Raw genomic sequence first — 1,101,449 nt, forward strand, 5'->3', positions numbered from 1 at the left:
GACTGTCATTTCTAGGATGGGGAAAAAACGTGCCTTTTCTGGAGCATGCTGGAGCTGTCCGTGGTCCTTAAAGTAAGGCATGGAACCTCCTTTTCCCTGTGATAAGCCCCATCCTTCGGTTATCTTTGGAAGATTGCTGGCACGTTGGCCAACAAACAGACCGATGACCCTTACAGTCTACCCTGCCCTGTGTGTCACCACTGTGTACCTCAGGGGTGTCTGCTTGCCTATGGCCATAGGTGTATACTTTTCTTTAGTGAATGATCCTCAGTAAAGTTTCTGGGTACCTCACACTCCTGATATTGAGAAAGATGACTACACAATCCTGCTTGCGATCAACTAACAAAACCTACAAATCAAGTTCACTTTTGTGTTCAATAGACTTCTTTGGGCCATTCCAGGACTTAATGAATGGTTAATAATAAATATCTGCTTCTCTGTTTTGACTTATTTTTTTCCTGTAAAGCTTAAGATTTTCTTTTCTATTGTTAAGACTTTATATAGGTAAATATCTAAATCTAGACCCTTATTCTCAAGATGGAATGTTGCTGTGCATTAATTTTTAAATATCATTCCTTTTAAAAAATCAACAGTTTTGTTTTTTTAACAGAAAATGTGACCTCAGAACCAGAAAAGTTGATATTAAGATAGGTTAAGAGACAAACATAGCTCCCTAATCATTTTCTGGGAAAGTCTATTCACAACTACTTTGTATTCTGTGCCTCACTGATGAGCAATGGAATTATCAGGAAAACTAGATCTTGTATTATCATGTCTTCCCCTCCACATTCATGTTTCAGTCTGTTTCTCCTATCTGCGTGTAGCTCTCTTAGAGAAATACCCTGCTGGGGATCATGGCTATAGAAAGTAAACAACGACAATAATGCATTTGAGTAAAGCCAACAACATAGCAAGAATTATCCTCCTTTCTACTATTTTATGTGTTCTAAAACTTGCAAAACCACATTATAATTATTATTATTATCCAACCGTGTACCACCTCAGATCTTGCTTTCAACAGTCTCCGAGGTTCTTGGCCTTATTTTTCATCCCAGTTCCTGCCTCAGCACACATTACCACAAGAGCTCTGATGAGCTATACATAGGAGCAAGCCCACAGCCTCACCTCATGTCCACATTGCTTGTCTCTCACCTCCCACCTTCAGGCTTCTCGGTTGACAGTGAGGTCCAAGATGCCACAAGACCTGCTCAGTACCCACATATGTACAATTTGATATTGAGGGAGAGTTAGCCATCCACAGGTGGACCTTTGGCAAATGGAAGATGAGAGCCAGTAGATAAATGATACCTCCTTTATTGCCCCCCTACGGTTCTGAGATGCACTAGATGATCCTATCTGTTCCCTTTCATTTCATGCCTCAATCCCCTTTTCCTTCACTCCTGTTTTCACTGGTATTACACACCACAGTAAAACGGTAGTATTTAAATTTTACCTCAGGATATTTTTTCTGGGCAACTCAAGCTAAGTCATCAATCCGTTGGCAAATCATTAAAAGTGTCACCTAAAATGCAGTCTTTTTACATATGAAGGCTAAATCAAAGAGAACCATCATGGTAAGTATGCACAGGTGTAATCAAGAGACATGGAGCTATAAGGCTCATCAGAGTCACTGCCTAACTTGCACCTACCAGAGCAACAAAGGCTGGATATGCCGCCCCTCATCCAGCCTCCTGCCTCAGTTCCCTCACACACAGACAGGCATCTCAGAGAGTTGGATGAACACTGAACCCCAAGCACCCCATCCTTTCAACTCTCTGGCCAGGACTCTGAAACCAAAGATATTTCCATACCTTTACTACATGATGCTAAAGTATTAGCCATATCAACAGGAAATTATCGATTCAGTTCTTACTTGCACTTATTTTCTACTGAAAGAGAAAAAGGCTCTAGGAGTCCCACAATGGCTAAATTTTCATGTCAGAGGAAAAAGGAGACAAATTTCATTTTGTTCATAGTAGAGTGGTCTTAAACAGGCTAGGATTATGTTTGAAGGTCATTAAGATAGGAAGAAGGAGAGGAAGGAGATAGGCGAAGAACATCACATGATCACTTTACACAGCCCATGTTTGCGCGATTTGGCAGACCCAAATGCCTTTCATGGGGCTGTGCTTTGTTCAGTCATAGTTACCTCTTACTTATAGAGAACCAACTTGTCTTTTTAAATAGTATCAAATTTTCTGAGAAAAATGCCATCCCACAGATGGGCATTTGCACAGTGAGAATATGATGTGGGCATCCGTGTGCTAAGGTGACCTGTCATGGAAACTCAGAGCCCAAGAAGAATGAGGAGGACATCCACATGCTGGGATGGCCCAAAATGAGAACTCAGAACCTGAATAGGAAGAGGAGAATGTATACAGGGAATAGAAGTGGTGGCAGCAACAGGAGATTGGTTACATAGTAAGGCATTGGTCAAATGAGTATATGAAGGGTAATGGAAGTCAGGTTTCTCTCCATTGGAAATGAAAGTTACAAATATGAAAAAGGGAGAAACATTTCCTGTAGTGTGAGATTAGAATTGAGTGTATTAATGTGAACTAACAATTTTTAAAATATATAAATTCAAATATGTACACACATATATGTATATTTATTTACCATATATATACAAATATGTACATGTATTCTTTAGTTCTACCCAGCAAGAAGGCCTGGAAACAGTGACAAACCAATAGCAATCAGCATCCTCTGTACCCTGGCTTCTATGTATCATTTTCTGCTAAAAGGAGTGACAGCTTCTTGGAATAATAGGTGATTCACCAGATCGGCTAGGAAACTATACGGTGAGGCTGGAACATCTTGTGTCAGAGAACAAGGAAGTGTTCAAAGAATGAAGGAGACATGTCAAAGAGATATAAAATCCAGCTTGAATATGTTTGCATTGCCAAACTCTGGGAAAATTTGAGCATAAAAATGTGTAGTTACAATAATGACCTACAACTTATAGAAGAAAATAGGAAAACTTGAGATCATGCACATTAATCAATTAATCAAGTAATTAAATCTTTGACCACAAATGGTATATTTACATAGCTGTTAGGTACATTCCCCACAAAATACTAATTATAAACAGGAAACTTTACAGTATAGCTGGCAGACACCACCTTAATCAAGTGATCAATATGAATAAATTAAAGAATAGAATAAACCAGAATAATGTGTCTCATGATAGAATGCAATGAGAAGAATATTGTATCGGCTCTATGACATTCCTAACAAAGATGTATAACCTGAATGTAACCATGAGGAAAGATCAGACAAATCCAAATTGAGAGACTTCAATTACAACATAATGGTTCTTCAATATGCAAAATTGCCAAAGTCATCAAAGTCCAGGAAAGACTCTGCCCCAAACTGAAGGAAAGTAAAGAGCCAAGGAATCTTAATACACATGTTATTCTGAACTGGATCATTTTGCTATAAAAGATAGGGATGGGGCAATTGATGGATCTTGAATAGGATCTGAAGATGGCATGGTTGTAATTTAATGTTTATTTCCTGATTTTGATGATTGTATTGTAATAACATAGAAGAGTCTCCTTTTATGAATGAAAAACACTCAGATATTTGAGTATTACAGTCATCAGCTTGGTTTCTTATGCACAAATGATTCAAAAGATCAAATGACACCTGTTGGTAGCCCTCCTCTATTTTGCATTTCAGATGCCACCCACAGCATTGCTTGGTGAGCAGTGTGGTAGGCCTATGCCCAGAATCCAAACCTGCAAACCCTAGGCCAATGAAATGGAGCATGCAAACCCAACCACTAATCCACTGGGCCAGCCTCTCAATTTTTTGGTGTGTGTGTGAGGAAGATTTGTTCTGAGCTAACATCTGTGTCAGTCTTCCTCTGTTTTGTGTGTGGGTCGCCACCACACATGGCTTGATAAGTGGAGTAGGTCCACACCTGGGATCCGAATCCACGAACCCAGACCACCAAAGCAGAGTGCATCAGACCTAACCACTATGCCACATGACTGATCATCCCTCAAATTTTTTTACATAGCTAAAGAAAAAAATTTTTCTGTAGGTACCAGTAATCAGATTAAGAAAATTGTATTCCATTCCAAGTTTGAGGAAAGTTTTATCAAGAATGGAGTGAAATTTTTTTCGGATGTGTTTGTTGTAGTATCCATGGAGATAATCATATGGATTTTCTCCTTTATTGTTTTAATCTGTTAAATGACATTGATTTTCAAATGTTAAGCAATCTTTGTTTTCCCAGGATAAACATCACTTGGTCATGTTGCTTGTGTTTTTAATATATCAATGGATTTGACTTCTAATATTTTTGTTAAGGATTTCTCTATGTTCATGAGTGTTTTGGTGTATAACTGCCTTTTCTTGTCTGTTTTTTGTTTCAGCGAAAAATGAGGCTACAGCATGCTTCCTCTTCTAAGTTTTGAAAGATTTTTTGTAGGATTGTTATCATTTCGTTCTTAAACATTTTCTAGAATTCATCAATGAAGCCGCCTGCACTTGAAGTTTTCATTAATTTTTCATGATAAATATAATTTTTTTAACAGGCATAAGCCTATTTACATTTCTACTTCTTCTGGTGACAGTTTTGCTAATTTATGTATTTTAAGATGTTTGTCCATCCGACCTAAGCTGTCAAATTCATTAGCAAAAAATTTGTACAATATTCCCTTATGATTTTAAAGTTTGGTGTATATGTAGTTATGCTGCCTTTTTCTTTCTTTTCTGATATTGTTAGTTTGTGTCTTCTTGTTTTTCCTTGTCAAGTCATGCTAGAGGTTTATTGTTTTTCTTAATCTTTTCAAATAATCTGCTTTAGGTTTTACTGATTTTTCTTTATCGTTTATCTGTTTTGTATTTTGTTGATTTCTGCTCTTACCCTAATTATTCACTTCCTTTAATTACTTTGAGTTTACTTCACTCATCCTTTTCTAGCTTCTTAAGATGGAAAGTTAGATTATTGATTTTAGATCTTCTTTTCCCATATGAGCATTTAAAGCTATAAAATTTTCAGCTTTAGTGGTATTCCAAAAGTTTTAATATGTTGTATTTTCATTTTTATTTAGTGCATAGCATTTTCTCAATTTTAATTTGATTTCTTATTTAACCATGTGCTATTTAGAAGTATGTTATTTAATTTCCAAATATTTTGGAATTTTCCAGATATCATTCTGTTATTTATTTCTAATTCTCTTATAATCAGAAAACATACTTTCTATGGTTTCACAACATTCAGGATTGTTGGGTCTTTTTCATGAATTTCCTCTTATAATATTTGAAATGTCCTTATTTATTACTGGTAGCATTCCTTGACTGAAGTCTGCTTTCTCTTATTTTAAAATAACTACTCCAGGGGCTAGCCCAATGGCAGAGCATTTAAGTTCACATGTTCTGTTTCAGTGGCCCAGGGTTTGCTGATTCAGATCCTAAGAGCTAAGAGCATACCTACTTATCACTTGTCAAGCCATGCTGTGTCAGGCATCCCACACATAAAGTAGAGGAAGATGGGCACGGATGTTAGCTGAGGGCCAGTCTTCCATAGCAAAAAAAGAGGAAGATTGGTGGCAGATGTTAGCTCAGGGCTAATTTTCCTAAAAAATAAATAAATAAATAAATAAATAATAAAATACCCCAGCTTTTTAATAATTTTTCCTTTTACTTCAACCTATCTGTGTGCTTATAGTTAAAATGTGACTCTTAGGAACTTCATTTAGTCAAGTCATGCTCCTTAATTAAGTCTAATGATCTCTCCCTTTTAATTGGAGCATCTGTATCAGAGTTGTCCAGTAGAAATATAATGTAAGCCACTCAAAAAAGTTTTAAATTTCTAGGAGCCATATTAAAAACTAAAAGGAAACACTTGAAATTAATTTTAGTAATATTTTTATTTAACCCAATAAATAAAATATTATATTTCAACCTGTAATCAAGATAAAAATATGAATAAGTTATTCTTAAATACAAAGTACTTGAAATCTGGTACATTTTTAATGATTGGAATACATTTTGATTTGGCTTAATCACACTTCGGGTGCTCTATAGCCACAAGTGGCTGGTGGCTACCGTTTTGCACAGTGAAAGTCTGGACTATTTATATTTAATGCAATTATTGAAATGATTGAGTTTAAACTTAACACCATTTTGTTTGTTTTTGATTTGTACAATATGTTCATTGATGTTACGTACCTTTTCCTGCCTTTTTAAAAATCAATTGATCATTTTTTAGCATTCAGTTCTCCCTTTACTGTAGGCTTATTTGTTATACCTTTTTGTTTTATTGTTTAGGGCTTACAGCATTCCTGTTTATATATCCAAGCTGTAATCAGATGCTACAATACCACTTAATGTTTAATGCAAGAATCTTACAACAGTGCAATTCCACCACAACCAGTGTGCTGTTTTCCTATATTTTACTTATACATACGTTATAAATACAACACATTGTTATTGCTATAAATACTCTTTTAAGAAATATTTTTAAAAGAAAATAATTATTTTATATTTGCCTGCATATTTTCTGTTTCTAGCACTCTTTATTCCTTTGTGCATATTGAATTTCTATCTGATGTCATTTTCTTTTCACATAAAGAGCTTACTAAAACATTCTAGTGCATATCTGCTAGCTGGAAATTCTCTTAGCTTTTGTTTGTCTGAAAATCTTTAGTTTGGCTACATATTCACAGACTACTTTGTTATTTATAAACTTCTAAGTTGACAGTGTTCTTTTTGTAGTCATTTAAAAACAGTATTCCACTATTGTTTTGGCTTACTTATTTCTGACAAGAAATTAATAACATTTCTTATTTCTGTTTTCACATATGTAATATCTTTATATACACCATTTGGTTGCTTTTAAGATTTTTCTCTTCTATCAATGCTCATCAGCAATTTTAGTATGATGTTCTTATGTATGCTTTTCATTTTGTTTATTCTTGTTGGGGATTCACTGAGCTTCTTGCATCTATGTATTTATAGCTTTCATGTAATTTGGACAATGTTTGGCTAATATTTTAAAAACCTATTTCTCCTGTTCCCTCTGGAACACCAATTACACATATGCTTAACACTTTGGTATAATCCCATAGGTCACTGAATCACTTGTTTCTCAGCCTATTTGCCCACTATTCTTTAGTTTGGATAAGTTATTTTTCTATGTCTTCAAGTTCTCTTATCTTTTCTTCTGCAGTGTCAAATCTGCCTTTAGTCATGTCCAGTGACATGATTGTTTCAGAAATTTCATTTCAGCTCTAAGAGTTTCATTTGGCTCTTTTTTATATATTCCATTATTGCCACATTATGTTCACTTTTCCTTTGAATCCTTGAACTACTTATTAATAAGCTGTTAATTTCTTATTTGCTTATTCAAACATCTCTCTCATTTCTGAGACTATTTTTAATGAATTGCTTTTTTCTAGTTATGTGTCATATTTTCCTGATTCTTAGTAGGCTAATAACTCTTGTTTGGACTCAACATATTGTAAATTTTATGTTGCTCTGTGTGGTATTTTGTTATCTTCTTTTAATGACTGTTGGGCTTTCTTCTGGCAGTTATTTGCTGATCAGTTTGATCTTCTCAAGGATAATTTAAAAACGTTATTTAGGTCAGATCTAAGGTAGTCTTTACTCTAAGGCTATGGGGCTGGCCCGGTGGTGTGTAGTGGTGAAGTTGGTATGCTCCACTTTGGCAGCCCAGGGCTCACGGGTTTGGATCCCTGGCATGGATCTACACACCACTCATCAAACCACGCTGTAGTGGCATCCCATATACAAAATAGAGGGAGCTTGGCACAGACGTTAGCCCAGTGACAATCTTCCTCAAGCAAAAAGAGGAAGAATGGTAATGGATGTTACCTTAGGGCCAATCTCCCTCACCAAAAAAAAAATGTGTTAATCTAAGGCTATTTTGAACATACTACTAAAGCATTATCTTTCTGGGACCTAGTGAATGTTCCAGGTGTTCAACAATGACCTTTCACTCTGACTAGTTAAAATTCGAATATCTCCCAGTCCTGTATAACCTCTGAAAATCATACATCTTGTAAATCCTTGCTAATCCTTTGCTTACATTTGTGGTTTATGCATCCTATGAGTGTACAGCTTAGTACTCATCAACAGATGAAAGATGACCCAAATGTCTGGAGCTCTTTCTTTGCACAGCATCTTTCTTTCCCATTCTGTATTCAGAAGATATAAGTTGCTGCAGTCTCTCACAACTCAAAACTGTCTTCTTAACCCAGCGATCTTGCCATGTTCTGCTTGAGTTTCCTCTCACTATACTCTGTTCCATAAAGGTCTCCAGGCAAAAAGCCAGGTCAGATGTAGGGCTCTTGTTTCTCTTCCCTAAAGGATCAAAGTATGCACTGCCTGTTGTTCAATATCTAAATACAGTTGCTTCACATATTCTGTTCAGCTTTGCTAGTTGTTTATGGTGGCAGCCCAGTCACATTTACTTCATTCTTGACAGAATAAGTCTTCAGCTGATTTTAATTTTAGGAAAATGACAATTGAAAATTAAATCATGATTACTCTCAAGACAGGTCCAGTGATCTGAAAGCAGCAAATGTTCTTATCTCAGTGAGAAGAACACTTGTCCACGTAATATCCATTATGTATTTAGTCCACTAAATAAGCTTACTAGCAAAATACGTTTATATATTTTAGCAAGTACATTTACACCTATGGTAAAATCCCAATCAGAAATACTACTATAAAAATCCTGTACTAGCAGTGGTAGTTCCTGAAATGCCACTGGGAAGAGGGGGAAAAAATGTGACAAGAAGCACAAAGGTAAACTTTCACGGTTTTTAATTAACTGAAGAAATAGAAGACAAGAAATTGTGCTGGAAAAAATGCTCATCAGTGATAATGCAAAATATTTTTTACACAATAAATAGTACATTTTTTTACCCAATACATTATTTTACCCAATAAATAATACAATAAATGATTAGTTTTGTACTCATATTCCTGAAGCCTTTGACTACCTAAGAGTACCAGAGGTAATCTATTTACACCAGAAATGCCAAATGGAAAGATCTTCAATTACTGAGGATATCATGTACATTTCTGAGATTTTACTTCAGAATATAACATAATCAATAACAATGGTCCTAAAAGTCTACCAATCAATTGTCTTTCTCAAAAGCACCTTTGATTTCTTCATGTGAGTCAACTTTCTAACCTTGATTGTGTACCAATGCAGCCTGAACATATGGAAGAGACGGCCAAATATTCACTAGTATAAATTAGGTGCAATGAGAGACAGGTAAATTAAGCATTGTTTTAATGTTTTAAGACCACAAAAATAGGAAATTGATATAGTTTTAATGTTCAACCTCAAAGTATGGCTGCATCTCAATGAAAAGTACAAATTAAAACAACAGGTAAAAAATATAGAAAAAAATCCCACATGATTTCAATACATTTGAACTTTTGGGTAGCCCCTTTAGTTTGAAATGAATATCTTCTAGCATTTATTAACATATATATTAATAATATGTACTATCTGTTATATGTTATATTAAATATAAATACCTATGTTATATATAAATTATAAACACTGGATTTTGACATTCTATATTATTAGATAAAATATCGATAAATTGTGAAACTTAACATAGACTAAGTTCTTAATATACAGATATATACAATATAACATATAATATATACTAAGAGCATAAATTATACTGTTTCATAATTTGCTAGTCTTTTAATATATAATAGTGTAGAGTGTTGAAAACTACAGAATGTCTATGATTTAAAAAATTTATTTATATTATCTGAAGTTCTTAATTAAGGGCAAGACTGAGGATGTTTTGTTTCAGATTTCTCTCTTTTAATTTTAATCATCAATTTAAGTTAAGCAATTAATTTTTGAGGACTACCTTATTGTAGACATTCTGCTACCAAATGTATCAGAGAAAAGTATGAGTGAAACACAGTTCTTGCTCTCTAGTAATGTGTAATATGTAAGCATAACAAAGACTGTATTAGACCTTGAAGAGAGTATTTCCTTCCTTGATAAAGAACAAGAGAAAGAGATGAAGGCAGCATAGGGCTGAATTGAGAAAGAACTGGGAGCCCCTTCAGGGAAGCACTGACTTTAGGACCCTACCAAGGAACACACAGGGAAGATTTATCTGATGGCCCACATAAGTAGAACTTGAGAACTCCCATACCTGTTAATGAAGACAGTCACTTACTTGCCAGGAAAAGTCATGAAGCAGTGATGGAGGAAGGAAATATAAGCTTTATTCAGCCAGATAAGGTGAACTTAACTTGCAGAGAATCAGGATAGCAAACATTACATCTATCCCACACTTCTTCATTTGTGTTCCTGACTATCAATTAGAGGAGTTCATAAAACCACAAAAAATACCCTTGCTATATAGTAGCCTCAGTTTATCAGCTGAAGATCCAAGTACAATGTGCTAGTTAAATGACTAGTAACATCAAGAAGAGAGAGGTAAGCGGAAGAGGGAAGAACGTCCTCTCCTTGTACAAATGTCTTCCACTCGACATTGTAGGGTATATGGGGATGAGTCCCAAATAACTGAATGGTTGTACATGTTGTTAAACGTCATATTCTGTGTAACTTGCTTTTATCCCTTAAGATTATGATTTTTACATTTATCACTACTGATAAAGGTAGCTCCAGTGAATTTACACAAGCACACACATATACTGCATCATGTCAAAGAGCATGTGCATCTTCACATTTACTAAATAGTGACAAATTCCTTTCCAAATTGACTCTATCAATTTATAATCACAATAACAGGGATCAAAGGTTCTCTTTGATCTATATATTCACCAATTCTCTGCAATATGAGACTTACATTTTTGCCATCCACTATAAAATGGATATTAGTGTGATAATAATTTGAAATTTTCTGTTTACTCACAACATTAAGCATCCTTTCATATTTATTGGTCATTTATATCTGTTTGTACCCTCAAACAAGTAAAAACATTTTCTTTTTCTCACTGAAATATAAAAGGTTATAAAAGGTCATGTGCTAATTAATTTTTTGTAAGAATGCTTTATATGCTAAGAATATAAAGCTAAGAATGCTTTATATCTCTACCTCTCACTTTTCCTATGTTACTCTGCATTCATTCTCTTTTAATTTTGCTTATTCCCAGGTTTTCACAACCAACAGTACAATCTTTTATTTTATTTTTGGAGAAGATTAGCCCTGACCTAACATCTGGCCCTTTTTTTTTTTTTAATGAGGAAGATAGGCCCTGAGGTAACATCTGTGCTGATCCTCCTCTATTTTATATGTGGGATGCCTGCCATAGAGTGGCTTGATAAGAGGTGCATAGATCCGTGCCCAGGCTCCAAACCTGCCAACCTCAGGCCGCCGAAGTGGAGCTCATGAACTTAACTGCTATGCTACCAGGCAGACCCCACCAGGAGTGCTCCACCACAATCTTTTTAAAACATTTTCATCCATCTAAAAGAAACCCTGTACCCATTAGCAGTCAATCCCATCCCCATTAACCACTGGCTCTGCACATCCCTTCCCAGCTGTAAGCTCAACCAGTATGTTTATTTTGAGGGGGGAAGAAGATTCACCCTGAGCTAACATCTGTTGCCAACCTTCCTCTTTTTTCCCTTGAGGAAGATTGTCCCTCAGCTAACATTTTTACCAATCTTCCTCTTTTTTGTATGTGAGATGCCTCCACAGCATGGCTGATGTCCAGTCCCAGGATCCAAACCTGCAAACTCAGGCTCCCAAAGCAGAGTGCATGAAAATTTAACCACTCAACCATTAGGCTGGCCACTCACCTGGTATATATTTTAAATGACCATTGGAAGTGTACAGGAAAGCTATTTGCTATGTATTAACTTTGAAACCCAGAACTTACTGCATTTTTTCTTTTAGCTTTAAATATTTTTAAAATTTATTCATTTTCAGATTTTGGGAGAATATTTATAACATCTGAAATAAGACAAATGTGCACTTTTTTCAATTGTTGTATGTCATGTTCATTTAGTTCTTCTCATGGAACTGCCTCAAATATTCAGAACAATGTTAAACATAAGAGATAATTGTACACACTCTTGTCAGCTCTCTTCAGTGGTTACTTGATAACTCGCTCATTATCAAATACAACACAAAAAAGATAATTCCTCATATTAAGATCATATTATTATAATAAATAAAAGAATAGATATTTAACATATTAGGCAATTATTATTCAATTCAAACTTCACTATGGGTTTTCTTTTTTTAAAATCTGTGATGAATCTTGAATTTTATTTTTGATTTTGGCAGTATGATTATCTTCACTGCCTTGTAACTTTTTTTTCTTTTGAGGAAGTTTAGTCCTGAGATAACGTCTGCCACCAATCCTCCTCTTTTTGCTGAGGAAGACTGGCCCTGAACTAACATCTGTGCCCATCTTCCTCTACTTTATATGTGGGACGCCTGCCACAGCATGGCTTGATAAGTGGCACCATGTCCGCACCGGGGATCGGAACTGGTGAACCCCAGCTGCCGAAGCAGAACATGCAAACTTAACCATTGTGCCACCAGGCTGGCCCTTTCTCTCTGCCTTCTAATTTTATGGAGAGGGAATGACATCACCATCGTGGAGGAGTGAGTTGTTCCCTTGTTCTCTCCCCGTTAGGTTACAGCCACTAGGACATCCATTGACCAAAAAAGGAGTCTCAAAGGACTCTCTGCACAGCACACCAGAAGGCCAGAGAGATTCATACATCTGTACATCCCGTGGTGGGTGGACTGGACCTCATGGAGGTGGTATAACAGGGGAGCAGCAGCAACAGCTCCAAAGACCAGAGGCTCCAGGAATTGAAGTAACTCCTGCAAACAGAGGCCCTAGGAACTGAGGCAGCCCAAGCTACTAGAGGCTCCAGGAATGGCAATGGTGCCCATGACCTAGTGCCCTCCCTCTCCTCCAGTGGTGGCCTTTCCAACCACCATCCTCCCAGCAGTAAGGACTGCATCCAAGACCCCAATAACCCAGGAAGCAGTGGCAGTACCTGTGACCTGAGGTTCCAGGAATCACAGTGGTGCCTGAGACCAGAGGATCCAGGATTTGCAGTGGCACTTGTGACTCAGCCTCTCTCCTCTCCCAGCAGCAGTGGCGGGTAGTGACCATGACCTGCGGCTCCAGGAACCTCAGCAGTGCTCAAAATCCAGGTACTGTTGGGGCTGGCCCCGTGGCCGAGTGGTTAAGTTCGCGCGCTCCGCTGCAGGCGGCCCAGTGTTTCGTTGGTTCGAATCCTGGGCGTGGACATGGCACTGCTCGTCAGATCACGCTGAGGCAGCGTCCCACATGCCACAACTAGAAGAACCCACAACGAAGAATACACAACTATGTACCGGGGGGCTTTGGGGAGAAAAAGGAAAAAATAAAATCTTTAAAAAAAAAATCCAGGTACTGCCCCGCATGGTGGTGGAGGTCTTGCTCACAACCTCAGACCAGCTGGCAGAAGTAGTGACACTCACAAAAGCAATGCCCCTGGCAGTAGCAGTACCAGCACCCCCCAAAAACAAGGAGCAGCAACACAAGTGGTGCATGTGACAGTATCACCCTAACCTGTGGAGAGCTCATGGAGAGCCAGGTAACAGCAATAGGAAATCTCACAACCCTGCACCCCTCTAGCTTAAGTGACTCCTGCAACTTCAGTCCACCCACCCATTACAATAGGGCCTGAAGACCCAACAAACCTGGACATGGCAGAGATGTCCATGACCCCAGCTCCTGCCCCACTCTTTCCCTCCACTCGTTGTAGTGTGGAATCCCATGAGCCAAGTGACCCTGGAAACAGTAGAGGTGATGCCAGCCTGGTGACCCCTGTGTGATGTCCATGATTGCAGTGGCAACATAACCAACAAAGTACCAGCAATCTTGGAGTCACAAACAGCACAAAGAGGGCATTGATGACACCTCTGACAGAGGCAGTGGAGGGTGGAAAGTGCAAGCTCTCAGACACAGCCAAAAGCAGCTCAGAATCAAAGTGAACAAAGACTTAGCCAAATAAGAAAGATGTTTGCTGCCACAAATGCACAAGCAGAGGAACAGCTCATTGAACACCACAAAGAACTATAGTAACATAGTACCACAGAAAGAAAATGACAACTCTCCAGAAACCAAATGAATCACAGAAGATTGCAATCTAATTGACAGAGAATTCAAAATTTCTGTCATGAAGAAACTCAACAAGTTACAAGAAAGAAAGGCAGTTCAGTGAGGTCAGAAAAAAATTAACAAACAGAAGGAGTACTTCACCAAAAAGATTTAAACTCCAAAAGAGAAGGAAACAGAAATTGTGGAGTTGAAAAACTCAATAAATGAGACAAATAACGTAGAAAGAATTGGAAATAAAACAAACCATATGGATGAGAGAACTACTGAAGATAGAAATCTAGAAATAATTCTCGTAGAAGAGTGAGAACTAATTTTTTTTTAGTTTTTTATTGAGATTATGGTAGTTTACAACCTTGTGAAATTTCAGTTGTACATTATTGTTTGTCAGTTATGTTGTAGGTGCACCACTTCACCCTTTGTGCCCACCCCCCACCATCCCTTTCCCCTGGTATCTACTCTGTTCTCTTTGTCTACATGTTTAAGTTCCACATATGAATGGAGTCATACAGTGATCATCTTTCTTTATCTGGCTTATTTCACTTAGCGTAATACCCTCAAGGTTCATCCTCGTTGTTGTGAATGGGATGATTTTATCCTTTTCATGGCTGAGTAGTAGTCCATTGTATGTATATACACCAGATTTTCTTTATCCAATCATCAGTTGATGGGCACTTAGGTTGCTTCCATGTCTTGGCTATTGTAAATAGTGCTGCAATGAACATAGGGGTGCATGGGACTTTTGGAATTGCTGATTTCAAGTTCTTTGGATAGATACTCAGTAGTGTGATAGTTGGGTCATATGGTACTTCTACTTTTAATTTTTTGAGAAATATCCACACTGTTTTCCATAGTGGCTGCACCAGTTTGCATTCCCACCAGCAGTGTATGAGGGTTCCTTTTACTCCACAACCTCTCCAACATTTATTACTTTTTGTTTTGGTTATTTTTGCCATTCTAACAGAAGTAAGGTGATATCCTAGTGTAGTTTTAATTTGCATTTCCCTGATGATCAGTGATGATGCGTGTCTTTTCATGTGTCTATTGGACATCCATATCACTTCTTTGGAGAAATGTCTGTTCACGTCCCCTGCCCATTTTTTGATCGAGTTGTTTGATTTTTTGTTGTTGAGTTCTGTGAGTTCTTTATATAGTGTGGATATTAAGCCTTTGTCAGATACATGACTTGCAAATATTTTTTCCCAATGGGTGCATTGTTTTTTTGTTTCAATCCTGTTTTCCCTTGCCTTGAAGGAGCTCTTTAGTCTGATGAAGTCCCATTTATTCATTCTTTCTATTGTTTCCCTTGTCTGAGAAGACATGGTGTCCAAAAAAATCCTTTTGATATTGATGTCACAGAGTGTACTGCCTATATTTTCTTCTAGAAGCCTTATGGTCTCAGGTCTTACCTTTAGGTCTTTGATCTATTTTGAGTTTATTCTTGTGAATGGTGAAAAAGATTAGTCAATTTTCATTCTTTTAATTATGGCTGTCCAGTTTTCCAAACACCATTTGTTGAAGAGACTTTCCTTTCTCCATGTATGTCCTCAGCTCCTTTGTCAAAGATTAGCTATCCATAGATACGTGGGGTTTTGTTCTGGGCTTTCAATTCTGTTCCATTGATCTGTGCACCTGTTTTTGTACCAATGCCATGCTGTTTTGATTACTGTAGCTTTGCAGTATGTTTTGAAGTCAGGGATTGTTATGCCTCCATCTGTTTTCTTTTTTCTCAGGATTGCTTTAGCAATTCGGGGTCTTTTGTTTCCCCATATGAATCTTAGGATTCTTTGTTCTATTTCTGTAAAGAATGTCATTGAGATTCTGATTGGGATTGCATTGAATCTGTAGATTGCTTTAGGTAGTATGGACATTTTAACTATGTTTATTCTTCCAATCCACGTGCATGGAATGTCTTTCCATCTCTTTATGTCATCATCAATTTCTTTCAGGAAAGTCTTGGAGTTTTCATTGTATAGGTCTTTCACGTCCTTGGTTAAATTTACCCCAAGGTATTTTGGTATGTTGTTGCAATTGTGAATGGTATTGTGTTCTTGACTTATTTTTCTGTTAGTTTGTTATTAGAATATAGAAATGCTACTGATTTATGTAAGTTGGTTTTGCACCCTGCAACTTTGCTATAGCTGTTGATTATTTCTAGTAGTTTTCCAATGGATCCTTTGGGGTTTTCTATATATAAGACCATGTCATCTGCAAACAGCAAGAGTTTCACATCTTCATTGCCTATTTGGATTCCTTTTATTTATTGTTCCTGCCTAATTGCTCTGGCCAAAACTTCCAGTACTATCTCGAATAAGAGTGGTGAGAGTGGACACCCTGGTCTTGTTCTGCTTCTCAGAGGGATGTCTTTCAGATTTTGCCCATTGAGTATGATGTTGGCTGTGGGTTTGTCATATATGGCCTTTATTATGTTGAGGCGCTTTCCTTCTATACCCATTTTATTGAGAGTTTTTATCATAAATGGATGTTGGATTAGGTCAAATGCTTTCTCTATGTCTATTGAGAGGATCATGTGGTTTTTGTTTCTCATTTTGTTAATGTGGTGTATCACATTGATTGACTTGTGGATGTTGAACCATCCCTGTGTCCCTGGTATAAATCACACTTGATCATGGTGTATGATCTTTTTAATGTATTGCTGTATCCAGTTTGCCAATATTTTGCTGAGGGTTTTTGCATCTATCTTCATCAGTGATATTGGCCTATAGTTTCCCTCTTTGTGTTGTCCTTGTCTAGTTTTGGGATCAGGATGATGTTCACTTCATAGAATGTGTTAGGAAGTGCTCTATCTTCCTCAATTTTCTGGAATAGTTTGAGAAGGATAGTTATTAAATCTTCTTTGAATGTTTGGTAGAATTCTCCAGGGACGCCATCTGGCCCTGGACTTTTATTTTTGAGGACGTTTTTGATTATTGTTTCAATCTCTTTACTTGTGATTGGTCTATTCAGAGTCTCTATTTCTTCCTGATTCAGTTTTGGGAGGTTTTAACAGTCTAAGAATTTATCCGTTTCTTCTGGGTTGTCCAATTTGTTGGCATATAATTTTTCATATTATTCTCTTATAATCTTTTGTATTTCTGTGGTATCTGTTGTGATTTCTCCTCTTTCATTTCTAAGTTTATTTATTTGAGTCTTCTCTCTTTTTTTCTTAGTGAGCCTGGCTAAAGGTTTGTCAACTTTGTTTATTTTCTCAAAGAACAAACTCTTTGTTCCATTGAACCTCTCTATTGTCTTTTTTGTTTCAATTTCATTTATTTCTTCTCTAATTTTTATTATTCCCCTCCTTCTACTGACTTGTGCTTTGTTTGTTCTTCTTTTTCTAATTCTGTTAGGTATAGTTTGAGATTGCTTACCTGAGATTTTTCTTGTTTATTGAGGTGCCCTGTATTGCAATTAATTTCCCTCTTAGGACCGCTTTTGCTGCATCCCAAATGAGTTGGTACAGCATGTTTTCATTTTCATTTGTCTCCAGATGACATTTGATTTCTTCTTTCATTTCTTCAGTGATCGATTGTTTGTTCAGTAGCATATTGTTTAATCTCCGCATTTTTTCCCCTTTCCCAGCGTTATTCTTGTAGTTGATTTATAGTTTCATTGCATTATGGTTGGAAAAGATACTTGATATTATTTCAACCCTCTTGAGTTTGTTGAGGCTTGCTTTGTTTCCCTACATATGGTCTATCCTTGAAAATGATCCATGTGTACTTGAGAAGAATGTGTAATCTGGTTTTGGATGGAGTGTTGTATATCTATTAAGTCCATCTGGTCTAGTTTTCATTTAATTCTACAATTTCCTTGTTGGCTTGCTGGATGATCTACCCATTGCTGTTAGTGGGGTGTTGAGGTACCCTACTATTATTGTATTGTTGTTGATATCTCCTTTTTGTTTTGTTAATAGTTACTTTATGTAATTTGGTGCTCCTGTGTTGGGTGCATATATATTTATAAGTATTATGTCTTCTTGGTGGAGTGTCCATTTTATCATTATAAGCTGCCCCAACTTCTCTTTACCTGTTTTGCTTTGAAGTCTACTTTGTCTGATATAAGTATGGTGACATCTGCTTTCTTATGTTCATTATTAGCTTGGAGTATCGTCTTCTATCCCTTCACTGTGAGTCTGTGTTTGTCTTTGGTGCTGAAGTGTATTTCCTGGAGGCAGCATATTGTTGGGTCTTGTTCTTTAATCCACCCTGCCATTCAGTGTATTTTGATTGGAGAGTTAAATCTATTTACAGTTACAGTGATTATTGAAATGTGGGGGCCTAATTCTGCCATTTTATCACTTATTTTCCAGTTCTCCTGCATTTCCTTTGTTTCTCATCCCATGATTTTTGGACTACCAATTCAGGTAGGTAGTTTTCTATATTGGCTTTCTTCTAATTTGTAATTTGTGTCTCTATTCTTGTTATTTGTTTAGTGGTTACCATGTGGTTTGTAGAAAACATCTCATAGATGAGATGGTCCATTTTCTGACAGCCTCTTATTTCCTTAGATTAAGCCGTTCCATCCTTTCCCTCTTCCCCTTCTAGGTTGTTATTGTCATATCCTTTTTTTCTTCCTTCTCTGTTGTGAGTTTGTGGTTTAAATGAGAAGATTATGTTTATTCTTGGTGTTTCCCTTCCTTTTCTTCTTTAATGCTATACTTAGCATTTGCTAACCTGTTCTGATGGAGAGCTGCAATTTTCTGATTTTGTCTTTCCACTTATCTCCTTTGCTCTGGGTTTTGTAACCCCTTTCCTTTTTTTTTTTCAGGTATGAGGGTCTTCCTGAGCATTTCTTGTGGGGGGGTTCTTGTGGCAATGAACTCCCTTAACTCTTGTTTATCTGGAAAGTTTTTGTTTCTTCATCATATTCGAAGGATATTTTTGCTGGATAGAGTATGTTTGGCTGCAAGTTTTTGTCCTTCAGAGTTTTGAATATATCATTCCGCTCTCTCCTAGGATGTAAGGTGTCTGCTGACAGCCCGATGGAGGTTCCTTTGTAGGATATTTTCTTCTGCCTTGCTGCCCTTAGTATTTTCTCTTTGTCATTGACTTTTGCAATCTTCACTACTATATGGCTTGGGGTTGGTCTTTTTACATTGATAAAGTTTGGAGATCTATTAGCTTCTGTCACATGGAGTTCCATCTCTATCCCCAGGTTTAGGAAGTTCTCAGCCATTATTTGTTTGAACAGGCTTTCTGCCCCCTTCTTCTCTTCTCCTTCTGGGATATCTTTAGACCTTATGTTGCATTTCCTAATTGAGTTGGATATTTCTTGGAGAGTTTCTTCATTTCTTTTTAGTCTTAGTTCTCTCTCCTCCTCTATCTGAAGCATTTCTATATTCCTATCCTCCAAATTGCTAATTCTGTCTGCCATATTATCAACCCTACTGTTCACAGAGTGCAGAATTTCTTAATCTCCTCCATTGAATTCTTCATCTCCAACATTTCTGATTGGTTCTTCTTTATAGTATCAAGCTCTTTTGTGATATTGCTCCTGAACTCATTGAGTTGTCTACCTGTATTCTCTTTTACTCATTGAGTTTTTCTAATGATAGCTATTTTGAATTCGTTGTCATTTAGGTTATAGATTTCAGTGTCTTCGGGATTGTTTTCTGGGTAGTTGTCATTTTCCTTCTGTTCTGGAGATTTAATATATTTTTTCACACTGCTTGATGTCATGGATTTGTGCCTCTGCTTAGAGACAGAGTCTGGTTACTGCTTCCACTTGCTTCTGTTGATGGGGGAGGGGGCAGCAGCTCTGTGATCTGCACTGACCAGGATCCCTGTCAGCTGTTCCTGACCAAGCCTGGGCTCCTCCTCATGATCACAGTGGGCCTGTGGGGTCTTTTCTCAGCTGTGGGAACAATAGCAAGTGGCCTCGGGTTTCTTGTGCCTGCTCTCACAGACTGCCTATGCATGGTCCCTCCTTAGGGTCTGCAGCAGTGTTTTGGGTTTTCAGAGCAGCCAGGAACAGGTACACCTAGATTTTCAGCTCTGCCACCATCAGGTCTCTCAGGATCTCACTTGTCTTCTATGGGCTGTAGCAGAGCTATGGCTATCTAATGCAGCCTGTGGTTACCTCACCCAGCCATGCCACTTCTGCCCCAGGGCTTCCCAGCCTTTGTTTTTGCTGGGTAGGGCCTCTCCACTAAGGCTAAGTAGAGTAGAGGCTTTCCCTGTGGCTGCTGTAGGACTGTGGATATTTCCCATGGCCTGGGGAGAAGTCATGCTGGGGCTTCAGATTGTCACTGCCCACTCATGCAGTCCTGCTGGGTCTCTCTATGGGACTGTGGATTTTCCCCCTGGACCAAGGAGCAGTCACACTAGGGCTCCAAATTGTCACCACCTGCTCACGTGGCCCTGCTGGGTCTCCCTTGCCCCCTCAGTGCCACAGCAGCACTGTGTGTGTTAAATGAGGCTGGCAGGCTTCTCATCCAGCTGAGCCCCTTTTGCCTCAGGGCCTCCCAGCCTTGTGATTGCTGGGTGGGGCCTCTCCACTAAGGCTGAGTAGAGGCTTTCCCTGTGGCAGCTGAGGGACTGTGGGTTTTCCCCCTAGACTGAGGAGCAGTCACACTGGAACTCCAAATTGTCACCACCAACTCCTGCGGTCCTGCTGGGTCTCCCTTGTCCCCTCAGGGCTGAAGCAGGTCTGTGTGTGCTAAATGCAGCTGGCAGCTTGCTCAGCCTGCTGAGCCCCTTTTGTCCAAGGGCCTCCCAGCCTTGTCATTGCCAGGTGGGGCCTCTCCACTAAGTCCGAGTAGCGGCTTGCCCTGCAGTATCCATGGGACCATGGATTTTCCCACTGAGCTAAGGAACAATCATGGGGGGCTTAGGGCTGTAGTCACCTGTTTCCACAGTTGCACCACTGATGCGTGCACAGGCCCTGCCTCAGTGCTGTGGCAATGCTATGAGCATGTCTGCCAGGAGAGAGTCGCTTGCAGGTACTAGGCTGTCTGGGGGTCAGAGAGTTTTCACCTATCTCCACCTCCTCCCTGGGGGACGTCTGTCCACCTTCTGATGTATAGCAATGCAGGTCTCTCAGGCATCCTGTGGTGCTACGTGGATATCCTTTGATGAACAATGAATGTCCAATTAGTTGTAGTTCGAAGGGGGAGAGACAAAGAAAACTGCTCACTCTGCCGTGTTGCTGATGTCACTCCAAGAACTAATATTTTTAAAACATGGAGAAATTCTATGAGAAACATCTGATTTAATTAGGAAAAGAAACATAAGGATAATGGATATACCAGAATGAGAAGAGAGAGAGAAGGGAGCAGGGAGTTTATTTAAAGAAATAATAGCTGCGAACTTCTGAAACCTGGGGGAGGAACTGGATATACAAGCACATGTAACTAATAGAACACTTAATGATCTCAGTGCAAAAAGACCTACTCCAAGGCACATTATATTAAAACATTCAAAAGTCAATGACAAAGAAAAAGTACTAAATGTGACAAAGAGAAGAAAATTACTTACAAAGGAACCCCCATCAGGCTATTAGTAGATTTGTCAGCAGAAACTCTACAGGTTATGAAGGAGTGGAATGATATATTCACAATACTGAAAGGCAAAACCTATCAGCCAGGAATACTCTGTCTCGCAAGTTATACTTCAGATATGAAGTAGAAATAAAGGCTTTCCCAGAGAAACAAAAGCTGAAGGAGTTCACTAGACCTGCTTTGTGAGAAACGTTGAAAAGAGTCCTCTCACCTGAAACGAAAAGGCAAAGGTTTACAAAGCTTTGAGCAAAGTGATGAATAGACAGACAGAATCAAAAGATTGCAACTCTATATTAGAATAGGTTAGTAAACAATTATAACATAAAGGCTAAAGGGAAAGAAAGCATCAAAAAGAACTATAACTACTTTAATTTGGTAACAAACTCACAACACAAAAAAGGATAATTTGTGACTGCAAAAACATAGAACAGGAAGAGGAGAAGTACGGAAACTGTATAGGTTAATAGAGATAAGATGCTATCAGCAGAAAAGGACTACCTCATCTACGAGATCTTTATACAAACCTCATACTAGCCAAAAATCAAAAAATCAGAGCAGAGTCATAAATCATAAGTAAAGCAGAAACTGAGAAAAACATCACAGGGGCTGGCCCGGTGGCAGAGCCGTTAAGTTCACACGTTTCGCTTCTTGGTGGCCTGGGGTTCACCAGTTCGGATCCTAGGTGGGGACATGGCACCACTTGGCAAAAAGCCATGCTGTGGTAAGCATCCCACATATAAAGTAGAGGAGGATGGGCACAGATGTTAGCTCAGGGCCAGTCTTTCTCAGCAAAAAGAGGAGGATTGGCAGTAGTTAGCTCAGGGTTAATCTTCCTCAAAAAAAAAAAAAGAAAAAGAAAAACATCATAGAGGAGTTGGTCTAGTGGCATAGTGGTTGAGTTCAGCACACTCTGCTTTGGTGGCCCAGAGGTCACAGGTTTAGATCCTGGGCACACACCTAACCACTCATCAAGCCATGAACATACAAAATAGAGAAAGATTGCCATAGATGTTAGCTCAGGGACAATCTTCCTCAAGCAAAAAGAAGAAGGTTGGCAATAGATGTTAACTTGGGGTTTATCTTCTTCACCAAAGAAAAAAAGTCACAGAAAACCTCCAAGCTGAAATGGCAGACAGAAATAAAAGGAAAAAGAAACAATGGAAATGTAGAACGACTGGAAAACAAAAGATAAAATGGCAATAAGAGACTTCATAAATCAATAATCACTCAAAAATGCAAATTGATTGAATTCACTAGTTAAAAGACAGAGAATGGGGGCCAGCCTGGTGGTTTAGTGGTTAAGTTTGTCCACTCCACTTCAGTGGCCCAGGGTTAACCAGTTTGGATCCTGCAACCAGGAAAATCTCAAGAAAACAATGTAATACTACACCTAAAAGAACAAGGAAAAGAAGAGCAAATGAAGCCCAAAGTCAGTAGAAGGAAGGAAACAGTAAAAACCACAATGGAAATAAATGAAATAAAGACTAAAAAGACAATAGAAAATATCAATGAAACTAAGAGCTAGTTCTGTGAAAAGACAAACAAATTGACAAACCTAGACTTACTAACAAAAAGGAGAGGAGGATCAAATAAATAAAATCAGAAATGAAAGAGGAGAAATTACAATGGTTACCACAGAAATACAAAGGAATATAAGAGAATACTCTGAAAAGCTATAAGCCAACAAAATGGATAACCTAGAAGAAATCGATAAATTCTTAGAATCATACAACCTCCCAAAACTGAATCAAGAAGAAATAGAGAATCTGAATAGACCAGTCACTAATAAAGAAATGGAAACTAATCAAAAACTTCCCACTGTAAAAAGGTCCCAGACCAAATGGCTTCTCTGGTGAATTCTACCAAGCATTCAAAGAATAGTTAATGCCTATCTTTCTCACACCCTTCCAAAAACTTGAAGAGGAGGGGAAGCCTCCTAAGTCCTTCTACAAGGCTAACATTAGCTTGATACCTAAACCAGACAAGGACAACACAAAGAAGGAAAATTATAGACCAATATCAGTGATGAACACATGTGCAAAAATCCTCAACAAAATATTATCACATCAAATACATCAATACATTAAAAGGATCACACACCATGATCAAGTAGGATTTATACCAGGGATGCATGGATGGTTGAACATCTGCAAATCAATCAATGTGATCCACCACATAAACAAAATGAAGGAAAAAAAATCACATGATCACCTTCATAGATGCAGAGAAAGCAGTTGACAAGATTCAGTATCCATTTATGATAAAAACTCTCAATATAATGGGAATTGAAGGAAAGTACCTCAAGACAATAAAGGCCATATATGACAAACCCACAGCCAATGTCATACTCAATGGTGAAAAACTTAAAACTTAAATCTATCCTCGTAAGAACAGGAACAAGACAAAGACTCTTGCCACTCTTATTCAACATAGTATTGGAAGTCCTAGACAGAGCAATTAGTCAAGAAAAGAAAATAAAAGGCGTCAAAATTGAAAAGGAAGAAGTAAAACTGTCACTATTTGCAGATGACTTGATTTTACATAGAAACCCTAAAGAATCCACTAAAATACTATTCAAAATAATAAATAAGTACAATAAAGTTGCAGGTTATAAAATAAACATACAAAGATCAGTTGCATTTCTATAAACTAAGAACAAACTAGCATAAAGTGAAATCAAGAATATAGTCCCATTTACAATAACAACAAAAAGAATAAAATGCCTAGGAATACATTTATTTAATGAAGAGGTGAAAGTCTTGTGCACTGCAAACTATAAGACATTGTTGAAAGAACTGAAGACACAAAGAAATGGAAAGATATTCTATGCTCATGAATTGGAAAAAGTTACATAGTTAAAATGTCCATATTACCTAAAGCAATCTACAGATTTGATGCAATCCCCACAAGAATCTCAATGACATGTTTCATGGAAATATAGAAAAAAATCATAAAATTTATATAGAACAACAAAAGACCCCAAATAGCCAAAGCAATCCTCTAAAAAGCAACAAAGCTAGAAGTATCTCACTCCCTGATTTCAAAATATACAAAGCTATAGTAAGCAAAACAGCATGGCTTTGGCACAAAAACAGATGCACTGATCAATGGAACAGAACTGAGAGGCCGGAAATAACCCCACACATCTTTGAACAACTAATTTTCAACAAAGGTGCAAGAACACACAACAGAGAAAGGAAAGTCTCTTCAATAAGTGTTGTTGGGAAAACTGGACAGCCAAGTGCAAAAGAATGAAGGTAGACCATTATCTTACACCATACACAAAAAATAACTCAAAATGGATTAAAGACTTGAATGTAAAACCTGAATATATAAAACTCCTGGAAGAAAACATAAGCAGTACACTTTTTGACATCAGTCTTAGCAGTATCTTTTTGAAGATGTATCCATAGGCAAGGAAAAGAAAAGAAAAGATAAAATATACTAATGGGACTATAGCAAATTCAAAAATACTTCTGCATGAAAGAAAAGACAACTTTTCAACTGAGAGAATATATTTGCAAATCATATATCCAATAAAGGGTTATTATCCAAAATATATAAAGAACTCATACAACCAAACAACAAGAAAACAAACAACCCAGTCAAAACATGGGCAGAGGATCTCAGCAGACATTTTTCCAAAGAAGATATACAGATGGCCAGCAGTCATATGAAAAGATGTTCACTATCACTAATTATTAGGGAAATGCAAATGAAAACTACAATGAAATATCACCTCACTCCCTGGCAAAATGGCTATAATTAAAAAGACAATAAATAGCAAGAATTGGACAGGACGTAGAGAAAAGGGAACTCTCATACACTGCTGGGGGGAATGCAAACTGGTGTAGCCAGCATGGAAAACAGTACGGAGATTCCTCAAAAAATAAAAAATAGGAATACCATATGATCCAGCTATTCCACTGCTGGGTATTTAATTGAAGAAAATGAAAACACTAACTAAGAAAGATATCTGCACCCCCGTGTTCATTGCAGCCTTATGCACAATAGCCAAGACTTGGAAGGAACATAAGTGCTCATCAAGGAGTGAATGGATAGAGAAGATGTAGTATATACACACACACAATGGAATACCTCTCAGCCATAAAAAAGATAAATTTGTGACATTTGATACAACATGAATGGATCTTGAGGGTATTATGTTAAGTAAATAAGTCAGATGGAAAAAGACATTTGCCATATGACTTCACTCATATGTGGGAGATAAAAAACAGATACAGAGAACAGATTGGTGGTTATCAGAGGGGAAGGGAGTGGGGGGAGGGTGAAAGGGATTAAAGGGCACATGTGTACAGTGATGGATGGCAGCTAGACTTCTGGTGGTGAACACAATGCAGTCTATACAGAATACGAAATTTAATGATGTGCACCTGAAATGTATATAATGTTATAAACAATTTTACCTCAATAAAAGAATAAAATAAAATCACAAAATGAGTAAATAAATTCACATATTAAACCACAATGGCAGTGTTTTTATATGCAATTTCATGTATCCATGTGTTTCCTTTAAAAGAAATTATTGTTTTTATTTTTTACATTATTTCCAAAAAAAAGATACTGGATTTATATTGTCATATCTATTCTTGTTTTCTTTCAAAATTAGTAATGCATATTTTAATTTTTATTCATTCCTGCCTCATTTGTGTGTATTTCTTATTATACTTTCACTTCCTGACAATTTGAAAATCATTAAATTTTCTGTTTCTTATTTTTGCATGTAGGGCTATGACTTTTCTTCTGAATCAGCTTGACTGTATTAACAGCTTTCAGTATGCAATGATACTCTATGATTGTCAATTTTATTTTGTCTTTGACCAAAAATACTTTTAAAATTTCCATGTCATAAGGATTTTACCTTGATTTTGTTTTAATTTTCAAAGCACATTATGATGTTATTATTATTATAAACCAGATTTTCTTCAGTGTAATCAGAAAATGTGGTCAATATTTTCAGTTTATTGGTGTGTTGCAATATATCAACAGCTGTAAATGCCTTATAAGAATTTAGAGAAGAATTTTGTAATGTTTCTAGATCATCAAAGTTGATACATTTAGGCAAAATCCAATAATTTTACAAGTCAGAAGTCTACCTTAAACATTTATTTTTGTTTATTTCTTTTGCAAAGTTCTGAGAAAGATTTGTTAAACTTTCTTGTTGCCATTATATTACCGTCCATTTTTTCCCTTTCATCTTGAAGATTTTTAATGCTGTATCTTTTTCTGTTAAGTATATGCCACATAATGATGATACAACGATCTTTCATTGCTCGTTGACATCTTTTATCAGCAAAAATGAGTTGTTCCCCTTATTGCTGGTTGCATCAATTTTTTTTGTAATTTTAACACTGATATCCTCTTTCATTTAAATTTACCTCTTATCTTGCCATTGTTTTCTACTTTAATCTTGCAGAATTATCACTATTAGATATTTCTTATGGATAGTGTAGGTAGAATCAGTTTTCCGTCCTTACTGAGAATTTTTGTTTACTTTGATAGAATTTAATCAATTTATATTTTCATAACAAAAATCTGACTTTATTTTTATGTACTTTTTTATATGTATCATTGATTTTCATGAATTTTTCTCTTGTACTATTTTATCGATTGTATTTCCTTTCATTCTCTAAACATGCTTGAATATATATTTCTCAAGTACACAACATCCATAATGAAATGATATTTATTCATTTATTATATAAGATGAAAAAATCAGGGCATTTTCACTTCTTCCACATTCTCATCATTTACTACTATCATAATTATACAAATTTATAACCCCATTAACCATTTATAGAGCCTCTATTCTTGTATTGAAGTAGTTTCATTGATTACCCATGTTACTTTTTTATGAAAAAAAATTCCACTCTAAGTTTTTACTTACTCACTTATTTGTTTTTATTTTTTCATTTACTAGAGCATAGTTTGGGGTTTTTACTTTTTTAAATAATGATTGAACAGACAGTATGTTATCAATTTTTGACCATATGAGAATGTATTTCTGTTGCAATCACAAATTAAAAATAATGTTACTGTATAAAGAATTTCTGGGCAACAGTTCAGACATTTTTCCATTGTTTTATGATATTTAAGACTCTTGCTAGCAAACTTCTGTCCTACTTAATAGCACCAATGATTTAATACAATAATAAGAAATATGGAACCAAAGCAAATGGAAGATCAAATTAACTTCCACCACCATTGTGGCCATCTCCAGTGTTTTGCATGGTAAGAGAAAAGTAGACCAGAATCAGTTGCCTACCCTGAGAATGCTCAAGGACATGTAATGGATGTAGAATGGACGATCACACAATGGATGCTGACTGGGCCTTGGCTTGTGGTGGAGGGTAAAGAAGTGCAATGGACATGTACTCAAAAGTATGTTTTTTCCGGTGGGATTTTCTTATTTTTTAATATTTAGTACAATTTTTGTCTTTTATCCTATTTTGGTTTTTTATTATTGAGGTCACAATAGTTTATAACATTGTGAAATTTCAGTTGTACATTATTATTTGTCAGTCACCACATAAATGTGCCCCTTCACTTCTTGTGTGCACCTCCCAACCCCCTAACCCTGGTAACCACTAAACTGTTCTCTTTGTCCATGTGGTTCTTTATCTTCCACATATGAGTGAAATCAGATGGTGTTTCTCTTTGTCTAGTATATTTTGCTTAACATAATACACTCAAGGTTCATCCATGTTGCTGTGAATGGGATGATTTTTTTTATTATGGCTGAGTAGAATTCCATTGTGTATATATACCGCATTTTCATTATCTAATCATCAGTTGATGGGCACGTGATTTGCTTCCATGTCTTGACTATTGTGGATAATGCTGCAATGAACATAGGGGTACTTAAGTCTCTTTGAATTGTTGATTTCACGTTCTTTGGATGAATACTCAGTAGTGGGAAAGCTGGGTCATATGGAATTTCTATTTTTAATTTTTTGACAAATCTCCATTCTGTTTTCCACAGTGGCTGCAGCTGCTTCCAGTTCTCCCAATACCATTTATTGAAGAGACTTTCCTTTCTCCATTGTATGTTCTTAGCTTCTTTGTTGAAAATTAGCTGTTCAAAGATGTGTGGTTTTATTTCTGGGCTTTGAATTCTGTTCCATTGATCTGTGTGCCTGTTTTTTGTTTTTTGGTTTTTTTTTTTACCAGTACCATGCTGCTTTAATTACCATAGTATTGGGGCAGCCGGTGGCACAGCGGTTAAGTGCGCACCTTCTGCTTAGGCGGCCCGGGGTTTGGCGGTTCGGATCCCAGGTGCGGACATGGCACTGCTTGACAAGCCATGCTGTGGTAGGCGTCCCACATATAAAGTAGAGGAAGATGGGCATGGATGTTAGCTCAGGACCAGTCTTCCTCAGCAAAAAGAGGAGGATTGGCAGCAGATGTTAGCACAGGGCTAATCTTCCTCAAAAAAAAAGAAATTTCCATGGTATTGTAGTATCCTTTGACATCAGGAATTGTGATGCCTCCAGGTTTGTTCTTTTTTCTCATGATTGCTTTAGTTATTTGGGGGTCTTTTGTTGCCCCACATGAATTTTAGAATTCTTTGTTCTATTTCCATGAATAATGTCATTGGGATTCTGATTGAGATTGCATTGACTCTGTAGGTTGCTTTAGGTAGTAGGGACATTGAAACTGTTTATTCTTTCAATCCATGTGCTTGGAACATCTTTCCATTTCTTTTGTCATTATGGATTTCTTTCAGTAATGTCTTATAATTTTCATTATATAGGTCTTTCACCTCCTTGGTTAAACTTATTCCTAGATATTTTACTCTTTTTGTTGCAATTGTAAATAGGATTGTTTTCTTGAGTTCTCTTTCTGTTAGTTTGTTATTAAAATATAGAAATTCAACTGATTTTTCTAAGTTGATTTTTGTACCCTGAAACTTTGCTGTAGTTGATTATTTCTAACAGTTTTCCAATGGATTATTTAGAGTTTTCTATATATAAAATCATGTCATCAGCAAAGAGTGAGAGTTTCACTTCTTCAGTCATATTTGGATTCCTTTTCTTTCTTTTTCTTGCCTAATAGCTCTGGCCAAAACTTCCAGTACTATGTTAAATAAGAGTGTCAAGAGTGGGCATCCTTGTCTTGTTCTTGTTCTCAGAGGGGTGGCTTTCAGTTTTTCCCTGTTGAGTATGTTGTCTGCTGAGGGTTTGTCATATATGGCCTTTATCATGTTGAGGTTTCCTTCCAACCCTGTTTTGTTAAGTCTTTATTATAAATGGATGTTGGATCATGTCAAATGCTTTCTCTGCATCTAGTGAGATGATCATGTATTTATTCCTCATTTTGCAAATTTGGTGTATCACACTGATTGATTTGCAGATGTTGAACCATCCCTGTGTCCCTGGTATAAATCACACTTGATCATGGTGTGTGATCTTAACACATTACTGTATTCGGGTTGGCAATATTTTGTTAAGGATTTTTGCATCTATGTTCATCAGTAATCTTGGCTTGTAATTTACCTTCTTCGTGTTGTCCTTGTCTGGCTTTGGTATCAGGGTGATTTTGGCCTCATATAATGTGTTACAAAGTGTTCTGTCTTCCCTAAATTTTTCGAGTAGTTTGAAAAGGATAGGTATTAAGTCTTCTTTGAATGTTTGGTAGAATTCCCCAGGGAACCCATCTGGTCCAGGACTTTTATTTTGGGGGAGGTTTTTGATTACTGTTTCAATCTCTTTACTTGTGATTGGTCTTTTCAGATTCTTTATTTATTCTTGATTCAGTTTTGGGAGGTTGTAAGAGTCCAAGAATTTACTCATTTCTTCTAGATTGTCCAATTTTTTGGCATTTAGTTTTTCTTTCTATTATCTTATAATCCTTTGTATTTCTGTGGTATCCATTGTAATTTTTCCTCTTTCATTTCTAATTTTATTTGAGCTTTCTCTCTTTTTTTTCTTAGTTTCCCAATTTTGTTTACGTTCTTAAAGAACCAGCTCTTAGTTTCATTGATCCTTTCTACTGATTTTTTTTTGTTTCAATTACATTTATTTCTGCTCTAATTTTAATATTTCCCTCCTTCTGCTGACTTTGGGCTTTATTTGTTCTTCTTTTTCTAATTCTGTTAGGTGTAGTTTAAGGTTGCCTATTTGATATTTTTCTTGTTTATTAAGGTGGGCCTGTATTGCTATGAATTTCCCTTTTAGGATCAATTTTTCTGCATTCCATATGAGTTGGTATGGTGTATTTTCAGTTTCACTTGTCTCCAGATAATTTTTGATTTCTCCTTAAATTTCTTCAATGATCCATTGATTGTTCAGTAGTATGTTTAGTGCCCACTTCTTTGTCCCTTTTTCAGCTTTATTCTTGTAGTTGATTTCTAGTTGCATACCATTATGGTCACAAAAGATGCTAGATATGATTTCACCCTTCTTGAATTTATTGAAGCTTGCCTTGTTTCCCAATATATGGTGTATTTTTGGAAATGTTCCCTGTGCACTTGAGAAGAAAGTGTATTGTGCTGGTTTTGGATGGAGTGTTCTATATATATATCTAAAGTCCATCTGGTCTAGGTTTTTGTTTAAATCCACTATTTCCTTGTTGACTTTCTGCCTGGATTGATGTAAGTAGGGTATTAAAGTCCCTTACCATTATTGTGTTTTTGTTAATATTTCCTTTTGTGTTTTTTAATAGTTGCTTTATGTACTTCAGTGCTCCTTTGTTGGGTGCATAGATATTTATAAGTGTTATGTCTTCTTGGTGAAGTGTCCCTTTTTATCATTCTATACTGCCTTCTTTGTCTCTCATTACCTGTTTTATCTTGAAGTCTACTTTGTCTGGCATAAGTCTAGCATCGTCTACTTTCTTTTGTTTGCCATTAGCTTGGAGTATCATCTTTCATCCCTCACTCTGAGCCTGTGTTTGTCATTGGAGCTGAGATGTATTTCCTGGAGGCAGCATATTGTTGGGTCTTGATTTTTAATCCATCCTGCCACTTTGTGTCTTTTCTTATTGGAGAATTCAATCCATTTACATTTAGAGTGATTGTTGATATATGAGGGCTTAATGCTGCCATTTTATCATTCATTTTCCAGTTCTTCTGCATTTCCTTTCTTTCTCATCCTGTGTATTTCAGACTACCAATTCAGTTAGATAGTTTTCTATGATGGTTTTCTCAATTTTCTCCTTATTTTTCATTTGTGTCTCTCTTCTGATTATTTGTTTAGTAGTTACCATGAGGTTTGTTTAAAAAATCTCATAGATGAGATAGTCTATTTTTCAATAGCCTCTTATTTCCTTAGACTAAGCCAATTCCATCCCTATCCTCTTCTCCTTCTAAGGTGTTATTGTCACAACATATTTCATCTTGTTTTGTGAGTTTGTGGTTAAAATAATGAGATTATATTTATTTTTGATGTTTTTCTTCCCTTTATCTTTTATGTTATAATTAAGTGTTATGCATTATCTACCCAATTTTTTTCCTTTTTGTTGCTGGGTAGTATTCCATGGTATGGACGTAGTACAGTTTAATCCTTCTTGTGTTGAGGGACATTTTGGTTGCTCCCGGGTTTTTGCTACTACAAATAAAGCTGCTATGAACATTCCTGTACAGGTTTTGTGTAGAGATAAGTTTTTCTTTCTTAGGCATCAATGCCTAGGTGTGAAATTGCTGGATTATAAAGTGTATGTTTAGCTTTAGAAGAAGTGCCACATTTCTTTCCAAAGTGGCTGTCCCATTTAACAATGTGTGAAAGAGCCCGTTGTTCCACATCCTCTCTAGCATTTAGTATTGTCACTATTTTTCATTTTAGCTGTTCTCACAGGTAAGTAGTGATATCTCATTGTGTTCTTAATTTGCATTTTTTAAATGGATAGTGATGTTGAATATCTTTTAAGGTATTTTCCATCCATTTGGTGAAATGTCTCTTCATGTCTTCTGTGTATTTTCTGATTGAATTAGTTTTTTCTTAATGTTGAATTTTCAAAATTCTTTATATATTATAAATAATGGCCCTTGGTCAAACATATGATTTGCAAATATATTTTCCAAGTATGTAGCTAGTCTTTCATTTACAGAAATTATTTCACAAAAGAAATTTTAAATATTTCTATGAAATTGAATTTATCAATTTTTTAATGGATTATGCTTTTGTTATCATGTTTAAGAACTCACCAATCCCTACTTTCTGAAGATTTTCTCCTATGCTATCTCCTATAAGTTTTATGGTTTTACATATTACATTTAAGTCTCTGACTAACTTTGAGTTAATTTTTGTATAAGATATGAGACTTAGGTCAAGGCTCATATTTTTGACAACAGATGTCCAATTGCTCCAGCACCATTTGTTTAAAATATTATTCTTTCTCCATTGCATAGCTTATGCATTTTTATCAAAAATAAGTTGATCACCTTGGTATGTCTGTTTCTGAATTCTCTAATCTGTGGCATTGATCTATGCCTTGATTATTGTAACTACAAAATAAGCCTTAAAATTGAGCAAAATGAATTTTCCCATTATGCTTCCTTTTCTGAATTCTTTTAGGTTTTCTCATTCCTTTAACTGTCATATAAATTTTAGAATAATCTTGTCTATATCTACAAAAAGTCTTGCACGGATTTTGATTGGAATTGCATTAAATATTTACATCAACTTGAGGAAATTGATATTTCTAATATGCTGAGTTTGCTAGTATATACAAGGAATATATTTCCATTAATTTAGATCTTTTTTATTTTGTTCATCAATGTTTTGTGATTTTCAGCATATAAGTGCTGAATATATTGTGTTAGACTATACCTAAGTATTACATTTTGAGGAGCAATTCTAAATGGTGGTATATTTTACATTTTGGCTTCAATGTGTTTATTGTTATTATATAAAAATGAAATTCAGTTTTGTGGGTTGATCTTATTTTGTGAGACTGGCATTCTGAGGCCAATTAGTTTTGTTTTTTTTTGTTGTTGATTCCTGGGATTATTTATGATTATATCATCTGAAAACATGGACAATTTTATTTCTTCTGTTTTGATGTGTATTCCTTTTATTTCCATTTCTTGCTTATTGCCCTGGCTAGAACTGCTAGCACAATGCTGAATAGATGTAGTGAATGTTGCTATACCTGCTGTGTTCCTGATCATGGGGGAAAACATTCCACGTTTCACTATTATGTATGACGTTCGCTTTAGATTTTTTGTAAGTGTTCTTTATCAAGTTGAAGATGTTTCCCTTTATTCATAGTTTTCAAAGAGATTTTATCATGAAGTAGCTTTGATTATTTTTCAAATGATTTTCTGCATCAATGCATATGATAATATAAATTTCTTCCTTAATTTGTTAATATCATGGATCATGTTGATTAATTTTCAAATACTGAGCCAGCCTTCCATCTCTGAAATAACCCATACTCGGTCATGGTGTATAATTGTTGAACTCCATTTGCTAATAATTTGTTAATTTTTGCATTTATATTTATGAAGGATATTAAAGTCTAGTTGTTTTGTTTTGTTTGTCTGTTGTGCTGTCTTTGTTTGGATTAAATATCAGTGTACCATTGACCTCATGAATTGAGGTGGAAACTGTTCTCTCCTCTTCTATATTTCTGGAGGAGATTGTATAGAATTGCTGTTAATTCTTTCTTTAAATGTTTGATAGAATTCTCCAGTGAAACCATGTGGATCTGGATATTTCTTTTTAGAGAATTTTAAAATTACAAATTCAATTCTCTTTATACTTATAAGGCTGCTCAATTATCTGTTTCAGTGAATTGTGGTATTTTGTGTTTTTCAAGGAATTGGCCCATTTCATCTAAGGTCTCAAATTGTATGAAGAGTTTTTCATAGCATTCTATTTTAATCCTTTTGCTGTATGCAGAATCTGTAATGATATCATCTGATCCAGTCTGCATATTATTAATTTCTGTCTGGTCTCTTTATTTTTGTCATTATAGCTACAGGTTCGTCATTTTATTTATCATTCCAAAGAATCAGCTTTTTATTTCATTGACTTTTTTCTATTGTTTTGTGTTTTTAATTTCATTGATTTCTGCTATCATCTGTATTATTTTCTTCCTTCTGCTTGCTTTGGGTTTATTTTGCTCTTGCTCTAATTTCTAGAGGTGACAGCTTAGATTATTGCTTTGAGATTTTTTCTCTTCTATCATGTAAGCATCTGGCGGTATAAAATTTGTCATTTTGTAAAGTCTCTCTCTGTCCCTGGAAATTTTCTTTTTTTCTGAAATCTACCTTAATAATACTTTGTTAAACAAATTATTTTATTGAGGTCATATTGGTTTATAACATTGTGTAATTTCAGGTGTGCATTATTACATATCAGTTTCTGTATAGACTGCATTGTGCTCACCACCAGTAGTCTAGTTTTTATCCATCACCATATATTTGTGAACTTTTAACCCTTTTCCCTTATCCCCACTCCCCTCTAGCCACTAATCTGTTCTCTTTATCTGTGTGTTTGTTTGTCTTCCACATACGAATGAAATAATATGGTGTTTGTCTTTCTGAGGCTGGTTTATTAAGCTTAGCATAATACCCTCAAGGTCCATCCATGTTGTCGCACATGGGACAATTTTGTCTTTTTTTATGTCCGACTAGTATTCCATTGTATACATGTAACACATCATCTTTATCCATTCATTAGCCAATGGGCACTTGAGTTGCTGCCACCTCTTGGCTATTGTGAATAATGCTGCAATGATCATAAAGGTGCACAGATCACTTTGTATTGTTGATTTCATGTTCCTTGGATAAATACCCAGTAGTGGAATAGCTAGATTGTACAGTATTTCTATTTTTAATCCTTTGAGAACTCTCCATACTTTTTCCATAGTGGCTGAACCAAATTGTATTCCCACCAGCAGTGTATGAGTGTTGCCTTTTCTCCACATCCTCTCCAATATTTATTTCTTGTCTTTTTAATAACAGCCATTTTGCCAGGCTACAACAATATCTCACTGTAGTTTTGATTTGCATTTCCCTAATGATTAGTGATGCCAAACATCTTTTCACGTGCCTATTGGCCATCTGTAGATCTTTTTTGGAAAAATGTCTGTTCATACTCTCTGCCTGTTTTTTGATCAGATTGTTTGTTTTTCGCATGCTGAGTTGTATGAATTCTTTATATATTTTGGAAATTAACCCTTTGTGAGATGTATGATTTGCAACGATTTTACCACAGTTGGTGGGGTGTCTTTTCATTTTGTCCGTTGTTTCCTTTGCCTTGCAGAAGCTATTTAGTCTGATGTAATCCCCATTTATTTGTTTTTTCTTTGGTTTCCCTTGCCTGAATAGACATGGTAAAAGAAAAGATGTTGCTAAGACCAATGTCAAAGAGTGTACTGTCTATGTTTTCTTCTAGGAGTTTTATGGTTTTAGGTCTTACATTCAAATCTTTAACATTTTAAGTTAATGTTTGTGTATGGTGAAGAGAGTGGTCTACTTTCATTCTTTTGCATTTGACTGTCCAGTTTTCCCAACAACATTTATTGAAAAGACTTTCCTTTCTCCATTCTATGTTCTAGGCTCCTTTGTCAAAGATTAGATGTCCATAGATGTGCAGTGTTATTTTTGGGCTTTCAATTCTGTTCCATTGATCTGTGTGTATGTTTTTGTGCCACTACCATGATGTTCTGTTTACTGTAGCTTTGGATCATATTTTGAAGTCAGGCATTGTGATGCCTCCAGCTTTGTTCTTTTTCTTAGGATTGCTTTGGCTATTTGGGGTCTTTTTTTCTTCCATATAAATTTTAGGATTGTTTGTTCTATTTCCATGAAAAATATCATGTGGATTCTGATGGAGATTGCATCGAGTCTGTAGATTGTTTTAGGTAGTAAGGACATTTTAACCATGTTTATCCTACCAATCCATGAGCACAGAATATCTTTCCATTTCTCTATATCTTCTTCAATTTCTTTCAATGTCGTATACTTTTCAATGTAGAAATCTTTCATCTCCTTGGTTAAGTTCATTGCTAGATATTTTGTTCTATTAATTGTGATTATAAATAGGATTCTAATCTTGACTTCTCTTTCTATTAGTCTGTTCTTAGTTTATAGAAATATCACTGATTTTTGTAGGTTGATTTTGTACCCTGCAACTTTGTTGTAGTTTTTGATTATCTCTAACAGTTTTCTTGTGGATTCTTTAGGGTTTTCTATATATAGAATCATATCATTCGCAAACAGTGACAGTTTCACTTCTTTCTTTCTGATTTGGATGCCATTTATTTCTTTCTCTTGCCTAATTGCTCTGGCCAAAACTTCCAGTACTATGTTGAACAGGAGTGGTGAGAGTGGGCACACTTATTTTGTTCCTGTTCTCAGAGGGATGGCTTTTTGTTTTTCCCCAGTTAATATGATGTTGGCTGTGGGTTTGTCATATTTGGATTTTATTATGTTGAGGTACTTTCCTTCTATCTCCATTTTATTGAGAGTTTTTATCATAAATGGATGTTGGATCTTGTCAAATATTTTCTCTGCGTCTATTGCGATTGTCATGTGGTTTTTATTTTGTAGTTTGGTAGTGTGGTGTGTCACATTGTTTGATTTGCGGATGTTGAACCATCCCTGGTTCCTTGGTATAAATCCCAGTTGGTCATGGTGTATGATCTTTTTATTGTGTTGCTGTATTTGATTTGCCAATACTTTGTGGAGGACTTTTGCATCTATGCTCATCAGCATTATTGACCTGCAATTTTCTTTCTTTGTGTTGTCCTTGTCTGATTTTTGGTGTGAGGGTGATGTTGGCCTCATAGAATGAGTTAGGAAACATCTCATCATCTTCAATTTTTCAAAATAGTTTGAAAAGCATAGGTTTTAAATCTTGAGTGTTTGGTAAACTTCTCCAGAGAAGACATCTGGTCCTGAACTTTAGTTTTTTGGGAGGTCTTTGATTATTGCTTCAATCTTTTTACTTGTGATTAGTCTATTCAAATTCTGCATTTCTTCTTGACTCAGTTGTGGGAGATTGTATGAGTCTAAGAATTATTCCATTTCTTATAGCTTACCCAATTTGTTGGCATATAGTTTTTGTAGTAGTCTCTTGTAATCCTTTGTATTTCTGTGGTATCCATTGTAATTTCTCCTCTTTCACTTTTAATTTTGTGTAGTTGAGCCTTCTCTTTTTTTCTTAGTGAGTCTGGCTAAGGGTTTGTCCATTTTGCTTATCTTCTCAAAGAACTAGCTCTTATTTTCATTGATCCTTTCTATCGATTTTTTAGTTTATATTTCATTTATTTCTGCTCTAATTTTTATTTCCCTCCTTCTGCTGACTTTGGGCTTTGTTTGTTCTTTTTCTAGTTTTGTTATGGGTAGTTTAAAATACTTATTTGAGATTTTTATTGTTTGTTCAGGGGGTCTGTATTCCTTCTCAGTACCATCCCATAAGATTTGGTACATTTTGTTTTTATTTCCAGTTGTCTCAAGATATTTTTTGATTTCTCCTTTGGTCGCATCATTGATCCAATGATTGCTCAATAGCATGTTGTTTAGTCCTCACATATTTGTCAGTCTTTTTCTTGTGGTTGATTTCTAGTTTCATAGTATTGTGGTCCAAAAAGATGCTTGATATGATTTCAATCTTCTTAAATTTCTTGTACTTGCCTTGTTTCCAAGCCTATGGTATATCTTTGAGAATGTTCCATGTGCACTTGAGAAGAATGTGTATTCTGCCATTTGGGGATAGAATGTTCTATATACATCTACTAAGTCAATCTGGTCTAGCATGTCATTTAAGACCAGTGTTTCCTTGTAGACTTTCTTCTGGATGACCTATCCATTGATGTAAGTGGGGTATTTGAGTATCCTACTATTGTGTTGTTGTCAATTTCTCCATTTATATGTGTTGATAGTTGCTTTATATACCTTGGTGCTCCTGTGTTAGGTGCATATATATTCATAACTGTTATGTCCTCTTGGTAGAATGTCCATTTTATCATTACATAATGCCCTTCTTTGTCTCTCATTGTCTTTTTTTGTCTTGAAGTCTGCTTTATCTGATATAATTATGGCAGCAGCTGCTTTCTGTTGATTGTGATTTGCTTGGAGTATCATCTTCTTCTTTATCCCATTACTTGTTCTTCATATCCAGAATTTCTGTTTGGTTTTCTTTTTAGACCTTCAAGCTCTGTGTTGAAGTATTCCTTCTGCTCATTTATTTTATTAATGAGCTCTTTTAACTGTCTTCCTGAGTTTTCTTGTAACTCATTGAGTTTCTTTATGACAACTATTTTGAATTCTCTGTCATTTAGGTTGTAAATTTCTCTGAATTCATGATTGGTTTCTGGAGGCTTGTTATTTTCCTTCTGCTTTGAAGGGTTACTGTAGTTCTTCATGGTATTTGATGAATTGATCCTTTACTGGTGCGTGGCATATAAGGCCACAGATTCCACCTACCACTGCTGTGGGAGGGAGGGGGGCTGGAGCTGTGTTTTCTGATCCTGCCCCATCTACTGGAAGTTGTACCAGAAGGGTTGCTCTACATTTGCCCACTGGCTGCAGCCAGTTGGTGGGCCACACATGCAGACAAGGCCTCTGTGCTCCACTGGTGAATCACTCTCATGCAGGCAGGACTGCTGTACTTGGCAGGGGACTGGCCAAGCTGGTGCTATAGGTGGTAGGGGAGGGTCACTTTCTTTCAAACATGGGCCAGTTCTGTGTACACAGGTAGTTTGGGTGAGCTGCTCTGCTCAGGGAGGGAGGGATCCCTTGCTGGTGGAGGTGGGATTCAGGCTCCCTAGTAGTCGTCCACTGGTTATACCTGGAGGGAGAGGGAGGATTGTCTCGTCACTGCTCCTCTTGTGGTTTCCACAGACACTGCAAGTGGTGGACTCATCACATCTGAGTTGTTGGGAAAGACCTTATTCTCACTAAGCCTCTCAGGGCACCACACCAGTGGGGAATGGAGGGTGTCTAATTATTCCTTTGTAGTAGGAAGTCTAAGCTCCCTACATGGTCTCCAATGACACCATAGGGTCTAGGGAGCTTTTGTTACCATCTGGTAGGAATGAAAGTCCTGACTTCCCACTCACTTTCTTTGACACCACCCATGTAGGGGCACTGGGTTCCTTCCAATGCCTGGCAGAGATATTATTCTAGACAGCTGTTCATTCTTTGAAGGCAGGAGTGGGCAAAGCCATGGTTTTATCAGTGGTGTTTGGCTGGCATGAAGATCTAATTGACTAAATATTTTCTGTCTTTCTCTGCTACCCTTTCTTGGTCATTTGGCTAGAAAGGGCAGTTCTCTTGAGGTTCCTTCTTTTCTTTTGTCTGTATTTGCTGGGATTTCCAGATTGCTGGCTTCTACAGAAGCAGTCTGAGATTTTTGAGACAAAAAGAAAACCTAGGTAACTCCCTGCTGTGTCACTCCTGAGCTTCCTAGGCCATCTGCATTTTCCTCTCTACCTTTTAATGTCTTCCTATGTTTGCTTTTTTAAAACATAATATCCAATATTTTTAGCTATACTTAGCAGGAGGAATACGAAATACCACCTTGCTCCATCGTAAAGAGTACATTTACTCCCTTCCCTTATTATTTTTGTACAACATTTTAAACTTTTTCTATCATTTCAGTTAGTAAAAGTAGACACTAAGTAGGAAAGATAAATGACTATATTTAATCAGCCATGTTTGACTCTGAGTACCACTAGTAAATTCCCCAGTGTTATATCATTCTTGCATTTCTGAGATAAAACTGTAATTGCTCATAGTATATTACTTTATTTCAATTTGTGCCTCATATATCAAGATAATTTTCATTATTATTAATTTTAAAGGCAATATTTGTCAGAAGTACTGTCATGTTTACCTGTTTCTTTCTATTTCTTCATTCTCACTCTTTTCTTCTCACTTAACTTCTCTCTTCTTGATTTCTTACCTTTCCATGAGACCCTGTAAGTGGTAAGCTCATTCATTTGTGTTTATTTGAAACATTTATTTTGTCCTTATTTTGGACTGCTATTTAGAATTATAGAATTCTAGGGTGCTAGGGTATCAAAATGGCAACAAAGGTTTAGAACCCAAGATGTCAGAAGTGAAACATACTTATAATATTGAATATTAAACATGACATGACTTGTCTAATGTCTTGACAGCTAACATTTTCTATTAGTAGTTTGATGATAGTGGCTTATTGCTTTCAGGCCTCCGTTTTGTTTTTTTTGAAAACTGATATCAATTACATTGTTGTTTCTCTTTGTGTTTTTCCATGGATTTCTTTGAGCTTATCCTATTTGGAATCTACTCAGATTCATGGAAAGTGTGATGCTCTGCATATTTACCATGGAGAGCCTGGGTATGGATTTCCTTTTCTTCTTCTTACTTTTGTGAATATTCAATCTGAGAAGCCACGCATGTAATAAGTTCTAGAAAACATATCACTTATATTTCCTTTCCTGCTCTCCCTGACCCTCTCCTCTCTAATATCTCCTTTTTGAATTCTTAGGTTGGACATCAAGGTTCACCTTATTCATGTCCTACAGTTAACACTGACTGTGAAATCCAAAATAGTCCATGTCATTTTCTCTCTGTGCTGCATTAGGAGTAATTTTCTTGATCTAATCTCTAGTTCATCAATAATTTGAATGTAAAATAGTATGTTTTACCATTTGACCTAGTATTCATTCAATAAATAGTCATTAACTAAATCCATGAGTTAATAAATTCTCCTAATTATCCATATATAAGCATCTCCCACTTCAGGTCAGTAACCTGTTCCTGAATTTTATATGTTTGGCTAAAACATCATAACCAGGAGCCTCTTTCCGATTATTTTTAAATGGTAGAGATTATACTATAGTACATATCCACCTGAAACCCCCAATTAATTATATGTAACTGTATGTAACTCTCAAATGAGGATGTAAAATACTTAGGACATCACTTCTAGTGCACCAAACAGTATAGTTTTTAACTAGCAGCTGCTTTGCACTCAGGAACATGACGTCTCTCTGATACCCACCCCCCTTTTGATTCTTGACACTCTTTTCAAAACATCTCTATGTGATTCCAGTGTTGTGTCCACTGTGACTGGAATGTCACTCAATTTTACCACACATCATTTTGTTAAAAAATGTACTATGCTTGGAAAGATAAATATATTTTCCCATGCAAAGAGCACCAGAAAAGCATTCTTTTAAGAGATAAGTATGCTGAGGTCTCCAGCTCCAGGCCAAAATCCCATGTGTGGAATTTCAGGCTGACCACAGGCAATCACAAAGCTCTACCTGGCAGGTCTCACAGGAGCTTCCTTCCTCACACCAGGCTTGGTGACAGCCAAGGCACTGCAGTCTCTTGAGGGAGCTGCAGTCCAGGACTCAGGCCCCTGCCCAGCCTGCCCTTATGTATACCTGCCTTCCTAGCCCAGGCACCTCCTTTTGGAGGTCTCTTTATTGCGCCCCTCAGCCAAGGTCTTCCCCTGGTGCTTCCCCTTCTTATCAGGGGTGAGGGAGGTTGAGGCCACTTTTCTCCACTCTGACTCGGGGCTCAGTATTTTTCCACTCCTGGTCTTCCCACTCTCTGTTGTCCTGCCTCTGGGTATAGAAAAATGTCAGGAACCTTTGGTTTGGGGCTCTTTTGGCAGAAAGATGATTGCACATCTGAGCTGATACATCTGGCCCTCACCTGGCACTGCTTTGGGTAAAACAAGAGAGAGGGCACTTCCTTTTGTTCTTCCTCTTGCTTCTGTGATCAATTGCAGTTTGCGGTTCAAGGCTTGATGGTTACTTTCACTTTGACGTGTCTTAATCATCCGCTCTAAAAACTAGAAACTCAGCTCTTTCCAGCTCTGTTCAGCTCTTGACAAATATCCTATAAAGATAGGATATTAAAAACCAAGTGGCCTTCTACTAAGAAAACGCTAGCTGTTGAGACGTTATATAAGACACGTCATATTTAATAATATAAGTAAGTCTCATTTCTGACATCTTGGGTCCAAATTTTTGTTTCCATTTTGACACTTTCCTTCTGAAACATTTCAAGAAATGGAATTACTTACTCAAATGGTATGGATAATATTTAAAAAGCTCTGTAAATGTTGCTAATTATTTTTCCAAAGGTTGTACAATTTGTGTCAGGTAAGCAGAGTATGACAGTGACCAATTCATAACACCCACATAGATGTTAGTTTCATTGTCTAATCTGTGAGCATTTGGTGAGTGAAAAACAGTAACAGATTTTTGGTGGTGTGGATTTTTTGGGTTTTTTTTGTTTTTGTTTTGTGCTGAGGAAGATTTGCCCTGAGCTAACATGCATGCTAATCTTCCCCTAGTTTTCAGTATGTGGGTTGCCAGCACAACATGGCCACTAACAAAGCAATGTAGGTCTGCACCCAGGAACCAAACCCAGGCCACTTAAGCAGAGGGTGCTGAATTTAACCACTAGTCCACTGGGGCTGGCCCCAGGTTTTCTTTTTAATGCAACATTTTTATTAACGTAAAATGACAGGAAACATTTCTAATTTTTCTTAAATTATCTAGTCATGTGCTTCCCCTAAGGGATACATCCACATACAATATTTATTTTAAAAAGTTTTAGATTCACAGAAAGATTGTGTATAGGATACAGAAAGTTCCCATGTAAACCACACCGTTTCACCTATTAACATATTACATACTAGGTGTATTTGTCACAATTAGTGAACCAATATTAATATGGTATATAAATCAAATCCATCTTTTACTCAGATTTTCTTAGTGTTATCAAATGTCTTTTTTCTGTCTCAGAAACCCATTCAGAAGACCACGTCATAGTTAGTCGTCATGTCTCTGTAGACTATTCTTGGCTTTAATGGCAGGGATTGTTATATCTTGGAAAAATCATCCCTTTGTTATCATTTAATCCCTCTCTTTATCTCTGATAATTTTCCTTCTTCAGAAGTCTACTTTGTCTGAAATTACTACAGCTGCTCCCACTTTATTCTGAAGATTGTTAGCACAGGTGTCAGTTTCCTAGGGCTGCTGCAACAAATTACCACAAACTGGTGGTTTAAAATTTATTCTCTCACACTTCTGGAGACTAGAAATCTGAAATCAAGATGTAGGCATGGCTGTGCTCAATCTGACGGCTCAAGGGAAGAACTTTTCCTAGCCTCTTCCTGGCTCCTGGTGATTGCCAGCAATCCTTCACTTTCAGCTGCATCAGTTCAATCTCTGCCTCCATCTTCACATGGCCTTCTTCCTGTGTATTTGTGTGTCCTGTGTCTTCACATGTCCTTCTTATAAGGACACCAGTCTTGGAGTTAGGGTTTAATCTGCCCTAATACAATGCATCCTCATCTTAACTAATACATCTGCATAGAGCCTATTTCCAATCAAGGCCACATTCTGAGGTTCTATGTGGACGTGAATTTCAGGAGGACACTATTAGACTCAGCACAGCATGGTATATCTTTCCTCATCTTTTAACTTGTGATTCTATTTTTATAGTGGGTTTCTTGTAGACAACACATGGTTGGGTACTGTTTTTTTTAATCCAATCTGGATTTTTCTGTATTGGTATATTGGTATATAGTATAGTATTGATATATTTATACTAGTCTCATTTATAGCTATTATTTATATGGTTGGATTAATATCTATGATCTTTGTAACCATTTTCTGTTCAATGCATTTATTTTTTATCCCTATGTTTTCAGCATTTTATATGATTCCATCTAACTCCTTTCCTAACATAGCAATTATATTTATTTTAAAAATCTTTTTATGGGTTTCCTTAGAGTTTAGAACATATATTTTAACTAATCTAAATTCATCTTCAAACAACAATATACTACCTTGCAAATAATGCAGGTATCTTATAACTGAATATTCACAATTTCCTTATGACATTTCTGTCATTCCTGTCACTTATCCAAATGCTATAATCACTTAATACACTATTACCATCACTACTTTAAAGAAATAATTATCTTTTAGATCAATTAAGGATAATAAAAATAAAATATTTTATTTTATCTTCATTTATAACTCTTCTGATGCTCTTCCTTTCTTCTTGTCATTCTGAATTTCTGATCTAGATAATTTTCCTTCTCCCTGAAGAACTTAGCTTCTAACGTTTCTGGCATGGCAGGTCTGCTGGTGATGAATTCTCTCAGTTTTTGTTTGCCTCAAAAATATTTACTTCTCCTTCATATTTGAAGGGCAATTTCACTGGATATAGAATTCTGGGCTGATTTTTTTCTTTCAGCATGTTAAATATTTTATTCCACTCTCTTGCTTGCATGATTTCTGACTAGAACTACACTGTAATTCTTAATCTTTCTCCTCTATAGCTAAGGTTTTTCCCCTTCTCTGGTTTCTTTCAAGATTTTCCTTTCGATTACGGTAGTTTGACTGTGATATGCCCAGGTGGAGTTTATCTTCTGGTTTTTTGGCATTTATCTGTTTTGGTGTTCTCTAAGCTTCTAGAATCTGTTGTTTGGTGTGTCTGTCACTAATTTTGGAATCTTCTCAGACATCTTCACTTCAAACATTTCTTCTGCTCTTTATTATCATTCTCTTTGCTTCTCAGTTTGAGAAGTTTCCATTGTCCTCCCTTCAAACTCATTGACTCTTTCTTTGGCCATGCCCAGGATACTAGTAAATCCATCAAAAGCATTCTGCAATTTTGTTCCTATGTTTTAGATTTCTAGTATTTCTTTTAGATTTTTTCTTAGAATTTCCATCTTTCTGCTTATAGTGTCCATCTGCTCTCACATATTTCTACTATTTACATTAGAATTCTTGACATATTAATCATATTTTGTGTCCTTTCTGGTAAGTCCAACATCTGTCTCCTATCTGGGCCTGGTTCTGTTGCTTTTATTCTTACTTTTTGGCATTCCTTGTACTTTTTTATTGAAAGCTGGGCTTGTTTCAGGTAATAGGAACAGAAGTAACTAGGCGCAGGGGTGAGAATTTATGTTGATCTGGACAGAAGTTGGCTTGTATTTAATATGTGCTCTCACTGTAGGTAGGTGCCAGGCTTTCAAACCTCTCTAGTGTCTCTGTTTTTGTCTCCCCTTGTGATTTTGGGTTTCCTGTTTGCTCTTCCTTAGACAGAGTTTGTGTTTTTCAGATTTTTCCCCTGAAGTTCACTGTTCTTCTGTTGCAGCCCTGTTAACATGATGGCCAGGTGTAAGGGAAGGAAAGCATTCTATAATATCATGATTAATCTCAGTGTTTTACCAGGCTGTGCCTCTGGGCTTTGACCTTCACAATGAGGTTTTTTTTTCCCAGTGACAAAGCCTTTTATTTATTTTCCCACTGTTTGTGACACAAGAGAGCTAGAGGGGTCTGGTGGGATGCGTACCTTTCACCACCTGGGATAAGGCTTAGATAAAATCTTTTCCTTGGACAGTAGGCCTTCCTTTGTTAGAGAGGAGGCCGTGGGAGTAATTCATCACCGTTAATTCTCCCCTTGCCACCAGGGAATCTTCCTCAGACCTTCACTATGAGAACCGGGTGTTGTTTCTGGAGGTAAAACCCACAAAACTATAGGTCACCCCAAGACTGTGGTCCCCCAAGCAATCCCTCACTCTCAAGTATTCCATAAGTATTCCAGCAATCTGAAAGTCCCAACCAGTGTATGATTCCAGTGGCTTCTGCTCCTGTAAGCAGATCTCAGCTGTTTCTCCCTGTACTCTCCTTTATCTCCAGTTTTAGTGATGGTGGCTTGTCCTGCGACTTCAGTTCTATGATGGATCCAAAAGAAGCTGTTAACTTTCACTGTGTTCAGATTTTTCTTGTTATAAGGATGGCAGTGACTACTTCCAAGCTCCTTATATTTCGGGGCTAAAATTGAAAGTCTGAAATATATTTCTTAATTAAAAGCAATCTAAAAATTTGCTTATACTTGTCTAAAGATATCCTTCTGATATTTTTATATCTTAGTATAATCCCAAGTGAGCTCCTTAAATTATATATTTTTAATATAAGGCATTGATTCACTGACATTGATTGTTATGTCTTGGGGAATGGTAACCAAAATATTCTGTAACAATATGACTATTTTTAATGTTACCGTAGTAGTCATTATGCACCTTATGCCAGTGACCTAAGCATGGTCAAACTTTAAAATATGTCTCATTTTATTGGTAATTGAATGACAAGAAATGAAATGCAAAATGTTATATGTTAAAACCAATAATTAACCATGTAATAGATCCCCTCTTTTTTTATATAATCATTTCCTTTTTGCATAATCTTTTCCTTTAGTCTTTTTTTAATTATGCAAATTATAAATATCACTGTACGAAAATAATAAAGAACATAAAATCTCCCTTATTCCCAATGAACAGTAATACTGTTATCATTTTCACCATCAATAATCACCAGAAGGTGATAGACTAGCCCAAAAGGACTGGGCAGGGTTCTGCTCTGCTGTACACAGAGTCAGTAGGAGTCTGAATTGACTTGATGGCACTAACAACAATTGATAGATATAGAATTCATTTCCAATTTTTCTCTATAACAACATCATGATGTAGTTACTTCTAAAACATCACTTTCTTCTTGTCCACATGTCTCCTTGAAATGAAGTTTTAAAAATGGAATTACCAGTTCAAATGGCATACCTCTTGCTGAGGTTTCCAGAAAGTACTGACTCTTTTTCTCAGAGAATAGCTGACATATTTCTCTCTTTCAGACAGGAGGGAATGTGTCTTTTGCTCACCTCTGAACCAAAGAGATTACATTTTTTGTCAGTGTATATTCCATATATTATTTTAGGCAATATATGGACTTTAACTATAGTTTGAGAGTGTTTTTTTATTACTACTTTTATTGTTTATTTATTCACTTGTTATTACATGTTTATTATTTACACATTTATCCACGTGCTTATACTCTATTGTTCTTCATTTGTGAATTACTATTTGTTCATTTTTCTATTGATGTTTTTATTTTTTGATTGGTCTGTAGGAACCTTTTAAGACAATGAGATCTCTGTCATATATGCTTTACATAGTTTGTGGGATTGATGATTAACAGTTATTAAGTGCTTCCTGTGTGTCCAGCCCTGAGACAACTGCTCTTCCTGCAGTCTTCACCTCACTTAGACTATCCAGTAATGTGTAAAGGGGGCTGCATTTATAACACCCACGCTACCTATGAGCAACCTGAGGTTTGAAGAAGTGCATGCTGCTGGGCCACCATTGGGAACCCTGATGTTCCTCCTAATCACTGGATCACATCTTCTCAGACAACCAATATCTTAACTACTTATACGCATATTCTCATCAGGCTCTTTGTCTGAAGAAAAGTAAATTTTTAACATTTATGAAAGGTAAAAATATGTCATGAATTTTTGCTAACCCAATATATATAATATACATACATCTCTCTCTTTAGTTGTGACCTCTCTCCTTCTTAGTCTATTTACTACCTTTACTATTTTTTAATTTGGATAATTGTATGCCTTATTTCCAAGTTCACTAATTATTTGTCTAAAAAAATAAGCAACACGTAGATATCTTGGAAATAAGTAATCTGCAACACATTTTTGTAAAATAGGTCTACTTCTTCTTTTATTTCTCTAATGATGTTAATATAGTGTGTGCATAAAGTAAATAATAAAGATAAATATTGATGCAAGGAGAACTTGACAAATCCACAAAATTAGAGGGATATAATAATACTGTTCACTCAGAATAAGTATGAATATAGGAGATTTGAATAATAAATTTAAGTATCTTGGAGAAAATACAACATAATACGATTATATGTGTAAATATAACCAACACAATCTTTTCAAACACATACAGACCAGTCACAGAAATTGAGTATGTGTTATATAAAAGAAAAATGTCAAGAAATTTTTAAAAGTAGAAATTAATGTGCAGTAATTTAAACAATGTAATAAAATTCCAAATTAACAGCTAACGGATAGCCAAAATATCTCTTCACTTAAATATTAAGTCCCTAGGAGAAACTAAAACTAAAATAACCATGTATTTAGAAACAAGAGAATATCATAAAATTATGCCCCCCTCAGCTTCCACTTATATAGAAGTTGTTGCCTTAAATCAATTTATCAGAAAATAAGAAAGAATTAAACTTGAGAAGTAAATATTCAAGTCAATAAATTTTTTAAAAGAGAAACAAAATTAAACTAAATGAAGTAGAAGAAAGGACAAAAGGAAGGAAGGAAGGAAGAAAGAAAGGCGGGAAGGACGGAACGAGGGAAAGTAGTTGAAAGTCAATATAAAAAAAAATATTTCCTAAACACTGCTAGAAAATGTAATGGAAAACAATGTCACTAATAATAACTATGAAAACTATAAAATTCCTTGGAATAAACTTACAGTGTTCTAACTTATATAAGGGAAAAGCTAAAGGGAATGATATAAAATAACATATACTATTCCTGACTAGGAAGATTCAGTAATATAAATATGTTAATTTCCCCCCATAGTTTATCCATGTCCTTACAGAAGAAAGGCTAGTTTTAAAAAACTTTTCACTATTACACACTGCTGAAACAAGCAACCTGTACACAAATCTTAGTGGATGAAAATTTCTCTAGAAATGGAATCACTGATTATGTGTATCTCCAAATTTACTAGTATCGGTGGCAAATTGCTTTCCAAAATGGTTGTAATCATTTGTACTCTCACTAGCTCTATCTAAGACTCCTCATTTCCCCACATCATTATCACTCTTGGCAAGTTATGTCAGAGTTATTAATTTCTATAAATATAATATCTATGAACTTGTAACACATTACTGTTCAATTTGCACTTTATTAGTAAAATTTAATAATTTTTATATGCTTATTGGCTATTAGGATTTTTTTTTAATTTGTGGACTCATCCTTTATATCCATTGCCTGTTTTAACACAAAAGGAGTTTTAAAAATATATATATCCTGGACACTATTATTTATGTCTTACTAAAGGTTGTACATATCTTCTTCCAATTTAGGGCTTCTCGTTTACATTTTTTATAATATTTTCATAGAAAAGTTAAAATTTTTACTATTAAATTTAAATTAATAGTAAATACTAATTAAATTAAATTAATTAAATATTAAATTCTAATTGATCTGTCTTTTCTTCTATAGTTTGTGCTTTTGTGTGTGTGTCTAGTTTAAGAAACTCATATATCTTCTACCACTATCCTCAAGATATTCCCCTACGTTTCCTTCTACTTAAGACTTAGATAGAACTTTCTTTCCTCATTTTTATGTCCTTAGTCCATCTAGTTTTGTGTAAGGTGTGAGATAAAGATCCAGCTTTATTATTTTCCAGATGTGTAGCCAGTTGGCCTAGCATCATGTGTTAATCAGTCCAAACTTTCCTCTCTGATTTATAATTCCACCTCTCTCATGTTCCATATGTGTGTATTCTTGTCACTTCATTTTTAGGATTTCTGTTCTGGGCCATTGGCTAGTTTGACTTCCCTGTACCACATTTTTGTTTACCATAGCTTTGTTCTAACACCCAATATGGTTAGGATGGATCCTTACTTACTATACCTCTTCTTCATTTGTCTTATCTTTTTTTGATTCTGAACTTCGCAATATAAATTTTATTACCAGGTCAAGTTTCACAAAGAGCCCTGCTGAGTATCTAGAATTTCATTGAAATTTATAGATGATGTTGAAAAGAAAAGCCACTTTTATGATATTGCCATCTATGAACATAACATATCTCCCCATTTATTTAGGTCTTCCCTTTATTCCTTTCAATAAAATTTTAATCTTTCCCCCCAAGTTCTTCATATTTGCTTACTACAAATATATTCCTCATTACCTTTGTAAAAAGGTGCTCCTCAGCACAAGATATGATGGGGGTTTTTGTTACTATAAATTGTAACTTTTCTTAAAAATTGTATTTCTTAATAAATTCTTGCTGAAGAATTCGAATACTCTGGAACTAGACTCTCTGATTTGAATCCATGCTTTGCTATTACTCATGTGTGACGTTATATGTACACAATGATTATATGTGAAAAATGAGAGTTTTAATTCATGTTTTATGTCCTTTGATCCTTAATTTTTTTCTATTATTTTATTGTGTTAGTTAGAAACTCTACCATTCTATGAAATACAAAAGCTGATAGCAGGTATTAATTGCTTAATGGGAATGTGTCTAGTGCTTCAGTATTAACTATGATGTTAGTAGAGATATGTGATCCATTCCTGTTTAGGAATCTATCTCCTGTTACTAGATTGCTAAATATTCTTTTTTTAATGAGCTAGTATTAAATTTTACAAAATATTTTAAAGATACTTTACTTTTTTCTTTAAAGCTAATTTTTACTGAGGTATAATTTACACACAGTAACACACCACAGCGTGAATTTTAAATTTTTGAGTTCTAGCTTTGTTATATTCCAATAAAGATCAGTGTACTTTGTTCTGGCTGGCTTCAGTGGATATATTTGATGCTTTCAGGACTTGCTTTTAAGCCTGTTTAATGATGGATCTAGGGTACAAATTCTTCTGGGTCTAGTTCAGCCCCATTACTAAGACATTATCTTTCTGGAGTCTACTGAGTATCTCATGTATTCAAGGAGTTTTCTCCACACTGGATATTGGAAATTCAAATGATTCTTGGCTGTGTGTGATCTCTGAGGATTGTTGGAATAACCTCAGAGATTGTTGGAGTAATTAATCTTTCCTGCAAATTTTTCTTTGCCTGGCCATGTAGAATTTTACCCTGTGCATGTGTGGAATGACATTCAACCAGACTCAAATGTACCCCTATCCACACATCTCTGAAGCTCTTTCTCTGTGTACCTGCCACTGCTCTGAGACTCTTGTCCCCAAATGATGGTAAGCTTAGACTATCAGAATTCAACTTCCTGCTCCTCAACTCAGCAAGGCTGCCAGACTCTCTTTGAATTACCCTTTCCTGCATCAAGTTCTGGAAATCATCTCCAGGTAGAAATTTGGGTGATCATAGAAGTCACCTTGTTTGCTTCTCCTCTCTCAGGGATCTCAGCTCTGAGCCCGTAAAGCCCCTAGGTGGAATACACAGACAAATTGCTGCTCAGCACAGCCCTGGCTGCTGCTGTATGGGAAATGCTTTGTCCATTCTTCCCGTACATCCCTGAGATGATACAGACCCAGTAATATAGGGAGACTCTAATTGTGGGATCACAAAACACCTTACTTTTTTTTTCTTGCTTTTTTACTCCCAAGATCCCCCCAGTATATAGTTGTATATTTTAGTTGTTGGTCTTTCTAGTTGTGGCATGTGGGACGCCGCCTCACCGTGGTCTTATGAGCAGTGCCATGTCCACGCCCAGGGTCCGAACCGGTGAAACCCTGGGCAGCCCAAGCAGAGCTTGTGAACTTAACCACACAGCCATGGGGCCGGCCCCAACACCTTACATTTTTGTGACTAGTTTCCTAATGCTCTTAAATATATGACCCTAAGCACAACTCCTATTTTCAAACTTTTTGGTGCAAAGTTTACAGTTGGACAGGCAGTGGGAAAAAGTCAGGTAGGAAAATTAGGATAATCACAAATTTTTTGCTTAATCTCAACAACATACACATACAAACTTTCAAGTTAGGAGTGAGCAAACACTCCAAGGATAAAATGCATGCCTCTAAGTTGAGACTAGACATTCACCCAGATCTTGTCATGGTTTGTTAGACACACACAAGCTGTGAATGGAGCAGAGGCTACTTTCCCGATGCCCCAGTGCCCTCGTTTGAGAATAACTGTTGGTGTTCTCATTCTATGATCTTGGCGATGTCAAACTGTCCCAAGTATGGTATTAAAAAAAATATAAATGAGTCAGGAGCTACCTCATAATCATTTAATAAGAAAAGATCAGGGGACAAAGGGCATCACTGTGCTTTCCATTTTAACAGATATTTATAAGAAGCCTTGATAAATACAGGAGATCCTGCATTGGAGTCTGCCTGTGGTCAAATGGAGCACAAATATTGGTGGCACCTTTGCAGTATTAGTCATGTTGGTATAATTGCTGCTGAGCATGGAAGATGAAAGGAGCACTGGACAGGAAAAACTTAAAAACAAACTTCCCTTGGAAATCTGAGTATTTATAGCTACCATCCATAGCTTTATTTTTCTCTCAATGTAACTAACTGTAAAAGCCAATATCAGATTTTGGCTCATTCAATCCAAACAATGTAATATAAAGTCATGTTATATTTCATTTCTGCTCTAAGCAAAATTAGATTGAATTGCAGCACAACAGATAAAAAAATTCACCCTTATGTTGTTCCATGTTGTACAACAGATACAAATATATCTGCAGAGCCAAAGATATATCACATAGAATGTGAGGTTTTGAAGGCAAAAAAAACTCTCAGTATCATCTCAGGATTTATTTAGATTTGCTCGCTAGGAGCTCTGATTCTTTCAATATCCCACTTCAGTTCGAAGCTGCTCATTAACCATTCTGCTTACAGGGCTTAGTTAAACTCCTCTGACATTGGATTCTGTCCTAGGAGAATCTAGTTCGGTGATCACATCCTATGGAACTTGGCATGCACTGATCCCTCTGCCTGCTGTTGCTTGTATCCCAAGGACTGACCTTGGACTGCTCTGGCAATGGCACTCTTCCAGTGGCAGTGCTTTTGTGCGTCCTGGTCACTGGCTCTCTTCTTGTCTATATCAATGGTTTCCACAGGAAGTCAGCAAGATGCTCTACTGCAGGGCGGAAATTAGAGGGCTTTTTTTGACATTTAAAAATCTCATCTGCATTAATGTATTTTATAAAGAATATAATGCATATAATGGTTGTATTGAATTGTTTTTACTGTTAGTATGTGTGATCAAAAATGCTTGGTGACAACTGTTCTACCAAATTCTTTCCTTAATCCACATTCCCTGAACTTGCCGTGACAAGTGCTTGTCTGCTGCACAGTGGCCCTTGACAGTCTACAGAAACTGTTTTGAGTCCGTGATCTGCATCCTATTGCTGGGCATGCTCCGTGCCACATGGTGAGTAGCCCTTTTGGGGAACAAGCAAGTAGCTGAATGCCAAATTTCAGGGACCACAAGACGTGTATTGACACGTCACTCACTGGCAAACTCAGCCTCGACAAGGCAATAATTCAGGGAACATGAGAATTGACAATAACAGCAGTACCAGAAAAGGAAACTGAGCTCTCAGCTAGTTAGAGGTCAGGATCCTTCAACAACAGGGCACTACTGCCACCTGGAATAAGTCCAGAGCATTAAAATTCTGCAAGCATAAACAACACAGATCAGGGAGACACCTTCCACTTAGCATTTTCCATTTTATTTTTAAAGTAATTCCATCAGGGAATTTTGTGGAAGGATGATATTGAAGAAAAATTTTACTCTGTCTCTTTAATCTTTCATACATAATAACATATGAAAAAATAACAAGCAAATGTAGAACCCAGACCATTTTAACTGGAAAGAGCATACATCCATATGTCACTCAGATAAGGAAACAAGTTATGACTGGGTCCGTGTTTGTTAAAAATTGCTCAATGGTTTTTAAAATTACTTCAATTTAACTGGTACAAATTGGATGACAATTATCCACCTTCCAAATCAATAAAAAGATATTTAGTATCCAGGCCCATACATCACTCAGTAAAATACTTCTTAGTGTCCAAAATATAGTGACCAGCTTTGCACTGTCAGGTATGACTGACTAACTTTCAGGAGACCAATTTTCCTACTTACAACAAGCAGAAAAAAAATGGATAAAAATAGAAAACAATCTATACAAAGGTACCAGAGAGCTTTTAAGGTAGCCAGGACTTGAGAAGCGAAAATCATGGAAAGGAAACAAGTGCATTGAGGTGAACATGACCTTCTATATCATGTTTGTTCTTCTCCATCCTTTTACTGTGGTCCAACAGACTTCCCATTGCCAGCATGTGCATCTCCAAGCCTGATGACCCGTTTTTTTCCTGGAACCTCAGAATGTTGCTCTAAATAGTGGCAGGCTATACATGGGCAGGGGAGGAGAGTGTGTTACTGACACTAACTCCCTCCTAAAACAGCCCTTGAGAGTTGGTACAAAAACACTCCAGATCCCTAAACTACTGGGTACAATAAATCTGAGATATGTGTTTTGCACAATTTTACAAACTTTTCCTGAAGAATTCAGCCAAAGTTGTCCACTACAGTAACTGGCTTAATGACTTAACTTTTATTAGCTGATTTCCCTTCTCTGTATCATTTCCCCATGCCACTACCAGTGTTCCCTGTATCCCCCAAATAAATTACTTTTACTTTAATACTTAACTTAGGGTTTGAGGCAGCCCAATTGATGATTCATAAGCTGTGTGGGGACAGAGGCCATGAAGCTGAAGAGAAACCAGCTGTTAAGAGGCAGAGAAGCTGAAAAGAACTTTCAGATGTCTTACAGGACTAATGAGATAAAAATTGAGGTTCACAGCTACAAAACAGTCAGTACCTGAGAGATCAAGATCCTGGAAAAAGGAGAAGCACAGAAAAGTGATTCCAAGAATTTGACCTGTTATTGCCCTAAGACATGTATCAATTCATAAGCAGCACAGGAGAAGCAAGAGGCAGAGAAGCTGAGCAAATAATAGATAATAACAGGCTGGAAGGCTAAGAAGAGCTACCAGCACTCTCCCTGTTCTGAGGAGACAAAAATTGGAGTTCAGAGCCAGCTCAGGTGGGGAGGCCCAAGTAAATACATTAGCCTTTCATTTGTGACCCTTGAGAATAACAAACTAAGAGAAAGGGTGACCCAGAAATAGAGTAAGGATAATGAAACTCAGTCACATGCCTGACTGAATTAAAATGATCTCCTCCTACCCTAGCTACTTGTAAGGAGCTAAAGAATATCCTTTCTGGTGGAAGAAATATCAAACAGAGTACTTGTGACATTTAATACACAATGTCAGGTAATAAACTTTATCCAGAGCTGTTCTGTCCAATATTTTAGCCACAAGTCACATGTGGTGATTTACATTTAAGTTTATTAAAAGTAAATAAAATTTAAAAATTACTTCCTCAGTCACACTACTCATAGTTTAAGTCCTCAAAACTACATACGGCTCATAGCTATCATGTCAGACAGTATACATATAAAATATTTCCATCTTCACAGAGAGTTATATTGTATAGTGATGATGCAGAGCTTTTACATTTTAAAACATGTCTGGAATTTAATCAAATTTAAAATGCATATCAAGATCTAGAACCAATAAAAAAATGAATACTAAAATATAACCTTATTGATCCATATATTGGAGTTATCAGTTGAAGACTTTAACAAAACTTTGATTAATATGCTTAAGAAATAGATGACAAGATGGAGAAATACCTCAGAGAATCAAAATCTTTATAAGAAAATTAAATGGAAATTCTAGAACTGAAAAATATAATAACATGCTAAGAGTTCATCAAAGAGCAGATGAGATACAGCTGAAGAGAGGAATCATTAACTGGAAGAAATGTTATTTGGAAATAGCCAGACCAAAACATGGAGAGAAAAAAAATGTATGGGAAAAGCAGAAAAGAGAATAAAAGACATAAGACAACAGTAAAAGGGTATACATAATTGTAATTAAACTCATAGAATGGGACAACAGATATAATGGTGTGAAAACAATATTTGTAGAGATGGCTGAGACATTTCTAATTGATAAGAAGAGACTAAGCCACATATTCACAAAAACTATGAAACCAAAGTGAGATAAACAAAAAGAAAACAGCACTTGAACACATCATAATACAACTTTTAGAAATAAGAATCAAAGAAAAATACTTTAAACCCATGTTCAAAATGTAAAAATTAACTCCAAAGAGCAACAATAAGACTGACAGTAGACTTCTCAACAGAAAAAAGAAAACAAAGAAGATAATGAAATAACAACTTTAGAGTGATGAAAGAAAAATAGTTGACAACAAAGAATTCTCTACTCATTGAAAACATTCTTCACTTTTGAAGGTAAGATAAAGATATGTCAGACAGAAAACTTAGAGAAGTTGTTGCCAGAACACTTGCATTAAGAGATATACTAAACGAAATCCTTCCAGTAGACAGAATATAATTGTTGAGAGCAGCATGGTAATGTAGGATGGAATGAAGAGCTACATTAATGGTAAATATATAAGTAAATTTGAATTAATATTGAATGTATAAAACATACTACTTGCAATAACAGTAATGTAACAATAATAACTTGGGAGGTTAATAATGTGTGTAGAAATTAAATAAATGAGAATAATAATTGTATGGAAACTGGAAAATAATAATCCACATTAGACGCTAATAAGTAATGCCTATTGCAACTTCTATGGTAATCAATAAAAGAATAGTATAGCTAAAAATCTATTAGATTGGTAGCATCAAAAATTGAGATACTTGGGGCCAGCGTGGTGGTGCAGCAGTTCAGTTTGTGTATTCTGCTTCAGTGGCCCGGGGTTCACCAGTTTGGATCCCAGGCATGGACCCATGCACAGCTTATCAAGTATGCTGTGGCAAGCATCCCACATATAAAGTAGAGAAAGATGGGCATGGATGTTAGCTCAGGGCCAATCTTCCTCAACAAAAAGAGGAGGATTGCTGGTGGATATTAGCTCAGGGCTAGTCTTCCTCAAAAATAAATTGAGATACTTAAGGACAAATCTAACCAGATACGAACAAGGTCTGTATGAGGAAAACTACAACTCTGATGAAAAAAATCAAAAAAGATATAAGTAAAAGGAGGGATAGTCTATGTACACAAATAGGAAAACTCAATATTGTCAAGATGTCAGTTCTTCCCAACTTCATCTATAGATTCAATGAAATCCCAACAAAATTTCAGAAAATTATTTTGTTGGTATTGAAAAACTGATTCTGAATTTTTTTTGCTATTGAGTTGTATGAGTTCTTCATACATTTTGGATATTAATCCCTTATCAGATATATGATTTGCATATATTTTCTTTAATTCAGTAGGTTGCCTTTTAATTTTGTTGATGATTTCCTGTGCTGTGCAGAAGCTTTTTAGTTTGATGTAGTTCTACTTGTTTATTTTTGCTTTTGTTGCCTTTTCTTTTAGAGTCAGATCCAAAAGATCATTGCCAAGATCGATCTTAAAGGAGCTTACTGCCCATGTTTTCTTCTAGAAATTTTATGGCTTAGGTCTCACATTCAAGTCTTTAATCAATTTTGAGTTAATTTGCATGTGTGGTATAAGATAGTGGTCCAGTTTCATTCTTTTATATACTGTCCAGTTTTCCCAGCACCATTTATTGTGGAGACTGTCCTTTCTCCATTGTATATTCTTAGCTCATTTGTTATAAATTAACTGACCATATATACTTGGGTTTATTTTTGGGCTCTCTAATCTGTTTCATAGATCTATGTATGCATTTTCATGCCAACACCATACTGTCTTGATTACCACAGCTTTGAAATCAGGGAATATGATGCCTCCAGCTTTGTTCTTCTTCCTAAAGATTGCTTTGTCTATTTGGAATGTTTTGTAGTTCCATACAAATTTTAGCATTGTTTGTTCTATTTCTATGAAAAATGTCATTGGAATTTTGATAGATATTGCCCTGAATCTGTGGATTGCTTTGGGTATTATGGCCATTTTAACAATATCAAATCTTCCAATCCATGAGCACAGAATATCTTGCCATTTGTTTGTATTTTCTTCAACTTCTCTCAAGTAATGTTTTCAGTATACAGATCTTTCACCTTCTGGTTAAATTTATTCCTAGGTATTTTATTCTTTTTGATGAAATTGTAAATGAGATTGTTTCCTTAATTTCTCTTTCTGATAGTTTGTTATTAGTGTGTAGATGCAACAGATTTTTGTGTACTGATTTTGTATTCTGCAACATTACTGAATTTATTTATTAGTTCTAAGAGTTTTCTGATGGAGTCTTTAGGATTTTTTATAGGTAATACTATGTCATCTGCAAATAGTGACAGTTTTACTTCCTTCTTTCCAATTTGGATGCTTTTTATTTCTTTTTATAGCCTAATTACTGTGGCTAGGACTTCCAATACTATGTTGAAGGAAAGTGGCAAGAACGGGCATCCACGTCTTGTTACTGATATTAGAGGAAAAGCTTTCAGCTTTTCAATTTAGAGCATTTCTTGATAATTACATGCTAAGTTTCAGTTGTCAAATGACATGGACATGAAAAATGGTCTGAAAGTGTCATGAAAATAATGTGCTCAGTGATGAGAGGGTCTTGGTCATCCCACCAGGCATGCTATCTGGCCCAGAAGACATGGTAGCTGAGGCTGCCCAGAATGGTAGTGTGGGGCATGGATGAGATGCTTATCAATCATGGCCTTTGGAAGAACTGCAGCAGTGTGGACTATGCCAGAAACCTCTTCTGGTAAGCTTCCTAAGAAATTATGACCAATAAAAATCCTTGAAAAACTGTGTCTAGCTAGCATGAACTTAATGTGAGAAGAAAATGGATCTTCATGGTGCAAAGCATGGATTACAGCATATGCTATTGATACTAGACTTCTTTTGTTATTTCCCAGATGCAATGTTGTCTATTAATCACTCAAACCTGCACCATTTTTCAGAACATTGCCCAGGTGCTGCCTCACCTGGAAATGCGTGGGAAATCATGCCTGTCCCCCAAGGACAGTCCTTTGCTAAAGTCCTTTGATGCAGGTGTATAACCACTAGCTTCTAGATGGACAGCCTCTGTTCTATAATTGATGTTACAGTACCCATGGGATCAGGTAGAGGCTAGAGATCTCAACAACAGTTTTTGTATCTTCTTTACCTCCTACATCTTACTTATTAATCACTCACACATGTTTTTCTTTCCTGATGGCACTCCTTCAATAAATCACTGGCAAAAGAATGTCTTCTTGAGAAGCATCTTTCTTCTAGAGAACCCAACCAGAGACAGATGTTGATAAAGGTCATGACATTGGTGACCTTTGCTGAGGAGAAGAGAGTGACTGGGGCAGGATGTTCTCTAATGTTCTATTTCCCAATCTGATGGGTGATTACAAGGTTGTGTTCACTTGTGAATATTTATGCTTTATACTTATGACTTATGCGAACTTCTGTACAAATTACATAGAAATTAAAAAGTGTTTAAATGAAGTACTCTTTCACCATACAATTCTGCTTTTAAGAATTTGTCCTGAGGAAATATTTGATTGTGTAAATAAAATTATATGTACCCAATATATAATAAACTAAAATAATATTTAATAATAAATCTTTACTTTAACCAAAAATATAGAACAACTACTCTAGTTCAAATTACAGTACTTAGAATCTGGATATATGGAAAGAAGGAAAAAAGGAATGAAGGAACAAATTATGAGCCCTTTACATAGAAAAGCTTTAAACGCAAAGAAACAGTGGGCCCAGACGAAGACGGACTTCTTCTGGGATGCTGATTGAGTTTGAAGGTTGGAGGTGGTTGGGATCTAGAGAAGTTTTAACACTTAAGTTATGTTGTAGCTGAATTGTTGAAGATAAACAAGAACTGTTCAGAGATTAGTTTCCATTATATATGTGTCTTGAAAAGATCTACTGCAAAATTTTGCTGTTGGGCCCTTTTTTTTCTAAGAGAACATCATCTGGAGAACATGCTTTTATACACACAAAATTGCTAGATAGGGATTTTTTCGCCAGGAAGTGGGGAGCAATCTAAAAGCATGATGATGAAATTAATATGTTTTATTTTCTAAATTCTGCATCTGAATAGCTGTGTGATCTTAGACAAGCCTAACCTTTCCAGGCTGCCTTTCCAAACATGTAAAATGATGATGTCTGAAATTCCTTCCAGTGCTAAAATGCTCTGTTTTTAACTTGGAAGCACATAGTCCTAGAATTAGATGCTCGATTAGTATTAAATAAAAATTTTATTTAAAATTATAGCAAAATTACATGAGATAAATTAATGTGATACTATTTCACTATTATTATTTAGTTTCTCTATATGCTTTACAATAATTTTGGTAGATATTTCGAACACAAAATACAATCAAATAAGTTATAAGCTCATATTAGAAAGACTATTAATACTTGTATCATTAGCAAAAGGTGGAAGCCTTAACAGATCAATTGAAGATATCATGGACTCACCGAGTTTCATAAATGGTGTAAAGTTTTCTGTGTTCTTTGACTGCATTCCTGAAAAAAAAATAAAAGAAGGATAAAATATAAGCTTCAAATATATTGCTATGATCTGAAATTCCTTCGATAAGCATGTTTTCAAATTGCAACTATTTGTTGAAATACGTCCATTAGCTTTTTGTGAAATTCAAGAAATACTATTTAAAGAAATATGCATACATTTAGAAAAGTAATACACATCACATTAGATAAGCTTAGGCTTTGGTTGCTGCTCTGATAGTAGCTGGAACTACTGAAGCACAGCTTAAATTTTAGTGAAGAAGACAGAAAAAAACAGTTAAAAAATAGGATAATTTCAAACAGTGGTATGTGCAGTGATAAATAAAACAAGGTAACATAAGAGAAAATGACTTGAGAGAAGCTGTATTAAATAGGATGGCAAGAAAAGCTTATTCTAGGAAACGAATTTTTAATTAAAATCTAAATCATGGAAGAAGTTAACCATGAGAATTGCAGGTAATAGAAGCAATATAAAGTTCAAAGTTTCTAAGATGAAAATGAGCCTGATGTGTTTGAGAAAAGTCATCATCTTCTTTGTCATCATCATCATCATCACCATCATCACCATCCAATGGTGAGAAAAATAATAGGTATATGTTGATTACTGTGTACAAGGCACTGTATTTCACATATGAAAGAGATATTTAAAAGAAAAATAATTGAAGTAAACCAATGGAGGTGAAATCCATAATTCAATGAAAACTGACAATGAAAAACAATGTAACAGTGATGTGGGAGGAGCAGAAAACCTAAGGCCTGGTCTTTAACCTTCCTCTGATCCGTCACCAGCCTAGTGAGCTGCCACCTCAGCAGAACATGAGCTCACAGACAAAATCACTGGACATCTGAGAAGTACATTCAGAATCAAGAAGAAAAAGCTACACAACATTTTCCATGTGCTATGGAATTATTGAAAAAGATGGAGCAAGAAAATAAAATAAACAAAATAAATATCTCAAAAAGGCAAGAGAACAATAGCAGCACGGAAAAGGAAAAAGATATAAAAAAGAATCTGGTAGGCTCTTAGCTAACAAATATATAACAGTTTTCAGAAAGAATATGTTTACAAGGATATAAAGGGGCTGGCCCATTGGTGTAATGGTTAAGTTCACGTGCCATGCTCCAGTGGCCCAGGGTTCGCAGGTTCGGATCCTGAGCATGGACATATGCAATGCTCATCAAGTCATGCTGTGGCAGTGTCTCACATATAAAATAGAGGAAGATTGGCACAGATTTTTAGCCCAGAAACAATCTTCCTCACCAATAAATAAATAAATAAATAAAGGGATAAATAAAATTTACATGACTGAAGAAAAAAATTAGTGAGTTGGAAGGTCATATTGAAGAACTGTCAAAGGCAGGATTAAAGGATAAGGGAATAATAGGGAAAGGAGTAGCAAACAGAAATGGAATATGTAAGTACAGGTGCCAAACTCTGGATAATAGCAGGTACCAGAGGTGGAGGGAAATAAATCAGGAAATAAATTATTTGATAAAATGAGAACAAATTTCCTAGAATTAAATAGGAAATATTTTAGACTAAATAGGAGAAATCCCACTGGGTTTTTAGAATTACCAGAAAGCCATCATATTCTAATCTAGACAGTATGGTATTAGTGAAGGGGTAGACACATAGATCAACTGAACAGAATAGAAACTCCCGAAATATACAGAAAAAAAACAAAATCTGGTCAAACGATTGTTGACCAAGGACAAGCTTTTCGGCAAATGGTGTTGGAACAACTGGATATTCATATGCAAAATTAAATTTCCACCTAAACCTCATATCTTATACCAAAAAAAAAAAACTATATCAACATTAATCATATATCTAAGATTTTTTATTTTAGAAACTTTTAGGAAAAAACATAGGAAAAAATCTTCACAACCTAACATTAGGCAAAGACTTCTTAAACATGGCACCAAAAGCACAATCCATTATACAATGGACAACTGTGCTTAACAAAAATTTAAAACAGTAGTTCAACAAATGAAATGTTTAAGAAAGTGAAATGACAAACTACTCATTGGCAGAAAATATTTTCAAATCACATGTATGACAAAGAACTTCAATCCAGAATATATAAAGAACTCTCAAATTTTAGCAGTAATAAATCAAAAAACTCTATTAATATTGAGGAAAAGACATGAACAGACACTTCAGCAAGTAGTGTCCACAGATGACACACAAAAAGATGTGCAACAAAATTAGTCATTGGAGAAATGCAAATTAAAATTATATTGTGATGTCACTATCCAACAATCAGAAACTCTAAGATAAAAAAGAAACTACTGATGATGAAGAGCAACTGGGTCTATCATACATTACAGTGACTATGCAAAATGCTATAGCTACGGTGCAAAAAAGTTGGGCAGTTTCTTATGAAGTTAAAGATACACTTACTATATAATCAGCAATCCCACTTTTGGGTATTTACTCTACAGAAATAAGTGTATTTTTACACAGAACACATTGATAGTAGCTCTATTCATAATCAACAAAATCTGGCATCAACTCATTTTTTCAACAAGTGAATGAACAAACTAGGCTACATTCATTCCATGGTATACTACTCAGCAATAACAAAAGGAGAAAGCTATTGATACACAAAACAACTTTGATGAATCTGAAAATCACTCTGCTGAGTAAAAGATGCAAGCCTAATTTTTTTTTTTTTTTTGGTGAGGAAGATTGGCCCTGAGATATCATTTGGCCAATCTTCCTCTATTTTATACATGGGATGTTGCCACAGCATGGCTTGATGATCCAAACCCATGAACCCTGGGCCACTAAAGAAGAGCAAGCAAACTTAACCACTACACCACCGGGCTGGCCCAAATTTTATACAATACATGACTTCATTTCCACAACATCCTCAAAAACAGAAAACTATAGTAATTGAGATCAAATCAGTAGTTCCTGGGAATCAGAGATGGAGAATAGCACAGGAATTTTGGGTAGTGTATTAGTCTGCTCAGGCTGCCATAACAAAATACCACAGACTATGTGGCATAAACAACATAAATTTATGTTCTCACAGTTTTCAGGGCTAGAAGTACTAAGCCAAGGTCCAGTAGGCTCAGTTTCTGGTGAGGGATCTCTTCTTGGCTTGCCAACAGTCACTTCTCACCATGTCCTCACATAGCCTTTCCTCAGTGGTATTTCTTCTTACAAGAACGATAATCCTATCAGATCAAGGTCCCACCTTTAGGAACACGTTTAACCTTAATTGCTTCCTTAGAGGTCACATCTTCAAATACAGATGCACTGGGGGGTGAGGTCTCCACATATGAACTTTGGGGACACACAGATATTTAGTTGATAACATTCTACCCCTGGCACCTCCAAATTCATTTACTTCTGTCATCCAAAACACATTCATTCCATCCAACTGCCTCCAAAGCCTTAACTCATCCTAGCATCAACTCCAAAGTCCAGCCTCATCCAAATTAGAGATGAGTGAAACTTGAGATACAGTTCATCCCAAGGTAAAATTCCTCTTCAGCTGTGAATCTGTGAAACCTGAGAAATTACGTGCTTCCAAAATGTAATGGTGGAATAGGCACAGATAGACATTGTCATTCAAAAAGGAAGAAAACAGAAGGCAGGAGGGGTGATGGGTCATAAGTAAGTCCAAAATCCAGCAAGACAAATTCCATTAGGACTTTTTTTCCCAGATTATTTCTTAAGTTTAGGCATTTTCTTTCCAATAAGCTTACATAACAATCTATATTTTAAGCTATTCATTAACACTTTTAGAAATTAATTATTTTTTAAATTTTTTTTAATTGCAGTAATATTGGATTATAACATTATATAGCTTTCGGATGTACATCATAATATATTTCAAATTCTGTGTAGATTACATCATGTTCACCACCCAAAAAATAATTATAGACCATCCCCTCACATGTGAGGCTAATCACCCCTTTTGGCATCCCCCTACTTCCCTTGTGGTAGCCACCAATCCAATCTCCATTGCTATGTGTTTGTTTGTCGTTTTTATCTTCTACTTATGAGTGAGATCATATGGTATTTGACTTTCTCCCTCTGACTAATTTCACTCAGCATAATACCCTCAAGGACCGTCCATGTTGTCACAAATGGCCATATTTCATCATTTCTTATGGCTGAGTAGTATTCCATTGTGTATAAATACCACATCTTCTTTATCCATTCGTCCCTTGATGGACACCTAGGTTGCTTCCAAGTCTTGGCTATTGTGAATAAGGCTGCAATGAACATAGGGGTGCAGGTATCTTTATGCATTTGTTTTCAAGTTCTTTGGATAAATACTCAACAGTATGGATAGCTGGATCATATGGTAGATCAATTCTTAATTTTCTGAGGATATTCCATACTGCTTTCCATAGTGGCTGCACCAGTTTGCACTCCCACCAGCAGTGTACAAGGGTTCCCTTCCCTCCACATCCTCTCCAACATTTGTTGTTTCCTGCCTTGTTAATTATAGCCATTCTGACCGGAGTGAGGTGATGTCTCATTGTAGTTTTGATTTGAATTTCCCTGATAGCTAATAATATTGAGCATCTTTTCATAAGCCTGTTGGCAATCCATATATCTTCTTTGGAGAAATCTCTGTTCAGATCTTTTTCCCGTTGTTTAATTGGATTGTTGGGGTTTTGGTGGTTGAGCTGTGTGAGTTCTTTGTCTATTTTGGATATTAACCCCTTATCTGATATATAGTTTGCAAATATCTTCTCCCAATTGTTAGGTTGCCTTTTCGTTTTGTTGATGGTTTCCTTTGCTGTGCAGAAGCTTTTTAGTTTGATGTATTCCCATTTGTTCATTTTTTCTTTTGTTTCCCTTGCCCTGTGAGACATGGTACTTGAAAATATCATGCTAAGACTGATGTCAAGGAGCATACTGCCTATGTTTTCTTCTAGAAGTTTCATCATTTTGGGTCTTACATTCAAGTCATTAATACATTTTGAGTTGATTTTTTATTTTTGAGGAAGATTAGCCCTGAGCTAACTGCTGCCAATCCTTTTCTTTTTGCTGAGGAAGACTGACCCTGAGGTTACATTCATGCCCACCTTCCTCTACTTTATATGTGGCACACCTACCACAGCATGGCTTGACAAGCAGTGCTATGTCTGCACCCGGGATCTGAACCAGTGAACCCCAGGCCGTCAAAGCAGAACTTGCACACTTAACTGCTGTGTCACCCGGCCGACACCTTGAGTTGATTTCTGTGCACAGTGTAAGGTAATGGTCTACTTTCATTCTTTTGCATGTGACTGTCCAGTTTTACCAACACCATTTATTGAAGAGACTTTCCTTTCTCCATTGTATGCTCTTGGCTCCCTTGTCGAATATTAGCTGTCCATAAATGTGTGGGTTTACTTCTGGGCTCTCGATTCTGTTCCATTGATCTGTGTGTCTGTTTTTATGACACTACCATGCTGTTTTGCTTACTATGGCTTTGTAGTGTATTTTGATCTCCAGGAGTGTGATACCTCCAGCTCTGTTCTTTTTTCTCAGGAATCCTTTGGCTATTCGGACTCTTTTGTTGTTCCATATAAATTTTAGGATTCTTTGTTCTATTTCTGTGAAAATGTTGGAACTTTGATAGGGATTGCATTGAATCTATAGATTGCTTTAGGAAGTATGGACATTTTAACAATGTTAATTCTTCCAATCCAAGAACATGGAATATCTTTCCATTTCTTTGTATCTTCTTCGATTTCTTTCAACAATGTTTTATAGTTTTCAGTGTACAGATCTTTCACCTCTTTGGTTAAGTTTATTCCTGGGTGTTTTATTCTTTTTGTTGCAATTGTAAAAGGGATTGTATTCTTAATTTCTCTTTTTGCTACTTCGTTGTTAGTGTATAGAAATGCAATCAATATTTGTACGTTGATTTTGTATCCCAAGACTTGACTGTATTCCTTTATTGTTTCTAAAAGTTTTTTAGTGGATTCTTTAGGATTTTCTAGATATAAGATCATGTCATCTGCAATGAGTGACAGTTTCATTTCTTCTTTTCCACTGTGGATCCCTTTTATTTCTTTTTCTTGCCTGATTGTTCTGGCTAGGACTTCCAATACTATTTTAAATAAAAGCGCTGACAGTGGGCATCCTTGTGAGGTTCCTGTTCTTAGAGGGATAGCTTTTGGTTTTTCTATGTTGAGAATGATATTTGCTGTGGGTTTGTCATGTATGGCATTTATTATTTTGAGGTATTTTCCTTCTATACCCATTTTATTTAGAGTTTTTATCATAAATAGATGCTGTATCTTGTCAAATGCTTTCTCTGCATCTATTGAGATGATCATGTGATTTTTATTCTTCATTTTGTTAATGTGATGTATCACGTTGATAGATTTGCAGAAGTTGAACCATCCCTGTATCCCTGGAATGAATCCCACTTGATCATGATGTGTGGTCTTTTTAATGTATTGTTGTATTCAATTTGCTAGTATTTTGTTGAGGATTTCTGCATCAATGTTCATCAGTGATATTGGCCTGTAATTTTCTTTTTTTGTGTTGTCCTTGTCTGGTTTTAGTATCAAGATAATGTTGGCTTCATAGAATGAGTTAGGAAGACTTGCCTCCTCTTTGGTTTTTTGGAAGAGTTTGAGAAGGATAAGTATTAAGTCTTCTTTGAATGTTTGGTAGAATTCACCAAGGAAGCCATCTGGTCCTGGACTTGTATTTTTTGGGAGGTTTTTGATTGCTGTTTCAATCTCCTTACTGGTGATTGATCTATTGATCTACTTCTTCTTGGTCCAGTTTTGGAAGGTTGTATCTCTAAGAATTTATCCATTTCTTCTAGGTTATCCAATTTGTTGGCATATAGCTTTTCATAGTATTGTCTTATTATCTTTCGTATTTATGAGGTGTCCATTGTAATTTCTCCTCTTCCATTTCTGATTTTATTTATTTGAGCCTTCTCTCAATTTTTCCGGGTCAGTGTAGCTAAGGGTTTGTCAGTTTTGTTTGTCTTTTCAAAGAACCAGCTCTTGGTTTCATTAATTCTTTCTGTTGTTATTTTTAGTCTCTATTTTGTTTATTTCTACTCTGATTTTTATTATTTCCCTCCTAATGCTGATTTTGGGCTTTGTTTGTTGTTCTTTTTCCAGTACCTTTAGATGCACTTTTTGATTGTCTATTTAGGATTTTTCTTCTTTTTTGAGGTAGGCCTGAATTGCTATAAACTTCCCTCTTAGAACTGCTTTTGCTGTATCCCACAGATGTTGGCATGTAGTATTGTCATTTTTCATTTTCTCCATGAATTTTTTTATTTCTCCTTTGATTTCCTCATTGGCCCAATTATTGTTCAGTAGCATTTTGTTTAATCTCCATATTTTTGTGGCTTTTCTGGTTTTCTTCCTGTAGTTGATTTCTAGTTTCATATCTTTTTGGTCAAAAAAGATGCATGGTATTATTTCGATCATCTTAAACTTATTGAGACTTGTTTTGTGCCCTAATATGTGATCAATCCTGGAGAATGTTCTATGTGCATTTGAAAAGAATGTGTATTCTGTGGTTTTTGGCTGGAATGTTCTATATATATCTACTAAGTCCATCTGGTCTAATGTGTCCTTTAAGGCCAGTGTTTCCTTATTGATCTTCTGTTTGGATGATCTATCCATTGGTGTAAGTGGAGTGTTAAATTCCCCTACAATTATTTTGTTACTGTCTATTTATCCTTTTCTGTCTGTTAATAATTCTTTTACATATTTAGGTGATCCTATGTTGGTCGCATAGATATTTACAAGTGTTATATTTTCTTGTTGGATTGTTCCCTTTATCATTATGTAGTACCTGTCTTTGTCTCTTGTTACAGTTTTTACTTTAAAATCTAATTTTGTTTGATATAAGTATTGCTACCTCCGCTTTCTTTTCTTTGCCATTTGCATAGAATATCTTTTACCAGTCTTTCACTTTCAGTTTGTGAGTGTCTTTAGGTCTGAAGTGTGTCTCTTGTATGCAGACTATACGTGGGTCCAGTTTTTTATCCAATTGGCCACTCTATGGCATTTGATTGGAGCAGTTAGTCCATTGATGTTTAAAGTAGCATTTAGTCCATTGATGTTTAAATAAGTAAATATGTATTTATTGCCATTTTGTTACTTTTTCCCTGCGTGTTTTAGTACTTCTTCTCTGTTTCTTTCTTTTTCTCTTGCTCTCTTCCCTTGTCGTTTGATGGCTATCTTTAGCAATATGTTTGATTCTTTTTTCTTACTTTTTTCTTACTTATTGTAAGTTTCTAGTTTGTGATTACCATGAGGATCCTATGTAACATTCTATGTATATAACAGTCTGTATCTAGTTGGTAGACTCTTTAGCTTGAACTCTTTCTAAAAGCTCTACTTTTTCACTCCCCTCCTCCACATTTTATGTTTTTCAAATCATATATAGTCTCTCGTTTAGTGTGTGTCTATCCGTTACCCTCTTATCATTGAAATAGGTGACTTTAGTACATTTGTCTTTTAACCTTCATATTATCTTCACAGATAGTTGATCTGCTACCTTTACTATATTTTTATCTTTACAAGTGATTTTATTCCCTGGGTTTTTTAAAAAATTTTTTTCTCTCTATTCGTGTTCATCACTTTCCCTCTGAAATAAGTCCCTTCAGCATTTCTTGCAGAACTGGTTTCTTGCTGATAAACTCCTTTAATTTTTGCTTGTTTAGGAAGTTCTTTATCTCTCCTTCCATTCTGAATGACAGCCTTGATGGATAGAGTATTATTGGCTGTAGGTTTTTTCCTTTTAGCACTTTGCATATGTCATGCCAGGCTCTTCTCGCCTGTAGGGTCTCGGCTGAGAAGTCTGCTAATAGACTTATGGGCTTCTCTTTATATGTCACTTGTGGCCTTTCTCTTGCTGCTTTTAGGATTCTCTATTTATCTTTAGTTTTGGACCTTTTAATTATAATGTGTCTTGGTGTGGGCCTCTTTGGGCTTATCCTGTTTTGAGCTCTCTCTGCTTCCTGTACTTGGATGTCGGTTTCCTTCCTTGAGTTAGGAAAATTTTCAGCTATTATTTCTTCAAATAAATTTTCTGCCCCTTTGTCTTTCTCTTATTCTTCTGGAACACCTATAATCTGAATGTTAGCGTGCTTGATATTGTCCCAGAGTTCCCTTAGACTGTTCTCATTCAGTCTAATTCTTTTTTTGTTTTTCTCTTCAGCTTGGGTGATTTCCTCTAGTCTTTCATCTAGCTCACCGATCCTTTCTTCTGCATCCTCTACTCTGCTATTGAGTCCCTCTAGTGAATTTTTCATTTCCGGTATTGTACTCTTCATTTCTGATTGGCTCTTTTTTATATCTTCCAGTTCTTTGCTGTGTTCATCCAGTCTTCTCCCAATATCTGTGAGCATCTTTATGATATTTTGTTTGAACTCTTTGTTGAGTAGGTTGCTTGTTTCTGTTTCATTTAGTCCTTTTCCTGGAGTTTTGTCCTGTTCCCTTGCTTGGAATGTATTCCTTTGTCTCCTCCTTATGCCTCTTTCTCTGTGCTTATTTCTATGTATTAGGTGAGTTGGCTATGTCTCCTGATCTTGGAGAAGTGGCCTTATGTAAGAGATGCCTTTTGAGGCCCAGTAGTGTGCTTCCCTCTTGTCATCAGTCAAAGTGATCCAGGAGTGACCACTTTGTGGGCTGCTTGTGTCTTTCTGCTGTGGCAGGGTTGCACTTACTGCAGGTACCCAGGGAGTCTAGTCTTTCCTTCCCTGGCCAGCAGTTTCTAAATCCAGTTTGAGGAGCCTCAGCACCATTGGCTACAAAGTCTAACAGCACACTGCTATTGCAGTTTTCCTCTTAATTGGATTGGTACCCAGTATAGCTGGTTGCTAGGCTCAAGGGCTTACTGTTGCAATAGGCCTCAGGCCTACATGGCTGTTGTCAATTCTCTTAGGAGTGCAACTGAGTGGGGCTGGCCCTAGGCATGAGAGCACTCAATTGTTTCAGACACTGGAAGGTGGGGCTGATCCTTTTAATGGCTATTTGTAAAGCACAAGTCTACTGCGCTGATAGGCCTCACCCTCCACAGGACCACACACACTGTCAACACAGTCCTGGTCCCTGCACACTTCCCAACTCCCTGGAGCATACCCTGATGCCACACTGCAGAGGTCCCTACCTATCCACCAATGCTCCCCACAGTTCACCTGGTCTTCACACAGGCCCTGCCCCACAGAGCCAGACACACTTGCCTGCCTGTAGAGGATCAAAGCACCTAGTCAATGCAGGCCAAAAAGTGGCCTGAGGGCTTGCTCTTGGGTGTGGCCGGCCTGTCCCTAGGATTAAATCTGTGCTCTAGTGGGTGTGGCAGACCCCTGGACTAACAGGCCTAGGGAGGAACCTCAATGGTGCCCACTGGGGTCTGTGTCAGCATGTTGGACCAAGTCAGAACAATGGCCCCCACCAATGTCTCAGTCTCAGGAGAGGTCCCTCCTCTCACCAAGATGCTCCCAGAGCCCCCCAGGTGAGTCTTGTTTCACCACAGGACTGACAGCCTTCTCTCTGCTGATTTTAGGTTGCTGCAATGAATGAGTTTGTGCATGGGCTGTTTAAGACCTGGGTCTTTTCAGCTTTTGGCCAACAGCTTTTCTAGGGGTATCTTCACTGCAGTTAATAGCCAGTGAAGCCAAACAGTAAGACCCTAGTCTCGGTTGGGCTGAGTCTGAAGGATGCTTATAGCAGTATCAGCCCCCTCTCTGGACCTCACTCCTCCAGGGAGGGTTGTGTACCTTAGGATGGCTCCCAACTGGCCAGTTGAGAAGCTCCGCTGCTCCCAAAGGTGGCTTTTTTCCTCTCCAGCAGGAATTTCTGCCTCTTCTGCGTTAGTCAGGACTGTCCCTTGTTGTGGGTGTTCTTTTTATCCAGTATTCAGTTTTCTATCCAGGGTATTTTTTCCAAAAATAGTTCTAACTTGGTTTTGTTCATGGGAGGAGATGAGTTCAGAGTCTGCTTATGCTACCATCTTGATGAGATCTCCTCCATTAGGTCTTAATGTTTGAGAATAATCCTCTTTGGATTGATGCTTTGCCTTCCAGAACCACTGGGGCAGCAGCATCACCTCTACTGCCCTTTGGGGTAGCCTTCACCTTTTGACTCTATGTGAGGGCCACATTCCCATGGCATTCTGTGAAAGCCCTATCCATGTGGTTCTCTGAGGTGGCTTCTTGGCTCACTGAAACTGAGGAAAGTGCCTTACCCTCTGAAACTGAGGAAGAGTCAGCCTTGTCCCTGGGCCTTGGTAAGAATTGGCAGCTCTGATGATCTATGAATTGCCTTCAGGGTTATTCTACCCTTTTCTTTAAGGGTAACACATGTTCTCAGCTTTCCTTCATTCCACGCTTTTTTCTCTGTTTCCTTTAGTCCCAGCTGACAGTGTCTCTGCTGGTATAATCCCATGTCTATTCCTGACTTCTGCTGACTTCTTATCAGATCCATAGTTAATATCCATACTAATCTCCTTACTAAATCCTTGTTCAGCCACATCCTTAGTGGTCTCTTCAAAACATGCTTCCTCATTTTTTGCAATATAGATAGACAGTAAATTTCCCAAATCTTCAAATTCTGGTTGTTCTTGCTTAAAATTCCTTCTTTAATTCATCTCTCTCCTCTCACGTTTTACTATAAGCAGTCAGCAGAACCCAGCACCTTCAACATTTTCCATAGAAATCTCATCAGCTCCACATCCTCTCCAACACATGTTGTTTCCTGTCTTGTTAATTATAATTATAGTCTTGTTAATTATAATTCTGACTGGAGTGAGGTTATATCTCATTGTAGCTTTTATTTGCATTTCCCTGATAGCTAATGATGTTGAACATATTTTCATATGCCTGTTGGCCATCCATATATCTTCTTTAGAGAAATCTCTGTTCTGGTGCAGCCACTATGGAAAGCAGTGTGGAGTATCCTAAGAAAATTAAGAATAGATCTACCATATGATACAGCTATCCCACTTCTGGGTATTTATCCAAAGAACTTGAAAACACAAGTGCATAAAGATACATGCACCCCATGTTCATTGCAGCATTATTCACAATAACCAAGACTTGGAAGCAACCTAGGTGCCCATCAAGGGGTGAATGGATAAAGATGTGGTATATATACACAATGGAATACTACTCAGCCATAAGAAATGATGAAATCTGGCCATTTGTGACAACATAGATGGACCTTGAGAATATTATGCTAAGTTAAATAAGTCAGAGGGAGAAAATCAAATACCATATGATCTCACTCATAAGTAAAAGATAAAAATGATGAAAAATTAACACATAGCAACAGAGATTGCATTGACAGTTACCATAGGGGAAGGTGGGGAGGGGGAGGGCAAATGGGGTGATTAGGCTCACATGCGTGGTGACTGACTATAATTAGTTTTTGAGTGGTGAACATGATGTAATCTACACAGAATTCGAAATATATTACCATGTACATCTGAAAGCTATATAATGTTATAATCCAATGTTACTGCAATAAAAAAAAAGAAATCTCATCAGCTAAAAGTCCTATTTCATTATCAACAAGTTTTATCTTCTACAAAGCACTACATCACAATTTAGCCAAGTTCTTTGCCATGTTATAGTAACAACGATTGCCTTTCTTCCAATTTCCAATAACCTGTTCCTCATTTCTATCTGGAATCTCACCAGAATGATCTTTAATGTCTGTATTTCTACCAACATTCTGTTCATGATCATTTATGTGTTCTCTAAGAAGATGGAGGCTGTCTCTCTAGCTCTCCTTTTTTCTTTATGAGCTCTCACCAGATTTGTCTTTAATGTCCATATTTCTACCAACAGTCCTTCATGACAATCCAGGCTTTTTCTAGCATGAACCTCTAAACTCCCTTAGCATCTACCTATTACCCAGTTCCAAAGCAACTTCCACATATTTAGATGTTTGTTATAGCAGCACCCCACTTCTCAGTACCAAAATCTGTACTAGTCTGCTCCAGATGTCATAAAAAAATACCATAGACTATGCGGCCTAAACAAAAGAATTTTATTTTCCCACAGTTTTGGAGGCTATAAGTCAATGATCAAAGTCTGGCAGGGTCAGCTTTCTGGTGAGACCTCTCTTCTTGGCTTGCTGTTGGCCACTTTCTTTTTTTACTTATTTACTTATTTATTCTTATGGTGGTCATAATAGTTTATAACATTTTGCAATTTCAGTTGTATGTTAATATTTGTCAGACACAATATATGTGTGCCCCTTCACCTCTTGTGCCCATCCTCCACCCTTCTTCCCCCTGGTAACCACTAAATTGTTTTCTTTGTACATAAGTTTGTTTATATTCAACATATGAGTGAAATCATATAGTGTTTGTCTGTCTCTGTCTGGCTTATTTTGCTTAACAAAAATGTCCTCAAAGTGCATCCATGTGGTTGTGAATGGGATGAATGTGCTTTTATTATGGCTGAGCAGTATTCCATTGTATATATATATACCACATCTTCTTTATCCAATCATCAGTCGATGGGCACTTGGGTTGCTTTTACGTCTTGGCTATTGTGAATAATGCTGCAATGAACATAGGGGTACATAAGTTTCTTTGTATGGTTGATTTCAAGTTCTTTGGATAAATACCCAGTAGTGGGATAGCTGGGTCAGGTAGTATTTCTATTTTTATTTTTTTGACAAATTTCTATAATTTTTTCCACAGTGGCTGCACCAGTTTGCATTCCCATCAGCAGTAAATGAGGGTTCCCTTTTCTCCACAACCTCTCCAATATTTCTTGGTTTTTGTCTTGGTGATTACAGCCATTCTAACAGGCGTAAGATGATATCTCATTGTAGGTTTGATTTGCGTTTCCCTGGTGATTACTGATATTTATCTTTTCATGTGCCTATTGGCTATCTGTATATCTTCTCTGGAAAAATGCCTGTTCATATCCTCTGCCCACTTTTTGATAAGATTGTTTGTTTTTTTATAATTCATTTGTGTGAGTTCTTTAAATATTGTGGAGATTAACCCCTTATCAGACATGATTTGAAATATATTCTCCTATTGGGTGGGTTGTTTTTTCATTTTGTTCCAAGTTTCCTTTGCCTTGCAGAAGCTCTTTAGTCTAATGAAGTTCCACTTGTTTATTTTTTCTTTTGTTTCCCTTGTCTGAGTAGATATGGTATTTGAAAAGATCCTTTTAAATCTGATGTCAAAGAGTGTACTGCCTATATTTTCTTCCAGAAGTTTTATGGTTTCATGTCTTACCTTCAAGTCTTTGGTCTATTTTTAGTCTATTTTTGTGTATGGAGAATGAGAATGGTCTACTTTCATTCTTTTGCATGTGGCTGTCCAGTTTTCCCAGCACCATTTATTGAAGAGGCTTTCCTTTCTCAATTGTCGGTTCTTGGCCCCTTGTCGAAGATTAGCTGTCTGTAGATGTGTTGTTTTATTTCTGTTTTTTCAATTCTGTTCCATTGATCTGTGTGTCTGTTTTTGTACCAGTACCAAGCTGTTTTGATTACTATAGCTTTGTAATATATTTTTACATTAGGGATTGTGACACTACCAGCTTTATTATTGTTTCTCAGGATTGTTCTGGCTATTGTGGGTCTTTGGTGTCCCATATGAATTTTAAGATCCTTTGTTCTATTTCTGTTATGAATGTCATTGAGATTCTGATTGGGATCTCATTGAATCTGTAGATTGCTTTAGGTGGTATTTTACCTATCTTTATTATTCCAATCCATGTGCATGAAATATCTTTCCATTTCTTTATGTCATTATCAATTTCTTTCAGTAACATCTTACAGTTTTCCTTGTATAGGTCTTTCATTCCCTTGGTTAAATTTATTCCCAGATATCTTATTCTTTTTGTTGCAATTGTAAATGGGATTATATTCTTAAACTCTTGTTCTATAAGTTATTCTATTGGATTCCTTTTATTTCTGTTCCTTGCCTAATTGCTCTGGCCAAAACCTCTAGACCTATGTTAAATAAGAGCGGTGAGAGTGGGAAAACTTGTCTTATTCCTGTTCTCAGAGGGATGGCTTTCAGTTTTTCCCCATTGAGTATGATATTGGCTGTGGGTTTGTCATATATGGCCTTTATTATGTTTAAGTTTCCTTCTAACCCTGTTTTGTTAAGAATTTTTATTGTAAATGCACTTTGGACCATGGCAAATGCTTTCTCTGCATCTATTGAGATGATCATGTGGTATTTATTCCTCAATTTGTTAATGTGGTGTACCACACTGATTTGTGGATGTTGAACCATCCCTGTGTCCTTGGTATAAATCCCACTTGATCATGATATATGATTTTTTTAATGTATTGCTGTATTTGGGTTGCCAATATTTTGTTAAGGACTTTTGCATCTATGTTAATCGGTGACCTTGGCTTGTAATTTACCTTCTTTGCGTTGTCCTTGTCTGGCTGTAGTATCAGGATGATGTTGGCCTCATAGAATGTGTTAGGAATATTTCTGTCTTCCTCAACTTTTTGGAATAGTTTGAGAAGGAAAGGTAATAAATCTTGTTTTAATGTTTGATAGAATTCTCCAGAGAAGCCATCCGGTCCTGGGCTTTTATTTTGGGTGATGTTTTTATTACTGTTTCAATCTCTTTACTTGTGATTGGTCTTCTCAGATTCTCTATTTCTTCTTGATTCAGTTTTGGGAGGTTGTAAGAGTCTAAGAATTTACCCATTTCTTCTAAATTGTCCAGTTTGTTGACATATAGTTTTTCATAATATTCTCTTATAAACTTTTGTATTTCTGTGGTATCCATTGTAATTTCTCCTCTTTAATTTCTAACTTTACTTCTTTGAGCCTTGTCTCTTTTTTCTTGGTGAGTTTGGCTAAAGGTTTGTCAAGTTTGTTTATCTTCTCAAAGAACCAGCTCCTTGTTTCATCGATCATTTCTACAGTCTTTTTTGTTTCAATTTCATTTATTTCTCTAATGACCACCTTTTTACTTGTGTCCTCACATGGTCTTTCCTTGGTGTATGCCCAAAGATGGAAAAGGAGTGCGAGCTCTCTGGTGTCTCTTCTTATAAGAACACTGACCCTACCACATCATGGATCCCCCTTATGACCTCATCTAACCTCAATTACTTCCTTAGAGGACCCATCTCCAAATATATCACATATCAAGTTAGGGTTAATTTTGGGGGGGACAGAAACTTTCAATCCATACCAGGCAATGATGGAATTATACTGTATTCTAATTGTGGTGATGGTTACCTGAATCTATAAATGTATGAAATTTCATAGAATTTATATCAATAAGTCATTTTTATTTAGTGATAATTTTAAAAAATATTAAGATATCTAAATGGATGAAAACTAAAAATTCAGGGACAGAACAATTTCAGATTCAATTTACTTATTTATTTATCTTTTTGCTGAGGAAGATTTGCCCTGAACTAATATCCATGCTCATCTTCTTCTATTTTATATGTGGGATGCCTGCTACAGCATGGCTTGATAAGCAGTGCATAGGTCCACACCCGGGATTTGAACGAGCGAATCCCAGGCCACCAAAATGGAATATGAGAATTTAACAACTGCACCACCAGGCTGGCCTCAAAATTTCCTATATTTTTGAAAAATAAATAGTCCATGTGTTAAATAAAATCTTAGAGAGATTATAAAATACTTAGAATTGGATGACAATTAATAGACTGCACCCCCAAATTTGATTTAACCAAGAACTACATGGATAATTAAACATTTGAAAATATGTCAGTATAATTTACCAAATTGGTAGACAGAAAAAAAATTTGACGCTTATCTCAATAGATTCAGAGAGAGCTTCATAAAAATTCAACATCTATTTATTTATGATAGCAAACGGTAACTGTTAGAAAATTATATATAGAAGGAATTTTCCTTAGCTTGATGAATGTTACATTCCAAAAATCTACAGCATACATTATACTTAACAGAGAATATTTAGATGTCTTCTAAGATCAGAATGACATGAAAATGCCCACAAGTATCATAATTTTTTGATGTAGTGTTGGAAATTCTAGAAAATACTCTGAGGAAAGAACCAAAATTCTCAAGTGTCAGGATTAGAAGGGAAGAGTTCAAACTTTTATTATGTGTAGATCACATGATAATTTAAATAGAAAGTCCAAGAGAATTAAGACAGAAACTATTAAAATAATAGAGTTTGGAAAAAAATCAGCTATACAGCCAATTTTCAAAGAAAGCTATTTCTCTACAATGCAAAACTGCTAGAAAACATAATAATTTACAAAATACAACACTGTAATCAAAATAAAAGACCATTAAGAGCAATGTTACTTCACCCTGCAGAAAGAAGATGGACAAGCTCCCCACCCAAAATTTGGTCCAGACTTCGTACACTCATACACTAAGAAGGTATGAAAAAGTTGATGACTCACATAATGAGGCTTTCAGGGATAGCAGGGCAGGCTTACCAAGCTGGTCTGAAAATGGCTTGAGAGAGTGGAGAAAGAAGATTGGATTGGATTACTGTGATTAGGGAGTGGGGTCTGGGTAAATATTCCTGCACATGGACAGAGGTTGGAATGGTTTAAAACTTCAAGTAGTGCCAAAGGAGTGAGCACTAGAGTTTCTCATCAGCTTGCCCAGATGCGGGGCACAAGGGTAAGAGGAAGGGATGAAGCATTAAAGTTGTCAGGTAGTCAAACATCAAAAAAATGGAATCAAAGTCTTTACTACAAACAGCAAAAAAAAAAGTAATACAAAATCCCTATTGAAAATAATTAGCTTTTTAAAGTGACATTAAGAGGTTTTCAAACATGAAAGACATACCACACATATAATTAGGATATTTTAATAATATAAACATGTTAATTATTCCTAAGTTAATCTATTATATCTATGCAATCCCAATCAATTTCCTGCTGGAATTTCAGAATTTTTTAGAAACTCAGTCATTTATTTAAAAATTTATGAAAAGAAAGAATGTCTTTTGATAGCTAAGATATTTTTCCAAAAGAAATAGCAAAAGGAATCATTAAACATATTATATACTGATATTACAAAATTTCAATAATAAGATCAGTATGATGCTGGCATAAAAAGAAACAAAAAGATTAATGCAATGGAGTGGAGATCTCAATGAGAGACGCAAGTATATATGGTCACATATACTTGGAAAATCTAATAAAGTTGGCACTAAAATTCAATGGCCAAAGAACATTTTAGCATAAAGTTTTGGAAAAACTGGGTCACTACATGAAGAAAATATAATTATGTCTCTTTCAATAACTCTATATAGCAGTTGGCTTTAGATAGATTAAAAACCTAAATGTTAAACAAAAAGATTGTCTATTTCTTAAATTAGTCTTACTTGTTTTTGTCTTTATAGAAATTTCTTAATTTCACCTCAATTAGCTAAGTTATAGTTGTTTCTAGAATTTCCTTACAATCATTTTTCTTTCTTTTAGGTTAGTACTTAGTAATAATGCTCTTTCTTCCATTCCTGATTTTTGTATTTGAATCTTCTTTTTTTCTTCTGGTCACTCTAGGCAAAGGTTTATGCATGCCATTGATCTTTTCAGAAAACTATATGCTGGTTTCTTTGTTTTTCTCCATAGTTTTTCTCTCATCTATTTATTTATTTCTGCTCTAACATTTATTATTTCTTTCCATCTGCTTGCCCTGGCTTTAGTTTATTCTCTTTCCAGTTTTTACAGGCTGTAGGTCAGGTTATTGATTAAAATCTTTCTTTTTTAAAAGAAACATTTATAGCTTTAAATTTCCCTCTAAGTACTGGTTAAAGCTATCCCATAGTTTTAGACTGTTGTGTTTCCATTTACATTTATTTAAAGTATTTTCTAATTTCTCTTGCAATTTCTTCTTTGACCCATTGGTTATTTAGAAGTATGTTGTTTAATTTTCACAAATTTCCTTCTGTTTTTGATTTCTAATATTATTCCACTTGGGTTGGAGAATCTACTTTGTATGATTTAAGTGTTTTTAAATCTGTTGACTTGACTTGGAGCCTAACATTATGGTATATCAGTAGAATGTTCCATGTGCAAAAATCTTCAGCAGACTGAGTCCAACAATCTATAAAAAGAATTATACACCATGACCAAGTGTGATTTATCCCAGGTATGCAAGAGTGGTTCAATATTTGAAAGTTAATTAATATAATCCAATGCATCAGCAGACTGAAACAGAAACATCACATGACGATATCAATAAATGCATAAAACATTTTAGAAAATCAACAGCCGTTCATGATAAAAACTCTCAGCAGGAATAGAGGGGAACTCCCTCAACTAGATAAAGAAAATCTGCAAAAAACATCTATCTAACATCAAACAATGGTAAGAAACATCTTCCCCAATGAGATCCTAAGAAGGCAAGGATTTCACCTCTCACTACTCCTTTTCAACATCATACTGGAAGTACTAGCTAATGCAAAAAGATAAGAAAAGGAAATACAAATATATAAATTGGGAAGGAAAAGTAAAAATGTCTTTGTTCTCAGATGATAACACTGTCTATATGGAAAAATCCAAAAGAATTGACAAAAAAACTTCTTGAACTAATGAATGATTATAACAAGGTTGTAGGACATAAGGTTAATATACAAAAGTTGATGGTTTTCATATATACTAGTAATTAACACATGGAATTTGAAATTAAAAATATATTACCATTTATGTTGGCAGCCAAAGCCAAAATATTTAGGTATAAGTATAACAAAATATGTATGAGATCTATATAAGGAAAACTATAAACTCTGATGAATGCAATCAAAGAGCTAAATAAATGAAAAGATATTCTATGCTCATGAATAGGAAGACTGAATATTGTCAAGATATCAGTTCTTCTCAGCTTGATCTATAGATTCAACACATCCCAATAAAAATCCCAGTAAGTTGTTTTTTGGGCACTGAGAAATTGATTCTAAAGTTTATATGCAGAAACTAAAGACTCAGAATAGCCAACACAATATTGAAGGAGAAGAACAAACTTGGAAGATTGACACTACCCAATTTCAAGACTTACAATAAATCTACAGTAATCAAGACAGCGTAGCATTGGTGAAAGAAAAAAAAAATCAATGAAATGGAATAGAGAGCCCAGAAATAGATATAGATCAACTAATCTTTGACAAAGGAACAAAGGCAATACAGTGGACAAAAGATAGTATTTTTAACAAATGGTTCTGGAACAACTGGACATCCATACACAAAAAATAAATCTGGGCAAAGAACTTGCACATTTCACAAAAATTAACTCACAAAGGAACAAAGATCTAAATGTAAAGCACAAAACTATCAAAACCCCTAGAAGACAACATAGGAGAAAATCTAGATGACCTTGGGTTTGGCAGTGACTTTTTAGATACGACATGAAAGGCATGATCTATGAAAGAAACAATTGATAAACTGTGATTTATTAAAATTAAAAATTTATATTTGAGAGACACTGTCAAGAGAATGAAAGACAAGGCACAGACTGGCAGAAAATACTTGCAAAAAACATATCTGATAAAGGAGTGTTATCCACAGTATACAAAGAACTCTTAAAAATCAACAAGAAAATGAATAACCCAATTAAAGAATGGGCCAAAGGCCTCAACAGACTTCTCTCCAAAGAAAATACAAAGATAACAGATAAGCATATGAAAAGATGTTCAATGTCATATGTCACTAGGGAAATGCAAATTAAAACAATAATGAGATACCAATACACACCTATTAAAATGGCCCAAATCCAAAACACCCACAACATCAAATGCTGGTAAGGATGTAAAAGGAACTCTCATTCATTGCTCGTGGGAATGCAACATGGTACAGACACTTTGGCAAACATTTTGGTAGCTTTCTACAAAACTGAAAAAACTCTTAGCATATGACTCAGCAGTTGCAGTTCTTCATAATTACCATAGAGGCAGTGAAAAGATCAGTGGTTGCAAGGGATTAGATAGGAGGCAAGTATGAACAGGCAGAGCACAGAGGAGTTTTAAGGAAGTGAAACTATTCTGTTAGTTACTGTAACGGTCGATATATGTCATTGTATGTTTGTCCAAACCCTTAGAATGTACAACACCAAGAGTGAACTCTAATGTAAAATATAGACTTAGAGTAATAGTGATGGGTTAATTTAGGTTCATCAGTTGTAACAAATGTACCACTTTGTGGGGATGTTGATCATGAAGGAAGCTATGCGTGTGTGGAATCAAGGAGTATATGGGGGATCTCCGCACCTTCTTCTCAATTTTTCTGCGAACCTTAAATGGCTCTAAAAAATAAAGTCTGTTAAAAAATTAAATAAGGGTGGATCATTGACTTAGGTTTAAAACATATGGTTATAAAACATTTTGGAAGAAAACTTAGAAAAGAATCTTTGGAATCTAGTGCACATCAAAGAGTTCTTTGACATGATAACAAAAGCACAATCCATATCATGGAAGGTTGATAAATTGGACTATGTGAAAATTGAATTTTTTTGTCCTTTGAGGGCTCTAGTTGGAGGGTTGAAGGACAGGCTATGGAGTGGGGAAAAGTGTTTGGAAAACAAATATCCAGTGGGACACTGGTATCTATTTTTTTTTTTTAAGATTTTATTTTTTCCTTTTTCTCCCCAAAGCCCCCCGGTACATAGTTGTATATTCTTCGTTGTGGGTCCTTCTAGTTGTGGCATGTGAGACGCTGCCTCAGCATGGTCTGATGAGCAGTGCCATGTCCGCGCCCAGAATTCGAACTAACGAAACACTGGGCCGCCTGCAGCGGAGCGCACGAACTTAACCACTCGGCCACGGGGCCAGCCCCGACACTGGTATCTATTTTGTATGCATAACTATCAAAACTCAACAGTAAAAAAATCCAATAACCCAATTAGAACATGGACAGAAGCCATGAAGAGACATCTCACTAAACAAGATGTATACACCATGAGTGAGCACATAAAAACATGTCATTAACTATTGGTTAGGTGCAAATTGAAACTAAAATGAGATATCACTGCACGTCTATCACAAGGGCTAAAATTAAAAATCTAGAGGGAGGGAGGTTCAAGGCAGTGATGTAGGAAGATCCTGAACTCACCTCCTCTCATGGATACAACAAATATACAACTACGTATGGAACAAATCCCTCGGAAAAGAACCTGAGAACTAGCTGAGCACCTGCTCCACAACAAAGGATAAAAGAGCTACATCAAGGTGGGTAGGAGAGATGTAGGCACTCTCACCAAAAGCTCCATGCCTGGTGCAGTGACCCACAATTAGGAGTGATCTCAAAAATAAACAAACAACAAAATCTTCTACCTGAAGAGCAAGCGGCTTTTACCACACATCAGGCACCCCAACTCTTGGGTCCTGCATCAGAGAGACAAGTCTACCAAATGTCTGGTTTTGAAAACCAACAGGGCTTACATTCAGGAGAAACATAGCACTGGAGGGAATGAAGATTCCATTCTTAAAGGGCTTGTGTGCACACCCACTTGCCTTGGGATCTAGCACAAAAAGCAGCAGTTTGGAAAGAGCCTAGATCACATGTGAAAGAGATTAACTTGTTAATCTTAAAATGTCTGCCAGAGAAGCAGAAGTCTGCTAGGACTCTCTCTGGGGATGGAACACTGGTATATGCCATTTTTATAGGCTCTCTCTACCTTGCTGGTGCCACAGCTGGTGGGTACCATTTATTCACCCTCATTCAAATCTGGTAACAGCACCAAGTGAGCCTATTATCAAAAAGACAAGAAATAACAAGCATTGGAGAGGATGTGGAGAAAAGGAAACTCTCATACACTGTTGGTGGAAATTTAAATTGTTGTAGCCACTATAGAAAACAGTTTGAGGATTACTCAAAAAATTAAGAATACAACTACAGCACTGTCCAGTCTTTCTGCCTCTGGGTACTTATCCAAAGAATACAAAAACACTAATTTGAAAAGATATATGCACCTCTATTTTCATTGCAGCATTATTTACAATAGCCAAAATATGGAAACAACCTGAATGTCCATCGATGGATGATTGTATAAAGATGATGTGGTGTATATATACAATGGAATACTACTTAGCCACAAAAAGAATGAAATCTTGCCATTTGCAACAACATGGATGGACCCTGAGGGTATTAGGCTAAGCAAAATAAGTCAGACAAAGAAAGGCAAATACCATATGATTTCACTTATATGTGGAATCTAAAAAAATAAGACAAATGAACAAACAAAACAAAAACAACTTCACAGATACAGAGAACAGATTGGTGGTTACCTGAGGGGAAGGATGTTGGAGTAGGAGCAAAATGGGTGAAGGGAGTCAATTGCATGCTGATGGATGGTAACTAGAGTTTTGGTCGTGATGACTTTGTAGTGTATACAGATGTCGAATTATAATGTTGTACACCTGACACTTCTATCATGTTATATAGCAATTTCATCTCAACTGAAAAGAATCTAACAACATCAAATGCTGTCGAGGATGCAGAGAAACTTGGTTATTGACACATTGCTGATGAAAATATGATAAAACACAGCCACTCTAGAAAATAATTCGGCAGTTTCTAAAAAACCTAAGCATAAAATACTGTACAACCTGCCAATTGTATTCCTGGCATTTATTCCAGAGAAATTAAGACTTATGTTTACACAGGGATCTGTGCACAGCTGTTTGTAGCAGTTTTGTTCCTGGGAGCCAAAATGGAATGGCCCAGATGTTCTTCAGTAAACAAACATTTGAACAGACTTTAATTAAGCTATGCAATGGAATACTTCTCAGCCATGAAAAAGGTACATGCCATCTGATGAAACTCTGGGGAAAATGCTCACTGAAAAGAGCTAATCCAAAAAGATTACTTACTGGATTATTCCATTTACATAACATTGCTGAAAATGACAAAATTATAGAAATGGAGAACAGATTAGAGGTTGCCAGAGTTTAAAGAGACTTGAGATGGGGAGATTGGCTATGAGACACCAGGGTTCAAGGAGGCAACATGAGGGACCCTTGTGGTGATGTAAATGCTGTATCTTGACCATGTCAATGTCACTATCCTGATTGTGATACTGTAGTGTAATGTTCAAGATATTACCTTTGAGGCCAATGGGTAAAGGACACATAGGATCTCTCTGTATTACTTATTACAGCCACATGTGAATCAAAATTACATCAAATAATAAGTTTTCTTTGAAAAATTAAGCCCATAAACAACATTTTAGAAGAAAATTTAACTATTGAATTTTGAAGTGGAAAAAGATCTTCTGAGGAAAAAAACTGATTGAAATGACAAAAATAAATGAGTAATAAACATTTTATAAAGTTTTAAAAGCTGCATGTGCCAAAAATGTTAGCATTTTTTTGCTAATTTTGATGCAAATATGAATTAAAATAATGAGATAACGTTTTTATGAACCAATTTGAAAAAAATTTACTTAATATTGCCAAGCAACACAAGCATTCTAATGCATTCTGGTGATAAATACTATTAATTTCCACATATCTACTTGAACCTCAAGAAATTTCATGCACTTTGAACCAGTAAGTACAAATGTGGGAATCTGTCCTTAGGAAATAATCTGAGCTAATTTCTGATTACAAAAAAGGCTAGTTGCCAATGGTATTGATCTAAATACTTTCATTAGTAAAATATTAGAAACAATCTATGTCCAACAGTATACAGAAATTGTTAAAAAAATATAATTCAGGCACAATATCTATTTGAATAACCTTTAATGACATAAGAAAATACTCATGATATAATAGTAAATGACATCATGATAAAAAACCTTGCATATGTATGGCTTAGTAATATATCAATCTTAGAAAATGTACAACCCTGAGCATTGGAATAATGCGCTGATTTTTCAGTTCTCTGCAGTTTCCAAATGCATAAATAATTTCATAATAATAGAGTGACTATAAATTATAGATAAACTGGACAAAACTGAATTTATTACAAGAATAAATTCTTCCAGAAATTTTTTAAAATCCTGGCTTTTTAGCAAAATGTAAATTCAGAAAAATTTAAACATTCAGGAAGATATATGTTGTATAATAATTGTATGAAAAAAAGGAGTGTAGCCTAAAACATGTATGTTAGCAGTCACGCTGCTATTTCTTTTCCTCAGGACCTGTGGAGTCTTTAGCAGTGTCAGACAATCAACAGTGATTAGGAAAAGATAAAGTCTCAGCAACTGGTACAGAACTGCTCTTCAGTGTAGTTTCTGATTCTTTGTCCAGCCTCACCTTACATTTTCTCCTCAGGCCCTGAAGCTTTCTTAATCTTCTCAGTGATGAGAAACCTGTGTTTTCCCCTAAGAAAAATATTTTTGGAGTAAATGGCTAGCCAATTGAATTTCTCTGCATAGCAAAGCCCTTTTAATGCAATCAATTCCAATGTAAGTGGAAGCTGCCATCAAAAGTCTGGCTCAGTGAGTAATCCTCACACCAAAAAAGAAAGCTACAAAATCAATCCTGGTATGGAAATATTTGTTGTAAAATCAAACTAGAGCTTATTGCCATGGAAATTTCTACAGCTGATCAAATGCGTGTAACCCTTCTCACAACACATTTTATGGAAGTACATGATTGCTTTCCATTTTCATATGTGAAAAGCAATTTTCTCTCTCCATTTCTATCACCAGCTCTACTTCTTTCTGCATCCCCTCTGCCACCCTCTTTTAATAGTCTTTATTGTTTTTCTTATTATAAAATTAATTTACACCCATAACAGAAGTAGTATATATGAATTTTACAGTAACAGAAAATTCTGGTGTGCAAACATGAAGCTTTATTTATGCAATTCAAATTAATTTCCCACCCTAAACCCCAGTCTGTCAAATGCAGACAATTCATAGTCTCCATTTAATACCCTCAGTGACTCCCAGTTTTCAATCAGAATGTAAACACAATTTGTTTTGAGTGGGCTCTTTCCTTTCTCCTTTCTGGTTCCTGGGGTGGCCTGAGACGTGGGGGTTGTACTGTCCTGGTATTGTGGGAGGATGAGACTCTGGGCCCAAGGTAACAGTCTCCTTTCTCACAGGTTGGCAAAACGCTGCAGCAGAAGTGTTGACTGATGGCAAAACAGCACTTCCTTCACTTACTTTTCTGATGGTAGAAGCTAGATGTTTTAGGGTGTTCAAAAGAGGTAGGCTTCTCTTTAGGAATTGGATCCCTTTGACTGTAGCTGGTTTAGATAAAGGCAAATGACCCAGATTTTGTCAATGTGACCTCATGGGAAGGTTTTTAGGCATCTTCTGCAAAACATTTGGCTCCCAATGAATATAATCTTTTCCTTATTCTGCATTTTTTGTTTTTGCCGTTCTGAAACCCTGAGATATAACATCTAACATATATATATATATATATATATATATATATAAACATCCTACCTTGTCCAGATAGCTCCCTCTTACTCCATTCTGGACTGGTTGTTTTTCATGCCTACTGGGAAGCTGGGATCACAGAACTTCCTGTCATTGCATTTTTGAGTTAGATACAGTTACCCAAATCTCAGGTTTCTTTTTTCTTGATTTACTCACTAATTTTACAGAAGAACAAGCTTGAGTAAATTCCTCAAAATGACATATGAAAGGTGTACCTGATAGGATGGTTTAGATTACTAGTAACAAACTTTGTTTGACGAAAAAAGGAGAATTTAATAATTATTTACCTAAAGAGTGTATGAGGGGGTAGGTGGGAGACACATTTGATTGGAACCTGGCACAGTCCCTCTGAGATGCTCTCTATTCCACCCCAATCAAATGTTTCTATTTTCAGGCTAACTGTCCTTACGGGAGTAGACTGAGTGAAACACTCCAGGCTTCATATATCTACATCTCCCCATCATGAAGGAGACTAAGAAAGTCTCATCCTTTCTGAAGGCCCTCATGCCTGAGTCAATCAATGCAGCCAGATGAGGGAACGTGCTCCTTTCTTCCCCACCCCTTTCAATGTGATCATGTTATTTGTTTGTAATAGATTTAGATTCATTTGTCACAGTCTGCTTTCACTCTTGGCTTCCATCAACATCCTGGTTGATTTTTAAAATTTCAAGTAAAATAAAAATTCACTCTTTGTGGTGTATAGTTCTATGGGGTTTTTTGCAGATGCATAGGGTTATATATCCACCAGCAAAGTACCATATAGAACAGACAAATCACTCCCCCAAATTTCTTTGTTTACAACCTCTCCCCCATCTCCAACCCCAGCCAACAACTGATCTGTTCTCTGATGCTATAGTTTTGCCTCTTCCAAAGTGTCATTTAAGTTGAAACAAACAATATGTAGTCTTTTGGGGTTGGTTTCTTTCACTTAGCAAAATTCACTAAAGATTCATTTATGTTGTATGAATCAATACATCATCCCTTTTTATGACTGAATAGTGTTCCATTTTATGGATGTATCACAGGTTGTTTATCCATTCATCTATTGAAGGATATCTGGGTTGTTTCCATCTTTGGCAAGCATGAATAAAGCTTCTATAAACATTCACGTACAGGACTTTGTATGAATATAAGTTTTTGTTCCACTTGCATAAATACCTAGAAATGAGACTCCTAGGTTATATTGTAAATATATATTTAATTTTATAAGACTCTGCCAAACTACCTTCCAAATTGGCTATATAATTTGCCTTCTAACTGTAATGTATGAAAGATGTAGTTTCTCTGCATCCTCACTAGGACTTGTTATTTTCAGTGTTTTTTTTTTAATTTTAGTCAATTTGATAGACATGCAGTTGTATCACAGTGTGACTTATTGTGTATTTTTCTAAAGACCAATGATGTCGAGCATCTTTTTATATGCTATTGGCCGTTCATATATCTTATTTGGTAAAATTTCTAGTCAGATAATTTTCCCACTTTAAAAAATCGAGTTGTTTGCTTTCTTATTGTTAAGTTTTGAGAGTTCTTTATATACTCTGTATCTGATAAAGTATTTTATCAAATTTGTGATTTAAAAATATTTTCTTCCAACTTATCAGCTGTGGCTTGTCTTTTTGTTATTTTTAACAGTGTCTTTCTAGGAGTATAAATTTTTATTCTTCCTGAAGGCCAGTTTATCAAATTTTCCTTTTATAAATTATGCCTTTAATGTCATGTCTAAAATTTATTTTTCCAAAACTGAACATACAGCATTCTCCTTACTTCTTCTAGAAGTTTTCTTATTTTGTTTTACATTTCGATCAATGATCCATTCTGAATTAATTTTGTATAAGATGTGAAATGTGTGTCAAGGTTCATTTTTTTTGCATATAGATGTCCTAGTGTTCAAGCACCATTTACTTGAAATACTGTTCTCAATTGAATTGCTTTTTCACTTTTGTCAAAAGTTAGTTGACCTGACTTGTGTTGGTATATTTTTAGACTCTCTATTCTGTTTCACTGATCTATGTGTCTAAATTTTCATCAATTCAACACTCTTATGTATTGTAGCTTTATTATAAATCTTGAAATCGGGTAGAGTGAATACTCCAAATTTGTTCTTTTGCAAAAGCATCTTGGCTATTCTGTTTCCTTTGATTTTCCAAATATTTTAGATTAAGCTTGTCAGTATCTACCACAAACCTTGCTCAGATTTTGATTGGAGTTACACTGCATCTACTGGTCAAATTGAGGAGAATTGACATTTCAGTAATATCAAGTCTTCTAATCCATGAACATGATATATCTCCATTTATTTAAGTATTCTTTTATTTCTTCCATCAGTGTTTTATAAGCATACATAGATTCTGCATATATTTTGTTAGTTATTTACCTAGGTCATTTTTTGCTGTATTGAAAATGATTTTTTTAATTTAAAAATATAATTGTTAATTGCTATTCTATAGAAATAATATTGACTTTTGTATATTGCCCTTAATTCTTGAGATGTTGATAAACTCATTCCCAAAGATTTTGGAGATTCCTCCAAGTTTTCTGGACAACGATATCACATGATTTATTTTTTCATTTATAATATGTGGGCCTGTTCTTGACTTATTACACTGATTAGGAGTACCAGGACAGTGTTGATTAGGCCTAGGGTAAATGTATCTTCTTGCCATCTTTCAGCTCTAAGGGTGGAAGCATGAATTTTGTCATGATTAAGGTTGATGTCAGCCATGGGTCTTTTGCAGATGTCCTTGATCAGGTTAAGGAGATGCCCTTCTATTCCTAGGTTTCTAATGGTTTTATATCTGTTTTCTGTTTTTTTATACACATAATATTCATGCAACATAAAATTTATCATTTTAACTATTTTAAACTATGCAGTAGTTTTTAGTGTTTTCACAATGTTGTATAACCATCACTATTATCTAATCCAGAATACTTCCACATCCACAAAATAAACCCAAACTTATCAATTTCTCCCTGTCACGCCCCCTGGAAACCATTAATCTATTTCCTATTTCTATGGATTTGCCTATCCTGAACATTTCATATAAGTGGAATCATACAACATGTGTCTTTTTGTATCCAGCCTCTTTCACTTAACATAATCTTGCCACAATTCATCTTATTGTAGTATGTATTAGTACTTCATTGCTTTTTGTGGCTGAATAATATTTCATTGTATGAATATACCACATTTCATTTACCTATTCATCAGTTGGCAGCCATTTAGGTTGTTTCTACTCTTTGGCTATTATGAATAATTCTGCTATGAATAGTCATATACATGTTTTTGTATGGACATAAGTTTTCAATTCTTTTGGATGTATACCTATGAGTGGAGTTGCTGGGTCATATGCTAACTCTATTTTTAATTTTTTGAAGAAGTGTCAAACTGTTTTCCACAGTGGCTACACAAATTTACATTTCTGCTGGTAATGTATAAGAGTTCCAATTTCTGTTTGTTCTAACCAGAACTTGTTATTTGTCTTTTTTATGTTATTACAGATATCTCAATGGGTGTGAGGTGGTATATCATTGCAGTTTGATTTCATCTCCTTAATGACTAATAATATTGAGCATCTTTTTATGTGCTTCTTGTTCATTTGTACAAATTCTTTGGAGAAATGTCTATTTAATTCCTTAACCCACTATAAAAATTGGGTTATTCATCTTTTTATTGTTGAGCTGCAAAGGTTCTTTATATATTCTGGATGCTAGACCCTTACCAAATATATGATTTGCTGATATTTACTCCTATTCAATGGATTGTCCTTTCACTTTCTTAATAGTGTACTTTGATGCACAAAAGTTTCTCATTTTGATGAAGTCCAATTTATTCTTCTTTCCTTTCATTGCTTGTGCTTTCAGTTTTACGTTCAAGAAACTTTTGCCTAATTCAAGGTAATGAATATTTAGAGCTATGTTTCCTTCTAGTTTTATAGTTTTATCTCCTAGATTTAGGTTTAATACATTTTGACTTAGTTTAGTATCTAGTGTGGTCCAAATTCAGTCTTTTAAATATGGCATTCATTTTTTCCAGCACCATTTTTTGAAAAGACTATTCTTTCCTCACTGAATTCTCTTGGCACCAGTGTCAAACATCAATTAACCAAATCCAAAATGGCAGCATAGGAGACCCCTTCATCCTCACACAAAGATCAACAATTAGACAACTATTCACAAACAAAAATAGCTCTGGAAGAGCTCTGGAGTCCACTTAAGAAACTTCAGCAACACAGTGGAACAACAAATCTAAGAATAACTGCACAAGAAGAGAAGGAAGACAGCTTCATTCTTGCTTGCTTCATCCCATCCCCCAGGCCAGCACTCCTCAATGCCAAGAGAGAATTTCCTGGCTAGAAAAAGTTTCCTTCACCAGAAAAAGAAAAGTTGAGTAAGAAACCAGCTTTCTCAGACTTTTGGGGCACCACATAAGGGACCCACTTCAGTTTCACCCCACCCAGAGACTGGAAAAGCTGAGATGTATAGAGATGGCCAGGAACAAGGAAGAAGGGCAGGGATTACTAGTAGCAGCTGCACAGCAGGAATAAGAACAGTTCATAGTGACCTGCTGTACCGATGACCCCGCAGCTTTCACCACTGGAGAAACCAATGGCCAGAACAGCTACCATGGACCCCCTGAAGATATCATAATTTTTTGCCTCAGAGTTATTCGTGCTCACAAACAGCAACTACCCAGCTTCCTTCTGGCTTCCTCTCCTTACCCCTGCAAGAGCTGGGACCCACACTAGCAGCCAACCCAGGCATCTGCAGCAGTGTGAGTGCAAGACACCAGCCTAGACCCCAGCAGCTATCCCCTACCAATGAGTGTGCATTGAAGGCTAGCCCCTCCAGCTATGTACCTACACACCTCTGGCCTCCACTGCTGTGTGCCCATGGAGAGACCATGCAGCCATAAGATACATGCCACAGCGAGAATCACCACAGCTGCTTGTGGCTCAGATCTAGCCTTGTCTCCTGTCACTGGCCAGCATGATGGGTCTCACTTGCAACTTGTATCTCCACCTGGGCACCTACATGCCTCTGGCCTGACTCTAGATGTTGGCCTCCTTTGCTATGCACCTGTGATATGACCCAGCAACCACAGTTGCCACACAGCTAGACCCTCACAGCTGGCAGCGTGCCTGCAGTTGGCCCAGCCCTTGCTGTTTGTCCTGACCCACACTATTACATATGTGTCTGCAACTAGCCCCTGCCATTACATAGAAACCTACTGCTGGCCCTTTCAGCAAGTGTGTGCACACCATTGGTTCTAGCCACCACCGATGCCTTCTCTGGTCCCTAAGCACTAGGCCTGGAGACTGAGGAGGACTCCAATAGTCCTTGCCATCACTGTGGATTCCTTATTGTGCTAGGGACAGATCATACACTTGTCAATGCTGTGGACTTGAGAGGCCTGAGCCAAGGTGACATCATGCTCTCCTGGACCTAGAGCTGCCATATCCCCCTGCACTTGGCACTGTGCACCATTAGGCCCAGGGTCACAGCATACTCCAGTAAGCCCTCACCTGTAGTTGAAGGTCTTTCCTTATCAAAGTAAGTACATAAAACCTAGAAGAGACAACTTCTTCAAATGTACAGACACCTATACAAGTCCATAGGGACCATGTAGAATCAGAGAAACATGATATCACCAAAGGAACACAATAAACCTCCAGTAACTGATCCCAATGAAGTGGAGATATATTAATTGCCTAATAGTGAATTCAAAATAATTGTTCTAAAGATGCTCAGAGAGCTGTCATGTGCCCAAGAGAACACAGATAATAACTTAATGTTATCAAGGAAAAAATGCAAGAACAAAATGAGAAGTTCAACAAAGAGATATAAAATATAAAAAAGAACCAAATAAATTTTTGAGCTGAAGAATTCAATAGAGAGCTTCGACAACAAACTTGACCAAGCAGAGGAAAGAATCAGTGAACTCAAAGACATATCAATTGAAATTATCCAATCAGAGGAACAAAAAGAATGAAAAGGAATTAAGAAAGCCTACAGCACTTATTGGACACTATTAAGACAACAATGTGTGTATCATTAGAGTCCCAGAAGGAGAACAAAGGGAAAAAGAAATGGAAAGCTTATTTAAAGAGATAATTACTGAGAACTTCCCAAACCTGGTGAGAGATTTGGACATGCAAGCTCATGAAGCTAATATGTCACCCTAAAATTTTAATCGAAAAAGATCTTCTTCAAATCGTACTATAGCAAAACTAACTAAAATCAAAGAGAAATAGGGGCCAGGCCAATGGCCAAGTGGTTAAGTTCGCATGCTCTGCTTCAGTAGCCCAGGGTTCTGCCAGTTCAGATTGGATCCTGGGTGCAAACATGGCATCACTCATTAGGCCCTGCTGAGGTGGCATCCCACATGCCACAATTAGAAGGACCCACAACTAAAATACAGAACTATGTAATGGGGGATTTGGGGAGAAAAAGCAGAAAAAAAAAAAAAAGATTGGCAAGAGTTGTTAGCTCAGGTGCCAATCTTCAAAAAAAAAAAGAGAAAATTTTAAAGCAGCAAGAGAAAAAAATTTCTCTCATATAAGGAAACCCCTATAAGTCCATCATTGGATTTCTTAGCAGAGACCTTTCAGGTCAGAAAGAATGGGATTATTCAAAGTGCTGAGAGAAACTTCCAGCCAAGAATACATTACCCAGCAAAGTTGTCCTTCAGAAATGAAGGCAAGATAAAAAATTTGTCAAACAAACACAACCTGAGAGAGTTCATTGTCATAAGACTTGCCTTATAAGAAATGCTGAAAAGACTTCTTCAAGCTGAAATGATGGTACACTAATAACATAAAAACATACAATACACTGGTAAAGATAAGTATACAGTCATATTCAGAATACTCTAATACTGTAATATCATGGGGTGTTAAAACTCAATACTAGTATAAAGGTTAATGGACAAAAGTATTTAAAACAGCTATAGATGCAATAATTTGTTAATGGATAGACAATAAAAAAGAGGTAAATTATGACGTCAAAACATAAAATGGGGGGAGTAAAAGGGTAGAGTGTTTTTTTCTCTCTCTTTGTTTTGTTTTGTTTTGTTTTATGATGAAGATTGACCCTGAGCTAACATCTATGGCCAATCTTCCTCTTTTTGCTTGAGGAAGAGTGTCCCTGAGGCAACATCTGTTCCAATCTTCCTCTATTTCATGTGTGGGATGCTACCACAGCATGGCTTGATGAATGGTGTGTAGGTCCATGCCTGGGATCTGAACCCACAAACCCCGAGCAGCCAAAGCTAAGCACATGAAATTAACCACTATACCATGGGGCTAAAAGGGTAGAGCATTTGTATATAATCAAAGTTAAGTTGTTATCAGCTTAAAGTAGACTTTTATATCTATAAGATGCTTATAGGAAGCTTCAGGGTAACCAGAAAATAAAAACCTATAGTAGATACATACAAGATGAAAAGTGTGAAATCAAATTATACCCTATGGAAAATCATCAATTAACAAAAGAAGAAAGTAGGAGAAGAAGAAAGGAAAAAAGAAACTACAAAATAGCCAGAAAAAAATTAGCAAGATGGCAATTACCTATCAATAGTTACTTGAAGTAAATGTAAATGGATTAAGTTCTTCAATCAAAAGGAAGAGAATGGCTGGATGGATAAAAAAATGAGACTCAATTATACACTATCTACAAAAGACTCGCTTCAGCTTTGAGAACACATACAGGCTCAGAAGGAAAGGACAGAGAAAAATGTTCCATGCAAATGGACACAAAAAGAGAGCAGGGGTAACCACACTTATCACATACAAAATAGACTTTAAGCGAAAAATGGTAACAAGAGACAAAGAAGGTCATTATATAATGATGAAGATGTCAATTCATCAAGAAGACATAACAATCATAAGTGTATATGCACCCAACCTCAGAGCACCTAAATATATTAAATAAGTACTAACAGATCTGAAGGGAGAACTAGACAACAATATAATAATAGGAGGAGACTTCAATAATACACTTTCAACAATGCATAGATCATCCAGACAGAAAATCAATAAGGAAACATTGGACTTGAACTATACTATAGACCAAATAGACCTAACAAAGATAACAGAACATTCCACCCAACAGTAGCAGAATACACATTTTTCTCAAGCACAAGCAGAACATTCTCCAGGATAGATTATATGATAAGTCACAAAACTAATCTGGGAAAATTTAAAAAGGTTGAAATCATACCAAGTATCTTTTCTGACCACAACTGTATTAAACTAGAAATCAATAACAGAAGAAAACTGGAAAATTCACAAATATGTGGAAACTAAACAACACACTCCTGAACATACAATTGGTCAAAGATGAAGTCAAAAGGGAAATTTAAAAATATCTTGAAACAAATTAAAACATATGGGATGCAGCCATAGCAGGCTAAGAGGCGAGTTTATAGTGATGAATGTCTACATTAAGAAAAAAAAAAAGATCTCAAGTAAACACTCTAAACTTACATCTCAAGGATCTAGAAAAACAAGACCAAACTAAGCCCAAAGTTAGGATAAGGAAGGGGATAACAAGGACCATAGCAGAAGTTAATGAAATAGAGAATAGGAAAACAATAGAAAAGATGAATAAACTAAAAGTTGGTGTTTTGAAAAGGTAAAGTTAGCAAACCTTAGGTAGTTTTCCAAGAAAAAAAAGAGAGAGGACTCAAAGTAAATAAAAGAGAAGAGATTACAAGTGAAACCACAGAAGTTCAAAGACTTATAAGAGACTACTATGAACAATTATATGCCAATAAATTGGACAACCTAGAAGAAATGGATAAATTCCTAGAAACATACAACCTATCAAATTTCAATCAGGAAGAAACACAAATCTGAACAAACCAAAAATGAGCAAGGAGATTGAATTAGCAATCAAAAACCTCATAACAAAGAAAACTCCAGGACCAGATGGCTTCATGGGTGAGTTCTACCAAACATTTAAAGAAGAACTAATGCCAATTCTTCTCAAACTCTTCCAAATTGAAAATGAGGGAACACTCTCAAATTCATTTTATAAGGCCAAGATTAGCTTGATATCAAAGCCAGATAAGGATACTACAAGAAAAGAAAACTATAGGTCAATGTCCCTGATGAGTATACATGCAAATGTTCTATAAAAAAAAAAAATACTAGCAAACTGAACTCAATAGCACATTAAAAATATACACTATGTTCAAGGAGGATTTATCCCTGGGATGCAAGGATGGTTCAATATACAGAAAATCAATATATGTGATACACCATATTAATGGAATGAAAGAAAAATTATACCATCATTCCAACAGATGCAGAAAAAGCATTTGACAAAATTCAACATTCTTTCATGATAAAAACTCTCAACAAATTGGCTGTGGAGGAACTTACCTTAACATAATAAAAGCCATATATGACAAACCCACAGCTAACATCAAACTCAATGATGAATAGTTGACAATTTTCCTTCTAAGATCAGAAATAAGACAAGGATGCCCACTCTCACCACTCATTTTCAACATATTACTGGAAGTCTTAGAGCGATGAAGCAAGACAAAGAAATGAAAATCATTCATAACAGAACAGAATAAGTAAACTTTCTCCATTGGCTGAAGATGTGGTCTTATATACAGAAAATCTTAAGGATTCTACCAAAAATACCTGTTAGAACTAATAAATGAATTCAGTAAATTTACAGGACACAAACTCAGCATACAAAAATCAGTTGCATTTCTATATACCAATAATGAAGTATCTGAAAAAGAAATAAACAATCTCATTTACAACAGCACCAAAACCAGTAAAATACCTAAGAATAAAATTAACCAAAGAAGTGAAAACTATAAGACATTGATAAAAGAAGTTAAAGAATACACAAAAGAATGGAAAGATATCCTATAGTCATGGATCAGAAGAGTTAATATTGTTAAAATGTTCATGCTACTGAAAGCAATCTACAGAGTCAATGCAATCTGTATAAAAATTCCAAAGATGTATTTCATAGAAATAGAAAAAACAATTTTAAAATTTATACGAAACCACAAAGGAACTTGAATAGTCAATGTAATCTTGAGAAAAAACAAATCTGGGAGCATCACATTTCCTGATTCAAACATATTACAAAAGCTATAGTAATCAAAGCAGTACAGCACTGGCTTAAAAACTGACATAGAGAAAAATGGAACACAATTGAGAGCCCAGAAATAAACCCACACATACATAGTCAACTAATATTTAACAAGGGACCCAAGAATACTCAATGGAGAAAATATAGTCTCTTTAATAAATGGCACTGGGAAAACTGGATAGCCACATGTAAAAGAATGAAATTGAACCCCTATCTTACACCACTCACAAAAATTAACTCAAAATAGAATTAGGGAGAGTGATGTCAGAATCATGGCAGAGTGAGTTTTCCTCATAAATTCTCTCCTCAAAGATACAACAAAAAGGACATTCATATTGCAACAGAGGAGATACATGCAACACAAAAGATGCCTGATAGACCCAAGCATCCATATGCCAGGGGGTGCAGGTGTTGGAGCCCCCAGCCCAAGGAAGTAGAATGAGGTAAGAGAGAGCTTCTCTTTCTCCCTGAAGGGCAGCAATCCAGGGACAGATCATAGCTCTGAGAGGAAAGGGGGTGGGTGGCAGCCCTCCATAGGAATAATATCAATCTCTGAGGTCCCTCACAGTAAAGGTGATAGCCCCACATAGAGAGGACTAGCTATTGCAGGGGTGTTTCAATCAAGGTAACATTCCAGGAAAGCAGATAGTGATGGGAGAGAAAGAAATCCCAGAGATCACACAAAATAAAGAAAGTGCCACTCTCCCCTGCCCAGTGCCCCAGTTCAGCACCTGGGAGCTGTGCTGTGAATTGCAGCAGGCTCAGAATAGGCAGCTCTTGAACACCACCCAGTGACAGCAGGTGAAAGCAATGATCAAATACTACCACAATGCAGAAGCACACAGGTACAACATCTAGTACTATGAAAAAATACATTAAATCTCCAGACAAGAGGGAAAATTGCAAATACCCAGAAATCAGTCGTGAAGGCACAGAAATCTATAATCTAAATGACAGAGAATTCAAAAAAGCTATCATAAATTAACTTAATGAGTAACAAGAGAATGCAGATAGACAGTTCAATGAATTCAGGACCTACTTCACAAAAGAGATTGAAACTATAAAGAAGAACCCATCAGAAATATTGGAGATGCAAAACACAATGGATGAGATAAAGAAGAATATGGATTCCCTGAACAATAGAGCTGGTGTTATGGGGGAAAAAAACAGAAATTTTTAGGACAGAAATATAGAAATGCTTCAGATGGAGGAGAGAGAACTAATACTAAAAAGAAATGAAGAAATTCTCTGAGAAATACCTGACTCAATTAGAAAACGCAACATAAGGATTTTAGGTATTCCAGAGGGAGAAGAGAAAGAGAAAGAGTCAGAAAGCTTGTTCAAAGAATTAATAGTGGAGAACTTCCCAGACCTAGGAGTGAGATGGAAATGAAAGTGAAAGAGCCCAGCAGATCTCCTAACTATATCAATGTAAAAAGACCTACTGAAAGGCATATAGCCGTGAAGCTGGCAAAAGAAAAAATACTAAGGGCAACAAGGCAGAAGAAAATAACTTAGAAAGGAACCACTATCAGGTTTTCAGCAGATTTCTCAGAAGGAACCTTACAGGTTAGATGAGAGTGGAATGAAATATTCAAATCTTTGAAAGACAAAAACTTTCAACCAAGAATACTCTATCCAGTTAAAATATCCCTCAGATATGATGGATAAACAAAAACTTTCCTAGAAAACTAAATCTAAGGGAGTTCATCGCCACAAGACTCCCCCTATAAGAAATCCTCAAGATCACAACCCTGAGTAAGGAGATAAATATGTAGCTATAATCAGAAAATTGTATGTATCCATCAGAATAGGTTAGCAAACACTCAAGTATAACATTAAAGATAAAAGGAAGGAAAACACCAAAAACAAATATAATCTTGTCATTTTTTTATTGAGTTCATAATACTTTACATCATGTGAGATTTCAGTTGTATATTACTTCTTGACTGCCACCACATAAGTGCTCCCCTTCCCTCCCTTCCCCCCACCACCTTGGTAACCACTGAACTGTATTCTTTGTCCCAGTACTTGTATATATTCCAGATATGAGTGAAATCACTTGGTGTTTGTCTTTCTCAGACTGGCTTATTTCACTTAGCATAATTCCATCTAGGTCCTTCCATGTTATTACTAATGGGATGAATTCATCTTTTTTCCTGGCTGAGTAGTATTCCATTGTATATATATAACACATCTTCTTTATCCAATCATCAGTCAATGGGCAATTAGGTTGCTTCCATGTCTTGGCTATTGTGAATAGTGCTTCAATGGACATAGGGATGCATATGTTACTTTGGATTTTTCATTTCAAATTGTTTGGGTAGATATCCAGTAGTGGGATAGCTGGGTCACATGGTAGTTCTATTTTTACATTTTAGAGGAATTTCCATACTGTTTTCCACAGTTGTTGCACCAGTTTGCCTTCCCACCAGCACAGCATGAGGGTTCTCTTCTCTCCACACCCTCTCCAGAATTTGTTATTTTTAGTCTTATTGATTATAGCCATTTTAACAGGCATAAGGTAGCATCTTAGCGTAATTTCAATTTGCATTTCCCTAATGATTAGTGATGTTGAACACATTTTCATGTGTTTTTTAGCCATCTCTCTATCTATCTTCTTTGGAAAAAATGTCTGTTCCTCTCCTTGGCCCACTTTTTGGTCAGGTTGTTTGCTTTTTTATTGTTCAGCTGTGTCAGTTCCTTATATATTATGGAGATTAACCCCTTGTCAGATATATGATTTGCAAATATTTTCTCCCAATTGGTGGATTGTCTCTTTGTTTTGATCCTAGTTTCTTTTGCATTGCAGAAGCACTTTAGTCTGATGAATTCCCACTTGTTTATTTTTTCTTTGGTTTACCTTGTCTGAGAGGACATGGTATTTGAAAAGATCCTTTTTAGTTTGATGTCAAAGAGTGTACTACTAATACTATCTTCCAGGAGTTTCATAGTTTCAGGACGTATCTTCAAGTCTTTGATCCACTTTGAGTTTATTTTTGTGTATGGTGTGAGATAGTGGTCTACCTTCATTCTTTTGCATGTGGCTGTCCAGTTTTCCCAACACCATTTATTGAAAAGGCTATCTTTTCTCCATTGTATGTTCTTGGCAATTTTGTCAAAGATTAGCTGTCCGTAGATGTGTGGTTTTATTTCTGGGCTTTCAGCTCTGTTCCATTGATCTGTGTGCCATTGATCTTTGTACCACTACCAAGCCATTTTGGTCACCATGGCTTTGTAGTACATTTTGAAGTCAGGGATTGTGATACCTCCAGCTTTGTTCTTTTTTTCCTCAGGATTAGCAATTCCAGGTCTTCGGTTGCCCTATATGAATTTTAGTATTCTTTGCTCTATTTCCGTGAAGAATATCATTGGGATTCTGATAGGGATTGCACTGAATCTGTAGATTGCTTTTTGTAGTATGGACATTTTAACTATGTTTATTTCTTCCAATCCATGAGCAAGGAATCTCTTTCCATCTCTTTAAGTCATTATCATATTTTCTTAGTAATGTCTTATAGTTTTCATTGTTAAGTCCTTCACCTTCTTGGTTAAATTTATTCCTAGGTACTTTTTTTTTTAGTTGGAATTGCAAATGGAATTATATTCCTGAGTTTTCTTTCTGTAAGTTTGTTATTGCAGTATAGAAAAGAAACTGATTTTTGTAAGTTGATTCTGTACCCTGAAACTTTACTGTAGTTGTTATTATTTCCACTAGTTTGCCAATGGATTTTTTTGGGTTTTCTGTATATAAGGTCATGTCATCTGGAAACAGCAAGAGTTTCACATCTTCACTCCCTATTTGGATTCCTTTTATTCCTTTCTCTTGCCTAATTGCTCTGGCCAAAACCTCCAGTACTATGTTGAATAAGAGTGGTGATAGTGGGCATCCTTGTCTTGTTCCTATTCTCAGAGGGATAGTGCTCATTTTTTGCCCATTGAGTATGATGTTGGCTATGGGTTTGTCATATATGGACTTTATTTTGTTGAGGTACTTTCCTTCTATCGCCATTTTGTTAAGATATTTTATCATAAATGGTTTTTGGATCTTGTCAAATGATTTCTCTGCATCTATTAAGATGATCATGTGGTTTTTATTCCTCAATTTGTTGATGTGGTGTATCACGTTGATTGATTTGTGGATATTGAACCATCCCTATGTCCCTGATATGAACACCACTTGATCATGACATATCATCCTTTTGATGTATTGTTGAATTCTTGTTGCCAAAATTTTGTGGAGAATTTTTGTATCTCTGTTCATTAGCAATGTTGGCCTGTAATTCTTTTTTGTGCTGTCCCTGTCAGGCTTTGATATCAGAGTGATGTAGGCCTCGTAGAATGTGTTAGGAAGTGTTCCATCCTCCCTAAGTTTTTGGAATACCTTGAAAAGGATTGGTATTAAATCCTCTCTAAAAGTTTGCTGGAATTCCCCAGGAAAGCCATCTGGTCCTGGGGTTTTATTCTTTGGGATGTTTTTGATTGCTGTTTCAATCTCTTTCCTTGTGATTTGTCTATTCGGATTGTTGGGAGATTGTATGAGTCTAAATATTGATCCATTTCCTCTAGATTATCCATTTTGTTCACATATAGTTTTTCATAGTATTCTCTTATAATCCATTGTATTTCTGTGGAGTCTGTTGTAATCTCTCATCACTCATTTCTGATTTTGTTTATTTGAGTTTTCTCTCTTTTGTTCTTTGTAAGTCTGGCTAGGGGTTTGTCAATTTTATGTATCTTCTCAATGAACCATCTCTTTCTTTCATTGATCCTTCCTACTGCCTTTTTGTTTCAGTAGCATTTATTTATTCTCTGATATTTATTATTTATCTCCTTCTGCTGACTTAGGACTTTGTTTTTTTTTTCCAATTCAGTTAGATGTAATTTGAGAATGCTTATTTGGGATTTTTCTTGTTTGTTAAGGTGTGCCTGCATTGCAATGAATTTCCCTCTTAATACGGCTTTTGGTGCATCCCATATGAGTTGGTAAGGCATGTTGTCATTTTCATTTGTCTCGAGATATTTTTTTATTTCTTCTTTAATTTCTTCACTGATCCGTTGCATGTTCAATAGCATATTGTTTACTCTCCACATCTTTGTCCCTTTCTCAGATTTTTTCTTGTAATTAATTTCTAGTTTTACAGCATTGTGATTGGAGAAGATGCTTGTTATTATTTCTATTTTGTTAAAAGTTATAGAGTCTTGCCTTTTTCCCCAACATATGGTCTATCCATGAGAATGTTCCATGCACACTTGAGAAGAATGTGTAGTCTGCCTTTTTTGGATGGAGTGTTCTATATATGTCTACATCCAACTGGTTTAGCTTTTCATTTACTTCCACTGTTTCCTCATTGATTTTCTGTCTGGGTGTTCTTGCCAATGATGTGAGTGGGGTGGTGAGGTCCCCTACCATTATTGTGTTATTTTTAATATCTTCTTTTAGGGTTGTTAATAGTTGCTTTATGAACATTTGTTCCCCTGTGTTCGTTGCGTGGATATTTATAAGCGTTATTTCTTCTTGATGGAGTGTCCCTTTGATCATTATAGATTACCCTTCTTTGTCTCTCTTTACCTTCCTTGTCTTGAAGTCTACTTTGTCTGATATAAGTATTGTGACACCTGCTTTCTTTTGTTTGCTGTTAACTTGGAGTATCGACTTCCATCCCTTCACTCTGAGCCTGTGTTTGTCATTGGAGCTGATTGTGTTTCCTGGAGGCAACAAATTGTTGGATCTTGTTCCTTAATCCATTTTGCCACTCTGTGTCTTTTTATTGGAGAGTTCAATCCATTTACATTGAGGGTGATTATTGATGTATGAGGGCTTAATGCTGTCATTGGATCACTCATTTCCTGGTTTCCTGCATTTCCTTTGTTTCTCATCCTGTGTGCTTTCATCTCCCCATTGAATTATGCAATATTTTATTATGTGTTTCTTTGGGTTGTTTTTCTTTTTTTTCTCTCTGTGCTTGAGTTAATGTCTTTATTTTTATTTTCATTATTTTTAATTTTTATTTTTTTCGGATGTACATCATATTTCAAATTCTGGATACATCGCATCATGTTCACCACCCGAACACTAATTATAGTGCATCCCCTCACATGTGACCCTAATCACTCCTTTTGCCCTCCCCCCATGGTAACACCCGTCCAATCTCCAATGCTATGTGGGGTTTTTTTTTTTTGTCATTTTTATCTTCTACTTATGAGTGAAATCATATGGTATTTGACTTTCTCCCTCTGACTTATTTCACTCAGCATAATACCCTCAAGGTCCATCCATGTTGTCACAAATGGCTGGATTTCACATTTCTTATGGCTGAGTCCATCGTGTATAAATACCACATCTTCTTTATCCATCCGTCCCTTGATGGGCACCTAGGGTGCTTCCAAGTCTTGGCTATTGTGTATAATGCTGCAATGAACATAGAGGTGCAAGTATCTTTATGCCTTTGTGTTTTCAAGTTCTTTGGATAAATACCCAGCAGTGGAATAGCTGGATCATATGGTAGATCTATCCTTAATTTTCTGAGGATACTCCAAACTGCTTTCCATAGTGGCTGCACCAGTTTGCACTCCCACCAGCAGTGAACAAGGGTTCCCTTCTCTCCACACACTCTCCAACACTTGTTGTTTCCTGTCTTGTTAATTATAGCCATTCTGACCGGAGTGAGGCGATACCTCATTGTAGTTCTGATTTGCATTTCCCTGATAGTGAATGATGTTGAGCATCTTTTCATATGCCTGTTGGCCATCTGTATTTCTTCTTTGGAGAAATTTCTGTTCAGATCTTTTGCCCATTTTCTAATTGGAATGTTGGTTTTTTTGTTGTTGAGCTGTATGAGTTCTTTGTATATTTTGGATATTAACCCCTTATCTGATATATGGTTTGCAAATATCTTCTCCCAATTGTTAGGTTGTCTTTTCGTTTTGTTGATGGTTTCCTTTGCTGTGCAGAAACTTTTTAGTTTGATGTAGTCCCATTTGTTCATTTTTTCTTTTGTTTCCCTTGCCCAGTCAGACACGGGACTTGAAAATATGCTGCTCAGACCAATGTCGTAGAGCGTACTGCCAATGTTTTCTTCTAGAAGTCTCACGGTTTCGGGTCTTACATTCAAGTCTTTAATCCATTTTGAGTTGATTTTTGTGCATGGTGTAAGGGAATGGTCTCCTTTCATTCTTTTGCACGTGGCTGTCCAGTTTTCCCAGCACCATTTATTGAAGAGACTCTCCTTTCTCCATCGTATGCTCTTGGTTCCCTTGTCGAATATTAGCCGTCCATAAACGTGTGGGTTTACTTCTGGGCTCTCAATTTTGTTCCATTGACTGTGTGTCTGTTTTTTTGCCAGTACCATGCTGTTTTGGTTACTATGGCTTTGTAGTATAATTTGAAATTGGGGAGTGTGATACCTCCAGCTTTGTTCTTTTTTCTCAGGAGTCCTTTGGCTATTCGGGGTCTTTTGTTGTTCCATATAAATTTTAGGATTCTTTGTTCTATTTCTGTAAAAATGTGTTGGAACTTTGATAGGGATTGCATTGAATCTATAGATTGCTTTAGGAAGTATGGACATTTTAACAATGTTAATTCTTCCAATCCAAGAGCACGGCATATCTTTCCATTTCTTTCCAAGTCTTCTTTGACTTCTTTCAATAATGTTTTATAGTTTTCAGTGTACAGATCTTTCACCTCTTTGGTTAATTTTATTCCTAGGTATTTTATTCTTTTTGTTGCAATTTTAAGTGGGTTTGTATTCTTAATTTCTCTTTCTGCTACTTTGTTGTTAGTGTATAGAAATGCAACGGATTTTTGTACATTGATTTTGTATCCCACAACTTGACTGTATTCCTTTATTGTTTCTAAAAGTTTTTTAGTGGACTCTTTAGGGTTTTCTAGATATAAAATCATGTCATCTGCAAAGAGTGACAGTTTCACTTCTTCTTTTCCATGTGGATACCTTTTATTTCTTTTTCTTGCCTGATTACTCTGGCTAGGACTTCCAATAGTATGTTAAATAAGAGTGGTGACAGTGGGCATCTTTGTCTGGTTCCTGTTCTTAGAGGGATAGCTTTCAGTTTTTCTCCATTGAGAATGATATTTGCTGTGGGTTTGTCATATATGGCCTTTATTATGTTGATGTATTTTCCTTCTATACCCAATTTATTTAGAGTTTTTATCATAAATGGATGCTGTACCTTGTCAAATGCTTTCTCTGCATCTATTGAGATGATCATGTGATTTTTATTCTTCATTTTGTTAATGTGGTGTATCACGTTGATAGATTTGTGCATGTTGAACCCTCCCTGTATCCCCAGAATGAAATCCACTCGATCATGATGTATGATCTTTTTAATGTATTGTTGTATTTGATTTGCTAGTATTTTGTTGAAGATTTTTTGCATCGATGTTCATCAGTGATATTGGCCTGTAATTTTCTTTTTTTGTGTTGTCCTTGTCTGGTTTTGGTATCAGGATAATGTTTGCTTCGTAGAAGGAGTTAGGAAGCCTCCCCTCCTCTTCAATTTTTTGGAAGAGTTTGAGAAGGATGGGTACTAAGTCTTCTTTGAATGTTTGGTAGAATTCACCAGGGAAGCCATCTGGCCCTGGACTTTTATTTTTTGGGAGGTTTTTAACTGCTGTTTCGATCTCCTTACTGCTGATTGGTCTATTCAAATTTTCTACATCTTCTTGGTGCAGTTTTGTAAGGTTGTATGTTTCTAAGAATTTATCCATTTCTTCTAGATTATCTAATTTGTTGGCATATAGCTTTTCATAGTATTCTCTTATTGTCTTTTGTATTTATGAGGTGTCCGTTGTACTCTCTCCTCTTTCATTTCTGATTTTATTTATTTGAGCCTTCTCTCTTTTTCTTGGTGAGTCTAGCTAAGGATATGTCAATTTTGTTTATCTTTTCGAAGAACCAGCTCTTGGTTTCATTAATTTTTCTATTGTTTTTTTTTAGTCTCTATTTCGTTTAATTCTGCTCTGATTTTTATTATTTCCTTCCTTCTGCTGATTTTGGACTTTGTTTTGTGTTCTTTTTCCAGTACCTTTAGGTGCACTTTTAGATTGTCTATTTGGGATTTTTCTTCTTTGTTGAGGTAGGCCTGAATTGCTATAAACTTCCCTCATAGAACCGCTTTTGCTGTATCCCACAGATTTTGGCATGTCGTGTTTTCATTTTCATTTGTCTCCAGGAATTTTTTTTATTTCTTCTTTGATTTCTTCATTGACCCAATCATTGTTCAGTAGCATTTTGTTCAATCTCCACATTTTTGTGGCTTTTCTGGTTTTCTTTCTGTAGTTGATTTCCAGTTTCATACCCTTGTGGTCAGAAAAGATGCATGGCATTATTTCGATATTCTTAAATTTATTGAGACTTGTTTTATGGCCTAATATGTGATCAATCCTGGAGAATGTTCCATGGGCATTTGAAAAGAATGTGTATTCTGTGGTTTTTGGATGGAATGTTCTGTATATATGTACTAAGTCCATCTGGTCTAATGTGTCCTTTAAGGCCATTGTTTCCTTATTGATCTTCTGTTTGGATGATCTATCCATTGGTGTAAGTGGAGTGTTAAAGTCGCCTATGCTTATTGTGTCATTGTCAATTTTTCCTTTTATGTCTGTTAATAATTGCTTTATATATTTAGGTTCTCCTATGTTGGGTGCATTGAGATTTACTAGTGTTATTTCTAGTTGTTGGATTGTTCCCTTTATCCTTACGTAGTGCCCTTCTTTGTCTGTTGTTATAGCTTTTGTTTTAAAGTCTATTTTGTCTGATATAAGTACTGTTATCCCCTCTTTATTTTCTTTGCAATTTGCTTGGGATATCTTTTTCCATCCTTTCACTTTCAGTTTGTGATTGTCTTTAGGTCTGAAGTGTGTCTCTTATATGCAGCATATATATGGGTCCTGTTTTTTATCCAATTAGCCACCCTATACCTTTGATTGGAGCATTTAGTCCATTGACATTTAAAGTAGCTATTGATACTTTTTGAAAAAAGTAGCATTTTGTTGCTTTTTTCTGTGTGTTTTAGTAGTTCTTCTCTGTTCCTTTCTTTTTCTCTTGCTCTCTTCCCTTGCAGTTTGATGTCTTTCTCTAGTAATATGTTTGATTTCTTTTGTCTTACTTATTTGCTCACTTATTATAAGTTTCTGATTTGTGATTACCATGAGGATCTTATTGTAATATTCTATGTATATAACAGTCTATATCTAGTTGATAGACTCTTTAGCTTGAACTCTTTTAAAAGCTCTACTTTTTCACTCCCCTCCTCCCACGTTTTATGTTTTTGGAAATCATATCTGATCTCTTGTTTTGTGTGTGTCTATCCATTACCCTCTTATCATTGAAATAGGTAATTTTAGTACTTTTGTCTTTTAACCTCCATATTATCTTCACAGGTGGTTGATCTGCTACCTTTACTATATTTTTAACTTTACCAGTGATTTTATTGCCTGGTTTTTTTGAGGGGGGAGGTTGATAATTTTTTTATCCCTGTTTGTGGTCATCATCTTCCCACTTAAGTAAGTCCCTTCAGCATTTCTTGTAGAACTGGTTTCTTGGTGATAAACTCCTTTAATTTTTGTTTGTCTAGGAAGCTCTTTATCTCTCCTTCCATTCTGAATGACAACATTGATGGATAGAGTATTCTTGGCTTTAGTTTCTTTCCTTTCAGCACTTTAAATACATAGTACCATTCTCTTCTCGCCTGTAGGGTCTCAGCTGAGAAGTCCGCTGATAGCTTTATGGCTTTCCTTTGTATGTCACTAATTGCCTTTCTCTTGCTGCTTTTAGAATTCTCTCTTTATCTTTAAATTTGGATATTTTAATTATAATGTGTCTTGGTGTGGGCCTCTTTGGTCTTATCTTGTTTGGAGCTCTCTGTGCTTACTGTATTTGAATGTCTGTTTCCTTCCTTAGGTTAGGAAAATTTTCAGTTATTTCTTCAAATAAATTTTCTGCCCGTTTGTCTCTCTTTTCTCCTTCTCAGACAGCTATAATGAGAATGTTAGTGAGCTTGATATTGTCCCAGAGTTCCCTTAGACTGTTCTCATTCTGTCTAATTCTTTTTCTTTTTCTCTTCAACTTGGGTAATTTCCTCTACTCCTTTGTCCTGCTCACTGATCTATTCTTCTGCATCCTGTACTCTGCTATCGAGTCCCTGTGGTTAATTTTTCATTTCCAGTATTGTATTCTTCATTTCTGATTGGTTCACTTTTATGTTTTTCAGTTCTTTGTTGATGAGCTCACTGTGTTCATCCAGTCTTCTCCCAATATCTGTGAGCATCCTTATTAGTTTTTATTTGATCTCTTTGTCAGATAGGTTGCTTATTCCTATTTCATTTAGTCCTTTTTCTGGGGTTTTGTCCTGTTCCCTTGCTTGTAATGTATTCCTTTGTCTCCTCATTATGCCACTTTCTCTGTGTTATTCCTATGTATTAGGTGAGTTGGCTATGTCTCCTGATCTTGGAGAAGTGGCCTTATGTAAGAGATGCCTTTTGAGGCCCAGCAGTGTGCTTCCCTCTCATCACCAGTCAAAGTGATCCAGGAGTGACTTTGTGGGCTGCTTGTGTCTTCCTGCTGTGGCAGGGTTGCTCTTACTGCAGGTACTGAGGGAGTCTAGTCTTTCCTTCCCTGGCCAGCTGTTTGTAAATCGGTTTGGGGAGCCTCAGCACCATTCGTTACAAGGTATAACAGCACACTGCTGTTGCAGCAACCCAGTGTAGCTGGCTGCTAGGCTCAGGGGCTTACAGTTGCTATTGGCCTCAGGCTTACAAGGCTGTTGTCAGTTCTTTTAAGAGTGCAGATGTGTGGGGCTGGCCCCAGACATGGGACCACTCAATTGTTTCAGGCTTTGGAAAGTGGGGCTGATCCTTTTTATGGTTATTTGTGAAGCACAGGTCTACTGCCGTTGATAAGCCTCACCACCCACACTGTCAGCATTGCCCTGGTCTGTGCACACTTCCCAACCCCTGGATCATACTTTGATGCCCCAATGAAGAGGCCCACATGTCTCCACCAATGTCCCCCACAGTTCACCTGGTCCTCACACAGGCCCTGCCCCACAGAGGAAGACACACTTGCCTGCCTTTAAAGGATAAAGGCACTCAGTCAATGCAGGCTGACAAGTAGCTTGAGGCTTACTGTTGGGTTGGGCTTGTCCCTAGGGCAGGCTGCCTGCCCTGGCTGAATTGGAATAACTCTGTGCTCTAGTGGGTGTGGCAGACCCCTGCATTAACAGACCAGGGGAAAAACCTCAATGGCATCCACTGGGGTCAGTGTCAATACACCTGGACCAAGTCAAAACAATGGCCCCCACCAATGTCTCAGTCTCTGGAGAGGTCTCTCCTCTCACTGAGATACCACCAGAGGGCAGCAGGTGAGTGTCTTCACCAAAGGACTGTCAACCTTCTCTCTGGTGATTTTAGGTTCCCACGATGGATGAGTTTGTGCATGGGCCCTTTAGACACAGGTCTTTTTGGCTTTCCTCCAATAGCTTCTATTGGGGTACCCCAACTGCAGTTAGTAGCTAGCGAAACCAGATAGTAAGACTCTTGTCTCAGTTGTGCTGAGTCTGAAGGATAGTTATAGAAGTATTGGTCCCCACTCCAGACCTCACTCCTCTAGGGAGGGCTGCATACCTTAGGGTGGCTACTCCCTGGCTGGCTGAGAAACTCTGCTGTCCCTGAAGGTATTTTTTTTTCTCTCCAGCAGAAATTTTTCCCTCTTCCACCTTTGACTGTTTTCTTATTATTGAATTTTGAAAGGTCTTTATATTCTTGCTATAAGTCCTTTATAAGATATAAGCTTTGAAAATATTTTGTTCAATTCTGTGGCTTGTCTTTTAATTTTCCCAAAAGTGTCTTTCAAAAAGAAGCTTTTGATTTTGATAAAATCCAATTTATCAATTTCTTCCTATTAGAAATCATGCTTTTAATGTCATATCTAAGATATTTTTGCCAAAACCACGGTCACAACAGAAGTTTTCTCCCATAAGTTTTATAGTTTTAGGTTTCACATTTAGATCTATGATTCATTCTGAGTTAACTTTCATATATAGCATGAAGTATGGGTGCAAGTTTATTTGTTTTTGCACTTGGATGCCTAATTGGTTTACATCAATTTTGAAAAGATAATCCTTTCTCTACTCATATGGCTTTGTGCTTTCACTGAGATTCATTTGTCCATATATGTATGTCTCTATTTGTGGGCTTTCTATTCCATTCCTTTGGTGCATTTTTCTATCATTACACTAATTTCACCTTGTCTTCATCATTAAAGTTTTATAATAAGGCTTGAAATCAAGTAATATTAGTCCTCCCACTTTAATCTTCTGTTTCAGAATTATTGGCTGTGCATTTCATAGGAAATTTTGTATTACTTTGTCAATTTCTATAAAGACCATGAGGAAATTCTCCCTGGGATTGCAGTCATTCTATGAATCAATTTTAGGAGACTTATGCCTCCTTTATTTAGTTCTTTTAAGATTTTTCTCAACAATATTTGTAGTTTTCAGTGTACATCTCTTTCCCGTCTTTTGTCAGATTTAACACTATTTCATAGTTTTTGATAGTATTTTTAAATTGGGTTTCATTTTATTAATATCAGTCTTTAATTTGTCATTATTATTAGATAGAAATACAATTGATTTTTGTACATCGATAAAGTATCTTTCAACCTCCCTAAATTCACTTAACATGTCTAGTAGCTTTTGTAGATCACACTGAGTTTTCTACATAAATAATCCTTTTGTCTGTGTAATGATGGTTTTACTTCTTCCTTTCTAATTTTGTTGCCTTACCTTTCATTTTTTAACCTTATTGTAACTGACTAGACCCTTCACTAAATTATTGAACAGAAATGGTTACAGTGGATAGCCTTGAATTTATCATAATATTAGGTGACAAACGTTCAGTCTCTCACCATTAAGTATGATGTGAGCTGTAGGTTTTTGGTAGATGCCTGTTTTTAAAAGGAGGAAATTCCCTTCAATTCTTTTTTTGTTTTGTTGAAATTTTCAGCAGGAGTGGGTGTTGAATTTATTCAAATGTTTTTCCTCCTTCCATTGAGATGATCATGTTGTTGTCTATTTTCATTTCTTAATATGATGATTTAAATTGATTGATTTAGAACAGTGGTCAGTCAACTATAGCCCAAGATCCATGTTTTTGTGAATAAAGTTTTTTCAGGGACACAGCCATGTCCACCAATTTGTGTATTGTCTATGGCTGCTTTCATGCTACTATGGAAAAGTTGAGTAGTTGTGACAAACACTATATGGCCATAACCTAAAATATTTATTAGCTGGCCTTTTTAAAACATAATTTGCTGATCCCTTATTTCGAATATTAAATCAACCTTGCATTTCTAGAATAAGCTCTACTTGGTAATGATATATTATTCTCTTTATATATTGCCAAATATAATCTGCTAAAATTTAGTTTAGGACATTTGCCTTTGTATTAATGAGCAATATTGGTGTATAGTTTTCTTATGTTTTAATGGTTTTCCCCAGTTTTCTTATCCTGGCAAGGCTGACCTTTTAGAATAATTTGAGAAACATTCCCTGCTCCCCAATTTCTGAAAGATTTTGTGTAGAATTTGTATTATTTATTTTTTAAATTGTTGATAAAATTCACCAGTGATATTATCTGGACAAGGAGTCTTCCTTTTTGGAAAGTTTTTAACTACTAACCCTTTTTCTTTAAATAGGGAAAAGACTATTCATGTAATCCATTTTATCTTGAGTTAGCCTTGTAAATGTATGTCTTTCAAAGAATTTAAAATACCAAATTTATCAGGACGAAATTGTTGCAATACGTTCTTATTGTCCTTTAGCATCCGTAGAATCCATATTGCTAGTTCCTCTGCTTTGGTCTCTCCAGATACTCATCTCCATCTCCTCAGCTCAGTCTTCCAGGTTCTGCCTGGGCTCCTTCACTCTGTGCCACAGCATGGAAACTCTGTCCAGGTATGACCTGGGGCAATCACAGAGATCACTGTTTTGTTCCTTCTCTCAGGAATCACTGTCCTTCATTATCTTCTTCCAATGTCTTAACAGCCGATTGAGGTCTTAAAAGCAGACTTATGACTGATTTTTCTTTGTTTTAGGTAGGAGGTTAAATCCAGTCTCTGAAACTCTATCTTGACTTAAAGCAGAAGTTCCCTGATTAGATTACTGATCTTTAACCTTCCTTGTTTTTAAAGTTATGCATTTCAAATGATAGATTTCTTTATCAGTGTGGCTTTAGCTGCATATCTCAAATTTGATACTCCATTTGTATTATTATTTGGTTCATGGTATTTCTGAAAATTCCATTGTTATTTTTTTATTTCCCTCATATATTATTTAAAAGCATTGTCTTATTTCCCAAATATGTAACTATTTTCTAGTCATTTGTGGATTGTGGGGAGGTAGGGAGAGGAGTGTTGATATCTAATTTAATTCCACTGTGGTAAAAAAAAAAAAATACCAGAGATGTGGTTTCAATTATTTTAAATGTGATAATACTTTCCTTATCTCTCATGATATGGTCAATTTTAGTAAATGTTTTATGTGTACCAGAAAAGAATATATATTATGAAATTACCACATGCAGTGTTCTATATATGTCAATCTTGTCATTCTTCTTGAAATATGATATATTCTTCCTGACTTTTTTAGCTGTTTCTATCAGTTACTGTGCTTTATGGTGCAGCAAGTGATCAATTTTAGGACATGCTTATCCATCCTTTCTATAAATGTTTACTAGGTGTCTATTTGTACCTTTTCATTTATTTTCCTCAGAAAAAGATCCTCCTAGTTTTTGCCTTTTTGAAAATAAAGGCTGGCTGTTGATTAATTGAGCACGAGCTATGGGAGAAAAGACGGTAATATTCACTTTTTTGTATACATAACTCAACAAATCTCCCAATTTCTGCCTCCGTTCTCACTCCTGCCTTTTGTTGTTTCTGCTTCCTGAGTGTGGAATCTCACTTGGTATTCACCAGTCAGCTCCCACATTCTTGCAACCTCTCAGTATCCAGCCTAGACGGTTGCTTCTTCTACTGTTTCATCACTCAAAAGTCTACACATATTTTATTTTATTCAAATTTTTCTATTTGATATGTTTTATGATACCCAACTGTCTCAGTTAAGCTCTTTTGGCGTATAGAGTAGGAGTTTCTATTTCACATAACAAGAAGATTGGAGCAAAGTGGTTCCAGGGTTGGTTCATTGAAAGTTCTTGCATCTTTCCATCTGGTAACAGCAGGGTCCAAGCCATCTTCAGGCTAGTTCTCCTCAGGGTCACAAGATGGATCCCAGATTTCACCATTACCTTATGGAAGGCCCAGGACATCTCTCCTGTGCCTCCTTTACTAGCACTGAGTCTCTTGATTATGGGACACTGTTGGTTGAGATGAAAAAGGATAACTATTGTAGAAAGAGAGGACGAAACTGGCTAGTTCATATACAGCATTTGGGGGTCTCACATATAGTTTTCATTTTATTCTAACTGTGAAGGGAAGACATTGAGCTAGGGAATGATGATATTTCTTTTTCTTTTTTTATTTATTTATTTATTTCTAGAGTTGGAAACCTTTTTTTTATGCTTTTTGGTGAGGAAGGTTGACCCTGAGCTAATATCTGTTACCAATCTTCCTTTTTTTTTTTCTCCTCAAAGCCCCAGTGGCTACAGAGTTGTACATCCTAGTTTTAAGTCATTCTATGTGGGATGCTGCCGCAGCATGGCTTGATGAGTGGTGCATAGGTCCATACCTAGGATCGAACCAGTGAACCCCGAGCCACCAAAGAGGAATACATGAACTTAGCAACTCAGCCACAGGGCCACCCTCGATTATGCTTTGTTTTTAAAAGATCACACTGGATTCTCCAGGGAGAAGAGATTGTTTGCATGGTGAAGTATAAGAGGTAATAAAGCAGTATATAAGAGGGCTAGAACTAGGATTAAATAGTATATTCAAATCCTCTGAATGTAAGTTAATTAAAACCAGCAGAAGGTGAAACTTTGCAACTTCAATTCATTCTCCAATAAAAACAATATTTCTGTATGCCTACGAGTATTTTCTCCTTTCCTTCCTTTTTATGTTTTGTTATAATAAATGTCAAAAACCATGGCAAAGTACAAACATACACATATATGAAAGCTCCAATGTTAATGCTTCAGTAAGTGTTTGCAGTTCACAAAATTAAAGGCAGAACTTTCTCCCTTTTGAATTAATGTACTGTCTAATATATGCTATAACTTATTGCAGAGTGTGTCACATACCTTGTAGATGAAAGCAGAAAGTGTTGTAAGGTGCCACAATTTAGTGCTTGCTCATCTTTTTGGACATAGTAAAATAAGACCTATGAAAACTGATATATTTGCAACGTGTTTTTTCTATTCAGATATATATATTTTCTCTCCTTTTATTCAAGTCTTGTCTTTTACATCATTTAATGACATTTGTGTTTATATTCATTAAGATCCTACAGAGTACTTATGTTTACTCCAAGGTGTTTTATTAATTGTATGCCTACTAAGAAGGAGATTATTCTGTTTGTATTTTTACATGCTTCTTGATGATTTAAAAGGCTTCCATTAGAACACATATTAAGTAGGTAGCTAGCCATCTTTGCAAATTTTATTTTTAGTAATCTTTTTGGATTAGATTGGTTTATAGCATTGTGTAATTTCGGGTGTACATTATGGTTTATGAATTCCTGAATACACTTCATCGTGCTCACCCTCAGTAGTCTAATTTTTATCCATCACCATACATACGTGCCCCTTTGTCCCTTTCACCCACGCTCCAACCCTATTCCCCTCTGGTAACCACTAATCTGTTCTTACATTTTTTTACAATCTTGAACCTTTTTACTCACAAAAATGGCAATTTCAAATGTGATCCATTTCTATAAAAGGTTAGAAATAAAAAATAAAGATATATCTGAAATAACCCAAAAGGAAATTATGTAGCTATATTTTAATCTAATCAAATAAACTAAACTCTAATAGACTCTAAGGTAATATCTTTACTTGGGATCAAATAGATACTTTAGAATAAAAAGTAGTCCAATTCACTAAAAAACCCTTTGAAATATGTAGTCATATAATAATGTATTCTAAAAAGATATAAAGCAAACACATACAGATTATGAGGGAAAACAGACTAACCTACAATAACAGTGGGAGAATTTTAAAACATGTCTCTTATTTATCAAAAAGCACAAACAAACAGACACAATAATCAGTGAGGCTATAGAAAACTTGAGCACAACAAAATTGACCTATGGACATTAGTAGAACACTTCACCCAATAAATACAGAAGACATGTTCTTTGCAAAGTCATGCAGAATATTTATAAATGTAATTCTGTCTTAAAGCCTATCTCAACAAATTTCAAAGGAATAAAATAGTATAAAATGTTCTTAAGAATAATGCAATTAATTAGAGATCAATGGCATAGAGAAATACAAAATTACTATTTTCTTGGAAATTAACCTATGGATCAGAGAAGAAATCATAAGGATTTTTAAAAAATTTTGAAATAAACTATAAAAAAATCTATATATTAGACTTGTGGGATACAGGTAAAAATTGTGAGGAGAAAATTTATAGCCATAGATGGTTACATTTGAAAAGGAAAAATGGCTAAAAATTGATGAACTAAATTAATATTCCATGAAGGTAGACAAAGAAAAGTGATCAAAAAATTAAAGTACAAGAACAATGAATAAATATTATAGGATAGATTAAAGAAATAGAAAACAAACATATAATAAAGATAATTAACAAGGACAAAAGTTGACTCTTTCAAAAGACAAATAGAAAAGAATGACATCCTGGTGAAGTTCCAATAACAATAAAAAGATACCAGACATAATCAATGTTAGAAATAAAACATGAGGCATGACTACAAATACTGCAGAAATTTAAAAGAAATAAGAAGAAGATGTTATGAAAATCTTTGTTTTAATTCTCTGAAAATTTAGATGAAATTAATACTTTCTTAAAAAAATTGATCTTACCAAAACAGACCCAAAAAGAAATAGAGAACTTCTGGCAGCAAGAATATAGTAACATCATATGCTTTTTGTTTATTTGTTTGAGCTTTAGATGTCTCCAAATATATTCATGAAAATCAAAGAAAGCAGTTAGAATAACAAAGGTGAGGGATGGGAGAGTGGAAAATGCGCAATATTTTCAACCCAACTAGGGGACAAGGAATCCTTATGAATCCCAGAATGGGGGAAGGCATGGCCAAACACAAAAGGGCCACAGGCCCCACACGGGACCAGGGGCTTCTCAGTAGAGGAAACGAAAATTGAAGTATGGAATTACCCTAGGAGTCATGGAATGCAAAACGACAAATACTTATCCCCACCATAAGAAAACTGCAAACTAAGCAATAACTTGATGAGCAAATCTGAGAAAAACTAGTATTGCTCACAGGCTTCTGAGTAAGTATGATTTATGAGAAAACATTAAATGAGAAGCCCTACTGAAGCAGCTCAAACCACTTAGCATCTGAGAAGGAGCAAACAAAGATTTCCTTTCCAAAAGACAAATGTCTACTCTGAAGAGAAGGTAATGGTTGGGGGCTGGGCAAAGTGAGTGAAGGGGGTCAACTGTATGGTGATCAATAGTAACTAGACTTTTGATGGTGATCACTTTGTAGTGTATACAGATGTCGAACTATAATGTTGTACACCTGAAATTTATATGATGTTTATATACCAATTTTATAACAATTTAAAAAAAACCACTAATGGTAACAAAGCCTAAATTGAGCATTGTGGGATCACAGGAAAAAGAAGGTTCAGAAGTTGGGAAGAGGGGCCAGCCCCATGGCCGAGTGGTTAAGTTTGCCCGCTGGACTTTGGTGGCCCAAGTTTCACCGGTTCTGATCCTGGGCACAGATGTGGCACTACTCATCAGGCCATGTTGAGGTGGTGTCCCACATAGCACAACCAGAAGGACCTGTAACTATAACGCACAGCTATGTACTGGGCTTTTGGGAGAAGAAAAGGAAAGGAGGGAGGGAGGGAGGAAGAAAGAAGGGAAGAAAGGAAGGAAGGAAGGAAGAAAGAAAGAAATAGAGAGAAAGAAAGAAAGAGAAAGAAAGAAAGAGAGAGAGAAAGAAAAAAAAATTGGCAACAGATGTTAGCTCAGGTGCCAGTCTAAAAAAAAAAAGTTGGAAGATGTGGGGATTAGAAGGGGACAGCATAAGCAGATCTTAACCAGTACTGTAAAAGGAAAATGCAGTGATTTAGAACTCTGACCCACACAGAGACAAAGATTAGATGCCTTCTTGAATCAGACAATATTCTGAGGAACAGAGAAGTGGATACACAAAGAGCATTTTTGATACTTTTAAGATACTGTTCTTTTTAAGAGTGCAGCCGTGAGCCATGAAGGTCAGAGAGCTACCCTGGACCATTGCTGCTCCCACACAGAGTTCTCCTAATAAAACAAAAGGGGTTAAAATCAAAGTAAGGACTTGGGAAAATGTTTATATTAACTGAACAATACTCCAACAAATAATGAAACTTACTATAAAAAAGTGACAAAAAGAAATATAAAGATGAAAACTGTGACACTGTGCATGTCCCTTCCCCTCCATGTTTGATGCCTGCCTGCCCCACTTTCAGCATCTCCACATCTTTGCCAAGGGCATTTTCTGGCTGCTAGAGCCCTGCTGTCCTACTTCCAGAGCCAATGGAAGCCTTAGAATGAAAGCCTTCCTGGAGCAACCCTCAACCAATGATGGCAGTTGATAAATCCCTACCTCACCCTTTGGGTGGATCATTCTGGAAAGCATCTTTGCTTTAGCTTCCAGAGTTCCTCAGGGAGAATATGCTCCGGTTATGCAGAAAGGCAACTTTCTTGATAATGCACTCTTAATTATCTAGCTGCCCTTTCTTGCCTCACTTACTTCCATCATCCCTACCTGTGTTTCCTCCACCTTTCAAATAAACTACTTTACCTGAATCCTCTTCTCATGGTTTTCTTCTGGGAAAACTCAAGCTAAAGAAAAAAATTCTAACATAGTATTTAAAATGAAAAACCCCTACGATTGATAAATAACATGGTAAATACCATAAGAGAAATACAAAGAGGATAGAAGACTGAAATTATCAAGCATAAATACAGAAAAGATAGCTAGGGCATGAGAGAAAGTTATACATGTAGGAGACAGGTAAGAGAGATCAGTATATGCAACACTAATGCAATATGTTAATAATAGGAGCAACTGTTGAGAGGGAGAAGGGGTACATGAGGATGTTCCGTACTTTCTGCTCAATTTATACGTTAACCTGAAACTGCTATAAAAAATAAAGTCTATCAATTTAAAAAATGTAGGAATTATGATCTTGATTTCAAGAAAGATACATAATATAATAAAAAATACTAAATGAGAAAAACAAGGACATTTTATATAAAGGTTACATTTGCTTAAGTATTTATAAAAATTATTATCTATGCACCAAATGAAAAGAAACAGCTCTTTAAACAGCAGAAAATTAAAGAAATGCTAGGAGAAATAGAAGCTAATAATAAGACACAATAACACACCTCAGTCAGACAAAGCCAGATTACATAGTTGAAACATTAGGATTTAAAAGATTTAAAATCAATTAATAAAAATACTCTAAGATGTAAATATTCACCTCAAAACTCTGTCATTAGAGAATACATCTTCTTTTTATGTGCACATAAAAATTTGTAAAAATTAGTAATATATTAGTCCACAAAGAAAAATCTCTGTAAATCACAAAGAAAGAATGTATCATGCAATAAAACTAGAAAAGAATTAGATAACCAAAAAGCAACAAAGAAGTATCTACCTGTACCTGAATAGTCTCTCTATTAAAAAAGTCTTGGTTTAAAGAGAAAATACAAAACATTTAGAAAATTACAGTGGTGAAAAAATGACATATGAGAATCAAAGGGATACAACATGTGGAATATAGAGTAACTACCAGAAGAAAATTCATAGAATTAAGTTTGCATTAGCTAAAAAAGAAAATAAATGCCTTAAAAATCTAATTCCAAAGGCTTAGAGGTTGATGTGAATTTCCACATCACGTGTGAACAGCGAGGTAGAAAAAAATAAAGGCCAACTCCCCTTATGGTTTGGTGACTTCAAGAAAGACCTACCACCTAAAAATAAGTCTATGCCCTTAGTTAGACATCACAAATACATTAAATTCTACCATTATAAAGTATTTCTTTTGGCTTTCTTTCCATGTTGCACAACATCATGGGGAATTGCAACACATTAATGGATAAATATTCCCTTGGAAAGAACAATCTGGGTAAGAGGAATAAGGAGAAATAAATAATGGAAAGAAGATCAAAAACAGAGGGTAAAAGACCCCAATTAAAACCCACAGTAATCAATAAATGTGAGCTACTGCTAACAGTATTCTTGTCACATTATGCTGGTATTTCCACTGAAAAATATTCTAATCCAATACTATCCAAAGTGTGAAATATTGTCTGAGTCTCTTCTAACATGCACATCAAATGGCTGCACCCCCTTTGGCATGGGTCACAATACCTAGCCCAGGGCAATGGCACATCCATCCCTCTCCAAAGCTTACTCCCCCAGTGAGGATCAAAGTTAGCAGTGGACTTATTTTACAGAGTAGATTCTCACTAACACATACAAATCTCTGCTCTTCTGCTTGCTAGCCGTGAGACCATGCTTTCAGGTTGGTTAAGTACTCTCCTTGCCTTTTCTTGTACGTAAAATGGAATAATTATAGCACCCACCTTGGAAGGGGTTTGTGGATGACTAATGAGAACAATGACTGCTGCATAGCATTCCTTGTGTAGTAGGCACTTGTATAATTGCTTCAGATGCTTTAAGTCATAGAGTCTTCATTGCACCCTAAGCATTATGCCCTGGTATTACCTCCATGTAAAAAGAGAATGGAAGCTTACGCACACAGCTGACCCCTGCTCAGGCTCTGAGGCCTGCTCCTAACCACCATTCACACCCCACATGTGAGACCCTCAGCACCTTGCCTGGTCCAGGACATGTAGTCAGTATGATCTAACTATTGCTAATAGGATTATGACCATATTAACCTAGTGTTTCTGTTGGGAATACAGCAAAAACACCCCTAATGACATGTTTCTACAGGTGTTGTTTGGACCATCTGGCCTGTGAAATGACCCTTGAAAAGGAAATTTCAGTGCTAAGTTACTTTGGGAATCACGCTACGTTTTATCTCTATTTTAGATTTTCATAATACTCAGCATATTAAAAGCTCTGAGAAGTCTCAAAATAATGCGTCTTTTTAAACTAGCATTTGAAAAATCCATTGATTTTACTTTGTATGCTGGTTTTGTCCTAAATAAAACTTTTACTAATGTGTCAGTAGAAGGGATGACACGCTGAACTAATTGCATCATGATACCTTTCACCTATATCACATTTAAAGATTTCCGAACAAATTACTATGCACTTGCTCATCTTTACAGAACAGACATTTTCCTTCCACTGGAAGAAGCTAAGGCACAGAGAGCTTCGGTAACTTTGCAAGCTCACTCAGGTGCGGACCTCCTTTAGGAACCTGTTTCTCGTCACCTTATATTGATTTCACTGTAGCTAATCATAGACGGGGGGATTCTTCAACTGATGACTGGCATGATGAAGAAACACTGAGTCTATCAAAGTTACATCTGTCTTATATACTGGAAATATGTTGGAAGGAAGGGCCCTCCAGAGAGGAGGTACCAACTCTTCAGGACCATGAGTGCCCAAGTAGAATACAGACCCAAATGGCGTATTAAATAAATGATGAGAATGATAGAGATAATCCAGTTTAATGTTATCTTTTCATAAATGGGGAAAATGAGACCCAGTGACCTTAAATGATCTGTGAATTTGCAAATAGAAAATTGGCTGGTCTGAGTCTAGAACAAATCAGCAGCTCCTCCAGCTACCTCTCCACCCTAAACAGCTATTCCACCTTCCTCTCTCTGACCCTTATAGTCTCCTCTGCTAGTCTTCTTTTCTCCTCTTCTTTTGATTGTTGGAATGCCCAGGCTCAATTCTTTCTTCTATTTATATGCTGTCTACCCAATTCTATGGTTTCTAATGTTCTCAGTTTGCCTTTCCATATTCCATCTCCACCCTTCCCCAACTTTCTCCATGCCTGGAGGGCTGACTTCCATGGACTGTACCCACGAGCTCCTTTGCCTCTGGATTCTGGGAATGGTCCAGTGAATGGGAAGCACCTGCAGGAAGTTAGAGAACAGGTGGAGAGAAACTCTGGGAAAATTAATGGCCCGGCTCCTGTACTGGCAGGTTGTAGTCTGTCACTGATATTGTCCCTTTACCTAAGGCAAACTCTCCTTTTGGGTGATGCTGCTTCTGTGGTTACAGCCCTTCCTGGATTCCTACAACAGCTTACTCTGTTTTTATTCTGTGAGTGCTGATAGTGATCCCTGTTGGTGCCCTTAATGGAATTTTCTTCAATTACCCCTTTGCTTGTGTCACCTTTTCTTACCAGGACTTCCACATCTACAGACAATATTTGTTGGGTGGAAGATGTGCATCTCCCAAATGTGCATCTCCACCTCAGATATTTCTCAATAACTCAATGCTCATTTTAATAGGCATTTCAAAGCGAAAATGCCTAAAACCAAGCTCCTGATATTTCTTTACCTTCTCAAAAATAGATCTTCCCACAGTTCTACGCATTTTAGGTAACTAGCAATCCTTTCACTTGTTCAGGACTTCTCTGTCTCTCTCACACCCCATAGCTGAACTCCAGCATAGTCTGTGACTCTACCTTCAACCATTTCCAACACCTCAACTGCTACCACTTTGGCTCACACTATCACCATCTCTTGTCTAAATTACTGCAGCTGGACTCCATGCTTCTGTTCTTGCTCCATGCATTCCCTTCTCAGCACAGGTCTTGCTGTAAGAAAGTCAAATCACGCTACTACTCTGCCCAAAACCTTCCAGTAGCTTCACTTCTCACAGAGAATAAATAACCAAAGGTCTTGCTATGACCTACAAGTTCACACAACCAGCCCTGAGAGTTCTCTATCTCATTGCCTCACACCTCCAACATCCGCCTCTCCAGCCACATTTGCCTCCTTCCTGACCCCTGAATATACTTGGTGCACTACTGCCTGGAGCTTTGTGCTTGCAGTGCCCTTCACCTCAGTGATCTTCCCAGATTTCTGCAGGACTCATTCCTTCACTTTCTTCAAGTCCTGACTCGAATGTTATTTTCCCTGGACATCGTATCTAAAATTTCAAACTGCTTCACCCCCAACACTTCCTATCTACCTTCTTTGCTTTCTTTTTTTCCTTAGCCTTTATCACTAACTAAAATACTATATATGCAACTGTTTTTTCTTTTTTTTTAAATATCTCGACCCTAGATTGCAATCTCCATAAGGTAAGCATTGTTTTCCATTTTACAAATGAAGAAGCTGAGACATACGGAGATAAAATGATTTGAACTACATTCCAGGGCTAGTGAGTGAAATCACCTGGGTCCAAATGATGAGCTTTCTGGGATTTCCACGAACAGGAGATGCTTTAAGTATGAGATGGAAAACTGAATGGAACATTCTTAGATCTGGAAACATGGGAAATGAGAGGCAGTTTTTAGGGGACATTACAAAAATGCTGCTTTGTAACAGTAATTCCAGCACTTTTTGGCAGAAGGGAGGGCTGTTTCTTTTAGTTGTTTGCCTGAATCTCTCCCCCTTTGTGTTCAAGTGTATCCCTGTTGCATAGGCCTGTGACCTAGATGAACATGGAATGAGAAGCAAGCAAGAGAGTGGTCTCAGAAGAGCAGATAGTTACAGAGAACTTGTGCTGTGTGGGCCCACTGTTTTCACATACATTATCTCATTTCCTCCTAAACTCCTTTCCTATGAGGCAACTGTCATGGCCCCATTTAGAGATGATGGATCAAAGCACCCAAATTACTTGTGCAGGGTCAACCACCTAGGAAGCTGCAATGTCAGCACTTGGACCCAAACTTGTCTGGCCCCAACACCTGCACTCCTAACTACTACTCTCAGTTTGACTCTATTCTGGTTTATGTAGAACAGTCCAGGGAATCTCAATTTTCAGGGTCACTTCATTGTAGTTATGTTTCAAGGGCTCCACAGAGATTGTGTGTGTCGAAAGGCTTCCTTGTTGACTTTTTAACTGTGCAGCACTTTGATGTTAATTTCTTCCAAGCACTTAAGAAGTATTTTAATTTATGCTGGCATTTGAATTAGCATGGTATTATTTCAAAAGATGATAGTAATTCAGAATTTTGAAGTGTGGAAATCATCCAATCAAAACAAAATCAGAAACTAACAGAGGTAACATGGGGGTAGGCAGTACCTTTCCTTTGAGAAAGGTGAAATATCCTGCACATATGCACCAATCCATAGATACCTCTGTCACAATGACAAAGTGGGAATTTTAGCCACATTTAGATATCGTGAAGTATATGGAGCCTGTGAATGTGAAATATTTAAATGAAATCGAGAGAGTTTAGTGTGAAACCACATTCCCTTGGCATTTTATACTTCTTTTGTAGCGTTCATCATGTTCAGATTTATCAGGATTTTTTTTCCATCTTTTCCACCTGAAGATACTGTAGGTTCCTTAAGAACATGTATCAAAAGAAAATCACAGGTCAATATCCCTGATGATGTGGATGCATAGGTAGAATAGATATCACCAAAACGAGAAGAAATAACAAGTGTTGGCCAGTATGTGGAGAAGAGGAAACCCTGTGCACTGTTAGTGGCAATGTAAATTAGTACGGCCACTATGTAAAACAGTATGGAAGTTCCTCAAAAATTAAAAATAGAACTACCATATGATCTTGCAGTCCCACTTCTGGGTATTTACCCAAGGGAAATGAAACAAGATCTCAAAGAGAGATCTACACCCCCATGCTCATCGTAACATTATCCACAATAGCCAAGATATAGAAACAACCCAAGTGTCTCTCAATAGGTGAATGGATAAAGAAAATGTGATGTATGTATGTACAGTGGAATACTATTCAGCCATGAGAAAGGAGGACATCCTGCCTTGCAACAACATGGATGAGGTTTGAGGGTGTTATGCTAAGTTAAATAATTCAAAGACAAGTTCTGTATGAGCTCACTTATATGTGGAACCTAACAAAGCCAAACAGAGTAGAATAGTGGTTACCAGACATTGGGGTCTGGGAGGAAATGGGGTGATGCTGGTCAAAGAGCACAAACTTCCAGTTATGAAATGAATAATTTCTGAGGATCTAATGTACAGCATGGTGATTATAGTTAACATTGTATTATACACTTGAAAGTTGCTAAGAGAGTAGAGTTTAAATGTTCTCACCACAGAAAAGAAATGGTAATTATGTGACATAATGCAGGTGTTAGCTAATGCTAAGGTGGTAGTCATTTTGCAATATATGAGTGTATCAAATCAACACTTCAGACACCTTAAACCTACACAATATTTTTTGTTTGTTTTTGGGGGTTTTTTTGAGGAAGATTAGCCCTGAGCTAACATCTGCCAATCCTCCTCTTTTTTTTCCTCAGGAAGACTGGCCCTGAGCTAACATCCGTGCCAATCTTTGTCTTCTTTATATTTGGGATGCCTGCCACAGCATGGCTTGACAAGCAGTGCCACGTCCACACCTGGGATCCGAACCGACGAACCCCGGGCCACTGAAGGGGAACATGCTCACTTAACCCCTGCGCCACCAGGCCGGCCCCTACCCAACGTTTTATGTCAATTATATCTCCATAAAGTTGGGGGGAAAAATGTGTGTCAGGTCTTTCTTTGATCAGTAAAATAATTTTATTGTGTTTAATGAAAATATTGCAAATACGTCTTAGGTATCATCCCACATCTTGTTTCTACAGCTGAACAACCCCTGTATATTATTCATCAGTTTGCTTTCTCACAGAAATAGATACCATTCCAAATTTTCTGTTATTCTTTTTTTTTTTTTTCACTTTCATGGTTTCATGAATCAATGCCACTGAATTTGGTATAAGCTCAATGTCATTTCTTTCAGAAATTAACTCATTTTTCTGGGCTTGAAATATTAAGCAAGCAACACCCGACCTCATTCAAACTCTGCAGATATATTTTCACCCAAGAAACTGCGGATGTCAGTGAAACATGTACTCTCCTGAATAATAACCTTGTTGGGAAAGTGAGGGGGGCAGAACTCACCCTGTAATGGAGGCCCCAGGAAAACTCTTGATCCCTTTCTGTACATCACAATAGATAGTGCAAACAGTAGCTAATTTCTTTGTTTTTCCCTACCATTTGTCAGCCTAGAGTTGCTTGTTTTTCTGGTCAATGAAGCTGAGTTTCACAATGATGTGATTGAAGTTCCTCTGCAGGATTGCTCTGGGGTCCTTCATTAAATCTGGGTGTTTTTTCAGAGTTATGTTGATTCTTTGTGAGATATCAACTGTGTGGTTGTTGAGAATGGTTATCCTTCATACAGCAGATGCTTCTAAGAGAGGACCACAATTTTTTATTTCCATACCTTCCTTGGTTACTTGTTCTGAGCCCTACCTTTGCTGTGTGCTCAAGGTAGGTTGAATTTTTACATTGGACATGTCTCTGTCCTCCCCAGCCCCTTTACCCACTTACCTATTACCTTATGTACAATAAACTATTTCGGATATGTGTGTGTGTGTGTGTGTTTAAGCTGCCACAGATATCTCCTTTCCTTATTGCCAAAAGATCTGGTCATCTCTAGATGGATTTGCATTCCTGTTTTTTAATACAGGCTGAGATGACTATCAAGGGGGTACAACAAGTGTGTCTGGAAGCAGCAAACAGAGTGTGAAGCACTATATCCTGCAAGAAAACCACCTTCTACTTGACTTTTGAGAGGCAAGTACATCTATATGCTGACTTGTGTAAGTTTCCAGGTCTCTTTCTACATGTACTGCCAACAAATACGAAGAAGTATGTAATCACATATACCTTTAAAAATAGCATCATAGAATAAGCATTGTCATGCAACTTGCTTTTTTTTAGTTGAGAATATACACAATGAAAACAAATGGAATTATTAATTAATAAAAGGGTATCATATCTTGGATTTGCTTAAAGGAATTCTGGGAGAAGCAGGGAATAAGTGAGTGAGGGTAGAGATGGAACAAGAATGGCCATAAGCTGACAGCAGTTGAAGCTGGGCGATATTTTGTGCTATTACCAAGACTATCAGGTACATCTTCATATAGATATCTTTGTGCATATGTATGATCATACATACAGAAGAATGCACAAAACAACTATTTAGTTCAACAATTTATCATAAAGCAAACATCTGTCAAGAAAAAGTGGTAACATATTCTTGCTATCTCTTGCAACTATGGCTTTAGCAACTGATACTGATCTTTTCTCAGAAACAACTTTTGATTTAATTGTTCTACTTTACTGTTTTTCTATTTCATTAATTCTTCCCTTACGCTTATTATTGTCTTTCTGCTTCCTTCACAGATACTATGATTTGTTTTGTTTTGTTCTAGCCAGTTTCTTCAGGTGACATCTTGGGACATCAAATTTCAATACTTTTTCTTACCTAATAGAAGTGTTAAAAGTTATAAATTTTCCTCTAAGCACAGCTTTATCTTCACCCTGCAATTTTTGATATATTGTATTTTCTTTATCATTCAGTTTAAAATATTTTCTAATTTTCCTTGTGATTTCTTTTTTTGACCTGTGGATAATATAAAAATGTGTCATTAAACTCCAGATACTTGAGGAATTTTCAGAAAGCTTTGGTCATTAATTTCTAATTTAATTTTATGTGCTTGGAGAACATACTCTGTCTGATTCAATTCTTTTAAATTATTGAGACTTGTTTAAGGGTCCAGCATGTGCTCTATTTTTGTGAAAGTACCATATACTCCTGCTCCTTTAATTTTATCCATTCAGATAATTTAGGTCCTTTTGTTGGAGTGTTTATACCATTAAAATTAAAGATAGTTACTAATGGAGTTGGGTCAAGGTCTGCCATTTTACTATATGTCCCTCTTTTGGTGCTGGTGTTCACTTTACTTCTTCATTCTTCCTTTCCCGCCTCTTTTTGATTAATCAAATATATTTTAGAATTCCACTTCTGTGTATCTGTTGGCTTTTCAGGAAAACTTCTCTGCAGTTTTTTTAGTGGGCACTTGGACCATTAAAGCACTATTAATTTTTCATAATCCTCTTAGATTTATATTGTATGACTTCACATAAAATGTAGAATCCTCACAAATGCCTCTGTCCATTTGTCACACCCCCTTGTTTTTTGCTATAGTAATCATATTTAGCACATTTATAGATGTCATATGGCTCGAAAAATATTGTAATGTTGCATTTCAAAAAACCAAGAAATAAACAATAATATTTTGTATTTATCTATATATTTCCATTTGTGTTACTCTTTTCCTGAATATCTAACTTCTTATCTAGAATTATTTCTCTTTAGCCAAAGAACTTCTTTTAGTACTTCACATAGTGCAGATTTAATTGATGCCAAATTCCATTTTTTAAAATCTGAAAATAACTGTATTTTACTAAATTCATGAAATATACTTTTATTGACTATAAGATTCTGGATTCACAGGGGGTTTTTTTCCTTTCAACTCTTTAAAGGTTGTTTTTCTTCTTTCAACTCTTTAAAGAAGTCCCACTATGTTCTGGCTTCCATTACTTCTGTTGAGAGGTCAACGGTAATTTGAATCATTATTCTCCTATATGCTATATGTCATTTCTCTGGCTGCTTTTAAAATTTTCTCTTCACATTTGGTTTTCAATAGTTAGACTATCATGTGTCTAGGTTTGATGTTCTTTGTAATCTCACTGAGATTTTCTGAGATTCTTGAATATGTAAATTTCTCTTTTCTACTAAATTGGGAAAATTTTGGCCATTATTTCTCAATTTTTTTCAAACCCACTCTTTTATTGACTGTGGTACTTCAATTACACATATGTCAATGTTTCGATATTTCCCCCCATATCCTGAGGGCTTATTTACTTCCTCTCGATTTTTTCCTGTTCTTCAGTTTAGATAATTTCTACTGATCTGCCTTCAATTGGCTGACGCCTCCTTGTCCATCTTACAGCTGTATTCTGCACTTCACTGAATTTTAATTTTAAAAATTTTGATACTATGTTTTTCAATTTTTCAATTTTCATTTTATTCTTTTTTCAAATAATCTATTTCTCTAATGATATTTTCCTAACTTTTCACTCATTGTGAGTATATTTTCCTTCATGCCCTTGAACTTAGTTGTTATAGCTGCTTTACAATCCTTGTTTTTCTAATTTCAACATCTGAGTCATTTTGTCATCTGTCACCATTTATCATCTCTCTTAAGAATGGGGCACACTTTTCTGTTTCTTTGTTTGTTGAGTAATCATGAATTGTGTCCTGGACTTTGTGAATGATATAATGTTAGAGACTCTGGTTTCTTTTATATTCCTCCAAAGAATGCTGCTTTTTGTCTGTTTATTTGAGTCTGCAATTAACCTTAGGAGATGCAAACTACAGATTCAGTTTTTCCTGTGGTGAATGGCAATTTAAATTGGAGTTAAGTTCTTTTATTTTTAGAAGAGAAGCTTGAAATCTACCCATGCATGTTTGGTTCAGGGATCAGCAAGAAATTTGTGCAAGGATTACATACAGAATTTGGGCCTCATTCTCTCTGACTCTCTCATTTCTGGGATACGCCCCTCAATTTCCAGCGGCTGTGATTATCCTGAACTCTTTCTTTGGTTCTTCAAGCCAGTAAGACACTAGTTTTCTTTTGGAGTTTTAGCTGCTCTACATGATGTAGACTGAGCCTGTCATCAGATTAAAAGATCCAGTGCTCTTCTCTTATTTTAAGCATTGATGCCTCTCTAGTATTTACCTTCTTTTGGTTTACTCTAAAATGCCAGCATGTTCTTTAGATTTTGTCAAGAGTTTATAGTTATTTCCTGTGGGAGGTTTGGTATGATAGGAGCTACTTGGCTATTGAAAGAATTAGAATTTTTGCCCAAAAGCAGTTCATTGCCAATCCCTCTTCTGTAATCCCGCTACCGTTCCCCAGTCATCACCTTTATCCTTCTCATCCCAACATAACATACACTCTGCCTTCTATGGAAATAATTTTCCAGGTTTTACATCTCTAAATATTACATTTTTACCTATTTTTTATCTTTAATTAAATGATACCTTACAGTATATATTATTTAGTGTCTGCTTACTCTCATTTAAAATTATTTTTATAATTGCCCACATTTTTGCTTATAGCTGTAGTTTGTTCATTCTCACTGGTGTATACTAGTCAAATTTACAAATATACCACAACTTTATGTGTGCCTTTCCAGCAAATGAACATTTTTTCAGGTTTTAACTATTTCAAATAACATTGCTATGAAGATCATTATACATTTTCCATGCATATATATACTTATTTCACCGGGATATATGCCCAGAACAAGAGTTTCTGTGTTACAGAGTATGCATAGGTTCAACTTTAGTTGATGACAATAACCATTTTTCCAAAGTAGTCATACCAATATTCACTCTTACCAAAAATGCATGGAAGGATCCATAGCCTTGTCAACACTTGGTATTATCAGTATTTTTAATTTTAGCCATTCAGGTAAATATGTATTGTTATTTTATCGTGGTTTCACATTTCATTTCCCTAACTATTAATGAGGTTGAGCATCTTCTCAAATGTTTGTTGTCCTTTGGATATCTTCTCTTGTGAAGTGTCTCTTTAAATATATTTTTATTATTTTCTCTTAGGTTGTCTTTTTCTTATTGAAGATCAAAATAAAAAGGAATTATTTATATATTTGGGATACAAGCCTTTTGTTGGTTATGTTTAAAAATATTTTCCACTGCTCTATGGCATGCCTTTCCCTCTCTTAATGATGTCTTTTGATAAATACCCATAGTTAAAAATTTATAAATCAAATTTCCAATCTTTTTGTTTTGATTTGAGAATTCTTTCTCTACCTGAAGTCCTGAAGATATTCTCCTCTGTTATCTTCTAGAACAGTGGTTCTCAGCAAGAATGAATTTGCCAACCAGGGATTTGGCAGCATCTGGAGATACAGTTGATAGTCACAACTGGGGCTTCCTACTGGTATCTAGTGAGTAGAGACCAGGGATGCTGCTGAACATCCTACAATGTATAGCGTAATTCCCATAATAAATAATTCTCCAATTCAAAATATCAAAAGTGCTGAGGTTGAGATATCGTGTTCTAGAGCTTTTTCGCTCGGCTTTTCATATTTAGATCTCCAATTCACCTGGAATTGACTTTTGCATTGTATGATTCAATTTCATTTTTATATGAATATCCTGTTATCCCAGCACAATTTATTTAAAAATACTATTGTTTCTACTACTTTTTGTTATAAATTGAGAGGGCATATCTAAATGAGTTGCTTTCTGGGATGTTAATTCTATTCTGTATTCCTTGGATGAGTACCACGCCATCTTAACTTCAGAGCTTTATAATAAAGTTTACTGTCTGATAGCTTGAGTCCTCCTACTGGAAACTTTTTCTTTTCACTGTTGCCATTTTGGTTTATTTATTTCAAGCCATTTTTCTATGTAATCTTTACATTTATCAGATTATGGATATATACAATTTGTTTTATTTTTCCCACTTAATATTTTGAAGAGTATATTCCAGCATATGGTTGTACCCTAATGTATTTAATCATTTTCATGTAGTTCAACATTTAGGTTGCTTCTAAGTTTTTCTATTATGAATAATGTTGCAATGAGCATGTTTTCTTTTTTTCTTCCCGCATTCTTCCTATATTTTTAAATGAGAAACTTTAATTTATCTAATTTTTTTCCAAATTTTTTATTATGGTAAAACACATATAATGAAAAATTTACTATCTTGGCCATTTTTAAATGTACAGTACAGTGGTATTAACTATATTCAAATTGTTGTGCAATCATCACCACCATTCATCTCCAGAACTCTCTTCATCTTGCAAAATTAAAATTCTATACCAGTGAAAAAATAACTCCAGATTCGTCTCACCATCCATCATCTGGCAACCACCCTTCTTTCTTCTGTGTCTATTATTTTGACTACTGTAAGAACCTCATATAAGTGTAATCAACAGGGCTTGTCCTTTGTGCCTGGCTTATTTTACTTAGCATACTGTCCTCAAGATTCATCCATGTTGTAGTATATGTTGGGATTTCCTTCTTTCCAAGGCTGAATAATATTCCATTGTCTGTATAAATCACATTTTGCTTACCCATTCAGCTGTCAATGGACAGTCACATTGCTTCCAAGTTTTAACTATTGTGAATACTGCTATGGACATGGCCATACAAATATCTCTTTGATACCCTGCTTTCAATTTTTTTGAGTATATATCCAGACCATATAGTAATTTGATCTTTAATTTTTTAAGATACCAAAACACTGTGTTCCACAGTGGCTGTTCCATTTCATATTCCCACCAATAGTACAAAAGTGTTGCAATTTTCGACACCCTCACAAAGACCTGTTATTTTCTGGGGGATTTTTTATAGCCACCATCTTACTGAGTATGAAGTTGTATCTCATTGTAGTTTTGATTTGCATTTCCCTAATGATTGGTGATGTTGGACACTTTTCATGTGCTTATGGACAATTTGTATATCTTCTTTGGAGAAATATCTATTCACATACTTTGCCTATTTTTGAATGAGGTGGTTTTTTTTATTGTTGAGTTTTAAGTGTTCACTTCATATTCTGTATATTAATCACTTATCAGATATATGATTTGAAATATTTTCTCCCATTCTATAAGTTGCCTGTTGACAAATTTTTTTATTTTTATGAAGTCAAATTTGCCTATTTTTTCTTTGTTGCTTATGCCTTTGGTGTCATATCTAAGAAATCATTGAAAAGAATCAATATTGTGAAGATTTTACCCTATTTTTTAAAGAGTCTTACAGATTTACGTCATGGATGCATTTTGAGTCAATTTTTGTATATAGCGTTAGATAAGGGTTAAACTTCATTCTTTTGTGTGTGGGTATTCAGTTTTCTCAGCAACATGTGTTGAAAAAACTGTCCTTGTGTAAAGAAGATAAGTATTTCATTATCTTCTGTCTAGTTCTTCTATCCATTATTGAAAGTGGGATATTGAAATCTCCAACTATTATTATAGGACTATTTCTCCCATTTCAATGCAGTCAATTTTTTCTTCATTCAGACCTGCTGAGGGTCTGTTATTAGATTCATAAATTTTTATAATTATTATATCTTCTTATTGTATGTAACTTTTCATTAATATCTAATATCCTTCTTTGGCTCTTGTAACATTTTTTGATTTAAAATCTATGCTCTCTGATATTAGTAGAGCGATTCCCGTTCTCTTCTGATTAATATTCGCATGGAATATCTTTTTCCATCCTTTTACTTTCAACTTATTTGTATCTTTGTATCTAAAGTTTGTCTCTTATAGCATATAGTTATATCATATTTTAAAAATCTATTCTGCCAATTTACGTCTTTGAGTGGAGAGTTTATTTACATTTAAAGTAATTCCTGTTAAGGAGGGATTTACTTCTGTCATATTGCTGTTTGTTTCTCATATGCCTTATAGCTTTTTTTGTTCTTCATTTTCTGCATTACTCTCCTCTTTTTTATTTAATTGATTTTTTTAAATGAAGCACTTAAAATCCTGTCTGCTTTCCTTTTTTGTATATTCTTCAGCTATTTTCTTTGTGGTTACCAAGGGGATTACATCCTAAATTTATAACATTCTAATTTGAATTTATACCAACTTAACTTCAATAACATACAAAAACTCCACTAATTTAATAAATCCATCCCATATCTTTCAGTTATTGATGTCATAGAATAACATCCTTATAGATTGTGTGTTAAAAAACATAAACTAATGTATTTTTAATACATTAGTCTCTTAAATTATATAGAAAACAAAAAGTAGAGTTGCTCTCCATTGTTACAATAATACTATCTTTTATAATGGTACATGTATTTACCTTAACAGAGATATTCAATTTTTTTATATCTTTATTTCTTCATACAGCTTCTAGTGTCATTTCATTTCAGCCTAAAGAACTCACTTTAGCATTTCTTGCAGGGCAAGTCTTGTGATAACAAATTACCTCAGCTTTTGTTTATATGGGTATCTCTTAATTTCTCTCTCACTTTTGAAGGGTAATTTTGTGGGATATAGGATTTTTGATTGACAGGTTTTTTTCTTTTAACGCTTTGAATATATCAGCCTCCAAAGTTTAGGATGAGAAATCTGCTGGTAATCTTATTGAGGATTCTTTGTATACAATGATTTGCTTCTCTATTGCTGCTTTCAAAATTATCTCCATCTTTGGCTTTTTATAGTGTGATTATAATGTGTTGCTGTGGGTCTCTAGAAAGTAATCTTACTTGGGGATTATTGAGCTTCTTGGATGCTTATAGTTATGTCTTTTGCCAATTTTGGGAAGTTTTCTGTCATTATTTCTTCAAATAGTCTCTTTACCCCCTTCTATGGCTCTTCTTCTGGGACTCCTAAAATGCATATGTTGCTCTGCTTGATGGTATCCCATAGGTCCTGCAAAATGTTCATTTTTCTTAAATCTTTGTTTTCTGTTCCATAGACTTGATAATTTCCATTGTCTTACTTCAAGTTCACTAATTCTTTTTTCTGTCAGCTCAAATCTACCTTATTAATCCCTCTATTAATTTTTTTTATTTCAGTTATAGTACTTTTCAGCTTCAGAATTTATTTTGGTTTCTTTTCAGCTTTTCTATCTCTTTATTAATAATTCCTTTCCATTCATACATGTTTTCTTGACTTTCTCTACATTTTCCTTTAGCTTTTTGAGCATTTTTAAGACAGCTGTTTTGAAGACTTTGTCTAGTAAATCCATTATTAGTTCTTTTTTAGGGACAATTTCTGCCCATTTCTTTCTTTCCTTTTATCAGACCATCTTTCCTCTTTCTTTGTATGGCTTGCAATTTTTTCTTGCAAACTGCACATTTGAATATGATAATGTAGTAACTCTGGAAAATAAGATCCTTCTCCTTCCCCAAGGTTTGCTTTTTTCCTTGTTTTGTTTTAATTTTGTTTTGTCTCTTATTATTTTACGATATTTCTGTGCCAAGGCTCAGCCTGAGGTGTAAACTTAAGACCTATTCTGGTCTTTTCTGAGCTGGTGCCTTTCCTTAGGCGTGTGTAGTCACTTTCTAATGTCCCCTGTATGTGCAGTTGCTTTTGAAGTTCGTAGGCTTCAATGCTTGGCTCCCAAAAGGGGAAAAAGGGGAAAAACGGAAAAATGAAGGTGGGGAAAGGGCCCTGACCCTTCAAATTCAGCCAGAGGAGGAGGGGCTTGCAACAATGGGGGCAGTGCAACAACAATGGCCTCTACCTCTTTGTCTGCACCTCTGTGATCAGAAGCAACAAACAATAATTAGAGTACAGATCCTCAATATTTGGAGGACAGAGTATTTTCTGCCCACTCAGGCCCCCACAATCTGTGTTCAAGCTGCTCCAGGACCAGGGAAACTTCTGCCTGCCATGGGGTTAAGGAGTGGGTGATGGGTAGCTGCTACCATGCTAAGAGTTGAATTGACCCAAACTAACCAATTTACCATCCAAGACTTTCCCTAACATTGTAAGCCTTCAATAGACTCCAGAGTTCCAAAATGGTTACATCAGACATATTCTGGCTGTTGAATTGTTGTCTAGGTGGGAAGACAGATTTCCAGTGCTTCCTATTCTGCCATCTTCCCAGAATCCTCTTCCATTACCTGAATCTTTTAGAATCAATTCTAAAGTCACATACAAATACACAACCCTGTTGGGATTTTGATTGAGATTGCCTAGAACTCTAGAGTACTTTGGGTAGAATTACTCTTTTACAATGTTGAATCTTCCAATCCATGAACATGGTTTGTTCCTCCACTTATTTAGGTATCTGAAATTTATATGAGTAATATTTTATAGTTTCCCCATGAAGGATTTGTACATCTTTTGCTAAGCTGATTGTTGGGTATTTGGCATTTTGACTGTGTTCTAAGAAAGTTTCCTTTTAAATTTGGTGTTTTAAATTGTGTGTTGCTACTATATGGAAATGAAAGCTGGTTTATCTTGTATTCAGCAAATTTCTAAACATGTGTTAATTCTAATAATTTATCTGTAGATAGTTTGGATTTTCTATGGACATAATATAATATAATTATTACAGATTTATTTCTTATTTTCTAATATATTGACTTCATATTCTTGGTTATTGTACAATGCTAAATAGAAGTGAGGATAGCGAGAATCCCTTTTTTTTTGCCCCTTATCTTACAGGAAATATTTCATCTAAACATAAAGTTTGCTACAGGTTTTTTAAGAGTTCTTTTCACATTAAGTAAATTTCTTTTTATGTTTCCTCTGTTCATTGAGACAATCATATATTTCTTCATTTTCTCTACTATTAAGTGAACTATATTGATTGATTTTTAAATGTTATGCCTAGCTTGAGTCCTTTAAATAAATTTTAGCCATTATGCATTATCCTGAGTTATCAAAGTCTAGTAATAATTGGTATATTTACTCTTTTCCAGGCTGAGCTCCATGGGCCTCTCTCCTTCCCTGGATTGACCTTGTTATTCTTCAGTATCTTGTTAGTCTCTGATACTTTTAGGCAGATTTTCAAACATCTATTATCTCTACAGCTTTTCCAGTTCTATTCAGTGAAAGAGTTGGTTAAGATTATCTAAGTTGCTATTACTAGAAGTGGATATCTCTCCAGTCACTCTTTACTCTCTTTCTTATTCCATTTAGGCTTTCAGTTCCTTGACCCCAAGTTTATTCAAATCTATTAATACATTGCAGAGGATTCTTGGGTGAGTTTATTTTTCAACTGAACAATCAGAGTGAAAGACAAAATACTGACCTTTACCAAAGTTCTGAGAGGCAATATTTAATTAATTTGCAATGACATTTATTCTAGAATATTTACATGAAAATAATTTCCATTACCAATATTTGTTTTAAAATTACTCAAAATCCTACCAACACATTAAAACAGTTGATGCTTTTATTGTATTCTTTTTCCTAAATTTTCAATAAAGATGATGTCTTTTAAAGTTATGAAGCGTGAAGTATCATGTAAAACTTAACTAGGGAAATATGCATTTTCATGGACTAACATGACTTCTGCACCCACTGAGATTATTAACAGCATATTACCCTCCTCAGGCAAAGACACTCTTCTTCCTCATAATTGCCCTGCAAGCTTAGTCACGGGGACCAATTCTTTGTAATGATTGTTTCTATATCAATCTTAACGAAAGAAACTTACAATGTCCACATGAAGCCTAGGTCACCACTGAGGTATCATGCCTCAATTCTTCTTTTCTTTACCTGCTTTAGTTTTGCTGCACTATTACTGCACTATTAAGTAACTTATTGCATGCTATTTTATCCTGTGGTTGTCTATCTAGCTCCTTAAAGTAATTCTATTATGCACAAGGGGCTCTTATTTAGGCATGTGCATGTGTGTGTGTGTGTGTGCATGTGCATGCATGTGTATGAACAAGGCTCATCTTTTTAATAATGAAAATAGCGATTTTAATGATAGGTGCCAGTTGTTGAATGTTTTCTATGGTGTGTCACACTTCTCAGAACCTTCCAAATACATTATCTTTTTTACCTTAATTTGATAATTGAAATAACAATTTATTTTATGCTCCCATACTACTTTTGCATAAGATGGTTTAGGAAGCTGACAATTTATCTTCTTAATTGAGAAAGAAAATATGCTTTGAAACTGTGAAACAGTTTGTTTGCTTTTTGAAACCTTTGAGAAATTTTTTATTTTAATGAAGGAGAACTACTCTGTACAACCTTTAAGCAAAACAATTTTAAGCAGAAAAATAAGGTGAATCAGAATAAAATAATTTTCTTCCAAAATAGAACTAAATTAAAAATAGGGCATAGAACTATTCTCAGGAAGCAAAGATCTGAACTTTCTGTAAAAGAGGCAACATCAGTCTTGGATGGCTGAGCAACACCAGGAGAGTGCTCTGTCACATCAAAGTTTTTCTGATGAAATGAGATGGGGAAATGGCTTCTGCCCTCGACTGCCTCTTCCTACATGACTTTGTTGCTGCTGCTCCTCCCTTGCCCCTGAAACCAGAAGATCTGAGAAGGTAGATGATATTAGAGCTGTAAAGACTCTTAGCTGAGAGATGAAACTTATTCACCATGCTAGCTCTACAACCTGAGAACACGCAAGGACTCTTTCAAGAGTATACCACTTCTACCTGGCCAGTACTCAATAATAAGTCAATAATAATTTTCAAAGAAGTATAATTCTTGGAAGGGCATAAAAGAACCATTTCAGCATGTAGCTTTTCTACATAATGAGGCGCAACTAATTTTCTTACTATATATTTTGTTCAGAAATAACAAGGTCTTTTGTCTTTTAGGTTTTTGTTTTCAATTTACTTCTCACTGTGCATTTACAATTTTGTTGAAATTACTATAATTTTTAGCAGAGAATTGCGTGGCTTCTACATGATTATAGTTATATATAATTATTTCCAATAATAAGTGAACAAATGGCTGGTTTTTTTGAAGGAATATCAAAGAATAGACTCTTCAAACGAGAAGGAGCTCTGAATTAGAACAAGGAGATAACTACTCTTTGTCACATGAATCTTGTCCTCTTGTGCCTGACAAGTAACTAACCTCTGCCCAGGTATGTGTAGTGCTTGAAAAATTAAGGGTTTACAAATATTCCAAATACTGTTATTTTTTAAACACAGCTTCACATCAATGGGCTTATATAGAATTTAGGCAGGAATGAAAGCTATTTATTATACCACTGTCAGTAGACATTGAGATACAGCAGCAGCCTACTTCCATAAAGAGGCATGATGAAATAGGGTGATCTATGACGATTTTTCCTTAGAGACTGCTGCCCTGTTCTGAACACTTAAACCCCTTTCCAGCCAGAACTACACAAAGTTCACTGGAGCTTGATTTCACTGTTAGCTTTATACCCTTGTCACACTTATCTGTTTGTTTACCTTTAGACTTTCTCTGTCCCAGCAAATATTTTGAGCCAGGCTCAAATTCTCATAGAAATTCTCATTGAATCTTGGTCATCTTTACGTCATAAGTAAGATTTCATCTATGATACTCTATAATACCTTTATCATGCTTAATGGATCTTATTCTGTGTTTTTCCAATTCCAACAAATAAGTATTTGAAAGTCAACAATGCTTCTCCTTTAAATAGGTGAGTAACATAAACAGATCAGTACAGGCATCTTTTATTCAGATTTCAAAAGATGCACACTTCAGGGAAAGGTGACCAAATACACACTAAAGACACACGGGGAAACCAGGCTGACACATTGACTCCCATCACAACTTCCCCAAGTCTTCCAGTTTCTTCTATTTTGGGTATTTTCTGAGTACCTCTGAGGTCATTGGGAACTTGCAGATTCCCTTAGCAGCCACTTGACATATTTTTAAAATTTTATTCAAATATTTATCGAAGTAACAGGAAGTCACAAAATTTGCAGAACTAGTCATTAAATAAAATATGTATTTTCACTTACAAGGTAAACATTTTATAATCCATTTAGTTATTTTTGTGGCATTTATATTGAAAGGGTTCAGAACTGTAGCTACACTATATACAGATGGAGAGTGACCTCCAGTCAGATTCAAAATATTACTACTAATTCCTGGGTAATTCGTTGTTAGAACTGGCATTCTACATCTGAGAATGACCCCAAATAAAATGTTGGTTTCTGTGCAAAACAGAAACATAGTTTGGGGTTTTTTTCATCTTCTTTGTTTCTGTTTTAAATTAGCGTATGTTGTAGGCCAACAAGCAGCAAACTGAATCTGTGTGCTCTCTGCTAATTGTCAGGCCGTGGACAGTGACAGAATTGTTAGGTATTTGGGCACAGAATGGATGACACACGAGAGCAAAAGAACCCAGGTGATCAGTGCTCTTCACAGAAGGTCCACGCTGGGGCCGCTCTTTGCTTGTCAAGTGTGACTGTGACTTTTGGCGATCAGACAACACTCAAACTACAACAAAATAATAAATGAACAGAGTACATTCTTGATGACCAGTAGCCTAAATTCACAGTTATGTTTCATCATTTTGAATACTAAATCAAGTTCCTAGGTATGAAAATCCCTAAATAATCCAAGATAAAATGGTCTTTGAATGTGAATGGGTGCTCTGAGTTTCATCGTAATGTCTTCATATTTATGTTTTGCTTTAGATCCGTCAAATAGCGTTCATAGGTAACATTGCATTTGATCCTCTACCAACCTGTGTGGAACAGGTATACCTTTCATTTTTACAGAGGAGGTAGTGGAAATATAGGAAAACTAAGCAATGTGTTCAAGTTTCTGAGGTTAATTACAGGGGAAAAGTCTGCATTAAAACCCAGGTTTTTCTTTGTAAATCAAGTCCTCTCTCTGGTGCCTCATTTTAAATGACTTCTTCAGACTAGATATAATGGAAATGCTACCTTAATTAATTTAGTATACAACATTCTGAATTCACAAAATACGCGTTTTATTTGCAGACCCCTTAAAGAAGCCAAGAAAAATAAATATTGAATATTTTATGTAATTAGATGAGGATCATCAAAGATTTGGTATTTCTCCCAGAATATCTGGGTAATATCAGAGATGAATCCAATACAGCACGGAACAAATATTTATAAATTTTTATCTACTGATCAGTTCAAAGTCAAGCTCACCCCCACCCCATGGGCATGCAGGTAGAATTTTGTTTTAATTCTATGGTTTATTCTTTTGATTAGCCAGTTTGACTGGGGGATAAAACAACAAGACTTAAATGTTCACCAGCTGTATTCTCACTAAATAGAGTAGAAAAGAAAGTTTCCCTTTTCTAGTTTTCTATGGCATAGTGTTCATAAATGTAGTCTCTGGACTTAAAATTGTATTCCAGAGGTTTGCAGATGCAGACTGCCCTGGTCCTTTTGAGGCAATTGTGAAATTTTCTTTTTTTTTCCTTTCCCACACATAGCACATTATGTGAAATTCTCAAATTTGGCATTCCACAAAAAGCTGTCCTCCTTAACAGTTCAAACTTAAACTTCAAGTATTAAAAGAAAAACCTAGAATTTATCTGGTGTTTGTACTGGACATGAATGCATTTAATCCTTCCAAGCACCTGATGGTGGAATGCAATTAATCCAATTTAACAAAGTGACTCAAGAATTTGAAGGGGTAAGACTACCTGCCCCAAGGCACATACCTGTCGCTGGCTTGGGAGTCCTTCCCTCCTGGCTCACGCTCCTGTGGGGACAGACTCACAGTCCCTGTGGCAGATCCAGACTCTGAAATCTAAGTGTGCCGGGCTTTGATGCAAATTGGAGGCACTGGGAAAGTGATGGAGTCTGAGAAAGAAACAGCACCCCTACAGACCCCTTGGGGAGGATGTCAACCACGAATCAGGCCAGAGCACATGCACCAGATTCACCACTGCCCTGGATACTGATCCTCCCAAACAGACTTTCTGAGCCAAAGTTTTGGCAAGTCTATCACTCACCACTTTTTCTTTTTATACTTTCATATTTATCTGCATTTTAAAATGTATTTGCAAAATCCACTGGAGAATTCAGCAGCAAAGCTGACTACTAGTCATAACCCCTGAATGTAACGGGCACGTACTGGAGAAAATTCAACGAGAGTTGGCCTTTATGAACGTGCAAGAATACCCTTCGAAAGCTCAAATGTCACAGTCTAACATCTTTAAACGTTTATATAGATGTATAATCACAAGAGAGAAAAGTGTGCAAATCTTAAGCGTACAGGGTGATGACATCACAAAATAAAAAATACCATGTAACCAGACAGATTATTAAAAGCCTGCAAAAAGTCCTCATGTGCCTTTCCCAATCACTAATCCTTCCTTCTCCCCAAAGGAAATCATCATAGTGACTTTTAAAATTGTGTACTATGTTTGCCTGTTTTTGAACTTTATGTAAATGGCATCACACAATAAATATTGTTTTGGTATTTGTTTAGGACATTTTGCATGTTGTTACACGGAGGAGACATTCTTTGCTTTTCATTTCTGTATGCTATTTGATTGTATCAGTATACCATAATTTATTTATTCAACCTATTATAGATGGATATTTGTTTCCAGATTTTGTCTATTCTGAATAATGCTATCAGGAATATTTTGTACCTGTCCTTTGGAGAACAACTGCACCCATTTATTCTATGTTCCTAGTATTGAAAATATTGGGTGTTAGAATACACGATTGTTCAATTTTAGTAGAGAGTGTCAAGCAGTTTTCCAAAGTAGTTTTATTAATTTATATTCCTGTTAGTATACAATAGTTCCATTTAATCCACATCCTTGTCAATGCTCGGGGTTGTCAGTCTTTTCAGTTCACGTCATTCTCAGGCTAAAGAGTGGGCCCTCTCTGTGGTTTCATGTGTATTTCCCTGGTGACTAGTGGCACAGAGCATCTTATCAGCTCTTTACTTCACATTTGGATTCCAGTTTTGGTGAAATATCTGTTTAAAACTGTCGCTGATTTTTTCATATTGATTGTTAAGAATCCTTTATATACTTTCAACATAAGGCCTTTTATGGCTAAACTTGTTGCAAATACTTTTCCCACACTTTGCCTTTTGATGAACAAATGTTCTAAATGTTAATATCGTTCAATTTATCAGTCTTTTCCGTTGTGCCTTTTGATTTATGATTCACCTGGAATTGATTTTTGTGAGTGATGTGAAGCTGGAGCAAGCTTCTTTCAATATGAATGTCAAATTGAACCAGCACCACTTATTGATAAAGAACATCTTTTCTCCACTGCACCGCGGTGCCCCTTTGCTTTATACCAGGTGATTGCGTATTTCTGTTCCCATTTTTCTGTCCTTGTGTCAATATCTCATTATTAAATTACCATACCTTTATCATAAGTGTTAGTATTTAGAAGAGTAAGTGCTTCTTTAAGATTATGTCGGCTATTTTTGACCTTTTACATTTATATATAAGTTTTAGAACCAGCTTGGAAGATTTCACTTTTAGAAAACCTGCTAAGATTTTCATGGAGATTGCAAAGATTTTTATTTGATCAGGTTGGTGGAGAACTAACATTGTGTGTCTTTCAATCAATGGTCATCATACAGCCCTTCATTTATGTAGGTATTTATTAATTTCACTCAATAAAGTTTCATAGTTTCCTGTGAGGTGGTTTTGAATATTTGTATGTGGTTGTGTAAATTTAATAAATTTTAAAAGTGAATTATTTAAATCCTTTGTATATTTACCGATTCTTTTCAGTTGCTTTTTCTATCAGTTACTGAGATGAGTGAGTGAAAATCTCCCACAATAACTGGAGATTTTTCTGTTTCACTCTTTAGTTCTGGCAATTCTGACAACTTAAATACATTTGAGTCTAATTTTTTAAGGTACTAAAAATTTGTGATTGTTATATCTTCCTAGTAAATTAACCTGTCTTTGTCTCTAGATTTTTGCCTTAAAATCTACTTTATCTGATATTAATATGACTATGTGTACTGGTTCTTTTGGTTCATGTTTATATAGTCTATCTTTTTCCATCCTTTAATTTCAAACTTTCTATATGCTTGTTTTTAATGTGTTTTTCTTTTAGTAGCACATATGGCAGTTATCTTTAGTGTCTTTGAGTTTATATCCTGCCATATCAAAATCTAAGATAAATTACTACTTCCTAGACAAATGTTGATAAACTTGTAGTTTGTCTTACTTTTCCCAAAAGAATTAGCTCTGACCCTAATATGTAACCCTAGTTCACATTCCTCCCTTCCAGTTTGTAGGAGTGTAACTTTTTTATGTAATTGACAACTACCTTTGCATTTAGAGAGTGATCGTGACTTAGCTTCTACTAAGCTTTCTTTTGAGCTAAATGAGCTTCCTATGTTTCTTTCTTTCTTTTTTTGATTTTGAGGAAGATTAGCCCTGAGCTAACATCTGCTGCCAATCCTCCTCTTTTTGCTGAGGAAGACTGGCCCTGAACTAACATCCATGCCCATCTTCCTCTACTTTATATGTAGGACACCTACCACAGCATGGCTTGCCAAGCAATGCCATGTCTGCACCTGGGATCCAAATTGGCGTACCCCGGGCTGCCAAAGCGGAATGTGCGAACTTAACTGCTCCATGACCAGGCCGGCCCCCATATGTTTCTTATTCATAGCTAAAACACGAATTTTCACCAGCTTTACACAGTATTGACCAATTGGAGCTCACAAAACAGAGTTGTTTTTTGTGCAAACTCCTGATTTACCATTAAAATATTGATGCACTTATTAAATGTCCATTTTTAACATTTTACTTTTTATTGAGGTATAATTGACATACAACAATAGTTTCAGGTGTACAACATAATGATTTGATATTTGTATATATTGCAAAATGATCACCACACTAAGTCTAGTTAATATTTGACACCACACATAGAAACAGAATTTTTCTTATGATGAGAACTTTTAAAATCTACTCTCAGCAACTTTCAAAGATGTGATACAGTATTATTAATTATAGTCACCATGCTGTACATTACATCCCTATGACTGGTTTATTTTATAACTTTTAACCACCTTTTAATCACCTGTTATACCGACCTCTACCCCCTGTCTCTGGAAACTATCAATCTGTTCTCTGTATCTATGAGCTTAGGATTTTTGTTTCATTTTTTTTTCGAGACTCCACATAGGAGTGAAGTCATACAGTATTTGTCTTTCTCTGTCTGACTTATTTCACTTAGCACAATGCCCCTGAGGTCCATCCATGTTGTTGCAAATGGCAAGATTTCCCTCATTTTTATGGCTGTATAATAAACCATTGTATATATATACCACATTTTCTTCATCCATGGATTCATTAATGGACACTGTTTCCATATCTTGGATATTGTAAATAATACTTCAGTGAATATGGGGGTGCAGTTACCTTGTTTTTAGTTTGTTCATTTTCTTCTGATAAATACCCAGAAGTGGAATTGCTGAATCATATGGTACTTCTATTTATAATTTTTTGGGGAGCCTCCATAATGTTTTCTGTAGTGGCTGCAGCAATTTACATTCCTACCAACAGTGCACAAGAGTTTCCTTTTCTCCAAATCCTGGGCAGCATTTGTTATCTCTTGTCTTTTTGATAATAGCCATTCTAACAGGTGTGAGGTGATATCTCATTGTGGTTTTGATTTGCATTTCCCTGATGATTACTAACGTTGAGCATCTTTTCACATACCTGTTGGCCATCTGTATGTTTTCTTTGGAAAACTGTTTATTCAGATTCTCTGTGTTTTTACTCAGATTGTTTTTTGCTATTGAGTTGTATGAGTTCTTTGTATATTTTGGATATTAACCCCTTATCAGCTATATGATTTGCAAATATTTTCTCCCATTCAGCAGATTACCTTTTCCCATTTTGTTGATGGTTTCCTTTGCTGTGCAGAAGCTTTTCAGTTTGATGTAGTCCCATTTGTTTATTTTTGATTTTGTTGCCTTTGCTTTCGGTGTCAGATCCAAAAAATCATTGATAAGTCTGATATCTAGGAGTTTATGCTTTCAGGTTTTGTATTCAAGTCTTTAATCCATTTTGAGTTAATTTTTAAAGATTTTATTTTTTTCCTTTTTCTCCCCGAAGCCCCCTGGTACATAGTTGTATATTCTTTGTTGTGGGTCCATCTAGTTGTGGCATGCAGGATGCTGCCTCAGAGTGGTTCAATGACTAGTGCCATGTCTGCGCCCAGGACCCAAACCAATGAAACACTGGGCCACCTGCAGCGGAGCGCACAAACTTAACCACTCGGCCACGGGGCCAGCTCCCATTTTGAGTTAACTTTTGTATATGGTGTAAGATAGTGGTTCAGTTTCACTCTTTTGCATGTGGCTGTCCGGTTTTCCCAAGATCATTTATTGAAGAGATGTCCCTTACACATTGTATATTCTTGGCTGCTTTGTTGTAAATTAATTGACTATATATGCATGGGTTTATTTCTGGACTCTCTATGCTGTTCCATTGATCTGTGTGTCTGTTTTCATGCCAGTATCATACTGTTTTGATTACTCTAGCTTTGTAATATAGTTTGAAGTTAGCAAGTGTGATGCTTCTGGCTTTGTTCTTCTTTCTCAAGATTGCTTTGGCTTAAACATTCATTCTTTGCCTTTGATAATCTTCCATCCAGACAAAGATAAAAATTAAAGTATTTCTAAATGTAAGCTATGTTAACAGAGGGATAAAACTAGAATACAGACTTCTACTTCCAGGACTATAGCTGAATTCTTTCACTGTCTACCTGCACAAGATAAATCAAGAATAAATTATAACAACCTGTTCTAATGTATTGATGTGCTTATTAAAAAGTAAGAGAAATACCCAAGGGAAAAAAACTGAAGAAAACAGTAAGCTAAAAGACCTTATTAGCTACCTTGGAGAAATGAAATGTTAAATGGTAAACTCCTACAAACTTAGTGAAGGAGAGGGCCAGATAAAAAGTTGCTTTCCAGCAGAAGCAATGTTTTAGGAAAACAGTTTCTTCTTTGGCTTCTGAAGATTATAAGAAGAAGGAGGAGGAGGACGGGGAGAAGAAGAAGAAGAAGAGCGAGAACAAGAAGGAGGAGGAGAGAGGGGAAGAAGAAGAAGATTCTATCATGGAAATATGAGGCCATAGTACTGCCTTGGGGTTTGGAAATCAACTTTGTGCTACCCGTTTGGTCAGGAAAAGTCCAAAACGACAAAAACAAAAGTTAGAATAACATAAACCCAGATTGGTAAACCCAACACAAGTGGAAAAAAGGAAAGTTCTTACCAGAGAAGAGCATTCCCAATTACAACAGCAGGATTTACATTGATAAATACAGCCAATTACCAAACACCAAGTAAACAAGACACAATGAGAGAGAGGAAGATTCATTGGGAAAAAAATTAGACCCACAAGGATCTCAGATAGTAGAATTTTCATACATCTCTATAAAATAAACATACAGTCATTACTATCCTTTCTAAATACAATAATTATGTAGGAATATGTATAAATAATAGAATAAAAAGGTTAGCAAGGAACAAGAAACTATCAAAATGAGAGATTCAACAGCATTCAAGGCAGATTTAACAAATAAACCAAATACAACTTTTAGAAAATAAATATGTCTTCATTAAGATTAAATTCTTACACATGACAAATAAATGAGACATCAGGAGGGGAAAATATCAAAGCAACAAATAAAAATAAATGTGGCACAGGAAAGCAAGCACTTGAAAACATGCAACATTAAGACAGAAAGATGACTGAGTGAGAAGTCTAATAACAGTTCATTAAAATTCCAGAATGAGAAAATAAGTAGAACAAGGGACAGGAAAATATTTTTATTAATTTATGAAAAATAGGAAATCTTATGAAATATGCAAAAGACACAAAAAGCACACAACACATTCCACATTGGAAAAAATCTTTAAATATACACCTAGACACATTGAGTAGACTTGAGCAACACTAAGCGAGAGAGAGAAACAGATGGACAGAGATAGATAGAGACAGAAACATACGTAGAAAGGAGATCTCAAAAGACATCAGAGCAAAAGGTACTTAAAAAGAAGGGAAGCAATGTTTTCAAATTGCAGCAATGCAAGAGACAAGTCTATGGTAAATTATCTTCAAAGTGCAGAGAGACAATAACTGCCAGTATGGAATTATACCCTTAGAAAAATTAACTTTGAAGAGTAAAACATCAAGACATTTTTCAGATTGGAAAACACACACACACACACACACAGACTGAGGGAGTTAGCTCAGCACAGATATACTAAACAAAATTCACAGGAGGAAAGGAAAAAACAGGACTCTAGGAGAAAGATCTGAAAGGCAAAAGTAAATAATGAGGAAAAAATGGTAAAAGTTCACATAAACCTAAACAAATATCTTCTGTATAAAATATTACAGTGATAATAAATTCTAATCTATCGTGTTATTAATAAGAGAGATTTAAAATAATGAATAGAAAAGACATGTACATCCAATAGGAGACAATAGATAGCTATCAAATTTTATAGAGCACTTGAGTTTACAGACAGAGGATTGAATCTTTTAATTAATTTTAGACTCTCAAAGACAAGAAAGGAAGAAAGAAGTATAACAGGAAAGAGGAATAAAACTTAAAAATAAGATAAGAGAAAGTGTAAAAATGAATCTAAAAATGTAATTATTCATCATCATTCTAACTGGTCGAAACCAAAGTCAGCAAAATTTTTCTTTAAAGGGCCAGGAAATAAATAGTTTTAGTTTTGTGAGCCAAATTACTCATAGTACTGTCACAATTTCTCAATTTTGTTGTAGTGGGAAGAAAGCATCCATGGAGAACACGTAAGTGAATGACTGTTTTCCAATAAAATTTTTTATAAAAATGAGTGGTAGGCTGGGTTTGGACCATGGGCCATGGTTTACTGACTCATAGTCTAACCTTACCAATTAAAAAGACAGAGGTTAAAGTTGAGAACAAAGCAAGAATGTTCTCTCTTACCACTTCTACTTAAGATCCTACTAAAAGTCCTAGCTAGTGCAATAAGACAAGGAAGAAAAAAGTATATAAATTGGCAAGGAAAAAAATAAAGCTGTCTTTGAGGGTGACATGATAGTTAAGGAAGAAAATCACAAAGAACTGACCAAAAAAACCCCTTCTGGAACTAATAAACAAGTGTAGCAAGTCATAAGATACAAGGATGCTTTCCTGTATATCAGTAATGAATAACTGGAGTTTTGGAATTTTAAAAAATGCTATTTACAATAGCACCAAAAATATTGAAATACTTAGACATAAATCCAACAAATATGTACAGCATCTACATTCAAAAAACTGGAAAATTCTATTGGAAGAAATCAAATATCTAAATAAATGGAGAGATATTATATATTCAAGGATTGGAACTATCAATATTGTCAAGATGTCAGTTCTCCCCAATTTGATCTATAAATTCAAATGCAATCCAAGCAAGGCTATTTTTTAGATATTGACAAACTGATTCTAGAATTTATATGGAATAGCAAAGGACCGAGAATAGGCAGCACCAACACAACACTGAAGAAGAAGAACAAAGTTGGAGGAATGACATTACCCAGTGTCAAGACTTATTACAAGGCTACAATAATCAAAACAGCACGGTTTTGGCAAAAGAATAGAAATATAGATCAATGTAACAGACAACGAGCTCAGAAAAAGACGCACACGAATGTAGTCAACTGGTTTTTGAAAAAGGAGCAAAATCAATTCAATGAAGGAAGGGCTAGTTTGTAACTAACGATGCTGGAAAAACTGGACAGTCACATGCCAAAAAAAAAAAGAAGTCTTTGCACACATCTTACGTTTTTCCTCAAAATTAACACGAAATGATCATAGATCTAAATGTAAAATACAGAACTATAAAACTTTTAGAAGATAACAAGAGAAAATTTATGTAACTTTAGGTTTAGAAATGAGTTTTAGATACAAAACCAAGAGCAAGATACAGGAAAGAAAAAAATGATAAGTTGAATTTGATTAAAATTAAAAACATCTGCTCAGTGAAAGACACTGTTAAGAGAACTAAAAGACAAGGTACAGACTGGGAGAAAATATTTCCAAAATGCCTACCTTATAAAGACTTGTATCCAAATTATACAAAGAACTCATAAAAGCTCAAAAATAAGAAATAAACAATGCAACTTAAAAAATAAGTTAAAGAACTGAACAGATATTTCACCAAACAGATAACAAATAGCAAAGTGTATATGAAAAGATACTCAGTATCATTTGTCATTGAGGACTTGAGAGGCCAATATACACCCAGTACACTGGCTAAAATTCTGAAAACTGACTAGATCAAGATTAGTTGCTGGCAAAAATATGGACCACAAGAACTCTCATATCCGGTGAGAATGCAAAATGGTACAGCTAGTTTGGAAGGCAATCTGGAAATTTCTTACAAAGTTAAACATAGTCTTACCATAAGTTCCAGCCATCAGGTTCCTAGGTATTTACCCAAATAAGTTGAAACTTATGTCTACATAAAACCATGCATGTGAATGTTTACACAGCTCTATTCATAATCGCAAAAAAATGGAATCAACTAAGATGTACCTCAATAAGGGGAATGGACAAACAATATATGTTACAAATATACAATGGATGTAATGAAAAGGAATCCACTACCAAGCAACAAAAAGTTTAAGAAGTTTAAGAAGCCAGTCTATTATTCCAATTATATGACATTCTGAAAAAGGCAAAACTACAGAGATGATAAAAAGCTCCATAGTTGCTAGGAGTTCAGAGGGAGAGGGGAGGTTTGGATAGATAAAACAAGGGGATTTTTTAGAGCAGTCAATTTATTCCATATGACATTTTAATGGTGAATATGTGACGCTATGTACTTGTCAAAACCTATAGAATTTTACACTACAAGAAATAAACTTTAATGTATGCAAAAATTTTAAGAACCATTTAGGCAGTTGGGGAATCCCAAGATGAAGTGCTCAATGTAACACAAAAAAATCTAATTGTATTACAAGTGCGTGAAAAACAACCTCACAAACAAGGTAAAGGCACCAGTGCTGACTTCAGTAACTTTGGAAATAAGTAGAGTGTGTAAGACTAAAGGCAAAAGAAGTTACACATAAGTATTGTACTCTACTTAATAAAGTTTTATACCACAGGGGCATAGGTTAACAATTCTGATACTGTTACACATTTATACTGAAAGTGAACAATTAATCAAACTGGAGCAAGATGGTGGGAGCTAGTTTTCTCACTGTTGGAGTGTGAGTTTACAGATAGGCAATGGGGAAGAGGCTACCATGTGGTAATGATTTAAAGCTGATGTGTATCAGTCTGCTAAAGCTACCATAACAAAATACCATAGACTGGGTGGTTTAAACAAGAGAAATTTATTTTCTCATATTTCTGGAAGCTACAAGTCCAAGATTAAGGTTCCAGCTGGTTTGGTTTCTGGTGAGGATTCTTCTTGGCTTGTAGATAGCTGCCTTCTTACCCTATCCTCACAAGGCCTTTCCTCAGTGTGTACTCATGATAGCAAGTGAGCTCTCTGCTGTCTCTTTTTATGAGGACATTGATCCCATCAGACCAGGGTCACATCTGTATGACCTCATTCAACCTTAATTACTACCTTAGAGGCCCCATTTCCAAATATAGCCACATTAACAGTTAGAGATTCAACATGTGAATTTTGGGGGTACATAAACATTGAGTCTATAACAATTGGAAACCTTAGCATGAACTCATATTTAGCTTAATATAGATAGAGTTGGTCACATATAGAAATATTTATAGATATGTGTATATACACAAGTTAGTATACACACATATATTTCCTTAATCTATCATCTGAGAGGGTCTAGAAGCATGAAATCCTGTAGCAATGAGCACTCTTAATGCCCAGATCTAGGTTTCTAATATCATAGTTCAATAAAAGGGGCCAGAGCTCCTTGAAGAAATGGCTGATATTAAGAATGGGACAGGAAAGGGGCCAGCCCGGTGCCACAGCAGTTAAGTTCTACGTTCCGCTTTGGCTGTCCAGGGTTTGCCAGTTCAGATGCCAGGTACGGACATGGCACCTCCTGGCACGCCATGTTGTGGCAGGTGTCCCCCATATAAAGTAGAGGAAGATGGGCACACATGTTAGCTCATGGCCAGACTTCCTCAGCAAAAAGAGGAGGATTGTCAGCAGATGTCAGCTCAGGGGTAATCTTCCTCAAAAAAAATAATAATAATAATGGGACAGGAAATACATAAGATATTCAGGGCATCTTGTATTGCCAGAAAATAAAGATGTACTCAAAAGAAACACACATACACCTCACAGGGATGGGGATTTATCAAAGGGACACAGAAGCCCACTGAAAGAGCTTCCAACATCCAAAGGCAGAATAATTTTAGAAAATAAATAGAGTAGTATTGGATTATAACCCAAAGTATAAAATAAATATCTTTAAGTATACAGTGGTATAAAAAATGATTGAACAAATAAAGGGAGAAAAAAGAGAAAATCTCTATGAAGAATTCCAAATAATTTGTTTAGCTACTCTGCCCTGAAGGAGGTGGAACAAAGCTCCCTGCCTCTTCCGTGTGGGCTGCACATAGCGATTTCCTTCCAAAGAATGCAGCTGGAAAGGGGAGCGAGAGGGGTAACTTCACAGTGGAGAAAACTATAAGGAATGTGATAACAAAAGTAAGATCAAAAATGAATGCAATAGAAAACAGTATCAACAAACCCAAAGGTTGATTCTTTGTAAAGACTAATAATTTCATCCCAAAATAATCTCCACAAAGAAAAAAGAGAGGAAAAAGAAGGACAGAGAAGTGACAAATACAACAATATTAGGAATGAAAGAAGGATGTTACTACAAATAAGGAGAAACCAGGAACAACTTTATGCTAAATAAATTTGAAATTTTAGATGAAATGGTGAAATATAATGAAATATAAATCAGTAAATTGATTTAGGAAGAAACAGAAAACTTGACAAGTACCATACACAAAAGATGAAGCTAGATCAGTGCCACTCTCCAATCCTTCAGGAAAAAGAAAAACGACAAAGTGAAAAAAACAAAACAAATAGATAAACAAACAAACTACACAGGTCCAGACAGTTTTGCACATAAACTCTATCAAAATTTGGAAGAAAAGGAGTTTGCAATTATGTGAAAATTCTTTCAGAGAATATAAAAATAAGGGAAATCTCTTAAATCGTTTAATGAGGCTAGTATAATCTTGATACCAAAACCAAATAAAAACATTATGTTACATGTATTTTACCAGAATTAAAAATTTTAAAGGTAAAAAAACAAATGAAGATGATAAAGGAATGAAAACTACAGACCACTTTTATTCATAAACTTAGATGCAAAAATCCTAAACAGATTTTAAGCAAAAAAATCCAACAATATTTAAATGATGCAATCTTCATGACTGAATTGAGTATATCCAAGGAATGTGTTCACCATTTGTTTCTAAAAGAGAGGAAAATTACTGTAATTATCTAATACATATAGAAGAAAAACTTAACCCCATTAGTAAGACTATTAATATATTTAAGTAATTAGGATAAGGATAAGATAGCCAAAAAGACAAATAGACAAAATATATGAACAGCCACTTCCCACAAAAGAAAACATAAATGGTGAACAAATGTGTGAAATATGTCCAACCTCATTAGTAATTAGGGACATGTAAAGTAAAACATTATGCAATACCATTTTGAGCTCATCATTTTTGCAAAATTAAATTGCCTGACAAAATCAAGTATTGATAAGGATGTAGGCAACAAGTTTTAGACAATGTTGTTGGCAACGGGAATGTTTACAATCAGTCTAGAAAACAATTGTACATTTGAACGTGATTATGAAATGCAATTCCACCAATGTACTCCTAGTACGTGTGTTAGATCAAAGTGGTGTTTGTGGACCCCTGGGTCTCCCTGAGACATTTTCAAGGGATCCAAGTTAAGCTATTATCATAATAGTACTAAGGCATTAGTCACCTTTTTCACTATGTTGACATTTGCACTAATGATGCAAAAGCAATGGTGCATAAAATTGCTGGTGCCTTAGCACAAATCAAGTGGCAGCATCAAACTGTACTTGTAGTCATTGTATTGTTCATCACCCCACCTTCTCACAGTTTCACTTATGCATGTCCTTAATAAAGCAATAAATATTATTAGTTGTATTAAATCTTGACCCATGTGTGTAGGACTTTTAAAATCCTATGTAACAAAATGAGAAGTGTACATAAAGCACTCCTGCTGCATACTGATATACGATACAATTGCCTCAAAAGAAGAAAGCACTTGTGGAATTATTTGATTTGTAATCTGAAGCAGCCACTTTGTTCATGGAATACCATTTTTATTTGAAAAAATGATTGACAAACAGTAGTTATTCAGAGCTGTGTATTTAGCAGACATTTTCTTGAAAATTAATAAAGGGAGTCTATGATTTCAAGGAAAAAAAACTGAGAGTATTTGCTGTCAATGATAAAATTCAAGCTTCTAAGCAAATATTAAAATTTTGGAAAACATGTAGCTATGTCTGTGAGATTGACAGCTTCCAATAGTTAAAAGATCTTTCTAATGATATTGGTGGGGATAACAGTGAGTGTGATTTTTGCTATAGTATAAAGAACTGTGTTAACAAGGAATACATGTATAAAGCAATGAACTAATAATTTTTTTCTAAAGATTGGCCCTGAACTAATATCTGTTGCCAATCTTCCTCTTTTTTTTTCTTCTCCCCAAAGCCCCCCCCCCCCCCCCCACCAGGACATAGTTATATATTCTAGTTTTAGGTCCTTCTGGTTGAGTTATGTAGGGCACCACCTTAGCATGGCTTGATGAGCAGTGCTAGGTCCATGCCCAGGGATCAGAACTAGTGGAACCCTGGGCTGCCAAAGCAGAGTGCATGAACTTAACTACTCAGCCACAGGCCCAGCTCCTGAACTAATAGTTTTCAAATGACCAATATTACAAATCACGCATGGTTGAAAAATCCATTCAAAAAGCAATATAGACTCATAGATGTTTTTTAAAAAATTTAATTTTAAAGGAATTATGGATTCACAGGAAGTTGTAAATGTACTACAGAGAAGTCCTATGTAGCCTTCACTCAACTTCTCCCAAAGGTAATGTCTAGTATAACTATAGCAAAAATCAAAACCAGGAAATCTTCAGACCTTGTTCAGATTTCACCAGTTTTTACATTCACTTATTTGTGTGTGTGCGTATGTAGTTCAATGCAATTTTATCACATCTATGTATTTGTGTAATCACACACTCATCAAGATGCAGAACTATTCTATCACTTTGAAAAAACTCCCTATGCTACCACTTTATAGTTGTGTTGTCTTAACCCCCTGCCCCATACTCCCCTGACAACAATCTGTTCTCCATTTCTATGACTGTGTCCTTTTGAGAATTTTCTACAGATAAAAATTCTGAAACCCAGTGATAAAGAAAAAATCTTAAAATCAGCCAAAAGTAGAGAGACACATTATGTACAGAGGAATAAAGAGAAAACTGACAACAGACTTCTTGTTAGAAACAATGCAAGCCATAAGACAGTGAAACAAGATTAAAAGTACGTACAAATATATGTTAGTCCATAATTGTATACCAAGCAAAAATACCTTTCAAAAGTGTAGATGAAATAAAATCTTTTTCAAATAAACAAATCTGTATAGAATTTATCACAGTTGACCCAAGCTACAAAAAATGTTAAAGGAATTTCTTCAAGCAGAATGATAATGATACCCAATGGAACTTTTTCCTCATTTGAAAATGTATTTAAAAGGTAATCGAGGAAATATGGCAGAGTAGAAAGCAACAAGAATCTGTCTCTTCACCAGGACAACAATTTTACTGGCAGAATCTGTCTAACTATTTTGGAACTATGGAGTCTATTTGAAAATCTGTAATTTCCAGGGTAAACTTGGCTGGTAAGAGGTGGTTAACTCTGGTTTCACCTCTTAGTGCACTAATGACTACACATGCTCCCATGACAGGCAGCCAAGCTTGCATTCCTGCAGTGACTTGCAGAAGTCGGAGTGAACAATGAGAATGTTGTCCTCCAAGTGTCAGGGATCTGTGTTATGATCAATAATTGTGGATTCTGATCACAGAAGTACAGATACAGAGGTGGGCCACCATTGTTGCAAATCGCACTGGCTCAAGCAGTTTCCAGGAAATTTAAAGAGAGAGGGCCTTTTTCTAACTTTCCCTCCTTTTGGACCCAGACATTTAAGAATTAGGGTGTTCGGAGGCAGTGAGGATGAAGGTGTCTCTGGCTTTGGGCATGGGAGGGGGTGGGAAAAAGAAGTACAGAGGGACTCCCAGGCACTGGCTCTGAAATCTGGGGCAACTCTTGCTTTGTGTTTCTGTTAACCCCAGGTGTTCATGGTAAGGTATGTCCCTGGTGTCAAAGGCAGGAACACCTGAGCCCCTGCACAAATCCTTGAAGGTGAGAGCCTAGGAGTGAGTGTTTTACTTTTCCTGTGCCTGGAGAGCCCCTGAAGCTATATCCTTTGATCTTTGACGTATGTGCAGCTTCTGCTTATCCAGGGGTAAAAAACAGCCTAATTTCAGCGATGTTGGCATCATGGTGGTGTGAGCTCTTCCCTTAGTCTCCCCCCACTAAGATACAATGAAAAGGACATTCATAACCCAACAGAGGACAATCACACATAACACAGTAGACCTCTGAGAGATCCACATAGCCATGCATTTGAAAGTGGGGGTGCTGAACACCCCCAGCAGGCAGTGGAAGGAGTTAAGGGGATCTCCTTTCCCTCCTGGAGGGCAGGAACCTAGGGCATGGGACCTTATGTAGTGGCTGGTGTGTGACTGTGAGAGGAGAAGGGGGAAAAGGCAGTCCTCCACAAGAATTTTGGCTCTCTCAGTGTTGCCTCCCAGCCCGTGGGAACACTCCACACCAAAGTGGCTAAGCAATTGCAGTGGCATTCACACCAAGCCAAGCAGCCCAGGTGGGCAGAGAGTGAGTGCAGAGTGGAGGCACATGGGGTTGCACATGTGGAAGAAAGCACCCACCCGCCTCTCCCACTTGGAGCACTCGCTTGGCCAGTCAGACAGAGCAGGAGATCACCACAGAGTCTCTGCACATATATGTACAAAGCAGAGTGGCCAGGAGGCAAACACAGTTGGGCTCTGATGGCACAGCTTTGAACAGACAGGCACATATCCCAGGGGTTGCAGAGGGTTCACAAAAAAACAACGCCTGCCCCCCAAGTGGCAGCAGGTGGAATCTGCGATCAGGCACTACCACTACATGATGGCAGAAGTCCATGTCATCAAATAGCATGAAGAGGTATATTAACACTACAGACCGGAAAGAAAATGACAAGTACCCAGAAATTAATCCTGAAGTCACAGAAATTTATGTCTAAGTGACAGAGAATTCAAAATAGCTATCATAAAGAAACTCAATGAGTTACAAGAAAACTCAGAGAGACAGTTTAATGATCTCAAGAATAAAATTAATGAACAGAGGGAATTCTTCACAAAAGAGATTGAAACTATAAAAACAAATCATAAATGTTGGAGATGAAAAAAACAATGAATGAGATAAAGAAAAACCTGGAGTCCTTAAAAAACAGAGGTGATATTATGGAGGACAGAATCAGTAATTTAGAGGACAGAAATACAGAAATGCTGCAGATGGAGGAGAGAGAACTAAGACTAAAAAGAAATGAAGATATTCTGTGAGAAATATCTTACTTAACTAGGAAATGCAAGATAAGGATTATAGGTGTTCAAGAGGGAAAAGAGAGAGAGAAAGGAGAAGAAGGCTTGTTCAAAGAAATAATAGCTGAGAGCTTACCAAACCTGGAGAAGGAGCTGGAATTACATGTAAATGAAGCTAATAGAACTCCTAATTACATAAATGTAAAAAGACCTTCTCCAAAGCATATATTAGTAAAACTGGCAAAAGTGAATGAGAGAAAAAATATTAAGGGCAACAAGACAGCAGAAAATAACCTACAAAGGAACCCCTATCAAGCTGTCAGTGGATTTCTCATCAGAAATCTTACAGACTAAGAGAGAGTGGAATGATATATTCAAAATTATGAAAGACAAAAGCTTTCAGCCAAGAAGACTATATCCAGCAAAAATATCCTTCAGATACAATGGAGAAATAAAAACTTTCACAGATAAACAAAAGCTAAGGGAGTTCAGTGCTACAGGAAAACACTACAAGAAATCATTGGCCCTCATACCTGAAGAAAAAACAGAAAGGTTTTACAAAGCCTTGATCAAGGAGACAAATAGACAGACAAAATCAGAAAATTGCAGCTCTCTATCAGAACAGGTTAGCAGACACAATTATAACATTAATGATAAAGGGAAGGAAAACATCAAAAATAACTATAATCACTTCATTTTAATCACAAACTCACAACACAAAATGGAATAAGTTGTGAAAGCAAAACATAGATGGGGAAGAGGAAAGGGATGGAAATCTCGTAGACTAAGGAAATAAGAGGCTATCAGAAAATGGCCTACCTCATCCTTGAGATCTTTTATAAAAACCTCACAGTAAACACTGAACAAAAAATCAGAACAAAGACACAAGTGATAAATAAAGAGAAAACCATCATAGAGAAACACCAAACTGAACTGGCAGTCAGAAATTCATAGGACAAGAAACAAGGGAAATACAGAACAACTAGAAAACAAGTGATAAAATGGCATCATCAAGCCCTTACAAGTCAATAATCACCCTAAATCTAAATAAATTGAATTCTCCAGTGAAAAAACACGGAGTGGCTAGATGGAGTCAAAACAAAGATCCAACAATATGCTGCCTCGAAGAAACACATCTCAGGTCTAAAGAGAAACACAGGCTCAGAGTGAAGGGATGGAAGACGATACTGCAAGCTAATGGCAAAGCGAAAAAGAAGATGTTGCCATACTTATATCAGACAGAGTAGACTTCAAGATAAAAAGGGCAATGGGAGTCAAAGAGGGGCAGGATATAGTGATAAAAGGGATACTCCACCAAGAGGACATAACACTTATAAATATAAATCCACCTAACACAGGAACACCAAAGTACATAAAGCAACTAGGAATAAACCTAAAAGGAGAAATTAAAAGCAACAAAATAATAGTAGGGTACCTCAACACCCCTCTTACATCAATGGATAGATCATCCAGACAAAGTACCCTCTTACATCAATGGATAGATCATCCAGACAAAGTACCCTCTTACATCAATGGATAGATCATCCAGACAAAGTAAACAAGGACATAGTGGAATTAAATGAAAAACTAGACCAGATGGACTTCATATATATATATATATATATATATATAAAGAACACTCCATGCAAAATCAGCAGAATACACATTCTCCTCAGTTGTACATGGAACATTCTCAAAGATAGACCATATGTTTGAACAAAGGCTAGCCTCAATGAATTTAAGGAGATTGAAATCATACCAAGCATCTTTTCTGATCATAATGCTGTGAAACTAGAAATCAGCTACAAGAAAAAAGCTGGGAAAAGGACAAAGATGTGGAGACTATAAACAATGTGCTACTGAATAACCAACAGATCATTGAAGAAATTAAATGAGAAATTTAAAAATATCTGAAGAAAAACGAAAATGAATATACACAATACCAATTCATATGTGATGCAGCAAAAGTGGTCCTAAGAGGGAAATTCAGGCCCATCTTAACAAACAAGAAAAATATCAAATAAGCAACATTAACCACACCTAACAGAACTCAGAAAAGAAAAACAGCAAAGTCCAAAGTCAGCAGAAAGAGGGAAATAATAAAAATTAGAGCAGAAATAAATAAAATAGAAAGCAAAAAAAAAAAAAGTAGAAAGGATCAATGAAACTAACAACTTGTTCTTTGAGAAGACAAAAAAAAATATTGATAAACCCTTAGCCAGACTCACCAAGGAAAAAGAAAGAAAGCTCAAATAAATAAAATTAGAAATGAAGGAGGAGAAATTACAATGGATACCACAGAAATATAAAGGATTATAAGAGAATTCTATAAAAAACTATATGCCAACAAATTGGACAAGCAGAAGAAGTGGATAATTCTTAGACTCATAAAATCTGCCAAAACTGATTCAAGAAGAAATAGAGAATCTGAATAGACCAATCACAAGTAAAGGGATTCAAACAGTAATCAAAAACCTCCCAAAAAATAAAAGCCCAGGACCAGATGGCTTCTCTAGAGAATTCTACCAAACATTCGAAGAAGATTTAATACCTCTTCTCAAACTATTCCAAAAAATTGAAGAAGACGGAACACTTGCTAACTCATTCAACAAGGCCAATAGTATCATGATCCCAAAGCCAGACAAGGACAACACAAAGAAGGTAAATTACAAGCCAATATTGCTGATGAACATACATGCAAAAATCCTCAACAAAATATTGGTAAACCAAACACAGCAATACATTAAAGGGATCATACACCATGATCAAGTGGGATTTATGCCAGAGATTTAGGGATGATTCAACATCCACATCAATCAATGTGATACATCGCATTAATGAAATGAGGAAAAAACCCCACATAGTTATCTTAACAAATGCAGAGAAAGCACTTGACAAGATTCAACATCCATTTATGATAAAAATGCTCAATAAAATGGTTATAGAAGGAAAGTATCTCAACATAATAAAGGCCAATATGACAAACCCACAGTCAACATCATACTCAACAGGGGAAAACTGAAAGCCATCCCTCTGAGAATAGGAACAAGACAAGGGTGCCCACTCTTATTCAACATGGTACTGGAGGTTTTGGCCAGAGCAATTAGGCAAGAAAGAGAAATAAAAGGTATCCAAACTTCATTTTAATCACAAACTCACAACACAAAATGGAATAAGTTGTGAAAGCAAAATATAGATGGGGAAGAGGAAAGGGATGGAAATCTCGTAGACTAAGGAAATAAGAGGCTATCAGAAAATGGCCTACCTCAACCATGAGCTCTTTTATAAAAACCTCAGTAAAGAAGTGAAACTCTCACTGTTTGCAGACGGTATGTTTTTCTATATAGAAAACCCTAAATAATCTATCGAAAAACTTGTAGAAATAATCAACTACTATAGAAAAGTTGCAGGGTACAAAATCACCATACAAAAATCAGTTGCATTTCTATACTCTAATAAACAAATTGAGGATGACATAAAGAAATGGAATGATATTCCATGCACATGGAATGGAAAAATAAACATAGTTAAAGTATCCATACTACCTAAAGCAACCTACAGATTCCATGCAATATCAATCAGAATCCCAATGACATTCTTCAGAAAGAAAACAAAGAGTCCTAAAATTCATATGTGACAACAAAAAACTTCGAATAGCTAAAGGAATCCTGAGAAAAAAGAACAAAGCTGGGAGTATCACAATCCTTGACTTCAAAATATACTACAAAGCTATAGTAATCAAAATAGCATGGGATTAGTACAAAAACAGACACACAGATCAATGGAGCAGAGTTGAAAGTGCAGAGGTAAAACCATGCATCTACGGACTGCTAACCTTGAACAAAGGAGCAAAGAACATACAATGGAGAAAGGGAAGTCTCTTCAATAAATGGAGTTGGGAAAACTGGACAGCCACATGCCAAAGTAGACCATTATCTTTCACCATACACAAAAATTAACACAAAATGCATTAAAGACTTGAAGGTAAGATCTGAAACCATAAAACTCCTGGGAGAAAATATAGGCAGTACACTCTTTGACATCAGTCATAGAGGCATCTTTTTAAATACCATCTCTACTTGGGTAAGAGAAACAAAAGAAAAAATAAACAAATGGGACTTCATCAGACTAAAGAGCTTCTGCAAGGCAAAGGAAACCAGGAGCAAAATGAAAAGACAACCCACCAAATGGCAGAAAATATTTGCAAATGATATATCTGACAAGGTGCTTATTCCCAAAATATATAAAATCTCACACAACTCAACAAGAAAAAAACAAAACAATCAAAAAATGGGCAAAGGATTTGAACAGACATTTTTCCAAAGAAGATATACAGATGGCCAATAGGCATATGAAAAGATGCTCAACATCCCTAATCATTAGGGAAATGCAAATCAAAACTACAACAAGATATCACCTTACATCTGTTAGAATGGCTATAATCACCAAGACAAAAATAACAAATGTTGGAGAGGATGTGGAGAAAAGGGAACCCTAATACACTGCTGGTGGGAATGCAAACTGGTGCAACCACTACGGAAAACAGTATGGAGATTTCTTTTTTTTCTTTTCTTTTTTTTATAAAGATTGGCACCTGAGCTAACATCTGTTGCCAGTCTTCTTTTGTTTTCTTCCTCTTCTTACCAAAGCCTGTCCAACACATAGTTGTATATTCTAGTTGTATGTCATGCTCGTTGTACTATGTGGGATGCCACCTCACCATGGCTTGACAAGTGGTGCCAAGTCCCCACCCAGGATCCAAGACAGTGAAACCATGGGCTGCCAAAGCAGAGCACGCAGACTTAACCACTTAGCCATGGGGCCGGTCCCTGGAGATTTCTCAAAAAATTAAAAATAGAAATATCATACAACCCAGCTATCCCACTTCTGAGTATTTATTCAAAGAATTTGAAGTCAACAATTCAAACAGACTTATGCACCCCCATGTTCATCACAGCATTATTCATAATAGCCAAGACATGCAGCAATCCAAGTACCTATTGACCGATGAATGGATAAAGAAGATTCAGTTTACATATATATAATGGAATACCACTCAGGCATAAAAAATACAAAATTGTCCCATTTGCAACATGGATGGACCTTGAGGGTATTAGGTTAAGCAAAATAAGCCAACAGAGAAAGACAAACACTGCTTGATTTCACTCATATGTGGAAGATAGACAAACACATGAACAAAGAGAACAGATTAATGGTTACCAGAGGGGAAGGAGGTTGGGGTGGGTATAAGGGTTAAAGGGGCACATATATATGGTGACTGACAAATAATATTGTATAACTGAAGTTTCACCCTGTTATAAACTATTATGACCTGAATAAAATATAATTTAAAAAAAGAATTAGGGAATTCAAAGCAACCACATACCCAGGGGAAATTAGAAAGTTACCATGCATTCCAGAGAGAGACACAGGCTTAGATAAAACTGAGAAGACCTTAAGTTTGGTCTCTAGCTGGTCTGGTCTCTAGCACAGAGATTCTCTACATTATTGAAAAACAAAAACCAAAAACAGGCAAACCAAGGGAAAAGGGAGAATCTGATTTCAGAGTTATCATATTATAAGATCCAAACGTCTGATTTAAAAAAAAAAAAAATCACAAAGCATACAAAGAAATAGGAAAGTAAAAGCTATTCAAAGAAAAAATAAATTGACAGAAAACATTCCTGAAGAACACCACATGGGAGAATTTCTAGAGAAACACTTTAAAACAACTGTTTTAAAGTTGCTCAAAGAGCTAAAGGAAGACATGGACAAAGTCAAGATAACAATATATGAACAAAATGAAAATATCAGTACTAAGATAGAAAACATGAAAATGAGTCAAAATGAAGTTCTGAAGCTGAAAAGTACAATACTTGAAACAAAACAAAGAGATTAAAAGAAAGATCTAAGTAGGAGGAAGAAAGAATCAGCAAACTCAAAGATAGGACAATTGAAATTATTGAGTCTAAGGAACAGAAGGAAAAAAATCTGAAGAAAAGTAAACAAAACCTCAGAGAACTGTGAGATACCATGAGGCCGACTGACATAGGTATTGTGGGAGTCCCACAGGAGAAGAGAGAAAGAAAGGGGTAGAGATATTATTTCAGGAAATAATGGGGGTAAACTTTCCAAAGTCAATACAACATATGAATCTGAAAACCCAAGAAGCTCAATAAACTCAAAGAATAAACTTAAAGAGATTCACACCAAGAAAAAGTATAATCAGCTTTCAAAAACCAAAGACAAAGTGAAGTTTTTGAAAACAGTAAGAGAAAAGCTACTCATCAATTCAAAGGATCTTCAATAATATTATCAGGAGATTTCTCCTCAGACACCCTCAAGGACAGAAGTCAGTAGGTTTATATATTCAAATTACTGAAAGAAAATAACTGTAAAGCAATAATTCTATGTCAGCAAAGCTGTCTTTAAAAAATGAGGGGAAATTAAGACATTCCCAATAAGCTAAAACTTAGGAAGTTTGACACTACCAGCCCCACTCTGTAGGAAATTCTAAAAGGAACCCATCAGGCTGAAATAAAAGGACATTGGACATTAACCCAAAGCCACGTGAGGAAATAAATATCTCAAGTAAAGGCGAACATGTCAGCAATTATAAAATCTAGTATTATTGTAATTTTAGTTTGTAAACTTTTTATTTTCTACATGACTTAAAACAAAAATTCATAATAAGAGATTTTGGGCACATAATATATAAATATGTAATTTGTGACATTGATATCTGAAAACAGGTGGGAACTGAGCTGTACTGGAGCAGAGGTTTTATATGCTATTAAAGTTAAGCTGGAATAAACTCAAATTAGTCTGTTACAATTTTAGGATTTTAAGTGTAATCACCATGGTTATCACAAAGGAAATAGCTATCAAATATAGACTAAAGGAAAAGAGAAGGGAATTAAAACATTTCACTGCAAAAAAAAATCAAACTCAAAAAAAGACAGTAATGCAGCAAACAAGGGACAAAGAAAACCAGAGAGCATATAGAATGCAAATATCAATAGAAATAATGTTTCCTCTGTCAATGATTATTTTCTCTATGTAAATAAATTCTCCAATCAAAAGACAGAAATTGGCAGAATGGATTAAAAAACATGATCCAACTATATCCTGTCTACAATGGACACACTTTAGATTAACTGAATAGGTTAAAAGTGAAAGGATGGATAAAGATATTTCCTGTAAATAGTAACCAAAGGAGAGTAGAAGTGGCTATACTGATATCAGACAACATAGATTTTAAGTCAAAAATATGTAAGAGACTAAGAAGGACATTATATTTTAATAAAAGGTTAAATACAACAAAAAGACTTAACAATTATAAACATTTGTGGACCTATTAACAGATCCTCAAAGGATCTGAAGAAAAATTGATAGTACCAAAGGGAGAAAAAGACAGTTGTGCAACAATACTTAGACATTTTAATACTCCATTCTAATAACAGATAGAACAAGTAGGACATGGAATATTCTCCAGGATAGACCATATGTTGGGCAAAAAATCAATTCTAAATAGATTCTAAAAAGATAGATGTCATAAAAAATATCTTCTCTGACCACAATTAAATGAAATTTGAAGTCAGTTACAGAAGGAAAATTGGAAAAGTCAGAAATTTATGGAAATTAAGCAACACACCCTTAAACAACAAAGAAATAAAAAAAGAAATCACAAAGGAAGTTATAAAATAGAAGTGAATGAAATTGAAAACACAAGATCCCAAAAATGTATTGGATGCAGTGAAGGCAGCGTTAAGAGGGAAATTTATAACTGTACATGCTTACTTTAAAAAAGGAGAAAGATCTCAAATCAACTTAAATCTATAGCTTAAAGAACTAGAAAAAGAAGAACAAACTAAACCCAAAGGTAGCAGAAGGAAGGAAATAATAAACATTAGAGCAGAGACAGAGAATAGAAAAACAATAGAGAAAATCAACACAACAAAAACTTGGTTCTTTGAAAAGATCAACAAATTTGACAAACTATGGCTATATGGACTAAAAAAAATGGGAGTGAAAAGACTCAAATTTCTAAAATCAGAAAGAAATGAGGACATTACTACTGGTTCTACAGAAATAAAAAGAATTATAAGACAGTACTATGTGCTAATGTACACCAACAAGTGGATAACTTAAATGAAATGGAGAAATTCCTAGAAACAAAACCTACCAAGACTGAATCACAAAGAATTAGAAAATCTGAATAGGTCTATAACTAGTGAGGAGATTGGATCAGTAATAAAAAATTCAAAACAAAAGCTCAGCATCAGATGGCGACTCTGGTGAATTGTAACAAACTTAAAGAAGAATTAACAATAATCCTTTTAAAAATGTTCCAAAAAATTGGAGATGAAGGAACACTTCCTAACTCATTTTATATAGTGAGCTTTACCAAAGTCAGATAAAGTCTCTAAAAGAAAATAAACTGCAGATCAATAAGCTTTATGAACATTGAAGTAAAAATCTTCAACACAATACTAGCAAACCAAAATCAGCTGCCAATTAAAAGAATTATACACCATGACCAAGTGGGATTTATTCCTGGAAGGCAAGGATGATTCAACATATGAAAATCAATCAATGTGATATACCAAATTATGAGAATGAGAAAAAAGAAACCCACATGATCATCTCAATTGCTGAGAAAAAGCATTTGACAAAATTCAACACATTTTTGAGATAAAAACACTCAACAAACTAGGAATAGAAGGAAGCTATCTCAACATAATAATAGCCATATATGAAAACCCACAGTTACCATCACACTCAGTGATGAAAGACTAAAAGCTTTTCCTCTAAGATTAGAAACAAGATACCAATGCTCACTTTTGCCACTTCTATTCAACACAGTAGTATTGGAAGATATAGACAGAGAAATTAGGAAATAAAAGAAATAGAAGGCATTCAAATGAAAAAGAAGTAAAATTATCTCTGTTCACAGATGATATGATCTTACATATAGAAACCCTAAAGATTCCACAAAAACTCTGATAAACTAACAAATAAATTCAGCAAGTTTCCCGATATAAAATTCAACACTCAAACATCACCTGCATTTCTAAACAAGAACAATGAACAACCTGGAAAGGAAAGTAACAAACAATTCCATTTACAATAGCATCAAAAAGATTAAATACTTAGGAATGAACTTAACCAAGAAGGTGAAAGACTTGTACAATGAAAACTTGAAAACTGCTGAAATAAATGAAAGAAGATGTAAATAAATGGAAAAACACTCCATGTTCAATGATTGGAAGACTTAATATTGTTAAGACATCAGTTCTACCCAGAGGAATTTACAGATAAATGCAATCCTTATCAAAATACCAATGATTTTTTTCTTTTTCAGAAATAGAAAAACCCTTTCTCAAATTCACGTGAATCTCAAGAAAATCTGAACAGCTAAACAATTTTCAGAAATAAGAAAAAAGTTAGAGACTCATACTTACTGATTTGTGAACTTACTACAAAGCTATAGTAATCTAAACAGTGTGGTACTGGCATAAAAGGCAGACTAAAGAGTCCAGAAATAAATCCTGGCACATATGGTCAAATAACTTACAAAAGGGTACCAAGACTACTCACTGATTGAAAGAATAATCTTTTCAATAAATGGTGGTGGGAAAACTGGACATTCATATGCAAAAGAATAAAGTTGAACCCTTACCTAATACCATATGCACAAATGAACTCAGGATGGATCCAAGACATAAACACAAGAGCCAAAACTATAAAACTCTTAGAGGAAAACATAAGGGAAAGCTTCACGACTTTGAATTTGGCAATGATTACTGAATATGACAACAAAAGCACAGTCAACAAAAGAAAAATAGACAGATTTGACTGCATCAAAATTAAAAATTTTGTGCATCAAAGGACGCTATCAACTGAATAGAAGGAAAACCCACAGTACGGGAGGAAATATTTTCAAATCGTATACCTGAAAAGGTGCTAATATCCAGAACATATGAAAACTCCTATTATATTGTTGTTGACAACAATAAAACCAAATAACCCATTTCAAAAACAGGCAAAGCACCTAAATAAAGATTTGTTGAAAAAAGATATACAAATAGGCAATAAGCACATAATTTGATGCTCCACATCACTATCACTGGGGAAATGCAAATCAAAACAATGAGATAGGGGGCTGACCTGGTGGCATAGTGGTTAAGTTCTCATGCTCTGCCTCTGCAGCCCAGAAGTTTGCAGGTTTGGATCCCCAGCACAGACCAAGCACCGCTTGTCAAGCCATGCTGTGGAAGCATCCCATACAAAATAGAGGAAGATTGGCACAGATGTTAGTTCAGCAACAATCTTCCTCAAGCAAAAGGAGGAAGATTGGCAAAATCTTAGCTCAGGGACAATCTTCCTCACAAAACACAACCAAACAAACAAACCAAAAAACAATGAGATACCTCTGTAAACCCATTAGGGTGGCTATTATAAAAAGCAAAACAGACTACAAATAAAAAGTGAGCGTTGGCAAAGATGTGAGGAAATTAGAATCCTTGTTCTTGGGAATGTAAAGTGATGCAGCCACTGTGGAAAACAGTATGACAGTTCCACAAAAAGTTACACATAGAATTACCAAGTGATCCAGCAATTCCTCTTCTGGGTATACATAGAAAAGAACTGAAAGCAGGGACTCGAACAAATATTTGTACACCAGTGTTCATAGCTGCATTATTCCCAATAGCCAAAAGGTGGAAACAACCCAAATGTCCATACGTACTTGAATGGATAAATTGTGGCATATACATACAACAGAATGTTATTCTGCCTTAAAAAGGAATGAAGTACTACTACATGCCACAGCATGTATGAACCTTGAAAACATTATGCTAAGTAAAATAAGCCACACACAAAGGGAAAATTATTATATGATTTCATTTATATGATGTACCGAGAACAGTCAAATTCTTAGTGACAGAAAGTATAGCAGCGGTTACCAGAAGCTGAGGAAGAGTCGGGGGAGAATGGTGAGTTATTATTTAATAGTTACAGAGTTTCAGTCGGGGATAGTGAAACAATTCTGGAGATGGATAGTGGTGATGCTTGCACAACAATGTGAGTGTTCTTAATGTTATTGAACTGTACACTTGAACAGGGAAATTATAAGTAAAATTTATGTTATGTATATTTTACTACAACTTTTTAGAAAAAGTAATTGACTGTTAAAGTAAAAGATAATTGACTAACTAACCTATGTAGAAGTAACATGTGTGACAACAACAACAAATAGGACAGGAAAAAATAGAATATATTGTTGTTAGATTCATATACTATGCATGAAATGGCATAATGTTACTTAAAGGTATACATAGTAATTTAAAGACCTCTATTTTAAACCCAAGAGCAACTAGTAAACACAAAATAAAATAATATAATTAACAAACCAACATGGAGACAAATGGAATCAGACAACAAAACTTAAATCTCTTTAAAAACCTCGGTTGCTTCTATTTGCCAGGTAACACAAGTGAGGGGCAGGAGGTTAATCATAAAAAGAATAGGGTGTGCTGCTGTTAGGAGACCAGGCCCAGTATAAGTGGGCAGGGATGGGTAATAGGGTGGGAATGTAAGCCCATTGTTGCTAAATCTGCTTTTTCTTTTTTAAGAAAAGCCGTAAATCTAGAGTATTAATTTACTCAATCATTCACTTACTTACTCATTTATTTATGTGAAATCTTCTGGATTTTAATGTTGTCTCCTATTTATTTTAAAATCATGCCAGCTAATTAAAACATGTCTGTAATCTATATGTACCCTTCAGATGAGTAACATGAGAGCTCTAATTTAAATAAGATGAAAAATAAAAGAAATAAATTAAAAATTAAAAATACACAGAGTATACTCTCTGTGAATTGAGCATTTTTTACTCAGTGCACCCTGTCGCTTCCTATCTTGGTCTCTGCTCTTTGTTTTCCCTTTTCTGATATTTTCTGTCCAACTTCTTTTTTGGAGTCCAAATCAACTGTTATCTTTTCCCAGGAATTTTCATTTTTCTTCCAGTCAGACTTGGCATCTCTGTTTCCTTAACCACTAAGACCCTCTGGTTTCTGTTTGGCCAAAGTACTCCTAACCCTGCTTTCAATCCATATGAATCAATGAGTTTACTATTCCATTAATGAAATAACTCCAGCATTTATTAAATTCCCTCCATGGGCTGGCCCTGTGATGTTCTTACTTGCTTTTAGCCAGGATTTGCCTCCTCCCAACATTTTTTCTGCATACAGTTGTTAGGAAGAATCTTTTCCGGCATCAGATCCTTACCCCGACCAACAAAACTATTCAATAACTCCTTCCTGCTTGCAGAAGGAACTTAACTCCTTGGGTCCACATTGCCTGTCTTCTTGCACCTGGCCTCTGCATATTGGTCTCACCTCAGCTCTCGCTATCTTCACCCTGTACTTAATTCTTCATAAACACAAAATAACACAGAGTTCCATAAAAATGCCTTACTTTACACAAGTGGGCCCTCAGCTTAGAACACCCTTCATTCAACTTCTTGCCCAGCTCTGCTTCCTCATTGCTTTTCATGCTTTAGCCATCTTACTCCACCCACCCACACAAACACAGCCTCCCTTCTCTGCCTCTGCTCTGGATGAGGTAGAGAGTGGGTGTTCTCAGGACAAGTGTTTCGCCCATTGCCCAGCTTCCCCAAGTTCAGTTATTTTAGGTTTTCATGCTGGAAACTAAATTCTAATTGAGACAGGTCCAACACTGAGGTTATGTGGAACTGGGGTGCCCTCTACTGCTTTCCAGAACTATAACTACTTTGTTTTACCTCATTCAGTAAAGGGGAAAAGAGAGATAGCAGCAGCTGCCACTGGTATCTCTAAACCTAGAATTCTAACACCTAACAGGTGAAAAATTATATTAAGTTGATTCTGATTGTTTTTAATTTAATGATTTTGACTCTCAGTGAACTTGTCTTTGTGATAGGTCTTTTGAGAAATTAGAAAAGGGAGAAATGCATGTGTTCTGTCTATCCATCTTAGAATCAGAAAAGCCTTTCAAAGGAGCATCTCATCTAATTTATATTTGATGTCGAACTACTAGACTCAGTTATTTAATACTGTGACTAAATGTATATTCAGAGTAACACTTCCTATATATTTGCAACATTTAAATGTTTTTATGCCCTTTTCCTGAAATATATTTACAATTTCCCAATTTTGGAAATCTCAGAATTTTTGGAATGTGGAAAAGTACCAGCTGAGATTTGGAATACATGGTATTAGACAAAACTGAATAGAGCAACTTCATACACTGAAAGATGAAAAATCCTTTCTGGAGGAGAGTTAGAAATTTGCCTTTTCTCACAATTATTTTGTTAAATGTGACTATAAAGAATGCTGTGTCAGGGGCCCGCCAGTGGTGTAGCGGTTAAGTTCCCGCGTTCTGCTTCAGCGGCTGGGGGTTCACCTTTCGGATCCCGGTGCCGACATGGCTCCGCTTGGCAAAGCCATGCTGTGGTAGGCGTTCCACGTATAAAGTAGAGGAAGACGGGCACGGATGTGAGCTCAGGGCCAGTCTTCCTCAGCAAAAAGAGGAGGATTGGCAGTAGTTAGCTCAGGGCTAATCGTTCTCAAAAAAAAAAAAATGCAGTGTCACAAAAGATGAGAAATAATAGTATTGATCTCATCACGTTCTTAGCGGTTTTACTTTAAATCTTGAACATTTTCCCCTGGGTGTTCTCGTAGTCAAGAGGCATCCACCTCTGAGGAAACAAGATGCCTGCAATCTTAAAATTAAGGAATACGCTTGGTTTTACCTGCATCTTGTTTACGCTGCTTGAAGAGGACCCTATTTCTGCGCAGCTGTCATTAGTGCTACCCTCACTACTCAGGATCTCACCACTGACACAAAGACAGATATAATCCCAATAATGGAACCTGCCCCCCCATGTGCGCGGGTCCTGAAGGCAGTACAGTGCACTAATGTCTAGGCCAGAGAAGCGCTCCTGGGGAAGCTCCTGCCACTCAACTCAGGACTCGCACTTACGTCTGCAGACCCCGGGGCCCCTTGCTATTGACATCGCGGCTTCTTGTCAAGAAATAGAACTTTAGAAAACCACCAAATGTATACTGCAATTAGGTAAGGGTTTAATGTTAATCAAATCCGATTTTACTCTGGTTTGCCCTCCCTAGCAATGAATTACAGATAAAAAGAAATCTCACAGACTGGTTCCTTTCTAAAGAGAATAGGAGATGTGAACACTGAGGCGGGTGTTGAGGACTGAGGAAGGATGGACTGAGGCTGGCTTAGGAAAGTGCTCCGGTTGGCTCTAGAAGAGAACTCTCAGAGCAATGGTCTCCTGCTTGCTGCCTAGTGACACTCCGTTTCCATTTCTGCTCTAAAAAGAGGGACCAGTGGTTAGGACAGGAGACACGGGATATGATGCTCCTGAAGACCTTCAAGAAACTTCAGCAGAAATATGGCCTATCCCAAACCAGGCCACGCCGCGGGCCCTAAGCCCTCCCCCCCTCGCTGAGCCTGCCCGAGGGCGCATTAAGTGAGAGTCTGGCGGCCTCTATCGGAGCGCCTCTGCAGAGGAACGTTCCTCAAACCCAGAGACGACATGTGGCGCTCAGGAGAGGTGAGAGCGAGCGCGCGAGTGCGCTGGGGGCGCGGGGGGATCTGCAGCGGGGCGGCGCGGCTCGGGGTGCCGCGCAGAGCGGAGCCACAGGGCGGCGGCGGGAGCGCGGGGCGCCCAATCCGCTCGGCCCGGGAGGACTGGGGAAGTTCGCGCTGGCAGCATGGGGTGGTGACGCCGCACCGGCCTTCCGCGCCTGCTACCCGGGCGAGAACGGCGGCAGCGGCAGCAGCAGCAGCGGAGGAGGATGCACCCTCGCCGACGGCTCGCCTCCCGGGCCCGGCGCGCGGGGTAAGCCCGGGCGCGCCGGGCCGGGGCAGTGGGGTAAGAAGACACGGGCAAGGGTGAGAGGACGGGCGGCCCCCGCTCAGCCGGCACCCCTCTTCTCGGGGCGCCCGAGCTGCAGGCTGCATGGTCCAGGAGGGGAGGTGGAGAGCAGGCGGGGCGCCGATGGCGGCAGGGAGCGCAAACTTTCCCCCGGCGCCTGCGGGTGCAAAGCCGCGCGGGAGGACCGGGGTGTCCTGGGCAGCGCAGCCCTGCCACACACGGCACCAGGGCGCAGCGCCCACCGGCCTGCTGGTGGAAACTGGGGCGTGCGGGCACCGGCTGCCGCCGTCACTGAAATCGGAAGGGCGCAATCGCCCACCTGGAGGACCCCGCCGGCCGGGCGGCTGTGAAGCGCGCGGCGTGCCGGCGCCGCTGGCGGGGTGGGCGCGGGCTCCGCGGGAGTGTCGCGGGGGGATCGCCCGGGCTGCTCGAGGCCTCAGGACCGCCGCGGCACCGCGCGCTCCTCGCCAAGGAGGAAGGCGCCACCCTGCGGGGCTCTTGGCTAGGATCTGGGCAGCAGCGGGGGGAGGTCTGCGAAGGCCAGAAAAGAACCGAGGGGGCCGGCGAGCGGGAGGCGCTCGGCGTGCCGCTGCGGACCGCGCGGGAGGCCGATCCTGCCGGGCCGCGGGCGCGCAGGCGGCCGAGGCTGCAGCTCCGCAGTGCCGCCCCCGTGCCCACCTGCGCCCGCAAGCCCCCCTGGCGGTCCGGGGACTGTGGGAGTGCAGCCTCTCTTTTCGAGGGTTCTGGCCCGGGCTGAGGGCAGCAGGAGGCGCCTCCGGGCTTTCCCGCATGCCTTGCCGCGTGCTCTATTCCGGCCCTGTCAGGAGATAAACCCCAGGACGCGCCCAGGCGACCACCGCGTGGCACCCTGCCCTTCTTGACAGAGGGCCTTCGCATCTGAGGTGGAAGTACCTGTTGTGTGTTTCCCAGTTCCTGAGTTTGCTTGGGGTCTCCTTGGGAGAATAGTCCTTTTGAACACGAGGTTTTCCTATATCATGTGCACCTATTTGTGTTATGCGCATATCGAGAAATGTGTCTCTTCGCTAAGGTTAGTTGCAGAGCCCAGGGACTGAATTTCAAATGCATTGATGAGAGCCCAGCACAAGCTGAGAAATTTCCCCAAATGCAGTGATTATTACGTTATTTGGTCATGGGGACAGAATGCTGAGAAAGTGGCAACCCTCTCATATACATTTCTTGTATTATCGTGCTCCTGTAAAGACCAGTTTCTTAAATGTGCCTTTTTTCCCCCTTTTTCCACATACTTTCTCTCAGCACCTTGCAGAACAAGGAGTAGCTTGCTGGCTTTGAACTCGTGGCAAATATTTCAGAAAGGTAAAATTATTACACTTGTGGATTTGACAGATGCAAAATACAGTTACTCAGATAACTTCAAGCATTTATTCTAATGATAGGACTAATGAGTCATTTGATAACATGCTAAAAAGTAAAACAAAGTATTTTAAACATGGAAAAAATAAATTAGGAGAATGATTCTGCACTCTGAGTAAAAGTGAAAATTAAGCCGTGTTGTAACTTCTTTTTATGCCCCAACTTACTGCCCAGTGGACATAGATAACACCTCATGTGGAGCTGTGCCGGAGAAGGACAGCCAGGTTCCTTTTCTGTAAATTGCGTGTTAGCAGTATGATTTGATTCCAGGAACTGTGACGTGAAAACATTTATGTTTGTATGCTTTTCCTCTTTGTGTACCTTTTAGCTTCAAGATCAAGTTGGAGAAAGGAACAGTTATTCGCCCAAATTCGTCTGCTTCAACTGTTATTCTTATTGGGAATGGACAATGGAATGTTCTCTAGCCTTATCATGATCAAAAACCTCCTTCTCTTTTGTATTTCCATGAATTTAGCCAGTCACTTTGGGTAAGTTATTATCTATGCTTGTATTTTACAATTTTCGGGGCACAAATGCCTTCCAGGACCTTTGCTCAGCAGTACAGCAGCAACTCTGCGCTTGCCACCTTCGATTTTTTGTAAATAAATAAAAGAGTCTTTGTCCTAACCCACGATTTCTTCCTGAGCAAGGCTACTCCAAGAGTGGGGTCTCTGAAGTGAGTTAGAGAAAAGAGGCAGATTACGTTTTCAGAAATAGAAGCAGAAGATGGTTTCAGAGTTAGCCATGTTTCCTCCTACTCAGGTTAAGATAAGATTCATAAGTTCACATACATAAAGGACATCTGCTGTTTGTTAGAGAAGACAGTGTTTAACATTTTGATTGTCTTCCTTGGTTCCATTGTGCAAAGGAATTTGTCTTTAAAGCCAAGCCCACACTATGTGGCATTGACCAGCACTCACAGTGGTCCTGGCCTGAGCGAAAGGCTTTGACCTGTGGCCATCTCGATGCAGGCGCAGATATCTGAAATTACATGTGTCTGAAGATCTGCAAGACACCCCTGGAGGTCCAGCATCATTAATTGCTTTAAGCTCTTTCATCCTGGCCTTTAGCATCGGTGTACTGAGTCTAATCTTTTTTCATCAAACTAGTGATAACGAACAATCCAGATAAATGTTCATATGAGGTGCAGATGTTCTTCCTCTTCACCGTCCTCTCCAAAATTCTTCTAGGTAATCAAAAGGATTCTAACTTGAAGTTGATAGAGTATAATTAAGAAAGCTAAGTTTCAGGACAAAAGTTGCCAAACACTTGTTCTGTAAAAACTGGCTTCAGAGGTTACACAGTACTCTGCACTTATGTGAATCCTGGAGGGGTCTTGAGAACACTGGCTCTGCCACAGCCTGGACAGTAGTGAGAACCCTCCTAGGTCCACCATATTCTCTGTTTGTCTTCTGGGCGTTTTCTGCCCTTCTGACCTTTCCAAGTCTGTACAGAGGAGGAAACTGAGAAAGAGAGAGGCTTGTGACTGTCCCGAGGTGCCATCACTGGTAAGTGATGGCACTGGAACTGTGGTCCAGGTCAGCCTCTCAGCACCATAGGGGGGCAGTTGCAGACATGTGAACCATATATGGCACATGCCTATGTTGCAGCCCTTGCAGCTATTCAGAGTATCCCTTTGGGACAGAGCATTCTCAGAGTTATTCACATCTCCCCTCCCAGGCCTTTGGTGTCCTTATCTGTTCAATGAAATGTTTCCTTTGCAAGGTCTCTCCCAGTTGTTAAATCCTATAAACCATGATATTCCCAGTGTTCCTCTGAATGAAAAGTGTATATGTAAGTGAAATCATACACAATATTGAAATTTCCAAGTTAATATATCAGATAGGTAGTTGATTTGCTGCTATACTTCATAGTCTTAGCAATATTTCAGAGGTGTGGAATATGCTACTGTTGGAAACATATATTTTCTTTTTAAGATTTTGGTCAAATATAGTCTTGTGAATTTTCATTCTATATGCATGAAGTCATTACACTCCCTGGTGGTTCCAAGTCTGAAATATGAAGTAATGTGCATATGGAGTTCAGCCATTAGAAGCTACTGTTCTTTATTTCTTACTTAATTTGGTGTCTTTCTGAGGTCATCTTCAAAATGGAGAGATACCTGTTAGTTTCTAGAAACTAGCACTGAACAAGTGGCAGAATAGTTCTTAATCTCCCTAGAGAATTAGCTGTTGGAAAAGTTTTGAATCTTTTAGATGTAAGATCAATAGTCCATCCTAAAATAATACCTACTAACTGCAGAAAATATGTGAGAGACGGAATAGTGTATGAAAGGGGAAAATATCCTTAATTCCACTACACAGAAACAATCATCCTTCATATTTTGGTGTATTTCCTTCCTCTTCCTTCTATGCATATTTTCATACAGTTGGGATCATACTGTGTCTTCAATTTTGTACTGTGCCTTTTTCATGCCTAATACTTTGTTATTACAAACTCTTTAAAATGTATGACTTAAAAATGGGTGAATATTATTACAGTGCATAAATGCTTCACCATCAGCTACTTCCTAACTTGGGATGCTTACATTGTTTCTGATTGTGCTGTTATAAATTTTACTACGATGAACATATTTGGCTTACAATCATTTTAAGTACTTGAGATCATTTCTAGTAGATATTTCTGTAAGTGGCATTTTATATCAGGTTCTCTGTGCTTTCAACTCTTGACCCTCTGTGCCCAGTTGCTTTCGATGAAGCAGAGTGTCTAGTAGGGTGAGAAGCTGGATCTCACATGCCCTGGCCAGCAGGGTGTGGTTTCCAATAGCCACAAAAAACATCTTGACATCTGCCAGCACAAGTCCTTATTTATTTCCCTTCTGATAAAAGGCTCCTGTCACTTGCTTATTACTTGAAGCGTACCTAAGAATGATTTTGTTAAATTGCAAAGAAAGTTTCATAACACTTATTTGACTTAAAATATTGACAAAATAATAGCTATTGCAATATGGAGCCCCTATTGTTATGTTACCTGTTTTAGGTAAATCCTAAGAGGAACCTTATGAGCTAAGTATCATTAGTTCTGACTTAATAGTTGGGGGGGGTGAGAGTGATGGATAGCTAACTGGGGAAGTTCACCAAGCCCAGCACTGCTGGGATTCCTTACTCAGTACTCCTCATAGCAGTTCTGCCCGGCTAGTCCTTGGGCTCCCAACTGGACTACACATAGTTTGCAGGGCGGGTCTAAGTGAGACCAATCTATAGAGGAAGGGGTCGTAATTCTGAAAGGTGTTCTCTGCATCAGGGTAGAGAGAGTTTTCTGTTCTGAGATTAGGGGGACAAAAGAGTTTGTGTAAGCTCTGTTTTTTTTATCCCAGAGAAAGAGTTTATGTGATTGGGTTCCAAAGGAAGGTGAAGGGGGAAGCATGAAAGCCCTAATTTGAACATTCTTGGACAAGAGAAATGCTGATGCCTGTAAACACATTTAAAAAGCAAGACAACCAGTGGAGGGTAAGGAGGGTTACAGAAAACCAGCCAGGGAGCAGACGGAAACAGGCAAGGGTAAGCTTGTGTGCACGGACAAAGCTACAGGCAGTGTTTGTGAAAGCATGTGGATTTGGCAATCAGAAAATGTGTAAGTATGATAAGAAAAATACATTTGGTGATTAGATAAGATAATTAATGTGAAATTGCTTTGAAAATATATGAGTATTGTTTCTTCTCTTTCTCCCATTCATATTCTAAATTTGATTAGTCACCTGCAGCTCATTTTCAGTAGCCTTTGTAATTCTTCTATTAGTTTTAAATTATATAACAGAGCATGAGTCAAGTGTATAACAGAATAGAGGCCTTATGTGACAGTCAGCCTTATGCAATGTCATGTTTGAAGACATGTATTATTTGAGGCATTATAATTATTTTAACAAGGCCAGTAATCAAAAGTACATAGTGTAGAAAAACTAGCACAGAAACAATAGTTGAATCAATGTAATGTAAAACATGTAATAACAAATTTAAACGAGAATTAATTTATCATCATTTGAAAAATAATAGACCTGTGATAACTGTAAAATAAATTTGAAGATTATCAACTCAATTATAAGGTAAAATCTGATTCCATTCATTTAATTGTATTAAACATATTTTAGAGGTTTGTCTATTGGAAAAGAAAATATGAGTTAGAATTTTAGTACGTGGGAGCTGCAATTCAAATAGACTTTGGAAAAGAATATTTTATAATTGGCAATTAAAAGCAGATTCTTGTAGAAATAACTTATGAACATGACCACATAAGGTTCTTCTTTATCTGTCTACACGAGTGTGCTAACCTGGACCTCTGGTTTCATGAAGAGGGCTTTATCATGCACATTCTCAAGGACTATTCTTTTCTTTTAACTAGAGCAGAAAGTACATTCTCTCTGAATCATTCCAGTGCTCACAATGTCTTTTTAAATGGCAAGTTCCCTCTTGTGAATCCCCATATGGTAAGTTCTTCCTGCACTGTAGCTGCAGGTTCGTGAGGACTGGGACAAACGGTCATTGTAACAGTTATAAAAACACACGGAAGCGCCGCCAAAGCAGGGCACACATGGCAAGGGGATATCTAAGTGGAGGCTGCAGGGATGGCCAGAGATCTGAAAGAGAGTTCTCACATATTGCAAAAATTTTAGGTGTCTAAGACTCCACTGCAGAGTAATGCCCAGCATTTTTTGAAAGGAACCAAAAGAAAATATTTCCAAATTACTCGCTTTATAAAGGAAACTTTTAGCATGTTCGTCATGCCAACAGGCAGTGAGCTAAACAAAGCTCAGAAGGACAGTCAGCCAGTGCCGCCCCAGCCGATCTCCTCTGGCTGTCAGCTCCAAGATGAGTCACTGGCTCAATTCAAGGGGAGAAGGAGAATGTGGACTTTTGTATTTTTACAAAGGTGCAATTGCATAACATGCATATTTTAATTGATGTGAAATTTCAGTGGAAAATATTAAATCAAAAGTAAAAGAAGCCTTATCACAGATTTCTTTTGGTAACAATAATTATCAGTGTTTATGTGGGTGTATCTTCTTTATTTCCAGAATGCATTTTCAAAAAAATGTAGCATTTAATTTTCACAAAACCCTCTCTTTTAGGTGAAAAGATTTGAGGCTTTAGAACTTAAAGAAGTGTCTCAAGTTTCATCATCAGAAAGTGGCAGAATCAGAGTCCCTTTCAGGGCCCAGGGCCTGGGTAGGGTTCTCCACTGCAGGACCTTCTCCAGAATGTCCTAATATTTATGGTGCAGTGAAAAAGGGAAAGAATAGAGGAAGTCTCCATATTCAAACAAAGGAATATCCTAATCTAGAACTCAAATAATACCTCTCTAAAGATAGTGGGTCTACCGCAGCCTGAATAAAATCAAACACACTATATGTACTATGAAATATAATGTTATAGGGAAGGGCTCATATGATAAGAAAAGTAAGATATGCTTTGAAATAGGCTTTAGGAGTTCATTGAAAACTCTATTTTATTTTATTTTATTTAACAATTTATTTCAAAATTGAAATGCAAAACCAAAAACAAATGAAACCCAGGATGAGTTCATTTTCAGTTAAATAAAAAAAATATTGAACCATCACTCAACAGTCCCTTTGGTTCCTGTATCAGGACCCCTGGAGAGTTGAGGGAGAGCGTTAAGTCTCATTTTGACAGAGGGTGGTCAAGCTGCTCTGATCTCTGTTGCTCACACTCCTTCTGTGGCATTGGAAGAATCACTAAACCTGCCTAACTCAGTTTCCTAATCTCAAAGTGGAGTTAATAATGGATCCCACGTCACAGAGCTGATGTGAAGGATAAAGTGCTGAATGCATGCTAAATGCTGAGACAAGGCCAGGGAGAGAGAGGGGTATAAGTGCAGACTAGCTGTCCTTCAGGGTGTTGTGACCAGGAGATACTGAGGTTTGCTGGAGCTAGCGGGTGAGCACAGCCCTGGGCCTCGCCTGAGCACCCGAAGTCCATAATCTTAATCCCATCTGCAGAGTCTCCCTCCTCTGCTGTGTAAGCTTGCACATTCATGGTCACAGGCTCTGGGGATCAGGATATGGGCATTCTGGGGGACACTGCCCTGCTGCACTGTGTTTATTGAGTTCTCACTATGTGCCAGGCACTGTTCTAGGTGCTGAGATCCAAGACAGGCAGAGTAGAGCCTGCCTTCAAGGAGGGCACATTTTGGTGTGCAATAAACAAATGTGTATCAATTGGGTCACAGCAACTGCTATGAAGAATGATTCAGAGTAGGAGATAGTGAGTGTGCTGGAGACAGATGCTAGAGCAGATGTCTGAGAAAAGTGAGGACTCGAGCAGTGCTGTTTGTGGAGAAGAGTGAACGGGTGAGAGGAGCAGCCAATGCAGGGGCATGCTTGGTGTATTAGGACAGCCTGGAGGCCAGGGTGAGGAAGGAGGAGATTGGCAGGAGGCATAATCAAAGAGGAAGTGCAGAGGGGAGAGGGGCCGGATCCCGAAGGACCATGTAGGCCATGCTAGGTAGGTGGTATCAGGAATAACAGTTGACTATTATTTTGTAGGTCAGGGAGGCCCATTGAGTGGTTTTGAGTAGAAGTAAGATATGATCCAGTTGAGATGTGACAGTAATGTGATAAACTTTAAAGCTCATGCTGGCTGCTGAGTGGAGAATACAGTAGAATCTGGTAGTAAAGAAGGGAGGAGTAAGGGTGGTGAGGAGGAGAATGCACTGACCCGGGGGAGGGGCTATTTCAGCCAGCAGGATTTGTTGATGGGTGGTTGTGGGCGTGAAAGAGGAGTCAAGGATGACCCCCCTCCCCAGTATTTGACCTGAAAACCTGATAGATTCAGTTGCCTGTTACTGAGCTCGAGAAGAGGTTGTAGAGAAAACCATGAGTGCAGATAAGGACATGTTAAGCCCTGTGAGATGTGTGTTAGATATCCAAGAAGAGAGGTCAGGCAGGCCATTTGATGTTTAGGTTCAGAGGTCAGAGAAAGATTGGGACTGGAGACATGAACCTGAGAGTCTTCCATGTATGGGAGAGATTTAAAGCCATTGATTGGATGAGATCAATTAGAGATTGAATATAGACTGAAAAGAGATCCCTGGACTGTGCCCTGGAACATTCCAGTGTTTAAGATCAGGAAGGTAACAGAGGGACAAGCAAGTCTGGGATAAAGAGGCCACTGAGGAGAAGAACAGAGAGAGTGACTTTCTGAGGCCAAGTGGAGACAGTGCTATAAGGAGACGCAGTCAGATGAGGACTGAGACTCGATTGGTGGGTTTGGTGATGTGGAGTGCCTTCCTGGCCCCCAGAAGAGAGGCTTCACTTAGCATGTGGGTAGTAAAAGCCCGACTGGAGTGGGAGCAAGAGAAGGGAGGAGATACAGCGGGGATTTCTAGTGTAGACAACTCCTCAGTGAGTTTGATGAGAAGAGAGGCAAAGAATGGAACAATAACTGGAAGAGAATATAGGGTGAATGAAAGACATTTTAAAGACCTGATATGTTACACAGATGTAACTGCTGATGTGAATAGTTAGGGAGGGAAGACTGTGTGTGATGAACACCAGCATGCTTCATGCACTGCATCATCACATGTACGGGGCTCCCAGTGTGGTTGGGGAGAGAGAAGGGGGCCTCAACATTGGAAGTGAGTCGGGTTAGATGAAGGGGGTGTGGCCTTTCAGATGGAGGACCTGGGTTTTCCCTTGTAGGTAGTAGGATTCTAAGCCCGCTACAGTGGTGAGACACGAGTGAAGAGTCTATGTGAAGGGTGGCGAGCAGGGGTAGGCTTGAGCGCTATTTGAGGGAGCTGACCTGCAGGCCTGGGAGCACCTTTGATATGAGGCCCAAGGGAGTGGCAGCAATCCAAGAGTTCTGGCATAATGTTTCATGGCCATGACTTTATCCACAGGAAATACATGTTACAAGTCTGTGGGGTTGGCTTTCACTGTCTAACTTCTGCCCACACTCTTTTTTTTTTTTTTTTTTTACATGGTTACCTAAAGTGGTATGCAACGAAAATTTGAGGAAAACATCAAAAATGGTGCCATTTAGAAGTGCTTATTTAATGAGCCTAAAGTAACAAGCAGACAAACTGAAGATACATTTCTCAGAAGTAATTAAGTACTGGGGAAAGATTGCAAAAAGAAATGCAATTTAAGAAGGCAGATAAACTGCCACTTAAAAGCAATCCAGTTCAATTCCCAAAGTAAGTTCACATTAAAACGGGTCTGCACTTGCCATTATCAATCTAATTTTATGTAAATAAAAAATGGCTGTCAACAGAAGTAGAGATAACTTAAGCAGAGATAAATGGGTCACACATTGCCTTAAATAGCACCATTTGTGGTACAATACTCAAACTATTTCTCTTCCCTAGAAACTATGACATAGCTGTTGAACTTGTACCCTTTAAAACATTAAAAATAGGAGATATCATCAGGCATCACTCAGTAAAAGAATCACCTTTAAAGATGGAATCTATAGCGTATTGTTATTATTATTAGAGATTATAATACTGATAGATAAATGGATAAAGTTATGTTGGAGGAAACTCCTTTACTGTTCCTCAAAAAGAAAGATACTCTTAGATTGGACTAATAATACAACCCCTTGCTCGCTCCCTTTCAGACGAATGCGTGGTTCTACTGCAGGGTTAACCCTGTGTTGGTAACTGGCTGATTTTGGAGATGGTGTCTTTGGGATTCCCTGTCCTGCTGTATTCAGACTCCCCCCACCCCCACCATCATCATAAACCCTGCTGATGGCCCCATCCATCCCGCCTGTCTCTCCACTGCCATTGCCTTAGCAACTAGCCTCTATGTCTCCAGTCTTGCTTCTGCCAAGTCCATCATCCACAAGATGCCCAAGGGCTGCAACGATGGAAAGTGTCACTGCTTAAATGATCTGGGGCTCCTGCCACCTTCCAGACAGAGCCTAGGAGTGTAGCAAAGTCCTTTATGGCTTGATGTGTGCCATCTCGCCTCCAGTATACGTCACTCTTCTTACTAGAGTTCTTGTATGCCCTCTGCAATCTTTGTTTCCTTTTTTGGGGTCACTTCTCATAACACCCTTCAACACCCCCTTTTTTGGCTTGAGACCCAATCTTCATGCTTGAAAGCTCAGGTTGGTTTTCCTCTCCTCTGGCTCTAGATGAAGCTCCGTCTCTCTCCTTTGGGTTCCTAGAATGTCTTGCATGTTGCATGGATTCCTATACCTACCATGCTCTATTGAAATCCTCTGCAAACACAACCAATTCTTTAGAACACAGTTGTGTGCTCTAGGCTGGGGAGGCCATCTTTGTAATCTTCTTATCTCCAGTACTCACCACAACATGCATACATGGTAGACTTGCAAGGTACATTTATCAAGCTATTGGAATAATCCTGAGCCCCGTTACGTGGCCTCTCTGAAGTTTTAATGGAGGAGAGAAGCTCTGGGTTTGTTTGGAGTCATTCTGGCAGTTGGCTCACAGAGTAGGCCTTCCATTTCCAACCTAGACAGGCCTAGAGCAGTCACTCCACCATGGCTGCACATGAGGATCACTTGAGGACCTTAAAAAAATTATTAGTGCCTGTTCTCTTGGATCAATTAGAACCAAGTCTGTAGGACTGAGAAATCAGAAAAAGACTAATGCGGGAGTCCCAGAATCAAAAGCCTTGAAGAGTCCAGTTGTAAAATGACAGGGAGAGGTGGGAAATGTGCACAATTGCAGGTGTTTACCCTTTCTAAAGACAGTCATGTTTATTCTTCCTAAACACTATGCTGGTGAAATAAACCCATTAGTGGATCAAATTTCAAGGGCTGCTCATTCCCTACTCCACCTCATTAGAAATCTCTGAATGACCTAGTACTTCAAGTCTGGCAGCATGCCATCGAGTAGCATTGCTGCTGTCCTGCCTTGCCCTACCCCCATCCCTGCCCATTTCACAACCACCACCTTCCTTCTTTAAGCTGGAATATGGGGCTCAGTGACCTCGTTTCCTTATTTTTCAAACTAAAATCTTTGGAAAAGAGTTCAAGTTTAGGGATCAGGTCCTTGCATCTTTTGTATAGACCAATACTGAGACAAGGAAATATGAAAAATGATGTTTTAACAAGGATAGTTTTCCATTTCCTTTATGATGCCTTTTCTGGAACATCAATAATCTGAAAATGTTGGAACCATTCCCATGGACTAAATGTGGCAAGTTTTTGTAGAAAATATGCACTAAATATGAGGAAACAGTTCATATTTTAAGAGAACGTAGTTAATTAAACATGACTAATACTGAAGAGTAAGTCACCAAAATTTTCAAGTATTTCTAATACATCTAAGGCTCCTGTCAGTAATAATGGATCTAATCTCAGCTCACAAAAATCTGTTCCCCAAAAGAACTGAGCCTTCAGCTTGTCCTCGAAGCAGTTGTATACTCACAATTGACATGAGGATCAGCAGAGCTCCTTGGTTATGCCCAAAGCAGTTAAGAAAAGCTGAATTGGAATGTTGGCAAGGTCAGGGCTGCCTTCAGAACCTACATGGAGTAAGTGTACAAAGGGATGAGGGCGTCTTGTGTTTCCACCTGGAGCCCTCATAGATGTAACTCTGTGCATTATTGCTCTCTGAAGGCATAGCCCAATGTTTTTGTATAATTTTGTTTTTAAAGTAGCGTCAACTGACCAAAATGGAACAAAGCAAGCTAAAGTTATTCTTTCCCTTCGAGGCAATCCTTAAAGATTATGCACCTTGAGAAAGGCACTAGCGAGTTCACTAAACACTTGTGAGGTTCTCCTGTATGCAGGCACAGCATTTGCTTTCTGTGATAAGGGAAGGGCCTTCATCTCCATGGTTGTGAAAAGGGTGCATTTCATAACCATGAGCTGAAGATGAATCATTTTTGAGGTTGATCTATGAACTGAGGAAGATTTCCCAGTTGTCCATGAGAGAAGCCTCTACTCCTGCCCTGATAGGCATTTTCAGGGACTTTTTTAGAATCTGTTTCCTACCTCCTAGGTCCTATCTTCAGTAAATACAGAGAAGAAATCACTGCAAACCCCAAGCCATGGCCTCTATCATAAAAAGATCCACAGATAAATACAAGACGCAGTTATGGCAGAAGAGGGAAGATATTGAAATTCCTCCAAGAAAAGTATAATTATCTGTAAACCGGTGTGGGTATGTTTAAACTCCTTTTTTTTTGTTTTGTTTTAAATTTTCACCAAGAAGTAGAAGGTGAGCTTTGGAATTCTCAAGTATTACTTCCTATCCCATTGCTGTCAGCAATGAATTGGGCATATGTGAAACGGGATTCAGAGACAAGTGGGATGGTGTTTCTCTGAAACTGTGGTGGAGCAGTGCACCAGAGGGCCAAGGGAGTCAGTGCTCATGGAGACAGACAGTATGACTGCACGGTGTTCAGAACATCTCAAATGGTCAATGATATAATCAAGTTTTTGTCTCCTAACAGCCAGGGCTATTCGGATCTAATGTAATTTAAGAACACTTTCATAACAGATAATGAAATAGCTTAGAAAAATGTATTTGAAACATGAGATATGCTTTTTTATTCTTTTCAGATTCATAGTATTGTTTTAAAAAATTTTTTATTATTTTTTATTGAGATATAATTGATATATAACATTGTATAAGTTTAAGGTATGTAATGTGTTGATTTGATACATTGATATATTGCAATACGATTAGCACCCGTAATGTTAGGTAACACCTCTATCACGTCACATACTTATCATTTCTTTTTTGTGGTGAGAACATTTAAGATCTAATCTCTTAGCAACTTTGAGGTTTATAATACAATATGGTGGACTGTAATCACTATGCTGTGCATTACATTCCCAGAACTTATTCATCTTCTAGTTGCAAATTTGTACCCTTTGACCAACATCTCCCCAGTTCCCCCAACCCTGCCCTGGTAACCACCACTCTACTCTGTTTTCACAAGTTCAGCTTTTTGCGATTCCACATACAAGTGTTATGTTTTTGATGCTAGTGTGTATACTTTCACCTCTATTCTGAGTTAAAGACCCAGTGAGGACCTTCCAACATTTTGACACTTGGGCACAGCCTAGAACTGAATGAATAGACTGATAAGAGTTACAAAAACCATGAGAATGGACAGTGAGGTCAGACTTAGTTTGACTAATAGTTACTCAACTGGGAAAGTACAAAATATCACTGTTTCTTTCTTTCACAAATCCAGGGGACCAATGTTAAGGCCTTTCATCCTGGTTCGAAGTCTGTGAGGCTGAGTGCTACGTCTTTCTAAAATGTAAAACTACAATGGATGTTGGAGAAAAGAAGAGAATTTCATATTTTTAAATACTAAGAATAAAAATTGTGTCTGTGGGCTCCATATTAGCAGGACTGAATTTTAGCTTGTTAGAGCTTACACTCCATGCATTTTAGTGGTGATGTGAAAATTAGATCAAGAGAACTTTAGACTGTCTCATTCAGAAGAGAGTAGCTTTAGGCCAGGAAGGAATTTATCTGTTTAGATGCAATCATTCAAAATGACCAACGTTCAAGGACCGAGTGGGGAAGGTGCACATTGATTCTGTCCTCAGCATCCATCCACTGATGGTCTCAGCTCTCATTTCAGCTGATTCATGGAAGAGAAAGTGCTGTAAGCAGCACTGGGGCTCCATAGCCAGGCACTTCAGGGAAGTTCCAGGATTCGCCTGTTCTTCTCCGAAGTACCAAGGATGCTGATGTCTTGGAACCCACATCTGGCTTTCAGCTGTGTAAGTTCCCCTTGAAGCAAGCCAGATGTGTAGGCCAAATTCTTAATAATTCCAAACATCTTGCTATTTGCACATCTGAAAGCACCTATGGAAACCTGCGTGAGATCCATGCTCTTCAGTTGTGTTCCCATCTTCTAGACTTGTGACTTTCTTTCCTCCCACATGACTTACCCGTTTGTCTAAATCTGCTCAGGGCAGTTTCTCATTTCCATCTGCTCCTTCTACATAAATTTTGGGGGCCTGGATAACTTTAGTGAATTGGACAAACCAAGACTGCTCTTGTTTCTTCCTGGAAGGTTCAGCGTGCTCTTGTTGGGGCTTTACTGTAAGTCTGACAAGTTGGGTCAACAGAACACTGTGTTTCCAAGTCTCTGATCAGAGGTGGCGTTGAGTAAACCTTGTAAGGGTTTTCAGACTGGACTTGACAATCCATGCCCCCCAGGTCATGTGCTTTGGCTTGAGCTGAATATGCCAGCAACTAAGCGGTGCTGATGGATGCAGAAGCCCAGACAGATTTCACAAACTCGATCATTTCTTTCACCACATGCTCTGATTCTGGCATAATGCTCACAGCACAAATGTTCCCAATTAAGGATGCAGTGAAATTTGGGCACACTAATCTTATCTTTCAACATGGATTAAGTTTTTAAACATCCCCTCCACACCCCATCACCCATTGCAGGTGACTCACTAACAAAATGAAAAGTCAGTTTTTCTGTGTTTAAGCCAATCTCCTGAAATCCCCTGTGAATGGATTAGATTCTGCTAGTCCTATGCAGTGGCTAATTTGATTTTAAAATGGCTACAATATTGACATAAACAGCTCCTCAGAATCAGGAAGGGATGGATTTTGAGCATTGTCTTAGGTTGATGCACGACCAGCCCAAAGCCAGCACTCTCCTGATATTCAAGTATTAAGACTTATATACGCAAAACCATAAGCTAAATAGTATTGGAGATGGTTTTCAGATGCCCTCCCTCAAAGACAAGTCACCATATTATTCCCTGGTTTTTATACCTTGAGAAAACTTTGTTAGAACTAATTAACACAAGTTTGACCTCTTTCTTTTGTTTTTCTCTTAAAGCTTTTCACAAATGCCAACTAGTTCAGTGAAAGATGAGACCAATGACAACATCACCATATTTACCAGGATCTTGGACGGGCTCTTGGACGGCTATGACAACAGACTGCGGCCGGGGCTGGGAGGTGAGTGTGTTTTCCTTGGCTGAGGCCTGTGAGGCCCCAGGAAAATTTTTGCTTAAACCTAGTCTCAAGCTTATGTTTGCTGTGATTCAAACAATTCCTCAAAGAGCTTTTCTGCTGGGAGTTTGAAGTGATGGTTGTTGCCAAGGCTCCTGCATGCTTTATTATCATTTTCCCGATGCAGGAAGCTGGGGTAAGTGGTCTCCCTGCAAACTCCCCTTTCCCCAGATAATCCTAACATCCACTCTGGTTCACTTAAGGAAGAACCAGTTTCAAGGTGTTACTAAATTTGAGATTACCCTATGTTAAGAAATAATTTGTCATCAACTTCATACTCTAGTATCTATGAAAGTCCTTTTCAGAAATCCACTGTTAATGCAATTGTTCTTTACATCTTTACATATTATATATTTAATTTCTCTCTAGGGCCGTAATATAGCATTTACTTTGACCCTACAGAAGTTGATAAAAATAAATGGATAGCAAAACGTGCTTTCAGGGAACACCCGGCACAGCACAAAATTAATTATGTGCTGAGAATCGTGTGCCTTTTCCACGCCTGTGGGATGCCTTTGTCTCTAGCCAATTCAGATGTGGTCCCTTTGAACTTGCTCCATTAGGTAAGGTGGAAACTCTCCAGCAAATACTGAAAAGTCAGTATTCTCAGAGGGAAAAGCTTAGTTCTTCTCTCGTATTTACATTTTTCATAGGGAGATTCACTTAAAACATGAATTGCCATTCTCTACTTTTTGGGCAAGAAAAGCACATAGAGGTTCCTTGACACCATCTTCCTCCACCCTCTGAGTTATGTCCTGGGGCCTCTACGTCTAGCAGCCCCCGTCCCTGTCCCTTTGAACACACCAAAGGTCAATGCATCTAGTGATCCAGTGAGCTGCTGTCAGTAGCCGGGACTGAGTCCCATCGCCAGGACTCAGCCCCTCTCTTCAGACTACTCCCCAGGACCAGAAGTACAGTGAGAGCCAAGCCCCTTTTTCCTATGAGGGGTGTTTTATTCGTGTTATAGTTTGGAGCAGCTTGGTTTCATTTGGTGTTTGTCAAGTCCTCCAAAACAACCAAACACATTATAGAAGCCTCTGATTGCCAATAGTGAAACTGGTTACAGGACTAAGGACGTTAGTATGCTGTGGTGGGTGGTTCATGGTAAGCTCCAGCCCAGGCAAGGAACCTGTGTCTGTGTTTCAGAGCGAATCACTCAGGTGAGGACGGACATCTATGTCACCAGCTTCGGCCCAGTGTCCGACACGGAAATGGTACGTCCCAGGGGCTCAATTTTTGGTGCCATTAATTTCATTACTACAATTATTAACATAAAATCACCATCCATACGGCCCCACCAGATCATTCTAAATAACACTGAAAGAACTCCGCTAAGAGCCTCCCCTACGAGACCTCACCTGGTTGCCTTCCTTTGTATTAGGAATATACCATAGATGTATTTTTCCGACAAAGCTGGAAAGATGAAAGGCTTCGGTTTAAAGGGCCCATGCAGCGCCTCCCTCTCAACAACCTTCTTGCCAGCAAAATCTGGACCCCAGACACGTTCTTCCACAACGGGAAGAAGTCCATCGCCCACAACATGACTACGCCCAACAAGCTACTGCGGCTGGAAGACGATGGCACGCTGCTCTACACCATGCGGTGAGCAGAGCGCACGCCTGCCACGTGCGCCCAGGGCGTGCGGGCACGGAGGGGAGGTGAAGGGGCGGTGCGGGGCATCACGGGAGAGGGGAGGAGGTGAAGTGAGGAGCATCACGGGCGGCGGCGGGCAGCGCAGGGCGGGGGCGCAGCCCAGGACAGGGCTGGCAAAGGGAGGCATCGGGTGGGGCAGGTGGTGCAGCGCAGGGCAGACATAGCCGTCCGTCCAGCGCCAAGGACCCTGCCTCCTAATGGATTTGAGGATTGCCTCGTGTGTGTGTGTGTGTGTGTGTGTGTGTGTGTGTGTGTGTGCCTGTGTTTCTATTGTGGATAGTTTTTACCTTCTGACTTGCTATAGATCCATAGTATTTGTTAGTTATACTTATTTATTTGGTTCAAGATCAAGAGCATCTTTGGAACAGTGACCCAGATAATGTAAGTTAGGGAAAATTTGTTTCATAAAAATTTTATTTAAAAAAATCTAAACAGAACTCTTTTTGTTGCAGTGTGCAACCCTTTTGAACCTTTAAAAGCCCATTTCTCCTGTGCTGTCAACATTCCAATGCTGAGGTTCAGTTTTAGTGTTTCTAATTTTAAAAACACTAAAATTCTGTAGTGTGAGTAGACTTTGAAAAAGATTTTTTAAGATCATTTTTTTTAAAGCACTAAAGCCAAGTTTTTACAAAAGCACATGCATTTGTATAGGTGTTATGGAATTTCTCTCTCTCTACGTTACTTAAATTCTTCACAATAAACTTTGTATTTAAAAGAAGTAATCATAGTGGAAAATAGCATTAATACTGTTATCTTCAGAGGCTGCATGTTGTAACATGTTCTGAGGAATCCTTTGACACACTGTATTCCAAACCTATTTAAGAGCAGGATTCAGTTTTTCTAGTAACAACTGAATAAGGAATTCTGATCCATGAGCGTATAACACACCCCTTGGCATTTTGCTTTCCTCCTCACTCTTACCTTTTCCTTGCATTGATCTTGAACTTGTTTCACCCATAGATGGAGACATGAGTTGTGAACATCACGTCAGTGCCCGGGGCAGTGCCTTCTCTATGTAGAGACGTATGTTGAAAAGCTAAGAAATATCACAAGGGTTGATAATTAGTCCTTGGTTATCATTCTATGAGAAAGGAAGGCTGTGCAGTGAAACCAAGTGCCCTTTGTTCAGCGCTGTGAGCAGAGAGCAGGTGTGGAGATGAGTCCCAGGTCTTGGAGGATGCTGGAGGCTCCTTGCAGGGTTAGGATGAATGACTGGATGCTGCTATTGTGGGGCATTCTGTGGGTCTGCTGGGCACCTGCATTCTGTTCATAGAATAAAAGTGCCCCCGGTCCCCACAGATTCTTTTCCTTGATTCACACCAGGTTCCTATCACTGAGAGACTGTAGTTAGGTCCATGGCCTAAGACGTTGGGAAGGTTCCATCTGGTTTATGATTGCTTGGACAGGGTGGCGAGGTAGGCCCTTTGTTTAGAAGGGAAAGAGGCAGCAGAGGAGACTCTCACTGAGTGTCTGTGTACCAGCTATCTTCACAAACATGGAATCCTTCAGTCCTCAGACAGCCTGACCAGCTAGGTGACACCATTTCCATTAGCCAACAAAGAAAGTGAAGCCCAGAGATGTTCAGTAATCAGCCCAAGGTCACACAGCTAGTGTGAGGGACAGCAGGAATTTGAACTCGGGTCTAAGCAATTTCCTTGTTTAATCCACCACATTTGAAAATTGGAGTCATGCAGGATTAGTAGACATATAATGGCCTCCTTCTTACCCTTGTCAAAGTGTCATGCCCAGAAGGAAGATGGTAGAACCAGAGCAATTTGCCTCCAATAATCTTTTTTTTAAAGTACCCTTCTTTGGTGAGGAAGATTGGCCCTGAGCTAAATATCTGTTGCCAATCTTACTCTTTTTTTTTTTTTTTTCTCCTCTAAGCCCAAGTAAATAGTTGTGTATCCCAGTTCTAGGTCATTCTAGTTCTTCTGTGTGGGACGCTGCTACACCATGGCCTGATGAGCAGTGTGTAGGTCTGTGCCCAGGATATCAACTGGTAAACCCTGGGCCGCCGAAGCAGAGCACAGGAACTTAACCACTCGGCCATGGGGCTGGCCCCCTGTCAGCAATAATTTGTCCTTGTTTATGCAGAGGAAGTCTGCGAATGAGTTGGAAAGTTGATAATGAGTGTTCATTTTTCAGTCATATACAACATTTAGAAAGTGAAACTAGTTCCGCTTGAAAGTTATGAATTTCAATGTGATAGAGCTATAGCTATAATTTGATAGCATTTTTACCTATTGATTTAGCAAAGATGGTAAAATGGCAATATGACTTCCTGGTGATGAGACTCATCACACAGCCGGCGGCGTCCGGCGCCCACACCCATCACTGAGCGTTCTGGTGGCATGGCCTTTCTGTTAGCACTTGGTTCACTCCTGTCAAGCCTTGTGAAATCAGTGCTTTGATCCAGTGATTCCCATGTAATGTCCATCTTAAGGAAGTAATTAGGAATAAGGGCTAGCTTTATGCACAAAGGTTTATATTATGTTACTTTTGATAGCAAACACTGGAAGGAATATAACAATTCGGTATGTTTTTCAATTAAAACTGTATTTAAACATTTTTATTCAGACTTTGGGCCTAATTAAAAAGATAAAACACGAAAATGTAGAACAAATTAGGGTTCACATCATGAGCTTTTAACCTGAGACAAATGTCTAGAAATATCTAGAAAAAGCACTGTTACCAGCTTCTAAGAAGTACCTCCATAGAGATTATTGTACGTGGATACGATTTATTTATGTAAAATCCCACCATGCTCCAGGGATCATTTGAAGTAGTATTCACAGATACACACAGTTCAGAAGGATGGAATTGTTTAAATAGGCGATTCCAAAGAAGCCGAGGGAACGTAAGCCATTGATGCCATTTGCTTCCAAAGTGTCTGCCAAAAAGCTTTAGGTGCTTTTGTGGTAGTAATCTATGATTTCGATTTCGGAAGAACTTTTTACCACCAGTGAGTCATCTGTTTACAGGACCTAATGCTAAAAATCACTAGCTGCTCAGGATAAGCCCAAGAAGAGCAACAAACATTTCCTGTTGGATCCTCAAGGAGAAGACACTTAGAGAGGACTGAACAATTTCTTTGAGGACAGTCTTTCAGCAAACAGAGGGATATGTTTCACAGAACCGTCCCCAGGGTTGTGCTTCAGACATTAGACAGGCGCCTGGGGAACCTCAGAGGGAACCTCAACACAGCAGTCTTCCCCAGGCCTTCTTTTGTAGGGCTGGGGAGGAAGAGGTGCAGAACCCAGAGCTTGATGGCAGTCCACCTAGGAGCTGAAGGACTGTCCCTCTGGCCAGCCTCACTAATTGTTTTTTCCTGGGTAGAACTTGTGGTCATCATCACAGCAGATCCCGATTCCATTCCCTGACAAACCCACACAGTACAGAGTGACCACATCTCTCAGGGGACGTGCCAAATCTGTTGTTACATTTTCCTTTATGAACAAATGAGCTGGGAGACAATGGCGACTTCACACCTCCCTGTCTCTCACACCCTCTAAAAGTGCCAACTCCTGTGAGAATGCACGGTGAGGACCACCTGTGGCACATTCCCCTGGTCTTTGGACCCCTGGGAGAAGAACAAGTCTCGCTTGGTCTTTTGTGTAGGAAATCACAACAGGCAAGAAAGAACCTAAGGGAAGGCAGGCTCTGCTAGTCCCACACCATTCTGCCTGTCTCAGGAACCTGGCTGCTGTTCCACCCAAGATGACTGTGCCCATCCTGTGTGATAGAGAGACCCGGGCAGGCATTTTAGAGTGCTGACGTTGGTGCCATTGTGGGTGGTAGAGTGCACCTGCACTGGGGGAAGGAGCGCTGGACAGTGCAGGGTGCTGTATGCCACTCTGCACTGTCCCTTTGGCACAGTGTGTTTTCCCTGTACTATTTTTATTTTGATAAAGGCATATTTTTATGATTGTTTACACTCCATTTAGATTTTCATCATTAATGGAAAACACTGCTTTGAGTTGTTAGAATATGATGTGAAAAGAGCATGGACTTTGGAGTTAGGCTGACAAGTTCAAGTACAGATGCTATCTTTAGTAGTCATGAGACATTGGTCATTTTACTTTAATCTCTTAGAGCCACCTTTTGTTTGTTTTCTTTTCATTTCTTTTCTTTCAATGCAGTATAGCTGCAGGGTCTGAGAATGTTTCTTTTTGAAAACTGATAGTGTATGCACATATTCCTTGAATGGCCACTTGGCGGCAGCATAGTCACATTTTTGCATAGTGATTGGCTGGCAGCATTGTTATTAGTATCCTGTATATAGTACTGTATAATTATATAGTATAATAAATAACTTACTTGAAGGAAATCATATATGTGTTATACATGTTTGATTTGTGGGTAATATATTTGAAAGAAAGTGTATGTATACAACTAGAAGCTTTTAACTAGGCACTCGTATGTGTATGTGTGTCTGTATACAAATACAAGCGTCTATATCTATACAAACACACATACATGTCTAATTGAAAACGACACCAATGGATATATTGGCTAAATCTTGCCATTTTTCAGATATCATTTATTTTAATCACAAGATTCAAAATATGATTAAAAAATTTGTAAAACATAGAATATCACTGAGTATGCAGTACAGTTTATGATAATGCCCAGACCAAAGGGAATCACTGTTAATAGTTTGATGTGTATCACGTACATGTGTCCCTGTGTGTAGGCACATGTGTATACATGTGTATATCAGTGTGTATCCGCAGTACTCTCCTATAGTTTTTGAGTGGTCTCATTTTCTGAAAACTGGTTTGTAAGTAGCTTTATAATTTAAAATATATTGAAAGCCTTTTCCCTTATCGTTAAGCATTGTTCTGAAACTTCATGATCCATCACATGTGGATATCCTGTCATTACACAGTCTCTAACAAAAATTTATGTCATTTCCATTTTTTTCTCTGTGATAAACAACATTGTCATGCAAGCATATAATTATATTCTTTGGATAAATTCCAGAAATTGGCCAAAAGTAAGGCTTTGATACATATTTCCAAGTTGTTCTCTAGAAAAACTAGCAATTTCCCTCCCACTAACAGTGGGAATAGAGATAGTCTCTATTACTTCCTTCCTGACATTTCGTATGTGAAAATGAAAATGAAATATTCACCCATTTTGCTACATGAGATGTGATTAGCCACCAATCTATTAGAAAAATTCATGTGTAACAGTTTCTCATCCCGAGATTTCAGTAACATCAGCTTTCTTCTTTCCCTTTGGGAAATGAGTCTCACAAAACATCTTGTGCACTGACTCGACTGAGAATGACCTTTGTTCCTAAATTTGGGGGCATGGAACCCAGCTTGCACACCACTGCTCTCATCTCTGTCTCCCTGTCAGGCATGCATCCATACCCTCTCAGTTTCCTCAATCCCTGAAAACTCAGACTTCTCCAAGACCTCTTCCTGAAGTCTCCTGCTCTTTGTAGGCCTTCTGTCACCCTGACCCAGCTCTGGGTCCTCTGTGCTTTGCAGCACCCTGAGTAATCTTGGTCAGAGCATTGGCTGTGCTGCATTTGATTTCTAAATTGAACTTCTGAGTGTCTTTGGGAAGGGACTGAGTCTTGATCATGCATGATCCTGTGTAATTCTTTCCAGGTGTAGTCCTAGCGCCTGGCTCCTGGGCTGGCCCTCGAGGAATTTACTGCATGTTTGTGAAGGAATAAATGATAATGGAATGAGTGAGACCACCTTTTCTTAATCTAGGCCATCTCACTACTCAGACCTCAATTTGAGGGATTTAGAAGGGAAACGTAGAAAATGTATTATTCACAAACACACTCATGGCTTAGGTTACTGCCAGTTTTGTAAAGATTCATGTTTACATTTGGCTAACAAATTGTCCTTGTGGTATACAAATGAGGACACTTTAATACAGATTTTTTGCATATTTGGTTCAAAAACATGACTGGTCAATTCAATCTAGTCAGTCCACACTTTTGGAATGTTAGACACATATTTCACAAAAGACCACCTCATCCTTTGCAAATGGGCATCGACAGTACATTTTTGTCATCTTATGCCCTGACCCCACAAAGGCTGTCACACACTCTTGGTCCTGGTGAGAGAGGATCCAGGCTTCTGGTGCAGTTCTTGGCCAGGTTGAAGTCTTGGGCTTCCCTCTCCAGGCAGGGACCATCTTGGAAAGGAGCCACCTGGAAGCTAAGGGCCACATCTCCTACAAGTTTTCCAGGAATCTTTAGTGATCTCTCCCTGGCGATGCCGGATGTGAGGTGCTGGGTGGAAAGCTTCAGGCAGCTGCTGGCTGGGGTCTCAGCCCCAGGCCCCAAGTCCCAGCCTCACAAAGGTAAGGTCCAGGTCCTCAGTAATGTCAAGTGGAAAGAACCACTTGAGCTGGTCTGTTAGTTACTTTTCAAAAACTTATGTGGCCTTTATTATATGCCAGATGCTTTAGAAATAGACTCATCTAATCTTCATAATACCCTAAGAATTTGGTACCGTCATTATCCCTATTTGTATATGAGGCAAATGAAGCAGGTGAAAATGGATACACAGGAATTAGTCAATAAAGCCCAAAAGCCCAACACACACCTGCTTATACATGTTTTAATATAAGAAGCAGGAAAACAGCAGGAAGCTACGCACTCTATTTGGCCAACACAGGTGAAAATAGTCTCCACCAGGTGGCGCCGTGCCCAATTACATTTAGGGGAAATAGGCTCGAGCTCATGCTACTGCATCAGGCCCAGGAAAGCACTGGTTTCACTGAAACGCTTTCAGGGAAAGTAAAGTGTTGCATGCCTGGAGAGTGTACCCAGGAGATGCACTTGACATGTCGGCAACCAACCTGAGGTTTCCCAGAGTCAGGAAATCTGTCAGCCCCACACTTTCCCCAGCTTGCAACCAGCCTGCACCTGCCACCAAGCCACTGGGACACCAGGGTGCTGACTCAGTGTCAAAGGGTTGCCGAAGAAGTCCTCCCCTCACTTCCCCTGGAGAAAGTGAACGGTCCTTTTAGTATGCTGAAATTGGTCATCTCATCTCATGCATACTCTATCCATGCTTGGAGTGTGAGATGATCCATAAATACCAGCCAAGTGCCTTGGGTAGTGTAAAATTCAGAGGGGTCATTGCCCTTTGTAATGTGGCTAATGCAGTGAGGATTTCTGTATTTACCCTGAATATAATTATGCATGTGTCTGATGCTTATGAAGAAGGAAGTGGCAGAGCCCTCCACGCTCAAAATATTTCTCATATGGCCTGGAATCATGAGTTTTTTGGTTTTGTTATTCCTGTAATCTCTGCTGTCCAATACAGTAGCCACTCAGCATATATGGCACATTAAAACAATGTTAAAATTAAAAATTCAGTTTCTCAGTCGTACTAGCCACATTTCAAGTGGTCAATAGCTAGATGTGAAGACTGAGTTCAGTATTGGACAGCACAGATGTAGGACATTCATGTCATCACAGAAAGTTCTATTGGAAATCCAGCCTAATCCAAGAGAAGCAGAAATGTTTCTTGGAGGTCATATTTTTCTATTGGCCCTGATCATAGTTGCACACACAATGTGTAGACCAGCCATAGCCAGCTGCTTTCTACTGTGACTCATATGAAGAAGGATGACAGTCAGAGGACACCAGAAATCCTCGGACTTGCAATAAAATTTTAAAATAGTTTAATGAAAGTTAAAGCATTTATGTTATTATGTTTTTTATATATTTATTTTCCAGCTTTATTGAGATGTAATTGACATATAACATTGTGTAAGTTTAAGGTGTATAATTTGTTGATTTGATACACTTACATATTGTGAAGTGATTACCACCATAGCTTTAGCCAGCACCTCCTTCACATTACCTAATTACCATTCCTTTTTTGTGTTGAGAACATTTAAGATTTACTCTCTTAGCAACTTTCAGGTATATAGTACAATATTGTTAACTATAGACACCCTGCTGCACTTTAGATACCCCAAACTTATTCATCTTTTAACTGGAAGTTTGTACATTTTGACCAACATCTCCCCATTTCCCCCTCCCCCTAGCCTCTGGTAAGCACCAGTCTACTCTCTGTTTCTATGAATTCAGCATTTTTAGATTCCACGTTTAAGTGGTGTGGTTTAGAATTTGTCTTTCTCTGTTGACTTATTTCATTTAGCATAATGCCTTCAAGATTCGTCCATGTTGTTGCAAATGGCAGGATTTTCTTCTTTCTCATGGCTGAATAATATTCCATTGTAAATAATATTTATATATATATATATTTACAATGGAATATATATACAATACATTGTGCATATATATAGAATATATATACAAAATATACAATGCATATACAACATATATGATATATTTATAGTTCATCTTCTTTCTTCATTCATCCACAGAAGGACACTTAGGTTGTTTCCATGTCTTGGCTGTTGTGAATAATGCTGCAGTGAACACGGGGTGCAGATATCTCTTCAAGTTAACGTTTCATTTCCTTTGGATGTATACCCAGAAATGGGATTTCTGGGTTGTATGGTAGTTCTATTTTTAATTTTTTGAGGAACTTCCAGACTGTTTTCCATAGTGGCTGTGGCAATTTACATTCCCACCAAGAGTGCACAAGGGTTTCCTTTTCTCCACATCCTTGCCAACACATTATTTCATGTCTTTTTGATGATAGCCATTTTAACACATGTGAGGTGATATCTCATTGTGGTTTTGATTTGCATTTCCCTGATGATTAGTGATCTTGACCATCTTTTCATGTACATGTTGGCTATTTGTATCTTTGGAGAAGTGTCTTTTCAGTTCTTCTGCCCATTCTTTAAAAATGTATCATTTGGTTTTTGCTATTGAGTTGTATGAGTTCTTTATATATTTTGGAAAATAATCTCTTATCAGATATAAGATTTGCAAATATTTTTCCCATTCCATAAATTGCTCTTTCATTTTGGTGATTGGTTCTTTTGATAGACAGAAGCTTTTTAGTTTGATGTAGTCCCACTTGTTAATTTTTGCTTTTCTTGCTTGTGCTTTTGTTGTTGTAGTATCCAAAAAATTGTTGCCAAGACCACTGTCAGGGAGGTTTTCCTATGTTTTCTTCTGAAAGTTTTATGGTATCAGGTCTTATGTTGAAGTCATTGATCCATTTTGAGTTAATTTTTGTGAGTTGAGTAGTGTAAGGTATGCATCCAATTTATTTCTCCTGCATGTGGTTATCCAGTTTCCCCAACACCATTTTTAGACTATCCTTTTCCCAGTGAGTATTCTTGGCTCCTTTGTCAGATGTTAATTGACTGTACGTGTGAGGGTTTCTTTCTGGGCTCTGAATTCTGTTCCATTTGTCTATGCGTCTATTTTTAAGTTAGTATCATACTGCTTTGCTCGCTATAGCATCATAGTCTAGTTGAAATCTGTAAGTGTGATACTTCGAGCTTTGTTCTTTCTCCGGATTGCTTTGGCTATTTGGGGTGTTTTGTGATTCCATAGAAATTTTAGGATTGGTTTTTATTTTTCTGTGGAAAATGTCTTTGGAATTCTGATAGGGATTGTATTGAACCTATAGACGGCTTTGGGTAATATGGACATTTTAACAATATTGATTCTTCTGATCTGTGAACATGGGGTAGCTTTGCATTTGTTTGTCTTCAGTTTCTTTCATCAAAGTCATGTAGTTTTCAGTGTATAGTTCTTTCACCTCTTTTATTGTTTTTGGTGCTATTATGAATAGGATTGTTTTATTTATTTCTTTTTTAAGATGTTTTCTCGTTAATGTAAAGAAATGCAACTGGTTTCTGTATGTTGTTTTGTATTTACTGTATTTATTGATTAGTTCTAACGGGTTTTTGGTGGAGTCTAGGATTTTCTTCCTATAAAATCATATCACCTGCAAACAAAGACAGTTTTACTTCTTTCATTCTAATGTGGAAGCTTTTTATTTATTTTTTCTTGTCTAATTGCTCTAGCTGGGACATCCAGTACAATGTTGAATAGGAGTGGTGAGAGTGGGTGTCTTCATCTTATTCCTAATCTTTGAGGAAGAGCTTTCAACCTTTCACTGTTGAGTATTACGTTAGCTGTGGTCTTGTCATATAGGGCCTTTCTCATGTTGGGGCATGTTCCTTTTGGTATCCAATTTGTTGAATGTTTTTTATCATGAAAAGATGTTGTTTTTCTCATGAAAGGATGAATACGTTTTCTGCATCTATTGAGAGAGTAGTATGATTTTTATCTTTCATTCTATTCATGTGGTGTATCATTTTTATTGATTTGTGGAGGTTGAAACATCCTTGCATCCCTGGAATACATCCCACCTGATTATGGTATATGATCTTTTTAATATGCTCTTGAATTCAGTTTGCTAATATTTTGTTATGAATTTTTGCATTTAAATTGATCATGGATATTGGTCTGTAGTTTTCTTATAGTGCCCTTATCTGGCTTTGGTATCAAGGTAATGCTGGCCTTGTAAAATGCGTTTGGGAATGTTCCCTACAGTTTTTTGGAAGAGTTTGAGAAAGATTGGTGTTAATTCTTGTTTTAATGTTTGGTAGATTTCACCAGTGAAAGCATCTGGTCCCAGGCATTTCTTTGCTGGGAGGCTTTTGATAATTGGTTCAGTCTCCTTACTCATTATTCATCTGTTCATATTTTCTGTTTCTTCCTGATTCAGTCTTGGTAGGTTGTATGTTTCTAGGAATTTATCCATTTATTCTAAGGTGTCTAATTTGTTGGCATATAGTTGTTCCGAGTAGTCTCTTATGATCCTTTGTATTTTTGTGATATCAGTTGTCATGTCTCCTCTTTTGTTTCTGATTTTATTTGAGACTGCTCTCTTTTTTCTTAGTCTAGCCAAAAGTTTGTAAATTTTGTTTATCTTTTCAAAAAAAAAAACAGCTCTTAGTTTTGTAAATGTTTTATATTGTTTTTCTGCTCTCTCTTGTTAAAATTTCTTCTCTGATCTCTGTTATTTCATTCTCTTGCTAACTTTGGGTTTAGTTTGTTTTTCTTTTTCTACTTCCTTGAGGTGAAAAGTTAGAGTGTTTATTTGAGATCTTTCTTTTTTCTTAGTATAATATTTATCTCAAACTTCCCTCTTATAATTGCTTTTGCTGCATCACATAAGTTTTTGTATATTGTATTTCTATTTTCATTTGTCTCAAGATATTTTTTTTTATCTCTGTTTTGATTTCTTCCTTGTCCTATTGGTTATTCAGGAGTATGTTGTTTAGTTTCCCAATAATTATGAATTTTCCAGTTTTTTTCAGGTAATTGATTTATAGTTTCATATCACTGTGGTCAGAAGAGATACTTGGTATGATGTCAATCTTCTTGAATTTGTTAAGAGTTGTTTTGTGATCCATCATATGATCTATCCTGGAGGATGTTCTGTGTATGCTTGAGAAGAATAATGTATATTCTGCTGCTTTTGGATGGAATGTTCTGTATATGTCTGTTTGGTCTATTCTGTCTAAAGGAGGGTTCAAGTTCAACACTTCATGTTGATTTTCTGTCTGGATGATCTCTCCATTGTTGAAAGCAGGGTATCAAAGTGCCCTGCTATTATTGTATTATTGTCTATTTCTCCCTTCAGATATGTTAGTATTTGCTTAATGTATTTAGGTGCTTTGATGCTGGATGCATAAATATTTAGAATTGTTATGTCTTCTTGATTTATTGACTCACTTATCCTTATCATGGCCTTCTTTGTCTCTTGTTACAGTTTTGGGCTTAAAATCCATTTTGTCTGATATAAGTACAGCTACCCCTGCTCTCTTTTGGTTTCCGTTTGCATGGAATATCTTTTCCCATCCCTTCACTTTGAGCAAGTTGTGTCCTTAAAGTTAACATGAGTCTCTTCTAGGCTTTATATAAATGGGCCTTGTTTTTTAATCCAAAAAGTGAGTCAGTGGCTGACTCCTTGCTCTAAGTGCCTCTGTCCTGTTATTCATTCTGAACATAGAAGCCAAGGCAATTTAAAATACTGTCTGAATTTCCCTTGTTATGGGATGAATTTTGTACCCCCAAATTTGTATGTTGAAGTCCTAACCTCCATAACTTCAGAATGTGACTGTATTTGGAGATAAGTCTTTTAAAGAGGTGATTATGTTAAAATGAGGTCATTGGGGTGGGCCCTAATCCACTATGACTAGTGTCCTTATAAGAAGAGAAGATTTGGACACAGTCAGACCCAGAGGGAAGACCCTGTGGAGACACAGGGAGAAGGTGGCTATCTGTAAGCCAAAGAGAGAGGCCTCAGGAGAAATCAATTCTGCTGGCACCCTGATCTTGAACTCCTGGCCTCCAGATCTGTGAGAAAATTTATTTCTGTTGTCTAAGTCTCCTCGTCTGTGTTACTGTGTTTTGGCAGCTGTAGCAGACTAACACAGATATTAACAAAAAGCTACAATGCTGTACAAACAGTCCTAACCCCCTATGGATAACTCCATCAGCTTCACATTCAAGGTATCTGTCCGTTTCTTTACAAACTTGACAGAAATACAGTGGGCACATAGATAAAATTTAAAGTTTCATAATTCAGATGTCTCTTAATTATAAGGAGAGTGGAACCCAATTCCTCTTGTCACTTTCTCTGTTTTATGCTCAATTCCTCCTCTACAAGTATCTGATTCTTTTCTGTACTAATTTGCATGGTGCAGACAAGTCAACTCTCTTACAGGGTGTCCATTGTGAACTGGGAACACGGCTGACCCTTGGAGGGGTTTTCTAGTGCATGTTTTATCACACTGTCTTCTAAAACTAATGCACCTTTTCTAAGTTGATGACCCTTGGGGACTGGTAGCCTTGAAATCACTAATTTAAATAATGAGAAGAATGTGAAACCTTTCCTGATTTACAGAAACTCCAGATAGTTCCCGAATATTTGTCTTGTCACTTAGTGGGAATGATTGACTACCACAAAATGAGTTGCCATAGTAGAAAATAGAGCATTTTGAAATGTCAAGTGAAAAGGAGAGATTAGGAGTCTGACCACAATGATGGAAATTGAGAGAAATGATACTGATTGGAAGTTCTAGGTAGAAAATCACTGTCAAGTCTCTGAGTGTGAAAAAGAAATCTCCTCTTTCCAGTGAGTAAAGGCCAACAGAAGACAGCCCAAGGCCTTGTATCACAGAGGATGCAGGCTGCTGCTCTGGTGAAGCTGTCCTCAGGCTCAGTCTTCTCAGCATCACCCAATATATCTGTCTACTCACCCAAGTGCTTCAACACCACCCTTTCCATTAGCTCCACAAAAGAAGGATGTTCTGTCATCATTTGAAAGACTCTGGGTTGTTAAAACAAAACATGTTAGGGGCCAGCCCTGTGGACTAGTGGTTAGGTTTGGCGTGCTCTGCTTTGGTGGCCTGGGTGTGAATCTCAGGTGTGGACCTACATCACTCGTTGGTGGCCATGCTGTGGTGGTGACCCACATACAAAATAGAGGAAGATTGGCACAGATGTTAGTTCAGGGTGAATCTTCCTCAGCCAAAAAACCAAAAACAAAATAAAACACGTTAACATAAAACCTGCTCAGATTGTCAATTCAGTATCTATAGCATTCAGAATTTTGGAAGAAAGGATTCAGGAATTGAAATCCAGCATCTATAGTGTGAAGGACTGGCATTGGGATCAGGGACCCTGTGGACTTTCCTGTCACTAGTCAGCATGCCTTATGCCCTGTGATCTATCTGTAAGCCCAGTGGGCTATTGTTTTTCTATTATCTATTTCATTTATTGAGTCTTTATTATTTCCTTCCTTCAATTAGCTTTGAGTTTAGTTTGCTCTTCTTTTTCAAGTTCCTTAATATGTGAAGTTAGGTTATTGATTTGAGATCTTTATTCATTTTTAATGTAGGTATTTACAACTCTAAACTCTGAGGGCTGCTTTTGCTGCATCCCATAAGTTTTGATATGCTGTGTTTTCATTTTTTGTTCATCTCAGTTATTTTCTGATTTCTTTTGTGATTTATACTTTGACACATTTGTTATTTAAGAGTGTGTTGCTGAAATTCCACAGATTTGTGAAATTTTCAGCTTTCCTAAGTTATTGATTTCTAGTTTCATTCCATTGCAGCCAGAGGAGATGTTTTGTACAATTTCAATATTTTAAAATTTATTGTGACTTATTTTGTGGCCCAACACATGGCCTATCCTAGACAATGCTCCACGTGTCCTTGAAAAGAATGTGTATTCTGCTGTTGTGGGATAGAGTGTTCTGTCTGTCTGTTTGATCTAGTTGGTTGGTGGTATAGTTTAAGTCTTCTATTTTCTTGGTAATATTCTGTCTAGTTTTCCTAATCATTTTTGAAAGTGAGGTATTGAAGTCCCCAACTATTATTGTAGAACTATCTATTTTTCTCTGAAATCTGTCTGTTTCTGGCTCATATATTTTTGGAGTTCTGTTGTTACATTCTTATATGTTTATAATTTCTACATATTCTTGATGATTTGAGCTTTTTATCATTATATAGTATACTTCTTTGTCTCTTGTAACAGATTTTGTCTTAAAGCTCGCTTTTGGTTATGGTTTGAATGGAATGCCTTTTTCTGTCCTTTCACTTTCAACTTATTTGTGTTTTTGAAACTAAAGTGAGTCTCTCGTAGTAAGTTTGTATTTCTTTATCAATTCTGCCAGTCTCTCCCTTTTAATTGAAGTGACTATTCCATTTATATTTAATATAATTACTGACAAGGAAGAACTTTGCTTTTTTTCTGTTTGCTTTCTAAATGTTTTATTGCGTTTTTGTTCATTGATTCTTTCATAGTTCCTTCTTTTGTGTGTAATTGACTTTTTTATAATGTACCATTTCAATTCCATCTTGTATCTTTTACTATATATTTTTTAGTTATTTTCTTAGTGGTTACTCTGGAGATTTAAATTAACAACTAAATTTGTAACAATCTAGTTTGAATTAATACTAACTTAGTTTCAATAGTATATAAAAACTTTGTTTCTATAGCTCTGTTTCCCTCTTATGTTGTTGTCACATATTACATCTTTATACATGGGGTGCCCTGTAACATAGATTTATAATTATCTTTTTATGCATCTGTCTTTTAAATCATATTGGATAAAAGAGGGGTTACAAACTAAAAATACAGTAACACTGGCTTTTCTATTTACCTGTGTTGTTAAAATCTGGAATGAAACCCAAAAAAGGAAAACTAAGAGAGTCTTTGCAGATAGGCTCTGTGTGTGTTAGGGTGCTCCTTCAATGCTTAGCCAGGCAGTTTAAATTTTGCCATTGCTTTTACTTACTGCTTGTGCAGTGCCTATAGGTCAGCTGGAGATGAGAACTTAGGATCTTCTTGGGTCTTTTCTGAGCATGCATCTGGTCCTGGGTATGCACATGTCCTCCTAGATTCTCTGGAATATGTGGGAGCTTTTCAGTCCTTATTTCCCCAAGTAACTCTTTACCCAGCCTTTCCTTCCTAGGCTTTTTGTTTTGTCTGTTGTTTGCCCCAACTGTATGCATTGCTCTGTGGCTGTGGTGAATATATTTGCATTTAAATGTTTTCAACAAATGCTCCCTAGGAGGACACCTAAGTCCTAGAAACCTCTGAGTCAGTTGAAACATAGGCAAACCCTTGAACTGATCCTTTAGGAACCCATAAGACAGATCAAAACAAGCAACTAACTTTCTTTGAGAGTAGGTCCCTGTTGCTCATGTTACCAGCAACCTGCATTGGGAATGTGGGCTGCCATTTTCAAGGCCATTGCAGAGCTGGAGAGTGGAGGCTAGTAACAGTGTAAGTTAAAATACCACAGAACTTGCTTACTGATTTTCAGGTATATTTTTCTTCATTAAGCATTCTCTTGGTTGTTGTAAGTTTTTTATTAGATTCCAGAGTTCCAGAAAAAGTCGATGCTGACAGTCTTTGCAGCTTAGCTACTGCTTTTGTGGATGTTCTCTAATCCGCCACTTTTGCTGATGTCACCTTTACTTTTTCCCTAGAATTTTTAAAGCATTTACTATGTGTCAGGAATTGTACTACATATTTATATTTGGATGTCAGGACTTAACACTATCAGATAGGCTTTATAATCCCCTTTAAAGCGAAATCTTGGCTCAGAAATGTTAACACAGCAAATACATGAATACTGAGCTGAGAGTTGGAGCTGGTCTGTTTGATTCCACTGTCTCTTCTGTCTGCTTTCATCCTCATTATACTATTGATTGCTAATGATTTATGATTAAAGACATACTTGAATTTCATTTTGAGAAAGGAACTTCTTTGCATATTTATGAAATTCCTTTTTTTGCAGCATTGTTTATTGTTCAGGCTTGTGTTTATTTTCGTACATTTGCTCTATTAAGAAGGTTTACTGCTGGACATGTGGATACACATAAAAAATTAAACAAAATATTTCCACTCTCACATCAATCATTACAATGCCTTCCTGAGAAACACAAATATTAGGAAAAAACCCAGCCATGTTAATCAAAATAGAACAATAAAGTTTATATCCATTTTTGATAAGAAATATGCTACCTTTGCAAAATTATCGTATGTATGCTAGTTTTCACAGCATAAATAAGAATTGCTGACATCTTCTTTCCAACAGCTGAAGAGGAATGAGAATCCTAATAAATACTGCAAAGTTCAGAGAGAACTTTTAACCCAGTGTAATTCTGATGGTTGGTCTCCTGTACATCCCTATTACATTGAAGTGTACAAAATGAATCAGTTAGCCTTAGACTGATTTATGATATCTGTAACTCAGGCCTGAAGTTACAGAATTTGGCTCCATTGCTAAAAAGAAGACATTCATACTGTTATCTCAATAACAGACTTTTTTAAAACATGGAACTCTGCAATTGTATAAACCAAAATGTGCATCAATTTAGTGTAGTCTTATTTGAACTTTCAGATAATGTCCTAAATTCTGCTTTTTGCAAGGTTGCCCTTCACTGAATTTAAATTTTATTACATTTTAAACAGGTCATTGCACACTTTATTCTTCTAGCTCTCCACTGACTAATCCTCATTTCCATACCTCAGCAACCCCTGCTGAACTTGGTATCTCATCTCTTCTTTATCACAGGCAAAACCCCTGCTTTAGATTTGGGTAGGGCCAGGGTTAGTGTTAAGGTCTAATCCTTTAGGTTAATCCCTTAGGAGGTTGACTAACCAGGACAAGCACAGTGGCCAGGCCCTGAGAGAAACTAGGCTTGTAGTTCTGTTTTGGATCAAACACAATTGCAGTAGATCTGTAGAACTGTCACAGAAGGGACCAGGACACACATGTCACAGTTAGTGAAAAGATAGGGGGATGGCTGAGCCTGGCAATGGACTTTGGGTTCCAACACACACTGTTACCAACTTATCAATGTTTAAATTCAAAAAGTTCAGTTTTTCATGTATGTGACTGAGCTTTAGAATGCATTTTTCCCTGGAATTATTATTATAAATTGTAGTTAGGTTCCCAAGAAAACCAGCAACGCCCAACTGACAAATAATATGCATGCTACATCATGTTGTGATTGTTTATATGAAGACAAATGCATTCATTCATTCTTTTATTTAATGAACTAGTTTGCAGTTCTTTCTGAGCTCAAGTGTACAAGAGAGAAAATTCCATTAGGGCAGGGTTTTGACCTCAGGCAGGGCTCGTGAGAAAGTTTCTGAAGGAGGAGCAGGGCTATTCGTATTCCTGATACCAGTACCTTATTAAATATAAAAGTGTGGACATTTCAATAGACACGTATATTTATATTGATAAAATGGCCAATTCTCAGTAATTGAATATATGACTGAACCTCCCTTTGCCAATCTAGAGATGAGTCAAATATAGGAAAAACAGGCATATAATCCTCAGAGCTGGACTTCCTTCAGAGACCCCCCCCCTCCAAACTCCCCACAGCACAAAAGGGACTCCTCATGCACTGTGTGAATCTGCAGTTCCAGCATCTCTAATAATGTGACTCAGGCGTAAAGCAAGGAGAATTCTCCAACAGCATCCTTGCTGGAGTGCTGAAAAAGCCCTGCACAGCCCCAAATCAGTGAGAATAAGCCCGGGATAGCCCAGTGAGGCTACAGCATGGTAAAGATGTTGCCTACAGCAACAGCAGGTGAACAGTGCCAGCCTTAATCCTCCAGACCCTGCAGCCTGTCAGTTGGGCTCAACTGTGGGAAATAGAAAGTTATCTACATTAAGCATTCATCTGTTCTTTACAAGGACTCATAGGACTAGAAAAGTCTCACAACCAAATTAAACCTTGTTTATTTCCCATAACATAAAATCATTAGATCTGTGTTGATATTGAATTTCAAGAGTCCCCAAATAAATTTCATGTATTACCTGAGAGTCACTGTACCATCTTTACAAAGAGGTCATGTTTCCACTGAGTGAAGCTAGCTGAAGCTTGGTGTGCAGCTCAATAACTGACCAAGCCAGGACACCTTGCATGAGATGTCTGTTTGATTATCAAGGTCTGAATTTTTGTTGCAGTGAACACTTTGTAAGATATTTATAAATGAGCTAATATTGCCGAATTACTTTGTTAACTTTGTGAAAATGATTTCAAAATATACATGAGGCTGCTGTTCAGACACTAACAACTGGTCATTTGATGAGTAATATTACTACTTTTTATTTTAAGGAAACTACTGTATTAATTTCATCTGGCTACTGTAAAACATTACACAAATTTAGTGGCTTAAAACAACACAGATTTATTATCTCACTACTCTGGAGATCAGAAGTCTGAAACAGGTCTTTCACAGCTAAAATCAAGCTGTTGGCAGGATTGTGTCTCTTCTGGATTCTCTAGAGGAGAATCTATTTCTTTGCCTTTTCCAGCTTCTGGAGGATGCCTGCATTCGTTGGCTCATGACCCTGCATCACTCCTTCCATCATCACTGCTTCCATCATCAAATCTCTTTCTCTAACTCTTAACATTCCTGCCTCTTCCTTATAAGCAGCCTTGTGATTACATTGGGCCCACCCAGATAATCTGGTATAATCTCCCCATCTCAATAGCCTTAACTTAATCCCTTCTGAAAAATGCCTTTTCCCTGGTAGGTAACATCTTCATTGGTGGGAAGGATTATGACAGAACATCTTTGGAAGATGATTATTTTGCCTACCACAAACTGTGTAGTGGCCTCCCCAAATTCAACTTTGTCCCATATGCAAAATATATTAACCCCATTCCAACATCTCCAAAAGTCTCAACTCATTATAGCATCAAATTAAAGTTCATAATCTCAGCTAAATCTCATCAGCTCACAAGTTCCAAATCTCATCCTCTGAATCATCTAAATCAGCTGTACATGAGGATCTGAGTATGAGCTACCCTGAGACACAATTTGTCTCATCTGCGAATTTGTGGAACTCAAGAAAGAAATTATGTGCTCCCACAATACAGTGGTGGGAAAGGCATATCATAACAGTTATAGATATTCCCACTTGAAGGGAGAGAAAATAATAGGCAAAAAGGGAGTAGTCTTCCCTTTCTCTGTCCCTTTCAGTCCAAATGGGCAGTGTTTCTGTTGGTATAAAATTCTTAAACATCTTGTAGGTCTTCTATGTGTGTCTCAAGAATTCACACCATGAGACAAGAGATCCTCCATAAATCTTCCACAGATAATCCACTCTCTATGCCTGACTTTTGGTTACATGGCCGAGGCGACTCGTGATTCACACACCTAATCTCCTCAAAGAGTCCTCTGTGTGACTGAATACTCTGACCTTTTGTTACTTTTGAGGCACTAAACAAAAGGTTGTGCAGCCACATCCTTGACTTTCTCTTAAGAGCATGCTTTCCTGACAGTGACTCTCTTAATTTTAGCATCTTTTGCAACCTGGATAAACTGAGAATTTCCTAAATCATCAAGTCCTAGTCCCTTCTTTGTTGGCAGTTCTTCCCTCAATCTATCTCTTCTCGCATTTTACAATAAGCAGCAGGAAGAAAACAGGCCACAACTTCAATATTTTGCTTGGAAATCTCCTCATCTAAATATCCAATTCCATCGTTGTAGTAGTTTCCTATGGCTGCTATAACAAATTACCACAAACTCTGTGGCTTAAAATAATATGCATTTATTCTCTTACACTTTTGGAGGCCATGAGTCTGAAACTGGGGCAGAATCGAGGTGTTGGCAGGGCCATACTCCCTCTAGAGTCTCCAGGGAAGAATCAGTTTGAATACAGTTTCTAGTTTCTAGAGCTGCAAGCCTTACATTCCTTGGCTCGGGGCACCTTCCTACATCTTCAAAGCCAGCAGGATAGCATCTTCAAATATCGCTTTGCTTTCATCACATTACCTTCATTCTTCTATCTATGTGTTGTCTCGTTTTGCCTCTCTCTTATAAGGATCCTTGTGACTGCATTTAGTGCCCGCCTGTATAATCTCCCCATCTCAAGACTCTTCACTTAATCACATCTGCAAAGACCCTTTTTCCATATAAGGTAATGTTTATAACTTCCAGGGATTAGGACCTGATCTATTTGGGGGCCATCATTTAGCCCACTGCAATCAATTGCAAGTTCTACTTTCCACATTATTGCAGACATAATTCAGCTAAGCTTTCTGTCACTATATAGCAAGGCTCTCCTTTACTCCAATTTCGAATAAGGTGTTCCTTCTTTCCTTCTGAGCCCTCATCAGCAAGGCCTTTGATGTCCATATTTCTACCAACAGAATGTTTATGACCATATAATGTATATTTTCTCCACCCTGCTCCTCACTTCTTGAAGGCTTCACTACAGAATCATTAACATCTGCATTTCAATTAACAGTCTGAGTCTAGGCTTTTTCTATTATGTATCTCAAAATTCTTCTAGCCTCTGCCCACTGCCCGATTCCAAAGTCATTTCCACATTTTTATGTATTTGATACAGTAGCATCCCACTTCCAAGTACCAAAGTTTGCATTATTTTCCTATTGATGCTGTTACAAATTATCACCAATTTATTGGCTAAAACACAACCAATTGTCTTCCAGTTCTGGAGGCCAGATATCCAAAAAAGAGTCTTACAAGGCTAAAATCAAGCTGTAGGTAGGATTGTGTTCCTTATAGATTCTCTAGGAGAGAAACTGTTCCTTGCCTCTTCCAGCTTCTAGAGGCTGCCTGCAGTCCTGGGCTCATGGCCACATTACTGTGACCTCTGCTTCTGTCATCACATTTCCTTTTCTGACTGACACTCTGGCTTCCCTCTCATAAACACCCTCGTGATTATACTGGGCCCATCTGGATAATCCAGGATAATCTCTCTTATGCCAAAAACCTTGATTTAATCATATGTGCAAATCCCTTTTGCTATTTAAAGTACGTATTCACAGGTTTGGGGGCTTTGGGGATTAGGACATGGACATCTTAGGAGGACCATTATTCTGCCTACCACCACCACATCTTCTATGCATTGATGCAATGTTTTCATGTAAATGAAGAAGGCTGAAATCTGAAGAGAATATTGGGTAGCAATCGTGAGACTAACCCTCTTTTCACACTTATCAACTATTTTTTTTGGAGAATAAATGTAACTGTTATCATCTCTCTTTTTCAAATGGGAAGACTAGACCAGAGAGGTTAGGCAATTTTACAAAGGTCACACAGTTGGAATTTGGCTGTGTTAACCATCTTAAAGTGCTCTCTACTGTGAGCTGCCCCAGGTCAAGCAGACAGCTTTCTAATAAGTGTAGGATGCCAAACTCTCAATTAGGATGATATAAATCTAAGTCAAAGTAAATAGCTTAACTCACAAAATGCCCTTTTACTGAGCCTAAAATTAAGATGTTGTTCAAAAATGAGGCATTTTGTTCCAATAAGTTAATGCCTGAATGTCTTAACAGAAATTGGAAGTGAAACAGAAATTTGACCTTTGGAAAAAGTGCTGGATTCTTGGATCTACCGGTAATTCAGTGAAGTTTTTTCATAGGCATGTTCCTTAACCTTTTGGGCTCCATTTACTTTATCTGAAAAGTGAGAGTTTCTAGTAAGTGGCTTGGCTGGCTCCTTTGAGCTATGATAATCCACCATTCCAGAGTCTTTTAATCTCAATTCTGTGTAAAGGAAGTTGGTTATATATCAAGGCACTCTACATTTCAAGGACCCCATGAATGGAAGTCTCCCTCTTATCCAGAGATATTTTTTGAGAATTATAAAAGCATAGGCCATTTTTGAAATGTTTAAAGGGATCAAAAATTTAAATGTTTCTCTTTTACTGAGGCTGAAATATTTACTATTTGGTTATTTATCACAATAATACATTACGTGAGATGCTATCTTTAATAAGAGCTGAGACCACCATGGCAGAAAGGAAGACTTCTCATTCCTCTTATGAACACATGGTGTTGGCTAAGAAAGGAGGACATGAGGAAAAGGAGAAAAGGCCAGGAGTGGGAACAGGGCTCAAGGTGGGAGGTCAAGTCTCCTTGAGGAGGTCTTCTCTGACAAATAGGGGAAACAACAGACATGCCAGGTGGCAGTACCTCCAGTGGCCCTGGGGATTGAAACAGAGACCCAGCACAGAGCAAGGGGAAAGAGGAATTAACCATGATACATCATGTTTTTAAGAATGCAGCCAACAGATCTGGATTCAAGGTAGCCTCTAGACTCAGTGGGCAATAGAGTGTTTTCTGGCAGGGCAGAAGCCCAGTTATGTGAGCTGGCAGACATGGCAGTGTCTAGAGAGAGAAGATTCTGCCATAGAGGGACCACCTCCACATCACCATGATGGTGGGAGTGGGGCCCATGAAGTTGTTAACATTGTTGGGGGCAACTTGAAGCCTGCAGAGTTGGGTTTGCTGATTGAAGTCTGAAGTACCTGTGGCAGGGCTAAGACAGGCAGGATCACCTGAAGCTTTCACTCCCACACCCCACCTCACACTGTTCCCACTGACTGAGCTTAGGGTCTTCCTTACACCTACGTCCATAAACTGTTAGAACAGAGGCCATAACCAACACCAAGATGAACTTCCCAAATCAGAAGTGTTCTCCTCTACTCTCCTACAGCACTGCTTTTTCATGAGTTTATTTTCACATTTATTGTTTTGTACCTGGCATTATAGCTTTATATATTTCCTATTTCCCTACTAAAAATTTACTTCTTAAGGAAATTCTAGACTTTCTGAGCTCACTTTATCCTCTAGGACATACTTGACTCATTCAGGTTCTCCGTCCTTCTGTTGCTACCAGATAAAGCAACATTATCTTCCTTTGTGTTGGCTGAGAGTCCTCCTCACAAGCTGTGTTTTTTATTTAATTTTATTTATTTTAGGAAGATTAGCCCTGAGCTAATTGCTGCCAATCCTCCTCTTTTTGCTGAGGAAGGCTGGCCCTGAGCTAACATCCATGCCCATCTTCCTCTACTTTATACATGGGACGCCAACCACAGCATGGCATTTGCCAAGCGGTGCCATGTCTGCACTCGGGATCTGAACCAGCGAACTCCTGTCTGCCAAGAAGCCGAACGTGCACACTTAACGGCTGTGCCACTGGGCTGATCCCCAGGCTGTGTTTTTTAAATCCTAATTTTCTTAATTCTGATAAGTAAGTCTTCATTTACCTTATTTCATAGTCTCTAACAACTGTCCTTTTACATAGTTTATGCTTGAGGAGATCCACTGCAGATTATTTATCATGTAAAATAATCTAAAAGTCTAAGAATAGCTAATTGGTTTAATACATACACACACACACCCCCACACACACATACATATACATATATACATAAACATAAGAGGAAGATGGGCATGGATGTTAGCGCAGGGCCAGTCTTCCTCACCAAAAGGAGGAGGATTGGCAGTAGCTAGCTCAGGGCTAATCTTCCTCAAAAAAAAAGTTTAAAAAATGCATACACACACACGCCTGCATGCTAGTAAATATTTCACCTTTCAAAGTCATGGTTATGTAGAGACTTTAGTGTGGGAAATCCTCCTGCTCTAATGTTTGGTATACAAAAGGCTGAATTTTATATATCAAGAACAAAAACAAAATATATGTACAGGTAGAAAAAATCTGGAAAAAATGTACCAGGTCAAATTATATGTGAGATAATATATGTTTGTTATTTTCTCCTTTACAGATTTTCTGTATTTTCCCATATCCTCCTATGTACATATGTGGCATAGCATTTTAAATACCATCTGCCTGCATGGATGTGAGACTTCTGTGGTATCTTCTCGGCCATGTGTATTCACACTTTCTTGAAATCACTCCATCCTTTGGGCAATGGTCCCTCGAAGCAGAGGCATCAAGATTCCCTCTCTTTGATAGGCTCAGAACTCCCTTGCACTGACATGTACTTTAGTTTCATTCAGAGAATATATATATTGATTATTCCATCTGCAATGGTCAAGTGTGAATTATATGCCAAATTTAATAGCAAAAGGTAATCTGTTTTAACAAAAGGAAGTAGTACAGGCAAAAATGAATGTTTTTACATTTTGATTCTTACCTCAGGTACATAAGCAAGACCCAGACTCAATATAACAGGGAAGGAACAATAATGCTAATATAATGCTGAATTATTATTTGTCTAAAAAATAGAATTATGACATCTGTTTAAAGGTGAAACTTTTATATTTTGATTTCATTTTATGTAATTTCATTTCATGTTAAATATTAGAATAAGAAACTAAGAAACAGAAGATTAACTCATTAATGGAATTTAGATTCACTACCTAATTAGTAAAGTCTGTAGAGAAATAACAGCATCACAGTGTGGCAACTTTGGAAGTGGACAGAACCCAGGACCATGCAGCGTGTGGTGGACGTGCCATTAGGGAGCCACTGCAGTGAGAGGGGCTGGCAGCCTGGGCTCAGTCATGGCTCCAGACTTAATAGCTCTGCATTCTTGTCCTGATCCCTTAATCCTACCTTAAACTTGGATCCCATAAACTGGGATGTTAATAGCAACAAACCTCATCAAGCTATTCTGATTAGATATGTTAATGCAGGTAAAGCCTTTATCACAGTGCCTGGCATAGACATGGTAGCTATTATGACCGTGGCTGTTTCAGTCATTGGTGACAGCGGAAGTAGATGGTGGTATTATTATTTGGAAGACCAGGCTTGGATTAAAAACAATAATTTAGGTTGTACTAGAAGATTGCTATCATAGCACAATTTCACCTACTCTACATTTTCATGACATCAGTCCAGTACCCAATGTTTAACAGCCAGCTTCTGGTCAAAATTTGCACTGTGTATTTATTCCATATTTATGTTTTCTGAGCTTATAAATTATTTGAGAAAATACATATATTTTCAGCATTGTCAAGGGAAGTTTTTTGATTACTCTGAGTAAGGGATGGGAAACAAAGCATAAATTATTTTTAAAGGCATCTCAAATTGCTTTACAAGTGGTAATATGTGTACAGACACACACATCCAGCCAGAGAACTCCCGAACACATTTGATTTAAGCTTTATTTCTAAATGATATTCATCTACAATGCAAACCTGTGTAATTTGGTGGAACAGTTTAGACAATTTCATTAAAAATAGCAATTAAAATAATGAGTGAAGTACTTAATATCGATTTCTGGAACATAGTGGTTGCTCAGTAAATAGCCAGAGTTATGAGTAATTTAAAGATCTGCATCTCTTATTTTTCAGCTTGACTATCTCTGCCGAGTGCCCAATGCAACTTGAGGACTTCCCGATGGATGCCCATGCTTGCCCTCTGAAATTTGGCAGCTGTAAGTTATTTTCACAAGTAAGAAGCATGGATATACTTTTGGGGTTATTTCCACATTCATTCAGAAGAATTTAGGTTCTGTATGTCAATAAGCATGATATGAGCTGCAGTCTGCTTGAGAAGTCTGGAGGATGCTCCAGGGTACACACACCTGTGTCCTCACAGACCAGTTTTCTTGTTTGTAACTGAGAGAATGCGAGTGGAGGCACGTACCATCTAGAATATGCTCCTGGAGACATGTTTCACTCCAGACCTTCACCTAGCAGTTCTTTCTGGTTTTCACTTCTCAGATTGCAGGTCACTTCCTCCAAGGGGCCAACCTTCAAGACCCAATTTCCACCACCCAGCCAGTAATTTTTTTATTGCATTGTAGTCATTGCTATGTTAACTCACTTCTAGAATGTTCCATAAGAGCAATGACATTGTCATGTTCACTGTCACTGCTTACCCTGCACGCATATTAGGAAATATGTGTTGCTTCAACAAAGGAATTATTTATTAGGGGCACACGTCTGATTCTAGTCCAAATTCCTGGATTCCAGTCATTCCAGACAGAGAGTGGTAACATTGGCCCCAAAAGAATGCCTGCAGCCTCGTCCTCACTTCAGAGATATTGGGAGGCAGGGTTGGAACTGATAGACTATTTCCTTCTTTCTTTACACTATCCATTTGTGCTCATGCTATGTGAAGTTTTCATTTTTGAAAGCAGAAGGATGGTCTCTTTGAGACTGAGCAGCAGGCTGCCTGGGTCTGAATCCTGACAATCCCACTCCTTTGCTGAGTAACTGTGGTCCAATTAGTAACCTCTCTAAGGTTTTTTCCCTCACTTGTGAAATTGCTGTGAGATAAAGTTTTAAAGTGGCAGAATAACACCAATTAAAGCGTTCAAGAGGGGCCAGCCCAGTGGCGCAGGGGTTAAGTGCGCATGTTCCACTTCAGCGGCCTGGGGTTCCTGGGGATCCGCCGGTTCAGATCCTGGGTGCGGACATGGCACTGCTTGGCAAGCCATGCTGTGGCAGGCGTCCCACATATAAAAGTAGAGGAAGATGGGCATGGATGTTAGCTCAGGGCCAGCCTTCCTCAGCAAAAAGAGGAGGATTGGCAGCAGATGTTAGCTCAGGGCTAATCGTCCTCAAAAAAAAAAAAAAGTGCTCAAGAAATGTCCGTCATAATCATCATCGTCGTGATCTGTTCATATGCTTTTTTACCATCTGCATATCTTCTTTGGTGAAGTTGCTGTTCAGGGCTTTTGCCCATTTTCAATCAGGTTGTTCATTTTCTTAGTGTTTAAAGAATTCTTTGTCTATTTTCTATACCAATTTTTTATTAACTATGTGATTTGCAAAGATTTTGTCCAAATCTACAGCTTGTCTTCTCATTCTTTTCACAATGTTTTTCACGTAGCGGAAGTTTTTAATTTTAATGAAGTCTAGCTTCTCAATTATTTCTCTCATGGATCGTGTCTCTGGTTTTGTGTCTAAAAAGTCACTGCCAAACTCAAGGTTATCTGGGTTTTCTCCTATGTTATCTTCTAGGAGTTTTTTAGTTTTGCATTTTACTTTTATGTCTATGATCCATTTTGAGTTAATTTTTGTGAAGAGTGGAAGACCTGTGTCTAGATTCATTGTTTTTGTTTATGTGGATGTCTAGTTGTTCCAGCACCGTTTGTTTAAAAAACTATCTTATCCATTGTATGGCCTTTTGCCTTTGTTAAAGATCACTCAACTCTGTTTGTGTGGATATATTTTTGGGCTCTCTATTCTCTTCCATTGATCTATTTGTCTATTCTTCTGCCAATACCACACTGTCTTAAGTACTGTAGCTTTATAGTAAGTCGAGATTGGGTAATGTCAGTTCTTTGACTTTCTACTTCTTCAATATTGTGCTGGCTACTTTTGGTCATTTTTCTCTCCGCATAAATTTAGAATTGGTTTGTCAATATCCACAAAATAACTTGCTGAAATTTCTACTGGAATTGCTTTGAATTTATAAACCAAGTTGGGAAAAACTGATATCTTAACAACATTTAGTCTCATAAACATTAGTTCATGAACTTGAAATAGCTCTCCATTTGTTCAGTTTTTCTTTCATCGGAGTTTTGTACTTTTCCTTATCTAGATCTTGTAATATTTTATTAGATTTGTACCTAAGTATTTCATTTTTGGGGTGCTAATGTAAATGAAACTGTGTTTTTAATTTCAAATTCCAAATGTTCATTGCTGGTATATAAGAAAATGATTGACGTTTGTATATTAACTTTGATCTTGCAACCTTGCTATAACTACAAATTATTTCCAGGAGGTTTTCTGTTAATTCTTTCATATTTTCTACATAGACAATCATGTCATCTGTGAACAAAGCCAGTTTTATTTCTTCCTTCTCAATCTTTGTACCTTTTACTTCTTTTTCTTGTCTTATTGCATTAGCTAGGGCTTCCAGTACAATGTTGAAAAGGCGTGGTGAGAGACAGCATCCTTGCCTTGCTGCTTATCTTAGTGGAAAAACATCTAGATCAAAGTTCTTTTTTTTTTCTGTGATTTCCAATTCCTTTTGCACCTTCTGTTGAAAAAATTATTTTTCTTCCATGGAATTCCTTTTGCATTTTTGTCAAAAATTAGTTAGGCATATTTTTATGTATGTATATTTAGCTTCCCTAATCTGTAGCATTGATTGTTTATCCCTCCTTCAGTACCTCTTCATCTTGCTTGCTGTAGCTATACAATAAATATTAAAATTGGGTAGACTGATTTCTCCCAATTTATTCTTTGTCAGAATATTTTTAGCTTTTCTAGTTTATTTTCTTTCCATATAAATTTTAGAATAATATTTTCTATATATATATAATATGTTGCTGGAATTTTCATAGGAAATAGGCTAAACCTGTATTACAACTTGAGGGGAATCTTACATCTTTACTATGATGAATTTCCAACCATAAAGACAGTTTGTCTCTCTGTTTATTATGATCTATGATTTCCATTATGAGCATATTATAGAAGTCTTGTGCATACTTGTTTGATTTATACCCAAGCATTTATATATTTTTAAGGGAATGAAAATGATATTGTAGTTTTAATTTTAGGGTCCACATGTTCATTGCTATTATATAGGAAAAAGTTTCTTTCGTATGTTTATTGTATATCCTGTTTCCTTGCTGAACTTACTTATTAGTTCTAGGAGGGCCTTTTTTTTTTTTTTTTTTTGCATTATCTTGGATTTTCTACATAGACAATAATGCCATCTAAAAATAGGGGGAATTTTCTGTCTTTCTTTCCTTCTTTCTTTCTTTTTCTTTTTCCTTTTCTTTGTTTTGTGAGGAAGACTGGCCCTGAGCTAACACCTGTTGCCAATCTTCCTCTTTTTGCTTGAGGAAGATTGTCACTGAGCTAACATCTGTACCAATCTTCATATATTTTGTATGTGGGTTGCCACCACAGCATGGCTTGATGAGCAGAGTGTAGGTCTGTGCCTGGGATCCAAACCTGCAAACACTGGGCTGCTGAAGTGGATTGTGCGAACTTAATCACTATGCCACTGGCTGGCCCTCTTTCTTTCTTTCTTTGTCTTTGCACTTTTCTTCTCTTCCCTTATTGCACAGGCTGGAATTCCCAGCACTAAGTTCAATAAAAGTGGCAAAAGCAGACATCCTTGCATTATTCCTACTCTTGGGAAAGCACTCAGTCTTTCACCATTAAGTGTAATGTTAGTTATAGATTTTTGTTTTCTGTGGAAGTGCTTTATCAAATTGAGGAAGTTCTCATCTATTACTAGTTTTCTAAGAATTATCATGAATAGATGTTAATATTATCAAATACTTTTCCAGTAGCAATTGATATTATCACGTGAGTTTTCTTTAGCATGTTAACTTTGTGGATTACATCTGTGCCTTGCATCCCTGGGATAAACTACTTGGTCACTGTGTGTAATTCATTTTATGTGTTGTTGAATCCAGTGTACTAATATTTTGTTAAGGATATTTTATGTCTCTATTCACAAAGGATATTGGTCTGAACTTTTGTGCTTTTTGGCAATATCTTTGATTTTGGTGCCAGATAATCCTGGCCTTATAAAATGAATTGGGAAGTATTCTTTTCTGTTTTCTGGAAAATACTGTGTAGACTTGGTATTCATTCTTTTACATAGTTGTTATAATTCTCCATTAAAGCTATCTGGGCCTGAAAATTTCTGTTTCAGGAGATTTTTAGTTATGATTTAAACTTCCTTAAGAATTACAGGGCTATTCAAATTATCTATTTCATAATGGATGAGGTTGGTTAATTTTTATTTTTTGAGAAATTGATTCCTTTCACCTAAGTTGTCAAATTTATATTTATAGGATTGTTCATAGTATTCTTTATTATCTGTTTGAAGTCTTCAGAGTCTGTAGTAATAGCCCTTGCTTCATCCCTGATGTTGGTAATTTGTATCTTCTCTCTTTTTGTGTTTGTCACGCTAGAAGTTTATCAATTTTTTTGATCTTTCCATTAACCAGCTTTTTGTTTCAATGATTTTCTCTATTTTTTTTCTATTTTGCTTATTTCTCTTTTCATCTTTCTAATTTTCTTCCTCATGATTACTTTGGATTTAGTTTGCTTTTCTTTTTCTAGATTCTTGAGATAGAAACTTAGATTATTGATTTGGGGCTTTTCCTCTATTTTAATGTATGTATTTGGAGCCTTAAATTTCCCTCTTGCCCTGCTCTGGCTATATTGTCCAATACATATATATGATAGGATATAAATATATCCTATTAATTCTGTTTCTCTGGAGAACCCTGACTAATACAGATTTTGGTTTTGAGAAGTGGGGTGCTGCTGTAACAAATACCTAAAAATTTGGATATGACTTTAGAACTGGGTAATGGGTAAAGGCTGGAAAGTTTTGTGGTGCATACTAGAAAAAGCCAAGATTGCTGTGAAAAGACTGTTGGTGATACTGGTGAGGGCTCAGAAAGAAAAAAAAGAGAGCTAGAGAGAAAACCTCCATCTTCTTGGAAAATACATAAATAATCATGAACAGAATGTTGGTAGAAATATGGATTTAAAGGTCTTCAGGTGAGATTTCAGGCAGAGATGAGGGACAGGTTATTGGAAACTGGAGGAAGAGTGATCCTTTTATAAATTGGCAAATCACTTGGCTAAATTGTGTTGTAGTGTTTTCTGGAAGGTAGAACTTGTAAGCCATAAAATTGGATATTTAGTTGAGGAGATTTCTGAACAAAGTGATGAGGGAGTGCCTTGGTTCCTCCTAACTGCTTATAGTAAAATGCGAGAAGCAAGACATGAATTAAAGAAAGAATTGTTAAGCAAAAAGGAACCAGAACTTAAAGCTTTGGAAAAAATTAGCCTATCTATATTGTGAAAAATGAGGAAGCTTGTTCTGGAGAGAATAGAAGGGTGTGACTGGACAATTACTCCATAAAAAGGTTACCCATGATGTTGATCAGCCATCTCAACAGAAGCTGGGAAGAATGACTCCGAAGGCAATTCAGACATCATCAGGGCTACTCTACCACTCTATGAGGTGGCTGCCTCCACCTCAATTTTGAAGGGCAGGATTGCCACCCAGCAGAGCTGTGTGGGCAGGGTCCTTGCAGAGATCCTTGGCAGCAGCAAGCCTTACAGCAATTGGGGTGACACTGCTGCCCCAGGGGCCCTGGAGGGCAGAGCATCGAATCAAAGAGGATTATTTTTGAGCCTTAAGATCTTATGGAATTTGCCTTGCTAGGTAGTGGACTTGCTTACCCACCCCTTTCTTTCTTCTGACCTCTCTTTTGGAATGGGAATGTCTATCCTACGTCTGTCCCACCACTGTATATTGGAAGCATATAACTTTTTTGGTTTCACAGGTTCACAACTGGAGAGGAATTTTGCCTCAGGATGAATCACATCTCAACCACATCTAATATTTACATGATGTTAAGATGAGACTTTCGATTTTAGAAGTTAGAGTTGATGCTGGAATGAGATAGGCCTTTTGGTGCTATTGGGATGGAATGAATGTATTTTGCACGCAAGAAGGACATGAATTTTGGGAGGCCAGTGGCAGGATGCTATGAACTGAATTACGTCCTCCCAGATTCTTATGTTGAAATCTTAATCACCTATGTTACTGTATTTGGAGATGGGGCCTTTGTAATTAAGGTGAAATGAAGTCATAAAGATGGAACCCTGCTCTGATAGGATTGGTGCCCTTATAAGAAGAGAAAGAGAGAGATTTCAAACACATGCAGTAAGGAAAGGCCATGTGAGCACACAGAAAGAAGGCTGCGAGCCAGCAAGAGAAGCAGAAACTAATTCTGCTGGCACTGGATCTTGGACTTCTCAGCCTCCAGATCTGTGAAAAAAAAAATCTTGGTCATTTAAGCCAACCAGTATTTTGTCACAGTAGCCTGAATGGACCAACATAAGTTCTAAAACTTCTGTTTGATTTTCTTTATCTCTTCAGTTTCTTTGCTGAGATTTCCTGATTTTTCATTTGTTTCAAGCATGTTTTAAGTGCTCACTGCAGCATTTTGTGATGGCTGCTTCAAAGATTCTTTGTCAGGTAATTCTAATATCTCTGTCATATCTGTTTTGGCATCTATGGATTTTTTTGATTCAGTTTGATCTTCCTGGGTCTCGGTATGACAAACAATTTTCTACTGGAACCTGGACATTTTGTGTATTGTGTGATGAGACTCTAGATCTTATTTACTTCTGTTTTTGCTGGGGTATTTTTTACACTGCTCTGGCAGGAAAAGATGCAGCACAGCCTGCGTACATATTGGGGTAGAAGTCCGGGTTCTCCACTCAGCATCTATCTATACAAGGGTGCCTGGGGCTCCTTGTTCCTGCTGGGTGGGTGCTGGCTTCCACCTCCATACTAGGCCTCCACTGACACCACTGGGGTAGGATGGCCTTGTTATCACTTCACAGTGGCAAAAGTCTAAATTTCCACTAATCTTCCTGTGACACAACACCAGCAAGGAGCAGGATGGACTTGTTACTCCTGGATTAAGGTGGAACTCCGGGCTCCCCATGTGGCCTCCAGCACACTATGGGGAATAAGCATCTTTACTGCCTAGCAGGGATGAAGGTCCTGGCTCTCTCTGTACCTGATCTTCTCTGATGCCACTCCATTGGTGGGTTGGGGCACCTGCTAAGGGTGAAAGTCTAGCCTCTCCACTCTCTCTGCTGGGAGGGATGGGGGGCATGATTTTTCTGTGGTATTTGACTGGAGTAGAGCAGTTATGGTCTAAAAGTTATCTGCCTTGATAGGCTGATCCTTTCCTGGTCCTTTGGATAGAGAGCACACAGGCTTCTCTTAGTGTTACTGTTTTTTTCTGTGCCCATTGGCATTTCTTGGTTGCCAGTCTTTGGTTCCAAGTCTGAAATGTAAAAGGCAAGAAGAAAACCAGAGAACTCACCACTGGGTCATCCCTTGGGTCCCTGGTCCCAAAGTCTGTCTGCCTTATTCTCTCTCTCTTTCAGATTCTTCCTATATTTATTTCATATGTAATATGCAGTGTTTCTAGTTATATGTACTGGGATAAATAGGGGGAAATACATTTCCATTTCCTGGAGCCAGATGTTCTCCTGGATGTACTTTTTATTATTTTGTGTACTTCCTGGTGTTTGCTGAGCCTCTATAATCTCTAAATTTGTCTTTCACCAAATTTATGGCATTTTGACCATTATTCTGTCTAATATTTTTCTGTGCAATCCTCTCTATTCCATCTGGAGTTCTAATTATATGTATTGTAACTTTTGATATAATGTCTCAGATCCCTAGGAGTCTCTTGCTTTTTTAAAAAATTATTTTCCTTCTTGTTCTTTATATTAGATAATTTCCATTGCTCTGTCTTCAAGTTCATTGACTTCTGTCACTTCCAATTTGCTGTTAAACTTATACAGTAAGCTTTTTATTTAGTATATTATATGTGTCAGTTTTAGAATTTGTATTTGGTTCTTTTACATAGTTTCAATGTCTCTGCTAAGATTTACTCCTAGTTTCTTCATTACAAAACATTACATTATTTTTGTTTATACCCTTAAGCATAGCCATAATAGCTACTTTAAAATCCTTGTATGCTAAATCCAGCATCTAATCCTCTGGGGGTCCTTCTGCATTGATTGTATTTCTCTTGAGTATGTATCTTTTTTTTCCATTTTTTTTTTCTTTTACATTTAATACTTTTGAATTTTTTCCTGGATGTTTCTGTGTTATACTGCAGAGACTCTGGATTATGCTAAATTTAGAGGGTTAAATTTTTTTTAATCTGGTTAATTTGACTGAGCTCAAACTCCACACTCCATCTTTTCTGTGGTGGCAACAGCTGAAATGTCAGGCGGTTCTTTTACTTTGGTTTACTTAGTAAGTTAGATATCTGGGTAGAGTTTACATACATGTGTTTATGTCATATTTGGGTCTCCCTCTCTGTGGCACTTTCCTTTTAGGACTTTACACCTCACTTTCCAGCTGCTGCTTTGACAGCTTCCAGACTCTTTCTTTTGGTTCTTCAAACCAGGAAGACTGAGGGATCTAGCTGAACCCTGGCCATCTCGTTGCTCTGACTCACAGCTTTTAAGTGAAAAGGTATTTCCTTTATCCGAGTGCCAATTCCCTTCCAGTCTCCTCCTGTATTGTTCATTCTCCAGTGCCTTCAGGGAGTTGTTTTTATATGGTGTCCAGTGTTCGTAGTTGTTACCTAAGAACAGTGCCATTACCGGCAGAGGAACGTCTTTGGTTCCAAGGGCTTCCTTTATATTACTTCTGTCATTCCAAAGGGATTAGGAGAGGTAAGCTTGTGGGATGAGCCAAACGTTAGGTTGGATGAAAATAATTCATTTTTTTTCAAACTATGATCTTCAAATGCCATGGAGAGATAAACTATACATTTATTTCAGGGAAGCAGTGTATTAGAAAGGGACTCTCACCAGGATTTATTTAAATCACTTGCTGTCATGGGGTGGCTGTGCACTTCGGTACTTGGGACAAAACCTTCAAAAGATCCCTAAGGCATCTTATTTGGGAATCACTGAATCATGTTCCTGAAGGAAAATGAATTGTTCATGTTCCCAAGAGGAAAACGAGTTGTGTAACTTAAAATTATGCTGCTCTTTGTACATGAAAATTATTCTCTTGATTTGATCAAAGATAAAACAGTAAACATCACAGGTCGTTATTTTTTCTATCGTTAGTTAAATAAGTTCAAGTCAATGTGATATATGGATTTGATGGTGATAATGGTGTGCAGGGCAGGCAACACAAAAGCAGTTCTGGTAAAGGAAAATATGTGACCTTCTAATCCTTCTTAACTAAATTATCTCATAGTCAACAACCCATCAACTGCAGTTAAATCATTTATCATATTCAAAGCTAAAATACGCATCTGATAGGATCTCTTCACTTCTACATTCAATCAAGCCAAATAAGATCAATTAGTGTATATACATATTTCTTGAGATTTTTGACCTTTCATGCCAAATTTCTTTTCATCTGACTGATATTGTGAAGATGGATTTGATTTAGATGTTGATTGTTTCTTTATATTTGCTGTTAATGTCATTACTATGACATAAAAAGCAATTAGAAGGATTTTATTCATATATCATGTTTGTATATAATTGACCAAGAGCTAGAAAACTGCAAACTTCATCTTTGCTCGCCTTCTGTAGTTTCAGCTGAGAACATCATAATTTTCAGAGAAGAAATGATGTCCAATTAAGTGTTTTTCTTACTTCTCTTTCATCTTTTGGATTCACTAAAAATAGCTGCTTGGCCAAGTAGTTCACTTGTACTGTGGCCATCTGAGTGTGCAGAGGCTAAATGTGATAGTATAATGGGTTTCAATGACCCAGTCCAGCAGTCCTCTGCTATTAGGAGACAAAGGAATGCAAATAGGTGTCATTATTGTAATGAGCCACATGCTCTGGCTTCTCTAATGGAGAGCTGAATCAAGAGACATTTCTGTTATTGCTATCTCTACTCTCAAGAATTCAAACAAATGTGGAAATTGGCCTCAGCTTATAGAGGGATTTTTCCTGGTCTGTAAGGAATTTCCTTAAATATAATGGCATGGCTCATATTTGGAAGCAGGTGCTTAAACAAATCAAGACTATTTAGAAAAGAAAAAAAACTTTAATGTTTTTTGTTCATTTTATTTGTGGAGTGATGCGTTAAATATTAGATTAAGTCATGAGACAACATCTGGATTCATAAAAATATATACTAAATTAGACATGGGCACCTCTTTGATAGACATCCAGTGGAAAGAATTTCAGAAACTCGGGGTAAATCTCACTGTGGTAAGCTATGGGTACATTTGAACTGTGGAATTATGTCTCTCTGACTGCATTTGTCATGCCCAGCAGGTAGCCACTCAGCCTGAGTGTGGATGATCTAGAACACAGGTGTTAGAGGGCCTGATGTGCAAATGTTGCAGTCTGTGAGGTCTTAGAAACACACTGAAGCTTTGTCTCTGTTGTTTCTGAGTTGAGATACATTAGTTAACCTTGATTACTATTTAATAGATACGTTGGGTGTGTTCTGCATTCTGCTAGGTGCAGTGAGAAACACAAAAGCATGAATGGTGCTCTACTCCTAAGGACTTGATGATGGACACATTAGGTAATCAGGTTACATACACTTGTGCAGCTGAAAGCCACTTGGAATTCACAGACAGGGAAGCTCATCATGGGGATGATATTTTGAACTAAACCTGGAAGGATATGAATAGAAAGCATACTGGAAATGAGGGCAAAGCACAAATGGTAAGGATCAATTAGTGGAGGTGGGAAAGTGACAGGATGACATTACAACCCAAACAGGAAGACCCTTAAATATGAAAGTATAAAGTAGTAGGTAGAACGGTGTTATTTGCAGAGCAAGGGGAGGGTATGCTGAAATCCCTATTATGGGGGTGAAACCAAGGGCTGAGGATTGCTGTGAAGACAAGAAGTGATGAGCGCTGAGAGCAGAGTGGTGGCCAGATGTGACAGGTAGATATATAGGATCAAAGAAGGACATGAGTCAAAGAGGGCATCATGATTTTAAGACCAGGTGACTTGGGAAATACTATTTTCCATGAGGAAATTGGAAGTAATTGGGAAGAAGTGCTGGTTTGGAGTTAAGAAAACTAATCAGTTTATGAGAGGATGGGAAATTACATGGAGGGACGTCCTTCTAACACATCTAGCCTTTTGCTCTGCTTCTCGCTCCTCTCCACAGGAGGAGTACTTTTTCTGCTGGGAGGGTGACAGTCCTTTGTCTTTCTTTCCTGATTTGGTCTCAGTTAAGTCCATAGATGCAGAGGGCCTGATCTCTGACTCACTTTCACTCAGACCAGTGAGGCAGTGACCTAACATAATTTTACAAGGGCTTAACTGCGGGTAGTGATGGGCCATTTGACTAGCAAACGTCAGTCTTCCAGTGTAGCTTCATTGGTAACAGGGCAGAAATGTTATCTGTTCATCTCCATTTGCTGAGAGCTGCATTTAACCTCTCAGTTGATTCTGGGCAAGGAAAATGGTGTGACAAAGCCCCATCAATCTAATTTTTACCTGCTGAATTTAGAGCAGGGATATTCGGTGTCCAATAGGCCTTTAGAGATAATATATCTACATACATTCATCTTTCACAAAGTTTCTAATCTAGATTATGCAATCGATGTGTCGGGTGTTGGCTTGGTTTTCAGCTCAGGGGACTGAGGCTCAGGGAGGTTCAGGGACCTGCAGAAGGTCCCACGGGCAATGGGTGGTGAGGCCTTCTGAGGCTCTGCTGGCCCTCGGTTTTAGAAGAGAGGAAGGCTAAAGACACGGGTGTCAGAGAACTCAAATCCTTTACGTTTTCAAATCACCAAAATTCCAGTTATCCATTGCATCCTCATCTGCATTTCTTCTAACACCATAGGTAATGTGAACACACAGAGAACAACGGATTTCCTAACTGGTTATTGACAGTTCCTGGGTGTCCATGCAGCCTGTCAGAGAAGGCTGACCAATGGTCCTTACACACTGGGTTTGCTTTTGAACAACAATTAGAAAGTGAATTCAAGTAGAAAGATCTTTTCCTAAGACTGGATTTGGCATCAAGCAGAAATCCTTCCTAACATATGGTTATATTTCTTGTAGCTACTATTTATTAAGCACTTACTGCATGTCAGACACATGCTAAATACTAGCCATTCATGAATACACTTTGCCCTCACAGCACCGCTAGGAGACTGGTGTTGTTTCCCCCAACCTAGAGATGGGGAAATAGAGGCTTAGAGCAAAAGATGTTATTGAAGGTCAGCGTCATGCCATCATAGTTCTCTCATAGTTAGGCAAAAACTCATCACTTCTGAAAGGCCTTGTAAATAAGAGGTTAATAGTGCCACTGACGCCTCCTATTCAGGATTTGCAATATTAGAAGAGGACAGACAGCAAGTGTCAGCTGACGGGAAGGAACCCTTTGGAAATTGGTGATGAATTCCCGAGTTGCTTGTAAGTGAAAATGTTTCAAACCTTCTTGCCAGGCTCCACTGATGTACAGTCTGAGGAGGGTGAGCATTATGTTTCCGGAGCTCTAAATCATGACAAATGGTAGCACGGCAAACCTGATTGCCTCGTTTATTGTTGTCCTAGCTAAGAGATTGAATGCCATGCCACTGATACAAAGAGAAGAATTTAGTGCTGCTAAATGCCCACGCTGAAATGCATGAGCGGTCATTTATTCCCACCCTTAATTGGATGACAGCAGAACTCAGCAATATTGAACTGACACGCTGGAGGCCTCAGTATCTCTTGTTGCAATTATTAATGCTACCAATGTTAATGATATAAATAAGTCGTTTCATACTCACTAACAGTTTGAAAATCAAGATCATATGAATTTTTATTACACATTGCAGGTGACATTCATACATGGCTTTGTGATTTCAAGTAACTTTTATCTAGTTACAATTATTATTTGATTGGGTCCTTACTGTAAGATAAGTATTGTTATTCACTCTACCCCTAACAATGGAGAAAGAGGATTGGAGTACTTGTGCCCAGGGATCCCACAGGTAACAGAGCCAGCCTCCTCCACAGCCAGCAATCCCTGCAGCATCTGCATGCTTCCCTGGTCAACTTGCCACTTAGCCTCAGGGCCCAAGGAGAGCCATCTCTAACTGTGTGCCATCTCCAATGCCACTGTGGAAAGTGATGCCCAGCCCTGAAGTCTGGAGAGCAGATGAAGTGGGTGTCCATGCCCTAAACAGGGCTGTCCTAACCTCCACACCCACCTCTGTGCCTCCACCACCCCACGACTTCCATCTGCATTCTCACGTCTGCACTCGGCCTCCCTCCAGAACTCCAGAGAAGGCACGTACAGCCCCAGACCTCTGCCACTCTCCAGAACACCGCAGGTGTCCTGATGTCCTCCCTCTCCTCCATCTCACCCGCTCTTCGCCGCTTTGCTTTTCTTCCGTGAGCAGACCTGGCACTAAGTAAACAGCTCTATGAGGGAAGTTTGTTTCCTGTGCTCTGTACTCCCTTTACACATATGTGCATGTTTCCAGATGTTTCCTGACTCTCAGAACTGACCGTGGCCACTAAGACCTATTGCCCCGAGGTTTGAGCTCCTTTCTGAGCTTCAAGATTTACGTTTTCCAACCTACTTGCATCTTCCAAGGGTCGTGGGGATCCCCTTACTTCATTTGGCCAGGGTCAGACTCACAGCTCCCTATGGATTGGGAAATGGAATAGGGGGTGTTAACAGGATGTCTGCAGCCCTCCTCACTGCAAGCATGGTCATTGAGGGAGGCTAGTCTCACAGCACAGCAGCTCTCCTTGGGACAAGGCAGATGAGCTGGGAGAAGATGCAGACAGGTGCACTTGGAAGCTGCCTGAGCCAGTCTGGGGACAGCAAGAAGAAGCCAGGGGACACTGCCTCATTACCATCTACCACTTACTCCATGCTCGCCCTGGCCAGAATCCAGCGGGCTGCTCTGCTCACATCTGTGTGTGAGTGCCATGGCTGTTCCATATTCAGGGTCTTGTAGCATTTACATAATAGGAAGAAGATAGAAATCCCACTGTCATTTATGTGGAACTCAAGGAGTCATCAGAGTCTCAGCATATGCCCAGCAGTGCCTGTGACCAGACATTTACAAAGCAGCTTTCCAAGGTGGAGAGCAACCTCAGCCCCTCTGCCTTCATCACATGGGCTGCATGTCTCCCCAGTAAAGAAGAGAAATTACAACAGAATGCACTTGTGTCAGGAGAGCTCCATGCTATACTTGTGAAAAACACACTTCTGCATTACCTAAAACTTGAAGACAGAAGGTCCTATTAATTTTTAAAAAACGACAAGGTTACCACTCAACATTCCCCTGCAATATGAATATAGCATCCATGGTATCTCATCCATTGCTGTCACAGGGTCTACTCTACTTACCTCTATTTCATACCTTACTAATGTGTAGATAACTATGAGAATTATATCACTAATTCTCATGGTTTTGACCCCACCTTCACCAAGCAGCCTTTTGATAAGTTGGCCTCCCATATGGCCTTTTGCTCAGGGATGGGTTGCACTGGGTATTGGAAAAGAGTGTTGAGTATCATACATCTAGGGGAAGAACATCTAGCAAAAGATAGAAGATGATACAGCTTTATTTTAATATAGAAGACTGTTTTGTGTCCGTCTCAGCCTATTGAAAATGATACCTGAGACACTCATCTGGAGCCATACTACTCGCCATGAGCCCCCACAGACATTTCCCCTAGGAGAGCAAGTGTTGTGGCTGGACCAACTCTTAGGGTTCTTATTATGATTGTAGGATGCACCTAAGCAACAACCATCAGGGAACTTTGAAAAAACAAGGTTTATTACTCACAAGTCTCAGAGAGTACAGGGCACACCCGGGACCACACAGTGAGGCTGCAGGTAGAGGGTAGAGAGAGAGAAGAGAAAGTGCAGACCTGGGTTCTGCCTTTATTAGAGTTGAGGGTGGGGTGCCTAGGGTTGCACAGATTCAGTCTTTATTGGCAAATTTAAAACATAATAGAGGAAATTAGTGCACAAGAAGAGAAAAGCAGGGTCACTCACGTGGTCAGTAGTCTAGGTCTCCATGGGTTTTCTAAAAGGGGAACTTCAGGGGTGGGGCACCCTGGCTCTTTATCTAGTTGTGTAGCTGGCAATGTGTTTATTTAAGATGGATATCTTTGAAATGAATGTGTCTGTAATCAAGAGCTTAAGGTCTGGCACTTACACTTCAAAGACCTACATACATGGGGAGACATGTCATATCCATGATTACAAAGAGTCAGTGCCATAAGATATCATGTCTCGCCAATCTATAACCTGTAGATCCAATTTGATTCCAATATAAAGTCTCATCAGAGTATTTTTAAGGAAGCCTGATAAGCTGATTCTAGCATGTATATGGATGAGCAGAGGGCCAAGAACAGCAGGGCCCCCTGAAGAACAAAAGGGGGACCTCACCTTTCCAGCTGTTGTTGTCTTTTAAAATCTGTTCAATTAAGACAGGGTGGACTGAAACTTGGATGGAAAAATGGAGTGGAGCAGAGAACCCAGCAAAGAGAAAATCTGTGCCTGATGGAAACCTTATTTGGCAGAGCAGGCCCTGCAAGTGAGTGGGTGGGAAGGATGGCTTAATGATTTCCATGGCAACACAGAAAACCACGTGGAGAAAATGTGATTGGATGCTTCTGTGGGAAAATGTATACAGAAGTCTACTCCTGGTGATTAAGGCCCTGACAGAGAAAGATGATGCATTCCAACTTATAATGCATGTGTGATGTATCTTGACCTTGGAACAGGGAAGCCCTTTGAAATAAGACACAGAAAGATTAAAAGTTTTATAAATTTGGCTAATTAAAATTAATGTTTATCAAAAAAGAAAAAAACCCAAACCAAGTGGAATAGCCATGAACTTGAACAAGATATTTGCAACAAATAGAACAAGAAGAATGTGTTCTAGAATATATAAAGAAACATGATTCAAATGGGTAAAAAACATGAGCACATTTCACAAAGAAGACATAGGCAAAGCCAAAAAGGACTTTGTTTAGTGACTCTTTTCCAGAAGGTAAGACTACAAAGCAAACAATGCAACGATTATTATAAATTTCCGAATATCAGCTTGTGGGGAGAAGGAGAGCTTTCGATGAGTCATGCATGGAGGGCCTTGAAGGTTCTGGTGTCTTCCTCTGTATTAACCTTAGTGTTTGCTGCATACATGCCAGTTTTATTATTTTTTCAACTGTTATGAATACTCTTTTGCACTTAAAGCAAGAATAAGGATAGTGATGTGCATTAGCAAAGAAACTTCCACACTTTAGTAGCATTCTTGATCATTCAAGAGACCATTCTTCTGGCTTCTACCCATGGAAACCTCCAATCCGAGCACAGTTTTGCTTGTAAGACCTAACAGAATGGCTGTTCCAGGGGCTCATTCACAGTGCAGGGGGCCAGCCCCACCTGCTGGAGAGTCTCATGCTGTGTGCTTACAGATGCCTTCCCTGCCAGCACTGGCTGCAGATCTCGGCAGCTCATCCCTGTGTCCTGAGACGTCTGCAGATTTCTCACCTGGGAGGGTGCCCAGTTCTATTCAGTCTGGAGTTGGGGTTGTGATCTGCCTAGGTAGCTGGGAGGGAAGCATACCGACTTGTTTGGAAGGTGTCCAAGTGCTAGATGTGGTGTCCGTGTAGATTCCCAGGCTGGACTCTGAGCCGGTGTGCTGGTTTACCTTCAGGAGCCTCAACACAACTCCAGCAGATGAGTCTGCCGGTTCCTTAAAGCAAACTGAGTTTTGGCCTCACCACTCTACAGAACCCGCTTGCCTTGGTGGCAGATCCTGCTTGGTCCCATGGCCTCTCCTCAGCCATCATCTGAAACTTGTGGCACAGTCCTCCGGGATAGCACATTCTCTATGCCCTCCCACCACAGTGGCCGCTGCTCGGGTGGCTCTACTGTTCCCTCCCCACCTTCTCCAACTTTGGACCCTGCAGCACTTAGGAAATCAGCCTCCACTCTCTTCTTTCCTCCACCAACACCCACTCCCCAGATGATGTCACCAACTGTGCTTCAGCTGACATCTGTATGCTGGTGACTCAAGAAGTCACATCCTCTTCCGGGACTATTCCTGTGCACTACTGACTTATATAGCCAACTGTCTGTTCAGCATCCCCAAGTAGACCCTTGGGAGGCCTCTCTACTCCGACACATCAGCACCTGAACTGCTGCTCTTTCACCAGAAGCCAGGTCCTTCCAGAATTTTTGCCATCCTAGTAAGTGCAAATGACCTGTCCAGATGTCAGCCTGGCCGTCTTCTTCCTCTCACAGCTCACACCCAATTCAATAGCCAATTGGATGAGCTTTTCCTTTAAAATGTATCCCTAATTTTTCCTCTTTTCTCCACTTCCAACCACTATCTTCTTTCACCTGGATTATTTTAATATTGCCCTAAGTAGTCTCTTGTTTTGTTTTCCCTTTCCCACCTACGTTCTATTCTCTCATCTTAGCCAGAGGGATCCTTCTAAAGCATAAATTAGAATATGTCACTTATTTGCTTAAACTCCCAGTGTCTTCTTGGCTAGCTCAGAGTAAAAATCAAAGGCCTTAAAATGGCCTTGAGGCCCTGTTTTATCTGTTTTTTCCCTCTGCCCTCTGCCTTCTTCTCCGTCCAGCCACACTGCCCACCTGGCTTCTCCTAGGGCATTGCAGGCACGGGCCTGCCTCACGACCCTTGCACATGCAGCACCCTTTGCTGGGATGTTCTTCCTCCTAAGAGCCACATGGCCAGCTCCTGCACATCCCTTGCATCTCCTAAGTCAGGCCTTCTCAGACTACTCCATTTGCTTCATCCTCTTGCTTCATAGCTTGTATTTCTCTATTGCATTTACCACCACCTCACATATTTCATATTTTACATATGATATTTATCTCCCTCCTCCAGGAGAGACACTTCTGTCTGTTTGTTCTCCATCTACCTGTTCTAGTTTTCTATTGCTGCCATGACAAATTAGCATAAACTTAGCAGTTTAAAACAAATTTATTAACTAATCTTATTGTGGTAGTCCTTTCACTGTATGTACATATATCAAATCATTACATTATACACCTTAAATTTACACAATGTTACATGTCAATTATATGTCAATAAAGCTGGAAAAAATTTAAAAATAAAAAGACGCCTTTATTATCTTATAGTTCTCTAGGTCACAACACAGGGGGTTTGCCTGATGTCTCTGCTCTGGGTCTCACAAGACCAGAATCATGGTGTTGGCAGAATTGTGTTCCTTTCTGGAGGCTCTAGGGGTGAGTCCACTTCTAGGCTCATTTAGGTTGCTGGCAGGACTCAGTTCCATGTGACTGAAGGGTTGAGGTCCCTGTTTCCTTGCTAGCTGTCACCTGGACGCCATTCTCCCCTCTCTCCTTGGCTCGTGGCCCCCTTCCTCCATCTGCAAAGCCAGCAATGGCAAGTCAAGTCCTTTATTTGTGCTTCAGATATCTCTGAGCTGGGTGTCTCTACCTCCCACTGGAGAAAGTTCTCTTTTTTTAATGGCTCAAGTGATTGTACTGGGCCCACTGGGATAATCCAGGATAATCTTCTGATTTTAAGGCCCATAGCTTTAATTTCATCTGCACTGTGCCTTTTGTCATGTAATGTAACATTCATAGGCATAACATTCGCAAGTGTGACACCAGAGGGCAAAGATCCTGCCTAGGACATCCTCCCACCAGGACAGCATGGGACAGCAGGACAAGTGGCTGTTGCAAAGTGGAACCTTTATAGGAATCAACGCAGCAAGGTGCTGCTCTAAGCGCTGTACACATCATGTCATCATGGAGGTCACGTCATGATAGCAGGAGCCCTAAGAAGTAGGTGCTGTTACTACCCCATTCTACAGATGGAAGAACTGAAGCACAGAGCATAAGGGACTTGCCCAAGGCCAAAGAGCTGGGAAGCCCCAGTATTGTGGTCTCAGAGCCTGTGCGATAATGCACCCTGAAGAGAAAATACATATCAGGAAGTGCTGGGAACTGGTTTCTGAGCATTCAGACCTTTGAAATGGGCAGGACCTGAACTGCAGTGGCCTCTGCCCTGGTCTGACAATCCTGTACACTCTTTAGGTTGTTTAAATTTGACTTTCTGATCATCTCTCTTGCTTCTTTTATAAACATCCTTGGTTGTATCAGGCTGTAAATGATTCCATGTTTATACCGCTTTCTGCCCCCCATTCAGATGCGTACCCTAATTCTGAAGTCGTCTATGTTTGGACCAATGGTACCACCAAGTCAGTGGTGGTGGCAGAAGACGGCTCCAGGCTGAACCAGTATCACCTGATAGGGCAGACAGTGGGCACCGAGAACATCAGTACCAGCACAGGTGAGACCCGGCGCACACAGGATGCCACACTCTGGGAGATGCCACACTGGAGGACCACCCTAGCACACCTCACCCTGTCCAACTGCACTCTCCTTTCCATCTGGGGCACAGCTGTTGTGCAGTGCTGGCATCAAGGAACCCTCCACGTTAGGCTCCCCTCCCTGCAGCTGCACTGGGAGGCACCAGCTGCTGGGGCCTGCAGCATTAAGGGCCATGCCGGGCATTAATCTGCGGTGCATTTGCCCCCATGTGAGCCAGCCCTGGTGACCAAAGGCCCTGCCCAGAGGCCGCATGAACCTGGTTATGTAACACAGCCCTGCTGGAGCACTGAGCACACAGACATCAGTCTCTGCAGGGAAGGTAGATGGCTTCCTGCAGATACTCCCATTTACCTGCCCCTCTACCTCATGCTTTGAACATCTCAGAGAAGATTTCCCTGGGGTTAAATTTTGGAAAGCACAACCTAGCAGCATAGAAATAGCTGAGCCCTTACCAAGAAGAAAGCAAGTGCTCTCACTTCCATATGCATGGAGCTGGCCTGAGCCCCACAGGGGCAGTACCAGCCTGGCTTCACCTGGTGCAAAATGGGCAGCATGTCCAAAGAAACAAAATCCATTCCCCTTCCTCAGCCTGCAAAGTGTGTCCTCAGACGCCTCCAGCCACGGGAGGTCCAGCTCTAGTGGTCACTGTCACGAGTCATGGCTGTGAGCAGGAGAGGGGACTTCATGGCTCGAGAGAGTCTCCACATGGCAGGGGAGAAAAGCATAACAGGGATGGAGTGAGCCCTGATTGCAGCATGAGTTCGAATCCCCAGAAGATACCCTCAGGGGAGCCCCTGATCAGCATCCCTCTTTGTCTGTTTTGTCAGCCCTTGGAGCTGGCAGGAAGCACGAGGACTTTCAGTACATGTCTCCCCTGCACAGGTGCTCAGTGCCTGCCAGCAGGCAGCGTACTGGACTTCCTGGGGAGAGGAGAGAGAGCCTGGCAGGACTGGGAGGATGGCGGCTTCACCTGCGGTCGCCAAGTTAAAGGGAAAAGAAGAGGAAATAGACCCTATTTTATGGGAACAAGTTAAAAGATGGCAATGCGGAAATTTTGGTTAAAGAATTGTGATGTTAATGAAGGGTGCTACTGTTTGGAGTTGTTTCATATAGTTCTTTAAAATTTTATAAATGAGCTTTCTTCCTCTATTTGCATTCTAGAAAGATGGTCTTTATTTTTTTTTCTTTAACATTGTCTGATATTGCTACCCTCAACTCAAAAATAAAACAAAAACAAAAGAACAGCAACAACAAAAAAGAATTAAAAGTAGGAGAGTAATTTGAAACCCTACTGCAAAGAAACAGAAAGGCAATTCTCTTCAGGTGTTAGGAAAGGCAAAAGTAGATCGTTACAAAGAGCCAGTCTTTGCTACTAAATCTCTCTTACTCCCATGCTCTCTGTCCCTGTTTCTTTCTGCTGTGGTAAAGCCTGCTGGGCCCTCTCACCAGGTCTCACTTGCCTGGGGCTATGGGGAAGGTGTGTCTGCATCTACTGCTGAGAAAGTTGGTCTCCTTTGACCACATGTGATATTAGTGGTTCGTTCCATGTCTGAGAAACAGTGTGCCATGAGAAAAGTCACAGAGGGACACATCCACAGCTTGCCCTACTGCGCTCTGGGGTTCAAATCCAACAGCAAGCATCTGAGCCCTGTTATCAGTTGCAAAGGTCCCAACACTTTGCCTAAGCAGCTGGCAGACCACACCTGTATTAATAGTTGGCCCCACCTGGGGTATGTTTTAGTGGAGGCCCCAAGCCTCTGTTCACAGTTCCCTGGCCACACCATCTACTCTTTGCAATTCAGCCAAAGAACTCTTGTGCTCAGATCACCTGAACTCTGCCTCTGCTCCTCAAGGCATCCTTCTCATCTCCCCAGGGAGATGCAAATTCAGGTAGCAATGGTGACTCTCAGTTTCACACCCCTTCCCACACCCTCCCATGGCAGCCTGCCCCAGCTCCTTACCAGTTCACCATCAGGGCAGCATCGTTCTCAGCAAATAATGGGAGGTCCCCGCTCACCTCCCACACAGCCAGGCAGATCCAGAGAAGGCACTGGGGCATTGCCAAGGAAATGCCACCTATGTCCTTGGAGGGTGGCGGAAAAGATGAGTTGCCAGGACCTGTGGCTCCTGAAGCTGCTATTCCTCACTCTCCTCTTAGGCCTGGCAAGTGAGCAGGGAGCCTGTGGAGGAGTGGTTGCCCCCAGCTCCTTTGAGCCAACCCTGGTTGGGAAATAGGGAGAAAACCCTCCATGCACAACAGGGCTCTGTGATGTTGAGTTATATCTAGAGAGGCTAAATCCTGAAATCCTGATGGCAGTAGCAGCAAGGGGGAGGGTGGAGAGTAGCACAGATTGTGAGCAGGGATTAGGAAACACACAAATCTGATTTGACCGAGGAAAGGCATCTGCCAGCAAAGACTCTTCAGAGGCTGGGGGTCAAAAGACTTACTATAAAATGACTGTTAAGAAATCCATGCATCCTCCGTCCTCTCTGTCGCCCAAACAATACAAATAAATACTTGTCCAACAGGAAGGTGGAGAGAAGTGAGGCTCCCTGACCACCTCTGACCAAGGGGCAGGAGCCACAGGGCAGGAGTGAAGGACTTTAGGTGGCTGACTGCATTGATTTCCTATGTGCAGGTGAATATACAATCATGACGGCTCATTTCCATCTAAAGAGGAAGATTGGGTACTTCGTCATCCAGACCTACCTTCCCTGCATCATGACTGTGATCTTGTCTCAGGTGTCCTTTTGGCTGAACCGAGAATCCGTCCCAGCCAGGACAGTGTTTGGTGAGTGTCCCCAAGCCAGGCCAGGACTGGTGTTTTGTGACTGCTTCCAGCCATCCCCAAACAAAAGCCCCTGAACTCCTGGCACTGCCTTTATTCTGTGACCCACAAAAGCAAGGGACCAATTAGTTACGAATTCAGTGTTAATGATTAGGATTTAGGATTGCTCTATGAACAAGGGCTGGGGAATAATGCATGGTCTACTTGATCATTGTTTCTGTTTTGAAAAGCCTTTCGCTGGTAGCCTTTTTTTGAAGTTTGAAATTGTCTGTCTTGTGATTTTGCTACAGTATTTTCACAGTTCTCTTAAAGAACTACTTTGTACTTTATCAGGCAGTTTCCTTTGAAATGTGCATGCAGCTTTAAAATTAAGCCCCAAGTGGTAATCGATAGGTCATATGTGATATGATAGTAATAAACTGTATATATGATATCATATATATGTATATATACACATATATAAGATACATATGGATATATGATATCAAACATATATGAAAAGAATCTAGAACTACATAATTTGACTTCCCTGAGACATAAATTAAGTTTAGCTTTATTTAGGAGATACCCTGGCACAGCGCACATAGTCAGTGTTGATTCCTACGTTGAAGCTCATTTTGTCAAATTCGAGTAGCGATACTAAAGATAGTTTTGCAAGTCAGTTGTGATGATGGATGATTCTAAACTGTAAAGTGCAATTCTCTCCTCAGCTCTTACTATTACACTTTCCCTTCCAAAGAAGGAAACTGTGGCCTGCATTTTATGTTAATGTTCCTGTAGTGTGGCGGATGCCAGAGAGCCAGAGGGTGGGGAGTTTCCAGGGAGTGGCCCAGGATTGTTCCTGTGGGACGATCTCTCTAGCTCTAACTACATCCTCAGCTTTGCTTGCCTCACTAGATTTAGCTTCAGGAATGTTTTCAGGAGGTGTGAATGTTGGCTTGTGGCCAGGCAGTCTCTCAGCTCTTTCGGGGAATATTAGTAGGCAGGCAGAGAAAAAAATTTAGTTTGGAAAATGCTGCATATTACTATCTGTTTCCTCTTGAAGATTCCCAGTGCATGTCCAGGATGTTAAAGGACCCAAGAAGACACAAGAAGCCTGTTCATGGTCATGCACAGAACACTTTCCCCCAGCACAATGATTAACTGGATTTCTAAGAAAAATCAAAGATACCTAGTGATTTCTCATTAAGCATTAATCTCATGCATGGTACCATGTTCAATGAATATTTATAAATACCTTTGAAAAATGACTTTGGATGAAAACTAAGCTGCTATGACCACTAGCTACATTACAGTCTTTTGGTGCTGTATGGGTTTCCTAGGGTGGGCACAACAGAGCTCAGGGGGGCCTAAACAACAGCATTAATTATCTCACAGTTCTGGAGGCTACAAGTCTAAAATCAAGGTGTCAGCAGAGCTGGTTCCTTCTGAGGGCTGTGAGGGAAGAATCTGTTCCAGGTCTCTCTCCTAGCTTCTGGTGGTTCCTTGGCTTGTGGCAGCATAAATCTAATCTTCATGTGGGGTTCTCCCTGTGTGGGTCTGAGACACTAGTCATATTGGATTAGGGCCCACCCTAAGGCCCTCATTTTAGCTTGATTTCTTCTGTAAAGGCTGTATTTTCAAGTAAGGTCACATTCAGAGGTTCTGAGGTTAGGACTTCAGCATATGAATTTGAAGGGTCACAATTCAACCCATACAGGTGCACTGCACTCACACCCCACGCACACAGGTGCAGCCCCGTGCAGACAAAACATGGTAAGAAAGAAGGCGCAGAGTATGTGGAAGCCATGTGGGCTATAGGGTCCAGAAGACTTGGGCCGGATATGGGTTCTCACTTGCCAGCTGGTGAATTTGGGTACATTGCTAACTATATTTAAGTCTTTAAGCTCCTCACCTGTAAAATGGGGATAATGACACCATCCAGAATGTAGCTTAGATCAGAATCTGTACTTAGCCAGTGTCCTGTATGTCATCATAATCTGCCAGTCCTAGAGAAGGTCCCCTTTAAGGGATCCAGCCTTGCTGGATAGTCTCTGCAAAGTTTCCCAAAAGGCAAGGTAGATGGCCACAGGCACCTTACATAGCAGCCTCATGGGGACATTGATTCCTCTTGGAGGGAGTGAAGTGCCAAGACCCAGATTCAGACCTGCTGCTTCTATTGCACCCCGGCTCCTATAAGTCTGCAGGTTGAGAAAGTCTGTGTCACTGATTTGCTTCGAGCCCACTGCTTTGAAGGTGCACAGAAATCTTTGTGAAGCTCTTCACTAAATGCTGCCTGAATGTCATTGCCCTTTCTCAATTGGATATTGCCTCTCAACCACAAAGAAATACCATTCACTTGACACATCTGTGTTGAGCGCCGGGTGTTTGCTGGGCTTGTTCAGGGCAGTGGGGACATAGTTAGGGGATGCGTATAAATTAGACCCACATCCCTGTGCTCTTGAGTTTATATTCTAGAAGAAGGAGACAATCAACAAGATAAATAAAATAAGCATATTTTAAATGCTATGAACATGTTAAGTGTTATGAAAAGTGTAGAGAGAGGGGTCCACCGGGCTGGGAATAAAAGTGACCAGTTCCTTCTCTGTCTTTGTCTGTCATGTTCAGGGGTGTCATACTGGGGTCTGGGTGCTGGTACTGACCCCTGTTTCCATTCCCCTCTCACCCCCATCACTGACAACCCAGGGGTGACCACAGTGCTGACCATGACGACCCTCAGCATCAGTGCCCGGAACTCTCTGCCCAAAGTGGCTTATGCGACAGCCATGGACTGGTTCATAGCCGTGTGCTACGCTTTTGTGTTCTCTGCGCTGATCGAGTTTGCCACAGTCAACTATTTCACAAAGAGAGGTTGGGCCTGGGATGGCAAAAAAGCCTCGGAAGCAGCTAAGGTCAAGGTACTGACTTCATTTTCTCTCCTTATTTCATTCTTCCAGATTCTCATTTCTGAGAAAATGTGCCTGATTCTATGTCCAAATATAAGGCAGGGTGTTTCTCCTCTCTCCCCCCAAAATGATCCCTTCCCTTATGTTCAAGGTCCTTACAAAGTCTTACTCATAACCACTTTATTTTGAATCACCAGCTTCATTCAAGTGAAAGGTCTGATGTCACGTGAATGTGCTTGTTTATATTCAGGCCTATTATTTTTGCTAAAGTACCTCCTGTCTGTTCAGGGACTACTTGTCCAGTTTTGAATTGTACAGCCCATTCTTCTGCTTGCTCTTTTGCCACTTCATCATGTAGTGTCCCTTTTGCAAGGTGGCTTTAAGGTCAGGAAGAGAGGAAGTGACTTATTGGAAGCAGCACATGAACAAAACAGACCCAGTTCCATTGGCAAGATGAGCTGGCTTGTTTAAATAACTCACATGAGTTATTCTGGAAGCATTACTCTGTTCCAAGCAATTAAATTAGTGAGTATTTAGAGGGTGATTAGTGACTAAATCTAAGAAATATTTGAAGAAAAAAGGTTGCAAAACATTCCAAGATGAACTATGTCCTTGAGGAGATGAGAATAACATACGTGGAATAGAAAATAAAACATCACGTGATAAACTGCTCATTATACCATGCATGAAACAAATAAACAAATCCTTTGCTCTGAGAGAAGAGCAGGCCAGAGTTATCAGTTTAGACTTGAAGGTAAAACTTAATTTGTCCTTTGAAAAATCAGCATGAAGGGAGTGCTATAAGGCATTACGGAAGTCTGGAGTTATATGTCCTGACCTAAGCAGGGCCACAGACCAGTAACGGCAACCCAAGACACTCCATTTCCGTTGAGGGCTCTCAGCTCTGTCTCATCCATGGCCTCATGCTTGCTTTTTGCATTTAATACTGCTGTTTCCTTTCTTATGAAAAGTCAGAGGTTCTGACTTGATCTGGCCCACCTGATTCTTGCCACCTCCAAGCACCGTGACTCTGCTTCCATGCCCAAGTTCAGTCATGGAAGACCCACTTCCAAGTCCAGCTTACTCACTTGGAGAAAGGTCTAGCAGAACCCATTCTGGGCCCTCTTGAGGAGAAGGGGAGGGAGGAGAGGGTCTTGACAAGTAGAAACCTCAAGAGTGGGTGTGTTTTGAGGGGTCGGGGTGGTTGAACAGGAGTGAGCTGACTGCAGTGGACCATTGGTGGGGAGCTGGGAAAACATCTGTAGAGGCAGGGTATCCTCAGACTATAGGAGTTCTTGACAGAAGCGCCTGGGCTTGATTATGCCAACAGATGGGGCCATGAAGGATGTTTGTGGGGGGGAGGAGCAAGAATAGAGTCTGAGGAGAGGGGGCTTCCCAACACCCAGCAGTTGTGTTGTTGAGAGGTTAATCTTTGCTAAGGGACTAGGTCTTGGATGGCCATGTGATGGTAGACTGATGATAGCCAGGTCTGTAGTGGGAGAGCAGATGGGTCTCTGTTGCAGAAATTGAGGCCATCAGGCCCATGACTGTGAGTCCAGGAGGAGGGTGAAACCCTGGGCTCAATAGAGAGCCCTAAAATGTCAGATGGGCTCGTCATCATGGTCAGCTATCATGTTCACACTCAGCCCCACTGTTATTACTACTTCCCATAGATATGATATATATATATATATATGTATATATATATACATATGTGTGTGTATATATATGTACATATATATAAACTGTAGTCACCATGCTGTACATTACATCCTCAGGACTTTCTTATCTTAGAACTGGAAGTTTGTACCTTTTGACCACCTTCATCCATTTCTCTCATACCCCACCCCCCACTTCTGGCAACCACCATTCTCTTTTCTGTATCTGTGAGTTTTGGTATTGCTTTTATTTTCAGATTCCACATATAAATGAGATCACACAGTATTTGTTTTTCTCTGTCTGACTTATTTCATTTAGCGTAATGCCTTAAGGGTCCATTCGTGTTGTCACAAATGGCAGGATTTCCTTCTTTTTATGGTTGTATAATATTCCATTATGTATGTACAAACCCTATTTTCTTTACCCATTTATTTGCTGATGGACACTTAGGTTATTTCCCTGTCTTGGCTGTTGTGAATAATGCTGCAGTGAATATGGGGGTGCAGATACCTTTTTTTGATACAGTGATATATTTTCTTTCTTTACTCTCTTCTGTTTTCCATATTTTATTTAATGATACTATATTTTACTTTGGTAATGGAATAGAGTTTTTTTCAACATTTTATTACACAAATTTTCAAACACATAGCAATGTTTAAAGAATTTTACAATGAAAATCTGTCTATAATTAACATTTGTTATGCTTGTGTCATCTCTATCTATGCATCTATCCATCCATCCACCCACACTCAATCCATCTGTAAATCCATCTTATTTTTTGATGCATTCAGAGTAAATTTCAGATGACAGTACATTTTCCACTAAATATTTGAGCCTGCATATAATTAACTAGAGTTCACTTTTTGTTTACTGTTTGATTCTTACAAAGCAAAATTTACATAGCACGAAATGCACAGATACTAAGGGTACATTTACTGTGTCTAATGAACATGTTCACCTGTGTAACCCAAATCCTTATCAAGATAGAGAACATCGCCAGCACTCCAGGTAGTTCACCATTGCCACTTCCCAGTCAGTTCCCATCCCTGCTTCAACAAAGTTAACAACTATTCCAAGTTTTTCCACCATAAATTACTTTGTCTGTTGGGGAGTTTTATATCTAAAACTGGCCATGTGAGGTTATAGGCTTAGAAGTCTGTGGAGGACTGCCCTTGGCCAGAGCTAAGCTGATGTTTCTCTGTCTCTCTTTTGAGAACACACCTTTAGAACCTTTAGAAGTGAGCTAAAATTACCTGCAAATGGCATGCCCTTACATTCTTATTATGTTTTGCAGAAAAAGGAGCGAGAACTCATACTAAATAAGTCAACAAATGCTTATACTACTGGGAAGATGACCCACGCCCCCAACATCCCAAAAGAACAGACCCCGGCAGGGACTTTGAATGCATCTTCAGTCTCAGTAAAACCTTCTGAAGAGAAGACTTCTGAAAACAAAAAGACTTACAACAGCATCAGCAAGATCGACAAAATGTCCCGAATTGTATTCCCAGTCTTGTTTGGCACCTTCAACTTAGTTTACTGGGCAACATATTTGAATAGGGAGCCAGTAATTAAAGGGGCTGCCTCTCCAAAATAGCCCACCACACTCCCACATTCCAAGAGAGCCATACTCCCAGTGGAATGGTACCGAGGAGAGGTGGAGCGTAGAGGAACTTTCCATATTTGGGCTATCTTTCAGGAAATTTTTGCATGTTTAATAATATGTACAAATAATATTGCCTTGATGTTTCTATATATAACGTTAGATGTTTCAAAGATGTGACATTGGTAAACAAAGCAAACAACTTTCTAGAAAAACAGGAGACAATGGCTCTGACACTCAGATGCTCAGTATCTTACATTGATAGTTTACAAACAAGTATATTTTTAACTGTTCCAAGTGTTACCTAACAATGTTTTTTATATTTCAAGTGTCATTTCATACAAATTTTCCCAGCAAATAAATATTTTAGGAAATGCTCCATGATTATTACTTGACCAACTCTCTCAAGAAACAAAGATCACAAAGAGCATATTTTTCATTAAGAAGGAAACTGCGCATTTATGTACAAAATTAATTGCCTTTGATAATTCTTACTGTTCTGAAATTAGAAAGTACTGCATGATCTTACATTATAAAATAGAATAGGCAAACATCTATGTGGACAGATTTAATAACAGGAATATATAATATGTTAGATTAACAGACAAAATATTTGCCCAAGGAAAAATTCAACTGCTTAAAATAAACTTCTTTCCCCCCGCCCAACTCCCCCCACTAACTGAACAATGACCAAGAAAGAAAAGGAGATGTTAAAACAGAAAGTGGTGTGATGACAGTCTTGGCATTTGGCCTTTGTGTTCACTGTCTGAAACATTGACCAGCTCTCACTGCAGCCAGTATGTTGTGCTTGAGTGGCGAGAAACTGTGAGTTATTTTCCTTTTTATTTCCTTGTATGTATTTCATGATTGACTTATTGCTCTGTTAGTTTTTGTATATGAACCTTTGTTGTTCACTGAAAAATAAAAAAATGAACTGATCTTGTGGATAAAAGTCATTTTTGAAAAAAATTTCATATATTGGTGGACTCATTTCCAAAAGGCGACATAAAGGAAATTCATCATGAAATTGCTTGGAGAAAAACCTTTTACTTGGCAGTTCACTTCTGTTCCAATCTAATTCCCTGGAGTAGGATGTAGAGATAAGGCTGATTTCAACCACAGTAAAGGTAAATAGGTAAAACCAGAAGTTCTTTCTCATCACATACATCTTCACAGTACAGTGGGTCTCTACTTGATAGAACCCTACCTGGGGGTGTTCCCAAGGTGAGTGCTTGCTATGCACAAGGTGACTGCTCAGTTCTTGCTCCATGCCTTCCTTTTGCAGTTTGTGAACAGTGATGAAAAGTACTGCATTTGGACCATCTACTTACTGAAAGGAACACTTTCTACCTCCTCTGTGATTCACTTGAAATTATAAAAGGCGAATATGACTCTTAGCAAATGGTATCAAAGTCAGGGCTGCCTAATTTATTAGTTAATGGTACACAGTTATTTAAAACCCATCCACTTCGTGTTTGGTAGACATAGACATAGCTATGGCCATGGACACATGCATAGGCAGATATTCGGCAGTGTCTTTCACATTGAAAAACCTTGCAAATGCCCACAGCATCCATTCAGTGAAAACTCCAAGTATTTATCCTGAGAAACCTTTTCATAGGATTCAAGGTAAGTTATCATATATTATCAGAGTAGTGGGAGAGAGCCATAGAACTACTATGTTCTTCAAAAAGGCAGGTGCCCAATTTTTGGCATCCCCAGTTCATTAAATATGCAGAGATTCCATTGCCCCTTCTACGCCTGGTTCCAGGGTCTCACAAATAGGAGGGTAAAGGTCAACAAAAAGGATGCTCTTACATCTTCACACAAGAAGAATTTCTCTATTACAAATGATGCTATATTTGTAGAATAATGTGTGTGCTTTCCATTATATCACAGCATAAAATCTGCCAAAAGAAAAGTCAAACCCAAGGCTCAATAAAAAGCTTCTGTTTTAATTTACTGTTTAGTTACATTTACCCTATATCATACTTACAGTTTAACTTTGCGTTGTAGTTTGGATAAAAATATACTATAAATGAGGTCTAAATGGCTACACATACACTCACTCACTTTAAACATCTCAATCCTAATGGAGAATGATGTCTTCCATATCAGGTGAAATAGTTTTCCTGACAAGTTCCAGCCTTTGTTACAGAAAACCCTAGGAGCTCTGCTGGGTAAATTCCAGTTTAAAGTAAGCCTACTGCATTCGCATGCTGCTCAGTCTTAAATCTGATGAATATGCAGTGAAAAAGATCTCATTAGTTTTCTGCTCTCTGAATTTGTATTGTAGATATTTCAGTGTTTGTTATTTTTAACAAGGACATAATAAAGAATCACCTTGGGAAAAACGATAACAAGCCAAGAAATAAATTTTTTTGAAAATAATTATAAATTACAGTGCCCTATTTTTAGAACCAGAGTATTTAAATGTATCTCATTTGATATCACCATAAATAGAAATACAGAATATTCTAATAAGACAGCAATCAGTATTACTTCTGTATTTCTCAGGAATCTATGTGTCTATGTAGGGCAGGCTTTGGCTAAAGTTGGCCTAAACACTTGTGTACAATAATTGGGTTCAAATGCTTCTAGAGTAACTGTCAAAGTTAAAATGGTACAGTAAACCCTCTCTACTGAAGATTGACAGGGAGGTTGTAAGTCTTCTAACCTATTTTTGAGGTTAATGCCTTAGAAATAGTGCTCTGTGTCTCTTATGGAGCAAGTTATGGGAAATAGGTACAGTAAATGAAAATCTCTATGTTATAAACAGGGATACTGAAACCCAAAGAGGTTAATCCATTGGCTCAAATCATATCATGCGTTAGGAGAAAATGCAGGCCTAGATTTCAGTTCTCATAGTTTCTAACTCTGGGTTCACAACAACATGCAACTACTTCCAGGTGGAAGTTGATTTAGAACGAAAATGTAACCTAAAATGGAAAATCTTGCTTCAAGCCCTGGTTGAATGATATCTATTAAGAATGCCCTAGAGAATGTTTTTGCACTGAAAACACGACCTTTAAGTCTGTTCCTTCTTATATAAAAATTCTGTGCTTCTGTGATTTTAGAAACTCCTCTTGATACAATGGACCTGTCAGGTAGCACCCTCCATCACCCATCCCCATCTGAAAGAGAGAGAGGGAGGGAAGAAGAGAGGGAGAATGCAGGGAGGTAAAATGTAGGGAGGGGAGAGAGAGAAGCACTGATTGACTAGAGCCAAGTGTCTTGATGTGATTGCTCCTTCCAAAGCACCAATGTAAATGATGACGGTTACTGTGTTGGGTGGGGCCTACCTCAAGGGGAAAGCAGAACTACAGTGATGACATCCAATCTTCAATCAACATTAGCCTCGATTGTGAGAACTAGCTTCACATCAAAAAGAACTATTTCTTTTTGAAAATTGGAAATGCCATAGTTCTCTCACTGAAAACAGTATTTTAAATATTTAAGAATTAGTCTTAATGTCTTTTTTACAATTCTAGCACATCTGGAACAATCAATGTCATGAGCAAACATGGTGAGTATTTGAATATGAATTGCTCTGATCATTTCAATTACTTGCCAGGTTTGCAGTGATATAAGGTAGTGCTTTTCAAGTGTACTAAAAGGTTCATTTCATCAACGATTTGCATGATTATCTGTTTCTCACTGTCATTTTCAATAGACAATCTCAACCCCAAACTCATGTGTTCTGTAGCCTATTTTGAAATGAGCATGGGTTCTTCAGAAACTTGTGATTCAAAAATATTTACTGCTTAGAATTTCCCTAATAAGATAGTCTGAAGAAATGGGCTTCCTTAGCTTTTCTAAGTTCAAATTGAAAGACAAATAAAACCAAAGATTAGATACTATATTTTGTAATGAACAACCTTAGAAAGGAAAATTTGAAATGAGCTCTAATTGACTTAACATACTAATTTATGTCCAATTTATTCTACATTCTTCGTGTTGCTACCACTGTCTCCCTAGCAGCCTGCACTATGCAGGCCAGTGACAGGTGCTCAGTGAATGTGAACTGATGGAGGAAATGGACAGTAGAAAGTGGGTGGACTGAATGTGATGAAATCTCTTTGGGTAGGGGTGGTTGTATCCCACTCAAAGAAAATATTTCATTAAGAGTTTATGAAATAAGGAAAATACTTTGAAATATACAGAAATATGTATGTAACATATAGAAACGGCAATCGCTCTGGTATATTGATTGTGTTGGTCTATTAAGAATTCTATAAATTATCATGTTATAATAAAAAAGAGTTTATGAAATAAAAATTTCAGAGTTTTTACAAACCTATCCATATGTGACATAACACTGGGAACCCATCCCCACGTGGTGACAAGTGGCTTGGCCTGAGTAACAGGCTGACCCTTTAAGTAGAGTGACCATATAATTTATTATTCAGAGGTGTGACATCCAGATGGTGGAGTGAGTACCTTAGTAAATTGTATCCCCCCAAAAAGTAATGACAACACTGGCAAGATTATCAAAAGCAACCATTTCACAACTCTGGAAATTTAACCAAAGGTACACAAGTTAACTTATTGAAGAAAAACTGGTGAACCTCAGTTAGAACTGAGGTCATTTTAACTTAGGGATACTCCAAGCTCTCTGGCATAGTACCAGGAGGACCAGCAGCCTTGATGACACCAGAAGGGGCTGACTTGATTTGCAACGCCACAGAAAGCTCCAACCTCAGGGCTTTGCCACTATTTGACTTGGCTTGGAGCTCAATGGAAAAGCTTTATTCCCACAGCATTGTTGATGACAACAGAATTCACTAGCAGTCAGTGAAGGTAAACATTACAGCTTCTTAAGTCCTGTGATATCACTGGGGCAAGAAAGAACCCAGCCCCAAAATTTAAAATGGAAGATTTAGGGAATAGCATGTCCATAGTGGGCTGTGAAAACCTCTGACATATTCTTAGGGATCTGGAAGGCTGTGTGCATGGTCAGGGCTGTGTGGACAGTCATGAAAGAGCAGAAAGAGCTATGCTGATTCAGGAATGACCTTAGGAACCCAGGACTAAAAATTAAATAAGAATTAAAATGAACAGAGACTTCACACTACAGGGAATACAAGCACTACAGAGCTGGTCCAGGAAAGTCACTAAACAAAAACCAAATCTAACCTCCAACAACAAAAAAAAGCACAACAACAACAAACAGGAGAAAGGGGGAGGGATAATGGGGTTTCAAAGTTACTAAAATATATGTCTAATATGTTCAGTTTTCCACAAATACTAGGAGATATGCAAAGAAACAGGGAAGAATAGCCCATATTCAGGAGACAAAACAATCAAAAGAAACCAACCCTGAGGGTGCCCAGATGTTATTTTGGACTTAGTAGGTAGACTTTAAATCAGCTTTTTTCTTTATTTGGGGGCGAAGATTAGCCCTGAGCTAACATCTGCTGCCAATCCTCCTCTTTTTGCTGAGGAAGACTGGCCCTGAGCTAACATCCATGCCCATCTTTGTCTACTTTATATGTGGGACGCCTGCCACATTATGGCTTGCCAAGCGATGCCATGTCCACACCCAGTATCTGAACCAGCAAATCCTGGGCCACCAAAGAAAAACGTGCGAACTTAACCACTGCACCACTGGGCAGGCCCCTAAATCAGCTTTTTAAATATATTCAAAGAACTAAAGAAAACCACGTTTAAAGAATTAAAGAAAAGTAGGACAGCAGTGTCTCACCAAAGAGATAACAGCAACAAAGAGATAGCAATCATTTTTTGAAAGAGTCAAATTGAAATTCTGTAGTGAAAAAGTATGAAAACTGAAATAAAAAATTCACTAGAGGTCCTTGACATCAGATTTGAGCAGGCAGAAGAAAGATCTAGCAAACTTAAAGATAGGTCAATATAGATTATTCAGTCTGAGGAACAGAAAGAAAAAAGAATGAAGAAAATGAATAGAGTTAAGAGACTGTGAAACACCATCAAGTGGCCCAACATATGCATAACAGGAGTCCCAGAATGTGAAACACAATCAAGTGCACCAATGTATGCATAATAGGAGTACCAGAAGGGGAGAAGAGAGATAAAGGAAAAGAAAAATATTTGAGGAAATAATGGTCAAAACTTCCCAGAATTGATTAAAAACACTAATCTACACACTGAAGAGGCTCAACTAACTCTAAGTACAGTAAACCTGAAGAGATCCACAACTGGACACATTATAATTAAGCTACTGAAAACCAAAGACACAAAGAGAGTTTTGAAAGCAACAAGAGAAAAGAGACACATCATGTACAAGGGATCCTCAACAAGATCAACAGCTGACTTCTAATCAGAAACCACAGAGGCTAAAAGGCAGTGGGATGACATATTCAAAATGCTGAAAGAAAGGAGAAAAAACATTCTGTCAACCAAAACTATTGAGCAAAGTCATCCTCCAAAAAGGCAAGTGAAATAAATATATTCCAAGGTAAATAAAAACAGAGAGAATTAATCTACAGCAGACCTACTCTATGAGAAATATCAAAGGAAGTATTTCAAGCTGAAAAGAAATGGCATTAGACTCAGGTAACTGAAACCACACAAAGAAAGGAAGAACACCAGTAAAGGAAATTACACAGGTAAATATAATAGAAAATATAAATATATTTTATACTCTTTTCTTCTCTTAATTGACTTAAAAGACAATTGCATAAAAATAATTAGAGCACTATTGTTGAGTTTATAAGCAGTAATTTGTACGACAATAATATTACCATGGGGGACAGGGCACTATATTGGAGCAAAATTTCTATATACTGTTGAAACTAGGACAGTAATTATCTAAACTATATTGCTTTAAGGTAATACGCATATTTAATCCCCAGAGTAAGGGGATTATTTTCTGGGATCATTTCTATAGTTTGTAATCCCCAGAGCAACCACTAAAAAAATAAATAAAAGCAAACATAGTAAGCAATCTAACAAAAGAATTAAAGTGATATACTGGAAAATATCTAACACAAAAGAAAGAAGAAAAGGAATAACATAGGGACAAAGAGGATATAGAAAACAAATTGCAAAATGGCAGGTGTAAATCCACCATAGTAATAATTACATTAAAGGAAATGAATTAAGTACTCCAATCAAAAGGCAGAGATTGTTGACTGGGTTTAAAAAAAAGATTCAATTATATGTTGTCAATAAGAGGCATGTTTTAGATTGAAATATAGAAATAGATTTCAAGTAAGCAGATGGAAAAGTCTTTGGGTGATGTTCACTCTCATCCTTTAATACCTTGTAATTAACTTAAATAATGAGACATAAAATTAACTATTAACACATTTTATATTAGATAAAGAGATAATAGAGGGAAGAAAAAAAATTTGTATATACACATATTGATAACAAAATAAAGAAATAACTATTAGAGTCCAAATTTCTGAAACTGGCCACATGGTTATAGCTGGTATTTATAAGTACCTCCTTATATTAATCATTACATATTCCATTTGCCTTCAGAAAGCATTTCGACTGGTCATGGTGCTTTGTCTGCTGGAGTAACCTAAAAATCCATTCCTGATAAGTGTCGGCTATTAGCAGTCCTGCCTGAATTAGATTATTGAAGTTTTTCATTGGATTTAATCACAGAAGATGGCAGTTCTAAGAAACTCCCTAAGGTATCACTTATATTCCAGACATAGTCTTCTTTACCTCCATTGTGGGGTAGCAGTCCAATTTCCCCTTGGTAATCAGTATTAACCACCCTTGGTGGAAGCGTTCTTTCCTTTGGAACTGAGACCTCTAGAACAGCAGAGTCTAAGATCAAGGAGATGAGAAGTAAAATTTTACCAGATATTGCCTCCTAATCGGTGTCATAGCTGAGTCTTTAAAAGGGTATTTGTGTTGGTCAGTTCTGACTTCTACAACAAATTACCATAGGGTGGGTGGCGGAAACAACAAACATTTATTTCTCACAGTTCTGGAGGACGGGAGTCCAAAATCAAAGTGCTGGCAGATCTGGTGTCTTGTGTGAGCCCACTTCCTAGTTTGCAAATGGCTGTCTTCTTGTATCCTCACATAGTGGAGAGCAGAGAGAAACAGAGCAAGCAAGCTCTTACAAGTCTTTTGTTATAAGGGTACTAATCCCACTGATGAAGTCTCCACCCTCACGATCTAATCACTTCCCAAAGGCCCCACCTCCTAATACCATCACACTAAGGGTTAGTATTTCAATATATGAATTTTGGGGGAACACGAACAAGTCAGTATATGTTGCTATTCCACCGTTTTATCAAGCCAGCTGCTTTAAAATAATGGGGAACATAATAAGACTAGTGAATTCCATGAGTGTGGGCCCATTGTCACACTTTATTTGTTGTAATGTGAGTTCTGTGATCAGAAACAATGCTGTGTGGAATACCATTCTGCTGGATAAAGCATTCTCTAAGTCTACAGAACGTGGTTTAGGCCGAAGCCTTATGGAGAGGGAGGGCAACTTCATATCCAGACCAAGTGTCTATTCCAATAAGAACAAAATACTGCCCCTTCCATACTGGAAGAAGGCTAATCACCTAGGAAAATGGTGCCATATCAGGGACTCAGTGTTGGTCTCTGCTGCTGGCAGATTGGTCTCTCAGCAGTGGTTATAGCCAGTTCAGCCTTTTCGAGTGGAAGTCCATGTTGCTGAGCCTATGTACACAGCCTCCATCTCTGCCACTATGGCCACTTTGTTCATACTCCATTAGGCAATGACAGGGCTAGCTGAGGAAAGAGGCTGACTAGTATCCCAAGAGTAGGTCACACTGTCCACCTAATTATTAAAATCACCAATTCTGAGGTCATATGTTGGCGAGCATTCACATGGGACATAGACATTTTCCTTCTGTGCATATGCAGAAAGTTCTATCCACATACCTCTTTCCCAGACCACCCTGTCACCAATATTTCAACTGTGTTCCCTCCTAGTCTCTGACCATCCAGGCACACCATTGGCCACAGCTCATGAAATAGAATAGAGTCATACCTCTGGACATCTTTCATTCAAGGCAAAATGGGCAGCAGGGTACATTTGTTAAAGTTCTGCTCACTGAAAGGATTTCCCTTCCTCCTCGTCCCTCAGGGGTATCTCAGAGCAAGGTTATAGAGCTGCTGCTATCCACTTTCAGGTGGTGCCTGCATATTGTAAAGAACCACCTGTAAACCAGGCTGGAGTTTTTTCTTCTTTGATCAACTGGTGCTAGGGAACTCTCTAGGTGGACATAACTGTGTGCTGAGAGAATGAATATAATGTAGCAAGAGCAGGGCCATGGGCATTTGAATCACTCCCTCTTTTGGAAGGGAAAGGCAATTGAGGTTTCTATGGACTAAATTATGACATAAGGCTAAAGAGTTGGTATGCCGGGGGTTCAGGAGAGGGTGGATGTGGTAGCGAGTGGGTGTGACTATAAAAGGGCAATATGAGGGATCTTAGTGGTGATGGAAATCTTGATTGTATCAATGTCAATATCTTAGCTGTGGTATTATGCCATAGTTTTGTGAGTTGTTATCTTTGGAAGAAACTTCGTAAAGGGTACATGGGATTTCTCTGTATTATTTTTTACAAATACTTGTGAATCTACAATTATACAAAAATACAAAAGTTTTATTAACAAAAATTATGATGATTTCTATTTTTTTTTTTAATGCAGAGAACAACAGACCAAATGAAAGTTAAATAGATACTTCTTTTCTCCACAGCAGAAGAGAAACCAGAGGATAGTGACAGTTAAGAGAAAAAAAAACTTTCAAATTGAAATTCTATACCCAGGACAATACATTTTAAGAAAGAGAATATAATGGAGGCATCTTTAGGTTAATAAAACTTGAGATTTTTAATGCCAAATGATCCACACTAAAGGAAAGTCTAGGAAATAAAAAAGATCCTATAAGGAAGTTTTGATATCAAAGAAAGAAATGTGAGGAAAAATGTTGCAAATGTTGACAAATCTAAACTCCCACTGAACACACAAAACAATTAAAAAAATTGCCTAATGTGTGGGAAGAAGATAAAAGATAAAAATGAAGTCCTGGACAATTATAGCATGCGATACAGCAGGAAGAGACTCTCTGGTGTTAAAATATTCTATGTACTTATATCATTATTACTATTATTATTATTATTACTATTATTATTATTGTTAGTGAGGAAGATTTGTCCTGAGCTAAGATCTGTTGCCAAACTTCCTCTTTTTTGTTTTTGCCTGAAGAAGATTAGACCTGAGCTAACATCCGTGCCAATCTTCCTCTACTTTGTATGGGGGATGCCTCCACAGCATGGCTGATGAATGGAGCAGGTCTGTGCCTGGGATCTGAACCTATGAACCCAGGCTGCCGAAGTGGAAAGTGTGGAACTTGAACCACTCCACTCTGTACTTAGATTATTTTTGATCAAGTAAGGATTCTTTTTAGTTTTAATCCTGTCAAGCCTCTGGGAACCTTCATTAGAAGAACTGATAGTGAGCATTTAATATATTTAATTGTGGATCTAAATTGAGGGCAGAAGTGTAGTGCACAAATATTAAATATGGTGACAAAGCAGAAAGAATAAAGCTAAAAATTAAGAGGAAGAAGGAGACGGAAAGGGGAAAAAAGAACCAGCTCATTGATTGTTATAGCGGTAATAGGTAGTAGTCAGATTAGGGCATTCAAAACAGCCAAAACAGAGAGTAAAAGATAAACAAGAAAAAGGAAGATTACAAGAACTAGAATAAAAATATGAAATACCTTGTATTAAAAAATGAATTCCAAAAACAGCAAAGAAGACACCCTACATAAAGAAAGTTGAGACCTGGTACCAAAGTGAATCTTATCACAAAACTGAGCGGTTTACCGCTTCTATCAAAAGGAAAATATTTTAAAATAGGCTTATAAAGCAGAACCCAATTCTATGCTATGTGGAAGAAATATGCAAAACCCAGTGGTCCAAAAAGGCTAAATATGGAGGTATCAGCAAAGACATGTCAGCAAACAAAAATTATAAGAAAGCAGGGTTTGAAATCCTGATATCAGGCAAGGTAGCATTCAGGCATGAAACGACTAAACATGATAAGCCACAACTAAAAGAAAAGTTCTAGGGGCCAGCCCGGTGGCGCAGCGGTTAAATTTGCACGTTCTGCTTCTCAGCGGCCCGGAGTTCACCGGTTCGGATCCCAGTTGCGGACATGGCACCCCTTGGCACGCCATGCTGTGGTAGGCGTCCCACATATAACGTAGAGAAAGATGGGCACAGATGTTAGCTCAGGGCCAGGCTTCCTCACCAAAAAGAGGAGGACTGGCCGTAGTTAGCTCAGGGCTAATCTTCCTCAAAAAAAAAAAAAAAAAATCCAAAAGGATATAAGAAAATAGCAATGCAGCTATTTATTTTTGTAAAAAAGAAAAAATAAAGCATAAATTCTTGGATTGGATTATTTCTAGGAGGGGTATGTGTGGTGGGGGTAAATGGAAAGAATGAAGGGAGTGACACTATTCTGGGTATTTCTTATTCTTTTTGTAAGTTTTGACTTTTGGAATCATGTTAATATTTTACACATTAAAAAATAAATTTAAATCTACCATGAAGAGGAAAAACTCTAAAGTTGAGTACAAATAGAAACAAATGAACTCAGCTCCAGTTTAAATTAATAGCGTAACCACATTGCAGAAAAAAACCCTAAACCAAATAACTTTTGAACACAGTATTTTGATTATCTTCTTGTATTCTTAGCTTAGAGAGGAGAAGACTAAGATTTGGAATGAAATCCTAAATTCAGTCTATAAATCTGCTTTACATTGTGGTTTGGTTACAGTAATTCTGAAACTACATTGCCTGCATTGTAGGGTTGAACAAACTAATAAATATATTAATTTTGTTGAGAATTGGGATTCTCACTGTGGAAGAAAAGTTACAAATAGGGAAAGTGCAAAGACAAGGGAAAATCCTAAGGGAAATATTATATACTCAGTAATTCTAGTACATAATATGATATGATAGATGTATGTAATATGATATACGATATAATATGATATACTATAATAGTATAGTATAATTTAGTGTAGTATATATGTATAGGCCACATATATCCTAGTTCAGTCCTCTAGAAAGCCTCAGAGCAATGACATTTCAGAACACTACGATCTTCTTTTCTAAATATAATTCCTGATTAAAAGGAACCAAGGAGAATTTGTGGCTTCAAGGACTGGAAAAAGGAAATTATGAGTGAGCCTAGAAAATCTCCTTGCCCCAGAAAGTAAGGAAGTGCCCAAAAGTATATTGGGGACAGGCTAAAAGGAGTCAGGAGTCAGCTTGAGGCTCTTACTGTCTAAACCTTGGATAATTTGTGAATAACAATAAATAATGAAAATAATGGATTAAAATGCACTGAATAAAACAAGAAACCACAGCCCACACTGAAAGCAATAATAGAGGAAGAGGCAAAGTGCTTCCTTAAAGTATAATACCAACTCATAAACGTCAAAGAAACCACAAAATTAGAAAATTACTATTTTACAACCTGCAGGCAAGAATCACCAATGCAAGCTAAAACTAAAATAATTTAATATTCTCAAAGAATTTTCCCCAAAGAATAGTCAATAATTTAAAAAGAAAAAAGTAATTTCACAGAGGAGAAACCTAGCAGATACCAACTTAACCAAGTGATCAGTGTGACTCGTCATAAAACAAACCATCCTTGTGTGCCTCTGATGCAAAGCTCTGAAAAAAGCAGGGTTACTTATGCTGGATTTCTGCCAAAAATACATAACCTGAACCTGCTCATGAGGAAACAGCAGATAGATAAAAACTGAGCTGCATTCTACAAAATCACTTGTCTCTACTGAAATTATTGATGTTATGAAAGACTACGAAAGGTGACGGAACTTTTGTAGATTGAAAACATACTAAAGGGACACAAGGGATGTATTGTGTGGCTCTGAATAGGGTCTGGGACCATTGGGGGAAAACGATATTGCAGATGTTATTGGAACAATTAACAAAATTAGACTCGGGACTGTAGAATGTGCTATATTATACGGAAATGTTTGCATTATTCTTATAATGTTTTTAAGCTTGTGACTATTTCACAGTAAAGAGTTAAAAAAGTTTAGGAAAATTTATAAACTAACATATAGAAATGCAAATGGCTTAGAACAGTCAAAAGAATAAATTCAGAGTACTAAAAATAATGTTAAGAACAATTTTAAAGCTATAGTAATAAAAAAAGGTGTGCTATTGATACAAATATAGACAAATAGATCAAGACAACAGAGCCCAGAAAAAGATGCATTCATATATGGTCACCTGATTTATGCATATTCAATGGGTAAAAAGATGGTGCTTTAAATAAATCATGCTAGATCAATTAGCTATCTGTTTGAATAAAAAACCTGACATAAATAAAATCATATACTGAAATTAATTACAAATGAAACCTAGACCTAAAAGAGGAGCTTTCTTCTAAAGCTTTTAGAAGAAAACAGTAGACTATCTTTATTACCTCTGGGTAAGTCATGATTTCTTAAACAGGACACCAAGCAATAACATTCATAAAACATTATTTGGAGAATGTAAAGGCAAGTCATTGAACTGAAAGAAGATATTCATCTCACACACATTAAAGGACTCATATCAAAAGTACATAAGAAGCTCCTACAAACAAAAAGAAGACAAACAGGCTAGTTTAAAAATGAGCAAAAGGCTTGAATGACACCTCATATAAAAAGATACTCCAATGGCTGAGAAGTTGAAAGGAGCTCTGTGAAATTAAAACCTGAATGAAATATCAGAATGGCTATAACCGAAAAGAATGATGGCCTGCATTTCATGATGAGCTACGTATGGAATTCATACATAGCCAAAGCTGGTAAATTGACAGAACTACTTTGGAAATCTCTTTAGTAATACTCACTACCAGTAAACATATGCCTTCTCTGTGGTCTAAAAATTCCACTTTTAGTGGGACAAGTAAGAGAAATGAGCGCATTTGTCCACCAAACATATAGAAATATGTTCACGTCACTTGAATAATGTATGGTATACTGAATTCTACAATGAAGTACCATGTGCAGCAATAAAAACTAATAAAGAGCTGCCACATGCACCGACAGGGATATATCTCGCAGGCAATATATTGGGTGAGAGGAATCAGATATGAAATAGAAGATACTACACGATTCTATGCGAGATTCAAGAGCAGGCAAAATCAGTCTATCGTGACAGAAGACAGAACAGTGGTTACCTAGGGTTGGTATTGACAGCGAAGATGGCCCAGCGACTGGGAAGAGGCACCGGAAAAATGTTTTATATCTTAGCCTGGATGATATACACCTGCTATCCTTATACAGATGATACATACATGTGTAAAAATTCATTGTGCCATACTTTTAAGATGAGTGCATTTTGTTGTATGTGTATTATCCCTTGATCATAAATTTTTAAAAAACTTAAAGAGGGAAAGTTTTGTGTTTTTCTTTAACTTCATAATTCAATTCAGAGGTATCATTTTGAGAGTGTGAGAGATTTTATTCAAACAAGAAACCCAGAAACAATAAAGAATAAGATCCACGGATGCAGCGGCCAGGTTACATTCAGCAGCATGGCTCGCTCTGCTCCTCCGCGCCTGTAGGAGGAAAAGCGAGGCCATGAAAGGATTCCTGGGAGGTGTTTCTCCGAGACGCTGCAAGAGGATCCCTAGCCAAGGCAGCCAGTCTCGCCACCCCCTAGGTTTCCTTCCCGCCTCCTGCCGAGACGCCGCTCAACCCACACGCTGCGTGGACCAGCCCGGGTTTTCCTCGGAAACCTTGAGTCTGGACCTGATGCCAACACTCGAAACAAACCACACGCATCGCTAGAGGATGGTCGATATTCACAGAAGTGCTTGTGCTTCAGTTGGGTGGATCGATCCCCAACGCTTACCTCTTATGTCACTTTTTATTTCCCTTTCTTTTCTTGCGAACTTGGGGAATGGAATGCATATCCCGCATGCCCCAGTGGAACTCTCAGCTTTTCTGGGGCTGAAGACGTAGAAAGCTGAGGCAAAAAGACAACAAAACAAAACAAAACAACAATAACAAACCTATGGAGAGTGTGCACTGCGCATGCTCCGTAAAGCACCTCCCCTCCTTCTCCCCGTCTTTCTCTCCTACCCCCATCCCCGCAGGTCAAGCTGGGCAAAGGAGGAAAATCAAAGCCTGAAAGCTTGTCCTTTGAAGATTCTAGACTGTTGGCCTTGCATTTTGCTTTTGCACTTACGCCCAGAAAGCTTGCTTTGGATTTTCCCTTCCCTTCAACTCATTTAGCTTTAAAAAGAAGAAAAAAAAAAAATCTTGTTCTGGACTGCAACATGGGCAGAGGGGCTTTCCAAGGTAAAATGTTCAAATCTACCAAGCTGACCCATTAAGTCCAATAAGTAGAGCAAAGCATTCCAAATGCCAGAAGATACCATGTTGCATTCATTCATAATAATAACACATTGAATATATGAAAGAAAATAAAAGAATAAACCACACAGGGATGTAAAAAGAGCATCACATTTTCTTTTTCATTGGTTAAATTGCAAAAACTTCACAGGACACTTCTCATTATACTGATATTTTACAAAAACACTCAAGTATTGGTCTGTTTTTATTATAAACAACTTGTAAGCATTTGTATTCATGCTCAAATAATAAAGAATACAGCATGGAGTCTAAGATTTCGCTAAGTCAAAGAAGAAAACAAATGTTTACTGAGCTCCTACTCACCTAAGAGGCGGTGTGGCACACTCATTAAGACTGAGCCATTAAAGCTGACTGTCTGGGTTTTAACCCCCAGTCCTCAACCTCCTAGCTGTGTGATCTTGGGGAAATGAGTTAACTTCTCTGTGCTTTTTCTCCATCTTTGAAATGGGAATGATGTGCGAGAGTTAAAATGAGTTAATCTATGTAAAGCCTTCACATCAACCCTGTGCCCCTATTACAATATCAGCATAGCTTAGAATAAATCCACTAAGGTGAAAGACTAGCTTTCTGAGTGATTATTACAAATGAAAACAAACGCAATTTTCAACAGTTTTTGGAGTATGAAAATACCTTGAATGAAGCGCTCTTCATGGTTCAATCCAACAGAAGGTCTTTCGCTTTTTGACTTAGGGTCTGTCTCCTACATTTAACATTCATTTTCACCACTACTGTTTATTGGTATGTTAGTCTCTTTTTTTCCGTGGGAAAGGTACACATCGGGGGTGCTTTTTCCAAATACTCCCCAGGAAGCCACTTCTCCAAGCACGTAATCTTGGTAGTGCATAGGAGGAGTTCAGTAGACTTAGCAAGACGTGTGCGATGGAAGGGCTGCTTTCAGCAAACCATCTCACTCCTTCGCTATGGCGTACCTAGTTGAAGACGCGCCGGAGGGGCCGGCAACAGGTCAGAGAGCCCTGGAGAACCACTATGTCGTGTTGAAATGACAGGAGGAACCATCCCGTCGGACTCGGGGGCTCTCGACGACGAGGCGCCGCTCCCTGTGACCCTACTTCAGGCTCCCTGAGGGATCCCCAAGCCTCCCCGCCCCTGCGGAGCCCTGCCCCCTTCCCGGCCTCAAGCTCTGAGTCCATTCAAACCTGGCTTTCTTCGCCTCGCGCGTTGCCGAGCGTGTAATTGGGGAAACTCCTCCCCGCCGGGACCGCATCGGAGGCGCTGCCAGAGGAGCGGCCCCTTAGCTGCCCCAACCTCCGAGCGCGCGGGGGCCGCCCACCACGCAGACCCCATCGCACGGCACCGGCGCGCGGCTGGCGGCTGGCGGCAGGGTGGGCTGCGCTGCGCCCGGCCGCGGGGCTGCGTGGCCCGGGACCGCCGCGCCCACCGGTTCCCGCCGCCCCGCCGCGCGGACCCAGCGCCGGTGCGCGGGCGGGGGCGGCGCGCCACGGTGGCAGAGCATCCCGCGTGCACCCCGCGGAGCCGCGCGCAGACCCCTCGGCCGTCGGGGGCGCGGCCGGCCGCCTGAGCCCACACCTGTCTGGCCGCGGCGGCCCGGAGCCCGTGTCGCGCCGCAGTCAGCGGCATCGGAGGCAGCGAGGGCGAAGGCAGCCGCCGGAGGCGAGGCCCGCCCTCCGGAGGAAGCTGCGCCTGGCCGGAGGCCTCGGACCCCGCGGCCCGAGCTCCACCGCATCATGGCCCGGAAGCTGCTGCTCCTCCTTTGCCTGTTCTCCGGCTTGCACGCGCGGTAAGTGGCGCCGGGGCTCCGCATCCCCGGAGGCTCCGAGCCAGGCGGGAGGGCGGCTGGGGGCGCTGTCCGCCGGCCGGGAGTCCCGGCGCACCCTGCCGTCGGCTGTGCTGCGGTACAGCCCGCCAGGCCGGCGAGCAGGAGCCTCGGGGAAGTCGGCCTGCATCTCACCTGTCCCATCTCCCCCTGGACGCGACCATCTGCGTCTCGCAGCTGTGCGGCTGCAGCCTTATCTGCAGCCAGGAATATGGGGGCTGTGAGGTGAATGGGCTCTTCTCCTGAATTTTTTAGGGTCTGGTGGTTTTTCGGGGTTTTGAAAATCAATATTATAGGGGAGCGTTGGTGTCTACTTCCGTGTCTACCCCATATCCCTCCCGTCAAAGTGTTTCAGGGGCTCACACACACACACATTGAGCAGACAATTATGTATCGTTTCTATCACTCTGAAATTTCCCAGGACCCGGGAGTCACGGTTTCCTAGCTGTCCACTTTAGTCCGGTCTGTAGAGCAACCGGGCTGAAGGCAAGTGGAGGAGAACTGGGACAAGGTGGGCGGCTGGGGCCCTGGTTCTCAGCAAGGATTTCCCTTCCTAGGTCCTGCAAATACACACACACACACACACACACACACGCACACATGCATCCCTTCTAGATGAGCCACTTTTCACACTCAAGAACATACAACACCTACCCCCATGAAACAAGCGTGTTGAAATTAACAAGGCTTCTGCCTACTAACTGTAAGAAATTATCTCACCATAAATACCCTAACCTTCCTCCCAGAACACCAACCATCTAATGGGAGCTTAGAAAGACTCCAGGAAGAGAAGAAGAGGGCTCATGAGGATTGAAGGGTAGTGGGACCAGACGGGTTAAACCCTGTTGCTGTAAATACAACTGGAGATTCTGGGTTTGGTTTCTTTAATTTTGTCTCCCAGACTAGATCTCTGGCCCAGGGCCTGCAGATTGTCCTGTGCTTTCGAAATTAGAGTAGCTCCCTTCCTCTCCCCCCATCGCCACCCCAAGAGTCTCAGGGCACCCCAACCCCCAGAACACTCTTGTTTTGACACTTCTTCATTTCCTGGATCTGGGAGCTAGAGAACGAGAGAGCGTCCCTGTGGGCCATCAGCCCTGCAGGTGTCAGCAAGAAATGCTAAGAAGTCTTGCATTTTCATTCATATTTGTGAAGTACCAAGGAACTAGGAAGGCACATTTACAAATTTCAATTCTCACTCTCCACCTTTGACAGGGGTATTTGGCCCTGAGGAATAAAGCTCTGACCCTCCCCTCCATACCACTTGTCTTCACTATGAGTTGAGAGTGTGAAAGGCAGGCGGTGTGTGCCAGGGATGGCAGACTCGAGGGTGACTCACAGGCACCTCTCTCAACTAGGCAGAGCACTCCTTGGGCCTTTCAACTTAAATTTCTTCCTGTCTAAGGAGAGAACTAGGAAGGGCAATGGAAGTGTACTTTCTGAGGCTGATTCTGTCTGGATGTATCTCTGTTTAGAGACAGACAGCACCAGGCATAACATGGAGGTCTGAAGTCGTATCTAGATCTGAAGTCGTGTCTGCATGACCTTTCTATTGCCACTGACTGGAGGAAGTGACCTGCGGTTAAGGGTTGGATAATCACCTGTTTAGATCTATAGATACTTAACATGCTAGGAGGAAAACTACCTATTGTCCTCACTACTTTATGTGCTTAGTAGGAAGATATCGTAGTATCTAACTTGAAACAGTTTTCTAGAGATTCCCAAAAACACACCCAGTCTCTTGGGATTCTTCATCTTTCCATTTTGCCAAGGCAGATATAATGATTTTAATATATCCTATGTCTGGGTTGGTTCCCTGGCCTTCAAAACAGAGGTTGCATATTAGTTGAAAAAAATCCAAATTTTAAACTAATTTTATTGCTGTATGCCTCTCCTTTGAAAGTGTCTTTGTTCTTTGAATGAGTTTTTACACACATGTGAAATAATCTGATGTCTAGTGTCATCTTCCAAAACTGTTGTTAATTCTCAGAGGATTTTCATTTGCACTTCAGAATGTCTTCCTCGTGTTGAAGTGCCCTGGAAAAGGTTCTGAGAGTTGTACTCTATGGTGATGGCTTGGCAACTCCCTGGAGGGAAAAGTGCCCCATTCTGATACCATGGATGAGCTTATTGTACATTAAATGCGCTAAGTCACACCTGGACCTTGGTAATACTTGGAAGATGCTTAACTGCTTTCTAAAGTTTAGGAGCTCCTCTTATTGTTTAAAAATACTTCAGACTTTGTTTCTGGCCTTCTAGTTGAAGAGAAAGTGTAAGACATGAAAATAACAGTTGAGGGTTGAGAAGTTTTTTTTTTATTTTTAAAGATTGGCGCCTGAGCTAACATCTGTTGCCAATCTTATTTTCTTTTTCTTCTTCTTCTTCCCAAAGCCCCCAGTACATAGTTGTATATTCTAGTTGTAGGTCCTTCTGGTTGTGCTGTGTGGGATGCTGCTTCTATTTCCTTCTCTGAAGTCCTGCAGCAAACTGACATGGGATCAGGATTGGGAGAGCCCAGTGTTGGCCACTGAGGGGCCAAGAGCATCTCTGCCCACTGTCCACCCCAACCCAGCCAGGGTCCCGTTTTCCCTCCTAAAGGGATGGAAGAGAGCACTGCTTCTTTTCCTTTCTGTTCTACCTCACTCTCACCTACCCTGGCCTCTAAGGAAAAAGCTTTTGAAATTTCAGGAAAACGCTCTCATCACCACTAGAGGGAGAATTAGGCTCAGTGTAATACCTGTTACTTAAGTAGCTCAAAGCAGTTTTCAGAAGCTAAGGCTGTGTATACAGAGAACTGATGAAGAGTTAGGTTGCTCAGTCTGTGTCCATATGACCACTAGGGCAATAGAAAATAACAGCATGGAGAACATGCTGGTCTGTGCTGGTGAGCTGTCTTTGGGCATGGAGGAGGGGAGGAAAAAAGAGGTTAAGGGAGAAGGGGAGAGTAGGGGAGGGCAGGAGAAGAGAGGACAGGGAAAGAGACAGACAGCAGAGGGAGAGAGGAAAGCACAGTGGCTGAATTGGAACATGTCCTAAGAATGGTGTATGTGATTCCTTGGGGGCAGACTGGCCCTATGTCCACAATCCCCCAAATGCTTTTGCTCTAGAATGAATTGCCAGGTCCTGTGTGCAGTGATTGGCTCCAGCTATCCATGTCCTACAGAACCTGCTTCAACCTACTTTTTTTTGCAAGATGATAAAATTAATATTCCTGACAAAATAAAATATTCTACAGTGACATTTTAAATTCTGTAGTGTTATTTTTGTAAAAGTCCAGTTTGACAAATAATGAAATAAATATCTGTCCCAAATTTTTTACGTTCCTGTTGATGGCAAATAAAAGTCCACGGCCTTTTTTATAGTTTCTATGGATGGCATTCTGCCCAATAGGTATTTAAGAAATAGAATAACAGTGTAAGATCAGCCTAGGAAAACCTTAAGGCAATCTGTAAGGTATATGCCATGTACTCATTATCAGAATCTTATAAACATGTGTGTATTCATCCAGAACTAGACTGACACTGCTCTAGTCTATGTTAAGCCTAGTTGACACTCATAAAAAGATTCATGTATATAATATATGATATAAACATATGATTATATATAATATATGTTATATAACTATTATTGTAACAATATAATATTTATGATTCTGAAGTTTTAAACAAAGTAGAGATAATAACTTTAAAAAGTTTATTCTTTTCATTTATTTCATGCTCATTATAGATAATTTAGAAAATTCCAGAAATTAACTTCAGTAAATTTCGATCCAGAGCACAACTGCCCTGAGATGGTATTAACATTTTGGCTCCTGTCTCGGAAGCCAAACAGAAATGAGCTCATATCCAATCAGGACAAATAAAACTCAATGAAATTTTCTGTTGCATATTGTACTCTTTTTACCTGAGGAAAAACCATTAAGGCACGCACACTGACATACTATAAAGGAGAAAGTTTGTTGGTTTGTTTTACGAGCTTTCTTGCCCTGGTAAATGGCAGTCTACCTGGAAATGCTGCTTTAAGGCAAAAGAGGACTCTCCTCTTTTCAAACCCGAATGGCTGTGTTGTTGAGACGGCCTCACTCGCTAAGAAAACTAGCTTGTCATTTCAAGGCATCTCCATTCAAGTACTCCTGTCAGTGTGTATCTCCCAGGAGAGGCTGCTGTTATGCTCAGCCCTGCACGAGACAAGCTCAGAGATGCTCAAGAGTTCGTTTAGATCTGTTTATTAAGGGGCCAAATGATCAAGACATATTAGAAATATTTTAATTTTTAATGTCTGTATTGGCCTGCTCTGTAAGAGGTGAATCACTTTGTGTAGTAGGAGGCATGTAAGATAGCCAGAAGGTGTTTGCCAGCCAACATCTCTGTTCCTTGTTACCCACATGAGTGCTGCCCAGGAGGACCATTTCATAATATCTCCATATCTGCCTAGACCAGAGGTTCCAATCTCCATGAGAAGCACAGAAGTCAGACTCAACTCTTCTTAGTGAGCACATTCTGCAAAAGCTCTTCTCACCCTCAAGTAATTGAGGTCTTGGCAGTGGGGGGGCGGGCGGGGGGCGGTGACATGATGAAGACACCATTTTGCAAACATCTGGAAGGTTTGTGCCTTGACTTTCAGAGGTTCTCAAGGTGGATCCAAGGAAGGCTGATTGCCTGCTGCTTAATCTTCTCACATTGATTTACTTATCACAGTGTCTGTAGTTTAACTTGGACATGGAACATTTTGTGACATTTAATGAAAATATTATGTCATATTAATGGCAGTAGGATCCTTCCTGTTGAATCCTTTCTAATTTGTGTTTCATTTTATTTTTTAATTTTAGAGGTAATCCATTGATTGGGCTGAGGGTATGGGGGACTTTCTGCATATTTCCTTGGTGCCCTGGAGCCAATCCTCCAACTTATGTGTCACACTTTGTGCCATAATTACAGATCCAGAAAGATGGAAGAGGATGAATATGAAGATTCATCGTCAAACCAAAAGTGGGTCTTGGCTCCAAAATCCCAAGATACTGATGTAACACTTATTCTCAACAAGTTGCTAAGAGAATATGATAAAAAACTGAGGCCGGACATTGGAAGTGAGTGTTGATGTTTGTTATTCCTATAGAAAATACACTGTTTCCTTTTATTTCCTCTATTATGATGTATTTTTTGTTTTTATCTTTAAATAATTATAAATTCACCGGACGTTGCAAAGATAGTGCATCATCACACGGTTCATGCCTATCACGTGATATCAAAACCAGGAAGTTGACTTTGGTAAAATGTGTGTACATGGTTCTGTCATCTTATCATGTGTAGATTTGTGTAGCAATCACTGCAGTCGTGATACAGAACTGTTTCATCGCCATGCTGATCCCCCTTCTGCTACTCCTTTATAGTCTGACCCACTTCCCTCCTCCAAAATTCCTAATTCCTGTCAGCCACTAATTTGTTTTCCACTTCTCTATTTTCGTCATTTTGAGAATATTACATACATGCAGTCGGTCGTTTGAGACTAGCTTTTCTTTACTCAGCAAAATGATTTTGGGATTCATTCAAGTTATTGTGCGTATGAATAGTTTATTCTTTCTCATTGCTGAGTAATCTTCCGTGGTACAAATGTACCACAGTTTGTTTATCCATTTACCTATTGAGGAACATTTTGGTTGTTTCTAGTTTTTGTCTGTGACAAATAAAATGACTGTGTGCATTTGTATACAGGTTCTTATGTGGATGAGATTTTTGTTCTCTGGGATAAATGCCTAGGAATCTAATTCCAGGTCAGATGATTAATGTTTGTTTAGTTTTTAAAGAAACTGTCAAACTCTTTTCTAAAGTGGCTGTACCATTTTCTACTCCCACCAGCAATGTATGAGAGATCGAGTTTCTCTGTATCCTTACCAGCTAATGGTGTTGTTCCTATTTTTTTATTTTAGTTACTCTAATAAGTGTTATGTCTAATGGGCTGATATCTCATTGTGGTCTTAATTTGCATTTCCCTAATGGTGAGTGATATGGAACTGTTTTTATGTGCTTATTTGCCAAAAGTATACCCTCTTCATTGAAATATCTCTTCATATTAGTTGACCCTGTAAAAATTGGATTATTTTGTTTTATTTTTTCTATTCATATTGAGTTCTTCATATATTCTGGATATGATTCCTTTGTCAAAGGTAGTTTGCAGATCTTTTTCTCTCAGTGTGTAGCTTGTCTTTTCATTCTCTCAACGAGATCTTTCACCGACTAAGTTTTTAATATTGATGGACTCTAATTTATTGAGTTTTAATCTTTTATGGAACATGCTTTTGGAGTAATGTCTAAGAACTCTTCATGAAACTCTGGTTCCTGATGATTTCCTCCTCTATTTTCTTCTAAAAGTTTTATAATTTTATGTTTTACATTTAATTCAGTATCTATTTTAAGTTAACTTTCATATAAAATCAAAGTGAAGATTTAGAGCTAAGTTCCTTTTTTTTTTTTTTGGTTTATGGATATCCAGTTACTCTATCACCATTTGTTGAAAAGACTGTCCTTCCTTCATCTGTCAAATTGCATTTGCACATATGTCAGAAATCAGTTTTGATTACTATAGCTATATAATAAGCCTTGAAATTGCATAGAGTAATTCAACCTCTTTATTCCCCTGTTTCAAAATTATTTTAACTTTTATAATCCATTTATTGTATATATGAATTTTAGGATTATCTTGTCTATATCTACAAAAAATCTTGTGTTAAATTTTTGTATCAATTTGGGAAGACATCTTTACTATGTTGAGTATTCCAATCCATAAATATGACGTTTTTCCATTTATTTAGGTCTTTAATTTCTTACATCCAGTGTTTTACAGTTTTTAGTGTACAGGTTTTGAACATATTTTGTTAGATCTGCGCCTAAGTATTTAATGTTTTTGGAGTGATTGTAGGTGGTACTATATTTTAAAATCCCTTTTTACCTGTATTCATTGGCAGTATACAGAAATCCAATTGATTTTTGTAAGTTGCTGTTGTGTCCTCTGACTTGCTGAATTCACTTACTAATTTTAGAATGTTTTGATAGGTTCCTTAGAATTTTCTGTGGACGCCATCATGTCATTTGTAAATGACAGTTTTATGTCTTGCTTTCCAATCTGTATACTGTTTATTTCCTTTTCTTGCCTTATTGCATCAGCTAGAACTTCCAACACCACATTGAATAACAGTAGTGTCAGTGGACATCTTGCCTTGTTCCAGATCTTAGAGGAAAAGTAATCAGTCTTTCACCATTAAGTGTGATGTTGACTAGAGGTATTTTGTATATATTCTTTATCAAGTTGAGAAAGTTCCTTCTAGTCCTAGTTTTCTGAGAGAATTTTTTTTTTATCTTGAAAGGGTGTTGAATTTTGCTAAATGCTTTTTCTGGGTCAGTTGATATGATCATGCAGTTGTTTTTTGGCCAGTTAATAGAATGGACTAGATTGATTGATTTTAAAATGTTGAAGCAGCCTTCCATCCTAGAATAAACCTCACTTAGTTGTCATGTTTAATGATACTATTTTTTGTATGTGTGTGAGGAAGATTGGCCCTGAGCTAACATGTTGCCAATCTTCCCGCTTTTGCTTGAGGAAGATTGTCACTGAGCTAACATCTGTGCCAGTAATCCTCTGTTTTATGTGGGATACCGCCACAGCATGGCTTGACAAGCAGTGTTAGGCCTGTGGCAGGATCCAAACATGTGAACCCTTGGCTACTGAAGCAGAGTGTGCAAACTTAACCATTATGCCACCAGGTCAATCCATAAAGATGCTATTTTTTTAAAACTCTTTTTACGTATTGCTGAATTTCTTTTACTAGTATTTTTTTAAGGATGTTTGTATCTCCATTCATGAGGGATGCTGGTCTGTAGTTTTCTTTTTCCTTTTTTTTTTTTGCTTTTTAGCAATCTTTGGTTTTGGTGTCAGGTAATACTAGCTTCATAAAATGAGTTGGGAAGGCTTCCTTATCTTTGTTTTCCAGAAGAGGTTGTGTAAGAGTTTGTGCTAACTCTTCTTTAAATATTTCATAGAATTCTCCAATGATACTTCTGGGTCAGGAGATTTATTTTCTGGGATTTTCTTCATTACAAATTCATTTCCTTAGTAGTTGTAAGTCTTTTCAAATTGTCAGTTGCATATTAGGTGAGTTGTGATAGTTTTGCTTTTCAAGGAATTGGCCCATTTCTTTTGAAATGTTAAATTTTTGTGTGTGGAAGTGTTCATGATAGGAATATTGTAATATTAGGATGGTTTTAGTACTGTAGGTCCTATAATAATATCCTCTGCCTCATTTCTGCTATTGGTACTTTGTGTCGTCTTTCTTTTTTCTTTGTCATCTTGCTAGAAGTTTGTTTCATTGACCTTTTCAAAGAATCAACCCTTTGTTTCATTGTTTTTCTCTTTTCAATTTAATTAAATTTTGCCTTTATTTTTATTATTTTCTTTCTTCTGCTTGCTTTGGGTTTATTTTGTTCTTCTTTGAGGTAGCAGTTAGAGTCTTGACTTCAGACTATTCTTCTTTTCTAATGCAAGCATTTAGTGCTCTAAATTGCCCTCTCTGCACTGCTTTAGCTGCATCTCACAGATTTTGATATGTTGCATTTTCATTTTTCTTTCAGTTCAATGCTTTTTTTATATCCCTTTAGATTTTTGTCCTTAGCTCATGGATTATTTGGAAATGTCTTTTTAGTTTCCAAGTGTTTGGAAGTTTTCCTGTTATCTGTTACTGATTTCTAGTTTGCTTCCATTGTGATTTGAGAACATACTTTGTATGAGTTCAGTTCTTTTAAATTTGTTAGTGTTTGATTTGTGTCCCAGGATGTTGTCTGTTATGGTGAATGCTCTATGGGCACTTGAAAAGAATGTATATTCTGCTGTTGATAGATGGTTTGGATCCTCCTGTTTGATAATATTGTTGAGTTCTTTTATATCTTTGCTAACTTTTCTGTCTAGTTTTTCTATGAGTTGTTATGATAGATTAAAAATCAGTGGGTTAAAAAGCTGATCCAAGATTGAGACAAGCGTGTGTTTGGCCAAGAGAGAAATATATACAATTGCTGGCACAGGCCTGCATTGTATTCATGGTTGTGGTCAGAGAACATGGAGATTGCAGGAGACATGTTTTTCATACGATGCACCCAGGCTATGATTTATTTCCTCTTTTCTGTGGAGCTCAATTTCTTGTAGAGCCCAATGGCTTGCCGTCTCTCACTCTACCCCAGCCACCCTGTTCATCTCTTTTCCCAAGTTTGAGGCTCAGGTCTCCAATTTATCTGTAGCATGACGTAGAATTATACTGGTTCCAGTAGGTCTAGAATTTCAAAATCCTTGTGGTGTAGTATGCAAGAAGGTTTGGAGATGCAGGACCAGTGCAATATTTGAGCAGTCATATTATTTTTCTATGTCTCAGTTGCCTCTTCCATACAATCAAGGAGGGTGACCAAATTACTCTTAAACTTCCTTCCAGCTTTAAGATATTTATTCAGTGAGTATACATTTAAATTATCATTGCACAAGCTAAATTCACTTGTCACCAAAGTCTTCCTGTCATAATTAGATAAAAGGTCCCTCCAGGGTGAAGAGTGGCAACAATTCTGCATTTATATGGAAAGAGAAAATTGAGAAAGTATTGCTGATTTTCTCATTAATTGTTAGACACTGTGCTTGACCTTAGAGCAAAGATAAGTAAGACTTCCTACTTGCCCTTCTTGGAATTTGGTCCAATTGGTCCTTTCCTTATCCTGTACTAGAACACAGCAAAGCACCTTTTATCCATGGTATTATTTGGTACCACACTCGTCCTCTGAGATTGAAAATTGAACATGGGTAGAAAGTGGGTAAGCTCGGCTTCCAACCCAGATCTCTCTGACTATAGCTAGATTACTTAGCCACTGCACTGTTTATAGAAAATACAAGACAAGCTTATTCCAAAACAGGACACTCGTCTTTCACCCACACATAACCTGGAAGGGGATATAGTAAGGCTTTGTTACATGCGACAGGCGAGTAGAATTCACAATTCTAAGGATTTTACTTTTCCATCATGTACATAAGGAATTGTGAATTCTCTAAATGAAACAGAGTAGTACACACTAAGAATGAAGGCTTCTTTTTTAGAAGGCAGCTACTCTAACGTCTCATGTCATTTGCTCCTCAGAAATCATTATCATATATCAGAAGAGCTCTGTGGTTTTTGAGTAAAGGAGATTTAAGAAAACAATGAAATATAAAACCATAAAGCAGGATACTCCTTTTGGGTGTGATGACTTTAGAATTCCACCATGCACATTGTCATGGTCCTTGGGACAGCAGAGTGAACTGATAAAAGTCCCCAGGTTTACTGGGGCATCATAGGATTCCTCTTCCTGTCTCATTTAAGTGCTAAAAAATGCCTCATTGGTAGAATCCAGCAACTCACTCACATTCAATCAGAATAACTGCCCAAGAACAGCTCTCCTGGTAGAAGATACTGAGTTAGACACCATTTTCTTCATAGTTTAGAACGTCTCTGATTTAAAGGATAATTTTCTGTAAAAATATGAATTCCTTTTCTTTTCTCACTAGTTTTTTCACATGTAGCCTGTTTTAGTTGTTATAACCATCAGGCCTCCTCATCACGGCACAATCGACTTATATGTACATAACGTAGTGCTGCACATGGATTTATCAGTTTATTGCAATTACCAGTGTATTCGCTCACCTCCCTTATCACTGTCTCCCTCTCTCAGCCAGTCAGCGCATGTTTACTGACCATTCACTCTGTTCCAAGCCCTGGGCCATGGACATGCGGCCAGCAACATAGATACTATCCACATTTGTGTTCTTCTGATGGGGAGGGAGAGGAGAAGGGATCTTCAAAGAGCAATTAGGGGTGGATATTGATAGTCCCACTTTGGAGTAAAGCGAGCCTGTTCAAGACACTCCCTGACTTAAATTTCTTGAAAACTCCACTTTCTTCTAGGATAAAGTCCAAGCCCCTTAAAATGACATAAAGAGGTAAGCCACTCTCTGGCCCTTGCCTCCACCTCTACTTTCTTTTCCTGATACTCTGCCCCTCACATGTTATACCCTTCGGGGATACCAAACCTTCTGTTTCCCCATCTGGGCCCTTGCTTTTGCTGTTTTCTCATTCTAGCTTAGGATTCTCTTAACTCCTTTCTTCCACTTCTGCACTAAGATCACCCTACGTTTCTTCGAGCCTTGATGTCATGTCCTATGAGGAGCCTTCTTCCATGACTTGCACCCCCCTTGCCTACCTGCTGTGGTGGATCAAGTGTTTCCCCTGAGTTTCTTCCAGCATCAATTTTTCATCTTTAAAATGGGGATAATAGATTTTGAAGGGCTGTCTTGAGGATGACGTGATGTGGTGTGACCATGAAACAGTTTCTGCACCATTTTTGTGTACTTTCCACAATTCTACAGCTGAGAATTGATCTTTGTTTTCCCTGGGACACAGTTTTCAATTCCTAACTATAGATGCATCAGTTCCCATTGGCATCTCCCAACATACGTATTTCAGTTGCATCCACAAAGATCCAACATCAGGAAATAAATTAAATGGCTCATCACTGTTATTGTCAACAATAAAGAGATGGAATCGAACAGACTCATTTATGTTGCATAGAAGTAACATATCCAAATAGAATCGTCTAATTAGTTTTCGTAATACAAATTGTGATCATTATGTTTTAAAAATACTCACTGCTTTCCTAGCTATTAACTCTCCTAAACTAACTTCTAAATTATGGATATATCTGTTTTAGTTCCTTGTCTTTAACTATCCATCATTCTAAGTAATACTTCAGCTATGTCCTTTACTACTTCTGGGTTAGGCAGGGTGTAATTTATCACAGGAACAGATATTGTCATATGAGCTTGAAAAGGCTGGAGGAGGATAAACCTTTTAGTAAGAGCATTGTGAAAAAGAAGGGAAATCACCTGACTGAATTTCTCTCCCTTCAGGGTTTCAGGAAATTTGAACCATTCTCCTGAAAATAGATTATTACAGAATACAAATTCCCTCTCCATAATATGGACAATCTGTGCCAAATATGATTTTTCTTGGGAACAGTAAAGGCTACATGTTGGCTCTTAAAGATGAATGGACACTGTGAAAACATGTGCACTGCATAGAAATGACCGGTTCATTTAATTCAGGCAGAGCACCTGAATAATCTCCCCTTGACTGTTTTCATGGATAAAGGGATTGATTTTCTGTTCCTCTTCTTCAGGTGTTTGCATTTCTGGACTTCTTTTGCAGGCTTTTCTAAAGTTTATTTTCCCAGTTTAGTTAAAACTTCTTCTAAATGTGGAATGACAAACATCCAGTACAAGAGGAAGCTGATTGCAGGGGTGAGGAGGTGAGCTGTGCTACTGCTGTAATTCTGTGGCAAAAGGCGGAAACTCTGGTCTCCTCAAGGGGGCACGCCCCCACGCCCTACCTGAGGGGGAGCACTGGATAAGATGCCACCTAGAGCTTCTTTCCTTCAGGCTTGCCAGAGCTGCACATGGCACTGGGCACTGACTCAGGGGGACTGAAGTAACCCAAACAATTCTCTGCTGGGTGCCACAGGAGAAGCGCCTGCTCGTTCTAGGGTCTTGTTCCGGGTGAGGATAAGGAAAGAGAAAATGACTAAATAGTAGGAATATGACCCAAATAAGTCTGCAGTTAGTTTTGTTGCAGATAATATATTTTTAAACAATGATAAGAAATAACAAGTGGGCCTTATAGTATAATTTTTAAAGCAAGCCTTATTATGCTGCTTCTTAATATCTTTCAGTGAAAACTTATGAGCATAATTGAGTCACCATAAAGCTATAAAATGAGTGCTTAAAGACTGTTGCTCATAGATGTGATATCTCTGAGAGAGGCCTGGATTAGCCAGTAGAAATTCAGAGAGCTCCACCTGTTTCTGAGCTGGTTCCTGGTGTGTGTAAACGCGACCACTCCTGCTACACCCTGTTACAGGTTTTGAGAGTTCAAATTGGATCGCTGAATTTGAGAGAAATTTGAAATGTGTGAAGGGCTGTAGAAAGAATCAAATTATTGATTAATATATTATGATATTATTATTAAGGTATTATTAAGATATTATGATTTATAATGGGTGTGTACAGTTGTCTCTTATCCTGATGGTCTTCATAATTTAAGAAAAATAAAATATATGTTTTAAAACAAAGGGATGAAGTACAGATAATGAAGTGTACGTGCTTGTATGTCAGAGGAAGAGGGAGTTGGAGGTATTGTGTGGGATATTTTGGGGTCCTTCAAAGCATAGTGCACTGATGGAATGCAGCATGGGTAGTGATTTTTGGACAACCCCTCACTAACTCGAGTCAGACTATCTTTCCATTTCCTTTTTTTTTTTTTTGCTGAGGAAGATTTGCCCTGAGTTAACATCTGTTGCCAGTCTTCCTTTTTTGTGTGTGTGATCTGCTGCCACAGCATGGCCACTGAGGAGTGGTGTAGGTCCACGTCCAGGAACCGAACCTGGGCTGCCAAAGCAGAGAGCACTGAACTTTACCATTAGGCCACTGGAGCTGGCCCTCTTTTCATTTCTTAATGCAGATCAGATGACCTCAGATAACTGTCTCAACTGTACGTTTAGGTTAGTTTGGCTAGTCCTTACCTAAAACCCACAACCTACTCTACAGACAGGTGAGTTATCATTTTCTGGCTATTACCATATATCCAGAAAATAATTCAAATGTATTCACTCCACTCTTGGAACAGAAGTAGGAGGAGAGGAAACAGACATTCTTAATTGCTGTTCTTGAAGTAAAAGCTATTACTGTAGACTTAGTTAACTGATTCTCTCACAAAGTTAATTCAAATGCATAAGGGAGGTTGAGAACAAGCTTTGTGGAGAAATTATACCTGTTGTCTCTATGAGAGACTAATTAGGCATCCAGAGGACATTGGGTTAAGACCCATTACTTCAGCTCAACGTATATCGGTCTGTGCCCCTTCCCCATGTATTCCCCACCATTTGGGGCAATGATCCATTTTGCACGCATACCTTAGCACTTAGGCTTTCACCATGGTGCTCTTTTACCTGAGGCAGAATTCTGTGTAAGGCAAGGCTGCATTAGAGTCTTTGCATGTCGTTCACTTAATTAAAAAGATTTTTACTGGGCTATATTTTTTCTTGTAAGGAACGTATAATGAGGTTTCAATGCATAAATATTTGATTTTTTCCTGTAGGTAATTTAGTAAATAACTTGGGTCATATGTCCCTAGGAGTAATCTAATGACTGGACTTGATCTGAATATTCAGTTCCATTCAAAGAATAACAAATGATGTTACTTATGTTTATTCATTAATGTTCCAGGAACTGAGCAAAATAGCTTCGTGTGTATTAGAGTTTGTGAGTGAGAAAAGATCTGGATGTAAATAATGGGTTCTTCTACCAGTTACCAACAGATTCACGGAGAGAAAGAAAGAACCTCACTGACCTGTAGGTTTCCATCTCTAAATCGAATAATTAAAACTACATCTGAGTCCTGTTATAGGAATTACAGATTATAACACCCACCCCGTAGCGAGCAGACTGAAAATGTCAGGTGCTTCCATCCACTGTGTTCCCAGACCCACGCTCTGTCTTGCATGCTGTTTCGGTTTGGTTTATAAGTAGTGGAACAGAGCCCTGCAGACAGCTCCGTTGCCTGAGCTCCCTCAGACACCTGGAATAAGCTCCCCACTATGAGGAAAGCTTTGGTGGAGAAAGGAACACCAGTCCTCTAGACCATGCCTACCTGAAACAGGACATCTGAGAAGTGAAGCTGGGGAGTGAGGAACACTGGTGATCTCCCCTTCCCAGGGTACCATCATAATCCTTGACTCAGAGCCTGGAGGAGTGGGAGCCTCTGCTGTCTTGGCCAAGCCCACCAGCATAGAGGGCCAGAGTAGAGGTTTTGTGGAATGGATCTGGGGATGGGGCAGAGAGAGCATTTGGTGGCTAAAACCCCACAGACTCTCACTGTTCTCACTGATATTGAGCAGAATTTCTTGAATAAATGTTTTTCCATTTGCTGTATGACCTTAGGACAATTTCTAGGAAATTTCAATACCTTTTTCAGTTTATTGAAATATAATTGTTAAATAAAATAATAAGATGTTTAAAGTGTACTTCATGATGATTTGTTATGCATATAGGTTTTGATGTGATTCCTCCCATCTAGTTAATTAATACATCCATAATTTACATATTTTGATGAGAACATTCAAATTCTGCCTCTTAGCAAATTTCACTTATACAATACATTGTTATCAGCTATAGTCACCATGTTATACATTAGATCCAAAGAATTTTCTCCAGTTAAATGGCTATTTCATTTGGGAGAGGGCTTACTGAGCTCCTCATTTTGCCATTCTGGGAGTCCTGTCTCTTGCTTTCATTTTTGATAGAGGATTCTGGGTTAAAAGTCATTTTTTTTGCTTGTTTTTCCTTTCAGTAGTTGAAAGACATTGCTCTACTGTCTTCTCACTTTCATTGTTTCTGATGAGAAACATACTGTCATACTTATCTTTGTTCCTTTATATTTTGTATGCTTTCCCCCTTATGGATTACTCTGATTTTCTCTTTATTACAAGATCTAAGCAATTTGATTATTATTTGCTGTGTTGCATCTCCCTCATGCTTGAGTCTTCTTGAGCTTCTTGGATTTGTGGGTTCATACTTTTTATTAAATTTTAAAAATTTCGGCCATTATTTCTTCAAGAATGTAGGTTTTTTTTCTGATTCCCCCACCTCTCTCCTCTCCAGGGACTTTAATTACACATATTAAGGCTGCTTGAAGTTGTTCCACAGCTCACTGATGTACTTTCCATTAAAAATTTTTCTTTTTTTAAGTTTTATTTCATTTTATTATAAACTTATTTTCTGTGTCTATTGCTATATCTTCAAGTTCGCTAGTCTTTTCTACTGCCATGTCTAATCTACCATTAATCTTTTCCTATGTATTTTTCATCTTAGATATCATAGTCTTCACTTATAGAAGTTTGATTTGTATCATTTATATCTTTGATGTCTCTACTTAATTTTTTGAATATGCTTGTTTTTTTGAATATATAGAATACAGTTAATAACTAGTATAGTATCCTTGCCTCTAATTCTAACATTTGTATGAGTCTGGGTTAATTTCTGTTGATTGATTATTCTCATGATGTATTGTGTTTCCAGCTTCTTCACATGCCTGTTAATCTTTGTTGGCATTTCAGACATTGTGAATTTTACCTTATTGATTGCTCAATATTTTTGTATTCCTATAAATATTGTTGAGTGTCATTCTGGGGTACAGTTAAGTTACCTGGAAACAATATGATCCTTTAAATCTTGCTTTTCTGATTTGTTAGGAAGATCTGGAAAAGTGCAGGTTCTAGGGCTAAGTATTCTTTACTATTGAGTCAAGACTTTGCTGCATACTCTACTAAAGGCCCCATGAATTTTGAAATTTTCCACTCTTGCTCTTGAGAACAGGCACTGTTCCCAGTCATATGGGAGCACAGGAAACCATTCTTTAATCCTTATGGATGGTTCTTAGCCTGGTTTCAGATGGTTTTCCTCACACACAGGCACTAAGTGCTCAGCTGGACACCAAAAGGGGCCCTCTCTAGATCTCCAGAATTCTCACACAGCTCTTCCCTCTTCTGGGTGTGTTCTGTGAACTCTAATTGCTTTGGTTTCCTTAGACTCTCAGCTTCATCTCAGCTCAGGGAACTCACTGAGCTCTGCCTAGGTGACTTGCCATGAGCCACAGCTTGGAATCTTTCGAGATAGTAGGCTGGGAGAATTGTAGGGCTAATCTTGCTTGTTTCCAGTCTCAATGGCCACTGTCCTTCATTACTTGAAGGCCAGTGTCATGAAAACAATTGTTTCATATATTTTGTCTGATTTATAATTTCAGGTGAGAGAGTAAATCCAATTCCTGTTGCTCCATCTTGGGTGGAAACAGAAGTGTCCATCTTCCTGGCTGAGTTTAATGTTACAAGCCTATTACTTCTCTGTAGGTTAATATTTGTGGACCTCAGATTTCTTCTAGCCACCTGATTAGGGCAGCTACTACTTAAATTGGGGGTAGCAGAGGTTTGTGTGCTTTTTAGCCACTTTCTTACTGGAGTATTCCTTATTATGTCATATTTGCCACAAGGCAGGGATGGGCAGTAGTTAGGAGTGTAGTTATACTCATACTGGTTTTATATACACCACACTGTCTTCCCAAACTGGTTTCTAGGAGGTTGTGGGAAGAATAGGAAAAGTGAGGAAATATGTCCATTCCCCAGTGATTTTTTCCTTTTTCTCTGAAACGGTCCCTGAATCTGGATGAATCAATTGATCGTTGCCTGGCTTAGGAGCAGTAGAAGAAGGAGATTTCTCCCGAAGGGAGGTGCCCATAATCAGCCTTTTAGGATCTGGTCCAGGCAAAGTGGATTCTTTAGGAAGTGTTTGGATATTAGCTGGTGGCAAATATCGTGTGATAACTATTGGGTATGAGAGTTATGTATCTTTTTACAATGATTACATAGGAAACCACTTATTTTTATCCATGTCAACCATAACAATGAAAAAGCTTCAGCTTTTAAAATATTTCCACCAGTAAACTCAATTTTCTTCCAACAACACACATTTCAAAAATAATCAATATTTTACTCAAATATTCAAAATCTTCCTGCCATTATATCACTCAAGCCATAACTGTAATAAAGTTTGTTGAAGGCTAGTGTGTTGGTCTTTGGAGTCTTCTCACTTTTGCTCTCAGTTTTGCCCAGATTGTCCCTTCCCAAGCTGTTTATATATATATTGGAAAATTCTAATCCTACGAAGGCATTTGTATTTTGTCAGATGACAAATGAAGATTGAAAAAACTGTGAGATTTCATTATGGGCATGCATATATACATATCTACATAAGTAGATAGATAAAAAAGAAAACCAAGAAAAGCTCTAGCCAGGTAAGAAAGAAATCCGAGGAAGACAGGGAATGTTGCCAGTGTTCTTCAACTTCTGATATGCGTTCACTTGCCTAAGACTTTACCTAGTGAGCTTTCTGCCCAAACCATGATCGTGTTATAAATGCTCAGGAAATGCTGACTAGCATTGTCTTACGGTTAAGACAGTCCTCATCCTCAAGGCAGAGCCTTTTGAGGTGCAATGTTCCAAACATGGACTCATCCATCCAAAGTTGGGGCTAGATTGGAATGGGCAGCCAAGAAGAGTCAGACCTGCTCCAGTGATCACATGCATGTTCCAGCACAGAACTGACCCTTTCTCCAAAGATGTAAAGCATTCCGAGAGTGGGAGTCCTGTATTCTCCAGCCAGCATCTCTTAACCTTGAAAGGCTAACAGTGCCTGATATGTTGCATACCTAGGCTGATATGTTGCATATCAAATACTGGATAAATACTGGATACCTAGACTAGGATGTTGGAAATTTAGGGTGAAACATTGGATATGTAGGCTGAAATGTTGGAAACCAAGGCTGATATGTTCCATACCTAGTGTTGGATAGCTAGGACCATCACTACCCCTATGCTTATACACATACAAAGATCTAACCAGGAACATTGTCCTCCCTCTGTTAATTCATTGCCCTGGAAGATTCTTCATCATGGAATGCCCAGGCTACAAGGATAGAGAGGGTCCTACCTTCAGCACCAAGAGTAAGAAGCTGATTAAATATTCTAGACATATGTTACCTTTCTAGGTCCTTTTACCTACAAAAACTGAGGCAGTTTCACTGTGGTCAAAATAATATCCCCAGACATTCTGAAATTAAAAGGAGCTCTATGGTAACATCAGTTTAGATTTCGGGAAATAACGTAGTTAGATTAAATTAGGTTTGGCAAGCTCCATGCTCTTGAATCATTTCCACACCATGTTCTACCTTCTCTCTCTCAGTGACTTCCCTCCCTTCATATTCACTCTGATCCATTTTATCCTCTTCTTTTTTCTCATCTCTGTTGCCCTCTTTTTAACAATACACCAATGTCCCAAACGCCTTGTTGTGGTCGATCCAGGACCTATTCACTTTTAAAGATCTTAATCTCCATTCTGTTTCCCATTCCACTATCCCAAGATTTGGTCCTTGACATAACTCAAAACTGCTTAAACACTGAAATTCTTACTCTTATTTTAAATTCTGACTGCAGCATCTACTCTTTTCAATTCTCTGACTCTCTTAGCCCTTTCAAAAATATTCTTTCTCTTCACTGGCTTTCTGTAGAACCTTTACATGTACTTCATAGCAACCTATCTCTTTGTTTGCTTCAGTGAAATACCTTGCCCTCTCTTGATGTCCCCTGTCTGGCATCTCTTCCTCCTCCCACCCCTAGATTCCTGGCCCTTCAGTATGTTATCTTTTACTCTCTTCTTTGTACACAGTCATCTTTAATTTGATAGTAATATCGACATTTGTGGCTTCAGCTGCCATCCCCATGTATTAATATGTATTTTCCAAAATCTATTACTTTGGCTTAGAACACTTTACTACTTAGATCTACATTTGTAATTTACTTCTGGATACTTGCGATGCATGGCTGTTATGTCAGACTCTTTAACTTCACATATGTGAAACTTTTTTTTTTTGAGGAAGATTAGCCCTGAGCTAACATCTGCTGCCAATCTTCCTCTTTTTGCTGAGGAAGACTGGCCCTGAACTAACATCCGTGCCCGTCTTCCTCTACTTTATATACATGTGGCAGGGACGCCTGCCACAGCATGGCTTGACAAGCGGTGCATAGGTCCGCACCTGGGATCCAAACTGGTGAACCCCAGGCTGCCAAAGTGGGACATGCAAACTTAACTGGGCCACCGGGCCAGCCCCTGAAACATTTTAAAATAGGTCCCAACTGGACTGGCACTTATCCGTATCATCCTTAGAGCTTTCCACTGTTGGCAGAACCATTTGGATAAAGTCAGTTGTGATGCAAAGCCTTTCCTTGTTAAAATTCTTTAACATTAAAGTCAAACTTCTTATTCTGTCAATAAACTTTTATAATAATTTTTACAATAACCAATCTTTCTTCCAGACATATTTTCCCTTCCTTCATGCATGCTCAAAACCAGTTAAAGATAAAGGAGCTACCTAAAGATCTTGTATGTGTTTAGTGATTTCCACATTCTACACAGCTGCTCCTACTGTTCTGACCCGCTGGCTTACCTGTTTCTATCAGTGTAGCCTCACTCCAAAAGGTCTCTTTCTCCACTGAGTTTTCTCTGCAATGCACAGTAAACTCTATAGTACATGCGTAATATTACTTTCAACTTTGTTTTCTACTCAGTCATGTACATCTTATTTTCTTTACTTCACTCTGGGAAACTCCAATGCAGTCTAATTTGTCCTTATTTTCCCCTTGGTCTAAAGGTTTTTCATGGTAGGGCCGTAACAAATTTTGATTGAATTAAATCAAATATTGTCTATAACTGTGTAGCCATCCTTTTCTGGTGCTCGTCATTCCTTCTTGCAGATTTAGATTTCTATATGTTGTAATTTATTAATTGTGTGAGGAATTTCTTTTAATTATTCTTATAGTGTTGATCTGCTGCAGATGAATTCTCTCAAACTTTGTCTGGCTGAAGCTCTGTTTATTTCCCTTTGATTTTCAAAGGATATGTTTCTGGGTGTAGAATTATATAGGTTATTATTTTATTTTTTCTTTCATTACTTAAAAAATCTTGCGTCATTATTTTCTGGCCTGTATTATTTCTTGTTCTATATCAGCCATCATTTTCCTTATTTATATATTGTACCTTTATTTGGCTACTTTTAAGATTTTTTTCTTTACTGATTTTTAGCAGCTTAATAATGATGCATCTAAGTATAGTTTTCTTTATATTGATCATTCTTGGAGTTTGATGAATTGCTTAGATCTGTGATTTGATGCCTTCTATCAGTTTTGGGAGATTCTTGACTATAGTCTCTTAATCTCTTCAAAAAAATGTTTTTTATCCTACTGTCTTTTTTTCTGGGACACCAATTATATATATATAATATATATTCTCTTCAAAGCTCATTAGATGTAATCGGACTATATGTTTACTCAAAATCAATTGCACTCAAGCCTATATCAACTGTATAGAGTATAATGGCTGTAGGGCGGTAAGCTACTGTGTTCAAATTAGGCTCTCATCCCCCCACCATAGTCACTCTTTATCTCAGTACTTAGGTTTATTCCATCATTAGTATTCATCACTATCAAAACATCTGGTGCATTGATTAGTTTACTTGTTTCATATCTATTTAACCCACTATGATTTAACTCTATGAAAGTAGGAGCTTTATGTTTTGATTATGGTCTATCCTCAGCTTCTAGAACTCTGTCTAGCTCTGTAATCACCCACTGATTATTTGTTGAATGAGTGAAGAATGATGAGTAGGAAGGCAAGGATAAGGTTTAACCCTGTATTCCTAGAAAGGAGGCTACTAACAGTATTAATAAAACCATTAATTTGTAATACTGGAAAATTGAATTGTAAAAGTAGATTGAAAAGTGAAATAAATTTGAATTAATTCAGTGAAAAGTATTTTGTACTATTTAGGCCTAACCAGCCATAATAGAATCATAAGATTTCTCAGCTGGCTTTTTGACTACTTTAGATACTTCATAAAAAGATACTTCATATAAGTGAAATAATACAGGATTTGTCCTGTTGTGATTGGCTTATTTCACTTAACATAATGTCATGAAGATTCATTCTTTGTAGCATATGAAGAATTTCCTTCATTTCTAAGGCTGAGTAGTATTCCACTGTGTGTATATACCACACTTTGTTTATTCACTCATACGTTGCTGGACATTTAGGTTCCTTCCACCTCTTGGCTATTGTGATATGCAGAGGTTTTTAAGTTTGATGTAGTCCCATTTATCTATCTTTGCCTTTGTTACCTGGGCTTTTGATATTGTATCCAAAAAATCATTGCCAAATCCAGTGTCATGAAGCTTTTCCCAACAGTTTTAGGGGTTTTCTAGGATTCTTAAAGTTTTAGGTCTTACATTACAATCGTTGATACATTTTGAATTAATTTCTGTATATATGGTAAGGTAAGGATCTAGCTTCATTCTTTTGCATATAGATATCCAGTTTTTCTAACATTGTTTGTTGAAGAGACTGTCCTTTTCCCATTATGTAGTCCTGTCACTCTTGTCAAACAGCATTTGGCCTTGTACACAAAGGTGTATTTCTAGGTTCTCTGTTTTGCTCCATTGGTTTGTATATCTGTCTTTATGCTGCTACCACACTGTCTTGGTTACTGTTGCTTTGTGGTGTGTTTTGAAATCAGGAAGTGTAAGACTGCTAACTTCACTCTTTTTTATTTTAAGATTAATTTGATCTTCAACGTCCTTTGAGATTCTGCATGTGAACTTTAGGATAGGTTTTTCTATTTCTGCCAAAAATGCCATTGGTATTTTGATAGGGATCGCATTGAATCTGCAGATCACTTTGGGTAGTATGAGCATCTTAAAAATATTGACTTCCAGTCCATGAACGTAGCATGTCTTTCCATTTATCGGTATCTTCCTTAATTTCTATCAGCCATGTTTTGTAGTTTTCAGTGTACCAGTTCTTTGCTGCCTTGTTTGAATTTATTCCTAAGTATTTTATTCTTTTTGATGCTATTGTAAGTTGAACTATTTTCTTAATATCTTTTTCAAATTTTTCATTGTTGGTATGGAAGCGTAACTGATTTTTGTTTGTTTTATATCCTGCAGCTTTGATGAGTCTGTTTATTAGTGATAACAATGTGTGTGTGTATAATCTCTATAATTTTCTACTTATAAACTAACATTTATGTAAACGGAGATAATATTTTTCTTTTTTTTACAATTTGGATTCCTTTTAATTCTTTTTCTTGTAAGCTGTGGGCTTTTCAAGTATGGCCTTTATTATGTTGAAGTACTTTCCCTCTGTTGCTAGTTCATTGGATTTTTTTTATCATGAAAGGGGGTTAAATTTTGTCAAATGCTTTCTATCAATCGAGATTATCATGTGTTTTTTTCCTTCATTCTGTTAACATTATGTATTATATTAACTGCTTTTCATATGTTGAACCACCCTGCATTCCAGAAGTAAATTTCACTAGGTCGTGGTATATGATACTTTTAATTTGCTGCTGAATTCTGTTTGCTAGTATTCTGTTGAGGATTTTTCATAGAATTCATCAAAGATGTGGTCTTTACTTTTCTTTTCTTGTAATGCCTTTTCTAGCTTTAGTATCAGAGTGATAGTGCTGGCATCATAGAATCAATTTGGAAGTGTTTCCTCTACAATTTTTTGGGAAAATTTGAGGAGGATTGTGTTTACTTATTCTTTAAAAATTTGGTGGAAATTGCCAGTGAAGCCATCTGGTCCTGGGCTCTTTTGTGTTAGAAGGTTTTTATTACTGACTCAATCTCCTTACTAGTTACTAGTCTGTTCAGATTTTTTACTTTTTTATTATTCAGCCTTCGAGGTTTCTGCTGAGAAATGCAGTGATGGCCTAATAGGAGCTCCCTTTTACGTGATGAGTCACTCTACTAATTCTGTTTTCAAGATTCTCTCTTGATGATTTTTGACAGTTTGATTATGATGTGTGTCTGTGTAGATCACTTTAAATTTATTCTACTTGGAGGTTTTTAGGCTTCTTGAATTTCTATGTCCATTTCTCTCCTCCAAATTGGGAAAATTTTGGCCATTATTTCAAATAGGCTGTCTGCCCTTTCTCTCTTTCTTCTCCTTCTGGAACTCCCATGTCCATATGTTATTTTGCTTAATGGTATCCTACAAGTCCCTTAGCCTTTCTTCACTTTTCTTCATTTTTTTTTTTCTTTTTGGTCCTCTATCTTGGTAATTTTGAATGTTCTGTCTTTGAGTTCACTAATTCTTTCTTCCACTTGGTTAAGCCTCTCTAGTGACTTTTTCAATTCAGTTATTGTATTCTTCAGCTCCAGAATTTCCATTTGGATTCTCTTCATAATTTCTCTCTTTTTTAATATTCTCAGTTTGTTCATGTATTGTTTTCCTGATTTCATTTAGTTGTTTATCTGTGCTCTCTCTTAATTCATTAAGCATCCTTGTGATGATTATTTTGAATTCTTTGTTTGATGATTCTTATATTTCTGTTTCTTTAGGGTCAGTTTCTGGAGATTTAATTTGTTCTTTGATTGGACCATGTTTCTCTGGCTTGTATGCCTTGCTATCTTCTGTGGGACTTTGGCATTTGAAAAATTAGCCACTTCTCTCGCTCTTTATGATCTGGTTTTGTACATGGAGGACTTTCACCAATCTTCCTGGCTAGAGGTTCTGGAGACTTCAAACCTTTTCTAGGGGGGATGCATCCTCTCTTGACTCCTATGTGTAAATTTTATTGAAGAGGTTTGCTGGTTTCTACCCAGCAGCTCCCTCTGGTGTCTATGGTGCTGAGGACTCTCTCAGTACCTGTAGCAAGTCATGGTACTGGAGCTCTCCCTAATGTCTCTTTGTGGTACTGCAGACTCTGCTGATAGACCAAAACATATTGATGGCTTTTATTCTTAGTAATCCCCAACCTGGTGCCCTCTTCCTGTCAGTAGTTAAATTCAGGTGAGACAGAAATTAGTTTCTTGGGCAGTCTCCCCAAAAGTCAGAATGTCTGGTGTATGTTCCAGTCTTCTCTTTCCTTTTTCAGGAGGAAATCAGGAGCTGGGAGTTTTCTGTCTATGATAGGCCATGCTATGCTGGGAGGGGCCCTGGCAAGTGTGTGCTATGAATTTGCCTACTGGGTTTTCACATGGTTGGTTTCAAGCTAGCCAACCTCTTTTTTTTTTTTTTAAAGATTTTTATTTTTTTCCTTTTTCTCCCCAAAGCTCCCTGGTACATAGTTGTATATTCTTCGTTGTGGGTCCTTCCAGTTGTGGCATGTGGGATGCTGCCCCAGCATGGTTTGATGAGCAGTGCCATGTCCACGCCCAGGATTCGAACGAACGAAACACTGGGCTGCCTGCAGCGGAGCGTGTGAACTTAACCACTCGGCCACGGGGCCAGCCCCGAAGCTAGCCAACCTCTTAACTGCTGCACAAACTGGAGTGCATGAACCTCTTAACTGGCTTCTGATTTCTCACAAAGGCACTTGGTCCATGTATTGTTGTTAAGTTGGTGTCTCTGTGGGGAAGAAGGATCTGGGGCTTCCTATTCTACCATCTTGCTGATGTCACTCTGTTATCGCATTGTAAATTACAATGAGATCTGTCAAATACAAGCCCTCTCATACCATTTGCAATCTTTTCATTGTTTAATGATATAATGTAAGGGGCCAGCCCTGGTGGCCTAGTGCTTAAGTTTGGTGTGCCCTGCTTTGGTGGTCCAGGTTTGGTTCCTGGGTGTAGACCTACACCACTCGTGTGTCACTGGCCATACTTTGATGGCAACCCGCATACAAAATAAAGGAAGATTGGCAACAGATGTTAGCTTGGGGTGAATCTTCCTCAGGAAAAAGAAATGCAGTTACTGAAAATTCTGTTGGTGAATGCAGTTTGATATTCCCTGTCAGGTAGTAGAAAGGAGAAGGCAGTTGTTAAAAGTTATCTTTCCTGTGATAAGTAATAGAGTTCATGGTTGGAAGGAAAACGTACTTCAAACATTCAGTTTACAGGTGGAGAAAATGAGTCCCAGGAAATTTAAGTTAGTTTCATGTCATATGTCAGAGTCAAATTTGTAAGATTATAGTACTTCATACCCACAGATGGTTTTCTCTGTTGTTTTATATTCTTACCACCAAACTCTTTCAAGAGGTAGAAATTTAAGTATGAGCTTTTAAGCACCTACCCATTGGACTTCTGAAGGATTTGTGGTTCTGAACTTTAACACCATTGCTCTTTTCATTCTTTGGAGAATATGCATTCTTAAGCTTTCTGCTTTAGTAATAAACTTTTATATGAGTGTATACAAATGCAGAATCTCACTCTTTCCCTTCTTCCATATTGCGTGTTAAGTCTTAGTCAGGTTTGAAGTGATGACAACTTTATCTTGATCTTTTTAAACTCTTGTTGGCTCACTTGAGATCACATACTGAAAGGATGATTGGGAAAGAAGTGAGGACTTTAGAGTTTACATCCATAGTTCTAGGATTAATGGAGATGGGGTTAGCTGTAAACCCTATAATCAAATGTGAGAACCAAGTTAACTGGCCAAATAGAACCCTAACGGAGCTGAAAGGGGACCCATAATAGTGGCTTCATCATCTCAATGCTGCAGTACTAAGTTATGTCAAACATTTTTGCATGGACTTAGGTTCTTGGCACAACTATATTAACTAAATTTGCTGATTCCATGTACCTCTAACCCAAATCCCTTCGTTTATCCCCCAAAACTTAGTATTCTCCAAGCTAGAGAAAAGCATTTTAAAACAAATCTCTGTTGATAAGCCTCAAAGACAAAGTATTTACATTTTAAGAAGATCCTGGAAAGATTTTATTTTGAGGAAGATTAGCCCTGAGCTAAAATGTGATGCCAATCCTCCTCTTTTTGCTGAGGAAGACTGGCCCTGAGCTAACGTCCATGCCCATCTCCTTCTACTTTACATGTGGGGCACCTGCCACAGCATGGCTTGATAGCGGTGCACCCAGGATCAGAACTGGTGAACCCCAGGCCACCAAAGCGGAATGTGCAAACTTAACTTCTGTGCCACCAGGCTGGCCCCTAGATTTTCTTTCTGGAAGATTCGCCTGAACTAACATCTGTTGACAATCTTCCTTTTTTTGTATGTGAGCCTCTGCCACAGCATGGCCACTGACAAACGATTTGTGTAGGTCTGCACCTGGGAACTGAACCTGGGCCACTGAAGTGGAGTGCACTGAACTTAACCACTAGGCCACTGGGGCTGGCCCCTGGAAAGATTTTTTTTTTTTTGCAGTGATGATGATGATGATAAACTTCCACTAAACTCATTGTTCCCCAGAATTGTTTTAAGCCTCATTACCAAAGTTAAATCTCTGGGAGATTGAGGGCAGAACCCTGGGATTTGGCTCTGGTGAGGCTGCAGAATCCTGGATAAGTCACCTCCTCAATCATGTTTTGACTTCCTGTCTGTAAAATGGGAATGGAAATGGTATTACATACTGATTAAATTCTTATTACAGTGCTATTTAATAAATGTCAGCAATACTTTTGTTTGTGGGCAGTACTTAAAGGGCAGTTGGCAATGAAGTGGGGAGCAGTCTACCTAGTGTATCATCTTGCCCAGCGGGACTCTTAGTTCAGGTAAAGGAAGGGGCAATGAGCCGGAGGGGCTAATAGCAGACGAGCCCCCACTCCCTTTCCCCAAAGGCAGGGAAGATTGGAAGGGAGGTGCCCAGCTATTGAAAGAGCCCTTCTGTTTAACCCTCAAGAGCATGAGAGTTGATATTATTTATTCCTCTTTTTTCTATTCATTTGCTGATATTTAATGTTTCTATCAATATAATTAAACTTTTCGTGAAAAAGCAGAAATTCAAGTGACCAGGGTGACTTTTGGATCTAAATATTGTTTAAAAAGGCAGCAAATGCACGACTTTGGCATTCTTTTCTGTGTCTTAACTCCAGGGACCCCAGCAGCTATAGCAAAAAATGTACTGAGCACCTGCTACTTACTTCACAGCAGTGTCACCACCTCCTTCCCAGCTCCCATCGTGAATTAGTTTCATTTATCAGCTCATCTTATACTCAGGCGACTGAGGCACAGAGATTTTAAACAGATTACAGAACTGGTGAGCGGCAGAGTCACTCTGCAGCCAGACAGCATGCTCCACCTCATGTCACCTCACTTGGCACATCTGCTCAATGTTCTTTGGGGTCTCCATTCCTCATCGCTATTGCTACCAGTATGGGGGAAGCTCATTAAGGATTGCCTTCTGTGGATAGCTATAAACACCTGGACCTTTCTCCCACTCCACAGTTTCTGTCCCTGTCAACACTCACCAGTCCCATATCTCATCTATTCTAACCTGCATTTCTGTCATTGTCTATTTCTCTCTGGCTTGTGAATGACTATAAATGGTTTCATTTGCTCTCCCAGTGCCAGTCTCAGCTTTTTGCTCTCCCAGGGATTTAATATGATTTCTGTTGTAACAGATGCCTATTTTCGGGAGTAGTCTTGTCTTGGATGATCTTTTATCAGCTCTTTGCCCACTGGACTACTTGGGTCAGCTCATAGTCATCATCAGCTTCTGGGGAACATTTAAAAATTCTTCTTCTTCATGTTTCAGTTTGTTATCTCATGTGAACAGTTAACATGTAAAATCCAAGTAAATATAATAACTTAAAACCACCATTTTCAGGAACCATAGTTGTGGAACATTCTGTGAGTGCCTTCTGTGTGGCAGGAACTGTGGCAGATGCTGTGGGGAGGGACATAGACCTCATGTAGACCCTCCTTTCCAAGGGCCAGTCCTGATCATCGGGGATGTTAAGGGGTGCTCATGACCTAACAATGGAAAGTGATCTAATAATATGGAGCTTCAGAGAAAGGCTGTACATCTTTTCTTCTCAGTTGCTACATGTAAAATACATTTTCCTAAAAGACTCCAGACACTTATCTAAAATTTGTGTGAGACTATCTTTTGTAAGAGATATTAATCAAATGACTCAAGAACAACCAAAAGACTATTAGTACTAGTCCTGTGGCCTTTGAGGCCTGGGTGTTTTTGTTAATCTGTAGCCTCATTCCTTCACGGGTGGACTCCTGCCCTCTGCCTTCCCTAGAGGATTAATGCAGCCCTAGGGCCCCGTGAATCCACAGTGCACCAAGCATAACTCTTCTGTTTTCTACTGTCTTTTTACTTATCTTCCCTAATTTTTGTAAAGTAAAATATACCATCATAATTCTGTGATTTTAGAGAGAAACTTTTGGGAGTTTTGAGAAGCCAGCTGGGTACAACTTTCCATTCCACCTTGGGAAAGTTAGGAGAAGATCTGGAGTCGGGTCAGCTAGGCTGATTGTTAGGAGAGAAGCTCAGAGTCAACTTTGTTTTGGGGGGCATGCCTTAGTTGATTCACTGAGCGACGTTGGTGCCCACCTCTGGGGGCCAGGGACAAAAAGTAACCACCAAACTTGGTCAGGCAAGAAAATGAAAAATACTTGTTGAGGTTTAAATACCACCAAATTGGGAAACAGTAAACTGGTGGCAGGTAACACAGAAATGTTTTTATTGCCTGTTTTATTCAGGGTTCGCATTTTAGGCATGTGCCAGGAAGTAAACATTTATGACACTTAAGTGAGGCCCCTTAACAGATAACTTCTTGGGCATTTTAGAAATAAAAATTGATTTATTTTATTTTCACAAGAGAGGCTGAAGTTTGTTTAACAGGAACCTTGAACTATATATTAAATGTGGTTTTGGATGTCAAGGTCCAAAGAGATTGACATCAGGAACTTTCTTTCATTAAAATATAATTTATTTACTTTTTCTCATGACAGTATTCTTTTTGTGTCTAGAATAAACCAGACAAAGAATCTGTTCACCTCCAGGCTTTAAATAGCATTTTGGAGTTCAAAGTTCAGCCATGTGCCTCTAGATCCATCAGTGAACAGACCCACCCTGGCCCTACATCCTTACCCCAACAAGGCCACTCTGAAGGGTGCCATCACTTGTCTGTATGTCTGGGTCAATTCCCCAGCTTATGACTCATAGTTCAAATAGTCCTCGGATCTTGTTCTAGGATGAGGAAGCCCATGGCAGGCTGGAGAAAAATAACCAAACAGGTATTTGCATTGGTTTTGTGACAGAGGCAAGTAGAAAGTGCTGTTTATATAACTCCCCTTAGAGCCACCTCAGTCTTTCAAGGGAACAATTGTGGTTGATGCTTATCAAGGCTTACCTAGTGCGTCTTTGCAGTGTTCATTTATGCTGCACAATTTATGAGTTTATGACTCTTCTCAAATATACTGATTGTGAATTTTTAGGAAATAATGAGATCCAAACAGATAAGGTAGAATTCAAAGGAAAATTGAAATGTGAATCCATTTTTGAACTAAGCATATGGGAGTCAATTCCATCAGCTCTATTTTACATTCTTTTTCGATAGAATCTGCCCCCTTTCACTCAGTAAATTACCATCCCCTCTCTCCCTATTCCTGGCTTTTCCATCTCTGTGTAACTCCTCGTCCTTCTCCCAACTACCCAAAGCTTAATGGTTTCTTTTTTTTATTGTGGTGAATATGCATGACATAAAATTCACTATTTTAGCCATTTTTTTTTTTAAGATTTAAAAAATTTTTTTTCCCCGGGTACATAGTTGTATATTCTTCGTTGAGGATCGTTCTAGTTGTGGCATGTGGGACACTGCCCCAGCGTGGCTTGATGAGCAGTGCCGCGTCTGCTCCCAGGACTCGAACCAACGAAACACTCGGCCGCCTGCAGCAGAGTGTGCGAACTTACCCATGTGTCCACAGGGCCAACCCCTATTTTAGCCATTTTTAAGTGTACAGTTCAGTGGTACATTCACGTTCTTGTGCAACCATGAGCACATCCATCTCTAGAACTCTTTTCATCTTGCAGAGTTGCAACTCTGTACCCATTAAACAACTTCCCTTTCTCCCCTCTTCCCAGCCCCTGGCACCCACCATTCTTTCTGTCCCTATGAATTTGACAACTCTAGGTACCTCATAGAAATGGGATCATACAGTATCTGTCTTTTTGTGACTGGCTTATTTCACTTAGCCTGATGTCCTCAAGGTTCATCCATGTTGTAATATGAGTCAGTTATTGTATATACAAATACATACATATATGTATCTTTTAAATTTTTTATATATTATGATGTTTTTTATATTTTAAAAATTCTTTCTGGCTGGAGAGAGACTGCCCTTCCCAGAGCTAGCCAATTCTTAGAGATAGCAAAGGGTCCATCCAGGAGAATGCCTTTGACATGCAAACCAACCAATCCAAAACCATACCTCCTCTATCTGCCCCATGCACCCCAGAAGGCAGTATTCTTATGCCTTAATCATCACAGGGCCAGGTACCAGGCCACTAGAGACCAACCCAATAGCCCAAAGCCCATGGAACTATTCAAACTAGCCAGTCCTAGCTGTTTACCCTGCCCTGCTGTGCCTTTCCCTCGGAAACCCCAATTAAGATCATGGCCTAAGCACTGCCCAGCCCCCTTGCCCTGTCTTCTGACTCCTGACCACCCTGGTGTCTTGCCCATGTGGCCCTTCAAGGCAGCCAAACCTCTTGTCTCTGGGACCTGTGAGTATAATAAACTTTGTTTTCCTGAGCCTCTCGTCTTGTGGCTGTACCTGACTGACCATCATGTAAAAGAATATGAATCACTCAGAATTTACTTCCTTTGTAGGTCTGAATAATATACCATGTGTAATACTACATTAGTTTATCCACTTATTTTTCCGTGAGCACTTGGGTTTCTTCCACCTTTCAGCTGTTATGAAAAATGCTGCTATGAATATGGGTGTACAAGTATATGTTTGGATCCCTGCTTTTAATTCTTTTGGGTATATCCCCGTAAGTAGAATTGCTGGATCATATGGTAATTCTATGTTTAATTTTTGGAGGAATCGCCATATTGTTTTCCATAGTGGCTGCCTCATTTTATGTTCCCACCAACAATGCCCAAATGTTCCAGTTTCTTCACATCTTGGCCAACACGTGTTATTTTTTAAATAGTAGCCATCATAATGCGTGTGAAGTGGTATTTCATTGTGCTTTTGATTTGCGTTTCCCTAAAGGCTAATGATGTTGAGCATCTTTTCATGTGCTTATTGGTCATATGTATATCTTCTTGGGAGAAATGTCTCAGTCCTTTGCCCATTTTTAAATCAGGTTGTTTGCTTATTTGTTTTGTTTTTTGAGGGAAATTAACCTTGAGCTAACATCTGCCGCCAATCCTCCTCTTTTTGCTGAGGAAGCTTGGCCCTGAGCTAACATCTGTGCCCATCTTCCTCTACTTTATATGTGGGACGCTTGCCACAGCATGGCTTAATAAGCAGTGTGTAGGTCAGTGCCGAGGATCAGAACCAGTGAACCCTGGGCCACCAAAGTGGAGTGCATGAACTTAACCACTACTCCACCTGGCTGGCCCTTTGTTTTCTTATTTGTTGTTGAGTTGTAGAAGTTTTTTTTTTATATTCTGGATGCTAACCACTTATCAGATATATGATTTGCAAATGTTTTCTCTCATTCTGTGGATTGCCTTTCGACTTTGATGCACAGAAGTTATAATTTTGATGTAGTCCAATTTATTTAATTTTTTCTTTTGTCCCCTGTGCTTTTGATGCCATATCCAAGAAATTATTGCCAAATCCAATGTCATGAAGCTTTCCCCCTACGTGTTTTTCTCAGAGTTTTATATTTTTAGTTTTTATGTTTAGATTTGATCCATTTTGAGTGAATTTTATATATGATATAAGGTAATGGTCCAACTTCATTCTCTTGCATGTGAATATCCAGTTTTCCCAGCACCATTTGTTGAAAAGACCATCCTTTTCCCCATCGAGTGGTCTTGGCACCCTTGTCAAAGATTATCTGTCAGGGCTTAATCTCGAGTCTTTGAGTTATAAAACTTGAGCCACTTGTGCCGCTCTTAGAGGCGCTTTCCTAAATATGCCTTTACTTTAGCATGAGGCTGCTGAAAAGAGGGTTTGCTTAAAACGGTTGATTTCCCCCAGGTTTTGTGCACGTGTGTGTGCATATGTATGTGCATGTTTATTCCAAACTCTTTTCTCCTAAAACCTTTATTGCACTGTTGCACTTAATACTCATTTGCACTTCCCACTTGAAGTTGTTAAGCCTTTATGTCTGTATGTCCTTATATTTAATGAGATTAAAAGCTCTGGAAGCTTAATAAATACCATAAAACAACCAGAAAAGTCTCTTGCAAAAAGTAGGTCCTCAATTGACTGACTTAAGACAGGTTATGCAGTGTTTGGAGACAGAAGACCTGCTGAATTCAGTTAGGTTGAAGAAAGATGCTACTTACTATTCATAATAGTTAGCAAATCTCAGTCTAAAATGAAGAACAGTCCATTTATGAAATTTTAGCACTATATACATAGTATACAAAATTCGGTTGGCGTGTTTTCCAAAATGCCCACAGCTCTTGGAAGCTAACATGACTTGGTTGTACTGACAGATGTTACAGTTGTTGGTTCAAATTCATAATCATTGTTTTTATTTTATGGAGGTCTGGAAATCATGGCTCAGGCTAAAGACTGCTGGATGTACAGTCTAACAAGGGACTGTGAGCTCAGAAGTGCCACTTGTAGTTCCAAAAGTAGAGTGCAGAAGTCCATCTTTGAATGATTAGTTATTTAGTGAAATTGAAGGAAGCTTATTGAAATAATTGCAGATACAAACACTCTTGTTTCCGTGGAAACAATCCATTTCATGTGCAAAGGTTCAGGAGTGTTGTTCATGTTCCCCCGGGCAGAAATATTATGAAATTGGTGCTGTCCTCCCTTTCATCAGTTGTTGAGTGCTGAGGAAAGGAAACCTTTTCTGCTCATAGGACATGGGCCCCTGACTCAGAGGTTGGTCATTTCAACATCCTCGTTACTGGTCTCTCAAATTCTATTGCTGCCGAGGAAAGAGAAATTAGTTTTCTTTAAGGTGAAATGAGCCAGTTTTACCTCTGATGCACAATGTTAGATATTTCAATTTCTAATTATATAAATTTTATGCCATAATAGTTGAAACTGTAATTCCTTGACATACTAAAGTGTTACTCTTTTTTGGATTACTTGATTTTAAGTCTGTGATAAATGTGTGTTATGTGTCTTTAAGTCTTAATAATAACAATATACAATGTTTTTCATTCCCCTTTGGTGTTTGTACTACTCTCTAGATCTTTACTTTGAGTTGCTCTGCTTTGGGATGGTAGCTAGGCAGCCGTGTGATGGATAGATAATCTGAGGGCATCCCTGATATTGCCGATAACTTGGGTTTGGCTTCACAGCAAAACTGTAACATTAAATTACTTATGCAGTGTCTTATATTTTATCTTTTTGTATTTTTTTTGCCGTGTAATCAGCATAATTCATATTACAGAATATCTTTATAGTCGTCTATCACTGGCAACTTGCAGCATAGAAATATCTTGTTTTCCTGGAACTTATTAAATACAAATAGAAATCTCTCATCCCTTGACAATTTTAAGAAGAGAGAGACAGGCAGGGTCTGAATTGTAACTACAAGGCAAGTCCCAAAGAAAAATCCACCCCTTTCCAACATACTCTTGAGGTGTTAGTGCCTGAGTCAAAGGCAGTTGAATAGTGCTCTCCTTGGTGTCTCTGGCACAAAGTATTGACACACATGTGTTTTTCTCCACAGTAAAACCAACCGTAATTGATGTTGACATCTATGTTAACAGCATTGGTCCTGTGTCCTCAATAAACATGGTAAGAAGCTATTTTCTTTTCTGATCCGATGGACTTTGTATCAGTTCTTTCTTACATTCTCATTGTAGATTTCTGTTTGAGATTTATCATACAGATTTAAAACTCACAATTGACTTCTTAAATCTGTGGCATTTACTGGTAGTTTAAATATTGAAAACGGTAAAAGTCAAGAGGGTGAACCTGTGACGCTAGCATTGAGGCATTGCTCTCATGATTAAGAATCATCTCACCACCCATCGCCACACACATGTAGATTTTCAGATGGTATTATTTGTAATTATGCATTATTGGTTACATCTGACCTCATTAATCCTTGGGAAGAATGTAAATGACAGCTTTTTGACTTTTAGTTCATTTTTTCAAGATCCAAGGGACCTGACTTTTAGTGTTTCTCAGGAAAGGATCTGAGATTACCTAGTTTATACTTTGGTCTTCAATTTGAACTCTGAGGATAAATAAACTGCCTTTTTTGTTGTCCACAGGAGAAAGTATGGGGCCAAATATGTGATTTCCCCAGTAGGGTATTTCCACAGACTTATAAGCAAAATGAGCTCCTAAAGTAACTGTTTCCATGTAGAAGGAGGCCTTTGCTGGTTTTTAGTTTGAGCCATTAGGAAAGTGCTGGAGTGTTGGAGGACATTAGTGTAGATGTGTCCATGGGCCATGGTGGGCCTCCAAGAGGGCAGTGTACAGGGTTCCAGGAGCAGCACGTGCCTTTGCAGACCCAGTGGTATCAGGAAGTCCTGTGGCTGGGGCCTTCTCTGTGCTCATGGCTGCATGTTTGCTCCTGGATTTGGGGGCCATGTGATGCTGAGGGTGGGGAATTGCCAAAATGCTGACTTAGATGCCTTTCTTTCATTGCAGTGTTCTGTGGATGGAAATAATCCCTCCAAAATTAGTAGCAAAATCATTTCTTTTCATTGCCAGATTTTAAAATTGTTCATCTTTTCTTTGATGATATAAAGTGTTCATCTTTTCTCTGATGATATAAAGTTTCCATGAGGGGTAAAATTATATTTATGGGTGACTCAAAAAAATCGCTCAGGTCCTCCATGAACTGAATGAAGATGGGGCACTAACAAAGAGGTGAAATGGATCAAAGAGAATTCCCTTCATATGACCTATGGGCTGCAGGTAGTAAAATGTAAATTGTAAATACAGAGTTCCCTTTCCCTGATAAATAGTGATTCAGCTGACCACATAGAGACAGTCATCACTTCTTAATTTATTTGTTTCTTATTCTGGAGTTTTATTTTCTTACATTTGTTCCACAACACGTTATTCAGCACCTTTATGTCTAACGCTAATTTAAGTCTAACACTAAAAAAAAGAACTGCCTGCATAGATATATAGTTACAAAATTATTTTAGGAGCAGATGCTTACATTCGTGTATCTGGGGATTTTCATGAATTCCTATAACTTTGAGATCTACTTTGTGCCCAGTACTAAGCTTTGCTATTGGAACTAATGGAAATTTCTGGTGGAAATCATAGACTGCAGAGAAGGAGACTAAGTAAGTGACAGTCATCCACAGGTGATAGGTACTGCTGATGGCAGGCACTCTCCACAGGCAAGTTGGCAGCAATTGGAATAGACTTCTCTGATGAGGTCATCTCAATCTGAAACTTGACTTATAGGAAGGAGTTTGCCAGGTGGAACAATGTAGGAAGATCCTCTATAAAAGGCAGGATGACAGGGTATGTGGCTTGACTAGGGGGTGAGGACTGAGGTGATGTTCAAATGCCAAGGGGGTGAGTGCAGCTGGGCAGCACCCTGGACCTGCCAGGGACTGAGAACTTGAAGCCTCGCTGAATAGTCAGACGTCATCCTTAGATTTAGCTGATCCCAGCACTTGGGAAGTGTGCAGACCCATCTCCATCTGAGATATGTGCAGGTCGAATTTCTTGAGATTAGTTCAAGTTCAGCAAGATCTCCAGTCAGATCCCCTTTTTCCCTTATGACACAGAGCTGATGTTGTGATTTAAAATCGTTAGTTCTGACCCCTCCATTAACAGGTAAGGAATGATTGTAATCAAAATGGTCTGAGGCATTGTAAGACCTCCATCACCTGAGAAACATGCGTGAGCATCGGTGTTGTGTATGTCCTCAGGAAGTTTCAACAAGTTATCAAGTGTTAGATTTTTAGTAACTGGGACTGAGGAGAATAATTGCCTTGAATATCTTGAAAATTCATTTGATTCAAATTTTTTTCTTCTTAAGAGATATCTCTGTTGTAGTGAGAGGGTGGACCAATAAATGTTGGTTGCCTTTTATTTTGTGAAACTGAAGCCAGTATGCAGGCAACAGTGGGCAAGCTGAATGAGAGGAGATGCTTTACTCTGGAAATAGTGACATATTGATAGTCAGGTCTCAGCAGAGCTTCAGTTGTCTAGGCTGTTCCCGTGTCTAATTCCATGAGGAAGAGAAAATGTGCTGCTAACTTACCTGAGCTAAGCGAAGCATAGGGGCAGGCAAGGGTTTGTTTAAAAAAATTTGTCTAGGGGCCGGCTCCGTGGCCCAGTGGTTAAGTTCACGTGCTCCACTGCGGCGGCCCAGGGTTCGGATCCTGGGCACGGACATGGCACTGCTCGTCAGGCCACGCTGAGGTGGCGTCCCACATCCCACAACTAGAAGGGCCTGCAATTAAGATATACAACTATGTACTGGGGGGTTTGGGGAGATAAAGCAGAAAAAAAAAAAGATTGGCAACAGTTGTTAGCTCATGTGCCAATCTTAAAAAAAAAAAATGCGTCTAGATCTAGATGCACACACACACATATCTAAATGTTTAGCTGCTGTGTATGTTCTATGAGGGGTGGATTTCTCTATTTCTGTCTCTGTTCGTTCAGTAAACATTTGTCATATGACCATTGTATGTCATGCCCTGTGCTGGATGTGGGTAAGACAAAGATGAATCAAGTCTCACTTCTTGTTCTAGGAGAGCAACTCCAAACTCATAAACAAATCATTGTGGTACACAGGAGGCAGAGCAGAGATGGATCCCTTGCCAGGGAACCCAGAGGAGGGAATAGCCAACAGCCCTGAGGGAGGTTTTGAAGGCATCACGAGGCAGACACTTCCAAGCTGTTGCTTTTTTTTTTTAATTTAAATTTTTATTTTTTAAAGACTATTTTTTCAGAGCAGTTTTAGACTCACGGCAAAACTGAGAGGAAGGTAGAGAGATTTCCCATATACCCTCTGTTCCCATGCATGTATAATCCCCCCATGATGAACTTCTCCCACCTGAGTGGTAGGTTTGTTACAACTGATGAAGCTACATTGACACATTGTCACCCCAAATCCATGGTTTACAGTAGGGTTCACGCTGGTATTGTACATGTATGGGTTTGAACAAATATGTAATGACATATGTACACCATCATAGTATCATACAAAGCAGTTTCATTGCCCTAAAAGTTTTCTGTGCAGAGCTGCTTCTTGAGGGATGAGTATTTCTAACCTTTGTGCTCTGAACACTTTTCTTGGAAGTCAAAATGATAAAGGATTTATTCTGCCGTTGCTGAATCCATCACACATACCCAGTATATCTATGAAACCAAACTACACAGTTTCAAAAGAATTTAACGTGCTTCAGAGTGAACCTCATGAGAAATAAAAGCAATTTCAAAGTAGAGAAAAGACTATGTGAGCGGATATTGGGAGTTGAGTTGGCAATAATAATAAAAAGAGATGAATATGAAAGAGACTAAAATAATCAAATTAAAGAATCTATTATGGAGAAAAGGCACAATTTAGAGAGATGTACAGGATTTAAGGTTATAAATTGTTATTGAGATTTTGATTATAAAGCTAAAGCCTGATCAAATTATCACTTTTTCCCAAATATTCATTTAAGGATCACTGAAAGAGAGAAAACAACAATTTCTTCTTTATCCTCCTCTCCTCCTCTCCATTTCTCTGCTTCTTTTATTGATATTATTAATATTGAAGATTCAGTTTCAGACATTTTCCCTGTTAAATAAAAATGAAGTTGCATTTCAATCTATTGTTTCATAGATTGATTTTCATTGTCTTGTTTATACTGGGGTTGTTTATGCTTTTTCTAGTTATTGAGGAGATTAGAATTGGTTTAGCTGGGTCTAAGAGAACGTTCTTCTACGAAGATTTTACCACCTTCTCTGTCTTTGTCATTACAGCATATCTAAACATGAACAGGTTCTTCACAGAAATTGCTCATGGTTTGTTCCAGGACCATGGAAGCTCTGTACAGGGGAGCTTGTAAGTTTACTTCTGAGACTATTCGCTTTAAACAACCATTTAGGAAATGAACAAAGAGAACTAGTGCTTTTCTACCTATTCTGTGCTACTGATCTCATCTCATTTGATCTTCACAAGATCCCAGTGGAGAATATATTGCCCCTTTCCACTTATTTCTGATGAGTAAGCTGAAGCTCATGAAGATGGAGACCCCAGAGCAATGATTCTTGCTATGACTCCCTGTGTTTCTGCAATGAGTAAGGAAAGGCAGCAGCAGCACCTAGAGAGTGACAGCTTTAACATGGAACTTGAGAAGAGAAGAGCTCAGGGGGAGTCTAGTGTTAGGGTTGCTTTCCTTTTAAAAAAATAAATTAGTAGACTTTATTTTTTAGAGCAATTAAAATGTTTTTCCAGTTTTATTAAGATATAATTGACATACAACCTGTAGGTTTAAGGTGTACAGTGTGATGATTAGATATACATGTATATTGTGAAATGATTACCACAATAACGTTAGTTAACATGTCCATCACCTCACATAGTTACCTTTTTGTGTGTGTGGTGAAAACTTTTAAAGTTTACTCTCTTAGCAACTTTACAGGATTGTTAACCATAGTCTTCATGCTGTATGTTACACCCTCAAAACTCATTCATCTCATAACTGGAAATTTGTACCTTTTGACCACCTTCACCCATCCCCTTCCCACCCCACCCCTGGCAACTACCAATCCACTCTGTTTCTGTGATTTCAGTTCTTTTAGATTCCACTTATAAATGAAATCATACAGTATTATTTGTCTTTCTCTCTCTGACTTATTTCAAGTAGCATAATTTTAAGTTATAGAAAAATTGGGGAGAAATAACAGATGGTTCCCATATACCTCTACACACACACACACACACACACCCATTTCTCCTATTAACATCTTGCGTTGTGGTACGTATGTTACATTTGATGAATGAGTATTGATATATTATTATTAACTGAAGACCATAATTTACATTAGGGTTCATTTTTGGTGCTGTACATTTTGTGGGTTTTGACAAATGTATAATGATATGTATCCGTCATTTTAGTATCATACTGAATGTTTTCACTGCCCTGAAAATCCTCTGTGTTCCACCCATTCATCCCTCCTCTCTAAGCCCTCGCTATCACTGATCTTTTTACTATCTCCAGAGTTTTGCCTTTTCCAGAAAGTCATACATTTGGAACTCTATATTATGTAGGCTTCTCAGACTGGCTTCTTTCTTTTCCTTTGATTTTACGAAAAGTGGTACTAAGTCATCTGAGGAAATCCAAAACATGTAGTGATTGAGGCAACATGATGTTACTGCAATAGCTGGCTGATACTCTGTGTTACCCAGAAATTAAGGGGCAGCTGTGTAGGTCATGGGGACAGGTTAAACATTATCAGAATGGTCCATTGAATGATACGTAACCTAAGAATATAAAGCTTGTGGGATGATCTGCAGCTAGAAGTGGCATTGGGGAAGCTTTTGGTGACACCTGTGAACCTCATCCCTGCTCCTCTCACTTTTGGCTGCAGTTTTAAGAGGTAAAGTCAGGCAACCCTGTCAAATCACAGAAGGCCAGGGGAAGGAAAGTAAATTCCATTCCAAAAAGGTCTATTATTACTAGAAGATGTCCATTGCTTTGTAAAACTTTTCTGAAGGCATCTAAGCTCAGGCAAGTCAGAAAGAAGAGAAGGCTGCACGCCATGGTGCTAGCTTGTTTTGGTTTTCTTTACATTTGTCCTGCTAAAGGGTCATAGCAGCTTTCACATCTGTAGTTCGATACCATTCATCAGCTTTTGAAAAATGTTGGCCATTATTTCTTAAAGTATTGCTTTTGCACCATTCTCTCTCTTTTTACTTTCTAGGACTCCAATCACACGAATGTTAAACATTTCTCCCATGTCCCATTTGTCTCTACTGCTTGGGGTCTTCTTTCCATCCCTTTGCTGTCCGTGCTTCACTCAGTGCAAAACCTTCCAACCTACCTTTTAGCAAACTAAGTCACTCCTCGTCTGTGTCCAGTTACACGTTAGAGCCATCTGTTGAGTTCTTAATTTCAATTACTGTATTTTTCATTTCTAAAATTTTAGTCTGATTGTTTCTAATAGCTGTCAGTTCTCTGGTGAATTCTCCATCTTGCAATCTATTTTTCTTGAACACATCAATCATTAAATTCACGGCTGATAGCTGCAGTATCTGGGCCATCTGTGGTACCATTTCTATTGTCTGCTTTATTGCTTGGCCCCATTTTTGGATATGCCTGGTAATTTTGATTGTCTGTAAAAACTGATAGAAGCTTCAGTGGATGTTCCCTTTTGTGTCTGGAGGTCAGAGCAGGGGTGGGGCTGGTCTCCAGTTTTGCTGAGGCTCATTTGGGCTCTGGGCCCCCCTCTTCTTGGGGACGGCTCCCCAGGAATCTCAACGGAGGGCCTGGAATGCTTCCACTCCAAGAGTCCTGAACTCTAATTTTTGTATTTCTGGCACCATGAAATGGCTGAAAATTCTGCTCTTTTTAAACTGTTTCTTTAACTGCTTTTAACCTCTTCTCTATGCAGTTTAGTCAGTAAAGGCATTGAGGGAAAACCGCTGTTGTTTGGCTCACTTCCCCATCATTTGTATTCTCTGAAGCCTTGGCCTCTCCTATTTAATAGAACTCCTTGGCTGCCCCAAACTCCAGTTTTAGCCTCAAGATGCCCTCCCACCAGCTTCTCCATATCCTGTACCTACCCCACCAGCAGATAAGTTCTGGGGAGAAAGCTGTATGTGGGAAATGTGGGCTACCATGGGGACCCTGCCTTGTAAGTATTCAGACTCTTCAAATAGATATTTTAAATGTATATTTTATCTAGCTTTTCTATTTGTTCTTAGTGGGAGTGTTGGTCTACGATAAGCTATCTCATCATAGCCATGTACCTTTGGTTTGAAATGTTACATTTAGATGGAATAAGGTTTGATTACCAATAGTCAGCAAGGAGTTATTTGGGGCCAAGAGTAAAGCCCTATGAAACTTTACTGAATTTCTTTCTTGCTTCAGTAACCTTCCCAAATGCCTTGGATTAGCAAAGAGGAGAGAATTTTCTAGAGTCCAGTGTGTCCAGTTTTTCCCTATAAATAATAGTTCTTTGAGGCAACCTAAAGGAAGTAATTATGTATTTATTCCAGCAAGATTAGCTTTAGAGGAACAGAGCACTTGTCCGTTATCAGTTGTTTAAAAGGATGATCTTGTATGTAGTTTTAATATTCCTTTAAGAAATGGAAAATAATACTTTTACACATAAAGCTTTTGTGTTCAAGATTTAATTCACCACTAGACAGAAAACTTGCTCCAAGATAACAGCAGTGGAAATAATAATAATAACATCTAAAATATGCATATTGAAGAAATCAATAGAATACACACCGGAAGAGCCACATAGTGTAAATGGGAATGCTTTCTGGAACTTAAAAAAAAAATCTCCAAGGATGAGAAAGAAGACATTTAAAGGCTTTTAATGTCTTTAAACCTGAGATCCAGAGGACGTCAGTCTGTAGCAGATGCCCGTTTGACTAGGAGTCCTTGAGGCCAACAGCCACATCTCTTACTGATACCCCTAGGATTCAGTCCAGAGGCCCTGATAAATGTTTGTCGAGTGAATGAATAAAAACCATCTTCACCCTCTGCCTCTCCTCATTCATATCCATTAGTGTATCTTTGTGTATGAACACACACAGTTCCTGCATACCCTACACTTTGCTATGTCTTCAGGACCCAATTTCATTAGTTAGTAGATTCACTTCTCCTGCTCTAATAATATTAACACTCACTCACTCAGTGCTTCCACTCTTTCAAAAATTTAATTCTGACAGTAAACTTATGAGGTTGTTGATATCACCACCCAAGCTTATGGCTAATGGAGCCAAGGCTTCAGGCCCTCATGTTGTCTGGAAGGTGGCAGAACACCATTCACGCTCTAAAGTGAAAGGAAATTAGTGGGAGCTGTGCTAACAGACACATCTTAAATGTAAAAACAATACATTTTAAACTTACACTGGATGTCATCTTTTCTTTTCGCCTAGTGTCTTGGAACTTTTTGCCTTTTACATAAAATGTCATTAGAGATGCTGCCTGCTAGGCTGGGGCATTAATGCCCATTGTGGGAATGGATATGAACTTTTCAGCTGTTTAAGAACACTGAGATATCTGAAATAATAATAAAACATCTGTCCTTTGTGAGCAGTGGTCTTTTCTTGCACACTAACTCCTTCAAATGTATGCATAGCTCCTTGGTTTTCTTTTTATCTTGAACTTTTCCATTTCTGAGGGATATTTCACCATTGATATCCCTTATTCTTCACAATATGGGCTACATTATGTACCTCTGAAAAGAGCACCTTCTTTATATTGTATGTTTTTTCTGAACTGGAGGGCCATTGGATTGGGATTTCCTATTAGAGGGTCGAAGAAGCTCTCCCATTTCACCTTGATGAGGTTCTCACAAGGCTTCACATAGGTCCAGCTTGCGTAGAGACAGGAAACCACATGTAGTTTGCTACAGCTGGGGTGTGCATCTCTGGATTAGAGCATGGAAGGACAGGTATGCCATGCTGAGGTGTTGCCACAGGTGGTGGGGTAGCATTATAGGATCCTAAGGTGGTTGGTCACACATATCTTTCAGAGAAATCCCTCTTGTAGCATTGTGTGGGAAGACGGTAGGGGCTGGCAAGACTGAGTTAGGGAGGTGCGTTAGGATTGTCATGGAAATTTAGTGTGAGAAATGGTGAATCATGAACCTGAGTAGTGGCAGTGGACTGTAGAAGAGGGTGTGGATTTGAGAAATGTAACTTCCAAGACATGATGATTGACTGCATGTAGGCATTAAGGAATGGGAGAAGTCAAGGGTGACCCACAGAGTTTGTTAATCCAATAAATACGACTGAGCACCTGCTGTGTGCTAGATGCTGAGGCAGGTAATGGGAACACAGTGGTGAATAAAATGGATAAGCCCACAGTGTGTATGTGGCTTCACTTCTTGTGGCATAAAAGATTGAACAAACACAAACACCATTGTTTCAATTTGTGGACAGATCCATGAAGAAATTAAACACATAGATGAGACCACACAGTCAAGCTTTCCCTGTGCGAGAGTGGAAGGAGCTTAGATACGAGAGCTCATAGATATCAGATCATAACAGGGCCTTGTAGAACAAGGCGAGGTGTTTGGATTTTATTCTAGGTTCGAGAGGAAACCTACAAAAGGTACTAAACAGGTAAATTATGTAATGTCATTTATCTTTCAAAAATAATTCTCTATCTTGATTATGCAAAGGATTGAAAGGCCAGCCTTATCCCACCCAGCTCCCTGGAGGCAGCAGACAGCATCTACAAGTCCTGTTGTGTGGCCTGTCATGGGTTGAATTGTGTCCCACCCATTCCCTCCAAATCACATGTTGAAATCCTTTCCCTAGTACATTAGAATGAAACCCTATTTGGAAACAGAGTCATTGCAGGTGTAATTAGTTAAGATGAGGTCCTACTGGAGTGGGGTGGGCCCTAATCCATAAGACTGGTGTCCTTATAAAAAGGGGAAGTTTGAAGACAGAAATGCATACAAGGAGAACACCATGCGAAGATGAAGGTGGAGATCTACAAGCCAAGGGATGTCAAAGATGGCCAGCGGCTAAGAGAGAGGCCAGGAACAGATGCTCCCTCACAGCCCCTAGATAAAAACAACCCTGCTGACACCTTGATCTCAGACTTCTAGCCTCCAGAACTGTGAGACAATACGTTTCTGTTATTTGAGCCACCCAGTTTGTGGTACTTCATTATGGCAGCCCTAGCAAACTAATACAGGGCCCATCCCCTAGTTTTCAGGTTCTGTTCATTTATAAGAGATTGTCACTTTCCCTATGACACTGTCTTCCTACTGGCCAAAGAGGCTGCAGTTCACCCAGCAACCCTTACCCCTCTCTCAGCATCACAGCAGGTTCTGATTGACAGGTCGATGGGATCAGCTCCCTTTTTGTACAGCTGCTCACGTAGTTAGATTCTGATTCATATTGTATCACTAATCTCTCTACAGCCCTCTGGGTGAGGGATCACCATTCCACTTAAAACTCAAGAACATGAGACTCTCCCACAGAGAGTAAACAGAAGCAGGACTTGAATCCCAGGCTGGTCCTAGGGGTGTGAGTCATCTTTCCTGAATACCCCATCCTGAGAAGCCAACCTGTTCACTGAAGGAGCCATAGCTGGAGCCTGTGACCAGGCAGGCAGCCATTCTCAGCTCACAAGCAGTGAGGCTCCCTAGGAAGGTAAGGAAGTGCTGGGGTTGGACACTGGACATGACTCCAGGCTGCGAAGGGCTTCTGGAGAAGGGAGAATAGCAGTACCTCCCAGGAAGACACCCACTGGTGTCAGCCTCTCCTGGCCACTGCAGTCCATTTCATACCTAAGTGAGGTCTGCAGGGGCTCTGAGTCCCATGTCAAGATGGGCCCCATGAATTATGGCCCCTCCTCTATAACCTCTGTATACATCTCCACATGAGTAATAACCACTTGTTTTCAAATCTGTGTCTCCCATGAGACTCTGAAGTCCCTCAGGGCACAGATTTGTGCTTCTCTTCCATCCTTCAATCCAGCACAGATATGTGACTCAGCAGACTTCCAGTCAATGAATGGGGAAGCAAGGAAGGGATGAAGCAATTTAACAGAATTGGGGGCGGGTAATATTTAAGGATGTGAGTTCTGGAGGGCAGAACCTTTAGCATCTTGTTCACTAATACATCCTAGTTGTCTGCACAGTGCTGGGCCCAGAACACCAAATACCTGCGTTGACTGTCCTGACATGTACAGAAACCGCCTGGGGTGATATCAGCTGCTCAGCACTGTGATCAACCAGGGTGCTCTGTAATCAGGTCTTTTTGCTCTCCAACCCTAGATGTCCCTTGGTGGTGAAGGAGTACGATGAATAATGGCATGGCCACTATTACGGGGTCCTCCTCCTAGGTGGTCCTGTTCTCACTACAGATGTGCCTCTGCCAGGGGGCCATGGTGCTACATCACTGCCTTCCCACTTTCATTGAACTGACCACTCTGGACACTGCTGGCTTCACCTAGTCCCTGTGGTAGGGTTGACAGTATGGCCTGGACAGCAGCAGCTGTATGAAACCTGTCAATAACTCTCCCACTATCAGAACGACTACTGTGCTTCCCCCAGTATCGGGGGGTGTGAGGTATACGATAGGGTGCAGAGCCTCACCCTTGAGAGGACAGAGCACAGATGCAGAAGGAGAAGGAAGTTTCAGAGCAACATCAGGAAGGCTCAAGGCTGAGATGGGAATGTAGGCAAAGAACAAGTAAGGAAAACAATAACCATGACCGTTCAAGAGGAAGAGTGAAAGATATTTTTTCTTCTTTTGATATGAGGAATGAGCAAGGGAGGCCGGCCTTTGGGGAAGATGTCAAGCTTTCCCTCTGTGCTGTAGGGACTGTGGGTGGTAAGGGAGAAGGCTTTGTTCTCTTGGGGGCTGCTGGGGGCTGTCGGCGATTCACACTCCCTGACCATCCGGCTCCGGCAGCCTTTGTCAGGCCTCTCTTGCCCTGGTCCATCACCTTCCCCCTAGCCTTGCCCTGCGGAGGGTCCTCATGGGCTCCCTCAACCACCTCCTGTCCTCTCTCCAACACTGGTGGCTCTGCCTTCTGCTCTCTTGGAACTTTGCTTCAGGAGCTGTTTTCTTTGTTTCTATCTTTAATTTTTTCTGCTGCCTCTTTAGGCTTGCATCATGTTTAGCCTGGGCTACTTCAGTTTCCTAATTGGCTTTCCTGTGTGAATTATTCTTTCCCTCCCATAGTGCCTTCACACAGGTGCCGCAGTGTCTTTCTGGAGGTGGTCTGAGTTCATTGCTCCTCTGCTTGAAAACCTGTGTGAGTCCTGGGTGCCTGTAGCATAAAGGCTCCTTGGCCAGCACTGTCGGTCTGGGTTTGCCTCCAGCCTGTCTTTCAGCCTCACCACCTACCACGTCCTCAGAAACGTGATGCTGTGGGTGTGATGAGCTGACAGCATTGCCCCAATTCCCTTTCCTCTTCCATGCCTCTGCTCATCCTGTTCCTCTCCTGGAATGACTGTGCAGTTTTACTTTCTATAAAGATTATGTTCACTCTTTAAGGCTCACATTGATGTCTTCCCTCACTCCAGAAGACACCCACTCCTTCCCTTCAAATGACTCCTTTTCTCAGCTCCTGTTGTAATAAAAAACAAACCCCTCGATAGTGGCAGTCAAGTCACACTTCCCCATGTCCTTATTAGCTGAATGTGTGTCTGATCCCTAATATTTTAAACTGTCCTTTTTTGTCTCTTCTTGTGATTTCCTGGGGTTTCTGCACACAGATTAATAAATGCATACAGGTTTGTGAAGTTCAGTTGTAAGAAAATAATCTTCAAACTGGAAAATATGTAATAAGTATTAAGAATTAATTCAACTCTGAAATTGAGAAGTTTTTTTTTAATTTTTAAGTACTGGTGTCCTACTTCAGACCAATCCTGACTCTAGGAGCCTGAAAAGGTTTATCAATGTGAGCACAAAGCTAGTATCCATGATATTTGATAAATTATAGAAAATAAGGCAGATTCTGGATGAGTATGGGTAAATATTGCCTTGAGTTTCAAAAAGGAGAGAAAGGTCAGTAAGAAAAATCAAAATTTGGTGATTCTTTTTTTTATCATTTAAAAAATTTTATTGCTTATGCTTGTGATGTTATAGCTAAGAAATCATTACCTAACCCAAGGTCATGAAGATTTGCTCCTTTATTTTCTTCTAAGAGCCTTATAGTTTTACCTCTCATGTCTGTGATCATTCTGAGTTAATTTTTGTGTAGGTTAATTCTTAAGGTAAGGGTCCAAATTCATCCTTTTGCATGTAGATATCCAATTGTCCCACCACCATCTGTTGAGAAGAATCTCCTTCCCCTTTTGAATTTTCTTGCCACCTTTGTCAAAAATCAATTAACCATAAATATAAGAGTTTATTTCTGGACTGTCACTTCTCTTCCATTGGTATGTCTATCCTTACGTCAGTACCACACTGTCTTGATTTCTGCAGCTTTATAATCAGGAGCAAGGTTGGAAATTGTGAATTGTAAGTCCTCCAATTTTGTTCTACTTTTGCAAGACTGTTTGGCTATTCTAAATCCTTTGCATTTCCACGTGAATTTTAGGACCAGCTTGCCAATTTATGCAAAAATTAAGCCAGCTGGGGTTTTTATAGAGATTGAATCAAATCTTTAGATCAATTTGGAGAGTATCGTCATCTTAATAACACTGAGTTTTCCGATCTATGAACATGGGATATCACTCCATTTGTTTAGATCTTTAAATTCTTTCAGGAGTGATTCATAGTTTTCATTGTACAGTCTTGTAATTTATTACTTATTTTGTTTACTTTATTCTTTTTAATCCTATTGTGAATTGAATAATTTTCTTAATTTCATTTCTGGATTGTTCATTGCTAGTGTATAGAAATACAGATTGAGTTTTGTATACTGATCTTGCATTCTGCAGTATTGCTGGACTCATTAATCCTAGTAGTTATTTGTGGATTCCTTAGAATTTTCTTTGAGGTCGATTGCTAGAAAATTATTGTATTCTTTTGGTGGTGTTACGTGTCCTTCGTTTTTGTGTTTCTTGTAACCTTGCATTGATATCTGCACATTTGAGAGAGCAGTCATTTCTTCCAGACTTTATAAGCTATCTTCAGTAGGGAAAGACTTTGACCTATGGGTGGATGCTGGGGCACCGACTGGGTTGGGTGCAGCAGTCGGTTCTGGCTCTGGGGAGGCACAGTGGCCTAGTCTCTGTGCAGCTCCATCAGTTGAGGTCACCGTTGGTGAAGACGGTGGGGTCCTTGGTAGCCAATGTGTGTATCTGCAGCAGCTTAAGGGCTGTTGGAGTCCTCAGCAATGATGGTTGCTGGGGTCCTCCTATTCTTTTTTCCCCACAGAGAGACTTAAAATTTTCTACATACAAATATAAGTCAAATGTGACTTAAGACAGTTTTTCCCTCTTCTTTTCCCATCTGGATGTGTTTTAGTTCTTTTTATTGACTAATTGCACTAGCTAGGACCTCTAGTACAATGTTGAATAGAGGTGGTGAGAGTGGACATTCTTGTCTTGTTCCCTGTCTTGGTCCAAAGCATTCTGTCTTTCACCATTAAGTATGATGTTAGACATGCAGTTTTTTGTGCAGGCCCTTTAACAGGTTGAGGAAGTTCCCTCCTATTCCTTGTTTGTTCTTATCATGAATGAGTGTTGAGTTTTGTCAAATGCTTCTTCTACATCCGTTGAGATGATTGTGTGATTTTAAAATTTATTCTTTTAGTATCATGTTACATTAATTGATTTTCAGATGTTAAACCAATGCAGTGTTTCAGCTGTTGCATTTCTGGGATAAATCCCACTAGGTCATGGTGTATAATCCTTTTTATATATTGCTGTATTTGGTTGCTAATATTTTTTATAATGTTTTTTATTTGAACTCATAATAGTTTACATCATTGTAAAATTTCAGTTGTACATTATTTCTTGTCTGTCACCACATAAGTGCTCCCCTTCACTCCCTGTGCCCACCCCCAAGCCCCCTTCCCTTGGTAACCACTGAACTGTTTTCTTTGTCCATGTGTTTGTTTATATTCCACATATGAGTGAAATCATCTGGTGTTTGTCTTTCTCAGTCTGGCTTATTTTGCTTAGCATAATTCCCTCCAGGTCCTTCCGTGTTGTTGCAAATGGGATGATTTTGACATTTTTATGGCTGAGTAGTATTCCATTGTATATATATAGCACATCTTCTTTATCCAGTTATCAGTCGATGGGCACTTGGGTTGCTTCCATGTCTTTGCTGTTGTGAATAGTGCTGTAATGAACGTAGAGGTACATATGTTACTTTGGATTGTTGATTTCAAGTTGTTTGGGTAGATACCCAGTAGTGGGATAGCTGGGTCATATGGTATTTCTATTTTTAGTTTTTTGATGAATCTGCATACTGTTTTCCACAGTGGCTGCACCAGTTTGCATTCCCACCAGCAGTGTATGAGGCTTCCCTTTTCTCCACACCCTCTCCAACATTTTTCATTTTTAGTCTTAGTGATTATAGCCATTTTAACAAGCATAAGGTGGTATCTTAGTGTAGTTTTGATTTGCATTTCCCTGATGATTAATGATGTTGCACATCTTTTCATGTGTTTACTGGCCATCTGTATATCTTCTTTGGAAAAATGTTTGTTCATATCCTCTGCCCAATTTTTGATTGGGCTGTTTGTCTTCTTGTTGTTCAGTTATATGAGTTCCTTATATATTATGGAGATTAACCTCTTTGCTCTCACTATCTGCTCTTCTCGGGTGTTGGCTTGATCAGGTCAGCCCCTGCGTAAGCTTTTGCCTAGGTAGAGGCCTTCCCTCTAGGCTGCAAGGGCCCTCGGGGATCCTTGATGTTCCTGCGAACAAACGTCCCCTCTCCCCTTCCTTCCCTCTCAGAGGCTGCCCATGGTCCTGGATCAGTCTTTAGGGGAGGGAGCAAAATTTTCTCTTACCCAGTGCCCCTTCCTCTGAGGGGGACTCCAGCCTCTCCACCCTCCATCCTATGGCTGCACGGGTCTCTCCAACGTTTTTGTGTGTTGTGTTTGGATGTCCTCTGTTGGAGTATGAATGTTCTTTTTCATTGTATCATGGAGTGGAGAGATTATTGGGAAAGCTCACTCCACCGTGATGCTGATGTCATTCTCCTCCAAAGTTTAGTGATTCTTGATGATGCTTCTTATATAATTCAGTAGCTTTTTTTGTGATTGGAAAGTGGTGGTTTCCTGAAGCCAGCCTGGTGTCCGCAACCCTCTTCTTTTTGGAGAGACAACACTAAGGACAGGAGCTGGACCACAGGGCATACCTGTTACAGAAATTGGAATTCTTGTCTTGAATGAGACAGGAAGGTACAGGAGGGGAGGTGACCCTCATGTAGAGATGTACCTGACAGCCCAGCTACTTCCTTGCTGGCCAGCACCATGAAAGGGCCTCAGGTCCTCTTGCTGCTCAGTAGTTGTATATAAGGAACTACTGCACCAGACAGGGGGCCTAATCCAGCAACCTCCAGCTCCATGAACATGAAGATGTTATGAAGATGTCAAAAGGAGCCCTTCACCACATTAGCTTTGACTCCTCAACCTCCAAATCAATTTTCTAACTCAATTCTAAGCAAGGCCCACTGTTTAATAATAATGCATTGCATCTCTCAGGAAAAGTATAGATTTTTCTTTTGTCAGCTATTTATAGTCTTTTAGGAGGCAGAACCATATTCCTGAGGCCTTTTTAAAAATATATATCAGACGTCATAGGCATGAAGGAGTGCTGACTTTCACACACATCTCCTAGGGGGCTGCCATTGATGCATTGATGGTTCAATGGTTCAATGCTGCTGCTGCTGAGGCTTAAACCCACCCCTAAAATCCCACTATGGTGTTCCCTTAGACTTACTGAGCTTCTCACCTGAGAGCATCTGCTTCTTGTTTTATCTTCCCAGAAGTTCATCCTTGTTTAGACACTTTCCTTCCCTTTTCTGCTCCTGCCGTCCTCACTTTGTTTGGCCTGATTATCTTTTCTTTGCCTCTGCCAAGGCTTTGCTCTGGTTGGTGCAGCTACCCCACTGCCCATGTCTCTGTGCTTGGTGTTGCCCTGCAGCTCTTGACAGCATAGCAGGGCTGGACCTGTTAGGATGAGGCGTGCGTCCTGGGCAGATGGGAGTCTTGCTGATCCACTACCATTTGCTGAGTTCACTGCTCTCAGGCTACCAGGAACCAGGGGCTGCAAGGATCCTGAGATACATTCCAGTCTCATAAACCACACTTCCCTCTATTTCTTTGTCCATCCAAGAGCACTTGAAATTCTGTGAGATGACAGAACTGGAACAAAACTAATGGCTGGGCCTTGGAGGAGGCAGGTTGCACCTTTGCTCCCATAGGGCAGAGCCAACTGCTCCCAGATAACAGGGGGTGCCTGGTGGAAACCGTGGTGCTGAAGAAACTTTTAAAAATTTCCTACCAACAATTAATTTTGCTAGTGATTTGCAATCACTTACCTTTTGTTTTTAGACTCCATAATCTTCCCCATCCTTCTCTGTCATAATAGTGAAGTCTAAAGATAGGCTTGTCCTTGGAGCTATGCAAGGAAATGAAAATGAATTGGAGTTATCAAAGAAAGCAGTAAAATACTGTTTTCCTTTTTTTTTTGGCTTCAAAGTTAAAAGAGATGTTGAGAAAGACATTTGAATGAGGAAAGCAATTAAGGTTTAAGCATTTGGAAGGAATTTACATGAGATAAAAAGTGACCCTCTGAATTCGGTCCCCTTTTTTTTCTCCGTCTGACGTTGTCCAGCTTTCTCTGGCAAAATCTGTCCTGATGAAATTGACCAGCAAGACCCTGTCTCTGTGAGGAGCTGGCCTTTCTATGAGGTGCCCTGGTGGGTGAAAATGCGTCCAGTATCCAATTTTCAAGAGGCATTTGTAAACTATATTTACTGAAAATCTCTCTCTCTATCTAACAGTGTTGGATGGACTATAAGCCACTGAGGATAGAGAACTTTAGATGCTAAATGCACCATACACGATGCTTCTTATTTAAAAAATTCTATAATTTGAGCATCTTTTGAGTTTTTTTAACTTGAGCTGCAGACATGATTCTGACTTCTTCCTAGATTTCATGTGGCTATCCAGTAACTACTCCTCACTCAACAAGCTCTAAACTGAACATCCCACCTTGTCCATCCAAACTTCCCCTTCTTGGTTTCAATATTATTAGAAACACATTCATTTACAAAATTGGCCAATCAAAACAAACTGGCAAAGTCAGAATTATCTTTGATCTTCTGTCTTTTACTGTCTGCATATGTCTTGTCACCAAGTGTGCTGGCCAGGTGATGCTACCAGCATGAAGTTCGAGCTCCAAACTTGTCTTTGCACCTACAGGAAAACATAGCACAAGGAGAGTTGCCATCAGTTCCAAGACTTAGGTCACTGTAGTCCCTCTCTGGTAAAGCCATCCTGTACTTGACGTGGTGCAAGAACTTTTCTGACAGGTCCTCATATGGATGAAGGAAGGATGGCCTCCTTCAAAATATCCCTGTTCTACATGCAAGGCAGGTCTCCTGTTTTGAGTCTTCTTTTGTGATGTTTGATTTCTTTAGAGGAAACTAAGGCAGAGCCAAAGCTGACCTCAGTGAATGAGGTTCTCAAACACCAGGTCTGTGTGTGAAGACATGGTACCCTGGTGGCCTAGCTTAATTCAAAGGACTACCCTTGTGGGTTCCTTCTACATCCCCACTCTCACCTGCTGATGGAAGACCTCATTCCCCATTGATTTTTACCTAGACCAGAGAATTTCAGTAGAGTAGTTCTACCACCCTGCCAGCTTTTTCATAAATTCTTACACTGAACCCAGGTATATGAAACTGATGAAAGTTGGAGCTTCTCTGATGCAAGTAGGAGGAGGGAGCTGAAGCTGTGCCACCTCTCGCCTCCCTCCACCTCAGGGAGCCCCCTCCAGGGGCCCATGGAACCTAGTCTGAAAACTCCCGACTTTGAACGCTGAAGGCCCCTCCTGCTGCTCCTGACTTCAGCCACTTCCTCTTCCCTCCCTCCTTGACATGGCTGCCATGTCACCTTCCAGAATGGGCAAAGTGAGCCTGGCAGCCCTCTGCTAAAAAACTTTTCAGGAAGCCCCATTGCTCCTTTCATGTGGTTGTGTGATTGCAGCTGGCTCACCTTCACTGGGCAACATCCCCGCTCCTCCCCTTCTCGTCCACCTGCCCAACTCATCACCAAGTCTTGCTGGCATGGTACTGTAGGAGCTCCCTGACCTGGGAGCTCCCCGCCAATCCTCATGGCCGCCTGTTCACATCCTCTGAATAGTGTCCACTACTTCCGGGCTCAACTCCAAACTCCTTGCCATGGATGTCAGGCTTCCTCTAAGGTCCTTGAGACTTTGCCCCTTAGCTGGTGCCATTGCCTTCGCCGGCAATATAACTCTTACTGTCCTTCCACTCACGAGTCTTCAGCCATCATTCCAGGCTGAGCAGGGCCTCTTCCCTGTGTGAGCACAGAGCCCTGTCCTCACATGTGTTAGACACATATCAGATGTCGTTGCCACCTTTCTCTCTGTAGATTTGCGTATTACACTCGGTCACAAGTCGTCTAGGGTTGGGGTCTGGCATTTGTGTCACCAGTCACCCACTCAGTGACTGGCCCTTAGCAGATGCCCAGTAACTGTCTTTTGTTCCAGCTGAATCTGACCATCTTGTGTGTGCTCCTTCTGCTGCCTTCAGGCTCTTCCCCGCCTAGGGTAATTATTTCCATCTTTCTAGCCGAACTCTACTATCTACCACCTCTTTAGTAAAAGCTTTCTTTAGCAAAGCCCAGGCAAAATTGTTGATGAAATTGAATTTTGTGGGACACTTCATTTCTCTACAACTCAGAAAAGTACCACTTTTTTTCCCTCTTGCTTAGATGTAAATGTGTATTTCTCCATCAGTATGCATTTCTCCCCCAGAACATATTTCTCCATCAGGTTAGGAGTGTACAATTAAGTATGGATTAGTTATCTGATGCTGCGTAATGTATTATCCCAAGACTCAGTGGCTTAAAATGACGCATTTCTTATTTCCTGGTTTATGTGGTCAGAAATCTGAGCAAGGGTTCGCTGACATCTCTACTCCGAGGTCTCTCACAGGCTGCAAATGAGGATGGGGCTGTGGGCATCTCATGGCTTGACTAGAGGTGAATCTGCTGCTTCTAAGACCACTCAGGCAGCTGTTGCCAGGAATCAGTTCTTCATCAGCTGTTGGACTGATAGTCTCAGTTCCTTCCTGGCCTTTGCCTGGAGCCTCCCTCAGTTCCTGCCATGTGGGCCTCTCCACAGGGCAGCTGGTTTTATCAGAGGCCTGAGAGAGAAGGAGAGAGAGACAGATAGACAGACAGACTGACAGGAAGAAGGAGGAGAGGAGAGGAGGAGGAAGAGCCAAGTTTTTATCATCTACTCTGGGAATGATACCCTCATCACTTCTGCCATATTCTCCTTGTCAGGAGCATGTCACTAGGTCCAACCCCCACAGGAAAGGGGAGGATATTCTCAAGGGCTGGAATGTCAGGAGAAAGAGATATTTGGGAGTCGTTTAGAAGCTGATGACCACACATGTGTTGTGTGCAGTCACTATGCTAGGAGCAAATTTAGACACAGTCTCTGAAACCCAAGTGATAAAGCTTAGAAGACACGGTAGTCATTAATTCACATAACCACTGAAGTAGATAATTATACAAGTTTAGATGAGTTGTTTGAAGAAATGGAGTGAGCAGCTTTGAAGCGAGGATGACAGAGCTTGACCTAGATCGGAGATCATGGAGGATTCCTTCAGGAACTTGTGAGAGCTGAAGGGATGAATTGAAGTTAACTAGGCACAGGGGTGGTGGGAGGCTTGCCGGTGGCATCGGGGCATCCTGGACAGGAGGGAACAGCAGATGCAAAGACCTCGTGCTGAGTGCTGCACAGCACATCCCAGACACTAAGAGAAGGGCAGTGTATCCCACCAGCTCTGACCGGGGGAACAAACTTTAGAAAGTCAGTCCCTTATGTTCCATCCTTATTGATTTGCACACAGTGTCTCTTCATCCATGTCCTCTTTCAGGAAAACACCTAACATCTACTGCAAGATAAACTATCCAGAATGAATGAAATGGTATACATTTTCGCAACAATCAATTTAAGCAGCTTTTGGCTAGATCATGAAACCATAAATCTGCTGAAATTGCTGGGTATCAAGGGACGTGAGCAGTCACACTACTTGGCTTTATCAAAAGCAAATGTCTATTCAGTGAAGGAGAAAGAGAAAGGAACTAGCATCTGCTGAGTTCCCAACACACGCCAAAGAATTTACCCATGTTATCTCTGTTAGTCCTCACAGAATCCCACGAAGTCGGTATTTCCAGCATCTTTTCAAGGACAGAGAACTAAGTGCAGGTTGACACTGGCCCAAGGCCCATGCCCAGGTCTGTCCGCTGTAGAGCAGTGTGCGCTCTGTAGCGAGGCTTGTCTTCACCTTACAGACACACCAAATTCCCACCAGACGGACCAATTAATTCTAAAGGCACAGAGAAACCCTGGCTAACTTCCATTCAGAGTTTCCATCTCTTCATCTGTAAATGATGGTGTTAATTTTGTTTGTTGTGTCAAAGCTGGTGGTGGATGTTAGCTTGACTTGAGAAGTGTAGAGACTTCAGAGTTTGGAGTGGTGACGGGGAGCAGGCAAGCACGCCTGAGATCTTATACACCTCTTAGGATTACTCTTCTTCCTCAGTATCTCCCTAGCTCATTCCTGTATTCTCTAGCAATGTGAAAACAGCCATGGAACATCCTTTGCTGTGTCTCACATCCCTGTGCACTCTGTGTTGTCCATCTCTTCATCTTTATGCATGCCATATTTCCTTTTCAGTCTTTGGTTGGCAGCTCTGTGTTACCGGAGAAAGCTTATCCTTCAGCCTTCTTTTGCTTTTAATATATTGATAGGAAATTCTTTGAACTCCAATTTCAAAGTCACTGCATCTTGGTGTTTCATTGCTCTTGGATATAGGAGGAATGTTTTTTAGAGGTCTGAAAATAGGCACATGTTTTAAAAATATTATTCCAATCTGAGAGTGGAAAAGAATATTCATTACACTTTTGTCTTCTAGGCTTCTCCTGGTGGAGGTAGAATATGACCAGGCACATCTGTAGTCACAGATGCTTAGAATGATTTGATGTCGTCAGGAAAAATTGTATCCAAATGCAGCTATTATCATGGTCATACCTATGTGTCTTTCTTGTTTTACACGTTTTATTATTTATTTAAAATCTTTTCTTAGTGAGTCTTCTCTTTGACACTCTGAGACGGCGAAAGACAACATAGATAATGTCTGTAGTGGGACCATATGGTATCAGTTGCTTACTTAGCTTGTTGTTGCATAATTTTTCATGCTCACTTCCTTTCCAGAGATAAACCATCACGCATCCATTTAAAATCCAACATGCTGGCTGTCATTAGACAACTCTGCTCTGAGGGAACATTCTGGTCAAGTCTTCTTATCCTCACTCAGACTTTTCAGTCTTGTGGTTAGTCCAGGGGTGCGTGTGATGCAAAGGATACAAATCACTCTCACAGGTCGTCATCATCTGTAGACTCACTGAAGAAGCAGGCCCAGCCCCTCCAGCGCTGTAATGCTGATGCACTGACTCGCATTTTGATGAACAAAGATGTGCCCATGGACTGGCTTAGAGGACACCCCAAGGTCATATCATAATTAATTATACAAATCAGATATGTGTTCATGATTCTCCTATATTCTGATATGTCTGTTGCATGTGAAAAAGTTCAGCTAAAAGACAAGGGCAGTTCTGTTTGTATCAATGTTCCATTTATTGAATAAGGAAAAGAGAATTTTCAGTACTTGAGACATATTTGCCAATGCACAGTTTTAAGTTTTTCAAATGTAAACTTTGCAAGCATCCTTAAAAAACAGTTTTTAGGTACTGAGAATCATGGTCAGGCTCTGTCAGGCTCTATTGTGCTGCTGCTGACATCGCTGACCTGGGAGAAGCATTGTGAATCTGTTTCCGCACTAAAAATGAAGTCAAGATGGATTATGTCAGTTGGGGAGACAACTTTTAATCGTATACTTTATCTTTATTTGGATCCATTAGGTTTTAATCAGAGGTCCTTTGGCTAAATGTTTTGAACCTGGATAAGAATTTAATTTGTGAAACAACTGAAGTACAGAAAATGAGAGGATCAGATGGATAGGGGACCAAGGAAATGAATTGGGAATAGCTATATTTTGTAAAGCGATAACACAGTTGGTGAGAGAGGGGTGAGAGGACTCCCTGGGAGGACTCCTGTGACTCAGGGAGGGTATGGACAGAGGAGGCTCCATCTGAAGGAATAGGGGTCCTGTTCCAGCCTTGGGGGAGGCTCTGGCAAGGAGCCCTGCAGGGATGGGGCAGAGGGTCCCAGTGTCCCATCCAACGGCTGCGTCCCCACTGCCCCTGGAAGTAGGCTTTCCAGCATGGCTTTATGCCTCCCATGTGCTTATTACTCTTCTGAGGGTCTAGAGGCCCAGTCTCTCTCTCTCTTCCTGAGAAGGGCCATTGACACAGCTTCTGGGCCAGGCCACCCTCGGATCCAGAGCCTTTGGAATTGGACCAGGTAGACTTCAGAATCTCCAGGGAAACACTTATAAACTCCAGGTGCCAGGCCCACAGCGGACCTCATGAGCAGATGCCTAGACAGAGATGTGTTTAGAAAGGCCGCAGGGAGTTAATGTGGCCCCCCGCCCTGGAGCCCTGGAGCCCTCTGGGACTGTGCCCTGGAGAACACGGGAGCCCACAGACCCTGGGGACTGAGCGAGCATGGCTCCTCTGTGGAGGTTGCCAGCGGGGCAGCCAGGGTCCTGCTTTTGTCTGCTCCTCCACACAATTTCCTGTGGTAGTAAACATGAAGATTTTAGCTGACTGAGAAAAACGTTCAGGTTTCAGTGTTCTGAGACTGCTGTTTATGCCATTTATAGCATAAAAACATAACTTCAGTCAGCTCCCTAAGAGCCATCATTGTGATTCAACTTTAAAAAGAAAGATGTGCTCCTCTTAAATGACATTCTAGAAGTTACCTTAAATTTAAATCTCCCCCCAGAGATGTGGGGGGTTATATATTGTCACCATGATGTGACTTGTGTTCTCAGCCAGGTCATGGCACTCCTGGGCTCAGAATCCTCCAGCCATGCCAAGCTCAAGGTCTGAGAATGGCCCAGGGCACCCGGTTCTGTCCCCTCAACACCTACCTTCTCTAATTTTACCCCCCTGCCCCTCTGCTCTGCCATGCCCAGGCACACCCCCCTCAGGACTTGGTCCTTCTGACCCTCTGCCTGAATTAGCCTCCCATATATGTACACAGTTTGTATTGTCACCTCCCGAAAATCCTTTCTGAAATGGCCCCTTTATGGGAGGTCTTCCCTGAACCCCCATCTCCCTCCTCCTCTGTTTTACTTCATGACACTTGGGATTCTTCTGGTAGAGCCAGTCCCTGACTTTCCTCCATGAGCCTTGGGGCCCCTTGCACCCACTGTTCACCACAGCCCAGAGTCTGTTTGCCTCCCTGGGTTGCACAACCTCTTGGAGGAAGTCTGCACTAGACACTAGAGAAAGGATGCAGCTTTGAGAGGTCAGACTGATGAGAAATGCCCAGCTACCGTCAGCATGGCAGCTGCATGGGTGAGTGTCCTGTGCAGGCACACGGGGCCCCCATGGGTTCAATGCTCTGGTGTCTCTCTCTTCTGGTTCTTAATAATTTTTGACCAAGGAGCCCCACATTTTTATTTTGCATTGGGCCCCACAAACTATGTAGGCAGTCCAGTTTCTAATGGATCTGTACATTCAAGTAGTGCTTTGTTTCACTTGACTTGGTTACTCAGCCTGTAATCACACAAATTGGAGCATCATTTAGGCAAACTCTTATGCAGTCATACAATTTCAAAGACTTCTAGGAGGACCCACTCGTATCTGCTATTCACACCATTTGTATCAGTGTCCTCCAATTTGTAATATTACAGCTACTAACCTAGCAGCTCATTTCCTTCCCAGGAGCCTTCCTAATCACTCACCCAAATTGGGGACCAACTAATAATTTAGAGGCACACAGTGGTCAGTCAGGATACCTGCACAGTGTGCTGCAGAGACACTGAGATGAGAGCAAGCATTGGTCATGGGATGAGACGAATCTGGGCTCAAATTCTAACTCCGAATTGTGGAATATCACACTTCTCATTTCCCATGTTTGAAAAGTGGGTACAATAAAACATCTATCAAATAAACTTAGAATTACATCAGATATATGTAATATGTACATAAATATGTATAGTTACTCCCTCAAAGAAGAGTAAGTAAAAAGGATGAGTGAAATTTGCAATTTGCTAGAACAAACAAGAGTGGGGTGCATGAGAGTTTTAGTTGGGAGGATGGGGGAGCATTGGGAGGAGATGAAAGGCGAGGAGTCCAGGAGTGACCATGTCTACCCTGTGACACACCAGGACGCTTGTGTGCCCTCCTTGAGCCTCCATTTTATATTTGTTAAACCCTATTATAAAAGGGTGGATCGTGGGTTAATGTGATAATTACACCAAGAGGTTGTGATGCTCTCTGACAAATGTTGAATAAGACCTATTACAAGTGAGTTCCTTTCGCCTGTTCTGAGATGGGCCTTTCCAAAAGCAGAGACAAAGCAAGAGTCTTTCTGCAGAAGAAGATTTAAAGGTAATTTTTAGTACATTCGTTCATTTCAATACCTGTGCATATGAATATATGCAGATTCTTAAGTGAGATTTAGTCTCTATAATGGACGCGGACTCAAATGGCATCCACTTGTGTTTGGATGACATACAAGGAGATTAACTTTAGGAAAAAAACCACACGATTTTATTTCCTGCGTGAAAGAATGCATTTGCATTGGACTGTTTTCTTCTCCTTGTGCTCTTGCATCTGAAAGTCCGTCTCTCAGCCCCTTGGATCAGTGGTGTTGGCTTCACATGGCGCTTCACTCCTGTCCTCTAGGGAGGGGGCAGGCTGGGCTACAACGTAAGCCCCCAGGGCTCCAGCCAGGGCTGGCAGGCTGCCTCCCCATGGGCTCTGAAAGTGCACTGCTGCCTCTGCCTGGCTCCTTAGAGGGTACACATCCTTCTGTCCTCCTGCTGTTCTTGGAATAAAGCACCATCCTCAGGTGGATCTTAGGAGGATGTATGGATTTTACTAACAGCAAAACTGTTGCTAGCCAAGGAGAGCAAGATTTCCTCAGATCAGTAAACAAAGTAATTTAGATTCTGCTGAGTTAAAACTCTAAGATTCACACTTCCTGGAGTTGGTTATTTTCATACTTGTGTGTTTTTTTTTTCCAAATTGATGACAATATATCATTTTATAAGATTTTTCTATTTAATCATAATATTTTATTAACTATTCATTTTAACAAATTATAAACTAGTAATTTATAATTATAATGAAATTGTAATCTACTATGGTACTAAAATATTACTGTTAATGAATTATGTATTTAATATTACTAATGGCTGTACATAAGTAGTTTCCTTACAATATAATGTTTAATATAGTGATCCCACTCTTCTAAATTTGGTAGTTTCTTAATTCATATGAGAAAGAAGGAGATTTGTTTACTTTGTAGGGTGAAATAAAAATGACTCAAATATTTTTAAATTTCTGTGTTCAGCCTTTGATCAGCCCTAGCATGGAAGTGCTGCACGAAGTCTAGGTGTATCCAGAGGCGTTTAGGCAGGAGGATGAAATCTACACATTTTGTATCCTTATTATAGGTCTATAGTGCACTTTTTTTTTTTACTACCTGTCCCCTTCGTTCTATGGGCTTGCATTCCAAAGCCAAGAAATCTAGAAACAAGCTACAATTGTTGATCCTCTCGACTTCAATCATTTTAGGTAGTGATTAGACCTGTGGCCTCCGTTCCTAAATTTACTTGTCATTTTAGAACTTCAGAGGAAATCTGTTTATATTAGTCAGGGTTCTCCAGAAAAACAAAACCAATAGGATATACATAGCCATATAGGAAGAGATTTACTGTGAGGGATTGGCTCACACGATTATGGAGGCTGAGAAGTCCCACAATCTGCTGTCTGCGAGCTGGAGGCCCAGGAGAGCTGATGGTGTGGTTCCAGTCCAAACCCGAGAACCAGGAGTGCATACGTCTGAGGGCAGGAGGTGGATGTCCCAGCTCAAGCAGGGAACACATTTGCCTCCCTCCACCTGTTTGTTCTGTTCAGGTCCTCAGTGAGTTGGAGGGTGTCACCCACCTTGAGGAGGGTGATCTTCTCTAGTCAGTCTGCTGACTCCAGTGCTACTTTCTTCTGGAAACACTCTCACAGTCCTACCCAGAAATAATGTTTTACTAGATGCCTGGGCATCTGTGAGCCCAGTCAAATTGACCCATAAATTACCCAACACAGTGTTTTATTGATTTTATTTTTTATTGAGGCAGTGTCATCCAAAAGTACATATATCTGTCCAAAATGCAAACCACAGTGAATTGGCCATTATTTGTTTATAATGAATTAATGCTGTTTTCTTGAATAATATCTGTCACATTGCCTTATTTCCTTTGCTGATAGGAGCGAAGGGCATGAAAACGTCATGTCTGGTAGGAATGAGATCCCCCAATTTTTCTCTTGTCCCACTCTCATGAAACTCCTGACTTGGACCAGTCTTGCTCTTTGTCTCTGGGGGCAGGAGTTACCTTGATCGTGACACCTCTGGCTGTCTTCAAGGGAGGTTTCTCACTTCCTTGCCTCATGTGGAGACCAGGCCATGAGGAAGGACTCAGACAGGCCCTGGGACCTCGGGGAGTGGTACCAAGGGAGGGGGAGAAACTCTGAGTTCTGTGGTCCAATTGTGGAGTATAAAGCCTGGTGGATCACATTATTCTTCCAATAACTCCTTAATGCCCCAAAGTCTCCATGATAGTAGACTGCTTCCTTTTCACTGCTTTCAGAAGACAAGAAATCTAATATCAACAACAAAAATAAGTGTGCAAAAAATATTTAGCAAACAGATTAGCCGATAGTAAGAAAATAGTACTTGCTGTGCAGCTTTGCTAATAGTTTTTAAAATCTAGATGAAGCAGATAATTTGTCCAGTAAAACCTGGACCAAAGAGGGAAAGAAGTAACATTGGGAAAAATTGTGAAAGTTATTCAAGAATTTCCTCTAAACAATGTCAGCGCCAAATTCATGTTTTTCGGATTTTTCTCAGAATCACTACTCCCAAAACTATAAAACAGGACTGGGCATTACAAAGAGAGGGGAAATGTCCTTGTAGTGCACCGTTTATTTGTGGTGCTACTGTGATCCTAATTCAGAAAGCCCAAGAACAATAGGGTATTGCAGATCAGTCAAATATAATGAATATAGATGAATCTCAATGCAAATAGCAATGCTTGCAAAGAAAACTCCATATTACATTGAAAGAACCTTCCGAGGATCCTGGGGATAGGTTGTAAGGTGGTTCTGCATTGAAGGAGGAGGAGCAGCAGCTGTGCAGACATCGCAGCTGTGAGACCAAAAAGGAAACACTTGTCATCATTCAGCCTAATTACAAAAACTCAAGTGATAAACACTGTCCCCTTTCCATGTGGACCCTGAGATGAACCCCTGGTGGGATGAGTGTTGGCCTTAAAGCAAGAGCATCAAATCTAGGCACAAAACTGGTCAAGGTTCGGGAAATTACAACCCCTGGGCCAGGTGGGGGCCAAGGCTTGTTTTTGTTGCCTTTTTTTTTTGGAGGAAGATTAGCCCTGAGCTAACTACTGCCAGTCCTCCTCTTTTTGCTGAAGAAGCCTGGCCCTGAGCTAACATCCGTGCCCATGATCCTCTACTTTATATGTGGGACGCCTACCACAGCATGGTGTGCCAAGCGGTGCCACGTCTGCACCCGGGATCCCAACCGGCGAACCCTGGACCGCCAAAAAGCGGAATGTGTGCCCTTAACCACTGTGCCACAGGGCTGGCCCCTGTTGCCTTTTTTAAATGGCCCGTCAGCTAAGAAAAATCTTTACATTTTTAAAAGATTGTAAAACAGCAGCAACAACAACCCCCCACACACACCAAAAAGAAAAATGTGTGACATAGAACGTTGTCAAAGAATTTCCTTCAAACAATGTCAGATGGCTCTGACATTGTCTGATGTCAATGTCAGATTGACATTCAGGTTTTTCTGAAAAACATGTCCCACAAAGCCTGAAATTTTTGTTCTCTGGGCCTTTATAGAAAATGTTTGCTGACGCCTGCTCTAGGGGCATCCCTATCTCTCTATCTTTATAATATAACACTTTTTTGGATGTTAAGATCAATCAGTACAAAGAGTAACATGAACTAGAGGAGACATAACTTGGGGAAATTTTTTCTAAAATTATTTGCTAAAGATATGATTATATATTTAGGAAACTGAAAAAAGACATTGAAAACATTGGATAATGATAGAAATTATTAAAAGTTTGAGAACAAAGATAAAAGAATTCTCAAAAGTCAATAAGGGGCCAGCCCCATGGCCAAGTGGTTAAGTGCACGTGCTCCACTTCGGCCACCCAGGGTTTCGTCAGTTCAGATCCTAGGTGTGGACATGGCAGCTCTCATTAGGCCATGCTGAGGGGCGTCCAACATAGCACAACCAGAATGTACAACTATGTACTGGGGGGCTTTGGGGAGAAGAAGAAGAAAGAGAGAAAAAAAAAGATTGGCAACAGATGTTTTAACAAGTACATTTTGAGTGCCTTCTCTGGGTCAGGCATTGTGTTAGTTGCTGAAATAAAAATTAACACCAAAAATTCACGGAGGGAATTGGCAAAGATATTCTCAAAGGTGGTATTGCAGTCCTGGAATGGGTTCTGGGGAGAGGTGAGATGTGTCACCTAGTGTTGATGGGAGAATACTGCTGGGACTTGTGGAGCACGGTTTTAAGAAGCTCTACCTGGAAGTATGTTGATGCGGGCTCGGTGAGTCGAGGAGTCGAAAGAAAGATTTCGTGGACTATCAAGGTCTGGCAGTAGTGCTCTTTTATTCAGAGAATGGTATGGAATAGCATGGGGACAGGACCCATGGGCAGTAAAGAGTTGCAAACATGGGTTGAGGGTAGGGCTAAATTTAAGGCATAGGTATGTGAGTTATCTCTTTACAAGACAAAGGAAAGAATATGTTAAAAAAAAGTCATTAGAATGGTATCAATGCAGGTGAGTTCTGGTTATTGGGTGGTCCTATAAATTTAGATAAGAATCAGATTGGATTAAGTCAGGATGTCCTATGCTTCCTGGAGGATGTTGGTGGGGGTGGGGGGGCGGAGTCACCTACCTGAGGTTACCAGACAAGCACAATAAGAAGAGAGAGATCACTATGCAGATTTAGGTTCTTGCCGTCCCCACTAAGAGTTTCTAGAGATAAGGTCATCCCCTCTTCCTCCTGGTGCAGAGAGGGAGACACCCCTACAGATGGAGATCTCCCTTACAAATGTAAATGTCTCCCAACAAAGGGCAAGCAAATTCCACTCCTCAGAGCCTCCTTGCTGTCTGCAGTTTTTAAAAGTAACCAGCCCAAAATAATCCTCATCATATGTCATGTCATGTCTGCTAGCATGTCTCTCAGGCTCAGCCCCACCACAGCAACACCCACTGTGAACAGAAAAGCAATAGATAGGCAACATGGCAGAGGTGGGCCAATGAGGTTTCTTTTTGTTATATTTGTCATATTTATTCTGCAATAAATGAAATTCATTTGTACAGTGGATTTTTAAGGATGGGTCTAGCACATTTTTTCTGGATTCCTTCACTGATTCCTCCTAAGACCCAAGACTTTGATCAAGAAAAAGCAACAGCAGGTCACCCGTTTCCTATGTATACAACAAATGCTCGAAACTTCTTCAAAGAAACACGTCATAAAATGTCCATTTTCTCCCTTCTTCCATACTCTGTACTCTTCCCTGTGCATTTCAAAGGGTTAAATAGAGTTTAGAGTAGACAGTACTGTTCTCTATCCATTGTCCAGATGGAAAAATAAAACCCTCCAGCAAGGGGCCAGAAGCCCGGAACCCTCCTGTCTTGAAGCATTCAGTTGTTGATTCCATTTTTTTGATCATGAGGTTTTCAGCTGGTATTCTTTCCAAGCGCAGTTCTTCCTTCCTACTTGGGAGCACATGGATCCCAGCTGAACCAGGAGAAACCCTGCAGCTTTCTGATCCCCCCAGCCACTGAGAACTTCAATAAAGACGTTTTCTAATTGGGTCTTTTTCACAAGCTGGATCAGAACAAGTCTTCAGGCACACGGTTTTCATGGGGTTAAACCATTTCTGCTCTTGCAGTTCCAGTAGAGAGTGTTTTTTGAATCCAATTAACTAGAAGGCTTCAATGACTATGGTTATTTATGCTTTGCTTTTTAGGAGAAAATGGCAAATGACAAATAAATAGAATGTCTGAGATTTATTAAAACAAAAGAATTCCAGAGGCTGTGTCATGGAGTCATTTGAGGCTTGCTCAATTGTCTGTGCCTTGCACATCTACAGGGCTGCACAGTTCTGCAAGATGCATCTGTGCTGCCTAGAAAGACTGGGGAAGGTGGAAGGCACTGGTGATGGAGAAAGTGGGTCTTGGTCACCGGGTTAATCCTCAGAGCTCCCTTTGTGCATGCCCTTCATGAATTTCATATGTAGAATGTGGTGTTGTTTTAGAGGATTCTTAATCATGTGCTTGTTCTTTGGAAACTTACAGTACTGGTAGGTGTAAGACAATGTAGTTCAGGACATTTGCCATTTAATCTAAACATGGAAAAGCCAGATTTACTTCCCTAAAAGAAATCCTGGGGACAAAGAATCTCAGGGATATTTCCCAAAGCTGAAGAGGTTTGCAGATTTTTGCAAACAATTGGATGGTGAGTCTGTGGACTTGTATTGAAGAGTGTGCTAATCTCCTCCATCTGCAAATACAGCCTTTGTTTGCATTTCAAGTTCTATCTTATTTAATTCCCACAACGACTCACAATGCTAAGACATCAAACCACACAGATCTTCAATATGCCAGAATAAAAGGAGAGAAATACTAATTTCTCCCAGGAATTCCACGTATTCAGGGTTACCCCGCCTCTGAGAATGAAGCAGATGGTGACACGAGTGCACAGCCAGCTCTCTCGGCAGAGCTGTCCTCAGCTCCATGGAGTTACAGATGGCAGAATCTTACTGACTATGGATGAGGGTAAAGACTTTTGGGTATGCTTTTCATTTTAAGTTTCAGATGCACTCCTTAGGGTCAGAAATTTAGCAGAGCTCTGAGTCATCTAATATCTCAATTTGACTAAGTTCTAAGAAACTATTGAACAGGAAGTGAGCTATGTTATGAATTTACAACCATATGCATAGCATTCAGCTCCCCTGTGGATGATTCCCTGTTTGTGTACTAAGATGCAGTTAGATTATTGAACCACCAGGTGGCGCCACAGAGAGTGTAAATATCTGCACCAATCATCAGGGCGAGGGTTCGCTCTTTGCTTAAGTCTCTGTGTTTCACAGCAGCAAAATTTGGTCATTCCTAGTACTTCTGTGCAGTCAAAGCTTATTGGAGAAAGAACAGTGTTCCTCCTTCTAGTTTTTTCCCTAAAATATATGTGAACAAATATTGTAATATTAATTAAAATTGGTCAATATTATAATATAAAGTTAAATGCTAGAATATTGACAATGCATTGTGGTTATAAACCAAGAGATGAAGAATAGTAGAAAGTACATGTTTTTTAAGTGTGTACTTCAATTTACCAGGCGTTAAGGAGAATTTAAAATCCAGGCGGTTTTTCTAATTTCCAGTGTGGCCATGAACTTTCATGAGAGGAGAACCTGACCAGCTGAACTTTCTTCAAACATAAACCCTCCAGGAGGGGTGGGGTGTTACCTATCTGAAGGCACCCATGGCCTTTCGGTGTGCTTGCTCATTGGCTGATGGGACCCTGGGCAGGGCTGCAGCTCCACTTTGCTGGTTCTTCAAAGTCATGGCGTGCTGCTTTAGAAAACTGCTCTTCGGCAAACAGCTGGCAGCCCCGCAGGCCTTAGAGCTAATAGAGTGAGTCCTTGCCACATGTTGCAAAACAGTCCCTGCCCACAAAGGTTCAATTCATCTTCGGAAGATCCCTGAGATTTCCGGAATGCCAACAGATCCGTGCATTAACAAGCAATGCAATTTATTGAGCTCTGTGGAATTACTCTGTGTTCAGCATTAAGCGGGGTGAGGATGATGCCAAGACCATTCCTGGTGAGTGCCTGCCCAAAAGGAGTACGGAGCGATGAGGCAGCAGCAGCTCTTGCTAATGAGAATTGTGTGTACTGGGCTGTGAGGTTGTGAGAAAGGAGGAAGTTTCTTCCTTTGCGGGCTCCACTCTGCCAATCTCATGGATTACTCAGCACTTGAAAATAGACTGACCTGAAAGCCCCAAAGCTTCCTCCCTCTGTAGAGGGCCTTGTTTTCGTATTTCTCTCCTCAGCTCTTCTGTCTTCTATCAGTTCTGACTAGAGTTCCATTATTTCTCCTGTGTGGTCCTAATAGGACTTTGAGTTTCTGGGGAAGCCACTAAATGCTGTTAAATACTCTGTAATTTACTTAATAAGGCAATGGATAATGCCTCAACACAATTCAAGAAAGTTAAGCTGTAAATAAGACATTTCAAGTTTAATAGATGAGAAAGTCATGATACAAGTAGGAATATATTAGGAATGAGTGTTGGTATTGCAACTTGGTATTGCTCTCCTGTGTTGAATATGTTATTCTCCCAATAAAGGTCAATAATATATGGACAAATTTGTCTGTTGGCAAGAAATGAAAGGCCACTTTGTGGAGAATGATAATGGGAGGTTTCACCAAACATATGTTCTTATTTTATTTTTTTGTGAGGAAGATTCGCCCTGAGCTAACAACTGTTGTGGATCTTCCTTTTTTTTTTTTGCTTGAGGAAGATTACCCCTGAGCTAACATCTGTGCCATTCTTCCTCTACTTTGTATGTGGGATGCCTCCACAGCATGGCTGGTGAGTGGAGTAGGTCTGCTCCAGGATCCGAACCTGTGAATCCTGGGCCACTGAAGCAGAGCACACGGAGCTTTACTCACTCGGCCTCTGGGCCAGCCCCATCGTATGATCTTCTATTGCTGGTGCAATGAACTCTTTAGTTTCCTGGGTCCCTCAAGGAAGCCTGGAATGGTTAATTGCAGCAAAATGCCACATCATTTGACCTCATACTGGGCTGAGGGATTCTGAACTCTGGCCATCTAATAAGACTATGATGTCAAAACAATGTTGCATTGAGGTAACTACTCTCTTGTTGTTGTGGTTAAACATCAGATTTTACCATTTAGCTAGAAAATAAACTGTTAGGCTGCATAAAAACTTTCAGCTGCATAAAACCTCTTATGACCATAGCTCTCCCAAATTTAATCCAGGTGCTTATGAGTCTGTTCCTACAGGCCAGTCAGGTGCAGCTAAAGATTTATGGTCAGCACTGGTTTCAGAGGAAACGCTCAGATTGATTAATGGAAGCAGTCTCCCTATCTTCTATCTTGCTGCCTCCCCCTCCCACCTAAAAGAAAAAAAGGTTTCTCCTGCTGACTGAAACTCCAGCGCTGACCACAGCTTAGTCCATAACCTCGAGTAAATTGCTTGCCGGCAGCAAGCCTGTTTTTATAGGGTAGCTGGGACCTGGTGGAGCCTCAGAATCAATGCCCCTCCCTGGGAAGAAAGTCTTCCTGAGAGGGATCACCTACCCTCTGCTCTAACATGTTGAGAAGGAGGCGCTTCCATTTTTGAACAATTCTAATTCCTAAAAAATTCCTCTCATGAAGCTAAAATGTGCTTCCTTTTTACTTCTGTCCACTGTCCCTTCATTTTGCCTTCTAGGGTCACAGAATAAATCTAACCCATCACCCATAGGCTGCATCTCAACCCCTTGAAGGCAGTAGTCCTGTTCCCTGAGTCTCCCTGCCCCACCTACAAGTCCTCAGCTTCCTCCCCCGCTGTCAGCTGAGGGAGTTTCCCACCCTGCTGTCATCTCCGGACAGGCATGAGTTTGTCTCTTCCCACAGATCCAGTCAAGTAGCATGGAGTCACTGGGGAAGAAAAATGCCTGTGTAAATGCTCGTGTGTGATTGTGTGGGTGCCTGTGATTGAACTTGGCCACTTTTAAAAACCTAGGAATATTTCAGTCTTTGTCTTGAGAGTAAGAATAGATATTTTTGACTAGACTTGTATAAATGGTTTAGTCAGATATTTTATACTCATTTGTAGGGACCATGAGGACCAGTTATGTTCAGTTACTATTTACTAGTTAATGCTGATTAATATTTATTGAACTGAGGAGGATTTTTTTAAAGAAAAAGTAAACCCTAAAAGAGAAACTTAAGAAATTAAACTCTTTGAGATTATTTTACTTTTAAAGTAGATTCAGCTGAAATGTATCTGAGATCCCTTTTGGCTCTAATATTCGCTGATGACTTACATTTAAAAGGAATTCATATATTATAGTTCAGTCTCATGAGAAGTCATATTTTGCACTGCAAAATATAAACAGCAGGTGGCACATTACTCTTTTGTCCCCCCCTAATGAGGGGCAAACTCAAAGGGTGAAATATATACTTTTAATTAGTCACTTGCCTAAGCCTGGCTCAAGTGTTGCAAGGCAGAGGCAAAGTTGCAAAGCATGGCAAAATGGAAACTTAAAAAAATAAAAGTTTTGTATTTAAATGTCAAATGTCTATGCAATAGCAGCAAAGACAACATGTTGTTGTCTTAAAGTATACTTTTTCAGATGGGAAACCCAAATATTCAGGGGCCTTTGGGAAACCTTGTGCAGTGCTTCAGAAATCAGCGAGCACAGCCTCGGCGGTGCTGCTGAGCGGCTCAGCGTCATTGCTTTCCTTTTAATGAGCACAGAGGCGACCCTGATGGACAGCCCTCCATATCTGACCTCATGAAATTTCAGCTGATCTGGAAGGTGGGGAGATGTGCGGGTGTGGACTGGCCACCCTGCCCGCTCGTCTCCCTCTCTGCACCCCTTCTTCTTTATGTCCTTTTTCCCACTGAGGGGTATAATTTCAGGTTGATGTGAAACCCACAGATTCTATCCTTGACTGCTCTCTTGGAACAAAATACCGTTTCGACAGATAAGAGAACTTGTCTGTCCCTGGTCAGAGAGGTGACCAACCAAGGTATCGTTTGGAGAAACAATAAATCAGTTTAATATGTTTACTTCAAGATGCAAATGATGCCTTGGGTTTCAGGAGAGAAAAATGGAAAGGATCAGATGCATGGAGTGTGTGTGTGTCGGGGAGTGGAGGGTGGAAGCATAGAGGAGGCAAATGGTCTCTAAAATGGAAGGCAAAGGTGATGAAAAAAATATTTCCTCACTTGCAGTTTTGACTAGGGTGAGTTTTGCAAAAAGAAGGTGGCCATTAATCAAGTTTCACTATTTATAAAAATGAAATTTGTACAGATGAATTAGGTTTTGACTTGACCATCAAGTTTGAGTGGTCCAGTCATGCAAGTCACATTCTCTGGAGGCTTTGTCTAAAACTGGTAGGTCAACACAGCTTTTCTTATCCTTCTCCTTAACCTATGAATGCCCCCATTCTCAGGAGCCCCAGCTCACTGCTTCTGGGAGAAAGGGAGCACTCGTCTTTGGCTTTTGCCTGACTTGGTGGACTGTCTTGGTGACCAGCTGCCACATGGCCTGTTGGGATGAGCTAGGACTCAGGTCAGCAGTGTCCTTTCACCCTAGTGTTTTGGAAAGTGTGCCAAATAACGGAGGGCATTGCTTCCTGGTTATTTTGATTATCCCCGATTCACTTCTCTCTTCGTTTCAGCTAGAGATTCAAAGCATTCACCTCACTTCTTTAAAAACAGAAAGTGGAGCATGTGGCTAACAGGGGCCTTCATTTTGGCCCTTCTCATCAGAACATGATGTTCAAAGGCAATTCCAGGAATAATCACCTCTGTACACCATTTTGGTATGGTTGCAATATTATATGATTTTCTAACCGTAAGAAACTATTTTTATTTTTTGGTGAAGAAGACTGGCCCTGAGTGAACATCTGTGCTAATCTTCCTCCATTTTGTATGTGGGAAGCCACCACAGCATGGCTTGATGAGCAGTGTGTGGGTCCATGCCCAGAATCTGAACCCATGAACCACAGGCTGCCAAAGTGAAGCATGTGAACTTAACCACTATGCCACTGGGCCTGCCGCATTACAAATCAGTCCTCATTCCCACCTTCTCTTTATGTTGATCATAAAAGTTTATCAAACAATATTTCTATTTTTAATCAATGTAAAATTGAGACACTAATTTTAATCAGTTTAACCAGTAAACTTGATTCCTTGAAAAGAGTCACCAATAACAGAAGCTTGCATTGTCATCTCTTCTGAGAAGGCCTACGTACCGTGTTGTTTAGGGTAGGTTCCTGCATGGCTTCTCTGAGGCTTCCTATTGTTTCTTCTGTCGTTTACAATCATTGGTGCCTGTGTTTCCTAGTGCCTACCACTCCACCTGCCAATGCTCGGTGAGGAAAGGTTCATTTAGCTGTTTACCTTGCACTTAGCACACTGAATGGAGCAACAAATGAACAAATCAGTGCGACTCAATGAATAAATGGATACATGGATTTGATTCTTTATTTTATTTTACAAGAGAATTCTTAAGTGAGTCTTTGCTATTGTCTCTGGCCTGGGGCTTTCAGTTAACTGAGTGGGGATTAGATTCATCAGAAACCTGCTCCTAGACATAGATCTATATTTCTGAAAACATACCTATATTTATTTTTCTGAAAACTTGATATGCAGTTGTTTCATTACAATAGGAAAAATTAGAGGTGGAATTCCAGGAATGTGTGAGTTTTCCTCTGGTTGGTCAGTGATGTTTTTTACTGGTAAGGACACAGGCGGCCAACTTCGCTCTTTTCTGTAGATCCCCTGGCAGCTTTTCTGTAGAACAGAGAGGTGTCTATTCCTCCCATCTGTGACATCCATGGGTTTAGACCAGTGGTTTTACATGGAAATTGAGAGTCATCTCAAATTATCTTTACCTGCTTTTTGTTGTTTCGATATGTAGGATGAGATTTTTTTTTTCTGGGGAAGTAATGAGAAAAGAGAAGACAAAACAGAACTGAGCTATCTGCTGAGTAAGAGCTGGGAAGTCGCTGGGGCCAGAATACAACCTGAAAGATCACAGCACTTCACATACTCCTTTTTGAGAAACAATAGAAAAATAACCCAAACTTACTTTCAGCTTTTATCTCCACTGGAATCCTCTGTGGGGAATTTAACTAGACAGCTATAGCATCGTGTGGACTTCTTTTCTCATGTAGACAAAATCCTGGTCAATTTAGAAATGTCAAGTTGGATTTATACTTTTAAAGGGAAAAGCCTTCTCTGCGGGAAGATGGCATTTACCTCCTGTGTGCCTTCTGAGAAAATGATGAAGTTTGCGTGATTGTACTTCTATTATGTTGCTCAATGATAGCAGAAATAGATGAACTAAAGTGGCACTGGCTGTTTGCAAAGATTAAAAATTAGGTTTCTGGAAAAATCCTTTGGTCATTTATAGTCATGATATTTCAGACTTCCCTGAGATTTCCCTTTTTTTTCTAACCCCTGACAGAGCTAGCAAGTCTTGGGGCGATATATAGATGTTCACACAAACCTTGCCTAATACTAACTATATATCTTTTAATCACCAAAGTTACCATCAGTTTTATTTATTTCATTATTTTCTGCATACTCTTGACGTCCTAGTGGCCTTTTTTCTGTGTTTATGGCTTTTAGAGGTATAGTGTTGCTTAAACTTTGCCACCATGTTGTCTGGACCAGTGGGCTCAAACTTTAGATGAGATAAAGCACCTCACTGACATTCTGGAACAATTGAGAATGTTTTTGATGAGATGATAATACATGTTTTATTCTGTGATGCGGTGTTCCTGGGAGAAGGAGGACAGGTGCCATCAAAATGGAAGCATTCAGAAGTAGACTCCAGGCCATCTGAAAGACTTGCAGAAAAGTTTAGTGTTGTCCACGCTTGCCTGGAAAGGCTTCAGTTTCTTGGCAATTTTACCATAGTTTTCGGTCTGAAACCCACTCAACTTGAAGCACTTAAGTCCTCCTTAAATGCCTTTTCTTGGATGGCTATACTGTGTGTTTTCCCCAAGCAATTAAAAAAAAAATTATAATTTACTGTCAATTGAAAAGGTGTCTCTTTCCTTTCTGCTAGTCTTTTTTTCCTTACCAAATTCACTAATCTTGAATGTTTGTGAAATTTAGCTTCAATACAGAATACTCTACTCATTTAAAGCTAAATTTTTTTACTGATTCAATTATAGATTGTCTTTGTTATGACATTTTTTCATCAAAAAAAACTTCTATCTGTGTGGAAAACATAATGAAGAAAATCCTTATCAAAAAAACAGGAAAGACGTCTTAACCTCAGAGTAGGTATTAGAGCTGTCACAGACAGAGGAGCAGCTGTGACAGCTGGGAGAGGCAAGAGACGGCACCTGGTCCACTTTTCCTGGATTCCCTCCCCACTTCATTTGGGAAAATAGCATCATTTTCATGTGCATGTTTCCAGAATAATCCCTGTCCTGATTTTATCCTGTTAATTCTACATTCCAAGTTAGGAGTGAAGAAATTGATAATGTTTCTTTAAAATGTTTCGTAGCTAAACTTCTACTTTGTGCTGAAACGTTAGGTAACAGCATATCAAGGGTCAGTGAAACAAACAAAATAAAAAACAAGCAATGAACCAACACAGAGACATCTTCAATAAGTTCTCGACTTTAGGGGAAATGGGGGACTAATTTGACTATCTTCTCTCATGAAAAATGAAAGCATTGATATATATGTACATGAAATATTCCTAGGTTTCTAAATCCCAAAAACACATCAGAACATATTATAAGCCTGCTACTATCCTCCCAACAGCTACCCTTTCCAAATCAAGGGAGCATGTTGTAGTATGCTATTCTCTGGTCCTGCAAAACAAGGGGATCTGATTAGTGAAGATATGATGTGTTTTGGAGTTGGATGGACCTGGATTCATCTGGATGAAAGCAGGAAAGAAGGCTAGGAAGCGTTTCAGCTCTTTGCATTCTCCTGACATCTCATGTTTCCCTTCAGGGCTGGCTGTTGGCAGGGTTGTGAATTAGGTAAAGTTTGCCCAAGTACCCATTCACATGTCCGTCCCTGTCCAATTGAGGCTCCTATTTCTTTCCTTACTTCTCTGATGATGTCACATGGAGGAAGCTGCTGTTGTGTTGCTGACTGATGGCTCACAGCTGCCCTTTCCAGAGAGCATTCCTTGGCTGAGGAGAGCCACACTCCCTGGGAGGTTTTGTACTACCCTCCCCAGGACAGGCAGTGACTGACACTGGTACAAGAGGCTGGCTTCTTTGCCACAGGTGGAGTAATTCTGTAATAAGGTCCATGCTCCAGAGTACTCCCTTGGGGCCAACTTGCTTCCAACTTAGACCTCTTTTCTTGTTTTTTTCTTCCTGCCTTACCCTGCTTCCCTTACTCTCCTGCTCCTGAGGGCACTTTCTCAGTATATCATCTGCCAAACAGCCTCATTTCAGCTCTTCTTTTAGGGAGACTGACCTAAGTCAGGGACTTCCCACCAGCGTTAGCACGTAGAACCCTAGATACCCTGAGTATCCCCTCCTTCACAAGACTGGCCTCTAGGCCTCCCATTCATTCTGTAAACTGCCAAATATCCTCCACGAATCTCTTTTCTGTTCTTATTTGGGTAGAGTTGTTGTATAGTGTTTACAGCTGCAGAGCTCCAGCAGCTTGATGCCTGTATCTGTCAGGGTCAGGTCAGCAAAGAGAAGCTACATAGTGGTTTCAACAAGGAAAGCTTAATATAAAGACTTACTAACCCTAACAGAGGATTGGAGTAAAGAGGGATTGGTTAGTAAGAAGTAAAGAGAACACTGAAAAATACAATAGCAGATAAAAGGAGACAGACATGCAAAGAAGAGGCCCCTGGGATGAGATATGGAATTGTAGGAGGAGCGTGGCTGTGACTTGCTAGATGACAGAGGAGTCACTGTGGTCCTGCACTAGTGAACCTTGCCAGAAATCCACCCTCCAAGTTGCTAGGAAAATCTATTTACTGAGAGGTGGCCAACTAGGCAGTCACTCCACTACAAAACCACCCCAGGTGGGTGCTGGGGAGGCTGCTGGCACTGGGTGCCATTGACTCTACTGGGGACAGTGAGGAGCCAGGAGCTGGAGAAGCCACCCACACTGCAGGAGCTGGGCACTGGGGAAACTGTATCTGCTGCATGGGGCTGGAGCTGGAAGAGTCATGCATGCTTCGAGAGCTGGGCCCTGGAGATGCCACCATGTTGCAGGAGCTATATGCTGGAGAAGCAGCACACACTGCAGGAGCCTGATCAGAAAACTCCAGAACAAAGAAGCAAACTCTTTGCATTGTTTGCTCAGCATGCCCTGCTGACGAAACTTTCTGGCAGTTGGCCAAGGAAACATACTTATAGGGTGCATATCCATTTCAATGAATCAGGCGATGGAGGACAAATTCAAAACTGAGAGGCAATAAATTGATAACAACTGGAACAGCGTCCTATTTCCTCACATGCCAGACTGACTGGCAGGAACTCTTTTCCTAGTCATGGGTTGGCTAGGGAGTGTGTGGTGAATATGCAGTGGAATTGTGAAAGGGTAAGACACTGAAGAGGATGAATTATAAGCCTTTCAAAGTGGAAAGTGAAAAGCATTTACCTCCGAACTATAGTACGAGCATTTTATTTAATTGGAGCTGCCTAATCTCTCACTCTGCTAGGCTCTCTGAATCTTCTGAGATAGATGATACCAAGGGGTCTGAGTGCCACATTTCACTGTTTTCCGGCAAGCACATAGTTCAGGCATTATTGCAGAAACTCCTCACTTTAAATAGGACATTGTTTTCCCCTCTGGCAAATGGGACTCCAAATCCCAAGGTAAAGAGATGACCGAGAAGAAGCCTGCACAGTCTGTGGATCAAATCATTTTGCTTCTGTTCCTGTGCTCACAAACTTGCGGTCTGTGCCTCGAATGTCACAGAAACAGCTAAAGGGATGCAGTGTGCCGCTGAGCCGTAGGTCTGCTCAAAGAACCCTTAAGCAGCTCGATGCTTTTTAACAGTGTGTAATATTTCTGGATTTTTGTGCTTGTGATTTCACTGGGTGAGACACTTGTCCTGGATTTTCATGGCATAGTGGAGAGATTGCTGCACTCAGAGGCAGGCTGTCTCCCTCCATACGTAGCTGGGTCACTGTGAACAGCCACTCAGGGTCTCCTGTCTCAGTTGCTGCATCCATAAAATGAGTGAGTTGCATTTAAAGGCTCTAACATATCATGTGCTTCTACAGTTCTACTGTGTATCAAAGAGTTATATTCTCTTAGACTGGTGCAGGAATCAAAACTGTGCACTCCCAACTGTCTCTTCCCTTTCACTCCTCTCCATGTATGTACATGTGTCTGAGTGTGTTCATATGTGAATATATGAAGAAAAGACTGGTAGGGTATAGACTACAATGGTAACTGTTGTTAATCCGAGAGGTAGGATTACAGATGCTTTAAATTTCCTTCTTCCTACTTTACCAAGTCTTCCAAATGTTACACGATCTCAATGCATCACAGTTGTAATCAGGAAAAGTAGCTCTTATCTAGAAGTGATATTCACCTCGTCGTTTTGTAGAAGACATATGCCAGTGTTACACGTGTGCAAAAATGAAACGCCTCTGTAATCCGCACTCACTGGAGGGTTAGAACAGTGAGCTTGTGACAGTGCCTATGCATTTGTGCTTCTCTCTCCAAATGCTCTTCTGTCTGCTGGACAGAAGCCCGTTTTCGAACATCCTCAACTGTTTCTGATCACACTGGTAATTCCATTGTTTGAAGATGATCCAAGCTGCACTTCCCAGAAGAAGCAGAAAGAGAATCGAGTTAGAAAAGAGGAAGAGTTTTGTAAGCGTGTTGGAGAAACAAGAAAGCAAGGAGGCAGAGGGTGGATGTCCAGACTCCCTGGAGGGAGATCGTCTCCCAGTTGAGGAAAGGGGGAGGTCTCCAGTTTCCTCTTATACCATCTTCTCTGTAAAACAAAATGTTATTTCAACATCCTAAATGCAGTTCAAACCTTGCTTTGCATCTTTAGTGCCAGTGTGAAAAGAGAGAATTGCTTTGGGGTATTGCTTCCCACTGATAAGATATCACTACATTTGATGTGGCACAGGGGCTGTTCTTGAACAGCTTCAAGTAGTTATGCCCATCTGTCAAATTGTGAGTATCTGTTTTTCATCCTGAGGGTGACTGTGGACACATATGACCTGTCACTGTGTCCTACTTTCTTCCTCTGTACAATCAGACTGCATCCGCAAGCATGAGCGAAACATGTTTCAAAGAAAAGTCTTGTAAATGTAAATTTCAGATTAACAAAATATCTTCTGTTGCATCTTTAAGAATGGAATTATGCTTGGTACCAACAGTCTGAAGAGTTGTTTGTCAGTTCATATCCTTGTCCTTGTCTTAGAGATTGAAGTAGTGAATTTGATGAGATTTCTAAGGCTCATAATAATTGGTATAAATGGGGAACCTGGAACCTGTTTCAGGTTGGCCCTGAGCAAGCTTGTGACAGTAGAGGCATCCTGGGAAGTCAGAAATGGAGTGAACTGGTAGGATGTGTTTATTTATTAAAAGGAATCTTTGAAGTAAGGCATTGAAGTACATGTCTCAATGATAAATGGCCACATTTTATTCTGAGTTTAGAAAAAGAGAACTACGCAATTTAGATTATTGGTGTTCAAACATAGTCACTCAGAATCTCCCACTGGTGGGTGAAAACCAGATCCGCTTTGCAAATGCAAAGGCACTGCAAGGCCCTCTCCCACTTAACGACCTCCGGTGGCACTGGGAGAATTGAGAATCAGCTTGGCTGCTGTGTTCTAATTTTTCTTCCATCTGACTAGTTTGAAAGATGTCTGATCTTGCATTCAGTGTCTGTGTTGTTTTTCAAAATCTGGGCTCCCTTGTATCCTAGGCAACCATTTGGAGCAGAGATAATCCAAAGTGAGAGGCTTGCTGTGTGTTTCTGTCACAACCCCTAGTCCCAACTAATAGTCACCATCTTGTTAGTGTCATTTTGACCCTTTGGGGTCAAAGCTGCCAGTAGCCAGCAGCATTTGGAGGTACTGGATTGGGCTTAGAGGCCAAGGAAGGAACACTTCTGTCCTTTTACCACCTCCACCCTCTCCTCCCCTCTTTTTCTCTTAGTCTGGTCTGCTTGGACAGAATTGCTAATAGGGGAGAAAGAAGGAGGTGCTGTGCTAATTACACAGTTACTAACATACTGCCCAATCTCTGCTTTTTGTCTTTGCTGGTGAATACACTGAGGATACTGCAAACCTGAGTATTCTTAATTAGGGAAGCCTATTTACCAGACCTGATTTGGTGCTGTAGCTTGATAAATCTCTGACTTTCAGTACTATCTCCAAAAACATGATTGCTGTTCATTAATTGGGCAATCTGCAAACTTGGGAATACCAGGACAAACACATTAAACCTTGCTAGCGTCTCTCTCCTCTGGGTTTAGTATGGTGAGAGTGGGGTTTTCCTCTCTCAGTGATGATGCAGAACTCACTCTAAATATGCTGAGGACCTATTTTCCAGAGATGCCAAAATTGTCATGTTTGCAGTCAGATAGGGGTATTTACTCTGAATTTTGGTTGTTAAGATCTTACCTTCTTAGAGTGTATCTTAGAGCCTGAACATTTTGTTCAGGAGTTCTAGGACAAATTTTCTGGGGAATACTAATTACTTTCCTCTTTCACAGTTGTGAGAATAAGAAGAAATAGTCTTGACACCTCCTCTCAGGCTGTACTTATTCATGCAAATGAAACCTCACAGAATCTTCTCTGCCAGTTGGCCAGCCTCAGGGAAGGGACAAGATATCTGAGTCGAGTCTAATAAATAAGGACGATATTTAAGCCACCTGCAAAGCTGGACCTCAGTTCATATAGCCCTGCTTTTCTCATCCTATCCTTAGAAATGAGAACCTGTTACAACGCCCCACCTCCTATCGTGCTGTTTGCGGCAACAGCTCCCTATCCATCCTTCTGGGTCCTGAAAGGCTGGACACTCTCCATGTAAGCCTTCTCATGATCTGAAGACTCTTACCTGCAAGGAAAGATATGATTTATTTTTCATTTATAAATGGAATTCCTCTCTGTGGCCCCAGTCCGTTTTCTAATATTGTCAAGTGGATAAAGTTTGTGTTTAGTGTCTTATCACCTTCCCTTTGAAGCATTCTTCTTATTCTTGGAAACTCATTCACAACCACCCAGGTATTCATCTTATTATAAGGTTCTACAAGGCACTCAAAACAGCCCAAAAATCACATCTCTCAGATGACAGGCTTGATTCCCAGAAAGAGTTTTACCCTGCAGAGTGGAAAACATGGGCTTCTGGTGGGTGGTCAGCCTTCCCTGCAGCAGCCTGCCCCTCTGGCCACCCAATATTCAGGCTCACCCTATTTTTTAAATGTAGAACAATCACATTCATCACTGTCCTCAGCAGATAGCTGCATTCCTGTCCAGGACTGTGTCCAGTTAAATGACCAACATGTGTGGGTCAGTCTGTCCACTCTGGTGTGATTCCTCTGTCCAGTGATTTTGAACTGCAAGATGTCTGGTTCCCTGTACACCTATTCAATACATGGTGTGGAAGCACAGAAAGAATTATGTCATAAAAACTTCCTTCTGAGGAAGAGAGGAAAAGGGTGCTTGCAACCTTCAGTAATCCAACCTCATGAAGTCTCACCTGGCAGATGTTGAGCAGAATCTCTGCCCTGGCAGAGCAGGAAGACCCTGGCACTGGCTCTGCCTTCTGGACGTTCTCTCTTGTCCACAATCCTCTGTGGCCTCAAGTGAGGTGGGCATCAGCAGGGTGCCTTCCTTGGAGGCGGCACAGCATGTGCAGTTTGCTTCCGCTTTGTGGTGGCCACACTGACGCCATATGCAACAAGCTTGGTTTAAAGACAGCATTACCTGATGGTTATGAAGTGTGCAGTCACCAGGATTGACTGAGAATTCTTAATGGGCTTTTGCTGCTCAACATATTGTATAATTTTACTTCATGTCATTGACTCTAGAAGCAATTTCACCATCCCTAAAGGCCCCAAATTTCTAGATTCTCTTTCTCTTCTACCATTTATTTCTGGTTTTGCACAAGCCAATATTTGATTGAGCTCATACCACGTCAACTAGTTAGCTATTGCTGTGTAATTATATTACCACAAATTCAGTGACTTAGAACAACATATACTTGTTATTTCACATATTCTGAGGCAGAAAAGTCTAGCCATGGCTTGCAGATCAAGGTGTCGGCCAGAGCTGTGTTCTCACCCCAAGCTCATGTGGTTATTGTTCTCATGGGCGAATGAACTGAGGGCTCCAGTTTGTTACTGACTGTGGCCAGAGGCTACCCTCAATCTCTGCCACATGGGTCCACCCAACATGGCTGTTTACTTCATCAGAGCCAGCCAGAGAGAGATCGCCCTAGCAAGCATGGATATTGCAATCACAATCATAGAAGTGTCATCTGGTCACTGCATGCGATTGGTTAGAAGCAAGTCACAGATTCTGCCCACACTCAGGGCCAAGGAATTGCACAAGGGCTTGAGGACTAGGAAGTGGGTATAATTTCAGGCCATCTTAGAATCTTTACTGAAAATCTATTTGTAAGTATATACTATAGCATTTACTTTTTACAACAAAAATTGAGGCAATTATCATTGTCCTTATCTCACATATAAGACAATTGAAGTTCAGATCAATTAGTAACCTGAGAGTAGTGTATCAAGGGTTCAATTTTTAGTATTTAGTGCAAAACATTTGGGAGTGTGTGCATGTGTGTGTGTGAATGTGCATACAGCATGTGCATTTGTGTATGGAATAAATGGAAGTGACAGGTAGAAAGTGAGTGGAAGGAAGTGAAGCTGAGAAGATAGGTTGGGGTTTGTTTGTAAAGAGCTTGAATGTCATACTGACGCTTTATCCTGAAGTTCTAGGAGGAACCATTGTGTTTGAAGGATTGAGAGTATGTAGACCATTCAATTAGTTTTAAGAAATAGTCATAGTCATACCTAACAGCTTATGTTCAAAGTTGATGGTGGAAAAAGATAATTCTTACTGATACCCATATGTGAATCTTAAATAATCAACTTCAAGGTAAGTATAAACATGATTTTTAAAACGATTTTTTAAAAGTTTGGTTGGCTATTTTGGTTACTGTTTCTTCTCATTTGTTTGGAGTACTATCACTGACTATTACTAGTATTTGAGGTTATGTGAAAAGTATTGAACAGAAAGACTCCCCTCTTTTATTGAGAAAATATCTCAAAGTAGTTAGTGGGATAGTTTTATGTTAACTTTAAGACATATTAGAAGTTTGAAAACATACATTTTACTTGCAAATGGTTAAGTGTGCAGGCTCTATCTTGATTGAACTACACTATGGATTCTTGAGGAAAGAAACTGAATCTTGTTTATTTTGGCAACCCAGCACCAAGGAGAGTTGCCACAACATAGCAGGTGCCCAATGCCAGTTTGTAGAAAAATGAGGTATATAATTCATCCTCAAACTAGTGCAAAAATGAAGGCAGCTCCCAGGAGCTGACAGCTATGGGCAGCCAGCAAAGAACTCTTCTGATGGTGTTTGTATAAGAAATCCATTCTGCCCTCTGAGTAATTTATTGAACCTGAAAGAGTGAAACAATTTGAAATACAGAAGGCAAGCTAGAAACGATGTTCAAAGTTATATAACTTAGAACATTTTTTTAAGTCACATGATAGGGAAATATGATCGTTGCCATTCAAAGAATTTACAAATCATTTTGTTGAGGAAGAGCTTAATGTTCCTTGGGAGAGCGAGGTTGGCTTCCTAGTGGAGATGATATTTGTGCTGAAAGGATAAGTCTCTTGTCTGTCAGACAATGAGAGGTATGAGGGATTCTAGTCCAGAGGAACCACAGCATGAAGGTCCTGATGCAGGGAACTGCCACCCCGATGTTATGTATGTCTGATCTGCCATCTGCTTATCCCTTCAAGAATGAAATGAGACTCAGAGAGAGTAAGTGCTCTTACTATTTATTTAGCGTGTAGAGTTTCTGCATTGAATGTTGAAGACTCGTTTCTACTTTCAGGGCTTCTTCACACTCCTGAGCGTGCTAGACTTTAACCCTTGGATACCCTTCTTGCAGACTCTGAATGCCGTTTCATCTGTCTTGGTTTCACAAGAGTGCTGGGACCATATCACTTTGTTTTCATTGCTTCACAGAGTGTCAAAATTGCATGGGTCTTACAGATTATCTCACCCAGCCTTTCTCCGAGAGGCTGAATAATGGCTCTGCAAAAGATATCCACATCAAATCCCTGAGACCTGTGAATGTGGTCTTATTTGTGAAAAGGGCCTTTGCTGATGAGATTAATTCACAATCTTGAGATGAGTTCATCTCATTATCTGCGAGGGTCCTAAATCCAATGAGAAGTGTCCTTATAAGAGAAAGGCAGAGGGAGATTTGAGACAGACAGAAGGAAGAAGACACAGACAAAAGAGGAGAAGGGGGTGTGAAGACAGAGGCAGATTGCAGTGATGTGGCCACAAGCCAAAGAATGTGGCACCCACCAGAAGCTGGAAGAGGCAAGGAAGGATTTTCCTCTAGGGCCTCTGGAGAGAGTGAGGCCCTGCCAACACCTGGATTTCAGACTTCTGACCTCTGGGAGTGTGAGAGAAAAATTCCGGTTGCTCTAAGCCAACAAGTGTGTGGTCTTTTGTTATGGCAGCCCCAGGAAGCTTCCTTATTGACAGATGAAACAACTGATTTTGGAGACTTCAGGTGATCTGCTCTGACCCCAGGCCTGCCCTTGGTGAATCCATACACAGCTCTTTGAGTTTGGATTCTGTGATTCTGCCATGATTTCTAACCTGTCATGTATGTCTTCCTCTGCCATTTTCCAGAACAGACCATACCATGAGGGTGAACAGTGGGCATCGGTAGCAGGATTGTGACTGGATGTTAGTGGAGCAGTATCACCGGAGAGAGACAGTTTCTCGAAAGCACTCTGATTTCCACCATGCTGGGCAGTCACTGTGTGTGTTGTATGTTCCATCAGCTGTGCAGTTTCGAATGTGCTCTCATCTCTCTGTTCCATAAGGGCTTTCTTCTAATGATGCTTAGGACTGAAAGCCCCACATGCACCTGTGGGCCCATGTAGCCACACACTGGCTTGTTAGATTCATTCCAGCCCTGCTGCATTTTCCAGAGCAGCTGGATTCTCATTCTCTCATTATTATTTTTTTCTATTCTGTTCTATTCTGGGTGGCATTAATTTTAGAAATACCAGGACAAATGGGGACTAATTTGCAAATGCCCCTTATGGCTTAATTGATTGTTCCTGCACTGACCTTTGTGGGAAAGTGGCAGCCAGCAGGAAAATGAACATCTCCTCACATCCTCCACAAGCCTCCTTCCCTGTTGTCCTGTCAATTTCTGAAATACTTTGAGGAAATTGAGTATAGATGAGAGAAACCATTTCCTGAGATGGCCAGTGATTTTCTAGGCTTTGTAATGATCAGCTGATCTCTCCTCTTATTCAGCTGCAGATCACTCTGGAAATCAAAGGAAGGGCCTTTTCTCTTTTGTCCTAACCAGTGTTTAAGGCTGAGCACTGCGAGGACCAGAGAGAAAGAGAAGGCTAAGAATGGATCACTCTGGAGGCCAGTTTTGAGTATTACAATAGCCCAGCAAACACTCGTACAGTAAACCTAGCAGCACTGGCTATACCTTGGTCCCTGCAGCTGGCTAAGGCCTCCTCAGCCCAATTTTCAGGTCAGGTCACATCAGATACTTTAAACATGTGTCATGCTCATATTTCCCTGGGGCTCTCAGGGATGCTGAACACATAGAATGTCACTTTTCCTTGTGTGATGATTAATTTTATGTGTCAACTTGAGTGAGCCATGGGATGCCCAGATATTTGGTCAAACATTATTCTAGGTGTGTCTGTGAGGGAATTTTTGGATGAAGTTAACATTTGAATTGGTAGACTGAGTAAAACAGATTGCCCTTCCTAATGTGGGTGGGCCTCGTCCAATCAGTTGAAGACCTGAATAGAACACAAAGGCTGACCCTCCCCTGAGTAAGAGAGAATTCTTCCTGCCTGGTGGCCCTCAAACTGTAATATCAATTTTTTTCCTGCCTTTGGATTCAAACTGAAACATTGAGTCGTGATGCCTTGAGCCTGCCAGCCTTCAGATGAGAACTACTCATTGTTTCTACTGGTTCTCAGGTTTTTGGACTAAGACTGGCTCTCCTGGTCTCCATCTTGCTGACTCACTCTGCAGATCTTGGGACTTGTCACCCTTCATAATCCCATGAGCCAGTTCCTTATAATAAATCTCACTATTTATATGTCCTATTGGTTCTGTTTCTCTGGAGAACCCTGATACACCTGTTTTATCTTATCATTTGGGACTTTGATCATTTATTCATTCTTCTCACAATATTTATAACTTTGGAAAACCAAGTTCTTAGCTATTCTCTGTGCTTTGCTAAGACCCATATTTATGGAAGGAAAAATATACTTTAACCATAACACGTTATAGAAATCATAACACATTAAGAAATCTTATGAGACTACAGTAGAAAAACTGGAACACAATCCATACACAGAATACTGAAGTTGCAAAAGGGAAAATACTGCTTCTGGAGGATGTAACACCAGCATCACTGGGTCATTGCCCAGGGTCTTCTCATCTGTAAGGTGGGAATTATCATAGTCTCTTCCTGAAACCATTATTTTCAGGATAAAAGGAAACCATGTTGAAATGTCTTTTGCATGGTAACCTTATTACAGGTTCAATAAACATCAGTTGTTCAAATAAATAGGCCTGTAATAGGTTGGATTGTGTCCCTCCCCCAATTCATGTCTTTCTTGGAACCTCAGAATATGACCTTATTTGGAAATAGGGTTCTTGCAGATGTAATTAGTTAAGATAAGGTCATACTGTAATCGTAGAGGGGGCCCTTAATCCAATGTAACTGGTGTCCATATAAAAAGAGGAGAGACACACAGGGAAAATGCCATGTGATGATGGAGGCAGAGATTGGAGTGATGTGTCTACAAGCCAAGGAATGCCAAGGATTGCTGGCAACACCAGAAGCTGAAAAATGATTCTCCTCTAGAGCATTCAAAGAGTGCATGGCTCAGCTGACACCTTGATTTCAGACTGTAGGCAGGACCAGGTGTGCTCATGGCTGTGGCGCCTCGGGAGATAGGCCTGGTGAACGGTAAAGATGTTCCTTAATATCCCTAAGCAAAGATCTGGTAGTTACTACAAGAAAATGCCAAGGCAAAGGATAGAGAGGCAATAAGAAATTACCAAGAAAGGCACAAAAAACCTGTTCTACAAAATTGAAGAACTGTTTTGAGTTAGAATGATACTTTTAAAAATGAAATGCAATTTAAAATAAAATGGGAGCAGGGAAGCATAGGTGTTTGGAAAAACAAGTCCTCATTAGAATATGAGAACCAAACCTGTAAATAGAGTAAATTCAGAAGATGCTGCATAGGGTGGTGTATTGTGAGTGTGTGAGATTTCACTGGAAGCTGGATTTAAATCTTGGCAAGGGCCAACAATCAGTCAAGTGGCTGGGATAAAAGGAAACAAGACGGCAGCTCAGCAGTTTCATGAAGAGGCCTTGTGGGAGTTTGGCAGCAACTTGGCTTTCTTAGCCAGTGGGACCAGGCCCAGGGCTCACTATTAATAAATGTTATTAAAAAATAACTAACACTTCCGTCACCTTGCTGGAGAGCAAGGTAAGTTGAACATACCTCCTCCAACACAGTCCCAAAACAGCTCCAAGAACTGGCTTGTGCCACACTCAGACACAGTGTCATCAAGACTTTAGTGGCAAAGGATGGGTTGTTGGAGAATTAAACAAAAGTCAATTCTCATCTTCTAAGGTTTATTCTTCTCTTGATCATATTCTTGGCAGAAAGTTATCCTCCCAAAATAATTCCTGGTACACTCTCTGCATGCAGAGGTTGATTTTTTGAGAGACTGCCTTTTAGCTAAGGTTAATCTCTAGGATCAGGTGAAAAGTGAGGTGATATATCAGCATTTCAAAGGAATCAAGTCTATTTGGAAGAAAGTAATCTCTATAGAAAAGATGCATCCACTTTAGAGTCATCCCACCCCCAAAGCCATAGGAAAGCCCACTGGGGAGTGCACGAAAAATGACAGCATTTTAAAGCTCAATAGACACCTTGAATGACTGCTTATAAGCACTGGGAATATTTATGCCCCACTCTGCGTCCGTCTCCCTCTGTAGTGTGACTTTTCAAAGTCTGCAATCAGAGAGGGAGTCTCTTTCTCCATCCTTTGCATCAGGCCTGGTCTTGGGACTTACTTTGAGCCATAGAAGGTGGTAGAAGTTACCCCTCAGTTCCAAGCCTGGGAGGCAAGAGGCCTTGTGGTTTCCACTTACTTACTTGGAAGCCTTCCCAGCCATCATGAAAACCAGGCATACTAGCGTTTGCTGGAGGGTGAGAGAAGATGTGGAGTGGAGATGGGCCATCCCAGCTGAGGCCATTTTAGGTGAGACAGCCCCTTCTAGGGACCAGTGGAACCCACGTGAGTAGGCTCAGCCAAAATTAGCTAAGCCTGGCCCACATCAGCAGGACCACCCAGTGGACTAATAGGAAATAATAAATAGTTGTTGTTTTAAGCCATTAAGTGTTGGTTATAGCAAAAACTAACAGATATACATGCTAATCCTGACAAACAGTTTGCAGATTAGGAAACGGAGGCCCAGAAGAATGCTAGATGCACAGTGATAGAACCAGGGCCTACTTAATCTGATGTTTCGTTGAGGGCTTCTCTTACTTCATCAGGCAGCTTTGGGTTGGGAAACTGATGAATTATAACACACATTCTGGTAGAGTTGGTGGTTTCTTTAACTACTGTACCTTTATAAAAAATTCATTTTAAATTCATTAAATATTCACTCATTTGTTGATTCTAAAATTAAAATAGTAGTGTAATCATTTATCAAGAAATACATTCACTAGCATTCTTTGCCCCCACAGTTGTGCTTTAAATGGACCTTCAGAGTATGCGTGGACCAGAGGGGGCTGGTCCCCAAATGGATGTCGGGATACATGGTGGAATTTTTAGTTGTGAGGCAAGGCAAACAGTTATACCACATTGCAAATAAAATATCTAGCTATCCTCAAGAAAAGCTCTGTCTTTCTCTCTGATTATGAGGATTTCCTGTGTCCACTTCTGGTTGAGGTGTATCCAGATAGGATACTTACACCTGCTGCAATGTTCTCCCCCGGGATGATAAAAGCAATCCTGTCTTCTTCCTCACCATGGCGGATGGTATCAGGCAGGAAAAGACTTCTGGAAAGTAAGTCACAGGGCATTTGGCTTCTGATCCAGCAACCTGCACAATTCTCAAATGAAGTCGATGCCTCTATCCTGCTTTCAGTCAAAGGAAGTGAAGGTGCAGGTATAATTATAACCAGAGAAGAAAGAATCCAGCCTTGAATGTATAACCTTTCATCTATCTGGGGGAATACATGAGCTTGTATGACATTCATCAGGACTGTTAACGAAAACAAAACAAAAACTTCTATTGGCAAGGTTCCAGATCAGAAATGTTGTTTTAAGAGGAATCACGATGAATGGGTGCACTGCCTTAAATGGAACCTGATTCAAAATTACTAATGCAATGGCTGGGCCTGCCTCTGATCCCCACAAGTGAATAAGGATGTCACAGAGAATTTAGATCAAGGGAAACCATAGTGTCATTAAGTATTTGGCAGAAAATGTGATTTATGTGGAAAAGACGCAGAAAGGGAGCTTATTTAGCTTACAAACAGAAGGATGAGAAATAACTTTTTATTTATTCGCCTTTTAAAGTCCTCTGCAATAAAAGCCACTGGCGACCCCTGGCTTAGTGAATAAAGACCAGCTAGGACAGCATTAGGAATGGTGGTGAGCTTGGTGGAGCTCCACTCCCTGCAGCACCTGCTCCACCCACTCTGTTCCTTGCGCCTCATCTACCAGAGTCCTGCTGCGCTCCCCGGATCTCTGCACCTCCTGCGTTTTCTCCATTAACCATTTTCTATGCTTGAAAAAGCCTTTGTGTGTATGTGTAGTGTAATTTAGGTTTTATCATCATGACCTTATAATATGAGGAAAAGATCAAACCAGCCTAACCTATGTAAAATATATTTGTCATGGTTTTAATGGTAACTTACAATCTGGGCTTGTTAGCATTACATAAACAAGGCAGGGAAAAATAAAAGACAGTTTTCATTACTAAAATAGCACTTGCAGGCAAGCAAGCTAATCCCCTTTAACAAAGGCTAATATCATTTTTCCTGACTTTTATTCACAAAGAAAGCTACATAACTACGTGAAAATTTTAGGCATCTGAACTGACTGATGGCAGAATTTGAATTACTGAAAAAAAGAACCATTGAGTGTTTTTCAAGAAAGTTTCATCACTTTCCACTGCATACAGTTAAATGCCAACAAACAGGGCTTCAGTAAGGGGGAGTCTCTCCCCAGCACACAGTAAAGTCCACATATGGGTTCTTTCCAAATGGCGCTCCAGGCTGCAGGCCCTGTCTGCAGTATCGTTTCACCATGTATGTGGAGTGTGGGTGCTTTCTGAGTTTTAAATGTTTGTTTTCTAGACTTTGCATTGTATATATGCAACAAGCCTCATGTTTTTCAACGTGGTATGAAGGTAAACTGCTAACCTTTTCTGTCTGCACCATCACAAATCCATTTACTAATAACTTGTGTATTACATAGTCCACAGCAGAGGGTGTGGAGGGAGCCTGATTTGGTTTCTGGATGCAGTGGAGAAAGTCACTTTCTGCCCCGACCCCCACCCCAAGGACCCTGGATCCCAGTAGGGCCATGTTTTATCTGTGTAATTCACCCCTGTCTGACCTCAGCCGCTGTATTGATACTTCCCCCTCTCACTGAAAACCTGTCCAAATAAACCAATCTCCCTGAAACGGCTCATTCAGTTCAAATTCAAATGCTGTCTTGTCCTTGAGCCTTTCTGAACTACCCCAGATGTCTCTGAATTCCTGCAGTTCTTTGTGCCTGCCTTAGATATTTTGTTGCACCCCCTTTCTTTTTTTCAGTTTCCCATGCACGTTTCTCATTCTCTGGATAGGACGAAATTCAGGGAAGGATCCTGAATGTCCATGTCACCACCGCACCTGGCAGGATGCCTTCTACAGACCCTTCAGAACGGAAACTGTGTCTGTTCTGTCCTGGCTGTGTGCTAGGACATTCGCATATAATAGAACTTAGCTTGGTCTTTAACCCAAGGAGCTTTTGTATTGAGAAGAATGAGGAGACACTTAGAAGGCAGGGCCATCCCGTAACAATGAAGATGAACGCAGTCCTCTTTAGGTTAGCCTAAGGCTGGCGGTGACAGTCCGGGAAGCCTCTGGAAAATTTAAGGTAAACCTGATAAATGCTCATCAAGAATTGTGTGTTTTAGATCATGGAAACCAAAGAATTAGTTAACAAATTTGGATAGAACATGGGCAAAAAATTCTCAGTTTTATGAAGCAGACACTAAACTCATTACAACTGGACTCAATAAGCAACCATGCATCACCGGTGAAATCTCGAAGGCTGAGCGTCTCCAAGGAGAGGGTCACCCTCTCTGAAGAGCTCCTTCCTTTGCTTCCTGAGCATATAGGATTACCAAAAAATGTGCTTTCTGTTTTGACTTTGGTGTTTTCTAAACATCTCTTTGACTGTTCAGCACTTGGAGCCTCTTTCACAGGAAAGAGGTTCTCTAATCACAGCCAAGTGACGTAAGTGGTTTGTGTTAGAATCTGTCGAGATTTTCAAGGTTGTTGCGTGGTTGGCAGGAGCATTTTTGAACGCGAGCAGGGTGTGCCGTGTAAGAGGGAAAATAGAGACTGCATTTTGAGGCTGATTTAGGTGGTCAGTATCACATGATCCTGAGAACCCTGAAGAGAAAGTTGGAGAGGAGTGGGGTCTGACCCCTTGGGGTGCTGCATCTTGAGGCTGTAATTTTGTTTGCTGTAGATGTTTTCATCAAATAATGTTTAAGGCTCATTTCATTCTAAAACAACAGATTACCTTTTACATAAAGGTACGTATGGTACATATGTACATAGGTACATAACTACATAAATTTAACAGGTTGTCCACGTTCTATTTCATTGGTGCAAAGTATCCTATAGTATGGATACATGGTCTGGTCTGTTAACTAATATGCTATTGACAGTGTGCCTAGTTTTTCTCTAAACAAATCAGTTGGAAATAAGTATGTTTATACATTTACTCATACATACATGTGGGGTATTTCTGTAGGATACATACCTAGAAATGCAGTTGCTGTTTTCAAGATCTCTGCACTTAAATTGGTATAGTTATTGCCAAATTTTACTAGAAAAAATTTTAAGATGTCCCAAATTATTACCACCATTAGTGTACAAAGTTGCTTTTTTCCCTCTCAGAAGCACTGAGTCTTAACCATTTTAACTTAAAAATTGCTAATCTAATGATTAGTAATGATTTTTTAAAATGATGTCTGCCAAGGAGAGATTAAGTGAGGTAGCATATATGTGTACATTAGGGGTGGCTGGCAGCAAGCCTCAGTTAATTTTAAAATATTGAAATGGTAATTTAAAAATCTTAAAGTTCTTTAGCTAGTTTTTATACCGGGCATATTAACAGTGTAAGACCTTCCTATGAGGTGTAAACTTTATGATTTTACTCTCTTCTCCTAAATCTAAAATAAAAATTTATACTATTTGAACATACGGTGCTTTTTAGATGGAGGATAGTGACTCATGTACTTTATAGTAACCAACAATAAACATTTTATTAAAGAACTTAAAACTGACTCCAAATGAATATTATAAATGGCAGAACTCACACTAACAGCTTACTGTTCTCCCAGTTTCTTCATCTTCCTTCATTCCCCTTTTAAATTTTTATTTTATGGTGGTAAGAACACTTCATGAGATCTACCCTCTTACAGAATTTTAAGTGTGCAATACAATATTGCTGAGATTAAACATTACATATAATTTTCAAAAAGTGAACTTTTTGGAATTTTGACAATTCCCTTTCTTCCATAAAGCACGTGGGGGTGGGGAATCAGATTAGTGAATGTTTGTGGATCTCTACATGTGTCACCACTCCAAGCAATGCTTTATTAAATGTTCCCTAGGAGAGGGAGCCAGCTGTGGAAGGAGGACCCCTTCCTGTAAGCTGCCTCTCCAGTTTGGGGAGGGGCCTGGGGTGAGCTGTCACTGAGCTGGTCGGAAGGCGGCGTGGGCATGGAGCACTGGACTGAGGGCTGGAAGACATATCTCATGGAAACTACTGAGCTTAAGTCCCAGCTTCTTCCTCTGAAGAGGAGGGCAATAATTACCCGGCCTGCCTTACTGGGATTTACTGAAAATGCAAGGAATAATATGAGTAAAAGCGTGTTTCAGATTGGAAAATCCTATGCAGCAGAAGGGTGTTAAAACTGTAATACGTTTTAACTTTGAAAGGTAACTTGAAAACTGTACTATTATATGACAACTTTTAACATAAACAGATTTGTTGGACAAATACCTTTTCAATAGACAATTGATTTAAATTGCTACTTCCTAAGTAAAGCATGAAAAAAATATTTCAGTTTGGTTTGGATTTGCTGATTTATGTTTGACATATTTAAAATGTAATCTTTGTGCCGATCTCCCATTTGCAGTGTTAGAGCTCTTGACACTGGGTCTGGGAAGTCTGTGCTGGGTTCTCAGAGCCCTGCTAGGTGGCATTCTTGTCCCCATGCCATCTCTGCAGACCTCTGTCCATACCCAGGTATCCAGGACAAATGGAGGCCCTGGGAACATTCCACCCTTTCAGGAAGCAAGGACTTCCATTCCCAGAAAGGTTCCACAGGCAATAGAAAACCAGCTGGTGCCTAAAATATGCTGTGGGCATGACTTGACAGAGCAATGAGTCCTCTAGTAGCATGTTGCGCTCTGGCTCCTTGCTGCCCTTCGTGGATTGTTTCGACTGCAGGCAGACATGGCTAAGGTGACCTCAGCGGTTCCTCCCAACCTGAGTGATACAGTTTGAGCTGATCACGTCTAGATTTGACCTCAGGTGAAGTTGCAATGTGGTAGAGTAGAACAAACACTTCTCAGTAAAGTCCGGGCAGGAAAACCTTGCTGAAGTGAGAGGTGGGCTCTGTAGGGTGAGGTCAAGGTGGGCTACAGAGGGATGCCTGAGTCAAATCCCAACCTCCGCACTCCAGACCAGGTCCAGGATGCTTTTATTTCCTGAGCTGCTTTATTCAGTAAATGTTTACTGGGAACCTAGTTGTGCCATGCATTTCTCAGGGTGCTGGACATGAAGCAATTGACAATATCTTTGCACTCACAGAGCTCATTGCACTCACAGAGACATTCTAAGGTAGGTGGTGAGGCAGTTTAAAAGTAGCAAATATATGATATGCCAAGTGGTGATAAATGCTATGGGGAAAAGTAAAGCAGGGAAAGGGAATAAGGAAGGCCTGGGGCGGGTGTGTGTGTATGTATGTGAGCATATGTTTGTATGTGTCTGTGTGTGTGTTTGTATGTGGGTGTTTGTGAGTGTGTATCTTTGTATGTTTGTGTGTTTGTAAGTGTATTTGTGTGTGTGTGTGTGTGTGTGTGTAGAGAGACCTGACGTGGCTGAGGGACAGCTGTGTGACTCTGGAGAAACGACATTCCAGGTGAGAACAAGTTTCTGAGGCAGGAACCCTGGAGTGTTCCAGAACAGCAAGGGGACGTGTGTGAGTGGAGGAAAGGGGCAAAGGAGCAGGATGGCTGTGGTTAGAGGAGTGGTCTTCATCTTGGGGGCCTCCAGGGCTCTGGTGAAGACCTGCGAGGAGAGACACTGTGCACCATCTACGAGGAAAAACTCTCTGTGGGCAGGTGGGTAGGGGTTCTGCAGACTGAGGGTTTCCCTCTGACCGCTCGGGTGCAGTGTGCAAGGCAGGCGAAGGCTGGGAACTTCCGATTAAGCAGTGTTGCATTCTGTAGCCGAGGACAAAGAAGAGAGAGAGGGGCAGGTGATTAAGGGGGATGTGAAGGGAGGGACCCTGACCTCCACTAGGGAGGGAGGGAAAGACCATGGAGGGGTCCGAGGCAGTGGAGGCTGATGAGCAGACTGGAGGGCTTGTGTGGGGGGCCAGTCTCAGGCTGGTTGACTACCCTTTTCCTCATTTAATGGTCTTGGCGCCTTTGTCAAAAATCATTTGACAATATATGTGTGGGTTTACTCTATTCTACTGTCTCTACTCTATTTCATTGGTCTATGTGTCTGTTGTGTGTATGTCTATTCCACTGATCTCTTTGCCAATACAACACTATTTTTGATTACTGTAGCTTCATAGCAAGTTTTGAAATCAGGATGTGCGAAACCTCCAACTTTGTTCTTCTTTTCAAGATTTTGGCTATTCAGGGTCCCTTGAGATTCTATATGAATTTTAGGATGGGTTTTTTTTATTTCTGCAAAAATAGCCAATTGAGATTTTGACAGGGATAGCACTGGGTCTGTAGACCACTTTGAGTAGCATGGACATTTTAACAATATTAAGTCTTTCAGTCCATAAGCATGCAATGTCTTTCCATTTATTTGTGTGTTCTTTAATTTCTTTCAGTACTGTTTTGTAGTAGTGTCAGTGTATAAGTCTTTCACCTCCTTGGTTAAGTAATTACTAAGTATTTTATTCCTTTTGATGCTACTGCAAATAGAATTGTTTGCTAAATTTCCTTTTCAGATGGCTCATTTTTAGTATGTAGAATTGGAACTGATTTTTGTCTGTTGATTTAGTATCTTGCTACTTTGATAATTCTAACAGGTTTTTTTGTGGAATCTGATTTTCTACACGTAAGATCGTATCATTTGCAAACAGAAACAATTTTACTTCTTCCCTTCCAGTTTGGATGCCTTTTCTTTCTTTTTCTTGCCTGAGTGCTCTAGCTAGAACTTCAAGTACGATGTTAAAAGAAGGAGTGAAAGTGGGCATCTTTGCCTTGTTCCTGATCACAGAGGAAAAGCTTTCTGTCTTTCACCAAAGAGTATGATGTTTGCTGTGGGTTTTTTATATATGACTTTTATTATATTGAGATACTTTCCTTTTGTTCCTAGTTTTTTGAGTATTTTTTGTCATGAAAGGGTGTTGAATTTTGTCAAATGCTTTTTATGCATCAATTGAGATGATCATGTGTCTTTTTTTCTTTATTCTCTTAACACAGTGTTTTACATGGACCAAGTTCTCATGTTGAATCATCCTTATTTTCCAGGAATGAATTCCCCCTGGTCACAACATGTAATCCTTTTGCCATGCCACTGTATTTGGTTTGCTAATACTTTGTTGATGAGTTTTGTATCAATGTTCATAAGGGATATTGGTTTGTAATTTTCTTTTCTTGTAATGTCTTCTTTGGTACCAGGATAATGCTGGCCTCATAGAGTAAATTAGGAAATGTTCACTCATTTTGCATGTTTTGGAAAAATTTGAGCGGGATTGGGGTTAATTCTTCTTTAAATGTTTTATAGAATTTACCAGTGAAGCCATCAGGTCCAAGCTTTTCTTTGTCAGATTTTTTTGACTACTGATTAAATCTCCTTGCTAGTCGTAGGTTATTTGGATTTTCTAATTCTTCGTGTTTAGTCTTTATAGGCTTTGTGTTTCTAGGAGTTTGTCCATCTTATCTAGGTTGTCCAGTTTGTCCCTGTACAATTATTCATAGTACTCTCTTATAATCTTTTTGATTTCTATAGAATCAGTAACAAGGTCCCAACTTTCATTTCTGATTTTAATAATTTGAGTCTTTTTTTTTCTTTGTTCATCTAGCTAAATATTTTTAAAAATCTTTTCAAGGGACCAAATTTTGACTTCATTGACTTCCTCCATTGTTTTTCTGTTCTCTCTTTCATTTATCTCTGCTATAATCTTATTACCTTCCTTATGTTAGCTTTGGTTTTAATTTGTTCTTCTTTTTCTAGCTCTTTAAGTTGTAAAGTTAGGTTGTTGATTTGAGATCTTTATTATTTTTTAATGTAAGTGTTTATAGCTATACTTTCCCCCTCAGCACTGCTTTTACTGTGTCCCATAAGTTTTGGTGTGTTGTGTTTTTGTTTTTATTTGTCTCTAAGTATTTTCTAATTTCCCTCATGATTTTCCTTTGATCCATTGGTTGTTTAAAAGTATGTTGTTTAATTTCCACAATTTTGTAAATTTTCCAGTTTTCCTTCTGTTATTGACTTTTAACTTCATCCCATTGTGGTTGGAGATGATACTTTGTGTGATATCTAACTTTTAAAATCTATTGAGACTTAATTTGTGGCCTAACATAAGGTTTATCCTGGGACATGTCCTATGTGTGCTCGAGAAGGATGTGTCTGCTGCTGTCGTGTAGAGTGTTCTGTATGTGTCTGTTTGATGTAGCTGGTTTATTGTGTTGTTGAAGTCCTCTGTTTCCTTACTTATCTTCTGTCAAATTGTTCTTTTCATTCGTGTGAGTGGGGCTGAGTCTCAAATTGCTATTATAGAACTCTCTCTCTTTAATTGTCAGTTTTTTTCATATATTTTGATAATTATTCAGTTACATAAATGGTTATAATTTTTATATCATCTTGCTCTATTGAACTTTTTATTAATATATAATGTCCTTTGTCTTTTGTAATCTATTTTGACATAAAGTCTCTTTGGTCTGGTAATAGTATAACAACTTCTACTCTTTTTTGTTTACTATTTGCCTGGAATATCTTTTTCCATCTTTCCATTTTCAATCTATTAATATCTTTGTATCTAAAGTGAGTCTCATATAGACAGCAAGAGTTACATCATGTGTTTTTATCCATTCTGACAGTCTCTGTCTTTTTATTGGAGAATTTAATTATTTGCATTTAAAGTCATTACTGATAAGGAGGGACTCCTGTCATTTTGCTCTTTGCTTTCTTTATGCTTTATAGCTCTTTTCACCCTCGTTTCCTTCATTAGTCTTCTTTTGTGTTTAGTTGATTTTTTGTAGTAAAATGTTTAAATTCCTTTCTTATTTCCTTTTGTGTATGTTCTAAGACTATTTTCTGTGTAGTTAACATGGTGATTACATTTAACATCCTAAAGTTATAAAAACTCTAATTTGAATTTATATTAACTTGACGTCAATAACATAAAAACTCTACTCCTTTGCAGCTCTGTTCCCACACCTTTTGGTTGTTGATGTCGCAAAACTGCCTCTTCATATGTTGTGTGTCCCAAAACATAAACTATTAATTCTTTTAAATTCATTAGTCTCTTAAATTATGTAGGAAACAAGATTTGGAGTTACCAATCAAGGGTACAGTGAGACTAGCCTTTAGATTAATAATTGTTTTTTCTTTTCTTTAAATGTGTTAATCTCTTAAATCATGTGGAAAACAAAAGTGCAGTTACAGACCATTGTTACAATAATACTAGCTTCTATAATTGCCCGTATATTTACCTTTATTGAGAACTTTATTTCTCCATACAGCTTCGAGTTGCTGTATAGTGTCATTTCATTTCACCTTGCAGGATGGTCTTGAGTATTTCTTGCAGGTAAGTCTAGTGGTAAGGACCTCCCTCAGATTTGGTTTATGTGAAAATGTTTAAATTTCTCCCTCACTTTTCTTTCTCAGTTTTATTGAGATGTAACTCACATATAATATTGTATTAGTTTTAGGTGTATGCTCCCTCATTTTTGAAGGACAGTTTTGCTGGATATAGAATTCTTGGTTGACTTTTTTTTTTTTCTTTTAGCACTTTGAATATCTTGGCACACAGCCTTCTGGCCTCCAAAGTTTCTGATGAGATATCTGCTGTTAATCTCATTGAACGTCTCTTATATGTGAGGATTCACTTCTCTCCTGCTGCTTTCAATATTCTTTCTTTGTCTTTGTATTTTGGAAGTTCAATTATAATGTGTCACAGTTTGGGTCTCTTTGTGTTGATCTTACTTGGAGTTCATTGAGCTTCTTTGATATTTAGATTTCTGTCTTTCACCAAATTTGGAAAGTTTTCAGCCATTATTTCCTCATATAATCTCTCTCTCTTTTCCTTCTGGGATGCCCAAAATGTGTATAATGCCCCACTTGATGGTGTCCCAGAGGTCTCTTAGGCTCTGTTTCCTTTCCTCCAATATCTTTCCGTTCCTCAGACAATAGTTTCTGTTGTCCTGTCTTCAACTCTGATATTTCTTTCTCTGCTTGCTCAAATCTGCCTTTGAATTTCTCTACTACTGTTTTATTTCAATTAATGTACTTTTTGGCTCCAGTGTACATTTTGTAACTCTTTTTGGGTTTTCTATCTCTTTATTTATATTTCCATTTTGCCCACATATTGTTTTCTTGACTTTCTTCACAATTTCCTTTAGTTCTTTGAGCATCTTTATGATAGTTTTAAAGGTTTTGTCTGGCATATCTGCCAGAGGTTTTTCAGGGACAGTCTCTGTTGATTTATTTTTTCCTTTGAATGGACTATACTTTTCTGTTTCTTTGTATTCCTGTGACTTCTTGGTTGAAAACTGGATATTTCAATATGATAATGTAGTTACTCTGGAAACCAGATTCTTCCCCTTCCCCAGGGTTTGCTGCTTTTTGTCATTGTTTTGTTTACTGTCCTTGTTTTTTCTATTGTTCTAGGTTGTCTCTATGGTGAAGATCAGCCTAATGTGTAAACTTCAGGTCTTCTCAGGTCTCTTCTGATCCTTTCCCTGTACATACACAATCACTTTCAAATTTTCCTTGTATATGCAGTTGTTTTTGAATGTCCTAATCTTTAATATCTGGCTCTCCAAAAAGGGAAAATGAGAACATGAAGGTGGGGAAAAAAGAGTGCTGGCCTTTTAAATCCCCTTGAAGTCATTTCAGCCAGAGAGGGAAGGGCTTGCAACAATGAGGAGAGTTGCAACAGATCCATGTTGCGTCTGAGCACATACTCATGAAGGCGAGTAAGCTTTTATCTTCTCCTGTTTTAGATAACCAGTATTTTAACAGCCTGTTCCAATTTTCATTCAAACTAGTAGTCTGAGGAGGATATCTCTCTACCCAACAATGCCTGCCTACCTCTTTCTTTGAACTTCTGTGATCAGGAACAGCAATTGGTGATCTCTAATGTTTGCACAGATCTCTAATATTTGGAAGACAGAGCCTTTTTTTCCATCCTGGTTCCCATAAGCTATGAGTAGGCTGCTCCAGAAGCATATGCACAGGTGAGGCTGGGGTGAGGGATGGGTAGCTGCTACCCATCTGAAATTGACTGAAATTAACCAAATTTGCCATCCAACTCTTCCTTTAGAAGTTGCAAGCCATCAATATATCCTAGAGTTCCAAAATAGTCACATCAGATTCTGACAGTGAGGTTGTTGTCTATGTGAGGAGACAGATTCTTGGTGCTTCCTACTATTCCATCTTCCCAGAATCTCCTCTCTTACTGTGTTTTCGACTTGTATTTTCTTAATGACTGATGATATTGAGCATCTTTTCATGTGCTTGTTGGCTATCTGTATATCTTTTTTGGAGAAATATCTATTCAAATCCTTCAATCATTTTTTAAATTGGGTTGTCTTTTTAATGTTGAGTTGTAAGAATTTTTTAAAAAATATATTCTGGATACTAGACCCTTATCAAAATCATGATTTGAAAATATTTTCTCCCATTCTGTGTCGTGTGTTTTCACTCTCTTGATAACATCCTTTGCTGCACAAGTTTTTTGTTTTGATAAAACTAGATTTATATGATATTTTTTATTTTGTTGTTTGTGCTTTTGATGTTACATTTAAGAAATTATTGCCAAATCCAGGGTCATGAAGGTTTACTTCTGTCTTTTCTTCTAAAGGTTTGATAGTTATAGCTCTTAAATTTTGTATCTGATCCATTTTAAGTTAATTTTTGTATAAGATATGAGTTAAGGGTCCAACTTTGTTCCTGCACATGTGTCTATTCAGTTGTCCCAGGACCATTTGTTGAAGACTATTCATTCCCCATTGAGTGGTCTTGGTATGCTTGTTGAAAGTCAATTGATGATAGATATATGGGTTTACTCTTGGACTCTAGATTCTATTCTGTTAACCTATATATCTGTCCTTATGCAAGCCAGTACTACACCCTTGATTATTGTACTTTGTAGTAAGTTTTGAAATCAGGAAGCCTGAGAACTCCAAATTTGTTCTTCTTTTACATGAATGTTTTGGCTATTTGGAGTCCCTTGAAATTCCATATGCATTTGGGGATCAGATTTTCTGTTTTTGCAAAAAAGGCCGCTTGGGATTTCGTTAAGGATTGCATGGAATCTGTAGGTTGTTTTGCATAGTATTGCCATCTTAACAATATTAAGTGTTCCAATAAGTGAACATGGGATGCCTTTCCATTTTTTCTGGGTCTTCTGTAAGTTATTTCAGCAATGTTTTATAGTTTTCAGTGTACAAGACTTGGATCTCCTTGATTAAATTTATTCCTTGGTTAAATCTATTCTTAAATATTTTATTCTTTTTGATGCTATTGTAAACAGAATTATTTTCTTAATTTCCTCTTCATATTGTTCACTGCTATTGTACAGAAATACAACTAATTTTTGATGAGTTGATCTTGCAGCCTGCACCATTGCTGAAATTGTTTATTGGCTCTAACATTATGTGTGTGTGTGTGTGTGTGTGTGTGTATGTGTATTCTTTAGGATTTTCTACATATAAGGTCATATCACCTGCAAATAGAGATAGTTTTACTTCTTTGTTTCCAATTTGGACGGCTTTTTATGTATTTTTCTTGCTTAATTACTCTAGCTAGAACTTCCATTACAGTGTTGATTGACGTGGCAAAAGTGGGCATCCTTGATCCTTGTTGCTTCTTGATCTTAAGGAGAAAGCTTTCAGTCTTTTGTCGTTGAGTTCGATGTTAGCTGTGAGTTTTTAATATATGCCTTTTATACCTTTGAGGAAGTTCTCTTCTATTTCTAGTTTATTGAGTGTTTTATCAATTGCTTTTGCTACATCATTTGAGATGATTGTGTAGGTTTCTTCTTCATTCTATTAATGTGGTGTATTACATTAATTTTTGTATGTTGACCTCTGTTGCATTTCTGTGATAAATCCAAGTTGGTCATGAGATATAATCCCTTTAATATGCTGCTGCATTTGGTTTGCTAGTATTTTGTTAAGGAGTTTTGAATTATATTCATAAGGGATATTGTTCTTTGGTTTTTTATGATGTCTTTGTCTGGCTTTGTAATGATGACCTTATAGGACGAGTTAGGAAGTATTCCCTCCTCTTTTATTTTTGGAAAAGTTCGAAAAAGAGTTAGTGTTAATTCTTCTCTAAAGATTTAGCAGAATTCACCAGTGAAGTCATCTAATCCTGGGCTTTTCTTTGCTGGGAGGTTTTGATTGCTTATTCAACCTCTTTACTTGTTATGGGTCTATTCAGATTTTCTATTTTCTTGGTGAATCAGTCCCTTCATCAGTCCTTTAGGGAAGCCTCTGTCAGGTCAAAATCAACGAACACAGTTTCCTGGGAAGAAGGTCTGCTCTGCTGTCTCCGGGAACCAGATACTTACATGAGGAATGTGGGCTACTATCTTCAAGATGCTGCATTGCGTAGGAGGGTCAGCCTAGATAAGTTAAAATGTCACAGAGCTCTCCTACCCTGTTTCAATGGACTTTCTCCTGGCTCAGAGTTTACTTGGTTACTATAAACCTTTCACTAGCTGTATGAGTTCTGATAAGGTTGATTCTGACAATTTTTGCCAAATTTTTCTGTTTTTTGGGATGGACATTGCACAGGTCTGTACTCTGCCATTTTTGCTGATGTTGATACTATCAAATAAACTTTTGATACATAGTCACTGTTTTCTCAAACATCAGTTTTTTTAATCTGGAAATTTTTTTTCTTTTGTGAGGAAGATTGGCCCTGGGCTAAGATCTACTGCAATCTTCCTCTTTTTGCTTGGGGAATATTGTCACTGAGCTAACATCTGTGCCAATCTTCCTCTATTTTATGTGGGATGCCACCACAGTGTGGCTTGACAAGCAGTACTAGATCTTCACCCCAGATCTCAACCCATGAACCCCATGCCACCGAAGTGGAGAGTGTGAACCCAACCCCTACGCCATCGGGCCAGCCCCTAATCTGGAATTTTCAACATTCTCATCATTTTGCTATCTTATATAAGCCCTCTGCTGGAAGCACTCTATTACATCCATTAACCCATGGCTTTTGTGTCTGGGTCACATTACATCAGCTAACAAACCAGCTATTTTATCTTTGTGAGACTTGGTTTATTAGCTTTTCATTTCTTTTCTGACAGAAATTGGGAATCTTTAGGGGACATGGTCCCTCAGATTTGAGTCTTATAAAGAATATTTTTTGTGTATGCAAATTCTCTGTGTACAAGTGCAACATGGAATGTCTTTCTCATTTGGTTTCTGTTATCATATTTTTACAGATCCTGGAACATACGTGTACATCTCTCTGCTTTCCCCTTCCGTTTTCTGAGTTTTCATTCTGTCTTGCCACTCCTGCCTTTGACAGCTGTTACTAGCCTATAGCTGCTGTGTAAGCATCCATAGCACTCTCACTTCATGGTTTTTCTTGTTTTCACCAGCAACCATATGATGTTCTGGAGGTTCAGCATAGTGCTTCCTGGTCCATGTGGGCTTGTTGTACTCAGTCTCTGAAGATTCACTGCTGGTGAAAACAACAGATAGGCTGCCATTGAAAAAGAGATGTATTCATTAAATATTTGTTTCCTTTGTATGCAGGTTGAATTACAGATTTTTCAAAAGAGAAAGGGACCTTTGAAATCATCTGTTCAGTGTCTTCACTTTACAAACTAGGGAATGGAATCCACAAAAGTCCATCAGCAAGCAGATCCCTCCACCCAGGAGAGCATACCCCCTGCTGTGCTGCACAATTGCTGGTGTCTTCATCTAGATGGTCCGTCTCCATAGGTTTTCATTGAGTCTGGTCTAGTAGCTGGAATTTCAGATCCTGTGTGGTGCAATAAAAAGGAATTGCATAGGTGCCTCTTCTCCTAATATGTTTTCCTCTCATCTTTCCCTAGTCCTTGAAATCCAACCACTGTTCATTCCTCTAGACCTGTAGTGGTTGGTATGAATGAGGGCGTCTTCTCAGAAGGAGTGACTAATTCAGTTAGTTCAGTGCATCAGTGCTTGAGGAATAGACCCTGGCACCTGGCGCTTGAAGCAGGCAAGGAAAGCACTTTGCAAGTGAAAAGGGGATCAAACCAAAGGCAATTGTGGTCAGATAGGTGAGCCAGAAGAGCAGTGGGAAAGTGAGAGGGGCTCAGCCAGGCTGGCTCAGGTCAAATCCTGCCTCCCCACTTATTACTGTGTGACTTTGAGCAGACCACTTACATGCTCTGCATCTCAGTTTCCCCAACCATACAATGGGGATAATAATAATAGAAGGGATTAATAAGAAAAATGTACCAAGTGCTTATAACAGTACACTAAGTAGTTTCTGAGTGTTAGCTGTTATTGCCTCATAATTACTGTTCATAAACTTGTGTTAAGCACCGTGGTTCCCTGGCGGATAGAGGGAATCTGCATTTCACTATGCACAAGGCCCTGTCCTGTGTGCTTTCTCTTCATCTCTACTCTTGGCTTTTCTATTGGATGCAGAGAAAGATTACATATGCTGATACCAGTTTTTGTGAAAAGAAAGCCCTTTAGAACATCTTTTTTTAATTTTAGAAAGATACCAGGCTGCACAATTTTGACAACAATGCTTGGACATGGAAAATAAAAACAAATTTTCCATATTACAGAGGCTCAAAAAGTCAGAGAATGGCCTAAAGGGCCATAGAGAAGGAGCTCCAGATGGTATCAACACTATTGCACCTTTGAAATATGAGTTCCCTTCAGTGTGTTAATGTGTTCATGATGTCTTCCTTCATGGAGGGAGGCGGCAGAACATAGTGGCTCAAAGTTTGGTCAGATTACTAGGTTCCAAGGCCGATTCTGTGGGATCATGAGCAAGTGTATAACTTCATGAACACCAGGCCTCCTCATTAAAAATTGAGGATCATAATAGTAATAAATTCCTCCTAACCATGTTCTGACAACAGAATTGGTTTTATGCATGTAATTCATGTAGCGCAAAGTGCTTGGCACATAGTAAACATATATAATTAGCATTAGTGATTGCAAACATTTACTCAATACACTCAGGAGACCTTTATTAAACTGGCTGCCTCCATGTGCCCCATCCTGGACTCTGAGCCAAGGACTCAGGCACTTACCCTTCCCGTTTCAATTGAGTGATCAAGTATTCAGAGACTGCAAGGGTTACTGTTATTTCCCTGTTATTTCTTTGGAAACCAGAGCTCAGAGACTCTGAGAGCATTGCCCAAGAAATGTGGGAGGACATAGGATTCCAAATAAGGACTGTCTAAAACTTTTCACAGCACCGGACTACCTTCTTGAAAAGTTGTCTGCCGTCATATTTGTAACTTGCTTAGTCCAGAAGGCAGTGTCTCCCAATCTCAACCAAGGAAAATAGATGATTGGGTTGTGACCATACAGATAGGATTGTGCTTTCTGGGTTCTAGGGAAAGCCTCTGGCCCTGGGAAGAGGAAGCCCAGATTCTAGGGACCCAGAGCACATAGGCAGATGGTAGTACTTCTGCAGTGAGCAAGGCGAGTCAGAAGCCTGCTTATCTTGATGCAGTAAGGCCTAAGAGCATTTTTATCCCCTGGTGTTTATTCTACATACAAGTGGTCATTTAAAAAAATGTACCATGAAGATTTTTTCTTTTACACAAAAGTAATAGATGTTCACTGTTGAAATTTGAAAATATAGAGAAGCATACAGAAGAAAAAATTCCTAAATATCACCATTTACATTTTAGTATATAGTTTTACAAATATATACATTATGACAACATACACACACACATACATACACACAGTTTATACTGAAAGTATCATTTTACAGCCTGGCTTTTTACACAAAGCACATCATAAGTAGCTGTGCAGTTAACTTCTTCCACACCAGGGTTCATTACAGCCATGAGTGAAAACTTTGACCTCTATGTGTGACCTTAATATACTCTCCACCCTGAGAGGCAGAATCTCTACAAATGAACAATGCAGTACAGGCATATCTTGGAGATTCTATGAGTTCAGTTCCAGACCATCACAGTAGAACAAATCTTGCAATAAAATGAGTCACACAAATTTTTTGGTTTCCCAGTGCGTATGAAAGTTATGTTTACACTATACTGTAGTCAAGTGTACAATAGCATTAGGTTTGAAAAAATAATGTACACATCTTAATTAAAAAATACTTCTATGGGCTGGCCCAGTGCGCAGAGGTTAAGTTCTCACGTTCCACTTCAGTGGCCTGGGGTTTGCCTGTTTGGATCCTGGGTGTGGACATGGCACTGCTCAGCAAGCCATGCTGTGGCAGGCGTCCCACATATAAAGTAAAGGAAGACGGGCACAGATGTTAGCTCAGGCCAGTCTTCCTCAGCCAAAAGAGGAGGATTGGCAGCAGATGTTAGCTCAGGGCTAAACTTCCTCAAAAAAAAAAACCAAAAAAGAAAAAAACTTGTTACTAAAAAATGCTAAGCATCATCTGAGGCTTCGGTGATTCGTAATCTTTTTGTTGGTGGAGGGTCTTGCCTTGTTGATGACTGCTGACTGATCAGGGTGATGGTTGCTGAATTTTGGAGTGGCTGTGGCAATTTCTTAAAATAAGACAACAATGAAGTTTCCTGCATCAATTGACTCTTCCTTTCACAGATAATTTCCCTGTAGCATGCAATGGTGTTTGATAGCATTTTACTCACAGTAGAACTTCTTTCAAAATTGGAGCCAATCCTCTCAAACCCTGCTGCTGCTCTATCAACTAAGTTCATGTCATATTCTAAATCCTCTGTTGTCCTTTCAACAATCTTCACAGCATCTTCACTAGGAGTAGATTTTATCTCAAGAAACCACTTTCCTTCCTCATCCATAAGAAGTAACTCTTTATCCATTAAAGTTTAATCATGAGATTGAGGCAATTATATCTTTAGGCTCCACATCTAATTCTAATTCTCTTGCTATTTCCACCACAATGCAGTTACTTCCTCCACTGAAGTCTTGAACCCCTCAAAGTCATCCATGATTGTTGGAATCAACTTTTTCCAAACTCCTATTAATGTTGATATTTTTATCCCTTTTCATGAATCAAGAATGTCCCTAGTGGCATCTAGAATGACGAATCCTTTCTAGAAGGTTTTTAATTTACTTTGCCCAGACCTATCAGAAGAGTTACTAGTCTTATCAAATGTTTTTCTTAAATAATAAGACTTGAAAGTTGAAATCAGCCCTTCATCTATGGACTGCAGAAAGGATGTTGTGTTAGTAGGCATGAAAACAACATTAATCTTGTACATCTCTATCAGAGATCTTGGGTGACCAGATGCATTGTCAATAAGCAGCAATGTTTTGAAAGGTATCTTTTTTCTGAAAAGTCGGTCTTGACAGTGGGCTTAAAATATTCAGCAAACCATGTTGTAAACAGATGTGCTGTCATCCAGGCTTTGTTGTTTCATGTATAGAGCACAAGCAGAGTAGATTTAGCAAAATTCTTAATGGCCCTAGGATTTTCAGAATAGTAAATGCACATTGGCTTCAACTTAAAGTCACCAGCTACATTAGCCCCTAGCAAGAGAGTTAGCTTGTCCTTTGAAGCTTTGAAGCCAGGCATTGACTTCTCCTCTCTAGCTATGAAGGTCCTAGATGGCATCTTCTTCCAATGTAAGGCTGTTTTGTCTACATCGAAAGTCTGTTGTTTAGTGTGGCCCCCTTCATTAATATCTTAGCTAGATCCTCTGGAGAACTTGCTGCAGCTTACACCAGCACTTGCTGCTTCACCTTGCACTTTTATGTTATATTATGGCTTCTTTCCTTAAACCTCATGAACCAACCTCTGCTAGTTTCCAACTGTTCTTCTGCAGCTTCCTCACCTCTCAGCCTCCACAGAATTGAAGAGAGTTAGGGCCTTGCTCTAGATTAGACATTGTGGCCTCTATCCAGACCACTAAAACTTTCTCCATATCAACAATAAAATCATTTGGCTTCCTTATGATTTCTTTGTTCACTGGAGTGACACTTTCAATTTCCTGCAAGAACTTTTCCTTTGCATTCATAATATGGCTAATTGTCTGGTGCAAGAGGCCTAGCTTTTCTGTTTATCTTGGCTTTCAACATTCCTTCCTCACAAGGTTTAATCATTTTTAGCTTTTGATTTAAAGTGAGAGACATGCGACTCTTCCTTTGACTTGAATACTTAGAGGCCATTGTGAGGTTATTAACTGGACTAATTTCAATACTGCTGTATCTCAGAGAATAGGGAAGCCCAAGGAAAGGGAGAGAGATGGGGGAACAGTGGTTGATGGAGCAGTCAGAACACACACAATAGTTCTTAAGAACACCATCTTATATGGGCATGGTTTGTGGTGCCCTAAAACAATTACGTTAGTAACATCAAAGATAACTGATCACAGATCATAACAAATATAATAATAATGAAAAAGTTTGAAATATTGCAAGAAATACCAAAATATGATACAGACACTAAGTGAGCAAATGCTGTTTGGAAAATGGCACCTATAGACTTGCTTGACACAAGGTTGCTACAAACTTTCAATTTGTAAAAAATGTAATATCTGCAAAGCACAATAAAGTGAAGTGCAATAAAACAGGGTATACCTGTGCTGGGTTGTCTGCCACATTGATCTCTCCCATTGTCAATTATTGAAAAAATGAAATGTCATTTAACAAATTCTGCAAGGACTGGAAAGTAGCCTTTCTTGTTGCCATGATATCAGCAGTCTCTGGCTCAGGCCTCTGTGTAGCTGGCTGTCAGTGATTCTGTTGAATGAGGGCATTAATGTGGTTTTGGCTAATGCGTATGGATTTTATAAGATTGTAAGAATGGATTATGTATATGTATATGTGTATGGATGTGTGTGTGTATATACTTCTTCCTTCTGCACTACCTCAACTGGAAGCTAAAAAGGACATGTACTCCTCTGGATCTCTCTGCTCTCCTGCCTTACTCTTCATACCACCCCAGTCCTTGGACACAGATGCCTGATTGATATCTTTCCTGCATTTTGAGACTGAATTCCTCCTGGTTGCAGAGTTTCCCCAGAGGCCCACTTCCCTTCCTCTGTGCCCACAACAGCTCTTCATTTTCCAGCAATTCAGCTTGACCTGGATTATCACATCTGATAATCAGCCACCATATGGTCAGTCTGGCAGGCTGTGGATTCTTGCATTCAGAAATTCTCCAATTCATCATGTATAGTTCCCAGCAAAATGTAGACTATCAGCTCATACTAAATTATGACAAACTGCTCCTTCACTGATTCACAGTAGATGCCATCACACAAAGCAGGGTTCTGGTTTCCATGTGTTTTTTTCCTCATGTTTAGTATTCAGTCTAACAAATATTTATTGGGCACAACCGTGTAGAGGCCTTGGGCTCAGCATTGTTGAGGGTACCGAAGTTGGTCAGATAAAGTCTCTTCCCTTCATGAGTATCTAGTCTAGTGAGTGGCTAAAATGTGCATGCAAACATCTGGTAAACCAATGAGGTATGCCTCTGTTGTATTTTGGAGATCAGGAAAAATTGGATCTTTCAGCAGAGAGATGATGGATTAATGACTCATCTCTTGCATGCTCAGTGTTCTTGGGTCTTTGGACTTTGAAGGAAGAGCTGCAGGGCTGCAAGCTTATCTGTGTTAAGACAAGAATAGTCAACTCTAGACAAAGCATGAAGTTATAACCAGCATTTACCTTCCATTTGTTAGAAGGTCTGTGCACACATTTCATTCATATGTTTTCTGAGAAGGACAAATAATCATGAGTTATTATTAATTTCTCTTTGTAAATTTATTTTTCAAATCTGGAACCACTTTCCAGATAATCCATAAATTTGAGCTGGATCAGAAAAAGAACATGGTGTCCACCTCCTTTTTGGGTTTGTTTTTGTTTTTCTATTGCTGTATTGTGTCCATCTCTATTTTAATACATTTGTGAACCATTTGCTGATGTATCTGCATCAGTTCCTTCTCCTAGAGTCTGAGCTCTGGTGGCCAGATACTTGGAGGCTCTGGCCTGCAGCCTGGCACATAAGAAATATGAATGATGGGGAAAGCTGCACAGAGAAAGCCTTGGATGAGTGGGACAAAGTGGTCTCAGGCAAGAGGTGTGGGCTAGTGGGAGCCTTGGGTACATGGGGCTTAGTAAGAAGGACTTATTTACCTGGGGCATAGCCACATGGGTGGAAAGTGTTAGGAGGAAAGAGCATCTTCCCTGTAGACAAATCTTGCCTCATTCATAAGTTTTCCCAGGACATAGAAAAAAATTTCCAGTTATTTTGAGCCCTTTTTCTCTCCCCTTTGTCCCTCCCTCTCTCCCTCCATTCCTTTTCCCTCTCCCAAATCTGTCTTTCTTTCAGGGCTCTGGCTTTAACTTTAACATTCTCTAAATTGTCTGTTCACTCTACAACAGTGATGCTCAACCAAACGATTTTACCTCCTCCCCGCTCCCCCAGTCCCAGGACATTTGGCAATGTTTGGAGACTTTTTTTGGTACAGTGTGTAGGGGTTGTGCTACTGGCATTGAGTGAGCAGAGGCCAGGCATGCTGCTAGATATCCTACAATGCACAAGAAAGCCCCCACCCCACCCTAAATAAAAAATTATCTGGCCCAAATGTCGATAGTGCCAAGATTTTGAGAAATCTTGTCCTGGAGAATAAGGATATCGTGAATAAAGGACATCACGATTATATTCCAAACATATTGTCATTATTAGCTAAAAATTCTTTCTTTCTTAACTCTATTTTTATTTGTTGTCAGAGTTGTTACAAGAAGAGATACTGGAATTAAAAAACAAAACAGTAAGGATGAAGTCCTGGATAACACACAGGTAGTGTTAGGCCTGAATAATTTGGAGTTGTCACCATTTTACCATGTTGAATTTTTATAAATATGCTCTAAGAACAAAACAGCAGAAGATTGAGTCTTTAAAAAAAAACTGAATGTTAATATCACAGGGACTAATTTAGAAAATACCCTCCCATTTTTTTTTGGCCACCTGAATCAGACATCAGGAAGAGAAAGTACATTGTTAGATTTTAAGTAAGAGATTTGATATAATTATCATGTATATTATTCTTTAAATAATTTGAGCATTTCCCAAGCCTGTTTCTAAGATTTAGGACTGAAACTCTCCCAAGTCTGATAGGACAAGCAGAGTCTCTACTCATTAAATTAGAAATTCTTATGAAATTCAGATATGGCAAATTTCCATATGGAAAATGGCAAAAATAAATGACCAAAAAGTAGAAACTCTCAATGTACTAGGCAAAATGTTTAAACATAATCAGAGAGACTTCTGTTCCAGTCAAGATGGAGTATCTCTATCACTCTCAGGTCCTTCTTCTTTAGGACTAAAAGTCCCTGGATATAACACACACAAAACACACACGTAGGAAGACTGAAAAATGGAAAGAAGGCGGCAAATAGCCTTGAGACTTGAAGACTTAATGAACAAGACAGCAGTGAGTTAGCCCCAGTGCCATAATATGACGTCAAGAATGTCCTGGATACAATCAAAACTCACTCATCATACAGTGAAACAGGAAAATCGCCACTTGAATGAGAAGAGAAAATGAACAGATGTCAACACCGAGATAAATAAGATATTGTAATTATCAGCAAAGTGTGTAGTACGTAGAGGAAATACTTAGACACTTATTTTTTAAAAGTGGGAAACATAAAAGGACCTAAATGGAATAAGATCTCTATGCTTCTCTCAAAGCGATAACATGTCAATACCAATGGACTGTAGACTGTGGTAAGTTCCTGCATTAGCCTGCTGGAGCTGCCACAACAAAGTGCCACAGACTGGGGGACTTAAACAACAGAAATTTATTTTCTCACAGTTCTGGAGAGTAGAAGTCCAAGATAGAATGTCTGCAGGTTTGGTTCTCCTGAGGTCTCTCTCCTTGGCTTGGAGACGTCAGTCTTCTTCATGTGTATTCATGTGGCCTTCTCGCTGTGCACGTACGTCTGTGTCCTGTTCTCCTCTTCTTATAAGGGCATCGGTCATATTGGATTAGGGCCCACCCTAATGACCTCATTTTTACTCGATCACCTCTTTAAAGGCTCTGTCTTCAATCACAGTCACATTCTGAAGTACTGGGGGTTAGGACATGAATATATAAATTTTAGGTGGGACATAATTTAGCCCATTCTAGTTGTGTATGCATATCATAATAATTAGAACAACCACAGAGAAAACTATACAGGTGATATACTAAAAAAAAAAAAAAACCAAGAACTAAATAAGCAGGCATCCTTGAAAATGTTCAAGAACCCCTAGAAAGATAAGAAAAGAGACACAAGAATGAGAAACAGAGGAAAAATAAAACGAGAAAAAAACCCACAAATCACCAATATTAGGAATGAAGCAAACTATATCACTATAGATCCTATAGTCATTAAAGGGATAAAAAGGTAATACTGTAATCAACCTTAAAGTCATAAATTTGATATTATTCTAAAATTAGAATAAATGGACCATTTAAAAAATACCTACCCACCAAAAACACAACCAAGATGAAATAGAACACTTGAATATTCTTATAACCATTATGTAATTGAATTAGTAATTAACAGTGCCCAAAAAAGAAAGCGTGAGTCCATATCATTATACTGGAGAATTTTGCCAAACAGTTAAAGAAGAATTAACACCAGTTTTACACAAACTCTTTCAGAAAATAGAAAAGGAGGGAACATTCCTTAACTCTTTTTATGAAGCTAGTGTTTTCTGACAGCAAAACCAAATGAAGACAGTACAAAAAAGGAAAACTACACACTAGTTTCTTTTATGAACTTAGATGTAAAAATCTTCCACAAATATTAGCAAGTAGAATCCAACGAAATATAAAGAATTATACACCATGATCAGGTGGGATTTATACCTGGTATGAGAGGCTGGTTCAACTTTCAGAACTGATGCAATTCAGTAAATCAGTAGACGAAAGGAAAAAAATCGTATGATCTTATCATTTGATGCAGAAAATGTATGTGACAAAACCCAACACCTATTCATGGTGAAAACTCTTAGCAAACCAGGAATAAAGGGAAACTTCCTCAACTTGATACAGAACATCTACAAAATTCAAACCAACCAACGAACCTGCAGCTAACATCATACTTGAAGGTGAAAGATTGAAGATCAGGAACAAGGCAAGGGTGTATGCTTCTACTAGTTTTATTCACCATAATGCTGGAAGTCCTAGCCACTGCAGTCTGGCAAGAATAAGAAATAAAAGGCATACAGATTGGAAAGAGTATAATAAAAATGTACCAGTTTATAGGCAACCTGATTGTCTATGGAAAAATCACAAGGAATCTACAAAATACTCCTAGAACTAATGAGGTCGGCAAGGACTTAGGACAACAGATCATCACACAAATTTAGACACATTTGACTGTAATAACAAAGAACATGTGGAGACCAAAATTAAAAAAACAATAGCAGGGGCCAGCCCTGTGGCCGAGTGGCTAAGTTCGCACGCTCCTCTTGGGCAGCCCAGGGTTTCACCAGTTTTGATCCTGGGCACGGACATGGCACCACTCATCAGGCCATGTTGAGGCAGCATCCCACATGCCACAACTAGAAGGACCCACCACTAAAAAGTATACAATTATCTACTGGGGGGATTTGGGGAGAAAAAGCGAAAACAAACAAACAAAAACCAATAACATTTACAGTTGCTGCAAAAAAAAAATGAAATAATTATATATAAATCTAACAAAACATGTACAGATTCTATATGCTGAAAATTACAAAATGCTGGTGAAATAAGTCGGAGAAATCCTAATAGAGAGATATTTTGTTCCTGAATTGGAAGACTCAAAATAATAAAGATATCAATTTTCTCCTACTTGATCTATAGTTTCAATGTAATTCCTGTCAAAATACCAGCAGGGTTTTTGGATGTTACAGACAAGCTTATTTAAAAATTTTTATGGAATGATACAGACCCTAGAATAGCTGAAACAATTTTGAAAAAGAGGAATAAAGTTTGAGGAATTAATCTACCTGACTTCCTGACTTTTTATATAGCTACAGTAGTTAAGACAGCGTGGGAACAGACAGAGAGGTCAACAGAAGAGAGCAGAGAATCCAGATATAGACCCATACAATTATGCTCAACTGATTTTTGACAAAGTTGGTCATCTGTAGGCAAACAGACAAATAAGCAGACAAAACAAAATCTCAACATTAAATCAACACTTTATATAAAAATTAACTCAAAATAAAATATAAAACTATAAGGTCTTATTTTTAAAATGGAGAAATTCTTAGGACCTAGAGCTAGTCAAAATGATTATGAGACTTGACCCACATTCATAAAAGGAAAAATTGGTAAACTGACCCCGTTAACATTAAGATCCTACCAAAGACCTTTTAAAGAAGGTGAAATGACAAGTTACAGACTGAGAGAAAATATTTGCAAACCACATACCCAACAGAAGACTAGTATCTAGGACATATAAAAGAATCTCAAAACCTAATTAAAAAAACAACCAAACAAACAATCCAACTGGGATATGAGCAAGACATGAAGAGACATTTCACCAAAGAAGATATACAGATGGCAAAAAGAAGATTTTTTAAATTTTTTTTTATTGCAGTAACATTGGTTTATAACACTGTATAACTTTCAGGTGCACATCATCATATATTTTGAATTCTGTGTAGATTACCTCATGTTCACCACCCAAAGACTAATTACAATCCATCCCACAAACGTGTGCCTAATCACCCCTTTCCCCCTCTTCCCTCCCTACTTCCCCTCTGGTAACCACCAATCCAATCTCTGTTGCTACTTGTTTGTAGTTGTTTTTATCTTCTACTTATGAATGAGATGATATTGTATTTGACTTTCTCCCTCTGACTTATTTCACTCAGCATAATACCCTCAAGGTCCATCCATGGTTGTCACAAATGGCCAGATTTCATCATTTTTTATGGCTGAGTAGTAGTCCATTGTGTATACATACCACATCTGCTTTTTTTTTAAAGACTTTATTCTTTTTTATTTTTATTTTTATTTATTTAATTTTTTTTGAGGAAGATTAGCCCTGAGCTAACTACTGCCAATCCTCTTTTTGCTGAGGAAAACGGCCCTGAACTGACATCCATCCCCATCTTTCTCTACTTTATACGACATATCACATCTTCTTTACCTTTCGTCCCTTGATAGGCACCTAGGTAGGTTGCTTCCAAGTCTTGCCTATTGTGAATAATGCTGCAATGAACATAGGGGTGCGTGTATCTTTATGCATTTGTGTTTTCAAGTTCTTTTGATAAATACCCAGCAGTGGAATAGCTGGATCATATGTTAGATCTATTCTTAATTTTCTGAGGTAACTCCATACTGCTTTCCATAGTGACTGCACCAGTTTGAACTCCTGTCAGCAGTGTACCAGTGTTCCCTTCTCTCCACATCCTCTCCAACACTTATTGTTACCAGTCTTGTTAATTTTTAGCTATTCTGATGGGAGTGAAGTGATACCTCATTGTAGTTTTGATTTACATTTCCCTGATAGCTAATGATGTTGATCATCTTTTCATATGCCTGTTGGCCATCCATATATCACCTTTGGGAGAAATCCTGTTCCACTCTTTTGCCCATTTTTTAATTTGGTTGTTAGTTTTTTGTTGTTGAGATGTATTAGTTCTTTGTATATTTTGGATATTAATGCCTTATCTGATACATGGTTTGCAAATATCTTCTCCCAGTTGTTAAGTTGTCTTTTCATTTTGTTAATAGTTTCCTTTACTGTGCAGAAGCTTTTTAATTTGATGTAGTCCCATTTGTTTATTTTTTCTCTTGTTTCCCTTGCCTGTGGAACTGTGCCACTCAGTATGTGGAAGTTACCAAGTTGAGGTGGTTTCGCTGCAGCTTTCCTGCTTATAGAGGTCTCAGAATGCAGTGTCCGTTGCCTTATGGTATTTGGGGAAGGAAAAAATCTACTCCTAATGAAACATGAAGTCACATGAAAAATAACCCTTGTTAGCGCCTGTTTGTGGAGTGTTCAGCTGTTTGTTCTACCTCAGAACAAGGATTTCAGTAATTTTCTTTCTATATGATATCTTATTTTCTAACTTCTTTCCCATGGCACTTGACTCAATCAAATGTGTGAGCAAGGATAAACTAATTCAATCTGGCCAGGTGCTGTTGCCTTCCAGCGGCTTTTCTAGGGTCCCAAACATGATCTAATAATGGCCAAGATGAGTATGAATTTGGATGCTGCTCACGCAGTCTCAGGAGTATGTGAATTTTAAGAGTTTTTAAATTTGTGGGTTTGTCATAGTTTTGTTTATGGTTCTATTGGATCTTTTTTCTCATTTACTCACTTATTCCCTCACAGAGGAAATATTGAGAGCTGACCATATGCCTGGTGCTGTATTATACATTCATTATATAGACACCAATTTGGCACAGCTTATGTTTCCTGTGAGATGTTAAACTAGCCTCAGCAGGGGCCTCACCCATAACATTCCACTGCCTCAAAATGCTTTGAGCCAGTCTGTCAAGGTAGGAGCAAGCATCCAGGTGCTCTCCATCTCCTCAGTGGAATGGCAGATGGAAAATGCAATATGCTGAAATACAGCTAACTGGAACCACATGGTAAAGAGAAAGTCATTGTAACAAACCAGAGAGTTTCCTTCCAATGTTATCAAGGTATATATATATAAATATTTAAAATTTTAAAATAGAATTAGAAGAATCAGAAGAAATAAATAGAAAATTTAATATAAAATGGCAGGCTTATGCCCTAATATATCAATAATGAACTTAAATGTAAATGGTCAAAATATACCGATCAAAAGACAGATATAGCAGAGTGGATTTTTTTTTTTTTAATTTAAACAATCCAACTAAATGCAACTTACAAGAATCATATACAAGACGGCTGAAAGTAAAAGAATGGAAAAAGTTATACCACACAAATATTAAATTAAAATATAAAAAGCAGGAGAGATATGTTAATATCAGATGAAGTAGAATTCAGAACAAGAAAACTACGACAGATAAAGAGAGACGTTACATAATGATAAAAGAATTAATCCACCAGGAAGATGGAATGATCCTAGTGATGTGTGCCTCAAGCAGTAGCACCACAAAATACGTGAAGCAAATTGATCAAGTTGAAAGAAAAAATGTAAATCCACAGTTATACTTGGGAAGAAGATAGTAGCCTATACTTCAGAAGTATGTATAGTACTTCAGGAAGTATATAGTGGATCTGATCAACACAATCAGCTAACAGAATCTGGTTGATATTGTTGAACACTCCACCCAACAACAGAATACACATTTTTTTCAAGTTCTTATGGAACCTTTACCAAGATAACTATGTACTGGGTCATAAAGCAAACCTCCAAAAATTTAAGAGAATTGAAATTATACGGAGTTTGTTCTGTGACTATAATGCAATCAGACTACATACCAACAACAGAAAGACAATAAGAAAATCTCTTAAGCAAATGATAACACACTTCTAAATAATCCTTCTGTCAAAAACGTTTCAAAGAAAAAAATACATAAAACTGAATGAATATGAAAAAACATCTCAAAATATGTGGGATGAAGCTACAGCAATGCTGAGTGGGAAATTCATACAAGAAATACTTACACTAGAAATGAGGAAAGATTTCAAATCAGTATTCTAAATTTCTACTACAAGAAATCAGAAAAAGAAAAGCAAAATAAACCCAAAGCAAGCAGAAAGTAGACAATACTAACCATAAGAGCAGAAATCAATGATATTGAAAGTAGGGAAATAGAGGAAATCAATGAAATAAGGAGCTGATTCTTAAAAAAAAATCAATAAAATTGATAAGCAAGACCTACAAAAAGAAAAAGATAAATGATTCAAATCACTTTTATAAGGAATGAAATGAGAGATAGCACTACAGATCCTGCAGCTAAAGGGATAATAAGGAAATACTGTGAACAACTTTATGCTCATAAGTTCGACGACTTTAAGAAATGGACCAATACCTGGAAAACTACAAACTATCAAAACTCAAGTAGAATTAAATAGACAATCTGAATTTCCCTACAGCCATTAAAGGAATTTAATTTGTAATTACAGAGCTCCCCAAAATAAATCTCCTGGTGCAGGTGATTTCACTAAGCAATTCCATACAATCTCTTCAATTTTACACAATTTCTTTTAGAAAATAGAATTAGGGACATATTATCTCCAATTTTTATGCCTTGTTAAAAAATAAGTTTTAATTTTAGATCAGTTTTAGATTTACACAAATGTCATGGAGATAGTACAGTGAGTTCCCACATATCCCACACCTGGTTTCCACTGTTGTTAGTGTCTTACATCGATATGGCACATTTGTCACAAGTAATGAGCAAGTATTGATATATTATTATTAACTGAAGTCTGTAATTTATATTTCTTTATAAAATATATAGAACAGTGAGTTGTATGTCATTTTTCTGTTCCAGGATTCCATTCAGGATACCACATAATATTTAGTTGTTATGTCTCTATTCAGGATTTGTTTGTTTGTTTGTGCTTTGTGGCACTACAAGGTGCTCTAGTCTCATCTTGTTTATTCCGTGCCCTAGCCCTAGAATCAGCGAATTCTCTGAGTCTGTGTCTTCTAGTTATTTCAGCTGTAACCTGCTGTTATCACACTGGAGCATCCTTGGTGTGGTGGTTGTATATGGGGTAGAGGAGTGTTCTATGCTTTTCTGATGAAGGCTGTCTTTTAATGGGCATGTATCTCAGGGCTCTGGGCTTCACAGGTGTTTCTTTCCCTACTCCAGTGATATAGTTTATCCTCTCTATCCCTATTACCCCAGGTGAGATAAGGTTTCAGAATTCTATTCTTGCAAAGTTATTTCCCCTGGAGAGTAGGCCTTTGTTGTGGAGAAGAGCCTAGGAATATTTCATAACAGTTACTCTCTCCTTTACCCTATTAGAACCTTGAGGGGATCTATTTTGGATTCTCACCGTGAAAATCTAAGGATTCTGATCACCAATTCCAATGTATGTGTGTGTGGGGGGGGGTGAGAGCAGGGGGGTGGTTCTGTACCAATAAGCAATTCCCTGACACCAGTTGAATGTCTTACAATTCAACTCTATTCTGACACTATCTACCTGGAGATAGCATCAGATCCCACAAGTAAGGATTTGGTCCCACAAGACTGCCCCCTACTTCAGATGCCAATCACAAGTCCAGTTTGTCACCTGGCTATAAATCAGGGGTTCCAAAGAACCTCTCCTCAGGATCAATTAATTTGCTAGAGCAGCTCAGAGAACTCAGAGAAGTATTTTGCTTACTAGATCACTGGTTTATTATAAAAGGGTGTAACTCAGGAACAGCCAAATGGAAGAGATGCATAGAGCCAGGGTATGGGAAAAGGGGACAAAGCTTTCATCCCTCTCTAAGTGCCACTGTCCTCACATCTCCATGTGTTCATCAACCTGGAAGCACTCCAAATCCCTCTGTCCTTTGGGGTTTTTATGGAGGCTTCATTACGTAGATGTGATTGATTAAATCATTGGCCCTTGGTGATTGATTCAACTTCCAGCCCTTCCCCAAAGGTCAGGCAGGTGGGACTGAAAGTTTTAACCCTCCAATCACATGGTTGGTTCTCTTGGCAACCAGCCCCCATCCATAGGTGGGTCAAATAGTCACCTCATTAACATAACAAAAGACACCTTAGTTGCTCTTAGCACTCAGGAAATTCCAAGAGTTTTAGGAGCTCTGTGTCAAAGACAGGGACTAAGACCAAATGTGTATCTTACTATAAATCACAATATCAGAGAATCCAGTGGAGTTCCTGAAGAAAAGTTTGGGAAAGTGTGGGCTGGCCCTTAGATGGAGTCCAGGATTTTCTCACTGTTATGCTTGTCTCAGGCAGCCTCCAGTGGGTCACCATTTCATCGTTCCTAGCATTTTATCGTTCTGGTAGCTTCTGCCCCAAGCAAGAAGATCTCCATTGCTTATCTCTCAGAATGTGCCCATCTCTCCAGATTTTGGAGTGGCACTTCTCTGATGCATCCAAGAAAGGTCCTTGATTTTCAGTTTGTCCAGCTTTTTCATGCCCTAAAGCAGGAGTGACAACTTCTAAGCCCTCTGTATATGTAGGAAATAATCTGGATGTCCTATTTTGAAAAAATTCTTCTCATTTCACTCTGTATCTTGAGCATTTTCTTGTGTCATTATTTTTTTTTTATTTTTTGAGGAAGATTAGCCCTCAGATAACAACATCTGCTGCCAATCCTCATCTTTTTGCGGAGGAAGACTGGCCCTGAGCTAACATCCATGCCCATCTTCCTCTACGTTATATGTGGGACGCCTACCACAGCATGGCTTGACAAGCGGTGCCATGTCTGCACCCAGGATCTGAACCGGCAAAGCCTGAGCTACCTAAGCAGAATGTGCAAAATTAACTGCTGTGCCATGGGGCCGGCCCCTTACATCATTAATTTTTTTTTTTGGAAACACAATGCTGTTATGTGTTGATTTTCCATTGTATGAACACGTGAGTAATTAATCAACTAATCCCTTATGAGTAACTAGCTAACTAGTTTGCTACTTCACAGCAATGTGATTTATTTGGGGACCTTTTCATCCATTCTATTTTATATATAGTCAGTAATCCTTTCCAATGTGGAAACTCTATCCTTCAGGTCTAGGAATAAAGTCTTGAAATATTTCTTTGATAACTTCCTCTAATATATTTCCTCCTTACCTTTTAGAATTCCTACAATTTAGATAACTTCTGGAGTGATCCTCTATTTTGCATATATTTTTTCTGCTCTTTTCATCTCTTTGTTTTTCTAATATTTGGTCATAGATTGCCTCAACTGTATCTCCCATTCCTTCTCTGTGTACCTGCCTATCTTTTTTTCCAAGAGCTCTTTTTTGTTTTCTAAATCGTTCTTTTTTTTTTTTTGTAAAGAAGAGTGTCCCTGAGCTAACACCTGTCTCCAATCTTCCTCTTTTTGTTTGACGAAGAGTGGCCTTGAGCTAACATCCTATGCCCATCCTCCTCCATTTTATATGTGGGTTGCCGCCACAGCATGGCTTGATGAGTGGCATAGGTCCACACTGAGGATCTGAACCCACAAACCCAGGCTGCTGAAGTGGAGCACACCAAACTCAACCACTGTGCCACCGGGCCTACACCTCTAAGTGTTTCTTTTTGTCTCCTGGATGCAAGAATTCTTTCTGAGATTAATGTCAATTTATTGTGTGTTATTTGTCTGTGCGTTGTTTCTGCTTCCTCCAAATTCCTTTTTCTTCTTGTTTGTTTTGATTTCTGTATTTTTGTGTTAGCTTTTTAAAAAAATCTCTAGTGACCCTTCCTTGTCGGCTCATAGACCAGATTAGCATGTGACAAATGGATCCAAACCATTTTGTTGCATAGAATATGAGGCAGGGAGTGATTGGGAGATTTATTGCATAAGCACAGGCCAGTGTGTGTACCTAACCGGCCCAAGGTGGAGGGGGAGGATGGGGGATATTCTGGCTGTAATCTGGCGGGGTGGGCGGTGGGGTTGATGCATTTGGAGGAGATATTTCTTGAGTTTCTAGATCTGGGCAGAGAATTCAGACATGGGTGGGTTAGACAATCAAAGTCGTAGTGCATTTCCACAGAAGTGTGTGCCCCTAGCTTCTTAGTTGATCAGTCCTTTGAGCCTTAAACCTAGAGATTTCTCCTTTCTTCCTTGAGAAGTGGATCTGTTTAGTATGACTTCCAGGAAAGACTAGTTTCATCAAAATTAGAAATATGATTTAGAATATAACCTTCTACACGAATGAAATATGTGTAACAGCAGCAGGGAATATGATATTCTATGAAAATAAACTTCTTCCTATCAACTATTTGATTGCCTGGATGCCCCGAGGTGCAGTTTGTGCAGAAAAAGACAGATAAGTGCTTCATTTTTTTCGCCTTTACTTATTGTTTTGAAAGATGCTATGGAACCAGCTCATTATTCTGCAAAAATGAACACTAAATTTTAAAAATATCTCTCTAAAGACAAGATAAACATATCTGATATATTTCAATCCATGGTAATTATTCTTAGTGAAACTCAAACAGTCTTTTCTTTAGCCAGTGGGAAGATATTGGAATTTCCTCTTAACTCCTTTGAATATACTTTCAATAGTCTTTAGCAGATTATTTGTATTCTGTTATAACAAGATATTCTAGCCTTATACATTTTCTGCCTCAAATCTAAAATGACCATTTCTTCATGGAGCCCTGGTTCTTTTTATTACTAAATAGTATTTATAGACTACTATCCAGATTCTAAGGGTACTTATTGCTACTGGATTGGACATTGTAGGCTTTTTCAGTGGAGCAATCTAGAAAATATGTATTTTTTAAGCTAAAATACACCATGGGTTTACACTGATACATTTAATTCAAAGTTAGGACTACATGACTTTACTTAACTTCATCAATCATATAACTTATAAAGTTATAATCTTATATTCTCTCTCCAAAGGTTGAAAATCTCAGTTCCTTGACTTAATTTTTCATTTGCTTTATTTTGCAACACATACATAACAGTCCCAGCACAACAATACCAACAATGAGAATTAGTGCATTTTTAAGGGCTCCTTGTTCTACTCTTCTCAAAAAATGTTTTGATTTAAAAAATATGGTTATGAAAGTAGCTGAGTGAGCATGAATAAACATTATTCTACAAGTTTCCAGGATAGTTTTAGTTGATGAATGAAGATAATGATTTAAAAATGAAAGTAGAAGATAATGTTAATTGACTAGATAATATAAGGTACAGATTTGTTGAGGGAATAAGGGAATATTTACCCAAAAGGATTATTCTGTTTGCCCATGGAAATGTACTCTCACACTGAACTCACAGGTGTAATCAGCATTTACAGGCTTCATTGCAAAGAAATTTGTTATCGTTATTACATGTGATAAGTCTCTAGAAAGATGTTGATCTTTTGAATTCTAGGAATATTAATTTTTAGATAACTGTATATAACTTCCCTAATTTAAAATTGGTCTTTAGTTTGCTTTCATATTATCAGAGCCAGGACATACTTAAAAAATTAAAAGGAGGGGCTGGCCCCGTGGCCGAGTGGTTAAGTTCGTGCGCTCCGCTGCAGGCGGCCCAGTGTTTCGTTGGTTCGAATCCTGGGCGTGGACATGGCACTGCTCATCAAATCACGCTGAGGCAGTGTCCCACATGCCACAACTACAAGGACCCACAATGAAGAATATACAACTATGTACCGGGGGGCTTTGGGGAGAAAAAGAAAAAAATAAAATCTTTTAAAAAAAATTAAAAGGAAATAAATAGAAGCAGTGAGCTACCTCTGTACAATTTCTTTTTTTTTGTAAGTGTGATACACTTTTTCACTAACAGTGACAGACAGGGCTCGATTGCTAAGAAGGTTCACAGGACCCAAAATGGCCATGCCTACAAAGCTATTGTTTATTGTAGGAAAAGGGTTCAGTGTAGCTGCAGCATGAAAGAAAGGATGTACGTGCCAGTCAAAGGCCCCTTGAAGATCCAGAGAGGTCAGGCGCCATATGGAAACACTCATTGTCTCAGACCAGGAATTGCTGACACATGCACAGAACACCTTGGGTCTAGATGCTCAAAATTGAATCTTGGTCAGGATATTTTATATTCTGCTGGTTCAGTAGACATATTCCTGTTACCGAAACCAAAGTAGGTTCCCTCCTTGTGAGTTAAATCAGACTCTATGCCAGAAGTAGTTGTCTCACAAAGTAAAGTATATTTGCAGCAAATAGGAAACCATGAGGAATCATTTCCAAAGTCATGGTGCCCCCGAACAAAGGGAAGCAGGGATATTTATTTCAAATGGGGGATGAATATTCAAAAGAGAGAGGTGGATATTTGCTTGCACAGGCTCAGTTGGAAAACATGCTTCCACATACACTGCAGGTTACAGTAATAAGGCCTAAGCTCCTCGTGAAGAGATCTTAGTATTAAAAATAAGGCAAACATGACCCTGCTGTCAGGGAAAAGGAACTTATCTTCAGGAGTATTGATACAGGTGTTATACTGGCGTTGTAAAGAGGAAGTATGCATTCTTATCTTCAAACGGTGCATTCTTTTGCTTAGAGATAATGTTTAATACATTCTTTACTTTAATGGTTGAAGCATATGTACAATGTATGTTTGATAGGCCATAAGTCAGGCTTTAGTTCAGGTCAGAATAGTTACCCATGTACCTCAATATGTGAAAATTTCTTGTTGGTGACATGGAGGATTCGTAAGGAAATGAAGACCTAAAGAAATCATTAAACCTGAGTGTTTTTGTGCCAGATTTGATGAAGGGTGGAGTGGCATGGAAAGATATGATAGGACAGAAGGCTGTGAGCTAAGGGTAGTGAGAGCTGGGGGAAGCTCAGCAAGGCCTGTTCATTCGGATTCCACTCTCTGTCCCTCTGTCTTCAGAGGCAAGGATGCTCCTTTCCTCCTGGTATAGGGAGGGGACCTCTCACATGAGGGTTTTATGACCTGCTTTCAGAGGAAGATCACAAAGTCCTTCCTGCACATGCCATGTCTCAAATTCCTTCAGCTTGAAATACTAAATATGCCAAGGTAACATATTTTGGGGTAGTGTGTCCTGAACCTCCTACAAACTGAAATTACAAACTGAAACCCCTACTATACCTTCTCCTACTAGTTTGAACACTTCATTTTTCCAAACTGTTTCTCATGGCTTTAGTTTACAGATTATTCATTCACTTAATCCATAATGTAGTTTTTGAGTAAACATTTATTGGGTGTCAGCCATATACTAGGCACCTGCTGCCATGCTTGGTTGACTGTTCTAAATGGGCTCTAGTTGGTGATACTTGTCAAAATTGAACATGATTCTCCAAGACCTGGAATTGAGCTGGAATGAATTGCCTATAGCTTGTGTGTGTGCGCATGCTGTCTTGCACCGCATGATGACTTTTCGGTCAACAACGGGCTGCATATACAATGGTGGTCCCGTAAGATTAGTACCATAGAGCCTAGGTGTGAGTAGGCTATACCATCTAGGTTTGTGTAAGTTCACTCTGTGATGTCTGCACAATGATTAGTCTAACGACGTATTTCTTAGAAGCTATCCCTGTCGTTAAGGGATGTATGACTGTATTATACAATAAATGCAGTAACAGTGATGGCATTAACTAATAGCGCATTTCTTTCAATTAACAAAGAATAGAAATGCAGCCCAAGATATAAGCCCTTTCCATTTTTGCCACCATATATACCCCATTTAATCTGTGTGTAGTTTGTGGTTTTCAACCTAAACTAAGAGTTTTAAATTTAATCCTAAAATTGTGTCTATTATTAGAGTTGGTGCATTATTCTGACCTTTCAGTTCCTAGAGGCTACCTGCAGTTCCTTGGCACATGGGCTTTTCCTACTTGGCTGCTCACTTCATCCATCAACAAGGAGAGTCTCTAGAGTGAGTCTACTCACAAAGCAGAGTCTTGTACATCGTGACAGAATCATGAGGGTGACACCCCATCACCTTGCCCTGTTTTCTTGGTGAGACAGAAGTCATCGGCTCTGCTTACACTCAAGAAGAGGAGATTAAACAAAGGTGTGAACACTAGGAGGTGGGAACACCTCGAGTCTGACTATGACACATAATTTTAAATGACTAAATTCATTGCTACCATTTAAATGTTAAGAAATTATATATTAAAAATCAGGTGTTTCCAGATTTTAAGGAGCCTAATACTTGGTGTGTTTTTACATGGCAAGTGTCAGTGTGAGCTGAGAAATAGCTACTTTCTTTGAACAGATGGATAGCTCCTCCTTTCCTCGCAGTCCCCCCTTCTCCTTATTGTATATTGCTGTTTCTCATCATGCTTGTGTAGTTGTTTTTCTTATATCTAGGCACTTCAATTATTTGTGTTACCTGGCTGGACTCTGTTGGCATTTGAGTTTTTATAACTCTTGGTCTAAATAAGTGATGTTACTTCTTTCATTCCTTAGGGATGCATGCACTCTTTGACTGCTCTCACCACTTGTGGAATTCTGGCCATCATTTCGTGCCAAAGATTATAGGAATCATGATATTCTAGTTTTGACCACTGAAAAGCAATTTCTAAACATTGATAGGCTTTGTGCTTATCAATTCCCAGTGTCCAGACTGCTGGTTGTCATTGCCAACTAAACTCCTTTGCTGAGGTCAAATCCTGAAGCCACATCTTGCTGTTATCAGAATGTTGACTTGCAGGAAACCTCTTAAAATCTCTAACTTCTTTGAGTGTGTCTCACATAGTATATCTATTCACTTTGGTCAAAGGTAACTTAGGTTATAGCTTCATTGACATAAAAATGTCAGTTTAACCTCCCCAGTTGTCAATATATTAATACTCGTGGGAAGCTCTACTCATTTTTTTAATTGGTTTTCCCTCAAGCTTATGCCAAACTGATCACTCAGATGGCCATAAAAAACAAATTAAATAGTCTGAGGTCATCCATAGCCTAGAATTCGGAGAATATACTGCCTTGTGGAAGGATGGTTTTTCAGTTTTGTATTACATTTTCACCTCATTTATCATCTCTAAGTAGCACAATTCTTAGAGGCAACAGGAGGATGATGCTCTTACAGAGTATCTTACATTTCTGGTGCACTGCAAGCATCAGACCCATGGTGGCAACTACATAAGGAACCAAATGTCTACTTATTCTGGAAGCTGGTTAACTTTCTCTCCAGTAAAATGGAGCTTGCGTTTTGGTTCAGTGTTTGGAGCTGAACTGAGATATTCATGATTGCTTTAAAGAAGATGCTCATAGACTACAGATGTCGTTGCCTGTGGAGAGTACTCAGATTTGTATCTCACAGCTTCAAGAAGTCAGAATCTTAAACACTGGCTCAGCTTCCCTTTGGTGATACCCATCCTGGTTCCATCATCTCTAATTTCCCTTTGCGCAGCTGGTACCTAAGTTATTCAATCAACACTATATGTATAAGTACTGAATGATTTCAGAGTTGTGCAGCTAATGTGACTGAAAGAGACTATTGTAGAAGCTGCAGCATGGAGCTGCTGAGCCAACCATTACCGCAGTAATACTGGGTACTGTGGTAAATTCCGTGCCACCTACTGTTCTAAGCACTTTACATATTTAGGAAGGTTATGTAATTTGCCCAAGGTCACAAAGCTAGAAAATAGTTGAGCCAAAGTATGAATTCAGGCAGTCTGATTCCACTGTTATATTATATATAATCCTAAAGTGCATAGTATATAAGATCTGCTTTGGATAAATAATATAGATACAAACATTTATGTGCCGGATACTGCATTAGGTGCTTCATATATAGTACTCCATATGCTTATCAGAACAACAGTGTGAAATAAGATATATTATTATCATCATATTTCCTAGATGAAAAATGGCACCCCATAAGCCTTCCAACCCTAAATCCTAAACCCTAACCCTAACCCTAATCCCTAACCCTGGCCCTAGCCCTGGCCCTTTTTGATACTATTGTAAATGAAATTGTTTTCTTAATTTCCATTTCAGATAGTATATTGCTAGTGTATAGAAACATAACTGATTTGGGGGTGTTGATTTTGTATCCTGTAGCTTTGCTAAATTTATTTATAGGTCTAACAGTTTTTTGTGGAATCTTTAGGGTTTTCTACATATAAGATCATGTCGGTGAACAGGGATAATTTTACTTCTTTCCTTTCCAGTTTGGCTGCCTTTAAATTTCTTTTTCTTTTCCAATTGCTCTGGTTAGGACTGTTAGTACTGCAGTAAATAGATGTGGTAAAGTGGGCATCCTTGTCTTGTTCTTGATCTTAGAAGAAAAGATTTTAGTCATTCATTACTGAGAATGATGTTGTCTGTGATCTTTACATATACAGCCTTTATTATGTTGAGGTAGTTCCCTTCTATTCCTAGTCTATTGAGTGTTTTTTTCATAAAAGGATGTTGAATTTTGTCAAATGTTTTTTCCGCATCAGTTTAGATGATCATGTGTTTTCTTTTTCCTTCATTCTGTTAATACAGTGCATTACATTGATTTTCATGTGTTGAACCATCCTTGTTTTCCCAGAATAAATCCCACTTGGTCATGGTCTATAATCCTCTCTCTCTCTCTCTTTTTTTTTTTTTTTTGTGAGGAAGATTGGCCCTGAGCTAACGCCTGTTGTCAATCTTCCTCTTTTTGCTTGAGGAGAGCGGCCCTGAGCTAATATCTGTGCAGATCTTGCTCTATTTTGTATGTGGGATGCCTCCACAGTACGGCTTGGTAAGCAGTGTGCAGGTCCACACCCAGGATCCAAAGCAGTGAAGCCCAGGCTGCCAAAGCAGAGCATGTGAACTTAACCACTATGGCACTGAGCTGGCCCCTATAGTCCTTTTAATGTGCTGTTGAATCGTGTTTGATACTATATCATTGAGGATTTTTGTATCAATATTCATAAGGGGTATTGGCCTGTAGTTTTCTTTTCTTGTAGTGTGTTTATCTGGTTTTGGTATCAGGACAGTGCTGGTCTCATAGAATGAGTTTGGAAGTGTTCCCGCCTCTTCAATTTTTTGGAAGAGCCTGGGGAGAATTGGTGTTGATTCTTCATTAAATGTTTGGTAGAATACTCCAGTGAAGCCATGTGGTCCTGGGCTTTTCTTTGTTGGGAATTTTAGATTACTGATTTAATCTCCTTAATAGTTATAGATCTGTTCAGAGTTTCTATTTCTTCAATATTTAGTCCTCATAGGTTGTGTTTCTAGGAATTTTTTTCATTTCATCTTGGTTATCCAATTTGTTGGTATACAATTTTTCATAGTACTTTCATGTAATCCTTTTTATTTCAGTAAAATAGGTCCCCTTTTTTTTTCTTTTCTTGTTTTTTTTAGTTATTTGTGTTTTCTTTACTTTTTTCTTAGTCAGTCTAGCTAAAGGTTTTCCAATTTTGTTGATCTTTTCAAAGAATTGACTACTGGTTTTATTGATTTTCCTTATTGTTTTTCTATTCTCTATTCTATTTATCTCTGCTCTAATCTTTATTTCCTTCCTTATGCTAGCATTGGGCTTAGTTTGTTTTTGTTTATCTAGTTCGTTAAAGTGTAAAGTTAAGTTGCTGATTTGAAATCTTTTTTTTAAGATAGGCATTTATAGCTCTAAATTGCCCCCACAGCCCTGCTTTGGCTGCATTCTGTAGGTTTTTGTATGTGATATTAGCATTTTCATTAGTTTCAAGATATTTTAAGATTTCCCTTTGATTTCTTCTTTGACTTATGGGTTGTTAAGAGTGTATTATTTAACTTATATGTATTTGTCAATGTTCCAAGGTTCCTTCTACTGATTTCTAGTTTCATTCCAATTGTTGAGGTGCCTTCCCCTAAGCTGTGAAAAGTAGAAGAGTAACTATGGCCATGCTTTAATCTTAACATAAAACTGGCTTTCTGTTAGGAAATGCTACCCTTTCTGCATGACTGTTGAGCAATTAAGATGTTTTAAAATAATGAATTCATTATTTTTTAGTGTGTATCCTGAATTAATGCCTACAAATTCCAAGGTTCTCCATGCTAAACTCCTTTTTTGTTGACCATTGATTATTTCTGCAAACTCCTGCCCCTGGCGGGTGTTGTGCCCCCAGTTTCAGAGTCATAGGGTCACTTCTTGTAGTCATCGCACAAGGGGCTCCTGGGACAGCCTATAGATTGCTTATGTCACAATTCCAAGTTAGGAATTTTTCCCCTCCTCTCAATGCCTTCTCCCCTTGGAACAGACTCCTAATGAAATGCTTTCATGTCGACAAAGGCTAATTTCTCTGATTCCAAGTATTTAATTTGCTTTCAGAAATACAAAAATAAACCTCTTTGGGAGAGCTTTCTATTAATTCTTAGGAGAATGGAGTCTTTCTCAAGCAATTTGTGATGAATTATTTGAATCTGTCACCTGCAAAGTTGGTTAGCCGGTTGTTAAAAGCTGCAAATGCAATTGGGCTGTTAACTTGAACATGATTAATGATTTTTGTTAATGTAAATATCCAGGTTCATCTTATAGCACACATTTGCCAGATTTCACTTTCAGCAAGGCCCATCTACCTCAGCAGCTTAAAAGTTCTCACAAAATACCAAACATTTGAAATTCTTTAAGCTACTTGCATTTTAAGCATTTATTTGCAGAAAGTCAATATTTATTTACTCAGGAACCAAAGGAATTATTATATAGCACTGTTTGTTTCTGATTCTTAAGGCCTCCCTATAACTAAATACTTTGCTTTTTACCTCCCACAACCTAAGGAAAAGCCAATTTCACATCTCTGAGCTTGTCCAGACGTGGTGTGTGTGTGTGTGCGCGCGCGCACGCGAGCGTGTTCCTACTTAAATAAACAATGAAATTACAACTGATCTTAATTAGGGAAAGCATTAAATAACTTTGACAGCAACAGAATGTGTGGCCAGCTAGAGCTTCTTTGAATGTTTGGATAAGGGCTGTTTTCCTAAGTGGCTGTTCTTACGTACTTGAAGACAGTCTGTTCTCGTAAGCAATGAGGGAAATTCCGTGCACTGTCTTAATTTGTTTAGCAGCTCCTTCCCTGTAGCTCCAGCTGTCCATACTTGGTCTAGACATTCAAGGAAGATCATTTTGATGGAGCAGGAAAACCATGTCTCACACATGCTAATTGTGTGATCCAGGGCAAGTAATGTCAAACATTCCAGCACTGACTTTAGGTTTCTCATGGGAGCTAAAGGAGATAAAGAAGAGAAAGTGCAGTGTTGAGCCCTGAGTTGATGCTCAGTAAGCCTCAGTTCCTTCCTTTCTTCCCTCTAACTCGGAGTCATGTAGAGCTGACCGCACCACTGGGGCAGGGCAGGGGGTGGGGCAGTGCGAGGTGGCATGCACAGCCATATAATGTCTGAAGCAAAAGAAATGGCAGGCTCCATCTTTTTAGTTCTAGCCATGCCATGTATGTGAAAAGGATGCTATGATCATGAATTCAATATGAATATAATGATTAAACATTTTATACTTTGAAAGGCTCTGCGAAGTTATATTTGACAAAATGAATTCTGCGTAAGGGAATCATTTAGATTAGTCTTGAAAGAGTGAAAATCTGGAATTGAATTTTATAATGGCAGATATGGAATGTGAAATTGACGTATATAAGTTTTGATAGAATGATTTTCAGGAGAAAATTTTTTAACTATATGTTCTAATGCTCCTGAATTATATTTGAGTAGAATTGAAAACAGTTTCAGATAAAGTGTAGCTTTTAACTTTAGGGCTTGGACTGTGGCTGTGCTAATCCATGTTTTTCCTGTGTTTTGTCAGCTTCTGGTTAAAATTTTGAGAATTGATGTTAAAGGGATGGGATCAGTCATACATAATAGAGATCATTTCTCAGTCAAATGATCTCTTACAATGTGATTATAGGTTAGCTGCCTCATGCTCTTATTATGTGGAAATTGGTTTAAATTCTCTTTTATTTCTTTTGGTCAAGATTGGCACCTGAGCTAACAACTGTTGCCAATCTTCTTTTTTTTTCTGCTTTTTCTCCCCAAACCCCCCCCTCCCCCAGTATATAGTTGTAAATTTTAGTTGTGGGTCCTTCTAGTTATGATACGTGGGACACCACCTCAACGTGGCCTGATGAACAGTCCCATGTCCGTGCCCAGGATCCGAACCAGCAAAACCCCAGGCCACCATAGCGGAGTTTGCAAACTTAACCACTTGGCCACAGGGCCAGCCCCATAAATTCTTTTAAAAAATTAAAAAATGGCATTTTCCATATATGTTCTCTTGGATATAATGTTCTAAGTTTATTTCCAAGTCTAGAAAATGTGAATTAATCCTAGGTTCATCCAACTCAGTCACTGGGTCACAAGGTCTCCCAATTGGCATCACCTGAATTCTCTCAAGTGCAGACCACCCTCCCCATTCCACCTTTCCTCTCCTCAGTTCTGGCGCTTGCCGTTTCTCTCTGGGATGACTGTCGATGGGGCTGACTCTAGACTCTGTTTCCTCTGTATCACTCCTCTGATTAAAGTACTGCAACGACTCCCACTTGCCTCTTTAAGAGAAAGGCCCAGTGACCTCCTGGGATGTACAAGATGCCCCATTCCCTGAATCGAGCCTCAGGTCTTACTATTCTCCCTGCAACATCTCTCATTGCAGGTAAACACAAAACTGTCTATAAAAGGTTCTCTGTTATCTTAACATTCTTGGCCTCTGTCTGGGCAGCCTTTCTGCCTACAGTCCCCCAGATTCAGTAATTGACACCCAGGAATCCTATTCTGAGCTCTGGGCCCACAACCCAAGATTAGTCTTTTAAAAATCTTTCATAGCATTTATTATACTGGTTTATAATAGTTGCCTTTGCCAACTCCTGCAGTGGACAATAAACTAGATTCATTCCTATGGCTATTTCCAATCAAGGGCACATTGCTTAGCCCACTGTGTGCTAAATAAAGGTTTGTAGGTAAATGAATGATCCTTTCCCTGTTATGATGGAAATTTTGAGGAAACTCATGAGAGGATTGTGATGAAGCAAAGCAATTGATGGAAAGTCTCCAAATAAATGCCAAGACAAAAACGTTCAAATGAATTCAGGGGGAAGGAATGTGGAGTGAAGTAGCATGGGAAGATGAGGAGCCAGGTCCCTGCAGCAGAGGTGAGAGGAAAGCCCCAGGCTCTGTCCTGAAAATATTCCCCTTCCTAAACGAAAATATACCTGGGAGCACATATTTTGGAATATTAAAGCAAAGTTTCACTCAGTTCAGTAACTCCAAATGGAATTCTGGACGGTCTAAGGGGAGATAAATACAAGGCTGAAAGCTAAGTAGAAAACAACAATCAGCACCACGTTGTTATTATTTTTTTTTAAAGATTTGCACCTGAGCTAACATCTATTGCCTATATTTTTTTTCTTTTCTTTTCTTTTCTTCTTCTTCTCCCAAAGCCCCCCAGTACATAGTTGTATATTCTAGTTGTAGATCCTTCTGGTTGTGTTATGTGGGATGCCACCTCAGCATGGCTTGATGAGTGGTGCTATGTTAGGGCCCAGGATCCAAACCAGCAAAACCCTGGGCCACCAAAGCAGAGCGAGCGAACTTAATCACTTGGCCACTTGGCTGGCCCCAGTACCACATTGTTGCTCTGTTGTTTTTGCTTACGATTCCCCGTGCTGAAAGAGGAGATGTTGCTGAAGAAACATGTTATGCTGTTGTGATTACCGAAAGCTTCACTGGCATAAGAGCAAAGTTATGTGATTTTTCTGTTGACTTAATAATTACATCAATGTGCATTTAATATTAGATATTCTAAAGGCTCTTTTCGCATAGTCTCTGGGCCTAATGTATACTATACTGGGGCAAATACAGCTGAAGAGTCCTGTGACTAATTGTTTTGTAATACAAACTCCCCAGTTTTTCTCTTTTTTCAGAGTTCACAGGAGTTGATCTCTTTTTGGAGGACTTTGTGACTGCATCTAGCACACATGTGGTTTACCCTTTTATAAAGCCATAGGTATTCTGTGACAAGTGAGCTGTGCTTAGGTTACTTTTTCATCTTGTCTTTCTCTCCTTTTTATGGTAGTGGGAGGTAGAGAAGGTTGCTTTTGTTTTTGTTTAAGACAAATGCATCTTTTGCTTTCTATTTGTTGATCTGCAGATCCAGGGTCTGTGACAAAGTCTTTCATTAGAATTTGACGCAACAGCTTCTGCCCCTGTACAAGGAGACAGTGCAAAAGCACTTTTGAAGATGTCTTTACTTTTCTAAATTTCAGTTTGTGCTCATTTAATTGAATTGTTATTCCTAGCCTTATATTGTTTGTAAATACTTTAAAACATAACAAAAAATCTTGTCTCCCTTCTTGATCCTATCTTCCAGAGGCAACCACTTTAAAATTTTTCAGCTGTTTTTTTCTGATATTTATCTCTGTAGTTCACAGTAATCTGCATATTCTCCTTCTTCAATTCAATTTTAGACAAAGGCTGTTGACTTCCTGTAATGGCTGCTGAGGATTGTGGGTAACTCATAACCCTCTCCACAACCTCTGCCCTCCCTGTGTAACTGCAGCTCAACTGGGCAAACACACGAAAAGAGTTTTCATTCTTTTGACCACGTATGTTCTGTACACTCTTGGGCTACTGCAATTATATGTGCTTTGTCATCAAACTCTTTGTTTTTCCTTGGAATCAAAAAATGACTTTTTTTCCTACTGTAGGCTCAATTTTCTTGGAACATATCACTAAATCTTCCTGTACTCACCAACAATTTGTAAAATACCTCTCAGAAGAGTTTTCCACGCAGTCAGTTCTGTCTGATGATTTACATGTTCCCCGCCTCTTAGAGCCCCAGCCTTGCCCTTCATGTAGACTTGGGAGTGCTGTAACCCTGACGGACACCTTTTATTCTAGGATCTTTCTTAAATATCATTTGAAGGACTTCACCTTCCTTTGGCATTGAATACCCTTTTCAAGGAGCCCAGGCCTTTCTCTTCCTTGGTTAGGGTCTACTGTGGGGTTGAAAATCATGATCTCTTAGGATTCTGAAGGCATTGTTCTGCTGTCTTTCAGTTTTGCTTGGTAAGGAGTTCTATATCATTCTGATTAATTATGCTTTGTAATGGAGTTTTCCTCTTTGGAGGCTTTGGGAAATTCCTTTCACTCCTGGTGTTCTGAAATTTTACTGTTATGACTAGAAATGGATCTTTTTTCATTTCCTATCTTAAGAATTTGGGAGGACCTTTTCAGTCTTGGGTATTTTTCTTTCCATTCTGAAATTTCTTGTTTTGTGGTATTTAGTTGACAAATTTATTGCCACTGTTTCTTCGGCCTCCTCTTCTGGAACTGATATTAACTGGGCATTAGGCCAATCATCTAATATTCTTTTCATTACTCCTTTACCTTTATCTTTTTGTTTTTCCCTTCTTGGAAATTTCCCTAATTTTAATTTACAAATTTCCATTGAATTTTTATAAATTATCTTATCATATATTTTCTAAGATTTATTGTGCTTGTTCTCTGAATGTTTCTTTATAAAAGCATCTTATTTTTGTTTTATGGATGCAGTAACTTTTTATCTCTCTGAGGATATTAATTATAGTTACTTCAATATTTTCTTCAGCATTATTTATTTGTTTAATTTGTTGTTTGTGTCATAGTTTTAGTTCCCTGATTTTTGTTTTTTTTAATTAATGTTATGATAGATTACAACCTTGTGAGATTTCAGTTGTACATTTTTGTTAGTCATGTTGTAGGTACACCACTTCCCCCTCTGTGCCCTCCCCCCACCCCCCCTTTTCCCTGGTAACCACCGATCAGATCTCCTTATCAATATACTAACTTCCACCTATGAGTGGAGTCATATAGAGTTCGTCTTTCTCTGCCTGGCTTATTTCGCTTAACGTAATACCCTCGAGGTCCGTCCACTTTGTTGTGAATGGGCCAATTTTGTCTTTTTTTATGGCTGAGTACTATTCCATTGTGTATATATACCACATCTTCTTTATCCAATCATCAGTTTCTGGGCATGTAGGCTGGTTCCACGTCTTGGCTATTGTAAATAATGCTGCGATGAACATAGGGGTGCAACGGACTCTTGAGATTTCTGATATCAGGTTCTTAGGATAGATACCCAGTAATGGGATGGCTGGGTCATAGGGTATTTCTATTTTTAACTTTTTGAGAAATCTCCATACTGTTTTCCATAGTGGCTGTACCAGTTTGCATTCCCACCAACAGTGTATGAGGGTTCCTTTTTCTCCACATCCTCTCCAACATTTGTCACTCTTGGTTTTGGATGTTTTTGCCAATCTAACAGGTGTAAGGTGATATCTTAGTGTAGTTTTGATTTGCATTTCCCTGATGATTAGCGATGATGAACATCTTTTCATGTGTCTATTGGCCATATTCATATCTTCTTTTGAGAAATGTCTGTTCATGTCCTCTGCCCATTTTTTGATTGGGTTGTTTGTTTTTTTTGTTGCTAATCAGTGTGAGTTCTTTGTATATTGTGGAGATTAACCCTGTGTCAGATAAGTGGCTTGTAAATATTTTTTCCCAATGAGTGAGCTGTTTTTTTGTTTCAATCCTGTTTTCCCTTGCCTTGAAGAAGCTCTTTAGTCTGATGAAGTCCCATTTGTTTATTCTTTCTATTGTTTCCCTCAACTGAGGAGTTACAGTGTCCAAAAAGATTCTTTTGAAACTGATGTCAAAGAGTGTACTGCCTATATTCTCTTCCAAAAGACTTATTGTCTCAGGCCTAATCTTTAGGTCTTTGATCCATTTTGAGTTTATTTTGTTAGTTCCCTGATTTTTGACTGCCATTTATATTTAAGAGTGAGGCACTAAAAGTTGATTAATATATCTGTGTGTGCATGCAGGTTAGGTGGGATGTATAGACCAGAAAGCTTCACTATAGGGTTATTGGGTGGTCTCTCATATTTTTCCTTTGGGGCCAACAGTTGTCAGCATTTTTTGCATTATTTCTTGTTGGTGTTATTATTTCTCTGTGATTGTCTATCCAGAAAAGCAGGCTTGTGTGTCCTGCCTTGGAGTGGGTGTTGTGGGGTAGAGTAGTAGTGGATATTAGCTTAGCCTCTGACAGCTAACATATTCAACCTTTGAGATTGTGGGAAAATAAAGCTCTCCTGGAATTCTTATTGTTTCTATAAAAAGCCCTAGCCCTCTAAGCCCCAGCTCTCACACACCTTGAGAATTAGATCTCTAGCCATTTATCTAGTTAATTGCTCTTGATCTGAAAGGACAATGAAACATCTCTTATCTCCACAAAAGGACAAAATAGTTACAGCTGATACCAGGTTAAACTCTTGGGTTCCAGGAACACTGGAGTGGCTATCTTCCTAGGCATTTACATTTTGAGAAAGAATAAGCCTTGGACATATCTCTAGGGCTCTCAGGCTTCTGGAGAGATTTTCTTGACATACCAAAAGTTTGAAATTAGGACTCATACCCATTACCTTTCCAAGGAGATCTTGGCAGGGAGGGGCAAGGAATAGATGCTTCTTTACCCTTCATAAGCAGAGACAAAACATTTTTCCTTGTCATTCACCTATAAGGTGAAGCTACTGGCATAGAACAATTGACTTGGCTCTAATCATATCACTCAAGATAAGGCCTAGAACAAAGGGGGCAAGCTGTACACACTTATTATTTACTGTGAAGCATTTAGTAAGAAACATTCCTTTGATGCTGAACAACATGTGTGCACATTCAGGATACAATTAATAAAGATAATATTAAAAACCCAACAGGGGTACTACAGAATAGATCCATTTTCCTCTTTTTAAGACTTGTTTTCACCAGTCCACTGCCTTTCATGGACTTATGTTTAGTCTCTCTGCTCGCTGCTCAGTCATCTCTCATTTGTCCCCTTGCTTTCTGTCTTCATATAATTGAATGGGTTTTGAATATCTCTAGTTTTGTTAAATATAGAGTTTATAAACCTGTTTATTTTCCTTTTTGATGTTTTTTGAAAAAGAAGTGAGTGAAAATGCTTTTATACTTCCACCTGGATTTTTAAACCTCAAGTTACTTCTTTTTAATTTGAATCAGCCTTTTACAATTTATAATTTCATAATGGAATTTGACTTAATTCTAGAAAATACATATAATTTTGCTATTTTTCCTTTGATAACTTATTTATTTACTATATTTTACACCGGTAAATATTCTATTTAAGATAAGTCACATCTTGGTCACTTAAATGCTTCTATTGTACATGTCTTTTCTCTCTTGATCGAATTCTCATGGCTAGATAGTCAATGTTTTGGATAAGCCAGTTTTCCCTCCATACCAGTCTGTTTCTCACTTCAGTCCACCTCTTCATTGCCACCAAGAAGGGTTATTGGGTTTCTCAGGAAAAGAAGCAGCAGGAGAACCTCCAGTTCAACCCATTAGTCTGATGAATTCTTGTTGATTATTCTCACAGGATGAAATGAATTTTATTTATCAAATGAGAATTTTACTAAAGAATATTTCAGGTTAGTAGATAAGAACAAGAAAAATTGTGCATTCTCGGTAAAAGGAAAGGCCGAAGTGACATGATTTCACAGCAGCATCTGAGATAATGGTGTGGAAAGCTGTGAGTATATCTTTCCTACAGACCTGAGAAATGACTGACATTCTATTAATACTGGAAGGATGTTTTTGGAGGAGTGACCAAAATAACAATGTAAAGTGTTAGATGACTTGTTTTGAAATAACTGTGTCTAAAAGATAAGTTGGCTTGCCAACTGGCATTGGCTTTAAAAGCTGATTTGGATGTTTGTTTATCCCCATCTTGATCAATTCATAAATTTATTGGCCAGAAACCTTGGTTTGATGAAGATAAATAGACTTTCATAGTGTAGGGAAGTAACCAAAAAGACAAATATATTTTTTTAAGGAAAATACAAGACAGTGTCTTACTACTTTTTTGAAGACACTTAAACACAGCCCAGATGCTTGTCTTTAATAGAGCTTGTGAAATATTATGAACCCTAAGTGACGTTAAAGGGAATGGTGGAGTCAGGACCTCTAACAATTCACTCCTCTATGAAAGTAAGAATACTGAAAATCAACTTTTTCAGAAATCCAGAAATTAACCAAAGGCTTGAAATAGTGTGAATAGCATTTATTTAGGTAAAATGGCTCCATCTTGATAGGAAGGGTGAATTTGTGGCATTTCAACTTGCCCCATTCTCATGTGCCCTGCCCCAGCTCTGTGGTAGCCTTGAAAACCAACAGCCCCCAAATCTCAGTGAAAACCAGCAGCCTAGTGGCCACTAGAAAAAAACAAAATGGGTTTGGAGTTACTCTAAAGCAACACTCTTGGAGAACTGTCATTATTCAGACTGTCTGGCTACTCCCAGGAAGCCATCATTCACAGGATTTGTCTTTATTAGATCTCAGAGTTCTGTCGTTGCAAATAGCCTTTTCTCCAGGGATACTTGTTGAAAACAACTGTTTATTGTGACACCTGCCTGAGATGACAGTAAAAGTTGGGGCAAACAAAGCTGACCAAATATTTAAAGGAAAAGCTGAGGAATGAGATGTTCATAGGGGACTTTGAAAAGATCCAATATATTCCTGGGACTCTAGAAGGGCACAAGTATGGCATATGTGCAGGGCTTTGAGCATACCTAGTCTACGCCCTGAAGTCTTACCTCTGACTCATCTTGAGGCTATGCATAAGCAGGAAATGAAGAGTAAGGCAGAGTTTTAATATGTCTTCCTGAGCATAGAAGGTGTACCCCAACACAGACCTAGAGTCTTTTGGCAAAGACTGGGATATTTATCATCTCTAGGCATTTAAGGAAATCTCTGTCCAACCCCTAAGTTGGACCACTAAGCTAACTGAACAGAGATGTTAGTGGCTACATACAATAAAGAATACAGTAACAAATATAGCAACAAGAAACAGGAACAACAGTCCTCAGAAGGAGATGGAATTTTATTTCCAGATTTACATTGTTATGTTATTTTAACTGTCCTTTTTCTAACAAATAAATTATGAGACATGGAAAGGAACAAGAAAGAATGGACCATACTCAGGGAAAAAAGTAGTCAATGGAAACTGTCCCTGAAGAAGTTCAGTCATTGGACTTAAGAGACAAGGGCTTTAAATCGTTTATTTTAAATATATGTTCAAAGAACTAAAGGAAATCAGGTCTAAAGTCTTAAAGAAAAAAAAAACATATTAAAGGAAAGTAAGAAAGATATTTCACCAAATAGAGAATGTAAAAAAGGAGATACAGTTTATTTAAAGAAATGAATTAAAGCAAAATTCTAGTTGAAAAGTGCTATAATTGAGATGAAAAAATCACTAGGGGCATTCAACAACAGATTGAAATTGATAGAAGATTGTTATCAATTAGCATGAAGATAGTTCAGTTGAGACTATTGAATCTGAAGAACAGAAATTTTAGAAAGTGTGGAAAAATCAATAGAGCCTCAGAGATTCATGACTCACTATTTACTCAGCATAAGCATATACGTTACGGATGTCCCAGAAAGGGAGGGGGAGGAGAAAGAATATTTGAAAAATTAATGGCTGAAGACCTCCAAAATCTGATGAAAACAATTAATCTACACATCCAGGAAGCTCAATGAATTCTAGGTAGGAAAACTCAGAGCTTCATACCAGACACAACTTAGTCAATCCGACTAAAGCCAAAGAGAAAGAAACTTGAAAGCAGTGAAAAGAAGCAACTCATGTTGTAACAAGGGATCCTCAGTAAGCTTACCAGTTAATTTCTCCTCAGAAACCATGGAGGTTAGAAGGTAGTGGAAAAATATATAGAAAGTGCTGAGAAAAAAAAGACTGTCACACAAGAATTTTATATCCAACAAAATTATCCTTAAAAATGAAGGAGAAATTCAGACATTCCCAGATAAGCAAAAACTGAGAAAATTCATCATTAGTAGACCTGCCTATAAAAAATAATAAAGGGCTTAAATGAAAAAACACTAAAGAGTAATTGAAATCTAGATGAAGAAATAAAGAGCACTGCTAAAGGTAACTAAATAGGTAAATACAAAAAAATATATAAATGTATCCTTTTTTATAATATTTTTCTCCTATCTAAATTAAAAGTAAAAGTGTAAAATAATAATACATGTGTTAATGGATATAATAATGTAAAAATATTCAATTAGTATGACAATAATAGCACAAATGGGGGGAAGGAATAAAGGTATATATAGGTGCATAGTTTTTATATATTATTGAAATCAAGTCGGCATTGAGTGAGCTAGATGATTATAAGGTAAGTTGTCAATTGCAGTCCCCAGGGCAACGACTAAGAAAATATCTCAAGAAATGTAGTAAAAGAAAGGACAAGGGAATTAAAATGGTACACTAGAAAATAATTTAACGACAAAAAAGACAGTACTGGAAGAATAGAGGAACCAAAAAGACAAGATATATATATATATATATATATATATAAACAAACAGCAAAATGGCACACGCAAATTTTACCTTAGCACTAATTAGATTAAATCTAAGTGGTTTAAACACTCTAATCAAAAGGCAGAGATTGGTGGAATAGGTTTAAAAAAATATTATCCAAATAGGTGCCATGTATAAGAAACACAGTTTAGATTCAAAGACACAAGTAGATTATAAGTGAAAGGAAGGAAATAAGATATACCATGCAAATAGTAAGAAATAAGAGCTAAAGTGGCTATGTTAATATCAGACAAAACAGACTTCCAGACAAAAATTATTACAGGCAAAAAGGACATTTTATGATGATAAGAGGGTCAATTCACCAAGAAGATATAACAATTATAAGTGTACATGTACCTATCAAGAGAGTTCCAAAATATATGAAGCAAAAACTGACGGAATTGAAGGGAGAAATATGTAATTCAACAATAATGGCTGGAGCCTTCAATGTCTTGCTTTCCATAATGGATAAAACAACTAGAAAGAAGATTAACAAGAAAATAGAAGACTTCACGCCAAACCATCTAGACCTAACAGACATCTATAGAACTCAACAACAGCAGAATACATACTCTTCTCAAGTACGCATGGACCATTCTCCATTCTCCAGGGAAAAAAAACCCATGTTGGTTCATTGAATAAGTTTCAAAAATTTTAAAAGATTCAAAATCATACAAAGTATATTCTCCCTTCATAATGGAATTAAATTGGAAATCAATAACAGAAAGAAATTTGAGTAATCACAAATATGTGGAATTTAAATAATACACTTCTAAATAACAAATCGATCAAATAAGAAATCATAAGGAAATTGGAAAATACTTTGAGATACAGAAACAGAGACACAACATTCCAGATGTTGTGAGATGCTGCACCAACAGTGCTTGGAGGGAAATGGATAGCTGCAAATGCCTATTTTGTAAAAGAAGAAATATCTCAAATAGATAACTTAACCTTTTATCTTATGAAGTTAAGAAAGAAGAGGAAAATGATCACAAAGAAGAAGAAAGGAAATTGTAACTATTACATCAAAAATAAATGAAAAAAGGACTGAAAAACAATAGAGAAAGTTAACAAAACCGAAAGTTAGTTCTTTGAAAAGATCAACAAAATTGACAAACTCTTAGCTACATTGACCAAGGAAAAAAAGAGAGAACATGCAAATTACCAAATTAGGGAATTCAAGAGAGGACATTCCTATTGACCTCGTAGGAAAAAAAGGATTATAAAGGAATACTATGAACAATTGTATTTCAATGAGTTAAATAACCTAGATGCAATAAACAAATTCCCAGGAAGACAAGTGACCAAAACTGACTAAAGATTCATACCAGTTAGGATGGCTATTATCTGCTCCCCCACACACAGAAAAAGCTATATATTGGCGAGGATCTGGATGTACACTGCAGTGGTAATGTAAAATGGTGCTGCTGTTATGGAAAACACTATGGAAGTTCCTCAAAAAATTAAAAATGGAACTATCATATGATCCAGCAATCCCACTCCTGGGTATATATCAAAATTGAATTGAAATCAGGATCTCAAGGAGATATCTGCAGTCTTATATTTATTGAAGCATTATTCACGATAACCTATGTGAATTCATCCACCTATGGACAAATGGATAAAGAAAATGTGATTATATATATATATATATATAATGTACATTGGAATATTATTCAGCCTTAAAAAAGAGGGAAAATCCTACCATTTGTGACAACATAGATGGACTTGGAAGACATTATGCTAAGTGAAATAAGTCAGACACAGAAGGACAAATACTCAGTGATCCCACTTATATGAGGTATCTAAAATAGTCAAACTCATAGAAGCAGAGAATAGCATGGTGGTTGCCAGAGGATGGGGGGAGGGTAAAATGAGGAGTTGTTCAATGGGTATAAAGTTACAGGTATACAAGGTGAATAAGTTTAGAGATCTCTGTACAACATAGAGCCTATAGTTAACAATACTGTGTTGTGAACTTAAAAATTTAAGAGGGTAGATCTTATACTGAGTGTTTTAACCACCAAAAAAAAAATCAAATGGACATAAGAAATATTTTGGAGGTGATGGATATGTTTATTACCTTGTTTGTGATGGTACGATCACACATACATGCATATGTCCAAACTCATCAAAATGTATACATTAAACACGTAAAAGTTTTTGTATATTGAATGCATATGAATAACTTTTTTTAAAGATTTTATTTTTTCTTTTTCTCCCCAAAGCCCCCCAGCACATAGTTGTGTATTTTTTTTCTTAAGTTGTGAGTCCTTCTAGTTGTGGCATGTGGGATATGTGGGATGCTGCCTCAGCATGGCTTGATGAGCGGTGCCATGTCCACGAACAGGATCCGAACCAGTGAAACCCCAGGCCACCGAAGCAGAGCGCTCAAACATAACCACTCGGCCACAGGGCTGGCCCCTAACTTTTTTTTTAAAAAGGTAAAATCTGAATAGACTTATAACGTGTAGAGATTTAATTAGTAATCAAAAGCCTTCCCATCAAGAAAAGTGTATACCTGGATGGCCTTGCTAGTGAATTCTATCAAACACTTAAAGAAGAATTAACACTATTCTTTCACAACCTCTTCAAAACATTGAATAGAAGGGAATATTTCTGGGGCCGGCACGGTGGCGCAGCGGTTAAGTGCACACGTTCTGCTTCGGTGGCCTGGGATTTGCCGGCCTGGATCCCGGGTGCGGACATGGCACTGCCGGGCACACCATGCTGTGGTAGGTGTCCCACGTATAAAGTAGAGGAAGATGGGCATGGATGTTAGCTCAGGGTCAGTCTTCCAAAGCAAAAAGAGGAGGATTGGCAGCAGTTGGCTCAGGGCTAATCTTCCTCAAAAAAAAAAGAGTAAAATAGAAGGGAATACTTCTAAATTCATTCTGTGAGGACAATATTACCTTGATACCAAAACCAGACAAAGACATCACAAGATGATGAAAACTACAGATCAGTATCCCTTATGAATATCTGTACAAAGATCCTCAACAAAATAGTAGCAAACTGAATCTAATAACATTTAAATTAGATTATATATCAGTGACCAAGTAGCATTTATCCTGGGAATATAAGGATAGTTCAAGATAGAAAAGTCATTGAATGTAATATTCCATACTTTTAGAATAGACAAAAAAATCACGTGATCATCTGAATAGATGCAGAAAAAGCATTTGTCAAAATCAAGGATACTTTCATGATGAAAACACTCAACAAACTAGGAACAGAAGAAATATTCTTCAACTTATTAAAGGCAATCTATGAACAACTCACAGCTAACATCATCCTTAGTATAAAAGACTGAAAGCTTCCACCCTAAGAGCAGGAACAAGACAAAGATGCTCACTCTCACAATTTGTATTCAAATTGCACTGGATGTTCTACCCAGAGCAGTTAGCCATCTATTAATAATAAAAATAATAAAAGGCATCTTACTGGAAAGAAAGAAACAAAACTATCTCTATTTGTAGATGATAATGCTTTTGTCTATAGAAAATCAAATGAATCTAAAAAAAACCTATTAGAACTAATAAACAAGTTCAGGAAGGTCACAGGGTACATGATCAATATACAAAAATCAATTGAAAATTATACATTCGTAAGGAATAATCTGAAGATTAAATTAAGAAAATGATTCCATTTACAGTAGTATCAAAAAGAATAACATATTTGGAAATAAATTTAACAACATAAGTGCGAGACTTGTATACTGTGAACTACAAAACCTTTTTTAAAAAAATTAAAAATTTAAATAAATGGGAAGATAACTCATGTTTATGGATTGGATGGCTTAACATTTTTAAGAAGACAATATCTCCAAATTGATCTACAGATTCAATACAATCTCTATAAAAATTCCTGCCTCCATTTTGCAGAAGTTGATAAGCTGCTCCAAAAATTCATATTGAAATTCCAAGCAACCAAGAAGAGCAAAAAATAATCTTGAAAAGGAAGAACAAATTTGGAGGACTGACAGTTCCTGACTTCTGAATATACTACAAAACTATAGTAATCAAGACAACCTGGTACTGGTATAAGGACAGACGTACACGTAAATGAAGTATAACTAAGCATCCAGAAATGACCTCTTACATTTTCAGTCATTGATTTTTGACAAGGGTTACAAGATAATTCAATGGAGAAAAGAATAGTTTGGCTTCATTCTGGCCTTTAGTTTCCTTTCAAACAGGGGTAATACCTCACAGAGTGGTCTAAGTATTCAAAAGGAATTTTTAAACACTTGGCTCAGAATTTAACATCTTTATTGCTGCTGTGTGATCTTGGACAGGTTAATTGACCTCTTTGATTTTTTATTTGTCATGTGTAAAGTGAGTATAATATCTTTCTTCCATGGGTAACCTGAGATAATGTCTGAAAATCAATAACTACCCCTTACTCCTTCTTCCTTGGGAGTCCAGATGTGATATCACCATTATTTAGATTTCTCTTGAGGTAAGATTAACTCTCTTTATTGTTTTATCATAGCATTTATTTTTTATTCTGATTATAAAAGTAATATATTTTTAAATACAGAGAAAAAATTTGAACATGGATCCAATGTTCTTAATAGTTACAGAGCTATTCAATTTATCGATTTCATGTTGGGTGAGTTGTAGTTGTTTGTGTTTTTTGAACTATTTATCCATTTATCTAAGTTGTCAAATATATGTATGAAGAGTTGTTCATAGTAGTGTCATTATGTTTTTGATGTCTGCAGAGTCTGTAGTGATTGTCCTCATTTTTGTAATTAGTGTTTGATTTCTTTATCAACCTTGCTAGAGGTTGTCAATTTTGCTATCCTTACAAAGCTCTTTATTTCAATTGATTTTATCTATTTGTGTGTGTGTGTGTATGTGTTCTATTCCATTGATTTCTGCTCCTTTTCCTATATTCTTCCTTCTGCTTGTTTTATGCTTACTATTTCTTCTTTTTATAGGGTTTTAAATTGGGAGTGTAGATAATCAATTTTATCACCTTTTCCTATTTTGTAATTTATGCATTTAATAGTATAAATTTCCTCTTAGATATGCTCTAACTGTATCCCACACATTTTGATATTGTATTTTTATTTTTATTTATACCTATGTATTTTGTTTTATTTCACTTCAGACTTCCTCTTTGACTCCTGGATTACTTAGATGTGTGTTATTTAGTTTCCAAATGTGTGGAGATTTTCCTGTTATCTTTCTCTTATTGATTTCTGGTTTGATTCTATTGTGATTATAGAACATACTCTGCATAGTTTCTATTCTTTTATCTTTGTTGAGTTTGTTTTATCAAACAGGATTTGGTCTCTTGGCATATATTCTGTGGGAACTTGAAAACAATGTGCATCCTTCTTGTATTGGGTGGCTTGTTATGTTAATGTTGATTAGATCCTGCTGATTGGTGATATTGTTGAGTTTGTCTATATCCTTGCTGATTTTCTGCCTAGCATTTTATTAATACTTGAGAGAGGGATGTTGAAGTCACTACTATAATAGTGATTTTATTTATGTCTCCTTTCAGTTCTATTAGTTTTTACTTTACATGTTTTATAGCTCTGTTGTTTGGTGCGTTCACATTTAAAATTGCTGTGTCTTCTTGGTGGATTGAAACATATCATTATATAATGTCATACCCTGCCTCTGATAATTTTCTTCACTCTGAAGTGAACTCTGTCTGATGTTAATTTAGACATTCCTCCTTTCGTTTGATTAACTTTTGCATGATGTATCTTGTCCATCATTTTTTCAACCTACCTGTGTTGTCGAATTGTTGTAAGTGAAACATAATTGTTCATGTTTTTTAATGCACTCTGCTAATCTTTACCTTTTAATTAATATCTTTAGACCATTTGCATTTTATGTAATTAATTAATATTTTAAGGCTTAGGACTGCCATTTTACATTTCATTTTGTTTGTTTTTTCTGTTTTCTCCCTTTCTGCAGGTTACTTGAAGTTTTTTAGAATTCCACTTTGACTTATCTGTAGTGTTTGTATGTATTGCTTTTGTATGTATCCAGCGGTTGCTCTAAGTCTTACATTTTATATGCGTAACTTATTACACTTTACTCCTGTTGTTTTACCAGTTTAAATGAAGTATAGCCATCATACCTCCTTTACATCCCTTTATTCTCCCAAGTTTATAATAAAATTTTATGAATGTTTCCTCTACACATTTAGAACCACATCAGACAGTATTATAACTTTTGCATCCACCATCAAACATAGTTTAGAAAACTAATGAGGAAAAGGAAAATATACTGTATTTTTCCATGTTTTTATTAACCATGTCTTTCCTTTCTTCCTGGTGTTCTAAGATTTCTTCTTTTATAGTTTTCTTTCTGTTTAGAGATCTTCCTTCAGCCATTTGTTTTAGGGTAGGTCTACTGGTGACAAATTTTCTTAGTATTTCTTCATCAGAAAATATCTTGATTTCTTCTTCATTCCTGAAGGTAATTTTTACTGAATACAGAGTTATATACTTAGTTTTACTCAGCATTTGAAAAACATGTGCCACTTATGTCTGACCTCCATGATATCTGATGAGAAATCCACTGTCACTCAAATTGATTTCCCCCTATAGATGAAGTATCATTTCTCTTTCACTATTTTCAAGATTTTTGTGTCTTCAGTTTTCAGAAATTTTACTATGATGTGTCTTAGTATGCATTTCTTTGCATTTATCCTGCTTTTGGTTTGCTCAGCTTCTTATTCTGTAAGTTTGTGTGTTTTGCCTAATTGAGAAGTTTACAGCCAATAGTTTTTTGAATACTGTTTTGTTTCCACTCTATTTCTCCTCTACTTCCTGGACTCCAGTGACATGAATGCTAGATCATTTGTTATAGTACTACAAATTTGAAAGTCCTGAAAATTTGATCTTTTTGTTTGTCTGGTTCTGTTTTTTTCAGATTGCACAATTTCTATTGTACTATATTCAATTTTGTGATTCTTTTCTCTTTCTCCTCCATTCTGTTGTTGAACCCATCAATGAGTTTTTAAAAAATTTTAACTATTTTATTTTTCAGTTCTAAGATTTTTATTCGAGTCTTCCTTATATCTTTTATTTCATCTCCCTCTTTGCTTAGCCTTTTGGTGTTTTCATTTTTCTCAGGTATATTCATAATTGCTCAATGAAGCATTTTTATGATGATTGCTCTCATCTGACTAAATACTTGTCAGGTAATTTTAACATCTCTGACTTCTTGGTTTTGGCATCTATTGATTTTTTTTTAATTTCAGTTTGCCATCCTCCTGGTTTTTGGTATGATGAGTGTTTTCTTTGTTTGTTTTTTGCTAAGGAAGATTGGCCCTGAGCTAACATCTATTGCCAATCTCCTTCTTTTGCTTGAGGAAGATCAGCTCCGAGTTAACACCTGTACCAGTCTTCCTCCACTTTATATGTGGGTTGCTGCCACAGCATGGCTGATGAGTGGTATAAGTCCACATCTGGGATCTGAACCTATGAATGGGTGCCGCCAAGGTGGACTGTGCTGAACCCAACCACTCTTCCACAGGGCCAGCCCCTATGATGAGTGTTTTTTAGTTGAAACCTAGACATTTCAGGCATTGTGTTGTGCAACTGTGTATCTTATTAAACTTTTTGTTTTAGCTGGCTTTCTTGGACACCACTTAAGCAAAGGAGGGGTTGGGATGTCATCTCATTACTTCCAGGTGGTAGAAGTCTATGTTCCCTACTCAGCATTTCTTGACACCTGAAGGCTGAGTCTCCTAATTACTGCAAGGTAGGGGTGGGAGTTCTGGCTCCCTACTAGACGTCTACTGATACTGGCTGGAGGGGTAGGAGTGCCTACTCCCCATGTGGTCTCCAATGATATCACTGGGAGGGGAGGCTCATTACTGTGCAACAAGAATGAGTGTTCTGGCTCCCTGTCAGCCTTCCCTGAAATCACCTTAAGTCAAGGTTTAGGTACCATATTTTTGCCTAGCAAGGTTGGAAGTCAAGGCTACCCACTCATCTTTGTTGTCATGGTTGAGACTGGGTCCACAGTTTTACCTACTGTGTTTGGCTAAAACAGAGCAATTACTGTTAAAAAAAAAAAAAAAACTATTCTGTCCTGCTAGGCTGCCCCTTTACTGCTCCTTTAGCTAGAAGAAGTAGGCATTTGCGGTGTTTTCGATGTTTCTGAGTTGCTGGCTTCTTCAGCTCCAAATGTGGGCTATATGAAGCAAAAAGACAATCCAGGGAACTCACCACCAAGGCATTCCTTGGATCCTGATCCCCAGAGGATCTGCTTTATTCCCTCTACTTTTCACAGTCTTATTATGTTTGTTTTATATATAATATCCATGAATTTTAGTTGTACCTAGTGAGAGAAATATGGATAAGTATGTCTCTTGCATCTTCCCAGAAGTGAAATCTCTGTGATGGATTTTTTTTCTCAGCCCACTCTTTTCTCATCAAGAGAAGTTTTGGTTTTGGTAGAAAATTCATTTGTTTTCTCCTTTTAGTCTATGACCAGAAGTCAAAGTTTTGTGCAAGAGTAGAACTATACGCATTTGAAACTGTGGCTTACAGATAAAATTTTAAGGTGTGGGGTGTTTTCCTTCCTATTATAGCTTTAAGCAGTTTGTCTATTAAAGAATTCCATGCTTAAACAATAGAAAAAATAAACAAATGGGACTACGTCAGACTAAAAAGCTTCTACACAGCAAAGGAAACCATCAACAAAATGAAAAGACAACCTAATAATTGGGAAATCATATTTGCAAACCATATATCCCCCAATAAGGGGTTGTAATGCAAAATATATAAAGAACTCATACTTCTGAACAACAAAAATCTAACAACCCAATTAAAAAATGGGCAAAAGGTCTGAACAGACATTTCTCCAAAGATGTACACGTGGCCAGCAGGCACATGAAAAGATGTTCAACATCAGTAATTATTAGGGAAATGCAAATAAAAACTACAATAAGATATTACTTCACACCGGCCAGAATGGCTATAATTATCAAGACAAGAAATAACAAGTGCTGGAAAGGATGTGGAGAGAAGGGAACTCTCATATGCTGCTGGTAGGAGTGCAAACTGGTGCAGCCACTATGGAAGAGATTATGGAGATTCCTCAAAAAATTAAGAATAAAATTACCATATGATCCAACTATTCCACTTCTGGATATTTATCCAAAGAACATGAAAACACGAATGCATAATGGTATATGCACCCCTATGTTCATGGCGCCATTATTCACAATAGCCGAGACTTGGAAACAACCTAGGTGCCCATCAAGGGACAAATGGATAAAGGAGATGTGGTATATATACACAATGGATTACTACTTAGCCATTAAAAAAAGATGAATTCTTACCATTTGCAACAACGTGGATGGACCTTGAGGGTATTATTCTAAGTGAAACAAATCAGAAGGAGAAAGGTAAATACCATATGATCTCACGCATAAATAGAAGATAAAAACAACAACAAACAAACACATAGAGACAGAGATTGAACTGCTGGTTACCAGAGGGGAAGTGGGAAGGGAGGAGGGTGAAAGGGGTGATTCGCACGTGTGTATAGTTATGATGGTAATTAGTCTTTCGGTGGTAAACATGATGTAATCTACACAGAAATTGAAATATAATAATATACACCTGCATTTATATAATGTTATAAACCAATGTTACCTCAATGAAAAATAATAAAATTTAAAAATTTTAAAAAAAGAAAAAAGTCCATACTTGAGAAGTAATTCCATCTCACCATTTTCCTACCTGCCTCTTATTCATGTGTGGAATGACATTCTTTTCCAAATGTAGAAGCTGTAGGAGATGACAAAGTCTCACTTCCCCATTCCCCACTCCAACAGAGAAAGAATCGTATTTCTGAAGTGGAAGAGAAGCACATATTATTGGCAAACTTATTTGTGCTTGTTGTTAGGAAATACTGCACTATTAAAAAAATAATTTTGCCAATAATATATGCTTCTGTTCCACTTCAGAAATATGATAACTGGAATTCAATTGCTGTGTGCTTGGAGGGGAAGATGGTCAATTTTATATTTTAGATAAAAAGATTACAAATACTTTTCAAGAATTATGGCTTGTAAAATTATGTGGTTTATCCAGGGTTAAAAAATATCTCACCCTTATGGCACTAAAATTTTTATTTCATTGTGACAGTTTTCCCCCTAAGAGTTACTAGCGTATCAAGTGCAAGTTTTTCGAGATTTGAACACAGGGATCATAAGCTGAAGAAAAACCAGCAAGAGTTTTTCATTTGATAGCACAGTGGATTAAACATAATAGGTTTGAGTTCCTTTAGGTTCATCCTGAATTTTCTGGTGCATCATAACTTCTATGTCCCTTGATATCTGTGCCTCTGGGTTTCACATGTTTTTGTCATCAACCTGAACTTTGAAAGCACTTGAAACCCTTGCTCCTGTGTTCAAGTAAATCCCGAGCTTAGAAGTTGAGCAGACAGACCCGGGCTCAAATTCTAGTTTGGCCATTACTGCCTGTGCGATGCTTGGGTAAGTTATTAGTCTTATTGCCTTTCTACTTCCTTACTTATAAACTAGGGATAATAATATTACCTGCCTTATAATAGTAATAATTCTTATATAGGCATATTCCAGTATCTCATGCATTTGTGCTGATCATTATAACTATTACTATAGGAAGATATCACAACATACTAAGCAGAATATATAAGACTGTGTGTTCAGTGTCAGAATTTCTCATGTTTCATCATGGCTCCTCATATTTCCTGTGCATAGAGCTCTCTTGCTGAGTATGAATCACTACCTGCTTCCTCCATCTTTATTCACCCACACTACTTGGAATCCCTGCTACTTTCCTGGATAAAGTGTGTGGAATTCTTATGTTCTTAGCTCACAAGTGCTTACTGAGCATCTACTTTGTGCAAGCAGGCTCTGGCCCCTGGGTATAAAGCAGTGAAACGGACCTGTAGGCTGGCTCTCTGGGTCTTTTCCTCTGCCATGTTGAGTCAGGTGAGATTTGCATGTGGACAGGAGCATCTGGAATGCAAGTGGAATGGGGAATACAGCTATGAGGAATAAGACCTGGGTTAACAGCCCATATGGAAAATGGTGTGGTTAATTTGGGGTAAATTACATGAGAACAGAGAAATAGGAAGAGAAAATATACATAAAAGCATAAATTCGACATTGAAGGTTGCTGTGATGCAGTGGGGGAACAGCTCCCACAGTAACAGTGGATTTCATTCCTGTAATTTGGTGCTGAGCACATATTAAGCAGAGCCCAGTAGATCCTTCACCTGGGAGTTCATGAAGAAATGATTCTGTTAAAGGCTCTTTATTTCCCTTTATTCCTTGCTCTCTTCAATGTGATTTTTTATTTACTTTCAATTTATACCTACAAATACTGTTTAAATTTGCTTTATATTAAAGGTTTTGTCTATTTATAGCAGTAATAAAAAGGAATTACACCCTCATACCTATTGCCCTAAGGATTCTGACTGTCATATACTATTTTATCTTAGACTTGACCTGCGCTGAGTTCCCTTTTAAATAATGTGCCAAAGGTTAGAATAACCACTATTTATCTATTAAAAATTTAATAACAAGTAAATGGCATTCTTGTCAGATATGAAAAAAAAAGAAGAAAATAAAACCTTCATCATTTCCCTGATAAACCATGTCATTTGGGGAATACCTCCTTTATTAGATGAGGATATTTTACTAATAAAATTTTTCATTTGTAGAAATATCACCTGAATATTAATTTATTTTGATAATGGTCTTTGGTTTCTCTCTGGTTTGAAAGCCCCCGTCCTCATAACCTGTACATCTCTCCTTCACACACACTACCCACCTGTTCACACCATAATACTTTCCTTCATTATGTGTGTCATTTGAGTAATGACGTCATGTGAAGTTTGCTCACGTTGCTTATGTGCCTACCAAGGACTTTCTTTTTCATGTCATTTTATTCCTCCTCCTCTGACTTCCCCTCCTCCCCCTTCCCTTCTCTTCCTTCTTCTCCCCTCCTCCTCCACTTCCTTCTCTTCTTCTTCTTCTTTTCATTCTTATTTGTCATCTTCTTCATTTTAAAATTTATGTTCACTACTGGAATTTAATTTTTATACTTTAAAGATAAAAATAATACTAAACGACTTCAAACAGAAAAATAGAGCCGCCTTACACTCCACCCTTCCTGACTTGGGTCCATTTTCCATTCTTTAAGGAATCGCTTCTTTTACTTGCCTTCAGATTTCTGGTAATATGCTTATATGAAAACTTATGCATTGGTCATTGTAAAGATATACATACTGATGCTTATTGGAGAAGTCTAGAATTTAGTTTTCTTCTACTATTCACCCTCCCCTACGTGTACTCTACTCCCCAAAACAGTTACAAAACAAAATGTTCTTAAATACCCATTCCCTGCTTAAAATGTTATAATCATGTCATTACTGAACTTTGCAGAATGTCCTAGTGTGATTTGCTTACTTTTTGGGGAGAGAGGGGTGTAAATTCTGTTTGCAGGAGGTAGTTTCTTCTTTTAAATGTAATGTCTTATGTCTTAGAACTGCAGTGTTTTATCGGCAACTCTGATAGAACCATAAAATCTTCTCCATTGGTTTGACTGCTTCAGACAAGCTTTCTTGGCCATATCCTTCTGATTGCTCTCTCTCCATCTGCTCATGGAGCTGCCCACCTGCCAGCTGTAGACCTGGAGCCCCCCTGCACTTTCATCCTAGGAAGCCTCTTCCTCTCTTCCCTGTGTTGACTTCCTTGTCTCCAGATCAGATCTTACCGGTCTTAATCATTCTCTTACTTTGGTGAAGCACATTCTCCAGGAACTTCCTGAGGAATGTTACATGGAGGGTAACTTTTTGGAAACCCTGAATATCTGGAAATGTTTTACCTTCACTCTCCTGGGTTGGAAATAATTTCCTGTCAGAGTTGTGCAAGCATTGATTCATTGCAGGCTAGATTCCTGTATTGCTAATCTACTGACTTTTTTTTTTAATTTCCAAAGCGTCTTTCTTATTCTTGAAATATTAACCCACACAGGGGACACTCCTGGAACATTTGGAACTGGCAGCAAAAGAGGGGAACATTGCTGGACCCCATAAGGCATCTCTTACATAACACCACTTTTCCAAGATTGAGAGGTGTGGCTGATTTACCTAATACATAGATGTAAGCACATAGAAGTAGGCAAAATGAGGAGACAAAGGAATATGTTCCAAATAAGAGAAAAAGACAAGTCCTAAGAAAAAGAACTAAATAAAACAGAGATAAACAATCTACCTGATTGAGTACAAACTAATAGTCATAAGGATGCTCACTGATCTTGGTAGAAGAATAGATGAACACAGAACTTCAGCAAAGAATTGGAAAAGATAAAAAGAGCCAATCAGAACTGAAGAATACAATAATGGAAATGAAAATTCACTAGAGGGAATTAATAGCAGAGTAAAAGATGTGGAAGAACAGATTAGCGAGCTGGATGAAAGAGTAGAGGAAATCACCTGAGCTGAACAGAAGAAAGAAAAAAGAATTTATAAAAATGAAGACAGTCTGAGAGACCTTTGGGACAACATCAAGCTTACAGACATTCATATTATAGGTCTCCCAGAAGGATAAGAGAGAGACAAAGGGGCATAGAACTATCTGAAGAAAGAATAGCTGAAAACTTTTCTAACCTAAGGAAGGAAACAGACATCCAGGTACAGGAAGCACAGAGAGGACAAAACAAGTTGAAGCCAGAGGCCCGCACAAGACACCTTATCACTAAAATCAAAGATAAAGAGAGAATCCTAAAAGCTGCAAGAGAAAGGCAACAAGTTACCTACAAAGGAAATCCCATAAGGTTATCAGCTGACTTCTCAACAGAAACCTTACAGGCTAGAAGGGAGTGGCACAATATATTCATAGTGCTTAAAGGAAAAAACATAAACCCATGAATATTCTACCCAGCAAGATTATGATTCAGCATGAGAGGGGAGATAAAGCCTTTTGAAGACAAGCAAAAACTAAAGGAATTTGTTGCCAATAAATCAGCCTTACAAGAAATGTTAAAGGGAATTATTTAAGAGGAAAAGAAAAGACCGCAAATAGGAATGAAAATTATCAAAGAAAAAACAAACCACTGGTAAAAGCAAATACACAGTAAAAATAGCAGATCAACCACCTATAAAACTAATACAAAGGTCAAAAGATGAAAGTCCTAAAATTATCTCCATGGTAAGAAGTTAAAGGATATACACACACACAAAAGAGGTTAAATATGATGTCAAAAGCATAAAATATCAGGAAAAGGGGAGTAAAAGTATGGGACCTTTAGTAAGAAGTCAAACTTAAGACACCATCAACATAATATAGATTGCTATTTGTATAGGTAAATATATATGAACCTTGTGGTAATCACAAACCAGAAATCTATAACTAATATATGAAAAAATTAAGAGAAAAGAACCCAAACATAATATTGAAGAAAGCCATCAAATCCGAAGGGAAGAGAGCAAGAGAAGAAGAAAGGAACAGAGAAGAACTACTGAAACACCTAGGGAAAAAAGTAAGAAAACGGCATAGATCATATTTATCAATAGCTACTTTAAATATTAATGAACTGGGTACCCAAATCAAAAGACTTAGGGTTACTGAATGGATGCAAAAAGAACAATATATATATTCTGCATGCATGAGACACACTTCAGACCTATAGACACAAACTGAAAGTGAAGGGATGGAAAAAGATATTCCATGCAAATGGCAATGAAAAGAAAGCTCGGGTAGTGATACTTATATCAGAGAGAATAGACTTTGAAACAAATACTGTAATGAGACAAAGAAGGGCATTACATAATGATAAGGGGAACAATCCAACAAGAGGACATAACACTTGTAAATATCTATGCACCCAACATAGGAGCACTTAAATATCTAAAGCAATTATTAATAGACATGAAAGGAGAAATAGACAGTAACACAATAATTGTAGGGGACTTTAACACTCTGCTTACATCAATGGATAGATCATCCACAGAAGGTTAATAAGGAAACATTGGCCTTAAATGACACAATGGACAGTTGGGCTTTGTGGATACATGCAGAACATTCCATCCGAAAACCACAAATTAAGTGTTCTTTTTGAAAGCACTTCAAACATTCTCCAGGATAGATCACATATTAGGCCATAAAACAAGTCTCAGTAAATTTAGGAAGACTGAAATAATACCAAGCATCTTTTCTGACCACAGCAGAATGAAACCAGAAATATACTACAAGAAGAAAATTGGAAAAGCCACAACTATTTGGAAATTAAACAAAATGCTACTGAACGATTGGGTCAATGAAGAAATTAAATGATAAATCAAAAAATACCTGGAGACAAATGAAAATACCTGGATAAAATGAAAATATGACATGCCAAAATTTATGAAATACAGCATAAACAATACTAAGATGGAAGTTTATAGCCATACAGGCCTACCTCAAGAAACAAGAAAAACTCAAATAAACAATCTAATAGTGTACTTAAAGGAACTAGAAAAAGAAGAACAGTAGAAGGAAGGAAATAATAAAAATCAGAGTGGAAATTAATGAAATAGAGATTAAAAATCAGTAGGAAAAATTAGTTAAACTAAGAGCTGGTTCTTTGCAAAGGTAAACAAAATTGACGAACCTTTAGCTAGACTCACAAATCAAAAAAGACAGAAGGCTCAAATAAATAAAATCAGAAATGAAAGAGGAGAAATTGCAATGGACACCTCAGAAATACAAAGGATTATAAGAGAATACCATGAAAAGCTATATGCTAAAAAATTGGATAATCTAGAAGAAATGGATAAATTCTTAGAATCATACAAGCTTCCAAAACTGAATCAAGAAGAAATGAAGAATCTGAATACACCAGTCACCAGTTAGGGGATCAAAACAGTAATCAAAACCTCCCCAGAAACAAAAGTCCAGGACCAGACGGCTTCCCTGGTGAATTCTACCAAACATTCAGACTTAATACCTATCCTTCTCAAACTCTTCCAAAAAATCGAAGAGGACAGGAAGCTTCCTAACCCATTCTGTGAGGCGTACAGTACCCTGATACCAAAACCAGATGAGGACAACACAAAAAAAAGAAAATTATAGGCCAATGTCACTGATGAACATCGATGCAAAAGTCCTCAACAAAATACTAGCAAATCAAATACAACAATACATTAAAAAGATCATACACGTCGACCAAGTAGGATTTATTCCAGGGATATAGAGATGGTTCAACAACCACAAAGCAATCAGTGTGATACACTACATTAACAAAATGAAGAATAAAAGTCACATGATCATCTCAATATAGATGCAGAGAAAGCATTTGACAAGATACAGTATCGATTTATGATAAAAACTCTAAATGGGCATAAAAGGAAAGTACCTCAACATAATAAAGGCTATATATGACAAACCCACAGCTGATATCATACTCAATGGTGAAAAACTTAAAACTATCTCTTTACAGACAGGAACAAGACGTGGATGCCCTCTTTTGCTATTCCTGTTTAACATAGTATTGGAAGTCCTACCCAAAGCAATTAGGCGAGAAAAAAGAAGTAAAATGGATCCACATTGGAAAGGAAGATGTGAAACTGTCACTATTTACAGATGGCATGATTTTCTATATAGAAAATTCTAAGAAATCCACCAAAAAACAATTAGAAATAGTAAATGAATACTGTAAACTTGCAGGGTACAAAATTATTATACAAAAATCAGTCATGTTTCTATACACTAACAACAAAATAACAGAAGGAGAAATTAAGAATTCAGTCCCTTTTACAATCACAACAAAAAGAATAAAATACCTAGGAATAAATTTAAACAAAGAGATGAAAGACCTGAACACTGAAAACTATAAAATATTGTTGAAAGAAATTGAAGACACAAAGAAATAGAAAGATATTCCATGCTCATGGCTTGGAAGAATTAACAGTTAAAGTCTCCATACTGCCTAAAGGAATCTACAGATTCAGTGCAATCCCTATCAAAATTCCAACCATTTTTTTCACAGAAATAGAACAAAGAATCCTAGCATTAATATGGAACAACAGAAGACCCCGAATAGCCAAAGCAATGTTGAGAAAAAAGAACAAAGAGGTATCACACTCCCTGATTTCAAAATATACTACAAAGACATAGTAACCAAAACAGCATGGTACTAGCACAAAAACAGACACACAGATCAAGGAACAAATCAAGTGCCCAGAAAGAAGCCCACACATCTATGGACAGCTTACTTTCGTCAAGGAAACCAAGAACATACACTGGAGAAAGGAAGGTCTCTTCAATAAATTGTGCTTGGAAAACTGGACAGCCACATGCAAAATAATAAAAGTAGACCATTATCTTTCACCATACCCAAAAATTAACTCAAGGTGGATTAAAGACTTGAATGTAAGACCTGAAACCATAAAACTCCTAGAAGAAAACATACGCAGAAGTTCTCTGACAGCAGTCTTAGCAGCATCTTTTCAAATACCATGTCTCCCCAGGCAAGGGGAACAACAGAAAAAAAATAAACAAATGTGACTACATCAAGCTAAAAAGCTTCTTCACAGCAAAAGAAACCATCAGTAAATCAAAAAAACAACCTAATAATTGGGAGAAGATATTTGCAAATGATAGATCTGATAAGGGCTTAATATCCAAAATATATAAAGAATTCATACAACTCAGCAACAAAGAAACACACAACCTAAATAAAAAGTGGGCAAAGGATCTGAACAAACATTTTTCCAAAGAAGACATGCAGATGGCCAACAGGAACGTGAAAAGATGTTCAGCATCACTGATTATCAGGGAAATGCAAATCAAAACTACAAAGAGATATCAGCTCATACCCATCAGAATGGCTGTAATTAATAAAATGTGTTGGAGAGGATGTGGAGAAAAGGGAACTCTCATATGCAGTTCGTGGGAATGCAAACTGGTGCAGCCACTATGGAAAAGAGTATGGAGATTCCTCAAATAATTAAGAATAGAGCTACCGTATGATCCAGCTATTCCACTTCTGGGTATTTATCCAAAGAACACGAATGTGTAACAATATTTGCACCCCTGTCTTTGTTGCAGCATTATTCGCAATAGCCAAGACTTGGAAAAAGCCTAAGTATCCATCAATGGATGAATGAATAAAGGTATAGTATATACACACACACATATATGTATACACAGTGGATTACTACTTAGCTATTTAAAAAAAGATGAAATCTTGTAATTTGTGGCAACATGGATAGACTTTAGGGTCTTTTGCTAAGCAAAATAAGTCAGATGGAGAAAGTCAAATACCATGTAACTTCACTCATAAGTAAAAGGTAAAAACAACAAGAAACAAACACATAGATACAGAGATTAGATTAGATTAGATTGGTGGTTACCAGAGGGGAAGAGGGGAGGAAGAAGGGCAAAAGGGGTAATAGGGCACATGTGTATGATAATGGATGATAATCAGTCTTTGGGTGGTGAACATGATGTAGTCTACACAGAATTCCAAATATAATGATGTATACCTGGAATTTATATAATGTTATAAACTAATGTTACCTCAATAAAAAAAAGAAAATAATAGATAAGCTGTGTGCACATTAGATATGTGCCAAATACTGTGCTGATGATTGGGGATGCAATGGTGAGCAAAGTAGACATGGGGCCTTTGTCCTTGTGGAGTAAGGGGAAAAGAATGGAGGAAAAGCCATTAATCTCGTATGCATATAAAACATGTTTACAAATGTTGGTAAGTGCTATAGACAGTGTCATGAAACGTACAATAGGAGAATTTATCTGATCAGGAAAGGCAGAGGAGACTTTGATGGACAAGTGCTGGATGTGAAAGGGAATGGAAGAGCATGTCATGCAGAGGGAATAACATGACAAGGGCATGAGAGCTGGAGGTAGCATGGCCCATTGGAGGAACCAGTCAAAGGCCAGTGAGTCTAGGAAGGAGGTGAAGAGGAGCATGTTGCTAGATGGGCCTGGAGAAGTGGGCTGAGGATAGCTCATCCAGGGCTTGTAAATGCCAAGAGCTGTGAAAAGCCATTGGAATGGAGGATGTGGTAATGGGAATGTGATCAAGATTGTGTGACAATTTCCTTTCACTTGATGGTTCCTGCTCAAGAGGAACTGCTGCTGGGTGACCAAGAATAACATGTACTTCCCCCACCCAGTTAGATAGTTCAGCTGCCTTTGATAACAGCTCCCCCCACCTCTCTATCTTAGCTCAGGCTGCCATGACAGAATACCATAGACTGGGTTGCTTAAAAAAGACATTTATTTTCTTGCAGTTCTGAAGGCTGAGAAGTCCAAGATCAAAGTGCTGTCTGTCCAATGCAATTGCCAAATGAGGGCCCACTTCCTGGCTTTCAGATCCCTGCCTTCTTTCTGTGTCCTCACGTGTCTGTTCTCTCTTCCTCTTCTTCTAAGAACCCTAATCCTATCATGAGGCCTCCACCCTCATGACCTCATCTAACCCTAATTGCCTCTCAAAGTCCCCTCCTCCAAATATCGTCACATTGTAGGGTTAGAGCTTCAATATTTGAATTCTGGGGAGACACAAATATTCAGTGCATAACACTCCCCCTCCAGGACTGTCAAGAAAAACTCCAACAGTCCTCTGTGAAAGTGATGTTGCAAAATTATTCTGCTTCAGTTCGTCTGTATGGGATCTTGGTTAACCAAACACCCAGCCTCCCTAATCCACACCCCACCCTGCCTTCCTTCCTTGGTTACAAGCTAGGTCTTGTCTCAGCAGTTCAGATTCTTAACTAGCACTTTCTTCCCAGAGGTCACCTCCGTGGGAAAGTCCTGCGTAAGTCACCTCTATGACTACCCCCATACTTATGGGTCAGGGACTGTCTCTCTTGTTTACCAATTCATCTATAGCACCAAATCTAGTGTGTGGATCATTGTAATGCTTAATAAATATTTGTGGAATAAATGCGTGTTATTTTGGCCTTGACCTTTGCCTGGGTGTCCAAGAATGGATGTATTTTTGCCAGAACAGTCTTCAATTCATACTTCTTGCTCAAACTTCTCCCACATTAGCATATTCCTAGACACTCATTAACGTGTCAAACCAGTACTCCTAATTCTACCTCTTGGTTTTACATGGAATACCTAAAACTCTTTGATGATCAAGATATTTGAGAATATAATTCCATTACCAATAAGTCTTCCATTTTCAAGGTTAACATCCTTCCTCTGTTCTCTTCATCTAGTGAGATTCCCTTCCTTGGCCTGGTTGTCCTCCACTGGACCTAAGTGTTTTTAGACATCTCATTTCTCAGAATATTCAGCCCTGCTGATTTCTACTGGAAATCTTTCAGTTCAGAAATGAACTTTTAAGAATATGTTTCCCAATCATGAATTAACTCTACATGTAGTCAATTCAGTGCCCAGTGCTGGGCCACCTTTGCTGCCCTTAATAGGGATAAATACACTATTTATGCAGTGTAAGGTTGTAATAACACTTGGTTTTTTTGCTAGCTTAAAGTTTGTTTGCAACCCAAACTCTTACTCCTTTTCTCAAATTAATTTCTGCTAAATGATCTCTCCTTATTCAGCTCTTATGTACCTAATTTTTACTTTTATTGCTTTAAAATTGTTCTTTTTAGTTTAAATTGATCACAATAACCTGGAAAGAATATTTTGGGTATTGATATCATCTAGGATATTTACCTCATTACACGGAATGCTCATGATGTCATGATATCTTCTACATCTTCACTCACATTTTAAAATGTGAACAAATCTTTATAATGCTGCAAAGCATGTTCTCAGCTGGTATTAACTTCTATTCTCTGAGTGTGGCTCCTCAGTGCTGTTTAAACCTGCTGCACTGCTCAGCATACAGTCTCCACATCTCTGTGTTGACTGCAGTGTCCAGTGTCCACAAACGCCTCCTGAAAATCAAGGCAGTCAGGGTTTCCTTGGCATTCCCCTGACCTGCAATTCTGATAGCTCTCTCTTGAAAGGACTTGGCATTGTTTGCCAAGACTTTTTTTTTAATTTCATCTTAACTCCTAGAGATTAGAGTATCCTTTTCTAAAAGCTTACCAACTACCCAGTAATTATTTATCCTTGCCTTTGAGGAAAGATTGGCAGGTTTACTAGTCTGTCCTAATCCTACCATTTCCTTCTTATGAAAATCGTAACATCCTGTGCCAGTTTCCTCCACTCTATAACCACTATGTTCTTTGCACTTCCAGCAGTTTGCAGTCACATCTATATGGGAGGTAATTTACCTGAACCTGAAACTTTAAACTTAATTGTAACAACTAATGTCACCTTTCACAGCTCCAGCCTCCTGGAAGTCCATTTTAATGCTTCCATTTGCCAGATATTAGCATCCCCTGGATCTCTCATTCTTTCTAAAGCTCACTGGAGAGCACCATCTCCTGTTCCAAAATTCTCCTCCCTCTGAGAGTGCACCTTGTTGCTTTTCTGGGCTTCATTTAGCATTAAAACGTATTGCTATCTTTAGATTCTACTTTTATACCCAACCAAGTTCTAAGACCTGCTAATGCTACCACTACCTATCTGGCAGCTGTACCCTCCTTTTAAACCCTATGATCTAATTAAATTCTCATGCCCTCTTGCCTGGGGCATTCCCAGCATCTCCTGCTCCTGTCCCTTGCCTTTGGTCCCCAATGTTGCTGTAGATCCACTTTGCTAGGTGCTAATTTTATCCTGGTGCTTTCCTTTTCAAAACCTTTCAAAGACTCCATTTCCTATGGAATCAACCCTTACTTTCTTGCCCCTTCATGGCCAAAGTGCATTAAATCCTCATTAAAATCTTCATTCCATTGTTCACTTCACATTCTTTAGGTGTTGTTGGACTGAGCTTTATGACTCAATTCCGTTTTCACCTGTATTCTCCTATGGCCGTTCTACTGGTCAGCTTTGTTTATTGGCTCCATGCAGACAGTGAAGTTGTGCTGAAAAAGCCCAAGTGAGGGAGGCAGCAAGAAGCTTGGGTTCAGATTCTCAGCCCGGACATCTGCCTGAAACTCATTTCCCTTATCAACAGAATGGAAATACTCATTATCAAATATTAGTAGGATTGTAAAAAGTGACTGGGAGTCCTGAAAACAGTGTCCAGAATATGATTAACACTTGCTACATAAATGCATGTGTTTGGATACCTCGTTTAGGGGTTGATGTGTTTGTTATTTTAAGTACTGTAACAATTCCAATGAGCCTCAGTTATCTCATTGAAAAGAGGAGATGATTGGTTCTATTAACTAGTGTCATTGTTGTTTTGAAGTGGTATGCAGGCTTTAGGACACATTAGTGACATTTATTCAACTCCTCCATGTGAATGAAGTCTGCCCTTTATCAACATTTCCCTAGATCATATGGCACATTTGAAGGCAGTGTCAGGAGGATAAAGAATGTGGCTTTGCACTCAGACTTGGGTTTGAGACTCAGCTCAGCCACTTACTTGTTCTATGACCCAAGGACAATTATTTATGGTTAGTTACAGGAGGCTGGTTTTCACATCTTCTTAGCACAATGCCTTACAGACAGTTAAAAAAGAATTATCGAATGGATGGAATCTTGACAATGGTCTAAGAAATATGAATCAGATCCCAGCACTATCTCTTTCTACCTAAGTGAACTTGAAGAAGTCTCTTGACCTCTCTCAATTTTAATTTTTTTCATGTAAAAGAGTAGAGGTCAAGTGAGATAATGCATGTAAATAAAGAAGAATGCTGAAACATATCTGGCTCTCAATAAATGCTAGTGATATTTGGTACATTATTATAAATAATAATTAAATGGAACAATATACATAGTGTCCATAGCAGAATTGGCATGTAGTGAACACTCAAATGATATTCATTATTCATCATCATCATTCTACCCTTTCCCATTCAAAATAATTCCTTTTGATAGAAAAGGTATAAATAATATTTGAAATAGCATTAAACTCTGGAAAGTAGAAACCTAATGGCTAGAGACAGGTAATTCTTTTCAGCTGTTTCCAAGGCTGGAATTAAATTAGAGATGGTGAAATTCTGGATTTTGGCTTTATTTCACTGTGTGTGTGTTTGTGTGAGATATTCCTTAGGTTTACTGTAGGAAACTAGACAATGTTTTTTTTTTTTTCTTGTGATGACTCTCCTATTAGGTGGATTGTATGCTATCTCTTAGATAGAAAACAGGTAAGGAACCATGAGGAATGATTAGAGAGCTTATAGAGAATTTCAGAGAGCATAAGATGAGGCGAAAGTTTCTAAGTCCATTGGCCCAAGGAAGGTACCATGTGAGAAGGACATTTTTTCATTTTCAAAATTTTATGGAGGTCTAAATAATTCCTCTTTATCCGTGTGTTTTCTCTGCATCATTATATCTCATCTCACGTCTCCCTTTCTTTTCTTCCACAGGTATTTTCACTCTCATTCTTTTTTTTCTTTGGAAACTCTTTTCATCTTTAACTCTTCTTTTCCTGCTCATTTTTTACTTCTTGTCTCCTCTTGCTTTTGATTATTAAGATATAAGTTTGAATATTATTGTAAATGTTTTATACACTAAAGAAAATTTTCATGTCTCTTAAAAAAACAGTGAATTCACAATCCTTTGTTACTTTTTACTTCTCTGTGATACTTGAGCTGCTTTTTTTCTTTTCCTTTTGATTAGGAATTTCCATTTTTGGAAGAGTAGAAAAATATATTTTACCCTGAAATAAAATGTTTTTGGTTAAATTATCTTTATGTGATGTTGTATGTGATTTGAAACAAATAGCATGCATACCTATCTATTGTGTATCCACTTTATGGGTACCTAGCTACAACTTTTGAGCCCTACTAGATGTCTCAGACTATCTGACCCTTCAAACACAAGAAATTTTGTCTGTGTTTTTCAGATTAGGAAACTGAGATTGAGAGTGATTATTATTTGGGGGGGCACATAACTGAGAGGTGACAGAGCCCAGCTTCAACGCAGTGATGGCTGAATCTAAACCTTATCAAACTGGGGGATCCTGAAGTGTGGCTGAAAAAGCAGAAAACCCTGGGATTGGCACAGGGCTTTCATGTTACTCTAACATAAGTTATGTAAAGTGTCAGTTTATATTAAAATGAACATGATGTGTTTAGGATAGACTGCTGCTTTTTCATGAATTTTAGAGCTATGAGAGGTAACTTCAAAATCATCAGGGCAGCAATAATTTTGAAGTTTTGTTTCATGAATTTTTTAAACTTTTTATTTTGAAATAATTATAAAATTTATTCAAATAAATAATTATTTGGAAAATAAACAGATTTATTTTGAAGTAATTATGGGAAATTACAAAGGTAGCATAGAGAAGTCCCCTGTGCCCCTCACCCAGTTTCCCCCAATGGTTACAATTTATGTAACCACAGTGCGATATCAAAACTGGGAAATTCACGTTGGTATAGTGTGTGGACATAGTACAATGCCATTTTATCACACATCTAGATTTCCATAACCTCCACCTCCGTTAAGATACAGAACGGTTCTATCTCCACAAAGATTTCTCCCCTGCCCTATTGTAGTCCCACCCAACATCCTTAACCTCTAGCAACTACTAATCTGTTTTCCATCTCTGTACTTTTTTTCCTTTTTGAAAATGTTATGTAAATGGAATCACACAGTATGTGACCTTATGAGATTGGCTTTGTTTGTTCAGCACAAAGTCCTTAAGAACCATTCAAGTTGTGGTGTGAAGCAATAGTTCATTCCTTTTTACTGCTGAGTAATGTTCCATGGTATGAGTGTATCACAGTTTGTTTAACTACTCACTTACTGAGAGAAACTTTAGTTGTCTCCAGTTTTTGGCTATTACAAATAATGGAGCATTGAACATCAGTGTATTAGCCTACTAGAGCCTCCATAACAAAGTACCACAGGCTGGGTGACTCCAATTACAAATTTTATTTTCTCACAGTTCTGGAGGCCATAAGAGCCGGATAAGAGTGCTGTCAGTGTTGGTTTCTGATAAGGACTCTCTTCCTCATTTGTGCCTTCTTTCTGTGTCCTCACATGGCCTTTCCTCTTTGCACACTCCAGAAGAGAGAGAGATAGAGAGTGAGCGAGCGTTCCAGTGTCTCCTTCTCTTCTTATGACTCTAGTCCTATTGGATAAAGGCCAACCGTATGACCTCATTTTATCTTAATTACATCTTTAAGGGACCTGTCTCTAAATACAGTCATTGGAGGTTAGGAATTTGGGAGGGACATAATTCAGTCCATAACAATTAGTGTACAACTTTTTTGTGGTCGTAAATTTTCACTTCTTTGAGATAAATGCCTAAGAGTGTAATTGCTGGGTTGTATGGAAGTACATGTTTAGTTTTTTAAGAAGGTGCCAAACTGTTTTCCAGAGTAGCTGTGCTTTTGTGCTCTCCCACCATCAATGTGTGAGAGATTCAGTTTCTCCACATCCTCACCAGCATTTGTCATTATTTTTTATTTTAGCCATTCTAATTGTTGTGTAGTGACAGCTCATTTTGGTCTTAATTTGCATTTCCCTAATGGCTTCTGATGTTAAACATCTTTTCACATGCTTATTTTCCATCCAAATATCCTCTGTGGTAAAATGTCTCCTTGTGGGTTTTTTTTACCCATTTTCTAGTTGGATTGTTTTAAATGTGACTGTGGATCTTGGAAATGCCTATCTGTTTTGCTCTTTTAAATAATCAGTGACAATGTTTGAGCACTTCTGTTTTCTAACATACCATCCCTTCAGAAGGGGCTAGCTTCCTGTTGATGACGCTAACAGACATACTGCCTGGTATAGCGGTGAAGAACTCATATTGTTTCTCTGCTTATAATGTCTTCCATTCCATAAAGTAAAGCAATAGAAATTTATGTTTTTCAAATAGGTTCATAGATGTTATTCCAGGTGTTCTTCACACATGACTTCTGAAACTTTAGTAGATAGCAGACTGAAAAGGCGAAAAGTGATGTGACTTGACTAGGAACCAGAAGTCAAGTCAGTATAGAAACTCAGATTCCCAAATCTCTTTTGACTCTTAGTGGGAAAATGTTGACCTCCTAAATCCTTTTTTCCTTCTTATGAGTAACCTGTGAGTCATTACTTTTGAAAGACAACTGGATTAAAAGTTTTTTGATGGTTACCTTGCTATTTGGGAAGGCAACCTTCATCCTCAGTTACAGACATGGCAGCAGTAATAATGCAGAAGTAACTCACATGAATTAAGAGCATTCTAATTTTCAACTGTCATTTTTAAAAGTTATATCTCTGCCATGGTACTTCATATACTTTTGTGAAAAAAATGCATAAAAGAATAATTTCAATAGTCAATGTTATATTTTTTTTTATTATCTGACATTCTTTTGTTTCTTTCCTTCCATCAAAATATCAACTATTATTTTTTCTTTTTCTTTTTAAAAATTATTTCTTATGAAGAGGCCTTTATTCACCAGTTTGCTAGTGGCATCTTTTATACCAGAAATATGGAAACTGATTCTGTATTGCTTGTTGTCTGACACTAAGCATCTTGAGGGAGGATCTTGAGTCCCAGTTACTGTTCTATCTCTAGTACCTACAGCAGTGCTTCATTCATAGAATAAGGCTTACTGACAATTGTGAGAATATTCTAAATGCTTGTTTTCTATAGAATTGATAGATCCATCAATTATAAAAAAGAAGATAAGACATGCCTAAAAAGAAAAATAGATAATTCAGGACAAACTACTAGGATACGAAGGGGGAAATGGTTCCAAACATACAGAAGTTTAAAATGTAAGTAGATAAAATTCTCCAGGTAGAAGAAAACAGCTTAGACTGAAAAAACTACGTACAAATATTTACTCTTTAAGATTGACACATAAAAGCATCAGGGAAAGCAGAAGTTGACCATAAAAGGATGAAAAATATAACAGGGCAAATACTATCAAAAGAAAGCAGAAGCATCTGTATTAATTTCAGGTAAAATGGACTTTAAGACTGAAAAAAGGCAAGAATTTCATAAGCTTTCACATCTTTTCATCTCCCCTCTACTCCTATCTTGTATGTATTACCTATATCTGAATCTAAAATTTTTTTGATCACCATTCTTTACTTACATATTTCTCCCAATCCGTTTTAATCTTTGTCTCTTTCTAGGATTCCTGTTATCTGGATGGTGGCACTTCAGCCTGTATCTTGCATATATCTTTCTTAACTTTTATATTTTTTATGACTTTACCCTTTCTTCTTCCTTGGCATTTGTTCAATCTAGTCTTTGAATTTTAAGTGGTTCTTCAGCTGCATCTGTTGTTATTCATCCCATTTAATGCATTATTTATTTTAATATGTTTTTCATATCAAATATTGATAATGTATTTCCTTAGTTTTTTGTATGTTTATCAGGTCAGTATAAATTTTTTAATTCATTTATTCTAATGTGTCTGCTTCTATAGAATCTGTAATCCAATATGTTGTTTTTTTGGCCTATTAGGTAATATTCTTCTATGTGTATGCATGACTTTCTCAAGAAATGTCTAAGTGAAAGACCAAACCCCATTATATGAAAAGTGTGCACAAGGGTGGTTTGGGGTTTGCAGGATGAACCTTACGACAGAGACCCCAGGCCCCAGAAAATGACCTGTCAATCACTCTCCACTCAAAAATATAATTCAGACTTCATCCTTTGTCCCCCTGAGTGGACACTGTAGGGTTGTATCATTCACCCATTGGTTTAGTTATGTTTTGGGTTAGAGAAAATGCCTCCTTGTTAGTTAGTTTCAATGTTTTTCTCAGTTTTGAGAGCACCTGGGCCAAGGTCTGAGTTGCCTCAGATGTGGTCAGCACAGGCGTCTTACTGATGAGACACACCAAAAGCAGAGCTCCTACAATTCACATCTGGTTTCACCCTTCCACAGCTAAATTAGTCTGTCTTCTTCGCTTAGCTCAAACCACCATCCACACAGCTCAATTCAGTCTCAGGGTTTCTCATAGCTATCAGGGTATTTTGTCACTTTTACTGCATTACTTTCTCAGAAAAGGAAGCAACCATGGTGCTGGTTCAGTGCCTTGGTAGGATCGTTAAAACCAACTTCTTTTTTTTTGTTTCAAGGAAAATTATCCCTGAACTAACATCTACCACCAATCCTCCTCAGTTTTGCTGAGGAAGGCTGGACCTGAGCTAACATCCATGCCCATCTGCTTCTACTTTATATGTGGGATGCCTGCCACAGCGTGTTTGGCAAGTGGTGCATAGGTCCACACCACGGTTCTGAACTGGTGAACCCCAGGCCACCAAAGCAGAACACGTGACTTAACTGCTGCACCACCAGGCTGGTCCCAAAACCAACTTCTATTCCTACAATTTATGGTCTTGACTTTCAAAAATCTGTACTGATTTCCTCTTTTAGCCATGATGAAGTTATGTATCAAGCTGGCCCTTCTATTATAGATAACTGTGTAATTGGATAAAATATGTGAAACAATTGTTTTCAAATGATGGGTAACAGGGAGCATAGAACCATACTTTTCAAAAGAAAGCAAGCACATGAGGTAAGCCTCATTATCACACTCACTTTCTGTCTAAACACACCTTCTGGTCTGTGGTGCAGTGAGATAGAGCCCAGACAGAGCAGGTTGGTCTCACTGAGCTGAAGAGATAGGCATCAGAGTTCTGCAATGCTGAGGCGGCTGGAAGATGCAGGGCAGAACATACAGAAGAAGAGCTTCAGAAATCTGTGCAGGAGTCCCCTCTGACCAAATAAAAAGCTGTACCTCTATGAGGCAATGCTCACCAGGCCAGGTAGGTAACAATTACTGGGAAGCTCTGAGTTCAATAGTAGTTTTAGAAATTGTACAGGATTCAGAGACATTGGAAATCAGACTAGACAAAGTGGAGAGACCCTAGTGATTCAGTGGAAACCTGAGGAAAACAATGCTTTATGGATAGGGCTAGTCTGATATTAGAGTAAGAACTAGTCTAGACATGCCTTAAAAAAGATTAAAAACAAGCTTCAAAAGGGTCAAGCTGATGCACAAATAAGTTAACCACCAGAACAAAATTCAACATACCTTGAAAGAAGACAACAAAATCTAGACCCTAAACAGGATAGCATCCACAGTGTCCATAATGCAATAAAAAATTACTAGATATGGAAATAGGCAGGAAAATGTGACTATAACCAAGAGAAAATTCAGTCACCAAGGAGAAGACTCATACATAACAGTAATAGTGAAAATAGTAGACAAGGACACAAACAGAGTCATTATAAATATTGTAAAGGCTTAAAGGAAAACATGAAAAAAATGAAAGAAGAGATGTGGAATTCTAGTAAAGAATGAAAACTATGAAAAAAGTCAAACGATAATGCTAGAACTAAAAAAGAGAACATATAAAATTAAAAAAATTAATATATGGCCTCAACAGGAGATTTAATATTGCATATATTACAGAAGAAAAGATAATTGAACTTCAAGATAATAGAAACTATTTAAGCTAAACTGCTGAGGGAAAAGGGCTAAAAGAATGAGAAGCACCTCAGTGACCTGTGAGACAAATGTGTAATAGCAGCCTCTGAAGGAGAGGAAAGAGAGAAGTAAGGGGACAATACTTTAAGAAAGAATGACTGGGGATATTTTGTCAAGATGGCGGTGTGAGCAGACGTTGAACTTGCCTCCTCCCACAAACACAACCAAGTTACAACAATTTTTGGAAAAATTATCCCAGATTGAAAACTGAAAACTGGATAAAAAAGCCACCTTTGGGAGGAGCAGAGCTTCTCAGCTGGCCAGGCAGGAGCACCCTAAGGTACGCAGCCCTCCCTGGACGAGTGAGGTCTGAAGGGGGGGCAATACTGCGATAAGCGTCCATCAGACTCAGCCCAACTGAGACGGGGGTCTTACTGTCTGGCTTTGCTGGTCATTAATTACAGTGAGGATGCCCCCAGAAAAGCTATCAGCCAAAGGCAAAAAGACCCAGGTCTTAAAGGGCACACGCACAAACTCACTCATTGGAGCAATCTAAAATCACCGGAGAGAAGGCTGACTGTCCTTTGGTGAAATGAGACTCACCTGGTGGGCTCTAGGGGCATCTTGGTGAGAGGAGGGACCTCTCCAGAGACTGGGAGATTGGTGGGGGCCATTGTTCCGAGCTGGTCCAGGAGTGCTCACACGGACCCAGGTGGGTGCTGTTGAGGTTCTTCCCTTGGCCTGTTAGCCCAGGGGTCTGCCAAGCCCACTAGAGCACAGATTTAATCCAGTTCAGCCAGGGCAGGCAACCGGCCCTAGTGTCCGGCCCCACCTAACAGCAAGCCCTCAGGCTACTTTTCAGCCTCCATTGACTGGGTGCCTTGATCCTCTAAGGGCAGGCAAGAGTGTCTGCCTCTGTGTGGCAGGGCCTATGTGAGGACCAGGTGAACTGTGGGGGGCGTTGGTGGAGAAGTGAGGGCCCCTGCAGTGCGGCATCAGGGTATACTCCAGGGGGTTGAGAAGTGTGCACGGACCAAGACTATGTTGACGATATATGTGGTCCTGTGGGGGTGAGGCTTATCAGCAGCAGAAGACTTGTGCTTCACAAATAGCCATAAAAATATCAGCCCCACCTTCCAAAGCCTGCAACAGTTGAGTGAGCGCATGCCTAGAGCCTTCCCCACTCAGCTGCACTCCTAAGACAATGGACAACAGCCTTGTAGGCCTGAGGCCTATCACAAATGTAAGTCCCTGAGCCTAGCAACAAGCTACACCGGGTACCAACCCAATTAAGAGGAAAACTGCAATAGGAGTGTGCTGATAGACTTTGTAGCCAACAGTGCTGAGGCTCCTCAAACTGGATTTACAGACAGCTGTCCAGGGAAGGAAAGATTAGACTCCATGGGTACCTGCAGTGGGAGCAGCCCTGCCACAGCAGGAGGACACAAGTAGCAGACAAAGGGGTCACCCCTGGTTCTTATGGACTGATGATGAGAGGGAGGCGCACTGCTGGGCCTCATAAGGCATCTCATACAAAAGGCCAATTCTCCAAGATCAGGAGATATAGCAGACTCACCTAATACATAGAAATAAGCACAGAGAAAGAGGCATAATCAGGAAGCAAAGTAATACTTTCCAAGCAGGGGAACAGGACAAAACCCCAGAAAAAGGACTAAATGAAACAGGAACTATCGACCTACTAGACAAAGAGTTCAAACAAAATATCATGAGGATGCTCACAGATATGGGGAGAAGAATGGGTGAACACAGTGAGCACATCAGCAAAGAACTGGAATATATGAAAAAAACAATCAGAAATGAAGAATACAATACTGGAAATGAGAAATTCACTAGATGGACTCAAAAGCAGAGTAGAGGAAGCAGAAGAATGGATCAGTGAGCTAGACGAAAGAGTAGAGGAAATCACCCTAGCAGAACAGAAAAGAGAAAAAAGAATTAGACAGAATGCGAACAGTCTAAGAGAACTCTGGGACAATATCAAGCATGCTAACATTCAGATTATAGGTGTCCCAGAAGGAGAAGAGAGAGACAAAGGGGCAGAAAATTTATTTGTAGAAATAATAGAGGAAAATTTTCCTAACTGGAGGAAGGAAACGGACATCCAAGTTCAGGAAGCACAGAGAGCTACAAACAAGACAAGCCCAAAGAGGCCCACACCAACATATATTATAATTAAAATGTTCAAAATTAAAGACAAAGAGAGAATCCTAAAAGCAGCAAGAGAAAGGCCACAAGTGGCATATAAAGGGAAGCCCATCAGGCTATCAGTAGACTTCTCAGCCGAGACCCTACAGGTGAGAAGAGAATGGCACGACATATTTAAAGTGCTAAAAGGAAAAAACCTACAGCCAAGAATACTCTATCCATCAAGGCTGTCATTCAGAATGGAAGGAGAGATAAAGTAGTTTCCAGACGAGCAAAAATTAAAGTAGTTTATCACCAAGAAACCAGCTCTGCAAGAAATGCTGAAGGGACTTATTTAAGTGGGAAAGCAATGATCACAAATAGAGATTAAAAAAACAATTATTGAAAAAAACCAAAATAACAACAACAACAAACCAGGCAATAAAATCACTTGTAAGGTAAAAATATAGTAAAGGCAGCAGATCAACTACCTGTGAAGATAATATGAAGGTTAAAAGACAAATGTACTAAAATAACCAATTTCAATGATAAGTGGGTAATGGATAGACACACACTAAACAAGAGACTCTGTATGATTTGAAAAACATAATGTGGGAGGAGGGGAGTGAAAAAGTAGCGCTTTTAGAAAGAGGTCAAGCTAAAGAGTCTATCAACTCAATATAGACTGTTATATGCATAGTATATTAAATAGGATCCTCAGGGTAATCACAAATCAGAACCCTATAACAAGCAAGAAACAAAGTAACACAAAAGAAATCAAACATATTACTAAAGATAGCTAGCAAACCACAAGGGGAAAGAGCAAGAGAAAAAGAAAGGAACAGAGAAGAACTACTAAAACACCCAGAAAAAAAGTGACAAAATGGCAATAAATACATATTTATCAATAGGGACTTTAAATGTCAATGGACTAAATGCTCCAATCAAATGCCATAGGGTGGCCATTGGATAAAAAACCCAAGACCCATGTATACGCTGCATACAAGAGACACATTTCAGACCTAAAGACACTCACAAACTGAAAGTGAAAGGATGGAAAAAGATATTCCATGTGAATGGCAAAGAAAAGAAAGCAGGGGTAGCAATACTTATATCAGACAAAATAAACTTTAAAACAAAAACTGTAACAAGAGACAAAGACGGGCACTACATAATGATAAAGGGAACAATCCAACAAGAAAATATAACACTTTAAATAACTATGCACCCAACATAGGAGCACCTAAATATATAAAGCAATTCTTAACAGGCATAAAAGGAGAAATAGTAACACAATAATAGTAGGGGACTTTAACACTCCACTTACACCAAAGGATAGATCATCCAAACAGAAGATCCATAAGGAAACACTGGCCTTAAAGGACACATTAGACCAGATGGACTTAGTAGATATATACAGAACATTCCATCCAAAAAACACAGAATACACATTCTTTTCAAATGCCCATGGAACATTCTCCAGGATTGATCACATATTAGACCACAAAACAAGTCTCAATAAATTTAAGATCGAAATAGTACCATGCATCTTGTCTGACCACAAAGGTATGAAACTAGAAATAAACTACAAGAAGAAAACCAGAAAAGCCACAAAAATGTGAAGATTAAACAAAATGCTACTGAACAACAATTGGTTCAATGAAGAAATCAAAAAGTTTGTGGAGACAAATGAAAGTGAAAACACGACATGCCATAATCTGTGGGATACAGCAAAAGTGGTTGTAAGAGGGAAGTTTATAGCAATTCACGCCTACCTCAACAAAGAAGAAAAATCCCAAATACACAAGCTAAAAGCACATCTAAAGATACTGCAAAAAGAACAACAAACAAAGCCCAAAATCAGCAGAAGGAAGGAAATAATAAAAATCAGAGCAGAAATAGATGATAGAGAGAGTAAAAAAACAATAGGAAAAATTAATGAAACCAAGAGCTGGTTCTTTGAAAAGATAAACAAAATTGACAAACGCTTAGCTTGACTCACCAGGAAAAAAGAGAGAAGGCTCAAATAAATAAAATCAGAAATGAAAGAGTAGAGATTACAACGGACACCTCAGAAATGCAAAAGATAATAAGAGAATACTATGCCAAGCCATATGCCAACAAATTGGATAATCGAGCAGAAATGGATAAATTCTTAGAAACATACAACCTTCCAAAACTGGACCAAGGAGAAGTAGAAAATTGGAATAGACCAATCACCAGTAAGGAGATCAAAACAGCAATCAAAACCTCCCAAAAAATACGAGTCCAGGACAAGATGGCTTCCCTGGTGAATTCTACCAAACATTCAAAGAAGACTTAATACCTATCCTTCTCAAACTCTTCCAAAAAATTGAAGAGGAGGGGAGGCTTCCTAACTCATTCTACGAAGCCAACATTATCCTGGTACCAAAACCAGACAAGGGCAACGCAAAAAAAGAAAATTACAGGCCAATATCACTGATGAACATTGATGCAAAACTCCTCAACAAAATTCTGGCAAATCAAATACAACCATACATTAAAAAGATCATACATCATGATCAAGTGGGTTTCATTCTGGGGATGCAGGGATGGTTCAACATCCACAAATCTATCAACGTGATACACCACAGTAACAAAATGAAGAATAAAAATCACATGATCATCTCAATAGATGCATAAAAAGCATTTGACAAGATACAGCATCCATTTATGATAAAAACTCTAAATAAAATGGGTGTAGAAGGAAAATACCTCAACATAATAAAGGCCATATATGACAAACTCACAGCAAATATCATTCTCAATGAAAGCTATCCCTCTAAAGAACAGGAACTGGACAAGGATGCCCACTTTCACCTCTCTTATTTAACATAGTATTGGAAGTCCTAGCCAGAGCAATCAGGCAAGAAAAAGAAATAAAAGGGATCCACATTGGAAAAGAAGAAGTGAAACTGTAACTCTTTGCAGATGACATGACTTTATATCTAGAAAACCCTAAATATTCCACTAAAAATCTTTTAGAAACAATAAAGGAATGCAGTAAAGTTGCAGGATACAAAATCAATGTGCAAAAATCAGTTGCCTTTCTATACCCTAACAACGAAGTAGCAGAAAGAGAAATTAAGAATACAATCCCATTTACAATTGCAACAAAAAGAATAAAATACCTAGAAATAAAATTAACCAAAGAGGTGAAAGATTTGTACACCGAAAACTATACAACATTGTTGAAAGAAATCAAAGAAGACACCAAGAAATGGAAAGAGATTCCATGCTCTTGGTTTGGAAGAAGTAAAATCGTTAAAATGTCCATACTTCCTAAAGCAATCTACAGATTCAAAGAAATCCCTATCAAAGTTCCAACATTTTTCACAGAAATAGAACAAACAATCCTAAAATTTATATGGAACAACAATAGACCCCGAATAGCCAAAGGATTCCAGAGAAAGAAGAACAAAGCTGGAGGTATCACACTCCCTGATTTCAAAATATACTACAAAGACATAGTAACCAAAACAGCATGGTAGTGGCACAAAAACAGACACACAAATCAATGAAACAGAATTGAGAGCCCAGAAGTAAACCTACACATTTATGGACAGCTAATATTCCACAAGGAAGCCCAGAGCATATGATGGACAAGGGAGAGTCTCTTTAATAAATGGTGTTTGGAAAACTGGACAGCCACGTGCAAAAGAATGAAAGTAGACCATTCCCTTACACATGCACAAAAATCAGATCAAAATGGATTAAAGACTTGAATGTAAGACCCGAAACCATGAAGCTTCTAGAAGAATACATAGGCAGTACGCCCTTTGACATCGGTCTGAGCAGCATATTTTCAAGTCCCACGTCTGACTGGGCAAGGGAAACAAAAGAAAAAATGAACAAATGGGACTACATCAAACTAAAACGCTTCTGCATAGGAAAGGAAACCATCAACAAAACGAAAAGACAACCTAACAATTGGGAGAAGATATTTGCAAACCATATATCAGATAAGGGGTTAATATCCAAAATATGCAGAGAACTAACACAGCTCAACAACAAAAAAACCAACAATCCGATTAAAAAATGGGCAAAAGATCTGAACAGAGTTTTCTCCAAAAAAGATACACGGATGGCCAACAAGCATATGAAAAGATGCTCAACATTGTTAGCTATCAGGGAAATGCAAATCAAAACTATAATGAGGTATCACCTCACTCTGGTCAGAATGGCTATAATTAACAAGACAGGAAACAGCAAGTGTTGGAGAGAGTGTGGAGAGAAGGGAATCCTTGTTCACTGCTGGTGCGAGTACAAACTGGTGCAACCACTATGGAAAGCATTATGGATATCCTCAGAAAATTAAGGATGGATCTACCATATGACCCAGCTATCCCACTGGTGGGTATTTATCCAAAGAACTTGAAAACACAAAGACATAAAGATACTTGCACCCCTATGTTCATTGCAGCGTTATACACAATAGCCAAGACTTGGAAGCAACCTAGGTGCCCATCAAGGGAAGAATGGATAAAGAAGATGTGGTATTTATACACAATGGACTACTACTCAGCCCTAAGAATTGATGAAATCTGGCCATTTGTGACAACATGGATGGACCTTGAGGGTATTTTGCTGAGTGAAATAAGTCAGAGAGAGAAAGTCAAATGCCATATGATTTCACTCATAAGTAGAAGATAACAACGACAAACAAACACATAGCACTGGAGATTGGATTGGTGGTTACCATAGGAGAAGGGGGGAGGATGGAGGGAAAAAGGGGTGATTAGGCTCACATGTGAGGGGATGGACTATAATTAGTTTTCGGGTGGTAATTCTACACAGAATTAGAAATATATTATGATGTACATCCAAAAATAATAAATGAAAAACGAAAAAAAAAGAACGACTGAGTTTTTTCCAAATTTAATGAAAAATATAAACCTACAGAAAAAAGAAGTTTACCTAACCCAACGCTGAAAATTCACACCAAGATAATTCATTATCAAATTGCTGAAACAAAAGATAAAGTAAAAAAAACTTAAAAGCAACCAGAGGGATAAATGGCATATTACACAGAGGCGAATGTTCATCAAATGTGCTGACTTCTCATTTGAAATAATATAAACCAAAAAAAAAAAAAAAAAAGGGCCTATATCTTTAAGGTATTGATGAGAGAGAGAGAATCTTATAAAAATTCTATATCCAAGGGAAATATGCTTCAAAAGTGAAAGTGAAAGAAAGATATTACATGATTAATGAGTAAGAGAATAATCACCAGCAGGGGTGCACCACAAGAAACTTTAAGGGAATTTCTTCAGGTTGAAGGAAAATTATACTGACAGAAACTGAGGTCTACTGAAGGATTGAAGAGCTCAGATAAATGTAGATATGTAGGCAAATTTAAAACACTTTTTCTCATTTATTAATTTCTTCAACAGACAGTTGGCCCTTTAAAGCAAAAATAACAATATATAGTCAAGTTTATAACATATATGGAAATAACATGTGAAAATAATAGCACAAAGGACTCAGAAGAGAGGGTAATTGGAAGTATATACTCTTATAAGTTTCTTATATCAGATGATATATAAATAATATAATATTAACTTATAGTAGACATTGATAAATTAAAAGATGCATATTGTAAACCATAGAACCACCATTATAAATAACACAAAAAGGTGTAGGTTAAAAACAAAAGAGAGATGAGGAGAATACAAAAAAAAACACTTAGTTGATCCAAAAGAAGACAGAAAAGAAAAACACGAGGAAGAAAAGGACAGATGGAACAAATAGAAAACAAATAGCAGGATGGAAGACAAACAGAAATATATCAATAATTACATCAAATGTAAATGCACCAAATACTCCAATTAATAACCCAATAAGTTCATTCTTCAATGTTGGTATTAGCGTTCTTGATTATTTTGAAATTATGACAGTGGAATCATGTAAAGAATGTGACAAGTAAGACTTGCACAAGAAATAGTATCTCATTTTTATTTTGTTAGCATTTGGTTTTTGCTAGTTGTCCTAAATGAGTGTTTAAATGGGAAGGCTGATGTAAAAAATGTGCCAATTATCAGTATATTATTTATGCATTCCCCAAATAGATTTTGAATCTCTCAACTCAAGCAATTTTCAAATTGAAAATATATAATTGCTACTTTCAAGTCTGTCCCTTCCAAATTGGGCTTTTAGCTCTCTCTCTGTAGCTGACTCAGACTGTTCACCAGAGCGGGTGACAAAAAAGCAGGAGCTGGGCATGGTCTGGTGCTGGGGTGAGGGAGGAGGGGATTGGAAGAGAGGCCCAGAGTCTCCGACAGTAGATGCGTGGATGACACTGCTCAGCAGTGGGTTGGGTGGGTTTGATGTTAGAGCCAGATCATTAAACGTTTCTCCTAAAAATATAATCCATACTCTGGTAGGACTGATAAAATTTTAGAATCTGTGTCCCTAAATTAAGAAATAGGTTATAGCTTTGAAATTCTGAATCAAATCTTAAATCATGAAACTCCTTGACTTGAGTTAGCTATGTCTTTTAATATTAAATGAAAATTGTTTTTCTTTCCCTTGGCCTACCAATGTAGCAGCTAGAAATAAGCTAACAATGCTGCACAGAGATGTTCTCAAGTCATTACTCCTGGTGGAAGCACCCAAAGGTACCTGCCATGTCATCACTTTCTCCCCAAATTGTGTGTATGTGTGTGTAGTATATGGAGAGAAAGGGAGAGAGAGAGAATGTTTCCCTCTTGCACCTAGTACAATTTGTGTCTGTTTCTGTCTAGTGTTCGTGCACATTCTTAGATAGGTTACACAGATTCTAGGCCAACCAAAATCCATGTGTCTGGTGCCTACCTGTGTCAGGCAGTGTTATTCTGGGTCAAGGGAGGAAATATGAATAAGAGTGATCTTAGCTTCCAAGCTGCTGACAGGAGAAACGTGTATAAGCAGAGCAAAAATTATAGCATAATGGGGCTAGGACAGTGTGAACAGCCGTATGGGAGAAAGTGTTGGTGCTGAGAAGTGAAACTTCCCTCAGGTCCTTGGAGTTGCCCCTGTGAAATCATGGAAGATCCCTTAATTCTCAGCATGATGGCTTTCTTGGCTTTAGAGTTTCTTTGGGGATCATCAGGGCTGGGTCTACACTCACCCTCACGTGTCTTTCCTCCTTTGAAACCCGTGGCTCAGAGCCATGATATGTATGCCTTAGATAATTTATCCCAAAATCATTATCCTCCACTTTTGCATATTGAATTCCTCTCTGACACTCTCATAACCACTTCCACAGGATTCCCTCTGTCCTTCTCTAGCTGCCATGGTTCAGCAGGACAGGCAGACCTGGACATTGACTTCTTCAGTGTCACTTCATTTAGTTAATGCATGCAGCAGATGTGCACCTGCAGTCCCAGACCTCTGTGAGGCAGAAATGTCCGTTGAATCCTTGTTGGTCAAGTTAAATATGACTGCAAGCCCCATCACCCAGTTTAATCTCATTCATCAAGGTACCTGGACAGGTGCCTTTCTCCCCCTCCAAGGATCCAGGGATTTCCATGGTACTCAGATCTTCGGAGCAGGACTTCTAGTCTGCAGACAGCCTCACAGTCCAGGTCTCTGCACCTGGAAGGTGCAGACTTGTTCCTCTGGGGCAAGCTGTGGTCTCAGGATTAACTGGCGAGTCTGGAAATTCTGGGAAAAATATCTAGCAACCCTGAGTGCACCATGCAGATGAGGGATTTGTCAAGCTGCCAGTAGCAATGTGTACCCTGTCGTCATCTGGGTGGTCTGAATCTACTCATCCATCTGTGAATGCACCTAAAGAAACACTCCTGCTTGCAAGCCTCACTCCGAGATTAGGAGAGCAACACCCCATCAAACCGTTAGACTCATCTCTCGTGACAGAGGCATAGAACACTCCATTCTAAAAGTCTATAATCATTTGCCAGCTCTAAAGTTGACATGTCAGAGATTTCTTCTTTCATTTTAACTACCTGCTTCATTTCAAAATGTTCTGGATGTGATCCTTTTTATTGATAGAGGGAAATGTTGTATGCAGTTAGGGTCCCATTAGCAGTTCAGCAGGGAATTGTCTGCATTCTAGCAGTGCTGAGAATATAACCCAGACACAAATGCACATTACGTCTGCTCCTTCGGTTAGAAATTTCAGGACATCTAGATATGGATTGGTATGGTTTTATGAGAGAGAGGGAGAGAGGGAGTGGGGAGAGTGCGGGGCAGGGCAAGGGGAGGGGAGGGAACCTAGTGTGCAGACTCTGAATAGCATCCCTTGCTCCAAATACTGTAAGACTTTATCTTTTGCTTGTAATTAACTATACAAATGTATATTTGTGGGTCTTTTCTCTCACAATAACATATGTAATAAAATTTTCTTATGAAATATTTAGACATATACAAAACCAGAAATAAGAGTATAATGAAACTCTGTATGCCCAAAACCCAATTCAATAATTATCAAGATTTCCTCACACTTCTTGTTATTTTTGATGGTGAAATATTTGAATTCAAAACAAGGCTTCTCATCCGTTCGCCCCTGCATACTTGAGAATTCATTGCTAAAAGATATTGACTTTTAAAAACTAATGACAATCCTATTATACTACCAACAAAATTCCCAGTACCACATTCAAACATACTTGTGTGGCTGTCTTGTTTAAAGCAGGATCAGACTGTCCAGTGCCCACATTTGGAAATACCCACACCTCTGTTGAATGTCCTTCATTCTCCAGTGGGACCTCCACTTCTTGTTTTTCCAGAGCATTGATTTCTTGAAGAAATTTGGCTGCTTTCTTTCTCGTGGTGCCATTTAACTTGTCCTATTACCCACATCTTCTGCATTTCATACAGTGCAATTTCCTCTACTTTTAATAGCTAGAATTCTTCAGTACAGAACTACTTTCCCTCATCAATTAGAGCTATTTGGTTACTGGAAGGACCATCACACAGGAAAGGCAGGTAAACGCTAAGATCTTTCCCTTTAATTGCCAATATGCAGAGTGGGTGGTACTATAGTCATGTCTAGTATTGAGCAGACTGCTCTCCTCTTTCTCCCTCCCTCTCCCTTTCTCTCTCTCTCTCTCTCTTTCTCTCCCTCCTTTTGTCTCTCCCTCTCTTACCCTTTCTCTCTCTCTCTTGCACTTTATTGAACATCATTATAAACTCATAAATCCTTATATATTTGATGGCTTTTAATCAATTATAGTAATAACTCTTTCCAAGTCTCACATTTTCTTATCTTTGGTGAATGCAAGCCCTTGCAAGATGGTTTCTATAACTTTTGACATGACCCTCCTCAGTTGTCACACAGCCTCCCAGGGTCTCTTTTTACATTTCTTTCCCAAGCCCTGGAATAAGCCATTCCTCTATGAAGGTCTGCCCCTTCTCAGTGGGGAATGGCTTAGAAGACACCATCAGACACCTAGAGGTGGGCATTACTATTAGGTTGTCACAGTTTCTAGAACCTGCCATTGTTCAGAGCTAAGAAATACACAGTGTTTAAAGAAAGGAGTCTGGACCAAGGGCTAGCCACATGTTCACTGGCCTTCCACTGGGCCTTTCCCTGGGGATGGTGGATTTTGCAGTTCCTCTGTCTCTTTGGGATCTGCTTCCTCTGACACCCCCCCCCCCCACCCCGACCACCACCACCAGGAGCCCTGCTGGAGCCACATGCTGCTCCTGCATCTTCCTTCCTGTTTGTGACCATCACAGAGCTCTCTGGTGCTTTGTGATCCTTTGGTCCCTCTGCCAGCCACAGTTTCTGCACTCACCTGCAACTCGGGGCCGGCAAGGACTTCTCCCACTTTTGTCATCGTTTGCCAACCAGTTGCCTAGGTTTCTACCTAGAGCCTGATCCTCTTCTGTGGTGGGTGGATGCTGTGAGCATCCAGTGGGCTTCACGTGCCCCTTGCATCATTCACAATGCTGAGGCCCTGAGTCCCAATGTAACCCCACCTACCACTGTGATCCGTTACCAATATTTGGGGCTCAGGCCATTCCCTGACACCTGTTTGTTTGTTTTAAAGACATTGTCCATGGGTTTTTCATATGTTATCCTTGTTGATCTGTTTGGCTTGCAGTATAAATCTGGAGAAATCCAGAAACTATGCATGCACCCTGATTCCACTGCCCAATAATGTTTTAAATTAAGATCAGTCTGTGATTAGACATGACCTAAACATATGCCCCTTATGAAGAATTACCAGCGTGTTCCAGTAGAGAAGGTAAAACAAAGCAATGCCAGAATGTGTGGCAGATGGGCTCCTTGTGAGTGAGACACCCTCAGGACTGTCTTAGAGAGGGGAATCCTTCATTTCTCAGGATGCATCCTGATCTTTATGTGAGAATAATTCAGTTGTTGCTTTAGACATTTCTAGATCACTGCGGGGTACAGTGAAAGAAAGGAGCCATTGTCCCTTCCTCTGAGCGCACTCGCAGAACCACCCTCAGAGTGGTCTGGGGCAGTAGGCCTGAGCCAGTCCTGCTCCAAGAAAGGCTTAGAGTCAGCTCTTAGCAGCCTTGTGTTGAACAGGCATGGTGCACAAAGCTGGTACTGTGTTAGGGGAACTTATGCTGGCCTATGTAAATAAGTATGCTGAAAAAACAACAAACAAGCAAAAAATATATTCTGTAGCTCAAATTTGACTGCTAAATAAAATTATATCTTTTCCATTTTTTTTACCTTTAATTGATCAACACACCCTTCAGTATGCTAATGTAATATATGTACATATAATAATGAATTTCTTGAAGAAAGAGCTAGAAGTCAGCATTTCTGAGGATAACTGACCACCAGCCCTTTCATTATATTAGTACAGTTCAGATCCACCTTGTTCTAAATCTGTGTTTCCAAGAAACACAGCTGCAGAATGGGGGCTGCAGGGGCTATAGTGCCTATGAGTGCCAAAAAGTACTGTGGGCTTAAGAAACGTAACAGTATGTATTCTTTAACAACTCATTTCATGAACCAGTGTTTGCTGAATAGCTTGGTGTTGTTCTGGGTCATGCTAGTTATGCCAAAGGACCTTACACTTAGGTTCCTGCTCTTCAGGAGTCAAGGGTGTTAATAAACCATTAGGACAGAACATGACAAGAACAACATTTATGGAGCGTAAGGTGCTGTAAGTAAAGGACCAAGTGATCTTTGTGCTAAGAATAATTCAGTTGTTATTTTAAGCACTTCTAGTTCATTTCTAGTGTTAAAAGATAAACAAGGTACATTAAAATTTTCAAGAGTTGTTTGAACAAATGTTGATTCTAACTGAGCAGCACCAAGCCACAAGTGGTTAGGAGCACTCCACCAACAGGAGCGAAAGGAGAAGTTTTTATAAAAAAGACACAGAAGCAAAGAAAGGAAATGATTTGATTGGCTGTAGCTGAGCATTTTCCTTATTTGGGAAAGCCTGTTTGTGATTGGTTGTTCTAAAATTTCATTTCCTGAGATATCACTGCATTTACAGGAATTAACTCTGGCTATGGTTTGGTTTGCTCGCTTAACTACCAAGGCATAAGAGCCACCTCAGTCTAATGGCTTCCTGGTTTAATTACTTTAACACTGGTGTTTGACTCTGCCTTAGAAAACCAGGAAGGCTTCCCAGAAGAGGTGGCTAGAGGGTCCAAGTCTGAGAACTTGTATGATGGAGAGCTGAAGGAGTTGGGAATGTCTAGACTGGATATGTCAAATTACCATTGTGTGCTCTTCCACTGGAAGGAGGAAAAGCTTTGAAAATGCTAGGAAAGAGATGCTGAACTCAATGCCTGATTTTAAATAATATAGCAAAGAGCATCAGTGACAGTGCCCAGGTTATGACTCTTGGATTAATGGAGTATCATGTGAAAGAGTTGGTGGTTTGGCTTCTGTGTGTCAGACCTACCTGAGTGTATCTCATTTCTGCAGTTTATTAGCAATGGGATGTTCCTTAAGGGCTCCAACATGCATTTCATTCTCTTTAAAAAACTTTTCAAGGCTACCAAAAGTGCTAGCTTAAACAAACCATGGAAAATGATACTTGGCATCTCATGGATCCTGCAAAAGTGATGATAAGTATTATTGACTGGCTTAATACTTGGTCTTGGTAAAAATCTGCAACTCATGAGCTAAAAGTGAGAAATTGTGAAAGTCCTCTTCAGAAATTTAAATCAATGCCAGAATCAGAAATATTATTTATTTTTCAAATGAAAATAGTAGCATCAATGAAATGCCACAATTTCCCATTTTGAAACATGTCCAGTTCAGCAATCTAGTGATTCAGTATTGTCAGTCTTCCCTCCAAGAGCAGGTTGCAACAATGTCCCTTGCATGATCACTGTGCATTTATCATATGTGTGCAAGATAATAGTGCATTGGCCGCCTTCAAAGCAGGGTATGCTTTTTCCATTTCTGTTGATAATGACGCCTCTAGTGTTTTAATTACTTATTTTCAGTCTAATAACTTTTCTGCATAAAAAATTCTGTTACCAGACCAAATGTGAGTCCCCTTCTTGGCGAGTTAATCAAACTACACCAGAAGTAGTTGTCACACAAAGGATAAATTTTATTTGCAGCATGCAGCAAAAAAAAAAAAAAAAAAAGAAACCATAGAGAATAATTTCACAAAGCTATGGCTCCCCAAGCATGGGAGGTGGGTACCTTTACTTGGGGTAGGGAATGAATATTCAAAGGGGAAGTTTCATCATCACATGTAGAGGTAGGCATAAGCTTGCACTTGAATGGTTTGAAATTGTGTTTTTACATACATCACATGATCTAAAAATGGCTGCTTTGCCCCTACCAGAGGGGGGAATTTATGATGTTAATGTGGGCAGGTTACTTTAGTGTAAGTCTCTGCCTGTTTATGCAGTCATTCTTGTGGTTGTGCTTGTGGTCTGGACCAGTCTGGTCTGGTTCAGAGCGGTTGGATCCAGGATGGTTGTAGCTTAGAGCTTATTCCTGGAAAGTAGCTGAAAGTGTATAAGCTCAAGACCCCAAAGTCATTGGAGAAAGGAACATCTGCACCTTTCAACAAGGCAAGAGAATCAGATGAAACAAGACAAGAAAAAAAGTTTAGAGTTTAGGCAAGACAAGAGAAGCAGTTTGGAGTCCATGGCTGGTGTCAGTTCCTTTGATTTTTGTGATGAAATCCTGATGGCTTTATGCTTTGTCTGACTCTAAGAAATTTATCATTTTCCATTCTGCTATAGTACAAGAATTTAAAGAAGAACTACCCAACTGCAAAAGCTTTTTAGTTAGATTTAGTCTCATTTGTTTGTTTTTTCTTTTGTTTCCCTTGCCTGGGGAGACATGATATTTAAAAAGATACTGCTAAAGCTGATATGAAAGAGTGTACTACCTGTGTTTTCTTCCAGGAGTTTTATGGTATCAGGTCTTATATTCAAGTCTTTAATTCATTTTGAGTTAATTTTTGTGTATGGCGTAAGATAGTGGTCTACTTTCATTCTTTTGCATGTGGCTGTCCAATTTTCCCAGCACCATTTATTGTGGCATTATTCACAATAACCAAGACTTGGAAACAACCTAAGTGCCCATAGACAGGTGAATGGATAAAGAAGATGTGGCATAAATACACAATGGAATACTACTCAGCTGTAAAAAAAGAAAGATGAAATCTTGCCATTTGTGACAACATGGATGGACCCTGAGGGTATTATGCTAAGCAAAATAAGTCAGACGGGAAAGTCACTGACCATATGATTTCACTCATATGTGGAAGATAAACAAACAAACAAACAAACATAGATACAGAGAACAGATTGGAGGTTACCAGAGGGGATGGAGGATGGGGGAGGGCAAAAGGGGTAAAAGGGGCACATGGGTACCGTGAAGGATGGCAAGTAGACTTTTGGTGGTGAACACGATGCAGTCTATACAGAAGTTGAAATATAATGATATGCACGTGAAATTTATATACTATTATAAACCAGTGTGACCTCAATAAAAAAAAGAACTACCCAAGTGAGCAGTTTCCAGTTTCGAAATGTTCAGAATTCATCCGTTTCCGAAATACAAAGAAACGCAGCACCCTAAGCTTCTATTTTATTTTATGTTTTCAGGACGTTAGTTTGATTCCCTATTTGTTGCCATCTGTTCTTCATTTTTTCATGGTATGAATTTTAAACACTACAGTAAATGGAGGCCAGAAGAAGCACTGGGTGTTTGAAAAAGGAAACAATGTGATAGTTTAAGGTGAGAAGGAAGGAGCTTTCGGTCTTCAGCCTCATAAGCCTCAGAACAACTCATCTATTTTTTCTCTCCATTACCAAATTGTTCTTTTGGTTCACAGGAAGTTCATCATCTTTTAGATGTAACTGAAGGCAGCTCTGAGGTGTCCGAAAGGTTCTGTCTTGCAGTGTGTTTTATATGCTGGTCATTTGTGTGGAAGTGTAAACTGCCTGGTTGAACATTTGTGGGTCCTCAGCTTTCCTCAGGAAATAATGGGCATCATGCACTTCTTTTCTTTTCACAGAGCTCACTAAGGTGTTCACTGGCACCTGGGGGTGACAGAGGTAGATAGAGCATGTCCATCAGGAACATACACTTCTCTCTGAAGAACCACAGCACTGTCTAGGGAAAGGTTTGGGAAGGGTTGGTTTAGAAGACTGAGTAGATTTACACACTTCAACAGCAACTGAGACTAGACGGGCCAATGGCCTGAGTGAAAGAAAAGAAAATGATACTGAACAAGAAGGGCAACTGTAAGGGCTTCTGGATCATTATTGTAAGTTACTTTTAAGTGGTGCATTTCCATCTTCAGGTATACCAGTGCCTCCCTAGTCATGCACTAGACTCTCCTTTTACACCATGCCTTGCATTCGTCTTCTCATGATTCACTCATCACCACACTTCCCTTAGCCAACCCCTACTGCTTTCATGCCCTCAGGCTCAACTCAGTGTTCCAACCACATAATGATTTACCTCATTAACTTGACTCCAACTCAGATTCCGTGTCTCAATTTATTTCATGTCTCCATCCTCAAATGTTGAGAGATAAACTCCTTCATATCTCACGATCAATCTACTTATCTCTCAACATTTGAGGATGGAGACATTGCAAGCAAGCACCTCTCAGGACGGATGGTTTGTTAAGACCAGCCTTTATCCTTTAGGGCTGTGCCACAGGGCAAGTGCCATGAGAGCTGCCCATACCATATGGGCAATTTGGGGTGCATTGTCTGTAAGGAGTCTAAAATCAACACACCTGTGCTGCCCCATGTCAAGTCCCAAGTCCCAACAAGAAACTAAAACTTCTGATTTTATGATTTATTTTTAGTTTTCAATGAAGATTGATAAATTCATCTTAAAGAGAATAAAGAGCCTTAGGTGGTGGTTTTCTTCAAATCATTGATTTCTACATTGTAAAATATTGTTTTATAGATGACAGATTTTCTTTTTTCAATTTTTGCTGCTGACAAGCAGTAAAACAATCAGCTGATGTTTAACATGGGTGACAAATGTGCTCCATTTTCTTTCTAATGTGTATCTGATCATGTTGCTGTATTTCTGAGTGATAAAATATTTAAAAAAAAAAGTCGTTTTACTCTTCCCCCGGGGCCACAGAAAGAGTGGAAAGTAGAAAACAAAACGTTAGACTTGGCTTTGCAACTCGAATTTATCTCCTGATCATGAGATGATGACAATGAGAACTAGTGATGAAGTAGGTGTCTGAGGGTGCACAGCTAAGGAGAGGGAGAGATGGATTGAAAGCCAACAGTTTGGTTCCCAATTCCCTGATTATATCTGATACACGGAATATTTAATTAACAAAAGTGCTATTTTGAAGGAGGTAAAGAGATGATTGAAATGGCTCTGGGCCTTAAAAAACTGTCAAAGTGTGTTTTTTCCCCTAGTTTTATTGAGATACAACTGACATATGACATCATGTTAGTTTTAGGTGTACAGCATGATGGTTTGAGATATATATATATAATATAGTGAAATAATTACCCAATGTTTAGTTATTTATCACCTCATATGGTTACAATTTTTTTTCTTGTGATGAAAACTTTTGAGATCTACTTTCTTAGCAACTTTCAAACATACACTATGGTGTTGTTAACTGTAGTCACCATACTGTACATTGCATGTCTAGATCTTATTAATCTTATAACTGGAAATTTGTACCTTTTGACCACTTTCGCTCATTTCCCTCAACTTCCACTCTACACCTCTGACAACCAGCAATCTGTTCTATCTATGAGTTTGTTTTTTTCAGATTCCACATATAAGTGATACCAAGCAGTATTTGTCCATCCCTGTCTGACTTATTTCACTTAGCATAATGCCCTCAAGGTTCATCCATGTTGTCAAAAATGGCAGGATTTCCTTCTTTTTTATGGCTGAATAATATTCCATTATGTATATATGCCACGTTTTCTTTATCTTTTCATCCATTGGTGGACATTAGGTTGTTTCTGTATCTTGCCTATTGTGAATAATACTGCAATGAACATAGGCATGCAGATATCTCTTCAAATAGTGATTTCATTTCCTTCAGATATATAGCCAGAAGTGGAATTACTGGATAATATTGCAGCTCAATTTTTAATTTTTGGAGGAACTTGTATACTCTTGTCCATAGTGGATACCCCAATTTACATTCCCACGAAAAGTGCACAAGAATTCCCTTTTCTCCTTAAAATAACTGAAGTATGTTTTATTTGACTAGTGAAGCATGCATTATTTTATTCTTTGGTTTATTCAAAAAACAAATGTTTGCTTTTCAAAAGCGATGCGTTAACATATGCATTCAATTGGAAAATAAGTGTATAGAGTAGAGAAGTATGTTATATAAAAAAGAGGATTATCCCACCTACCATTCATCACATAATCCTTCTTCTATTCCTAAGGGTAAGCTCAGTTAATAGTTTGAAGTTATATCAATCAGACGATTTAAATGTAAGTTTAATATATGTATTTTGTATGTCTGTGTGCACACCTATTATTCTACAATGTACTCTAAGGGATTTTCCTATTTGCGATTACTCATTCATCTCGTTGTACATTAATCACTTACTCTATGCCAAGGAACGGTGCTGGCTTCTGAAATGCAAATGTGGTCACTGCTCTCAAAGAGCTTACACTACAGTGGAGGAGACAGAAAATTTTTTAAAGGGAAGCAGCAAACAGAAATAATGAAAGGGATCGTATAAAATTGGTGTTAATTAGTTTTGAAATGTTGATAAAAATCCTCCAGTGAAACCATCTGGGTCTGAAGATTTATTTTGGGTGAACTTTTAAATTATGAATCCAGTTTATTTAATGGTTATAGGACTATCCAGGTTGTCTATCTAATCTGGGTTGAATTTTGGCAGTTTGTGGATTTTGAGGAATTGGTCCACTTCTTCTTAATTGGCAAATTTATTAACATAATGTTTTCCATAGTCTCCATCATATCTTCTTAATGACTGTGTGGTCTGTAGGGATATCCTCTGTTTCACTCCTGATGTTGATGATTTGTGTGTTCTATTTTTCTTTGTCATACTTGCTAGAGGTTTATCACTTTTATTAACTTGAAGAACCAGCTTTTCATTTCTTTGATTTATCTCTATTGTTTTCCTAGTGTCAGTTTCATTAATTTCCACTATTGTCTTTATTATTTTTTTCCTTTTGCTTTCTTTAGGTTTATTTTGCTCTTCTTTTCCAGGTCTTTTGAGGTAATAATTTAGATTCTTGATTTTGAGACCTTTCTTCTTTTCTAATGTAAGCATTCAGTGCTATAAATTGTCCTCTCAGCACTGTTTTAGCTGTATCCTACATATTTTGATATGTTGTATTTTCACTTTCATTCAATTTTATGCATTTAAAAAATTTCTTTCACTTATATTCTTCACCCGTAAACTATTTAGAAGTATGTTGTTTAATTTCCACAAGATTGTAGATTTTCCTGCTGTCTTTCTCTTTTTTATGTCTACTTTAATTTCATTGTGGTCATAGAACCAACTCTGGATGTTTCCAGTTACTTGAAATTTCTTGAGGTTTATTTTATGGCCTAGGATATGGTCTATCTTGGTAAATACTTCACAGGTGTTGGATAAAAAAATGTGTATTCTACTGTTTTGGGTAGAGTTTTCTTTATATGTGAGTTGGCATCTGTTTATAGATTGAGTTGTTAAGTTTGATGATTTATATCTGATATTCCTGTCAATGATTTGGGTGGGATTTTGAAGTCCCCAATAATAGTTCTGAATTTGTTTACTTCTCCTTCAGATCTGTAAGTTTTTGCTTCATGTATTTTGATTCTCATAAGATATTGTTGTTTGCTTCATACATATTTGATGTTCATAATGTATTGTACATAACACATTGTTATGTTTTCCTGATGAGATGGTCTTTTTATCATTATTTAATGTCCCTTTGTGTTACTGTAATTTTCTTTTCTCTGAAATCTGCTTCATGAGATATTAATATGACTGCTTCTGCTTTCTCTTAAAATTACTGTTTTCACAGTATATCTTTCCCCATATTTTTACTTTCATCTTACTGCTATTGTTGATTTTGAAGTGAATTTCTTGTAGACAGCATATAGTTGGATCCTGTTTTTTTTAATCAACTCTGTCAGTTTCTGCATTTTAATTTTTGTGTCAAAACCATTTACATTTAAGAAAATTATTGATATATTAGGAGATATTAGTATTTAAGTCTGCCGTTGTGATATTTTCTATCCCTTCATTTCATTTTTCTCTCATTCTTGTTTCTCTTTAATGGTCTTCATTGGGTTACTTGAACAATTTTTAGAATTCCATCCAGATTTATTTACAGGCATGCTTCACTTTGTTGTTCTTTGAGATATTGCATTTTTTTTACAAGACCTTCCAGCAGCAAAAAGATTATGACTTGCTGAAGGCTCAGGTAATGGCTAGCAGTTTTTAGCAATAAAGTATTTTTTAATTAAGGTATGTACTTTTTTTTAGACATGATGCTCTTGCACACTTAATATACTACAATATAGTGTAAACATAACTTTTATATGCACTGGGAAACCAAAAGATTAGTGTGACTCACCTTATTGCAATATTCATTTTATTGTGGTGGTCTGGAACTGAACCTGCAATATCTCCAAGGTATGCTTGTTTAATGTTTTTGAATACATTGCTTTATATGGTTTTCTTCATGGTCATTCTTGGAATCACAGCATACATAATTAACTTATAACAGTCTCAGTATTTGACCATATTGAATGAAGTATAGAAACCCTACTTCTGTTTAGTTTCCTATACTGTTGTTACTTTTTTTTTTTTTTTGGTGAGGAAGATGTCCTTGAGCTAACTTATGTTGCCAATCTTCCTCTTTTTTGCTTGAGGAAAATTTTCACTGAGCTAACATCTGTGTCAGTCTTCCTCTATTTTTTATGTGGGACATTGCCACAGCATGGCTTGGTGAGCAATGTGTAGGTCAACATATGAACATAACCACTATGCCACCAGTCTGGCCCCTACTCTCCTTACTTTTAAATATAAATGTGTTAGGGATTTCCTATTCATACATTCAGCTCCACATCAGATAGTGTTCTGATTCAACCATCAAATACTATTTAAGAAACTCATAAGAAGGACTGTTAATTATATTTTTATCACTACTTTTACCCGTTTTTCTGCTCCTCTTTCTTTTCTGAAGTTCCAGGCCTTCTTTTATTATCATTTACCTTCTGTTTAGAGAACTTCCTTTTGCCATTCCTTAAGGGAGGTTTGCTAGGGACAAATTTGCTGAATTTTTGTTTGAGAATGTTTTTATCTATCCTCTCCTTATGGTGGTGCTTTCACTGCATATATAGAACTGTCACAGTAGATAGTTCTTTTCTTCAGCACTTGAAATATGTTGTGAAAGATCCTTCTAGCATCCATGGTTTCAGATGATAAATGTGTTGTTATTTCCTTGGTGTTTACCTACATGTACTGTGTTGTTTCTCTCTAGCTGAATCAAGGTTTTTTTCTTTATTTTCATTTTCGTTAATTTTATAATGATGTATCTGGGTATGGATTATTTGAACTTATTTTATTTGGGATTTGCTCAGCCTCTTGAATCTGGAAGCTTATGTTTTTCATCAAATTTTGGAAGTTTTCACTCATTATCTCTTCCATTACTTTTTTTCAGTGCACTCTCTCTTTCTTCTTCTGAGACTCTGATTGTTAACGCCTTTGTAATTAACATATTGTTCCCTGAGACTCTGTTCTCTTTTCTCTCTCTCTCCCTCTCTCTGTTGTTTAGACTGGTAATTTGTTTTTTAATCTCTCCTCAGTCATACAGAGTCTACCTTCTGGCATCTCCACTCTACTATTGAGCCCATTCAGTAAATTTTTAAAATTTTGTTTATTGTATTTTATGATAATTTCCATTTGGTTATTTACTGAGCTTTTCTGTTTTTTTAAAAAATTTCTTCCAAGAGAATTTATAATTGCTTGTCGAAGCATTTTTATGATGACTGCTTTAAAATCCTCATCAGATAATTCTAACATCTGATTCATCTCAATGTTGGCATTTGTTGATCATCTTTTCTCATACATCTTGTGATTTTCTCGTTCTTAGTATGATGAGTAATTTTTTGTCATAGTCTGGAAACTTTGGATATTACATTATGAAACTCTGTAGCCTGTTTAATTTCTTTTAGCAAGCATTCCCCTGTGGAGGTGTAGTGCAAAAGCCAGGTTGCAATGTATGTTTAGCTTCCCTTTGGTGCACTGACACTACCCTGGCAAAAGCAGAGTGCTGACCCAAATGCCTCATTGCAGATGGGTGGAGTGGGATTTTAGCTCTCTCCTAGCCTTGTGTACACCTTCCTGGTCAGCTCTGTTGTCTGATTTTCCTCTTCTTATAAATGGCACCCCATTAGCTATACCGGTTGTAAAGGCCCTTAACGTTTCAGCTATTGCCAAAGCCATACTTCCCCTGCTTGGGCCAGAGCCCTCTTGTTTCTACTTTCCTTCCTCCAGGCCCCATCTGCCATGCCCAACTGCTGTCTTCTCAAACTCTACTCCATAAAAAGCTCCCAGCACAGCCAGCTCCTTGCTGGAAGCAGAGTGTCCTTCTTGCCATTTCTTTGCTCAAAATGCTTCATTGTCTTCCTTTTATCTATCAAATTATGTATAACCTCCTCCCCAGGGAATTAAAGGCTCCTGTTTCTGAAATGTGCTCCAAACTGCCTCTCCACCTTCTCTCTTCCTAAACTGAAAATCTCACAGTTCAGTAGGCTCATAAGATGATCTTATTATTTAATTTAATAATAATGCCTACCTGGCTACTCTGTTCCAGGCTCTGTGTTATGTCCTAAAATGCATCATCTCATTTAATCCTCATAATAATCCAAAGAGGCAACAGGCATATGAAGAGATGAAGACCCCTAAAGCTATGGAGGAGTCAGCCCTGGGTACAAGTCCCAGCTCAGCCTAGTCCTTGACCCTCTGGACTGTAGCACTTCATCCATGAAATATGAGCAATACTCTCAAGGTTGTTGTGAAGCTTAAAGGAGGTGACACAGAAAAGCTCTCAGCGTGAGGTGTTGAGTACAGTAAGCATTCCATAAGTGTTTTAGCTATTGTTGTTGCTGGTTTTAGTGTTATTGCTATTCTTTAAAGTGAGATGAAATGAGTATCCCAAGAACACACAGCTGTTACATGGTAAAAGGCAGGTGTCCCTCCAACAGGAAGCATGGGGTGGGAAGAGTGGATGGAATGAATATTCTTGGTTTCTTCCAGTTATCTACTTATATGAAACTCCAGAAAGAATGAAAAATCCATTCCACATAAAATTCAATGTTAGCTACCCACTTCTGCCACAAACAGCTTTCATGGTGAAACTGGCCTCTTTGTTCCATTATGTAAGCAAGAAGAAGTTGGTATTTATAGGAGTGCTTGTTGAAGAGAATACTGATGCCACTCTCAGCAAAATAAGTAGCCACTTCTTTTCTTTAATTGTTATTTTAAGTGAGTATTTACCTGATCTTCAAGGTGATTCAGATGAAGGGGCAGCTGAGTATACCCTGGAAGGAGAGACCCTCACAGGTGATGCTGTCAAGAAACAGAGCAGCAAAGTTCATGCTTATGCTTGAGGCTGGTGTCCAGTAGAGCACATAGAATTAAATGCCACATATGCATATGGAAGCTGCCACAAAAGAAAGGATAGATGGAGCTAATGCTTATCAGAACAAAAGCACCATGTATTGACCCACTGCTTTGGTTTTCAATTGTGTAGTTAAAGTGACAGGGAAGGGTAACAAAATTGCCACCCAAAATGTGTCTCTGTAGCATGAGGATTGTATTAGGATGATTATTTTTAAGAAACAAAAGACTCAGAAAGTTTTTCTTTCACCTTCCCCTTAATTGCCTAAGAATAAGTTAGATAGATGGTCTATAACAGTAACAGAGCTATCACCAGAGATGTGGTCTTAGAATATTGTCTAAGTGTGGTGGGGGAGAGACTCAACGGGTCCTAGAGATCAGAGTCCCCTCCACATCCTATCGTATCTACAAGGCATGGCAGACATTTGTTTACAAAACATTTGCTTTTCCCTCTCCATGTGAATTGCCTTCCTCCCCTTCAAAGTCCCAAACCACCCCCTCAACATCCTCCTTTGTCTTTAGTTGAAGATGGTATTTAAGGTGTTGGCTTCAGTCATTTTGGAAAGTTACTTAATTTTCCTGCATTTCTACCGTGTATATGGGAGGTACATGTCATTAAACTTTGTTTGATTTTTTTCTGTTATTCTGTCTCATGTCAATTTAATTCTTGGACCAGCCAGAAAAACATAGAAGAGTAGAAGACGGGGCGGCCCGGTGGTGCAGTGGTTAAGTTTGCACATTCTGCTCCTCAGTGGCCCAGGGTTCGCTGCTTCAGATCCTGGGTGCAGACGTGGCACCCCTTGGCATGGCATGCCATGCTGTGGTAGGTGTCCCACATATAAAGTAGAGGAAGATGGGAACGGATGTTAGCTCAGGGCCAGGCTTCTTCAGCAAAAAAGAGGAAGACCGGCAGTAGTTAGCTCAGGGCTAATCTTCCTCAAAAAAAAAAAAAAAGAAAAACAAGAGGAAGAGTAGAGGAAATGTTCTCCCTCCCCTACAACAACAATTATATTAGTCTGGTCCTGGAGGTGATACACTTTTGTTTTAAACTGAATTTCTTTCTTACTGCAACAAAGCAAGATTTTCCAGGCCAGATGTCAATGCCAAGATTAACTTGATTCTCTTCTGATGGTGCTTGAGTGAAAGAGAATGTGTCTTCCACTGGGAGAGTGAAGACTACTGCCCCAACTGAAATATCCACCACTTCAACTTTTGTTTTTTCTCCTTTATTTCTCCCTTCCTTCCCTCCCTTCCTCCTTCCTTTCTTCTTTTTCTTCCTTCCTTCCTCTCTTTCTCTCTTCTTCCCTCCCTCAATCCCTCCTCCCTCTCTCCTTCACATCTTTCTTTCATTCTCTCTAATCCTAGGGCATTGCCTCCACCTCTCCCAAACAAAAACAAAGCAGAGGAAGAGTGGGACGAATGTTTACCGGCTTCTTTGTGACCCTAAAACAAAGAAGTTGGAGCAGATATAATTCAGTAAGGTTTACTGGCTGACATGGTCTGTGTGAGACTATTGATATGTTACATTTAAATTTAATTCATATGGAGCTGGTATGGCTTTCCCTCTCACTATAAATCATCTGACTATACTATGAGGTTGAATTATATGAGCCAAACTAGAAACACTAGTTTGTCTCATCACTCTTCACTCTTAAAATATATGCTCCCTTTTTGGAATTTTACATGAAACAAATGAGAAAATCATGTATGTATTTCCAGACAGTGGCATGTTAATCAAGTGTTCAGAGTGTATCTGCTGTCTGTCAAGTGCTTCATATGTGGCATCACTTCTCTAGCTCGAAACACATCACTGAACACAGCAGATGCAGACCCCTCCTTCAAAGAGCTTGCATTCTGGCAAGAGAAGGCAAAGGAGTGACCCTTTTTACCTCTTAAAGGGGGGAGTAAGAAAAGTTTCCTGGATAGGTCCAGACAGTAAGTGCTTTAGGATTTGTAGACCATTGGATCTCTGTTGCCACTGCTCATCTGTGCCCTTGTAGTGAAAGCAGCCATGGACCATGTGTAAATTGTGGGCATGGCTGTGTCGCAGTGAAACTTTATTTACAAAAATAGCCCTCAGGGTGGACTTGACCCGAGAGCCCTAGTGTGCTACCCCTGGGCTATATCCATCACTCCTCACAAAAGTCCTCATTTAGGGCTTGGAGATTTACTTCATTTTAAATTTTTTATTGATGTTGCCTACATTTCCTACTCCTTTTAACTCTCTCCAGCTTTTTAGCTCATCCATACTTTATGAAACACAGAGAGCAGCATCTTCCACATTCTGTATATATACCCAGCGATCTCTACACATCTCCCCTGGAATAATCCCCACTAATCCAAACAAATATAAAGTGGAGAGGAGAAATAGAGCAGAATATTTGTCTTTAGCTCCTGGCTGCTGCTTGGCTAACTGCATCTGCTTTGATTTCTAAAGAAGAGATTAAAAAGAAATTGTTCTTATTGAGTACCTGTTGGGTCTCTGGCAGTGTGTTGTGTCCTTTGGATGTACAGCTGCAGGGCATGGCTACTGACCCATAAATGTGGACAGGTCAGGAAGAGAGTTAGACAAGCAAACACCCAGGCAGACTCGGGCATAGTGAGGTCAGCTGACAGAACACAATATAAGATGTCAATGGAGTACAGGGGTTGAGCATCTAACCAGCTAGTGTATGTGTATTTGTGTGTGTGTGAGTGAGAAAGGGAGATGGGAAGAGAGAGGGAGGAAGCAACACAGAAGAAACACAGAAAGTAGGACAGAGAAAAAAGAGAGAGTGATAGAGAAAGGAAGACAGTGGGGAGAAGGATGGAGGGAGAGAGAGAGAAAAAGAAATTTAGGCCAAACAAAAAGAACAGCTGTTCTGATCAACAAACAGATGGCCACCTGCCACAGGACAGTGGGCCATAGTGTTTTTATTTATGTATTTATTTATTTATAGGTATTTATTTTATTGAAGTATTATTGACATACAACGTTATGTTAGTTTCAGGTATACAACAGTGATGTGATATTTATAAACATTACAAAATGATCATCACAATAAGTCTAGTTACCCTCTGTCCCCCTTTAAGTTTGTCACAGTATTGTTGACTATCTTCCCTGTGCTGTGTATTATATCTCCGTGGTTTATTTTATTTTATATATTTATTTATTTATTTTTATTTATTGTGAGGAAAATTGGCCCTGAGCTAACATCTGTGCCAATCTTCCTCCATTTTATGTGGGATGCTGCCACAGCGTGGCTTGACGAGTGGTGCTAGGTCTGTGCCTGGGATCGGAACCTGTGAACCCCAGGCCAACGAGGCTGAGCACGTGAACTTAACCACTATGCCACTGGGCTGGCTCCTGGTTTATTTACTTTATAACTGGAAGTTTGTACCTCTTAATCCCCTTAACAAGTTTCATCTGATCCCCACCCCCCACCTGCCCCCAGCAATCTCCGATTTTTTCTCTGTGTCTGTGCTGTTTTGTATTGTTTTTTTGTTTGTTTTGTTTTTTAGGTTCTGCATATGTGATATCATATTACATTTGTCTTTCTCTGTCTGACTTATTTCACTTAGCATAACACCTGGTAGGTCCATCCGTGTTGTCACAAATGGCAAGATTTCACTTTTTTTTTTTGCTAAGGGTACAAAAGTTAACATCCTTGTGAAATTACAGTTGTACATCATTATTAGTCATGTTGTAGGTACACCACTTCACTCCTAGTGCCCTCCCCCCACCCCCCTTTCCCCTGGCAACCACCGATCAGTTCTCTTTGACCATATGTTAACTACCACCTATGAGTGGAGTCATACAGAGTTCGTCTTTCTCTGTCTGGCTTATTGCACTCAACATAATACCTTGAAGGTCTATCCATGTTGTTGTGAATGGGACGACTGTGTCCTTTTTTATGGCTGAGTAGTATTCCATTGTATATATATATACCACATCTTCTTTATCCAGTCATCAGTTGCTGGGCACTTAGGTTGGTTCCGTGACTTAGCTATTGTGAATAATGCTGTGATAAACATAGGGGTGCATGGAACTTTTGGAATTGCTGATTTCAGGTTCTTAGGATAGATACCCAGTAGTGGGATGGCTGGGTCGTAAGGTATTTCTATTCTTAACTTTTTGAGGAATCTCCATACTGTTTTCCATAGTGGCTGCACCAGTTTGCATTCCCACCAACAGTGTATGAGGGTTCCCTTTTCTCCACAGCCTCTCCAACATTTGTCACTCTTGGTTTTGGATATTTTTGCCATTCTAACAGGTGTAAGGTGATATCTTAGTGTAGTTTTGATTTGCATTTCCCTGATGATTAGTGATGATGAGCATCTTTTCATGTGTCTATTGGCCATCCGTATATCTTCTTTGGAGAAATGTCTGTTCATGTCCCCTGCCCATTTTGTAATTGGGTTGTTTGATTTTTTATTGTTAAGTTGTGTGAGTTCTTTGTATATTCTGGAGATTAACCCTTTGTCGGATAAATAACTTGTGAATATTTTTTCCCAATTAGTGGGCTTTTTTTTTTGTTTCAATCCTGTTTTCCCTTGCCTTGAATAAGCTCTTTAGTCTGATGAAGTCCCATTTGTTTATTCTTTCTATTGTTTCCCTCATGTGAGGGGTTATGGTGTCCGAAAAGATTCTTTTGAAGCTGCTGTAAAAGAGTGTACTGCTGATATTCTCTTCTACAAGACTTATTGTTTCAGGCCTAATCTTTAGGTCTTTGATCGATTTTGAGTTTATTTTAGTAAATGGTGAAAAATAATGGTTGATTTTCATTCTTTTACATGTGTCTGTCCAGTTTTCCCAGAACCATTTGTGGAAGAGACTTTCTTTCCTCCATTGTAGGCCCTCAGCTCCTTTGTCAAAGATTAGTTGTCCATAGATGTGTGGTTTTATTTCTGGGCTTTCAATTCTGTTCCATTGATCTGTGCATCTGTTTTTGTACCAGCACCATGCTGTTTTGATTACTGTAGCTTTGTAGTATGTTTTGAAGTCAGGGATTGTGATGCCTCCAGCTTTGTTCTTCTTTCTCAGGATTGCTTTAGCAATTTGGGGTCTTTTCTGGCCCCATATGAATTTTAGGATTCTGTAAAGAATGACATTGGAATTCTGATTGGGATAGTGTTGAATCTGTAGATTGATTTAGGTAGTATGGACATTTTAACTATGTTTATTCTTCCAATCCATGTTCATGGAATGTCTTTTCATCTCTTTATGTCATCATCGATTTCTTTCAAGAAGGTCTTGTAGTTGTTGTTGTATAGATCTTTCACTCCCTTGGTTAAATTTATCCCAATGTATTTTATTCTTTTTGTTGCAATCGTGAATGGGATTGAGTTCTTGAGATCTTTTTCTGTTAATTCATTGTTAGGCTATAGAAATGCTACTGATTTATGTATGTTGATTTTATACCCTGCAACTTTGCTGTAGTTGTTGATTGCTTCTAATAGTTTTTGTATGGATTCTTTGGGGTTTTCTATATGTAAGATCATGTCGTCTGCAAACAGCGAGAGTCTTACTTCTTCATTGCCTATTTGGATTCCTTTTATTTCTTTTTCCTGCTGAATTGCTCTGGCCAAAACCTCCAGTACTATGTTGAATAAGAGTGGTGAAAGTGGGCACCCTTGTCTTGTTCCTATTCTGAGAGGGATGGCTTTCAGTTTTTGTCCATTGAGTATCATGTTGGCTGTGGGTTTGTCATATATGGCCTTTGTTATGTTGAGGTACTTTCCTTCTATACCTATTTTATTGAGGGTTTTTATCATAAATGGATGTTGGATCTTGTTGAATGCTTTCTCAGCATCTGTTGAGATGATCATGTGGTTTTTGTTTCTCATTTTGTTAATGTAGTATATCACGTTGATTGACTTGCGGATGTTGAACCATCCCTGTGTCCCTGGTATAAATCCCACTTGATCATGGTGTATAATCTTTTTGATATATTGTTGTATTCGGTTTGCCAAAGTTTTTTTGAGGATTTTTTCATCTATGTTCATCAGTGATATTGGCCTGTAGTTTTCCTTCTTTGTGTTGTCCTTCTCAGGTTTGGGGATCAGGGTGATGTTGGCTTCATAGAATGTATTAGGGAGTGCTCCATGTTCCTCTATTTTCTGAAATAGTTTGAGAAGGATAGGTATTAAATCTTCTTTGAATGTTTGGTAGATTTCTCCAGAGAAGCCATCTGGTCCTGGACTCTTATTTTTGGGGAGGTTTTTCATTACTGTTTCTATTTCTTTACTTGTGATTGGTCTATTCAGATTCTCTATTTCTTCCTGATTCAGTTTGGGTAGGTTGTATGAGTCTAGGAATTTATCCATTTCTTCTAGGTTGTTCAATTTGTTGCCATATAGTTTTTCATTGTATTCTCTTATGATCCTTTCTGTTTCTTCAGTATCTGTTGTGATTTCTCCTCTCTCATTTCTAATTTTTATTTATTTATTTATTTATTTATTCATTTATTTACTTCTTTCTTTTTTGTTTTAGTGAGTCTGACTAAGGGTTTGTCGATTTTGTTAATTTTTTTGAAGAACCAACTCTTTGTTTCATTGATCCTTTCTACTGTCTTTTTTGTTTCAATATCATTTATTTCTGCTCTAATTTTTATTATTTCACTCTTTCTACTGACTTTGGGCTTTGTTTGTTCTTCTTTTTTCTAATTCTGTTAGGTGTCATTTGAGGTTGTTTATGTAAGATTTTTCTTGCTTATTGAGGTGAGCCTGTATTGCAATGAATTTCCCTCTTAGGACTGCCTTTGCCTCGTCCCAAATAATTTGGTACGGTGTGTTTTCATTTTTATTTGTCTCCAGATAATATTTGATTTCTTCTTTAATTTCTTCAATAATCCATTGTTTGTTCAGTAGCATGTTGTTTAGTCTCTACATTTTTGGCCCTTTCCCAGCTTTATTCTTGTAGTTGATTTCTAGTTTCATAGCATTATGATCAGAAAAGATGGTTGATAGTATTTCAACCCTCTTGAACCTATTGATGCTTGCTTTGTTTCCCAAGATATGGTCTATCCTTGAGAATGTTCCATGCGCACTTGAGAAGAATGTGTAACCTGTTGTTTTTGGATGAAGTGTCTTATATATATCTATTAGGTCCATCTGATCTAATTTTTCATTTAATTCTATAATTTCCTTTTTGATTTTCTGTCTGGATGATCTGTCCATTGGTATTAATGGGGTGTTGAGTTCCCCTACGAATATTGCATTGCTGTTGATGTCTCCTTTTAGTTTTTGTAATAGTTTCTTTACGAATTTTGGTCCTCCTGTGTTAGGTGTGTATATATTTATAAGTGTTATGTCATCTTGGTGGAGTGTCCCTTGTATCACTATATACTGCCCCTCTTTGTCTTTCTTTATCTGTTTTACTTTGAAGTCTACTTTGTCTGATATAAGTATGGCAACACCTGCTTTCTTTTGTTCATTATTAGCTTGGAGTATTGTCTTCCATCGTTTCACTTTGAGTCTGTGTTTGTCTTTTGGGCTGAGGTGTGTTTCCTGGGGGCAGCATATTGTTGGATCTTATTATTTGATCCATCCTGCCACTCTGTGCCTTTTGATTGGAGAGTTCAATCCATTCACGTTTAGAGTGATTATTGAAATGTGGGGGCCTACTGTTGCCATTTTATCACTTGTTTTCCAATTCTTTTGCATTTTGTCCTGATGGAGAGCTGTTACTTTGTGTTATTGTCCTTCTGATTATCTCCTTTGTTCTGGATTTTGTAACCCCTTTCCTTTTTTTGATTTTTCAGGAATGAGGTTCTTCCTGAGCATTTCTTGGAGAGGAGGTTTTGTGGCAATGAACTCCCTTAACTTTTGTTTATTGGGAAAGTTTTTATTTTTCCATCATATTTGAAGGATATTTCCGCTGGGTAGAGTATTCTTGGCTGCAGATTTTTGTCCTTCAGAGTTTTGAATATTTCATTCCAATCTCTTCTAGCCTGTAAGGTCTCTCTTGAGAAATCTGCTGATAGCCTTATGGGGTTTCCTTTGTAAGCTATTTTCTTCTGCCTGGCTGCCCTTAGTATTTTCTCTTTGTTGTTGACTTTTGCTAGTTTCACTACTATATGCCTTGGGGTTGGTCTTGGGTTAATAAAGTTTGGAGATCTATTGCCTTCTGTCACATGGAGTTCCATCTCTCTTCCCAAGTTTGGAAAGTTCTCAGCTATTACTTCTTTGAACAGGCCTTCTGCCCCCTTCTCCTTCTCTTCTCCCTCTGGTCTACCTATAATCCTTATGTTGCATCTCCTAATTTTGTCAGATAATTCTGAGAGTTTCTTCATTTCTTTTTAGTCTTACTTCTCTCTCCTCCTCTGTCTGCAGCATTTCTATATTCCTATCCTCCAAATTGCTAATTCTCTCCTCCATATTATCGACCCTGCTGTTCAGAGAGTCCAGATTTTTCTTAATCTCCTCCATTTTGTTCTTCATCTCCAGTATTTCTAATTGGTTCTTCTTTATAGTGTCAAGCTCTTTTGTGACATAGCTCCTGAACTCATTGAGTTGTCTATGTGAATTCTCTTTTAACTTGTTGAGTTTTTTAGTAATGGCAGTTTTGAAATCATCATCATTTAGGTTATAGATTTCATTGTCTTTGGGATTGTTTTCTGGGTGCTTATCATTCTCCTTCTGCTCTGGAGATTTAATATATTTTTTCATACTGCTTAATGGCGTGGATTTGTGTCTCTGCATAGAGATAGAGTTTAGTCGCTGCTTCCACTTGTTGTGACTGGTGTGTGGTGGGGCAGCTGTTTAGACTGCACCAACCAGGAACCCTGTTAGCTGTTACTGACTGGACCTGGACCCCTCCTCGTTGTCACAGTGGTCCTGTGGGGTCCCTTGTCGGTTGTGGGGGCAATCGCAAGGGGGCCTCAGGCTGCTGGTGCCTACTGTTGCAGCTCACTTAGATGCACTCCCTCCTTGTGGTCTGCAGCAGTGTTGTGGGCTTTCCCAGCAGCCAGGAGCAGGATCACCTATAATCGCCGCTTTGTCTCTAACAGAGCCCACAAGATCACACTTGTCCACTATAGGTCCCAGCAGAGCTATGGGTATCTTCTGCAGTCTGTTGTTAGCTCACCTAGCTGTGCTACTTTTGCCCCAGGGCCTTCCCATCTTGCGATTGCCAGTTGGGACCTCTCCACTAGTGCTGTGCAGAGGCTTTTGCTGAGGCTGCTGTAGGAACCTGGAGTTCCCCTGTGGGCTACGTAGCTGTTTCACCAGAGCTCCACTCTGCCCCACTCCACTCTCACAGGATCTCTGGGAGCCCCTTGCCTCATCTGGGACACAGCCAGAGTCTGTGGGCCTCGTGGTGGCTTGTAAGCTGCTGCCTTGTGGGGAATTCTGCTCTGGGGAGCTTCCTGGTGTTCCGAATGCTGGGTGGGGCCTCCCTGCCAATGGCGAGCAGAGGCTCTCCCTGCTTGGGTGTTGCAGGACCCTGGAGCATCCTGCTGGGCCACAGAGCCGGGTGTTGGAGCTCCCCCCAGTCCCCAAGCATGTCCACGGGAAGTCCGGGCACCACCTGCCCCGACCCGTGCGCCGGAGACCGTGGGCACAGCAGCAGTTGGTGGTCTGGTGCAGTGCCAGGGAATCCGCCCAGCAGGAGCTTCCCTTTGTTCTGGATTCTGGGTGGGGCCTCCCTGCTAATGGCGAGCAGAGGCTTTCCCTGCTGGGGAGGTGCAGGACCCCGGAGCCTCCCCCCGGGCTGCAGAGCCAGGCACTGGACCTCCAACCATGTCCCCAAGCATGTCCACAGGCAGTCCAGACGCCCCCTGCACCAACCCTTGAGCCAGAGACTGTGGGCCCAGCAGCAGCTTCCGGTCGGGTGCCGTGCTGTGGAATCCGCCCGCCGGAGCTTCCCTTTGTTCTGGATTCTGGATGGAGCCTCCCTGCTAATGGTGAGCAGAGGCCTTCCCTGCCAGTGGGTGCGGGACCCTGGGGATTCCCCCTGGGCTTAGGTGTAATCGCGGGGGCCTTGAGTAGGGCTGTTGTCACCTGTTTCCACCATCGCTCCATTGGTGAGTGCACACTCACACCCTCGGTGTGTGGCAATGCTATGGGGGAGTCCACTGGAAGAGAGCCTCCTGCAGGAACTAGGCTGTCCAGGGGTTGGGGGTTGGAGAGTTTTCACCCATTTCCACCTCCTCCTAGGGGAAAGTCCATCCGCCTTCCAATGTATAGTAGCACGAGACTCTTAGGTGTCTTGAGATGCTATCTGGATATCCTTTGTTAATCGGTGAATGTCCAATTAGTTGTAGATTCGACGGGGGAGAGACGAAGAAGACCACTTACTCTGCCATCTTGGTCCTGCCTATTAGCACACTCTTATTGCAATTGTCCTCTTAATTAGGTTGGTACCCAGTGTTGCTGGTTGCTAGGCTCAGGGGCGTACAGTTGTGATAGGCCTCAGGCCAACAAGGCTGATGTCAGTTCTCTTAGGAGTGCAGCTGAGTAGGGCTAGCCCTTGGCATGGAGGCACTCAGTTGTTTCAGGCTTTGGAAGTTGGGGCTGATACTTTTTATGGCTATTTGTGAAACACAAGTCTTCTGCCACTGATAAGCCTCACCCCCCACTGGACCACATACACTGTCAGCACAGTCCTGGTCTGTGCACACTTCTCAACTCCCTGGAGCATACCCCACCGCCACACTGCAGAGGCCCCCACCTCTGCCCCAATGCCCCCCACAGTTCACCTGGTCCTCACACAAGCCCTGCCCCACAGAGGCAGACACCTTTGCCTGCCTGTAGAGGATTAAGGCACTCAGTCAATGCAGGCTGAAAAGTAGCCTGAGGGCTTGCTGTTAGGTGGGGCCAGTCCCTAGGGCGGGTTGCCTGCCCTGGCTGAACTGGATTAAATCTGTGCTCTAGTGGGCTTGGCAGACCCGTGGGCTAACAGCCCAGGGGACGCACCTCAATAGCCACCACCTGTGTCCGTATCAGCACGCCTGGACCAGCTCAGAACAACGGCCCCCACCAATGTCTCAGTCTCAGGAGAGGATCCTCCTCTCGCCAAGGTGCCCCCAGAGCCCACCAGGTGAGTCTCGTTTCACCAAAGGACAGTCAGCCTTCTCTCTGGTGATTTTAGGTTGCTGCAATGAGTGAGTTTGTGTGTGGGCCCTTTAAGACCCGGATCTTTTTGGCTTTCAGCCAATAGCTTTTCTGGGGTGTCCTTGCTGCAGTTAATAGCCAGCAAAGCCAGACAGTAAGACCCCCTTCTCAGTTGGGCTGAGTCCGAAGGATGGTTATAGCAGTATTGCCCCCGCTCTGGACCTCACTCCTCCAGGGAGGGCTGCGTACCTTAGGTTAGCTCCCGCCTGGCCAGCCGAGAAGCTCCGCTGCTCCCAAAGGTGGCTTTTTTTCCTCTCTGGCAGGAGTTACTGCCTCTTCTGCTTTTGTCAGGACTGTCCCTTGTTGTGGGGGTTCTTTTTATCCAGTTTTCAGTTTTCAATCCAGGGTTAGTCTTCCTAAAATTGTTGTAACCTGGTTGTGTTTGTGGGAGGAGGCGAGTTCAACGGCTGCTCACAGCGCCATCTTGACGAGAACCTCAGGCAAGATTTCACTTTTTATGGCTGTGTAATAATACTCCACATCTTCTCTATCCACTCGCCTATTAATGGACACAGGTTACTTCCATATCTTGGCTATTGTAAATAATGCTGCAATGAGCATAGGGGTGCATATGTCTTTTTGAATTAATATTTTTTTTCTTCAGGTAAGTACCCAAGAGTGAAATTGCTGGACTGAATGGTAGTTCTATTTCTAATTTTCTTGAAGGACTTCCATACTGTTTTCCAAAGTGGCTGCTCCAATTTACATTCCCATCAGCTGTGCACAAGGGTTCCCTTTTCTCCACATCATCACCAGCACTTGTTAGAGTGTTTTTAAATACTTGGAACTGTATCTTCTTGACAGTTTTGGTCTATATAAGTAACTTTGCATCTTTGAGGCTTGGAAACGTTGGTCAGGGATGACTCTTAGGATAAGGAAAAGGTCCAATCTGTGGGTTCCACCAAGTTCCTCTGTAGGGGCTGGACATCAGGCTCAGGTGACCACGGGCTGACCAAACCTGCATAGGAGAGCCTCTCTTTGAAGGCCACCAGACAGAGGCCAAGTGAGCCCCAGGAAGGAGCCAGAATTGAGGTGAATGTTGACAGGTAGCTAAAGCAAGGGAAAGGTTTCCTCCTTCTCTCCTCAGCCTCCAGAAACACCTGTAATTCTTTTTGAACTTTTCTCTCCAAATTGCAGACCACACAGATGGTCTCCATTTCATGAATGCCAAAAAAAAGATTTTAGTAGGAAGAGTATTCTTGAACACATTTTCCCCCACGCAGGAGACTTTAAACTTTCTGGTTCCCATAGCGTTCAGTGGTACATCTCCCTGTCTTCTCCCAGCCAGGGATTCCTCCCAGCTTTGTGCTGCCTGCAGTTGTATGCATTCTTTTTCCATCACATGCACACCCCTGCACACACAAACACTAGTATATGCTCACTCTCACACTCACAATCTAGGGTGATGCAGAATTGCACTTCTAATGAGTTGTCATCTGTGAGGGATGCCACTCTTGTATTTCCTTTGATAATAGGTAAGCATAATAGAGAATATTACCAACACTTACTGCTCATTCTCAGAAAATATGATGGCAATAGAACATGGTTCGGCTTCAAAGTTTAAATTTTGACATTTTAGAAGTCAAGTGACAACAGATTAGGAGGAATGAGACTCCTGCAGCCCAGAAAGGATCCATGCAGATCCTGCAGTCACTCCCCAGGGATTTGGAGGGCCTAGGTGGAGACAGCACTGGCCTGAGCACTTTGTTTGATGAGGGTCATTCATCAGAGCAGACCAGAAGGTCAGGTTTCTAGGTAAATATGCCCTATTTTCTCTCACACTGATCTCTGCAAGATCCATGATTAAAGATCTCCTTAGGGACCATTTTCCTGTGTGCCAGAAAGTAGAAATAAAAGAAGGGTTGGAGAAGTACCCCAGGCCATCTCTGAGCCTGTCAAGGAATATATTTTTGTTGTTGTGGAAGCCAGAGGTAGAAAAGGACACAGACGGAAGTGAGCCAGTGAGGGAACATCAAGGCCGAGCATACCTGCATCTGGATTTTCCAGTCACACGAATCTGCACATGAGCCCACTGAGAGGAAAAATATTGCATCTTTAGTGTCTGATCCCATACATATGGTCAGTGCCTCATCTTGCTTCTGTCAGCTCTTCACAAGATCTGTGAAACACGGAGCCTTCCACGGAAACCAAGGAAGAATGGAGCCAAGCTCCAGAATCACAAGGAACCAGGTAGTACACTGTAATACACATTGTCTCCAAGCTACATTGATAGATTTAATTCTACCCTTTTGGTAGCCCTCTTTCTAAAATGTATTTTGCAATTCTGCCTTCTCAAAAACAGATCATTGACTATAAATTGCTCTGTGGTCCTTGAACAGAGGGCTGGTTGGGGCTAAGTGGTGCCCTGTGGTGACCGAAGGGTCCTCCGGCATGGCTGTGGTGCTGGCCTCAGTGCCAATGGGTCCCGAGGTGGGAGCTCTCTGATGTCTTGCATCTTCCTGTTATCTCATTCTGTCTGCTGCCCGCTCTTACCCTCTCATAACATTTTGATGCCATTGGCAATATTGTCTATTGCAACTCTCTCTATTTCTATTTGGTGTTTCTAAGTCTCTGGGAGCTTGAAACTCAGAAAACAAAAGTTAAATTAAATCAAAACTTGAGCAATTTAAGTGCACAGAACGTCCAGCTTAGATCTGGCTCCTCAGAGGTTTACATGAGTGGCCATTCGGCCGGTGCCACACAGACCACATCCATGGAATAGTTCCAAGGGAAGAAGTATTAGGAAACTGTTCTTGCAGAGTAGGAAACTGAGGCTCCGCATGCTCAAGGGAGTCCCGAGGCTTCCCAGGAGTGAATCTGCCTCTAGATTCCCTGCTCTTCGCCCTCACTTACTAGATCAGAGAAGCGGTGCCATGATTCATTATTTAACAACCTACAAAAAATTAATATAAAAATGAGACACTTCAGCTGTAGCTGGAAAGTCATTTACTGTGTGATAAATAAGCCTTCTGATGTAAGAGAGAAATACTGCTTAGGAAACAAATAATGCATGAAGCAAAAGGAGCTCCTGTCCTAAAAATAAACACACTTCAAAGGGTTTAGATACTCCTAAACTAGAATACAATTCTTTAGATGTATCTCTTCATAGTGTAGTCATGTTGAATCAAGTCTGAAGGGTATTGCTCTGTAACTATACACAGACACATGGAAAAATGACTAACAGCTTATCCTAAAATATTTTTCCTCTTATTGTTGAGTTGAGAGTACCATTTAGAGTGACATTTTTTCTGTAAGACTAGTGAGACCGACCAGTTAAATATCCCCATGCCTTCTGTGCAGAATGATACAAGTTAGACACATTCAACTCCACCCCACTGTCCACCCTCTCCTGCTTTAACATCTAAAATTTGCCTTTGTACTTATTTGAATGACTTAATAACTATTCATGAATTTGCGTGAATTCTCTCGTTAAATACACATACCAACCCTATGATATTGGGATGTTTATTTACCCATCCTAAAAACAAGAAAATTGAGGCTTAATGAGTTTAATGAACTTGTCTAGTCACATAAACGGTAAGCACAGAACAGGGACCCAACCCAGCCCTGTGTCTTCCAAGCTCCATGCCTCCCACTGATCATAAGCAAGCATCTATCATCTATCTGCCTAAACCACCACACTGAGGATGTTCTCCTACAGGGCTGCCTGCATTGGATTTACTTCTGGATGATTTGCTATGGCAAACCCATGAGAAGCTAATTCATTTTTATCATCACAGACTGTTCAGAGGTCTTTGTAAGATCCTGGAGACTGACCCATCAGTGGCAAAAGTGGCACTTCTTGTTGGGCTCAGAAGATCCCTTCAGTCTCGGCTCTGGGTTTCTTTTGAAAAATAGAACAGAAGGCTTTAGGGGCTACACCCAAGGGCTGAGAGGAAAATTAATCTGTAAAATGCAGTTTTTCTCAAGCTAATGTCAATTATAGAAAAAATAAACCCATGCCGCTCTGTAGACCCTGCCTTCCAAGGTCCCAGAGAGAAAGAAAAGTAATTCCAGCAGCAACAGCCACCTGAGGAACCAGTGGGACATCAAAGTGGCATAATGGTATATACCAGTTGGAATTGAGCACTTTGACATTGTTCAGCTAATGTTTCAGCTTAGTCGTCAGTTGTTTAGATTAGCAGGTACCTGAAATTCTGGGCCGGTTCCCTCAGCTCTTCACCTCTCTTTAAGTGAGCAGAAATGATTTGTTAAAATATTAGCTTTGTTTACAGAATATCCACTAAAAATTTGGGGAAAGAAATGACTGGAATCCTAGTTATAGGATGAGTTTCTTCTTATAGAAAATATATTATATATATATATTATAGCAGCATTTCTTTTGAGATGTCATTTTCTGCTATCATAATGGAATTTTAAAGAAAATGTTAAGCACTTTCACGTGTACAGTTCAGTAGTGTTAAGCACAGTCACATTGTTGGGCAACCATCGCCACCGTCTGTCTCTAGAACATTTGCATCTTCCCCAAACTGAAACTCTAACTCTCTATTTGGCCCTCCCTCCAGCTGTTGGCAACCACATTCTACTTTCTGTCTCTCTGAATTTTACTACTTTAGGAACTTCATGTAAGTGGAATCATATACTATTTGTCTTTTTGTGACTGGCTTATCTTTTTTAGCATAATGTCCTTAAGGTTCATTCATGTTGTAACATGTGTAGAGTTTCCTTCCTTTTTAAGACTGAATAATATTGCATTGTATCAATTTAACACATTTTGTTTACCCATTCCTCCTTTGATGCCTCATGCCCATTTTAATTCATGTGTTTTAATTCCTTTATAATTTTATCACTCTGTTCACTTCAATGTAATCCATTTAACGTCATCATTTAATGTCAGTATTACATAAGGAAAAATATTTTAGACCAAATGTCTGATGAAGTCATTTGTTTAGCATGAGGAGGCTTCTAAACTTACTCAACAAAGGGAAGGAGAAGTAGAACAACCACTATAATGATGATGGACCACAGTTAGTAAGCGGCTTCATGTAATTTTAACTTCTTTTTATTGGGGTACATCTTCCTGGTTATGAACAAAAATTCTTAAGGAAATCAATACCATAAAGTTCTATTTCCAAAGATCAAACCTTGGGCACCTTTTAAAACTTCATCTCAATCTTGTAATGTTTCACAACAGTGCCTACCTTCAAACTCAGTTACTGTAAGTATCTATTTCTACACTCATGGTGCAAGCTGTGTTGGCAGTAGAGGAATACAGAGATGTTTGTTTGCTTGTTTTTAACGTAGAATAGAAGGCAGTTTCAACCAAGGTGGAACCTCAAAGTTTCCACAGTTTTTTTTTTTTTATTATTTTTTTCTCCCCAAAGCCCCCAGGTACATAGTTGTGTATTCTTAGTTGTGGGTTCTTCTAATTGTGGTATGTGGGATGCCACCTTAGCATGGCAGTGGTGCCATGATCGCGCCCAGGATTCGAACCGACAAAACACTGGGCCGCCTGCAGTGGAGCATTCGAACTTAACCACTCAGCCATGGGGCCAACCCCCTTTCCACAGTTTATTTCACAATTTATTGAGTGCTTACTGATGGCTTTCTAAGGAGACAGTCTGTTACTGGTCATTTATTTGGTGAGATAGAGCAGTATTTTTTAGCAGTTAAAAACATGGGCTTTGGTGTCACTAAGGTGTTTTTTTGAATCAGTCTATCACTTAACAAGTGAGGCAATCTGGAGAAGTCACCTAACCTCTCAGAACCAACTTATCTCCTATGGCCTAAATATAAGAACACACCCTATAAGTTTTCTGTGAAGATTAAATGCATTGTTATTGCTTGTAAAACAAGTGGACAGTGCTAGTTATCTAGTGATATTAGTCATAATAGGTAGTAATATTAACTGTGAGATGTGAAATGATAATCAATTAAAGAACATTCCAATTAAGTGAAAGATGCATATTCATGATTAGTTACTCAACTATATGGCCATTATGATCCGGATGGCGGTGCCCATAGGTAACCATGATGGGGCATAGGACATAGGGGACAGGGATGAGCCCTGACCTCCTTTTCTAAGGGCAAAGTTTACCTTTAAATATTCAAACTTCATTCTTGAAGTTTGTAATTGTAGCAAGGTTGAATGATACAATGTTAATATACAAAAGCCAATTCTTTTTGTATATACCAGCAGCAAATAAGTGAAATTTGAAATTAAACACAAAATACCATGCATATTAGCACCCTCCAAAAAATGACATATTTAGGTATAAATCTAACAAAACAAGTACAATATCTATATAAGGAAAACTACAAAACTCTGATGAATGAAATAAATAAATGGAGGGATATTCCATGTTCATGGATAAAAAGACTCAATACAATCAAGATGTCAGTTCTTCCCAACTTGATCCATAGAGTCAATGCAATCTCAATCTAAATCCCAGAAAGTTAGTTTGTGGCTATTGACAAACTGATTCTAAAGTTTATATGAAGGGGCAAAAGACCCAGCATAGCCAGTATAATATTGAAGAAGAACAAAGTTGGAGGACTGATGCTACCCAACTTCAAGATGTACTATAAAGCTACAGTGATCAAGACAGTGTGGTATTGGTGAAAAAATAAGCAAATAGATGAGTGGAACAGAATAAATATTCCAGAAATTATATTCTATGTACTTATATATACACTATATACAAAATATATAAATTACATACATATAACTGATCTTTGACAGAGGAGCTAAGGCAATGCAATGGAGCAGAGATAATCTTTTCAGCAAATGTTCTGGAATAACTAGACATCCATATGCAAAAGAATGAATCTAGACACAGACCTTACACCCTTCACAAAATTTAACTCAAAATGGATCAGACATAAATGTAAACTGCAAAACTAAAAAACTCCTAAAAGATAACATAGGAGAAAACCTAGATGACCTGGGTTATGGCAATGACTTTTTAGATACAACACCAAAGGCACGATCCATGAAAGAAATAATTGATAAGCTAGACTTCATTAAAATTAAAACTTCTGCTTTATGAAAGACAACGTCAAGAGAATGAGAAGACAGATAACAGACTAGAAGAAAATATTTGCAAAACACTCATCTAATAAAGGACTGTTATCCAAAATATATAAAGACCTCTTAAAACTCAACAATAAGAAAACAACCCAATTTAAAAATGGGCCAAGGACCTTAAATGACACCTTGCCAAAGAAGATATACAGGTGGCAAATAAGCTTATGAAAAGATGCTCCACATCATATGGCATCAGGGAAATGCAAATTAAAATGATAATGAGATACCACTACACATGTATTAAAATGGCCAAAATCTGGAACATTGATAACACCAAATGCTGATGAGGATGTGGAGCATCAGGAACTCTCATTCATTGATGATGGAAATGCAAATTGGTATAGACTCTTTGGAAGATGGTTGGGTGGTTTCTTACAAAACTAAACATATTCTTACCATACAGTCCAGCAATTGTGCTCCTTGATATTTACCCAAAGGATCTGAAAACTTATGTAAATGCAGAAACCTGCACATGGATTTTTATAGCAGCTTTATTCATGATTGCCAAAACTAGGAAGCAGCCAAGATGTCCTTCAGTAGGTGAATGGATAAACAAACTGTGGTGCTTCCAGACAGTGGGAAATGATTCAGTGCTAAAATGAAATGAGCTCTCAAGCCATGAAAAGACATGAGGAATCTTCAATGCATATTAGTAAGTGAAACAAGCCAATCTGAAAAGGCTACACACTGTATGATACCAACTATGACATTCTGGGAAAGGCTAAACTATGGAGACAGCAAAAAGATCAGTAGTTGCCAGGGATTGGGAAGGGTGGGGAGGAATGGAGAATGGAGCATAGAGGATTTTTAGGGTGTTGAAACTATTCTGTATAATACTATAATGGTGAATACATGTCATTACACATTTGTCCAAACCCGTAGAATGTAGAACACCAAGAGTGAACCCTCATGTGAACTACAGACTTTGGGTGATTACTCTGTGTCAATGTAGGTTCATCAATTATAATAAATGTACCACTGTGATGGAGAATGTTGATAATAGGGGAGGCTGTGCATGTGTGGGGGAGGGGGTATATGGGAAATCTCTGTACTTTCCTCTCAGTTTTGTTGTGAACCTTACAATGCTCTAGAAAAAAATCTTAATGAAAAAAACATGTTGTATACTTTCTAGATAAATGAATTAGAAGATTAAACACAGAGTTTTCAGCCTTTAAAACAGCTTCATTTGGTCCAAACAGATTTGATTTAATTTAATTTTCCAAACAGATTTAACATTGAATCCAGTTGAAACACTCACACCCACATTTTTTGGTGGGAGGCCCCTGCCTTATTTCATCAAAAAGCCTTCAAGGGGGCCGCCCCAGTGGCTCAGCGGTTAAGTTCGCAGGTTCTGCTTCTCAGGGGCCTGAGGTTCGCCGCTTCGGATCCCGGGTGAGGACATGGCACCGCTTGGCAAAAGCCATGCTGTGGTAGGTATCCCATGTATAAAGTAGAGGAAGATGGGCATGGATGTTAGTTCAGGGCCAGTCTTCCTCAGAAAAAAGAGGAGGATTGGCATATGTTAGGGCTAATCTTCCTCAAAAAAAAAAAAAAGGCTTCGGAATCCCTGGTCACTGGCATTGGGATCCCATCAGGTGTGCATGACAGGCTCGCGCAGGTCTTGCAGGCAAGGTGAGATGCCCCACCTCCTCTCTGAGGAAGGAAGGGCTGGTCAGTAGGAGAGCTTCAGAGTGAAGTGCCCTCTGTGCCTGCTGCCTCTTCTAACAACACAAGAACAAGTCCAAATGCTGCGGTTGGATATTAGAATGAGTTACATTTAAACGTAGCTATTTTAGTTACATCATAGATATCGTGTCGATATATATGCACGTTGATGGCATGGCAAGTCTCAGATATGTGTTCTGCCTTTCATTCCATTTACTCCATTTTTTTTCCTAGATAAGTCTGCCAGTTTTCTCCTAGCTAATGTTTACTCTATGTAAAGTTTACTCAATGGCAAGGAATACCTTTAAAAAGAAGTAACCAGCAGTTTTACGTAACTCCTTTCAATGAGAGGTTGGGAATCTTGAAAGAGGAAGAGGCCTCAGCCAGGCTGCTTGGCTGGTGATTCAGAGCTCGCATGCTCCCCGTGGCCTCTGACCTCCCTGGCTTCACTTTCTTTCTCTAGTTTGTTATTGGGCACTCTCTCTGACTGTGTTGGTCTTGCAAACACAAAGGTGCTGCAGCTCCCCAGGCCACCTTGACAAGGCCTGACAGGACTCAGCATGTTAGGAATGTGAGATGCACCCCACCCAGCGTCAGATTCCAAAAGGCACTGTGGGGAGGGGCTGCTCTCAGCCTGAGGGCAGAAGGTCATCTGTCTGCCTTCTTCTCTACTCTCTGTCTCCTCCTGCCTGAGCCTCATAAAGGCCAGTCCTTCTCATGCGCTTTGGCACTGTGTATGTTAAGGGCCAGGATTAGAAAGAAGGAGGGAGCTCTCCTGGATGCACCTCATTCTTGCCATTTCCTGTGCTTCCCTACAGTTCAACATTCTGTCAGCTTTAACCACATCGAGGTCCTAAGTCTAATTTAACAGATTCTTCTAGCCTCCTCACACACATGGCAAGGACCCAGATCCTTTCATTATTATTAACTGACAAAGGCAGAGTTTGCCTCTCCTTATCTGATCCTGTATTATTAAACACATTTACAAAACCTGTATGGGAGAATTGGGGTCCACTTCTCTGGCATGAATCACAGGTGAAGACCAGGGTATTCTGAGTCAGTTGGGTCAGGACTGTGCACGTGCAATGACTGGTCCATGATGGATGAACGTGGGCAGTGACCCTCTGTGAGGACATGTGGTTTGTTGTGGCTTTTCTAGTCCTGGTGATGGATTCTGCTGGGCCACGTCCTCCCTATCCTGGTCCCTCTTCTATGTGCTGGTGAATATCTGCATGTCATTATCTAGGATTAGTGGTGCAAGTTAAAAATAATTTATATGTGAAGGTTTTTTTTTTTCCTGAGCTGAGCTTACTGGCCCCAGAAGAGATGAAAATGTGTCCTCAGTCTCATTTACATGCGGCTTAATGAACTGAGAGAATTGGCTAGGATAAACCTGCATTGTATGAAGATTATCCCAGGATCTCTGCTTTACTGATGTTCTAATGTGCTGTTTGCTCATTTGCGGCATGTTACAAATAAGACCAGTAGAGGCTGGCCATCTTGTAGATGGCAAAAACTAGGGGAGGTGGAGACTGGAGTGAGAGGACATTGCAGACGAAATATGGGTGCAGATCTCTGCACGCTCGGGTTGGAAATGCAGATGAAACCGTGGAGTCGGTGATACAATCTAATGATGCACAAAGATAAAGTTTACCTAGATTCTGAAGGAAAAAAGGGAGGCTCTGCAACAAGCAGAAAACTTTGGAAACAGTGAAAACTAGAGATGGCTGCCAGCTCAGTCCTGCCACCTGGGAGTGCAGGGTTCTTCTGCAGAGCAAGCCAGAGCCCAGATTGGTGGGCATTCCACAGCCACACTAGCAACCATTGTGCTGGGTGCAGTCCCAGAGGCAAAAGCTACTTTATTACTGAGGATCACTTATTCTGACATTTACCTCCACCAGTGTGTTTCAAGGAGAATCCACTGCACATTTCCCAGACCTCTTCCTGGGAATCACTTATGAAGCAACAAAGCTCAACTGTACTTGGAGCTGGGCTCCTGCCGTGACTGATGCATTTCCTATTTCTGCAGGTGTGATCTTCCAAACTTTAAACTTGCCGCTGCATTTGACCAGTTCCTTTCAATGAAAGGATGTTTCAGTGTCTGCTATGGCTGACAATAGAATTAGAAGTGAATGCCCAGCTGCCACAGCTCCATGCATGTGGCTGAGAGCTCAGCATTTCTCAGCTTCTTTTCACCCACCTGGGGGTATCCTGGTTCTGAGAGACTGCTGTACAGCTGAGTAATACCCACTGCCCTGAGTCCCCTAGAGGCCCTCTCCCCTGGCCTCTCAGCCCTACCTGGGACCTCCTGGAACAGCCTCCTTTGCTCTACCCTAGGCTCCAGAAATGGAAGGCTCCACTCAGGCCAGCAGAAATCCACTAGGATGCTACTGCAGGTTGTGGCTACACTAGCTCTCAAAATTTTGCAGATCGCTCCTGTGTGCCTCATGTGGTACTTGTGCACATGAAGTGTTTTGTAAACTATAAAGTGTAGAAGTGATCACACACCCACTCACAATCTGATAATCACTGTGTCATGCTCTGAGGGACGCAAAGGAAAGCGAAACATCCTGCTCTTAAGATAGACACATGTAACACCAGAAAGAGGGCCTGGGCCATTCTCTCCTTCCATGCTGGTCTACAGGGCACTCCTTGTAGTCTGGACACTGGCCAGGTGACCTACAGACACTGCCTCCCAGGAGGCAGAGCTCTCCTGCCTCTCCCTGAGGCAGGCGCTGAGGGGAAGAGGATGAGCCACATATGCAGCCCAGGGACAGGGTGGGGAAGGAAGACACGAACCAGGGCCAGAGTGTCTGAGCACTCTGAAGTGACTGGAGCTTGGAAGTCTCACCATTCCTCTGGACATCTGGGGGTTCTCTGTCTTCCTGGCATCCAGGGCATGCAAAGTAGCCCCAATTCTCCCTCACGACAAGAAGGGAAACAAAAATTTTCCTCTATCCTCTTAGGTTCAGTGCTTGGGCCCCTGCAAATTGAACTGACAAAAGACAGATTAACAGGCTAAAAATGTTTATTTCCTGTGCATATGGCAGGCCTCACAGAAACAAAATGAAAACCCCAAAGAAGCAGTGAGACCTAGAGGTTAATATACCATTTTGACAAGGGGAAATACGTTTGTGGAGAAGTAACAAGACAAAGGAAAAGGATTTTGAGCTTCCGGGGTGGTAAATTGTGAGAAAGTAAGTATATGGGGAAACTCATGGAAGATAAGTGTTATTTAGTCATGTTAATTTGTGCAAGCCCATCTCAGGGCTGCCTTTCCCTGTTCTTTGTGGCCATAAAACTCCCGTAGGAGAGGGGATTTCTGGCAGTTCTTGTTTCTCAGAAGTTTCTCTTCTTAGATAAGGGAAGCTCTAAGGAAGACTCGTTCTGCATCTATTGAGTCTTAATGGCTTTCAGTTCAAAATAATCCATAGCCAAAGTGCTGTATTATAGGGTGGCTTCTTCTGATCCCCCTCACTCAACAATGATGAACACTTACATCCCCAGGCTGCCACTCCCAGTGTTTCAGGCTCCTCAACATGACCACCCAGTTTCTGTCTGTCTGACTTGGCTGAGTGTGGCAGTCCTGCCCAAATGTCTCCCGTCTCAACTCTCTCAACTCCTCTATCAACTCTAAGGCCAAGCTCTGAGGGTGACTTTCACGTCTTATCCCTACCTTCAATGCAAATCTTATATCCTGTGTGTTTCACAGAAGGGAGCAGGGTTTAGAATAGGACTCAGCAATCAGACATCATTGTGTTTGAAGGCTGGGACTGATGCTAACAGGTGGGTGACCTTGGCCAGGTCCCCTTCCAAATGAGACTCCATTTCTCCACCTCCACAGTAAGGTAAAGATTCTATGTCCATCCACGTTAACACAGAGAGAGAAAGCCAGCTACCGTTATTCTAATTCTTGGAGTAATGAGTAATGAATGCAAACCCTGTGGTTTCCTCTCTCCCTGAGGACCCTGGCCACTCCAGGGCCTTCTCTCTGCCATTCTCACAATTTACCTTTGGCCTGCTCTGACCTGGGCCTTCTCCTTTTGGTTACATTCCAAGTACTAACACCCTTCTCTGAGATTTTGGAATCTTCCCTGGAGCCTCCCCTTCACTGGTTGTTTATCATTTTTCCTCCTAGATTTTAAGTCCCTTCAGGGACCATAGGAGTCCAAGGGGAACCTATGCCAAATCTTTTTCTATTTCAAGTGGATGGCATCACTCTACCCATGGGGTATAGCCATTGGTTTGTCTACACAGCACTCATGGCCTAGAGGTGGGCATGCGTTTCAGTTTGAGACAATGACTGGTTCTCCTCCCAGGCTGCAGTATTGCCCCAAGGGCTAGGAAAGGGTCTGATTTGGGTGAAACCTCTTCCCTATTATTAGTCACATAAGATCTGGATGAGAGAATTTCTGTCTCCTTTCTGGCCTCTGAACTGGGGAGCTAGAGCACCTGCAATGGCTCTGCCCTCCCCACCCCACACTCAACTCCCACAGCAGATGATGGGACAAATCAGGGAAGGAGCAGGATGACGGATGGCATGGCATTCACATCTGTGGATTTTGTGGCCGTGAAGGCCTAGGTGTGGGATCCCCGCACAGGGTTGTCTCTCCCACCCTCCATGTTCCTGGCCTCTGCCCAGCAGCTCTGTGCCCAGCAGGCAGACAGCAGGCTCACCTTGCAGACTGCATTCTCAAGGCCCGTGCTGGCTGGCCACTGCTGGGTTCCACTACAAGAGACTGGAACACCAAAGGATACCTCAGATACAGAGCTGGGGAAACTTAATGCCTGTTCCTCCCCTGCTTTGTTTATAAAACATTTCCCTACAGTTAATATGATTTATTTAAAACAGATTTTCAGAAATGCAATCATTGGGTCAACGTCTGTGTTTGCCATGACTTGTGCAACTATTTTTCCCCAAGAACTATTCCTGATTATAAGTCCAGCAGCAATCGTACAAAGTGCTCATTTTACTACTCAGTACGGGATGTTTCTTGTCCTCGCTAATCCATAATCAAAAAATCACAGATCAAGAATTCATTTCAGTCTTTAAAATTGGCAATACTTTATACGCAAGGCATTGTTTAACCATTCAGTTGGTTGAACGTGGAATTGTTATTTTTTATTTTCTTTTTCCTTTCACTCAACAAATATTGAGGTGCACGTACTGAGCCACACTCAGGGAAGAGAATCACTCAGGCTTACAGGATTAATTAAGGGGAATCAGAACATACTATACATAGATGAAGCCTGTTATGAAATAGATGATTAAAGTCATATAAGATATTTGAGGGAAATCTGTCTCCTGAGGACTGCAGAAACATGATTCTTCTCCTTTTTTCAGTGACCTTTGTTTTTGGACACTTGGTGTGCCTCCAATACGTGCTGTATAGGGAAGCCTCCTTTCTTCCCATTGCTTGGAGAGGAGTCGGAAGACCATCAATTTCTGGTGCAATATTAGTTTACGTTACTGCGCTTTACAACCTTAAATCACAAAATCAGTGACAACATGGTATGAAAAAGAGTCGAGGATGTTATAAAAAAAAAAACAAACAAAAAACAATACAAGCCAAGATTGAGGCAGAGTGACTGAGTGGATGTTAATTTTTAGTTTTAAAGAAAGCAGAAAAGGAGCCTTTTGTAAGTGATGCTGCTTTCAAGGGGGCCTCTCAGAAGCCCTAGGGGGCAAGAGAGTCCCTCCCATGTTTACGCAGGCTTCAGGGGGCTCCCATGGGGTCATCCATCACACCTTTGACCTAAATTATATTTCCAGATGCCTCTGTAATTTTTTATCTTATTATAACTGTTTTCAAGAATGTCTAAATGGCTCTTCCTAATTTCTCCCGGATAAATGCAGCTTGTTTTAGCTTCATAAAATGCTGCTTGCCTCTGTTTCTCAGCTACTCAAAATTTGAGGTCAACCAACTGACCTTGCCTGTCCAGATGGCAAATAAAGATGATGAAGATGTTGTTTTATATCTTCTTTTATGAGTAAAGCCATGCACCGGGCATTTTTATGATTGCCCCCAAATGGGTTACATGATTGAAATCCATTTAGTTGGAGGATAGCAGGTGCTTTTTGTTTTCCTGAGCTGGCTCTACATTTTTTAAAAATCCTTTTCAAGATATTGTTTCTGCCTTTCAAATGCAGATTTCCCTGTAGTTCTGGCCTCAATTCTTCTCTCTTTTCCTTTCTCATTCTCTTCCTGAGGAACCTTAGCTAATCCTAAGACTCCAGCACATTCTTCAACAGAAGACTCCGCAAACTGCTCTCTGATTTTTGAGTACTACCCCCCTAGTTGGAATCAAACCGCCCACCCCCTTCAATGTTGAGAGTCAGTAGTGCGAGAGGTCCAGGCAGGTGTGTAGGCTTGAGTACTGGCTCCATCATTTACGGGCAATGTCATCTCAGGTAGGGTGCCCCCACACGTAAAATGGAGATAATGGAAAAACTTGTTTGCAGGGATGTTTGAGGATCATGTGCACAGTGCTTAGGAAAGAACCCAGGAGATAATTTGTGCCAAATAATTGTTAACCGTGATTATTACTGATATGATTCCTATTATACCCACCTCTTTCCCTGGATTTCATGCTGGAACTTCCAGCAAAAGATCCAAAAGCAAAGACCTGATTTTCTAAGGTAACTTAGTGAGGACAGGACTTGGGGATCTGGGAGTCCTTGAGTACAATATGAGTGTATATTGAATATAGAGTGTCTTGGTGGAAACAATGATCTAAGAATTAGAAGTGTTAAACGACAGAACTCACTACCCTGAAAGATAGGGGTGCCCCAAGCCCAAATGTGTTCAGGATTTTAAGGCCCGTGGGAGGTATTAGAGTAAATTCTTGTGTTCAATTAGATGACCCGATCATCCCCTACAGATCAGAGACTGATTGTCAGTGGCTGCAGTGATGGCCCTGGGGAGCCATGGACCAAAGTCAGGACTTTTCAGTGGCTACCCTGTCCTGGTAATAGTTCCAGCCAAGAGCACACAGAGAGAGCCTTGCATTAATTCTCTGTAGTCTTGCTTCAGCGTCCTTGCTACACTTGGGCACCCAGAGTGGAATTAAAAACAATTCACTGCCAAGCTTAAGAGATCATCCTGTTTTTCTTCATTTGTATGCCTCTTCTGCTCGATTCTTATTTACTTTCTTAAGGGTATATTTGAAGTAATTGAAATTTGTGGTTCATCCTCTTTAGAAGCAGAGAAGTGGGAGGCTGCAAATAATTTAAAGATGTAACATCCGTTTGTATCTTTATAGCATTTCTTTTCAATCCAACATTGATATGGGGGGCCCTGACAAAATTCTCTTATAAACAACTAAAACATATTTTTTTATTGTGCAGAAATTTGAGAACAGGTTATAATTAAATGACTTTTTCTTACTAGAGTAATAGAAAAGCATTCCAAGACATCAGAAGAGGAAGAAAAATGTTTAAAAAGATTCACAATCCTACCACCCTAGCACAGCCACTTTTAGCATTTTGGTAGTATTTTTTTTTAATATTTAAAATTCTAGATAAATAAATAGATAGATGGATATATAGAGTAAGAAGGAAAGAAAGAAAGAAATGGATATTACATCTTTAAATATTATGTGTATTATGAAATGAGTAAGAGAAACCTCAACCAAATTGGAGTCTGGGAAGGCCTGCATGGGAGGTCTCACGCCCTATCATACTCATCAGTTACTCCAAACAGGAAGAGATGATAGACTCTTGTATGCTTGCATCTCCAACAGGAGAGCACTTACTATTTTACTACATGGCAGAAGGAAGGAAGATTTCTCTTCCTGCCTAGCAGGAACCCAGCCAATGAAAGTGCCACAGCTCAGCCAATGAGGAGCTGTTGCCATGCTGAACTCTTACTTTCCTCCAATGAACTTTCATTAAGAACAGCCCCTGGGGCAGGGCCCTGTCGCATAGTGGTTTAGTTCGGCACACTCCACTTTGGGGGCCTGGGTTCGTGCCTTTGGATCTCAAGCGCAGACATACACCATTTGTCAGCCATGCTGTGGCAGCAACCTACATATAAAGTAGAGGAAGATGGGCACAGATGTTAGCTCAAGGTAATCTTCCTCAAGCAAAAGAAGAGGAAGATTGGCAATAGATGTTAATTCAGGGCTGATCTTCCTCAGCGAAAACAAAACAAAACAAAACAAACCCTTCCCTACTCCTCCTTTTCCTCTGTAAAAGCAAGCCCCTTCCTTTGTTTCTCTGATTTGCCTACGGTCTGTCATAGAATGTACATCCTGAAATTCAATTCTTTCAGCTGTTCCTGAATGAACTCGTTTTGCTGGTAAAACAACTGACTGATTTACTTTTTAGGTTGACAGGATACATAAATACATATGTTACACACACATCTCTATTGCTAGATAGCTGAATAGATACAAAATGATGTTTAGACATGTTACCCACAGCTCGCTGCTGCATGCTCAGAGGGCCATGCAGTCTTGCCCTGCTGGATAATGCTCAATTGACTCCAGTGAGTGGCTGCCCCCAAATCCACTAGGCCCATTCCTCACTGCAGGTCATGTGGATTACCCTCTTTTTCATGTTACAGAACACTTCTATATATAATTTTTTCTATATTTAGAACCACTTCTTTTAGATAAGTTCCCAGAACCTATGGGGTTTAAGATTGGATGTTTCCTAAAATATTAAATCTGCTCCACCTTTGTTGCCTTACCCCCTGCTGGAGGGGGCTAGGCATCTGGAACAGGGTGCATGGAGGGTCAGAGCTCAGAGTGTGCTCACCCTCGCACTGCTGGACCCCCAGTGCCCAGGGAGAATGATTAGTTGTTAACATGTGCCTTAATTAGGGAAGGGGCTTGGTACTGGGCCATGTTTGCACCCCACTTTGTCAGCACCTAGAGAAGTAAAACTCAGAAAAATCATGTTTCAGCCCAGCTATTAAATTCAAAATTGGACTTTAGTTCCTCTAACTGCAGAATCATTTTCTTAGAAACCCTGTAATATTAGGTCGTTACCCCACCTTAAGAGCTGCTTCGAAAGTAGTTCTTAGAGAAGCTAACTAGTGTATAGTTTTACCCCCTAGGCTAGGAAGTGGGTCCTCACCTGAGCCTGACCTTTCTCTGAAGGGGGCAGCATTGAGTTGTCTGTATTAAAGCCCGGGGTGACACCATGCAAGGACGCTGCTTCCCATCTGTGCCTCAGTTTCCTCATCTGAATGTGAGTGGCCTAGACATCAACAGTAATTGCAATGCCCTTCCCTCACAAAGATTCACTGCAAAAGTAATTGATGAGAATGTATATTTTCCCAGCTTAATTGAGATGTAGTTGACATACATTGTGTAAGTTTAAGGTGCACAATGTATTGATTCGATACACGTATATATTGTGATATGATTGCCACCATAGTGTTAGCTAATACCTCCATCTCATCACATAACTACTATTTTTTCTCTGTGGTGAGAACATTTAAGATCTACACTCTTAGCAACTTTCGTGTATATAATACAATATTATTAACTAATCACCATTAGATACCCAGAACTTATTCATCTTCTAACTGGAAATTTGTACCCTTTGACCAAAATCTTCCCATTTTTCCCATTTCCAGCCCGTGGCAACCACTACTTTACTCTCGTTATGATGAGAATGTGTTCTATCTCCAAGGTATTTAAGGTGTAAAGAAAAGGTTAAGAAGTAACAGACTAGATTATTTCTAAGTCCCTACAAGTGTAACATTCACTCATGCTGTGGATTTAGGAGTGGTTTTTGTGAATTCCATATATTGTTTTAGCAGTGTTATTCATGAACTTAATGGAGCTCCTTTTCCATTCACAAAGCAAAGATTTCATAGCCGTCTTTGTAGGAAGCATTATTCAATGTGATCATAAGTTTCCTTCTCATCGAGGAGTAGAGCATTCTCCTTCAGTAGGTGGGAATGGCCATGCTCCCCCATGTGAACTGCTCCTGTGGGGATGAGGAAGACGGTTCTCTCGCCCCTGCTCCTGACCCCCCACTCCACTGCTTTCACAAAGACTAAGGCTTTTCCTTTCTTCCTCCAGGGTATGGTCACCAGCACATTTATCTAGTCATTCAGAATCAAATGTTTTATTCTTCCTAATTCTATTGTCTTAATTCCATTGTCTTAAAACAATCACATTTTAGCTTATAGGCTTTTTATACTTTGAACTAGAGACAAAAGATGTATCTGAAAGTCCCCTCTTACTGTCCTTCCTGACAGTGCCCATAACTGACAGCGCAGGCACTTGGGCCCCCTGGACACTGCCCCGCAGGTGACAGAATCACCGCCCCCCACCTGGAGGATGGGCAGAGCATTTTGGAAGTGGACTCCAAGCAGGTTTCTCTGGCTTTGTGGGAGTCTGGCCTTTCCCCATTACCCAATTCTTCAGTCTACGATTTTACTTCTAAAGTCTGAATACGTTACTTGTAGATGAAGATTCATTTAAAAATTTCTGTTTTTCATTCCTAACTGAGGAAGAATAATCTAAACCAAAATACTGGGCTTGTGGGTTGTCAAGATTCCCTCCACCCTTGCAACCTGTGTCCCATCCAGAGGGATGAAGATTAAAGTATGGGAACCATCATCCTCCAACTAACATCGCTTTGTTGAGGACTGCTATGTTCCAGTACTAAGCCTCCAGAAACAGCATGATGGAGTTTACAGCCTATCTGGTAAAATGCATCTGGAATTACCCATTGCACTTCAACAGGCTGGCTGTATCTGCTCTGGGTCTTCTTGGAGAAGGCCTCCATTAGAATGTGGCACTGATGAGCCGCTGCGGCGGCCCAGGGTTTCGCTGGTTCGGATCCTGGGTGCAGACATGGCACCGCTCATCAGGCCATGCTGAGGCAGCGTCCCACATAGTACACTCAGAGGCACTCACCACTAGAATATACAACTATGTACTGGGGGCTTTGAGGAGAAGAAGAAGAAGAAAGAAAAAAAAAAAAGATTGGCAGCAGATGTTAGCTCAGGTGCCAATCTTAAAAAAAAAAGTTCTTTCAAAGAAACAGAATTAAAATTAGAAACACTTTTTTAGTGGTCTTCTTATTTATTTATTTTTGCTTTTGGTATTAAGCGGTTAAATGACTTGGTGCTGAAAATTTTTTAAAATGTCCTAAAAATAAATTTTTCAAATTATAGACCTGAATCTACCATGCTGTTGTAGCCTGTCATTAACAACTGACTATAAAGTACTTCGCAGGAGGCAGTACAGCAGCTAAACTCTGGATCATTGTTTTGGTTCTTTGAATAGGAAACATAGTTTTTAAACTGTATTTTAAGTGATTGGACCAAATTTAAAACATTATAACATCTTTTTGTGTGCGTCTACTTTCTTCTTAAGATTAAAAGAAATAGAGAACCCTTTAATACACTTAAACAGTGTACATGAAATATCAAATATCAAGTCTCAAACCCATGTTACATACATACTGCTGCTACATGTATTTGTATGACTAAAGGGATATTTTTCCAAACATCTAAATTTTTTTAAATCCTATATGAAAAACAATCTTGTACGTTCAGTGATATGTGCTCAATGGAGCAATATAATTATAATTAAACTAGCTATAACTAGACTCCAAACAAAAAAATAGAAAAGGAAAGACTTAGCCAGAGTCCCATGGAACCCTAAGGCCAGGACACTTTCTTGCTACAATGGGGCCGTGTCTCTCCTGACCAGCCGTTCTTCGGAGGCTGCTTGAGCAGTAACTTTTTCTTTGATTTTAGAATGTTCCTTGAGGTTCATCTGTGAATGGTGTTGTGAAATGGGATGGGAAAAGAGGACTTCAGAGGCAGGAGAAGAGGAAGGCTGGGTCCTATTTCAAGGAGATTTTAGACTTGAATGAAATCAGCTGTCAATTTCTAAATGTCATTGGTTTATCTGCTATAATTCATGAATGTGGGGCTGAAAACCCAAATTTGGTGACTTTTCTTTTAGAAAATATCTTTTTGAGAAGAGAAGCAGGGGCTAGTCAAGGCTGCCATCCTAGAAACCTCCCCACTATCCCAGCTGTGGAAGTGAAAATAGAGATTTAAGCTTATTGTCACTGTCTTTTTTATTAATTCATTTGGTTGACATGGTAACACTTTTATGTTTTGTTCGGTAAGGAGAGAATATCTAAATTGTATTGACTCTTCCACAGTTACATAAAGGAAAGAATGATCCAATTATCTAAACTTTGCAAAAAACATATTAAAAATTTTTTTTAACTTAACAAAGATTTTTTTTCTGCTTCATCAACTGATCTAAATAGTAGATGGGCAAACTGTAATGCTGCTCTTGTTTACCTGAGGTTCATAAGAGTTTCTCATACAAAAATCCAATTATTATGCTAGTAAATAATAAAGCTGACTGCCCAGTAAATCGTATTAGGCCTCTTACAATTCAGGTAAAAATAAGTTTTTAATATGTGAAAATGATCTATAAGAAGTAAAACCACTTTAGATTAGTTTTCTGAGGAAAAATGGAAACATCAGATGCTTTATGATAATAATTGTGCTGTGTGAAATGGAGTAAAATCCAATTTATTTGCGGGAAACTGTATGTCATAATTCAGTCTGACTTTGAGCTTGAAAATGGTGTTTAACCATCTAGAATATGAATTGAGGGCAGATTCTTCAAACTTAAAATAGCTCAATAAATTAATAGAGAGTGAATCTGATTTATATTGAATTCAATAAATACTTAACCCATTGTCTTCTTCATGCCTCTAGCCTGAAATGCAGTAGAGGTGAGTGTGGTCCAAGCAGTTGTCATTTCATCTGGGTTCAGTGGGAGCCTCTTTCTTGCCTCTTTCAAGAACCGAGGTCTTCCTGGACAGAATTAGGACATGGCCGATTACTGGATAGGATCGTGAACCTCGGCAGGCTGTGAGTGGGGAATAAAAGGATGGGTTGGCAATGTGGTGGACAAAGGACGAGATCCAGAGTATGCAAGTGGTGACTGGCTGCCTTGGGAACAAATTGTGGCAGGTCTTCTCCTGCTAAGCCATGTTCTCAGTGCTGAGACTTGTAGAGGATATTCCCGAAAATTCTGTTTATGATCATTCAACCTTGACTTGGGGGCAGAAGGCAAAGAGACATAGATGAAAAAGGAAGGCCCATTATTCTCTCTTGTTTGATGAATATGTTTTAACACAGAATACATTATGAGTCCAAATCATTTTCTGCTAATAAACATTTTCAGTGGAAAAATGACATAATATTAAATGTTCCTTCCCAAATAAGATAGAATAGTTAGGTCCATAGTGGTTGGGCTCACTCTCTTCTACTTCATGTCTAGACGAAATTAGATGATAAGAAGCCAGCTTCCTCACTTCTGATGCAGTGGCCTCAAGAGGGGCCTGTGTCAGTTAGGAGGGGCCATCTGTCCTGGGCCATCTGTCCTGCAGGGAAAGCACAGCTGGAAGCAGACACTCCTCTGTGAGCATCAGTCCATTTGAATAATGCTCTGGCCCTGTAGCAGCATCTCTTGTCCCTGGAGGGGGAGAGATGGGAGCCTGGGTTGAAGAGAAGCAATCAGTTGTTCTGGAAGCTGCACCCATCCCACTGGGTAGCATGCCTGGGAATGTGACAGCCTTTCATTTCTGTCTGTGTCGAGGAGATAGGGCTGCTGGTTGATGGGCAGTGTTTAACTTCTGCTTTATACCCACAAACCTGGTTGTTAGGCTTCTCTTTTCTTTAAATTCCTGGCTGTTTTATTTAGCTGAGCCTTGAGAGCAAGCACAGAGAAGCAGAATAGGGTATGTGACTCAGTTGGCTCATGCTGCTATAACAAAATACTGTAGACAGGCTGGCTTTAATGACAGCTGTTTGTTTCTCACAATTCTGGAGACTGGAAGTCTGGGACCGGGGTGCCAGCGTGGTCGGGTTCTGGTGAGAGCACTCTTCCTGGTTTACAGGCAGTCGCCTGGCTCTCTGTGTCTTCACATAGCAGAGAGAGATCTCATTTCTCTTCCTCTTTTTATATGGGCACTAATCCCTTTCTGGGGCCCCACCTTATGACCTCATCTAACCCTAATGATATCTCAAAGGGCTTACGTCCAAATACCATCCCACTGGGGGTTGGAATGTCAACATAGGAATTTTGGAAGGACACAGTCATTCAGTCCATAGCCGGATACGTGAATAAGTGAACTCACTTCACTAACATTGTTCTACAAAATACACCAGACACCTACACAAACCACTAAGGAGCCTGACCCGGGCTGTTGATAGAAAATAGGGTTAAATTATGCCCCCATTCAGTTTCATATAAATTGTGAAGTTGTTAGACATAGTATGAAATATGCATATGTTCTATGTAAATTATTTTTTTATACTCAATTAAATGGGTAAATTTATTTCAATTTACAATGTGACTTTTTTCCTGTCTTTACATACTATGAAACAAACTTTTGTAATTTAGAGAAACACCTCCAGACCACAGAGCTTTAGAGAGGAATATCCTTATGTCTTCTTTCCTTTTTTTCCCTGTTAATATAAGCAATTAAAAAATAAGGAATAAAATTCTATAGTTATGTGAAAAAAGAAACCAAAGATTATTTAGAACCAGCTACTTCTATTCTAATTCCATTCTCTTCTATGCTGTCTTGTCCTGTGACATTTGGTTGATGGAATAATGGGCTGAGAAAGCCTATAATTACGTAAAAAACAAAAATAAGCTTTGGAACCCACAGGAACTAATGCCACATTCTCCCAGAGGAGGCTCCCCAGCCTCATGGCCATTGTATGTGGACAAGGGCATGGCTCTGCAGCCACATGTCTCGGGGCCCTCATCCCAGACCCGCCATATCCTTGCTGTATGACATTTGGACATGAGTTTAGCTTCTCTGGGCTTCAGTCTTCTCATTTGTAAAATGGGAATACTTTCTTCCTAGGGTGGCTATGAGGATTAGATGTATTAGCGCATGTCAAACTTAACTCCCTGCCTGCTCCATAACAAGCAGGCTGTGTGCATGTGCTTTGTGCTCCTCCTCTTCCTCATGCATTACAGAGGGGAAGGAGGGCATCCATCCTTGGTTCTGGAGCTCACTGAATTCTGGGCCACCAAGCCATTGGGTCATGGTGCTGGGATAATGTGTTCTAGGGTAATCATTTGTAGTTACTAAGTGGTGTCTCTTTCGGAGAATTTTTTGTTTGGTCTTTCCTGAAGTCTTTATGTTGAGGCTTTTCAGCTTATCTTATTGATGAATAAAAATCCTGACCCATGTACAGTGGACCTCTCTTGTGAGTAATGTAACAATTAAGAAACAAAGTGACCTGGGGCTGGCCCCGTGGCCGAGTGGTTAAGTTCGCGCGCTCCGCTGCAGGCGGCCCAATGTTTCGTTGGTTAGAATCCTGGGCGCAGACATGGCACTGCTCATCAAACCATGCTGAGGCAGCGTCCCACATGCCACAACTAGAAGGACCCACAACAAAGAATATACAACTATGTACTGAGGGGCTTTGGGGAGAAAAAGGAAAAAAAAATAAATAAAATCTTAAAAAAAAAAAAAAGAAACAAAGTGACCCATTCCAAAGAATGCTTGCATTATTAACTCCTGCTTCCGGAACCTTGAGAGAGATTCCCTTGACTCCAGCTGCTGGAATGTGTAGGTCCTCTTTGAGAGCAGTCATAAACCCTGCCCTCAGCCATAATCCTACGAAGAAGCACCAAGGTGACCAGCGTGAGGGAAAGAGGGCATCATTGGATCAGCAGGGAGGTGGATAAAATGTCCTTCTGTGACCAGGCACACTCTCCAGACAGCCACATTTCCAGCCTGTTTGCTTGGTGGGAGCATGTTTTGGTCTCCTCTCTCCTCGTATGATAGCAGAGAAAGTGGTCTTTGTTCACCCGGAGAGTCTAGTTGTTGTTACTCAAAGAGGCCCCCTCTGGAAGTTCTAGATATTCTTGAAGTTTTTTTGTTTTATCTTAGAAACTTGTAAAATTTTTAAATTCTAATTTAAACTGCTTTCACATTTGTTGAATGAAATAAATGTCTCCAAATCTTTCAAAATGATACTCCAGAAACAGGTCTAGTTATTGTCCTTGGTCCTGCACAGCAGGTGAGGCTTGCCTTTGAGAGACACTAATTGACAGCCCTTCCTGGACCATCCCCCATAGCCCGTCAATGCTGAAGTTTTTCTTACCGGGCTGATGACTGGATTATCTCTTTGTCACTTGAATTTTCTCCACCTGACTCAGCATATTTGTGAGATTATGTTCTTATCCTTATAAATCATAGTTCAGTTTACAGTTGTGTCTTCAAACTGGCATGTGGAAAGCTGAGGTACTGGTGGGAATTTAGTCTTCCTGGGGCTGGGTTTAGAAAAAAAAAGACCCACCAGTTTCTTTTTGTTATATGAACATAGTAAATGAATTGTATGTGGCAAAAGTACATGACAGAGAGGAGATATTTATAAGTTCTATGTTAATTCAGATTAAGATATAAAGTCAATGGAGAACAGGCAGGTTGGTTCTTATTTAGCACACAGAGATAGAACTTGATATTTTGATACTTTATCCCTTTGAAAAACAATTTCTACAGGCAATTCCTGCACCTCACATCCTCTGATGTGTTGTATTTCTACTGAGGTAAGAACTCCCCCTAGTAGGTGGAAAATGTGGTGGCAGTCACAGCCTCCCAAATGACTCTTCTTTGTATTATTTTGTGACATTTTCCATTGTGTCTCTCACTCCAGGTTCACATTTGTTATGAATCACTTTTCAGCTTCACTTGGACCGTAAAGACATATCCTAGGTTCAGGGTGTGATCCCGGTTATGTCAGGCATGCCCCCACCTCAGGAAAACTAAGACAAATTTCATAGAACACAAGTGCATGCAGACACACTGCAGTGGTCCTTCAGGCTGTCGGAAGTGGTGGATGGGAGTGAAGGGCTGAAGCTCACATCTCACTGGTCATGTGGAAAATCCACGGCTGCCTAGGATTCAAATGGGCTTATTCTGCAAACAGTGTGTCACCTGTGGCTTCCTGTTCTCTGCTCCCCAGTGTGGTGAAATGGCCGTTACCTGGATTAGTGAGGTTATCAAACCATGACCCAGTCATATTTAACCTTTAGGTACTGCCGCTGGGCCATTTTTCTCTGTGAAAACTCTATAAATACAAGTCTTAAAGGTGTTTGTAATTATATACTTTTTAGCTTTGCTTTTCTATCAACCACAATTCCTGTTGGCATGGCACTTTATATTCTACGTTTAAAGTTTTACTCCTCTGCAAGGTTGATACTGTAGATTCTAAGTCAAACAAAAGGATGAATAGATAAATAGAATATATAAATATAAATAAAACAAAGACCTCCAAACAAACAACAGTCCAGGACCAGATGGCTTCAATGCTGAATTCTACCAAATATTTAGAGAAGAATTAGTATCAATCCTTCCAAAAAATAGAACATGGGGGGAACACTTCCAAACTCATTTTACAAGGCCAGCATTACCCTGATAGCAAAACCAGATAAGGACACCACAAGAAAAGAAAATTACAGGTCAATATCCCTGATGAACATAGAGGCAAAAATCCTCAATAAAATATTAGCAAAGCAAATTCAACAGCACCTGGAAAGGATCATGCACCATGATCAACTGGGATTTATTTCAGGGACGCAAGGATGGTTCAACATACACAAATCTGTTGATGTGATAAACCACACTCACAAAATGAAGGATAAAAATCATGTGATCATCTCAATAGATGAAGAAAAAGCATTTGACAAAATTCAACATCCATTTATGACAAAAAATTCTCAACAAAGTGCATGTAGAGGGAATGTACCTCAACATAATAAAGACCATATAACAAGCCCACAGCTAATATCATACTCAATGGTGAAAAGTCAAAAGCTTTTTCTCTAACATCAGGAACAAGACAAGGATGCTCACTCTTACCATTTTTATTCCACATAGTATTCAAAGTCCTAGCCAAAACAATTAGGCAAGAAAAAGACACAAAAGGCATCCAAATCAAAAGGAAGAAGTAATACTATGTGCAGCAGACAAGATATTATATATAGAAAACCCTAACTCCACCAAAAAGTCTCAGAATAAACAAATTCAATAAAGTTGCAGGATACAAAATCAATATAAAAAATCTGTTGCATTTCTGTATACTAATAACAAACTATCAGAAAGAGAAATTAAGAAAACAGTCCCATTTACAATTGCATCAAAAAGAATAAAATACCTAGGGATAAATTTAACCAAGGAGGTGAAACACCTGTAGGCTAAAAACCATAAGACATTGATGAAAGAAAGTGAAGAAGACACAAATAAATTGAGAGATATTCCGTGCTCATGAACTGGATGTGCTTCATTCCTTTTTAAGCTGGATAATGTTGCATTGTATGGATATGCCACATTTTGTTTATCCATTCATCTGTTGATGTGCATTTGGGTTCTTTCCAGTTTTTGACTATAATAAAGATTACTACTATGAATATTTGTGTAAAGTATTTGGTTGAGCATCTGTTTTCAGTTCGTTTGGATATATACCCCAGAGAGAAATTGCTTGGAAATATGGCAGCTCTCTTTAAGTTATTAAGGAACTGCCAAACTGTTTCCTACAAGGGCTACACCGTTTTACATTTCCACCAGCCAACATAGGAGTTCCAATTTCTCCACATCATCATCAACACTTGTTATTTTACATTTTTAAAAAAGTTTATAGGCATCCTAGTGGGTGTGAAGGGGTATCTCATTGTGGTTTAGGAAGGGATAAAAAAGATGTGGCATTCATATTTATATATATATATATAATGGAATATTATTTATATATATATATATATATATATATATACAATGGAATATTATTTAGCCATAGAAAAGGAAGGATATCTTGTCATTTGCAACAACATGGATGGACCTTGAGGACATTATGCTAAGTGATATATGTCAGACAGAGATAGTCTGATCACACAGACAAATACTGTGTGATCTCATTTCATGTGGAATCTAAAAAAACAAACAAGAAAAACTGAACTCATAGATACAGAGAATAGATTGGTGATTACCAGAGCTGGGGGTGGTGGGATGGTGGGTGAAATGGGTGAAGGTGGTCAAAAGGTACAAACTTAACAAAAAGCAGTGTAAAAGATGCCTATAAAATGGAAAAAGGCAAACAACCCATGAGAAAGGTGGGCAAAATGCTTTAAAAAGTTCACAGAAAAGAAATCCAAATAGTCAGTAAACATTTGAAAGATGCTCAACCTCATGAGAAATCGGGGGACTGCTAAGTAAAATAGACAAGACTAAACTTCGTTATTTAGAATGGCATAGATAGGTGATAAGCGTACAATGAAATATAAGAGAACTATTAGCATAAACTCAGAGCAGGGAATGCCCCTAGAGGAGACAGCTGAGCACACAAGGGCTTGGGGCTCCTGCAACATTCTACTTCTTAACCTGGGGGTGGGGAGCAGTTATGAGGGGTTTGCATTAAAGAGAACTGCTACATTCAACCTATTTTATACATTCTTTTGAGTGCATGTTGTATTCACAATTTAAAATTGGAAAACAAAAAGTGAATTCTAGAGTCATATGTGTTATAGGAGGCTATTAAAAAATCATCAAAAAAACTGGCAACATCACTTGCTAACATGGCAAGTAGATGGAGAAACCCATGAGAGGGGACACCACAGGTTAGTATCTCTGAAAGCCTCAGGAAGTTGGATTTGGGGCTACAGGGAGAAGGATGAATGTTGTGACTTGTATTTGGCTTATTTTATTTCTGTCACATACATATATTACTCTCTAAGTAATTTTAACAATGAAAATAAAATTAACAGCATAAACTCATACTCTGAGTGATTCTAATAATCCAGCAGTGGGTTTGGATATCACTCATGCAGCAATTTTCAATACTTTTAGGGGTTTTTTTCTTAAGTGAGATCTACAGCAAAAACTCATAATATAAAGCAGGTGAAAGCAAGGATGAGAGTCCCAGAGCCCTCTTCAAATATGCTCATTCTACCCTACCCCCAACTGGTCCAAGTTACCACCCTAAACCATGGGGAGTGGGTAACCCAAATTGGAAGCCATGCTACAGTTCAACAATTTTATGGTACAGTAGAGCAATCTGTGACATATTAAAGAGAAATTGCTCACCAGGCATTTGTTAAAAATTGCAAGACAGATTTTATTCAAAACTATTGCAATACGTGGGAGAAACTGAACTCAAATCCTAACGTAACAGGGACAAGCGGAGATTTGTTGCCAATAGGCAGTGAGGGGGTCAATGGATGGGAAATTACTAAGAGGAACTTGGTTAAGTATCAAGGGTGGTGAGATTCTCACTAAACTGACCTAACAGGATTTCTGCTGAGGGCAAGTCAAGACTTCTGAGGTGGGGATGAGGAGCTTGACCAGATATCAAAGGTGATCAGATAGGAAGGGTGAGGGGATTCTCGAAAAACTGATTTAGAATTCTTGCTAAAACTGGGTTGGCAGGCCCAGTAAGGACAGGAGGGACACAGAAGGCCAAGGTAGAGGTATAGTTGAGAAGAGGGCTCAGAGGAGCCTGAGTAAAGTTTGATCAAAGAGAGTCTCTGTCACTTGTACTAATGTAAGGTATCTTACATTTGTGTTAGTTCCACCAGAGAGTCCACAAACTCCTTGAAAAACTGTACTAGACATTTAGAAAGGACGAAAGTGGAAGAGAAGCATATAAGAAGTCGAGTTGATGTTCTCTTAATGTGGATTAGAAGCAAATAGGAATACAGGATTCTAGGTGATTGGAAATGCAGTAAGAAAGTGCAGAGGAGAGTCCTGATTATCCTGTCATGGGATACAGTTGGGACACAGATTTCAGAGCTCTAGGGGAAATGCAGGTGGGGGCTAGTGACACCCGTATCATCCTGGAGAGCAGTAAGTGGCTACAAGGGAGAAAGAGGATGCGTGTGGGTGATTTATTTACTTTTGACTTCATTTTACTTTCAAATTCTGTTCTGCCTTTTATTTTTTTAAATAAGATGGGATGCCTTAGTCAGAGGCTTGATTAGTGGTATTTAAGATTTTTGCTGAAAAAAAAAATTCTGCTATCCAGTGCTAACAAACTAACGTTCAAAGTAAACCTTTTGTGTAAGAGAAGGTTAATCCCTTCCCCAGCCCTCCTTCTCTCTCCCATTCCCCTACATTTTTTTTCTCCTTCCTAATGACTGCGTATTTGACTTTGAAGTTGTCGCAGTTCACCAAATGCACCCCAAGGTGAATGACTTTGGAAAATTGGTCGCATTGTATGTGTATTTCAGGGCAATTATTGAGACCTGCAGAGAGAGTTCATATTCTGGGCATGTCCTCTGTCATTCTGTTGAACACAGGGTTTCGATGGCATCAGGAACATTTTCATGTTTCCTTAATAACACAGTTATCCACGTTGTTCTTAATGTGAAAAGATAAACAGAATGTTTAGCAGCAAACAATTAGGATTAGTTGAAAAGCAATTAATCTGCCTTCCTCTCTTCCTGTGCTCTTCCCTAATGCCATGGAGCTCTGCTTTCTTTTCAAAGGCGAACTCAGAGGTCAGGAATTAGGGCTCTAGTTTTTGGTTAACAGACAAATGGCTGATAAGAGACAAGAGATGTGAAAATGCCATTGTAAGGAGAAAAATTTAAGGCTGAGCTCAGAGGCTGTTTGTATGACAATGTTTGGGAAATCTGCCTGGCAGCTTGCTTCTCTCCTTGGCTACAGCTCAATCCTACCACAGAATTGCAAGGATTTAAATGTTTTAGGTTGTTGGTATTTCAAGGTTAAAATTTTTATTTTATTTTACTTTTTACTAAAACAATTAAAGTAACTGAATTCCTTCACACCCATCTACCATTCCACACTAGTATCCAGGCAGTCCCCCAGGATTTATCACTGTTCTGTGGCTTCTACATGCTCTGCATTTGGAATGGGAATTACGTACCTTCTTGTCTCCCTGCTCGCTGGTTAGTGATTTGCAGGAGTTGCACCAAATTAAAAGTAAATTAACTAAAAAACTCAAAATCATTGAGTCCCAATTGATGCGGGGTCGGTGAGCCAAGGAGTCGAAAGAAAGATTTCTTAGACTCTTAAGATCTGGCAGTAGTGCTCTTTTATTTAGAGAATAGAATAGCATGGGGACAGGACCCATGGGCAGTCAGAGCTTCTGCTGATGCCATGGGGACAGGACCCATGGGCAGGCAGAGCTGCTGCTGGCATGTTGCTGCTGCTGCTTCTGCTGCCCCAAGTTGATGGTTAGAGTTAAATTTAAGGCATAGGTATGTGAGTTATCTCTTTACAAGACAAAGAATATGTAAAACAGTTAAAATGGTATCAGTGCCCATAGGGTCTGGCCATTTGGTGGTCCCACAACTTTTAGATAAGAATCAAACTGGATTGAGTAAATGGCAGAAGTCACCACTTGAATATTATCCTCAGCTAAAGACAAAGGAGGATTTGGGGGGGGCCCCCCCCCAGGTCAGTCACATGAGGTTGCTGAACAGTAAACAACTTAAGTCCTTGCCTCTGGCATTGATTAAGAGTTTCTAGAGATAAGGCCATCCCCCTTCTTCCTGGCACAGAGAGGGAGGCATCTTTACAGATAGAGGTTTCCCTTAGAAATGTAAATGTTTCCCAATACAGGAACAAGCAAATTCCACTCCTTGGAGCCTGCTTCTCATGTGTAGTTTTAAAATTAGCCAGGCTAAAAATCCTCATCATAAACCGTTTTAAAATTAACCAGCCTAAAAATCCTCATCACCAATGACTGTGCCCACGTATTTCTGTTGGTGAAAATGAACCAATTCATTTGATGTGTTTGAATTGAAATATCTACAAGGTAATGTATAGAATCTCCTCCCCCATTTCATTACATAATTATAACATTTCTAAAAGAAGATAGATAAATGGTTTTAAGTCAAATGATTATTTCAGAGTTCCGAAAATATTAATGGCTGCAGTCCCTGATTCTCTAATACATGGTTTCTAGGGTCTGCTGGGACCCTCAGAGGCTGCCAATTGATCCCTATCTGTTTTGCTCCCACAGAGGTGCACTGCTTCTCTTCCCTTACTAGGGATTGTTATAAATGGGAGAATGAAAGAAGCTCCTATGTGCAAAGGGAATCTGTTCTTACTGGTTTTCCTATCATATCTTCCCATTAAAATTATAAGTTCAGTGAGAACTGACATTGGATCAAATATTTGTGTTATCTAACAGATTTTAGCACAATTAGCTTCTAAGCATGTCGAAGGTACTTATTAGATTGAATAATTGCTGAATTGAATGATCTTTCTAGGCTATTAAAAAGACTTATAAACTGATATAATTCAGGAGAATTAATGATACACTCAGATGAAATTGAGTCTATGAAATAAATTGGAAGTAAATTGTGGCAGTGACAAAGCTGACAACTTCCTACTCACAGAACTGAGTGTAAAGCGGCAGCATTTGAATGAACACAGCCCCATCCCTGTTCTAGATGTGATGGTTTGTTCACAATGCCTGAAGAATGGCATTGTAACATGTTTATAAAGATCCATGGCAGAGACTCAGAAAACTTGTTTGTAAGATGTATAGGGGAGGGAGACAAATCCTCTACCCTCTAGCTCCTTCTGGCTGGGCTACAAATTAAATTCACATGAGACAGAATAACAGGAGAAAATCAAACAAAGCTTTCTAACATGTATACATGGGAGAAACCCAGGAAAACTGAGAAACTCACCAGAATGGCCAAAGCTGTCACCTTAAATATTATCTTCAGCTAAAGGCAAAGGAGGATGTTGGGGGTAGTGGTTTGGGATTTCAGAGGGGGGGAAGAAAATTTACATGGAAGTCGAAATGCAAATGCTTGTTGAACAACTTTTACTGGGCCAAAAATGGACTTGTTGGTGCCTTTTTATCACACCTATTTTACATTATACTATAGCTATCTTATGGTATTAGCTCCTTTCTGGAACAGGCCTTCTATGTTAAATTCTTTTAGGCAGTTTGAAGGAAGGTCAAATGTTCTTCCTGAGTCTTCTGAGCTTTTGTTGTCTTCAGCCTGCCCTGAACCCCATCAGTTGCTTTAGTGTGCATGGAAGCATAAGCATCACAACAGAAAACTCGCTAATTCCTATGGGGACTCTGATGTACTGAGCCGCATGAATGAGCTCAGTCCTTCTGAAGGCTAGTTGATGTCTAGTTGATGCTCTCATGTTCACACAGGAGGTGTGTGATGGAGTGAATTGTGTCGACCCCAATTCCTGTGTTGAGACCCTAGCCCACAATGTGACTGTTGTGTTGTTTATCTAATAGATTTTAGCACAACTAGCCCTATTTGGAGATAGGACTTTTAGGAAGTAATTAAGGTTAAATGAGGTCATAAGGTAGGGGAGTGCTCTTAATCTGCTATGACTAGTGGCCTTAAAGAAGAGGAAGAGAGAGAGAGAGATCTGCCTGTCTCTGCACACACACACACACACACACACACACAGGTGAAAACCCATGTGAGGATACAATGAGAAGGTAGCCAACCAGCAAGAGAGCCATCATCAGAAGCCAACCAGGCTGGAACTCTGATCTCAGACTTCCAGCCTCTAGAACTGAGAGAAAAAAAAATTCTGTTGTTTATAGACCATCCAGTCTGTGGTATTTTGTTACAGCAGCCTGAATGGACTAAGGCAGATATCACAGCCCATTCAACTGACTGTTTGAACTGGGCAAGTAGATTCCTCATCAGTAAAGCAAGGGTAACAATGCCCCTAATTTAGAGAGTTTCTGGGAGGAGTAGGTGAATTATGTGAGTCTGCGTGTATTTAATTTCCTTTATACTGTGTGCATAAACTGTGTGTGCTCCTAGTGAACACTGGAACATTGTTATTATACCTGGAGGAAGGAAGGGAGGGAGGAAGGAAGGAGAGAGTGGAAGAAGAGTGAACTCAGACCCTGCATCAGTTACGGTTTGGGAGGAGAGGCACTCGATCCTCAGGATGGGTGGATCACCTTACATCTAGTAATGTGGGCTCCATGCCCAGAACACAGCAGTGGTGGTGGATTTGCCTCTTCTTTTTTCTTTTGTTTTTGTTGCTTATTAGATATGTGGTAAAGGAGACCTCAGGAACTGCAGCACTTACACTTCATAGAGAGGCAGTAACAAAATTTACATTTGTTTAATGCGCTTAAATTAATAAAAGCTGGGAGAGACAGCGTTCTCTAAGACGGCTCTTCAGAACAACCATTGCAGGAGGAGTGAAGCTTCCGCCTGTCTGCTCTCCACCTTCCTTCCACTCAGTGCTGCCTGAGGGAGACCCAGGGGAGAATATTTCATCATCACACGTGTTACTTCACATCAGGGCAACAACGTAGGAAGACGTGAAATGATATCATAAAGTTACAAAGATCTGGATGAGAATTTTATTAAATTGTTTTGCCATTTTCTTCCTTCTCTAAACTGTAGTATGAGGAAAGTAAGCATAGATTAAAGCCCCAACCTCCATGTATTACACATAATTGAACTGAATAATACTTATTTTTTATGTTATATATATTCTCCTCTTTGTTGGCAAATAAGTTGAGAATTTTTGGATTTTTTTAACACTAAAAGAATTTGTTTGCCATGACAAGGCCAAGTAAGGTCACCTAGAGTTAGGAGGTTCAATGAATGTGGGTTTAATTCATCTGAAGTTCCAAAGAACAACGAGCACGGCGTGGACTGTATTAACCTGGAGAGGTTAGGATCGCTTCACATGCACCCCCGTGGTCACACAAACAAACAAAAATTAAAATTCTGAATTTAGAACAATATTTGTTAAATAATGATTCTTTCAAAAAGAGCATAAGCTCTTTACAAATAAAAGTACTTTATGAAATTTGACACCTTTGCATTTTTCTAGCCTTGTACATCTGAACACCTCTATATTTTCAAGGGAAAAGATATGCTTGAATTTGGTGAGCTAATTTTAAATATTTCTTTTTCTAATACTAAACTTAGGGCCTTTATTTAAACGATAAACGTATATTAAAGTTCATGAGACTTCAGAAATAATGTATCTTATTGATAAAAATTTTGCCTAAGTTGTATAGAAATGCATTTAGTTCTAAAAGATGAACAATTTCCCCATCAGCTTAAGTATATCGGTTTCCACATATTATCTAAAAATGTTTTCTCAGATATCTTCAAAACTAAATGATAGTCTTTAGTCATTCATAAATTGCTCTTATATAAAAATTCTCATTGTCCCAAGCTTTTGCAGAAGTTGTCTAAGATCTCTTAACATTATAAAGTAGTACTAATGTGTATACTTGGACTTTCAGCTAGTTGTATTGTGATAAATTACCATATACTTATTATAATACTTATAATGATTAGTTGTTCAATCAATGTTAAATTCAATCATTTAGTATTGATGCTTTGAAACCTTTATGAAAACTCCTAATGAATTAGTGCTATGAATTACTTAGTAATTTTTCTGAAATTAAACTTCAGAGTGGCAGCCCATACAAACCCACCGGGATCTCCCACTTGCTCTATGATTTTGTCATCTTTGACTTTCTGAGCCCTCTACATTTTGTTATGTATATCATTCTGTTCTTAAAAAAGAATGAGCTGGACACAGCTAATCATCTTGCTTACAAGGTGGTGAAAGCAGCCAGCAGAGCCCTCAGAGCAAAGAGCAGGGCCAGTGTACATACAGATGCTGAGAGACCCTCCTTCACTAAGTGGGAAGACTAGTCACAGAAGGTAGGAGCTTGTTTCCTAACAAGGTAAGACAGTGAGTTCTGTAGGTGAGGATGTCTGCCAATGACTAATTACGTGATTTTGGGAAGTTACTTCATAATCAGTTAATGCATTAAGAATCTTATACCATTTCAAAAAATGTGCACATGAATAACTGAATGTTTTTACTTCCCTTTGGATTATCTAAACAGATAATTTCTAATATTCCTGACAATATTCTTAATGTTTTAGGAAGTAAGTGGGAATTATGACTAAATTGTATTGACAAAGAACAACAAAACATCTATTCAAAGGCATTAAGATGAGTCCAAGCTTAGGTAACAGATATTTTCAAATAGAGCCCTGAAATTTTTAATTTTTGTTTTAGGTCTTATGAATTACTTTTATGCAGACTTCAGCATAGTTATATTTCCTATTATGATAAAATTATGTGTAAAAATGTTGATTTCAATGCTGCACTGAACATGGTTAAGTAGCATTTTTTTACCACTGTAAATGACCAGGAAAAGAGTGTTTCTTTGTTTTTTATTTATTTACTTTAGGCCTTGAAACTTTTCATCAAATAAAATTTTATAAGGAATCCTGATAAAAGCTGAGATGCTCTTTCTGAAGTTGGGGCAAGACCAAGCCCTTCCATGTCCATCAAGCCCTGCCTCCCCGCCAGCCCAGGTAACCCCTGAGGTAGCTCCAGATGTCCCAGGAATCTACTGGGAATGGTGTCAGAGTAACTATTTTAATACACACTACAATAATTGGATTCAGTCTTCCTGGTGAGGCAAATATGAACCGTGCTTTTTAAAGTCATTTCAGGATCAAAGACTTCATGCATATTATGGGATACTTGAAGTCACTACAGGTTATTTCTTAGGAGGCTTTGTGTCAGCAGTTAGAGTGAGTGAGTGGGATTTCTTACTCTTTTACATAGAAGGAAAGTTGGTGGCAGCATTATCTCCTTTGATTCCTTCTATATTTGTCAAGTTTAGACATTTGATAATACTTACTAGAAATGATATAGAAGGTAGTAAATGATTTACAGCCATCAAGACCTTATTTCCATCCTAATTTTGGGTAAAAGAATGGGATACTTTTTAATAAGTACACTGTTTCTGCAACTGCAAGTCACACCTCTAGAGTAGCAGGTGGCATTTTATGGTTTCCAGCACATCTTCCCTTTTAGCATGCCCATTGGGTATTTGGTGACAGGACTGTGTTGTAATTGAGAATGTTTGGATGCTGCATCTAAAAATCTCACTTTTTAAATCTCCTCTTAAATGTTCTCGTTCTCACACTATTTGATTCTTGTCACGTTGACTACTACCTATCTTAGTGCTTAGTTAACAGTCTGTGAGCATTGTAAATTAAATTGAATATCTGTCTTTTCCAAGGTAATTAATCAAAGTGAGCCAGATTTCTTCTTTTAATATGTCACTTCCTCTGAAGTGAATGGCATTACAGAGTTTGAATGATTTTTGGTTAGTTTTTCCTAACGAGGATCCATTTTGGACAAAAGTTAAAACGGGATTCCATATTATATCAGCAATTCTACATATCAGTTAGGAACTGAGTTTGACTAATAGTAATGCAGCCTCAACATCAATGGGTTAAGCATAAGAGGGATTATTCTGGAGGTAGGCAATCCAGAGCTGATTTTGTGGCTTCATAAAATCTCCAGGCACCCAGGCTCCTCCCTCTTGGCTCTGCTCCATCCTGGGTTGCTTTCATCCTTCAGGCACATAATGGATGGCTTGCCTGGACCAAATGCTGCTCTAGCATTTCGGGAATGAGAGAAGGTGTGAAAATGACTTGAACAAGTCCTGTATAACGCACAATCTTTTTAGCTAAAACCTATACTTGTGACTACACTGAGCTGCAAGAGAGGCTAGAAATGTTGCTCTTTAAGCTGGACACATTTCCCAAGTTTCTTTTGTAGGGACTAGAGAGGACAAGGGTCAACAGCAGACAACTGCATATCTCCATGATATTGCAATGTTAGTATTTCTTTGGGCCTAGAATAGTCATTTTTTAAATCTTTGAGTATTTGTAATTAAGACAGTCTTAATTATTAATTAACTAGGGACAATCCAGTTAGATCCTGACTAAGTGGACTCTAATGTACATAGAAATTAAAATTTAGTCATATTGCTTTGGTTAAAAATATGAGCTCTACATCTCATTTCCTTTGAAATGTTTTGTTGCTAGCAATCCCCAATTTGCTTGAAAGATACTTGAAGATTTCAATGTATTTATCAAACCTATGCTCAAATTACTTCTATTTAGTTGGAACTGAGAGTTGGTATATATTAGGTCTTCATTCAACAGAATAAAATTAACAGCAATGGCAGTTTGGGCCAGTATTTGCTAAGGACTGAAGAAAAACCCTCAACAGAAAAATGTATGGATGATAAGTATTTAATTTGGGGTAATTTGCTGTTTGTTAACTATCAGATTATTCTCAATAATTCAAAATGAGCAATCTTATTTTACGTGTCTCTCAGATAGCTTGGCACATAAGCATTAGCTAGATTATAAATATTTCTTTGAGAGAATAAATAAATGAATTGAGGCACTTAAGATTGATTCCTACTTCTTCTCAACATCCATTAAGAAATAAGAGACATTGCAGCTGCATCAATTCAAGGAGAAGATGGAATGGTGAGAATCACCGTAAATTATTGTGAGCTACAGCATGTTGAAGTCTGTTAGGGATTACAGACTTCAGGAGCCAATCATGTCAATTTTCCAGATGTTTTCTGGATCCCTACCAGATACTCTTCCACTGTGATAAGAAATATTCATAATACAATTTCCTTCTTCTAATAACTAGAAGGATAAATACTTGGAAGAAGCAGGGTGCATGCTTTCCATTCAGATGCAAGAAGGAAGACACTCTAATTCTACCATCATTAATACTGTGGAAATAAACAAGACTACCCAAAAGAGAACAAGTGAAGGCTGTTTTTATTTAGATCTTGCTATAGTGAGGGACTCAGCCACCATCGCTTGCAATTGGGAGAGACTCGAAATCAGGCAGGGCAGTGGAAGAACTTTATAGTAGAAAAAGGGAAAGCTTCACGGGTACCCTGATTGGAGGCTATTGGCCTTGGGAGGCTGGAGGTGGGTTAACTGAAAGCAGGGACATCCTTTGTAATTGGTTAGGGGTGCATTTTCTCTGGTTGTTCTTAAGTTGGAAGCAGGGACAAAAATTAGGGAAGCTGGTAGCTGTTGACCAAATTGAGAACATTTTGGGCAAGTTGCTGCTGTTTGGTTTCCTGGGGTGGTTATTGCAAAGGTTATGGCTCAGAGTTCTGTTTTTAAATATGGTCTGATCATTGTCCATTGCTTATTTAGTCTAGTAATACCAATTCAACATCAGTTAATACTAATAAGTCTTAAAGGCCATCCTCTTAAATATGACAGAACATTTTAAGGCAAAAAAAAAAAAAAAAGAACTCCAAATCATGGTTTTATTAAATGGAAGTTTTTCAGAAGCTTATATGTGTGTCCTTAGGGCATGTGTTTCAGAAGCTGTCAAGTAGATTTTATTAAATACATATACTGGAGTTTACTGTTGAAAGTGCATTCATGTTTAGGGCCATAGAACCCCATAAGTAAAGATAACCCACTTAAACAAATGGATTTTCCAGGAAAACAAAGTACCAACGCTTGCTGTTCGTTGTCTCTATGTGTTTATTTCTTTTGGCTTTGTCGAATCTGAAATCGATAGGGGGCTAAGGAAGTTGGAAAGAAAAGAGCTTAAAATATTGATTGAGTATGGAACATATGAGGGCTGGTTTCTGGTCACTGTGGAGAAATTCAGAGGAAATAGAAGACATAAGTTCTTAATCTGCTTGAAACATCCCAACCATTTGTAAATGACATATTTTTCAAGAGGCCTATCTCCTTACTTGTGAAAGACCTCATGGGATAGTGTGACTTAAATGAAATAACATAGGTAATATTGTAACCCAATTGTCTAGCACTTAATTAACTCTCAATGACTATTGCTTATATGTGAGCAAATATTTTAATAAGTTGTTGAAGTTATTGAGAATCATTTAGCTAAAAATTAGATTTTCCTAAAAGCTATCTTCAAAAGGCTGCCAAAATATGCCTTGGATATTCAAGAATCTGATTCAGTGTGGATGCAGTCTCTCTTTTTTTCTTTAAAATAAATATATCAATGTTAATATATTTAGGAAAGTTTAATTCCAAAATGATACAGCATACTCTTTACGCAATGAAAATGAACTAGAATAGATGAATGTAGCTGAATCATGTAATCACTTTATGAATAATTATTTTCTAAATATGTACTTGTTTTGTTTACAAACAGATCAATGTACAGAGATAAGCAGATATATCTGGGATAAGGTAGTTGTCATTCCCCAAAATTTGGGTATCATTTGGTTATAAGTGTAGAAGACATTAATATTAATAAAATATTATCTAGGGGCTGGCCCTGTGGCTGAGTGGTTAAGTTTGCCCACTCCGCTGCGGCGGCCCAGGGTTTGGATCCTGGGCGCGGACAAGGCACCGCTTGTCAGATCACATTCAGGCAGCGTCCCACATGCCACAACTAGAAGGATCCACAACTAAGATATACAACTATGTACAGCGGGGTTTGGGGAGATAAAGCAGAAAAAAAAAATTGCAACAGTTGTTAGCTCAGGTGCTAATCTTAAAAAAAAATAATAATAAAATTAAATAAAATTAAAAAAAGTAAAATATTATCTATAAAACTTTTATTTTAAGGAAACTACCTAGCAAGGCTGTCTTAGCTTTTTTATTTTTAAATTGGCTTTAAGTAATATTAAATTTGGGTAAATGTTCTAATTAGGGCATAACTGGCTCAAAGCAATAGGATTCCAAATCTAGCATCATTAATTGCCTTGAAGTAGAATAACAGACCTAATTAGACAAATATTGTGGTTACCATGATCTGATTAATAAGCAGCAATTTGCAAAGACCTACCATGAAAGTACGTTTCTTCTGTTTTATACAGACTGAAAGGCAGCAGGGTGACAAAAGCAGTGTAGCCCAAATACAAGATGATGTGAAGTAGCATTGAGGTTTACAGATGTTTCTTTGGCTTGCTGATTGCATGTTGTGTGTGTGTACTTACATACAAATAAATATATACACATACACACTCATGTCTTTTACATTATTTTATATAAAGCTCTTCTCATGAGCCCTGGAGCATGCATCGCTCAGTAAAATCCTCCACTGTCCTCCTCTAATTCTTGATCTTACTGCTCCTGTCACCTCCATCAGACCATTCATCCCCACAGCAGAGGTACACCTTGAACAAATCTCAGTCTTCCACCACTGATTGGGTTTTCTCACTCCCAACCTCCAAGAACCACAGTCTTGACCTGATATGGCTTCAGCCTTACTAGCCTCTGTACCATTTCCAAATGCCATCTAATACTGAAAACCCTTGACTTTCATTCTTATTTCTGAGAGGTTTTCTTAAAATACTAGCCCAACCTTGCCATGAAAGAAAGAGCTGTGTATTTTAAGAGGTAGAAAAGAACCCCTTCCCCAACTCTCACATGGCTACCTGTAAGCAGATGATCACTAACAAAGTCTGAAACACAGACAGAACACAGACAGGAGGGACTCCCCTGTCATTTGTATGCATTTATACTTATTTTTCTTCCCATTAACTATGCAGAATAGTTCTTCATGTATTTGGAAAAGCAGTTTCCGCCTCCTTATTTTCTTGGTCATCATCATTCAAGTACTCCAGATAGGTGTCCTGTGTTGTCTACAGTTTTCCTCACCAGGCAAAGCTGCTTCTCCAAATTCTTTTTCAATCTCACTGCTTTAAAAAAAATCCCATGCTATTAGGAACAGGTTCCATGACTCTGTTTTGGTGAGGTCCTGCTGTCGTTGTCTATTGGTAACCACGGAATCTGGTGTGGTCTCTAGGTAGACAGGCTAACCGGCCTTTAGTTTCCCACCCAGTACTGTCTATCATGTGTTAGAATTAAATCAACATTGTGCAGTGATTGAGTTATTATTATCCCACTGATATCACAAGGCAAGACAAAGAACTAAAGTATAATTCCAGAAAATTACATATATATCCAAGAAAGAAAACATGAGTATTTCCCAATATTGGTACAAATCCTGTCTCAATTTCTGTACCCGAGCTGTATTGCCACATAAAGTTCTGGCATATGGTTCTAGTCACATTGTCAGCACCAAGAACAAGTTAAAATATTCAAATCAGTGATGAGTAAAGTATTTTTGATATCTCAGTAATGACAGGTAAGAACAGAAGAGCTTTAAGTGTGAAAGAAGAAAAAAAGGCAAATGGCTTCTGCAGATCTTGGAGAAAGGAAGGGCCGTTGGAACCCCAGAGGCCCTGTGTCTCAGTAGTTAGGGAGCACATTACTGAAACAGTGAAGCATGGTAACTTTGAGGATTGACAGACAAGTCTTCCACCTGGGTGGTACATCGAGCAAAGGACATATGCTGTTTGCCTCCAAGGAGTGACAAAGTAGAATGCAATTAAATGATTGGAATAACCAGGGACAATCCATAAGGAAGTCTACTTGGGGCACATGACAGGTGTGAGGTGGGTTGTAAAAGAGACATGACCTCCAAATTCTTCAAGTAGACACATTTGGGAAGAAGGTTAGGACAAATGATTGAACCTGAATGTCCTGGTCTACAGGCAGCATCCATAACTGTTAGGGTTTCTCAGAGTCCTGTGCAATGCTCCTTGGAAGTTTCTTCCTGATGTGGTCAAAAACACACCCTTGGACCAAAACTAGACAGTTGTCATACAAAATCAGGGCTCAGGGCCTTGGCTCAGTCACATGTTACTCATTCATCAGGGCAGAAGCTCCCACATTTCCCCTTCAAACCCTACCATGTGCACCTGCTCAGGACTTCCCTGAACCCATCCCAGAGCCCTGCCCTGCCCTCTGGGCCACAGCATCACAGGGAGTCTAACTGTCCAAACCTGCGTTATTACCTTGTGCCAACTCAGCATGGCTGTACAAACTCTATTACTGTCAGAAGTTTCCTGCCAGAAAGCAGGGCCTACCCTTTGAGTGCCAACAGGTGTGAATTGGTATATAAAGCCAAGCTCGACACGTGGAGCAAATGTTCTCAGCAGATAATGAAGAAGCTGAAATATCTGGTTTATGGTGGGCAGCAGTCAAATGACAAAGGCAGCTCATACCAGCAAAGATGTGAGGCATTTATTTTTTCCTGACGGTACAATAGCCAGTTTTCTTCTTGTTCCCTGCAGTCAGAGGAAAGTGCAATTTGGTATTGTGCAGGACCACAGAATCTCAAATGAGACTATCTCTCTTGCATTGATGAAGATAAAGCACCTTCTTAGATTTTCAGAGAGCACACGTGGCCCATTAAGTGGGTAGGTGCCCCTTCCTAGGGTATCTATTCTTATGTACATGTACACAGGTAGGAATGTGGTGATCAATGCCCAGGGGCACTTTGGGATCAATAGGTAGTGCAAGGAAGGCAGTGAGGTGGAAAATGCCTAGGGCTTGTGCATGGATGTAAGTGGGAACTGCTGGCCCCAAGCACCTTCAACTGTGTAACAGTGTGATTTCAATGGCATGTGTTGGATGAGTGAGTATGTGTATTAATTAAAGAATGTGACTTTAAAGGATATTAACACGATTAATTATTCAACTCTTTCAACCCAAGCTGCAAAGCCTTTTCCCAGGTGCTGTGGGAAGGAGTAGCAAAAAGAAAGAAATGATGCTTCATTTAGCAAGCCATGCAGAAAAAGGTTTCTGCATAATTCTATTTGGTGCTTTAAATGACGACATTTTCATAGTTTGTGGAAACTGAGCAGATTGAGTGTCAAGGGACAAGGGAGACCTGGAATCCTCAGATCTGACTGTCAGTCCAGGGTGATGAATATGCTGCTGTCCATAGGATGGGGGCAGATAATGGCCTGGCACAGACTGCCAAAGGTGGGGGGCGGGGGGGGGGAGTGTCACCAGTGCACACACAGTTTCCTCATCTTTCTGTCCTCCTCTCCATCCTCCTCTCTGCTCCTTCCACACTGATCTAACCCAACCCCCACCTCCACCACATCTCCATCTCTTCATTGGCCTGGTTGGCCAACTCTGAGTTTAAGAACAGGGATGCCTGTGTCACTGGACACAGGGCATCTCTCTGTGCACCCAGCCACACTTCACCATCTTCACCCCATGGAGGATCATCTGTCTGCTTTTCCCCTGAAAGCTGGTCTGCTCCCTGCCTTGCAGCATAACTTCTGGTTACCTTCAGAACACTGCTATCTGGTACCATAGCCACCGGTCACAGGAGGCTGTTGACATTTAAATCTGAAATGTAAATAAAGTTAAAAATTCACTTCCTCAGTGGCACTAGCCACATTTCAAGTGCTAAACAGTCCTCCATTTTATATGAACATTTCTAGCATTGCAGAAAGTCCTGCTCTGGACAGTTTTGTATTTCTTATTGCCAAGGTGACAGTCAGGGATGGTTTCTCTAGACAGGTTAAAAGAAGGGGTGCGCTCCTCAGGAGACAGTGCCACACTCCCACCTGGCATCCTCCTCAAAGCAAAGAGAATAAGGGAAACTTGGAAAATGGAATATTTGGAGAAAAAAATCTTTTCATGTGTTTGTATATTTGTTTTCTTTCATTGGTTGTTTGATTTAAAAAATTGTATTCATAATAAACATAAGTAGTAGCATTTTGTTTTTCTACCCAGAGCCCCATGTTCTGAGCCCACGGTCTGAGATATGAAGGTTGAGTTATGTGATATGAGTCACTGTCCTTTCATCCTCCCTGGGATCAGAAGCACATGACTAAGCTCTTTCTATGGGCTTTAGCAACCTGAAGTTCCTGAATTCCAACAGTGCCCGTAGCTTCACTTCCACCTAATTCATCTCTGAACATCCCCATTCTCTGCTTGTTGGTGGGAGTGCTCTTTGCCCCACTCAGATTTGACAGTTCAGGGATGTTCACTGCCATTTCTGAGGCCTCATCACTGTGGAAGACAGGGAGAGTAAGGGGGACAGGTTTGGGGGAGGTCATGGGGAGGTTTTGGAACCAGAGGCATGTCTGTAAGGAGGTGACAAGATCCCCTGCAGAGGGAGGACCAATCTTGACTGGTAGATGAGAAGGCATATTTATTTTTCGCTGTATACTATTTAAAAAGAGAATTTAAAAATGCAAATTAAAAAAAGTAGTAACATTTTGATTTGAAACCTACATGTAAATTACAGTGTTTTTAAAAAAATCCTAATAAAATCTGAAATATTTTAATATCAATATTTAAAATATTAAATATTACTTAAGATCATTTGTATGGGCTTTTTTTCCCCCATAACTCAAGCATTTGTGTGAGGTTTTGATTTATTCTAAGAAGGTAACTATATTCCTTTTCTTTAGTTCACACATAGAGGTGATTCTGTATGGAAGTCTAGTCCAGGATGACTGAGAGGAAGACAAGGGCTCAGGTAAAAAGCAAAACTGGGGGACAGAGTTGGCTGCAGGTTATTTTTTGCTGTGTCCCACCACCCCCTCCCTCTGCCATCACTTACCCCACCAGCAAGTCAGTGTCTGTCTTGTCACTGACAGATGGGGCTGCCAGTGAAAGGCTGCTCAGTATAAGCCCATGAGAGCCTGGGTGCACTGCACCCTGCCAGGGCTTTGAGGGTTGAAATGATGCCTGCCAACCCAATACAGATGAGTCTTCTTGAAGAAGACATGTGCTGAGGAAATTTATCATTGCTAAAGTGAAGCTTGCTGTCTCCCTCCTCACTTGCTGTCTTCCCTCCTCTTCTCTAGTGAGCCCCTGACCCCCACCCCTTTACCCTGTCATGAGTAATATAACCGGCTGTTTGTTCCATTGGTGAACGTGGGAGATGATTATTGAGAGATCAGAGAGTGGATGCCTTGACAGACCTTCTCCTTGGTCTCCTCTGTCAGTCCATCCTTCACACGCTTTGGTTTCCATTGATCTGGCCAGATGGCTCCAGAGCCCCCTAAGAACTGGGTCCCACACTCTTGGTCAGGACAGGCCAGCCCAGCCCCATCTCCCCTGGGTCCTCACCAGCCCCAGCTCTGTGTCAACACAACACTAATTCCCCAGCTCCAAGCAGGACCATCCTCTCCTATATGTGGACCTCAGAAGACGAGCGCTTGTCCTATAGGTACTGAGCACTCAACACAGATGAGATTACCCCCAACTGGCAGAACCGATCTGCCTACTTCCCTTCCCCTACCAGGGGAAACTGGTGCCTTCTGTTTCTTGGGCAAACCCTTTGGGTCTCTGAGGAATGTGTCCCACTTTCTTAAGCCTCAGGACTCTGTTCAATGGAGGAAATTAAAGACATCAGCAGGGTACATGGGGCAGGTTCTTTTGGATGTGAAAATTTGACTCTATAACAGAGGACCCTCCCCTCCTGCAGAACTCACACCAGGCAGTGCAGATGGAATATTACATCTAGAAGAGATTTCTGAGATAATTTAATCTCATCATCTTCTGGATAAAGAAACTCAGAATCTGAAAGATCCATGTTCAGAGGATTTCATTATAAATAATATCACAGAACACTGCCTAGCGACTTGAAATTTTCATCTGTAATCATTTGTTCGTCTCTGACACCTGGTCATGTGTCTTCAAGGACTGTGACATTTGCTTTTGCATTGAGGTCCTTTTGTTGTGCTGAATAAGAGCTTGGGCCCTGACACTGGCTTTGGGGCTTGGATGATTCGAGGTCATGTTATCGAGTTATTTCCTTGACGCTTTACCTTACACATGTAGACAATACACACCAAATGCTGGCTATGGCAGATTCACTGAACTAACATGAAATACTTCTGGGGTCTCTGATCTATTCATAGGGCTTTGGGCCCACTCACAGAGTGTGTGACAGAGTGTCAAGAAAGGACCCCTGGGAAGGAGGCATTGCAAGGGCAGCACGATTCAAAACATAGATTACTGTATTTTCTAAATGGATGGGTTTGACATTTAGGGAAGTGATTGATTTCTGTTGAGAAAGCCCAGAGCAATGCTCTCCTGGGTGCTGGAGAGGGCAAAGAGAGGTGATTGCACTGGAGCCCTCTGAGCCTGTCCTGGCCAATGCTCTCCTACCCCCAGGGATAGCTCATGATCTTTCCTCCCTCAGACTTCTCCACCATTGTCATGCTGTAGGCTTTGAAAATCTGACCATGGGAGGAATCCACACAAGGTGAAACTTACCCAAGGGTTTCCTGTCCCTGTGTGCACTGATTCCTTTTGTTGTGGTTAGAAAAATGCATTTTTAAAGTCAGGAGCCTCCCTCTGGTGGAAGCTTCCTCTGAGAAGACCATGAAGGACCCTGACACCTGGCATCGTGCTCGGCGTCACAAGGGATGGAGAACAGGAGAGTGACCCTTTGAGGTTCAGTGAGCCCAGGCGCCCACGCCTACCTTTGCAGTACTTCAGGAGCTCACCTCTGGCGAGAAAGGCAGAAGCCCTCTTTCTGATGTCCTTGACAAGCCTCGGGCCCAGGACTCAATCTGCCACTGTGTATCAGGGTTGTCTTTTGTCATATAATGGGAAGGAATAATTCCCATTCTACCTTCAGCTGAGTTATTGTTCTTTTATTTCCAACTTCTCCAGGTAGCTCAGTTTCACTTTGGGGAGAGGAATAAGTGACCGGCTGCTAATGGTTTAAATTTCCTGCTTTAAATAGAATCATTCTCAGAGGCTGTGTCATTTTCCAATTTACTTTTTTCCCCTATAATGAGAGATGTGATCCAATCCAATGCTTGAAATTAATTTTCCAAATTGCTGACTATAATCATCTTGCTTTGAAGAATCTTCAGGTTTCTGTGGGGAACTTGTTTTTCTGAGTTCTCTGATCCTTCTAATAACTGCAGAGACATGCCAGGAACTCACTAACAGGTACCTAAGGGAATGGCGTTAGGTGGAGATAAAGGCCTAGGAAGGAAGGAGCAGGGCAAGGGGATGCAAGAGGGGAAGAAGGGTCTCTCTGAGAGGCCACATTCAAGCAGAGATCACATGAAGGGAGGGGTTTGCATGCAGACCCTATGGGTAGAGCAAAGGCAAGGGTTTGAAGCAGAAAGGTCCTCAGCAGCCGCGTGGGACCCATGAGAAGGCAGGGCAGCCTGAGCACAGTGGAGAGATAGATGCTATAGGATGAAACACATCTCATGGAGGATTCTCAAATGTTTTTCTAAGTCAGCCTCCATGTCATTTTAATCAACGAAATTACATTGTCTGGTTTTGATTTGGGGATCTTCTCCATGGCCACTCCTCTCTATGGGATTAGATCGCAGTAGAACAAGAGCGGAACCCAGGTCACAGGAAGAAGTAATCCAATGCTCTTGTGGAGAGAGAGATGGAAAGGAGAGAGGTGGAATGAGAAGTGAGCTCCCTGGCTGCCACTAACACAGGGCAGGAGGCACACACAGCACTGGCCCTGGTCCCTCCTGGGCCAGACACTGCTCACGGCCACTCTGGGCCTCCAACCTTCTGCTCTGGCTTTTGGTGGCTTGTCCAGGCCCAGCATATGCACGGACCAGCTCTGTGCATGCTCTTACCGGCTGCCCAGGCTGCCCCAAGTGCCAGTGTCCTGCCTGGCTTCTCTATTGATGCTGAGCAGGGGAAAGGTAGCATTCCTCCCACAATGGCTTGTCCTCTAGGCAAGCTTTTGATCAGCATGAGCCTGCAGATCCACCCTTTGCCTCTTCTCTGCTAGCTGGGCTTCCTCTTTGGAAATGTGCTGTGAAATCAAGACTCCGGGGCTGCGGGCACCAATCTGTGGTTGGCAGTCTCTGTCAGCATGCTCTATCTGTCCCCTCCTTGTTCCCTCAGGTTACTCTCTCTAATAGGTCAGTAGCTCATAGTCACTTTTGCTGCATGCAGCTGTTGGAGAAGTCAGACCACAGCAACAAGCAATTCAGAGACTTCAGGCTACTCATGTCTTGTTTGTCATGTCAAAAATCTGGAAATAGCAAAATTAAAACCACCAGATTAGTAAAATAGTAATTAGTAAGAGTTTCATTTGTACATAAAAACAGTTCATGAACTGGGATCCTTCAAATCCAAAACTGATATGAAGCTCATAGGCATGATATTCCAGGATGGCTTATAAAATGAAAATGGGAAAGTTATTCAAGCTTTGTGATGATTGCGTATTGTGGTGGAGGATTCCAGATTGCAGGGGATTGGTTAAAAGTGATTACGGCATTTTTAGGAAGATGAGTTAAGTTTCATAATTATCAGAGCCATTTGCAAGAAACTATCAAGTTTTGTCTATGTCAATGAAATAGGCTAGATTAATTTTTGCTTACCTGGCTTAAATGGCTTTGTCTGTTCAGGGAATTATCAAGTTTGGTCTCCATTTCCTACTTTACTTTAACAAGCTATTAGTTAATCTATGTATAACACTGAACTAAATGAGCACTGGCGTGTCTCCTGGTCTCACACATTACCATTCCACTTCAGACCATACCTTAGGTGATGGAGAGGACATAAGGTCCTTTCAAACTGAAATTTTTATTCCATTTGCATGTTTTTATCTTTGGAAATGCATTATAGCTCTATTATACCTCACTCTTTCAAATCCTATTACAAGTAGTATTATTCAGTATCATGAATTAGGCTCCTTGGAGCAGTTCACATGTTTATCTCATTAATCTTCCTGGACCTTGAGGGGTTCCGTGACTGAGCCAACATGTGCAAAGGATCAGACCAGGCTGGGGTTCAGGTCTGATGCCTTCAAGGTGATGGGTTCTGGGGGCTTCACAGCACCCTTTCTCCTAAATTGGCTTTGAAGATGTTGAAACTCCCAAGAAACTGAAACATATTTGGTTACTTTTTATGGGTTATTAGTCAGTGGGGAAGGCAGCATAATGGCCCCCTTCCCTCCACCAAATATGTCTGGGTCCTAATTCCTGGAACCTTGAATATGTTATGTTAAAATGCAAAAGGGACTTTGCAGCTATGATTAAGTTAAGGGCCTTAAGATGGGGACATGATCCTGGATTATCTGGGTATGCCCCATGTCATCATATGAGTCCTTATTAGAGGGAGGCATGGAGGTTGGAGAAGGAGATATGAAGACAGAACCAGAGGTGGGAGTGATGCAGGGCCATAGGCCAAGGAATGCAAGTGGCCTCCAGAAGCTGGAAAAAGCAAGACACAGATTCTTTCCTGGAGCCTCCAAAAGGAATGCAGACCTGTAGACCAGTTTTAAACTTCAGACCTTTAGATTGACAAGATGATAAATTGTTGTTTTAAGCCAAGTTTGTGGTAATTTGTTGTAGCATCAGTAGGATGCTAAAACAAGAGGCCAGGATTTTTTCTAGATTGGTTCTTTTCACAAACATATTTTCAGTTATCCAGATTGTATTTTCAAGGATTTTATTTCCTGCAGAATATTATTTAAAATAGTATATGCGGCGCCATGATATCTATATATCTATCTGTCTCTATCTCTATGCAATTTGGTTCAAAGCATTAATCAGTTTTCTGCTGAGGTCTTTCTTATTTCAGATAATAAAGTAAATAGATTTCATAGTACAAAGTGAAAAATGCTATTTATATTTTAAAAACAAGTTCTTGTTAACTGTTTAGTTGACAGACTTGCACTGTGTATCCTACATAGTGTGTTTTCAAATGCACAGTTGTCCTTGACATGGTAGAGACATGGGCCCAGGGGTGGCCAGTCTTTCAGGAGAGAAATTATCTGTGGAGGGAAACGTTTAGTTTCTGAGGCATCTTCTTGAGTGTGGGAGGTGATCTAAGAGATACATGTTGAGCTTAGGTGTAAATAAGATTATATGTATAAAGATATGCCTTATTTCAGTATCATAATAATTATAATGCCCAACACATATCATAAGAATGAAAGTATGATCTCTTTTTATTGAGATATAGTTGACATATAACATTGTATAAGTTTAAGGTGTACAACATATTGGTTTGATACATTGATGTATTGCAACATGATTACCACTGTAACCTTAGTTAATGCCTCTATCACATCACATAATCATCATTTATTTTTTGTGGTAAGAACATTTAAGATCTAATCTCTTAGCAACTTTAAAGTTTATAATACAGTATTGTGGACTATAATCACTATGCTGTGCATTAGATCCCCAGAACTTATTCGTGTTCTACTTGCAAGTTTATGCTATTGACACAAATAATCCATAACCAACCTAGAAATAAAAATTGAGGTGAGTTTATTATAAGCCAGAGTGAGGATTAAAACCCAGGAAGGCCTTAGAAGGCGTTCCAGAGAAGCATGGGTTTCAGTACAGTCTTTCTTATATCTTCTTAGAATAAAGAAGATACATTAAACACACCCAGGATACATTTTCAAAGAGGTATTCAGTTGCAAATTAGCAGGTCAACATGACTATGATGCCAGGAAAGGGACTAATCTGGGCTTTACCAATAGAATGTTACCAATAGGGAGTAGGAGGGGAAGTATGCCTTCTTAGAGAGTACATGCTTTACTTTAATGGTTAAGCAGATATGCAATGTATGTTTGATAGGCCAGAAGTCAGACTTTTCAGTTCAAGATGAATCAGTTTTGAACTCGAATAGTTACCCCATATACCTCAATATGTGAAAATCTCTTGTCATTTTCCCCTTTTGATCAATAGTCTTTCTATAGAAAGCATTGCTGATCAAAATATTGTCCCTTGGTGCTAGACTGGTTGCTGCCTGCCCTGGGTCCATCATGTTTCTCAGTGCTAAGGTTTTATTTTATTGATTTTCCCAGTTATCCACATTGGGGGAAAATAAAGATAGTGGACAAGCTCAGAGGTATATTAACAGGGGAAGTGTTTCATAGGCTGTGTAACTAGGCAATTATTTTTAGATTATAACACAAACATTGTACATATGCTTACTTTTACATGACTTCCTATAGTTACTGCGTTTATAACAATTATAGAACAGATAATCCAATAATTGAAATGATTAGCTTAAAAATGAATTCCTAGCCATAGTCTTAATAAAAAGGGATTCATTCAGGGTTTTAGGATCCAGCAACCATCTCAAGTGGCTGAGAAATCATTACTCTAGCTTGCATGCCAGTCATACAACACTGAGAAAACAGTAATTAGTTTTAATATTATGACTAATAGAAGAATTCCAAGGAGTAATAGAAATAGGAATAGGAATTCAGGTCACAAATGGAAGCCAAGACTGGAAGGGAGCCAACTAAACAAATCAAGACTAGGTATAGGATCGCTTAAGGCATTCACTTGCATTTTTTTTTCATGTGCTTTAGCAGAAGTGATATATTGGAGGACTTATCAGGTATAAAAACACAGCATTCAGTTTGAATGATATATATGTACCACCTTGGGATGCTGTCAGACCATCTAAGGCCATTCTATTTTCAAGGACAGACTTTCTCATTAAAGACATTTTAGTATCTAATGAGGCTATTCATGCTTGACTACTGTTAAGGGCTTCTGTATGTGATATGACATCCTCTAGTACCAAAGAAGGAACAACTATAGCTAGCTGCTCATTGATCATACCAGTGGAACACTGAATGAGCCCATCTGGCCTTAAAGAGAGGGAGATTGCCAACAGGTGTTAGCTCAGTCTGAATCCTTCCTGCATCCAAGGGAAACTCAGGGTGCAATGTTTTAGCCATCCAGGCAGTAGCCAAGGCCAGAGATTTGTTTCACATAACCACTGAGTTCCATTAACAGCCACCTGATAAATGCCTAGTCTTTGAGATGACTCTGTTCCAAATCAGTCACTTTCTTCAAGTATGATAGGATTTTGAAAGATTAAATCGATCAATATAAAATAGGTATACAGTTTAAGCATAACAAAGGTTTAAATGTGAAGATACAATGTTGCAAATACAGGCCTGGTCTGGAGTCTTGCAGACATCTGTCTACAGCAGATACTGTCTTCTTCTCCTGGTTTGGAGATACTTGTCTTGGTCAGTTAAAGTCAGGTATCAGGAATAGGAGCTGAAACAGACTCAAGTGGAGAGGGCCTTTTTCTTGAAGAAGAAATGTGAATCCATGAGTCTAGGCCCTTTGATGCTGCAACACATGAGTTCACTAAAAATACCTCATGTGGTCCATTCCAACAGGGCTGCAAAGAATCTTTTATTTGATGCCTCTTCTGATAAATAAATTATAGTCCCTGATCCTTAAGGTCTGGGAGCTCTGTGAAAAGAATCAGCTACCAACCTTTCATTTAAGCATCTCAATGGGATGCTGATAACAATGTAATATCTGCATTAAGCAAATATTCCCTTGTCTAATTGCATAGGGCATCCAGTTATTATCTCTAAAGGAGACAGCCAATGCTTACCAAACGGTGTAGATACAAGACTGAAGAGCTTTTGGCCATGAGAGATTAAGTACTTCTGAAAGCTTTGCCAATTAAATTTTGATTATGCTGTTAGTTCTTTCCACCAATCCTGAGGATCAGGGGTAGTGAGTGCAGTGGAAATGCTGCCTTGTTGGCCAAATGTTACAAGTAAATTTAATGATTTGTCTGGTGAAATGACTTCCCCAGTCACTGTGTAACTCAGCAGGAATTCTTCAAACACAAATTATCCTTTTCAATAACAATTTATCTAAAGCTGTTGCTCTTCTGAAGGAAAGGCCTCAACCCAACATGAGAACATACAGATCATTACAAGATGTACTTATCCTGGAGATGGTAGCATTTGGACAAAGTACAATTTTCATACCTCAAAGGGTCCCTTAGGGAGGGGAAAGTGGCCTTGTGACTCATGAAATCGTTTCCCTAGATTATATTTTGGGCATATAGCACGATGAATATAGGCCTTATGAGCTGCTGTGGGAGAAAGTTCCCAAAAGTATTGCTTTCCCTCTTTTGTTGCCGCCTTTATATCTTTTCTTCCATGGCGATTTCTTGAGCCTATAGAAGGAAACCTTTTAGTGGATTAGCAGAGTTAATAGAAAGTAGCAGGCATTCTTGAGACTGGACAGCATATCTAGCTTGATAACATCCTTGCTTATGGTTTAAGCAAGAGCCATCTGTAAACCAATTAAATAATAGAGTGCAGTCGTGGTTTTTCCCCCTTTTGATGTTGGAAGCAAGGTAGCAAGGTTAAAATAGTGAATAATCTTTACCTACACAATATAACCTAAGAAAGTTTATCATCATTTACTTGACAATGCTTCCCATGCAATTTAGCATACCAAAGAAGCCTAATTAATATCCCCCCCTTTATGGGAAGAGAGAACAAATTTCTTTAAGAAGTCTCGGGGCCCTCTGAAAATCCTCAGAGAAATTCTCTTCCTTCTTCCAGGTCAAAAGAAAGCCTTTATTCAGGATTTGAATATTTTTGGGGGGGAGGGAGGAGGAGCTTGTCAAAAATATCAAAAGATTTTAAAACACTTGGTCAAACAAGATCAAGTGTCTGCTGTGAAACAGTCACGGGCAAACAGAGCATCTCCCTTTTGAGAGAGAAAGCCAAATTCTAATTCTTGTACCAGCTAACTTTTTGTATTAAAACTCATTTACTTAGTTGGATTTAGTTTACTTTTAGCCAACTTGAGCAGGCATAAAACTCTCAGACTTTCTCTTTAATGAACCTTCTATAACCTTCTTTTTACATTAAGAATTTGTCCCATGCTTTTGTTCTTCCCTTCTAGTACTTTAGGACAAATTTATCTTTCTTAACCCAACAAACAAAAATACTTCCATTCTTTATACCTTCTTTACTGAAAACATATTTTGCCTTCCTTGTATACAGAGCTGTTTTCCTTATTAATTTTTAGTAGCTTTAATTACATATATCAGTTAGAACTTTTAACCCTTACAGACCTTAGTTTCTAAGTAAAAACTAAGTAAGCAATTATAAACTCTCTTTTACATTAACATTTTGGGGTAAATTTATAAATACCTTTTATAATTTCCAGAAACATGTTACCTTTGTAGTACAATCTTTTTCAATAAAATAGAAGACATGTTTACTAATAGACCCAAAAACCTTTTGGTTTCTCTGTAATAAGGAGCCAAAGTGAATAAACTTATACGTTTATTGATAACATTTTATCATTATATCTTATTTGAAAATGACCTAGGTGATCAATAAATTTCTATCATTTGAACTAATTTAATAAAACTCTAAAGTTTCAAGTCACCAAAAGGTTTTGAAATTATTTTAAATATACATGCCATAACACATATTTTGAAAAGTTCACCCAACAGTTTTTATCATTTTACATCTATTTAGTTTATTCATTCTCATTTATTCAGATTGCCCACAAAACTTCATGAGACATTTGACAAAATTAGCCATCATTTTAAGTTATTATTTTTGTTAACCAGTTTTGTAATAGAGATATCATCAGCTTATTTGACCAACAGACATAGAATAAAGGCTGCATGTCTGCATCATATCCAATGCTGATAACTCTGAAAACATGTTCATTTTAATCAAACCAACAAACTTAAAACAAGCTTTCATTTACCAAAGATTAGTTTATCTCATGTTAACATGAAAGACATTTGGGTTAATTTCTATTACATTTAGAATTTTTGTAAGTGCTTACTTTAAGCCAATTAAATAGAGCTCTTAGTTTTATCCATACCATCCAGAGGTAAAATTTTACACATATAGACATATATATACAAAATATACAAACATATAGACACACAGAGTCTCCATAGTTATTGTTTTAAAATTACTACCGTGAACCAGGTACAGTAATATAAAGCTCACTAGTTATGAATCCAATTTTGTTTTTAAGCCTTTTTATTGATATTTGTGGAGAAGACACTAAAGAGGCTAGATTTTGTGTGAGGCTGCTCTCTTATGGCTGTTTTTCTGGCCTTTTCTCTTTTTTTTCTTTAGTTCTAGGAATTGGTGATGAGCTAGGAAATAGTTCCCAGAGAGGTGAGGCCGTAATTCTTTTTGAGATAAAGGAACTAGCTGGAATCTGAACTGCCTCTAGAACCGCTTTTTCAGTCTTACAGGGATTTGTGAGTTGAGGGCACGTGTCCAACTCCATCACTCTAATTTGCTTTTTTCCCCTCTGGGTGCTTAGTTTTAATTTAACTTAGGGAAGAGGGCCTGGAAAGAAAATTCCTATCAGACTTGGAATATCAGCTTCCAGTTTGGCCAAATTTCTGATCCTCTGTTGCTTAAATCCTTTCAAATACCTTGTTGGTTTCAGCCAGGACAAAGAGTAAGTACCTGGCAGTGTTACAGTTCCATTAATCTTTAGCATAGTAGGTGGTAGGACCCCTAGCCATGAATGGAGTGCAATCCACATTTCTCTCTGACTATCTGGCATGTAATCACATTTTGTTTGACCATTTTTCTGGACCTCTAACCTGACAAGTATTAATCCAAGCCGTCAGGACATGAAATAAGCTTGGTAAAATATTTTTTGCTGTTCTTTGTAAATATTTACAGCTTCCAGAACCTTTAGTTTAAGCAATTGTGCTGGAAGTTGGTGAGCTCAACTCTTTAAAAATTTCCCTGGGAGGTGACATCAGCGTCATGGTGGAGTGAGCTCTTCCCTCAGGCTCTCCCTTCTAAAATACAGCCAAAAGGACATTCGAACACCAACAAAGGACATATACACAACACAGGAGACCCATACAGCCGTATACGTGAAGGTGGTGGTGGGACTGGATCCTCCAGAGGAAGTTGAGGCTGATTGGTAGGAGCTCTGCAGAGAGAGAGGGGCCACAGCTGAAGGAGGTGAGCAGCTGAGGAGAGGCACCCCATCCCTGTCTAGCACTCTAGCCCCACGTTCACCGGGAGAGCAGTGCAGTGAGAGAGGGGCCAGCTAGGGGAGGTGCACAGTCTGGGAGAGGTGCTCCATTCCCATCCAGTTCTCCAGCCCTGCACTCTAGACCCACATTCACCTGGAGAGCAGCACAGTGAGGGAGAGATCGGCTGGAGGATGTGAACAGCTGGGGAGAGGTGCCCCGCTCCTGCCTGGTGCTCCAGCCCCTCAGTCCAGCCCCAGGATTGCTAGGATCACAGCATAGAGAGAGAAGCAGTGGCAGGTGGAGTCCCATGAGTGCCCAGAGCACCATGCAGAAAGGCAGCAGTTGAGAGAGGCACACAGGTATAAGAAAGTGCCCCTTCCCCTGACTGGCACTCCAGTCCTGTGATTGCCCAGAGCTCCACACAGAAAGAGAAGCTGAGGCTGCGGGTAGCAAAGGGGAAGGAGAGCATCCCTCCACCTGCCCAGTACTCCAGATCTGCCATCAGCCAGAGCATCCCACAGTGAGAAAAGTGGTCAGTGGCCAGAGCTGGGGAACCCTGGATCATGCTGGGCCCAAAGTACACAGCACCTGATCCTCACCTAGTAGAGGAACATGGGAGCAACAAGCAGATAATAACACCATGTGGAGGCAAAAGTCCACACAATCAAGCAGTATGAGAAAGTATATTAAATCTCCAGACCAGAAGGAAAATGACACGTACCCAGAAACCAACCCTGAAGACTCAAAAAACCATAACCTAAATGACAAAGAATTCAAAATAGCTATCATAAAAAAGCTCAATGAGTTACAAGAAAACACAGACAGGCAAATTAACAAATTCAGGAGCTTCTTTACAAAAGAGATTGAAACTTTAAAGAACAGCCAATCAGAATTGTTGGAGATGAAAAACACAATGGATGATATTTTAAAAAATCTGGACTCCCTAAACATCAAAACTGACATTTGGAAGAATGAATTAGTAATTTAGAAGACAATACTATAGAAATGCTTCAAAGGGAGAAGAGAGACCTAAGACTAAAAAGAAATGAAGAGGCTCTCAGAGAAATATCTGACTCAATCAGAAAATGTGATATAAGGATTATAGGTATTCCAGAGGGAGAAGGGAAGGGGAATGGAGCAGAAAGCTTGTTCAAAGAAATAATGGCAGAGAATTTCCAAAACCTGGGGAAGGAGATGGAGATCCTTATGAATTAGGCTATCAGAATTCCCAACTGTATTAATGTAAAAAGAACTACTGCAAGGCATGTGGTAATAAAGCTGGAAAAAGTCAATGACAAAGAAAAAATATTAAGGGCAGCAAGGCAGAAGAAAATAACCTACAAGGGAACCCCTATCAGGCTTACAGTAGATTTCTCAGAAGAAACCTTGCAGGCTAGGAGAGAGTGGAATGATATATTCAAAGTCCTGAAAGACAAAAACTTCCAGCCAAGAATACTCTATCCAGTGAAAATCTCCTTCAGATATGACAGAGAAATGGAAATTTTCCCAGATAAACAAAAGCTAAGGGAGTTCATTGCCACAAGACCGCCCCCCCCCCCCCCCCCGCCCCAACACACACACACACAAGAATTCCTTAAGAAGGCCCTCATACCTGAAAGGAAGAAAAAAAAAAAAACAGGAAAGGGGCTATAAAGCCCTGAGCAAAGAGATGAGTAGATAAGCAATAATCAGAAAATGGCATCTCTGTATCAGATCAGGTTGGTAAACACTTAACTCTTACATCAAGGATAAAGAAAAGGAAAACACCAAAGTAAAAATTATATCATCACCTTAAACACAAACTCACAACACAAGATGGAATAAGATATGGCAAAAATAACTTAGAGGGAAGAGGAAAGGGATGAAACCAGTATAGTCTAAGGAAATAACAGGCAATCAGGAAATGGACTATCTCATCTACAAGACTTTTTATATGAACCTGATGGTAACCCCTAAACAAATAGTTATAACAGAGACATATACAATAAACAAGGAGAAAATGAAGAAAACCAACATAGAAAACTACCTAATCAAATCGGTAGTCCGATATACCTGGGACAAGAAACAAAGGATATGCAGAAGAACTGGAAAACGTGTGATAGGATGGCAGCATTAAGCCCTAACCTATCAATAATCACTGTAAATGTAAATAGACTGAATTCTCCAATCAAAAGACACAGAATGGCAGGATGGATTAAAGAACAATATGCTACCTCCAGGAAACACATCTCAGCTCTAAAGACAAACACAGGCTCAGAGTGAAGGGATAGAAGACGATACTCCTAGCTCATGCAAACAAAAAAGAAAGCAGGAATTGCCATACTTATATCAGACAAAGTGGACTTCAAAATAAAATAGGTAAAGAGAGACATAGAGGGTCAGTATATAATGATAAAATGGACTTTCCACCAAGAAGACATAACACTTATAAACACCTATGCACCCAACAGAGGAGCACCAAAGTACATAAAGCAACTGTTAACAAACCTAAAAGGAGATATTACCAACAACACAAAAATAGTAGGGGACCTTAAAACCCCACTTACTTCAATGGATAGATCATCCAGACAAAAAGTCTATGAAGAGATAGTGGAATTAAATGGAAAACTAGACCAGATGAACTTAATAGATATATAGAGAGTATTCCATCCCAAATCAGCCGAGCATACATTCTTCTCAAGCACACATGGAACATTCTCAAGGTTAGGCCATATACTGGGAAACAAGGCAAACCTCAATAAATATAGAAGATTAAAATTCTGTCTACTATCATCTCTGACCATAATGCTATGAAACTAGAAATCAAGTACAAGAAAAAATCAGGGAAAGGAACAAAAATGTGGAGACTAAACAACATGCTACTGAACATTAATAACCTATGGGTAGTCAAAGAAACAAAAGAACTCAAAAAATATTTGGAGACAAATGAGAACAAAAACACACCACACCAACTCACATGGAACGCAGCAAAAGCAGTCCTAAGAGGGCAGTTAACAGAAATACAGGCCCACATTAGCAAACAAGAGAAAGCTCAAATAAACAATCTTAAACTACACCTAACAGAATTAGAAAAAGAAGAACAACCAAAGCCCAAAGTCAGCAGAAGCCAGGAAATAATAAAAATTAGAGCAGAAATAAATGAAATGGAAACAAAAAAAGATTGTATAAAGGATCAAGGAAACGAGGAGCTTGTTCTTTGAGAAGATAAACAAAATTGACACACCCTTAGCTAGACTCACTAAGAAAAAAAGAAGGAAGGCTCAAATATATAAAATTAGAATGAAAGAGGAGAAATTACAACTGATACCACAGAAATACAAAAGATCATAAGAGAATATTATGAAAAACTATATGCCAAAAAATGGGACAATCTAGAAGAAATGGGTAAATTCTTAAACTCTGAAACCTCCCAAAACTGAATCAAGAATAAATAGACAATCTGAGTAAAAAGATTGAAACAGTTATCAAAAACCTCCCCAAAAACCAAATTCCAGGACAAGATGGCTTTTCAGGAGAATTCTACCAAACATTGAAAGCAGATTCATTACATATTCTTCTCAAACTTTTCTAAAAAGTTGAGCAAGACGGAAATATTCCTAACACATTCTACAAGGCCAAAATCACCCTGATTACCCAAACCAGATGAGGGCAACACAAAGAAGGAAAATCACAGGACAATATCACTGATGAATATAGATGCAAAAATCCTCAACAAAATATTGGCAAGCCAAATACAGCAATACATTAAAAAGATCATACACCATGATCAAGTGGGATTCACACCAGGCACACAGGGATGGTTCAACATTCATAAATCAATCAACGTGATACACCACATTAACAAAATGCGGAACAAAAACCACATGATAACCTCCATAGATGCAGAGAAAGCATTTGACAAGATTCAACATCTATTCATGATAAAAACTATCAATAAAATGGCTGTAGAAGGAAAGTGCCTCAATATGATAAAGGCCATATATGACAAACCCACAGCCAACATAATACTCAATGGGGAAAAACTGAAAGCCATCCATCTGAGAAGAGGAACAAGACAAGGGTGCCCACTGTCACCACTCTTATTCAACACAGTACTAGAGAGTTTATCCAGAGCAATTAGGCAAGAAAGAGAAATAAAAGGAATCCAAATAGGCAATGAAGAATTGAAAATCTTGCTGTTTGCAGATGACATGATTTTATATATAGAAAACCCTAAAGAATCCATCAGAAAAGTTATTAGAAATAATCAACAATGACAGCAAAGTTGCAGGTTACAAAGTCAACTTTCAAAAATCAGTGGCATTTCTATACTCTAATAATGAACTAACAGAACAAGAACTCAAGAATGCAATCCAATCTACAATTGCAACAAAAAGAATAAAATATCTAGGAATAAATTTAACCAAGGAGGTGAAAGACCTATACAAAGAAAACTACAAGACATTACTGAAAGAAATCAATAATGACATAAAGAGATGGAAAGACATTCCATGCACATGGATTGGAAGAATAAACATAGTTAAAATGTCCATACTACCTAAAGCAATCTACAGATTCAACACAATCCCAATCAGAATCCCAATGACATTCTTTACAGAAATAGAACAAAGAATCTTAAAATTCATATGGGGCAACAAAAGACCCCAAATAGCCAAAGCAATACTGGAAGATAAGAACAAAGTTGGTGGCATCACAATCCCTGACTTCAAAATATATTACAAAATGATGGTAATCAAAACAGCATGGTACTAGTACAAGAACAGACACACAGATCAATGGAACAGAAATGAAAGCCCAGAGATAAAACCACACATCTATGTACAGCTAATTTCGATAAAGGAGCCAAGAACACACAATGGAGAAAGGAAATCCTCTTCAATAAATGGTGCTATGAAAACTAGACAGCCACATGAAAAAGAATGACAACAGACCATTATCTTTCCCCATTACATAAAAATAGACTCAAAATGGACCAAAGGCTTGAACGTAGACCTGAAGCCATAAAACTTTTGGAAGAGAGTATAGGCAGTACACTCTTTGACGTCAGACTTAAAAGGTTCTTTTCGAATACCATGTCTACTCAGACAAGGGAAACAAAAGAAAAAATAAACAAGTGGAACTTCATCAGATTAAAGAGCTTCTGGAAGGCAAAGGAAACCAAGATCAAAATGAAAAAACAACCCACCAACTGGGAGAAAATATTTGCAAATCATATATCTGATAAGGGGTTAATCTCCATAGTAACTCATATAATAATAACAAAGAACTCACACAAGTGAACTACAAAAAAATGAATAACCCAATCAAAAAGTGGGCAGAAGATATGAATAGACATTTTTCCAAAGATGATACAAAGATGGCCAATAGGCATATGAAAAGATGTTCCACATCACTAATCATCATGGAAATGCAAATCAAAACTACACTTACATATCAACTTACACCCATTAGAATGGCTATAATCACCAAGACAAAAACCAACCAATGTTGGAGAGGATGTGGAGAAAAGGGAAGGCATACACTGCTGGTGGGAATGCAAACTGGTGCAGCCACTGTGGAAAACAGTATGGAGATTTATCAAAAAATTAAAAATAGAAATACCATATAACCTGGCTATCTCACTACAGGGTATTTACCCAAAGAACTTGAAATCAACAATTCAAAGAGACTTATGCACCCCTATGTTTATTGCAGCATTATGCACAATAGCCAAGACATGACAGCAACCCAAGTGCCCATCGACTGATGATTGGATAAAGATGTGGTATATAAATACAATGGAATACTACTCACCATAAATAAAGATGAAATTGTCCCATACACAACCACCTACATAGACCTTGAAGGCATCAAGTTAAGTGAAATAAACCAGACAGAGAAAGACAAACACCATGTGATTTCACTCATATGTGGAAGACAAACTTACAGACAAAGAGAACAAATTAGTGGTTACTGGTGGAGGTGGGTGGAAAGAAAAAAAAAAATTTATCTGTTACCTGGCTCTTAAAAAGGTGCCCCACAGTGGCCACTGTAATTTCAAATTATCCCAGGTTGTCTTGCCAGTCATTTACAGCTATCCTTATTTTGTTAAGCACTTGCAAGTCACAGCATGAAGCCAGCTGGAGTTCAGAGGTGAGGCTGCCCATTTGGGAACTGGTGGGCTTTTAGAAGCTCGATTTCCTGTTTTTATTTTAGTTTTCTTTTGTTATAAAGTCTGAACAATTCCTATGGATAGTGTAGTGGGTCGGAAGTGTACTGCTTGTGAGTGTTACTCCCTAAAGAAAGGTCATAAATACTCTCTTACATACCTCGGTTTCTCCTGCCAGCAGCCTAAAACCACTGTGGGCACTAGGAGCTCTGGTGGCCAACCCTTATATGAGCTTCCCTGGATGAGCCTTTAATTAATTAACATGAAAGAGAGTGTAGTTCCCTACGGGACTGCTACACATCCTGAGGCATTGGATCCTCCAACACTCTTGGTTAGGTCCTCAGTCACCTGAGAATGCATTTTGGCCAGGAGGAGCAATGTCCCTTTTCTTTGGAGCTGAACGCATTCAGTCTCTCATTTTTCTACCAAGTAGTTTGATCAGACTTTATATAAACACAATTCTTTACAATTTAAAGCCAAATTTAAAAGGCCAGCCTGAATCATTCACTCCAAAGTTCCCTCTAGGCTCCTAGGAAATTCCCTGGCCTAGGAAATTCCCCCTAGGTTCCTCTTACCTAGGGTGTGTACCGGTATCCCTTTTAGACACCTAGTCTTAAGGTTTGAAACAGCTTATATAAACTCTGGACCATTGACTTAAAATAAGGTTGTCCCGGTTTTAGGAAAACTCACCAGGGTCACCTGAAGAATGCAGTGATCCAGGGGGGCTCAATAGGCCCCTGTTGGTACCAAATGCTGGTTCAGTGTAGATTCCAGGTGGTCTCCAGTGGGTTTCTCTGAAATCCTGCTAAGACTATGTCAAGAAATGTCGATGCAAATAATCCATAACCAACCTACAAATCAAAACTGAGGTGAGTTTATTATGAGCCAGAGTGAGGATTGTAACCTGGCAAGGACTTAGAAGACATTCCAGAGAAGCATGGGTTTCAGTACAGACTTATGTCTTCTTAGAACAAAGAAGATACATTAAACACACCAAGGATACATTTTCAAAAAGGTATTCAGTTGCAAATTAGCAGGTCAACGTGACCATGATGCCAGGAAAGGGACTAATCTGTGCGTTACCAATAGGGAGTAGGAGGGGAAGTAAGCCTTCTTATCTTAAGAGAGTACATCCTTTACTTTAATGGTTAAGCAGATGTGCAATGTATGTTTGATAGGCCAGAAGTCAGGCTTTTCAGTTCAAGCTGAATCAGTTTTGAACTTGAATATTTACCCCATATACCTCAATATGTGAAAATCTCTTGTCAATACCCTTTGACCAACATCTCCCTAATTTCCCCATAGGTCACATTTTCTTTATCTGTTAAACCCCGACCCAAAGGAAATTAAAACAAGATATCAAAGAGATATCTGCACTCCCATGTTCATTGCAGCATTATTCACAATAGCCAAGACATGGAAACAACCTAAATGTCCACCAAAGTATGACCTCTTACAAAGCAGTTGCACCATCCACCTCTCTCTCTCTTTCTCTGCCATCTCCTGGATCACTGTGTCCATAGCCTGAGAGACGGCTCCTTTATAACCCCAAGCTCTGAGTGACCCCAGGCTGTGCTAGAGATAATTTTCTAGAGGTTCTGCACCCTTGGTGTGCTGCACATCCCCTGCTGGCCATCTCCAGGAGTGCCATGCCCACGTGCCCAGTATGGATGGCCCTGGTGCCACTCCCAGAGGAGGCCCCTTTTCTATTCCTTAGCATTCCTGAATATCTTAGTCTCTTGGAGGTTTTGGCTTTCTGACACCTCCCACTCCCCTCTCAGTCCCATGGTGCTATCAGCCTCAATGCTGTTAAGCTCCTTCCTTCTCTATTCCAGTGTGTCCTTGGATACGGTAAACACAGCAGATGGCTTTCTGCAGAGCCTTATTTTTCTATTTGTTATAGTCAGTCCTTAACTTTCTTAAAGTCTTCTAGTGTCCCCAGACCATAGGAATGTGCCCGCCTAAGACACAAAGACTCTTTTCTTTCCTTTCAAGAGGTCTAAGACAGCATGCTCCTACTCTCTTCAAGTTCCCACCCCTCAAATCCTGCCTGTTGGTAGTAAGAGAGAAGTTCAGAGAAGCTTCTCCACCTGCCTTCCTGGGTTAACTTGTCAGTAAGTCTCCTTCCCTGGGACAGGGTGGGAACCACCAATTTCCATAACTGTGAGGAATAAAATGACACACATTCACAAAGAAAACAAGAGGAGGAGCTTCTTCATTGCTGGTGATGTCAAATATCTTGGAAGAAGGAAAGTAAGTGGAGGAATGGAGAATCTTAGTGGGGAGCTGTGGCACAGAACCCACCCAGAGGCTGCAGACAAAGGGGCCTGCTCTGTCCCGCAGAACCAGGAGAGGCTGGGCCTTGGATGTGTGGAGCTGGAAACAGCAGCCATCAAGCTGCGTAAATAGAGCATGACTTTTCCTGTCCCTGGGAGCATCACACTGGAAGTGAGACGTCTGCCACTAGCAAACACCCAAAAGCTGTTTTCCAAGAGAGCTGAACACACTATAGGAGTTAATGAAGGAGGTCGTGAGAGGTGGGTCCTGGGCATTTTTCTACTTGGGGTTCAGTCTGCTTACCCTAGAGTTTACCTTCCCTGTCTACAAGCCTTGCCACCTACTTAGGCTCATGGTCCTCTTTTCTGTTGCTTCACGTGTAAGTATGAGTGGACAACCAACCACGTCACCACACGGTAAAGGAGACCTGAAACATAAGTGGGAAAGACCTTGATAAACACGCACACACAGAACATTAAATAATAGTTCAGAGAAGAGAATTCAGGAAACAGATGATACCATTAAAAAAAGCCAACACTGGGGCTGGCCACATGCCTGAGTGGTTAAGTTCGTGCACTCCGCTGCAGGCGGCCCAGTGTTTCGTTGGTTCGAATCCTGGGTGCGGACATGGCACTGCTCATCAAACCGTGCTGAGGCAGCGTCCCACATGCCACAACTAGAAGGACCACAATGAAGAATATACAACTATGTACTGGGGGGCTTTGGGGAGAAAAAGGAAAAGAATAAAATCTTAAAAAAAAAAAACCAACACTGATAGAAAGAGATTTTAGGTGAGGCAAATGTGAAAAAATAAAACAAAACAGGATCTTATGATGGAGTCAAAACTAGGGAATAATATAGAGCTCTTTATGTTAAGGGAATAAAATTTGGTAAAAAAATTGGGAGACAGGGTAGAGGAAATTTCCTAAAAAATAGAACATGAAGGGATAGTAAATGTAAGTGTAGGTAAGGACACAGATGTCGGTGTCGCGATCCAATGTACACACCAGGATAGATGCGGACAGGGCTGATGGCCACTCTGAGTTTATTATAACCAGCGTTTCAATATATACATAGCTTACATCTGTTAAACATATACAGGTGTTCCAGACAATGTAGTTAGCAGATGCCAAGAATTCTTAGTGATTTCTCAAGGAGCCCTCCCTCAGCCTCTGTTTTGATATTATCATGTTATTGCTGGGCTCGTATATTTTTATCTCAGAGCATGCAAGTCCTCCTAGGCAACGGCCCCTCCTGCTCCTGATATCGTGTCTCCATCTGTGCTCCTGGGCAGCCATGCCTGGCTTAGGTTGCCTCCCACTGGAGATCTTACCCGTCTTTGGCTAACTGGCCTTCTCACCTCCAGGTCACAGTTTGTTGGCAAGCCTTTTCCAGTGATAATTAACCCTTCCTGCATCAGGGGCAGTTACATTTCCCCCTTTTTTTGTTTTTTAAAGCAAGGAAGGTGTCATGTTGTGCTGAGGCCAGAATGCCCATCATAACCAATGCTTGCTCTTGTTGCCTTTGTTGTTTTTTCAGGGAGCACAGCAGACGTAAAACATAAACTATTAACGTGGATAATATCAAAATCACAAATATGCGTAAATTGAGGCCCGAGAACCAATTGGAGGGCTCTAGCCAGTGTAACCCATTTTAAATGTCTTGAAATATTTGTTGAGAGAACACCTTATGTACTTCTTGTAACTGTCTCTCTAACCAAGCTTGTAGCCCAGTGATGTCATTGGCCAGGGAGGTATTAAATGGCCCCTGTAAATGTTTTTTTATTTCTTGCCAAGATGTCAGCGAACTATTATACGGTAGGGGGGTAATGCATTGCATGGTAAATTGCCAGTCACATTTTAGTTTCTTATGCATATTTAATGCATTTTGCTGCTCTCCAGCCACTCTACTGCTGCCTCTAATGCCTGCAATCGTGACATTAGCCCTTTATCAATATCCGCCTGTGTCTGTAATTCTTGAGTGACATTTACCAAGACGGACTCCACCTGATGGGCTATTTGAACATTGTTAACCAAGGCAGTAGTAGCTGTAGTGGCTGATGCAATGATAATGACCGCGGACACAATGAGCGTGATTAGTGCAGCTGAAAACCGCTTAGGGAGTAATTTTCTCATGGACTCAAGGAGGATATGTAGAGCATGCTCTTTGTACCATGTCTGATTTAGAGAAACAGGTAACCAAATATGTGCTCTTCTTTTTCACATCATTACATAGGTCACATTCAATGAGGTTACATTATAATGTGTTAAACAATCAGAATACCAGTAATGGGGAGAAATATCAACCACATACATACCAGAAGATTCTTGGATAGTAGGGACACTGTTTCCCATAATAACACATAAGGATAGGTAGGTACAAATCATAAAGGTATCAGAAGCATTTTTGACCAGTGATAGTACATAATTGCCAGTTTCATTCCCATACTTGCCATGGGACAATTGTTGTGATATAAAAGGCAACCGGATCCTCCATATTCCTTTGTGAAGGGGGCTGCACACTGTCTCATTGTGAGATAGTTGTAAAAGGGGTCCAGACAGGCTGTGTTCGCTCCGTGTTATAGGTTTCTGACTTGATCTGTTGAAGGCCCAAGTGTGATTGTCACTCAAAAGATGTCCATGAGGTCCCTAACCCAGCACGTTGGCCCCAAAGATGTTGCCCCGCCTTGGATATGCTGTACGGCAAGGGGACCACTGATGCCAGTCAGTTTTTGGACGGCAAATTGGGACGGAACGAACTTGTCTGACATTACTTTTGTCTTCAAAAGATGTTGACATAGCAGTAATGTATGCCAGATTGGCTGCCTCTTGTCCTTTCTTAGGTTGGTAATACAAATACATTTGTTCCTGAAAGGTGACACATGTTCTGCTTTTGTTTTGATAAATCATACAAAAAGGTAAATCATTAGCATACATCACCAGAGGTTCTTCTCCCTTTTGGTGCAGGCCTGTATGTTGTTGTGGGGGTACCCCGGTTCCGCCTGTCCAATCAGAATCGTTAGAGGACAAAGGGGGATTGGCATTGCCACCAAGTAACCAGAGTAAAGTGAGGACGATTAGGAATAAAGGCCCAATATATGAGATTTTCTTGCTCTGAAATCACCTCAACATGCATTAGAGAAGAAAAGAGGAAAAATAAAAAAACTGATTTACTTATCCGTTTGTCCATTTTCCGGTAATTCCAGAGCAGGCCATGCGCGTTTTGATGGAATCCACTCAATGCCTTTATCTGTCAAAACACAAAGAGCTCCTCTCTTCCCACATTTAACCATAAAAGGGCCCTCCCAGATATCCGTATAAGGACATTTTAATCCACACTTTGCCAAGATTTTGTGTCGAAACAGATGTGTGTAATGCTGGCCTTTGTTGGGCCACATGGTTCTGAGTTTGACACATATATCTTTCTGAAGCTGATGTGCCATCCTCCACTAGATTAAAAAAATTTAAAGTAAATAAGGCATGATTGAGAATACCTTGCGGATCATTGTTATAATACTCATTTCCCCCTTTCACTTTTCGTAAAGCAATCTTTAGCATTCTATGATATCGCTCAGTAATAGCTTGTCTCATAGAATTATAGGGGATGCCAGTTTTATGGATGAAAGTTTAAAATGGAGGGCAAAAGTGGGACAGCATTAGCTACATAAGCGGGATCCGTAAGAATATTCAAAGGAACAGAAGGAAAGGTGCACATGGCTAGACACAGAGCTGCCAATTCTGCAATTTGAGTAGTTGAATGTCTCTGAGAGACTTTGGTCTGCCAGTCGTTATTAGCAAACCAAGCTATATCGGCTTTTCCGGTTTTTCCAGAGCCGTCAGTGAACACGGTTAAGGCATCAGGAATAGGTTGAAAGAGCAGATGGGACAGGGATATAAAAGAAATCTCACCCATATAAGATTGCAAACCCATTTGTATTTGTGAACTGATCATCATAACATGATCAAATTGAGAAGATGTGTAAGGTAAAAAAATGGTCTGAGGGTCAGCGCCTCGCAATTGTAAATACCATAAACATCCCCTTTGAATAACCTCTGCTATTCCATCAAAATGTGTATAGAGTATCTTAGCTGGTGTGTGGGGCAAGTATATCCACTCCAAGCATTTTATAACCTTGCCCGCTTTTTGAAAGACGATACCAGTAGGACTTTTAGGTGTGTTTATCACATAAAGGCATAAGGGAATTTCCGGATCAAAGGGATTTAAAAATTGGGAGGTTAGAGCCTTGTTTACTTGGCTTAGTTCTTGTTTTACCTCAGGGGTAAGAGTGCACATAGAAGAGGGGGAAGAGTCACCATGTAGCAAGGAAAACAAGTGACTCAGAAAATGTGTCGGGATGCCAAGAAAAGGACGTATCCAATTGATATTTCCTAAAAGCTGTTGCAATGTAACTAATGTTAAAGTATTGGGTATGGAAATAGAGGGAATGCATGGCTTTACCAGATGTCTATCAATGTTAATCCTAGAAATTTCCAGGGGGAGGTAAACTGTACCTTATCTTGCACCACAAGCAGGCCTTTGCCTTTTAGCAATTCAATTAATTGTTGGTATGCTGTTAATGATAAATTTTTAGTTGGCGCCACTAATAAAATATCATCCATATAATGGTAAAGTTGTATAGTAGGGTATTTGCTTCGAAAAGTTAATAACACATCTCCTGCTGATTGTTGGCATATGGTAGGACTGTTTTTCATGCCCTGAGGCAAGACCATCCACTGATATCTCTGGCAGACCTCTTGATGGTTATAAACTGGGACAGTGAATGCGAACTTTTCCCTATCAGCGGTGCACAAAGGTGGAGAAAAGAAACAGTCTTTAATGTCAATAACAACAATTTGCCAATTCTCAGGTATTAAAGAAGGGTTTGGCAATCCCTTCTGTAAAGCCCTCATAGGCTGCATGACAGCATTAATTGCCCTCAAGTCCTGGAGTAATCTCCGTTTTACAGATTTCCTTTTTATCACAAATACTGGGGTGTTCCAGGGACTAGTTGAGGGTTCAATATGGCCTAATTTTAGTTGTTCCTGTATTAGCATCTTTAAAGTGTGTAATTGTTCTTTTGGAAGGGGCCATTGATCTATCCATACAGGCGTGGTAGTTTTCCATTGAATAGGTATGGGAGGAATGTTAGTAACATCAGCGGCCCCTAGGAAAAAGGCTTAATGTTTAGAGATAGTTTCCATTGAGAGAGCAAATCTCACCCCCATAGGGAGTATGGAATTGGAAGAATGTAGGGTGTAATTAAGGCAATTCTGTTTTCAGGTCCTCTGACTTTGACTAAGTGATCACTTACCTCAGGCGTCATAAGCCCCCCTACACCTTGTACAGATGCAGAGGTTTGTTTTTTAGGCCAATGGGGAGGCCAAGTGGACGGGGCTGTAATGGTTTTATCAGCCCCAGTATCCAGGAGCCCTTCAAAGGGAATCTCCTGTATGTATACTGTAAGAATGGGCCGATTTAATGTTAATGACTGTATCCAGAAAGCACTGTCACCAGTGTGGCTGAAGCCACTGGCCCCCCTCTTGGCAGCAGAGGCGTGAGCAGGGGACAAGTAAGGTATTAATATCAACTGAGCTATCCTCGTAAAAGCTTCTATCACATAATAACTAGATGAATGGACCATGATTTTTATTTCACCTAGATAGTCAGCATCAATTACCCCAGGAATGATGTTTAAGCCCTTCAAAGCTGAATTAGAGGGTCCCATTAATAACCCAAAATATCCTGATTTGTAAAGGTCCCCATACATTGGTAGGAACAAGAAAGGTTTCGTCAGCACAATCTATGACGACTGTCTCTGAGGCCATGAGATCCACTCCGGTACTTCCTGACGAGGCTGCCACTAAACCATTCACGTAGAGTTGGCCTGCTGATTAAGGGCTCCCCAAACTTGATTTTTCGGGGCACTGGGGAGTGTGCCCTGTTTCGAGTTTCCCGACGCCAAGTCACAGTCGATTAGGTTACCATCTACATCAGTTTTAGAGCGACATTGATTTGCACAATGGAATCCCCTTCGGCACAGAGGACATGGTTTAGAAGGTGGCTTTTTAGTATCGGCTGGCCCTCCTTTACCAGGCATATCTTTTGGACCGGACTTGCATTGTTTTGCATGGTGTCCAGGTCTTCCACACTTAAAACAGGCATTATCAAAAGCACCTTTGGGCAGCTGTGAAAACGCTGCTGCTATTACTTTGACCACATGACTATGAGTTCCTACTTCCTGACAGGCTGGCAGCATATCCCCTAAAGTATGAATTCGCCCTTTAAGGTGAGACATAGCAGACTGGCAATCAGCATTAGCATTTTCAAAGGCTATTTTCAACAGGATAATTTGAGCCGCTTCAGGATGAGCTATTTGTCTCTCAATTGCCTGCTGGAGACAGTCAATAAATTCTGTGTATGGCTCGCTTGGCCCTTGTCAGACATTCACAAAGGAATTGGTGGCTTTGTCTGCTCTGAAGGAGGAATTGCCTTCTAGGCTGCTAATGCCACCTCTGAACATTGTCTAGGCAACATTCCATTTGCCTCAGCCTGTGCTTGAGGTGTCGCATATTGCCCGACCCCCTGTAACACGTCGGCACTGATTGGGAGAGGGGGGTTTAAAGATAGATTATCCATAGATCAGGATACAGATATCTGGTTATACTCAGACCTGAAAAGAGTGTATTCAGCATGCGACAAAAGAGTCTTTGTGAGCAAAAGCCAATCACAGGGTAGCATACGATAACTGGCTCTCACTGCCTCTATCATCCCCACAGTGAAAAGTGACTGCACTCCATTCTCTCTAATGCTCTTTTTCAGCTCCTTAAACACCTCAAAAGGAAGGGATTCATGTTCTCTTCACCCATGATTGACCACTACGGGGAAGGTACAGGAAAAAACATCAGGATCTCCACGATTTAATCCTTCCCCGAGGGCAATTATGAACCACACTATACTGCCTCGAATTAGCATACAGGGCTGGTGGAGTACAAGGAGGAGCAGTAGGCAAGGCAGGAGGGTTCTTGAAGGCGAAATGCCTCTCTAAAGGAGGGGGGAGTGGTAAATTGTCATCGTCTGAGGACGTTTGTTCAAAATTTGTCTGAGATTTACTAACAGCCTTTTTAAAAGAGTCTCTTGGTGGCGAGCAAGGCGGAGGAGGCAGTGGCGAAGCCTCCTCAGCTTTGCCTGAAGGGCACTCAGGTGAAGAGGCCGATTTTTCTTAATTTTTGTATCGAGCACTCCTCTATCTGTGATGTATTCAGTCTGCTTGGGCTGCCATAACAAAGTACCACAGGCTGGGTGACAAACAACGAGCATTTATTTTCTCACAGTCTGGAGGCTGGAAGTCCAAGATCAAGGTGTGGGCAGGTTTGACTTCTCCTGAGGCCTCTCTCCTTGGCTTACAGCTGTCTGCCTTCTAGCTGTGTCCTCACATGGCCTTTTCTCTGTGTGCAGGTGCATCCTTAGTGTCTCTCCTTCTTATAAGGACACCAGTCCACTTAGATTGATGCCCCACCCTATGACCTCATTTAACTTTAATTATTTCTTTAAAGGCCCTATCTCTGAGAACAGTCACGTTTGGGGTTGGGGCTTCAATATATGAATTTTGGAGGAACATAGTTTAGTCCTTGACCTGTGTGGTGTAAAATAAAGGCGTTTATATATGTCAGTTTGCCTCTTTCCAGAAAAAGGGTAAAATAAATGTCAAGAAAGATACTGGATCCAGGAAATAGGGGGCCCAATATGGGAGATGGGTGAAAGGGGTTCCAGGGTGATGCTGTATTGAAAGCACCAGTCCAAATGGACTGAGGTAGTAGAGAGTCAGGAGCAAGGGCACTGGGACAAAGTAGGTGTGCACTGAATGATGTGACATGGGCCAAGAACAAAAGGATGAAAGAAAAATAATCATGAGGAAAACCATGAGATGTGCATAATTTAAAGGACATAATACTTACCTATCTCTGTGGGAAAAAAAAGTACATATTGAATAGTCAAAGTACTAAGAATTACTTATTGACTTTCATCTTTCAGAATCACCTGCAAACTTTAATTATGTTCTTAGATGGCAGAAATTAGGAGCTGAGAGCTGAGATGTAAACTTACTCTATGGCACTGCAAATCCAGATGTCTCACCTGTGGAGGAAGGAAACAGTGGAAGCAGATGATTTAAAGCTACAACGGTAACTAATATGGGAATCAGTAAGTCTTAGAGCTATATTGGAAGAATTAGTTTTCATATATTGGAGTCTAAATTTGATAAAGCAATAGAAATTTCAGTGGCAAAAGCATTATCTAGAGAGCTGGAATTAACCACGAGAGTGAGAAAGACTGAAAGAATTAATCTCTCCCCACCCCGTCACTTGCCCCATTCTATTTTTTAATATATATGTATTTAATTAAATAAGTATATAGAATGCATGTGATTAAATATATTTGATGTTTATCACATTGACATTTAATTAACAGAGACTTGTAAGTAGAAACTACCCTTTCCTTTCCTTTCCTCTTTATACAAACCTTCTCCAGTGTATTTCTGTCTGTTGGGAGCATCTCCTTTACTTGCAAAATTATTGAAAAATTTACTTCACTTCAACAAGGCATGCTATTAAAGGCTTTCTATCTAAATAAAAAAGCCTCCGTTCTATGAGTGACTACCTTTTGGAGTCCACGTTTTTTCATTCTCTAAATCTACGTATTGAGAGTTGAGGTCAATAATATCATTTCTTCCCTTACTTTTCCCTGTGAACTTCTAGGTCCCACCTCTTCTGTCTTATACTTAAAGTCTCTTTACTAAAATGGCTTTGCTCTTGATTGTTGCTTTCTCCCTCCTTTCCAACAAATCCCGTATCAGAGTACATCTTGCCTTTGTATTCTATGAAAATACAACAAATCGAAACTCATTTTTGAGACCACCTGTATAGCCAGCCATTCTCTCTCAAATTCTTTCCTTTCCAAACTTCCCACATTAGAGTAGCAGTCAATGATCAAAGTCCCATATTTGTGCATCCCACTTAGGCAGCGGCAAGAGACCTGTGTGTCTTTTGAGCAAGGGAAAAGCTAATGTGTGCCAAGTGAGAGAGCTGAGCATCTCAGAGTTTCAGGGGACCCTTCCAATGTTGTCATCTGTTTTCTCTTTTGAGGTCAGAGCTGGAGGTAGTTGGTGGAATCTTCTTTCCGGTGATGCTGGGTGCCTTTAACTAGAGCCATCAACGTATCTCTTGCTTATAAGAAGACTATTTTCAAAGCAAGGATGCAAGGGGATTTGTAGATCCATAATGGATCTTTTCCAGATCTCCACATCCCCCATTAAATGAATGATTTCTTTTTAGGATCTAGTTCTGCCTTGTCAGGGAGATGACATCTGCGTATCCTCCTTTCCCCACCCCCATCATATACACTCAACCGAGTATTGGGGAAGTTTTTGAGTTTTACTCTCATGTTTATCATTCTCAATTATTCGAGGTGGGACAAATATCCTTACCTGATTTAAGCATCGTCTTCAACAATTTGGGAATTTTCTAGGGGTGCACATGTAGAACCAATAGACAGTTAAGTGACTTACTAAGAAATTAATTTATTGAGCAGTGTTTTTAAATTAGCAAATAATTTTGAGAAAATATACAGTCCACTAAATTATATGTCTTTTCTCTATTCCTTCATTCTGCCTAGTACTATTTTCTACACAAAAGAGACAGGTATTTCTTCCTTTTAAAATTAGTAAATAATTTGAGAAAAAAGAGTCCACCAAATTATGTCTTTTCTCTCTTTCTTCACTATGCCTAGTGCTATTTTCTACACAAAAGAAATATACAGTTCCTCAATTGATTATTGTATCAGTTTGGCACAGGTGAGAGCTACTAGTTTTGAGTCAACTGGGCTCTCATTCCATCATAGCCATGGATACATATTAAGTGAACTGCTCTTTGGAAATGGAATCATCAGAGCCTGCTCACATCAAAGCTAGGGCCTCTCCCAGATGGTGCAGAATGCCAGTGGTGCCTCAGTGGTGAGGACCAGATTGACAGTGACCATACACTTTCCTGAAAGAGCATCAATGAGAAATGTACTACTAAGGCTTATACAGAGAAATGGAAATGTGGGGTCATAGCCAGAATCTTGTTTCCTTGAGTTTAGTGAGACATTGATCTCAATCCCAGTGGTCAGTCATCTGTAGGCTGTATTAAGTCCCAAGAAAATTAACCTAAAATGTGTGATGCTATTCTGCTTAAGCTACCAGGTCCTAATTTCCAGTAGCCATTCAGTCTATGACAGAAATGCTACTGTGACTCATAGTCAGATATTTCCCCACATTAAGAGATTTGAACTTGTCAAACACTTTTTCAAACAAGCCACTGAAGCCTGTTGTTTGCCATTTTAGGAGCATATGGAACATCTGATGAATAGATGGAAAACAAAATACTTAAAACATTCATTTTCTTTCTATCTTTGGGAATTATTTTTGTTTTAAATTTATGAACCAAAAATTCTATGCCTAGGATTCATTTCTGCCAAGTTAATAGTGTTCGGTTATGATTTCTTAAACAAATATGTATTAATTCTTTTTATATGTTGGGCCATGCTACATGCTGAGACAGTGAACATGGTCTGCATGTTGAGTACACAAACACTGAACAGACTGTTGCTTCATATATTACAATGGTAACAAGTACTGGAAAAGAGAAGCACAGCATGCTGTGAGAACCCATGTCCTGGTCCAGTAAAGGATTAACAAGGATCTCTTGTGGGGAGTAAAGTCTGAGCTGTGGGCTGAGAGGTGAATAAGCCATTGGGCAAGGGAGGAGTAGAGACGGGGGCAGCATTCTATTTGGAGGTGACAGTGGAAGGAGGATCTAGAGGTGTGGAAAAACTGAGACACAGGACCTTTGGAAAAACTGAGAAAAGCCAGCAAAGCCTAATGGTTAGAGAGTAAAGGGTGAGCACCTGAGACATAGCAGGAGTAACAGCTGGATGACAACCAAGGCACCCAGAGCTCGGGAACCACCAGGAGTTCAGGCTTTATGCCCAGAGGAAAGGGAAATGTTGGAGGCATTAGGCAGGGGCATTACATGAACAGATATGCATTTTAAAGGGACCGTTCTGTCCCCAATTAGGAGAAAAGATTTGAGAGAATAAAAGTCAGCACTTTTATTCTAGGTACATGCCCTTTATCAAATATGTGCATTGCAAGTGTTTCTCCCTGTGGCTTGTCATTCATTTTCTTAACAGTGTCTTGTGAAGAGCAGATGTTTTTAATTTTGATAAAATCCAGTTTATTTAATTTTTTCTTACACAGATGGTGCTTTTCTGTGTTTTATCTAAAAACACATCACCAAATCCAAGGTCATGAGGGTTTTCTCCTATGTTTTCTTGTAGAAGTTGCAGAGGTTTAGGTGTTATATTTAGGTGAATGATCCATTTTGAGGTTATGTTTTTAAGTGATGTGAAGTATGAATTGGCATTATTATGATTAGTTTTTTTGCTTATGAATATCTGACTTTCCCCCATCATTTGCTGAAAAAGATTATCTACTGCATTGTCTTTTTATGTTTACCAAAAAATCAGTTATAAATATATGTATGAGTCTATATCTGGACTCTCTGTCCTGTTCCCTCCATCAATCTATTTGTCTTTATCACACTGTCTCGATTACTATAGCTTGAAAATAAACCTGAAATCGCATCTTAATCTTGCACCTTTGTTCTTCTCTTTCAAAGTTATATTGGCTGTTATAGGTGCTTTGTATTCCCAAATGAACTTTAGAAATAGTTTGTCAATTTCAGAAAAAAAAACATATAGATATATCCTCCTGGATTTTGATTACGAATGCATCAAGTCAATTTGCATCCAAAAGACCCATTGGGAGAATTAACATCTTAATATGGAGTCTTCTGAGGCATAAACACAATGTATTTCTTCAGTTATTCAAGTCTTCTCTAATTTCTCCCAGTATTGCTTTGTGGTTTTCAATATACATGTATTTCACATTTTTTGTCAGATTTATGACCATTTATTTCATATTTTTGATGGTATTGTAAATGACATTGTTTTTATTTGAATTTCCAATTGTAGCTAGTGTGTAAAAATGCAATTTATTTTTGGACATTGATCTTGTATCTTGCAACCTTGCTAATATGCTTTTGTATAATCTTCCATAGATAATTATGTTATCTATAAATAATGACACTTTTACTTCTTCTTACCCAGTCTGTGTGTCTTCTATTTATCTACTGGGTCTGTGTTATTGCACTGGCTAGAACCCCCAGTATGAAGTTCAGTGGAAATGGTGATAGCAGATATCCTTATGCTGTTCAAGGTCTTGGGGAGAAAGCATCTAGTCTTTCTTAATTAGTATGATGTTAACTCAAGGATTTATATATGTTGTTTATCAAATTAAGGAAGTTCTATTTCTAGTTTACTGAGAGCTTTTTTTTTAAGTCAGGAATAAGTGGATTTTGACAAATTCTTTTTCTGCATTTGCTGATATAACTATGCTATTGTTTAGTTTGTTAATATGGTGAATTGCATTAATTGACTTCCTGATGTTAAACCAACATTACATTTCTAGATTAAACACCATTTGATCATGCTTCATTTTCCTTTTTATGTATTATTGGATTCAATGTACTAAAAATGTGTTTAAAATTTTTGTGTCTATTTCCATGAGAAATATCGCTGTGTAATTTTCTTTTCTTGTAATGTCTTTTTCTGGTTTTGATATCAGGATAATTCTGGCCTTGTATAATGAATTGGGAAGTATTCCCTTCTCTGAAGTTTTCTTGGAAGGTGTATATATGTACATATATATGTGTGTGTGTGTGTGTGTGTGTGTCTAAAACCAATTCTATAGGTAGTTTATTTTTTACTTTTATGTTGAGTAAATTCACCAGTGAAGCCATCTGGGCTTGGAGGTTTTATTTTATTTTTTGCTGAGGAATATTTGTCCTGAGCTACCATCTGTGCCAATCTTCTATTTTGTATGTGGGTTGCTGCCACAGCATGGCTGCCAACAAGTGGTGTAGGTCCATGCCCAGGAACTGAACCCAGGCCGCTGAAGCAGAGAGCACTGAACTTAGCCACTAGGCCATGGAGCAGGGCCCTGGAGTTTTTTTCTGGGAAGGATTTAACTGAAAATTCAATTTTAAAATTTTAAGGAATTTTCCCATTTCATCTCAGATGTCAATTTATTGGTGCAAAGTCATTTTTAATCTCCTCTTATTTCCCTTTTAACATAAATCATGTTAAAGAAAATATGTGATGATATCACCTCTCTCATTTTTGATACTGATAATTTGTCTTCTCTCTTTCCTGATCAGTCTGACTACAAGTTTGTCAATTTTATTAATCTTCTCCAAGAACCAGCTTTTGGTTCAGTTGATTTTCTCATTGTTTCTCTGTTTTTTATTTCATTGATTTCCACCCTGAACTTTATAATTTTTTTTTATTCTATTTTTTTTGTCAGGGAGAGGATGTTAATTCACTATTCCTTTACCAGTTTCTTAAGGGGAAAGCTAAGGTGATTGGTTTGAGATCTCTCTTCTAATATTGCCTTTAGTGCAATAAACTTAGTGCAATAAATAATAAAATCCAGTTCTGTTTTAGGTACATCCCACATGTTTTGCTATGTTGTGTTTTCATTTTTATTCATTTTAAATATGTTCTCCCTGTGCAGTTCTCTCTTCTAGTACTCTGTCCTGCAAACTCTAGCCAGCTGAGTCTTCCAGATTCTCAGCTGAATCTCCTCAACTCAAGGTTTCCCTTCCTTGCCCCAAGGCCTGGAAAATCTTTTAAGGCAGTCATTTAGGACAACCATAGGAGTCATCTCTTTTGATTCCCTTTCTCAGGGATCACTAAACTTCATTCACTGATGCCCAATGTCTTTCAAACACTGGAAGTGAGTGTGTCCTCACTTCTACCACCTTCCATTGCTCATAGTCTCTCAACTGGGCTACTGCAATGCCCATTCTTCTGCTTCCCTGATCTTTCATCCTCTGCCAGAACAGCTTCTCTCACCCAGAGTTCCTCAATGGTCTCCTCCATGATTTCAGTGTAAAATCTAAGCATCTTTAATTTGGAGCCAACAGCTTTCTTGATCTTCCTGCTAGCATGCTTCATCCTGCTCCCCGCTTAGGCTCCCCTGCCCTGCACACCCTTGCCCAATTTAACAATTCTAAGCCACATGTGGTTCTTATAACCTTGTTCTCTTGTACATGCTGTTGTTTTCCCGGCATGCCTTCTGTCTCTAGGTTTCTCCAGAAAATTCCTGCTCTTATTTCAAGCATCAGCCTGAAGTCGCATCTTCTAATAACCAGCACCTCCACTCCCACTAACTTGGGTGTTCTCCCTCTTATGCTTCTACAGCATTTTGTACAACTTCACCCCAGGCAAGCATCATATTTTAAACGAATTTTTGCATATCTGTCTTACTGCAAGTCTCTAAAACTCTTGAAGGTACTGCTTTAGCAATTGTATTTCCTTTTTTGTGTTCCAGGACTTGCATAGTCCTGACACTAAGAGGTGATAGATATGCTTATAGACTGAAAGAATGATTCAGCCTGAAATCAGCCTGAGGACGATGTATCATAAGACACCTCTGAAGGTCTGGTGAAGGGCAATTAAGTGATCCTTTTTTATTTATTTCCTGATTAATATATCTGTTATAACGATATATGCGTATTTAAGTATCTTGAAAAATGTGTTACTAACTAATATTAGTTATAATATTAACTATAACCTTAAAGCCAAGGGAAAATGGTTCTTAAACATTTAAATTTGAATACTTCCACTACTACCTCTTTTATAAAAGTCACTCCCGTAATACTCAAAATTTGTAGAAATTCAAAAATCCATTACCTAAAAGGGAGCTATTGTCAGGGACAAATAATGAATATTCCAGATAGAATCCAAAATAGCAGTGGTATAGAACAGTATTAAAAAAATGAAAACAGACCACTCAGAAAAATGAATCCATTTTGCCTCTGTTAATATTATGAATGACTGCATTTAGGCTAAGATCTGTAACATATCTGTTACAAGAGGGAAGAGCTATACAAAGGATGTATGCAGATACCTACTAATTGAGTTTTGTCTTATGCTTTTAGAACACAGGTGCTAGTGTGGGCATGGCGCTTGGCCCCCCCAGTTTTGTTTAGCAGAGTCTGTTGGCACCTGGTCGTGCAGCTCTGCTTCTTCAACACAGAAACCATAGCCAGGTGGTTGGAGAGGCAAAATGCCACTTACAGATGATGTACCATGAAGTCATTATCCAATACCAAAATGTGTAAGGGGAATGGATTAACTTGGCTGTTCTTTTGGGGAGATGGGTGGCCGGGAACTGTCCCAGGAGGAAGCTGCAAAGGAAATTCAAAGGGTGAATTCAAGGTGCTGGGTGATGAGGATGGTTATTTGTTGCTATTTTATTATATTTATAATTTATTAAAGTATATATAAAATATTTATAATATATATTATAGTTATAATTTGTTATTACATGTTATCTGTTTTATAATATATATATTATATAACTATATATAGTTATAATAAATGCTGTGAATACTGAGATAGAGCTTGAGCAGAGAGGGGAAACACTGAACCTATAGAAGTTCATCTCTGTGTCCCTCCTTCCATGCCAGTGAGGTCCTCAAGACACCAAGGAGTAGATGAGAGGACAGAGGAGAAGGGCTCTTCCACAGATTTAGTGCTCTCCCTGTAGCCCTACCCATTAAAATTACTGGTCCTGACATCTGAGCCCAGTTCTCCAAACAGACTAGGCAGCCCTTTGAGATGTGTTTGGCTTTTCCACCAGAAATGCCTCCCTATGTGAGCCTCTCACTGCCATCACCCAGGCTCCCATGTGCTCACTGTTTGCATGGGTCATAAGCTGGGAGCTGTGGCATGCCATGTGCCAGGCACTGGACATGGGGGTAAATGAGGCCCAGGCCTCACCCTTGGGGAGGCTGCCACCAAGAGGGTTGGGTGGCAGGTGACCAAGCATGTCAGTCACAAACATGGTAAGAAAACAAGACACTCTATAATCCTCTGTTAGTAACAATGTATTGAAGTGGGGATGTGTAGGTGGCCGGGGAGCCCACCTGAGTGATGCACCTTCGTAGGATGTGATGCAGCCACGTGCAGCATCGTAGGAGATCAAGAGCTAAGAGAGAGAGGGCAGAGGACATATATGCAGGCTCCAGGGAGGTCTTGAAGAATAACGCTCATGTAAGCTTTGCCAGTAAAGCCTGCCTTTTTCATCATAATAACTAGCTTTGAAATTTCCCTCTAATCTTAATGGATATAGCTCAATTTACATAAGGATCCTTTTTGTATATTTTCCAACACCTCTGCAAAGAGATAGATCTATGATTGTACCTACTCTAAGCTCTTTTTAAAAAGTCTGACTGCTGAGTCAGGGCTGAATCCTGCACCTCAAGACTGGGGAAGGAGATGAATTAGAGCAGCTGTGGCCCACAGTGCAGCATCCAGTGACTTCTGTGACAGCTGCTGAGCACCAGAGGGGGTCTTGCTTCAGTCTCATTCAGGAAGAAGGTGCTTCAGAAAAACATTGCACATTTTGTTTTTCTCCCTTAAAAAACTAACAGAAGAAACTGGCTGCTTGGAGATCCAAAATGGAATCAAGGCAAGTGAATTTTTAGACATTGCGGTTTTTAATAATATGTTAATAGTGCAATGTTTTCAACAAAGTATTTAACTAACCATATACTCTACAATAGAGATTGAAAGACTTTTTGTGCAAAGCACCAGGGAGTAAATATTTTAGGCCAGGAGGTCAGATGATCTGTCCAAACTATGTACGCCTGCATTTGTAGTGCAAAAGCAGCCATGGACTAGGGGTAAACAAAGGGGCGTGGCTGTGTTCCAGTAAAACTTCAGATGGGCTAGATTTGGCCACAGGCCAAAGTTTGCTGACCCTTAACCCTTGCTTTACCCTCATAAAAAATAGAGAAGTGAGCAAGGGGGAATGACAGAAAGAGAAATGTGTCTCCTAAACCCAAGATAGCGTTTTCTTGGAATGCTGTTTGATACTTGGAGCACATTTCTTTATATACGGTTTAGCTCAATTATGTGATTAATACTCTATACTTTGTGATCATAAATTGTATCAATAAAGTGCAATCTGTACTGCTATAACAAAGAAATCAAATAGTTGGGAGCTTAAAAAACATAGAAGTTTATTTTTATTCCTCTTTCATGTAATGGCTTTGACTTGAGCCATCGGGTCAGTGGGGTGACTCTGTTCCACGCAATCATTCAGGGACCCAGGGTCCTTCCATGTTTCGATTCATCATATCCAAGGGCACTGTTATAGCTTTACCTGTCTGTCTGAGTTTCAGTTGGTAGAAAGAAAAAAGGAAGCATAGAGGAGGGAGCTGATGGCCCAAGACACAAAAGTTGCATGGGCTGCTTCCAGTTCACTGGTGAATCAGTCGCCCCTCCACACTGTGCTGCATGGGAGACAGGGAAGTGGGATCAGCTGGGCCCCAGCAACTAGGAGTGCAAGTACTGCAGAACTGAGAGATTCTGAAGGACAACTAATGATATCCATAAGTAAAGGGACACCTGATTGTAAGATATAGGAAGGGATTGTCTGCTTAATTCATTGCTGTATTTCAGTGCTGGAGCAGTGCCTGGCTCCTGGTGTTAGGGTAATGCACATTTGATTTGAATGAATGAGCATGCCCCTTCCCCCGTGGTAGAACCCTAAAAATATTCCTCAGCCTTTCTTAATCATCTGGTATATTAGATATCTATTGCTCCATGACAAATTTCCCCCAAATTTAGCAGCTTAAAAGAACAAACATTTAGGATCATAATTTCTGAGGATCAAGAATTCATGAGAGGCTTAGCTTGGAAATTCCAGTTCAAGGGCTCTCAAGACGTTACAACCAAGCAATCTGAAGGTTCAACTAAGGGAGGATCGCCTTCCAAATTCTCTCACATGGCTGTTGACATGAGGCCTTGGCTCCTCACTGAGTGTACGTATCCTTCCATAGGCTTCCTGAGCTTCCTCACAACGTAGTAGCCAATTTGCCTCAGTGCAAGAGATCCAAGAAAGGGCAAGTCTAATATGAGAGCCACAGCCTTTTATAGTGTGATACTTGTGATGTATTCTGTGGTCACACAGACCAGCCCTGGTAGAATGTGGGAGGGGACTTTATAAGGCTGTGAATAATAAAAGACAACGATCAATAGGGGCTGTTCTGATATCTGCCTACTGCTTCTCGTCCAATGCCAGAAAGCACCATATATCACACATTGGCATCGTGTCTAGAACACCTTCTGAGACATGCTAGCGCCATGCAATGAGTGGTCCACATAAACATGTGGTCTATGAGAAAAGTTTGCATGTGGAGATATTTGTGAAGCACTGAATTAAACAAAGTAAAACTTCTTGTTTGTTTTGTAATCTCAGGACTCCGTGGAGTCTTTGATATACCAAAATTCCTGTGAATCTTGGTGGGGTTGGAGCATCTGGTGGGCATTGTAGCCCAATGTTATTAGACAATAGACACATTTTTCATGGAACTTGTGTTATCATTTCATAGAAATTATTGTATGGAATAAGATTCAGAGAAAAACAGCTCTGGAGAAAGATACATGAATACTCTGAGAGGACACAGCCCTGACTGTGTATAGTGTCAAGGATAGAGTAATTATCTGAAGTGACAATTCATGTGCATTACGTGGTACATCTACTTGTCATGCTGGTTAACTACCCAAAGAGTGTGGTGTTGGTCCTCAAAGACTCACCTCCTCATCCAGGGAAGCAAATCACCTAATCCTGTTTGCCATCCTGCCTTCTTATAAAGCATAGATCTTACGTATGGATGGTGTTTTTCTTACTTTTAGTGCCTGAACAACTATTATATCATCCTATCTAAAACAACATTCCAGTTAGTCATGACAAGTAATATCATTTTCATGAAAGAATAAATTAGTCTTAAATGCCCCAACTTTTAATCTTTTATCTAAATATTGTACATTCCCCTACAAGTCCTTGAATTACTAAAATGTTTGTGGTAGATGTGAAGGCAAAAGCCATAGAAATGCCAAGTGTTAGGAATTGAAGTCTAACAAGGGCAAGAGGACAGGGTAAGGCCTGTAGTAAGCTCAACATTTCCTGAACTTGGGCCACGGTGTGCTGCAGCAGCACGATGAGTCTGTGCATCTGTGACCTCTGAGTTACAGCAGCAGAAAAACTTAAGGAGTCCCGCCTCGATAAGTGTACTAGTGAACTCAACCATGCTTGTTACAATCAGAGATGTTAGGGAAGTGTGCAGTCATGCATTTTAAGGTTGTCAGCAAGTAGCCTTGAGCTTTTGCCTTATACTTGAGTGTTACTGTTAAAATCTTACAGCTCTTTCTAAATCTACCTATTATCCCTTTGAGCTATACATGCAGCCCCACCCCCACTGTGGGTGGTAGGACCAGCTTTGCATATAACAAATATTTTAAATATCCTAAAATAACAAGATTTTTAGTATCTTAAACATTGTGTTGACATGGAGCTTTGTAACTGGTCCTATTGAATCAAATAACCTTTGTGAACTGCATGAAGAAATGGTGTTTTATGAGCAATGTCCAGGAAAGTACAGCCCTCATTGGGAAATTGCCTCAAACGACAACAACCAGACCAGCCAGGTCTGCTCCCAATGGGATTGGCTTCAATTTCTGATAGTTCCCAGTGCTCATCACTCTTGCTCTCCTTGTTGAGATGTAAAAGAGAATGTTACCTTCTTACAAATGCCACTAGGCAAATGGTCAGCTGTCCTCAGTTTGTGGCCAGGTTTTGGTATAACTTTTCTTACGACAAACAGAAAAACTCTGAACATTTAAATTAGGTCGTTAATAGAAATGTAGTAATTAGCCACTGATTTCTGTGATTGCAGGGCTGACAAGAAGTCTCATGGTATCATTTAATAGTGAGAGCAAGTGATAATGAGCACAGAGATGTCAGAGAAAGTAAGGGGCTCTGAGACTAGAATGGTTGGGCATCAAGTTAGGCAATAACGACATTCGGCAAGCTTCTGTCCACTCCAGGTCATGCTCTCTGTGTCTGCAAATGATGCAGATGATCCTGCTGGATTGCAGAACTTGTGGAAATAAATAAGACCACTCAAACATGGACAAGCAAAGCTGTTTATTCAGAGCTTGCTATAGCAAGGGAGTCAGCCACAGTCACTTGAGTTTGGCAGAGACTCAAAAGCAGGCAGGGCAGTGGGAGAATTTTATGGTGGAAAAAGGGATGGCTTCAGGTGTGCCCTGATTGGAAGTTGTTGGCATGAAGAAGCTGGAAGTGGGCTAATTAAAGTTAGGCACTGTACGTGATTGGTTTAGGGAGCATATTTGGCTTTCCCCTGAATTAGAAGTAGGGGCAAAAATTAAGGAAGCTGGCAGTTACCCACCAAGTCTTGACCATTCTTAGCCAATGGTTGCAAAGGTTGAGTTTAGCTTTCTGGACTGTTGGCTGCAGAGATTGTGATGTAGAGCTCCATTGTCATATGTCGTCCGGCCATTGTCCATCTGTAGGTTCAGTCTTTCAGAATGTGCTATTGCATGGATTAAGTGAGATGTCATCAAGCTCCCAGCATATCACCTCATGTGCATTAAAGCTTCAGTGGATCATATTATGATTTTTAAATATTAAGAAATAAGGCTGAGCTTAATTACCAAGAGACTTGAATATGGGAATGATGCAAATTTTGTTTTAGGAATTTCGTTCTACAGTGAACAAATGTGGTGTGATGCAGGCCTGCATTGCCATCTTGGTTGTAGCATCTCAGAACAGGAAAGACAAAGCAGGCTCTGAATTCAGATTGTGAGACATATATTTTATACATCCCTGTGTAGATGTCACTCCATGTAATTGGAATAACATCTTTTGCTGGGGTTGTAGTAGTGTTACTTGGGTTGTTCTATTCTATACTATTTTTTTCGCCAGGTAAAATAGAAACAGAAGTTTGTTTGGTTGACTGGCTATCTGGGAGAAGTTTTTAGTTTGTTTAGATGAAAGAGAAGGAAGAAAAAATCAGAACCTGGCAAATAAGATGCTCAAGAAAGGGAAAGTCAGGGTGAGATGAGTCTCTGAGGCCCAGGGTTGACATCGTTGACTGTAGCAGGGAAGGAGGCAACTCCTTTGATGAGGGTTGGGAAAAACAGTGGGTCAAGATTCAGACCAGCAAAAAATCAGAGATGCTCTGCAATTTCTTTTTTTTTTTTTTTTCCCTTGGTGAAGTCCAGAAAGGCCGTTCTTTGAGAAGGAGGCAGAGTAAATGAAATGCTTTCAGAAGAAGCTGTCTACGCGTAGTTATATAAAAGTATGACAGATGGACCACCTGTTGTTTTAAAACCTTCTTGCCCTCGTCCCCATTGTTCACTGTTTTTATTTTTTCCTAATCACCGTGTAATATTGCAGGGTATGGACATTTGAGTGCAAATTAGTTCCTATAGTATAATTATGAAGACAGAAATTGTTATTAGTCACTATAAATTCCTTGTTGACTCTGAGACTCAGTCCTGGTGCCTAACTGGAAGAGATTGATGGCGTAATTAGAGGAATAAGTACAAAAATATTCCTAGACTTTCATTGTTCCAGGACATATAAACTCCTAGTTATATAATGATCTATTGATAACTTGACATTGGTTTCTGTAATGCATTTAGCCTTTTCTCTGCTTTTTCTCCTTATTTTCTGCTTCACAACACTAGTTATAATGATTACGAAATGCTTCCATCTTAACTACTATAATTTTGTGTAATTGCAATCTAAATTTACTATTGTTAAACAATGAAAAAGAAGAAATGTAAAGGCAATTAAGCCATTGTTTTAATTTATTTTTTCTTTTTATTTTGAGATTGTTTTAGATTAAGAGGAAATCACAGAAATAGAACAGAAAGGCCTGGGTACCCTTTACCCCATTTCCCCCAGGGGAAACATTACGCATAACCATAGGGCAATAGCAAGACCAGGACATTGACATTGGTACAACCCATAGATCTTGTTCAGATTTCACCAGATCTACAGGCACTAATTTGTGTGTGTCTGTGTATAGTTTTAAGCAATTTTGTTACATGTGTAGGTGTCTGTAATTACCACCACAGTGAAGATACAGGACTGTTCCATAACCACAAAGATATCATGAGGAGATCTCCTCTTGCTTCTCCTTGATAACCACACCAAGAATGTTTTATGAATGGGATCGTATGGAATGTAACCATATGGAATGTTTTATGAATGAGATAATATGGAATGGAATGGAATGATTGTCTTTTTTTCACTCAGCATATTTCTCTTGAGATTCATCCAACTTGTTTGTATCAATAGTTTGGTCTTTTTATTCATGACTAGTATTTCATGGTATGAATGTACTAGAGTTTGACCATGCACTCATTGAAAGATATTTGGATTATTTCCAATTTTTGACTATTAGAAAGGGAGCTGCCATGGACATTCTTGTACAGTTATGTACATGAGCCTAAGTTTTCATTCCTCTGAGATGAAAGCCTATTAATGCGATTTCTGGATCATATGGTAAGGGTATGTTTAATTAATTTGTTTGTTAAAGAAGCCACTAAACTATTTCCCAGTGTGGCTGTACCATTTTACAAGCCCATGGGGAATGTATGAGAGATCTAGTTTCTCTGCATCTTCTCCAGTATTTGGTGTTGTTACTATGTTTTTAAGTGTAATTTTAGCTATTTTAATAGGTGCGTTCATATATTATCATGGCATTAATTTTCTTTTCCCTACTGGTTAATAATGATGAACATCTTTTCATATGCTCATTTGCCATGTGTATATCTTCTTCAGTGAAATGTCTGTCAGTGTCTTTTGCTTATTTTCTAATTGGATTGTTTTGTACTGTTGTTTTGAGAGTTCTTCATATATTCTAGATAGAAGTCCTCTGTCAGATATGTAGTTTGACAATATTTTCTCTAAGTCTGTAGATTGCCTTTCCATCCTCTTAATAGGGTTTTGCAGAACAAAAGTTTTATATTTTGGTGAAGTCCAATTTATTAATTTTTTTTCTTTTGTGGATTGTGCTTTTGGTGTCATGTCTAAGAACTCTTCACCTTGGTCTAGGTCTTGAAGATTTTCTCTTACGTTTTTTTCTAATAGCTTTGTAGTTTTGTTTTTAAATCCATGATCATGTTTCAATTAATTTTTGTATAAAGTGTGAGACTTTGCTTTAGGTTTTTTTTTTTTCTTTCCTATAGATATCTAATTACTCCAGGACTGTAAATGGAAAAGATTATCCTTCCTCACATGAATTGCTTATGTACTTTTGTAAAAAGAATCAGTTGGTCATACATTTGTGGGGTTGTTTCTGGGTTCTCTAATCTGTTCCCTTGATCTGTGTTTCTGTTCTTCTGCCGGTACCACACTGCCTTGATTACTGTAGCTGTATAGTAAGACTTGAAATCAGGTAGAGTGATTCCGACCATTCTTCTTCATTTTTAAAAATGCTTTAAATATTCTGGTGTCTTTGCCTTTCCATATAAACTTAGAATAAAGTTTACTGTACCTATTGGATTTTGATAGAAATTATATTAAACTTACAGATTAATTTGGAGGGAATTGACATCTGAAAATAGAAAAATCTTCTCATGCACGAATGCAGTATGTCTCTTAATTTATTCAGATCTTTGATTTCTTCCATCAGTGTTTTGTGGTTTTCAACATGCAAGCCCCAGATAGGTTTTGTTAGATTTATACCTATGTATTTCATTTTTAGTGATTATAAATTGTAATGTGTTTTTAATTTACACTGCATCCCTGAAATAAAATTTGCTTGGTTGTGGTATATAATTCTTTTTATATATTGCTAGGTTTGATTTCCTAATATTTTGTTGAGGATTATTGCATTTATGATCATGAAGGATATTGGTATTTTCCCTTTGTGTTTATACTCTTCGTGTGGTTTTTATATTAAACAACATGATTTATGAAGTGTTCCATACTCTTCTGTTATCTATAAGAGATTGGGTAGTCTGAGCTTCATTCTTTAAATATTTGGTAGAATTTACCACTGAAACCATAGAGGCATGGAGTTTTTTTTCCTCAGGAGATTTTAAACTACAAATTTGATTGGCTTTAACAGTTATAAGGATATTTAAGTTATCTATTTAGTATTAGTTGATTTTTGGTATTTTTTGCTTTTTGAGGAAATGATCCATTTGTATGGCTATTGAATTTCTGTGTCAAGTTTATAGTAGTCCCTTATTATCCCCTTAATATCTGGGGATCTGTAATGGTGGTCACTTTTTCATCTCACAAATGCTGATTTGTGCCTTCTTTCTTCTTTTCTTTGTCAGTTTTTCTAGGTGTTTGTCAACTTTGTTGATCTTTTCAAAGAACAAATTTTTTAAATCAATTTTCTGTATTGATTTTCTCTTTTAATTTCATTGATTTCAGCTATTGTTTTTATTTTTTCCTTTCTTTATGCTATCTTTGGGAATATTTTGCTGTAGTTTTTCAAATTTCTTAAGGTGAGAGTTTAGGTTATTGATTTGAGACCTTTCCTCTTTTTTAATGTAAACATTTCATGCTATAAATTTCCCTCTTAGCTCTGCTTTAGCAGCATCCTACAAATTTTGATATATTTTATTTCTACTTTCACTCACTTGAATGTATATTTTATTTCTCTTGTGACTTCCTCTCTGACCCATGGATTATATAGAAGTATATTACATAATTTCCAAACGTTTGGAGACTTTCCTATTGTCTTTCTATTATTACATTTTAGTTTGAGTCCATTGTGGTCAGAAAAATTCTATATGCTTTAAGACCTTTTAAGTTTGTTGAGGTTCATTTTGTGGTTCAGGATATGACCTATGAAGGTGAATGTTTGATGGCTACTTGGAAAGAATATGTATTTTGTTGACGGTGGTGGTGAGTTCTGCAAATGCCAGTTCAGTACTGTTGATTGATGGTGTTGTTCTATCTTTTTATATCCATACTAATTTTTTGACTAGTGTCTATTAACACTGAGAGAGGGTTGTTGAAGTCTGCAATTATAGCGGTGAATGTGTCTATTTCTCCTTTCAGTTTTTGTTTTATGTATTTTGAATCTGTGTTTGCTGTGCATACACATTTAGATCACTATGTCTTCTTGGGAAGTTGATCATTTTATTATTAGGTAATGTCTCTCTTTGTCCCTGGTAATTTTCTTTGCTTTGAAGTCTACTTTATCTAATGCTTTCTTTTGATTAATGTTTGCATGATATGTCTTGAAAATACTTTGCCTTTTCCTTCTGGCTTTCAAGTTTCTGATGAGAAATCTACTGTCATTCAGATCATTGCTGGTATACATAATGCTCTTTTCTCGCTAGCTGCTTTCATTGTTCTTCTTTGACTTTGGTTGTCAAAAGTTTAATTATAATTTGTCTCAGTATGGATTACTTTGGATTTATCCTGTTTGGGATTGCTCAGCTTCTTTAATTTGTAAGTTAATGACATTTGCCTAATTTAGGAAGTTTGATTCATTATTTGTTTTGGTAATTTTTCTGCCCTGTTCTCTTTCTTCTCTCCTTTCCTGACTCTAATAACATGAACGTCACATCTTTTGTTATAGTACACATGTCCCCAAGGCCCTGTTCCTCTTTTTCAATGCATTCTCTCTGTTGTTCAGATCAGGTAATTTCTGGTGATCTATCTTCAAGTTTACTGATTCCTTACTCTGTCATCTCTATTCATCTATTAAGCCCTACCAATGAGTTTTCTATATTATTTATTATATTTTTTAGTTCTAAAATTTCCATTTGGTTCTATTTTTATCATCTATTTCTTGTTTTGTGATTTTCTATTTTTTTAATTTGTGTTGACTCTGTTCTTAATTGCTCATAGAAGCATTTTTATGATGGCTGCATCCAAATTTTTGTCAGATAATTCCAACATCTTGTCATCTGGTTGCTGGTTTCTATTGTCTTTTCCCATTCAAGTTGAAATGTTTTCTTGTTCTTGGTATTATGAGTGATTCTCAGTTTTATCCTACTTATTAATTATGTTATGAAACTCTGGATCCTTTCTTTTATCAGTCCTTCACTGAAACCATGTGTCAGGCAAAAGGGAACATGGATGGGTGGGGATGGAAGATGAGGCTCTACACTCATCTTCACTGACCCCCTGGTGGGCAGAGTCACTTTGTTATCAGTGGGTGGCAGTGAAAGTCTAGGCTGCCTGTATGGCTCCCTCCAATACCTCAGTCAGGGAGCTGGGGGGGGGGGAGCTTTGTATGATTGAGTTGCAGTAGAAGTCCCTTGGAGGCCATTTAGCCTCCACCAATATCATCCTGTTGGGGAGGCAGATGGGCTGCACCTCCTTCTGGGTAGGGGAGGAGGTCCAGGATTCTCACTTGGCCTCTGCTAGCACCTTAGAGGAGTTGACACACTTCGTTGTTACTAGAGGTTTGTTGATAGGGTTAGGAGCAGGGCATGAATTTTTCCCTAGCGTTTTGATGGAGCAGGATGTTTCTTATCAAAAAGGTTTCTATCTTACTAGGCTACTGCTTTCCCTGTTCTTTTGGCAAAAGGGAGGAGGCTTTTCTTAGGGGTATTTTTGTCTATGCCCATTGGCATTTCCAGGGTGCAGGTTTTTGAAGCATCCTGTTTGGGATATATGAAGCAAAAGAAACCCGCAAAATTCACCAACATGCTAGTTCTTGAGTCTTGGGATCCCTAGCTGACCTACTTTCTTCTCCCTACCTTTCAGAGTATATACTCTGAATATACTGACATATATACTCTGAGTATACTCATATATATATAATATATATATATATATATGAGTATATGTATATGTGTGTGTGTGGATATATACTCATTCCAAGGTTTTTAGCTGTATTCAGTAAGGGAGATAAAAATAAATAAGTCTCTAAGTCTAGTTCATCTTTTTCAGAACTAAAAGTTCTCAGTCAAGTCATTTTTGTGGTCTCAGAAAATCAGAGGACAAACTAAGCAGTATACATGAATAGATCCACAAGTATTCTCTTCCTTGTTATTAACAATTGGGGTTTATCATAAAAAGTCAGTCATCTTATTCAATGTCATGAATTATGTAAATATGTATTTAGAAGCAAGTTCAGGACCTGCTTCTATGGGAATTAACCTTGTTTGCAAAACTCTAGGATTCATCAAAAAATTCTCCAAATATTTTCCAAGTGACTCTTGAAATCCAAGTCATGACAAAATAGACTTATGGTCAATTTTTCTTATCTATAAGATATAGGATATGATATGTAAGAAACTCTGTAAGATATGATAGAGAAGAAAAATAAATAAAATATCATCTATGTATTTAAGAACAGATACCAGGACTCTCTCTATGTGTGACATCTCTCTCTCTCTTTCTCTCTCTTTTTCTCTTTCTCTATCACACACACACACACCCCTCACACACACACCGAATCTGTAGTGCCAGAGGAAGCAGCATCCTCACTCTTTTTTCTTCCTGGGAGAACCTGGAACTAAGCAGGATAGACAGAGGAGAACACTGTGGACGTTGGAAAAATCTGAAAATCCTCACATACTTGGGATAATCAAGTGTGACTGGAGTTTCCATGGAGACAGACTGTAACTCATCACTAGACTACAGACTCCAGATTATTTGACTAGTGATCTACCCAGAAAGCACTGCTGTGTCCTTCCTCTGCTTTGCTACTGTCCATGACAATGAAAACAAAAGCACTTATACTTTCAGTTCTGATGTCTTTGAGAAGAGAGACTGCTCAGGAAAGAAATCAATTTATTACAGAAATTGTATGTGTCTGTTTTCCTCTTTAGTAGGTGACTTATCAACCTGTTGAAAGCAGAGACTACATTTGGTTAGTGAAGAATCTCAGGACTTTGTTTTAACTTCTACGTTTGATCCTTAAATTTTCCCTGATGACTTATTTTTTTTGTGTACAATAAAGACTGTTTCCACTAATGCATAAAGAACTATGAGTTGTAGTTGCCTTGGAGATTTTGCTACATGTAAATGTCAGAGCAGGTCAAACTGTTCCTCCCTACCTAGCTCTGTAGATATTTAATTCAAGAATTTTAGAGACTAAAATTTTCCTATAATGTGTTTTCTATAATGTGGTAGCTGCAGTTTGCTGAGCTTTTTTGGGGGGCGTGTGTGTTTGTGTGTGTGTGTGTGTGTGTTACCTGTAGTATAGTATGCAAGGGGGAAGTAGAAGACAGGCTCTGTAACCAATGACAGAGAGAGGAAAACTCATTTAATTTCCCTGGACCTCACTATTTCACCAGAGAAATGGGCTAATTTTCCTGACAAAAATTTTGTCAGAGTTTATTGTGTTTTTTAAAATATCTGAAATTCTAAATCATGATTTGAATTCCCAAAGATATGCAACTTAAAAATTAGAACAAATAGAAAGATAAATATATTAGTTATTACTACATAAAAAATATAAGACATTTAGTAACATGTAATTTAGATATATAGTTTACTAATTAGCATAAGCTATTAATATTATGACAATAGAGGTGATACAGTTGGAGAATGAACAGACATTCAGGCTTTTTCTTTTCTAGTTCTATTTCTAGCTACAGAATCTTCATCTTCTTCAATAGAGTGAAGGAGTTTGAGGGGAGAATGGATTCCACTGTGTTTGCCTCAAGACATATTGGCTCATATTTGGCAAGAGGTCAGTTTTTACATCAGTAAACCTCCTGCCATATTTCTTCTCAAGTGGCATTTCCTACCTTTCTGTATCACTGCATTCATACACAGTCTTCTAATTATTTTTCATGGTCTGCTTCTGGCATTAGACTGAAGCTCGCAGATGGCTGAGAATTTGTGTCAACTACACTTTAGTTGGCACATGGTAGTATGTTGATAAATACCTGATAAATTAATAAATTCATTTGGGAACCTACTTTGCTTATAAATCACCCATTTTAAAAATAGGCAGTCATAAGAGATCATAGAACACAAAACTAATCTTATTCTTTACACATCAGGTTAAAGTGCAAACAAAATGATCTTTGCATTCAACTTTCATTCACTCATCAAGCATTTACTAAAATCTTCCATTGAGTTAACCTGATATATATGGGACATCTACCTCTTATACGCGGGGCACTGTTATACTTGCTTTAGGATATACAAAGTCAAATGAAATAGTCACTCCTCCCAAGGACAAAACCAGTGATGGTTCTGCCTGGTTGAAGCTTCTGACTCTGGAACATTTTCTTCTGCAGCTGACTGGTTTGTCTGGAAGTAGAATAGCATAATACGGAGTAATGCTCTCTCCCGTCAGACTATTGCTCACTGTCATTCTAGAACTAGGCATGTAATTTGTGGCTAAAATTATCAATGGCTCCATGATATAGAACTCCATAGCATTGTATTCTGCTGTTGTTGAGTGGAGTGTCCTATAAATATCAATTAAATCTTTTTGGTTGATGGTAGTATTCAGTTATTCTACATCTTCTTCATTTTTCTGCCTACTAGTTCTATCAGTTCTTGAGAGTGGGGTGTTGAAGCCCACAACTGTAATTGTGGATTTGTGAATTTATCCCTTTAGCTCTTTCGTTGCATGTATTTTGTTACATGTATGTTTAGGATCACTGTCTTCTTGGTAGATTTATCTTTTTTACCGTTATGTAATATGCTTCTTTGTTCCTGATAATTATCTTTGCTCTTAAATCTATTTTATCCATTGTTAAAGAATGATCCTTTCTAAATCTCTCTGATTCACTGTATAAGGAGCTCTGTTCCTCACTCCTTCAGGAAGGTGGTGTGGTTGTGTCCCTAGCTCAGTGAGGCCCCAGGGCTGCATCATGCTGTGGTGTCACTTACCGCAATTGGTGTCATGATTTGAGGCCAGGAGAGAGGAGAAAGAGAAAAGCTGATTTCATAGGATAACTGACAGTACCCACGAGTTTGTTTGTACAGAAAACTATTCCTCTCCCAAGAAAGAGACAATACAGAGGAGGGGATCTTGTAGGGAGCTGGAAATCTTACAAGAGTGGACACAAGAGATAAAAACATGAGACATTATTCTTAGTGACTGTAATTTAAATCCTGGCCTGGTGTGGCCTGAGCAAATATGGACTGAGTGAGCAAATGAAGTAATCCATGGGATGGCGTTTTCCTTTCTTGCTTTACACACAGTTATTCTCCTTAAGAACTATTATAGCATGTCTGGAAGTTACTTACACATTCCAAAAAATCTAAAAGCTTTGATGTAAAACCATGAGTAAAATTGGCTTCAGAAAGTTGACCAATAAACAAACAAACAGATCTCTTTTAATCAGGAACTAAATTAAAACTGACTTTTAAATATGAAGGTTTAATTTAATAAAATGCATATTTTGTTTGTCAATAATTGCATTTTTCTTTTTGGCATCAGTGCTTCAAGAAAAATGTATTCAGTATTTAATGGATTAAAGGTTAATGAATTTGTGTTGCCTTCCAGGAATCAAGATATTTTCATCATAAGCTGTATTCCATATTGTGTATTGTCAGCATTCACACTAAAAGTAGTAAAATGAGTGACTGTCACATCATCGACAGCTAATTATCTGGGAGCTAATCAATTACAGAATTAGAGAATGATAGGTCTGGAAGGAATCTTTGAGATTGTCTTTTCCAGCCTCTAATTTTGTACAGGTGGAGCTGGTGCCCAGCGAGGAGAGCTGACTGAGAATGCTACCTAAGGGTGGATGGGCTGGGGCATCTTAGACCCACAAGATGTCTCCTAGGAAAACATACAAGGGGAACATCATTTAATTTTTATTGTATTTTTATTATCTCTTTAAAGTAATATTGTTAATAATATGAAGAATTTACCATTCTGTGGATTGAGAAACTATGATAAATGAAATAATAGAAAAGGATAGAAAGAATTGAATTCTGAAAGAGTATGTTGAAAAACTTGTTAGGAGAATAAAACGATTTTATCCCTTGCAAAATTAAAAAAAGAAAAAATTGTACTGCAACTAAAAGACAAATAAGTAATAAAATTGGAATCAGTAAAATCTGTTTTTAAGAGCACTTACAAGTGGTTTGTAGTTTTAATTTTAATCTTAAAGTTAATTCTTTTTGAAAGATAGTGGCTTAGATTGGACACAAACTATAAATCAACAGCTGTTGTGTTGTTCTATCAGTAACTGCACACAGAGCCAACTCCTGTAAGGAAATTCGTAGTATTTAATGAGTAAATCTCTTCAATTTGAGAATTCAAATGACTTATTTCTTCTGGGAACAGTAAATATTTTAATTCTACCTCTGGAATACACTGATCCATTACAAGTCGCCTCTGTTGGGAGATTTATCATATTAAGAATGGAATGAAAGTCTTACTTAGATCATATGCACTGGACATGTTTGCAAAAAATGTGTCTCATATGTTAACAGTAAAATTAGAATTATTGAGTCAGCACAATTAGACACAAGGACTTGATCAGCCAGAAAGCAATGTCTGAGTCAGTGATGTATTTAAATATGCAAACATTTAGCACAATTTGGGGGTTAAGACAATCATTAGAGAAGGGAGAATCTACATGAAGCTAGGTAGCAATGACCATGATTGCAAGAGACAGGCTAAGAGTAAGGGATTTACCTTATCTTGTAATAGATTTAAGTCTAGAATACATATTATAAAAGTACTACATCACATGGGACACTAGGATAGGTCTCTCAGTTGTTTTCAGCCCTGAGGATTTACATTAGCAGATGAGGGGCTAATTGAAGTCTAGATATTATACTCCCTATTGAATGTCAAGTTCCAATTAAATGTGAGCAAATATGAACTTTCAGGTGTATTTGAGTAATGTTAGAAATTATTTACTCTTTTTTATGAAGTGCATTTATCAATTCTTTCCTCACTTTTGAACAATCTACCGTCTTTTTTTTTTTTTTTTTTTTTGAGGAAGATTAGCCCAGAACTAACTACTGCCAGTCCTCCTCTTTTTTGCTGGGGAAGACTGGCCCTGAGCTAACATCCGCACCCATCTTCCTCTACTTTATATGTGGGATGCCTTCCACAGCATGGCGTGCCAAGCGGTGCCATGTCCGCTCCCTGGATTCGAACCGGTGAACCCCAAGCTGCCGAGAAGCGGAACGTGCGATCTTAACCTCTGCACCCCCAGCCCAGCCCTGAACAATCTACCATCTTAACTGCTTTGATTTGATAAACAGACTTCACAACTTTTTTATTTATTTCCTTCTGAAATTCAACAATGATAACCTTAATAAAATTCTCCAACAGGTCCTCATTTTATTTTTTTCAGTATCATGAGGAGCAGCTGTTCAATGTTAACAACTTCTCAATCATTTAATGAGTGTTATGTTCATCAACATCTTTGGCCATCACCCTATATTTATTCATTATCTGTTGGAAGTGAAAAAAAGGATCATTTAAAAAATTGCTGACGTTTCCTCAGCTAAATGAAGAATATTTTAAAAGGCCTCAAGTTAAACAGTGTTTTTGATAAACAGTAGTGTTTTATAATACAGAGAAGGAAAGGTGAGTTGGTTGTGGTACGAATGTCACTTCTTTACGTGCCTTCATTTTCTGGCAGACTTGAAAAGTGCAGCCTGCTCAAATAGGGACCTCTTTCCAAATAGTTTTTCAAAACAGGAGGAAGCTTGATCTATGACATAGGAAATAGAGAAAGAAAATATTAATACGGAACAACACTGAAAGAACCCCTTTTTCCCCCAGGTCTCTATGGGCTTTGTCACGAATGGTGAATATGTTTGTATGTGTGTGTAATCTCTATAACCTTTTCTGTTATATGGAGCTGAAATGTTGCTAATAAGAAATATATTTCTTGGATCCTTGAAAATAGCTCTCTTGTATGTTTATTTCCAATGATACCCTGGGTCAAAGCCTATCTACTTAGGTTTTTAATATGGTTAAGTATGAAAATTTTGTTTTATTTTTGGAAAGGTCTTTAGGAATGAAATATGTCAGTCATTTCAAGAACCTTTAAGTTGTTGATAGTGCTGTTAATGAGGTGAGAGGTATTTGTTTCTTTTTATTAATTTATGTTTTCTTTAAACAATGACAAATAGAATACTTAAAACTAAAATCACTTTTGTTTGCCTCCTAATACCTATCTACACAGCTCCACCCAGAATCAACCCCACTCGTGAATTTGGTGTGTCTTCTTCCAAGCACTACATTTTTGCTTCCATGAACTAGCGCTATTATCCATAAAACCTTTAGTTTTACTTGGTATGTCTTCAAATTTACACAAATGATATGATAGTCCGTGAGGCCTTTTAACTTGCAACTGTCACACTCACCTTTATGTTTCTGAAAGCTAGCCATGTCGATATGTATAGGTTTCCTTCATTCATTTAACTGCTGTGCAGTATTCTACTGTTTGCCTGAATCACAGATCAATTAGGTACTTTTCAACTTTCCAGTTTCAGGATTAAAATAATGCATCAGTGAACAATCTCATCCATGTTTCCCATTCTCATGTATGACACAATTTCTAGAGAATTCACGTACAACTTGCATAATGAAGATTATCATTCAGAAAACATAAATAACTGTACATCAACCAGGAAAACAAAAGGACAACACACTAGGAAAACAGACCAAAGCTATGAATGGGAAATTTGCAGGAGAGAGAACTTGAATCAACAATTACCAATTTACAAAAAAGAAAGAGGTAAAGAAATACCTTAGTAAGCAGGAACATTCAAAGGTAAACAGTGAAATCATATTTGCATTCTTTAGACTGCAAATCTTAAAAAGTCAGACAATACCAGATATCAGTGAGGATGTGCCAAAATAGGAACTCCTGTATCTTTCTGAAGGAAGTTAAAATCGTTAAATTACTTTGCAGAATAATTTTATAGTAGTTATTCATTTTGAAATGAACTAAATATGTACACATTTACAGTTATGCCTCTCAATTATTAAAAGATTTCTTATTATGCATGAATATTTACTATGAATCAAGGAAGATTTATCTTCAACTATTGATTCAATCCTACAGCTTTTCTCCTTTATAATATAATTCTGATGTTGAGCCAACCTTGTGTTCCTGGCATAACATCTGTTTGTTCAAGATGAATTGTTTTTCATGCACTGTTAGTTTTGATACAAGTATTTTATTTAGAATTTTTGTACCTTCATTTGGGGAAGCAGAATAATAGCCCCAAAAGATATCAGCAGCATCAGAATACCCGGAACTTGTGAATGTTGCCTTACATAAGAAAAGGACTGTGCAGATGTGATTAGGAATCTTGAGATGGGGAGATTCTTCTGGTATCTGGTGTGCCCAGTCTAATCACGAGGGTCCTCATGAGAGGGAGGCAGAACACCAGTCAGAAAAGGAGGCTTCACAAGGAGGCAGCCGTCAAAGTGATGCCAAACAAGAGCCAAGGAATGCTGCAGCCTGTAGAAACTGAAAAAGGCAAGGAAATGATTCTCCCCTGGAGCCTCCACAGAGAGATGCAGCCCTCCATCCCATTTCAGACTTCTAACCACCAGAACAGCAGGGCTGCAATTTGTGTCACTGTGATTGTGGCAACATGCTACAGCAATAAGAAACTAATACAATTTCTTTCACTGGATTGATATTTTTCTTGTATTTTCTTTGTTTTGTTTATTATCAAGCTTATTTTTGCTTCATAAAATCAGTTAAATAGCTTTTCGAGTTTTTTTTTTTTGAATTCTTTGAATCAGTTTGAAAAAGAGAGAAATCATCCATTCAATTCAAGAATTGATAAAGAATGTCTTTGAAACTACCTGGGCCGTGGATATTTTGTGTCTGGGTGGGAATCGAGGGAAGGCATGGGCAAGATGTTTTAAAATAATTTCAGTTCCCTTAATTGCAAAGGATCACATCATGTTTTCAGTTTTTTCTTACGTCAATTTTGATAATTAAGAATTTTGTAGAGAGTTTTCTATCTCATCTACAATTTACTCACACTACGTTGCTTGCAATATTCTTTTGTTATTCTTAAAACATATGCTACATTTGTGATTATACTCTTTTTTTTATTCATAATAGTTTTTATCCATGCTTTCTTTTCTTTTCTAAATTAATCCTCTTGAAGTTATTTTAATTTTATTCAGGCTCTTCTTTAATTTTTTTCGTGTCTCTTTTTTTCTAGCTCTATTCAGGTATAATTTACAGACAGTAAAATTTGGTAATTCTAAGTATTCAGTTTATTGGTATTTAACAATTGTATGCAGTCATATAACTTTTTCTACAAGCAAGATGTTGAACATTTCCATTACTGCCATGTGTCCTCTACAATCAATCTGCTCCATTGATCCCTAGCCCCAAGCAATCACTGATGCTTCCTAGTTTTGCCTAGCCTAGAAATTTATACAAACAGAATGATACAACATGTAGTCATTTATACTTGCAGCTTTTAATTCATGTCATGCTTTTAAGGTTTATTCACATTGTTGTGTATGTCAATAATTTACTTTTCTTTGTAATTAATACTTTATAACATAGACATACTGTAATGTGTTTATCCATTCACCATTTGATATACATTTGGGTAGTTTCCAGTATTTGGCTATTATGAATAATGCCTCTCTGATCATTGCATGCAATGTAGTCTTTATATGGATATATGTTTTCATTTCTTTTGGGTAAATTCTGAGGTATAGGCCTCCTGAGTTTGAATGATAAGTGCATGCTTAACTTTATAAGATGCTGACAAATTATTTTCCAAAGTGACTATACCATTTAGTGTTGACGCAAGTAATAGAGAAGATTTCTAGTTACTTCCCATCTTCAGCAACACTTACTTTTCTGAGTCTCTTTAGTTATAGCCATTCTGGTAGGTGCATGGCGGATCTTATGGAGGTTTGATTTTCTTTTCCCCTGATAAATAATGACTTTGAACATCTTTGATAAGTCTGAGTTTGCCTACAATTTTATTTTTTTTCTTATTACTCCTTCTGATTTTTGTTCTTCTATTTCTCCTTTCCTATCTTTTTTGGATTATTTTAATAATATTAAATAATTTGATAATTTAAATAATTTAAATTTTAAATACTTTTAAAATAATTTTAAATTTTAAAAAATTTTAAAAAGTTTAAAATTTAATTTCAATTTAAAATTTAAATAATTTAATAATAATAATAGAAAATACACTTTAGAGGCCAGCCCATGGCTGAGTGGTTAAGTTCATGCACTTCACTTCGGTGGCCCAGGGTTTCACCAGTTCAGATTCTGGGCACAGACATGGCACCGCTCATCAAGCCATGCAGAGGCAGCACCCCACATAGCACAACCAGAGGCACTCACAACTAAAATATACAACTAAGTACTGGGGGAGTTTGGGGAGAAGAAGAAAGAAAAAAAAAGAAGATTGGCAACAGATGTTAGCTCAGGTGCCAATCAAAAAAAAAGCAACACTTTAGTTTTTAGGTTGTTTCATGTATAATATTTTGCGGGATATTTTAGTGTTTGCTCTAGAAATTAAAATAAGCATCCTTAAATTTTTCACAATCTATTTATAATTAAATTTGTTCTACACGCAAAATGTAGAAATCTCAAGACTGTATAAGTCTGTTTACTTCCCTCCCCTGTACTTTATGCTACAGTAGTTATATGTATTATATCTGCATATATTATACATGAGAAGGCATAATTTTTGCTCAAAACTGTCATATGTTTTATAAAGACATCAAGAGGAAAAATGTAAAACATCATTGTTTTTATTTACAAAGATGTGTAACATTTCTGAAGCTCTTCCAAGTTTTCATATAATATGGTTTTTCTTGAGCCTGAAGAACTTCCATTATCATATCTTGTAGTGCAGATCTGTTGGCAATTAATTCTTTCAGTTTTCTTTATCTGAAAATGTCTTTACTTTAGATTAATTTCTGAAGGCTATTTTCTCTTATATAGAATTCTTGGTTGACAGTTTTCTTGCAGTACTTGAAAGATGTTCTGCTATTCTCTTGCCACCATAGTTTTGAGGTGAAATCAGCATTCAGTGAAATCATTGTTCCCCTGTATATATAGCCATGTGCCACTCAATGACATTTCAGTCAATGACAGACCACATATACAACCATGGTCCCATAAGATTAGTACCATAGAGCCTAGGTGTGTTTTGGGCTTTACCATCTAGGTGTGTGTTAGTACACTCTGTGATGTTCACACAGTGATGAAATCATCTAATGACACATTTCTCAGAATGTATCCCTGTCAAGAAACATATGACTGTAATGTCTTTTATTTCTTACAATGCTCAAGATTTTTTTCTTTATCTGCAGCTTTTATCCATTTGATTCTGATGTACCTAGACAAGACCTTTTTCATATTTATCATGCTTGGAGTTTCCTATGCATCTTAAAAATGTATTTTTTTTCTTTTGTCAAGTTCAGCTATTTGTACATTATTTCTTTAAATTTTTTCTGCCCATTCTACCGCTCTCCTTTTTTGTTTCTGAGACTCAGATTATACAAATGTTGGAATCTAACAAGTCCCTAAATCTTTATATGTTTTTATTTTAAATTATTTTCTTTATTTTTCAGTCTGGATAATCTATCTTTGCATCCACTGGCACTTTTCTCTGTCATCTGTATTATTCTGTTCAGTTCATCCAGTGATGGACTTAACACCCTGTATTGAAGGCCGAACCAGCCCTGGTGGTATAGTGGTTAAGATTCAGCATTCTCACCTCCACAGCCCAGGATTGTTTCCTGGTTAGGGAACCATACCATTCGTCTGTCAGTTGTCACACGTGGTGGTTGCATGTTGCTGTGATGCTGAAAGCTATGCCACCAGTATTTCAAATACCAGCAGAGTCATCCATGGTCGACAGGTTTCTACAGAGCTTCCAGTCTGAGACAAACTAGGAAGAAGGACTAGACCACCCACTTCTGAAAGAATAGCAGTGAAGCATCATCTGATATAGCATCGGAAGGTGAGAGGATGGTGCAAAAAGACCAAGCATGGTTCCACTGTGCTGTACACAGGGTGGTTGGGAGTCAGAATTGACTCAGCAGCAGTAACAACAAAGTTGAATGCATAGTATGAAAAAACAATGTAACTACATTACAAATGCATGAAATGAAAGGGGCAGGGGAAAAACCTACTGACCTAACTGACTTTGTAAATGAGTAGACTGTAAGACTAAAGGCAAAAAACCTATGCATAGCATTGTACTAGATAAAGCACTGAACTAGATAAAATTGTGTCCTAAGAGAGTGTGGTTTAGAATTCTGATACCACTCTGTAGTGTACTAGAATTGAACAATTAAGTAAATGGATGGCAGATAGTGGGTGTCAGGTTTCTCATGGTTGGAGTGAGAGTTTACAGATAAGCACAGGGAGGAGGCTGGAATGATCTATGTGGCAATGATTTAGAGTTGGTGATGATTTAGCTCAGTAGGAACTCATGTTTATTTTCATATAGACACAGATGGTTACATATAGAAATATTTATAGATAAGTGTGTATACATAGACTGGTACACAAACAAATTTCCCTTGTTTAGCAAAGATGACACCCCAGTAGGAACCAACATCACTAGTATCGAGATAGTGATTTCTGACACCAATCTCTAATAAAAAGGCTCCAAATCAGGGCTTCTTGGAAAAATGGCTGATTCTAGGACTTGGGAAGTAAATATGTAAATGAGTTCCGAGTATACCTTCTAGTGCCAGAAAGCAAGGAACTTCTAAAATAAAACACACATTGACGGAGGTATGTGAGAAATGCACATGAGCCAACTGAAAGAGCTCCCCATGGCCCAAACTGGAAGAATTTGAGCCAAAAATACATAAAGTGGAACTGGATTATCAACTAAAGTATAAAATAAATATCTGTGAGCCCACAATGATATAAGTGAAAGACTGAAGAAATAAATAAATGTGGAGAAGAGAAAAACTTTCCTTACAGAAGAATTCCAAATAATTTACGTAGACATTCCCCAGTAGGAGGTAGAGCTCAACCCTCCTCCCACCTGCTAACTGTGAGCTGGGCTCAATGATTTTCTTCCAAAAAAATAGAATATGGAAAGAGGGCAAAAAAGTAACTTCACCGTGGAGAAACCTGACAAATATGACGTCATCCAGGTGATCAAGGTCAACATCACCAGTGGTAAGCCATGTTGATAGCATGTACCCTTAATATGATGTATTGAGAAGAGAACTATACTTCTATGATCTTCCTTCCAAAAACTATAACCCAAGTGTAATCATGAAAGAAACATGAGACAAGTCACAACTGAAAGACATTCCACACAATTCCTAACTAGCACACCTCAAAATTGTCAAGGTCATCAAAAGCAAGGGAAGTCTGTAACTGTCACAACCAAGAGGAGCCTAAGAAGATGTGATGACTAAAAGTGATGTGGTACCCTGGATGGCATCCTGGAATGAAAAAAGGGATACCGGCTAAACACTAAGGAAATATAAATAAATATGGACTTTAGTTAACAATTACATATCAATATTGGTCCATTAATTCTAACAAATATCGCATACTAATGGAATATGGTAATAATAGGAAAAACTCAGTTAAAGGTGTATGAGAACTTTGTACTGCATTTGCAGTTTTTCTGTAAGTTTAAAACTGTCCTTAAATTAAAAATTACTAGGCAGGGGCTGGCCCGGTGGTGCAGCAGTTAAGTTTGCATGTTCCGCTTCTCAGAGGCCTGGGGTTTGCCAGTTCAGATCCAGGGTGCGGACATGGCACCGCTTGGCACACCATGCTGTGGTAGGTGTCCCACATATAAAGTAAAGGAAGATGGGCACGGATGTTAGCTCAGGGCCAGTCTTCCTCAGCAAAAAAGAGGAGGACTGGCAGTAGTTAGTTCAGGGCTAATCGTCCTCCCCCCCAAAAAATTACTAGGCAAATAAATAATAAAGCATGAAAAAGTACATTTATAGTTTGTTGAATTGTACAGTAAATTATAGGCGCCCCAATAACAACAGAAGTTCCCTTATTTTCTTATAGCACTTTTCTCAGTAATTATAGAAAGAATGATATTCACAGAGAATCTGTAAGTTTTATAGGTGTTTCTAGAAATATATATACATACATATGTATGTGTGTGTGTGTGTGTGTATATATATATACACATATGTATGTATACACACACACACAGTATTTGTTGACAAGCTGTTTGTACTAAAATTCTCAAGGTATTTGGCAACCTTCCATAATTGATTATTCTAAGGTTAGCCATTACCCATACTTATGAAAGTATATCCATGATTAATGGCTTTGGATTCCAGCATCAGTATTGCTTTCCATATAATTTTAGATATCATTTATATTTTCATGTTATCTTAACTTCGTTGTAGGTTGTTATGAATCTTAATGCTTTATATGTTAATATCTGTGCTATACCTGGATGACATCCTAGCTTAACCTTGGCTTTTGTGCTCAACATCAATCATTAAAATCATTCTCTTCTATGATCTTTACCCATATAATTGAATCCCAGTGAAATCCATCAACATAGCAGTGGATGATGTTATTTTAAAACACCAGAGTCCATTTAATTTAAAGATGAAAAACTGAATTATGCAGTCCATTCCAGAAGTTTCTTACTTGATGCAAACATTCTATGGAAAATGAATATCTTGTCCCTTTGTAGTATTCCAAATTTTGTCAAAATCATTGAACTCCTTTTAGGTGAACTTAAGAACAAACAAATACATGTTTGGGGACAGAGTTGAAATTGTGACCTCACTTCATTCCACTACACACAAACAGATCTGTGTACTGTGGGGACAGCGCTCCAATAGAGAGAAGAACCTGTGCTCTTTTTTTTCCATTGTCCTCTTTATATGTCTCATAAATTTGGTATGCATTAGATGTGTGTGTGTGTGTGTGTGTGTGAGAGAGAGAGAGAGAGGTGTGGTGCTGCCTCCCATGTAACTGACACTTTGAGTGTCGTTGAAACATCAGCACGCTGAGACTAGAACAGATTATCTGACCCTAATTCTTTCCTACATAACAATCCATGTCAATTAGCTGAAATAAGGACTGTGTCTTGGTGTGCAAAGATGGGAGAGAAGCAAAGATATGAAAAGCAACTTTAGGCAAGCTGTTACTATAGCTACCAGGATGCAGACTATTTCTATAACAGCTGCAAACAAGTGCTTTCAGATAAGAGACAAAGGAAAAACAAACGAGGCTATTTCCATAGCAACAGGGAGATCTACTGATATGCGTGGATTATACTTTTCTGTAACTAATAATATTGATATTTGTCATTACTAATTCTACAGGAATAGAAATATAGAAAACCTTGATCCTGAGCTAATGACCTAAAGCATAATATACAGAAACTGCTTTCATTGACTGACACTTATGGAAGCTAAGGGATTACTGACTGCTACTAATGTCATTTTTTCCTGCAAAATTCAGAGAAAATTTCCTTAATATATTTGTACCAAAGACTGTGTGAGGGGAATGGGTACAAGATATAGAATAAGTAGACATTAGAAAAATGATGTCAATAGAATTAGATTTAGAATGTGTGGAGGAAATCTGAGTAGAATTGAAACCTTCCTTAGCAAAGATTTGATAAAAAAGAGAAAAATGTAGTTGCTATAGCAACATGAGAGTACTTATTGCTGAAGAGAGGAAAGACAAGAGATTTCAAGAGCTGGAAAGCACTTTAGGGTTATGCACACTCAATTTGCAGATGAAATGTTAAAAGACGCTCATTCATGCACGTATTTATTGAGCCTCTATCATACACCAGATACTATTTTGAGTACTTGGAGTCCATCACTGATTTAAACAGACAAGAAGCTCTGTCTTCGTGAGCTACATTCTCAAGGGAAAACATAGACAATAAAAAATAAGGATAATAAATGAGAAATTGTGTGCGTGGGCATGCATGTGTGTATGTGTGTATGACAAATACTATAAAGTAAAGCAAAATGAGCAGGATGAGGGTGAAATTACCATTCAAGATAGAGTACCAGGGTTGGCCTCATTGAGTAGGCAACATTTGAGGGAATTAGTTCTCTCTTAAAGAAAAGCATCCCAGTAAGAAAGAAGAGGACCATCTTGACCATATTACAGCTCAGATAATGGCAGGTCAGGACCAGAACTCAGTGCCTTGTCCTCTGTATCCCGTTGTCTTCTCTGTTCCTCCATCTTAAACAATTGTCCACCAATATAATTTCCTGTTCAGTTATTCTAATGCAGCGGTTCTCAAAGGGTTATCCTTGGACCAGCAGCATCAGCATCAGCTAAAAGCTTTTTAGAAATGCACATTCTCAGGCTCCACCCAAAGACATATTGAATCAAACACTCTGGAGGTAGGGCTCAGCAGTTTGTGTCATAACAAGCCTCTCAGATAACTCTGACAGCCACTTTATACATCATTGCACATCCTCTTCAGTGACCTCTCTCACTTCTGACTCTGGGGTCTGTGATATCTTTCATAAATGAGTCCCAATTTATCAACCACTATTCCAGCCTTCCTTTACCCCAGTTTGGTTTTTGTAAGAAGGGAATGTTCAACACTAGTTGTTCCATAATGGAGAAGCCATACCTTCAATGAACCCCAATCAGAACTCAGTGAGGAAAGAATGGATGTCCAAAAGTGATGGGCTGGCCTGGTACTATCCTGAAAAAGGATAAATGTAGGGACAGCCAGGTTCTGGGGCACCAGCTCACCCAATCTTGAGGAAATTCTGGGTGAAAGGAGTCCCATTCATGGAGAGAGAAAGGATTTTCTAGAACCAATCTTAAAGCAAAGTGCCCCTGGAAAGAGGAACCCATCAAAAGTCACTGTTGGGTTAGAGCTGGCCTCGTGGCCTAGTGGTTAAATTCAGCACACTCCACTTTGGTGCCTCAGGTTTGGTTCCCAGGTGTAGACATACACCACTTGTCAGCAGCCATGCTGTGGCAGCATCCTACATACAAAATAGAGGAAGATGAGCACAGATCTTAGCCCAGGGTGAAACTTCCTCAAGCAAAAAGAGGAAGATTGGCAACAGATGTTAGCTCAGTGCAAACCTTCCTCAGCAAAAAAAATAAATAAAGTCACTGTTGGGTCAATTTTCACCCAAATAGGGGGCAGGGTAAATTTTCAATTAAATTTTGTTATTTTGTCTTCCTTTCCATTACTTAATATTAGAACACACTCCAACTTGAGATAGGTAAGTACACGGATGCCTTGTATCTTTCTACTCCTCTCACTTTAATTTGTCTAAAATATCCTTAGTATTCATTAGGTTTTGAACCATGTTGAACCTTAACTCTAATTTGTTTATTTTCTCTTTTGTTTCCCTTGTGTACCACATGTTCTTTATCCATTCATCTATGAATGGACATTTAAGTTGTTTCCATATCTTGACTATTGTATATAATGCTGAAATGAACATGGGTGTGCAGATATCTTTCTGAGTTAGTGTTTTCATTTTCTTTGGATAAATACCTAGAAGTGGAATTGTTGGATCATATGGTAGTTCTAGTTTAAATTTTTTGATGAACCTCCATGCTGTTTCCCATAGAGGCTACACCAATTTACATTCCCACCAAGAGTGCACTAGGATTCCCTTTTCTCCACATCCTCACCAACACTTTATTTCTTGTCCTTTTGATAATAGCCATTCTAACAAGTGTGAGGTGATATCTCATTCTGGTTTTGATTTGCATTTCCCTGATGATTAGTGATGTTGAGCACCCTTTCATGTACCTGTTGGCTATCTGTATGTCTTCTTTGGAAAGATGTCTGTTCAGATACTCTGCCCATTTTTAAATCAGTTTATTTGTTTTTTTGCTATTGAGTTGTATGAATTCTTTATATATTTTGGATATTAACCCCTTATCAAATATATTATTTGCAAATATTTTTTTCCATTCAGTAGATCACCTTTTCGTTTGGTTGATGGTTTCCTTTGCTGTGCAGAAGCTTTTGATTTGATGTAGTTCCACTTGTTTATTTTTGCTTTTGTTACATTTGCTTTTAGTGTCAAATTGGCAAGACCAATGTCAAGGAACTGACCACCTATGTTTTCTTTTAGGGATTTTATGGTTTCAAGTCTTACTTTCAAGTCTTTAATCCATTTTGAGTGAATTTTTGTGTATGGTGTAAGATAGTGATCCAGTTTCATTCTTTTGCATGTGGCTGTTCAGTTTTTTCATCATTTCTTGTAGTGACTGTCCTTTCCCCAGTGTATTTTCTTGGCTCCTTTGTCATAAGTTAATTGACAATATATATGTGGATTTATTTCTGGGCTCTTTCTGTTCTGTTTAATTGTTTCGTTTGTCTGCTTTTATGCCAAAATCATACTGTTTTGATTACTGCAGCTCTGTAATATAGTCTGATATCAGGGGACATGATGACTTTAGCTTTGTTCTTCTTTCTCAAGATTTCTTTGGCTATTTGGGGCCTTTTGTGGTTTCTTATAAATCTTAGGATTCTTTGTTCTATTTCTGTGAAAATGACATTGGAATTTTGATAGGGATTGTATTGAATCTGTAGATTGCTTTGTGTAGTATGGACATTTTAACAATATCTTCCAGTTCATGAGCACAGAATATTTTTCCATTGATTTGCACCTTCCTCAATTATTTTCATTAATGTCTTATAGTTTTCAGTGTACAGCCCTTTCACCTCTTTGGTTAAATTTATTCCTAGGTATTTTATTCTTTTTGATGCAATTGTAAATGGAATTGTTTTCTTAATTTCTCTTTCTGATAGTTCATTATTCATGTATAGAAACACAGCAGATTTCTGTATATTGATTTTGTATCCTTCACCTTCACAAAACTCATTGATTAGTTCTAAGAGGATTTGGTGGAGTCTTTAGGGTTTTATATGTATAATATGTCATCTACAAATAGTGACAGTTTTACTTCTTCCTTTCCCATTTGAAGGCCTTTATTTCTTTTTTTGCCTAATTGCTCTGGCTAGGACTTCTAGTACTCTGTCGAGTAAACATGGTGAGAGTGAGTATCCTTGTCTTGTTTCTGATCTTAGAGGGAAAGCTTGCAGCTTTTCACCACTGAGTATGACGTTAGCTATGGGCTTGTCATATATGACCTTTATTATGTTGAGATATGTTCCCTCGATATCAACTTTGTTGAGAGTTTTCATCATAAATGGATGCTGATTTTTTTTTCCTTTTTTTTTTGAGCAAGATTATCCCTAAGATAACATCCGCCACAAATCCTCCTCTTTTTGATGAGGAAGACTGGCACTGTGCTAAGATCAATGCCCATCTTCCTCTATTTTATATCTGGGATACCTGCCACAGCATGGCTTGATAAGTGGAGCATAGGTCCATGTCTGGGATCCAAACTGGTCACCCCCGGTCTGCCAAAGCAGAACATGCAAACTTAACCACTGCACCATTTCGCTGGCCTCTGGATGTTGAATTTTGTCGGCTGCTGTTTCTGCTTCTATTGAGATGATTATATGATTTGTATCCTTCAGTTTTTTAATGTGGTGTATCACATTGATTGATTTGCAGATGTTAAACCATCCTTGCACTCTTGGAATAAGTCCCACTTGATCATGGTACATGATCCTTTTAAGGTACTGTGGAATTCAGTTTGCTAATATTTTGTTGAGGATTTTTGCATCTAGGTTCATCAGGGATGTTGACCTGTAATTTTGTTTTTTTGTAATGTCCTTGTCTGGTTTTGGTACCATGGTAATCCTGGCCTCATAAAATGAGATTAAAAGTGTTCCTTCCAATTCTATTTTTTGGAAGAGTTTGAGAGGGAATAATATTAATTCTTTGAGTGTTTGGTAGAATTCAGCATTGAAGCCATCTGGTCCTGGACTTTTGTTTTTTGGGAGGTTTTTTATTACTTATTCAATCTCCTTACTAGTAATTGGCATGTTCATATTTTCTTTACTTTTCTTTTTTTGTTGTTGTTGAGGAAGATTAGCCCTGAGCTACCTGCTGCCAATTCTCCTCTTTTTGCTGAGGAAGACTGGCCCTGAGCTAACATCCATGCCTATCTTCCTCTACTTTGTATGCGGGATGCATACCACAGCATGGCGTGCCAAGCAGTGCCATGTCCACACCCGGGATCCAAACTGGTGAATAGGGGGATGCCAAAGCAGAACGTGCACACTCAACCACTGCGCCACTGGGCCAGCCCCCTTGTTCAGATTTTCTATTTCTTCATAATTTACTCTTGATAAGTTATATGTTTCTAGGAATTTATCTATTTTTTCTAGGTTGTCCAATTTGTTGGTGTATAATTGTTTGAATAGTCGTTTATAGTCCTTTGTATTTCTGTGATATCAGTTGTATTGTCTCCTCTTTCATTTCTAATTTTATTTATTTGAGTCCTCTCTCTTTTTATCTTGATGAATCTAAATAAACGCTTGTCAATTTTGTTTATCTTTTCAAAGAAAAGCTTTTGGTTTTGTTGATCTTTTCTATTATCTTTTTAGTCTCTGTTTCATTTATTTCTGCTCTGATCTTTATTTCCTCCCTTCTACTAACTTTGAGCTTCATCTGTCCTCCTTTGCCTACTTCCTTGAGCTGCAAAGTTAGGTTATTTGAGACTTTTCTTATTTCTTGAGATAGACATTTATTGCTATCAAGTTTCATCTTAGAACTGCTTTAGCTGCATCTCATAAGTTTTGGTATGTTGTCTTTCCATTTTCATTTGTCTCAAGATGTTTTCTGATTTATCTTTAGATGTCTTCATTGACCCATTGGTCCTTTAGTAACATGTTGTTTAATCTCCACATATCCATTAATATTTCTGTTTTCTTCAATTGATTTCTACTTTCACACCATTGTGGCTTGAAAAGATGCTTGATATTATTTCAGTATTCTTAAGTTTAAGACTTGTTTTGTAGCCTTACTTATGATCTATCATGGAGAATGTTCCATGTGCACTTGGGAAGAATGTGTTCTGTTGCTTTGGGATGGAATGTTCTGTATATATTGTTAGGTTCATCTGGTCTAACATGTCATTTAAGGTGAATGTTTTCTTACAGATTTTTTTTGTCTGGATGACCTATCCTTTGATGTAGGTGGGCTATTAATGTCCTCTACTATTATTGTATTGCTATTTCTTTCTTAAGGTCTGCTAATCTTTGCTTTATATATTTAGAAGCTTCTCTATTAGGTGCATAATATTTACAAATGTTATATCTTGTTGAATTGACCCCTTTATCATTATGTAAGGATCATGTTTGTCTCTTATTATAGTCTTTGTCTTAACGTCTATTTTATCTGATGTAAGTATAGCTACCTCAACTTTCTTTTAGTTTCTATTTGCATGGAACATCTTTTTCTAACCCTTCACTTTCAATCTGTATGTGTCCTTATGTCTGAAGTGAGTCTCTTGTAGGCAGTATATAGAGGATCTTTTTTCTTTAAATACATTCAGCCACTCTATGTCTTTTGATTGGAGAATTTAATGCACTTACATTTAAAGTAATTTTTGATGGGTATGTACTTGTATTTTTGTTCATTGTTTTCTGGCTATTTTGTATTTCCTCTGTTCCTTATTTCTTCTCTTGCTCTCTCCCTTTGTGGTTTGATGACATTTTTTAGCAGTATGCTTAGATTACTTTCTTATTATCTTTTGTATATATGGTGTAGAGTTTTCTTTGTTGGTTACCATGAGACTTACATATAACAACTTATATTTATAACAATCTATTTTAAGTTGATAATAACTTAAGTTTGGATGCATTCTTAAACTCTACATTTTTACTCTTTCCTGATGTTTTATGTTTTGATGTCACATTTTACATCTTTTTATTTTGTGTACCCCTTAACTAATTATTATAGTTACAGTTGTTTTTACTACTTTTGTCTTTTAACTTTCATATTAGCTTTAAAGTGATCAATCCATTATCTTTACTATATATTTCCCTGTACCAATGAGATTTACATTTTCATGTTTTCTTCTTACTAATTTTTCCCTTTCTTTTCAGCTTAAAGAGATTCTTTTAACATTTCTTGTAAGGTTTAGGGGTAAGGAATTCCTTTAGCTCTTGCTTCTTTGGAGAACTCTTGGTGTCTCTTTCAATTCTGAATGATAACTTTCCCAGGTAGAATAGTCTTCACTGGAAGATTTTTTTCCTTTCAGCACTTTGAATATATCATGCCACTCCCTTCTGCCCTGCAAAAGTTGTGCTCAAAATTCTGCTGATAATCTTATGGGGGTTCTGTTGTACATAACAAGTTCTTTTTCTCTTGCTGCTTTTAAGATTCTTTCCTTGTTTTTAACTTTTGACATTTTAATTATAATATGTTTTGGTGTGGTTCTCTTTGGTTTCATCTTATTTGGAACTCTCTCAGGCTTCCTGGATCTGAATGTGATTTTCATGCCCCAGGATAGGGAAGTTTTCCACCACTATTTCTTCAAATAAATTTTCTGCCCCTTTCTCACTCTTTTCTCCTTTTTACACATCTATAATGTGAGTGTTAGTCCTTTTAATGTTGTCCTATAAGTCCTTTACACTATCTTCACTTTTTTCTTCATTATGTTTTCTTTTCAGTGCTCTCTTTAGGTGAGTTCCTCTGCCCTGTCTTCAAGTTCACTGATCCTTCCTTCTGCTTTATCTAGTCTACTGTTGAGCCCCTCTAGTGTATTTTTTTCAGTTCAATTATTGTATTCTTCAGCTCTGTGACTTTTGTTTGGCACGTTCTTATATTTTCTAACTCTTTATTGACATTCTCACTGTGTCCATCACTTCTTCTCCCAAGATCATTGAGCATCTTTATGACCATTACTTTGAACTTTTTATCAGGTAAATTATTTGTCTTTGTTTCATTAAGGTTTCATCTTGTTTTTACATTTGGAACATATTCCTTAGTTTCTTCATTTTGTTTGAATCTCAGTATTAGTCTCTATGCCTTAGATGAAACAGTCACCTCTCCCAGTCTTGAATTGTTGGCCTTACTTAGGAGATGAAGCTTATTGTTCAACTCTGCTCTGGATCTTGGTTGTATCTCAAATTGTTGTGATTGTTCAAGCAGCCTATTTTATTTTTAATATTTCCAGTAGTCGAGGGTGTGCCAAGACCAATCAATGTCCCAAAGGGGAGGATCTCAGTCAGTACCTACATGTAAGCTGATTGGAAGCCAGACCTTCAAGCAGCAGCCTTTAATAATGCAAATATATATAGTCCTTTGGGATCTCAAGCATAAGCCCCACTGGCCACCAGAGCCACACAATTTGTAGGTGTACCCTGTGTGGCAGTTGCAAAAACAGGGCTCCAGATGAGTGTATAAGCTCCTTTTCTGGGACATACCAGAAAGCTGTAGTGAGGTAGAGCAAGAGCACAAAAAAATGCATCTACTGGCTTATGTTCCCTGAGAGCTCCTCCTTAGCCTCTAAATGTGTGCCAACCCTGAAGCCTACCTCTATGTCCAAAGCTCCAGGACAAGCAAGTAGGCCTCTTTCACAGAAAGGGTGGGGGTGTATTTTAGTCTGCTGTCTGGGCAGTGCCCTAGGAGTGGTAGTCTGCCAAGAATTGTCTGTCTGATTGTTACAGTCCCATGAGACCCAGGAACACAAGACCTCTGGCCACTACAGCCAGGCAATCAAGAGGTATCCTCTGGGCATCAGTTGCAAAAGCCAGGGCACCAGATATAAAAACAGGGGTACCAGACATATTTAAGAACTCCTTTCCAAAGGTACTGGTGCCCTGGAGCATGGTGAAGGGAGAGCATGAAGATAATGCCCTCTCTCCAAGGTCTCAGGAAAGATTTACACTCAGCCCTTAGATGTGTGTTTAATTAGAAGCTTGACCCTCAAGCTCCAGCTGTGATGATGAGCTAATAGTTCTTTTTCACAGAAAGATTGAGATCCTAAGACTTATGCCTCTTGCTGTGCCCTGGGAGTGGTAGCTGTTTAAGAACTCTTGCTCCATTAGTAACAGTCCTATGGGATCCATGAAAATAAGCTAGTCACTAAAGCCAGGCAATGTAGAGGTGTCCCTTGCAGTAGACACTTGGATGTGGTTTCCCTCTCATTTGCCTAATGTGAAGGGGTCTCTCTGCCAGTTTTTTAAGTTTTTTCAGGGCAAATTGTTCCATATATAGCTGTAGATTTGCTGTGTTGGGAGGAGGGGGGTTCAGGATATTCCTACATCACCATCTTGAACTGGAACCACTCATATTTCTTCTCTTAACTGATTTAAAAAGCAATTTCATGAAGCTATATATATATAATAGCATTATTGTGCTTACAGCATACATAAATGTAATTCCTTAACAATAATAGCACAAAGGAGGTGAGTGGGCACAAAACTGTATTAGAGGAAGGTTATTGACACCAGATGCTAACTTGAATTCACAGGAAACAATGAAAAGAATCAGAAATGATAATAAGATGATTAATATAACAAACCCTATAATTATAAATATATACCTGCTCTTCTTTCATCTTTCAGCCTTCATAAAATGTTTAAGGTTTTATAAAATAATAATTATAGCAATGTGTTGAGTTCTAGCATATATTAGTGTCATATATACATAACAATAATAGCATAAAAAAGTGGGGGAGGAAATAGAACTATGTATGAGCAAGGTTTCTATATTTCACTGAAATAAGTTAGCATAAATCTGAAATATATTTTAATAAGTTAAGATGTATATTGTAAGCCTAAGAACAACCAAGAATATAACTTTTAAAATGCAATTAAAAATCATTACAGAAAACCAAGTGTTACATTAGGAAACATCTGCTTAATACAAAAGAAGTAAATAGACAAGGAACAAAAGAATAAAGTGACGTGATATAAAAAACAAATAGCAGATGTAAATCCAGTCATATCAATAATGTTAAATGTGATTAAACAGTCCAACCAAAGGTGGAGATTGTCAAATTGGATAAAAAGAAAAAGACTCTTCTCTATGTTGTACACTGAAGACACACTTTAGATTCAGGGATACAAATAGGTTGAAAGTAAAAAGATGGAAAATGATATACCATGCAAATAGCCAACATTAGGGAGCTGAAGTGACTGTACTAATATCAGACAAAATTGATTTTAAGAAAAACAAATGTTGTAGATAAATAAGGATACTATGCATGACAAAAGGGTTTACCCATCAGGAGAATATAGAAATACATGAACCCAACAACACAGCCTCAAAATATGTGAAGCAGAAACCGAGGAAATTAAAAGGAGAAATAGACAATTCAACACTAATATTTAGAGATTTCAATGCTCACTTTCAATAATGGATAGAATAAACAGAAATCAACATGGCAAAAGGAGACTTGAACAACATTATAAACCAATTAAACCTAACAGTCATCTCCAGAACCCTCATTCAACAACAGCAAAATGCCCATTCTTTTCATGTGCCCATGCACCGTTCTTCAGAAAAGACCAAGTGCTGGACTGCGCCAATAACTTTAAAAGAATTGAAATCATGTAATACATAATCTTCAAATACAATAGACTTAAATTAGAAATTAATAACTGTATACATAGAAAATCCAATATAATCTACTTTTTAAAAGTAATGTGTGAGTTTTCCATGGCTCCTGGCCATGAGGTCAATATTGCAAAATCAGCTGTTTTTATCTACCAGCAAAAAATGAATTAAAATTGAAATTTTTATAAAGAAACCATTTATAAATTCATGTTCTGGGTTAGATGAGGTAAACAGGATTCACACTTTCTCTCTCAGTACGTGAAGGCATAAAACATGAGCAGAATGCCTGGAGTAGTTATTTAAAATCATTGAAAATTAAATAGTAGCAAGTGAATTGGGAACGAATGCCAGAATTTGAGATACTATCAGAGGGTCAAGGAATTTACCATTCTTTTTCCTTCAGGATCTCTCAACTTGAATTCAGCACTCGAAATCTGGAAGTCAGCACTGTTTTGCAGACAATGAGAGTGCTAAAATAAGCCTTCCAGTTCTGCCTTGAGGAGTTGGAAAAGAAGTCCTAATTCTTAGAGATAATAGAAATATCCCATTTGCTCCCCTATTTTTCCAATCTCTCACATTTGAGCCCTACAGAAATTCCACTTAAGTAATGACTGTGACAGCTTTTGGAACCCAGAAGAACCAAAATTCTGACAGAGAGAGACCTTCCTTTCCATGTGATGGAGCTGCATTCCTAGATCCGTGTCCCACTTTCTCCTCTCCCTGTTCTCTCTCCACTTAGGAAAGGACATGGAAGTGTATGATAGAAATGGGTAACTAGACCCCCAAGTTTCTGGGCAAAGGCACAAAAAGAAAACTCCAGAGACTCAAAAAGTATTGAATAGATTGTAGGGTGTGAAATGGTCAAGAAAATGGCACCCCATAAAATTGTTTATATATTCCAGGACTTATCTTGACCCCTGTATGCATGGATCTGGTCATAATTAGCATATCACAGACTTTGAGAACCGAACTAATTGATATACCACTACCTAGGTTCCAGACACATGTAGAGTAGTTTTGAAGAGCATTATAAAGGCTTAAAACTCTTACATACTATTTGTGTTGGAATCACACAACACAGAGAACCACTTGGAACTTGTAGCCTGAGCCAGGTCAGTTGTTTGCTAAAAACAAAAATATCAACATTTTCTATAGAATTCAAGAAAGATGTAGAGTATCAACATAAAATTTAAAATATGAATAATACAGTCCAAAATTACTTGGTGTATGAAGAACCATGAACGTTTCACCTCCTACAAGAAAGACAATCAACAGACACTCATGCCATTATGAAATAGATGTTGAATCTATCTTACAATGACTAAAGCAGGTATTTTTTTTAACATTCAAAGAAACAATATGATTAGTCTTTTAACACATGTTAAAATAAAAGTGACCAGCATAATTAGAAGATAAAGAGAAGAATCAACTGTGAATTTTAAAGATTTTACTTTTCCTTTTTCTCCCAAAGCCTCCCAGTACACAGTTGTGTATTTTCAGTTGTGGGTCCTTCTAGTTGTGGTATGTGGGATGCCACCTTAGCATGGCTTAATGAGTGGTGCAATGTCAGTACCCAGGATTCAAACTGGTGAAACCCTAAGACGCTGACACAGAGTGCATGACCTCAACCACTTGGTCACAGGGCTAGCCCCTCAACTGGGAATTTTAGAACTGAGAAATACAATAACAACAACAACTAGCACCAAAAACAAAAAAAAACCTTCACTGGATGACTTATGGCTGGATGGAGATGACAGATGATAAAATGAGTCAACTTTCAGATAGATCAGTAGAAATTATCCAAAATTAACAACAGGGAAGAAAAAAATTGATGAAAAAACAACGGAGATAGATGGATCTATGCGAAAATAAATGTAAAATTCTTGTCATTGAGGAATCAGAGGAGAAAGAATCTGATGCTAAAAATGACTGAATAAATAATGACTACCAACTTCCCAACTTTGGCAAATGATATAAACCTCTAGATTTAAGAAGCTGAGCAAACCTTAACATGGCAACCCCAGAGAAATACATGCACAGGTACATCAATATCAAACTGCTAAACACTAAAGACACAGACATTTGAAAGCAGCCAGATAAAAATGACGTATTGGCTATAGGGGAACAATGATTCAATCACAATGAGTTTCTTATGAGAAACCATGGAGTCCAGAAAGAAAAGTCATGACATTTTCAAATGTTGAAAGAATGGAATTGTCAACCTAGAATCCTACATCTAGTGAGAATACCTTTCAGAAACAAAGACATTCTCAAATGAAGGAAAATTAGAAATTTGTTGCCAATAGATCTGCTCTTTAAAAACATTACTAAAATAAGTTGTTGTGGTGGAAAGGGAATTATACCAGAAGGAAACATGGAACATCAGGAATGAAGGAAGAGCAACAGTTTAAAACATTTGAAAGTATTTGAAGTATATCCTCAAACTATAATGCAATTAAACTACAAATCAATATCACAAAGATAACAGGAAATTGTCCAAATCCTTGGAAATTAAACATCATACCTTTAAATATGCCATGGATCAAAAAGGAAGTCTCAAGGGAAATTAGAAAATTTTTTTTGTATGTGTGAGGAAGATTCACCCTGAGCTAACGTCAGTTAATAATCTTTCTCTTTATTTTTTGATTAAGGAAGACCAGCCCTGAGCTAACATCTATGGCAGTCTTCCTCTATTTTGTATGTGGGATGCTTCCACAGAATGGCTGACAAGTGGAGCAGTTCCATGCTGAGATCCAAACCCATGAACGCAGGCCACCAAAGCAGAGTGCACGGAACTTTAACCACTTGGCCACAGGGCTAGCCCCTAGAAAATGTTTTTAACTGAGTAAAAATAAAATTATGATATAATAAAATTTGTTGGAGTCAGCTAAAGCAAGGCTTAGAGGACATTTATATTAGAAAAGAAGAAAACCCTCAAATCATTAATCTAAGCTTCCAGTTGAAGAAGAGGAGAACAAAGAGCAAAACAAACCCAAAGAAAGCCAAATAAAGGATATAAAAATGATAAGAGTAATCAATGAAATTGAAAACAGAAAATAGAAGAAATCAATTAAGCTGAAAGCTAACTCTTTGAAAATATTGATAAAATTCATAAACTTTTAGCAAGACTGACAAAGTACAAATGAGAGGAAATGCAAATTACCAATATCAGGAATTGAAATGAAATGGGGACCATAAGAATCTCAGGAAAATAAATGAATATGAGAAACAAGTCTATGGGTATGATTTTAACAACTTAGACGTAATAGAACAATTCTTCCAAAAACACAAACTTAAAAGCTACCCAAGATGAAACAGAGAACCAGAATGGTCTTATAAATGTTAAAGCAATTGATTTTATAGTTTAAAAACATGGAAAAAACTGTGAAAAAGAAATCTCGAGACCCAAATAGTTTCTCTAGTGACTTCTACCAGACATTTAAAGAAGAAATTAACCAATTCTATATACCCTCTTCCAGAAAGTCAAAGAAAGAGGAATAGATCCCAACTCACTTCATGAAGCCAGCATTAATCTTATACCAAAACCTGAAAAGAAAATTACATGCTATCTTCCATGGATATATGTTGGTGTCGCGATCCAATGTACACACCAGGATAGATGCGGAGAGGGCTGATGGCCACTCTGAGTTTATTATAATCAGCATTTCAATATATACATAGGTTACATCTGTTAAACATACACAGGTGTTCTGGGCAATGTAATTAGCAGATGCCAAGAATTCTTAGTGATTTCTCAAGGAGCTCTCCCTCAGCCTCTGTTTTGATATTATGTTTTTGCTGTGCTGATATATTTTTTTCTCAGAGCATGCAAGGCCTCCTAGGCAACGGCTTCTCCTGCTCTCAATATCGTGTCTCCATCTGTGCCCCTGGGCGACTGTGCCTGGCTTAGGTTGCCTCCCCCTGGAGCTCTTACCCATCATTGGCTAACCGACCTTCTCACTTCCGGGTCACAGTTTGTTGGCAAGCCTTTTCCAGTGATTATTAACCCTTCCTGTGTCAGGGGTGGCTACAATATAAATGCAAATATACTTACCAAAATATTACTAGATTCAAGCAATATGTAAAATAATAATATAAAACACCAGTGGGATTTATACTAGGAATCCAAGGTAGGTTTAATATCCTGAAATTAATCAATGCAATTTACCATATTAACAATCTAAATAAGAAAAGCTACTTGATCATAGAAATATATACAGAAAAATATTAGACAAAAATGCAGTATCCATTCATGGTAAAATCTCAAAGCAAACTAGGATAGAAGGGAACTTCCTCAACTCAAGGGCAGCCTCTAGGAAAAATCTATAGCTGAGATCATATTTAATTATGAAAGACTGAATGCTTTCCCTTTAAGCTTAGGAAGAAGATTTCAGCACTCCTATTCAATATCACTGTAGAAGTCAGTGCAAAAAGCAAGAAAAAAATAAAAAGTATATCAATTGGAATAGAAGAAATAAAACACTCCATTTGCAGAAGACACGACTGTCTACATAAAATTCACAAGTCTACACAAAGTCCTCTAGAACTAATAAGTGATGTTAGAAAATCACAGAATGCTAGAGCAACATTCACGAATCAAGTGTATTTCTATGTAGTAGAAATGTACATTGAAAAATAGAAAAGTTTAAAAACACCATTTAAAATAACTCCAAAACTTGAAATACTTAGGTATAAATGTAACAAAATATGTACACTGTCAATCTGCAGAAAACTAAAAATGCTGATAGCAAAATGAAAGAGGACACAGGAAATCGCTCATGGAGTGGAAGACTCAAATACGAAACAGGAAAATTCTCTGCAAATTGATGTGTAGATTTAGTGTAAAACCAATCCAAATCCCAGAAGGACTTTTGTAGATATGGAAAAGTGATTCTACAATTTATTTGGAAAGGCGGAAGAACTAGACTATCCAAAACAACTTTGAAAAAGAAAGATGACGTTTTAGTAATCACATTGCCCAGTTTTAAGGTGTACTACAATGCTACAGTTATCAGTACAGTGTGGTGGTGGTGAAGTGGTAGACAGATGGATCCAAGGAAATGACTAGAGAGTCCAGAAAAAAAAAACACAACTGTGGCCAATTTATTTTTGTCAAATGTGCAAAAGCAATTTGATGGAGAAAGGATGGTAGTGTTGGAACAACTGGACATCCATATGTAAAAAATGAGATGTCATGAGTACCTTAAACACAAAATAAGTCAAAGTGGATCATAGATCATCATGTGAAATAAAAAACTATAAAATTTTGTAATGAAAATACAGGAGAAAATCTGCAATATCTAGGGTTTGGTAATGAGTTGTTAAATGTGGTACCAAAAGTATGATGCATAAAATAAAAAATGAGAAGACAAGCTACAGACTGGGAGAGAGTATATGTTAACGACCCATCTGTCGAAAGACTTGTATTGAGTATTTAAGAATTCTTCAGTGTAAGAAAAAGAAAAACTTCAATTTAAAAATGGGTAAAAGATAGGAACAGACACTTCACCAAAGAGAATATAAAGAAGGCAAATAGGCACATTAAAAGATGTTCAATGTCCTTAGGTATTAGGGAAATTAAATTAAAACTATGATGATACACTGCTGCACACTTATTTTAACTCAACTATAGAATGGTTAAAATAAAAAGTGAGGACAACAGCCAGGACTGTGGGGAACATGGAGTAATTGAAACTTTTGTAAATCGCTGATGTAAATAGAAAATTGTACAGCTACTCTGGGAAATATTTTGGCAGTTTCTTATGTTCTGTAATGTAACCCAGCAGTCCACTTCTGGCTATTCATGCTAGAGTGGTGAAATTTTACTTCCATATAAAAACCCATATATTAATATTTATAGCAGCTTTATTAAAAATTGCTAAAAGCTGAGGAATGATGTCAGCAACATGGCAGAGTAAGCAGTTTTCTTTGTCTCTCCCTCTTTGAACTACAACTAATTGGACATTCCTCATTCTACAAAGGATATCCACACAGCACCTCAGGATGCCTGAGAGACCCATGCTGCTGTACCTCGGAAGGTGGACAGACTTCCCCCTGGGAGGAGGTGGAGATGATAGGTGAAAATTCCCCAACTCCCAGACAACCTAGTACCTGCAAGTGACTCTCTCCAGGCTAACATGCTCATAGCTTCATCACAGCACTGAGGGTGTGCATGTGCACACATTGGCAGCGTGACTGTGGAAACAGGTGACTACAGCCCTAAACCCCTGTGATTGCTCCTTAGGCCAGTGGGAAAATCCACAGTCCCACAGCAGCTGCAGGGCGAATCTCGACCTTAGCAGAGAGGCACCACCCAGCAATCACAAGGCTGGGAGGCCCTGGGTCCAAAGGGGCTCAGCCAGCTCAGCAACCTGTGGGCTGCATTTAGCACACAGCCATGCTGCAGCCCCGAGGGGGTAAGGGAGACACAGCAGGACCCCATGAGTGGGCGGTGACAATCTGGAGCCCCAGCATGACTGCTCCTTGGTCCAAGGGGAAAATCCACATCCCACAGCACCCACAGGGAAAGCCTCTACTCGACCTTAGTGGAGAAGCCCTGCCCAGCAAACACAAAGGCTGGGAGGCCCTGGGGCAGAAGTGGCATGGCTAGGTGAGCTAACCACAGGCTGCATTAGATACCCATCGCTCTGCTGCAGCCCTTAGTGGACAAGTGAGATCCTCCTGGACCTGATGGTAGCAGAGCTGTGAGTCTAAAACTTGCAGCCAAGAATACTCTATCCAGCAAAAATATCCTTCAAATATGATGGAGAAATAAAAACTTTCCCAGATAAACAAAAATTATGGGAGTTCATTGCCACAAGACCCTTCCTACAAGAAATGCTCAGGAAGGCCCTCATATCTGAAAAAGGAAAGGGGTTACACAAGCCAGAGCAAAGGAGATAAGTAGAAAGACAAAATCAGAAAATTGCAGCTCTCCATCAGTACAGGTTAGCAAATGCTAAATATAACATTAAAGATAAAAGGAAGGGAAAAACCAAGGATAAGTATAATCTTGTCATTTTAACCACAAACTCACAACACAAGAAGGAAGAAAAAAAAAAAAGATACAACCATAACAACCTAGAAGAGGAAGAGGAAAAGGATGGAATGGCTTAATCTAAGGAAATAAGAGGCTATCAGACAATGGACTATCTCATCTATGAGATGTTTTATACAAACAGCATTGTAACCACTAAACAAATAACAAGAATAGAGACACAAATTACAAATAAGAAGAAAGCCAATATAGAAAACTACCTACCTGAATTGGTAGTCCAAAAATCATGGGATGAGAAACAAAGGAAATGCAGGAGAACCAGAAAACAAGCAATAAAATGGCAGCATTAGGCCCCCACATTTCAATAATCACTCTAAATGTAAATGGATTGAACTCTGCAATAAAAAGACACTGAGTGGCAGGATGGATTAAAGAATAAGACCCACAATATGCTGCCTCCAGGAAACACACCTCAGCCCTAAAGACAAACACAGACTCAGAGTGAAGGGATGGAAGAAGATACTCCAAGCTAATAATGAACATAAGAAAGCAGGTGTTGCCATACTTATATCAGACAAAGTAGACTTCAAAGCAAAACAGGTAAAGAGAGACAAAGAGGGGCAGTTTATAATGATAAAAGGGATACTCCACCAAGAAGACATAAAACTTATAAATATATATGCACCCAACACAGGAACACCAAAGTACGTAAAGCAACTATTAACAAAACTAAAAGGAGATATCAACAACAATGAAATAATAGTAGGGGACCTCAACACCCCACTAACACCAATGGGTAGATCATCCAGACAGAAAGTCAACAGGGAAATTGTAGAATTAAATGAAAAACTAGACCAGATGGACTTAATAGACATATATAGAACACTCCATCCAAAAACAGCAGGTTACACATTCTTCTCAAGTGTGCATGGAATATTCTCAAGCATAGCCCATATGTAGGGAAACAAAGCAAGCCTCAACAGATTCAAGAGGATTGAAATAATATCAAGCATCTTTTCTGACCATAATGCTATGAAACTAGAAATCAACTACAAGAATAAAGCTGGGAAAGGGGCAAAAATTTGGAGATTAGACAACATGCTACAGAACAACCAGTGGATCACTGAAGAAATTAGAGGAGTAATCAAATATTAGGTGGAGACAAATGAAAATGAAAACATGCCATAGCAACTCATTTGGGATGCAGCAAAGTCAGTCCTAAGAGGGAAATTAATTGCAATACAGGCTCACCTCAATAAACAAGAAAAATCTCAGATAAGCAATCTCAAACTAGACCTAACAGAATTAGAAAAAGAAGAACAAACAAACCCCAAAGTCGGTAAAGGAGGGAAATAATAAAAATTAGAACAGAAATAAGTGAAATTGAAACAAAAACGACAGTAGAAAAGATCAATGAAACAAAGAGTTGGTTCTTTGAGAAAATAAACAAAATTGACAAACCTTAGCCAGGCTCACTAAGAAAAAAAGAGAGAAGACTCAAATAAATAAAATTAGAAATGAAAGAGGAGAAATCACAATGGATACCACAGAAATACAAAAGATTATAAGAGAATACTATGAAAAACTATATGGCAACAAATTGGACAACCTAGAAGAAATGGATAAATTCTTAGACTCTTACAACCTCCCAAAACTAAATCAGGAAGAAATAGAGAATCTGAATAGACCAATGGCAAGTGAAGAAATTGAAACAGTAATCAAAAACCTCCCCACAAAGAAAAGTCCAGGACCAGCTTCTCTGGAGAATTCTACCAAACATTCCAAGAAGATTTAATACCTATCCTTATCAAACTATTCCAGAAAACTGAGGAAGATGGAGCACTTTCTAACACATTCTATGAAGCCAACGTCACCCTGATCCCAAAACCAGACAAGGACAACACAAAGAAGGAAAACTACAGACCAATATCACTGATGAGCATAGATGCAAAAATCCTCAACAAAATATTGGTAAACTGAATACAGCAATACATTAAAAGATCATACACCATGCTCAAGTGGGATTTATACCAGGGACACAGGGATGGTTCAACATCCACAAGTCAATCAACGTGATACACCACACAAAATGGGGGAAAAAAACGCATGATCATCTCAACAGACGCGGAGAAAGCATTCAACAAGATCCAAAATCCATTTATGATGAAAACTATCAATAAAATGGGTACAGAAGGAAAATACCTCAACATAATAAAGGCCGTATATGACAAGCCCACAGCCAACATCACACTCAATGGGCAAAGACTGAAAGCCATCCCTCTGAGAACAGGAACAAGACGGGTGCCCACTCTCACCACTCTTATTCAACATAGCACTGGAGGTTTTGGCTAAAGCAATTTGGCAGGAAAAAGAAATAAAAGGAATCTAAATAGGCAAAGAAGACGTGAAACTCTTGCTGTTTGCAGATGAAACGGTCTTATATATAGAAAACCCCAAAGAATCCATCGGAAAACTATTAGAAGTAATCAACAATTACAGCAAAGTTGCAGGGTATGAACTCAACTTACATAAATCAGTAGCAATTCTATATTCTAATAATGAACTAACAGAAAAAAGAACTCAAGAACACAATACCATTCACAATTGCAACAATATACCAAAATACTTTGGGGTAAATTTAACCAAGCAAATAAAAGACCTATACAACCAAAACTACAAGACTTTCCTGAAAGAAATTGATGATGACGTAAAGAGATGGAAAGACATTCCATGCACATGGATTGGAAGAATAAACATAGTTAAAATGGCCATACTACCTAAAGCAATCTACAGATTCAATGCAATTCCAATAAGAATCCCAATTACATTCTTTACAGAAATAGAACAAAGAATCCTAAAATTCATATGGGGCAAAAAAAGTTCCCGAATTTCTAAAGCAATCCTGAGAAAAAAGAACACAGCTGGAAGCATCACAATCCCTGACTTCAAAACATACTACAAAGCTACAGTAATAAAAACAGCATGGTACTGGTACAAAAACAGGTGCACAGATCAATGGAACAGAATTGAAAGCCCAGAAATAAAACCACACATCTATGGACAGCTAATCTTCAACAAAGGAGCTGAGGGCATACAATGTAGAAAAGAAAGTCTCTTCAATAAATGGTGCTGGGAAAACTGAAAAGCCACATGTAAAAGAATGAAAATTGACCATTCTTTTTCACCATTCACAAGACTAAACTCAAAGTGGATCAAAGACCTAAAGGTAAGACCTGAAACCATAAGGCTTCTAGAAGAAAATATAGGCAGTACACTCTTTGACATCAGCATCAAAGGATCTTTTTGGACACCATGTCTTCTCAGACACGGGAAACAATAGAAAGAATAAACAAATGGGACTTCATCGGACTAAAGAGCTTCTTCAAGGCAAGGGAAAACAGGATTGAAAAAAAAACAGCCCACCAACTGGGAAAAAATATTTGCAGGTCATATATCCAACAAAGGGTTAATCTCCATACTGTATAAAGAACTCACACAATTCAACAACAAAAAATCAAACAACCTGATCAAAAAATGGGCAGGGGACATGAACAGACATTTCTCCAAAGAAGATATATGGATGGCCAATAGGCACATGAAAAGACGTTCATCATCACTGATCATCAGGGAAATGCAAATCAAAACTACGCTAAGATATCACCTTACACCCATTAGAATGGCAAAAATAACCAAAGCAAAAAGTAATAAATGTTGGAGAGGTTGTGGAGAAAAAGGAACCCCCATATACTGCTGGTGGGAATGCAAACTGGTGCAGCCACTATGGAAAACAGTATGGAGATTTCTCAAAAAATTAAAAATAGAAAAACCTTATGACCCAGCCATCCCACTACTGGGTATCTATCCAAAGAACTTGAAATCAGCAATTCCAAAAGTCCCATGCACCACTATGTTCATTGCTGCATTGTTTACAATAGCCAAGACGTGGAATCAACCTAAGTGCCCATCAACAGATGAATGGATAAAGAAGATATGGTGTATATATATATATATATATATATACAATGGAATACTACTCAGCCATAAAAAAGTATAAAATCGTCCCATTCACAACAACATGGATGAACCTTGAGGGTATTATGTTAAGTGAAATAAGCCAGATAGAGAAAGACAATCTCTGTACGACTCCACTCATATGTGGAAGTTAAACATGTAGACAAAGAGCACAGATTAGTGGTTACCAGGGGAAAGGGGGGTGGGGGGTGGGCACAAAGGGTGAAGGGGTGCACCTACAACATGACTGACAAACAATAAGGTACAACTGAAATTTCACAAGGTTGTAAACTATCATAATCTCAATAAAAAGTTACAAAAAATTAAAAATAAAATTTAAAAAATTTCTAAAAACTGGATACCACCCAAATGTCCTTCCATTGGTGAATGGATGACCAAAGTGTGGTACATCCTTATAAGGGGGTAATATTTATAAAAAAGAAGGAACCTTTGATACATGTAACAGGTTGGATAAATCTCAAAGGCATTATGCTGAGTGAAAGAAGCCAGACTCAAAATGTTAGCTACTGTATTTATATCTCATTCTCAAAACACCAAAATTATAGAGATGGAGAACTGATTAGGATTTATGGGTTGGGGAGGAGGTGACCACAAAAGGGTAGCAGAAAGGAGATTTTAGGGTTATAGAAGTTTTCTGTATCCTGATTATGTTGATGGTTACATAAATAATATACATGTGTTTAAATTTCAAGGAACTACACACCCACAGAAGAAAGTTATTCGTTGATAATATAGAAATAAAATTTAAAAGACTGTCTTCAATCACTTCAAAAATTTCAAATACCTAAGCAAATCCTAACAAAAGATATTGGAAACAAGGCAATTGTCTATAAATTAATCTGTAGAGTCAATACCATCCCTATCAAAACCCTACTAGTTTTTATTTTTGTGAAAATTTACAAGCTGATTCTAAAATGTATATAATATGCACATGACCAGAAAAGGCCAATATACTTTGGAATAAAAAGAACAAGTTTGAAGGACTTGCTCCACTGGAGCATTATTTATTAGAGAGCTATAATAATTAGGATAGTGGTATTTGTGCAGAGGTACACTAATAGGTCGGTGGAACAGATCGAGAGTCTAGAAAAAAGCCACAGTAGATACGGACATTAAGTTTATGACATGTTTGGCAGCCCTCTCAATCAGTAGTGTTGGCATAATTGTATGCCCTCATGAGAAGAGAAGAAAACTTGACCTCTGCCTCACACAAAAACCAATTCTGGTAAATTACAGATTTCAATAAAACTTGTGAACATAAATAAATGGGGATACTGCTATGATATTAGAGATAAAAAGAATTTAATAGGACTTAAAAAACACTACTTATAAAGTGAATGGGAAATTGGACTTTGTTAAAATTGAGAATGTCTTTTATCAAAAAGAGAATTAAGAGAGTGGCAGGCAACCTACAGCACAGGTGAAATTATATGCAACACCTATAAGCTACAGTAGACATCAGCCTACAATAAAAAAGAATTTTAATGAACTATTTCAAAATTGTGGCAAATGCTTATTTTTCAGTGTCTACATGAATCACAGATTAAATATGCAATACCTTTAGCAATAAGACAAGTCAGAACACTTCTGAGCAGGTTAAAATATACATACTTAATACAGAACTACAGATCTGGAAGACTCATTGCAGTTTTTGAAATATCTTACCTTTTATGAAAAAGTAAATACTGCTGTAGGAGGAGCTGCTTCCAAACATATTGGTGTGTTTGGAGACATTTCAGCAAAATCTGTTACACAGAAATGTTCCTACTAGTCTTGGGTTATTGGCAAATTGGAATCTGAATACCAAGCATTCTCATCAAAAACATTCTTTCTCTTCCTCTTCTGATGACAGGTACAAGCAATATTACTTTTATGCACAGAAATCCTTTTGTCCTGTGAAATCTTGTATTTTAAAATAACTTTGGTGATATTTACCATTTTTATAAAATACATTTATTATACAAGTAACACTTTTCATTAGGGCTATTTGTCCTTAGGAAATATTATTTAGTCATCTTCATAACATCCTAAAAAACTACTTGGAAGTTTATTATATATACAAAATACAATTAACACAAATGTATGTTAAATACATATATAACTAACAAATATATAAAGCTATTGTATCTGTATACTAATTTATGAAAAAGCATGCCTGGCCATGGATAGAGTAAGAATATGAGGTAAATATAGCCTCTTACAAATAGCCATGTTAGCGTGACTCTCTTTCATATAATTGCATATGGGCAGAGACTTCAAAGTGTCTACAAGTTAATCTCTAATTCATTAGTGTCTACAAGTTAATCTCTAATTCGTTAATGTCTACAAGTGAATCTCTAATTAGTGTTATAGTTCTCCTTAGTTTCCACCGTGTCTCTACATTACTTGGCAAGGGTTACCATAGCAAAGTACCACAGAACAGGTGGCTGAAACAACAGAAACGTACTTTCTCACAGTTCTGGAGGCTGGAAGTCCAAGATCTTGGTGCTGGCAGGGTTGGTTCCTTCTGAGGCCTCTCTCCTTGGCTTGTCTATGGCTGATTTCTTGCTATGTCTTCACATGGTTGTCCCTCTGTGCATATGTGTGTCCTGATCTCCTCTTCTTAAAAGGACACCAGTCAGATTAGATTAGGGTCCACATATATGACCTCATTTTATGTTAATTACTTCTTGAAAGGCCCTTTCTCCAAATATAGTCCCATCCTGATGTACTGGGGTTGAGAGCGTCAGTACACAAATTTTGGGGTGACACAATTCAGCCCATAAGAGTCTCCTTGAGTTTTCCATAGCGACCTATGTGTACACCTCTATGATGGGCTCCTGCCTGCTTGGAAAGGAACCAGGAACATAGATTTTTCCCTTTGAATGTGGGAGTAGTCACATAAAGGGTCTAGATTTCAGTAGCATGAGAGAAGCAAAAGCAAGGTTCGCTGTGGCCTCCTACCCTCCAGAGGTGGAAGGATTAGAATGAGCAGGTTTGCTGGCTAAAGTGAGCACATCATCTGGGAGCAGAGGAGGAGTGGAGTCCTAGGAGCTTGCTACATCCAGAGGGACTGGATTTGTCCTGGTCTGCTGGGCAGGAGACTCTCACCAGGTGCCCTTGGGGGACACTGGCCAGGCAGTGTCTTGTTACTCTAGGTCACTCTGGAGAGAGGAGGGAAGGCAGGGAGCTCTCTCTGTTTGGGGACCAAGTCAGTGCAGTTGGGATGGGCACTCACTGAGAGGGCTCAGGCATTTAGGGGCTGAGCTCCCCAGGCACCTCTCATTTAAAAGCACACAGCAAATCACTCTTTTCCATCTCGTGAGTGGCATTAGCTCCCAGCACAGCTGTAAAATTATGGTCACAGTTTAACAGGAAGCTTTGTAACTAAGGCCTGGATCTTCACTAATCGGTGGCCAAGGAAATAAAGTGCCCTTAAACAACACTGCTTTCTCAGTGGTGGGAAGAGAGTGTTAGTGCCTCAGAAAGGGACTTTAGGGTCATGTGACAGTCCTATATGCTGCAGATGCAGATAGTGATGAGATATACGAATTAAAGAAATAGGACATTGACATAAGGAAGAAAATAAAATGATGAGTAACACTATAAGAAGGGGCCGTCTACAGCCAAATATTTAAAGCTGCGGATCCGTGCCTCAGGAAGATGGGAGATGGGGGGACTGAGAAGACAAGATGAGGGAAGATGATAAGAGGGCATCCAGGTGTGGGGACAGCACAAGTGGGACAGGGAGGAAGGAGGTGTGTGCAGGGGTGTTGTTCCACAGCATGGCCCAGTGTGGGTGAACTTGGATTATAAAGAAAAGAGCCTTGAGTATTGTGCAAAGGAGTTTAAACTTAATTCTGTGGACTTTGAGTGACCATTATACGTTTTTGAGTAACAGTAGTTAGAGCATTTAATATCCAGTGGAATACTTTAAATAATTTAATCTGAAAGCAGGAGATGAGAAGCTGGGTACCAGAGAAAAAACAACTGTTCAAGGGAGGGGATATTGGAAGGTGAGCAGGGGGATGAGGAAAATGTGCACAGGAGTGTAAGAGGGGAGCCTCCTTCCTGCTGCATGCCGTTCCCAAACCTCTCATAATCCTGCTGGCCCTCCATCCATTTTCCATCCTCCCCTTGCACTATTCCCCTTCACTGGACTGACCTCACAGCCTGCCTTTCCAGATCCCTGGTCAGCTGGCCTCCTGGGTTCAGCCAATTTAGGTACTTGGGAAAATGAAGGGTAGGGTGGAAGGAGATCCCAGGGCATTTCCCTCCTTTTCTCTGGATGTTTAGCATCGTCTCCAGTAGTGATTCTGTTTCTTCCACACTCTTGCTCATCCTGGATGGGCCCACCAGTAAATCCTGTTCCAGATCCACAAATACCAGGTGGTCTCTGGGTCCTCCCAACCAGAGGAAAATTTACCATTAAGCTTGTAAAACTTAAACCTCAAGACGCCTCACTAACAGAAGCTCCTTCCCATAACCTGGTGAAGATCATAGCAGTGTGTGAAATTTGCAGGTGCAAAGCATTTTAACAAGACTGGGTGTCTTTCTCCTCTGATTTCCCATCACAAGTTCCTCTGATTGGGTGCAAGCAATTGCAGACGCAGTTAGGAGGAGGTGGGGCTGGGGGAGTTTTAAGACTGTGGTTAATGGATAGGGTTCACCGTCACCTCCATATATGATGAAATTCACTGGATGGGCAGGACCCGGGCTCTATCCTGATGTGATTGTTTCTCAAGGTCCCAGGCTCCCAAAGTGTGGGTGGTGTGCAAGAGAAACCTGGGCCCCAAGTTCACATGTGGAATCCCCATGTTTTATATGAAAGAAACTTGAGGGTTTCCCCAATTTATCAGACTCCCAAATGTGCACATGCTATTTCTAATAATCAGTTATGAGGCAAAATAAACTTTAAAAAATATTTTAATGAAACATTTTGTTTTGCCATACCAGAGGAAATAATATATTTTTATTCTCTCTTAAAAAAGAATAATGTCATAAAATCCGTCTCAAGGAAATGTGTGATCAAAAGGCCAGCAGCCAAAAGATGTAGAACACGTGAGTGTAATGAAGGTGGGCCGGTTAGCAAATTAATAAAAAGAAGTTCTATTTTTTCTGGATTTTGTTATTTTTGTGGTATTTGCAGTTTTTGAATGTTTATAATGTGTTTTTTCTCATTCAAAAATTTATATTTGTATTTAATATTGTAGTTACATATTTATGTTCTTTTTGTAAAAAGGGCCCTGGGCTGTATTAACATCAGGTGACAAATCCTGGACCTGCTCAGGAGAGCACAGTGTCACCCCATTGCTTCTGGGGGTCACCCATTTTTCTACTGCCCCTATGGGCAGGCCTTGTAACTAATCCTTTACAACTTGTCACACTGTCAACAGACCAAAATGAGTCCTCTCCTTGGTGTGGTGATTAAACTACACCAGAAGTAGCTGTCACACAAAGCATAAATTTTATTTACAGTATGCAGAAAATAAAATGGAGACCATAGGGAATAATTTCACAAAGCTATGGCCCCCCAAACAAGGAGAGTGGGTGCCTTTTATTTGGGGTAGGGGATATGCATAGAGGAAGCTTTATCTTGGGGTATGTGCAGATCTCCCTTCTTGCGTGTGGCAGCTTCTGCACATGTCTCCTTTTGCACTTGGCACCCCATCGCCATCTTGGATCTTTCTGGTTTGAGCTGGTTCTTTGGTTTGGCCATCTGACAATGTTCTGTTTCACTGTGCTGCCTTAGTTCCTGTTAGCAAGCTTAACTTCAAAATGAAGTTCTAGGTATAGAAAGTTGTTTTAAGGCCTTCCCAACTACTTTGGGGAACTACTAACTGTTGATGGGACTTTTCTTTTTTAAGCAACTAAGCAACTCTTTAAGGCTGAGTAAGTCTTTAAGCAACTTGGGGTAGGTAGCTGGTGACAGCACCTAAAGTGGTCTTGCTCCTCCCAGTTTGGATACAGTCCTCCCTGATTGATACACCTCTTCTCCTGTCCACCTTCTGCCTGGTGATCTGAGGACTAGATGGAGACCCTGGCTTGTGAAGAGCCTCCTGCAGTGCCCAGGCCAGCCTCGCTGTCTTCTGAGGGCCTGACCTCACCTTGTATGAGTTCCAGATGTGGCATCACACCCCTCTCCACGTGCTGTGGACCCAAGCTCCTGGAGGCAGAGGGTTGCATCTGTGCCCAGCACTGAGTAGGGCTCAAATGGTGGAGTGGGTAAATTGTTCTCAACAGCTGGAGGAGCCTGGTAGGCAGGGAGAGTGTTTAGGGCAGGAGGTCCTGCCACAGGGAAACCCAGTGCTGTGAGGGGGCAGGCATGGCCCCTGGAGGCAGTAGGTCTGAGGACAGCAAATCTGGAGGCAGCAGGTCTGGAGGCAGGGGTCCACGGGTCTCTGGGGAAGAAATGGAGGCTGACTGTGCAGCCATGTTCCCCAAGACCAATTTCAGAAAATAGCACCAAAAAGAGATATATTTCTCTTATGCTCCCATACTTGATAAGGAAGAAATAAAAATGGTTTTATTCTAATCATCACTACATATTATACATTTTTAGATGAGACATTGAGCGGCCTTCTACCTGCATGGGTCTGTGATTACCGTTTCATGAAGAAAACTGCCAGTGACTTCCCTTAACCAAGTACTTAGCCATTGCGCTCTAGACAATGTGCTAACGTGCTGGGAAGCTGACAGCAGAGAGCCTCTGCCTCCCGAGAATGTGTGTTTCTAGCAACCCGCATCTCCAAGTCCCTGTCCTTTATTAATCAATCATCTTTCCATTTGGCCCTTTTCTTTGGTAAAGAAAAGGAGACAAGTGCTGGGTCTAATTTTTCAGAAGTTTCAGGTGGATATCATTAAGAAACAATTTTTCTTCTGTTTTGTCAAAATGCTGAACATGCTGCAGTAATTACTGGCATATTTAGGAATCATTAAGTTCTCCAATTATAAAAACAAATTATGAACAGAGGGTCTCCACTTGCACGATGGCTTAAATTGAGGGATTCTGCACATTTTTCACCTGGTACATTTATTAGTATTTCAGACACATTAATCCCACAGCTATCTATGAATTATATAAAATGTCATTTATTTTTAGATAGACATTGTAAGAATGATTTTTTCCCTCTGCAGAAAAGAAAGATGATTAATTCCTTTACAAAGAAAGTTTATGAGAGACATAAAAATATTTCTCTGTGGTGGGAAGTGTTTCTCCAACATTTAGTCAAATGTAGACATAATAAAACGTCCACACCATGCACAGGGCACACCATTCACATTGCGTCCTCTTGAGTTGGAGTTTGTGGCAAAACTTCAGAATAAAGAAGAGCATCACCCTCCCAAACCCCACCCTCACCCCAGGACATCCTAGCATGCTCCCTTTCCTTACAGGAAATCGTGTTGTGGTGGGGGAAGGAATTCATGCCTCACTCTACAAGCTGCCGCCTCACGATGGTGTCTGAATATTTCACGCAGAATTCAAACATAGAAAAGTTCCTTCCGGGGGAGGAAGATGGAACATGTGAAGAAGTGATTGTATCACAACTTTATTGCAAAAGTAAGACAGAAATGAGTGAAATAGAAAATTACATTCAATAGTGAAGGAAAGGAATATGGAAACATAAAATGTTGGAGCTGGAAGAGTCATTATATTTAACCTAACCCACCTATCCCATTTTACAAGTAAGGAAACTGAGGCCAAGGAAGGTAAATGACTCCACATGGTTTATAAATAGGGCAGATGTGGAGGTTCTCTCTGTCACATGTCATGGTGGTTTCTACATCTAACAACCAGATTTCAGCTGCCACAAGGCTCTCAGTCACACCCAGGGGAGCAGATTGTGTCTGTATAGTTTAGAACAGTTGGTACTTAGCAGCTATGTGACTTGATGAAAGTTTCTTAATCTCTTAGGCCTCAGTTTACCCCCGGAAGGAAGAGTCAAATTATCTGTCTCAATCACCAGTGCCTGGTAGGTACAGAAGCATCTGTGCCTTGTAGGAGCGACTTTAGGTAAAGCAAGATAGATGGCATTACCTAAAGTCACTCCTCTAGGATCTACTGATTTCAAATCTGCATTTAAGATGTTTTATTGTGAAGGTACATGATCTGTGCATTAACAAGATGGAAGGCAGAGAAGTTAAGGAGAGAAACGGCAGAGAGGAGGGCCCCATCCGCAGGAGAACTTTTGCTTTGCCATTATTACACGATAAATGACCCACTTGGAAATTCTTGCTTGGGGTCCCAGAATTCAAATTAATTTTGACACATTGAATAATATTGGCAAAAGTGTTCAAGTTTTTTTAGTTTCAATATCCCTGATATAATATTGAGATTAAATAATTTTGGATGATTTTAGGTTGTTTCCAGAATACACTTGGCCTCTATAGAGAGCATTCTTTATTTGACATCCTTCTCCACACTGGTAGCCCTTGGCCCTGCTGGAGAATATTTTCATCCTTCTATCCTCATTCTTTTATCAAATAAATCAATGTTAAAGGAAAAAAAAGAAGTGACAGACACGTGTATCTGTGTGTGCCACACTGAATTCTCACATACTGTTTTATTTTGAAATACTGAGTGTCTTCTCTGTGCAAATCTGGCCTTTTACAAATTCAGTCCAAAATCATCATTGTTAGGCCCAAATCCTGCCATCAAGGAGGGAAGAGGGCTGCCTGCCTCATCCAGTCTGTTCTGCACAGCAGACTTGTTACTGTCTCAGCAGTCGTGATTTTGAACTTGCTGCTCTCTCCACTCACAGCTCTCCTGCTCTCTCTCTCTGTGTGGCTCACTCCTGCTCCTCGCCGTGGTCTTGGCTGTAAGTCAACTTCACAGTGAGGAACACAGCCCCTCACCCTGCATCCCACTCCCTTACCGCCTTCTCCGTGGTACTAGTTGGGAGAGGCTGGGATTGCTACTCTTACAAACTGCTCTGGGTAATTTTGCACCCACAGTACATGCCTAGCCTGAATCAATAGGGGCTCTGCTCTACACAGTCTAGCAGGGCCTGAGAAGGGGGTGTGTGAAGAGCCTCTTCAAACACCCTCCCAGGAATGGCATACACCACTCTGGCCATATTTTATCACAAATGAGGTGTTCACACACAGCTCCCCAGTGAGAGTAGGGGTGCAATTCAGCCATGTGCCCACAGGAAGGGAAGTTGCAATATTTGGTGAATAGCACCAATGACCACCATGATCTGACAAATATTTTGTCTGTCTCTCCCTCATCAGGGAAGATACACTCCTTCCTTCTTTAGTTGAAGCAGCTGAAAAGGTCAACCCAGCCCCAGCCCCAAGGTCAAGGTTGAGTGTATGCGTGCAGTCTTCACATCAAGTCTGTACATGGCTGTTTTGGTCCGCCAACCTCTAAACTAAAAAGAAAAGATATCTAACCCACCCCCACATAAGCAATATATATATATATATATATATAAGGATACAGAAGGGCAAGATAGTCACAGTCAGCTCACTGGAGCAGCAATTCTGAGACTCCACTGGGCAGATTCCAAGTGGGCTTTGTTCCCTGGGAGGAGGGGGTCTTCTGTGACTAAGCTCTGATTGTGTTCATAGGGTATGGCTCCCAAACACTCTTCTCCTCAGCTCTTGACTCCACTGACTGGGAGTTTATTCCTTTCCCATGAACTGTTTTGGCCACAGGAAAGCAGGCATTGGAGAGTAAGCCTCCTTTGGAGTCCAATCAGTTTTTCCAGACCACAACCTGCCCATTATAGACAGAAATGCAAAAGTCTATCTAGGTCTTAAATAGTCACAGACTTTTCATTCTGACTTAAAACCTAGCTAGCGTCTTACTTATTAGGTCAGTTTCATGCGTGCCTAGCCACATTCACAGATCTTTTGTCAGCACAACTCTGAGATCCACCACGTGCCTTTGCTTTTGCAAACCACTGCCTCTCCCTATCCCTTGCTTTCCCTCTCACTCACTGTTTCTTAAATTAAGTACAGGTACCTGGGCCCTCTCAGCCTTCAGTGGAAGACTCATACCTTAGTCTCTTATCCTGGAGCCATGTTTGGACAATTAAACATTTTAATCATTAATTAAAATCTGGTAACAACTTAATCCATTTAGAGGTTTTTAGCCTTTCGTCTGATTATTTCTGCAAAGCTGAGTTTCAATAGGCTTTTGACACTCAAAGAATTTCTCAATTTTATGATTTACTGATGGGGATGAGAATCATTTGCCTCCTCCAACCCCAGAAAAACCCTGCATCTGCTTTATCTTTCTTTTCTCTTTGTAATTGCTTTAAAACTGGCCAATTATCCTCTGACATAATTTCTTGTGTTAACTTACCCGCACAGTCAGTGCAGAAACCTCCGCCCAGAGAGGGCACCCACTCACTCATTAGACATGCTCTGTCTTCCACAAGTGTCAATTTTGCCAAACATTTCACCCATGCGTGACATCAGCCACCTTGCTCCCAGCCTCCAGTCTCACATTCTTGACTCCTAAGCCAACACTACCTGTTTTAGTTTTGTTTCAGCACACTTTTTTTTTGGATTATACTGATTGATTTCCTTTTTTTAATTTTATTTTTTACTGAGATATAATCGACATATAACATTATATTAGCTTAAGTGTACAACATGATGATGATTTGATATATGTATATATTGTGAAATGATCACCATAATAAGTCTAGTTAACATCCATCACCTCACATAGTTACCAGTATTTTTTCTTGTGATGAGAACTTTTAAGATCTCCTCTCTTAGCAACTTTCAAACACAGCAGTGTAAACTATAGTCACCATGCTGTGTATTAAATCCCCGGGACTTAGACATCTGACAGCTGGAAGTTTGTACTTTTTGACCGCCTTCACCCAGTTTTCCCCACCTTTACCCCCTGCCTCTGGCAATCACCAATTTATTCTCTGTATCTGTGAGTTCAGTTTGTTTCTAGATTCCACATACAAGTGTGGTTATATAGTATTTGTCTTTTTATGTCTGATTTATTTCACTTGTTTCAGTACTGAATGAAACCCATTTTTATATCTGTCAGTATGCACTAGGTTATAAGACAGGGAATAACACACACATGCACACAAACTTCTGACACTCTCTGTGCTCTAGGTTTAGAGTCTGTCACTGGGAGACATGTGCACAAGTTTTGGAAGGTGGAAAAGAGGCAGAGGCTATGACTCCCAAGAGACCAGTTGAGACAGACAGAGCAAGTGGGATTCTGGATGCTGAGATGTCACGCAGCTCTGGAAGCTCCTATGGTACCTGCCCCCAGCTGCTGTCTCTCTGGCATTTGCTCCCCCCACTGCCCAAATGCTTGTGCAAGACTCAAATTTCCTGTACATAATAATTCTTCCTGTGTTGAATACTTGGGTCCCTTTTGTTTTTTCCTAGCTAGAATCCTAAGTAACACACTGACCTTATTTTTCTACTTGGTATATGTGACAATTAGGCATGCTGTGTTTTTTCACCTTAGTTCTTTGTTTAAGCTGGTCTTCCCTGACTAGAATATAAGCTCCACAGGGGCAGAGAGTTATATTGGCACAGTGGCACAGTACTGGGTCTTCAGTTGTTTGCAGGACTTGGCACAGTCCAGCAAAAAGAAGATAAATGAATGGAGTAATTAATAAAAGGCAGAGTCCGGTCAGTTGAATGACCAATCCCAGGATGGTTCTTTAACTGGAAACTCAATGGAAATGATAAATATAGGATTTGTTGATAATTACTGAATTCACACTCTGCAAAAGTAATACATTTATAATATAATATAATACATAAAGGAAACTATGAAAAATATAAAAATCTCTAATAGTCAGCCTTCAGATCCTCCTTACTAAGGACCTGATGATAATCTTTTAAACTTTTATTAGGGGAAGGGCCTCTGAAGTGATCCAGTCTTGAGACTTCTTTAGGTGTAATGGTGGTATCAGTCCTGTCCTAATATCTCATGGTCACAGAAAGTCTTGCTCTGTGCTGTGAACACTGGAATGGCTTCCAATGCTGGGGCTTTGCCTCTGTATTTTGCACCCTGTCAGCCTTCTTATTGGAATCAGCCTTTGGCTTGGGTTGCTCTCAGTTCTATAGATCTGTGTTGCTGCTTTTTTCTTACTTTTCTTTTTTATTTGGGTTGTGTTGTTTGAGAAGACTCTTGAGTAAGATAACAGTTCTTATGTAAACTAATACTTATGGATCACTTGTTCTATGTCAGGCACTAAGAGTTTCTCATTTGATCATTTCCTTTCCTCTTTCTGACCCTTTATGAGGTGGGCACTACTTTTCCCCACTTTACAAATCAGAGAGTGGGGGCTGCCATGGGTCATGCCACCTGTCAAGCTTAGACTTTTGAGTGCAGAGTCTGCATCCCTGCTCTGAATCATATTGTGCCAACTCTTGACCCCTCATCATACTTTATGTGTTTATTGAAATTTAAGGTTTACAGAGCATTGTCACATATGTTATCACACTATTGACTAATAATATTGATTATCATTTGTTGAGTGTTTACCATGTTGAGCCAGGTACTATATTAAGCACTAACAGAAAGGGAAGTGGAGAGATAAGGATGTACACATGGAGGAAAACAAAGGTTTTGACAAAGAAAATGATGCATACAGAACACTCACTAATAAAATTGCTTTGCCTCTCTTTTTGCTCTGTTTCAGGAATACCAAATTGATATATTTTTTGCTCAAACCTGGACAGACAGTCGTCTTCGATTCAACAGCACAATGAAAATACTTACTCTGAATAGCAACATGGTGGGATTAATATGGATTCCAGATACAATCTTCCGCAATTCTAAAACTGCAGAGGCTCACTGGATTACCACCCCCAATCAGCTCCTCAGAATTTGGAATGATGGGAAAATCCTTTACACCTTAAGGTAAGATGCTGGTAGATCTTTGATCGCTGATGGTCTAATCTGGGGTCCTTAACTTAGATCATCATAGGGATGGAAGCCTATTTTCTTTGCTAAGTTCTATTGCTTCTCATGTTTGACATGCTACTGCATGATACCTGAAAGAGTTCTTCCTTATGCCACGTGTGTAAAAATAAAGACATACAAACAATCTGCAATGAATGTAAACTCATTCTTTAATCAGAGTCCATTTCTGCTGGAAGTGGTCTGTGGAAATTATCTTTTATATATTTAGCCTACAGGTCCACTCAGCTAGGAAAATAAAGATGTCTTGGCATACTAATTAACAAATGTAATTATAGCCAAATTTGAGACCACGAGGGGAAAAAGAGCACAGAGGGCATCTCCGAAGCATCTCTAATGGAAGTGGCAGCTACTGTGTAATGAGCCCTCCTGGGGTCTGGGCAGTACTCACAGAAGTCCAGTAAGGTAAAAGAAACTGTGTTTCAAAGAAGTGAACCATTGAACCAACCTGCCCAAAGACTCCAGTAGGAACTAGTGTTACAAGAGTTTGAGCCTGGGTTGGTGTCTCTCAAAAATCTCTCCAAAAATCTCTACTAGAGTGGTCTGAGTGTACTTGAACACAAGGCTGCAACATACCATAGCAATGCCCTGTGCCTCAGCCAGCTTTTCTGCTTGTCTCACATTAGGATCTGGACAGTACCCTTGAAGAATGGCCTTTCCATCATCCATGACCTCTTGGGAGGACTGGATGCACCTACCCCGTTCCAGCACACTCTCTCTCACTGGGTTTGCAGCACTGCGGCTCCTTTCTGTGCCTCCTGCCCTGCTCCTGATGCTGCCTCTCCTTGTTCTGCTCCTACTGCCACAAGACTTTCCCATCACTTTACTCACTTTCCACTTTCCTGCTGGCTTAGCTCATTCATTCCCACCACTTTAAAAGGCATATCTATGCTGAGGAATCCCATGCCTATTTCCAACCCAGAGCTTCCTTCCTGGACTCCAGATTCTTGGAGCCACCTGCCTGTGTGATATTGCCTCCTCAAAGTCTAAAAGGCATCTCAAATTCAGCGTGCCTCTGGGGAAGGTGACTTCTCTAGTTCCTCTGACCTATGTCCCTGCATCTTCCCGGCTCAGTGAACTCCATCACCAGCCCCTGAGTGCTCCTCCTCCCTCCTCTCTCATCCAGTATCATGAACTTCTAACTGCAGGTGATTTGAGGCCACAAAAGAGAAATCTGTAACTCATATGGTGAACAAGTATTCGTAGCATAAATAAAGGCACAGGTTAACATCAAAATAAGCAGAAGATTAGAGAATTTTAAAGTTTCAGGAAAATTATAATTTTGGCAGACTGGAAAGAACAACAGAAAAGCCACAGCAGGGAATTCTGCTGACAAGTTACAGTTAGAGAGTTGGAGTTTGTACTAGCTGTTTCCTCATCAATCTTAAAGAAATGTGAATGAGACTCTGAAGCGAAGGTGAGCCTCAACAAAACAGAGCAGAGACATGGCCGGTCCTGGGATCCTTTATAGAAACTCTGACTCCAGGGCCGTCTGCTCTGGAAAGATGCAGCCACCACCTACCTGGTCAAAATGGGAGACTTGTCCAAATATGAAATCCCCCTCCAAGAGGATTGATTTGACATTTTACCCATTTAGACGAATACACCAGTTTCAAAATGGAGGAAGGATTTAATTCAGTCAAAAAGATTGAAAACAAGGATATATAAAAGAACAGTTATTTTTGTCTCCTTTCTAACTTGGCTTTTATTTCTAGACATAGTTTGGAATTTTACTAACTTTAAATTTTCCCTGCTAATGGTAGTCAAAAGCAAAACAAAATAACACAACACAAGAGCTACAAATGGTGCCACTGAATGAATGGTGCCACCACCAAGAGTGAGTTACATGTGCTATGCCAGTGGTCATTCCCCCTACCTCCAACCACATTGTGGTAACATGGGCTCCCCCTGGCCTTGCCTGGAGATTTTGCTGGGTTGTTACTGGCTGACCTCAAGAGTGATGCTTGGCTCTCCCACAGGCTCACCATAAATGCAGAGTGCCAGCTGCAGCTACACAACTTCCCCATGGATGAACACTCTTGCCCGCTGATTTTCTCCAGCTGTGAGTACCATAAGTGGTATGAATGCTGTGTAAAGGGATGTCTAGCCTCTGCTGACTTTTGCTAAATGGTCAAACAGTCATGTGATTGATTACAGCATCACTGTAGAACCAGAGAACGCTTTTAGTATTGGACACCTGGGTTTTTTCACCTAGATTTTATTACATAGGACTCATGTTACAGAATAGGTAGCTTTGATAAAAGTGTTAGCAACTCAGCCATTCCTTATAATACTGAACGATCCCAAGATTGATGAACAGTCGACTTGCCAAAGACTCTCATTGCTAATGAGCTGTGCATATTATTTGGAAATATACACAATTAATTTGTGATATTTTTTAAAGGTGATTTGTCTTCTAAATAGAAAGATATAAATTTTTATTTAAATATACTTATATTTGTCTCATTGTGCTATAGTAGGATGTAATTTTTCACAATAGTTTATCTTCTAATATTTTACTTATGATTGATATTATAGCCAACAAGTAATCATTTACAAATTCTTAAAGACAACTAATGCTAAGTAAAAATTCATATATATGAAAGGAAATAGCAAATTTATTTGCTTATTTATAAAGTAAAGTTTTTAAGTAAAGGTCAATGTAGAAATATAGCTGTAGAATTTATGAAGGTTCATTTTCATGGCATTGCCCACACTATTCAAGTATGACTCATAAGAATTCGATTAACGTTATTGGTTTTCTATAAACTTAGTACATGCCAAGAAACCATTAAATTTTCAAAACCTAGAAAGTAGACGGCTAATGTCTGTGAATGTCTGGTAAACTTGTCTGTAGATTCATATGGGCCTGTCGTTCTTTGTTTATTTAATTACTTTGAAAGTTAAGGAAGTGTTCAAATTGTCTGGCTCCTTGTGAATCAGTTTGGTATATACGTATATACTTTTTCCTAGTGATTTGTGCATTTCAATGTTTATTAGTCTTCCCAGTGAACCCACTGTGGTTATATTGATCCTTACAATGGTCTGATATGCTGTTAACTCAAGCATTGTGTTTATAATTTCATTGGTTATTTCTCATTATTAGACATTTCTATGTTGTTTCTTTTTGAAAATTTCTTACACAGTTTTGACAACCTGTTATTTATTCACCAAATGTTCAATGTCATCTTCTATTTGATTAAATTTCCTGAACATTCTGATATCTTTCTGGGAATAATTTGCAGAATTTGTTTCATTTTACTCAGTCTCATGGTAATTTGCTTACTTTCCTTTTCAGTAAGCCAATGTTTGGCCAGGAAACAAGTCAATAAATTTAAAAGGACTTAAATAAGATTGCAGGATACAAAATCAATATACAAAAATCCTTTGTATTTCTATACACTGGAAATGAAAAATCTAAAAATAGAATTTACAAAGCAATTGCAATTACAATAGTATCAAAAAGAATATAATACTTAAGAATGAATTTAGCAAAAGAAGTGCAAGATCTGCACACTGAAAACCACGAAAACATTGTTAAAAGGAATGAAAGAACACCTAAAGAAATAGATGGGCATCCTGTATTCATGAACTGAAAAACTTAACATGGTCAAGATGGCAACACACTCTAAAGTGATATACAGATTCAATGCAATCCCTATCAAAGCCTCAGCTGTCCTTTTTTTCCAGAAATTGACAAGCTAATCCTAAAATTTATATGGAAATTCAAGAAATCCAGAATAGCGACAACAGTCTTGAACGAAGAACAAATTTAATGAGCTCACACTTCTGATTTCAAAATGTACTACTAAGCTACAATAAACAAGACAGGGTGGTATGGTGCTGCTATAAAGATAGACATATAGATCAATGGAATAAAATTGAAATTCCAAAAACAAACCCATACATTTATACTCAATTGATCTTTGACAAGTGTGCCAAAATAATTCAGTTGGAAAGAATAGTCTTTTCAACAAATGGTATTGAGACAACAAGATATCCATATGCAAAAGAACAAAGTTACACTTCTATGTCACACTATATACAAAAATTAACTCAAAATGAATGAAAGACATATATACAAGGGCTAAATTATAAAACATTTTGAAGATGGTATGTGTACATTTTTGTGACCTTGGGTTAGTTCATAGTTTCTTAGATATTACACCAAAAGCACAAGCAACAACAATAAAAAAAATAAACTGGACATTATCAAAATGAAAAACTTTTGTACTTTAAAGGACACTATTAAGAGAGTGAAAGACAGGGCGGGCCTGGTGGTGCAGCGATTAAGTTCGCATGTTCTGCTTCGGCGGCCTGGGGTTCACCAATTCAGATCCTGAGTGCAGACATGACATTGCTTGGCACGCCATGCTGCAGTAGGTGTCCCACAGATAAAGTAGAGGAAGATGGGCATGGATGTCAGCTCAGGGCCAGTCTTCCTAAGCAAAATAGAGGAGGATTGGCAGCAGATGTTAGCTCAGGCTAATCTTCCTCAAAAAAAAAAAAAAAGAAAGAAAAAAGAGAGTGAAAGACAACACCTAGAATGGGAGAAAATGTAAATCATATTTGCATAAGGGTCTAGTATCCAGAATGTATAAATAATTCTTATAAATCAACAATAAAAAGACAACCCAATTTTAAAAATAGACAAAGGGCATTTCTTGAAAGAAGATATACAAACGGCCAAGACGTGCATGAAAAATTCTCAACATATTTAGCCCATTAGGGAAATGCAAATCAAAATCACAATTAAATACCATTTCACACCCACTAGGATGGCTATTTAAAAAAAAAACAGGCAATAATAACTATTGGCAAGGACGTAGAGAAATTAGGACACTCATAAATTGTTGGTGAGAATGTAAAATGGTGCAGCTGGTATGGAAAAGAGTTTGACAATTCCTCAAAAGTTAAATATAAAGTTGCCATATGACCCCGTAATTCTATTCTTAGATATATACCCAAGAAAATTGAAATCATTTTTACATGACTGTTCATAGTATCATTATTTATAGTACCGAAAAAGTAGAAATAGCCCAAATGATGAATAGATAAACTAAATGTGGTATAGTCAAAGAACAGAATATCATTTTGCCTTAAGTAATGGAGAGAAAAGGAAAATCTCCGATGCAGAAGAATTTCAAATAATTTATGTAGCTATTTCTCCCCTAAAGAGGTAGAGCATAACTCCCCACCCCTCAAGTCAAGGCTGAGCAGTCAAGTGACTGCATTCCAAAAATTATATTATAGGAAGGGTGAAGAAAGAGCTACTTTATAGTGAAGAAACCTGGCAAACACCACTTCAGCCAGGTGACCATGGTCAACGTAAACAGTGATAAGTCATGTTGATAGTATGTACTCTTGATATGATGTGATGAAGATGGCGCTTTACCTCTGCGGTCTCCCTCCTGAAAATCCATAACCCCTGTGGAGCCATGAGAAAAACACCAGACAAATCCCAACTGAAGTACATTCTACAAAAACCTAACCAGTGCTCCTCAGAACTATCAATGCTATTGAGAATGAGGAATGTCTGTGAAACCGTCATAGCCAATGTGTTATCCTGGATAGCATCCTGGAACAGAAAAAGAGCATTAGGAGAAAACTGATGAAATCTATAAAAAGAAGTATGAACACTAGTTAATAATAATGTATCAATATGTTGGTTCATTAATTGTGACAAATGTACCATATTAATATAAGCTATAAATAATAGGGTGAAACTGGGTGTGATGTATTGGGAACTCTCTGTAAAATCTTTACAATTTTTCTGTACATCTAAACTTATCCTAAATTAAAAAATTTACTTTTTTAAAGATAGAACTATGAATAATTTCATAGTTCCCAAATTACATACAAAATTAGCCCAAGTTGCTGATAAATAAATATATCTAGGCTTCAAGTGAAATAATCAGGTGAAAATCTCAGATCAAGAAACCCATGCCTCTTCATTCAATTCAAGTAAATAAACCTCTAAGTTACTATGTGGAAATTTCTGGAGATCCTCGGCCAAAAGATCCAGCTTAGAGGTCTCAGTGATAGATAATCTCCTGCAATGGTTCTTATATATTTTGGGCTCACATACCACTTTGAAAGTCTGAACAAAGCTAGGGTCACTCATTTGCACACTTTGACACTTTCACATGGTATTTTGCATCTGACAGCTACATGATCTGTAGCCCAGAGTTTAAAAACTCCTCATCTAGTCTATCTCACTCATTTTGTAGGTGAGGAAACAGAAACAGATGCTGCCATTGTAGGATCTTATGACTCCTAGAAAGTGCTTCTTCTGCTGGATCAAGCCAGCTACTCTGCCCCCAAAATATGTCCCTGAACTTGTTCACTGCTTACTGTTTCCACCTGTTAGGATTTCCTGCTCCCACTCTTATCTTTTCAAGTCCATTATATACATATATCCTGTCATTGGCTTACTAAAATATATTATATATCTGTCTTTCAATCCTATGCTTATAATCATTCATAAATTCTTTCCCCTGGTGATTAACATCAACCTTGAATGTTTTACCATAGCCTACGAGAACCCTTCCTCCCTCTCCAACTTCATCTCTTTCCACTCTCTCTCTTGAAAGTGCATGCCTTATTGTTTCTTTTGTGGATGTTTTCCTCTTTTTCACTCAAAATATAGGTCTAGACAACACTAACTTATGTCTTTCATATTTTCATTTTATCACTCAAATTATAAACTAAAGACATCTTCAGTAGTTTGTGTATACATCAGTTCAAACACAGCTATTATTTAGGGATTTTACTCATACCATTTTAAATGCATATACCCTACTAAAAATAGTTTATGGTACAGTTTTTAGTTATATGTTTAGTGATATTCCAGAAGTAGGATAACACATATGAAAGGAGTAAAACATAGTCGCTGTGAGCAGAATGCAGGAATCTAGAGAAATTTATACTCATCGCCACCATAGTATCATCCTCCATACTCTTCTCTGGGCACTTGATGAGGAGGGATGTGTGCTAGCTCTCCCATCACACTGTGAGCCCCTCAATGGCAGGACAGCTGTGTGCCTGGTGAGAAATGACATCTGGTGGCTAATGTCTGTTGTGCTCCAACTTTATTCAGTTTCATGAGAAGTTTCTATGAAGAAGAGGGTACACTAACCCATTGTTTTGCCAAGAATTTGGTTATCTACTCAATAACGGTTACCTCACATGTACCAAAATGGCCTTCAAACCAACCCCTCCAATTTCCATGAGCTTCTACCTGCTGATATGCTCTGCTTCTGTCTGATGTTGAGATCTGATACCTCTTCCCACATCTCTTTTAATATCTAGAACCTTTGTCCTATCGTATTATGAGGGATTTTGGTTTCTATTTCTGGTTTATGGATTATTTGTAAATTGCTTTTATGAAGACAAACCAAAAAGATACTTTCGGACCCAGAGAAATAGTCATTTTTTATCATCCTTCAGTATTGTTTTCCCCGTTCTAGTCTGATATGACAGAAAGTCTTCTGTCTCTATTTGTCCTTATCTAGTGCTCACACTAACTCCCAGAAACTTTTATTTTACATAAATGATAAGATTTACTCTTAGTGCTTCTTAGTTCTGCAAACTCTAATGACCAAAGGAGTCACAGAGACTTTCATTGAATGACTCTTGCTGTCGTTTGTATTTTTTTTTCCTCATAAGTATACAACAAGAAGCATGACTGCATGCTTGATGGTAGTAAACAGCAGCCAGCATTTAATTTCAGGCTCCAGGAGACAACAGGGCATGGTGAGGACTGAGGCAAACTACACGTAGCATCTGCGAAGCAGCTGCTTCTCAATGCTGACCATATCCTGCTTTGATGGAACACAGGAAAGTTTTCGCTAGATATTTTTATTTTTCAAGAGAGGCAGGAGATTTGAATTTTTATATGAAAACTTCAAGTATTTTTATAAGTTGACAACAAATTAATATGCACTTGAATATATAAATAAAACAATTTGAAGATCAAGATTATACCGGTGAAATAAAACACTCCCATGAGCTGGTTTCAATCCATATACAGCAGCACAATCTCTGTAGTAGTCTTCCTGTTTTACTTTTCTTTCAAACCATACAAATGTTTCGAGTAGCATTGTAGTCTCTTCATTTCCAAAAGTCTTCATTTTCCACTTGACACTTCTTGGTCTTCTTTTACTCTACCTTTAGAAGTGCTGTCCAGTATAAATATAATACAAACCACAGGTGTAATTTAAATTTTCTAGGATTCACATTTTAAAAAGTTGAAGAAATGAGTGAAATTAACTTTATTACTATATTTTAACACAAGCTAAGGTATTATCATTTTAAAATGTAATCAATATGAAAAATTATTAAGGAGATGTTTTAATAAATTAGTGTGGGTTAATTTCATACTGTCTGTGACATTCAGTGTGTATTTTATGCTAACAGCATATCTCAATTTGGCATAGCCACAATTCGAGTGCTCAGTAGCTTACCCACGGCTCATAGCCAACTGTTGTTGGAAAGCAGTCTTAGTCACTTTCAGAGGTCTTCAAACCAGCTGTTCATCTCCTTTAAAACTGTGCGTTTTGTTAAATATCAGTGATGTTCTCAATTCCCCTTTCCCCAAACTTTGTTCCCTGTTTATTTCCATCAGTTTTTGATACATCGTCTATGTGCTTTACTCTCTCAATTCTAGATTTGAAATCCAAACATATTAGTTTTGAATAACGTAGAAATTCCAAAAACCCTGTGCAAATATGCATGTATGTGTGTATACACAATCTAAAATTTCACACTCAGAAAAATAAGTCTCATGATTCAAGTAGCTCTGAATCACCCAAATGCCTTTGCTAAGCCCCAGTCTATGCATTCACTGTTGGGGATACTTGCTAAAGGAGTGGAAGAAAATAGGTTCAAATGCAACCATGTATGAATGTGATGGTGTTCTCTGTGAATATCATGAAAATTGACATATTATACTTTCAATGACCATTAGATACTAATCTCAGGGATCAGACACAGTGGTCACCAAAAATTCAGCACTAAAATATAGTCGGAAAAGTCTTAAAACTAAGAAATACTAGTCATTCATTTCTTATTTTCGCTCTCTTTGGGGAGATTCTGAGACTACTCCACATACCTACTCCCTGTGTGTGCTGCTCATGATCATAGAGCCAGCTGCAGGCTGCCCTCAAGGAGGTCATCTGAGAATGAGCCCTGCCTGCCTCCAGGAATGTGAATAGATGTCAGCATCACCTGTTGCTTTTGATACTGGTACCATAGAATATTATTCACTTAACACAATTCTTGTGGACATGCAGTTAACCAGGAACATGGTGGAAAGAGCTTTGCTTGTTGCTCATTACCCTTCAGTGATGCCCCTAAGCATCCTTTCTATCTTCCTTTTAAAACATTCCTGCCGTGCTAAGATGCCAGAAAATCAAAGGGCAATGGAAACCACTTAAGCTGATCAAATTCTCCAGCTGTAGCAGTTCTGTGACTCTGAGGTTAGAGTCATTGCTACTGAATTTGATTTGGATACCAATTCAGTGTGTTCACATCCCTTCATGGCCGCAGGGTTTCTGACAAATCCGGACTTGGAAGAAGTTTCTCAAGGCATTCCAGGAGGCTCATGCTCCAAGATAGGTGCTCAGTGCCCAGAGGAAGGGCACCACCTGTGCCTCATGGTAAGTTGAGTTTTGCCCCCTCAAGGTAGGAGGCAGGCTGAACAGGATTGGAAGGCTGCATTTAGCGTCATCACTGTCAGGCTCCAGCAACATCTGATCGTGCAGAGATACAAACAAACCAGAAAGATTTTTTTTTTAGGAGCCACTAATACCTCCTTTCTTTCTGTGTGTGCATGCAGAGTACAGCCATATGTATTTCAGTCTAAATCCTTGTTGACCTAGAGAGGCAACTGAGTACTCTTGGTTCATCCAGATGCTTCATAACTGGTGCATGTCTTAAAATAAGCTGAGTCAAAATTGCCTATTCCCGGCCTGCTGCCCAAGTGCATTAATGAAGCGGGCCTTTTGCCAGGTGGAGCATCCTGCCAGGCAGATCCTCTCTCCCATGCCTTTTGCTTTGGCAGGAAAGGAATCATACAGCTCCTTGAAAGTCCTTTTCTCTCTGTTGGAGGAGTTAATCACCAAATAGCAGATGCTGTGAAATGCCAGCAGAGGCCCTGTGTCCTCTGAACCCAATGCTCAGGTGTAAGACTTACAAAAGGAAGCCTGTCATCCAAGGGGAGTGCAATGGTAATTTTTATGTGTCAACGTGACTGGGCTAAGGATGCCCCTGATAGCCAGTAAAACATTATTTCTGAGTGTGTCTGTGAGAGTGTCTCCAAAAGAGATTAGCATTTGAATCAGTAGACTGAGTAAAGAAGATCACCCTCATCAATGCAGACAGGCATCATGGAAACCATTCAGGGCCCACCCAAACAAGAAAAAGGTGAAGGAAAGAAGAATTTTCTCTCTTTGCGTCAGCTGGGGCATCTGTGTTCTCCTGCCCTCAGATGTTGGTGCTCCTGGGTCTCAGGCCTTTGGACTTGGACCAGGACTTTCAATATGGCCCTCCCAATTCTTGGGCCTTTGAACTTGGACTGAATTACACCTCTAGCTTTCCTGGGTCTCCAGCTTGCAGATATCAGATCCTGGGACTTCTCAGCCTCCATAATTGCATGAAGCAACTCCTGTAATAAATCTCTTGTATCTCCATCTCTCTATCTTTCTCTCTATCTCTGTCTCTATTCCTATCATCTCTCTCTCTATATATATATCTCTTCTATTGGCTCTGCTTCTCTGGAGAACCCTGACTAATATAGGCAGGGAATTTCCCACCCTCCCAACCTACCAGAGATGTGGACAACAAGGTCCTAGGTGCTCCAGCATCTGCTTGAATCCACCTGCTTTGAATGCAGCTGGAGGGAGCTTCTGGCATGTCTGGGAGACACAGTAGAATCTAGCAGCTCAGACCTTTGAGTGAAAATCGAGTTGGTTGCATGGGAATCATGTTTCCCATGAGGGACCACACCAGGCAGACCGGTGCAGCGGATGAGGTGGACTTTGCACTCCTCTCTTTGCCTGTTCCACACTCTTCAAGGTGCTCACACCTCATCTGCTGGCTAAGTTGTCTTCCTACATATTCCTAGATTTCTGGCCTCTTCAGCTCTGCCCTGTCCCTGACTTCCCATTACTGTAGACATGCACATTGGGGAGTGAGTTTGGGGATAAGTATACACCCATGAAACCATCATCACCATCAAGGCCATAAACACATCCATCACCTCCCAAAGTTCCCTCTTGCTTCCTTTGTTATTATTATTATTTTTCTGTTGTAGTAACAACACAGTGTACAATCTAACCTTCTTAGCAAATTTTGAATATACAGTACGGTATTGTTAGCTACAGTCACTATGCTGTATAGTGGATCTCCAGAACTTATTTATCTTGTATAACTGAAACTTTGTACCCTTTGACCATCACCTCCCTATCCTCCCTACCTCCAGACCCTGGCAGCCACAGTTGTACTCTCTGCTTTGTGTTTGACTATTTCAGATTCCACATGTAAGTGAGATAATGCAGTATTTGTCTCCCTGCGATAGGCTTATTTCACTTAGCATGATGTCTTCAGGGTTCATCTGTGTTGTTTCAAATGGCAGGATTTCCCCTTTTTTAAGACTGCATAATATTCCATTGTATGTATATATATATATACCACATCTTTTTTATACATTCATCCATTAATGGGCATTTAGATTATTTTCATGTCTTGGCTATTATGAATAATGCTGCAATGGATGTGGGGGTGCAAATATCTTTTTGAGATGTTATTTTGTTTCCTTTGGATACATACCTAGAAGTGAAAGGGCAGGATCATATAGCAGTTTTATTTTTAATTTTTTAAAGAACCTCCATACTGTTTTCCATAGCAGCTGTACCAATTCGCAATCCCAGCAGTAGTGCTTCCCTTTTCTGCATATCCTCGCCAACACTTGTTATCATCTCTTGCCTTTTTGATGATAGCCATTCAAAAAGGTATGAGGTGATATCTCATTGTGGTTTTGATTTGCATTTCCCTGATAATCAGTGATGTTGAATACCTGTTGGCCATCTGTATGTCTTTTTTGGAAAATTGTCTATTCAGATCCTTTGACCATTTATTAATCATTTATTAATTATTAATAATTAATTATTTGGTTTTTTTCTATTGAGTTGTATGAGTTCTTTATGTATTTTGGATATTAATCTCTTATCAGATATATAGTTTGCAAATATTTTCTCCCATTCTGTAGATTATCTTTTAATTTTGTTGATTTCTTTCTTTGCTGTGCAGAAACCTTTTGTTTGATGTAGTCTCACTTTAGCTAGGTGACCCTGGGTGCTCTGTCATGGTGGATCTCTGCAGGTATCATGCCCCTTTCTCAAACATCCAACAGCAAATGGGGGAGGTAGGTCAGTGCAGTGGCAGGAATATCAGGAGGTGCTGGAGAAGGCAATTTTTTTGGCATCTCTCATCTCTTATCACATAATAGCAAGACCCCTACTCTTGCCATTGAGAGGCTATGCAGCAAGTGGACTTGTGGATGTGCTTGTGTTGAAGGCTGGGTCACAAGGATAAGGGTGTGATTTGCAACTCTTGCACTGGAGGGAATGAAAACAAGCCTGAAAACTAAAAATAAGCAAGAAGAAGTGTCAGAGGGTCTGGAGTGAAACAGGAGTGGGATCTCATCCTGCTACCAAAACTTTATCACTGTGTAGGTGTTTGCATATTGTTGAATCTCTCTGAGCCTTAGTTTTCTCATCCATGAAATGAGGATAATAATACCCACCTCATCTGTCACTATGAAGATTAAATTAAATGAAAGAATGTGCATTTAATGATCAAAAAGGAGTCATTTGATTGTCACTACTGTGAATAACCCTGCTGCTGCAGAGAGTGTTGGGAGGGGTAGTCTGCATGGGGGATACTGAGGCCATGAAGAAAGGCTTCCTGACTGGAGTCCCAGCTGCCTCTTTATTCACTATAGTACATCAGGAAACTTTCTTCGCCTCTTGAAATTCCTCCAAATCTTCCTCCCCCTATTCTACAAGGTTGAATTGGCAGCAAGTTACAAAATGATGGAAGGGACTAGAAACACACCCTTTATAAATTTTTAGTTGATTTAGCTAAGGATGCAGATGTCAATGAGAATGGGGTGGCAGGAGCAGGTGTGGGGACTATTTCCACAGTTTCTCTTTTGCTCTTGGATCCCCCAAGGAATGGTAAACACACTTTGCACAGGGAAGATCTTCTAGGGAAGAGAAAACAGCCAAACCCTCACTAGCCCTTGGCCTTTCATACTGGGCTTAACCTCACCCACTTAGAGGAACCAACAATGTACATCCTTCTGGATAAGGATTGCTTGCACACACAGGGCTCTTTGACTATGTTAAAAATGAAACAGGGATTTGATTAACAATCTCCTTTCCCTGGATCTTATCAATGGTGTGTTCACTGGACTGGTCCTTCTCAGTGCAGTGCATTTTAAAGGTTTAGAGAAATCAAAGTTTCAACCTGAGAACACAAAGAAATATACGTTTTTGACAGCTGATAGAAAATCCTATCAGTGCTGCTGCTAGTTCAGCTCTGCATGTTCTGGTGGGGGGCAGCAAGCACCCCTGATGATTTATGGTACAACTTCATTGAATGCCCTACCGTGGGGAAAATATCAGTATGCTGATTCTGCTACCCACCTCCACTCCACTGTCAGCCATCACCCGCCACATCAGCATGCAAACCATAGACCACTGATGTGAGCACCATGGCACCAAGAGCACACAGCTGATCCTGCCCAAGTTCACAGCCATAGAACAAACTGATTTGAAGGAGCCGCTGAAAGTTCTTGGTGTTACTGAGATACTTAATCTATCAAAGGCAAATTTTGCAAAGATAACAAGGTCAGAAAACCTTCATGTTTCTCATGTCTTGCAGAAAGCAAAGGTTGAAGTCAATGTAGACAGAACCAAAGCTTCAGCAGCAACAACTAGGAATCTAATCACAAGAGCATCACCTTGGTTTATAGAAGACAGAACTTTTTTATCTTTCATCCTACATAATCCCACAAGTGCTGTCTTACTCAGGGGCAGACAAACTCTGAAGAATCTACAAAAGAAACCATGCAAAGCAAAGACAGATTGGCCATGAAGGAAAGACTCCTTCCCTACCTTTTCATAGTTCTGTTACATATTTTTATGCAGTATTTTCTTTTTGAAAACTAGTTCTTAGAAACAGAGACTCAGTGATAGAAGCATATCTGCTCTGGGATTTGTTTGGAGAGAAAGAAGGGCAGGATGGCTGGAACACCATACTAAGAAATGAAGAGGAAGACTTCAAAATGCCTAAATGATTCTTTAAACTACCAAATGTTACCTAGGCTAACAATCCACTTGAGTATTTACTGTCCAGTGTAGGCTTTTTGTTTTGTTTTGTTTTGTTTTTCTGAGTGGTTTTCCAGAAGAAATTGAATCAGTGTGATGTGTGTGTGTGGGGGGGGGGCATTTAATGATCACTTTCATTTTTTATGGAAAAAAGTGTTATTTGCCTTTTTGATTATTTTCTCCCATCCAAAGTCTTGATAGTAAACACTATATTGGGGAGTAGAAATAGTGAAATCTCTAGCCTTTTTGTGTGTTTTTGTTGTTGTTTTATATAACGCATACATTCACTAAAATAAAGTTTAAAAACTTTTTGAAACTTTAAAAATAAAGTGTGAACTATGCTGAGTGGCCGGGAGGCCCTCAGACAGCCCCCTCCCTGCTCAGACCTACTCACAGGCTGGAGGTGTATTTGTGTGGTGGCAGAGAGCTGGGGTTTAATGTTAAGCACAGGGCTCAGTGCCAGAATCTGGAAATCCTCAGCTTCCTTCTAACGGTTACATAGAGGTATTTAGTACGTGGCACCTTCCTGAGCACTTGCAATCATCAACCCATTTGATTTTTTTTTTTTTTTAAAGATTTTTATTTTTTTCCTTTTTCTCCCCAAGGCCCCCCAGTACATAGTTGTATATTCTTCGTTGTGGGTCCCCCCAGTTGTGGCATGTGGGACGCTGCCTCAGCGTGGCTTGATGAGCAGTGCCATGTCCGCACCCAGGATTCGAACCAACGAAACACTGGGCCGCCTGCAGCAGAGCGCGCGAACTTAACCACTCAGCCACGGCCAGCCCCAACCCATTTGATTTTTATGATGACCTTGGAAGGCCCGGTTTTTCTCAACGTCTTTCACAGCTGGGGACCCCAGAGTGTAGTGGTGAGGTCATCTGCCCACATCACTCCAGGAAGCAAGGACAACTGGTTTGCACCAAGAAGGATGGCTTTTGGGTCTGTGCTTTTGATTATTGTTATCACTATCATTTTTACTGTTGTTGGAGGAGGACAGTTGGAGTGAAAAGAGATTCTCAGCCCATAATATATTAGATGTACTTTGCTGCAGCCTAGCTCTCCGCCCAAGTAAACCACTGAAGGTGGAAAAGAAAAACCCACATGGTGCTCTTTATCTTTGACACCTGAGCCAGCTGTAACTGCCTGGAACTGGAGAAATTATTAGGGAAATATCAGTGCTGTTACAGTGATGTCAAAGGTGTCTGAGAATGTTGGCTCATTTTCAGAATTTTAAAAGGCAATGCTCCATTCTTCTAGGATAATTAATTTGGAAGAGGAATAAGTGCCAGTTAGTAAATCTCAGTGTCAGCACATCTGAGTCCTGCCTCTGCAAAGTTACAGCAGTCCCAAGGGCCCACTGGTTCTCCCTCTGGACTGAGACCACACCCAGCACCAGCGGGGGCCAGAGACCACTGAGGGTCCCTTGTCTGTGTGTGTGTTCCTGTCAATGTGCAGAGAAACACATTCTGACCCTTATTCCCACCTACCATCCCCCTTTTACAGATGAGAAAACTGAGTCTTAGAGGAAGAATGCAAACACCAGTGCAAGGTCACACAACTAGTGCATGGTAGAGTGACAATGTGAACTCAGCTCTTGCTTCTCCAAGTCCAACGTTTTCTCTACCACACCAGCCTTTATCTTGGCAGTTATTAACTAAAGAGAGCCAATGTCAAGCCAAATTACCCCTTATAGGGCATTCTAGAAATGTTTTCTCCATCACTTCCATCTATGCTCTGACCACTGCCTCCTAGATGAACAATTAAATTAAAGCATGGACCTACATACAGAACAGGACAGAGCTACTGCTTCTCTTCCCCCAAACCTTCCAGATGGAAAAGAAACTTGGAAATGCCAATTCTCAAGAGATTACTAAAGAAAGGATGCATCTTTAAGGGGAGAACCTGCCTCAATCTTCATCAAAGCATTGTGGACATCATTTGTAAACAGCTTATTAAACGACACTAGGAAATCTTGGAGTTTCTCTTCCCTGTGCTTTGCGTTTGTTCCATTGAATGAACCAAGGAGAAGGGGAAAGCTTGCCTCCTGGATCCTGATTCAGAGGGTTCTGACTGAACTAGAGAGGCCCTGGTCACAGAGAAATGTTTCTGACTCACATGCCTCTGGCCTGTTGTCTGGGTTCTTAGGAAGCTTCACATTGTTCCTCACTCTACTCAGAGGTTAAAGCACATCTCAGCAAGAGTATGGGGATGGTTCCAGGACTGTGTGAGCAATGCTAAGGTGGGTACACTTAGCAAGCAACAGCAAAATATAGTAAATTGTCTGTGAACACAGAAATTCTACCGAAAGTATTTTAAAGACCCTGCCTGTCTACTATAAAAGTTATCTATTTCCCACTTTAAGCTCCACTGCCCCTCTCAGCTGCCCAACGACAGTATTGCTTGGTGTCCCTGGCTTACCTGATATCTATTCAGGGATGGATACGAGAAAGGAAGGAGAAATGTGGACTGAGAGCTTAGCCTTTCCGTTATTTAGAAGCTGCGCTTGTCTGCTGATGGACCTGTTTAATCTGCTGATGGACCTGTTTAATTAGTGTAAGAAGGTCATGGGGTGCAAAAGACCCTGTGTTCTTCAGTGATGAACCAAAAGAACAGCTGGTATATGTGCCTTGTTCTTACCTTAGCAGCGTGAAATGATGAAAATAAGACATCTATAAACCAAATAATTTCCTTGCTGGGCCAATGAAGCCATAATATAATTGGGAAGAAAGTCTATCAATGCATTTTGATTATAAATTGCTCTTTCTGTACACTTAATATTTTCAAAAAAGTTTGGGCCTGTTGATTTTTGGAGGTTAGGGAACATATCTTCTATGGGTTCCTTATGCCAGTTCACAGTAGGTGCTTAGTAGATATTTATTATTTATAGATGGCTGCCTAGGCGGACCATTTGTATGAACAGCTCAAGATAATGCAGCTTATGTACTGCCTCCTTTTGGGGAATGCCATTTGACTAAGTGGGTGCTTAGCTCATTAATGAGAATATATGCTGTTCTTATTCAAGAACATTGTCCGCCAACAAATTCTAAAATTGCATCTCAAAGAAAAACGTGGGAATCTCTGTACTTTCTGCTCATTTTTGCTATGAATCTAAAACTGCTCCAAAAAAATGAAATCTATTAAAAAGCAACCTAGGGCTGAAGGAGAATATCCAAGGAAGAAACAAACTGGAAGCAGAATGTCTTCCCAAGAATTGCATTGAGACCTTGTTGGAGCAGATGTGGTGGCACCTCACCAGAGGGTGGAGAAAACTCTCTGGGTTGAACTGGGCCAGTGCTGGTTTACAGTTGGCAGGCAAGCAGGAAATACCTAGCCAGAGTCCAGATGAGTAAAAATCTTGGCTAGGATTTTCAAGCAGGAAGCAACCCTCTGGGTGTAGGTGACCAAGCCCAGTGGGAAAGACCAAAGAGGGAGGTGCTGCTAAGTGGCTGGGTGGTATGAGGGCTGAGGTGTGTGGTATCTGTGTCAGGCGTTTCTTGACACACCTATGGGGTGCAGCTAGACTAAGGCACATGGATGGTGCATAGAGGGAGTCAAGGTATCAGGAGTCTCTCACTGAACAGGTAGCACAAGACCTGGGGTGCACAGTGTTCCTATTGGGAGCACTGTGGTGAGGTAAGCAGGCCAGAACTGAGGCTACGAACTTACCAAGGGACTGCATGCACCAGGTGTGCAGCTGTACGGCAAGAGGAAGAAAACCCAAGGTAAGCACACTCAAACTAGGAAGAGAAGTCTCATCCTTTTTCAGTTTCCTTCCTATGCCCTCTACTGACACCACTTACCATGAGGCCAGCTATAAAGGAGAAATATTGACAAGGGTCTACCTTTATTATCACAGAATAGGTAATAAAGGGTGAATTTGGAGGTGTGAGGCATTACATTTCTAAGTGAGAATAACTGTCAAATGCATATTGTTTTAAGTATATCTTGAATTTGTGTATTACCCCTTCCTCTATCATTGTTATTCTTTAAACTTTCACTACCACCCAGATTTAAAGTCTGTTCTGCACTGATTCAACTGAAGGACCTACCTAACCAAGAATTCTGAATCACTCTTCTTCTTTAAAAGTCTTTAAACATCACTCATTGTTCATAAATAAACTTAAAATTTATTTATGCAGCAAAAACAAACAAACAAAAAAAACGAAAGGAAGGAAGAAAGAAAAGAAGAAAAGATGAGAAAGAAAGAAGGCAGGAAAACAGGAAAGAGAGAGAAATGAAAGTAGAATTTCATTCTTGATTGATTTTCATTATCTGGAATATAGCCAAAACAATCCAGTTATTCTTTATGGTAGCATGAACAGCAGATTTGGATAATGTTTAAGTACCAGGTGGACTACATTCTATACTTTTAGACACCTTTCCTATCTTTGGGTGACCAAAAGCTGGAGAAAATCAGGTAACTCTATATACTTTTTCATCCATTTTGTTGGAGCCATGCCCACCATGCAGAAGTTGTGGATTTGAGGACAATGCACATCCTTTGAGCTTGAATAAAGTGAAAAACAGTTGTGGATAAAGGGGAATATCTTGTCTCAGGATTCTATTATTGTGTTTGACACATAGCTTATATTGAGTGTTATTTCATGAGAACTTAGGGATCTTAGGTCATCGTCTTTGGAATAATGTGATCTGCTCTGAGGGGACTGGGAGTGCAGAGCATCATGTCTGTTCTCAACTTACTAGGCTTGTTCTGATCTAACGCACATTTTTGTATTTGCATGCATGAAACATGGGGCAGACTCTCTGGTGTGGATGATGGATTTCCTTAATAACCTTAATGCCTTAGCAATGTTAGGTGATAATTTATTTTTATTCTTACAGATCAGATGCAGACTATGAATGTCAATGCAAATATATTTTGCTACTTAGTGTGTATCTTAGTGTGTATCTCCACAGAGCTTATTCCATTACTAGTCTTTCTAAAGAATTTTAATTAAAGTCTCATAGTGAAAAGTTAATATTGGACAGAATTGAGTATCTGAAACATTCTCAATTTAGCTGAATTAAATACTGTTAACCTTTGAAAGGCAATGTAATTTTTATGATAAAATTTTATTTCAAATTCTGTAAACATTTATTAAGACATGTCAAGCCATAAATTGGTGCTATCTTTGATCATAGGTTTATGAACTAACTAGAAAATTACCAATTGATAAAACATTGTTTTTGATTTAGATTTGAGTCTTATCTCTAGCACTTAAATTTCTGTGTTCACTGAGAAAGAGGTGTTGAAGTCTCTAACTAAACAGAGCATTTATGTATTTCTCCTTTCAGTTTTTTCGGTTCTGCCTCATGTATTTTGATGTTGGTCTTGTTAGCACATACACATAGAGGATTGCTTTGTCTCCTTGGAAAGTTAACACTTCTATCATTACGTAACATAGTTTTTACTCGTGATTAACTTCCTTGTTCTGGTGTCAGCCTTGTTTGAAATTTGATTAATGTTAGTATATCTTTCTCCATCCTTTTATTATTAACCTGACTGAGTCTTTATGTTTAAAGTGGGTTTCTTATGGACAACATATGAGACTTTTTAAAATCTGCTCTGACAATCTCTGTTTTTTACTCCAGGTATTTAGAGCATTTACATTTAAAATGAACATTGATATAACTGGGTTAATATCTACCATGTTTATAATTGTTTTCTATTCCTCACATTTGTTCTTTGGTTCTCCTCCCCTTTCTTCTACCTTCTCTGGTTTTAACTGAGCATTCCATGTGAGTTTATGTGAATCCATTTAACTCTGTTAGCATATCAATTATACTTCCTTTAAAAAATTTTTGTTAATTGCCTTTAAGTTTACAGTTTACATTTTTAATAAATCTAAGTCTAATTTCAAAAAATATGATGTTGCTTTGTGTGTAGTTCAGATTCCTTCATAGAGAATTCCTGTTTTCTTTTTTCTATTCCTATGACATTGCTGTCCTTCATTTCACTTATCCATATGCTGTGATTACAGTGTTAGTATTATTACTTTAAGTAATTATATTTTACATCAATTAAAAATAAGTAAAATATTTTATTTCCTCTTTATTTTTTCCTCTAATTCTTTCTTTATGTAGATCCGAGTTTCTGACTTAGATAATTTTTCTTCTGCCTGATTATTATATTTTAACATTTCTTGCAAGGCAAGTCTGCTGTTGACAAATTCTCTTAGTTTTTGTTTGTAGTTTAGTTTGTTTGTATGTATGAATCTATTTTCCTTAATTTTTGAAGGATAATTTATCCGGATGTTGGATTCCAGGTTGGTGTTTTATTCTTTCTTTTAACATTTTAAATCCTAACTCCAGTCTCTTGCTTGCATGATTTCTTTCTCTTTTTTTAAGACTTTATTATAAGGTTCACAGCAAAACTGAGAGGAAGGTACAGATATTTCTCATATACTTCCTGCTCCCACACATACAGAGCCTCCCCCATTATCAACATTTCCCACCAGAGTGGTACATTTGTTACAATTGATGAACCTACATTGACACATCAGAATCAAACTGTCATAGTTTACATCAGAGTTCACTCTTGGTGTTGTATATTCTATGGGTTTAGAAAAATGTATAATGATATATATTCACAATTATGTCATACAGAATGCCTTCACTGCCCTGAAACTCTGCGCTCAGCCTATTCATCCCTACACCCTGCCCTCAACTCATGGCAACCACTGATCTTCTCACTGTTTCCATAGTTTTGCCTTTCCTAGAATGTCATACAGTTGGCATAATACAGTCTATAGCCTCTTCAGATTGGCTTTTTTCATTTAGTAATATGGATTTAAGGTTCATCCGTTTTTTTTTTTCATGGCTTGATAGCTCATTTCTTTTTAGTGCTGGATAACATTCCACAGTCTGGCTGCACCACAGTTTATTTATGCGTTCATCTACTGAAGGACACCTTGGTTGCTTGCAAGTTTGGCAGTTAGGAATAAAGCTGCTGTAGGAATCTGTGTGCAGGTTTTTGTGTGGACCTAAGTTTTCAGTACTTTGGGTAAAAACCAAAGATTGTGCTTGCTGAACTGTATAGTTAGATTATGTTTAGTTTTGTAAGAAGCTGACAAACTGTTTTCCAAGGTGTATGTACCGACATGGTTTCTGATAAGTGCACTGGAATTCTTATCCCTGTTTCTCTAATGTTAGGATTTTCAAGCCCCCTCCCAGCCTGTCACCAAACTCTTGGCTTTTTCCAAAATTTACTGTTTGTCTTTGGTTTTCTGCAGTTTGAATATGGTATGTCTAGGTGATGGGGTTTTTTGTTGTTTTTTTTAATCCTCCTTGGTGTTCCCTGAGTTTCTTGGATCTGTGGTTTGGTGTCTGTCAATATTGGAAAGTTCTTAGTCATTATTCTATTACTTCATATATTTCATCTCCTCCTTTCTCTCTTTTGCATCCTTTTGGTATTTCAATTACATATATGTTAAACCTTTTGTAATTGCCCCACAGTTCTTTGATGCTATGGTCTTTTATTATTATTCTCCTTTCCTTCCTTCCTCCCTCCCTTCATTCCTTCCTTCCTTCATTTATTCCTTTTCTTTTGCCCTGAGCTAATATCTGTGGCAAATCTTTTCTTTTTTTTCTTCTTCTTCTCCCCAAAGACCCCCAGTACCTAGTTGTACATTCTAGCTGTAGGTCCTTCTAATTCTGCTGTGTGGGATGACACCTCAGCATGGCTTGATGAGCAGTGCTAGGTCCATGCCCAGGATCCAAACCAGAGAAACCCTGGGCCACTGAAGTCGAGTGCACAAACTTAACCACACAGCCACAGGGCCAACCCCCTTTTCTTTCTTTTCAGTTGTGGTAGAAGTTTCTATTGACCTAGCTTCAAGCTCATTGATTATTTCCTCATCTATGTCAAGCCTATTGATGAGCCCAGAAATTCTTCGTTTCTGTTACAGTGGTTTTGGTTTATAACATTTTCTTTTAATTCTTTCTCAGTGTTTTCAGCTTTCTGCTTATATAAGCCAACTGTTCTTACATGTTGTCTATTTTTTCGATAGAACCCTTAATGTATTAAACATAGATATTTTAAATTTCTTGTCTGACAACTCCAAAATGCATGGCATCTGTGCATGTGGTTCTGTTGATGGCTTTGTGTCTCAGATTCTTTTGTTTGTTGTCTTTATACATGCCTTATAATTTTTTTTGAAAGCCAGGCAAGTTGTATTGGTTAATAGGTTCTGTTAAACAGGCCTTTGTGTGACCATTTATCTTTATCTGGCAAGGAGTTGGGCTGGTAGGTACTGGAAGCTAAAAATCCCCCAGTGTCCTTGTGTTTATCTCCCTCTTAATTTGGGCTTCCTGGGTATGCCTCCTCAGAGAGAGTCTGCACCTTGCAGCTCTCTCAGCTCTAATACACTCTTCTTATACTAGAGCCCTGTTGGTTTGTGGAGAGAGGTTGGGGAGGAGAGCTTTCTATAATCTTATTTACATCTCAGTCTTTAAGTAGGCCTGAGTTTCTGGCTGTGACCTTCATGAATGCTTCTTTGGTGGCATAGGTTTTTCCTCCTACACCTACTCCCTTCCCTGGCTACAATGTTCCCAGTCTATTTCCTAGTCCCTGTTAACTGTGCCTTATCCTCTTAGGTGAGTCAGGAAGGCTAGAGGGTCCTGGAGTGAGAGGAATGCCCTTCTTCGAACTGGGATAGGCTCTGGTAAAATCTTTTCCTCTCTAGAGTATGTCTTTGTTATGGCAAATGCTCTGGGTGTATTTCATAATGACTAATCTTCCTCTGCCAGAGAGAAAAAGGGGATCCTTCTTGGATCTTCACTTTGAGAACCTTATAGGGTTGAAGGAGGTAAGGCACAGGAAAGCACTGGAGGACCCCCTGAGGTTGTTGCACCCAGAAGATTCTTGGTCTCATACTAGTTCACAATCAGCCTCCAGCAATAACCAAAATTATTATTTAAGTATTCCTACCAGTTTACAGCTTCAATGACTTTTCCTCCAGATAAACAGACCTCCACCATAACTCTCTATATTCATTGGTCTCTCTAGATTCCTGGTGGTGGTTGCCCTGTGATCTCAGTTCTCTGATGAGTCCAAGAAAAGTCATTGAGTTTCAGTTAGTCCATCTTTCTCTCATTGTAAAGATGAGTATAATGACTTCCAAGCTCTTTTCACATTGGAGCTGAATCCAGAAGTCCCTCCATGTGCTATTTTGGTTACTGTTAATGCTTAAGAGCCAAGAATTTTAAAGACTGCTACATTAAAACTTGAAATGAAAGATTGCAGAGTTAAATAAATGTCATACCCTCCCTTCATTGTTGGAATTTATAAGAATCTCAGTGCTGGTGCAATGAAGCATTCAAGATGCTTGGTCCTTGCCTTCAAAGACCAACAGGATGTCGAGAGTGTCATGTATCTAACTAAGAGGTAAAAATAGTAGCTAGCACTTAAGAGCACTTATCATGCAGTATAGTTGGAGGTAGGGCAGATGAGATCAACATAAGAGAGAGGTTACCAATTGATTACCAAATGAACTGTAGAAACTCCGTTGCTCCTTATGTTCAGGGAGCCTGGAGGGACCTAGGTCAGCTCAGCTTGTCAGTACCACCACAGCCAGAACTGGAGGACAGATGCTGCCAATGGGCCCAACAAAAGGAGGAAGACTGGTGAGGAAGGCTCCAGAAGCCTTTTTAGGATGGAGAAAGGAGCCCTAGATCATGCCAACACCTGGGATTGGCCTGTGACCAGTGCTAAGAGGGAAGATCTAGGCTGTGTGGCTTTGGGAGGTCACAGAGTTTCCATAAGAGATCTCATGTTCATTCCTTTGCAGCTGAAACACAAGGTCTAGACAAGCCGGGTATCCTTATCCTCCTTGTGAGTGAGTTTGTTTTGTTTTGTTTTTTTGTCATCTTAGATACTTTAAGACTGCATGACACATAGGGATTCTGTCAAACCATTCAGCCATTTAATATCCAACTCACTGTCACTCTTTACCTAATAAATCAAGACCAACACTGAGAGGTAGAGGACCAAGGGAGAGTGCATTCAGCCCTCTTACACCAAAGGCGGAGGTGGGGGGAGCTTTGCCAATTTCTCTTTTTCATTTAACTAAAAACTAGGAAAAATAACACAGAAAATCCCACAAGACGTAAACTCAAGGCGAACCAAACAGGTTGATAGTTTTCAAATTAGGGCTAAAAATATTGGGGCATTAAATTCTAAGAATGAGAGTACCAGTAACAAGGAATGCAATTTGGATTAGAGACTACACCATGTATTGTATTTCTCACTGGCCCATGCAGCAAGTGCTCACACCATCCCACTCTGCCAGGGGATGGGGGCATGCAGGCTACAAGTGTGACTTGCTCAAGGCCACAGGCCATAGGCCACAGGTCAAAATCAGGTCAGCCCTTAATCATTATAGTTGAGCTTGAGAATCAAGGCCAAGCCACATTCTCAGTGTCTTCCACCTGCCCCATGCATGACATGGAAATGGGGTGACATGGTGGAAGTCGTAGGGTCCAGTAGATGACCTGGGGATAACGACACCTAACTCACAGGATTGTGGGGATAAAATATAGTAAACCACCTATGCAACATGCCCAAGAAAGGCCCCAACACATACTCACTTGGTAAGTAATCAACATCTGTATCTTCTTATTTAATTTTACTATTATTTTCAAAGAGGCTTTGCAAGGTGGTGGACAGTCTGATGGTTGGATGTCCATCAGGTATTTCAAATGTAACATCTACGAACCACCATAAAAGTGTGGTTTCCATTTTGGCAGACCTTGGAGTCGTCCTTGACTTCTCTCTCTCCCTCACACCCAGTTACCACAGCTCTGAGGGTCTATAATCCACTCTCAGCATCTGTGAAGCTTCCACCTGGCCCAGAGGCATTCTCTGTGGAGATGCTGGCAGATGCCTTTTGTCACCACCTGGGCACTTACCCTCTGTCCTGTCAGAGCAGCCAGACTGGTCAGCTGTGTCATTACAATCACTCTCCAACTCACTCAGAATAAAGGCCAGGTCCTCGCCATGTTCCAAAGGCTTCTCCAACTCCCACCCAGACACTCTGCTGGCTCCTCCAGGGGCTCAGCCACATTGGACACCTGTGTCCTCCACATACCAGGCACACCTGCTTCAGAACCCTGCATTGTCTCTTCTCTCAGATGAGAATCCTCTTCCCAGAGACATGTGCGTAGTTTTTTTTCTTACTTTCTCCAGGTCTTGGTGTAAAGCTCACCATATTGAAGAAACCCTCCCAGATTCTCCTCTGTATAGCAGTACCCAGCACCACCCTCAGATTCTGTTTCATTTTCTCTGAGACACACGCATGTTCTTGTTTCTGTGTCGCCTGCCTCTCCCACCCCAGTGAGCATCTGAAGTGCAGGAGTTTGCTCTGCTTTCTCATGCACCTCTAGCCCTTAAGGCAGCACTTAGCATTGTAAGGACTCAAGTGTTTTTGGAGGAAGGAAGAAAGAAAAGGTTGATCAGGTAGCTGGCTAACTCGGCAGTCAGATTGCTTTGGCTCAAATCCAAGCTTGCACTGATAAACTGGATGACCTTGGCAATTACTGTATCTTTCTAAGCCTTAGTTTCACAGTCTGAAAAATTATGGTAATAATAGGAGGATGAAGTCAGATAACTGTGTAGAATGGTGAGCTTAGCTCTTGGTGACAAGAAAGCCAACAGCAGGTGCAAGTTATCATTTGTGAATTTATTCAGCATGAGAATAATGCAAGTCCCTGCCCATCTCTTTCTCTCCTCATAAGAGCTGGATGGAATTCAGTGGAGAGCCATTATTGCCATAACCTTGAATCTTTTCTAATTAACAAAAGCATATCCTTGTCCAGTATTTTGACTACCATTAATGAATATATCTTGGGCCACACCTCACACTGCAATGAAATCACAACACTACCCACACCAATAAGGACTGTTTATGGTTCCACCCACCCCACGTAGATGGGTACCTTATGGCTCAGCACTCATCAGGTGCCAGAGGAAGGGCAGGAATGCTTCACTGTGTGGGGAAGTACCAGAAGAAGACTCTAAGAAATGCTAATTCACTTTTTTATATTTTGTGGGTTGCAGTAGCAGTATGCTGCAACCAAGGAAACTACTGAGAAATGACATTGTTAACGTTCACTGCAGGGTTCTGTTACATGGGTGAATGTCTCACATGCATTAAAGCATGATTCAGTTCCCACAATCTCAAACTCTATCACAGTTTTACCTAAGACTCTCATTAACTCTGTGAAAACTCGCAGAAGTCAGTGGCTATGCCTGCTATATTCAACACGGCATGTCTGTACAAGAACAGGCTGCACACTTTGAACATGATGCTAAGGCTTGGAAGTCATCAACATGGAAGGAATTTCCTAATATCATGTTGAGTGATAAATGCGTTTAGACCACAGAAGGAGTCCTATAACCCCATGGATTTATTTAATGTATACAGATAAGTGTGAAACTAAGTATAGTGTAATGTTAATTGTAGAATCTTGGTAGATATATGGATATTCATTTTAAAATCCTTTCAGTTTTTTCTATGTTTGAAATGTTCATAATAAGAATAAATTATCCTCCAGAGTAGGACATTTATCCAGCTTTTTAGACTTCTAAGAATTGCACAGAGATGTACTCCAACGTAAAAATTTCCCTTGCAGTCAGGAGAGTCTTCACTGTGTTTAACCTCCATCCTCTCATCCCATCTTCCCTAATACTGAGCAGAGACTCGCCCTTCATGAGCATTCTTCCCATTCTGCCTATGAAATCATTCCTAATGAGTAACTTGAATCTCTTAAGATCCGCCGAATCTCAGTGGAACCTATGTCAGCAGCCATGAAATTTAAATGCATAAACTGACATAGCATAAGATATAAAACTACCAGTCCATGGGCACACTAATACAGCAAAGGTGCTCTCAGTTTTATGAAAAACTCTAAAAAATTATTGAAGAACCCAAAATACTTTTATTGATATGGATTATCTCTATTAATGTTTACTGTATTAGAAATGAAAACTGAGGCATTTTAGCATATGCATTTATGAATTCATTTAAAAATAACAAAAAAGCCCACAAAAGTAACATATTTCTATAAAACTATGTTTTTCAAACCACAGAATTTAGGGAGGACAGTGACATTGTTATACATTTTTGCAAATCTCTATAATGTCTGGCTTAATGAAAGCTAGATGATTTTTATATCTGCTTCTGCCTTCAGTCTTTCATGATGTGTAATTTTGATTGAAGAAAATCCAGTCTGAGAGAGATTTATAGTTCTTTTTTTTGTATCTGATTATTTCTTTTTTAAATTAGTTAATTTATTTTCAGATGTACATCATAATATATTTTGAATTCTGTGTAGATTACATCATGTTCAACACCCGAAAAGTAATTATAGTCCATCCCCTCACGTGTGAGCCTAATCACCCCTTTTGCCCTCCCCGCCCTCCCCTATGGTAACCACCAATCCAATCTCCAATGCTATGTGTTTGTTTGTCGCTGTTTTTATCTTCTACTTATGAGTGAGATCGTATGGTATTTGACTTTCTTCCTCTGACTTATTTCACTCAGCATAATACCCTCAAGGTCCATCCATGTTGTCATAAATGGCCAGATTTCATCATTTCTTATGGCTGAGTAGCAGTCCATCATGTATAAGTACCACATCTTCTTTATCCATTCTTCCCTTGATGGGCACCTAGGTTGCTTCCAAGTCTTGGCTATTGTGTATAACGCTGCAATGAACATAGGGGTGCAAGTATCTTTATGCCTTTGTGTTTTCAAATTCTTTGGATAAATACCCACCAGTGGGATAGCTGGATCATATGGTAAATCTATCCTTAATTTTCTGAGGATATCCATACTGCTGTCCATAGTGGTTGCACCAGTTTGTACTCGCACCAGCAGTGAACAAGGGTTCCCTTCTCTCCACATCCTCTCCAACACTTATTGTTTCCTGTCTTGTTAATTATAGCCATTCTGACCAGAGTGAGGTGATACGTCATTGTAGTTTTGATTTGCAATTCCCTGATAGCTAACGATGTTGAGCATCTTTTCATACGCCTGTTGGCCATCTGTATATCTTCTTTGGAGAAATCTCTGTTCAGATCTTTTGCCCATTTTTTAAATGGATTGTTGGTTTTTTTGTTGTTGAGCTATATTAGTTCTTTGCATATTTTGGATATTAACCCCTTATCTGATATATGGTTTGCAAATATCTTCTCCCAACTGTTAGGTTGTCTTTTTGTTTTGTTGATGGTTTCCTTTGCTGTGCAGAAGCTTTTTAGAATGATGTAGTCCCATGTGTTCATTTTTTCTTTTGTTTCCCTTGCCCAGTCAGACATGGGACTTGAAAATATGCTTCTCAGACCGATGTCAAAGAGCATACTGCCTATGTGTTCTTCTAGAAGCTTCATGGTTTTGGGTCTTACAGTCAAGTCTTTAATCCATTTTGAGTTGATTTTTGTGCATGTGTAAGGGAATGGTCTACTTTCATTATTTTGCATGTGGCTGTCCAGTTTTCCAAACACCATTTATTAAAGAGACTCTCCTTTCACCATCGTATGCTCTTGGCTCCCTTGTCAAATATTAGCCGTCCATAAATGTATGGGTTTACTTCTTGGCTCTTAATTCTGTTCCATTGACCTGTGTGTCTGTATTTGTGCCAGTACCATGCTGTTTTGGTTACTATGGCTTTGTAGTATATTTTGAAATCGGGGAGTGTGATACCTCCAGCTTTGTCCTTATTTCTCAGAAATCCTTTGGCTATTCGGGGTCTTTTCTTGTTCCATATAAATTTTAGGATTGTTTGTTCTATTCCTGTGAAAACTGTTGTTGGAACTTTGATAGGGATTGCATTGAATCTATAGATTGCTTTAGGAAGTATGGACATTTTAACGGTGTTAATTCTTCCAACCCAAGGGCATGGAATATCTTTCCATTTCTTTGTGTCTTCTTCGATTTCTTTCAACAATGTTTTATAGTTTTCAGTGTACAGATTTTTCACCTCTTTGGTTAAGTTTATTCCTAGGCATTTTATTCTTTCTGTTGCAATTGTAAATGGGATTGTATTCTTAATTTCTCTTTCTGCTACTTCGTTGTTAGTGTATAGAAACGCAACCGATTTTTGTACGTTGATTTTGTATCCCGCGACTTGACTGTATTCCTTTATTGTTTCTAAAGCTTTTTTAGTGGAATTTTTAGGGTTTTCTAGATATAAAATCATGTCATCTGCAAAGAGTGACAGTTTCACTTCTTCTTTTCCAATGTGGATCCCTTTTATTTCTTTGTCTTGCCTGATTACTCTGGCTAGGACTTCCAATACTGTTTTAAATAAGAGTGGTGACAGTGGGCATCCTTGTCTTGTTCCTGTTCCTAGAGGGATAGCTTTCAGTTTTTCTCCATTGAGAATGATATTTGCTGTGGGTTTGTTGTATATGGCCTTTATTATGTTGAGGTATTTTCCTTCTATACCCATTTTATTTAGAGGTTTTATCATAAATGGATGCTGTATCTTGTCAAATGGTTTCTCTGCATCTATTGAGATGATCATGTGATTTTTATTCTTCATTTTGTTAATGTGGTGTATCACGTTTATAGATTTGTGGATGTTGAACCATCCCTGTGTCCCTGGAATGAAACCCACTTGATCATGATGTATGATCTTTTTAATGTATTGTGGTATTCGATTTGCTAGTATTTTGTTGAGGATTTTTGCATCGATGTTCATGAGTGATGTTGGCCTATAATTTTCTTTTTTTGTGTTGTCCTTGTCTGCTTTTGGTAGCAGGATAATGTTGGCTTTGTAGAATGAGTTAGGAAGCCTCCCCGCCTCTTCAATTTTTTGGAAGAGTTTGAGATGGATAGGTATTAAGTCTTTGAATTTTTGGTAGAATTCACCAGGGAAGCCCTCTGGTCCTGGACTTGTATTTCTTGGGAGGTTTTTGATTGCTGTTTTGATCTGCTTACTGGTGATCGGTCTATTCAAATTTTCTACTTCTTCTTGGTGCAGTTTTGGAAGGTTGTATGTTTCTAAGAATTTATCCATTTCTGCTAGATTATCCAATTTGTTGGCATATAGCTCGGCATAGTATTCTCTTATTATCTTTTGTATTTCTGAGGCGTCCATTGTAATCTCTCCTCGTTCAGTTCTGATTTTATTTATTTGAGTCTTCTCTCTTTTATTCCTGGTGAGTCCAGCTAAGAGTTTGTCAATTTTGTTTATCTTTTCAAAGAACCAGCTCTTGGTTTCATTAATTTTTTCTATTTTTTTTTTAGTCTTTATATCATTTATCTCTACTCTGATTTTTATTATTTCCTTCCTTCTGCTGATTTTGGGCTTTGTTTGTTGTTCTTTTTCCAGTACCTTTAGATGAGCTTTTAGATTGTCTATTTTGGATTTTTCTTCTTTGTTGAGGTAGGCCAGAATTGCTATAAACTTCCCTCTTACAACTGCTTTTGCTGTATCCCACAGATTTTGGCATGTCATGTTTTCATTTTCATTTGTCTCCAGGAATTTTTTGATTTCTTCATTGACCCAATCGTTGTTCAGTAGCGTTTTGTTTAATCTCCACATTTTTGTGGCTTTTCTGGTTTTCTTCCTGTAGTTCATTTCCAGTTTCATACCTTTGTGGTCAGAAAAGATGCATGGTATTATTTCGATCTTCTTAAATTTATTGAGACTTGTCTTGTGACCTAATATGTGATCAATCCTGGGGAATGTTCCATGGGCATTTGAAAAGAATGTGTATTCTGTGGTTTGGGATGGAATGTTCTGTATATATCTACTAAGTCCATCTGGTCTAATGTGTCCTTTAAGCCCAGTGTTTCCTTATTCAACTTCTGTTTGGATGATCTATCCATTGGCGTAAGTGGAGTGTTAAAGTCCCCTACTACTATTGTGTTACTGTCTATTTCTCCTTTTATGTCTGTTAAGACTTGCTTTGTATATTTAGGCGCTCCTGTGTGGGGTGCATAAATATTTAAAGTGTTATATTTTCCTGTTGGAGTGTTCCCTTTATCATTATGTAGTGCCCGTCTTTGTTTCTTATTACAGTTTTTGTTTTAAAGTCTATTTTGTCTGATATAAGTATTGCTACCCCCACTTTCTTTTCTTTGCCATTTGCATGGAATATCTTTTTCCATCCTTTCATTTTCAGTTTGTGAGTGTCTTTAGAACTGAAGTGTGTCTCTTGTATGCAGCATATACATGGATCTTGTTTTTTTTTATCCAGTTGGCCACCCTGTGACATTTGATTGGAGCATTTAGTCCATTGACATTTAAAGTAGCTATTGATAAATATGCATTTATTGCCATTTTGTCCCTTTTTTTTTTTCTGGGTGTTTTAGTATTTCTTTTTTGTTCCTTTCTTTTTCTCTTGCTCTCTTCCCTTGTAGTTTGATGACTATCTTTAGTAATATGTTTGATTTCTTCTCTCTTACTATTTTTCTTGCTTGTTATAGGTTTCTTATTTGTGATTACCATGGGGATCCTATTTAATATACTATGCATGTAACAGTCTATATTGAGTTGATAGACTCTTTAGCTTGACCTCTTTCTAAAATCTCTACTTTGTCACTCCCCTCCTCCCACATTATATGTTTTTCAAATCATATATAGTCTCTTCCTTAGTGTGTGTCTATCCATTACCCTCTTATAATTGAAATAGGATATTTTAGTACATTTGTCTTTTAAGCTACATATTATCTTCACAGGTAGTTGATCTGCAACCTTTACTATGTTTTTACCTTACAAGTGATTTTATTGCCTGGTTTTTGTTGTTGTTGTTTTGTTTTTCAATATATATATTTTTACTCTATTTGTGTTCATCATTTTCCCACTAAAATAAGTCCCTTCAGCATTTCTTGCAGAACTGGTTTCTTGCTGATAAACTCCTTTAATTTTTGCTTGTCTAGGAAGCTCTTTGTGTCTCCTTCCATTCTGAATGACAATCTTGATGGACAGAGTATCCTTGGCTGCGGGTTTTTTCCCTTTAGCACTTTAAATACATCATGCCATTCTCTTCTTGCCTGGGTCTCAGCTAAGAAGTCTGCCAATAGCTTGGTGGGCTTTCCTTTATATGTCACTTGTGGCCGTTCTCTTGCTGCTTTTAGGATTATCTCTTTGTCTTTAATTTTGGACATTTTAATTGTAATATGTGTTTGTGTGGGCCTCTTTGGGCTTCTCTTCTTTGGAGCTCTCTGTGCTTCCTGAACTTGGATATCTGTTTCCTTCCTCCAGTTACGAAAATCTTCATCTACTATTTCTACAAATAAATTTTCTGCCCCTTTGTCTCTCTCTGCTCCTTCTGGGACACCTATAGTGAGGATGTTAGCATGTTTGATATTGTCCCAGAGTTCCCTTAGACTGTTCTCATTCTGTCTAATTCTTTTTCTCTTTTCTTTTCTGCTTGGGTGATTTCCTCTAGTCTTTCCTCTAGCTCACTGATCTGTTCTTCTGCCTTCTCTACTCTGCTATTGAATCCCTCTAGTGAATTTCTCATTTCCAATATTGTATTCTTCATTTCTGATTTTTTTTAATATCTTCCAGTTCTTTGCTGATTTGCTCACTGTGTTCATCCATTCTTCTCCTCATATCTGTGAGCATCCTCATGATATTTTGTTTGAACTCTTTGTTGAGTAGGTCGCTTGTTTCTGTTTCATTTAGTCCTTTTTCTGGGGTTTTGTACTGTTCCCTTGCTTGGAAAGTATTCCTTTGTCTCCTCATTATGCCTCTTTCTCTGTGCTTGTTCCTATGTATTAGGTGAGTCTGCTATGTCTCCTCATCTTGGAGAAGTGGCCTTGTGTATGAGATGCCTTATGATGCCCAGCAGTGTGCTTCCCTCTCATCACCAGTCCATAGGAACCAGGAGTGACCTCTTTGTGAGCTACTTGTGTCATCCTGCTGTGGCAGGGTTGCTCCCACTGCAGGTACCCAGGGAGTCTAGTCTTTCCTTCCCTGGCCAGCTGTTTGTAAATCTGATTGGGGAGCCTCAGCACTGTTGGCTACAGTCTGTCAGCACACTCCTATTGCAGTTTTCCCCTTAACTGGGTTGGTACCCAGAGTTGCTGGTTGCTAAGCTCAGGTTGGTAGGCTTGTGATAGGTCTCAGGCCCACAAGGCTGTTGTCAGTTCTCTTAGGAGTGCTGCTGAGTGGGGCTGACCCTTGGCCCGGGGGCACTCAATTGTTGCAGGCTTTGGAAGGTGGGGCTGATCCTTTTCATGGCTATTTGTGTAGCACAGGTCTTCTACTTCTGATTAGCCTCACCCCCTACAGGACCACATACACTGTCAACACAGTCCTGGTCTGTGCACACTTATCAACCCCCTGGAGTTGACCCCGATGCCTCACTGCAGAGGCCCCCACCTCTCCACCAATGACCCCCACAGTTCACCTGGTCCTCACACAGGCCCTGCCCCACAGAGGCAGACACCCTTGCCTGCCTGTAGAAGATCAAGACACCCAGTCAATGCAGGCTGAAAAGTAGCCTGAAGGCTTGCTGTTAGGTGGGCCCAGTCCCTAGGGGGGCTGCCTGCTCCAGAAGAACTGGATTAAATCTGTGCTCTGGTGGGCGAGGCAGACCCCTGCGCTAACAGGCCAAGGGATGAACCTCAATGGCACCCACCAGGATCGTGTCAGCATGCCTGGACCAGTGCAGAACAATGGCCACCACCAATGTCTCAGTCTCTGGAGAGGTGCCTCCTCTCACCAAGGTGCCCCCAGAGCCACCAGGTGAGTCTTGTTTGACCAAAGGACTGTCAGCCTTCTCTCTAGTGATTTTAGTTTGCTGCAGTGAGTGAGTTTGTGCGTGGGCCCTCCAAGACCTGGGTCTTTTCGGCTTTCAGATAATAGCTTTTCTGAGTGTATCCTCGCTGCAGTTAATGGTCAGCAAAGGCAGACAGTAAGACCCCTGTCTCAGTTGGGCTGAGTCCAAAGGATTCTTATAGCAGTATTGGCCCCTGCTCTGGACCTCACTCCTCCAGGAAGGGTTGCGTACCTTATGGTGGCTCCCGCCTGGCCAGTTGAGAAGCTCTGCTGCTCTCAAAGGTGGCTTTTTTCCTCTCCAGCAGGAATTTCTGCATCCTCTGCCTTCGTCAGGACTGTCCCTTGTTGTAGGGGTTCTTTTTATCCAGTTTTCAGTTTTCAAGCCAGGGTAATTTTTCCACAAATATTTGTAACCTGGTTGTGTTCATAGGAGGAGACGAGTTCAACATCTGCTCACACCGCCATCTTGACGAGATCATATTTGTAGTTCTAAAATGGATGAGTATTTTATTAGACTTTTCAGATAATCGTGGACATTCTTCCTTGATATCACAAAATTCAATGAATAGTGATTTCTTAGGGTTTGGTTACAATGTGGAACCTGATACTGTATCAATAAACTATTCCTTCTCTGAAAACTTACAATCCATTGGTCTGTCTTGCACTTTGCATATATCCTTTACCTATGCATGATTTTGTAACATCATGCATTAGTTCTTTAGAAGTTTTTGGTTCACAGAGTTATGCAGATCACCCAGATGTTGACGCAATATCACTAAGATCACATTGGTCAATATTCTCTCCAATCTCATTAGAACAATATGCAAGTATCAGATAGCTGTCAACTTCATGATGATGTATACAAGTTTTCCCAAATTCTAATTTCCACTTGAAATCTCAAATTTTATGCTCAATATTTGGCAACAAATATTGTCAATGTTTTCCTAGAAGTGACAGACTCCTTTCATTCATTTTCAAGAAAATGTCTACCAAACACCCAAGTCCGAAAATAACCATAATTTGTCTGCCAGTTGTTCTTACAAGTAAAAATGCCATTTCATGAGAAAAGTTTTGCCTTCAGCACCCTGGATTTAAGGTTGATTGTAGATGAATATTGTAGATTCATTTTAAATCCTTTCTGAGAGCTGCTTTATAAGGAAGAGATCGCCTTCCCAGATCTAGGAAATGGTAGTCCTGTGCAAATCAAGCTGAGTGGAGATGGGGCAGGGAAGGTAGAGAAGTGCCATGTTGGTAGCAAAGCAATCAGTAAATCATTCAAGGCTAAGGTAAGAAGTGACACCCTCCATGGGCCTCCCCAGTGGGAAGCTGCCCTTGAGCTCTCAGGTCTGCCTGAAGCTCTTTATTCTGTTATCCCTGCAGGGGTCCACTGAAATCAGAAAAGGAAAACAGTATAGGAGCACAGGACATGTGATAAATGAGACACTGGAGAAACATTTAAAGAATGCAAAAAGAAAGTATGCATAAAAAAGATTTATTCCATATTCAAACACATATATCAGGTAAATGTGCAATCAAAAAGCAAGGGTTGTCATGTGATTTCATGCATATGTGGAAGATAAACTAACACGTGGACAAAAAGAAGAGTTTACTGGTTCCCAGAAGGGAAGGGGTTTGGGGGTGGGCGCAAGGGATAAAGGGGCACATTTATGTGGTAACTGACAAATAATAATGTACAACTGAAATTTCACGGTGTTATAAACTATTATGACCTCAATTAAAAAAAAAAAAGGCAAGGGTTCTTTTTGTTTTTCTTTTGAAGCACTCAGAAACGCAGGAGGCCCTAGTTGCCGCATGCCCTGGGAGCTAGTTGGTCTGTGCTCTCAGAAGCTCCGTGAATGGCTAAGTCTCAGCCCTGGTTCACAGAGTTATGCAGTGCAGACGGCTACTTCTCCAAGGTGTCCCTGGTCAGAATGTCTGGCGATTTCTGTACTGGGCTGTGCTTTGGGAGGGCGGACAGGTTCTTAGAGCCAAGAACCGCAGTGACACCTTCTGATGGCTACGATGCACTGCAGGCTCCTTTTACAGACGCTGAAGTTTGGGGGTGAAGTGGTACAGAGGCACAGGGGGCAGGAGGGAGGCCCGAGATGTCCTGGCCCTCACTCCTCCCATCCAGGACATCCCAGAGGCCTCCAGGCCACAGGCTAACCTCACTTCAAGGAGGAGCCCCAAATACAGCATGAGCTGAGCCTGCCTGAGGTTGAATTGGCTTGTGGGGTGCTCAGTAGCCCAGCAGAGACAACTGTCTGTGTCTGTCTACTCCCTCAGCTCCCTCACAGAGATGCTTTGTTTAAAATGTTACATAATCAAAAGTAAAGTATATTCCTTTTTATTATTATACCTCCCTCTCCGCCTTTTTTCCTTTGGTATGTTCAATTTTAATCAGATTTTAATATTTTCTACAGTGGCTTGTAATTAAAAGTTAATTTTATGAGAAGAGTCATATTTATTTGGCTATTTATTTTTGCAGATAATCAAATTAAATATAAAACAAAAGCTGGGATAATTAATATAATTATATATCAATCAAGTTGTTATAAACTCCCCTGTGAAGCCGAGGAAACAAGCATTTGCGATCTATCCCCCAAGGTTAAAAACATAATAAAATATAGAATAAACGGGGAAGAGTCTTTATGGCTGGACATACTCCTTATAAGCACTCCCATCTACATTTTTTGTAAACCTTTCTATGAAGTCACTATAGACAAATGATACGTTGCATTTTCTGAACATTTAGTAGATAATTTCTGCTATTTCTGTGCCTGTTTATCTTAAGCTGTCATCCAGACCTTTCCTTTCTGTAAGACAGATTTGAAGCAGAGCTTATGTAAGCCAGAGCAGTCATGCCAAGATTATCTGAATATCTTTCTGAAACCTTCAAGCTCTCTGATTTAGTTCCAATACAAATATGTTCACATGTGTTTTTCTTCTCGGTTTTTTTTTTTTTTTCTGTAAGCTTGTCTACTTCATTCCTCAGTTTGTCACGTAGTTTTTGAATGCTGACCACACGCTGGACTCTATTGTAGGGTCTGGAGACAGAGGGAACCTGCCTCCCTACCTGTTGGAACTGAGACCTGGAGCATTTCCAGACCACGATGCGTGGTCTCGAGAGTGCTGTGCAAGGGGAGCAAATACTTAGGAGATCACCAGACATTTCTAACCTAACTGGAGGAGTTGATGTCTTGGGTGGCAACCATGGTGGGATACACATGTTTCTCCAGTGACTGTGAGGGGTGAAAACAGACTTAGATCCAAACCCTGATGCTTTTCCTCAGGCAGCCTCTCTGGTAGCCCTGCCCTGCCTGGAGAGTACGATTCTGAGAATGAATAGAAAGGAGGACTCGAGGACTGGTGTCTAATGGGACATGATCCTGGCTTGTGTCAGAGAGCCCCAGGGCAAGGGAACCAGCATTCCTTTGTCTGGATGTTAACCTGCTCTGGACAAAGACCTCTTAAGTCAATTGGAAAATATTTTACCTGGGAAACACTTTCCTCAGAATGTGTGTTTCCTTCTGTGAGAATGTACCAAAAGGAGATTTTATTAACATGAAATACCAGTGAAGAATAATTCTTAATTGAAAAGCCATGGCAGTCTGAGACCCCAGGAGCAGTGTCCAGTCCTGGCATGTGACCTGGATGAGGACCTACCCATTCTGCCCTTGGATAAGCCCCTCCTGCCTGCTCACTCCCCCTGCAGTTACTCCATAAGCCCTGCAAGGTGCAGCCCCTTTCTGCCAAAACCAGACTCCCCTGCTGCAAAGATGACCCCTCAGATATTCAAAGGTTGCTATGACAATGCTAAACTCTTGTCTCTTCTAGGATGAGGAGCCCAAGTTTCTCTGACTCCCAGTGGAGTGTGTGGGATACTCCCTCCATCCGTGTGATACGGTGCCCTTCATGCTTCCAGATGGTGCTGGGTGGCCATGAGTCAGGTGACTCTGGAGTCCAGCTCATGCATTCAGAGCCAAGCTCCACCTCTCCTTAGCTTGGACAGACTAAAGCCCTCAGTCTCCTCAACTGGGAAAGAGAGATGATAAATAATTTATCTCAATGTGACCTGGTGAGGGTGAAATAGTCACCTATGTAAACGCTGTAGCATTGTGCCTGGCAAAGAGCAAACCAATACTCATGGTCTGTTATGACTGTGGCCTCTCTCCCAAGGTGAGGGCACAGGAGAGCAGTCTCTTCTTCTCATTGACTAGGGCTCCAGGGCTCTGAAGGAGCATGTCTGTGTGGCATGTTGAGCTAGGGGGTTCAGCAGAACACTTGGACTTGTAGCGTGATCCAGCATGGCACTCTAAGAAACCTTCCCCAGGGGTCCTCACCTTTTCCCAGAACAGCCCATTTCTGGGTCTTGGATGCTGAAGTCTGCTTAACTAAATGGTACCCTAGAGGCTGGAAAAGGCCAATGCAATGTGTTAGGGCTCTGAATTAACTGGTTCTGAGGATGATACTAAGGACTGGATTGGTGCTTTCCCTCAACACCATTCTGTTCTGGAGGAAAGGATGGAGGGAATAGCATTTTCCTGGATAAACTTCCATGAAATTGAATCTAGCAACCACCAGAGGTGTGAGCTGTTTGGTCTGCTTATCACCCTCATGAACTCTCTGGCAGGAGAAGATAGGAGACCTCTCCTCCTAGGTGAGAATCCCGAAGGATTTTCCTACAATTCGGCACAAGCACACAGCCTTTAATGAGAGTAAGGGATCAACAGACTGAGAGGATGAAAGGGTGGGCTGCTCTTCCAGGCTAATCTGTTCTTATATATATGTTGCTCGCTTTCTGTTATGTTCCTGAAATCAGACATCACCTGGAGACAGGCTAACAGAAGATGATGTATCAATTAAGTCAAATTACAAGATTTCCCATTCAATCTGTGATTTCATCATTTCCCAAATGATTGTTATCACGCATCTTTAAATATTAAGACTTATTTAGCTGATGTTCAATAACCCCTTTGAGGATACTCCAATAACCCCCGTTTTATTTACTTTTGTACAAATGTATATTTTACACACACACACACACACACACTTACATCATTTGCCTGCCTCTGGACTCCTTGTATTTAACGATGACCACAAATGTTGATCATCCAAAATGATTTGCTATTTGCTCACATGTACTTAGTGTTAGATTGGATGCTCTTCCAAGCTGTTGAAAGTCTTTCAAGAGTTCAAACTGGTTCAATTAAATGAACTTATGGAATATTAAAAAGGACAGAAACACAAGTGTCAAAATGACACCTTCTACTATCATCTTTCTGTTTTGCTCTTTATCAGGAATGCCCAGAAGCTGGTTTCACTTCAATGGCAGAATTAGGCTAAAATGTAAAGTATAGATAGTAGGTTCCACCAGGGGAGACTTTTGCACACAGCAAGTGCCCCAGGGGGATTAATCTGTGAGGCTCAGTCTTAGAATTGAAGATAATGTTAAAGATGTGTGAAGATGCTCTTTGGAAGAAGTCAAGAATGAAAAGCAAAAATATTGTGACCTTTAATTCTGCAAAAGTAGAGGTTTTCAAAGGACTGCTTATTGGCTAAGGAAGTACTAAAAACTGACTAATGCCTATTTCAATTGTTAAATTGTTTTCTGGTTTTTGTTTTTCAGTACATATTCAGAGCCCTTTGACGTAGCATTTAGATCTAGTATTTAAAAGATGAAAAACAGACGCATGGTGAAAATGTTTCCCTTTTTGTGATTTCACTGTATAACAGGAAATGGGAGTTTTGCTGAAAGGACATTGTTCTGTATGTGTTGACATTCAGCTAGATGCCTTATTTGATGCCAACTTCATGTTCAGCTCTAGGTTATTGTCACTGCTTCCAACTAGCTAGGGCTTACCAGTCCGTCTCAGATTTGAGAGCCAGGCATTGGTATTTTAAATGAGCATCTCTCCAAAGAATGGTGCATCTTCTGATGCACCAGAAGCTGTTAAAATGCTAGATGTAACACTTTGTTCTTCAGGACTTTCAGGGACCAGAAAGTATGTAAGAGTAAAACAGGTAATTATATTGATAAGCCACAGCTTGTGAAAGTAATATGACATCATGTATTGTTACAAATTATAGAAACATTTTCAGCAACTCCAATTCTAAGGGCTTATAAACTGGTACATAATTCATTAACAATTTATGTCCTCTTCATTTTTTCGTAATCTTTCTGGCCACCACCAAAGATTGTCTTTGTTTGAGGGGAGAAGACTCCACATCTCCATATTTCAGACTTCCTTCACATTTCCATTTAGCATAAAGGAATCTCCCCTCCTTCTTGCAAGATAAAATCAGCAGGAGTATGCAGAATTTCTCCTTGTGTACCCTGAGAAGATTTCTACATCTTAAGGGGTGAAAAATGTGGAGGAAGGCCGGTCCCTTCCACCGGGAAGTTCTACCCCATAGGATTCCAGATCCAGCTGGGCACAAGACATCACCCAAATCTTAAAACTAGAGTACAGAGCAAATAAAGAGAATTCAGATCAAAAGTAGATGCAAAAAAGACGTGGTACAGCCAGAGAGACAGAGTTGAGTTAGATTGAATTCCCTGAAAACAGAGTTGAAGAGCTCCACACAGAAGGTGGCTGGGGAGTCCTCTCTGGAGCAGCCCCTTTAGGGAAGTGAGGAAGGCAGGACTAGGAAAGGGGAAAAATTGACAATATGTTTGCCACTGCAAGTTCTGGAGCTGTGATAGCCCTTCAAATGGGTCCAAAATTGTGGCAGTTTGGCCAAGTCTTTGTATCTCCATATTGGCAAGTCATTGGCCATAGGTACCCCAAAGAGGGGGCATAACCTTGGTTGCAGCAGCCCTTGCACTTGTGGGTGATTCTCAGTGAAAGGTGCAGCTGTGAGCTGATGTTCTCAGCAGCTGGGGTTCCAGCACATCCACCATGAAGAGGAGATCTGGGATGGAGTAGCAGGATATCTACTCTGGAAACCAAGAGTAAGAGAGTGTGAAAGGCATGAGTAGAGTCATTCATTCAGTAGATATTTACTAAGTGCTGATCATGCACATATCAAGGCTCTCGGTATGGGGGAAACTGAGATAAGCATGGCTGATGCAGAGCCTGACCTCACGATCATAGCATTCCAGTAAAGAGAGGCAGGCCACCAGCAATCAGGGAAGCACATAGGAAAATTGGTTTAGAAAATTTAAACTTTTAGGACAAGAGAAGTACTATGACGAAACTCAGGTAATGCCTGGTGTGGGGTTATGTGACTCTTGGTGACAAAGGGAGACTTCTTTGAGGTGGTGACAAATGAGCTGACCTGAAAGTACGAAAGAGGGACCTGTGTGAAGACCTGGGGATGAGTGTTCCAGATATAAGGCTGGACAAGATGGAGCAAATTGTCAAGTCACTGAATTGAGGACCTTTGGCTCAGTGGTTGGGTGACTTTAAGGAAGCTAGTTCTGTTCAAAGAAAAAATCATCAACCAAGTTAGAGGAATGGGGACAAACATTCTCTAAACTGGTGGACTTAGAGTCTTACTAAGTGTTAGTACGTCTCTGAGTACCACCACATAGTTCCTTTATTTTAGACAGGCCTGTGAGAGCAGGATGGCCACTCACAGGTCTTCGTCATCCTCTGCTCCCAGGGCCTGTACCTATTTTTCTACACCAGCCAATCTACAGGGCAATGACCGGGATGGAGAAAGCCATGCTTCCTATGGGCACTGGTTGTGTTGAAGCAGATGTTCTGATGAGAAGAGCCAACCAGGCCAGACAAAGATGGCCAAAGACAACCAGAAGCATTATTCATGGAGGGTCCCCTTGGGGGGCACCCCCTTCTGGATGCTTTAGGAAGCCCCTAATAACTGTCTTTAAGAATGACCACAAACACTTAGGATGCAGATGAGGATGTACTTTGAAGAAGCTGTAGAATAAAAGCAGAGACACCCAAACTAGGAGAGAAGAAGGTTATGGGACCTACTCTGGAGATGTAGCGACACAAAAGCAGGCTGGTGTTGCAAACCTGAGGTCGGTCATCGCTAAAGCAATGATATAACAAGATGGATTACATTCTCTTTCTGAAGTGTGTTCAGGGTTGAGAATAATACAGAAGGATTGGAAACTTGGAATAGTGCTAGGGTGCATTTTTTTCTAGCTGAGGGGAACCTCTTCATCAATGCTGTAAAGGCAGGATAGATGGGGAGTGAGACAAGATGGAGGCAGTAAGGGAGGAAGCCAAAATGACATCTCAGGAAAGGGAGAGGGGGAGGGCTACAAGGCCATGTGAATATCAGAGGTGAGACATGTTTATAGTATTTCTCATCCTCCAGGACTCAGTCCGGATTCTGATCAGGTCTGAAGACTTGAGTTGCTTCTGGCAGAGGTCCTGAGCCAGTAGGGAAGGTACACACCTGCCTCTCTCCCCTGCAGTGAGAATGCTTCTCATTCCTGGACATGCCAATTGAGTATGGCCACACAGTAGGGACTGTGTCATTTGAAGACAAGCATGTTGTCAGTTGCAACTATCCTCTCTATTTGACGTAAACCCACCATGCATCAGTGAAGCAATTGAACTTTACCTTTCTCCGTTGATTTCCCACCTCTTGAGGTGTTTTCCCCTCTCCTCTCTGCCATTTCTGCACCTATCCAGTTCTCAAATCAATCACAATGTGTGAGTTATCATTCATTCTTCTAAGGGATATCAGCTTTTAAAGCTCTGACCTAGACTAAAATGGAAAGAGTTGAACCACCTGTGAAATTTAGATATGAGACAATGAAGAGGAACAGCAAGGTCGCATTGGTGCTTGAACATCTCTCTGGCAGGGGACAGCCTGTGTCGTTCTGATACATGGCCTGCCTTCTGGAGCCCTTCTGTTTGGGCACAGAGTGTGGGATCTCATGGGTACATATATGAGGTCTAAATAACCAAATGGACTTTCCTTTAGATTAGCATGGAACTAATGTTTGCACCAAAAAAGAGAGAAATAGTGACAGAGTGGTCACTCCCCAAGCACAAGGTATCATGTGTGGATAACTGTGCATGAAAATCATGTTTATGGTGACCCCACTAAACATTTAAGAAACTGAATTTTTGTCATTATATAACTGGTGACGTTAACTTTGATTACTTGTTAAGGCTGGTTGCCAGATTTCCTCCCTACAAAGTTATTTTTCTCTCTGAAATTAATTATTCCTATGAAGGCTGTCTGCAAAACATTACTGTGAGGATGGAATGATCACTGTAACTGAAAATAAAGAGTCAGAGGCTCAGAAGCTATGTAACTTGTCCAAGCCACGTATTCTGTTGGGGATACAGATCCAGGTCTCATGCCAAAGTTTAAGTTCTTTTCACTCTGTTATGAACAAAAAGAGCATAAAATTTTAAAAAGTTTTATTTTGTACTGATTTATAAGGTCTGTTGTTATTCATCAAATTTACTAAAATAATAGAGTTTGAGTTTTTATAGTCCTAAACGGAAGAAGATTCCCCTTTCAGTAGCATCAGAGAATAAGGAGAAAATGGAAACAGGAAAGTGTAATGATCCCCTTTCCTTCTGGGATCAGTCCCAGTGATTCTTTTGTGTTGGGAACAGGCCTCAGACTTACCAATTAAAGGTAAGCCGCCTCTGGTGTACTTGTTCAGCCATCTTGTTCTGCCTTAGCTAGCTGTCTTGAGTTAAATGCTCAGTCTTTCAAGATTCTTCTCCCAGCCCTGTTCTCCTAGCTAAGGTGTATCTGCACATCCTAGTCCTCATGCAGGTCCTGGAACACAAGATCTTTTCTCATCTCTGTAGCCATTACCCTTTTCTCACCTCATCACAAGGCTCCTCCTGTATCCACTTCTGATCTGCATGGCTGCTAATACCTGTATTCTGCTCTCTGCCAGAATAGAGCCTGGCACCCAGGTCCTCACTAACGACACTCACTGTTTCTGTGCATCCCACATCTCTGCAAATCCATACCTGCAGCAACTACAGATGCATGATGAGAGAGAGTGAGAGAGAGACAGAGAAAGAGAGACAGAAAAAGAGAAAGAGACGGAATTGGGAAAAAGCTGTACTTTCAAACAACTTTTGAAATACTTCAAATACTGTAGGGGTATCTGTAAATATTATAGCAAAATTGAATCATTTTATGCACAACACATGTGGCATCTTTTATAAACTGTATGAGGCTTGTTTGTCATTTAACCTTTAGTCACCTAGTCATACATTAATCGTAGTACCTACTATGTAGTACTATTCTATGTACTACATACTACATACTACTACTCTATGCCACGTAGTCTCCGCTGATTAACCTTCATGAGTTGCTTCTGTTTTCCTGCTGTTTACCAGACAAAAGAAGTCCAGGTGTAGGATAAGGAAAATAAGAACACTGTAATAAGGAATATTTTCGTAGGAGGAGAAGTGGAAAGAGATTAGGGTAAATGCGAGGTCCTTCTCCTAGATCTCTCTCTTCTCTGTTTCTTCCTTTTCTTAGCACACTGTCCTGCCTCCCTCCCTTTCATCTCATTGGGTTCTAGACTCCACCATCTCCCCAGGCCCCAGCATGGCCAGGAATGAGATAGGAAAAGGACTGAAGGGATGAGCCACTCAGCTTTAGAGCTTGGAGAGAAGGACTCTTCCTTTTCTTCATTTAATTCCTTCCATAGTGGAGTAAGCTCAAAGCTCAATGACTTAGATTATGGTGTGAGTTTCAGGGCCTGGAAACAAGGAGACACTTTGGCCACCTCTCGTCTAGGTTTGAACTCATTCATAAGGCTTAGCACCAGGGAACCTGATGGATGCCCATGCACACACGGTATGCTAGGATGGGTGGTCAAAAATGTGGCAGTGTAGTAGGTCTAGATATGGGGAATATGAAAAGGGACATGGACTGTCCTCACAATACCTACTGTCTCTCTCAGAAAACAATTACATTTCAATAAGATTATTGCATAACACAAATAATTATAATGATACTAACAATAATGGTGACCCTATCCAACATGCATACTGTCACTGCCACTGTCCCCATCATTGTCCCAGTGCTATATGGCAGTGTCTCATTTAACCCTTACAACACTGTGTAGGATGGATTTGTTACCACTTACTCCAATTTTATAGAATGTAAGCACAGGGATATAGAGTTACTCACTGAGGTCACACGAGGTCAATCCCAAAAACACTCTGAACTGGTGCATACTCCCTCGGTTACTGAAAATGAAAAGTAGAAACACTGGAGAAGGAAAAATACATCAGCTTAGGAGTCTGGGAGTCTTCAGAGTAGAGACACTGAGTGAATGGAGATTTTCTGGGTGGAAAGGCTATAGGAGGAATGCATCAACAGAAGCCAGCATGATGGAAAGGCTTGATGGAAAATTTATGAACTAAGTTCTCTACTGATGAAGCTCAAAGTTGGAGGAGCCCAACATCTTTAAATGATCTTGGATAGTCAGGCAAGGGTCAGATAATAAACTGTCTACATTTTCTCAGACTTAACTTTAATTCATCTTTTTTTCTTTCATTATTTTAAAAGGTTTTATGTTTGACATCCATTCTAGTAATTATGCTTTTTAATTGTATTTTACCTTGCTTATGTTAATACTAAAAATGTACTAAACAACTTAATCTTATATTGATGATTGGAATGATTTCTAAATTTTATAAAGCCTCAGAAGCCATGTTATCTGACATCAGGAGGCATTACACCATAGATGTGTGGAGTGCCAGTCAGCAGAAAGTTCTAGATAACCTATATGTTCAGCAAGATAACTTAATGGTGAAATAATACAGAAATAAGGAGATACCCCAGGCCAGATGTCATTTGTAAGATCTTTCAATTAATGGAAATGGAGGAAAATTGCCTGGCCAAAAAGCTCTGCTGGGAATGATGGTTGAGTAAGCATGCAGACAACACCAGTATAGACGGTGCTGCCTCAACATGAAATGGTACAGCTATTCTGCCTAAAAGTTGGATGAGATTCTAGGAATATCTTTGGTGTATGAACATAGATCCTACCGTTATGAAGTTATAGTACACAAGAAAAACCTTTCAGATGTGGGTATGGACAAAATCTCACTGGTCCTCTTCTTTCATCACGTGAAGGTCGAGCGTGGGATGTTCCCTCTGCCTCCTTATTCTTCAGATACACGTATGTGGCCCATCGATTCCAATGTGGAAGCATAATAACAACGCTTGGATGCTGATCAAGTAAACCTTCAGTTCTTGAAAAACAAAGCCCTTCTTTAAAATATGCCTTTAATGGAAGTCAGCAGGCAATGCATTGAAAACAACGTGCTTAAGTGGAACTAAACATTGGGATAGTCACTTATCATCTGAAGGCCTCAGTTTCCACATCTGTTAAATGAGGTATTTGCCTGGGTAATCTTGAGGATCTTCAGCCTTAACAATCATGAGGATTGTGTTAGGCATTTTACAGAGTATAAAGGAATCTGAGGAGAACAATGCAATATACAGGTCACCAGGAAAGAATTGCTAACCATATGCCAGCTAGCTACTTATCCTGCTCAAACAAAGCCTGCAGTAAACATTTTGCAGCTTTTCCTTGCTTTATTTTTGGTGTCAACATCAGGCAACCTAAAGTTACCAGTATCCTACATGTTTGGAAAATCTCCAGATTACTTGGCAAAGCATTTCTGTCACTCCATTTAGGATCTGAGCAGCAGAGTCTGGGACCACCCATTGTTCTTTGTCCAGCTGACTTCACGCATTGTGACATGGACTTGTTTTTGCCCTGAAATCTCAAGAGGCCACTTCAGAAGAGAAACAGGTGCCTCCTGCTTCATTAGCTGCTTGTTTAAAGCAATTGCAGGGTCTTTTCCTCATCAGTTACATTTCAATGACACAAGCTCACAACAAATTTTAATTCTGTGGAAAATAACTAGGAACGGCAAAATGAAGTGAGCAGTCTGGCACGTTACTCCCCTGCTATATTTAATATAGCAAATATCTGGGTTTCCCATGCATGAAGATGCTACCAGTGGCTACTAGAAAGGTATTAGTTGTTATTCCAGCAGTGTTCAAAAATGGGTGCAAACCCATGTATACGTTATCTATACTGACAAACGTGTCATTGGTTCTGCACTGCGCAGCTGTGACACTCACTGCTCCCTGTGTTCTGTCTCATTTACGAGGTCAAGATAATAGGAAAAAACAAATATACAAGCACAGTATGTCTGCTATTGAGCTCTGAAGTGACTCAGGTGCCTTCATTTATCTGTGCAATTACATGATCATCCCATATTAACCAGCTTTTGAGGCCAGTGCACCCAGTGCCATTGTCTGAAACTCCCAATGCAATTGGAAACAGAAAGTGTTTTGTGAGAAAATATACACTATTTAGACCATGTGCTTTGAACATGTTTGCCCAGGGGCTAGATTACTGATTAACCATTGATAGAATTATGTCAACATTTTTCTGCCTCTCTTTTTCCTGAAACTGAACATTTTGGGATGTTTTACAAACATGCCTGCAATTCCCCACTTGTGAATTCAACACTAATCTCTTTCAGCTTAGGTCGGAAAATGCAAGTAGACTCATTAAGGAGATTCCTGATAGTTTTCTACAAAAGGAAAATAATTTAGAAACAGGAATCTGCTCTGTTAGAAGGAAAATCTGACACTTTTATTACTGCTTATCTCTTTCCTTGTAGTTTAAGATAATAATGTTGGTGATAGCTAGTTAATAATGCAAATCACAATACAAGAGCACTATTTACAGTTACGTTCAATGATTTCCAAGGCTGTTGATAAACAGGTGCCAGAGGCAACCTGTAAACACAACATGTTTCTATGGCTTTGGACTCTCTTTTGTTTATATCCAACAAGCCCTTGTATATGTGAGGAAAAGAAAAAGAATTAGAGAGAGAGGATCTATTTCCCTAAATCTCAGTTCTGTGAAGCTAATTTTAATGAATTTGTCATCCCACCAATATTAATATTTTACTTCATATACTTTAGAAAAAGTAAATAATGCTAAATATATCAAAGTATTATATTAATATCTTAGAATAGAACATAAATGTGATGGGGAACATGCAGTTTAGTAATGCTAATTCATTTTGATTGACTAAGATCAAAAAATATTCTGTATCTTTTTTTTTAATAGCAAAAAATAGTCTTAATAAACACCACTGTAATGTGTGCCTTAATGGCTTTTAAGCACATACTGTTCAGTTTTAATTGACTTAGGATATAGTTAGTTATATTTTATTAAGTTAATAAAAAACTACGATATTGCATAAAATTATATTCAAATATTAACTCAGCTTCAAGCTTTTATCTGTGCACACTCTATAGGATATATGTCATTGTTATTAGGATTGATTCTTATTTTAGGAAAAAGCAATAGCTAAAATGTCAGAATCTGAGCTGGGGGCTGATTTTCTGATGATGTTTTTATGTTTTTTTCCCTCAGTTTTATTATTATAGCCTAGTTTGATCAACAACCACACTTTATGCATAAGAAAGAGCTCCTTACAGAATTAGTCTAGGTCTTAAAGTTTAAGTCCACCACTAAACGTAAAATTCTGCCATCAATGAGCCTGTTCAAATGGTTCAGCTCAAAGGCTGCCTGCTCTTTGAATCCTTCACTGCCTCTCCATACCCGATTCCCTCCCTTCCAGCCCCAGCAACATTCACTGAGCTGGACGTCTGTGGGTCCCAAGTCATTCTACCTTGAGTGGTCCTTGCAGTAACTGAGAACTCATTGGAGGCATCAGCCATATATTGATCTGACGGTGTTTAGGTTTGTGGCCTCAAGCAAGATATTATCCCAGCTGGGTTCAGTTTTCTCCATCTACAAAATGCTGGTGAATAAGCTTCCTAACTTATAGTACTGTAAAAGTGAAGGGACATACAGATGTCAGGTAAAATATAGCAGGAGACAGATGAGCTATACCAGAAAGGGCCCCGTCTGGAATTTAGGATGGCTGGGTTTGAATTCTTTTTTTTTTAAGTATGCTTTTTTGGTGAGGAAGATTGATCCTGAGCTAACATCTATTGCCAATCTTCCTCTTTTTTTTTCCTCTCCCAAAGACCCAGTACATAGCTGTGCATAAGTTATTCTAGTTCTTCTATGTGGGATGCCACCACAGCATGGCCTGATGAGCGATGTGTAGGTCTGCACCCAGGATCTGAACCAGGCAAATCCCAGGCCACTGAAGCGGAGTGCACAAACTTAACCACTCGGCCATGGGCAGGCCCTGGGTTTCAATTCTGAGTCAGGAAAATTTGCTTAATCTTTCTCCGTGTCTCTACCTATGAAATGAATAATTTGAACTGTATACTGCTAAAGTATAACTTGCAAAAAGTTAAAAAGATGACTTACAGATATAAAATGAACACGTCCAACATTTTAATCAATTCATTAATAAATGAGGAAATCAATAAGATGTTGACACCAGTTAAAGAGTACTAGAGATTCTAGATATTTATAGGCAATTTGTTAAAGAAATGTTAGAAAAAAGATCGTCATGCTAGATACTGAACTAGTAAATTCCTGCAAGGAAATAAACCATAATCTTTAGGTTATTTTTTCTACCAGGGAGAAATTAGTATTTGCATCTCTCCTGAACAAGAACCTGCAAGTTAGCAATTTCAGTATGACTAGGGCATTTAACCAATAATCTTGACAATGTTCATTAAAAGGACTCTTGCAATTCTAAAATTTTATGAATCAATATTAATAATATTTAATTATATTAGTGGTAATTCACAGTTACTAAAAAGTTTGCTTTGGAAATAATAGCTTTCTCAGCTGCTGATAGTAACTTTACTGTTTGTTTCTGATAACCCTCAGTATTACAGGAAAATAATTTTTCTCTCCTAAGAATTTATGATTAAAACATGGATAATTTTATTTATAAACACTCAATAATAATGAACACATCAGTGATAGAGACTCTTCACTAGTTCCCTCTCCTGATCAGGTCACCTGATTTATTTTGGTTTCTTTTTTTTTTTGAGGAAGATTAGCCCTGAGCTAACTACTGCCAATCCTCCTCTTTCTTCTGAGGAAGACTGGCCTTGAGCTAACGTCCATGCCCATCTTCCTCTACTTTATAAGAGGGATGCCTTTTGCCAAGCAGTGCCATGTCCACACCCAGGATTCAAACCGGTGAACTCCAGGCTACCGAGAAGCGGAATGTGCGAACTTTGCTGTGCCACTGGGCTGGCCCCACTTTTGGTTTCTTGAATCACTATCATGTGCTGGCCACAGTCCAGTGTAATATTAATATGTTACTATCTAATATCTTCTTCATATGTCTTTATTTTGTTATTTACTTTCTCACCTGAGTGGGGATGCCAAAGGCTTCTTGAATTCCTTAGATTTCATAAATGTCATTTAAATTATTTTTGTCAAAAGGAGTTCAACCTTATGTATCCTATAATTTTCTATTAATATATGTGCATTTTGAAGTTTAGGAATCCATCTAATATTTAGTCTATTTTCACGTTTGTTCCTGTTATTCACAAACAAATTCTTTATCCATACAACCTCGTTGTGTTGGCTGTGTACTTCTATTGCCTCAGGGTGGGTCTGCCCCAAAGCAGAGCCTCTAAGGAGCACTTAGGACCAGCGCTGTATTTGGGAGAGACCTCATGAAGCTCTGGTAGGGGGTGCAGAGATGAAGGCAGCCAATCAAAGGTGTTTGTGGAGCAAGTTATCACTGTGGGTGCCTGGGATGGAACATACCTCAAGAGTTGTCCTGACTGTGAGTGAGGAAGCTAGGGGTTTATCCTCCAACTTCATTCATCACTGGCTAAGATCCTGTCACTTGTCTAAGGTTGGAGTAAGCTTTCAGATGGAGAGTTGCAGGAGCTGCTGTAGGACACTTACTGGAGCTGTGAGTGCCAAAGGGGCCAACATCATCCCCATGGACATGTCATTAAAAGAGCCTTGGGTGAACACAGCTTTTTGTAAAGCTTATCTATGGAGTCTTTGATGTACTATCTAGTATCGGTTTTTAATGTCTCGTTCAACCAAACTGTAGTTGGCCTTTACCAGTTCTGAAATCCTTTTTGAGATTTTTTTGTGGTAAAACAAGTTGTGGAGAATTCAAATAGCAATTAAATGATTATATAATCTTGACCAGTGTAAGGAGTTAGGAAAGGGGCCTTGGAAACCATTTAATGTACCCCTTAACTTTACAGATGATTGAGTAACTTGCCCCAAAATACCCAGTTGGCGAGTGGTAAGCTCTTGTACCACATGTGATATCTCTTCCTAAAAAATGAACTGTTCTACTGAAGTCATAATATTATCATAGGCTCCAAGCAAATGTTATGAGGTAGGGAAGTTGTCTGGTGTTCTTCTACTTCCTTTTAAACAACTGACCATCTCTCCCTTACCAACCTTCCCCAAAGCCCTCTATCTCCTCCTCAGCTCCTGACACGGGCTGCACGAGGCACAGATATGGTGTGGCTAGATTTGGCCAGTTTTCCTGGGCCATCTGTTAGATAATGAAGACCAACAGTGACTAATAGATAGTCAGGCATTTGGCAAGAACAAAGCTACCAGTGAGAGTACACCTTACTTGTGAAGGAAATCTTACTTAGGGTAAGCAAAATTAATTAAATTAAATTAAATAAATAAAATAAAAATAAATAATGAAGAGAAGAATATGCACATTTGTACAGTGCTTCACATTCAGTGAGATTTTATAAGGCAAGAGTCACTTCTCCTTCAGATGTTGTTTCTTCCTCTCATATATACTGGATAAACTTATATCCTGGCTTACTTGGCATAGTTGACAGGGTGTCTAGAAATATTTCATATAATGTTGTATTTCATTGAAAAATGAAAAAAAATTTGGACAAATTCTAAGTGGGACAGATGGTTGGGCAAATTATTTATCCCTCAGTTTCCCTAGCTGAAAGTGACCATTCATCTAGCTGCCCAAAGCAAATCTGATTTATACTTGTTTCCCAACCATCTGTCCCATTTAGAATTTGTCCTCTATCTAAATCTAACCAGTCACAACCGCTGATCTGTTCTCCATGATTAATTTTATCATTTCAAGAATGTTATACAAGTAGAACCATAGAATATTAAACATTTTGAGACTTTTTTCACTAGGAATAATGCCATCCAAATTGTTGCATGCATCGATAGTTTCTTCCTTGATTGCTGGGTAGTGTTCTATTGTATGGATTTAGTATAGTTTGTATATGTATCCACTCATTGAATGACATGTGGATTGTTTCTAATTTTTAGCTGTTACAAAGAAAACTACAGTGAAAATTTGTGCACAAAATTTGTGAACGTAACTTTTTATTTTTGTAGGGTAAATAACCAGGTGTAGGATAGATAAATCACGTGGAAAGGCTAAGTTTAATTTTAGTTTAGTATTATGTTTAAACATTATAAGAAACTGCCAAAATAGTTTTTAGAGTGGCTATATCATTCCACATTCTCACCAGCAGTGTAAGAGATATCCAGTTCTTCTTTCATGGATCTTAATTTTATGTCACATCTAAGAACTTTTCAGTTAATCCTAGATCATGAATGTTTTTCCTATGTTCTTCTCTGAAAATATTATAATTTTGTTTTACATATGCGTCTATGATCCATTTTGAGTTAATATTTGCATCATATACAGTATAAGGTATAGGTTAAATTTCAGTTTGGCCTATTGTTGTTTTAACGCCATGTGCTGAAAATATTGTCAACTCTCTATTGAATTACTTTTGCATCTTTGTAAAAAGTTAGTTGGCTATACTTGTGTGGGTCTGTTTCCAGACTCTCTATTTTATTTCATTGATCTCAGCTTATTCATGTACTAATTCCACACTATATTTATCACTGTATCCATATAGTAAGCCTTTAAATTAGGTAGTGTGATTCCTCCAACTTTATTACTCTTTTTCAAAATTGTTTTACCTATTCTACTACCTTTTCCTCTATAAATAAGATTTTGAAACAGCTCTTCTATAATTACCAAAAAATCCTCTTGGGATTTTGATTGGAATGGTATAGTGTCAGTGATTGTTCCAGGAATTACAGTATACATATTTAACTTACCATAGTCTGACAATGTGAACATTTTACCACTTTAAGTGGACTCTAGAAACCTCACAAGCACTTATATTCCTTGACCTACCCCTCTGTCTTTTATGATATAATCGTCTTACATATTTCTGCTACAATATTGAGAACTAAATTAGACAATGTTATTTTTTATTAAAAAGTAAAATACAATTTTTTAAAACTCTAGAGAACAATAGTGTATTATAATAACTCAGGTATTTACCATTTCCATTGTTTTTTCTTAATTCCTGATATTTCATGTTTCCTTCTGTTGTCATTTCTTTCTGTATGAATCACTTCCTTTAGCAATTCCTTTAGAGTGGGTCTGAGAGCAACAAGTTCTCTTAGTTTTCCTTCATCTAAGAATGTTTTTTTCACCTTCATCCTTGAAGGATATTTTTCCTAGATATATAATTCTGGGTTGACAATTTTCTCTCAGCATGTAGCAAATTTTATGCCACTTCCTTTTGACCTCCATGATATCTGATGAAAAATCTGTTGTCGTCTGAATAGCTGTTCCGCTGTAGGTAATGCTCCATGTCTCTCTGTGTGCATTCAAGGTTTTCTTCTTCTTTTTTTTAAAGTTTTCAGAAATTTAATTATGATGTGTCTAGGTGTGGATTTCTTTGGGTTTATATTTTTGGGATTTTCTTAGTTTCTTAAATCTGTAGGTTTATGTCTTTCCCCAATATTGGGAAGATTTCACCCATTATTTCTTCAAACATTTTTTCCACACTACACTTTTACTTCTCTCCTTCTGGAACATCCATAAAACAGATATTCGTTCTCTTGTTATATTTCATAGGCTGAGGCTCTTCTATTTTTAGAATTGATTTTCATTTTCTTGTTCAGATTGGAAAGTTTCTATCCTTCTATTTTCAATCCACCAATTCTTTCTCTGTCATATCTATTCCACTTTGAGCCCATCTAAGTGTTTTATTTTAGTTACTGCATTTCTCAGTTCTAAAATTTTCATTTAGTTCTTTTGTATGTATGTATTTATTTGCTTAGATTTTCTCTCCTCCCATAAGTTTGAAGAGGCCTCTATTTATTGAAGCACTTATTGCTTCTATTTATTGAAGCATTATTTTGAGCACTGCTTTAAAATCCTTCTCAGATAAGTCCACCACATGTGTTCTCTTCATTTTGATATCTGGTGATTCTTTTCTCATTCCAATTTTGATTTCACTGTTTTTGATATGATGAGTAATTTTAGATTATATTCTGGACATTTTGAGTATGAAACTATGAGATTCCTGTACCTATTTAAATCTATTAGTTTAGGAACAAATAAATCAGTTGGTTTCCAAGTACACACTGTGCCTCACATTTGTGGGCTGTCATTTGAATATTAATTTTATTTTCAAAGCTTATTCAGCACTATTCTGGCCTGCCTTACTTTGTACTATCCAGAAGCCATTTGTAATCACATATATCATATTCTAGTTCATTTCTTAAAGCTTTTTCTCTGTTAATTCTGGTTGATTTCATTCATGCACCAATTTAGTGTGTGACCAGAACTTAATACATGGAAATAAAGTACTTTTCCAGCTTTCTTCTCTTTTGGTGGAGGAGATGGGAAGCCAAATCTTTACTGTTGTTTTCTTAGTGCATAGTGGGGATGGCTGGCAGATCTCTATTTCCCAGTCTCCACAGACCCCCTTGGAGAGTTGAATGAGCATTACCTCTGCTCATGATAGTGCACTTGGTGGACTTTACAGTGCTCCACCCCACAATCACTACACCACTTGGTGGAGAGTGAAGAGCACGGCTTTTTTTCATGGTTTTCACCTCGAGTAAGGCAGCATATCCCAAGGGTTTTCATTTTGCAGGGCCACCCTCTTCTTTTTCTCTTGAGTGGGGTTTTCTTGTGTGTGTGTGTGTAAATACATGGACATGTGTGTATTTGTGTCATTGGCATTTTCAATTTGCAGGCTGTTCAATTTCCCATATAAGAAATATTAATACAAAATCTCTGGAAAATTACCACCATGTCTTCTGCTGAGTCTCAAAGTCCCTAGCCATTCTACCTTCTTTTCTCCACCTGCCAGAGTCTTCTAATAGTTCCGTCATACATACTGTTTCAGGGTTTTGAGTTGTAATCAGCAGGAGGGGCAGGGTATAATGTGCTTACTCCATCTTATCTGGATTTTTTTTTGATGGGTATTATTCTCTTGTATGAATATTCCAAAATTTGTTCTCCCTTCTTTTGTAAATGGACATTTAGGTTGTTTTCAATGATTTTTATGCTATTAAAAGACTGCCATAAACACTTTTGTTTAATTTTTCAAGCATATATTTTTATTTCTCTTAGATAAATGGAAATACTGGGTCACAGGGAATATATATTTTTACTTAAGTGAGAATAATCAAATGATGCTGGATAATAGGGTTTTTTCCTTGAGCTTTTGAAGTTTCAGATCTAGATTATAGAAAGTAACATCAGTTTTGATAAAACAATGGTACTTTTAGTTCCAAATAGCTGACTGAACATAGCACTTCCTTCTTTTCAATCCCATAATTCTACTAACATTACAGAAAACATACAAAAATAAAATAATTTCATAGACTCACAAAAAATTCAGGCAGGGTATCATCATTAGAATAGACTATTGAAGAATATATGGAGAATAAGTCACTGGAAAAGTATACAATAGTAAAGATACTTGAACTACGGTGACATCCAGTAAAGTCTCAGAAAATTATTTGCATTGTAGATTGTTTGCATAATGATGACCTTTATAAAAAGTGAAAAAAACAAATCATATGTATAATGTCTATATATGAATACATATAGATGCAGTAAAACTGTACAAAAGGAAGTCTAGGGAAGATTGAACACCAAGATTATTCCATTGTAGGTATGCAAATGAGTGGGTTTTGGAGAGACTGCCTATGTAGATGTGAATTGTTATCAAAGTCTTAACTTTTACTTCAGGTCATAGTTTTTCAGTGTAACAGTTTATTATGCTGTTAAAAATATCTAGTTGAGTAAATGAATAAAAAGAGCCTTTGAATTGACCAATGGTAACTGTATATCATAAAATAAGCACTATGACTCATCCAATTATATGCACCCAAGATCCTTAAGAGAAATAAATAAAGAAGAAAGAGAGGGAGGAAGGAAGAGATAAAAAGTAATCACAGATGAGATTGTGTTAACTGTGATTCAAGCATTGTTGAGAGATCTTCAGCACAGGCAAGGCTAAGATGACTCATTTCCAACAAGGTCTTAGAAAAGCCTCAGTACTCTTCCTAGCACTGTGCAAGAGCAGGACCAGTCCTTGGCAATGTTTAGGGGAAATGACTTGAAGGGCTCTGGGGGGGTTGCAATAATACTTCAGTCTTAGGTTGTTGTCTGTGGTGTCCTTATTCCACATAACACTATGAAAACACATCTGTAAATATAGTATCTGCAGTAGAAGTGAGCTGAGTAAGTGTGGAGTCTTGACTGACTCAGTGGAGAGTGCACCAATTGGATATTATGGACTCTAAGAAAACAGAATTAAGGCAAAAATAGAAAGGCTTAGAATAATTAATAATCTCTTAGAGACTTGAGAGGTTGTTACATCTCTAAAGCAATAGTAAATACTGTATAAAAAAAGAAGGCAGCAGATTTCTGGAGAATTAAATACATGAATGCTAAACTTTCCAGAATTAAGATTCATTAAAAAGACAGAATAGTAATTAGACAACACTATGATCTGGTAAATGAAGCTGAAAAATTATTACAAAATATAGGGGAAAAAAGCAACACCAATGAGAGAGTTACCTACAGGAAATAAAAACTGAAATTACAGAAAAAGAGGGATTGAGAAAGAAATAAAAAGAGAGTAGAAGAGAGGGAGAGAGAAAGGAGAGGGAAAGACAATAGAGTTTAGTAGGGAAATAATAATTTTAAAATAAAAAAACTAGGAGAAATCGTCTTTAAGCAGATGATCTTCATAGATGTCTTCTCAGTGCCTTTAAGTCTATTCTTTTGTCTCCCACCCCAACCCCACAGCCAGTGCATAATGATGACATTTATAAAATCCAAGAATGAAAGGAATTTTTACATATTTCACAGGGAAATAAGTGAACCAAAATTGTTTATATTAACAGAAACCTTACTCATCTAAGCAATAAAAGGACGCTGCCTTCTGGCCTGCAAGGTTTCTGCTGAGAAATCCAATGATTTTCTATTTGTGAGTGTTTGTATGTGACAAGTTGCTTTTCTTTTGTTTCTTTCAAGATTCTATCTTTGTATTTGGCTTTCAACAGTTTATTTATCTCTGTGTTTATCTTCTTGATTTATCCTACTTGGAGTTCATTGATTGTCTTGTATTTGTATACCCATGTCTTTTTTTAATCAAATTTGAAAAATTTTCAGCCATTATTTCTTCAAATAACTTCCCTGAACTTTTTTCTCTCTCTTCCCCTTCTGAGACTCCCATAATGCATATATTGGTCAGTTTTATGATATCACATAAGTCCATTAGGTTCTGTTCACTTTTCTTCATTTGTTTTTCTTTTTACTCTTCAGACTTGATAATTTCATGACATATCTCCATGTTCACTGATTCTTTCTTCTTCCTGTTAGAGTCTGATGTTAACCCCTCTAGTGAATATTTTTTGATTCAGTTATGATTTTCAGCTCTAAAATTTCTGTTTGGTTTTATTGTATAATTTCTATCTATGTTTCTATCCTCATTTTGTTCACAGGTTATTTTCATAATTTCCTTTAGTTCTCTATCCAGGTTTTCCTTTAGTTCTTTGAGTATATTTAAGACAGTTGTTTTAAGGTCTTTGTATAGTAAATCCAGTGCATATGCTTCCTTCAGAGACTGTTCCTGGAGATTTATTTTGTTCTTTTAAATGTGTCACATTTCCCTGTTTCTTTGTATGTGATCTTTTGTTGAAAGTTAGGCATTGGAAAATAAAGCCATAGTCTGCATCTTTGCAGACCAGTGTGGAAGATTTTTACTAATTAGCAGGTTTCTGAGCCTAGAGATCAGCTGAAGGTGAAGGCTTAAGGTGATCTCAGATCTTATATGGGTATGTGTCCCGTCTGTGTGTGTGTGTGTGTGTGTGTGTGTGTGTGTGTTCCCCTCCCCCTCCAATTTTGTCTCACTGCTTTAAAATGCCTTAATTTCCAAAAAAAAATTTCATCTCAGTTTCTTCTATGGAACTTAGGTGTTCTGTTGTATTTCTCTGCCTATAATCTCTTGTCCCCAGGCATCCACAAGCCTTCACTCCCCTGTAGTTTTCATACACCACTGTGTTTGCCACTGCCTTCCTTGGCTTTCAGCCTGAGGTCCAAACTATACTCCCATTTCTGTCTGAGCTTGAAGTCAGGTGAGACAGATATCAGTCCCTTGGGCAGCCCACAGACAGATTAGAAATTGCAAATAATTTCCACTCTGCTCTTTCCGTTCGAAGGGAAAGAACGAGAAATTGGTCTCCTTCTTCTCAACTACACCACACCCCACCAATCAGGGGTGGGACAAGGGTGAGAAAAATGCCATAAAATTCATTGATTCCTGATGCTTATGCATTTTTTGGGTACCTACATTCATCCTTTTCTTAAACCATAACTGGCTCCATTGTTTCCAGTTATACATCCAGTAAATTACTTTTTTCCTTAAGTTACTTTGCATTTGACTTTGTGACTTGCAACTGAAAGAATCTTGACTTCTATAATATCCTTCCTAGGGGCTGGCCCCATGGCCAAGTGGTTAAGTTCGTGTGCTCCACTGCAGGCGGCCCAATGTTTCGTTGGTTCGAATCCTGGGTGCAGACATGGCACTGCTCATCAAACCACACTGAGGCAGCATCCCACATGCCACAACTAGAAGGACCCACAATTAAGAATATACAACTATGTACTGGGGGGGGCTTTGGGGAGAAAAAGGAAAAAAATAAAATATTTTTTAAAAAATCCTTCTTAAATGGAGCAGTCCCATAAATCACTACCAAAACATAAATAAATAAGACCCACAATGCAATAGAAAAATGTACATAAGATATAAACAGGAAATTCACAAAGGAAAAATTGCAAATAGCAATTTAACACCAAAAATAATTGCCATAACATAAAATAGAAAATAAATGAAAACAACTATGAGTTGCCATTTTAAACTATGAGATTAGCACAAATTAAGCTGTTTGAAAGTGTCTAATGGTGAGTATGTACGGAAAAGAGCAGATTTATAGCATAAATCAATACAATCATCTTCAAAGTAACTTGATGTTCAATGCAGGTTTCATTTAAACCTGCAATCCCACTTCTAAGTGGGAGAATGCTCCCTGTACCACAGATAACACGCCAGATGCTCATGTAAGTGAAAGCGTGTTCAGCCAAATTTTGTGCCAATCCGACTACCATTGTCTGAGGTCAAATGGATTTAAGGTACATGGGTTATTTTGATAAACAATATGTAGTATTGGTTTATGTGTACTCCTCAGATCAATGGTGTCTACCACCTACATTTCATCACTCAACATATACTCCTGACCTTTTAAAGTAATGTCTTCTTGCTTTTACTTCATCCCACAATCCAACTCTGATTGGTAAAATATACAGAGTAGCACCCTACAGACACACCTACTCAGAACATGCTATCCAAATTCTCTCCCAGGCTAAAAAGTCAAATCTAATTTGGTAAAATGCTTAACAACTGACCAAATATTTGGTTTCCACATTTCCTTTAGTAAACATAAAAAGTAAAATAAAATAATCAAAAAGAACATGTTGTGATGTATCCTTCTTTATAGTTAAATGTAAAAGCAGTGCAAAATATCCAGGCATAAAACTGCCTGCAGGGTATAAAACTCTCGTAAAGTAAAGGAAATAGGCAAATAATTATTTAAGGACAAAGAATGTAATCTATCTCACCTCTTATGCTAACTTATTCTGTGGTGGGAATAGTCTAAAGAATGTATAAAAACATAAATATCATTGTTAAAAGTTTAAATTTCACATGATGCTCCAAGTGAGGTGTTTGCTATTTTTATTACTGTAAACTTTTAGAAATCAAATACACATTGTGGTAAAATCAGATAGAAAAAATATAGAGCAATAAGTCCTTTAATTAATAATGCTTCACAAATAATACCTCAAATTGATTTTGCTTCTTTGATATGTTACCCCAATTGGAAATTGATAAAACAAACCACTATTGTTTGTTGTTAACATTATTTGCTCCTTACAAATTAGATTTGACTTCACCAGAAATAGATTATAAATTGTGAACAGCTTGTACTTTACAATACACAAGTTAAGAATGAGCAAACTGAAAAATAAAGTTCGATAGTTTTTCTCCTTTGAAGCTGTAGATTTCAAACTGTTAACATGATTTTATTAATTTTGATGTCATAAGCATGAACTTATCAGATTTGTGTTTAGCAATATGATACACACCAGGATGTCCAATAAGCCCACAGTGCCCAAAATACAAATACATTTCATGGACCTTGTGAAGGGAAGGCACCTCCCTTCTCATCATCCCTGTACTGGCACCAATGAACCCCGATGCCCCCAGGGCACCTGTTGTCTTCACTCCCATCCCTGCTCATATATGCTGGTGACCCACAGTGAGTCAGGTCAGAACTAGGGGTTCACTCCATCTTTTGCCTTCTGGCTAAGTCAAGAAGGAGACCTAAAGTATTCCTATTTTGGGTCTTTAGGGTCTGTCTGGAGTTTCTCTCCACTTCCAGAAAGTCCATAGTGTTCTGATCAGATGATGCAATCAAAAACCCCCCAGGTAAAAATCAGCACCTAACACAGGGTGGGGACCAAATGTTCACACAACTTATCAACAGTCTTCTTTTTTTTTGAAGTCTTCTTTTGTTTATTGAATTAGTTCCAGGGATACAACATAGTGATTTGACATTTATTTACATTGCAAAATCATCACCCTGATAGGACTAGTAACCATGTGTCATCATACAAAGTTATTACAATGCTGTCGACTATATTCCCTATGCTGTATGTTACATCCTAGACTTATTTATTTTATGACTGGAAGTTTGTACCTCTTATCCCCTTCACTTATTTAGCCCTTCCTCCCATCCCTCCAAAAAATTAAAGATAGAATGACCATGTGATCCAGCAATACCACTTCAGGGTATTTATCCAAAGAAAATAAAAACACTAACTCAAAAAGATATATGCAGCCCTATGTTAATTGCAGCATTTTTTTAATAGCCCAGGTATGGAAGCAACCTAATTATCCATCAGTAGATGAATGGATAAAAAAGATGTGGTGTGTGTGTATATATATATATATATATATATATATATATATATATATACACATTATTATACAATGGAATATTATTCAGCAATAAAACGAATGAACTTCTCCCATTTGTGACAACGTGGATGGATCTAGAGGGCATTATGCTAAGTGAAAAAAGCCAGACAGAGCAAGAAGAATATCATATGATTTCACTTATATGTGGAATCTTAAAAAAAACACAAAAGAACAAACAAAAAAAAACAGAAACAAACTCATAGAAACAGAGAACAAATCATCAGCCTTTGTAAAAGAGGAAAATGGCCCCTGTTTTCATGCCCACAGGAATTGTTTTTAAATCTTTGTTTAAAATGTACTGATAAAATCTCAGCCTATTTGTTTGGCAATGTTGTGCATTAATCAGGTAGCAAGACCAGAATGGCCCTGGGGAAGGAACAGGCAAATGGTAAGACATTGTCCAAGTATTTGCTCCACATAACTATACAAGCTTAGATAAGAATAGCATGCTAAAATCTGGTGTAACAGTTAATTCCCAGTCCTAGTACATACACTGTGAGGTATACTATTGCTTTTTTATTTCTTTCAAACAAGGTTTTTATTTTAGGATAGTTTTAGATTTACAGAAAAATTGTGAAGATAGTACAGATAGTCCCCAATACCCAATCCCCAGTATCCCTATTATTAACACCATACATTTATCAAAATTAACAAGCCAATATTGATGTATTATTAACTAACGTCCACAGTTTATTCAGATTTCCTTGGATTTTACTTACCTACTATCTTTCCTCTGTTCTAGGAGTTCAGCCAGAATGCCATCTTTCATTTAGTTATCATGTCTCCTTAGGCTCCGCTTGCCCGTGACAGTTTTCTCAGACTTTCATTGTTTTTGATGTCCTTGACATTTTCAGGGAGTATCGGTCAAGGATTTTTTTTAGAATGGTCCCTCAATTGCAAATTGTATGATGTTCTCTCATGGTTAGACTAGGGTTATGGGTTTACGAGAGGAGGACCACAGAGGTAAAGTACAATTCTCATCATGTTGTACTGTCAACATGACTTTTCACTGTTGATTTTAACCTTGATCACCTGGCTGAGGTGGTGCCCTCTGCTGTCCGTAGTTTTCTCCACTGTAAAGGTAATTCCCCAGCTTTTCATATGGTACTCTGTCCTTGTTGGAAGGAAGTCACCATGTGCAGCTCACACACACAAGTGTGTGGAGTAAGAAGTGTGGAATTAAGCTATATCTCCTTGAAGGCAGAGTATCTACATATATTATATGGAATTCTCCTGCAAGAGAAGTTTATTCTCCTATTTACTGATTGATTCAATCATTTATTTATATCAGTTTAGCCTCATGGATATTGATTTTGTACTTTGGGTTATAACCCAATATTACTTTATTTTGCTACACAAATTGCTACAGCTTTGGCCATTGGGAGCTCTTTCAGTTAGCTCCTTTGTCCCTTTGACATACCCAGCATTACTATTATTTTTTTTAACACTTTCTTTCTTACTTCTTGACACTACAAGATGCTCCAGTCTCATCTTGTACATTTCTTGCTGCAGTCCTAAAATTAGCCACTTCTCAAAAAGCCCTGGTTCCTTTTATTAGAGAATAGTAATAGAAATCAAGATCTGGGTGTGAGATGTGCTCTTTTGTACTGGGGTCCTTTCAGCTCTACGTCCTCTCAGCTGATAGAACAAGAAAACTTATGTATGTATGATAACTAGATGAATAGATTAATCTTAAGTGCATATTGTTAAATAAAATAAGCTCATCTATAAAAAGCTACATACTGTGTGATTCCGTTTACATGGCATTCTGGAAAAATGTATATACACATATCTATAAATATTTCTGTACATAAATATATACCTACATATATATATATGGCTAAACAGGAGCTCATACTGAGGTCTCCAGTTCTAATCAATTACAACATGAACCATTCTAGCCTTCTCCCCTAGCTTATCTGTAAACTCTCATTTCAACAGTTAGAATCTTGGCTTCCCATCCACCATCCATTCGCTTAATTCCTCAATTCCAGTACGCATGTGTAGTGGTTTTAGAATTGATAACCCATACCCATATGGAAACCACCTCGTTAACTAGAGCACAGTACTTAAGTACAGTTTCTTTTTTCTTTAGACTTACAGACTCCACCAATATCCCAAGTTACTTCAGTCGACACGTTTATCCCTCGATCACCTTCAGTGAGCTTGTTGCATACATTTGTAACAAAGATTCTTTTGTCATATTCTGTATTCCTTTCTGGGATCCCCTTAACCTCTAAATGATTCTTCAAAAATTTGCAGGTGTTAAAGTTCACTCCTTGTACTAAAAGTTCTGTCGATTTTCACAAACACATAATGCATGTACCCTACAGTATCACACAGAATAATTTCACCACCCTAAAAAATCACCTATGTTTTACTTATTCAACTCCCTCCCCCTGAATACTTGTTTATCACTGATCTCTCTACATCTCTGTAGTTTGACCTTTTTCCAGAATGTCATATAAATAGAATCATCCAATATGTAACCTTTTCTAGATGAGCTTTTTTGACTTAGCAATGTGCATTTAAGATTCATCTATGTCTTTATGAGGCTTGATAGTTTATTCTTTCTTATCATTGAAAAGTATTCTACTATATGGATTACCATTATTTACTGACTCACTTATTGAAGTATATCTTGGTTGCTACCAGTTTTTGGCAATTATGATTAAACTGCTATAAACATTTGCATGCTGATGTCCTGCCTGATGCATCAATTACTTAACAGAGGGGTGTCAAAGTCTCCAACTGTAATAGAAGACTTTTTTCTTCTTTCAGTTTTTGCCGCATGTATTTTGATGCTCTCTTTGAAGGTGCATGCATGTTTAGGATTCTTATTCTTCCTGGAGAATCCATCTCTTTATCCTTATGTAACGCCTCTCTTTATGCCTGATAAATTTCCTTCTTCTGAAGTATGATTTCTCTAAAAATTAATAAAGACATTCCAGCTAATTTTTGTTACTGTTAAGACGTAGTATCTTTCTCCATCTCCTTGCTTTTAACCTATCTGAGTCTTTATGTTTAGAGTTTCTTGTTCTACTCGAACAATCTCTATTTGATATTTGATGCATTTAGACTACTCACTATTAAAGTGATTATTGGTATAGTTGGATTACTATTTAATATACTGTAACTGCTCTCTTTTCAATGCATTTATTTTTTGTTCCTCTCCCATCCTCATTTTCTACCTTCTCTGGTTTTAATTTAGCAATTTATATGATTCCGTATTAACTGTTCTATTTGTATGCCATTATGATTCTTTAAAAATTTGAATGGTAGCCTTAGAGTTTGCAATATACCTTTTTATTTTTTCCTGGGGAGGATTCACCCTGAGCTGACATCTGTTGCTGATCTTCCTCTTTTTGTATGTGAGCTGCCACCATATCATGGCCCCTGACAGATGAGTGGTGGAGGTCTGCGCCCAGGAACTGAACCTGGGCTGCCAAAGTGGAGCATGCTGAACTTAACCACTAGGCCACAGGGGCTGGCCCAGTTTTTCAATGTACATTTTTAAGTAAGCTAAGTACGCCTTCAAATAAGAGTACACCATTTCAAGTAAATTCCACACTTTCATCCCTGTGAGATTGCTATCCTACATTTCACTTATCCATATGTTATAATCACCCACCAAATAATTACTGTTATTACTTTACATAAATTTTTCTTTTGGATTTTTGACAATTAGAAAAATGAAAGAATTTATTTTACTTTCACTTTTTCCTACTCTGATGTGCTCTTTTTCATTTTGTAGATCTAAGTTTCTGACTTTATCATTTTCCTTCTCCCTGAAGAACTTTTTTTAAGCCTTTCTTGCAAAACAGGTCTCCTGGCAATGAAATCCCTTAGTATTTGCTCTTCTGAGAAAATCTTCATTCTTCCCTTTTGAAGGATAATTTCTCTGCACTTAGAATTCTAAGTTAGTGGGTTTTTTCTTCCAATACTTTAAATGTTTCACTCCACTCTCTTATTGTTTGCATGGTTTATCCACTGTAAATCTTATACTTGTTTCTTTGTAGATAAGGTGTTCCACAACCCCAGCTTCTTTCAAGATTTTCACTCTCACTTTGATTTTCTGCAGTTTGAATATGATATGCCTACGTGCAGGATTGTTTGTTTGTCTGTCTATTTCTGTTTATCCTGCACAACTCTGAGTTTCCTGGATCTGTTGTTTGCTGTACATCAATAATGAGAAAGCTCTTATACATTATCACTTCAAATCTTGCTTCTGGTCTGTTCTCTCTTTCATCTTTTCCTAGTATTCCAATTATATCTATGTTACACCTTTTGAAATTATTTCATAATTCTTGGATGTTCTGTCGTGTTTATTTTTAAGTTCTTTTTTCTCTTTGCATTTCAGTTTGGGAAGTTTCTATTGACCCATTTTCAAGTTCATTGATTCTTTCCTTGGCCGTGTCAAGTCCACTGATGAGCCCATTGAAGGCATTCTTCTTTATGTTACCATGGTTTGGACTTCTAGCATTTCCTTTCGATACTGTCTTAGAGTTTCCTTCTCTCTGCTTGCATTACCCATCTGTTCTTACATGTTTTCTACTTTTTTGTTTTAGATCCTTTAAATATTAATAATAGTTGCTTTAAGTTTCATTTCTTTTCTGATAACTCCAACATTTGTTTCATATCTGGGTCTGGGTTCTGATGATTGCTTTCTCTCTTCAGACTATGTTTTTTTCTTGCCTTTTGACCTGCCTGATCATTTTTTGTGGAAAGCTGAGTGTTGTATGAGATCATGGGAACTGAGTTAACTAGGCCTTGGTATGAATATTTATGTTAATCTGGCTAGGAGTCAAGCTGTGTTTCTTGTTCTTTGTAGCTGTATGTGCAGGATGCTTCAGATTCCTGAAATGGCCTTGTTTTTGTCTCCCCTCTTGATTCTGAATTTCCTTATTTACTGTTCCTGAGAGACAGTCTGTTTCTTGTAGCAGTTAAAGCTACAATACATTGTAATTATATTGGAGTTCTGTTTGGGAGGTGGTAAACTATGGATGAAGAAGGCCTTCCTGTAATCTTCTGACTAAACCTCAGTCTTTCAGTGGGATTGTGTCTCAGAACTGTGACCTTCACAAGTGTTGGTACAGCTTTTCTACTTCCTGACCTCTATTCCTTCCCTGGCTGCAATGTCCCCATCTATCTCCTTGAAGCCCTGACCCTGTTGACTCTCTTCCCATGCCTTCTTAGGTGAAATGAGAAGGCAAGAGGTGGCTGGAATGGGAGGAATGCACTTTTCCCAACTGGGATAAGGCTCTAAGGACACCTTTTTGTCCTGCATTGTTGGTCTTTATGATGGAGAAGATTCTGTGCATATTTCACAATGATTACTACACCCTACTTCATGGTACATCCCCAACTCCCCACTTCCTGCCCCAAAATCTAGAGGGCATCTTCTTGGATGTTCACTGTGAGAACTTTATGAGCTTCCGGAGGTGAACCCCACAAAGTGCTGGAGTCCCCTAATACTGGGCTGTGACTTCCAACTTTTACTCTATCCCAACTTGGCCTCTAGCATTTCCTCAAAATCACCATTTAAGTGTTCCTACTATTTTATGGCTCTAGCAGCTTCTGCTCCAGGTAAACCGATCTCAGCATTTTTCCCTTGGATGTACCTGTCTCTCCAGATTTCAGGATCCCCCGGGGTTTGCCCAGCAACTTCAATTCTCTGATGGGTCCAAAAAAGGTCATTGATTTTCAGTTTGTCCTGCTTTTTCCTGTTATATAGACTGGAGTGTCAAATTCCAAGTTCTTTATGTATTGGACTGCAACAGTTAATATTTAAGGGAAAGAAATTTTCTTATTTTTTTAAATAAAAGTTTTATTTATACAGTGCTTGGGTCTTCACTCCCAACCCCCTTGCAAACTATGTCTGCATTCAGTCCTTTATAGCTGAATGAGAATGGGCATGCTAATGATTGCCGCCAACAAATAGATGAGGGATGTTATAACCACATCTACTTTCTGCATATATGCTGTGTGTCAATCAAAAGGCTGTATAAAAGAAGATTCATGAGTAAATATGCTCCCTCCATCAGCCTGGGCAATGAGGAGGGCCCTAACTTGTATTATTTTAGGTTTGGGGAATAAACAGAGAAGTGGTGTTTAGGAAAGACATATATTTTAAACAGTGACTTGGTACATTCTTCCTGAGTTGTTTGATTAAACCTAGATTCATCACATTTAAAGTGAAGATGCTGTCGACGAAAATAATCCATAACCAATCTGTAAATGAAAATTTGGGTGAGTTTACTCTGAGCCGAAATCTGAGGATTATAACCCGGGAGAGTCTTTCCACAAAGGAACAGAGCACTCCAAAGAAGTGGGGGTACATAGGGCGGTTATATACCCTCAAAGAGGGTGTTTCACATATGATTGAAATGTCCCTCCCACAATAGTCATAAGATTGCCCTGTCGGCACAGCACTTGATGGACACAGCAAGTAGTGGGTCTGCTATCTTCGTGGGCGTAGCAGGAGGCAAGTCTATTGTCTCGAGCTGGGCAGTCACAGGTGAGCGCAGCAATCAGTTTCTAGCCTAAGGAAAGATGCTTAATCCTTAAGGAGACACCAATGTTGGGAGGGGGAGGGAAGTTGCACCTTTATCTCAAGGGCCTTTTGCTCTTGCCATAGGGAATCTCTAAAGCAGATATACAATGCATGCTCAATGGCCTCCGTCAGGCCCTTTTGGAAAGACAAGGTCAGGCCGAATTAGGTTTACACCAAAATGGCTTCCTCATATATTCCAATATATCCTATTACTTGCCATTTTTATTTGACAATGCCTAGAATGAGTTTTCATATTAGTGTATTAGTACATTTGGCCAGAATATATGCACATTCCCAAAATACACAACAAGTCTCTACAGGAATATAACAGGGAAGGTAGCTGTGAAGAGTAGTAGTCATGAACATTTCCTGTGCTAACCCTGTTTAGGAATGAGGACACCAGACACCGACAGAAGGTCCCTATGGTGGACAATGGTAAAGTCAGTGCCCTTCCTCAGGAGGGGCATTGAAGGGGCTGGCCTGCCAGTTGACCGACTAGGGAAACAGGCATCTGGGGCAGGGAATGCGATAGTCATGGCCAGGTAGTGTTTTCCAAGCAACCGAATCTTTTCTCCATATTGTAGACACATCACATGTACCTCAAATATTATAAATAGTTTTATACAGAAAAAAAGAATTGCTCAGAGCAAAAGCAAAGAAAAAGACTCAATTGTGGTGGGAAGTTTCTACAGAAACACATCTTTGATTTTTCTTTTTCATATTTCTACACTTAATGGGAGAAGAGAGTGAAGGCATTTTAATGATATTCAGTCAGAAAAATAGACTCCCCCATGACAGTACATGTCCTGAATAGTGTGTTTCAAATCTGATAAAAATGCAGATTCCTTCTATTATATGTGTTTTTAGGACTATAATCAGATGTGTTCCTTTTCTTTCTTTTTATTTTTTAAGGAGAAAGCTATTTTATAATCCTTGGATAGATTTATGTCTATGAAGAATATACCATCCTTGCAAATAAAGCAATGAATGTTCTGGATTTCCTTACTTTCCTCTGGAAGGACGTTATCCACATCTCTAGATTTGATCACTATAAGAATGAGCCAGGGGCCACCCGGTGGTTCAGTGGTTAAGTACTCATGTTCCACTTTGGCGGCCCGTGGTTCGCCGGTTCAGATATGGCACCGCTTGGCAAGCCATGCTGTCATAGGTGTCCCACATATAAAGTAGAGGCAGATGGGCATGGATGTTAGCTCAGGGCCATTCTTCCTCAGCAAAAAGAGGAGAATTGGCAGCAGTTAGCTCAGGGCTAATCTTCCTCAAAAAGAAAAAAAAAAAAAGAAAGAAAGAAAAGAAAAAAGTTTAAAAAAAAGAATGATCCAATGAAACTGATGCAGACAGGGAATAAAATCAGGTTATGTTCCTTGAGCTTCCTGTTCAGTAAATTTGGGGATTGCTTTACTTGGTTTTGGCTTCTCGCCTTTATTTCTATTAAAAAGCAGCAGCAGGGTTGAGATAGCCATAGATCTGTTAGACAAGGAAGATTCTCAAGAAATACCATGGCTGCTTGCAATGTAAATCAATTATGAACACGTGTGACTTGGAGCCCAGGACCATCCGCTACTCTCTTTGCCTTTTGTCATTGATCTGATTGATGCCTTTCATTTCCAAATTAAAGAGAAGCTTGAGGAAACAAAAAGTCCTATTTACTCAGAGAAAGATAACTATATGAATCTAATACTAAATAAAGTTTCTCCCAAAATTTTTCTTCGAAATTTGGCAGTTTTTCTTGGAAGCTTCTATGGTTATTTATTTTAGATATAGGATACATTTTCTAAAGGAAATAAAATTGTTTACTTTCTTTCAGTGTACTTGGTAGAATGCACTCAGTCTATGGAGCATAGAAACCCTGAGTAAAGCCTCATATTTTTCTTTAGAGAGCTCTATGCAGAGAGAGAGAGATCAGGAAATCAAGAACTGCCAAGAATATGAAAGAACGGTTAATGTTTTTCCCATCTCTGCTTCCAATCCTAGTGGAGGTGATGGCATACATAGAAGAAATCAACGACAACAACTAAATTGTGCTTGATGGAGCTATTTTTGATGCATTTTGAGTTACGTTTGTTTACCCTTCACATTCAGAATTGAAGCTGTTTTTGTTTTGAATGAGAAAAATGCCCTAATTTATTTCATTCATTTATGCTTTTATTTCATCCATTTAATGAGGAGTCCAGAGGAAGTGCATAAGTTACCTTAGTGACATTTCTTATCAAAGAAATCTTGAATAGTGTCTCTAATTTGAATGGACTATGAACATAGAATAAGTATATAAAAATGTATGTGTAATTTATAGGTCTGACCCATATATTTTCATTTTTGCACATGGGTCCTCTAAAGTGACAACATATTCACATTTTACATTAAACATTTAACCACGTGCCTAGTGCTGAAAATGAAATACATTTCTGTCCTCTAGAAATCTATACATTTCAGTCATACAGTGCAAAGAGCATGAAAAATAACAAAGATATTCATGCCTTCCACTTCCATTATGTTTTTGTGTGTATATATTAGCAGAATCACACTCTTAATTTGGTTAGAAAAAACTTGGTGAGAACTTTCTTGAGGTTGGTGTAAAGGTTCTCTGATTAATGTACTGCGAGTTGTCATCAGTTCTCTCAATGTGTATGGCCGCTAAGCTTTGTTGAAAAGTACCTCCGGTGTCACTTAACAGAACTGAATCACTTGCTTTTGCGCTGATAACCAGACTTGCCAAAAGAGCCAAACCATTTCTATTTATTGTCCAGCAAGTTTTCCGATTTTATTGAATATAAAATGATAACTTGTAATTTCCCTATGCAATTGCAGATTTCATCTCCTTCTAATGAATTCTTTTCTTTGTGTTCTGTGACTTTTATATTTTACTGATCCAGGTGCTCTCCTCTGTTTCAGTCATTCCTGAGCAGCAAGTTGGTATGTAGCAGGCATATGAAACTTTCTTGAATCTAAGAACTACGTTCAGTACAGCAGGGAAAGTATGCATCTGAATTGTTTCTCTATAGTTTAAAACAGTTGATCATTTTTTCCTAAACTTAACAGTCAGACTTTTTGCCATGCTTCTGGGAAATGGAGCCAAATACATACATTCTTGAGAATGTCACCCAAATTTGAGTGCTGAGGATACTCACAGTGTTTATCAAAGATACTATGAAGAAAAGATGCTGGCCTCCTTCTCAGAAATATCAATGGTTTGAGAAATGGGCAGGTTTTTAAAGGAAATGATGTCTGGGAAAGTTAACTGGTGTGGAGGACTTTGTTCCCAGTAACCGTATCAATTGGGAGCATAACACGGAAGCTACAATGCTGAGCAGCAGCATCTCCCCAGCACATGACACCACCACCAAATGATTTTTCTGTCTGAAATCCTGAGATCTCTAGAGTTGGAGGAGGGCATAAGAAGGAGGAAAACCTAATTGCCTGAGGAGAGGCTGATGTTTAAATACATGTTTTAGGTTTGTAACTACCTGTGCTTGTTTTTGGTCAATGGAAGAAAAGGTAATGAGATAGCATGCATGCCCCAAATCATTGTTATACCATGACTTATCTTGCTGGAACCACAACATTACTTTTACAAGGAATACTGTTTGACAATGCCTATTTAGCTCTGGAGATATTTTGCATTATTGTATATCAAACAATAACAACAAAAAAACTAACGAACTATCCAGTTAGAAGAATTAATATAAATTAATGTATGAAGGCATTATTTTCTGCATACATGATTATCATTCTCAAAAATTAAACACAAACCTAGATTTATTGAAAATAAAAATAAAAAAGAGACAAGGAGTAGCTCTTGCTCAGGCTTGAGAATCTATTACTATGCTGGGTTGGAGTTTCACTGACTCCTGTTTTGTTAACCATACTTCTGGAGCTTACCAATTGAGGAGTTTTATTGAAAGCATTTAAGTGTTTTTTGTTTGGCCTAAAATTTATTTGAACAATTTGAATTTTAGGTTCCCTCTCACTGGCTCTAATTTTATCACATGATGCAGAAAAACAGGGACCTGAAGGGGAAAACTAGTTTGTCAGTATTGATACTTAATTATGTAATACTTTGGTTTTCTCAATGGAGAAAATGAGCAATGTGGAGGAAATCATATTTTCTAGGAAATATTAGAAATGCAGATACACCCACAACTGAATGACTCAACTATCTTAGAAAACTGTTTAAAGCTATATCCTAAACTTAAATATGCACCTCCCCTATGACTTGGCAATCCCAATCCTGGCGTATATTCAAGAGACAGCAAATGATTGGATCACGTATTTTTTTTTTCCTCTTTAATCCATTCTGTCAATTTCTGCCTTTTAATTGGATTTTTTAGTGATTTTGAAGTTTAATGTAATTACTGATAAGGTAGGATTTACAATTGGCATTTTCTATTTGTTCTCTATATGTCCAATGTGTTTTTTGTTCCTCTATTTCTTCACTACTGCCGTCTTTTGTGTTAAATGTGCATTTTCAGGTATACCACTTTAATTCCCTCCTTTTCTGCAGTTTCAAAAGTTATGTCCTTAGTGTTTTCCCTGGAGATTACAATTGACATCTTAACTTTAAAACAATCTAGTTCAAATTAATACTAACTTAAGTTTAATACTTCACAGAAATTTTGCTTTAACGTTTCTATAATATATAGCTCCTTTGTCTCCCCCTCATTGTTATTGCTGTGGTCATATAAATTACATGTTTATACATTATAAGCCCATGAACACAGTTTAGTAACTCTTGATTTACGCAGTTGTGTTTCAGATTATATGGGAATGGAAAGCTTTTATAAAAACAGATTGATACTGCCTTTTACATTTACCTATGTAGTTACATTTACCACCACTCTTTGTATGGCTTGTTTGTTTTATCTTTTCATTTCAGCCTTGAAGTCCCTTTAGAATTTCTTGTAAGGCACATATGCTAACAACTGATCTTCTCAATTTTTTAAAATCTAGGACTGTCTTATTTTCTCCTTAATTTTTTAAGGATAGTTTTACTGAATATAGAATCCTGGTTGATAATCTATTTCCTACATCAATGTCAAATATGTCATCCCACTGCCTTTTGATCTCTATTAATTCTCATGGAAATCATCTTTTAATCTTATTGGCTATTCCTTGTACACCATGAGATATTCTCCTCTTGTTGTTTCTGAGATCATCTCTTTGTCATTGTCTTTTGTCAATTTGACTATAATATATTTAGATGTGGAACTCACTGAGTTTATTCTATTTGGAATTTATTGAGCTTCTTGGATACATAGATTAATGTTTTAAATTAAATTTGGAGAGTTTGAGGAAATTATTTCTTCAGATTAGCTTTTTGTCCCTTTCCCTCTGCCCTTTCCTTCAGAGGCTCCCACTATGCATATGTCAATACATTTGATGGCATCTCTTAGTCTCTGAGGCTCTGTTCATTTTCCTTGATTTTATTTTTCATTTTCTCAGACTGGATAATCTCAATTGACTTATCTTAAAGTTTCCTGGTTCTTTCTGTCACCACCTCAAATCTGCTGTTGAGTCTCTTTAGTGTGTTTTTTATTTTCCTTATTGTACTTTTCAATCCCAGAATGTCTATTTTGTTCTTGTATGTAATTTCTTTCTCTTTATTGTTATTCTATATTTGGTGAAACTTAAGGACTTGTAGATATTGATAAGCTAATTCTAAAATTTAGATGAAAAAGGAAAGGAACAGTAATATCTAATCAATTTTGGAAAAGAGCAAAGTTTGAAAGTTACATTATCTGACATTGTATATTACTATAAAGCTATAGCAACCAAAACAGAGTTGTTGGGGCTTGCCTCATGCCTGAGTGGTTAAGTTTGCACATTCTGCTTTGGTGGCCCAGGGTTTCATGGGTTCAGATCCAGGGCACAGACATGGCACTGCTCATCAAGCCATGCTAAGGCAGCATCCCACATAGCACAACCAGAGGCATTCACAACTAGAATATGCAGCTATGTACTGGGGGGCTTTGGGGAGAAGAAGGGAAAAAAAAAGAAGATTGGCAATCAGTGTTAGCTCAGGTGCCGATCTACACACACAAAAAGAAACAAAAACAGAGTTATTGTCAAAAGTTCAGTAGTACCCCCTTATCCATGGGGGGTATGCTCCAAGACCCCCACTGGATGCCTGAAACCACAGATCGTACCCACCAAAATATACTGTGTTTACTCCTATACTAAGTACTTATCACACACTGTGGCCCTAACCTTTGCAGTTTGAGGTGCAACAGCAAAACTAGCATGAATTTCTTTTTCCTTCTTCATAATTTCACAGATAGAAGATTTATTCTTACCATAGATCTTAGCAACCTCAGCATGTTATTTTTTTCTTTCCTTATTAAGTTGAGAACTTTCACCTTTTCACTTTAAGGAATCACTTCATGACATCTCTTTGGCATATCTGAATTATGAGCATCACTCTTGCACTTTGGGGCTATTTTTAAGTAAAATAAGGGTTACCTGGACACAAGCTCTGTGATACCTCAACAGTCGACCCGATAACTGAGATGGTTATTAAGTGACTAACAGCCAGATAGTGTATATAATGTAGCTACAACGGACAAAGTAATGATTCATATCCCAAGTGGGATAGAGCAGGATGGTCTGAGATTTCATCATGATACTCAAAATGGCACATAATTTTGGAATTTTCCATTTAATATTTTCAGATCACGGTTGACCATGGGTAACTGAAACTGTAGAATCTGAAACCACAGATAAGGGGGACTACTGTATAGACACATAGATCTATGGAACACAATTGAGTCTAGAAATAAATCCACACTAGCGTAGTCAACTGAATTTTGACAAAAGTGCAAGAGAAAAGTTAATCTGGATTATCTTTTAAATACTGCTGGAAAAATTGGACATCCATAAGCAAAATAATGAACCTAGACACACACCTAACACCTTACACAAAAGTAACTAAAATGGATCATTGATGTAAATGTAAAATGTAAAACTTGAATATTTCTAGGAGAAAGCATGGGATAAATTTTGCCTCATTTGGGGTTAGCCAAAAGTGTTTCTTAGATACTACATCAAAAGCATGGCCTATAAAAGAAAAAAAACAATGGACAAATTGGACTTAAAATACATTGGTCTGCAATTAGATACGATTAAAAAAATGAAAAGACAAGCTACGAACTGAGAGAAGATATTTACAAATCACGTTTGAACAAAGGGCTGATATCTAGAATATATGAAGAACACTCAAAAGTGAACAATAAGAAAACAAGCAGCCCAATAAAAATAGATAAAATATTTAAACAAACACTTCACCAAAAAAAGGTATATGACATCAATTGTGTATATGAAAAGATGTTCAATATCACTAATAATTACAGAATTATAAATTAAAACTGCATTGATAACCGTTAATCTACTCTCTGTGTCTGTGTTTGTTTTCTTTTATCTTCCATATGAGTGGAATCATATGGTATTTGTCTTTCTCATCTGATTTATTTGGCTTACAGAAGTCAAAATATAATGATGTACAACTGAAATTTATATAATGTTATAAACCAATTTTACCTCAATAAGAGAAGAAAACTACGTTGAAAGATGGATACATACCTATTAGAATGTGTTTTTAAAAACGGCATACTAAGTGCTGGTGAGGATGTGGAGCTACCAGGACTCTTACACATTTCCTCTGGAAAGCAAACTGGTACAGCTACTTTAGAAAATAGATTATTGGTTTACATAAAGTTAAACATACACCTACCATGTTATTATCAGCATTTTCACTTCTAGGAAATGGAAAAAATATTCACACACCACCCACATAACCTGTACATGAAAATTTATAACTGCTTTATCCATAATTAACAAAATTTGAAGACAACTCTGATTTCCTTCAACTGGTTAATTGATAAACAAGCTGCTATACAACCGTATAATGAGATACTACTCAGCATTGTTTTTAGAAAACAGGTAAACTATTGATTCATGCAGTAATATAGACAAATCTTAAAGTGAAAGAAGTCAGTCTTTAAGGCTGCATGTTGTGTGATATCATTTATATTACTCTGAGAAAAGCAAATTTATAGAAGGAAAAAGATTTGGTGGTTGCCTGGGGTTAGGGAGTCGGGGAAGGTATTGTGAATAAAGAGGTGGCATGAGGAAATTTGGGGAGTGATAGAATTGTGGTGGTGAGCATAAGGCTATGCATTTGTAGAATTCAGTAGAATTGTGCTCCAACAAAAGTAAATTGTTACTGTATACACATTTTTAAAAACCAGAAGGATAGGGGAGCAAAGATGAAATTCATGCTCTGACAAATGCATCGCAAGTGCAATATGTCACTTCACCGCACTGAAAGCGGTGGGGGAGCTGACACATGTCATGAGGTTTTGACGTGATCCTATGAGGCTAAAGGTAAAAACAACTGCAATTTTAATTTTGACTATCATGTTTATTTCCTTAGCCTCTATAATTCCAATCCCAGTGTATAAGGAAATGAAAACTAATGTTAAATGCTTTCACAATTTATTATTATGTAATTTTTCCATATTTTCTATTTTATCATGCCCAAAGTTCTCCACCTGGCTTTCAGGCAATATGCATCTCCATGAGGTCCCTCCTAAGTAGTTCATCTCTTTCAAACTCCCTGGTAACCTTCCTCTCTCATTGCACTCATGTTGGCCCCCTTACATACCACAGCACACTTCCCCTGCCATGTAGAGGACATATTTCCCTCTGATTTTTCAATGCTCCTTGCTTTTAATTTTTTCTCGTCCTCTGCTTCTGTATGTCCTTTCCAAGCTCATTCCTACACTCTCTCCAACCTCCTACTCAAACTCACCATGACTACATGTAGCCTTTACAAATAGAGGGTTTTTTATGTGCAGGTATTTGTTCTTGCTGGTTGCAGTATCACACCTTTGCAGGAAAAGAAGTTTCCAGATGGCAAGGCCTTTCTTAGTACCTGATATTTAAGATGATTTTTTTTTTTTATCTTAAGGTGATATGTTTGGGGTTGCATGGACTTCTAGTGTTGTAAGTTTTTGGAATGTGGAGATGAAGGAATAGGTAAAATTTTACTGCCATTCTCAAAATCATACTCACTAAATTGAATTATTTTCTCTCTTATATGATGTATACATTTTTAACTTTCTAAATATCTATTGGGCAATTGCCATTATGAATGTATGTATTTATATGCATTCATGTGTACATGTGTTTGTGAATGCGTGTATGCAAATTATGGTAAGAGTTGTGAAGGAAATATTCATTTATATCTAACTTGTTTAAAAAAAAAATCGATCTGGAAATTACAAATACTTACTGATTTCCTGCCAGTATGGTGTAGTAGAAATCTATAAGATAAAGACTCCAGAATTCAAAGAAGTTTTGCCATTTTTTTGGGAAAATGACTCACATACACACACATCCAAATCATAGCACAGTGGAAGGCACTGTATAATTAAATAATATTTGAGCTTAGGAAAGGGCTTTCTGAGAGGCCAACATGGACCCAACTATTGGCTGAATTTTTCAGAAGAGAGAATACAGTAGTTCTTGAACCACAGATAAAATCTGCATTGTCAGACGTGCACAAGAAAGCCAGTTCCAGCGGGGAAAGTAAAGCATGAAGGTGGGGTTAGAATGCGCAAGAGCTGGGCATGTTTGGACACCTGACAGCAAGGCAGGGATTTGTTTTCTGCATCATGAGCAGAACCTTCCTATCATCAAAGCAGTCATTCATGAGTTTTAGTCTTAACTTTGAACATGTAAAATGAGGTCTTTCCTCCTATTTACAAATCCGTATGAGAACAGAATTGCTTAAAAAGCTAAAAGAATGACATAGTCTCTGTTTAGCTAAAATTTGTTATTTATTATCTAAAATTTCAGGAAGTTAGTTTAGTAATCATAGACTCTACTGCAGACTTCCTCTGAGTCCATTCAGAAACTTTGAGAAGAGCCTACAAACAAGATTGAATAGTTAAACCAAAAATGGACAAATAAATGCATGTCAATTCTGTCCATCGAAACAGGAGAGAAAGGGTTCTCTAGGTAGTTGCTGCATAGATGAACAAGCACTCTGTCAGACTCAGACCTGTGCTTAAGATGCTTAACAATGGTTTCCAATCTCTGCAGTTAATTAATATTCAAGTGCCTTATTTCATTACATAGCAACAGTTTCTTTGTAACCCTTTTTGCTTTCCCTAGACACACCTAGTAACCTTTATTTGAACCATAGTGTATTTTCAATTAGTGTATCAAAAGGCACTAGTTTAAGCTTTGACATTTGACTCTAAAAGTATTTGACGTGAAACCTTTGACATGGAAGTATTTTATCTAAAGAGACTCACTCCTGTGCTTGACCTCACCACCCTTAGTGGAGGAAGGACAGAGTTTTATTTTAGATTCAACTTAAAGAATTATCTGTACTTGCAATTTGAATGGCTGACTCTGAGTGTTTGGTCCATTTTGTTAAAATATCTTCAATTTTCTACCTCAGAACAATTAAACTTAATTCCTCTGACTGATGACAGTAGACTCAGATCTTCACACAAAGACAAAAAAGGTCAAAGCTGAATCAGAAGTTAAATATCTTCATTTTACTAACATGCTCTTTGAATACTCAGGAAAAGAACAGAAGCATTTGGATTTGTTTCTTGGTGAAATATAAGCAGATCTCCAAGTATATATATAACACTCTATGCAGATAATTAAAGCTTGTGTCTATTACGTGCTTTTTAAAATTTTTATTCCATATTTTCAAGGTTACAAATAAAATTTAAATCTTTTTCAATTTGTTGTCAGAGTTTTTTTAAAGCAAATATCTGTTTCTTAGATGATGTTTTCCCTTTTTTATAAAGCCAGATATTTAGAGTTTTAACACTTATTTCTCCTCCTCTAAACAATTGGTAGTCGTTGAAACACTAAAATGAATAGTCACCATCATATTTTTAAAATATCTTTTCAAATTCTTTTTCCTTAAACTATACTTTGGAAATAAATAAGTTTACTTTGGACTTTTCCAATTTAAGATTTTTAACAAGATACCTCACATTTATGTTTATTTTGTTGTGATTTTGCAAAGCATTCTGCAATTAATTAGGAATTTTTCAAATTAATTTTTCTACTTTAAAAAGGTATTATTTTTTTCCTTTTTCTCCCCAAAGCCCCCCGGTACATAGCTGTATATTCTTCGTTGTGGGTCCTTCTAGTTGTGGCATGTGGGACACTGCCTCAGCGTGGTTTGATAAGCAGTGCCACATCCGCGCCCAGGATTCAAACCAACGAAACACTGGGCTGCCTGCAGCGGAGTGCGTGAACTTAACCACTCGGCCATGGGGCCAGCACCTAATTTTTCTACTTTAAAATATTATCTCAAAGTAACTAAAATGCTGCCTTCCTTACCCATTACTAAGATGATATTATTTGATGTTTTTGCATAATAACAATTGATTAGTTCCTTTTGCTTTATTCTTCTTCCATTCACGTTTGTTTACTTGTTTTAAATGGTAATTAGGAAAGCACTTGATTTTCTTAGAACTAAATCATGTAGGGCAAACAAATCCATAATTTTAAATGTATATATAACTTTAAACTCTATATTTCTTATCATTAGATAAGAATGTGCAAATTTTATTCTCTCTTGAAGTAGTTCTCTTTTGAAATATTCCAAATCCAAGATGAGCTTATTAGACTCAGAAGAAATCAGTTGGCTCAAAGAAAACTTCTTTTCCTAAATTTCATTAGGATTGTTGTCATTTTACTTCAGTCTATGGTTGGTTCAAAGTGCATTTAGTGTAGAAATGTGTGTTTTGTAAGCAGTAAGCCGAGAAGGTGGATTTGGTGTCAGAGCTGGCTAACCCACCTACAGAATGGATAATCACAGACAAGATAGTCCTTTTGTCTTTCATCTTTCTCAATAGAGGTACATCCCTGGGAAAATCACAATGTCCAAAGGGAAATTAAAGATTTTCTTTCTCTCTCCAGTTTTTCAAACCCTCCCAAACACAGAAGTGTGTTCATTCACAGAAGATTTTTGGTGATTTTTTATTGTGATGAAAATTGGAAGTGCAACCCTACCAAGTTTACATATTTCCTTATTGACCTCAAAACTCAAATATTGTGGTTCCTTCTCAGAGGTTACACCGTACCATGCCCATGTGAGACACCCAGCAAGGGGTTGCTGAAAGGTAGTCACCTGAAGGGGATTGTTGATTGAAGGAGCTGTCAGTCACTGACAAATTGTTGGATGGAAAAAAACAGGAAAACATGAAAAAATGGATGATGTGGAGATTGGACCGTTGTTTGATAACACCAAAAATTTTGGTCCACCTGTCCATTCGAGCTGAATCAGTGACCTCTCCCTGCTCAGGAGGGCAGGAGGCTGACAGGTGCCATCTACTCCCTAGGAAGCAGTTGTGCAAGAGACACTGGAGAGACCCTTGGCTCATCAGAAACCCTGGGTTGGGATTGTGAGGACAGAAAGTCGTTATCATCATCAGCCACCCCCTGCTGTCCTTGTGCATGCACTAACCTGTTTCTTCTTGTGGAGACACATCTGTTTATATTCTGCAGATCTGACCTCCTATCTTCTCTCTGTCTCTTTGTTGCCACAGGGTTCTCATCCATTCTTCTAGAATACTCTTGTCCTTGTTAGGTTGTTTTATTTTAATTAACATATCTTATCTTTTCAGCTCCTAGTAGAATCAGACAAATACTGCTGAGAGTATATTTTTAAAAAGTGCGTTATAAACACCCAGTCTTTGCAGAGGAGTTTACAATTTTTAAAGGATACATTAAAGTTTACTCCTAGGTACCATGGAAGGAAAGTTTCTTTATCAAGCTTGAAATCTGTGGCTTTAGAATAGTTATCAATTTGTTTTCAGATGAACAACCACATGAACAAAATTCTTGGATTCACTACGTTATAATGAAACACATGGATCTAAATCAATTCATAACATGAAATCTTTCATACACGCTGCATTTTCATTCATGCTGGAGAAAGAGCATTCTATAAACTTCCTGTTCTGCTTTCCCAGGCCTGTAACCATGACGAACTACTTTAATTTTGCCCAAATGATATGATTGCTGTCCGTTTCATCCTGTATCATGGCCAAATTCACCTCTCATGGATTCTTGCCAGTCTCACCAGCAGCTGGCACACACTTCAGGGAAGCCCAAGGAGCATTCATCATGCTTACCCTACTCTGTTCTAGCAGCACTGGTCCTACTTTAGCCATCTTGGCTCCGAGTAAGGACTTTCATTGATCATGGAACATTCTGCATCTATCCCTCTAAAACAGAGATTTTTTTCCTGGGATTCATGGATCCCCTCTTCCACAAGTAATCCATGCAAAGAATTTGGTAAGATCTTTGAATGTGAATAGAGAAAGAATTTCATCTTTATTTCCACTGCCTTCAATTGAAATGTAATGTCTTTCAATTTGGAGTGAAGGCACAAGCTACAGTAATTCATTAATAAAATTCATAGAGATTCTCACATCACAGTACACTGACTACAAGAATCTCAGAAAGGCATTTTCACTCCTCACTACATCAGAATTGCTGTAGATGTTGGACTCACTGCTAGATCTCGTTATTTAACGTGTTACTGGAGAGGTACATACATTGCTAGATTGGAGTTTATTACTAATATCATCAATATAATTGGTTTCCTTATAACCATATTATTTTATATTATTCCTTTAAAAACTAGGGGTTCTTTGGCAATCTGATCAGTTTACAGATAATTATGTGGATGCTTAAATCTCTCCCTCTCCTGCAGATCTCCCTCCACTCACCCCATGATATTCCTATCTTCTTATTTTATATCTCTTTGTAAGTAATGCTAGATCCACATCTTGCCCTTCTTCATTGCTCTAGCAGCCATTTCAGGACTGCTCAGCTGGACCGTAGATTAATTATGTTCTACAAAGAGCTGTACAAAGCCAAGATACATAAAGCTTAATGTGAGGAAGCAGTCAATATGAATTTTACAAATAATGCCCATTATTGTGTGCTCATAAATGACCAACAAATAAACAAAAGGTAATTGAGTATTTTTTAAAACTAAATAAGAGAATTGTGTCTTATCCACAGATTGCATTCATTCCCTTGAATGAACTCCCAAAATATCTGTGTCTGCCTTAACTCAAACAATTGGCCACAAGCCCAAACACTGAGAAAGAAGAATGTTGGCAATGTCAGGGATTTTAAAAAATAGCTAATAATCTCATTATTACACTAGCAATTCTATTTTAAAATAGTAGTACAGATAAAGGGCAATGCTTAAGAAAGAAGGAAAAAAAATGCAGTGGGGGAATTTGTCATTAAGTTAAGTGCTTACTATTGAAATAATAATATTAAAGCTAATTTCTCTTCCAGTCTATTTACCACCATCTAACCAAAGAAAAATTGTAGATATGTTGGGATTTCTGAATGTGGTAATGGTGGACAATATAATTCAGATGAATTTCTCTGAAGACAAACTAAAAAAAAATTGCTTGAACATTTTGGGGGGCTAACGAGATTGACGACTTCAGAGGCCAAGTTCAGGGTAAGGGACAAACCCAGAAAGATGGTCTTTTGGGGCTATTCTTCAATGGATATCAGAAGTTTTTGAAGAAGCATCTGAGAGGTTTAGAAGCAAAGGAGATCTTTTTACAGTCTCATGAGTCTAAAGACAAAATGAGTCTAAGCCCATCAAGGGGTCAGCCTGGTAAATACTCTTTATTTTGGATATGGATCCCCAAAAAACATATGCTAGGAGTAAGTATAAACTAAATATAGTCTGTCCCTTCTGGAATCTGAAGCCCAGCACCAAATCATGTCAATCCTAAAATCGGATTAAGTGGATCCAGGATTGCTGTGCTCCTGCTTATCTTCCAGAATCAAATACAAACCCTGTCCAAAGTACTCTTGTCTCAGGTCTCAAGTTGTGTTTATAAATGTTCATATGTAATATCTGGAGTTAATAAGAAATGAACAGTCATTGAAGGAGAAAATATACAATAAACGACAAACAAGAAGAAAGCAGAAAATAGACTCAGTAGGGGTTTTGGATAATGCACATCTCAAACAGACTACCAAAGAGCTCTCCATATAATGTTCAAGAATTAAAATAAAATATATGTAATTTCAACAAACTAAAAACAATAAAGAGAAAGTAAGTTCTAAAAGAAAGAAATGCACCATAAGTGAAATTTAAGAACTCTGAGGAGAGAATTAGTAAACTAGAATATATGTCAGAATAAAACTACCAAAAGAAAATGTTGATAAACTAAAGGATGCAAAATACATAAGCAGAAATAGAGACTATGTAATGCAGTAAAAAGCCAAACACATGTATATAATTAGAGTCCTAACAAAAGAAGAGAAAGAAAATGAGACAGAGGCAATATTTGAATGATAAGAGCTAAGAAATTTTCAAAACTGATGGAAGATATCAAATCGAAAATTCAAAATCTCCTATAAACTCCAATCAGGATGAATAAGAAAGTGATTAAAAAAATACTTAAACACATCAAGATAATCAGCTACAAATCAGACCAAACAGAAAAATCTTAAAAACACCTAGAGCAAAAGCACTCACTTTATACAAAGGTGCATTCATTAGATTGAAAGTTGACTTCTCAATTGAGAAGATGGAATTCAGAAGACAATAGAGTGAACTCCTCAAAATACTTTAAAAAAATAACTGACATCAGGGTCTTCGCTTCAGGGGTACCCCTACTTTGGACTACATTCCTTAAAAACTTTTAAGTCTCTGTTGTGCTTGAGATAGCCAGGGCTGCCAGTGCATCCAGGCAGGGCACCTCCAGCAGAGACTAGGTCCTCCATGGATCTCAGTTGCTGGAGTTGCCTAGTTTGAAATTGTCTAACTTCCCCTGTGGTAGCTGTGACCAGTGGGGTTGACCGGTTGGTTTGGCAACCTGAGCCCGAGTCACACACATCTAGCCCTTGTTCTTGTTTCTTTCCTTTAGGGTGCTTTCTGACTACCCTGTTCTACACATGAGGTCAACCAACGGCTGCATGTAGCTTTGGAACTTGTTCTTATGGGATCATCTTGGGGTCCAGTGGCAAGGCCTGGGGCTGGGAGGGCAGCCTAGTCAATGAATCGCTCCTGCTCATGGATGTGAGCTTGGGCCACAAGAATGGTGCTGATGTGCTGATGTTTGGTGACTCTCACTCACGTTGGACACAAGAAGCATTCAGAGATCTTTGTGAGTTATTAGCAAGCATGACATGAGTCCCAGCTATGTTCTGACTACAGTGCTGCCTCCAGTTTACAATAACCAAGGGCAGCAGGGATAGCAGTAGGCATTCTTCACTCTATGCACCGACTACCACTGGCCCTCTGGATAATCACTTCACTCTGCACCACGTGACAGTCAGTCATCCAAGGGTGGCCACACCCGTCTTCTATGAAGGCTTGGGGGATTGCTGCTCAGCAAAAGCAACCAACTCTCCCCATCAATTTCCTCTCTTGATTGTGATTAACAAGGTGTCATTGTGCTTTTGGGTCTGTATCAGCCATGTTGGGTGAGCGATGCTCATCCTTTGTGTAAATGGCATGGCTGTTCTTGCTCAGCTTTTCCATCCTTCCCACTGGAAGTGTTCTTGGAGGTCAGGGGTCAGGTCCACATCAAAACAGATCATATTCTAGGAATTTGGTTATTATGACCTAAAAGTTCAAGAAAAGACATGGCCGGAGAATGTGTTGCTCTTTGCTTAATGCTGTAAAATTCCAAATAGTAAATTTAATATGACCTGAACATGAATTAACATTTTTTCATGTATATTCTAATTGAGACATATTTGTGACCATTATAAAAGAAACAAAAAACACCTCTGAAAGGGTCATTAGGAACCATACATACAGGCAACCCAATGGATGAAACAGAATCATGAGTAATGATATAACCGACAACAGATCAATAGTATTAGGGAGCTGCAAGAGACAAGAAGATATGTTCTGTTTCTATACAAACAGGTTCCAAAGAGCTATGCCTTTGTGAGTAATTAGAGTGTTCCCACATTTTTCTTCTGGTGGGAGATAAGAAATTAGTTAAGAATGGGAAATTTGACAATAAAGAACTCAGAGAGATGTTTCCTGGGCCTGAACAGGAAAGTTGACGCCTGGACACTTCAAAGATCCTTCAAATGCATGGTTAGACAATGAATAAATAAGTCTGGAGTTAGCAAACAGTCGTAGACCAACGCACTTTCTTAGTTTTGTCAGTGCATCATGGTCATATAAGATGAACAATAGGGAAAATGAGTGAAAGGTATACAGGAACTCTCTGTTCTATCTTTGAAATTTTCTGTAAATCTAAAATTATTCTAAAGTAAATGTTTATTTAAAAATCATAGGCTGGGGCTGGCCTCATGGTCAAGTAACGTTCTCGCACTCCACTTTGGCAGCCTGAGGTTCTACCAGTTCTGATCTCGGGTGCAGACATGGCACCACTCATCAAGCCATGCTGAGGCTGCATGCCACATAGCAAAACCAGAAGGATCTACAACTAGAATATACAACCATGTACTGTGGGGCTTTGAGGAGAAGAAGAATTAAAAAAAAAACATCACAGGCTGGTAGGTTTGGATGGAACTTCTAGATCCGTGGTTCTGTAACTAGAGTAAGCATCAGAAACACCTAGAAGATTATGAAATGCTGATTCCATTGCCCCAGTTCCAGAGATTCTAAGAGATCTGGGCTAGGACCCTGGAATCTGTATTTTAACAAGAGCACCAAGTGAGTCTGATATTAGTGGCATGCATAAATAAGAATATAGTTTTGAGAATGTCCCTGTAGCCAATGAATGACCAGTGGTTACATAGCTATTTGATTACTGAGCTACAACTAGAAATCAGGTCTCCGAATTCCCTAGGAGAGTCACAAATGGCTGCTTCATAGTTCTGAAATGATTTATGAACAATAAAGGGTTTATGCATTCTATTATCACTGTTAAACTGAAGATTAATACAAGACAACCTGGTGCCCAGGAGGGTGGAAGGTAAGAAATGAAGCAGTAACAGCTGTGAGAGCCACAGTGCCTGCCACATTTTGAAAAGTTTCTGAGAATTCCAGTGTGGCATTATTCTACTTCAGGATGACAGCTGAGGAGGACATTTTTCCTCATCATAGCACCTGCTGGGCTCTAATTGTTTTCTGACTTTCAGGTGTCACTAAGTCTCTTTACCTCCACGTAGTATAAGATAAATACTCCAATCAGACAGGAAGCTGGAACCATGGCTTTCTTTTCAGCTTCTCTTGGTAACACATTTTGAGACCGTGAGTCATGCAGTGATTTTTTTCCTGTGGTCAAGATGGAAGGTAGTTCAAGGTTCTGTAAATCATCTTGTACAGTATGTGTTATACAGCTTTTCAGAAACAACTCAAAATATTGAGACAATTAAATGAATTTCCACACAATAGAAACTTTTCTGGATCTGCCTCCTGATAGAACATTTCTTTCTGCAACATTGGGCAAGGTTTACTCTCCCCTTCTTCAAATTTGTTTCTCCCTTGGCTTCCAGATTAGCTCTCTGAATTATCTGTCACCCACTGCACCTGCAGCTTGAGTTACTTCTTAGCCCTTTCTCCAGCTCTCTTCTCTTTATCTTTCTATCCTGGAGCTGTTGGTGTCCCAGTTGGAAATTCTTCTTTTTTTAGTGTTAAGATTCTGGAAGAGCCACCATCATGTTTTCTATTACTCTCTTTATATTAATGCATTCCATACACCTACCTCCTACCAAAACTTCTATCCCAGCTACAGATGGATTCGTCCACTACCACAGGATACCGTGTGCTTCAAAGTCAACATGCTGCAAGTCTCACTCATCATTACCCACCAGGTTTGCATCCCGCATTCCAAAACTGCTCCTTCTCTGCTTTTCATTGCAGTGGGGACGCTATCTGTACCTTCATCCAGGTGGTTATCAAACCTTATGGATTTTACATGGAAATTTCTTTTCTCTGCTGCAACACTGGGAGTATTTGTTTGAGCTGAGAGTATTTGTGTACAGGAAAATTGTGTACAGGAAAGTTTAGGCTTGGAGGAACAGCAAAGGCATGGGAAAGCTTAGAAGATAAAACCTTATGCCTTACAGTTTTTGTCTAGGGACAATCTAATCTAAAACATTTGGTATTAAATATCTTGCTATTTAATTTCATACAACATTACCGAATAACATTTATTCATCTAATTATTCATTTATTTTATGAGAAAAGCACTAGGTAAGCATATACAAAATTTCAGGCACCATATTAGGCAATGGGATTAAAAATGGCTGTTCTCTTGCTCTCAAAGAGACAAATCTAACCATCAGAAAGTTAACCACTGAGGTGCTTCTGCCTCTCAGGGCCTGCAGGGCTTTGTGGATGGTGAGAGGAATGTGTACCTTACATTAGAGTCTTGGCACTGCTCGGTCATTAACTAATATCATTGTTTGAATCAGAATATAGCCTTGGGCAATGTTTTATAATTTTACAGATTGTTTTGATGGTAGGACACAACACAGTGACACTTGGATGAAAAGCAGAACTTTTTTTTTTTTTAATAACTTATAGTTTCAAACAAGAGAATGCTGCCAGGCAGGGTCAAATGTGGGATTGCACCTGAGACAGGGTAACAGCAAACTGGATTCTACGGGGTGCTTGTGCATGACAAGTGGGGTAGGGTTGGCTAGGTTTGGTGGGCTCCCTGTGGATTGGCTAATTTGAATAATTTTTCAGACACCAAAGTATAGGGCTATCCCTATTTGTCTGGCCCTGGGGCGATTATGGCGGGTGCATAGTGGCTCTGCTTGTGATGTCCTGTTACGGCAAGTGTTTAGGGTGTGTACTTCATCAGCTCTTCAAGAAAGGGAACTGACTGGCTTCTAATCAGGACCTGAAAATTGAGCCAAGACAGCATTTTTTAAAAAAACAAACTTTATTACAAGCAAATGATTTGTTAACCTGATTTTTGCCTTTCTCCTCTTAGATTACCTTATGATATCTACAAGTCCCACAATTCTATGATTTTTTCCCCCAACTTTTAAAACTATGCCCTTTGACTTAGCTATGTTGATAACGTGACAAGCCCATGTCCTTTTATGAGAAGTTTTCATGGTTTAATGGCTTTCTACCATCATCTTCGGGTGCCATGATTCCTCTCCAAATCTTGTCAGCACACTTTTATCTTCCTCCTCAATTTTGAAATATGGTGACCTTAGGAATGGCAGCTATGATCCCTGGGTAATGGAATGATCTTTGCTAAGCTGTGATGTTCAATATTCTGTCAGCAAGGCTATTGACTCAACATCTATATTTCAAGACTCTAGTCTGTTTGCTGTCTCCCAATTTCCATTCTAAATGTGAAAGTGCTACCCAGATTCCCATGTAGCCTTCATCCAGCTTCTGCAAATAGGGAGCACAGAGGCTGAGAAAAATTTACCCTTGGTCTCTATCTGAACCATTTTGTTTAATTTGACTATTTCTGGATATAGCCACTGCTCTGAATCAAGTTCTACCTTAAAATGCAGAATCTTCTTCTGTAGTAAATTAATAATTTAGAGAGAACTGCATCCAGGACCTTACACCAGGTAAAGTTAGCAGCTCTCTATATAAAGACTTGAGGATATCGGAAGTCCTCTGCCTGTCCTCAAACTCCCTCCCACTAGCTTTTATCTTATTGGACTACGTTCATTTCTTTCAGCCAATAGAGAATAGGGTGTTTATTTCTGGGAATAATGAGAAAAGAGAAAGTCTCTACTTCAAGAGACTTTATCTGACAGATCTGAGGCTCAAGGAGACCATGAAAGCAAATCAAAAGGTGTAGGACAGAGGAACTAGAAACCCTGTCTCCCATTGGGTTGATCCTCAGGGCAAGACACCTCAGCACACTGTCCCAGACAACACAGAATTATAATTAAAAAGCACAGAAACAAAATTCTAAAAGTGTAGGGCATGGGGCAGGGAAGAGTGGAAAACTGGCAGCAGTCTGCTAATGCGCTAGAAGGAAACATGAGCTACAAAATGTTGGACACGCATGGTGCCACATGGAGTGGGACAAAGGGAAGGCAAGTCACAGGTAGGTAGGCATTGAGTTGAAGCAACTACTACAAGTATGGATTGTTCCTCATCCCATATTTTAAATTTTGTACTTTGAAATGATTATATATTTTAAAAATTCTACATAGATTCCCATGTAGTCTTCCCACAGTTGCCCCTGAGGTGACATCTTATGTAACTATAGTAAAATAACCAAATCAGAAAAATGCAATATTGGTAACTAGACTACAAACTTATTCAGTTTTCACCTTTTTTATCAACTCATTTGTGTTTGTGTTTGTGTATTTCTATGCAATTTGGTCACATACACAGATATATGTAACCTCCACCACACTCAGGATATAAAAGTGTTCCAGCTCTTCAAAGGAACTCACTTTTGTTTATCAATTTACCTGTTAATTGATATTTAGATTGTGTTCACTTTTTTGCTATTATGAATAATGCTGCTATAAATATTTTTTGTGGACACCTGTTTTCAATTTTCTTGGGTATATACTTAAGAGTGAAATGGATGGATCATATGTTTATTATAACTCTAATCATCTGTGGAACTGCCAAACTGTTTTCCAAAGCAGCTGCATCATTTTACATTTCTGCCAGTAGTGTATGAGATTTCCATTATCTCCACATCCTTGTCAACACTTGTCATTATCTCACTTTTTTATTCTAGCCATCCTAGTGGATGTGAAGTGGTGTCTCATTTTAGTTTTGGTTTGCATTTCTTTGATGAGCAATGGTATTTATCTTCCTTCGTTTGCTTAATGGCCTTTTGTATATCTTCCTTGGAGAAATGTCTATTGAGATTATTTCTACATTTTAATTGGAATATTTGCATTTTTATTATTAAGTTTTAACAGTTCTTTAAATATTCTAGACACAAGCCTCATTGTAGATATGATTTGTAAATATTTTCTGCCGTTCTATGGGTTGCCTTTGTACTTTTTTGATGGTGTCCTTTAAATCACAAACTTTCAAAAAAAATTATTTTAATGAAGTCCAATTTATGTATATTTTATTTTGTTAACCAACAAAATGATCAGTGTCATATCTAAGAATCTTTGCCACATCCAAGGTCATGAAGATTTTCTGCTATGACATTTTAACAATTTTATAGTTTTGGTTCACTGATCTATTTTGAGTTAAATTTTGTATATGATGTGAGGTAAGCGTCCAACTTCATTCTTTTTGTTTGTGGCTAACCTGTTGTCCCAGGACGATTTGTTGAAAAATATATATTTACTTTTATAAAAAACTTCAAATTAGTTTCCAGAGTGTCTATACCATTTTAGATGCCTACCAGCAATGTATGAGAGATCCAGGTTCTCCACAACCTGGCTAATATTTGATAATATCACTATTTTTCTTTTAGCTGTCAAGTAGATATGTTTTTCTGTGTCGATATATCGCGTGATTTTTCTTCTTTAGCCTGTTGATATGATGGATTAGATTGGTTGGTTTTCAAATGTTGAACTATTATAGTCATTTTTGCATAAATTATTGTTTAATTTGCTATTTTAAAAAATTGTGGTAAAATATACATGACATAAAATTTACCATGTTAATCATTTTTAAGTATGCAGTTCAGTGGCATTAAGTACATTCACATTGTTGTGCAACCAATCTCCACAACTCTCTTCATCTTAAGAAACTAAACTCTATACCCGTTAAACAACAACTCATACTGTTTTCCAGGGCAACTGCACCTTTTTACATTTTCACCAACCAGTGCACAAGAGTTTTAATTTCTCCACATCCTTGCTATTACTTTTTAATCACTTTTGCATCTCAGCTTGTAAGAATATTGTTCTGTATTTTGCTTTTTTATGGGTTTTGGGATTTAGGTGATATTGGCCTCATAAAATCATCTGGAAACTATTTCATGCTCAATTTTCAAAAGATATTGTATATAATTGGTGGTAATATTTGGTAAAATCTTCATTAAAGCCATTAGTGCATGGAGTTTTCTGTTCCAGAAACTTTTAAAGTTATGGATTTAATTTCTGTAATAGTTATAGCACTATTCAGATTACCTATTTTATACTGGGTGACTTCTCACAGTTTCTCTCTTTTTGTGGATCTGAGTTACTCTCTAGTATCCTTTTATTTCAAACTTTATTATTTCTTGCAGGACAGGTTTGCCAATGACTCACTCTCTCAGTTTGAGTTTCTCTGGAATTTCTTAATTTCTTCTTTATTTTTTCAAGGATATTTTTGCTGGATATAGAATTCTTAGTTGGCAGTCTTTTTCCTTCAGCACTTTGAATATGTCATCTCATGTCATTCTGGCCTCTGTGGTTTCTCATGAGAAGTTGGCTGTGAATCTTGTTTAGAATCTCTTGTTCATGATGAGTTGCTTTTTTCTTGCTGCTTCCAAGATTCTCTGTTGGTCTTTAGCTTTTACCATTTTAACTATAATGTGTCTAGTTGTGGACTTCTTTGAGTTTATCATACATGAGTTTTGCTCATCCTACTTGACATTCATTGTGCTTCTTGGATGTGTCAATTAAGATTTTTCTTCAAATCAGGGAAATTTTTGACCATTATTTTTTCACATGATCTTACTGCCTCTTTCTCCATCTCTTCTACTTTGGGGACTCTAATTATGCGTATGTTGATATGCTTAATGGTATCCCACAGGCCTCTGAGCTCTGTTCACTTTTCTTTGTTCTTTTTTTTTTCTTCTCCATCTTGGAAAAATTTAATAAATTTATCACCAAGTTCACTAGTTATTTCTTCTGCAAGCTCAAATCTTCTCTAATGCCCCCATGGTGATTTTTTCACAGCAGTTTGTACTTTTCAGATAAGAATTTCTATTTGGTTCTCTCTCTGTCTCTCTTTCTTTTTTAATTATTTATATACTTTTATTGATATCCTCTATTTAGTGAGACATTTTTGTCATACTTTCCTTTAATCTTTAGGCATGATTTCTTTCAGGTATTTATAACAGCTTGTTAAAAGTCTTTTCTAGTGGGATCACTATCTGGGCTCCATCAAGGATAGTTCCTATTGACTTTTTTCCCCTTATGTGTAGCCCTTAATTTCCTATTTCTTTACATTTCTTATATTTTCATTATTTAATGTGGTATCTTGGAATATCAGATCCCTCCACATCCTGACTTCCAGGGTGTGTTGTTGCCTCTTCTGCTGTTTGTTTGTTTAATGAATTTCCTAGACTAATTCTATAAGGTCTGTATTATTTGTCATGTGCAGCCTATGAAGTCTCCATTTGGTTAGGCTAGTGGTCAAATAGTTCAAGATCTCCTTAATGCCTTCAACCAATAAGTATCCTAGCATTTGCTGAGCAGCTCTGTGAGAGAGAGAGAGAGAGAGAGAGAGAGAGAGAGTGTGTGTGTGTGCTTTTAATGCTTCAAAAGTTTACAACTCTGCCTAATCTTCAGTCTTTACTTCCTGCTTGCACATAGCTTGAAGGTTAGCCAGAGGTGAGACATTAGGATCTTCTCAGGTCTTCCCTGGGCATGCCCACAGTCCTGCACATAAGCATGTTCTTTAGATCCCCAAGGATATGTTGGAGCTTTTCAAAGAACTGTGTGAATATCTCATTCTCTATATTTTTCTTTTAAGGATTTTTGTCAGCTTCTTTTTTCTACAACTGGTATTACCACCTAGGCAGCTTGGATGTTAAACAGTTGTGGCTAATGGTTTCAGACAAACACTCTACACATAGGGCTTTCTTGCCTGAGCAAGCTCTAAGTTAGGTCAAATAAATACAAACTTTATGAATGGGGTATTCCATAGAGGTGTCTGACAGATTAAAAAGACCAGGCAATTCTGTGGATCTCCTAGCCCATTCTGCCCCTTCTACTTGCCACTAGGTGTTGGTTTTCACAGTTACTGTAATTCCAAAGCTGCTTGATTTCAAACCTACTAGTGAGAGCAGGAGTGTGGGAAGGGAACTTGCCAAGTTAAAATGCCACATAGTTTGCTTGTGTTACCTTTTTTCTTGAATAAACATGGCATAGATTTTTGCAAACCTTGAGTTTATTGTCAGAGTTCTGGAAAATTTGATTGTGATTTTTTTTTTTGCCAATATTCTTATTGCTTTTATGGACAAACAGAATTTTGGAATTTCTTACTCAGCCTTGCAGAACTGTCTCCCCATCTTTTTATTTTTAATCTATCTAAGCCTCTATGTTAAGAGTGTGTTTCTTATTTCTTTATTTCTCCTTCATTTTCTCTGTCATACTAAACCTTTTAATTAATTTTTTTATTTTGAGATAAGTGTAGATTCACATGCAGTTGTAAGAAATAATGTAGAAAGTCTCCATGGACCGTTTACCCATTTCCTCCAATAGTAAATCTTGTAAAAGTATGGTACAATGCCAAAACCAGGATATTGCATTTGATACAGTCAAGATACAAATCATTTCTATCCTCATAAGGATCCATCATGCAGCTCTTTTATAGCCACATTCACTTTCCTCCCATCCTTAACCCCTGGCAATCAATAATTGTTCTCTGTATAATTTTGTCATTTCAAGTTTATATAAATGGTATCATACAGGGTGTAACCTTTTTGGATTGGCTTTTTATCAATCAGCATACTTCTCTGAAATACATCCAGTTTGTTGCATGGCTGTGTCCTTATCAAATAAAGCATGTTTATACTGTATTATCCATTCACATAACATGTCAAAGAACTAAATTCACGGATTTGAGGTGGGTAGGAAAAAAGAGAAGCAGAAATTTGATGTTCTTTGAACCTCTCATACGCTAGAACATGGAAGAGAAAGGAATGGGCTTTGGTCCATTTGTTGAGCATTGTGGCACAGTGCCGTTCTGCATCACTGTGAACCGACGTAAGCTTTCATCTTTCCCCATGCACTGGTTCAGTTAAGGAGTAGGACTTTGTATCACAAATCATTTCTTTGAAGGAAAAAGCAAATATTATGACTCTTTAAGGAAATAAAAATTAAAGTGGTCTTTTGTTCAGTGTTTATTACTCTAAATTCAATCTTGCATGTCCAGTTACAAATGATATATTTGCTTTTAAGAAAAACCTTACAGTAGGATAATTATTCCTTGTTTCCTGTTTATTGCAAGTCATTATGAAAATGAATATTATTAATTGTAAAGTTATTTTTAATGTTTTATCTAAATTTGTTTTGCATTATTCCTTTCAAGTCAAAGCATCCAAACAAAGTTAAAGGATGCATAAACTCCTTGAGAACAAACAGTAAATGAGCCAATAAATAGATAATAAATCATAACATCCATTTTGGCAATGTTTAGAAAAAAACAGTTTTGTAGATAATACTGTACACTTACAGGAGATTTGTGTTTACCATAATTCATGTTTAAAGTCTTGTGAGTGAAATAATTACAAGTTTGCCATATAATTTTTATGTTAATCCTATACCTTTATTAATTAAAGCAAAAAAATATAGAAGCAGACCTTGGCTGAAATTAATAAAGTCAGTAGGGAATAGCCAACTTTCTTGCAGTTTAAAGATTTTATACAGGGATTTACAATTAGTATGAAGAATGCACAGTTGTGAAGGAAAAACTTATTTTTTTAAAAAGACAAAGCAATTAACCTTTGTGCTAACATTGGAAATAAGTTCTCACCTGTGCTTTATGTGGCACAAGGAAATCCTTATCTTCAAGTTGTGGTTAGGGTTTAAATCACATTTGAATAGATAATTTAAATGCTCACTTTCATATTTATTGGACCCTTATCTTTAAAAGTTCATTCAGATCAATGTGGATAGGTTGTGGTTGATTTTAAGATGGAGAATTACAGAGGGAGTTGAGAATGTGGACCCAATTGCTGAAGCTTGCAGACAGAATAAAATTATTTCTTTATCCAACGGCTATAATTTTGCACTCATGCTTAACTAAAGATGTCCCCTTTTCATCTTTCCCATAACCGTTTCTGGGGAGTGGAAAGAAAGAATGAGATGCCAATTTTTCTATATTTCTATTTTTCTCCTCAATATTTTCACTTAATGTTCATGTTTAAAAGGACTAATTTGAATAACACTTCTACCAAGCATCTTCCAGTTCTCTGATTTATTCTAGGAAATTAAATTTACATGGATAAAATGTGCAAGGTGGATTAGCTTAGAAATATTAATGCTCAGGGGCCGGCCCCTGGCCGAGTGGTTAAGTTCGCGCGCTCAGCTGCGGTGGCCCAGGATTTCGCTGGTTCAGATCCTGGGCGCCGGCATGGCACAACTAGTTAGGCCACATTGAGGCGGCGTCCCACATGCCACAACTAGAAGGACCTGCAACTAAGATATACAACTATGTACGGGGCGGGGTGGGGGGCGATTTAGGGAGATAAAGTAGAAAAAAAAAAACTAAAAAACAAAAACGATTGGCCACAGTTGTTAGCTCAGGTACCAATTTTTTTTTTTTTAAAGAGAAATATTAATGCTCAGAATCTTCTTGTTAATTGTAAAGAATGGTAGTTATTTCAGTGCTTATGTGGAATTCAGTGATTTAAATGCTGTGTAGCCTATACTGAACTAAATTTTTATTTTCAAGCAGCCTAAAGTTTGAAATCTCAGAGGAGTTTCATCTGAAGAAGTGCTCCTTCCAAGTCTGGAAGAGGACAAGTTTCCACTTACTGTGATGCTTTAAGGAGCAGGGTCCTGCCATTTGTTTTAAACAAACAAAACAAACACTTAGAGATAAGGAAATCTAGGGACTAGAGAGGAATTATTACTCAGAAGATAAAGCATTCGTTTCATCCCATTAATACCTTGAATCCATTGACTTGTTCCCCACAGCATCTCATGCCTGGATAACTGTGACCCAGTTATCAGCATCACAGAGACAACTCTCTTGAGTAGTTACATCCCACCTCAGAGACTTTGACCAACTATTCACTATAAGGGCTGTGACATTCTTGAGCTCACAAAATTCCTTTACTTTCAAATCATTTTCCTGCCTTGTGTTTTTCAGACACTTGGGCATCCTCTCCAACTGAACCCTTCCTTCCTTGCTGTTTGGAAAAGAGTTTCAAAGTCTTCAAAATAACAGCAATTTCCCTTCTAGGAATTTGTCTAAATAATAAGAGGTATGTATAGTCAAACCTGCTAACCACAGAGAAATATTGGAAATGACTTCGATGAGCTATAAATGTGGTTGTTCAATAAAATAATAGTTCAGCCATTTAATGGAATTCTCTACTGCAGTGGTTCTCATCTGGAGGTGATATTGCTCTCCCAGAGGACATTTGGAAATGTCTGGAGACATTTTGATTGTCACAGCTAGGAGGGTAGTACTACTCATACTTAGTGGGTAGAGGCCAGGGATGCTGCTAAACATCCTAAAGTTGAGATTTCTGGACCCATCAGGAAACTTCTCCTGAATTGAAATTCTCCTTGAGGAGACACCTAGCCCTCTGAAAGTGGACAGCACCTCTCATATACATTTTCAATGATCTTTAGTTCACTGATAGCCCCCAAATCCACTATTCTTGCCCCGATTATGTTTCTTGAGCTCTAAAGCTTGGGCTGGATGGAATGTTCTTTTAGTGGGTAGTGTTTTCTATCCCTAAAAGCCACTTCTTGTTCTCCCCATGTACAATTTTCCATCACATTAAGACCCAGCCCTTTAATTCCACAGGCTCGCTGAACTTCATAGGGTTTCTCCTTTCTCTTTCATTTTCATTTATTCACATTCAACTTATCATAAACATCAACAGTCTTGTTCCTGGGCCATCCCTTCTTTCTTTCTCCATTCCCATTTCCCACCGGTGCCTGTAGCTTCCTGGAGCTCTCATTCACTACTGTTACTGCCACTGTCTCCAATGGACCTAATACCTCTGTCCTCTCACTAAAAAAAGTGGCTTTTTTTCTTCTTCTTCTCAATCGCCAAGGACTGGGCAGAGGTTTCCTCTCCTGTCAGACTCCACTGGTGTTTGTCACTGAAGCAGTGTGACTGGTGAGCCAGGCGTGAGCTTGACAAGCAGTGGGCATAAAGCAAAGTCTGTCTCCCCATTTCCTAGATGTTTGCTCCTGGGCTCGTTCTTTAACTCCCTTGCCTACAAATTCAAGTTGTTCAATTTCCTGTAGGGCTTCAAGAGGATGAGACGATACAGTGAATGTGAAAGGTCTTCATACTCAGGCACGCAGAAGATGAACAGAACACCCTCCCTCCTGCTCAGTCTGCCACTTCATTCCTTACTGCTCCTCACAATCTGGTGAGTCTCAGCAGGCTACAGGTGCACTTCCTTTACTTTGAGGTCATTTTTCTTTCCAGAAGGAACTTTCTTTGTTTCTTTTCTCAGATAATGGACTTCAAATCGCAGCAACCCGTCACGGATCCCTCTTTTTGGTATGCTCTGCTGCAATAGTAGTGCCCCTTCTAAAAGAAAACAGTATCGCTAGCTATAGGTGATACTCTTGAAGAGGAAGGGCTTAAATAGTTGGGGAGAAAATGCGTTGTTGTGGCACCAACTGTTTATAATTCCTAGGAAGAGCCTCTGCAACTCCTTGCTGCCCTCATTTCCCTTCCTCCACTGTGCTGTCATTTACCTTCTAAAAGGAGCATTGGCTCACCAAAACTTGCAAAGTGCTGTAGAAGGCAGCAATGAGGAGCCGCTATGACACTTGGTCAATGTGAGTTCCAATCCTGCCTCTTCCCTTTCTTCTCTTAATATCCGTTCTCATATGCAAAATGGGATACTACAAAGTACACCTCTTTGGAGCCATGGTAAGTTTAAGCAAGGTGTCTGGCGCTAAATATCAGCATCTCTAGCTCAACCTGAAGTCAAGTGGCACAGTGACAATGGCTTGACAAGAAGGACAAGGCCCTTGATGCCAGGGGGAGGAGGCGTAATTAACTCATGAAATAACTTCTAAGTAATTTTATCCTGAGATCATGTGGATTGCTCCCAAATGAAGACAGATCAAGTTTGTGAGCAAAAATAGCTTTCTTTGCTACAAAGCATTGCACACTCACAAAACAGGTGGAGGAAGTGTGACAGCCTCCCCACCCCACAGATGTGCAAGGAGGAGATCCTGAGGTTGGGGACCCTCTGAGCCCATCTCTGGCTCCCTCATGAGGCACTTCCAGGCCACCTTGGTAGAGCTGGAAGATGGTGCTGTTTTTATGGGTTTTCTCTGATCTAGTAAGGGAAAAATGGAAATCGAAGGAGCAATCTCCTGGAAACCAATTTTACACCAAAAGACAGAGTGCAGAAAGCAGCAGTCCAGAGGAAAAGACAAAGCCTCAGGAAGCAAGCCTGGACACGAGGGCTTTTCCTTGACACTTTGCTGCAGAGCTTGTCCATCCACAGTGAGAGAGAGTTACCTAAAAGCAAGAAAGCAGAAAGTGTGCTTTCTGCAGAGACAGGCACCCAGCCCTGACTCCAGGATGCAGTGGATACAACCAGCTCCCACTGCACCATGCCCCTATGTGGCAGAGCCACCCCCTGGCCACCAAGAACACTCTGAGGGTCCCCACTGGAAGGCCTTTAGCCTCAAGTCAGAGTGATCCCCAAAGAGTCCTGGGCCCCTAGTAGACTTTGAGAAGGAGTACATTAAGGAATAAGTGAATAAACACACAAATGATAATTTTTTAAAAACATGGCTTTTACCTAAAATAAAACATTTTTCCTTTTTCAACCTAGAGGGAGAAACTTCCAGAATAACTATGGAACAGATTGCAGCAGTCTTTAAGTTTTATTGCACTATCAATTTATGTTAAAAGAAAAAATCAAACCATTTAAGACAGAGCCCGTGGACAATAGACATGGATATCAGTGCTCAGGGAAGCAGTTGCCATGACAATTTGGGGCTGTTCCAGAAGCCAGGCTCCAGCTCAGGTCCAAGGGGCTGTTGCATGAGACGCCTCTATGGACACAAATGTTACACATGCACTTCAGATTCTGAACACACAGAAACTACACTTCTCATAATGCACATATCTCTCATTATGTTGTCATTAGCTTTTCACCAGCCCATCAGTATTGTGAGACTTCCTCGTTGGAAATGAAAAATGCCTCGATTAATCACAGGCTGATTTGCCTTTTGCCTAAACATGAGGTGCCATTGCAATGTCCTCATCGCCCAGCTCTGGGCTGACAATGTCCCATGTGCCTTCTCCTTTGCTTCCAGGATCCTGATGCTTGACAAGCTCCCTACTTTCCAGAGCCTCACAGCTTAGCACTCACTAAGCTTTCACATCCACCTGACCTCAGGCCTATCAACACTTTGACCTTTGCTTCTTCTGACGTTCATCTCTCTGTACCTTATTCCATTCAGGCTTTCTCAGTTATCTAGTATACTCTTTACTGTTATGAACACTAAGGAATAAATGGTTCAACATGGTCTCTATATCCTGTGCCCTTCATCCTCGCCTGCCTGGCCCAGAGTTATCTGCACTAAAGGCGAAAATGCAGCTTTAAGGTAAGAAGAGACGGTTGGCAGAGAGTCAGCAAGATTTCACCCCATATCACAGCTGCATTGCAGAAGAGGGGCTTTGATCACTGGTGTTTAGAATTGCAACATGTCATGTTGCTTTTCTGACAAATAGGTTGGAAACTTGCTGACAAAAATTTATGGGATAGACTTGAAGAACAAAGTTTCCTTGATGTATTTAAAACACTCCAAGAGTCATACATTTTAAGTATTTGATTTTTTAAAAAAATTCTTGAAGATAATCAATTTTCCAGTTAACCTAAACGTTGGAGTGTTATCATTCTGAATATAATAGCCGAGGTGGTACAGAATGCCACGCAAGGTTTTCTACCCTTGAAAACTTTCATTTTCAGAAAAGAAATAATAGTACACTACTTCAATGAAGTACTTCAATAGATGGTGGACACCTCCCTGTAAATTCATTTTCGGTTAGAATATTCCTTCTCTCAAATCCATTCTCAGTTTTCTTCTAAATAGCCTTTCAGTTAGATTACTCAGGTAAAGTGAAATGGCTCTTAATTTTCTTCTTTTATTCAATTTTTGAAACTTTGATTTGCTAAACAAATAAGGAAGTGGCTCACTTCTTTATCTGAAGAAGTTAATAGATCTGTGATAAGTAAACTCTCACTCTGGCAACAGCAGTAATGGAGGATACTATTAAAATAATCACCCTTTACCTCAGGCTGAGTTTGTAGCCACTTGAATACTAAATTCAAATACTCAGATAAACCTGATGACTCCTCTCCTAGAGTAAAAACTTTAGAGTTTCTGCAAAGGACTAGGGACATCTGAGTTATGATCCAAGATGGAGACTCTCTTGCTAAGTACATCCTTCCCAGAGAAAAAGCAGATGATAATCGAAAATGAGGATTGGAAGAAAAGAGATAAGCCATCTCCTTTGGCCCTGCATACCTAATAAATGTGAATGGCTTGGTTTGCCCGTACAGAAGGCCATGAAGCAGAAAAAGAGATATTTCAACACTTGACAGATGTAGCCCTTGAGGAGCCTGTGTTCGAGTCAAGGACTTTTGCTGGATTAGTGCTGATGGGAATGCAGTCACGGACTCAACTAAAATGAGGTGCAAAACATGCGTGAGCTACGTCTTGGTCTTGAAAAGACAGCAAAAGAAAGCCTTCCTTGAGAATTCCCCTGCTGCTCCTCTGGCTGTGGCTTGTGCTAGTAGTGCTTTTGGTCCCATAGATTTTCCAGGGCCATCTGGAATCAGGCCTGTCATATTAGCCTTAGGAGTATCATGTTCTCGAAGAAACTCTGAATGACAACCAAACATCTGATGTTTGGGCTTTACCCAATAAAATTCTGTTATTTCAACACTCTCTTTTCTGGGAAATGATCCAAATATGTGTTACTACATATGTTCTTTTATATAAGATTTATGATGATGTTTAAAACAGTATCATTTTATAATTGTGGTGCATAGTGATTTTTAATCTCTTAATATTTAATGTGTCATAGTTTTAAATGCCTTATCTTAATTTATCCACATTCAAGTAATTTACATATACACAATCTTACCTGATCCTTATGTAAAATATTTGAGACATGTATTTTCCAATCCATTTCTCAGATAAGGAAACTAAAGTTTAATGAGATTAGCAATGGGCAGTGCAGCATAGTGGCCAAGAGTTTGCTATCAGACAGCCTGTGTTCAAGTCCTGTCTACCCCATTTGGGCCAGATATTTCACTCTTCTAAGCCTGTTTCCTCAATTGTAAAATGAGAATAATTATACTGCCTCCTTCTTAGGGCTGTGTTGTAGTTTAAGCAAAGTAAAGCATATAATAAGCTTTATGTAGACTTGAGACAGAGGAAGTACATAATAATGTTATATTTATGTTATTTCATTATTATTACTAGGCATGTGGTAAGTGACTGGCCCCAGATCTGTATCCAACAATTGTCATTTACAAGATTTTGATTCAAAACCCTAGCTTTATATCTAATTCTCATTTCATCGTTTGTTAAAAAAACAGGTTCTTGCATGAACAAATTGGGACCACGCACAGTGACTCAGTAATTAATTAAATTTAATCTTTTTTCTTGTATAGATGGAAGACTAATTTGATTCCACTCATTTGCTTTTGATTCCCTCCTTTTCTAATCTTTATATATGAATGTATCCCTGAATATCTTCCTAAGTAAAGATATATCTATTCCATCCCCTGTAGTGGCTTGTTACATTCAACTTCTCTGAAATTTAAAAGATGAGCAAATAAATCCTTAAAATGTGAATTTTAGGATGGTGAGTAGGGCTTCAATTTGAAGACTACTACCAGGAATGTGACAATATATTATGTGTTGCTCCCACTAAGCATGAAAATACAGCTGAGATGTAAGATTAAGTGTACTGCTATGTAATTCACACCAGAGATATGTTGCCAAGGGTTATTTTCACCCTGGGTGTATTATTTTCCTGTCTGGGATGATTTAACAAAATCTAAGTTGAGGCTTAGCGCCCCTCTGTTTTCCAAGGAATTATAATTAAGGGGAGAGCAGAAGGAGGAGGGACTTTAAAATGAGACTATGCATTATCTTCTGCCAATCTGGTGACTCTTTGTTGTTGTTTTGGGGATTTGTATAATTTTCAAAAATAAAATGTATATGAACCTGAATCTTTCTTGTTCATTTTTATGTGAGTTGGATCTACCTATTTAGCCTACTCTTTCCGAATTGGTCACCAGACATGAATGAAGCAACCAGAGACAAATTTAATGGTAGAAAGTCTTGCTTTACCATCATATTCCACTTAATACTCCTGGACAAGGAAGAGCGATGGCTTGTGATTTTAGGTGTTTTGACTGAATAAGCAAACAAACAAACAAGCAAAGAATCTGAAACTGAAGAAAAAAATAATCATTTAAATTTTGTGTCAGTTCACAAACGGATTTCCTAAAACTAAAATGGCTACTTGCAGACTTTTTGTCTAAATCTCTCAAAGCTTACAACAATTTAGGGAGGAAAATTGAATGTGAATCTGTTAAGCTACTCTTTCTACAAGTTCAGAAAACATTTTCATGGACAGAAAAAGATATATAGTTTCACTTTCAAACTTAGATGAGGTTCAGCAAGAGTTTTGCAATCCAAATGACAGATCTCACTGAGTCTCCTAATGTGTTTGCTTTGATTATCTAGAAATTGAAATCTAGAAGTGAGATTTATTTGATCACGTTAACATTTTCAAAACAAAACTGGATTTGGAGCTAAATCATTCGTGTCATCATATTATTGAGAAACGGAAGGAATAGAGAGCACTTTGTCCAACTTTTTCATTTTCTAGATGAAGATGATTTACCCATGTTTGACTTTGGGTTGCCGCCATTGTAGTGAATCCTACAGTTAGCAGCAGAGCTAGACTTGGACTCAAGTCTCCTATAACCTAATGCTCTGATGGCTAATTTTTAAATAACAACTTTAATGAAATATAATCCACATACCATAAATTTCTTCTTTTAAAGTATGCAATTCAATAGTTTTTTAGTATCTTCACAGAATTGTGCAACTGTCACCACTATCTAATTTTAGAATATTTTCATCAACCCCAAAGTAAACCCTGTACACATTAGCAATCACTTCCCATTTTCTCTTTCCCTCATCTCCTGGCAACCACTTTCTGTACCTGGATTTTTTTTATTCGGGATATTTCATGTAAATGGATGATATGATATGATATATGGCTATCTGTGACTGGCTTCTTTCATTTAGAATAACATTTTCATGGTTTGTCTATATTGTAGCATGTATTAGTACTGCATTCTTTTTGGTTGCTGAGTCATAGTCCACCGTGGATGTACCACAAATTGATGATCCAGTCTTTGGCTGATAGACATTTGGGTTATTTCTACGTTTTGGCTATATGAATAATTCTTCTTTTAAAATTCATGAATAAGTTTTGACTTACATTTTCAATACCCTTGGCATGTACCTAGGAGTGGAATTGCTGTGTCAGATGGTAACTCTATGTTTACATTTTTAGGAATTGCCAAACAGTTTTCAACAGTGACTTCACCAGTTTACAATCCCACTAGCAATGTAAGAGCATTCCAATTCTCCACATTCTCACAAACACTTTGATATTGTCTGTCTTTTTTTATTTTAGTTATCCTAGCGTGTGTGAAGGGATACTTCATGGTGATTTGATTCCATTTCTCTAATGATTGATGATGTTGAGCATCTGTTCAGGTGCTTATTGGTCATTTGTATGTCTGCTTTGAAGATATATCTACTCAATTCTTCCGCCATTTTTCAATTGAATTATTTGTCTTTTTATTGTTGAATTATGAGATTCCTTTAAATATTCTGAATACAAGTCCCTTATCATGTTACATGCCATGCAGATATCTTCTTGCATTCTGTGGGTTGTCTTTCCACTTATTTAATAGTATCCTTTGAAACACAAAAATTGTTTGATTAAATCTAATTTATTGTTTTTTTTTTCTTTTCTTGCTTGTGCTTTTGGTGTAATATCTAAAAAAACATTGCCTAATGAAGGTCATGAAGTTTTATTTCTAAACTTTCTTCTAAGTGTTTTATAAAATTAGCTCTGACATCTAGGCCAATGATCCACTTTGAATTAATTTTTGTATGTGGCGAGAAGAAGGACTCTAACTTTATTCTTTTGCACGTGCACATCTGGTTGTCCCACCACCATGTGTTCAAAAGACTGTTCTTTCACTCAATGATTTGTCTTATCACCTTTGTCAAAAATTAATTGACCATATATATGGAGGTTTCTTTCTGGACTTTCAGTTCTATTTCATTGGTCTTTATGTATATCTTTATGACAGTATCACACTGTCTTGATTTCTGAAGCTTTATAGTAGGTTTTGAAATAGGGATAGGTGAGCCCTTCAACTGTGTTCTTCTTTTCCAAGATTATTTTAGATATTCTAGGTCCTTTGAGCTTCCATGTGAATTTTGGGATCAAGTTGTAAATTTCTGGAAAACGCCATCTGGAAGTTTTTAAAATTGAATTGTTTTTGGAATTTTCCTTTTGGATTGTTCATTGCTAGTGTATAGAAACACATTTATTTTTGTATATGGATCTTGCAAGCAGCAACTTCAATGATCTTCATTATGTTTAATAGTTCTTCTGTGGATTTCTTGGGATTTTCTATATGTTTGTGGACTGCTCTTATCATGAAAGAGTATTGGTTTGGTAAATGTTCTTTTCTGGATCTCTTGAGACCATCATGATATTTTTGTCCTTTATTCTATTAATAATGTATATTATATTGGTGGATTTTTCTATATTGAACTAACTTTGCATTCCTGCACTCATCTCAAAGTATTTTATCATTTCCCTTGTGATCTCTTCTTTGATCTTTTCATTACTTAGACATGTGTTGTTTCATTTCCAAATATTTGTGGATTTCCCAAATTTGTTCATGTTATTGTTTTCTAACTTTATTCCATTGTGGTTGGATAACGTACTTTGGATGGTTTCAATAATTTTAAATTTTTTGAGGTTTGTTTTGTGGCCTAGTCTATAGCTTATCTTGGAAAATATTGCATGTATACTTGAGAAGAATGTGTATTCTGTTAGTACTGTTTGGTAGAGATTTCTATAGATGTCTCTTAGTTTAATTAACAACTTAATAAAGGTTAGGTTGATACTGACAATTTTCAACAGTGTATAAAAGCTCTGTTCCAATATAGCAATTTTCTTTCACCCCACCTTTGTGCTATTAATTATATCAAAATTACTTATCTATACATTATTAGCCCATTAACACATTTATATACCTATTGATTTATATAGCTGTCTTCTAAGTTAGACAGAAGAAGAAAAGTGTTATAAACAAATTGCATTTATATTGTCTTTTATATTTACAAATGTAGTTAATTTCTTTGGTGTTCTGTGTGGATTTGACTTATTGTCTAGTGTTCTTCCATTTGCTGAGATGGCTAAGTGGATCCAAGATTCACATGCCTAATCTCTTCAAAAAGCATTCCAAGTGATTGAATAGTCCTCCTTTTGATCCTTAGAAGGAATAAAAGATAGTCTAGCCACACTCTTGGCTTTTTCTTCAGAATATACTTTCCAGACAGTGAATTTCCTAAATTTAGCATCTTTAGCAATCTGGATAGGCTAAGAATTTCTCATGTCATGAAATCCTGGTCCTTTTATGCTTAACAATTTATCTCTTTCCTATCATGTCTTACTATAGGCAGAAAGAAGAAACCAGGTTGTACCTTCAACACTTTTCTTGGAAATTTCTTCAATTAAATATATAACTTACTATTTACAAGTTCTGCATTCCACATAATTGTAGAACACAATTCTGCTCAACTTTCTTCTGCTATGTAACAGGAAACCCTTTTCCTCCAATAGCAAGTTCCTCATTTCCTTCTGAGCTCTCACCCCTAGTATCCTTAATGTCAAGATTTCTATCAACAGTGTTTGTGATGATTTACATATTCTCTAAGGTGATAAAGATTTTCTCTACCATGGTCTTCAATTCCTCTGAATCCTCACTAGCAGAGTTGTTAATATCCACGTTTGTACTAACAATCTTTGCAAGGCAATCTAGGCCTTTTCTACCATGGTCCTTATAATGATTCTAGCCTCTGTCCATTGCGCACTGCCCACTGCCCACTGCCAAAGGCCAGGACCCTACTCCCAAGTACCAGAATCTGCCTTAGTTTCCTATTGCTGCTGTAACAAGTTACTATAAATTTAGTGGCTTAAAACAACATAAATTTGTTATCTTGCAGTTCTGGTAGTCAGAAGTCTAAAATAGATGTTATAGGACTAAAATCAAAGTGTCAGCAGCTATGTCTTGCTTCCACAGGCTCTAGGAGATTCCATTTCCTCCCTTTCCCAGCTTCTTAAGGCTATCCACATCCCTTTCTTCTTGGCTGCATCCTCCAACCTTTACTTCCATCATCACATCTTTCTTTGAGTCTGGTCCTCTTGCTTCTTTCTAATGAGGATTGTTGTTTACACTGAGCACACCTGAACAGTGCAAGATATTCTTCCCACCTCAAGATCCTTAATCACATCTGTAAAGCCCTTTTGCCATGTAAAGTAACCTATGCACAAGTTCTGGGAATTTAGGACGTGGGCATCTTTGGGGACCATTATTCATTTTACTGACACTGCCAAATGGGTTAAACAGTGAAAATTCTATGGCTGTAAGCCATACTGAGGAACTCGCAAAATATTTTGACCCTTTCTGTGGCTTCTGAGCTGCTGGTTTTCTCAGCTACTGTGGTTGAGAAGCTTTTGGTTTTCAAAGTCACTACAGATATGGGGAGATGAATTGGGCAAATTACAACACCACAAAGCTCTCTGTTCTTAGTGAACTCCCAGCATTTGTCTGAATCAATTCTCCTTGGGTTGTTGCAAGGTTTTGGTTAATTTCCTGAGTTCTGAAAAGGTTTATTTTGATAGTTTTTGCCAATGTTCTGCTCGCTTTCATGGAGGAGTGGCTTTGCAGAAGTCCTTACTCTATCATTCTGGAAAAGTTTCCTCTTTGGTGGCTATTTTAAGTCTAATTAATCAATTAGTTTATCAAAATGACTTCATTAATTATTTTAGCAGCCCCAGATCAACATATGCTGTGTAGCCCTTCTTCGTTTTAGAGGTGCCATTACATGTGTTTGGGTGTAGTTCACATGGCAAAAATTTCCTTCATCACTATTGAAAGCAGCTGCTTAATAGGACAATGCAGTGTGTATGCAAATCCTCAAGAACTCCCTGCTTTGGTAGATGCTAATTCAGAACTTTCTGGGAACAAAGATCATAAGTCAGTGACCAAATTCTCAAATGTCCTAAAAAATGTACATTTCAAGCTCAACTTCTGTCTTCTGCACAAACACTAAAAAGATAAGGTTAATGATTTTCTGCCAAATGTTTATTTCCCACTAAAGGTTTAGGCAAAATAATTCTTATGGGCTTTACTTGAGCCTTTTTATTTATAGCATTTTTCTTCATTAGTTATCCATGTCAATGCAACTATGTGAAGCCTTTGATCTGACCCAGAAAACATATTTGTATAGCAAATTGAAGACCATTGATTTTTGGCTTGAATAAGCTTTTTGATAAACATGAAAAATGGTAGCGTGACAATATAGGTTGCACACATTATAAGCAGCCCAGAATAATTTATGGCATATTTATGCAGATGTTAATGGCAGATTCATTTAGAATGATTTAAATTTGCGTTTGTGTCTATGAAAAATATGAGGACAATGAGCACTTATGAATAATCATTTTGTCAAATAAAATGATAAGAAATAACTTCTCCTTTGAATAACAATAGAATTCAAGAACAGATGAAAAGAAACATTTAAATTATACAGGGTGATTTCTATAGAGACAGACAGAAAGATAAATACATGAATGGATGGATGGATAGATAAGATACAGATAGATAGATAGATAGAATACTACAGTATAGGTAGTATATGTGACCTGGGTCCCATCTTGTCATCTTTTATCACTTTTATAATAGGTAGTGAACAGTGACAGATTTGAAAAAAATCCATTTCTTTACATGAAATAACTCAGATAAATTATTATGTAATTTGTATTATATGTATAACTGCCAAATCCAGAATGGAGAAGTAATCTCATTCATGTTGAATACCTCCTAAAGTTAAAACAAATGATAATACATACTGTAGCCTAACGCAACTAAAGTGTAAGTCTGTAGAAATGACAACAGTTCTCTCGTACACCATCAGAGCCAGTGTCACTTGTTGCTGAGGACAGTGGACACCAGACCAGATAGTAGGACAGGCTCCAGGGGAGACCATAGGGAGAATCACTCCTTTCCAGTGGTGTTGGTTTGGAAGGTATCGCTCTGATGTCCAACAGGTGAAGGGAAATCTTCCTGCCTCCTGCCCTACCAGATCCCTGTTTGGGGAACATCTGGAGCCAATTCAGTGTCAGCTGTGTGTCCATTTGTGCATTTATTTTAATTTTCTTTCTGCCCTTATCTCTTTCCACTCCTCCCAGGTCACCCAGCCCAGGTCCTTGGCTGGTCCTCCAAATGCCAAGCTCTGTTCTGTGTTGGTCTTTTGTTCACACTTCCCACTCTGCTTGCACACTCTTCTCCTGCATGTGCAGGGTCTGTGATCTCACATTTTTAGGTCTCTGTTAAAAAGTTTCCTTGTCGTAAGGGCCTTCCCAGCCTATATAATATATTGATATCCTGTTGTGACTCCACCCCTATTTTCTCTTCCCCCTTGACACTGCTCCATTATTCTCTCTAGCAGAGTTCTCTCTAGCTTTATTCTTGCTAGCAAATTTCATCTATAAAGGGAAAAATAGTAAATATTTTAGGCTTTTGGTGACATATGATCTGTCTTGCAACTACTCAACTTTGCCATTATGGCACATAGACAATATGTAAATAAATCCGTGTTATTGTGCTTCAGTAAAGCTTTATTTACAAAAATAGTTGGGGGCCAGATATTGCCTGCAGCCATACTGTGCCAGCCTCTGCTCCAGAGGTGGCACTTTGTACCACTGGACAAATGTTGCTTATTTATTATCAGTCTCTCGCCACCAGAATATGTGTTCAATAAATATACTGAATGTAAAGGAATGAAGAGAGTATACCTGAAACATTGAATGGTTGATGCTAGTCTCTTCTTTTCTTATCATCTCTGTTGAATAACTTCTTTGTAGTATTAGAATCACCACCAAGTCCTACTAAAGTAAAATGTCTAAACCTGAAGATAAGCCAGAGTGCAGAGTTCATAGACTTCATGGCTCTAAACCAGTTGTCCACTTGCCATTCTTTAATCATTTAGCAAACATTCCATAAATAGTCCTTTGACACCTCCTATATATCAGGTATGATTCAGGGAGAGCAGAATCCAGCATGCCCTCTGACTGCCCAATTCCTATGAGCTCTGGTAATGGGTGTGGGCTGGGAGAGGCCATGACAGGGGTTCCCATTACAGATGATGGCACATTGCAGTGAAGGTGGAGAGAAGTAATATATTCAAGATATGTGTTGGGATTAATGCTAATGGCAATTGCTGATTAATAGGATGTGGACATTACAGAAGGAATGAATAAAATACTTCACCTTAATTTTAGGCTTAAACACTGAGCATGTGGAGTTACCATTCACTGAGCTGAGGAATAGGTTTGGGCGAAATCTGAAGCATTTTGGACATGGAAAGATACAATTGGGATTCTTGTTAAAAATTCAAGTAGAAATTCTGAGTTGTTCACTTGGTAGATGAGCCTTGAAGGCAGGGAAAGTCTGAACTCCCTGAGATATAAATGTGACAATTGTCTGCATGTCCTTTGTATTTAAAGTCATGGGACTGAATGTGGTCCTGATGCAGGGTTGGTGAGCTGAGGAGTTGAAAGAAAGGTTTCTTGGACTCTCAAGGTCTGGCAGTAATGCTCTTTTGTTTAGAGAATAGTGTGGAATAGCATGGGGACAGGACCCATGGGCAGTAAGAGCTGCTGCTGCAAACATGGATTGAGGGTAGGGCTAAATTTAAGGCATAGGTATGTGAGTTATCTCTTTACAAGACAAAGGAAAGAATATGTAAAAAATGTTATTAAAATGGTATCAGTGTAGGTGGGGTCTGGTTATTGGGTGGTCCTATAACTTTAGATAAGAATCAAACCAGATTAAGTAAATGGCTGAAGCCACCACCTTAAATATTATTTTTGGCTATAGACAAAGGAGGATGTTGGGGGATGGAGGGGGAGTCGATCATGGGAGATTACCACACAAGTACAGTAAACAAGATGCAGATGTAAGTCCTTGCCTTTGGCATTGATTAAGAGTTTCTAGAGATAAGGTCATCCCCTCTTCCTCCTGGTGCAGAGAGGGAGACCCCCCTACAGATGGAGACTTCCTTCACAAATGCAAATGTCTCTCATCAAAGGGCAAGCAAATCCCACTCCTCAGAGCCTCTTTTCCATCTGCAGTTTTTAAAAGTAACCAGTCTAAAATAATCCTCATCAGTCCTCTAGAGAGAAAGCATAGATCAGGGGTCCAGGACTGAGGGCTGGGCTCCTCAGCCTAGACTGACCAGAAAGAGGGGTAATGAACATGAAAAGGACAGCAAGAACTTCCAGGGGGTTAGGAGGAAAAACCAGGGGGCAGTACACAACCTCATCAGAATGTCAGCAATGATATTTATTGGCTTCTATGTTCTATTTGCTTAGCTTTGATAATGTTGATTGTCATCAATCATTTTTTAATTTGTCACACACATGCCAGACTGTTCTAAAATTGTGGCTTCCTAGAAAGATTGAAAAAAACATCAAAACTTTTCAGACAAACTGCTAACATGATGCAATTTATTCAGCATATAAAGCGAAGAGGTTGCAAGTTGTAGGCTTACTGAACACAGAAACTCTGTGTCCCTGGTTAACAAATGGAGTATAATTAAATTTTATTTTATATTGGATTTTTGGTAGAAAAGAAATTTTCTTTATTATCTGGGAAATAGATTAGTTGGAATTCTACCTGACTTAGAAGAAAATGACTCTTTTGCAAATCTTTTTTTTCCTTTTTTTTATTGAGTTAATGATAGGTTACAATCTTGTGAAATTTCAGTTGTACATTAATGTTTGTCATTCGTGTTGTAGGTGCACCACTTCACCCTTTGTGCCCACCCCCAACCCCACCTTTCCCCTGGTATCCACTAAACTGTTCTTAGTCCATAATTTTAAATTCCTCATATGAGTGGAGTCATAGATAGATTATCCTTCTCTCACTGGCTTATTTCACTTAACATAATTCCCTCAAGGTCCATCCATGTTATTGCAAGTGGAATGATTTTGTCCTGTTTTAAAGCTGAGTAGTATTCCATTGTATATATGTACCACATCTTCTTTATCCATTCGTCTGTTGATGGGCACTTAGGTTGCTTCCATGTCTTGGCTATTGTAAATAATGCTGCAATGAACATTGGAGTGCATAGTACTTTTAGGATTGCTGACTTCAAGCTCTTTGGATAAATACCCAGTAGTGGGATGGCTGGATCGTATGGTAGTTCTATTTTTAATTTTTTGAGGAATCTCCATACTGTTTTCCATAGTGGCTGTACCAGTTTGCATTCCCACCAGCAGTGTATGAGGGTTCCTTTTTCTCCACAACCTCTCCAACATTTGTTACTATTAGTTTTAGATATTTTTGTCATTCTAATGGGTGTAAGGTGATATCTTAGTGTAGTTTTGATTTGCATTTCGCTGATGATCAGCGATGATGAGCATCTTTTCATGTGCCTATTGGCCATCAGTATATCTTCTTTGGAGAGATGTCTGTTCCTGTCTCCAGCCCATTTTTTGATCGGGTTGTTTGATTTTTTGTTGTTGAGTTGTGAGAGTTCTTTATATATTGTGGATATTAAGCCTTTGTCAGATATATGACTTGCAAATATTTTTTCCCAGTTAGTGGGTTGTTTTTTTGTTTCAATCCTGTTTTCATTTGCCTTGAAGAAGCTCTTTAATCTGATGAAGTCCCATTTGTTTATTCTTTCTATTGTTTCCCTTCTCTGAGAAGGCATGGTGTCTGAAAAGATTCTTTTAATACTGAGATCAAAGAGTGTACTGCCTACATTTTCTTCTAGAAGCCTTATGGTTTCAGGTCTCACCTTTAGGTCTTTGATCCATTTTGAGTTTATTTTGGTGAATGGTGAAAAAGAATGGTCAATTTTCATTCTTTTACATGTGGCTTTCCAGTTTTCCCAGCACCATTTGTTGAAAAGACTTTCTTTTCTCCATTGTATGCCCTCAGCTCCTTTGTCAAAGATAAGCTGTCCATAGATGTGTGGTTTTATTTCTGGGCTTTCAATTCTGTTCCATTGATCTGTGCACCTGTTTCTGTACCAATACCATGCTGTTTTGATTACTGTAGCTTTGTAGTATGTTTTGAAGTCAGGGATTGTGATGCCTCCCGTTTTGTTCTTTTTCCTCAGGATTGCTTTAGAAATTCGGGGACTTTTTTTGCCCCATATGAATTTTAGGATTCTTTGTTCTAATTCTGTAAAGAATGTCATTGGGATTCTGATTGGGATGGCGTTGAATCTGTAGATTGCTTTAGGTAGAACGGCCATTTTAACTATGTTTATTCTTCCAATCCATGTACATGGAATGTCTTTCCACCTCCTTATGTTGTCATCCAATTCTCTCAGAAAGGCCTTGTAATTTTCATTATATAGGTCCTTCACTTCCTTAGTTAAATTTACCCCAAGGTATTTTATTCTTTTTGTTGCACTTGTGAATGGTATTGTGTTCTTGAGTTCTTTTTCTGTTAGTTCGTTATTGGAGTATAGAAATGCTACTGATTTATGCAAATTGATTTTGTACCCTGCAACTTTGCTGTAGTTGTTGATTACTTCTAAGAGTTTTCCAATGGATTCTTTGGGGTTTTCTATATATAAGATCATGTCGTCTGCAAACAGCGAGAGTTTCACTTCTTCCCTCCCTATTTGGATTCCTTTTATTCCTTTTTCTTGCCTGATTGCTCTGGCCAGGACCTCCAGTACTATGTTAAATAAGAGTGGTGATAGAGGGCATCCTTATCTCATTCCTGTTTTCAGGGGGATGGCATTCAGGTTTTGCCCATTGAGTATGATGTTGGCTATGGGTTTGTCATATATGGCCCTTATTATGTTGAGGTAGTTTCCTACTATGCCCATTTTGTTCAGAGTTTTTATCATAAATGGCTGTTGGATCTTGTCAAATGCCTTCTCAGCATCTATTGAGATGATCATGTGGTTTTTATTCCTCAGTTTGTTGATGTGGTGTATCACATTGATTGATTTTTGGATGTTGAATCATCCCTGTGTCCCTGGTATGAATCCCACCTGATCCTGATGTATGATTCTTTTGATGAATTGCTGAATTCTGGTTGCCAAAATTTTGTTTAGAATTTTTGCATCTATGTTCATCAGTGATATTGGCCTGTAGTTCTCTTTTTTCGTGGTGTCCTTGTCTGGTTTTGGTATCAGCGTGATGTTGGCCTTATAGAATGTGTTAGGAAGTGTTCCATCTTCCCTAATTTTTTGGAATAGCTTGAAAAGGATAGGTATTAAATCCTCTCTGAAAGTTTGGTATAATTCCCCAGGAAAGCCATCTGGGCCTGGGGTTTTATTCTTTGGGATGTTTTTGATTGCTGTTTCAATCTCTTTCCTTGTGATTAGTCTGTTCAAATTGTCTGCCTCTTCTTGAGTGAGCTTTGGGAGATTGTAGGATTCCAGGAATTTATCCATTTCCTCTAGGTTATCCATTCTGTTGGCATATAGTATTTTGTAGTATTCTCTTATAATCCGTTGTATTTCTGCAGAGTCTGTTGTTATTTCTCCTCTCTCATTTCTGATTTTGTTTATTTGAGCTTTCTCCCTTTTTTTCTTTGTAAGTCTGGCTAGTGGTTTGTCAATTTCATTTATCTTCTCAAAAAAACAGCTCTTTGTTTCATTGATCCTTTCTACTGCCTTTTTCGTTTCAATAGTATTTATTTCTGCTCTGATTTTTATTATTTCTCTCCTGCTGACTTTGGGCTTCATTTGTTCTTTTTTCTCTAGTTCACTTAGGTGTACTTTAAGATTGCTTATTTGGGATTTTTCTTGTTTGTTAAGATGTGCCTGTATTGTGATGAATTTTCCTCTTAATACATCTTTTGCTGTATCTCATATGAGGTGGTATGGCATGCTATCATTTTCATTTGTTTCCAGGTATTTTTTTATTTCTTCTTTAATTTCTTCAATGATCCATTGCTTGTTCAGTAGTGTGTTCTTTAGTCTCCACATCTTTGTGCCTTTCTCAGCTTTTTACTTGTAATTAATTTCTAGCCTTATAGCACTATGATCAGAGAAGATGCTTGTTACTATTTCAATTTTTTTAAATTTGTAGAGGCTTGCCTTGTTTCCCAACATATGGTCTATCCTTGAGAATGTTCCATGTGCACTTGAGAAGAATGTGTATTCAGCTCTTTTAGGGTGAAGTGATCTATATATGTCTATTAAGTCCAATTGTTTTAGTTTTTCATTTAGCTCCATTATTTCCTTGTTGATTTTCTGTCTGGATGATCTGTCAATTGATGTGAGTGGGGTGTTGAGGTCCCCTACTATTATTGTGTTGTTTTTAACATCTTCCTTTAGGTCTGTTAATAGTTGCTTTATGAACCTTGGTGCTCCTATGTTGGGTGCATAGATATTTATAAGCATTATTTCTTCTTGATGAAGTGTCCCTTTGATCATTATATATTGTCCCTCTGTGTCTCTCTTTACCTGTCTTATTTTGAAATCCACTTGGTCTGATATAAGAATTGCAACACCTGCCTTTTTTTCCTTGCTATTAGCTTGAAGTATTGTCCTCCACCCCTTCACCCTGAGTCTGTGTTTGTCCTTGGGGCTGAGGTGTGTTTCCTGGAGGCAACAAATTGTTGGATCTTGTTCTTTAATCCATTTTGCCACTCTGTGTCTTTTTATTGGAGAGTTCAATCCGTTTACGTTGAGAGTGATTATTGATGCATGTGGACTTAATGCTGTCAATCTGTCACTCATTATCTTGTTTTCCTGAGTTTCTTTTCCTGTATGCTTTAGACTACCCATTTAATACTGCAATTTCTTATGCTGGGTTTCTTAGATTTTTCCTTATTTATGATTTGTGACTCTGTTCTGTACTTTATTTTAGTGTCTACCTTGAGGTTTGTATTTAGAATCTCATGTATAATATAGTCTATTCTCTGGTGGTCTCTTACTTACTTGACCAATACTTATTTAGACCCTTTGCTCTTCCCCTCCTAAATAATTATTTTCATTTCTTATTCCAACTCATCTTATGAATTTATAGTTAGAGTGATAAGATCATCCTTGCTTTGGTAGTTTCCTGACCTTTACCCTAATGCTATAGTTGAATATTTGCTATCCTGTTCTGGTTCTATCCATCGGTCTCCCTAGTCTGTGGGTTGTGACCCCTTTCTCCCTTTTTTCTTTTTTCAGGTATGAGAGCCTTCTTGAGGATTTCTTGTAGTGGAGGGCTTTGAGTTACAAATTCCCTTAACTTTTGTTTGTCTGGAAAAGATTTAATTTATCCCTCATATCTGAAGAAAATTCTTGCTGGATAGAGTATTCTTGGCTGAAGAATTTTATCTTTTAAAGCTTTGAATATGTCACTCCATTCTCTCCTAGCTTGTAAGGTTTCTGTAGAGAAATCTGCTGACAGTCTGATAGGGTCTCCTTTATAGGTTATTCTCTTCTTTTTTCTTACTTCCCTGAGTATTCTTTCGTTATCTTTCCTTCTTGCCAATTTTACTACTGTTGTGCCTTGCAGTAGGTCTTTTTACATTGACAAATCTAGGAGATCTGAAACCTTCCTCTACACACATTTCTCCATCAATCCCTGGATTTGGGAAGTTCTTTTCAATAATTTCGTTAAGCACACTTTCTGCTCCATTTTCCTTTTCCACATTCTCAGGAATTCCTATGATCCTTATGTTCTTACTCCTCATTGAATCCACTATCTCTCAGAGATTTTCCTCGTTTTTTTTAATTCTTAGTTCTCTTTCTTCCTCTGTCTGGAGCCATTCAGCCTGTCTATCTTCAATTATGTTAATTTGCTCTTCTATGGTGTCTACACGGGCATTCAGGGAATCCGTATTCTGTTTTATCTGGTCCATTGTGTTTTTCATCTCTAGTAATTCTGTTTGATTCTTCTTTATGATTTCAATCTCTTTTGTGAAGTAACTCCAGAACTCAGCTTGTTTCTCTATCTTTCTCTCTACCTCATTGAGTTTTTTGATTATAGCTGCTCTGAACTCATTATCACTTAGTTTACCTAATTCCAAGTCCTCAGGAATTAATTCTATGTTTTTATTGTTTTCCTTCTGGTCTGGGGCTTTTATAAATTGCTGGATAGTAGAGAAGCAGTTTTTTCGCATGGTGGTAGAATTCGGTTGCAGTTACAGCCTGTCGCCACTAGATGGGGGTCGAGAGCCCCGTGTTATGAGCTCTCCGCCTTCGGGCAAGATGGCTGCACCCAGTGGCTTTGCCAGGAGGGAGGGGCTGCTATTCTCACGCGCAGATCTGGATTCAGATCAGTTCTGTTCTCTGGTCTCCCAAGGCCCTGGGTTTATGGGGTACCCATGCACAGAAGCTTTCCCCCCATCAGCGGGTTTCCACTGAACCAGCGGCAGGAGTCCTGGATGATCCCCTGGTCACGCGGCCCCTCCCCCGACCCTTCCCGACCCACGAGCAGCGATCGCAGACTCTAGGGGAGGGAGCGATGTTCTCTCTTACCGTTCCAGCACCTCTGAGGCCGTGAGGAGGGTTTATGATCTCCACCTTCTTGGTATTGTAGGTCTCTAACGCGTTGGCATTAGATTTATTCTCTGAAATTCAGTTTTTCCAATCCTTTGTTGTATTTCGGAGGGGAGAGAATCCTGGGTCAGCTCACCCCACCATTTTGCTCTGCCCCTTTCTCTGAAAATCTTTTTCTACTCTCAACTTCCCTCGACTCCTCACCCCACTTTTTACTTGAGTGGAGGCATTTTCTTCCACTCATCCCTCATTCTGCAAATATTTGTAGAACTCCCACTATGTCCAGACCCTCAACAAAAACTTGACATGCAGTGGAGGAAAAGAAGACCTGGCAGCCTCCTAGTGAAGCTTACCATTCCAGGGAAAATGCAGAAATGAGTACAGTATCCACATCTAACAGAGCAGGCAGGATACATCTGCTACAATCAAGGGGAGGCTCTGCCTCAGGAAGCTGGCCTGGGAGGCCCCTATGGAAATGATGCTTGAGCTAAGAACAGAACCAGAAGAAGCCTGGGTGCTAATGTATCTGCGGTGAGCATTCTCCTTGGGGCAGAGAAGCAAGGAGAGAGGAAGAGCTCATCAGACCCAAGATGGGCCTCCTGTGTGAATAAGACATTACCCAGTTTAGTATGTTAAGTCAAAAGTCATCCAGAGTCTATTACTTGAAAATAACGGTGACTGTTTAACTGACATTAGATTTTTTCACTTCCAATAAATGTATCATGCACTGGAGACCTGTTCAGTGTTTCCTCAATAGCTTAGCTAAATGTAAAGCTGCTTTCTACTAATTTTACTTGTATATCACATTTTTATGAAGACATTTTATAAAAAATACATAATACTTGAAATCCTGGGCTTGCTTTCCAAAGACAATACATTAAGACCAGCATTGCCTACAAAGTCAGAATACACTGGAATCCTGTGAAATGTGTCCAGATTTGGAACGGTTGCTCCATGTCTCTAGTGGAATGCAGGGGTAGCACCACTGACTGCCCAGGGCTCACGTTTGTGAAAACATCCTCAGAGCAGGAGGCTACCCAAGGAGGCCACCTCTTGCTCACTCCAGGTGATCACATACCTTGGAAATATCTTTTTACTGCCTGATTATCAACTTCTGGAAGATGAATCACCATAAGCAGAGACCTACATTTTTCTTCAAGAGATTCACTATAGAACATTAGAAATTATCATTGGCATGTTACAGTTTTCTATAACTAGTAGACCATGGTGCTCAGCTAGGATGAGATCCTCAGTCTACTAGGCAGCTTTCATGTGTTTGTGCTCTCCCTGGTGGCCGCCCACGCTGCCCTCACCAGCTGAGAGCTAGAATTAAAGACTGAGTGCTGAGAACATGTTCAGAATGCACACAGAATCATGTGGAGAAAATCCAGGAAGATCTAAATATACTGGGGGTAAAAAGCAAACAGGAAAAGCCTTATTTATAGATTTTAACTCCCTCCTCCTTTTCCCAGCATCACCTAATGAAATTGCCCTCCATGATCAGAAGCAGCTGCTTCCATTTCCTCTCAGGTTGATCTCAGTGCTAACCAAGATACATTCAAATAAGGAATGAAGCACAATCCTCTCCATGTCAGGGCCCTCAGGTTGTGGAACAGCTGGAGGATAGGCTCATGACAGTCTGAGGAAAAAAACCTACATTTTGTGATTTACAAGCAAAACTAGACAAAGGAGAGATGAGTGTAGGTGGATGGTGGTGGAGAAAGTATCATTGAAAATAGTCAATTACACGATTAATGGCTAAAGTATAAACTGTCATTTCCCAGTACTATTTGAAATAAGAAATTAAAATGTAAGTAATATTACCACAAATTCATGTTGGTAACCTAGCCCACTGAGCCCAAACACTGCCTCCACAGCCTTCCAGACAAGCACTTCCAGCCTGTTAGAGCATATATAACAGAATAATGTGTTTTTATGAATTTGCACTGAAAATAGTGATTACACCGGCTAGTTGCTCATACTCATGGCTCATGATCATCTCAGAGCCTAGTAAGTGTTGGGTAGACAATGGGAGAGTCTTCCTCTAGGACTCATACCTTCCACTGACTGCAGTGTTTCAGCGTGGTCCTCCTAAAGACAGCACACCCAACACTCAACAAGAGCTCAGCTCCAAGATGGAATCGCATTCCATTCTTTGCTTCTCTGAGATTGCTGCCTAGTTTGGGGTTCTCTAATTCTTATTTCCAGGCCAATCCTTGGGGTGTTACTTCAGGCAATAAATCTCTTCATTTAGGTGGACTTTGCACTAGTTTAACCCCCTGGCATAATCTTATTTCCAAGTTATTAATGTTTATGATGGACACCAGGGATCCTTTTACATTTCCTACATTTCAACATTTCCAGCTGCATGTGGTGATAACATAGGTGTGAGATCTTGGCTGTATATGAATTGTGCATGTCTGCAGCCTATGTGAACCTCACTAAATTGTGAACTTTGTGAACTTTGTCTCCTCCTCCCACTTCTCTCAGGATCCATGCCCCATCTTGGGTGTTGGCGCGCTGCACTGCTCCAAGCTGAGATCTTTTCAGACACCTGCTCTACCCAGCCTTTCTGCCGTTCCAAAAATATTTGAAGAATTTCTCTGGTCATTCCCTGGCAGAGCAATGCCCTGTCTTATCCGAAAAGCTAACCACAAAAGACCTTTCATCATTATAAACAGAAACAAATAAATAGTAGAAGACATTTCTGAGCCATTTTGATCCTTTATTTTTAAGAATCAATACCTGCGCAGACAACAATTTTATGGCCTCTGAGAGTCTCATGTGTGTGTTCGAGATCTTCATTAATATATATATTTTTTCCATCAGGCCAGAAATTTGGTGAACTATTCTTGCCTTCTGGCTCCAAAATTATTCCTTTACAGTAATGTTCATCCCTAGCTATACCATCTGCATTGCAATATACTTGGTTCCATCAGGAATAGCAAAATCCATCTGTCAACATCACTTCTCTTTGCTGGATATTAAGAGATTCCTGTTAATCTGTATTAATATAAAAACTAATGTTGATGCAGGGCTTTTCCTGTGCCAGGCACTGGAAAGCACACTTAACACATCAGAACCATGAAATAGGCATTTTTAACATTTAGTCCCCATTTTACCGTTAAGGAAGCAGAGATGAGAGATTCAGTATTTTGTCCAAGGCGAGCTGTGGACCAAGAGCTACTCTTTAAAGGAAATATAAATGTAACATGCTTAAAAATAGACTATTGTAATATTATTTACCTAATTATTCAATTACTTGAAGCTATCATACAATGGAAGATAAGTGATAATGTAAATAGCATAACCATGGAGTAAACCATAGAGTTTACTGTCATGAGGGCCTGAGATTAGATATTCCTGTACTTGTGTAAAGGAACTTCTTTTTTCTTTCCAAAAGGAAGAGTGGGGGTAGAGGTGGTGAGCATATCTGTTGGAGTTCCTGAGATCATAACGTGGGAGTTGTGGATTCTGTCAGTGAGTGAGAGCAGCCTTGCTGGGGGAGTAGAAGGGTGAAGCTCTCCACAAACCAGCAGGTGTTCCAATTCACCAAGAACTCCATGTGAAAATCCTTGGGCAGCTGGATGTGATTTATGAAGTGCCCCTTCGTGTGAGCAAAGCTAATCCTAACACAATATTATACATCAATTACATCTCAATAAAGGTAGAAAAAAAAAGTTTCTCCCATTTCATAGGTTACCTTTTCATTTTGTTGAATGTTTCTTTTGCTATGCAGAAGCTTTTTAGTTTGATGTAGTGAAACTTGATTTTTGCTTTTGAAGCTTGTGCTTTTGGTATCCTAACCAAAAAATCATTGCCAAGAACAATGTAAAGGAGGTTTTCCCTAAATTTTTTTCTAGGAATTGTATGGTTTCAAGTCTTATGTCCAAGTCCTTAATCAATTTTGAGTTCGTTTTTGTAAGTGCACCCACAGTTGGCCACAGCCCTTGCTACATGCTCTGGCTCTCATGACTTTGTGTGTGTCTGCAATCAGCCACACACAGGCACTTGCAGCTTGCCCCCGAATTATTCATGCCACCAGCTCTAGCCACCACCGCTGCCTGCCCTGGTCTCTAGCAGCTGGACCTGGAGGCACCATTGAGGATTCCAACAACCCTTACAACTTCTGCAGATCCCTGTAGCACTTGCCAAACACCATGCAGTTGTTGATGTTGTAGCCCCCAGTGGCATGAGCTATGGAGACATCATGCCCTTCTGGACCCACACTTGGATGCCTGCCATACTAGACCCAGGGTCATAGCATGATCCAGCAGGCCACCATCCACAGGTGAAGATCTTTCCTTACTAAAGTCAGTCCGTAACTTCTGGAAGAGGTGACTGTTTTTTCAAAGACACAAACATTTATGAAAGGCTACAGGGATCATGAAGAATCAGGGAAAAATGACACCAACAAAGGAACACAATAAACTTCCAGTAACTGACTCCAAAGAAACAGAGCTACATGAATTGCCTGACAAATAATTAAAGACAATTGTTCTAAAGAGGCTTAGAGAGCTACAGGAGAACACAGATAAACTAGTTAATAAAATCAGGAAAATAATACAAGAACAACATGAGAAGTTGAATAAAGAGATACAAAACATAAAAAAGAACCAAGCAGAAATTTTGAGCTGAATAATACAATGACTGAACTGAAGAATTCAATAGAGAGCTTCAACAACAGACTGGACCAAGCAGAAGAAAGAATCATTGAGCTCGAACACAGATCATTTGAAATTATCCAGTCAGAGGAGCAAAAAGAAAAAGGAATGAAAAGGAATGATGAAAGCCTATAGGACTTACAGGGCACTATTAAAAGAAATAATCTATGCATCATTGGAGTCCCAGAAGGAGAAGAGAGGGAGAAAGGGGCAGAAAACTTATTTTTAAAGGTAATGGCTGAGAACTATTTCATGAAGCTAATGGGTCATCTCAAAATTTCAATCCAAATAATCTTCTTCAAGATACATTATAATAAAACTGTCTAAAACCAAAAGATGAAGAGAGAATTTAAAAGCACCAAGAGAATAAAAATTCTCTCACACAAGAGAAACCCCATAAGCCTGTCAATGAATATCTCAGCAGAAACTTTGCAAGTCAGGAGAGAATGATATAATATATTCAAAATACTAAAAGAAAAAAACCCTGCCGATCAGGAATACTTTAACCAGCAAAGTAGTTTTTCAGATATGAAGGTGATATAAAGGCTGTCTCTAACAAACAAAAGCTGAGGGAGTTTATCACCACCATGCCTTAAAAGAAATGCTGAAAGGAGTTTTTAAAGCTGAAATAAAGGGATACTAATTAGTAACATGAAAACGCATGAAAATATATAACACACTGGTAAAAGTAAGTCTACTGTCAGATTCAGAATACCGCAATAGGGTGATACGGTGGTGTGTTAACCACTTAACTCTTGTGTAAAGATTAAAGGACAGAAGTATCAAAAATAATTTCTTATAAATAGCATTCTCCATTGCTACAATAATTTGTTAATGTATGCACAATATAAAAAGATGTAAGTTGTGACATCACAAACATAAAATCTAAACAACAAAAACACACCTAAAAACCCCCAAAAACTCCATAAAATCTGGGAGGAAGAGTAAAAACATAGAGACTTGTATGTGATTGAAGTTAAGTTGTTAGCTTAAAATAGACTTTTATGTCTATAAGTCTTTTCAATAGGCTTCAGGATAACAACAAAACAAAAACCTATAGTTGATACACACAAGATAAAGAGAAGTGAATCAAATCATAGCACTAAAGAAAATCATCAATTCACAAAGGAAGATAGCAAAAGAGGAAGAAAAGAACAAAACAGTCAGAAAATAATTAACAAGATGGTAATAGTAATTCCTTACCTATCAATAATTGCTTTAAAAGTAAATAGATTAAATTCTCCAATAAAAAGGCACAGAGTGGCTGAATGGATAAAATAACAATACCCAACTATATGCTTCCTACGAGAGACTCAGCTGAGCTGCAAGAACACACATGGGCTCAAAGTGAAGGTAAGGGGAAAAATACTCCATGCAAATGGAAGCCAAAGATGAGCAGAGGTAGTGTTACTGAAAGTTCGATCTCTGATCCCAATGCCAATCCACATAACGAGAACAGAGTATTGGGTGAAAAAGGAAAGCTTTACTTTGCCAGGCAGAGGGAGCTAAGCAAGGGCCAGTGCCCCCCAAATTGCTTGCTTTCTGTTAAGAAAGGGGTAATTGTGTTTATCTGGGGTTTTAGGCAGGGGAGGGGGGCATGGACTTCTTGGTCAGCATTTTCCCTTTGGCCTGTGTCTGGGGCTGCTTGCAGCAGAAGAGACAAAGGATTTGTCAGATGAGTGTCCTTGGCTGTTTATCTCCATGGTGGAAGGTAGACTCTGACGTCAGGAAGCCAAGGAGTTGGGCCTGGGAAGGTTCAGTTTCCTGATATTGCCTGGACAGTAGTGTCTCTGTAAAAGAACCTCAAGGTCCTGTGATTACCCACAACTTTAGTGGGGGCCCAGAGTGAGGTCATCTGGACTTTAACAATTTGTAACCTCTATTTGGCTCTATAGTTCAGGAAGTCAGAGGTTAAAGAAATAAACATACACATACAAGTGTAACTAAAGAACCAGGGAACTGGAAATGTGTGCCTTTAGTATTAACGCATATATGCTAGGGGAACCATTATCACAGCTGATATTAACTAAGAGCTGGTAACAGTAGCTGTACTTGTATCATGTAAAGTGGACTATAAGTCAAAAACAGCAAAAAAAGACAAAAAAGTCATTACATAATGATGAATTGTCAATTCATCAAGAGGCTATAACAATTGAAAATATATATCCCAACATGGGGGAGTACCTAAATATATTAAACAAATACTAGCAAATCTTAAGACAGCAATAGACAATACAATAATAATAGAGGACTATAATGTCCTGCTTTCAACATTGACTATATCATACAGCCAGAAAATCAAGAAGAAAACATTGGACTTGAACTACACATTAGACCAAATGGATGTAACAGACATATACAGAACATTCCATATAACAGCAGCAGAATACACATTCTTCACACATGCACATGGAACATTCTTAAGGACTGATCATATGTTCAGTTACAAAACAAACCTAAGAAATGTAAGAAGATTGAAATTGTACCAAGTATCTTTTCTATCCACAATGGTATGACAATAGAAATCAGTAACAGGAGGATAACTGGAATATTCACAAATATGTGGAAATTAGACAACACATGCTTTTTTTTATCTTTGAGGAAGATTAGCCCTGAGCTAACATCTGCTGCCAATCTTCCTCTTTTTGCTGAGGAAGACTTGCCCTGAGCGAACATCCGTGCCCATCTTCCTCTACTTTATATGTGGGATGCCTGCCACAGCATGGCTTGACAAGCAGTGCCATGTCTGCACCCGGGATCTGAACCGGTGAACCCCAGGCCACTGAAGCGGAACGTGTGCACTTAACTGCTGCACCACTGGGCCGGCCCTGACAACACACTCTTGAACAACCAATGGGTCAAAGAAGAAACCAAAAGGGAAATTAAAAAATTTTGAAACAAACAAAAATGGAAACAAAACACACCAAAACCTATGGGATGCTGCGGAAGCAGTGCTAAGAAGGAAGTTTATAGTGATAAATGTCTACATTAGAGAAAAGGAAATATCTCCAATAATGAATGCAAATTTTTACCTCAAGGAACTGACAAAAGAAGAACAAAGTAAAGTCAAAGTTAGCAAGAAAAAAAAAGGAGATAATAAAGATTGAGCAGAAGTAAATGAAATTGAGACCAGAAAGATAATAGAAAAGATCAATGAAACTGAGTTGACTATTTTTAATAAGCTAATAAAATTGACAAACCTTTATTTAGGCTTACTAAGAAAAAGAGAGTACTCAAATAAATAAAATTGTAAAGGAAGAAGAGACAGTAAAACAGATATCACAGATATACAAAGGATCATAAGAGACTACTTAAACAATTATAGGCCAATAAATTGAATAATCTAGAAGGAGATCATTGCTAGAAACATGCAGCATACCAAGTCTGAATCATAAAGAAATAGAAAATATGAACAGACCAATAACAAGTAGGAGATCAAATCAGTATTCGAAAACCTCCCAACAAAGAAAAGCCCAGAACAAGATGGCTTCATGGGTTAATTCTATCAAAAATTTAAGGAGGAATTAATGCCATTCCTTCACAAACTCTTCCAAAAAACTGAAGCATTACCCTGATACTGAAGCCAAATAAAGATAATACAATAAAAGAAAACTACAGGCCTAGTATATTTGCAAAAGTTCTCAAGAAAATATTAGCAAAACTGAGTTCAAAAGTACATCATATACCATGACCAAGTGGGATTTATACCTTAGATACAAGGATGGTTTAACCTACACAAATTAATAAATATCCATCACATTAATAGAATAAAAGACAAAAATCGTATGATCATCTCAATAGATGAAGCAAAAGCATTTGACAAAATTCAACATCCTTTATTAAAAAACACTCTCAATAACTTGGTTATAGGAAGAATATAGTTCAACATAATAATTGCCATGTATGACAAGCCCACAGCTAACATCATACTCGATGAAATGTTGAAAGCTTTCTCTCTACTAAGATCAGGAACAGGATAAGCATGTCCACTCTCACCGTTCCTATTCATCATAGTACTGGAAGTCCTCATTGGAGGAATTAGGCAAGAAAAAGAAATAAAATATCCAAATCAGTAAGGAAGAAGTACAATTGTCTCTTTTTGCTGATGACGTAATTTTGTAAATGGAAAATTCTGAAGACTCCACCAAAAAACTGTTAGAACTAATAAATGAATTTAGTAAAGTTTCAGGAAACAAAATCAACATACAAATATCAGTTGCATTTCTATACAGTAACAATTAACTATGTGAAAAAGAAATAAAACAATCCCATTTACAATAGCATCACAAACTGTAAAATACTCATAAATAAATTTAATCAAAGTAGTGAAAGATCTGTATATCAAAAACTATAAGATATTGATGGAAGAAATTGAAGAAGACACGAATAAGTGGAAAGATATCCCTTGTTCATGAACATTTTGCAATCCCTTGTTCATGAACCAAGCCAGTCAGGAGCTATCATTGAGCCCCCTCTCCTTGTGTCTCTTTCTCTGTGCCTATGATATCCTGGGAAGAAACAGCTATGCCCACAAATTCTAGAGCAGCCGTTCCCAGAGATTAATTCTTAAATTCATAGATTTAAGGTTATTAAACAGAAAAGTTTGTTTCATGTTTGGAACCCACTTAATTAAACACATTTCAATGAGGTTTACTTCTACAGGATTCTACTCCCATCAATTGTGAATATCAAAAAGAGCATTATATGTAGCATTTACCAAATTATTTTGCCACAAACCTATTTTTCAAAGAAGCGGCAGTTGAGCTTACATTAGGGGAAATCGTGGGCCAAAGTGTGAGTCCTGCAGCAGCAAGGTCAGGCCCAGAGAAACCTGCTCTCCACTAATTGTCCCTCCATAGAGCTCCCAGGAGGGCAGAGTGACTCCTCTCCCAGCCTTGGAAGAACTCACAGCTGAAGCACTAGGCGGGCCTCTTGATCTTAGCCTCCTGCAGTCCTTTGCTCCCCAAAACATGGATTCAGTCAGATCCCCTCTCTCTGCTGCCAGAGCTTCCCTTCATCTCATAGTGATTTATAGTCATCACTATTCTGTGAGTGCACCAGAACAGTGACCTTCTCTGTAACTACAGCCTCAGAACAGTGGCCAATGCATAGGCAGTGCTGAGTAGGTGGTGGTAGGAAGACGGACCAAATGAGCAATGGACTGCACTCATGTGCACACGTCCACTTTGTAACATGCACAAATGAGTACGCCACAGCTCAGCTTCTCCTCCTGGCAAAACCACTGGGAGAAGGAATTCATTAAGGGAAGCCAACACACGTGTTTCTTAATTAAGGTGTCTGTGTAAACAAGCCACCTCAGACACACTCAGACACCCTGGAAGCTAGACCATACAGATAGGTCCTTTACACAAAATGCACTTTGGAAGCCAGTTGAGAGCTCATGTGTATGTTCTGCATTGGGTTCTAGTTTTCAACCTCCCACAAGGAACTCCAGAATAATTTCTTCAACTTATTTTTCCACAACGTGGTGCCTTTATATAGGAAAGTTGAACTGGTAAGACTGTAAATCCTAACATTTTTATATCTCAGAGAGAGAAATATAGGGAATTATTCTATAAATGCAATTGTTTTCTTCTGAGTGGTAAACTGAATGAAGTCAGAGGGATCAGCTCCTCAAAGCAAATTAGAGTTGTCAAACATCAAAGGCATGAAGAATGTTTCTCTCTAGTAAGGCTGCCCTGCATGTTGCCAGAGTAGACATGCTCTCCCAGCCAGCCAGAGCCTGGCCCTCACTAGATGAAGTCTGTTATGGGCTGAATTGTGTCCCCCTGAAATTCATTAGTTGGCATCCTAACTCCCACTACCTCAGAATGTGACTGTGTTTAAAGAGAGGGTCTTTAAAGAGGTGCTTAATGTAAAATGAGGTCAATAGGGTGGGCTGCTGTCCTTGTAAGAAGAGGAGATTAGAACACAGACACACATTAGAGGGATGACCATGTGAGGACACAGGGAGAAGATGACCATCTGCAAGCTTTGGATCGAGGCTTCAGAGGAAACAATCTGCTGAGAACTTGATGTCAGGCTTCCAGCCTCAAGAACTATGAAACGATGTACTAATTTCTGTTGTTTAAACCACTCGGTCTGTGGTACTTTGTTATGGCAGCCCAAGCAAACTCATACAATGTCCTTTCTGTAGAGCATCCAGTGGAGTGACTGTGACACATGACATTCTGGATCCCCTCAGTTTTTAGTTTTTAATCACTGCTGCCTTTGGTAACCTTTTCTGTGTTAGGTAGGATTGCTCATGCTTTCATTTCACTTTCAATTCACATCCCCCCAGAAAATTTAGAGTAAAATGAAATTACTCTGAACTGACGTATTTTCATTTATTTGCTTTCTAAATAACTATGAAATAGGAACAAAGTTTTAGTCATAACCATATAAATCTTAGTTATGAAATCATAAAACTTTTTCAACTAAGCTGGCTAGAATTTGTTAAAAAATTTGTCAGTTTTGGGGACTGGTCTGGTGGCATAGTGGTTAAGTTTGTGCACTCCACTTTAGCTGCCAGGGGTTTGCAGGTTGGATCCGGGGCACGGACCAATACACCACTCATAAAGACAAACTGTGGCGGCATCCCACATACAAAATAGAGGAAGATTGACACAGATGTTAGCTCAGGGACAATCTTCCTTACACAAAATAAAAATTGTCAGCTTTTTTCTTTCCTATTTCTTACTGTTTTTTAAAGCCAGGCAGTTTGGGGAGGAGACTGAGTGAGTGCTCAGTTGTTCTTCAGGCTCACCTAATACAGCTGGCATTTGGACTACGGTGAGGTGAACTGCAGTCACCGTCTTTCCTCAGGCCTTGCCCACTGAACTCACAATCATCAGTCAGTTGATCAGAATTCTGCGATTAAACCACCCATATTCCCGAAGGGGAATTTATTCTCTTGCTTCAGTGAGAAATCTAGCTATTCTACAAATAAGCTTTAAGAAATATTTGTTGAGAATGCACGAGATTGGAGGACTCTGATAGACAATTAAATATTACCTCTTTTAACCCTCATGAACAACTTTTGATGAAGATATTATTATCCTCCTACCTGAAAACCAATTAAGCCTTAGTTTGGTTAGTGATGTGCCCATGGTTCAGAGCCAGAAACACCGACAGATTGCAATTTCACTCAAATGCCAAGGGACACTCACAGTGACACTAAGGCCTCTGATAAAGCAGAGCATTTGTAGCTTGATAGGACATTTGATGTGCTAGCCAGGGAAGCTCCCAAGAGAGGCGTGTATCAGCAATTGCTTATGGCAGCAGTTCTAAGAGACAGCATTGTCTTTTAGAAACATATCCTCTATCAGAAGTCCCTCCTGATAGCTGTGTACTTTGTGGTGGTGATGTCTTGACAGTAGCTTTGCCAGCCAAGAGTTTCTGGTATCACCACTGGGTCTTCAGTCAGTGGCGGCTCTCAGGGAGAATGCTTTTGTCTCCTCTAAATGTTCTGAAAGCAGTGCATGCTCTCTGTGCTCCCCAGCTGCCCTCAGATACCACTGATATTCCGGGGCACCTCCTTCAGGCATACTTTCACTCTGACTGCCAGCACCTTTAATGAGGGGCTACCGGTACCCATGCTGTCTGCTCACGTGGAGGTCCAGAGTAACAGGAAGTGTGTGTCCTTCAAGTGCCACCCCTTCCATGGACTGACTGCTATGGAATTATACCAGTTCTGCCCCTTTGCCTGATGGGGCAACTCTGAGTGGTCCACAATGACTCTGTCTTAGACCCCTTCCCTACTTGAGCCCTGTTCCCCACCCCATCCCTGCCAGTTCTCCAGCAACACTTCCTAACATGTCATTTCTGCTTCAATACTTGTCTGAGGGTCTGCTTGCTGCTGAACAGCCTAGGACAAGGTATCTTACACTGAGTCATTTTGTCAGTTTATTCACACACACAAAATTGGCATCTTATTTAGAATGACATTGAGTTTATAGATAAATTTGGTGGGAATTTATGTTTTAGATTAGGTTTACCCAGCAGCAAACCTAAGACAAGTGCAAACAGTAATTTGAGAGGTGAAAGAAACACTAGTAAAGGAACACTATTGCGAAGGGAAGGATGCAGCTAACAGAGGTGTATAATTAAGTGAGTCTCCAATCCTGCAGGGAAACTCTGAGAACCAGTACAGCTCACATGCCTCAGAAGTATCCCACTGCAGCATTCATACAGCAATCCACAGTTATGGCTTGAGAGCTGTCCCCCAGGGGACAATAATCTCCTAAACCTCTGGCCACCAAAAAAATAGTTCAAGGAAATGTACCGGCATCAGAAGATTAGGCCACATGTCCTGAAGTGGTGGGGTGAGGGAACATGAGGGAGGTACCAACAGATAACTACAGTTGATGTCTGCACAAAATTGACCTCCCTGGGCCAGCCTCAATGGCCTAGTGGTTGAAGTTTGACGCCTTCTGCTTCCATGGCCCGGTTCAGTTCCCAGGCGTGGAACAATACCACTTGTCTGTCAGTGGCCATGCTGTGGTGGCGAATCATATAAACTAAAAGAAGAATATTGGCAACAGATGTTAGCTTAGGGCAATCTTCCCCAGCAAAAACAAAAAAAAAAACAAAAAAAACAAACAAAAAAACCACACACACACACAAAAAACAAAGTGGCTTTCCCATACATGGATATAGAATATGGAATGTGGAATGATTAAATTCTTTTTATTCCCTCTCCATATGTTTCTGTATACTCTTTTTGAACAGCGTTCATTAATTTAGTAATAAAAAGTTTACCTTTTTGATTATATTAGAAATATCTTTAAAGTTTTTCCCCAAATTATTGACTATTAATACATGAAAAGCTAATAGGTTGTTTCTCTTTAAAAAGAAAAGTTTTGTTTATTTATTTATTATCAATTTTATTCACTTCTGTCTCTCCATATTAATTCTGCCTGTTCTAGAATTTTACACAAATGGAACAGTAAGTGTAGACTATTTTGAACTTGGCTTTTATCACTCAGGTTAATGTTTTATTAAATTTACCATGTTATTGCATGGGAAATTAACCCATTCCCTTTTTCTTACTGAATAATATTCTCTAGTATAGATGTACCACAATTTGTTGATCCATTCACTGGTTAATGGAGACGGGGTTGTTTCCAGTTTTGTGCCATGAGGAACAATGCTACTGTGAGCATGCATGTGCAAGTCTTTGCATGGACACAACTTCACAGTTCTCTTTGTTAAATAGCTGAGAGTGAAATTATTTGGTCATTTGTAAGGGTATAGTTTTGTAAAATGACTGTACTATTTTTCATTCCACCAGGAATGTATGAAAGTTCAAGTCGCTCCACTTGACATTGTATGTCTTTTAAATTATAGCCATTCAAGTAGATATGTAGTGGCTTGCTTTCTCAATTTTTTTACCAGTGCCTTTCAGAGTAGAAGTTATTAATTTGGGAAAGTCCAATTTTTCAAATTTTTCATTGATGATTGTTGATTTTTGTGTTCTGTGATAAGTAATCTTGACCTGCTTCAAGTTGGTGAAAATTTCTCCTGTATTTTCTTCCTGGAGATTTATCTCTTTCGCTTTTACATTCAAATCTACATTAAATTACATTAAAAATTTTCTAGTTAAATTTTATATGTGGTGTGAGATAAAGACTGAGCATTACTTTTGTTGAAAGGACTATCCATTTCCTATTGAATTATCTTTGCCCCTTTAGTTAAAAATCAGTGTGAGTCTATTTCTTGATTCTCTTGTGTTCTACTGATCAATTTTTCTATCCTTACTCCAGGTCTTTATTACTCTAGATTTACAGTAAGACTTGAAATAGAACTTTGATCTTTTCAAAAATTGTTTTGGCTGTTCCAGGTCCATTGAATTCCGTATAATTTTGGAATTAGCTTGTCAATTCCTATAAAAACGCCTGCTAGGATTTTGATAGGGATGGTGTTAAATCTACAGATAGATTTTCAGGTAATTAACTTTTTTTGTGTGTGTGAGGAAGATTCACCCTGAGCTAACATCCATTGCCAATCCTCCTCTTTTTTTTTTGCCTGAGGAAGATTAGCCCTGAGCTAACATCTGTGCCAATCTTCCTCTACTTTATATGTGGGATGCCTCCACAGGATGGCTGATGAGTGGTGTAGATCCACGCCAGGATCCGAACCTGTGAACCCAGGCCACTGAAGTGGAGTGCATGGAATTTTAACCACTCAGCCATGGAGCTGGCCCTGGTAACTAACTTTTGAAGAGCAATGAGTCCTTCAGTGCATTAAGTTGGTATATCTCTTCACTTTGGTCTTCTCTGATCTCTCACACCACATATTGTACCACATATTTTGTTAAAATTATTCATAAGGGTCTCATATTTTAATGCAATTATAAGTGGTATTATATTTTATTCTATTTTATTTATTTATTTATTTTTGCTGAGGAAGATTTGCCCTGAGCTAAGATCTGTTCCCAATCTTCCTCTGTTTGGTATGTGAGCTGCCAACACAGCATGGCCACTAACAAGTGGTGTAGGTTCATGCCCAGGAAGTGAATCCAGGCCATCAAAGTGGAGCATGCTAAACTTAACCACTAGGCCACTAAGGCTAGTCCGGTATTATATTTTAAATTTCATTTTTAATTGTTTATTGCTCATATAGAAGTGCAATTTATTTTTGTTTCTTGTTATTGTACCCATGACTTTGCTAAATGGACATATAAGTTTAAATAGATTTTTTTTGTAGATTCATTAGTATTTTTTTCCATACAGAACCATGTTTTCTTTCTTATTCTACAATTAGCATGATTTTAATTTTTCCTGCTTATCTGATTGCACCTGCTAGAATGTCCAGAACCACAATGAATAGGAGTGGCAAGAAAATATGTCCTTCTCTTGTTCCAGATCTTAGGAGGAAAGTTGTTAGTCCTTCACCATTAAGTCTTGTGTTAGTTGTAGATTTTTTGTAGATGCCATTTATCAAGTTGAAGGAATTCCTTCTATTCAAATTTTCTGGGAGGCTTTATCATGAATTCGTATTCTTTTATCATGAATTGGTGTTGAATTATATTAAATGTCTTTACTTCATCCATTGAAATGATCATATTGTTTTATCTTTTATTCTATTACTATGACAAAGTGCACTAATTGATATTCAAATGAAAAAATAATTTTGTATTTCTGGAAGAAACTCCGCTTCATCATGATATGTTATCCTTTTTATATATTGCTAGATTCAAATAGCTAATATTTTGTTCAAGTGTCCATGTCCAACTTCTTTTCTTGAAATATTTTTAGTTTTGGTATTATCAGGAGTATCAGTGTAAAGCTGGCCTCATAAAAAGAGTTGGGAACAATAGACTTTTTTCATATTTACCTTGTGAAAGAATTACTGTTCTTTCTCTAAATTCTTAACAAATTAGATCAGCTTTGTCACCATGTTGTTCAAATCTTCTTACTACTTACTGAATTTTTTTGTCTATTAGTCACTTACTAGTCGTGGTTTTCCAGAGAAACAGAACCAATAAACCACCACAGTTATATTAAAATCTTCCAAATGATTGAGAATTCCTCCATTTTTACATCTGGTTCTGTCCATTGAGGCTTTGAACCTCATGAGGCTATATTATTAGGTTTATGCAAATTTAGAATTGTTATACCTCTCCCAAACTGGAATTTTTACCACTTTTAAATGTTCCTCATTTTATCTTAAGGTCTACATATTCTAATGCTAATATGGCTACACATGCTTTATTTTGGTTAATGATTTCATGATATATTATTTAGTATCACTTGGTTTGCAACTTTCTGTATCTTTATGTTTTAGATATGTTTGTTGAAAATAGTATACAGTTGATTTTCAGGATTTCTTAAAGTCCAATCTTATTGTCTTTTAAGTGTAGTTGTTAGCTCTTTACTATATAAATCATGATATGTTTGATTGAATCCACCCACTTATTGTTTAATTTTTAATTAGCCCACATTTGCATTCCCTCCCTCTTTATTCTCTTCTTCTTATATTTTTTGAATGAATTATATTTCATCATACTACTTCCCCTTTCTGTTATCTTGGTGGGTATACACTATTTTTTGTTGTTTTAGAATCTCTCTTATGAATTACTACCAGTTTCACTGTCTCATAAGAATTAATGATGCTTGCTATGTATGCTTTCATTATTTCCAGATAATAAAGACTTCAGAACACTTTAACCTCATTTATTCCCATTTACTTTATTTGGTACTGTAGTTGTGCACTTTAATTCTGTATATACTTGAATTACCATAGTGCATTATTGTTATTTTATATGGTCAGTATCAGCAACATATTTACCCTTTAGCAAGATCTTAGCTGCATTTCAATGCTTCCCTCTAGGATAATTTCTTTCTGCCTATCCAAGAATATTATTGTTCAGATACACAGATAAATTTTCTTGGTTTGTGTTTGTCTGAAAATGTCTTTATTTTTGTAGGATATTTTGCTCAGTATAAAATTCTAGGTTTATAAATATTTTCTTCCATCACTTTGAAGATTTTACAGTTTTGTTATGATTTTCATTTTTCTGTCAAGAAGACAGCTGTCAGTCTAGTTGTTGCTGATTTGAAAACATCAGTCATTTTCTCTCACTGCTTTTAAGGTTTTCTCTGTCGTTTGTTTTCAACAGGGATGTTATGATGTGTGGTTTGTGTGTATATTTATTTATCAATTTTACCTGTGGCTCATACAGCTTATTAAATCCATGGCTTTGTACATTTCTTTAGATTTAGAAAATACTTAGCCATTACTATGGCAAGTATTGATTCTTCCCCACCCTTCTGCTTTTCTTCTTTGGCTCCAAATACATACCTGTTAAACTTTTCCACTGTAGCTCCCATTTCTTTGTTAGTTCTAGCTCCCTTTGGTTCCCAATGACTAATTCTGGATATCTTTTTCCTGAGCTATCTTACCATTCATTATTGTGTTATTTGACTGTTGTACAATTGGCTATCAAATCCATCCACCGAGTTCTTAATTTTGATTTTGTATATTTTGGTTCTAGCATTTTTTGTATATGATTTCCAGTGTTTTACCAAAATTGTTCTTATCGTCTATCTTCTTAAATATATTAAAGATAAGTATAAGCATCTATGTCTGATAGTCCCATTATTTAGATCCTGTGATGTCTGTCTATTGTCTGCTAAGTATTTTGATTTCATTAGCATTTTTTCTCCACATGTATCTGATAATTTATTTTTATATAATAGAATTATCAAGATATAATTTATATGCCACACAGTTTGCCCATTTAATGTGAACAATTCTATGATGTTTAGCATGTTCAAAGAATTGGGCAACCGTCACCATGACCAATTTTAGAAAAATCTCATCATTCTCCCCAAAACTCCAACTTATGAGCAGTCACTTCCCATTACCCCCAACTCTCTAGTCCATCCCTAGACAAACACTAGTCTATTTCTGTCTCTATAAATTTACGTCTTCTGAACATTCACATAAATGTAATTATACAATATGTGGTCTTTTGCGATTGGCTTCTTCCACTTAGCGTGTTTTCAAGGTTCATCCATGTTGTAGCCTGTTTTAGTATTGTATGCCATTTCATTGACAAGTAATATTACATTGTGCCAATATACCACTTTTGATTATATATTTATCAGTTGATATACATTTCCCAGCCCAGTTTTTATTCTATTATGAATAATGCTGCTATGAACATTCATATACAAAATTTTGCATAAATGTTTTCATTTCACTTTGGTATATAGTTAGGAATGAAATTGCTGGGTCATATAGTACCATTTTGTTTAACTTTTTGAAGAACTGCCAGACCTTTTTCTAAGGAGCTATACCATTTTACATAACCACCAGCTGTTTTTCTACATCCTCCCTAACACTTTTTGTTGTCTGTCTTTTTTATTATAGGCATCCCACTAAGTTTGAAGTAATGTCACATTGTCGTTTTGATTTAAATTTCCTTCATTGATGTGGAGCATGTTCTCATGTTTTTATTGGCCATTTGTATATTTTCTTTAGAGAAATGTCTTCAGATCTGTTATCCGTTTTTCAATCAGTTTGTTTTTTATTATTAAGTTGTAGTTTTTAAAAATCTATTCTAGCTATAAATGCCTTACCAGATTATAAGATCAGCAAACATTTGCTTCCTTTCTGTACATTGTAATTTTACTTACATAAAGGTAAGTTTTAAGATGCAAAAGTTTTAAATTTGATGAAATCTATTTTTCCTTTTTGACTTATACTTTTGTTGTCATATCAAAGAAGGTTTTCCTAACCCAAGATTTACTCCTAGGTTTTCTTATAAGAATTTGATAACTTTAGCTATGTTCTATTTTGAGTTAATGTTTGTGTATGGTGAGAGAGAGAGTCATCCAAATTCATTTTTTTGCATGTGGATATCCAGTTATGCGAGCACTATTTGTTGGAAAGTATCTTTCTTTCCCCATTGTTTGGTCAAAAGCTAATTGATAGTAAATATGAGGATTTATTTGTGGACTCATAATTTTATTCCATTGATCTATATTTCTATTTTTATTCCACTATGACGTTTTCTGGATTACTATGACTTTGGAAATAGGAGAAGTGTCAGTCCTCCAACTTTGCTTTTATTTTTCAAGACTGTTGTGGGTATTCTGGGTATCTTGAATTTCCATATGAATTTTAGAATTACCTTGTCCATTTAGGCAATAGAGCCAGCTAATATTTTGATAGGGATTGCATTGTATCTACAGACCAATTTTGGGAGTATTGCCATCTTAACAATATTAAATCTCCTGGCCCATGGACGTGGGATGTCTTTCCATTTACTTAGGTCTTCTTTAATTTCTTTTGACAATATTTTCTAGTTTTCAGAAACTATGTTTTACACTTATTTTGTTAAATTTATTTCTAAGTATTTTATTATTTTTGATGCTATTGTAACTGGAATTATTTTCTTAATTTCATTTCCAGAGTGTTCATTATTAGTAGATGGGAATATAATTTATTTCTGTATATTGATCTCATATTCTGCAACTTTACTAGACTTTATTACTTTGAATAATTTTTTTCCTTTGAATTTCTTAGTATTTTCTATGAACATGATCATTTCTCTTCAAACAGAGTTGGTTTTGCATATTTCTTTCCAATCTAGGTCCCATTTATTTCATTTTCTTTTCTAATTACATGCTTTCAACCTCCAGCACAATATTGAATAGAACTGGTAAGATTGGCCATACTGGTCTTCTTACTAATCCTACAGGAAAGGTATTCAGTCTTTCACCTGAAAGTATGATGTTAGCCATGGGTTTTTCATAAGTGCTCTTTATCACCTTGAGGAAGTTCCTTTCTTTTTTTCGATATAATTAACATATCATTATATTAGTTTCAGGTGTACCATGTAATGATTTGATATTTGTGTATATTGCAAGATGATCACCACAATAAGTCTAGTTAACATCTGTCACCATACCTAGTTACACGTTTTTTTTCTTGTGATGTGAACTTTCAAGATCCACTCTCCTAGCTACTTTCCAATATACGATACAGTATTTTTAACTGCAATCACCATGCTGTACATTACATTTCCATGACTTACTCATTTTATAACTGCAAATTTGTGCCTTTTGACTCCCTTCACCCATTTTTCCCACCACCACCCCCCACCTCAGACAAACACCAACCTGTTTGATTTTTTCATTTGTTTGTTTGTTTTTAGATTCCACATATAAGTGAGATCGTATGATATTTATCATTTTCTGTCTCACTGTTCCATAGTGGTGGTGCCAATTTTCATTCCCACCAACAGTACACAAAGGTTTTGATAATAGCCATTCTAACAGGTGTGAAATGTAATCTCATTGTAGTTTTGATTTGCATTTCCCTGCTGAGTAGTGATGTTGAGCATCTTTCATGTACCTATTGGCAAGCTGTATGTCTTTTTGGAAAAATGTCTATTCAGATCCGTTGCCCATTTTTTAACTGGAATTCTTTGGTTTTTTTGGTGTTGAGTTTTATGAGGAAGCTCCTTTTTGTTTTTGTTTTTTAAGTGTTTTTTTTTTTTTATCATGCAGTGATGTGGGTTTTTGTGAAATTCTTTTTCTGCATCTATTGAAAGGATCATCTGTTTCTTGTCCTTTATCATATTAATATGGTGTATTACCTTAATTGAAATTTGGAGGTTAAAATTGTCCTTGCATACCCAGGATAAATACCACTTAGTTATGTTATATAATCCACTTTGTGTGTTGCTGGATTTGGTTTGCTAGTATTTTATTGATGATATTTTCATCTATTTCTTAAGAGATACTTTTCTGGAGTTTCTTAACTAATGATGTGCTATCTGGGTTTAGTATCCAGGTAATACTGACCTCAGAATAAGTTAGGCAGTGTTTCCTTCTCTTTTATTTACGGAAGAGTTCCTACAGGACTGGTATGAACACACTTTTAAATGTTTGGTAGAATTTGCCAGTGGATGCACATGGGCCTGGAGTTTTCTTTGTGGGAAGTTTCAAAATACTGATTCAGTAACTTAATTTTTTATAGATCTATTCAGATTTTATATTTCTTCTTTGTTTCAGTTTTGGTAGTTTGTATCTTTCTAGTAGTTTTTCTATTTAATCTAAGTAATCTAATTTGTGGACATGCAGTTGTTCATATTATTCCCCTATCATCCTTTTTATTTCTGTGTAAGTTTCACAGCAATATCCCTTCTTTCATAACTAATTTTAGTAGTTTGAGTCTTTTCTATTTTTTCTTGGAAAGTCTATGAAGGTTTGTCAATTTTGTTGATAATTTCAAAAAGCTATCTTTTGACTTTTTAATTTTCTTCATATCTTCAATTTTTTATGTAACTAATTTATGCCCTAATCTTTAGTTTTCTTACTTCTACTTACTTTAGGTTTAATTTGTTTTTATTATTCCAGTGTCTTAAGGTGGAACGTTAGATCATTTCTTTTATATTTCTTCTCTTTTATAATATGGATGTATACTGCTATAAATTTTTCTCTAAGCACTACTTTAGTTGCGTCCTGTAAGTTTTGTTAAATTGTTCCCTATTTTTCATTCATCTCTAAGTTAACTCCAGAGTGACATAGAAATATTACTTCTATATTCCTCTATTTCTTCTCCTCTCTTCTTGTGCAATTATCATTGCAAATAATTTCTGATGTTTTTAGTATGTACTGGATATTGTATATAAAAATTTCTTGAGATAATGTTCACCCACAGATATAGTTCATTCGTCAGAGTCAGTTAAATTTGCTTTTTGCAGGCATCTGGGGGCATGAGATGATTTGCAGGTGGTCTTCAGTTGCTACAACGGCTTCTGTCTTTCTTTGTCTTTTTGAGGAAGATTAGCCCTGAGCTAACATCCACCATCAATCTTCCTCTTTTTGCTGAGAAAGACTGGCCCTGAGCTAACATCCGTGCCCATCTTCCTCTACTTTATATGTTGGATGCCTGCCACAGCATGGCTTGACAAGCAGTGTGTAGATCTGCACCCAGGGTCCAAACCAGCCAACCCTGGGGCAAGGGAAGAAGAAAATGTGAACTTATCTGCTGCGCCACTGGGCTGACCCCAGGGTGCTGACTTTTAATCACATTTATTTCTTCAGGATTGACAGAGTTGCTTTATGTGGGATTTTGCCTGATACCTCACACCTCTTTTGCCTCCTTTCCTACCTAATCCCCCTTTTGTACTACCTTCTGGTTTTCCTTGAGACTATTTTTTCCTGGGTGGCTTATTTCCTTGTGTTTTGTGTGCTTTTTGATTGTGAACTAATATTTGCTTAATCTTTTCCTGTGAAATTTTGAGAGTCCAGATGTTTTACTCCAGAGAGATTTTTTTTTCATTTCTTTTGGCATTCATTGGGCAAGACAAAGTTGGGAATACTTTAGGCCTCTTCAGTTGTTCAAACTCATGTGGAAGTCTTGATTCATATCTGCCACTTTGTGACAGGCTGAATAAATTAATTACTGTGGATAAACCACTTGTTGAGACACATTGCATATTCAAGGAGTCCATGAATGGTATTGTCATCATTATCATCACTGTCATTAATGTTACTGGTTCTCAATCCCTGTGTCAAGCTGTCAGCACCAACAAGAAAAAACAGACTCATAGAAGGGACTTTGCTGAAATTTCTTATATTATTTTTCTCTCAGTGCATAATAAATTATCACACACTTAGTGGATAATTGCACCTATTTATTAGCTCACAACTCTGTAGGCCAACATTTGGCATAGTGTGGCTGGGTTATGTGCTCAGGTTGAAATCAAGGAGTCAGCCAATTATGTACTCGTCTGAAGCTTGGGGTCCTCTTCCAAGCTGATTCCTGCTGTTGACAGAATTCAGTTTCTTGTGGTTGTAGGACTGAAGTCCTATTTTCTTCCTGGATGTCAGCTGGAGATATCTCTAAACTCATAGATGTGGCTTTCAGGTTCTTGCTCCATGACCACCTCCATGTTAAAGCCAAGGACAGAGAGCCTTCCTCATGTCAATTTTCTCTCCAATTGTAATACCTCTGACTAAAATCTGTGATCGGTTAGAAAAAAAATGTACTTTCAAAGGGCTTGTATGATTAGGTTAAATCCACCCAATAATCTCCCTATTTTAAGCTCAACTGATTAGTAATCTTATATCTTCAAACTCCCTTTTCCATGTAAAGTAGCATCATCATGGGAGTTAACAATAGATATAGAGATCATGGGTCCTATGTTAGAATTCTATGACACCTCTCTGGGTAGGCTCAAGGAAACAGTACTTATAGAACATCTTTAAACTTACATCAGGTAGTAAAACTAAGGAATAAACCCATATGGTCCCACACAATGCTTCACTTCTAGCTTTCTCTGTACATTTTCTAACTGAGCCCCAGTGTAGATCCACTGATTCCCTGGGATTCCGAGGGTCTTTCTCTCCCCAGGAAGATGGTCTTAGCCATGCCTGAGCTCACTTGTCCAGTGGGATCAACAAGAATCCGCAAATCTTTACCTTATAGCCCTTTGAAAGCACAGAGGAGCTAGAATTCTAAAGAGCCTTAGTAGGACTGCATTAATTTCAAGTGAGGTTCCCAGGGCAGGTAATTAATTAATAAATAATGCAAAATAGTCTGAGTTCCACAGAGACTTTGGTGCTTGTTTATTTATTCCTTTCACAATTGCAGTGAATGTGGGAAATATTTCAAAGCTTTCACACCTGTGTCAAAGCCAAAAAATGCATTTTCTGATAGCTTGAATTCAAGCTTGCTTATTTCATCTCTCTTTTCCTTCCACAGTGCCAAGGGGCTTGTCTGGCAGTGAGTTAGCCATGTAGTTATCTCTTAGTACAAAGGCGAGGTGGATTTGACCTCACTGGACTCCACACTGCCACACCACTGCTGTGCCCTCTGTGGTCTGAACATTCAGACCAGATGCCTCAGGCACCTGCTGCTTCTCTCAAGGCTGCAGGCTGTTATATACTCAACTACTAAGGCACCTCAAAAGGGCCACTGGGGGAATTTCTTTAACTGAGGGGCATGTATCTCTACTTCTGCAAAGTTGACAGCCATCAAAGGAGGAATATCCTTTATCAGTGAGACTTTCCCTCCAAGATAGAAATCCACCACAAGATCACGGGCATGAAGTGGTTTTCACAAGGCTGAACAACTGGTGTTTCAAAGACGCCAGTCAGTAGTACTTGAGTGGATCCACAGTCCCTCTCATGCCAGGGGTGGCTTCATGATTACTGAATCACCATGAAGTCCACAGAGTCCTTGGGAGGGAATTAAAATATCTAGGGTGGTAGAAGGGCACAGCGACTTGGCGAGTTGGTTATTCCAGGAGCAATAACTTACTAACTGATATGGAAGGATTTCAACAATTTAGAAGCTCGTTTGACTGTGCCAACGCCAAATGTCAGCTTGGAAAGAAGAGAGGAAAACATTAATAGGACCTATCCCTCCCATATGTTTTTTGACTTTTGTTTATGTCATTCCTCCCCTTCCCGTTCCCGTAGCCTCCATGCCTGGATGGACATATCTTTCTTTGTTTCATCTTAAAGAAAGCTATTTTTCAGCACAATCACTTTTTTCTGTAGTAGACACTTAAGAAATATTAATTGGTACTCAGAAGTAAGCTGTCCGGAAAAACTATAATAACTGCTAGGGAAAAGGAAGTGCTTAAATGAAAATGCTGGGGATAGAGTCTATGGATTACACAAGAAGGGCAACCACTTTCTTCATAATGTCACAAAAGGCATTGATGGTCACTGCAAGCAACATGCTGCTAAATTCTGGTGCATACCTATTACGGATGCCTCACCTCCTCCTATGCCCAGGCTGCCTTTCCTCCATGGTCTTATGATCTGCAGAACAGGTATTCCTAGACCTAAAGCTCATTCTCTTGCACCCTGCTGTTATTCCTGCTAGATTGATTTTCTGAGTGATAGAGTGAAGACCTCAACACACTCTGAATATTCCTCTTGCTGGTCATTGGTCCGCTAAAATGAACAGACGTGGTTAGGGCAGATGTAAAGATGGAGGAAATGTGGGTGGAATGGTCATGCTGTGCAGCATGGACTCTTGAAATACATTCTGCATGCAATGCTGTCACGTGAGCTGTGTGTGACTTTAAGTTAGAGAACTGTTCCATCTTGATGTTTCAGGGAGAAATGTAGGAAACTTGTAATATGGCACCAACAAAGCAGTCAAACCACAATCCTGGCATGAATGTGAAGTTCTCCTTGTTCTCATTCTATCTTCTTTTACAGCTCATGGTGATGGTTTTGAATATTTAACTAGAAAATGTGAAGCTTTGAGACTTGTGTCAGTGGGGTAGTGTGTGTGTGTGTGTGCTTAAGTGTTACTCCACTCTCAAGTGTCTTAGCTTTCAACAGAGCAGCAGTACATTCATTTGAATCTAACAGTACTTGGTTTATTTTTTTTCAGTTAGTACAGATGAGGCCTGGGCATATTTAAAACTTCACAGAACATTCTTCATTGCTAAGACATGATGTGCATTTAGTCTAGTATTTGAAATATTGCATAAAAGCCAGGGGTCCACTGAGTTGTCCATTGAGTGGCTCCCCAGCGTGGTCAGAGAAGAGGTCTCCCCGCGTTGTAATCTTACCACAATATGACAGACAGAACTCTCTCTGAGAGATGGATGACATGGCGAAAGGGAGTTAGACCACCTCTTTTCCAATGTGAGCAGAAATATCCTCATCCAGTGAAATGTTTCTAGATACAGATTGGTATCTTTGTCTGCTCAGGCTGTTATAACAAAATATCATAAACTGGGTATTTAAATAACAGAAAGTTAATTTCTCACAGTTCTGGAGGCTAGAATGTCCAAGATAATGGTGCTGACCAATTCTGTTTCTGGCGAGGACTCTCTTCCTTGCTTGCAGATGGCCACCTTCTCGCTATGTCCTCACATGACAGAGAGAGAGAGCAATCTCTCTGGTATCTCCTCTTACAAGGGCGTAACCCCATCATGATGCCCTGTTCTCATGACCTCATCTAAACCTAATTATCTCCTGAAGACCCCATTTCCAAATACAACCACATTGGGGGTTACAACTTCCACATATGAATTTGATGAGGACACAGTTCAATCCATAGCAGTTAGTGTAGGTCTATGATTTGCAGTGCCATTGTATTATTGTAAAATTCCCATTGTATTTGCTAAAGCTGTGCTATGGCCTGAATATTTGTGTTCCTAAAGTTCATGTGTTGAAATCCTAACCCTCAAAGGTGATGGTATTAGTAGGTGGAGTCTTTGGGTGGTGCTTAAATCATGAGGGTGGAACCCTCATGAATGGGATTAGCACTTTATACAAAAGGCTCTGAGATACCCCTAGCCTACCATGCGAGGACACAGTGAGAAGGCTCTCACTATGAACCAGGAAGGGGACTGTCACTAGAAAGGTGCCCATACTGGCATCTTAATTATGGACTTTTGAACCTCTAGAACTGTGAGCAATAAATTTCTGTTGTTTAAAAGCTACCCAGTCTGTGGCATTTGTTACAGCAGCCCAAACAGACTAAGACAGGCTGTCATAACAAAGTACCACAGACTTGGTGGCTCAAATCACAAAAATTTACTGACTCACAGTTCTGGAGGCTGGAAGCCCCAAATCAAGGTGTCGGCAAGGAAAGCTCCTTCTCAGGGCAATGAGGGAAGTTTCTCTCCTTGGCTTGCAGGTGGCCATCTTCTCCCTCTGTCTCTTCATATTGTCTTCCTCCTATGTATGTCTCTGTGTCTGAATTTCCCTTTTAATAAGTCATATTGGATTAAGGCCTACCCTAATGACCTCATTTTGACTTGATTACCTCTATAAAGACTCTACTTCCAAATGAGGTCACGTTCACAGACACTGGGGGTTAGCATCTCAACTTATGAAATTTTTGAGGAAACAATTCAACCCACAGCGACTGTAATACCCATGCCTCTTTTTTTTTTACAACAAACACTTGATAATGTCTCTTACTTTCCTGAAATAAAAACTGTAAGTAATTTAACCTACTTACACACAAAATTTTCCCCAAAATTAGCATAATGCTTTGTCACATCAAGGAAAAAGAAAGTAATTTAAAATAAAATAATAGGTATTTCACTTTGTATACATTTAGGCTTCATGAGAAGACACAGGGAAGAGACACATTTATCTAGCTAGATCTCTGTGAAAACAATAGGGACAAACACAGTGTTTCACGTGTGCTGACCTGGTGGCTCAGACCCACAAGCAACTTTTACTCAGTGATGTGACTTATCAAAATGGTGAATAATTCTTGGTTAATTTCAAAACAGATTGTAATAAAATCTTCCCTCTGTTTATACATCAGCCATATTTCTGAGAAAGTCAATGTATATTATCACTGTGCAGAAAGAATTTTTTTGAATGTGTAGACTAGACATTTGAATGTTAGACAAACACTTTTGCTTTTTTTTTTGAACTTACCTGAGTGGCCTGGGAGCGTGTGAAAGTTGTGCAGGAGGCTGGACAATTGTACCCGGGACTGAAGAATGCCTAGCAATCCTTCTTTCTCCTAATAAATAACACTGGTGCCCCCACCCTTGGGACCACCACACATTTCTAGACATCTTCTTGAGATGCCTGCCTGCACTGAGAACCACCATCTATTGCTGGAGTAAAGTTCAGAACTTTGAGACTACGGGGCTCTGTCTGAAACTGTATTGGGGCACAGTGAAACAATTTTTTTACTGTTGTCAAAGTCATAATATTTTAATAGGAGAAGAAGAAGTTATTGCCAACTTCTTGACACTTTTATTGTTATGGCTGCAGAAGGGAGTAATGCTTAAAATCCGTCAATGCTTAAAATTCACTTGTTTATCAGGGTGCAACTCTGAGTTGTCATTCTAGTTATTGCTAATTATGGACGTGAAAATGCAGAAGGTGGAATCAAAATCCATGATTGGGGTTGGCTTTCATCTTGTGCTTTGCTTATTCCTAGGAACCACCGTAGCATGTGTGTGTGTGTGTGTGTGTGTGTGTGTATGAATGAGTGTGGTATATGTGTATGAGTGTGGCATGTGTGTGTGTGTATCAGTCTGTATGTATATGTGAGTGTGTGTGGTGTGTGTGAGTGTATGAGTGACTGTGGCGTGCATATAGTGTTTGAGTGTATGTGTTACATGTGTATTTGTGTATGCGGGTTTGTGTTATGCCCTGCTTACTGAGACTATGACATTTTTGCCTTTGCACTGTCCTTAGGTCCTTGTCACACTCCTGGATGTGTCAAGGAAGCATGTTGTTAAAAGTACATCCTCACCTAAGACTCATTACCAATGGTGGGGGGGTTCGCTCTGCTCATAGATAGTACCCAGGTTGTTACGTATTCTGGGGCCAGTGAGCTTCCTCTACCTCCAACTAGGCAGAGGAGATTCCTTTCTTCTTCAACAAACATAGATGTTGTTCCTCTTATGCACTAGAGACAATGCTGTGCATTGAGGTGATAGAAATGAATCAGACACACATTCCCGCCCTCATAAAAAGCAAAAACCTGCATGGGAAGACACATCTATAAAATGTTAAATTGCACTTGACAAGGGCCATAATCTAGATGTGTGCAAAATACAATAGCAATAGAGAGAAAAACAATTAATTCCATGTGGAGGATTAAAGGAAGGCCTTGGGAAGAAGGTTCCCATTCTAAGCAGAGAGCAAATCATGGGCAAAACAAGAATCATAAGAGAAAAGTGCACTCCAAGAGCAGGGAACACATCTGTGGCACCCAGCGAAGGGAGCGGAGCTTGTACAAGACTGGAAGTGTAGGTCAGGGAGACTGTGGTGGATGTGGGGGGGCTCCACTTTCCAGGGGACTTTTATGCCATGGGAAATGGGGAGTCACTGGAGGTTAAAAGGACAGAACAAAATCACTCTGGAATCTTTGTGGCTGAAGGATTCAAGTGGAAAAGTTCTGCTCTGGTTGAGCAGATGGGAACAGACTAACACAGACTATACCTCCTGATGATTAAATAAAGGACAAATGGGAAATGACTCTGATAGTCTTTTGCCTGCATGTCTGGGGAAATTGTAATATCTTTTATCCAAGGAAAGGGATAGTGAGAAGAAATGGAAATTTATTGTAAAAGAGAATGAATTTGGTTTTAGACACATTGACATAGGAATGGAAATAGACAGCACAAATCCACCTGGAATTCAGGTGAATGGGGCTGGAGTATAGATCTGGAAGGCAACAATTCTTGGGAAGTGGAAGATGTCAGCAGGGAAGGGGGAGGAGCATGTAGGAGTCTCGCTTGTAAATGCAGCTCATTTTCATTTGAATGCCAGTTATGACATAATTATCTACATAATTATGCCTGAAAATATAGTTTGAGCACACTTTCTTAGCACTAGGATTTGATTATACTCTCATATGCTTCAAAGAACACTGATTCAAATCAGTTTGGGAAGCTATGATGAATGCACACTACACAATCCCTATCGGGGAAAGAAGTACAAAGAGAAAGAGGGATCTCTGTTAGGTTCACTGATGTGTCCCATATGCGTAGATTCCATATGGTAGGTTTTCAGGAAAAAATTTTGGTTGAAATTATTGTCCTCAAAAACCTACACAATTTCAGAAAAATGCAAGACTTCACACAGGTGTGCTATGCCCACTCAAACACACACGTGCACACATGCCCACATGCACACACACTTGCAAAACTATTAGAAAACAAAAATTCTCTAAAAGCAGTTGCTATCATGTATGGTCTAGGCCAGGGGTTTTTCAAACGGTGTGTCTTTTGAGGTTCTTTCAGACAGACTCAGGAAATCTCTGAGAAAAGAACTCAGTACGTTTAATATCAACCTTTTAAGAACCTCTAATGCGTTCATCATCTCCAAGAGGGGAGAAGAGTGTGTGCCATGCCCAATGTTTCTGTGACAGACACGTGATGATCTGCCTTCCTTTTTGTGCTAATCCTTCATCCTTGCCCTGATCTTCTCCAACAGGTGTCTCCTGCACCAGAAGGTGAAGGAAAGGAAGGTTATGGCAGCTGTAACCTTTCAAACAGAGCTCTGCCTCTGCATACCTTTATTGGAATACTACAGCTCCCCAGATGTCCTCAAGCTCAGGCTGGGCCACCTCCCATGTTCAGGCACCTCCCCAGCAGCATTCCTTCCCTGTGGTTACTCAGGAAGGCTGGAGGAGCTCACAGAACTGAATCAGCAAGAGCCCAGCTCTGCAAAAGAAGACTTTCTTATCATCTTACCCAATTCAAGACAAACCATCCTAAAAGTCTGTAATAATGAGATCTGATCTATAAAAAAATTGATTTTGAAAAGTTAAGATGATAAATCCATGAAAATAGTAAAATGCAGAATGTTTATATTTCTTGCTATTACATAAAAAGGAAATAGTTTTGTTACTTTGAGATTCCTACATTTTTCCCAAAGGAAATCAGATAATCTGGTTTAAAATAGTGAAAAACAAAATAAGAACTATGTAATTGGCTCTGTGGGCTCCAACTCTAAGAGAATGAGTCCATTTGTGTGGGTCATACAGGTAAAGGTACCTACACTTTGCTGGGGTGTCACAAGAGTTATGACAATAAGAGCTGACACTAAGAATGTTTAAACACTTGCATAGTGAGTTGTGCTGTAATCATCAACTTAATTTTAAGTTTGTGTGAAGTTCCATTTGAAAGAATTGAATGTCCTCAAATTCTTGCCAGACTCTCTCAGTAGGAAGTGAGGTGCTCTCCTGAGGTATGTGAAGGTGCTGGTGACTTTGATTTTGTACTTCGTCTATCACTGTATATATGTAAGTCTTTTAAAATACTCAAAACATTTGAAACATGATTTTGCAAATTCACCCTGCTATGAGACATTTTGCACTGGAGATAGCCTAAATGGATGTCTGGTCCATAAATGGAGATTCTGGAAAAATTTTTCCTGCCCCATGAGAAGACCAAAGCTATTTTCTGGCAGACATACACATTTGAGTGTAGATTTTCATAGGCTTGCCAAAAATATATCTTTTGCAACTTCCTCTCCTTCTGGCATTCTTTTCAGTTTTAATCCGCTACATATGCTGCCTCAAAATAATGTAAGTTATTCACATACCCAAGAGAGGAGATAGTCATTTAATCATATCATTAACCTTTGAAATCTCACAAAAATCTCTCAAACCATTTTAAATGCATAATGGCAATGATCTCTTTTTTCCTGAAACTTTGTACCCTTTCACCACCATCTCCTCATTTCCCCTACCCTGCCAGCCCCTGGTAACCACCATTCTATTTTCTACTTCTAGAAGTTTGACCATTTTTTTTAATTCCATATATAAATGATCTCATACAGTATTTGTCTTTCTCTGTCTGGCTTATTTCTCTTACCATAGTACCCTCCACATCTACTCACGTTCTCACAAATGGAGAATTTCCTTCTTTCTCATAGCTGATATCATAGCTCATATATCATATCTTCTTTATCCATTCATCTGTTGATGGACACAGGTTGTTAGGATATTTTGGCTATTGCAAATAATGCTGTAATGAACACGGGGGTCAGATATCTCTTTGAGATCCTGACTTCATTTCCTTTGAATACATACCCAGAATTGGTACTGCTAGATCATATGAAAGTTCTATTTATAATTTTTTGAGGAAACTCCATACTTTTTTCCATAGTGGCCGCACCAATTTACATTCCCACCAACAACGCAGGAGAGTTCACTTTTCTCCATATTCTCTTCAACACTTGTTATCTCTTGTTTTCTTGATAATAGCCATTCTATCAGATGTGAGGTGATATCTCGTTGTGGTTTTGATTTGCATTTTCCTGATGATTATTGATGATGAGCACATTTTCATGTACCTCTTGGTCATTTGGATGTCTTTTTTTTTAGAGATACTGATCTTATTCTTAAGCTTCCCCTACTCCTTCCTTTGTCCTGCATGTCATTTGCTTCTAGTCTTCCTTTTCCAACAACATATGTGACCTCTGTTTCTTGCATGTGTCTGTGTACTTCCCTCTATGGTCCTGTTTTTAAGGGTCAAGAGTTCTGCAGTCTATTCAAAGTCTATTTTGGAAGTGATACGTCCATGGAGGTACTGCCATGCTGAACAAGCTCGAGCAGAAGCTAGAGAAAGAAATCTTGTACAAGGTCAATTTGAGGATGTACCTTTGTTTATGCAACTCTAGGATGTCTATATTGAAGGCGCGTTTTTGAGTTTTAACATTTTGAGCTTTAATGTTTTCACAAGAACAACACACCACTTCCTTGAGCACCTTAGAAAAATTAAACACATGTAGTATGGCATGCGCATAAACAGAGTCTGTGATCTGTGCCTGTGCCTGCACAGAAATGGGAGAAAGAGCATGCTGCCTTGTCAGTGCATGCCTTATCTAGACATTTGCAAAGCTTTCCTGAGAATGTTTTACTAGGTATCTAAACACATGAAAGTTGAATAATGGATTTCTAATAACTTTGTTTCTAAGTTGAAGAACTTTTCAGAAGGGTAATTGATCACACTGGTGCTATTGGTGTTAATGTTTCTCAAATAGAGGGAATGACACGGTACGAGGGCCCAAGGCTCCTGGTGGTAATGCTGCCACCATCCTGACACGTAGTGCTGCTAATGTAATCGTATTTCTTTCATGCTAGGAGAACACAGAAAGATGAAACCCACGCATCAGATTCTGTTGCTTATCTGCCTGGAGCGTTCAGACCATAGTGGCAAAGTGGCTATTGTATTATGATCTGTATTACATTCCTCCATTCATGTGCTACAGTCCTTAGCAAATCATCTTTGTCCACAATTAGAAAAGTGCTCATTTCTGCCTCTTGCAAAGCAGCTTTTGTATCAACATATACATATATTCACAAAGTGGAAAATTGCAAGCAGTAAATCTTGCAGGAAGTAATAATGAGTTCATCCAATTCTACACTAAATCTTGTATAAATGGCGATACCTGGAATGTTACATGGTCATTATTAATCTTGTCTTTCTCCCTTCAGGCAGTTAGCGTTAAACGTATTTTCTTTCACTTCAATAAACATAGGCATCATTTCCATCTACCGCAATATCTCATGGTAGTTCAGTAAACATTTTCCATCATCATCTTAATAATGCACTGCCTGAAGCCTGAAACCATCCAAAGAGAATTTTGCTTTTCACTGGAACCTTTCTCCCTTACTGGAATCTTAAATTTTTAAGATCTTATAAGGTGATATCCTGCTAATATTCCTGGTTATCCCCATTATTTGAGCTGGCAGAATATGGAGCTGATAAACAGACCAAGGAAGCAAATCAGTGTAAGTAGCTAAAGAACATTCTTGTATGTGTATGTGTGAGTGTATGCATGTGACTATGTGTCTGGTGGTATACGTGTGGGTGGAGGCTTGTATGTGTGATGTATATGTCAGTATGTGCACATTGTGTGTGTGTGTCTTTGTGTGTGAAACTAATCTGAAGGTGCTGAGTACTTTGATTCCGGACCGCTAAGCAAAGCTTCCAAGCTCCAGAGCTTTGGGGCTCTCTCATAGGACATTATTAGGTGTAGCTTGGCAGAAGAGGCAGAAGCAGGGCTGATGACAAGGTGCTTTTCCCTCTATCATGCACTTCCAGGAAAGTGCAGAAATAATATCCAAATCCACTCTCCAGGGTCCTTGCCTTTTGATACCCCACTGCATCTCAATCTCCATCTGTATCAGCCAGGGATCTCCAGGGAAACAGAACCAACAGAATAAAGGAAATTTATTATAGGAATTGGGTCACATGGTTATGGAGGCAATTTCCTGGTGGTGAAATTCAGTCTGAGTACAAAGCCCTGAGAACCAGGGGAGCTGATGATGCAAATCACAATCTGAGGACAGGAGAAGATGAAGTGACATGTCCCAGCACAAGCAACGAGGCAGGAAAAAAGCAACAAATTCCCCCTTCCTCTACCTTTTTGTTCTATTCAGACCCCTAATGGATTGGATGATGCCCACCCACATTGGGGAAGGCTATCTTCTTGACTGAGTCCACTGATTCAAATGCTAATCTCACCTGAAGACATCCTCGCAGACACATCTAGAAATAACGTTTTATCTGGGCATCGTTTAACTTAGTCAAGTTGACACATAAAATTAAGCATCACGAATCTTCTTGGGAACTTGACACCTATACACATCGCCTTAAACCATACTTAATCTCCAAATAAAGACAATAATGAGATCATAATTCTGCCTAACATGATAAAACTATACTGCGTGCAACCAAAAACACATTGACGACTTCTTTCCTAGAAGAAGAGGTAAAGTTCTTGAATGATGTTTACTCTTCTCCTTGATATTCTGTAACTTAAATACCTCTATGTAAAGTCAATACATCTTATGTTATATAAGGGAATAAAAGAAGTAAGGATAAAAAGATATTTGCTATACACACAAACATATTCATAACAAAATAAGGAAGAATACTCATGACAATTACAGTCCTGGTTTCTGTAACTATTCATGTATTCATAGCTGGTATTTATAACTACCTTCTTCCACTGCACCTTCCATATTCCCTTTGCCTTCAGCAAGCGCCTCAACTGTTCATGTTCTTTAGCTGGTGGGGTGATCCAAACTTTCATTCCTGAAGCTTCTGGTCCATTAGTAGTCCTGTCTGAATTGGATTGTTATAGTTTTCTATTGACCTTAACCACAGGGCATGGTAATACTAAGAGATATCTTAAGGGATTGCCTGTCTTCCAGACACACTCCTCCTTGACTATCTTGTGGAGTAGTATCATCCAATTTACCCTTGATAGTCAGGACCAATTTCCCCAGCCAGCACAGTAACTTCCTTCCTTGCCTGTTGATTCAGAGGCATGGGGAACCCAAAGTAGCCAGTGACAGTTCTAACTTCCAGTTCAATGGAATCATTGTGTGTCTCCTAGTAGAAGCAGTCCTCCTTTTGAAACAAAGACTTCTAGGCCAGTAGAGCATAAAGTCTTGAAAATGGGAAGCGGAGATTTTGCTAGTGGGTCACTAGGGGTAATAGTGAGTGGCACCACTGCTATTTTCATCCCTTGATTCCCAAAGTCTTAAATCCTGGCTATCAGAGAAACAGCACCATTTACCGAATGCTGATTCAGAGCATATACAACCTCCTAGAGAACCTTGCTTTAGCCCTACAAGGTATTGCCGCCTAGTTGGCACTGCCCCTGAGTCTTCAAAAGGTCATTCCACCATTCTATCAAGCCAGTTGCTGCAGGATGGCAAGGAACATGAGAAGACTAGCGAATTCCAAGAGCATGGGTGCATTGCTACACTTATTTTGCTGGCACATACTGGACACTGGCCCGTGTGCTCAGCCTGAGGCACCCAAAGAGTACAGTGCAGGCATTTTCAGGACAAGTAAATGCAGGTCACAAGTCCACTGGAAGGCAGGTTTTAGAAGAAGTTTCCCTTATTCTTCAAATGCAACTAAATGACTCATAATATTATAATTTGCCATTCTTGTGAATCACATTGACATTCATGCTTTTATCTCCATTACAATTTGGGGAAAACACTACAGGGCCATTTACTAATAGTACTTTTTGACTGGTGATGTGACTTTGTCTGGCCGATTCTCACCCTGATTAAAATAGTTGAAATTGTGTAATTTAATACAGGCTTGGTTACTGGGAATGTAATTTTTCCCTGAGATTGTATCCCCATTCACATACTCATCAAGTCTTAAGAGGTGTTCCACAGCTGTCTCATGATTTGAAGAAATGTAAGCTCAATCTCATTATCTGGCTGAGAGGCAATCAACGCCTTGTGGATCCTTGGATGAGAGACTGCGTGGCAATAAAATGTGCCTCTCAAGGGAGTCTCTATGATCTGAGCAGGGCTCACTTTCTCCTTTTGCCTCTGACAAAAAATAACCAAAAGGAAAACAATCCAGACTTATTTTCCCAAGGTCGTTTCTTTTTTTTTTTCTTTCATTTTAACCTCTTGACTCCTTTTATCCATTTCTTCCACCTGCCACCCCCACCTCTGGAAACCACCAGTCTATTCTCTCTATCTATGAGCTTGTTTTTTATTTTTAAATTTTATTTTGTTTAGATTCCACACATAAGAGAGATCAAAGGGTATTTGTCTCTCTCAGAGGTTATTTTTTTGTGAGCTAAATGGGTGAAAATTATGGCAGGTTACCTACAACAGAGGATGCAGTGACCAGGTTCATAGTCTTTCAGAGGAGCTCTTGGTTTGTGTGGCACCAGGCATGAATGAGTGGCTCTCCAGGAGGAAGCAGAAAATGTCACTTCCCCAGGACCTCATCCTTTTTGACTGTCCTATCTCTGACATGTTTCTGTTCCTTCTGTCTGGATCCAGGGCCCTATACCCATCCTCTTCGTAGTCTCATTGCTTGATTCCACCAACGTCCTCTCCTGTAAGACTTTTCTTCCTTGTCTACCACTTACCAAACCTATACCCCACCCTTGAACACATTCACAAATCTCAAAAGCTGCTGTTTCTGGTCCTCTGTCTCAACAGTTTTTAGATGTAGCATGTGATAATCACTGAAAATGTGTCAATGTGAAAATATGAAAGAGAAGACTATTCTCTTTCAGAAAATGCTGTTCTCCTGGTGAAACAAAGGCAGCTTCAAAGTTGGTGCCTACACAGTAGTGGTTTGTTCTCCTTTTGCCTTGGTCCTGCATCCTCGTATCTGATGTGAGTCCCTAGAACATCAACGTGAGTGCACGTGACCTGCTGGTGTGCCTCATATGACACAGGTGACAAAATGGGAGATTTCCAAAAGGAAGAGAAAACCCCTTTCAAGAGTGTTGTCAAACAAAAGATGTCATCTTCCACAAAAAGATACTGGAAAACAAATTACAATTGGCATAATGAAACGTGAACAATCAGGGTGATGATCTGAACGTGGTACTCTGGACAGTCCTTTGCGATTTCATGGATGCAAGTTTCCTTGAAACCGTAATTACATTCCTCATACTGATACTTATTTTCTTTTGTGCCAATTTTCAGAGATTTTCTCTTTCCTTTCTTGATATCAGGTGTAATTTTCTGTTATTATTCGAGAGTGATGCTTGCATATTTCTGCATTTATTTCTAATTTGTTGTTTCTGATTTGTGGGGAGTGAGGGAAATGTCACTATGGCTGGCTGAATCCTGGGGAGTCTAAAAATCTCTGAATCAGAGTCTATTCTGTGGAATTAGACCATGTTACTGTTTTTGTAGTCACTCAGAAACCATACCTCTCGAGTCATAGCTGTGTCCAAAAAGGTTTGAGCTTACTAACTGAGTGACCTTTGGATAAATTTAGGTATTATAATAGAATTGGATAAATTTAGGTATTATAAGAGTATTGGAGGGGCCGGCCCAGTGGCGCAGTGGTTGAGTTCGCACATTCCGCTTCTCGGCGGCCCGGGGTTCACAGGTTCAGATCCCAGGTGCAGACATGGCACCGCTTGGCACACCATGCTGTGGTAGGCATCTCACGTGTGGAGTAGAGGAAGATGGACACGGATGTTGGCTCAGGGCCAGGCCTCCTCAGCAAAAGAGAGGAGGACTGGCAGTAGTTAGCTCAGGGCTAATCTTCCTCAAAAAAAAAAAAAAAAAGAGTATCAGATAAATTAGGGAATTGTAATATTATTACAACCAGAAAAGTCAAATGTATTACTCTTGCTAATATTTTTGCCCACAATTTCCTCAGAGAATATTTTCTTTTATTTATTTTTAGTTTCTGGTTTTCATATTATACTCTTAGGCAAACACACACAAAAAAACAATATTTCAAGGTTGACTTTTTGGTGATAAGTTGCATCCTACAACAATTCAAACAATGTCTAGAATAAAGTAAAAGTCATTTCATCCCTCCTCGTGGCACCCTATCCCTACTAACGCTGAACCACAGTTGGCACATTTTGTGCTTGTCCCATACATTTGTGTTTTCTATGCAAACATATGCAAGCACACGTTTAGGCACACACACATGAACATTTTGGGGTTTTTGCTAAAATAAACTCATATCAACATACCATTCTGGATGTCGCATTTTATAAAGTGCTGCAAGCTTACTTACAATTTGGTATGTATTGTGCTACTTCATTCTTTTTAATGGCTGCATTGTAATCAAGAATGTGGATGGAACATAATTTCCTCCACCATTCAAGTTGTTTAAAAAATAGCATGGACATAAACATTTGTGTGTGTCTATTTTGTTTTTATTTTATTACTATTTTTTTTGCTGGCACTGTATTTCTGTCAAATAAACTCACAAGCCAAAAATTATGAACATTTACTACGTTAACAAATAGTGCCACATTCATTCTATGATTTCATATTACTTAATAGTGCATAAGTGACCTCTTCTTCACCACCTCTGCCAGCACTGGATGTTATGATACCTGTTGTACTGAGTTGCTTTTTAAAAAATATATCTTGCCTATCTCATGAGAAAAGAAAATCTCAATTGTTTCTATTTTTATTTCCCTAAGTCTTGGTGAACTGATCATCTTCTGCCATGTTTACTGGCCAGTCACTGCTCCCCCAACCACTTCCCCTATTCCTCTCCCCTCCCTGATCTGTCCTTCTCCTGCTGTCTTTCTTGTTCTTTCTGAAGCACACCAAGCCTGTCCTCACAGTCTTGACACTGGCTGCCCCACAAATCCCCCAGCCTCCTCCTTCCCCCCTTCAGGTGTCTTAGGAAAGAGAACTTCCTGATGAGCTCTCATCCCATGTCCGCCTAGCACTCGCAATCCCCTCACCTTCCTTTCCTCTCACTAAACCTACCTCCATCTGGTTGAGGTCTCATCCCCCAGGGAATATAAGCCTGGGAGAGCAGGGCCTTTGCCACATTCCCTGTTGTTTCTGCAGCACTTAGAGTAGAATCAACAAGTAAACCAAAACTGAGTTTGGAAGAAAACTAAATAAAAGAGACAAATCCCAACAGATTTGATACAGAAAAAAATAAAACAAAAATATCTAAAATTATGGAGGAAAACAGAAATGATAACTTACTTTAAAACTCTGAAAGAAATGTATGAGAAATTTAGAACATATATTTGAAAATGGAGGAAGCATGCATAATTTTCTAGCAAAAAATAAATGCCAAAAATTGATTTAAGACTCAGAAAGCACTAAAGGACTAATAACTGAAGAAAAATAAATCAAGTGATTCATAAAGAGCTACTATTTTTAAGTGTTAAAAAGAAGCCACAAGGTGAATGCACTGACTAATTCTTTTCAGGTAAGTTGCAAAAGCAGGGGAAATTAATTGCTCCTGTCAGAAGTCATGCTGTTGGCTACAATTTAAACAAGGGAACAATTAAATGGAGACAGAGGAAGCCCTGAGGGCCTACCATGTTTGTGCTGTGAAAGGGTAGGCAATGGATTATAAATTGGGGTGTCAGTGTTGGAGTAGAGCTGTGATTAGGTAGTTAATGTGGTGGGAATAAAGATTTTGGTTTCCCTTGGGATGAGGTTGTCATTAGGGGCTTTTGGGATCTGCAATATTCTGTCTCCTGATTAGAGCACTGGGAATATGGGCATATTAAATTTTGTAAATCCATCAGACTGAGTATGTTTGATGCGTTCTTCTCTGTATATTAGTTTACTTCAATAAAATGTTATTTAAGACCCTAGTCTTATATATAGTATTAGAGATGAAGTCTATAAAACTTTCAAGAAACCAATGTTCATTATTCTAATTAAAATTGTACTGTTGGAATAATGTGTTTTATTCCAATGTTACTTCTGCTATCACACAATAGAGACAGTTTTCAAGTAATCTTTGTGCTAAAATGTTGAAATCATGGCACACCACAATTTAACATCCTACTAAACCTGCAAAGACTCTAAATAATATACTGGCAAACCTACTTCAGCAATTTATTTAAAAAATGGAGCAATACAACTGATTAGAATTTACTCCAGAAATGTGATGCTGGTGCAACATTAGAATATCTTTGAAAATAATTCATTAAATGAACATATTGAAGTTTTAAAAACATGATTCAGTAGCATATTTCAATAAAAACACTAAGCATGTGTTAAAGGAAGAAATACTAGATGCCGCACACAAAACAAGCATCAGGGATATTATCATCACTTCAGGGAATTGTATGATGGAAATAAAAATAAGCATTAGAAATATTAGAAAAGTTGTTATTCTCATTATTTCCAGATGATATGATCATATATTTAAAAAAATAATGCATTCACCTGAAATGATTACAATAATATGTTTTGAAATGAGCTTAATACAAAATAAATACATAAGGTTTAATAGCTTTTATTTACATTATCAATATCTGTGTAAAACTATAAATGAAAAATACCTCTTTACATTAGACAAAAAAAATGAAAGCAAAAGAAAACATACACTCTAGGAATATTTTTACCATTAAAGGTATAATACATATATGAAGAAAATTATTAAAATTCTATTGAAGAACTTAAAACAAGTCCTTCAAGAGATGCATATGTTCCTAAAAGGAAAGATGCAACATTGCAAAGATGTTGGTCCTTCCATAATTAATTTGAAAATTAAGATATTTCAATCAGAATTCAAATGGTGTGAGTTTTTCTGTATAATTATTTGTATTAATTACTACTATAACTGGAGAACAAATCTTAATTTTAACAATGAGCCAGAGGCAGATTACTGCGAAGACGATAAGCTTCAACTGCCTGGCCCTCATTTGCACAGGCTCCTTTGAAGCTCCTGGAAGAGGTCCTGGGAAAATGTGCAAAAGTAAGGTATTTAAACCATGCTACGTGACCATGCCTGCCACTTTCCGCTTTGCTTCCCCAGCACTTTGGAGGGGGCGTTGGGCAAGGTGGTGGCCACTTTTAGACAGCAGCTGGGGAAATTGACAGAGGTCAGAGGTTTCTGTCATCACGCCTGTGTGATCTTCTTGAGACGTGCTGCCAATTTTATGCACCGCTCCTGAATTTCTTCTTGGGGTTGCTAGGGGCGGCTCTGCACCTTAGAAGCTCTGTGCAGGGAAGTGAGATGAAAAGTTGAGAGTAATAGCTGACAGCTCCACTGCTCCTGAAAAGCTAGGTGCTCACTACATCGCTCAAACTGCCCTCTCCCATCCCTCCTCTCAGGGATAGGGCTCAGTTTTGACAGGATCACCAAATCCAGGGACCCCTCCCCATATGGAGGACTTGAGAGCTGTGTGCTTTGTTCACATCACGCGTGTGCAGTACAACCAGCTACCTGTAAGTGAGAAATGGGGCCAGTTTCACGCGCTCATTGTTGCCCCTCAAACAGCTGTTGGGGTTACCAGCACACTGTATTTTTACTCTACTGTAGGATTTTTTTTTAAACCACCTTATTGAGGTACATTTCACATACTATAAAATTCACCAGTTTGAAGTGTACATTTCAGTGGTCTTTAGTGTATTCATAGAATCATGCCTCATCACAATCTAATTTTATAACATTTTCATCACCTCAACGTGAAACCCTGTACCCATTAAGCAGTCACTCCCCATACCCCTGCCCCTAGCCCTAGGCAACCACTAATCTATTTTCTGTCTCTCTAGATTTTCCCTTTCTGGATATTTCATATAAATGGAGTCATACAATAAATGGTTTTGTTTTTCTGTTCATCAGTTGGTGCACATTGGGTTGTTTCTACTTTTTGGCTATTATGACTGTTGCTGCTATAAACCTTAGTATTCAAGTTTTGGTGTGAATGTATGTTTTCTTTTCTCTTGGGTATATACCTAAGAGTGCTATATATGTTTAGCATTTTGGGGAACTGCCGAACTGCTTTCCAAAGTGACTATCCTATTTTACATTCCCACCAATAGTTTATGAGGGTTTTTTCCATGTCCTCTCAAATGTTTACAATTTTCTTTTTTTTTTATTCTAGCCATCCTAGTGGGAATGAAGTGGTATATCATTTCAGTTTTGATTTGTATGTTTCCAATGACTAATAACATTGAGCATCTTTTCATGTACTTATTAGCCATATGTATATGTTCCTTGAAAAAGCATCTGTTCAAATCCTTTGCCTATTTTTAATTGGATTACTTCCCTTTTTATTGTTGAGATGTAAAAGTTCTTACATAGTCTAGATAAAATTCTCTTATCAGGTTCACAATTTGCAAATATTTTCTCCCATGCCATGCCAGCACTCTTAAATTTTCATTTAAAAATTTTTAAATCTCGGTTATTAAAATTATACAAAGCTAATGATTTCAAATTTATGAATGGGTCATTCTTTGTGAATAGTTTAATTTTTATAACTAGTAAGGAGATTAAACCTCAGAAGACTTAGGAAGCCACACACACACACATGCCCAAGCACCGAGCCTGTGAGTGTCCTCCCAGACTGCACTAAGCAAGGATGACCAGAGGATGATGTCTCAGGCACTTGGTGAGCGAGGTGCCAACCTCAAGCTGCCATACTAGCCTTTACTTGCCTCAACTGGGCTCATTTTTCTTCCACTTGGTGGGATCAAGAATCGAGGATACTCTTCTTAGAATCACTAAAGAGAATAAGATGTAATCACATCTAGGCTTGTGTTTTCACCTTTTTTAAAGCTGTGATACCCTGAAAGGTAACTCAAAAGTAAACTTAGGCCAAAGATCTCTGGTTGTCTCCTACCTTCCTACCAATCTGACTGCTGTTGCCCAAGGGAATCACAATTTTAAACCTTCACCTTGTACCAACAGATGCCCTACAGTGGAATCTGTCATATGGGGATACTTTGCTTGTTAAAAAAAATAAGTTGAGTTAGCTATCAACATTTAAAAGGAGATTTTAGGGGCTGGCCCGATAATGTAGTCGTTAAGTTGACATGCTCCACTTCAGTGGCCCAGGGTTTGCTGGTTCAGATCCTGGGCACAGACCTAACACTGCTTGTCAAGCCATAAAATAGAGGAAGATTGGCGCAAATGTTAGCTCGGTAACAATCTTCTTCAAGCAGAAAGAAGAAGATTGGCAACAGATGTTAAGTCAGGGCCAATCTTCCTCACAAAAAATAAATAAATAAAAGGAAATTTTACACAAAATTCCATTTCTGCCATTTTTGGAAAGGCCAAAGTATTTGGTGACTGGGCAGATTCTTGCGGGGGTGGGGGACACTGCTATGGACAAGGCTATGTGCTGCAGGTCATTTTCACCTTTATCCCCCTTATTCCAGTTCATCCCCTGGCCTCTCTCATTTGTCTTCCCTGTTCCTGAAGGCACTGAATTCTCAAATTCACCTCTAGATGGTAGCTTTCAAATTTCTCACACCAAGTCTCCTGGGGAAATACATTTCCCATTCCAGAATCAGGACACATATACGTATATGCGCATACTGAAAATAATACAAAATAATATTTACTTGGACTATGTATGATGCTTTCTGATATTTTCTTTTTTATTCTTTTGTATTTTATTTTAAAATCCTGGATATGATCCACTACATTGATTCCAAAGACCCAGTGTTTTAAAAACATTGTTCTAGACCACCCCATCTTATTTAAAAAGATAAAGTCCCAAGAGAGGCTTTCTACTATCTAGAAACCAGGTAACCAATGTGTTAAAACTAAGCAACAACCAGTAAGCTCCTATTTAAGGGCCTTTATTTAATAATGAAGGACCATTGAATGCTGTACTACATTGAGTTGAGAAATCTCTGAGTGAAGAATTTTAAGGAAGACACTGGCATGGTTTCTAAACAGTGAACAAAGGATTTTGTGACCTGGCAGTAGACCCTGCAATATCCAGGAGCTCCTACAGTATCGAGTAACCCCTACAATGTGCTGTAGATTCTACAATATCTCTTAAACACTGTGGCCTCCTACCCCAACAATGGTAATTTGTCCTCGATGCCTGAAGCTGCTCACAAGCTCTGGGGCATTTGTGTCACATTTGCATTGAGAACATAACTTTTCTGATAAAATCAGGAAAATTATTATTATACTTGGGCACATTAACAATTGCAGACAACAAACTGATCACAGTTACCAAAGCAGCATTTACTTTTTCTTGCATAGAAACAAGAATACATTTGGAAACAGCTTCGTACTGCATCTTTTAAATCAATGCTCTCCACTTTCCTCTTTTTCCTCTAAACAAGTAGGTCAAAGGCAACAGACAAGGAGCTTAACTCTCATTCAAAACAAATACCACTTTTCTCTAGACAAATCACTGCACAGAGTGTAATTCTTCTCTTAAGGCTGCTGCCTCTGGACCTGTCGTATCCTAAGCTGAAAAGACAGGGTGTGCAGAACAGTGTGCAGGAGAGGATCCTCCAACGTCATTCGTGTTGACAGTGGCAGTGAGCCTCCCTCCCGCTCCGTGCTTTTAGCTCCAAGGGACTGGGAACCCACAGAGGAGAGCCATCCAGAGAGCCCGGCTCAAAGAGGGAAGAACTTTTCAATCCAGTATTTTGAGTGAGGCATGTAATTTTATATTTTTTTGGTACTACAATAAAAATTACAGTTAACATTAACTCAGCAATTACTGTGGCCTGGAACACTGCCAAGCACAGTGTATCATGTCTTAACCAGTGTGGGCTGCTATAACAAAATACCACAGACTGGCTGGCTTAAAAAGCGAACATTTATTTCTCACAGTTCTGGAGGTTGGAAGTTCAAGATGAAGGTGCTGGCAGGGTCGGCATCTAGCTAGGGTCCTCTTCCAGGACCGCAGAACTTCTTGCTATGTCCTCACCTGGTGGAAAGAGAAATTATCTCTTTCATGTCTCTTCTTATAAGGACACTAATCCCATAATGAGGGCTCCACCTTCGTGACCTACTTGCTTTCCAAAGGCCCCACCTCCAGATGCCGAAACACTGGGGGCTAGGGCTTCAACATTTGGACTCGTGGGAAGGGGGCGATTCAGTCCGGAACATACAATTGTGTGCAACCTTTAGGAAGTAAGATTCCCATCCACATTTCACAGATTAGGAGTCTGAGACCTGAAAAGCATTTTAATTACTTCCTGGGATCAAAGTGTCAGAGTGTGTAAATGGCAGAGTCTGAATCCAGACCCTACGGTTGTTGGTACTGCTGTTTTGGACATTATATGCTTTTATTTTGATAAGCCTTTTGAGCTTTAAAATAGCTATTTTATCAGCTAAATATGGGCTTTAATTTGCAAACTGTGTGAACATTTTACCAGTCTTTTTATTTTTTTATAGATTAAAAAGTGCAATGAAACCCCATGTGCCAGTTACCCACATCTACTTTTTGTTATTTTGGCTTTGGGTACCTCCTCTCTATATTTGTTAAAGAATACTTTAAAGTAGATGTTAGACATCATATGGCTTTTCCTACAAATACCTCATTAGGTGCTTCTAACAGACATGCACCTCTGTTAATCCAAGGTCGTTATCACACAAGGTTAATATTGATCCATTCATAACAGAGGACACTCCACTCATGGCCAGTTTCTCCAGTTGTCTTTTTTACAGTCTGCTTGTTCAAATCAGTATCAATCAAGGTCTACACATCACATTTGGTTAATGTTTCTCTTAAGTCTCTTCTAATCAATAAAACTTTCCTCTAGTTATCTGGATGGAAACTAGGCCATATTGCCTGTCAAATTTTACACATCCTAGATTTGGCTGATTATATTCTCATGGTGTCATGCATTCTTCACATTTCCCATAAACTTGCAGTTAGCTCTCAAGCTTTGGTTAGCTTCAGGTTCAACTCTTCTGAGAAGAATACTTCTTAGACAGTCTTGTGAATTCTGAGCACATCACCACAGAAGGAACATAATGTCTGGTTGTCCTGCTTTACCAATGATAAGATGGACTTCCACATCCCTCAGAGGCTGCAGAGGGGCATATTATAATTATATCCTTTCTCCTGTGTTTGTTAGCTGTGGTTTACCTGCAGAAAAGAACCTTCCATAATCAATTTTTATTTAGCCTGAAATTCAGTCTGTATAGGACAGTCAGGACAAATGCTATAAATTTCAGTATAATATGTTGGTGCCCAATGCCTTCTAGTTCTTTCTCTCGTTGTTGGTGAGGCTTGATGTCTTTTTATCAGTTTAAGGTCCATTTTTATTGTTAACTGTTTATCCAGTTTTTACTATTGTATTTTTGGTCTTTTTCTCACTTTTATACCTTTCTCACTCTCTTTCCTTTTTGTTTTTTTTTGGGCTGAGGAAGATTTGCCCTGAGCTAACATCTGTGCCAATCTTCCTCTATTTTGTGCGTGGGTTGCTGCCACAGCATGGCCACCAATGAATGGTGTAAGTCCACGCCTGGGAACTGAACCTGGGCCACCAAAACTGAGTGCACTGAGCTTAACCACTAGGCTATGGGGCCAGCCCATATGTTTTTTGTTTATTAGTGTAATTAGTCTTATTCTGTAATATATTAACTATATTTTCCCCAATTTGGCATTTGTCATTTTTACTTTCCTTAAAGAGTACTTTTTTGTGATAACACTTTTTAAATAATGTTTTTCATGTTGCCAATTTTAGAAATGTGTGAGGTTTTTTTAACTGCTTCTGGATTTTGAGTCATATTAGGAAAATTTCCCCAAATCCAAAGTTATAAAGGATTTCATTCATATTTCTCCTATGCTAGTACTTCTGTGGTTTCTTTGTTTCTTTTTCATGTTTACATTTCAGAACTATTGGAATTTACTCTGGTGTATGGTACAGAAGTGGATCCAAATTTGTCTTCTTCTTATATGGCTTACACAGATCATATACTCATTCTCCCCTCTGCTACTTTAAGTTGCTGCCTTTATCATATACTAATCCAAGGGAATTCGCATCTATCCTGTCCCCTTGGCCAGTCATGCACAAATGCAAAATCGTATTTAGTATAGTTTTTATAATATTTAACAATCTAAGGACAATTAGCACTCTCATAACCTGAAATTTTTACAGAGGAAAATGCTATCTAGTTGGGAAATATTGTTGTTTGTTAACATTTGATTGTGCTAGAAACAATCATGACAAATTTGACCAGCCACTGATGTTGTAAATATCTGGTCCACGAATTATTGATATTTTTATTTAACAAATGAACTATTCAATATAATAAGTTGATTGATCAGTTTTTACTTTTCTTCTTTCAAGTGCCTAATTTTGTATATTTTATTATTGTTTAAGAAAAAAATGATTTTCATGTTTTCACCATAGGTAGATAAAAAATGTCAGGTGAGAAATGAATGAGATTGATCAGATTTGGTTTCCAAAGGAATATATCATTACGGCTAGGCTTGTGATTTTTTTAGGATACTGTAGTGAATATTATACCCAAACTGATAATATAGGTCTTAGGCTGGATCTCTTGAGGTATGTGTAAGAAATGATAGCTAAAAACAAAGTATCTTCATTTTAATGAAAGAACAAGACAACCACTAAGTTAGCAGAAAAAGCTTGTAAAGCTTAAAGATTTTGTCTTGTATGTCTCAGAGTTTTCTTAATATTGTTTTCTAGCTTCAAAAATTAGAAAATACATTGTTTCATAGGCTCCACACAGAAGGCGTGAAGAGGGGCTTCTTTATCATGGCAGCCAAGGAATGAGCGTGGAGAGCAGGCTCATCCACCATGGCCATGCCTCACGGTGCCAACTTCAGTGACATCACCACAACATGAGACCAGATAGACAGATTGATGTACAAGATTAGGAATTAACTTTGCTGATATGAAAACTTCATTTTTATAACCATAGTGCATTTTTCTTTAAAAAATTGACATAAACTAGTATTTGTTAATATGTCACACAAACACAGAGAACTGACGCTCAAGTAGACAGGCACTGACCAAAATAATTTAGAATGACTAATAAATTAGATATAAAAATAAAACTATAAAATGATTATAATCAAATTTTGGAAATAGTTATCTGAGCATGGTTTAAGGAAGGATTACTTAAATATCAATATAAAAGTAAATATAGAAATGACTGATGGATTTGAAAATAAAAAATTGTTGATTTCAGTATGTCAAACTTATAACAAAAATATTAAAAGAGAGGAAACAAGTGGGAGTAGGAGGCCTTCTGCAAATAATTCAAAATTACATCTCAAAAAGGTCGTTGTAAGCTTGCTAAGATTTGGGTGGGCCCCTGCAAGTGGGGGCCCCATGCTTCCACTCCTGTTAGCATCATGGCTCATCATCTACCTCTGCTCAAGGCATTCACTACCGCTACCATGGTGGTGGGGCTCATCAATGGCTGTGAAGCCTTCTCAAGGGTAGGAAGTGTTCAATAAAATGCCCCCCAAAGAACAGGGATGTTAATATCAGGTCTTTGGGAAAATTGCAGCTGATATGTTGTTGTTTAAAGTGTTGATAATTCTTACTGATGTTTTTATGAAAGAACCATCACTATCTGCATCTCCACAAAGATCAAGGCAGCAAGCAGTTTGGAAAGCAATCACCTTTCTACTCGAGAAAAGTGGATTTGTTAAAAGGGTGGCTGGTGTTTTCCATGATAGAGTATTTTTTTTTTTTTTGATGAGGAAGCTTGGCCCTGAGACAACATCTGTTGCCAATCTTCCTCTTTTGCTTGAGGAAGATTGTCCCTGAGCTCACATCTGTGCAAATCTTCCTCTGTTTTGTATGTGGGATGCTGCCCCAGCATGGCTTGATGAGCGGTGTGTAGGTCCACACCTGGGATCTGTAACTGTGAACCCCAGGCCACCGAAGTGGAGCACATGAACTTGACCACTATGCAACCAGGCCAGCCCCTACAGTATGTATTTTTGAGGGAAATATTTTAAGTTGAGGAACTTGGATTTGGGGAATGTGGACAATCAGAACAAGTGGAGACCACTGTAGTACAGTGAGTGAAGGCATGGACTTTAAAGCCAGATGATCTTGGTTTGTTCTCTAGCTCTAACTTAGGTGCATTACTCAGTGTCTCTGTGCCTCAGCTTTCTCGTCTGCAAAATGGGTAGAGCAATATTTACATCATTAGGATCACTATGGGACTGACTACACACAAAGGCCCTGAACATTGCTTAGCACATGATTACAGTTACATGTGAGAGCAATATGATGATGATGATGGTGGTGGTGATGGTGATGGTGGTGATGATGATGGTGATGATGATGATGATGGTGGTGATGAGTAGGAAGAGGAGACTTAGAATTCAGTGGCTAAGTAAGGTACTGAAATTCTCCTCCCCATTAACCTTGTCTGTGAAATCTCAACTACAATTTTTCTTTTAAGTTAATGCATGCATCTTCAGAAGACTACAGTTAATTCAAATTTAAATATGTTTTAAAGAAAATGTTGCATATTAATTTATTAGGACATTAGTATTGAATTTTTTTGTGGAAGGGAGGACGCAAAGGGAGTCCTCACAAACTTAAAAAGGAATGGAGGTTTTATAAAAGGAGAAGTCAGGTAGGATGAAGTTGAGAGAAGCTTTTGGGTTTGCACAGACCTAGTTTTGTTATGCAATTTTGTCAATTTTGAGTTGTTTGGCACTGGGTAAGTTATTTAACATTACAGTGCTCAGATCAGTCTAGAAAAGGATAAGAAGATTAAATAGAAAATGCAGGTAAAAATTCTATTGAGCCTATTGGTTCTCAATAAATAGTAGCCATCATTTGTTATTGTTATTATTATTATTAGAATTATGGCATAGGGAGATTGACCTTGGAATGGTGGTGTGAAAACCTCAAAGACCACTTTCCCACAAAAGCAGTGAAAATACTGACAAAGAAACTAAAATCAACCATTTCAGAATACTAATGAATTAACCAAAGTCACCAATAAGACTGAAAGTTACCTATCCAGGAAAAATTTCTGGACCTCAGAAAGTCAGTGGAACCTGTGTATGTCAACTTGGGGCTATTCCCTTTCTCCTTGCCTCCCCAGCTCAGTGACATGGTAGCTGTGAAAGACCTGCAGTCTCATAATGAAAGTAGAAGATTGACCTCTTTTGGGACTCTGTTAAGAACTCTGTTCAGAGCACAGTCAATATTTTGTCAAAACTAGCAGTACTTGGGAAGTCTCCATTCCCTGGATATTGTGGCTATTTGATTTAACTAAGAGCTCAGCTCAGCAAAAAGAGCAGTATCCCCAGGGAATCATAGAAAAAAATAGAAATCTTCTGGAAAAATTGCATCTGCCTAAGATTGTAATATCAATTGGTGCAAACAAGGGTCCAGGCGAAAAAAAGAAAAGAAAAAAGTAAAAGGAAGTCCTAGAGAACTAGGTGATCACAGAGAAGTTCGAAAAGTATTGGTGAATTCCTGGAGATCCAGAAGAATGCTGTACACATGTGCAGAACTGTGTGCATGCCAAGGAAAGACTAGGGAAAGGAGAAGGCCCAAGTCACTTACCTCTGGCCTTGAGGATATATGCAAGCTGGAAATTATAGCTAAGCCCATCTCATAAACTGTTTGAAGTTTGAAGTCATGCCTTCACACACAGATCCCCTTGGAAAACATAGGAGGAAATACAGGTAAGACACCTAAGGAAATAGTCTGACAGATGATTGACTGACCACTAAATTTTAATGAACCAAAGGTGAATCCTAGAAGGCAAGGGTTTAAAATAAAAACAAGAGCATAAAAGCAACAATAACAAAAAGCTAACAGAGAACTCAGTGGTCAAACATTGTAGGGAATATAGATCTACTCAATTAGTTCAGAAGTGTCACTAACAAATAAGCAGAAAGAAGAAAAACAACAACAAAGCCAAAAAGACCAGAAACAACAACAAACCCTGGAGTAGACAGAGGGTTCTGGTACCAGAGTTGTTACAATATATTATCTAAAATGTCTGGTTTCCAAGAAAAAATTATAAAACCTGCAAAGAAATGGGAAAGCATGACACATATACAGGAACAAAAGCCATCAGTAGAAATTACCCTTGAAGAATCCCAGATGTTGGATGTACTAGACAAAGAGTTGAATTCAGCTATTTTAAATACATTCAGAGAATTAAAGTAAACCATGTCCAAAGAATTAAAGGAAAGTGTGACAACTAGGTCTCTCCAAATAGAGAATAGAAGTGAAAAGATTGAAATTACTAAAAAGAACCCAATAAAAATTCTGAAGTTGAAAAGGACAATGACATAAATTAAAAAATCGGTAGCCAGCTACAACCATAGATTTGAGTAGACAGAACAAAGGATCAGAAAACTTGATGAAAGGCCAATAGAGTTTATCCAGTGAGAAGAACAAAATGAAAAATGGATGGAGAAAAACATACTGAAATGCATAGACCTGTGGCACATCATGAAGATTACCAGCACACACTTAATGGGAGTCCCAGAGGAGAAGAGTAAAGAAATAGAGCCAAAACTATTTGAAGAAATAACAGCCAAAAAAGTGACCAAAAAAACCCACATTAGTCTATACATCCAAGATGATCAGCCAACTCCAACAAACTCAGAGATCCACTCCTATCACATCATAATCAAACTGAGAAAAGTCAAAGAGAAAGAGAAGGTTTTGAAAGCAGAAAGAGAAAAACAATGTAACATTTTAAAGTAAGTTTCAATACATTTAATAACAGATTTATCACCAGAAATCATGAAGTGCAGAAGACGATTAGGTGACATCTTCAAAGTTCTGAAGGAAAAAGACTGTCAACCAATAATTCTATAACTAGCAAAACTCTCCTTGAAAAATGAAGCATAGAGAATCAAGACAAGTCACAGAATGGCAGAAAATGTTTGTAAAATATATATATCTGATAAAGGACTTGCACCCAAAATGCGTAAATAACTCTTAAAACTCAACAATGTGAAAACAACCCAATTGAAAAGTGAGCAAAAGATCTGAATGGGCACCTCACCAAACAAGACATATATATGGCAAATAAATCCATGAAAAGATGCTGAATATCATTAGTCATTTGGGAAATGCAAGTTAAAACAGTAAGATACTGGACCAGCCTGGTGGCACAGCGGTTAAGTGCACAAGTTTGGCTTTGGTGGCCTGGGGTTCGCAGGTTCGGATCCAGGTGCAGACATGGCACTGCTTGGCATGCCATGCTGTGGCAGGCGTCTCACATATAAAGTAGAGGAAGATGGGCACAAATGTTGGCTCAGGGCCAGTCTTCCTTAGCAAAAAGAAGAATATCGGCAGCAGTTAGCTCAGGGATAATCTTCCTCAAAAAAAAATAAATAAATAAAATAAGATACCACTCATACCCACTACAACTATTATAACTAAAAAGTCAGACACTCACAAATATCAGAGAAAATCTGGAGAAATTGGAACCCTCATACTTTGCTGGTGGGACTTTAAGGTCTAGCCACTTTGGAAAAGAATCTGGCAATTCCTCAGGATATTAAACATGGAGTTACCCCATGACTCAACAATTCCACTCCTAGGTATATACCCCCCAAAATAGAAAACATAGGTTGACACAAGATCTTGTACACAAATGTTCATTATCACATTATCCATAATAGTATAAAAGTAGACTCAACCAAAATGTCTATCAAATGACAAACAGATAAACAAAATATAGTATATCCATACAATGGAATATTATTGAGCAATAAATGGGAATGAAGTATTGACATGAGCTACAATGAGTGAACCTTAAACAAATTATGCTAAGTAAAGGTAGACAGTTATAAAAGATATGTTGCATGATTCCGTTTATATGAAATGCCCAGAATAGGCAAACAATAGACAGAAAATATATTAGTGGCTGCCTAGGACTGAATAATACAGGTGGTGCATGCAAGGAGGGAGAATGGGGAATGACTGCTGATGACTGTGGGATTTCATTTTGAGATGTTGAAAATTTTCTAAAAGTAGATCATGGTGACAGTTGCACAACTCTGAGAATATACTAAAAACCACTAAACTGTGCATATTAAGTAAGTTTTATATCGCAATAAAACTGTTTAGCAAAACAAAGTTAAAAAGAAAGAATTATAAAATAATGTACCTTTTCTAATTATGACAGTCTAACAAGGAGATGAGGCAATTGAGACAGCAGCTAATGGCCAAGTAATATGTTTGGTCTGTTCAGGCTGAGTCTAAGTGCCTTAACATCAACGTTGTCAAGTTAGCAGAGAGCAAGTGTCCCTGCGATGTTGACAGTAATTTCACAGAGCAATCCACAATCAGAAAGCAGGAGGCACACCTCTCCTCTATTTCAGTCTTTCTTTCTTTTCTTTCTTTTTTTTTTTTGATAAGGAAGATTAGCCCTGTGCTAAAATCATAGGCAATCTTGCTCTTTTTGCTCCAGGAAGATTAGCCTTGAGCTAACATCTTTGCCAGTCTTCCTCTATTTTGTATGTGGGCTGCCACCACAGCATGACTGCTGAGTAGAGTAAGTCCTCACCCGGGATCCAAACCCACAAACCTGGGCTACTAAAGCAGGGCACACAGAACTCAGCCACCAGGCTGGCCCCTCTATTTTCGTCTTTGAAAAAATGAGCCAAGCTAGCAATGATGGGCAAAAAGGAAAAAAATGGAGAAGGCGGATTGTCTATGAGTTTTTGCAAGCTGATCTAAATGTTTAATTAGCAATTTTCAACAACTTTATTAGCATATTTGCAAAAGTATATGTTTGTCAGTTCAGTGCTTTTTGTACTCACTATAACTCATCAAGGTGGTGCATATGTTTCCTCCTTCCAGAGTCATGCCTGTGTCTGCTATGAGTCAGTAAAGGGCTAATAATGCCAATGCTGTCATGTGTTGAGTGACAAAATGAGATCTAGTCCTGCTCTTGAGTATGGTATGCCCCGTGGGGTACACCTCACTGCAGGGCCTGGAGACGGGACAGAACCACAGAAAGCAAGGGCTCCAGGTCTGCCCTTCTACCAGCCCAGGGAGCTCCAGCTCAGAGTTAATGATATGGTCCCAAGCACTGTTCAGAAGAGGGGATCCAGGAGTGGAGAAGCAAGCATCAGGTCAATCTCTGGCTTGGGCTCACGGAGCCCACAGACCCCTGGTAACAGCACCAGCAGGAGTGGGGCAGAGCCCCTATCCATGACACTTGGCTCTGGGCAGGTTGCCAACACTGGGCCTAAGGCAGCAGAAACACTAAAGCATCTTGCTTCCTGGAGTAATTAACCAGATGGGAAATGGTCTCTGGAAAAGACCAAAATTCGCAGATAATGTCAGACTAAGAGTCAGTTGACCTATGGAATCCTAGAGTGATTGCCTTATTAAATTCATCTTTCCTGAGTTCTGGATGGACTAAGTTCTGAGGAAGGGTGGAAGGTGTGATAGGAATGGGCCAGGCAGTTAGATCTTGGTGTCTGGGTGCTAGTGAGACTCTGACGAGCATCTCTACTCTATGAAGGTTGATTACAGCTGTGGCTCTCCAAGACGAAAGAAATAAAGACCACTGCCTCCCCATGTGCTGTGTCCACACAGACAATGGTGAGGCTTGTGGCTAGGAATCTCCTGCTGATCATGAAGATCTGCAACAGAAACCTTCTGGGTTAGGTGGCCTTTGCCTATTTATTTTTGGAGTTCTGTGTGTTTGAGGAAAATTTGGACAACAAATATGACCTAAAATTTTAACTCCTAAGTGATCAGAATTATAATTTTGACATTAACGTTTTATAAACCTACATCATTAAGTGTTAATATTTGTTCTATATTTTAGATGGCTACCCCAAAGAAGAAATGATTTATAGATGGAGAAAAAATTCAGTTGAAGCCGCTGATCAGAAATCCTGGCGACTTTATCAGTTTGACTTCATGGGCCTCAAAAACACCACAGAAATTGTGACAACATCTGCAGGTAGGAATTAACTCAAGGAAGTGTACCTCTCAAAAAAAAGATCCAACTTTTTTCCCACTGATGCCTAAGGCTCTGTATAGTCATACCTTTCATGTAGAATTCCTTCATGTGTTTGTTTTTAACCAATTATATTCAGGCAACTGATTTGTAAGTGATATTTGAGGTAAAACAACTGATTCAAAAGTGAAAATGTTTTTTTAAAAATGTTTTAGTTGGGATGGGAAAAGGGTGATTAGAATTGCCTTATGTTTTTGAATTGAGATTGTTTGTACTATGTCTGTAAACCCAACTAAGATTAGTCACTACTGACCATATTTATATAACAGTTTTACTAATGAGAGTTCTACAGCTTTCCACACACATAATAAGCATCAAATATTGTGGAGAATCTAGGGCAGCCTAGCTGCATAGTGGTTAAGTTCGTGCGTTCCTCTTCGGCGGCCCAGGGGACGCTAGTTGGGATCCTGGGCGCGGACCTACGCTGTGATGGCATCCCACAGATAAAATAGAGAAGGATGGGCACAGATGTTAGCTCAGCGCTAATCTTCCTCACACATACACACAAATTACTGAGAATCCACAAATAAAAGAAACTGGTGTGAAATGTCTTTTGAATTTTAATTTCTAGCTTCCTCCTTTCCTTTGCTAGCAACTCTATTTTAAATTTAGAGTTTCTTTTAGAATATATTGAAGATAGTAATTATCCACCTATTTGATTTTATTAAGTGATTATTATATGCATATTATAAAGCATATAATTAAGTTAAAAGAGATGCTTTACCTATTAATGTCTTTGAATTTTTTTTTATTTTAATAGGTTTCTTGTTTGTTTTTTGGTATTTACTTATACCTACAGTCCACTATTTTGCAACTGGTTTTCTTCTGGCAGGATATGGGGTGCAGATGAGATTGGAATCAGCTTTTCTATTGATCTTATTATTTGTTGATATAAATGATTTATTGGCTCTTAAAAACTCCATAATAATTTGTTTCATGGATGATTGAATTAAGATGTAAAGTTTCATAGTTAGCGGTAAATATCTTTAAAGAATGGGTCAAATTCTTGATAGAATTGTAAAATAGAGGACTATTTACATGTTAAGAAAGGTCTTAAAAGCTATTTGATCAATGGAGAAAAGCAAAACTTCCCTATAGGTTCCTGGTGGTAAAGGTGAGAAATGGCATCTGTGTTTAAATATCAAACATGAATAAAGTTAAAGGAATGGGAGATTTTAAGTTATTTAAATGAACTGTGGAGGCGACATAAAGGAAAATGATTTTCTCAATTATGAGTCACCTACATTAATATGTAATTCTGCTCTCTGATTGTTGAAATGAGCTAGCAGACCTTTAGTGTGTAAGGCAGCCCAAAGGGGGGCTCATCAAACAGGGAGGATAGTTCTAGCATTTAAATGTCAGACATGACAAGCTTTTCCTTTCCTGGAGTTCTTCAGAAGATGTTAAAGGAAAGGAAACACAAAGGCAAGTTGAACACACTGGCTCAGGGGTTTTGAAATTGATGATAGGAGAAGAGGAGCCCAGGGAAGTGGCAAATGTAGGGAGATGTGGAGTAGAAGGAATGGTCTCAGCAATTATTGTGTTAAGTGTTATTGTGGTAAAAAAAAAAAAAAAAAGTATGAAAAATATTCACTGGCAGCAAGAAGCTCTCAGTCTCACTAGGAAAGCATGGTAGACAAGAGAGATTAATGAACAAACTAGGAATTTATACACCAGCATAACAAATAGATATATCATGCTCAATTTTACGGAAGACAGAAGCAAAGTTGAGGGCAGTCTATTACCAACAAGAACTGACTTTCCCTGAAATTTGTTTTCTCGTTCAAGGCAAAGACATCATTCCGTGAAGTCAGTGAATGTATTGGTATTGATGGAAGGATGTTCTCTATCTGCTCTTCTTATATGGCTTCTCCTATTTATATATGAAACTTCACATCATATTGAATCTTATAAATCACTGTGGCTTCTCTAGAAAATAAGCAAAAAATATATTCTAAAGAAGTAAATCTGCATTAAAGAAATTGAACTCACTTGCTTCCAACAAATCAGATGCTGTTTGAAGACAGGACTGAGATGTAAATGATGGATTTTCACTTTTTGTTTCTAGTGCTTCCAGGGGTTCAAGGTGGTCACCACTGCCCCATACCTGTCTGCAACAGGCCAGAGTGCCCTAGATCCTGTTCTCCAGTGGAGAGGACTTGAGCCATCACCATGATCACTCTTTTGCATACTCCTTCAGCTCCCTTTCCCCTTTCTTTTGCACAAAACCTAACCTTATTAAATCTAGCCCACTACCCAGTACACACTGCACTCATGCAGCATTATGAGGCAAACAAACAAACAAACAAATAAATAAATAAAAACACACAACTTCCATCACTGGTCTCATTTGAAGTCCTTGGCCATGAATTTCAGGTGAGCCTTAAAGTAAACATACTATGTTGTGCTAGTCCAATATTTCTCAACCTTTTATTCATTATCACCTCTGCTAAGGAGTCTTTTTGGATATTTTTTTTCATTGTCACCTTGCCTTGAAATAGTGATGCTACAGATATGCTTGTATATTTTCTCATGTACCATGGCCTTTTGGAGGGCTACACATGGTAATATCCAAGATTTTTCACCTTCCCACCAAAAACACATTTTTAACCTGTTAGAGGCAATATGACTTCCATTAAAATGTGCATTCTAGTCTATTTATTCTCCCTCTCTCCTAGATGGCTAGTTCCTATTTTGTTCTCAGTCTCAACCTCTGACAGCTCCACCTTCTCCCTGACTTTCCACTGGGGACCTTGCTCCTCACCATCCCTAGAATGCTGAAGCAATCAGAAAACTTCCAACACGTTTGCTCACCTCTTGCAATTGCTGTCCCATAGTATTGCAGGTGAACTCCTATTGCTTATCCATGTGTGCTCTATGTCCTGTTTGTTCTCCACTACACAGGGATTTCTTCAGCACATCACCCTCTCTCTTACACCATATTTTTTTAATTAATTTCTACTGGATCATTATAGCCATCAACTTAAAAACTAGTTGTTATTTCCCTGATCTTCAAAGAAAAAGAAAAAGATTATTTCAGTCAGGTTTCCAGCAGGCAACAAAGGGCACACACAAACTAGGTAATTAAGAAGAAATTAATATAGAGAAGAAAATATTTACAATCCTGCTGGCAGTTCTTAGGGCATATTGCAATAAGTCATTGTGTTAGGCAGACTAGTGGCCCCCAAAAATGTCCATGTTCTAATTCCCAGAACTTGTGAGTACGTCACGTTACATGGTAAAGGGAAATTCAGCTTGTAGGTAGAATTAAAGTTGCTTGTCAGCTGACCTTCAGATAGAGAGATTATCCTGGATTATCTAGGTGGGCACAATGTGGAAAAGGGAGGCAGAAGAAGAGAGTCATGAGATGTGACTCCAGAAGAAAGGCACAGAGAGGTGCAACATTGCTGGCTTTGAAGATGGTGGAAGGGGGCCACCAGCCAAGGAATTCGGTGGCTTTAGACGTTATAAAGAGCAAGGAAATTAATTCTAGAGTCTCTCAAAAGGTACAGCCTTTTGACCCTCAAAAGGAACACAGCCCTACTGATACCTTGATTTTAGCCAAGCAAGATACATGCCAGACTTCTAATTTAAGGAACTGTAAGATAATAATTTTTTGTTGTTTTAAACCACTAAGTTTGTGGTCATTTGTTATAACAGCAACAGGAAACTAACACAGCTGTATCCATCTACCAGCTGTAACATTGGGGCTGAACAAGTTGATATCCATGCTCCTGCAGTAGAATCATGCTGGCAGGGTCCCTACGGCCAGATGTGCCCAGAAGGTGAGACCCACAAGAACAAACCTAGGTAAGACAGTGTTTGGAATACCTTCCTGAGATTGGATCCCTCTCCTGATTGTCCTAGACCTGTGAAGTTCTTTGCCTGAAGGGGATCCAGCTACTGAAGTTCACCTGCATTTCCAGGGAGAGTCCTAGGATCTTAGATTATGCAAGATCCATTCAGGCAGCTAGCTGTGGGGCTGTGAGTAAAATACTTTCCCCAAGATCTGTAAAGCTCTTTGGTGATTATGCCATCTCAAATTCAGCACCATGAGCTGGATGACCTTGACTACAGTAATGCCAGCTAATGTATAATATGCCAGTTGCTATTTTAAATGTTTTACATGAACAAACTCATTTAAACTTCACAATGCCCACACATGATTGGTGTTAGGACACCCAAAGCTCATCAAGGTAAAGTAATGTGCCCACTGCAAGTTATTGGTGAAACTGGAGTGCTCTGAAGCCTGCTCTCCTCAGACTACCTTTGTCATAGAACCCAAGTTAAGCTTATGGACATGGAAGGATTATGTTGCTAAAGGATGTTAAATATGAGCAAAGTGAGTTTTTGTTAAAACGCCATGATAGAGCAATCTAAAATATTTAAGAAGTTGTGGAAATGCTCATAATGTACTGATTTTTTTTTAGTATTTTCTATACAAACTTTGCTATGCCCTCAAAAGTATTTTCAACCACTGGTCTTAGATTCAATCATCTATTAAATCATTTACTTGCAAAAGAGTTTTCAGAAAAGCTGGAATATGGACATTTCTTGATCTTAAGTAATCTCCAGGCTAGAAGGGAATACAAGGAATTAGAATTTACTGAGAGACGCATCCATATAAATGTGTCCCACCAACTGCTGCAAGAGCGAAGAGGTGAGGCAAGGCCTCATTGTTGCCACTTCAGGGAAGAGTTCACGTGTGGTCAGGGGTCTCAGCATCTCCCCACTGTCTCATAGAGGTCACCAGTATTCTACGAGATATCAATGTCAGTGTTCGCAGAATTGTTTCCTAACCACAGCAATCAATCAGGAAACACTACATACTTCATTCTCCTCCTGAAGATGCCTAATGTGTCAAACACAAGGAAAAAATGTGTTAAATAAATCAGTCTGTGTTTAATCCAGCACTTCTTAAATTCTTTGCACTAAAAAGTACTTACTTGTGGAATATCCAATAACATTCTGGTTGGCATTATTAGTCTGCAAAACATTACTCTGCTGTGTTACTTATGTATAATAATATTGTTTTCTAGATTTAGAAGACGTTGAGTATTAAGTGCCCTGTTTGAGGCAAAATGCGCAGCAAAAAATACCCCACAAAATCAGCATGCTCATCAATAATTAAGCCTATTTCTTGGACAAATATCAAACATTTACATATGCCTCTCACAAGTACTGTGATAGAGGAAAAGAAGAATTGCATTCTGCCACAGAAAAGTTTACAGATTTATTTCTTATTTAAATTCTTATTATGGAGAATAATAATTTCCTTCAAGTGAATTGATCTAGTCTTGCCAATACTATGACCCATAAGAAAATTAGAAAGTATCTGAGTTCACACTTTTTAAAAGTTTTACAACCATTGTCAATCTTTTATATAATTACACTTGTAAGGAAACCATCCTTTGGATGATAAAAAAAAAAAACAAATCATATGTTCCCTAATTAATAATCTTTGTATGAACTGGTAGCCACTGATGGGCATTAATCACAACATCCACACAATTTTCACAAGCAAATAGTTGTTGATTATTGGCAGTATCCTGATTACACGAACCAAGAAATAGATTCATTAGCACAATGTGTGCTTATAAAATAAATAAAGTAAAATATAAAAAGAACTCTTTTAGGTATTTCTTTATTTAGTGATCACATTCTTATGTTGTAATGTCTCCAAGTCTGAAAACAAAGACAAGAACAAAAAAAAAAAACCTGTTCCTATGGGAGTTCATCTACTGATAAGAAATATTTGGCTTTTAAACTCTTAAGATCAACATAGTCCAAGTGGGTTTCATGTCATTCAGTATGTTTCTCCACACCATTCTTAGCTTCACATCATCTTTATAGGATCCCCAGAGTGGCCTTAAAAATATCAGTGTGGAGAGATCTGACGTGATGCCCAGCTTCTTACTGAGGGAATTCCTCTCTGTGTGGAAACTCAAGGTTAATAAAACTTGTGACCAGACCTGACGGATCTGAAAAAGAAGTACTATGAGCCCCTTGAAGCCCTAAAGCAGCATTATGACAAATGTCCAACTTTGCCTTGTTGATGAGCTGTTTCATAATCCTTTTAAAGTAAATAAAACATTTTTATTATAGTTGTTCATTTATCTAAAGCCCAATTTGAAGAAGGGAAAGTTAAACCTCTGGTCACAATTAAGGCTTGCAGGAAAGTACAGCAGGGATCAATGAGACTATTTCCTATATATAACTGTACAGCATTGCTGTGGACTCAAGGTAAAGTGAGATGGAAGAGTGATAGCTGGAGCCTCCAAGATGAGAAACCATGCCATGCCTGCACACTGAGTTGTGTTGTTCTGTACGTGTTTTTCTGGCCACATCCAGCATGAATTTAGATGTCAACAGTTAATACAGTTTAATGAATATTCATGAAACACAATTGAGTACTAAGTATGGCTGGCATTTCGCAATGTGGAGGGTCACACAGAGTGTTCCGATGGCATTTTAGAGGATCCTTGTTAGATAAACGTCCTTTTATAGACAAACGTTATCCTTGCTTTCAATCTCCCAACTCAAAATGATGATGGCAATAATATGTACTTACATAATCGCTTTTTTCCCAGAAGATTAAAGCACTTAAAGATCAAAGCATTTCTAACCAGTACTCACAAGGAGATTAAAGCATATCTAACCAGTATTCACAAACCATTGTGAAGAGGATGGATATTATTATTCCATGTTTTTAAACATGTAAATAATTCTATTATAAAACTATGGAAAACATTGAAAACTCTCAGAATCATGAGGCCAGCTGTCCAGCCTCTAAGTGTGTTGCCAAGAGCGGGTACTTTGAGGTGGACTATCTTCACTATACCTCACAGCATCATTACAGAACCTGTGTAAGCACTGTCCTCACTCTAACAATGACATCCTTGGGGCATGTCCTGGACAGCCACTTTTATTTGACTGGTCCTACTTCTCTCTGCTGGGATAATAAGAATATCAAAAATATTACTTATATCACTCTGAGACTTTGATGTAATATAGGGGAAATGTTTGTTTAACACTCCTAAAGACTCTTCAAGAGCATGAGTGACTGTATTAAATTCTGGGCTGCAGTAACAATACCACAAACTGGATGGTTAAACAACAGAAATTTATTATCTCACAGTTCTGAAAGTGGGAAGTCCAAAATCAAGGTGTTACCGGGATTGGCTCCTTCTGAGGGCCACGAGGGAAGGCTCTATCTCAGGCCTCTCTCCATGGCTTGTAGATGGTGTTCTCTCTGTGTCTTCATATCGAATTCCCTCTGTGTGTGTCTGTCTCTGTGTCCAAATTTCTCCTTTTGTAGAAAGACATCAGTCATATTAGTTAGGGGTCCACTCTACTTCAATTTGACCTCATCTTAACTAGTTACATCTGCAATGACCATATTTCCAAATAAGGTCACAGTCTGAGGTACCAGGTGTTAGGACTTCAGTATCTTTTGGGGAACACAATCCAACCCATAACAGTAACCCAGAAAGTATCACACACTCTGAGGATTAGTGTTCTGACAGCATTTGGAAGTGAGACTTTCTCATTGTCCCAGATGCGTTCTTTATACATGGGTTCGCTAGTGCCTTTCATGGTCAGTGTCCCCTCCCAAGTGGACTCCTGCCTTTACTGTAAAGAAAACAGACCATAGGCCAGGGCACTTAGCATGTGTGTGGCCTGCTAACTGGCAACCGTGGCATCACCTGGGAGCTAGTAAGAAACTGAAATTCCTGGACCTCACCTCAAACATTCTGGATGAGAATCTTTCAGGGAGGAGCCCAAGACTCTGCATTTCACAACTTCTACATGTGACTCTGATAATATTGAAGTTTGGTATACAACAGGTGGGCCTGTACAGACTATAGTTTGTAGATGGTATAAAAACTGTATTCCTGTGGAATCACAGCCAATGAAGAATAATCTCTCTCTATGCCTTCTGACTGGCTCAACAGTATGCTTTATTCTTGAGGTTACTGATGCTATTCAACAGTTTAATACACTCTTTACCCCTTCCTCAACTATTCCTCCAAGGATGGCTGCAGCAGATCTTTTCATCTTTATTAGCTAAAAGCCACCTTGCATATAGAAAATCAGAAACTGCACGTCTATATATATATAAAATCTACCAAATGTAGAAGAAATAAGCCTACTAGATTGTCATTCTGACAATTTAAAATGGTATCTCAATAACTTCAATGAGAAAAACCTGCATGGAATTCAAGGAAATATATTTTGGAATTAGATCAGTGGCAAGATATTTGGCTTGAGTTTTCAATAAATTTTATTAATCCAAAAGAAGCCAAATATTTATAGATATGTGTACATGCACAAGTTAGTAGGCACACATGTATTGCCTTGCTCTGTCAGCTTAGGGGGCCTATAAACAACAACAGCCCGGTATCAATGAGCCCAGGTCTTGGTTTCTAATGCCATTCTCCAGTGAAAGGATCCAGGGCTCCTTGGGAAAATGGCTGGTTGTAGGACTGGGGCAGAAGAGGTACAAGATGAGCCTGGAGCATCTTGTTGTGCCGAGAAGAAAGAAAATGTTAAAACACACACACACACACACACACACACACACACAATGATGGGGATACATCAGAGGGACACAGAGTCAACTAAAAGATGTCACAATTGTCAAAGCTGAAACATTTGAGCAACCATATGAAGTAATATTGGATTATAACACATAGATAAACTAAGTATCCATGAGTGTCCACTGATGTAAAAAACTGATTGAATAAATAAATAGGAGAAAATAGACTAATCCTTTGTGCATAAGAATTCCAAGTAATTTACTTAGACATTATGCCTCAAAGAGGTGGAGTCTAACTCCTATTCCTCAAGTGTGAGCTACACACAGTGGCTTCCTTCCAAAGAGTACAGTATGGAAAGGAAGGAAAAAGAATAATTTTACAGAGCAGACATCTGACAAACACTGCCTGAGCCGGGAGATCAATAGTCATATAATGTTGGTGGCATGACCCTTGATATGATATGATGAAAATGTTACTGGACTTCCGGTGTCTTCCTCTCCAAATCACGTAACTCCAGTATAATAAGGAGGAAAACAGACAAGTCACAGTCGAGAGATATTCTATAAAACACTAGAACTCCTTAAAAGTGTTAAGATCCTCACAAACAAGGGAAGCCTGAGAAACTGTCACAACCACTTAAAGTCAGTATAGTGTCCTGATTGGGATCCTGGAACAGAAAAGGACATCAGGAAAAAACTAAGGAAATCTGAATAAAATATAGACTTTAGTTAATAATGATATATCAATATTGGCTCAGTAATTGTAGCAAATGAACCATAGCAATGTAATATGATAATAATAGGGGAAACGGGAGTTAGGAAATATGGGAACTCATGTACTCTCTGCTCAATTTTTCTGTAAATCTAAAAGTGTTCTAAGATAAAAACCTTATTTAAAAAAAGAAACTGAATCATAATGGTGAACTTCTGCTCCCAATTATTATTGAGTGGCTTGCCATATACCAACAATCTCACTGAGATAGACTGGGATAAAAATGGATAAAATAACATTGAAATCTGTTTGAGGACATCAGGTAGGTGCTGAAGCAACCATGACTTGAGGGAACAAAATCTTGGAGAAGCAGACACCACACAGAGAGGTAAACCCAAATTCTGCTGTGGCATTATCCTTCAGGACATTTTCTGAGCATCAGGAAATAGAATGTAATCAATGAATCTAAGTAAAGACCCTGGAAAGAAAGTTGCTATGAAAATATAACTCCTTGGACTGGAGCATCAGTAAGATTCAATAATTAAAGGCCCCACAGGCCAGAATCCCAGGGAAACAGGTAGAAAAAGGAAGTGAACTCCATGCCCTAGAAATTTTCTGAAACTGTGAAGAAAGGGAGGTTAAGAAGGCAAGCAAAAAGCCTCTGAGAAGCAGAGTAATGTCTAAAAGCCCTTCAGTGTTGGGAAGACAAGAATTATCGCTGAGGATGCACCAGGAGGAGAGGCCACGATGAGCACACCAAGCTCTGAGTTAGAATCCCTAGAGCACGTGTGCAATAGATAGGAAAGAACTCATCAAATTACAACTCAGCCTGAGTTACCCCAGCCCCTGGTTGTATTAAAGTGATGAGCCCCAAATTTACTGAGCAAAAAAGAAAATGATGAACTCTCTTTGAAGGATAACAAAAATTGTCATACAAATTTCCATATAAAGTGTGTGCTGTTACCAAATGAACACAACTGAAAGGAAAAATAATAGAGGATAGACACAGATGCACAGCTGGTTCAGATACCAGAGCTAGCCAGCAAGACTTTAGTTTGGATAGAACTAATATTTTTAAGAGGACAGAGGAAGAGAGAAAATTAATGAAAAGATGGATAATTTCACCAGAGAACAGGAATTTGTAAAAAGCCAAACATTCACATGGAAATTTTAAAACGAAAATTCAAGAATTTTAATTACAAACACAAAAGATAAATTTAATAACAAATTATTTGATGAAGGAAAATATATAATCAATTAACTATAGAATAGATCAATGGAAAATAGCAAAACTGAAGAAAATACAGAGGAAAACATAATGAAAAAGTTAAGAGTGCAATAAATGTGTGGGATATGATATAAAGTTCTAACATAAGTGGAATTGGTAAAGAAAAAAATTAAAAACTAAGTGTCATTGGAATCTCAGAAATGTAGGCCATAGAAAATGGGTTAGAAGCAATATCTGAAGAAATAATGGCTTAGAATTAACCTAGATAGATGAAATCACGCACTCAAGAATACTTGATTAAGGATGGGTAATGCAAAGGAAACCCTGATCTGCTAAAGACCAAAGGCAGAAAGTGTGTCTTTAAGTATCTAGAGGAAAAAAGACACATTAGTTTCAAAGAAGCAAAATTAACACAGATGTCTGACTTTTCACCAGAAGTCATGGCAACCAAAACACAATGGACTTTGAAGTGTGAAAAGAGACAGAGAATTTTATAGCCAACAAAATAGCCAATAAAAATAAAGGTAAAATAATGTTTTCAGGCTAAGGGAAAATAGGGAGGAAAAGAGTTTGATTTTGTGATCTCTGCCGCAAGCTGCTGCTCCTCTCTCTTGTGTGAAACCTTTCAGATATTTGTATGCTAATTCATTTCTTTGCCACATCAAGGCTACCCATAACGTCCATTTGAACATAAGTCCAGTTGTCTAAAATCACTTGGGCAGGACACACAGTACTTTTTATTGTGCATATGGAGGCATCTACAGTAAGCTTTGTGAAATGGGCCAGAAATGTGAAACATGATCTGTAGTGGGCATACTTACTGGAAAGCTTAAGGCATGCTCAGAGCAGGCTTAGAAGTAGCTTTGTAGTTGAGGCAGCCCTAGCAAAGGCCCCATGACATCAAAGGAGAAGATCAAGTCAGAAACCTGGGGCCCCAAATTAACTGCACTAGTAGCTTTTCCCCTAGTACCTGTTTTATTACAAAGCCCCAAATAGGCCCCTCCAAGGGAATAAAGTTTTTATAGTCAAAGTAACCATGAGAAAGAGCTGCTCTTCCATGACTATGGCAAAAGTAACATAGCTTGATGTGAATATCTGATCTTTTTGAAGTTTATTCAAACTTTAAGTTTAGCAGCTTCTGTAAGTAATTCTCCAAACTCCAAAAAAATTCTTTGGTATATGAAGTTTTATATATTTTCAGTGTTCAATATGTAGCTTATGCTCCAGCTTATTTTTTAAAAATGTTTTCTCCAACAGTGCCGGTGGCAAAGAGCGAGCACAGAGGTTAGAAATGCTGGAGTCAGACTGCCTAGGTGTGAATGCAGCAGCACCGCTCACCTGCTGTCTGACCTTGGGCAACTTCTGTGACCCCCTCCATGTGCACCTCTCATAAATGAGAAGGAAATTGCCTTCTCTTTTATAGTGCTGTTGTGAATTTCAGTAGACTAACATATATAAAGTGCATAATTGCCATGCGTCTTTATAAACATTATGTGTTATTATTGCCTTAATGTACTTCCTGTGAGGGAGAATTGTGAGGTTCACACATTCACTTTATTTAGTAAATAGTCCGTTGTCAGCTGTTAGCATTTTATTTAATGAGACATGCTTTAACAGAGCCCTATAGTGAGAATTGTATCTTGAATGCAAATAGGAATATATGTTTAAAATAGCTCCTGCAGAAGAAATTCTAAAAGTAGTATCTTTTGGCTTTTTGTCATTTTTGTCTGAGTGCAATCTGAGTAATAAATCAGTCTGAGTTTCAGAGTCAGAATTTCAAAAATAGCAACAGTCTTTCTTCACGAGATTAAGTGAAAAATCTTTCAAGCCCACTGTGCTCACCCTCCAACTCTGATTTAGAGAGGAAATGAGGAAAAAGCTCTGCTTGGTTGAACCAACTGCTTATCCACTAAGAAAATTGAAATTCTATGGTATAAATTGTTAGCACCCGAGAGGAGTCAACTGCCTGCCACAAGACATGCCAGTAGCCAAGAGGCAAGGTGATAGGAGAGAAGGTTTTTTATTATAGCTTGCTAGCAAGAGGGAAGATGGCCTATGTTGGGGAGGAAGACATTTCCTCTACCCTCTCTGAGTTCTTCTGGCCGGAAAACAAATTAAATTCACATGAGACAGAATAACAGGAGAAAATGAAACAAAGCTTTATAACATGGATACGTGGGAGAGGCTCAGGCAACCTGAGCAACTCCTCAAAATAGCCAAAGCTACCACCTTAAATATCATCCTCAGCTAAAGACAAAGGAGGATGTTGGCGGTGGGGGGAGTCAGTTACAGGAGGTTACCAGACAAGTACAGTAATCAAGATGCAGATTTAAGTCCTTGTCTTCTGCATTGATTAAGAGTTTCTAGAGATAAATTCATCGCCCCTTCTTCCTGGTACAGAGAAGGAGACACCTTTACAGATGGAGATTTACTTTACAATGTAAATGCCTCTTAACAAAGGGTAAGTAAATTCCACTTTTCAGAGTCTCTTTCCTGTCTGCAGTTTTCAAAAGTAACCAGCCCCAAATAATCCTCATGCCAAAGAGACATATCTTGGGGTGGGCAATACCAGTCCCCCACACCTATTAATGTCCAAAAGAACCGTCTTACAGAACAAAGACTACAGACCAGTTATATAGGGGGCTGGTCTCTGGGTCAGGGAGGCAGCTGGTTTCCCAGTTGGGGCAGACATCTGGTCTTAGTTTTTTGTTTTACTCGATATGCATCAGAGACTGAAGCAATGCCCTATACCCTGATCTTTCAGTTGTCATTGATGATGGCTATCAGCATAGACTCTCTGCCTGGAGGTGTTCACATTCCTAAAGAACTCAAAAGAACAAAGTTGTCAACTTAAAGCAGCTAGGAGGGGCTATAAAATCTACAGAGTATGTCTGGGCTAGTTAATCAGAAGTCATTCAAAGTTACAATATGGTTTCTTTTCTACAATATGGCTTCCTATGTCAACCTTGTGTTAAGCTGGTATCAAAACCCAATATAACTATGTCTATTCTTTTAAAACCAGATTTTATTACTCCTTAAAAACAAAATTATCTTTCCATAAGACTTGAACAAATCATAGCATTAATAAATGGTGAAGGTGGTAATTATACATGTAGCATTATAAGGTTTCCATTTGCCTCTTGTCTTGCACTTTGAGGGAGGTAGGACAAGTGCCAATATCTTGATTAACAGATGAGGGACTGAATCTCAGAAAGAGCAGGGATGGCCAAGAGCAGTGCACCCAATATGTGCTCCAGCTAATGCTAGACTCTCTCACTGTGAGGCCAGTGGCTTTTCCATGATATCACTGCTACAAAGAGGTAACTTTACTCCCTGTAACTCTTGGTTTTCAGAATATTTTGTTTTCTCTGGTCCAGCATTGGGTTAAGCATCACTGTTTGGAATATTCTCTGGCATGGGTATTATATACCTTTTTTTCCAATATGGAGTTACATTACTGCTTCCAGTCATTTGATCAGAAGAAAAGTCTTAAATCTGTACATTGGCATAAGAAAGCATGATAATTTGAAATTATCTATAAAAATAATTGTATTGGGGCTGGCCTCATGGCCCAGTGGTTAAGTTCGTGCACTCCGCTTTGGCAGCTGGGGGTTTCTCTAGTTCAGATCCTGGCACAGACAAGGCACCACTGGTCAGGCCACACTGAGATGGTGTCCCACATATCACAACTAGGGGGACCCACAACTAAAATATACAGCTGTGTACTAGGGGGATTTTGGTAGGAAAAAAATTAAAAAATAATTGCATTATTGTTGAAATTTAGAACTCTGGCAGAGAATGCTCTAGTATATTCCTATGTTTAAAATGCTAAATAACATTTACTGTTTTATATGCTTATTTTGATGCTACAATAACCCTTTAAGGTAATTATGTTATTATCCCCATTATACGGGTGGTAGCCTAAAAAGTGTCTTAAAGTCTTAAAAGTGACTTTCTTCATGAAAACCAATGGCAAGCTATCCTGGTTCTAGCCTCAAGAGAGCTCTTGAGTGCTTCTGTTGAATGCATTACTCTAGAAAGTGCTGGGAGAGTCCTGCTCAGAATAGAAGTCAAACAACTCTCCTAGTCCTGTGCTAAATCCACCTGGAATACTTTTCCTGTTTATGTCCTAGCAAGCACTTCAGACCACTCTCCTTCCTATTCCCTCCCACAACAGTCTGGTTAACTTCAATCATCCCTATATTCTGAAGCATCAATATCTTCCAGAAGGAAGCCATTGTTAAGAATCTCTCAAAGACCAGGTAAAGTAGGACAGCTATTTACTTCCACAATGTCCTGATCTTGCCGGGGTAACACTTATCACGTCGCATTGTATTGTGATTGTACCAAAGAGGAAATATGAGACATAGTTGAGAAGAAGAACTTTGGAGTCATTCTGCGTGGGTTTAAATTCCAGGCCTATACTTACAAGTGTGTCATCTTGGACAGTTATCTTACATCTCTGAGACTCAGTCTTCTCATCTGTAAAATGGGGAGGACAGTCCTAGTGCCTGCTTCATAGATAAGGATCTTGTGAGCATTAGATGAGTTTGAAAGCAGCCAGTAATCATTGCCTAGCATTAATTTTATGTGTGTTTCTCATTAGATTGATCTGTTTGTATCCCAGGGATCTAGCAATGTAATTAGCTCAATGAAAGTACTTGATAGATATATGAATGTTTGGAAGAGAAAATAACCATTAATTTATTTAGCAAAGAAGTCAAAAAGATAAATAGTCCACTTTGCAAACATTTAGTTGTCACCTTAGAAATATTGACGTTGGAACATTAAGGTGATATGGTATTAGAAATGTGTTTTGAAATTTTAGTAGTATACTGCACTCTTGTTTGTAGTTTCATGATTTAAAATTGACTTAAGGGACACTTTTATCTAATTTGCACTTTAAAGATAACACTTATTTTGGTGTATGGATACAAATATCTGAACTGAAATTTGTAAAAGGGATATAGCAGATTCATTTATTTAGTTCTTTGATATATATGTTTACAGACCCACTCAAGCATGTGGTTTACCACAGTTTCATTTTCTATGAAAACCCTGAATGCTTTTGGCATTGAGAGATTTAATCTTAACAGATTTATTTAAGGATTCAAATTTAAGAAGTCTACACTGCTTATGGCCTGGGACCTCTTTGGAGGCTGGCTCCCTAGGTGGGGAATTAATTCCTTAATTTGGAGTCCCCTAGAGAGTAAGGAGCTTCAGTTGTTAATGTCCATCCAGAAGATAATACATCTAAGTCATCTGAAGATTTTGGTCTGACTTTCATTTTAGGACTTAATCAGCATAGAATCTGGGGAAATACAGGGCTGTTTCCCAAGACAACTAGGGGTTTGCCTGCCAGAGTCAATCTTTCTTCACCATGATGAGATGTTATTAGCAAAATAGGCCATCAATTAGCTAACCTGGGCAGCATTTCTTCTGTCCAGTGACACTTTTATTACTAGTCCTATTTGTACTAGTTGTCACTGAACCAACACTTCAGTGCAAGAAGTAGTTCCTTACAGATCCCAACATCCCCAGACAATAACCCTGTTCTTTGGATGTTGTTATTTTTTTTCCCACTCTACTCTCCACAACTTATTGAGAGAGGAGAATGAGAATGCTTGCTGTGGCACCACTTTCCCTATCACCCCTCCCTGTCATGTGGCCCTCTTCATGTGGCCCTTGTCTCATCCCTATATCTGTCTCCATGGCCATTGAAGAGGTCTGAGGTCAGAGTCATGCTCCTTTGGATTTAGTAGTCCACCTTATCCTTTGATTTGCTCTAAACCAAGGGGAGACATTTAACTTATCAGAACACTATACAGTTTCAGCAGTATTGCAGTGGTTTTCTGACTGTCTGGTCCTCCACAGTGCCCTTCTCATACCCTCTATGCTGTGTTCTGCTGCCTAGATACCCTCACTGGTCTAGGCAGATAATTCATGTGAACCCAGTCCCACTCTGTTCTGGGAGACACATCAGCATCAGCTCCTCACTGTAGCCCATGCCATTGATTCATTGATGACCTGCTGTCAGTCATCTTAGAGAGCATGAAAACTGTTATTTAGTCAACCTCAGGTAGCTTACTCTTCCTAAGAAAGTAACGAACACGATTTAAGAAGCTACACAGTCTGAGGAAAAGCTTACATGAAGTAATAATTACATGGACATTTAGAAATTACTCTGTTACTCCCTGTGTTCTTATGTCAAATGAATGGACAAAGTTGCCAGTTTGCATACCTCTAAATTTTCTTATCCATTACTTATATATACACCAATGTTATCATTGTTTCCTTTTTTTATTAATTTTTAAAATTATATCTCATGTGATTTCTGTAATTTTGTTTGTCAAAACGTTGCTATCAGACCATCCTGGGGTAATTTATTGTCTTTATACTGAAAGTCTTTGTTTTATCAATAAATAAAACTCCAGAGGTTTGGACTTTACCCAGAATTGCAGTGTTGTGACTAATCCCTTTGTCAGGCCTAATTACACTGAAGTTAGAATAAAGTCTCTTTTTCAAAAAGTAGGTAGCAAGCCCAAAATTTTAGTGAGGACTTAAAGATGCAGACTTGGCTAAGAATTCATCATCACTTCCCAAATATATCTTAAGTAAAAGGATATGTTGCATTCCCAGAGCTTTTTATTTCTTCTGTAATAAAGTCATAGATAAAAGAAGTGAAGAAAAAAAAAACCTGCTTTGGTCTTGGTTTAAGTTTCACTTCAAAAGGACTTGAGGATGGTTTGAAATTAACGTTACTGGCTCCTAGAACATCATAAAGTTGTTAACCCTGTGGCCCAAGTTGAATCCCTGAACAAATCGGAAATATTGAGGCTAGTTAGTGGGGTGAAGAGTAAGTCTGGAATAGACAGATTTGTTGTCTCAGATGTCCCATCCCAGCTCCTTCCTAGCACAGGGTTTCTTTTTTCTTTATGCCATTTTTATTACTGAAAGCCAGAATATTTTCTAGGGAGTGAATCTTCAAAGTAACACCTGGAAGTGAAGGGGAGGAAGAACTTTTCCTCTACCCACTATAGGTCCTTCTGGCTGGGCTATAAATTAAATTGACATGAGACAGAATAACAGGAGAAAAATCAAACACAGCTTTGTATTGTGTATACATCGGAGAAATTCAGGAAAACTGAGCAACTCTCCAAAATGGCAGAGACTGTTCCCTTGAACACTATCTCCAGCTAAAAACAAAGGAGGATGTTGCAGGTAGTGGCTTGGGGCTTCAAAGAAGAAATAGGTAATTCAAGTGGAGATGGAAAAGCAAATGTTTGGTAGATAAGAATGGGCTTAGCAAAGACCCTCACAGTCTACTAATACCCAGGGTTATCTATGGTGATGGCTTGTCTTGGGGAGAGGCCTTTTGTCTTAAATTTCTTGTTAATCAGAAAGGGGGAAGGTGAAAGTTTTTTCAGAGTCTTTTCTTCTTAAAAATGGTCAAGCCAAAGAGATACATTTTGAGGTGGCCAATTCTTATCCCCCACAGTCCTGCCTTTGAAACTTTAAGAAGTTCTGCAGTCCTTTTGAAACTTCAAGAAGTTTCATAGTGCAAAAGCTGAATTGGTAGATTATTCCATCTCACTGAACATGTTTCTTAGTCCTGGTAATAGATCAGTCTTGTTAAATTCATTTTAGGAGGCAGGGATGCAGTTTGGCCCCCAAAGCTAGGCCTACACTGTGGAAACAAGCAATCAGGTGTTTAATAAGTATTTCTATGGAAACAAAAAGAGAAACAAGGTTAATGGTTGGAGCAAATTATAAACTAGTTTCTGAGTCCAGGAGCCACTCAGTAAAGATTTCTAGGAGCCGGCTCCATGGCCAAGTGGTTAAGTTCGCGGGCTCCACTGTGGCAGCCCAGGGTTCAGATCCTGGGCGCAGACATGGCACCACTCATCAGGCAACGTTGAGGTGGCGTCCCACATCCCACAACTAGAAGGACCTGCAACTAAGATATACATCTGTGTACAGGGGGGGTTTGGGGAGAAAAAGCAGGAAAAAAAAGATTGGCAACAGTTGTTACCCAGGTGCTAATCTTAAAAAAAAAAAAAAGGAAAAGATTTCTAGATGTCAGGGTCAAAGTATCTTTTTTGGTTTGAAATGTCCCTGTTGATGTCATCAAGTGTTCAGGTATCTTTCTGAGTGGCTTACACAGCAACAGACATGAATCTCTCTTAAGTTTATATCAAGTTGTCCAGCTTCAGTTTGCAAGGCTTCAGGAAAAAAGGGCAAGTTCAATTCTCAATGATTCCAAATGAAAATGATGGAAAAAAATGAAAACATTAGTTTGGAGATTTATAGCCAGATATTTCAGGAGACTAGACGTATTCAGGATCCAGTTAACTTAAGAGATATAAAACAAAATCTCAAAGGCAATTGTCAGAACGAGTACCTAATATCCATGAATGTGTACTATAGTTTCTATTGAAACATAATTTTTCTGTCTAAAATCACCCTCAGTTCTTGTAAAAGACAGCCAAATTAAGACTAACTGGTTTGCCAGTAATCTTGTCCCAATTATTTATGTGAGCACAGCAAGAATAGCCATTGACTTTAAATCTTTTAAATCTGTTTTGCTGGAACTTTTTATAAGGAATTGCTGATTGAATTTTAAAGGCCTATTGAGGCCAGAAAAGCCAGGCCAAGGACTTTGTCAGTACACTTTGCCTGCAATACCTACAGATTTGGGCGAATTTCTCTCCTCTTTTGAGGTTCCCCAAAATATTGAGGTTACTTGCACCTGTCAGATAAGAGATCTTATTTACTTACCCAGTAAGGTTTCTGGGAACCCTGTATACAAGGTACCAGGCTAATATTCCCAAGCAGCTCTATTTCATAAGGTCTGATCTTTGTTTCTCAAAAGCTGTCTGGTCATATGAGAGTCTATGCATGTTTCTCTCAAATATGACATTCCAGTCAAAACTTTGGTAATATAACCAATGTTTCCAATTGTGTCCTATTATAAAGAGAACAGATTCTTATTGAACTTATGTAAATAGCTATATTGCCATGAAAATAATAATACTCACTGATGAAGAGTTTCCAAATTCTGGAGGGATAAGGCAGGGAGAAAAAGATAAATATTTCAATTATGTTTACAAAAATATAATTTACCAAATTTCTATAAGTCATAGTTAGCTTAAGAGAAAAAGTTTTCCTTAAAGATGAAAACACAAAATATTTTTAAAAATCAGCAATATTTCAAATGAAAGTCATAAAATTTGTAATCATCTTCATCAGTTCACTCAGTCCCATATAATTGATTCTTGATCTTAATCTTCTGTTAGGAGTTTTATGAGGTCATCACTTTCTCTGCTAGAGTTCTGTAATTTCTTACTAGTTAAGTTTTATAATTGGAAAGTTTATCAGAAGCCTGTATTCTAGAGTAAATATCAGGGTACTTTCCATGGATCTCTCTGAAGATAAGACATATTTTCAAAAGCATCAGAGTAAAACAATATCAGTCTGAAAATGATAAAAGACTTAAAAATGACAATTTGGTTAATTCTGTGACATAAAACACTTCAAGAAAATAACTAGAAGTATGACCAACAATCAGGACAGATTAGACTTTTTTGGAATGTCATAATTTTTAACACACATCAATAAAATTTACCCACACAATATCATAGGTCCCTATAAAACAATGCTTACTTATCCATTTAATCGTGATGACAGTTAAAGAATTTTAGGTGAACATAGAGAATTAAATAGCTGTAAGAAAAACCTTAGCACCTGCTATTAAAGAACTGATTAAAACAATATAGAAAATTTATTTTGATAAAAACAAAATCCCTACCCTTCTGGTAGACTACTCAAAGAAAAAACCTTTCATAATCTCTTTACCAAAAGCAGACTAAAAGTTCAAGAAAATTATCCTGTTAAGAGAGGGGGAAAAGACTAATTTTGCATCAGCTTACTTCTGATATTAAAACTTATTTACTTAATTAAATTAATTTTAATTTTTGCCAGCTTGAGCATGCACAAAACTCATTTCAGAATTTCTCTTTCCCAAACTTTCTATAAGTTTGTTTTTATCTTCAGAATTTGTCCCATGCCTCCTTTTTTTCCTAGCACTTCAGGACAAATTTATCTTTCTTAACAAAACAAAGATATAAACTTCTTTACTGAAAATATATCTCACTTTCCTTGAATACAAACATGTTTTCCTCAAGTTTTAGTAGCTTTAATCACATATTAGAATTTTTAACCCTTAGAAACCTTAATTTCTAAGTAAAAACTAAGTAAGCAATTATATACTTTCTTTTACATTGCCATTCTGTGGCTTGACAAACTTATAAATACTTTTTATAATTTTAGAAACATGTTACTTTATAGTACAATCCTTTAATAAAACACAAGACATGTTTACCAATAAATCCAAAACACCTTTCAGTTTTTCTGTAATAAGAAGCCAAATGTAGATAAACTTATATTTAGTAATTAATGTCTAATATCTTATCTTATTTTAAAATGATCTAAATAATCAATGAATTTTTATCATTTAAATTAACCTAGCAAAACTTCAAAGTTTCAAATTGCCAAAGAGATTTTGGAAGTTATTAAATCATTTTAAGTTATTACGCTGACAAATTTGTAACAGGGACAACATGAGCTTATTTAACTAGTAAACCCAGGCTGCATGTCTGCATCATATCTAATGTTGATAATCCTGAGGACATGACTATTTTAATCAAACCAATAAACTTAAACAAGCTTTTCACTTACCAAAGATTATTTCATATTACGTTAACTTGAAAGATGTGTAAGCACTTACTTTAAGTCAATTAAACTGAATTCTTAATTTTGGGCATACCATCTGGAGGTAAAATGTTACACATATATGTATGTATATGTAACATACATATAGACACAAATAAACACACAGGTAGACACAGACAGAGACATTAAATTTTTTGTTATGAATGAGATGCAATACAAAACTCACTAGTATCTGAGAAACATTTGCATTACAAAGAATGGCTCTTAGGGCCTAGAGAAGATGGGAGTAGAAAATCTACCTCATAAAGGCACAGAGAAAGCAGTTAAGTTTTCTTCAAGAGGGAATTTCTGGTGCATATTTGGCTTATCTGTTTCTAATTTCTCAATATTTGTCTCAATCAATATCTAGGAGCATTTTGAGGAAGAGGGGAGGCTTTTGGATTGGCATAAAACAGGTGAACTTTGAACTGCTTCCAGAGCCATACCTACAGCCTTGTAGAGATTTGCAAGACAAAAATGGTTGCCTCCAGTTCCCCCAAAGAACTGGATTACAGTTTGACAAAAAAGCTGACTCATCCCTCCAGTTACACCCATCCAATTGTTTCTTTAAAGCAGGGAATTTTTTAACTTAAGAGATGAATCAAAGATTCGTAAGTTCTAAAACTTTCAGGACAATGTATCACACCTTTAAAATTCTGCCCAAAGAATTTAACAAAGGTCCTTTTCTTTCTAAGTGCATAATTTAACCTCAGACCAATTTACCTTTTGGGAGGGAGTTTTTACTATCCTTTTTCTTAGCACCTGACATTAGCCTCTAGTTTTTAATCTCACACTATGGGGGTCAGGCACCCGTATTGATTTGCCTTTTGTAAGTTTAATTTTAATTAACACTGTCTGAAGGGGAGACATATGTTGTCTTACAGTCAGGCAGGGGAAAAACATTCCCCAATGGGTCATAATGTTTATCCCTACAATACAATCTAACATACATTCATGCAAAGAGAGATGCAATCACTTCACATAAAGTCCATAAATATATCAAATTTTTTACAAAATTTCATCTGAATTCCATCAACTCTTACACCTCTAATCATAGCTTTCATTAGGAATTTATCAATAGATCTTGGTCTTGTAATTTTGCATAGGGAAAGCATTCTCAGCCAGACATTTTTGTAGAAAAGAAACCAAACTGTAACTTTGAATGATCTCTGATTAACTAACTCAGACGTGCTCTGTAAATTTTATGGCTCCTCCCAGCTGCTGTAAGTTGATAACTTAGTTCTTTTGAGTTCCTTAGGATTGTGATGACCCCTAGGCAGAGAGTCTATGCTGATAGCCATCATCAATGACAACTGAAAGGTCAGGATATAGGGCATTGCTCTGGTCTCTGATGCATGTCCAGTAAAACAAAAGACTATCAGAAACTAAGACCAGATGTCTGCCCTGACCTGGAGATCAGATGGAGGCCCCACTGGGATTAGGTCTATTTTTCAAGGACTGTTAAAATTTGGGTTGTTTGTACTTCTCATCCTTCTGATCAGATACTTGATTATAAAATACACCTTTGATGTTGTTCCAAAACTGTTGAGCAAGGTACAAATTCTAATAATGAAAATGTCAACCTGAATCCAGGAACAAGAGAATATTTCCAAATGAGTGCTGAATGGTTTCATTCCTCTAAAACAGATCTATGCCCCAGTTTAGCAGGAAGTAGCTAGATTGGTTATCACCCCCAAATCCCTCAAGAATAAGGAATGACCAAGGGATAGGGGGATTGAAACCTGCAAACAGTTAGCCATTGATGATTCAGTAGCTAGGAACTAAAGTTTTTTTTCCTTTTTGCAGTTACTGATTATAGCTTTTAGCTGTTTAACCCACTCATTGTTAACTGTGCTGATTATGCAATATGCTGTCTGACTCCTACTAGGTTCCTATAAACAACCTCTCCATGGAGCCTTGGTCACCATTACCATTTCAGGAATTAAAACCCCTTTGTCCACTCCAGGCCAGTTGAGACAACCAACTCATCAACTGGGCCCAGCAGATGTATGATAAGCAACCTTTTGACCTTAAGAGGCCAAAAAACCCACCCTCAGGTTGTACTAACATCACCATTTTGTGAGCATGCATCCTATGAAGAGCCATGACCTCCAATCATCTATCTCCACATTTCAGACCACGTTGTCCCCCTACCCTATAAATATCCCTGAGTCCCCACTTTTGGGGAAGCAAATTTGAGACTCATGCTCTTGCTTCCTTGCATGGCTGCCTTGTGATTAAAACCCTTTCTCTACTGCAATCTCATTGTCTCATTGATTGACTTTCAAGCAGTGAGCAAAAATGAACTGGTACAGTAACAGTCAATATAAACTCTTTATATAAAATCAGCTCAAACATTACAAATTTTATGATCTTATCAACATTTATACTTTTGTATTTTCTCAATTTAATTGTAACCTGAGTCAGGGACTTAAGGCTAGTCATTATTTTTATGTATTCCTTTTTACTGTGGCCTTTTCATAGACCCCAATAAAAATTATGATGAAAGTTCTCACAAAATTTTTCCCCAGTCTAGAAGTTTTTCAAATTTTAATAGTCCATCATCTAGCCACATTGATGAGTAGAATCTTAATGCAAGAGGCATCCCCAAAAGAGATCCAGAAAGTTCACTCCCAAAAATAGTCAAGGAAAGCAAAGGCCTTCACTTCACAACAGGCAATGAAGGTTAAGATGACACAGACCCCTTATGAAAGCAATTGGGACCCCTTATGACAAACTCTCCTGAGAGCTGACACAGACCGACAAAGAGTGTGTCCCAGAACCACAGTCTACTTGACTGCCTGCCAAGATGTGTGCTGGTATACACATTCTCCAGATGGCAGAGACCAGAAAGGCCACAAAGCCAAGCTCTCAAGACACAGAACAAGACAAAAGAAAAACCTCATAACCCACAAACTGGCTGTTATTCTCTCTCATGCCAATTTAATTCATAGCCCAGCCAGAGGGACCTAGGGGACCTGTAGGGGAAATGACTTTTCTCCCCTACAGTTTGATGACTTGGATGGGATAAAACTTCACTGGCTTATAGAGACAACAGGCTTATAGAGATGCCTGCATCTTGCCCTATGATTTTTCCTTTTTATGACAAATGACAGAAAGACAGAGACAAGGAAAAATAGTGACCGTCTCTGGGAGTAAAAGGATCAATAAAAAATGAGTACTCAACCAAATCCTAGAGTCACTGAGTCCAAGATGCTAGCTTCACCAACATTTCCTCCTGCTAATCTAAATTTAGAAAAGCAAAAAAACTCACCACTTCCCCTTCTAGTGGACCCTGCAGGCAGAGATCTGGGAGACTGATGTGGTAAGAACTCTTACCTCCTGCCAGCTCTTGTCAGGGGTCCAGGATCTCTCAGCTGCAGTAGTCTAGGAGCAAGCAGCATCCAGCCAATGAAGTTTTATCCCATCCAAGCCATCAAACTTAGGGGAGAAAAAATATTTCCTCTACCCACTCTAGGTCCCTCTGGCTGGGCTATGAATTAAATTGGCATGAGACAGAATAACAAGAGAAAAGTCAAACAAAACTTTATAACATGTACACGTGGGAGAAACCCAGGAAAACTGAGCAACTCACCAAAATGGCAGAGGCTATTCCGTTAAATATTATCTTCAGCTAAACACAAAAGAAGGTGTTGGGGATAGCGGTTTGTGGTTTCAAAGGAGAGAACAGCAATTCACATGGAGATGGAAAAGCAAATGTTTGGTAGATAAGAATGGGCTTAGCAAGGACCCTCACGGTCTACCAATACCCAGAGTTATCTATGGTGATGGCCTGTCCTGGGGAGAGGCCTTTTATCTTAAATTTGTTTTAGGCAGTTAGGGGGAAGATCAAAGTTTGTTTCAGGGTCTTTTGTTCTTAAAAATAATCAAGCCAAAGAGACACATTTTGAGGTGGCCAATTCTGATCCCCCACAGATTCAATGGAATGATATTGTTTGCTTTATAAAGAAATTTGTTTTGCTAAAGTAGAACAGCTATTTGTTTAAGATGGATACTTATATTGTTCTTTGTGTTGATGAAGGGACCACTGGCAAAAATATGTCTGCATTTAATTTTTTCGTATAAAGACTGGCCTTTGGCACCACACCTGCTATTTGAAGTGTCTGATATCAATGAGATTCTGTGTCTTCTATTCACAAACTGTTCAATGGCTCCAAAGAGAAAGAGTTATTTGTATTGTATAAGTATTTTGAACAATTAGTATTTTGAATATGTAAAATTGCTTACAATAAAATGATAGGGAAAAATAATTGTATAAAATCCTCTGTGACCCCTCATGTGTTTGTTGGGGCATGGATGTGTTCTGAAATCAGATATAACAAAATCATAATGGTGGTTTTGCTCTCATTATTAGCATATTTTCCTTTTCTTCTTAAGTTATTTGTGCATGTTCCACACGTTTTAAAATATTGTTATTTTAAAAAACTTAAAAAACACAGGAAAATATGTAAAATAAAGGAATAAATCTCCATCCTCCACCAATTGTTAATATTTTGGTAAGTGTGTTTCCAGATTTTTTAGGTTTTTTTTAACATAAGACATATTCTTTTCATCTGTAAATTTGTTGTCATATTTTTAAAAAATCCTCAAAATTGAAGAAAAGTACAAAGAAGAGAGTTTCTTTAAAAATTCAGTTTTATCTCCTAGTAAAAGCCATGGCTAATATTAAGTAGATGTCTTCCAAAGCAGTGTTTGATGAATTCACACAGGTAGATTAGTAGACCAATATGTGGACATAGAAATGTAGATATGTCTTATAACAATTTTATAGTCTCAATGCTATTTTCAAAATTAAGTAGTAATTTAATTTTCCTTGATTCTAGTAGAAAATAGGTAATTAGAGATGTTGATGCAAATAATCCATAACCAATCTATAAATCAAAATGGGAGTGAGTTAATTATGAGCTGGATCTGAGGTCCATACAGCCCAAGAAAGTGCTTTCATAAAGGAATGGAGCACTCCAAAGAAATGGGAGTGCACAGAGTGGTTATATATCATCAAAGAACATGTATCATATATTATTGGACTGTCCCTTTTACAACAGTCACACATTTCTTCAATTCTATGAACACAACAGGTCAGCAATCAGCCCCTAGCCTAGGGAGAGATGTTTATCCTTAAGGAAATGCAGATGCAGAGAAAGTTACATCTTTATCTTTAGGGTCATTGTTCTTGTCTTTGGGACACAGTAAATACTTAAAGCAGATATACAATGCATGCTCAGTGGCCACGTCAGGCCCTTTTGGAAAAACAAATTCAGGCCAAATTAGTTTTACACCAAATGGCTTCCTCATCTACTCCAATATATCCTATTGCTTGTCATTTATTTATCAAGAGGGCACAGAGAAATTAAAACTTCAAATAAATGCTTTTTCATTACCAAATATATTATTTTCTAAAATGTCTCTCTAGAATTAAGAAAAATATTTTTGTTAAAGTTTCAGACTTAGACTAATTATTAGCTATATGCTCCAATGTTAGATAGAATCAATTGGCCTGACACTATGATAAATGAGCTGGTGTCAATACTCTCCATCCAGAGGTCATCAAGACACAACTACAGTTGAACAGTTGTGGATATTACCCATTGTAGTGAGGAAAAACACACACTATGGGAACCATGGAACGTCTCAGTAAAAAGGAGATAAAGGAATTATTATAGGATCTAAGAGTTTGGGGGAAGGTTTGAGGGAGTAGAGCTTGGCTCTGATTTGGATGCTACCATATGCCCATCTGTGAGTGTCAGGCCAGCTCCTGGCAACACCAAGCCCTGGCCAGTAGTACCAGGCCAGCTCCCAAAAGTCAGAGACTGTTTTTCTCTTTCTCAGAGGCACTATCATTCTAAGATCTCCTCTCATTAATATCCCATATTGGATACACATTGCTTACATTGTGATTTTTTACACTGTTAGAGTCTATACATTTCAACTTATCTTGTTGAATATTTTCCAAAGTTGTTTTGCATTTCTATATTGAAGTAAATTCAGTGATTACCAAGCTCCATGATATAATATTCCCTTCCTCTCTGAGTTCTTAATTTGAGCCAATTCTTAATTGAGTGGATTTTATTTTTAAGTTATTTCTTCCATGAAAGACCCATGAGTTCTGCATTTCTTGATTTCTTTCATGTTTAAGAATGTTTGACCATACCTTTATTCTTTAATTTTATCTTGGCTGAGCCACAGTTTCTTTCCCTCAGAACGTTGTAGTCACTGTTCCATTGTCTTATGGCCTTAACTGTTGCTTTGGAGAAATCTAAGAGCAATCTAATGCTTTTCCCTTAGAAGCATATACAGTATCAGAAAGATGGCAGCCTTATAGTTTTCATGGGATCATTATGGATTTCCAGTATTCCATCCACCTGACTTGTCTACTGGTTCATATGACAGGCATCATCACCTTTTTGAGATATGGCTGGGCTTGGTCTAGCCTTTGATTATCATTTAGGAAAATGATATCTGCACATTAGGACTTTCTTATTGATGGGGTTCAAGTCAGGCCACCCCAAGATGTGCCACTCTGATATGCGGATTATTTCGAGCTGAAGACTATGAAGGCTCAGAAGACTCAGGAGAAAATTTGGCCTTCCTCCAAAATGTCTATAGGAATTTAACATAGAATGCCTGATCCAGGAAGGAGGTAATATCACAAGATAACTAAAGTAAAATGTAAAATAGGTGTGATAAGAAAGGCACCAAAACCCATCTTCTCAAAATTCTGTCCCTTGGGTTACATTCTCTACAGGTGACTCAGTAGAAGTTATCTAACAAATATTTGCTTTTCCATCTCTATGTGAATTGCCTTCCTCCCCTTTGAAGTCCCAAACCACTACCCTCAATATCCTCCTTTGTCTTTAGCTGAATATGATATTTATGGCAGCAACTTTGGCCATTGTGGTGAGTTGTTCAGTGTTCCTGGGTTTCTCCCATGTATACATGTTAGTAAACTTTATTTTATTTTCTCCAGCTAACCTGACTTTTTAATTATTTGACCAGCCATAAGAATCAGAGGGAAGGGCCAGTGAAATTACCCCTTTTCCCCTATATTATCAAACAAGTCTGGTCAGTTATAATGGTACTGAGCACAATGCTTTCATCATCCCAAGATTACTAGCCTCATATGGCTTGAAATATACTTTTTTCATATCTATAATTGCACATTATGACAATTTTTAGAATTTTCAGGATTTAATTTGATACCAAGATATAAGAATAATTCTAAAATATTGAGAACCCAGATTTGATGAAGTCGTTGCTTGTTCCCATTTTAAGCACTAATTGATCACAGATAGAAAATTCCTGAGAAGGAGTCTCAGGAAACAAGATACAGTCCACAGGGGAGATTGGCTCCCTAATGCTCATTTTTGTCTTCATATCCTCCGGTATTGAAACCATAGCTCTAATTCTAAAGACAACTCACTGACTATAAACACCATGGTCATTGATGAGTGGCACACTCACACACAGAAACAAAAAAATGTTCAGCTCCAATCTGAGGATTAGTCTTACATTTGTTTTCAAAAGCTAATTCCCTTTTGATATAAAATTTTGTTTTAATGGAAATGTTTATTTCCATGTAAGAAGTGGTAAGTCTTCTTAGACTTTTGAAAAGTAGTGAGTGTTAGCATCAATTAAGCTTGTAACCTTTATTGAAGAAATTAGATTAAAATTATGAATTTCCCTCCACCTTTATTCTGAAAAAGACCAAAAATGACACATAGTGTCTACAACATCATCATACTTTAGAAACTCAGCTGACATGTGCTGACAGCTTCCTTCTGCTAGGCCCTGTTCTGAGTGCTTTACAATTATTAACATTTAATCCTCCCAACAACCATAAGAGATAGATACCATTATTATTCCCATTTCACAGATAAGGAAAATAAGGCACAGAGAGATGAGCCACCTAGCCAAAATCCAGGCGGTACAGTTTCTGTGGCTGTGCTCTTAAATATCACGCTATACTACTTCTCTACAAAGTAAGAGTTCTGATGATGGATGAGTAAATATACCAGCAATTCTGATAAGCACAGAGAACAAAACTGTTAAAAAGTACATCACAAAGTTGGCAGGTGTTGAGAATATGACCAAAAAAGTAAGCGAGGCAGGGGAGGAACAGAGTCCACAACAGTTCCTACCAGGGCAGTAACTTGCTTAACCTACTCAGCCATTAGTAGATCTGTGGACAGAGGCCCAAGGGCCAGCACAGATATAACATAAACATGTGTTAAATAAAGAGCTCCTTAAATTCCAACTCCCTAAAATCTTCCCTTCCTGGAAGCATCTTCTCTGTTAAGTCTCACCTGTCAGTTGAAATCCTAAGAATCTTCCCAGCTTACTCCATGATCTCATTTATTTTTATTTTACAATACATTCACTTGTTTTATCAAGCTAAGGTAATAGTGTGCAAAATCTATGAAGTTCAGTACCACAGTCTGATTGTCTGCATTAATAATATCACCCTGTCCATTATTTTTGATAACTTGCAGGCTTCATTCGTATTTGCTATTAAAAAATTAAAATCTTATAATACATTAGGTTGAAAATGTAAAATGGGACCTTAGATTTAGTTTGGGGAAGCTGTCTGATCAAAATAAGAATTGACGCCTGTTTCTAAATGTTGAAAGGGATGATAGCATGTTTGTCTCTGAAAAGTGCAGACATCAACTACAATGATGTGCCAGGAACAGAGATTCTCTTATTCAAAGCAAGTCCCAGAAATCCTCCCTAAATATTCCCTGCAGACTGTTATGGACTGCTCATGAGGCTATTCCCTGAGGCTGCTTTTTAGAGTCTCAAAATCAGTCACCTCAAATCCATTTTAAACCCTCATCACAGATGTAATGAGTTCTATCCCAAAAGAGGCTCATTCTTCTGTGATATATTTAAATCAGGCTTCCTAACTGATAAGTCTTCTCTGACACTGAATTTGAAGGGATTCCATCAGCTGTGAAAATTCCCAAAGCCTTTTAGGACACAGGCTTTGAAAAGATTTTATGCAAAGTAAAATATACTTATGAAATATCCCAGCTCAACTCTCCTCATCTGCATTCTTCGGGCTTTGTAGCTGTTCCCAAGCTCTGTATTGATTGGCAATGTGAAAGTATCTTGGAAGACCTGGGAATGAGAAACTAGAAGTTTTAATTTTAGTTATATCTCTGATTTACTATACTGAGTCACCTACAAGTAAGAGAATCGAGTGTGATGGTATGTTGAGAAAATGCCCACTTTTAGAAGATGACATTTTTAGAAGATGATTTTACTACCCACATTCTTGCCCATGCTGAAGCACTCTGAGGCATTGACTTTAGACGACACGGATCCATAGGAGCCCAGTAGTAACAAGGTGAGGTAGCATGGGTCTGGTGCACAAGCACCAGCAACAGAGCACTCTAAAACAAAGGCCAAGCTCAAGGTTGGGCCAGCATATGACTTGTATTTAATAAAAATCAGATAGTTTTGATAAATGAAGTTCATCAAATTTAGCACAAAGTCTGAATCTGAACCATTGATAATTTTCACTAAGTTCATTTTCATTCAACATTTATATTCAATATAATTTTAATTCAGTTAAAATACTTTCTAATTTATTTTTTGATTTATTCTTTGATAGTGTTTTTAATTATCTTTTTGATTTCAAGATAATTATTCAAGTCTGCCTTAATTGGTGTATTTATACCATTCACATTGAGTGTGATTGTTGACATGTTTAGTTTTAAATTTATCATTTTGCTCTTTTATTCCATTTGTCCAATCTATTTTTGTTCATTATTTTTCTCTTCTTCTGCCTTCTTTTGTATTAATTGAACATATTTTGTGATTCTATTTTATCTCCATTGTTAACTTTCTAGATATAACTCTTTGACTTGCTTTAGAAGTTTATTTTAGGGCTTATAGTGTACATCTTGAATTTATCACAGGCTATCTTTAAATGATGTTTCAACACTTTATGTACAGTATAAGAATCTTACAAATGTATACTTCTATTTCTCCACTCCAATACTTTGTGCTATTGTTGTCATACATTTTACTTTTACATCTGTTGTATACCGTATACTACATTATTATTATTTTTTTGTTTAAAGAGATTTAAATACCAAGCAAATAAATCTTACGTTTACCTATATGGTTTCCGTTTCCAGGGCTGGCCATTTAATTTGTGTAAACCCGTGTGTCCATTTATTATCTTTTACTAATTTTCTGTGTGAAAGATTTTCTCTAACATTTCTTGTAGTGCAAGTCTGTGGGTGATGAATTCTTTTATATGTCTGGGGAAGTATTTTGCCTTTACTCTTGGAAGATATTTTTGCAGGTATGGGATTATGAATTCACAGGGGTTTTGTTTTTTTATTTCTCATTTGAAAAACTTTGAGGTTTACAAAAGAATTGTAAAGTTAATATGGAAACATCTCATTTACCTTTTGCTCACTCTCCCTTACTGTTAACGTCCTACATAGCTATGGCAAGGTTATTAAAACTAAGACATTTACATAGGCAAAACTCTGTTAGCTAAACTAGAGCCTTTATTAAGATTTCACCAATTTTTCCATTAATGTCTTTTTCCTATTCTAAGACCCAGTCCAAGACATCATGTCACATTTAGTTTTCATGTCTCCTTAGTCTCTTCCAATCTGTGACAATTTGCTTTATGAAAAACAGATTGACCTTGACACTTTTTAACACTACTTGTAAAATACTTTGTCTAATGTCATCAGCTTAGCTGTTCCTGATGTTTTCTCATGATGAAATTAGACATTTTTCATCACGTAACATCAGGGATTACATGATATCAACATTACTTATTACAGGGGATGTTAACCTTCTTCACTTGGTTAGGGTGCTTTCTGACAGATTTCTCCACTGTAAAGTTACAAATTTATCCCTTTCAATTTTCTACCCATTAGAAGTAAGTCATTAAGAATAGCCTATGTTCAGTTAGAGGGAATTATGTTAGCTGTTGTGTTCGTGTGTGTGTGTGGGTTTTTTTGTAGATGTCCTTTATAGATTAATGAAGTTCCCTTCTATCCCTAGTTTTCTGGAAGTTGTTATCATAAATGGATGTTTTCTTTCATCAAATTATTTTTCTACATTTCCTAAATGATCATTTTTTTTTTCTGTTTAGCCTGTTAATATGCTGAAGTACATTGATTTTTGAATGTGAACCAACCTTGCATTCTTGGAATGACTGCTTCTTGTCCTCTTGTGTGTTTTATATGTGTATTTTGCTGAATTAAATTTGCTCTTATTTTGTTGACGATTTTTGTGTAACATTAATAAGGGATACTAGCCTTCATTAGCTTTCTTTTCTTTTCTTCTAAAATCTATGTCTGGTTTTGCTATTGGTAAGTCAGGCCTCATAGAATGAGTTGGGAAAAGTTTCCTTTTGTTCTATTTTTTGGAAAAGTTTGTTTAGAATCGGTGCTGTTTCTTTCTTAGATGCCTGATAGAATTTGGTGGTGAAACTGTGATTAGAGTTATATTTTCAGAAGGTCTTTAAATAAAAATTTAACTTCTTTAATACATACAAGTTTATTCAGGTTATCTATTTCTTTTTGAGTAAGTTTTGGTAGTTTTTGTTTTTCATGGAATATGTTCATTTCACCTAAGTCGTAGAATTATTGGCATAGCATTTTTGATTTAATTCTTTTATCACCAAGTAATGTTGTGCCCCTCTTTTATTCCTGATTTGATTGTTTGTGTCGTATCCTTTTCCTTCACCAGCCTATGAGAGTTTTTTCAGTTGTGGTAGGGAGAAGTCTATGATGGCCTCCAAAATTTTCCACCCTCTACATAATCTTCCGCACCATGAATCTGATGTATTTTACTCCCATGACTAGGTTATTTTATATGGCACAGTTGAATTTAAAATATGGAAGTTATCTGAGTGGGCCTTTTGTAATCACATGAGGCTTTTAAAAGTGGAGAGTTTTCTCTGGCTGGTTCTAAAAGGGGAATTCAGAGATTTGAGACACTAGAAGGATTTGACATGCTTTTGCTGGCTTGAATACAGAATTGGCAATATGGCAAATGTTAGACAGTGTGTTATTGTTCCACAGCTCTTGGTTTCTCTGTTCTAATTTTTTAACTCACTTTTCTCTGTGTTTCAGATTGGATAATTTCTGTTCACCTGTTGTCAAGCTCACTGGTTCTTTCTTTGGCTGTGATGAATTTAATGATATACCCATCAAAGACATGCTTCTTCTCTCCTACTGGGCTTTCGATTTCTTGCATTTCTATTAAATTCATTCTTTTTTTTTAAAGGAATTTTTTTTTAAGATTAGCACCTGAGCTAACATCTGTTGCCAATCTTCTTTTTTTTCTTCTTCCTTTTCTTCTCCCCAAAGCCCCCAAGCACATAGTTGTATATTCTAGTTGTAGGTCCTTCTGGTTGTGCAAGATTCATTCTTATAGTTTCCAGTGATTCACTGAAATCACCTATCTGGTCTTGCATGTTGTCTACCTTCTCCATTATAGAATTTAAAATATAAATGATTATTTTAAACACCCTCTTTCATCTCTGGTTCTCTTTCTAATGACTGTTTTGTCTCTTCAGACTGCTATTCTTAGTTTATTATAAGACTTGCCATTTTATTTGGAAGCCAAACATTGTATATAATAGTAGAAACTAAGATAAATGTTTTGTATACTTGGGCATGAGCTTGCCTTTCATCCTCCTAGGCCTTTAGGGTGAGAGTTTTTGCTTATCTAGTTGGAAGTTGGGCCAGGTTTGAAATTTTCTTCCTGCTAGACTTTGAGTCTTATGATTTGGCTTTGGGTCTTCCCTTTTCACTCTGCCTAGGGATAATCTGCCTCTTGCAGCTCCACCTGGATTACACTATTGTTCTTACTCAGTGCTTATTAGTATGTTGATGGTTGAAACAGGGAAGGGTGGAGTGTTATCTGATGTTTTGACTAAGACCCAGTCTTAGGCAGAGTTTGTGAAATTAGTTCTTCAGACGTGACCTTCACAAGTGTTCCTGTGCTTCCTCCAGATGTAGTGGTGGGCCTAGCCAGTATTCCTGCCTCTCTCTTAGTGGTAGAGCTTTTGTTATTTTCCAGTTCCCCTCCCACAGATGCAGTAGTTTCCACAGGTGGCCTAATCTAACAGCTGTTGTTGCCCTTCTCCCTGTATACCAATGCATTTGTTTTATAGGGTACCTGGCAATATGGGCCTGGGTAGAGTTTTGGAAGTGGATACTGATGCCCCCCCACAGGGTGCACCACCAGAGAGGCTTTCTCAGGATTCTTCCTGATCTTCTCTTTGAAAGCCTGGTGGAGTTCCTGGATGAAAAAACCTGCAGGAGGATGAGAAGATCTTATATCTGTAGCCCCCAGACACTTCAAACTTTCATGCTACCCCACATTTAGCACTTAGCAATTTGGCAAACATTTCTTGCTGAATAGTCTTGCTGGCTTAGATAGTGTTTGCTGGTGTCTGTCTCAAGTAAGCAGATGCTTGAATAAGCAAATGCCTACCAGTGCCTGTGTTTCTCCAAATTTTTGACTACTCATTTGCCCTGAAACCTTATATCTTAGATAGCTTCAATAAAAGTTATTAGTTTGCAATCACTACAGACAAAGGAATAGATTGCCCCAATTGGCCAGGAGTGGATTACATAATCATTGTAGGAGAGGGCCAAAGACAATAATTAACAGCCTCACCAGGACTAAATGAAGTGAGAGAGAGCAGTTTCCCATACGACAGAATGAGAGATAGAAAAACCATATACCTCCACTACAATAAATGCTTTATTCATACCTTGATAAATTATAAAAATATTTACTTCAGTACATTTAACATACACTTGATTGCTTGTCTCTGAATCATGTTATTTTTAAAAGTTAAATAAACATTTTATTTTAGAATAGCTTTAAGTTACCAAGACAATATAGACAGTTCCTGTACACTCCACACCCAGGTCTCTCTGTTAACAGCTCTTTCAATTTATATAGTACATTAGTCAAAACAAATGAACCAATATTGATACCTTATTATTAAGTGAACTCCAAGTATTCAGATTCATTAGTTTTTTTTCCATAATATCATTTTTCTATTCAAAGATCCCATCCAGGATACCACATTACATTTAGTCATCATATCTCCTGAGGTTTTCTTGGCTGCGAAAGTTTCTCAGACTTTCTTTGTTTTTAGTAAATTTGACAGTTTTGAGAGTACTATTCAGTCATTTTATAAAATGTGTCTGAATTTGCATTTCTCTGATGTTTTTCTCATAGTTAGACTGGTATTAGGAGTTTTGGGAGAAAGACTATAGAGATGAGATGTCATTCTCAACACATCACATTAAGGGTACATCAACATTACTTGTTGCTGAAGATAAGATAGTGTGTGCTAAGTATCCTCACTGTAAAATTACTTCCTCTCCCTCTTTTTGTAGTGTACTTTTTGGAAGCAAGTTATTAAGTACAGCACTTACCTTCGGGATGGGAAGGTATGTTTGACCTCCTTGAGGAGAAAGTATCTACATAAATTATTTGGTAATATTTTTCATGGGAGATTTGTCCCTTATCTAGCATTTATTTATTTACTCAATCATTTATTTATATCAGGATGGATTCATGGATATTTAGTTTATACTTAGGTCATAATTCAATACCGTTCTATTTATTTTGCTTCTCAAATTGTTCCAGCTTTGAGCATTAAGGAGCTCTTTGAGTTGGCCCTATTTCCCTTTGATATACTCCTTTATCATTTGATTTTCTTTAACACATCTTTACTTTGGTCACTATAGATGCTCCAAGTTCATCTTATATATTTCTTGCCCTAACCAAAGAATCAGAGATTTCTTCAAGGAGCCCTGGTTCCTTTCCTTGGAGAATAGTATTATAAACTAAGATCTTGGTGCTGGGTTAGCTCATTGCTAGTGGAGTATCATTACTCATCGGCCTTCTCCACAGAGTAAGGAAGTATATGTATGTATACTAACATTTGAATGCACACAATCTATTAATGTGTATATAAATACACCCCATCCATATACACTCCATCCATCTATATTAAGCTAAACCTATTGATGTCTATAGCACTAATCTTACAGCATATGGTTCACTCTAGCCTTCCACTTTGTTGAATTGTTATCTGTCATTCCAGCAATGAGAAACCTGGCTTCCACCATTGCCATCATTTATTTTTTTGTTCAATTCCAGTATACACATGCATTGGTTTCAGAATTGTTAACCTAAATCATCAGGAGAAACAATTGTGCCAACTACAGTGCTATTTATATTTCTTTTGGGATTTTCTCTTACAATGACCAGTTATTACCAAAATCACTTAGATCAAGACCTAATTTTCCTCACCTCCTTTAGTAAAGTTATGTCACACACTTTTCATGTAGTTAGTTTGTCACATTTTGCATTCCATCTTGCAATCCCTTGCTCTCCTAGTTGACTCTATGATTCATTTTGACTTAATTTTTGTTCAAAGTGTTATATCTGTGTCTGGATCCAATTTTTTGCATGTGGACTTCAAATATTTTCAGCATCATTTGTTGAAAAGACTATTCTTTATATTTTGACTTGCCTTTCCACATTTGTAAAAATCAGTTGACTGTAGTAATGTGGATTTACTTCTTCATTATATAGTGTGGGTTTCCTATTCTGTTTTCTTCCTCTACATATCTATTCTTTAGGCAATGCCACACTGTCCGGAATTAGTGTAGCTTTACAGCAAGTCCTGAAATCAGGTAATGTGTGTCCTCTGATTTTATGCTTCTTTATCAAATCATTTTAGTTATTCTTATTCCTTTGCTTTTTTATATTAATTTTAGAATCAGATTGTCATATCTCCAAAAAATACTGGCAATTGGATTGATATTATATTGAATCTATAGAACAAATTGGGAAGAACTGACATCTTACCAATGCTGAACCTTCCAATCAGTGAACGTGGAATAGCTCTGCTTTTATTTAGATATTATTTGATTTCTTTCATCAGTACTTTGTTGTTTTCCACATACAGATCCTGTATATATATTGTTAGGTGTGCAACCTAACTACTTAATTTTGGGGAGTGCTATTTATTATAAATGGTATTGGTTTTTATTTATTTAAAATTCCAAGTGTTCATTGCTAATATATAGGAAAGCAGTTAATCTTGTATAAAAGTCTGGTATCCTGTGACCTTGCTAAACCTACTTCTTACCTACAGGACATTTATTTGTAGACTCTTCATGGACAATCATGTTATTTGTGAATAAAGAGAAATTATTTCTTCCTTTCCTATCTGTATATCTTTTATCTCTTTTTCTTGTCTTACTGAACTAGTTAGAACTTTTTGTAGAATTGACATCTTTTCCTTTGTGTGATATCTCTCTTTATCCCAGGTATTCTTCGTTGTTTTGAAGTCTGATTTGTCTCAAATTAATAAAGCTACTCCAGCTTCCTTTCAATTAATGTTAGGATGGTATTTTTTCTATCCCTTTATTTCACTTGAATCTTTATATTTAAAGTGGTTCTCTTGTAGAAAGTGTGTGGTTGCAGTTTGTTTGTTTTCTTTTCTTCTAATCCATTCTTACAGTCTCTATCTTTTAACTAGTATGGTTAGACCATTCACATTTAAAGTAATTATTGGTATAGCTAGATTGAATTTACTATCTTTGTAATTCTTTTCTGTTTGTTGTATTTTTGTTTCTTTTCCCCCCTTTTTTCTACCTTCTTTGGCTCTAACTGAGCAGTTTATATGATTTTATTTTATCTCTGGCTATAGCTTTTCTAGTCTGCTTCCTTGAATCCCTGTCCCTGTTGACTATGAATTTTTTTCCCCTGTAGATGAGATAGGAAAGCTGGAGCAGACTGGAATAGGGTGGATTTCCCTTCCCTCATCTGGAGTAAGGTTTCAGAATTGCCATCTGGTGAAGTCCTTTCAGCCTGGAATTCAGGCCTTTGTTAGGCCAAAGGTCTTGGAAGATTTCATGTTAGCTACATTCTTCTGCTCCTGCTAGGGCCACTTTGGGAATTTTCTCAGATTCTCCTCATGAGAACCTAGTGGGTAGTTGGAGGAAAAGTCTGCAAATGTCCTGGCGAACCCCTGTGTCTGCAGCTCTGAAGGGCTCTTCACTTTCATGCTAGTGTACATTCAACTTCAAGAAATTTGTCAAAATTACCATTTTAGTTTTTCTGCTGGCTTATGGCATCCATCAACTTCTGTTCCACATAAGAAAATTCTGTGTGTTATATCTCTCTGGATACACCTGATTCTCCAGATTCTTGGATTATGGTTTGCCCTGTGACCTCATTTCTCTATTGGGTGAAAAAAGATAATTTTTAGTTTGTATGTCTCTTTTTGTTGTAAAGACAAGAGTAACAACTTCCTAGTTCTTTATATTTTGAAGCTGAAACCAAAAGTCTATGCTGTTTTCATATACTGTCTTGCCCATGCTCCTGATTCTTCACCTGATTAGGAACCAATGGGAGATGTGTACCTAATAAAAATTCAATGCTAAGAGGAAAAACCTGAAAGTCAAGAATGCAATTAACTGGATCAATCTACATGGACTATATAGGGATGCATATGAAGGAAAATACTCTATTTACATTTAAAATATTGAATTGTATTTTTAATTTTTCAGAGTTTAGTGACCTACATAAGGTAATTATTCCAAAGATTTCCCCAGCACTTCATTTGCAGACAATTATATTAACAGATTACCTTTTTACGGAATTAGTATACATCAAATTTTGCAAAACTTGCTTGTTCTAAAAATTGTTCATTACTTAATGATTAAACGTGGCAATGGATGCGAAGTAAAAACTAATTTTAATCAAAAAAAGACCATGTATTTCTGTTGTAAAATATGTAATACTTACAAACATTTTTATTTCAGTGATCATGAACAGTGAATTATAAGAATATGGGTATGAATTTAACTCATTTAAATAGAAGTCTATGTGTGATCCTACTTTTAAAAATGATGTAATATGGGAAAGTAAAGATATTTTTAGCACTCATTCCTCTTTAGAAGCAATGGGATGTCAAGGGAAAAGCAAAAATTTTTTAAAAATCATGAAAAGTAGGAAGCAACAGTAAGTCTGCCAACACCAGAAAGAAAAGAAGCTATAGTGAAATGGTGATGAAATTAGAACACCAAAAGAACATGTACATATCTACAATTCTTTTTTAAGGTTCATAGTTTTGCAAAAATTTGCAGGCCAGAAACTTCTGACTTGGACCAATACTGTGTGTATGTGTGTGTGAATCAGTTGGGGTAAGGAGGTAGCAGTCTGGAGATGCATCCCTGAACATGGTTCAGACTGAGAATGAAGGTGGTGACACTGAAGAAGGCCTCATAGAGACAGGCCATGTTCTATGGAACAGACTATTGATATATCAGTAAAAAAGAGAGCAGCCATACTGCTAACAAAAGAGAAACCCTAAATCACTGCACCTAGCCTCATGTCTTACAAAGACCTTTTAGAATTCCCCACTGATAAGCTGCTCAATGAAAAATCATGGGATGCATAATGCTGAAAAGATTAATTGATCATTCAACAAACATGGAGGGCCTAGAAGAGCTCAGGAAGCAATGAAAATAGACAAAGTGTTTGCTCTTATAGACCTTGCATTACAGGGGGTGGGAGGAATAGATGGTAAACAAACATATAGATATCTCATATAGTTGATGGTGATAAGTGCTATAGAGAGAAATAAAACAGAGAAGGAGGAATGGATTTCTACTGTTTATGGCAAACCATTCTTATCTTATACCGGGTAGTCAAGGACCTAATAGGATAATATTTGGGCAAAATCTGAAGGTGGTGAGGAGGTAAGCAACACAGATATCTACAGGAAGAGCAGTCTGGGAATTGGAAATGCAAGAGCAAGGGGAGCAAGACTGGGCTGTTTGAGGGATAACACAGGGGTCAGCATGGCAGGCATGGGGTCAGTAATGGAGAGGGAGCTCAAACCATGGAGGACTTTGTAGCCCAACCCAAGATCTTAATGTTATTCTGAATGAGATGAAGAGTTACTGGATGGAGCTTGGCCAAGGCTTGATCTGTTCCCTATTTTAAAAGAATTGTGTTGATGTTGCATGAAGAATAGTCTGTAGAAAGGCAAGTTAGGCAACTATTATAATAATCAGATGGAATATGACTGGTACATTGAAGGTGGTAATACGTCGTTGGAATCTGAGTATATTTTTGTGGACTTTTTTAATGGATTGAACATATAGTGTGATGGGAAGGGAGAAATCAAGGATGACACTGATGTTTTAGGACTGAGCAACAAACAAGGACACAGTTGACATTTCTAAGGTGGGTATACTGCAGACAGAACTGCTTATTCCAGGGTAGGAAGCAAAAGAAACAGGAGTCAGAGGCACACTGCGTTTGAAAAGCTTTTTAAACATCTGCATGGACATATTAAGATGATATTAGGATATATGTGTCTGTAGTTCCAGAAAGTGTACAAGACTGTGTGAGATGTTGATAGTATTTAAACTCCTGAAATTGAATGACATCCTCTAGAAAAACAAAGAATAGGAGGGAAATCTTAGGGCTGAGCTTGGGCGTGCTCGCATACAGAGGTTGCAGAGAGATAGAGAGAAATATAGAAAGGACTAAGGAGACACTGCTCAAGGACAGAGCGATGGGGAGAGTAGGCAGTTGAGGGCTTCTGAAGGATGCAGAGACAACTACTTATGTTAAGTTGACCCCTGGTGGCATTATTCTTCCAGTAGGGCTAACCCCCAAAGAAGTATCTCCAATCAATGTCGAGTTAGAAGTACAAATGGGACCTATACCAACATATCGGAGAACAAGACAAAACATAAAACACTACAAATGCAGATGTCGGATAGGTATCCTAAGGATATTCCAAATAAATACTTCCTTAAGATCTTAGAGTAATTTAAAAAAATTTTGAGCTCAAAATTAAAATAGCCCAAAGGGAGATAAAAGAAAACTGGAAAGAAATAAAAAGACAAGAGAGGAAATATAAAGCAGAGTGAGAGAGGTCAGGGAAAAAAACAGAAGAGGAAATAAGATTATAATAAATGAAAGCCGCTTTAGAAGTACAATAATAGAAGCTAATCTGCCAGTAACATTGTCAGGGACATGAAAAACAGATTTAGAAATAGTGAGGAGTACACCAAAAGAGGGAAAAGTTAGTGAGAAGAAGATAATAGGTATGTAAATCAAACAAAGATTATTCATAAACACGTAATTGATGTTCCTGAGGAAGAGAAAAGAACAAAGCAAATAAAATAAAACATTTAAAGATAATATTGAAAAAAATCCCTAAATGAAAGAAGACATGAATCTGGAGACTAGTTCCCCAGAAAACAGGATATGAAACATGTCAATAAAGTTACAATGAATCAGGAAGAAAGAAAAAAATTAAAACAAGGAAAGCGTACTCAAGATGATTCCTTCTATTCAATATATTACTAGAGGTCCTTGACAGTATAAAGTTAAGATATTCTACATAGAAAACCCAAAAGGATCTATAGAAAAATATTATTAAAATTAATAAGATTTTAAAACATAGTTATATATAAGATCAATAGTAAAAAATTTTCATTTCTGTATACCAGCAATAAAGAATCATATAATGTAATTTAGGTGGAAATATAGTTTATATTTAATTTAGGTATATCATTGTCCATGATAACAGAAATATAAATCCATCAAGAACTAAATGTGACAAAACACATGCCAATGCTCTAGGGAAGAAATCCAATAGTTTATTGAAGGAGGTTCAAATTGAAATAACTAACACTTTACGAGGGAACAAATTTTGTTTTCTTAAGAGCTCTACATTCAGATGGCCAGACAAATGAAGATACATTGATTTATTGATTTATTCCAATCAAAATACCAAAAGTGCTTGTTGAGGAACTTTTCAAACTGATTGTATAATTTATATGGAAATATAAAGACCCAAGACTAGCCTAGACATGCTTGGAGAAGAATACTAAGACTGGAGACTTTTGTCCAATATATTGTATTAGTGAACAATGCTATCATATTAGTTTTCTATTTCTCTTTTTTCAAGTTTTATTGAAATATAATTGACATATAACATTGTGTAAATTTAAGGTGTACAACGTGGTGATAAATGTATATATTGCAAAATGATTACCACAATAGGGTTAGTTAACACCTCTGTCACCTTATACAGTTATACTTTTTTATGGTGAGAACATTTAACATCTACACTTTTAGCAACTTTCAAGTATATACTACAGTACTGTTAACTATAGTCGCCATGCTGCTGTACATTAGATCCCCAGAACTTATTATTCTTATAACAGGAAGTTTGTAACCTTTGACCGACATCTCCCCATTTCCCTCATCCTCCTCACCTCTGCCCCTGGCAACCACCATTCTACCCTCTGCTCCTGTGAGTTTTGCATTTTTAGACTCCACTTATAAGAGAGTCTGACTTATTTCACTCAGAATAATGCCCTCAAGGTCCATTCACTTTGTTGCAAATGTCAGGATTTCCTTTTTACTCATGGCTGAAGAGTGTTGTATCGGAATATTCCAATATTCCATTCCATGTGTGTGTGTGTATATATCTCACATCTTCTTTATCCATTCATCTGTAGATGGACACTTTGGTTGTTTCTGTATCTTGGCTATTGTGAATAATGCTGCAGTGAACATAGGATACAGATATCTCTTTGAGATACTGATTTTATTTCCTTTGGATATATACCCAGAAGTGGGATTCCTGGATATTATGGTAGTTCTATTTTCAATTTTCTAAGAAACTTCCATAGTGTTTACCATAGTGGCTGTACCAACTTATAGTCTCACCAAGAGTGCACAAAGTTTCTTTTTTCTCTATGTCCTCACCAATAATTTTATCTCTTGTCATTTTGATGTTAGCTATTCTAACAGGTGTGAGGTGATGTTATGTTTTGCTTTGCATTTCCCTGATGTTAGTGATCTTGAGCATCTTTTCATCTACCTTTTGGTCATTTGTATGTCTTCTTTGGAAAAATATCTATTTTGGTCCTCAGCCCATTTTTAATCATTTTTTTCTCTTTTGCTATTGAGTTCTAAAGTTCCTTATACATTTTGGATATTAACTTGTTATTACATATATGGTTTGCAAATATTTTCTCTCATTCTGTCGGTCACATTTTCATTTGCTAATTGTTTCTTTGGCTGTGCAGACACTTCTTAGTTTGATGTAGTCCTACTTGTTTATTTTTTCTTTTGTCACTTGTGCTTCTGGAGTCGTATCCAAAAAAATTGTTGCCCAGACCAGTGTCAGGGAACTTTTTTTTCCTATTTTTTTCTAGGTGTTTTATATTGTAGGAGACTACATTTAAGTCTTTAATCCACTTCGAGTTAATTTTTGTGAGTGGTGTAAGATAGGGGTCCAAGTTTATTCTTTGCATGTGGTTATCCAGCTTTCCCATTCATTGAGGAAACTATCATCTCCCTCATTGAATATTCTTGGCTTTCTTGTTAAATACTGGTTGACCATATATGTGAGGGCTTATGCCTGGGCTCTCTATTCTGTACCATTTGTCTATGTATCTGTTTTTATGCCAGTACCACACTGTTTTGATTTCTATAGGTTTGTAATATAATTTGAAATCAGGAAGTGTGATGCCTCCAGCTTTTATTCTTCAAGATTTCTTTGGCTGTTTGGGGTCTTTTGTGGTACCATATAAATGTTAGAATTTTTTTCTATTTCTGTGAAAAATGCCATTGGAATTTTGATAGAGATTGCATTGAAACTACAGATTGCTTTGGGTAATATGGACATCTTAACAATATTAATTTTCCCAATCCATGAACACTGTATCTTCTTCCATTTCTTTCATCAATAGCTCGTAGTTTTCAGTGTACAGATTTTTCACCTCCTTGGTTAAATTTATTCCTAAGTATTTTTTGTTGCTATTGTAAATGGAATTGTTTTATCTGTATTTTTTCAGATAATTCATTCTTGTATAGAAATGCAGCTGATTTCTGAATGTTGATTTTTTTTATCCTGCAACTTTACTGAATTCATTTATTAGCACTAATAGTTTTTTGGTGGAGTCTTTAGGATTTTCTACATATAAGATCATATTGCCTGCAAACAGAGAAAATTTTACTTCTTCCTTTCCAATTTGCTTGCCTTTTATTTCTTTTTCTTGCTTAATTGCCCTGGCTAGGACTTCCACTATTATGCTGAATAAGAGTGGTGAGAGTGGACTCCCTTGTTTTGTGCTTGATCTTAGGGGAAAGTTTTCAACCTTTTGCCACTGAGTATGATGTTAGCTTTCCCCTTGTCATATACAGTGTTCATTATGTTGAGGTACCTTTCTTCTATACCCAGTTTTTTATTATGAAATGATGTTGGGTTTTGTTAAATGCTTTTTCTGAATCTATTGAGATGATTGTGATTTTTAGCTTTTACTCTATTAATGTGGTATATCACATTTATTAATTTGCATATGTTGAACCATTCTTGCATCCCACAGATAAACAATACGTGATCATGGTGTATCATTCTTTTAATGTGCATTGAATTTGGTTTGCTAGTGTTTTGTTGAGAATACTTGCATCTATATTCATCAGAGATATGGGCCTGTAATTGTCTTTTCTTGCGTTGTTCTTATCCAGCTTTGGTATCAGCTGGGCCTTGTAAAATGAGTTTGAGAGTATTCCTTCCTCTTCAGTTTTTGGAAAGAGTTTGAGAAGAATTGGCATTAATTCATTTTTAAATGTTTGATAGAATTCATCAGTGAAACCATTTAATATTGAGCTTTTATTCATTGGGAGGATTTTAATTACTGATTCAATCTCCTTACTCATTATTGATCCATTCAGATTTTCTACTTATTCATGTTTCAGTCTTGGTAGATTGTATGTTTCTAGACATTTATCTATTTCTTCTAGGTTATCCAGTTTCTTGGCACATAATCATTCATGTTATTCTCTTATTATCCTTTGTACTTTGGCAGTATCAGTTGTAATGTCTTCTCTTTCATTGCTAATCTTATTTATTTGAGTCGTCTCTCTTTTCTTCTTAGTTAATGTAGCTAAAGGTTTCTTTTTTAAAAAACAGCTCAAACTTTCATTGAGTTTTTCTATTGTTTTTCTGGTCTCTATTTCATTTATTTTTTCTCTGATCTTTATTTCCTTTCTCCTGGTAACTCTGGGCTTAGTTTGTTCTTTTTCTAGTTCCTTGAGCTGTGAGTTACTTTGTTTATTTGAAATGTTTCTTTTTTCTTGATGTAGGCAATTTTTGCTATAAAGCTCTCTCTTAGAATAGCTTTTGCTGCATCCCATTGGTTTTGGTATATTATTTTTCTATTTTTATTTGTTTCAAGAATTTTTTATTTTGCTTTTGATTTCTTCTTTGACCATTGGTTGTTCATGAATGTTTTGTTTAGTTTCCACATATTCGTGAATTTTCCCCTTTTTTTCTGTTGTTGATTGCTGGTTTTATACCATTGTGTTTGGAAAAGATTCTTGATATGATTTCAATATTCTTAAACTTGTTAAGACTTGTTTTGTGACCTAACATATGTTCTATCCTGGAGTATGTTCTCTGTGTACTTGAGAAGAAAGTGTATTCTTGCTGCTGTTTGATGGATTATTCTGAATATATCTTTTAGGTCCATTTGGTCATATGTATAGTTCAAGTCCAATATTTCCCTATTGATTCTCTGAATTATCTCTCTCTTGTTGAAAGTGGAGTGTTGAAGGCTCCTACTCCATTTATATTATTGTTTAATTTCTCTCTTCAGACATGTTAGTATCTGCTTAATATATGATAAGTACACTTATTCATCAAGAAGATATATGAACTGACCTCTTTGTCATTATATAATGGCCTTCTTTGTCTCTTGTTACACTTTTTTTTTTTGATGAGGAAGATTAGCCCTGAGCTAACACCTGTTGCCAATCTTCCTCTTTTTGCTTGAGGAAGATGGTTGCTGAGCTAACATCTGTGCCAATCTTCCTCTATTTTGTATGTGAGATGCTACTACAGCATAGCTTGATGGGCAGTTTGTAGGTCTGTGCCTGGGATCTGAACCCATGAACCCTGGGCTGCTGATGCAGAGTTTGTGAACTTAACCAGTATGCCACCGGGCTGGCCCCTCTGGTTACACCTTTTGCCTTAAAAGTCTAATTTTTCTAATAAAAGTACTCCTGCTCTCTTTTGGTTTCCAGTTGCAAGGAATGTATTCTTTTTACCCCTTCACTTTGAGCCCATGTGTGTCTTTAAAGCTGAAGTGAGTTTTCTGTAGGCAGGATATAGGTGGGTCTTTTTTTTTTTAAGTCCATTCAGCCACTCTATGACTTTGGATTGGAGAATTTAATCTATTTACATTTAAAGTAATTATTGATAAGTATGGATGTACTAATGTCATCTTATTCATTGTTTTCTGGCTGTTTTGTACTTCCCTGTTTCTTTTCTTCCTCTCTTGCTGTCTTGCTCTGTAAATGGATGATTTTCCATAGTGGGATGCTTCCATTTCCTTCTTTTTATCTTTTGTGTGTCTACTGTAAGTTTTTGCTTTGTGGTTACCATGAGGCTTAAACAAAACATCATGTAGATATAACAGTCTATTTTACTCTGTTAACAATTTAACTTCTATTCCACAAAAGGTGCTATCCTTTTATGTCCCCTTTTTTGTTTTGAAGTCATAATTTACCTCTTTTTATATTTTGTATCCATTAACAAATTGTTGTAGCTATAATTATTATTTTTTTCTGCTTTATCTCCCCAAATCCCCCCCATACATAGTTGTATATCTTAGTTGCACATCCTTCCAGCTGTGTCACATGGGATGCCTCCTCAATGTAGCCCCACGAGCAACGCCATGTCTGCGCCCAGGATCCAAACTGGCAAAACCCCAGGCTGCCACAGCGGAGCACGCGGATCCAACCACTCGGCCGTGGGGCCGGCCTCAAGCTATAATTATTTTTAATACTTTTTTCCTTTAACTTTTATACTAGAGTTAATTGGTTAACACACATCATATTACAGTATTGGAGTATTATGAATTTGAGTATATACTTATCTCTACCAGTACATTGTATATTTTCATATTGCTAATCACACCCTTTGTTTCAGCTTGAACTCCTTTCACGATTTCTTGTAAGGTGGGTCTAGTAGTGATTAACTTCCTCAGCTTTTGTTTGTTTGATAAAGTCTTTATCTTGCCTTCATTTCTGTAGGACAACTTTTCTGGGTAAAGTATTCTTGGTGGCAGATTTTTCTTCTTCAGTACTTTGAATATATCATCCCACTGTCTCCTGGCCTGCAAGGTCTCTGCTGAGAAATATGCTGATTGCCTTGTGGGAGTTCCCTTGTATAAGAGATATTTTTACTCTTGCTGCTTTCAGTCTTCTCTTTTTGTATTATATTTTAGTCAGTTCTATTATACTGTATTTTGGAGAAGATCATTTTAGATAGAAATTTGGGGATTACCTTTTAGCTTCATGATCCTGGATGTCCAAATCTTTCTGTAGATTTGGGAAATTCTCAGCCTTTGTCACTTTACATAAGCTTTCTGCCCCCTTCTGTCTCTCTTCTCTTTCTGGGACTCCAATAATTTGCAGATTGTTCCTATGAATAATATCCCATAGTTCTCACAGGCTTTCTGTGCTCTTCTTCACTCTTTTTCCTTTTTCCATTCTCTCCTTCAGCTGAATAATTTCAGAAGTCTTATTCTTCTACTTCACAAATTCTTTCGTCTCCTTGATCTAGTCTGCCGTTGATGCTTTCTATTGCTGTTTTTTTTTTTCATTTCATTCATTGTATTCTTCATCTCTAGATATTTTGTGGGTTCTTTTGTGATTTCTGTCTCTTTGTAAATCTTATTTTTTTGTATCTTGGTTTTGTGATTTCATTGAATTGTCTTTCTCTTTTCTTATAGCTCACTAAGCTTCTTTAAAAAGCTGTTTTGAACTTTTATTGGGTAAATCACAGATTTCCCTTTGGGGTTGGTTACTGGAAAATTATTGTGTTCTTTTGTCATATTTCCTTGATTTTTCATATTCCTTGAAGTCTTGCATTGCTGTATTTGAAGTATCAGTCAGCTCCTCCAGTCTTTACATATTGACTTTTGCAGAGAAATACCTTCCAGCAGCCCCGATAGGGATTTTGAGGCTTTCTCAGACCTTTCTATGGAAACTCCTGCTCCACTTCTTGTTCCCTCTTATAGAAGAATAATTAAAATTGTATTCCTTCTCTCAATCCTGCAAAGCCATAGTGGGTACTGACATCCTTTCTTTTGCTTTCCCTACAGCTTTGCTGAATGCTCAAGTGGTTTCTCCCAAGCCCACAGATTTGGGCCAGCTTTCTGTGTGTGCTCACTAGCCATCTGCTAAGGCTTTCTCTCACCACCATAGGGAGCACGCATAGGGAGCCAGCCCCAGATTTGTTGGGTGGAGGGGAGGGGAGCAACATTGCAGCATGCAGAGTGCTGGAAGTACCTGTGGGCCAGTGGGAAGATCCACAGGTGAGGTGGCCCCAGCAACTTGAGGGCAGACCTCCTGATTGAGTCCATGAGGCAGTTAGTAGGATCTGTGTCTCTTTGTTAAGTTCCATTACAAGCTCTGGCTGCTGCTCTCCAGTGCTCACTACAACCCAGGCATTCAGCTCAGGACTCAGTGCTCCAGGTAAGGAGAAAGAGAAATGGGCCTCATTGACAACATCCCACAGAGTTGAGGAATCCAAATACTCACCAACATACTCACTTTCCCCCATGGGAGAAAGTACAAGCCAAGAAGACCTCTCTTGGCACTGAGCTGTGCTGCCTTAGGGGATGCTGGATGTAGCTAAAGTCAAATTGTTCCTCTCACCCTCTTCAATGGGTCCAACCTCAGATTTCTTTCCTCTAGTGGTGTGCTTTAACTTGTCCACTTGACTCCTGAACTTCCACAAAGTCTCTTCCCTCCATGAGTGATTGTCTAATCTGTGTTCTTCAGGGGCTCCCAGATCATGTCCAAGAGGGGCTGGAGCTGATCCATGGCCACTTCATGGTCCACAACTGGGACAAAGTTCTTTATGTCTATTACCTGACACACAGTAGGTATGACTCCCCATGAGTCTCTTGGCACATGGTGCTGGTGACAGAACAAAAGTCTTCAGGCAAACAGCTGTTTTCAAGTATGCTGCTTGGACCATAGTTGATGAGTCAGCCACCTGGGTACAGGTCTGTTTCCTCAAAATGGCTCACTTCATTCTTGGACTGCATCAGGGTTTCACAATGTCCTACCTGGATCCCACAGCTCCCACAAAGGCACTTTTGTTCATGGTTAGATGCCAAATTGGTGTTGAAGGAAGAATCCAAGGGATGTCTTATTTGGCCATCTTGCTAATGTCACTCTCCCTTATTTTTCCATTTCTGTGTAACAAACTACCACAAATTTAGTGGCAAAAACAAAACATGCATTTATAATCCAACACTTTCTGTGAGTAAAGAGTATGGGTATGGCTTAGGTACTTTCTTTGTTCAGGCTTTCATAAGGCTGAAATTGAGGTATTGGCTGAGCTTCATTCTCATCCAAGAGCTTAACTAGGGAAGAATCTACTTCTAAACTCATTAGCTTGTTGGCAGAACTTATTATTTATAGCTGTAAAGCTAATGGTGGCTTACTTCTTCAAGACAAGAAGGAGAATCTCTTTTCATGAAAGCCCAATCCTTCTTTTAAGGGTTTTCACCTCATTATGTCAGGCCCATCCATGATAATCTCTCTCTGGATTAACTTCAAATCAACAGATCTTCAAAATCCATTCACCTTTGCCATATAAAGTAACCTAATCAAGGAAATGGTAGGTTATTTTCTGTTGGTTAAAAACAAATCATAGGTTCTTCCCACACTTAAGAGGAGAGAATTGTACAATTGGGAATCATTTTAGGATGTCTCTGCCAGTTTTAATGATTAAGATAGTCTGGTACTTGGGCAGGAATTGACATGCAGAAATAGATCCATGTACATAGAGTCAAATGAATAAAATAGATCCATACAAATATGGATAAGTGAGGTGGCATTGCAGATGACTAGGGGTGGCAATAAATGATGTTGAGACAGCTTATCACCTTTAAAAACTTAATCTGAAGAAAAATAACCTGCATATAAAATTATGTGGGGTAGAAAAGCAAAACTCATAGAAAAAAACAGTACAATATCTTTATGACCATAGGTTAGGAAACAAATTATCAAAGATGACATAAACAGCACCAACAATAAAATAAAACGTTGATAAATTTAATTTTCTTAAAATGAAGAACTCCTTTTCATGAATGGATGTCCTAAAGACAATAAAAGGACAAGTGTTCCAGGGAAAACTTGAAGAATAGGATGGAGAAGATTAGGCTTTTGCTGTGCTGAGCATTGCTTACTAATTACCAGGACTTGGTTGGTTTTTGAAGAGTATTAACCTCAGAATATTTTGAAAGTAGATCAAGTGCAGGTGCCTCTGTGACTGGGAGAAAAGAGATGGCCATCAGAATGAGAAGAAATCTGGGGAAATAACAATAATGTTTAAAGGAGATTCAAAGAAAGTTTTTGGTACCTGAGGAACAATAAAGAAATGAAGGTATCTATGACATGGAGTAAATAATAACTTATAATAGTATTCCCTGGGAACAATACTGGGGTACATTATGGAATATGTGCTAGTCTTTAACCCTGAGGGAACTTTCTGGATCTTATTAACCTGTTAGTCCCAACTTCATGGAACTTAGTATCAGCTAAATGAAATGAAATTTTACTTCATTCAATAAATGAGATTTTTATTTCATAAATATTTATTGACTGCTTACTCTGTGCCATTATGTTAAAAAGTAGTACTACACATTGCTCTTCTAAAAAGTCTTCAGTGCTTTCATATATCTTTTTTTTACATTGGCTCAGGAAAAAAAATCACAAAAATGAATAATTGGCAAAAAGCAACTTGTTCTTATAATTTCACTAGGCCCAAGATGACTTTTCTACCTTAATGGATCAAAGAGAAGCTTCTCATTGCCTCCTCAACTGTTTCCATTCCGTCTTTCCCCTGGGAAGTGGGCATCAGTCACATTCAAGGGTGGACTCTGATGGCGTCTATGGATTCCAGAATCACTGATCCCTGTTACCTGCCATAAGAGTGAACTAGAATCCCAGGTCTCTCTGGTTTGGAAAGAACTGACCACAGAAAATCCAAACCAGTCCAGTTTGTGAACTACATTAGGAAAAGCTGCCCATCGATCAGGGTGAAGAGCTAAAAGACCTCAAGGAGGGAAGGAAGAACCTCCAAGAAGCAAGCACCTGGAGCTGAGACCTCACACCCAAATTGGAGCTGGCCAGGTCCACAAGGGTGTGAGTGTCTGTGTGTGTGGATGTATGCTTGTGTGTGGGTATGTGTATACTTGCAGAGGGGGAGCAGATAGAAAGCAATAACACTGTGTTTTCGGTCAAGAGTCCTAGAACTAATGGAAAATGTAATCTAGGCATGGGCTTGGACTGTCTGAGAAACTTTTGGGTCATGTGTTTTCAGAAACAGAAAGGGCTTTTGCCTTCTATGAGGACTTGTTTTACCTCTGGCCTACATAAATATGTGATGCATCTGAAAATGAGTACCTCATGGTCTCTTCTTTTCAATTTAGTATTAATGGCACATTGGCTATGCGTTGGTCTTCCTATGTGGGGCAGTGGAGCTGGAACCTACAATTTATCCTGCCACTGCTTCACCAGCTGTTTACTCCCTGTGGAAGCTGGAAAATGAGAACCATAGCACTCTCTGGAACCACTTCTTGGGGTATGTCTTAGAACCTCACCAAAAGCCAGCTCAGTTACAGAATCAGGTGCCAGAATGTGGCCCTGACAGCTCACCTCACTTTCACACCTGATGAGGACCTCTGGGCAGACCTCCAAGTTAGGCAAAGGGACATGCTGAGCACAGGTGTGGGGAGCCCATCACTTCAGGCTGGGAGAAAGCAGATGGATCTGCTTAAATGATTGTATTCTGGAGTTGCTCCTCTGTTTGTCTTACTCAGGAACCTACATTGGAGGTTGAAGAAATTATTCAACTCTTTGGATATTCTATTTGAGCTGTGTTCATAACTGCTGGGGTGATTTATTATGTTTTATTCTTCTGTTTGCTGTTTGGTTTTCTGCTTGTTTTTTTAATTTAAATTTTATGTAAAAATTAATAGGCAATTAAATATCACACATAATTCAATATTTCCCCAGAAAATTATGTAACTTGGCATTCATGTTACTTAGAAAGATATTTCTGTGTTCTTTGATTGCTGCAGGTTAGTCGTTCTGATTCCTTTGTACTGCAGTGCTAATTTGCTTAAAATTTTAAATGTGTCTTGGGAAATGATTTCAAAATTGTTGTTTCTATCAACCATCCTCAATATTGCTATAAAAGAACACCACATCCTTCAAAAGAAATTCTAATTTATTGAAAGGCATAGTTTTCATGTAGACTCAATATAGTCTCCTTGTCAATCTTTTAAGTAAAATGATCTTAATCTTTTATTCAACAAATATCTTTTTGATATTTGCTGAGTCTTTTTCATGACGATCTTTTTATTCAACAAATACTAACTGATTGCTTATCATTAAACAGCACTGCTGAACAACAGAGAAATATTATATAAGCCAACCAGTTTATTGGTTTGAAGACAGATGTTATATTAGTAATTATAGAAACAAGTTAATTACAGTTGTTGGGAGGACTTCTTGGGGAACAAAGTGATTTCTAAGCTGAGATTCAGAGATGAGTGGGTACTATCGGGATGTCAGAGAAAGGAAAAGAAGAGCATCCTAGGAAGAAGGGGAGGGATTCGGTGGCCTCTAGAGAAGGATATGGCATGTCTGAGGACCTGGGGAGACCCCAGTGCCCAGAGTGCAGAGAGTACAGGGCAACGGGCATTTCATGTAGAATGGTGTCAACCTTAATAAAAGTGTAACAATTGTACAATGACAGCAAGATGCTGATGAAGGGTTATAAGGAGAGTGATATAATGATATTTATGCTTTAGAAAGATCGTTTAGGTGGCAGGACATAGAATGGAGTAGACAAGTGGTTGGGTGTCAGGATGTGACAAGCTACCCTCATGATAAATGATGTTGCTTGGGCTTGTTGGAGAAAAGAGTTAAGAAGGATGCAGGAATTGAAGAAGGGAAAAGGAGAAGTCAGACATGGTTCCTGGGTTTCTGCCAGGAGGAAGTGAGAGAAGGACCTGAATGAACAGCAGGAATCAGTGTGGTGGAGATGACAGTTCAATTCTAGACTATCATCCAGAAGGCTGAATCCAGCAGGCTTAAGGGTGGAGGTCAAATGGGAAGATGGGGAAAGACATATTCTCAGGCGATCACCTAGAAAAGACATGAATAGAGATAATTCTGGAATAAAATGTAGAGTGTACTTGTGCCCTTTCCTAATCCCCCAGGAAATCTTACGGAATCTCTAGTAATGTCTATTTGTTTTTGTTAGTGCCATCAAGTTGATTCCAGCTCCCAGCAACCCTGTGTACAGCAGAGGGAACTCTGCCCGGTCTTTTTGTGCCATCCTCTCATCTTCTGGCACTGTATCACACAATGCTTTGCTGCTTTTCATAGGGCTTTCATGGCCAGTTTTTTTGGAAATGGGTGGCCAGGTCCTTCTTCTTAGTCTGTCTAGCCTGGAAGTTCTGCTGAGACCTGTTCATCATGGGTGACCCCGCTGGTATTTGAAATAGCAGTGGTATAGCTTTCACCATCACAGCAACAAGCAGCCACCACAGTACGACAACTGATAGATGGGTGGTGGTGTTCCCTAACTGAGAAACGAACACAGGCAGTAGCAGTGAGAGTGCAAATCTTAACCACTAGACCAGCAGGGCTGGCTAGTAACATCTATATTGCTCTCGAATCATGTATGATGTGGTTTTCTTTAGTAGTAGGAGCAGAATATCATAAAATGATTACTTCTGCTTGTTTCTAGGTTGGCACAGCCTAAGTGCCAGAGTTATGAAGGGATAAGATAAATATAGAAATATTAAATAAAACACCAGTCCAATCTCTATTGCTATGTGTTTGTCATTATTTTTATCTTCTACTTATGAGTGAGCTCATATGGTATTTGACTTTCTCCTTCTGACTTATTTCACTTAGCATAATACCCTCAGGGTCCATCCATGTTGTCACAAATGGCCGGATTTCATCATTTCTTATGGCTGAGTAGTATTCCATTGTGTATATATACCACATCTTCTTTATCTGTTTGGCCCTTGATGGGCACTTAGGTTACTTTCAAGTCTTGGTTATTGTCAATAATGCTGCAATGAACATAAAGGTGCATGTATCTTTATGCATTTGTGTTTTCAAGTTCTTTGGATAAATACTCAGCAGTGGGATAGCTGGATCATATGATAGATCTATTATTACTTTTCTGAGGCTACTCCATCCTACTTTTCATAGTGGCTGCACCAGTTTGCACTCCCACCAGCAGTGTACCAGGGTTCCCTTCTCTCCACATCCTCTCCAACACTTGTTTCCTGTTGTTAATTACAGCCATTCTGACCGGAGTGATGTGATATCTTCTTGTAGTTTTGATCTGCATTTCCCTGATAACTAATGTTGTTGAACATCTTTTCATATGCCTGTTGGCCATCCGCATATCTTCTTTGGAGAAATCTCTGTTCAGATCTTTTGCCCATTTTTTAACTGGGTTGTTAGTTTTTTGTTGTTGAGATGTATGAGTTCTCTGTGTATTTTGGATATTAACCCCTTATCTGATATACGGTTTGCAAATATCTTATCCCAATTGTTAGGTTGTCTTTGTTTTGTTCATGGTTTCCTTTTAGCGACAGAAATTGGATTGGTGGTTACCACAGGGGAAGGGGACAGGGGAGCGGGCAAAAGGGGTGATTAGGTTCACACGTGAGGTGATGGACTATAATTAGTTTTTGGGTGGTGAACATGATGTAATCTACACAGAATTCGAAATATATTATGGTGTACATCTGAAAGCTATATAATGTTATAATCAAATGTTACTGCAATAAAAAAAGACTAAAAAAAATAAAATAAAAATTAGAAAACTAAAAATAAACTTCAGATGGCAAAGACAAATAATATATATATTAAATAAAACAAAGTACAAGGTTAATAAGCTAAAATTCATGCTATAACAAAATAAAAATATAAAATAATTACACAAGTGCATGTATGAAAGCTTATGTATAACTATTATTATTGAAAAAACAAAATGACTATGAATCTGTTGGAGGATTGAGTTTATTACCTTTTACCCTTGATTTTAAACATGCAACATACAGAGAGACTCAAGCAATAATAGCTCATTAAGTAATGGTCTGTCATGGAATCGATGTGCATGTCTATCTCCTCTATAAATTAATATGTTTATGTGTTCTTTACTGTGAACAGTAAAATGCCTTGCACAGCCATGGATACTATAAAAATTAAGTTTAAGAAAAACAACATTTTGATCCTGTCCCCAGTTTGGTATTGTTATAGTTATACATTTTGTTCCAAGTCATCCATTTAACAAAACAAATTATAAATGATTTCCCTGAATTATTTTTTAACCCAAGAAAGTTGTCTCAATTTTGACAATCTTTTATTACAGGAGATTATGTTGTCATGACTATATATTTTGAATTGAGTAGAAGAATGGGATACTTCACTATTCAAACATACATCCCCTGTATTCTGACTGTGGTTTTGTCTTGGGTCTCCTTTTGGATCAAAAAAGATGCTACACCGGCCAGAACAGCATTAGGTGAGTTTCAAAGTAACTCTCCCACTATTTCAAGTATGCATAAAAATATCTTCAGTGAAAGAGAGTTAAATGTTGTAATTGATTTAATCTGAGGGCTAATTGAACCATGCTTAGATATTCTTAAGTAGCCAAGTTAGATTGTTCTTTCTGACAATAGAATCTCATGTACCACTTAAATTAAGATGGGATTAAGTATCCAGGATGAATCAAATGTGTCATCTGATACTATCCTCTAAGGATAATGTTATCATAAAAATGTAGTCATGTCCCAGAACCTACCATACTCAAAATCTCATTATGTCAGTAGAAGGAAACAGAACTTAGCACACAACTTTGAGAACTGAAAACACAATATTGGTAAAATAGTCTCTCAATAAAAGAAGTTCTGCTTGTGTATATCAACTTTATCAGAAAACAAGAAAATAATCATTCTCTTCAGAATGATCTACTCAGTAAGCTCAAAGTCTTTTCATGAATTTTCCTCTGATGCCCAAAGTCCTCTTAATAAAACATTAAAATTCAGTGGTTTTAGAATTGTGCAACATGTTTTATATCAGTTTTTCTTTAAGATATGAATTTTGCCTAATTTTCAGTGTTTTGATATGTGAAGATAGGTAATGTATACAACTGAATATAGAGGTTGTTTTCCCCAAAAGTTTCTTTCAGAAAAGAGGAAGTTGTCTCAATTTCAAAATCCCTGCAAAGCCTCTCATATTACGTCATGCTTTCTCTAAATACAAGATGGAATTGGTAAATCAGCAAGCAAAGATATAACCCAAATTTAGTAACTATTCTTGGGGTTATGACCTCACAATTCAAATTCTGGATATCATAGTGAGCCTGACTTTAAAGATTAGCTTCAAAACAATATAATATGTACTTATGTTTCCACAACTTGAGACTATGAAAGTCCTATCAAAGAGTAGCTGTTGTGGGATTAAGAGGACAACGATACTAGATATACACAGTGATGGCAGTTAGATTTACAGCACAGAAGAGTGGGGAAATGTCATTAACACCAGGATATTTTGTTGAGACACCAGATAGGCTATGCCCAGAAATAAAAGGGGTACTTTAGACTTCCTCTAAATAAAGCTCAAACCCAACCTTGACAAGATCTAGAACCTCCAGCAAATTAACTGTCTGTCCTAAGAAAACATTCAACATGCTTTTAAAAAAGATAACATAGCCCAGACTCTTTACAGTCTATCATCCACAAGACTGAGTATACAATAAAATGCTACTAGAAATTCTAAGAAGCAGGAAAATGTGACCCATGATCAAGCAAAAAAAGAGTCAATATAAAAAGACAACTCTGATGTTAAATCAGCAGACATGTGCATTAAAGCAGCTATTATAATAATGTCCAAGGACTTAAAGGAAAATATGATGAGAATGAGTGAACAGATGGATAATCTCAGCAGATTGAGTATATTAAAAGCGAAATTCTAGAATGAAATACATAAGAGCTTAATTGAAATAGTCACTAAATGGGCTTAAGAGCAGATTGAAGATGGCAGTAAAAAAAGGTCATGTATAATTGAAGACCATCATGTAAAATGTATCTAATCTGAAGAAGAGAGGGATAAAAAGATTTAAAAGAATGAACAGAGCCTCAATGATCTGTGTGACAATATGAAGAGGTATAACATAACTGTAACTGAGGTTCCAGAATGAAACAGAAAACATAATGAATTAAAAAAGTTTTGTGAAGAAATAGATTAAAATCCCCAAATTTAGTGAAAAATACCTATCTACAGATTCCGTAGACATGACACCACAGTCACCACAGTTTCTTAAAAGCTAAATTGGATATTCATTACAAAATCTATTTTCATGAAAATGCACCTGACATCAGTGTAGATGTTCTCAATTTACATAGCATTTTTACATGAAGTATCACCACTCTCCTACCTACAATGAGGAGAGTCTGGTATTCTTGTTTCACTGTATTGTTAAAGAAACCCATTCAAAGAAGGTAAGTGGCATCACATGACCAAATACTTCAGAAGGCCCAGAGCAAGGCTGAGGGTTTTGACTTCCCGGTCAACATCCTTTACACCTGGCCCTGACTGATCACCCTGAGCAGTTACAGAGAGGAACTAAACAGGAATGGTGATGCTCCAGCAAAGGTGAGAACTAATGTGCATTCATCTGGCGTGTCCACTTAATCCTTGAGTAGTACCGCCAAGCAGATATCTTATTTTATTCCCTTTGAATCACAGAGGTAGTGAGTCATTAAATTCCAGATTCCTATGATTCTGAGATTTCGTGTCATTAGCCTACCTGTCCAGCAACTCTAATAGGTTCTGATTCTCCAGGAGCTCATCCAGGGGAGGGTCAGCCTTATCTCATTTCATATGATAAGTATCTAGTCATTTTGTTCCCCTTCATGTTCAGTAGATTCCATTCCTATTTTTAGTTGATTTTCCTGTTAAACTATCCTTCACATAGGTCTCTTTTCTAAATATTTTCCACAATCTTTGATTAAATCTTTAGTATTAACCCATGTATATGAATTAGTAAAAGTCATACCAACACTCAATATTATTAGTAAATAGTTAATAAGTGAATTAATGTATTCAGTGCAAACATTCATTGAAATGCCTAAAATGTGGTAGGCAAGATGTTGACAGGCTATCACAGATGAGCAAGATACAGTTTTGCTCTTAAATATAACACAATTAATTCAAGGATACAGGCATGCAAAGACTGCCAAAACATATGCAATTCACAGTGATAATGAAAAAACAAGGTGCCTAGAAGGTACAGGGCTAGTGCAGATGTGCACATTATCAATTCTGCCTGGGGTGCCATATGTGAAGGCACCTCAAACAGAGTGATGGTTCAGCTGAATCCTGAAGAAAGGTATGCGTTTACAAATTGCATAGGGAGGGAGAAGTAAGAAGGAAAAGAGTTTATCTGTGAAGAAGAAAAGTGTGAGATGTCGAACAGCATAGAATGTATAGGGGGAGTGCAAACTGTACCTTCATTAAGAATATTTAAAAGACAAAATCTCAAACAACGAGAGAATTACTGAATGACCTGAAAGGTGTCAACTTAATTCAGGTAATTTAAGCTTATTGTGAAGACTTTGATAACAACTTTTATGGAAACGTTGCTTACAAAATTGTATAGACATTAAAATGAAAAGTATTATTACATTTCTGCAATGTCAAGAAGGATTCATGTAAAAGTAAAATATTTTGTGTTGGAGTAGAGGGATTCTTTGTGGCTCCTTTTACAACTTGATACCTGTTCCCTCTGCAGGCATCACCACAGTGTTGACCATGACCACGCTCAGCACCATAGCCAGGAAGTCCTTGCCCCGTGTGTCCTATGTGACTGCCATGGACCTCTTCGTGACTGTGTGCTTCTTATTTGTCTTTGCTGCTCTCATGGAGTATGCTACCCTCAACTATTATTCAAGTTGTAGAAAACCAACCACCACTAAGAAGAAAACATCAGTGAGTTGCAGTAGCAAAGATTTTCTGGGGAAGTTTAGTGGGAGGATAGTTTGAAATAAATGATGCTTAGTCCTAAGGACTTTATACAACATGATATAAATAACTAATTCATCATGACTTTCAGAAGACAAGACAGGTATTCTTAACATATGAATGTGACCCCCAAGCACCTCTTCAGCTTCACCTACCAGTGACATGGATTGATGTAATCATACCTTAAGATTTTTCTTAACTAAGGGATTGTGATGAAGATTTTAATAGCTATTTTCTAATTTTTTTCTTTTTTTTTCTTTTCTTGCAGTTATTACGTCCAGAATCCTCAAGATGGATTCATGAGCGAATAAGCCTACAAGCCCCCTCTGTATGTATAGCATTGCAGGTGCAAATGTTTCTGAGAACTCTTACTAAACTAAGATTGAAAGATATGTTATTGTTTATTATGCATGTACTGAATAACAATGAGTAATGCATGTACTCCCTTCAAAAATGTGTTTACATTTTTTTAATATTCAACTTAGAAAATTTAGAAAATAAATGAAAAAAATAGTCATAATCTTTCTACCCCGGTATTAGTGTATAGGTTACATATTTCTGTTTTGTAGCTCAAAAATATGTTATGAGTTTTGTAACTCAAAAATATGTTATGAATAAGTTTCTGTATCATAAATATTATTTTGTAGGATCATTTTAATGATTGCATCATATGTTCAAGATCAATGCACAGACAATCTTGTCTGGACACTGGGATAATCCACACATTTTCCCCTCTATACATATTCTTATCACTACAGTTTTCTATACACCTGTGACTACTTAGTATAAATTCCTAGAAGCAGAATGCCTGGGTCAAAGGAGTTGCAAGATCTTTGTCAAATCATATTCCACCAGCTCCGTTAGCAGTGTGGGAACTCCCCTCTCAGAACTCTCCCTACATTCAGTTTGATAGCCAAACAGAAAAACTGCTCTTGCAAACTGTTCCCATTGGCAGTTCTTTGTTGACAAAGCTTAATATTTTCCACGTGTTTACTTTTGATTTTCATTTCTGTTTTTGTGAATTACTTTTTATGTCTTCTAACTTTTATAAAAGTTTTATGTATACATAACTTTTATAACATTTTTATGTCTTTTAGCTTTTTTAAAGTAGCAATCTGACAGTTTTTTTTTTTTTGATTGGCCCTGAGCTAACATCTGTTGCCAATCTTCCCCTTTTTTGCTTGAGGAAGATTGTTGCTGAGCTAACATCTGTGCCAATCTTCCTCTATTTTGTATGTGGGATGATGCGATAGCATGGCTTGATGAGCCATGCATATGTCCCTGTCCAAGCTTCAACCCTGTGAACCCCAGGCCGCCGAAGCGGCATGCTTGAACTTAACCACCACACCACCAGGCCGGCCCCAGCAATCTGACAATTTTTTATGTTATATGTTATGTATATTGCATGTTATATAACACAAAATTTATATAGTCCCATGCAGAATATATTAGGGATATTAATCCATTTTTTGTTATGTAATTTTTACTTCAGCTTTCATTGGCAACATTGTCACTGTCATTTCTTGTGCCTTTTTCCACATGCATTGTTTCAAGTCTCCTGTTGTCCAACCTATCAGCCTTTCCTTTTGTGGTCTCTGCTTCCTATGTTCCACTTGGGAAAGTCTTCTCCACCCTCAGAATGACCTAACTCCCCTTCACTTTCTTTTAAGCACTTACTCTGTTGGACACTATGTTCTAAGTACTTTGGTGTATTAAATCATTTTATCCCTTACAACAGCCATTCTACAGATAAGGAAACTGAAATCTGGAGAAATTAAGACCTAAAGATATTGACCAAGGTTTGACAATTTTTTTAAAAAAAATTGTTACATTTAATTATTAATGCATCTGAATTTGTCATACATGGCTTGAGGTTAGAATCTAACTTTACCTAAAAATTGAAAAATGTCTTTACATCACTGATGTGAACTACCTCTTTTATCATATAACAATTTTGGTATGTAGTCATTACTTATATTCCTTTATACATATCAATTCACTAATTACACAGAGTTTTATGCCTGCCCCTACACCATAGGTGGTTTTCTAACTGCAAGTCAGCACTTTATGTTTAGTGCATTTCAGCCCTTTGTCATAAGGAGACTGCTTGGTTATGTATACTCTGCAAATGTGTATCATGGCAGTTCTGACAGAAGGCAAGTGGTGCAGCGACTTTTACAGTTGTGGGAAGCCACAGTGAACACACAAATTTTGCCAGGAAATGTTTCCAAATAGCAACAGACTGAAAAGTAATGGGAAAGGGTGAGGGGTGAGGGTGCTGAATAACAGAGACAAGTCAGAATGGATAGCCTGAGACCCAGAGAGCACATTATCACACACAGCCAGGGGGCTGAGAGTCGAGGAAGAAATATTGACACTTTTGGTATAGAAATGAAACTGCCAAAAGAAAGAAAGAATCCTTTAACAGAGAGAAAAAAGAAATTTCCACAAAACCAGAAGAAATTTGTTTGTTTTTCTTAAAGATTGGCACTTGGGCTAACAACTGTTGCCAATCTTCCTTTTTTTTTTGAAGATTGGCACCTGGGCTAACAACTGTTGCCAATCTTTTTTTTTCTTTTTTCTGCTTTATCTCCCCAAAACTCCCCTGTACATAGTTGTATATCTTAGTTGCAGGTCCTTCTAGTTGTGGGATGTGGGACTCCGCCTCAACGTGGCCTGACGAGTGGTGCCATGTCCACGCCCAGGATCCAAACCCTGGGCCTCCGCAGTGGACCACACGAACTTAACCACTTGGCGACAGAGCTGGCCCCTGTTTGTTTATTTTAAAGATTGGCACCTGCACTAACATCTGTTGCCAATCTTTTTTTTTCTTCTTCTCCCCAAAGGCCCCCAGTACATAGTTGTATATTCTAGTTGTGAGTGCCTCTGGTTGTGCTATGTGGGATGCTGCCTCAGCATGGCCTGATGAGTGGTGCCATGTCCGCGCCCAGGATCAGAACCGGCGAAACCCTGGGCCACCAAAGCTGAGCACGCGAACTTAAACACTTGGCCACAGGTCCGGCCCCCTGATTTTTTTTAAAGTAATGACCTTGAGAAAAGTATGGAGAAAAATAATTCACAGACAGAAAGGGTGCCAGGCCAAGTGAAAAGACACAATCAGAGATATTCCAGAAGAGTACATAAGGTAGACAAAGAAGCAGAGTGTTTCAAAGCCTAGATGATAATTGTCAACAGCTTCAACTCTATTCTGAAAGATCCACAGTGTTGGGCTAGTTAAGGGGCCACTATTACCAAGAAGAAACAAAAATGAGCAGCCTCAGAGCAAGGAGGGCAGGAGCCAGACCCCGCTAACGATCGCATATGTAGGCTTTGGGCAAGTTGTTTGAACACCTGTGCCTCAGTTTCCTAACCCAAACAAAGCGAGGCTAATCCACCTCACATGTGAAGTAATGCCTGCCACCCGGGAAGCACAGCGGTTTCAGGGAGGTCCTGGGGCTGCGTTATACACACAGGAAAAGCAGGAGTGAGTCAGCTTGGCTGAAGATAGCCTTGGAGATTCATTAATTAAAATCTCCATTGCAGGCACAGTTTGAAATTTGCATGAAAATGAGAGGGATGCATTTAAAGAATATTTAAATATTTAATATTTAAATATTCTTTAAATATTTAAAGAAATATTGTTTAAAAGCAATACAGTGTATGGCTGTTTAGGGCTTTTAACATCCTAAGTTTTATTTCAATATTGTAAAATAGAATTAGTTTCATTTCAAAATAGTGAGCTATAAAGACGTAAATAGAGCTCTCAATTGTTGCATCAGGTTTATATGTGTTTCAATCATTATGAGTTTTTATTTCTCTAAATGAAGAAGTGAAATGGAGATTTGTCTTGCCCCCAGAAATTTTACTGCGTCTTTGCCTGTGGGCTCCTCAACTCACCCTTTAGATGGCTAGTGAACTGTCCTCATCCCTGCAGAGCCTTCTGATGCCCATCCTGAGTGTGCAGCTGCCTTTGGGTCTGCCATGCCTGTAATGGCCAGTCTGCTGTTCTGTGTGGCACTACACAGGTACACAGGATTGAAGAAATGAACAGATGAATATCAGGTTGAACATTGTTAAAATACACATGCAATTATTAGTTAATAAAGGTAGATTTTTCCAGTTAGAGCTTGTCAAAAAGATGCAGATTCCTCAAGTGCACTGGAGTAGAGGCAGGAATCTACTTTTTTTTTATCAAACCCCACTGGTGATTTTTATATCTACTCAGGTCTAAGAACCATTAACCCAAGAGATGTGTCCACATTAAAGCCACAAGGACATCAAGACTTTCATTTTTGCCATTGTCCAGAACTGTGGAGGAAGGTAGATGGCTCTACCGTGATGCCCCTGACTGGCCATTGGCATGTGCAGAGGAGGAAATGGTTAGTGAACACATGGTCCAGGACATCTCGCTTTAGGTGGGTCCTCACACACAGATGCTTCCCATTTAAAAGAATGCCCCAAAAGATTACCAGTAGTGACTTGGAGTGAGCACTTCTACCTGCTTCTTTCTGGTTTATGACTCCACAAAGCTGTTAAAAAAGAAAATTCAACTGGGTAAATACAAGTCAAATTGGCTTTCTTCAATGATTCATGAAGCAGGCAGCATACCATCTAGTAAATAGAAAGGAGCTTCAAAGAGCTACAGAAAAAGAAAAGCTTTTAAAGGCAGGTAGGGAGCAGAAGAAAGGAAATTATTAGCACAGAATGCATTGTTTCAGGCAAGGTTGCCCACCTAAGGGGAACGGAAGGGCCTATTAGGTGGATTTTCTCACTAGGGCTGACCTGGTAATTCTGTGTTGACTGGTTAAAGGTCACATCCCTGGGAAGCTGAAACTGTAAGTAGAGTAGGTATTAAGTCTTGGTCTGCTAGATGTTGGCTTGGCACAGGTGACTCCATTTTGGGCCTGCTGTCTTCTTTTTCACAACTTCTCCTTTGATCAGACTTTCAGCCTAATTGAGAGATGTGATCAGATTGAAGGTATTAGTGCCACTCCCAGCTACTGCTCTGAAGGTGCCACAGCTTTTGTTGACCAATTGTATGGTGTTCACAGGGCATAATGTTTTTTGCTTAATCTGTGTGATATTCACAGGCCATGACTTCAGGTTCATAATTTTGAAGTTAGTCATTCTCTTTGTTCCTTTTCTGATGTTCCAGTCTTAGGGAGCTCATTTGCTTAGGGGTTAGCAGCTATGAACATGCATTTAAAACTTTTGGGAGGATACAATCCACCAGGGGGACTATTATGATTATAATAAGCAGGGTAATTTCCAATGTTTAGACTGCCCCTCAGAGCCAAGGTCTCCAAGACCCAAACCAATCAAAATCATTACACCAAATAAAGACCTGGTTGAAAGAGTTACCTTTCTAAGCCAAGTGGCTTGCTAAGGGATCCTGTGTAACTGAGTTTTAATCCCCCAAAAAGTGTTTATCCAGGTGCAGCAGATGATGTCAATCACAGCACAGAAGCCTCCTTATTCAGGTAAAGGATAATCAAAGGCTATCCTATTACCAAGAACAACTTTGGCCAGAGAGTCTAAGGAGCTTTGTTAGGCAACTACTGCTTTAGCACCAGATTCTGAAATACTTTGAAGAGTTTAAGGAGAGGTTCCTGACCATATTCTCATTTACAATTACTTTAACCAGGGAAGTATGGCCCTGCCCAAAAGAAGTTAATCCTGAGTCATGAATGCCTGCTAGTAATCCCTTTCTAACTCAATGTTGTAAATCCAGAGGAGTCAACAAATGAGGTATCTTACATCATTTGTGGAAAGTTAGGGGCACAGTTAGATAACCTAAGAGGCATTGCCCAGCTATGCACCAGCTATCCAGGCCCAACGAGAGTGATAACCATCACAGAAAATGACAAGCCCTGCCAGGCAAAAACTATTTCCACTAAGATGGTACAGATAATAGACTCATTTGTTGGGATTGCTGAGTTTACCCATTCAAGCCACGGGTCAGTTATATTTTTGGTGCATTCAGAAAGTAAATCTCCTAACATGAAATAAAGAGATCTCTTAGTGAGTTGGGGGCGGATCTGATCTAGATAATCATGGGAATGTGGGGGTGCAAGTGTACTAAGATTTGCCTAGGTATTTGTGTTTAATTAGGCATGTACAATTATAAACAGAGAAAGGTAGAAACAAGGCTCAGGTTGTTCTGGCTGTAAAAGTTGAACTTGGTCAGAGACTTTTAAGGGGGAGTTGGTTGTAGTTTGCAGTGGCATTGGGAATAGAAGAGAAATTGGCCATAAGGAGCACCAGGAGGTCTCTAGCATCAAGGATAGATTGGAATCTTTGATGACAAATCCGGCAGTCAGAAAGGTTACCCCCTTAGCAATGGCCTGGGAGACACAGATGATGGCGTTATCTTTCCAGGCCAATGCCAAAGTAAAGGAAAGAAAGAAAAGAAGAAAGAGTTTCATTTTAGTTAAAGTATGAAGTCTTGATCCAGAGTTTTGGATGGAAGCATGCTACCCTAAGGTCAGCTATTTCTCTTCCTCATCAGTTTGATTTGGTGGTCTCTAGCATGTGCATAGGATCAGATGTCAGGTAGAGGCTTCTTCAGCTGTAAGATGTGTTCCCAAGACTCATTGCCTTCTAGTTTTGTAGCAGTGTCAGTGGTCAGGAGCACTTGATAAGTTTCTTTCCCATGGGGCTTGAAGGCTGTTTTTCTCTGATGACACTTCCAGAATACCCAATCACCAGGCTCCAGACTATGACCAACAGGATCCTTTGAATTGGAAATCTGGGGAGCTTCTTTAACCTATTTATGATAGACTTTAGCATAAGACATTAAAGATTTACAGTAACTGGTCATACTAACATGGGATAACAAGGAATCTGCAGAAAGTTGTATTCTGATGGACATTCATCTACTGGTGACTATCTCACGTGGAGTTAGTTTATGTTTCCCAAAGCTGGTTCTGTAAATAGTCAGTAAGGCCAGAGGCAACACCTTAGGCCAAGGGAGTCCCGTAGTTTCAGCAAATATAGAGATTTTAAGTTTGAGGATCTCATTAGTTCTCTGGACCTTGCCTAATGATTGAGGGTGATAGAGACAGTGATAATTTCAAGAGGTTTGCAAGGCTTTTATTAAGGCTTGTGTGAGTTCCCAGTGAAGTGGTTGCCTCAATCACTGGAAATTATGAAAGCTATACCCCGAGTGGGAAACACATTTTGTAACAGTTTATTTGTCAGTATGAGAGCATCAGCCTTGTGGCAGGGGAAGGCTTCAACTCATCCAGAAAACATACATACAATAACAAGAACATATTGATAACCCATACCAAGTGGCAATTGAATGAAGTCCAGTTGCAGGTGTCCAAAGGGTACAGAGGCAGGAGGTTTGAGGCCTCTGCGGACAAAAATCGTTTTTCCAGGATTATGGACTTGGCAGATCAGACATTGATGGTAAACTAGTTTTGCAATTTTATGAAAGTCTACTCACCAATGTTTATTTATAATTTGAGTCATCTTAAATGTACCGTAGTGGGTGAAGGAATGTAAAAATCAAAAAATGGAGTTTGCCAGGGAGCTGGGAAGAACCAAGTGGCCTTCTTAGGTTTCCTATAGCCCTGACTCTTTAATGCATTTACAACCATCGTTTGCCCATCTTCAATTCTCTGATTTGGGAGCAGGCTGTTACCATGTCACAAGAACATCAGGATGACAAAACTCCGGCAATAAGGGGTCAATTTTTGCAGAAGCAGAATGGACTTCATCCACATGTGCTACACACTTTACTGATGCTGTTGCTGCTGCTTTTGCATGAAAGTCAGTGAGGGCATTTTCCTGATACTCAGGTTCAGGCCTTTAAGTGTGAGCCTCAATTTTGATGACAGAAATTTTGGAAAGTAAGAGAATAGCAGCAAAAATATTGTTTATTTGTTGTCCATTTTTGATTGGGTTCCCAGTGGACTTAAGAAAACCCCTTTGTTTCCACAGAGTCCCAAAATCACGGATGACTCCAAAGGCATATTGGTGATTAGTATGAATATTAACAATTTACTCTTTAATATCTAGCATGCTCAGGTAAGGGAGTGGAGCTCTACTTCTTGGGCTGATTTTGCTTGTGGGAGGTTTCCCTTCTCAAGTACTTCACATTGGGTAGTAACAGCGTAATCAGTTTGGAAATTCTCTTTTTCATTTTTGACCCATCAATAAAACAAATTAGATCAGGATTAGTCAGAAGAATGACTTGTAAATCAGGGAGTGGTGTCATGAAATGGGATGTTATTACCTCACCATCATGAGGCTCGCTTTCATCAGGCAGAAGTAGAAATGTAATGGGATTAAAAATGTTACAACCCTTTAAGGTGCAGGTTAGGTGGTGAGAGCACAAGGATCTGATAGGAGAAATGCTGAGTCAATTCAGAATTAAGAAAACTTTGGACAGCATTTGGAGTTTGTAAATAAATGTCATTTCCTAGGGTTCAATCCACTGAGGCTTCTACTGACTTTGCAGCTGTGGCTATAGCCTTAAGACAGCAGGCATAGGCACAAACAACTGAATCAAGTGGTATGCTATAATAGGCAAAAGATCTGTGTGTATTACCACATTGTTTCATGAGTGTTCCCAGGGCTTGGTTATTTCTTCCACACACAAATAAAGTAAAAGATTTTCAACAGTTAGGTAGCTCTGAGGCAGGCAGTTCCTGCAGTGCTTGTTTCGTCTTATACAGGAGTGCTCATGTTTATCTTCCCAAGGAAAGGGCTCAGGGACTGAAATTTTAGTAAGTTCACAGAGTTAGGAATACAATAGAGAAAAATTAGGGACCCATTGTCTGCAATAGCCAGCCAGGCCTAGGCATCCCCAAGCTGTCTCTTAGTTGTGGGCTAGGAAACTCTTGGATTATCTTAATTCTTTTCAGAGATAACTGGATTCCTTCAGCACTTAGATTATAACCTAGGTAATAAACAGTGTCCAGAGATAATTGTAATTTCTCCTTAGAGACTTTATGTTCTTTTTCAGCGAATTGTTGTGGCAAATAAATAAAATGTTTTATTGACACCTCTTTTGGTAACTGAGTATAGGAAGAAGTCATCTCCTTATTGTAAAAGAATCAACTTCCCAGGGGACTGGAGGGTGCTTAAATCTTGGTGGAGTGCTTGGGAGAAATAAGAAGGGGCCTCAGTGAACTCTTTACTGTCCAGGTGTGTTGTTGATTGGTCTAAGTAAAGGCAAGTAGCTTTGGCTGTTGGGGTCTATAGGGAACGATAAAGGTTGAAAAACAGTTTACAACAGGGAACTGTTTGAAGTCAGGTGGGACTAGTGGTAAAAAGGTAATTTAGTTCTGAAAAACTGGGGAATAAGAAATAACTATTTTGTTAACAGCCCTCCAGTCCTGGACAAATCGCCATCCCCTCTGGTTAGGTTTCCAGACTGGCAAGATCAGCGTGTTACTGGGGATGGTACAGGGAAAGATCAGCCCCTAGGCAATTGAGTCTTCTACTATGGGTGTGAGGCCTTGTATGACCTTAGGTTGAATGGATACTGAGTCAGTTTGAGAAGGAGATAGCTTTAGAATTTTTATAGGCTCTGCGCTTTGTATTCTCCCAATGTCAGTATTAGAAGTAGCCCACAGATTTGGGGGCATGTTGGTTGAATTAGGGGAACTTGGTTAGAATCCCTTCTCTTCCATGTCAGGGACAGATTGTAGGGAACATAAAAGATCAGGTTGAGGGGCTGGCCTGGTGGTGTAGTAGTTAAGTTCGTGCACTCTGTGTAGGCAGCCTGGGGTTCGCAGATCTGTGGTGCAGACCTATGCACTCCTCATCAAGCCATGCTGTGATGTCGTCCCACATACAAAATAGAGGAAGACTGCAACAGATGTTAGCTCAGGGCCAATCTTCCTCACCAAAAAGAAAGATCAGGTCAAGTTTGGTCAGGAATTCTAAGGTGAGATCTCTGTTGGAGGCAAAATGTATTAGCCCTTTTAATTTAGAAAGGAGATCTCTACCTAATAGATTGACTGGGGTTGTCTCACGTGGCAAAAAAGGACATTTTTCATTAAAAGGTCCCAAATTCATTTGTACTGATTGAGAAAGAAATTTTACCTGAAAGTTATTAGATATCCCCACAATGGAAACTTTTTTCACTATGATAGATTTGTTGTCCTATGAGAGTGGGGTTTAGTGTAGAAATCACAGCCTGTTATCTACCAGAATTTGGCAAGATTTCCCATTAGTTCTAAGTTTAGTTTCCCCTTGGCTGTTTAAGGGGGTTACTGGTAGCAGTTTATCCAAGGGTCCCTTGGAGCCCTGTCAGTTTGGGAAGGGGCCCATTTGGGGACCCTCCCTTGAGGGCATTCCACGGAAGGTTGAGGAATTTTGAAGACAATATTTTTGTGTTCCCAACTGATTACAAATGAGACATCGACCCCTGGGCCAGCCTTTGATGATGGACCTCTAGCAGGAGTGTCATGTGGGAGGCCCAGGTGCTATTTTAGGTCTCTCACCTTGAAGCTGTAAGGTCATTAGTTTGGCAGACCTTTGTTTATGATCTTGGTCTAAAGTCTTTAAAAGTGTTAAGCTATGGTCATGAGTTCAGTGAGGCCAGTGCCTCTCATCCTATTTTATGCCTTTTTATCAACTGGCTATCTCAGGGGATAATTTATTTACAAATAGGGCAGCTAGAGCAGGTTAGGTGACCTCATTTACTTTATGGAATCCAGAATGCCATAATAAGAGTGCTTCTAAATGAGCTTTAAAGTCGGCCATGGATTCATCTTTATTTTGTTTGCATGTTTGAATAACAGACCTATCCGTGTAGGCAGGGAAGACTCTAGGAATGGCTTTTAAGGTCAACTGCTATTTTACAAGTTTTCTGGTCCATAAGAAGACCATGTTGGAGATTCAGGAACTCAAATATCATCTTCAAGATTATACCATTCTGCATCCAGATTCATCTATGGTCTTCCCCAGGTCCTACCAACGCATGCACAAGGTGATGAAGATCTGACAGCCCAGGGTCACAGGTCCTGATAAGGATTCTAAATTTTTTTAAAAACTTTTGGGGATCTTCCCTGGGTTTAGGAAATTCCTTAACTATGGCCCTTCGTTCAGTCTTTGACCAAGGAGTAAAAATATCTGAGGAGCATCACTTGCAAACTTCAGTGGTTTTGTTTTAAAAGGTAACTGTTTAATAGTCTCTTCAGAGTGGAAAGGCAGTTCAGACAGAAAATGAGTAGAGTGTGAATACTCTACTCTACTAAAGAAGGATAGAGGGGAGGAATAGGAGTTATGTCGGTCCTACTGTCTTCTGTTTTAGGTATCTCTTATGTCTTTAATTTTTCATTAGCCTTCTGTAACAAGTCTTTCATTGAAACTATTTTGGAATCTTGAAGCCTTTTGAAAGCTCATGCATACCCATTAAAATAGGTATCCCATTCTGTTCATTTAATTCAGGAACTCTTGCTTTCAAGTGCATTTCTTAAATGGGTGATCCTTGTCTAATTAGAATGTTCCCAATAATGACTGTTGCAGTTCTATGCTGTTTTTAGTAAAATTTTGCCATTTTTGTAAATGTTTATAGCTTCTGGGACTGTAGTTTTTAAACATAAAATAAGCAGGTGTGCTGGAAGGTGGTGCACTTGACTCTTTAGAGTTTAAGGATCCCATTAGCCAAAACATTAGGTCTCTTGGAGCTGAACTAATACCTGAAAGGGATGCATCACTCAGTTGGGAGTTGTGTGGTGTTTTACAGTGTACTTCATTGCACAGAAATTTTCTTGAGGTTGACAGGTGACCTAGAGTCAATCTAATCCATTCCATGACCAACTTATCCTAACATGAGAGTCTTTGAGTTAGGTGGTGAGTGCTCTAACAGCCTTTAAATGTGTGACCTGTGCCCACCAATTTTTTTGTGTGGCTTTTTTTTTCTTTTTTGACAGCTGAGATCCTCATCAGCGATAGCCTTTATCTACACAAAACAGGACAGACAAACACGTGCACCTTAACACACCAGCAGTAACCAAGAGATGTTACTGTGGACTAGCCAAGAGAAGGTCATGTGCACCACAAGCAATTCCCAGTATGGACTAAACTAGCAAACCCCAGTGATTGGGGACAGTGGACTGGGACTGGGGAAAGGATTAAACCAGCAAACCCCAGTAAATGGGGACTGTGGACTGGAACTGGGGAAAGGGATTCCAAAAACCTGGGGAATTGTGGACTGAAGCAAGGATTAGGGACTCACATTCCAGATGGGACCATCTGTAAGCTCAAGCTGAGCCACAATGCTAAGCCCTGGACTGGAAGGCCAATTAGATCAGGAGTGCAACACAAAGAGAGTGGAGCTCTGAACCAAGGAAACTTACCCACAGCCCTCAGAAACAGTGAGAAAGACAATGAACTCAAAAAAAGGATTTGCGGGTACCACACCTGTGTTGCTCATTGTGCCTAGAGCTGTTGGGCGTCTCTTTCAGTCCTGCTGCTGCCACCAAATCTGTTAAAAAACAAAATTCAACTGAATAAATTTAAAGATCAAATTGGCTTTATTCGATGATTCACAAATCAGGCAGCATGCCATCTAGCAAATAGAAAGGAGTTCCAAAGAGCTACAGAAAAGGGAAAGTTTTTAAAGTCAGAGAGGGGTGGAAAAAAAGGAAATTATTAGCAAATAATGCTGTTGTTTCAGGCAAGGTTGCCCACCTAAGGGGAATGGAAGTGCCTATTGTGTGGATTGTCTCACTAGTGCTAACCCGGTAATTCCATGTTGACTGGTTAAAAGTCACATTCCTGGGAAGCTGAAACTGCAGCTGGGTTAGGTATTAAGTTGTTGACGAAAATAATCCATAACCAATCTATAAATGAAAATTTGGGAGAGTTTATTCTGAGCTAAAATCTGAGGACCATGGCCCGGGGCCTTTCTTCCCGAAGGAAGAAAGGGCACCGAAGAAGTGGGGTGCACAGAGTGGTTATATACCCCCAAACAGGATGTTTCACATATGATTGAAATGTCCCTTTTACAATAGTCACGAGACTGCTCTGTCGGTACAGCGATTGATGGACATAGCAGGTAGGTCTGCTGTCTCGATGAACACGGTAGGGTGGCAGGTCTGTTGTCTCGAGCTGGGTGGTCACAGGTGAGCACAGCAATCAGTTCCTAGCCTAAGGAAAGATTTTTATCCTTAAGGAAATGCCAATGTGGGGGGGGGGGGAAGTTGCAGCTTTGTCTCAAGGGCCTTTGTTCTTGCCATAGGAAATGTTTTAAAGCAGATATGCAATGCGCACTCAATGGCCATGGTCAGGCCCTTTTGGAAAAAACAAAGTCAGGTCAAATTAGGTTTATACCAAATGGCTTCCTCATATACTCCAATATATCCTATTGCTTGCCAATTTTATTTGTCAAAGTCTTGGTTTGCTAATGTGGGGTTTGGCACAGGTGACTCCATTTGGGGTCTCTTGTCCCCTTTTTAACATTGCTCTGAACATATTAAATTACTCAAACTAACATCCAAAAGTAGAAGGAAAAGGAGTGCCATGTCTCCTTGTAAGAATAGTTTTTGGTAAATATGTAAAGGGTACTCATGATGCTTTCTAATGAATTATGGAAGGCCTCTCTCCAAGCACTGCTACCTGAAGAATTGACAAGTCTACTTGAGGCCACTTCTCAGGGTTGAGAATGATTCCCCTCACATGAGTGAACATGAGTTGTCCTCTCTCCTTTGTTTACCTCACATTGACTTTTCCACATCAAAAGGAGAACTTGGGAAATAGAAAATAAAACATTCCAATCGTACACGTGGTTGGTTATGCCTCTTGAGATAACAAGCTTCATCCGGCTGCCACACATTAAAAGCTTATTTTTTCATTGAATGACATGGAACAAGAAGATTCTCTCATCATTTCTATTTTTTTACTATTTTCCAATTGGAAAAAATATGAAACTTATCTCTCCACACATCAATATATGTACTGTTTAACATTTAAGGGATAATATTTAATATGTACATACTTACTCCAAATCAACAGAAAAGTGGGCAGAACAGGGACTTGAAATGGTTAATACACATTTGAAAATGTGCTTCAGTCTCCCTGACCAATAATCTGAGAGATGCAAGTTTTGAAAACTGCACTGTACTTTTTCTTGCATTATATTTGCAAAAATGGACCCAGTGGATACTCCAGTGTAGGGAGGTACGGAGGAAGGGCATGGCATTGTCCTCTTTATCTCGTGGACAGACTTAGGCTGTGCCTATTACTTTATGCACCTCGGCCTGTTCTTACTGCATTTCAAGATGATTGTTGTATTGTTTTTGTTGCCTGCAGAACTATTCTCTCCTCGACATGAGGCCACCACCACCTGCGATGATCACTTTAAACAATTCCGTGTACTGGCAAGATTTTGAGGATACCTGTGTCTATGAGTGTCTGGACGGCAAAGACTGTCAAAGCTTCTTCTGCTGCTATGAAGAATGCAAATCAGGATCATGGAGAAAAGGGCGTATTCACATAGACATCTTGGAGCTGGACTCATATTCCCGGGTCTTTTTCCCTACATCATTCCTGCTCTTCAACTTGGTCTATTGGGTTGGATACCTGTATCTCTAAATGTTGTTCCTGATGAGTGAAAAGCTAAAAATTCTCCTCTTTACCTTCCACTCTCCCCAGACCGGTAGTGACCAAGTGGAGGACACTGCTCAGTTTATCTGAAGTTTATACATTATCTTTGAGCAGCGCAGGAGTATTTGGCAAATATTTCTATCATGTATTTCACACTCACACACACGCGTGCACATGTAAACACACAAGTTAATTGAGTTTTAAAGTGATATTCTTGTTAATCCCTTACTGAATCTATAGCTTGGTGATATTTATGAATGGTTTTTGGATATTGGAAGCAGCTGCCCATTATGCTTGCAAAGAAATCTACAAAACATGCAAGCAAATATCTGAGAAGCTCTCTTGGGCCCAGACCTCTTCTGTATCTTTCCTTTGCAGCCCCTCAGCAGCACCAGTGCCGATGTGTGCAGAGTCATTGTCCATGTGTGCAATGTCCAAGACTCTCATACTGACTTCAGCCCTGTGGTACTTAGCAGCCTGAGTTCAAGTGTGAACTTCAGTGAGTTTAAATCCAGTTTCCTCTTGCTGTGGCCTCTTTTGCTCTGGCACCACTGTCGTTAGCTAGCATTACTTTATCTGATAACCTGACCCTTGGCTCAGGAGGGTGTGCATGCATCATCCACAAGTTTCTGATTGAGGAAAACCTGTGATTTCAAAATTCTTGTGTTGTTGAAGTCAACTATGTTGACTATCTCTGAACAGCAGATGGTTATTACTTTATTCCAAACTACTGAAAATCAGCATTTGAACTTTAGGTTCTTGGACTAGTTCAGCTTGAGTTCAACACTTTACCTTCAGAGTTGTGTTTTATTCAACCAAGGTGCAACCCCAGAGTATATTATGGTATTATGGGTTCAATTATTATCTTCATCTTGCAAAGAAAGGTATAGAGCATTCACAAGTCTTTGTCTTGAAAATGTTTTCCAGAGTGTGAAAGAAATGTAGATAGAGTTTTAAAATTTCTTAATGAATATTAGCTTTCAAGTCAAATCAACTTTAGATTAAAAAAAAAGGGTAATGGCTATCATATCATGATATATTTTGATGAACAAAAATTATTTTATACTTTGAAATAGGAATACATAGAAAACCCCAAAGAAAAAAAATCCCTGAAGTTATTACTCTTTTGATATTTTTATAACACAAAACCAACTTGCTTCTTGATGTTAGTTCTTTGTTATAACTGGATGCCAGTATGTACTTCACAAGACTTTTCAGAAGCTTCCTGCCATCGATAGGAAAATAATGTCCTACTAGTTGGTTAATAATGCTTTGGCATTATTAGAAATTTTGTAGTAAAATTTTGGTACCAGAATCTCTGTGCTTCTCACCTGTCTCACTCAAAAACTTGAATTAATTTTACTGGAAACCATAAAATTTTATTTTAATTATCTATTCTACGTATTATCACTCAGAAAAAAGATAAAACATTATGCAGAGAAAGTATATACAAGTGCTAATTTCACACAATTTACTGCACGCAGACCAGACACAGAAGGGGATGGGATTGCAAGAGGCCAAAAAAGTTGAAATCAGATGAGTCTGTTTACTTTTATGAACATCATTACATATCAAGTGTATGCTGTGACCCAATTTTCAAGGATTGAGTCTATATAGTGTGAGATATTTAAGCCCATTGCTCTTTTTGCTGTCAGCTCCCTGCCTTTGGTTTGATAGTTGTTAGATAGGCCACAAGCCAATTGGCTTCTGTTTAGCAAATTCAATTTTAAAAATAAAATAATGATAAATATTTGTGGCAAAACAGTTTGAACCTATTGGCTTAAATGAAATTTCTGCTGTATTGGAGAATTTCACCTTCTAGCAGCCTCGTTTTGTCTGTTATGCGTAAACTGCCCTCCCACGCTTGGGAGAGGCAGTCTGAAGGCACCCTGACCAAGAGAATCCCACCATGTCACACCAGAGCACTGAGCACCCAGGGAAGGTGGCCCAAGGTTGGTCTTCTTCAAACACAATTTCCAGCTTCATGAATTTATAATCTCTAACGATATGAAGAATTTCAATATGTCTTAAAAGAAGTTCTGGATGGAGCTAAATTTTCAATGAAATTCTTCTTGGGAGGAAAATAACCTAAAAGTATTTTTATGATATAGATTTGGTCCAATTTTACCTTAAAATTTTTTAACTGATGCCTCTTGTTTCAAAGCCACTAAATATTTGGGCATCATTAGCAACTCTCATGAAATTATATGTATAGGATGTATATAGCTATAACCTCTGTTTTCTGCATCCAACCATTCTCTTCTCTTCAAGCTCAGTTGTCCTGCTGACCTATATGTGCTAGTTCATGGCTCCCAATTCATGAAGGAGAACCTTCACTCAACAAAGTCTAACAGATGTTCATTCCTAGAGCATAAAATAGATTCTTGCACATAGAACAATCTCCCCACCATTGGGCCTGACTAAACAGAACTAAAGTATCCCCAAAAGCATGCCAATGCCTGTTTCTCTGCAGGCTTGCCTATTCATGTTCTCATCAGCCTCAGCTCCTGAGATGAGCTTTTTCAGTCCACAGTAAAGAAGAGTCATGTGCACCTCATACGGGTGTAGAGCTCAGGGGCTTGTGAAGTATGTTTGAGGTTACTTTTTGGAAGAAGGAAGGGGAGGAGCACAGAGACAGGGTGAGGGAAACGCATCACTCTTTAATCGAAAGACTGTCTTTCACCAGTATGCTTGGTTAGTAGGCATATGTGTGGGGTACACGGGTGTGAGGCTGTTCCACACAGACCCTGCACCATTACAGCTCTGCCCAGCTTGCTTTGCATGTAGAATTAGGAAATATTTTTGGTGATTGTGTGGCAACTTCGGGGAAGTTGCCTGAGTGATCTGCATGCCAAAGGTGCTACTGTGTTCCTCATTTTCAGAAATAACTCTAAATTGAGGAGATGACGTTCCACATTTTGGCAAGGATTCCAAATTTCTGACCATTATTGATCATACTTACAGCTGTGACTGTCTCTCTTTTAAGCTGCATCCAGACAGAAAGGGAGAGAGAAGAAAAGGCATTTCACTTTAATGGAATTAGAGGGAAAAAGGTGTCTTCAGAGCCTAGAAAGTTTCTGTTTCTGCAAAGTCTCACTGTCACTGACCAGAACAGAGACTCTCAGATACTGAACAGAGAAGGACGATGTTGCTATAATTTTCTCTGGACCCAGCCAATACTGCCCCAAATTTACCCAATATATGCCTTAAAATAACACATAAAGCTCAAATAATACACATCTTGTATATTTTTCATTTCCTGTGATCAGCTATATTTCATGCTAGGTTTTATTTATCTTTTATGAACTGATGGAGACAAGACTTCATATCTTTACACGCCAAACTGTCTTATCCTTAATTTTATAACAAATCAGTTAAGAACAAAGTTTTTGTGGGTTCTTCAATTGAAGAAATGCTTGTCCTACATAGCAAAGCATTTTCAGGCTACATTTGGGAAATTGGGTCCAATGTAAAAGTCACCGACATAGTGCTCGTAATGGGATGGGAGTGTCCACGTAGAATCTTCACACCGCATAATTTTACCTGGCCTTAGCTTGTTGCTGTAAAAATGTTTAGGCATATGTTTTGCTGCTCTGCAAAATATCACACTCTCAAAGCAAAAGGGCGCAATCTATAAACCCATTTTGCACTGACAAATGCTTGCCACAGCTAGGAAGCAGTGGGCACTCTACCCAAAGGGCTAGAAAACAAGCCAAACCAAACGTTTTCTTCCTTGATCATTTTTTTTTTTAGGAAGACTAGCCCTGAGCTAACACCTGCTGCCAATCCTCCTCTTTTTGCTGAGGAAGACTGGCCCTGAGCTAACATCCGTGCCCATCTTTCTCTACTTTATATGTGGTACACCTGCCACAGCATGGCTCGCCAAGCAGTGCCATGTCCACACCCAGGATCCAAACCCGCGAACCCTGGGCTGCCGAAGCGGAACGTGCAAACTTAACCGCTGATCCACCGGCTGGCCCCTTCCTTGGTCATTTTTATCTTGGCTGCCAGTAACTGAAAACTTTCCGTGATTTCCTTTGCCGATTTGGAGAACTATAGCTGATCTCCAACCGTTTTACTTATATATACTTATATATCAGATTAGTGCTCTCAAGACACAAAGCACTTTGAATTCTCTCCACTATCTTGCAGCTGAGTGCTTTTTCTGAGAGTTTATAACTATACATATGTGAAATTTCATCGTCAATTTCTGTAAAAAAAAGTTAGTGAATGACTTGGGATAAATATATTGGATGTAAATATACATCGAAATGTTTACTATCAGTCTTGGGCTTCAGAACACTATCATTTTTAAAACATTCAGAAAGGTGTCTGAAAATAAGGGGGAAAGAACCAGATTGTGGATACATTGTAAATGTGAAATTCACAGTCCTGTTGGGGCTCATTCAAATTGCCCAAAACTGAGGCAGTGTGTAATCTGTACATGCTTTTTCCTCAAATTTGCCTGTAGTAAACATTCGGGTCCACAAAGTTTAGCAGTACTTCCACATTGTACAATCACATCCAAAGAACCAAAAAATAACAGTTCAGGCTGAATGACAGAACTTTTCTTGTATTCCTTTTGGACTTACTTTTTACTAAAAAAATAGATTCCTATCGTTATAGGGAGAAAACATGTATATGTTGAGATAATTGGATAACAACTCAGCCATTCATATCTCTGGAAGAATAAAAATTTGACTCTTTTTTTAATGTCTGATGGTTTTACAACTAGAGACTAGGGCATTTCCATTCTTTCTTTTAAAATTTCTTCTGATTACAAGTTAGCAATTCCAGGATATGAGCCTAGTCTAGTTCTATTATGGTCAAAAGAGAGAACGTTTCTTACTTTTTTTTCAAAACGTCTTCCAGTTAAATGATGCTTTGGTTTTTAATGCTGTCAGTGAAATGCCTTAAATCTCATTACTCTTCTCACATAAAAACAAAATTTTAGACCAGTTTAAATCAGTGCTAAAAAACTAAACAGTCACAAGTTTTCAATGTTTTGAGTTAACCAAGTGGGTTTTTCAGATAGTATCATAGGAGCATAGCTAGAAAAGAGTTAGGAAGACATAACACTTGAGCATGCATAGAAGCACACACACACACTCACATGCACACACACACAGAGCAAATACTATTTGAATGCAGCGTTCAGGTAATTGAGGGAAATGTAAATTGCTTGCTTGAATTATTCAGATAATCACTACTTTCACCACTTCATTTTTTGGTTTGTACACACAACACAAAGTTTTCCAAGCCCAGTGGGCGGGCTCCACAGTGTGGAGGTGATGACGGCTTCTGCAGGGAAGGAGTGTCCTCTGTATCTGCTGAAATGTTTAAGTGGAACAGTTTGGAAAGAACAGTGAAGACTGCTTGACAGTCATGAAATCCCCCAGACTGAGAAGGTAACTGCTATATTTTCTTCTTTTCAAGTTCTTTGGGGCTCCTTCTTTGTCCCACTAAATACTTTTTCACAAAAGTATTAAAGTTCCCATTTCCGTTAAAAAGTAGAAGTCAACTCACTGTCAGACTCTGACTTTCAGGAAGAAATGTGCTTTGATTTGGTTGGTATTTATTGTAACAGGCTTTGATCATATATTGTTCATGTTTCTAACAGGAAGGATTTTTCTGGGTCAGTTTTTTCAATGAGTGAAGGCCTCCCACTGCACAAAGCAGCACTTCAGTTACTTTGATAGGGAGATCAGACCACCCCATCCTCTAGCTAGCAGTGGCAGTCCAAGTCAACCCATCTACCAAACAGATAACCTACCCCTTTCATTGAGTCCAGCACTGGCTAGTGCAGGGTGGCCCTGGAAACTATAGAGAGGGTAAAAAAAAAAAGGACAGAAAGAAAAAAGAAAAAACCCTGCATTCTGAAGTGACTTTCAATGTAATTAAAAGATAAGTAATGATAGAAAATTCACATCACTTGCTGACTAAAATTTTCAAATTGCAAGCTGGATATGATGATAGGATTTTAGAAGAAATAAACTATGCTTCATCACCATCACCACAATCATCATCATCATCACATCATCATCATTATTACTATCGTCACCATCAACACCATCATCACTATCATCACCACCATCATCATCATCACCATCATCATCATCCTCACCATCATCATCATCACTCTCATTTCCATCATCATCTATATCCTTTTTCATATTCCATACTAGTCTTTAGCTATTGATTCAACACAAAGGTTTAGTGTCTTTTCCAAACTATAGCAAAATTAGAACTTAAATTAAGGAGAAAATGGAAAAGGTTCATTTTAGTTTAAATATTAAATACGCATATCATAGTTCAAAATTTTGCTTGCTTAAAACCTTTCCAGAAGTGCTCTTTGTCCCAGCAGTCTTATCTGTCTGCTCTGCCTCAATCAGAATTTGAAATTATTCCTTAGGAGAACACTCTACCTAGTTTTTGTTTGTTGCTTGCTTATGTTTTGTTTAGTTTTTACCTCACGTGGCTTTTTTATTCCTTGTCATGAAGATAACATTTGAATTGGCTAAGAACTCTCTCTTTTCTATACAATGGATGCATCCGTGGACATAGCAGATTTTGTTAGCCCAAAAGGATAATCAATATGCTTCTTATTATACAATTTGGGTCTAGGCTTTGATTCCTCCAATTTATCTTGGGATTTTTACTTTTGGATAGAAATAGACACAGGCAAAATATATTGATGAACTTTATAGTCTTTACTATTGTATTATCTATGTTTAGAATAACTATTAAAACACTTTAAAAGACACTTTAAATTATTCTGGACCTTCAAAATGACTAATTTTGTGCTAGTGTACAATGTTTACATGCATACGTTTGTACAACTATGTGATATATTTTTCTTTACAAGTAGCTCCTGGACTGAGCAAAGGTTCATTCCTCACAAGTGCATTTTCTATGGAAGATTCTAGGAGAGTTACAATTTTCAGGGATTGGGCCTGGATTGTCTTGTGAGGAGCAAGGGGCCATCTTGTGTTTACATGCAGTAACATGTGCATTTGTGTATGTATGTACAGTGGTAAAACTGGAAAAACTTACTAACGTGTGTATAACTCTACCCACCACCCCAAATGTAGATGAAACAAGTAGAAAGGAGCAGTTTCCTAATGCTAGCATATTAGCTTACTAAGCCTTTGGTTAAGGAAAAAGGAGTGGGGGGGGGGGGCTGGAGAGAGAGAGAGAGAGAAAGAAAGAGATAAACTGGCAATCTTTACATTTCCTGGAAATCTGGGGCCACATTCTTTCTTTAAAAAAAAAAAGGCAAGCTTAAATACCTGATCAGAAGTTGGTCTGGAGTCCAAACAAGCCTGCCTCCTACAAAGAGCAGCTGATCATAATATTTTTGCTTGAGTGCACATCTGAGCACATGCTTGATCATTTGCACATAAACGAAAGTAGTTCTCAAGAGGTAGGTGGCAAATAGCCATCCCCACACTTACTTAGGATGCAGCTTTCACATACAACATGAGAAAGCATCAGGTCTAGTGTGAACTGTGTGACACATTGGAATTAGCCATAAGGAGTGGACTCTCTCTCTTTCTGAAGCTTGTGTGCCAAGCAATACTGTCAGGGGCTCTGGGAGATGCCCCAGACAGAAAGGGAGGGTAGTGGCGCGAGTGGCTCAATGGAATCTTTCTTGCCTGTGAAGCATTTCATCCAGGTGAGAGGAAGGTGGGATTCCTGGATCTGAGAACATCTTGGAATCAGCTCTGAATGCTCAGCGTAGATGAGCATGGTCCCTAGAGGAGATCCACTCTGCCCCAGTGCGTAGGCCTTCCCTCCCCAGGCACGTGGGCCCAGGCCAGGGCAGGGTTCCTGCCTTTACCAAGTGGCCTCCAACAGTCCCTGCCCCTCTGTCATCCACAAGGGCCTGAAGGCCCTGGATCCAGGTCTTTGGGCCGTCTCGGGCAGATTCAAGGCCTGCCCTGTCCTCCTCCCTTCCGTCGAGGACATGACCGCCTGCTAGCCCTGCAGCTTGTGGTGTCCTAGTGAAACGAGGGTGCCCTTGCACCCAACGTGCCTTGGTGACACAGGAGGCACTCGCCCCACTTCACCTGTCCCGTCCCCACTACGCCCTCTGGGCCATGCCCTCCCCAAGGCCTGCTGGGCCTGGAGGCTTGGGCCCCCTCTGTATTTGTACTTGGATTCCTACGTTTGTACTTCTAATACAAATAAAAGCACACATTGTCAGAAATACTTGAGCCAGGAGTGGACATTTTTCTGGTTTGGGGTGACCAACCAGGAGACCTGGGAAAGGCATGGGCTGGGGCCTAGGTCAAGGGTGCAGGTCTGCTCATGGGTCCTGCCCATCACAGGAGGCATGACACCAACTGCCCCTCTCAGAGGCTCAGCTCCTAGGCCAGCCCAACCCAGAGGCAGATTCTCTAAATGCTGATGGGCAGGTGAGTTGTATCTTCTGGTAAAAAGGTTACAGGTGGATCCTGTCCAAGTGAAGCGCCTTCCTCCTCCATTCCTGGCAAAGCCCATGAAGAGAGACTCCCCCAACCCACTCCTGGGGAGCATGAGACCCCATTCCAGCCAAGCCATGGTGGCAGGTGCCAGCCTTGAGGGCCTCACCTGCAGCTCAGATGTGGATTAAATAGTATGGGTATGGCTCCAGGCACCTCCCCCTACACCATCCATGCATCCTGAAGGGAGGCCTAAACACCCCCAGAATCTGAATAGTGTGGTTCCGTGGGAGGTGATGCAGGCCCCCACCAAATAAAGGTGCACTTTCACAAACACAAACCTAAACCAATTGCAACCACCACCACCAAGTAACAACTAAAAACTTTATACTCTTTCGTCAATTTGAACTGAGCACATTTCACTAAAAATGAACAACTCCAGGTGCCCTAGCTCACCCTATTGTGTTTTCAACAAGATAGTCACACCTTCTCCTGGACAGGCCCTGCGCTGATGGAATGGCCGGAGTGGGGCTATGAGACATTTTCTACCACCTCTGCCTAAGTCCTAACAGAGGCCTCCAAATGCGACACTGGGTTTTCATATGCCAACTGAACCTCTCAACAGTATCTATTTTGGTGTTTTCAGAAATTATTTCACTCTGTGCTTGAACACCGGTGAACATCTTATGATGTGCATTAATACCTTCCTCCTACTAGAATTATCAAGTTTTCCCTGGTCTGTGACCAACGTTTCAGGCCTCTTCAGAGATGAATTAAACAACAGCTGATGTTTATGAGGGACTATGTGCTACAAACTTTGCACACATCGAAATATTCAGTCCTTCCAGCACCCTATGAAGAAGGTACTGGTTTTGTCATCATTTTACCGCTGAGAAAGCTGAAGCTTTGGTTAAAGTAATTTGCCCAGTATCATAGACGTGGAAAAATGCAGGAAAAGGATTTAAAGGATGGAAATATGACTTCACGCACTTCAAAACTTCTCTGCTTAGTGGCTACACTCTGTTAGTCAGTGTCTTGAAAATCTTGCTTGATATTATGGAGTGAACTTCTGAGACAATGCTTTTAATATGGCAGAAAGTCACTTCTTAAGTAATTTAAACTCTTTTGTTTGGAAAAGAACATCCTTTTCAAAGTGACATCTAAAGAATGTACTAAAAGGGCACACTGAGGTCACCTGTGTTTAGTAGGGATCCACAGAAATCAGTAACTATTCTCAACTAAAAAGTAATACATAGAATGTTCTCTGACTTAATTCTCTGACTTTTATAAGTTAAGAACAGAGATCATGCCCAGGGCCTGAATGTATTGGTTGCACAACTGGAATTCTAGGTAAAGGAGAGACTTCACAGTCTCCAGATTTGGCGCCCTGAGATTTGGAGTGGCCTGTGTGAACCTTCCATATCACACCAAATGAGCTTTTCCTATTCTCAAAACCATTCAATAACATTCTGTGGGGCAGGAGTCTCTCAAGAGATGCTCTCTTCATTGTTTTGAGCCCAAAGAAAAGTCCCATCCAAGTACAGCCCAGAGGAGCACCTCAAGGTCTATTCCCCAGGGAGGTGGTAAATACACTGGAGAGGCTGCAACATCTTAAATATTTGTATCAGTCTTAGAAACAGAAAACTTTCAGGCTGGGCTGACTGCATTTATATGTGAAAGGATTAAACAGAACCAGCAATTTCTTTTAAAGGTTGTTGATTAACTTAGTTTTTCAAGTAAAATCACTATTGCAATCTGGATTTACAGTGGCCTTCAGCTAAGGAAATTCAGATTCTGGCACTTCCCTGATACACAGTAGAGGAAAAAGCTCAAGTCTTTGGAAAGTGGATATGTTGGAGTGGGTCCATCATGTGCCATTAATCCATCCACCATCTAACCACAAGCAGGGGCACTCAGGGATGTCCCCCTCACCTAAGGACTGAGACAAGCATTAGTGAGGGAGCCCAGGAATCCACAGAAAATTGGAAGAGGTGCAGATAATGGTGGGAGACACCTCCATGGACCTGAGATCTCTGGTTTCAGTGGGAATCATGAAACCTTAGAGCAGCAGGGCTAGGTGGCATGAGAATCTTCAGAGACAGTGGATTGAATGACCATAATAAACCCAACGAATAAAGGAGAAATCAGAACACTTCCATCCACAAGCATCTGAGGCAGTGGCTGATTGATCACAAGGTCTTTGGGAGTGACATAAATGAAAAGCCTATGAAAGTACTGCTTGATGTACATGGTTTAGGAAAAACTAGGGCAAGTGGCCAAATACGTTGACGTAATAGGGTTCATAGACCTTCACCACACTCGAGTATAAGCCAATTCACAGATCCAGAGGACAGAAACTGTTCAATTCTTCCTCCAAGCCTTTCCCAGGGGACAGGAGCTATTCACCAGGGTGACTCTGCATAGTGGAAAAGGAAATAATCAGAATTTCTAGAGTTATTCAATATTGGTGCTATGGATTTTAAAAATTCCCTGGGGAAGCAAAATGATCCTAAGGTCCAAGGTCAGAGGGGGCTATAGAAGTCAGGGCATCAGCAATCTCTTTGTCCATGTCCATCTTCTAAAAGCCCAGAAGACTACGGTTCCTAACATTCCATACAAGTAGACATACTTTAAATCTGGTGGAAATTTCACACATTTGTTCCATGGAGATGGAGAGACTAAGGCTTTTAAAAAAGAAAAAGTTTTCTACTTGCAAAGATGTTTGCCAGCGAAGTACCAGCTAAATCTCACCAAATGAAACACACAATGATATCTAAAGAAAATAAAACCAGGTTACTAAAGTAACCAAGCTATGTCTCTTCATATGGCAAAAATAGTCATTTTCTACCATGATTAACACAATATCCACAAACGATATTACATATCTTTCAAATAATGGGAATACAAAAGTCAGGGATAAATACGATCTTGTGAAGAAATGAGTAGCAGAAAAGCTCAAGGTTTTATTTGTTTGGAGCACTTGAGTTAGAAGACAAACAGCCTTTTCGTTTTCTTTCCAACAGTTGTGGAGTGTTCTGCCACGATGAAGGGCAGGATGTCAGTTTGCCTCCATATTTGCTGACCCACAGAGCAAGGGCTAATGCAGTACAAGGGTCAAGTGGAAGCCAGCCTAATGACCCTAGTTTGCCAAAATGGTAAACCCCAAATAATGTCCCATCCTTGGGGGAATGTCAGGCTTTTTCCATCTAACACTTCAAAGATGCAGGGAAAATGATTCTATCCGTCCTCATTTGACTTGCACATGTGTCTGGTGCAAAAGCCAGATAGACCTGAAATAATAACTCTTCATCGAGAATGACTTCAGGGATTATTATAGAATGAATCAGCGTATGATGCTGTTCACAGAGACAGCTCCAGATGTGATATATTTTCTGGAGCAAATAACAAAGGCTCTGGAAGCTAGTGTGCAGCTATTGACCCAGCAAATGCTTTTATTTTAGTCCCAATCAATAGACAATAAAAAATGATTGGCTTTCACCTGCAAGGGCCAGTAATACACTTCGACACTTATCCCAGGACTTGGTAAACTCATATTCTTTTTGTCATAATACGTCCAGCTCAGAGAGATCTTAATCATTTTGATATCCTACAGACCACATTCCACTAGTCCATTTTGATGGACTCAAAATTATTTAGATCTTTTGAGTGGTAGAAGTAAGCACCCTAGGTGCTTTAGTAAAACAGACTCATCCCAGAGTCTGACCAATTCATGCCACATAAAATCATGCCATATGAGTGACTTTCCTAGAGGCCAACTCTATGCCCCTGATGTGGCACCATTCCCTAGGGACATTAGCCATCCACTTAGTAGGTTCGTTACATTGAATGCCTTACATCCTTGAGCTGAGGGTGAGTGGTTCTTCCTCTCTGGGATAAAGAACTATTTCAGATGTGAATTCACCTTTCTTGCCAACTTGGCCATTCCCATATTTACATGCCTTATTTATCACCATGGCAGCCCAAGCAATGTCGCCTCTGCTTTTCAGGCCAATTCTACTTGCCAGAACTTCAAATGTTCTCATAGATTTTTTAATGGCTTGGTAGCAAGAGCTTTTATTGGTGGTAAATGTTTAAATAGTAATGATATATTGTAGGATGTAATCAGGGTCCTACAAATATACCCACTCTCCAGTAAGATAGGTCACATTTTCTAATAATGCTAGCCATAATCCATTGAGAACCAATGGGATAGAAATGAAAGGTAATCAGTGTCATAGCAGTTCAGGTGTTAACAGACTCACCAAAAACTGGGGTATCAGTTTTCTGGACCCTAACTTTTAATCTGATTGGTTCCTCTCAGCTTCTCTAACCATGCCATGCAAAGTTTGAATAAAGCATAAATCTGACCAAATAGAGCAAAGATGGAGCAGAAAACCACTACAATCAAGTGAAGCAATAAACATGGAGTCAGCAGCAAACTGCATACATCAGACTTAATGAGAAGGAGCATTTGGCCTTTTAATTTATTTATTTATTTATTTATTTATTTATTTAAGTATGCTTTTTGGTAAGGAAGATGGGCCCTGAGCTAACATCTGTTGCCAATCTTCCACTTTCGTTTTTTGTTTTCTCCCCAAAGCCCCAGTACGCAGTTGTGTAGCCTAGTTGTAGGTCCTTCTAGTTCTTCTATATGGGATGCTGCCACAGCATGGCTTGATGAGCGGTGTGTAGGTCCAAGACAGGATCCAAACCTGCAAACCCCGGGGCCACTGAAGCAGAGCACACAAACTTAACCACTAGGCCATGCCACCGGGCTAGCCCCAGCATTTGGCATTTCAAAAGCAAGATGCAGAAAAGTGCAGATCCCCTGGTGACAGAAAATTAAATTTTAAAAGACTTTAATTCCACATTGTTCTTCTGGGGCGAAGTGGGTAATAAATAAACCAAACTGGTGAGAAAAATGCAAGGCTGAAGGGAATAATTTTCCATAAAAGAAAAGCCCTTTTAAAGAGGGAAGTTTAAAAACACCAGTCATCCCCAATCCATTTTCTCCTTCCATCACACAGCCCATTTTGCCTAATTCTTCATTTCTAAAACTTGGCTGCTGATAAGCATGGCACCTGGGTCTCCTGCTAAAGTTAGGTTCCAAGTGCATCCTCAGTAGCTTCTGATTTATTAGGTCTGGAGTAGAACCTAATATTCACAATATGCCTTTTTAAAACTTTTATATAGCTAAATTGGGAGAAAACTTAGAGGTGGAAACTGGAGGGAGAGGTGATACCTGAGCAAACCTCTTTTTTTATTGCAGTAACATTGGTTTATAACATTATATAAATTTCAGGTGTACATCATTATATTTCGATTCCTATGTAGATTACATCATGTTCACCACCCAAAGACTAATTACAATTGAGCACCCCATACATATGCCTAATGACCCCTTTTGCCCTCTTCCCTCCCCTGCCCCTTCTGGTAACCACCAATCTGTCTCTATGTGACTGTTTGTTGTTTTTGTCTTCTACTTATGAATGAGATCGTATGGCATTTGACTTTCTCCCTCTGACTTATTTTGCCTAGCATAACACCCTCAAGGTCCATCCATGTTGTCACAAATGGCTGCATTTCATTTTTTTTTATAGATGAGTAGTATTCCATGTGTATACACCACTTCTTTATCTATTTCTCTCTTTATGGGCAACTAGATTGCTTCCAAGACTTGGCTATTGTGAATACTGCTGCAATGAACGTAGGGGTGCATGTATCTTGACGCATTTGTATTTTCATGTTCTTTAAGCAAACCCTTTAATCGTCCCCTGAGAGTGGAAGAAGGAATGCAAATCCATGAATTAAATAGGTATATATTTGAGACTGAGAAGTATTTTGAAATTAGATTGAGTAGCAAGTTCTTCAAGCAATACGTTCCTGGAATTAAGCAGTCTTCCCTCAGACACTGTATTTGCCAAGGAAGGCTGTTACTACAAGTAAACCTGGAATCTCAGCTGCTTCACAGAATCAGAGTTTTCTCACAGCCCAGCTTGGAGAGGCCAGTGGAGGATTCAGCCCCACCCTAACACAGAGACTCCCATTTCTTCTTCTGCGAGGCACTGTCCTTCTTTTCTAACTATCCAGTGGATGGGTGAGAAAGAGTGAGCTCGCAGGTGGAAGGTGTTTATGGGCTGGGCTGGAAATTGCACACGTTCTGTTAGGCAGAGTCTAGGAGCATGGATACTCCTAATGGCACAGAAGGCCAGAAAGTGTCCAGCTGCCTGCCCAGGAAGAAGAGGGTAAAGTGGATTTTGGTGATCAAGAGTCTCTGCCACGCAGGGGAAGATAAGTAAAAGAAGGTCCTGTAGCTCAAATATCAGGAAGGAGTACCGGAAGTCCCCATAGCTGACCAGTAAGCACAGCAGGTGGTTTCCCAGGGCCAGCAGCAGCTGCAGCACCTAGACACTTATTAGAACTGCAGACTCCACTCATCCCAGAACTACTGAAATAAATCTGCATTTGTAAGCACCTTAAATTTGAGAGACATTGACTGCTCTTGCTAATTCAAAATTGCCTCCAAATAGTTTACTCTTATGGTAAGTTTAAAGATCAATGGAAATCAGAAAACTCATTCAGTTAAAATTTGCTAGACATCTCCACACACATCACCTCAAATTTAACAGCAATTAAAGTAATTATTTTGTATATGGCAGGATTTCAGATGTATTGATTCCTGTGTATTTCTAGAGTTCTAAATCCTAAGAATTCTCTTTAAAATCACATAAGAGTGCAAAGAACACATAAACATCAGAATTCATACAAGATGGCCCTATTTGTAGATATTTGAGACTGTTTAGATAAAATTCAGAACGAATATCAGCACTTCAATCACCTGGACCAATAAACTAAGAAGGATGAGTGACAACTATTACATTGATGGTCATTTGGGCAAAAGCCCAGGGTTCCTGAAAGATCTGAGCACCTATGAGTGTGCATGAAATCTGGTTTTAACTCAGATACCAAGTTCTGTTAGGCAGCCTTTGACAAGATTGAAGATCTGCACTATTTCATTAGGCAAAAACCCCTCCATCTGTCAAATGACAAGCTCTCTGCCAAATTCACTGCCACTAGTACAAGGCAGAGAACAGAGGCTCCACATGAGAGGAATGGGGGGAAAATCATTCCAGAAGACAACTGAAAGTTATTCTGGTGCTTCAAAAATACCTTCCCCAAAGCAAACATATTCTCTAGAAAAAACAAAATTTCGCCACCTTGGATACTGAATTCTCATATTAAGTAACAAATATAGTAGAAAGAAGTCCCACATGGACAGCACACCTGTAGGTAGAATGGGTAATAAGCATTTTCAGGCTTATTATGCATTTTAATAAAGTTCTTTTTATATTTCTCATTGCTTCCTTTTCTATTTTATTTGTGAACCACCAGGAAAATGAACACATAGGAGGAAAATAATGGAAATCCATATTAGCAATTAAGCCAGCGAGGGCTCACAAACACACACTGTGACCCGGGAGCAGGGTGGTCAGGGCCTTAATAAAACAAAGGACTTAGATTTGGGCATCTCAGATCTGCCCTCAAGCTCTCTAAAAACTTGAACAGAAAACTTATTGCATTTAGAATACACCTGACCTGACTCATTATGAGCCCAAACTAGTCACCCCTTCTTGGATGCTACGTTGGTAACGAGAAACAGATTCGCTGATCTCAATGCGGACCTTACAGAAATCATGTACAAAGAGGCACGTGCCTCTTTGGGTCATTTTCCCTTAAATCATGGTTCATTTTTATTTGGAGGAATGGAGGAAGTTCCAGCAGAATTATTTTATAATGAATATCACACCTTGGTGAAATTTTACCTCAACTCTGTAGAAACAAGAAATTAGTATTTCTCTAATAAATTAGTAGCCATAAAAATATTAGACATAATATTTAAAAGCAGAAAATGGTACCAAGCATTGAGAGTTTCACATTTTCCACACTGTACTGTCGAGTCCTTGATTGTATGAGAGCATCAGGGAATCCCATCAGCTGGTCACCCCAGCCAGGGGCATTCTGAGAATGTTTTAGACAGTAGGCTTCTTTTAAGATTGGAAAACTGAAAAAAACTTAAAACCAGAAAACCATTGATGCTGTTTGGGTCTGCCTCTCTGTCTCTCAGTTTCCCAGTGTGATGAACGGGTATGATAATAGTAGATTTCCCAGATGAAATGAGGTAATGTGTGTTGGGTCTGTAGAACAGGGCTTTGCATGCTGAGTGTGCAAGCGTGTCTGATGCCTGGTTGTTGCTATTGGCATCATCACTGTCATCATGTCACAGGATTAGGCAGCATTCCAGAGGAAAGACACTTTTCCCAGGAGTGTGGCTGTGAGGAGCATATGCCTGAGGCTCTTGGTACTATAGATGGTTCTAAAATTTTCATTTCATTTTCTCTCCAAATTTAAAGATTGACTGGAGCAAACAAAGACACTAGGTAAAAATACTAGACATAGAATTTAGAAATACTGAATTTAACCACTCAGTGAGATATTTTATAGAGTTGTCTTGTAAAAGAAAACACGCAGTGGGGCCAGCCCTGTAGCAGAACAGTTAAGTTCACACATTCCACTTCTTCAGCCCAGGGTTCACTGGTTTGGATCCCGGGTGTGGACCTTTGCACTGCTTGTCAAGCCATGCTGTGGCAGGCATCCTGCATATAAAGTAGAGGAAGATGGTCAAGGATGTTAGCTCAGGGCCAGTCTTCCTCAGCAAGAAGAGGAGGATTGGTGGCAGATGTTAGCTCAGGGCTAACCTTTCTCAAAAAAAAAAAATAAACACACACACACGTGTGCTTACATATGCAAACACACACACACATGTTCATCCTCTAGGCTTAGGAAGAAATGTTTTCTTCTTCTCTTCTTGTAAAATTTATTTCATTGAAGTCACATTGGTTTATAACATTATACAAATTTTAGGTGTACATCATTATATTTCAACTACTGTATAGACTACATCATGTTCAGCACCAAAAGTCTAGTTTCCATCCAGCACCATACACGTCTGCCTTTACCCCTTTCCTACTTCCCCTGCCCCCTTCCCCTCTGGTAACCACTAATCTATTCTCTGTATCTATGTGTTTATCTTCCACTTATGAGTGAAATCATACAGTATTTATCTTTCTCTGTCTGACTTATTTCACTTAGCATAATACCCTCAAGGTCCTTCCATGTTGTTGAAAATGACACAATTCCATCTTTCTTATGGCTGGGTAATATTCCACTGTATATATATATATATACCACATCATCTTGATCCATTTATCCGTTGATGGGCACTTAGATTGCTTCCAAGTATTGGCTATTATGAATAATGCTGCAATGAACATAGGGGGGCATATATCTTTTCAAATTAATGTTTTCATGTCCTTTGGATAAATACCCAGAAATGGAATAGCTGGATCATATGGTAAGTCTATTTTTAATTATTTGAGGAATCTCTATACTGTTTTCCACAGTGGCTGCTCCAGCTTGCATTCCTATCAGCAGTGTACAAGGGTTCCCTTTTCTCCACATCCTCTCCAACACTTATTATTTCTTCTCTTTTTAATAATAGTCATTCTGATGGCTGTGAGGTGATTTCTTATTATAATTTTTAGAATCTTTCTCTTTGCTTTCAACCCAACTCAGTTGTATAATGTAAATATTGATGGAACCTGAAAACTACAAAAGAGCTCTCAGCATGTAACAACTCCATCCAAACCCCTGCACTAAGAGATTTGACCATACTCTAGCATGGCTTCTGGAGGTTTAAGGCTTTGTCCCTAGGATCTGCAGAATCCCTTAAAATGCCTGCCTGAGAAAGCTCGGCATTGCCAGGATTTATTTTTTCCAGCCAAATTAATTTATTTGTACCAGCCAAAACCTGGTAACAGCCAGATAGGCCCTGTCCCTCCTCTTAGAGCAGTCACTTTAGAAAGCTTGAAGTTGTAATTCTTTTCTCTGCCCTTTGAGAGGTAAATCTTCCACCACTCAGAACTGTCTCATCAAGGACCTCATAGCTTTCTCTTTGAAATATGAATGAACATTCAAGGAGATGACTCTTCTCTTGCTCCCAAACCCTGTGGGAAGTGCGCATCTTGGTCCAACCCCTCTACTGCCTCCCTTCATAAAGATATGAGAAGTTTGTTTCTCCTCCGAGTAAACACCAATTAATAAACCCTGATGGCCTAGTCTTATGGATCAAACTCTCCTTCACCCCTCTCAGTGTCTGCCCCCAGCACACCCCAGCCTTTAGAAAGTCTTCTGCCTGCTGTTTCCACAAGATTAAGTTCAGTTAAAGCTGGACTCTTTTCCCTGCTGCAGTAATTAAAGTCTGTTTTTGTTGTTTTACTAGTGTCTAGTGTGGGGGACTGGAATTGGCCACCCCAAGATACGTCTCTTTGGCATGAGGATTATTTTGGGCTGGTTACTTTTAAAACTGCAGACAGGAAAGAAACTCTGAAAAGCAGAATTTACTTACCCTTTGTTAAGAGACATTTACATTGTAAAGGAAATCTCCATCTGTAAAGGTGTCTCCCTCTCTGGACCAGGAAGAAGGGGGGATGACCTTATCTCTAGAAACTCTTAATCAATGCGGAAGGCAAGGACTTAAATCTGCGTCTTGTTTACTGTACTTGTCTGGTGACCTCCTGTAACTGACTCCCCCTACCGCCAACATCCTCCTTTGTCTTTAGCTGAAGATGATATTTAAGGTGGTGCCTTTGGCCATTTTGGTGATTCACTCAGGTTGCCTGAGCCTCTCCCGTGTAAACATGGTATAAAGCTTTGTTTCATTTTCTCCTGTTATTGTGTCTCATGTGAATTTAATTCATTCTCCGGCCAGAAGAACCCACAGTGGGTAAAGGAAATGTCTTCCTCACCTACACTGGCTTTGTTTATCTTTGGCAAACCTAACTCATAAAATCATCACAAATGTGACATATTTCAACATTTTGCTATAGACAATTTTCATATTTAGATGAATCTGCATTAAGTTCTGTAATGGAAATCAAACTATAAAAAATTAAGTAAAGTCAATTCCTACAAAAGACTAGTGCAGTTTACCTAACTGGAAAAAAAGTTAATTTTAACATTAGTGTGTCCAGCATGAACTATCTTATTGTACATGATACAGTTCCAGAGGCTTCCTATAGGCCTGAAAAATTTTAAGGTAGAATTTTTATAACAATACAAATCAAAATTTAGGCAGATATGTTCATTTAAAAAAAGTAAGAAGTAATCTTTGTAAAACCAGTGTAAAGCTTTTGAGGCCTGGTGACAATTTGTCCTCAGGCTCCCAGGGGTCTCTGTTTCTTTTGGAACCTTGTGCTGAAGAGTGAGGACTGAGAAGCCCTGAGGGGAGGGCTCTGCTCTGATGGGAATACTTACCTCAAAGCACAGGTGTGGGGTGTCTAAGTGGGCCTGTGTAGCCCCAAGAGTGCAGGTGGGCAGCTGGGCAGAGCTGGGGTCCTCGAGTGTGCAGAGGACACACTGCACAGGGGGGCAAGAGAGTCTGGCGATACCTGTCAGTTTTGCAGAAGAAGCGGCTGGGACTCTCCGCAGGTTGCTGTGAACAGATGAATGAATACATCAATCAGCATTGCTATTTCCTGAGATGCCGCAGCCTGCAAACCTCTTGCTCTTCGCTGGGCCTGATCTGTCAGGCTAAGTTAAGCTTCCTGGGGAAGCTCATGTGATCTTTCTCTCATCACAGGCACCCCGTCTTGGTTGAGTCTCTATTATGAGTCCTCCACGCTGCACTTCCCCTTCCGTAGAATCCACTTGCCCAGAGTCATGTTGTTAACCTAAAAAACGGAAGCCAATTTAAGAAGCAAAGAGTTTAATTCAGATCAAAGAATTGTAATTTGGGGAGCACAGATTCAGGTGAACACTCAAATAGTGTCCCACTAGAGAGTAAAACTCAGAGGCTTTTAAAGGCAAAGAAGGGAAGTACTGTTACAAAGAATTTTAATTGGAGTTGGAGGCAGAGAGCTAGTCTTGGCTAAGCAATGATTGACTATTGGCTCCATCTTTAGAAAGTCCGCTCTCTTGCTGACTTCTCAAACAGTTGCTTGTAAAACAGTTGCTGTTTTGACCCAGTCGAAAGGTTTGCCCTAGTCAAAGGTTTAAGACAGCAAGGCAGTTTCTCTGGAGAGGCAGCTCTGACTCCATTTTAAAATGACTCCACTAAAATCAATTTTGAAAATGCTATGTTGTTTATTTCTCCCACAGGACTGTATCTTTGCTGCCCTGTTGATGGTGCTATTGTCTGATACAAAGTGTGTGTGGAGTAAAGAGAATAGTTGATTAATTGCAGAAAGGAATGGAAACAACATATGGGCTATTTATGAGCTCTACCTTTGGGAAAGTCTTTGAAATAAAAATAAGGAGGCTATTTGTCATCTTTACTTTTAAAAATACTTCCCTATGTATTCATGTTCAGAGCAGCATTACTCACAATAGTCAAAATGTGAGAGCAACCCAAGTGTCAGTCAACAGATGAATGGATAAACAAAATGTGGTCTCTCCATAAAATTCAATATTACTCAGCCTTAAAAAGGAAGGAAATTCTGACACATGTTGCAAAATGGATGAACCTTGAGGACATTACGCTAAGTGAAATAAGCCAGTTACAAGAGAAAAATAGTATATGATTCTACTCATATGAAGTCCCTATAGTCATCAAATTCATATAGACAGAAAGAATAATGGTTGCTAAGGGCTGGGGGCAGGTGGGAACACAACATTAGTGTTTAATGGGAACACAGTTTCAGTTTTGAAAGATGAAAGAGTTCTGGAGTTGACTATACAACAATGTGAATATACTTAACACTAATGAACTGTACCCTTAAGAATGATTATGATGGTAAATTCTATATTATGTGTATTTTACCACAATTTTTTTAAAGCCTAAAAATAAAATTAAAATAAATGCTTCCCTGCATTAGCTTGTTTGTACCAGGCACCAACCTGGATAGGTTAGAAAGTATGGACAAAAGACCTCTCTGATCCTTATGCTGCTCTCTTAAAGGCACATTTCTCCCTCCGTGTGGCTAAGCTCTGTCTGTGCATCTGTCCGCCCTGCAGTGGTGAGCAGACTCTGTGGGTGCTGCTGGGCAGGGCAGAACACAAGGGAAGACAGCAGCGCACAGTTCTGGCCTGCTCCCTCTGCTCTTGGTGTGGCTGGGACACCCTTGAGTGGTCCCTGTCTGCACCGTTCCATAGGCTGGAGGCAGTGGGGGGCAGAGTTATTTCTCATGCATCATTGTCGCCTGAGAAACTCTCACAGTATTTGGTACAGGTTCGGCCCCACAAATATGTGTGGAATGATAATCCGAATTTTACACGTGAGGGAACTTGAGGAAGGAAGGCTCAGTGGCTGGCTTGGCTTCCTCAATCAGGAGAACCAGGGCTGAAAGCTACTCTTTCTGCCTCCACATTAAAAAAGAGATAAATCAAGGAGAAAAACTTACGTGTGTATACATGGAGGTCATGACAATTCATGACACTTATCCAAGTTCCTATAGAGAGCAAGCTCTGCTCAAGCATTTAAAAAAGTGTTTGATTCAGGAGTTCTCGTCAAGATGGCACTGTGAGCAACATTGAACTCGCCTCCTTCCACGAACACAACCAGGTTACAACAATTTTGGGGAAAATCACCCTGGATTGAAAACTGCAAACTGGATAAAAAGAACCCCCACGACAAGGGACAGTCCTGACGAAAGCAGAAGAGGCAGTAAATCCCACCGGAGAGGAAAAAAGCCACCTTTGGGAGCAGTGGAGCTTCTCAGCTAGCCAGGCGGGAGCCAACCTAAGGTACACAGCCCTCCCTGGAGGAGTGATGTCCGGAGCGGGGGCAATACTGCTATAACCATCCTTCGGACTCAGCCCAACTGAGAGGGGGGTCTTACTATCTGGCTTTGCTGGCTATTAACTGCAGCGAGGACACCCCAGAAAAGCTATCGGCCGAAAGCCGAAAAGATCCGGGTCTTAAAGGGCCCACGCACAAACTCACTCATTGCAGGAAGCTAAAATCACCAGAGAGAAGGCTGACTGTCCTTTGGTGAAACAAGACTCACCTGGTGGGCTCTGGGGGCATCTTGGTGAGAGGAGGATCCTCTCCTGAGACTGAGACATTGGAGGGGCCGTTGTTCTGAGCTGGTCCAGGCGTGCTGATAGGGAAACCATTGGGGGCCATTGAGGTGCATCCCTTGGGCTGTTAGCCCAGGGGTCTGCCAAGCCCACTAGAGCACAGATTTAATCCAGTTCAGCCAGGGCAGACAACCCGCCCCAGGGACTGGCCCCACCTAACAGCAAGCCCTCAGGCTACTTTTCAGCCTGCATTGACTGAGTGCCTTGATCCTCTACAGGTAGGCAAGGGTGTCTGCCTCTGTGGGGCAGGGCTTGTGTGAGGACCAGGTGAACTGTGGGGGGCATTGGACTGTGTTGACAGTGTATGTGGTCCAGAGGGGGGTGAGGCTTATCAGCGGCACAAGACTTGTGCTTCACAAATAGCCATAAAAAGGATCAGCCCCACCTTCCAAAGCCTGAAACAACTGAGTGCCTCCATGCTAAGGGCTAGCCCTACTCAGGTGCACTCCTAAGAGAACTGACATCAGCCTTGTTGGCCTGAGGCCTATCACAACTGTACGCCCCTTAGCCTAGCAACCAGCTACACTGGGTACCAACCCAATTAAGAGGACACTTGCAATAAGAGTGTGCTAATAGACTTTGTAGCCAACAGTACTGAGGCCCCTCCAAACCGGATTTACAAACAGCTGGCCAGGGAAGAAAAGATCAGAGTCCCTGGGTACCTGCAGTGGGAGCAACCCTGCCACAGCAAAAGAACACAAGTATCCCACAAAGGGGTCACTCCTGGTTCTTATGGTCTGGTGATGAGAGGGAAGCACACTGTTGGGCCTCATAAGGTATCTCATACATAAGGTGACTTCTCCAAGATCAGGAGACATAGCTGACTCACCTAGTACAAAGAAAATAGCACAGAGAAAGAGGCATAATGAGGAGGCAAAGGAATATGTTCCAAGCAAGGGAACACTACAAAACACCAGAAAAAGAACTAAGTGAAACAGAAACTAGTGACCTCCTTGACAACGAATTCAAACAAAATATAATGAGGATGCTCACAGATATGCAGAGAAGAATGGATGAACACAGTGAGCACATCAGCAAAGAAGTGAAAGATATAAAAAAGAACCAATCAGAAATGAAGAATACAATACTCAAAATGAGAAATTCACTAGAGGGATTCAATAGCAGAGTAGAGGAAGCAGAAGAACGGATCAGCGAGATAGATGAAAGATTAGAGGAAATCACCCAAGCAGAAAAGAAAAGAGAAAAAAGAATTAGACAGAATGAGAACAGTGTAAGGGAACCCTGGGACAATATCAAGCATGCTAACATTCAGATTTTAGGGGTCCCAGAAGGAGAAGAGAGAGACAAAGGGGCAGAATATTTATTTGTCAAAATAATAGAGGAAAATTTTCCTCACCTGAGGAAGGAAACAGACATCCAAGTTCAGGAAGCACAGAGAGATCCAAATAAGAGAAGCCCAAAGAGGCCCACACCAAGACATATTATAATCAAAATGTCTAAAGTTAAACACAAAGAGAGAGTCCTAAAAGCAGTAAGAGAAAGGCCACAAGTGACATATAAAGGGAAGCCCATCAGGCTGTCAGCAGACTTCTCAGCTGAGACCCTACAGGCGAGAAGATAATGGCACGACATATTTGAAGTGCTAAAAGGAAAAAACCTACAACCAAGAATACTCTATCCATCAAGGCTGTCATTCAGAATGGAAGGAGAGACAAAGAGCTTCCCAGAGAAGCAAAAATTAAAGGAGTTTATCACTAAGAAACCAGTTCTACAAGAAATGCCGAAGGGACTTATTTAAGTGGGAAAGTAATGACCACAAATAGAGATAAAAGAAAAAAATTATCAAAAAAAACCCAAAACAACAAGAAAAAGCAGGCAATAAAATCATTTGTAAGGTAAAAGTATAGTAAAGGCAGCAGATCAACTACCTGTGAAGGTACTATTAAGGTTAAAAGACAAATGTACTAAAACTACCTATTTCAAAGATAAGTGGGTAATGAATATACACACACTAAATAAAAGACTATATATGATGTGAAAAACATATAATGTGGGAGGAGGGGAGTGAAAAAGTACAGCTTTTAGAAAGAGGTCAAGCTAAAGAGTCTATCTACTCAGTATAGACTGTTATATGCATGTATATTAAATAGGATCCTCATGGTAGCCACAAACCAGAAACCTATAACAGGCAGGAAAAAAAGTAAGACAAAAGAAATCAAACATATTACTAAAGATAGCCATCAAACCACAAGTGAAGAGAGCAAGAGAAAAAGAAAGGAACTGAGAAGAACTACTAAAACACCCAAGAAAAGGAAAAGGGACAAAATGGAAATAAATACATATTTATCAATAGCTACTTTAAATGTCAATGGATTAAATTCTCCAATCAAATGCCATAGGGTGGCCAACTGGATAAAAAAACAAGATCCATGTATATGCTGCATACAAGAGACACACTTCAGACCTACAGACACTCACAAACTGAAAGTGAAAGGATGGAAAAAGATATTCCACACAAATGGCAAAGAAAAGAAAGCAGGGGTAGCAATACTTATATCAGACAAAATAGACTTTAAATCAAAAACTGTAATACAAGACAAAGACGGGCACTACATAATCATAAAGGGAACAATCCAACAAGAAAATATAACACTTGTAAATATCTACACACCCAACAGAGGAGCACCTAAATATATAAAGCAATTATTAACAGACATAAGAGGAGAAATAGACAGTAACACAATAATAGTAGGGGACTTTAAATAACACTCCACTTACACCAATGGATAGATCATCCAAACAGAAGATCAATAAGGAAACACTCGCCTTAAAGGACACATTAGACCAGATGGACTTACTAGATATATACAGAACATTCCATCCAAAAACCACAGAATACACATTCTTTTCAAATGCCCATGGAACATTCTCTAGGATTGATCACATATTAGGCCATAAAACAAGTCTCAATAAATTTAAGAAGATCGAAATAATACCATGCATCTTTTCTGACCACAAAGGTATGAAACAGGAAATCAACTACAGAAAGAAAACCAGAAAAGCCACAAAAATGTGGAGATTGAACAAAATGCTACTGAACAATGATTGGGTCAATGAAGAAATCAAAGGAGAAATAAAAACATTCCTGGAGACAAATGGAAATGAAAACACGACATGCCAAAATCTGTGGGATCCAGCAAAAGTGGTTCTACGAGGGAAGTTTATAGCAATTCAGGCCTACCTCAACAAAGAAGAAAAATCCCAAATAGAGCATCTAAAAGTGCACCTAAAGGTACTGGAAAAAGAACAACAAACAAAGCCCAAAATCAGCAGAAGAAAGGAAATAATAAAAATCAGAGCAGAAATAAACAAAATAGAGACTTAAAAAAAATAGAAAAAATTAATGAAACCAAGAGCTGTTTCTTTGAAAAGATAAACAAAATTGACAAACCCTTAGCTAGACTCACCAAGAAAAAAAGAGATAAGTCTCAAATAAATAAAATCAGAAACAAAAGAGAAGAGATTACAATGGACACCTCAGAAATACAAAAGATAATAAAAGAATACTATGAAAAGCTATACGCCAACAAATTGCATAATCTAGAAGAAATGGGTAAATTCTTAGAAACATACAACCTTCCAAAACTGGACCAAGAAGATGTAGAAAATTTGAATAGACCGATCGCCAGTAAGGAGATCGAAACAGCAATTAAAAACCTTGCAAAAAATAAAAGTCCAGGACCAGATGGCTTCCCTGGTGAATTCTACCAAACATTCAAAGAAGACTTAATACCTATCCTTCTCAAACTCTTCCAAAAAATTGAAGCGGAGGGGAGGCTTCCTAACTCCTTCTATGAAGCAAACATTATCGTGATACCAAAACCACACAAGGGCCACACAAAAACAGAAAATTACAGGCCAATATCACTGATGAACATCGATGCAAAAATCCTCAATAAAATACTAGCAAATCGAATACCACAATACATTAAAAAGATCATACATCATGATCAAGTGGGTTTCATTCCGGGGATGCAAGGATGGTTCAACATCTGCAAATCTATCAACGTGATACACCACATTAACAAAATGAAGAATAAAAATCACATGGTCATCTCAATAGATGCAGAGAAAGCATTTGACAAGATACAACATCCATTTGTGATAAAAACTCTAAATAAATTGGGTATAGAAGGAAAATACATCAACATAATAAAGGCCATAAATGACAAACCCACAGAAAATATCATTCTCAATGGAGAAAAACTGAAAGCTATCCCTCTAAGAACAGGAACCAGACAAGGATGCCCACTGTCACCACTCTTATTTAACATAGTATTGGAAGTCCTAGCCAGAGCAATCAGGCAAGAAAAAGAAATAAAAGGGATCCACATTGGAAAAGAAAAAGTGAAACTGTCACTCTTTGCAGATGACATGATTTTATATCTAGAAAACCTTAAAAATTCCACTAAAAAACTTTTAGAAATAATAAAGGAATACAGTCAAGTTGTGGGATACAAAATCAATGTACAAAAATCGGTTGTGTTTCTATATACTAACAACGAAGTAGCAGAAAGAGAAATTAAGAATACAATCCCATTTACAATTGCAACAAACAGAATAAAATACCTAGGAATAAACTTAACGAAAGAGGTGAAAGATCTGTACACTGAAAACTATAAAACATTGTTGAAAGAAATCGAAGAAGACACAAAGAAATGGAAAGAAATTCCGTGCTCTTGGATTGGAAGAATTAGCATTGTTAAAATGTCCATACTTCCTAAAGCAATCTATAGATTCACCTCAATCCCTATCAAAGTTCCAACAACATTTTTTACAGAAATAGAACAAAGAATCCTAAAATTTATATGGAACAACAAAAGTCCCCGAATAGCCAAAGGATTCCTCAGAAAAAAGAACAAAGCTAGAGGTATCACACTCCCCGATTTCAAATTATACTACAAAGCCATAGTAACCAAAACAGCATGGTACTGGCACAAAAACAGACACACAGATCAATGGAACAAAATTGAGAGCCCAGAAGTAAACCCACACATTTATGGACAGCTAATATTCGACAAGGGAGCCAAGAGCATATGATGGAGAAAGGAGAGTCTCTTCAATAAATGGTGTTGGGAAAACTGGACAGCCACGTGCAAAAGAATGAAAGGAGACCATTCCCTTACACCATGCACAAAAATCAACTCAAAATGGATTAAAGACTTGAATGTAAGACCCGAAACCTTGAGACTTCTAGAAGGAAACATAGGCAGTACGCTCTATGACATTGGTTTGAGCAGCATATTTTCAAGTCCCATGTCTGTCTGGGCAAGGGAAACAAAAGAAAAAATGAACAAATGGGACCACATCAAACTAAAAAGTTTCTGCACAGCAAAGGAAACCATCAACAAAACAAAAAGACAACCTAACAATTGGGAGAAGATATTTGCAAACCACATATCAGATAAGGGGTTAATGTCCAAAATATACAAAGAACTCATACAGCTCAACGACAAAAAAACCAGCAATCCAATTAGAAAATGGGCAAAAGATCTGAACAGAGATTTCTCCAAAGAAGAAATACAGATGGCCAACAGGCATATGAAAAGATGCTCAACATAATTAGCTATCAGGGAACTGCAAATCAAAACTACAATGAGGTATTACCTCACTCCGGTCAGAATGGCTATAATTAACAAGACAGGAAACAACAAATGTTGAGAGGGTGTGGAGAGAAGGGAACCCTTGTTCACTACTGGTGGCAGTGCAAACTGGTGCAGCCACTATGGAAAGCAGTTTGGAGTATCCTCAGAAAATTAAGGACAGGTCTACCATATGATCCAGCTATTCCACTGCTGGGTATTTATCCAAAGAACTTGAAAACACCAATGCATAAAGATGCTTGCACCCCTATGTTCATTGCGGCATTATACACAGTAGCCAAGACTTAGAAGCAACCTAGGTGCCCATCAAGGGACGGATGGATAAAGAAGATGTGGTATTTATACACGATGGACTACTACTCAGCCATAAGAAATGTGAAATCCAGCTATTTGTGACAACATGGATGGACCTTGAGGGTATTATGCTGAGTGAAATAAGTCAGAGGGAGAAAGTCAAATACCATATTATCTCACTCATAAGTAGAAGATAAAAACGACAAAAAAAAAAACACATAGCATTGGAGATTGGACTGGTGGTTACCATTGGGGAAGGGGGGAGGGCAAAAGGGGTGATTAGGGTCACATGTGAGGGGATGCACTATAATTAGTGTTCGGGTGGTGAACATGATGTAATGTATACAGAATTTGAAATATAATGTACATCAGAAAAAAATAAAAATTAAAAAAAACACTGTTTGATTCAGGAAAAGTAAAAATAAACACAGATTTTCAAGCATAGCTTTTGAGATATATTCTTATGCAAATATGGTCCACCTGTGTTATTTATACTATGCTTTAGTACCTTTCAGTTCTAATGCTGAGAGAGTAAAGCTGCCATGCCTGGATGGTAATGGAAATGACCCAAGGTAATGGAAAGTCACCCTTTGGGACTCATAAAGTCAAGGGCTTTGGGCTGCTGTGTGGGAGTCACCTCAGCCACCCCACTCAGGGAGTTTTCCTTTCATCTTCAAGACTCCATTCACAGAGAGGAACTAGAAGACAGAGGACTGACAAGGACCCCTAGAAAACATGCTGTTCTGCCACACGCTCATCTGGGTGAGCTATGTGGGATAGGTTGCCAAGAGACCAAAGAAAAGATCCAGAGACAGCAAACAAGACATGGGTTTCTTCGGAGTTACTTACAGGGAAGGTCCAGTGGCAGTCAGTTGGACAGCCACATACACCCACTACTGGCCCCTGAGAGAAGCTTTCTTAAGTAGGCGGAGGAACAAAGGCTGCATGCTTGCCAAGGGAGATTGTCCATGGTCTAGATTCCCCCCGTATCCCCGAGAGCCCCCACATTCCCTCAAACTGCAAGGGTCTCTGTGCTAACTCTCCCACGAGAAAGCAGATGGGTTGGCCAAGCCCAGGACTGTTATTATCGTGAGTGCTGGCACATAGCCCAGACAGGAGTCTCAAGGACACATGGTTTTTAAAGGGGCATGCCAGATAATGCCGCTACGCACACACAGTGCCTTGCCCATAAACTCAGAGGCCGTGTCCATGCACACTCCAGAGCTGGGAAGCCTGTCTCCAGGCCTGAGACAACGTGCTTAGAGAGATGTTTCAGGATGAGAGCCAAGACCATTGACTGCTTCAGAAGCTCTATGAGAACGAGGCCATGTACCCCTTGTTACAGGATCCCAAGAACAGGGCCTGGCATATTGCAGGTACTTGGTACCTATTAAATGGATGAATGCCTGTTTGAACGATGTCATTGAGGCTGGAGTATCTGATCTTTCCACATAACCCCATGTGTGTGCTTTTGGAAGCAAGACTCAAGGCTAGGGGGCTGTTTTCTTCGGAAACAGAGAATGTTCATTTCTAAAGCTGTCACTTTGTTACACTCTACCAACACACGCACAGTTGTGTAGAAGTATGCTATTTTTTAAGAACACAGAGTCTTTAAGAAGGCTTAAGAAACAGTGAAAGTGGACGTAAAATTCTGATTTTCTGAGTTTTATTCACTGATTTAATTCTTTCCCTCTCCCTTCTCTAACTCTCTCCCTCCCTAACTCTCTTTTTCCCTCTCCCTGTCTCTCTCCCTCTCTCTCTTCTTCTCCTTCTCCCTTTCTTTCCCTCCTCTGTCTCTCTTCCCATTCCGTCTCTCCCTTCTGTCTTTCTATCTCTCTCTGTCTCTCTCCCTCTCTATCCTTCTCCCCTTCCCCTCCCCCTGCACTGAGCATCATTTGCCCTTACCACAGTGGCAAACAGCTAACTCTGGTCGAGGTGAAGTAGCAGGCAACTGTGGTGGTTACTTAAGAAAAATGTCCCCAAAGTTTTATATCTTCAGAAATAGTTTATGCAAAGGAGGCAAGAAGTCTGTGGGATGTGGGCTGATGTTGCTGTCTTTTGAGCAGAGTTTGCATTGCCAAATCCCATTTTAATCTTGGACATTTCTGAGCTTGGGAAGAGGAAGTACTTTTATGTTCAAGATCTTCCATCCAAGAAAGCTGGAAACCATCTGGCAAGTTTTTCTCAGATTCCAGGCATTCTTTATAAATGTCTGACCAATAGCAAGTGGTCAATGACCATTAGCATCTATGCTGATGGTCAGGATGATTATATCCCCTTTGTGGTCTGATTAATTTTGTTTCCTTCAATCTACTCATTGGCCACCAAAAACTGCTCTGTGAGCCTCAATCCTTCTTGACCACAGCACCAGTGGGGATTGGCTTCTGCTTTGATCCAGTCTGCTCCACAGAGCATACGATGGTCACAGAAGAGGGGCTGGTGTTAAGTGCTGTGGGGGTTCACTGATTCAGAAGAAGCAGTTGAATGTCTCTTTTGTTATGAAGGTGAAGCAGAGCTTCACTTACACATGAATCCCTTCAAGAAAAACTTGCAAGTTTATGAAGAATATAGGTTTTTATTAGCATTTGCCATGGAGCAAACTTAATATTCCTGGCAATTATTGCAGACACTGAGGAGTGTTAGCTATATGTAGAAGTCATCACATAAATCTCTGAAGACAAAAACGTATAAAACAATTACTTTTATTACTCCATTTCCATAAATTCCACATCTTTGGGGAGAAGATAGTAAAATCTAAAGAGGATCCAATAGAATCAGTGTCGCTTAATCAATATTTTCATTGTGCTGTTTCTAAGGACATACTTGCCTTTGCCTTTGATCACCAGCAGATAAAAGGTTTGCTGAACGTTCAAAGCCACTTTCATCCCCCTCTCCCAATCCTCACACTGTGGTCTTAACTTCACCCTCAATGACACTCAATGACAAGAGAAAGAGTTAACAATAACCACCCATGTGCTATGATATGGAGAAATGAGACAATCTTGTAAATTGTTTATAATCACTCAAGATATCATATTGACTTTTTAGCCCATTATTTGACCTTTTAAGCTACTTTTTTCTTTTGCCTGGTTTTGTTTTTAATTTGCTTTAATTTGTTTTTAATTTGCTAATCAAGTGTCTATAAAATGTCTGTAATTCTTTATTTCACATCTATCACAAAAACCAGTTCAGGTCAGCTCAGTCCAAATGAAAAATCACTGTGCTGAGCTTATGAATATCAAGATCAAGACAAGTGAAACTCAACTGCCAGCTTAGGTCCCACTGCTCTCTGTCATCTAACTGATATTGGTTCCACCCACTGCTCCACATTCTAGGGAGAGGTCATTTGAATTGCCATAGCATCTGCAAATGACCTAGGACTCAATTCCTGCCCCCTCTGGTACTGAGATGACTTTCTCTAAATGCAAAAATCCACTGGCAGCTCACCTCCCAGGAATGAATGTTCTGTTACTTTTGGAATCAATTGTCTTCTTTGAATCCGTTAAAAAAAAAAACTCAGGCAAGGCTCATACATAATAGATTTTACTGAATATTTGGACCAGGAAAAGAGTTTGTATCAGAGTAACTCAACTACCTCAAGTTAAATATTAGCCATGCTTAGTCTTAGACTCCTTTTCCAACCCCAGCACTTGGATTCTCAATGCTCACATTTCTGTGAAGGTCAAGCCGGGGCCTTGCTTCTCAGCCCCTCTCACCTCCCGACATACTCCCTTCTTTCCCATCCCAGATGCCAGCTTTTTCAGTCAGACCAAGGATTTGGCCTTCATGTACATTTTTGTCTCTATCCAATATGATCCACTCCTTCATGGCTTCATCCTGTGTTATGTTTACCCCACTGCATAGGTCCCCATTATTGAACATCTCAGTGTCCACAGAGATGCTTAACTGAAGCGTGTTGATTCAAATGCAACATTCCTCCTCAGTGACAGAAGCATGCACAAGGCAAAGGAGAAACTGCAGTGATCTGATCAAGGCTGTGTACATGACAGGAGTCTCCAAGAGGGTTTTATGGAGGAAAGCCCCCCCACCCCATGAGATGAAGGGAGCTTGAAAGATGAGCAGGTGTCCCCAGATGTCAGGAAGGGAACATGCTTCAGGGCAGAGAACAGGCATCTAAAGACCATGGGCATGAGTCCACCAGACATAATTGGAAAGCTGCTGCTAGGACATTGTTATTTTTATTCAGGAAATGGATGTTGGGAGAGTAGCCAGGTCAAGATGAGGAAAGACCTTTCATGATATCCATCCTAAGAAGGTTAGACTTTATTTTATGAGCAAACAGATTGGTGTTTTGGAAAAATCACTTTGATGACTGTATAGAGAAATTATTGGTGAGGGGAGAAAGTAAGCTTGAAGGTGGGAGACATGTTTCAGCTGTTGACTTGCTTTATAGAAGTGATTTGGGCTTTGCATGAAGACAGAAGATGAGGGTGAGGAGAAGAGGACAGATTAGAGTGGTCTAGGGGTAAAACCAACTGGAGGGTGCAGTGTGCTACTTTAAGTGATGGTTCACAGAGGGAGACATGGACAACAAGAGCTTTGTTACTCTCCCTGGTGTGTTAGCAGACCCACTTATCCCAAAAACGGGGAAGTAAAGCTTCTGACAGCCCTCTTCATGTTTTCTTGCCACTAGAACATCTTTCTACAGCCACTGATCCAGGTGCAGGATTAAGAGGCAGACCAGTGCAAGTAGACAGCTTGCGCACACAGGGTCTTCCAGTCAAGATGACTGTATTACAGAGCAACAATTCATGGTGGACACTTTCTGACAGATCCTTCCCTGAAAATTTTGCTTGGATGATAGAAAAGCTGTATAGTCAGCTTAAGCCTCTAAGCAAAATCTTATTTGGGGAATAGTCCAGCTATTCATAAGACTTATGACTAACCATCAATCCCCACCCCCAAAGACTTCTTAATGGGTCACCCCTAAGCCCCAGCTGTGTTCTCCAAGGACCAGCCCTAGAGGGCCCCCAAGACTAGCCACAGATGTCACTCACCTCCTGCTCTGAGCCTCAGTCTTTCTCAGAAAATTTAGGCAAGCAGAGAGACTTACTAAATGACACAGGATGAAAAATAGCTGATTCTTTTCTTTTTTGAAGGTAGAAAATGACACATTCAGTTTTGTCAAGCCATTTCTGCCCTAGATGCTGGGTCTGAACAATTGTTCTACCACAAAATATATGGCATTCACATGCACAGCATCTTCCCCAAATATTTCACAGGGAAGGAAGCAAATGACACTGCAGACTATTTTAAGTATACCAGATACACCACTGCTATTACTACTAATAAAAAGAAAGCAAACATTTGTGTGGAATTTAATTTGTGCCCAGAAGTATTCATTCATTCATTCCTCTAATCAATATTATGCATATTTAAGGAATACTTACCATGTACTAAACAATAGGGAACAAACAAAAATTTCTACCTCTATATATTTCTTACAGGAGCAGATGGAAGATAAATCAGTGCTCCAAGCACTTTTCTGCAATTAATTTAGTTAATCTTTACCTCGACCCTGTGAGGTAATGACTACTAGGATCCTCATCCTAAGATGAGGAACTGACCCACAAACTGGTTAGACTTGCCCAAGTCCACATGGATAGTAAATATAGTAAATGAGTTATTTTCTAATCATAAAAGTGTTTTATTAATGTGTGATATTAATGGCTGATGTGTCAGCTATTTGTGCTATCAACGAATCATCATTTCATGTGGAATGATAAATAACTATAATAAATCTAATTTTAAAAATTAAACTCTACCTGATTAAAAAATGGGCCAAAGACCTTAATAGATACCTCACCAAAGAAGATATATAGATGGCAAATAAGCATAGGAAAAGATGCTACACATCATATGTCATCAGGGAATTGCAAGTTAAAACAATAATGAGACACCACTACACATCTGTTAGCATAGCTAAAATTCAGAACATTGACAGCACCAAATGCTGGTGAGGATGTTAAGCAACAGGAACTCTCATTCATTGCTGGTGGTAATGCAAAATGGTACAGAAACTTTGGAAGACAGTTTGGTGATTTTTTCACAAAACTAAACATACTCTTACCATACTATCCAGCCACTCTGCTCCTGGGTATATGCCTAAAGTGGTTGAAAACTTATGTCCACACCAAAATATGCACACAGATGTTTATAGCAGCTTTATTCACAATTGCCAAAACTTGGAAACAATGAAGATGTCCTTCAGTAGGTGGATGGATAGACTATAGTACAACCCAACAATGGGATATTATTCAGTGCTAAAAAGAAATGAGCTATCAAGTCATGAAAAGACATGGAGGAAACTTAAACACTTATTACTAAGTGAAAGAAGCCAATCTGAAGAGAATAGATACTGCATGATTCTAACTATATGACATTCAGGAAAAGGCAAAACTGTGGCAACAGTGAAAAGATCAGTGGTTGCCAAGGGTGGAGAAGAGGAGATGAATAGGCAGAGCACAGAGGATTTTTTGGGCAGTGAAAATACTCTATAATATTATAATGATGGTCATATGTCATTATACATTTGTCTTCACCCATAAAATGTACAATACCAAGAGTAAACCCTAAGATAAAATATGGACTTTGAGTAATTATGATGTGTATGTAGGTTCATCCATGGTAAAAATAAATAAATAAATAAAAGCACTGTTCTAATCAGCAATATTGATATGAGAGACGCTATGAATGTGTGGGGGCAGAGGGTAAATAGGAACTCTCTGTACCTTCTTCTCAATTTCGTTGTAAGCCTAAAACTGCTCTAAAAAAAGTCTTTTAAAAACAGTATATGTTCAATAAACTCAATTTAATTAACATGAAAAATTAAAGCTTTTGTCTATCAGGAATTGCCTTCAGCTGTAACACAGAACTGACTACAGTGGATAAAGCAAATAGATACCTTATTCTTCCCACATGACAAGATTTCCAGAGGCTGGGCCTCCAGGGTTGCTACAGCAGCTTCAAAATGATTTTAGGGACCAAAGCTTCTTTCTCTGGTCCACTCAAGTTGCCTTCCATGGGAAGCTTTTATCCACATGTGTTTTGCCTCATTCTCAGTCACTTTACTTCACATTCCAGGTGAGAGAAAAGGAAAAACAAAAACACTCTTGTCAACTGAATCTGCCACTTTGCAAAGAGTTTCTCCAGCAGTTTAACTAGCAACATGTGTTCACATCTCATCAGTCAGATCCATGTCACATGATCACTTCTGGTTGGCACATTACATCCCGAAAGAAAATTGGAGTTTTGTGAGCTAGAAGATGAGAAGAATGGGTATTTAGTAACAAAGCTCTCCTACCTTGGTCTTCACGGTCCTCTTGCATCTTGGGTATTCTTGGTCCTCTGCATATCTGAATAAAATTTGGCAAATTTCCACACAAAAAAAGATAAGATTTTCATCATGATTCCTTGGCTCTGTAGATCTCAAAGAGCTTTGATATCTTTGCAGTACTGAATTTATAATCAATAAACATAGTTTGTTGCTATACTTAGATATTTAATGTCGCTCAACAGTCTTTTGTAATTTTATGTGTAGATATCATATTTTATTAGATTTATTCCTAGGTATATAAGATTTTTAATGTTATGGTGTGTAGGATTAAATATTTATAAGTTTTGTTGGCAATATATGGAAATAAAGCTGACTTCATTGAAGTTAAATCCAGTGATACAGCTAAATCAATTTAGTTATGCTAAAACTTGGCTTTTAGTCTTGGATTTCTGTAGAAACCAAGATGTCTTCGGTGAATAATGACAACTTTATTTCCTCCTCAACAATACTTTGTTTTTCTTCTCCTATTGCACTTTCCTTTCTTATAATGTTCTTGTTAGATTACGACACCAAGGCTTTGCTGACCTCATAAAATGAATTGAGAAGTGTCTCTATTTTTTCTATTATCTTGATGAGCTTGAGAATGATTGGAATTATTTACATCTCAAACACTTGCAAAGATTTCGTTGGGGGAGCCATCTGGGCCTGGGGTTCATTTTATGAGGAGGATTTTAATTATCAATTCAGTTGTTGTTGTTGCTGCTTTTTAATGGAATAGGATTATTTAGGTTTTCTGTTTTGCCTGTGTCAGTTTTGGTGAGTTGTATTTTTCGTGAAATTTTCTAATTAAGTGTAAATTTTCAAGTATATGTCAACATTGTTCTATCTCTTCTAGTTCTTTTGCCTTTCTGTGCAAATTTTACAATCAGCTTGTCTGTAAGTATAAAAAAAAATTGCACCCTGGAATTCGACTGGCATTGCTTTGACCTATAGAAGAAATAAGGGAGAATTGATATCTTAACAATTTCAAGTCACTGAACCATGAATGCAGCATATCTATCCATTCATTTAAATCATCCTTGACGTCTTTCATCAATACTTTATAGTTTGCAGCATATAGATTCTGCATATATTTTGTGTGAATTATACCTAAACATTTTATTTTTGGTGGGATTATAAATCATATTACATTAAACATTTTTAATTCCTGTATAATAACCCTAATAATTGCACTTATTAGTTCTAAGAGCTTTTTTTTTGATACTTGGGTGTTTTCTATACAGACAAATAATACATCTGTGAATAGAGACATCTTTATTTCTTCTTTTCCAATTTGTATTCCTTTTATTTCTTTTGCTTGCCTTGTTAAACTGGTTAGAACTTCCACCAGGATGTTGAATAGGAGTAGTAAGAAAGGACAATGTGCCTTGTTCTAGATCTTAGGGGGGAAGCATTTGGTCTCTCATGATTTGATGTCATGTTATCTGAAGAATTGTCACTGTTGTCTTGGTAAATTGTGTTTACTAGGGTAAGGAAGTCCACTTCTATTCTTAGTTTGCCAAGAGTTTTTATTTTTTATCATGAATGTATGTTAAGTTTTCTTGTATTTTTTTTCTGCATCTTTAAAGTGATCCTGTGGTTTTGTTCTTCTTTAGTTTGTTAATACGATGAATTACATTAATTGAATTTGGATTGTTGAATCACTCTTGCATTCCTAGAAAGAGCCCCACTTCACTCCATCTTTTATCTGCACATGATTATTTAGTATTTTATTGAGGCTTGCATCTATGTTCATGAGCAATATTGAACTACAGTTTTCTTTTATAGTGATGTCTTTGTTCAGTTGTGGCATATAGGTAATGATAACCTGTAGAATTGATGCCTTTATCATTAGGCAATATCCTATTTATCCCTGATAATCTCTGTTCTGAAGTCTGTTTTGCTTATAGTAGTATTGCTATTCCAGCTTTCTTTATTTTCACGTTTGAATTATATATCTTTTTCTCTTCTTTTACTTTTAACTGATCTACGTCTTTACATTTAAAGTAGGTTTCTGTAGAAAGCACATAGTTGGGTCTTGCTTTTATGTCCAATCTGTAAATCTGCCTTTTAACTGGTGTGTTTAGAGCATTCATATTTAACATGATTATTGAGATAATTAGATTAAAAACTACCATCTATCTATTTTCTATATTTAAAATTCTAAGAAACTTATAACAGTATGCTCGAAATTCCTCTCTCTAATCCTTTGTTCTATTTTTTCATACATCTTGCTTTTACATATGCTATAAAGACAGAATACATTGCCACTATTTTTGTTTTAGACAGTTAATTGTCTTTTAGATCAATTAAAGGTTAAAAAATAATTTCAGCTTTATTCCATTTCCAGTGCACTTCATTTATTTGTGCAGATCTAAGTTTTAGTCTGGTATCCTATTGTTTCTACTTCAAAAATTTCCCTTAATTTTGAGAGAGTAGGTCTGTTAGCAATGAATTCTCTCAATTTTTGTTTGTCTGAGCAAACCTTTATTTCTCCTTCACTTTTAAAAGATACTTTTGTGGCATACAGAATTCTGGGTTGACAGCTTTTACTTTCAGCACCTTAAAGTTGTCACTACATTGTCTCTGGTTTGTATAATTATTAATAAGAAGTCTCCTAAATGCTTTCCCTTATTCCTTTGTAGATAATGTATCTAATCTGTTCTCAACTCCTATAGTTTTATCTTTTCATGGATGTCATATAAATAAAATCATACATTATATAATCTTTTCAAACTGATGTCTTTAACTCAACACAATGCCTTTGAGCTTCATCTGGCTTGTTGCATGTATTAATAGTTTGTTCCTTTTTATTTATGAGTAGTATTTATTTGTACAGATATATCCCAGTCTGTTTACCCATCCATCTATTTAAAGACATTTGAATTGTCTCCAGTTTTCAACATTACAAATAAAGCTGTTACGAATATTCAAATACAGGCTTTGTGTGAACATAAGTTTTCATTTCTGTACACAGAAGTAGGATTGCTTGACTATATGATAAGTGTGTGTTTCAATTTATAAGAAATCAACCTACTATTTTCCAGAGTGGCTGTACCAGTTTGCATGCTCACCAACAGGTTGTCAAAGTTGCACACATTGTGTCTTAGCTAGCACTTACACGTTTTTATTCTAGCCATTCTAATTGATGTGTGGTGGTTTCTCATTATGTTTTTAACTTGCATTTCTATAATGGCTAATGTTATTTAACAACTGTTTATGTATTTATTTGCCACAATTATATCCTCTTTGGTAAAATGTTTTCTCAAGTCGTTTGCCCATTTTTAAAACTTGAGTTGTTTGTTTTTATATAGTTGAGATTTGAGAGTTCTTTATATATTTTGCATACCAATCTTTTCTTGGATATATTATAGGCAAATATTTTCTCTCAGTGTGTGGCTCAGATTTTAATTATTTTACAAAAATTTTAATTTTTTTTACAGAAAAGAGAAGTTGCTAGCCTTGGTGCAGTCCAATTTGTGAATTTTGTTCTATGATGGATCATGCTTTTGGTGTCATAACTAATAAATCTTTGCAAAATTGAAATCTCATGTTTTCTTTAGAAGTGTTAAATAGTTTTGGGTTTTGCATTTATGTGTTTGATCCATATTTAGTTAATTTCCTATATGGTGCAAAGTACGGATTGAAGTTTACTTTTTCCCCCCATATGATATCTAATTTTTCCAATACCATCTGTTGAATCCATTGTATTATGGTTTCTATTGTTTTGTTGAGATGTCTGAGGTCAATCATTGTTGCTCCTATGAAGGTGTCATGTTTTTGGTTTTTTCATTTTGGCTGTTTTAGCTTTGATCTCTTCTGTTTAGTTTTCACCAGTTTAACTCAGATACGCTTTGTTGTTGTTTTCTTGGTATTTAACCTGATTGGTTTTCTTGAAACTTTTTGAATCTGGGGCTTGATGTTATTCATCAGTTTTGAAAACCCTCAGCCAGTATTTCATCAATTATCTTTTTTCCCTACATCAGTTTTGTTACTATACTGCTAGGCCTTCAATTACACGTAATTTAAATCTTTGCCTTTTGTTCACTGTGCTTCTTAGGCTCTTTTCTATATTTCTCACAGTTCAAAATTTTTTCATGCTTCAGTATGACCATTTTCTCTTGACCCAGCTTCCATTTCTCTAGTTAATTCTTCTGATGTTTCTCATCTTATGTTTAAAACACAAGCTCTTAATTTCAGTTCTAGAAATTCCATTTTATTCTTTTTGACAGAGTATAGTTTTCTGATGTAATTTTCATCTTGCCATCTATTTTCTTGATATTAAAAATCAGAATTGCTTTAAAGATCATATCAAATAACTCTGATCTCTACATCATCTGTGGACCTCTTTCTATTATCTGTTTTGTCATCTTGTCTTGCTTTTTGGCATGCCTGTTAAATGCCAGATTCAACAGCAGAAATTCTGCTTGAAGGATTATAGAGGCTCTGGACAACATTATCTTTCCAAGAAAGGATTAACCCTATCACCTGGAAAGTAGTTTCTGTAGAATAGATCCCTTCAACTTAATCAGGCATGACCTACCTGGTTCTTGACCCAGGCCAAGTTTCACACTTTTCAATGCTTAGTATACATTTGTGTAATTCTCAAGTCTAGAATGTAGCCTTCAGAATTTCCACATAAAAGTCTTAAGTGTTCAGTAGGGACCCTACTACTTACAGGATGTTAAAACCCATTTTTTTCTCTCACCACCACCATTAGACTGGTGGAAGCTCATCCCAGCTTTTAATTTGATTTCTCCTTTGTATTTTTCCTCTCAACCTGTGAAGCCTAAGAATCAGCTAATGCCTTTAAAGAAAGCCTAGAGAAAAATGTAGTGCTATATTTTTTTGAGGTGCCCTTCTTTATGCAACCTTAACTACTCATATCCTGGCTGCCTTGGCAAATCCAAACTTTAAAGGTTTGTCTCCATAGCTTGATACAATTGCTAAAAGGGATGGTGGCTTATTGCCTTCTGAAAGCTATGCTTTATCCTTTATATTCTTGCCCTGTGCATATGTCCCAAGAGGAGGAGTGGTGTATATAATGTTCTCATCATTTCAATAAGCTTTTCTTCTTTCCAGAAGCATAGGACCTCAATTCTGTCTGCCTCAGCATCTCTCTGATGTCTTCAAATAAATGGTTTAGGTGTTTTTCTTTTTATACATTGTTAAATTCAATTTGTTAGTATTTTGTTGAGGATTTTTTGCATCTACCTTCATAATAGATATTAGTCCTTTATTGTAATGTCTTTATCTTGTTTTGGTACATTCGTCAAGCCTGGATTACAAGGCTAGAACCAAGCATGACTTGACATTAATTTCATAGTAATAAATTAAAATTAGGGTCCTCTTCAGGAGGGGACCTAGTGCCCAGGGCAGGGCTGGGTCTACAAAGTGGGTGTCAAGCTGTCCCAGCTTCACAGAGAGGAAGCCTAGTGTCAGGCTAGAACTGATGCTACATTTATGTTTCACTCTAAGATAGAATCTATTTTGCAGGAACTGGTAAACATTTTTTGTTTGTTTGATCTACTATGATCGCTATGTATTTCTATAGCTGAATTAATTCAAGGGCTACTTATTGAGACTTCATTGAGGCAAGTCCATCACTTTTAAAATTAACTCCTAAAATCATCCTTCTATCGCAACTGCTTTGTTTCCATTAACTTTCCTTATCTAAAGGATGACATCTATTTTCTCACTTTGGCATTTAAACTTTCTCTTCATCTGACACCAAAAATTTTAATTCCCATGTAACCTCTTTTTATGTGAACTGAATTCAGCCATTTTTATATGGATTTTATTTCCCTATATAAATAGCTTCACTTATACTGTTTCCCTAGCCTGGATAGCCTTTCCTCACCCTCAATCTGGACACATTCAATTTCTATTCATACTTCCAGGTTCTACTTAGAGGTCATGATCAAGGTGGAGTTTTCCCAGCATGAATCATGTCCCTCAACTAAATTCCTAGAACAATTTATAGAAATTAACACTTTCTGCTTCAAATTATAGTTACTTAGCCATGTCCACTAGGACATCTCCCAAATTTTGAGGGTGGACCACCTTGGTAGGCTGGGAAGCACAAGATTGTCCCACCACAAACTTTTTCAAGTTTATTACTGGCATCACTGCTGCTACAAACAAGAAACTTTGGAAACAAATCAAAGATGGCTTTCTAAGGCAGAAACTTGTGCTGAACACAGAGTCCCAAGGCCCAATTTGGGGTTATCCACAACTCCAGTCCACCTGGGATTCAACCTCCCATCTGTCCCCCTGGCCAGTGATGGGTCAGGCAAGTGGTATGCTTCACACAAGCCATAATTGATGCCATAAATGTCACTTCCTATACCCCCTTTCCTTCCTTATTGGTGAGAACATGTTGAACTGAGAAGTCAGGCCCTGTAGGAATTAGGCAAGTCTCTGTGATGGGGAGTTGGGCAAAATAGGACTAACAGGATGTCATGAATAGGACTTGGAATTCCAGGAATAAAGAACCTATGTTTGATTTATCTTTGTATATTTAGAATCATGGCCCAGTGCTAACTCTTTTTCAATAAACATGCAGAAAACACATCCTGTGTCCATTCATGACACAGGGAAATCTTTAAAATATCAATCCCTACTAAAGTGTGCTTGAAAGCCATGATATGTTAATCATTATGCGAAATAAAGTGTTTTCTGTTTAGCATGTTTGCAGTAAATCATAAATCTGTTTCCTCTTTCTCTCACAACTATGTGTCTTTCCCCTACCTTGGGACAGCCCTCTATTGCTATGTTCAATGTTCCGAGCCTCCCTGTTCATAAGCTTGTTGTAGAGGTGATGTTCTTGAGCTGTATTGCATTGGAACAGGCATGGAGCATCTTATCCCTTGGTTCACTTTACCAACCAGGAAATCCTGAGGTTAAAAGCCCTGCTTAGGATCACTCTCACTCTTTTTCTGGCCCCTCCTTCCTCTCATCAAAGTTCTGAGAGCAGGGGAAAATGAGGAGACTCACCCAAGGAGACTGTCTGAAAATCATAATAAAAACTCATTTTGTGTCTCAGCTTTCACATTATTTGTAGAAATATCTCTTTATCTCCTGCACAGGCTTCTTATTTTCTGTTAATTTCTCATGGGAAGATCAGACTGGCAGTTTAAGGTTGCAGATAAAATTGAGAATTCCTTCAGTAAATTTCTCAGAGCTCATGAAACTGATTTTTCTAGTATCTAAAAATATAGTGGAAATGACTAACCTGAGTTCAGCCATGAAACCTGTGCCAAGGGACTCCACAACCTGGGACAGGTGTGCGGGAAGAGACTGTATAGTTTGAGCCCAACTATTGTTTTCCTGACAGTTTATCTTTGATTCTTGCTTAACTCCTCTAATCTCTGTCTCCTCATAGGTAAAATAGAGATATGATACAGAGGGTTTTCAGGATTTTATGAGATTGCACATGGGAAAGCATACAAAACATTGCTCCTCATGACATATTAAGCTATTGGCATTGCCCTAATCTCTGTCCTCATCAAGTATGGGTCCCTATTCCTGTGTATCAGAGATGCCCCACCCAGGACTCCAAGGATGGGATGAGTAGAATCAGGAACATGGGGAAGAGATTTCCATATGAGGCCCTGCTGTGTTCTGATCTGGCCACTGCTCCAGGTCAAGCTGCCCTCCTAGAGGGTGTGGGTGCTGTGGTATTGGGGAGGACCCCATAGTTTTCTCTGAGGTATGTAGAGAGAAGCACAGCCAATGTGCATGGAACAGTACGTGTGTACTGATGTGTTCAAATTGAGCTTCTGGGGTGAAAAACAAAGAACCGATCCAAAACACTCCAGAATTAAGACCATTCTCTTGTTAGCATGCTGCCAAGCACACCACTCCTCCCACCAACTCTCAGAAGTTGCCAATGGTCAGGAAGGAAGAAATGGGGTGAAAGGATTTTAGAGTGCCTCTTTTCAGTTCACTAGGTCTTGTGCAGTCTTCAGAGTTCACACTGAGATAAGTAACAAATTAAACGGTATACACGTATTGCTTTATAAAGAAAACTACATTTTATGAAGAAAAAATCAAGTGGAGCCACAGTGTGTGATATACATTAGTAATTCAATAAATATTCATTAAATAAATAATACTGTGTTGAGCATCAGGAATTTAAAAACCACAATATAGCAGGGAAAACCAATCTACATATGAAGAAATGTTTACAAGAACTGTTCCCTAGACACAGGTCTCTCAACCTCAGCTCTATGAGCATTTTCCTTGTGGGACTGTCCTATGCATTGTAGGATGTTTAGTAGCATCCTTGGTTTCTACCCACTAGATGTTAGAGGTATCCTCTCCCAATTTTAACAACCAAAATGTCTCCAGACCTTGTCAAATGTCCCTTGGAAAAGGAGGGCGGGCAAAATTACCACCCCTCACCATTGAGAAACTACCCTAGTTCCAGGCTTGAGGACTGGAACCTAAAGCAGGGAATAAATAGGATTCATATCTTCCACACCCTAAATTCAAACACATCCCATTGTACCAATAGTTTACTGAACTGACCCTGATACCCCAGCCATTATGCTTATCCCTCCCAAGTCTGTTTAAAAGAAAGGCAGGAAGGAGAGAGGAAAAGAAAAGGGGAGGCAAGTTGTCAGCTGGGGAAGGTTTAAACACAAGTCAAGAAAGAGAGCTTCTAAGAAGATGAGTTACTGAGAATAACAATGAAAGACTATTGGCATTGCAGCAGCCACCAGGTAAAAAAAAAGTCTTTCTGATATCCCTATTTTCTGAAGTACTGAAGAAAAGAGGAGAGGGACCCAAAAGGAGAGAAAAGGAAGAGCCCAGAGTAAGGCATGGCTCTCTTCCCCTTCAAGTCCCTGGACATAATCCAATTTGGAGAAGACATTAGTATATAAATCATCAGGGAGGTACTTCTTCAGACCAAGATGGAGTAACAGGGAAGAGAGTTACTCTCCCACCTGGCAACAAAAACCTGACGGAATATTTGAAAAATGAGTTTTCAGGACATGAGACACCAGGCAATGAAGGACAGTAATCCTTGATAGAAGAGAAACAAATGAGGTGAGCCCTAGTTTAGTGCCTTGAAGAAGTTTCCTATCCCAGGTGTAGGCAGAGAGATCTCAAGGGGCACCATGTAAGGTCCCAGAGTTAAGGAGATATTTCTGAGAGTCTTGGAGACCAAAATGGCTAGAGTTCAAAGGACAGAGAACTGGAGAGGTAAATGGTATAAACACTCCAGTTAAGGCATATTTGTCAGCTTGGATAAACAGAAACACACTTTATAGGCTAGCTACACGAAACACACTTTAAATACTAAGACACAAGTAGGTTAAAATTTAAAAGATGAGAAAAAGTATACCAATCTAAAACTAATCAAAAGAAAGTTGGAGTGGCTATATTAATATCAGATGAAGCAGATTTCAGAGCAAAGAATATTGCTATAGATAACTAAAGTCATATCATTTTGATAAAGGGGCCAATTTGTGAAAAAGACAAAACAATCTTAAATGTTTATGTAACAGGGCTTCAACATACATGAAGCAAGAGCAGTTAGAACTACAAGGAGAAATAGGCAAAACATTTCTGATAAAGAAGAAGAATGTTGGAGGACTCACACTACCTAATGTCAAGACTTACTGTAATTCTTTGGCAATGAAGACTCTGTAGTACTGGCATCAAGATAGACAGATCAATGCATCAGAGTAGAGAGTTGAGAAATAGACCTACACATATGCAGGAAATGGATTTTTGACAAAGATATAAAGGCAACCAAGGGAAAGGATACTCTTTTCAACAAATGGTGCCAAGAAGGCTAAAGGGGAAAAAAAGCAAAAGGAAAAGAAAAAGAAATAACCCGGATGCATACTGCTGCACCATATACAAAAATAAACACAAAATAAATTTTAGACCAAACATAAATCCTAAAATTATAAAACTTCTAGAGGAAAACATAGGAGAAAATCTCTCTGATGTCGACTTAGACAAAAATGGTTTAGATAAGACACTGAAAACATGATTTACAAAAGAAAAAAATAATTTGGATTTCATCAAAATTAAAAATGTCTGCTTTTTCCTTTTTTTCACTGAGAATTGATATAAGAAATTTTTATATTTTCAAGTATATGGGAAAGCTATTCTGGTTTAAATTCGATTTAGCCTAAATTTGTTTTACCCAGAGCATCCTGAATTACGGCCTGTCAAACATACATTATACATCTGCTTTAAACATTACCCTAAAGTGAAGAATGTACTCTTTGAAGATAAGGATGAATGTCTCCCTCCCTATGACCCCCAAACCAGTACTCCTTTGAAAGATAAGTTTTCCTTCCCATGATGCCAGGGTCATGTGACCTGCTGTGTACATGCTAACTTGTGTACCCTGAAGCATTGAAAGAATGTACCCCTGTCATGCTTGATGTATGTCTCTTTGTTCTGAACTGGTCTGTAACTATGCTGAAAATCACTCTTCTCCAGAGAGCTTTATACTCCTGGGCTATGGTCCTCAGCTTGGTTAAAATAAAACTCTCTACTATAGAATGATTATTGGTTATTTATGTCAACAAAATGAAAATCAAGCCAGTTATATTTAAAAGGCACATGCGAATATTAAATGTCCTGGACATCTAAATGATGTCGAGGATCCCTGCCTGCTATGTTCTGAAGCGTCTTCTTCAGAAAAGGCCCTTTTAACCATGGTGATGTCTGAAAAGACTACGTAGCAGTCTGAGAGTCTCCAATAGACAGACTGCAAGCAGGGAATCCAGGTGAGGATTCAAGCTCAGAGCAAATCCTTGAGGTGGAGTGAGACAATTCTAAAGTCTGAGCTGAACACTAATATAAACACTTACTTTATATTCAGTTAGATTGGCAACTACTTTGTGTAACACTTACAGCCAAATCAAAACATCTAGACAAATTCTCTGATTAACAGAACGATTTTTAAAATGTGAGATAATTTTGTTTAAATAAAACTAAAACTTCCTATTTGGAAGAAAGCAAAACTAAATCCATTTAAATTATAGGATTTGCCTATTTATCCATCCATCCATCCATTCCTCCACCTTTTAGTTTGTTTGATTGTTTTTGCCACATCTTCCTAAGAGAAAGCAGAGATATGGTTACTATTAACAATGATATACAAGCAAATCTTCTAAATCCAAGAAAGGATTGCTCAGTCCAGTCTGGGCTGATTTGTTATTTTCATGTCCACTACAGTTAGAACTGCCTAGTGTGTTGTTTACTGCTGGCCCTGAAGGTCCTGGGGTCTGGGCAGCTGTAGGCACAGGACCACACTCTTCCACACGCACTCTGCTTGAGGGGAACCAGGCCCCTCCAGTATAAAGTCAAAGTGATGGAGGGGCCACAGCCTCAGGGGCAGGGTCCTGGGAAGCAGGAGGGTAGTTAACCCCAGCATGACCATGCTACCTTGTTGAAGGCTGAGGGAGTGGTCCATGGCATGTTGAAGACAGGGAGATCACCACAGCAACTCAGGGGGCCAGCCCTCAAGGGACCCCTGATCACTACAGACAGCCACTGTCAGGAGATCTAGATCAGGGTGGGAGTGAGGTCACATGAAGGGCACGGGGTCCCAAGAAGAGCTGGGATTCTCCAGTGACCACTGCCCACCATTTTGTTGTAGAGCAAGGAAAAGAGCTTCCTCAAGTTCCCTAGTTCATTTACCAGATGGCACTTGCAGGGAAAGGTGGAGGAGATGACTGAGAGCACTGACTCTGACAGATGGCCATGCATGTTGCACAAGCAGTATGCTTCATGAGTGTGGAATGACACTCTGGGTATTACTAGACCAAAGTGAGTCCACTCCTTGGTGAGTTAAAATCAAAACCTATACCAGTAGTAGTTGTCACACAAAGCAGAATTTTATTCACAGCATGCAGCAAACAAAATGGAAACCATAGGGAATAATGTCACAAAGCTATGGCTCTCCAAACAAGGAGACTGGGTGCCTTTTATTTGGGGTAGAGAATGAATATACCAGAAGGAAATTTCGTCATTCCATGTAGAGGCAAGCACAGGCTTTGACATGCACAGTTTAAATACATGCCTCCACATACATTGCATGTTATGTTAATAAGGCAGAGATCTTGGCATGATGATGAGGCAAAGGTTGCTTTGGTACATATTTCCATTTTTCTGTGCAGGCATCCTTCCTGCAGTGTCGTTTGGACTGGTCTGAGCTGGTTTAAACAAGTACGTAGCTGTTTATCCTCCTGAAAAACAACTTTGAGGTACTCTTAAATGCTGATGGAACTTCCTTTAAAAAGCAGCTCTTTAAGCAACTTGGGGCAGTTAGCTGGTAACAAAATCCCTCCTCTACTTTTTATCCTGCTCTTCATTCTTGAGGGTCATGGAGTGAAGGACCATCTTCTGTAACTAATTCCTGCTAAGCATGGGCACTGTTATAGGAATTAGTAGAGAAACAGGATTTTTCCCCAACTAGTCTAAGATAGGTTTGTGGGTCAGCAAGCATGGCTCCAAGTTGTTCATATCCATAAGTTATAACCATCTATGATTTTATGGCTTCAATCCACTTAGTTACGAATCATACTACGCAATTAAGAATGCAGGGTCCAAAGAGCAAGAGAGAAGGATGGTTGCTAAAGGACCCAAGAATGGAAGGAACCAAATAAAAGTGGGAAGGGCTTGTTTGATTCCACTCCAGGTTTGTTCCTTGAGGACTGGTTGGCTTCCTTTTGTTAGCCAAGTGGTCATTTTTTGTAATCCAATTATAGTCTTGTCTATAGTGCCACTAGTATTAATATAGAAACAACAAGATGTATTAGCTAAGGCACAGACTCCACCCAGGTCAGCCAAAAGGTAGTCTAAAGTAACCCTATGATCAAGAACCATTTTGGCTAAAGAGTCAATGGTCTTTTGTAATATCTTAAAATCTAAAGCTGATTCACTAGCCACCACGGCCACTGTGGTTGTGACTTCTTTGATAGTGACTGCATTACAAATGGCACCTCCTGCTAATGCTGCCAGTGACCAAATTAGGGAGATCATCCATGCCACCACTAGGCCAACAACTCACTTTGTATGCTGAGGGTGAGATTTCAGTGTGTACATTTTTATTTTGGGATAGCCAAAGATGTCCCTTTATCTCTAGTAGGCTAGAGACTTGATAGGGGGTCCACACCATTATAGTTGGTCCATATTCAATATTTCTGCCTCTTTGATTAATACAAAATACAGGTGGCAGCTATGACTCTTAAATATGAGGGCCACCCTTTTGCCACAGTGTCCAGCTGCTTTGAACAGTAGGCTACCACCCTTTTTAAGGGTCCTAGTGGGTTAATAGTACTATAGCTATTCCTTTCCTTTCATGGACATATATGTCAAAAGGTTTGCTCAGGTCTGGTAAGGCCAGTGCAAGCACTTCCACTGGTAGGTCCTTAAGCTCACTGGAAGCTTGGTTGCACAATCTGTCCCATTCAAAGTATTACAGGCTTTTAATTAATACCGGCCCTGATATCAGTTCCCCCACATTGAACCAAGCACTTATGGGGTTAAAACTAAAAGAACTCATCCCCTTCCTCTGCTTCTCTTACACTCATATGTAAATATCTATTTCTTTAACCTTTGACTCCCCGAACTTTACAACTAAATAGAAGTTACAAATTATTAAAGCCCAGGTGGTCCCACTCTGGGCTCACACTAAAGCTGTGGCTAATCACAAGTCCTTGAAGTTTACTACAGGGAAACTGATATCCAGAGAATATCAAGAAACTAAAGCTTCACAGGCGCCGACTCTTCAGCACCATGGCACCAGAGTCTACCATCCACCATGGAGACAGAGAGCCAGGGGCACTCATCTGCAGAACCCCTTATCTCCTCCTCCTCCCCTTCAAGTAACCCCAAATGCAGGCTGGTGGGAAAGTGCTGACCAGCAAGGCCACGGGCCCCCTCCCCATGAGCAGCCACATTCCTCAACCTTTAAAACCCCCTACCTGCTTTTTAACAGGGAACTAGCAATTCTCAAGGGATTAGCCATTGCTTTGCTCCCTCTGCCTGGCAAAGAAAGTAAAGCTGTTTTTCCTTTTCACCCAAGACTCTGTTCTCATTATTTGGATGGGCAACAGGTTCAAAGATCAAACTTTCAGTTACAAGAGGGGTCTGTCTCTGGCCCTTGTAATTTGTTGTAGAGAGTCTTGGTGATCAGCCAGAATTAGGAATCCAAATGTGGCTAAAGCCAGCCATCCCTCAAAATCCCTGTAGCAGTCTACATGTTCTTGGTGGAGTTAGTAGACATACCACCATCTTCTCACAGGGAAGGCTGTGCTGCCCCGTTGAGATGATGAACCCCAAATATTTTACAGTCTCTTTAGACATCTGTCCCTTCCCTTTAGATACTTTATATCCTTTGTTTGCTAGGAAATTTAATATAGTTACAGTGTTTTCATCAGAGATCTCCTTAGTAGGGCTGGATATCAGGATGCCATCTACATACTGTAACACAGCACTCTGTTTTGTTTTGTTTTTTTAATTTTTTTTAATTTTTAAAGATTTTATTTTTTACTTTTTCTCCCCAAAGCCCCCCAGTACATAGTTGTATATTCTTTGTTGTGGGTCCTTCTAGTTGTGGCATGTGCGACGCTGCCTCATCGTGGTTTAATGAGCAGTGCCATGTCCGCACCCAGGATTCGAACCAACGAAACACTGGGCCACCTGCAGCGGAGCACGCGAACTTAACCACTCGGCCACGGGGCCAGCCCCAACAGCACTCTGTTTTAACTTTAATTCTCTTAAATATTGACTCAAGAATTCTCTGAAAATTGTGGAAGAGCTTTTAAAGCCTTGGGGTAAAATTGACCAGCAGTGCTGCTATTTTTGGTGGGTTAGGAATGGTCTTCCCATTCAAAGGCAAATATTTCCTGGAACTCAGGCTTCAGTGGAATGCAGAAGAAAGCATCCTTTAAATTCAGCATGCATAGAACTTGCTATCCCAAGGAAGATTATTTAGCAGTGTGTAAGCATTAGATACTACAGGATGTATGTCTTGGACTGCTTCATTGATAGCCCTAAGGTCTTGGACAAATCTGTACTCCCCTGTTCCCAGTTGTCTAATGAATAAATGAGAGTGTTACAATGGAGATCTACATGGACAGATCAGTCCTTGTTCTATAAGTGTGTTAATTATAGGAAGGATTATCTTTATGGCTTTTTGCTTTAGGGGATATTGTTTAACCCGAGGCCTGCGGTCTATTTGCTTTCATTCCACCTTCACAGGTATAGCACTAGCTGCTTGTGCCACCAGTCCTTGTGTCCATAACTCTGAGTTAACTTTATTTAAAGTGTTTTGGGGATTTTTTTCCTTTTCAGACACTAGAGTGTTTTGTAACAAGGCTATGAGCTCGACCCCCCAATTTCTGGGAACTTAGATTTCTATTTTATTTTGTTCCCAGTTTGTTGAGGTCCCCAATTTTGATAGTATGTTCCCAAGGAGGGGAACAAGGCACTCTGGCACATACATAAAAGAATGTTGTAACATTTTTTATCCTATTTCACAGGTGAAAGGCTCCAGAAACCTTTTGATCTCTCCTCTTCCTGATATCCCTTTTATGTCATTTTTTTTTAAAGAAACATTTCCCTTTTTGGTATTGAACACCAAGAATATTTCTCCAGTATGGGGTAAAAATTCAACGTACTCTCCTACCCCTGCTAAGGTTGCCTGGGGCTCCTCTGTGGAGATGAGGATTTGGTTGCCTGGAGCCAACCTGAGAGCCTCCTGGTCCCTTCCCATCTCATATGTAGTTATGGGAAGTTGCCATGGCTTGGTCTTGTCCGATCACTTCTTTCTGTGGGCTTCGTCTGGACAATTCCACTTCCAATGCCCTTCTCATCTACAATATGCACACTGATTAGGTCCCAACTTCATTGGTGGCCTTTTGGTACCATCGTGGGGACAGGATCACTCACCTGTGGTATCTTCTTCCTCTCCCTTGGGTTACCTTGAGCAGACTGAAGGGCCACCGTGAGCAGAGTACCTTGCCTGTACATTTTTTGGTCATCTTTCATTTTTTCTCACATTTCGGTTGTTAAACATTGTGAAGGCTGCTTCCACTAAGTGTGCAGAACCGGTATCAGGCTCTATCGCCAATTTTTGGAGTTTTCTCTGGATATCTGGAGCATTTTTCGATATGAAATAGGCATTAAGAACCACTTATATTAATAACATTTACCCACCCAGTACAACCTAAGAAAGTTTATCATCATTTATTTGATAACATTTTCCATGTAATTTAACACACCAAATAAGTCTAACTAGTTTATGTCTTCCTCTTTATAGAAAGAGAGAACAAAATTTTTTAAAGTCGCAGGGCCCCATTGGAAACCCTCAATAAGAAAGACTTTACTTAGGACTTGAACTTTTTGGAAATTTGTCAAAAATATCAAAAGATTTTAAAACATTTGGTTAAACAGAAAATAATGTTTAGTTACCCATTTAATCAAGTGACGACAGAAAATGTCAAAGGAAAACAGAAAGGGTGAAACAGTTTGAACAAGAAAACCTTAATGGATAGTCTCCTTCAGTGTAGGAAATTATTTTAACAAAATATATATCTTTTTCATCTCACTCAAAGTAAAGAAAAACAACCTATTGTAATCTCTTTGTCAAGAGTAGACCAAAAGTTTAAGAAGGTTATCCTTTTAAGAGAGAGAAAACCTAACTTTTAAATTTTTTAACTTACTTTTGATATTGAAACATTTATTTAATTGAATTTATTTTAATCTTAGTCAACTTGATAGTGTACGAAACTCTTTTCTTGAGATTTTTACTTCCATGAACCTTCTGTCACTTGCTTTTTACATTTAGAATTTGTCCTATACTATCCTTCATTTTTTCTTTTTTAGTAATTTAGGAAAAATTTATCTTTTTTAACAAAAAAAAATCTCTAGTCTTTATGCCTCCTTTACTGAAAACATACATCTTACTTTCCTTGAATACAAAGATATTTCCCTTATTAACTTTAAGTAGCTTTAGTCACATATATTGATTAAAATTTTTAACCCTTGCAGACTTTGATTTTGTTTATGAAAACTAAGAAGTAAGTAATTATAAACTGTTTTGTACATTAACTTTCTGTACCTTGGAAAATTTATAAATACTCATCATTTTTAGAAACATGATACTTTATAGTAAGAATTTTTAATAAAAGCAGAGTGTTTGCTAATAGATCTGAACTTATCTTAGTTTTTGTAATAAAAAGCCAAAAGTAGATAAACTTATATCTAATATTTTATCTTATTTAGAAATGATCTAGATATTTTATGAATGTTTTATTATTCAATTCAATCAAGTAAAACTTTAAAGTTTTAAATTACCAAAGAGATTTTGGAAGTTATTTTAAAGACATGCTATAAAATATAATTATCGTTAGAAGTTTATCCATAAACTCTTATTCTACTTACATTTAAATCATTTGTTTTTAATAATCATGTTTAGATTACTTACAGAAACTTTATGTGACAGTTAGCCATCATCTTAAGTTGTTTTAAGCATATACATTATAACATATTATTGTTAAAAAGTTCCCTCCAAAAGTGCTACTTTTTTTATATCTATTTAGTTTACCTGGTCCCAATAGATATTTAGATTGCCTTCAAAAGCTTTACAAGACATCAGACAAAATCAGCTATTATTCTAAGTTATTATTCTTGCTGACATATTCTGTAACAGAGCTAATATGAGTTTTTTGACTCATAAAAGCTACATGTTTATACTACGTCCTATGTTGATAACTGAGGACATGTCTATTTTAATTAAACCAACAAACATAAACAACTTTTCATTTACTAAAGTTCATTTTATATCATGCTAGCTTGAAAGATATCTGGGCTAGTTTTTATTACATTTAGAAATAATTTATATAAGCCCTTATTTTAGGTCAATTAAATAGAGCTCTCTTTAGAAATTATATCATCCAGACACACATACATAGACATGTAGGCACTCACAAAGAGAGATTTTTAAAATTTCAGCCTCGTCTCAGGTACAAAACCCAAAAGACTGTTGGATCCAAATTGTGACCTGTTCAGTTGGGTAAAGATTTTTTTTCCATTTGCAGAAAGGATCCTTTTTACTGCAGTTTTTAAAGTCATTTTATTTTTCAGAAGCTTCTGTATATTAATCAAAGAATGCATTCCATGGTGAGAGTTTTGAATCCTTTCTTTTACAGGTGACCCTTAATGTGGGCTTATCTGAAACAAAGTTTCCCCACAATGGCCATTACAATTTCAAAATATCTCAAAAGTTTATTTATTTCCACTTGCTTAATTTTAGATCTGGAATTTCAGGGGAGTTGAACTAGGGGAGCTCAGCAAGAGAACAGAGAGGAGCAGCAGATTTGGTTTCGTTTTGCTGGCATGTTTGTTTAATTATTTTCTCTTAAAGAGGCATTATAGGATTCCTGATTTTGTTAGAAGCCTGAAAAATTAAAATAGGCTTCCTACTGGCGTTTTAATTTTTTTTTTAAGATTTTATTTTTTTCCCCTTTTTCTCCCCAAAGCCCCGGCACACATAGTTGTATGTTCTTAGTTGTGGGTCTTTCTAGTTGTGGCATAAGGGATGCCGCCTCAGGGTGACTCGACGAGCTGTGCCGTGTCCGTGCCCAGGATTCGAACTGACGAAACACTGGGCTGCCTGCAGCGGAGCAAGTGAATTTAACTACTCAGCCACAGGGCCGGCCCCGTTTTAAATTTTTATAGCTAGCTTTTGTCAATTGCATATGCAACCACACCAGTTTGGGTAAACTGAAATTGCTCCATTTTGGCCATTTTAAAGTGAGATCTCCTTTAGCATGTTTAATTAACATTGCCTGAAGGGTGGATTTATATGTTCTCATTATATCAGGTAGGGGAAATGTTCCCCAGTGAGACACAATATTTATCCCCACAATATAATCTAAAATATAATCAGGCAAAAGAGATGCAATCATCTTACATAAAGCCCATCATTCCAGGAAGGTCCTGTTGGAAAAAGTTAGCACAAGGACAAAAACAACAAAAAACTGACAAATCCAATATCCAGTAAAAGAAAAATTGGACCAAGTTCTCAGAGGGCAAGTACCTTGGCACTGTCATGTGTGAATTCTGTTACTTACCAAAGACATCTTCTCAAGTTCCGAGTCTAGCTTCTTTCAACGCCAAAAGCAAAAGTGACCTCTCAAAGGTGGATGATTAAGAATACTAAATGACACCAGGAAGATCTAACCTAGGAGAGGAGAAGTCGATGGAAGTTCCCTAGCAGAACATGTGAGGAAAAGAAGAACAGGGCGGCACTGGTTTCCCCAAGGACTGCTGATAAAGAAATTGAGGAACAGAGAGAGATCTGTGAGGCCTAAAAGCCAGTTTGTTAAGGAAACAGAGAAAGATACCAAGATAAGGTTTCTGTTATTTTAAGGCAAAGCTTCTGCCAGGCATCCCCAGCCAGTTTGCCACAGATCACTAACACTCAAGGCTTAGACTGCAGGGACCGAACCCCTCCTTTCACCACAATTGCAAGACAAGGCTCAGAGACAGACTCTGAAACTTCAGAGAGAATTTAACTCCAACCAAAGGGGACCAGCCCCTACCTTCACAGACACAACTCAAACACACAGCGTCAGTGACTCCTGGAGAGGACTCAAACCGGCCACTTGTCACATTCACAACACAAACCCAAAAGGGGACTCAAACCCCATTAGTAGTCAACAGAGATTGCTCCCATTTTGCCAGAGCCAAGCACTGGTTCTTCTGCGGTGGCCGGGTCATGCAATCCTTTCAACCAGAGGGAACTCTCACTCTCCTGAGGTAAGCTACCATTGGATGGGGACTTGAACCCTGAAGCCAGGCTCTAACCTAGGAACTTGAACCCAAGGATCAGGCAGCCCTACTTAACTAGAGCAGGACTCAAACCCACAATTCTAGCCTTGGGACTTGAACCCAAGGTTCAGACAACTTAAAGAAATAATTCTTATAACTGTGCTGTGGGGTCAATGCCACTTACCTCCATTAGGAGATCCTCTGAGCAAAGTGCTCAATGATGTTGCTGGGTCTCTCGATGGGGCATCAACATTGAGCAGGCAGCACAAGCAGCAAGAAGGAAGTCCTCCTCGTGAGGTCCACTCATCAACCCCCAGTAGCATGAACAGGTTAGCCCAGGACAAGCTGGCACTGGCTACTGCTCCATCCGTTGGAGATGGAGTAGTTGGAAGAACAGAGCCTCAGAAGGACAGGAATCCCATCTGGGTCGCCAAAATTTGTGACTGGGCCAAAGTAAGTTCACTTCTTGGTGAGTTAAAATCAAAACCTACCCCAGTAGTAGTTATCACACAAAGCAGAATTTTATTCACAACATGAAGGAAATGAAATAGAAACCACAGGGAATAGCTTCACAAAGCTATGGCTCTCCAAAAAAGGAGAGTGGGTGGCTTTTATTTGGGGTAGAGAATGACTATGCCAGAAGGAAGCTTCATAATTCCATGTAGAGGTGGACATTGGCTTGCACATGCACAGTTTAAATACATCCTTCCACATACATCACATGTTATGTTAATAAGGCTTAAGCCCCTCCTGGGGAAGAGATCTTGGTATGATGATGAGACAAAGGTTACTCTGGTATATCTTTCCATTTTTCCATGTAGGTGTCCTTCCTGCAGTGTGGTTTGGATTGGTCTGAGCCGGTTTAAGCCAGTGGGTAGCTGTTCATCTTCCTGAAAAACAACTTTGAGGAACTTTTAAATGCTGATGGAAGGTCCTTTAAGCAACTTTTTAAGCATCTCAGGTGAGTTAGCTGCTGACACAGGGAGCTCACTTTTGTCAGAACCCATATGAGATCCCCTCCTCCACAACTTGCCTACCCATAGAGCTACCTGGGTTGCTGCATTCAAGGTCCAGCTTGAGACTCAGTGTCTCAGAAATGAGCATCTCCAACAACACGGTCAGGACACAGACAGACAAGCAAGGCATTGGAGGAAAGGACAGAGGGAAAAATTAATTCATTGTGTATAGCTGTACAACTCTTTCTTGGAATATTGCTAATGTCTCACCACTCATTATACTACTCATCCTATGAATACGTGGAGTAGGATATGTACCCAATACTGTATGCTGGATTAGAAGAACAGAAAACACGGTGGCCTGGACTAAGAGCCAGTAAACTCTGGCCCTTGGCCAAATCCAACCCTAGCCTGTTTTTATAAATAAAGTTTTATTAGAATGCATTCTTTGACATGTATCTGACATATCCTCAATGGCTGCTTTCACACTTCGGTGGTACAATTGAGTAGTTAGGACAGGGGCCTAAATCTAAAATATTTACTATCTGACCTTTTAAGAAAAAGTGTATCAACCCCTGATATGGTAAGCAGAATAGCAGCACCCAAAGATGTCCATGTCCCAATCCCCAGAACCTGTGTATATGCTCCCTTAGATAGCAAATGGGACTTTGCAGATGTGATTAAATTAAGGCTTTCAGGGAGGTTTACCCACTAGGTCCAATCTAATCCAATGGATCCTTAAAAGCAGAGAACCAGAGAGATGGCAGGGTGAGAAGGACTCTACCCTGGCTTGCAAGAGGGAGGAAGGCGGTCAGAGGCAGGAGCCATTATCCAAGTGACACAGGCAGAGAAGCTGGAAAAGGAAGGAAACAGATTCTCCCCTACAGGCTCAAAGGAATGCAGCCCTGCTGACACGCTGATTTCAGTGCAGTGAGGTCCTTATCAGACTTCTGACCTACAGAACTGTAAGATAACATATTTGTATTGTTTAAGCCAGCACGTTTGTGGTGACCTGCTATGGCATCAACAAGAAACTAATTCATGATTCCAGATAATTGGGCATTAGATAATTATTTATTTAGCAAGCATCTGTTAGGCATCACATTCAAACCAGACAGTGACAGGCACTGGGGGCACAGGAGATGGAGAAATAGTCCTGATCAGGGATCCTCACGTCTCTGGTATGGAGTAAGCAGTATGCCCGTGTCGTGAGTAGGCATGATGGTGTTTGAGGACAGATTATGAAGCATCCACGACCATCTACCTGCCTGACTTTGCTCATACTCTTCCCTTTTTCTGGAACAAAGTGTTCTCTAGTTTGCCTCAGTACTTCAAGCATATCACCAACAAAGCGTTAATCATATCTTCATCAGTTTTCTGTGTAACCAGCTTAGTGAGTAGTCTGAACTTAGTGAAGCACACACATAATGTGGTTTTATATTTTCCCTACCACTTCTAATAACCATGCTTTAATGAACTTCCTTTTCCATTCCTTGAAGATAACCTAGGCAGATACCAGAAATTTCAAGACATTGACCCATTAAAATCCATGAAAGTTTTTAATAAAAGCTATATTACAGTGTAATTGACATACAACTGGCACATATTTAAAATGTATAATTTAATAAGTTTTCACATAGATACATGCCATCATTAAAATCAAGATAGAGAATCAATCCATCATTCTCAGAAGTTTCCTCCTGCCCATCTCCAGACCCCTTGTCCACAGGCAACCACCAATCTCCTTGTCGTCACTGCATATTAGTTTGCATTTTCTAGAGTTTGGTGCAAATTGAATCATACAGAATGACTATTTTTTAAACTTCTTTCGCTGAGATAAAGATTCATCCTTATTGTTGTGTCTATCAATAGTTTGTTAACTTTAAGGGGCCGGCCCGGTAGCGGCATGGTTAAGTTCACACGTTCCACTTCTCTGGCCCAGGGTTCACCGGTTCGGATCCCAGGTGTGGACACGGCACAGTTTGGCACACCATGGTGTGGCAGGTGTCCCACGTATAAAGTAGAGGAAGATGAGCACGGATGTTAGCTCAGGGTCAGGCTTCCTCAGCAAAAAGAGGAGGACTGGCAGTAGTTAGCTCAGGGCTAATCTTCCTCAAAAAAGAGAAAAGTTCGTTAACTTTTAATGAATGGACATCCCACAATTTGTTTTTCCATTTACCTATTGATGGAAGTCTAGGTTATTTTCAGTTTGAAACTATTACAAATAAGGTGCTGTGAACATTTGTGTACAGGTCTTTGCATAGACATGTGATTTCTGTTATCTTGGGTAAATAAATATCTAAAAGTGAAATAGATGATATGGTAGATATATATATATTAAAATTTTTGAGACTCTGCCAAACTCTCAAAAGAATTAAACCATTTTACATTCCTGCCAGCAGTGCACAAGTTTTATTTCCTACACAGCCTTAACAACACTTGCTATGGCCAGTTTAAAAAATTTTATCCATTCTAATAGTTGTATAGTGGTATCTCATTTCGGTTTTAGTTTGCATTTCTCTAATCACGAATTATGTTGAGCATCTTTTCATGTGCTTATTTGCTATCAAATTAGGTTATCATCTTTGGTTAAGTGTCTCTTCAGATCCTTTTCCCATGTTTTTATTGGGTATTTGTTTTCTTATTATTGAGAGGTCTTTATATATTCTAGATACATTTTTTTTCCAATATATGCTTTGCAAATATTTTCTCCACAGTTATAGCTTATTTTTTCATTCCTTTAACTATATTTTAAAGAGCAAGCATTTCTAATTTTTATGAAGTTCCATTTATCATTTTTACTTTTATGAGTTGTGCTTTGTGTTATCGTATCTAAGAACACTTTACCTAACCAGATTTTATCCCTTTTTCTTCAAAGAGTGTCATGATTTTACATTTTGGATTTAGCTGTGCTCCATTTTGAGTGAATTTTTGTACAGAGTGTGAGGTATAGGTTGAGGTTCTTATTTCCTACTGCTCTTAGTGTCCATATCGTCTATTAGTATCTCTTGTTGTCTCTGGGAGTTGTAGTGATGTCCCTGCTGATACTGGTAATTACTGCCTTCTTTCAGTTCCTCTCTCTCGCTCTTTTTTGGGGGCGGATGTCAATTTTACTGATCTTTTTAAAACCCCTGCTTTAATGATCTTTGTATAGTTTTTCTGTTTCAAGTTCACAGATTTCTCTTTTATCTCTATTATTCCTTTCTTCTGCTTGCTTTGGATTTTTGTTCTTCTTTTTCTAATTTCTTGAGTAACACCTTTGTTGATTTGAGACCTTTCTTCTTTATCAATATAGGAATTTCATGCTATAAATTTCCCTCTAACACTGTGTTAGCTGCATTCCACACATGTTGATACGTCATATTTTCACTTTCATTTAGCTCACGATAATGTCTAATTTTGTTTGAGGCTTCTCCTTTGACTTATGAATTTTTAAAAGTGTGTCATTTAATTTTAGAGTATTGAGGAACTTCCAAGATTTCTTTCTGTTATCTATATCTATTTATTGAATTCCACTATGGTCAGAGACGTATATTGAAGGATTTCAATTATTTTAAATTTAAGTTTGTTCTATGACCCAGGATGTGTTCTATCTTATATTTTATCTTAATGGATACAACATTAATTTTATCCAGTTAATTGATGGTATCATTCAGTGTTTCTGGAAGCTTATTGATTTTATAATTTCTGTTTTGATTACTAAATGAGTATTGCAGTCTCCAATTATAATCGTGAATTTGTCTATTTCTACTTTCAGTTCTGCTTCATGTTTTTTGATCTTCTGATGTTAGGTGCATACACATTTAGAATTGTTATATCTTCTGGATGAATTTACCATTTTATAATTATACAATGATACCTTTATTCGTAATAATTTTCCTTGCTATGAAATTTATTTTATCTGACATTATTATAGAGATTATTACAAAAATTTTAAAAATCACTTACTCTCTATTTTATCCTGCAAATAGGATTTTCCTTGGTTTTATATGTTTTTTAGTGATCTTCATATCAATATGCTAAGAGACTATCAGGACCTGTCTGAAGCAAATATGCAACATTGAAATTATATTTATATAACTCAGTCATTTTGGCTAAAAAGTTAGTGGACATTCACCTGGTTTGACAAATCTTACCCCTGGGCGTGTTGATATTCTGCAAACACAGTTTAGTGTATAATAACACAGATTTAAATTCCTAAGGAAATCAAATAAAAATGCTCGAGTCCACGTGACATTTCTTATTAACCCTGCTCTTTAACTCTCATTTTAGATCTGTCTTGTAAACCTGACCTTGTTTTCACTGCTTAATAAACACTAAGAAATTATTTAATGTTTTATTTAAATGTGACCTAAATTTTGGTTCTTTTTGAAACTACCTGCCCAAGTCACACCGTAGGCTCTTGAAAATGCCAGCCTGTAGTGTGTGTGTGGGAGAAGAAAGTGCTGGGGTCTCATATCTGCCCTCAAACAGTCTATGGTGAGCACAGTCATTGCACAATCATTCTGCCTTGCACAAGAAACCTCTGGCCCAGAGTGTGGAGCTCAGGATCCCTGCTCTGTTCTTCTCAGTCTCTGTGACTGTTTCACCAGGCACTGTAGCTCTCACACTGGCCCCATTCCACTCTTCACTGAAGCCCTGTAATGCTATATGCCCTTTTGTTGCTATGATGGGTAAATAATTCACTCTCTTTTAACAAAAATAACAATATCTAACAATTATTAATCTCTTGCCATATATACCAAATTGTTCTAACCACTTTCCATAGATTATCTCATTGTTTCCTTGTAATTACCTCCTGAGCTAAGTTTTGTTTTAACCCCATTTTACAGATAAGAAAACTGAGGCACAGATAGGTTAAACAGCCTACTCTGGGACCTAGTCTCTGCCCCGGATAATGCACCGAACAGGTGGCCTGCGCAGGGAGCAAGGGCTCCAAAGGTGAGTATGGAGACTTCCAGGCAACTGTACAGATTCGTCTGCCTAGGCATTTTCTTTTTGACAATTGAGGCTTTCTTACTAAGTAAGCTGCTTTTTCTGGCTCTCTTTCCTCTTAGTATTAATTCTCATTTGAGAAAGTCCTTGCTGCCTGCCCTGCCTTACAAATAGGCTTCTATCAGTTCCTCCCTTCAATTTTGTTATTATAAATGAGATGTCCTCCTCACAGAGCCCTCCAGGGGCATTCCATCTCAGGCATCAACACGTACTTCACAGTGAGCCCCTCAGGCCCTCCATGACAGGTACACTGCTACCCAATTCCTGCTCTGATCTCTCCTTCCTTTCTCCCCATCACTCACTCACTCATGGCCGTCAGACTGTCTGCTAAACACTGTCTCCACTCTTCGGGTCTTTACTCAGATATCCCCTTTTTTCTGAGGTCATCCCAAATCACTCTATTTAAAATCGCAACCACTAAGTCTTTTTCTTATTATTTTTCTCCATGACACTATCACTGTGCCTAGTATATAAAAGGACATGAGGTGCAGAGTGGGCAGTCAGTCAATATCTGTTCTGTGATAGCTGCACCCAAGGATGAAAATGCTGACAGAGTGCAACTAATTTCGTCCCAAATGTGCCTGAGCCATGGAATTGGGCATGATGAGGCTTTGGGCTTCAACCATACATTTACATGGGCTGACTGGAGTGAGATCACCCCAGCACTCTTTCTGCCAAATCAAACAGTTCATTCAGCATTCAGAAACCTAGTCTGTTGCTGACCCCTGTAAATCTCTTCCTCCTGATATGTTTGGCTTATCTGATTGCAAACCCTAATGATTTTCTAGACCTTAAATTATTATTTCAATAGTTCCACACATTGGGTTTTCATTCCTGTAAATCATAGCCTAAATATCTAGAATGTGTATAAAGAAAGTCCTTGCACTGGGAAGAAAGTTACTGGTTCCACAATTGAAAACAAAATGAGGCTATTTTCAGTTATTCAATGTATTGAGTTATGCAAAATTACTATCTTTTAAAGATTGATCACTTTGTAGAAATTATAGGAATACATTTGAAATCAGGAGGAATGGCATATTTAGGAAGAAAGGTGAATGAGCACTACTGTGTTCTAGGGAGCTTCCCCACAACCCCATCTATTGTAGTTTGTAGAGTTATTGGTCCTTGTCTTGTTCATATAGGCAGTGTTTTCACAAGACAGTTGAGGGAATTGTCTGGGTAATAAAAATAAAACAACCTATAGCTTATATAAAAGAAGTTGCTTTGGGACCTTGACCTCATTCAGAATCTATTTTTCAGCCCCTCAGGGTCTCAGAGTTATTTGGTCCAGGATAAATATTTCACTCTAACCAACCTCCTAAGAGTCTAAAGGACAAATACCAGACTGCTGATATATTAATTTCCAACCAGGTCATTGTACTTTAGGGATCAGAATGCCTTTGTCCACCATCAGGGAACCTCTCTCTTGCATTGCTATATTTGGAAGGCCAAATTAGCCAAGAGAATGGTGAGCATAGGATCAGAGAAATGGAGGAAAGTTTTCAGAAAACTCTGTCCACACATGATCAGCTGGGAGCAGCTGCCCCAGTGCTGTCCTGAGGGCTTGGAGGAGGCTGTGTGCAGGATGTATGAGGAGGAGGGTCCTGGTGGATGAGGGGCTTCCCTGAGCATAGACCATATGTTCATCGTTTGTCGGGTCTTAACAGAGCTCTTCACCCTCTTATATCCACAGAATGTTTCTCTAGGGGGTCTAATACAACTGTTCAGACTATTTTCCAGATGGACATCATATTCCAGTCCCAATTCATTGACATTAAATTCCTGTCATCTTGCCTGGATTATGGGTTACTGAAGGTTTCAATCTCACTGTCTGCGCCGAAAGGAGGGGGTCAATGGAGAAGATAGTGAGTGGTCAGCTGTACACAGTGATGGAAGACCCACAGAGTGAGGCAAAGGTCCTGCCACAGTGGCCCTTTGAATTTGCCGGAGGACCAAAAAGGCACTTCAGGGTTGTTTTGCTTGTTTGTTGTTGAAAAACAACAAACATCTCTTGACCAACTATGTGACTTCCAAAGGTAATGCCACTGCTTTGACAAATTTGTCAGAAATGAAGATGACGCATTCAGAGGACACTTCCTCCCAAACTAATGTGTTATTTATTTAACAAATTCTCAGTTGAGCCTGCTGACATGTTGACATGACTATTGACAAACTAACAAAATAGAACATCACTGCTGTGTTTATTTTCCTCCAAACCAAACTGTGATTATAAACATCTTTCTCTTATGCTTAAGATCCCTTAACAAGAAACATTGAATAAGACATAAGATTTATTAGCAATTTAATTAATGATTTGCTCTTCATTAATAGTGTATGGGTTACAGACCTTAAAATATAAATACATTTGGGTGTGTAGATGTATAGATGTGTTACGAGTTTGTCCTGTATATCCGTATGTCTATCTCAAGCTAATAAATTGCACAATGCCTGACCATCATTATGAACTTGCAGGATTTAATCGAAGTTGGATTTTGTTTTGTAATCTATTATTTGGTGCAAATATTCGTACAATTCTCAGATGAAAGAAAACTAAAGAACAAACCTATCATTTGTTATCTGTACTTAACATTACTGTTGTTGATTTTAGCTCTATGGCTTTTAAGCAACCAGGATTTTTGTTTTGATTATTTTTTTTTTTGAGGGAAATTATCCCTGAGCTAACATCCACTGTCAATCCTCCTCTTTTTGCTGAGGAAGATAGGCCCTGAGCTAACATCTATACCCATCGTCCTCTATTTTATATGTGGAATGCATGCCACAGCATGGCTTGATAAACAGTATGTAGGTCAGTGCCCAGGATTCGAAGAAGCAAACCCTGGGCTGCCAAAACAGAACACATGAACTTAGCTGCTGCACCACCAGGCTAGCCTCCTATTTTGATTATTTAATGGTGATATAAAGTATTCTCAAGAAAAAATTTGTCTGAACACGATTTTTACCTTACAGGATGCATTTAGAGCACAATTCTTGTGGAAGATGCAACACATTGTAATTTTTTTAGTTGAGTTGAATTTAGTATAATAATATTATCAGTTTAATATTAAGCATATTTTTTAAAATGTTAAAAGAGTATTTTTACCTATCAAAAATATACCACTGTGATTGAGAGGTTAAAATGTGGGTCGTTCTATGCAGAACTCATGGGTTCTCTAACATCCAGGGGTCCTCCTGAGCCATAGGAGAGTCTCATTGCCTGTGACTCCTGAGCTGTCACTTCTTGTTTATGACCCAATGATGTATAGAAGGAGCCACATCTGCTCTCATAATCCCAGACCTATAATGAGGTTTTGCAGGAAACTGGATAAGTTTTCCCCAAACCCATTTCCTTGTTTTCCTGGGCACAGAGCTTGCCCAAGAGGGGTGGCTATATGGCATAGTTTGCCAGTAGAACATGAACAGAAGTGATGTTCATCCCACAAATACCTCTCATGTGCCAACTTTCATCCCTCTTCTCCATGCAGAGGACTGAAGGCCTTAGAAAAGGTAGAGCTCCCAGGTAAGGAGGCTGAGTGCCAAACCCCCTATGATAAGCCACTCACTGGCTTGTCACATGTTGTATGCACATGAAGCAAGAAGTAAGCCTCTATCATGGTAGGCCCCTAAGGCTTAGGGATATAAAGTGGTTAGAGCATTTATCATTACCCAAATTGCACCAGGGTTCCAGTCTGCCCCCTGGGACATGGTTTACAGGGAGACCAACCTCTGACATCTCTCCAGCTCTGTCTTTTCTCCCCAGCTTGGAGGAACTTCATTAATCAGGACATGGGGTAGCTGGAAAGCTGAGTGAAGACGTGGTTGGTCTTCCCAGAATCTATCTGTTTTAAAATCTTTTCTTGATCCCAAAAGCATACAGAATGTGGTATCTTTGCTGTTTGCTCAATCTAACAATTATTCTTAGGGACAAATCACGGCTCCAAATCTCAGAACTCAAATCACCCATCATCATTGGAGAGAACAGACTGTATCTAGTCTGTCTAATGGGACAACTGGGCAGAGGTATTCCACACAAGCATTCTTAGAGTAGTATTGGTGTCACAGCACACACTGCTAAAACCTCCTGGTCATAGAAGCAGGGGTACAGAAATATAACTTCACTTTCCCAGGATTGTGATGACTGCACGATTCCAAGCCTCCAACCTGCCTAAGGCAGGGGCATAATCCTCATTATGTCCAGGTAAATTCAGTGACAATGTAATGAAGTATTGGTTCACTTTGGTTTGAACACAGTCTCAAAACCATGCTTCAACCTCTGGAAGTTTTCTGACCCTTGTTATCCCTATGGTTGATTCTAGGCTTCAGATCTTAATGCAACTGTTGCCACACTAGGAATGGTGACTCTTACACAGTTATGCTGACACATCTGGTCAGGTCCTGAGGACAGGCAGTGTGGGCACTCTCCACAACTGCAGCAGAACAGTGCACTGGTGTCCACACTCACCCCCAGCACTGGGGTCCAGAACGTGGAGCTCATCCTCACCAACTTTGTAAGGAACTGTCCTTTCACCTTCTTCTAACAGGTGCCCTTCACATGACCTCTCTGACACCAGTGACAACCCACTCTCTCTTTTCTGTCTCATTAATTCCAGACCTTACCTGGGGCCCCTCTGGACTCCAGAAACCAAAAGGGAGCTGAGGTCTTGACCTGTCATGTTGCTATCTCTATAAGTTCCAGGCCATGTGGTAATTGCAACATCTGGGGCCAATAATACCTTCAGAAATTAAAGTGGAAAAGGCACAAATCCAACCCATTCTTGGGTGTCAAAGTTTTCTCCCCCAAAGTCTCTTCCTTCTTTTTAAAATCTCTTCTCCCTTTATTAAAGGTGGGTTATTTTCTAGTTGGAGTGGAGGCAGATTATGCTAGATTGAACCTGTTTCCAAATCCATGTATATATTTTTTAAATTAATTATTTTTTCTTTCACCCAAATCTTGTGTTCTTAAGCCTAAAATATGAGTTGGTTGTGTGTTTCTTCTGCCCTGATCTCCTGGTCCCTGATCTCCAATTCTATGACTCCAGGTTCAAATAAAGGCTAGTCCTTGGTTAGAGGGAAAGAAAAGTTTGGTTAATGTCTCCAATTGTTTGGGTCCACATATGTATTAGGGACACAGGACTAATCAGTATAGATTACTACCCTTTCTGGTTGAGAGTTTCAATTATTTCACAACTTGCTTTTGCTGACTACATGGAAAAATTGACATTTGATGATTATTTGCATCGAGAGAAAGGACAAGCTTCTCCCATCTTCTAAGTCCTCCTTTTCCTCATCTGCATAGACAAAAACAACACAACAAAAATGCAGGCTCAGGCTTCTACAGGTTTGCAAAGGATAAACAATATATTGCTTTGAGCATAGAGAGAGAGAGGTGTCAGGAACAGGTGTACAAAGTACTATTTTTGTGTATGGAGAGGAAAACATATTGATTACATGGCCTTACATATAAAAAGGCAAGGATCACACCCATGCTGGCCCGAGTCCTTACATGTGGGAAGACCTAGCCATCAAGGGCTGTATAATTCTGATGGGAAAATAATGACAAAGACTAGGGCCTGCTGCCAGGCATCAGCAGCTGGTGGGTGCTTTCCTGGTGAAGAGCATGCACATGTGGACAGCAGCTCTCAACCAAATTGAGTATGTATTATCAGTGTCTCCTGTTGTTCTATTCAGTATAGGATTGAAGTGAACCCAAGAAACAGGTTGATCAAAAAAAAAATAGCATTAAAAATAAAGTATGCTTCGATGTTAGTAGAAGTTCTTAAGAACAATCAGGAGATCAGTAGCATCCCTTATGAACAGTCTGGAAAGCTCACCAAAAACAAGGATGTCACTTTCCACTGATGTAACTCCCAATTTACAACACACACACACAGCAAAGGAGCAATAAAGCCTAAAATGACTCTTCTGTCAGAGGCAAAAGTGAAAATTTAGCAGGGAATAAAGTGTGCTCCGTCATGTGCCATCTGTAATTTCAATTCCTCTGCTCTTGCCATAACTCTCTTCAATGTATCCTGTTTGATTCTTGAGTAGTTGAAACTCTGCCTCTATTCTGCAGCACAAGTAGCCGTGAAACTTACAGGTGAGATTAATTCTTACATTTCACTGATTTGCAGCAGTCTCATCCTTATTTGAATTATTCCTGATGCTTTTCTCATTTGTAACAAAAAGTTTTACTTTCCTACTTCAGAAGAAGGAAGAAAAACATATAACAAATTATAAAGTAAAATTGCTGCCATCGACATAAGCCAGTCTTTAAAAGGCAGACATAAATATTGTTTAGAGTGGGCACTGAATGTCTCTAAATCCCAGTGGAGAACACAATTGACTAATTTTTCACATCTATGGGTGAGAGTTTGGATGCTAATGGGAAGAACAAAAAATGAATCTTTTGTCTTGTTGGTTTCCTCTATAAAACATTAGAGGTGATCCCTCCAGCTTACTGGTATATTATCTATCCTACTCCCTCTGCAGAATAACTGTCTCATTCTAGTCATTGAAGAATAGAATTGAAGAATTCATTGAAGAACTGTCTCAGTCATTCTATTCATTCTATCTCATCTCATTTGGTATCTATCTCAAATATGTTGCTGAAATCAGCTGGATTTATTTAGGAATACATTAATTTTCATTAAATCAATCAAGAGCAAGTATGTTTTCAAAATCTAGTATACATAAAGCTTTGTTCGTTGTGATGACAAAATATTTTAAAATGAAAAAGTTATAAATCTAGTTGTTATAGAATATATTATATATAACATATATCATGCACATATAATAGATTCTAATCTTATATATTATATCAAAAATGTTATATGCTAAGACATGACATTTGTGATAGTGTCTTTTGAAGACAAAGCATTTTAATTTTGATAAAATCGAATTTCTTAATTTTTCCTTTATGTTTTGTGCTTCTTTATGTCATGTTTAAAAAATATTTGCCTATTCCAAGATTGCAAATATTTTCTCCCATGTTTTGTTTTAAAAGTTTTATCATTTTAGCTCTTATACTCAGATATTTGAGGAATTTAAAAACCATTCTATGTATGGGGTGAAGTGCATGTCAAAGTTTCTTTTTTTTCCCCATGAAGGTATCCAATGATCCCAGCACCATTCATATAAGAGTTTTCCAGTGAATTGCCTTGGTGCATTTGTTAAAAATCAATTGTATACATATGTAGGTTTATTTCAGGACTCTCTCCTTTTTTCCATCGATCCTTATGTCTCTCCCTGTGCTAATACACATTGTAGCTCTAATAGAAGTTTTAAAATCAGGTAGTATAAGTTGTCCAATTCTTTTTAAAAATTACTTTGGTTATTCTGAGCCTTTTGTCCTCCCATATAAATTATGCAGACAGTTTGTCAATTTCTAAAGATAAAGTTGTTTGCTTGGGATTGTTGAATGTGCATGTGTGTGTATATATATTTAACTATATATCACTTTGGGGAAACTGACATCTTAAAGATGTTGAATTTTCCAATCCATGACATGTCAGATTGTCAATTTATTTGGTGTTTTTTAAACTTCTCTTCATAATTATTAAGAAAGAGGTCTTTCATATCTTTGTTAAATTTATTTCAAACCATCAAGTTTTGACTGTATTTTAAATAGTATTTTAAAATTTCAGTTCCAATTGTCTGTGCTAGTATATGAAAATACAATGATTTTTATACATTAACTTCATACTCTACGATCTTGCTAAATTCACTTGAAAGTTCTTGTAGCTGTTTTGTATGTCTGTGAATATGTTCTACATAAAAACAAGAATAAAACAAAGCCAAGATGTTTTAGTGAGTTTTATCCCAGGAATACAAAGGTGGTTCAACATACAAAAATCAATCAACATAATATGCCACATTAATAAAATGAAGGGAAAAGATCACACTATCATCTCATTGATGCAGAAAGAGCTAAGATTATAATCAATGGCAAGAAACTGAGAACTTTTCCTCTAAGAGAAGGAAAAGACAAGGATGTCCACCCTCCCAACTTTGATTCAGTGTAAGACTCGATGTTCTAGCCAGGGTAATTAGACGGGAAAAGAAATACAAGGCATCCAAGTTGGAAAGGAAGTAAAGTTATCTCCATTCACAGATGGCATGTTCTTATATGTAGAAAACCCTAAAGAACACACACACACACAAATGTTGCCAAAAATTATAAATTCAGCATAGTTGCAAGATGAAAAATCAGCACATAAAAATCAATTGTATTTCTAAACACTAGCAATGAACAATCCAAACAGGAAATGAAGAAAATTCCATTTACAATTGCATCAAAAAGAACAAAGTACTTAGGAAAAAATCTAACCAAGGAGGTGAAAGACTTGTCACTGAAAACTGTGAAACACTGCTGAAAGAAATCAAAGAAAACCTAAATAAATGGAAAGATATCCCTTGTCCATCGATTGGAAGACAGTATTGCTAAATTGACAATACTACCCTAAGAGATTTATAGATTCAATGCAATCTCTATCAAAATCCCAATAGCATTTTTTGCAGAAAGAAAAAAACGCATCCTAAAATTCACATGAAATCTCAGTGAAGTATCACCTCACTCCTGTCAGAATAGCTATAATTAACAAGACAGGAAACAAGAAGTGTTGGAGAGGATGTGGAGAGAAGGGAACCCTTGTACACTGCTGATGGGAGTGCAAACTGGTGCAGCCACTATGGAACACAGTACGGAGTTTCCTCAGAAAATTAATAGATCTACCATGTGATCCAGCTATTCCACTGCTGGGTATTTATCCAAATAACTTGAAAACACAAATGTATAAAGATACATGCACTCCTCTGTTCATCACAGCATTATTCACAATAGCCAAGACTTGAAAGCCACCTAAGTACTCATCAAGGGATGAATGGATAAAGAAGATGTGGTATATATACGCAATGGAACACTACTCAGCCATAAGAAAAGATGAAATCTGGCCATTTGTGACAACATGGGTGAAACTGCAAGGTATTATGCTAAGTGAAATAAGTCAGAGGGAGAAGGTCAAATACCTTATGATCTCACTCATAAGTAGAAGATAGAAACAATAACAAACAAACACATAGCAACAGAGATTGGATTGTTGGTTACCAGAAGGGAAGGGGAGAGGGAGGAGGGCAAAAGGGGTGATTAGGCACACGTGTGGTGATGGATTATAATTAGTCTTTGGGTGGTGAACATGATGTAATCTACACAGAATTCAAAATATATTATGATATACACACACACAAAGATAAAGTGAAATATATATGGCAAAGGAAAAAGAATTAAAAAAAAAAGAAATCTCAAGGGACCCAGAATGGCCAAAGAAATCTTGAAAATGAAGTAGAAAGTTGAAGGATTCACACTTCTTGATTCCCAAACCTTACTAAAAAACTACAGAAATCAGAAGATTGTGTTACTGTTACTAAAACAAACTTATAGACCAATGGAATAGATAGAGAGCCCAGAAATAAATCCTCATGTTTGATTTTTGACATGTGCGCCAAGACCATTTAATGGGAAAAGGATAGTCTTTTCAATGTGTTGCAGATAAAACTGGATATCCACATACAAAAGAGTTAATTTAGACTTTTACCTTGCACCATACACAAAAATCAATTCAAAATGTATCAAAGATCTAAACTTAGGAGCTAAAGCTTTGAATAGAATACGTAGGGGAAAATCTTCATGGCATTGAATTTGGTAATGATTTCTTCAATTTGACACCAAAAACACAGACAGGAGAAATAAATAAATTGAACTTTATTAAAATTAAAAACTTTTGTGCATCAAAGGACACTATTAAGAAAGTGAAAAGACAACTCACAGAATGAAAGAAAATATTTGAAAATCATAAATCACATCTATATATATATAAAGAGATTAATGTCCATAATATATAAAGAACCCCTTTAACTGACAACATAAAAGCAATCAACCCAATTTAAGAATGGGCAAAAGTCTTGAATGTCTCCAGAGAAGATATATAAGTGGCCAACAAGCACATGAAAAGATGTTCAGCATAATTAGTCATTAAGGACATGCAAATCAAAACTATGATGAGATACCAATTTACACCCACTAGGATAGCTATTATCAAAAAACAAAAAATTGGAGGGCCAGCCCTGGTGACCTAGTGGTTAAGTTTGGTGTATTCCACTTCAGCAGACTGGGTTCAGTTCCCTGGCACAGACCCACACCACTCATTTGTCAGTGGACCTACTGTGGAGGCAGTTCACATACAAAAAGCGAAATATTGGCAGTGGATGTTAGCTCAGGGTAAATCTTCCTTAGGAAAAAAAATTAATGGAAAACAACAAGTGTTAATAAAGATGTGGAGAAATTGGAACCCTTGTACATTGCTGGTGGGGATGTAAAGTGGTGCAGCTACTGTGGAAAATAATTTGATTGTTCCTCAAAAAATTAAACATAGCATTACCAAAAGACATGGCCATTCCACTACTAGGTATATACCCAAAAGAATTGAAAACAGGGGCTCAAACAGATATTTGAATGTCATTGTTCATTGCAACATTATTCACAATAACCAAAAGGTAGTAACAACCTAAGTGCCCATAAACAGATGAATGGATAAATAAAATGTTGTGTATCCATACAATGGAATATTATTCAGCAATAAAAAGAAATGAAGTTCTGACACATGCTACAACATGGATGAGACTTGAAAACATTATGCTAAGTGAAATAAGTCTGACACAGAAGAACAAATATTATTTGACTCCACTTACATGAAATATCTAGAATAGACAAATTCATAAGAGACAGAAAGTAGAACTGATGTTACCAAGGACTGGGTGGAGGGGGATATGGGGAGTTATGGCTTAATGGTTTCAGATGAAGGTTTTTGGTGATGGAAAAGTTTGTGAAATAGATTGTGGTGATAGTTACACAACACTGTGAATGTACTTAATGCCACTGAATTGCATGCTAAAAAATGGTTTATAATGTTAAATTGTGTATTATTTATATTTTGCCACAGTAAATAAATAAATAATCATGTCTTTAGCAAAGAGAGACAATACAGTTTTACTTTTTCTTGTTCAAATTCTATTCCTTTATTGCTCACCCTATTTCAAAGACGAGCACTCTGGCACAATATTGAACAGAAGTAGTGATAGCAAGAATCCTTCTCTTTTTCTCCACCCCAAATATGGGAAAGTGTTGATATTTCAACATAAAGTGTGATGTCAGCCATAGAGTCTTTTGTACTCTATATCTTATTTATGAAATTTCCATCCATTCCTATTTTGCTTTTGTTTTTATCATGAATGGTTGTTGATTTCTTTTCAAATGCTTTTACTGCATAATTATAGTTGCTCATGTATTTTTTTTCCATTATTCCATAATGCGGCAAATTATGTTGATGGAATTTTGTATGTTAAAAAAATCTTGTATTCCTAGAAATCACCCTACTTGATCATGATACATCATCCATTTTATGTGCTATTAGATTCAATATGTTATTATTTTAAGTAATTTTATGTCTATGTTTATGAAGAATTTTTTTCTGAAATTTTAATTTTCTTAATGTCCTTCTCCGCCTTTAGTAATAAGGTTACTCTGACCTCATAAAATCACTTAAGAAATGTTCCCCAACCTGTATTTTTTGAAAGCATTTGTGTACAATTAGTATTTTTTCTTCTTTCAATGTTTAATAGAATTCATCAGTGAAACTCTCTGAGCCTGGAGTGTGCTCGGTGGGGAGATTTTTTATAATTATTTCAAATTCTTTAATAGATACAGAGCTACTCATATTTTCTCTGATATCTGGTATTCATTTTGTTAAGTTGTGTTTAGAAAGTAAGTTGCCTATTTCATCTAAGTTTTCAAATATGTTGCCACAAAATTTATAGTATTTGCTTATTGCTTTTTATGTCTTTACAATCTCTTTTATTTCTGATATTGGTGATTTGTGTTTTCCTTTTTCATTATCAGTCTAGCTAGGGGGTCAATCAATATTGGTAAAAAGTATATTGAATGAATGCTGGAACTTACTTGAAAGTGATTTGACAATTTATATCCACTATCCTTAAAATATTGATGATTTCGACCCATAATTTGACTTCTGAGAATCTATCTTAAAAGAATGCTAATGCTTTACTTTAGCTTAGTAATTGATAAATAATTGCTACATTATTTATTTAAAAATGCATGTAACCATTTAAAATCCTCCCAAAGGGAAAATTATTTAGTAAATTACAATATAGCTGTGGAATATGATATAGGTAGGAAAATTTTGTTTAGAATTCATAGTCATGTGTAATATTCTCTTTAATGCTCAGTGAAAATATCATTTTATAATGCTAAGATAAAAAAAGATAGACATAAAATTTCAGGGAATGTAGAATATGCATGTAAAAATAATAAATAGCAGAATAAATTAGTCAATAGAATTAGGAAAATTTTCATTTTCTTCATTAAACTCTGTACATTTAATTTTTTTAATCCCTCACTTTATTTTGTAATTATAAAAGATAACTTTAGATGGAAGAAGGATGTGGAGAGTAACTGTTCATGGAAATATAAATTGAACTCTTCTTTCCACCTTTATAAAATTCCCTGTTAGCCAACAAGCAGAAGCATCATCATTTATTTCCCTGATGGTTTCTTTTTTTAAAGTAGCTATTATAGCACATTTAGGTGCAAGGGCATCAGAAGAAGCACTTTGCTGAATGTTTGGAGAGCTGAAATCTGGTCTTGTTAATCTGGTCTTCTTTTTCTTAATTTCTTTCTTTCCTCATCTTTTCCTTCAGTCTTTCAGTGACTTCTGTTTTATTAACCTCTGGTGTTCCCCACCCCACCCCACCTCCCAGCAATATCAAGGCCCCACAACCCAAGCATATGCCACTCTGAGCCAACACTGACAGTGCAAAGGGGAGACAGATAAAGTCCTCATGGTTCCCCAGCATTGGAAGGTTTCTAGAGGAAGTAAGGAGGGGATAGACTGTGGGCTTTAGGGATATTTAGAAGTTCAAAGTTTCAGTTTCTTTGTCCAAATGCTCCTGTCTTCAACCTAAGAGATTACTCCTTTCCAACTATTGCCTTTACTTTAACAAAATAGACTGGTCTGACCATTCTGGTTAGACCTGAGCCTCAACCAGATCTTCTCTAGCTGCATGAGATATGATATTCTTTTATGGCCTCTGTAATGGTATTCACAACTCCATCAGTGCCTTCTGTTGGATGTTCAATTCCTAAGCTTGCCCTTTCTTTTTACAGGCTCTCTGAAATGGTAAGCAGCAGGTATCCCATGACTTTGTACAGTCCATCATCACAATCATTACTGTGCACCCAAGACATTTCACCTGCTCCCACTTGGCCCTCCTCCAGCACCTTATTGCACACATGGGTTACCAGCATTGCCTTTCCCCCATCAAAGAGGTCCTGTGATGACTCATCAATATGTGAACAACCCAATTCTGGAATTCCATTCTGAGGATCTGTTTCTAGAGCTACTCATGGTTCCAATTACTGTATGAATCAAAGCCCTGACAAGAAACTGGTGGCACTCTCAAATGTTAAAGTTCAGATAGTTGAATGGGGGAGCAATTCATAGAGGTAGAGATGGGTGAATGAGCCAACAAGGGATGGTAAGTTTAGGAGGATGCCCAGAGATAGCAATAGTTTGAAACAACGATCATGTTGGCAAGGATGGACAAGAGGAAAGAGTGTTGTTGCCAGAGGCTGGTAGAAGCTAAAACCATGAAGAAGGCCTATCTGATAGGAGTTGTGGCTACAGAGGAATGCAACCACTGCCAGACCCACTTCAGGCAGGACCAGATCAGATCATCCTGAAATCTGTCTCTGTCAACTCTCAGTTTCCTCCTGGTGTCCGGGTTGGCTGAACCCAATCTGATGCCAGAATGCAAGGAAACTCAATGATGCAGTCTACACGTCAGCCTTCTAGCACACACAGCAGAGTACAGAAGAGTGGAAAATGGATGTAATGGGGAAAACAAAGAATAATCTGCACCTGTATTAAGAGAAAGACTGAAAAACAGATAGAGATTTTCATGGGCCATGCCTGAAATTGATGCACATCCCCTTAGCCTGCATTCTATGGGTCAGAACGTAGTCACATCTCTCCTCAAGGGAAGCTCTGAAATCCCATTCATGTGCCTGGCTGCCGACTCCAGTGAACAAGTAGTCAATCTATGCCACAGACATTTCATAATGTCTCTACTCCAGAACTTGAGTGAAAAAGAAAGAGGAGAGGAGGTGAGGGTAAGAAGGGGAGAATTCCACTGAGGTATTTATCAGCTTTCTGCACTCCTCAAGGCAGGCAAAAAGTGGGAAGCCTTCATCCTTGTTGGCATTATGATGATACACTTGTCTGGCCAGTCACGGCAACATGCAGTCAAGCTTTTCAAGAATATCAACAATGGAAAACTACACACCCCACACAAAGTCAGATGTATCTTCAGTGAGAGGACTCTTAAGTTTCTGAAGAAAGAATGAAGTCAACTCCCCAGAGTATATTCAGGAAAGCAAGAGCAGTCCTTGAGAGTCTTGAGGAGAGACTGTGCCCAGGCTGAATGTGAGGTTGAGACCTCAGGTCCTGGGTACCAGTTCCATGATCACCCTATGGAAAAGCTGAAGACAAAGCTGAAAGTGGGGACCTTGACATAACTTTTTTCATATGACATCTGGCTTTGCTTTAGGCACAGGCCAACCTTATGGTGCCTGTTTTATCTGACAGCATAGAGAGCACTCTTTCTGTGAAATCTGATGTCAGAATTAGAATGTCAGCAGCATGTCAAAATGTAAGTGACTCAATTCTAGATTTTTTAATGTCAAGTATAATCACACACATATGCCCAGAGAAGCTATACAAAGGAAATGGAAACAATATTGGTTAAAATACTGACAAAAACAAGAAAATCTAATCAACAAAGTCATCTTGAGATTAAGGAAGTTGAAAGTTCAGTGAGGCTGCTTGCTTCCGTAAAGATTAGCTCTAAACACCTACAAAACACTGGAAAATGGCCACAGTCTCAGAGTAATTGGTGGGATGAGCCTTTGGTTTTCTCTAAACTTCTCCCCGGCTCATGGCATTAGAAGGAGCACTTCTGAAAACACTACACACGAGCCTGTGAGCATCCGTGAAGCTCAGCATGGTGTCCAAAGGGCTGCCTTTGATGTTTAAGACATGAGATGCTGCTTCACAGGATGAGCGGAGGACAATGTAAGCCAAGACCCAAGGGGGACATATTTTCAGAGTTACTTTCTGTGGTGATCCCATGATGGGCTTCTTGGCTATGTGGAGAGATGATGCTTTGCCTCTATTAGGCAAGCATTGCATAGAAATAGATGTACCTGTGTTCTGCAAAGATACCTGAAGACTTCTAAAGTCCACGTCTGGTTCTATGGGAGGTGAATGACAAGGATTGGGGGTCACCAGAGACAGGAAAGGCAAGTGGTGAATCATGGTCAAGAAGAAGCCAATGTACAAGCAGGAAATATGGTGAAGGTGAGGGGAGAGGAGGACAGGAGTGAATGAGGAAGTCTGTTAGAGAATCCAAGGGAAAAGGCAAGCACATGGAGGAGAGCAATCTTTCCAAACAAGGGCAAGCAAGATGTGTGTCTCTGGGGGTGCATGGTGACTGCTGACTGCTGCTGCAGCAAATAAGGCAGCCAATACCCATGCATAGCTGCATGAGTAGTTGGTGTATACGTTTTCTTCAGAGATTATGATTGGAGTTCAATGTTTGTTTATAGTAGAGGAGAAATGTCTGTGGTAGATGATAGAAAACAAGGTGTTTATAATGCTCTGAGACAGGAAATACAGGTTTTCAGCACCACCATGTTCCAATACTGAATATCTGAGTAATGCATCAACTATAGAGTAAAACACTCTGTGGGTGCAAATGGCAGTTTCCAACTTTTCCTTTATTTTCATGAGCTGGATAGGTGAACATTTGACTAGTTGACTGTACCCACAAGTTCATGAATCAAGCACCTAGACTTTCATCCACTTCTTCTATAGGGCTGCCTCCAAGAAACAAAACTGCTCATTTCTGTTTAGAGAAATCCGTTTAAGGGGTGCATACCGAGAACATCACAGAAACTCTCAAATAGGTCCAACTAAACCCTTCTCCCAGGACTCACTGGATTTGCTGAATCCAGTCCAGTACTGTACCCAGTGTCTTTTTTTCTTGGAGGTTGTTTTTGAAGATTGGAACAAGTTCTCTAGACTAAGCACAGTCCAAAAAAAAATATTTCCCCCTGAGGTTGAAGGAGGGTTTAAGTGGATTCACCTAGGAACCTCAAAATAACCACTGCTGTGAATTGTATGTGCTAACATGCTTTCAGTGGTTTGCACCAAATTAACAAGTTACTCCCTGGAGAGGGTGTGACTACTTGGTCACGTCCAAGGTGAGTCAAAGGGACCCACATGGGCTGTTTCAGTAAAACATAAGCAGACTTATAAATAAAACAAATGAACCACACAATCAACATTCATGTCCAGAATTTGAAGCTTGGATTTTTTAAGAGTCTTCTAGTAAAGTAATTTTCAGATGAAGAAAATCTGTTCTGCATGTAATGATAATATATCCCTTGAAAGTAATAAAACTTGTGAACTCTTGGCTGTTCCCTATGAATTTCTTATTGTTGTCAGCTGCATTAGCAAAGCAGCTGAGGAATTCAAAGGAACAAGATGAACTTAAAGTGATGAGAACACTATGGGCTTGTATAATTTTCAAATACAGGAAACTGTTGTGAAATGTACCTGGACAAATGATCCACATTTTGAGATTCACACTGCGCATATTCAATTGGTCATCAGAAAGAGCCCCTTAGGACAGCAGCCTCATTACGCAAATGACATATGGCTTCCCTGTTTGTCTGTTCACTCTGTCTTACTGACTCACCTGCTGGACTCTCTGTGGCAGGGACCACATGGTCCTTGTCATCTCTCTAATCTAGAACCTGCCACAGCACCTCAACCTACAAGCCGTGCTGTGCTTCACAATTCACACTCTTGTATTCTTTTAGCACATCCACTCAGGGGTAAGTCCTCTTCAAACACAACTCTCTGAGGGGTGTTATGAGCACTGTAGAAACTATTTTTCTGTTTTGTTTTGTCTTGTTTGTTTGTTGGCCTTGAGCATCCATTTGCTTTCTGGCAATCACACTCCTATTCTACTCCAGGAAAAGGAGTGCTTCCTCACTCTTAGCCCATGGCACTCAAGGACAGAAATGGAATTGGTTCAAGGTGGTCATGTGACCCATTAGAGCCAATGAATGCAAAGACAAGTATTCAGGCAAAGCTAAGACTCTCCCCTTCCTGGTGAAAGAAAATAAATTATGCACTACACATCTACCAGAATGGCAAACACAGGAAAGAGTGACAACGCCAAATACCAGTGAGGAGGAACAGACTCCTTCATACACTGCTGGGGAAAATGTGAAATGAGACGGACACTGTGGAAAACAGGCTGGCAGTTTCTTTAAAAAGTAAATATGCAATGACCATGAAGGATTACCAACTGGTGCATTTTAGCAGATGTGAAAGTTGAGTCAGAGCCTCTGTTGTAGAGGTGCAAAAGCCAATCAATGTCTTTTTACTGCTTTTGTTGCATAAATTCTTTCAGTAAACTTTAGATTTCCAGGTGTGAAAAACTGAGGACCTTTGTACAGTTTGATTTTTCTGTTTGCTTCCTCCCCCTGTATCCATCCAGGCTCTTCCTTCAATCCTTCTTTCATTCCTTCCTTTGTTCCTTCCTTCTCTCTTTCCTTTCTTCTTTCCTTCCTTCCCTCCTTCATTCCTCTTCCTCTAATTCTTCCCTTTTTTTAAGTCACTGTCTATACTTCAGGGAGTTCCTCTCTGTCTTGCTCATATTCATAAAATTTTTCCTCCAGAGAACCTTAAATCAGTATTTCATTAGGGTTAGGGGCCTCCTCATAGCAAAAGTTACTTTATAGGGCTTAAGCGCCCTGGAATGAAGTTGGGCTTGAATCAGCCTCTTTGCTGTGCCCTCAGCTGCCCTGGGTGTTTTCCCTACAACCGTGGGGATTAAGATCTTTGTTGTGACAGAGGCATGAGCAGCAGAGCAGTGCAGTGGAAGAGTGCTGGGCCCAAAACCCAGAGGCTGGTGCATCTAAACCATCCTCTGCTGCAGCCTTGTCTTTTCCTCCTGGGCAATCCTCCTTTCTTCTTTTTCTATCTCTGTACAAATTCCCTCGGTATTGTGGATTTTTAGTGGCATAAACTCAAGGCTTTTGATGTCTGTCTTTTTCCAATCATTCATAGTGAGCATCTTCTAGGTGGTTACAGGAAAGATTTGGCGTTCTGCTGGCCCACCTCTTCCTCCAGGCAATTCCAGTCAATCCCCCTGGATTTGGGGTCCACATCCAATAAGGTCGTTTCATCTATGACTTGGGTGGGGGCTGTCAAGCTCCATGATCGTTAGTTTAGCCTTTTGTTGTGCTGGTAAGCAGCAGCACTAAGCAATGTGCAGGCACATTGGCTAGGGTTTTGTACTGGGAGAGCAGTTGAGTACCAAAGGCTTCTCCTTTTTATCATCAATGTCTGGGCCATGGGGCTATCATGAATGTGCACCTGGATACCCTGGGGGTCAGAAGGGCATAGGCAGTAGCAGCAAGGGAGAGAAGCACAGGAGACAGACAAGCTTGCTACTCTTCCCTGAACAGCAATTATTGAATACTGGGGTACCATGCTTAATTCTTCCCGAAGTGGTGGTGTCCTTCCTTCTGAAAACCTTACAAAAGCCCATCCCTGGGACTGAGCTGGGGATGCACAATCTCACACCATGTCTGTATGGTTTCCCAAGTAGTCAGAGTAAGTGTGACAAGTTAGGGTGCTGTGTTGCTGCTGTCTTCACAGGTGGGAGCCTCAGAGACCACCTGCCATACACAGGCTGAATCTGAAGGCACATCATGCTGGGGTAGAGTTGATTAATGATTCTTGTCTTGGGGAAGAGAGTGTTTGGGGTGGAAAGAGATGGCAACATGTGACAGAGAGATACAGTGCCATTTAAGCCAAAGTGCAAACCCACTGGCAATCGGTGGATCCATCAGTGGTAGCCTTCACTGAATCACAGAACCAGTTAAATAGCCAAGAAGACATTAGTTAAAGCTAACTGAGTGTCCCTGGTAGTGATTGGGCCATCTTGTTCATTATTTCAGTTGTTTTGATCACCTCCTCTTCATCCAACTAGGGATGGCATGATTCCTCACCTAGGGTTATGAGATGGTGAACACATGACACCCAGAACTGGATGGATGAGATTGGCAGCAGTTTATTAGTCACACATACTCATGGCCTGGAGGAGGAAGACACTGCACACCACGCAGAGACACACAAGGGCTGCACTCAGGAACAGAGTGAACAACCAGGACCTGAGGGAGGCAGGCTTTGTAGTAACCAGACAGTGAGGTGACCTTGGCTTCCACTGGAGGATGTGATTGGCTTGTTTGAATCATTCCACAAGGCTCTACTCCTCAGGGATCAGCAGAACCTTCACCTGGTCCATTTGCTTAAGAGAGTTGTTTGACTCGGGGACCTTATCTGGGGGAGCAGAGTGGGTAGGAGAAAGTGCAGTTAGACCATTCGAGGCCCTCTCAATTTTACCAGATGTCAAGGCAGCACATAGTGCTAATTTTGGGCCTTATACCACACTTACAGCTTACAGGTATAATTATAAATTTAGCTGCATACATAAAAGAGTGCATTTGAAATAGGTTTTTATCAATTCCTATTTTAAGCACTCTAGAATTAAGGGAAAAGCCATTATCTTTCAAGCTGTTGCTACAATGCATAAAACCAATATCTTTGCAAATTGTCCATATTTCATTACCATTTTGTCCAACAGGGAAATAATTAGCCTCTAATTCACTGTACAGCTGAAACACTAGGATCAATAAAATATCCATTAACCAGACATTCGAACCCATTTCATTGCCCTTGCTTAGATCAGCAAAGGGCCAAAACAATCAGGCACATCTGACTGGTGTGGCCTCAGTGAGGATTGCCATTTTGATGACCAAGACTGAATCATCTGCCTCCAAACTCTGCCTACCCCTGATGAAGAACAGATGCCAGCAGTACAAAGGACCACACAGTGATTATCCTCAGATCTCAACAGAGTGAGGCCAACAGGAAATAGGCAAAATAATGTTCTCCTCAAGCACTGAATTTTTAATATTAGCTAACGAGAGGCTTCTTCCCCTTAGAACAAGTAAGACAGCACCAGCCATTTTGTGCATGCCTTTGGGCTGTTTCTCCATCCCGAAGCTCTGCCGATGTGCTGAGTCACACGCAGCTGTCTCCTCTCCACTCCAGAGAGCGCCAAGCCCCCACCCTGTGATGTTCTTAGCCCTTCTTTCTAACCCCTTTTATTCTGCTGTGCAAGGTAGAGCATTAATTGGTCAAGTAAAAGAGAGTCCTGCTGCTACTTTTAATGTCACATTTCTCTTAAAGAGAAAAGTGGGCCATTATGGAATAACAATTAGAGATTATGGGAAGGAAACATAACTCCCAGAAGCCAGTGCTCTGCCTTAAGCAAATGATCCAAAGGAGGAAATTCAATATTTCTCTCCCATTGGCAGCCAAAGGAGATTCTATTAAAGAAAAGAACCTGGAAAGGGTAACTACCATGTTGGCGGAGTAGTTACAAAGCTGTCATGGGAACGGAAAGACAGATGGTGGGATAATAATGAGAAGAGGCAGTTTGATGCTTGGCACAGGCACCAGGAGTCTCCTGGATGCCTTCAGTTTTAAGAAGGGAGAGGAGAGTATCAGGGCCTACACTTCCGAGAAGACTCAAGGAAGGATCTAACCATGGAGAGGTGCTTTTCTGCTGGTTCATACTTATAAAAGTCTTTTAAATTAGAGTGTATAAGATTATGGTAATATGCACATGCATTTCTGTACTAAAAGAAGCAAACCACCAGCTTGGAAGTACTTGAGATAATCTGCCTGTCTCCAGTAAAACAGTTCTTAATTTGCATGTTTCCTACCCATTGGGCTCTGTGACTTATTTATAGCCTCTGTACCATGAAGACTGCCCATGGTATTACCTGACTAGGAAAACTTCCTGGCCATCTGGCCCAGGACCAGAAATGCTCTCAGCCACTTGCCAGCCTCAAACAGCATCGATAAGTTCCCTCCATCTCAACTCCCTTCTTTTCTTTCACAGTGGTTACCTGAGCACTAACTACATGCCCTAGTGCACTGTCCACAAGCAGGGTGCTGCATCCCTGCTCAAAGGCCAATCACAGAGATGTGCATGTGCTCATGGGGAACCCCATGCAGAGGCGGGGTTCCCAGAAGGGAGCCCGGGAGGGTCTCCAGGGAGTTCTGAGATGTCCTGGCCTCACACAGGGTGGCCTCAGCAGAGACCCCAAAGCACTGCCAAACAGAAGTGGGAAAAAAATGACCTCCTGCAAGAGGAAACCTTCCACATGCCCTCTTCACAGGGTATGCACATCGGGACTCATGATGTTCTAAGTGATTTGATCTGCACTGGCTTGCTAGGCACTGGGGCTACCATGAGGAGCAGAGCAGCTCTGCTCCTGCTCTCATAGAGGAAACTGACTCAATAAAATAATCACACAAATACAGGTACAATAGCAACTGGGACAATCCACAAAGTGTGATATAAGAGACTCTGAAATCCTATCATTGGGGTTTTGACCTTGCTGGAGGGTCAGCAAGATGTCACTGAGGCAAGCTAAGACCTTGGGACATGAGAGATAATGAACATGATCAGGCTGGAGAGGCATGAGCTTCAGCAAGTACAAAGGCCCTGTGGTAGGAGGGACATGACACAACAAAACTGGGTTTAAACAGCTGAGCGAATGTACCACAGGCTTGCTGGAGCTAATGTGGACCACATGTGAGGAGGATTAGACCGAGTGGTCTGCACAGCCTTGTGGGTCAGGTCTTCAGTGGTGGAGCAATGGGAAGCCATGGAATGGTCATGACAAGAAGTGGGAAGAGGGACACGTGAGCTTGGAGATTCAGAATACCTGACAACTGTGTGATCAGCAGGTTAGAAATCTATCAGGATGAGAGAGCACTTGGGTGGTGGGCCAAGGGGATGTTGCAGCAGTGCCTGCAGGAATACTGTTTCTACGCTTCCACCACAGGAAATCCTGCTGAGGAGTGGAGGTGGTGTGGACTGGGTGTGCAGGGAGTGGCTCTGTGACTGACTGTGCCCCATATAACTGGGTGGGCAGTACTGAGCAGGGCATGGAAAAGTGGAAGTGAAAGGAGGAGGAGGAGAAGGAAGAGAAGGGGAAGGAAGGCTAGGGAGGTGGAGCAGGAGGAGAAAGAGGAGAAAGTGAAGGACTGTGTGTGGGGAAGGCCACAGTCTCTGTGCTGGAGGTTTGCGTTTGAACACACTCTGGGTGTCACCTGTGCAGAGGTAGGATGGGCATGGGGTGAACAAAGAGATCTGGGGATCGAGGCTGGAGGGGTAGATAAATCTTCAAGGACTGAGCCTGGAAGATCACACCACTTCAAGTGAGGAGGCAGGAAGTGCAAGCCAGAGACCAAGGGAAAGCTGGGAGAATATTATGGAAAGAGACTATTTCATAAAGAAGAGAGAAGAGAGTAGCCAACTGTGTAGGTGGTTGTGATTGGCCAAATAAGACAAAGCTTTAAAAGTCTCCTTTGTGCACACCCATGTTCACAGAAGCATGATTCACAACAGCCAATGGAAGGAAGCAACTTAAGTGTCCTTTGACAGATGAACAGATAAACAAAGTCTCTTATATACACACAATGAAATATTATTCAGCCTTAAAAAAGAAGGAAATTCTGACAGATACTACAACATGGATGAACCTGAAGACATTATGCTAGTGAAATAAGCCTGCTACAAAAAAACAAATACCAAACGATTCCACTTATATGAGGCGTCTAGAGTCATCTTATTCATAAAGACAGAAAGAAGAATGGTGGGTGCCAGGGGATGGGGGAGGGGGAAATTGGGGGTTAGTGTTTAATGGGGACAGAGTTTCAGTTTGGGAAGATGAAAAAGTTCTGGAGATGGACAGTGGTGATGGTTGCACAACAATGTGAATGTACTTATTGCCACTGAACTGTACACTTAAAAATAGTGAAAATGGTCAATTTTATGTTGCATATATTTCACCACAATAAAAAACTGAAGATAAAGTGTCCTTTGGACTTACGAAAAAGGAAGACATTGGTGACCACAGCAAGAGTTTATCTGGGGAATATTTCAAAACCTGCCTGGAAGTGGACATTTGGGAAATGGTGTCAGTGAGCACAAACAAGTCTTTGGAGAGCTCTCCCCAGTAAGGGGAGGGAGAGCTGGAGAGGTGAGGCCAAGTGATGGTGGGGTTTGTTACACAGTAGAGGTTTGAATACACAGCCAGTGTCCAGGAGACCAGGAGACCCCTGAGGAGACTGGAATTTAGGACACAGGACAGGTGGGCAGGAGGGAGGGATGCACATAGGCAGAGGGAGGACTGTCTGCTTGTAGAGGGAAGAGGATGAGGCTCCAACTCCATGGCCCTTATCTCCCCTAAAGGATGTCATCTGCTAGAGTGAGAGGGTGAGAGGGAGGGAAGGGCTCCAGAGGTTGGCGGAGAGCAGAAGGGTACTGAATATAGCTCATAGCGAATGCGCAATGGGTTGAGGCAGGGAAAGTGCATGCTGTTTCAGGCAGTGGAATGGACCTCTTCAAGATTAATGACCCCAGAACCACCCTGGCTTGGGGGTCACCTCCTTCAGCAGGCCTGGGGCTGGGGGTGTAGCAGATGGGTGTGAGCAAGAGTGCTGAATGCACTTGGAGGAGTGTGATTAAAATGAGGAGCAGTCACACTAAGCTGGATGAAGAAGAGAATGCAAGGGCCTATTCAATAAGGGGTCAGCTGAGGGTGTCCTGATACTGCTGAGGATGGATCATGTCAGCAAGCACAGGAGTCCTGGGCAGGGGGACAGTGGTGTGGATCTGAGTAGGATGGTTGGGTCAAGGGTTGTGGTGACAGATGATAATGAGGGAAGTTGTGCTCTATGCAAGGCTGGAGGAAGCAGAGAAAAAAAGAGTCACCTACCAGAGGGAAGATGGGGCCACAGGAGGCCTGGGGTGGGACAGGGAGAGGCAGACACTTAGGTGCTTAGGAAGTAGAGGGAATGCATATACAGCTCGAAGGGTAAAAGGATGGAGCTCTGAGTGGGAGCTTCAGTAGAGTATCATGTACACCATGTGCCACGGAATTGAGTCTTAGCATTTAGCCAAAGAGACAACTACAGGAGTGGCATTTCAGATGTTTCCAACATGATTTGCATATTTTTCTGGACCAGAAATCCTCATGTCTATTGTTTCTATTGCCAAATGTAACCAGATGGTGAACTGTGCTGATTTCTGGGAACAAGCCTGAACAGAGAGAAGAAAACTGAAGCCCTGTTGCCCTGTGAGTACATGGCTTCGCCTTTGCCCTTAGTCTTCAGTTATGGAAAAGAAATTGTGGGCTAGACTGCATGGTAGTGACAGAGCAGACTTCGTGGCTCTCTCATCTCTGATCTGGCAGTCCTAAAGTTTACAAGGATTAGATTCCTGGAGAAGCACCTGGGAGTTGGGACTTTCATTTACCTGTGATTTTTTTTCCCTTTAAAGTGTATTCTAAGAGAGGCTTAGATTCCTGTTTGACACAAGGATGGCCATTTATAAAAATAATCATACATTATCTAACCTACTATGATACTTTACTCATAAATTAGAAAGTTTACAAGTTCATAAAAAGAAAGTTAGCCAGACTACATGTGTCTATAAAATTCCATTGTGTGTCCTTGGGAACACCTCAGATCAGAGCCAGGGAAGAGCTGTTGAACAAGGAACATGTTCACAAGCACTGGGCAATGAGAACCACCTTTCTCCCATGTTTAGGTAACAACATGCCCCTTGTCTTGCTCATCATACGTATCTTTCGTAAGTGCCTCTATGTGCAGGACAATGCTGGCATTTCTGTATTAACTGTCTTTTATTTCTGTATTCTGATGCTCTGACTCTTGGGGCCTTGCCAACCCTATGGGGACTGCCTTTCTGAGGGTTAGCCAGTTCCTAGAGACAGCAAGCAACTGGCCTTGGAGCACACACATATAAAAATATGCAAACCAACCAGTCTAGAGCCCACTCCCAACCACCTCCTTTGTGGGGTCTCACATTCCTGGCCACTATCCCCCTGCCCTAATCACCTCAGAACCAGGTACAACTAGGGGCAATCCCCATGCCCCAGAGCCCAATGGAATCACTCAAACTAGCCCATCCTAACCCTGCTTACCCTGCCTCGCCCGTTCTTCCCTCAGAAATCACAGTAGAGGCTCTTGCCCATGTTTTCCCCTCACTCCCTCTGCCTCGTGACCAATCCCAGTGCTTCTCTGTGTGGCCCTGCCTTGTTCTCCCAGAAAACTGAGTTTAGTAATCTTCTTCCTTCAAGAGAGTCATTCCCATGGCTGCATGTCTTACCACCCCTGATCAAAACAAATCCCCACTACCCTCAAAACACTTCCCCATCTTATTTATCCATTCATCCATATCCATATGTCCATATCTTGGCTATTGTAAATAATGCTGTAGTGTATAGCATAGGGAATATGGTCAGCAATATTCTAATAACTTTGTATGATGACAGATGGTAACTAGTTTATCAGGGTGATCATTTTGTAATGTAAATAAATGTCAAATCACTGTGTTGTAAAGTAAATAAATTAAATAAATAAAAACACTTTCTACAGCCTGCATGTTAGGGGGTATAATCCTGGGTTATAATGAGGACACTGGGCTTAGATGTTTAAGTGACTGTCCCAAAGTATGTCACCCATTAGCAGCTGCACTGGGACAAACATTCGGCCTTCTGAACCTTTTCCTTGCACAACTCCTGTTTTGTATGCATTTTCTCGGGGGGGGCGGTGTGCAGAGAACACTACGGCTGAGCAATGGTCTGAACAGGGAGCTTTAGCTCAAAGAGGAGAGGATGGGCTTGGCACTGTGATTCCACACTGGGCCCAGGTCTCCGTCCCTTCCCCTTGCCTCTTTTATGTGGGAAGATGAGCACTGTTGGAGGAGATCAGGGAGCAGGACTTCACTCACATGGTTCTGATTGGTGGGTTGCTGCCCGGGGCAAAGTTGGCCAGAACATGGGTGCTACCATTTCGGATTTTCTCTTCTAAAAAGCCAAGAAGTGGGCATCAGGATGCCCCCACTTTGGTACAAGGTAGGCCACCCCACTTCCTACTGGAGGAACCAAGCGTCCTGGGGCATTGTCCTCCAAGCAGTCCAGGCATCTCCTTCCCCTCCTGGATGCTGCCTCATGAGTAGCTGGTAAAGCCCACTTGTGCGCCCTTTTCCTTGCCATCCCCACATAATACCGCATTGGGGATTTCTTCACACTGGAGGGTTTAGGACTGGGACTTGTGTCTGGGCTTGAAATAGGTAGAGTCGAACTTGCTGGATACAGAGCTGATGTGTTCTGCCTATGTATTCTGAGGTCTGGGCCTTGTGCCTGCTCCATCCTCTCTGCCTTCATCCCTAGTGGGTACCTCATGAGAAGGGATTGAGGATGGCAGATCCTATTGTCCTGGTACTCTTACCAATGGCTTAATAACAGCATCCATGTCATTGCTTCTTAGAGAAATAAGAAAAGGCATTTACCGTAATGCCTTCATACAAGGACTTGTGAACTGACATCTAGTCCCATGATTATAAGAGATATGGATTGCTTTAAATACATTTTTCATCTTTTGGATCAGTATCCAAACGAATGATATCAGAGAGCTGTCAATGCCCTAGACACAGGCTATTTCAAACACAGGCCCCCATTCTGCTTGCGGTTGTCTGTAGCAGAGGCAGTGCTGGGCTAAAATCCCTGACTCCTCATCCTGTGTTGGTGGGAAGGACACTGTCCTGTGCTGCCTGTCCTCGATGCTTTTGCATCATTTGGTAGATGAACCATCCTCATTTTCTTTCCTGTTGCAAGGCAAAGAGTAGGAATATCCACAGAAGTTAGTAAGAATGTAGAAGGCAGATTATTTATTTCTAAATATAAGCAAATATGTTATCATCACTGAGTCTATATCACCCTTATGCCCACCATATACAAAGCCATCTCCATGCAGATGACCATCCCCAAATTTCCCGGGTGTAAGGAACCTATTAATGAATATAGTGCTGAAGCATTCTTGGATCATCTCATCCCTTGTTTCTGTCACTCAGGGAGTGAGTCACTTGTTTGGTACTTGCTGTATATCTTCATCTCCATTATTGGTCAGCTGTCCACCTGTGTTTCATGTCCATCCTGGTAAATCAAAGTCTGAGATTGGCTAGAGTGGGTTGGTATGATAAGACTCTAAAACCAAACACTCTTAATTCAAACCCAGGGTCCATAACTACAATTTGGGTGACCCTGGACAATTTGTGCCAATTCTCTGATCCCAGTTCCCTCATTGATAGCTTGAGAATACAATGGTACTCACCACAGGTCTCTCAGGATGGACAAATACTAAAAAACTTAACACGAGGCCTGTCACACTCAATGAATGTCGACTGCTCCTCATGCAGTTATGACCACTGTCTGCGACCCATGTTGTCTGGAACAATGGGTGTTTACTAACTGTTCATAACATTGGTTATACCATTCTCTTACCTGAGGGAAATGGAGATTTCTTCACTTTTCTCGAATATCTGTGCTTTTGTGTTCTCTTCTCTGAGCTCTGGAATAATCTGCTACACTCGGTGTGATCGGGGTGAAAATGACTGGCAAGTTCCCCTGAGCCATAAAGACCCCACATACTGGGACCATGCTGGCCCTGAGCATGGCATAGGAGTACATGGCCAGCCTAGGTCTCCTGACATAGAAAGGAGACTCACAAAAATTGAGAATATTCAGGGGCTGGCCCCGTGGCCGAGTGGTTAAGTTCGCGCGCTCCGCTGCAGGCATCCCAGTGTTTCGTTAGTTCGAATCCTGGGTGCGGACATGGCACTGCTCATCAAGCCACGATGAGGCAGCATCCAACATACCACAACTAGAAGAACCCACAACGAGAAATATACAACTATGTACTGGGGGGCTTTGGGGAGAAAAAGGAAAAAATAAAATCTTTAAAAAAATTTTTAAAAAAAATTGAGAATATTCATAGCTTTATGCTTTAATAAGCTCTAAGTCTTTATTAAAAGACAATAAATATCCATGAAAAGCAAAGTAAACTTGGAAAATAAAATAGTAAATAGTGTATATAAAATATTATGATGTTCACTTTTCAATGTTGAACTGCCATTTTTGTTTTGAATTCCAGATATGTATCAATCTCTGAATTTTTAAAAGTGTTTCATCTTAGGTTCAAAGTGAGACCTTTTGCATAGTAACAGAGCATATTAATGCCAGGAAGCATTTCAAGCCCTTCTGAGAAGCAGGCTTATTTGTCTTCAGAAAAGGAAATTTACAGCTTGGAGCCCAGGGAACAAGTGAAATGAAAATACAGTATTAGAATTTTAAATGTGAAAAGACAGGCAGCACTCCCCCCATTTTATGTTCAATTTTGAAATACCACACAATTAAACCTCACAAGTGTTTTATTACACCTGTTTACAAGGAAAGACACAGAGGCAGGAGGTACAGGTAAGGATTTCACAAAAGACCACTAGAGATGCTTTTTCAGAGCCATAGCTCTGAAACAAGAGTCTGGACAAAAGTCCATGATCTAAGACCATGCCTCTCTCCTCAAAGAATTAGCATGAAAATGACAAAATGAACTGCATAGTTTTTTTTCCTTTACACCACAATTTTTAAAAATGCATTTACAGAGGGACTTGCCCAGTGGCACAGCAGTTAAGTGCCCATGTTCCCCTTTGGCTGCCCCGGGGTTCGCCAGTTCAGATCGGTTCACCAGGTGTGGACATGGCACCACTCATCAAGCCATGCTGTGGCAGGAAACCCACATATAAAGCAGAGAAAGATGGGCACGGATGTTAGCTCGGGCCAGTCTTCCTCAGCAAAAAGAGGAGGATTGGCAGATGTTAGCTCAGGGCTGATCTTCCTCAAAAAAAAAAAACGCATTTGCAGAATGAATGCCACTAGTGTGTGTGTGTAGATGAACATAGATCACTCCTTTTATTATTCATCTGCCTTGCATTCCACCCACCACATGTCAAGTGGCATCAGCAGAGATGGCAGCAGAGGAAGCCAAAGAGAGGAGGGCACAGGGACTCATTACGATTGGCTAGACCTCCACTCTCCTTATTAGTCTGAACCACTTGGAAATGAATAGCCCTAGCAATTTACAGTTATTCCTTGGGAACTTTGTGTGTCACACATTCTAAAGGATACAAATAAATGTCAGCCTTGATTCCTGGTCTAGAGAGCCAGAGTTTGTAACAAAACGGTCATTTGTAACACCTGGCGGAAACTGATGTGTGCTGTATCTCATGGACTAAGACCTGGAAAGGCCTAAGAGCATCCCGGTTGTGGTTCCCAGTATGACTCAGTGTCAGAATCACCATGGTTACTTTTATAAAATGTTGATTTCTTTCTTTTCTAAAAAAAATGACATCAGGGAACTATTGTTAGCTTTTTTGTTTGTTTATTTTTTAGGTTTCTTTTTTTTTTTGAGGAAAACTGGCCTGAGCTAACATCTTTTGCCAATCTTCCTCTTTTTTTTTCTTTCTCCCCAAAGCCCTAGTAAATAGTTGTATATCCTAGTTGTAGGTTGTTCTAGATCTTCTGTGTGGGACGCTGTCACAGCACGGCCTGATGAGCAGTGTGTAGGTTCGCACCCAGGATCCAAACGAGTGAACCCCTGGTTGAGCATGAACTGAACCACTTGGTCATGGGGCTGGCCCCCAAATACTGACTTCTAAGACCCAACCCAGAGACACTGAATCAAAGTATGTGACATGGAGCTCCTCAGTTTCATAATATAATACAAAAATGCCTAGGTTTCAATTGAAAATCACTCATCATACCAAGAACCAGGAAGAGCTCACAATGAATGAAAAAAGGCAGTCAACAGGTGCCAACACCAAGATGACAGGGATGTTAGAATTATCTGATAAATGAAAAAGGCAAGATCAGAAAACATTACTTCAATAAGAAATTACAAACATGCTTAAAACAAATAAAAATAGAAAGCTTCAGAAAAGAAATAGAAGCTATAAAGAGGAACCAAATGGAAATGTTAGAACTGAAAAACACAGTAATCAAAATAAAAAGTTTGGTGAATGTATTTAACGGCAGAATGGAGGAGACAGAGGAAAGAATCAGTGAACTTGAAGACAGAACAATAGAACTGCCTGATATGAACAGAGAGAAAATAGAAGAAAAATGAATAAAGCCTCAGGAGGCCAGGGAAAGGATCACAATAAAAGATCTAACATTTATGTCATTGGAATCCCTCCTTACTGCCTGGCAGGGTGGATGTTGTGGCTCCCACATGGTTTCCATTGACTCTGTGTGTGGGGGAGGGTTCATTTCCAGCTGGCAGAGGAGGAATATCCTGGCTTCCCACATGGGGTGCCTCATTACAGCCTCTTGAGTATGGAAGTCCAAGCTGCCCACAAGGCCTTTGTGGTGGGTTAGGGTAGGACTATGGTTGTTGTGTGATGTTTGGCAAGAATAGAGCATTTAACATCTAAGTATTTTCTGCCAGGCTGTCCTTTCCTGGTCCTCAGGCTAAAGAGAGCAGGCTTTCCTTGGGCCTTTTTTAAGTCTGTGCTCATGTGTTTTTTAAGTTTGTGTTTCTGGGTTTCTGTTTCCTCCAGGGTCCAGTCTGGGATATATGAGGTAAAAAGAAAACCCAGGGAACTCACCACCATGTTGTTCTTTGAGTTCTGAGGTCCCTGACTGGTCTGTATTCTCTTTACCCTCAGAGTCTTCTTGTGTTTGTGGTACTTAGCAGGAGGAATAGGGAAAAGAATGTCTACTCCATTTACCTGGAGACAGAACTTCAAGTACTTTTCAAAAATTCAGATTCCATATTATAAACATTAAAAATTGTATGTTTCCCTAGAGTTTCTAATAGAACCTCCTCTAGTGGGGTCATTTTCTCTCCCTCCTCCCATCCACATTGAGAGTCTTTGCTCACTGCCAAGAACTCTTTATGGTTTCACTTTATGTGAGAAAAACAATAGAACATTTTGCCTAATTCTAAACACAAATATATCCTATTCTAATAATGAAAATGATTTTTAAATTATACACACATTCCTGGAAATACTGTCATTGGGGAGAGCTAGAGGACATACCTCTTTTCCGCCCTATGAAAACTACCTTACCTGAGGGTCTCCACTCCTTCCAAAATTCAAAGCTGTATTTATTAGAACAAGGAATTAATTGTCCTTATCTGAACAACATCAAGATGAGAATCTCATATAATTCTTGGGCTGCACACCCCAAGTGGGAGAAAACACCGTGTGATGTTAATTTTGATAGAACTTAAACCAGTGAATCATTTTAGGGGGGCCAATCTTTAACAATCAATATTTTTCTGCCTATTAAGCCTAACTTTCTGGTTTAAAGGATTTCACATATACCATGACCTCACCCAACTTATGGCCCAGTCAGGATAGGTATTCTACTGCACCCATCAGATAGAGAACATGGTCAAATCTCAGATCATAAGAGCCATTTGACCTCACAGTAACACAGAGAGGAGTCTGGACTGGAACACATTTTCTTCCAACAGTTCAGAGGTCTTTCAACCACACTCAGCTCCCTCTATATATGATCCAGATTGAACCAACCTCCTTCCCAGATGTCTCTGTACATCACTGGTTCTCAACTGGGGGCAATTTTGCCCCCTAGAGTCCATTTGGAGATGTCTGGAGACATTTTTGACTCTTGCAACTGGTAGCACACTACTGGCATCTAGTGGGTAGAGGCAAGGGATGCTACTATACACCCCACAACACACAGGACAGCCACCACCATAAAGAAATGCCAGATGCAAAATGGCAGCAGTGTCAAGATTGAGAACTCTGATATAAATAAATCTCCAGGAATCTTTTTGTGAGGATTGCTCCAAAATACATGTTACACATCATCTAGCAACATTTCTCAAATTGATTTTTTTGAAACACTGGTTCTCAACAGCCTCCAAAAATGTCGGGGAGAGGGTAATCAAACATATTTGGGAAACTTTCCACAATATCTCCTCCTCCTGGAGATTTGCAATGCTCATGAGCATTTAGAGATGTACAATTTCTCTAAATCAAGAAATGTTTTTATTTATTTAACAGATAACTTCCCTAAATAATACATCCATTGAACTCCTCTACCCCCCCTTTATTCTGTGTAACACAAATCAGCATCTGAATGACCTTTAGGCAATTTAATATTTCTGAAAGGAATGACTGTCATCAATATTTAGCTATCAAGAAAATTTCCATTTTAGCATCTTCAGGAACAGGGCAAGTACTACAAAGAAAGATAAAATCATCAAATATGGAAAGTCTATGAATCTTTACCTCAAACTTTTATGGAAGTTCTATTGTAAAGGGAAAACATCTTTAACATCTTGGATGTTATTTTCTGTCAAAAAATTGTACATTGAGCTGGCCCAGAGGCATAGTGGTTGGGTTCGTGTACTCCACTTCTATGACATGGGGCTTGCAGGCCCAGATCCCAGATGTGGATCTATACAAATGCTCATCAAGCCATGCTGTGGCAGTGTCCCACATACAAAGTGGAGGACGATTGGCACAGATGTCAGCTCAGGGAATATATTCCTCAGGCAAAAGGAGGAGAATTGGCAATGGATATTGGTTTGGGGCCAATCTTCCTCCCCCTGCAAAACTAAAACTAAAAAAAAAAATGTACATTGAGCCCATATCCTAAGAAACGTATTATTTGAGCATGCCTTTCTTGATTCTACCATAAACAGCATGCCTCTCATAAACCAAAAGTATTAAAATTTCTAAGTAAAAATTTATTGATGTATTTATTTTTAAATGATTTTAATATAATAATGTCCCAGTACAATCAAAAAAAGTAAAAGAAATTTGAAATCATGCACAATTCTAGATCCAAAGGAGTATGCTCTCTCCTTTTAGAGAACATCTTCATGTCCACACATATGGAGTAGAAGCAGTTCACATTAATAGCATCTGATTATGTCTAGTGTTCTAAGACCTACCTTTTTATTTTTAAAGTTAAACAACGTGTTACCAACATCTTTTGGGAGTCAACTAATTGTTATAAGCCCTTAATCATCTTGTTAATGTCAACATAGTATTCATTGTATGTATAACCTGAAATTAATCTCTTAATGTTGAGTATTCTTGTTTTACACTGTTCACTATTATGATGCTCAGTTAACACTTTGTTTAATTCTTTTTTTTATTTCAGCAATTTTTTCCATGAGTCAATTGCTTACTGATTCAGAACGTGAAGTATTTATATTTTTATACATATTTTTACATAAATATTAGTCAAATTCACAACATCATTAAAATTTCTGCACACCATTGTCAATATTATATTATGCCAATGATATTTAATCTTTCTCATTCTTATGAATAAAAAATAATATCCAATTGTTTTTATTTGCCTTTGTCTGATTATAAATGTGTGAATATTTTCATAGAAAGTAATTATTTAGTCTCTGCTCGTACCTGAAATAGATTCCAGAAAAGGCAGCAGTAAATATGTACTCAGTTCTTATTAATTGTTCAGTAGCTCGTTCTAATTTTGCCATGGAGAAGAGCACAATGATAGGGATTTTATTCCATGTGTCAGCTTGGTCAGTCAGAGAAAGAGTTTTATATGATATGAAATCATAGAGTCTTTTTTTGATTCAAATCCACCAGTAGACATGAGACAATGAGGTTCAGAAAGGCCTGGTGACGCATTTAAGCCACACTGAGTCAGTGAGACACCTAGCACTGTCCTCACTGTCCTACAGAGGCCTTCAGTGTGAGGGGGCTCATGCCTAAACAGGAAGGTCCCATCCTCACCACCAAAGACTGACCACATCTACTGAAAGCCCATTAGGTGGGTGCCTCGGCTGTCACAAGCTTTGGGGATTTTAGCAGTGCTCTGAAGCATGATTTTTGGCCTTTTCTGAATGGCCATGTGATAAAATCAAATTTTCACGGACAAAGACAAAGTCAACTATCAACTTTATGAAATCGATTTTGGGATATAGAAATAAATATATCAAAAACAACTGTAATTATAATATTGTTGCTATATATTTGAGTAGTCATACTTTAAAAGTTTCTCATTATAATGTAGGAAAATCATTGTTCTGCTGCTGAATCACCATACTAAGCATTTGTGATACCAAACAGATATTTACCTTAAACTCACTCATAAAATGCCACAAATCTTTTGACCCACAGCAGAATATAATTCACGAAGTATTTTAGAAATGTTTTTTCTGTAAGGGATGATCTATCAAGGAATAGTACCTTGGGTACATTTCAAGACAAATTTATCTTCAACCCCTGGAAAAGCAAATATTTTGACATGCTCCACCTACATAAACTTATTAGAAACTGCCTTTTTAAGATAGTATTTAAAAATATGATATTTTAAAGTTGGATCAGTGAAAATAAACCACATTTCAATTAATATGTTTTTCTTTATTATCTTTGGATCAAAAATGAGTTGTCATAGATATTATGGGACATGATTTTGATGTTTGTTTTCTTTGTGAAATCTGAAGCATCAGAATTTACATTCTGCTTTTAGTACATTCTAAAAGGTTTGAAACAATTGCTAAATAGGATTTTGCAGGACTCATGGCCTAAATTTAATTAAGTAAAAATTGAATAAATTTCATATATGCCATGAGTGCTAGAAAACTAAACAATTGTAAAACAAAAATTAGAATTATAATTAATATAACCTCCATTATTTTGTATTTATTTATTCTTTAATTTCTTTTAAATTTAAGATGGATATAATTAGAAACCTATGAGTGACCAAAGGAATTTTGGCTGCCTAAAGCAAAATCTCTTCACACATCTTTATGAAAATAAACAGATCGAAAAAGAGAACAAGTAACACTATTTAAACTTCACATCTTCAGCGGAGTTGAAGAGAGATAGCACTACAGATTTTAGATTACCTAGGAAAACAAACATCAACGTCCAGCAGAGCTTCCTGTACTATTCCTAAACCTTTTCTACATGTTTGAAATTATATTTGAATAAACCACAAACAACACATAAATAAAAGAATTGGCAAACGTTTTTCAAGCTAATAGAAACAAAAAGAAAAGGGAAGTTGTGGACATGAAGGCAGAAAAAGTAGAATACAAGACAAAAGCATTAACTATACAAAGAAAATGACACCGTTGAACGTTAAAAGCCATAGCTCACAATGACAATATAATAATTACGAATTTTCACGTACCATGCAACAGACCTACCAACACAAAGCAGAAACTTTAGGAGATGCAGAGACATAGACAGAAACAGAATAACAGTAGATCTTACCATACCACTCTCAGAATATGTAAAACATAAACAACATAATTTTAATCAAATTTTACATCCTGATGTTGAAAAATATATCTTCTTGTTAAATGCACATAACATTCTCCCAAATTAATTACATGTTACAGAAGCGAGCAATCTTTTTCTATAAAGGACCAGGTAGTAAGTATTTCAAGCTTCGCATGCCCTAGAATGTTGCAATGCTACTGTTGTCACACTGAAGTAGCCAGAGACGATACATGATGAATATGACTGTATCCCAAAGAAATTTAATTTATGACACTGAAATTTGAATTTCACACCATTTTCACAGGTCATGACATACTATTCTGTCTAATTACATTTTCAATTACTTAAAGATGTACAGTCATTTTTGGTTCACAGTCTGTATGAAGCAGGCAGTGAGCTGGATTTGGCCTGAGGGCTGTAGTTTTGTTGACCCCTGGCAGACTAAGTAACAAAGAAAGAATCAGCAAGTTCTGGAAAGCAGAAACTTCACAAACACCACTACTCTCTGACAAAATGCAACAAAAGTAGAAATTAATGACATATTTAAAAGGATCATCCATGTCAAAAATTTGGAAAAAAAGCTTTAATTAAATAATATTTAGGGGAAAGTAGAAATACAAACTGAAATTACAAAGTTTCTATAAAATAATGGTAATAAAAATCGGTGGAATAAATTTAAAGCATTGATTAGAGGAAACTTCATTGCTTTAAATACTTATATCAATAAAAAATGAAACAATAAAAAATTCCCCCTCAAAAGACTAGAAAAAGAACCACAAAATAGTGTAAAAGAAAATGCAAGGAAGAATATAATAAAAAATAAAAGCTGAATCAAAGAGCTAGGGAATATAAAACAGAAAGTCTAATTATTAAAGTTATCTTTTTCTCAAACAGTTAACAAAGTAAGGGGGAAAGCCACTGATAACAACAAAAGTACAAAGGGAAGAACAAAGACATAATGTAAGAAACAAAAAAATAGAAATAATCACTGACAAAGAAAAAATTTTTTAATCATAAGAAATGAATTTGTAGATCTGTGCAAATAAACTGGGAACCTAAATGAAATGAATAATTCTGTTACATTAGAAAAATTAGCTTACTAAAATTGACCCTATAGAAATAGAAATGTTAAATGCATAAATTTTCATAGGAGAAAAGGAAAGTTATAGAGCTGCTAAATGCACCAGGCTCAGATCATTTCAAAAGAAAATTATACTACACTTTGAAAGAACCAATAGCTCCAGTATTACAGAAAATCTTCCAGAAAATAGGAAGTGAAAAAAATGTCCAATTGAAACAAGTGTAACATTAATCATTAACCTTTTAAAGATAGTATCTTAAAAAGTTAGAGAACAATATCATTATGACTATCAGAAAAAGTGTTAAATAAGCTATCAGACAACAAAACCCAACTCCACATTAAGAAAATAATACGCCATGATCAAGTGGATTTAAGTGCAGACTATAAGCTTATTTGAATCATCAGAAATTCATTAATACAGTACATGGCATTAATAGATCTAGAGACAATCGTATGATTGTCTCCATATATCCAGAAAAAGTATCTGACAAAACTTAAGACCCATTGCTGATTAAAAATACTAAAATAATAGCAATTTATGCCTACTTTATGAAGCCAGTATTTGCTTAATTTTAAAACACATGGCACAATTCCAATCCAAAACACAGCAAGGATGCCTAATGACTCCTTTATGATTGAACACTACTAGATGTGTTAACCAATGCAATTAGATAAGAAAAATCTATCAGAGGTATTACAATTGGAAAAGAGTAAAACTATCTCTATTTGCAGAAAATTGTTGATGTTATACCTGTAAACCCTAGAAAATAAATGATAAAATTAACTCAAACAATAAAGTAATTCAGAAGAAAAATATATATATGTATATACAATTAATATAAAACACCAATGGCTTTGATATTCACTAAAAATAACTAGTGAGAGGATATAATAACAGAAAGGTCATAATGGTTTATAACATTGTGGAATTTCAGGTATACATTATTATTCATCTTTTTCTGTATAAACTGCATTGTGCTCACCACCAATAGTCTTAATTTTTATCTGTCACCATACATATATGCCTCTTTACCCCTTTTGCCATTCCCCAAAACCCTTCCCTTCTGGTAACCACTAATCTGTTCTCTTTATCCATGTGTCTGTGAATCTTCCGCAAATGAATGAAATCATGTGGTGTTTATCTTTCTCTGTCTGGTTTATTTGGCTTAACATCATACCCTGAAGGTCTATCCATGTTGTTGCAAGTGGGATGATTTTGTCTTTTTTTTTATAGCTGAGTAGTATTCCATTGTATATATATATACCACAGCTTCTGTATCCATTCATCAGTTGAAAGGAACTTGGGTTCCTTTCACCTCTGGCTATTGTGAATAATGCTACAATGAACATACATGTGCATAAATCTCTTTGAATTGCTTGTTTCAACTTCTTTGGTTAAATATCCAGAAGTGCAATAGTTGGGCCATATGGTATTTCTATTTTTAATTTTTTTGACAAATCTCCACACTCTTTTCCATAGTGGCTTGACCAGTTTGCATTCACACCAGCAATGTATGAGGGTTCCCTTTGCTCCACATCCTCTCCAATGTTTGTTATATTTTGTCTTGGTAATTGTGGACATTCACTAGGTGTAATGTGATATCTCAGTGTAGTTTTGATTTACATTTCCCTCGTGATTAGTGATGTTGAACATCTTTTCGTGTGCCTATTGATCATCTGTATATCTTCTTTGGAAAAATGTCTGTTCATATCCTCTGCCCATTTTTTGATTGGGTTGTTTGTTTTTTGTTGTTGAGCTGTGTGAGTTCTTTCTTTATTTTGGAGATTAACCCCTTGTCGGATAGATGATTTGCAAATATTTTCTCCCAGTTGGTGGGTTGTCTTTTCATTTCATTCCTGGTTTCCTTCACTTTGCGGAAGTTCTTTAGTATGATGAAGTCCCATTTGTTTATTTTTTAGTTTTCCTTCGCTGAGTAGGCATAGCATTTGAAAAGATGGTTCTAAAACTGATGTCAGAGTGTACTGCCTATATTTTCTTCTAAATGTTTTATGGTTTCACATCTTGCCTTCAAGTCTTTAATCCATTTTGAGTTAATTTTTGTATAGGGTGAATGATAATTGTCTACTTTAATTCTTTTGCATGTGGCTGTCCAGTTTTCCTAACACCATTTATTGAAGAGGGTTTCCTTTCTCCATTGTATGTTCTTGGCTCCTTTGTTGAAGATTAGCTGTCCATAGATGTGTGGTATTATTCCTGGTCTTTCAATTCTGTTCCATTGATCTGTGTGTCTTTTTTTGTGCCAGTACCATGTTGTTCTGATTACTGTAGCTTTGTAGTATATTTTGAAGTTAGGGATTGTGATGCCTCCAGCTTTGTTCTTTTTTCTCAGGATTGCTCTAGCTATTTGGGGTCTCTTGTTGCCCCTTATGAATTTTGGGATTCTCTGTTCTATTTCTGTGAAGAATGTCATTGGGATTCTCTTTCTGTTAGTTAATTATTAGAGTATAGAAATGCCACTGATTTTTGTAAGTTGATTTTGTACCCTGAAACTGTGCTGTAGTTATTGATTATTTCTAATATTTTTCTGATGGATTCCTTAGAGGTTTCTGTATATAGAATCATGTCATCTGCAATGAATGAGTGTTTTGTTTCTTCATTGCCAATTTGAATACCTTTTATTTCTTTTTCTTGCCTAACTGCTTCGGCCAAAACCTCTAGTACTATGTTGAACAAGAGTGGTGAGAGTGGGCACCTTCCTCATGTCCCTGTTCTCAGAGGAATGGCTTTCTGTTTCTCCCCATTGAGTATAATGTTGGCTGTGGGTTTGTCATATATGGCCTTTACTATGTTGAGGTACTTTCCTTCTATCCCGATTTTATTGAGAGTTTCTATCATAAATGGATGTTCGATATTGTCAAATGCTTTCTCTGCATCTATTGAGATGATCATCTGAATTTTACTCCTCGTTTTATTAATGTGGTGTATCACATTGATTGATTTGCAGATGTTGAACCATCCCTGCTATAAATCCCACTTGATCATGGTGTATGATCCTTTTAATGTACTGCAGTATTCAGTTTGCCAATATTTTGTTGAGGATTTTTGCTTCTATGTTCATCAGTGATACTGGCCTGTAATTTTCCTTTCTTGTGTTGTCCTTGCCTAGTTTTGGTATCAGGGTAATCCTGGCTGCATATAAGTAAGGAAGCACTGTCTTCTTCAATTTTTTTGGAATACTTTGAGAAGGATAGGTATTAAATCTTCTTTGAATGTTTGGTAGAATTCTCCCAAGAAGCCATATGTTCCTGTACTTTTGTGTTTTAGAGGTTTTTGATTACTATTTCAATCTCTTTACTTGTGACTGGTCTCTTCAGTTTCTCTATTTCTTCTTGATTCAGTTTTGGGAGGTTGCATGAGTCTAAGAATTTAACCATTTATTCTAGTTTTTCTGGTTTGTTGGCTTGTTCTTTTTCATAGTATACTCATAATTCTTTGTATTTCTGTGGTATCTGTTGTAATTTCTCCTTTTTCATTTATAATTATATTTATCTGAGGCTTCTCTTTTTTTTCTTCGTGAGTCTGGCTAAGGTCTTATGAACTATGTTCATCTTCTCAAAGAACCAGCTATTAGTTTCATTGATCCTTTCCACTGTCTTTTTAGTCTCTTTTTCATTTATTTCTGCTCTAATTTTTATTATTTCCCTCCTTATTCTAACTTTAGGCTTTGTTTGTTCTTCTTTTTCTAGTTCTGTTAGGTGTAGTTTAAGATTATGTAATTGAGATTTTTTATTGTTTGTTCAGGTGGGGCTATATTGCTATGAATTTCCTTCTTACATCCCCTTTTGCTGCATCCCATAAGAGTTGGTATGTGGTGTTTTCATTTGTCTCTAGCTACTTTTTAATTTCTCCTTTGATTTCTTCATTGATCCAGTGGTTGTTCAGTAGCACATTGTTTAGTCTCCACATATATGTGACTTTCCCAGATTTTTTCTTGTAGTTTATTTCTAGTTTCATAGCATTGTGGTCAGAAAAGATGCTTGATATGATTTCAGTCTTAAATTTATTGAGGCTTGCCTTGTTTCCCAACATATGGTCTATCTTTGAGAATGTTCCATGAGCACTTGAGAAGAATGTGTGTTCTGCTCTTTTTGGGTGGAATGATGTATATATATTAAGTCCATCTGGTCAAATGTTACATATTTAAGTGGATTTAACCACTATTTCCTTGTTGACTTTCAGTTTGGCTGATCTATCCATTGATATAAGTGGAGTGTTGAGGCCCCCTACTATTATTGTGTCACTGTTAACTTCTCCCTTTAGGTGTGTTAACACTTTCTTTAAATAGTTTGTTGCTCCTGCCTAGTTGCATATATAATCATAAGTATTATGCCCTCTTGGTGGAATATCCCTTTTATCATTATATACTGCCCCTGTTTGTCTCTCATTGTCTTTTTATCTTGAAGTCTGCTTTGTCTGATGTAAATATGGCAACACCTCCTTTCTTTTGTTTGCCATTTGCTTGGATTACTCTCTTCCATCCCTTCACTCTCAGTCTATGTTTGTCTTTAGAGCTGAGATGTGTTTCCTTGAGGCAGCATATTGTTGGGTCTTCTTTTTTTTAATCTTTCCAGCTACTCTGTGTCTTTTGATTGGAGAATTCAACCCACTTACATTTAGAGTGATTATTAATATATGAGGGCCTAATATTGACATTTTCTCTTTTGTTTTCTGGTTGTTCTATATTTCCATTGTTCCTCTTCCCTTGTATGTCTGACTGCCATTTCATTTTCTAGGTTCAGTGTGGTGGTTTTCTCACTTTTTGCTTTATTTATGAATTGTGACTCTGCTCTGATTTTTTGTTTCGTGGTTACCATGAGGTTTGTATAAAAGATCTCAGAGATTAGATAGCCCATTTTCTGATAGCCTCTTATCTCCATCAACCTAAGCAGATTCCATCCCTTTCTTCCCCTTCTAAGTTATTGTTGTTATAAATTATTTTTCTTGTGTTGTGAGTTTGTGAGTAAATTGAAGTGTTTATAGTTATTTTTGATTCTTTCCTTCCCTTTATGTTTTATAGTTGTTTGCTAACCTGTTCTGATAGAGAGCTGCAGTTTTCTGATTTTGTCTGTCTATTTATCTCATTGCTCAAAGATTTGTAGACCTTTGCCATTTTATTTCAAGTATGACGGTTTCCTTTAACCTATCTTTAAGAAAAAGGGAGGTCTAGTGGTGATGAAGTCCCTCATCTTTTGTTTATCTGTGAGAGCTTTTGTTTCTCCATGATACCTGAAGGATAGTTTCAGTGGATAGAGCAATCTTTGCTGAAAGTTTTTGTCTTTCCGTATTTTGAACACATCTTTCTATTCTCTCTTAGCCTGTGGATTTCTGCTGAGAAATCTGTTGAAAGACTGATAGATGTTCCTTTGTAGGTTATTTTCTTCTGCCTTGATGCCCTTAGTATTTTTTTTCATTGACTTTTGACAGTTTTAATATTATGTGCTTAGAGCAAGTCTTTTTGCATTGATTTATTGAGGACTTCTATTCGGCCATATATATTTGAAAGTCCAGTTCCTTCCCCAGGTTTGGGAATTTCTCAGCTATAATTTCTTTCAACAAGCTCTCTGCTCCTTTTTCCCTCTCTTCTCCCTATTTAATACTTATAATCCTTATGTTGCTTGTCCTAATTGAGTTTGATATTTCTTGAAGAATTTTTTTAAAAATCTTTTTTAAAAATCTTAATTCTCTCCACTCCTCCACTTGAAGCCTTTCTATATTTATATCCTCTAAATCACTAATTTTGCCCTCCATAACATCAATTTTATTTTTTAATGTTTCTAGATGTTTTTTTGGCTGAGAAAAATTCACCCTGAGCTAACATCTGAGGCAATCTTCCTCTATATTTTAGTAGGTGGGCTACCAGAACACCATGGTCGCTAACAGAGTGCAGTAGGTCCATGCCTGGGAACCAAACTCAGGTTGCTGAAGTGGAGAGCACTGAACTTAACCCCTAGGCCACCAGGACTGGCTTAACTATATTACTTTTTATCTGATTGTGTTCTTCAGATCCAGAATTTCTGGGTTTTTTTTCTTTTTGTAGTTTCAATCTCTTTGGTGAAGTATTCCATCTGCTCATTAATTTTATTCCTGAGCTCATTGAACTGTCTTTCTAAGTTTTCTTGTAACTTGTTGAGTTTCTTTATGACAGCCATTTTTAATTCTCTGTCATTGAAATTGTAAGTTTCTGTAATTTCAGGGATGGTTTCTGGAGACATGTCATTTTATTTCTGTTCTGAATTGTTATCATATTTTTTCATGGTGTTCGATGAACTAATCCTTTGCCATTGCATTTGTGGTAGTATCAGGTCAGATTCCATCTGCTACCATGGAGGGGAAGCAGGAACTGTGTTTCTGATCCCACACCATCTGCTGGAAGTTATGCAGATATGGTGGGAACTCCTGCTGCCACCACCTCTGCTTGCAGTTGCATCAGCCCCTGTGCTTGGTTGGCAGGGCTTCTTCCAAGGATCCAAACCAGTACCACTTCTTGGGGCCTTAGTGGCATGGTGGGTGCTCCTGCATGCCAGGATAGTGTTTGCATGCACGTGCAGGGCTGTAGCTGCCTCTTCTTGCAGTTGCACTGAGGCACGTTCCCACTGGGGGGGCCACTGTGGGCCATGATAGCATTCACCCACAGTCTGGGCTGGGCTGTCTCTACCTCTCCTTAGAGTAGTGCCAGCTGCTGTGATAGGACCCAAAACCTGGCTTGCTGCTGCCAGGGGATGGGTTTGGGAGCACTCACTTATCTCCACTGCTTCCCAGGGACCCAGTCCATCCTCCTTCTGATGTATATCTGCATGGATCTCTCAGGCATCCTGTTGTGCTGTGTGAGTATCCTCTGTTGGTCAAGGAATGTCTATTTAGTTGTAACTCAGAAGGGGAGAGACAAGGGAACAGTTCACTCCATCATGTTGCTGATGTCACACAGAGGCAGAATCCCATTTTCAATAACAATAAGGAAGGTAAAATACTTAGGAATAAACTTAACAAGAAGTGTGCATAATCTGTATGATGAAAGTATTGAAGTACTCCTAAAGTACACAAAAACAGCCTTAAACAAACAGGAACATAGCCCTTTTTCTGGTGTAAGTTGGCTCGACCTCATAAAGCTTCAATTCTCCATAAATTAATTCATAAGTATAAGGCAATCCCAATAAAGATATTAATAAACTTTTTGTACTGAGCAAAACTTGTAAATTTTGTAGTGATATTAGATTTTATATGGAAAAATAAACATACAACTGGGATAACACTGAAAAAGCAAAGCACTAAAGAGAAGCAGCTAAACTACCAGATCTGGTATTTTAAAATTGTCTAAATATCTGTTTTTCTAAGATTTAAGTAGTATGTTATCAAAATCCAAATATATAGACCAGTGAACTAGCTTAGAAAGTCCAAGAATATACACAAGTAATTTAATGTATGATAAAGGTGGTATCTGAAAACACAGGAGGCAAAGACAAATTTTTAAATAAATGGTGTTGGAGCAAATCATTTACTATTTAGAAAAAGTTAAAATTAGATCCATATTTTTCAAAACATAAGAGAATAACCTCCAAATATATTAGACACCTAAGTGTAAAAAAATGAAAACCACACAAAGAACAGAAGAAAACATGATTGTGGGATAAAGCTTTATAACTCCAAGTGTGTGTGTGTGTGCATATATTCCCCTTGCTGTTTGTAAAAGAATACTTATTATTTATCGATTAGTAAATAGGAAACATGTATTAATTAACTTTACAACAGAGAATCTAGCAAATATCATCTCAACCAAGTGATGAAATCAACATTACTTGTTCTAGGACTCATCTACATCATGTGCATTCAGTTATGATGCATCATTTCTATAAAGCATTGAACAAAGTTGTGGAAGAAAAGGAAAAATGAGGAACTGTTCCAGATTGAAGAAGACTATAGAGGCATGACAGTAACTGTGTTCAACACATGACTTAACCTGGATCCCATGATGAGCAGCAAAGCTTGAATAGGACCTGTGGATTAGGTGGTGGTATTATTTCAATATTGACTTGCATATGTTTGATGGTCTGATTGTGGTCTCACTGTAGAAGTGTCCATTTTCAAAGAAATGCATACTGAAATATTTAGGACTATTCTCAAAGAGTTTACAACAAAGTTTCAATCTAGAGACAGAGAATGATAAGGCAAGTGGTAACAATTTGGCAATCTGAGTGAAAATTATACTATCTTCATGCATTATTTCAAAATAAAAAATATTTTTAAAAAGAAATGAAGAATAACAGGTAAAAAGTAAGCAGATATTTTTGTCTATTTTTCAAAAGAAAATGATAAAGAAAATGTAAATAGACAAAAGATATGAACAGACAATTCAGAAAAAAAATATATGCAAATGTTCTTTAAACATACGAAAATAAGTTTAAACTCATTCACAATTTGAGAAATGCAAAGTAAAACTACTCTGAGATATGATTTCTCACCTGTCAGATGGGCAAAACTGAGAAAAACCTACCTACCAGTAACCAGGCCCTCTAATACATTGAAGGAGGAATGTAAATTCCCTTTGAGACAAGAATTGGGCAAAATCTAACATTATGCCTCCCCTTCTCTCACACCACCAGATCTCCAGCATAATAAAAGTTGATTACATATTAAAAAGCTGCAAGATACAGACTCTTTCTGAGGAGCAGTACAAAAAGGAGCCCAAAGCCAAAGGGAAAAGGAAAAAAGGCAACCACAGTAATAGGAAGCTTCTGGTGCCTATAGATAAAAGCAGTGAAACTCCTAATATGACTAACATAAATCCTCACCCTAAAGTCCTGTTTGCTTTACCACTCATTACCCACTATAGCATGTCTATCTTTAAACAAAAAGATTGAAAGACATGCCAAAAGTTCCCCCAAAAAACACAGTATGAAGAGGCAAAGGAATCATCAGAACTGGACTCATATCACACAGATGTTGGAATTATCACACAAGGAATCTCAAATAACTATGATTAATATGTTAAAAGCTCTAATGAATTATAGAATTATAGCAAACTTATCATTAACCCTGCAAGCAAGACAAGGATGAAGTCAAATCTTTACAGTGTTAAAAAAAGAACAAATTTGCCAGCACAGAGTGACAAATTGAGCTAAATTATCATTCAAAAATAAAGGAGAATGAAAATTTCCCAGAAACTTGGATCTTCATGAAGAATGAGTGCTGAGGATAGCATAAAGGGAGATAAAATAAAATCCATTACTTTTATGATTCTCAGTTGACCTAAAGGTTAAGTATTTGTTTAAAGCAGTAACAGCAACAATACATTAAGTGATTATAACCTATGGGTAAATGAAATGAATGACAGCAATGTCACAAGGGACAAGAGAAAGGAATCGAGATACCTATTCTGCACTTAACCGGTGCTATTTGAAATTGGATTTATATTATTTTAGAATGTATATTATAAAACTTATAGAAATCACTTAAAATATTTTAAAAATATAAATAATATTATATACCAAGAGAGGTGATATCAAGAGAATCAACGCTCAGTTAAAAATAGAGAAGGCAGAAAAAGGAAAAATGAAATGAAGAACAAATGCAATGAATCAAAAACAGTTACAAAATGGTATTTCAATACAGCTATAATAACAACCACTTTAAATGTAAATGGTTTAAGACAATAGATGTCTTAACATCAGTTAAAAGACAGAAATGGACAGACTGAATAATAAAAAAAGATCCAACTATATCCTGCCTACAATCAACAGATAGGCTAAAAGTTAAGAAAAAGAGGAAGATACGCCATATTAACAATAATCAAAAGAAAAATGGAATAGATATATTAATTTTGGACAAAGTAGACTTCAGAAGAGGGAAGAATCTCAGAGATAAAGAGCAAAATTACATAATGGAGTTAATTTTCTAAGACAACAATAATCCCACATGTTCACGCATTGGAAAATTACAGCATTAAAATACCCAAGGCAAAAAAATGATAGAACTAAAAGGAGAAAAATTATGAATCTACTTCATATTTGGGAACCTCCACACCACTCTGTCAATTGACAGATACAAGCAGGCAGAAAATCAGTAAGGATATAGATGACTTGTATAACACTATCAATAAACCTGATCTAACTGATACTTATAAAGCATTTCATGTAATAATAGCAGGATACACATTCTTCTCAAGTCGTCATACAGTGTTCACCATAATAGACCACATCTGGGCCACAAAATACACTTTAACAAATATAAAAGAATAGAAGGCATACAAAGTACCTTCTCAGATTGTAACAGAATTAAACTAGAAATCAATAATGGAAAGATATCCTGACAACCCTCAGATATTTAGAAATTAAATAACAAACTTCTAAATAACCCATGGGTCAAGAAAAAAGTCTCAAGAGAAAATTTTAAAATTTTTCAACAAAATAAAAATAAACTCATTAGAATTTTTGTCATATAGCTAAAACCATGTTTAGAGGGAAAAGAAGACATCTAAAACCAATAATCTAAGCTTGAACCCCAGGAAACTAAAGGAATAAAAAAAATTAAACCTAAAGCAAATAGAAATAAAGAAATAACAAAAATTAGAGCACATATCAATGAAATTGAAAACGTGAAAGTAAGAAAAAAAATCAATGAAAATGAAGTTGGTTCTTTGAAAATATGAATAACATTAATGAACTCCTGGCCAAGCTAACCAAGAAAAAGAGAGAGGAGATACAAATTACTAATGTCAGTAATGAAAGAAGGGTTATCACTATTGATTGAGTGGTGATTAAAATGATAGTAAGGGAATTGAGTGATTAACTCTATGCTCACAGATTTGATAAAGCATATGAAATAGATCACTTCATTGAAATACACAAATTAGCAAAACTCATTCAAGCAAAAATAAATAACATAAAAGCCATATACCTATTAAAGAGATTTTAGTAGTTAAAAGCCTTTCAGAAAGAAATCACTAGGTTCGTATGGGTTCACTGGGAAATTTTAACCAAATAGTAAAGATGAAATAGTACCAATTCTCCACAATGTATGACAGAAAATAAAAGATGAAACAAGATGCCTATTAGTTTGTTTAAGACTGCATTATCCTAATGACAAAAACAGATAAAGATATTACAAAAATAAAACTACATACCAGTCTCTAATGAACAGAGACACAAAAATCCTTAACAAAATACTAGCAAAACAAATCAAGAAATATATAAAAAGGAGAACACATCACAACCAAAGTTCAATCCAGGCACACAAGTTGGGTTCTGTATTTGTAAGTCAATCAGCGTAACTCATTACATTATCAGACTATATTAAAAAATCATAAGATCTTATGAATAAATCCATGAAAAGCATTCAACAATTCAACACACTTTTTAATAAAAACTGTCAATAAACTCTGAAAAGAAGGAATTTTCTTAACTTAACAAAAAGCATTTACAAAAAACTTACAGCCAATATCATTCTTATTGACAGGAAACTGAACATTTTTAGAATTTAAAATTGAGAACAATTATAACACAAAAGGGAAACACTTAGGTACACACATAACAAAATATGTACAGAATCTATATACAGAATACTACAAAACCGTGATGAAGGTTATTAAAGAAGGTCCAAATAAATGGAGAGATATTGCATGTTTAAAAGACTTAATACATTAAGATGTCAATTCTCCTCAGTTAATCTACCGATTCAATCTAATTCCAGTCTAAATCCCAGCATGCTGTTTGCTTTGTGGATATCAACAAACTGATTCTAAAATTATATAAAAGACAAAGGACTAGGAAAAGAACAAAGTCAAAGGACTAATACGACCTGATCAAGACTTACAATAAGGTCACAGTAACCAAGATAGATGGTATCAGGAAAATAATAAACAAGTAGATCAGTGGAACAGAATAGAGAGCTGAGGAGTAGAAGCACACAAATATAGTTACCTGGTTTTTGGCAGAAGTGCACAGGTAACTCAATAGAGAAAGGACAGTCTTTTCAACAAACACTGCCTGCACAATAGGAAGACTTTTTCAAAAAGATGAGCCTAGACACTGACCTAATATCTTACACAAAAATTTACTTAAACAATGGATGATAGACCTAAATGGAAAGTGGAAAACTATAAAAATTCTAGAAGCAAATAGGGGTGATGAGATTTTAGAGAGAAAACCAAAAGCGCAATCTATGAAGGAAAAATTCATAACTTGGATTTTAATACAATTAAAGACTTTTGCTCTTTGAAAGACACTGTTAAGAGAATGAAAAGATAGGCTAGGAGATAATATTTTTAAACCACTATCTGACTTATATCCACCATATACAAAGAATTTTTAAAATTCAACTAAAAGAACAAAAAACCCAATTAAAATCTGGGCAAAAGATCTGAAACATCTCATCCAAGAAGACACGCAGATGGCAAACAAGCAGATAAAAAGCAACTCAACATCACTTTTCATTATAGAAATGCAAATTAAAACAGCAGTGGATTACTCCTACACATCTACTATAATAATTAAAATCCAGAAAAATCGACAATACCAGATGATGGTGAGGATGTAGAGCAAGAGGAATCCCCATACACTGCTTGTGGGAATGCAAAATATTACAGCTGATCTTGAAGTACATTAAGAGTTTCCTACAAAGCTAAACAAAAACAAACAAATATATAGCAAGAGATTGGATTAGTGGTTACCAGAGGGGAAGAGGGATGAGAGGAGGGTGAAAGGAGTGATTAGGCACATGTGTGTGGGATGGATTGTAACTAGTCTTTGGGTGGTGAACCTGATGCAATCTACACAGAATTCAAAATATATTACAATGTATACTTGAAAGTTATATAATCTTATAAACCAATGTTACTGCAATAAAAAATAAATTCAAAAAGCTAAACAAAAGTTTTACATATAATCCAGGAATTGTATACCTCTGTATTTAAAAACTTGTCACACAAAAATCTGCTCACTAATATTTAGAGCAGCTTTATTTGCAATTGTCAAACCTGAAAGCTACCAAAATGTCCTTCAATACATGAATGGATAGACAAACTGGGGTACATACACACAAGGGAAAAATAGTATTCAGTGATTTTAAAAAGAGCTAGCAACCTTTGCAATAAAAAATATACGAATCTTAAATATTGCTAAGTAAAGGGAATGCATCTGAAAGTACTACATACAATATGATTATATTTGTACGACATTTTAGAAAAAGTAAACATAGAGAGAGAAAACAGATCCACAGTTACCAGGGAATTGAGGAGGGGGAAAGACTGAATATGGAATGCACAGAGGATTGTTAGGGCTGTGAAACTATTTTGTATGGTACTTTATTGCTGCATACGTGACACAATCCATTTGTCAAAGTTCATAGAACTCTACAGTACAAAGTGTAAACCTTTATGCATGGAAATTAAAACAAAGCCAACTAGATTGGCAGAAGATACCAGACTGAAATGCAGACTGTAGTGAGAGAATTTAAATCTATTTAAAATGTATGACATAATCTCACCAAAGAGGATGGGGAGGAAGAGTTGCTGACCTAAATAACTTTGGAGATAAGTGGAGACTGTAAGAACAAAGACAAAATAAACTACCCCAAGCACTGTACTCTAGTTGGTAAAGTTGTTTTTCATGGGAGGATGGGTTAATAATTCTAAAATCTTTTTATTTATATACTGGAATTAAACAAATAAGTAAGTGGATGGTGGATGGTTGGAACCAAGTTTCTCACTATGGGAGATTACGGATAAGCAAGGAGAAAGCCTGGAATGGACCACATGTGCTGGATTAGATTCTTGACAGCATTATGAACTTATATTTTGCTTAATGTAGATATGGATGGGTACACAGATCTTCCTCGACTTATGATGGGGTTAGGTCCTGATAAACCCATCATAAATTGAAAGTATTGTAAGTTTAAAACACATTTAACACACCTAACCTATGGAACATCATAGCTTAGCCTAGCCAAACTTCAACGTGCTCAGAACACTTACTTTAGCCTACAGTTGGGGAAAATCATCTAACACAAAGCCTATTTTGTAATAAAGTGTCGAATATCTTATGCAATTTATTGAATAAGTACTGAAAGTGAAAAACAGAATGGTTGTATGAGTACAGAATGGTTGTAAGTGTATCGGTTGTTTACCCTCATGATCACATGTCTGACTGGGAACTATGGCCCACTGCCACTGCCCAGCATCACAAGAAAGGATTGTACCACATATTGTTGGCCTGGGAAAAGACGAAAATTCAAAATTTCAAATACCGTTTCTACTGAATGCTTACTGCTTTCACACCATTGTAAAGTTGGAAAAGCATAAGTCAAACCATCCTAAATCTGGGACTATTTGTATATAGAAGTCCTTATAGATGTGTGTATATAGATAGATTAATGCACTCACATTTACTTTCAAGCTCTGTCCATTGAGCATGACTAGAAACAACCACAACCCAGTAAGAACAAGCACACCTAGCACCTACAGCTTTAGGTGTTAATCAGAAACCATTTGCCAATAAAAGTAACCAGGACCCCTTGGAGAAATGGCTGAATCTAGGCCTGGAGCAGCAAATACTCAAGATGACCCTGGAGCATCTTACAGTGCCAGAAAGTGAGGGAGTATTCAAAAACAAAATGAAGTGCTTTGTCAAAAGAACACAGGAGCCAATCTGAATAACCTCCCAATGGGAACCAAACCTAGAACAATTTGAGCAACAAGATAAATAATGTAGTATTCGATTACAACCTAAGGTATAAGATAAATATTCATCAGTCCATACCGATATAAATGAATTATTAAATAAATAAGTCAAAGGAGGAGAACAGACAAATCTCTTGTGCAGAAGAATTCCAAATAATTTATACAGATATTCTGCCTTCAAGGTGGGAGCATAACTCCCTGCTCTGTTAGTGTGGACTTCCCACAGTGATTTTATGTCATAGGTGATATGGAAGCTTTAAGATGGGCGGTGGGAATGACTTCACAGTGGAGAAAGCTGACACAATCTCAGCTATCAAGGTCAACATCATTAGTGATAAGTCATGTTGATAATGTGCACCCTTGACATGATGCTGTGAGAATGACACCTTATCTCTGTGGTTTTCTTCCCCAAAAGCCATAACCTCATTTTAATCCTGAGAAAAGAAGTCAGACACAACCAAATTGAGAATTATTCTATAAAACACTTGTCTAATACTCCTCAAAACTGTCAAGGTCTTCAAAAACAAAAACAGTCTAAGAAACTTTCAGTCTAGCAGAGCCCAAGGAGATATGATGACTAAACGTAATGTGTTATCCTGGATAGGATATTAGGAAAGGAAAAAGACGTTAGGTAGAAACTAAGGAATCCAAATGTAGTTTGGACTGTAGTTAATAATAAATTATCAATATTGATTCATTAGTTGTGACAGATGTATCAAAGTAATGTAAGATATTGGCAATAAGGGAAAGTGGATATAGGGTATAAGAGAACTCTCAGCATTAACATTGCAACTTTTCCGTAAATCTTAAATTTTCCTAAAATAAAAAAGTTTATTTCAAAAACAATTATTAGAGGGGCTGGCCTGGTGGTATACTCATTGGGTTTGTGTGCTCTGCTTTGGGGGCCCAGAGTTCGCCAGTTTGGATCCCGGGCACAGACCTAGCACCACTCATCAAGGCATACTGTGGCAGCATCCCACATAAAATAGAGGAAGATTGGCACAGATGTTAGCTCAGCGGCAATCTTCTTCAAGCAAAAAGAGGAAGATTGGCAATGGATGTTAGCTGGGGACCAATCTTCCTCACCAAAATAATTAATTGATTAATTAATGAATTAAACAACACAGAAAATGCAGTGTTAGATATATAGGATACTATGAAAGTACAGAGGAGAGACACCTAACCCAGATTGCTTTTGTCAACTCAAATAATTTTGGAAATAAAACTTCAAACATTTATTTCCAATTTTAAAATATACATTTCCTTAGTTAATAGTTAATTTGTTAGCTATCAGAATTTTTAATCTTTTCTTTAAAGATATTAAGGGCATATACAAGGCACTCTTTGTAATATCACACATTGCTCCATGTCATACAAGGAGGCTAAAATATCGTAATTCTTCATTTTTATTTTATAAATATTTTTATTGTGAAACATAACATATATACAGAAAAGTAACAAACAGAATGTGCAGTTCAGTGATTTTTCTCTCAAAGTAAACCTTCCTCTTCCCTGCCTCCTTGAGCCCCACCTTGTGCTACATCTTCAGGATGGCGGTGAAGCACACCAGCCTCTCTGTGAACTGAGCCACCTGCGGAGGTTTCCCGAGGCCGGTTCCACCCAGCCTCCAGCACCAAGCACCCCCTGCTGCTCATTTTTCATGTTTCATGTTTCCTTGTCGCCACCAATGTTTCAAATACTGTCCCCACAGCTGCCCTCCTCTCTGGTAAACCTGAGTGAATGTTCTGATATCCACTCCGAATTCTAACCCTTAGAAGTCAGTGCACTCGTGACTTGCTGAGCCCTCCAGCAGGGAGGGGTAAGGGAGAGAAGGTGGCCAACTGTGTTCTGGTAACCACATTCTAAGGTTCTTACGGGAATTTTTCATTTTTACATTTTAAAGGTTGGAAGTGTATATTTTTATGTTATAGTATACCTTATATTGTGAATAAGCAGGCACCACATTTATGAGCAACAGTGAAATTAACTTAGAGGCACTGGCAACTAAAATGGTCATTTTTTTTCTTTGAGGAGCAACAGCTTTGCTGCCTACACTTAATTCAAATCTAACTCTACCCATACCACTCAATCAACAAAGCCAGAGCATGAGTTTCCTCTCAGAATTTTCAGTTTTCTCCCTGAGAGTAAAATGGAGTCATTCTGATATTGCAAACTTTCGGAAATGCTATTCAGTACACCTAACAATTATACTTAAGCTTCAGGCTAGACGTGGTATCTTCTTCTAAACCAACAGGTGCAGGCACAGAAATTCTGAAGACTGAACCATTGCAATCAAACTATGTCTCATTTTATAGATTAAAAAAAATTCCAAAAGCTCTTCCTTAAAGTAGTAAGTAAAAGAAGAAATGAAGAATATTACACTTAATATCTGTACTTAAAATCTAAGCATTCTTTACTATAGTGTAAAGAACTATGTGTAAAGAACTATGGACGCTCACTAAATATTCTCTCCTTTGCACAGTTTACTATTGTGGACACTAAAATCCGACAAAGACTAACAGGAAACACTTGCCATCATAATGTTATGCTAGAGAAATGGCTGTTCTTTAAATGCAACAATTTTGTAATCACTCATTCATTATTTTATTAAAAATATATTTATCGAAAATGTACTCTGTGCTAAACACTATTAAGTGGATGACGCGATAACAAAGAACCTCCTGACGTGGCTTCTGCCCTCAACTAATTCACAACAACATAAGAAAGGCAGATATATAAAGATTAAATGAAACACAGTATGACCAATGCAATAATAAACTCATCATTCCTCTTATTTCTTTGGGAAACCCTAATTAAATATTTATTTCTTCTGACAAAAATTCTAAGCCTCTTGAAACTTCCCAGATGATTCAAGGTATGTTCAAATAGCAAGAACAAAATTTCACTTCCTCAAAAAACATTCCTTTCAGAGCCGGCCTGGTGGCAAAGTGGTTAAGTTCACGAGCTTTATTTGGGTGTCCCAGGGTCTGCAGGTTTGGATCCCAGGCACAGACCTGCATGCTGCTTATGGAGCCATGCTGTGGCAGGCATCCCACATGTAAAGTAGATAGGCACAGATGTTAGCTGGGTCTAATCTTCCTCTCCAAAAAAAAAAAATCCCTTTGATCAAATAAGGTTTCTGACTCTAAAGCAAACTGCCTTGGGGAAAAAACACAATTAATAGATAATTTTGCTTTCTGTTTACATCTATAGAATAGTAGTTGAGTTCTAAATTACTAAATTAAAAAACAAACAAAAATTTGGTCATCAAGTGCACATGGTAATCATCAAAGGAAACTTCTGTTTCAAAGTGGCCCATTTCCTGACTTCCTGGGTTAACCCAACAACTCAGATTCTCCTTGTCCTGCATCTCTCCTCTTAGCTAGGTTGCCTTGGTAACCATCTTAAATAAGTCCATGCAGATTACTTGAAATTATTTATAACACTCGATCCAGGACTCCCAAGCCCTGATTTATGCCTCCAATCAAGTGTCATGTTATCCAGCTGTGATGAGAGAAAAGGAGCGATGACTCACAGAATGTGATTATTTCCCCTCTATGTAGCAAAAGATAATCCACTGTGAAGACCCTATATGTCTCCATGCTTCTGCTCCAGAAATCCCATCAAATATTTTCAAGCTCCAGAATAGGAATGCCTGTTGATGATACAATTAGTTCATGCATACCTCCACTTACTGATTGCCCAGGTCAAAGAGAAAGGAGATGGTAAAGATCATAGAATCAATTAAACCCACACCCGATGTTTCTCAATTTCTCTGTGAAAATATTTAAACAAAGACAGTGAATAAATGACTTTTCTTTTTTTTCTACTCCTTCACATGGAAAAATATAGCAAAATGGTTTTTTTAAAGCTAGTAAAAGTGAGACGAGAAAAAGAATGAGACATTATAGATATGCAGAAGTAATAACTACTTGCTGATCCTCAAAATTAACTAGTCTTGAGTATTAATAGCTATTGAATTATTTAAAAGAGGTATGCAGAAGTCATCACTAAGCCAAGAAAAATGGACCTTGGTCTAACGGAACAATCTTTTCAGTTCTGCATGTGACTTAGTTACTACCTGAGGTCCATAAACACTTTAACCTATGTTTATGTCTCCCTACATCTTTCTTTGTTTCTTCCTTTTCCATATAGAAAACTCTAATTTTTTCCAGAGTCTATTCATAAACTGCAATAAAGACGGAATGAGTGAAATGGGTATTCCCACCATGATGGTCATGTGATTATGCATGGAGGGGTGTTCACGTACTTCCTTAATTGACAGAAGCAGAATGCTTTAGTTTCAGACTTTAAGTAGCATATGCCTACAAAATGTGTTTAAGGACACCATAATTACAAAAAGCGGCTCCTGAGTAATTAGCCTGTGCTTTGACTACAGACTAATAAATTTTGCCATTTTGCTTCCTTAGCAGTAGAAAAATGAAACCTACCGAATATTTCATCATGACCAATTAGCTATGAGAGTCCTGAGCAGCTGAGTCTAGAATGAGAGTTCAGGAGACATAAGTAATCAACATGTTGTAACCCAGGGGGAGTTGAAGAGAAGGAATAAGGAGGAAGAAAATTTAATTGCAGATCTGTTTTAGAAGCAGTTTAATTGCGGTTCTGTTTTAAAAACAATTTTCCCCTTATCCTGTCTTCCCTATTACTACAAGCAGAACAACCCAGAGTCAGACATTTTATACCCAGCAACGTCAAAAGAATCTAGAAATTCTATCTGCTAACAGAATAAAACACCAATGAAAGTGTTCCAACTTCCTATGTGCTGTGGAAAATAATAAGCAATAAATTTAATTCTAGACCTACAAGGGAGCCCAGACTGATAGTGCTTGTGTAACTTTGAAAAGCAAGAAACTGGCATAAAGAGTGAGATTTAACCGTTGATCATCTAGAGTTCTGGAAAAATCAAATCAAAACTACTCGATAAGGATACTTGCACAATTCAGAAAAAACGACTCTTGCCCCATGCAAAAGGAGTTAGCCACAAACCCCTCAAGGAAATGAACCATCATAGGCAGTAGAACAGAGGCTAGTAGCAGTAGAATTGACATTCCCAGGGAGAGGAAGGATAGGACAATCTGTAGAAAATAATAAAATGAGTTATGTTGAAATGGTTAAGGAGTGTTCCAGATTGAAGACAGCAGCATAAAGCAGTTTTTCTCTTTCCTTTTCTGCAAATTCCTTAAAAGCAATAAGGAGAACAAGAAGCAGAATCACAAAGTCTACCTTCAATGAATGAGCAAAACCCTACAAACCGCAAAATGTGATGGACAGCAGACAGAAGCATGTGTGGAGGAAAGCAATGGGGGGATGTTGAAGCAGTGCTTGTCTCAATAACGAGGGTCAAATGCCTAAATCCATGTCTATCCCTCTGAGATTGCAGCAGAGACTGCCAGCAAAGCCTTTCCTGGGCCTAGTCTGGTTAGAGAAAGCAGAAAAGAAGCTAAACAGAAAACACAGAGAAAGCCTTGTCTAAAGCATGGCTTATCAGTAGCAGGGGAGAAGAAAGATTCTAATCTGATCAGTATCATAGTTGTCAATTCTATTGGCTAGGAGGAAATAAAGGTTATATACCAACTCACATACACAAAGAAAGAAAACCCCCTAAGTCATAGGGAAAATCCCTACTAGACTGGAACACGGCTCTATTTCTATGTTGTACCCTAGAAATAGTCTAGAAACATGCACCTTCCTCAAATTTAGGCAGGGCCCAGAAAATAATCTATACACAGAGATTCTACATGAAAAAGAAAGGGAGGAGAGTGGGCTGGACCCATAAATGGTAGCTGAAAAACCTCACCAGAAAAATGTTTCGAGAGCTGATAAAAATTATGAAAAATGATCTCCGAATTTTAAGATCAGAGTGAATTAATCACCTCGTTGTTACAAGAACACAAAACAAAGATAAAAACAAGAAGCGCAGGAAATAAATGGCAGTAACATAGGAGGATATGAATGTAAATTGGTAGAGCTCATCAAAAAAGGTTAAGACAGAAACTAAATTTATCCCATAAGGAAAATGAAACCAGCAAATACAGAAAGAGTCTCTGTTCAACAGAGCACGGCTCGGCATTGAACAGCCCAGGAACAAAGGCGGCCCACCCTGATTCTGTGGGGCCCACAAGCAATGAAGGGTTTCAAATGGTTGATGAAAACAAATAAAACAAAACCAAAGAATACGTGACAGAGACTACATGTGTCCACAGAGCCTAAAGTAGTGACTATCTGGCTCTTTACAGAAAATGTTGCCAGTCCCTGATAGAGAGAATAAAAGTGAGCAAAGCTATTCGATGAAGTATAAACAAATAAAGAGTTTTAAAAGATTAGAAAAAATGATAAATATGACAGATTTAAGATGGAATATGTTCACGACTAGAGTCACTCTACAGGAAAACCAAATACGAAGCAGAACAAACACTTAAAGGAATACATAATTCAAGAGAAACAAAAGATGTATCTACAAATTAAAGGGGAGACTTTGTCCTGGAAAAATAATAACCTAGAAAAGCCAATCCTGAGACAAAGACCTGTAAAGCTATTGGACTTCAAAGATAAGAATCCTCTTAATAGAGAAGAGACAAAACAAATTAAAATGAGAAGAAACAAAGAAAACCTCAGACTTCCCTAGTAACACTAGAAGAGAGTGAAGTAACACCTACAGAATTCCCAAGAAAAATATAACTCAGACAGTTTATATCCAGCAAATTGTCTTTCAAATATAACTATAAACTCTTCACGTCAGGAAATATTTCCTTGAGTATTTTTTGAATATTCTACTAGAGGGCAAATGTACCAAATGAAGAGATAACTTGAAAAATTAAGGCAAAAAGATAATGGACATTGAACTTATTTATTTACAGAAGTAAGACAAAAACAAATATAGGGATTATGGTTATAAAACTAAAAGTTCTAAGCTTCGATTGTCTAGAAATCATGTAACTAACAAAAGTTATGGCGAAGTGGGACATAGTGTAAGTACAATGATTTCCTCTCTTCTAATAGTTGGACTTCAATAGCCAATCAACCGAAAATAGAGATGTAAACAGAGTTAAGAGTAAAAAATAATGAATATCTTTTAAAATCAACACATTATAGGTGGCAGATGTGAAGGAAGAAAATAATATATGATTTCTAAAAGACTATCTCTCAACCAGGAAGAATACCACATGCTTAGAAGATATTTGATCATATGAGGAGATATTTTTGATAATCTCAATAACTGAGGCCCATTATTGGCATTTACTAGGTGGAGCAAGAAATTAAAAATATCCTGTAATGCATGTGACAGTCTTGCACAATGACAAAATTCCCCTTGCACAAAAGATGGTGGGATTTCTATTGAAAAACACCAGACTTATATCAAAGTTTATTTCTTGGTCACATTACATGTTGTCTATGGTTTGTTGGAGGCTGTGCTCCTGACTCACATGTTTGCTCATTCCAGGACCCAGGCTGAAAGGGCTACCACTCCTGGGGTTATGTCATTCTCATGACTAGAAGAAGAAAAAGAGAACTGAGAAGAAATGTAGAATGCTCTTTCAGGAATAGGGGGTGAGTGTTTGGGAACAATAATACAATTACCTCAATTTGGCAGCTAGCAGTTTCTAACCCACAGTGTTTAACAAATATTTGTTGAGGAAAAGTTAAAATGAGTGAATTAAAAAAATGTTATGAAGGAACTTTCCTTTATGAAACAAACTACTCTTTTCTCTTTGCTCCCAGAGTAACATTTAAATACCTTTGTTTTAATCATGATTGTTTATCTACTTGTCAGTTTCACTCACTAGAGTTTACTTCTTGAAGAAATAATTTGGTCTTGTATATCTTTGTCCCCTCTTTTCAAAATTTGGTTATTCATTCATTTATTCCCAAGTCTTCAAACTAATCTCCAAATCTTCCTCTCACTCACCCATTATATGTAGTTATTTAAATACATTTAATGAATATCTTTTTGTTTGTCTCAATTCTTGTAAAATATGTATTGTAATGTGTACATATATTTTATCTAAAATAAATTTTTAAAATCAATCACCTTGAAACTGAACACAATCTCAGCTCATTCACCCAATGCACAGCAAAGCCAATCATTGAAAAGTAAGGATTGTAGCAAAGAAAGAGATTTATTCTTGGAAGGCAGCCAGATGAGGAGATAGGGGTAAAACTCAAATCCACCTCCTCAAAAGGAAAAAGGCAGGAGTTTTTATCTGGGGATTTGGCAGGGGAGGGGAATATGTGGCCTTACTGGCTGGTGCCTTCCGACAAGTTTTATCTTGAGTCTCTGCATCACCTTCAGCCTGAATTTGGTCTTGTGAGACTGAATCTCTTTTTTTCTTGACCATCTGGACTTTAACTTTCTGGAAAAACAAATCATTCACCATGTACTGAAGAGGGACAGAAAGATCTAGTTCGTTTTTGCCTTAGGCCTGCATTTGGCCTTGTGAAACTGAATCTTCTTTCTTCTTGACTGTCTGGACCTTGACTTCCTGGGAAAAACAACTCACTCATCGTGTAACTGAGTATGTGCACACACAGCTGCAGCCAGCAAAGCTTACCTCAAATTTTTTATCTCTTTTTTTTTTCAGCTCTAACCCAGGGAAAATTTAACTCATTCATTCTTGGTCGCAATCTCAGATTAAACTTCGAGAAACTAGAAAAAGAAGAGAAAATTAAATCTCAAGTAAGTAGAAGGAATGAAATAATAAAGAGCAATGTGAATAAAAAGGAAAGTGACACGAAAGAAAAAATCACAAATTAAATGAGTAGCTCTCTGAAAAATTAATAAAATTGAAGAATTTATAGCAAGACTAATAAAAGAAAGATGTTCATGCTGAACATGTCTAAAACAGGATTTTTAATTTTCATGACCACTTCTTCCAGTTTACATTTCAATTAATATTACTTTTATCCTCTGATCGTTCAGCCATTGGAGTTACTCTGGGTTCTTCTATTTCTCTCATATCCCATGTAACAATTGATTGGCAAGTTGGCCAGTTCTATATCCAAAATACATCTGAATCAGAACATGTCTTACCACCTTTCCTGCCACAACCCTAGTATAAGCCCCCTCATGTATTACCTACATTACAGTAACGGCCTTCTAACTGGTCTTCTTTCTTCCACCCTTGGCCCCTTACAATTAATTCTCCATAGAACATCCAGAATAATGTTTTAATTATATTAGTCAGAACACGCCATTCCTTATGTTGTACAAACCTCAACTCTGAGAGAGCTGAACACCATTCCATCTACACTGGCTGACTTGCTATTCCTGCAACACACCAACCTCCTTTCTTTCTAAGCTTTTTGGCAATTACTTTCTTTTTGTCTAGAATGCTTTCTCCCCAACTTTTGTGATGACTTGCTAGTATTTCAGCTCTCTTGTTAAACATCACTTCCGTGAAAATGTCTTCTGTGACCACTAATCTAAAACAGCCTCCAGTAATCTCCAGTTGCACTCTATCCCTTAATTTGCTTTACTTTTTTTCTTATGGCCCTTATTGGTATCTTATATTTATTTATTTGTTTTCTATATTGCATCTCCTCAGTTAGAGTTTCAGGGTCCATAAAAGTATGGAGATTGTCTGCTTCATCACTGAATCTACTAGACTCATTAACAAGTATCTAGGACACATACAGATCCAATGAATGAATGAATGAATGAATAAATGAGTAAGGAGGAGTTCAGAGCCAGAGAAGGAAAGTGGGGATCATAATAAAAAGCAAAATGTTAATACTAAATGAGGAAATCAGAATAGAGAGTAGTATATAAATATATTATTTGTTAATATGTATTGTTATTTCTAATACAGCAATGAATACATAGCACAAACCATAAATTATTTAGGGAGTGAATAATGTGATAAAAAGAATAATATTTCTTTGGTATATGTGTCTACATGCATAAATCTAGCACTCAGTTTTTGATCAAAAGTAAGAATCAAATGGGGGCCAGCCCCGAGCCTGAGTGGTTAAAGTTCTGCATGCTCCACTTCTGTGGCCTGGGGTTCACAGGTTCAGATCCCTGGTCCAGACCTATTCCACACATCAGCCATGTTATTGAGGCATCCCACATAGAAAGTAGCGGAATATTGGCATAGATGTTAGCTCTTGGCTAATCTTCTTCAAGTAAAAAAAAAAAAAAGGAAGGAGAGGATTGGCAACAGATGTTGGTTAGCTCAGGACAAGTCTTCCTCAAAAAAAAAAAAGAAAAAAAGAGAATCGAATGTACAAATCAGAAACATCAATGAAAGTAAATAGCATAATTAAAATTCCCTATACATTAAATAAAAGAGAAAGTATGATATAATCAGGCTAGAAATTGGCATATAATTTCACTTTTTATCAAGAAAATGGAGAAAACATTCATAATTAAATGCAGCATTGACTGCCAGTGGAATATTTCATAATATTATTTCAATGTCTAATCTCTAACATAGATACTTAAGAATTTTCTCCAATATGGTACATTAATTTTTTCCTCCATTAAAATTTTAATTCCAAATTTAAACTTCAACTCTAGTGAAAGATTCAAGCTCAGCACTGGTTCATTCCTGGTCCAATATCAAATGACTAGCTTCCGTTTTAATATTTATTTTTAAATAGTAATTTTTTAAAAATCTAAAAATAAATTATTAAAATGGCCAAGTATCATAAAGAATTCATGCAATTATGAGGATATAACCAAAGAACCTTTAATATGGCAAATGGAACTAGAGTCATGGAGACAATCCATAGTGATGAGACTATTTACAAGACTCCCTTGCTAGAGAAAATGAACATACTCAAGAAGGTATTGAAGAATAACTATAATCATCCAAGATAGGATATGAGTCTTTCCAAGCCATCCACAGTCCGTGTGAGTGGCATGGTTTTCACAATAGGATGATGACAACAAAGACTTTTGTATTCAAGGATGTCATATCAGAGAGTATGATCATGAACAGGCTGTGGTTAGTAATTTTAAAAATCTTGGCTATGAAAAACCGTGTTTATGGAGGATTGCCTGAAAGACAGGTAGAACATTCATTCCTCTAACCAACTAAAATCCATTCTTAGGTTAGACTAGATCATAGGAGGGCTACATAGTCATTCCATATAATTTTTATCTCTCCAAACAACTAGTTATGTTGACTATACTTTAAGGCAATTTGATGAGAAAGAGCCCTGTGCCTGCTGTAAAAATGTTGCTAAGAGGAATGATCGCTTCATTATGTTATCTTCTCTCTAATGCCTAACTGTTGGGGATGATTTGCTCTTGCCTCTAAACTAGAAATAGTTATGCTAACTTTGAAGCTTGTAATTTATTTGGATTGTTTGATCATTGACTGCCAGACAACTTGAAGGCAAATTGAAAGCTCATTTGCATTAAGGATATAAAACTCTATGGCACTCAATTTATCGATTTCACTCAATAATGGCCATCTTACTTTCCTTCTCATTTTTTATTTTTATCAAAATTTTCAGTAGGGAATATATAGTATATAGTTCAAAAGTCAATATACATACAGACATACAGAGAAAACATTTACTCTCAACTTTTTTCTCCACCTGCCTTTCTACAGGTAACCACTGATATATGTTTCCTCCATTTTCCCAGAATTTTCTAAGAAAATATAAATAACATTTTATTTTATTCATTTTTTTTAAACAATACTACATATGTTGCTATACCTTTCTTTAATTATTATTTCCTGGATACTTTCTCATCTTTTATATCAGAAAATCCTCGTTTTCTTTTCAATGTGTGACATTTAATTTTATGATTGTGCTACAATTTCCTTAATCAGTCCTCTATTGATTGACATTTGGGTTGTTAGTCATTTGCTTTCACAAACAATTCCGTAATGCATAATTTTGTGTCTATATCTTTACAAATATTTGTATGTGCATCTAAAGATAAATTTTTAGAAGTAGGGTTCCAAGTCCATACGTAAGCGTGTTAGTTTTTGATAGATATTACCTCTTGTAAGGTAATGCATGAGAATGCTTCTTTGTAGTTTACTAAAAAGATTGTCATACATTAGGATTTTTAACAATCTATTGATAAAAATGGTATTTTAATACAGTTTTAATTTATTGATTAATAGATTTTCATGTTTACGGGTCATTTGTATTTCTTTATCTATTCGTTGGTGAATTGTCTGTTGGATTCTCAGTCATCTTACTGATTTCTAGAGGATCTTTATATATTAGAGCACTTTGTGAGCACTTCGTGAAATGAATTGCAAATATTTTTCTCAATTGGTTAATTTTAAAAAATATGACTATCTTATTTTCTGCCTACAGCTTTTTAGTTTTACAATGTAAGAAAATATTTTATTTTATGGCTTCTAAATTAGAGGTTTTTAAAAAATTAAATAGAATAGAAAGGCTTTGAACCTAGAAGGCATTGAACTCAGGGTAAATATTATTTCAGAGATGGGAGATTGCATTTTAATGTTTAATTTTTGAGACTTAGGTTTTGTTTTTCCAAAGCTATGTATTTCTCTGATTTCTTCAAGCATGTCAAACGCATTATTCCTCACTCTAAACCTCCAATTTTACATGTTGTTCCTCCTTTTTGTATTTAATTATCATTCTTTTTCAGATTGCCAGGGAACATATTCAACATTGCCTATTGAATTTGTGTAACTTCTTTTAGCAACAAATTGACTTCCTGATCCACATCTCAGTAATAATGAAATTAGATCACTTGTTGCTTTTTCAGTGCTCACTGAGTAATCTAAATAAGATGACTTGATGATTTAAGCAAAATTTGAATTTATTGAGTTTATCTTATTAAAATATTGAAGAATATTATATGAGTAGCATATCCAGCAGCACATGCGTCCATTTGATGATCTTTAGTGCAGTCCTGCACTGTGTCAGACACTGGCACAGGCGTGAAGATGTAGACACAGTCTTTGCCCTAGTGGAGCCTATAAACAGTTGACAAAATGTTTTTAAATGCCGATCAGATTTGTCTTTAAGACAATTTAGTTTTATTTGTATATATTAACTTATGGTTTTTAACAGCCTATATATTTTATTTTTATAAAACATTGCTAATTTTAATTGCAGTCATAAGATCTTCACATATTTGCCTTTGTGTCTTACTGCAAATCTAAACATTGTATGGCAACTACATTCCCATGTTACCACATAATCTCTCTGATTATCTAATAGCATTTAACAATAAAATACTGTGTCATATTGATTTGAGTATAGTTATTTAAAATGAAGCTCTACTCTAATATTTATATTACCAAGTTATATATAATTTCTTGTGCCTACAAAACAATCTTCTTTTATGAAAACAGTCAATTTAAGTTCACTCAAGAGTAGTATTAAAAAATAAGCTTAAAATATTGATAAGTAATTGAGGAAAATTTACATGAACATGAACATAAGCCTAATTTAAAGTTTGAGAAACATTTTAAAAGTTGGTTTAATAAGACCATATAAAATTTTATTTAATTTTTAATCAAATTATTAATGTACTTTTTAATTCTCTTTCTCATCTTTGTTTAGTCTTCCCCTGCTACCACCCCCACTCCCACCTGCACACACACATCATCTTGCTGCCATGGGGCTTGGGCAATTTTCAGTGACTAATTAGTATTTGAGGAAGTACAGAAGGAAGAGAAGGTCTGAGACAGGGAAGGCAGAGTGGTGGAGAGGGAACAGAAGGAACAAGGGCAGTGGGAAAGAGCAAGAAGATCTACCAGGAGTGCAGAGATTATTTAGACTGCAATATAATTCAAAGCAAGTCTGTTAAACTAATCATTTGATAGTTTTCACTTAAAAATCTCTTTCCATTGATTAAATTTAAACATTTAATTCATTTAAGTTAATTTTTATTGTTTACCAATTATCTGCACATATTTTTGACAAAGCCTGTTTTAATCAAAAATTCATCCTACAATCTGATTTATTTAAGTTAAAAGGTAAATGATACATTTGTGCTTTTATACAGTAGCTTGCTGTATACCTTTAGAATGAAGAGACTTCATTCGTATAGCTTAAATTCATCATTCTTGACTTTGAAATAGACAACTGGTGCAGATATTTGCACATTGTTCTTAAGTTTCAACAATTCATGTTAAACGGTTCTGTTGGAGCTACATGTGGATGAAAGTAAACAAAGCATGGAGCCAACCTCTGCAAGACCCAAGTGCCAAACTACTGGAGAGGACACATCTCAGAAAAAGTTGCATTTCAAAATTTCAATATTTTCTTGGTTATAAGAAAAAACCCAGGATGAATGCAATATGATAATCAATTTGTTCTCTCTTACCAAAAGTGTCAGGAAACACTTGGATGATGCCAATCCTACCATTACTATTACTCCCCCTGGTTAAGTTACATTCCTCTTTGTTCATAACCACACAGACACCATGATCAACACTGGCCACTCCATATGAATCAATCTTGAAATTTAATTGACCTCAATAAACAGACTACAGTGAGTAAAAGTAAATAGAATTACTTAGCTGTTGGTTCTTCAATTAATCAACATAGACACAGCTTTAATTTCAGGCACAAAGAAGATTTAAAAGAAAAATTAATGAACAAGTTTTTCTGACCTTTTACTCTCTACTCAATCCTTCAGCCAAATGTGGATACCAGCGAAGACATATTCTCAGTTATCTATCCTTGCAAGATGCCTTCCATCCTTCATTTCTTGGTCATTTTTATAGTAGCCTTGTAGACACATTAATACCTTCATTCTGACATAAAGTGTCTTTAAGGGTGATCAAGTTGATAATGAGGATTATCTGCTAATTAGATTATTGAATAAGGTAAAGTGGGAGTTCCAAGATTTAGACAAGAGCATTCTGAAGTATATAAAATAAAATTACTTCGTCTCACTCACACACGCATGGAGGGTGAAAGGGGGAATATTGAAAGAAATGGGGAAAAATGGCAGGTCTGTGGTGGATACACAGAAGTTCTTTGTACTCTAATTACTACTTTGTACTCTAATTACTAGAGAGGAAACAAGTGAGAGAGAGCAGTGAAAGAAAAATATACAAGCCTAGTCTGGACATCTTGGGAAAGCTGTCTGCCTCAGATGTCAGCTGCTTCTCTTCTTTATCAATTTGATTTAGAGATCCCCAGCATTCGTATAGGACTAGATGTCAAGCGGAGCCTTCTTTAGCTGTGAGAGATGTACCCTAGGCTTGAGTCCCTGAGGTTTGGTTGTCATCTTGGTAGTGAGAAGGGGCTACTATAGTACCTTCCAAGGAGATTTCAAGGGCAGAAGAATGCAAAGATTAATTTGGAGAATCATAGTCAGACACTTAAGGAAACTAGAAGTATTCAGGATCCAGTCCAGCTTAAAGATATATAACAAAATCTTAAAGACAATAGAACTAGAATTTAATATCTACAGAGAGGCAAACATAATTTCTCTCTCCATAATTATCCCCATTTTTGTTAAAGATAATCATAGTAATACAAACAAATTAGTATTAAACTTGGTCTGATTATTTATATAGGCTGATTTTTTCAAGTTCTTTAAAGCTCTCTGATCATCATTGAATCTATGTACATCTTTCGTGAATAGAACATTCTAGTCAAAACCTTGGTAATGTAGTCAATATTTCCAAATGTGTCCTGTTACAAGGAGAACAGACCTTCACTGAACCCATGCAAATATATGTATTGTCATGTAAAGAATACTTAAGAGTTTCTGAACTCCAGAGGGATCAGATATAGAGATAAAGATAAGTTTTCAACCTTTGTTGCAAAGATACACTTTACCAAATTGCTGTATGTAATAGATAACTTAAAGGAGAGGAGTAAAGGGGCCCTTTACATCTAGAAAACAAAATATCAAAACAATCAGTTCTCCACTCGAGTTCCAGAAATTCCCACCCGGTTCAACATTATGATCTTTGTTTTTCTTTTGTGTGGAAGATTGGCCCTGAGCTAACATCGTTTGCCAATCCTCCTCCCTTTGCCCAAGGAAGACTTCCTCCAAGCCAACATCTGTGCCAGTCTTCCTCCATTTTATGTAGGACACCTCCACAGCATGGCTTGACAAGCAGTGCTAGGTCTGCACCCAGGATCTGAACCCATGAACCCTGGGCTGCCAAAGCAGAGTGCATGAACTTAACCACTACACTACTGGGCCAGTCCCAATGTTATAATCTTAAAGTTATTAAAGCCTATATTCCAGAGTACTTGTCAAAATTTTTTCCATTAAACTCTTTGAAAATAAAATATATTTGTAAAAGCATCAGAGTAAGACAAACAACCTTAAAGGCTTTTTAAAAACAGGCAAAAAATTTCTAAAAGGGCAATGGGTAAATGCAATTGACAAAGAAATCTGGATATTTTTGTGACATTTTAGATAGTAACTAGAATTACAGGTAAAACCATTGTATTAGGACAATCAGATGTTTAGGAATTTTATACAATTTCTAAAAGACTTTTTAGTAAAATTCACCCATACAATATAGCCTACAAAGTTTTCTTATTGCTTATTCAACCATGCTTCTCATGTAATTTGAGATATCAAATAAGCCTAATTAGTGTAACATCTCTCTTTTTATACGGAGAGAGAAAAAATCTTTTGAGATGTCCCAGGTGCCCTCTGGAAAAGTCCCAAAGTTACACCCAGGTCAAAAAGACTGCATTTAGAATTTGAATATTCAGGGAAGCTGGTCAAAAACATCAAAAGGTTTGGATATTTGACCAAATAGGATCACAGATCATTATGAATAATACTTAAGTATCTATTTGACAAAAGTAAAAATGAAAGATTTCCAAGGCAAATACAAAAGATTACATGGTTGTAAGTAGAACTTAACTGCTTTCTTTTATGTTAAGGAGACTCAGTTCTCTTCAGTAATTAAAGACTAATAGAAATAACACAGGAAATCATTCTGATAAAACTCAAAATCTTTGTTTTCTAAGTGTATTACTTAAAGGTAAAGAAGTTTTCACAATCTGTTATCAAAAGCAGACCAATAGCTCAGGAAAACTTTGTCCCTTCAACAAAAAGAAAAGCCAGATTTTAATTTTGCATCAGCTTATCTTGATATTAAAACTTGTTTTAATAAATTCATTTTAATCATAGCTAGCTTGACCACACATTTAAATTCCTTTCCCAAGATTCCTTTCCAAAAACATTTTACACTTCCTTTTTGAAGCTAGATTTTATCCTGTTTTCCTCTTTCCCATTCTGAAATAACCAACCTCCCTTTAGGACAACATTTTCTTTTCCCTCAACAAAATGCATTTGCATTCCTCATATCTTCTTTTGTCAAAACACACATCCTACTTTGCTTTCATATGGAGATGTCTCCCTTATTATATATATTGATTAGATTTATTAACTCTTAGAATCATTGATTCTTTTTCTTTTTTGATGAGGAAGATTGTCCCCGAGCTAACAGCTATGCCAATCCTCCTCTATTTTGTATGTGGGATGCTGCCAGAGCACGGCTTGATGAGCAGGGTGTAGGTTCATGCCGGGATCAGAACCCACGAACCTGGGCCACCAAAGCAGAATACATGAACTTAACCACTATGCCACTGGGCTGGCCCCCTAAATCCTTAATTCTTAATGAAAAACTAAGAGGTAAGCAATGGTGAACTAAATCATCATTTTGTGGCTGAGTGAACCTGTAAATACCTTTTATAAATTTCTAGAAACACACCTTTTTCCATAGAAAATTTCTCAATATGGCATAAAACACTCATAGATTCAAATACCTTTAGTTTCTCTGCAATAGGAAGCCAAAAGTAGATAAACCTATGTTCAGTAATTAATGTTCACCTCATTTGGAAATGATTTAGATATTCGATGACCATCTATTATTTAGTTTAACAGTATAAACTTTGATCTTATTTACATTTATTTAAATTACTAACTTTCAAAAGTCATGCTTGGATTTGACATTAAATAGCCAACTATCACCTTAAGTTACTTTCTTGCTGAGAAATTTTGTATCAGAGATAACATGAGCTTAATAAACCCAGGTAGAATGAAAGTAGTATTTCTGCATTATATTCAGCATTGGTAACTCTAAAGACAGGCTTGTTCCAATTAAATCAACAGCTTTAAGCTAGCTCTTATTTACTAAAGATTAATCCTAGATCACATAACTTGAAAACATTTGGGTTAGTTTCCTTTATATTTCTGAGGTTTAGGAATACTTAATTTATAAGTTTTTAAGTTCAAGCTAATTAAAGAAAGCTCTTTTACAAATCAATCTTAGCAATACCATCCAGAGTAGAAAAATATTACATACATATTTGGACATACATAACATATAAACAGACACAAACATAGATTTCATAGCTTTCATTTTAAAGCATTAGTTATGTCTTAGGTACAGTAATATAAAACTCAAAAGTACAGTTGGGTCCAAATTGTGTTTCTGGTAGATGGACTAAGTTAAGTTTACTTGCTCAGATAGCCAAAATTTCAGCACTATAGGTGGTGCAGAAGGGAAGGAAGAAGACAGCACCAGAGGTGTGGCCTGAGTATAAAACAAAGAAAAGGAGGGAGGAGAAAGAGAGGCCTCAAAAGCTGTTTTGTCTTCCTTTAGGTTTTTTTCTCTTTTTTTTGAGGAAGATTAGCCCTGAGCTAACATTTGCAGCCAATCCACTTCTTTTTGCTTGGAAGATTAGCCCTGAGTTAACATCCGTGACCATCTTCCTCTACTTAAATGTGGGACACCCGCCACAGCATGGCTTGACAAGAGGCATGTAGGTCCATGCCCATGATCCAAATTGGTGAATCCCGGGCCACCAAAGTGGAATATGTGAACTTAATCACTATGCCACCAGGCTGGCCCCTTCCATTAGTTTTTTAGTTGTTTTGGTTGATTAGATACAGTATCTGGTAGTGAGACAATTTTAGAGTTTGGTGCATGTTTGGAGGCCGTCTGGTATCAATTAAAATAAACATACCATTCATTTGGCTTAATTTTAGAGCCACAGTCTTCCAATCTGGTTTTAAGAAAAATGAGTTTTGGGAGACCAAAAGTTCTCCATAATGGACATTGTAATTCTGGACTACTCTTCGTCAGTTTAGCCCACTTTAGTTGAAAATGTGCATGTTGAGGGCCTAAAGTTGTCAAACATAAACCTGGCCTGGATCCTTGAAGAAGAATTTCCCACAGAATGTTTATATGACTGGGATCTCATTTCTGAAACTTCTTCTGAAAACCCAAGGCAGTTCCTGGAGTCCTAGCCTTGATCCCCAGAGGAGTCTAAAAACAAACAAACAAAAAAGTTGCTGGATTCCTAGCCTTGATACCAAAGGAATCTGAAAATTAAAGAAAACTGATTTCAGCAAGCCCAAGTCCAAAAAGGAACTGTGCTGTCTTCAGAAACCAACTAAGTACTCACCAAGGATGACACCTTGAACCCAAGGACAGAGCCTTGAACCCCAGGAGAACAAAGTCCCTCCCTCGAGAGGAGAAAACCTCTCCTGATCCTGAATAAAATTGGAGAGCTCAGAACACAAAAGGAGCAGAGTTCAGAATCTTAAAGAAGACTCATCAAGCCAAAAGTAAGCGGCAACTCATCAAAGCAAGAGTATGAGGGGCTTGGTGCTGGTATCTCACTAGATTACAGAGGTTGCTATCTCTGAGGAGCCGTCTCCTTCAGATACCACTTCTGAATCATATATGTCAACATTAAAAATAAAACAGCCAGTTACTTTGCCAGCAAAACAAATTTACTCAGGAATAGCCAAAGAATTGCAATTTGGGATATGCATGCTATGGGAGACCATAGGCAAATCCAACAAACAAGGGAAAGGAACGTTATTTTATAAAGAAAAAGGAGGAAATTGGAAGGGGTTGTTTTGACAAAAGTCCACTGGAGAAAAGCAAGAGTTCAGGGTGGTGACAGTTTCTCATTGGCTGAGTTGCTGGGGTAGTTTATTTCTGTTTGGGATGCAATGTACATTTCTTCCTGTAATTGATGATTCTTTCCTGTTGGCATCTTTCTGTCGGGTTCTGTGGTTGACTATCTTTCCTGAAATTGACCTCTAGTGGTACTTCATGGTAGCTCCCCCTTCTGGCCTCCCAACTCCATTTTAAATGAGATTTCCCTTCTAAAGTTTTACACCTGTAAACCAGGACCTGCATTAAATGAATACTCAATCTTCATTTTGACCCCACTCTTGTGTTTTCAGGGTCAAATCCATTTAAATGATTTACTTGACAGCTTAAGAGCCTTGATTGTAAGCCCTTCGAGTTTATGCTATACCTTGAAGGAGCTAAACAGTATTTGCAGAACTTTTTAACATTTTCCCCATAACTTGAAAGGAGGTAAATGTTTGGAGAGATTGGTAAATGTGAAGTCAAAGATGAATGAGTGTTGAGGCTGGGGTGTTGGTGGAGCAGTGATTGTGTCACTAGTGGAGAAAGGAGACGTCAAAGGTGTAACTATGATGGACCGATTCCTACTGGCCCTATTGTATCAATAATGAAATGTCAAAGGTTTTTTGCAGGGATGGTGGGCAAAAACTGCAGAAGCAAAAACTGCAAGTCATGTAACTGGACTATGCTCAGAGGATGGAAACCTTGTCTTCAAATGACCTTGAGCCTCCTAGGAACCGGAAGTTCCTTAACCACGGTACTCAATGTGAAGAGAAAGCAGAACAGGGTACCTAGTAAGAAGCAAGGGATCCCTTCATTTGTACCACACCAGACTTACAAAACTGTTACACTCCCACCCTACAGGTTCTGTCAAGCTAGTATTTTTCATAATCATTCCCACTCCCAACTTCTTGAAACGCTATCCCCGCTCCAGGTAGAGGAGACAGATTTGACACTTGCCTCCTGTCTCATTGCTTGTCAACCACGTAATAAAGCTCTTTCTTCTCTCAAAAGCTAGGGCTATAGTGTTGGCTTCTATGTGCATCAGGCATCGAGCCCTTGCTCAGTAACAAAAGGAATGGCAGCTCTGTGCTGAGAATATGATGGACACACACAATTTGAAGCTCATTATTGTGTAATATGTCCCAAATGTATACGAAATTTTTAATGTTATTTTTAAATATTTCTTGAGTGTTAAATAGTTATGCTCCTGAAGACACAGACAGAAATGAAGATTTCATTTGCCTTTTTGCACATACAAAAATTCAGTTGGCTTTGCCTTCTCATTAAGACTTTTCCTTTAATTAGCAACCTCTCTCTTATTTTTAAATCAAGGCCAAGGCCACAGTATGAATTTGCATAATAGATGCAAGTGATCTGAACCTGATTTCTGCAAATGGACACTCTCTGTCCACAGGAGCCAGTTGAGCTCCCAGCTGGAGTTGGCAGGATTAATTTTCTATGTTCAAGACATATTATGGCCTGCACTTGTCTTCCTGCAGGACCTATTTTTAAACCTGTGCCAATTTCAACAACTTTGGTTTTCTTTTCCTTTTAACCTTTAGATCAATAGTCAGTTGCAAAAAAATGTAATTCCATTGGGGGAAAAAATCTGTGGAAGAGGGAAGTGCCTTCCAACCCTAAGGATTAAAGTGGAACAGAGACACCTCCTGGCACTACCTACCAGCCTCTGGAGCCCTCTTGGCATGCCCAGCACTGCCAATGCTGAAGGCAGGAATTGGGCTCTGGTGATCCACTTGGATGCATAGCAAAAACAAGACTGGAAATGTCTCTCCAGCCTTTTCCGCCTTGCTGTTTCCTTAAGACTCCCAAATATACTTAAACATGAATACAAAGGGTTGAGAACAAAAAGATGGAAAAAATTCGATCACAAATTGATCAAATGTGTTTATTTGAATATGGGTCAAAATATATTATTTAGTTACAAACATTTGTCTAAGCACTCTTGGCAGCCCAAGAAATATCCTGGTGAATAAAGCTGCTTTCATTCAACATCATGTTGCATTTTTCTTCTCCTTGTTAGTTTTTTTCAGCCTCATGTTAGTTTATTTGCACCTGAAAACTTTCTCAATTAAACTGAAGTGAGAGTTCCTTGGGCCAATTCACCCAAAGACTCATTTAAAACATTTAATTTCATACTGTGTGCTCACCTAAGCAATCCCATTAAGAGAATATTAGCTTTTTCTAATTTAGAACCCAGTGCTTTATGTACAAATGAAAGGGGAAAAAGCTAATAAATGCCTATTTTAAGATTGTACTGTGAGGCAAACCACAGGTGCTGTAGATATGCCATTCATAAAACAATATCATGTTCATTCAGCAACATGACTTTAGCTCCCCCTGATGATTCATTGAAAACAGAAGATCTTAACAAAACAGTCCCTTCTTTGTGACTTGTCCCTCCCCTCGACCTTGGGCAAAGCCTTGGCTTCCTGCAGGGTTAAGATGTATCTTTCTTCAGAGAATGAGGATCAATGCCACAGCAAACTTACTTCTTCACAGCACATTTTCCCATCGGAGGGAAGCCAGTGATTTATCACTTAATCGCTTAACGTTTGTCTATAACACTTCACACTGCAAAGTGCAGCACTTGGTAATCTCTTTTTTCTTTCATTTATTTATTTATTTATTTATTGCAGTAACATTCATTTATAACATTATATAAATTTCAGGTGTACATCGTAATATATTTTGAGTTCTGCATAGATTACATCAAGTTCATCACCCATAGAGTAATTACAATCCATCCCTACAAACATGTGCCTAATCATCTCTTTTGCTCTCCTCCCTCTCCCCTTCCCCTCTGGTAACCACTAATCCAATCTCTGTTATCATGTGTTTGTTTGTCATTGTTTTCATATTGCACTTATGAGTGAGATCATATGGTATTTGACTTCCTCCCTCTGACTTGTTCCACTTAGCATGATACCCTCAAGGTCCATCCATGTTGTCACAATTGGCCAGATTTCATCATTTCTTATGGCTGAGTAGTAGTCCATTGTGTATTTATACCACATCTTCTTTATCCATTGATGGGCACATAGGTTGCTTCCAAGTCTCGATTATTGTGAACAATGCTGTGATGAACATAGGGGTGCATGTTTCTTTACACATTTTTGTTTTCAACTTCTTTGTATAAATAGCCAGCAGTGGAACAGCTGGATCATATTGTAGTTCTCTTCTCAATGTTTTGAGGAAACTCTATACCATTTTTCATAGTGGCTGCACCAGTTTGCACTCCCACTAGCACTGTAAGAGTGTTCCATTCTCTCCACATCCTGTCCAACATTTATTGTTTCCTGTCTTGTTAATTATAGCCATTCTGACAGGAGTGAGGTGATATCTCATTGTAGTTTTGATTTTCATTTCCCTGATAGTTAAAGATGTTGAACGTCTTTTCATGTGCCTGTTGGCCATCTGTATATCTTCTTTGGAGAAATGTCTGTTTGGATCTTTTGCCCATTTTTTAATTGGGTGGTTATTTTTGTTGTTGTTGAGATGTATGAGTGCTTTGTATATTTTGGATATTAACCTCTTACCAGATATATGGTTTGCATATAAATTCTCCCAATTGTTAGGTCATCTTTTTGTTTTGTTGATGGTTTCCTTTGCTGTGCCAAAGCTTTTTATTTTGCTGTGGTCTCATTGTTTATTTTTTCTGTTTGTTCCCTTTCCTGGTCAGACAGGGTACTTAAAAATATGCTGCTAAGACTGATGTCAAAGAGTGTATTGCCTATGTTTTCTTCTAGAAATTTAATGGTTCCAGGTCTTTAATCCATTTTGAGTTAATTTTTTTTTATAGCCTAAGATAATGGTCTACTTTTGCGTGTGGCTCTCCAGTTTTCCCAACACTATTTATTGGAAAGACTTTCCTTTCTCCATTGTATACTCTTGACTCCCTTGTTGAAAATTAGTTGTCCATATACGTGTGAGTTTGTTTCTGCACTCTTGATTCTGTTCCACAGATCTGTGTGTCTGATTTTTGTGCTAATGTCAAGCTGTTTTGGTTACTACAGCATTTTAGCATATTTTGAAATCAGGGAATGTGATACCTCCAGCTTGGTTCTTTTTTCTCAGGGCTCCTTTGACTATTTGGGGTATTTTATTGTTCCATATAAATTTTAGGATTCTTTGCTCTATTTCTGTGAAAAATGTCATTATAACTTTGATAGGGATTGCATTGAATCTGTAGATTGCTTTAGGAAGTATGGACATTTTAACTCTGTTAATTATTCCAGTCCAAGAGCCTGGAATATCTTTCCACTTCTTTGTGTCTTCTTTAATTTCTTTCAACAATGTTTTATAGTTTTCAGTGTACAGATCTTTCAACTCTTTGGTTAAGTTAATTCCTAGGTATTTTATTCTTTTTGTTGCAATTTAAATGGGACTGTATTCTTAATTTCTTTTCTGCTTCTTCATTGTTAGTGTATAGAAATGCAACTGGTTTTTTTTGTGTGGTTTTTTTTTTTAAGATTTTATTTTTTCCTTTTTCTCCCCAAAGCCCCCCAGTACATAGTTGTGTATTCTTCGTTGTGGGTTCTTCTAGTTGTGGCATGTGGGACGCTGCCTCAGCGTGGTCTGACGAGCAGTGCCACGTCCGCGCCCAGGATTCGAACTGACGAAACACTGGGCCGCCTGCAGCGGAGCGCGCGAACTCAACCACTCGGCCACGGGGCCAGCCCCGAAATGCAACTGGTTTTTGTATGCTCATTTTGTATTCTGCAACTTGATTGCATTCATTTATTATTTCTAAAAGGTTTTAGTGGATTCTCCAGGGTTTCTACATATAAAATCATGTCATCTGTGAATAGTGACAGGTTCACTTCTTCCTTTGCAATTTGGATCCCTTTTATTTCTTTTTCTTGCCTGATTGCTCTGGCTAGGACTTCCTATATCATGTTAAATAAGACTAGGGGAAGTGGACATCCTTGTCTGTTTCATGTTATTAGAGGGATAGCTTTCAGTTTTTCTTCATTGAGAATGATATTAGCTGTGAGTTTGTCATATATGGTCTTTATTATGTTTATGTTCCTTCTTTACCCATTTTAATTATTGTTTTTATCATAAATGGATGCTATATCTCATCAAATGTATTTTCTACATCTAATGAGATGATCATGTGATTTTTATTCTTCGTTTTATTAATGTGGTGTATAAGGTTGATTGTTTTGTGGATGTTGAACCATCCCTACATCCCTGGACTAAATCCCACTAGACTAAATCCCACTTGATTGTGGTGTATCATCTTTTTAATGTATTACTCTATTCAATTTGCTAGTATTTTGTTGAAGATTTTTGCATTGCTGTTCATTGGTGATGTTGGCCTGAAATATTCTTTTTTTTATGTTGTCCTTCTCTGGTTTTGGTATCAGGATAATGTTGGCTTCATAGAATGAGTTATGAAGCCTCCCCTTCCTCTTCAATTTTTTGGAAGAGTTTGAGAAGAATAGGTATTAAGTCTTCTTTGAATGTTTGATAGAATGCACCAGGGAAACTATGTATAATGTACTTATTGATATATTGGTCTTGTTTTTTATCCAACTGGCCACCCTATACCTTTTGATTGGAGCATTAGCCCATTGACATTTAAAGTAGCTATTGATAATAATGTACTTATTGATATTTTGTTACTTTTTTCTGGGTATTTTAGTAGTTCTCTGTTCTTTCCTTCTTCTCTTGCTCACTTCCCTTGTGGTTTGATGGCTTTCTTTAGTAATATGTTTGGTTTCCTTTCTCTTACTTATTTGTGTATTTATTATAGGTTTCTGGTTTGTGATTACCATGAAGTTCATATATAATATTCTACATATACAACAATCTAAATTGAGTTGATACCCTCTTTAGTTTGACCTTTTTCTAAAAGTCTACTCTTTTACTCCCCTCTTCCCACATTTTATGTTTTTGAAATCATATTTAATCTCTCATCTTATGTTTGTCTATCCATCACCCTCTCATCATTGAAATAGGTAATTTTAGCACTTTTGTCTTTTAATCTTCATATTCCATTCATAGGTGATTGATCTGCTACCTTTACTGTATTTTTGCCTTTACTGGTGATTTTACTGCCTGTTTGTGGGTTTTTCTTAATAATTTTCTTATTCCTATTTGTGGTCTTCTCTGTTTCACTCAAATAAGTTCCTTCAGCATTTCTTGTATAACTGGTTCCTGGTGATAAACTCCCCTAATTTTTGCTTGTCTGGGAAACCCTCTGGCTCTCCTTCCATTCTGAATGATAACCTTGCTTGATAGAGTATTATTGGCTATAGGTTTTTTCTTTCAGCACTTTAAATATATCGTGCCACTCTCTTCTAGCCTGTAGGGTTTCAGTTGAGAAGTCCACTGATAGCCTTCTGGGCTTTCCTCTGTCTGTTACTTGTTGCCTTTCTTTTGAACCTTTTAGAATTCTCTCTTTTCTTTAATTTTAGACATTTTAATTATAAATTGTGTTGGTGTGGGCCTCTGGGGTTTATCTTGTTTGGTGTTCTCTGTGCTTCCTGTACTTGGATGTCTGTTTCCTTCCTTAGGTTAGGAAAGTTTTCAGCTATTATTTCTTCAAATAGATTCTCTGCCCCTTTGTCTCTCTCTTCTTCTGGGACACCTATAATATCAATGTTAGTGCATTTGATATTTTCCCAGAATGCCCTTAGACTGTTCTAGATCTTTTTAATTATTTTTTATTTGTCTGTTCAGCTTGGGTGATTTCCTCTAGTTTTTCATCCAGCTCGCTGATCTGTTCTTCTGTCTCATCTACTCTGCTATTGAGTCCCTCTAGTGAATTTTTCATTTTCAGTATTGTATTCTTCCTTTATGATTGGGTCTTTTTTATATTTTCCAGTTCTTTGTTGATGAGCTCACTATGTTCATCCAGTCTTCTCCTAAGATCAGTGAGCATCCTAATGATTTTTTTGTTTGAACTCTTTGCCAGTTATATTGCTTATTTCTGTTTCATTTAGTTCTTTTTCTGGGATTTTGTCCTGTTCCCTTGAACATATTCCTTTGTCTCCTCATTTTGCCTCTTCTCTCTGCTTATATCTATGTATTTGTCTCCTGATCTTGTAGAAGTGGCCTTATATAAGAGACGCCTTTGGAGCCCCAGCAGTGTGCTTCCCTCTTGTCACCAGTCCAAACATTCTAGGAGTGACCCCTGTGTCAGCTACATGTGTCCTTCTGCTGTGGCAGGGTTACTCTTACTGCAGGTATCCAAGGAGTCTAGGCTTTCCCACCTGGGCCAACTGTCTAGAAATCAAGTTTAGGGAGTCCCAGTACAGTTGGAAGCAAGGTCTAATAGCACACTCCTGGTGCAGTTTTTCTGTTAAGTGAGTAGGCACCCAGGGTGGCTGGTTGCTAGGCTTAGGGGCTTACAATTGCTGTAGGCATCAGGGCTGCAAGGCTGATGTCATCTTTCTTAAGATTGCAGCTGAGTGGAGCTGATCCCAAGCATGGGAACACCCAATTGTTTCAGGCTATGGAATGCTAAGCCAATCCCCTTTGTGTGTGTTTGTGAAGCACAGGTCTTCTGTCACTGATAAACCCCACCCCAACAGGTCCACATGCACCATCAACACAGTCCTGGTCCATGCACACTTCCTGACCCCCTGGAGCATACCTAGTCAACCCACTGCAGAGGCCCCCACACTCTTTACCAATGCCCTCACACTTCACCTGCTCCTTACACAGGACCTGCTCCACAGAGATGGACAAATTTGCCTACCTGTAGAGGATGGAGGCAACCAGTCTATGTAGGCCAACAAGTAGCCTGAGGGTTTGCTGTCAAGTGGGGCCAGTCACTAGGGAAGTCTTCCTGCCCTGGCTGAGCTGGATTAAATCTCTATTCTAGTGGGTGTGGCAGACCCCTGGGCTGACAGGCCAGGGGAAGAACTCCAATGGCATCTGCCAGCATCTGTGTCAGCATACTTGTACTAGGTCACAACAATGGCTACTGCCAACATCTCAGTCTCCAGAGAGGTCTCACCTGTTACCAAGATGCACCCAGAGCCTATCAGTGAGTCTCTTTTCACCAAAGGGCTGTGCACCTTTCTTTCTACTGATTTTAAGTTGCTTTCTGAGACAGGTGAATTTGTGCATGGGCACTTTAATGGCTGGGTTTTTCCACTTATGCCTGATAGGTTTTCTGGGGGTATTCTCCATTGTAGTTAATGGCCAGCAAAGCCAGATATTATGAGACATGTCTCAGGTGTGCTGAGTCTGAAGTATGCTTATAGGGTAATGAGACATCTCTCAGGTCCCTGCTTCTCCAGGGAGGGCTGCATACCTTAGGCTTGCTCCTACTAGGCCATGAAGCTCCATCCCTCACAAAGGTGGCTTTTTTCACCCCAGAAAGAGTTTCTGCCTCTTCCACCTCAGTCAGAACTGTCCCTTGTTGTGGGCGTTCTTTTTATCCAGTTTTCAATTCTCTCTCCAGGGTAATTTTTCCAAGAATAGTTGTAACTTGATTGTATTCTTCGGAGGAGGTGGGTTCAGAGGCCGCCTACACCACCATCTTGACAAGATCCTCTCCGTCATCTCTTTGTTCCTGCAAAACCATGTCTTACTGTTTCAATTATGGACGCAATATTAGGAAATCTTCTTGACTTATTTATGATTACAAAGATGTATGTGGGAGACCTGGAGCTAACTGGAACTAGAATCTATAACTTCTTACCCTTAATATTTGTTCACTAAAAAATGTATCTATTTATTCTAACGTATTATTCAGATTAGCTCTCAGTCTTTAAAAAGTTGTTCCTAATAGAAACAATAGAACATGGTCAGATGGATTTCCTGAGTATTAGAAACAGGCCTTTCAGCCAAAAAAAGAACTGAGCATTTTGACATTTTGACCTCCACTTCCCCTTTAAATCTTACAAAACTAGGCACACATTAATCCAATAAAAAGATATTTATTAAGCAGCCAGTGTCCAGCTCTGTGCAAGATGCTTCAGAACATGCTTCCTACCCTTCCCAAGGCAGCAGCCCAGGAGAAAGGGAAACATCGCACCCTAGGAAAGTTCTGCTTTCACTATGATTGTAAAAGAAAGAATATGGGTGCATGGGGGGTTCAGAGTTCAGAGCCATGGCTGTCAGAATCTTCCAGGTCACATAATGAGGCCCTGAGATACATGAGTCAGATTATGCACACTGTTCACATGGGGCAACAGGCAATGATAATCACAGACCACATGCCTTTAGAGGGAAAAAGGGATCTAGAATGTCAAGGGAGAGAGGAGAGCGAGCCAGGCAGGAATGAGGTCTGGAAGTCAGGTCCTTAGGTTGAGTCCTGCCTGAGGACAGTTGGTCTTTGAGAATGTGGGAGGAAACAGTACTTGCTGAGTCCCAGGTGGTGAAGGCTTCCATCACTGCATCCTCATCATGCCCATTTAAATGCTGTTGCTGTTCCTGTCTCACTGATGGGGAAATAGACATGAGTTTCTGGTATGCACAGACCAGAGTCAAATCCAAATCTTTGTCTTGGACTTCTATTACAGTGTGATTGGCACTTACTGGGGTGCCCAAAGATCCTGGCAGCTCTGAAAGACAAAGGAGTTCAGACATAACTTTCATTTCTCTGGTGAAAGAAGCATTTTATATATTAGTCTAATTATTTCTCCCACTTTCTAACATAAAGGAAAAAGAAAAAACAAGTCTAGTATCACCTAGGTGATTATACTGCTTTACAATATTTAATACTCATATTATTATAAAAATAGATTTTTTTTTTACAGAAAAATAGAACTTTTAGTAAATACCAAGGAGTCTAAAGCAGTAGCCTCTCCCTCTCCCTCATCCTTCTGCATCATTATGTGGAGAGCAGGAGGACTTGTGACTCATCCTGAGGGGAGAGTGACAGCTGAGAAGTTCATAAGGAGCTGAAGATTCAGAATAGCTGTTGTTTTCCTGGTGATCAACATGACATTTTTGATTGCCATTTCAAGAAAACAGAGTGTGTCAGCCACAGCATCTCTCTGTTTATTTTTGGTGCTTTTATTTTTTGAAATCATGAACCAGAATAAGCACATAGAAAAAGACGTAAATACTCTGGTTGGTCCTCCCTTTAAAGTGTCCTACCTTTTGTTTTGATAACTTACTAAATATGGATATAATAACCCATAGAATTATTGGCAAACATTTCAAACCGAGTCAGTAATTCTGTCTCTATAAAAACTTGAGATTAACAAATAGATAATGAAACAATTTTACCAAATTTTGGATTTAGGAATCTTGAGAATTATATACACCACATTTTGAGATGTCTTTTTTAATAATCTACCTAGTGTTTCATGAGTGTCATGAGTTCAGGATTAGGGAGCACATATATTTGCAACATCCTAGTCAATTTAAAACATATGGATTCACAAGCCCATTGGCTTGGATTTTTATATTATAGTCTCTTCTCGAGACTCCTGTGAGAGACCAGTATGTTATTGGTTTTTACTATTTAAAAAACAAACAAGGCAAATCTCACACTACGTGACTTCTCTTTGTGAAGCTGACTCTTCATTAGCCCTCTGCTTAACCTGATACCCACTGATGTCCAGGTTCATAGACCAAGGACACTGGGCATTACCCTTGGAGTTTTAAATAATAATTTAATTAACAGTGAGGTCAAGGTCTAACCTAACAAGATAATTTCAAACTATTAGGGAGAAACTAGGTTAAGATCAAACACTTTATCAAATTGTCTTCTTTAGTATTGTTAAGAGTAGTTGGTGCATAGGAAATAATAAATGTTGTAAAATAATATGTTTTATTAAACCTCAGTGAGATACCACTTCATAACCATTATGATGGCTAGTATCAAAGAAATACAAAATCAGGGCCAGCCCGGTGGCGCAGCAGTTAAGTTCACACATTCTGCTTTGGCAGCCCAGGGTTTGCCAGTTTGGACCCCAGGTGCAGACCTACTCACCACTTGTTGAGTCACGCTGTGGCAGGTGTCCCACATATAAAGTAGAGGAAGATGGACAGTTTTGCAAGATGAAAAGAATTCTGTGGATGGATGGTGTTGATGGCTGAATAAGAATGTGAATAATATTATATTTTATAATATAAAAATAGAGAAAATTAATTGATAATCTTTCAAATAAAAGTGAATGGCACATACTAGTAATAACTGAAATAATGCAATATTTTCAGAAATGTCAGATTATGTGAAGAGTTATGTACATATATTTAGGGGCCCAAACCTTTGGTCTTCATTACTTTGTAATTTATGAATTGTGTCAATCATAATCAGCTTAATAGATGATAAAAACGGTTGTACAAAAAATGCTTTTTCAAAATACAAACACGGGCAGTAAATAAATTTAGTGCGATAAAAAATTAGCAAAAAGTATTTCACTTCCTAGCATTTATATTTTTTATAATTTCTAAATATGTTCAATTTCCTTTTCTACACTGAAAACCCCTTTCAAAGCGTACCTTCCTTAGTCTCCCATATGATGACAACTTTGACCATTTCCCCTAATTAATCCTTCACTTTGGCATTTTCAAAGTAAAGGAAGAAAGTTTCCACAAAGTCCTTGCAATTTATCAGCACGAGTCTTGGTTACACTTTTCTTATTTTGCATTTATCTTATTTCTTCTTTGAATCTCCTTCATATACGTGAAAAACAAATAGATTGCCTTTCTTTGACTTGGACAAAAGTCTAAATTTGATCTCCTGGAGTCCACAGCCTTGGCTGGAGAACAAAGAGGCTGGATCGGATCAGTGCCTTGGTCCTTTCCAGTTTTAAAATTCCAAGCCTGAATATAGTTTTCTTTTATATAAATTAAAAAGATATTCTTGGGCATTTCTGTGTGCCTTCTCCATGCAGTGGATTTCAGGGATAGAGGGAACACACGTAGTTGCTAAGGGCCCAGAGGAGGAGTAGTCCCCTGCGTGCAGGGCCTGACTTCACCACTTAGTGTCTGCTGGACCTACATCTGCTCCAGCCAGTAACCAACCTCCTTGAGCCCAGGTGCCTCAACTGCAAAATAGAGGCAATAAAAGTGCTTGGCCCCCAGGGTTGTTTTAAAGATGAAACGAGTTCACGTTTATTTGAAAGCACTTAGTGTCCGGCACATAATAAGTGCTTATACGTTTAATAAATAAAATCTCAGATATGGAACCAAATCTAGCAAAAGGATTCCACACATAGAATACACTTTCTTAAGTAAAGAAATTGCGTAGGACCACTCTTCAGGGAAGATTTGGCACAGGAAACATAGAATGTGAAAAAGACACAAATAACATGTTCTTGTGAGACTCAGTGTGAATGGAAATTAGGAAGTGTAATACACCCACTTGGGAACAGCCTCAACATCACATTGGGAAGGTTTTCTCTCTTCAATGGATTAACAGAACGCTTTTCACAGGAAAATATTAGGTAACACAGCGTGTTACTCTTTGGTTCTTTAAATTACCGAAGCTAAGTACCTTCGTGTATTTAGTTGTGTCTCTTGCATACGAAAACATATTTTATTAATGATTTCGTAAGCATTTATCTCTCCTTCCTCCCAAGATGTCAATAAATTGATGCCAAAAACTTCTTGAAGAAAATAAAATTTTACCAAGAGACATATATAAATAACTGAGCAAATGGAGTAAGAGATGACATTCATGGACAGGAAGAAGCAATATGGGGTGAAGATGTCATTTCTCCCCAAACTGAACTGCAAAATCAATGCAATTCCAACTAGAATCCTTACAGAATCTTTAGTAGAAATTGACAAACTAACTCTAAAGCACATGTGGGTAGGTATGTGGGCTAGAAGAGCTAAAACAATGTTGAAAATTAAAACAGAGAGGGGAACTTAACTTCCTCATATTGAAACCGATTAGAAAGCCATGGGTATTAAACAATATAGTATTGACTCAGAATTGGGAATCAGTAAAACATTTGAGAATAGCCTCAGATAGCATTAGGGTTAATTTGGAACTTGATGTAGTATATAATAGAGATATCGTTCAAAATCAAGAAGAAAAATTATTACTCGGTAAATACATGTACTTAAATTGGATACTCATTTGGAAAGAAAATGAAGTGAGATCTCTAACTCACATCATTTATAAAGGTAAATTCCAGAAGAATTTTAGAGTCAGTCTGAAAATAAAAATGACTTGGAAGAAAAGATAAGAGACTTTGAGAGAGGCAAGGCCCTCATATTCAAGTAGCACTAATCTTAGAGGAAGAGATCCATAAACAAAGACACCATAAATACATCATAATCAGATTACATAAAGAGCGCCTAAATATAAATACGAAAAATAAAATCAACCCAATAGGAAATTTTCCCAAAAAACAAGGACAGACTGTAGGAGAGAAAAATGCAAATAGTCGATAAGCACATAGATGTGCCAAGATTCTGAAATATGGTGGGCTGCAAGGGAAGAAAAACCACCTGCCTGGACCACAGGTACATTTTCCTCCCAGCATCTCAAGGCCAAGCCTCCAGACCACAGGGAAGGAAGTGGAACACAGGCACACACCCTGGCTCTACCTTTCACAGCAGCTACATAGTCATGATTGTCTCAATGCTTTTATTGGTTTGTTTTGATAAAGCACAGCCAACATTTTAAGTATTTTACCCAAGAGGTTATACATACCATCAACACTCGTATAAAGGTAAATTTAAACAGGAGACTTGGAGGGAAGAATAAGGTTCATGAATATCTTTCTCCACTTTACTGGGATGTAAGTAGAGAATGCTTTGTGTTTTGGCGATAAAACATGAAGATTCATGTTTATGATTTAAGGGTACTCATGACTTTCTACAACTAGGATGGTCAGGGGAAGTAGTGTTAGCATAAAGGAAACCAAGGCCTCTTGTGTCATACTAGAGACTCAACATAAAATGTCTGATGTGGATAAAGCAGTAGTTAAACATAATATCAGAGTTGAGAGGATTACTAGCAACATATTCAAACATTTAAAAGTGGTTGCCTCTGAGTATGGACCCCAAAGCAGGGAGGGCTCAGAAAGAGCCCTCTGCTGCTCTGTACCACATTACCTCTACCAGGGAATCTTTCATTCAGCTAAGCAAAATAAATTGATTTTTTGAAATACAAAAAAAAAAAAAAAATGAAAGAAGGACTATAAGTCAACTATATGGCAAAATCTCCAAAAAGGCAATTTCCAAAAAGTTTTTATTTTAACAGTTAGCTCTAAAATTCATATGGATTTACTTATATAATGAAATTTTTTTGGACTCTCACTTTATTCCCTTCCAATGTGGATAGCCAATTTTGATACTTCTTATGTCTATTTTGGAAATAATTTTTTCATCACTCTAAATGAAGGCCCTAACTATACTTCAGGCACTAGCCCATTGACATGGGTGGCCTGATCCAATGGATTCTCATTTCCCAGCATTTTCTCCAAGATTAGAGCTTTGAGGGGAGTCTCAGACTGAGACATCTACCCAACAATCTATGTCACCCTCTGTGCTTTCTCCACTCTATTCTTTTTCCTTTTCCTTTTTTATTTTTTGGTAACTCAGTATAAAATATGCCGAAAGAAATAATGAATTTAGAAGACTTTGTCCCTAAGGAAATAAAAAAGCAAGGATACATCTCTAGTGTTACAAAGGGTTGTCATGTTATATGTAATGAAAGAAAAAAGAACTGGTCACAATCTGGTAAATGTTAGAACCATCTAAGCAATAGCATTAGGGAGCAACATCTAGTAGAGTGGCTTGAGACATTTTTACTGGAAATTTAGCAAAATTATAATTTGGTGGCAATAAAAAACAAACTTTTAAAAAATGGCAATGGTTTTGTTTGGTCACCAGTAAAACTATTTCCACATTTAATACAGTCACAACTTCCTTTGGAGCTGTTAGATGCAGTAAACTCAACGACTTAACTAGTTGCCAACTGATAAGACTAAATCCACATGCAACTAAAAGTCAAAAATCAAGAAGCAATTGTAATAAGTAAAGGTTTAAAAAGACACCCTCTTTTCTACTCCTCTCATCCATAATGCCCTCTGAGTCTGAGACCTCCCTGAAATAAACCTCAGCTCCCAAAAGTCCAATCTAACAGGAATCTAAGACCCCCTGTCTTGGCTGAGTCCTTACAAATCTCCTTCTCTCCTGTTTTTTAACGAGAATGGTACTTACCTTATCTGATTACCCAGAGCCCACCCTAAGTATCAAGTTTCTCCTGTTATGATGCCTACTCCCCTCAACGCAGATTGCAGTCTTTCTGTTACCCCCCGAAATCAGTTTTTTCCTTGTGCTTTTTATTTTATCTTGGACTCTTTTGCTTTTCTCATATGAAGAGAAAATAAATTGAATTCACCAGGACTCCTTTCAGGGAATGCTCAGGAGAGATTCTGTGGCACTCTGGGATAGAAGTTAGGAGTTTAGGATGCCAGAGTTTAGCTGGGAATCGCTCTGCATGGGACAAAAGGTTGCATCAGTTGTTCCATTGTGAAAGGAAGAAAAAGAAGAAAGGAAAGAAGGGAGGGGCACACGTCCTACACAAATATTCAGTACAATGAATGTAGATGCTAGTGGATTTATCTTTGAAACCAGTGAAGAAGCCAAACACATTGGTTCAAGTGTTGTAGAAGAAAACAGAGAATATTTATAAGGATGAGGGGGACAAAGACAAAGAGGATGTGGTGAAGGGGGCACACAACATCTCAGAAACACTGAGGATGGCTCTAGAGTCTCTCAACATGGAGCGAGTGAGGCTGGGGCTGGCTCAGTGCCTGAGGTCTGAGGTCTGGATTCACAGTTATTTTCTGGCAGGCAGAGAGATTGGACAACATAGAAACCAACTTCACCACCAGAAGAGCAAGCAAACCTACTTTGCAGTCAAGGTAGTCTTGACTAGAATATATATATGTGTGCTTGTGTGTATGTGTGTGTGTATCACTCTGCGGCTAGCAGAGCAACCTGCTTCTAACCTTCACTCACAGACGGGACCCCAGACTGTCTCTGTGCAAGGCAACATCTGTTTAGGGAAATTCCAAGCACGAGTACTGATGCTGGGCCTAGTCACATCTATGTTTCTAAAGGGAAAGGCTGTGTTTCCCATCGCTTCAGAGACACAAAGCATTATTTTTAGGACAATGTCACTCATTAGATGTCTTAACCAAAATTTATGACTGCTTTAGTCTGACTCTTTAAATCGGGATATCCATACCAAAGACAGACCAGAATCATGATGGATTTACAAAAGAGCAGGTATGGGAACAGAGACTCAAAGTGATTCTTCATACAGATCTACAAGGATTGATTTAAACATCACCTATCTCCCCTCACCAGACTCTGCTCAGTAAGTGAGAATTTAATTAACAATTAAAGATAAAATTGCAGGCACATTCTTTTTCCAAAATTAATAAGCATGGTTCTAACTTTGGACTTTAAAGGAACCTGCAAGCATATCCAACAGACAATTGTAGCTCTCACTGCTAAATATTACTTAGTTTTTTCCCGACTGGGTGCTCACCCAGGGGGGTTGATTCCACATTGAGCTCATTAGATTTACTCCATGGAGATAGAGGGACATTCCCAGGAAGACGTCTACCGCTTCAAAGGACCTGAGCACTTCTGGATGGGCCAGAGCAGGGAAATAAGCACGTTGGAATAAGCACTAGTGAGGCCTGCTGGCTCCAAATAAAATTTAAGCTGCTCTCCAATGCTACCCAGCATGGGAGGCAACAAGAGTTCTTTTCTAACAGACAACTTTTAGATTGAGGTGCTCTTGACCTCCACTGATACAAGGCCATTTGAGATTGTCCCCTGACTTCTCCTATAGATTCTGCCATTGCTTTTCCCCAAATCTCAGAATGTATGCATGTCACCTTTCCCTCCTCTGTTGAAATACCACCAAATGTCTTCCCAGACTCCCCCATCCTAGACTGGGTGAGGACAGGACCATGTTGATCTCCAGGTGTGAGTCCAGAGCCAGACTTCCAAAGCCTCAGGCACAGCAATGCTAAAGTGGGGCCAAGCACATCACCGAGAGGGTAAGTGAAGGATTCTTCCCTCGCAGTCCTCTGGCAGAGAGAGAGTGGGAAAGAATAGGGAGCTGTCAGCTTTCTGCCCAGCTTTGTACTAGTGGCAATGAGGCAGGGAGCTGAGGTTGTCCAGAATCCTCCCTTCACCTGACCAGCCAAATCAGGCTACTTTTGAGTGCATTTAAATCCTAAAAGTCCTCCTTTTGAAACATAAGCTAACACAATAATTTCTTCCTATTTAGTCGATCTTCAGTCACTCGTACCAAAGAGAAGGAGTAAAGGCATGCAAAGCCAAGAGGGCATGGGAGGCTTGAAGAACTGTAGACTTTGTCTTTACTTGGCAAAGACCGTGTCTGTTATTGACATCACTTGAAACCTGTAACTGGATGACTTGGTGATGTCAGTGAAAAACTTGATCTCAGCCTCTATTTAAACCTCCACAATATTCATGCAAATTGCTGTGTCTTCAGGATCTTAATTACTATGTTCATTTTTTATGTGTGATAAAAAATAACTACAGATTTTGTATTATTTTAGAATTTTTGTTACTAGTTTAACTTCTTATGCTTTAATTGCATAGCCATATACGGAATGTTTACTGTGTATCAGATGCTTTAAATACCCCATATGCCTAAATATAAGTAGATTACCACCCTACCCACCCTACCTACCCCTGCAAAAAAAAGAGAGAATTGCCATATCTAAATATCTCTCAACTTCTCAATTGCTTTATTTTAAACAACAAATTAATGTTTGGGGAAGATATTTGAGCCCCAAAATCAACCTTAATAGATCAGTTGGGATTTTTATAGAGGTCATTTGATAGAATGAGAGAAAAAAAAACAGAGACAAAGAAATGTAACACAGAGAGAAAAAAAGTTCTATACGATTAACCAAAATAAATAAAGAGAAAGAAAAGAAATATGATTTACCAATAACATGTATGAAAGGCGAAATATCCTACAGACACACAGCTATTAAGAAGATAATAAGGGAATTTTACAAACCATCCTATGCCTATAAATCTGACTGAAATGAAATGGACCAATTCCTTGAAAGACACAAACTGCCACTCAAAGCTCACTCAAGAACCTGGATAGTCCCATATCTCTCAAAGGAATCAAATTTGTACCTAAAAACCTTCCACAAAGAAATCTCTAGTATCAGACGAATTCACTGGTGAATCCTACCAAACACTTAAAGGGGACGCAATATCAACCTTACACAACCCTTTCTCGGAAATAGGAGAAGAAATTCATTTTATGGGACGAGCATTACCTTAATACAAGAACACACACAAAAATTATTGGAAAAGCTGGAGAGATTCCAATAACATCTGGACTTTAGTTACTAATACTGCACCAATGTTAATTTCCTGGCCTTTGTAAATAAACACAGTCATGTCCAATATCAACATTAGGGGAAGCAAAGGTTGTACCAAAACTCTCTGGACTCTCTGTGCAACTCTTCCTTAAGTCTAAAATTACTTAAAAACAAAAGTTTTTGTTTTTAAAATACTCTGTGAGTTAGATATATCCATCTCCATTTTTCAGATAAAGAATGAAAGAATAAGAAATTCGTTCAAGAAAGGTAGACTCAATATTACAATCCAAGTGTGTCTGACTCTTAAATCTATGCATATAGCTCTGCTATTTTATTTCCCTATAGCTATCAAATACAACTTACATTTTATTGGACAAAAGAGTTCCAGACATTTCACAAAGTCTATTCCATTTGACATAGGGATTAATCTTATGGGTGCTTACTATATGGTACGTATATCTCTTAGTGCTTACGTAGTCTTATGGCTTGTCCACTATATTGTCTGAGATTTTAGATGAGAACACTAAGGCTTCAAGAGTATATATCAGCTCCTCAAGGCCATGCAGCAAGTAAGCAGGAGAGCTACGGTTAGAATCCAGGCCTCTTACTGAGTCTAATAGTCAGTCCTCAACAGAAGACTACACCCAAGAGACACGTTTTGGATCTAATGTTCACTTTTATGCTCAGGATCTATACATCTAATTGCCCACTGGCTTCTCTACAGAGATGTCAGACACCTCAAACCCAAAAGGTCCACAACTAAAATTTCCCCACAATCCTTTGCATTTTGCTCCTCAAGGGTTAAAATCCCAATAAATGTCACTGCCACCTACTCACATCCAAAGTCAGAAACGTGGCTGGCACCCTTTGCTCTTCCCTCCACCCTAGGCTTTGTTGGTGCTCCTTAGTAAATGTCTCTCAAGACCAAAGGTACTTTCCAACATCCCTAGGAACCATGCAGTTGATGCTTCCATTGTAATTCCCCTAAACTATCATAATAGCCACCTGTTCTTGCTCTCAGCTTCAATCTTGCTCTTCTCCAGCAATCGGATGCTGTACTTGCTACAGTGGAGAGAGCTGAGGAGCTGTTCTCAAATGTTGATCTCATCACCTAACTCTCTTCCTCCCATTTTGCTCTTAACTTTAATCTAACATCTTTAACATGACTCCACGCAAAGGCCACTGCTTTATCTGTCCCAACTCTTTCCTCTGATCTCTATGTTCAGGACATTCTATCTGCATTTCACCCTAATCCAAATGCTGAGCCCTAACTCAGAGATTTATTCTAATAAGATGTTTCTCAAATCTTCAGCAAGCTACCTTGTACTCATGGTTTAATTTTTTTTCAAGCCTTTTGTATTTTGAGAAGCTTCACAGGCTCTCTTTTCCAATGATGTTGACTTATGACTTGCTCTGATAGGAAATTCCACTTCACTTAGAGCGCTCATCTCATCTGTCATTACTTGATCTGTGACTGTCTTCTGCAATGGTGGAAACATTGCTGATTCCTTCTGAGCTGTGACAACAGCAGCAAGTGCAGTGTCCAATACATTGTACATACTCAATAAATATGTATTCAAACAAATCAAATCATTGAACAGGTGAATTACATGACATATTTGACTATTTACTTTTATAAATCAGATTTTCACATTCAAGATGAGTGAAAGAAAAGATAATCAGTTGCAGCCTAAAGTTAATGGATAATACAAGTAAATAACATAGGACAATTTTTATAACTATGAGATCTAAGTCACATTTTTGTCCCAGTACTATACATGTGAGAAAAATTGATATGTATTATAAATTTTCTATCTGAGAAATGACACGAGATACTGATTAAAATGAGGATAGCAAGCACATATTTATTAGATTGGATCATTTGAATTAAAATTTTGCCTGATTTGAGATTTTATACTGAGCATCTTCTCCTTGAATAGTAAGGTAACTTAAGCATCAGTTAAATCTTAACATATATTTGTCTGTAGTCACTGAAATTTAATTCTTGCTTGCACACAGAATAATCAACAGGTGAATGAAGAGGTTATAATGAAAATAAAGATAATACAACCCAAAGTCATTACTGTAGCCATGTTTTCATTCCAGTTTTGAAGAACCAAGTAAGACCTATATTCATGGGTACTTTGATTCTCTGACCATGTTTCTTTTGAGATAAATAGATCATAAGTATTAAACACAATTTGTGTTTGGACTATGTGATTTGGTTGATTTTATGATTAAACATGTCCTCCCCCCCCCCCCCACCCAGGACTATAAACTTTGTAAAGGCAGGGACTCTGGATAGGCCCTTATCAGGGCCTAGAACAGTGCCTGGCACACCGTAGGTGCAGTAAATTGTTAAATACATGAAGAATGGTCTTCAAATTTTGCAAAACACATACACATATATACATATATAAATATAACATGAAAAATATACATGTATATATACACATATATATAAACGATTAAACAATTTCAAAATAAAATCCTATTTGCTCAAGATCTAATTGCCTAGGCCAAGATTTGCAAAGCTAGTGGGAAGAGTTTGTAGAGTATTTGCAGCCAGTACTCATTTTCATGGAACACACTTCCGTGAAAAATAATGGACCTAAAACCTACCAGAATACTGTGTTTCCCATCTTTCCTTGTCTCAATATATTGAGCTTCTTAGCTGCATTTTCTTCTGCAGGCATGGTGGCCACCAGAATCTTCCAATTTATGATGATGTAAAGGCAAAGCCCATTTTCTCACCCTTAAATTGAAAAACCCTATTAAGAGTCTGGTTGGCCTGGCTGGGGTCCTCTGCACTCACCTAAATCTTGTGGTGAGAGGGATGGGGTACTCCGATTGGCCTGACCTAAGTGAGAGCCTGGCTCTGTGACAGGCAGCCCCAGCATAATCAGGTAAAGTTGAATTTGCCCAAAGGAGGGAGGTACGTGACAGGTTCCCAAAAGACAAGCTCTGCTACACGCCCCTCTGCAGCACCTCAGTGAGACCCCAGAGCAACCATCCCATGCATTGAAGGGCAGAATTCAAGAGAGAGGAGGGTAAACATTCACAGAATAAGCTACAGAGGGTGTCTAACTGATCTGGACACAGAGATGCACCCTATGTTTGAATGAATGGTGCCATGACCCGTCACAGCCCTCACTTCATGATGTAAGTGAGGAAACGTAATTATTCCCTTTTTATCAGCATCATCATTCCAGCCAGCCACACATCAGGTCAAGAGGTTCATGTGAGAAATGGTGTGGATACACCTGGTTTCCATGTGTGTTCTGTATTGTGCAAATAATCCATGTATTGTGCAAAAAATTAATTTACTATGTATGTGTAAATAGCCTGGTCATCAGGCCATTTTCAGCCAATAGTTACATTCAGTGCAACTTTGCACAGAACACTTACAGTCTGGTTTGTAAATATGATCTGTAAAATAACTGGGATTAATTCCTATGAATACCTGTGTAAACAGATTTGTTAACTGAAATGTACTTTAAGAAAATACAAAATCTGTAAATAAACTGATTTATAAATATTTTTAAGATGCCGCAGCTCTCACCAATTTTCATCCCACTTAAGTGGGATGTGGTTTCCTTGAAGCTGCTCCTGACACTGAGAAAACCTTGATCCCCAAAGATGGGAGCCACACAGGCAGGTCCACACTGTCCTCTAATGAAGACATAGAGACATGTTCAGACTTGGGCATACAAGCGTGAAATGGTATAAGAAGGTCACCCTCTTGGTTGACAGCTCCAGAATGAGAATTTCACCAAGACACTGTCTTACCATGAAAATGAATTTTAATAGGCTTATGATTATTTTTTAAAAATTCTATCTTATCAACTGTGAATTAATGAGAAAATGCTTGTAAGAAAAGTGGAAATATAGAAAAGACAATGGTTCAAAGAGAAAAAAGACAATTGTCTGTATACAGCCAATTAAACATGAATTTAGACCCCAGTACATTCACAAACCCTAGTCATTTGTGTTAATGACTCTCATTGCATCTGGTTTGTGTTGAGTGACTCCTGTGTGTCTCAGAACACTACCTCATTAGCTCTTCTGTCTCCACCAAATCAGTCATTGGCATTCATCATATCAGCTTGCATCCCTAGAAAACAGGATCACCACTTGATGAAAACTTTCAGGAAAATACAAAGTAGTGGCTGCCCCCAAGTGCTGCTAGGTTTTCATTGATGTATTTATATTCCGGAAGACAGATGTGTTGATTCACTGTCTTTCTAATTCTCTGCCACGTTTTGAGATTTGCCAAGCTGACTGACATCTGAGACACAGGAAGGAACAGAGCACAGAGGCACATGACTGTGGTGGAAGAAAGCATGGGCTTATTTTGTGGAACAGAAGCCACTGAGCCTTGGTGAGCATCTTCTCCAGCCACATGCACTGAAAGATGGTGGGCAACTCTGTATTCTTCACTTTACAGACTAGACGATATCATTCCGAGTGAGCTGTGGCCAGGGAATGAGGAAAACTGGTGTTAGCACTTACATTCTTGTCTGCATATTTGTAGACTGAGGAGAAAGCACCCTATGCAGAGTCTGAGTAGTCGTTCAGCATCCGCCTGGTCAGGGCTTTGTGAACTTGGCTAATTCAACAAGATTTTTCCCCGGTATGCAATAGTTAATGATAAAATCATGTTAGACAGTAAGAAAAAATCCTATGTAAAAAGTGTATATTAAATGAATAATTATAACATTAATTGGTACTATCATGTTTATCCTATTTCACTTGGATTTAAGAGTCTGGCCAATATTCTAAGCTACTTAGCCTGGAAAAGGTAGGTGGTTCACTGAAAATATGTGACAAGTAATGAGTACCTCTTTATATATAGTAAAGGAAAGTAGAAAACTAAAAATGACTGAGGATTGTTTTAAGACGTCCTTTTATTCGGAGAGGGGGGTAGTTTATCCAGGAATCTCTAACAGAAAATGAAAACATGGCTTTGAAAAAAACTGTAACTTCCAGCAATTAGTAGGTCTATTCAGAAAAGCAAGAACTAAATGAAGAACTTGAATGCAAGTGTTGTGATTTGGTAATTTATTAAAAAGCATATATGTTTAAATTATATAGTAGGAGTGGTCCTCATTTAATGAATGTGTTATGTTCTATTTGTAAATTTGAGTATCTAATATTTAAAATTTACAAGGAACAATGTTCATTACAATTGGTGAGATAATCAAGTCAATGCATAAAAGCATAATGTACCACCTGGCACCAGATGGCAATGGTATTTTTTAAACCTGGTCATCATGTGTAACAGTGTCTCCACGGGAGAATGTAGTCACTGGTGAAGTGTTCATGGCTGCAACCCAATCAACCATTGAACAAATCAGTCTAGTTTTGTGAGTTTTTCTCCTGGGAGCATCAGTGCAGTGCATTCTAGAGAAGGCTGCCCAACATCAGGGTCTTTGGTGGTATTGGCCAAGCTGGTGTGATGAAGAGCAGGTTTGTTGGGAAGGATGGGCTAGGAGAGAGGGCCACATGTGACAAACAGTTAGATCTGGATGATGATCAAAGGGAGGAACGGAGGTGCAAAATCAAAATCATGAGGCCAGAACTTGATGAGGATTATCATTGTGGGCACTGAGGTTCCTGTGCATGACATCCCTGAATGAGTTAGAGAGAAAGGGGATAAAGGCATCATGAAATGTTGAAGACACTCTAGAATGTCATTATAGATTGGCAATAAATATAATAAAAATGAATAAAGGTAGTTGGAAGGATAACCAAAATGGTAAAAATTTATTGCAAATTAACAGAGCACTGATGGTCTGGAAGCAGCAATAGAGAGGGATGTATTCACTTGCTTCTTGTGTTTGAACTGAGGGTGAGGAGGAAAGAGTAGCATCCTAGGAAAGAAGGACTTAAAGAAAATGGTACTGTCAGAGGAAGATTCAGGAAGAACAAGGATTGTAAGAAGAAAAGAGAAACCCATTCTAATAAATTAGGACTGCTTTCTCCCCAAACTGACCTGTGAGATGCTAAATAAGTGTTCCATGAAAAAAGATCAATGTTTAGAATCACTATACAACGGATTGTCCAAACCAAGACGCTTTGGGGAGTGAAAGGAGGAGATGTTAATAATATCCCCAGGCAACAGGACTCAATTGGGAAAATAGAGATGTATGGTCAATAGTCTTGGAATCAAAAAGTTTGGGAACATTGACCTCTCTCTCCTTGGTTTGGAGATTCCTAATGTCCACGAGTACATTTAATAATCTGACATATCCCACAGTGAGGAACGTGCTTAATATTGAAAAACATAACATTCCAGATCTGTTGGATGGTGAGGGAAATGGAAAATTTCATTTTTATTTAGAAACTGTTCACATTTCCAAGATATAAGTACCCATTAGTTTCAGAAATATGGTGTGTGGCTGCCTCCAGAAGAGTCAGGCAAGAGCAAATGGGCTGAGAGCATAGAAGGGACAGCACTTAACTCATGATGGATCACAGACCTGAATGTGAAACTGTCGAACTTCTAGAAGAAAACATAGGAGAAGATCAAGGAAACCACGGGCTTGACGAGAATGTTAGATACAACACCAAAAGCAGACCTATGAAAGAGTAAATTATACGTTGGACTTTATTAAAATTAACAACTTTTATTCTTGAAAATAATTTTTCAAAAAAATGAAAAGACAAGGCACATACTGGGAGAAAATACTTGCAAAACACATATCTGATTTGTATCCAAAATACATTAAAAACTCTTAAAACTCCATAACAAGAAAACAATCCAGTTAAAAAATGGGCAAAGGATCTGAAAAGCTACTTCATCAAAGAAGATATACAAGTGGCAAATAACCTTAAAAAAGATGCACAACACCTTTTGACATTAGGGAACCTCAAATGGAAACAACAAGGAGATACCAGTACTCACCTATTAGAATGACCAAAATCCACAAAATTGACGATTCCGGTCACTAATGAGGTTGCAAAATGGAACAGCCACACTCGCAGACAGTTAGACAGTTTCTTACAAAACTAAACATAGACTCACCATAAAATCCATCCGTTGCACTTTTACATATTTACTCAATTGATCTGAAAACTTATACGCACACAGATCGTGCACATGAGTGTTTATAGGAGCTTTATTCATAATCGCCGAAAACTGGAAGCAATCAAGATGTGTTTCCATAGCGAATGATAAATTGTGGTCCATCCATACAAGGGAATATTATTCAGCAATAAAAGTAAATGAGCCATAAAACCATGAAAAGACATAGATGAACTTTAAGTGTTTTTACCAAAAGCCAATCTGAAAAGGCTACAGACTGACTGTATGATTCCAATTATATGACTTTCTGCAGAAGGCAAAAGAACAAAGACAATAAAAAGATAGGGTTTGTCAGGAATTCGAGGTGGGAGGTTGAACAGGTAAAGCACTTGGGGGTTTTAGGGCAGTAAAACTATTCTGTATGACCATGTAAAGGTGCATACATGACATAATGCATTTGTCAAAACCCAGTGGACTTTAAAGCATAAAGAATGAATTTTAATTGTACAAACTTAAAAAATTATTTAGGAGGTTGTGGAATCCCAGGATGGAATCTATAATTTGCAAAACAATCTAATTGTGTTACAAACGTATGAAACAATCTCCCTGAAGTTGTGGGAGGAAAAGTGCTGACGTTAATAACTTTGGAAATGAATGAAATCTGTTATACTAAAAGGAACTGCACGTAAGTACCGCTGCATGTCAGGAGAGCCAGGGTTAATAATTCTGATTCTACCACATATGTATACCAGAACTGAACAATGAATGGATGGCAGGTGGAGGAGCCAGGTTTCTCACTGCTGCAGTGGGCGTTTACCAATAAGCTAGGGAAGGAGGGCTAGAATGGTCCGTGTGGTACTGGACTAGAGCTGTAGACATCAGTATGAACTCACGTCTAGCTTAATATAGAAACAAAGGAGTGTAGAAGTATTTATAGATATGTGTATGTACATGGGCTAGTATACATACATATATTTCCTTACTCTGTGATTTGATGGGGTCTAGAGTCAATGACACTCATAGCACCCAGATCTTGATTTCTCATGCCATTCTGCAATCAAAGGAATGAGGACTCCATTGAGAAATGGCTGGTTCTAGGCATGGGGAAGGAAATGTACGAGATGAGCCTGGAATTTCTTGTAGTGCCAGAAAGTAAAAAGTGATTTTTTAAAAAAAAACCACAATGGGGTATGTCAAAGGGACACGAGACACAGCAGCCAACTGAAAGAGTTCCCAATGGCCAAAGCTGGATTCATTTTAGCAAGAAAATAATGTAATGTTGCATTATAACCCAAGTTTAAAAATAAATATCAGTGAGCTATAGTGATATAAAAGCTTGAATAAATAAATAAATGGGGTGGAAGGAAGGACAAATCCCCTTTGCAGAAAAATTCCTAATAATTTATGTAGACATCCACCTCCAAGCATGTGGAACATCATTCCCCACCCCTTCAGTGTGGGCCACACAGGCTGACTCCCTTGCAGACTGCAGTATGGAGACGGGGTGGGGAAGATTATCTTTACAGTGGAAACCTGACAACCAGTACTTCAGCCAGATAGTCAAGGTCCACATCAACAGTGGAGGGTCATTTGAGATGCCCAGACAGCAGATTGTCCTAGGGGCTTGTTCCAAAACAGCACATGTCCCCAACAAGAGAACAATTTGGAGGTACAGGGCTATGTGAAATTCTGATTAGTTTTCTCCCATCAACCCTCTAAGGAAATGCATTGCCAATATACACAAATCACAAGGAAGGCTAGACCCAAGCAGCGGATGTAATGACCTGTAGTGTCTTCCAGACCTACTTGGCTCCCCATGGACATAGATAAGGGACCCCACTAAATGCCACCACTTTGTCTACCGGCAGCACACAGCTCCAATTGAGACATTTTTCCCCACAGGATACATCTAGACCTCAGAATCCAGAGACGAGGGGAGCTCGGAGGACCTGTCCTGCAAGTCCCCCAAGTCCTGGCATGACTTCATTACCTCCTGTAGCCCCTAGACATCCCAGAGGTGAATAATTACTGCGAACTGAGCCTAAAGCATTTTAGGTTTTGCAAATTGTAAAAAATCTTGATGTAACTGGCTCTGAGACCAAGTAAAAAAAAAATCCCAAAATTACATCATGTAGAAAATAAAAACAGAAAGACAAAGAGCATCATTCCATGATAAGATGAGTAAGTCATCCATATGCACATTACTAGTTGTCACTAACCATTTTCTCACACTTTGGCAATAATAATGATAGCAGCATTTAACATTTCCTGCTGATGTGTCCATTGTGGTTTTTTTCCAAACATCACCAAGCAATTAACTCAGTTCTCCACAGACACTGACTGGGTGTCCTGCAATTTGACTCAATTCTGACACTGTCTTCCTAGAGATAGCATCAGACCCCACAGGTTAAGGAGTCAGTCTGTCCCGTCAGACTGTCCCCACTTTTGGAGCCGATCACAAGTCCAGGTTGCCACCTGCTCTTCTGATCAACTGGCTATGGATCAAATTAAAGGTTCCCATGACCCGTTCCTTAGATTAATTTGCTGAAGCAGTTCACAGAACTCAGAAACCTTTTACTTACTAGATTGCCAGTTTATTACAAAGAGTATTAAAGGATATGAATAAAAAGATAAAGAGATACATAGGGCAAGGTCCCCAGCACAGGAGCTTCTATTCCCTGTGAAGTGTGGGACCCAGCACATGGATGTGTTCTGGTTCACCAACCTGGAAATTCTCCAAGTCCTGTCCTTTTGGGTTTTTAAAAGGGCTTCATTACATAGACATGATTGATTAAATCATTGGCCATTGGTGATTGATTCAGCCTCCAGCCCCTCTCCCCTCCCTGGAGGTTCAAGAGGTGGGACGGAAAGTTACAACCCTCTAACCAGCCCCCATCCTTAGGGGCTTTCCAAAAATCACCTCATCAATGTAAACTCAGGTATGGTTGACCAGGACTTGTTATGAATATCAAGATACCTTTATGGCTCTTATCGCTTAGGAAATTCCAAAGGTTTTAGAAGCTCCCTGCCAGAAACAAGGCAAAGACCAAATATATATTTTTTGTTATAAATCACAAGATCACAACATGTTAAGTGTTTTTAATGTATATCAACTGTATTTTCAGTTAATCCTCACGAAGGTCACACAAGATTGGCACACTTTATAAACGTATTTATAGATAAGGAAACAAGATCACACACCCAGTGAGCTGTGAGAGCAGGAATCAGGTCTAGGTATCTCATTCCACAAGACAAGTGGATCTCAACTTCTTCTCTCCACTGCTTCTCCAACGGTTCCAGCCAATCATCAGTGTTGGCAATGGGATGTTTCATTGTCTTAGTGTTACACATATCATCATACATACTTGGTTGAAAATAATCAGAAATAAAAACAATAAAGTTCTAATAAACAGAAAAGAAATAAAGATGCAGATTGAAACTTTGCTCCATGTTGCACCAAAATTATCAAAAGTTCTATAAGCAAGTGAATGAGACTATTTATTTATTAGACAAATAGTTTTCTTTGAATTTTGGTAGCCAAATCCCTGACACCAGATTTCCCAATCCAAAAGCATGAGAGAAGAGCAATGAAAGAGGAAACCTCCTTTTCTTCCCTCAGCTCCTGTGTGCTCTTCTGTTGGCAAGAGCAGGAGTCAAGGGTCTCTGTGTAGAAATAAAGAAAGCCCACCCAAATGAAAGTAAGCAGAGGCTATTCCCTCAGAGCTTGCTAGAGCAAGGGAGTCAGCCACCATTATTTGCATTTGGCAGAGACTCAAAGGCAAGCAGAGAAGTGGGAGAGCTTACAGTAAAAAAGGGATAGCTTCAGGGGTGTCCTGATAAGAGGCTGTTGGCCTTGGGAAACTGGAGGTGGGTTAACTAGAAGCAGGACGTTCTGGGTGATTGATTTGGCTTTTCCCAGTTGGTCCTGACTTTGGGAGTAAGGGAAAATACTCAGGGAAGTTGGCCATCATTGACCAAGTGCTGACAATTCTTGGCTGATTCCTGCAGAGGTTGTGGTGGGCCTGTTGTTGCAGAGGTTGTACAGAGTTCTACTATCATAAATGGTCTGGCCATTGTCCAAATTTATATTCAGCTTCTCATCCAATTAACCTTGATTACAGAGGAGTATCTCTCACCTTGAGACTGAAACTTAGGGGGTCTGTGGGAAGTGCACAGAAGGGAAGTAGAAGGCTCATTCTGGCAGTTAGAGAGTAAGAATAACACAAATATGAAAATGAATAGATGCACACACACAGACTGGCACTCCTGTTACTATCTCAGGAACAGCTGTCCTCACATCACCAGACGTTTCCTCAGAGCAAGTCCCGGGAAAGACCTGCTTTCTACTCAACTCAGAAGGCATTAAACTTCTCACAGGTTTACCCAGCACAGGTGCAGGTGAGGCTCCTCTCTGGAAGTCACGGACACTGCTTAAAATTAAGCTTCCCTGCCCCATTATTACCTTTTGCCAATAAATGTGTGGCATTGTGGCTCACATGATTTTCATGGAGATATACCCATTTGTAAAAATGGGATTTGAATCACATTCCTATAATTAAAGCTAGTCTCTGGCTCAATCTTCTACTCCATCTAATCGCAAACAGTAATAAGGGTCAGCCACCCCAGGACTATGCATCCTTCAGCAAATTTGCTGTCTTCAGTTTAGTGAAATTCTAGATTTTCTACCTTTCCTTTCTTCTGGGTATTGCAAGGCCTCGGCCGCAGTGGGGAAGGGCCATCCACCTCTCTGCTCCAATCTGTCTTCTCTTGATATGGCTGTCTGTAATGACCTGCGTCCACCTCCACCGAGCAACTCTCCGCATGTACGCTGCTTCCAGACCCTCAACATAAACTGGGTACCCAAGACTCCATCTCCAGGGGCAGCAGAGGATTCCTCCCAACAAGAGTCTGAATCCTCTGCCCTTTGAATTTGCCTCCTTTTCCTTGCTTGGGAGATCTCATCTAGCTGCCCCCAGCTGGAAGGGTAACTTTGTCAGCCAGTACCCTTCCCAAATCTTTAGGCCCAAACAGAAGTCAGCAAAATACTTTGGCAGGCTAAGGCCTGTTGTGAATGCAGCTTTGTTGACACTCAGCCACACCCACCTGTATGTGCAAGGTCTATGCTTCAACAACAGCACAGTAAGCAGTGCCGGAGCCTGAGGGCTCTAGAGGCCTAAAATATTTGCTATCTGCCCCCTGAAGAAAAAGTTACCAACCCTGGTCTAAAATAGAAGTTTAAGCTTGGCAGTTTTGAAGTGCAAAGTCACCCTGACCCTGTTTCCCTTCATGGAGCGGGAGTTGACAGTGCCCCTTTGCTGGTGGCCCCAAAGCCAGTGGAGGAGTGTAGTCCTGGCTGGGCCAGGTGTGCTCAGGTGAGGAGTCCCCTTCCTTTCTCTCCTGGAAGATGGACAGCGCCTTCTGGGCCCTCTCTGTCACCCTTACTCAGAGCCTGGCCTGGGGCTCAGCCGGTCCCCTCTTCATGCCCATCCTGCCTGTCCTTCAGGGAGGCAGCACACCACCACCCAGGCCATGGAGAGGCCATGGGACCCACTTTGTCCCAAAGTGTTTGCCAGCAGGATGCACAGAGGCTTGAGCCTGGGTCCTGCAGCTCCCGGTGGAGCCCGTGCAGCCTCCATCCCACGGGCCCCTTTGTTTCCCTCTTCTCCTGTGATCCCCTAGGATCTGGACACCAAGTCAGCCCTCCCCACCATCCTCACTCACTTGCTGGAGCATGACACCAATACAAAGAATTCCAGAACCCAGAAACATCAGAGGGTTACATTATAAAACATGTTCAAATGTGAAAAGTAATTGTCTGGACTGCAGTCTGGACAAATGGATCAGAGTCTGTTTCCACAAATCAGCCTTATCCCTTTGGAAAACAGAGACAAAGTATGAATTGGTTTCAAATGGATTTCTGCTCCAACTTTAATCACTCTACTCACAGAAGTAATCATGGAGTGGAGAGGCCCTGAGAATGAAGAAGATGAACTTTATTACCATTCCAATAAAGTAGAGGATAACTCACAGCTACTGCTTCACTCTGAGGAAAGCAAGGTTGTTTTCCATTTCGGAATCATTTACAAGGGTCCCAGAGTGTGTGAGTCAATGGCATTTGCAAATGCCAAGTGTTTGCATGGCTCAAGGGGTCCCCAGATGTTTTGTCTTCAAAATCCTTCACTGGTTATGAGCGGGAAGGAAAGAAAAGAGCAAAGGGGAACCTGTCTAACTTCTAGAAGCCTTACCAGAGCTCATGCAGGAGCCTGAACACCCTTCACAAGGACGACTTCTAATTCCCAGCTAGGTCTCTGGATGAGGCCTCCATGACTGGCCCAGAATTTCCCTAGGATCTGAATGGGAGCACTGGATCCCACCTATGGGTGCACACAGGCGTACACACACATATACACGTATGCTTGCACCCACATACACACATGCACAAACACAGGCACACACATCCATACACACGCACATACTTGTTGGCCTTGTGGTCTTTTCATTGTTTTGTAGAATATTCACACTCAATTCCCCATTCCAGCTCCATCCTTTAGAAATGAGTCACGCATGTGCTTTGGCAGCTCTGAAGCACATAGTCAAGCACATCCCAGCAGCTTTAGAAATAGTCTCAAGTAGAAATGCTGTTTTTATTGCAGAGAGGGCTATTTATATTTCCTCTCCTAGCACGTCACTTCCTTTGGGGGAAACAAAAATAACAGCACACCTTTCAGTGGTTATAAAATTGCTCTATTTTTTTTTTTTCTGACTTTAACCAGTAGGGTGAGCTGTAGCATATTCACAGTCTGGCAACACTGACATATAAATTACTGGCTTGCCATGCTTTGGAGGAGACAGAGCCAATTTCTAAGAATTAGCTTTGCCCCTTCTAAGTCCAGGCCTAGTTCATCAGACGCACCAAGCCTTTTTCAGCCTGTGTATATTTCATCACTCTCTGCTCAAGCTAAATGGATGTGAGGAGGAGTCACACAGGACCACAGGGAGCATAGAGATCCAGGGAGTGTCAGCAGGACCAGCCGGCATGGACTGGGGTGCCTCAAGATGGCTACTCTGCATTTTTATTTTCATTTGCCCCAGTGTGTCTTTGACAATCCTTTTATTTTTAGCCTTTTTCCATCTCTCTCTCTCTCTCATATACACACTTAGATTTTGATTTTACTTTGTTAGCCAAACTGAAAATCTTTTTTTTTTTGTAAAAACTTAGTCCATTTATATTTGCTGAAATTAAATGACCAATATGTTTGGTGCTAGTTCTATCATATTGTTTATCACATTTTTTGTAGCATATTCATTATATCATATTGTTTTATATTTCTTATCTTTCAAGTGAAGCTAATGCTTTTCACATAAAAGCATATTCCTGTAAAATTCAAATTTAAAGGGGAGAATGGCTAACAAATACAAGAGGCTAAGTGAAACAATGAACCATGTGTGTCTCAACTGAGATCTGACTCTGGGCGCGCCTCTGCGTTCTCCCTAGGTTGGGCTGCAGGTTGAGTGACAAGAGTGCAAACCTGGACTTGGACCATGTAACCACGATGAGGGACAGGAACAGAACAGACTGTGAGATGTGACCAAGCCCATGGCCCAAGCCTTAAAGGCACAACACTCGGGAGGGCATTCTGTAAATCACACACTATCCACAAACATAAAGAATGATTATCATTATTACCCTGGGTCCTGTGTCTAGGGTCAATAATTTGACAAAGTCACAGACTCCTTTGGAGGGTGACCAGAGTGTCTGGGTGCGACCACTGGTGAGCTGTGCGTCCCTGACCATGTGGTTAACCTTGCCATGCACCATGGGTCACATTCACAAAACGACATAAATGGAAATAATAATACCATATTCCAGGGTTACTGAGAGGCCTGAAATTCTACATGGACATTTGTGGGCAGGGCAATGTAAACCAGGAAAATTCTACTCACCATTCTGTTTGTGTGAGGATAAGATATAATAAATGCAATGTGCCTATAACTGTTCTTGGCAATAATACACACTCAGTAAATAGTAGTAATAATTATTTTCCCCTTAGTTTGCTGAGTATAAGATCCATCTCTGTTATATATCCCTGCTCTGCATATATTATAGAGATGAAATAGCATAATGTCTCAAAACACTTAGACAAGCTGCTCACATTCAAAAATGTAACACACTGTTCCTCTGATCATTTCTCAGCCTTCATCTCTGCAACATTCTGGGGACACAACCACTAGGAGGAGCCACATGGGTCTGAACAGGCAGCCTTGCAGCAGATGCGTGGAACGGTTACCCAACAGCTGAGGAGCTAACTACCCCCCCACCAGCTCCATCCACATAACTAGCACGATGGAGTGCTATACGCTGAGGAGCTTCCAGAGCTAAAGCTCTGTGCCTCTAGATGCTCACAAACAGTTGAGTGAAGTAGTGGTGACAATGATGCTGATAGCAAGCCCTTACAGCACTTACTCGTCACATTCCCGGCTGGGGTGAGCATGCAGAACCAGGCTTTATTCTCAGCGGTCAGCGCACAGGAAGGCACTGCTGCAAGCTGATCATGGCCACCTCCCTATGTCCCTTCTCTGGGGCACTGAGACCTGGTGACAGGCGGAGACTCAGGGTGGAATTCCAGCTGTTCCCAGAGCTTTGGTCGCTAACGTTGGACATGCTCCCTGGGGACAGGGAGGCTGGATAGGATTATCCCTGTCACTTGACGTCCTCACAGAATTAAGGAGCAGCCCTTTATTCTTCCAGAATTCAGGGCAAATACCAAGGACACCTGTTGGCTCTGTGTGGTTTGGGCTGCCCCTCCTATGGTTTCCCAAAGTTCCTGGGTTTCCTCTTCTGGCCACTCTGGTCCCCAGGTCCACCATCACCCCAGGTCCTTCCACCCCTGCGAGACCGCGACCTGGCCAGTGCTCTGCTCTGAGAAGTCCTATGTAAGTGTTTATGGGGCAGTGCAAAGAACCTGTGTGAAAACCCCTATTAAGAGGATCACACTTGGGTCATGAGAGCTGCTCGTGGGCTCCAGAGAGCTCAGCTTCCACCCGTGACTCCCACCTCCTTTGCTCTGATGCAGCTCATCTCCTACCGAGATGGAGAGGATCTAGGATGAGCACGTGCAGTTCAGGATCGCCTAAACGCATGCCTGCTGGTATTCCATCCTGCTTCCGCTTTATGTCTCTGGACAAGAAACCAGGAAGTCTGCACCACTAGGTACACTAACATTTCCCTGGAGTCCTCTTGGTTTTTCGTCCTTCATCTTCCCTTAGCCTGATTTATTCACTTTTTAAAAATTATTTCCCAATGTTCTATGCATTGACAAGAGCAGTTGCAAATGTGATTTTTTGAATAAGGTCTTAAACTAGCTAGCAGACATCTCAAAATTAGGTAATCAATCAAATCACTCCAGGCTTCAGAGGTTTCCACTCCTCCAACTTCTTTACCAATGCGGCTGATAGCAATTTGATCCTCTTGCCTTTTGTCGTTGGTAAAACCCACGCTGGGCCTTATCTCCCTGCAAAGAGTAACCTACCTGAGGTTGAGAACAGAGTCTAGGAGCCTCTACTTGTTTCCCTTTGGCTAGGATGCCTTCACAGTCCTGCTAGCTGCAAGCACTAGGCACCCTGTGTGTTCCTCACGTGGTACTGGAACGTTGCCTGCAGGAGAGAGGGACAGGCATTCCACCCTAAGGAAGAGAGTACCAACCCTAAAGGCGAAAGTCTCTGCCAAAGGCCCAAGCGCCAAAGCCCATGCTTTCCTTATGAACTGCCTTCCACTAACTGGAATCGAGGCAGATCTTCCTCACTTTGGAGACCCAGATTTGATGGGCATGCTGGCCAGTGAACCAGGAGGCCTGGGCCTCACAGGTTTCATCACCATCCACCCTGGCTGGGGGTCCTGGAAAGCCATCCCTCTGCTTCCCTGCTAAGAAAACAAGACTCACCAAAATTCAATCAAAACTATAAGTTGTTTTTCCTCAATCTTATAAAAATCATTATATGTTTTAGAAGTGAATGCAGATCCAGTCACACAGACTGTAGTATTTGTGAACCTGGATTTATCTTAGCAGTTTGAGTGATGGTTGTTTTCTCCAGTTCTCACCCATCTCCCTCTGTGAGCATTGAGACGTGCACCTGGAACACGACAGTTTCTGAGACACTGGATGTTAAAGCAACAATGACTCAGAATCAGCGTAGAGTTGACAGCAATGAGACTCTATCTTGAATTCTTTATGGATCAACAAAAAGGCAGAATCAAACAGACCTGTTCTAGTGGGTCTACAAAGAGTACTAACACCCTGAGCTGGGTCACTAGGGCATTGTCAAAAAGTGATTTTCAAACAAAGGCGAAATCTAGATTCCCATACATTTATAAATTGAACAGATGTTAAAGAGTTTATTTAACCATTGTCAATGAAGGACCTAGTAAGATGTTACAGTCAATTACAGTGAAGAAGAATCCGAGAACAAATGCTTTTATAGATCGAGAATATTGACAAGAATGTAAAAATGGAGGCAAGTGGCCTTTTGTACCATGGGGAGGAGGTCAGCTGCATCTTCAAAGCGCTGCAGAGTTTACATGGTTACAGACAAGAAGAATTTTTCATTGTTGTCAGTTGTCTACACCTTGGAGTTGTAAAATATTTCCCTTAGAACTGCACTGGATACCTTGGAAGGGTGAGCCACAGACAGGGTGATTTCCCCCTAAGCACATCTTTTCCTATGGAGTCAATGGGTGTCACACAGTGCCAACATTGGGATCAATCACCAGGGCCCCAGGCCTGCCTCTGCCTGTGGAATCTATGCCTTTCTATTTTTAAAAATTATTTCTCGGATAGTTTAATGCACATTAAGTTTTAGGGAAGAATTGACCTGCAACTCCTATTCTACACAGTCTCTCTTCTCATTTCCCTCTCTCTGTGACCACACTCACAGCGCCCTGAGGCCATGTGGAGTATTGACAAGAGGGACATCAGGGATATTGACCAATTGCTCAAAACCAGATCTGATCTAAGGCACTGTCATGCCTGCACTTCCACCTGCAGAGATTAATTGACTATGTCTTTACACAGGCTACTTTTAAAATGGAAACATCCCAGGGATGCATCAATTTATTTGATAATAATAATAGTAACAATAATGCAAGTAACTAATGTTTAATGACCACTTACTGTATGCTAAGCCCTTTACAGATACTGTATCATTAATTAATTACAACAATTCTAAGAAATGGTTATTATTATTGTTCCTGTTGTGTGGATGATGAAACCAAGACCCTGAGAGATAAGACAGAGCAGAGGTATAGCTGTGACTTCTAGACCAGTAGTGCCTGTAAAGTGCTCTGGGTTTTCCTATTTAGATTGTGTTTCTCCTTGGTAGGAATGGCTTTCAGAAGGTACAACTTGTGCTGAGGAGAAGAAAAGGAAGGAGCTGCAAGTAGAAGTAGAAGGGAAGATCTGGAAAGAAAGGCAAAGAGCCCTCAGGACAAGACGAGCCCTTTACCCTACTCCTCGGAACACAGCTAACCTTTTGTCTTTCTTCTCCTGTTCTCTAACTGTTTATAAGAGGAAAACAACAGAGCAAGATGGCCATGAAACCAACTGAACAGCCATCAAGCTGCTGTGTCCAAGTACAATCAGAGGGAGCAGCAGTTCCAGCTGTAGATCAAAGCCCGGACATCAAGTTACTGAAAGGCCAGGCACCTTTCAGGTCATTCGACCACCAAATACCAAAGGACTCCTAGAGGCTGCACAGTTTTAAATACGTTTATGTTTCAAAACAAATGTTCTTCTCAAAAGTATGTCTTCAAGGCTGGCCCTGTAGCCTAGTGGTTAAATCCAGTGCACTCTGCTTTGGCTGCCCGGGTTCTTGGTTTTGGGTCCCAGGTGTGGACCTATACCACTTGTCAGCCATGCTATGGAGGCATCCCACATATAAAGTGGAGGAAGACCGGCACAGATGTTAGCTCAAGCAAAAAAACAGAAAGATTGGCAACAGATGTTAGTTCAGGGCCAATATTCCTCAGCAAAACAAAAAAAAGAAAAACTATGTCTTAAAAAGACCTTTGGCTCAGACAGAAATTGCAAAGGGAAGAAAGACTGTCATATAAGCAAAAAAACACTGATGTCTCCAAGCTCTGAGTATCGTTCTGAGAAACCAAGGACGCTGTTAGCAGAGGGTTTTATATGTACCTTTCCAAAGCTTCAATTCTCTAAGGAACCAGCAGCCTCTGTCTGAGTGAAGCTGTCACATGCAGACTGTTCTGTGGTAAACAGAGCACCACAAGGAGAAGGACAAGGAAAAAGTTTGGGCCACAATACAGGCACTCAATAAATATCTGTTGGAATAATAGGAATTTATGATAATTGGGCCTACAGGCCAACCTTTACCCTACAGGAATTGAGCAGATTATCAACACTTTCATAGAAATTAATGGACAAAAGGCTTATTTTTTTTTAGTTCAAAATTCAGATTTTGTAAGTTCAGAGCTAAGAACTCAAATAGATTAGTATAATTTCAAACTAAAATCAGATCTCTGCTCACAGCATTTTCACGGTGTATTCCTGGAGAATGATGTTAAATTCTAGGCATTCAATGCATTATCCTTCAAAATGATGTACTGTTAGAAGAGAGTATAGTGGGGTTTCATCACTTTCTTCTCCAATTTGAGCCAAAGATATATTTTTAATGGACACACAATTACTTTAAATGAGCTTTAGTGCTAAAAGTGATTAATAGGTACTGTCACCAAACTGCTACCTGCCACCTGCTTCCCCCACACCTCATACATAGTCCCACAGACAGAACTGGGGACACAGTAGCCAGAAGATTGCAGTGAATTTGGTAATATTCTAATATGAGGTCTTGTCTAACACAGTTCATTTAGAAAGCATCTTTTTCCAGATTGTCATTCTTGTGACATCCCAGCACTGTTCCAGGGACCCACTTGTTTGCACTCTCACCGAGTCCTCCCCACAGCCCACCTTTATGGGAAATCCGTTACCAGCGTGAGGGAGCTGAGGCATAGCGAAGGCTGACTATGCACTAAGGAGCAGATCCTTCAGACCCCAAAACCCAGATTTTAAGCCCATTTATGCCTTTGCCATGCAAAGGACCTCTTTTCAGAGCCCATTAGCCCACTAGGGTAGGCAGGGCAGCGCCTAACATCTGAGATGCTTGCAGATCTCGTGGTCAGAGCGTTCCCCCTATTGCAACAGCTCCTTCTCTTAAATGGAGTAATCCTTTAGGATAAAATCTCTCCTTACCTCAGTCTGGACTCTTTGCTATCTGACTGCACTATTATTTTCCACTTACAAGTAAATAAGCTGAGGCACAGGGAGGATTCAGAGCATGCCGAGGTCCAGACGTATGTGCCAGAGTTGGCAGCCAGCATCGGCCCTGTGCTGAACAGCTATGCTCTCACATGGTGGATGTTTCATTCACACTTTCAGTCCATTCAAGCAAAAAATTTCATAGTCTGTCCTGCTTCAACCTCAAAGGAATTTCAAGCTTGAAACTTGAGAAATTATGAGACAATTCAAATTATGAGAATTACAATGGCATTTGGTTATCTGGGAAAAAAAAAAAAAAGGAAAACAGCCTCTCCCCCATCCAAAGCAAAATACAACCACAAGTTACATATATCACTTAAGAGAATTTATATTCTTAGAACTGTCAAATTTAACTATAGAGGAGCCATTTGAAAATGGAATCAGACCTGCCTTTCCGGTGAAACTGCCTTGCTGTCTTGAACATTGGACTGGGTCAAAATGGCAATTGTTTTACCAGCAATTGTTTGAGAAGTCAGCAGGAGAACATACATCCTGGTCACAACGACTGAGGATTGTGAGCTTTCTGAAGATGAAATCAATAACCAATCAATGCTTAGCCAAGTCTAGTTTCTGCCTCCAACTCCAAATAAAATTTTTTGTAATAGAACCTCCCTTCTTTGCCCTTAAAAGCCCCTGATTTTTACTCCCTAGCAGGAAACTATTTTGAGTTTCTATATGAATCTGTGCTCCCCAGCTTGTTATTCTTTGATCTCAAAATAAACACCTCTCTGCCTCTCATTTTGGCTCTTTATTTTTAGGTTGACAGAATTCTTTGGGGAGATCAGTTGTCAGTAAGTTATTAACATAATACAGTTGATCCACACTATCTGAGGATTCCGTATTTGAGAATTCTCCTGGTTGCTAACATTTATTTGTAACCCCAAGATCAGTTCTCACAGAACTTTCACAGTCATTCACAGCAAGATGAAAAGTTTGAATCTGATGCTCACATTCCCAGCTGAGGTAGAATAAGAAGATGGTTTGCCTTCTTGTCTCAGCCCTCATGTCATAAGCAAGTGTCCTTTCTGCAGTCCACTTAGTGTCACATTTTTTTAATTTTTGTGCTTTTTCTTGGTGATTTCACTGTTTAAAATGGCCCCCAAGTGTAGTGCTGATGTGCCGTCTAGTGTTCCTAGTGCAAGAAAGCTGTGATGTGTCTTATGGAGAAAATGCATGAGCTAGATAAGCTTCTTTCAGACATGAGTTATAGTGCTGTTGGCGGTGAGTTCAACATGAATGAATCCACAATATGTATTAGATAAGGTGTCTTTAAACAGAAACACACATGAAACAAGGTTAAATATTGAATGTTTGAAGAAAATGTTTTGATCAGAGGCTCACAGGGACCTACCCCTGTATTTCTCCTAGAAGCAATGGCTCAGAATTTGCTAATGCAGTGTTCCAGGTGACTTCACAGAACATAAATAACCACTTTGAAAAATAGTAAGAATTAGAATTGACTGCATGCTGTGTGGTCTTTCTTTTATAAACTGACTTCTCTGCTTTGTGAATTTCAAGGTAACCACAAGTTTACTGACCAATTACTAAGCCAGCTCATTTGTGTGGGTGAGAGGGAGTCTTGAGAAAGAAGTGGCAGACGCTTGGAAATTAGGCATTAGAAACATACAAACCATCCCCAAATAATTCAACATTGTTCATTCTGATGCCTTAGCATCTGTTCTGAGAAACAGTAGCAGGTGGACCCAGAGGAGACTAGAGAAGAAATTCTCCCTGCTGAAGATTTCTGAGAATATGACATTCTTTTGTATGCCCAGTTTTTACTCGAAGTTTAGTGCTTAATATTCATGAAGCTTAAGTTACTTGCAGGAAAATCAGGTTCCAAAAAAAGGCAATCGCCCACCTGCATTTCCCACCGTTTGGCTGTAATGCTCCGGGATGCCACAGCACAGGCACCAGCACTGTAGGAAGCTCACCAACACCACCCCTGGCTCAAGATGCGCTTGCAAAACTCTAGCTCAGAGCCCTGCCTGCCTGTCTTTTTTTAGTGCCTAGTCTGTTCATTTCTCCCCTAGTTCTCACACTCTCTCTCCAAGAAATGTGGTTTTGCTCCTGGTGGCAGCATCAAAACCAACACTGCCACCCACCCCCCTCTCTACCCCTCCCTTCTGGGAGACACACCCTGGCAGGGGGCAGCCTCTTACACACTGCAGAAGATTTTGTTGCATGAGACTGTGAAGTGAGTTGTCAGCAGTGACTCTATTTTGTACCCTGGACTCCATCTTGTTAAAAACATGAAACTGTGCTGACCTTGCTGACTTATCAAAAAGGAGTTATTTGCTGAGAAAGGACTCTCTGAAGGACTGTGCAAAAATGTATTTTTTCTGGTAACTACAAGATGTCCTTGAGTAAGCCAATGAGCTGTAACATAAATTTACCCTCCAATCGTACATCTTAACAAACAACTTAGATGATTGTTCTGGGCTCTCCTTGTTGCTAATAAGAACTTCTGACTTTCACTTCTCAGGGGAACACTTTTCTGGCTGCTGCCAGAACCTGTGTTCCCAAATTGCGATTCTAAGACCCCAAAGAAACGCTCTCTTTTTGTTTTGCAGGTGCCTCTTTTTTCTAAGCAGACAAGACGTGATACATAATGGCAAATTGCAGGAACAGTTATGTGTTGGATCCATTTTCCTGTATGTATGATCTTTATTAAATCCCATCTGTGAAGCTCCATCCCATTATAAACAGACAAAACTAGGTCCCTACACGTCAACTCCACCTAGACTTGGACAGTATATTTCTACCAAATATGTTTTTAATATTTGCCTTTATGTCAGATCCTGTCATGCTTAGCATTTGCTTCAAAGAAACTAGAGCCGCTCAGGGTTTAAAAGCTGCACATTCATTTGTGCTCTTGGTTGTAAAGAAAGGGGAAAAGCAATATTCTGTAGTCTGGAAAGAACAACAGGAATGATAGATATTTATGTTTGCAGAGATAGCAAAGGGAAAGATATCAAGATTTATAGAATGCAATTAGAATGTTGAATAGATGCAAATCTTACCCATTTCGTGGGCTCCTGTCAGTGTTTGCAGTGCAGTCAAACTCAAGTGGAGTAATTCACACTAGAGATTTATTTCTCAGACTGCATCAACGACATACTCATCTTTCACAGGATGTTCTGATCATCTCCCATTAGTGGCATTCAGTCTCAGCTGAATAAGAGAATCAGAAGTAAAGTTTATGTGTTATTTTTTCCCCTAGGCAGACAAGTAGACTCAATAAGTATCTGGGAAATGTGATGGGAATTTCAAAGGAAAGACAAGTGAAGACCACATCTGAAACTCCTGTTTGAAATTACCCAGGTGTCACACTGGACAGATATAATATTACCTGCCAGCTCTCTAAAAAATTCTTCATTTGGGGAAAATAGTTAGAATCAGGCCACAGTGCTCTTAATTTCTTGAGCTTTCCTGTAGGGACCCCGATAATGGCACACAGCAGGGCATCCACTCTACGCAGCTTCTGGGGGCTCCTGTATGCATTTCCAAAGTGTTTTCAGATGATAGTCTTAGATGGTTGCAAACTGTGAGAAGAAAAGCAGTTACTTAGAAGCAGAGCCAGGATGTCTTCCAAGATGGATTTCCAGGACATACGGCTGCTGCTGAGTTCTGCCCTAATGTGGAGGGCAGCATGGCCTGCCGTCTGAGCCGTGGTCCCCCTGAACAAGCACCAGGGCCACCAGGCTTGTGTCTGACTCTCCCATCCACGATTGTGCCAAAGACTTTGAGCTCAGAATCAGTAAAACTGGGATGATAACCATGCCTTCCCCACACGGCTGATAAAGTTCAACAAAATACCTCCATGTATTCTGTGAGCTGGGAGTGATGGGAAAAGGGTTGGAGAGGTTGAGTAGTGAGCACAGGGTGGCTACAAGGTCTGGGACAGTGGCATCTATGCTGGGTTTAGTCACAGAGCCCTTTGTTCAAATGAAAGCAAATGCCCAGCCCAACAGTTTAAACAAATCACATTGTTCTGGTAGGAGAAGCATGGGGGGGCCGCTGTCCAACTGTCTAGCCATCGCCTCAACTCCACAGTGCTGTAGGGTTCCTTGGGGCACAGTGTGACCATCACGGTCTCCACAATGTTCCCATCAGGCAAGGAGAGTGGTCTTGAGCATCACTTACATCCCTGCATTCTGCTCTTTGGCCATTACTGACCATTTGACTCTATTTGTCCTTCCTTTCCCAGCCTGTCCAGGAATCACAGAGATAAATTCCGACTTCTGCCTCTTCTGGAGATTCCAGCAGATCTTTTCCCTCCCATCTGTTTTGATAACATCAACTGGGGAAGGACACCATTAGGGCAGCATTCTCCAAAGTAGGGTGTGTGAATCTCAGGGGAAGTAAGACGATCCGCTCAGCAGGATGCAGGAATAGAACATGGGGACTTCTATGCTCGTCTTTGATCTTACCAGCACAGTAGCTTGGGTTTACAATCCATTGGTAATATATACATATGTATTAAAGGTTCATGTTCAAAAACAGTTTACTGTTAGATGTGCCTAACCAGCAAAATTTAGAATCCTCTGAGTTGAATCACACTTTATCTGGTTTTATCTGGTAGTTTCCTTTAGAGTTTGTACCTCATCCCTGGAGACTTGATGAAATATAATAAACATGTCCTCTACTTCTGAGAATGCATCCAGGCAATCCTTGGCACTTCCCTCTTCCTAACTGCCGGTTCCTTCCGTGCTCACCCACCTCTGTGGACCCCGCAACCTGCTGCCCAACCCATGACCTCACCTTCTGCTCCCTGGACTTTTGAGTCTTCCACAGTATTTCCATCACCCCACAGATATCTGTTGAGAGCCAACTGTGTGCCAGCCACTCCTGTAGGCATCTGGGACTCATGGAAGGAACAGATAGCTCCACTCTCAAGGTTGGCACTCCAGTGGATACAGTCTCCTAACAGTGTCCTCAGTCCCTCATGTCCCGGAGCCTCAGAGTGGATTGCCCACATTGCTTCCAGAGGGACCTCCTCAAAGTAAAATAATAATCACGTCTACACCTCCATCCCTTCCTTAAAATAAGAGGCACTGGCCTGGTGGTGTAGTAAAGCTTGCATGCTCCACTTCTGCAGCCCAAGGGTTGGCAGATTCAGATCCCAGGTGGGGACCTACATACCACTCATCATCAAGCCAGGCTGTGGTGGCATCCACATACAAAGTACAGGAGCATTGGCACAGATGTTAGCTCAGGGCCAATCTTTCTCAGGCAAAAAAGAGAGGAAGATTGGCAACAGATGTTAGCTCAGGGCCAATGTTCCTCACACACCAAAAGCAAACACACAAAAAAAACCAAATCACCTCCCATCTCTCTTGAAATACAGACTAAAGCCCTGAGGTGCCTACAAGGAAGGCTGGGCAGGTTGGTCCTCCCCACACTCGACCTTGCCTTCTGCATGCCAGCCACTCTTTGTGGATGCTCCTAGATGCCGCTTTGGTTCCCTGTCCTGTCCCACCATGGGGCCTGCCACATGCAGCTCTCTCTCCTGATGCGTGCACACCCATCTGCTTGTGCAGTACACTTTCTGGCCTCCTGACCCTTTCACCTCTTTCCCGTGTTGGTGAATTGCCCCCTTATGCATCGTTGGCAGCTCTGAAGTAGAGGTGAAGTTCCTCAACCCAGCAGTGGGGCAGGCAAGTGGGCACTAGTGGGTGGCTGAGACTGGTCCCAGCAGTGCCCTAGTTCTGTGTGGGCAGCTGCAGACTCTGCCAGCTGCAGCTCTCTGTGACCACTTTGGCCACTGTCCCCAGCCTGTGGCCTCTCAGCCTGGTTTTCCTAAAATCCTTTAACACAGATCTTTTCTTCTTAAACTGTCTAGAGGGGTCTTTCTTGTCTGAACAAAGAGGTCTTACAGATGCACCATTCTTTCACAACATTCATCACACTTATCATCTCTCAGCCTCGTGTATACCATCATCTATTTAAACATCTATCTGCTCCTCCAGGCTGTGAGTTCCACTAGGTGGAGTCATTGATTTTGCTCACCACTGGGAGCCCTTGTCCAGAGCCTGGTGTGTATCACGTCAATATAAGTACTTGAGGAATAGATGAATTGACCCACATGTGAAAGGCTTTAAATGTTTACATTTGACATAAGCAATTACTTTGTGGTGAGAGAGATTCAAAATTTCCCCATTAGAACGATAGAAGTTGGTTGTTTTTGTTGTCATCCTCTAGGGGGTATTAAATTAAATGTCCTGGCTCACACTTTGTCCATAGGAGAGTCAAAGCAGATGTGGCAGAGAGCAGGCGCCCTCTGCCTTCCACGCACTCATCTGGATACTAAAGATATGGGCTTGTCCTCCAGGAGTTCATGGTCGAGATTCCAAAAGTAACTTAATAATGTTCTTCCTATGCTATTTTATTTATTTATCTCCCAGCTAGAAAACACCCATTTTTTTTTAATATTGAGGCCATTTCTCTTTCAGAATCTCTTCCTAGTTCCTCCTAGAAAACATGTGCAAATCATATATCTGATAAGAGATTAACATCCAGAATATATAAAGAACTCCTACAACTCAACAAGAAAAAACCAACCCATCTGTTTAAAAAATGAACAAAGAGGGGCCCAGCCTGGTGGTGCAGCAGTTAAGCTTGCACATTTCCGCTTCAGCAGCCTGGGGTTCACTGGCTCTGATCTCAGGTGCATACCTATGCAGGGCTTATCAAACTATGCTGTGGCAGGCATTCCACATATAAAAAAATAGAGGAAGATGGGCATGGATGTTAGCTCAGGGCCAGTCTCCCTCAGCAAAAAGAGGAGGATTGGCTGCAATGTTAGCACAGGGCTAATCTTCCTTAAAAAAAAAAGAGCAAAGAGCTTGAATAGACATTTCTCCAAAGAAGATCTACAAATTAACAATAAATACATGAAAATATGCTCACCATCACTAATCATAAGGGAAGTGCAAATCAAAACCACAGTGAAATAGAACCTCACACCCATTAAGATGACTACTGAAAAAATACTAATAAGTGTTGACAAGGATCTGGAGAAACTGGAACTCTTGCTCAGTGTTGCTGGGAATGTAAAATGGTGCAGCCAGCATGAAAAACAGAATGGCAGTTCCCCGCAAAATTAAATGTAGAATACCATATGATCCAGAAGTTCCACTTCTGAGTGTATGTTCAAAATAATTGAAAGCAGGGACTTGAAGAGATATTTGTCCACCCATGTTCATAGCAGCGTTACAGCAGCCAAAAGATGGAAGTAACCCAAGCGTCCATTGACTAATGAATGGATAAACTAAGTCTATTATACACACTCAATGAAATATTATTCAGCCTTAAAAAGGAAAGAAATTCTGACACATGCTGTAACATGAATGAAACTTGAGGCACTATGCTAAGTGAAATAAGCCAGTCACAAAAGGACAAATGGTGTATGATTCCACTTCTGTTAGGTCCCTAGAGTAGAAAAATTCATGGAGACAGAGAGTAGAATGGTGGTTGTCAGGGGCTGGAAGGAGGGGGCATTGGGAGTTAGTGTTTAATGGGTATAGTTTCATTTGGAAGAAGATGAAAAACTTCTGTGGATGGATGGTGACGATGATTGCACAACAATGTGAATATGCTTAATACTACTGAAATGTGCAATCGAAAATGGTTAAGATGCTAAATTCTATGTTATGTTTTTTATCACAATTAAGAATAAAATATAAAAAAGGGAGGCATAATATGATTCATGTTCCTGTAATTTATCAAAAAGTATTAATTACAGGGTCTGTCCCTGTGGACAAGTGGTTAAGTTTGTGTGCTTCGCTTCAGTGGCCCCGGGTTTGTGGGTTTGTATCCTGGGCACAGACCTACACAAGGCGTATCAAGCCATGCTGTGGTGGCATCTCACACAGGAGAACTAGAATGACTTACAACTAAGATATTCAACTGTGGGGGCTGGCCTGGTGGTGCAGTGGTTAAGTGCACACATTCCGCTTCAGCGGCCCGGGGTTCACCGGTTCAGATCCTGGGTGCAGACATGGCACCACTTGGCATGCCATGCTGTGGTAGGCATCCCACATATAAACTAGAGGAAGATGAGCACAGATGTGAGCTCAAGGCCAGTCTTCCTCAGCAAAAAGAGGAGTGGCAACAGATCTTAGCTCAGGGCTAATCTTCCTCAAAAAAACAAGATTTACAACTATGTACTGGGGCTTAGGAGAGGAAACAAAAGTATTAATTACAACTGCCTACCCTCCTGTTGAGCTGTTCAAAGATAAATATTTTTTCAAAGGTGTATATTTACATATTACTGTTTTACATTTCTTAAAAATATTCCCAATCTGAAGGAATCGAGTCAGTGATGGGAGGGAAAAGGACCAGCCTCCATGGAGTGCCACTGTCTGAGCCAGCCTCTGTGCTGAGATCTGGACTTTTTCTAAGTCTTATATTTTGATCATCTGCCCCCAAGTGGCCCCACTGAAATTCTGACAGCTCTGCCCTTGCAGAGTACTCTCAACACTTGAAGACCTTGTATATCAGTCATCTTAGAACATATTATGGCAAGTGTTCTTCTTTATTCTTCAAAGAGAATTTTGAGATCTAATTGACATATAAATTAGATTAGTTTCAGGTGCACAACATGAAGATTTGAAATATGTATATATTGTGACATCACCACCATAATGAGCCTAGTTAACATTCATCGCCTCACATATTTACAAATTTTTCTTCTTGTGATGAAAACTTTTACAATCTACTTTCTTAGCAACTTTCAAATACATAATACAGTATTATTAACTAGAGTCACCATGCTGTACATTGCATCCCCAGAACTTATTTACTTTATAACTTGAAGTTTCTACCCTTTGATCACCTTCACCCATCGTGCCCACCCACCAAATCCTGCCTCTGGCATCCACCAATCTGTTCTCTGTATCTTTGAGTTCTTTTTTTTTTCCTTTTTTAGATTCCACATATAAATGTGATCATACAGTATTTGTCTTTCTCTGTCTGACTTATTTGACTTAGCATAATGCCCCCAGGTACATTCATATTGTTGCAAATAGCAGGATGCTCTACTTTTTTACAGTAGTTATTTTTTACAGAATAATCTTCCATTGTGTATGTGTCCGTCTGTGTGTATACACACATTTTCTTTATCCATTCATCTGTTGATAGACACTTAGATTGTTTCCATGTCTTGGCTGTTGTGAATAATGGTGCAATTAACATGAGAGTACAGATATCTTTGAGTCAGTGTTTTCATTTCCTTTTGATAAATATCCAGAAGTGAAATTGCTGGGTTGTATGGTAGTTCTATTTTTAATTTTTGAGGTACCTCCATACTGTTTTCCATAGTTGCTACACCAATGTACATTCCTACCAACAGTGCTCAAGGATTCCCTTTTCTCCACATCCTTGCCAACACTTGGTATATCTTATCTTTTTGGTGATAACTATTCTAACAGGTGAGGTGATATCTCATTGTGATTTTGATTTGCATTTTCCTGATCATTAGTGATGTTGAGCACCTTTTCATGTACCTGTTGGTCATCTGCAGGTCTTCTTTGGAAAAATATCTATTCAGATCCTCTGCCCATTTTTAATCAAATTCTTTGTTATTTTGCTATTGAATTGTATGAGTTCTTTATATATTTTGGATATTAACCCCTTATCAGATATTTCATTTGCAAATATTTTCTACCATTCAGTAGGTGACCTTTTCCATCCTTTAGTGCTAAATTACTTTTCCAGTCAGTCCCAGGCTTGTTCTTCTTGACTTTGGATGTATTTGCTCTATCCTATCCACGGATTTTGAATAGTAGTTGGTCATTTTCACCTATGTTATACACCATCAAACAGTTGAGCATGATTTTTCATTGTACCCCTGTTCCTCTTTCTCTAGCCAAGCTGAATTCTCTTGTTGAAGAGATTCCTTAAAACCTAGCTGAACTTAGAAGTTAAACATCAAAGTGAAAGCTGTAAGAATTATCACAGCCATGGGGAAGTCTAGACTCATCCCGGGCTGGAGGTCTGCTGGTTCCATGTCCATCTCTGGTGTTGCACAGAGCCACTGCTCTTTTGCTAGCCCTGGACAATACCCTGGCACAGCTGCAAGACAGCAACTTGGAGAATAGGGCTCTGATAGGAAGGATGTGGAGGAGACAGGCAGGGAGCAGTGCTCAGCCCTGGGGCCAGCCAATAGGGATGTTGCCTCTTGATGAGGAGGACATTTTTAGGCAGGCTGGCCTGATTGACCACAGGGAGGGACTGGATGATGTTTCTCATGCAATGGTGTCAGGAAGTTCATGACAAAGGATCTCTGGAAGCACATCCTGGAAAATGTCCAGCAGCAGCTTCAGGGTGGGAGAGAGGTGGGCCGCCCATTCCCCTCCCACTGCAGTAGAAGTCGTCCACCTTTGCTCCCAACACACCTGTGGATGAGTCTCAGCTCTGCTGTGGTCCTTGGTAAGCATATAGACTCTGTATCTCTTTGCTTTCCTCCATTAAACACCACATGCACACCTAGCTTGCAGGCTTCCCCTGCCTCCTCCTGCTGGATTAGCCACCATAGACTGCCTTCTTTTCTGTTCTATGAAAATAAATAAAGGAAATCTCATTTAAAATGGAGTCAGGTAGCCCAGAAGGAGCAGCTCTTACACGTGTACCACTCTTTGCAGCCTGCATAACCAACAGGAAGAAGGAAGATAAGAATTATTTTGACAAGGGAGGACATTACTCACATGAGAATTTCATCTCCTACTTTTAGGAAAAAGAAGGAAGATCCCTTCTTGTCCCAGCAACAATGCACTAACCACTGCTTACAGCCAATGAGGAACCTCCACAACCTTGAACTCTTGTTCTTCTCCAGTGAAATTTTGTTCAAAAAAACCCTCTCCAATTTCCTCCTAAAACCTAATAAAATCTGACCTTCCCTCTGTCTCTCTGGACTTGCCTATGTTTCACCATAGCTTGCCTGTCCTGAATTGCAATTCCTCTGACATTCCAGAATAAACTCATTTTGCTGGTAAAATAACTGGCTGTTTTAAGGTTGGAAGTTCTGTGTCACTCGAATGTAGAACACTGTCCTTACCTTTGAGTTGAGTTGATTTTATTTTCCCTTCACCATCATGCAAACCCAAAAAATCCGAAGTCTTGATGTGTGTAGCAGTCTTTTACACTTTACGGATGATCTGGGGAAATGGTGAAAATTAACAGTAATCTACCTAAAATCACATACTGGGAATACTTGTTCTCAATGCCCTTTCAACTATTCTTCTTCCTCTCCTTTCTCTTCCTCCCTGTCTTCCACTGTCTCCAATTGTTTATTTATTTTAGAGTAACGACTTTTTCAATCCACCTCCCCCTTTTTTTGCCTCCTCTGTTACTACCATGCCTGTGCATCATCCTGCATCCCTGGAATTACTATGGTGTTTCCTAAGCAAAAAAACATTCCCTCACTAGGATGAATAAGGAAAATCCTTCACAACCATTTGGAATACCACAACTCATAAACAATAGCCTTAGAAATGAACATAGAGCAATACCTTAAAACAAATACCTGAAGAGTGACCCTGGCCACACCTTGACTCACGGGATCACCTGATGAATGAAGCAGTTTTGACCTCTGGGTTAAAAGGCAGAGTTGGGTACTAGCCCAGCATATCACACAGACACAATCACACCCACGTGGATGGGTGGGGGTGTCATGGTATTGGAGTAGATGCTACAAATGTTCTCCAGTAGAGTCATAATAGTTTTGGAAACCAATAAGCATCATGTGAAAATATTGTTTGGCTCATTTGAGTCTGAGAGCTCTGGCCACATTCAGACAATGCCTTTAGCTGGATAAAGGACATTTACAGAGTGCTCATCAGGACATAGCTGAACACTGCACAAAAGGCATCTGCCATGGGCTTGGTTATCAGTGCTCCAAGGGCCCTGGAGACAGGCTTGAATTATTTGGTTCTTTTGCGAAGTAGCCATCATAAAACCCATGCTCCCAGCGTGAAGCACAGGGATGCACCGTTTCTTGGCAGCACAAATGGAGACGGTCTATATTTAGTACCTGGTTTTTCTTTACTGCCAACAAGTTTGTGGAGGAGCACTGAACCAAGTTTAGTAGCTAAAAGAGCTTACCTCTCTAGAAGCCAAAGCGGGTAACTGAGCAGCTTACTTTTATAAGGGAAGATATCACAAAATATCCCTTAATTAGCCTGGCCACTAGTTCCAGCTTGAAGACCGGAAGACTTTGCTAGAATGAGAATGTTACCCAGGCAAGGGTAACTTTGAGTTCTGCATCTAGTTGAAGCAGGAGAAATTGTCACTTAAGTAAAATTTCCCACTAGGCTAAAATACGCAGTAAATGAGTATTGGTAATCCCACATAACAGTCTGAGAGCCTGATTGTATGCCCTCAGGGAAGGGTCTGGATAAAATGAGAGAATAAGAGAAGGCAGTTCGAGGGAGTGGTAAATCAATCCCGATTGGGGAAAGACAAAGCCAGGGACAGCACAGGATTAGATACACATTTATTCACTAAACACGGACCAGGACCTACTGTGAGCCTGGAACCTGAAAGAAAGTGCCTAGTGCAGGTAGGATCCAGATTGCATGGGGAACGGAGCTGTGGGCCAGGCAGTCCCAGTTTCTGTGATCTGTACCAGCAAACTGCTGCCCCGGGGCCAAATCCAGCCCACTGTTTGTTGGCATACCCTTCAAGCTAAGAATGGTTTTCAATTTTAAAATGGTTGAATAAATATCAAAAGAAGAAGAATACTTCATGATACATGAAAATTACATGACATTCAAATTTCAGTGTCAAATAGAGTTTTATTGGACACCAGCCACACCCATTCATTTATATCTACAGATGCTTCTGCAAAGCAAAATTGGGTAGTCACCATGGAGACACTAATGGCCTGAAGAGCCTAAAATATTTATTATCTGGCCCATTAGACAAAGTGTGATGATCCCTGCCCTAAGCTATCTTCTGTAAACTAAGTTTTTACTGTAGTCCACAGCTTGTGAATATTCCAAACTTTACAAGAGCAGTGCTGCCTGCAGGCCAACAACCCATTTAAGCAGCTTTACTGTGACTTTCCAGCAGTGTCTCGCGTTTGGGTGTTTGCATGCACTCTTCCTTAGTAGTGAATTTAAATGACAGGGAGAAAAGAAAAGGGAAAGAGCTGATACTAAAACAAAGTATTCATAAAGAAAATGGAATCATGGCAAAGATTGAAAGCTTTTAGCCAAAGCCACCTACACGGTCCACTAGAGGCCTGATGGAGCCGAGGCCAGCCCAAGTCATAGATGGTCCAGAGCTGAAGGGCAGTGGGAGGTCTGAGAGGGGCCAGCAGAAATGAGGAGAATGCCAGGGAGCCCCGGGACTGAGAAAACAGGATATACAGGCTGAGTCTGTGGGAGAAATGTCATTTGCTTTAAATGGAAAACTGAGACTGCTCTTTTTAAAAATAGTTAAGCTTTCAATTACCATAATTCTCTGTTGTTTCATTCAACTATTTTGGTTAATCCTAGCCTCTCAAAGCCGTTTCCAACCTCACATTTTATTTGTCTTCACCATCTCTCGCCTTGTAGCTGCGTATATGTTTAACTGGCGTCGAACCAGCTATTTTGAGAGAATATTCCGTATTCCAATCCAAGATAAAGAAAAAGAAAGTAAAATAATAGACATTCACTTAAAATATTACAAGGATTTGATAGGAGAACAAAATGAAATGCGTCAAAACCAATCTGTTCAAATGGAATTCTTTCTGCCAACAACTGCCTTGAGAGTGTGTTTTTTTCCTCTGATCTTTCTGAATGTTGAAAGAGACCTAGTAAGTCATTGCTGCCATTTGGAAATGTCAGAATGTCTCTCACTTGGTTTCCCTCATCCCTGCAACTAGAAACATCACACTGCACCACACACCACAAATACACACACACACCTCCCATATATGTGCCACATACACATACCCTGCACAAACATACACACACCCGCCACAAGCCACCATCTATGGGACACCACACATACACACTGAGTGGCTTCTGTAAAATAAAAATGATCCTCTGAGGGCGTTTCCCCTGTAGACACAGAAAGAGGCACAAGAATGACCAATATGGCACACAAAAAGATTTGCAAAGTCGGCAAGAAATTGGGCTTTTGGCTTGTCAGTAAGGTTGGTGAAAGCATGTATCTCAATCCTTTTCTGAAGACCCTCATCTATTTTCTCACAGTATTAAATGCTTTTCTTGTAAGCTTTTGAGAATTACGCTGTGCACAAAAGTGTTACAGAAAGTGGAATAAAGGCAGTCTGAAGACTGGTGAGAGGAGGGCCAAGACACATCTTGGGATGCTCTGCCATGACCAATCTCTAGAGAAGAGAGGGCACTGTTGAAGGCTGCCCTACCCCTTTGACCTGCCCTGGATCATCCAACTGCAGACTCACCGTGGTCTAAACAAGATGAGGTTTACCTGGCAGATATGGTGTCTTCTGGAAACTCCCGCTGACTAGCCACACTGTGCATCCCACCAAGCCTGGCTAGGAGTGCTTCCTCCATGCGACCACGCCCTTCCCATTCTGCAGTAGTGGGCTCCTTGTCCTGTAAAGGTTGATAGATGCACCCCCTCCACTGCTCTAAGGGGCTTCCCACTTCCCTTCAAGTCCATCTGATTGAAGGGTGAGCCTGCCCTGACCTTGAAATGCTGTGACCTCAGCCGACCCAACGCCACCTTCCTGGACCCAACTTGGGCCAGCAACCAGGGCCTGGCACCCAGCTGTGTTCCCTGAAATGTGCTTGGTATTCAGTAGGGGCTTAATAAGATTTGTTGAGAGAAAGAAATGAGAGCATCATAGTAAGTGAAAATACCTAGATAAAAGGCATGGGCTCTGGGGAGATTGACATTCCAGCCCCTAGAGCTAGCTGGGGATCCCTGCAAGGAATGCATCTAATAGGTCCTTGAGGACCTGGGGATGTTTTGGTTGCCAAGATGATGCCCCAGACCACCAGGTAGTTTGGGCAGCTGACATCTCCTGGAGGCAAAGCAGCTGCACCATTTGCAAGAAACTTCTTGAAAATCTCCTTACAAAAGAAACATGGAGAACTGCTTTGAATTTTTTGCACCTTTGATATTGTAATGTCTGCATGATTTTTCCTTGTGCTTTAAAGATCTGCAGTGTGCATGTTGAGAGCCCAGTTGCATTTGCTAGTCTGTTAAAAAGCCTTAGATTGGCCACTTCTGTGACATCCCCAACCCCTATTAAAATTTAGGCCTCCTTTCCATAAGCTGTTGTGTTTGTAATATGGGAGCTCAGACACATGGCACAGCCCCTGTGTTTGGATGGCTCTGGAAAGCCATGTGTGGTGGGCAGGCCCCTGCTGTCCTCAGATGGCCCTGGAGAAAACCAGTATTTGACATCACCCTTGAAATACAGCCTTCAGTCTCAGAGGGAAATGGAGACAGGGCGGACATGTGTACTCCATCCCAAGGGTGGCTTCTTTCTGTTCTGTCCTACAAAGACCAGAAAGGGAACTGGGCAAGCGTCTGGGGAAGCCCTCCTGCAGAGATGGGGAGACACAGAATCATGAACTATCTTTTGCTCCATTGACTTTCTTCTCCACACTGTTTAAGGACGCCTTCCGCTTCATTCTTCTTTTTCACCATTCATTCAGTATCGATCAGGAGCCTGCTTACAGTCAGGCACAGCTCTAGGTGCGCAGGCACAAAGAGGAGCCACTGGTTCCCTGTGTGTTCCCACTTGGCAGATGGGAACTGCAGGAGTGTGAGTCATTACTAGGGACATAACTGCAGTTGGTCACTGAGACCAGTGCAAAGGGCTCCTCTGGGGGAGGGTGCATCTCCCAGAGAGCAGGAGACTTGAGCTATGTCTTGAGTGGAGAAGGAGACCTCACCAGCCAACCCCAGAAGGAAGAATACTTTAGGCAGGAGATGTTCACGGCGCAGGTCAAGGTGCAGCCAAAGCTTCAGCATGCAGGCCAGGTTCTGAGAGGCAATCACATCCAGGCAATTGCACTGCATGTCCCCAGAGTTGAAAGTGCTCTGCGGGCAAAGCTGGCTGGAAAATTCAGACAGGACTTCCTGCACCATCAGCATTCTCCAGTTGAGTTCTTAAAGGGGGAATATCTCCCACCTGCACACCATTGACCAAGCCTCCCTGTTCATTCTAGAATAGTTATTGAAATGTGGCCTTACTAAGGTCCTACAAAACCAGCTTCAGTGGGACACCAAAGAAGCAAACCAGACTGCAGTGGATCAGAGTGACAAGGTATAAGCAATGGTTTTAAAAATCTAATTGCTGGTGAAAGAACAGAGAGCTTGCTGGAGATGGGTGTGGTGACTGACTGTGGATGCATAGGAAGAGAAGGATCTAGGAGAAACGAGACATGAAAGAAGACTGGAGATAGAAGACAGAAGAAGGACGGCCCCCAGCAGGGCTGGAGACCAGTGGGATGGGACCACAGGAGGATGTCCACATTGTGAACAGACTTTGGAATCGAGGGTCCTGGGATTTGTCTCTGACCTCTGCCTGAAACTGTGGATGCAAAGGCTGAGCTCACCATGGTTTGACAACCACTGGTGACAACATGGCCACACAGATATGACTTGAGGATAAAACTAGTCAGCAGCATCAGGTGCCTGAAGCAATGTCCAGGCCCAGGTAGGCAGAGCTGGAGGCTAGGAGGGGTGACAGGTCAGCTTGTAGTTTGAGGTTGCCAAAGCCCTCTGCCCTCCTGCCTCCAGAGAAAGGTGGAAAAGCAGGGCCATGGCCTAGTCTCATTGTGGAGCTGCAGTGCCAGGGACATAGAAGGGCAGGCTCTGAACACTAGGAGGTTGACAAGGGGCACCAGCCAAAGAATGAGGCTGCTTAAGACAGCTGCTTGTGAGGAAGGGAGGCTTTGTCATTGGAGATGATCAGACAAGGGACTTAAACAACCATCTATCTGGAATAGCAGATATTTCTGTCTGCGTTTCTACCAAAATAAAAACATGGGTTCATTGCAAAAATATGTAAGATCTATACAATCACACATTCCAACAATTAGAGAAACACTTACTATTTGGGAGTATAGCCTTCCAGAATTTGTTTTCAAAATATTAAATTACACTCTATATTATTTGTAACCTATTTTTTTTTTACAAACTATGCTATGATGTCTTTTCTTTTCAATAAGCACTTATTTTAAGAGTTGCTTACAAGTTCATTGCATTACATGCAATAACATTTCTGTTGAACACAGAAGTTATTTCTAGATTTTTCCCTACTATCAACATATGGTGGTGAACCTCCTTGTTAAAAATTCCCTGAGCTCCATCTGATTGTTTGCTGGGAAAAGTTTTCAGAAGTGGTTTTCTGGATCAAAGGAGATGCATATTTCAACACCCTTAATCTGTTTCCCAAGTTGTCTGGAAAGTATGCAATTATCTGCTCTCCTAACAACGGAAAATGTTATAATTCTCCATGATTTCTGCCAATTTCATAAGATTAAAAAAAAGGCATCCCAGAATAGTTCTGTGAGACATACAGGGCATTATCCTTTTCAGAAAGAAGAAAAACAAGAAGCCCAGAGAGACTGAGTGACTTAATTAGCATCACACAGCTCTAGAGACAAAACGCATCCAAGCCTTGTTCTTTTCACTTGAACTTGTAACAGTCCCAAGGTTGGCTTTCTCACATCTGGTTTTGGCTCTTTTAACATTGACAAGTACCCCAAACCTTCCCTTGACTCTAAAGGGGAATTCGTTTGTCTCCTCTAGTCTCCTTTTCCTCCTCTGCTGCCTCTTTGGCCCTTCCCCTCTTCCCCTCATGCTCCCCTCACTTAGAGTATTCCAGCACATTTCAGTTAGGAGAAGTAATAAATGGAGTTGACGTTTGAGTGCTTACTGTGTGTCAGGTGCTGTGCCATGCTGATAAGATAAAAGCTTCCCTCTTTTCTATTTAGAGTAGATTTAAATGCATTTTTTCACCTAATTATTAGACATTTATGCTTTTACTAAGGCTTTTTCAGTTCTTGCACCTTGCCCATTGGATTTTTCCCACAGCTCCTAGGGAAGGTGCTGTCACCGCCCCTGGGCTGAGAAGTACATGGCTCCCTGGGCTCCACCCAGCAGCTTTGATGGGCCCAGGATGAGGGAGGAAGGCCCACAGTGGCCTCGTCTACCTCTGCTTGTGGCCACAGGCATTTACACTACATTGTGGGAAACAGACTCTTCCTGATCAAGGCCTGTCCAAATCAGTGGTCCCCACTAAGAATTGGGGATACAAAATAAACAAAAGACAGGCCTTTCATCCGTGTCCTAGAAACAAGACTTCACTCCATCTCACCCTTGAGTAACAACACAGGCATTATCTCATTAAAAACCCAGGTGAAGCACCACAATAAATTGCCTCATGGACCAGGGACGGGGAGGTGAGTGAGGCTGGCCTCCAGTGCTGTCAGTGTCAGTGGAGGTTCCTCCAAGGAGAGCAGAGAGACTGGTCAGCACGGAGGAGTGACTTCTTTTCTATGGGATCCTGACCAGGATGCAGGGAGGAGGGCACAGACAACAGCCCAGATCACACAGGTGGGAAGAGATAGTTCTTATTTCACTAGATCATTAGACCAGAAAGAGGATCGAGGTGCAGAAGGCAAATTCAGAGTGGGAGTGTTAGACTAAAATGCCCTTTTGCTGCTTGCTGGGTACCTGGAGGTGTTTCCCACCTCTCTGAGCCTCAGTTTCTTCATTTGCAGAATGAAGCCAACAGTGCCTACTTTACAATATTCGGAAGGAGTTTGAAGGGGATTGAGGGGTGGGGGATGTTCTCAATCTATGGTTGTTTTATTCTAACCAGTCAGCCACACCAGGCAAGGATATGAAAGCTCTAAGATAGGCCTAAAGCAAACCCTCACTCCAACGCCAACAACTCCCATCTCCAACCTCCAACAGGCCCAGGAAGGGCTGGAGCAGTTCTCTATCCTCTTTGTGCTCCCCTCTGTGGTGGCTCTTTCTTCTACTTCGAGGCAGTCCCAGACAGCTTCTGGTGGACATTGCTGCATTTTATGGGGTAGGTTAAGTATTCGCCCTACCTCCGGGAATCCCATAGGCCCGGTCATTCATAATGTTTAACTAGCAGCCTCCTGAGAGCATGTCTAAGCTCCATCCTGTCTGATATGAAATCTCACACATTCCTATAGAGAACCATTAAGGCCAAAAGATGGTCTAACTCTACCTCCTCCTCCATCATTGGCATTTTCCTACCAAAGGCTCAGTGAGAAACCTGAGCTCCTTGCGGTTGGTTCAGGGAGGACAGAGAGGCTGGATGCCAGCAACAAGAATGCTGCTTTCTGCTTCATTATGCTGGAACAGGGAGGATTTCTATGCAGGGCACAGGGCCATCAGTGCTGCCTGCTCCCATGGCAATCCAGCTTTCCTGGGCCAGCCTTCAGGGTTTAACAGCGGTCTCCATTTTTAATGAATTGAGAAACCTCTCAGACAGCATTAGCCATTCTGAAAGAGCAGGTTATCTTTTAACTACAGAGTGACAGCTAATCTGACTGCCCCTCTGGCCACCTGAGGAAGTTCATGAGTCACCTGTGATGATTTTCATGGGAATAAATTTATTAAAACGCTCTTTTTCTTTCCTTGAATCATTTATTTCACTTGGCTAAAATTAAAAAATAAAAATGTGTCTGAAGTTACTGAAGTTTGTCGTAGCTCTTTTTCTTCCTAAAAACTCCTGTACAGGTTTAGTGGAAGCACGAGTGGCAATCCAGAAACTTTGATCAATAGATATCGGCTCTGATAATTAATTCAGAATAATTTTTAAGTTAAAACACACATATAGGCTGTTTTTTAATTGACAGAATTTGCTTCAATTATTCCAAACAACCTTGAAGTTCACTCTACCTATACAAATACCTATATAAATATTCACAGTACCCGAGTAAAAGAATGAATCGATATATAAATGAATGAGTGCTTTCAATTGCACTATAGGGAGTCTTACCTTCTAGTAACTCCTAGTATACTGCTCAGATCATTGGGCATAAATAACAAAGCACAGCTGTAGAAGATGCATTTCTTCAAAGTTTCAGTTAGGGAAGACGAAAAAGTTCTGGAGATGAGTGGTGGTGATGGTTGCACAACAGTGTCAATGTACTTCATGACACAAATGACTTACACCTAAAAATGGTTAAGATAGTGCATCCATCAGGTTTTTCCAGAGAGACAGAACCAACATTTTGTATATATAGATAGAAAAAGATTTTAAGGAATTGGTGGTTATAGAAGCTGACAAATCTCAGGATCTGCAGGGTGAATCAGCAAGCTGGAGTCCCAAGAGAGCCTGTGCTTTAGTTTCAGTCCCAGTTTGAAGGCCTGAGAACCAGGAGAGCAGATGAAGTAGGTTCAAGTCTGAAGCTGGCAGACTCAAGACCCAAGAAGAGCCAATATTTCAATTCAAGTCCAAAGACAGGAAAAGACCAATGTCCCAGTTCAAGAAAGGCAGGAGGAATTCCCTCTTACTTAGAATTTTCGTTCTATTCAGGCCTTCACCTGACTGGATGAGACCTACCCACATTGGGAAGGGCAATCAGCTTTACTCAGTCTATCAATTCAAATGTTAATCACATCCAGATACACCTTCACAGACACACCCAGAATGATGTTTGAGCAAGTATCTGGGAACCTTGTGGCCCAGTCAAGTTGACACAAAAAGTTAACCACCACAGATGGTAAATTTTACATTATATATATTTTTTACCACAACAAAAAAAAAGAGAAAGAAAGCACATTTCTTCTCAGAGTTCAACACACTGAAACATGGAAATTTTTCATTTACTCCTAAATTTGGAAACCAAGATTGAAAAGTCTGCTCTAAAGTTGGCAAACATTCTCCTGTCCCTAATTACTCTCAGTTGGACTTGATGCAGGTTGTTGCTTTTCCACATGTAACATTTTCGTTTGTACAACATTAAACTTGGAAAGAGCAGCCAGAACTCCCACCCTGTAGTGTCGCCCCCATTTGCATTTCTCAGGTCGTGTTTGCTTTTTCCAGTCAAATCCAAGTTAACTACCATCCTGCATTTTATTGTGACCCCCACCAACCCAGGCAACAAGAGACAGCGGTCACATGTCAATCATGCTGTGGGCACCCATGAGCCATGGGAGCTATCATCCTAGTCACTCAAAGGTGCTCTGCCCCCCTCTTCTTTCTGGTCTCCACGGATACTCACACTACCTGGCTGGGTGGCTGCACACAGCTTCATGGGGAGGCGGAACACACATCTAGTAAGTGCAAGGTCAACACAGACAACTCCATGCAGTCTCACAGGTGCTGCCTGTCACGTTCTTGACTAGAATAGCCTGGGCCACTTTGTCTGTTTTCACACTTTACAGAAATGGAATTGCGAAGTAGGTGCTCTCTGTGCCTGGGGCTTTACTTGTGTTGGTGGGTTTAATTCAAGGCTGTTTATTCTCATGGCTTTGTACTATTCCATCATGTGAATGTTTCAGAACGTACTTACCCATTCTACTGTTGATGGATATCGGGGCTATTATGTACAATGCTTCTTTGAACATTCTGCATATATTTAGAGAACAGTGCCATTGTAATATTGGTCAGTAATATTTAAACCCTCTCTTGTTTTTTTAGAATAAGTTCCGTGTGGATTTTATTTAGATTAGTTTCTAGGACTTGTGCTCTAGACAGCTGTGACCTGATTTTGTCTTTCTTGGTTTGATGCATTACTAAAAGAAATAGTTTACATTGAAATATTGTTTTATAAAGTGTATTTCTAGCAGTTCAGTATTATATCTAAAGATAAATTTTTGAAACATGGAAGTCAATTTCTAATTGAGTAAATCCTAACAAATCATTTTCCCAGAGCATCTTGATCATGACGCTATTCCCAAATACTTGATGAGGTCATCCCAGAGATGCTGTCCTCCAAATGGTGAATTAGTTACAATGGTTGATCCATGCATCCTGCTGACCACCTCTGATTAGCTGGCTTTGATGGATGGCCAGGGAGACAATAGGAGCTGCTGGGAGCTGGTCTCTGCAGGCGTGGTGATCACCTAGTTACCTAGCTGGCTGCCAAGGAGGGCGGGATAGGGCAGGGGGAAATGTGACCACACTTAACCTTCCTCTTTGAGTCTCATTCTCCTCCATAGAAATGGAGGATTATGTGTCTGAGATTCTTCATGTTCCTTAGCAGGGCTCCCTATTGTTCCAAAGAGCAAAGAAAGCCCTTCTTCTGTCCCCTGTCTAGTCTCTGCTTGAGTAGCCTATGCCAGCTTATCCCTGGGTGCAGGAAGATGCTCTGGGCAGGCTCCAGAGTAGGTGGGCTGCAAAGTTCTTAGGAGTGGCAGAAGGGAAGCCCAAGAGTAAGGGGCACCCAGCTACCCTTTCCCCAGGACCTGCTTCTACACCAGCCAGCCCCGGCTCCTCAGCATGACCACACTCTACCTCCCCTCCCCCAGCTGGCCTCCAGGGCACCCCTTCCTCAATCTAAGCCAGCCTGACCCAATGGTCAGAGTGCACCAACCTCTATTTTCCCCATGTTGCAAGATTCTGCTAAGATTTGTTTGCATTAATATTAAGGTATTATGTGCTGACCAAGACAACCCTTAGCATGCTCAGCATCCCACAAGTCAGCCTTCCTAATGTCCTCCAGCACTTTCCACTAGCTCACCCAACACTTAAAAACCCTCCTGCCTTTTGTTTCAGCAAAGTTGAGTTCAGGCTCTCTTCTCATGCAATAGTCTGAATAAAATCTTCTTTGCCTGCCTGCTTAACTTTGGCTCGATTTTGCTTTGGCAGTGTCATAAGCTATATCTCTTAAAGGAAATCCCCAAACACCTTTTCTACTTCCTGTCATTTCATCAAAATGTCATCCCTTTGGGTCTGGGAAGCTCCATGGTTTTGTGCTGAATCTTATTAAATCTAGGCTTTTAGCATCTTTTGATCCAATTTTAATGCCAAATAAAACCCAAAACCTTCACAAATACTGCCTGGATAAAGGACAGGAATGGAGGACTGGAAGAAAGGCCTTTGAGATACAAGCTAAGCTGCTGGGCTGCCTCTAGGTGGGCCCAGCATGCTCTGTGCTTTCAGGTCCTGTGGCATCACAGCCCCAGCTACTGTGTCCCATGTTCCTGGGCAGGTTGTTAGCTTCTCTGGGCCTCTGACAAATGCAGACAATGATTTAATGAGACAGTTACTGAAAGCAGAATAAGGTATAAAACCGTAGAGAGATGGTTAGACTGACCTCTTCAGATACAGACATACACACATGTATGTCTGCTCTGAATCAGTGCATGCTGCCTGCACACTAAATAGTGACCATTGTCATCCACTGTGTGTGAAGGGGACAAGAAGGTTGGTTCTAATACATGGCCACTGCATTAGGGAAGAAAGACACCCTCCCTTCTTTGGGGAAGGGTGAAAGAATGCCTCTCATTTTGGGGAGCATCTTGGCTCTTTACCCACCCATCTTCCTCTGAGCTCCAATGGGCATGTCCAATGGGCATCACAGACTTACCCCCTCATGACAAAGACTCTTGATACCCCACAAGATTCACAGATACCCCCTCCTGACTTGGTGAATGGCACTGCCATTGACCCAAAAGCTAAGGCCCAAATCTCAGGGTCTTCCTTGACACCTCTCTTCCCACTTCCAACCTCTTAGCAGATCCTGTCAGTTCTATTTCAGAATCTATCTCTAGTCCAACCTCCTCCTCACCACCAGCACTGCTATGATCCACTAAGATTCTATCAACAACCTCCTAATCCATGTCACCTCTGACCACAACAGGCACAGTGTTATTCTGATTTACAAGGTTGGCATGCCTTCCCTAGCTGGCCCTCCAGCCTCATTCTTGCCTGCTGGCAGGGGGTGAGTGCTGCTTCCCCTAGCTGAGCACCTGACCCTAGGTCTTCCTGTGGCCTGTCTCCTTTTCTCCACTCACATTGCTGTGAGACACCTTTCTGACCATCTGGGCTGAAACACTGTGTGTCACTTCCTTCCCCTAGTATGCTCTGCTCCCTTCATCACACCTTTCCTGGCAACATCACATTCCCCAGCAGCTTTATATGTGTGTTTTACTTCCCAATGGGACAACACTCCATGACAGCAAGAACACTGACTATCTGTTCCTCACTGTAGCCTCAGAATCTAGAATCATGCCTGGCATGGAGTAATCTATGAATACAATTTTTGAATTATTTAATAGATCCTCATTCTATTAATGAGGAAACAAAGGCTCAAAAAGGTGTTAATATCAACCTCATGATGAAAAGAGAGAAAGCTAGCATGCTCTGAGATGTGTCTTTATGTTTATCCTGGATCAACACAACCTGGGATACTCTTCTCCTGGATACCCCAGCACATTCAACCCTTTAAAATGACTGACTGAGGACCTCATTAATTCCCTGGACCCTATAGACACAGCATGAGGAAGAGAAACAGTCCTTGGCCTTGTGAATCTCACATTATCCCTGGATCATAGGCCAGCACACATTAACAAATGCACACATAGCATGAGGAGGATCATAAAGAAGCAAAAGACTGAAACTGAACACACAGGCTGGTGAGCTGAGCAGGCTACATGGCCTATAGGCTGGGCTTTCAAGGGTGGGAAGGAGGAGAGGGAGAGACAGTGAACAGCAACCTCAGGGTTCAGGTAGGAGTGACGGGGTTGGGGCTCTCCTGGGAGCAGGGGAAGCCAGGACCCTTGGAGTATTAACTTTTACTAAGCATTAGCCCTATGAGGTACATGCCTGCAGAGTGTGGTGAGATTTTAGGGCAGTTCCTTCAAAAAGATAATAAATGTGAATAGAACATTGTGCCATTTCTTAACCATCCACAATTTTCACCATCTTGGCCCCAAGCCCCTGTTACGCAGCTTCACTTCCTGCTACACGGCCGCTACCACCCTCTCTATTGTCACAACCCAGAAGTGTTCAGATATTGCAAAGTGTCTCCTGGGAATAAAATTACCTCCCACCTTGAGAACCACTGCTTTAAAAAACAGCTGGGTGATAGTGACAATGCCCTGCCATCCAGAGACAGGGGGAGCTCAGATCTTCTCACTGGCTTGGAACCTCATCCAAGTCTGTCTCTTGTGCTGTAGAACCAAAAGAAACCAGAAATGATATTTTTAAAATTGAGATGAAATTCACATAACAAAATTAATCGCTCTAAAGTGTATAATTCAGTTGCATTTGGACATTCACAGTGTTGGCAATGACCACGTCTATCAAGCTCCAAAACATTTTCATCATTCCCCGAAGACAACTCTTGCAGCTGCTTGCCATACACGGCTGCCCTCAGCCCCTAGCAACCAGCAATCTCCTTCCTGTCTCTATGGATTGATCTATTTAGGGTATCACATATAAATGGAATCCATAATGTCAGTTTTGGGTTTTCATGATGACCTTTATCAGGTTGACGAAGCTGCCTTATGTTCTTAGTTTATTAAGTGTTTTTAATCATGAAAGGTTTTCGGTTTTATCAAACACATTTCCTGCTCAGTTGAGATAATCACATGATTTTTTTTCCCTTCATTTTATTAAGATGGTATATTATACTAATTTTCGTAGGTTAAATGGCCCTCACATTCCTGGGATAAATCCCACTTGGTTACCGTGTACAATGCTTTTAATTTGCAGCTGGATTTGGTTTGCTAATATTTTGCTAAGGGCTTTTGCATCTATATTTAAAAATTATATTGGTCTGCAGTTTTCTTGTAATGTCTTTTTCTGGCTTTGGTTTCGAGGTCATGTTGGATTCATAGAATGAGTTAAGAAGTGCTCCCTCCTCTTGTATTTTTGGGAGCATTTGAGAAGTATTGGTGTTAATTCGCTAAAGAATTAAAGAAGTGATTGGCAGAATTAATCAATTCCGGTCCTGGGATTCACTTTCTTAAGAGGATTTTAATTATTGATTCAAGCACATTACCTGTTATAGATCTATTTATATTTTCTATTGAGTCAGTTTTGATATCTTGTGTGTTTCTAGGAATTTGTCCATTTCATCTGTTATTTAATTTATTGGTATACAATTGTTCACACTATACTCTTATAATCCTTTTTATTTTTGTAAGGTCAGTTTTGCATCTTCTCTCTTTTTCTTATCAGTGTAGCTAAAGTTTCTCAATTTTGCTTATCTTTTCGAAGAATAAACTTTTGATTTTGTTGCTTTTCTCTATGGTTATTCTATTCTCTATTTTGTTTATCTCCACTCTAATATTTGTTATTACCTTCCTTCTGGTAGCTTTAGGTTTAGTTTTCTCTTCCCTTTCTAGTTCTTTGAGATGTAAAGGTAGGTTATTGTTTTGAGATCAGTCTTTTTTCATGTATATATTTACTACTGTAAATTTCTGCTCTTGCTGCATCCTGTACAATTTGGTGGGTTGTGTTTTAATTTTCACTTCAAAATATTTTATGGTAATTTCATTTAAATTTATTTCAAAATATTTTCTAGTTTCCCTCATGATTTCTTCTTTAATAAGTTGATTTTTAAAAAATATGTTGTTTAATGTCCACATATTTGTAAATTTTCCTGTTTTCCTTCTGTCATTGATTTCTATTTCATTCCATTGTGTTTTGAGAAGATACTTTGTATGACTTTAATCTTTTTAAATTCGTTAGGCTTGTTTTGTGGAGAATGTTCCATATGTACTTGAGGAGAATGTATATTTTGCTGTTGTTGGGTAGAGTGCTTTGTAAATGTCTCTTAGGTCTAGTTAGTTCACAGTGTTCTTCAAATCCTCTTTTCCCTATTGATTGCCTGTTTAGATGATAGTTATACATTATTGAAATTGGTGTATTGAAGTCTCCAACTATAATTCTAGAATTATATCTATTTCTCCCTTCAATTCTGTCAATGTTATCCTTCATATATTTTGAGTCTCTGTTGTTTGGTTAGACTTTTGATTAAACTTATTATATCTTCTTTATAAATTGATATTTTTATTAATTTATAATGACCTTCTTTGTCTTTTACAATAGGTTTTTTACATAAAGTCTGTTTTGTCTGATGTTAGTATAACCACTCTACTTCTTCTTTGGTTACTATTTGTTTGGAATATCTTTTGCCATCCTTTCACTTTCAACCTCTGTGTCTTTGGATCTAAAGTGAATCTCTTACAGACAGCATATAGTTGGATCATGTTTTCATTTTACATTCTTCCTGTCTCTTTTGATTGGTGAGTTTATTTCTTTACATTTAAAGTAATTACTGATAAAAGACTTCTGTCATTTTTCTATTAGTTTTCTATATGTCATATCCTATTTTGTTCCTCAATTCCCTCAATACTGCCTTCTTAATTGATTTATTTTTTTTTCTAGTGCAACATTTTGACCCCTTCCTCATTTTCTTTCCTGAATAGTTTTAAGTTATTTTCGTAGTGGTTACCATAAGGATAAATATACTACATTTATTATAATTTACTTTGAATTTATCACCAACTCATCTTAAATAGCATACAGAAACTGTGCTTCTATACATACTCTCTATTCCAAACTCCCCTTTCATGTTGCATTGTCACAAATTACACCATTACACACTGTTTGCCCATTAATATAGATTTATAATTATTGTTTTATGAGTTTGTCTTTTAAATCACATAGGAAACCAAAAAAAGACTTAAAAACCAGAAATACAATAATACTGGCTTTTATATTTGCCTATGTAGTTACCTTGAACATAGTTCTTAATTTCTACTCATGTCTTTGAGTTACTATCTATTGTCCTTTCATTTCATCCTGAAGATCTGCTTTGGCTTTTCTTATAGGGCTTTTCTTATATAGTGACAAACTCCCTTAGCTTTTGTGTGTCTGAGATGTCTTAATTACTCCTTCGCTTTTGAAGTATACTTTTCCTGGGTATAGCATTCAGGGTTTGTTTTTTTACAGTTTTCTTCTCTCAGCACTTTAAATACGTCATCCCACTGCCTTCTGGCCTCCATGGTTTCTCCTGAGAAATCAGTTTTTAATCTTATTGAGGATCCCTTGTATGTGATGAGTCACTTCTCTCTCGCTACTTTCAAGATTCTCTTTTTGTCTTCAGCTCTTGACAGTTTGATTATAAGATGTCCAATTGTGGATCTCTTTGTGTTCATCATTCTTAGAGTTCATTGAGTTTCTAGAATGTGTGAACTCATGTCCTTTTATAAAATTTGGGAAGTTTGGGCTATTATGTCTTCAAATAATCTCTCTGTCCCGTTCTCTCTCTCCTTCTGAGACTCACTATGTGTATATAGTGAATTTTCATTTCAACTGTTGTGCTTTTCAGCTCTGGAGTTTTGGTTTAGTTCCTTTGTACCTCTATATTTATCTCTTTATTGATAGTATGCATTTGTTGATATATTGTCCTCCTGGTTTCCTTTAGCTCTTTGAGCATATTTAAGAGAATGAATTTAAAGGCTTTGTCTGGTAAATTCAATGTCTGTGCTTCCTCAGAACAATTTCTGTTAAATTAGCCTGTAAATGGGCCATACTTTGTTTTTCTGCATGCTTTATAATTTTTGTTGAAACTAGACCTATAACGTGGGGACAAGGAAAAAGGCAATTACAGAACAACCAGAAAATAGGTCAAAAAATGGCAGCATTAAGCATATATCAATAATCATTCTGAATATAAATTGATTGAATTCTTAAATCAAAAGACACAAAGTGGTGGGATGGATTAAAAAATAAGACCAAACATTATGCTGCCTCCAGGAAACACATCTCAGCTCTAAAGACAAACACAGGCTCAGAGTGAAGGGATGGTAAACAATACTCCAAGATAATGGCAAATTAAAGAAAGCAAGTGTTGCCATAGTTATATCAGACAAAGTAGACTTCAAGATAAAACAGGTAATGAGAGACAAAGAGGAGCAGTATATAATGATAAAAGGGACATTCAACCAAGAAGGCATAACATTTATAATTATATATGCACCCAACACAGGAGCACCAAAGTACATGAAACAACTATTAACAAACCTAAAAAGAGATATTAACAGCAACACAATAAAAGTAGGGGAATTTAACACCCCACTTACATCAACAGACAGAAAGTCAACAAGAAAATAGTGGATAGATATGAAAAACTAGACCAGATGGACTTAACAGATATATAGAGAACACTCCATCAAGAAACAACAGAATACACATTCTTTTCAAGTACACATGGAACATTCTCAAGGACAGACCATATATTTGGAAACAAGGCAAGCCTCAATAAATTTAAGAAGACTGAAACCATATCAAGCATCTGTTCCAACCATAATGCTATAAAACTAGAAATCAACTACAAGAAAAAAGCTAGGAAAGTGACATATTTGTGGAGACTAAAGAAGAGGCTACTGAACAACCAATGGATCATTGACAAAATTAAAGGAGAAATTGAAAATATCTGGAGACAAGTGAAAATGAAAATACACCATACCAACTCATCTGGAATGCAGCAAAAGCAGTCCTAAGAGAGAAATTCATAGAAATACAGGCCCACCTTAACAAACAAGAAAAATCTCAAAAAAGCAATCTTAAACTACGTCTAACAGAACTAGAAAAAGAAGAGCAAACAAAACCCAAATTCAGGAGAAGGAGGAAAATAAAAAAATTGGAGCAGAAATAAATGAAATTAAAACAAAACAAAAGAGTAGAAAGGATCAATGAAACTAAGAGCTGGCCCTTTGAGAAGATAAACAAGATTGATAAACCCTTAGCCAGACTCAATAAAAAAAAAAACATAAGGCTAAAAGAAATAAAATTATAATGAAAAGGGACTGGCCCAGTTGCCGAGTGGTTAAGTTCACGCGCTCCGCTGTAGGCAGCCCAGTGTTTCGTTGGTTCGAATCCTGGGCGCAGACATGGCACTGCTCATCAAACCATGCTGAGGCAGCATCCCACATACCACAACTAGAAGGACCCACAACGAAGAATATACAACTATGTACCGGGGGGCTTTGGGGAGAAAAAGGAAAAAATAAAAATAAATAAATAAATAAATTATAATGAAAGAAGAGAAATTACAATGGATACCACAGAAATACAAAGGATTATAAGAGAATACTATGAAAAACTATATGTCAACATATTCAACAATCTAGAAGAAATGGATACATTCTGAGACTCATGCAACCTCCCCAAACTGAATCAGGAAGAAATAGAGAATCTGAAGAGACCAATCACAAGTAAGAGATTGAAACAGAAATAAAAAACCTCCCAAAAAATAAAAGTCCAGAGCCAGATGGCTTCTCTGGAGAATTCTACCAAATGTTCAAAGGAGGTTTAATACCTATCCTTCTCAAACCATTCCAAAAAATTGAAGAAGATGGAAGACTTACTAACACATTTTATGAGGCCAACATCATCCTGATCCCAAAGCCAGAGAAAGAAAACATGAAGAAGAAAAATACAGGCCAATATGACTGATGAACATAGATGCAAAAATCCTCAACAACATATTGGCAAGGCAAATACGGCAATGCATTAAAGGGATCATGCACCATGATCAAGTGGAATTTATACCAGGGATGCATGTATGGTTCAACATCCACAAATCAATCAATGTGATACACCACATTAATAAAATGAGGAATAAAACCCACATGATCATCTCAATAGATGCAGAGAAAGCATTTTACAAGATCCAACATTGATTTTTGACAAAAAGCCACAATAAAATTGGCATAGAATGAAAGTATCTCAACACACTAAGGCAATATATGACAAACTCACAGCCAACATCATTCTCAATGGATAAAAAACAAAAGCCACTCTTGTGAGAACAGGAACAAGATAAGGGTGCCCACTCTTGCCACTCTCATTCAACATGATACTGGAGCTTTGGGCCAGGGCAATTAGGAAAGAAAAAGAGATAAAATGGATCCAAATTTGCATTGAAGATGTGAAACTCTTGCTGTTTTCAGAAGACATGATTTTCTGTACAAAAAACCCTAAAGAATCCATCAGGAAACTATTTTAAAAAAAATCAACAACTGCCGCAAAATTGCAGGGCACAAAATCAATTTAGAAATATCAGTGGTATTTCTATATTCTAATAATGAATGAAGAGGAAAGAGAAATCAGGAATATAGTCCAATTTACAATTGCATCAAATAGGCCAAATTATCTAGGAATGAATTTAACCAAGTAGGTGAATGACTTAAATAAAGAAAACCATAAGACATTTGGAAAGGAAATAATGATGACATAAGAAATGGAAACATATTCCACGCACATGGATTGCCAGAATAAACTGTTGAAATGTCCATACTACCTAAAGAAATCTGCAGATTCAATGCAATCCCAATCAGAATCCCAACAACATTCTTGACAAATTTTGAACAAAGAATCCTAAAATTCATGTGGGGCAACAAAAGACCCCAAATAGCTAAAGCAATCCTAAGAAAAAGATCAGAGCTGGAGGCATCAGAAACCTTGACTTCAAACTATACTACAAAGCTATTGTTATCAAAACAGCATGGTACTGGTACAAAAAAAGACACACAGACCAATGCAGCAGAATTGAAATCCCAGAAATAAAATCGCACATCTACAGACAGCTAATCTTCAACAAAGGAGCCAAGAACACACAATCAAGAAAAGAAATTCTCTTCAAGAAATGGTGTTGGGGAAACTAGACAGCCACATGCAAAAGAATGAAGGTAGACCACTATCTTTTGCCATACACAAAAATTAACTCAAAAAGGATTAAAGACTTGAAGGTAAGATGGGAAACCATAAAATTCCTAGAAGAAAATATAGGCAGCACACTCTTTGACATCAGTCTTGGAAGGATCTTTTTGAATATCATGTCTACTTGGGCAAGGGAAACAAAAGAAAAAAATTAACAAATTGGACTTCATCAGACTAAAGAGCTTCTGCAAGGCAATGGAAACCAGGAACAAAATGAAAAGACAACCCACCAACTGAGAGACAATATTTGCAAATCATATGTCCAACAAGGAGTTAATCTCCAAAATATATAAAAGAGCTCACACAACTCAACAACAACAAAACAACTCAATCAAAAAATAAGCAGAGAATCTGAACAGAATTTTTCCAGAGAAGATATACAGATGGTCAATTGGCATATGCAAAGATGTTCAACATCAAGAATTGTCAGGGAAATGCAAGTCAAAAGTACGCTGAGATATCACCTTACACCCGTTAGAATGGCTATAGTCACCAAGACAAAAAATAACAAATGTTGGAGAGGATGTGAGGAGAAAAGAACCCTCATGCACTGCTGGTGGGAATGCAACCTGGTGCAGTCACTATGGAAAACAGTAAGGAGATTTCTCAAAAAATTAAAAATACAAATACCATATGATCCAGCTATCCCGCTACTGGGTATTTATGCAAAAATCTTGAAATCAACAATTCAAAGACACTTATGCACCCCTATGTTCATTGCAGCATTATTCACAATAGCCAAGACATGGAAGCAACCCAAGTGCCCATCGACTGATGATTGGATAAAGATGTGGTATATAAATACAATGGAATACTCCTCAGCCACAAAAAAGACAAAATCATCCAATTTGCAACAACATGGATGGACTTGAGCATGTTAAGCAAAATAAGCCAGACAGATAAAGACAAACACATCTGATTTCAGTCATATGTAGAAGATAAACTAACACATGGACAAACAGAATTGATTAGTAGTTATCGGGGGGTAGGGGGATGGAGGTGGACAAAAGGGGTAAAGGGGAACATTTATATGGTGACTGACAAATAATAATGTACAACTGAAATTTCACAATGTTATACACTATTTTGACCTCAATAAAATTTTAAAAAGAAAAAGAGACTGAAAACCACACACACAAAAATTATAATGTACTAATTCTGGAAGTCAGCTTCTTCACCCTCCTCAGTGTTTGCTTTTGTTGCCTCTCTGGGTTGTAGTTGTTTGTTTGTTTACTGACTTTCCTAAGGTATTTTTTGCCTTGTGTTGCCTTGACATCTCTGTTCTTTTTTTTTATTCTGCAATTATTTTAACACTTAGTAATATATCTATAAGATTTTGCAGAACTAGTACATACTTCTTAAATGCTTTCTTGTATTCTCTAGCATGGAAGTGCTATAATTTAGTTAACCATTTTCTTATCTTTCTGTTTTATTTATTGTGATAACATTGGTTTATAACATTATATAAATTTCAGAGATACATCATTATAATTCGATTCCTGTATAGATCACATTGTGTTAATCATCCAAAGAATAATTACAACCCATCACCACACACATGTACCTAATCACCCCTTTCCCTGTCCTCCCTCCTCCTGTCCACTCTAGTAATCACCAATTCAATCTCTGTCTCTATGTGATTGTTTGTTGTTGTTTTTCTCTTCTACCTATGAATGAGATGACTGTCTCCCTCTAACTTATTTATTTCACTTAACATAACGCCCTCAAGGTCCATCCATGTTGTCACAAATGGGTGGATTTCATCATTCTTTATGGCTGAGTAGTATTCCGCTGTGTATATATACCACATCTTTTTTATCCATTCGTATCTTCTGGGCACCTAGGTTGCTTCCAAGTCTTTGCTATTGTGAATAATGCTGCGATGAATTTATGGGTGAATGTGTCTTTATGCATTCATGTTTTCATGTTCTTTGGATAAATGCCCAGCAGTAGAATAGCTGGATCCCACGGTAGATCTATTCTTAATTTTTTGAGGAATCTTCCTACTGTTTTCCATAGTGGTTGCACCAGTTTGCACTCCCACCAGCACTGTAAGAGGGTTCCCTTCTCTCCACATCCTCTCCAACACTTATTGTTTCCTGTCTTGTTAATCATAGCCATTCTGACGGGAGTGAGGTGATATCTCATTGTAGTTTTGATTTGCATTCCCCTGATAGTTAATGATGTTGAACATCTTTTCATGTGCCTGTTGGCCATCTGTATCTCTTCTTTGGAGAAATGTCTGTTTAGATCTTTTGCCCACTATTTAATTGGGTTGTTAGATTTTTGTTGTTGATACATATGAGTCCTTTGTATATTTTGGATATTAACCCCTTATCAGATATATAGTTTGCAATATATTCTCCCAGTTGCTATGTTGTTTTTAGTTTGGTTGATGGTTTCCATTGCTGTGACAAAGCTTTTTAGTTTGATGTGGTCCAATTTGTTTATTTTTTCTATTATTTCCCTTACCCAGTCAGACATGGTATTTGAAAATATGCAGCTAAGACTGATGCCAAAGAGAATACTACCTATGTTTCCTTCTGGAAGTTTCATGTTTCAGATATCACATTCAAGTCTTCAATCCATTTTGAGTTGATTTTTCTGCTTGGTGTAAGATAGGGGTCTACTTTCATTCTTTTGCATGTGGCTGTCTAGTTCTCCCAACACTATTTATTGAAGAGACTTTCCTTTCTCTATTGTATGTTCTTGGCTCCCTCTTCAAAAATTAGCTGTCCTTATATGTGTGGGTTTATTTCTGGACTCTTGATTCTGTTCCATTGATCTGTGTGTCTGTTTTTGTGCCAGTACCATGCTGTTTTAGTTACTATAGCTTTGTACTACATTTTAAAATCAGGGAGTGTGATGCCTCCAGCTTTGTTCTTTTTCCTCAGGATTCCTTTGGCTATTTGGGGTCTTTTGTTGGTCTATATAAATTTTAGGATTCTTTTTTCTATTTCTGTGAAAATGTCATTGGAACTTTGTTAGGGATTGCATTGAATCTCTAGGTTGCTTTGAGCACTATGGACATTTTAACTATGTTAATTCTTCCAATCCATGAGCATAGAATATCTTTCCTTTTTTTGTGTCTTCTTCAATTTCTTTCAATGATATTTTATAGTTTTCAGTGTACAGATCTATCACCTCTAGGTATTTTATTCTTTTTATTGCAATGGTAAATGGGATTGTATTCTTAATTTCTCTTTCACTACTTTGCTTTTAGTGTTATAGAAACGCAACTGACTTTTGTATGTTGATTTTGTATCCTGCAACTTTACCATAGTCATTTAATATTTCTAAAAGCTTTTTGGTAGATTCCTAGGGTCTTCTATATATAAAATCATGTCATCTGAAAATAGTGACAGTTTCACTTCTTCCTTTCCAATTTGGATCTATTTAATTCTGTTTATTGCCTGGTAGCTCTGGCTATGACTTCAAATACTGTGTTAAATCAGAGTGGTGAAAGTGAGCATCCTTGTCTGGTTCCTGTTCTTAGAGGAATAGCTTTCAGTTTTTTTCCATTGAGAATTATATTAGCTATGGGTTTGTCATATATGATCTTTATTATACTGAGGTACTTTACTTCTACACCCATTTTATACAGAGTTTTTATCATAAATGGCTGTTGGATCTTGTCAAATGCTTTCTCTGCATCTATTGAGATGATTACGTGATTGTTATTCTTCATTTTGTTAATATGGTGTATCATGTTGATTGATTTGCAGATTTTGAACCATCCCTGCATCCCTGGAATAAATCCCACTTGATCATGGTATATGATTTTCTTAATGTATTGTTGTATTTGACTTGCTATTATCTTGTGGAGGATGTTTGCATTCAATATTCATTAGTAATATTGGCCTGAAATTTTCTTTTATTGTGTTGTCCTTGTCTGGTTTTGATATCAGGATAATGTTGATTTTGTAGAATGAGTTAGGAAGCCCCTTCCCCTCTTCAATTTTTTGGAAGAGTTTGAGAAGGATAGGTATTAAGTCCTCTTTGAATGTTGGTGGAATTTCCTAGGGAAGCTGACTGGTAATGAACTCATTTTTTCTTTTTTCTTTTTTAATTTGAGGAAGATTAGCCCAGAGCTAACGTCGGCTGCCAATCATCCTCTTTTTTGCTGAAGAAGATTGGCCCTGAGCTAACATCCATGCCCATTTTCCTCTACTTTATATGTGGGACGCCTGCCACAGCATGGCTTGACAAGTGGTGCATAGGTCCACACCTGGGATCTGAACCGGTGAACCCCAGGCTGCCAAAGCAGAACATGCAAACTTAACCACTGCACCACAGGGCTGGCCCCTGAACTCTTATTTTTTTAGGAGTTTTTTGATTACTGTTTTGATCTCCTTACTGGGAATTGATCAATCTGAATTCTCTATTTCTTCTTGATTCAGTTTAGGAGGGTTGTATGATTCTAAGAATATTTCCATTTCATCTAGATTATCCAATTTGTTAGCGTATAGCTTTTCATAGTATTCTCTTATAATCTTTTCTATTTCTGAGATATCCATTGTAATTTCTCCTCTTTTGTTTCTGATTTTATTTATTTGAGCCTTCTCTCTTTTTTTCTTGGTGACTCTAGCTAAAGTTTGTCAATTTTGTTTATCTTTTCAAGGAACCAGCTCTTGATTTCATTGATTTTTTTTCTATTGTTTTTTAGTCTCTATTTTATTTATTTCTACTGTGATTTTTATTATTTTCTTCCTTCTACTGATTTTGTGCTTTGTTTGTTCTTCTTTTTACAGTTCCTTTAGATCTACTGTTAGATTGTTTATTTGAGATTTTTCTTGTTCGTTGAAGAAGGCCTGAATTGCTATAAACTTTCCTCTTAGAACTACTTTTGCTGTATCCTTTAAATTTTGGCATGTTGTATTTTCATTTTAACTTGTCTCCACATGTTTTTCGAATTCTCTTTTGATTTGTTCATTGACCCAATAGTTGTTCAGTAGCATTTGGTTTAATCTCAATATATTTGTGACTTTTCTGATTTTCTTCCCATAGTTGATTTCTAGTTTCATACTGTTGTGGTCAGAAAAATACTTGATACTATTTCAATCTTCTTAAATTTGGAGTCTTGTTTTATGGTCTAATATGTGATCAATCCTGGAGAATGTTCCATGTGCATTTCAAAAGAATGTGTATTCTGCAGTTTGGGGGTGAATGTTCTGTATATATCTACTAAGTCCACCTGGCCTAATATGTCATTTAAGGCCAGTGTTTCCTTATTGATCTTCTGTTTGGATGATCTATCCATTGATCCAAGTGGAGTGTTAAACTCCTACTATTATTGTGTTGCAGTCTACTTCTCCTTTTATGTCCATTAATAGTTGCTTTATATATTTAGAGCCCCTTATGTTGGGTGCTTAGATATTTACAAGTGTTATATCCTCTTGTTGGATTGTACTCTTTATCATTATGCAGTGTCCTTCTTTGTCTGTTGTTACAGTTTTTGTTTTAAAGTTTATTTTGTCTGATATAAGCATTGCTACCCCAGCTTTCTTTTCATTGCCGTTTGCATGGAGTACCTTTTTCCATCTCTTCACTTTCAGTTTGTGAGTGTATTTAGGTCTGAAGTGTGTCTCTTGTATGCAGCATATATATGGGTCTTGTTTTTTGATCCAATTGGCCACCCTATGCCTTTTGATTGGAACATTTAGCCCATTGACATTTAAAGTAGTTGTTGATAAGTATGTACTTATTGTAATTTTGTTACTTTTTCCAGGTGTTTTAGTAGTTCTTCTCCATTCCTTTCTTCTTCTCTTGCTCTCTTCCCTTGTGGTTTGATGGTTTTCTTTAGTATTATGTTTGGATTCTTCTCTCTTAATTTTTTTGTGTATTTATTATAACTTTCTGGCTTATGATTACCATGATGTTTATATAAAATAATCTACATAGAGAGCAATCTATATTGAGTTGATGGTCTTTTTAGTTTGACTCCTTTCTAAAAGCTCGACTCTTTGACTCCCTTCCTCCCACATTTTCTGTTTTTGATATCATATCTAACCTCTTTTCCTGTGTGTCTGTATCCATTACCCTCTTATAACTGAAATACATAATTTTAGTACTTTTGTCATTTGACCTTCATATTATCTTCATAGGTAGTTGATCTGCTACCTTTACTGTATTTTCACCTTTATCAGTGATTTTATTGCTTGTTCTATTTTTGGATAATTTTCTTATTCATATTTGTGGTCTTCTCTTTCCCATGTAAATAAGTTCCTTTAGCATCTTTTGTAAACCTGGTTTCTTAGTGATAAACTCCTTTCATATTTGCTTGTCTGGGAAACTATTTATCTGTCCCTCCATTCTGAATGATAACCATGCCAGGTAGAATATTCTTGGCTCTAGGTTTTTTCCTTTCAGCACTTTAAATATATCGTACCATTCCCTTCCAGCCTGTAAAGTTTCAGCTGAGAAGTCAGCTGAGAGTCCTATGGGGTTTTCTTTGTATGTCACTTGTTGCCTTTCTCTCAAGGGTTTTAGAATTCCCTTTATCTTTGATGTTGGACTTTTTAATTGTAATGTTTCTTGGAGTGGGCCTCTTTGGATTTATCTTGTTTGGTGCTCTCTGTGCTTCCTATACCTGAATGTCTGTTTCCTTTCCTAGGTCAGAAAGTTTTCAGATATTATTTCTTCAAATAAATTCTCTGCCCCTTTGTCTCTCTCTTCTCCTTCTAAGACACCTATAATAGAAATGTTCCTGCACTTGACGTTGTCCCAAAGGTCCCTTAGACTGTTCTCATTCTCTTTAATTCTCTTTTCTTTTATCTATTCAGCTTGGGTTATCTTCTCTAATCTTTTGTCTAGCTTGCTGATCTGTTATTCTATATCATCTACTCTGCTACTGAGTTCCTCTAGTGAATTTTCATTTCCAGTATTGTATTCTTCATTTATGATTGGTTCTTTTTTATGTTTTTCCAGTTCTTTCTTGATTTTCTCACTGAGTTCATCCATTCTTCTCCCAATATCAGTGAGCATCCATATGACTACTTGTCTGAACTCTTTGTCAGGTAGATTCTTTATTTCTGTTTCATTTAGTTCTTTTTCTGGAGTTTGTCCTGTGCCATTAGTAGGAACATATTTCTTTGCCTGCTCATTTTTCTTCTTTCTCTGTGCTTATCTATGTATTATGTGAGTCAGCTATGTCTCCTGCTCTTGGAGAGGTGGCCTTATATAGGAGATGCCTTATGAGGCCCAGCAGTGTGCTTCCCTCTCATCATCAGTTCCAAATGTTTCAGGAGTGACCCCTGTGTGGGCTGCATGTGTCCTTCTGTTGTGACAGGGTTGCCCTTGCTGCCAGTGTCCAGGGAGGCTAGGTTACATCCCTGGCCAGCTGATTGTAGTTCTCAGCTTGGTTTGGCGTATATGGACTCGTCAGTCACTTTATTGCTTGGGAGGAACCTCAACATTGATGGCTTTAAGGTCTAATAGCAGATTCCTGTTGCAGTTCTGTTAAATGAGTAAGCCCCTAGCATGGCTGCTTGCTAGGCTCAGGGGCTTACAATTGCTGTAGGCCTCTGGTCTGCAAGTCTATCACCAGCTCTCTCAGGATTGCAGCTGAATGAGGCTGGCCCTGGTCATGGGAACAACCAATTATTTCTATCTTTGGAAGGTGGTGTCAATCCTCCATGTGGCTTTTTAGAAGTCTTTTGCATCTGACAAGTCCCACTGTGCACAGGGCCACACACACCATCAACACAGTACTGCCTCGTGCACGTGTCTCAATCACCTGAAGTGGATCCAGTCTCCCCTCTGCAGTGACTCCACTCAATACACCAATGCACCACACACTCCCCCTGCTCCTGGCACACACTTTGTCCTACAGAGGCAGATTCACTGGTTGCAGAGAATCCAGGCACCCCACAAATGCCAGCCCACAGATTGCCTGAGGGCTTGCTATTGGTGAGGCCAGTCTCCAGGGCAGGCTGCCTGCCCTGCCTGAGCTGGATTAAATCAGTGCTCTAGTGGGTGGGGCAGACCCCTGGGCTAACAGGCCAAAGGAAGAACCCCAATGGCGTCTGCCAGCATCTGTGTCAGCATGCCTGTACTAGGTCACAATAATGACTGCCACCAATGTCTCAGTGCCTGGAAAAGTCTCACCTCCCACAAAGATGCACTCAGATCCTATCAGGTGAGTCTCTTTTTACCAAAGGACTGTGCATCTTTCTTCCTGGTGATTTTAGACTGCTTTCCAAAACAGTGAATTTGTGTCTGGCCCCTTTAAGAGCCAGCTTTATTTTCCCTTTTGTCTCATAGTTTTTCTGGGTGTATTCCCCATTGTTGTTAGTAGCCAACAAAACTACGTATTGTGATACTTATCTCAGTTGTGTCGATTCCAAAGGATGCTTGTATCTCCCCTGCTCCTCCAGGGAAGGCTGCATACATTAGGATTGCTCCTGGCTGGCCATGAAGCACTGCAACTTGTGAAGGTGGATTTTTTCTCTCCAGAAAGGAATTTCTCCCTCTTCCACCTCAGTCAGGTCTGTCCCTTGTTGCGGGAGTTCTTTTTATCAAGTTTTCAGTTCTCTCTCGGGGTAATTTTTCCCAGAGTAGTTGTAAATTGATTACATGTGTGGGAGGAGGTGAGTCCAGAGTACATTTATGCCATGGTCTTGACACCTCCCTTGACATCTTTGTTCTTTAGCTTGTAGTCATCCAGCATTTTGACAGAGATTTTCTTGAATGCCTGGAGCCAAACAACAACAACAACAAAACACTTCTCCCAGTTTTTGCAGATTGGCTCTATGTTGAGACACACTCTAGCACTTAGCCAGGCCATTCATAACTCTGCCTTAGCTTTTACTTTCTGCTCATGCTGATCTGAAAGGTCAGAGTGAGGTGAAAGCTTAGGGTCTTCTTAGGTCTTTTCTGAGCATGTTTGCTGCCCTGGGCATGTACATCACTTTCTAAATTCCCTGGTATACACAGACTCTTTCCAATATTCTAATTCTCCAAAGAATCTCTCTTCCTCCAAGAATTTGAGATGTCTATTGTTTGCTTTAATCATATTTTGCCCCAGTCAGCAAGGGATGGCTCATTTGCCTTTAAATGTCTTTGAGGCATGTTCTCTGCATAGCCACTTTTCCATTCTGGGAGAATTCTGAGTTTGATGAAACAAAAGCAATTGCCCTGTGTCAGTCCTTCAGGAAGCCCTTAGACAGGTCAAAACAAAGACAATTCTTTGAGAACAGGTCTTCTCTGCTCCTTCTGTAACCAACAACCAGAGTCCCACAACTGCAACATGGGCTGCTATCTTCAAGCGTGCTGACAAACTGGGGAGAAAAGTGGGGAGAAAAGTGGGGCAAGGGAAGTAAAAATGTTGCAAATTTCTCCTACAATTTTTAAGTTGCCTCTTTTTTGATCCAGAATTCATTTGGTTGATGTAAACCTTTGATCATTTTCTAGAGTTCAAACAAAGTTGATTCTGACCTTTTTTCTCATTCTTTTAATGTTTCTCTGGAGAGTCAAGCCCTTATAGCTCTCTACTCTGCCATTTTCACTGACATCTTTCCAGAAGTGATGCTTTGTTGAGAGAATGCCTACTGCTTACCCAGTGCATTGTGGTAAGCTGAGTAATGGCCCTTTAAAGATATCTACATCCCAATACCAGCAACCTGTGAATGTTATTTTACATGGCCAAAGGGATTTGCCAATGTGATTAAGATTACAAATCTTGATATAGGGAGATTTTTCTGGATTACCTTTGTGGGCCCAATCTAATCCCATGTAGTGTCTAGAAGTTGGGAATGGCAGTCAGCTCACAGCCAGCAACAAAATAGATGTCTCAGTCCTACAACTGCAGGTAACTGAATTCTGCCAAGAAACTGAATAGGTAAGGCAACACAGCTTCCCTTAGAGCCTCTAGAAAGGAACATGACCTTGCCAATGCCTTGATTTTTAGCCTGGCATAACTGATGTTGCAGTTCTGACCTGCAGAACTGAAAGATAATGCATCTGGGTTGTTTTAAGCCATTATGTTTGGGGCAATTTTGTTATGGCAACAACAGAAAACTAATGTGCACATTTTTAATGAGACAAGCAACCAAACTTTCTGGCAATTACCTGTCCTGTGTGTGCATATAACCTGCGCCCATCCCAATAAAATGAAAGCTTAAGCACAGATGTTTTCCTTTCTTACATAACAATTACTTAGAATTCATTACTATATGTGGCTGCTTGTCTGCTAAAGACTCAAGATGTACTTTTTTCTTCTCATGTTGCATGCATTCATCTAACATACTACTGAGCACCTGCTGCAGGCCAGGTGTTGTAGTGAGTGCCACAGGGACTGCAATCAACAGTGAGGATGTGGTTTTGCCACGTTTGGATGTCACACGAGAGGGGATAGACTACACATTAAGCAATGACAAACAGTTTTTGCAATCACAATCTCTTCAAAAAATCTTGACCTTATTAAATTCAGAATCACTTTTGAATTTTTGTATTTTTGAAGACTCCTACTACATAATTCCTATAAACTTGAATCGACATTTGCCTTATTACTTGCCTTCATGATTCCTTTGTGATTCTAGTGAATCTCAAATTTTAGCATGCGTTAGAATCGCCTAGAAGTCTTGGAGAAACTCTGGTCCGACCCCTGGAGTTTCTGATTCAGCAGATCTGGGACAGGAGACTGACAATGTATATTCTAACAGTTCCTAGGTGCTGCTGATGCTGAAGGACTGGGAACCACACTCAGAAAACTACTGTTTTAATCAAATACAATGGAGCCAGAAAGGCCATACTCTTATCTAGCCAAGTCAACTTGGTAGACACATCCTGATGGCAGCATTCTCACTAAACATGGAATGAATCCAGCAAACCTGATCACCCCATGAGCACTGTGCATCCCATTTTCTGGGTGTCAGAGACTGCCATTTGGCCCCACCTGATATCTTCATTCATAGCAATCGGACTCCCCATATTTGGCTGTTCACCATCCAACTATCCAACATAATGACTCCATTTCCCAATCTCTTGCAGCTTGGTGTGTCCATGTGACTTAATTCTGACCAATGGAAACAGTCATATCGTTGGGGGGAAAAAAGGCTGTTACATACTGTCCACTTGCCTTCTCCTTGCTGGCTGGAATCTGGACATTGTAAAAAACCACTTTAATGATGACATAGACAGAAGCTAGATGGAGCTATATCGGCCCCAAACAAAGCCAGCACACCAGCCCCTGGTGGTCTTACTGTGCACTGGGCTTCTGCTACAAGCAGTCTAATCCAACTTAATCTGTCTATATAATAGAAACTAGTTAAAGTAAAAGAAACCCCATAATAAACAGGACCAAATTTGAACTTGTTTTCTTGAAGCTTACTGCCTTGTTCACATGAATATTCAGGAAAAGCAAATAACTTTCACTCTGGTATTAATTAAAAGCAGATTATAAAGGATTGTCAAAGTGAACATTTTGGTAGTATCCAGTGGGTCTCTGTGAGATTAATTTTCATCTAGGGAGTGATGTAAGAATTTGATTTCCTTTTAATTCTCAGTGAGGAGCCAGCTGTCTCAGCACTATTTGCTGAATGTCACTGTACAATGGCAGCTCTGCATCACTGCTAGTTGGCATCATCCATAGGCCTGCTCTGGGTTTTCCATAGTGTTCCCTTGGTCTGCATTCTCATCTCTGTGCTGATACTGTAGTAATTTAATATTTTGTAACTTTTTATTTTGAAATTATTATAGATCAATGGGAAGTTGCAAAAATTGTACCAAAAGGTCTGAGTACCCTTTACCCTACTTTCCCAGGGTAACATCTTATGTAACTATAGGAAAATATCAAAACCAGGACATTTACATTGGTACGATGTACAGAATTTATTCAGATTTCACCAGTTTTATATGCATTCATTTGTGTGTGTTTAATTCTATGCACATTTAGCCACGTGTGTAATTTGTGTAACCACCACCACAATCAAGGTACAAGGCTGTTCCTTGCCCCCACGGTTTCCCTATGTTGGACTTCTGCAGCCACATCCTCCCCTTGAACCTAACCCTTGAAAACCTCGAATCTGTTCTTCATCTCTGTGATGCTATGTTTCTTCTTTTGTTTAACTGATCTTTGATCTCTTTCACCATCATTTTGCAATTTTTAACACACAGATGCTATCCACGTTTGTTAGATTTCATTTTCTTTGGAGTAATTTCAAATGGTAATCTATTGTTCATTTTTGTTTCCGCATGTTTGTTAGTATATAGAAATACAATTAAAATTTTTGTTGTTGATCTTTAATCCTGCAACCTTGTTAAACTCTGTTTAAGGAGGGTTTTTTCTTTTTTTCTAACGGTTTGTTTTTTGTAGATTACTTGGGATTTTCTACATAGATACTTATGTCATTGGCAGATAAGGACTGTTCAATCTCTTCCTTTACAGTCTGTGTGAACTTTATATAGACTTTTTTCTTTTCCTTTTCTTTTTCTTGACTTATGTCACTGACTAGAACTTTCAGTACTATTTTAAATAAGAGTGATAACAGCAGACATCCTTGCTTTGTTCTTGATCTTTAGGGAAAATCCGTCTTTCACCATTAAGTATGACGTTAACTGTAGAGTTTTTGTAGATCCTCTCTATGAAGTTAAGGAAGTTCACCTCTATTACTACTTTGCTGAGATATTTTATCATGCGTGGTTGTTGTATATCATATGCTTTTCTGCATCAATCAATATGGTCATATTGTTTTTCTCCTCTAGACTGCTGTCATGGTGGACTAAACTGATTAATTTTGGATGCTGAACCAGCTTTTCATCCCTGGAATAAACCACTTGGCCATGGTGTATAATCTTTATATTGCTGCATTTTACTTGCTAATCTGCTTTTTAGGAATATCCTGTTTAAGTTCATGAGAAAAATTGAATTTTCCGTATTTGCAATTGACAGTGTTTTTCTTTTCTTCCACTGTTTGATTTTGGTATCATGTTAATACTGACCTTGTAATATGAGTTGGGAAATATTCTTTCCTCTTCTGTTTTCTTGAAGATATTGTGTAAAGTTGGTGTTCATGGTTCACTAAATATTTTAAAGAATTCTCCATTGAAATCATCTGGGCCTGGTGATTTCTTTTTCAAGAAATTTTAAATTAAAAATTTAATTTCTTTGATATTATAGGACTACTCAAATGATCTATTTCATGTTGATTCAGTTTTGGTAGTTTTTATTTTCATGTAACTTGTTCACTTCTTCACAGTTTTTAAATTTATGAGTGTAAAGTTGTTCATGGTATTTCCTTATTATCCTTTGAATAATTGTAGGATCTGTTATGATAACTCTGCTTTCATTCCTGATATCTGTGAGTTGTTTTCTTTCTTTTTATCTTTTTCAGTCTTGCTAGAAGTTCATCAGTTTTATTGATCTTTTATGAAGACCAGCTTTTTGTTTCACTGATTTCCTCTGGGTGTTTTTCTGTTTTCGACTTCACTGATTTTTGCTCTGATCCTTCCTTCCCTCTGCTTGCTTTGAATTTATTTTTCTTTTTCCTAGTTTACTGAGATTTGAATTTAGGTTATTGATTTGAGAGCTTTTCTCTTTTCTAATGTAAACATTTAGTGATATAAATTCCTGTCTTGGTAATGTTTTAGCTACATCCCACATCTTTTGATATGTCATATTTTCACTTTCATTCAGTTGAAATATCCTCCTTAAAACAAACAAAGACACGTATAGTGTTCACACATCATCCCTGGGCATTTAAAAAGCTTTCCATTTTTGAACATGTACTCTGATCTAGTGGAGTTTGCTTCCTAATCTGTTTACTGAGACCATCTGACATTGTGGTAGGCTATCGCACTCACTACTCAGTCCCAGACAGCCAAGCTCTACATTCTGGAAGCAAAGCACCAGTAAAATAAAGGGCAGGCCCCACATTAGTCAGTAACTATGACAGATGACCTTCATTACAGAAGATTAGGTTAGAAGAGATCTTGTATTCTTTCACTCAACCTTGAGGGTTGAGAACTTAAAATTTTCTAGGAGTTGGCACAATGGTTAACACCAATATAATAAATGCTCAATGTCTATTGAGTGAACAAACACTAAATTACTACATGTGACCTTTAATCCCTGGTTAGCTGAGCCTATGAGGCCTGGCAGAAATAGGATGGAAACAATTGAGAAAAGCAGACTGTTATGGGCTGATCTTGTCAACATGGTATGAGAATGCTAAAAGTTAGTGATCTGTCACAGACAAAGGTTAAAATCCTGCAACAGGACTTATGGTGGTGCTGGGTCCTCCAGGTCCACAGTGGAATCACTATCTTCTCTGTTTCAGAATTACCCTGGTCATGTCTATAGCCTCCCTCCTCCAGCTTCATCAGGAGGAGGTCACCTCTGGCCAACACTGATGTGAATGTGCTGGGTCCACAGTATGAAATAACAATTGAGGAGTGAAGGTTGTACATTTATTCTAGGGGAAGAATTAAACCTATCAACTACCAATGGCATATTACCTCATGAACCAAACAGGACAATGTATTCTTTAAGCAAAAGGGAATATTAGGCCTCTTACAGAAGCCGACACCCTTGTTTACTTCACTTCCTCCTTCTCCTGGAAGAAAGTCATTCCAGTCACAGACTTACTACCCCCACTCCCATTCCTGTCCCCCAACCCTGGTATGGTCAGGTCCATACCAGGGGGAGGAGGCAGGGAAGAGCATGGTCTCACAGGAAGCCTGAGCATCAACAGCAAATGCCTACTTTGAGTCATTATGAGTAATAATATGACCAAAGGGAATAGATTCTTCATCTTCCAGTTGTAAATGCATGAGTATTGGTTTATCCCCTTCACTAAAAAGTGCAGGTCATTAACATTTTACTGTATCCCTAGTGCCTAGCCCAACCTTTGACAAAAAGCAGGGGCTCCAAGCATGTTTGGCATTAATTAAATGTCTACTCCCTATACATTTCGCATTCTAATGCTAATGCAATGTGATGTATAGCATCCCCATACGTTGAGCATTCTGCTCAAACAGAAGCACAAAAAACTGTGCACCTCAAAAAAATTCCAAAAGAGCAACAAAACCCAGGTTCATTACTCAGCTCCTACTGCGCATAAGCATACATATGTGTATACCCACATGCATGCACATACAAGTAGGCACACCCACACGGACACATGTGCACAGGTGCATACACATGCACGCACATATGCTGCTGGGAATTTACACTGGTGGAAACACCTTGAAAAACAGCCTGACAATATCTTAAAAAGTTAGACATCTTCTGTAACCCGGCCATTCTATTCCTAGGCATTTATCCAAGAGAAATGGACACATATGTCCATAAATATGGATTTCATAACATCTTTCTTGGTAATAGCCCCAAACCAGAAAAAATATCCAAATGTCCATTGATAGGTGAATGAATAAGCAAGTTATGATATAGCCATTCAATGGAACTGTACTTAGCAAAAGAGGAGAGAGAGAGCAAGCTCGTAAGATATGTAACACTGTAGATAAATCACGAAATCATTGGGCTGAGTGAAAAAAAAAAGTACATACTTTATGAGTTTATTTACATAAAATTCTAATGACACATGTCCTGAGGCTTTAGGACACAGAGTGGAGTAGGTGATTCAGCCCCCTCCCACTCCCTCTGCAGTGGCACTGGTCTTTCCAGCAATGGGGACTACATCCAAGGTATGAATTTTCCCCGCAGGGATTGGATCCTCTGATTCAAGGTTTCAGGGCAGACCATCAGTGCATGCATTCCAGTGTCAGTATCCAGAAGCTGTGACCCCTATACTTTCCAGTGGCAGTAGGTGGCGCACACGTCCTAAAGCTTCAGAACACAGTGGGGATGGTAACCCAGCCCCTCCTTCTCCCCTGGCAGTGGCACTGCTCTCTCCAGCAGTGGGGACAGCAACCAAAACATGGATTTCACCAGCAGGAGCAGGGTGCCCTGATCTAAGTTCTCAAAAAGCACACTGGCAGATCCCAGTGACCAGAGACTCCAAGATCAGCAACAACACTTGTAGCTTAGCCCCTACTCCTCCCCCAGCAGTGGCAAGTGGCTCCTGCAACTGAAACAGTCACAGAACCTGAAACCCAGCCCCCAGCGGTGGCACCCTTGACACTGGTGGGGGCTACATACAAGAACCCAGGCCCCCAACAGCAACAGTGACACCTGTGAACCCAGCACCACTGGCAGCAGTGCTTCCAGCACCCCAAGATATCTGAGGAGCAGCAGTGCAGGTGGTGCATGGGGCACAAGCACGCATGGAGAAAGCCTGTGGAGCCCATAAAGAGCAAGTGGGGGAACACAAGACCCACATGACCCCAGAAGCAACAGAAGTGCTCACAACCTGATGACCCTAGTGACAACACCTGAGACTGCAGTGACATCAGAAGCAACAAGGCACTAGCAACCTCAGAGGCACAAGCAGCACAGGGAGGGCACTGAGAAAGCCTCTAGCAGACACAGTGGAAGGTGGAAAGTGCAGGCTCCCAAATACAACCAGAAGAAATTCTGAACCAAAGTAACCAAAGCCGTATCCAAATAAGTAAGGTAGTTACTACCACAAATGCCCAGGTAGAGTATCAACTCATCAAACACCAAGAAGAACTACAGTAAAACAGCAGAAGAGAAAGAATGACAGCTCTCCAGAAACCAAACTTGAAGTCACAGAAGATTACAATCTGACTGACAGAGAATTCAAAATAGCTGTCCTAAAGAAACTCAAGTTACAAGAAATCTAAAAGAGATGGTTCAGTGAACTTAGGAATAAAATTAACAAACAGAAGTAATACTTCACCAAAGAGGTGGAAGCTCTAAAAAAAAAAAAAAAAAACCAAACAGAAATTCTGGATATGAAGAACACAATTAATAAGATAAAAACAATGTAGAAAGCATAAAAAATAGAGCAGAGCTTACAAAGGGCAAAATCAGTGAGCTCAAAGAAAGAAAGCTAGAAATGACTCAGGTGGAAGAAGAGAAAGAACTAAGACTAAAAAATGAGGAAATTCTTTGAGAAATATCTGACTCAATTAGGAAAAGTAACATAAGGATTATAGGTGTTCTGGAGGGAGAAGAGTGGGAGAAAAGAGCAGAGAGCTTATTCAAAGAAATAATAGCTGAGAAATTCCCAAACCTGGGGAAGGAACTGGACATACAAGTGCATGAAGTTAATAGCACTCCTAATTACACCAATGCAAAAAGACTTTCTCCAAGGCATATATTGATTGTCAAAATTCAATGACAAACAGAAAATATTAAGGGCAGAAAGAGAGAAGAAAATAACCTATAAAAGAACTCCTATCAGACTTTTAGCAGGTTTCTCAGCAGAAACCTTACAGGCTAGGAGAGAATGGAATGATATATTCAAAATACTGAAAGACAGGGCCTGGCCTGGTGGCATAGTGGTTAAGTTCATGTGCTCTGCTTCAGCAGTCTGAAGTTCAGGAGTTTGGTTCCTGGGAGCAGGCCTCTACACTACTCAACAAGACATGCTGTGGCAGTGTCCCACATACAGAAGAGAAGAAGATTGGCACAGATGTTAGCTCAGGGCCAATCTTCCTCACCAAAAAAGTACTGAAAGACAAAATCTATCAGTTAACAATACTCTGTCCAGGGAAATTATCCTTCAGATATGACACAGAAATAAAAGCTTTCTCAGACAAACAAAAGCTGAGGGAGTTCATTGCCACTAGACTTGCCTTACAAGAAATGATGAAGGGAGCCCTCCTACCTGAAACAAACAGGCAATGGTTTACAAAGCTTGGAGCAAGGAGACAAATATACAAAGTCAGAAAAGTGCAGCTTCATATCAGAATAAGTTAGCAAACAATAATAAAATACAAGATAAAGGGAAAAAATCAAAAATAAGTCTAATCATTTCAATTTGGTCACAAACTCATAACACAAAAAAGAATAATTTGTGAGAATAAGAACATAGAAAGGTAAGAAGAAAGGGATGGAACTTGCATGGAGGTTAATGGAGACAAGAGACTATCAGAAAATGGACCATTTCATCTGTGAGGTCTTTTATACAAACCTCGTGGTAACGACAAAACAAAAAAATCACAGCAGAGTCACAAATCCTAAATAAAGAGAAAACTGAGAAAATGATCATAAAAACCACCAAACTGAAATGGCAGTCAGAAATAAAAGGGAAAGGAAAAAATGGAAATATCAAAAAAGCAGAAAACAAGAGATAAAATGGCAGTATTAAGCCCTCATATATCAATAATCACTCTAAATGTAAATGGATGGAATTCTCCAATCAAAAGACACAGAGTGGTTGGATGGATTGAAAAACAAGACCCAACAATATGCTGCCTCCAGGAACTGCAACTCAACTCTAAAGACAAATGTAGGCTCAGAGTGAAGGGATGGAAGATGATACCTCAGGCAAATGGCAAGCAAAAGAAACTAAGTGTTGCCATAGTTATATCAGACAAAACAGACTTTAAGATAAAAGAGATAATGAGAGACAAAGATGGTTATCATATAATGATAAAAGGGACATTCCACCAAGAAGACATAACACTTACTAATATATATGCACCTAACACAGGATCACCAAAGTACATAAAGCAACTATTAACAGACCTAAAGGGAGAAATTGACAGCCATTCAATAGTAGTGGGGGACCTTAACACCCCACTTACATTAATAGATAGACCGGATGGCTTCTCTGGTGAATTCTACCAAACATTTAAAGAAGATATAATTGCTATCCTTCTGAAACTATTCCACAAAATTTAAGACGAGATGCTTCCTAATTCATTTTATGAGGCCAGCATTACCCTGATACCAAAACCAGACAAGCACAACACAAAAAAAGGAAAATTACAGGCCATACCACTGATGAACATAAATGCAAAAATCCTCAAAAAATATTAGCAATTGAATACAGCTATACATTAAAAGGATCATACACCATGATCAAGTGGGGTTTATTCCAGGGATGCAGGGATGGCTCATCATCCTCAAATCAATCAAAGTGATGCACCACATTAACAAATGAGAAATAAAAATCACATGATATCTCCATAGATGCAGACAAAGCATTTGACAAGATCCAACATCCATTTTTGATAAAAACTCTAAACAAAATGAGTATAGAAATAAAGTACTTGAACATAATATAGGCCATATATGACAAACCCACAGCCAACATCATACTCAACAGAGAACAACTGAAAACCATTCCTCTGAGAACAGGAACAAGACAAGGATGCACACTCTCACTATTCTTATTCAATATAGTACTGGCAGTTTTAGCCAGAGCAATTAGGCAAGAAAAAGAAATAAAATTGATCCAAATTGGGAGGAAGAAGTGAAACTCTCACTATTTGCAGATGACAAGATTCTACATATAGAAAACCCTGAAGAACTCACCAGAAAACTATTAGAAATAATCAACAAATACAGCCAAGTTGCAGGACACAAAAAATCAACATACAAAAATCAGTTGCATTTCTATACATTAACAATCAACTAGCAGAAAGAAAAGTCAAGAATACAATCCCATTTACAATCAAAACCAAAAAAATAAAATACGTAGGAATAAATTTAACCAAGGAGGTGAAAGACCTATACACTGAAAACTATAAGACATTATGGAAAGAAATCTAAGAAGACATAAAGAAATGGAAAGATATTCCATGCTCATGGATTGGAAGAAAAAACAGTTAAAATGTCCATATTACCTAATGCAATCTAGAGATTCAATGCAATCTCAATCAGAATCCCAATGACATTTTTCACAGAAATAGAACAAGAAATCATAAAATTTATATGGAACAACAAAAGACCCTGAATAGCCAAAACAGTCCTGAGAAAAAAGAAAAAAGCTGGAGACATCACACTGCCTGACTTCGAAATATGCTACAAAGCTGCAGTAATCAAAACAGCATGTTACTGTCAGAAAAACAGACACATAGATCAAAGGAACAAAATTGAGAGCCCAGAAATAAAACCACACATCTACAGACAGCTAATCATTGACAAAGGAACCAGGAACATACAATGGGAAAAAGAAAGTCTCTTCAATGAATGGTCTTGGGAAAACTGGACAGCTATAGGCAAAAGATTAAAGTAGACCATTATCTTACACCATGCACAAAAGTAAACTCAAAATGGATTAAAGACTTGAATGTAAGACCTGAAACCATAAAACTCCTAGAATAAAACACAGGCAGTACGCTCTTTGACATTGGTCTTAGCAGTATACTTTCAAATACCATGTCTGACCAGGCAAGGGAAACAATAGAAAAATTAAACGAATGGGACTACATCAAACCAGAAAGCTTCTGCACAGCAAAGGAAATCATCAACAAAATAAAAGACAACTCACCAACTGGGAGAAATTATTTGCAAATCATATATCCAGCAAAGGGTTAATTTCTATAACATATAAAGAACTCATACAATGAACAACAAAAAAAATGAACAACCCAATCAAAAAATCGGTGGAGGATATGAACAGACATTTTTCCAGAGATCATGTACAGATGGCCAAGAGACACATGAAAAGATGTTCAACATCACTAATTATTAGGCAAATGGAAACCAAAACTACACTGAGATATCACCTTATACCCATAAGAATGGCTATAATCACCAAGACAAGAAATAATAAATGTTGGAGAGGACGTGGAGAAAGGGAACCCTCATACACTGTTGGTGGGAATGCTGGTGGAGGTGCAGCCACTATGGAAAACAGTATGGTGATTTCCCAAAAAATTAAAAATAGGAATACCATATGACACAGCTATCCCACTACTGAGTATTTATCCAAAGAACTTGAAGTCAATAATTCAAAGAGACTTATGCACCCCTATGTTCATTGCAGTATTATTCACAATAGCCAAGACATGGAAGCAACCCAAGTGCCCATCAACTGATGAATGGATAAAGAATCTGTGGTATATATATACAATGGAGTACTACTCAGCTATAACAAGACAAAATTGTGCCATTTGTGACAACATAGATGGACATTGTGGGTATCATGCTAAGCAAAATAAGTCAAATGGGGAAAAACAAATACTGTGTGATTTCACTCAGATGTGGAAGATAAACAAACACGTGGACAAGGAGAACAGATTAATGGCTACCAGAGGAAAAGGGGGTGGTGAGAGTGCAAAAAGGGTAAAGAGACGTGTATGGTGACAGATAAAAGCTAGACTACTGGTGGTGATCATGATGAAGTCTATACAGAAACTGAAATATATATATATGTAATACTGTACTCCTGAAATTTACACAATGTTACAAACCAATAGGGCCTCAATAAAACAAAAAAAAAGTTCTAGTGACAGAAATTAGATCAATGGTTACCTTTGGACAGGGCACAAGGTAGCACAGACTACAATAGGGCAGGGGGTGGAAGGCAGCTTTGGGGGCTGACAGACATGTTTGTTTTCTTGATCATGGTGACATTTTGCAGGTGTATGCACATGCCAAGACTGATCAGATTGTACACTTTACATATGTGCAGCGTATTGTACATCACTAATACCTCAATAAGGTTGTTAAAGATGTACACCCTTGGGGCTGATCTGGTGGTATAGTGGTTATGTTTGCGTGCTCTGCTTCAGCAGTCTGGGGTTCACAGGTTTGGATCCTGGGTGCAGGCCTACACACCACTCATCAAGCCATGTTGTTGTGGCATCCCACATACAAGATAGAGGAAGACTGGTACAGATGTTAGCTCAGAGCCAATCTGCTTCACCAGTGAAAAAAAAAAAGGGCACCCTTGTTACTCTTCTTAACCATAACATTCCTGAGGGGAACCTACCATGTAATGTGTTTACTTCCCAAAGAGAGGCACAATCCCCATTCTGAGACTGAATCTTTGAACAACCATGGAGATGCTCCCAAACTAGAAGTTTACATGCAGTGGTGAGAAGGGAAGAACTGACAGCCAATTTCACATGTTATCATCAGCAATTGGCATGAACTCTGTCCATAGTTGTCACCTCATAGTTAACTTTCTGGTTATTGTTTGGTTTTAATACTTTTTTTCAGCTTTACTGAGGTACAATCGACATACAACCTTGTGTTCAGTTTAAGGTATACAATGCATTGATTTGATACACGCATATATTGCAATATGATTTACCACCACAGTGTTAGCTAACACCTCCATCATGTCACATAATTACCATTCATTTTTTGTGGTGAAAACATTTAAGATCTACTCTCTTAGCAACTTCCAAGTATATTATATGGTATCATTAATTATGGTCACCACGCTGTGCATTAGATTCCTAGGACTTATTCATCTTCTAACTGGAAGTTTGTACCCTTGACCAGCATCTATTTACCTATGCTTTCTGTTAGTTGATCCTGGGAACTTGGATGAGTTTTTGTTTTGTTTTGAACTTAATTTCTTTTAGCTTCTTTAAAGAATCATCTGATTTCCAACTCATTTATTGAAGAATATGTAATGTGCAATTTCAATATATCACATTATATGCAACACTATGGAAAACTTGAGGAAAGTAAGTGAACCACATTATTTTAATGAGTAACATAAAATATTTTATCAGCAATAGCTGCACTTAATTTTAATGGAAGTGAAATGCTATTTCTATACTACCTTCATATAATAAAATTCTCTGTGAAAATCTAATATAATCAGTATTTCCAAAGGACATTTATCACATTCAACAACTAAAAATTCAACTTGCTTTAAATCAAACAAAAATGGCTCATGTCTAGTGTGATACTCTTTTGTCTTCTACACAGATCTGTAAAAGGAAGTGATACCAATTTTATTTATCTGTAAAATGTGTGGCTCTAAGTGTAACATGCTCAGTAATTACTTTTCTGCCATGCTTTAAACCCATAGAATTTTTTTCTGATCAAAAAAGTAATGTGTGCCATTTAGAGAAAATTTGGGAAATTAAAAAAAAAAAAAACAGTGACAAGAAGGAAGAAAATCTTCTATAATCTAAACACTCATTAAAAAATCCAAGAGGTGGGACAGCCCAGTGATCTAGTGGTTGACTTCGGAGTGTGCCGCTGCAGCAGCTCAGGTTCAGTTCCCGGATGAAACCTACACAACTTGTCTGGCAGTGGCTGTGCTGTGGGGGCTCACATAGAAAACTAGGAAGATTGGCAGCAGGTGTTAGCTCAGGGCAAATCTTCCTCAGAAAAGGAAAAATCCTTGAGGTGACCTCTGTTAGTAAGCTGGTGTCTGTGCAACCAGTGTTTTTCTTAAAATGAATTTAGACACATTTGTATATATTAAAATATCCGTACTTAAATAATTTCACCAGCTCTTTCAACTTAATACCATATGGACATTTACCCATGTCATTAAATATACTTTTTAGCATGACTGTACCATGTGTAATTCTATGACTCAAGTCATCCCTGAAGTGTTGTAGAACCCCAAAATGTGTGTTGTTCGCAGGATCCGCTTGCCCCATACCTGCTGCACCAACCTCTAATGCTGGGCTCTGGAGTCATTTCTGTTTTTCTTTGGTAAATAAAGTGACTAGCACATCAATCTTTGCAAAAGTCCTTGGGCATTCGCTCAGAATAAATTCCTGGAATTGAATTGCTCAGGCAGAGATGGCACATTTTCGAGGCTGTGAGCCCAGGTGATGACAATGTCAGCCAGAGGCATTTCCACTTGCACACTCAGCAGCATGTATCTGTGTGTCTCTTTGCCACATCCAAGGCCACTATGGACCATCTAATTCAGTGTGTGAGCTGCCGTCTAATCGTGGCTCAAATTTCCTTTAGTATTCATGAGAAACCCTCAGGACCTTAAGACCCACCTCCTCACCCCACCACCATCATCTTTTATCTCCTTAATCTATTTTATATTTCTTCTTAGCCCTTCTCAGCATCTAAATATTATATCTACATCTGTTTTTCCAATTGTCTATCCACCTCCTCCCACAAAAAAAATGTAGAGCAGGGACTTCTACCTTACTTTCTCCATATCCCCCTTGTCTAGAATAATGTCTGGCACATGGTAGGTGTGCAATAAATATTTATTTAATGAATGGCTAATAAATGAATAAGTGCATGTCCAACCAAGTATGCTTATGGTATGAACACAGCTATATGAGTCCACAGTTTCTCTTTCTAGAAATCATAATAAACACCCCCATAAGCCACATTCTTATAGACACCAAGTCTGCCTTGCAGTGCAGGAGAGGCCAGTCCCCCACTCAACGAGAGATGGAGGGCACCCACAAGGAGGACGGACATGGAAGAGAAATCACTGCGAAAAACGAAACTATAGCAGGTCAAAGGTGAGACCTTGAGTAGGAACCAGCCGACCTTCTGGGTGGTTTCTACCACCCATTCACATTTTCTTCTCCACCTCATCCATTCTGGGTGTGTTATATTCACATCCATCAAACTCGACAGCCCAGGAATCTCTTGCCGGCCTCCCTGCTCCTCATCACATTGACCAAACCCTTAGTCTGGTCTTCTCAACAATTCAGATACAGAAGAATCTCCTGAGGTGCTTGTTAAAAACAAGAATGTGAATCATTTATCTGGGAGGGACATTTCAGAGATAGGATGTGGGAAATCACATGTTTAGGACCATATCCAGGACTTTGTCCCATGCATCTCCATGTTCCCCACAAATCTCCCCTGTCCGTTTCTGTTCATATATCTCTATATGGTCCTTTAGTAGCTTCCTGGGGCTGCCAGAACAAAGTGCCATAAACTAGGTACTTACACAAGCTTGGGGGGAGTTCCAAGCTGAAATCCACAGGCAGAGATGTCAGAAGGCTTTCTCGGAGCCATTCTCAGCCTTTGTGAGGATCATGTTTTCAGTGTGCATGTGTTGCCATAAAAAATAGAAAAATTTGGGGCCGGCCCCATGGCCGAGCGGTTGGGTTCAGGCACTCTGCTTTGGCAGCCCAGGGTTTTGCCAGTTCGAATCCTGGATAAGGACATGGCACCACTCATTGGGCCATGCTGAGGCAGCGTCCTGCAAGCCATGGCTAGAAGGACCACAACTGAAAATACACAACTATGTACTGGGGGGCTTTGGGGAGAAAAAAAAATAGAAAAATTTATGTCTCAGTGCTGGAGGCTAAAAGTCCAAAATCAAGGTGTTGGCAGCGTTGTTTCTTGTGGGGACTGTGAGGGAAGGATCTGTTCCAGGCCTCTGCCCTGGCTCTTGGTATCCTCAGACATCCTTGGCTCATAGATAGCATTCTCTCTGTGTCTTCATATTGTCATCCCACTACTGTGCATCTGCCTCTGTGTCCAAATTTCCCCTTTTTATAAGGACACATTATATGGAATTCAGGCCTACCCTAATGACCTCATTTTAACTTGATCACCTCTGTAAAGACCTTATCTCTGTAAAGACCCTAAAATGTTACATTCTGAGCTGCTGTGGGTTAAAACTCCAATGTATCTTTTTGGAAGGGATGCAATTCAGCCTGTAAGAGGCACCCAGAGGACTTGACTTTAGTGGTACCGCATATTTCTATAATCCACTGTGCCTATTCTAAGCCCCTGGAAACCTAGATCAGCCACTGGAATCCTGACTGCTTTAATACCTGGTCTTGTTAATGACTAAAAGGAAGGGGAATTGTTCATTGTTTTTGTTTAGTTTTAGGGATGTTACCCAATACCCAAAACTCTGAGAGAAAAGCACTTATCCCCAATATGCATATGAGAAAACTGGGGCTCAGGTCAAGTCAATCAGTAACTCAATATTACTCAGGAATTACTAGTGAAAGGAATAGTGCTCAAACTTGAGTCTCTGACCGTGGATCTATTAAAAAAATAGTACGTCTCTTGTTTGAGACCAGTAGCTGCAATTGTTACTCCTACTTTCAGCAAATACAGAGCAGAGAATGAACTTACAAGGTCAGGGGTTGAGGAAGGAGGATAGTTCAAATGCTTAGAACTAAACTCATAGTTCAGCAGCTCAGCAGGCAACGGCAGACAGAGAAGGGATATAAAAATAAACAAGATGAGACTTTACCTGTGCCCATCCACTGGATCACACACCAAACGCCAGCATGTGGCACTGCCCCATGACATAGCCAGGACCATGTTGCATCTCACCTGCAGCATCTACATTATCCCTTAAGAACAAGACCAAGACTCAACTTATTCAAAAGGGAGTAAAGGATTACACATATCAGGAAGTTTTTTGGAGCTTCTTTACAAGGTCCTTAATTTACACCTAGGAAGAGAGAGCAGCGGGCCTCTCCCTCCTGATACTGGACCCTCTGCGTCCAGGGCTTAGGTGCTGAGACTAGGAGAGTAGGGCACTGTTGTCTTTGGTTTGGAGAGGGTCAGCTTCTCACTCCACTTCATTAAAAAGAGGTTAGGAAAGGAAGTTGATAAGACCATCTACTTACCCCGTGCATTGATCTACTCACCTCTTCTTCTAGAGCTGGTGTCAGGAAGCTTTTTATGTTAAGGGCCAGAGAGTAAACATTGTGGGTTTTGTGAGTCATGTGCTGACTCTGTCATGTGTTCTCCTTTTTTCTTTTTTTTAACAATAATTTAAAAATGTAAAAACCAACCTTATCTCATGTCCAATACAAAAAATGTCAGCACACCAGATTAGACTATAATGTGCTGATCCCCATTCTAGAGTAATAGAACTACAATGTCTAGCTAAGCCTATGGCACTCAGAATAAAGACAACACTCTCCAGTTTCCCAGGTGTGGACGTGTGACCCAGCGCAGACAACCGGGTGGGAGGTAGGATGTGTACTACTTCTATCCCCCTAGGGAGAAGGAGTACACCTTCCCCTTATACCTCCATCCTGAACAGTGCAGACCAGAGCAAAAGCTGAGGAGGTGTGTGGCAGTGTGCTAGAAGGAGCCTGAGCCATCTGCTTCCAGAAAGTTATGTGAGAAAGAAACACTTATCCTTTCTCTCAGCCACTGTTAGCTGAACCCAGATCTTAAATAATAAAGAATTTGTCTCCTGAGCCATCCCTGATGATCTAGTGCCTAAAATTCAGCATGCTGTGCTTCAGCAGCCCAGTTGAGTCCCCAGGTGTGGAACCACACCACTTCTCTATCAGTAGCCATGCTGTGGCAGCAGCTCACATAGAATAACTAGAAACACTTACAACTAGAATATACAACTATGTACTGGGGCTTTGGGGATGGAAAAAAAAAAGGAAGATTGGCAACAGATGTTAGCTCAGGGTGAATCTTTCCCAGCAAAAAAAAGAAAAAGAAAAAAGAATTTGTCTCCTGAAAGTAGGGTGCTGCATGTAAGAGAAGCAAAACTATCGAATGTTCAGCAGTCTGGAAGCAGGTAGCAAAGGCACAGATATTGGTAAGCTGGAAAGTATGTGATGCTAGTTATGCTGTGCCCAGTCATCAGAAAAAAAATGCACAGCCATGATGTGTTTTAAGGCCCACGATGTGCAGCCAAGTTTCTAACTCTATGGGAAGTAGATGAGAAACGTCGTGTGTTACTGTGTCTCAGCTGCACCTCTCTGGTTAGCAGAGACTTAGTGAACTGGACTCAGACTGGAGCAGAGATTGGAGTGGTACAGCTCTCCTTTAGGATGACAGCCTCTCTTCAGCAGTGTCTAAGTTGACTGAGGGTCCAGTAATGTAGTACCTGGCAGGATAGCAAAAGTCAACTGCTTCCATCCTCACAATAAAGCTTTTATGGAAGTGGAAAATTTAACCTGGGAAAAAATAGCGACCCAGAACTTTTTCACGCACCTGGGCCAAATGGTGGGAGTCAGGCCAACTTTAGGGATCTGATTCAGGAATTATCCTCTCATCCAACCAATTGGTCACAACCTCAAGTGGCTGCCACCAAATCAGAAAGGAAAGGATGGTGAAAGCAAGGAGGTACGTTCATAAAGAACAGAGGTTTCAGGCTTAAAAATGGTGCCCATTTTCCTGGCTCCTGTAGACTAATATCAGCTCAGCAGATTGAATTAGAATGTCCACAAATCTTCCCCAAAATGTTCAGAACAAAAATGAAGGCACACAAAGTCATTTAGAGCTCAGGTGAACAGCTGGACTAAGAGACAAAGAATCCCGTGAAATGAATTCATACGTAGATGGTGAGATAAATATCCTGAACTAGTAGGGCCTGTCCTGCAGAACTCCATAGGGAGAAGTCAGTAGAGTTCTAGTAGGAGCAGAACCCAGATCACATTCCGATGGAGGGGTCCTCTTTAAGTGGGAAAGGAATGAGATCAGGTCCAAGACCTGCATGACCAAATCACTGTCTTGTGAGATGTCATGTGGAAGGGTCTTGAGGGTGTCCATAAGTCTTGGGAAAAAAACACTTGTTGGGGAAAGAGAGGCACCGAAGAGGGAGGAATCCTTTGGAGGTCTGCTACTAAACCAAAGAAAATAAGTAGCTAGAGTTAAGGATCAGTGGACACAAGATTATATCAAAAAATCAAAAGTAGACAGGCCCCTTTTAAGATTGGGCCTGCTTGAATAATCCAGGGCAATCCCTCCAACTCAAGATCCTTACTTAATCACATCTGCAAAGTCTCTTTTGCTACATGACATAGTCACAGGTTCCAGAGATTAGGACATAGACATCTTGTGGGGGTGGGGAAGTGACATTATTCTACCTACAGAAGTCTGCCCTCTGGGTCCCCCAAATTTATGTCTGTCACACATGCAAAATACATTCACTACCTTTCAAGGTCCCTAAAAGTCTCAGCTCATAACAGCATCAACTCAAAGTCCATAATCTCACATAAATCTCATCAGCTTCAAAAGCCAAGCTATTACCATCTAAAGCAGATATAGGTGAGATTCTGAGTATAATCTGTCCTGGAGAAAAATTACCCTCCATCTATAGAGACTTGAAACCAAAGGATTCAAGGATAAAAGGAGTCACTGGTCTCAAGTAATTTGAAATCAAGAGAGGCAAACTCCATTAGGTCTGAAGCCCAAAAAATAGTCCTCTGTGGCTCTCACTTCCACCTTCTGAATCATCTTAACTTTTTCATGAAATACAGCACCTATGTACAGCGGCTAGTTTTATCAGTGTGTTTCCTGCCAGTGGAATTTTGAGTGTCCAACAATCTTCTTTCATTTTTATTCTTTCCATCTCTTTCAGTCCAAGTTGCCACTGTTTCTGCTGGTATAAAATTCTCAAGAACCTTGTGGGTCACACATGTATGTCATGGAGATTTATTCCATTAGACAAGAGGCTTGCCACACATCCTTCCAAGGTAATCTCATCTCCACTCTTCCTTTGCTGAGATGGCTGAAGGACAATGTCTTTAAGCTTCTTAGATGCTCTCTGGTTTGACTGGGGGCAACTTCGAATCACACTCTTAATCTCTTCAAAGAGTCCTTTGTGTGACTAAATGCTCTGACCTTTTGATCTTCCTAAGGTATTTACAAAACATTGTACAGCCATATATTCAGTGTTTTCTCTAGAACCTCTGACAGTAAACCTCTTAATTTTAGTGTCTTTTGCAACCTGCATAGACTGAGAATTTCTCAACCAATCAAGTCCTAGTTCCTTTTCATTTAACAATTCTTCCTTTGATTTATCCTTTTTCTCTTGTATTCTATTATAAGCATCAAGAGGAAACCAGACTGCGTTTTCAACACTTTGCTTGGAAATCACTTACAAGTTCTATTTTCCACACAACCACAAGACATGCTAAGCTTTCTACCACTGTATCCCTTTTCCTCCAGTAGCCAGTAATGCATTCCTTATTTTCTTCTAAGGCCTCATCATCAGTGCCTATAGTGTCCATATTTCTACCAACATTCTCTTCACAACAATTTAGATATCCTTTAAGCTGCATATAGTTTTCTCTGCCACGTTCCTCACTTTCTCCTGATTCCTCAGTGGCAATGTTGTTAACATCCTTTTTTTTCCTAATAAATAGTCTGTTCAAGACAATTGAAGTTTTTTCTATCATCTCAAAATTCTTCCAGTCTCTGCCTACTTTTCAATTTCAAAGCCACTTCCATATTTTTAGTTTTAGTTTTTGTTACAGCAACACCTGCTGGTTCCAAAAATATCTATTAGTTTTCTATTGCCACATAACATATTACTACACACTTAATGACTTAAAAGAAAACAAATTCAGTTCTGTAGTTCAGAAGTCACTTAGTATCGGTATTGCCAGGCTAACATCAAGGTGTTAGAAAGACTATATCTTTATGAAGAACCCACAAGGGAGGATCTGTTTCCTTGTTCATTTGAATTTCTGGCAGAGTTTAGTTCCTTGAACTCAGTCCCTCCGTCTCAGAACAAGCACTTCAAGCATCAACTCCCCTCATGCTGCCATTTCCCTCTCTGCCTAAAGCCCACTTTTTCTCAGCACTTTCCTTAATATGAATTAATAAATTTCTTTAGTTTTGAACTCAATTGAAGCTAAATTTTCTATTGCTTCCAACCAAAGTCATCCTAAGCATCTCCACTCATTAAGTAGAATGGCACTCCCAGCTCTTGTAACCTGACCCTGTGTCACAAGACTGTTATTACGCTGGCTATGAGGTGGCTTCAACACCTTGCATGTGCATATTGCACTTTCAATTGATTTTGTATTTGATTATGACATCTATCCTAAAATTCAAGAAGCAATGATAGGTTTTCAGGCAATGTCTTCAAAAATAGTCTCATAAAACTCATATGCTTTGTCATAAAATTATAATGGGTTTCTGAATTTGCAGTACCTACTAGGTCTTAGCAGGGAGAAAATTACCTATGTAAAATATCACTAAGCAAGAACAGCTATTTTATCTGTGACATGTATATAACTTTCAAATTACATGTCTCTTTTAGAGAAGGAAATGTCGATGGCATTTTATTTTGTGGCGGATGTAGAGATTCCTCATATGTGGGGTTTGGCCTCATGTAAAAAAAGAAAAAGAACTCAAAGGAAATGAATATGTTGTGATGTTAATTTTAAGCTTTTTATAGATAGAAATGTTGAACTACATCTTTCTTAGATTTAAAGAAGGATGAAGGAGTTGCATAAACATTACGCTGTCGTTCATCACTCCTTTTTCCTCACTATCAGAGACCTTCAGGGTCTCCTTGAGCATCCCTAGCTGAACTGACCACAGTCAGTTCCCGGCACAGGGCAAGGTGAAGGTGGTGGGTCTTATGTGCTCAGCGGAGAGAAAGAAATGCACTACTTTAAAAAAGACAGCGAGATCTCCGGGGGAAGATTTAAATATGGTACATATTTAACAAACCATGAACATCATTTAACATACCAGGCCCCCCAATGTAGATTTTCATTTTCTCTCATATGTTTATTCCATCAGTAAAAGTGTGGAATCCATTTCATTACTGCCAAGAGGTTTAATCACTTTTGGCTGAGCTTTGAGGCAAGAACCCTGGATTATCATATATACAGTTGGGTGTCTGACAGGATATCTTGACAATTATCCTTGAAATATAGTAAGACAGATATGCTAATGAGAAATGGGCTTGCTGACAAGAGATTGTCTTATTTTAAACTCCAATCAGTTGTACACAGTAACTTTCCATTTCTGAATTAAAGAGTTTCCCCCAAAATACATAAAACAATTGCTGTAAACCTGAAGTTAAGGACAGTGAATTCCATCGTTCATGAAAATGGCAAAAGATGGGAATCTGCCTCTGCTTAAATTGGAGAAGGAAGGAACAAAAACACTGTATTCACACCCGGCTGGATTTCTCCCTTCACATGTGTCGTGTTCCTGACGCAGACAGAGATGGACACAAGGACAAGTAAGAGTGACCCTCTGTCAGGGAGATGCCAGTCTAAGGGGACACCAGGGAGCAGCCCATCACTACACTCACAGATCTCAAAAAGCCAGGACAGGAAAATGTGGAAGATGGAAGACCCAGGTGGGTAACATGGATAACGGGAGCTCCCAATACAGGACTTCGCAACTGACAGCAGAGGAGAGACCAATCTCCTGCATTCAGGCAAATGGCAGTAGTTTGGAGAGCTGGAGGAAAGGACATGAACGATGATGGGACCGAGGAGGTGAGTCCCTCAGAGAATCTGTCCTTTCTGCTCACTGCTGTGCCTAGATATGTTGTTTCCCAGTGGATGTTTCTGGGGTTGGTCCATACAATGCGACAGCACACAGATCTGCTAACACAAGTCTGTGCTGCAGGCACCTCCTGCCACGCAGGATATGAACAGGGATTTCTCCTTTCTAACTATGTCTTCTCTCAGATGTTTCAGTAAACTAGAAGCTCATTCACAACTTTTGGAGATAATAATTTATAAAACTGAGGTATGAGAAAGTCGTCATTTATTGCTTTAGTTTTGTCCAGTGGAAAGAAATTTGATTGCCATTTATATTCTCAAACTGACCACATATAGCCTTCTTTTTCTGCCCATTATTGAAAATTGAAGCAAAGGATAATTACAACTGTGTACAAAAAAGCAACAAATGAACAGAAAAAGGGCTCTCAGTGGCAGGAACCCTCTTGACCCTGGAACCCATTAGTGCTCATCTCTGATGAATGACTAGTCGCTAATGACTATATTCTTTTGAACCAATCCAATTTGGTTAAAATAGTATGAGAATACATAAAAAGATTTTGGTTGATCTAGATATTCAAAGAATGGAAGATATGGTTAAATGCAGAGGTTTGGACACATTTTTTAAAATTCTTCATATTTTCTTTTACATGGAATTTTTTTCATTTGAAAATGTCAAGTAAGATACCATCATTCTTTCAAAGGAAGCCTGCAGTGGCTCCACATTTCACAGGGCCCCCTGGTCCAAACTCCCACCCAGCTGTCCATCTCTGACCCATGTCTTGTCTGCTGTTCCCATCCTGGAGCCTGTCTTGAGTGTCAGGCCCTCAGACTAGCCACCCACTGCCCAGGACACCGCCCAGTCAGCCATCCTGGCTTAAATCGTCCTTCCAATGATGGCTTCCTTCCTAATGATCTTGACTAGACTGCACCCTTTACCAGTTCAGTAGGCTCTGCCCGCCTGAGCACTCCTAGGCCCTACCTACCACTTCCCATAGACTGGCATGGTGTGTTGACTGCTGGTGTCTGCTGCTGATAGAAGACAAGCCCCTCCAGGGCAGGGATCTTTGTTCTTTTGTGTCCTGAGCACCAAAAACTGCCTAGCACATAGTAAGTGTGCACTAAATACTTATTATTGAGTGATTTTTAATTAATTTATAATGACAGCCATCCACAAAATTGACTATCTCCATTTTAAATCATTGCATTTCTATACATCTGTGACTTAACTTAAAATAGTAACATAGCACAAAAATATTATTTAAATATTATGTTAAAGTATACTATTAAAATTATAAATGTTACGTGTTATATTTATAAACTGTTAAAATTTTTATCCTAAAATTATGTATCACATATGCTAAATTTTTCACTTCCAGAAGAATTTACTTCTGCTTATAGCAATTGCCAGACTATGTTTTTTTCTGATGAACTCTCCCATGGAAAATGGTGTAAAAGTTGGAGAAAATATTTATGTTGAGAACCAACAAGGCAACAAGAATTCAGAGGGCTCAAATTCCAAGATAAGGGGGAGGCATAGAGAGGTGAGCCCAGAAAACCCTTTGACTCATTTGTAGATGGTAAAGAGACACCTGAATGTCTGGGCACAGAGCAGAAGGAGCTACCGAGAGGCCAAGAAGCCAAGTAAAGTTTCCAGGGGTCTCATGGAGTTAGGAAGATAAAATTTGCTTTTCACAATCTGCCAATGACAGGCCAGGTCTAGCCTGCTGAAAGTGTTTTTATACAGCCATGGATCACTTATTGATGGGGATACAGGGACACATTCTGAGAAATGCATTGATAGGCAATTCCGTCATTGTGTGAACATCATAGAATGTACTTACACAAACCTAGATGATATAGCCTACTACACACCTAGGCTATATGGTACTAATCTTATGGGACCTCTGTCATGTATGCAGTCTATTATTGACCAAAATGTCATTACCTGGTGCATGACTATATAAGAATCTGTTACCTAACAGCCCCTGTCCCCACAGTTATCTTCTAGTTAGCAAATCCCATCAGAACGTTTATAAGGAAGTCTGATTGGCACAAAGAAATAATGGCCTCAAGTGACTCCACAGAAAACAGCGAGCCAGTTCCTCCCCGCTGTAAAATCCTCCCCTGGGGGAACTTCCTTATTTGATATAAATACAAAGATTCACAGCCATCACTAGATTTAACAATGAAGTATTGAGAGCTTTCTCTCTGAATTCTGGAATGAGAGAGGGATGTCTGGTCCTGACCAGTACAACAATACAAGAAATGGAGTAAAAGAATAAGAATCAGAAAGAGAGAAATGGAAAATGCCTCTGTTTGTGAATGGCATAATTTTATGGAGAAAATACAGGAACTTGATCAGATATAGAATTGGGATTATGAATTGACTTTTAGCAAGGTTGCTAGATAGAGGGATGATATACAGAAATCAACTACTTCTCTTTATATCAGCAATAATTAATTAGAAAAGTAAATTTTAAACAGATGCCATTTACAATGGCCTCAAAGAAAATCAAATTAGTTAGGAACAAATCTAGTGAAAATAGGCAAGTCCTCTCCAGAAAAATCCTATAAATCATGCTTCAAAGAAATTAAAGAAAACCTAAATAGATGAAGGGATGGAGATTATATATATATAATAGATGATAGATAGATAGATAGATAGATATAGATACAGATACAGATATGTATGTATATAATGCTCATGAATTTAATTCTTCCCAAATTTATTTGTAGATTCAGTAGAATCCCAATCAAAATTATGGCAGCTATTTTTGAGAAAATTAATTAGCAATGTATAAAATTGATATGAAAATGAAGGAGGCAAACAGTCAAGACAAAATTGAGAAAGGATGAAGTCAGGAGACATACTTCAGCATATGTACCTCATTATAAAGTTACAGGGATTGTTGGTTGAAGGAGAGCAAAATATATCATCAGAAAAGAATAGTCCAGAAACAGAAAGAGAAAAAACAATCTTTCAATAAAAAGTACTTTGCCACCTAAATACCCCAAAAGAAAAAAAAAAATCTCTTGACTCCTATTGATGCCATACATAAAAATCAATCCTAGGTAGATTGTAGAGCTAAATATGAAAGATAAAACAATAAAATTTCTAGAAGATACTATGGGAAAATATGTTTTGGGTGTTGGCAAACATTACTTGCTTAGGATTCAAAAGGCACTAACTACAAGGGAAAAGTTTCATAAAATGGACTGCATTAAAATGAGTAACTTGTGCTATGTTCAGATATGCCGTTAATCGAGTAACAGGCAGTCACAGAGGGGACAAGATAGTTTCAATCTGTATACTTAACATAGGACTGAGATCCAGAATACATGAAGAATTCCTGCATATTCCTACCAAAAAAAGACAGACAACATAATAGGAGAATTGACAGAAGGAGGACTTGCTCAACAGCAATAGTCACCAGGAAAGTTCAAATTAAAACCACAATCCAGGGTGTCAAGGAGGCAGCTTAAGCAGAATCTGAATTCATCTCCTCCCATGAACACAAACAAGTTACAACTTTTCTTGGAAAAACTGCCCCTGAAACAGAACTGAAAACTGGATGAAAAAGAACCCCTACAAAAAGGGACAGTCCTGACTGAGGTGGAAGAGGCAGAAATTCCTGTCTCAAGAGAAAAAAGCCACCCTTGTGAGGTATGGAGCTTTACAGAAGCAACCCTAAGGTATGCAGCCTACCCTAGAGGAATGGGTAACCTGGAGAAGGGGTGTGTTACTGCTATAAGCATCCTTTGGAGGCAGCACAACTGAAATGACTCTCATAATATCTGGCTTTGCTGGCTACTAACTACAACAGGGACTACCCCTAGAAAAGCTATGGGACATAAGTGGAATAAAACCAACTCTTAAAGGGCCCATGCACAAATTCACCCATTTCAGAAAGCAATCTAAAATCACCAGAAAGAAAGGTGCACAGTCTTTGGTATAAAGAACTTCACTGGATAGGTTCTGGGTGCATCTTGGTGAGAGGTTAGACCTCTCCAGGGATGGGGACATTGGCAGCAGCCATTATTGTGACCTAGTACAGGCATCTGACACAGTTGCCAGTATAAGCCATTGGAGTTCTTCTCCTGGCCTGTTAGCCCAGGGTCTGCCCCATCCACTGGAGCACTGATTTAATCCAGCTCAGCCAGGGCAGGCAGCAGCCCTAGGGACAGGACACACCCAACAGCAAGCACTTGGGCAACTGTTTGGCATACATAGACTGGGTGCCTGGATCATCTGAAGGCAGGCGAGTGGGTCAGCCACTGTGGGGCAGGGTGGAGTGTATGGGGCATTGGTGGAGGGTGTGGGGGATTCTGCAGTGGGGCGACTGGGTCTGCTTCAGGTGTTGGGACATGTTCAGAGGCCAGGACTGTCTAGATGGTGTGTGTGGACCTGTGGGCCAAGGGGCTTATCAGCCGCAGAAGACCTGTGCTTCTCAAACAGCCACATGGGGCATCAGCCTCGCCTTCCAAAGCCCAAAACAATTGGGTGCTCCTGTGCCTGGGGCTAGCTCTGCCCAGCTGCAATCCTGAGTGTGCTGACAACAGCCTTGCAGGCCAGAAGCCTACAGAAATTGTAAGCCCCTGAGCTTAACAACCAGCCACAATGGGTGCCTACTCAACAGAAAAACTGCAACAGGAATGTGCTATTAGGCCTTGCAGCCAACAGTACTAGGGCTCCCCAAATGCAATAAAATAACTGAAGTGTCCATAGCAACCCCCTGTAACTGAGCATTATAACCAGCTGGCCAGGGGGACAGCCTAGACTCCCTGGACACTTGCAGAAAGACCAACTCTGCCACAACAGAAGGACACACATATCCCACACAGGGGTCACTCTTGGAAGATTTGGACTGGTGACAAGAGGGAAGTACACTGCTGGGCCACAAAAGGTGTCTCTTACATAAAGCCATTTCTCCAAGGTCAGGAGACATAGCCAACCCACCTAACACATAGGTATAAGCACAGAGAAATAGGCAAAATGAGGATGCAAAGGAACACATTCCAAGCAGGAAAACAGGACAAAACCCCAAAGAACTAAATAAAACAGAAATAAACAATCTCTCCGACAAAAAGTTCAAATAAATAGTCATAGAGATGCTCACTGATCTTGGGAGAAGAATGGATGAACACACTGAGTACATCAACAAAGAACTGGAAAATATAAAAAAGAACCAATTAGAAATGAAGAATACAATACTGGAAATGAAAAACTCAGTAGAGGGGCTCAATAGCAGAGTAGGTGGTACAGAAAAATGGATCAGTGAGCTGGATGAAAGACTAGTGGAAATCACCCAAGCTGAATAGATAAAAGAATTAAAAAGAATGGGAACAGTCTAAGGAAACTCTAGGACAACATCAAGCCTAGTAACATTCATATTATAGGTGTCCCAGAAGGAAAAGAGAGAGATGAAGGGGCAGAGACTCTATTTGAAGCAATAATAGCTGAAAACTTTCTTAACCTAAAGAAGTAAACAGTCATCCTGGGATAGGAAGCACAGAGAGCACAAAACAAGATAAATCCAAAGACGCCCACACCAAGACACATTATAATTAAAAATGTCCAAAATCAAAGATAAAGAGAATTCTAAAACCCTTGAGAGAAAGGCAACAAGTGACATACAAAGAAAACCCCATAAGATTCTCAGCTGAAACTTTACAGGCTAGATGGGAGCGGCATGATATATTTAAAGTGCTGAAAGGAAAAAACCAACAGCCAAGAATATTCTACCTGTCAAGGTTACCACTCAGAATGGAAGGAGAGATAAATAATTTCCAAGATAAGCAAATATTAAAGGAGTTTATCACCAAGAAACTAGTTTTACAAAAGATACTAAAGAGAGATTTAAGTGAGAAAGAGAAGGACACAAATAAGAATAAGAAAATTATTTTTTTAAAAGGCAATAAAATCACTGGTAAAGGCAAAAATACAGTAAAGGTAGCATATCAACCACCTATGAAGATAATATGAAGGTCAAAAGACAAAAGTACTAAAATGACCTGTTTCAATCATAATAGGGTAAGGGATACACACAAATAAGAGGTTAGATTTGATTTCAAAAACATAAAAGGGGATGAGGGGCATAAAAGAGTAGAGTTTTTATAAGGAGTTCAAACTAAAGAGACCATCAACTCAATATAGATTTCTATATACATGGATTATTATATATGAACCTCATGGTAATCACAAACCAGATCTATAATAAATAAACAAAAAATTAAGAGAAAGGAACACAAACATAATACTAAAGAAAACCATCAAACCACAAGGGAAGAGAGCAAGAAAAGAAGAAAGGAACAGAGAAGAACTACTAAAACATCCAGAAAAAATTAACAAAATGGCAATAAGCACATTCCTTTTTTTTTTTTTTTAAAGATTGGCACCTGAGATAACAACTGTTGCCAATCTTTTTTTTTTCCTGCTTTATCTCCCCAACATCACCCCCTCCCCCAGTACATAGTTGTATTTCTTAGTTGCAGGTCCTTCCAGTTGTGGGATGTGAGATGCCACCTCAATGTGGCCTGATGAGCAATGCCATGTCCGCGCCCAGGATCCAAGACCTGGAGCCACCGGAGCGGAGTGCGCGAACTTAACCACTTGGCCACGGAGCCAGCCCCTAAGTACATTCTTATTATTAGCTACTTTAAATGTCAATGGGCTAAATGCTCCAATCAAAAGGCATAGAGTGGTTGATTGGATAAAAAACAAGACACATATAGATGCTGCAAGCAAGAGACACACTTTAGACCTAAAGACACTCAGAAACTGAAAGCAAAAAGATGGAAAAAGATACTCCATGCAAATAACAATGAAAAGAAAACTGGGGTAGCAATACTAAGACAAAATAGACTTTAAGACAAAAACTGTGACAAGAGACACAGAAGGACACTACATAATGATAAAGGGAACAATCCAACAAGAGGATATAACATTTGTAAATATCTATGCATCCAACATAGGAAGACCTAAACAAATAAAGCAATTATTAATGGAGATAAAAGGAGAAGCAGACAGCAATACAATAATAGTAGGACTTTAACACTCCACTTACACTAATGGATAGATCACCCAAACAGAATATCAAAAAGGAAACATTGGCTTAAATTACACATTAGACCAGAAGGACTGAGTAGATATATATATGACATTCCATCCAAAAACTGCAGAAAACAGGAGTTCTCGTCAAGATGGCACTGTGAGCAAATGTTGAACTCGCCTCCTCCCACGAACACAACCAGGTTACAACAATTTTAGGAAGAATCACCCTGGATTGAAAACTGAAAACTGGATAAAAGGAACCCCCACGACAAGGGACAGTCCTGACGGAAGCAGAAGAGGCAGTAACTCCAGCCAGAGAGGAAAAAAGCCACCTTTGGGAGCAGCGGAGCTTCTCAGCTGGCCAGGCGGGAGCCAACCTAAGGTACACAGCCCTCCCTGGAGGAGTGATGTCTGGAGCAGGGGTAATCCTGCTATAACCATCCTTCGGACTTAGCCCAACTGAGAGGGGGGTCTTACTGTCTGGCTTTGCTGGCTATTAACTGCAGCGAGGACACCCCAGAAAAGCTATCGTCTGAAAGCCAAAAAGATCTAGGTCTTAAAGGGCCCATGCACAAACTCACTCATTGCAGCAACCTAAAATCACCAGAGAGAAGGCTGACTGTCCTTTGGTGAAACAAGACTCACCTGGTGGGCTCTGGGGGCATCTTGGTGAGAGGAGGATCCTCTCCGGAGACTGACACATTGGTGGGGGCTGTTGTTCTGAGCTGGTCCAGGCATGCTGATATGGACACCAATGGGGGCCATTGAGGTGCGTCCCTTGGGCTGTTAGCCCAGGGGTCTGCCACACCCACTAGAGCACAGATTCAATCCAGTTCAGCCAAGGCAGGCAACCTGCCCTAGGGACTGGCCCCACCTAACAGCAAGCCCTCAGGCTACTTTTCAGCCTGCATTGACTGAGTGCCTTGATCCTCGACAGGCAGGCAAAGGTGTCTGTCTCTGTGGGGCAGGGCCAGTGTGAGGTCCAGGCGAATTGTGGGGGGCATTGGGGCACAGGTGGGGGCCTCTGCAGTGTGGCAGTGGGGTACTCTCCAGGGGGTTGAGAACTGTGCACGGACCAGGACTGTGCTGACAGTGTATGTGGTCCAGAGGCGGGTGAGGCTTATCAGTGGCAGAAGACTTGTGTTTCACAAATAGCCATAAAAAGGGTCAGCCCCAGCTTTCAAAGCCTGAAACAACTGAGTGCCTCCATGCCAAGGGCAAGCCCCACTCAGGTGCACTCCTAAGAAAACTGACATCAGCCTTGTTGGCCTCAGGCCTATCACAACTGTACACCCCTGAGCCTAGCAACCAGCTACACTGGGTACCAACCGAATTAAGAGGACAATTGCAATAAGAGTGTGCTAATAGACTTTGTAGCCAACACTGCTGAGGCCCCTCCAAACCGGATTCACAAACAGCTGGCCAGGAAAGGAAAGATCAGACTCCCTGGGTACCTGCAGTGGGAGCAACCCTGCCACAGCAGAACACAAGTAGACCACAAAGGGGTCACTCCTGGTTCTTATCGACTGGTGACAAGAGGGCAGCACACTGCTGGGCCTCATAAGGCATCTCATACATAAGGCCACTTCTCCAAGATCAGGAGACATATCCGACTCACCTAATACAAAGAAAATAACACAGAGAAAGAGGCATAATGAGGAGGCAAAGGAATACCTTCCAAGCAAGGGAACACTACAAAACACCAGAAAAAGAACTAAGTGAAACAAAACCTAGCAAACTCCTTGAAAAAGAATTCAAACAAAATATAATGAGGATGCTCATAGATATGCAGAGAAGAATGGATGAACACAGTGAGCACATCAGCAAAGAATTGGAAGATATAAAAAAGAACCAATCAGAAATGAAGAATACAATACTCCAAATGAGAAATTCACTAGAGGGACTCAATAGCAGAGTAGAGGAAGCAGAAGAACGGATCAGTGAGCTAGATGAAAGATTAGAGGAAATCAGCCAAGCAGAACAGAAAAGAGAAAAAAGAATGAGACAGAAGGAGAACAGTGTAAGGGAACTCTGGGACAATATCAAGCGTGCTAACATTCGGATTATAGGGATCCCAGAAGGAGAAGAGAGAGACAAAGGGGCAGAAAATTTATTTGTCGAAATAATAGAGGAAAATTTTCCTCACCTGAGGAAGGAAACAGACATCCAAGTTCAGGAAGCACAGAGAGCTCCAAACAAGAGAAGCCCACACCAAGACATATTATAATCAAAATGTCTAAAATTAAAGACAAAGAGAGAATCCTAAAAGCAGCAAGAGAAAGGCCACAAGTGACATATAAAGGGAAACCCATCAGGCTGTCAGCGGACTTCTCAGTCGAGACCCTACAGGCAAGAAGAGAATGGCATGACATATTTGAAGTGCTAAAAGGAAAAAACCTACAACCAAGAATACTCTATCCATCAAGGCTGTCATTCAGAATGGAAGGAGAGATAAAGAGCTTCCCAGACAAGCAAAAATTAAAGGAGTTTATCACCAAGAAACCAGTTCTATAAGAAATGCTGAAGGGACTTATTTAAGTGGAAAAGCAATGACCACAAATAGAGATAAAAGAAAAAAACTATCAAAAAAAAACCCCAAAACAACAACAAGAAAAAACAGGGAATAAAATCATTTGTAAGGTAAAAGTATAGTAAAGGCAGCAGATCAACTACCTGTGAAGGTAAGATGAAGGTTAAAAGACAAATGTACTAAAATTACCTATTTCAATGATAAGAGGGTAATGGATATACACACACTAAACAAAAGAGTATATATGATGTGAAAAACATATAATGTGGGAGGAGGGGAGTGAAAAAGTAGAGCTTTTAGAAAGAGCTCAATAGACTGTTATATGCATAGTATATTAAATGGGATCCTCATGGTAACCACAAACCAGAAACCTATAACAAGCAGGAAAAAAAGTAAGACAAAAGAAATCAAACATATTACTAAAGATAGCCATCAAACCACAAGTGAAGATAGCAAGAGAAAAACAAAGGAATTGAGAAGAACTACTAAAACACCCCAAAAAAAGAAAAAGTGACAAAATGGCAATAAATACATATTTATCAATAGTGACTTTAAACGTCAATCAAATGCCATAGGGTGGCCAACTGGATAAAAAAAACAAGATCCATGTATATGCTGCATACAAGAGACACACATCAGACCTACAGACACTCACAAACTGAAAATGAAAGGATGGAAAAAGATATTTCATGCAAATGGCAAAGAAAAGAAAGCAGGGGTAGCAATACTTACATCAGACAAAATAGACTTTAAATCAAAAACTGTAATAAGAGACAAAGATGGGCACTACATAATGATAAAGGGAACAATCCAACAAGAAAATATAACACTTGTAAATATCTACGCACCAAACATAGGAGCACCTAAATATATAAAGCAATTATTAGCAGACATAAGAGGAGAAAGAGACAGTAACAAAATAATAGTGGGGGACTTTAACACTCCACTTACACCAATGGATAGATCATCCAGACAGAAGATCAATAAAGAAACACTCGCCTTAAAGGACACATTAGACCAGATGGACTTAGTAGATATATACAGAACATTCCATCCAAAAATCACAGAATACACATTCTTTTCAAATGCCCATGGAACATTCTCCAGGATTGATCACATATTAGGCCACAAAACAAGTCTCAATAAATTTAAGAAGATCGAAATAACACCATGCATGTCTTCTGACCACAAAGGTATGAAACTGGAAATCAACTACAGAAAGAAAACCAGAAAAGCCATAAAAATGTTGAGATTGAACAAAATGCTACTGAACAATGATTGGGTCACTGAAGAAATCAAAGAAGAAATAAAAAAATTCCTGGAGACAAATGAAAACACGACATGCCAAAATCTGTGGGATTCAGCAAAAGCAGTTCTACAAGGGAAGTTTATAGCAATTCAGGCCTACCTCAACAAAGAAGAAAAATCCCAAATAGAGCATCTAAAAGTGCATCTAAAGGTACTGGAAAAACAACAACAAACAATGCCCAAAATTGGCAGAAGGAAGGAAATAATAAAAATCAGAGCAGAAATAAACAAAATAGAGACTAAAAAAATATAGAAAAAATTAATGAAACCAAGAGCTTGTTCTTCGAAAAGGTAAACAAAATTGACAAACACTTAGCTAGACTTACCAAGAAAAAAAGAGAGAAGGCTCAAATAAATAAAATCAGAAATGTAAGAGGAGCGATTACAATGGATACCTCAGAAATATAAAAGATAAAAGAATACTATGAAAAGCTATACGCCAACAAATTGGATAATCTAGAGGAAATGGATAAATTCTTAGAAACATACAACCTTCCAAAACTGGACCAAGAAGATGTAGAAAATTTGAATAGACCGATCACCAGTAAAGAGATCAAAACAGCAATTAAAAACCTCCCAAAAAATAGAAGTCCAGGACCAGATGGCTTCCCTGGTGAATTCTACCAAACATCCAAAGAAGACTTAATACCTATCTTTCTCAAACTCTTCAAAAACTTTGAAGAGGAGGGGAGGCTTCCTAACTCCTTCTATGAACCAAACATTATCCTGATACAAAAATCAGACAAGGACAACACAAAAACAGAAAATTACAGGCCAATATCACGGATGAACATCGATGCAAAAATCCTCAACAAAATACTAGCAAATCGAATACAACAACACATTAAAAAGATCATACATCATGATCAAGTGGGTTTCATTCCGGGGATGCAGGGATGGTTCAACATCCACAAATCTATCAACGTGATACACCACATTAACAAAATGAAGAATAAAAATCACATGATCATCTCAATGGATGCAGAGAAAGCATTTGACAAGATACAACATCCATTTATGATAAAAACTCTAAATAAAATGGGTATAGAAAGAAAATACATCAACATAATAAAGGCCATATATGACAAAACCACAGCAAATATCATTCTCAATGGAGAAAAACTGAAAGCTATCCCTCTAAGAACAGGAACCAGACAAGGATGCCCACTGTCACCACTCTTATTTAACATAGTATTGGAAGTCCTAGCCAGAGAAATCAGGCAACAAAGAGAAATAAAAGGGATCCACATTGGAAAAGAAGAAGTGAAACTATCACTCTTTGCAGACGACATGATTTTATATCTAGAAAACCCTAAAGAGTCCACTAAAAAACTTTTAGAAATAAAGGATTACAGTCAAGTTGCAGGATACAAAATCGATGTACAAAAATAGGTTGCGTTTCTATACACTAACAATGAAGTAGCAGAAAGAGAAATTAAGAATACAATCCCATTTACAATTGCAACAAAAAGAATAAAATATGTGGGAATATACTTAACAAAAGAGGTGAAAGACCTGTACACTGAAAACTATAAGACATTGTTGAAAGAAATCGAAGAAGACACAAAGAAATGGAAAGATATTCCATGCTCTTGGATTGGAAGAATTAACATCGTTAAAATGTCCACACTTCCTAAGGCAATCTATAGATTCAACACAATCCCTATCAAAGTTCCAACAACAATTTTTACAGAAATAGAACAAAGAATCCTAAAATTTATATGGAACAACAAAAGACCCCGAATAGCCAAAGGATTCCTGAGAAAAAAGAACAAAGCTGGAGGTATCATACTCCCCGATTTCAAATTATACTACAAAGCCATAGTAACCAAAGCAGCATGGTACTGGCACAAAAACAGACACACAGATCAATGGAACAAAATTGAGAGCCCACAAGTAAACCCACAGATTTATGGAAAGATAATATTCGACAAGGGAGCTAAGAGCATACAATGGAGAAAGGAGAGTCTCTTCAATAAATGGTGTTGGAAAAACTGGACAGCCACATGCAAAAGAATGAAAGTAGACCATTCCCTTACACCATGCACAAAAATCAACTCAAAATGGATGAAAGACTTGAATGTAACACCTGAAACCATGAGACTTCTAGAAGAAAATATAGGCACTCCGCTCTATGACATTGGTTTGAGCAGCATATTTTCAAGTCCCATGTTTGACCGGGCAAGGGAAAGAAAAGAAAAAATGAACAAATGGTACTACATCAAACTAAAAAGCTTCTGCACAGCAAAGGAAACCATCAACAAAACGAAAAGACAACCTAACAGTTTGGAGAAGATATTTGCAAACCACATATCAGATAAGGGGTTAATATCCAAAATATACAAAGAACTAATACAGCTCAACAACAAAAAAAACAGCAACCCAATTAGAAAATGGGCAAAAGATCTGAACAGAGATTTCTCCAAAGAAGAGATACAGATGGCCAACAGGCATATGAAAAGATGCTCAACATCATTAGCTATCAGGGAAATGCAAATCAAAACTGCAATGAGGTATCACCTCACTCTGGTCAGAATGGCTATAATTAACAAGACAGGAAACAACAGATGTTGGAGAGGATGTGGAGAGAAGGGAACCCTTGTCCCTGCTGGTGGCAGTGCAAACTGGTGCAGCCACTATGGAAAGCAGTTTGAAGTATCCTCAGAAAATTAAGGATAGATCTACCATATGATCCAGCTATTCCACTGCTGAGTATTTATCCAAAGAACTTGAAAACACAGAGGCATAAAGATACTTGCACCCCTATGTTCATTGCAGCATTATACACAATAGCCAAGACTTGGAAGCAACCTAGGTGCCCATCAAGGGACGAATGGATAAAGAAGATGTGGTATATACACACAATGGACTACTACTCAGCCATAAGAAATGATGAAATCCGGCCATTTGTGACAACATGGATGGACCTTGAGGGTATTATGCTGAGCGAAATAAGTCAGAGGGAGAAAGTCAAATACCATATGATCTCACTCATAAGTAGAAGAGAAAAACAACAACAAACAATCACATAGAGACAGAGATTGGATTGATGGTTACCAGAAGGGAAGGGGGGAGGGAGGAGGGTAAAAGGGGTGATTAGACACGTGTGTGGGGATGGATTGTAATTGGTCTTTGGGTGGTGAACATGATGCAATCTACACAGAAAACAAATTATATACGATGTACATTTGAAATTTATGTAATGTTATAACCAATGTTACTGCAATAAAAATAATTAATTAAAATCAAACTACAGTGCACCATCAATGCACGTGCAGCAGGATGTCAGAATGTCTAATAACAAAACCCTGAGAACACCTCGACTGTGATGGGGGGAGCAAGTTGGTTCTAAGGTGCTGCTGGTAGGAGTGTGAAGGAAAACTATCCACTAATGTTGAACCTAAGCTCACTCTAGGAGGGAGAAATTTCATTCCTAGGTATGTACCAGCCAGAATATGTATATATGTACACCAAAAACAAAGCAAAAATCATGCACAAAATGTTCCTAGTACAATTATTAATAATAGGTGGAAACAGGAAACCATCCAGAAGCCCATCAACAGTGGAATGTGTATGAACTGGGGCACATTCACACAACGAAATACTCATGGAACAAAATGAGAAAACTCTGCTGCTTGTAACACTGTGGATGGGTGGCACAAATATAATGTTGTGCAAATTAAGACAGGCATACAAAAATCACATCATGTGCTTCCAAGTATAAGTTCAAAAGCAGACAAAACTAAGCCAAGGTGTTATGAGTCAGTGTCTTCCAGAGGGCATGGAGGGGATTGGGCTTCTGGGTAGTGAGATTTTTGCGAAAATTCATCAAGCTGTGTATTTACGATTTTCTATATGTGCATTACATGTCTATACAAATGTTTATTTAAAAATATGATGCAGCCAGGGTAAACCATGTAATTATAATATTTGGGATCTGGAAGAAAAGTTAAGAAGCATCTTATCCCATGGTTCTGTTCTTGGGTCGGATGCTAAGATGCAGTGACTAACTGGAGTGCCTCTGGCTGAATCAGTGGCAGAACTGGAGCAGAATGAAGGCCCCAGTGTTTTCCAGCACAAACAGCTGCTTCAAGCTTTTCCTCTCAACTTAAACCACTCATGCTCTCTTCAGGTTTAAATGCCATGGCCATAAATGATGAGAGGTAGAAACTCCTAAAAATAGATATAGAAATGTAATTCCTTAAAGAAACTTTCCAGCCTTCACTGTCCTTTATGGAAAAGACTAAGAGAGAACTCTCCCATGATTCATTTAACTCCAACACTCCTCAGTGTGTCCCTCTGATGTGTATTCATCCTACTTATACAGGGGACAAGCAGTGTGGATGTATTATTTCCAGGTTTAAATTGTCCCCTGGATAGCAGTGATGATATGACTGCACATTGATCGTTATACTCACCAGTAACATTAATGATTTCTAAGCACATGAACCTCACATCTCTCTGTTGGAGACTTCCTCATGCATAATTCTGCATCTTCCCACGTCTCTCCAGGCAGTGATGATGAGCTCCTACCCCAACTAAGGAAGATGCCTCTCCTAGAGAGTTGGCTAGTGCCCAGAAATCTCTGTCCGCAGAGGACATGATTCAGGAGAGTGAAGGTACAGCAGAGATTTGCATTTCAGGGAGTTTTCCTTAGCATGTTAACTTTTAAGGTATATGTTTAATTATAAACTCATTATCTTTTGTGGCTGAGTAATCAGACAGTGAATTGGACATGGCCTTCTACTTTTCTATCTCGAGAACTGTTCTGTTCATAGGTAGCATTTCTATTCACATCTGCTTTTATGAATGCAATTCACACCACCTGGTCTGCTGTGCCCTCAGGTTTCTTTTAGTGTGTTCTTTAGAACAAAAGGTCAATAAGGGTAGAGTTTACTGAACTCTGTGCCCAGCCCTATGCTTGGATGTGGCTCATCTTGCTTCCAGCAGAGCCAGCTGGGAGTGTTCTTGCACACAGAGGACAGGACAGGATAAGGAGCTCCAGCACCCTCCCAACAGCCTCCAGCCCCATGGCCACTCTGCCAGTGCAGAAGCACCCTGGAGACAGAGGCCACAATCCTGACCACTAGTCCAGCTGTTCATCTGTCTTCTCACAAGGCCACACAACATAACCAGGCTGCAACCTTACTACCTTCTCCCTGAGGAGAGGAGAGGTGGAGGGTAATTCAATCCAATTTATCCAATTGAGTCAAGAAAAACATATTCAGTGCCAACTACAAACTGGGCATTTTGCCACGTGCAGGAGATAGAAAGTTGAGTTAAACATGGTCCTTGCTTTCTAGGCCCACAGCTCATGGAGAGGACAAATGGGACAACAAGGGCTCACCAAATCATTAATCATGATGAGTGGAGCCAACAGATTAATTCAGATCCTAGGCCTGAAGACATGTGAGTCTTCCCTCTGAGTGCAGCCAAGCCGGGCACACAACAGAGGCTGGTGTGAGACCTCATCAGCTGTCTTTTTCCAGGCTAGCATGCACCCCTCACTCTCTGCCCTCTGCGTCAGACCATCCACACTAAGCCTGAAGAAGCCTCTGCGGTCAGCAGGTCAGAGAAAAGCTCCTGCCCTCATCCCACGGATCCACAGCCTCCTGACACAGGCTCTGTTTCTCATCCATCCCCACAGCAATCCCAGAGCAGAGGACCTATAGGCCATTTCCAGAACAGTGGTGGGAGTGATAAGTGAGGGTTTCTGCCTCATGTCATTTACGGCACAGGTATTATCTCATACGTATTTATGTCTGAGGCCTCTGACCCTCATCAAGGCAAAAACTCTGTTTTAGATCATGGAAAATAGTATTAACACCTCATCAGCTGGACCCTTCAAAATGGAGATGTTTGAGAAACATATCCAGTACATGGCACATAAGATTTCTATTCTCACATAAGAAAACAAGCCCACACTTAGGTGAGAAGAGATTTTATTCAAAAGGATTATTGCAACTATGGGGAGGCGACTTTGCAATAGGGGAGGAAGCTAGTGCAATTGCAGGAACACTTTGACCGTTAGATCTGCAAGTCTCTCAAAGGTCAGGCTGAAAGGGACTTTCTGTTACAGGGAGGGGTGAACAAGGCTAGGAGAACGAGGGCGGGGGACCGGGGGGGTCATGATCCCACAGCTGAGCAAGAAATGTTCCCAGCAGACACTGAGGAGCGTTGTTCTGCTTGGCCTGCTCATGGTTGGGCACACGTTGAGGGGTCTCAGGGAAGGTATTTTGTCCAGATTGGTGAGCGGGGACAACCAATTCACTTACGAGGCAAACCTCATAACCACTTATGAGGCAAAGAATGGGAACTCAGAGTGCCTGCGACTGGCCTTATCCTAGAAAAACAAGTGGGGCATCTGTGAGTCTTATCTAAGTCACATGGGACAGGTGGGTTTTTGCAGTAGTATGTCAGTTCTGGGAACACAATGGGTATAGTGTTTCTTAACTTGCACTGTTCCCTGAGCACAGACTTAAAGTTTAACATCATCACTATGAATTGCTTCAAATTACTTTTATTAACTACAAGTTGTTTTGAATAGAACATTGGTCATTATTGTTATGTGATAAACATTTACCATCATTTGGAACAGCTCAGAGCCACAGCAACAGCATCTTAACCAAGCTCCCTTTTCCAAAGGACTGGACATTTCGACAATGATTTAAACCTCCTCTTATTGATGATTTCTTTTTCCAAAAATGATGATTTTAATAAATACACATGGAAGACTTATCTGGGCTATTCACGATATGCCTTTGCTTACAGGCAGGTGATGTTTCATCTCATCAGCACATACTAAGCACCCACTACATCAAGAGTACCAAGTGAGGTGTGGGGAAGATAGGAGAGGAGAGCCCATTTCCCGTCTCTGCTTTAGCTCAAGACGG

The 1,101,449-nt window shown here is 38.6% G+C and overlaps 2 protein-coding genes and 1 pseudogene across 8 annotated transcripts; all 3 read left to right on the top strand.

Moving 5' to 3' along the window:
* Positions 1 to 170,883: 170,883 nt before the first annotated feature.
* GABRA5 (gamma-aminobutyric acid type A receptor subunit alpha5) lies at positions 170,884 to 242,964 on the top strand. Of its 7 annotated transcripts, none has more exons than XM_070497039.1 (12): positions 170,884 to 170,963; positions 172,563 to 172,622; positions 173,008 to 173,167; positions 183,636 to 183,797; positions 186,466 to 186,587; positions 187,788 to 187,855; positions 188,023 to 188,243; positions 213,840 to 213,922; positions 233,141 to 233,284; positions 235,965 to 236,117; positions 238,800 to 239,011; positions 241,953 to 242,964. In XM_070497039.1, exons 5-12 carry the CDS (start codon positions 186,476 to 186,478, stop codon positions 242,253 to 242,255), a joined length of 1,296 nt encoding a protein of 431 aa, XP_070353140.1. In that variant the 5' UTR covers positions 170,884 to 170,963; positions 172,563 to 172,622; positions 173,008 to 173,167; positions 183,636 to 183,797; positions 186,466 to 186,475; the 3' UTR covers positions 242,256 to 242,964. The 7 variants fall into 7 exon arrangements, with proteins under 7 accessions (XP_070353140.1, XP_014706859.3, XP_014706858.3 ...); XM_070497019.1 differs by lacking the exon at positions 170,884 to 170,963 and adding an exon at positions 171,017 to 171,284; XM_070497029.1 differs by lacking the exon at positions 170,884 to 170,963 and adding an exon at positions 171,044 to 171,251.
* A 15,982-nt stretch (positions 242,965 to 258,946) lies between these two features.
* Positions 258,947 to 850,554, top strand: GABRG3 (gamma-aminobutyric acid type A receptor subunit gamma3). The gene is made up of 10 exons (XM_044763427.2): positions 258,947 to 259,419; positions 264,390 to 264,538; positions 293,733 to 293,800; positions 603,036 to 603,256; positions 605,296 to 605,378; positions 774,563 to 774,700; positions 830,577 to 830,729; positions 834,000 to 834,196; positions 834,498 to 834,557; positions 848,504 to 850,554. Exons 1-10 carry the CDS (start codon positions 259,367 to 259,369, stop codon positions 848,783 to 848,785), a joined length of 1,404 nt encoding a protein of 467 aa, XP_044619362.1. The 5' UTR covers positions 258,947 to 259,366; the 3' UTR covers positions 848,786 to 850,554.
* On the top strand, positions 612,856 to 617,476 carry LOC106825542 (glia-derived nexin-like; annotated as a pseudogene).
* Positions 850,555 to 1,101,449: the final 250,895 nt, after the last annotated feature.

Source organism: Equus asinus, chromosome 2, assembly GCF_041296235.1.
Source record: "Equus asinus isolate D_3611 breed Donkey chromosome 2, EquAss-T2T_v2, whole genome shotgun sequence".
NCBI classification, from domain to species: Eukaryota; Metazoa; Chordata; class Mammalia; order Perissodactyla; family Equidae; genus Equus; species Equus asinus.

Coding starts and splice junctions, on each gene's coding strand:
- GABRA5 (XM_014851373.3), top strand. CDS start 173,082: ATGGACAATGGAATGTTCTCTAGCCTTATCATGATCAAAAACCTCCTT. Junction 213,923..233,140: donor CCCTCTGAAATTTGGCAGCT/GTAAGTTATTTT, acceptor CCCCCCATTCAG/ATGCGTACCCTAATTCTGAA. Junction 233,285..235,964: donor GAACATCAGTACCAGCACAG/GTGAGACCCGGC, acceptor TCCTATGTGCAG/GTGAATATACAATCATGACG.
- GABRG3 (XM_044763427.2), top strand. CDS start 259,367: ATGGCCCGGAAGCTGCTGCTCCTCCTTTGCCTGTTCTCCGGCTTGCAC. Junction 264,539..293,732: donor ACTGAGGCCGGACATTGGAA/GTGAGTGTTGAT, acceptor TTTTCTCCACAG/TAAAACCAACCGTAATTGAT. Junction 603,257..605,295: donor AAAATCCTTTACACCTTAAG/GTAAGATGCTGG, acceptor GCTCTCCCACAG/GCTCACCATAAATGCAGAGT.